Below are 1,153,433 nucleotides of genomic sequence, written 5' to 3' on the forward strand. Positions count from 1 at the left end.
TTGACACGGAGTGGTGCAGGGATCTGATGGGCGGCAGGCTGATGACTGGAACTTTCCATGAGGAGAGAGCATTCCATATTAGTGAAGTGCAAAAGAGGCGGAGCAGTCAGTTGGAGTTGGGGAGAGGAGTCAGTCGGTTCTTGGAGAGAGAGAAGGCAGTTGGTGTTTGGAACAGAGAGAAGTCAGTTGGTGTTTGGAACAGAGAGAGAGAGAGCAGTCAGTTGGTGGCTGGAGTTATTAGAAGCAGGTGTGAGCAGATGGTGTTTGGAGCTGGAGAGAGAAGGCAGATGATATTTGGAGCCGAAGAAAGCAGTCAGAAACAGTTACTTATCAGAAGGAGTTGTGATCAGCTGGAGTCTGGAGTGATGCCTTTTGGAAGAGACTGAAGTTATATCGTGGATTAGTCTGTGGGAGCAGCTGGAGTGAGTTGAGCATTGGAGCTGGGATAATCAGACAGAGTGAAGAAGCTAGTGGAGCGAACGGTTATCAGAGCGGCAGAAACTATATCATTAGACTGAAGTTTGAAAGTGAAGACAGTTCGTGGGGGAGAGGAATCCAGTGCAGAGTGATCAGCGCAGATGCGTGTCCAAGAGTGCAGGGGAGAATCTGAGACGAGCCAAGGCACAGACGAGAGAGGAACCCAGATGACAGCTAGAGCAAGACTTCATACTAATCAGGTGATATCTGTCCTGTTATATTAGTGCTTTTATTTCCTAGGCTAGATTCCCCTACTGTATTGCTAATCCTTTTTCTTTCAGCGGTGTGCAGTATAATCCATTCCCTTTTTAGCTATCTACAGTCCCTGTCAGTTATATGTTTATAGTAATAAAGCTTTCCATTATAATAAAGAGACCCCGCAGATCTGTGTATGTGTCTATTCCCCTTTTACTTTTTAGGCTATGTGTTATAGTGCAGTATTATATTGTTGATATTGTTATAATAAAGGAACCCCAGTTCTTAGTGAACCAATGTGTGTATGTTTTATTGTCTTATGGTAAAGTTAACCTTTCTTCTAGTCAGATGCTGTTGTGTGAACGGATGCGACTCCCGTCCAGGTAAATGGTAACTGAATAATGAGGGGGAGAGGAGAACTTGTATTAGATAATAAGTTGTACACCGTGTAATTTGGCCATTCTTGTGTACCACATAAAATATATGAGACATCCCCAGTAGGTATTAGATGTATGAGAGAAACTTCCCAACAGAGAGAGAGAGAGCTGAAGGTATTCATAGGACAGAGATTTCCACTAGAGAGAGAGTGGCATTAGTGAGAGCACTGAGTGTGTCAGTGTGTAATGAGATCGCCGCTAGGGAAAGTGGCGTTAATGAGAGCATTGACTGAGGTCGATGTGTATACCCAGAGGATTGTGGCTTGTGTAATAGTGAGAGCACCGGGGGGGGAAACCGGTGTGTAATGAGATCGCCTCTAGGGAAAGCGGCGTTAATGAGAGCATTGACTGAGGTCGATGTGTATACCCACAGGATTGTGGCTTGCGAGAGCACTGGTTGTAGCCAGTGTGTAATGGTAAGTAATCAGAACTGCCCCAGGGTAGATTAGTCTGGGCCCATGTGGTCGCGAGACTATATTGTATGAGTGTGGTGTAGAGCATGGACGTCCTTAGTAATCAGTGAGTATTCCTAGTAACCCTATAGATTTAGTGGTGTTTTTGATGATATGAGCTTGTATATTGCTAATTCCCCATCCTCAGGTAGGTACCCGGGTGCCTGGATAAATGGGTCCTGAGGAGGGAGGTGGTTAAGTTTCGGCTGGGTTGGTGGTGTCTTGGTGAGCTGATTCTATCTGGTCCGAAAATCCGGTCGTTACATCTGGCGTAGTCGGGCAATTTCGAATTAAGCGCAGAGGAGGGAGCCCTTGACATATATTTGGACTTAAAACCCTGTAAATTTGACATCTGGGAACAGTCTGTGAATTGCATGGTGAGGTGTGGTCCCTGACCTATGGGCTTGAACAGTTGGAGTGTAAGGAGATTGCAGTACATCATGGCATTTGACTTATGCAGTGTGGAAGAAATGTTTTTCATCTTGGTGTTTGAACTGACAGGCTTGAAGGGTAACAGTACGTGAGGGAGCCAATTGCATCTTGGTGTTGATGCAGTTGTACATATGTGTGTGAAAAATGCTTGTAAATTGCCTATTAAATGGCTTGCTGCATTTGCTTATGCTGTGAAATGTGAAATGTATTCAGTGTAATATGACTTGCTGAGTTCCTTGTGAATAGCATGTTATCATTATGACTTGTTAATTTCTTTGTGAATAGCGCCTTGTGAATAGCGCCTTGTGAATATGGCTTGTAGTGCCTTGTGAATGTGGCTTGTGAATAGCATGTTATCATTGAGTTCCTTGTGAATAGCGCCTTGTGAATAGCGCCTTGTAAATATGGCTTGTACATTATTTCAACATGCTGTTTAACATGCATTGTTACAAGAGCTGACGCTAAAAGTCAGTGACTGTTTAGATTAATGATGGTTTGATTTGACTTTTAATTAGTTGCAGGGTTCACCTATGTACTTTGACAGCTAGCTGACAGAAGGGTCACATCTTGCATGGAGAAAAAAAAGCAGTGTTCATTTAAACTTACTGTTTGAAATGCCTCCACGAGTTTGTGTGGGTTTACAGTTGAACACATGATTTAATGTGTCTGACTCGGAGGTCGGAGTGTTATAAATCAACCAGTCGGATTAAGAAAAGGTTTTCAGCTGAGCACGGAGTGGTGCAGGGATCTGATGGGCGGCAGGCTGATGACTGGAACTTTCCATGAGGAGAGAGCATTCCATATTAGTGAAGTGCAGAAGAGGCAGAGCAGTCAGTTGGAGGTGGGGAGAGGAGTCAGTCGGTTCTTGGAGAGAGAGAAGGCAGTTGGTGTTTGGAACAGAGAGAAGTCAGTTGGTGTTTGGAACAGAGAGAGAGAGCAGTCAGTTGGTGGCTGGAGTTATCAGAAGCAGTTGTGAGCAGATGGTGTTTGGAGCTGGAGAGAGAAGGCAGATGATATTTGGAGCTGAAGAAAGCAGTCAGAAGCAGTTACTTATCTTAAATGCCTCCCACAAGGTCTCGGCCGACCTAACCGAGCCCTCATTCTCTAAGAAATAAAGGTCGATGGCCTTGGCTAGGAGAGCGCGGGTTTTAGGATTGCGGAAATACCACGGATTAACCACAACCGGCCGGTCCGACAGAATGACGTCAAAGTCGAAGGAGACCCATAACGGGTAATGGTCGGAGATGCCCCGCGCCAGAAACCGGGCCTCAGACACGGCAGACGCGTGCGCAGCTAAGGTGAGAACGTAATCTATTCGAGAGAGGCTGCCATGTGCCCCGGAAAGGAAGGAAAAATGGCAAAGCGTGGGGTGCAAAAGCCGCCAACTGTCCACTAAGCCCATGGACTCTAGGAAAGAAGGCAACCACAGTTGGGAACTACGGAGATCTCTAGGCGGATGTCGGTCCAAGGAGCCAGAGCAGGCTGAGTTGAAGTCACCCCCCACAATCAACAAGCCGGCAGGCAGAGTTAAAATGGTGCCACCAAGGTCTCGGAAAGTACTGGTCTGTAGGCCCGGGGGAACGTAAACCGAAAGTAGAGTGAGGGCACGCCCTTCCCACCTCCCTGCCACTGCGGCGTAGCGCCCTCTATCATCAATCATAGTGACGCCAATCTCAAACGGAAGGGACGTACGTACAAGAACACCCGCCCCCCGAGAGCCCGAAGAGAACCCCGAGTGGGCCACCATCTTGTAACCTTTGCGATTGAGCGCTTTGCATGAGTTACCAAACAAGTGCGTTTCCTGTAGAAGGACAACATCAGGCATATGGCGCTTAAGCAGCTGAAGCACAACCCCTCTCTTGATACGGTCACCCAGCCCATTAACATTCCAACTGATAACTTTTAGTTTCTTACCCCCCATCATCGTGCCGCCCGCCCCATCCGGCCCCAACCACCTTTAGCCACCAGAGAAAAGTAACAATATACACAACCCATTGCCTAAGTGAAAGAAGAAAGAAAGAATAAACAAACGAAGTAACTTGCCCACACCCACCCACCACCCTGCACCCCTGCATCAGACTAAAGAGCCCACCCAACCCGCAGTGTGCCTGTCGCCCCATTAACTAGTCTACAAAAAGCCCCCAGAGGAGTGAGGAATCCCCACGGACACCTCCCGCCACCCTCCCTGTGACGACAGGAGATCCTCAAAGTCAATTAAAAAAAGTAACGATAGTCACATATTGCAGGACCGCCAACCTCCAAAGTTCTTGTAGTAGAGCCAAGTCTCATTGATCAGAACCACCAGTCGCGCCACCCTCGTGCTCGTCGTGGTCATCCCTGCGTTGTGGCAAAGTGTCCAGCCAGTCGCTAACGTTTTCCGGGACGTCAAAGAACAGGGCATGACCATCATGTTCAATACGAAGCTTAGCAGGGAACATCATCGAGTACTTTAGGCCCATGTCCCTCAGTCGCCGCTTCACTCCCGCATAGCTCTGGCGCTGTCGCTGAACCGCCCTGGTAAAATCAGGATAGAAGTGCACTTCAGAATTCTGAAACTTGAGCGGTCCATGCCTTCTAGATGCTTGCAAGATAGCGTCCCGGTCTCGGAAGTTGAGGAGCCTTGCAATGATGGGTCCGGGCGCCACGCCCGACTTCGGCGGGCCGCCCGGTACCTGGTGAGCGCGCTCCACCGAGAAGAAATTACTCAGCCCGGAAGGAGCTAGATGGTTCTGTACCAGGTCCTCAACAAAAAGGTCCACCGCCACTTCCTCCGAGCCTTCCGGGACACCGATGATGCGGACATTCTGCCGCCTGGCACGTCCCTCAAAATCCTCCAGCCTCCTGGAGAAATGTTCAGAAGTTAACCCCAAAGTCCGGACCTCCGTCTGCAGGTCCGAGACATCGGCGGTGAGGCTAGAGGTTTTGATGTCCAATGACTTCACACGGTCATTAGTTTTACCCAGGTCGGCCCTGATAAGGGTGAGATCCACTGCCAAAGTGTCAACCTTGTGGGTTAAGACCTCATGTTGCTTCTGCAATTCGGACCGCATGCCAGCGATGGCCCCCATAATGTCACTGAGGGTGGGCTCGGATCCGTCAGGCGAGCCCGAAGAAGGAAGGTCTTTAGTGGAGGCCCCCGCAGCAGGTGAAGTGCGCGGCTGAACATATCGCTCAATTCTGTTCAGTTGTGTTTGAGATTTGCCGCGGACGCCTTTGTTCGACGTCTTGTCGGGGTCTCTGCCCGCCATGTTGGGTCCGACGAGAACAAAGGGGCACACCGCCCGAGTCCAATCCAAATATACCCAAAGCAGCGGTTGGAGCCAGATGTCCAGGCCAGACGGATGATAGCAAACACCACAGTCACAGGCACTTCGCCGTTAGTGAGCACCATCAATCACTACGCATTCCAGTCGTGCGGAGTGGCGGAGATCAGGAAGACAATGGCGCATCCCTGGCACGGAGTCCCACTCGACGTAGCTCAGCGTAGGGACCACCGATTCAGAGGCGGAAAGCGGCTCCCGCGTCAGTGACCCATCAGCAAGTAGAATCCACCGAGGTGGAACAGGATTTCGAGCAGGATTATTGCGGAGGGTCGGAGGGTCAGCGGAGCTCCGAGCTTACGCGGCCATCTTGGTTGCCCGCGAAGCTCCTCCTCCAAAAAAAATCCCCACCTTTTAACGTGATTCGGAACTGGATAGACTTACAGGGGACCTACGTGGGGGTGACAGGAACGTGGGGGGACAACAGGTTTCTTTAGTCTCGGTCTATGCTCCCCGCCCCCCCCCCCGAAATTACAGGCCAGGACGCTGATCGGATTGGCAGAAATATTGTTGGACACGCCAGAAACGCTACACATCATAGCCGGTGACTTTAATGACGTTATGTCCGCCCCCTTGGACCGGTCTGGGACGCAACTTGACAGCCCTTACACGGCGCTTCTAGCCAGGACCATTGGAACGTTGGAGTTGACAGATGTATGGAGATGGTTACATTTAGACATGAGAAGTTATTCCTATTACTCAGGGGCACACAACGTACATTCCCGCCTAGATTATATCTTCCTACCCCGACACGTCTTTGGGGCTGATGACGTAGCTGACTACCTGCCGCAGGGTATCTCGGACCACTCGCCTCTGCTGGTCCGACTGGGAGGGAGGCCGCGACCTCGGAATGGGGGCTGGAGACTGATGCCGTGGGATCTACAAAACCCTAAGATACTACAGGGCCTCTGGGCAGACACAAAGGTTTATTTTTTTGGAAAATATGGGCTCCGTGCAGTCCGGGGTAAACGTTTGGGAAGCCTACAAAGCGGTGCTCCGGGAAAGGGCGCAGAGTAGGATATCCTGGGAGAAACGGAAAGCCCAAGAGGAGTTTCGCGCATTGGAAACCATAATTCTATATCTTGAACGACAACACATGATAGACAGAGATCCACAGGTGCTTCGGCACCTGCTTGACACCCAACAACAGTACAGGGACCTGGCCACTAACAAAGCCAAGGCGCAGGCACTTGCAACCTTACACAGGTTATACGATGTTGGGGACAAATTTGGAAAGCTCCTGGCTTGGCTGAGTTGTAGGGAGAGAGACACACAGTGGGTAGAGGGCGTGACTGATAGGCAAGGACAGCTGCATAAGGGAGACCCCCAGATCGCCCAGGCGTTCGCCTCCTATTTTCGAGATTTTTATGCGGCCAGGTACTTGGGTGGCACGGACGACATAGCGGCTTATTTGACTGAGATCCACACCCCAGTCTTAACTGATGACGACAATGAGGCCCTCGAGGCCGACATAACGGCCATGGAAATAAGGGAGGCAATAACCAGGCTACGGCAGGGGAAGGCTCCAGGCCCGAATCGGCTCTCAGCTGAATTTTTTAAGAAAGGAGCAGACCTCTTAATACCCCACCTTCTGGCGCTATACGGAGATGCAACCCAAGACGGTGCGCTCCCGCCGGACCTGAGAATGGCCACGATTGTGCTGGTATATAAACAGGGCAGGCCGCCTGACGCCTGCGAGTCATATAGACCGATCTCCCTCCTCAATCTGAAGGCTAAGCTCTTGGCTACGGTTCTGGCCCTTCGACTGCGTCAGTTATTTCTGGATTGGTACGTCAGGATCAGACACGATTCCTACCAGATAGGGCAACAAGGCAAAACCTCCGGTGGACCCATAACTGGCACTTGGAGGTGAAGCAGAGGGAAGACCCACATATGTTCCTCTCCCTAGACGCTGAAAAAGCATTTGATGCGGTTCATTGGCCCTTTTTCGAGGCGACACTGATCAAGTTCGGGGTTGGCCCCAATTTCCGAAGATGGGTGGGTCTTTTATATACTGATCCTAGCGCCCGGGTTAAAGCAAATGGAATACTGTCTGATGAATTCCCTGTTCGAAGAGGGACCCTCCAGGGATGCCCTCTGTTCCCGCTGCTGATCGCCCTCACGTTCGAAATAGTGGCGTGTGCTATCCATCAAGCGAAAGGGGTGCACGGCTTCCGTATAACGCAGGCGGACCTACAGGAGGAGAAGATGTCACTATATGCAGACGATATCCTCCTGTACGTGACACAGCCAGCGATAACGATCCCTGAGTTGTACGAACTTTTAGACAGGTATGGCTCCTTCTCAGGCTACATGATTGTTGTGACCGTGTTTTTGGCTCTATTTCGGAGTGATGGTGACTTTAAGCTTGCTACCATCCTGAATCCCTATTGTTGGCTTGTGTTGGTCCTTTTCAGGCCTTTTTCCAGACCTAGAAGCATAAACTAGAGGATAGCTGCTTTATATGATGATAGATCCCTTATTCTTGACTCTAATCCATCTATTGCCTATTGGCTTTGACATAATTATGTGTCCTTTCATCATCCTACCTATAGTAGAGGGTGGATCCTGTAGTCCTGACTTTATATTACATATTGGTATGGTTTGTGTACGTACTCTGACAGAGCAAAGTGTTATTTCATCCTTTTCAGGCCTACAAGGCCCAGAACTAGAGAGACTCCATTTTGCTTTCTGTCCCTGCAGACTGCGATGCTTGCAGGGTAAAGGTGATGTTTTAGTTATGAGGTGTTGTTCACTTGGAGAGAACCGGCCTGGGCCGGCCCTTATCGGTAGACTTTATTATTCTTTGTGTCGAAGACACCACAAAAGGCCGGCCGGCTGGGTGTGTGTCCTTGACACGGAGTGGTGCAGGGATCTGATGGGCGGCAGGCTGATGACTGGAACTTTCCATGAGGAGAGAGCATTCCATATTAGTGAAGTGCAGAAGAGGCGGAGCAGTCAGTTGGAGTTGGGGAGAGGAGTCAGTCGGTTCTTGGAGAGAGAGAAGGCAGTTGGTGTTTGGAACAGAGAGAAGTCAGTTGGTGTTTGGAACAGAGAGAGAGAGAGCAGTCAGTTGGTGGCTGGAGTTATTAGAAGCAGGTGTGAGCAGATGGTGTTTGGAGCTGGAGAGAGAAGGCAGATGATATTTGGAGCCGAAGAAAGCAGTCAGAAACAGTTACTTATCAGAAGGAGTTGTGATCAGCTGGAGTCTGGAGTGATGCCTTTTGGAAGAGACTGAAGTTATATCGTGGATTAGTCTGTGGGAGCAGCTGGAGTGAGTTGAGCATTGGAGCTGGGATAATCAGACAGAGTGAAGAAGCTAGTGGAGCGAACGGTTATCAGAGCGGCAGAAACTATATCATTAGACTGAAGTTTGAAAGTGAAGACAGTTCGTGGGGGAGAGGAATCCAGTGCAGAGTGATCAGCGCAGATGCGTGTCCAAGAGTGCAGGGGAGAATCTGAGACGAGCCAAGGCACAGACGAGAGAGGAACCCAGATGACAGCTAGAGCAAGACTTCATACTAATCAGGTGATATCTGTCCTGTTATATTAGTGCTTTTATTTCCTAGGCTAGATTCCCCTACTGTATTGCTAATCCTTTTTCTTTCAGCGGTGTGCAGTATAATCCATTCCCTTTTTAGCTATCTACAGTCCCTGTCAGTTATTTGTTTATAGTAATAAAGCTTTCCATTATAATAAAGAGACCCCGCAGATCTGTGTATGTGTCTATTCCCCTTTTACTTTTTAGGCTATGTGTTATAGTGCAGTATTATATTGTTGATATTGTTATAATAAAGGAACCCCAGTTCTTAGTGAACCAATGTGTGTATGTTTTATTGTCTTATGGTAAAGTTAACCTTTCTTCTAGTCAGATGCTGTTGTGTGAACGGATGCGACTCCCGTCCAGGTAAATGGTAACTGAATAATGAGGGGGAGAGGAGAACTTGTATTAGATAATAAGTTGTACACCGTGTAATTTGGCCATTCTTGTGTACCACATAAAATATATGAGACATCCCCAGTAGGTATTAGATGTATGAGAGAAACTTCCCAACAGAGAGAGAGAGAGCTGAAGGTATTCATAGGACAGAGATTTCCACTAGAGAGAGAGTGGCATTAGTGAGAGCACTGAGTGTGTCAGTGTGTAATGAGATCGCCGCTAGGGAAAGTGGCGTTAATGAGAGCATTGACTGAGGTCGATGTGTATACCCAGAGGATTGTGGCTTGTGTAATAGTGAGAGCACCGGGGGGGGGAAACCGGTGTGTAATGAGATCGCCTCTAGGGAAAGCGGCGTTAATGAGAGCATTGACTGAGGTCGATGTGTATACCCACAGGATTGTGGCTTGCGAGAGCACTGGTTGTAGCCAGTGTGTAATGGTAAGTAATCAGAACTGCCCCAGGGTAGATTAGTCTGGGCCCATGTGGTCGCGAGACTATATTGTATGAGTGTGGTGTAGAGCATGGACGTCCTTAGTAATCAGTGAGTATTCCTAGTAACCCTATAGATTTAGTGGTGTTTTTGATGATATGAGCTTGTATATTGCTAATTCCCCATCCTCAGGTAAGTACCCGGGTGCCTGGATAAATGGGTCCTGAGGAGGGAGGTGGTTAAGTTTCGGCTGGGTTGGTGGTGTCTTGGTGAGCTGATTCTATCTGGTCCGAAAATCCGGTCGTTACATCTGGCGTAGTCGGGCAATTTCGAATTAAGCGCAGAGGAGGGAGCCCGTGACATATATTTGGACTTAAAACCCTGTAAATTTGACATCTGGGAACAGTCTGTGAAATGCATGGTGAGGTGTGGTCCCTGACCTATGGGCTTGAACAGTTGGAGTGTAAGGAGATTGCAGTACATCATGGCATTTGACTTATGCAGTGTGGAAGAAATGTTTTTCATCTTGGTGTTTGAACTGACAGGCTTGAAGGGTAACAGTACGTGAGGGAGCCAATTGCATCTTGGTGTTGATGCAGTTGTACATATGTGTGTGAAAAATGCTTGTAAATTGCCTATTAAATGGCTTGCTGCATTTGCTTATGCTGTGAAATGTGAAATGTATTCAGTGTAATATGACTTGCCGAGTTCCTTGTGAATAGCTCCTTGTAAATATGGCTTGTGAATAGCATGTTATCATTATGACTTGTTAATTTCTTTGTGAATAGCGCCTTGTGAATAGCGCCTTGTGAATATGGCTTGTAGTGCCTTGTGAATGTGGCTTGTGAATAGCATGTTATCATTGAGTTCCTTGTGAATAGCGCCTTGTGAATAGCGCCTTGTAAATATGGCTTGTACAGCGCATGGTATCATTACGTTAGGCAGGAGAGAGCTGGATCTCTTTCAAATGCTTGGAGAAAATATTTTGAAGATGTGCGCACGTGTTATATGAAAACGTGGAGAGATGAGTTCTGGAATTTCCCAAGTATCTGCAGACATTGGGGAACGATTGTGTTTGAGCTGCCAAAGGGTTAATATCTTGAATTGAGACTGCAGTATTTATTTCAACATGCTGTTTAACATGCATTGTTACAAGAGCTGACGCTAAAAGTCAGTGACTGTTTAGATTAATGATGGTTTGATTTGACTTTTAATTAGTTGCAGGGTTCACCTATGTACTTTGACAGCTAGCTGACAGAAGGGTCACATCTTGCATGGAGAAAAAAAAGCAGTGTTCATTTAAACTTACTGTTTGAAATGCCTCCACGAGTTTGTGTGGGTTTACAGTTGAACACATGATTTAATGTGTCTGACTCGGAGGTCGGAGTGTTATAAATCAACCAGTCGGATTAAGAAAAGGTTTTCAGCTGAGCACGGACGGTGCAATCACCGGTTGTGGAAATAAAACAGACCCATCATGAAATGTGCTTTAATCAGTGAAATGCAACCGTGTGCTTTTAATAAATGCTCTGTAGTGTATTTTGCACATGTAGAAAATATAAGTGATTATTTCCCTAAAGCAAGCTGCCCCTTTTGTTTAAAGTTCAAATGCAAATGATTCTGTATTTTGCGCTCATATGAAGCAGAACAGCGTGAGAGACAACCCACTCAGTTAGGAAAAAAGGCTATCTGCAAAAATAAATCTGACCCTTTTAATAATTAGAACAGAAAAGCTTGCGCACCAAATTATGAATTATTGGTTATGCAGTGCAAAATTACATGTATAACTTTTTTTTCCCCTTGTTTAAATTGATGTTGTCCCAAATATTATTTTAAGAAATGTGTCGTGATTTCCTATGTTGCTGCATGTAATGTTATTTTAATGTTTTCCTTTTCAGCAAGTAACAGTACATTATGATATATAGTGTGTCTTAGATTCTACAGAATCATTTTGCTTCTTACTTGAGAATGCTAGCATGTGTCTAGGTTACAAAAAATATTTTTATTAATTCCTGTTTTTAGGATGCTTTTTACCATGTCTAAATTTGCTTAAATTAGTTAGAAATAATGGTCCAGTGTTTCGAATTGAAGGCAGGATTTTTTTTCTTTGAAGCCTGAGAACGGGTGTGTTTCAAGTTAGAAGGAGTTTGTTTTTCTACCTTGGCTGATATGATAGCTCAGCCAGGCTCTCAAGAGCATTGTAGAAGGAAGGGCCCTTTTTGGAGCGTCCGTCTGAGGCAGACTTGCCCTTGCCTTGTTTTTTTTTTTTTGGGCAAATATTCAGAAGCTGTCAGCTCACAGAGTTTTGAAAGGGTGGAGGACCTGCCCCGTGGGTGACATCACGATGAGGGGAAGGCAGTGTAGAGAAAAAACTTGGCAGGAGCTTCGCTCCTGCAATGAGATCAGCATTTGGCAGTGATTCAATATTAGATCACAAGGTAGCCCGGCTCCTGCTTGTTATGGTTGGAGCTGGTTCAAAACTCTGAGCGCGGACATCTTTCAAGAGGTGGGGGCTGTTTCTCAAAGGAGTGACTAGGCCCAGTCCTTATGGCTGTGTATGACAAAATTAGATTTTGCCCAAACAAATTTAAAGAATATGGTATAGGTAGAATGTTTAAATCATTCCTTGGATTTAGAAGAGTTCTTTTCATGAATTAGGAGGTTTCTTACAGAAATGAAAAGCAATTGGGGTGCTTTTTGAATGGAAAATTTGTTTTTGCAAGATTGATGATACTTGTTTTTCGTTTCAGATGGCTGATATATTGGGGGCCCAGTATGAGTGTGTATTTTTCTTATTTTGGAGTGATGTGTTTTGCTATTTTCAGATGAGTGCCCCTACCCCCAAAAACCCCCGAGCTTGGACCCAGACCGGAAGCTGACGTGCCTGGAGCTGATGACCACATTGGAGGGCGTGCTTCCTTGGCAAAGGATACAGATGAAGATGGAGGATTGTGGCCTATACGAATGAACTGTTTTCCTAAGGAGAAACCAAATTGACTGAACTTTTGAACTTGGCATTACAATCTGCAGTTGGCTGCCTCAGCAGTCAGGTTAAAACTCCATATACCATTCTTGGATTTCCTAAAAAAAAAATTCTTGACAAAGCCAATAGTTCTATTTTTGAAATTTATTTTTATTAATTGACTTTTGCAAGTGATGATCTAAAATAACCCATTTTTATTTGGTTATAATGATGTTTCTTTACGAAAGGAGTCTGAAATGTAATTCCTTGGCCTGCATTCTTGATTCTTGCATTTTTCCCATGTTTCTATTTCAGATGGACATTATGCCACTTTTGCAATTACCACAAACAGGCCCCAATCCAAAATTTCTCAGTCCTGTTCATGGTTTTGATTTTCTAGTTTAAAAGATGCAGTGCCACATTTATGATTTGGCCTTTGGTTCAATGACTCCTTTTAGTGTATGTAAATGATAATATTTGAAAGTCATAGGGTGATTAGTGAGCTGCTTTAATAATCTGATGCCCTGTGATACATAATATTTTGATTTTAGCATGCTACGCTATTTCATTATTGATACAGATTGACTTTACACTTGTTTATCTTTCACCTATTTCATAGTTTTCCTGTTTTCTCTAAAACAGTTTTGCCAATGAAGGGAAAGCAATGTTTTAAATGATGGTGCACACATATGTTCCACAGACTGATACAGAGGGATTAGGTGCAAACTGTTTCCTGAGTTAGATGACTTATGACCTTTGCCTATTGACTTTGGCATGGTCTACTATTACTCAATTTCCCAAGTTTAAGTTTGTGATTTAGCTATGTTAGCTATAGGGATTTCTGGACATACTATTTATGTCTGAATTATCTTGTAGAAGAATATATACACCACACTTAGATAACTTTCTTTGATTTATTGCTTGATATGCATAGTGCTACACTAGCTATTTTGTAGAGATGGGGTTATCCTTGTTTTCCTATTATTACACTATCACTTTGATCCATTAACTCTTATTTAGAACAGTGGGATTAGTTCCAAGGGTGGTCATCTTAGACTTTAAGTTGTCCTGGGAGGTGTGTCTTTTAGTCAGGTTATATCCTACATCTATTAGTAATAGTTGCCCAGACCTTGAGGACCCTTTGTTATGTTTATTTGTCAGATTTTACCGAATCCTTTCTTAAGTTGACCAAAGTAGGTAGGCCTCATTTAGGCCCTTTGTTGTTTTCATTTCACAAACATGTCCCTACATCAATAGATTTCATGAGTTTTTACTAGAAGTTGAGGCACATTTAGTTCAAGGGTGCTTTGGTTAGTTTCTGCTGTTATCAGATCAATCTTAGTTATATTTCAACATTCAGGTCAAGGGTGCTTTGATTTGTTTTCAATTGGTTGTCAGATTTACATTCCCTACATTAAGTTTTAGGTGGTATTTTCCTTAGTTGTCATTCATTTTAGGGAGTCTTTTGGTTTTTGATTTTGTTGATAGATTATGTTGATGTTTGTTTATTTGTTTGTTATTGTTTACGGATGTTAGCAAATTAAAGTCAAGGGTGGAGTGTTGTGACCGTGTTTTTGGCTCTATTTCTGAGTGATGGTGACTTTAAGCTTGCTACCATCCTGAATCCCTATTCTTGGCTTGTGTTGGTCCTTTTCAGGCATTTTTCCAGACCTAGAAGCATAAACTAGAGGATAGCTGCTTTATATGATGATAGATCCCTTATTCTTGACTCTAATCTATCTATTGCCTATTGGCTTTGACATAATTACGTGTCCTTTCATCATCCTACCTATAGTAGAGGGTGGATCCTGTAGTCCTGACTTTATATTACATATTGGTATGGTTTGTGTATGTACTCTGACAGAGCAAAGTGTTATTTCATCCTTTTCGGGCCTACAAGGCCCAGAACTAGAGAGACTCCATTTTGCTTTCTGTCCCTGCAGACTGCGATGCTTGCAGGGTAAAGGTGATGTTTTAGTTATAAGGTGTTGTTCACTTGGAGAGAACCGGCCTGGGCCGGCCCTTATCGGTAGACTGTATTATTCTTTGTGTCGAAGACACCACAAAGGGCCGGCCGGCTGGGTGTGTGTCCTTGACGCGGAGTGGTGCAGGGATCTGATGGGCGGCAGGCTGATGACTGGAACTTTCCATGAGGAGAGAGCATTCCATATTAGTGAAGTGCAGAAGAGGCAGAGCAGTCAGTTGGAGGTGGGGAGAGGAGTCAGTCGGTTCTTGGAGAGAGAGAAGGCAGTTGGTGTTTGGAACAGAGAGAAGTCAGTTGGTGTTTGGAACAGAGAGAGAGAGCAGTCAGTTGGTGGTTGGAGTTATCAGAAGCAGTTGTGAGCAGATGGTGTTTGGAGCTGGAGAGAGAAGGCAGATGATATTTGGAGCTGAAGAAAGCAGTCAGAAGCAGTTACTTATCAGAAGGAGTTGTGATCAGCTGGAGTCTGGAGTGATGCCTTTTGGAAGAGACTGAAGTTATATTGTGGATTAGTCTGTGGGAGCAGCTGGAGTGAGTTGGACATTGGAGCTGGGATAATCAGACAGAGTGAAGAAGCTAGTGGAGCGAACGGTTATCAGAGCGGCAGAAACTATATCATTAGACTGAAGTTTGAAAGTGAAGACAGTTCGTGGGGTAGAGGAATCCAGTGCAGAGTGATCAGCGCAGATGCATGTCCAAGAGTGCAGGGGAGAATCTGAGACGAGCCAAGGCACAGACGAGAGAGGAACCCAGATGACAGCTAGAGCAAGACTTCATACTAATCAGGTGATATCTGTCCTGTTATATTAGTGCTTTTATTTCCTAGGCTAGATTCCCCTACTGTATTGCTAATCCTTTTTCTTTCAGCGGTGTGCAGTATAATCCATTCCCTTTTTAGTTATCTACAGTCCCTGTCAGTTATATGTTTATAGTATTAAAGCTTTCCATTATAATAAAGAGACCCCGCAGATCTGTGTATGTGTCTATTCCCCTTTTACTTTTTAGGCTATGTGTTATAGTGCAGTATTATATTGTTGATATTGTTATAACAAAGGAACCCCAGTTCTTAGTGAACCAGTGTGTATGTTTTATTGTCTAATGGTAAGGTTAACCTTTCTTCTAGTCAGATGCTGTTGTGTGAACGGATGCGACTCCCGTCCAGGTAAATGGTAACTGAATAATGAGGTGGAGAGGAGAACTTTTATTAGATAATAAGTTGTACACCGTGTAATTTGGCCATTCTTGTGTACCACATAAAATATATGAGACATCCCCAGTAGGTATTAGATGTATGAGAGAAACTTCCCAACAGAGAGAGAGAGAGCTGAAGGTATTCATAGGACAGAGATTGCCACTAGAAAGAGAGTGGCATTAGTGAGAGCACTGAGTGTGTCAGTGTGTAATGAGATCGCCGCTGGGGAAAGTGGCGTTAATGAGAGCATTGACTGAGGTCGATGTGTATACCCACAGGATTGTGGCTTGTGTAATAGTGAGAGCACCGGGGGGGAAACCGGTGTGTAACGAGATCGCCTCTAGGGAAAGCGGCGTTAATGAGAGCATTGACTGAGGTCGATGTGTATACCCACAGGATTGTGGCTTGTGAGAGCACTGGTTGTAGCCAGTGTGTAATGGTAAGTAATCAGAACTGCCCCAGGGTAGAATAGTCTGGGCCCATGTGGTCGCGAGACTATATTGTATGAGTGTGGTGTAGAGCATGGACGTCCTTAGTAATCAGTGAGTGTTCCTAGTAACCCTATAGATTTAGTGGTTTTTTTGATGATATGAGCTTGTAAATTGCTAATTCCCCATCCTCAGGTAGGTACCCAGGTGCCTGGATAAATGGGTCCTGAGGAGGGAGGTGGTTACGTTTCGGCTGGGTTGGTGGTGTCTTGGTGAGCTGATTCTATCTGGTCCGAAAATCCGGTCGTTACAATGATAAACTGGCACAAATCGATTTTATATAGCCCACGCCTGGAGGAAGAATGGCCCCCACTACCGGGAGCCTTACAGGTCACCCAGTCTGGGTTTACCTGACAATCGACAAACAAGTCTCCTATCAAAACAATATACTTAGGGTGGTTCAGAACTTTGCAGAAGACGCCCTCCGGTGGAAGTCCCTACCCCTTACCCTCTTGAGCCGAGCAGCAATGTTTAAAATGATTGCATTGCCTCGCTTTCTGTATGCTCTACAGAATGAATATTTTACCCTACCTCGACAGACATTCCAGTCAATAAATGCTGACCCTACTATGGTTAGAGAAACAACCAAGAATAGCCCTAGCTACACTCCAACAAAATCAGTTTAATGGGGGGATCTATCTGCCGGACATGGAGGCATACTATTGGGCCGAACATCTCGCACCGATAAAAGAATGGCTACATGCACCCGCGGATCACCCGACGTATAGGCTGGAGAGGGCCACTATGGCACACCACATTAGTCTGTACTATTTATATGGGGGAATTGGGAAGCGACGGCTACTACCGGCCACACAAATTACCATAGAAGAATGGGACAGGGCGACGAGGATGATGGGGTGGACACAGAAACCGACCAAGCAGACACCGATATGGACTTGCACGTGGCTGAGAGAATTGCACAAGCTTGCTGGCTTTGGTGGGTGGGATGCCATAGGGATTTCAACGCTGGGGGACTTAGTGGCAAAAAGAGAGCTTAAGGCATATGAGTCCCTAAAAACGGAATATGGGTTGATCCCAGCGCAGTTCTTCAAATATGCACGATTACGCCATGCCTGGAAGGCTGAGACGACGCTTGCCTCCCCATTACTGGAATATGCCCCACTGGAGGGTCGCCTGCTACAGGAACATGCTCCCAATAAACTGGTATCCCTGACATATAAAACGCTGAACAATAATGCACTGGACGGGTTGGGGAAACTGAGGGCGGTCTGGGAGTGGGACGTGGGCAACATGCACACCATAGACTGTGAAGTGGCCCTGATGCATCACAGGGAGGTTGCGATCAAAACACGACTATGTCTTATACAATATAAAATACTGCATAGGGTCTATTATGACAGGGCCAGAATGCACTGCATGGGCAGAGCTAGTGATCCCTGCTGTTTGAGATGCGGACACCCACAGGGAACCTTCTTCCACACTTTATGGGACTGACCGATCATAAACACTTACTGGACACATATTCTGGGTGAGCTGAGTAAAATTTTGGAGGTGACGCTTCCATTGGACCCTAAGTTTGTGTTACTGGGAATACCTACGGATGTAGATCTGAGTCGCCCACACCTGATCTTTGCCCTGCTGGCCCTAGTGGTGGCGAAGAGAGATTCGGCCAGAGAGTGGGGAATACCGTTACCGCCACAATTGGGAGACTGAAGGAGGGGAATGGACATGTACATGGCGGCAGAGAGAGAGTGACAAACAAAGCTAGGGGCTGTCCTCGAAAGTTTTGCAAGGCCTGGGGGAAATGGAGGAAGTACCATGGATTTGATGTGGGACTGGGGAATGACTGACATGCTCCTAAGCACACTGGACACATTTTTTGTCAAATTTTTTCGACCGTACCGGTGGTCCTTTCCTCCCTTGCCCCAGTTCTTTGGTCGGACCATTTCCTAGCGGATTTCACGCTTGTACATCAGCCTGTGGCCGCCCGCATTTCGCAGCGGCTCACTGCTCGTAGTTCTAGAGCCTTCCACAAAGTCACCCCGGCCATGATCACCCAGGCTTTAGATACCCATCCTTGTGTTCTTACGGGCAGTCTGGAGGATGATGTGGTGTGTTTTCAGAATTGGCTCACTGCACGTTTGGAAGCCTTGGCACCATCTCGCCAGGTTAGATCTGAACTGGCACGAGCATCAGCCCCGTGGTTCTCTGCTGCCTTGGCGGCCAAGAGAAGGCACTGCAAGAGGCTGGAGAGAATTTGGAGGAGGCACTATGATACATCGGCTAAGCAGTCTTACAGAGCAGCAGTGAAAGAATATCACAGGGAGCTCGTTGCAGAGAAAAAATCCTTTTTGGCCAGAAGGATCGAGGAAGCAGATAGCTCCTGCAAAGAGATCTTTAAGATTGTTAAAGAATTCACCTCTCCCTCCTGCTGCATTTCTGCATCTGCTTTCTCGGAACCTTGGATCATGGAGCTTGCAGTATTTTTTACTAATAAAATACGTACTATCCAGTCAGCGTTGCAAGGAACCCAGATCATCTTGAGCACAGGTTCAGAGGTCGACGGCCTTTCCAACCCCTGGTTATGCCCACCAGCTATGCATATGGATTCTGTGGGCCCTACCCTGCACTGTTTTCCCTCTTTAGAGCCTCAGGCCTCGCTTGACCTTTTGTCTAGCCTGAAATCTGGCTCTCCTCTGGACCCTTGTCCCGCCAAGTGTCTTGCGACCCTGGCACCTGCCCTTAATCCGATCATCAACCCTCTCATTAATGCATCTTTGAAGTCGGGCAAAGTCCCCTCCTCCTGGAAACAGGCCTTAGTTCTTCCCCTCATTAAAAAACCGAATGCAGATGCCAAACTGCATTCTAATTATAGGCCAATCTCGCTGCTTCCTGCCCTGGCCAAGATCACTGAAAAGTGTGTTCATACCATCCTTACCAACTTTGTAGAAGGTAACTCCCTTTTACATCAGTCACAGTCTGGATTTAGATCTAACCTGAGCACCGAGACCGCTCTTCTTGAGGTTACTGAGATTGTGAAGGAGACCCTCGATAGGGGTGGAAAGGCCCTGCTTATCATGCTTGATTTGTCGGCGGCCTTCGACACCGTCCCCCACGACCTCCTCCTAATTAGACTCTGGGAGATTGGGCTGCGGGGCACGGTGTTCGCATGGTTTCAGTCTTTTTTGGCCGATCGGACACAAACGATCTGGGCTCCCCCTTTCTCCACCCGGATGCCGCAGCTTGAGGTAGGGGTCCCGCAGGGCTCCATACTGAGTCCTTCCCTCTTTAATATCTTCCTTACACCTCTTGCTGCACGGGTGGAGGAGCTAGGGGCCCAGATCATATCCTATGCGGATGACACACAGCTCCTGTTCACTTGTGACAGGGGCTGTGACTTCGATGGAGCAGCCATTCGGAAGTGTTTGGAGTTTGTGTTTGACTGGTTTGGGAAAAATGGCCTCAAATGCAACTCCGACAAATCAGAGATATTGTTCTTTGGCTGTCCTGCAGACCCACGTTGGAAGCTATGGTGGCCTTCGGCCATGTCTCCCCCTGCCAGCGATTCGGTCACAGCGAAGAACCTGGGTATGATGGTCGATAACACTCTTTCCTTTAAAACCCAGGTTGCTGGCTTGACTGGGAAGTGCTTTGCCATCTTAAGGATGTTGCGCAAGTTTCTGCCCTATTTATCTTTGGAGCATAAGAAAATTACGGTGCAAGCATTAATTGGCTCGCGCCTAGACTACGCCAACATCCTTTACTTAGGTCTTCCTGAGTATCTGCTGACTCGTCTGCAGATAGTTCAAAATTCTGCAGCCAGGGCAATCTTCGGTTTAACTAGAAGATCTAGGGCCAGCAATCTCCTTGTCTCTCTGCATTGGTTGCCGATTCGTAAGCGTATCTTCTTCAAGACCCTAACTACAGCTTTTAGGGCGCTTCACAATTTCGGCGCTGAATATCTGCAGAGAAGGGTCAATTTCTATCTTCCATCTAGACCTCTGAGATCTGCTGCCCAGGCCAAGGCTATCGTTCCAACAGTGAAGCGTGCTCGCTGTGGAGGTCGCTCCTTTAGTTACCTTGCACCCCGCCTCTGGAACACACTGCCCTTGACGTTGCGGGTGTGCACCAATCTCTCGGTTTTTAGGAAAGGACTTAAAACCTATCTGTTTGCTTTGTAATGCTGTTATGGTTAATTCTGGTTATGTTTTCTGTTATGGCTGTTTGTTTGCTGCTGGTATTTGGTGTGATGATCTTTAGCGCCGGGACGCTCTTTGGAGCAGCTGAGCGCTCTACAAAACAAACAGTAACATAACATAACATAACATAACACATATTCTGGGTGAGCTGAGTAAAATTTTGGAGGTGACGCTTCCATTGGACCCTAAGTTTGTGTTACTGGGAATACCTACGGATGTAGATCTGAGTCGCCCACACCTGATCTTTGCCCTGCTGGCCCTAGTGGTGGCGAAGAGAGATTCGGCCCGAGAGTGGGGAATACCGTTACCGCCACAATTGGGAGACTGAAGGAGGGGAATGGACATGTACATGGCGGCAGAGAGAGAGTGACAAACAAAGCTAGGGGCTGTCCTCGAAAGTTTTGCAAGGCCTGGGGGAAATGGAGGAAGTACCATGGATTTGATGTGGGACTGGGGAATGACTGACATGCTCCTAAGCACACTGGTTGGGATGTTGCCCCTCGTCCATGGCCTGCTGATCAAGAGACTGGGACTTGCGAGGCCCCCCTGGAAGACGGAAACATGTGGCGACCTGGTGCTCGATTGTCCGGGGATAGACAAAGTTGCATTGCTGTTTGCGATACCGTTGAGGTGGATGGGGGGCTGCGGGGGGCGCTTGATGGTGTGGAAAACTAACTGTGATTTGCCATTTATGCTTATGTTGATTCAAAATGCCAATACATTTTTTTTTTTAAAACACTCCTTTCTAAAGGCTGGGCTCTGTTTTCTAGTTCAAGGTCCTTGCCAAAATGCTTCCAGTTCAGAGGTGATTAGGGATAGGGGGATCATGAGAAATTTAGTTTTCTTAAATTCAGTGCATGTTTGCTAAGGAAAGGGGCGTGTTGTTGACACCAAACTTCATAGTATTGAGTTTCCAAGCCACTTCAAGGGTATTTGAAAGGTATTTATTGACCGTAAGCTCATTTAAAAATATTTTGAAAACCAAAAGAGTGCTCAGAAACATGGATGCCTGTATAAATGCTTTGAGGGACACGTAGTCTCTTGTCCAGTAGAGTGCTCATCAAGCGTATCTCATATGGACAATTACATGAAATTACTAATCATAGTGACCATTCCTTCATAAACGTTTTTAAGATAATTTCAGGGTGTAGGTATTAGACTGTTATCTTTTATAGAATTATTTTGGCAATTTTCGATACCTTGTTGAGGCAATTCTCAGTTGTCTTTGGACGCAAAATCTTCTGTGCTTCCAATCTCAATAAGGTGTCCTCAACATTACTCTCTTTCACATGTCGCAGGACTGCCCATTTTAGTTCTGAAACTGTATGGTTGGTCTCCATGAAATGTTCTACCATAGGTGCATTCAGTATTTTGCATCTGATTCTTGATTTTTTTAATCTCCAGATTTGTTTTACCAATGTAGGTTTTTCACATGTGCACAGTAGACATTACACTACGTTTTTAGAACTCCAGGTAGCAAATTTAGCATGCTTTATAATTTTGCTGTTGTATCTGAGTCATCCTCTTCAATTAGGCTTGCACAGGTAGAACAATTTCCACATTTGTGGTGTCCTTTTACTGGTGAGAGTCTTAAAAGTTTTCGCAAGTCGGCCATTTGCACCTTTTTAGTTGTGTTAGAATTAACTAGACTGTCTTTGATGTTGCAGTTTCTTTTTAGAGCAAAGAATGGTAGAGTCCAGAATTGTTCCAGTCCTAAAACAATATTCCAATTTTGTTTGATAGCATTGAATGTTGTGACGAATACCAGGCAATCCATACCTTTTTTATTTTTTGTTCTAAGAGGATGTTTCCACGGGGTATACCAAGCGCATTCCACTGCACTTTTGAGTAACTTTTGGGAATACTGCCTCTCATCGAAAAGTATATTAGCATTTCCAAAAATAATTCTTTCTTTTAGAACAGTTTCTTCTTATGCGGAGAAACTGGCTGTAAGGATGATTATCCTTTAAGCATCTTTGATGGGAGCTTGAGTAAAGCGTAAATTGTTATAAATCACAAATAGTGATGCACTGATAAATCATAGTTCATCAAAAATTCCAATTCCAAATTGTGTATGTTCCATATCTTCTTTATATTTCTCTCCTGTTAAATCCGAGATTCCAATCATTACAGCAAACAGCCAACGTGTTTAGCTCACCACATGTGAACTTCATCAGGGCGAATCATATTTTAAATCCACGAATCATGCATAGCCTTATGTATTACCACCGATCACCAATCCGATTTGGGTCCTTTGCATATACATATATATATATATATATAGTCATGTGAACAAGGCTCGTGGAGCCGAAACGTCATGGACTTTTCCTGCACTAACTAATAAAGAAGAAAGGAAACGTTATTGGTCCGTGTCTGAGTGTTACTTAGCCTGGCTGGTTGGTATTCCAGAGCGAGGTGAGACGGTGGAATGCAGAATATATACATATATATATATATATATATATATATATATATATATATATATATATATATATATATATATATATATATATATATATATATATATATATATGTAGATATATATAGATATATAGATATATATTGATCTTGTGTTATAAAAAAAAATCTCAATTTCTTAAGGCCAGTTAGCCCATGTGATTGACACCTTGATAAGTATCCAAGTAACCGTCGTGGGTGACAGCCCAAAGGCTTTGCTGGGGTCTGTTAGGGGAGCTCAAAAGCCCGGCAAACCCTGGCGGCTTGGCGCACGGGAGCCAGCCTCCTCTGTGCTCCTGTCCATGCGGGCAGAAGCAGAGCACAGTTTGCAGGGACCGTGGACTGGAAACTTTGGGCAGGGTGCACCCTCCTTCACTAGACAAGGGTATGGAGGAAGTGAGCATCATGTAGACCTTTCTCCTTAATCCGGGTCTCGGGGTGTGGCTCCGCCACTTGCCACTTGCACCTGACCCGATCCCGACGCCTGAGCTCCTGTCAGGTGGATGGGGTGCACTGATGGGGGATGCTGGGAAGCTCAAGCTGCATACTGGTGCATTGCTGCGTCGCACGCCAGCGCTTAACTCAAGCAAAAAGAACAATTGATTAACAGACTGTAGAACAATGCCATACTTTCACCCCAGTACAGAGATCTGGGCTTAAATCCATCGTTTTTTTGCTCACCATACCATTTCAATTTGGACCCAGCCATATGCAAATCAGTCTTGACCCTACACCCAACGGAAACAGTCCTGCCCAAACTGCCAGACCAGGTCCTCCCTGGACTGGAAACAAGCATCCTAGTACTGGTTTCGGGATTTCAGCAACCGGTCCTAGGATACTTATTTCCGGTCAAGGGTGGACCTGGCTTGGCAGTTCGGTCTGGACTGTTCCAATGAGGAACAGGGTCAAGACTGATTTGTATATGGCTGGGTCTAAACTGGGGTGGCATGGTGAGCAAAAGAACGATGGATTTAACCCAGATCTCTCGAATGGGGCTGAATGTATGATTTATTTAGCATTCCGTCCATCATTTGTTTGCGTAGTACTTTTCTCACTGTGCCCCTAGCTTCAAGCTAGCCTGGCTGATGAAGGGTGATTCCCAGAAATCGGTCCCAGGATGCTTGTTTCCGGTCCAGGGAGGACCTGACTTGGCAGCTCAGTCTAGACTGTTCCAATGAGGCACAGGGTCAAGACTGATTTGCATATGGCTGGGTCTAAACTGGGGTGACTGTATGACATTGTTCTACAGTCTGTCCATCAATTGTTCTTTTTGCATTTGTCACCCCGATTCGGACGGATATGCCCAGTGTTCTCCATGCCACTGGAGTCAAGCTATCCTGGCTGATGAGGGCTGAAAGCCCAAAATTGGTCCTAGGATGCTTGTTTCCAGTCCAGGGAGGACCTGGCCTGGAAGTTCGGGCTGGACTGTTCCCATTGGGCGCAGGGTCAAGACTGATTTGCATATGGCTGGGTCCAAACTGGAATGGCATGGTGAGCAAAAAACTATGGATTTAAGCCCAGATCTCTGTACTGGGGTAAATGTGTGACATTGTTCTACATTCTGTCCATCAATTTTTCTTTTTGCATTTGTCACCCCGAGTGGGACGAGTATGCCCAGATGTGGGTCCGGTGCTCTCCATGCCACTGGAGTCAAACTATCCTGGCTGATGAGGGCTGAAAGCCAGGAACCGGTCCTAGGATGCTTGTTTCCAGTCCAGGGAGGACCTGGCATGGCAGTTCGGGCTGGACTGTTCCCATTGGGCGCAGGGACAAGACTGATTTGCATATGGCTGGGTCTAAACTGGGGTGGCATGGTGAGCAAAAGAACAATGGATTTAGGCCCAGATCTCTGTACTAGGTTGAATGTGTGAAATTGTTCTACATTCTGTCCATCAATTGTTCTTTTTGCATTTGTCACCCCGAGTGGGATGGGTATGCACAGACGTGGGTACCGTTATCTCCGTGCCACCAGAGTCAAGCTATCCTGGCTAATGAGGGCTGAAAGCCCGAAACCAGTCCTAGGATGCTTGTTTCCAGTCCAGGGAGGATATGGCCTGGCATTTCGGGCTGGACTGGTCCCATTTGGCACAGGGTCAAGACTGATTTGCATAAGGCTGGGTCAAACTGGAATGGCATGGTGAGCAAAAAAACTATGGATTTAGGCCTACATCTCTGTACTGGGGTGAATGTGTGACATTGTTCTACATTCTGTCCATCAATTGTTCTTTTTGCATTTGTCACCCCGAGTGGGACGGGGTTCCAGCACCAATACAAATAATATTGGTGACAGGGGGCAACCCTGCCAGGTGCCCCTAGCCACAGGGTATGCAGTCAATATGTGAGTGCCTGTCTGGGCCCGGGCCGTGATAGAGGAGTACAAAAATTTGACCCACTGCAGGTAATCCTGTGGGATACCGAATTTTTCAAAGGAGGACAATCAAAGGTTTTGAACACCTGTCGCCTGTTCAGAGAGATACAATAAGCGTTGTTGGAAAGGGCTGCAGCAATTTCCATCAGGTAATGGAGGCGCCTGATATTGAGAGAGGTGCTGCGGCCCGGTACGAATACGCACTTGTCCATATGGATAAGTCTTGGAAGGTGGGGAAGCAGACGCTGAGCTAATATTTTGCTGAGTATTTTATACTCGGTAGCTAACATAGAGAGAGGATGATACCCCGATATGTCTTGGGGATTTCTATTTGGCTTGGGGAGGGAAACAACCAGTGCAGCATGGCCGTTACAGGAAGTGTGTGTTTGTCTAATGCTGTCTTGTAGAGGTTCAGCAGGCGTGGGGCCAGTTGCTCAGAATAGGTCAAATAAAACTCTGCTGGTAGCCCATCCAGTCCCGGAGTCTTGTTTTTAGAGAGTCCCTTAAGGGCTCCCATTACTTCAGCTTTAGTAATAGAGGCCATCTGCCGACAGTGTGGGGAAGGTGAGGTAGCACAGGAAAGTAGTCAGGAGGTCTTGGGACACAGCAGTCGGGCCAGTGTAGAGGGTCTTGTAGTAGGTGCATAATGCTGCGTTAATATCAGCTTGGGTAGTGGCCACAGTGCCGTTTGCGAGGAATATCTCCAGTATGGGGTGCAGGGTGAAGTGTCGTGGATGAGACGAGCCAAAAGAGTCCCTGATTTGTCAGCTTCTTAATGGCTATATTGGGTATGTGTACTGTAGTCCATTAAGCGGAGTCGTTCAAGGAACTCCGCATGTTGAATTCTGGCTTCCTGTAACGGCGCCTGACGAATGGGGTCGGAGATAGCCTCATTTTCTAGTTTGTTCAGGGAGTCCTCCACCGAGGCAAGCTTCTTATGCTGCTCGTGTCGGGCCCCAACAGTAGCTCCTAAGGCCACCCACCTGATCACCGATTTAAACGCATCCCATTCAACTAGACATGAGCCAGTATTTTCTGTGAAATAGTTGATGATGGTGGTACCTAGAGTGTCACGAAAAACCTCATCCTCCAGTGTGAGCGGCCACATTAGCCAGGTCGGGACCGGGGGCAGGGCCCTCCCCAATTCAAGCAACACTTCAAGTGGATTGTGATCAGATAGCATTTTCCCGAGGTACGTGGATTCAATCACTTGGGATGACAGGGATAGGGAGCAGTAAATTCTGTCTATTCGTGTATGCAACCGATGTGGGGGGAGTAGAGTGGATATTCATGGTCAAACAGGTGTTGGGTGCGCCATACCTCACTAATCTCCCAACCCACTGCCCAAGCATGTAAGAAGTCTGCTATTTTAGTAGTCACTGCACCCTGCACCGGGGGATGAGAGCGGTTCAGTTGCACATCCAGGACAGAATTAAAATCAATGCCAATAACGCAGGGATACTTTACCCAATCGATCAAAACCACATTAAGGTTAGCAAGGTAAGTGTCTGTTCGTAGTTTGGGGCATACACACTACCCCAAGCAATCGGAACTCCGTCCAGTTTACCCTGCGGGAAGACATAGCGCCCCGCTGTGTCTACCCTCCTTTCCAGCAACTCAAATGGTGCCCCATTCCTTACCCAGATAAGGGACCTGCGTGCAAAGGCAGAGTAGGATGTATTATAGAGTTGCCCTTTCCATTTCCTCTGCAGTTTAACAACCTCTGAGTATGTCATGTGCGTTTCCTGGAGTAGGGCTATGTGGGCCTTATGCCTGTTTAACTGGGCGTGGATTCAATGCTGCTTGTGCAAAGAACCCATACCCCTCACATTCCAAGTCAGTATTTTATATTTAGTTAAAACAGCCATATATCAACATTCGTGGAGAGAAGGGTGCCCTAGGGTGACATCGTGAATACAACACAGTAAAAAGTAGAGTGTGGACCTGGAACCAAAAACAACACCAGAAAAAACAATCCCCAATACTAGGGCCAGCAATCGAACTACCCTACTCCAAACATATATTAACAAACTTGCCGCCTACACTAACGCCATAGAGCGGGCTTTGGAGGGATCCACTAAGGATGTTTCCATCGACATCTCATCCCCTATTTCCATCTTGCTTTACGCAGATGATGAAGTGCTGCTTGCACGTACCGGCAATGCACTCCAAAGACTTATAGAGGAGTATACAACCTTTATGGGGAACTTGGCCCTAAAAGTAAATTAATCAAAGTCCTTTGTTCCTGTGGCAGGCACAAAGCTTAAGAAGTATCCCAAAATGCACATGGGAGGGCAAGCGCTTGAGGTTGCGGACACCTTTAATTACCTGGGGGTCACTTTTGACAGGGAGAATAACTGGCAAAGTATGGTGATCAATAGGGGATTGCATAAGGAAAGAACCAATTGAGGGCTCTTTAGATTCGTAAAAAAGCTTGGATCAACACCAATTGACACTATAAAAAAGATTTACCATGCAAAGGTAGTGTCAGTTGCAATGTATGGAGCAAGTATATGGGGTCTGATTGACACATCCAAACTCCAAATTATAGAGGACAGCTTTCTGAGGAGAATAGGTTCTCTTCCACAAACCTGTTCCTCATACAATGTCCACTGCGAATGTAACCTCCCATATATTATGGACCTGACCAGTATTGCACCCATTTTAGTATGGCATTCAGTCTGGAAGAAAGAAATGCTTAATTTAACCAGGGATATTGTAAAAGAGTGCCTGAAATTAGATAGGTCACCTAAAATACGGTGTCTAAAATATATCCAGTCCTACTAGAAGCCATTGCCCTCAGGAGAGCTCTTTACTGACCCCTAATTATGCATGGCATATCCTAGAACAGAACTGAGGCTTACATTTTTGGATAGCTTGAGTTGAGATAGATGGGAGAGGAATTGCCAAAAGTTTATGGTTAATCAATACCTTTTAACACAGAGTATAGATAACCCTGTGCTCTCATATTTTTTTTAACAGTTTTTAATTATCAACTGATGTTAGACTATCCTGCCAATACACATTCTATCAACACACTGCCACTTTGTCCATGTGATTGTCAATCATCCCAGAACAAGCTCGATTTTCTGTTCTTTTGTGATTTATACATGGATGAAGGAAAAAGATATATTTTACCACTTATGCGTAAACTCAAGCCACTGGGAAGACTCATGTCTCCCATTCACTTTCGGTTGACTGTCATTGAAAGTCTTACTGCTACAGAAGCAGGCAGCAGCCTCCACTCATATGCTCTGAAGGACGTGGCAAGCTGCAGGATTTACACTTTGCCAATCGCATTCCAGAAACAGATAAAAAGACTCAGCCATGTTGTCGTTGTAGAGTCTGTTCCTAGCAAGGAAAGAGGAATGAGAGTTGTGTTTATTGTCCCTAGTACCCATCTCAGCCAGCCCTGTGTTTTCCTACATGATTTATTTTGTACCATACAAAAGTGGAGTATTGGGGCAATGGGCCGAGGTGAAGCTGCCGTAAATTAAACCTTTCAATGGCTGTGCAAGGATACCTACCTTCCATGTGCCAATACACTGGGGAAGCAGCCATAGCATTTGTGTTCCTCTACTTGAGGAAATCATGGAATTGTTTATTGCCTGCTCAACACCTTTATCCGCCATCAGAACATGGTGGGTTTTCTGTTCGCTGATTGACAAGTGTGTTATAGTCTGGACTGATTCCAGAGCTTTCCATTACAGAAAGGTGAGGAAAATGTGTTTTTTCGAATAAGTTTGAGGTTTGCAATGGTTTCTGGGAAACAAAACTGGTGCACGCCACACAAGTCACCCAAGCCTGCATTCCCCCAGATGTCTAGTTTCAAAAATGTGCAACTTTGCTAGGTTTACCTAGGTGCAGGCTGAACTAGGGTTAAAAACCGACAGCTACCCACTTTGCAAAGAAAGGGTCAGTTTTGAGTGGAAAAATGTAATGTACCCATATTGCATTTTGGGCCCTTTCCAATCAAGGGCACCAGGCCTACCAACACAAGTGAGGTACCATTTTTATCGGACAGTTTGAAGGAATGACAGGTGGAAGGAAGTTTGTGGTTCCCCGCACATTCCAGAACTTTACATCACAGAAATATGTAGAAAACTTGTTTTCTTAGTCAATATTAGACGTTTGCAAGGGTTTCTTGGTAAAACAAACATGGTGAGAGCCACACAAGTCACCCAATCCTGCATTACCCTAGGTGTCTAATTTTCAAAAATGAACACATTTTCTAGGGTACCTAGGTGCCGGCTGAGCTAGGGTGCAAAACCTAGCTCTTCCTACATTGGAAAAAGGGCCAGTTTTCAGTAGAAGACTTGGAGAAATGCCCGGTAGTAGGATGTTTGAGACTCTCCACAGATTCCAGATCTTTCCATCTCAGAAATGTGAGGAAAGTGTGTTTTTAATCAAAACTTGAGGTTTGCAAGAGATTCTAGGTAAAAAAAAATCTGATGAGAGCCACAGAAATCACCCCATCCTGGATACCCCTAGGTGTCTAGTTCACAAATATGGGTAGGTTTGATAGGTTTCCCTATGTGCAGGCTGAGCTGCAGGTACCCACATTGGAAAGAAAGAGTCAGGTTTGAGTGGAAAAGAGTGATGCATTCATATTGGGTTTTGGCCATTTCCTGTTGCAGGCACTTGTCCTACCCACACAAGTGAGTTACCATTTTTATCGGGAGACTTGGGAGAACACCCAGTTGACAGAAGATTTTGGTTCCTTGCTGCTCCAGAACTTTCCATCACAGAAATCTGAGGAAAATTAGTTTTTTTTATTCAAAGTTTGAGGTTTGAAAGGAATTTCGAGTAAATAAAACCTGGTGAGAGTCACACAGGTCACCCCACCCTGGATATCCTTTGGTGTATAGATTAAACATTTTTACAGGTTTGCTAGGTTTTCCTAGGTGCCGACTGAGTTAGGATCCAAAATCTACAGCTACCCACTTTGCAAAAAAGGGTCTGTTTTGAGTGGAAACATGATGCATCCATGCTGTGTTTTTGGCTGTTACTTGTTGCAGGCACTAGGTCTACCCAGACGGGTGAGGTACCATTTTTATTGGAAGACTTAGGGAAATACTCGTGCCTCACCATAGATTCCAGACCTTTCCATAACAAAAATATGAGGAAAATTTGTGTTTTTAGTCAAAGTTTGACAATTGCAAGGGATTCTTGGTAAAAGAACCCAGTGAAAGCCATGCAAGTCACCCACACTGAGTTCCTCCAGGTGTCTTGTTTTAAAAAATTGCAAGTTTACTAGGTTTTTCTAGGTGCCGGCTGAGCAATGGTCCAAAATCTACATCACTCGGAGGGCATAGAGGAAAGCCCCTACAGAGGAAAAGCTCCTACCTGGCGTTCAGTGCTGCTGGTCATCGCGCCTGTTCTCTCCTGCTCGCCTGCTCTCCCCCGCCGCCGCTCTAGCCACCACGAGCGCCGAGAGGGGGGAGCGGCCACGGAAGAAGACTACACATCCCAGCAGCCCCTGCTGGGCTCAGGAACGCCGCCTACAGTGTCATTGCAGCGCGCTTTGAGGCGCATAAAGAACAGACACCCATGCTGGGGAGCGGGGGTCTGCATCACTCGGAGGGCATAGAGGAAAGCCCCTACAGAGGAAAAGCTCCTACCTGGCGTTCAGCGCTGCTGGTCATCGCGCCTGTTCTCTCCTGCTTGCCTGCTCTCCCCCGCCGCCGCTCTAGCCACCACGAGCGCCGAGAGGGGGGAGCGGCCACAGAAGAAGACTTCACATCCCAGCGGCCCCTGCTGGGCTCAGGAACGCCGCCTACAGCGTCATTGCAGCGCGCTTTAGGGCGCATAAAGAACAGACACCCCTCCTGGGGAGCGGGGGTCTGCATCACTCAGAGGGCATAGAGGAAAGCCCCTACAGAGGAAAAGCTCCTACCTGGCGTTCAGCGCTGCTGGTCATCGCGCCTGTTCTCTCCTGCTCGCCTGCTCTCCCCCGCCGCCGCTCTAGCCACCACGAGCGCCGAGAGGGGGGAGCGGCCACGGAAGAAGACTACACATCCCAGCGGCCCCTGCTGGGCTCAGGAACGCCGCCTACAGCGTCATTGCAGCGCGCTTTGAGGCGCATAAAGAACAGACACCCCTGCTGGGGAGCGGGGGTCTGCATCACTCGGAGGGCATAGAGGAAAGCCCCTACAGAGGAAAAGCTCCTACCTGGCGTTCAGCGCTGCTGGTCATCGCGCCTGTTCTCTCCTGCTCGCCTGCTCTCCCCCGCCGCCGCTCTAGCCACCACGAGCGCCGAGAGGGGGGAGCGGCCACGGAAGAAGACTACACATCCCAGCGGCCCCTGCTGGGCTCAGGAACGCCGCCTACAGCGTCATTGCAGCGCGCTTTGAGGCGCATAAAGAACAGACACCCCTGCTGGGGAGCGGGGGTCTGCATCACTCGGAGGGCATAGAGGAAAGCCCCTACAGAGGAAAAGCTCCTACCTGGTGTTCAGCGCTGCTGGTCATCGCGCCTGTTCTCTCCTGCTCGCCTGCTCTCCCCCGCCGCCGCTCTAGCCACCACGAGCGCCGAGAGGGGGGAGCGGCCACGGAAGAAGACTACACATCCCAGCGGCCCCTGCTTGGCTCAGGAACGCCGCCTACAGTGTCATTGCAGCGCGCTTTGAGGCGCATAAAGAACAGACACCCCTGCTGGGGAGCGGGGGTCTGCATCACTCGGAGGGCATAGAGGAAAGCCCCTACAGAGGAAAAGCTCCTACCTGGCGTTCAGCGCTGCTGGTCATCGCGCCTGTTCTCTCCTGCTCGCCTGCTCTCCCCCGCCGCCGCTCTAGCCACCACGAGCGCCGAGAGGGGGGAGCGGCCACGGAAGAAGACTACACATCCCAGCGGCCCCTGCTTGGCTCAGGAACGCCGCCTACAGTGTCATTGCAGCGCGCTTTGAGGCGCATAAAGAACAGACACCCCTCCCGCGTCGCGGGACGCGCGCGGGCGAAGCCGGGCGGAGCCCGGGCAGAGGGCGGGCCGTCTAAGGCCGTCCAAGGACGACCAGGGACGGGACGGGCCACGTCCCTTTCATCATGGGTAAGCGCAAACTGGCTACATCGGCGGCAGGCGAGGCAAAAGCGAAGGTGCCCAAGTACACAACCAGTATTATCACTTATTTAACCACAAAGGTGGGGGAGCTATCAACGCAGATCGCTGAGTCAGAGCGTGAGCTGGGTCTTGCTTCTAGCCCTGGGGCGGTTAACACATCCAATGCCTCTGCTATAAACTGTATCCCGTTGGAGCCCCGGGTCATTATTGAGTCATGTAGACCTATTCTGCCACAATCCGCCACAGTTCTTCCGTTCCCGGCTTTGTCCGAAACTGTGATACCATCACTCCCTATGACCCCGGGGGTTGCAGAAGGGACTGCATTAAGTCAGCCTGGTGCTTTACAGCCAACTTATGTAACTGAGGAAGGTATTTCGGCCCTACTGGAAAAACTGTTTACAGAAAGACTGGAAACTGTTTTGATCCAGATTGCCTCTGACATTACTGAGACTTTGAAGGATTGTGTTAAGAACCTTGTGGCAAAATGTGACCGCATTAATGATGCCCTTAATACTCGGGACCCCTCCCCCCCTATGCCTACAGCGCCATGCCCTACAGTTGCGCAGGTTTCTGCTCCCAAGGGTGGGGGTCCATCCACAATTAGGTCGGCTGGCTCCCCTATAGTGCCCATTGATAACCCTGCTCCAAAAAAAGTGAAAGTGGATAATGGGATATATATCCCCACAACTGAGGCTGCTCCCAGGGTAACTACTTCTGTAAAGCCTAGAGGCCAGCAGGGGGCTGTGGTAAGAAGGGTACCCCCAATAAATCTACCTCCGGATGCAACACCCTTTGTTGCAATTTTAGTTAACGTGCCTAAACTTGAAGATGGGGAGGCGGAACATCATGATACTCTTCTCAGGCATGTTAAAAAATGGTGTAATGCTAACTGCACGGAAGAAAGTAATATCGCAGACAATATTGTAACAAGCAGAAGGGTCAATTGGGTGGGCACAAGCAAGAAAGAGGTAGCTGGAGTTTGTGTCATTGTTAATTTTAAATCTAGAAACGTCGCTAGCCGACTCTTTTGGGACGACTCCCCTTTGGACCCTGTAAGTAAAGGTGTCCGGGCGATGCCTCTTGGCTTTTTCTATCCCCGAGTATATAGACTGGGTGGTGTGGAGAATAACATGTCACAACCTACTGAAAACGATTGGGCGGAGGATAAACTTATTTCATCTATGGTTACTAGAAGAAGTGTGGCTCAGGGGTTAGAGGCGGCAGACCCGGAAGCTAAGATCGGTCCTGGACCAGGGTTCAATTCCCCGCCTCGGCGGGTCTTGGGCTAAATATTCCACGTACTTGATAATTCTCGCTCCGGTGCCTTCTCGACTCACGGGTTCACACTCTGCGACTCTGGGCAATAGCTTGCTTAATCTCCCCAACGGCCCCTCACGGCGGGATGCCTGACTTTCACCTTGTGGATACCCGCTGGGGCTATCACACAGGGGAATATCAGGACGGGTTCCCTAAGCAAGCGCCAGGACACCCACTGCGGGTAGCTGTGCGCTATATAAGCTCAACTACATTTACATTTACATTTACTACATGATTGGGTTACTAAGCCAACCAAGGGGAATGGTTTACTTAACGCTACAAGGAACATTCCTTCAAATGATTTATTTTTGTCAAATAGGTTCGGGGCCCTAGCCGATAGAATAGACATTGAATGACTAGAGCCCGAACATGAAAACCTGACTGTCCCATGCTTAGGTATTGCAGAGGCTTCTACACCTGAGGCCATGGTCAAAACTGTTATAGATGACCCATTGCATTTGGGCAAAGGGCATATCAGGTTATTATCTTGGAATATTGCGGGCTTACGGACAAAACAGGTTGATCCGATTTGGCTACAACAACTGAAGGAACACGATATAGTTGCCTTGCAAGAAACTTGGTCAAAAGATAAGGGTTTCTGGGTAGATGGTTATATTTCATTTTTTGTTGATGCCCAGAGCTCCACGGCGGGAAGGGATAGAGGGGGCTTGTTATTTCTTGTTTCAGTCAAATTAGCAGGGAATGTTAGAGAAATCCCCAGTTCATCTCACTTTTTCCAGATGGTGGAAATTCGTTTGGCAGACAAGAACACGATTGTGTTTATAAATTGCTATAATTCCATGCAAGGGGGGCCCCCTAATTTTGTTTTAGAAGGCTTATCAGCCTTTTTAATCAATTATATGTCAAACCAAACCACTTTTGTTCAGCTAATAATGATGGGTGATTTTAATGTTCATTTGTGTGAGTCTCACTGCCACATTGTAGATGATACCGGTCCAGACCACACATCGTTGCCTCATTTTGAACATAGCCCGAAGGGTGTGGCAATGGAGACCCTGTTATCATCTAATGATTTATATGAGCCAGGGTTTGCAGACCCAACAAATCGTGTGGTCACGTACAACGCGAGGGGCAGAGAATCGATTATTGATTACTTTTTCATGTCCCCGGGGCTCTTACGTTATGTATTGTTTTATAATGCTTTTGTAAGTGGGTTCAGTGACCACAACCCGGTATTGTTGGTTCTGGACACTCTCTCTGGTTTGTGTAAAGGGGAACATAGGGCTACTTCCACAAGGGATGTAAGAAGCAGAGACCAGGGAAGACGCCTTAAATGGTGTAAAGTTTGTCCAGAGGACTTTCATGGTCAAATTGTGCAACATATGGCAGTTGAAATTGAGAAATGTAGGGATGGTGAGAGGAGGGGGGGGAGGTTGTTAGTGCCTTTGAAGCTATTTGTGGAAGAATAGAAAAAGAGCTCACAGCAAAACCGAGGAGGGGTCCTGCCCCAGTGTTCAGGTGGTTTGATCGCACTTGCTCGAAGGCACACTCTGCTTTGTTGAAAGCCCTTAAACAATCGCCCAGAGATAGGTCTCGGGTGGCACAGTTGAGAAGAGAATATGCTATGGCGGTTAAACTACGAAAAAAAGCCATTAAAGATGAAGCATGGAATTCTTTAATGGATTCCACAACTCTCAAACAAAGCTCCAAATTTTGGGCCATAATTAATAATCCTTTGTTTGCTAATACTAATAACATGGATCTTGATATAAATATCCCTGAAGCAGACTGGATTAATCACTTTTCCAATATATATGGCTCAAATGAAACAGTTGAGGCGTTTGCAATACCCTACTCCCTATCCTATCCCACTAAGTTAATTTTTAGCAAATCAGAAGTAGAGCTGGCAATATTAGGCTCTGCTGCCAACAAAGCTCCGGGCCCAGATGGGGTACCTCTGGACCTCTACAAACTTAACCCTGAGTTGTGGGCTGAGATCTTAGCTAATGTTTTTAATTGTATGCATGAGGGGGGTTTGCCAAAAACCTGGGCATGTTCAATTATAGTACCCATTTTTAAAAAGGGCCAAAGATGTGACCCCAAGTGTTTTCGACCAATTTCTTTATTGGATTCTTCTATGAAGATTTTGAGCAAGGTTCTGCTAGCTAGAATTAACACTTGGTCCCTAGAAAACGACATTCTAGCTGATGCTCAGTACGGGTTTCGCGCAGGTAGAGGGACAGAGGACCAATGCTTAAATCTCCATTTGATAATTTCTAAATATACTATTGCTAAAAAGGGGTCAATTTTTGTTGCTTTTATGGACCTGTCCACGGCCTTTGATTTAGTTAATAGAGCCCGGCGGTGGACCATGTTGTTAAAATTGGGACTTGATCCACCCCTTGTATATTTTTTGGCAGAACTACACAAGGATTTAAAAGCTTCCATTAGGATGGACCAAGATGGTAATTGTACAGCTTGGTTCAAATCGAGTAGAGGCGTGCGGCAGGGTTGCATTCTCGCGCCCATGCTGTTCACTCTTTATATAAATTCACTTGAGAAGACTCTTTTAACCGCTACCTTGGACATTCCGCGTGCAGGGGATACCCGTATTCCTGTTCTCCTGTACGCGGATGACGCAGCTTTAATAGCTCGTACCCCCATAGGTTTGCAAAGAATTTTAAATGGTTTTAATGACTTTATGTCTTCATTGGACTTAGTGATAAATAACTCCAAATCTCACGTCATGGCTTTTGGGGCTTTTAAAAACAATTCTAAACAGTTCTACTGCAATGGCGACGTGATCACTAACGTCAAAATTTTTACTTATCTGGGTGTGATTTTTGACACCAAGGGGAGCTGGACTCCCCAAATTACAGCTAAAACTAAAGCAGTTAGGAGCTCGGCTAACGCTATTTTAAGTTTCTCCAGGAGACTGGGTGGGAAGCCAACTGGTGCTTTATTAAACTTGTATAGGGCGAAATCTGTGGCAATAGCCAGGTATGGTTCAGGTTTGTGGGGTCATGTGAATGGCGAATCGGTCCAAAGGGAAGAAAATAAGTTCCTTCGATCCATATTAGGGCTTCCCCAATCCACAGCCACGTTCTCAGTCCATCAGGAACTTGGTCTAGGGTACATTTCAGACACCCTTTTAATGGCCCCTATTTTGCTATGGATAAGGACCTGGACCAATATCAATCTAGGCCTGAACCATAAAATACTGGCGGACTGTCTAAAACTGGACAATTTCAAAAACATTGCTTGGCTATCATACATTCAAAAGTGTTCTTCGGACCTTGGACGTCCCGATATTTTCACGGTCCCTCAAGGTCTAAAGAAATCTGATTTAGATTGGGTTAAGCTCAACTTTATTAAAATTAAAAATGTGGAAAGGGAGGAACGACAACTGACTAAAACCACGGTCAGAGCCCATTAACTGACCATTACCCGCCTCAATATACAACCATACCTTACTATTGTTAACATCCCCTTTCACAGGTGGCTTCTGGTTAAACTTCGGTTTAACCAGATTTATACGGTTCTTTGTAATAGTAAAGGGTGGTATAAGGAGGAGGACGCCCCTGTTTGCAACTGCGACAACTTCTCAATACAAGATAATATGCACTTTATGTTGTTCTGTCATTTTTTTACTGTGCCCAGACAGAAATACCTGGTTCCATTATTGAAGGATAAAGCCTTCCATCAGGCAAAACCTGCTCTCCTGTATCTCCAATTATTGGATTCTGCTTTGGCTATGTTTAGCGTGGCCAATTATCTTGTTGCTGCGGTTAGGATCAGGAGAAGAAGAATTTTTAGCGAAATACTTACTCCTTTTTTAGCTGTATTTTTAAATTGTGAATATATTAATTATACTGATGCTTTTAAATTTTTTTTTAATATTGTGAATATGTAAATATTATTGATCTATTGACTTTTTAATTTCTCATGAATTTGTATTGCCCCTTCTTTGTGAATGTAGAATGCTTTTATGATTTTTAACTAAATCGAATAAAGTGGTTTTGACTTGACTACAATGACCCACTTTGCAACAAGCATTGGCATAGCCAATAGGTTGCGCCTTTGGGGCCTTATAAGTATTTAGTTATGCAGCACAATATCCTTGGTGCAACAACATCAGCTGTTGCATGGCTAAACACCTATAAGGTACCAAAGGCGAGACCTATTGGCTATGCCAATGCTTGTTTGTTGACTGCCAACTTTAAGTACTAAAAACAATAGGTAGATAGATAGATAGATAGATAGATAGATAGATAGATAGATAGATAGATAGATAGATAGATAGATAGCTAGATAGATAGATAGATAGATAGATAGATACTACTAGAAAGAGGGAGGGGGTGAAAGAGAGAGACAGGGGCGATTTAGTAAGTGATGAGAAAGACAGCAGAAGAATAATGTGAGAGAAAGAGGCAGGTGTAAGACACTGAGAATGAAAATGTGCAAAAAGTAATGATTAAAATATTAAAAGGCATGCTGCAATGAAAAACCAAAGCATTTCTGTATATAATGCATCTATGCAATCTGGAATTGATTGTGCAGTGATTTTGTGTAGTCTTGAAATTACATTGGCCACGCCCCTTTGAGAGACCCTCCAGTTTTTTCATCCTACTTAAAGCCCTGAGTACAGGTCAGTAGTAATGTGAACCATTTGGGCAACTGATTAGTTACGTCATGGTCAGTACTGGTTGTTTTTCCTCACTATCCCGCCAAGTGCCTATGCATGAAGGATTACAGATCTTCGCTTGGCACACCACCACCTGATTTCCTGGGCTGGGATCCCTCCTCCCAAAACACACACACTTGCCTGCTTCCTGTGTGAGGCACTAGGGAGCGCTGCAGGCGAGCACTGAATGCCACCGCAAAGGGGCGCAGCAGCTAAACATAGGGCTGCACACTGATCGGGGTATTCACCCAAGCACTGCTCGTGCAGACACACAGGGGCACACCCACTGAACACAGTACAGGGAAATAATATTGTCATTACCAGTGTGGATCAGAACCCAGCACTTGACAGATCACACATAGTATGCGCACAACGGGACATTCCCTCCTCCCCAAATTCCTTCTCCTTACCGCCCGCTACACCCAAGAACTCTCGGAATCAGGACATGTTGTCTACAGTGTAGCCTTTTATTCACATTAATCCAAGTGAATCGTCATATTACATTACCAAATAAAAGTATCCTTCTTGGATATATAATAACTATTGACAGCATCACACTTTATCTGCATCAACATGTCAATGACAGTAAGGAAATTAGGTACGACATTAGACTTTACCATTTATCTCGGCCGTACACTAGAACAACTTGGCAGTACCTTTCGAACTTACACTTTTAACTCGGCAGTACAAAAGAACTTAGCCGTACGTTTGAACTTGGCCGTCTAGGCCACCAATCTCCCATTCGGCTGCGCACATTGCGCCGGTAGGCCCAATGCGCTACAGCCAACAGTTACATTACTTGACATCCAGGGCACCGCATACCGCACTGGCCCACCTGAACACATGCATCCTCCCCAAGATTCTTCTCAGTCCATACGTGGTGGGTTGGGGCAGTAGAGTCCAGGACTACCAGCAGGCCAGTGCCTCCTCCCCGACTACCCACTGCACTCGTGGAATCTACCCCTTACAGGGGTCCATCAATTTGCAACACCTCCATCGTTGTGCATCCCCATTGTTGTAAACTGTCAGCGCTCCGCCTTCATGAAGCCTTGGCCTTCTGCCGGGTGGGTGGTCGACGACGCTCCTGTAGCCAGGCTGTGGTCTGAGGGGACAAAGAGAACGAAACCCGTCGGGCACAGCCTTAAATACCTCTGCTAAGTTTTGTTTCTGATAAGTTTTGTTTTCCACACCGCCAGCCCTTCATTATCCAGCCAGCCCCAACTCCTTCTCTGATCCACGGAAGAGGCTCAGCCCCGCGGCGCAAATAAGGGTGCTTTGCCCTATTCGCGGGGGTGCCTGTTCAGGACTCAATAACAAACAAACCACTAAAAAGAGCACCAGCACTGAACTGAGAACCCAGCAATGAAAGAACACCAAATAGCAAATAACAGAGCAGCAAACATGAACTGAGCAACCTGAAAACCCAGCACTGAAGAGAACAAGAGCAAAAGCAGAGAATTAAGTTCCAGGCAGAGCAACCAGCGTCAAACAGAACACTCAGCCCGTATGCAGCAGCCCCACCAACCAACTAAGAACCAAAGAGAGGAGGCAGATTTGTTGCAGCACCCAGCATTGAACAGTCGGCCCAGCACTGAGCAGGACACCTAGAGCAAATAGAACACCCATCAGGCAATTGAGCAGCAAGCGAAGAAAACCGAGCCAGCCATGAAGACAGCAATAAACAGAATACTAAACACTGTGCCAATTAACCGAGAACACACAACAATGAGTCTGCAGGCAGGTTTAACAAGAGAGGAGCGCGGGGGGAGTTTGCGCGGCAGCATGGTGAACGTGCTATTTAGAAACAGATGGTTGTAATTTCAAACAGAGGCTGCTGTGCGTTTAACCGCAAGCATTAGGCCATGGGCGGTTACATTTGCTGGGAAAGGCGGGACATGCACCTGCCTTTACCCAATTGGGTTCTGTATTTTAAGGAAGACGCACGCAAATACCAACAGAAATATTGGTGGAAAAAATGCCACAAGCAAGAGCTTGTGAAAAGTCCTGGTCAGCTGCAAGAGGTTGTTTTCCTAATGCAGCGCATGCGTGCTGCTATAGGCTCAACCTAAAAAAAGGGTTGGTTTTCATTGAAAAAATGTGGCCTGTCCGTGTCGTGTTTTGGGACATTTACTGTTGCAGGCACTACTAGGCCCACCCAAACAAGTGCAGTACCATTTTCATTGGATGACATGTGGGAGCATAGAATGGTAGAACATTCGTTATTAACTGTTGGATTTTGCTTCATTTTTGCTTCTTATATGTAAGCAAGTGTATATAGAAAGAAGACATTTTGAAAAATATCCTCTAAATCATATGCTATTATTAGTACCCTCAAATTCAGAGATGTACAAATAACCACTGTTCCTAAACTCCATATTGTGTGCCCTTTCAGAAATATATGTTTCCTTGATACACATTTTTCACTATACTTATTTCACCCAATGAATTGGTTTTTACTTGGTATACAAAAAAAAAGTGTACAGTGCAGCTTAGTTGCTGGCTCTGGGTACCTTCGGTTCTTAGAGAACCTATTTTTTTATTTTATTTATTTATTTAATGCGATTTTTTATAGCGCAAACATTACCCAAAGGTGTCAGAGCGCTTTACATAAGAACCAGTTGCGATACATAAGGACTTGGGATTACATGAGTTACATAAAAGACACAAACAGAAAAACAATTGCAAATGTACAAGTTGTAGAGTCACACAAGGAAGAGATACATACAGAAAAAACTGCAAACGTACAATTTGCAAGTCACAAGGAAGAGATACAAATGGATATACTCTAAGAGTCACATAGGAATGGTAGAGAGTACAGGTCTACTACATATACTAGTGGTTAGAGTTATCTCTATATACATATATATACAAATAGTAGATTTTCTCAGGTCAAGACCCAAAAAACATGGAGAGCAGAGTTCTGTTAAGAGGAGTCGGAGGGGGGACGTAGTCACAGCATTAGCCGAATTAAATTCAAGGCCTTCTGCATTGCCTACAAGGCAGTGCATGGCGTCGGACCCAAGTTTTTGATCGATGCATTTCAGTTGTACACCCCTAAAAGGCTGCTGAGATCTGCCAACACCTGCCTCCGACCGGTACCCCGCACAAGAACAGCAACTTGGGGAGACAGACGTTTTCTGGTTGCTACGCCAAAGCTCTGGAATCTTCTGCCACTCACTATCAAAAACGCCCCCAACTTGATGAGCTTCCGTAGGCTCTTGAAGACATGGTTGTTTAATCAGTGAATTTTGTTGTTTCGGTCCCGCTAGCCTACATATGCGCCGAGAACACCTTCGGGTAATTGTATGCGCAATAAAAATTCCATAAATAAATAAATTAATTAAGGGAGGGTGGGAGGGAGGGATCCAAGGGAATGGAGAAAAGGCACATCAGAGGATCGTCAAGGGGGAAACAAGGGAAAAGGGTTAAAGGACGAGGCAATGGACAAGATGGCGGGTCAGGGTCCAGAGAAAAGCGGCCGAGAACAGCAGCAAATTGGCGGGCAGGACAAAAGTAAAGAAGTCCATGGGAGTGACCCAGTGAGTGTGAATCAAAGTGCCAGAAGAAATCCGGGGAGGGGGGATACACAGTCCAAAAATCAAAGACAGGAAGGGAGAGGAGGCGTGCAGCCTGGGATCCCCTGGAGCAACGTCGAGGACAGTCAGCCTGTCGTGGCTCCCGCACCCCCACACCTGGGAAAAGTTCACTGGGGTCTCCAAAGTCGATGAAGAGGCAAGGCAAAATCCAGGAAGATAACCTGCATGGGGGGGACAGCAGGGCGACAGTAAAAGTGGTAGGCAGCCGATGGGGGCAAAGCTGCGCCAAGGCTGGCGCCACTCTCAACAGCAGTGATTCGGTCCGAGGCAGAAGCAGTGAACAGCAGCGGCAGCGGGACATGGAATGTCCCTCTCCAATGTCTAGCTGGGTAGGGGACGGTCACGAGAGAACCCATGCCCGGCTCCCCAATAGCTGAACCAGGCAGCTCCATCAGGTTTCCTAGTTCTCTTCGGTCCCCTCTCTCATTGCCCACGCACCTGGGGAGTCCCGAGTCACAGTATGGAACCCGGGGTCTGTGGAGCGTCTATCCTCCCACAAAATCCTCAGTGCTCCCAGAATCAGCAACCCGCTCCACCAGCCACGGCAAGTGGAATGTCGCTGTAGCGTCAGCTCCGCTCCCCGATCTCCTCACAGTAAGCCGAGGATCCTCGCCACTCGTGGGGTGGTGGGTGCCATCTTGGTGAGTGCCGGGGTCCGCCCATATTTGCAACTCTCCCGATCGCAGGGACAATTCAGAAAAACGTTGCATAAACGCCCAGTTTGTGCCCCGCGTGTTCAGCCCGCCGATGGTGTGCTTCACGGCAATCAACATGGGGGTCAGCCGCAGCTGGAGGCTCAGGAGAGCAGAGCGGACCGGGAGCCGAGACGAGCCACGTCAATCTGGCTCCCGGCCCATTCCTTCAGACAACCTACAGACCCTATATAACCCCCTAACCAGAAAGGTTTAGCTGACGTAATGGTATATTGGTTTTGTAAAAAGTCCTTAGCGGCAAAAATTTACAGATGAAAACGTTGCAACAAATGATTGTGTTGTCCTCCATCATTTTCAGTATTTCTTCATTTCAACTCTTATTTTCTTTAAGAAAACCTTGACGGATCTACACATATGAACCCTTGCTGAATTCGGAATTCTATTTACCTTTTAGAAATCTAGGGCCATATGTAGGTGGGGTAATACCGGTCGGTAACTGTGAAATTCGTTAAATTTTCCCTGAATGCTGCTAGGCTATGGAACAGCATACCCCTGTATTTAAGGTCCAACTCAGATCTAACTTCCATTAGGAAGCAACTGAAAACTTTTTTGTTCAATAAATAGACCCGTTTTCCTTGTTTCTGTCACTTGACCAGATGTTTGTACACGATCAGTCACAGCGCTTGGACGCCTCTGGGCAGCTATCTGCGCTTTATAAAACACATTTTCAGACACTTTTTTCCTAAGTAGTTTTTTCTATTTTGCTCAAAAAACTCCTAAGTTTGGTAGATTTTTTTTATACAGTCTTCAACAGTTACGTTCACGCCAAGCATAAATACATACAACTCGCCTTTGGAGAGTAGGGGAAAAACAGACGTAATTACTTTACAACGTAAGAATATTGTACACAGACACCCAACTGAAAGCTGTGCAGCGCTGTCTTACCCTTTGAACTTTCTCTTGCCTAATACTTTTTCTATTGGATGAATGCAGCGTACTGTTAGTCACAGCCCAGAACTTCAGATTGCTTTAAGGGCTCCTGGGATAATAGCTTTACAGCCTGCATTTTATTATTTTTCTTGGTTGATGTTTAGCGGGCGGGTGTTTAACAAGATCTTGAACTACAGAACTGCTGAGAGTTTAGAGAGCCAGGATTCCAGCCAAGTGGAAGGTACTGAACGCACTCCTTTACTCGGCAAACCGCAGAATCTAATTGGAAGGGACAAAGAGAAACTGGCCGGCCGGTATTGTTCGGCAGCCGTTCCCACGAGCCCTGCAGTCTGCAAGGAGGAGGCGAGCAGGGAACACGGCGAGAAAACAAGCCTCTAAAAGCAAAACCTCACGAGCAAGGCTTTTTAGGTAAAAAGGCGGAGAATGGAACTCGAGGTGAACGACACAAATCCTGTGTGCACCAGCAGGCAGGCGCCGTATTCTCATGAGATTTTACAAAGTAAGTTCACAAACTCATAAAGTTCAAGTTAAACAAAAGTTATAATCCTTTTCTAAGCCCCCTTCCCCCGCTCAAAAGGTTTAGTGAAATCTGCTTTTTTTCTCATGAAAATGTTTTTTTCCGCCTGAGTTTCGCCAGCATTTCTTTCTCTCCGTTTTTATCTAAGAACCGCCGTAAGCATTGAATTTGTCTTCATACCTGAAGGCTGGGTAGAGTTTTGTAACATATATGAGCAGATACAATGTTAACTTTGTGCGATTTAAGACGCAGCGTTATTTACACTTGTAAGAGAGGCCTCAATTGTAATGCTTTTGTAAGGCTATCATCGGTGATACAACAAACATGTCGTCTTATAGTGACATTTTCGTTAATTATCGATTTGTGTACCACATGGCTAGACTCAAGGCACTTAAGATCAGTTGTCAGTGTCAGTTGAAAAAAAGTGTCCTGTGACAGCTTCGCCTTCCGCGCCCCTAATGCTATGTCAAAAGTGAATTATTTTATTTGACTACTCATTCAATTAAATAAGAATGTCAGACAATATTGTTTAGCTGTATTCGTGTATCCCTTGTGTGTGTATTTAACCCACTGCTAAATGCCGTTACCCGAGTGCCTGATTTAGGGTTCACCGTCCCCGGGGGCACTCCCTTGGGGTGTTGCAATCAATGTCTGTATTTAAAATGAGTACACACCTTTCGGGGGGGGGGGGGGGGAGTTGTCATTGAATTACACGGAGAAAACCTTTAAAACATTTTAAAATAACCACTTACTTACTTTTGTGCTAGCCCCTTCGAAAGAAGATAGGAAATGTGACTTTTGTGTGAGTTTCAGAGTACCTCTTATAGTTTCTTTGTCACTTTTTTTGGTATGCTGCGCAATTTTGTACCAAATGAGATTTTGTTATTGTTCAATAACTGTTCCCTTTTTTTTCTGTGTCACGATTTGGTTGTCCTTTGATTAAGTCCCATTATGAGCATGCAATGGTAATTCCGTTTCTCATGCCTAACTGCATCATTGCTTTTAGTGCTGGGTGAAAACGTCTACCAAGGACAGTTGTCTATTTGGTGTATCAATCTCATTTCTGAATACAACGTGCATTTTTTTTCTCAGATGGAAGGGTCTACTTTGTAATTGCCCAGCTCATATTGGGAAAAGGCTGCACTGCTACTGCAAAAAAAACACATACTGCCTTATACTAAATGCTAATTTGAATTATAGAGTAGAAAAATTTGTACTCACAATATAATATTTTTAGTTTTTATTTCAAAAGAATATATATTTGTGTGCAACAAAACTACATAAGATGCTTTAAAGCCTATAAAAATCAACTTATCAAATAGTTCAATTAAATTAAAAAATTCTTCATTTCCGCCTATATTGGCCATAAAAGCACATAAAAAATATTACAGCACAATTTGGTCACATGATTCTTGCAAGGATAAAGTGCACGTGCATTGCAACATTAAGAGGAGTTCTAAATATAAAAAAGAGCTCATTCGGAATTATTATTTTTAAAATGGTAATAAAAAAATGTAAATACATTTTGTTTGCGTTGAAAAACAAAAATGTATCAAAAGACTCAACTTTTAGGATAGATGACCGTACACACCACATAGAAAATAAGTAACGAATAATTGAGTACACTATGGGCTGACTGGTACCATATGTTAGGATCCTATAGACCTCCGTGCAATATTTTGTCCCAAAATTCCGGCACACCTGTTGTAGCCATCGGTATCTAGCCTTCTTGTATGCCGGGCAGACAAATAAAACATGTTGGCCTGTCTTCAGATTATCTGCACAGAATGGACCGCCCTGAATCAAAATATGTTCCCATTTACTTGTATTTACGCGCAATGGGAGTACACCGTACCTAAATTGCAGGTACAGTTTTTTTGCAAGGGGGGCTGTATGACTTCAAGAACAGATTCCAGCTTGTATTGGTCTTTTACCTCTAAAAAAGTTTGGGTCAGTGCACCTGTGTCAGAATTGGCCTTGATCTGATTAAATTTAAATTCTCTAAAGATCTTTGACAAGGCCTTCTTGGGAGTTGTCATACTAGTTTCTTCAGCTTTAGCCTATAGGTCTCCCATACTAATAGCAGCCAAGGTGTTTTTGATATAGGACAGCCAGGGGATTTTATCAACTCTCAGTAGATTTACGACTTCTTTCAGCTCTTGACTGAAGGACTCAAGCTCTGGAGTACTCCAGATATGTCTCCAATAGAGAAGAGGCCTTAGGGCAACTTCCTCCGCAATTGGGTTGAACCCAGGGTCCATGCGGAGTGGCATTAATGGTGTACTTTTGGGGAGACCTAGAAGCTGCCTAATAAGAGTTCTCATTTTTAGATAAATCATCACATACTCGATGGCCCCTGATTTCTGCCCCATATAAGGCCGCTCCCCTACCCTGGCCCTTATAAATTTCCATTGCTGAACCAACCATTTTATGTGTGCACTTCCCAGACATCTTTGCTATCCCCCCAGCTGTCTGTGCCAGATTTAAGCTGGCCTTTTTAATTTATGAGGTCCACTCAAATTTGTCGGTGAGCGTTAAGCCTAAGTAGTCAAAAACAGACACTTTCTCTAATTGTTTCCCATCTAAAAGAGGGTTTGGTTGTGTCGTGTTGCCTCCATTAAAAACCATAAATATTGTCTTTAGTGAATTAATTTCCAAACCCCTATTTTTAGAAAATAGATGGAAAATGTCTAAGGCCCATTTTTTTTATTTCAAAGTATTTTATTAAATTTTATACATACATTTATCATTGCTTTACCATTACAGGGTAACCACCCCAACTGGCTGTTCTTGTCAAGGATAGTGGTGAGTGGTATATATGTTTGGCTGTCCCCCTTTTCACTGTCTTGCTAGAAGAATAAGAGTGGGTTAAAAGTGGAAAGATAGAGAATAAAAGAGAATACTTCAGTCGTGGGTCTGTTCTGGGCTTGTGGGGATATGCTTGTGGGCAAGCCCCCTTTCTCCAGCTGAGTTCACATGGGTTCATAGGGGTCCAGGTACTTGTCCAGTGATGCCCACATTCCCCTTGTTGCTGTCCGCGCCTCTGAGGTACGTCACCCAGTTGAGGCAACATTTGAATGTCGCCTTAGGTGTATCCTTGAATTTGAAAAGTACAATTTTCACTGCCGCTGTCAAGAGGAGATCTAACAGGTCCCTGTCGTGCTGCGACTCTAGCTCCGCGGTCATAAACGCGGTGGCAAGGGTAGAGAATTCTGGTTTTAGTGTGCACCCCAGCGCTTTTTTTATGAAGGTGAATATTTTCTCCCAGAACTTTTTAATTTTGGGGCAGTAGAAGATAAGGTGTGCTAGGTCCTCCTTTTTTTTGTCGCAGTTCCAGCACAGTTCATTTTCCCTGAGGCCCAGCGCCGCAAGGTTAGCCGGGGTCCAGTAAGTCTTGTGTAGTAGCCAGAAGTTTGTCTGTGCTAGTACTGGGGAAATTTTGTTTCGTGAGGGGGAGGCCCAAAGGAGATTTAGTTTGCTCTCGCTAAGTGTGGTGTCAAGTTGTTTTGCCCAGTATGCCGCTGGTTTATCGTTAATTTTGGTGGCGCTAGGACGTAGTAGTTTGTAGAGATGTGATACCTGATTGCCTATTCTGTTGAGTTTCGTCATGTATTGTATGATTGATGGATTGTGTTACACTAACTTTGCTCTTGTCAGGGCTGTTCCGATTTTTAGAAAGTTGTATAGAGCGACGTCTAGTAGCCTATGCTTCTCTTTTAGCCTGGTGAACCCGATGGGGTTGCCCCCATCTTCCAGTTGTGCTGGGTAGGAGATTCCTAGCGTCTTCCATGTCTCTATAGAAAGGGATTTCCCACTATACTTAATCTTGGTGTTTGCCCAAGGATTCCCATTTCGAATTCCTCACACTGTGTTCCATTTTCTTGTCTATTTTGAGCAGGGCCATTTTTGTGTTTTTGTATATTGGGTTGTAGGCATGTGTGTTTTTATTGTCTGTGAGGAGTACCAGTGCCTCTAGGTTGTTTAGGATGGTTCGCTCGATTAATGGCCATACCGGCTGTATTTCCATTGGGGACTTGGATTATATTGTTTTTTTGGTATGCTGCGCAATTTTGTACCAAATGAACTTTTGTTATTGTTCAATAACTGTTCTTTTTTTTCTGTGTCACAATTTGGGTCTCCTTTGATGAGGTCCCATTATAAGCATGCAATGATAATTCCGTTTCTCATGCTAAACTGCGTCATTACTTTTAGTGCTGGTTGAAAACGTCTATCAAGCACAGTTGTCTACTTGGTGTATCAATCTCATTTCAGAATACAACGTGCACAGTTTTCTCAGATGGAAGGGGCTAACTTGTAATTGCCCAACTCATATTGGGAAAAGGCTGCAGTGCTACTGCTAAAAACAACACGTACTGCCCTTTATCAAATGCAAATTTGAAATATAGAGTAGGAAAATTTTGTAATCACAATATAATATTTTTAGTTTTTATTTCAAAAGAATATATTTTTTGTGCAACAAAACTACATAAGATGCTTTTAAGCCTATAAAAAACAACTTAACAAATAGTATATTGCAACAAACATCTAAGTCAGTAATTTTTCCTTTTTCTCTTTGTTGATATACTCTCTGTTATGGGAAACAACGTTTACAACGCTGGCACAGCCACGCGTGGCATTTCCTCGCAAGCTCAACCACGCTTACCTTAACCACGCATATGTGTGGTTAAGGCAGGGCCTCGATGCACAGATTGGCGGGTACAGAAAGAGGAAGGATCAGGAGTGGGAGCTCCCGTGAAGGACTGGGTTCTTTAAGACCCAGCGGTGCCAGGGCACAACACCTGAAACCTTCGTGGGTAACCTGCTCCGGCGTACGAATGACAGAGACACGGGACACTTCCTTCGGCGTCAAAGATTCAAGGTTTATTTACTGCAGGGAACACAGAAGTCACGACAAGTACAACACGTGCAACTTGGGGAGACTGCTTCAAATTGGTTCTGTGGATCGCTCCTTTTATACAGATTTTACCCATAGGACAACATGGTACACAAAGGTTTACAACCCGGTTCCCATAATTATCCCCCAGAGGGGTCGCTTTGGTCACTTTGATACACATAAGGTCCGGAACATAAGTGCGGAAACATTTGGCGGTTCCCAACTGTAAAAACCCATCTTCCCAACATTAGTGCATTCCAATCGGCAGTAAAACAGATCGAAATAGGAACAAAGACAGGTGCAGAGGAAGACGGAGACAGTGGGGAGATCGGAAAGGGTGTAAAAGGGGAGGTATCGGGAAACACGAGACACAGGCATCAAAGGGACGTGCTTAATGAGATGCACGGCTGAGACAATAAACCGGCACGGCGAGATGAGCCTCAAGCGGGGCCATCTGCCTTACAGTATCATCCCCCTCATCATAAAGACACTTACAAAGAACATGTGTCTTCCGCAAATATCTTGGGAGTCCCAGGGTCGCGAAGCGGACAGCGTCCGTTCGCTGGCTACTTGAGGGCAAGAGACAAAATGGATGCCGTATCTAAGATGGAACCCGTGGGTACAGATGAAAAACCCACATAACAAACGAACGGTTTAAGTTAGCACAGCGAAACTGCGCATACTTACTAAACTCGTCATTTGCGGTTCATAGATACCAGACTCGACCATATTCGTGCGAGTCGAAAACACCACTTACAATTGTCACGGAACCTCAGACGCTCCTTTTGCCCTCATGTAGGCAAGCACTAGTCGGAATCATATTCGATATTCATCAGACCATCTAGATGTTGTTGTAGCATAGCTCTGTCCAACCGAGTCCCCTTGGTAACAGGTGGCTGTCTCATACACGTTGTAGCACAGAGGCCACATAAGGCAGGACCGCACTGCACACAAAGGCAACACGTGAACAGGAACGCCACAACGACTCCGATGATCATCAGAATCTTCCAACCCCAAGTCGACATTAGGCCCCAAAACCACCCAAGTAGCGTCCAATCCCCTACATCCACGTGTATGGATTCGGAGATCTTATGCAACTTCGAGATGGCTTGATAGACAGTCGGAGCGTTATCAGGAATGAAAATACAGCAGCTCGAATGGATCACCTTACATACCCCACCACGATCTGCTAAGATCACGTCTAAAACCATACGGTTTTGTAACGTCATAAGCCTATCCGCCTGAAGTTCAGTGGTGATGTTACCAAGGGCACTGGCAGTAATATTAGCGGTCGATTCTACCACTCGAGTCAACTGTCTCAGGTTCCTACTATTAACCATAGGTCCCCAAAACGGGAGGAAACCCTTGAAAAAGTCTCCTGCCTCTTGACCGGCAGTATCCTCTTCGCTAATTACGCCTCTCACAACTCTAGTCTTGTGATAATCTGCATCTACAGTGAACGTCGGAGGCAACAAGTTTGCGATGAAGCATGAGCCCATGAAGTCAGAGGGCAACCATGCATATGCACGATCATGACAGATAAAGTATGTACCCTTGGCGGCCAGGAACACAGGGGACGAGACCATCGGCAGAATGTAATTTTCAGTGCAAGCACTCTCTCCAAGTCGGGCTTTCGATCTTCGGCCACGACCTATTAGACAAAAATTACCAATGTGGGGTACGACCCATATCGGAGGCGAGCTTTTAAGCTGCTTTTCACTAGTGAACACACTATATTCGCCTCTACTTAGGACCCTATAGGCTTGTACCTCTTCTTCAGGAATAAGCAAGGGATCATAGATATCACTATCTAAATCCTCTATTGCTATGGACAAAGGTTTTTGATACGAGGTAGGACCAGAGTAGGGGGAACGTGGTTCTCGAATGGGGTGGAAACCCAGTGCGCTTCGAAACATTGTCTGAAATGCTCGAGCAGACCCTTGGGAACTATACGGTAACACCACATATGTAATTCCCTTATCCGTAGTATGTGGCATCAACCCACACACCCAACAATTAGTAGTGTTAACCACTAACTGATGCTGATGGAGGAGCTGAATAAAGGAATTGTTGCGGAATTCTGCACGTCTAGCCTGCTCGTGTTCAGGTAAGATATGGAAAGAATGAGGAGAAGCAGTGGAGGTAAGTTTAGGGTCAGGGGTAGGAGTAGGTGTAGCAGAAGGTAAGAAGTAAAACATCGTGTAATACACCCCACCCGCCAATAATGCAGAAACAGTAAAAAACAATACGAATATTTGGAATATAAAACATTTGGTACGACTGAGTTGCTGCAGCTTGAATCTATGCGCTTGAGCTCCTTCCAAATCCGTCAGCTTCGAAAATGCCATTCCCTATGACCGTCCGCAACGTTTCTTGATGCACTTCGTTCTGTGTAGCGATAGTCAATCCCTAGGAGTTCCCAGGAACCGACGGTCTTTAACCTAGCGTCAAGACCTACTAACCAGAAGGAAGTACGCGCGCGGCCCTACGGCCTTTATTTCACAAGTGTATATGCAAAAACAATGTCTCTCAGCTGTGGAAGCAAAAAGTGTAAGGAACGAAGCTCAATGAATATGTACAAAATAATTACAATGATACGAATATTCAAACTGATCGTGGAAAACGGGATAATGCAATTATCAAAGGACAGAACAGGATCTTTTATTAGTCTCTAGTGCTGGATCGCAAAAAGTATCGGGTTTTCCCAGGACGCGTCTGTTCGTCAAACAAAGGATCCGTTGAAGGGACCACGTCCTGTTGATCAGCTGAATGTTTTGGTCTTGAGTCCTTTGCTGACAAATGTTCAACAATGTCTTTTTGCTGCACTGAGGATTCTCCGACAGGTTGTGCGTCGCTGAAAGGTACAAACGCCGGCAATCCTTCGGTTTCAGTTGATGCAATGCCTTTCCTCACCCACGAGTCTGCTGGCAACGGGATAGGGACTTTCTTGGTATGGGTGGCATGCACCCAATTCTTCCGCCCCTCAAGACGAACTGCAGTTCTCGTGGCAAGGAGGACCTGGTAGGGTCCAGTGAACCTGGGATCCAAATTGTTCTTGCGCGAGAAGTTGCGCGTCACCACCCAATCTCCGGGCTGGAGCTGGTGGCCTGGACCCTCCGTCTGCGTCGGCAATGCTTCGTGAACCTGTTGGTGAATTAACCTCAGTTTAGCAGTCAAGTCATGAAGATAATCGATCAACATTGGATACTCAAGATCACAGAAAATACCCGGCCTAGGAACCCCCCAAACATTCGCAGGACGACCGAACACTATTTCGTAGGGACTAAGCCCTACTCGGGAGTGTACAGTCGCCCTAGTTGACAGTAATGCTAAGGGTAAAGCGTCAGGCCACGAGAGACCAGTCGTAGCCTGAATCTTTGCTAGTTTTAGTTTAAGGGTGCCGTTATACCCTTCAACCAAACCAGCTGACTGGGGATGATTGGCGCTGTGGAATTTCTGATTAATTCCAAGGCCCTTGCATACACTCTTCATCACACTCCCCACAAACTCACTTCCGTTATCTGACCACACGATTCTAGGCATTCCGTACCGAGGAAAGTATTCCTTCAGTAGGATTTTCGCAGTAGACAAAGCAGTATTGTCTTTGAGAGGATAGGCCTCGATCCATCGGGAGAATGCGCAAACCACAACTAAAACGTATTTCAGGTTATTGCATCGCTCCATATGGATGAAGTCCAATTGAATCACCTCAAAGGGACATGAAGGGGGAGCAAAACTGCCAGGAGGAGTTGGGGTTCCCTTGCCAGGATTGTACATCATACACCCCATACAGTTCTTAACCAAGCGTTCAGCACATTTCGTAATACCATCATTCTTCCACACAGGAGACAGCAACTTACAAATACCTTTCGCGCTAATATGTGCTAACCCATGCGCCATTGTCACAACGGCCAGCACATACGCATCCGGTAACATCCATCTTTTCTGTTCCGACAAATCAATCCAACAACCATTCGCATCCAACTTTCCCGTACTTTCTTTCCACTTCGTCTTTTCAGTCTCGGTGGCCTCATTCTGAATTGCTTTCACACTCTCGATAGTGTCTTCACACATACTCGATTCTGTAGGCCACCTAACCGAACTCGTCACATACATTCGAGTGCTAAGGTTCCGGGCAGTCTCCTTAGCAGTCTCATCCGCAAACGCATTACCTCGACCAACATCATCCGTCACCTTACGATGCGCACTACATTTGACAATCGCCACTTGCTTAGGCAACGTAAGTGCATCCAAAAGATCATTCACAAGCTGACCATGCTGGATCTTCGTACCATGCGATGTTAGAAAACCTCTCTCTCTCCACAACCGTCCAAAACTATGTGCGACGCCAAATGCATATTGGCTGTCGGTAAACACATTCACACGTTTCCCTTTCGCTAACACACACGCTCTAGTAAGAGCGATCAGCTCTGCAGCTTGGGCAGAATTCTGATTTAATCTTGCAGTCTCAACAACAGTATTCAACGTTACAACAGCATAAGCAGTAGTCACATCACCATTCGGCAGCTTGAAACATGAACCATCCACATACAGTGTACCATCTGGGTCTTCCAATGGGGTGTTTTTAAGGTCCACTCGACCTTTCGTTTCCTCCTCTGTCCTCAAATAACAATCGTGTTCTGTTATTTCATCTGACTCTGAGCTAATTGGTAACAAAGTTGCCGGGTTCAGAACATTACAACGTTTTATTTGAATGTGGCTTGCCAACAGCGTCAACTCGTACCCAGACAACCTCGCACTCGTCAAGTGCTGAGTTTTCGTACGATTCAAAAGAGTATCGACTGCATGTGGAACCATCACCGTAAGCATATTATCCATGACCAATCCTGCTGATTGTCGGATAGAGACCGCGGCTGCCGCTGTTGCTCTCAAACAACTCGGCAATGCTCTAGCTACCGGGTCCAAGGTCGAGGAAAAATATGCACATGGACGTTGCTTACCACCAAAAGGTTGCGTTAAGACGCTCAACGCACAACCTTCTCTCTCGTGAACATATAATGTAAACGGCTTACTATAGTCAGGAGTACCTAACACAGGAGCCGAACACAATGAATCACGTAATTCAGAAAAACTTTTCTGACATTCTTCCGTCCATGGTAAAGGAGTCGAAACATCCTTGCACGTAAGAGCCACCAATGGTTTCGCTAGCAATGAAAAATTAGGAATCCATTGCCTGCAATACGACGTGATACCTAAAAAGGCACGCACATCTCTTTGGGTTGTTGGCACAGCCATTCGCGCAATTGCCGCAATTCTCTCTGGGGTCAACCGTCTTCCCTCCTTTGACAATAAGTGACCTAGATAGGTTACTTCTTGACAACAATATTGGAGTTTAGAAGGTGACACCTTGTGATTTAGCTCGCAGAGATGTTGCAGCAACGACACCGTAGCAATTTTGCAAATGTCCTGAGTATCTGCAGCCACCAATAGGTCATCGACGTATTGGATTAAGGCTGCACCAGCCGGCAACCTAAACGCATCCAGTTGACCCTTCAAGGCTTGGCTGTAAATCGACGGACTTTCACAGTAGCCCTGAGGAGCGCGTTTAAACCGGAAGCTGCGTCCACCAAGAGAGAAACCGAAAAGGTCTCTGCTCTCCTCTGCAATCGGGATGCTGAAGAACGCATTCTTCAAGTCAATCACCGAAAACCACGATGCAGAAGCTGGAATCAGAGTCAGTAGCGCCGTGATGTCAGGCACAACGGGGAACTGAGGAATCGCAATTTTATTCACCTCCCGTAAATCGATAACAAAACGATAAACAGGTGGTTTCGAAGGATCAGTACGTTTTAGAATGGGTAGTACAGGGCTGTTGCACACGTTTCCCCGTGTTTCCTCAATAACGTCTTTCTCGATCAAATCATAGATGATCGCTAACAATGCTCGTTCACCATCAAGAGAGATACGATATTGGGGAATACGTGGCAATCGCACATTAGATTTCAACTGAACAACATAAGGTGAGATATCAAGTAGGCCCACATCGTTGGGACCTGTTGCCCACAAAGACGCAGGAAGAGAACTCAATTCCGGTGGAAGCTTATCGAGAGACAAGTACATGGGAGAGACAACCCTCTCTCCCAACGTAAGCTTTACACCCGCAGGAGAACAATACAAAGTTGCATACAAACGTTTAAGCAAATCCAGGCCCAAAAGATTTTCACCACAACCAGTAGTCAAAATCAACGGAGCTTCTAGCTCACGAGGCCCAATTGTAAGGGGCAAAGGGCGCGAAACTGGATTGCTAACGGGGGCGCCAGAGAATCCAACGGAAACATTTGTTAAGCCAGACAAAGGTGCGCCAGGGAGTTTCGAATGCTTTATGGAACTTTTCGCTGCACCAGTGTCCAACAGAAAAGGCTCAACGACGCCCGATGTAGCAACTGCGACGTAAGGCCCTCTCTGATCAACCGGAACTGATACCACTCCCTCTCCTTGTCTATGGCTGTCCTAGTAATTACTGTCGTCAGTTCCCTGATCGACGTAATAATCGTCTACATTGTACTGTGCAGATCGTCCTTGCGACGATCCACGTTGATCAAAACAATTATCGGAATTTGATGAGTTATCTGAGCGATCATTCTGAGCTCCACGACCTCTACCACGTGGTGCCTGCTGTGAACCACCACGACCTCCTCTAGATGAGTTACCACTATTACGTTCGTTTAGAACAGGACAATTGAATTTGATATGACCCTCCTGTCTACAATAGGCACATTGATTGTATCCCAACGAGGATCTTTGGGAAGAGGAGTCATTACGAGATTGTGATCTATTCGATTGCGACTGCGATCTATTTTGTTGCGAATTATTCTGATTCGAACGTGGAGGATACGCTTGCTGAAGCAACACTTTAGTTTTAAGCTCTTTCGTCTTTTTATCAGCACGGTCGTTCTCTTCTTTCTCTCTGTTCTCATAATATTGTGCCGTAGCCAATATTTGGGCTGAAGTAGAAATGGCCCATGCACTTTCTGAATTTTTCAATTTATTGCTCAAATCGGGCAATAAGTTCGAAACAAATTTATCCACGAACAACCTTTGACCACCCTCAGTGCTCATATCCTGACCACTATGGTCGATGAATGCCTCCTCAAACCTCGTAAAGAAGTCGGAGACACTCTCGTCCTTTTTCTGTTTACAAGCTGACAATTTGTCCCAATTTACCCTCATAGCTGGCATAAGAGTTTTCATTAACGTTATTATTCTTTGAGGAAGATCAGCAATCAGCTGCTCGGGTTTAGCACCACCAACTTGTCGAGCATCCGCCGCTACAATGGCCGCCCAAGCGCCACCTAATTCATTCGGATGATTTTCCTGACGAATCTTAGCCCATACCGGTTGCGGTACAACATTGCCAAACAGCATGTCAATATCGGCAAGATTAATTATCGTAGCATCTACAAGCTGCGATAATTCCTTATAATACCCTGCAGGATTTTTGCGAGGGTCAGGCAAAGATTGCTTCACCTGTAACACTTCTGATCGCTTCCACGGAAGATGTATCCACACTCTCTGGAAATGCGCCAATACCGGAGGTTGAGCATTAGGATTAGCTGGCATCCATACTGGTGGAACTTCCCGCATAGGAAACTGACCAGACTCATCCGGCTGTCTTTCGACATCCTCAACAAACAAGGCTTGAGGTATAGGAGTGGGACGAAAAGATAGCAACCGTTCAACAGCACGTCGAACATTGGTATCCACTATCAGTCCAGCCGAGAACTGAAGCTGTAGATCAGACAAAGCGGTCAGCACCTCGTCAGGTGCGTCGGCCGATATCTGATCACGAAGGACCTTACACATTTCCTCGAACACAAATCTTTGGGTTGGTATATTGAATTGACAAAACGTGTCGAGTACAATACGTGGTGGATTTCTAAGGGGGTGCGTCATCCAACCCATCGCCATATTATATAGCGAAGCGCGTTCCCTATTACCAGGAAGCTGACTACGTCTCTGAGGACCATCGGAACCAGCGGACCCAAGAACAGGTCCGAGCGAATGAAAGAAACTAGCCGCAAGAGGAGAATTACGAGTAGAGGGAGAAGTATAGGACACAGGACTAACAAGTGAAGGAGTAGAGACAGAGACAACAGCAGAGGTTAACAGAGCAGGAGCAGTAGCGTGAGCAGGAGTATGTGGAAGCGGAGGAGCAGTAGGAATAGCAACAGCCAAAGGAGCAGGAACAGTCGGAAGAACGGGTGCAGGTTGAGGAACAGGCAAAGGAAGAATAGGTGCGGGAACAGGTACAGGGGGAATCACAGGGGCTGTGGTACCCTGTACGTACGGAGGTGGCGATTTCATTAGATAGGACATTAAAGGATCCTCAACTGACTCATCCTTCTTTTCCGACTCCGTAGGCAAAGCAGGATAGCACTTATCTATAGTCATACGCTGTAATCTGTCAAACACTTCCTTTTCCTTAACCTCCTTATCATGCTGGAACTGCTCTGCTTTCTTTACAATGGTAGCGACATTATCTCTCTGATTTCGTTTAGTCTGTCTGATTTCTTTCTGTCGGGCTTCTTTACGCCACAACCGAAAGGCATCAAACATGGCCGGCCTTGACTTTCTTTCGAACAATTTAACCTCTAGATTATCTAAGATCGGGGCCTCGAAGCTACCATGTGGTGGCCAGCGAAGGTCACCGTCCTTCTTCGTGTATTTGATCCAGTATTCATTGAAAGTAATCGGGCCTAGCCCATGTTTACTGTACAGTTCATAAGTCGGAGTTCCAACCGGAGGTATCGGACACGAGTCCTCCAGTCGGGAATCCACACCACAAGGTCTGAAACAACTGAACAAAGTACTACGACCAGGCATCTTGCACACTAGCCGAGTTTCACAAACTTCAAGGGTTACAGGATTTACCAAGTCCCAGCAAAGAGCAAAAACCCTCGGTTTTTGGCGGCTGCAGTCGTCAAATAACACAACAAAGTACGCTAGCAAAGTGTCACCGACAAAAACACTCACACAGCGTCAACAACAAAAACACTCGCTAAAGTGTCAACAACCAAGAACTCTGGGAGCGACCCACAAATACTTAACTCAAAGATCGATGGCGTCTCCAGGAAGGCCCGTCAATCGTCTCGCTATACCAAGGTCTACGCCAGGCGCCAAAACAGGTCTACAGTCAGGGCAGCAGTCCGTCGCAGCCGTCAGGAGGCGGGAATCTTCGCGGGAAAAGTCTTCGGGCCACTTGTTTCGACAACAGGATCGATGAAGCGGAGTGCACCTTCCCTCGGAGATTTTACACGAAGTTCCTCACGATCGTCGGGCTTGGACCGGTACCACTGATGCAGCCCCACGTTGGGCGCCAACTGAAGGACTGGGTTCTTTAAGACCCAGCGGTGCCAGGGCACAACACCTGAAACCTTTGTGGGTAACCTGCTCCGGCGTACGAATGACAGAGACACGGGACACTTCCTTCGGCGTCAAAGATTCAAGGTTTATTTACTGCAGGGAACACAGAAGTCACGACAAGTACAACACGTGCAACTTGGGGAGACTGCTTCAAATTGGTTCTGTGGATCGCTCCTTTTATACAGATTTTACCCATAGGACAACATGGTACACAAAGGTTTACAACCCGGTTCCCATAATTATCCCCCAGAGGGGTCGCTTTGGTCACTTTGATACACATAAGGTCCGGAACATAAGTGCGGAAACATTTGGCGGTTCCCAACTGTAAAAACCCATCTTCCCAACATTAGTGCATTCCAATCGGCAGTAAAACAGATCGAAATAGGAACAAAGACAGGTGCAGAGGAAGACGGAGACAGTGGGGAGATCGGAAAGGGTGTAAAAGGGGAGGTATCGGGAAACACGAGACACAGGCATCAAAGGGACGTGCTTAATGAGATGCACGGCTGAGACAATAAACCGGCACGGCGAGATGAGCCTCAAGCGGGGCCATCTGCCTTACAGTATCATCCCCCTCATCATAAAGACACTTACAAAGAACATGTGTCTTCCGCAAATATCTTGGGAGTCCCAGGGTCGCGAAGCGGACAGCGTCCGTTCGCTGGCTACTTGAGGGCAAGAGACAAAATGGATGCCGTATCTAAGATGGAACCCGTGGGTACAGATGAAAAACCCACATAACAAACGAACGGTTTAAGTTAGCACAGCGAAACTGCGCATACTTACTAAACTCGTCATTTGCGGTTCATAGATACCAGACTCGACCATATTCGTGCGAGTCGAAAACACCACTTACAATTGTCACGGAACCTCACCCGGAGGTGGTCTGGTAAGTTTGGCGGTAGACGGATTTTTAGGGGTGCAGTACTTTTTAGGGCTCGGGGGAGGGGGTTGTGGTTGTTCACAGGGCTCGGAGGTGTTTGGGGTTTTTTTTAGGGCGCAAAGGGTGGGTCGGTGTTGTTTATAGGACTTGCAGGATCGGAGTTGTTTTTAGGGCTTGTGGGCTCAGGGTTGTTTTGAGGAATCAGGGGGTTTGGTGTTGTTTTTAGGGCTGGGGACGGTCAGGGTTTGTTTAGGGCTCAGAGGGTCCTAAGTTGATTTTAGAGCTCAGTGTGTGTGGGGGGGGGGGGGTTGGATTATTGTTAGGGCTCAGGGAGAGTCAGAGTTGTTTTTAGGGCTCAGGGTTGCTTCAGAAATCGGGGGCGGAGGGTTGTCAGCATTGTTTATAGAGCTCAGGGGTCAGGGGCGTATTTAGGGCTTGGGGAGTGTCTGAGTTGTTTTTAGGGCTCAGGGTTGTTGTTAGAGCTCGAGGTCAGGGTTGTTTTATTGCTCAGGACCAAGGACAGGATCAATGTGGAAGATCATCAGCAAGAACCAGATACATAGTTCGGCAAGAGTGCATCTGCGTGTTATTGAAAGAGCTCCCGCCATCAGTAGCATTTTTGCCATGCTGCTAGGAGTTTACAACAAGAGCAAGCATTGGCAAAGCCAATAGGTCTCGGCAAGCAGAGAGCTGTTAGCGCTGTCAATGTCAATGTTGATAAAGCCATGCAGAGTGGAGTGGATGTGTGTGGTGTGGAGTTGAAATATGTATAGTGTTAATATGTTCCATGGAGTGGAGTAGAACTGTGTGGAGTGTAATGTTGCATGGTGTGGATTTACATGGAGTGGGATTGAGTGGCGTGGAGTGGCATGTAATGGAGTTGAATTCTGTGGCATGATGTTGAATTATTTTGTGTGGATTGGAATTATGTGGTGTGGAGTAGAATTATGTGGTATGGAGTGGAATTGTTTGGTGTGAAATTGTGTGGTGTTGAGTGGAGTTATGTGTAGTGTACTTATGTGTCATGGTCTGCAGTAAAAATATGTGGAATGGGGTAAGTAGAGTGGAGGGCCGTAGAGTGGAGGGGCATAGGCAATAATTTGTCAGCGAGGATGTTGGAAAGTTTTCAATTTTTAAAAAACTGTAATTGGCTCAATTTGGAATGCCTTTATGTTTCCAAGGCACTGGGTCACACCTTTTCCAATACCACCTTTCTCCTTTCAGCCTGTCCTTCTCATGCCATTGAAATTAATCTAGTTCTGTGAACTCCTCCCGGGGCCATTGTGTAAATACCCAAAAAGAACCCTTATTCGTAGCATTGTAAGTCGGCAGACCCTCTGCCATGATGTCACTGCTGTAGCTTGTGCCTGCTGGTCAAAGAATATCTAGGCTAGCAAGCTCATGTGCAGCAGGACCATACCTCCTCAAAGTTACTCACAGCTGCCCTATTATAAATACAAGAGCAGCAAGCAAGTAGTAAGTTTATTTCAGCTGCTTGGCGTTTTTTTTTTCTTCTCTATAATCCTCATTCACATTGGAATCGAGCTGTGGGGCACCCCCTGAACTAGCACCTACCAGAACTATTTATTCATACCAAGGATCATAATGTTCCATACACTTCTCCCTCAGTTTCTGCCCTGGCCAAACCAGCCGAACTGCATATCGCACTAGAGGAGTAGGAGACCGAAAAGAGAGATGGCATAATCATTGGACCTGTCCCATCCCTTAACCACTGCGCTTCATTTGAGATCTAACCGATTTAGGGCTAGAGACCAGAATTCTTTTCTTTTTCTCACTAATGCTCTATCCAGGCTGATTGTGTGTTTAACAGAATTTACCCAGTCTACTTCAGTTGGTGGTAAGTTACTGAACCAATTTTTACAGATCTCTCTTCGAGCCAGGAGAATCAGATAGAAGACCAGCTTTTTTTTTTAATCTCATTAGTGATATCAACATGCAGCACTGCTAACCCAAAAAATACAAGAGGCAAACTTACCTGGACTTTTGTGTCCAATATAGATGAGATACATCTACTTATATCGTCCCAGAACTTTTTAATCATAGGACACTCCAGAAAGATGTGAATATTGTCTACTTTCTCTTGGCTGCATTTTAGACACCTCTGCATTCTACCCTTCATCAACTTCGATAGTCTATCAGGTGTCCAATATACTCTATGTAGACAGACAATGTGTTTTTTTCTTAAATTGGCAGAATGTACAGTGGAATAAAGAATATTAAAAGAAACTTGCCATAGGTCTTCCAACTGTGTCCCCAGCAAGCTGTTTTCCCACAGGTCACTTGGAAATCTGAAGACACCATCCGTTAATTCAACCAATACCCTGTACCATCTAGCCACTTCCTTCTTCTTTGGCACCTTGCAGATTAAACCAACTTCTAGTTCGGTTGGTAAGCCTATCTCCACCCCAGATGACTGGAACCAACTTTGTATTTGAAAGTATTTAAACCTCGAGATTTTGTTGTTAGATACCTCCACCATTTTATCCCAGGACACCAATTCTACTTCCTCCACCAGGTCTCCCCACCTATGAATTCCTGCCTCCCTTAGAGGGAGAGCAAGGGTGTCCTTAGTCCATTCAGGAGATCCAGGGGCAGTCCATATTGGCACCAACCTCCTATAATAGGTACATTTTATCTCCTTTCTGATCATGGAGGAAAGTTCAGCCATACTCTGTAAGATTTTAAGACGCACCCTTTTAAAATACTTTGGATCTCCAAACTTAAACATAAATCCTTGCTCTCGTACTTTAATGTCTAGTAACATAAACCTGAACATTTTACCAATATGCTAATTGTTTGGTTGACTTAATGAACATCTTACCATTCCTTAAAAAAAGCCCAGGTGTAGTAATCCAAGTCTGGAAGGCATAAGCCCCCTTTTTCTTTATTTCTTTGTAGTTTTCCCAGAAAATTCGAGGGCCACTTGAATCCCATATAAAACTGGTGATCTTAGCCTGTAGTTTTTTCAGCCACTCATCCTTAAATAGAAGTGGGATAATCTGGAATAGGAAAGCGAACTTCGGGAGGATTGACATTTTCACCAGATTTACTTCCCCTATGTTAGTGAACGGAAGATGGGACCAACTTAGCATCAGGTTACCAGCTTCTTTCATTATCTTGGAGAAATTAACCTCCGGGAGATCCTTGATGTTCTGGGTAATCTTTATGCCTAGGTATCTCATCTCTTTTCTGCAGGTATTTTGATTTGTCTCCAAGTTCCAAGCCGTGACCTCAGCTTTTGCCCTGTTTACTGAGTACCCTGCAATGCGGCCAAATTGTAGGGTTAGGTAATTTACTCACAGGACCATCATCTTCAGGTCTGATGTATATATCAACAAGTCATCTGCATATAGAGCCAACCTTTTTCTCCCAACTCTTGTATCTAAAAGGGAGTATACAACTCTCTTTCCTAATCTTGGTTGCCAAAGGTTCAATATATAACTTAAAAAGGAGAGTGCATAAAGGGCAACCCTGTCTTGTCCCTCTTGATATACTATAAGGCATGGAAAGATTACCATTTACCAAGACTCTGCCCCACAGCTTTCTGTATATCATGGCCAAGTCCTGCAGAAATTTTCACCGAGATTATGTAGCTTTAGCATCGCCTCCAGGTAGGCCCATTTTACCAGATCAAGGGCTTTGGTGGCGTCTAGTGTAATGACCACTAAAGGGACTTTGTAAGTAGAAGCTATATTGGCTGCACCTATTACAATATATGTCAGTTCATGTGTCCCTCTTCCTCTTACAAACCCCTTCTGATCTATATGTAGGACACATGCCATTCAGCCTCTCTGCCAAATGTTTTGCGAAAATCTTATAGTCATAATTTAATAAAGAAATGGGTCTATAAGAGTCACATAAATTTAAGGGGTTTCCTGGTTTCTGAATTATTGTAACTGTGATCTCATCCCAAGATGCTGGCAGTTCTGCTCCCCTCCCAAAAAAGTCCACCAATAACTTTGTCATGAATGGCAAGAGAACCTCCTCCAATAGTTTATATAATTCTAAAGGCAACCCATCTGTTCCTGCTTCCTTTGTCCGACTTCCCCGCCCTAATTGAATTTTTAATCTCTGTGGTAGTTATATTGTTGTTTATCACTATGCTACTACTTTTACAGATACTCTGGGGAACATCCTGATCCAGCCATGCCTTTACCTCTCTCTCAGTAACTACCAACTCCTCCTGATATAGCTCCCCAAAGTATTTTTGAAAAGCTTCCTCGATTTCTTTGACCCCGGTAAGAGTTCTACCACTAAGCTCACACCTAACTTCTTTAATAGAAGATTTTGCTTGTTCCGTCTTAGCTTTCCATACTAGCAGTTTTACGCAGTCCTCTCTGTACTCAAAATGGGCGATTTTATTCGTCTGCCACCTTTTTCTTAGCCTGTCCTCTACTAACCCTACCAAATCCACCGTGACAACTTGCAGAGAAGCTTGTAGAGTTTATTTCTCACTTTCCCCCACAACATCTAATAACTCCTGCTGCTAAATACTACTGTCTACCTTACTTACTTCAGCTATAAACTTTTTCTCATCTTATACTATTCCAGCTGAGGCACTATCTATATTTGTGAAGAATAATTCCTTAGACTTTGTTTTAAGTACCTCTATCGCTGCCTCATCTAACAGCAGAGTATGATCCACAGTCCACCTTCTTTGTGTTAATCTAGTAGACAGGACTAATGAAACTGACGAATGATCTGACAAATGGGCACCCACATGCGCAATTGTTTCCACATAGTCTCTAGGCCAGGGGTCCCCAAACCTGTCCTGGAGGGCCGGATCCATGCCAGATTTGTAAAATTACTACATGTATCTCAATGGGGATATCCAAAAAATCTGGCATGGATCTGGCCCTCCAGGACCGGTTTGGAGACCCCTGCTCTAGGCCCTTGGTGCACTAAGAAAAAATCGATTCTCGATTGGTGTCTATATTTTTTATTGTTATATGTAAAGCCCTTCCTGACTCCCATCCTCTCCCTCCATATGTCACACAATCCCAATTGGGCAATGGAGACTTTAATTAAGCACAGCATCTTACTATTTATACCTGATCTACTGTTGACGGAGCGATCCAATGAATTATCGAAAATCACATTAAAGTCGCAGGCCAAGGTGGCAGGATCTGAGAAATTCAACAAAACAACCACCTAAATGGCCTTGCACGCCAATATTGGGACCATTATAACTCAGCGATGTATACCTTTGATTATACATTTTAAGACTCACTATAACCCATCTGGCTGCTCTATCTACTGTACTATGTTCTATAGTAATATATGGATTTTTCATAGATTGCCACCCACTTTGCCGTCAACTGCTGAGTGGTACACACAACCTTTTGAACCCATCCTCTAGCTTTAAATAGTTCCTTCATTTCATCCTCAGTTAGGTGCATTTCTTTGAGGATAACAATCTGGGCTGAAACATCTTTAAAATACTGCAAGATTCTCTCTCTTCTTCCTTTCACTCTTAGGCTATTGACATTCCATATCAGTAGTTCTACTCTAGTTCTCTGGTTGCCAGCCATTCTTTATTCAATATTTTCCCAGAAGTGGAAGCTCCATAGCCAATTTCTAATTAATGAGTATTTTTTGTATTTTTCCCCAAATGCTCCCCACCCAGTGCCCCTATCCCTAAAACTACCAAAGAACCACCCCCCTTACCCTGGAGAACCCTCCTTTCGTCCTTATGGCCTAAGCCTATTGGGCAGCTGAGTCAGAATTATCCTTCAAAACTTTAATATTGAATTGGGGGACATATAACTGTTTCCTAATAAATAACACCTATAGATAAATAGATAAAGAGGTGTGATGCAACATTAACTGACAGGTGGCTTTCTAGCCGACCTAACACATAACAAAAAAGTGCAGTCGAGAACACAAGAAAACAAGAAGCAGGGGTAGAGACCAATGATCCCTCTAATTTCTTTCCTCTGTGTGCGGCAGTGTGAGGTCTCTGTGCCCTGCAGCCACAGCAATGTATGCCAAGAAGCCGACTGCGTGTGTTGGTACAGCAACAATGGTTCTGACCCTGGGGTTCCTGCTTGATTGTACAGATAAATGACGTAGGTACTGGAACAGAGGAGGCCTGTTAGATGGGGCAGGCAGGGCCGGACTGGGAACCCAAAGTAGCCCTGGCAATTTTGCCGCACCGGCTCCCACCCACCAAGGGCGGGGTGGAGGGGTGGTGGTTGCAAGTGTCAAGCACTACTGCTTAAAACCGGAGTCCTCAGCACTGGTGATTTTGTTACTAAGGGCCCATATTGCAGCACCGCTGCAAAACTGCCCCCAGCAACGAAACTGGCCCCCACTGCTCACAAACTGACCCCCACCCTTCCAGCCTCCCAGGCAAACGCTCAATGCCTACTGGGGCCAATCCAGCAAGGGGGTTGGCCTTCGTATTGGCGACTGGCATACAATGGTTGTGTCATGTTTGAAATGAGAAAGTGCAGTGCAGAGCATCTGCAACCATGACAAAGCTACACTAATATATTTAGAAAACCGGGGCTACCGGCCTCATTCCACAGTGCCAGTGAACCTCTTCTTTCCTAACACCCTACACAATGGCATCTCAGGGACATCCTAAGGACTTTGAGCACCCAAGGCCAAATGTATTATGGGGGCCTCTGTGCGGATCAGCTTTGAATTTATGATCCAGTTTCAGCTTTCTCATGTCCTTTTGGCCCTCTCACAAACAGTGCACAGACACACTGGTTCAAATTCCAAATGTGTTCATACTTTATATTCAGGGATAGTGATGTATTTTTCCAATATTGTAACAAAGTAGAAGCTCACTAGTACTACTGAATATAATCACTGTGACATCCTCCCATTTCCCATATCTGAGATCCTGTTTGGATGTAAAAGAAACATTTTTGATGGATTTTGCATGAAACAAAAACATTTCTGTCATAAAACGTCTGTTATACAATCTCACATGTTACCCACATTAAAAATAAATGAAAGGAAAATGCTATTTGCAATAATCTGTTTAAGAACTATTCAAGGTCATCAGGGCAAGACTCTCTGCAGAACAGAGCTGGCTCTACCAAGGCGGGGGTTACTCCACTCTTTAAAACTTATAATCATGAGTTCACTTAACAGCTCTGAAGATGGTTTCCTGGATACGCCGGGGGAATGTACATAGAAGTCCACCATGTGTGCTTTCAGAGTCACTAATATATGTTAGTGATTCTGAAAGCACACATGGTGCTTTTAGACTTGCTCAGGCCTTTAAGTGGGATGAAAAAACTGGGGGGTCTCTCAAAGGGGCGTGCCTTATGTAATTAAGGGTGTGGCTTAAAAACACCTTAGCTAAAAATCTGTACTTAGCATAGTGTGCAAGCCCACCGTTATTGTGCTGTCTCTGTCATTGCATCCATATATATAATACAAGTACAATTATACCTACAACAAGCCAGGACTATTTACTTTGTCAATGATTGTTAGTTGCATAAGATAAATAAGCAACAACTACAGCTTCGTTGAATATAATATTGAAAATGCCTCAGTTCTGAAAAGATCAGACTGTGAAAAAACTATAACATTTCTCTGAAGTTACACCAAAGGCTTTGAGCTGTTGCACTGCTGCAGAGTTGAGATTTATTTTTACCCTGAGGGTGAGGGCAAAATTGAAGAGGCTGACTGGGACCTGTCTCAGCACCAGCTTTTAAAAACTCAGCATGGGCAGGACCCAGCCCACTTAAAGTCCTGGGCTTGCTGCATTCTTTTTGTTAATAGAATGTGGCTGCGAGCAGATTGTGTGCATTTTTGAAAGTATACATGTTAATTGCAGCAATTAACATTTAATACATTTTGCCCCAACATTTTTTAAGTTGTCTCCTTCAGCCCCTTCCGGTATTTTCAACAAGCACAATTTGTTCCTTCTTTAATTGCTCTTCAAACACAATTTTTTTTTCTGCATGCTTTCCTCACTTTCTTTCAGGAGCCTAATATTTTCCTTATTTGCTCTGGTTTGCAGGGTTGTATACTTAACTGCAGCTTCCAGCACTTGGGTCCTAGCAGCTAGGTCTTCAAACATTTTTTTCAGATTGTCACACGCCATTCTAATATCTTTTTGATTTGTCTCTGATGTCTCAAATCTACTCCTTATTTCCATAGTTAGCGTCCGGATCAGCTCTGCAACTAACTATGGTGGGGCTTGTGTTTGAGATACCTCTGCTGCCTCTGTCACTCTATTTACAGCATCCTGGCCTGTCGAACCATCTCCCTGTACTGAAAAACTTGTTTCACCTGCCACCCGGTCAGCTTTTCCCGATGCTGCATTTTGTACATAAAGGTCATCCTCCTCTACGTTAATGCACTGTGATTCATCTACAGTCAGGGCCTGGAATCTATTCGGACTTAACAAGTCTGACCCCCCTATATTTGCCATATCACTATTAAGCACAGGAAAGTGTACATCTGCAGCTTCCCTCCTCCATTATTTCTGGCCACACCTCACCACAGCCAGTAAGTTAAATTATTGCCGATAGCTTGTCCTCCAAACATAACTTTACTCCCGACTTCAGGAGCGCCCACAATGCGCCGCTAGCCCGCCTCCATGTTCTCCTCCCTCTCCTGCTTGGCGTTTTGAAATTCTTTTCTTGCCTCTCCCCTAAGGGTGGCAATGTGATGCCTATTTGGCACATTAACACCAGCCGCCTTTGCCTGGATTCCAAAAATCTCATTACTACATGTATGCACTCAAACAAAATTGAGAAGCTTTTGGCAGCACTCCTGTAAGCCAGTGATTATAACAATTCGGGCACAAGTAGAAAGCCCCCAATGAATTAGACTCTACTAATTATAGAGTAAACAAAAAAACACTTAACAATATGACGTTCAATAGCAATTATTCAGACATAGGGTTCCAAGATATAGTCCACTTATTTTTGTTTTCTTCAATCTTTATTCTTTTAATTCCAAACAACAGGTATTCCCAGCAAAATTAGACATCACCAACATGTGTTTCGTCCTACACAAGGACTTTTTCAAGGCATGAAGAAAGCGAACTGTGATGTGAGATGGGCATCATGAATAGGCAAAGAAGACCGAAATTGTTGAAAGGATTAGTTATCCAATGTGTTAATAACACGGTGAGGAGTAAGGGTAGAAATGTACAGTATGCGAATCTTCAGGTCCCAAGTAACAATCGCAATGGTCAAATATGACCCAGCTCGTACGCTAGCCACACAATTATGTCATCAGTGAAGGCACGGTATGTAAATTTCAGGTTCTAATAGACGAACACTCGAGGGTGGACCGGAGTAGTAGCAGAAGTAAGGTTAACAACCATGATAAGTTGATAAACAAGAATCGGGCTATCACATATCCTCAACCGAACGGTCTCAGCAGCGTCTGCTGAGACCGTTCGGTTGAGGATATGTGATAGCCCGATTCTTGACTATTAACACATTGGATAACTAATCCTTTCAACAATTTCGGTGTTAAGTGTTTTTTTGTTTACTCTATAATTAGTAGAGTCTAATTCATTGGGGGCTTTCTACTTGTGCCCGAATTGTTATAATCACTGGCTTACAGGAGTGCTGCCAAAAGCTTCTCAATTTTGTTTGAATTCATGCGACACACTTTTAGTGTGTACTAATGGCATCTTTAGGTGGTAGGTGCCCTGAGTTTCTATAGCACCCTATTGATTACTTTTTCCTTACAGGAAATAAGACTATTTTGATGTATACTTAATTTAAAAATAACAAGTGTTTCTGTAGAGTGTGTGCGGACGTTTCCCATTGGGAACACTACCACCCTTCTCCCCTTTTGACTACATGTATGCACTATTCATCCCTAAACTCTAGGACCCATTTATTACCTCTACATAAACTTTAAAAAATGAATACTATAAACCCATATTTTAAAGTTATGTTTTTAAAATTAGTTACGCATTACTTGATTTAGAGTTTAACAGACAGAAGTTAAAACATTGATATGGCAGAGTACTTTACTTCTGCCACACCAAGGGTTCTTCACCCACCAAAACTAGAGATGTCTTCTGGCCCAAGATACAACAGCAGTCCAAACTCTGTAGTTTATCCCTCTCATTCCTGGTGACAATTCAGTTTCCTCTCCAAATTTCTCTGTTGCTCTGTGATAAGACCTGTATGTTAAAACAATGCACCCCCAGCCACCATTTTGTGTTCACAAGCCAGTGAAATCAGCCCCCCTGCTTCCCCCTCCCCTGCAGCAGGGATATTCTACATCAGAGAGTGCTTCTGTGAGCTGTTTAACTGTGTTTACTAGGGACTGTTCACTTCGTTTTTTTGGCCAGGAGAGGGAGTAAAGTTTTATTCAAACAGTATTGTTAGATTTCAAGTTAGTGAGGCCTTTACCTGCAGAAGTCCAAAGTGTGGATTGAGCCTGTCTATCTCCTAGGAGATTTTGAACAGGAGAAGCAGCTCCCCATCCCCTACCCCCAGGCCAGTAGCCCTAGGACTGGGGATTGACTTTTTAGCTACCAGGCAACTCTGAACCCTCCCCTCACACCTGCCCAGGCCCCTTAAGGCTTTGCTGGGTGCACCCCAAATCATTCTCCTCCATCTTTTGAGTTGCAGCCTACCTCTGCCCCAGATTGCAGTGAGCAGAGTCCAGAAAGTGGTGAGGAGGCAGACTAGTGCTGTCCCAAAACAAAAGTTGTTAAAACAACGATTTTCCCTTTCTGTGATTACTGTCTTTGCCTGCAGTTGTTACAGTTTACAATTGTAGTTTTACTGTGATTGCATATTTTATCACCTGTTTTGTGTTTTAAACTTGTGGTTTTTCCTGCCCATGATTGCTTCCATTTAACGTTATAAATTGCGGGATTTACAGTCCAAACTCTATAGTTTATCCATCTCATTCCTGGTGACAATTCAGTTTTCCCTCTAAATTTCTCCTTTGCTCTGTGCTAAGACACCTGTTTGTTAAAACAGTGCACCCCCAGCCACCATTATGTATTCATAAGCCAGTGACACCTGCCCCCCTCCCCCCCCCCCCAGCAACAGGGATATTCTACATCAGAGGGTGCTTCTGTGAGCTGTTTAAACTGTGTAGGGACTGTGCACTTCATTGTTTGGACAGAAGAAGGAGTACATTTTTATTCAAACAGTATTGTTAGATTTTAAGTTAGTGAGGCCTTTACCTGCAGAAGTCCCTGGCCAGCAGACCTTGTCTGAGGTCGCTGCGACCTCATATGGTCTGCTAGTGGTTGGTACATGTGTACACTGATTGGTGGTTGTATCTGGTGTTTCTATTGGATTAGGGTTGGTGTCCTCATTGGTTGGGTATTTGAGGGTTCTGATTGGTTTCTGGGTCTGTGATTCAATCAATGTAGGGTTGGGACTAAGGCTAGGGTAGTATTTCTATTGGAAGTAGGGACTAGGGTTTCCTATGTTATTGGTTGTTGGGTGTAGGGTGGGACTAGGGCTAGGGTTAGACCTTTAATTGGAAGTAGCGACTAGGGCTTCTGTTGTGATTGGTTGCTGGACCAGTTGTGGGACTCAGAATAGGGTTAGACTTTCTATTGGAAGTAGAGAATAGGGCTTCCTGTGCCATTGGTTGGTTGAACTTGGGTTGGGACTACTGGTAGGGCTAGGACCTCTATTGGACAGAGAGATCAGGTTTTTTGAACTGATTGGGTGCTTGGACTAGGTCTAAGATTGTCTGTAAGGTCCTGGTCTCCTATTGGTTCTAGATTTTAGGGCCAGTGTTGTGATTGGGTAGTGTTAGGGCTAGGGTTCTCATTGTCTGAAGGGGTCACCTAATTACTAGGGCTATAAAAGGCCAGGGTTAGGGCATCTCAACCCAGGCGTCGAGGCTAAGAGCAGAGAAGACAAGGGCAGTTGCCTGTTTGAGCCTGTTAAGGGTGAAGAGGACAAGGGCAGTTGCCTGTTTGAGCCTGTTATGGGCGGGGAGGACAAGGGCAGTTGCCTGTTTGAGCCTGTTATGGGCAGAGAGGACAAGGGCAGTTGCCTGTGTGAGCCTGTTTGAGACTGACCAGGACCAGGGCCAGAATGCTGCCCAATATACTTACCTCCTTTATGTATCTATATACTTTCAATGTACTTATGGATCTATATATTTATCACTTTCTTCCAATTTAGCATTTCCAATGCACTACCCTATCTCTCATCCTATACATCTATCAATATATCCTCTACATCCACTCTCTCATTTATCCCAAGCCCCATACCACTGCTATGATCCCCAAAATAACCCTTTCTAGACTCCCTCCTACTCTACCCCTACTAGCATCAATTGACACCTCTTTTACTATACCGAGCCCCTAAAACAAACCTTTCTAAACTCTTCCCTCTTTTCTACCCCTCCCCAACCGTTCTCAATCCAAATAACGGACTAACATATCCACCACTTCATGTTTCACCAAATTAATTCAACACTAATCCTGATGGGTTCCAGAGTAACATGCTACTTGTGCTTCAAAACTCCATCATGGGTAGCAAGCGCTATATAAATACAAACCTCTTTCCCTCTTCTATCTCTCCACTTACCCTTCTCTACCCAAATAACTGAAGAACATATCCACTACTCAAATTACTGCATATTTTACTATACTCGTTTTCAACACTAATCCTTTATGGGTTCATGAGTGGCGTGCTACTCGCCAGAAAAGTGTTTCAACACCCATCAGGGTAACAAGTGCTATATGAATGCAAACCTTTCCTCCCCTTTTATCCCTCCGCTATCCTTCTCACTCCAAATAACTGACTAATATCCACCACTAAAATTACTTCATATTTCACCATATTAATTCACAAATAATCCTTTATGAGCTTCCGAAATAGCGTACATCAACACCCCATCAAGCGCTATATAAATACAAACCTTTTTCCTCCTCTATCCTTCTGCTATAATTCCAAATCCAAATAAAAGACTAACCTATCCACCACTTAAAATGTACTTTCATGTTTCACTATACTAATTCAACACTAATCCTCTGTGGGTCCCAGAGTAGCGTGCTACTCGCCGAAAAAGCGCTTTGACGCCTCGTCAGGGGTAGTAAGCGCTATATAAATGCAATTACAATACAAGACAACATACATTTCCTAACGTTGGCAGGAACTGCCATCACAGCCTACACACTAAAACTTAACATAGTGCTTGAAAGGGGTAGGGAGGTACTGGAAGTACAAATCTCATGTAATTGTTTAAATTGATAACCAAGGAAAGTTAACTCATTGCATGACATGATATCCGAGAAATTACATACAGCTGGAAATGTCTCTGTATTGATTAGTATGAATAAAGTTATTGAAGAGCACAAAACCACCCTGACAAACTTTGCATTGGATGTTCACTCAAGTCAAACAAGCTTTATTCGACGATTGTCATAAAAGCATAACAATTAAAATTTGGTCATTTACAATAAAATTAGATAAATACATAAAAGGATAAAATTCCAATAAGAAAAAATTTCATCATGTTTAAATACACAAAGTGATGGGAAGTTAGTCATTTTGTAGCTCATACATTTACACTTTTGTTTCTGATGACCCACGCCCATCCTAAAAATTTCGCCACAGCAATGTATATCAAGGGAATTGGACTTGTGCAAATAATTCGAACGGCCACCATTCCACCATAGGACGCAACCACACTCTACGCGGGGCAGAGTATGCGGGGCATCCAAAGAGCAGATGACTAATTGTTTCTTTTGGATCTGGGCAACATGGACATGAGGTGGGCAACATGGACATGAGGCATTTCTGCCACTGGACCACCTAGATGTAAATATTCTGACAGGGATACTGCCTAGTCTCAGTTGGAAGTAGAGTTTTCTGTCCAGTGGCTTTGTTATGTCGTCCCAGAAAGGCTCAAATAGAGTCGCATCCTCGGACTCCATAAAAGCCCCAGTTAATGAGAGAGGAGAGGTGGTCCTGAACACTCTGGAGGATATCATTCCCCAGTACAACCCCTTTATTTCTTTTTTTGAAGGAAATGTGGCATTGATAGGGTCCTCCCATGCCTCCGTCAGGCCTAACTCCCTGAGAATGGCTCCAATTCCAGAGAGCCATTTTACCTGGTGGAAAACATCATTTTTGATTATATCTAGGAGACCCATGGCAAATGTTTTTGGTTCTGGCGTAACCCACACACGCCTCCAGTATAATACTGGGCGGAGGTTTGCAATGATCTCAATAGGCTTCATGCCTAGGTCCTGAAAAACCGGGCCCATGGGGGTACTTTGTGGAGGTTTGATGAGATTGCGTAGGAACCTGTTTTCAGAACCTGTAAGCTTTTTTAGGTTCCCTTGCCCCCATATTTCCACGCCATAAAGTGCTGCACTCACAGCCTTTGCGTTGTAGACAATGATAGTCGGGGCCATTGGTTTTGTCATGGACTTGGCATGTTCAGTGATCAGTGCCCCTGCAAGTTGCCTATGCTTTAGCGTGGCTAGATCTATCTGTTCATTCTAGCGTAAATCATGCTGGATGGTTACGCCCAGGTATAAGAATGACTTGACTTGTTCCAGAGGTAAGTTATTCATAAATATTTTCCCCCTGAATGCTTTGTGTTGATTAAAAGACATGAATTTTGATTTTAAAACATTTACTTCCAGCCCATGATTGGAACAGAAAATGTCAAAGATCCCAAGGGCTTTTTGCAAACCACTTGGGGTCTTGGAAATAATAAGACAGTCGTCGGCAAACATTAAAATTGGAACATTGGCACCTGCTAGAGTTGGAGCGTCAACATTTGCCCGGATCAGTACCTTTGCCACGTTGTTAATATAAAGAGAGAAGAGGGTCGGGGCTAGCACGCAGCCTTAACGCACTCCCCTCTCTACTGGGAACTGGGTTGTAACACTTCCCGGGGGGCCCCACCTTATCTGGGCATAGTTGTGCTCGTGTAATTTGACAATCAAAGAGAGTAGGGCAGGGGGCATGCCCATGTCATTCAATACAAGCCACAGGTTTGTACGTGGGACAAGATCAAAAGCTGCCCTCAGATTAATGAAGGCAGCATATAAACTTCCCCCTCCCCAGTTGGACAGTTTTCCAATAGAGCATGGCAAAGTATAACACCTGGTCTATTGTGCTTATGCGGGCTCTAAATCCTGCTTGGAGATGGGACAGGATATTCATCTCACGCTCCCAGTCGTGAACTTTGTTTAGTATCAGTCTGCCATAGATCTTCAGAATTGTATCAATTAGACTGATAGGGCGACAGTTACCTGGGAGTGACCTATCACCCCTTTTAAAAACAGGAATTATTTCCGCCCCATTCCAGGATTCGGGTATTGGTGATCCTTTCGCTATCATGTTTGCCAATAATAATATGTATTTTCCCCACAGTTCTCTATCGTATAGGAAGATGTCTGCCGGGACACCATCTATCCCCGGTGCTCTACCAAGTGTAATAGAATCCAGAGCTCGTTGGATGTCCTGAATAGTGAATGCATCTTCCTCCCAGGCGGTGTATGGGACCCTTTCACTTCGTTCATGGGTTAATTCCACTCCTTTAGCATATTGAGTGGATATTCACTCCATTGTGAACCCTATTTCCCATAGGTAAGTTATGAAAAGATATAAAACTGAATATTGATTGCCCTTCAAAATAAATAATTTAACACAAAGCTATAATGAGATTTATTGACCATCAATGACACAACTTATACAGCCTGTAAATAGCGCACTCAGTGCAAGTGGGTGCTACAAGAGCAAGCATGGATTGACTTACATGAAGCAGCTGGCAATAAAAGGAAAAATGTATGTAGTTGCTTTTTATACGGGTACAAACAAACCCCAGGCCCGTGCCTATTCTATTCAGAGTATGGGACAAATTGTATGACTGATCTTCAATTAATAAATTAAATTTTCTCTAATAATGCTGTTTACTTCTCTGTCTTTCCGACTATGATTGGCACGCTAGCATCCACAGTCAATTATCTTGCTAGATGCATAACCATTTAATGCTATGAGTCCTAATCAAGTACAGGTATCATTTATGAAAAGAGGCCGTCACCTATGGGGGTGAATTTCTACAACCTGCCTTTGAGCATGGTTATATTTCTGGCTCTTTTTCCAGTAGTTATCAGAAGTTGGAAGGGCAGTAGTAGCACATCATTATACAAAAAAAGACCCACATTATCTCCTAGGAGCTATTTGCAGATAATCCCATTTGACATAGCTGGCAAATTCTTTGCTAGGAGACTGTTATCTGGAGACATAGGTATCAGAAAAATATATTATTCCGTTGCAGCAACCATGGTTTAGCATAATTTAATCAACTCTAGATAACATACTGCAATAAAAGCTGATTTTGATAGATAATTTAGGCCTGACATCAGCCCATTTATGTTGCCTTTACTGATTTTCTACAGCCTGGACAGGCCAATGCTATGACCAAACCTAGCAGCCCTCGATGGTCCCAATGGTCTGCTGCTCATACTCCCTCTCCATTCATAAAGGGTCCTAATGAGTGCTTTACACTTCTTATAGCTACGGAGAATGTATCAAATCAAGGTTACCTTTTGTCCCTTTCCAATGTTTGTTGTATGGGCAAAATTTCCAAGCATTTTTTTATAATATTCATACAGATCCTCCTTCTTTCAGAGGTTATCACTCTCATTCCTTAATGCATCCTAACGAAATTGTTCGATCTAACTCCTCTGAGATTGCAATATGTTGCGCGTGCGTGTGTGTGTACATGTAATATAAAGGCTCTTGATGTAACTCTGGCGATGTAATAGCTTGTGATCTAAAGAAATCGAAGTAGTGGTGACATACCATTAAGGATACATATATATTTTCAGAACAGGTTTTGAATGCCCTCTCATCCATACTTGACTTTGTTAATCTTTTTCCACTTGAGTCTCTTCTCCCAAATAGATCAAGAATTATAAAACTTTACACCTAATCTCTCAATTTAGATCTTTGAGCTCCAATAGTATTTAGCTTGTGAGATTATTACCAGTTGGTCCTAATGTTTTCATCTCAAGAGTCTAATATGTCATTTATTTAGTCCTTCACTGATTATGAAACATTGGGACATGTTTGAGCCAGAGGATTTAATTTATATCCTCACATATCCAATAAAAATGGATTAGTGCTAAACTCTGACCATATATTTCCCCCTGTTAGTTTCAATGACTTCTGGGACACAACCTTTGTTCTCCACCCACCCCCTACTGACCTTTCTACAGATACTGAACTTCTTAAAATCCAGTTTGGTCCTGGGGTAGAGTGATATGTAAGGAAAGTCCAGAGGATTACTATTCATCAAGTCTTGAGGAACATAATCATTCCTGGGCACGGCTGGCAGGTGCCCTAGTTGCCCCCACGGTTATAAGGCACAAGGGCTTATTCCCTTCATTTTAGCTGGCATCTTCACCTAGTTTTGAGAAATGTGGCTGGGATATTCTCTCATCCCATAAATAAGGGTTTTATAAGAGTTCAAAATCCAGTAATTTTTTTGTTTATAGGACCCTGGGCCTGAGATTGCTTTATGCTTGACGGACAGTGTGAGTCTCATTTTGATAGCAGTTGGTTGAACCGCTGACTGCTATCGGGTGGTCAGGAGACTGCCCAACAAGCAGGTTGCAGTACCACTGCCATATTAGGATGCAGATGCAACCACTGGGCTGGTGGTTGAAAAGTGCTCCTTATCATGGCGGCATATGCTGCGGCCAAAGAAAAGGACTGTAGAACAAGCTACCTCCTCAACCACCTTCTGCACATCCATGGACTTGGTGCCATGCACAATGCACCATGTCGTACATGGCACACAGTGCATGGCAGTGAGTGTGTGCTGGGAGTGAAGCTGAACTCAGACAAGACGGAGGTCCTCATCCTCGACTCCACCCCCTCAGCCTGGGATGACTCCTGGTGGCCGACCACCCTGGGAGAAGCACTGACTCCCACTGACCACGCATGCAACCTGGGGTTCATCCTCGACTCAACACTCTCCATGACCAAGCAAGTCGACGCCATCTCATCCTCCTGCTTCAACACCCTCCGCATGCTCCGCAAGATCTACAGGTGGATCCCCACCGACACAAGAAGAACGGTCACCCAGGCCCTCGTCAGCAGCAGGCTGGACTACGGAAACACCCTCTACGTGGGAGCCCCAGCCAAACTGCTGAAATGACTACAACACATACAGAACGACTCTGCCCGCATGATCCTCAACATCCCCCGACTCAGCCACATCACACCCCACCTGAAAGACCTGCACTGGCTGCTCATCAACAAGAGGATTACTTTCAAGCTCCTCACCCACGCACACAAGGCACTCCACGACACCGGACCAGCATACCGCAACAAACGACTCACCTTCTACACCCCAATCCACCACCTCCATTCTGCCGAACGCGTCCTAGGTACTGTCCCTCGCATCCGAAGATCGACCTCCGGCGGCAGATCATTCTCCTACCTTGCCGCCAAGACCTGAAATACCCTTCCCATCCTCCTATGCAGACCCAAGACCTACTAACCTTCAGGAGACTACTCAAGAACTGGCTATTCGAGCAGTAGCAGCACCCCCAAGAGACCCTTACGGGTGAGTAGTCCGCTCTTCAAATTTCCTGATAAATTGATTGATTGATTGATTGCCCCCAGGGCCACTTTGCAGCAGCCCACGACAGACGGGCCCCATATCCCTTTCCGACAGACTGTACATAGCAGGGTTCCCCCATGGACAGGCTGCTGGAAAGGGATATCCAAATACCGACTGTAGTGCCTGACTTTGCACAGCTGCAATTCTGGGACGTGCCTCTGACCTCTACCTCTTCGGGATCTGAGATCCTGATGTAGGCAGCGGTCTGGACTCCGACTGCTGTGGTCAGACCTCCAGCATTCAACTGCGGAGGTTGGACCGAAGAGCTGTTGACGGTCGGACAGCCACCGGCGGCTCATCAGTGGCAGCCTGACCACCATCAAAATGAGGCTCTATGTTATAACAAATCCTGCAAAAAAATGTATCTGAGAGAGAGCTGATGAAGGTCTACCAATCCTCTTCTTTTTGACCATACATTGGAGTTATAAAGTCTTTCTCCTAAATTCAGCCAATGTGTTAGGTGCAGTGTCCTACCAGCCCAAGTATTCACCAATAACCAAGCCGATCATTGGGAAGTCATTTTACACTTCTTTATTCCACTGCGTGTAAGTTAGAACTCAACATTCTAAGCCTGCCTCCAACTCCTCTTCCCCAATGCCTACGTACAATGTACAGTGAGAACCAAAAGAGTTCCAGCATTCTTCTATTTGCAAGACACTACATCTCCCGCTTTGTTAAATAAAAAGCTGCAACTTTTCCAAACTAAATGAATAAATAAACTAATTATAATTCTTCAACTAAGCGTTGTGGTGCCTGAATCACACGTTCTGATCGGGTCACTGAAAATCGGGATCTGGCGGTTGTGTTACTGATCTGAACAGGTGAGGTGGAATCATCAGCAAACGCAGAGTCATCAACAGTCTGTCTGAACCCAGTCTCTACATTGACATCAATGTTTGGTGAGTGATAGGTCACATATCATAAATGAGGGGAATCTCTTGTAAGGAACTTCCCGGGACGCTGGGCAGTCACCATGTATCCTTTGGTGTTAGTGATGGTAAAGGGTTCAGCCTAAAAAGGAGCATCAGACTTTCTTTTTCTGTGTTGTCTGACAAGCACTCAATCTCCTCTTGTAAAGGTGACATCTTTTAAATGACATCATCTGTCAGCATATATTTTCATCATCTGTTTGTGACCAAAGACCAAAGTATGAATGTCTTCCTCATTCGTGGATCTTAAGATGGTCGTATGGGACAAGTTTGTCATCATGGCTCTTGCAAACATGAGAGTTGTAGGGCTTTACCCCATCGTGAGTGAGGGGTTGACCTGTAAGCTTGAAGAGTAGTGTTCAAAACAACTTTGAGGCGAGCTTATCCAATGCAGCAGGCTGACCAGCTTTCTTCAGAGTACTCCTTAACCGTTCTACCAGACCATTGGCTTGGGGACGAAGAGGAGTGGTTTTCTGATGCTTTATATTGAGGTGATTTAAAAAGTCTTTGCATTCTCGATTCAGATTTTAAGATTACAGGTACACCCCGTGTCACAAAGATGTCATCTAATTTATGAATGAACTTTTCATGTGTAGTGTATGAAAGGTCTTCTGCCAATCTGAAATGGGAGTGTTCATCAATAATGACTAGACGATGATGTCCATTCTCAGGAGGACCAAATAAATCAATAGCAATTCTCTACTAAGCATGATGTGGCAATTCTGTCATGTTCAAAGGGTGCTGAATAACTTGAGATGAAAGACAGTTGCATATATGACAAGTCTTTAATTCTTTTTCGGCCCTTTCATGGAGTTATAGTAAACCAGACTCATCACAGAGAGCTCTCTTGGTGTCAACTATTCCTGAATGTCCCTCATGGGTAACTTGGATCACTTGTTGCTGTAGACTCTATGGAATAACAATTTATGTACCTCACAAAATGAGGCCTTCTTGAGTCACTGAAAACTAATTTCTCACATTTTTTAACTTCAGATACTCACTATCTTCAATGAGAGGTGTAGAGTGCTGGTTCCACGATTGATGAACAATAATGTCTTTTAACTTTAACATGACACCATCTTGTCTCATAGTGGTGACAATTTGTTCTAAAGACATGGCAACTGATGTGTTCAATTTCAAAATAAAATTGATGTAAGCGTCTTCTGCATTAGATGGGGTACCAGGGCATTGTAGTGGCACTCTTGAAAAATAATCAGCGGGATTCTGATCTTTCCCTGGACAATGAAGAATCATATAGTTGTATTCTTGTAACCTCAAACCCCAGTGTTCTATTTGAGGTGGCATTTGGGCTCTGGGATTGCCAAATATCGTCAACAGTGCTTGATGATCAGACACTACTGTGAAAGGCTTTCCGTACAAGAATATATTGAAATATTCACAAGCTCAAACCACTGCCAAATATTCTTTTATCAGGTTGCAAGTAAGCATGTTCCCAACTACAACCTCTTTGTAAAGTTTTGGGGGCGAAGCAGGTAATTTCAGTGGCATTCCCAATAGCTTGCTTCATTTTATGGAAGCTCTCCTCACATTGACGTGACCAATGAAAGACACATTCTTTTTTTTTGGTTCTCATAATGGTGCACTGACAGTAGCAAAGTCTCTTATGTATCAAGAGCAGTAACTGGCCATGCCAAGAAATGATTGTAACATAGAAATTTCTTGTGGAAAGTTAACAGTAGACAACGCTTGCACTTTAGATGGCTTTCTATATATATATATATACATTAAATACAGTGGTTCCTGCATATCATGCAATGCATGGAGGATTTCATAAAGGAACAAATCTTATCCCAAATGTACAGCCAGTTCTTCATGGATATTCAGACCGTTCGGTGTTTTCAAGGAACGACTGGACAACAACGCACACAACAGCAAAGAACTCTTCAACATCGTCAAAGAGCTCTCCAACCCCAACGCCGGAAACAACAACATCACCCCTTCGCAAGACCTCTGCAACTCCCTCGCCTCCTACTTCCACAACAAGATCGCCGACATACACAACAGCTTCAGCACTCAACCGACGAACACCACGACCGAACCACCGCCCCCCACCACCACCCTCCGCGCCTGGACTCCGATCAGCACCGAAGACACCGTCCGCACGATGAACTCCATCCACTCTGGATCTCCGACCGACCCCTGCCCTCACCACGTCTTCAACAAGGCCAACGCTGTCATCGCACCCCACCTGCGGGACATCATGAACACCTCCTTCGACACTGCTACCTTCCCGGAGAGCTGGAAGCACGCCGAACTCAGCGCTCTACTCAAGAAGCCATCGGCTGACCCCACCGACCTCAAAAACTACCGCCCCATCTCGCTGCTCCCGTTTCCTGCAAAAGTCATCGAGAAGACCGTCAACAAGCAGCTGGCCGCCTTCCTCGAGACGAACGGATCCCTCGACCCCTCGCAGTCTGGCTTCCGGGCCAACCACAGCACCGAGACCGCACTGATCGCAGTCACCGATGACATCCGAGCGCTGCTCGACAACGGAGAAACAGCAGCCCTCATCCTCCTCGACCTCTCCGCGGCCTTCGACACTGTCTGCCACCGTACCCTAGTACAACGCCTCAGCAACGTCGGAGTCCAGGAGAAGGCACTGGAGTGGATCATCTCCTTCCTCGCCGGAAGGACACAGAGAGTCCGCCTCCCTCCGTTCAGATCTGAAGCCACCGAAGTCATCTGCGGCGTCCCTCAAGGCTCCTCGCTCAGTCCAACCCTCTTCAACATCTACATGAGCCCCCTCGCAGACATCGCACGCCAGCACAACCTCAACATCATCTCCTACGCGGACGACACCCAGCTGATCCTCTCCCTTACCAACGACCCGCCACCGCCAGAGCCAACCTTCACGAAGGGATGAAAGAGGTAGCCGAATGGATGAAGAACAGCCGCCTGAAACTGAACTCAGATAAGACGGAAGTCCTCATCCTGGGATCCTCACCCGCCGCCTGGGACGACTCCTGGTGGCCCCCCGCCCTAGGCAGCGCACCCAAACCAACAGACCACGCACGCAACCTGGGTTTCATCCTGGACTCCTCCCTCTCCATGACCAGACAAGTCAACGCCGTCTCCTCGTCGTGCTTCAACATCCTGCGCATGCTACGTAAGATCTTCCGGTGGATCCCCACCGAGACCAGGAAGACGGTCACCCAGGCCCTCGTCACCAGCCGTCTGGACTACGGCAACACCCTCTACGCCGGGACCACCGCCAAACTCCAGAAGAGACTCCAGCGGATCCAGAACGCCTCAGCACGACTCATCCTGGACATCCCCCGTCGCAGCCACATCTCCGGACACCTGAGAGACCTGCACTGGCTCCCGGTCAACAAGAGAATCACCTTCCGTCTCCTCACCCACGCACACAAAGCCCTACACAGCCAAGGCCCAGGATACCTCAACAGCCGCCTCAACTTCTACGCTCCCAAACGCCAGCTTCGATCGACCAGCCACGCCCTCGCCGCCGTCCCCCGCATCCGTAGAGCCACCACAGGGGGACGGTCCTTCTCCTACCTCGCCGCCAAGACATGGAACTCCCTCCCCACCCACCTCCGCCTGACCCTGGACCACCTCGCCTTCAGGAAGCAACTCAAGACCTGGTTGTTCGAGCAGTAGCAGATCCCCCTCCCCCAGCGCCTTGAGACCCTCTGGGTAGGTAGTGCGCTATATAAATGCGATGATTGATTGATTGATTGATTACTCTGCAAGTCTATAATGTACCGCGATTCTAGTCGCCTCAATTCCTGCAACCGGTCACCCCCTCTTATGTTAGCTGGGACACTATCTAGGCAAAAATACGACAACAGATCTGAGACTGTTGCGATTATGCTCCTTATCAAAGTGTCTAGCGATGGGGTAGGCTTCATCAACATTATTGATGGCTCTCATATGTTCCAGTATGCGTATCTTTACTTGATGAGTGGTGCTTCCAATATATCTAAGCCCACAGGGACATATTAAGCAGTATACTGCATATGGAGTCGAGCATGTCAAAAATGTATGTATCCGTCTGGGTGTCACCAACCCTGGTACTTTATAAGTAAGTGTACGCTTACTGAATTTACACGCCTTACATCGGCCACAGGGATAAAATCCATTCATTTGTTGCAGAGAAGGTTTAATAGAATGTCCCTCATAATGGCTTCTCACAAGGTGGTCCTTCAGTGCCCTAGCTTTTCTAAACGTAACTAGGGGGTTAGTGGGGAAATCCTTCTTTATTACTGTGTCAGTGAGAAGGATATTCCAGTTTTTACGTAATATCCTTTTCAAATGCCCAGCATTCTCGGAAAATGTGGTAATCATACGGAAAGTCTCGCTATTCTTTTTCTCTTTACTTTTCGTGACTAGAACATCATCTCTCTTGATATTATTCACTTTAGTCAAAGCTTGGGTGAGAATGCCCTCACTGTACCCTCTTTTCTTGAACCGTTGCATGCTCAATGTGGCAGCCTTTTGAAACTCCCTGTCATTGGAATTATTCCTTTTCAGTCGTAATAGTTCCCCGTAAGGGATGCTATCGACCAATTTTTTAGGGTGGCTACTTGTCGCATACAGAGTGGAATTGCCTGCTGTAGATTTTCGAAAGAGTTTCGTTTGTATTTTCCCTCCTTCAATGTATACTGTGAGATCTAAATAGTTAACTTCAGTCTTGCTTATCTCCCCTGAAAACCTCAGATTGACATCATTCCTATTTAGAACATCTATGTATGTGGTGGCAGATTCAATAGGGCTGTCCATAATGATGAAAAGATCGTCTATATAACGATACCACCCTATGATCTTATCATTCCACTCATGATTGGTCTCACCCCAGGCCACCTGCTCCACCCACCAGCCCACGAAGAGATTCACTAAACTGGGGGCGGAGCAGTTGCCCATGGCCACACAAGACATCTGTTTAAATAGTTGTTTGCCAAACAGGAACATGTTGTTATTCAAGCAAAACATAATGAACTCAGACAGCATCTTATTATGTTCATAATATCTAACAGGTCGCTTTTGCAAAAAACTCTGTACTGCCTTCAGGCCGTCACTATGTGCAATGCACGTATATAGGCTTGTTATGTCTAGGACCATCATGCAATAACCATCATGCCATTCTATATCATTGATACAATTCAAGAAATGTTTCGTATCCCTGAGATAAGATTTTAGCGTTGCAACATGTGGAAAGAGAAAAAAGTCAATATACATGGAGAGATGTTCAGTAAGACTCCCTTGTGATGCGACAATGGGCCTCCCCGGTGGATTGCTCCTGTCCTTATGCACCTTGGGGAGGTAATAGAAAGTCGGCGGGATGGGACATAAACATCTTAAAAACAGATACTCATCCGAGTTTAACATATCAACATTATACCATTTCAAAATCATGTTTTGGTACTCATTGATACTCTGATTGTAAGTAGTGTCTGTAATATTTTGATACGTGTTAGTATCACCCAATTACCGCAATGCCTCAGTTTCATATTGTACATGTGTGAGCAACACAATATTCCCCCCTTTATCTGAAGGTTTGCACACCAAAGAGGAGTCATCACACAATTTCTGTAATGCTTGTTTTTGTTTTATCGTGAAATTATTCTTTTTGTTTGTATACTTATTCACATTTCTGAGGCGTGACAAATCCCTTATTACAGCATCTGAAAACATGTCTATAGCGTCCACGCCCATCATCGGCAGGAAACTGGAGGCAGGTTTAAAAGTACTCGCTCCTCCTTTTTGTTGAATAGTCATGTCTCTCAGTAATTGGGTATTGCTTATGTCTCCATCAATGCCTTCCTCCACTTCCAATCTCAGTCCTTCCATCACTCTGATACCCTCTAGATCACTGCACCTCAATCCTTCCTCCTCCACAGTACCCACAGCCGTGGGTCTCAAAGGCGGTGGTTTCAATTTGAAAAATGTATTTAGTTTGAGTTTGCGAGTGAACTTATAGAGGTCTATTCTTGTTTGGGCAAACTCCAAGTTTTTTTGGGGACAAAAGGAAAGGCCAAGTTTTAAAATGGACTCTTCCTCCACGGTTAGTACCTTAGGTGTCAAGTTAATGATGGTTAAATTATCATCCTGATTCAATTCTTCTTTTTCTAGAAGTTCTTGCTGCGGGTTACCGGTGGTGAGCCTACGACGTTTCTGGCCCCCACCCCCGCCTCGTCTTCATCTTGTTGATCTTTTTTCCGGGGGCTTGCCTCTGCCTCCCTCCAATTGTTGCTTCCTCATTACTTTGAACTCCTCGTAAAAAAGGTGAAGGATTTGTTATACCATCTTCACTTGACAGTTCATCCCCGGTTACCTCTGACTCTGAGGTTTCTGGTACCGTGGGTGCCAGGCAGCTTGCTTTCTTCCTTAGTTCTTTTCTTGGGTTATCATATTTTTTAACAAATGTCAGTACCCTGCCCATGCTGTAATCCCGTTCGTACCTCTCAAATTTCTATCCCTTCCTCTGTTTAATTTTTTGTTCATATTTCTTTAGTCGTTTTTTTATTTGTTCCCGTTTTTCCTCCAATTTGATCTGGTCCTCCTCCTTCGATAGTTCTTCTTCCAAATCTTTTATCAGAACTTGGGCCTTATCTCGGTCACTCCAAGCAAAGCGAACTAGTATTGCCAGGCTTTCCTTACACGATTTGGCCGTATGTTCCGCCCAAGCATCTAGCAATAGGGGGCCCGGATTTTCATATGCCGGTATCGTGTAAATACGTAAGCCCCTTGGGACCCGGTCAACCTCAATATAGTTTTGTAATGAGGTTGCCTCCCACCACTTTCTGATCTCGACTTCATATAAACGCTCCAATGTTATAAGTTTAGAATTTAAATTCGGAGAACCACCACTGGTATTGCTAGTTCCTGCATTCTGTGCATCGTTTTGTTTCTTTGTTTTTAAACATGCCTTGTTCCGCCTCACGCCGTTCTGATGCACAAACATTGTATTTTCTTAAATAGCTGTGTCCGCAGCTATAATATCGTGCTACTCCCCCTCGTTCTGTGCAAATTGTGAAGATATAAAGTTTGGTGCCAAAGGCAGCTTACCGGATCAAGCTTTTGCTGTATATTGCTTCCTTTTCTTTCGTGCATACAACCAGCTCCGATAATCCAAATTTATCGCTTCTCGTTTCACTTGCACTTGCAGGTATAGCTGGAAATCAATCTCTTCGCACCAAAACACCAGCCTGCCGCACTCCAGAGCGGGTGCATACGTAACGGGGGTGTACCCGTTAAATGTATACTGCTCCCAACATCCCCAGGCACTCCACCTGATAAGGAACGCAGCACTCGCGGGGGTGGTTTCCACTTCGATTTTATTGGGAAACACTCAGCACATCAAGACGCGTTTCAGCATGGGCTTTCGTCAGTTGTTGTACAGAAACGCGCGGCGGCCATTAGTATTTTATACACAAGGGACAATTGATTGACATCAACATAGGACTAAAGTGCATTCAAGAGCAAAGTATAGCGCCATATTGGAACATGCATTTAAAATGACAAATAGATATTTAAAGTCAAATTCCACTGTAAATGCATGTTTACAATTACTGCCTAGAATTGGCAACAGAAGGTAACATATCCAGATACATATGTATCTTCAAACATACCGCCCTGAATGGGCTATTGCAATGCACCACGTCCCAGGTAATACCTTACCCACTGACGAAAGCCCATGCTGAAACGCGTCTTGATGTGCTGAGTGAATGCATATGTTTGCTGTGATTATCAACTATTCTTCTATTTCATATTCCTATTCAAAGTGCAGGCCTTTATCGAACATTTTTATTGTAACAAGTACCCTAGCCGAAGACATTGTACATTTGCACACTTGCTCCCTTTCTTGGCTGGGGTTATCAATTATTCTTCAAATTCATATTCTGATTCAAACTCAAGGCCCTTTATAGAGCCTTTTTGTTGTAACTACTGTTGCAGGAATTCTGCTCCTACACAGAACTGTGCATAAAGACCTCAATGAATTACGGTGTACCAAACCCCACCTTAGTACGCAAACCCCCTACCAGACTAGCAATCAGTGACTCATTGGTTCTTCGTCCTATAGCAAAAACACCAATGACTAGTCAACCCAGAACATGCGACTTAGATTACCTCAAGTAAGGTAGATAAAAAGAGCACTCTTTCATTATAGTCTTACACCAGTCCAAAACAAGGAGTAAATAAAGACACGTGCAAGTTTGAAATGTTTATTTCTAATGCCGTAATCTCATGCACAGTAGCTTAGATAATACAACCAAACATATGATCAGAAACAAGGTTGTCAGCATTGATACTATTCCATAAAATACAAAGGGAGAAAGCATCTTATATTGCTAACGGAAAACAGGTTTAAAATATACCTACATTTCATCCTACCTACCTACCAGGTTAGTTTATAACTACAGAAGGTCTCATAGGATTACATGGACGGCCCCATACCTCTGGTACTCAGCAGTAGTGGATCACATTGAGTTCTGCACAAACTGTCAGGATACCAATGTTCTCCACCTGTGTCTAATTATGCCTCCACAATACATTATTAAACGCGCCAGTATCAGACGTGGCCACAGCTGCATATGTGTTATAGGTCGAACGTGCGAGGATCATTCTGAATAACAGACACAGTATCCAAGATAACCTCGATGTTCCATGCTCTCAGCATACACACTAAACTAGCGAGGCAGTCTAGAAATGTAGCATAACAAATTATTCTCATGTGAAACAAAATACTCAGCCTTCTCTAAACAATATCAAAATTGTGTGTCGTGTGCAAAGCAGAGCATGAAAGCAAAAATGGCGTTTAAGCTTCTAATAAACCCATGCTAACTTAACACGGTGTGACACAGACACAGTATCCAAGATAACCTTGATGTTCCATGCTCTCACTATACACACTAAACTAGCAAGGCAGTCTAGAAATGTAGCATAACAAATTATTCTCAGGTGAAACAAAATACTCAGCCTTCTCTGAACAATATCAAAATTGCGTGTTGTGTGCAAAGCAGAGCAGGAAAGCAAAAATGGCGTTTAAGCTTCTAATAAACCCATGCTAACTTAACACGGTGTGAGTGCAAGGCTCAGCCCACAACACCCTCCCTTGATACAACCACGTGATATAAACGTGGGCGAACTAGGAACGCAGAGTCCAAGCCTGAAAAGCAGAGTCAAGTTCAAATTTGCATTAAAAAAAATCGCTGTTTGATAGAAAGCAGTAACTAAATAATAAAGAATAGGTAGAAAAATCAAAGAGTCTTAATCCAACAGCGTATAAGCACAGTATGTAGCAACAGCCTCCAAGAGGAAGTCATTGTTCTCATCTGAAAACATTTCAGCCATCCAATTCAATAGTGGGAATGAACATACATGTTCCTCAATGACCGGAGCCTCTATCACCATCGGAGGAAAACTCGGGTCATCTTCAATGTAACTGCGTGCCAAAAAGTCATGCGCCGCTGCAAAAACATTCCAACGGCCCATTACTCCATGTATCGCTGCTAAGGCCATAATCCCACCGCCAGAACAGAGCAAGTCATGAACCACTAAGGGGCTCATCAGCTGGTCATAATCCGCGTTGGGAGACACCGTACTGGAGAGACATAAATCCAGGGCCCAGTCGAAATCGCAGCTCAGGCAATGGAAGACAGGTTGAACACATGTGAAAAAGGAAAATCGAAACGATAATCCATAAACTACACTCAATGTAGCCAGAGGCAGCACTCCGTAATAACTAAGCATTCGGTTGCGGAGCAGCAACAGCCGAGAAATATTGTCGTTTGCTGCAGGATGTGCATCCATATTGAAGTAAACAAATTAATAGAAGCACACCAGCAACTAATGCGAGTATTAAGGGAAATCCACTAAAGGAAAAAATCTAATGAAAAATGCAGACAAGACACCAAATATATTTTGAAAAGAAGTCACAAGGCCACTGCTTCTAACTTTAAAAATAGTAAGGTAACCCCGTAGTCAAAGACGCATTAAAGATACTCTGAATTAACTCCCCAAAATACAGAGGCATGTCTGTATTTAATAAATCATACACTTCTGTGCAGGTGTTTGCTACATGAATGACAAATGTTTCTCTAGCAGATGTGAGAGCGACCTCTGTTTGAGACAATAGCGCTCTTATACGACTCACTTGGTTGACTCTTCTTTCAAGGTTGGAATCGATGTCCAGATGGAAACATCCAGCTTACCATGCAGAGGAGTAAAAACAACTTTTTTATAGCAAACCACGCGCTCAGTTACCGTAATCATGTAACCGATGCCTGGTAACATTCCACAACAATCTGCATTATTTCAAATTAAATAACTCACATTTCCAGTAAACTGAACGTTGGCATGATAGCAGGTGTCGCAGTGCCTTTCAAAACTCACACCAAATTAGGTGCATCTTGATTACAAGAGCCATGCAATTGTATGTGTCTACAAATTAAGGAGTTATGTGGTTGTGCAAAGTTGGCCTGCTATGTAGTGTTTCCAATTCTGGAAACACTTGGTATCAGTCCAAACAAACCCCAAAGATGTCTGGTTGTAAGTCAACCTTGTTAGACAAGCTATCCTAGTGGTAGCATGGACTAAGCAGCCTTAAAGGCTTAACTTAAGAGGTCGTGTTAAGCGAGCTGTTTTACCACATACAATCCTGTAATCAAATGAAAGGACACCACACAAGTATATATTATAAAAATATATGTATTTATTTCTAAAGTACTCCCCAGTACTCTTTATGAGGAAAGGGGCACAAGCGTTAAATCAAAAGCACAGTAAAACATATAAAGTTGCACAATTATGGATGAGGGCGGGTGGCCACTCAAACCATATACTAAAAAAGTGGTATAAGAGATACCAATCGAACAGTGGTTAGGCCTAGGGCCTAGAGATTCGCTGGGAGCAGTCAGGACTAGCAATGCTGAAGTCGGGAGTAGCCCACAGGAGACGGGTGCAGCACGGAAAGTGCGGCTCGCACCAATGCAATGTCAATGGTGCGTAAAAGTTAATTAAAGTGAGTTAAAAGATACTTCCGCTGAACCTAGAGGAACAAAACTTTAGACACAGACCCTAGAGGTGTGTACCAGTGTGGGAACACCGGCGTTGCAATGTTACCTCACCCACAGGCCGTGGGTGCACAGGGTCGAAGTGGCGTCGGGTTTTGACACGCAGGCTCTTGGTGCTTGAAGCTGTTGCAGCTGCAGGCGATGTGAAGCGGAAGTGTCCGGTGCGATCCAAGTTTGGATCGAAGTAGAAAAGTACCTGAAAGCGGAGGGGACAGAGTCTGGGTCACTCAGCAGTGACCAGGGTGGAACCAGGATGGAACCAGGCAATGTCGGGCGCAATCATGTGGTTGTCGATAGGCTTCTCTCCGCTGTCACGTGGGCTCTGGGGCATCTGCGACGTCCAGGAGCTGGTCACGATCTGTCCCACGTAGGCTCTCGCCGTCAGCACCGTCGGCTTCAAGATTGCAGCAAACAGCACTTGGCAAAAGCAATCCACGCGGAACCGGGAGATTGCTTATCACTCAAACCAGGAGGGTCAGAGTGGGGGCTCCTTTTCACAGGAGCTGGTGCAGATCTGGAGCAACCAGAAAAGCAAGTCGTATTTCAGTTTTCGTCGGCACAGGGGCCACAAGCCAGCTGGCAAGTGACCGGGCCAACGCGTCGAGCCGCCACAAGCAGAAGGGCCCCACGCAGCACTCGTCGAGTGTGGAGGGGGTAGCTTTGGTGCAAGTGTAGCTCGGGGTGGGGGCTTCTCAAACCCCGGTGCACAGCTTCGAGGATCACTCGTGGGCTGCACGGTCAGCGTCTCGTGGCCTTTTCAAGATGGCGTGCCCCACGCTTCTGGTCGCCTCCACTGGTCTCAGCTCTGCAGGGACTGTGGATCGGGCTGGGAGAAAGCAGGCAAGCTTGATCCTGTTGATCTCTGTCGCTCGAGTTCCGGCGGGAACTGCAACAAAGCAAGGGTCGAGGGCTGGATGGTGCCTGTTTGCACAGGGTGGTCACTCCTTGACCACAAGGGAGATTCTTCAGTCTTCTGCGTTGAGTAGAAAGTCGAAGGGTCCAGAATTCGTTTCTTATGTTTCTTCAGGATGATCTGAGTTGCATTGGCACTGCTCCCACTCTTATTCGAATCTGGTGGGCTGGACATCCTGCTAGGTCCCCTCCTATGGGTGGGACCCAGGAAGGGGGTGGTTACACCCCTTTCCTTTGATCCAGGCCGCGCTGGGACAGGGGCTGGGAGGCCCCAGAACCGGTTTGGCCGGATTATGCAAGGGGCAGCCTTGTGCTCCCCAGGCAGTGTCTGGTTTCTTTGAAACCTCCCTACTACAATCCACTATCTCCTGTCTGGGGTGGTTTGACACCGCCCTGCGACAGGAAACTCTTTGTCCAGGCCACCATATGCTGAGTTTCGGTCAGCAGCAGGAGGCCAGACCCCTGTCTGTGGCAGAGGCATCCATTTTGTGGATCTGAGGCTCATTTTAAATCAACCGCGTTTCAGTAAAGTAACATGTCTTCTCCCTCTAGAAGGGTGGAATGCTACCCCCGTTGCCAGAACTGGCGAGGGGGTAGTATTCCAATTTGTATGACACCTTACACGACATGTTTTGATAAAGCCAAACCAAAGTTGCTATATAACCGCGAGGATTATAAGGCGCTTAAGAGTATATGGTATGGCATTATCCCGGATCAGCTTAGGGAGTTGTTCCCGACAGCTGCAGATAGGCTCAGCTCATGCCAGAGCTCCATCTCACATAAAACCACACACTCTGCCTCCAGGATTGATGAGGCCTTCCATAGGAGTGGCTTACAGGCTATATATGTGTCCAGATATAGGTTTAGATATAGGTTTAGATATAGGTATACTATATCTAAGCAAGGGGTGATTACACCCACTTGCCCCAGCTGAGTGATCAGCCAGTTGTGTCAATTTAAGAACCAGCCAGGGGTGGCAAAAGCTATGCTTCAGCCCCTGGTAGGCCTTGGGGGCACCTATGCCCTGAGCACCTATAGTGCATGGTACAGGGGCTGACAAGGAGTCCATTTCCTATTGTGGTATGTACCTATAGCACATGTATTATAAATTTAGAGAGAGAACAGCAGGCTGGGGGTCTGATTAGCAGGCCCACAGCCTCAGTAAGTCGAAAACCAGTGAAGCAAAAAGCAAAAATTGGGGTGACCATAGGATAGCTGACCCTACTCTCCTACACAACCCCCCCCCCCCAAACGCAGGGACATTAAACTTAACCTTGACCAGATAAGTCTTCATGTTCTAAGTGGAAGTACCTGGAGAGACCATCTGCATTACCATGGTCAGTCCCTGGGCGGTGCTCCACTGTAAAGTCCATCCCCTGTAGGGAAATGGACCACCTGAGCAGTTTGGGATTTTCACCCTTCATCTGATTTAGCCACAAGAGGGGCTTATGGTCTGTCTGAATTAGGAAGTGAGTACCAAACAGGTATGGCCTCAACTTCTTCAGGGCCCAAACCACAGCAAAGGCCTCCCTCTCAATAGCTGACCAACGTTTCTCCCTGGGGGTCAGCCTTCTGCTAATAAAAGCAATGGGCTGGTCCTGACCATCTTGATTAAGTTGTGAAAGCACAGCTCCCACCCCCAACTCAGAAGCATCTGTCTGTACAATGAACTGTTTGGAGTAGTCAGGACTCTTCAGGATAGGTGCAGAGCACATGGCCTTCTTCAGGTCATCAAATGCCTTTTGACAGCTAACTGTCCACTGAACCTTTTTGGGCATCTTCTTGGATCAAGTCATTCAATGGTGTCACAATGGACCCATAGTTCTTTACAAATTTTCTGTAATACCCAGTCAGGCCCAAGAAGGCTCTGACTTGTGTCTGGGTAGTTGGAGGAGCCCAGTCCTGTATGGTCTGGATCTTGCTCTCCAGTGGTTGAACTTGACCCCCACCTACTAGGTGGCCCAAGTACACAACCTTGCTCTGCCCTATCTGGCACTTAGTAGCCTTGATAGTCAGGCCTGCCTTTTGCAGGGCCTCCAGAACCTTCTTCAGGTGGATCAGGTGATCCTCCCAGGTGGAGCTAAAGACAGCAATATCATCTAGATATGCTGCACAAAAGTCATCCAACCCAGCAAGGACTTGATTCACCAACCTTTGGAAGGTGGCAGGTGCATTCTTCAAACCAAAGGGCATTACCACAAATTGATAATGTCCACTAGGGGTAGAGAATGCTGTTTTGGCTTTTGACTCTTCAGCTAGTCTGATTTGCCAGTAGCCAGCTGTCAAATCAAATGTGCTCAGAAACTTGGCAGAAGCCAATTTATCAATGAGCTCATCTGCTCTTGGAATGGGATGAGCATCTGTCCTAGTGACAGCATTGAGACCTCTGTAGTCCACACAAAACCTCATTTCTCTCTTCCCATCTTTGGTATGAGGTTTTGGCACAAGGACCACCGGGCTAGCCCATGGGCTCTCTGATGGCTCAATCACTCCAAGCTCCAACATCTTTTGCACCTCAGCCTTTATACAATCCCTGACATGGTCAGGTTGCCTGTAGATCTTATTCTTCACAGGCAGACTGTCACCAGTGTCCACCTCATGGGTGCACCAGTTAGTCTGGCTGGGTGTGAGTGAAAACATATGTCTGTGGGCCTGCAACACCTGTCTGCAGTCCACCTGTTGCTGCTCAGTGAGGCTGCCTGCCAAAGCTACTCCATCAACTGAACCATCATCAGGGTTCTGGGAAAGCAGGTCTGGGAGAGGGTCACTCTCTTCCTCCTGTTCCCCATCTGTGGCCATGAGGAGACTCATGTCCTCCCTGTCAACAAATGCTTTCAAACGGTTTACATGGAGCACCCTGTGGGGGCTCCTAGGGGTGCCAAAGTCAACCACATAGGTGACTTCTCCCTTTTTCTCAATGATAGGGTAGGGTCCAGTCCATTTGTCCTGGAGAGCTGCTGGCCCCACTGGGTCCAACACCCACACCTTCTGCCCTGGCTGGAACTCAACCAGAACAGCCTTTTGGTCATGCCAAGCTTTCTGTAATTCTTGACTGGCCTCAAGGTTTTTGGATGCTCTCTCCATGTATTCAGCCATCCTGGAGCGGAGACCAAGTACGTAGTCCACAATGTCTAGTTTAGGCTTTTTGAGAGGTAACTCCCATCCTTCCTTCACCAAACTCAATGGACCCCTCACAGGGTGGCCAAACAAAAGTTCAAAAGGGCTGTAGCCAACCCCCTTCTGTGGGACCTCTCTGTAAGCAAAGAGCAAGCAGGGTAAAAGGATGTCCCATTTCCGCCTAAGCTTCTCTGGTAAACCTTTTATCATTCCCTTTAGGGTCTTGTTGAACCTTTCAACAAGCCCATTGCACTATGGATGGTAGGGTGTGGTAAACTTGTAGTTTACTCCACACTCTTTCCACATTGCTTTTAAGTATCCAGACAAAAAGTTGGTACCTCTGTCTGAAAGAACCTCCTTTGGAAAGCCCACTCTTGAGAAAACTGCAATGAGGGCTTTTGACACCACAGGGGCTGTGGTGGTCCTCAGGGGAATTGCCTCTGGGTACCTGGTGGCATGATCCACTACCACCAGTATAAATCTGTGCCCAGATGCTGTTTGAGGATCCATGGGACCCACAATGTCTATTCCAACTCTTTCAAAGGGTACCCCCACCACAGGTAGTGGTATCAGGGGGGCCTTTGTTGTGCCACCTGACTTACCACTGGCTTGGCAAGTGACACAGGAGCGACAAAACTCCTTGACATTCTCTGACATGTGAGGCCAGTGAAAGTGTGGAACAAGCCTGTCCCAAGTCTTATTCTGGCCTAAGTGTCCTGCAAGGGGAATATCATGGGCCAAGGTAAGAAGGAAGCCCCTAAACTTCAAAGGTATAACCAACCTCCTGGTTGTGCCAGGCTTGGGGTCTCTAGCCTCTGAATAAAGGAGTCCTTCATCCCAATACACTTTATGGGTACCTTGAGCATTCCCTGCAGCCTCAGCAGCAGCTTGCTGTCTGAGGGGTTCAAGGGAAGGGCAATCTAATTGGGCCTGCCCCAGGTCTGCCCTTGAGGGTCCCCCTGTCCCCAGAAACTCAACCTGATCAGGTTCAAGCTCCTCTGAGACAGTCTCCTCTTGGACTGCAGAATCAGTTTCCTGTGAAACTTGATCCTCAACCTGGGGCAAGTGGGAAGGCACAGCCTTAACCCTCTTGCTCCTTCTCTTGGGTTGTGGTTGGTCTATTGTTTCAAGATCCACCACTGGTTCAGGAAGGCACTTCTTAGCCTGAGACCTTGTCACTGCAAGGACATGAGCTGAAATCCCTAGCATTTCTGCATGAGTCCTGTACTCCACTTCTGACCAAACTGAGCTTTCAAGATCATTGCCTAACAGACAGTCTACTGGGAGGTCTGCACTCACAACAACTTTCTTTAGGCCATCTACCCCTCCCCAGGAGAAGTTCACAACATCCACACTATGTGAAGTAGTGGAGTTGCTTGCATTGGTCACTAGGTAACTTTCACCTAGTATAATCTGACCAGGGTCCACAAAGTCAGGTGTCACCATAGTGACACTGGCACAAGTGTCCCTGTAGGCCTGAGCCAGTTTCTCATTGATTAAGGGAGTCTGCCTATATTTGCCCAGGTTACTGGGGCTTACTGCAGTGGTCAAAGATAAGTCCACATCATATAGGAGAACTGCCTGTGTGGGGATTCTGACTAGGCCAGATTCCACCTCAGTACCCAGGGTCAACCCTACTAAACCCTTTGGCTGTGTACCACCACTGTTAACTGTACTAGGGGGGGCAGGTGCTTTAGGAGCTGCAGTGGTGGGGACTGGATTTTTCTTAGTGCATTCACTGCCCCAGTGTGAAACTGATTTGCAGGTATTACACCAAGGTTTCTTTGGACCATCATTCTTCGTTTTCTTGTTTCCATTTTGGGAACCCCCCTCCTTATTGCTAGTTTGGGGGCCTGAAGACTTCTGGTCCTTTTCTTTATCTTTCTGATTCCCACCCTTCTGGTCTGTTTTCTTCTGGTCACCTTGGTTCTGGTTTTTCTGCTTAATCCTTGTTCTGACCCATTTGTCTGCCTTCTTTCCCAATTCTTGGGGAGAGGTCAAATCAGAGTCAACAAGGTATTGATGCAACAGCTGGTTCTGACAGTTATTAAGGATCTGCTCTCTCATCATAAGATTGTACAATCCTGTATAGTCTGAAACTTTACTTCCCTGCAGCCAACCCTCCAGAGCCTTAGTGGCACAATCTACAAAATCAGTCCAGTCCTGCGTCTGTGCTTTTTGGGTGTCTCTGAACAACAACCTGTATTGCTCAGTGGTTAGGCCAAACCCTTCAATAAGAGCACTCTTCAGAACAGAGTAGTTTTTGGCATCCTCAGGTCTAACAGTGAGGAGCCTGTCCCTCCCTTTCTCAGAAAAGGAGTACCATAAAATTGCTGCCCACTGATCCTCAGGGACCTGCTGTACCATGCAGGCCCTCTCAAGAGCAGTCATCCGTTTGTGGATATCATCCCCTTCCTTGTAGGGGGGCACAATTTTTGTCAGGTTTCTATTGTCATAGGCCCTGTCTTTTTCTTTAGGAACTTTGCTGCCACCAGTGGCATCTAAGCCACACAATTTTCTTTCTCTTGCTAAAGCAAGTTTAGCTTGAGCCAAGGCTACCTCTTCCCTTTCTATTTGGAGTTGGACAGCCCTCATCCTGGCCCTATGCTCTTTTCTCTGAGAGGGAGTCATCCCTCTTTGAGATTCTCTTGAGGCACTAGAAAGATGAGAGTCCCCTGATTGAGATCTCACCCTCCTGTTACCTGGGAGAATTTGGTTATGAGATCTGGAGTGGTGCTGGCCCTCTCCATTCCCATGTAGGTCTAGGTTGGCCTGGTTAAGCCTGACAACCTGTACCTGGGTCACCCTCTGATCCTGATCTTCAGGCTCTTCTAAATCTGAGCCTTCCTCTTCCTCTTCCTACTCCTCTTCTTCTTCATCTGGAAGATTCTCATTCTCAGGGGAGTGTATCCCTTCACCTGATTCTAAGGGAGCCTGACTCACCTTATCTAAGTCATCCTTTTCTAGGAGAGCTACCAGGGAAGGAATGGTAGGGCCTCTGCCCTTTTTTAGCCCCCTGGCTGTGCACAAGGCACTCAGGTCTTTGTGGCTAAGGTTGTCATATCTGGATGTTGTCCCTATAGGATTAACTATTACAGGAGCAGAGCCTGAGGCTCTACCTGTATCAGACATGACTGCTAGTGAGGTGTAAGTGATGCACTTACCTACACTGAGTGTTTTCCTACTGTACCTTGCTAGTGAGTTGTAGTCAGGGTGAGCTAATCCCTTTAATCTACAACTACTAAGTTCAGTAGAACTTAATATGCTAAGCTTTTGATTTATATGTACCTAAGGTACTTGATGTGATCTTTCAATTTGATGTAAAGATTGCAATGGTAAAACAAACAGCAAGCTCAAATCCGCACCGCTGCACACCAATGTGAGAAGTTGGCCTGATATGTAGTGTTTCCAATTCTGGAACCACTTGGTATCAGTCCAAACAAACCCCAAAGATGTCTGGTTGTAAGTCAACCTTGTTAGACAAGCTATCCTAGTGGTAGCATGGACTAAGCAGCCTTAAAGGCTTAACTTAAGAGGTCGTGTTAAGCGAGCTGTTTTACCACATACAATCCTGTAATCAAATGAAAGGACACCACACAAGTATATATTATAAAAATATATGTATTTATTTCTAAAGTACTCCCCAGTACTCTTTATGAGGAAAGGGGCACAAGCGTTAAATCAAAAGCACAGTAAAACATATAAAGTTGCACAATTATGGATGAGGGCGGGTGGCCACTCAAACCATATACTAAAAAAGTGGTATAAGAGATACCAATCGAACAGTGGTTAGGCCTAGGGCCTAGAGATTCGCTGGGAGCAGTCAGAACTAGCAATGCTGAAGTCGGGAGTAGCCCACAGGAGACGGGTGCAGCACGGAAAGTGCGGCTCGCACCAATGCAATGTCAATGGTGCGTAAAAGTTAATTAAAGTGAGTTAAAAGATACTTCCGCTGAACCTAGAGGAACAAAACTTTAGACACAGACCCTAGAGGTGTGTACCAGTGTGGGAACACCGGCGTTGCAATGTTACCTCACCCACAGGCCGTGGGTGCACAGGGTCGAAGTGGCGTCGGGTTTTGACACGCAGGCTCTTGGTGCTTGAAGCTGTTGCAGCTGCAGGCGATGTGAAGCGGAAGTGTCCGGTGCGATCCAAGGGTGGATCGAAGTAGAAAAGTACCTGAAAGCAGAGGGGACAGAGTCTGGGTCACTCAGCAGTGACCAGGGTGGAACCAGGACGGAACCAGGCAATGTCGGGCGCAATCAGGTGGTTGTCGATAGGCTTCTCTCCGCTGTCACGTGGGCTCTGGGGCATCTGCGACGTCCAGGAGCGGGTCACAATCTGTCCCACGTAGGCTCTCGCCGTCAGCACCGCCGGCTTCAAGATTGCAGCAAACAGCACTTGGCAAAAGCAATCCACGCAGAACCGGGAGATTGCTTATCACTCGAACCAGGAGGGTCAGAGTGGGGGCTCCTTTTCACAGGAGCTGGTGCAGATCTGGAGCAACCAGAAAAGCAAGTCGTATTTCAGTTTTCGTTGGCACAAGGGCCACAAGCCAGCTGGCAAGTGACCGGGCCAACGCGTCGAGCCGCCACAAGCAGAAGGGCCCCACGCAGCACTCGTCGAGTGTGGAGGGGGTAGCTTTGGTGCAAGTGTAGCTCGGGGTGGGGGCTTCTCAAACCCCGGTGCACAGCTTCGAGATCACTCGTGGGCTGCACGGTCAGCGTCTTGTGGCCTTTTCAAGATGGCGTGCCCCACGCTTCCGGTCGCCTCCACTGGTCTCAGCTCTGCAGGGACTGTGGATCGGGCTGGGAGAAGGCAGGCAAGCTTGATCTCGTTGATCTCTGTCGCTCGAGTTCCGGCGGGAACTGCAACAAAGCAAGGGTCGAGGGCTGGATGGTGCCTGTTTGCACAGGGTGGTCACTCCTTGACCACAAGGGAGATTCTTCAGTCTTCTGCGTTGAGTAGAAAGTCGAAGGGTCCAGAATTCGTTTCTTATGTTTCTTCAGGATGATCTGAGTTGCATTGGCACTGCTCCCACTCTTATTCGAATCTGGTGGGCTGGACATCCTGCTAGGTCCCCTCCTATGGGTGGGACCCAGGAAGGGGGTGGTTACACCCCTTTCCTTTGATCCAGGCCGCGCTGGGACAGGGGCTGGGAGGCCCCAGAACCGGTTTGGCCGGATTATGCAAGGGGCAGGCTTGTGCTCCCCAGGCAGTGTCTGGTTTCTTTGAAACCTCCCTACTACAATCCACTATCTCCTGTCTGGGGTGGTTTGACACCGCCCTGCGACAGGAAACTCTTTGTCCAGGCCACCATATGCTGAGTTTCGGTCAGCAGCAGGAGGCCAGACCCCTGTCTGTGGCAGAGCAATCCATTTTGTGGATCTGAGGCTCATTTTAAATCAACCGCGTTTCAGTAAAGTAACATGTCTTCTCCCTCTAGAAGGGTGGAATGCTACCCCCGTCGCCAGAACTGGTGAGGGGGTAGTATTCCAATTCGTATGACACCTTACACGACATGTTTTGATAAAGCCAAACCAAAGTTGCTATATAACCGCGAGGATTATAAGGCGCTTAAGAGTATATGGTATGGCATTATCCCGGATCAACTTAGGGAGTTGTTCCCGACAGCTGCAGACAGGCTCAGCTCATGCCAGAGCTCCATCTCACATAAAACCACGCACTCTGCCTCCAGGATTGATGAGGCCTTCCATAGGAGTGGCTTACAGGCTATATATGTGTCCAGATATAGGTTTAGATATAGGTTTAGATATAGGTATACTATATCTAAGCAAGGGGTGATTACACCCACTTGCCCCAGCTGAGTGATCAGCCAGTTGTGTCAATTTAAGAACCAGCCAGGGGTGGCAAAAGCTATGCTTCAGCCCCTGGTAGGCCTTGGGGGCACCTATGCCCTGAGCACCTATAGTGCATGGTACAGGGGCTGACAAGGAGTCCATTTCCAATTGTGGTATGTACCTATAGCACATGTATTATAAATTTAGAGAGAGAACAGCAGGCTGGGGGTCTGATTAGCAGGCCCACAGCCTCAGTAAGTCGAAAACCAGTGAAGCAAAAAGCCAAAATTGGGGTGACCATAGGATAGCAGACCCTACTCTCCTACAGTGGTGCTCTTGTGCAATCCTCGCCGTTCACATAGACTTATTTTCCTCCCTCAGACACCTATATGTACATGATAATAACCAAGCTTCATGGAGATAAGCGCTGCCTAAACATCCATATCTGCCTCTAGCATAGTATTACATGCAAACCTCAAACTGAAACAGGCTAAAAAGTAACCTTATGATACCGTGGATAAGCCACACAGCTGAATGGGATTTCCAATGAGTGACCACTTGCAACCATTCTCATAGCGCCCCCTGTGCTTTGATTTGACAGTGAGAGAGTGATCACACCATAATTGGTACTGCTAATCATTCTCAGCATACGATACGGATACGCTTTTACGTTACACGTCGCATGAAAGCTTCCGTGTGATGTCATTTACGGCACCCCGTACGCAAAGACGCGAATGTTTTTAATTGCTTAAAAACATATATTTATGTATTTATTGAACATACTAACAGAACACATTATCTAGGATAATTATGAAAACATTTTTTTCAAGTTCCAATAATCCTACATTACTTTTAAAAGCAATTACACCAATTGTGGTGAAACGTCATGCGTACACGCATCCTAAGAACACCGTAATAACAGTGTAACCGTACGCAATGCCATGTGACTTTAAAGGAAGAAATTTGATTGGTTCATAACACTTCCTATTACAACTGTTGAAACTTCCGTCCCATTTTAATAATTCTACTTTGACTTTCTAAAAAGAAGTATCTCTTCTGAGAATCTTGTCAAATAGAACGAAGTTTACCACAATAACAGCAATGGACTCATCTTCCCATTCTTACGAAGAATATTTCATTCCTAAAGAACTTCCAAAGAAGAGGAAAGAAGCACTAATTTGGCAGTTTTTTACTTTTCCAGAAGGGCAAAAAAAGGTTAATGCTCCAAAAGTAACCTGTAAAATTTTCCAAACTCTTTCAAGGGGTAATCCATCTCAAAAATACTCTTTTAGCACAGCAAATATGGAGCGACATGTGAAGAACTTATACCTCAACAACTTTGCTCGAGTTGTTTCATGAGCTGCACTGTGTGAAAAATAAGAAATCTAGCCCTTTGTTTTGTTATCACATCACAACTTATGGTTTTTTAAAGTGATCTAATCAATTACAATAAGAATGTTGGTTAACCAATAATCATGAGTATCCATATCTAATATGAAAAAATAGAAACCCAGAGTAATTTCCTGATCCAAGACCCCCTGGAAAGAATACAGTGTGGAAAATGGCTAGTTCAGCTGCTATCTTGTGATGTCTGATTATTGAAGATGAAACAATGATTTGGTGGCAAAGATGGGTGGGCTTCCTTTGCGTATCAACCGTACCAAACATAAATAAAATCAGGGACACAACGTGAAGCAGGGCAACACAAGGGCCTAAGTTAGATTTACTATGATATGCAGAAACACCTTGCATGTGTGGCAAAGTAAATCTGGAGTAACACAAGGCAGAGAAAGTTGATGCCTCTGCCTTTTGTTACTCTGTGCTGTGAAGGCATTCCTTGGGTGGAGAGAGGGTGTTCCCACGCATCCACCCATGGTTTTATGGCGCATTCACAAATTTAGTAACACTAGGAAATGCATCAAAATGCTGCACCATCGCAGATGAGATGTAACGAGGAGAAATATGTTTATTTCTACTCTTTTTTATTCTTTTTTATCTGTGGTGCATTCTGCAGAAAACATAGAAAGAGGAAAAAGTATCAGAGAGTTGTTTTTGCTTAAGGGTTGATGAGAGGCAATAAAGACAAATACAATAATGAGTCAATGAGCAATAAGAATTCTTTTGCAGGTACTATTGGTTGTGTTTTGTAAATCCTTTTTTTTTATATATCCTTAAAACATTAAGATACAGCCAATGTGTTTCACCCGTGAAAAGGGCTTCTTCGGGGCAAACAATTCATTATATTCATGAGTAGGTAAAATTCATGTGTCCAGATTAAGAAACGCCAACGGAGAGATAGTTCATGAAATGTCACTCAGTCAGTCTGATACCTCCAGAATCCCAAAGGACGTAACTTGTTCGGTATGTCACAAAGGCCTCAATAATCCTCTTAGTCTCCGGCGTTTCCAAAACGTCTGTAAAAGGTGTCTCTGTTAAATCCGATAATCATCCTGTGAACGGTCCGAAAAGAGGATTATTGAGGCCTTGGTGACATACCGAACACGTTAAGGCCTTTGGGATTCTTACACTTACAGTTCATGCCGGTTAGAAATATGCCTCATTTTTCACTTTACTCCTCACGGTCACTGCACAACATACAAACTTCATCCATGTCAAAAAGACAGTGTGAGCAGAGACAGCTTCTACTGAAGAATGGACTTTTGCCAGGGAAGTTCTGCATGTCCCAAGGCGTTTGAGAGAGCACTTCAGGGCAAAGCGCTACAGAGAGCATCAACTTGGGGATCTGAGAACGGAATGAAGGAGTGGAATGGGTTGGCTTGGAGGCACTGGGACGTAGAGTTGAATTGAATCAATATCTCCTTGTGTAAAGTGCTATAAAACCTTGGATTCGAATTTGCGCTATCTAAAAACAGCAAAATAAAAAAAGCCAAAGCCTTTCATGAAGCAGGACAGGATAAAGGCATCTGGCCTCTGGATCATTTATATCATTTATTGTGCTGTGTGAAGGCCAACATGGCAATGGGAGGAGGGGCAACACAGAGGGAAGAAGCAAACAGATGGTTGGAGGAAGCAAATTGCATAGCCAGCTACAAAACATGCTCTCTGTACTGTGGCTTAACAAAAAGAAAAGAAATTGCTCTGAAAATCACAGGCAGTGTAGGGACACAAGTATTTGGGCCATGCTCTAGGTGAAGGCCACATACAAGAAGTGGGACGTGCCGATGGCAGAGCTGACCAGCAGAATGCAAACAATTGAGAGGGGTTTGAAGCCCACCAATGGTAAGTAGTGGGTGGCACTCAAGCCCACTAAGAGTAATGAACATGTCTCGAAGAGCAGCAGGGCACTATTCCTGTTCTACGCCATCCTGAACCCAGTTGGATCACTCTATCCATACTCTCAGGGTCCACCATGCCCTCCTCTTCATCGGTGGACACCACCAGTGCAGCGCCTAAACTTAACTTGCTCACAGGTGTGTCCCAACAGACAGACAGCAAGCCACAGTGGCAACCATACACATATCTTTTTTTATCAAAACGTCTTGACTACGTCAGACTTAAGAACACCCTAAGCATGTGCTGCAGATTAAAGATAACAGCTGCTTTTGCCTAGGCCATTATATAAGAAAAATATTTACCAACTATGACAAGTCGAGCAAGTGAACTGTAATTCTACGGTTTTGGAGGTATTCAGACCGTGAATGAAACCAGCACCGGCAATTACCCACTACTTTTGGGACACATCTCTTCAAAATGAAAAGCAGTTTCAAATGAATAAAATGACACTCTACTATTTTTTCAACTCTCCTCAATTCTCTTTGTTATATATTACAATTTCTAAGGGAGCACGAAGGTACTGTTTGCAAGAAAGCAATATAATCTCTCACCATACAGCCTAAAGTAAAGCTATTACACGTCAAGGGGGAAGCACATATTTCTTGGAGCACATCAATATAAGGAATTCAACTGAATCCGGCATCACTCTTTGGAGGCAGACAAGTGTGAAGGCGGCACGAGGTTAAATTTCATAATATTTAATGTGGTAAACGTAAGACTCTTGCCTACGTTCTGAGATCAAAGTAGTTAACAATTTGAGCCACCAGCGTGGCACAGCCAAAGGGCTTGCGGTGCCGCGCTGCGGCACTTTCTTGTAGATCTGCCCCTTAGTATTCTATTGTTAATGTTTTGGCCCTGGTGAAATGAATCAGTTGTTCCCATCAGGACATTAATCAGTCATCTACTAAATCCAAAAAGGAGAGGAATAAAATAAAGGAGGGTCCCCACTACTCCATCTGCCTAACCCTTATAAGGAGTATGGTCGGGACTGCCCAAATATGCTCGGTATGGAGCTCAAATATGGGTCAAACATCTGTGGGTAAAAAGAAGCAAGACACCTATGATTTACAAACAGTAATACTTTTTTAAAACATGCTTGTAAGTGGTCTTACCAAAGAAGAAACAAGCACTGGCAAAGCCAATAAGTCTGATGTTAGCCGACAGTCTTCTGGCAATTCTTATTTTGTTTTGTCATGGTTTTTGCAAAACCTTATTGTTTGTAAATATGCCAAGCCCTCATCAATCTAAAAAAAAAACATTTGTTACAAGCAAAATAAAACACACAGACAATACCAAAGTGCTCCTTGACACTAAAGGGAACAAATTTGTGTGTGAATATATTCCTTGTAGAAGGTCAGCATGCTGTAATTCGTAGTTAAGTCAGTCAATGGCTGAAATGGGCAGATATATTTCCCCCTACTGCATGCTGGAGAAACATTTTAATGACGTCAGCCACTGACTAATAGATTAAGTCTGGCTGAAACCCCTATAAGTAACTATGTTATACACATAATAATTTTAGTAAAATCAAAAGGTCTGGCATTGGCTGCAACCCTCTTGAGAAAGAAAGAAAGAAAGAAAGAAAGAAAGACTGCAGGCAAAAAGAAGGCAAAAAAGACAAGAAGGAAAGAGAAAGAAAGAACAAAGGAATGCAGGAGAAAGAGGGTAAAAAGGAAGGGAAGAAAAAAGGCGAGAAAGAAAGAAAATATGTAATACAGAACAGTTTCAAATGGAAACAATGTGGTATGCTGTGAAATGGAGCAGTCAGAAAAGCAAAACAATTCAAAAGAAATTTAAGATAGCATTGACAGTAGATGGGATCTGATAAAGATGGAATCTACATATGAAGCTCCCTGCTATCCTATCAAGGTCTAAACACAAAGGCAACTCTAAAGTAGTTATAAAGTAAAAACCAAAACACTGGAGCTGAAGTGAATTAGCCTGTGTACTGATGGGCTCCTTGTGAAATAGCAAAATACAGTCACTCAAAGTGATGTTAACCAGTGGTTTAAGTAGGCTGACCCACTTCCCCACGCTGTAAGCTGTAGTGGGTGGAAGCAAAATATGAATGACACAACACTAGACCAATAGATTAAGAGAGGTTACTGAAAGCCCCAATGTGTAATCATATTATACATTTTTTACAAAATCAAAAGGACTTTGTTAACGCCAGACCTAAAAATGATAAGTACTCCTTGCTTCTCTACTAATTGCGAATGGTGGAAGCTGCTAATATTGATCATAAGGAGCAATAATTAATCAAGAAACAAATGTTGATCATTTTATGGAGCTCAAAGAATTAAATGTCAATGACCTTATCAGGGGCTGAAGTTCTCATTGATCTCCAGCTGTGCAAAAGTAAAACGTCTGTGTGTAGGTTCTCTGTTTAAACTGGGTGAGCAGAAGGAGCATTTCTTTTAAGGTGCCTGTGCTGTCACGATGGTCAACTGGTCAAAGACTAGAATGCTAACTTCAGCAATGAGGTAGTCATCTTAGGAGTAAAAGAAAAGAACTCAAACTACCTTCACCAGTAGAACCTAATGATTTATTTTTCATGTGTTACTCATTGATTCAATCCATAGGGGGGTGGGAAAGAGGGTGGCTGGGGAAAGGGGGAAAATGGACAATAGTCCCCGCAATTTACTCATTTAACTGAACTTGAAATCTATGACAGCATGCATTGCTTCGTGCCTATTCTAAATAAGTAAATTAAAGTGGCGTAGACTACATTTGGACTACCTTTTTAAATTACACATGCTTGGAATGATAGAATTCAAAAACAGGATGCAAAAGATGTAAACAATATTCCCACAACTGATTTCCTCTACCTCCCCTCCCGCCATGGCCTAAGTCACTATTTATGGACGCCTCTGGCTCATCTTCCAGCCCTATCCATCTTATTGCCCCACCTCACCAAGGTGGGTATTATGTCGCGATCTCCACTTCTGAATGGTCATATACCTTGTCTGTGAGTCTGCTGTAGGTTCTCGGCTACCCCCAAATATTTTCAAACTTCTTGGGGCAGCCACTTCTCTTGTACACCAATCTCTCTGCCTCTATGCATTTGTTTATTCACTCTCGCTACATAGCCCTTGTAGGAGTGCGCTCCTGCCCCCACAGACTAGACACATCTCTTTTTGCTACAACAAAGCCCAGAAGGCAAAACAGCAGTTTTTTTTCTGGGAATGTCTACATCATTGGGTATGCCTAGTATAATCAGCTGGGGTTGCCTAGGGATAAATCAAACAATTATGGATGGTGGCCGTGCACTGCATTTAATATAAAGTAGTTTAGGGCGTGTGTCGTGCTCCATTGGATTACTCCCCGCTCGGGAGTATAGATAATGAGGAAGGATTGCGCTGGCACTGATTGTGCAAGTGTCTCCTAGGGCACTGACGAATATGCGCTGGACTAGCCAGCAAAACTATGGTCAATAAAGTTTTCAACATAGTCTTTTTTCTTTTTCACTTTTCATAAGTATTTTATTCATACTCATAAAGATTATTTTTTGCAAATGTTGAAGATTTGTTCAACCATAAATGATGTATGTCCAACTTGGTTATCAACAAGCATTTTTTGCATCCGACTTATTTTTCAAATATTTTCCAAATACATTCCAATGCATTTCGGCCATGGGGCCTTCATCAGGGAAATCTGTGAAACAAAGGTTGTATCTATCACTATCTTGCATGTTCAAATATTATTCAATAAATAGTATGATATAAACAATGAAGTTATGTTAATGAAAAAAATCATACTTGTTTCTAACTTAAACATAAACGGAAACATGAATGTGATAACAACTAAACAGTCACTGAAGTGTTAACTAACTTCCCCTCGATCTCCTATCATGGCACGTTGTTGTAATCTTTTGTAAAATGTAACCCTAGGCTGATACATATTGCGCGCTGGAATGTTAAATTATGCCTACGGGTTGCCTATCTAGTTCGGCGGACTGGTAACCTTCTGTTACGTGGAACCGGCTATGTGCTTGCCGGAATCGGCATATGTGCAATGTCAGCTTTTGCCGCGTTTACTTATAAAAACGCCCAGGTTGAATGTTTGTTACGCTCGCGCTTTACAAAACATAACAGTAAAGATATTAGCGCTCAAGGAAGGTGCTTACCGGAGTTACAATATTCTGGAAGTTCAAACACGCTGCCTGAACTGCTGCTCTCACCGCGACGATGTCGGCGTGTGACGCGTTTGGGATATGCTTACACAAGACTTACGCGCGCCTGTATTAAAGGGCCAGGCTGCTAAGATTTAAAGGGCCAGGCTAATACGATTTAAAGGGGCTATACAAGATACTGTGTTAAACCGTAGTAGGGGGGCATCACTATAGGACACCTAATAAAACATGAAGTGAGGATACTCATAACGTATATCTAATAATCATGACCTTTGATAACATGTATGTGATATCGGTATGACGCACAGCACAAAACATGAATTGATGCATAGTAAAAGAATAGATCATAAGTAACAACTAAATTCTGTCCGTTCATTAATCCCATGAGGGCGTAAAGTCTGTAAGTGGTATATCCAGTGGTTCTCACGTTTTAACAGGGCTTTTCTGTTGTCTGTTTCTTCATTCTTTTCCACTACTTCCAATATGCAAGCTTTAATTTGATTGATTTGATGATTGTGCTCAACAAAGTGGGTAGCTACTGCTGATTTTAACGCTTTGGTTCTTATGTTACTTTTATGTTCGGTTAACCTTGTTTTGAATTTGCGTTCTGTCTGTCCAACATAGGCTTTACCGCATGGGCATTTCATCATGTAAACAATGTTTTTGGTGTCGCACGTACCATTAACTTGTAACTTGATTTTATTCCCTCTCATAGGGTGGATGATGGTCTTACCTTCCATGATATTATTGCAATTGCTGCAGTTTTTACATGGGATAGTGCCTCTGAACTTCATGTTGGGTTTCGTTACTGTAGCTTTTTTGATAATTTCTCCTACATTTTTTGCTCTGGAGAATGCAAATAATGGTTCATCAATGAAAATGTTGTTAAAATCTGGTTCAGTTTGTAGTATTCGCCAATGTTTCTTAATGATTTTCTTGAACTGTGGACTAACTGTGGAAAATTTCCTTACACATGTTGTTTTACTTACCTTTTTGGTTTTTGGCGTGGAAAGTAGTGTTTTTCTGTCTTTTGATTGGGCTCTTTCTAGAGCTGCGTTTAACACCTCATTTGGATATCCTCTTTTTTTGAATTTGTTTAACATGATTTGAGATTGCGCCTTTGATTCTTCAGGGTCTGAGAGAGAGAGAAACTCTGTTTATTTAGACCGTGGTCTTTAAACAATGAGATCGAAATGCATCACATCAATATCAAAACCATACAAAATTTATAAAATCAGGCTGTTACTCTCCATGCCGCTTTCTATATGTTATACAAATTTAAAAAGAAAAGGCATTCTATGGGTAGCACAGACATAAAAAATGTTAAGAGGAATTTTAAAACACATGCTATACATAATAAAACTGGAAGATATTACATTAAAAATAGGCAATTGCGATATGTTTCTCATTACAGTACTATCCGAATCTTATAGGCTTGCAATCCCTCGTAACTTAGCTTTTACTTGTGTCTATCGATATAGGTTCCTCAATTTGATTTATTTTGTTGTTCCTGTGCTATGCGATTCACCTTTTTCAGAAAGTTACCAAGTGCAATTGCTATTTCCAGATTTTCCATTCCTATCAATAAGTTTGTCGCTTGTACTCGTTGTCTTATGCCATATTTTATAAATAAAGGTCGTAAGAACCGTTTTCTCACTTCTAGACATGTCAAGCAGTCAAGTAGTATGTGCAGCATTTCACACTTGGCCCCCAGGCCACATTTACATGTACCATCTGGATATAACATTTCTGCCTTAACTCTCCCTTCCATTAGCCAAGGGATGGTGCCAATTCGGATTTTCAGTATCTCCCACCTAAATGCATAATTTGGCAGGGTTTCTAAGTATGGGTACCCAGTCTCGTTTTCCCATGATTCTATCATATTTACCACTGATTTTTTGTTTCTTAGATATCCTATATCCTGCCTTCTGGAGTACTCCCTTCCTTGTACTCTGAGTGCACTCTTCGTGAACTCTACATCTAGAGAATTTTGGTTTACTCCCGCTTTTAGATTCCCGATTATTTCCTTTATTTTTCTTTTTGCGTCTAGTGCCCACCTTAGGTTACTGTGGCGGATTTCTTCACTACACCAATGTGAGACCTTTTCCCCTACCCCCTGGGATTGGCGTTTCCAGAATCTTACCATCGCCATTTTGGCCTGAGTAGTCCATCCAATCATATCTGTTTCCAGTCTAATTGCCTGTATCATAGATGACTTAGGTAGTGACAATAATGTTTTCAGGGCCTTACCTTCCTCCCGATCCCAGCCTCCCTTTCCACTTAGAAGGAGTACTTCTGCACCATACAGTACTTGGGGCGGTATCATGGACTCGTATGCTTTTAATAACGGTTTGTGTGACATATCCCCATAGTTTTTATTGAATTTTTTCAGGCCACAAATGGAGGCAGATGCTTTTGCGTTTTGGTGTGCCAAATGTATGTCCCATTTTAAGGAGGGTTCAAACCAAAGACCAAGATATTTATATTCTTTTACCGTTTCTAATTTTATTTTATCTAGATACCAGCTAAAATTCTTGGTCCCTTTACCGAAGCACATGATCTTTGTTTTTTCCATGTTCACTGTCAGCAATTTATCCTTACAGTAATCATGGAATACATTTAGTTTTCTTTGTAGCCCGAGCTCTGTCTGGTCAGTAATCACAAGATCGTCTGCATACAGCAAGCAAGAGACCTTTCTACTATTCATTCTCGGGCTCGCGCTTCTTTCCACCTCTAGTGCTGCTGGGAGATCCGCTAGAAATATTGAAAAAAGGAGCGGAGCTAGGACGCAGCCCTGTCTCAGTCCATTCCCTATTTCAATTTTCTTTGTCAGCGCCCCTTGTATATCTTTAATGACTTGGGCCCAGTTCCCTCTGTGTAATTCTTTCAAGATTTCAAGTAAGCACACAGGGATTTCATATTTAATCAGGCACTCCCATAGTTTCCCCCGGTCCACTGAATCAAAGGCTGCCCGGAAGTCGACGAAACAGCAGAACAGGTTCCCCTTTTGTTCTATCGACTTCCGGGCAAGGGCCCACAGGGCATAACAGTGATCCACGGTGGAGTGCCCTTCTTTAAAGCCTCCCTGTTCCACCGGGATAATTGAGTTCTCTTTCACCCAGTCCTTTAATTTGCCAAGAACTATTTTTGCAAATATTTTCTCCCCGATGTCCAGTAGATTAATTAATCTATAATTTTTCGGGTTGTTCATCTCCCCTTTCTTATGTATTGGCCTTATTATGGCCCCATTCCAGTTATCGGGGAGTTTGCTAGTATCTAAGATGACTTCAAACATATTTGCAAAAAATTCCGCCCACCAATCTACTTGAGTTTTGATTATTTGAGCCGGGAGGTTATCTGGGCCTGCTGCTCTTGTGAGATTCAAACCTTTTATCGTCTTTTTAACCTCTGGGGCGGAAAAAAAAGGTTTTATTTCTGCTACCAGACCGCTCCAGTCTGTGTACAGATTTTCTTCCCGGTCTTTCCCTGGGCTGTACAGATCGTGTAAATACTCCTCCCATGCGGACTCTTCTACAATGCAGTTCATTTTCCCTGGTTGGTGATCTGCTGCTGGGTGGACTAACTTCCAGAAGTTTCGTAAGTTCTTAGTTTCAATTGCCTCGAGTAATTTTTGCCAGCATCCCTCTTTAAATTCCCTTTTTGTCCTTCTGATAAGCATGTTATATTCTCTTTTTAGGCCCACTAGGGTGTTTACATTATCTTGGTCACTCTTTTGCTGAATGCGGCGGGTCATTCTCCTGACTTCCCTTTTTTTCTCCAGGCATTCTCTAGTAAACCAGCCGGTAAGTTTCTCTATCTTCTCACTTTTCGCTTTATTTTTGTTTTTGCCTCTATTTATATTTTTTAGACCTATACTAAGAGTTTGAACCACCTCCTCGATTTTTCGTACATACCAATCGAGGTTTCGACCCCTTGCTACATTCAGGTCTAGGTTCTGTTGTAATTTTATTAATCTGGCAACATATTCTTCTGTAAGCCTAGTTGTACGGCGTCTGGGATAATCCACCTCTTGTTCCATAACCTTTGGGCCAGATTCGAAGTGCACACCCGGGATCTCCAAGGCTACCATGTTATGGTCACTTCCATCTCTATTCACAATTCTGAACCCTGAGATTAATCTAAAATTCCATGGTGTGGTAAAGGCATAATCTATGGGGCAGATTTGAGAGCCTGGTTTAAATGTTTTTTTAGCGGGGCAGTCTAGCTCGCATCTTCCATTTAAACAGAACAGGTTTTTTGTTCCCAGGAGGTTTCCCAACTGCAAATCTTTAGCACTAGATATACTTTCAGGGAAAGTTGCTTGAGGTATTTCATAGGCCTCCAATATGTCTAGAAACCAGCAATCTACCTTCTCTGGGTGAAGTTTGTGATTAAAGTCGCCCACGAGAATAAGCATATCCCTGCCATATTTTTCACTAAGGTAATCTATATCCTCCTTAAAGAGAGCCATTTCCTTTTCATATTGCTCTGTGGTGGCCCATTGCATGTACACATTTAACATTAAAATTGTATCCATTTTTATACACCCTGATAGTATTATTCTACATGCCAACAACCATTTGCATTTCACATTTATTTCAATTACTTTCTCCATGATCTTAGTCGATACCAGAGTCATAATTCCACCAGCAGCGTGCCCAAATCTACATTTCTTTGCAGGTCGGTTTAGCTGGTAGAAGCCATCAAAAATTGGGGTCTTGCCACATAGCCAAGTCTCCTGGATACACATAATGTCTGTATTTTCCCCCAATTCCCTTATATTATTTTGTTTCAAGTCATTTCCTAGGCCATTTATATTCCAGGAGATTATCCTTATGCTATGTGGCATACCTTTTCCCTATTCAATATCATCTAGCCAACCTTCCTCCCCGCAGTCATTTGTGTGTCTCGATGAGGGTCCTGCCTGGTCAGCCTCCTTACTCCAGTTTCCCCACCCATGTGCCATCTCTGAATTGTTTGCAACTATTTTTATGTTTCCTAGGGGCAATACCTCCTCGTCCTCCAGGTCACATAACTTAACCTGTCTCTTTCCTAGCCCTGCGTGGCATTTTAGAAAGTTGTTTCCCTGCCATCCCTTTCCTTCTACTTCTACTAAAACTTCGTTCTCATTTAGTAGGCGGATACCTTCTTTCAGGGTCTGAGACAATTCTTTTCACACAGAGGAGTTGTGAATATGGTAAATGTTGTTTGAGAGTAGTGTGGTGGAAGCTCTGATAAGTTAGTAGATTATTGCGATCTGTAGTTTTGGTCTAAAGTGTGGTTTCAAACTTGTCGCCTGTTTTTTTGATGGTTACATCAAGGTAATTGATTTGACTGTCATGGATTTCATAGGTAAACTGTATCCGTTGATCTATGAGATTTAGTTGTTGAATATTGGAGATCAAGCTTTCTCTCGTATCTTTCCACAATATGAAAATATCGTCGATATATCGTAGATATAGACGCAACCCTTGTTGCCATTGTTCTTTTTGTAAGATGTGGTTATTCTCATATTGATGCATGAAAATGTTAGCGTACGAAGGGGCTGCCGGATCTCCCATAGCAGTTCCCGACTTTTGTAAGTACCATTTATCTTCCCATCTGAAGTAACTATGCATCAAGGTGAAGTTGAGTAATTCCAACAAGAATACTTTCATGTTTTCTTCATATTCCATATGAAGCAATGCTTATTCTACTGCTTCTAACCCCATCAAGTGGGGTATAGAGGTGTATAGAGCTTGGACGTCAATAGTGCACATGATTATATCTTCATCAGGTTCAAGATTTATGTTATCGAGTTTAATCAAAAAGTCAGTGGTGTCTTTAATGTAAGAGTTCATGGTGATAACATAGGGTTGAAGGTACTTATCAATCAGTTTGCCCACTGGTTCCTGGATGCTCCCACAAATTGAAACTATGGGACGACAGGGATGTTTGATGGGATCTTTGTGGATTTTTGGTGTCAAATAGAATTTTGGTGTTTTGGGATAATCAGTGGTAAGGTATTTCTTCATTTTGTCATCTACACATCCTTTTGTTATGCCCTCTGTGATGATAGTCTGGAGTACTGCTTGTATTTCTTTCGTGGGGTTAGAATTGAGTTCCATATACGTGTTCTCATCTTGTAGATGCAATGAAGCTTGTGAGTTATAATAGTCCTTGTTCATGATGACAAGAGCGCCACCCTTGTCCGCTCTTTGGCAAATAATCGTGGGATTGTTTGCTATGGTTTTGAGGATAGCATATTCTTTTTGAGTGAGATTCTTGGTCTCAGTTTGTTTTCGGTAATTGATTTTATTTAGATCCTGTTTGACTAATTGCTCAAACAAATCCAGTGTCTTATGGCTGATAGGGGCCATATAAGTACTTGCGGTGGTGAGGCCTTTGAGGGAATCTTCCTTAGTGTCTTGGTGTTCTCCTATGATGTTAGTGAAAAAGTGTTGAAGTCTTAACTTTCTCATAGGTTTGAACAGGCTGATGTTAACTTCTAGATGGTTAGTGTGTGCGGTGGGCACAAACGATGTCCCTTTTTGGAGAGTTTTAATTTGCAGTTTAGTGAGGTTAACATCTGAAATGTTGATAACCAAGTTGTCTATCGGTTCTTCTTCTTGTCTTTCTTGGTCGTTACATTCCGAGTTTGTGGGGGATCTTTCTCCTTCTCTTGTTCTGAGTTTTCTTCTTGACCTCCTGGGTCGTCTCCTGTGTTGGGGCCTACTACTAAAAAAGGCTGAACGACTGTACTTGAACTGGCTGTGGGTGTAGGTACTGTGGGTCTTTTTCTAGATGTATCTGACGTACCGTCAGTGTCTGAAGAGGATGTATCCATCTGTTGTGTATATTGGCGGCTTTGTCTTTTTCTTGAGTATACTTCAGCCCAATTGTATACTTCGCCCAGTTTATAGTCGATGGTATCTCGACGATATTCACGCAGTTTTCTTTCATTTACTTCTTCAGAATGTTTTGCCAATTGAGTCTTGATATCTTCTAATATTTTGTTCAGTTCTTCGGGTGTCATCGTTTTTCCTAGTTCTTCTTTAACTGTGACTATGTCTTTCTCTAATTCTTCCAGAATTTGGGACAGTTCTTCAATAATCAGCAGAATTAGGTCTAAGGAACACTTATTAAGAATTGCGTACCATTTATCAGTGAATTTCTTGAAGTTTTTGCAAAGAGATGGTTTCAATAATATTCTCAGTTCCCTTGGGATTCTTGACGCCTTGTGGTATCTAATCATTGTGCTGGCATGTAACTGCTGGTTGATGATTTTGCGTGATAAATACAAGAGTTGTTTCACTTGTTGGTCTTTTGATTTGGTTGTGGTATATTCAATAGTTTCTTCATGGATAAGTGAGTATATTCACCTTGATGCATAGTTACTTCAGATGGGAAGATAAATGGTACTTACAAAAGTCGGGAACTGCTATGGGAAATCCGGCAGCCCCTTCGTACGCTAACATTTTCATGCATCAATATGAGAATAACCACATTTTACAAAAAGAACAATGGCAACAAGGGTTACGTCTATATCTACGATATATCGACGATATTTTCATATTGTGGAAAGATACGAGAGAAAGCTTTATCTCCAATATTCAACAACTAAATTTCATAGATCAACGGATACAGTTTACCTATGAAATCCATGACAGTCAAATTAATTACCTTGATGTAACCATCAAAAAAACAGGCGACAAGTTTGAAACCACACTTTACACCAAAACTACAGATCGCAATAATCTACTAACTTATCAGAGCTTCCACCCCACTCCTCTCAAACAATATTTACCATATTCACAACTCCTCCGTGTGAAAAGAATTGTCTCAGACCCTGAAGAATCAAAGGCGCAATCTCAAATCATGTTAAACAAATTCAAAAAAAGAGGATATCCAAATGAGGTGTTAAACGCAGCTCTAGAAAGAACCCAATCAAAAGACAGAAAAACACTACTTTCCACGCCAAAAAGCAAAAAGGTAAATAAAACAACATGTGTAAGTAAATTTTCCACAGTTAGTCCACAGTTCAAGAAAATCATTAAGAAACATTGCCGAATACTACAAACTGAACCAGATTTTAGCAACATTTTCATTGATGAACCATTATTTGCATTCTCCAGAGCAAAAAATGTAGGAGAAATTATCAAAAAAGCTACAGTAACGAAACCCAACATGAAGTTCAGAGGCACTATCCCATGTAAAAACTGCAGCAATTGCAATAATATCATGGATGGTAACACCATCACCCACCCTATGAGAGGGAATAAAATCAAGTTACAAGTTAATGGTACGTGCAGCACCAAAAACATTGTTTACATGATGAAATGCCCATGCGGTAAAGCCTAAGTTGGACAGACAGAACGCAAATTCAAAACAAGGTTAACTGAACATAAAAGTAACATAAGAACCAAAGCGTTAAAATCAGCAGTAGCTACCCACTTTGTTGAGCACAATCATCAAATCAATCAAATGAAAGCTTGCATATTGGAAGTAGTGGAAACAAATGAAGAAACAGACAACAGAAAAGCCCTGTTAAAACGTGAGAACCACTGGATATACCACTTACAGACTTTACGCCCTCATGGGCTTAATGAACGGACAGAATTTAGTTGTTACTTATGATCTATTCTTTTACTATGCATCAATTCATGTTTTGTGCTGTGCGTCATACTGATATCACATACATGTTATCAAAGGTCATGATTATTAGATATACGTTATGAGTATCCTCACTTCATGTTTTATTAGGTGTCCTATAGTGACGCCCCCCTACTACGGTTTAACACAGTATCTTGTATGGCCCCTTTAAATCGTATTAGCCTGGCCCTTTAAATCTTAGCAGCCTGGCCCTTTAATACAGGCGCGCGTAAGTCTTGTGTAAGCATATCCCAAACGCGTCACACGCCGACATCGTCGCGGTGAGAGCAGCAGTTCAGGCAGCGTGTTTGAACTTCCAGGATATTGTAACTCCGGTAAGCACCTTCCTTGAGCGTTAATATCTTTACCGTTATGTTTTGTAAAGCGCGAGCGTAACAAACATTCAACCTGGGCGTTTTTATAAGTAAACGCGGCAAAAGCTGACATTGCACATATGCCGATTCCGGCAAGCACATAGCCGGTTCCACGTAACAGAAGGTTACCAGTCCGCCGAACTAGATGGGTAACCCGTAGGGATAATTTAACATTCCAGCGCGCAATATGTATCAGCCTAGGGTTACATTTTACAAAAGATTACAGCAACGTGCCATGATAGGAGATCGAGGGGAAGTTAGTTAACACTTCAGTGACTGTTTAGTTGTTATCACATTCATGTTTCCGTTTATGTTTAAGTTAGAAACAAGTATGATTTTTTTCATTAACATAATAATAACATTTCATTGTTTATATCATACTATTTATTGAATAATATTTGAACATGCAAGATAGTGATAGATACAATCTTTTTTTCACAGATTTCCCTGATGAAGGCACCACGGCCGAAATGCATTGGAATGTATTTGGAATATATTTGAAAAATAAGTCGGATGCAAAAAATGCTTGTTGATAACCAAGTTGGACATACATCATTTATGGTTGAACAAATCTTCAACATTTGCAAAAAATAATCTTTATGAGTATGAATAAAATACTTATGAAAAGTGAAAAAGAAAAAAGACTTCGTTGAAAACTTTATTGACCATAGTTTTGCTGGCTAGTCCAGCGCATATTCGTCAGTGCCCTAGGAGACACTTGCACAATCAGTGCCAGCGCAATCCTTCCTCATTGCCTAGGGATAGCCACCCCCACCATAGCTTCCAATTCATTGACAATTTTCTCTCAGTAAATGCTCACTCTCGGGCAGCTCCAGAAATGAGCCATCTTCCGTGCTGCACCTGAGGCATTTGGGAATCTCTGCGCTCCCCATTTTGTGTAAGTGGGACCTGTTGTAATATGAGCAGTGGATGTTGTTAAATTCGATCTGTCTCAGTTTGGCTTTAATGGCAACTTTCCTGTGATTGATCAGGGCCACCTCCCAGTTAATATCTTCTGTGTTCTCCACATCAGCCTTCCACGTATCCCTGAGTTTCCCAAGGTTGTTCTATGTTTTGATAAGTATGGTGCAATAAAACTGGGATAATGCCTTGTGGGTGATCGCACTCCCAAGGACCCAGCTCTCGAGCAGGCTCTGTTCTGGGAGGTCCAACTCCAGTACCCCTTCTTTCCTCAGGGGGTGCCTCAGTTGCAGATATCTAAACTTCTCAACACCATAGATAAATAATATTTTAAGTGTGGATAGCAACACTACTTAGTTCAGCGATGTCTGTAAGTTCCATTTTAGTTTGCAGAAAAAAAATCCATCTTCATTCACAGTCAGACAATAGGTGGTTCAAATTGACTCCTCTGGAATATGCTCTGTGCATTGTACCATTACGTTCAACACCCATGAGTTCAAAACCAAAACCGAAGTGTTTGAGTGTTAGAACCCTATTCATACATCTCCAGGGTAAGCATGTCCGGGGTCTTGAGCAACTTGGCCAAGTACCTCTTCAATACTTGATTTTTAAATGGTAGCGCGGGTCGAGCAACCCGAGGCCTCTCGGAAGGGATGTAGTTATAGGGGATGAACACAGGCTCGCAGCTCAAAATACTTTTAATAGCACCCCTCTTGGGGTTGGGAAGATTGTCAGCAATTCCTAGGTTCCTGGTTTTGATCCCTAGTCGGGGGATGAGCCCGCATGGGTCAGCATGTTGGCCTCTCCTCAAGATGGTGGTATCCACCAGGTTGCGCTCCTCGTCTTCCTTAAGTGGCCCCCTTCTGGCAGACAGGGTCACCGCACCTGCTCTTCACAAAGACAGCCTATTTGGCAGAGCAGCAGGTTCCTCTTCACGGTGGCCCGATCAACACTGCAATCTACACAGCAGCCCTCTCTGGCATATGAGGTCACCCATTCACATCACACACAGACAATGGCCCGATCGGCATGGAAATCCTCACAATAGACCTATGCGGCACACGAGGTCACTGACTCACACCTGCATGTGTGCAATGACCCTATTGTTGCATCAGACTTCCTTTGGCAGACGGGGGTCATTGACTTAAACCTACAAACAGGCAAGAACCTGATTGGTGCTGCAAAGTTAATGGCTCACTTCTCGGCAGCCCTCCTCTGGCATATGCGGGACACCAACCTAAACCTACACATAAGCAACTACCTGATCCATGCAGCGACCATCTCTTCACAACTCACTACAGAGATCTACCCACTAGGATCTCCCACTTAACCCCACTTAACCTTGCTCCCTAAATCTCTTCTCTTCCTCACAGGGCTCAGTGGTCTTGGAAAGCAAGCAGACACTGGTGCTCCAGAGGCAGATGGTTTTGGATGCCCCTAGGTGATATCCCCTTCCCCAGTTGGGAGCCTGTCAGGCCTTGAAGTCCAGTCCTGGTCACAGGCATGAGTCTTGCAGAGCTTTCCCTCCTTACACAGCTTGTCTGGCTAGTTTGCAGTTGTGGGGGCTCAAGCTCCTCTTCTTATAGTTCATTTCCAGACAGCAAATGCGATTTAGGGTCTGAGTCTTTGACGTTTGTGCTGGGGGTATGCTTCTTTTTGAAGGGCTCTCCTCTGCTCTGCCCTTCCTGCAGAAAGCAGTCTGTCACAGTAGGAGTTACTCCAAATCAGATAGCCCACAAAGCAGGCCATGGGAGTAACTAGAGGTTCACACCTGGATGTCGGCCACAGTGACATGTGTCTCAAAAGGTTACCACAGGGCCTCAGTCCTAGTCTTTATTACTCTATTATCAGCCCCAGTTACTTCCTGAGATGAGCCCAGGTCTCCTTCCAGTGACCTTCTCTGAATCAAAGAGCACCCTTTGAAGTGAGCTAGAGAGCCTTGCTTTCCTTCCTCCACTGTCTGTCCCACCCTACTCACAGGGCATGAAACTATCCACAAATGTGTCTGGGGGTATTCCTCTACCTCCACTCAGTCCTGGGTGTACCAAAATGACGCCCAGTATCTTTGATGTCATGTACTGTCGACAGGAACACATAGACCCAGCACATTCATACAACACACACACACACACTACATACTAACCTGATGTAGGCCAAGGGTGAGTTAAGCACCCAGCAGTTAAACTTTTCATGATAAAGCCTTTAGGCCTCACTCTAGTGACACAGGTAAAAAGGTCTGTTCACTTCTACTGATCACTACACAGTATGCTGAAACCACCAAGCTCGTACTGCTTAACTACTGGCAAAGGCCATAGCCTTTGGCTACTATGACGGTAGCTCTTCGGATGCCCCTCCCAGTCCAAACATACCTCAATTCATGAGACAGGTCTTTGTCCTGGCGCACACGCATGATCTGTGTACACCCATGACAACACAAATCAGCACCAGGGATCCAGACATCATTGCAGTAGGGGGCACTCAAGAAAGAGGTGCATGTATGTCACAATGCAAGGGACTTTTCTGTCTCCAACATTGAGCTTGGGGCACATCGGTGCAGTTTAACTTCCATTTCCAAATAAACAAGACTAATGTGATCTATGCCATCAAGTGTCCTTGTCCAAAGATATACAGAGACATTACACGATACACATATGATTAAACAAAGATTCTGTCAACGCATGAGCAGAAAACAAAGTTGATGACTCACAACTCCATTTGTGGAACACTATACAAGTTTTGAGCATCCAAAGAATGGTGTGCGAATGCAATAGATTAAGGTCGGCAAAGATGTTTCCAAAGGAGGCCACTTGAACAAAAATTGGCTAACCGTGAATGCAGGTCTATATTAAGTAGCAAATAGATTTATCAACAAGACTTTGTTCGCCTTAAAACACCAGCTAATGAAAGGGGGCGAAAGATTCAACAGTTATGACTCCACCACACCCATCATCAGGCAAAACTCACTAAACATCAACCAGTCACATATAGCACGCCCGTTCAGAAAGCATGCCAAACCCTAAACTATTTTCTCACCATGTTGGTGAAGGTCTTTGTGAGTGTACACCTCATTTTGAAAAACAATTACTGAGGAGGAGAGAGAGGATACACAGCCATTGGGTCAATATCTACGGAATATCCAGGGAAGACGTATTTGCTTTATACCACTTCTCTTTAGGTGTGATCCTTCATGATTTCAGACTCGGGACTGGACCTCAAGGCCATCCATGCATACATCAAAATACTGGCTGTACTTGACTTCCTGACCAATGGATCTTCCCAGAACATCACTGAGGTCAGGGTAGGCATCTCCCGGATAAGCCATTTGTGGTGCTTGTGCCTTGTATCAAGATGCATCATCAGCCAAGAGCACCAGTTTACTGTAATACCACGGTTACTGGCTGAAAGGCAGTAGGTGTCAAGGATCTATTCCATTTCCAACATCCCTCAGATATGAGGTGCCATTAAATAATATATGAAGAGTACCCCTATACCATAGATCGTATTATGATTCTAAACTAGATACGTTTATCATTCGTATCAGCAAAGTGCAATTAATGCCACATAATAGTTGTTTACATTCTGCTTTTCTTCATCAATTGGGTGTCCACCCATCATTTATGCATCAAAACTTCTACACCATCTTTCTCCATGAGTATGCAAGCCTGACAAATTTAAACAAGAGGCTGAATCTTGCTTGGTTTTGTTAATTTTACTTCACAACGAAATCTGCTAAATCATTTATCGTATGAACTACACATATATAACATTCCAATAGTTAATAATGGGACATATATATTTACAAATACTTTAAAAAGTGTCCAGGGTTCAGAACCATTCAAGGTCGTGTGTTTCTTTTAGCTGGGGACATAATACGGCCCTCAGAAGAAAGAGGATGTTTACAAAATATCTAGTGGCCCTTGTGAATATATATGTCCCATTAATGTATTGTTATTGCACTGTATTGTGTATGTTGAATTCAAACTAGGTGTTAATTGTATGTTATTAACTATTTTTGTGTATGTTATATGTGTGTACTGCATAAGATTTAAAATGCTGTGTTGTGAAGTAAAATTAACAAAACCAGACAAGATTCATCCCCTTGTTTATATGTGCCAGGCTTGCATACTCCTGTATAATGATGGTGTAGACGTTTTGATGCATAATTGACGGGTGGACACAAAATTAATAAAGAAAAGCAGAATGTATACAACTATTATGTGGCCTTAATTGCACTTTACTGATACGAATGACAAACGTATCTAGTTTAGAATCATAATGCAATCTATGGTGTGGGGGGTACTCTTCACATTACAATTTTGCATGACCCCAGCCCTCCATTACTTTAACAGGATCAATCTCAGTCACGACAGACAATTAATTAATATGTGGCACTTCAACCACTTAACTACACAGAACACCATTACTGCAACATACACCGCTGATACTCCATCCGCAAGCAAGTTGTAGGTGATGCCATGGCCTGCCTCGCAAATGCATACACAGCCTCTCATTAGTGTGTGCACGAGCACACACACACACACACACATATGTTCTGATAATCTTCTCTTACCTGACGTTTGGTGGAGATTTCTGTGGCATGTGGCTGCGAGGTGAATTCAACTAATTCATACTGAGATTGCATGTATATCCAGTGAATGGCATCACAAATATAGTGACTCATAACTTCGCACCATCACAATATGCACCCATGAGAATTACATTGATTGCATGCACGCATGGAATGTCTGTTACATTGTCACAGTAACCACAAAAAACAAATATGCTATCTCTTTAACTCAGGCTATGCTGGGTATGCGCTTGTTCCCCATCTCCTCAACCCCTTCTGATGTCTGACCACTCAACCTTAACAGTGTTACAACAGGACACATACTTACTGAAGCCACTACACTTTTGTCATCCTGAAGTGTCGCTCCTGAGATGTTTTGACCATCTGGGGAAGGGCGGATGGTGCATCAGTACTCCCATAAGTAGTGTGGACGTTCATTGTAGCCTGTTACATGTACTGTAACTGCATGTGACAGGGTTTAACTCATGTAGAACGTACCCCTGAATTACAGCCTTATCCAGGTCAGAGACTGGTTAGTGGCCTCACAGTTCACTTGAATTTAAAGGTTGGTTGCTGCACCGCAGTGGTTGACTAGTGCTGCGTCAATGATGAATGGTAGACTACGACACAATACACATATATCATAGGGAGAAACCACTGATGCGCCACAGTAATGCAACAACAAAACATGCAATTCCAAATGTAATATGTAGCCACCAACACATCATTCACTTACTCAATGCAATCAACCTACATCTGCATTCAGCATTCACCCACAAATATAATCTCGCCTCGGATGAGGGTATCTCACATGTAGTGTGCGGAGGAGGATTAGTAACATGTAGCAGTACACCCTCGTATCTTATTTTACACATTTTGCTATTAAATTTGACATTAAATGTCATGATAATGCAACGTGTTGTCAGTTATTGCAAGGGTGCCATTTATAACTGATTACATGTTCCCTTCCCTCTCTTTATTTTGAATCTTATTATGCCTGGCGGATGTTTCTGCCTCAGCTCTGCAGGCACTGTATTCTATAACAGAGGCAGAGAACTACACAAAGGAGGCAGACAATTCCACCAACCATGACGAACAAAAGTTACATACAGGAAAAGTAAACAGGCCATTCTAGGAAATACCATAGATTTCCGCTTGCTCCCTGCTGATTCATTTGTCTGAAAGACCCCCGAAATGGAGGCTCTCCAAAAATACCCTCAGCTGTACAGGGTCACTGGGCATGGCTAAAGGCGCACGACATGCTGACGCATCCTGCCAGCCCATTTGTGGTAGTGCAGGCTCTCCCGCTGCACAGGAAGGGACTAGAAACAGCTTGGCTGGGTCCCCACACTCCGCTAGAGGCACACTAACAGCTGCAAGATTGTAAGTCGTACCATATAGAAATATATTATGTTATCTGTAGATTCAAAGTTTTGAGGTACATGTCTCGTGTCTTATTATGTCAACCTTGACTGTGTTACATGTTGTGTCCTAAAACATGTAGTTGAAAGGATGTCATCTAGGCAACTATTCATTATATGTTACCTTTTGTATGATAATGTTTTTTAAGTTGTCATACAAAATGCTGACACACTGGAATTTGGCCAATAAAAAAAAATTGTTTTTGAAGAATGCTCAGGTCACTATTGTCTTATGAGCAATAACTTACAAATATTAAGTCCAATTACAAGCACATCGGTCATAAGGAAATGTGAACCTTTTACATTTTAAATTTTAGAGTCTTTTAAAACTGTAGTTTTATCCTTTCTGTTCTTAAATCATTTTTACACTGCAATGGTTTTAAGTAACTATGCTAAATAAAGATTACCTTACCTTACCTTACCTTACTATTGTCTTATGGTTTAATTTTCAGTCACTTACAGCCAGATTCATGAAGCCAAATTGCGATTGCAATAGCTGCGAATTAGCTATTGCGATCGCAAGTCGTGTAAAAGGAATTCATGATAGAGAAAATAGCAAAATAGCAAAATCGCGAAATCAAAATTGCGAGTTCGCAAATAAAATCGCAGAATCCTGGAACAAGCCTATTTGCGATCTAGAAATAGCGAGAAACCATGGATTCTGCTAAATCATTTGCGAACTCGCTAAATATTCCCTATCGCCATTCAAGAAAAATCGCAGATTGCGAAAAACACGATATTCGCTATTTGCGACGCGCAATTTAAGGAGAACCCAAACCAGGTGGTAACCCGCAAAGAAAACAATTCTAACTTTAGCTAACTACAAACAGGTGCAGGCCTGACCAAACACACTTAAGGACATGCAGCTGGAGCCTGAGGACTCTCACAATGTCAGGTCTCTACATGGTGGTCAGGCGGCGTAGGCTACAGCGAACAGCACCGAACAGACGTAGGTTCCAGGAGCAGATATTCCGTCAGCGGGTCACCCTTCTGGGCCAAACCAGGGAGCAAATCTATGCTAAGTACCGCCTAAATGGTCCAATGATCATTAAGCTGATCCAGGACCTAGACCCCCTGATGCAGCATCCAACAAGGAGGACCAATGCCGTTCCCACCCATGTGCAGGTATTGTGCAGCCTGCACCTACTGGCCTCCGGAAGCTTCCAAGGGATAGTTGCTGTTGCAGGGGGGATATCCCAGCCCACCATGTCCCGCTGCCTAAGGAGTTTCCTGGATGCAATGCTGACCCGGCTACACCATTACATATCATTCCCCACCACCCAACAGGACGTGAATGACACCAAGCTGAAATTCTACAACATTGCAAATTTCCCGCATGTAATTGGATGCATTGACTGTACCCACATCCACATCTGCCCACCAGCCCAAACGGAATACATGTACCCCAACCGCAAGTCCTACCACTCCCTCAATATCCAGATAGTGTGCAATGCCAAGAATTAGATCATGGACATAGTGGCACAATATCCCGGCAGCACACATGACTCCTTCATCTTCCGGCACAGCGGCATTCACACACGACTGGCCAGGGGAGACTTTGGCGAAGGACACCTACTAGGTAAGTACACATGCCCCCAAATAGTACACTGTGATCATGTATCTGCGCAGAACAGGCACTCACCCTGTGCTTCTTACCCTCAGGTGACAGCGCCTACGGTCTACGTGAGTACCTCCTCACCCCATACCTCAACCCTGCCACACCACAGCAACAATGTTACAATGCTGCACACATAAGAACAAGAAATTGCATTGAGAGGACATTTGGCCTATTGAAGAGCCGTTTCCACATACTGCACAAGACTGGTGGGCCATCAAATACACACCTGAGGTCTGCTGCCGCATCGTGGCCGTGTGTGCAATACTCCACAACATTGCTACCAAGCGCAGGATACCAGTGGAGATATCTGGCAGTGAGTCGGAAGGGGACAACCGCCCGCCTCCACATGTGCATCATGCACGCGGAGAAAATCCTGCTGAAGGACACAGGCGCCGCAACCACATCACTTTAAACTGTTTCTAGTGCACCCATTCCCCTCACAAAACACTGCACTCATGCATGACAAATGTAATAATGACATGAGTGTGAATCAAGTCAGACCATTAATCTTTATTGTTCATGCACAATAAATTGGCCATTAATAATTTTGGTGTGTCATGAAGAGAGTATTACTCCATACCTCCCCATGCTGGGGTAGTGGGCTTGCAGGGGTGTACTGCATGGCCTCCCTGAGAGTGTCAGAGTCCTCACTGACGGTTATGACGAGACGCCCCAAGTCGTCTATCTGTCCTGAGGGACGGTGTTGGCCCTAGTTGCTGTTGTTGGCCTGCTGCTGCGGCAACGTACAGGCATCGGTGGCAAGGATGCATTGCTGTTAGTTGACGCTACCTCACTCACGTCGTCAGGCCCTCTGCCTCTCCATGGGCAGTGGACTGGCTGCCGAGCACTGCTGCCGTAAGCAGATCTAGAGACCTGGCCACATCCTGGCAACACTGCACCATCTGGCCTTGCATGATGAGTGACCTGCGTGCCAGCTGTGATGTTGCATTCCCAACTACATAGTTTGAGCTTGTGTAGGCCGATAGGCTGGACAGTAGTTGGCGGTGGCGTCGGCGGGTCATGTCCTGCTGGGCTACCAGCAGCTGGCTGTTCTCTCTGAAAGCAGCGGTCATCTGGGCAATGTTTTGGCCTGTCGCCTGCAGCTGGGTGTGAATAGCTGACAGGTGACGCGCCTGTGTACGGTGCACAGCCAGCATGCGGTGTTCAATGGCCAGGCCAGGATCAGGTAGTAGGAGTGCCCTGCCCGTGCCTGCTGAGCCCTGACGCTGCTGGCGCCTCAGTGCGCTGGTGTGGGATCTGGCTCCAGCTGTGCGCCTCGTCTGCCTCCTAGGCGCTGGTGGTGGGGCCTGTACCCCTACTGTGGCTGTTTGTTGGGGTGTTGGCTGCACAACAGTGGCTGCAGGGGTGGCCCTGTCCACACAGGGTGGTGGTGGTGGAAGTACTGCTGGTGGCTGTGATGGGCCGGGTCGTTGGGTGGACTGGCCCTCACCCTCAGTGTCCTCCTGGGTGTCGGTGATGTGCAGGGCCTCGCTATCTGTGCTGGCTTGCTCAACTGCACCTGTAATGTGAAAGGGTGCATGATCAATGTTATGTATCTTGCACAAGCAATGTTGATACATGCATGCAGGCTTGCTTTCCCTAACTGGCTTTTGGATTAACTTGGAATTTACAGCTCTGGCTGTGTTCTGCTAACTGGGGGTATATGATTTCACTACAACTACCACAATGCAATGGGGCTTTTCAGGTGTGCTTGGGCTGCATTGTTGGGGATGTCATATTGCTAGCTCAGGATTCATGGGCATTGTTGGGGGACAGGGTCTCAGTCGCATGGCACTTACCTTCAGATTGTTGGCTGGGTCGAGATGAGTCCAGCTGCGGGACCCCCACGCAGGTTTCTGGTGCAATGGTGTCCTCTATCAGGTCCTCCAATGGGGTGTTCGGTGTGGCTACAGGTTCCCCTCCACCGGTGGCCAGTCGCTCCCCAAGCCTCTCGGCTATACACTCCTTGGAACGACTTCTCAGGTCGTACCAGCGCTTTTTAAGGTCATCGATTGACCGCTGGGTCACCCCAACCGAATTGACTTTAGCACGGATGCGCTGTCAGATCCTGCGCTTATCTGCCTCTGGCACCCTCCGGGAGTCTTTGCCAAAGAGCCGGGCATGGTCCTTGGAGACCCCCTCAATCAGATGCTCCAGTTCAAGTTCTGAAAACTTGATTTTTCGCTTTCTCTCCTGGCCGCTGCTCCCTGCTGCATCCTGGGACATCTTGGTATATTTTGTCCTGCTGGGGTGCTGCACAGTCTGGGGCTTTGGAGCTCTTCAGTATCCTGCTACCACTCTCTGGCTCTGTGTTCTGTTTGTGGGTGTGGTAAGCCTACTTCCTGGTTGTGATGTCATCAGTGGGCTCGAAATGCGACTTCCCGTTTTTGCGATCTCGCAGTTAGCGAGATCGCAAAATGCGATTTCGCTAATTGCGAGGTCGCAATTTCTACATGTAAAAATGCCGATTCTGCGATTTATATGCGATTGTGGCAAGATCGCAATCGGCAATTGCGATTGATTGCGATTCGCTTTTTTGCATCGCATTTCTACATGAATGCCATTCTGCGATTTTCAAATTGCAAATCGCTATTTTATCGCAATTTGCTAATCGCAGAATGGCACCTTCATGAATCTGGCTGTTAATTTTAAACTACAAAAGTGGCTGAAAGAAGAGTTTGTTCCGCCATAGGCTCCTCCGCCCAAGTGATCATAATTGTGAAGAATGGGGTCTGACCTATATAGTCACTCCCCCAAAGTGTTTACTTTTGGACCACCTGGTTTATAAATCATTGCTGTGAGTCTCACTTAATGACTCTCACTCACTGTGAGTTTTGGTAAAAATGGATTTGAGTGGAAAAAGAGGCTCTGGGCTGGATGTAAGTGCATACACGTATGAGGACTGAGTGAGTGGTACTATCTGACTGAGTCCAGTACCTGTGCACAGATAGCCTGTCACAGATGGGACCTTTTATGAATTGTTTATTACCTGTGAAGGCCTTATAATTTAATTGGACACGGTGTGAGTTTATAGTGCTTCACTGTAAGTCTGAAGTGCTTTAATGTATTCACACACACCTTAGGTGAAAGCAATATCAAAATAATAACTAAACACTGATTAAACCTGAAGAAAAGTTTAATATGCGTTTCCATCAGTATACAGAGGCTCTGAGTGCAAATAAAATATTACTTTCCAATGTTTATATTGATCCATTTACAAATAGTAAGCAATCAAGTAATACTGCCCGCAGTAAAACAACCACAAACAATAACGTACCTGTCCCCTCCACCCACAATTCTATCTCCACACAAGAACAGTCGCAAAGTAAACAGCGATACATTACGCATCAGTATCTAGAGCTTTTGTGGATCTAAAGCCAGGCAGCAGTCCAGGATCAAGCAGAGCATGTAACCTTTTGGACATGTTTTACCCAGGAATTCTGTGTTCAAGTATGAAAGGACATGGCCAAATCATTTGTGAAAGATCTGAGGTTTGTCTACCAGGTCATATGCAATTGTCTCATGCCCCAGCAGGTGCCATAGCTTGTGAAGCCACAGTTCGTATGCAGAGGTAGTTGGTTTCCCCCAAGAGAAAGAATGACATGCTTGTCAGAGAGGATGAGTTAGGATATTGTTTTTCTTCCACTGGAATGGAGTATATAGAATCTACTGACCATGTCTCTTGTAGGGCAATTAAAGCATGCCCTTCAATAAAACATGACCAATCAGATGACAGAGTTTTGGACAATAGACCCGCAATGTTCCAAGATAGCAGAGAGATTTTGGGGGTGGAGGGGGTGGGGGGGGGGAGTTATACCCTCAGGTTTTGCAGCACATGGTACGGATTCCAAGCTAACCGGGCTCTCATCTTCTGCCTGTTGGAGTCCCTTTATTGTACTTAGAGGGGGAATAGGTGAACTATTGAAATGCTCATCCCAGGTCAAAGTGGAAGGGAGAAGTCAATTGCATAGATCTAAATCAGATAGTGGGGTGTATCTGTTAGTCAGGGGACCTCTGTTTGTCTATGTGCTTGTCTCCGGGGTGCCGAGTATTGCCTATTCCCCCCGTGGGAATTCAGCACATTTGATGAATGGGGCCTAGATCTGTAGAAAAATCCTAACGGTAAGATGAACACCTTATCCGTAAATCTGCCTTCCATCCTTCTCAAGGTATCCAATAGAAATCTAGTTATATGTACATTATTGAAATTAACAATTACACAATCACCATTCCCTTCCTTCCTCGAATAGCCAATCCACGATGTTCATCTGGCCATAATCATATGCATATCAACACCCTCCTCCCAGATCCCAATGTCCTTCAAACGGTTGTTAAACCAGTGCAAAGCTTTTAGCAGAGTTGGCCTGTCGTTTCAGTCTGCATTGCCCGTAGCTGTGGGACATTCGCCAAAACAACCACTAGGGGGGCAGCTGCCGGGGGGGAGATGGATAATCCGTGGATTGGCTTGCAGGGTGCTCTGTCCCAAGCCTCCAGATCCTTGTATGCGAGTAGATAGGGTAGATTGACTAGCTAAAGGGCAGGTTCCACAATTAGAGTCTTTGTTTAGAGCAGTTTCCGCCTCCACTCTGCCATCACCAGAAGGGCTCAAAATCGATTGGGAAAACTCACTTGACAAGTTCCTGAATGCTAAGTCGTACTTGTCCAAAGGGACTGAGTTTTTCTGAATTGCTGCAACTAATTCTATTTGAGACCCAAGAGCAGAAGGTTTGATTGCTTGAAGACTTAAAGGCTTGGATTTTGCTGTCACCAAGACTGGCACTGTATTCCCTGGTTTGCTGGTTAAGGTCACAGAAGTGGGCTTGAGTTGTGCAGAAAGAACCTCAAGAGCTGAAATGCTTGACTTGGCCTGGGATTCAGAAGTGGTTAGGCGATCTTCGATCCGGCTTAGTCTATCAGTTATAGGAGATAGTAAGGTTGACAGAAGATTTTCGAGCCTTCTCTACATTTCCTCGTTAGAATTCGTACTATGCCACCCATAGCTACGAAATCAAAATCCGGGGGGATCGGAGCTTGATTGCCTAATATACTTTGCTCGTCTGCTAGGGCGTGTCCTTTGTTTTTATTAATCCTGGGCGCTTTCGCTGTTATAGGCCTCTGAGGGCCACCTCCTCTCTTCCTTTTGACTGCAGGGTCAGGAATAGATTGGTTAGTGTTGGTTTTATTTTTTTGCAAAGATCAAGCTGACGTACGTAGAGGAATACTGGTAGCAGTATTTGTTACGGGTGCTGGGGATTTTGCTATACCCTCCAATAAGCCTGCTGATGTGGACATAGAGCCGCTATCTTCATTGTTAATCATGGCCGTCGTTGTATTTACGGCAGGATTGACCGGAGAGAGAGCTGTGGCAATTAGACCCAAAGATGATCTTTTGGTTAATTGCAGATCCAGGGACAAACGGCACTCTGTTATCGCTATCTCCTTTTCAAGCACAGAGGTTGCCCTTATTATAAAGTGATCTAGTGTCCCCGCTATACTACCGTGTGAGAAGTTGGCCGGATATATGATGTTTCCAATTCTGGAACCACCTTGTATCAGTCCAAACAATCCCTTATGGTGTCTGGTTGTAAGTCAACCTTATTAGACAAGCTTTCCTAGTGGTAGCATGGACTAAGCAGCCTTAAAGGCTAAACTCAAGAGGTCGTGTTAAGCGAGCTGTTTTACCAATCACAATCCTGTAATATCAAATGAAAGGACACCACACAAGTATATATTATAAAAATATATGTGTTTATTACTAAAACAATCCCCAGTACTCTTTATGAGCAAAGGGGCACAAGCGTTAAATCAAAAGCACAGTATAACATATGAAAGTTGCACAATTATGGATGAGGGCTTGTGGCCACTCAAACCATATATTAAGAAAGTGGTATAAGAGATACCAATCGAACAGTGGTTAGGCCTAGGGCCTAGGGAATCGCTGGGAGCAGTCGGGACAAGCAATGCTGAAGTCGGGAAAAGCCCGTGGGTTTCGGGTGCAGCGCTTAAAGCACACGCATGCACCAATGCAAAGTCAATGGTGCACAAAAGTTAGACAAATAGAGTTTAAGGATACTTCAGCTGAACCTAGATGGACAAAACTTTAGACACAGACCCTAGAGGTGTGTACCAGTGTGGGAACACCGGCGTTGCTGAGTTACCTCACCCACAGGAAGCGGGTGCTTAGGGTCGAAGTGGCGTCGGGTTTCGTCACGCAGGTTGTTGGTGCTTGAAGCTGAAGATGCTGCAGGCGATGTGAAGGAGAAGTGTCCGGTGTGATCCAAGGGTGGATCGGAGTCGTAAAGTACCTGAAAGCAGAGGGGACAGAGTCTGGGTCACTCAGCAGTGACCAGGGTGCAACCAGGATGGAACCAGGCAATGTCGGGCACAATCAGGTGGTTGTCGAGGAGCTTCTCTCTGCTGCCACGTGGGCTCTGGGGCATCTGCGACGTCCAGGAGCGGGTCAGGAGCTGTCCCACGCAAGTTCTCACCGTCGGCGCTGTTGGCTTCATGATCGGAGCAAACAACACTTGGCAAGAGCAATCCATGCAGGATTGGAAGATTGCTTCTCACTCGGACCAGGAGGGTCAGAGCGGGTGCTCCTTTTCAGAGGAGCGGGTGCAAGTCTGGACCAACCAGAATTACAAGTCGTATTTAGGTTGTCGCCGGCACAGGGGCCACGAGCCAGCTGGCAAGTGACCGGGCCAATGCATTGAGCCAAAGAAAGCAGAAGGGCCCCACGCAGCACTCGTCGAGTGTAGAGGGGTGAGCTTCGGTGCAAAAGTGGCTCAGGGTTGGGGCTTCTCAAACCCCGGTGTACAGCTTCGAGGGTCACTCGTGGGCTGCACAGTCAGCGTCTTGTGGTCTTTTCAAGATGGCATGCCCCACGCTTCCGGTCGCCTCCATGGGTCTCAGCTCTGCAGGGACTGTGGATCGGGCTGTAAGAAGGCAGGCAAGCTTGATCTTGTTGATCTCTGTCACTCGAGTTCTGGCAGGAACTGCAACAAAGCAGATGTCGAGGTGCTGGATGGTGCCTGTTTGCACAGGGTGGTCACTCCTTGCCCACAAGGGAGATTCTTCAGTCTTCTACGTCGAGTAGGATGTCGAAGGGTCCAGAGTTTCGTTTCAAATGTTTCATCAGGATAATCTGAGTGCGTTGGCACTGCTCCCATTCTTATACCAATCTAGGGGGCTGGATTACCTGCTAGATCCCCTCCTATGGGTGGGACCCAGGAAGGGGGTGGATACACCCCTTTCCTTTGATCCAGGCCGCGCTGGGACTGGGGCTGGTGTGCCCCAGAACCGGTTTGGCCGGATTATGCAAGGGGCAGCCTTGTGCTCCCCAGGCAGTGTCTGGTTTCTTTCAAACCTCCCTGCTCCAATCCACTATCTCCTGTCTAGGGTGGTGTAACACCTCCCTGTGACAGGAAAGCCTTTGTCCAGGCCTCCTCTGCTGAGTTTCGGTCAGCAGCAGGAGGTCAGACTTGTGTCTGTGGCAGAAGCATCCATTTTGTGGATCTGAGGCTCTTTTAAAAATCAACCGCGTTTCAGTAAATTAACATGTCTTCTCCCTCTAGAGGGGTGGAATGCTATCCCCGTTGACAGAACTGTCGAGGGGATAGTATTCCAAATCGTATGACACCTTACACGACATGTTTTAATAAAGCCAAACCAAAGTTGCTATATAACGCGAGGATTAGAATGCACTTAATAGTATATGGTATGGCATTATCCCGGATCAGCTTAGGGAGTTGTTCCCGACAGCTGCAGACATGCTCAGCTCATGCCAGAGCACCATCTCACATTAAACCACGCACTCTGCCTTCAGGATTGATAAGGCCTTCCATAGGAGTGGCTCACAGGTTTATATGTGTCCAGATATAGGTTTAGATATAGGTATACTATATCTAAGCAAGGGGTGATTACACCCACTTGCCCCAGCTGAGTGATCAGCCAGAGGTGTCAATTTAAGAACCAGCCAGGGGTGGCAAAAGCTATGCTTCAGCCCCTGGTAGGCCTTGGTGGCACCTATGCCCTGAGCACCTATAGTGCATGGTGCAGGGGCTGACAAGGAGTCCATTTTCCAATTGGGTTATGTACCTATAGTACATGTATGTGAATTTAGAGAGAGAACAGCAGGCTGGGGGTCTGATTAGCAGACCCACAGCCTCAGTAAGTCGAAAACCAGTGAAGCAAAAAGCAAAAATTCGGGTGACCATAGGATAGCAGACACTACTCTCCTACACGCCGTTAGGTGCGTCTAACCTCCTTGCTTCACGCTTACTCATCATTGATGTTTAAGCTCAGCAGTCTCTAATAAAAGAGAGGGACCCAAGTACCAAAGGGATTGGGTATCAAAAAGACCAATGTCAGTAAGTATGATTCCCCTTGGGCATATTGACTCTAGTATACACAATTACAGATATTCACAGACCACAGCCAAATTGGCACACATGTAACAAATATGGAGGCAATGTAACAAATCTAAATCAGTAAAATATACTTCACAGTTTATTCAAAGCAAATGCAATAAACCAATATGGTTAATAAATACCAAATTATTACACAATATATTAAAATCACATACAATTTAAAATATACGATATAAAGGGACAGACAGAAAAGGAAAAGTAGGTTCCTATTTGTAAACAAGGAGATACAAAAAATGATGAGATCAATTCAGCTTAGCATCAGAATTGTTATCTCTCAAGGCTTGAAGTATTTCTCCTTTCTTTTTAAGCATCGACGCGTTTCGGCGGACATCTATAATATAGCCACCTTCTTCAGGAAAACATTATAACCATCCCAAAAAATCGGTAAATACATTTTTGTTTTCAATCAGCACAATTTCAGATATCACATAGTACATTTCATTGTTACAAAGCCTCAATACTGGTACAAAACACCAAAAAGAACATACACAACATAAATGACATCGCCCATAGATATAGACTACTTGGGCTATATATCAAACAGTAGGTTTATATACAAATCCTATAACCACTTCTCTGATAAAAATCAAGATTGTAGTCATAATTCACAATTGATGAGCAGTTATTATATTGTAGATATCTGCCCTCCAAACAGGATCATAATCACACTTCCATTATATAGGGGGTGATATGCAGATGCTTGAATTCATATTGCATCAAAAATCATATGCCACAATTTAATTATCAACATTTAATTTATTGGCAACCCATTTATTGACAAAGTGATGCCATTTATAGGCCCATATAGTGTAGCCCGATGTGTCTATTCAGATCAGCAGATAGTGGTTTATTCCGGAGGAGGTCATATTTGGAATGTTACTGATAATGGTTAGTACACACATTGGTGGGGTGACTCTCCAATCCTACACATCACTAATAAATGTCCACCTACGGTGCCAAGTAGGTCACCAACCAAATACTGTAAACGCATACCTTCCATAAAAATGTAGCGCATGGGCATATGCCTCCAATCAGGATCCAAGGAAAGCTGCTCCTAATTCTAAAAGTCATTCAATGACATAACGATTCCAAAAGACAATACATGTTTCTAGGAAGACAAAATGCAAAAAAGTATACCATTAGTAGTCCCATCCAGCCAAAGGATTGGGGATCATAAGTAGGAACATATACTACGTTCACTTACTTATTAGTGTATTCACAAATTATGGTTGGGGAACCGGTCTCCCACTTTGTATAAAATTCGAGGACACTAATGACTGGATATAGTCAAATTTAGCCTATAACATGGGAACAACAGAAAATATTTCCGTTATAGTTATGGCATCGCGTGTACACACCTATTCCTAGATGGCAGATACTGATGTTATTAGTGCCACCATAATAAAGGGATTCAAGTCCCTATAACAGACCTCATATATAGTTCAATATTATATTCCTTCGTAGTTCACAAACAGCGGGGAACACGTCTCCCGGTCCGAATAAATAATGCCGTACAGCCGCTTGATGACTCCCCAAACACCCAATCTGCAGTGCACATGGAAAACAACAGTGACGACATTAGCGGCGACCAAAACTCAAAATAGAGCATCACTAAGGGGGATTAACATATATTCACCACAAATGCTCAATTCTATCCTTTGAAGGTATGCTGGGAAGCGTCTTAAAAACAGTACACGATGCAGTGTTAACACCGTTAAGGTCATCCCACGCTCGTACCTACAGACATAAGCGGGGAAACAATTAGCAAACATTCCCAGTATAAGCCGAAATGTTCATGGCTATTTCCAGCCCCTGCCACTCTATTCCTATGTACCATACCCAAAAACTTGTCTCGTCAGTCGGCAAATGCTACGTCTTGACAATTCGTTCTTCAATAAAGAACGCCATTTCGAATCAGCCACGTTATATACACCAACGCGCAGGCGCATGAACCCTCCATTTTACTTCTGGAATGTTTTCTCTTCCTAGAACCACTAGGACATTAACCCACGTTCAGGGATCAAAAGAAAGTGAAAAAAGACCCAAACGGGAATGTGTAGTCATCGATCATAATCGATTGCACCCTAAATTCCAAAATTTGATCCCATAATGGAGTAACAATTCTATTTACTCCGGGGGATATAGAAAAATTGTTTTCGAAATTGGAAAGATTTGAAAATATAAATATAGCACTCCCGCAAATTTCTGTGCTCATTGCACACATACTAAATTGGCTTACACCCATAGTGTTTGCGCTAACTTGCCAGACCCACGCAACAAGATGGGACTCACTCGTGCGGAGCCACTACCTTTAGTCTCAAAGAGACCAAAAATTGTTTTATACTCCGATATCCAGGAGACAAGATGTCCTTCCTTGCAAAATTCTCTCTGCTATATGTTGGCCCCCTATGTGAGCCCACACAAATGGTACTCATATTCTAACTGCCAAACCCAAATATACAAGTATAGCTGCCTTGTATATTTTCGGTGAATTACCTTCGTCAGTGTATACACTGACGAAGGTAATTCACCGAAACGCGTCTGTGTAAATAAACTGCTGCTACTGCAACTGACCCCATGAGTGCTGTGTACTTCTTTCCTGGATTGAAAGAAATAGAGCGATAATATATATATATATATATATATATATATATATATATATATATATATATATATATATATATATATATATATATTACCTACTGGCAGTCGCCAGTAGGTATATATAGTTAGGATTTTTTCTCTATGGAACTTTTGAAAATTCTATGTCTAATAACTTTGGCGTTTGTGGACGGAATCGGCTGATATTTTCAGGAAAATTGCACATTTTGTTTCTGATTAGCCCCTGAAAATTTGGGGGGGTTTCGTCAAGGGGGGGCCGAGAGAAAAGGGGGGTCCCAAAATGCGTTTTTCCCATGTTAATTTCCATAGGGCGTTTGGCCTCACTTTTAGCTCGAACGGCTGAATGGATTTACACGAAACTTGGCAAAATTGTAGGGACTGTTAGCCCGATGTGCCTTTGCTGGGTCTCAATATATGTGCTCCAGTGGATTTTGAGAAATTAACGTTAAAAAAACAGATATATCTGTGACAGCGTCCTAGATAGCGGACTAGTTCGCGTACTTTTCGCGTTTCGGAGCTTTTCGAAGCGAAGCTGATTGGCCCTCCGGTGTCTGTCAACATTCTAAACAGTCTGTAGCAGCCGCCATCTTGTCTATCGGTAGGATCGAGAGACAAGAGGAGGCCAAAACGAAGGGGGAAATGAAGGAAAGGGGGCAAGGTAGACCCCTTCTGACCCCCTAGGATTGATGAGGGGGATATTAAAGTGCCCCGCGGGGCCCAACATTTTTTTTAAAAAAATTGTTTTTTTCGTGGGGTGCGCCCGGTTCGCGTACTGGAAAGCGGTCTGGGGAGCGTAGTATAAGGAAACAAGAATGATTGACTTTTAACTTATTGTATGTTTATTGATTGTTCGTTTTGTTGTTTTTTTTGTTTATTTTTATTTACGTAGCTACATGTAGGTATCAATGTAGAGTGTATAATTTAATAAACGCCGTCTCCTTTGTAGATATGTTGCTTGTTGTTAAAGAAGTTATTGTGGTATATGGAATTCATACCATAGTCTGTCTGGAAAGCCGAAACAACATGGAGGCAGGAGATGATAAAGAGATGTTGTTGATGTTGTCACTTGTTGTTTTTGCAAATACACATTGGAGATAATATAGTGGGAGAAAGGAAGTAACTATGTACAAAGTTAGTATGTAACACCAAAAAGTTGCACAGTATATTTAAAGTCTGACTTCACGTTATAATCAATTTGCTACTAGTTTTCAATATATATATAAAAATAAATAATGTGTCAAACAATTTTTGAATTAAGAAATTAAAATTTATTTTTCAGATTGTTTTTCAAAATTTAAAAGAAAATCTAAAAAATCGTGATCATTTTTTTCTTCATTTTTCAGTAGAAAATCTACTGCATCTACACATTGCACAAGTTCATTGTTTATTGTGTCGTCGTAGAAATCCATGTCAACTTCTATCTCATTTTTTTTTCTGTTTCAGTTTTAAAGTTGTTTACTTCTCCTTCCATTTTGAATTCTGAAAAATTAATTTTTAAAAAATATATCAGTACAGATAGGGCACTGTTGGGTTTCAGTACAGACAGGTAGATTGGTTATTTATACAGTGTTTTTTTCTTTGGGCAGTGTGTGGTATCAAATTGGAAGTAGAAATATGAAGAAAATTATCAAATAAACTCTTAGTCAATTCTGAATTATACTAGAGAAGTCTAACTCTATCCTTAACTCAGGGCCGGCGCTAGGCATGGGCAGCGTGGGCTGCCGGTCAGGGCCTCGCACTCAGCCCATCAGCATGGGGCCACACACTGGTGATGTGTCCTTTTGTTTTCCTGGAGATCTATCACAAAGAAAGGTGTCGCCTGCAATTAAGGTCTATTGGCGGGGGCCCCTCCTTGGGCCTCTCATGGATGGTGTCAGGAGGTATAGGGGAGGGAGAAGGAGACGTTCCCTCAATTGCAAGGAGAACATTCACAGACACTGTGGGGGGCCCATTGTCCAGCATTTTGGCGCACCCTCAGTTTTAAAAATAATATCTTACCTTTTAAATATAATTTGAAGTTATCAGTTGATTTTTTGTTGTTCTGCACTTCACGAAGTAGTAGTCAAAATGGCTGTGTTTCTTTCTCTTTGTTTATATATATTCAGGTACATAACCAATCAAATGTCATGATATAGTAGTAGAAATTGAAGGTAATATTTGAATTGGTTGTCATTTCCAACACTTTCGATATTTTTTGTGAAGTAATTTACCTCAGGGATTTTAGAGAGTTTTACATGCTAAATGGCTAAATGGTATTCCAACTAAATTTGTGAAAATGGTAGGGATTCGTATGTAGTATGAGCTACTGTTTAATTGGTGAAAGTGTCTCCAGTGGTTTTTCTGTTAATTACTTTCCCACCTTTTTTGTGCGAGTGCTTGTCAGTGCGTTTCCCGGTACGCGAACTTGCAGTGTTACGGGAGTCCTCCATTTTATGTTTCGGTAGAATTGAGATACAAGATGGAGGGTAAATAATGTTCAGAATGGAAAGATTGGGGTACTTTAGACGTATGCTGTTTCCCTAAGTTTTCTGAGGGTGGCTGAGGAGGCTCATATATGTCGATTAAAAAAAAGTTTTTTTTCGTGTGGTTAGCTGCAGGTACGCGAATTGGGTAGCGTACCGGGAAGCGAATATAGGTGAAATTAAGTGGAAAAAAAAGGTTCATTCGAAATTTTAAAAGAGTACACTAAGTTAAGGTAGCTCTGAAAAGAGCTTTTGGGTTCTGTGTATGTTCTAGAAAGTTATAAGTAGGAACCAATACACATTCTTAAATTTAGTATGAAAATTCTGTTCCCCTCATCTGAGAAATGCACGCCATCTCCTCTGTAGATATCTTGCATGTAGTAACGCAAGTTATTGTTGTAGATGCAGCCCATTACATGGTCCCTCATGTAAGCTGAAACAGACTTATTTACATGCTTCCTCGATTTCGCAATTTGTGGACAAAATTGATTGGACCACCTCCATTTTTGTCTTTGGCATATATTGGAATATACCAAGGCAGTTTGAGGAAAAAGTGTCATCAATTGTTCAAAGGTGTCCTTTAAAAGCATTTCCAGTCCTACCCCAGTCAAAGTGCCCAAATCGTTTCCTCCACAGTGCACTATTATGAGGTCAGGGGTTGGCAAATTTAAAAAGGTTTTCACCAATGGTATCAATTGGTGACATTTCAATCCTCTTCGACCAATCCATTTGATTTCCACATTTTGTAAATCGAGGTTGTGTAAATTTCTGTTTTCAGCATACCTGTGAGCCCAGTGGATATAGCTATGTCCCAGAATCCAGACTGAAAACATGGCTAGAGGAGTTTTTGCTGCAGTCAGATGAAGTGTGGGAATGAAATGGCAGTTGAAATAGTGATGTTTGTAATGTAAAAAACTGTGTAAATGATTCATTAGCAGTGATTGGTGTATTTTCATAGCTGAAAACAGAAAGTTAGGGTGCATGGATGTGTTCTTTGAAAGATGTATTTTGAATGGTTATTTAAAAATGTTGTTATGAAAGATTGCAGGGGATTAGCAGGTGTACTGAGAGTTCAGAGTTTATTTGAAACATTGTTGTGTGAACTTGTGGCCATGACAGGTCAGGCAGGCGGTAGTTGCTATGGAAAAGAGGTAGAAAGGGCAGAGGGGGGAAGGGTGTTGATTTGAAAAAAGTGAGGGAAGAGTTTTTATTGGCTGACATGAGAGATATGTGTGTTGAATATCAGCGTTTCGGTGCCTTTGTTGGTTCCAGCCTCTGGAGTGCATACCTTTAATTCTGGTACAGAATAATTGGTGTGTTTCTGAGACTGTTTTCAATTTCAAAAAGAATTTGTAAAGGTGAGTTATCGTTTATATATTTTAGTTAAAGAGTAGTATGCTTTTTTGCGTAAATAAGAAAGTCAGCTGGGTATTTAAAATGATGTTTTGCATTAAGTGTCTGCATTCTGCTTTCAAAGGCGGTTTTGCATTCTTCATTTATAGAATCGGAAAAATTTTTGATTCGGAAAAATACCGAATCTGTAATTTTACCGATTCTGTAAATTTGCTATATAGGGAGGAGTCTTCTGAGTCTCAAATGACTTAACAAATCGGTATTTTAGCATGAAATCAAACTTCATGGTAAAATACTGATTCCGGTGTGCATGCACATTTGTGCATGCACACGTATGTCATGTGAAAGGCAGACCTGCCCTTACATGAATGTAGGTGTATAATTGTTTTACATAAAAGGTTTTAAAACTTTGTTTGAAATCAAATGCATGCACACTTAGGGCCCGATGTAGGTGGTTGTTTACGCCATTTACCGACCGGTTACGGCCGATTTCGGTCGTTTCCGACCTGTAAATGGCGAAAAGGTATGTAGGCGCCTAAATTCAGGGTCACATGTAGGTGAATTTACATTTACAGAATCGGAGAAATTGTTTTTGATGGTAAAATGATGTGACTCCTGCAATGCGTCGCTTTTGCGGAACAGATATATGATGTAATTGTGTTGTTAATGTTACGGTGTACATGTAAAAAATGATGCATAAGTGTTGCACGGGCATTGTAGATACTCTCTTATGTGTGCTTAGCAATTTCAAGTCACTTCCCCCGGGTTCAAGGGCCTTGTAAATACGTCCCCATGTGTGTCTGGTCATTTGAAGTAATTTTCCTTGTAGTGTAAGGCCCTTGTAAATACGCCCCCATGTGTGCCTGGCAAATTTTAATTTTGATTGTTTGAGTTACATAGCCATGTTAAAAGTTATTGAAAAAAAGGTGCAAGTTCCTTAAAAAAACGTTTTCATGTGTATTAGGGCATTTTAAGTCTGTTCCCCATGAATGTAGGGGCCAGATGTAGGTGGCTGAAAATAGCCATTTACCGATCGGTAACGGCCGAATTCGGCCGTTACCGACGGGTAAATGGGCATTGACATGTAGGGGCCCTTAAATGTTGCGTTTTCGGTAATTTTACCGAATCTGTAATTTTTCCGATTCGGTAATTTTACCGAATCGGTAATTTTACAGATTCGGTAATTTACCGAAAATGCAAGATTGAAATGTGGGTAGCCAATTTTCCATTGGCACATGCCTTTCTGAATCGGTATTTTACCATGGAATACAAATCCATGGTAAAATACTGATTCCTGTGTACATGTACATCTGTGCATGTACACATATGCCATGTGACAGACAGACGTGTCCTTAGGGCATGTCTGTGTGCCACATTGCAAACAAAACAGGTGATGGACAGAATGTGGATCAATGTCACGCAATGCTTCAAGGTCGATAGGATTCAATAGCAAATATCGATTCGGTATTCACCGAATCGGTAAATACCGAATTTTTAAGGAATCGGTAATAAATCAGATGTTGGTACCTACATCCCATTTACCGATTTTGAAATACCGGTAATATTCGGTATTTCAAAATCGGTACATGTGATTTACCTACATCTGGCCCTAGGTGTTTTACATAAAGGGCCCGATGTAGGTACCAAATACCGGTCGGAAACGGCCGATTTCGGCCGTTTCCGACCGGTATTTGGCCTACTGAGATGTAGGGGACCTTTTTTTGTCCGATTCGGTATTTTACCGATTCGGTAAAATTACCGAATCGCAAAAATACCGAATCGGTAATTTTACCGATTTTTAAATTTGGGATGTAGGTGGGACTACTTTCTGTCCCACAGGCCCATTAGATTCGGTATTTTAACACCCAATCCAATTAGGTGTTAAAATACCGAATCCAGGTGTGCATGCACACCTATGCCATGTGACAGACAGACATGCCCTTAGGGCTGGTTTGCTTGCCACATGGCACCTGTGCCTGTTTTGAGGGTGTCAGAGGGTGTCAAAGTGATACCCCCTGCACCCTTGTGCATACTTTTTTTTTTATAGCATTGTCAAATCTAGTTCTTACTGTTATTGATTTACTGTTTGGTAATAGTGGTTAATAACATTTTTTATTATATTTCACCACAGATTCAACTGCAGATTATTTGGGAATTAGACAATGGCGTCTAAGGATAGAATTCGAAAGGCTACAAAACGTCAAAGACAGGAGTTACCAAATATTTTGCAGCAGTCCTCTACTTTAATATTATCTCAACGGACGAAGAGAACACCGGGTAAGAGAACGAAATCATTCCTTAAAAACATTTGTAGAAACAAAAGTATAACTACAGAACAAGTTTTAGTCCAGAAAAAGAGAGCCAATTTAAATGGAAAGGAAAGGCCCGTCAAAAAAGTTTGTGCTAGAGCAGGAGATAACTCTGTGCATGGCAGTAGAAGGGCAAATATTTTCAGGGACATTCGTAAGCGAATGTTCCGTAACAGGGTAATTGTCAATTTGGTAAAACAATTTAAAAAAGGTCAACAGAAAGTGTCATTTTATAAGAAAAAGAAAAATGTAGAGAAAATTATTGATCAGGCTTTCGAAATCAAGCGAAAGTTATTTATTTTGGTAATTAATAGAATTAGGAAACTAAACAAGGTAATCTATGTTTTCAAATCTAATAGTAGATGGAAGAGAGACGTTAATCGGAGTAATTTTTGTGAAGTTTTCTTAGGAGAATGAATGCATAGTTCAAATAGTGAGGCCTTTTTTAATGAGGAGAGTTATTTTCAGGACAATGTTTTGGTGCATGCAGTTGACAGCAGTGGTCGAGCATATGAGGTAAAAGATGGTCATCCGGTTGAAAAAGAAATACTTGTGTCTGCAGATGCAGAAGAGGCGCTAAGTGATGAGGTTTTAAGGAGACGTCCTAAGGGACCAGTGTACACCTGGAAGTGTAGTTCTATTTGCAGTGTGCGACAGGATTCTATCAATTTGCTTTGTGATTTTATACGGACATTTCATAAGAAAAGTGTAAAGCAAAAAATAAAGTTGTTGCAAGAATTAGATCCTTGCAGAGTGAGACAAGTGACAGGTTTGCGTGGTCATTCACTGGCTTGTCTTTCTAGGAGAGTATGCCAGAGTGTATTTCATCATTTCAGGATGCTTGCAGTGCATCATAATAAAGTGAGAAAATTAGTTAGAATGTTGTATTATGCTAAGAGTCCAGCAATTATGCTTAAAAAATTAAGCAAATCTCTTTTGCATGGTTCTGAAGTAGATGTGAAGAATATTTGTCAAGAAATTGAGTTCTGTTATTTTGCTGGTAAAGAGAATAATGTTGATATTGAACCACTAGAAGATGGTAATGTGGAAGACAGTGAACAGATTTTCAGTACAGATAAGTTTCACAAGGAAATTTCCACGTTTATGGTGAAATCAAGTGAGAGGCCTAATTTCACTTGTGTGTGTTGTCGACCGACTTATTATAAGAATCAGAGTAAGTTAGTGGATATATATGCATAGAGTGATATGGAAAACAATAGTGAATGGAAGGATTTTGCCACATACTTGATGGTAGAAAATTGTTTTGATTTGGGAGCAGACCAACGTATGTGTACTTATTGCTATAACAAATTAAACCAAAACCAGATGCCTGCTAGAGCGGTTTATAATAATCTGGATTTAGATGACATTCCTTATGAATTGAAGGATTTAAATACTTATGAATCTATTTTGATTCAAAGTGTCCATCCCTTCCAGGCTATTGTACGAATGGAGCCAAAGACAGGGAAGTTGCCTCCATCAGATTTACAGAGAGGATTAAAGGGAAGGGTTGTTTATTTGCCTTTGGATTTGAAGAAAAACATTAATACAATTGGAGTAGAGAAAGTGGAAGAGGAACCTCTGGTTATCATAGTTAATGGTGTTCCGACAAAGAGTAAGAAAATCTGGCAAGATTTAGTGGATGTTAGGAAAGTTAAAAAGGCAACATTGTATTTGATAAAAAATAATAAGTACTACAAGAATGTATGTGTTGCAGAAGAGGAAGTAAGTGAAGAAGAGGACAGCGATTTGTGTCCTGGTCAAATTGAGAAAATAGAATCCTCTAAAAAGGAAGAAATATATGAACATTATAGTGTTCATCCTTTGCATTCCAAGGAAGTCATGGGGAATGCTATTGAGTTGTTTCAAATGAAACAAGCCAAAGGGAGTCCTATTAGTGTTTGGGAGGAAAGTTTGGAAGCTCGGTGTTTCCCACAGTTATTTCTCACAGGTCGAGGAGGACGTTATGATGAGCGACCTGTTCAAATTCCTGCTACAGAATACCGGACTTTACGATTGTATACAGAAGATCCTAGGTTTCGACAATGCATTCCCTATTTATTTCATCTATTGTTTGAAAGTGATCTCTCTGGATTGTCTTATGCAGTGAACCACATCTTGAAAAGTGGTATACAACTGCGAAATATCTCGGCAAGGGACTTTATGGATAAAGTCAATGTGCAAGACAGTATTTTGGATTCTCACCTGATTAATCTCATGGCTTGTCAGCGTGGTACTAATGAGTATTGGTACCGCCGTCATGGTGACTTAAAATGTATGCTGAGGAACTTAGGAACTCCCACATGGTTCCTCACTCTCAGCTGTGCTGAGTATGGCTGGGAAGACTTACTTGAATTTCTACGAGAGGTAAATGGAAACATTGAAAATATTGAATTTAAGACACCTGGAGAACTGTGCTCTTTGGATCCTGTGAATGTTTGCAGGTACTTCAATCATAGATTTGAAGCTATGATGTCTTTCATCACGAACAAGAAAAATCCACCTCTTGGAGAGGTGTTGGATTTCTTCTGGAGAAAGGAGTATCAAGCAAGAGGTGCTCCTCATATACATATGCTACTATGGATCAAAGATGCACCTAAATTTGGAACAGATCCGGATGACTTAGTGATGAGTTTCATAGAACAGTATGCTACATGTGCTGTTCCAAAGACAAATGAAGACAAAAGTCTAAGAGAACAAGTTTTACGGTTTCAAAGTCATCGTTGTGGAAAGTACTGTCGTCGAAAATTCAGAAACAAGGACAAATACTACACCAAATGTCGTTTTTCATTTCCACGGTCGGTGATATCTAAAAGAAGAGTTAACAATTTGATGTCATCGCTGCGACATAATGTGACGAGGAAATCACCCAAAAACACATACAATTTGAAAAGAAACGAAGAGTCCAAGTACATCAACGACTACAACCCAGTGATTTTGTCCATGTGGAATGCTAACATGGATATACAGTTTGTGGCTGACACCTGTATGGCTGTTGCTCGGTATGTGACGTCTTACATCACTAAAAAAGAAAAGACAGAACTGAAGGATATGTGGGAGGATATTTCCCATGAAAAGAGCCTCAGTAAGAAGTTGTACAGTTTCAGTCTGAAGATGTTGTCGCATCGAGAAATTGGAGCTTATGAATGTTCTGACCAGTTATCTTCAGCAAGTCTCTATGCCAAATCTAGGAGTATCATTTGGGCGAGTCTTGGTCTTGCTGCAACGCGTAATCGAGTTCTGAAACCTGTACGGGAAATTGAGTATTTGGCGGAGAAGGAGCCAAACAGTACAGATATTTTGAAGAGCAACATGTTGGATACATATTATCCAAATAGAAGCAGTCACCTGGAGAATGCTTGTCTGTATGAAGTTCTTCAAAATTACATTTTCAAGAGGAACATCAAAGAAGATATTGATAAAGGTGTGTATGCTGTAATTGGAAGTGAGGGATGTCTGGTGAAGCAAAAAAAATGTCAATTGATAAATCATCGAAAATTGGATTGCGAATCTCCCGAAAGAAAAGAGTTTTTCTATTTAGCTCTTTTGCAACTTTTCAAGCCTTGGCGTGCAGAAGAGGAACTGCTTGGAGATTTCCTCTGTTATGAAGACTCTTTCAATGCAGCCAAGGAGTCCATAGAATGTCCTGTTTTTCCAAAATATCTACAAATGTTGAATGCAGAAATTGAGCAGGAAGCAACAATTGCAGCCGAGATTGCTAGAGACAGTTCTCAGGACAGTCAGAGTTCTGTTTCATTGAGTCAGGATCCACTAGGAGAACCAGTTATTGAAAATGAAGCTGCTACTGCCATGATTGAAGTGGAAAGAGCCATGGCACATGCTCAGAAGGATGCGGTTAACTTAGAAGAATTGGAAAGACAACTTAACGTTGAGCAGAGGAAAATATATGTCGAAGTTACCAACCAAATTGAGCATGGATTAAGTCATGAGAAGAAGGAGTGCTCATGTACGTCGTTGAAGCCTGTCCGACTGTACGTGAGTGGAGAAGCAGGAACTGGAAAAAGTTTCCTTATTAAAGCAATTTCATGTTATATGCAGAAAAGGACTGATTCATCACTGTCTTGTGTTGTGACCGCTCCAACTGGACTGGCAGCTCATAACATTAAAGGGATTACTTTGCATCGGTTACTGATGCTGCCAGTGGAGCATGATAACAAATTACAATACCACAAGTTATCTGGAGATGCTTGTTGTGAAGTATCTCGAGTTTTGAAGAAGATGAAACTTCTTATCATTGACGAAGTAAGCATGGTTTCCAATCTCATGCTTGCTTTTGTGCATTTAAGAATGCAGGAAGTTCTTAAAACAGAGTATGATGTGTTATTCGGTGGCAAACACATCATTGTTTTTGGTGATCTTCTGCAGCTGACACCAGTGAAAGGACAACCAGTGTTTAAACTGCTTACACATGAAGATACCAAGAAGTGCCTAGGGAGCATTGGCAACGTTAACATATGGTTAAACTTCAGTTATGCTGAGCTGCGTGAAAATATGCGTCAGGCGAAGGACGAAGATTACAAGAATATTCTACAAGATATTAGAATCGGGAGAGTGACTGAGCGTGGTAAACAAGCTTTACATGCACGATTACTATCAAATTTATATCCAGAAGAAGACGTTTTGCCAGAGGATATTTTTCAGAAAATTACTGTGAAGAAATCTGGAATATGTTTGATGCCAACTCTTGCAGAATGTTCCATCTTCAACAACAAAATGTTGAATTTAGAAAAACAAGAGATTGTAAAACTTGAAGCTATTGACAAAATAGAGCATATGGGAGCAACAATTATTTTGTCAGAGAATTTGAAATCTAAATTGGATTCATTAGAGAAGACTATAAAACTGCGGGTTTTGAAAAGACTTTGAATGTGTGTTTAAATTGCTGAATCATTTTGAGAAGGAATTTACATGTTGAAAGAGGTCTGGTAAATGGATCAATGGGTAATGTTGTTGATTTTGAGAAATACAGAAATAGAGATGGAATTGAATTTTTAAAAATTAAATTTGATGGCATTGAGGAAGTACAGCTAATTGGTCGTTGCTCTGCTAGGTTTTTGCTTGTTAAAGACTTATATGTTCGTCGTAAGCAGTTTCCTGTTTGCTTGGCATATGCGGTGACAATTCATAAATCGCAAGGTTTAAGTGTAGACACTGCTTTAGTGAATATTGGCAGTTCTGTATTCAAAGAGGGTATGGCTTATGTAGCATTGTCACGAGTCAAAACTTTATCGGGTTTGTACTTGATTGACTGTGATGTCACAAACATTTTTGCAGATCTAGATTGCGTTAAGGAATACAATAGGTTAAGAAGAGAGTATGCGCCACATTTGCCTCAATATCCTTTGATTGAGAAACATGTGGTAGGCCGGAAACGAATAAATATCAGTAATAGTAGGGAGGTTGTAGCAAAAAGAGCAAAAGTCGCTGAACCCAAAAGTGGAAGCAGGAATAAAATGAATTCTGTTGAAAATGTTGTTGGTTTTAAATTTGAAAATAGTTCTGGTGTCAACTGCTATGCTAATGTAGTTGTTAATGTTCTCTTTTCACTAGAGACTTTCAAAGAACAGATTGTGATCAATTCGGAACAAAGTTTATGCTGTTTGTTGAATTCTGTGTTAGAGAAATGTAGTGCTGATAAAACGAGAGTAGAAAGTGTGTCTGAAATTCGTTTTCTGTTAGACGAATGTTCAGGTCAAACAGAATTCTCTGTAAATATTCAGCAGGATTGTCAGGAGTTTTTAATGTATATGCTTGATGTATTGCAAGATGAGGGTGTAGATGTAGATTATCTATTTGGCCTTTCTTATCAATGGCAGCATGACTGCGAGAACTGTAGGCTATCAAGTACTACTAGTGTAGACTCAGAAAGATTTATATATTTAACTTTGCCTGACAGTATATCAGTATCCTTCAATAAGGTAGTAAATGCAGCCGATCAAAACATGGAGTGCAGGCAATGTAAGTCTGGAATGCTGTCCACGTTAATTTTACGAAGTTATGGCCAGTATGTCATTTTAATGTTCCAACGATGTAGGCCTGATGGAACTAAATTGACAACTTTAATTAATAATTTTGTGGCTTCGCAGTTGTCAATATCAGGAAGGACTTTTAAAACTACTGCAATTATATATCATAACGGTCCTTCAACTAATTCAGGACATTACACAGCTTATTTGAAATCTGGAAACGGATGGTCATTCTGCAATGATTCTGTTTTAGCTTTTAAAAAAAGATTGCCTTTCCACCTTCAAAATTCTTACCTGGTGTTCTTACAACCAAAATTTTAGGAAAGGAAGCTTGGGATTTGTTTAGAGGAATTTACAGAGGTTCTAATGGCTCCTACTATATATGGCCTTGTGGATAATTGTAGTACAGAGTGAAAACTATTTGTTTTTATAAGCAAAGTCAAGCAGCAGATCAAAAAAAGGAGTAGAGGAAATGTAAGTCTGCAATGCTGTCCACATTATTTTTGAAAACTTATGGATGAAACGTCATTTTACAATTTCAACTACATAAACTAGAAGAAAATAAGTTGTCCAGTCTAATTAAAAATGTTTTTGCTACACAGTCATCGATTTCAGGAAGAACATTTGCAACTGCAGTTATTACATAATATGCTGGTACTTTGACAACATCTGAATATTACACAGCTTATTTAAAATTTTAAAAATGGCTATTCTTTCAGCAAACATTACTAATTGAGTATGAAGCAATGTTGCCTTTTAACTTGATTTTTGAAGTCAGAATTTAGGGTAGGTAATTGGACTACAATGATTCTAGGTGTTGCTGTAACTTAGTGTGCTGTTTCAAATTGCTTTGTATGTCTCAGTTTTCTTAAAACAATTGAGTTTATTTTTCAAAAAGTGGCGGGCAGAAAATAGTAACAGCACAACTGAGTATAAGCTGTTCATAGGATATCCTTTGACGTCATAGAAAGTAAGTTACTTTGGAGAAGTTCCTATTTCTGTTTATTTATATTATTTGTTTTTTTTAAACACAATCATTTTGATGGTGTTTTTTTCCCCCCGCTGTTATATGATGAATACCTTCAACTCACTGTTTTCAGTGAAATTTAATTTTTTCTGATAACAGCAAAAATAAACCATTAAATATGTTTAATTAATTTTCTACTTTGAATTGTGATTTTGTAATATGTATATGGATTGGTGTGGCTCACTGATTAGAGGCGGTAGACCCAGAAGCAGAGGTCGGCCTGGGCCTTGGTCAGCGGACTTGATCATTTTTGCTTCGGTGCCTACTCCAACCATGGGTCCCACTCAGCAACTTTGGGTAATAGCTTGCTTAATCTCAACTAACAGCCCCATCAGCGCCGGGGATGCCTGGCATCACCTTGGGGATGCTCAGGAGGGTTTATCTCACATGGAAAGCCAGGATGGGTTCCCCAGCAAAATACAGCGCCGGGACGCTTCTTTGCTGGGTCAGCTGTACGCTTTACTAGTATACCACATTTAACATTTAACATTCATTTTGTCTTATGCTCACTCTTTTTTTACCATCTTGTATTAATTTAAAATGTTTTTGTTCTTTTTTACATAGATAAAAAGTATGAAAATGACAATACAGTACGGTAATGACAATTATAAGGTAAGCGTTTAGTACTTTTTACGTTACATGTCTATCAGATTTAACTTTTATTAGTTCCTCTGCTTCTTTTTTGTAACCCTTAGTTTCCTGTCTTTGCTACTTCCTTTATTTCTTTTTCTATTACTTATTTATACTACTCTTTTCACTTCTTTTATCAGTTCCTCTTTCTACAGTAACTGTGTGTTATTCACTCTATTTTTCTTTGTTTTCACATTACTCTCTGTTTATTAATTCGTCTTTTTAAAAAATATATTTTTTTTACTTCGCTCCCGGTTCGCGTACTCGGACGCTAATCGGGAAGCGTATCAATAGAAATAGAGGATGCTAGAGTGCTAAACATTCTTGCAATTTTTTTGGAAAAGGGAAGGTAGTTCTGAAAAGAACTTTTTTTTTATTTTTGATGTTTTATATTTTTTTTGTTTTTTTTTGAGGAAGGAGAAACAAAAATGATTTACTTCAAAGGGCTCAACAGGAGCAACAAAAAAAAATTACTTTCTAGGACGTTTTGGACATTGATGATTTTCAAATGATCTATTTATTAAAGTAATACTCATTTCTCCGCATGAAATTAATTTTCCACACTGTACACAAGTCAATCTCATCTGCCCAAAGTTCTTTTGCAGATTTGGAATCGTTTCCCTTGCCTCTGACTCACTTATTGTAAAGTCATTGGTGGATGTTTTTGCCGGTCAGGGGTTATCCACCAAATCTCGAAGTTGCGCTCTAGAATAATTAAGAGGATGCCAAGTCTCCATGTGCCGATGCATGGTATGATTACCAAAGCGATATTTTTTTTCGGTCCCTCTTGAGAGTGTTTTTTTGCAGATGAGGCAGGTAACGTACCTAGCATTAACTTTCTTTTCATGAGAAGGAAAAGAAAAAAATTGCCAGATAAAATTCACTTTCACACGGGACGTTCTTGGCATTTCTTTCAGAAAGCCACTTGTCCCTTGCTCCTGTTCCTCGTCTTCCTCTTCTTCTTCCTGGTCGAAGATGACCTGGCTAGTCGGTCCTGTCTTCTTTGGTGGTGGTGGAGGTGGTGGAGATCCACCAGCTGCAGCTAATAGAAATGCCATGTCTTAGCAAACAAAAACAGGTCTTTCTCTCATAAAAATGAAAGTCGGAGTGAGGAAAAAAGGTGGGACTTTCATCATTTGAGGACACAAAATATTCTAAACCAATGAAAAGTGTTGTTTTACGTCATATGATGAAGCGTTCCATCATTAGGAAACTAAAAGTAAAATCAACCAATGAAAAGTTTTATTAACTAGTCACATGACCTGTTATGCTTACGTTCCGCGTTCCGCACCGCGCCTTAGATCGATTCCGGGGCTTTACGTTTCGCGCCTTTGTTCGCGTTCCAGAACGCTTCCGGGTGCGCTAATGCAGCGCGTCATAAGGGGCATTACGTAGTAACGCGATATGTTGCGTTTATGGGACGCGTCACGATGTGCCTTTCTAACGCGGTATTTACACTAACGGAACGTTTACCGATTCGCGGACCGGCAACGAAACAAGAAAAAATAATTTAAACTATAATATAAATTTAATTAAAAAAATATAATACAAATATATATAAAAATTATTTGTGAATTAGAATAAAAAAATATATGTTACAGCTATAGATATTTGCTATTAAAAAACCATAGAAATTCACAGAAAAAACCATAGGTTTTAGGCCATATATAGTTAGGGATTAGCATTTACAAAACCTTAATATACTCGCACAAAACCATTGAAATTCGCATATATAGTTAGATGCAATAACTATATATCGCCCACCCGCAACCCACTGCTGATGATGTCACATATTACATCATTCATGACATGGTCAGTGACATCACTGATGACATCACTGATGACATCTCAAATGACATCACTGATGACATGGTCAGTGACATCACTGATGACATCACTGATGACATCTCAAATGACATCACTGATAACATCTCATTTGTCATTACTGATCACATCACTGATGATATCATTCATGTGATAATACGATCAACCTCTTCAGACTCTAATATAACCTTAGATACAATCAGTGTAAACAGACTCTCACAGACTGTCACTCATCCATGGAGTTACTCACACACCTAGTCAGTCATGCAAAGAATCAATCACACCTCCATTTCCTCAACTATACAGTTATACACACCTTACTTAATCAAACATATACTAACACATATTTACTCTCTTATACAATCCCTGATACAAGTTCAAAATGATCCATACAGCCACTCACACATTCACTGGCTCTTATGCACAGTTATTTATATATGTCAACTCTCACATGTACTGTGTTTTACATATGTACTTACTTTGACATGTAGCACTGAGATATCCATTCACTCCCCAATACACTCATGCACACAGTCAACCGCCCATACAGCTGTTTCCACATGCACTTTTGAACCCATACATCTACTGAATCAACTGCTCACACATCTATGCACAGAGTCACACACCTCCCAGCCACCCCCACTCACACACTCACTCTCCCATACAAATATTTGGGCAACCAATCAATAACCCATATAGTTACTCATATAGCTACTAATCAACACATGCAGCACTTTACAGAACTACAGTAATAATGATGCACAAATTAAGACAGTTTAGTCACTAACCCATGCACTCAGTGAGACACATTTAATCACTCACTCATACAGTCAGTCATGCACCTACTAAATCCTTCATCCAAACACTTATACATCCACTCATTCTTCAATATCTAAGACATATTTTAACTTTACAGAAACATACAGTCACTGGATGTTGTCATTAAAGATGTCATCAGTGATGTCATTTGAGATGTCATCAGTGATGTCATCAGTGATGTCACTGACCATGTCATCAGTGATGTCATTTGAGATGTCATCAGTGATGTCATCAGTGATGTCACTGACCATGTCATGAATGATGTAATATGTGACATCATCAGCAGTGGGTTGCGGGTGCGCGATATATAGTTATTGCATCTAACTATATATGCGAATTTCAATGGTTTTGTGCGAGTATATTAAGGTTTTGTAAATGCTAATCCCTAACTATATATGGCCTAAAACCTATGGTTTTTTATGTGAATATATATATAGATATCTATATATATATATATATTCACTGAAAAAACCATAGGTTTGACACATGTTATAGTTAGCTGGAAATTTTACTGACATAAAACCAATGAAATTCCACGTTATAGTTAGTTGGACTCACTATAACTTGCGCGCGCAATGCACTGCTGATGACGTCACATATTACATCACTCATGACATGGTCAGTGACATCACTCATGACATCACTGATGACACCATCCTTGTGACATAGTGACAGACCTCCTTTCACTGTAATGTAACCCTTGAAACACATATTCAAAAATAGAAACTGAAATTTAAAAAAAAATGGAGATACCCATATCAGTTACAACAAGTAATTCAGTAATTCCACCATCTATATACACATCCACTCATTCACCAACAGTTCTATATAGTCACTCATACATATACTCACTCATCATATGAAGTGATACACCTATACATCCTGTTACACACCGACAGTCATCGAAAAGTTACTCACACACATACTCACACGTGCAAATAAACTATTGAACATCCATTTATTTGAATATATGCACTGCTGATGACGTCACATATTACATCACTCATGACATGGTCAGTGACATCACTCATGACATCACGGATGATACCATCCTTGTGACAGAGTGACAGACCTCCTTTCACTGTAATGTAACCCTTGAAACACATATTCAAAAATAGAAACTAATTGTTTTTAAAAATGGAGATAACCATATCAGTTACAACAACCAATTCAGTAATTCCACCATCTATATACACATCTACTCATTCACAAACAGTTCAATATACTCACTCATACATATACTCACTCATCATATGTAGTGATACACCTATACATCCTGTTACACACTGACAGTCATCCAAAAGTTACTCACACACATACTCACACATGTAAATAAAGAATTGAACATCCATTTATTTGCATATAGAGTTATACACACACTTCCACCTTACTTCTATTGAAAATTACACATATTTATTCTCTTAAACAATCACTTATAGAAACACATACTTATTTAAACAGGAACTCTTACAATCTCTTACTCTCACATATACTCACTTATATACATCAATATTCACATATACTAGATTAAAACATATGTCGTTACTGATAAAGACACTAGTGAGACAGTCATTCACTCACTAACAAACACATATACACACTCATCCACCCATACAGTCCTGCACATATGCTGTCTTTAAAACACATACAAACAGAGAGTCAGTCACTCATGCATCTATGTGCTAAGTAATACCCCCACCAAACCATATAGACACTCATACTGATACTAAGAGAAACATCTAATAACCCATATACATACGCATGTAGCTACTTACCAACACATGTAGCCACTTATACACAAAGTGAAACACTAATATATATATTTAAATATTTAAACATTACTCACTAATATTTATTTTTCAGAAAGACACATATTCACTGGATGGTGTCATCAGTGATGTCATGAGTGATGTCACTGACCATGTCATGAGTGATGTAATATGTGACGTCATCAGCAGTGCATTGCACGCGCAAGTTATAGTGAGTCCAACTAACTATAACGTGGAATTTCATTGGTTTTATGTCAGTAAAATTTCCAGCTAACTATAACATGTGTCAAACCTATGGTTTTTTCAGTGAATTTCATAGGTTTTTTAAATGCTACTTCCTAACTATAACGTGTGTAAAACCTATGGTTTTTTCTGTGAATTTCATTGGTTTTTAAAATGCTAATTCAGAAAAATGTCGTGTATGCAACCTATACTTTTGGCAATAAATTTCTGGCAATATTTTTTTCGAAAACAAGCCGTTTTCTTCACTGTTCAAGTTGCATAGAGACTCCTTGTAAAGCAATACAGAATTCGAAAGTCTGTACCTTGCCTTTTTTTAAACACATTAAAATTTGTCTGTAAATAAAAATAGCCTTACTAAACTTTCGTGCGCGACCCGGTGTGCGCACTCTCGGCAACAGTTGTCAATAAAATGGATATCGCATTTCCAGGCTTTCGTGCGCGACCGAGTGCGTGCACCTGCCTATATATTTCGTAAAAACCTTGCGATTTGAACTTATTGAATTTCTTCATACACCCCTCAAAGAACTTATAGTACGTCAAAGAGACTGTACCTAGACTTCTTTTTTATTCTTATGAAACTTTTCAGTAAATGGAGCCGAATGTCTTTTTAAACTTTCGTGCGTTACCGGATGTACACACCTTGGTATATTTTTTAGAAATATAAAACGTTTCATACTTTAACAATTGTGTGCTTAAATCCAGCTCAGAAGATATACAAAATCAGGATGGTAGTTGGTTCAACCCGGAACGTTTATTAGAGGTAGATCGTCCGACTCCACCGGAGGACACCCCTAATAAAAAGGACATATATATAAAATGCGGACTAGCCGCTGTATCGTGCTAGCAAACTATAACATATAAATCGTTAGAAAAAACAAAAGGAATCGAGCAAAATCAGTAGGCCACTGATGAGATCTTTTTTTGACCTCGCTAAAATAGAAAAATTAGGAACAACCCCTCATGAGAAATATGAAACTAGTGAGAGGAACCGAGCTCGACGCCATGATGGCTGCAAGACAGCTCGGCTCCGCCGCCCACCCCACCCAAAATAACGACAAATATTATAAAGATACACAACACACCAGCAAAGTAACAGGGTAAAACGTTTTATTAAATAACTATTTACATGGCAGCCTGCTGCAACATGAAAACAACACTTTCAATTGGTTCTTAATAGTTTCAATTCTGGAATTTACACGCAGCACTCCACCCACTTCCCTCACTATCTTTTCTACTCTCAAGAGAGAACAACTTCCTACATCTTTTGGAAGACTTTGGTGAAATGGCTACCGTATCTCATTCATCTTCCGAATCTGACCAAAATGATCGACTACCTTTAATAAGAAAAAATAAATCTTTCATCTGGCAATTTTTCACTTATCCTGAAGATCAAAAGAAAGTGAATGCACCAAAAGTAACCTGCACGATATGTGACTTGGTCTCTCAAGAAAAAATCCAGCAAAAAAATATTCCTTTTCCATACATACCATGGTGCGGCATGTCAAACAAGTGCACCCTCTGCAATTTGCAGAGGCAACGACAAGAGCCCTGGCCACGCTATTACCATTAGAGGTGGCCAGCACATCTTCTGATCGACGACCTGTATCTCCATCGAGTGCAGAGATGGACTTCAGATATTTAACTATATATGGTCTATAACCTATGGTTTTTTCAGTGATTTTCTTTGGTTTTTTAATAGCAAATATCAAAAGCTTTTTTGTGGAAAATGACTAAAATTAGGTATACATAAGCGGCGTTCATTTATATTCACCACAGCCATTGTTAAAAGTAAAGTGAAAGTCGCGAAACAGTGGCCACGCCATCTAGTCCCTTTTAGGCCCCATCATGCACGTAAGTAACAGCCATTTTCTGTGTCATGGCCTCTCTGCCCACTGCCAATAGCCTATGATTGTTCGAAATTGGTTCTCTTTGGGTCATTCTCTGTTCACAAATAAGCATAAAGTCGCAATACTCTGTTTAGTTTTTGCAGATAGTGAAGGATAGGTAGTGCACACATTTGTCCCCTTTGTAACCCGTCATGCCTATCTCTGCCCCGTTTGTTGGTAGTTGGTTCAACCCGGACCGTTTATTAGAGGTAGATCGTCCGACTCCACCGGAGGACCCCCCTAATAAAAAGGACATATATATAAAATGCGGACTATCCGCTGTATCGTGCTAGCAAACTATAACATATAAATCGTTAGAAAAAACATGAAACTAGAGAGAGGAACCGAGCTCGACGCCATGATGGCTGCAAGACAGCTCGGCTCCGCCGCCCACCCCGCCCAAAATAACGACAAACACTATGCAAATATTATAAATATATACAACACACCAGCAAAGTAACAGGATAAAATGTTTTATTAAATAACTATTTACATGGCAGCCTACTGCAACATGAAAACAACACTTCTAATTGCTTCTTAGTAGTTTCAATTCTGAAATTGAACACCCAGTACATCCAGAGGTCATGTCCGACAAGTTGTGTGGGGGGATGCCTTGCTAATGCCGCCACCCCCACCACCTTCTGTAGGAAGGACTCTGGATATGCTTGGTCCCTGAGAGGCTTCGATATCTCTGCCTTGCACAAATGTCATAAGTTCTGGATATTGAGTGCCATACTTCAGGGTCCGACAAGTTGTGTGGGGGGATGCCTTGCTAATGCCGCCACCCCCACCACCTTCTGTAGGAAGGACTCTGGATATACTTGGTCCCTGAGAGGCTATGATGTCCCTGCCTTGCACAAATGTCATAAGTTCTGGATGTTGAGTGCCATACTTCAGGGTCCAAGAAACGCGGACTCGGAGGGGGCACTTGGCTCCTGCCCCCTCCCCAAGTCTTGTTCCCCTGGTATGGCCTGAGATCGCCCCCGACATAGGCGGCCGGCTCCCGGGGTCAGGCGGAACTTCTTGCCTTTTGATGCCTCTTCCATTCTGGACCTTGTCCCACAATCCGTTTGACCTGAAGACACGTCCTGCGGTGCCCTGGTCCGACCATCACATATACCTGCGCCAGGAGACGGCGTGGGGTGCACTGGAAGGGAGAGGCGGCGCGAACGAGCCTCTCCCACCTCACCAGGTGGAGGTTTCTTAGCTACACCCCAGCGCTTCACTCGGCCAGCTGAGTTCCGCCTGCTCCTGCGGCACAGTGCCTCGCTCGGCCAGCTGAATTGCGCCTGCTCTTGCTATTACACCGTCTCACCCGCCATCCGGCTGAATTGCACCCACTCTTCTGATACAGCGACAGGCGGCTGCCACGGAGCTCAGGAAATGGCGGTCGGCTCCACAGACTTGGGCCTGGCCTGCAAGGATGGCTCTGGGCAACCCTGGAACTCGGACGCTTGACTGCTAGGGCATGAGCCCCATTCCCAAAAGCGTCCCCTCAGCCTTGAAGATTCTACAAGAGTCACCGAGGCCCCCGACTCCTGCAGACTTCCGGTGGGGAGCGACTGCCATGATTGCTCGCGGAATGGCCACGACGTAGCCACGGGGTGCTCTCATGCTGACGCCAGCTTCAGTCTGAAACATCCAGAAACACTGTAGACTACCAATTCGATCAGTTCCGGTGGAGCCCGAACGACGTATCGCGTTGTTGCGTAATCCGTCATATGACGCGCCGCGTTAGCGCACCCGGAAGTGCTCCGGTGCGCGAAGCGCAGCTTCCCGGAAGCAATCCGGGGCGCGGCGCGGAGTGCGTAACGTAAGCATTTACATTTCAGTTGGTTCTCCCTCACAATATTTTCAATGTCACATAAAAGTCACCCATCACCCACTGCCATCTCTGGCTGTTTCCATGGTAACACCTCATTCTGCACCTGGCTGAAGGCACAGGTCAAAAGTTCATATCTCAACGTTCTACAGCAAAGTAACAACACTGTTTTCCCTCCAGAAACACCTGCCAATCCACAGCTCTGTTACATGTCTTTTTTTTCACACCCAATAGTACTTTTCATTTAACATAAACATTAACATGCAACGTACTGTTCAATCTCCACTTCTTACAATCAACCAATCATTTTTATTTTTTAAACCACACCCAGCCTCTTCCTTTTTCTTTATTTAGAATTTCAACTTCTAACTACCATTCCACTTCCAGAACCGATCGGAGGACGATTACAAATCCCTTGAAAATGAAGGTCTGGCTAATAGGACACAGTTATATTCACTGGAGTGAAAAATATGCAGTAAGCAGACGAATTTGCAACCTCGGCTTACCAAATGTACACATAACATGGATTGACAAAAGAGGATTGAAATGTCACCAATTGATTCCATTGGTGAAAACTTTTATGCATCTCCCAGAACCAGACCTTATAATTGTGCACTGTGGTGGGAACGATCTAGGCACAATCACTGGGGTAGGTCTGGAAATGCTTCTAAAAGACACCTTTCGACAATTGATGACACTTTTTCCTCGATCTGCCTTGGTATATTCCAATATATGCCAAAGACAGAAATGGAATTGGTCCAATCAACATTGTGCACAATTTGAGAAAGCAAGGAGACATGTAAATAAATCTGTTTCTGCTTTCCTCAGAGATTATAGCATGGGTTCTATTTACCACAACAACTTGCGATACCACATGCAAGACGTCTATAGGAGAGACGGTGTTCCTTTCACGAATGAGGGAAACAGAATCTTCCTCTGCAACATCAGGCTCTGCATCGGTACTTACTTATAAATGCAGAAAACACTCAATTAACACAATGGCTCTTTTCAAGCCACCTTATATCTAAGCACTCAAACTTCTGATTTATCTCCATTTTCACACTCTTGTAAAAAGGTGTGCGCGACCGAGTGCGCGCACCACGCAACTTTAAAAAAAAATATATATATATATTTTCGCCTTTAAGGGCCTTACTGCACACCCTGAGAAAACCTACGCAGCAAAACAATCTCTACCTTCTCCCCTTTCCATATTCCAACGCTTTGAAATCAACAATATATTTACTCGCAATGACAAAATGGCGGTCAACACTTCCTGATTTCCTTCGAATCGAACGTTAACAGACGTCACGCAGCAAAATTCCGCTCGCGCGCGCAGCCATTTGGGTGCGCGCACGTGTGCGCGCGTATAGATATATAATTGATTTAACTTTAATTTCCTCAGCAACTACTGAACGGATGTACACCATTCCAAAAAAAGCGTAATCTGCGAGCCGGACTGTACAGTTTTGCCAAATTTCTTATAAATCCATTCACCCGTTCGACCTGTAGCCGAGTCTAAAGGTCCTATGGAAAATAACATGGAGAAAACACGTTTTGGGACCCCCCTTTTATCTCAGCCCCCACTTGACCAATCCCCCCCAAACTTTTAGGGAAGGAGCGCAGCGGACCGAGCCATCTTCTTTGAGAAATTCGCTAAGATTCTTCAACCAGGGCCAAAGTTATTCCAAATAGAATGTTGAGGATTTCCTATGGAAACTAGGTCCTAACTATAACTACCTACTGGCGACATATATATATATATATATATATATATATTACCTACTGGCGGTCGCCAGTAGGTATATATAGTTAGGATTTTTTCTCTATGGGATTTTTGAAAATTCTATGTCTAATAACTTTGGCGTTTGTGGACGGAATTGGCTGAAATTTTCAGGAAAATGGAATATTTTGTTTCTGACCAGCCCCTGACAATTTGGGGGGGGTTTCATCAAGGGGGGGCCGAGAAAAAAGGGGGGTCCCAAAACGCGTTTTCCCATGTTAATTTTCATAGGGCGGTTGGCCTCACTTTTAGCTCGAACGGCTGAATGGATTTGCACGAAACTTGGCAAAATTGTAGGGACTGTTAGCCCGATGTGCCTTTGCTAGGTCTCAATATATGTGCTCCAGTGGATTTTGAGTAATTTAGGTTCAAAAAAAGATATATATCTGGGCGGAGCCTAACCACACATCTGATCTGATTGGCTGTCAGCACTTCATCCAAGAAGTGTTGGCAGCCATCTTGGGACCAATATACATGATAGCACCTCATTAAAAAGCATTGTAGTTAATAGAGGGTTTTAGGACTTTAGTTACATTATAAATCATTTGTTGATGGTACCATACTCGTTTTAGGAATTGTGGTGGGTTCTAAGGTGATTTTACCATGTGAAAAAACCTTCTGCTGTGATATCATGAATATTGTTTGAAAGAAAACTAATATCTCATGATTTTCCCACAGTGGTTTGGAAGGGGATCTATAAGCTAAACTGAAAGCATATTTTCTGTAAATTCACATTATCTTTCTCAGTCATGTGAAAATGAAGTCTGACATTCTCAGTAAAACATGTACATCCAACAAGGACAGAGACTGTCAGTTGATTCCTTTGTGTTCTACTGCAGCCTCCTAGAGTGTTCTAAAGAACAACTAGAGCGCTAACAGTCCTACTTATTACAAAGGTATGGCACACCTGAAGCCATCTTGATTGGAATAAAGTGGTAACTCTTAAAACATTTAATTTAAAAAGAAACAACATGAGGGGGTATATTTTGCCATAGAAAGTATGATTAGTGCTGCAGAATGAAAAATTAGGGCACATTTTGAGTGACTTCTCAAATCCTTTTCTATTTCATTAAAACATTCTGACATGCAGTCTCCCAAAATGGCCACCAGAGACAAAAGAGCCCAAATGTAGCCCAAATATCACCCAGATGTAGCCCAAGTATAGCCCAATGACAGAATGTCCCAGAGTGTTCTAAAGAACAACTAGAGCGCTAACAGTTCTACTTATTACAAAGGTATGGCACACCTGAAGCCATCTTGATTGGAATAAAGTGGTAACTCTTAAAACATTTAATTTAAAAAGAAACAACATGAGGGGGTATATTTTGCCATAGAAAGTATGATTAGTGCTGCAGAATGAAAAATTAGGGCACATTTTGAGTGACTTCTCAAATCCTTTTCTATTTCATTAAAACATTCTGACATGCAGTCTCCCAAAATGGCCACCAGAGACAAAAGAGCCCAAATGTAGCCCAAATATCACCCAGATGTAGCCCAAGTATAGCCCAATGACAGAATGTGCCAGAGTGTTCTAAAGAACAACTAGAGCGCTAACAGTCCTACTTATTACAAAGGTATAGCACACCTGGAGCCATCGTGATGGGAATAAAGTGGTAACTCTTAAAACATTTAATTTAAAAAGGAACAAAATGAGGGGGTATATTATGCAATAGAAGGTATTATTAGTGCTGCAGAAAGAAAAATTAGGGCACATTTTGAGTGACTTTTCAAATCCTCTTCTATTTCATTAAAAAATTCTGACATGCAGTCTCCCAAAATGGCCACCAGAGACAAAAGAGCCCAAATGTAGCCCAAATATCACCCAGATGTAGCCCAAGTATTGCCCAATGACAGAATGTCCCAGAGTGTTCTAAAGAACAACTAGAGCGCTAACAGTCCTACTTATTACAAAGGTATGGCACACCTGAAGCCATCTTGATTGGAATAAAGTGGTAACTCTTAAAACATTTAATTTAAAAAGGAACAAAATGAGGGGGTATATTTTGCCATATGAATTATGATTAGTGCTGTAGAAAGAAAAATTAGGGCACATTTTGAGTAACTTCTCAAACCCTTTTCAATTTCATTAAAAAATTCTGACATACAGTCTCCCAAGATGGCCACCAGAGACAAAAGAGCCTAAATGTAGCCCAAATATCACCCAGATGTACCCCAAGTATAGCCCAATGACAGAATGTCCCAGAGTGTTCTAAAGAACAACTAGAGCGCTTACAGTCTTACTTATGACAAAAGTATGGCACACCAGAAGCCATCTTGATTGGAATGAAGTGGTAAGTCTGAAAACACTCAATTTAAAAAGGAACAACATGAGGGGGTTAATTTTGCCATAGAAAGTATGATTAGTGCTTCAGAAAGAAAAATTAGGGATCATTTTGAGTGACTTCTCAAATCCTCTTCTATTTCATTAAAAAAAATTCTGACATGCAGACTGAAACATGCACTTTGAATACCAGCAGCAGACGTCCCTGGTGAGCAGTAGCTTTACTACAGTGATCTAATGTGCAACTAGAGTGCTAACATTCAGAATTGATGGCAAATGTGTGACACATCTGAATGCCTTCTTGATGGAACCAAAGTAAACAAGCATTGAAAATGCAATAGATCTCGCCCTCGTTTAAGTTAAAGCCATTTTGTTTGTAATCAGGTGTCTTTTTAGCTTTGCTTTTATTAGTGTTTTTTCAACTTTCATGTAAATAACATGCATCTGTATGCATATAAGTATATGTATGCATGCATTTATGTTTGTATTTATATAGATATACAGATGATATATGTTTATATATGTATGTATATATATATATTCACTGAAAAAACCATAGGCTATAGACCATATATAGTTAGGAATTAGCATTTACAAAACCTTGAAAATTCACTGAAAAAAACATAGGTTATAGACCATATATAGTTAGGAATTAGCATTTACAAAACCTTGAAAATTCACTGAAAAAACCATAGGTTATAGACCATATATAGTTAGGAATTCGCATTTACAAAACCTTATTTTACTCACACAAAACCATTGAAATTCCATATATAGTTAGTTGCACTAACTATATATCGCGCACCCGCAATCCACTGCTGATGATGTCACATATTACATCATTCATCACATGGTCAGTGACATCACTGATGACATCACTGATGACATCTCAAATGACATCACTGATGACATCTCAAATGACATCACTGATGACATTACTGATGACATCTCATTTGACATTACTGATCACATCACTGATGATATCATTCATGTGATAATACGATGAACCTCTTCAGACTCTAATATAACCTTAGATACAATCAGTGTAAACAGACACTCACAGACTGTCACTCATCCATGGAGTTACTCACACACCTAGTCAGTCATGCAAAGAATCAATCACACCTCCATTTCCTCAACTATACAGTTATACAAACTTTACTTATTCAAACATATTCCAACACATATTTACTCTCTTATACAATCCCTGATACAAGTTCACAATGATCCATACAGCCACTCACACATTCACTGGCTCTTATGCACAGTTATTTATATATGTCAACTCTCACATGTACTGTGTTTTACATATGTACTTACTTTGACATGTAGCACTGAGATATCCATTCACTCACCAATACACTCATGCACACAGTCAACCGCCCATACAGCTGTTTCCACATGCACTTTTGAAACCATACATCTAGTGAATCAACTGCTCACACATCTATGCACAGAGTCATACACCTCCCAGCCACCCACACACACACTCAGTCTCCCATACAAATACTTGGGCAACCAATCAATAACCCATATAGTTACTCATATAGCTACTTATCAACACATGCAACAGTTTACAGAACAACAGACATAATGATGCACAAATTAAGACAGTTTAGTCGCTAACCCATGCACTCAGTTAGACACATTTAATCACTCACTCATACAGTCAGTCATGCACCTACTAAATCCTTCATCCAGACACTTATACATCCACTCATTCTTCAATATGTAAGACATATTTTAACTTTACAGAAACATACAGTCACTGGATGTTGTCATCAGTGATGTCATCAGTGATGTCACTGACCATGTCATGAATGATGTAATATGTGACATCATCAGCAGTGGATTGCGGGTGCGCGATATATAGTTAGTGCAACTAACTATATATGGAATTTCAATGGTTTTGTGTGAGTAAAATAAGGTTTTGTAAATGCGAATTCCTAACTATATATGGTCTATACCCTATGGTTTTTTCAGTGAATATATATATATATATATATATATATATATATATATATATATATATATATATATATATTATCACAGAAAAAAACATAGGTTTCAGGGGTGTTATAGTTATCTGGCCATTTCACTCGTTTAAAACCATAGAAATTCCTCTGTTATAGTTAGTTCTGCTAGCTATAACTTGCGCGCCCGTAATGCACTGCTGATGATGTCACATAGTGCATCATTCATGGCATGGTCAGTGACATCACTGATGACATCACTGATGACATCTCAAATGACATCACTGATGACATCATCCAGTGAATGTGGTTTAGTTTGGATATTAAATATGTAATATATATATATACCAATCTGTATTGAAGATTGAGTGGATATATTGCTTTCTGGATGGAGGATTTAGTAGCCGTCTGACTGTCTGTTTAGGTGAGTAATTAAAAGTGTCTCACTTAATACATGGATTAGTAACTAAACTATGTGAATGTGTTCATCACTGTCTCTGTTGTTGTATAACATGCTGCATCAGTTGGTCACTAACTACATGAGTGTGTATATTAGTTATTGATTAGTTGGGTGAGTATTTGTATGGGACACTGTGAGTTTGTGTGTGGTTGGATGGGGTGTGTGTAACTCTATGCATAGATGTGTGAATGGTTGATTGACTAGGTGTATAGGTTTAAGGGTGCATGTGGAAACAGTTGTTTGGGTGACTGAGTGTATTAATTTGTGTGTTGGTGAGCGAATATATGTTTTAGTTGTACATCTTCAACAAAGTAAAAAAATACAAAACATTGTATGTGAGAGTTGGTGTACATAAATAAGTATATGTAAGAGTCAGGGGTTGTGAGAGTAACTATATGAATGAGTGTACAATTGTAATGGTGATTTTTTAACGTATTAACTGAGTTACTATGTGTTTGAATAAATGAGGTGTTGTTGGATAATTGTGTAAGTGAGTAAATGTAAGTGTGATTACGTTTTTTTTCATGAGTGAGTAGGATGACTGCATAACCAACTAAGATGACTGCTGATGTGTCAATGTCTATATATGTGTATAAGTGCATGTGATAGTGTTCTATTAATTAGTGACTGCATGTATAAATGATTCTGTTGTTGAATGGGTAGTTGTGTGTGTAGAATTAGGAATCAGTGAGTGGGTATGTCGTAACTGGTATTGGTGTGTCAATGGTTTCAAATATGGTACTCTGTATTTTACAGTGAGTGATGAAAGGTCATACTAGTGTATGATGAGGTGTATCAGATTGTCACGTGGATGGTGTCATCAGTAATGTCATCAGTGATATCATTTGAGGTGTCTTCAGTGATGTCACTGACCATGTAATGAATGACGCAATATGGGACATCATCAACAGTGCATTGCGGGTGCGCGAGTTATAGTTAGCAGAACTAACTATAGCGGAGGAATTTCTATGGTATTGTACGAGTGAAATGGCTAGCTAACTATAACACCCCTGAAACCTATGTTTTTTTCTGTGAATTTCTAAGGTTTTTTAAATGTTAATTTCTAACTATAACGTCTCTGAAACCTATGTTTTTTTCAGTGAATTTCAATTCTTTTTTAAATGCTAGTTTTTAACTATAACGTCTCTGAAACCTATGGTTTTTTCAGTGAATTTCAAAGGTTTTTTAAATGCTAATTTTTAAGTGTGATAGTAGTTATATCTATTTTTTGTACTGATTTTCTAGTTTTTTAAAATATGTATTTATAAATATTTTATTCATTAAATAACATATATTTTTCTGATAATTGCAACAACAACAAAATTCAAACTGAAATATTGATACATTTTTTGTTTTCTTTTTTCTTTTAATATTTTTATATTATTTCCTTTTAAAACTTTTTCAAATGTTTTTCGGAGTCGTGCACTCAAAGCGTACACATCACGGTGGGTGCACGGATTCTAGCCACCATTTTAGAAAAAATCGTGAAGGATTCGCGTACGGTGTGCGATGGCTGCGTGTTTTTCAGTTACATCATGTACATTTAACATTACGTGATGTGCGCATTACGGTACAAGAGTCTTGCGCGGTGGCGGGTCCCGCGTGATGTCATATACGTGCTGGGGCGCGCTGGGTGCGCGACTCCCGCAAAAAAAAATTATGTTCCAAAATGATATGTATGTGTCTTTAATATACATATTAGGGCAAGAGATCAGCTATGATATCAATAAAAATAATATATTTGTACTTATAATAAACTTATATTATTTTTAAATATATTTTTGTGAAGTCGGGTGCGTGCATCGTGAGCACAGAGAACCAGGTCAGCAGAGCTGCTGTGGAGCCAGAGAAACCAGGGCAGCAGAGGCGTTGTAGAGCCAGAGAACCAATTCAGCAGAGTGGCTCTAGAGCCTAAGAATCAGGTCAGCAGAGCTGCTCTAGAGCCAGAGACCCAGGTCAGCAGTGCTGCTCTAGAGCCAGAGACCCAGGTCAGCAGAGCTGCTCTAGAGGCTGAGAACCAAGTCAGCAGAGCTGCTGTAGAGCCAGAGAACCCAGGTCAGCAGTGCTGCTTTAGAGGGAGAGAACCAGGTCAGCAGAACTACTTTAGAGCCAGAGAACCAGGTCAGCAGAGCTGCTTTAGAGCCATAGATCCAGGTCAGCAGAGCTGCTCTAGAGGCAGAGAACCAGGTCAGCAGAACTGCTCTAGAACCAGAGAACCAGGTCAGCAGAGCTCTTTAGAGGGAGAGAACCAGGTCAGCAGAGCTGCTTTAGAGCCAGAGAACCAGGTCAGCAAAGCTGTTCCAGAGCCAGAGAACCAGGTCAGCAGAGCTGCTTTAGAGCCATAGAACCAGGTAAGCAGAACTGCTTTAGAGCCAGAGAACCAGGTCAGTAGAGCTGCTCTAGAGGCAGAGAACCAGGTCAGCAGAGCTGCTCTAGAGCCAAAGAAACCAGGTCAGCAGAGTTGCTTGAGAGACAGATAACCTGGTCATCAGAGCTTTTTTAGAGACAGAGAACCAGGTCAGCAGAGCTTCTCTAGAGCCAGAGAACCAGGTCAGCAGGGCTGCTTTAGACCCATAGAACCAGGTCAGCAGAGCTGCTCTAGAGGCAGAGAACCAGGTCAGCAGAGCTGATTTAGAGGGAAATAACCAGGTCATCAGAGCTGCTGTAGAGCCAGAGAACCAGGTCAGCAGAGCTGCTCTAGAGCCAGAGAACCAGGTCAGCAGAGCTGCTTTAGAGCCATAGAACCAGGTCAGCAGAGCTGCTTTAGAGCCAGAGAACCAGGTCAGCAGAGCTGCTCTTGAGCCTAAGAACCAGGTCAACAGAGCTGCTCTAGAGCCAGAGAACCAGGTCAGCAGAGCTGCTGTAGTGCCAGCGAAACCAGGCCAGTAGAGCTGTTTTAGAGCAAGAGAACCAGGTCAGCAGAGCTGCTTTAAAGGGAGAGAACCAGGTCAGCCAAGCTTCTTTTGAGCCAATGGACCAAGTCACTAGAGCTGCTTTAGAGCCAGAGAACCAGGTCAGCAGAACTGCTTTAGGGACATAGAGCCGGGTCAGCAGAGCTGCTTTAGAGCCAGAGAACCAGGTCATCAGAGCTGTTGTAGAGCCAGAGAACCAGGTCAGCAGAGCTGCTCTAGAGCCAGAGAACCAGGTCAGCAGAACTGCTGTAGAGCCAGAGAAAACAGGTGAGCAGAGTTGCTTCAGAGAGAGAGAGAACCAGGTCAGCAGAGCTGCTTTAGAATCAGAGAACCAGGCCAGCAGAGCTGCTTTAGAGCCAGAGAACCAGGTCAGCAGAGCTGCTCCAGAGCCATAAAACCAAGTCAGGAGAGCTGCTTTAGAGCCATAGAACCAGGTCAGCAGAGCTGCTTTAGAGCCAGAGAACCAGGTCAGCAGAGCTGCTCCAGAGCCACAGTACCAGGTCAGCAGAGCTGCTGTAGAGCCAGAGAAACCTGGTCAGTAGAGCTGCTTTAGAGGGAGAAACCAGGTCAGCGGAGCTGCTCTAGAGGGAGAGAACCTGGCCAGCAGAGCTGATGTAGAGCCAGAAAAACCAGGTCAGCAGAGCTGCTTTACAGCTAGAGAACCAGGTCAGCAGAGCTGTTGTAGAGCCAGAGAACCAGATCAGCAGAGCTGCTCTGTAGCCTAAGAACTAGGTCAACAGAGCTGCTCTAGAGCCAGAGAACCAGGTCAGCTGAACTGCTGTAGAGCCAGAGAAACCAGGTCAGTCGAGCTGCTTTAGAGGGAGAGAACTAGGTCAGCTATAGAGCCAGAGAACCAGGTCAGCAGAGCTGCTCTAGCTGACACTGATTGACTGACACTGACTGACACTGGCAGACTGACTGACTGACACTGACTGACTGACACTGACTGACTGACACTGACTGACTACTCTCTACTACTCACTCTACTACTCTCTACTACCCTCTACCAATCACCCTCTACTACTCTCTCTTTACTACTCACTCTCTACTATTCACTCTCTACTACTAATTCTCTACTACTCACTCTCTACTACTCGCTCTCTACTACTCACTCTCAACTACTCAATCTCTACTACTTGCTCTCTACTACTCTCTACTACTCACTCTCTACTACTCTACAACTCTACTCCTCTCTCTACTTCTCACTCTCTACTACTCTACTACTCTTTACCACTCTCTCTACTACTCAGTCTCTACTACTCTCTACTACTCACTCTACTACTCTCTACCACTCATTCTCTACTACCCTACTACTCACTCTCTACTACTCTCTCACTTCTACTCTCTCTCTACTACTCACTCTCTACTACTCACTTTGCTACTCTCTACTACTCTCTACTACTCACTCTTTACTTCTCACTCTCTACTACTTGCTCTCTACTACTCTCTACTGCTCACTCTCCACTACTCACTCTCTACTACTCGCTCTCTACTACTCTTTACTACTCACTCTATACTACACACTCTCTACTATTTGCTCTCTACTACTCTCCCTCTACTACTCTCTACTACTCGCCCTATTACTCACTCTCTACTGCTCTCTACTACTCAATCTACTACTCACTCTCTACTACTCTCTACTACTCACTCTCTAAAACTCCACTACTCTCTAAAACTCCCTCTCTACTACTCCCTCTCTACTACTCACTCTCTACTACTCACTCTCTACTACTCTCCCTCTACTACTCACTCTCCACTCTCTATTACTCACTCTCTACTGTCTATCTATCTATCTATCTATCTATCTATCTATCTATCTATCTATCTATCTATCTATCTATCTATCTATCTATCTATCTATCTATCTATCTATCTATGTGGAGAAGTGTGGCTCACCGGTTAGAGGCAGCAGACCCAGAAGCAGAGGTCGGCCCGGGACCAGGGTTCAATTCCCGACGCGGCAGGGTACGGAACCAATGTCAGCGGGCTCGATAAATCTCGCCTCGGTGCCTCTCTAAAACCATGGGTCCCACACTGCAACTCTGGGCAATAGCTTGCTTAATCTCCACAACGGCCCCCTCGCTGCCGGGGATGCCTGGCTTCACCTTGAGGATGCCCAATAGGGACCATCTCACAGGGAAAGCCAGGACGGGTTCCCCAGTGGCACACAGCGCCAAGAAACCCTGGGGTGAACGTGCGCTCTACAAATTCATACTAACTAACTATCTCTCTACTACTCTCTACCTCTACCTCTCTACCTCTACACCACTACCTCTCTACCTCTCTCTACCGCTCTCTACATGCAAACACATGCACATATATATATGCACATACAAGCAAAGCTAAAATTCCACCTAATTACAAACACAATTGTTTTAAATTAAATAAGGGTGAGACCTATTGCATTTTCAATGCTTGTTTACTTTGGTTCCATCAAGAAGGCATTCAGATGTGTCACACATTTTCCATAAAGTCTGAATGTTTGAACTCTAGTTGCTCATTATATCACTGTAGTAAAGCTACTTCTCACCAGGGAAGTCTGCTTCTGGTATTCAAAGTGCATGTTTCAGTCTGCATGTTAGAATTTTTTAATGAAATAGAAGAAGATTTGAGAAGTCAAAATGTGCCCTAATGTTTCTTTCTGCAGCACTAATCATAATTTCTATAGCAAAATGAACCCCCTGATTTTGTTCCTTTGCAAATTGAATGTTTTAACTGTTACCACTTTATTCCAATCAAGATGGCTTCAGGTGTGCCATACTTTTGTCATAAATAAGACTGTCAGCGCTCTAGTTGTTCTTTAGAACACTCAGGGGCGTTCTGTCATTGGGCTATACTAGGGCTACATCTGGGTAATATTTGTGCTACGTTTGGGCTCTTTTGTCTCTGGTGGCCATCTTGGAAGACTTCTGTGTTATGAAGTTTCCTAATTTCCCCATTTACTATAGTCTCCTCAGTAGGAAATACTTTCAGTTGTTTACTTTGATTCCATCAAGAAGGCATTCAGACGTGTCAACCATTTGCCATAAATTTAGAATGTTAGCACTCTAGTTGCTTATTAGATAACTGTAGTAAAGCTACTGCTCACCAGGGAAGTCTGCTGCTGGTATTGAAGGTGCATGTTTCAGTCTGCATGTCAGAATTTTTTAATGAAATAGAAGAGAATTTGAGAAGTCACTCAAAATGTGCCCTAATTTTTCTTTTTTCAGCACTAATCATAATTTCTATGGCAAAATGAGCCCCCTCATTGTGTTCCTTTTAAATTAAACTACTCACTCTCTACTACTCACTCGCTACTACTCTCTACTACTATGAAACAAATGAATGCTTTAAAAAGAAATGGTCTCTGAAATTGACAGCAAATATTTAGGAATGAAAATGTTTCTCCCTGTACAGTTGATTTTACATTTTTAAATACACTAGAACATTTTCTCACTTTTTGGCAGTTTAATCGGTGAATGTTAAAAAACATGTTCTAAGATGGCCAACATTAATTTTGCCACCAATGTAGTGTAAGTCCATCTTTAATGTTGATGAAAAATCATGTGACATGTTGACAAATGAAATACAGCCGGTTTTGCACATTGTAACTGACATTGACAAAGCCACGACGCAAAACGCGTTGGTCGGTGTAGGGGGGTCTGGACAATAAAGCATTTTTGCTGAATACTACTCCTGTGTGTGCTTTCCACTGGGTGTGAATAGGACATGCGTCTTTCTGCATTTCTTGTGCTTCTTTCTGTGCGTTTTTTCTTCTTTCTTCACATTTCCTACCTCTGTAGGCATACTTAGAAACTAGCATTTAAAAAACCTTTGAAATTCATTAAAAAAAACATAGGTTTCCGGCACGTTATAGTTAGAAATTAGCATTTAAAAAACCTTTGAAATTCACTGAAAAAACCATAGGTTTCAGGCATGTTATGGTTAGAAATTAGCATTTAAAAAACCTTAGAAATTCACTGAAAAAACCATAGGTTTTAGGGAAAGTTATTGTTAGTTGGACATTTCATTCGTACAAAACCAGAGAAATTCCCCCATTATAGTTAGTTCAGCTAACTATAACTGACGCCCCCGCAATGCACTGCTGATGACGTCACATATTACATCACTCATGACATGGTCAGAGACATCACTGATGACATCCCAAATGACATCACTGATGACGTCATCCAGTGACTGTGTGTTTAATATATATAGGGAAAGGCATATTGAAGAGTGAGTGGGTGAATAGGTGTCTGAATGGATGATTTAGTAGGTGCGTGACTGACTATAAGTGAGTGGTTAAACGTATCTTACTGAATGCATGGGTTAGTGACTAAACTGTGTGAATCCAATCAGTGTTGTTTAAATACCCCTCACACACCAACAGGCCCCTTGGTGTCATGCTTCATCATCGGGGCCTTCGCATCCCTCTACGGGATGCGGCGTGCTGCGACTCACGGATACGTAGGAGCACTGATAGTGAACTATGTGTTTGTGTGTGTGAGAGGGAGTGTGAGTGGTGAGGTGAAAAAGTGAAGGTTAAAAAATACCTGGCTCGTAGGAAAAAATATTTATTATGTCCTCGGCTGGTATTGTTAAAAGGGGTGCAAGATGAGGTTGTCAGTTATACGTATTAGGGTATATCAACCTCTAAAAAGTGCGTCGACATGTTTCGGAGTACAGCGACTCCTTCTTCAGGACGAGGATATGCATGATTATCCTCACCTTACTCACATGGGTGTGGAATGTACAAGTGTATTTTACAAAAAACACTAGGTGAAATGTACCTATAGGTGTAGAAGTATGGATAAGCTCTGTTGCGCTCAATTGGCGTTTGAAGAACCTGTGGGATGAAAAGCATAATAAACATCACAGTCGGACGTCCAGGAACAGGAAACAATTATTCCAGTTATGGGAGGGTAAAAGTTGAACCAAAAATAAGGTTCAAGGACCCTGTGGAATAAAACACTAAAAAAGACACACAATAGACAAAGACATACACGTATTGGAGACATGCCAAAACATCTTTCCAAACATTGACAGTGGAGGAAGGAAAAGGATTTTAGAAGTGTGGCTTACTTATGGATCAAGGTTGTCTGACCTCATGAGCCTAAGCGTGGTATTGGGGGTTCCCTCCTCACTGCTCAATATAGCAACCTATAAGATGTTAAAGGTAGGTTTTAGGGTCATGAATAAGTATTAGTACTGGAAATCTCGGTGGCCCTTGTTTGAACAACACAACTCACGGTTACTGCACGACCTAGTAGACTGCCATCCCCTCAACGCGGCTCCGACGATGTGTCGAGTCATGTTGATTCGTTTCTTTTATATACCACCAACCGCTTCAAAAACAGTAGAACAGTCTGTGTCACAAAGTTCACTATCAGTGCTCCTACGTATCCGTGAGTCGCAGCACGCCGCATCCCGTAGAGGGATCACTACCACCTTCTGAGTGGATTCTATTTTGTTTAAACGAATTGCCAGGGGAGACTGAATCCACTTTTTCCTCTCCCTCCCTCCTTTTGTTGTATTCATAAACTGTGTGAATGTCTGTATACGCCTGTCTGTTGGTGTGTAAGCGGCTGCATGGGTTTGCCAATAGCTACATGAGTGCCTATATGGGTTATTGATTGGTTGTCTGAGTATCTGTATGGGTGCCTGAGTGTTTGTGTGGGTGGGGTGTGTGTGACTGTGCATAGATGTGTGAGTGGGTGACTCACTGGGCGCATGGTTTATTTATTATTTATTTATTTTAGAATCTTATATAGCGCACAGCTACCCCCAACTGGGGTCTCCCAGCGCTGCGAGCAGCAGACATTCATGAGTGTCACTATGCAGCTAAAGGTAGGTAAACAGCCAGTTTTTTAAGTTGCATGGAAATAAGCATTCCAATTCTTTAAGACGGAGAGACAGTGGCAGGTTGTTCCATGCTTGGGCCGTGATAACAGCAAATGATCCTTCCCCCATTCTAGAGCGGTAAAAACAGGGAGTACGTAGAACGAAAAGATGGTTTGATCTAAGGGAGCAGGACGACTGGGCATGCTTCAGTCTGGCTCTAAGGTAGGCCGGCCCCTAACCCTGCAATGCTCTATATGCCAGTACCAGGGATTTCAAGAGTGCACCTGTGATGGGCTGTATGGGTGGGTGAGTGTGTGTATAAGTGTGGCTATAAGTGAGAGTGTGTGATTGTGAGAGTGGCTGTAAGGATGAGTGTGTGCTTGTATCAGTGATTGTATAAGAGAGTAAGAATTAGCTAGTATTTGTACGCAGCTCCCTGGCGCATACTGGAGGTACCTGGTAGGCTAGTTGGCCCCCAGGGACCCTCAGTATTCAAGGGAAAGTAATTCACCAACTTACAAAGCGCCAGGGGGTGGATTTGCACAGTGGTGAAGGGAGGGGGCGGGGCCTGAGGTGACATGTGTGCAAACACGCCCTGTGGCGCGTTATAAGTTGGGGAATTAATTTATCTTCAATCCTGAGGGTCCCTGGGGGCCAACTAGTCCACCAGGTACCTCCAGTAAGCGCCACTGTGCTGCATTGCAGAGAGGTGGCACAGGCCACGCCCCTTTTTATATGACTCTGCAACGCCTGAGCAGGCCTAGGGAGTCAGGGTGTTTCTTTCCTGCCCCCTTTTCTTGTTTTTTGCGCCAGTTTCCTTGTTTTCTTGTGCCTCGGTTACTGAGGCACAAGATGGCTGCCAACACTTCCTGGTTTGGAGTGTTGACAGCCAATTAGAATAAAGCTCTGGTTGGGAGGGTCCGCGGATCCTCCGTGCCTCTAAATATCAAAACTTTAAAATTTTGGTTTTCTCAGCAACTACTGAATGGATTTACACCATTTAAAAAAGGTCTCTTTCTGAACCAAGGGCTACCTTTATACAAAATTTGGTGTAATTCTGTTCAGCAGTTCGAGCTGTAGCTGTGTCTAAAGTTTCCTATGTAAATTAACATGGAGAAAAAGCGTTTTGGGACCCCCCTTTTATCTCAGCCCCGCTTGGCAAATCACCTCGAAACTCTCAAGAAAGGATCTGACCGGAGCGCCCCACTAGGTTTGAAAATTTTGCGATGATTCGTCAACCAGCGCCAAAGTTATTAGGAAAAGAAAAAATGCTTTTTGAACAGAAACAAGGTCCTTACTATTACAACTAAGGCTCCCGGTTTTCCGTTTAAATGGATTTTCACATATAAATGCAGACAGAAAACTTTTTTTCCTTTGTTTGTATTTATAAATATAAACGGAAAAATACTAACAAACAAGATTTCGACAAAGTGCTTCAGCCCAAGATTGTCTAGTCTAGTGCACAGAGGAATGCAGCTGCACTCAGCGTGTGCCACGTCTCGTAGTCTGAGAGTACTTCATTCAGTTGAGCTTGGGCAGTGTTTCACCCCAGGGTTGCCTAATCTAATGCCAAGGGAAATGCAGCAGCCATCTATCTGCATATGAAAGGCCTCCTACTAAGAGGGAAGACGCCTTTGACACTCTCCTTTCGCAGGTCATTTATCAGGACCCCTGGGGGGAGCCTGGGGTAGTCATCCCCATCCAGCATGCTCTCCCCGTGTCACTTCTGGATGTGTGCTAGGTCTCATAATCTGAGAGTGCTTCGCGGTATACATGTGAGCTGGGCAGTGTTAGAGCCTGTTGCTCCTGCCTCTGAGTGCCTTCCCCTATTGAATGTGCAGTACTTTGCCTTGGTCGGCGCTTTCAGCAGCCCCTTGTCTTTAGGTTTGCTTCAGAGGGGAAGGGGAGGGCGAGCAGTACATAGCTTTATTGTGTACGCAATTTTGTGGCCCTTTTGTTGCAGGGTGAAACACTTTTGGCCAGTTAATCAATTTAAATACTTTCATTGAGTGATCTAGGATGCTGCATCCGAAAACCTTCATGTGATTCTGGGAATATCACTTAATTTCCACATTCCTGTAAACAATGCATATGAACACGTACATTTAACTGGTGCTCTGGTAAAGCACTGCAAGACCTCCAGGGCCAGTTCCATGTGTTTTCTCCAGGGGAAGAATATTTCCGATTTTGAAAAAAAGCATTTCACTCACACTTGCCCTCAAAAATATGAACAGTCACCTTGCGTTTTAGCAAGGCATAAATAGTGTACGCTGGAAAATTATTATCTCCTCCCTTTAACCTCTTGGCTGCTAGGCGTTTTCCCCCTCCTGTGCTGGGATTTACCATTTTGCTGTTTGCATGACGGGCTCAGCTCGTCATCAGCACATGACACCCGTGGGGAATGACGAGCTGAGCTCGTCATCAGCATCGAAAGGGTTAAAACAAAATAGTAGAAAAATCTGCCAAAATAATTCTTATGTAGGTCGAAATAATCCCAGACAAGTTATTCTGCAATGAGAAACAAGAATGGGTTGCTTCCTCATAGACACAGCTTGTCATTTGACCTCTGTCTTTGAATGCACAGCAAATGTGACAAGTTGACAGGATTTAAAGCTGTTAACAAAAAGCTACTTCTATCCTCCCTCTGGTCCCTAGTGTACAGACCCACAGTAAAGGTTTCTTAATGGAAGTTACTCAAGGTCTGTTTAGGCCTATGTTCTCTTTAAATTATTTAGCAAAGTTTTCAGATGAATATATTGTGTTTATTAGATTTTAGGTATATATAAATATATCTAAACCTATAACAACTGAGCGCAAGTGTGCAGTGTCTATTTAAATACATGTGAAAAAATACTAGCTGCAGCATTTTCTTTTGTTTGCGGCAAAAATAAATGTGGATAAATACAGATAAAATGATGAAAAAATAAATATGGATAAATACAGACGGAAATGTTCCAAAAATAAATACCATAAAAACGGGAGCCCTAATTACAACCTACTGGCGCTCGCCAGTAGGTAGTTATAGTTACAACCTAATGTCCATAAGAAAAGCATTTTTTGATTTGCTAATAACTTTGGTGTCGTTTGACAAATCTTTGCGAAATTCCCCAAAAGAAAAGTCTATCCACGTCAGCTACTATCCTGAAAGTTTGGGGGTGATTCGTCAAGGGGGGCTGAGAAAAAAGGTGGGGTCCTAAAATGCACTTTCTCCATGTTAATTTCCTTAGGAACTTTTGTGACGAGCTACAGCCCGAACTGCTGAACGGAATTACCCCAAATTTGACAGAAAGGTAGAACTTGGTTCAGAAAGCGACCTTTTTTGGTTTAAATTCCTCCAGTAGTTTTTGAGAAATTAAAACAATAAGAGTCAAAAAAATCAATTTCCCATAGGAAACTTTTTGCAAGGCTACAGCTGATACTACTGAACAGAATTACCCCAAATTTGGCACAAAGGTAGTGCGTGGGTCAGAAAGAGACCTTTTTTTTTTAAATGGTGTAAATTCGTTCAGTAGTTGCTGAGATATTAGAAAAATAAAAGTTTTGATATCTGGGTGGAGCCTAAGTCCCGTGCACAAGCTTCACTGTGATTGACTACCAACACTCCAAATCAGGAAGTGTTGGCAGCCATCTTGTGTGTCAGTAGAAGCGAGTCGCTAGAAAACAGAGAAACAAAGGTAGAAAACAAGAGAAGGGGCAGGGTAGAAACACCCTGACCCCTAGGCCTGCTCAGGGGTCCCAGAAGGACCCCCAGGGCCCAAACAAAAAAAAAATATATATATATATATATAAAAAGAAATTGGCGCAATTCGCACTGGGGTGGGCTAGGTCTCTGGGGAATTTTTTTCAAAAAAAAATAACAGGGGCTCGCTGGGGCTGCGGGGGCCCACTGGGGTCCCCGCAGTCCCAGGGCTGGCTGGTGTCCCAGCAGTCCAAAGGGCTTTACTCATGTTGAGAGGGGTGTTGCCCTCCATGTGCTTATAACTCTTTGCGGGTTCCTGCGTTTTATTTTCATGAGACCCCGGAGTGCGCTAGGTCTCAGGGGAATAAAAAAAAACATAGCGGGGGCTCGCTGGGGCTGCGGGGGCCAGCTGGAGGCCCCGCAGACCCGTGGCTTCACTCGTGTTGGGAGGTGTGTTGCGGGGCCCCACTCCTGGAGCCCTCCATCTGCTTATAACCTTGACGTTGTTTGACGAATGTTTACTAAATTTTCCAAAAAGTTTCTCTTTTTTGATCAGCTCCTACCTTGAAGGTTTAGGGGTGATTGGTCAAGGGGGGGGGGGGGGGGGGGGGGTTTGAGAAAAAAGCGGGGTCCCAAAAAGTGTTATCTCAATGCATTTTCCATACGAAACTTTAGACAAGGCTACAGTTGAAACTGCTGAATAGAATTACGCCAAATTTGGCAGGGAGAAAGGTCTTGGTCCAGAAAGCGTGCTTTTGTAAAAATGGTGTAAAACTGTTCAGTAGTGTTTTGAGATATTAAAGGAAAATAATATATATATCTGGTCGGTGCCTAACTGCTGAGCATTAGCTTGCCTCTGATTGGCTGCTAACACTTCAAACTAGGAAGTGTTAGCAGCCTTCTTGTGCCTCGCATCGAGTGGAAATATAAAAGAAAGGTTCGGGGGCAATTTAATATAGCGGAGCTCTGTGTAATGATGATTTGGACGCAGTAAAGGTTTAAGATTTATTAACAATAAAGGAGAAACAGGTGAGTGCCAGGCAGCACGACTTCCACTCCAGGACACCAGTTGGAAGATAACCCTTTCACGCTCCCTGTGCCCAACATCACCACTTCATAGCTATGCCTTTAGAAGCCAGTCCGTTGGTTTGCAGCTCTCTACCTTTGCAAGCTAGTCGCTGCTGTGCCTGTACCTCTGCGAGCTACTACGCTGCTGTTCCTTTGGGAGCAGACAGCTTGTAGTTCTGCGTCTGTGAGTCGGGTGGACAGGTCACACTTGTCCCTCTGCGAGCCTGGGTGCGAACTGTTCATACGTCACACTATATAGCATTGAAAAGCCATTTTGTGATTCAGCCTGTCAGCTGGCATCTGTCCGAGGCATTTCTGAAAACATACCGGAGTTCTTTCTGTGAGAGATACCCCTTTCACGCTGCGTCTCCCCACATTAGCAGGTAACGCACCCTCTTCCCACATTACCAGCATACCCTCATCTCTGGCCCATTTGTGATTTACAGCCTGCAAGACAAAAAGAAAGATAAGATGGTGCGTCAAGCGTCCAGTAAAGGTTAGAGAGAGAGAGAGAGAGAGAGAGAGAGAGCGAGAAAGAGTGAGAGAGAGAGGGAGAGGAAGAGAGGAAGAGTGAGAGAGGGAGAGGAAGAGAGAGTGAGAGAGGGAGAGGAAGAGAGAAAGAGTGAGAGAGAGGAAGACAGAGAAAGAGTGAGAGAGAGAGGAAGACAGAGAGAGAGATAGAGTAAGAGAGTGAAAGAGTAAGATACAAGGAAGAGAGAAAGAGAAACAGTGTGAGAGAGAGGAAGAGTGAGAGTGAGAGAGAGGAAGAGAGAGAGAGAGAAAGAGTGAGAGAGGAAGGGAGAAAGAGTGAGAGAGAGGAAGGCAGACAAAGAGAGAAAGAGTGAGACAGAGAGGAAGACAACGAGAGAAACAGTGTGAGAGAGGAAGAGAGAGAGATAAAGGGTGAGAGAGAGGAATAGAGAAAGAAAGAATGAGAGACAAAGAAAGAGAGAAAGTATGAGAGAGAGAAAGGAATAAATTGAGAGTGAGTGTAGACACTGGAGAAAATCTTCGCAGCTCACCTTTTGTGCCACCAGCGTGTCGCCAACCATGTGCCGAGAGATATTGCAGCCCTCAAGTTTAGTGATCGGAAAGATAGTGTAGAATTAGTAATTGCAGAGTACATCCAACTGCACAAGCGTATTCTCTGTTTCGCCAATGCACAATGAGGCTGGTGCAGCCCATCCACTCCCACTGCTTGGAGGTGTCTGTGCGCTCTTGTGTGCCCAGACTGCTGCACACTATCCACTCCCACCACCCAGAGGTGACTGCCGGCTGCTGCCGAAAGAAGTCTCTCTGCTCACTTTTCGCCACCGGCGTGTGTGTAAAAGGATCCACCCCATGCTGAAGCAACCTTCTCAGGCGTTGCGTACTGGAGGTAAAGCAGAGCGCACAATTCAGAGTGGATGTTGATTGTCAGGATGGCCACGCATCATCGCATATTTTTCGCGCGTTCAGCTCTGGAGGTGTTGGGGGGGTGAATGTCGATTCGTGATTCACAGCCTGTTAGATTAAAAGCAAGATAAGATTGTGTGTCATGCGTCCATCAAAGGAGAGAGGAAGAGAGAGAGAGAGAAAGAAAGAAAAAAGAGTGAGCAGAAGACGGAGAGAAAGAGAGAAATTGTGAAAGGAAGAGAGAGAGGAAAAGAAAGAAAGTGAGAGGAACACAGAGAGAAAGAGTGAGAAAGACGGAGAGAGAGAAAGAGGGAAAGAGTGTGAGAAAGAGAAACAGAGAGGAAGAGAGAGAGAGAAAGAGGCAAACAGTGTAAGAGGAAGAGGGAGATAGAAAGAGTGTGAGGGAGAGAAAGGAAGAGATGAGGAGGGATACTGAGTGCCAACACTGTGTACAAAACCGTCAAAGCTTACCTTTAGGCCACCGCTCTGTCTTCAACCACGTGCCGCGACCCAGTGGTACTCTCAAGCTCCCACATCTGAAAGATAGTACAGAATTAGAAATGTCAGAGCAGGGTTGGATTAGGATTCAAAATTGGCCCGGGCCCGCTAAAAACAAATTGGCCCACATTTGCATATTGCCTTTCCTCAAAACACTGCTTCGGCGAAATTTTATTTAAAAAGGGGTGGTGGGGGAGATACAAAAAAATGCACAGATTAGTTTACACTGGTGACTTAAAAACAAGTGAGGCCACTTCTGCTCAGGCCCCCTGCCCTGCTAAGTATGCATACATTAATGGGCCGCCCCTGCAAGAGAAAGAAAGTGACACCTCTGCCTGTTGCTAATCGTGAGGTAATGATGCCCATCTGCCTCCAGGAAGGCCATTTAGGCACCCACGGGCCACTGGCTGTATCCGAACAACAGCAACACCAACCAAAACTGCCCCCAGACTGCTCCAAAAAGCAGCCCACAGTTGGAACTGGGCACCAGCCCCTCGGGCATTGCACCAGTGCCCGCATTACCAATCTGATGCTGTGGCAGAGTATATACGAGTACGTACTCCTAAATCACTCTGGCCTCTTTCTACATTCAGGCTGCTGTATCCCATCCACTCCCACCGCCCAGAGGTATCTGCCCAACGCTGCGCACCAAGGCCTCACTGCTCACTTTTTCGTTGTCAGAGCACTCTCCACATCATGCAGCTCCGATCTGCAAGCTAACTGGTCTCAAATTTGGTACTGAGTCTTGATATCGCCAAGGCAGAGTACATACTAGTGCACCTACCATCTTCGCAGGTTGTACACCTGCTCAGTGCTTGCGGTGCTACCAACTCAGTGAGAAGTGAGGCCACACACTCTAAACTCTGAAATGGCGTAGAGCGCGGGCGCCCGGTCATTTATATTAGCAGGTCACGTGTCTTGTGACGCCTGTGCTGGATGGATGTTGTGTGGGTGTATACCAGCCTTGAGGGAGTGGATGTGGCATCAGTGTTGTCAGAATGGGCTCGATCATGCATAATTGGGCTATATTTTTTCCGGTTGTGCAGAAACATTTTGGTTTGTGCTAGTTGCCAGATTATAAATATATACACAACGCTCCAGCAAAGTAGTATGTTAAAGAGCTTTATTAGACAACTATTTACTTGGCATCCTGCTGCAACATCAATTTCAATGCATTCGCCGCCTGCTTGACGCTGTACCTGCCCATCCTTCCCTAAAGTAGCAATATTGGGCTACTGTGGACTACTTTGTGGTTGGCTTTGGGCTAAAGAAAGCTTTAAAAATCTGACAACACTGGATGCGGGTGTCCATGTTGTAGTGCTACCGTCACCCGGGCTGTAAAAGTCAAAGTGTCACTCTGTGAGCCAAGTCCAACAATACGGCCAACATGGAAGGTACGGGGAATCACTGACCCTATATTCAACCATAGTTCCACACAAGAAAGATGGTGGACATGAGACATCTGTGTGGATATGAATGTTTATAGCACATTCAGTGAAGTGTATCAGCTGTAGCAATACAGGGCCATGAAAAGCTGAAGTTTCAGTTTTTGGCACATGGAGGGCAGCCAATTAGAGACAATCTCGTTGTTGGAGTTAGGCTGCGCCAACATATGTACTTATTCAATCACTGTGACGATCCTCACGCACTTATAAATTCACTATACGCTCTGCTTGCTGTACTCTAATTATGCCATCTCTATGTACGTACTTGTACAATGACCGAGACAAAGTAACATAGCTAAAGTTTTCCCCTACTGTCAATGGTAAGATGGTTGCATACACTGTCCAGAGCACTATGTAATGTTGTAGGGCCCAGGGGCAACATGTTGCATACATAGTGAACACACGGACACAGATAGACAGTGGAACTGGGCACGGGCACGTGCGCTCGACTCCTTTTTATTACCAGGGTCACATGTACAGTGACGTCTGTGGTGATGTGTGTAGGGTGATTGTAAGTCAACCCTCCGGAAATGGTTGGTGCTGGCAACAAATACAACAGTAATCATTGGATCAGACACAGAGATTCAATCATAAATGGTCAATGATTTGTGCTGCACTAAGGTAAGGGCACCAGATATGAAACAATACAGAAAAGATTCTATCGTAAAGGGTTCAAGACTTGTGGTACACTGAGGTAGGACAGCAGATGTGAAATTATACAGAAAATATTTTATCATAAAGGGTTGTAGTGACCACTCCACAGATGTATTTGTAATTTCAATGATAATTTATTGGTAACTTCGTGCAGCTATAAAGAAAGGTACAAGTACGATCTCTGGCACATCACATCTGGCATCGTAAGGTTCTCCACCTCTCTGGTGCAGTAGTCAGCACAGACATCGAGGAACGTTTTTAGTCACTTCCTCTTGACAAAGTTCGATGACATAGAGTACAATACTCTCTGTAATCAATAAACCATGTCTCAATTTAAATTGTGAGCTCTTATGACCGCAGTGTAGGTGAATGGAACAAAAGATGAAACATTTATGGAATACACTGTCGAAATATGTAGGTTTCAGGGTCGTTCATAAGGTCCAATTTCTCGATGGGAAAGCATCTTCAAGCTGAAGCTGACCAATGTCTTTTTGTCTATTGAATTCTGCCTCAAAAAGACCTTGTGGCGATGACTAACGGTGCACTGAGTTAGTACTACCTTTGGCGCTCAGCGTGTATTACCGTTAGTTGTTGTTCTCATTTGTGACAACATTTTTTTGGGGGAAGCTATTGCTGGAAAACTGGGGATATCGGCTGTTTTCACTAGGTTCATAATGAAGTGATAATTTAAAATCACTGAAAAAATATAGGTTTAAAGAAGATTATAATTAGAAATTAGCATTTAGAAAACCACTGAAAATCACTGAAAAAACCATAGGTTTCAGGGGCGTTATAGTTACAAATTAGCATTTAAAAACCTTTGAAATTTACAGAAAAAACCATAGGTTTCAGGGACTTTATAGTTTTTTTTTTTTAAACCTTTTTATTAGTTGCGTTCAGCACAAAATAACATGACAGTGACAGCATCTGCAATCCAGTAAATCAATATTCATGGTACAATCAAGAGAGGGGTATCAGCTTCGCATGGTCCATTACAATATAGACATAGTTTCATGTGTACATAAATGGGATGTCAGAACACAAGGATCTACCCCCCCCTCCACAGTCAAGGGGTTATGGAGGATGAAAATTCTCCCCCCCCGTCCGTATTAAGGCATGAAGACAGGCCAGCAGTGGCGGTAGCAGCCCTTTCCACCAACCCCCAATCATCTGCGATCGGTCCAGTCAGCCGGTTATGTCAATATGTGATGCAGTGCCCCATACGTATCTCAAGTGTGTGCGTCCACGCTAGACAGCGCAGCTATTTCTAGTGTAGGGATATTCGGGTTACACCATAGAGCCAAGCCGCACATAACGGCCCCCTCTCTCAAGTGTCGACTGCAGCGATGATCATGCGTGGCTATCAGTGTGCGTGTTTACCATCTTTATCCCAAGTAATGGATGAGTGTGAGAGGTCCCTCCCTCAAACAATGTTACAAGGCCTCCGGGTGTTCCCAGTTCCCTTACCATCAGAGTTTTCCCAGCTGTCACGGCCACCCGTTGTATGTTAGGCGGTGTGAATGACCTCCCACCATGTGTGAAGTAGTATGGTGAATGCAATACACATCATCTATACGCTCATAGGCCCGGGACCGGTTCGTCATCTCCAGAGGAGTCGCTAAGTGTCGCCTGGGACGGCCAGTACACCTGCAAGGGAGACCAAAAATCGCTAGGCGTGCAACGGGCAGGCAATAGCTCCGCATAAACGCCGTGTTGGTCCTGGCAGTATGTGAGGTCGTCGAGCCATTCCTTAAATTTTGGCGCTCTCCCCCTCCCACACCTACAAGCTATTCTCCGCTTAGCGAGGAGCAACGCAAGGTCAACAAATTTGCGGTCCGGCTTGGGCACATGTTTGGTATAACCTAGCAGCATCACTATTGGCTCCATGGGCAATGGGCCACCAATCATTATTTGGAGTGCGGCGTGTACCTGTTCCCAATACGTTTGTATGGCTCCACATTCCCAGGCCAGATGAAGGAAATCCACGCCGCTTGCACGGCATCTAGCACACCTATCATCCTCCGAGAGATGAAACCGAAGTTTCCTGACTGGAGTATAATAGTAGCGTTGCACAAACTTATAGTGAATAATTTTCAGCCGGCAGCTGGAGGAGACCCTGGCCGTGACTGAGCAGCAATAGCTCCACTGCTCATCTGTGATTGCTGAGGGCAGCTCAGAGTCCCAGCTAGCCCGAGCCTTCGGCAGTATCATCGGGCGTTGCCCACGTATAGCGGCATACAGTTTAGACACTAGGTGCTTGCCATCTGATATGAGCATGACATGCAATGGTAGTACCGTCCCAGGTTCGCCCGGGAAGTTGGGGAGTATGTCCCGCATACCCTGCCGGAGTCTGATGTAGTAAAACACCTCCATGGGTGTCGGAGGAGTATTCTGGAACATCTGTTCCTTGGTACGGAACGTTCCTTCCTGAAATAGGTCACCCCATGTATTAAGGTGTACACGTTTGCACATGGATCGAAATCCGTTTTCCAATAGAAGTGAAAGTTTCGGGTGGTATGCAAGGGGCAGTGCCGGGGAATAAAGCATGGGGGCGTCCAGTAGTTTAGTCACTCTCTGCCAGGCATCGACAGTACAAGTTACAGTGGTAGCAGACGTCTCAACATCCCCAATCAGTCCCATCAACATGCCTTTAAGCGGGAGCGGATGCACGATCCAGTCCTCAGCAGTGACCTGTGGCATGAAGGGAGCGGGGTTAACCCAGTAATATGAGTGTTGAGCCTGAGCACTAAGATAGTATAATTCCATGTCGGGCACATCGAATCCTCCCCTATCGTATGGCTGCGTTAAGACCCTCCAGCTTAGGCGTGGCTGCTTTCCACCCCAGAAAAGGCGCAGAAGCTCAGAACGGAGCCGTTTAAAAAAATAGGCCCCCGGATAGTAGGGAATGTTTTGGAATAGATATAAGAACCGTGGGAGGACGACCATCTTGATCAGGGAAGCTCTTCCTGCCATTGAGATCGGCAGGGCCCGCCAGCGGGACACATTATCAGTTAACTGCGAGATAGCCACCCCGTAATTTGACCGGATAGTGTCGTCTTTATCGAGCGACACCTCTATGCCCAGGTAACGTAAGTCAGAGCTGCACCATTCCAGGGGGTAATCCAGCGGAAACCTGGCTACTGATGCCGTGAGGGGGAAGAATTGCGACTTCTTCCAGTTTATATGTACCCCGGATATGCCGCCAAACGCCACGAACTCCCTCAGTAGCGAATTAAGGTGATCTTGTGGGTGACGCACGTACAAAGTAACGTCATCCGCATAGAGTGAGATACTTATCAGCCGCTGATGACAGTTAAAGGCACTGGCCTTGTGCAACTGTCGCACTCTACAAGCCAACGGTTCTATCGCCAGGGCGAATAGCAGGGGTGACAGGGGGCAACCCTGCCTAGTACCTCTCGTGATCGGCATCTGTGTCGAAAGCGCCCCATTGACGACGACCCTGGCGACCGGTGAGGTGTAGAGCAGTTTCACCCAGGCCACAAAGATCCGGGGGAACCCCATTCTGTTCAGTATAGCTAGTAGGTAACCCCACTCCACCGAATCGAACACCTTGGTGGCGTCCAGAAACACAGCAGCGATCGGCAAGTCAGGCGATATAGTGGGTATGAGGGAGAACAGTGTACACAAGTTATGGGACGTAGCTCTCCCCGGGACAAAGCCAGATTGGTCCGGCAGCACCAAGGTGTTCATAAGTAGGGACAACCTAGTCGCCAGCACTTTTGCAAGGATCTTCGCGTCGCAGTTTAGTAGCGACAGGGGGCGATAGGCATCTGTGTCCTTCGGATCCTTCCCCGGCTTCAGAAGTGACGTGATCGCCACCTCTCTCATGGAGCCCGGCAGTATCCCTACCTCGAGCGAGTCCTCGAAAACCTCTTTCAGTACCGGCGCCATGATGTCGATATAACATTTATAAAATTCGTCCGGTAGGCCGTCTAGCCCCGCCGCTTTGCCATTGCTAAGGGACATGATCGCCTCTCTGATCTCGTCCAGTTCGAACGGGCACCCCAAGAACGCCCTGTCGCTGTCACTGAGCCAACAGAGTGCAATGTCGTCCAGGAAATTACCGAACTCCACCTCACCTACCTGCTGCGTGGAATAGAGACGCCGGTAGTGCTGTAGGAAGGTATTTTGAATTCCTAGGGAATCCTGGTATGTCCTACCCTCCCCATCAGAGATTTCCAGGATATTGGTGGCGAAGCGCTGGTGCCTCGTGAGAGCAGCCAGTACCTTTCCCGGTCGATCCCCCTCACAGTAGTGCCTAGCCGTCCAATATTTGCCCCGGAATTTCGTTTCCCTGGCTGCTTCTTCCTCATAGGTCGACAGAAGTGCCCTGAATTTCCCCGCGAGATCAGGGCAGGGGTCACCAACCATCTTTGCCTCCAGCGTCTTAAGCTCTGCTTCAAGTTTATGTAGTGTGCGCACAATATCCCTCAGAATACCGCAACTTTTAGAGATCGTGATCCCCCTTACTGTCACCTTAAAGGCTTCCCAGATCGTTTCGACCTTGTCGACCGACCCCTTGTTCCTTGGAAAAAAGGCTTCAATTTCCTCCCCCAGTTCTTGTCTAAAGACAGGGTCCAGCAAGGCTGAGGGAAAGAGCCGCCACGGCGGACTCACCCTAGCATACCCCAGCATCTCCAGGACTGTCAAGACAGGACAATGGTCCGAGTAGGTACGAGGCAGATGTCTCACCCGAACGACTCCCCCAGCGAGGCCCCGCGAGATAAAGCAGTAATCGATCCGCGCCCACGAGCGTGCATGTGCCGTAAAATGTGTACCCTCCCTAACCGTCGGGTGTGTGTGCCTCCAGCTATCCACTAGTCCAGCCTCTGTCAGTATGCCCCGAAGTGTATCCCTGGCGTTTGTGTTGTATTGTATGCTACCGTCCGATCTATCCGCCATAGGACATAGCGATAGGTTGAAGTCCCCCCCCAGAGAATGTGAGTGGCTTCAATTTCCAGTACATGGCCCCACAGCGACAAAAAGAATCCAGGAGTGTCTACATTAGGTGCATAGCTGTTCACAAGAATTATTACATCAGTGCCCAATCTCCCCCAAAGAATGACGTATCTCCCCTCCTTGTCCACTCGTTCACCCAGCTTTTGAAACGACAGTTGTTTGTTGATTAGGATAACAGTCCCCCTAGAGTACGTGGAGTAGGAGGAAAACACTCTCACATTCGCCCATCTGCTCGCAAACTTAGGGACACCATTCGGGTTAAGGTGGGTTTCCTGGAGCATCGCTATCTGCACATGGTGCCAATCTAAATAAGCAATAACATTCCTACATTTGCGGGGGTTGTTAAGGCCACGGACATTCCAGGACATTATGGAGACAGTATTCGACGTATCATCACCTGTGTTCGACAGCGTATCTCTGAAAGAAGCTTTTGGCCAATGCTGTAGCCCTCGATCTAAATGTACCTGATGCAAATCTTTCCGCTGTCCAGAACATTCTCTTCATGCAAACATCCAACCGTTCACACATACGAATTCCAGTACCTGCACACATGTCATGTATGTCATACGCAACAACATTTCTACTTTCAACAACAATTCGCATCCCAACATCCACGTCCCAGTCCTCCCCCCATGCACATCTCAATAGGTTGGCCTGTAGCCCTGTTTCTTTTGTGGACTTTTGAACTGTTTTTATCTGTGTTGTGTTATTTTGAAACCGGTTTCACCTTACCTAAAGCGCCGGGATTCTCTTTTTGAGTAACCGTTGCGCTATACAAAAAAATAAATAACATAACATAACATAACATAACATAACAACTGTTCAGCCCCCGTTCTCCAGCTCCCCCCCCACCCACTGAAGCAACCCAATCTTGCCAGTATCACATCCCTCCCCCCCTCCCCGACCCCAACAATCAAGAACATTAGAAAAACCGTTTGGGGAATCCCCTTCTAAGGACACTAGAGGAATGCACTCCAACACCCCAACACTCCCCCCTCGACCCGCATGCGCCATACGGAGAAGACAGAGAAGGTGGGGTGATGCCTGGCATATGTTGCCCCTGCAGGCTAGTACCCACACATCAAGTCAGTTTATCGCATCTCCCCCCTCATGCCGGAAAAGACACCAAAAAAGAAAAGTCAGGAGGATCATCCCAGGAGCAACCGCTGTTCATTCCAGTCTCATCGCTGCCCTCAGATCGCCCAGTCACAGATCAACTCCAGCAGAGGGGCAGGTATATACAAAAGCAGTTGTCGCCCACCTGTGACCAACGACGCAGCAAATCCACCAGCCCAGTTACTACAGACAGTTCGAGGTCTCCTCACCGGCAGCAGGCATCTCAAATCTCCATTCCATTATTTGGCGTCGGAGATCAAATGTTCATAAGGACACAGCTAGGGTTCCACGTGTTCGGCAGGGTTTACGTCTGCCTCATCTTCATCCTCGTTTCGCCTGTCCCTTCTGGCGGTACGCAGCCTCCGGACATAGTCCTCGGCCTGCTGCGGATTTGTAAAAAAGTGTTGTTTGCCCTGGTGGGTCACTCTGAGCCGCGCCGGGTACAGAAGCGCATAGTCCACTTGCATGTCCCTCAGCTTTTTCTTCACGTCGAGGAATTTCCTCCGCTGGTCCTGCACCATCGGTGTAAAGTCCGGATACAGGGAGAACTGTACACCGTCACAAGCTAGATTCCGAGTCGTGCGGGCTGCACGCAGTGCCGTGTCGCGGTCCCGGTAGTTAAGTAACCGGGCAATGATGGGTCGCGGCTGCATTCCTGGTTTGGGGATCAGGCCCAGGGAGCGATGCGCCCGCTCTACAATAAATTGGCTGGAAAAGGCCTCCTTACCCACTGCCGTGAGGAGGATGCGCTCCACGTAGTCTTCCATGCGCCCAGTGTTGGTGGACTCCGGAACCCCCGTGACGCGTATGTTGTTGCGTCTGCTCCTCGCCTCCAACTCCTCGTTCTTCGCCGCTATTACTCTCAGGATATTATCCATTCTAGTCAGGCGCGTGTCGTGGGCAGCGGTCGTGTCCTCAGTGGTAGAGATGCGTCTCTCCGCCTCCCCCAGGCGCTCCTCGTGGACCTCCAGTTTCTGCGCAACCCCATCCATTCTGGATGATAAACGGTCGACCTTGTCAACTATCGTAGCGAAGCCCTGCCGCACCTCCTCCATCATCAGCCTGAGCTCCGGGGCCAGGGGGGCAGAGGGGGGCTCAGTGCCCGAAGATCCTGGGGCTCCACTGGTCCCCGCCATGCTGCGTAATGGTTTTTTGACAGCCGCCGGTTCGAAAGAGAGCTTGGGCTGCTTATTGTCATTTTTGCCCATCGTGCCGCGATTGTGAGCACCCCCACGGGCACTGCGACTGGCTCTAGTGTGCGTGCCCACTGCTCCCAGCACAGTCTGCGTATCCAGATGGCCCCCCAAGCAGCAATCTCGTCCAGGGCGGTATCCTCCACCCGAGGCACGAAGCGTCACAGGCTGTCCCCTGCCCCCAGAGCCCCCGCACCGGAGTAGCTGCTATGGGTGAGGTGGTGGGGGGCTGCGGCAGTCCCCTCGGTCCGGAGCACAGGGAGAGTCTGCGTGGGATGGTGGTAGGCCGCCGGGCGCAGGAGGAAGTCAGCGCGCCAAATGTGCGGGGCAGGACCCGTAGGCTGGGTAACCCCTATGCCCTCCGTATGTCCGTTGTTGTGTCTCAAGCCCCAGCTCCCAGGCGGCTGCAGTGGTCAGAGGTAGTTGCGGGGTTATGAGGGGCAAAGCCGGGAAGTTGTCCGCCTCGCTCGGCAGAGAGAGGCATGCGCCGCGTAGGTCTCCCGGACCCTCTGTGGTCCACCAGGGAAGCCCGGTGCCCCTCCGCACACTGCAGTGGCTCCGCAGGGGGAGAGACTCACCTCCGCTGTCGCTCGAGGGCCTCCAGCAGCACCCTCCTCCAGGAATCCAGGCCTCTCAGTCCCGAGGCCCAGCCGCCTCGTGGAAAGCCGCGGCCTCGCGTGGGCCGGTATCCGGGCGCCTTGGCTGTGCACCGCAGCAGCACCCACCGGTCAAGACGTGCAGCCTCGTAACTCAGGCATACGAGGTCGGATCGCTCCCAAAATTGGACCGGAGCAGTATCTTGAGTTGGGTCGCCGATGCTGCAATTATTGGGCGTCTAGTCGCAGGATTTCAGGATAATTTCAGGATCCTGCTGGCCAGGCAGCCAGAGCCTCACTAGAGTGCGGCCATTAGCTAGTGCGCCCTCTAGCGCCCCTAGGGACTTTATAGTTAGTTGGACATTTCACTCATACAAAACCACAGAAATTCCGCCGTTATAGTTAGTTGAGCTAACTATACTCGCGCCCCCGCAATGCACTGCTGATGACTTCACAAATTACGAGAAGTGTGGCTCACTGGTTAAAGGAGGCAGACTTGGAAGCAGAGGTCAGCCCGGGACCAGGGTTCAATTCCCGGCTTGGCGGGGTCTTGAGTCCTAAAATGTCCATGGACTCGACAATTCTCGCTCTGGTGCCTACTCAATTCACGGGTTCACACTCTGCGACTCTGGGCAATAGCTTGCTTAATCTCCACAACGGCCCCTCTCGGCGGGATGCCTGGCTTTCACCTTGCGGATACCTTGCCGGGGTTATCTCACAGGGGAATACCAGGACCGGTTCCCTAAGCAAGCGCTTAGAAACCGCTCGGTGATTTGCGCTATGTAAATTCCTGTACATTTACATTTACATACATCATTCATGACATGGTCAGTGACATCACTGATGACATCACTAATGACATCTCAAATGACATCACTGATGACATCACTGGTGACATCATCCACTTGAAAATCTGATACACCTCCTCATACCTTAATAAAACCTTTGATACACCCCCTCTAAAATACAGACTACCATTTTCGAAAGAATGGACACCAATACCAGTTACTAGGTACCCACTCAAGGATTCCAAGTTCTACACACACATCCTCTCCTTCATCCATACAGTCACTCATAGATGCAATGACTCATCAATACAACACTATAATAATCACTCATACACCTATAAAAACACTCACACACCACCACTCATCCAGAGGTACCCAAACACCTAGTCAGTCATACAAAGAATCAATCACACTTCTATTTACTCACCTATACAGTTATACACACACAACCTCACTCATACAGATACTAACATATACTTACTCTCTTATACAATCACTGATTCAAGTACACACTGATCAAATACAGCCACTCTCACAATCACTGGCTCTCATGTATAGTCATTTATATACTCCAACTCTCACATGCACTGTGTTTTACATATATAGTTACTTGGACATGTAGCACTGAAATATGCATTCACTCACCAACACACCCATACACACACTCACCCACTCATACAGCTGTTTCCACATTCACCCGTGAACCCATACACCCAGTGAATGAAGCACTCACAAATTTATGCACAGAGTGACACACCTCCCATCCACCCACACACACTCAGGCACCCATACAAATACTCCTGCAACCAATCAATAATCTATATAGACACCCATGTAGCTGTTCACCACCAACCAATGCAACAGCTTACACAGCAATAGATAGACTGATACAGACATTCACACACTTTAGTTACTAACCCATCCATTCAGTAAGTTACATTTAATCACTCACTTAAACAGTCAGTCACGTACCTACTAAATCCTCTATCCAGCCACTTATACACCCACTCATTCTTCAATACATCTTGATATATATATATATATATATATATTACCTACTGGCTATCGCCAGTAGGTATATATAGTTAGAATTTTTTCTCTATGTGACTTTTGAAAATTCTATGTCTAATAACTTTGGCGTTTGTGGACGGAATCGGCTGAAATTTTCAGGAAAATGGCACATTTTGTTTCTGAGCAGCCCCTGAAAATTTGGTGGGGTTTCGTCAAGCGGGGGCAGAGAAAAAAGGGGGGTCCCAAAACGCGTTTTTTGCATTGAGTTTTCCATAGGGCGGTTGGACTCACTTTTAGCTCGAACGGCTGAATGGATTTGCACGAAACTTGGCAAAATTGTAGGGACTGTTAGCCCGATGTGCCTTTGCTAGGTCTCAATATATGTGCTCCAGTAGTTTTTGAGAAATTAACGTTCAAACCAAGATATATATCTGTAACAGCGCTCTGGGTAGCGATCCGGTCCGCTTACTTTTCGCTTATCGGAACTTTGCGCACAGAAAGCTGATTGGCTCTCCGGTGTCTGTCAACATTCTAAACAGTCCGGAGCGGACGCCATCTTGTCTCTCGGTAGGATCGAGAGAGAAGAAGAGGTGGAAAACGAAGGGGGAATTTAATGAAAGGGGGCAAGGTATCCCCCTCTTGACCCCCTAGGAATGTTGTTGGGGTTATTAAAGGGTCCCGTGGGGAAAATAAAAAAAAAATGATTTTTCACGGTAGAAGCGCGGCCGCGAACTGGTAGCGAAACGGGAATTCGCCATTTTGTGCTTGGTAAATTAAATTACTAGTTATAAGTGGGTGCGGGAGACGTATCCTAATCCCCTATGTTTCCTGAGGGTGGGTGAGGAGGCTGATATATGTTGATACATCTCTTCCAGCGGCTGTGCGTGAGCTTTTTTTTTTTTTTTGCTGCGTGACAGTCCGGAGCGGCCGCCATCTTGTCTCTCGGTAGGATCGAGAGAGAAGAAAAGGTGAAAAACTAAGGGGGAATTTAATGAAAGGGGGCAAGGTATCCCCCTCTTGACCCCCTAGGAATGTTGTTGGGGTTATTAAAGGGTCCCGTGGGGAAAATAAAAAAAAAATGATTTTTCACGGTAGAAGCGCTTCACGGGCCGCGAACTGGGCCGCAAACTGGTAGCGAAACGGGAATTCGCCATTTTGTGCTTCGTTAATTAAAGTACTAGGTATAAGGGGGTGCGGGAGACATATCCTAATCCCCTATGTTTCCTGAGGGTGGCTGAGGAGGCTGATATATGTTGATACATCTCTTCCAGCGGCTGCGCCATCTTGCCTTTTTTCGAATGCCACAATTTTGTCGTGCACGGCAGCCATTTTAGATGCCAGGCTGGTTCCAGGCTATCACCTAACCCTGCGGATGTAGTTTATGGCCCCAGCTGTAGAGAATTCAGACATGCCAATCCTCCTGATTCAGGCGTGTGAGTACTGATTTCAGTGCTAGTCTCCCGCCTCCCGATTTCTGCAAGCAAAAACCCGGGGGCATATTACGAACAACTAGCGATAATTTTTGTCTCTAACTTGTTTAGAGACAAAAATTATCGCCGCACATCGGCGATTTTTATCGCAGATAAACCTTGCTATTATCGCAGAAAAGTCAGCGATATTCATGTATTATCGACCTAATGCTCTTAGCCATGTTATCCACCTCCCATTGGATAACATGGCTAAGAACTGCTCAGGGCAGGTGTTAGATTTTGGAGATATTCGCGCTTAGCGCGAATATCTCCAAAAGTTGGTAATAGAAGGTAGCGATGTTAGGGACTGTTTCCAGTCGCTAACATCTTGGCACGCCACTTTGCATGTCATTAGTGATAAGTATCACTGACATGCAAAGCGGGGCCCAAGATGGTCGCTATCTCCTTTTAGCTGTCACTAACTGGTGTTAGCGACAGCTTGATAATAGGGAAATAATTTTATCTCCGCTTTCATGGTTTTTAAAGCCAAAAAAGCGGAGATAAACCCCCTTGATAATATGCCCCACGATTCCTTGGGGGTTTCAGCTGACAGGGCTTGGTATTGTGTTACATGGTAATTTTTCCATGAAACGTCAGAGGGTCGATGCAGGGGTTCTAGAAGAGGTGATAAACCATTTAAGCCTCATGAACAAGCGCATGGTCTTTTAAAGATTTGTGAAGTACTCGGGGCGGCGGTGTGTGTGTGCCCTCTTTCAGGAGCGGGCGGGGGGGCACTGCCAGCAACTTGCCAGGTCAGGTAGTGTTCAACACGTGCATCACCCTTTCTCTGCCTGCTATTGCGCTCCATGCTTCGGAAAGGTAAGAAAAAGAACGTGCATTTGAGTTTGAAATGTCCGATCCTGCAGCAGCACACTTCCAAAGCCCACACATGACAATAACCCGATTCAAGGCCCCATTCACCCGTTTTTAAAAAAATAGATAACACTCCAACAAAGTAAGGTTATAAAACTTTATTAACTACTAACTTTAACAAACGGAACAAAAACTAAAAACATTTAAACATTTCTCAACACAAAAAGCAACAATGGTTAGAAGCTGTCTTTTGTGCGAATAGTCCCAAGGCAGCACAACGTGCAGAGTTCTGGACGGCACCCAGGTGATGTCGCCTGGGTGCCGCACTGGTTTAGGGATCCTACAATGCTGCTCCGAAAATTGGCGTGGGGCGTCCCGGGTGGGGCGGGGGGAGGCCTCGTCAGTAGCGGTCTGTTGTGCGAATAGTCCCAAGGCAGCACAACGTGCAGAGTTCTGGACGGCACCCAGGTGATGTCGCCTGGGTGCCGCACTGGTTTAGGGATCCTACAATGCAGCACAGAAAAACAGCGTGGGGCGTCCCGGGTGGTGCGGGGGGAGGCCTCGTCAGTAGCGGTCTGTGTCCAGTGTCACATGGCTGACACAACATGTACGACAGGCACCCAGGTGATGTCCAGTAAACTGCCGCACTGGTTTTGGTATCCTACAATGCTGCTCCGAAAATTGGCGTGCGGCGGCTCGGGGGGGGGGCGTGGGGGAGCCGGCGTGAACGGGCCTCCCCAGGTGGCGGCCATCTAGCTGAGTTGCGCTCGCTCTTGCGGCCACAGCGTCTCGCTCACCATGTTGTTGAGTTGCTCCCACTCTTGCAGTGCAGCGATAGGCGGCTGCCACATGGCTCTTAAAATGGCGGACAGCTCCTCGGTTTTAGGCCTGGTCCACTGAAATGGCCCTGGGACACTTTGGAACTCGGACGCTTGCCTGCTAGGGCTTGGGCTCCATTCTCGAAAAGCGTCCGCTCAGCCGTGAAGATTGTATAAAAGTCTTGGGGGCCCCCGACTCCCGCAGGCTTCCGGTGGGGAGCGGCTGCCATGATTGCTCGCGGAATGACCACGACGGAGCCACGAGATGGTGGTGCTCTCATGCTGACGCCAGCTTCAGTCTGAATGATCCAGAAACAAGGTGGGGCTTTCATCGTTTGGGAAAAAAAAATGTTCTAAACCAATGAAAAGTGTTATTTTTAGGTCATATGACCAAGCCTTCCATCTTTAGGAAACCAAAAGTAAAATGAACCAATGAAAAGTTTTATAAACAAGTCACATGACCTGTTATGCGACATAGGGCTACAAAAAGCGTAGAAAATCCGTTGGCACGTGAGGCGGCGTCAGTAGCGGACCGATGTGCGAATAGGCCGAAGGCAGCACAACGCGCCGAGATCCGGATGGCACCGAGGTGGTGTCCAGCAAATTGCCGCACTGGTGTGGCCATCCTACAATGCTGCGCCGAAAGACGGCGTGTCCAGCTGAATTGCGGTCACTGTTGCGGTACAGTGACTCGAACGCGCCGAGATCCGGATGGCACCGAGGTGGTGTCCAGCAAATTGCCGCACTGGTGTGGCCATCCTACAATGCTGCGCCGAAAGACGGCGTGTCCAGCTGAATTGCGGTCACTGTTGCGGTACAGTGACTCGAACGCGCCGAGATCCGGATGGCGCCGAGGTGGTGTCCAGCAAATTGCCGTACTGGTGTGGCCATCCTACAATGCTGCGCCGAAAGACGGCGTGTTCAGCTGAGTTCCGGTCACTCTTCCGGCACAGTGACTCGAACGCGCTGAGATCCGGATGGCACCGAGGTGGTGTCCAGCAAGTGGCTGCACTGGTGTGGCCATCCTACAATGCTGCGCCGAAAGTCGGCGTGGGGTGCCCCGTTGGCTTATGAGGTGATGTCAGTAGTGGACTGATGTGTGAATAGGTCGGAACCAGCACAAGGCGCCAAGATCCGAATGGCAAGTCCTGGATGTTGAGTGCCTCAGTTGAGATTTCTGAGCAGTGCTTGTAGGACTGTCTGAAGCTTATTTGCACCTGCTGCAGCTTCACTAGGTCCGGCGGAACTTTTTGCCTTTTCCTTTCTGCTTCTTTTCCTACAATGCGTTTCATCTGAAGACACGACCAGGTCCCTGAATGTGTGCAGGGGGACGCTATTGATTGAATGAACGCGCCGAGATCTGGATGGCACCGAGGTGGTGTCCAGCAAATTGCCGCACTGGTGTGGCCATCCTACAATGCTGCGCCGAAAGTCGGCGTGGGGTGCCCCGTTGGTTTATGAGGTGATGTCAGTAGTGGACCGATGTGTGAATAGGTCGGAACCAGCACAAGGCGCCCTGCACTGTTGAGCCTTTTTCAATGCCTGTTTTTTGTTGTTTCCCCTCCATCAAAAACAAAACAAAAATACAAGGCGCCAAGATCCGAATGGCAAGTCCTGGATGTTGAGTGCCTCAGTTGAGAGTTCTGAGCAGTGCTTGTAAGACTGTCTGAAGCTTATTTGCACCTGCTGCAGCTTCACTAGGTCCGGCGGAACTTTTTTCCTTTTCCTTTCTGCTTCTTTTCCTACAATGCGTTTCATCTGAAGACACGACCAGGTCCCTGAATGTGTGCAGGGGGACGCTATTGATTGAATGAAAATGGCGGCTTGACACAAAGCTGACTCAAGCGTTACTGTTGGTGCTATACAGACAAAAATTGGTTTTCAGTTTGTACATTCTTCAGGTTTTTTTTTTCCATCCAAGTCTGATTGAGAGTTTGTAGAAAAATGGCTTCAGATTTTCCACATACTACTCTTCAACATTCTTCCTAAATGTAACAATGTGAAACTCACTAGGAGAACGGCTGTTTCTGTTTCCTTTCAAAATGCTGCCACCAATATTTTCTGAATGGAAGACACCATCTTGTAGCATAAAGGGCCGAAAGGGGTTCTGGTCTGGCCGATGGTTGGTGGAGACATTTTGACTATATCTTGGACCTGCCCGGCCTCGCCCAAAATGGCGCCGGTATAAATGGGACTCGTAACTCTTTGCCCGCAAATGTATATCTAGAAAATGTTATTGTAAGTGGCCCTGTCGTATTTTAATTACAAAATGTACGTCCACCGATTCCGCAACTGTTAGACACCTTTGTTCTTGTCACCTAATGGCCCGCTCGTTACGTTCTTCTACAGTGTAAATGTCTCCTCATCATATACGATTTCAGTTTGCTCCGTGGCCGGCCCACGTGGTTATAGGCCCGTATTTGTATACTGACATTTTCACAATAAAGGTTTTTAAAACAAAACACGGTAGTAGTATTTTCATTTGTAAAGTTTTTACTTTTAGTGACTGTTTTCGAATCAGTAAAAGGCAAGTGAAATAAAGCAGTCCAATTACATGACGGATAAAAGGTATAATATGTAGGAACGCAGTAAAGATAAATGGTCAAGGGCAGTTGTGTTTTTCATGTCTGCAACATAAAGTGATCGATAAGAATCTGATAATCAGGCGTATCGGCGACTAAGACAGCAGGCCGAATCTCTTTTACTCAACGGCTCCGTCATGGAAGGAAGAAACGCCCTTTTTCTCGAAAAAGGAATATATTTTACTTGCAAGACAGTTGTAAATTTTCCGGGAAAGTACATTAGCCTGGAATATTATAACATATGTTTGAAAAAAAAATATTGTTCGAAAATAATAAAAAGCGTAATTTTTAGGTCATATGACCAAGCTTTTCATCATTGAATTAACAAAAGTAAAATGAACCAATGAAAAGTTTTATTAACAAGTCACATGACCTGTTATGCTTACGTTACGCGCTGCGCGCCGCGCCTCGGATCACTTCCGGGTGCGCTAACGCGGCGTGTCATAAAACGCATTACGCGACAACGTAGGTCAAGAATATAGTCTAAATGTCTCCACCAACCAGCGTTCAGAACACAACCCCTTTCAGCAGTCCAAAAAGTTCTGTTAAATGACAACAGAGGGGACAGGCAACAAGAACCATCAGTCAAAGAGGGGAGGGCAAGTTCTTCTCTTCCGGGTCATGTTGGGGCGCTACCGGAACTGATCGAATTGGTAGTCTACAGTGTTTCTGGATGTTTCAGACTAAAGCTGGCGTCAGCATGAGACCACTACCATCTCGTAGCTCCGTCGTGGCCATTCCACGAGCAATCATGGCAGCCGCTCCCCACCAGAAGCCTGCGGGAGTCGGAGGCCCCCAAGACTTTTGTAGAATCTTCACGGCTGAGGGGACGCTTTTCGAGAATGGGACCCAAGCCCTAGCAGACAAGCGTCCGAGTTCCAAGGTGTCCCAGGGCCATTTTAGTGGACCAGGCCCAAAACCGAAGAGCCGGCCGCCATTTTGAGAGTCCTGTGGCAGCCGCCTATCGCTGCACCGCAAGAGCGGGCGCATCTCAACTACATGGTGAGCGAGACGCTGTAGTCGCAAGAGCGGGCGGAAAACAGCTGAATGGCGTAAGAGGCACAGTGTAGCAAAAGCGGGCGGAATGGCAACTAAAACGATAAAGGGGCGCCCCACTACAGCTTGTCTTCAGGTCAAACGGATTGTGGGACAAGGTCCAGAATTGAAGAGTCATCAAAAGGCAAAAAGTTCCGCCGGACCCCGGGAGCCGGCCGCCTATGTCGGGGGCGATCTCAGGCTACACCAGTGCTATAAGACTTGGGGAGGGTGTCGGAGCCAAGCGTCTTCTCCGAGTCCATGGCCATCACACCGCCCCTCAGGGGCCTCCGTCAAGCTGTTTAGGAAGGTAACATATCACATTGTTTTCTAATGCAGTCAGGTCCACAAACGACACTCACTTACTTTGAGAATAGTGAAGCTGCAGTAGGTGGAAATAAGCTTCAGACAGTGTTACAAGCACTGCTCAGAACTCTTAACTATGGCACCCAACATCCAGAACTTATGCTATTTGAGAATGGTAGTGACATCGAAGCATCTCAGGGACCAAAACCATTAACGTACTTTCACGTATGAAAATCTTACTTGGGGAGGGGGCAGGAGCGAAGCGCCCCCTCCCAGTCAGCGCCACCACACCGTATGTTGAAAATCTGAAGCCATCGTTCTACAAAGTCAACCAAACTTGGATTGAAAAATCTAGAAAAATGTACAAACTGAAAACCAGTTTTGGTCTGCATAGCATCAGTAACAACGCTTGAGTCAGCTTTGTGTCAAGCCGCCATTTTGATTCAACAAAGCACAGGCATTGAAAAAGGCTGAAATTCAGAACTCTAAACTATGGCACCCAACATCCAGGAGCTTGCTATCCGGATTTTGGAGCCTTGTGCTGTTTTCGATCTATTCACACATCGGTCCACTACTGACATCATCTTATAAACCAACGTTATGTAAATAGTTTTTTAATAAAATGTTTTACCCTGTTTCTTTGCTGGTGTGTTGTCTATATTTTTAATATTTGCATAGGGTTTGTCGTTATTTTGTGCGGGATGGGTGATGGAGCCGAGCTGTCTTGCAGCCCTCATGGTGTGGAGCTCAGTTCATCTCACTATTTTCGTATTTCTCAAGAAGGGTTGTTCCTAATATTTCTATTTTAGCGAGGTCAAAAAGAGATCCAATTAGTGGCCTACTGATTTTGCTCGATTACTTTTATTTTTTTACACGATTTTTCACTATCTGCAAAGACTAAACAGAGTATTGCGACTTTGTGCTTGTTTGTAAATAGAGAATGATCCAAAGAGAACCAATTCTAAAACAGTAAATGCTTGGACAACAATCAATCAAATGGAGAGACAAGGAGGCACGACGGATTACAACGGGGGTAAAGGCCTGCGTTAACTACCCTTCAGTATCTGCAAAGAGAGAGTACTACTAAGGCAAAAGAGGGGAGGGGGGGGGGGCTCGGGGCAGCGTTCAAAGCACATCAGCGTGCATAAATACGAAAATGTTTTTATCTATCACGTACTTGACATTTTAAAGCTTTTCATATTTGCTATTAAAAAACCAATGAAATTCACAGAAAAAACCATAGGTTATAGTGGATATATAGTTAGGAATTTGCATTTACAAAACCTTGAAAATTCAATGAAAAAACCATAGGTTATAGGCCATATATAGTTAGGAATTAGCATTTACAAAACCTTATTTTACTCGCATAAAACCATTGAAATTCCATGTATAGTTAGCTAACTATAAGCGCTAACTATATATCGCGCACCCGCAATCCACTGCTGATGATGTCACATATTACATCATTCATGACATGGTCAGTGACATCACTGATGACATCACTGATGACATCTCAAATGACATCACTGATGACAACTCAAATGATATCAATGATGACATCTCAAATGACATCACTGATGACATCACTGATGACAACTCAAATGACATCACTGATGACATCTCATTTGTCATCACTGATCACATCACTCATGTGATAATACAATGAACCTCTTCAGACTCTAATATAACCTTACATACCCTCAGTATAAACAGACACTCACAGACTGTCACTCATCCATGGAGTTACTCACACACCTAGTCAGTCATGCAAAGAATCAATCACACCTCCATTTCCTCAACTATACAGTTATACACATCTTACTTATTCAAACATATAATAACACATATTTACTCTCTTATATAATCCCTGATACAAGCTCACAGTGATCGATACAGCCACTCACACATTCACTGGCTCTTATGTTCAGTTATTTATATATCTCAACTCTCACATGTATTGTGTTTTACATACGTACTTACTTGCACATGTAGCAATGAGAAATCCATTCACTCACCAACACACCCATGCACAGTCAACCGCCCATATAGCTGTTTCCACATGCACTCTTGAACTCATACTCCTAGTGAATCAACTGCTTACACATCTATGCACAGAGTCACGCACCTCCCAGCCACCCACACACACACTCAGCCTCCCATTCAAATACTTGGGCAACCAATCAATAACCCATATGGCCACTCTTATAGCTACTGATCAACACATGCAGCAGCTTACACAACAACAAACATACTGATGCACGAATTAAGACAGTTTAGTCACTAACCCATGTACTCAGTGAGACACATTTAATCACTCACTCATACAGTCAGTCATGCACCTACTAAATTCTTCATCCAGACACTTATACATCCACTCATTCTTCAATATGTGAAACATATTTAAACTTTACAGACACATACAATCACTGGATGTTGTGATCAGTGATGTCATCAGTGATGTCATTTGAGATGTCATCAGTGATGTCATCAGTGATGTCACTGACCATGTCATGAATGATGTAATATGTGACATCATCAGCAGTGGATTGCGGGTGCGCGATATATAGTTAGCGCTTATAGTTAGCTAACTATATATGGAATTTCAATGGTTTTATGCGAGTAAAATAAGGTTTTGTAAATGCTAATTCCTAACTATATATGGCCTATAACCTATGGTTTTTTCATTGAATATATATATATATATATATATATATATATATATATATATATATATCCAAGGCACAGCGTTTTCCTCCGTGTACCAGGAATCCTCCACGCCAGACACGGACCAGGTTAAGGTGCTATTTTCTTTATTTAGTGCAAGTTAGCCTCATGACGTTTCGGCTCCAAGGAGCCTTGTTCACATCACCGAATCGTTCTTTTAAAGTGCCAGTGTCTGATGTAAATTAGGTCACATGTTAGGGCTGAGTATTGACATAGTAAAAATACTAGTGCTAAAGTTCACCCCAAGGTGTAATTGATCAATTCTCTCGTAATGACCATAGCTTTTGTATATTTATGCAGTGTATTGCAGTTAATAATTTCACAGTAAAAAATGAAATTATAAAACATTGTAAAACGCTGATTTTGATAATCACGGTTAAATACCTGATAATGCGACACATTAAAATATGTATTGTACATTTGATTGTCGGGAAAAATTGGTGCGATGTTGTTGTCAGCAGTAAATTCGATTGTATATATAAATATAACAATAAATATAAATATATACAAAATATATACATACAATTGATTGATGGGAAAGATATTTCACAGTGTTTAGCTCTAAAGTGCTAGTGCCAATGCCTGGTTAAATGTGCAAATTACGCAAATGTGCAAATTACAATATTATAAGATACATAATTCCTAGTATGTTAATTGTGCAAAAAAACGCAAACATGTAAACATAGTTTCATGAAGTTCCTTCCCTCAATCAATGTAAATTAGATTAAAAATTAATCCCATCGCTTATTTAAGTCTATGTACATAATCAAATCAGCTCCATTTTTAGTTAGGTTAAATCATTGCCTTGGGTTTCTTTAATCTCAAATGGAATACCTTGGACTCTCCACACATATAGTGTTATGGTGAATGAAATATATATATATCATATTTAAACTTTACAGAAACACAGTCACTGGATGATGTCACATCAGTGATGTCACTAACCATGTCATGAATGATGTAATATGTGACATCATCAGCAGTGCATTGCAGGGGTACGAGTTATAGTTAGCTCAACTGACTATAACAGCTGAATTTCAATGGTTTTGTATGAGTGAAATGTCCAACTAACTAACGTCCCTGAAACCTATGATTTTTTCAGTGAATATATATATATATATATATATATATATATATATATATATATATATATATATATATATATATATATATATATATATATATATATATATGTATATATCTTATAAACAAATTGCACTTGTGCTTTTGAAGAGCACACTCGACACTCCAGCCCTCCAGCTTGTTGGCCTCTGTGACAGCTCCGTTGCCCTTCTCCCTGCAGTTAACCATGTCCCAACGCGTGTCGAGGCTACTCCGCCTCTTCCTCATGGGGTCTGTGAAAATGAAGCACGAAGCATGAAGGGCGATGGAGCTGTCACAGAAGCCAACAAGCCGGAGGGCTGGAGTGTCGAGTGTGCCCTTCAAAAGCACAAGTGCAATTTGTTTTTAAGATGTTATGCGCGGCAGTCTTGGTCACGTGAAGGAGCACCATCTCCGGCTGTGAAAAGAATATCACAACGCGGGGAGGCTGAGACTGAGCACTTGTCAGACAGCCGTTCGGCGCGAAATTCCTGTTTAATGAAGAAACCTCTGTTGTTCTGATCCCATCCTACTCAAGGAAAATACTACGGACATAATTAAAAATGCAAACACGACCTACTTAAGGATTATGACAAGTTCACCCCCTGGACTACATTTACCATCATGCCTGATGGTTTAAGTTTGCAAGCCATGCCCACTAAGGGCAGTTCCTCACAATAATAAAAGGTTGTGTAAAGGGGTGGGGTTTTACCTGCTTCATTTTCACAGACCCCATGAGGAAGAGGCGGAGTGGCCTCGAAACGCATTGGGACATGGTTAACTGCAGGGAAAAGGGCAATGGAGCTGTCACAGAGGCCAACAAGCCGGAGGGCTGGAGTGTCGAGTGTGCCCTTCAAAAGCACAAGTGCAATTTGTTTATAAGATGTTATGCTCGGCAGTCTTGGTCGCATGAAGGAGCACCATCTCTGGCTGTGAAAAGAATATCACAACGCGGGGAGGCTGAGGCTGAGCACTTGTCAGAGAGCTGTTCGGCGCGACATTCCTGTTTAATGAAGAAACCTCTGTTGTTCTGACCCCATCCTACTCAAGGAAAATACTACGGACATAATTAAAAATGCAAGCGCGACCTACGTAAGGATTATTACAAGTTCACCCCCTGGACTACATTTACCATCATGCCTGATGGTTTAAGTTCGCAAACCACGCCCACTAAGGGCGGTTCCTCACAATAATAAAAGGTTGTGTAAAGGGGTGAGGTTTTACGTGCTTCATTTTCACAGACCCCATGAGGAAGAGGCGGAGTGGCCTCGAAACGCGTCGGGACATGGTTAACTGCAGGGAGAAGGGCAATGGCGCTGTCACAGAGGCCAACAAGCCGGAGGGCTGGAGTGTCGAGTGTGCCCTTCATAAGCACAAGTGCAATTTGTTTATAAGATGTTATGAGCGGCAGTCTTGGTCGCGTGAAGGAGCACCATCTCTGGCTGTGAAAAGAATATCACAATGCGGGGAGACTGAAGCTGAGCAATTGTCAGACAGCTGTTCGGCGCGACATTCCTGTTTAATGAAGACACCTCTGTTGTTATGACCCCATCCTACTCAAGGAAAATACTACGGACATAATTAAAAATGCAAGCAGCTTCTAAAGTTAAATCTGATATTCTTTGGCTCCCCTTCTCCAGTTACCTTTCATCACCCCCCTCTCTTTGATAACTGAGCCTATATATACAATGTTTTTACCCTCCCTTCTCCTTTCTTCTTCTTTCTTCTTTCCTTTTTTTTCTCTCTCCCCTCTTTTTCCTTACTCTCCTTCTTTCTTTTTGCTTTTCCTTCCTTTTTCATTTCCTCTCTTCTATTGAACCGTTTATTCCATATTTTTTTCTTTGCCTCAAATGTGTATCTTGGTTCTAATGTACTATTGCATTACCTTTGTATTGAACTTAATTTAAACAAAATAAAAACTTCTTAAACTGAAAAAAAAATAAAAAAAATAAAATAAAAAAATTAAAAATTAAAAATTTAAAAAAATGCAAGCACGACCTACTTAAGAATTATGACAAGTTCACCCCCTGGACTACATTTACCATCATGCCTGATGGTTTAAGTTCGCAAGCCACGCCCACTAAGGGCGGTTCCTCACAATAATAAAAGGTTGTGTAAAGGGGTGAGGTTTTACGTGCTTCATTTTCACAGACCCCATGTGGAAGAGGCGGAGTGGCCTCGAAACGTGTCAGGACATGGTTAACTGCAGGGAGAAGGGCAATGGAGCTGTCACAGAGGCCAACAAGCCGGAGGGCTGGAGTGTCGAGTGTGCCCTTCAAAAGCACAAGTGCAATTTGTTTATAAGATATATATATCTACACACCCTATGTGTTGTGTCTCAAAAAGTCATAGCCACCCTCAGACCCTTCCTGTGAGAGAAGCCCATATTCCAGTGGTGAAGTGAACACACTCTCAGGATTTACACATTTTACAGAATGAACAGCCACCACATTTTGATTTGCTCCTTTGAAAATGGTGGTGCCAACACCAAAATATGAGGAGTGCACACATCATATCACAGAATATAGAAAAAGAACACATACACCATAGTAAATATATTGGTCGTCATCTAAAAACGTGTTAAGATGCGCATCAATGACAGGTAAACTGTAAAGTGCATTTTTCAAAGTTTCGCTATTTACCACGAAGTCTTCGCGGTAAATAGCGGCCAAAAATAGCGATTTCGCAATTCAACAATGGTTCATGAATTGCATTTAAGGAATCTCAAATAGATATTCCTTAAATGCAATTATTCGCAATTTAGCGATTTTTAGAATTGCGATTTTTGCATTCGGGATGATGAATCTCAAATGCAAAAATAGCGCTCGCAAAGGGCCAGATTCTCAGAATCTGGCCCTTTGAAAGCCGATTTCGGCTTCATGAATCTGGCTGTATCACATTCCCCCTGCCAGGTAACTACATGCATAAAGTTGCCAATCAATAAAAAATTACTTTTACTAAAAGAGCACGAGCTATAGGCTTTACAAATGCTTGCTTTTACGTGACCTATATAGCTCAGCAATGTTATTGCCCAACTGAATCCAATAAACAGCTGTCAACTGGCAAAATGGAATTTACAACAGGTGACAAACATGGAGACATCTCTCTTTACTAGCGACTTTTATGTATTTCAGTTGACTTCATTCCTTTGGGTGAACTAGCAGTAGCGTAAGGCTAAGAAGAGACAGCCACAGAGAAGAAGGTGAAAAGCAGACAAACAACAGTAAACAAAAGAAGAAGAGAGAAAGGCAATCATAAATTCATAGGTGGTGATAGAAACTGAGCACTCATAAAATATTTCTTCACATATTTTTAAATGTAATCTCCTACCAAAGTATATAATTTATATTGAAGAGCGTAAGAGACACGTTAAAAACTAAGAACTGTTCGTGTAACACACTTCTGCCAATAAGCACCAGGAAGAGTATATAATATATATTATTTTTAAAATAAGAGGTGTGTGCATTTACGTTTTACAAATCATATATATATATGTAGGAATGCAGCAAAGGTTCGGTTATGAGCAAAAGAGAATGTGGTCTTAATTGACGTGGTATGTTTCCATTTATAGTGATCCCCTGAAGACATCCTGTCCTAACCAACCGTGGAGCCAGGAAATGTGCCTCTTGTCTACAATGCCAAACCTGCATTCAATAAAATGGCCTAACGCTGAACAGTACCATATGCTTCGTCAAATAAAAAGACAGAAAAAAGTATGCATGTGCGCTTTCAAAGGCATTAAGAAACAAGCATTGGCAAAGCCAATAGGTCTCAGCAATGCCTGAGCTATTGGACTTATCAATGTGAATGTCTTTTAGCCATGTTGCCTAGCACCACATCTGCTGTTCAGCATGGTTGAAAGCCTCTGAAAGCCCAGAATTATAGGATGTTGAGCCCATGCCAAATCTCTTTACCCCCAGTGTTGAGTTTATTGTTCTGCCCGTCCTAACACAAATAGTGCTATGACGTGGCCTGCACTGGCTACATCATAGCCTGCTTTCCAGTGACTTTCAAGCATGCTGAACAGCAGATGTGCAGCTAGACAACATGGCTAAAAGACATTCACATTGACAAGGCCAACAGCTGGGCATTGCCGAGATCTACAGGCTTTGCCAATGCTTGTTCGGTGTTGATGGGGTCTTACCCAGCAAATGTGGAAGTGATAATGACAAACCGTTGAGGAGCTTTAAAGTGAAGTGAGGATGTGGCATAATGGCCAGATCTGCTGACAGGCGAACTGGGGAACCAGTTCGAATCTCAGGGTCGGCTGAACAATTTGTGATTCTGGGCAAATCACTTACACTTCCCCATGCCTACGACAATGAATGATGCATTGTGTAATGTAACAGGTGAGCACTTAAAAAGCTCCAATATCTTGGCTGGCATTAGCACTATGACAAGATGGTAGACGGAAGAAGTGCTCCAATACCATCGGATCATGCAAAAAAAAAAAAAAAAAACAACAGCGAGGGAGGAAGTGGGGGGATGGATCAAGCAGGGAAGCAGGGAGGGATGGGGAGATAGGCAATCAACGACTGGAAAAAACCTTCATTGAAGCAGCATCAGCAACACAAATGAATGTGTTGTTGTGTAATGTAACTGGTGAGCACTTAATGCACCCCGATACCATTGGCTTGTGTTCACGGACAATGAAGCGAGCACTCCAATACCATCGAATTGTGCAAAAAAAAAGTAAACAAGTGCTGTCTGTGTTTTATCAACTTTTTAAGAAATGCATTAGTTTATTTACGCACACATGCATTTCAGCGATATGTGGGTATGTGTACAAGGTAGACGGCCTGAAAACACAAGTACTCCAATGGAGTGCTTGAAAACAAAGCAAAAAATAGCAATGTAAGGAGACTTGCACTTGGTCCATATGCAATGGAAATGCCAAACACAAGAAGAGGGCAGGACGCCTGCATTCCATGACGAATTGCATCAAAGAAAATGAGAGCTACTCTGAAGTTTACCAATAGTAGGAGATGGGTAGTCTGTAAGCCCACATATAAAACACAACACGTCTCTTCGAGGCCACGCATGCACTGTCCAGCCAAGACCTACAAAATAGTTACTGATCATCATGTACCCGGCTTGCCTTACTAAAGGTTTCATTCTTTGCATTTTCAGTGTCTAGGGAAAATTCACATTACGATAATGTGCTCTGTTGTTTTTGAACTTCTGTGTTTTTGTGCTCCATTATTGCAATGTAATGTTGTCGTGTTATACTGTGGCAAAGCTAGATTCTGTTTTTACTGATTTGTTGTGTTGTTCCGTGATATGTTGTAATTGTGTAAGTTATCATGCTATGTCCTGTGGTTTACTTTAAATATGTCAACAAATGCTGCTACATTTCTAGTCAAGTTCTTGTGACCCACAACAATTTACCACAGTCTACAGTGGTAAAAAAAGCACTGCTTCAACTCTTAAACTGTTTAAGACACAGGTCAGCCCAAAACAGAGGCAGGTACAAAGGGGTTATATGAAGTAAAGTGAGCAGGAGGGGCATGAAGTTGCAGTTTTTGCGAGTTTTTGTGGGTACTGCCATCTTAGGTAGTTGGAGACTTGGAGCACTGCAATTTTACCACCTAAGACAGTGGTAAATGGTTGCTTGTCAAACAAACCTTTACATCATATTCCAATTTTGGCTGTAAATGTAGCAGCATTCGTTGGCATCTCTAAACTAAACAATATAACATAACACAATAACATTCACAAAATAACATAACACAATACATAAAAGGATACATCACAACATAAGTCAATCCAGAACCCAGAACAAATACCGGACTACAATACCACAAAATCACATTGCAGTAATGCAGAACACCTGATCATCACAACAAAATAATATTCCACAAATGTTTACACACTTTCTTGCCACACATTACTTACTACTGAATCCTACTTTCATAATTGAGTGATAAAAGAGGTTTGGAGCAAGTACTTCCTACCAAGGACAATAAATAGTGCTGGTCGAAAATGTTTTGTGATCCATACCTGTATCTGAAATTAATACTTTGGACACTTGATGTGATACGCTCCTCGGTGTGTGGTGTGTACCATTGTTTGTTATGGTGCCATCTATATGCTGCTTGGATGTGGTTACTCTGATACCCCTATGTAAAACAAAGTTTATTTTGTGTATTTCTGACTGCCTTCAAAGGATCTCATTGGCTTTCATTGTTGCTTTTTTTTTTTTTTAAAGTAATCTAATATGCATGTAGATACGTTTACAGGGGCATAATTTGAATTTTAAGTGGTTAGTGTAGCTTAATTTTCAGTTTGGTTTCTGTTTCTCTTCTTAGCTCTTGTGGCTAAATCTATGTTTACGGTTTCGTCTTTCTCAGTAGTGTAATAAATATGGTTAATTTTGATTATTGTTTGCCTGAGTGCGTCAATACCCTGAGGGGTTTCTGGAACTGTAGACATCACCACTGGGAGGAATACCAATGATCTGACAATAAACTAAGTTCTTACCCCCAGATTCATCATTGTCATGTTTTGCGAGTCCTTAATAGCGATTATTAAGGAATCGCTATTAAAGACTCGCAAAACGGAATTCATGTAGAAATCGCAATATTTATAGCGATTTCTACAGCTTCCTTATTTGCGATTCACTAATTGCTAATCGCAAATAAGGAAGGACTCCCCATTCATTCCTATGGGCCTAAAGGCCCATAGGAATGAATGGGGAGTCCTTCCTTATTTGCGATTAGCAAATAGCGATTCGCAAATAAGGATGCGATTTCAAGGGTGCCAGGGTGTCCAAAGGACACCCTGTAGCACCCCTAAAATGGTAATGTACACAGGTGTTGGGCACACACATGTCCAAAGGACATGTGTGTGTGTAACATACAACTTTTCGCTATTTACCACGTAGTTACACTTCGCGGTAAATAGCAGCCCCAGATTGCGAATTTGCAATTTTAAAATGGTTCATGAATTGCATTCAAGTAATCTCAAATTGAGATTCCTTAACCCCTTCACTGTGGCGGCTATTCCGCCGCAGTGCTAAGGGGGCGGGGCGGCCGCGCGGCGAGGCCGTGCTGGTGACGGAACCGCTCCGTCACCAGCGTCGGTTGCGCTGTGCTCATGACGGAACCGCTCCGTCATCAGCACAGCGCCACCGCAGATGATGACGGAGCGGTTCCGTCATAAGCACTTAAGGGGTTAAATGCAATTATATGCAATTTAGCGATTTTTAGAATTGCGATTTTTGCATTTGGGATGATGAATCCCAAATGCAAAAATAGCGCTCGCAAAGGGCCAGATTCTCAGAATCTGGCCCTTTGCGAGCCGATTTCTGCTTCATGAATCTGGCTGATAGTTTCTTTTTAAATAAGACTAGATGACTATGGTCAGGCATGAATAAAGCTGCAGGGTGTTCCAAATGTTAACCGTACGCTGAAAATGATCTTCCTCAGGAGCACTTGAAGGAAGGACTTTGCAAATGGGCTTTGGAAAGAGATCTGAACTCCCTAGCAGGAATAAAGAGTAATAATCTATGGCACAAAAAAAGCAGACTTTGCAAAATGTGTATAGAGACGCACATACAGCCCTGCCTTTGACACTTAGCCAGTATAACCTCACCAGTCTCCTTGGTACACAATGCACACTTGTTACCCTAGGAACACGAATAGCATCTGCACTCAGATTTTGTAGTACAGAAGGCACTACTGATGCTTGTGCTTCGTGTGCTTCCCATTCTCTATCAAGATTGTGCCTAATCAAAATATGTGAATGTTCCCAAGGATTGATCGCTAATTGGAATATGGAGTGTTGCCCAATGAAAATAAGTCCATTTCACCTGGGTGGAAAAACCAGAACATATGTTTTATCTCATAAGGCTCAGGTTACATTCAATTAATTTATTATTGTTTTTCCTAACTGTGGTTCAATGTTTGAATCCCTTCCGGACTGCCCAGTGATAATTCCTTACCTCAAATGACAATGCATTTGATACTTTTTGGCACTTAATACAACAGCTTGAGAAGACACTTCTTAGGACCACTTTTAAAGCACAAGCACTTTACATTGCACCAAGAGGGGCTGATCTTTTTCAAATGTCTAAATTCTCCTACAATTTGTTTCTCTGTCCTTAATTATATCTTGTCAGCAATAAAAGTGAGGAAGAGGTATGCTTCATAAAAATATTTTTTTTTAGACCTGATGAGATTGTTGATAGTTTTAAATGAATAACTACGGGTGCTCATAAAGTAATTTTATACTATTTTCTTTTTTGTTTGGATACATAAATGTTAATAATTTGATGCTTTATATGTGTTTTAATTAATGTTTTAAGCTTTCTCAATGATCTTTGAATGAGAAAAAATATATGATTTGCATGTATTTTTAAATCTGTGTTTTTATGGTCATTGTTACGACCAAATAAAGACTATAAACTGAGTGCATGCCTTTACGCCTGTACCATTATGAAGATTCAGGTGCAGGGGCATAAGCTGTGTGAAGTCTAACTGTATGCCAGGTATGAGGTGGTCATGGTGCCCCTTGAGAGGGTTTGTGGAGTCACACACTGCACTCACCTGCGGGGGATCCCTGGCCCACTCGAAAATTAGGCCAGGTCCACTTCTAGTAAAAGAATGAGCCGCTATTTCAAACTAGGATTCCATCTTTCACTGATGCTCCCAGCACAGGCCCACACTGTCACAATTTGCACCATAGCTGGGTAAAGAAAATGTTATCCATATTCATTCACATTGCCACAGTCTGCCAGGAGCATTTTGGATTCAGGGGGATCGGTGGCAGTGATCCTCCTGGACCTCAGTGCGGCATTTGACACTGTAGACCACCAGGTGCTACTCCAACGGCTGTCGGGGGTGGGGGTCTCCGGGATGGCCCTGAAGTGGTTCGCGTCCTTTTTGGAAGGCCGGACGTTTGAGGTGTGGGAAGGCCACGAGAAGTCATCATCGGTCCCTCTCCAGTGTGGTGTGCCGCAGGGCTCATCGTTGAGCCCTACATTATTTAACATTTATATGGCCCCACTGGAGAGTGTGGTACTGCCACTGGGTATCAAGATCATCAGCTACGCTGATGATACTCAGCTGGTGGTAGGGCTTCCCCAGTCGGCAAACCAACCCGACCGGCTGCACACGTGTTTGGCTAAGATCTTTACTTGGATGTGCAGCTCAGCACTCAAACTTAACGGCTCAAAAACGGAACTGATGATGTTGGGGAATTCCCCTCCCTCCTTGTCACCTAGTAGCTGGCTAGCTGCCTGGGAGCGGCACCCACCCCCAAACAGGAGATCAAGAGCTTGGGGGTGTGGCTGGAGCAGGACCTTTCCTTTAAGACACACGCTAAAAAGACCGCAGGCGTGTGTTTCGGTCTGCTCCGGTCAGCCCGGAAGATCTTACCTCTCCTCCCAGTCGCCTCTAGGAGGCTACTTATCCAGGGGCTTATCATCTCACAGCTGGATTTCAGCAAGGCGTTGTTTCTGGGGGCCCAGAATCTACCTTAAACAAACTGCAGAAAGAGCAAAATGCGGCCGCCAGGCTCTTGACGGATCTTCCCAGGCGTCAGTCAGCTCGCCCTGCGCTGAAGGCGCTACACTGGCTCCCTGTCAGGGAGAGGGTGAAATTTAAATCACTCTGTATGGCCCACAAAATTTTGCAGGGGAAAGGCACACCCATCCTACGGGATATGGTTCAATCTTATAAGGCCTCCCGTGCCCTTCGTTCTGATCATCAATATCTGTTGCAAGTTGCGAGGGTCAGGAAGGCAAGAACCGGTGGCAGAAGATTCTCCATAAATGTGGCAACATTATGGAATTCCCTTCCGTTGCACCTGCGCTCGGAAACGAGCACCTTACGGTTTCGCAAACTTTTAAAAACTAATTTGTTTCCTGCCTAATTCCTGTGTCTCTTGCTTTGGCGTATCTCTCTGGACGAGCGCGGGGCTGTCCAAGGGTAACCAGGCGCGATATAAAACTCATTAATAATAATAATAATAATAACTTGCATACCCAGTTAGGGGGTAGTATTCTATCACAAAGAAATTGGAGAATGTGCTCAATATCTAGAAGGCATATTCTGTAAAAGCTAGAACTAGTGACTAGACATTCAAAATACCTGAAATAAAATGAGAGTTTCTTAATCCAGTTGAGATGAGATTATCGATGCCTTCAGCACTATTCTCCAATGCCACAGGGGGAGAAGAGGTAGGATCTGTAGGAGGGTTTTGAAAAAGAGAAAACATCTGGACGTAGCTCAGTTGATCAAGGGCCCAAGAGGAGGCCACAAATTAGAAGGAAGACTAAATTCTTGACCTTGGTCGTCAAGGTTGGCAGAATGTCCCAAAGAAGTTGGCCATCAGTTACCTGACCAATTAACACTCCATCTAAGATCACGACCTCACCTTTATCCTTGTTTACTTTGATGAAAAGAGCTATGCATAAAGACTGCTAATACAAAGAGAAAAGTAAAAAAATGATCAATAGCACTATTGTTGGTTTCCAACCACAAATTAATTTTCATGTTGCCAGCCTAAAAGTAAAATGTTTCACCAAAATGTCAAATGAGGCGTGGCCACGCTGGCAGCAAAGATGACGGCTTACAGAGGTGTCCCTATTGCCATGCCTACTTAGGTGACCGGGCTGTATCATATTGAGCTCCCAGGTTATGATGGCGAGCGGAGCTTTGGTTCAGAAATAGCATGTTTTGTTGCTGCGGCTACAGCCTGAATGGGACGCATGACCTCAGAGGCCCAGCAGTGTCAGGGGCTGCTGGCGAGCCCGAGGCCAGCTCCCTCGCCCATCGCCGAGTTAGGTGGGCCACTTTGCTGATGCCAGTGGCTACTCATGCGGGTGAGTGTTTTGCCACCTGGGCACCTCAAGGTAGCTGCACACATTCTGGAGGGTTCCCTTCCTTCCTCCACGACAGACGCATGGTCACTCAAATTCAGTGCTCTGTAGTTTTATTAGGGCTTGGCCCAAGTGCATATGTCAAGCTGCAGCAGGGCTGGGTACATTCTGCTGTCAGGCTCACGGCCCGAAAGGGATATCTGGCCTCAGATGCCCGGAAGCAAAAGGTGCTGCTGATGAGCCTGATAATGGTTATCTGGCCTTCCTGCTATGCTGGTTCTCACAGCCCCACCCTTGCTGATTGGCTGTACCTCTTCAAAGTGATCCACCATCTTGTCAGGGGGCACTGCCAGGGTTGAGTGTCCTGGAGTTGAGAGGCACACATAAGGACCACCTTTTTTTTTTTTTTTCAAAAAACCTTTATTGGGAAAAATCATGGTAGACACAATACACGTGCAATACTGCAGCTCAAATGGACAAAATACAGATCAGGTCAAGCGTTTAGTAACAAGCAAATTTTAAAAAACATGAAAATTGAAATCACAGCTCCACTACACTAAGGTCCCTCTCCCCCCAGGGGGAACACACAAAATAGCAACATCAGTGGGGGTACTAAAAAAAAAAAAGGAAAAAAAAAGGGAGCAGGGGCGCTTATGAAAAGGGAGAGAGCAGTCACTGACCAGCACCGGCGGCCGCCGCGGACACAGGGAGCGCGGGAGATGCGGCGCCATTGGGATGGGAACGGGAAAGGAGATAGGTAACCAGAGTGCCCCAAATGTCAACAGGTCGAGATCTGGCAGGCATTAAATCCCAGAACTCCGATAGGAGAGTCTGGCAACGAGAGGCATCCTCCAACCAACTCTCGGCTTTGGGGGAAGGCCAACGACCCAACACATGGCCACCCTGCGCCTAGCAAGGACCAGCAGCATCGAGATCAGACGTCGGGAAGCATCAGGACAGAATTTAACGAAGCCGAGAAGGCACAGGGGTGGATCGGGGTGATGTCAGAGATGGTGGAACACACCACCCGCCAGAACTCAGAGACCTTAGGGCATAGCCACGCTAAATGGGCAAAATCCGCGGCAGGAGCAGTGCAACGCACACAATTGTCCCCAGGAATTAGCCCGAGCCTGTGGAGCTGCGCTGGGGTGCGGTACAGCCTGTGGAAATACTTGAAATGGATCAGAAGGAGCCAGTAATTCGGTGACAGCTTTTTCATCTGATTACAGCAATATAGCCAGTCAGCCAGCGAAATGTCGATATTGAGATCCTCACCCCAATACCTCCCGTGCAAACGGGGGCGGACACCAGGGTGAGAGCGTATAGTTTGGTGACTAATTTGTGGGGCGACGGGGAAGTATATATGAAATCCAGAGCCAGCAGGGTGGGCAGGGGCTGAGGGAATGTGGGGTGCAGTTTCCGGCAAAAGTGGCACGCAGCTGATAGAATAAGAGCGTGTCCAACGGCCCTGAGGAGTCAGGAAGAGAGTAGGTGTTTTCTGGGTATAAATCCAACACCTTCTTCAAACCCAGCCGCGTCACATGTCTAGACATGCTGGAAGACTGAAGCGAGGGGAAATCTGGGTGGTTCACTATTTGGCACAGAGTTGGCAGAGAGCCGAGGGATGCTAGAAAGTCGATGCAGGCAAGACCAGGCCCATCGCAGCGTCTCAACCGTGTTGACTTCTGTCCGAGGGCGCACCGCAGGCGAGAACAAAGCCGTGGACAAAGGCCAGGGAGAAGCTACATCTATCTTGACTGCCACGTTAGTCTGATAAGGGGTAGGGTGAATCCAAAAATGCAGGAAGCTGGCCTGGGCACACAAGGCATAGATCCTGAAGTCAGGCGCGCCCATCCCACCGGCAGACATGGGGAAAGTAAGTATATCATAAGCTACTCTTGGCTGTTTACCCGCCCAAGCGAGCAAAATGATTAGGGAGCATAATTTGCAAAAGAAATGGGAAGTGAGAGGGATAGGGATGTTTAAAAACAGATAGAGAAATTCAGGAAGGACCACCATTTTGGCGATTGCGATTCGGCCCACCAAAGATAGCGGTAGTCGGCTCCACGATGGAATCCTGGATTCCGGCCAGTCCACCGCACACCCGAAGTTAGACCTCTATAGTTCATTAAGGTCCCTACTCAGCCAAATGCCCAAATAGCGCATGGGGCCAGAAGCCCACACAAACGGAAAGTCAGGTGGGAATGGCACGGTGGCATCAGTCAAGGGGAATAGAACAGACTTGCTCCAGTTCACCTGGAAGCCCGAAAGCCCACCAAAGCGTATGATTTCCCGGACAAAGGGGTTGAGGTTCTCCTGGGGATGGCAGACATATATAACATTAAGACGAGCAGGGAGCGAGACGAGAAACCAATACCCCTGTGGGTGTGGTGCTGCCGAAGCCTTGCGGCCAGGGGCTCCATTGCGATGGCAAAAAGCATGGGTGATAACGGCCACCCCTGGCGTGTGCCACGAGCAATACTAATAGGGTCGGAGCCCTGACCGTTAATACGGAGACATGCAGAGGGCTTGGTGTAAAGGAGTTTAACCTTATGCAGAAAGATTTCACTGAAGCCCCTACACGGCAAGATGCAAAATAAAAAGGGCCACTCCAGCGTATTGAGCGCCATAGTGGCGTCCAGCAGGGCAGCCACCGCCGGTAGGTTAGGATTTATTTGGTGCAAAACTGAGAAGATAGTACAAAGGTTGTGCGAGGTTGCCCTACTGGAAATGAAACCTGATTGATCGGGGAGAGCGATGGGGGGCATAAGTAAAAGAAGGCAGGAGGCGATCAATTTTGCAAAAATTTTGTTATCTATGTTTATAAGGGAAAGGGGGCGGTAGGAGTCGTGACGGTCAGCAGGCTTGTCAGGTTTGAGAAGCAAGGTTATCAACGCCTCACGCAGGGATGGCAGGAAGAGACCGGTATCAAATGATTCATTATACATAGCGGCCAGATGTGGCTCCAAGAGATCGCCGAGCGTTTTTTAGAACGAGGCTGGCAGACCATCCAGGCCAGGGGCCTTGTCTCCAGGTAGACTACTGATGGCAGCCAGTATTTCCTCCCTGGAAAACAGTTCATAGAGGAATTTACGGTGGTAGTCTTCCAGCCACACCAGCGCAATGGATTCAAAGTATTGATCAAATTCCTCCCGTGGCAGAGGAGTACCGGGAGAATAGAGTTGTGAATAAAAATCGAAAAAGAAGGATTTTATGTCCTCCGGGGAGGTAGTCCTGTCCGGGCCACCATCGCTGAGGGCCGTTATATTGGAGGCAGCTCGCGGTGGACAAAGAAGGTTGGCAAGAGTACGCCCCAGGTGATCCCCCCCTCACCAAAGCGATGCGCCCGACCCTCTCTGCCCAAAAAAGGCGGTTCACGGCCAGCTTCATCCGAGAATTCGGTGTGTTTTTGGCGTAATAGCGCCAGCTTCTCAGAACTGGGGTGTGCTGCCTGGGCAGCATCCAGGTCCTTAATGTCCTGCTCGAGGTTAGCCAGAGTGGTACGAATAGAGCGGAGGACGCCTGCCTGTTTTGAAATACATTCGCCCCAAATGACGGCCTTAAACCGTTCCCATAAGGTGGAGGCAGAGTCAACGGAACCCACGTTTAAATCAAAATAATTGGTTATCGCGGTTTGGATGTCCGCACAAAAAGCAGAGTCCCGGGGGGCGTTAGGGGGGAGGCGCCAAGTGAAGGCCCGTCGCAGGGAATGAGGAGGCCTGAGACGGATCTGGACAGGCGCAGGATCGGAGAAGGTGCGAGCCATGTGCAATGCATCGGTGAGCCAAGACAAAACGTCCGGCGACCAAAATCCCCTCGCGCCAGTGAAGCAGGTGCCCTCCAAGCATCATAAAGAGCATTATCGGTTAAAATAGACGTGAGAGCTGCAGCTGCATGCAGATGGGACGTGTAGGAGCCCGACCGATCCAAGGTCGCCGTTAGAGTGACATTAAAATCTCCACCCCAAACTACCGCCGCGGGGCCGCAGGAGGAGATGAGGTGCCAAATGTGATTAAAAAATTCAGAGTCATCGGAGTTGGGGCCGTAGACCGCGGCAATCGTAATGGGTTGAGCTCGTAGTAAATCATGGAGGATCACATATCTGCGCTCCAGATCGAGGAGTACCTGGACGGTCTGCCAAGGGAGGACCGGGCGCATCACAATTGAGACTTCCCTGGCATACAACGAGTGGGCGGAGGAGTGGGATTCCACCCAATAACGGGATTGGAGTCTGGATACAAATCCGGGCAACAGGTGCATCTCCTGTAAGAGACATATATCTACTTTGTGTCGCTGTAAGTGTGAGTGAATCAGTCGGGCCGTGCGGTGGTCATTCAGGCCCTGGACATTCCAAGTCCAGCAGACGATGTCAGCCATAAGGGGGCGGGTCAAAGTGCAGCACAACTCTGCGCAGACGGCAAGCTACGCAGACAAGCACAGCGCACACAAGAAGCAGGAAAGGCAGAGGTCGGCAGGAAGCAGCACAGGTAGAAGGCAGCGCGAGCAAATAGAAACAGCTCTCGGGGGATTTCCACCAACAGGACAGTGCAGGAGAGGCGCGCAAGCATCTAACTGACCGGTATGGCTCAGAGAGCAGAGCGCACCGGTGGGCAGTGATAGCGCCCCACGAACCAAACCACAGGAGGCACAGCTTAAAAGGGGAAGGAGGGACCAGTGGAGCAACATGTTGGCCAACAATATATGACCCATGAGCGTAAACAGAACAGATTAGAGAGCACAGTGCAGTGTAGCAGGCAAGACTTACTGCTGATAGCAATCGACTTGAAGCGAGACGATGCAGGAAGCGCAATACAGTGTCAAGAACCATACATGTGGAAGCAATATCGAACAAAGATACAGTGGCAAAATGAAGCCACAGCCCCAGTAGAGGAGCAAGGATCCCCCATAGAAAACCCCAAGGCAGTGAAAAACAGGAAACACAGCCCCACTAGCAGAGAAGGAACCCACAACCCAGACCACCCACCACCCCAAAACATCCCCACCAGCCCAAACAGGAAGAAACCCACCCACCCCGCACCCACTCCAACTCCCCAATCAGGCTGAGAAGACCACCCACTCCACCCCGGGGACCCACAACTGGGAGGGGTTAACATAGCAATAATAGTGGGAATCATCCCAGTGGGGGCATTGCAGGAATTGGCGGACACCCCTACAAAGAAGCAGGGTGGCCAAGCTTGCGTTAGGAAGCGGCATCTAAGATAGATAACAGTTTAATCAAAGAACCATTGTCCGCACAGTCAATCAGACGGTCAGCGCATTCAAGTGGAGTCTTGGGAGGGGGGGATCGAGTTTCTTTTTCCAGTCTCTTAGCCAAAGCCAGGGCCTCCCTCGGGTCAGGAAATATAAGTGTCTTGGAACCCTGCTGGATCCTCAACTTCGCAGGGTAGGCTAGGGAGTATGAGACGTCATGCTTCTGGAGGATGAGCTTGGCCGGCAGAAGCTCTCTCCTGGCAGCTTGAACAGTGAGGGTATAATCAAGGTAGAAAGAGAGGGTATTTCCCTGGTGCTTGATGGTGCCCCTGTCATGCGCCGCTCAGAGGATGGCATCACGATCCTGGAAATTCAGGATTTTCGTCACTATGGGGCGGGATGGCAGACCAGGACCAGGACGCGGGCCAAGGGAGCGGTGGGCACGTTGCACGACAAAGAATTGGGATAGAACGTCCCCAAAGAGTTCCTTGATTAGTTGCTCGATGAAGTCTTCCATTTTGGAGATGTTGGTGGACTCCGGAAGACCCATGATGCGAAGTTTACTCCGATGGGAGCGGGCTTCTAAATCCTCGTTTTTCTCCCGAATTACAGCCAATATCTTGACCATCTGGAGTAATTTCTGCCTGTCCTGGATTGCCGCATCCTCTGCGTCAGACACCCTGGATTCAACATGGAGTAGTCTGTTGTCATGAGAGTCAACACGAGCCTTCACTGAGTCAAGGCGAGCCGATAGTTGATCAAGCATGGATGCGATTTCGGTGACGGCCGACTTTACATCCAGTATAATTGCCTTTAGGTCGTCATCTCGGCTGAAGGGGGGTCCATTGTGACAGCGGAGTCGGCTCCGTCAGAGCCTGCACTCTCCTGACTTGAGGATTTTCTAAGTTCGAAGGCAATCTTCGGCTGCTTAGGATTGGATTTCCCCATATGGAGGAGCACTCCAGGCGGACACCAGACCACACGGGGTAGAAGAGGAGCTAAAAATGAGGGGAGATTCACTATCAATCAGCGGCCAGTTGCACGGATCCAAGTGGGGAAACCAGTCTGGGAACCAGAAGCTAGACAGTCGCAGCAAGCCAGGGGACGCGTCCCCCACAAAACAGCGCAGGAGGCAGCCAGCAACCATAGGTGGAGGATGGGTGCCGGCTATAGAGTCTCTAACCCAGCCACCACCGGCAGGTAATGTAGGAGGACGGACCAGAGCACAAATCGGTGTAGACAGCCCCAGGCGCAAACGGCATGCAGGTGGTGCCCGATCTACTTTGGATGCGGGTCCCAAGAAACTTTGAGCTAGATGTAGGTAAATAGTATTTACCGATTCGTAAATACCGAATTTTACCGATTCGGTATTTACAAATCGGTAAATGCTATGTAGGTAAAAATTACCGAATCGTTAAGATTCGGTATTTACTGAATCGGTATTTACTGATTCGGTAATTGCCATTCATTCCTATGGGCCTGGAGGCCCATAGGAATGAATGTCAATTACCGAATCTGTAAATACCGATTCGGTAAAAGGGGGAAAACATTGAAGGGTGGCAGGGTGTCACTTTGACACCCTGTTGCTCCCCTCAATTGTTTATGGGTGCACATGTTGCAGACATACATGCCCAAGAATAGACTGTGCCATCTGGATTAATCATGGAGCTTAAGTCTAGTCTGCAAGCTATAACTACCAAAATGGACTTAATGGCTGCTCGCTTGATAGAATTTATGGACCAACAGGCTGCCCACATGGATGGTGAGGAACGCAGAATCTTCAACCTTGAAGACAACATCAGCAACACTAAAGACAAAGTTGCTAAACTACGAAATAAAATACTTACTGTGACTGTAAAGAATGAGGACATTGAAATGCACTCTAGGCACAATAATGTCTGCATTTTAGGCATTGCAGAGTCCACCAGTACTGGCCAACTGACGTCCTATGTGGAAATCCTGCTTTCTTATCTTTCTGATTGCCAACATTTTTCTGATGTCTTCTTGTTGGAGCGGGCTCACATGTTCTTTGACCCCCAGCCTTTCAATAGGTGCACATTCTAGGGTAATGATTGCCTGGCTCCCCAATTTCCATGACCACGATGTAGTCCTCCGCCTGGTATGTGAAAAGGGTCCTCTGCACCACCAAGGCTCTATGGCATTGATTGTCCTGGACTTTACTGCCACTGTTCAAGAGGCCCATCGCACATTTACAGAGGTGAAATGCACGCTGCATGTCCTCAATATTAAATACTCAGTGCTCGGTTTGCTATGTTAATGAGATTTGTTATAGTGCAAACAAAACATCCCCAAAGGGGTCTCTCTGCACTTAAGCACACAATTAGGAAAAGGAGGAGTTAAAAGTGCCAGGTCTTGAGTATTTTTTTTAGCTGGAGAAGTCAGAACAGGACCGAATATGAAAGGGCAGTCTGTTCCAGAGGTGGGGAGCGAGATAGCAAAAAGGATTGGCCGCTGTATTTTGTCGTACGTATGTGACGAGGGCATAGCAATAGTTGCGTTTTGGATCTGAGGACTGAGTTGGAAGATATGGCTGGAGTTTCTCTTAAAGGTAAAGAGGATCCTTGCCCAACAGAGTTTTTTAAACCAGGTACAGGAGCTTGAACACAGAGCGTTTTCTCACAGGGAGCCGGTGAGGAGATTTCAGTGTAGGCTCCGATGAAGAGAGAGGAGGAAGTTTGCAAACCAGACAGGCAGAAGTGTACTGGGCCACCTGCAGCTTAGAGAGTAGTGATTATTTTGCCATAATCTATGATGAGTGCATGGGTAAACATTTTCCTAGTTTGCAGCGCCATTGGAAGACCTTCGTGAACATACGCATGATCCCTCAGCAGGCACCCCTAGTGGATCCTACCTGCTCCCTCATAGAGAGGCTTTCATCTACAAGGACGCCAAGGTTTTTTTACCACTTTTCAGGGTGGGGGACACCCCCCAGCTCAGAGGGCCACCAGTCATCTGACCAGTGTGCATGGGCCTTGCCAAATAGCAGGATCTCTGTCTCATCCCCGTTCAGTTGTTGGCAATGCAAAGACATCCAGGCGGCGATTTTCCTCATACATTTACCTAATCTGCTTTCAGTGGATTCAAGGTTGGGTCCAATTGAGATGATCGGTTGAGTATCATTGGCGCATGAGCTAGGGGTGCTACATACATGTAATAGAGTGTTGAGGTCAATGAGGAGCTCTACGGTACCCCCTTAAATAAAGTTGTGGTACAGGATTTAAAAGATTCTAGAAGCAAAGTCTGAGTCTGGTTACTAAGGACATTTTTGAGCCAACCGAAATCATTTCCACTGACTCCAGTCTTTGTAAGTCTCTGGACCAGGACGGAATGAGAGATGGTGTTGAATTAAGTTGATAAACCAAGTAGTAACCAACATGGCTAGGAGACCTTTGTCAAGGGAAAGCCTGATGGTATTCAATACAACCACCAGCACTGTTTCTGTGCTTTAGGAGGTTTGAAAGCCTGACTGAGAGGGATCCAGAAGGGTGTGGGCTTTCAAGTAAGAAGAAAGTTGTTTATTCGCTAAGGTCTCCAACATTTTACTGAGGTAAAGAAGTAGTGATTGTAGGAAGGTGGACATCTGACTATATGGTTATCCCAACTTTTTACCTAATGTTTTGCTGGTTTCCGACTTAGTTGGCCTGGTATCCTGCTGTTCAGGGCCCCAGGCTATCTGCTCTCCCTATAAAATGGACTACATGTACTTTATGTACATACCAGATTGGGTATTGGGACACCTCTGTGAGCCCCTGTATAGTGTACCATAGGTTCCCAGGGCATAGGTGCATCCAAGGCCTACAAGGGGCTGCAGCATGTATTATGCCACCCCTGGCTGGCCCTCCAAACTGACACCACAAGCTGATCACTCAGCTTGGGTAAGGTGGTGTAATCACCCCTTACTTAGATATAGTATACCTATATCTACCTTATATATAGATACATATGCACCTGTAAGTCACTCCTATGGTAGGCCTCGACAATCCTGGAGGCAGAGTGCTTGGTTTTATGTGAGAGGGTGCCCTAGCATGAGCTGAGACCCTCTGCAGCTTTCGGAACCATCTCCTTATAGCTGTTCTATGATATAGCCATACCATATACTCTTAAGTGCATTATAATCCTCGCAGTTAATGCTAACTTTGGTTTGTCTTTATCAAAACATGTTGTGTAAGGTGTCAAACACTTTGGAATACTACCCCCCCCCGCCAATTCTGGCGGCGGGGATAGCATTCCACCCTTCTAGAGGGAAAAGACATGTATGTTACATGTTACTGCTTTATCCTGTTAAAGTTAAACAGAGCCCCAGCATCACAAAATGGATGCTGCTGCCACAGACACAAGTCTGACCTCCTGCTGCTGGACGAAACTCCGACAGGGGAGGCCTGGACAATAGGTTTCCTGTCCAGGGAGGTGCCAGCACCTCACCAGACAGGCATATGTGTATTAGGACAGGGAGGGCTGCATCAGCAGATGCTTTTTGAGACACTGCCTGGGGCACACAAGGTGAGCCATGCATAGCCCGATTCCAACCAGTTGCTGGGGCACTCCAGCCCCGCTCTGGCACAAAACTGGACAAAGGGAAAGGGGTGTAACCACCCCCTTCCCAGGTCCACCCATAGGAGGGACCTAGGCAGGTAATCCATCCCCCTTAGCTTAGTATAAGTATAGGAGCTGTGTGCCCAGGATTTAGATTATCCTGGAACGAAACTCTGATACAGAACTCTTGGACCTTCGATGTTCTATTTCAACTAGAAGACTGAAGACATCTCCCTTGTGGTCAAGGACTGACCACCCTGTGCAAACAGGCACCATCAGTAACTTGCCGGTCTGCTTTGTCGACGCTCCCGCCGGAACCCGAAGACTCAGCAAAACAGGAATTGGACTTCCAGACTTCTCCGACTCTGACCCACATCCACAGCAAAGTTGAGACCTGTGACGGACACGAGAGACGTGGGACTGGATACACTGGACATCCTGCATTTTGCTAAACTGCATCGACTCCTGAGGTGACTCGAAATTGTGCATTAGGGTACGAGAAGCCCCAGACCCGAGCACCATTTGCACCGAAGCTCAGCCCTCCACACTCCACCAGTACCACGTGGGGCCCGCTCCTGCATTTGAGCTTGACGTGTCTTCCCGGTTGCTAGCCCGTTGGCTGGTGAGCCCCCTGAAGACAATCCTTTGAAACCAAACTGCTTTCCTAGTTGCTCCAGGCTTTCTCCAGCTTCCCTGCAATGGAGAAGCTCCTCAGCCTTTGCTGGTCTGACCCGAAGCCCATCTTCACTTCCTGCGTGGATTCCGTTTGCCAAGGCTTGTTGGGTCCAATTCGGATACCGATGCCGCAGTCAACTAGATCCTTCATGGTACAGCTCGAACACAGCTCCTGGTTGTCATTGACACCTCCTGGTCCTCGTAGCTGCAGAGACAAGCTTCACCTCTTCACCTGAGATCATCGCAACATCGCCTGGTTCCTTCCTGGTTCCTTCCTGGTCTAGTGACCCAGACTCTGTCCCCTCTGCTTTCAGGTTCTTCACATCTTCCTGATCCACCCTTGGATCCACCGGACACTCTTCCTCTGGTCGCCTGCAGCACTTCTTTGCAGATCTCCATTGAAAGCATTGACGAAACCCGGCACCAAAAGGCACCTATACACCCGGCTTCCCTGGGTGAGGTAACACGAGTACTCGGGTGCTCCCGTGGGTCTTGACTCTCAAAGTGTCCTAGTCTAAAGGGGTTTTGTCGTAGTCCCTCCGGAAGTGCCCTTAAACCGTAACTTTGTAACTCTTCCGTTCTCCATTATAAATCAATGGTAACTCGCGACTGTGTTTAGACACTGTACGCGTCTTCCGTGGGCCTCCTACTTCCTAACCTTTGGTTGTTTAGTGTAGCACCAGCGATTCCCTAGGCCCTAGGCCTACTCACTGTTTCTGTCGTGGTTCTTATACTACTTCTTTAGTATATGGTTTGTGAGGCCCCTAGGGCATAACTGTATTTGTGCAACTTATCGTGTGCTAATTGAGTAACTTGTGATGCACTTTTACCTCTGACCTCATAAAGAGTGCAGAGGGGTTGTGTTAGAAATAAATACATATATATTTGATATATACCTTGTGTGGTGTTCTTTCATTTGGTATTCAAGGGATTATAATTGGTAAAACAGCTTGCTTCACATGCTCTCTGAAGTCTTATCCTATGACTGCTGGTCCATGCTACCACTAGGATAGCTTGTCTATAAGGCTGACTTTACAACCACCATCAATAAGGGTCGTTTAGGTGCAAGGTGCCCACTAGAATAGTTGACATCATATGCCAGGCTAACCTCTCACTTTGATATGTGTCTATAATTAGCGAGCTCCAGGGGATCCTCTTCAAGTTTCTTTAAGATGGTCATAACTTATTCTGCTTTCCAGCTCAAAGGTATGATGACAAAGATTTGTTCTGGGGTGATGGGTTTAAACTCCTCCAGAAAAGCAGGAGGGTTGCCGGTAAAGGAGATATTAGAGGAGACATATGTCTGTATAGTGCAGATAGAAAGGTTTCTACAGATTTTTAAAATGTTCACCTCAAAATGATTTGTGAGAGCATTGCACAAAGCCTGTGATCCCAAGATAGTGGAAGCACGGGTGATGGGTCTGGTAAACTCTAAAAACCTTGTATAATTCCTTGGCTGAGTTCCTGGCATTATGTATCCTGTTAATAATGTGGCGCCTGCATGTTTATGATAGGTCCCTAATGACAATTTATAGGCAGATTTATCACGGAGAGATTTTGTGGTGCGCCATATCCTCTTACGTTTCTTGCAAGACAGTTTCTCCTTTTTAAGTTCCTCCGATACCAGGGGGAGTGACTTTAATCAGAGTGAGGCAGCTTTGTTTAAAGGGGGAACTTATATCTAAAGCCTGAGAGAAGTAACTGTGAAAGTCCTTCAGGGTGCTGTTGACATTAGACGTCTTAATAGAGTATTGGGTGTGGAAAAAAGTGGAAAAGGAGGATAGGAAATATTCCTCTAAGGACTCGTCATTGTAGGACCTTCCTTCTTGTGGCCAGAACGTTCTCCTTTATTATGGAGTTGAAAACTAATAGACAAATGATCTGTCCAAACTAGAGGATAGAAAGAGTCACAAAAAACAAAACGAGGAAGTGCAGAGGCAGTGGTGATAGAATCACCCTCCTGATCGTTGTATGTAATCAATGAGATTCTATCAATATGGGGAGTGAATATTTTATTCGTATTTATAAGCTATAAAGATCTGGTGTTTGAGAACAGTGGGAAAGGCCCTCTTTGCGGGTGGTAAAAGGAGAGCACTATGTGCTTTTAAAATACCCCTCACACACTATGAATCCCATAGTGTCATGCTTCATCATAGGGGTCTTCCCGTCCCTCTACGGGGCGAGGCGTGCTACGACCTACGAGGGAGCACTTGATGTAATGACGATAGGCTATGTGTGATGTGAGGACAGTGGTAAGTGATAGGGGTGTAGGGACCTAATTAAGTGTGGTGGTGATACAAGGAAAAAAAGAAAATTAAAATTCCCTGGCTAGTAGAAAAAAATAATTTATTGACTTCTCTGGCTGGGAACAGTAAAAGAGGGTAATGAAGTAGAACAAAATGCGTTATCTACTTGGTCAGAAGGAGTCAACCTGAAAGTTAGGAGAGTTTTTAAAAGAGAAGATTTAAGGTGTGGCCCACTATGTGCCTAGGGACTAATGTGAGTTTAGCAGGGTCACGAAGGCGATGACAACTCCTCCTATTTTGGTCTCCCTGACAATTTGATCAGCCAATAGTTAGTGGGAAATGCTATGGGGGGGGGGGGGGGATACTGGGAAGAGCTAGGGAATGAAGCCATGTTTTAGAAATGAAACAAAATCTGGTTCATTAATGGTAAAAAGATCCCATAGTTCAATTGCGTGCCTAAAGATAGAGCATGCGTTGCAATTGAGGCCATGTAGCAAAATCTGATCATTAACCCGGTTCAATGGAGGGCCTACAACTGAGCGTTGGAGGGGAGTCTCCTCTAAATCCTGTGCCTGCCTAAGGTTGGAGTCCCTCCGATAATGCAGGCCTCCTGAGAGAGGCATAATGAACACACAAAGTTGCAGGTTTCACAAGAGGGGAGGCCTCCAATTACAAGCAGAGTAGCATGGGACTCCTATATAGGGCTGCCTTGTCCCAAATATTTTTAATTTAAGCACTTGTGTAATAGAGAATGAAGGCCTCTCCTTTACCTCTCCAGAAATTGGAGCAGGGTTCTTGGCGTTTGGCGGCATTCGGGCACGGACGGGCGCAGATGGGCTCTCGTTTGGCACGCCAGCAGTTCGTCTGTGCCAGGGCGTTGCTTAAATTGGCCCTCGGGGTCGGCAAACAAGACTGTTGTCTGTGTCAAAAATAGCGGTCACAATTGCCTCAATAGAAGTCTCCAATTTGTTCCCTCTGCTCAAACAGCAAAGCCAGGGCGCACCGGAGAACAAAGTAAAGTGCAATGTGCAAGGAAACTGCAAAAGAGCAGGGCAAGTATAGTGGCGGCGAGCGAGCAATGTAGCAAACTGAAGGAGAATGCAGGAGGAAAGGTGCTGATGCAGGGTACAATTCTTAAAATATTTAAAGAATCTCACTATTTAAAACTCTATTGCTATGGCAGGAAAAATAACCTGTGTCAAGCACTGCGCGTCCGCGCAAAGATGCTGATTAAATAGGCCCTTGGGGTCAAGAGACTAGACTGCCGACCATGTAAACAAGCATTTGCAATGCAATAGGTCCCGCATTTACGCAAGTTTAAGCTATTGGCATTGTAAATGAAAATGCCTTTTGTTTATGTTTTAAAAACAAAAACATAAATAAAAGGCATTGAGATTTACAATGCCAATAGCTAAAATTTTCCTAAATGCGAAACCTATTGCATTGCAAATGCTTGGTGTATGAATGTGTGTAGGTTGTAAGCTAGTAAAAGTATTTATGTGTCTAGCCTGCTATTTCCGCACTTGTTACAATAATGCCTTCAGTAGCCTTTCGACCTAGCATTTTGGACAGTGTTTTCATCCTTCCCCTCCCCTTAATGTACATCTGTTGGATCACTTTTAACGTCTTTCCCCCTAAAGTCTCACCAGGTGCACATAGGTACTCCAGACAACTACAGCTCTTACAAGCCTACACCTTGCACAATTAGCTTTTTTAGTGTTAACAGCTTAAGCTTTTTACCTAACCTGTGCTCTGACACAGTTATTATTCTAGTTTAAGCACATTGCTCTTTTTGTTCCACAGGTCCACCAATTGGCTAAGGTCACCGGACGTCTGGACCTTTGTACTGAAGGACTGGGTTCTTTAAGACCCAGCGGTGCCAGGGGACAACACCTGAAACCTTCGTGGGTAACCTGCTCCGGCGTACGAATGACAGAGACACGGGACACTTCCTTCGGCGTCAAAGATTCAAGGTTTATTTACTGCAGGGAACACAGAAGTCACGACAAGTACAACACGTGCAACTTGGGGAGACTGCTTCAAATTGGTTCTGTGGATCGCTCCTTTTATACATAATTTTCCCATAGGTTTGCATAGCAGACAAAGGTTTACAACCTGGTTCCCACAATTATCCCCGGGAGGGGTCGCTTTGGTCACTTTGATACTCATAAGCTCCGGAACATAAGTGCGGAAACATTTGGCGGTTCCCAACTGTAAAAACCCATCTTCCTACCATTAGTACATTCCAATCAGCAGTAAAACAGATCGAAAATAGGAACAAGAACAGGTGTGGAGGAAGATGGAAACAGTGGGGAGATTGGAAAGGGTGTAAAAGGGAGGTATCGGGAAACACGAGCTACAGGCATCAAAGGGACGTGCCTAATGAGATGCACGGCTGAGACAATAGACCGGCACGGCGAGATGAGCCTCGAGCGGGGCCATCTGCCTTACAGTATCATCCCCCTCATCATAAAGACACTTACAAAGAACATGTGTCTTCCGCAAATATCTTGGGAGTCCCAGGGTCGCGAAGCGGACAACGTCCGTTCGCTGGCTACTTGAGGGCAAGAGACAAAATGGATGCCGTATCTAAGATGGAACCCGTGGGTACAGATGAAAAACCCACGTAGCAAACGAACTGTTTAAGTTAGCACAGCGAAACTGCGCACACTTACTAAACTCGTCATTTGCGGTTCGTAGATACCAGACTCGACCATATTCGTGCGAGTCGAAAACACCACTTACAATTGTCACGGAACCTCAGACGCTCCTTTTGCCCTCATGTAGGCAAGCACTAGTCGGAATCATACTCGATATTCATCAGACCATCTAGATGTTGCTGTAGCATAGCTCTGTCCAACCGAGTTCCATTGGTAACAGGCGGCTGTCTCATACACGTTGTAGCACAGAGGCCACATAAGGCAGGACCGCACTGCACACAAAGGCAACACGTGAACAGGAACGCCACAACGACTCCGATGATCATCAGAATCTTCCAACCCCAAGTCGACATCAGGCCCCAAAACCACCCAAGTAGCGTCCAATCCCCTACATCCACGTGTATGGATTCGGAGATCTTATGCAACTTCGAGATGGCTTGATAGACAGTCGGAGCGTTATCAGGAATGAAAATACAGCAGCTCGAATGGATCACCTTACATACCCCACCTCGATCTGCTAAGATCACGTCTAAAACCATACGGTTTTGCAACGTCATAAGTCTATCCGCCTGAAGTTCAGTGGTGATATTACCAAGGGCACTGGCAGTAATATTAGCTGTCGATTCTACCACTCGAGTCAACTGTCTCAGGTTCCTACTATTAACCATAGGTCCCCAAAACGGGAGGAAACCCTTGAAAAAGTCTCCTGCCTCTTGACCGGCAGTATCCTCTTTGCTAATTACGCCTCTCACAACTCTAGTCTTGTGATAATCTGCATCTACAGTAAACGTCGAGGCAACAAGTTTGCGATAAAACATGAGCCCATGAAGTCAGAGGGCAACCATGCATACCCACGATCATGACAGATAAAATATGTACCCTTGGCAGCCAGAAACACAGGGGACGAGACCATCGGCAGAATGTAATTTTCAGTGCAAGCACTCTCTCCAAGTCGGGCTTTCGACCTTCGGCCACGACCCATTAGACAAAAATTACCAATGTGGGGTACGACCCATATCGGAGGCGAGCTTTTAAGCTGTTTTTCACTAGTGTACACACTATACTCGCCTCTACTCAGGACCCTATAGGCTTGTACCTCTTCTTCTGGAATAAGCGAGGGATCATAGATATCGCTATCTAAGTCTTCAATCGCTATAGACAAAGGTTTCTGATACGAGCTAGGACCAGAGTAGGGGGAACGTGGTTCTCGAATGGGGTGGAAACCTAGTGCGCTTCGAAACATTGTTTGAAATGCTCGAGCAGACCCTTGGGAACTATACGGTAACACCAGATATGGAATTCCCTTATCCGTAGTGTGTGGCACCAACCCACACACCCAACAATTAGTAGTGTTAACCACTAACTGATGCTGATGGAGGAGCTGAATAAAGGAATTGTTGCGGAATTCTGCACGTCTAGCCTGCTCGTGTTCAGGTAAGATATGAAAAGAATGAGGAGAAGCTGTGGAGGTGAGTTTAGGATCAGAGGTAGGAGTAGGTATGGCAGAAGGTAAGAAGTAAAACATCGTGTAATACACCCCACCCGCCAATAATGCAGAAACAGTCAAAAACAATACAAATATTTGGAACATAAAACATTTGGTACGACTAAGTTGTTGCAACTTGAACCTTTGCGCCTGAGCTTCTTCCAAGTCCATCAGCTTCGAAAATGCCATCCCCTACGACCGTCCGCAACGTTTCTTGACGCACTTCGTTCTGTGTAGCAATAGTCAATCCCTAGGAGTTCCCAGGAACCGACGGTCTTTAACCTAGTGTCAAGACCTACTAACCAGAAGGAAGTACACGCGCGGCCCTACGGCCTTTATTCACAATTATGTGTATGCAAAAGTGTCTCTCAGCTGTGGAAGCAAAAATATGAGGAACGAAACTCAATGTATATATACAAAAATAATTACAACGATACGAGTGTTCAAACTGATTGTGGAAAACGGGATAATGCAGTTGTCAAGGGACAGAACAGGATCTTTTTATTAGTCTTTAGTGCTGGATCGCAAAAAGTATCGGGTTTTCCCAGGACGTGTCTGTTCGTCAAACAAAGGATCCGTTGAAGAGACAGCGTTCTGTTGATCAGTTGAATGTTCTGGTCTTGAGTCTTTTGATGACAAATGTTCAACAGTGTCTTTCTGCTGCACTGAGGATTCTCCAACAGGTTGTGCATCGCTGAAAGGTACAAACGCCGGCAATCCTTCGGTTTCAGTTGATGCAATGCCTCTCCTCACCCACGAGTCTGCTGGCAACGGAATAGGGACTTTTTTGGTATGGGTGGCATGCACCCAGTTTTTCCGACCCTCTAGACGAACTGCAGTTCTCGTGGCAAGGAGGACCTGGTAGGGTCCAGTGAACCTGGGATCCAAATTGTTCTTGCGCGAAAAGTTTCGCGTCACCACCCAGTCTCCGGGCTGGAGCTGGTGGCCTGGACCCTCCGTCTGCGTCGGCAATGCTTCGTAAACCTGTTGGTGAATTAACCTCAGTTTAGCAGTCAAGTCATGAAGATAATCGATCAACATTGGATACTCAAGATCACAGAACGCACCCGGCCTAGGGACCCCCCAAACATTGGCAGGACGACCGAACACTATTTCATAGGGACTGAGCCCTACTCGGGAGTGTACAGTTGCCCTTGTTGACAATAATGCTAAGGGTAAAGCGTCAGGCCACGAGAGACCAGTCGTAGCCTGAATCTTCGCTAGCTTTAGTTTAAGGGTGCCATTGTACCCTTCAACCAAACCAGCTGACTGGGGATGATTGGCGCTGTGGAATTTTTGATTAATTCCAAGGCCCTTACACACACTCTTCATCACATTCCCCACAAACTCACTTCCGTTATCGGACCACACAACTCTAGGCATTCCGTACCGAGGAAAGTATTCCTTCAGTAGGATTTTCGCAGTTGACAAAGCAGTGTTGTCCTTAAGAGGGTAGGCTTCAATCCATCGGGAGAACGCGCAAACCACAACTAAAACGTATTTCAGGTTATTGCATCGCTCCATATGGATGAAGTCTAATTGGATCACCTCAAAGGGGCATGAAGGGGGAGCAAAACTACCAGGAGGAGTTGGGGTTCCCTTACCAGGATTGTACAACATACATACCATACAATTCTTAACCAAGCGTTCAGCACATTTCGTGATGCCATCATTCTTCCACACAGGAGACAACAACTTGCAAATACCTTTCACACTAATATGTGCTAACCCATGTGCCATTGTCACAACAGCCAGCACATACGCGTCAGGCAACATCCATCTTTTCTGATCCGATAAGTCAATCCAACAACCATTCGCATCCAACTTTCCCGTACTTTCTTTCCACTTCATCTTTTCAGTCTCGGTGGCCTCATTCTGAATTGCTTTCACACTCTCGATAGTGTCTTCACACATACTCGATTCTGTAGGCCACCTAACCGAACTCGTCACATACATTCGAGTGCTAAGGTTCCGGGCAGTCTCCTTAGCAGTCTCATCCGCAAACGCATTACCACGACCAACATCATCCGTCACCTTACGATGCGCACTACATTTAACAATCGCCACTTGCTTAGGCAACGTAAGCGCATCCAAAAGATCATTCACAAGCTGGCCATGCTGAATCTTCGTACCATGCGATGTTAGAAAACCTCTCTCTCTCCACAATCGTCCAAAACTATGTGCGACGCCAAAGGCATATTGGCTGTCGGTAAACACATTCACACGTTTCCCTTTCGCTAACACACACGCTCTGGTGAAAGCGATCAGTTCTGCAGCTTGGGCAGAATTCTGATTTAATCTTGCAGCCTCAACAACAGTATTCAACGTTACAACAGCATATGCAGTAGTCACAGCGCCATTCGGTAATTTAAAACATGAACCATCCACATATAGCGTTCCATCTGGGTCTTCCAAAGGAGTGTTTTTAAGGTCCACTCGACCTTTTGTTTCTTCTTCTGTCCTCAAATAACAGTCGTGTTCTGTTATTTCATCTGACTCTGAGCTAATTGGTAACAAAGTTGCCGGGTTCAGAACATTACAACGTTTTATTTGAATGTGACTTGCCAGCAACGTCAGCTCGTACCCAGACAATCTCGCACTCGTCAAGTGCTGAGTTTTCGTACGATTTAAAAGAGTATCGACTGCATGCGGAACCATCACCGTAAGCATATTATCCATGACCAATCCTGCTGATTGTCGGATGGACACCGCAGCTGCCGCTGTTGCTCTCAAACAACTCGGCAATGCTCTAGCTACCGGGTCCAAAGTCGAGGAAAAATATGCACATGGACGTTGCTTACCACCAAAAGGTTGCGTTAAGACACTCAACGCACAACCTTCCCTCTCGTGAACGTATAATGTAAACGGCTTACTGTAGTCAGGAGTACCTAACACAGGAGCCGAACACAATGAATCACGTAATTCAGAAAAACTTTTCCGACATTCTTCCGTCCATGGTAAAGGAGTCGAAACATCCTTGCACGTAAGAGCTACCAATGGTTTCGCTAGCAATGAAAAATTCGGAATCCATTGCCTGCAGTACGACGTGATACCTAGAAAGGCACGCACATCTCTTTGGGTTGTTGGCACAGCCATTCGCGCAATTGCTGCAATTCTTTCTGGGGTCAACCGCCTTCCCTCCTTTGACAATAAGTGACCTAGATAGGTTACTTCTTGACAACAATATTGGAGTTTAGAAGGTGACACCTTGTGATTTAACTCGCAGAGATGTTGCAGTAGCGATACCGTAGCAATTTTGCAAATGTCCTGAGTATCTGCAGCTACCAATAAGTCGTCGACATATTGGATTAAGGCCGCACCAGCCGGCAATGAAAACGCATCCAGTTGACCCTTCAAGGCTTGACTGTAAATCGATGGACTTTCACAGTAGCCCTGAGGAGCGCGTTTGAACCAGAAGCTGCGTCCACCAAGAGAGAAACCGAAAAGGTCTCTGCTTTCTTCTGCGATCGGGATGCTGAAGAACGCATTCTTCAAATCAATCACCGAAAACCAAGATGCAGAAACTGGGATCAGAGTCAGTAGCGCCGTGATGTCAGGCACAACGGGGAACTGAGGAATCACAATTTTATTCACCTCCCGTAAATCGATAACAAAACGATAAACAGGTGGTTTCGAAGGATCAGTACGTTTTAGAATGGGCAGTACAGGGCTGTTGCACACGTTTCCCCGTGTTTCTTCAATAACGTCTTTCTCGATCAAATCATAGATGATCGCTAACAATGCTCGTTCACCATCAAGAGAGATACGATACTGGGGAATACGTGGCAACCGCACATTAGATTTCAACTGAACAACATAAGGGGAGATGTCAAGCAGGCCCACGTCATTGGGACCTGTTGCCCACAAAGATGTAGGAAGAGAATTCAATTCCGGTGGAAGCTTATTGAGAGACAAATACATAGGAGAGACAACCCTCTGTCCCAACGTAAGCTTTACACCCGCAGGAGAACAATACAAAGTTGCATACAAGCGTTTTAGCAAATCCAGGCCCAAAAGATTTTCACCACAACCCGTAGTCAAAATCAACGGAGCTTCTAGCTCACGCGGCCCAATTGTAAGGGGCAAAGGGCGTGAAACTGGATTGCGAACGGGGGCGCCAGAGAATCCAACGGAAACATTTGTTAAGCCAGACAAAGGTGCGCCAGGGAGTTTCGAATGCTTTATGGAACTTTTCGCTGCACCAGTGTCCAACAGAAAAGGCTCAACGACGCCCGATGTAGCAACTGCGACGTAAGGCCCTCTCTGATCAACCGGAACTGATACCACTCCCTCTCCTTGTCTTCGGCTGTCCTAGTAATTACTGTCGTCAGTTCCCTGATCGACGTAATAATCGTCTACATTGTACTGCGCAGATCGTCCTTGCGATGATCCACGTTGATCAAAACAATTATCGGAATTCGATGAGTTATCTGATCGATCATTCTGAGCACCACGACCTCTACCACGTGACGTCTGCTGTGAACCACCACGGCCTCCTCTAGATGAATTACCACTATTACGATCGTTTAGAACAGGACAATTGAATTTTAAATGACCCTCCTGTCTACAATAGGCACATTGATTGTACCCCAACGAAGATCTTTGGGAAGAGGAGTCATTACGAGATTGCGATCGGTTCGATTGCGGCTGCGATCTATTTTGTTGCGAAGCATTCTGAGTCGAACGTGGAGGATAGGCCTGCTGTAACAACACTTTAGTTTTAAGCTCTTTCGTCTTTTTATCAGCGCGGTCGTTCTCTTCTTTCTCTCTATTCTCATAGTATTGTGCCGTAGCCAATATTTGAGCCGAGGTAGAAACGGCCCACGCACTTTCTGAATTCTTTAATTTATTGCTCAAATCGGGCAATAAGTTTGAAACAAATTTGTCCACAAACAGCCGTTGACCACCCTCAGTGCTCATATCCTGACCACTATGGTCGATGAATGCCTCCTCGAACCTCGTAAAGAAGTCAGAGACACTCTCGTCCTTCTTCTGCTTACAAGCTGACAATTTGTCCCAATTCACTCTCATAGCTGGCATAAGAGTTTTCATTAACGTTATTATTCTTTGAGGAAGATCAGTAATCAACTGATCGGGTTTAGCACCACCAGTTTGTAAACCATCCGCCGCTACAATGGCAGCCCAATCACCACCTAATTCATTTGGGTGATTCTCCTGACGAATCTTAGCCCATACCGGTTGAGGCACGACATTGCCGAACAACATGTCGATATCGGCAAGATTCATTATCGTAGCGTCTACGAGCTGCGATAATTCTTTATAGTACCCCGCAGGATTTTTGCGAGGGTCAGGCAAAGATTGCTTCACCTGCAACACTTCTGAGCGTTTCCATGGGAGATGTATCCATACTCTCTGAAAGAAAGGCAAGATCGGAGGTTGAGCTGCAGGATTACCTGGCATCCACACTGGTGGAACTTCCCGCATAGGAAACTGACCAGACTCATCTGGCTGTCTTTCAATATCCTCAACAAACAAGGCTTGAGGTATAGGAGTGGGACGAAAAGATAGCAACCGCTCGACCGCACGTCGAACGTTGGTATCCACTATCAGTCCAGTCGAGAACTGAAGCTGTTAATCAGACAAAGCGGTCAGCACCTCGTCAGGTGCATCGGCCGATATCTGATCGCGAAGGACCTTACACATTTCTTCAAACACGAATCTTTGGGTTGGTATATTGAATTGACAAAATGTATCGAGTACAATACGTGGTGGATTTCTAAGGGGATGCGTCATCCAACCCATCGCCATATTATATAGCGAAGCGCGTTCCCTGTTACCAGGAAGCTGACTACGTCTCTGAGGACCATCGGAACCAGCGGACCCAAGAACAGGTCCGAGAGAATGAAAGAAACTAGCCGCAAGAGGAGAATTACGACTACGAGTAGAGGGAGAAGTATAGGACACAGGACTAACAAGCGAAGGAGTAGAAACAGAAGCAACAACAGGGGTTAACAGAGCAGGAGCAGTAGCGGGAGCAGGAGTATGTGGAAGCGGAGGAGCAGTAGGGATAGCAACAGGCAAAGGAGCAGGAACAGTCGGAAGAACGGGTGCAGGTTGAGGAACAGGTGGAGGAAGAATAGGTGGAAGAATAGGTACAGGGGGAACCACAGGGGCTGTGGTACCCTGTACATACGGAGGTGGCGACTTCATAAGATAGGACATTAAAGGATCCTCAACTGCGTCCTCCTTCTTTTCCGACTCCGTAGGCAAAGTAGGATAGCATTTATCTATAGTCATGCGCTGTAGTCTATCAAAAACTTCCTTTTCCTTAACCTCCTTATCATGCTGAAATTGCTCTGCTTTCTTCACAATGGCAGCAACACCATCTCTCTGATTTCGTTTAGTCTGTCTGATTTCTTTCTGTCGGGCCTCTTTACGCCACAACCGAAAGGCATCAAACATGGCCGGCCTTGACTTTTTCTCGAACAATTTAGCCTCTAGGTTATCTAAAATCGGGGTCTCAAAGCTACCGTGAGGTGGCCAACTAAGGACACCGTCCTTCTTAGTATAGCGAATCCAATAATCATTAAAAGTAATCGGGCCTAGCCCATGTTTGCTGTACAGTTCATAAGTCGGAGTTCCAACCGGAGGTATCGGACACGAGTCCTCCAGTCAGGAATCCGCACCACAACGTCTGAAACAACTAAACAAAGTACTGCGACCAGGCATCTTGCACACTAGTCGAGTTTCACAAACTTCAAGGGTTACGGGATTTACCAAGTCCCAGCAAAAACAAAAACCCTAGGTTTTTGGCGGCTGCAGTCGTCAAACAACACAACAAAGTACCAAGAACTACAAATGCAATGGAACCATGCAACCACTAAGCAACCACAACCAAGAACTCTGGGAGCGACCCACAAATACTTAACTCAAAGATCAATGGCGTCACCAGGAAGGCCCGTCAATCGTCTCGCTCTACCAAGGTCTACGCCAGGCGCCAAAACAGGTCTACAGTCAGGGCAGCAGTCCGTCGCAGCCGTCAGGAGGCGGGAATCTTCGCGGGAAAAGTCTTCGGGCCACTTGTTTCGACAACAGGATCGATGAAGCGGAGTGCACCTTCCCTCGGAGATTTCACACGCAGTTCCTCACGATCGTCGGGCTTGGACCGGTACCACTGATGCAGCCCTACGTTGGGCGCCAACTGAAGGACTGGGTTCTTTAAGACCCAGCGGTGCCAGGGGACAACACCTGAAACCTTCGTGGGTAACCTGCTCCGGCGTACGAATGACAGAGACACGGGACACTTCCTTCGGCGTCAAAGATTCAAGGTTTATTTACTGCAGGGAACACAGAAGTCACGACAAGTACAACACGTGCAACTTGGGGAGACTGCTTCAAATTGGTTCTGTGGATCGCTCCTTTTATACACAATTTTCCCATAGGTTTGCATAGCAGACAAAGGTTTACAACCTGGTTCCCACAATTATCCCCGGGAGGGGTCGCTTTGGTCACTTTGATACTCATAAGGTCCGGAACATAAGTGCGGAAACATTTGGCGGTTCCCAACTGTAAAAACCCATCTTCCTACCATTAGTACATTCCAATCAGCAGTAAAACAGATCGAAAATAGGAACAAGAACAGGTGTGGAGGAAGATGGAAACAGTGGGGAGATTGGAAAGGGTGTAAAAGGGAGGTATCGGGAAACACGAGCTAAAGGCATCAAAGGGACGTGCCTAATGAGATGCACGGCTGAGACAATAGACCGGCACGGCGAGATGAGCCTCAAGCGGGGCCATCTGCCTTACAGTATCATCCCCCTCATCATAAAGACACTTACAAAGAACATGTGTCTTCCGCAAATATCTTGGGAGTCCCAGGGTTGCGAAGCGGACAACGTCCGTTCGCTGGCTACTTGAGGGCAAGAGACAAAATGGATGCCGTATCTAAGATGGAACCCGTGGGTACAGATGAAAAACCCACGTAGCAAACGAACTGTTTAAGTTAGCACAGCGAAACTGCGCACACTTACTAAACTCGTCATTTAAGGTTCGTAGATACCAGACTCGACCATATTCGTGCGAGTCGAAAACACCACTTACAATTGTCACGGAACCTCAGTATATGCACAGAAAGCCAGTCGTGATACCAGCATAACGTAGCTATCAGCTGCAGAATGAACCAGACAGCTGTAAAAAGTAACTGAGTCAAAATTACGGACAAATGCAGTCTGTTATCAGACCAATAACGGCCATCAGGCTGAAATCACGGACAGTCCGTGTATTTTATGGACAGGTGGTCACCCATCGCAAAGCCTCCTCGTGAGGCCTGCATACCACCTGCGTCAAGCCCCACATCCTGACGAAACAGTAAATTGACAGTAAAATTGAAATAATTTATTTGATTCAGTTCTCTTACGAGAACAACAAATTTATACACGTTAAAAGTTACAATTTTTGCTAATAAAATTATCACATTAATATAATTTTAAAAAAGACTTAAAAAAATTATACATGTTAATACAGACAAATTCATTGGGTGGACCATTGGAGAGGGAAATCAACATCTGGACCGAATTTATATTACATTTTGTTTTGATCGGGGTAATATATCTGTTCCTGGCTGCTACAACGGTCTCACTTGGACACACAAACAGAACGTGTTCTAGATCTTGCACCCCACCTTTGAATAAGTCACAGAGATTAGTCCCTCCTTGTTTTGATGACCACTTGGAAGTGTATGATTTCAGCGGTAATATTCCTAGCCGTACTTGAAGAATAGTTCGCCTTACTCCATGATTTAGATTAAAAAAGATATATGGTTGCGTTTAAAAAAAAAAAAACTATTGTGTCAGCGTACTGTTTGTATGTTAGGAGCCTGGAGCTGTGTTGAATATCAAGTTCCATGCTTAGCCTTGGTGTTAGGTGCTTCAAGCAGAGTTTCAGCTGAACTGGTGTCCAAGATTTTAACATTTCTAGGGAGACTGAAGTTAATTTAAAAGCATTACTTAGGTTTTTACCAAATATATACTTTGGAGAGTCTTGCTCCAGTGACTCTGTTTTTAACAGTGCTCTAAGTGTTCCTGGATCGGCATGAACCAGGTTATATGCCCATCTAATTATGTTTGTGATCCCTCTGGCATAAGAACTAACTAACGATAGTTCTAACCTAAGAGCTTGGACCGGAACTGCTTGCAGCATCCTGATTAACTTCCGCAGGATTTTCCCTTCTTTAATATCTATTTGAGACCATTCTTTTGTTGGGATATGTTCTGTTGCGAATGATAAAACTGCTGGAATTTTTATATTATAGACCTGGAGCAAGGAGGAGACGAAACAGAAGTTTGAGGTATGCTCCCAAATGAGGCCGGCAGGCAGCTCTGATGCCAGTCAGTATCTGGCACGCAGCAGGGTCATTCCAAGGTGCCTGTGTCTTTAACACACACACACACCTGAGGATTGCTTATTTTGTTAAAACCATCCCTGGATGTCCTTTGCCCCCAGCTTGGTCCTTCCGAGATCACATGTCTCGGAGCCTGTCAGAAGCCGATCTCATACCGAAGGTTTGTGCTGGCCGGTAACTCTGCAAAGAGAAGTATGGAAATCTCTTTCCAAACTGTGGATGCGCCAGGTAAAAACAAGTGACTTGCCAAGATATTGCATTCTGGGATTTGTGGTTTTGCTGCTACGCCTTCCTAATTTTTTTGGTTAAAAACTGAATTGGCCTTTGTCATCATGTATGAAACGAGAACATTTGTCAGCTGAAAGTCCTTTGCATGACTCGAAGTCAGACAGAGAACAACCCAATTTCTTCTGTATTTCTTTGAGAATTTTATGTTTTGTCCACCGTTGCTTCAGTGCACGCTCATGGAAATTAAGACATTTCTCTGGCATTGGCTCAAAATAACCCTGTTTAGTTTGGCGGCTTATCAATATGCAAATTCAATCTTTATTAAAGATATCGCTCTTTATTTTTCTATATAAAAATTTAACTCCTGAAAAAAGAGGGCACAAATAATTTACACAATCAATCAATCATTCAGGAGTTTGTTAAAGCGCAATTACTCACCCGTAAGGGTCTCAAGGCGCTAGGGGTGGGGGTGGGGGGTGCAGGTTCCATTCCATCAAGGAGGGGGTCTGTCGAAGAGCCAGGTTTTGAGGTTTCTTGCGAAGTTGGGGAGCGATGTTGTCTCTCTGAGGTGGAGCGGAAGGGCATTCCATGCTTTGGCCGCGAGGAAGGAGAAGGAGCGGCCTCCCGATCTGGTCTTTCTGGTGCAGAGGACCTCGGTGTAGGAGAGCTGGGCTGATCGTAGGGTCCTTTGGGGTGCGTGGAATTTGAGCCGGCTGTTCAGGTATGCTGGTCCGGTGCCGTGAAGGGCCTTGTGTGCGTGGGTGAGCATCTTAAAGGTGATTATTGCCTCGACGGGGAGCCAGTGGAGTGTGCGCAGGTGCTAGGAGATGTGGCAGTGATTTGGCAGGTTGAGGACCAGCCTTGCGGCGACGTCCTGGATGTTCTGTAGCTTGCGGATGAGGTTTTTGTTTATTCCGGCGTAGAGTGCGTTGCCGTAGTCGAGTCTGCTGGTGACCAGGGCGTGAGTGACTGTCTTTCGGTGTTCGAGGGAGATCCATTTGAAGGTCTTACGAAGGAGGCGGAGGGTGTGGAAGCAGGAAGATGAGACCGAGTTGATCTGGTGGTCCATTTTGAGCTCGGAGTCCAGGATGATTCCCAGGTTGCGTACGTGGTCTGTGGGGGTTGGTGGGTTTCCGAGGGCGGTGGGCCTCCAGGCGTCGAGGTTTGGGCCCATGATGAGTACTTCTGTTTTGTTGGTGTTTGTTTGTAGGCAGCTGTTTTTCATCCATTTGGCGATGGCTTCCATGCCTTCTCGAAAGTTGCGTCTGGCGGTGTTGGGCTCGTGGGATAGGGAGAGGATGAGCTGAGTGTCGTCTGCATATGACACGATGTTGAGTCCGTAGGTTCTGACGATGGGGGCAAGTGGAGCCATGTAGACGTTGAAGAGCGTCGGGCTGAGGGAGTAGCCCTGGGGGACTCCGCAGGTGGTAGGTGTGGGGTCTGAGAGGAAAGGGGGGAGTCTGACCCGTTGCGTCCTGCCGGAGAGGAAGGAGCAGATCCAGTCGAGGGCCTTGTCCTGGATTCCTGCGTCGTAGAGTCTGCATATTAGGGTGCGGTGAGCGACTGTGTCGAACGCCGCTGATAGGTCTAGGAGGATGAGGGCTACTGTTTCTCCTTTGTCCAGTAGGGTGCGGATGTCGTCTGTTGCGGCGAGGAGGGCGGTGTTCGTACTGTGGTTTTTTCTGAAGCCGGATTGGGAGGAGTCGAGGATGTTGTGTTCATCAATGAATGTGGCGAGTTGGCTGTTGATGGCTTTCTCGATGACTTTCGCTGGGAAAGGGAGCAGGGAGATGGGTCTGTAGTTTTTGGGGTCGGTGGGGTCCGCTGAGGGTTTCTTCTGGAGGGGGTTGACCTCGGCGTGTTTCCAGTCATCGGGGAATGAGGCGGTCGCCAGGGAGCGGTTGATGGTGTGGCAGAGCATGGGTGTGATGGTGTCAGCGGCTCTGTTGAAGATGTGGTGAGGGCAGGGGTCCGTGGGGGCCCCTGAGTGGATTGACTTCATTGTCTTCAGTGTGTCTTTGGTGGTGAGGGCTGTCCAGTCATCAATCGCTGGTTTCCGGGTGTCGGGGGTGGTTGGTGAGGGCTCAGTGTGTTGGTTGTCTTTGTCGAAGTTGTCGTAGATGCTCTTGATTTTGTGGTGGAAAAAGGTGCTGAGTTTGTCGCAGAGGTCTTGTGAGGGAGGGATGTCAGTAGACTCGCTGGTGGGTTGGGCGAACTCCTTGATGATGCTGAAGAGTTCCTTGCTGTTGTGTGCGTGGGTGGAGATTCTGTCTTCAATCGCTTTTTTCCTCATTTCTCTGATGAGTTGATAGTGAGCGTTGGTGGCGGCTCTGACGTTGTTGTGGGCTTCTGTGAATTTGGTGTTTCTCCAGGCCTTTTCGAGGTGGCGGCATGTGCGTCTGGACTCTCGAAGTTTGGTGGTAAACCATCTGGCTTTCTTGGCACGGGTATTGTTGTTATTCTTGAGGGGGCTATGTGGTTGGTGCTGTCCGAGATCCATCTATGCAGGGTTTGGGCTGCGGTGTTGTGGTCGTCGTTTTCCGCGACGGTTGGGGTGGAGTTGTTGAGTGAGGAGATGAGCTGGTCGTTGGTGATTTTGGTCCAGTTTCTTTGTGGAAGCAGGGGCTGGTGTCTGTGGATGGTGGGTGTTCTGAAGGTGAAGTGGACACAACGATGGTCGTTCCATGGGAGTTCGGTGGTGTGGCTGAAGGTGATGGAGTTTCCTGTAGTGAAGAGGGGGTCGAGGGTGTGTCCTGCTGAGTGCGTGGGCTCGGTCATGATCTGGCAGAGTCCAATGTTGTGGAGGTTGTCCCGGAGGCATGTGGTGTTGGGGTCCAGTTGATTGTCGAGGTGGAAGTTGTGGTCTCCCAGCAGGGTGTAGTTGGTGGATGCGGTAGCCTGCAGGGAGATAATGTCCGTGATAGAGTTGGCGAAGGGTCCGCTGGGTCCAGGGGGTCGGTAGATGAGGGTTCCTCGGAGGGCGGCAGTGGGGCTGGCCAGTATCTTGAAGTAAAGGTGTTCCATCAGTTCTGTGGACTCGTCAGGGAGTGTGCTCAGGAGGAGGCTGGATTTGTGGACGATGGCGATTCCTCCTCCTGGGTGGGTGGGGCGGTCCTTCCTGTAGATATTGTATCCTTGGGGGATGGAGATGGCGATGTCCGGTCCTGAGGTGGCGTTGCTCCAGGTTTCGGTGAAGAATGCTACGTCCGGGGTGGTGCTGTCGAGGAGGTCCCAGATTTCTGTGGCGTGTTTGTGGAGGGATCGGACGTTGTTCACGAAGACAACTTTAACTCAATACAGGAGTGAAATCGCAAACTTGTTATAACAAGCTCGAGCACCCAGCAGACTAGCACTGCTAAACTCACCGGCGTTCTCCCTGGAGCCACCTCTGTCTTGCCAACAAATTAATTACAGCTGGGTGGCATTCGTGGAGAATTCTCCGCCTCACTCTGAAAGTCGGACTTCAGCAAGAACTCTCTCACAGCCCCCATCTTGTACAATATAGCACATTGTATTGGAATAGCCTTAAGGCTTTAAGTGGGAAAAAAACAGGGGGTGCTCTAAAAGGGGCATGGCAAATTTCTTAAAGGGGTATGGCCTATCCGAGTGGGGACGTGGTCTAAATCAAGATAACTTCCATTGTGTGCTAAGAAAATCATGAAGTCGCATCCAGCAAAGGATAATAAAATAGGTAAAAAGGTATATTTATTAGGTATAAGCCATAAAATACCAAACACTTTAAAAAACATGTTAAAATTATTTACATTACTTAGAAATCTATTGCAGGATTTCTCAAAACCCTTCGAGATATTCACTGTGTCAATTTTGCCAGCCAACTCTTTACATACAGCTTTGCTTCAAATGTTTCAAATGGAGAACCATTGAGTTTTACACATAAGCATGAAGAAATGGTCTCTACAAGAAGAGAGGCCCTTGTTGGACAAGCAAGAAGGACGTAAAATACTTACATATACCACAATAAAATACAGCGGCAAATTATAATGGCGCACATACATCAAGCTGCATAAACATTATTAGAGCGCACCTCACACCCTAATCCTGTAGAGGGTGCTTCTTTTTCAGAATTAATATTTTCACGAAGGCGACACCACTGCTAACATCTACAGGGTCCTTTCATTTCCCTACCGTGCCCGGGCGTCGCTCGTAGTCGGTATTTAAAAAGCAACTGCTCTCCTCATATCGCTTATACCAGTGGTCTAGGGCTATTAAAATAATCACATTGCAGGCTTACAGGCTAGGAGGGCAAGTGTTGTATGGCTACAGAAGGATCCTGGCTGAGGCAGCTCTGATGCGGAGTCAGGTTCCCGATGGTGCTAGTAGGGCTGGCGAAGCGTCACGGAGGTAAGTTTCCTTTCACCGCTGCTGGATTCTGTTGTAGACCCTCGTCCCTCGTCTCTCGCTTGCTTAAGGCAGAGCAGGGTCACACTGGTTGCTGGAGAAATCTTGCTGCCGGCCATAAAAGCAGGGTCGTGCCGGTACTAACCAGCTGTTTTGCCGATGGCTGGCACGATGACATAGGTGGCTCTGTGTGTTCAAAGAGAATGGAAATCCCTGGAGAAAGTGTCTCTCTTCAAAGGATTTTCCTTCCTGCTACAATGACGTCACGCCTTAAGCAGTGCGCACGCATGCTCACCCGAAACACCAAACAAAAAACGGGACGTCTGGTCACCCTACCGTTGACCTTTGAGGCCCAAAAATAGAGCCCCCAAGAGACCCCTTTCGAGGCCCCCCCAAAAAAACTGGGGCTGCTCAGACCCCCACAGACCCCCCCACTTAAAGCCCAGGGAATAGGTAAATCAGGGCAGAACTCCCTGTAGAAAGGATAGCACCACCAAAGTGAAATCCTCCTGGAAGAAGGGGCATGGCCATTCGCCTAAACAAAGAACACCGAGATGGATGTAGAGGGCGGACTACGTAGTCATATCTATACATTTATTTTATGTGATTTTTTTTATATAGAGCAGCTGACACTAAACACTTTACTACTAAAGCTTTCCACAATTTGTTTTTGCACCTTTATATAGCGCTAGCTCCATTAGAGAATATTGGAGGGGCATTGTTAAGCCCTCGATGGCCAAGAGGAACTGTGAACAAGCCCAATCCTACTAAAAAATAGCCCAAATTACGGTGGACTTTGAAAATTGCTAAAAGCCTACAATAAATGAGCAACTAAGAAGGAGGCATGACAAAAGACGTACCCCAATACAACTTTGTAATTAGGAGGAGGTAGGAGGGAGACAAAGGATATTTAAATGTAATTTGCTATGGTGCTGACACTGTACACTCACAAACAGAAACAGAGCAGGAAACCAAGAAAAACAAGTAGTCCATCAAAGAATAGATGTAAAACTATAGTGTGATGAGACAGTACTTAGTTCCTGCTGCATGGGAGGAACGGAAGAGAGAAAAGAGGGACAAAGAGGCAGGACTTACCACTGGCAAGCAAGGATTTTTGAAGGACACAGAAACAAACAAATCAAATGCACTGGGATAGTTTTAACCTAACATAAGAAATTACAAAAGGTCTCGAATGCTCGACCTAAAAATGGCATTCGCAGTTGTCTCAATGGAAGCTGTATCCAGTGCACCTGAAGGTGGACCTACACTAAAAGGCTCATGTTTTCCAGAGTAATGCAGATGCTGCCAACTTCTATAAGACTTTCTATACCGCAAGGTCATTACCCGCATTTAATGGGGGTTCCCCCATCCATGTTGATCCAGGTATCCAGGACTAGACCACATCAGTAGAGGACTGATACAATTTGATAATTTTATCCCTTCCCTTTTTTCTACAGCACAGCCAATAGTGATCCCCTTTATTATGGCTATGTTCCCCCTTCTTCTCTCAAGAAGAAGAGGGTTCAATATGTTCCCCCTTACTCTTATTTCTCTTCTATCTCTCTGGGCTCTCATTGGGTCATGCTGCCTTGGCTTTCTCTACCTGCTCGTCTGTTTTGCTGCATAATTCTCCTTTTCAAATTTTAAGCTCACCCTAGAGCGTTGTCACGCCCCAAGGAGAATATCACCCCTTGGTGTTTTCTCTTTTTTTATTGGGTGTAGGTGTTTGGGGATTGACACTGACTGTTGGTGTTTACAATGTGGGTGGGGTGGGAGGATACTGGGTTTTACTTTTTCACTTTTCTGTCAGTACAGGCAGTTTCACTATTGTATTTGCTGCAGTCATTTTGCAAATGCACACATCCTGGGTTTTCGTTTTCGGTTCTCCTCTCTTCTTCTTTCCTTTCTTGTTCCATGACTTCTCGCAGGTATGTGCTTTAAAGGCTCACATTGAACATTAGAGGTCTTGATGATTGTCATAAGGTCAGCTAGGTTTTATACTACTTGGAGTACCACATGGTTGGCGTGGCTTTTTTTACAAGAGACACACCACAAACCAAGACCTTATTCATCTTTTGCTCCACAATAATCCCTTTACCGATATTTCTCTTTGTACAGTTTCTATTCTCAGGCTGAGTGCATCCTAATGCACCCCTATACTGCTTTTAAACCTCACCTGACTTATGTCTCATTATAATAAGCATGCTTGACAAAAAACATCTGGATCTGGTTAACACATTTGCACCTAACGTTGACGACCCACAGTTCTTTCCTCAAGATCTTTGCTAAGTTGTACTTTTAGGTAGGACACTGTGGTGTGAGGGGGACCTGAACTTGGTTATCAACCCTTAGTGGCACTACTCTGCCACGTCATTCACACCATTCCCAGTCCTTCAAGGTTTTATGAGATATTACCAGCCTATATCAAACGTCTAATCTATGACATTTGACTCATCGATCTGTGAAAGATGATACCTTCTATTCAGTATCCCATGAATCCTCTTCATGTCTCAATTATTGACTTGCCTCGCCTGAAACCACCACCTATGTTTTGGGGGTTTAGTATTTGCCCTGCACACTCTCGCTCCAATGTGCGCCACCCAGGTTGGTGCTTTCTGGCTTCCTCTCGCTTAGATGTAGGGTCATATGTAGGTAATCTAAATTTACCGATTCTAAAATACCAAATTTTACCGATTCGGTATTTCAGAATCGGTAAATGGTATGTAGGTATTGATTCAGTAAATTTTACTGAATCGGTAAATACCGATTCGGTATTTACCGATTCGGTAATTCCTATTCATTCCTATGGGCCTGGAGGCCCATAGGAATGAATGGAATGTCATTCACTATTACCAATTTGGTGAATACCGAATCGGTAATAGGGGGTGCATATTCAAGGGTGGCAGGGTGTCACATTAGCACCCTGTTGCACCCCTGAATCGTGCATGTGTGCACATGTGGCACACATACATGCCCTAAGGGCATGTATGTCTGCCACATGGCACTTTTGGAAAAGCACAAAATTGCTTTTTCTAAGGTTTTCGATATTTACCACCAACTTTTAGTTGGTGGTAAATACTGAATCCTTCACTCAGAAATGCACTCACTTGAGTGCTCCCTACATTACGGATTTGGTAATTGACCGATTCCTTAAATTACCGATTCGGTAAATTCGGTAAATTACAGAATCCTTAAATATGGCCTCTACATTTCAAATGCCTAATACCGGTCGGTAACTGCCGAAATTCAGTAATTTCGGCCAATACCGTGTTGGGCTACCTACATATGGCCCTTAGTCTTTAAGGTGGAGCTTTAATCAATGATACTTGAATATTTTCAGCATAATGTTTATTTATTATTTTATTTATTTTATTTTTGGAGTTTTCTATAGCGCTGGCCAGACCCAAGGGTATCGGAGCGCTTTACATTCAATCCGGGAAAAACAAGTGCGAAAAAAGTACAGTATCACAGGGTTCGTATAAGTTCAGAGATTAGCATAGTGATCTTCCGCCTGGGGGCGGTTTTGAGGTAGTGTTTTCGAGGTAGTGCGAGTTCCATGTTGCGCTATTGAGGTAGAGTTCGGGAACGCGCGGTTGAGGTAGAGGATTTTTAGATGACTCTTGAATTCTGGAAAGGAGGGGGTAGTTCTGATGTCCACTGGGATGCAGTTCCAAATTTTTGGGGCGTTGCCGGCAAATGAGCGGCTGGCGTTTTTTTGTTTCCGGGTTTTCAGGGGGATGAGTAGTAGGGAGTTTGAACTTCTGAGATTTCTTGATTGACCCGCTTTCTTGAGCTTGGAGGCTAAATATTCCGGTTTCCCTGTGTGTAGGGCTTTGTGTGTTAGGCAGGCCATTCTGAAGTTTGCGCACATTTTCACTGGGAGCCATTTAAGATCTTTGAGTGCGGGGGATATGTGGTCAAATTTCCTTGCACCTGATATCATTCTGGCTGCTGCATTGAGGGTGGTTTTCAGTGGCGCTAGGTGGGATATGGCTGTGCCGGATAGGGTTGCAATCCCATAGTCCAGTCTGGACAAGACCAGTGCTTGGGTGGCTTGTTGGAGATCTTTTTGTGGGATGTGTGGTTTGATTTTTTTGAGGAGTTTCAGGTTAAGGAAGGCGCTTTTCGCTGAGCTCTTGATGTGGTTTGACATAGTTAGTTTATGATCCAGGGTGATTCCAAGTGACTTTACTGAGTTGGTCAGGGTGAGATTTCCTTTGAGAACGTCAATGGCTTTCACCCATTCGGTCATTTGGGGGTTGTCTTTGTGGGAGATGAGGAGGATCTCGGTTTTTCCTTGGTTGAGTTTGAGGTGATTCGACCCTAGCCAGTCTTGGATTTCTTTTAGAGTGTTGTTGAGCCTTAGAATGTCGTTATAGGAAGTAGCTTCTATGTAGATCTGTGTGTCGTCCGCGTATAGATGGAAAGGGATGTTAGCTTTCTTCAGTATGATGGTGAGAGGGACCATGTATATGTTGAACAGTTGAGGGGAAAGAACGGATCCTTGGGGGACCCCTCTGGTCACTGGGAGAGGGTCGGATGTGAAGGATTTTATTTTTACTCTTTGGAAGCGGTTCTGAAATAAGGAGTCAAACCATTTCAGGACCATGTCGTCCGCACCTACTCGTTCTTTGAGGGCCTTGATGAGGAGCTTGTGGTCAACCGTGTCAAACGCCGCTGACCGGTCAAGGAGGATGAGTATGCAGCACTGATCCGAGTCAAGGTAGTTGCGGATGTCGTCTACTATGTTCAGGATTGCGGTTTCGGTGCTGTAGCCTTTTCTGAACCCTGATTGGTTTTGATCAAGAAGGTTGATGTTGTCGAGCTGGTTGGTGAGTTAGCATAATACGCACTTTTCTAGGATTTTGGCTAGGAAGGGTAGACTTGAGACTGGTCTGAAATTGTTTAGGTCGTTGGGGTATAGACCTGGTTTCTTTAGGAGGGGAGTGACCTGGCCAACTTTGAGGCAGTCCGGGATGATGCCAGGTTTTAGGGAGCTGTTTATGATTTTACACCAGAGTGGAGCAAGGGTGAGTTTGAAGTCTTTGGCCATTTGGGCGGGGATGGGATCAAGGTTGTGGGAGGAGGGTTTGGAGGATGCGATTAGATTGAGGATCTCGGCTTCATGGACGGGGTCGAAAGAGGACCAGGTGATAGAGGTTGTGTCTCCAGGGGTGGTGAATGTTGTAGTTAGGTTGATGTTGATGGTCGGGGCAGGGCTGATGTTTAGGGATAGTTCGATCTTGGCTATTTTTTCATTGAAGAAGGAGACAAAGTTGTCACATAGGGTTTTGGAGAAGTATGTCATTGTCTGGGGGACCTTTAAATCCTATATTCGTAGGCAGTCTATCCCCAAGCAGGCCGGAATCTTGAAAGACATTCGGGGGCAATTAAACAGCCTGAAGTCTGCTCTTAAAAATTTGGAAGCAAAATCGACTACACATCCCAAAAAAAAATCTTTTGCAGGCGCAAAACTTGCTTCTGCAGCAATAACGATATCTGGCAGATAGGAAGATGTATAATTTTAGGAAATATGCCCTAACCATGCAGTATAGGGAGGGGGGAGACCAGCCCAGACACTGGTCTAGTTACTTAAGATGTTTCGTTGGGTAAGCACCGTGGAGTGCTTTTCAGAACCAAACCATTTGTTCAAAAATGATTTTAAATTATACAAAACGATCCAGAATGTACCACACCTACAATACATTTGGTGAAAGTATAAATGTATTACCTTCTTTGTTTTTAATTAGCTTTTTTAGAAAAATGTTTTCACAATTTTGCACAGTAAATAAATACAGGCTGTCAGACAACAGAAAACAAACAATACAGAGAAAATTCACTGGGTGACTCTGGTGACAAAAACTGAAGTGAGTGACCGTTCAAATTGAAACACAAACAAAACAATGACATAGATTCCCTGTCTTTTTCCCGTCATTCACTCTAGCATGCACTGTCTTTTAAATTTTTAGCTATAGTGCGCCTGGACATGAGATGTTATTACGTTGACGTTTCAATACTGTAGATATGTGTGTCTGTAGATACATCAGATAGGGTCTTCCTCAGGACAAAGCAGACTAGTGACAGCCTATTTAAAAAAGAAAATGAAACTCCTTTTAGTGTGGTGTATAGTAAAATGTTTACAGGTGTGCGAGCAGCCATACTCCATGAGTATTCACCTTTGTTGGTTAGATATTCAAGAAAATGAATCAACTCCTCCGGGCCCGTATGGAGCTTGTCACAAAAACTTTATTGTTGTGGATCATCTGAAAAAGTGTGAAATGAACCATTTCAGTGACCTTTATATACGTAATCTACGCAGGGGACGGCGTACGTGAATAATCTATCGAGGATTTACTCATGTCCCCCATTTGTGAATCTGTATTTAAATAGCCTCAGCAGTGTTCCAATTATCTACTGCGTCCCTGTTGGGAGAGTAAAAAAACTAAGTAAACTCCTCCCCATCATTGTCTAAAGTATTGCCAGGTTGATTAGCATGGAAATATTGAATAGTGTACCTCCCCCAGTGGTCAAATACATCGACCTCCAGGGGGTAGAGAAATCCCACTTGTGATTGTTGCTGCCCAATCCAATACTGATTTAGGATTGTCCAAATGAATTGGCTGCAGCTCCCCGCACCTCCGCAGGTTTTGGAGGTAAAATAAGCCTATTTAGTACACGCGCCGATAAACAGAAGCCTGCGGGAGCCCTCCTGTGTGTGGACTACACTCAACTCGAACACAGGGCAGCAGTGGTTACTCTCCTTTCTGCTGCAGGGTGCCGGTGTGAGCATTCGTCGGCGCAAAGTCAAGTTCAGGGTTCAACGTGTGCGGTCATCACGTCGAACACCAGGCGCCCGTAAATGTAATGACTGTGGCCATCTTGGAACCTGTTTCCAATAGCCACCCAAATGCAGCAATTTCTAATTTCAGATCAAAGTTCGACGGTGGATAGAATCCCCTTTTAAGTGAAACTTATCTAAAGGGATTAACCTGCCTACCAGTGCCTGTCACAAGTGTGTCAACACCTCTATCTCTCCCCACCAAGAAAGTGGTAGCCAGCCTTGTTGACATACCCTACTATTAGATACCCTTACACCTTCTCCATAAGGCACAATATAACAGCTGGGGCAGTGAATGGTGAGCATTCTCTAGAATGAGGCGAGTTCAGGGTTCAGCGTGTGATGTTCTAACGTTGAGAACCTGGTGCACGTAGATGTAATGCCAGCGGCAATCTTGGAACCTGTTCCCATTAGCCTTACCATATCCAGCAATGTATACTTGCAGATCTACGGTCTACGGGGTATAGTATCCCCATTTAACAGCAACGTTTCTAACAGTAGTGAACTCCCTCCCAATGTCTGTCATAAGGGTGTCATTGCCTCTATCTCTCATTGCCAAGAAAGTGGCAGCCATCTAGTCAAGTCTGTCATGCCCAACTATCGTGTATCCTTACACCTTCTACGTAAGGACAGTGAATGGGGTGGTTCCCAGTCGTCCTATGTATAGTGATGTACATGTACATCCCCCTTGGCTATCTGCATGGGGTAGTGTCCAGTGGGTGGAAGGATGTGTAATGGAACGACCTTGGTATGATTAGAAACATAGGCAATGTGATGAATGGTTCTGCCCACTGACTATGATAACCATCTGTCAGCCAATTCTGCATCTATGTGAGGTACATGGTCCATGCTATGGGATGATGTAGATGTGGGACATCATGAATAACCATCTGTTGGTTACACATTCCCAGAACCATGATACATCCCTATGATGGTCACATCCTCGTCTAATGGTGTGACGTTGTCCATGCTCTGGATATAGAATCAGATATGTAACAGGAGGCCCATCTTTCTATTTGTTTCCTCAATTTAATTCATGCCCTTGCTGACTGAATCCAAGACATGTATCCATTTACATTCCGTAGAGCTGAGCTTGGACTCCATATCAGCTCCTCTTGGGTCACGTATTACCTTAGGCTCTTAATTGAATGTTCCTGTTGGTTGAAATGTTCCACCAGTGGGGCTCTCTGTGTTCTGCATCTAATGTGGCTACAACATGAAGAGTCGACATAGCACACACCCCTGTATGCCATGCCAGCAAAACACTGCATGTGCTATTGGTAAGTCACCCCTACAGCACACCTTACAGCCCTAAGGCAGGGTGCACTATACCCCATGTGTGGGCATATCTGCGTGAGTGGATGTGTCCTCGTGATATCTATGCAGAACCTTAGATATTACAAGCCATAACGAGTACATGGAATGGGCACGCATGATTACAAGTTCTCCAGTTACTTGATGGCTTCCCTGTACCCAAAGTTGTTTGGTACCACACACCTCATCTTGATAAACCCACACTGATGCCAGTAGTGAATTTATTAAGCAATGCACCCAGAGGGCACCTTAGAGGTACCCCTTAAAAACCTACCAACTACTAGTGTGTTGACTGACTTGTCTTGACCAGCCAGCCACCATCAATAGGTTTTTGACCTCCTGAAGTTAGAGCTTTTGCTCTCAGAGGCCAGAAACAAAGCCTGGTCTGGGCAGAGGTGTTCACACCACCTCCACGCAGGATTTGCATTCCAGAGTGGGAAGCTTCAAAGGCCCTGCCACATTTGTTATGTGAACCAAGCCTCTCCAGATAATGGAGATACCCACCCCCTGTCCTGCTCTCACTTTTGGTGGTAAGACAGGCAGGAAAATTAGTAAGATTGGGAGGTGTTCCTACATTCAGCCAGCACCACCCCTAGGACGGGCCAGCTGATGTGGACCCTCCTTTTCAGATTCCTCCATCTTGTTTTCGCCAGAATTATCATTATATGGTCAGGGCTATGCCCTCTTCCCACAGGAGGTCATCATATAGAGGGTGTCGACACCCTAAAGGTAGATAGCCCATAGGCTACTACCTGTCGCTCCCCTTAAACGCCCCATAAATTAAGTATTTAGGTGGCACCTCTGAACCCAAGAACTCAGATTTGATGGCTCAAGAGAAGAAGAATGAAGAAGGGTCACTGCCTGACGAGAAATGTGGACTTTTGGCACATAACCCTGCCCGTCCTCAGCCCTCTCACAACAATTGCAACAGATTGACTCGTCCCGCAAGCTGGAGAACTACCAAAGCCTTGAGTAGCCTGTCAGCATTTTAAAAATTGCCTACAGTCTCCCTTGCAGTAGAGGACCTACTACCCTGCAGGCACAGACAAGCAGAGTCCGGTCCACCGGCTTGCAGTTCCCTGGCTTGACCAATGCTGCAGACGACCAGGAGAAGGTATTTTTGCTCTGGAAGGTCAGATCTGTCTCCCCATTGAGTGTGAAGACACCAGACACCGTGCATCACCAGCATCCGGGGTACCAGACGTCCTGCACCATATGCCATCAGTGAGAGTTCTGTCCGGATTCCCACTGCACCAGAACCAAGCATCCATCGAGGGACATTGCCCATGCCAGCTTTTTGTCCCTGACCGCGAGGAGCATCTTTGCGCACCCAGCACAGCCTTACCGACCTAGCCATTTGGCACCGAGCTGCCATGCCCGGGTCCTGACAAACTGGTTATGTCCCCTTGCTCCAAGACCCGTTGCAGCCCAACCCCCCGTTCTGTGACTTGTCCGCAAGTCATCCTGTGCAGCCTGCTTTTGAGTGCCCCTCTTCTCTGTACTGTGCCAACTGCCAACTTCACCAGCACCCTGCTCTTGGCAGAACCTGGGCAGTTCCTGAAGAACTGCTGGTAGTACTTTGGACCTTGGCCCATTACAACTCCGAACCCTGAGAAGAACCTCTGAAACCGAGTGTATCTGCCTTTATGCATCTCTGACTTTTCCTTCCATAAAATTGCATTGTGCGTGAAAGCTTTATTTGCCTATACTAATTGCTACTGAAAACAGTACTTTCCTTTCAACAAAGTTCTTGGTTTTGAAACATATATAAAAAGAAGTGCTATTTTTCTACATTTGTCTTGGATTTATTCTTTGAGTATGTGTTTCTCCTTTTTTGCCTCTGTGATTACCACAAATGCTCAGCACTACCCTGTGATAAGCCTAACTGCTTGCCCACCCTACCACGAAAGAGAGCGTTAGTAATATATACTTAACCTCTATAAACCAACTGGGGACTCACTGGACACAGTGTCCTTCTTTCTATTACACTATATTGAGAGCCAGCTTCCAGCATTTAAAAACACAGGTATATGCTGTACATTAAGTTTGAGTAGGGTAGTTATGTCAACTCATTATTAGTCTTCTGAAGATAAGATAGTTGTCCATGGATCATATGTGTAGGGGTAATGAATTCCAAAGTTTGGCTGCTTTAACAGAGAAAGATGTACCACCTATGTTATTTTTTCTTGTATGGTGGGGTTTAAGGTGCGTTGCCAATCTTGAGCAGAGGTTCCTTTGTTGAATGTATTGGTTGATTTTATTCCTGATGAAAAGCAGTCCAGTTCCATTTATTGCTTTGTAGGTGCTACAAAGCAGCTTGAAGGTGGCAACCTCTGGCAACCGGTAACCAATGTAGGGCCCTGAAGCCTGAACAAACTACATTTGTTACAAATGTTTAACTTTAATATGTGGTCTTATTCATTCAGGTCTCGTACTGCCGGTTCTCAGGCAGGCTATGGCCTTGTACTCTTCTTGACCCATACGTCATTCTTCCGGGGTGGTTTTCATCTGTCATGCGCGAAAAACCATGTAGCGCAGCTCACTCCGTACATACATGAGGTGCCCAAATGCACACTAGAGATGAAGTCAGAATAAAAGATGTTACTTTCAAAAATAAATGGTTTTACTGTATACCACCCATCTCTACTTAAACCCCCTTTACTCATTAATACTTCCCCCCATTAGCATTAGTAAAATAGCTTGACTTCGTTTCAGCTAAGCAGGAGCCATGCACGCGAGTCTTCAAGACTTCATATTAGTGCCTTTTGCTCATGCGCAAGAATTTCCCTCCAAGCGACAGCTTGTCCTATTAAGTAGATGCAGTTGACACATGCGCAATAAAGATTTCCCTGTTAAAGCGGTTTTAGTAGTTTGTTGGAAGGGTTATCTTTAGTAAACACATACGCAAGCTTCTCTAACTCTCGTTTTTATGTGGTGCGCATTACTTTTACACAATACGTAATTAATAACATGTTGGGGAATTAAATGAGAGGATTGCTTCCGAGCAAGTCTCTTTCTACGAGTCCTTGCTCCATCAATCCCCTCTGATGGAATTTTGAGCAATCACAAAATTACCCATCCCAATCAGATGCCAACTTTAGCATATCTCAGTTTCTTTTCCTCCCTTTTCGTTCTTAATCTCATCTTTGTTTTTCAAATCTTTTCTTCTTTTATATAACTTTCCTTTTATCTCCTCTAGCTGAATCTCCTCATACTTCCTTTTCTTTCCTTTTCCATTCACTTCATATCTTCCTTTTCCTTTGTTTCTGCGACATTTACACCATATCATTATCATTATTGTTAAAATGATTATTGTTACACCAATTAATGGACAAACTATTTGACCTAAGATACTTTGCCCTAAATCAGTAAACCAAGTCCCTAGTGAAGAAATACTCTTTGTTAGTATTTCCCATATACTGTCAACCTCTAGTACTTTCAAATATTCATGAAGTTTTGTAATATTCTTAATATACCTCCTGATTTCCCTATTGTTATCAGGTATATAAGTGCAACAATGTTGCACTTTTAGCATTTACAGACACCGCCTTCTTTTGCCAATAAAATATCAAGCGCAAGTCCATTTTGTAAAACCATAGACCTAATCGCAACCATTCCCGTATTAATCATCAAGAAACCCCCAGCAGTATCAGTTGAGAGGATCAACTACTGTTGACAACTGACAAATTCCATGTGAATTTAGTATGACTCCCACTGAAGGTATCTATGCACCGAATTTGTCACCTATTATTTCTGAAAAACTAGCTCTCTTTCTTCGTGTTAGTTCAGTAGTGTTTTCATTGCTTCCAGTGATTCTTTATATATGGTATATTTGTTGTGGAAAACTATCCTAAAGTAGCAACTTCTGTATCACTGTGCAGGCAGCTTATAGTTAGCATTATTCCCACACACGTAGTAAACCCCAGGAAATACTGGAACAAATCCCCCTTTTAGTCCCTAACCTCCCAAAATTAGGACGTTTTGTTCACATTCACTAGAACCAATAAATACATTATTATAATCTGTTTTTATCCTATGGAAGCAGGTCTTCCTTTCTTCTCATGGACATTGCAGCATGAGCCTTGCCAGTTACATAAATTCCTTACTTCCCAGCCCTTGGAGGTACATGGGTTTTCTGTTCAACAGGCTTCTTATGGAGATCCTGTCTCTTTTCCTCAACTAAATTCAAAAACACTTTCTCTTCTTCACGTAAGATATACATGTTAGATTATCCTTGTGTGCCTTTACTAAATCTATTAACTTCATTGTCAGGAGAAATATACCCGTAAACTATGCATCTTGACTACTTAGCACTGGATTCTTATTCTTTCGAATAGGGTGTTCCGAAAATACTAATCCAAGTTTGAATAATAATACTGAACTCTCCCTGTTCTATGAAACAAACTTGTTAGTATACTAAATGAGATACCATATGTTAAAGGTAAGTGATGATATGTGACTAGTTCTGATACTGAATCTGGTCATTTCATACAAATATAACAATCACTAATCTCCATTGTGTCTACATATTGAAATAACAACTTGGTGAAAACATTTAAAGACGTGTCATTATCTGATACTGGGTGATGTACATCTATCTTATCCGCTGCTTCTAATTCTACTCTATTTCCTTTCATGGAAGCTGTTTTTTCATTAGTATCGGTATCATTCTTTTTATCGGTTATCATTAAAAAAGGAACTGCTACTGTTAAAAATAACCATACGAAAACCACAAATAAAATGCTACATATACAAACTCTACAGCATTTTTTAATGCAACTTTGTTTTGTTCGTTCAGTAACCCTGTCTTTAGCCATTTTTGCCTAAGAAGACTTCTCTTCTTTTCTTTTCTTTTCTTTATTTGTAAATTCAAACTTTTGGTTTTCAAGGAGGCCTCACTTTCCCTTCATCAATCTGTGCAGCATTTGCTTCTTCTGTCCCTTCACTCAAATCAAAAATTTCAAATTCTGCTAATATTACGTATGTCCACTCAGGAACCTTGAATTTATTGTTTAAAATCCTCAGTCTTAGACTCCTTTGAGTGTTTTCCACAATTGACTGTTTAGACCAAGTCTGACTAGTGACCTCGATCACTTGTTCTGGTCTCAAGTTAATTTTTCTTAGATAGTATCTCAATCTTTTGACTCCACCTGGCTAGTTGTCACCCTTTCTGACTCTTTTAATTTTAACTGCATTTTCACCCTCTTTGTCTTTCTCTAGAGCTCTTTTATTTTGATTAATTCTAGGCAGAATCCGTTCTTCTTCTGAGTCACTCTCTACCTGTTCCTGTTCAGCTCCTAGATTTGTTGTTACATTCACCTGAACTTGTTCTTCTTCCTCTGTCTGGCCCTGTTCAGGTCTTATTTCAAATTGATCTACTGCCTGAACCTGTTCTTCTTCTCCTAACTGATCCTGTTCTGGTCTTACTACAATTTGCTTTTCTGCTGCCTGAACGTGTTCTTTTATTCCTGTCAGTCCCTGCTCAGGACCTTTGGTTTGCCTGTTTGCCTGAGTATGTTCTTCCCCTGTCTGGTCCTGTTCAGGGTCTTGAGTAACTATGTTCACTTCTTCCGGAGCGTTTTCTTCTATACCTATCTGGTGCACTATTTTCCTGTCTCTCTAATTTTGTTCTGCTTCTCGTTTGAATAACAACTTCTGGTATGTCAATCACTGGTATCCAGCCCTCCTGGCTTGTGCTCAGTTGTTCCTCGTCTAGTGGTTCAGAATCTTTCGCTCTAGATTCTTCGACTTCACAGCCTTCAGCTATCTCATCCAGTTGTTGTTCCTTTTCAGTGGGGCCTGGAACCCTTTTGGTGTGACTGGCATGAATCCAATTGGGTAAACCTGCACACTTCACTGCTGTAGTAGTGACCAGTATGACTTTATGTGGTTCATCCCACCTGGGTGCTAAGCACGATTTTCTGGTGTGTTTCTTCACTACCAGCCAGTCTCCAGGATTCAAATCATGCCCTTGTGTTGGCTGTCTGGCAACTGCGTCTTTTCCAAACTGGTGAAAGACAAAACGCACTAGGTCAGCCAATTCTTGGCAATAATCCAGTACTAGATCATCAGTTATATTCATTAATTGGTGACCAGAGATGCATGCTTGTCTCATTGCCCCTCCCATGAGGATCTCAAGTGGACTCAATCCTGTTTTCCTGTCAGGAATACCTCGGAGTCCCATCAACACAAGAGGCAATGCATCTGGCCATTTTAGTGATGTGGATGCACACACCTAACTTAACCTTGATTTGATTGTGCCATTTAATTGCTCAACACTCCAGAATCCTCTGGGCGGTATGCGCAGTGCAGTTTTTATTCAGTTTTGAATGCTTCACAGATCAGACAAATTATTTCATTTTTAAAATTAGGTCCTCTATATAATTTTCCTAAGTGACTGGAAAACCAAAGCGAGGTATCAACTCCCTCAACAGTAGTTTGGCAACTGTGAGGCTGTCATTTCTTCTCGTGGGATATGCTTCCACCCATCGTGAAAACAAACACACTATAACAAGGACATACTTCATTACGTTGCTTGGAGGCAACTCTATGAAGGCAAGCTGTAATCTCGTGAATGGTCTTCGGTAACCCTGGGCGTAGTATGCGTAGTGGGGCTACGCGAAGCTACGCAAAGTGGGAGAGAAACTACGGCCACCTACGCACTTCGTGTAGCCCCACTACGCGCCGCCTGCTCCCCTCCCCTACATACCTTATTTTTGTTAAATAGCCTTACAAAAGGAAATAAAAAGCACTTACCTTGTCCGCTGCATCCGGGCTCCCTCTTCTAATCGCGCCACAGTCTTGGATACCAATGCCCATGCGCGGCCGCCCGCTTCTGCGCATTTCTCGTGAGAAATGTGCATGCGCGGGAGGCCGTGCATGCGCATTGGTATCCAAGATGGCGGCGCGATTAGAAGAGGGAGCCCCGGACGCAGCGGACAAGGTAAGTGCTTTTTATTTCCTTTTCTAAGGCTACTTTACAAAAATAAGGTATGTAGGGGAGGGCAGGAGGGAGGTGGGTGGCGGCCAACTTCGCTATGCCAACTTGCCTGCTATGCCTACTTTGCAAAGGGCAAAGTAGGCAACACTAGGCCCACTCCGTGGGCGTAGCAAAGTCCTTCGCCCAGGGTTAGTCTTCGGCTTTTCTACATTTTTTCCCAACTGACCACTGTTTTCCTGCCTGGATTTTGCTACTGACAAGTTAAACATATTTAGCAAAGACTCTCTGCAACTACCCTAAACTTTGGACTGTACCAATTCTGTCTGAAGTCTGATCATGGCATCCCTCCCAACATGTGTGTCTCCATGACACATTCTTGCCATTTGAGAGAGTGAGCAGTCTGGCATGACTGGTTTGCCATGAGTGTACACACATACATTATTTATTTATTTATTTATTTTTAAATTTATAGGGCACACAGCTACCCAGAGGTTTCCAGGCGCCAAGGACAGATGCAACAGGAGACAAGCTTTATTGATTAAACAGCCAGGTCTTAAGGTTTTTACGAAAGCTTATATAGTTGGTTTCATGACGAAGCGGCATCCTCTGTTCTTCTTCCACAACCTGGTTTTATCCTGCTTTCCTGTTCACTTCTCTCAACTTCATCTTGCAACTGTCTCACCTCATACCATGTCTCTAAGGCTGAGAAAAAGATAAGTTGGCAGCTGATTTCACTTATTTCAATTTTTCTGTTTAACGCCATTTTATTTCTCTCACAATATTGAGCAATCTGGTCAGTGTATGTGTTACCTTCTGCCACATAGTAATTGCCTGACTGGTGAGCAGCACACCTGGCCCCTGCTATTTCTTTTGGCAATTGTTTTGCTTCCAATAATTCTTTCACATTTTTGCCACTTCTGATGGGGGATCCTGAAGAGGTCAGAAATCCCCTCTGCATCCATAACTGTCTTAAGTCGTGCACAACCCCGAAACCATATTGACTGTCCCAAATTATGGTTATTTTCCCCTTTTTCTCAATTTTGCATGCCTTTGTTAAGACCACCAATTCGGCTACTTGTGCAGACTTGACTCATGGTTCAGAGGATGCTTCAATAACCCCAGATACCTTGCATACAGCGTACGCTGTACTGAGTCTTCCTCCCTCTATTCTCAGGCAAGAGCCATCTACAAAGAGTCATGATCTGATCTGGCTCTTTGAGGGGCTCTTCTCTGATATCAGGACGGGGCTTGGTACACATCTCAGTCACATCCAGGCAATCATGATCCACTTCATCTTTCACTTCTTCTCAACTGGGGTCTGGCAATAATGTGGCAGGATTTACCATTGCACTCCTAATCACTGTAACATTTTCTGCTTCAAGAATCACTCTTCGTACTTAGTCATCTGACTAGGGGTACTGTGTTCGTGTTCTTGTTAAAAGGATCTAGACTGAATGTGGGACATAAACTTTAACTGAATATCCCATCACAATTGACTCACTCTGCTCCAAACTCATACAAGTAGCAGCTACAGATTTTAATCAGCCAGGTAACACTGAAGCCACTGGATCCAAAGTAGCAGAAAAATATGCCACTGGACGTTGGCTTAAACCATGCCTTTGCGTAAAGACTGAAAGTTCACAACTCTCTCTCTCTCTCACAACAGAACAGTGCAAACTCTTTCGTATAGTTGGGCATGCCTAAAACAGGGGCCTCACATAGACAATTTTGCAATTTCACAAATGCTTCCACTCATTCATCGTTCCAGACAATTGGATCCTTCACTCTCTTTCATGTCATCTGAATCAATGGCTTTTGCCAGCAGGGAAAATCCAGCAATCCACTGCTGACAGTACTCAACCACTCAGAGAAACATTCTTATCTCCCTTTGCATCTGTGGTAACTGCATTTGCTTGATTATCTTAATTCTTTCTGGGGTCACTTTTCTCACTCCTCTTTCTATTTTGTGAACTAAATATCTTACTTCTTGTTGACAAAACTGCAACTTTTCTGGTGACACTTTATGTCCTCCATCAGCCAAATGGTTCAGCAACGCAATAGAGTCAGTAACATAATCTTCTCACGATTTTGATGCCACTAGTAGGTCCTCAATATATTGTACCAGGACTGAATTTCTGGGCATGACTAATTTCTCCAAACACTTTTTCAGAATTTGATTAAAAATTAAGGGACTCACCGTATACCCTTGAGGAACTCGGCACCATGCCAAGATACGATCTTCAAATTGAAAAACAAAAAGATACTGGTTATCTGGCTGCAAAGGAATAAAGAAAAATGCTTGGCATAAATCAATTACTGTAAACCAGCCTGAATTCCAGGGAATCTGATAAAGAATCACTGCTGGATTTGGCACTACGGGGAAAAAAGGCACAACAATTTTATTGATCTTTCTCAGATCCTGCACTATCTTGTATTTTCCACTAGGCTTTTTAAGTCCCATTATAGGCGAATTACAAGGACTGCTCATTATTTCCTTTAAAATACCTTGTCTAATCATTCAGTCAATTTCTGAAGCAGCTCCCGCTTCCCTTTGAACTCATTTTGTATTGTTTGGTGTTGGGATAAACTGCACCTTCTTTTACTGTCACCTTCACCGGATCTACGTTTGACATTAGCCCAATTTATTTTCCTGTAAAATCCCATACTTCTGGGTTCACCGTCAATTTCAGTTCTTCTGGTAAATCATTTACTGTTATCAAAGAATACATTTCATCTACTTCTGTGCCTTGTTTAGCTAACATGACTTTTTATAACATATCTTCATCAGGGGTTTGGAATGCAACACCATCCGGTGTTCAATAGATTGTGCAATTCATTTTACACAACAGCTCTCTTCCTAATAGATTTACTGTACTAGAATCACAAACTACGAATCTATGTATGTCTTTAAGTTTTTCAATATGCACTTCAATTGGTTCTGTGATTGGGGTTCTAATCTATTGATTTGAAATGCCTACAATTTTGGGATGTCTGCTTTTCTCACATTAGCAACAGTAGCAACAGTATACAAAAGAAAAGTGATATCATTACCTTCCACTTTCCCATCAATAAATGTTATGTTATGTTATGTTATGTTATGTTATGTTATGTTATGTTATGGTATGTTATGTTATGTTATGTTAGCAAGCACTTATAGAGCGTGCGTACACCCTAGGGTTTCATGGCGCTAAGACTGAAAACTATTGCAGCCGAGATACTAGGCATAGGCTTGCTCGAATAACCATGTTTTAAAGCCCTTCCTAGAGCATTGCAGCTTCTGAGCGTCAGGGGAAGGGAGTTCCAGAGCTTGGGGGCCAAGTGGGAAAGCCGCAGCCTCCTTGACGTTTCCGTCTGAAAGATGAACTAGTAAGCAGGAAATGGTGGGCTGAGCGGAGGCTGTGCCGAGGAGTATATTTGGTGATTATTCTGCTGCTGAATCTTGGGCTTTTGTCATGCAGGGCCTTGAAGGCTAGGCGCCAGGACTTAAAGGTTACTCGTTGGGATATCGAGAGCCAGTGGAGTTGTGCCAAGCCAGGTCTGGATGACTGCCACTTGAGTTGTTTATAAATCAGTCTGACTGCATGGTTCTGGACCATTTGAAGTCGTTTTTGTAGACCGGCAGGTAGACCGAGATAGATAGAGTTAGAGAAATCGAGCCGTGAGAGTATGAGGGCTAGCACCACCTGTATTAAAGCTGAATAAGTCAGCAGGTGTCTGATTTTCCTGATTTTACAAAGTTGGTGGACACTGAAGAGATCACTGCACCCACCTGTCCACGAAGCGAGAGGTCGGCGTTGATTATGACCCCAAGGCAGTTCACGGAGGGAGAGGGGGAGGGAGCAGGCCCAAGTTCTGCCAGCCAGAAGTGCGTGCCCCAGCTGTTCTTGCTGTTCCCAGGCAAGACCAACTCCGTCTTGCCCAGGTTGAGTTTCAAGTGGTTCACATCCATCCAACACTGGATGTGAAGCAATTGCGGCATTTGCGGCATTGGGGAGCCAAGTGGGAATATAATCTGAAGATCATCAGCATAGTTAAAAACAGTAATGTTTCTCTTTTAAAGTGAGTACATCAGCGGTCTCAGATATAAGTTAAAGAGCAGCAGGGACAAGGAGGAGCCCTGTGGGACCCCACAAGCGGAGGAGAGCCTGGGGGCAGTAAAATTCTCAAGCCTTACTGCTTGAGTGCGGTCAGCAAGGAAGGATTGGTTGACAGGTTCAACAAGACGGTATGGTCGATCGTGTCTAACCCAGCCGACAAATTGAGGAGCACCAGAGCTTGATGGTCGCCCCTGTCAGCATTGGCTCTAAGGGTGTCCAAGACTGCGAGGATCACAGCCTCCGTAGAGTGCATCGGACGGAAGCCAACTTGATTTGGCTCTAGATAGTCCGAGCCTTCAATAAAGCTCGACACACACCTGGCTACATAGGCCTCTAATATTTTTGCCAAGAAAGGGAGGAGAGAGATAGGGCCGTAATTGACAGGATTGCTAGGGTCTGCCACAGGTTTTTTTTATAAGGGGGACTACCATTGCATGCTTGAATGCCCTAGGGACCTTGCCTTCAGCAGGGAGTCATTAAGGAGAGGGAGCATGCTCTGAGGCAAGGCGGTGAATATCTCTTTAGAGACGTGCGGGGGACAGCAATCATCAGGTGACCCCAATTTGACACGGGTCATAAGTTCTGATAGCAGTTTAGGACAGATGGGTTGGAGGATATCTAATATGTAATGATTTTTAGAGATATCATCCAGAGGTTCCCAGTTGCTGGTGCTGGGGAGACTAGCTTTGATAGAAGAGATTTTGTCCAAAAAGAACGTATTCAGGGACCTACAGAGATCTTGAGTGGGAGCCTGAGTCGGCGAGGTTCTAGCGTCATTGCATAGATCATTCACAATGCTGAAGATTTCTTTAGAATTGTTGTGAGCATTGAGTAATTTTGTGGAGAAGTAGGCCATTTTGGTGGTCAAGGTGGTTTTTTTTACATTGGCTGCGGGCAGTGGCAAATTTTCCCCTGTCTTCAATAGAGTATCTTAATCTCCATTTTCTCTCAGATTGGCGCAGCTCAAGTCTTTGTTTTTTAAGATCGGCAGTAAAACATTTGTGCACCTCAGAATAGACCTGACTGATCTACTGGCAAGGATGCGCCAAGTACGCACTACTCTTCCTCCCCCCTCAGGCACCGTCATTGCAAGTAACTCATTTCATCATCATTATTCTGTAAAAGATATTGTGAAACAGAATTTTTCTTACCATTTCCTCCTTGAAATCCGGCGTCCGCACTGTACTTTGGCTGATTCACAAAAATTGGCATAAGAGCCGGTGTCACCTGACACTGTGGATTAACTACCTGCTGCTGTTGATTCATAAGCACTTCATTCTGCATCTGTGGATTTAAATTTTGATTTGGCCTATTATAATTCTGAATGCTCTTACACTTGTTCCTCCAATGTCCAAGCTTTCTGCACGCATGACAAGGAAACTTCTTCTTTGCATCCTCTCAGTTCATTCGTCGTCTTAATTTACCACCTTTCGCCGCATGATCATTTAGAGTCTGGTCTTACATCTGATTATCAGCTTGACTATTCAACTTAACTTCCTGCTGTTCTGCCAACTTTACTTGTGCCCACATCATCTTCTCTTTTAGCTTTCTATGCCATGCCTCAATATTATCTCTGCAATATTTTGCGTATTTCAAAATATCATCTATCATTTTTCCTTGCCAACACAACATGTGCTGCTGAATCATCTGACTAATCTCCGGTTTCAGACCATACACAAACCGATACACGAAGTGTCTCACATCCTTGTCTCCAATGTTCTCAAATCCACTATACTGCTTAAACACCTGTAGCAATCGCTCATAATACGCATGTTCAGACTCAATTGGCTCTTGAGTTGTTCTATTCATCTTTACCCAATCTGTTTCTTTGGGAGGGATTTTCCCTTTCAGAAAAGTGATTACTTGATGATTTTCTTCATCACCTCATCTGAGGGTGCTCCTGTTTTTGAATCCCTTGGATACTCCTCACTTGGCCAATCAATGGTAATTTTACATTCCGTCCATCAGTATGTACCACTATGTCAAATAAACCATCTAAATCCTTTAGCGAAACCTTAAAACTTTCACAAATCAATGTGTCAGGTGGGGTTGAGGCTTCCATGGGTAGGGTTTACTAAGGTCCAAGGGAAGCTGAGTAGGGAGGCCAGCCTGCTGCTTGATGTTGTTCTCTCATATGGGCCTTCCTCCTGATACCCCATATGTGACTTAAAAACGTGGCCACTGCACAGGCAAAGAAGGGTCTTGAGTCCAATTTTAAAATACGCAGGGCTTCCCAGTAGTTCAGTGTGCCCAGTTGCCGGCAGGTCGGCTTTAGCCACTTGGACCTAGGCTGCGTAAGCAGGACATGCAAACAGCACATGGGCAATGGACTCTACTGGTGTTCTGCATCCGGCGCAATTGTTGGGACTTGAGTCATTTGAATGCCACTTAGCTGTTAACTCACCAATAGGAAGGGTGCCAGGGCTAAATTTAATGTATAAAGTCCTGTCCTGAATTAAGTCTAAGTAAGGTTCCAATGATCTAACCTGTTTGTGAAAATAAAACTCTGTAGTGAGTTTTCACTGGTTCGGTATGGTGAACTCTTGTTGCATGACCCATTCCCAGAAGCGTTGCTTTAGTGCCTCTTTTCGGAGCGAAGGTGGATCTGGTTTTTCCCATAAGGCCTGGAGCCCAACATTGGACACCTGTTTTCTAATGTTTCTTTTCCACCTTACCTTATTGCACATATCTAAGCATACAACCACTGACAGAGCTTCCACATAGGGCATTAGGAGGACACCGGAACTACTTTCCCGTGGCCTTCTAATGCGAGCCCAGTAGAGCAATGTGCAGAGCTTCGCTATGTCACAGATGGGGCGTTTACCCATATCAAGCATAAGCGGAGTGAGCGGGGTACTTTGGGGCAACGTCACGAGGGTCCTAAGGAATTTATGCTCTGATCTGCTGATTTCAGCTATATTGTCAAAACCCACAGCTCAGCACCATATAGAGCAGTGTTGACTGCTTTCAGATCATAGACCTGCAGGGCAGCTGCTATAGATCTGCTGTGGGAAGATCGATGTTCCTACCCTAGGGCCCCCATGACGCGCCTGTAGCCCAATAGCATCTTAGTTATGTGGTACTTCCACGACATTGTATCTGAGAGGGGGACACCCAAATAGTCGAAAGTGCTGACTCTGTTCAAGGGGGTCCCTTCTAACTTTGGGCTACCGTTGTAAGATTTGTGTGGGGGGGGGGTAAAGTCCATACATTTGTTTTTTGTGGAGTTAATCAGCAAGGCCCTAGTGTCGCAGAAGAGTTGGAATCTATTGAGTAAAAGTTAGAGCCCCGCCGGGGTCTTAACCAGCAGGGTATTGTCTGCAAACAAAAAGGTTGGACCTTGTCCCCTCCCCGCGTTGGAGCATCGGCGGGTTCTTGTTGTAAGGAATTAACCACTCCATTCACGTACAGAGAAAAGAGAGAGGGAGCCAAAATGCAACCTTGGCAAACTCCCTTACTAACTGGAAAGCGCTCGGTCAACTGCCCCTGTGACCCCATCTAATCTGTGCATAGTTATCTTCATGTAATCAAACTACCAAGCTGAGAATATGTAACAGGATGCCCATACCATTAAGCACATGCCATAATTTGTGCCTGGGGACTAAATCGAAGGCAGTCTTTAAATCGATGAATGCTAGATAAAGACTGTCCCTTCCTATCACTACCACTTTCCAATAAAGAAGCAGGAGGCGAAATACTTGGTTGATTGTCCCCGTCTTTTCCCTAAAGCCAGCTTGGTATTGGGATAAGATTGCATTATCTTCCGCCCAAAACTGGATTTTATCCAAAGGACTCTACAAAAGACCTTATGAAGGGCGTCAATCAGGTTAATGGACCTATAGTTGGAAGGCTCACTCTATCCCCTTTTTTTGTAAATTGGGACCACCTCTGACCCCTTCCACAACCCTGGGACTGGGGCACCACTAGCTATGACGTTTGACAGTAGTGGAATGTAGTGAGCCCATCTGGGGATATCAGATACAAATAAATCCCCCAGTATGCCAGCAGGCCTTGGAGCTTTGGACTGTACAATTCGACCTAAGGAAGACGCAATCTGAACTGCTTTGTTGTATTGGTCTGCTGCCTGCTGCTTCTTGACTGGGAGTAAGAAGGACTGGACCTGCATCTTTGCATCCCAGAATCTAAGTGATCTCCAAGGGCTTGTTGGATTGCCAGCTGTTTCTGAAGCCTCAGGGATATCAAAGGTGGGTCACTTCATTCTTCAAAAACACTTGAACTCTGTCTGCTGTGAGTCCTGCCCTGCCAAGTGGTACCAATCTAGTCCTGAGCCCTTAGACGAGAGTATCAAGTGCTGCATCTGCCAGAACCTGCACTTAAGCTCCATTGCGCCAATCAGAACTGATGCATCTCCTGCTGTGTGATCAGGATCAACGCATCATTACTGTTGCAGGGACCAGATTGGCGCATCGTGCTTGGAACTGCTGCATTGTCTCTGGAACCACCGCATCAGCACCAACACATCGCTGCCACTGCAAAGAGAAGATCAATGCATCATTTGTCCAGCGTGCATCAATCCGGCCCATCGCACTTGGAACCGTGCACTTTGGAACCGCCACTTTGTTCATGGAACTGACACATCATGGAGAAATCTGGAGCAACATCCACACAGCATAATGATCACCAGCGCATCACTCAGCTTCACCTAGCAGGTCGTGCTTGGGACAAGGATTAAGGTACTTTTGCTCAGCAGGCCTTGTGTGAGTCCTGTGTCTGGCCCAATCTCTGTCGTGGTTGGCCTGAACTCTGGTCCAGGACGGCCCGTTAGCTCTTTAAGCGCGGACTGCTTCTAAGCGTTATGTTTGCATTTATTCTTTGAAATATCATATCTTGACTTCAACTGATTGCATTTTTGTCATTTTGGTTTTGTATTATTATTAAAATTATTTTCTATTGTTCTAAACTGATGTGGAATCTTTGGTGTTGTTTTCACTGTTAGCTGTGTTGCACAAATACTTTACCCTGCCTCTTAAGTTAAGCCTCACTGCTCCGTGCCAAGCTACCAGAGGGTGAGCACACCTTACCCTTACTTACCCTGACTAGGATTGTGTCTCCTGCTTGGACAAGGTGCATACCTCTGCCAACCAGAAATCACATTTCTACTAAATACCACACACAGAAACTACAATCCAGAGAGTGGATAGCCGATGGTCAGACAATTCACGATCCAAATATAAAGGTACCCAAAGGGGAAATTGTAGGTAGACTGGTTCGATTGGTATTGCCATACCAAAAACCACACGCCATGATTCATTGAGTCAAAATAGATCAGAATATTCCGAGAACGCATGACTGCAATTCAAGAAGTCACTGGCTAAACAGCGTTGGGCGGTTATTGCTTCACACTATCTGATGCACTGAAGTGAGTAATTGACTTCTCCCCATTAGAGATTCACCTCTGCAATCTTTTCTGTGCGAATAATTGAATGTTCTTGCAGTATAGCAGTCTCTGCCTTTTTGACTACGGTATTAGTTCAGATTCATCTATCGTTTTTCAGCATTTTGGGCTTATTTCTATGAAAGGCACTTCAGTTCCATCTGGAGAAGATAGGCAGCATGTATTTGTATCTGAATTACATGAACAAGATGAAATATAAAAGGTCTCCAATCTGCCAATACCCCTCCAGCTAAAGAGGGTACTGATCAAAACATTGCATTGCTATTCATTTTAAAGCACACTGCGTGTGTAAAAAAAATTGTCTTTGCTGTTCTCTTTAGAGAGGAGCCTAAAATTCCTGTTGTGTCCACACGATGACTTTTAAATACATAAGAACTGTTAATCGTTAGTGGAACTTTCTTAGCATCAGAGGAAATTGGCAGCAGGAAATCCAAAGCAAACAGAAGGAAACCCCAGGGTGAACGAGCTACTTGGGCGAAGGCACACATTTCTTAAACTGTTTTCTATGACAAAATAAAATCAAAGCATCTATTTTAGTATTTGAGGAACTCCCTTGAATAGGCCGGCCTACTGCGCTTTTTTTTACTTATCTGCAAGTAAAACATGATTGAACTTTGTTTCTCTTGATTCTGATGTTGTGAACTTAAGGCTTAATTTTTTTTAATTACTTTTCAAAAACAGGCTTACGTTCCTACAATCAAAAGCTATGTCAGGTGCTCTGCCGCAGGCTTTCTGTCATTGCAATAAATGGGAATGTTGTAAAAAATATCTTAAGTGGGGGCGTGGCCAAGATGGCGGCGTGATCGGTCGCAGGTCCCGGAGGCTCCCTGCCCGATCCCGCCCGATTGCACCTTGATGCGTAGCCTGATCTCCCTGACACACATCTGACGGCGGACCCTCTTGCCGGCACCCTGCTGAGCCCTCCGGAGCCCCGGTTGCCGACACCTGTGCCAAGCGGGAGCCTAGCAACGCCGAAGACTCCACATCGCGATCGCAACATGGCGACCGCCCTGACCCTGTGAGAGCCGGCGCGCTCTTTCCTTTGCAGCCCGGTGAGAACCCTGCGACCTACCGGGGCACCAGCTAGCGAGATTCCGGCGCGCCCGTGAGACCCCTTCTCCCATCTACGGGGTACCTCCGCTCCAGCGGCGCTGTGTGGGCCGGCCGGGCGCCACTGAAATCGACCCCCCGGCTTTGGGCCTGCCGCGCACATGGAGGGCTGACCACCCGGGGCCACAGAACACCCAACGGAGGTGCGGCGGCCCATGACAGCGCACCTTCTAGCCGGCGCCCTGCCAAGCCCTCCGGAGCCCCGACTGCCGACCCCTCAACCAGGCCTGACATCGCTACGGACTTTGCACTGCGGCCGCAATATGGCAATATGGCGGCCGCCCGGGCCCTGTGAGAGCCGGCGCGCTCTTCCTCTGCAGCCCCGAACGACTCCTGCGGCCTGTCAGGGCAACCACAGGCACGACTCCGGTGAGCCCACGAAGCCCCAGCCTCCACCTGCGGCGCCCCTGCATCCTGGCCGGCGTTGCAGTGAGTGCCGACCGGGCAACGTTAAAATTGACCCCCCGGCTTTGGGCCTACCCGCGCTGACTGGCGGGCAGACCACACAAAGCCAGGGGGCGCCTGACGGGGGTGCAGCCTCACCGGCGCTACTGGACTAGAACTGTGGCAACCAGGCTGGCAAAACACATAGTGACAGCGCAACCCTGACTAACCCTGGGCAGGGGTGCTGGCCTGCCATGGAGGGCTAGGAGAGTCAAGCCCTGCAGGTCCGGAACCACCGCGAGGCTGAAGCTGAGCCGGAGCCCTGCACCTCCATCGCCACGTGAGACGGCTGCACCCAGGTGAGGAGTACTACGGGGGGCATCACCACGAGACTCAGTGGGCACACCAGAGCCCCGGCGTTTGGGTTTCTGAGACCTCACATCTGCGTCCCCCTTGCCACGGTTTACTTACCTCGATTGGGTTGGGTCCACATCTACACTGGATCTCGCCACCGGGCGTCACCACGGGGTTAGGCACCTGGACCCACTGGTGCACACATCCATCACTCACTCTCCACTTTGTCCGGCTGCCTGGTGGCTACCTGGACCAGACCTTTGAGCGCCCATCTCACCAATCACGGCAGGGACGACACAACCGCGCCACCCGGTACCACTACAGGGCCAGACCCCCAGGGTCCGCTATTCTCGCCACCACTCTCAACTACCCACACCCTGACACCCGGGACTTGCACGGCCCTAGAGACAAGATGGCTGGGCAGCGGTCGAAGAAGGGGTCACAGACTCTCCCAGAGCTCCTGGCCAAAACACAGTCGAAGCCCAGCAAAGATCCACCTTCCCCCCCGACCGCGAAATCGACGCCAACATCAGTAGAAGACCAATCGCCCATCACTAGAACTTTCTTAGAGACGCTTTTTAATTCCCTGAGGGACGACTTCCGATCCCTAAAGAAAGAAGTGGCGGGCGAGGTCCGGGTACTCCGGCGGGACGTGGAGGGCCTTGGAGAACAGGTGGAAGCAGTCGAAGCAGCGGATCAGTCCAGGAGCATGGAAATAACACACCTCCAGCTGGAAATAGTGCGTCCCACTGACCAGCAAATTGACCGCCAGACCCATACAGAGGATCTCGAGAACCGTTCCCGTCGGAACAACATACGGGTCCGAGGGGGTCCCTCAAAAATCAGAAGGATCTGATATCCCGGGCTACCTACAGACTCTCTTCCGGTCAGTTCTGGGCGAGGCGGCGGACTTCGAGATACGCATTGACAGGGCCCACAGGGTGGGACTGCCCAGACGGTCCTCGGCGCCCCTACCGGACATACTAGCCTTTTTGCCTGACTTCCCCTTAAAGGAGCGAATCCTCAGGGAGGCGCGACGAGCCCAACCTCTTCAATTCCAGGGTTACCCCATAGCCCTCGACCAGGACCTGTCTGCCATCACCCTGCAGAAACGCAAGGAATTCCGTAAAGTGACGGATTTCCTATGGCAGCATGAGGCTCCGTATTCTTGGGGTCACCCGTTCCGTCTCATCTTCAAATGGGACAGAAAACGACACCAACTGCGCTCGCTCAGGGACACATGCGCCCTCCTTGGCCTTGAGCATGAGGTAGATGACCCAACCCTAAGCCCATCCAGTGGACCCCGAGACAATGGATGGCAGACTGTGCATCGCAGACGTTCACCCTCACGACACCTGAGGCCGGACGCCTCTACTATCACTCAGGAACGCGCCGCGGCAGTTGCGGAGGTGGCCAAAGAGACCTCCTCCTCAGGCTGACAGTGGCAATACTTGGGAGATCACTCTTAGCTTAATTCCCCCCTGAATGGGGGTTGGGTTTTGGGCGGGGAGCCGAAGTGTCCGCCACGAGCCATGACCCGAATGGAAGACTTCACCACAGCCCTGTGCGAATTGACAGGACTGGAACTGTACCCACACACTCGTGGGAGTTGGGGCATCGGGTGGGAGCGGGAGTTGGGGGGGAACTGTTGACAGTAACCTTATCTCATGGAGAACGGTTGTGGATACAAGGGGGGACGTGGGGGGACGGTTTGGGGGGGAGTTGGGGGGAACCAGTGTGCCAGGGAGGATTTACTATTAATGGACTGCTGAGACTCTATTTCTTTGCCCTACTGCTCAACCTCAGACCACAGTTGTTTCCACGACATTGTGCAACTAGGCCGGGAACACACACACGTTATAACGCTCCTAAACCCGCCCTCTACAATAATGGTTAGTCCCACACTGAAGATACTGACACTTAACGTCAAAGGCCTAAATAACCCTATTAAGAGACGAGCGATACTCTCTTACCTGGAACACTCTGGGGCGGACCTGTGCCTACTCCAAGAGACCCACCTGCTGCCCAAGGATTGGCATAGACTGCGCTTGCGTGCCTTTCCCCAACAATTTTTCTCTTCCCTTCCCACCAAGAAAGCTGGGGTAGCCATCCTGATTTCTAGGCACTTTAGAGAGAAGGTGGGGACCAAGTCAGGGGAAGTTAAGGGCCGCCTCCTCGCACACTCCTTTCAACTTGGAGACCTAAACCTCACGATCGGGTCAGTTTACGCTCCCAACACAGGCCAGGAAGCCTTTTTGAAGAACGCTCTTTCTGAATCCCTTCAGTCATCTAACTCACTCATACTTATCGGGGGACCTTAACCTAGTCATGGACACCACCAAAGATAGATCAGGACACCGCTATGGGGATTCAGGCGCTATTACCGCCTCTGGGGCGGACTGGCTGCGGGAACGGGACCTGGTAGACATATAGCGCAATGTACACCCTACCACAGCACAGTTCACCTTCCATTTCCATGTCCACCGCACATACGCCAGGCTAGACCACTTCATAGGCTCGTCTGAGCTGCTGCCTAAGGTAACCAGTGCTGACATTGTCCCTGCGGCGCTCTCGGACCATGACGCCATAGAGCTAACCATCACTGCCCCTGTCACCTCCCGCCCTCGTGGTACATGGCGGCTTCGGGAAACCATGCTGCAACAGCCAGCGATCCGTGAGCGCCTGAACACCTGTATCATTGATTACCTGACAAATAACGACACGCTGGAAGTGTCCTTGCCGTCCTTATGGGGAGCCCTGAAATCAGTGGTCCGTGGGGAGCTCATCGCTATAGCTGCCGGGGAAGCTAGAGATCGCAGGGAAAAGAGGTCCGAACTCACAACCCAGGTCGAGGAACTGGAAAGAGTCCACAGTCGCACTGGCGCCCCACGTGTCTGGCGACAGCTGAAAGCGGCCAGGGCCCAACTGGCCTCCCTTGACACAGATAGGGCAGAATTTGCCGCACTCCGCCTCCGACATACATACTACATTGGGGGCAACAAAACTGGACGCTTACTGGCTAGCGCCCTCAAAGCCAAGACCCACCGCACAAAAATCACAGACCTTACAGACGGCTCTGGGAACACTCTCACTGAGGACTCCCAGATAGCCAACGAGTTCCGGACCTACTATGCCTCATTGTATAAAGCTGATACACCGCCCCTTAGGGAGGTGAACACGTATTTGTCCTCAGGGGCCATTACGGAGTTGTCCAAATCCAGCGCGGATACGCTGGATGCCCCCATTCGATTGGAGGAAGTCACAGCAGCTATATCCAGACTTCGCCCATTGAAGTCCCCGGGCACAGATGGCTTCTCAGCGGGATTTTACAAATTGTTCAGTCACCTCGTGGCCCCGGTCCTTACCCGACTCTTCAATTCCTTTGAGGGTCCAGGCTCTATCCCCCCTGATATGTTAGCGGCTGAGGTGATCGTCCTGCCCAAACCAGGCAAAAAACCGACTCACTGCTCGGCATTCCGTACGATCTCCTTACTGAATTTAGATCTCAAGCTTTTCACTGGAGTGCTGGCGGCTCGTTTGGGCCCGCTCCTACCCGGAATCCTGGAGCCTGACCAATCGGGCTTCGTGCCCAACCGCCAGTGTAGCGACAATACTAAAAGAATGCTACATCTAATAGATAAAACACACTTCCAGGACTCCGATGCGGCACTCGTGGCCATCGACGCGGAGAAGGCTTTCGACCGCGTTGACTGGGCGTACTTACAACAGGTACTGCTCCGCTTCCGACTCGGCGACCGCTTTCGGTCCTGGATAGCCAGTTGTTACCACCGACCACAGGCCCGGGTCCGATTGGGCGGGACACGCTCAGACCCCTTTGATATCCAACGCGGGACGAGACAGGGTTGCCCACTCTCTCCTCTTTTATTTGCCCTCTACATCGAACCCTTGGCGCAGAAGGTCTGAGACAACCCTGACATTACTGGAATCACCTTCGGGGGCGAACCACATACCATTAGTCTATACGCTGATGACATCATAGTTGCTCTTACCCCGCCCACCCACTCGATACCCGCCTTCCCAAGGGAGTTGGAAACATTCGGTACGGTCGCAATAGGGGTAAGTACCTCATTTTGCCGCTGGTGGGTAACGCCCACCTGAACGCCCCAGCTTCTGACTATGGCTGTGACCTCCAGGTCACTTCGGAACTCCCTTACTTAGGGGTCACCCTCACCCACTCGACCGCATTGACAGCGGCTCTTAACTACAAATCTCTTACCGCCCAGATCAAGGCAGATCTCACGCGTTGGTCTAAGCAGCCTCTGTCCCTCCTGGGCAGATTGGCGGTGGTAAAAATGTCGGCCCTACCCAAAATCCTATAAGTCTTTCAGACTCTCCCAGTATTCCCCCAAAAGGCACCATCTCCGATCTTCAAGCAGCACTGCACCACTTTATTTGGGAGGGTAAAAAGGCGCGACTTAACAAACAGTTGGTTCACCGGGGCACAGACGAGGGAGGCCTGGGGGTCCCCAACTTACTACAGTACTTCCTCGCCACACAGCTCCGATACCTAGTGGAGTGGTATAGGCCCGAGTCAGAGAAGAGGTGGCTATTCCAAGACAGAGCCATGGCCCGGCGATCCCTGTGGGCGATCCCCTTTCTGCCCAAAAAGCACAGACCAACATACCTCACCAACTCTCCCATTACTCGCACAGTCACCAAGGTATGGGACACTGTGGCCATTAGACGCGGCCTCACCACCTTTCCTTTTCTATTTACCCCACTCCTAGACAACCCGGACTACCCTCCGGGTAATGACCCCTGGGCTTTCACACAATGGCAAGGCACAGCATGCAGGTGCGCTGGGGATCTCTTTGATCTACAAGGCTTCCTCACCCTCTCAAACATCAAACAAAATTATGACATCATTGACCCCCACCTTTTTCAATACTTTCAATTGCGACACTGGTTTACTGACTCTGCGACTGTCACCTTGGTGGGGCGCCCCATGACTCCTTTCGAGAAATGGCTCCTGACCAGAGACACTGATCGCCATCTGATCTCGGAAATATACAAAATGCTTATGCCTCCAATGGAATTACACAAGACCGCTGGACAGAAAAGATGGGAAACCGAACTAGGCAGACCACTATCACCTAAAGAATGGGGTCAAGTGTACTACAGAGCATCACACACCACACGCAACGCGGCAGGCAAAGAATCGGCTGTGAAACTGGCGACCTATTGGCACCTTACGCCAGTCAGGCTTCATAAAGGAAACCCATCTAGGAGTGACCTGTGTTGGAGGGGGTGCGGGGTGAAGGGCACTCTGACACACATCCTCTGGGACTGCAGGGAGGTTCGGGGCTACTGGGACTCAGTTTTAGATGACATTGATGCGACCTTTGACACCGAGATCCCTCGATTTCCCGCATATGCCATCCTGGGGCTACCCAACGCACTTACCTTCCCCCTGAAATCTGTCCGAGGCCGCCAGATGGGCATCGCCATGCAAGCCGCCACGCAACATATCCTCTCACTTTGGGGGTCCACGTCCAAACCCACTCACACAGGGTGGCTACACAAACTCTGGTTCACCTTGGGCATGGAACGCATTCAGGCCACTCTCTCCCACTCTACAGCCACGTTTCAAAAGGTCTGGCAACCATTCATCTCGCTGCTGTCCAAAGAATTTAACGAAATTACATGTCCAAAATACTTACGGCTGCTACGCCTTACGGACCCGGCGACTGGCACCTAATTACTTCAAAGGTTTACAGGGCATGTCTCTTTCTGATCTATAGACATTGGACCTCTAACGTATGGCACACTGGTTGGGGAGGGGGGTGGGAGGTTGGTTGGTGGGTTGGGGGGGTTTTGTGGGGTTGGTTAGTTCTAAATTGTTGGCCAAAACTGCATGTCACGTGCCTCATCTGCATCACCTTGCTCTTATTGAATGCTTGCTTCCTATGCCAATTCTTCCTTAGCGCTATGTGGACATGTGCTTACAATCCGCGACTGATTTACCTGTTACATATACTTTGTACTGCGATGCTTTACTATGCTTTATTTTGGCCCAATAAAAACCATTTAAAACTAAAAATATCTTAAGTTACAAAATACAGATCACTTAATCCTTCTATAGTTTTCATTCAGCATTCCTTTTTTTATTTTTTATTTTATTTATACAAATTTGATCCAAACAATGCAGTCATGACATTCAGTACAATAATACATCAAAATATAAATCTGATTTCATTTGACAAAACAATATTGAGAAAATTTCTTAAAAGAAAAAGAAGGAAAAATGACCAGCAGAATTAGATGACATTACACAAAACCTGCAAGATGCTCAAAACCAAAGTAGGGTGGAGGATTAACAATAAACCAATGAAACCCTAAAAGAAATCCTATCATTTTATCCACTCCTCAACCGGTGCCCAGATCTTACATGCCAACTTCCTCCTCTGCTTACCCTTTAAAGAAAAGATTGAGAATTCAAGCTTATAAATAGCAAGTAGTCTAGCTCACCAGTTCATAAATGTTGGTGCTTCAGAAGACAACATTGCGAAGTTATACACAGCCGGATCAGAGACATAGCTTTAAGCAAGAAGGCAGACACATGCCACGTATTTCCAATATTGTCTAAATTATAGCCCATTATCACCATTTCTGGAGTCTTGGTACACCGAATCTTGAGCGTAAGGTAATGAAATGCTCAACATCTGATAAAAAATCAGAGAGACGCGGACAAGAGTAAAACATGTGAATGACATCTGCTGCAAACAGCCCACACCTTGAACAGTAGGTCCTCCTTTCTACTGCCCCATTTCATAACTCTTGCAGGCATATAATATAAATCAAACAATGCCATATAGCTTTGAGTCCTAAGACTACCAGACACCAACACCTCACTGGCAAACTCCAATGCCAGCTTTAAATCAATACCTGACTTTCCGAGTTTGCCTTGCCATTTGGCACTTTGGGCCCCTAAATCATCAGCAAGACTAGACAATAAGTACCGATACAACATTCCTATTCTAACTCTTTTTTTAATTAATTCAAATATGGGTAGTTTATCAAACATAGAGGGTGCACCATCCGAATGTTTATGAACAAAGCTTTGAACCAGAAGATATTTTAAAAAATCATGTGGAAGCAACTGAAATTTGTTCTTCAATGAAGCATAGGATAATAATTGCCCGTCCCCAGCTAAGTCCCCTATCACCCGCAAACCCTGCGCTTGCCATCTAAACATTGTCTGATCCTGAAATATACAGGGTAATAGTCGGGCAGCTTTAAAGGGAGTCTATATATTAAGATTAGGTATAGACAGTTTCCGCCTGATTTTCTGCCAGACTAAAAACATAGCTATAAAATCTAGTTCTTTTAAAGTAGCTTGGCTCCAAAACCTCCAACAGGATACCCTTAGCCGCAGTGCCTAAGATAATCTCAAAAATACTAGGTCGATAACATAATGACACCACGACATTGATCCCTAGTAATGGTACTCCCAGAAATTGGGCCATCACTGACCAATAATACAGTACCAGGTTTGGTACAGACCAGCTACCTCGATCCAGAGGAAAGCACATCCATTTGGCTGCCCTACGAGAACGCATATACCCCCACAAAAACCTATAACAGATCCTATCCACCTTAATCAGACTACTTTGTGATAATTCTAATGGAATCGTCTTAAAAAGATATAGGAACTTTGGGAGTACTAGCATTTTAAGGACACTGCAACGTCCATAGAGGGAGAGGTGTAGGTGGTCTAACCATTCTAATTTGATGTTTACCGCGTCTACTACCGGAAGGATGTTTAAATCCGGAATAGTTTTGACTGCAGAGGTTATTCTAACCCCTAGATACGTTGCTTCGGTGACAACTGGAGCCTCTGAATACGGCATATCTGGAGTTTGAACAACCTGAGTTTTGGCGACATTTAACTTGTACCCTGACACTGACCTAAATTGCTCTGCGGACGCCTTGAGCACCCTAAATGCAGAAGAAACATCTGATGTTAGAACAACAATATCGTCCGCGTAAGCTAAGGCCCGGTACTCTGTGCCACCAACCCTTATCGGTGCTATGCTCTGATGACCCTCAATTTTACTCAGGAATGGATCAATGTAGAAGGCAAACAGCAAGGGCGGACACGGACACCCTTGCCGAGTGCCCCTACTTATATTAAAATAACTAGTCTGTTGGCCAGAAATGCGAAGCGCAGCTTTTGGAGAGAAATACAATGCCTGAATTGTCTGAATGAATTTGATGCTAAATCCCTTCCACCAAAGCACGGCCCACAAGAACCCCCAGGAGACCCTGTCGAACGCCTTCTCGGCGTGCAACAGGATCACCCCGAGGGGAGAGGCCATGACCTGTGCCCAGTCTAATAGGGCAATGACACGTCGGACATGGTCTGCAGTGCCCCGCCCAGGAATGAATCCATGTTGCCGCAGAGATACCAATGGGAAGATCACCTGAGCTAACCTAGATGTTAACATTTTTGAAAAAATTTAAGAATCACTATTGATAAGTGAAATTGGGCAGAAGGATGATGGGCCCAGCTCCGGCTTACCCTTCTTTTTTAACAGAACGATGGTAGTCTGTCGCCATGAGTCCAGCACAGTACCTTTCTGTGCGGCCCTAAGCACCTTAAGTAGATGCAGCTGAATCTCCCCCAGAAATGTCTTGTAAAACTCAAGGGGCACAGCATCTGGGCCACTGGCCTTACCGTTAGCTAGGGCCTTAACTGCAGTCTCCACCTCCTCCCATAGAATAGGGGCCGATAATAATTCACTCTGCTCATGCAAAATCTTTAAAGTATCTACCCCTGATAATAAATCCTCGATCTCTGACTCTAACTGAGTACTCACAATATCTTCGGTGTACAATTTAGCATAGTATTTTAAAAACACCCCATTCTCACCCTCTGAGTGTCTTGTACAACCCCCATTTCATCTTGAATTTTGGTGATACGACTCTGTACACTTCTCTGATGGAGCTTCTTAGCCAGTACCCTGCCAGAGTTTTCACCAAACTCAAACATCATTGTGCAGTATTGAAGGCACTTAGTGGCGAGGTCCTGACCGAAAGACTCCAAAAGTTTAGCTTTTATTATAGCTACCACCTGTTGGCACTCCTCTATATTATGACCATGCTTGATTTTAAGAGCTAACTCTAATTCTACAGACCTGAGTTCATCCATACGGCTCTTAACCTGATCTTCTTCTGTCTTCCACCTGAATGAGGAACAGCTTTTAGTCTCACCGCGTACTCCAGCTTTTAAAGCATCCCAAACTACTTGATCAGGCTCAGTGTCCCTATTGATATCTAAGAATTCCACTATCCATTCTTTAGTATGTGCGTGATAAATTTTATCCAATAAAACTTTCTTTCAAAAGTCCACTCACGTGGGAACTTTCTAGCACGGGACCACAGACATTCAACTATCAATGGATCATGGTCAGATAAAATCCAGGGAGGTGCGAAAATAGAGGAGACTTCGGCAAGCTGGTCTGAAAGAAGAACATAATCTAACCTAACCAATTTATTATGAGGGGCGGAATAATATGTATATCCGTCATCCATTTTATTGTGCCGAAACCATAAGTCCATAGCCCCATGTTCTTGTAGTAATGCTTGAAGTGCCTTGAACACTTTAGGTTTCCTGCCAGAGTAATTGCCATCCCCTGCCCAATTAAAATCGCTAGCTATATTATTGTTCATATCACCACATACACGAAGTGGACTGGGCCAAGTTGCCAATTCTACATTTAAGTACTTAAATACTTCGGGATCATCTGTATTTGGACCATAGACAGTACAAACAGTTAACGACCTCCCGCCAACTAATAACTCAGCTATGGTCCACCTCCCCATTCGATCTTCTCGAATCCTTTTACAGGCCCCTGATCCTCGCTTCAAAAGGATGACCACTCCTCTAATCATAGAGGTCTGCTTAGAATATGCTATCAGATCATACTCTGGCAGTTTCAGACAGTCACGCCTCCCCCAAGGTATGTGCGTCTCCTGTATACATAGGATGTCTAGACGCATAGTATGTACAATTTTAGAAAATAGTGCCAGCTTTTTGGCGTCATTAAGGCCACAGATATTCCAGGTGCTTAAAATAAAGTTATCTTGCCCCATCAAAATCAAAAAAATACCACCTCCTTTGCACCTTTCCCAATTTTATAGATAACGACAAGTATATAACCGTTTTGATCAAAATTTGATGCCAGGACTGCAAAACCTTTCAAATCCCTACTTGACCGTGCCCCTTCACAACCCCCCCTCCCTACCCCTACCCAACCCCCCTTCACCCACCCCCCCTTCACCCACCCACCCTATACAACACCCTAAAGTGGCAACAGGACCTAGGTCATTGTGATGGAAAGAGATGGTTGCCCACTCTCGCACGGATTCCCTCACCCCCTCAAAACAGAACAGAAAAAATTAAGGGCAAGAGACAAAAGCGTTGGCAAGAAAAACAAGAAAAAAATTAACGAGAAGAAACTATAGGGGTACAGACGCCCTATAATCCAACTTGCGCTTACCCCCGTCTCCACCCCCACCTAGTAAACTAAACACTTCTAAAAGGCTACCCCCGCCTCAACTACATCGTGGCAAGAAATTCCTTGGCCTGAATCTCGGACAAGAAGAATCTTGTCTGCCCCTGAAAAATGATTTTCAACTTGGAGGGAAAAAGCAAAAAGGCCTGCGCACCCTTCGCCAGGAAAGGGGAGATAAGCTGGCAGAGCTGCCACCTCCGCTCCACTGTGGCTGGACAGAAGTCCCACCGGACAAAGAAATCACAATCTTTTCCACGCCATTTTCTGTCCGGTCTAGCTAAGTCATATATCTTTTCCCTTGCCAAAAAATGATTGAGGCATTTCAAAATAGCATGAGGGTTGTCCCCTGAAGTTCCAAACTTTTGCTAAGTCAGCGCCGTATCCTCATCCTGCTTCAACATCCTTCGCATGCTCAAAAAAACATTTCGCTGGATCCCCACCGAAACCAGGAAAACAGTCACCCATGCTCTGGTCACGAGCCGACTGGACTACGGAAACACCCTCTACGCAGGTACCACCGCTAAACTCCAGAAGAAACTCCAACGAATCCAAAACGCCTCAGCCAGAATCATATTAGACATCCCACGCAACGAACACATCTCTGGTCACCTGAAAGACCTCCACTGGCTACCCGTCAATAAGAGAATCACTTTCCGACTGCTAACCCACGCACACAAATCACTCTACGACATCGGACCACATTGCCTCAACTCACGACTGTCCTTCTACACCCCCTCCCGCCAACTACGTTCTTCCAGCCAAGCCCTCGCCACTGTACCTCGCATCAACAAGACCACCATGGGAGGCAGATCCTTCTCATACCTGGCTGCTAAAACATGGAACTCACTCCCCACTTACCTTCGCCTTACCCAGAACCACCTAGCATTCAGAAAGCAACTTAAAACATGGATATTTGACAAGTAATCCTCCTCTCCCTCCTTAGCGCCTTGAGACCCTCCGGGTATGTAGTGCGCTATATAAATTATCTGACTTGACTTGACTTGACTTCTGTTTAAAGGGAAAACAATGGGCATGCAAGACCTCCTGCTGCCAGTCCCACTGTGTAATTTCCGGAAATGCCTCACCAAACAGCTCCACCACGAATTGCCTCACATCGCCTCCTTCACGACCTTCAGGAACCCCTAGGATCCTATTATTGTTCCTTCTGGCCCTATTTTCCAAGTCGATAAGCTTCCATAGGATGTCTTCTTTCTGCGCACCAATCAAGTCAGTTGCACTCTTCTGCGCTGATAAGGCATCCTCGAGGTTGGACATCCTCTCCCCTGCCTCCTCAATTCAAGCTGCAATCTCCGTACATGTTTTTGCAACTCTACGAATGGAGTTCTGAACTCTGCGGCACGCCCCCTGAGTACGGACATTTTCCTGACAGGACTCCTCGCGATGTGCAATGACCATCTGATAAATAAGCGAATGGCAAAATGGCGGCCGGGCGAACGGCTGTGTGAGCTGGTGTTCTCTCGCATGGATGAATCACCTTTGAAGTAGCATCTTTAGGCTATCTCTCCTGCAAAGAAGATTGTCAGTGATTGTACTGAATAAGCGACATGAATGGACTGCATTAATAAGCGGCATGCTCAGAGTTTTTACCTGTTTGCCGAGTTCAGAGTCCTGCACCGGCGTGGTGTTTAGTGTCGTCGTGTCAGCGCTCCGCCTTAGGTGTATGAGGCTTCTGGACGGCCCGGACGCACCGGAGTGGGAGTATGGCCCCCAAGGTCATCTCTAAGGCGGCATTGGCAGTAAGGGCTCGTTCCGCAGCAGCTGCCACTGCAGCAGCATCAACAAACAGCCCAGAGGTGGTAAATGATTCAGGGAGCATTTCGCAGGCGGGTCGGAGCAGCGAGAAAGTGTCTGGAGATGGAGTGCTAGTTCGTAACCGCGCTGGCTCCAAAGGAAGCGGTAAGACAGTGCCGGCTCTTTTCAAACATTTAAATGCCAAGTTAAAAACCCCTGCGGTAGCAGTCAGCCAAGCATCTGTGGGTCCTGCGAAGGTTGCCAAAGCTGAAATAGGGGGGGTATCACCAATATCGGACTTGGTATCTGTGCCTGCATTAAATATGATTTCATCACATGACAACACTGGGGACTATTGCAATCTGTCCGGCACTAAGCTCTCAGAGAGAGGATTCTGGTTTTAGCTCAACTATACCGGTGCATGGAATTCTGGGAGCTGTAGTCCAGTCAGCTCACAAAGTTTTAAGCCCTCTGTGTACTCCCTCCCTAGCCAGTATATCTGTCCCTAAGGTAATGGATGGCATTATTCATCGCACAGATGAAGGCAACGAGTCTTCCAAAGAGATTGAAGGCAATACGTTTTTTTCTCTCTCAGAGCATACGGGCTCATCTCTGGATGGTGATGAGCATTACCCTGAATGGACGGACGATGGCAGTGACATTGGGGACTGGTGGCAGAATGATGTCTTGAGTGAGGAGTTGTCTCCCTGGCACCCGCGCACAGTTCGTAAGGTGCCTGGTCAGAATGCTCGGGATCCTGTGAGAGAGGGCCCCGAGACGCATAGACTCTCATTTACTGATAATTCTTTCAAAGCCTTGCATGGTCTGGGGGCAGGCAAGCTAGCAGAAGCACCTACAGCGCAGTTTGATCAGCCTGATTTGCCGCCGTCTGAGATCCCAGCGTTCCTTTTTGAATGAATACCCCCTCTCTTTAAACAATACAAAGAGAAGTACCTGGAAGAGTTAGTACTACTGATAGAAAACAATGTGGCAGTGTCAATGAGGCAGTTGCTCAGTTCAATGAAGCCACTACTAATGCATTAGACATTATTGCTCCCCTGCACCCACCAGACAGTGAGAAACAGAACAAGCATTGGCAAAGTCCATAGGCATTGCCTATGCATATATTGACTTTGTAAATCTTTTTCAGATATCTTGTACAGCAGTGAGCTGCTGTGTGGTGATCCAGCGCTGGGCCAACTTCTCACCATTGGTTAGCTGATGGGTCTTTCTTTGTTACTGATAGGGGAAGGGAGTTAGCACTTGGTCAAACACATAAATAACAGTGTAACTCTTTTGGCTACACAATAAGAACCAGGAATCAGTAAATGAAGTCAAGAAGTTTTATTACAAGTCAGCAGTTGGGTTTATGTAAATCAATCTCAGTACCATGCTGTAAAGCTACAAAATAACAACTGGATAGCCAAACCTCCTGAAGAAGTTCAGCCACATCAGTATGAGACAAACAAGTAGTTCAGTCACAGCAATACAAAGAATTAACAGCAGAATCTGGTACTCAGAGAAGAGTCTACAATCTCTCGCCTAATCATGATTAATATTAAAGTCCTCTAAACCATTAAAGGCAGGAGCAGCTCCTCCATTGGAGCTCAGGAGTGTTGCCCCCACTCAAATGCCCCCAGAAAAGCACCAGAGAAGAAAAGTAAAATGGTAACAAATTAACTTCATTACTGTTTAATTTTTCGTCAACCTGTCCTGACTCGGGAAGGGTGAGGCCTGCTGAGTGCCAGCGGTGGTGAGCTGCCTATTCACTAGTTTATAGTGCGCTTGTCCCTTTGTCCGGCCATCTTCCTACGGCCAGCCTGACATGTGTACTATAAACCTCTAAACCCAGCTGTCTTATATAGCTGGGTTGAGAGCCTGCACAGGCCTCAACCCAGCTCTAGTGTCCTTGGGAGTACCGAGAGACGTCGCTCCCTCCAATCCTGGTGCTCCTTTCATGCTGACAGCAGCACCAGGATTAGTTAAGTAGGTTGGCTGGGACCCTGGACGTGACATCGGAAAAGAGGACCAGAGCGAGGAGTACATGTCTGCGCAAGCAGGTAAGTGTTTTCTTATTTGTTTCATGTGTTTATGTTGTGTATTCATTTTATTCCACCACCCATTTGCCCACTCCTCCAATTGGTGTACTTGCCAGCCGTCACTGATTAAAATGTTTCACAAGGTCGGAGAAATGCGGAAAAGAGAAAAAAGGGGGACATTTGCGTGAAGGTGTCAGCATTTCAGAAGCCCAGTCAAGAGTCTTCAAGTAATAGGGAAATAAGTGTTAGCCTAAGCTATGGAATACCCAGGTTGATAGGGTGACAGATAGGCTCCTGACTAAAAGCTTGTAGCTTGTTCCTTCTGTACCCATTAAAATCTTTAAGCTCACCAAAGATCTATGTACATTTTTACATCAGACTCAAAAAATACTTTATGAAACACATACTACTAATATAGACAACAACCGTTCAGGATTAAAACCTTCCTCGAACTGCATTCCTTGTTTGGGCAGACTGGGACCTGAGGTTGAAATATTTGAGAAAGCAGTATCGTTCAAGATTCAGCATATAACAAAATATATTTCTAAACCTCCCATGAATATGGCAAAAGAAGAAAATATAGCTCTAAAAGAGCTGAAGGCTAACAAAGCTATTACCATTAACCCGTGCGATAAAGGTGGAGGCATTGTGATCTTTGACACCTGAAAATGCACAAAAAAATGAAAGCTATGTTGGAAGCGCCTGAGCGATACAACAAAGTGAAAGGAGACCCTGAGATGAAATTGAAAAAGAGGATTCATACCATCATGGAGAGGGCGGGAAAGGAAGGAATTAAAAGCAAAAAAGAACTTGATTTCTTAATAACCACAGAAGACACGTATTCCTATTATCTTTGTGGTCCCCAAAACACGCCATGGATACCCCCCTGCACCCAATTGTGTCTACTATTGGGGCAGCCACGGAACCACTTTCTAAATATGTAGATGTATTTTTAAAATCACTAGTTAGCAAGCTTCCGGCATATGTAGAAGATGCAGGTCATTTTATTTCCAAAAATATAGGATCCATGTTTGATGCACAAAAAGAATACCTGGTCACCATGGACATAAAGGCCTTCTATTCCAATGAACCGCAGCAACCGGCACTGAAAGTTAATAATTATATTTTTTGTGAAGAGGGCCTCAATGCACACCATAGATTTATCTTACAATGTGTGGAAATAGAACTCTCTGAAAACTTCTTTGAATTAAATGGACAGATTCTCCAGCAAACCAAAGGAGTTAGCATGGGGGGTGCCCGTGCCCCTGGTATAGCTAACTTATGCAGGGGTAACTCTGAGAACCTGTATATCTACAATGAAATCGCACCATATTTCATGAAAATTAGCGAGTGGTCGCGATTCATTGATGATATATTTTTCATTTGGAGTGGAAAGAGGAAGTACTTAGGGAATTGTGCCAGTGGAATAATCTATGTGATGAGAACTTAGGGTTCACCACTAATATACAGCAAGAACAGGTAGAATTCCTAGACATTTGGATCGAACATCAAGACCAAAAATTACAGGTTCCACTTTACACCAAGCCTACTTCAAAAAATACCCTCCTCCACTTTGATAACTTCCAACCCCAATGCCCAAAACAGGGTATCCCCTTCAGCCAATTCATTTGATTACGCAGGAATTGCCTGAATATCTCAGAATTTTTAAAGGATGCTGGGGTTCTCAAAGATAAACTCCTGGATAGGGATTACCCCAAGCATCTTATTCGTGGCTCATTTAATAGAGCCAAGTACTATAACACGGAAAACATATGCACAAACAGGACAAAGCAAACTGAAGAGAAAATAGTCTGTGTTAAAAGTCACTCTAATCATGACCAGAAGATTAGGCAAGCAGTTAATTCCCAATGGCATCTCCTGAATATAGACAGTCAAGATGACGAACTCCCTAGGCCTACATTTGCCTTCAGGAGGAATTGGAATCTGAAAAGTCTGTAGGTTAGAGCCAAATCGTAAAACAGTGAACAGCTTTGTCAAAGATCTATCACAGGAGCCAGCCCTATTAAAGGTAACCATAAGTGCAGAACCTGTCAGGCATGTGATCAGGCGATTGCAGCTGATAACATTTCAATTGCAGATAAATCTATCTTTTTGAACATGATGACCAACTGCAGGACATCTTATGTGATCTATCTCGTGTTAAGCCCATGTGGTCTAGCCTACGTGGGAGAAACAGGACAGGAATGCCGCATTAGAATGGGAGAACACACATCCAATATTTGCAATGGAAAAACTAATTCCCCTCTGGTGGAACACTGGTAACAGTTTGGTCACCAAGTGCAGGAACTCAGGTGGACGATACTTGAGAAAATAGAACAGGTGACAGGCAAGGATTCTATAGCGTATTTCAAGATGAGAGAGTTATTCTGGATTTTTTCTTTGGATTCGCACAGAAGAGGGTCGATTGAGAGTACCCCTTAGGAAATTGTCTTGCTTTGAGACGGGACTACCACGGGGTTACAAGGCATACCCTAAACTTGAGTAGAAAGCCGCTTCAGTATGATACTTTTTACCCATACACGGTATACATACATAAGTAAGGACTTTCTGTCTTGGCCTCTTTTGTGTTTATTCTTATAGTGTTTCCGTTTAGCATGTTCTTTTTAAAAAACAATGTTTGTTTGTAGTCTTATAGTTTACTTCTCATTAGGGATCCTGCACCCTGGGATGCTTATATTGGGGATATTAGGCGTACAGTGTTGTACCCCCTATGTTATCTTAGTTGCTGGTGTCAACCGACTGGTCTGTCCTTAGTCTATCGTAGGCCACCTTTTATCCATTCTAAAATGGCGCCCACTCTTCTGTGATTATGGCCAGACCCTAAGTCCTATATATATTTCACTACTCTCCTGCCTTCCTGATTGGCCATCCCCCATTAGATGCAGATCTATTTCCTTTATCTTGTGGAAAACGTGTTTTACACCTTTCCACCCTGGACTGTCACTTGCAATACAGTGGATCGATAAGTTCACAGTGTACAGACCATTGATGCAAGTGAGTCTATTTATTAGCGCCCGGGCGCGAATATTCCTGTTATCGAGTTGACCCCAGCAGTGTGCCAGTTTAATTAAGACTGCCTCCATTTCACTTACATAGACGTGTTTGTTGGGGGTGGGAGAGTCGACATATAAGGGACTCGTCTCAGTGGTATCTTTGTTACTCTACTCTTTTCTTCCCATATCGTGTTTGTATATTCATTTCGGAGGCCCTCCAGTATTAATAGAGGCACAAGCAGTGGGCGGCGATGTAGTCAGATTAGTACAGTTTCCCCATTCTGATATATAGCTATGTGGCAACCCTTTGCTTCTTTGGATAACCCGTGGCTTGCTCTCATGCGAAATATCTACCTTTTACCTTAGGCATTCATAAAGACATACCTCTTGTTGGCAGTGCATCTATTAAAAGTGGAGACAGCCATATGTCTGATACTGCTGAGTTGTTTCCAGTGCCTGGATCTTCATCTCTGATTACGGTAAAGCTGTATTGGGTCACCTTCTTTATAGACCCTATCAGCGTCAATGATATCATTTTGTTAATAACCTGTTGTATCTCTGGTTTTTTCACACAGACTCTTCCTTATTGCTTATACATTCAATTTTTTGAGAAACCCATCCTCTTGTCTTTCCCTTAAGTGGACCTGAACCGTTAATGGTTTCTACTGTTCGAAGTACAAACAGACACTGTTTGGATATGAGGCATCTCAAACCGGGTAGGCGTATGTAGGATCTTATAATGCCTATAGTGGTTTCCCCTTTCTTTTCTTTTTTGTCCTCATCTCACCATTACTGCAAAGTCAGGCGCCTTCTATAAACACTTTCCAGCCCTTGGCCTGCTGCATACTCCAGTCTAGACCAGATCCCTGGTTTATGACTGTGCCCTTGTGTAATCATAGGACCGCTCATTAGATTTTCTATTTGACCCTCATATTGACCCACCTTTTGAAATCAGCCCACATTTTCTTTTCCTTAGCCCCCCAGGTCTACAGACCATATTCATTTGGCAATCATAACTCGCTCCTTGAAGCCAATCCCCCACTCTTGGAGGTATCGGGTCTGTCCATCGTTTATAAATCACCCTCCTAGCCAAAAGCATCAAGTAAAACAGCAAGGCATGCTGTGGCCAAGACTGAACTTTTCTGGGAGAAATGTTCACACCCATTATTTAAAGCCAAAGTTGGGCTCAGGATTATATTCGTCCTGAAAATATCTCTGACCACATTTTCTACATCCCGCCAGAAAGTTTTTATCTCCGTGCTTGTGACAAAGACTTGTTAGTCATCAACTCTTAAAAGCCCACACCTACAGCATTTGGGGGTAGGTTCCTGTACAAACCGTTGTCTTTTGAGGATTCCAATACAGTCTATTGATAGTAAAGAACTGGTTACGCTTTAAGTTGGGTAGTTTTGCCACTGAATAGAGTAATTTTAGAGATCTTTCCCAAACCTTTTGTATCTCGGTCCCATGAATACCTTCTTCCCAGACAGAAATTGAAGGGGGCCTTCAATTTCCTATCCTCTGCGTTGTGCAGCTTTCAATACTACATAGCTACCTCTATAGCCTTTGGAACATCCATCCTGCAATTCTAACTCAAATTCCCACCTCCCACTTATCTCCTTTGAAATGGCTGCAAACCAAGACAACAGCTGAATATATTTAAATCTAGAAAGGGAGTTCTGGGTCTTAGCTGCTAAGACTTCCCAAGGAAAAATGCCCTGTTTTGTTAATAGCTCTGCCCAAACTTTAATCCCTGCTCTCCACAGGGGAGAGATCAACCCGTCCTTAAGACACTCCGGGGTGCCCGGAGAGACCCAGAGCGGTGAAAAATCTGAATAATAACCCATGTCCATTCTCCTCACATGAGCCAGAGGAGCCAAACAGCATTCAAGACCTTCAAATTGACCTTTTATAAAAAAAATCTTTGCTTCAAATTTATACAAAAATTCTTCAGAGCCACACTCCCTTACCATCTCTCCCAGCACTGCCCTCCATGTTAAGGCTACTGGTTTACTCAGAAGCATCCTACAGTTTTTTAACTGGAAGTCCATACAGTAAAGCTTCAAATCTGGAATTGCCAGACCCCCCTTCTCTGACCTATGCAGTACTTTTTTTTAATGCAAGCTTGACCCCCTAGATGGCAATATGAAGCCTCCTATTTTCGCCTGAAAATTACATTACATAAACTGGAAAAGTTATAGGAATGCTGTTGAAAATGTACGTCTATTGAGTAATATCACCATCTTGACTAGATTGACTTGCCCATATATCGTCAGCGGGAGGTTCCTCCATCTAGAATGAAAACTCTCCTCCTCCTTTGCCACCCTCTCCACATTATATTTCTGGATAGCCTCCAAAGGGTGTGGGATCATGATACCAAGATACCTAATCTCGCCTTGCACTTTCCCCTTCCAGCCTGGTATATTCCTCTGACTGAGAATTATTCACTAAATATCCTGAAAGGGCCCCAAACACCTTTGCCAGGGATTCCACCCTAGGAATATTACTTACAGGGTCTGAGGTGTAAATTATTAGGTCGTCTGCATATGGCGCAAATCTATTGTTGAGCTGCGATGCCATGAAGGGAATAACCTGACCATCACTCCGCAGGAGCTGTGCTAATGGCTCGATGTAGATATTAAACAATAATGGGGAAAAGGGGCATCCCTGCCGAGAACCCCTTGCCCCAGAAATATTCTCAGTGAGTGAACCATTAAGGAGGATCCTGCCATTTGTTTTCTCAGAGAGCCCATGTAACATTGAGACAAAACGAGAACTAAAGCCCAATACCTCCAAAAACCTCCCACAAATAGGCCCAACAGACCCTGTTGAAAGCCTTGACTGCATCCAACGTGACAACAGCCAAAGGCAGTGATTGGGTCATGGCATGATCTATACAGCCTTTCAGCTGCTCAGTGAGCTCATGAATATGCCTCCCTGCGACAAAGCCCTTCTGATCTGGATGTTTAAGTTTAGGAGCAAGTTTTGCCAATGCTACTGCCAAAATATTTGTATAAACCTTATAGTCCGCATTCAGGAGAGATATTGGTCAATTTGAATCAGCCTTTCTGGGATCCTTTGCCGGTTTTCAAATCAAAACGATTGTGGTTTCCTTCCATGAGTCAGGGCTCCGTACCTCCTGCTGATATATCAAATTAAACAAAGTCTCTCAGACTGAAACAATTTCCTCCCTGAAGAGTTTATACACTTCTGACAGGTTAGCATCTGGGCCTGCCACCTTCCCATTGTTGCTGTGTGACAGAAACCCACTAATTTCCTCCAGAGTTGTTGACTCCTCCATATACTTTTTTCCTTCCTCTGAAAGCACAGGGAGGCCCATGCCTCCCAGCCACTCCCTAAGTGTATGGGGGTCCGGAAAAGTATCTTCCATGTACAGTGCTGAGAAGAGGGAGACCAGATGGCTCTGCATCTCCTCAAGTTTATTTGGAACCCCCCCTTGGGAGCTTACCACCAGCTCCTTGATCATGTTTTTGATCTCTCCACTCTCGCCTTTCAAGCCAGCAAGGCCCCAGCTCATTCCCCATACTCAAACTGCCTCATAAATCCTGCCAGCCACATTTCCCTGCACTTAGAGTCAAGCTTAATTTTGTACTTTAGATGTGCCTCTCCTAACTGTTTTAATAGCATTCCCCTTTCAGTTAATCTATTCTGCGTCTGTAAAGTAGTCTCCAACACCCTAATCTCTTGCTCTAAAGTGGCCAATTCTGCCCTCTCTTTCATGTTCTTCAAGTGTCCCTGACTGATTAATACCGCAGAATAAAAGCTTTAAATGTGTCCCTCGCAACTCCTGTCGGGGCTGAGCCTACATTATCAGAAAAAAACGTAGCAGTGGCTTTTTTAAATACAAGTGCCAGCTCACTATCCAAGAGGGTAGAGCGCTTCAGGGTCCACTTTAAATTTGGCTTATACCCAGGAAGTTGGAGCGACAAAATAATAGCTGAATGGTCTGAAATATTTCCTGGGAGATGGTCTATAACCCTAATATGTGCCTTCAACCCCCTATCAACAAAAAAAGAATCTAACCTGGAAAAATGCCCATAATTTTTGCTATGGAAGGTATATCCTCTCTCCTGACTTTTTAGATAGTGTCAAGCATCCACCAATCCCAAATCCTGCATCATGATTCTGAGAGCCTGTCTCATCCTTGGTGCCTGAGCCCCCTCCCTCTGGGTTGATCTATCTAAGAAGGGGTCCAGCAGAGTGTTGATATCTCCCCCCAGAATCAGAGGGACATAGCACTCTGCTAAATGTAGTTCTAGGTCCACGATATGATGGGGGTCATCCACATTTGGCCCATAATATCCTGCGCATATAAACTCAAAACCATACCTACTCATCCTAGCTATAGCCCACCTCCCATTGCTAACAGTTTGGGAGTGCGTTGTCTCTACCCTGAGCCCTTCCTTATCAAGAGCGTGACTCCTTTACAGCACTGATCTTGATCAGTCATGTTACAAAACATAAAACATATAGTTCTACCACCACCAGCCATCATTTCCTTGTTTGAGTCAGTCCATCGCTAAAGAAATGAAAACCTACTTGGTGACATTGAGGACATTTGTTTGATTTGATTTTCCCTTTCTTAATTTATATGTGGTAATATACACACTCTTGTCTGGGTGTCTGTCCTATCAAAATACGATGTTGATACTTTTTATATTTTTTCTGTTTTCGGTGATGTATTTGGCTGCCACTAAGTGGGTTGTACATTGGGCTAACATTATGGGAAAAACATTTACTGTTTTAGTATGTCGTGTATCCTGAATATGTAAGTGGCTCAAGATAGGCCACAAATTTTTTGATTGATTCTCCTTTATCCTGCCAGGTGTCCCCTGGTATTCATTTCCAATAAACCTCCCCCTTGTACCTTTTTTTGTAAACAGATTTTATTCATTACCTTCAGATGTAAGTACATTTACAATCAGATTATACAATGCACATAAGATTACATTATTGAACACCTTGGACATATGTTATGTCATAATCGCAATCAGTTCAGCCTCCTCGAGGCCCATCATTGCCATCCACAGTCTCGGAGCTGACCGCCCAGCCAAGAATGCTAGGATGATGCGACCTCCCAGATCAGTTAGGTCGTCCAAGCTTTGCCGCTCCAATCTTGTCCATGGTTCAGTGCACCCCGACATTCCATGAGTTAACTGAAAAACAACGCCCCCTTCCCACCCTCAAGCCCTTCCCCCCTCCCCGTCAGACATGTCGCTCTACCCTGTACCTCACAATATCACACCTCATTCACTCCTGCAGTTCAATCGGAATCATTGTGTCAGAAAGAAAGAGTCCACTTAGGGGGATGCTCTTCCTGCCAGTCTCACTACGTAGTATCCACACCCCCAGTTCACCAAAGGCAATGGTCCAAGTCACAGGCGCGGGTCCCCCTTTTTAGAGGATCAGTCACCGTCGCCAGTCGGACTCCTGAGCAAGTCCACCATCGCTACCCATGCCCTAGCCGCTTCCAACAATTTGTCATTATTGGTTCTCTGCGCCATTTGTAGTCTGAAAATCCCCTCAGAGTCAGCCCACTTTATAAATTCCCTCAGCCAACGTGAGGCACTAGGTGCAGTGACTGCCATACAGTGACTACTAATCTCTCTTTTGGCTAGGACTAACCCTAAATCCATAAATTTACTGGTGACCTTATTGCGGGCGGTGTGTGGGAACCAGTGTAGCAGGCAAAACCCTGGGGTCTGCTGAATCTCCCTGTCTGTTACCTCATGTAGTCTGGTCATGACCTCCCTCCAAAACCTGTGTAACAGTGGACATTCCCAGAGCATGTGAACAAATGTGGCATTTTTTAGTCAGACCCCGGGTAGGATGTGCGGGATCCGAAAAACTCGTTAATTTTGTGAGGTGTGAGATACGCTCGGTGGAACACATAAAATTGTATTAGTTGAAATCTCTCATTTCTAGAGCATTTCCACGCCCTTTCCATCAACATTTCCCACAGCTTTTCCTCTATAGGTGTCCCCAGGTCCGCCTCCCATTTAAAGCGCAGCCCCTCCAAGGAATTTCTGAACCCCTGCGTAATTCGCATATACAGACAGGAAACTGCCTTGACCTTTCTCGCTGAAAAGAACACATATTGACAGGGGAGAAAGGTCGGTGGTTCCTCCATCCCTTTCCTCCAGTTTTTACGAATGGCTGTTGTCAATGCCGCATGTAAGTGAAAGTCTTGTCTGAGTATTTCATACCTTTCCATGAGGTCTTGAAAGGGTAGAAGCGTACCATCGTTATAAAGGTCCCCAATATTGGAGATCCCCAGGTCCTCCCAGTCCCGCAATCTCAGCCAGTCTCCCCCATGCGGCAACACCTCACAGAGCCATAGTGGAATAACAGGTGCATACGAGGGTCCCACCTTATTTCTCCTAGTGGCACGATTCCAGCATTGACGCACCACCCACAGGTACTCTGCAACTCCCTCTCACGCACCGGTAGCTGGAGGAGAGTCCAAGAGAGCCAGTGGAGGCCCAGGTCCATATCCCTTGGGTCCTCATCTACCCGCAGCTTTCCTGTCATCCACTGTGTGAACCATTGAAATTGGGCCGCGTGATAGTATGCCTCAAAATCAGGGGCTGCCTTCCCTCCCTCCTGCCTAGGGCGCATCATGGTGTTCAGCGCCACTCTACGCCTCCCAGAGCCCCATAAAAAACCCGTAGCCATGGTGTTTAGCTGGGTAAAATATTTCCCAGGAATCCATATGGGCAGTGAGCCAAAATAGTAAAGGAGGCGGGGCAGGGTCACCATTTTTAGCAGTGCCACTCTCCCCGCCACCGACAGAGGCAGAGTCCCCCAAAAATCAAAGTTGCTGTTGGTAGTTCTCATTGGCCGTCCCATATTGCCTTCGAGTAAGTCAGAGGGCTCATGATAAATTCTAACTCCTAAATAAGGCAAGCAGCTGCTTTCCCAACTTACATCCAGTCCTTCCGGTGGTTCAGCTCTACCCCCGCAGACCGGGAAAAGGCCTGTCTTATTCCAGTTAACTCTGAGCCCTGCCATCCGCCCCAAGCTAGTCAGCAATTCCCGGGCTCCCTGTAACTCCTCAGCAGCATTGGCGAGGAACATTAAAAGGTCGTTGGCATATAGGGAAATGTAGTGTGCCTGACCCACCCCGTCCAGGCCCCTGTAATACTGCCCCGATCGTGCATGGACAGCTAGTGGCTCCATTGCCAGAGCGAACAGGAGGGGAGACAACGGGCAACCCTGCCTTGTCCCACTGCCCACTCCGCAAGCCTCTGAAATGACGCCTCCTGTTCGAACCCTGGCAGTCAAGCGGTTATAAAGAATCTGCGTCCAAGCCTCAAATCCCTCGCCCAGACCGAATGCCTGCAGGACCCTGAACAAATACGGCCACTCAAGGCTATCGAAGGCCTTTTCAATATCAATCGATAGTATGTATGCCTCTCCCTCCCCAGCAACCGAGCCCTGTACCAATTGACACAGCCTTTGTATATTCATCGCCGTGTTCCGGGAAGGAATAAACCCGGCCTGGTCCCCATGCACAAGTGCAGTCATATGGACCATCAATCGACTGGCTAAAATACTACTTAAGATCTTATAATCGAGGTTAAGCATCGCGAGAGGGCGATAGGCAGTGCGATCCCACGTGGGTTTATCCGACTTAAGGAGTGGTATCATTACTGCTTCTCTAGTTGAACTATTAAACAAAAGATGGTTCTGTCGGGTGGCTGAACAAATTGCTTTAAGTAAAGGCTATGTTAGCTCATAAATTATTCAAAAGAATGATGGTCAATTACATTCAAATACACCTCTCTGAGAACAGATTTAGTTCAAGATTTTTATGTATGAAAAAGTCACTGGAATTTCTTCATTCCTTTTCAAATTCAATAACTGTTAAAAACATGTGAAGAGTGACTGTTGGTGAACAAAGTGATTAGTGAAACAAATTCAGTGACACTTATTTACAAATTTATACAATATTGTACATAGGTAAGTGGGGGGGGGGGGCAAAGTTGTAGTTTCGGAGGTCAGAGTTCTGAGTAAATGCTCCAAGGACACAGATGCTTATTGCGCCTGTTCCCGGAGGTTTCTTGACCAATGTAATGCGTCGACGTTTCGACCCTTAAGTGCCCCAGTTGGTGGTCACGGCGGGTCTTTATCAAGACAGGGAACGGGGGGAAGGACAGGGGGATCTGGAATCGCAGGAGGTAGTTATCGCACCCTGGAGAGAAGCCTGAGGTCTATCCCTGGAACGGAAGGATTGCGCTGTCTCTGGATGAGCCGAGCACCGTCTATCAATGAATGCAGTAGCTCGAACTACTGCATTCATTGATAGACGGTGCTCGGCTCATCCAGAGACAGCGCAATCCTTCCGTTCCAGGGATAGACCTCAGGCTCCCTTCCAGGGTGCGATAACTACCTCTTGCGATTCCAGACCCCCCTGTCCTTCCCCCCTTTTCCTGTCTTGATAAAGACCCTCCGTGACCACCAACTGGGGCACTTAAGGGTCGAAACGTCAACGCATTACATTGGTCAAGAAACCTCCGGGAACAGGCGCAATAATCATCTGTGTCCTTGGAGCATTTACTCAGAACTCTGACCTCCTAAACTACAACTTTGCCCCCCCTACTTACCTATGTACAATATTGTATACATTTGTAAATAAGTGTCACTGAATTTGTTTCACTAATCACTTTGTTCACCAACAGTCACTCTTCACATGTTTTTAACAGTTATTGAATTTGAAAAGGAATGAAGAAATTCCAGTGACTTTTTCATACATAAAAATCTTGAACTAAATCTGTTCTCAGAGAGGTGTATTTGACTGTAATTGACCATCATTCTTTTGAATAATTTATGAGCTAACATAGCCTTTACTTAAAGCAATTTGTTCAGCCACCCGATAGAACCATCTTTTTTTTAATCGCACATACCCAGGCTCTGAGGGACACAGGGTTACCCCTTTTTGTTAAATCTCTCTAGTTGAACTAGGCAGATAGCCATCCTGCTTTGACCAGTTGTAGAGGGCTAACAACTGGGGAGCCAACAAATCTACATATATTGCATAGAACTCCACCGGCAGCCCATCGGTGCCAGGGGTTTTGTCCTGGGCCATACGCTTTATGGCTTTTCTGATCTCCCCCAGCTCCACCTCTCGGCCAAGGACCTCTGCATCCTCTGCTGTAACCTGTGGCACTTCAATGTCCAAGAATCCCCCCTCCTCTAGAACTCTAGGATCTAGCCGACTATGGTACAGTGTAGTGTAGTATTCCAGAAACTGCGTGTTGAATTGATAGCCTGTTGCCCATAATATGTTGTATCACCCTCGCCACGCAGCTCAAGAATCTGCGTTCCCCTGCATGCCGGGTTGGCCAGCCAAGCCAACAGTGCCCCAGATTTGTCTCTCTCCGCGTGTGCCTGTGCTATGTATACCCTATAATCGAAACACCTTAACTGCACCACCTGTGCCGCCAACGCCTCCCTGGCTGCCACAAGATCCCCTTGTCTGTCTTCCCGCCCGGGATATTCCCATTCTATCTCCTGGAACCGTTGTTCTGCTTTCTGTACGTCGTTCAGTAAGGTTTTACGAACTCCCACCGCCTCCCCGATGCATCGACCTCGTATCACCACATTAAATGCATCCCACTCATTATGTAGGTTAGTGGACGTGTTAGTGTTGTTCTGGAAGTACTCCTCTATGGCAGTACCTATGGTTGTTCTAAATACCTGGTCTTCCAGTGTTTCCGGGCGAAGATGCCAGCTAGGGATAATGGACCTAATTCTAACCCAATTCAAGGACACCACTAACGGGTTATGACCAGATGTCGTCGTGGCTAAGTACTCACTCAACCCTACCGTCATGTGCACATCTGGGGAGCAGAGGATAGAATCCAACCGTACATGCAGCTAATGTAGAGCTGAGAAATAAGAGTAGTCCCGTTCCCCCGGGTAATGAGCAAGCCAAGTATCTGTTAATCCCCAGTGCCGTTGCCAGTCTTGTCGTGATTCTGCAACCCTACGTGTGGGAGCGTCTGGGAGCGGTCTACGTCCACATCAGTAACACAATTCAAATCTCCCCCCAGGACCACCGGGCCCGTCAAGACCGTTACCAGTTTCTGCAACAGCTGTACAAAAAAAAGCTGGTTGTTCAATATCAGTGGCATATATGCTTCCTATCGTTATATCCCGGCCATCTAGGTGCCCTACCAGCACTGTGTATCGGCCTTCAGTATCTATAAACTGCTGGATACCTTGAAATGGCACCCCTGTCCGCACCCACACTAAGGTCCCTCTTGCAAAGGCTGAGTATGTAGTATGAAACACCTGTCCCCTCCACCGGCGTTGTAACGCTGCCACCCCCCCCCCAGTCTTTGGAGTTTCTTGTAGTAATGCAATTTGCACTCCTCTGCGCACTAGGTAGGCATGAATTTTGTGTCGCCAGCCCATAGTGTGCATCCACCTAAAATTCCATGACACAATTTTAATTCCTACGGAGGTGCCCATGGTTCCAAATCTAGACCCTGATCCCAGAAAGCCCCCATAGCGACATGTCTGACACCCCCCCCCCATCCCTAACTTCCAACTTTACCCAACTCCCACTCCCCAGGACAGGTATGCAAAAACAGGCCCCCATCCAAACAAAGACAATCATACAAAGAACCATAGAAAAAGGGTGGTACGTGGCTCGCCGCCGTTGGTCCCAGAACCCCCCCCCCCCCCCGGCCCCCAGTTGGAGCTAATTCACCCAATGGGTCCCCTTAATTCTTGTAGGCTCTCTCCCAATGTGTCGGTAGAGGACCTAGGCCCCAGAGTCACCACCGGAATCCTACCATCACGTGCCGCATTCCCTCCTCAACCAGGTCACCCAAATAGTCCATCTGCTGTCTGTGGAGTAACATCCGGCAGCTCAACATCAGAAAGACCCAGCGCACTGCTCGTTCCGGAACTCTCCATCCTTGCGCTCTCCTTCTCCGTTTCATTACTCTGCGGGCTAACTTCGCCGTGACTAATGGCTGCCACTGCCAGGATCGCTCTGTCTCGCTCCTGTCGACGATCAGCAGGGGAGATAGGTCTTTGTAACGGTGATGATGTGGGCACCCCATGTTGAGGAGAAGCCGGTTGTGGCGAGCGCGCTCCAGTGCTGGCAAGGGTTTCCAGCCAGTCCCACGCGGCCTGCGCGGTGAGGATGAAGTGCATCTCTGAGTCTGCAGTCACTCTGAGGCAGGCCGGGAACAGAATGACACATGAGAGATAGAGCTGGCGTAACTTTCGCTTAACAGCCAAGAAGGAAGCTCTCTGCCGTTGTACCTCTCGGGTGTAATCAGGGAATATCATCACCCTACTATTCCCGATCTGCAGATTCTGTTGCTCCCGGGCTCTCTGTAATATGAAGTCCCTATCCCTATAATGCAGTAGTCTCACCACCAAAGGACGGGGCGGAGCTCCAGGTTTAGGCTGATGCGCCAGGACCCTGTGTGCACGTTCCAGCGCATAGAAGGGGGATAGACCCTCCGGTGCCACCTCTGTTTTAAGCCAGGCTTCCAAGAACTGAACCGCATCTGCTCCCTCTTTGCGCTCCAGTACGCCTACGATGCGGAGACTATTTCGCCTTGAGCGCCCTTCTCAGTCCTCAGCCCTCATGTCCAGCACTTTGACCCTGTTCACTACGTCTTTCATAGAGTCTCTCAGATTGGCAACCGTTTCCGGTATGTCTCTCATGGTGGTTTCGTTGGTCGCTACTCTCTCTTTGAGTTTTCGATTGTCGTCCTTCAACAGGGTGAGATCCGAGCCGATGGCGTCCATCTGTGCCTCAAACGCCTCTCTCGAAGCTATGATGGCCTGCATGATGTCCCCCAATGATGGGTCTCTGGGCTGTACAGGTTCTCGCCCCTCGGTGGCAGCGTCGTCATCATCCATATGCTGTTCTGATTCCTCCATCCGCAGGACCTCAAAGCCCTTTTTCTTGGACACTCTGCCCATCCTGCGCCCCGTAATCGACAGACCCAATACTGCTTGAGGAGAGCCTGTGAGCTCCACCCCTCCCGGGGCCACTGTTGAAGTGTTGTCACTCCCAGTGAGGTGATGTCACCCAGCCTTCACCTAAAGACTGCCGGTCAGATGGGCCCACCTTGTCCTTAGCACTGTAGCTCTCCCCTTCAACCGGCTCCGGATTCAGCACTCTTTGTCTGCTGCAGAGTGGCACGTTATGCCCCGTTCAAGTGCCACACTATTCGTACGCTTCCATTGGGGGTTGCGTCTCATGTACCCCTCAGCAGGTAGGCCCACGTCTCAATGTTCCAGAGTAGAGGACAATCATATGTTCAACCGCCCTGCACTCCAAGTTGGTCTCCACAGGCAGCCCGCAGTGCACTCTCTCATGTATCTCTGTGGCGAGGCTTGAGTCCGTAAAGGCTTCCACAATGCCCACCTACAACCATCTGATTATGGGTCACAGCTGTGGTCCACCAAGTTCTAGGCAATTGAGTTCCCTGGGCGTCTCTGGCTGTAGGCTGCTCTCGCCTCTATGTGCCTGCACCTTCTCCTCGTGGCGCCACACTGGCCCTACAATTCCAGGATAGCCTTGCTGCTCTCCCAGTCTGCAGTGCGCTCTTCACTCCCCCGTGCAGCCGGTCTCCCGCAGCGCCAGGTACCAGGATCGCACACCTCACCTCAGCGCTGAATCCATGGGGTGACTTCAGACCGAGCCAGCCAATCTGGCAGAGCTCCGATTCCCCTCAGTATGTGGTCCGCTTGGGAGGTGCAGCCTCACCGCAACATGGGTGGATTCCCTGGTCCGCCATCCTGGGGTCAGGCAGCATCTCTCGAGTCGCTAGGGGACACTTGTACTCTTGCGCCCCTCCATGTTCCCTCAATCAGGAGGGCCCCATGTAATTTGCGGCCGCCGCCCGGTCAGCTACAGCTCCACTAATAAGCACACCATGGGGTCTCACCGTCCGTATCGGCAGGCAGCATCTCCTCCGGTCAGGGCCGCCATTTTAGGTCTCGTTCTGGCAGGCTGCGGCGGGGGAGGAAAATCCCAAATTCCTCTGTAACGTTAAGCCCTGAAATATCTTCTCGGGGCTCTGGGTGTTCCGCAGCCATGTGGGGTGTCAGGGACCCTCATAACATAGTAGGATCACTTGCAACAGAAGGTGGCCACGGAGGAGCTCCGAGACCCACTGCTGTCTACATCGGCACCCAAGCCACCCTCTCCCTTGCACCTTTGTAGGTTTATTGATTTTACTACTCTACAACTGGCCAGACCAGGACATTTAATTAATCGGAGCAACATTGGATGTAGAAACTCTGTGACATGTACCAATTGAATGTTTAGAACAAGGAGATGTTATTGCATGAATAATTTCCTTCCTGGTCTATACACACAAATAAAAGCAGTCCTTGTGATTGTTTTTTATTGATTCATGAATTTGAAATCTGAATGATTAAAGTATGACATTGATTCAGTAAGATTGTTTTGTGTTAGTGTGACTTTTGAGAAAGTGCGTGTGGGGGGGTGGTTGTTGGTAATCTAGGGAACCCTAGAGATCTTGCCATACAGTAATGTATATATCTTGGATGTTTTTCTATTATCTTTATTGTTTAAAAAGGCAACTACTTTTTATGTGATGAACTAAAATGAAATAAATTAATTCATTTCTAGCTAAAGATTGTATTATAAGAAGTGTGGGTTTTTGGTTCCTGTGGTGTGTACTGTGACAGTTTTTTTCATTTTGATATATTATGTGACACTCAGCAAAGAATAAAAGGTGAAAGCATAGAGGGCTGTACCTCTCAAAGTCCAAGGGAAAAGTGGCCAACATCAACCCGTGAGAACACTAATTAATACCACAAACATCTAGTTAATACCACAAAAATATTCTGAGTAACACCCCTTGTTCACACCATCAGAGGCTTCATTGACCTTTCCATTCAATCAATCAATGTTTATTAAGCACAGATACTCACCGCAAGGGTCACAAGGCACTGTGGAGGGGGGAGGGGGGGTTGGGTTGCATGCTCCTGGATGTTCATGTTGATTGATCGAAGAGCCAGGTCTTGAGGTCCTTCATGAACTTGGAAAGTGTAGGGGGTCTGTCGGAGAGGGAGGGAGTTCCATGCTCTGGCCGCGAGGTGGGAAAAGGAGCGGCTTCCTGTTCTGGACTTCTTGAGGCGTGGCACCGTAGCCAGGGAGAGTTGGGCTGAGCAGAGGGATCTTTGCGGTGCGTGGAACCTGAGGCGGTGGTTCAGGTAGGCGGGTCTGCATTGTGGAGGGCTTTGTGGGCATGGATGAGACGCTTGAAGGTGATTCTCCTCTCGATGGGTAGCCAATGTAGGGTCTGCAGGTGTTGGGTGATGTGGCAGTGGTGCGGTAGGTTGAGGACTAGTCTGGCGACGTTCTGGATGTTCTGGAGTTTGCGGGTGAGGTCCTTATTGATCTTGACTTATAGTGCATTGCCGTAGTCCAGTCTGCTGCTGATGAATGAGTGGGTAATGGTCTTCAGGTGTTCGAGAGGAATCCAGTTGAAGGTCTTTCGTAGAAGGCAGAGGATGTGGAGGCAGAAGGTATTAGCTTTGATATGGTGGTCCATTTTGAGTTCGGAGTTCAAGATGATTTCGAGGTTGTGTGCGTGGTCGGTCAGGGAGGGTGGCTTCCCGGGTACAGGGGGCCACTAGATGTCGTTCTGGGCATCGGGTGTGAGCCCATGATGAGGACTTCGGTTTTGTCCGAGTTTAGTTGTAGGCAACTGTTCTTCATCCACTTGGCGACTGCTTCCATTCCATCTTGAAAGTTGTATTTGGGGGTGTTCATTGGATAGGGACAGGATGATTTGGGTGTCATCTGCGTACGATATGATGTTGAGTCAGTGGAATCTGGCGATGAGTGTGAGCGGAGCCATGTAGATATTGAACAAGGTGGGGCTGATGGAGGATCCTTGGGGGAAATGCAGGTGGTCGGTGTGGAATTAGAGAGGAAGCTTTCTCAAGCTATGAGCTGCAACATTAGCAGACTCTCCCGGGGCAGTCCAGAGAACAATATCGTCCTTGGTCACAAGCGACACGTTGATGCATTACTGCAATTTATGCTCTGGTTCTCCGTGTTCTTGGTCAAGGTTTTCTTCTCTGGCTCTCTATTGCTAGTACAGAGTTACATCTATTCTCAAATTAACAAACCATGTGAAATCTGCCTGCAAGGGAAAAGACACTCAAGCAGAATTTTAAAAACTCTATTTTAGGTTTAAACCATTTTTATTAAGACAAAAGAAACATGGGGAAGGGGAATAGGAGGTTAAGGTTACATACAGTATAGTAAGGAAGAAGCGCATCTCAGGAGCGTTGGCGAAAAGCAGTCCGGTGGTCCAGAAGAAAGATACAACGAATGTAAGGCAAACAAGCAATCTGTGTAACCCTCGCGTGCACCTCAACACCCCATCCAAAGCCGAGTGCGGATAGCCATCAGCGATTCATCAAAGCACAAACCAGTCCCTCCGATCCCCCCACCCCCAATAAAGGAAAAAGAAAGAAAACAACACCCCAACTCCCTCGTCCAAAGGCCCTGTACTAGGATAACCCGCCCCAATCAGCCCACACCCCATCCCCTAAGATCCTGTCCCCTGTGCAGTCTAATCCACCGGGGTCGCCGGTGGCGTCAGCCTAAGAAGTCGAAGGTACCTCGGGCAGGTGAGCTCCCGGAATTCGGTGGACAGTAGTGCTAGGAAGGGTTGCCATAGCTCCTCAAATTGATCTACATCCCCAGCCACTGTAAGCGACATCTTCTTCATTCCCAACACCTGCCAGAGCCTATGCAGCCAACCCGTAATGGAGGGGACAGTGGTGGTGCGCCAGTGGACAAGAATATTCTGGACCGCTGAGCCTAGCGCAATTGCAATCTGTCTACCCCTGCGGGACTTCAGCGGGTACATTAGATCATTAGGAAGACCTAACAAAACATACGCAGGGAAGCACGGCAGCTCAATCTCAAAGTGCCTATCCACCTCATCCAAGACCTCCTTCCAGTAAGCGGTCAGCACCGGGCAAGCCCAAAGAATGTTTGAGAGGGTACCCTCCTGTCCGCATCCCCGCCAGCACCCCTTGTCAGTGTGTCTATGCATTTCATACAGCCTCTCCGGGGTGTAGTACCAATAAGTAGACACCTTAGTGAAGGTCTCCGTAAGTCCCGTGTGATATGCAGAGTGCCGCGCCCGATATGCAATTTTGTCCCACTCCTTATGGCTAAGTGTCCTACCCAATTCTCTGTGCCAGCGCTCCCTCCCCGGGTTATGATAGTGGAACGTCGGGGGCTGAAGGAATTTATACAAATCGGTAATTAGCTTGGCGTCCGAGGTTCGGGTCACCAACCACCGCTCATATGTGTGATTTGGCGAGCAGCGTTGTCGCGCACCTGGGGTTGGAGAGCCCAGTGTCGGACCTGCATATAGCGCAGTCTGTCCATCTCCGTCAGGCCGAACTCCTGTCGAAGTTGTTGGAAAGGAATCACGCCTTCCGGCCCGTAGATCTGGAAAAGCGCCCTACAGCCCGCGCTCACCCAATGGGAAAAGGCTCCCGGCTCCATCCCTGGGGCAAAGTCCGGGTTACCCACTATGGGTGTGAACGGCGAGGGGAAGGTGGTCAGGTCATGAGTTTCGCAAATCGCATCCCACACCCTCAGGGGGACCCGCGTAACAAAAGAGGCGTAGAGATTAGCAGGGCGATGCGCGATGCGTAAGAACGGAACCTCCTGGAGGGTGCGGCCCGCCACCGCCTGGTCTTGAAAAAGCCAGTGCTTGTCGGACTCCCACCTGCTCCACTCCACTAGGTATCGCAGTTGCGCCGCCTGAAAATACTTACGGAGGTCCGGGATACCAAGACCCCCTGCCTCCGGAGCAAGCGTGGAGAGAACCCTCTTCATCCGCGGCTTGCGGCCTTGCCAAACGAAGCGGGAGATGTCAGCCTGCGTTTGCCTATCCAACCCACAGGGGGTTGGAGAGGTAGAGCGCGAAAGAGGTGTAGAATCTGGGGCAGCACCGTCATCTTAACCGCCGCGATGCGACCCAGCCATGACAGCAGGCTCTTGCTCCAGCGGCCAAGTTCCTCCTTGATCTTCCTGCCGAGGGAAGTGTAATTGGCTGTCACCATCTCAGGCAGTGTGGGCGCCAGCAGGATCCCCAGGTATGGCACCGTAGACGAGGACCACTGCATGGGGAAAAGGCGCTGAAGGTCCCTCCTGGTATCCGCCGCCAGTGACACATCCAACGCAACCGACTTGCTCATATTCATTTTAAAGCCGGCCACAAGCACAAAGGCGTCCAGTTCCTGGACGCAAGCAGGGAGCGACCTCTTGGGGTCATCTAGGGTCAGCAGGACATCGTCCGCGTAAAGGCTGACCGTGTGGACATATTGGCCCATCTTGACCCCAATGGCGTCCGGGTTGTTGCGAATCCTCTGAGCAAACGGCTCCATGTAGAGGGCGAACAAAAGCGGCGAGAGGGGACAACCTTGTCTCGTACCGCGTTCGATGGCAAAACTACCGGAGCTACACCCATTGACCCGCACCGACGCCGAAGGACGTTTGTAACAGTTGAAGACCATGGTGCGGAACTTCTCGCCGATACCCAGTTTCCTGAGAACCAGCTCGAGGTACGGCCAATGAACTCTGTCGAAGGCCTTCTCCGCATCAACTGATAGCAGCATCCGCTCCCCCGGGATACGCGAGGCCTTCTCCACGACATGCGTCACCCTCTTTGTGTTGTCCACCGTCTGTCTACCGGGTACGAAGCCAGCCTGGTCCGCCTCCACCAGTCCCGGTAGGTGTAGACCAAGCCTGGACGCTAGAATCCCCGTATATAGCTTGAGGTCGACGTTTAAGAGTGAGATGGGCCTGTACGAACCACACAAGGCCCGGTCCTTCCCGGGTTTCGGGATGACCAATACCGTTGCGTTCAGGAGGTCCGGTGGGATAGCGCCAGGCTCGGAGAAGGAGTTAAACAGTCGAGCCAGGATTGGGGCCACAGCGGTGCAGAAGGTCTTATAAAACAAGGATGTGTAGCCATCCGGGCCCGGGGCCTTACCATGCTTCAGTCGCGCTATAGCGGAGATGACTTCCTCAACATGGATGTCCCTCTCTAGATGGTCCGCCTGGGCGGGATCCAGCACCGGGAGGGCCACTGACTCCAAATAGTCCTCGGCATCTCGCGGTGAGGAGGGCTCCCCAGCATACAGTGCTTCGTAGAAGCTGCGAAAAGATTCCGCCACCTCTGCGTCACCAGAGACAACAACCCCATCCGTGCCCACCAGTTCCTTCACGACACTACGCTGCTGTGCGACCCGGAGTCGGTGGGCCAGGAGCTTACCACACTTGTCCCCCCCTGAGTAAAAGGCATGCTTCAGGCGTAGAGCGGCATACTCCGCCCTATCAAGATCCAGTGCCGATAGGAGCTTCCTCGCTGCTTTCAATTGTCTCCAAACTCTCGGAGCCCCTGTGCGGCGATGGACCTGCTCAAGCTCCCGGACCTGCGCGGTCAGTTCGTCCCTCTTACGTTGCCGTTCCTTATTTTCGGCTGAGGAGATGGAAATAAATTCCCCCCGGAGGACCGCTTTCAAAGCTGCCCACTGCGTTGCTTGGGACGTGTCGGAGTTGCCATTGTGAATCAGATAATCCTGAATGACCTCCCCTATGCGCTTCACAACAGACTTCTTATGTAAAAGGGTATCACGAAGACGCCACGTCCCCCGAGAGGGAGAGGCCCCCGGCCACTTGAAAACACCGGAAACTGGCGCATGGTCGGACAGAGACAGGACCCCAATGTCCGCCGCTGTGGCGGCAGTGCACAGTGGTCCACTCACCAGAAGGTAATCCAGCCGCGAGTAAGTGCGGTGCGCATGGGAGAAGTAGGAGTAGTCCCTATCAGTGGGGTGCATAGAGCGCCAGAGGTCGTGCAAATCCATCTCCACAATCCGATCCTTCACCGCGCGGGAAAGTTCCCCCGTCTGCGGGGAGCGTTGCGCCGGCCTGTCCATAGCAGAGTCGAAAACAATGTTAAGGTCCCCCCCCAGGATAACATGGCGGTCGGGAGAGGCAGTGACGTCTACCAACACTGAGTCCAAGAAACGATCCTGGTGATCATTCGGGCTATAAACTGAGCCAACCGTAAAAGCTATTCCCCCTAGTCGCATGCGATATGCAAGGAGCCTCCCCTTTTGTTCGGCATACTTGTACAGAACCTCGCCTCTAAAGGAGCTCGCTAAAAGAATGGCTACTCCCGCAGTCTTGTTCGCCGCTGAGGAGAAGAACTGAGTGGGGAACTTGGCAGAGCGCAGCCTATGGCAATCCCTGGGCAGCAAATGGGTCTCCTGCAAGAGGCATATATCCGCCTGCGTCCCCTCCAGCAATGATAGGATCGCCCTTCGCTTCACGGGGTTATTCAGACCCTTAACATTAAGGGTCACTACCTTTAAGGACGGCATTCCACCCGGGGATCAGAGGCGCTATGTAGCAGGCAAGGGATCAGCGGGCGGGGGGCATGGGGCAGGCGCGCGGGAAAGGCCAGGACAGGCCAAGCGTGGGCATGGACAACATCGGACGGGACCCCCCCAACAACAGAACAACCCTTACACCCTCCCGAAACACACTCATGGCAACTAGCCAAAAACAAATTTAAACACCCCATTGTCTCAGTCAAGCCCCAAAACGGGCAGGTCCGTAGAAAACAGCAAAGTGGACGTTCAGCCACTCACCTCCAACTGCCCCCCCCCCGACCCCCGGCCCCAAACCCAGCATCGCGGAGGCTAAGAATCTCTCCCCCCGGAGTGAATTTAAGCCGTCATGGCCACGCCATTGGAATCGGCCAAGTCCCTGGCCGCCGCCCTCAAAGCATCAGCCATGTCCGCCCTGATAGTAGGGGAATCAGGGCGACCTGCACTCGCTGGCGACTGTCTCCTCGTTGACCTCCGTCGGCTCCGTCTCTCTGGGCGCCTCCACGACGGTGTAGCTCCGTCCTCCTCTGTGGCCGTGAGGCCCAGTACCCCACAGATGTCTTGCAGGGAGCGCAGTTGGTGCAGCACCCCGTTCCACCTAAAGATCAGACGGAAAGGGTGTCCCCAGGAATAAGGCATCTCGTGTTCGCGCAGAAAGTCAGTGGCGATCCTGAAGGACCTGCGCTTCTGCAGCGTGATGGCGGACAGGTCTTGGTAGAGAGCCACAGGCCGCTCCCTGAAGGTTAAAGGCTGCTTCTTTCGGGCCTCCGCCATGATGCGTTCTTTCAGCGGGAAATCGGGCAAGAATGCCAAAATGTCCGGAGGGGGCGCCGATGACTGGCGCTGTCGACCAACCCTATGCGCTCTGTCAATGCGGACAGGGAAGTCTGCATCTTCCCCCAGGATCTCTCGGAACAGGCCCTGTAGATAGGCCACCAAGTCGGTCCCCTCGTCCGCGGATGGGACACCACGCACCCGGATGTTGTTCCGCCGGGACCTGTTCTCAAGGTCTTCAGAGTGGGCCTGGAGCTCAACACATTGCTCCCTGAGGCGGAGAGCATCCTGTTGAAGATGGACTATCTCTTCATCCCGGCGCTGGCCCGCCGTCTCTACTGTTTCAACTCGCTTGCCAAGGCCCTCCACCTCCCTGCGTACTTCACGGACCTCATTGGCCACTTCTCTCTTCAGCGTTTGAAAGTCTTCCTTGAGAGAGCTAAACAGTTCCTCCATAAAGGACCTCGTGACCGGTGGCTCGCCCCCAGCTGCATCCGCCGAGGCCCGGGAGGATCCCGGCGACGGCTGTGTTCTGTCCCGCAGCTGCTGGGCCCTGCCAAGCATATCCGGCAGGGTGCGGTCCCCCTTCCTCGAGCCGCCCCTCCCAGTCATCGTAGTCGCTGCAGTGGACGAGCGGGCTCAGGTCCGGCCGCCTCAGGGTTGCCCAGTCGCCGGTGGGCGCCAGATGTGGGGACCGCTCCCCAAGCAAGGGTGCTGCGCCACAAGCGACAAAATGGCGGTCCGGTCCGGGCACTACCAGTCGCGGCGCCCGGCCAGGGCGGCGATCGGGAGCCAAAGCAGGGGTCTCCCTTCAGCACGTCCCACAGGAAGTTAGTTCAGTAGCGGAGGCGACAGCAAGCGCCCGCCAGCCAAAGGCACCGACGGAGGCCACCAACACCAGCCCTTCGGGGACAAGATGGCGGCAGGGCGGGGCCAGATAAAGCGGCCCGGGCCGGCGACACCGCCGGCGTCCCCTCGGAATACAGCGATCAAAGAAAGTCCGTAGCCAATGTCACACAGTTTAACCGAAGGGCCCAGGTGGGCCGATCCCAGCGTTGAGGCACCTGGTTATCGTTCACGGGGCCGGGGCCTGCACAACGCAGTGTGTCGCCGTCGCTAGTCGGGAGGCCAGGGCGCAAATTCCAAAGCCAAAGTCTTCCGTGTCACCAAGACCCCGCCCGTAGGGCTCCGCTATCCTCCGGTACGCGGCGGGTCCGATCCCCTCCGGATCGTCAGCTTTCAGCACCAGGCCCAGCCGAGGCGTCTGGACAGCACTGCGGTTCGCTCCGCCTCCCAGGCTCTCCTCCGTATCTCGATCTTAGACCAAACTTTTGAAGTGCTTCCTCCGGGGCGATTAGGGCCAAAGTGACATCAATGTGCGCGCCAAGTACTCCGGCACACTCCTCTCACTCGCTGAGCATCAGCGGGGGGAGAGAAGCGTAAGAAAGGGGGCTCGAGCTGAGCTGGGCCGGAGGAGCTACAGGAGGAAGCGTCCGCTCACCCCGCCATCTTGGCCACGCCCCAAAAAAACCCCTCTATTTTATGCAGGCCTTCTTGAGTCAATTTTAACGTATAACTCAATAGTGCACATTAATACATGTTAATTGTGCACATACAACTACAAATTAATGACACGTCAGTAGATAAATTCAACATTTGATTTACATTGCACTTTAAGTAAATGTAAAGTATATTTGAATGCACAATTAAAAGTGTGACTAAGAACTACATTATGAATCCCAATGCGAAAACATTAGTGCACATGTTTACATAAATCTTTATTGTATCTAATGTGAACACATTTTAATAGTGTGAAAAGGGTTTTATCCAAACTCCAAATACTATATTTAATTTTTAATAAGGTAAGGCACCCAGTGTATATGATTTTCTATTTCTACAGTGAATGAATTTCAGTACTGGATTTAAGTGCAACATTTTACATTAATAACGTTAGGACACACAAGTGAGTAGTGCTAAGTGCACGTATATATTGTATATCTGTGATGTATGAGGGTGGAGCCAAACTTTCACTAATCCAGCAGCGTGGCTCAAAGTGAAAAAAAAACACCATAGCGCAGTCAACTCTGGCCACATGGTGCTTTTTTTTTTACTTTCAACCATGCTGCATAGCAGCTGCGCTGCAGTTTGATATGGCAAAAGAAACATTTACAATGCTAAATAGCTTTACTTCTTGGCTTTGTCAATGATTGCCAAAGTAAAAAAAACATTTGCACACGCCAACATTAACCCACGTCATAGTGATTCTTTTTTAGGTCGAGCCTGGGCAGTGCGTGCGCTACTCTGCGAGGCATACTATATTGGAGTATAGACTTGAAGCCCTGCGCACTCTCCGCCATATTTGGCATTGGCTTGTGTCATTATCCTTCTTAAAATCTGGGTTCTGATTTGTTAATAGACTTGTTAGTCCTTCTTTAGTACCGCCTTGTCTTCATTTGTAACCTCCCATGAGGACTGACCCATTTACTTCGGTTGTTACACAGTATGTCATATTTAATCTATATTGCAAAAAACACAGTTGATGGACAGAATGTAGAACAATGTCATACATTCACCCCAGTACAAGGATCTGGGCCTAAATCCATCGTTTTTTTGCACTCCACACCACCCTGGGTTAGACACTGGCTATATGCAAATCAGCTCTGACCCTGTGCCTCATGGGAACAGTCCAGTCCGAACTACCAAGCCATGTCTTTCCCAGACCGGAATCAAGCATCCAAGGACCGGTTTCTGGCTATCAGCCTGGATAGCTTGACTCCAGTGGTGTGGAGAGCCTGGGACTCAAGTCTGAGTATTCCCAGCACACTCGGGGTGAATGTATGACATTGTTCTACATTCTGTCCATCAACTGTGTTTTTTGCAATTTTCACCCCGAGTGTGCTGGGTATACTCAGACGTGAGTCCCAGGCTCTTCACACCACTGGAGTCAAGCTATCCAGGCTGATGAAGGCTGATAGCCAGAAACCGGTCCTTGGATGCTTGATTCCGGTCTGGGAAAGACATGGCTTGGTAGTTCGGACTGGACTGTTCCCATGAGGCACAGGGTCAGAGCTGATTTGCATATAGCCAGTGTCTAACCCAGGGTGGTGTGGAGTGCAAAAAAACGATGGATTTAGGCCCAGATCCTTGTACTTGGGTGAATGTATGACATTGTTCTACATTCTATCCATCAACTGTGTTTTTTGCAATTTTCACCCGAGTGTGCTGGGTATACTCAGATGTGAGTCCCAGGCTCTTCACACCACTGGAGTCAAGCTATCCAGGCTGATGAAGGCTGATAGCCAGAAACCGGTCCTTGGATGCTTGATTCCGGTCTGGGAAAGACATGGCTTGGTAGTTCGGACTGGACTGTTCCCATGAGGCACAGGGTCAGAGCTGATTTGCATATAGCCAGTGTCTAACCCAGGGTGGTGTGGAGTGCAAAAAAACGATGGATTTAGGCCGAGATTCTTGTACTGGGGTGAATGTATGACATTGTTCTACATTCTGTCCATCAACTGTGTTTTTTGCAATATTTAATCTATAAGCACTATTTTCTTTAATGCGTTTCTCCTACTGCCGACACTACATACTTTCCTACTGCATTCAGAGCCTCGCGTGCCTTCACTGGGCACTTTCACTAAAAAAAGCATTTGTTTGTCAACTTGACAAACAAATTCTTTTTTGGCTAAAAGCGCCCCACACTGCGCTTTCACTTTAATAGGGGTTGCAGACCTTTTATTTAGACACTTCTCATCTAAAGAAAGGGGCGTGGCCTCTAGTAACATGAAAGTACAGCATGGGGGGGCTTGTAAACAACAAGCATTTGCAATGCAATATGTCTTGCATTTAAAGAAACGTTGATCTATTGGTGTTGTAAATGACAATGCCTTTTATTATTACAGGCTTTTTTAAACACATAAATAAAAGGCATTGTCATTTACAATTCCAATAGCTCAAAATCTCACACGACCTGTTGCATTGTAAATCCTAGTTTTTTTTAGCAGCAGGACTGTTGTAAAAAATAGAAAAAAAACACTGACAAAACCAATAGATCTTGCATAGGTGAGTCCTATTGGCGTTGCCAATGCTTGTTACACAAGTTAACACTATCTGGGAAAACATTTCACATTGTTAGAAATTGTTTAGCTCCCAACTACGGTGACAATGTACTGAAAGGAGGCCAATCAACCTCTGCAAAGGGCCTTCCACTGTTTGCCAGCACATGTCACTGCAGATTTAGGGGCATATGTAACAAATACCGTTTTTGCGATTTTCAAATAGCGATTTTTAGAGAATCGCTATTTTAGAATCGCAAAACGGGATGTTATAAAAAATGTGCTAATATTTTGCGATTCCTTGGCACTCCTTAATTACGATTCTCTAATTGCGAATCACAATTGCCGAATGCCTTCCAATTCATTCCTAGAGGCTAGGAGGCCCATAGGAATGAATGGGAAGGTATTCCTCAATTTGCGATTCGCAATAAGAGAATCACAAATTGAGAATGCAATGTCAAGGGTGCCAGGGTGTCAAAAGGACACCCTGTTGCACCCCTGAAATATGTATGTGTGCACATGTGACACTTTGGAAAATGCAAAAAAGTGAATTTTTCAAAGAAATCGCAAATTACCACCAACTTGAAGTTGGTGGTAATTTGCGATTCCTTAAGGCCAAATCGCACTTTTTCTGTGCTTCATACATTGCATTTAAGGAATCGCAATTTGTGTTTCCTTAAATGCAATGGGAAAATAGAGAATTGCAAATTTTGCAATTCTCTAATTTGCGATGCCCTTTTGGGATGATACATCCCAAAAGGCCTTTTCCTGTTCCCAAATGGGCCGATTTTATGCCCCTTAGTAACTTTGGCCAATTTGAGTTTGAATTTTTTTTTTATTAGAATCTGTAAATTATGTATTAGATATTGGATTATGTGTCAAATGCAGATAAACGATAATCATTTAAAAAACACCACAGCTGCTAAATCACTTAATTCTAGTCGCTATGCTCTTAACCAACTGCTCAAAGATGGTCAGTGCAAGTGATTATGCTAAATTTACTCCTTGTCTTCCCTACTAAATTTACATCCAATGGTCTTTTTATAGCCTACGAAAAGTGTTGGAGGGGGGTAAAACAATTCAAGGTAATACTTTCAATTTAGTCATGCTTTAAAGGACCACAGACTCCAAATTTCAGTTTTGTGGGTTTATTATAAGGCCAACAATAATTGAATATAAACACCCCTCAATATCAGGGTATATAGGTACATAAAAATCAATACAGAGCTTAGTCTACGAATATAATTCATTCGGCACAAAAAGCATAATATGATGAACTTTAAAATCAAAATGCAACAAAGAATAGAAGCTGAGTCCAATTCTCTTTTCATTAGAGAAGTTCAAGTTCAAGTTCAAAACCACTTTATTTCGATTAGTAAAAATCATAAAAAGCACACAATAGGCACGAATACATGTTCAGAGGAATACAATTACATTCAATTGATAGTACTATTTAAAAAAGAACAATTAAAATATTTACAGAGAAGAAAACAAAGGTATCTTTCCCTACTTTGCTCTACTTGGAGATCCTACCTATTTCCCCGCTATCCTATCCCAAAGGTGTCAGCACATGTTGACTTCCTAAGAAGTTCTCACGTCAAATGGGTCTGATAGCTTAAAGCTATGGAGCTCGTTCTAAGATGCTCCTTCTCTACCGAAAATAAGCAGAAGTCTCTTGAATCTGTCCCTGCGTATCAGACAAAAAGACAATGTTCAACCCACAATACGTCACATGGTACTTTTCCATTTGCAACATCTTCAGTAAGTTTCCATAGAAGCTTTACTTAAATTGGGTTTTCTTCCAGTGGCCTTGGTTTTAAGATAGGCCAGACATGAAAGGCGTTCTCCCTTTTCGCCTTCCAGTTTTCTTCAAAGACATTCCGAGTATCTCCTTAAATCTACTAATAACAAGGTCGAATACCTGCACCTACAGTAGGGTGAGAACACACTGTCTTCAAGCACAAAAAGGATTCATTTAATTATAATTCTTGAGCAACTAAGGAGAAGCAAAACTCAAAACAACTTGCAGTTTGGGCCTACAATGCAGGCAACTTAAACCAAACACAAATTACATTGCATGAGTATAATTTCATCCTGCACATTATACATATAGGAATTATAAGTTTCTTTAATACAGACAAAGTCCTACTGACATGTGTAGACTACATTTCAATGCTAATATAACCTTGAATAAATGCATCTTAATAATCATGAAACACTGCAAAATGACAAAAATACATGTGAGTGCGTTTAAACAATGAGTATAGTGCACCCATACCATTTAGAGTGCTGTAAGCACTCTATCACAAGCAAATGTGACTATTTCTCTTACATTTCCCATTTACTCCATGCTTAAGCGGAGCCACAAGCTCGTCATGATGAGATTGGAGCACCCTCCAAACTTCTCACATAACTCACCAATGCTTTCCACATACACCTCCTTGTAACGCCATACTCTACATAAGAAAGCAGCCTCTTGCTTGACCATGTGATGATTACTAAGTGATATAGAAATGTTATTTCACAATGCAAATGTTTCCCTGGTATGGTAAATTACGTTATGATATGGTTATTTATGTAGTGCTTGCTACCTCATTGAAAGTGCTCGAAGCGTTGAATGGTTAGCACACTACTCTACTGGAACCAGGTGTTACTGAATAGATGAATCACATTGGTCACATTTTGTCATGCTTGGTACCTGGTTCAGTGTGTCACGTGGTCTGAGGTGGCAAAGAAAATTGAACCACATGTGCCGCAAAGAGTTCCGTCAGTGGTCAACCTGGGGTTCTTGGGTCAGCCAGGTCTATCCACTGCCGGGGAGCACTACTAGGCAATACCAGCTTGTGACAGCAGCACCCACACAATGATGCATGGTGAATGGACTCTACTTTGTTGTAAATTAATGACTAACTTCGACAGTAATAAATATTATGCCTCTAGATCCCTGACCTTAGCACCGTTTTTTTCTTGTAGTTTTATATAGCGCAAACTTGATCAAAGGTACTGGAGCGTTTTACATGAGCACCAGTTAAGTTATACAAGGACACATTCATTATTAGGAGACATAGGGAGATTGAGTGATTTGCCCAGAATCACAGGATGTTGTGCTGATGCAGAGACTCGGCAGCTCTGGCCTTTATGCCACATCCGTTTCCCAGTTCAGAGAAAGGCCTCTTGTGCTCTCTTATTTAATTATAGTCTATCTTCTGTATGAAGATTTCTCACCCTTGTGAAAAGTTACATTCTAAAATCCCAATCACCACCCTCCAAGGTAGACTCCCCACAGGACAAATCTGAGCTTTTTAGGTTTTGCCTGCAACTCTTGTATTTAATGTATCTGAAAAGGGATCTCCTATCAATTCCTGCTCCAAATTACTTTGTTCATTTCCTTTTGTGTGGAACTTGTTTTTTTGTTAACTTCCCCTGGCTGCATGCATTTACAAAACTTCTACTAAAGCTGTTCACACTGTTTAAGCCCCATTCCCTGTAAAGATATGATCTTTACAGGGAAGTCGAAGGCCATTTTCAAGGCCGTAAAAGATCTTATGGCAAAGCGGACTACCTCTACGACCGTAAGTTCTAATTCCCACTGCGAATCCCTTGCCTCTTATTTCTTGGGGAAAGTCCAAGCAATTTATCGGACATTCCCTAGCATAGGGTTCGGTCGGGAAAGTTCCAGCGGGACACCTCATCAGACTACCCTGCTTTCCTTCCCCCCTCTTACCTCGGACGGGTTTGACAAACTTGCGTTGCAAGTTAAATCTGGATCCCCATCTGACCCAGTAAGACCTGCTCTCTTCCGAGATCAGACTTTTATGGGGCGCTCAGTTGTGCGTTCCCTTGTCAACCTTTCCTTGGAATCAGGAGTAGTTCCAGCTAAGTGGAAGCAGGCTGTGGTGTCCCCAATCATCAAAAAGCCCTCCCTGGACCCGTCTAAGCCTGAAAGTTACCGGCCCATCTCGTTGCTACCCTGGCCGGCAAAGATCACAGAGGCCCATGTCAATCTGGCCCTGTCAGAACATCTTGCCCGGACCAACGCCCTTGACCCCACACAAAATGGCTTCCGTGCTGGTCACAGCACGGAGACCGCTTTACTTGTGATGGTGGAACATCTCCGTGCGAGGCTGGATGCTGGTCAAACGGCGGCGCTGATATTGTTAGACCTTAGCGCCGCCTTTGACACGGTTCTCACAGCATCCTCCTGCATCGGCTTGAGGAGAATGGCATTGGTGGCCAGGCGTTGCAATGGTTCCGCTCCTTCCTCGATGATCGTTCCTTCAGTGTTGCCATCCCTCCCTTCAAGTCCAATTTCCAACCTCTGGCCATGGGGGTTCCGCAGGGGTCCTCGCTGAATCCCACGTTGTTCAATCTTTACGTGAGACCGCTGGCTGATGTCGCTAGGCAGTGGGGCCTAACCTTGGTCTCATATGCCGACGACACACAGCTGGCGGTTACTCTCTGCGGGGACGCGGAGCAAGAGGCCCCCAGGTTTCAGTCTGGACTGAAGGCGGTGGCTAGCTGGTTGACAGGAAACTGTCTCCAGCTCAATGCCACTAAAACAGAGGTGATGGTTGTCGGTAGGGGAGTGGAGCTGTGGGGTGACCAATGGTGGCCTCCAGTGCTGGTACCCACTCCGACCCCGGTGTCGGAGGTGAAAAATCTGGGGGTCTGGCTGGACGCGGGCCTCTCTTTTGTAGGGCACACCAAAAAAACAGCTGCCTGCTGCTTTGGTCTGTTAAGAGGTTTGAGACCTGTTCTTAAATTCTTTGATGCCCCGACCAGGCAGTTGGTGATCCAGGCAACTATCATCTCACGCCTGGATTACGCTAGCTCTCTCCCGCCCCTGGCCAATTCAAAACCAGGGGCGGGAGGACCTTTACCGTCCTAGCAGCTAGGGCATGGAACAATCTTCCTGTCAATCTTAGATTAACTGACAAGGAGAGCACCTTCAGAAAACTCCTAAAGACCTGGGTCTTCCAACAATCAGATACCTCTGTATTGGCAGCTATCTAGCCTCAGTCTCCTCACCACGTACCATCTCTTATGTATCCGCTGCTTGCTAACTTAGCGCCAAGATGCTCCTTCCGGAGCGTATGTCTGCGCTCTACAAATACCCAAAAATATCAAATATCAAATAACCAGGCTGAGTTAACTCGCCTGCAGCGGGTTCAGAACGCAGTGGCTACAGCTATTGTTGGCTTGCCCAGGTTCTGTTCGGTGGCAAATGTCCTTCGCTCCCTACACTGGCTTCCAGTGAGGAAGCGTATTCTCTTTAAGGTCCTTTGTCTTACCTTCAAGATTTTGAGAGGTATAGGCCCTGAAATCTTGTCTAGTTGTCTCTCCTTCTATGTTCCCACCCGTACCCTCCGTTCCCAGGGCCTGGCCCTCGCTGTAGTCCCCAGATTCAGACTCAGCCGTATGGGGGGTCGTTCTTTCAGCGTAAAAGCTGCATCTGCTTGGAACTCCCTACCTGTTGAAATTCGCTTGCTGGAGGACCTCCTGACCTTCCGGAGGGCTATAAAAACATTCTTATTTTAGCTGCCTCTTTCACACCTTCATTTCCCTGTTGTGTTATGTTTCTCCTTGTCTCTGCGCCGGGACGCTCCTTGGCTGGAGTATCTGTGCGCATAATAAATTAATATAACATAACATAAATAAAATATAACATAACATCTCTTCCCACAGAAAAGGCTGGCAGCTTCTAATCATTTCAACAGCTTTATTCGTCAATTTACAGTCATAAAAGCGATTCACAAAAATACAAATGGAATTAATTATACAAAAACATGAAGCACTAGGAAGACATACATAGATCATATAAATAAAACTACTTTGCATCCCCAATATGTGTAGTTCATGAATTAAAAACAATTAAAAACTTGTTAGAGTACAAAATAAAAACAGTTAAGATATGTACAAATCTCATCGTTAGGTAAAATACCATTATAACTAATATACGTCCTGGTATAAAACCATATAGGACATAATTGGGACACACACTCTGCGCCCCCATGAGGAGCTCGAAGATATGAGCCTTACTTTGGGTCGCCTCAGTTTTTACACTCACTCTGGGTTATTGGGCTAGCCCTCAAAGTCCATGACCACCCTAGAAATGTGGCCATGGCTAATACGATGGGCGGTGATGTGTCAGTCTGCAGAATGCGTTCTGCTTCCGCTACCCGCCTCGTGCCCAAAAGTCTACAAATTGGGAACAGCCAGGCCCAGCGCGGGGCAGCATAAGCAACACAGGCAAACAGGATATGGGCCAGGGATTCGTTGCGGGATCTGCACCCCGGGCACTTGGATGTAACTTGAGCTGACCATTTAACGGTAAAAGATCTCACCGGGAGCGTACCCACCCTGAACTGGAAGTACAACTTACGGTCCAGTGCAAATGAGGGAAGATGACACCAATTGCCTGGTGGTTTTTGCCTGGAACCACTCCCAATACTTAGCCTTCAGCACCTCTTTTGTTGGAAAATGGGAGTTCACAGGATCTTCCCACAACGAGATCAGGCCTAGATCCGCCAAAAGATTTCTAACCGCCCATAACCATTTGATACGATGTGAGGTATCAGCCCTTATTAGTTCTAGGAAACCTTTTGCATAGCCTGCAAGTTCTGGTGTAATCCATAGTCTCCTCCAATACAGGAGGGGACGCAGTTTGGCAACTGCTGTGATAGATTTTTTGCCTAGATCAATTAATAATGGGCTCATTGGGGTACTCTGGGGTAGTCTCGTGATTTTTCTTAGGAACCTGTTTTCTGAGATGGTAAGAGCCACAAGATTCTCATAACCCCAGACTTCCGAGCCATATAGTGCTGAACTAACAGCTTTTAGTTTGTACATTTCTAGGGCTGGGCTAATGGGCTTAGAGTGAGAAAGATTGTGTTCCTGACAGAGAATTCCTGAAATCTGCCTGAGTTTAAGAGATGCTACTTCGATTTGGCGATCCCATTTCATGTTTCCTTGAAAGTTCACCCCTAGATAGGTGAACTCTTTAACTGATTCTAGCGGTCCATCCTTCATACTGAGACCCCTTAAGTTAGCCTTACGAGTGTTGAATGCCATTAATTTTGTCTTGGACACATTGACCTCCAAGCCCCTCTGTGAGCAAAAGTCCTCAAATATTTTGAGGGCTTTCTGGAGCCCACTAGGGGTCTTGGACAAGATTAATGTGTCGTCGGCAAACATCAATATCGGTGTTTTTTCTCCTGCCAGTGCGGGGGCATCAGTTGGTGTTGCGCTCATACACTCAACTATCCGGTTAATGTATAACAAGAATAGCGTGGGGGCCATCACACATCCCTGTCTCACGCCACGTTCTATAGGTAACAATTCAGTGACTTCCCCCTGCCCCCCCCATCTAATTTGAGCGCTGTTGTCTTCGTGGAGCCTTCTAATCAGAGTCAAGAGGTCTAAAGGGAGCCCAAGCTGTTTCAGAACTAGCCATAACTTCCAACGGGGAACTAGGTTGAATGCCACCTTAAGAACTACAAAGGCAGCATAAAGACTACCCTTGCCTATCGTCACAATCTTCCAGTGTATTAAGATAAATCTAAACACCTGGTCGATGGTGCTTAAAAACGCTCGGAATCGAGGAGGAGCTTAGCGCGCATCCAAGATGGTCGCGTGAGCTGTGAGCTCCCGAAACCCTCGCCGCCTCCACCGTCTATCCTGGCGCAAATCCTGTTTCTGACGACGGGTTCTAATAGCTAAGACTCTCCTGGTCTGAAAGGCCTTTTTCAGATTTTGAATCGGACGCCGGACGCCCGAATTACTCCTTCCTGAAGCCTGGAGGCCTACACCGTGGCTCATCCCGGGACTTGGGCATCTGGAGCACCCCGAAAGTAGATGAACAACAACGGCCTGTGGTAGGGGACGGCTACCCGGGGTCTACTTTCGTTTTCATTTTCTCTGGCTACGAAGATTGGAGGTGGCTGCCTAGTGACCGAGCTGGCCTGTGAGCGCAGCCGCTTGACTGATCTTCCCTGACGCCCTGCATTTCAGTCTCTCGTGGTTTTTCCTTGGGGAGAGCCATTTACACCAGGTCCCAAAAGCCCCTGAGGGGCGCGCAACCCACCATGGCGGCCAAGTCTGATAGTGACAAGCGGTCCCTCAAGAATGCGACTCGTGGTGGCGTGACTCAGACCACCATTATGGACAGATTTGCGCGCCATAAGGGCTCGCCCAGCGGGACTGGTAAAACCTCGGAGGACCTTGGTGGTGGCCCCCCTGAGTCGGAGGAGCCAACTCTTCGAGATGTGATGGGCGCCATCGCTAGCATACAATCATCGATGGGCCAACAATACGAAACCTTGGCAGCCAAGATCGACATGGTGGCGGTGGATGTGGGCCTGATCAGGGCGGACTTGGCCAAGACTAACGAGAGAGTCAAGTCGTTGGATGTCAAGACAGCCAGTTTCACCACTGATGTCTCCGAACTCCAGACTGAGATCCGGACTCTTCGGACCTCGAGTGACCAGTTTGCCCGTCGGCTTGAGGATTTCAAAAGTTGCGCTAGGCGCAATAATGTCCGCATAGTCAGAGTTCCGGAGTCCTCGGCCGATCAATCGACGGACTTGCTCGTTGAAGATCTGATCGTCAACCACCTCGCCCCTAAGGGCCTGAGTAACCTTTTTGCGGTAGAGCGTGCCCATAGAATTCCGGGAGGCAGACGTAAGCAGGGTGCTGCCCCGCGACCCATCATCGCGCGGATCTTTAACTTCAGGGACAGGGACGCCATTTTGCAGGCTTCGAGGACTAGCGGCCCACTAAGTTTGAGAATGCATCCATCCACTTTTACCCTGATTTTACCCCTTCGGTGCAGAAGCAGAGACTGGGTTTTTCAGGGGTGAAGCGGAGATTAAGGGACCTGGGCATGAAGTATGTTATGCTCTTCCCCGCCCGATTGCGCATCGAACATAATGAGCGGGTGCTCTTCTTTGATGTGCCAGAGGTGGTTAGTGACTGGTTGGACACATTATCTATGCCACGGGACAATGCAGAACAATCCAGAGGTGCTGAAGGCAGCCAACGGGACCAGGAGGAGTAGGGGCACCGGTGTGTGCTACCATCGTATTGGGTTACGGTGGATTGTTATCCTTTTGAAGGGTCGATGACTTTCTTAAAGACAAGCCCTGGGGCGGCGGGGTGTTCGGGACTTTTCCTCCTCCCGGGGTGTTTCCTTTTCTACTTGTAGTTTAGTTTTCTGGGTTAGGGCGACAGGCACACTGCTGAATGGGGTGGTTTTCTGATTTATCGCAGGGGTGCAGGGTGGGGGGTTGTTGTTCTGGTATCCTGGGGGAGGGGGGAAGGGTTTTTTCTTTTTCCTTGTTTGCATTGTTCTTGAGGCTACGTATTGTTGCTTATTCTGTGTTTCCTTCGTGGAGTTTGGGGGACCCGACTACTCACTTTCGGGACGGGGGTAGGGTGTTGAGAGTCTTGAGTTGGAATGTCAACGGCTTGGGGGACAGAATAAAACGGGGAATTGTACTCCAATATGTGAAGCGCCATTCTCCCGACATTGTATTACTGCAAGAAACGTATCTAGTGGGGAACACGTTCCATGCAATGAACTGGAGGGGCTACCGGTTGGTGGCCCACTCGGGATTCACTTTGGGCTCTAGAGGGGCGGGTGTTATGATCCGTAGTTCCCTTCCCTTGGAGATTGATGAAACGATACTGGACGACAGGGGAAGGTATGCGGCGATTGTTGGTAGGTGGGAGGGAAAAACGGTTGCCATCCTCTCGGTTAAGGGTGGGCGTAAAATCCGTTTCGCGGGCGAATTTGCGGATTTTCCACGATTTCGCGATCCGCGAATCTCGCGAAATCGCGGTAAAATCCGCGAATCAGCGGGGACGAATTTTCAGCCAAGCAAGGGTTACAGCAGCAGGTGCAAAAGTTGAACCTAATTTCTTTGTAACCTTTTACAAAAGGGTTACAAACAAATTAACTTCAACTTGGACACCTGCTGCTAATTTCTTCCTGGCGCCTCGTTGCCTACTTGCAACTATTCTCTGACCCTGCTCTGACCCTTGAAGCAGGGTCAGAGAATAGTTACAAGTAGGCAACGAGGCACCTGTCCAAGGAATTAAACCTCATCAGGAAGCACTTACAGATATAAAAAACAGGAAGAAGGGAGAGGATGGCAAATACACCCATTTTGAGTTGTCAGGAGAGGTTAAACTAAAAGAGACCTTTACAGCACAATTTTCATATGCATTTTGCTAAAAATAAAAAGCTGTATGTTCTGTAGGGGCAACTCAGGAATCTGGCCCTTCAGAGATCCGGCCTCTCTTTCTTTCTCTCGTTCTCTCTCTCCCTCTCTCTTTCCCTCTCTTTCTCTCTATCTATCTATCTATCTATCTATCTATCTATCTATCTATCTATCTATCTATCTATCTATCTATATATCTATCTCTCTCTCCCTCTCCCATAAACGACTGCATGGGTAACTTCGCTATGCAAGCGGCTCGCGAAGACGCAAAAAGCCCTGCGAACACGCAAAAAACCCCGCGAACACGCACAAAACCCCGCGAACACGCAAAAAACAAAAAATTCGCAAATTCGCCCAAATTCGCGAATTTTGCGGATCGCGAATTCGCAAATCCGCAAATTCGCGGATCGCGAATTCGCAAAATTCGCCCATGCTTACTCTCGGTATATGTCCCCCCGGGTTTACAGGCCACCACATTTGTCGACCTGGGGAATTTGGTATTGAGGCTTCCTGAGGGGCTTCTGATGGTTGGAGGGGACTTCAACTCAGTGATTGATGGCCTGGAAGATCGACATACTCCCAGGGCTCTTACACCATCACAGTCCTGCCTTAGTGGTTTCTTGGAAACGTTTGGAATGGTGGATTGTTGGCGGATGCTTCACCAAGGGCAGGCCCAATATACCTTTCACTCCGGGACCCATGGGAGCCTAGCCAGACTTGACTATTTCCTTGTGCCCGCAGCCCAGGCCAGGACGGTGCGAGAGACCGGACCTTTGCCTAGAGGTATTTCGGATCACTCCCTGCTATGGACCCATATAGATCTCCATTTAAACGCAGGGGGCCGGGTCCCCCCAATTAATCCCTGGCATCTCCGTGTTCCAGAGACTAGAGCTGGGGTGATTAAAGCTATAGACTAATACTTCGCTGACAATGTGGGATCCGTATCTTCGTCTGTGTCCCTATGGGAAGCTTTTAAAACTGTGATACGGGGTCAGACACTCGCTGGTCGCCAGCTCTAAGAAGCGCCACAATGGGGAGGTTGAACAGCTGGAGTCTGATATAGTGGCTTTGGAGAGGGATCTTGAGGATGGGGTCACGCGTGAAAAAGTGCATGTTTTGCAACTGAAGCAGTCTGATTATAAGCCTTGGTTACAAATGCCGCGAAAGCTATGAGTCGAGAGCAACAGGGCCGTTTGTATGATGTGGGTGACAAGGCGGGGAAGTTGATAGCTTGGTTGGACAAGAGGGACAGATTGAATCGTGTGGTGCCTGTGGTTGAGCGAGTGGATGGCGTACGTGTGACGGATCCGTTGGAGATTGTGGAGGAGTTCGCTTCACACTTTCGAACGGTGTACGCGCCGGTCTCTGACCGGCCAGAGGAAGACTCCCATCTTTTGCTTAGGGATATTGCTTTGCCTTGCCTGTCCGACTCTGATAGAGAGCTAATGGAGGCGGATTTCTCCACTGATGAAGTAGCGCTCGCAATTCGCTCCATCCGCTCTGGAAAAGCCACGGGCCCAAACGGCATACCCATCGAGCTGTACAAGTTGTGTCCGAACAAAATGGCGTTGTATCTTCGCTCGATGTTCTTGGAGTCCAGGGAGAGGGGTTCGCTTCCCCGTGACCAGCGCTTAGCGTCTATCGTGGTGATCCCTAAAGAGGGTAAACCCCGTGAATTCTGTACCTCCTATAGACCTATTTCACTTCTGAACGTGGAACCTAAAGTCTTGGCAAAAATATTAGCTAACCGTCTGATTAAAGTGATCGGAGATTTGGTACACCCGGACCAGTCTGGCTTTATTCCAGCCCGTAATACCGCGCTAAATTTACGCCGGCTTCATGGGATGCTGGCGAGGGCAGAGACGCTAAGTGAGCCGGCCATTTTGGTTTCTTTAGATGCCACTATGGCATTAGATACAGTGGAATGGCCATATCTATGGGCGGCTCTGGCTAAGTTTGGCTTCAGACCGGTGTTCATCGGGTGGGTCCCATTGCTGTATGAGGAGCCCCTGGCCCAGGTGGTAGTTAACGGTCGAGTGTTGGCTCCCTTTGTTCTGGGGAGGGGTACGCGGCAAGGATGTCCTCTTTCTCCGCTGCTCTTTGCCTTGGCTCTTGAGCCCTTGGCCGCTTGGTTGCGATGGGAGCCGTCCCTCAAGGGTATCAGGTGGGCCCCCGGTTTTGAAGATCACATTTCACTCTATGCGAACGACATTCTTCTTTACCTCACCTCCCCTCGAAAATCTCTGGGGGTATTGTTCGATGTCCTTAATTCCTTTGGGAGAAATTCTGGGCTGGTCATCAACTGGGGCAAGTCTTGCGTGTACTCGCTCACAGACGATATTCCACTCGTACCGCGCAACTGTCCAATACAAATTTCATCCTCCGGGTTAAAATATTTAGGAATCTATATTTCGCGTGATTCGGCTGTCAGGTATCAGCGCAACTTACTCCCCCCGCTTATTCGCTTAAAAGCGGATGTGAAAGCCTGGAGCAGACTGCCGCTGTCCCTGGTGGGCAGGGCAGCCTTATTCAAAATGATGTCCCTTCTCAGATTTTTGTATGTGCTTCAGAATACATTGGATCTAGTGCCCTCCAGCTACTTCCACGAGATCGAGTGCCTACAAAGGAAACTGCTGTGGGCCGGACGTCCCCGGATTGCCTTGGCTAAGCTTACGCTGCCTTGGTCTGATGGCGGTATTGCGTTGCCGGATATACGACGATATTACTGGGCCTCACAACTGAGCTCGGTTAACCATGCGATGTATGGTCCAGCTTCTAACCCAGCTTTTGCTATGGATAAATGGTTGCTGCCAGGCGGAGACTATAACAGGGCGCTTTATTCCAAACGGTCCGATGTGGCATTGACTGGGCCTACCAGAGTTGCGGTGCGGGTCTGGTACAATGCTAATGCTGCTATGGGCTGGTCAGACACTCTCACTCGAGCGACTCCGCTTTACGCAGCTGAGAGGTTGGGCAATTTGTGGACGACCAAGGGTTTCGATAAATGGAACCTCATTGGGATTAGTAAGGTGGGGAACCTTTGGCGGAAGGACAAGATAAAGTCTTTTGAAGAGTTGCAACTAGAATTCAAACTCAGTCCTCAAGAACACTTTCGGTACCTGCAAGTCCAACACGCCCTTTCCTCTGTTTTTCCGGCTGGCACGCTCGTTCCAGAATCCTCACCCCTGGAGGACAGAGTACTGTCCCGGACAGTACGATCTCTCTTATTTATAAAAAGCTGATAAACGACCGAGCGGACCTTCTTCTACAGCTCCGTACGGCCTGGACCGGCGATGGACTGGAACTTGATGATGAGGACTGGCAGGCGGCAATACCCTCCCCGAAGGAGGTAGCAATCTCGGCCCGTCTGAGATTGGTGCAGTTAAAAATCCTACACCGAGTGTACATGACGGGTCCTCGCTTGTTGCGTATGGGGTATGTCTCAGATGATTTGTGTAAGCGTGGGTGTGGCATGGTGGGTACATTCCTTCATATTTTGTGGGAATGTCCGGCGGTGGCGTCCTTTTGGAATCGTGTGCATGGTGTTATGACTGAGGTGACGGGTGTTTCACTTTTGCCTGAGGCTCGAAGGTGTCTCTTAAATATGTGGGAGCCCAATGATTATAATGTGGCCCAGACGCAGTGGGCCACTTCGGGTAACATGATCGCTAAGCGTGACATTGCGCAATTGTGGGGATCGTCTAGGGCACCTAGTCTGTCGGCCTGGTCTAGAAACATGGACTGCATGTTTCGTGAAAAGACAGTCTACATTGCTCGGGGCAGGCCCAAGAAATGGGGGAGAGTGTGGAATCAGTGGAACCAATATCGTGGTGAAATTTGTACCCCCCCCATTTGAGCCTCCACCGGAGGTTTTACACTCCCCTTAGCATGATGTTCCTTCCAGTTTGGCTTTTGTCTATGTATTGCTGGCCCTCTCTCTTTCCCCCTTTCCCCCTCCCGTCTGCTCTTCCTGTAGACTATGTACAGTTGTGGATGTGGTATACCCTCCCCAGAAGGATCACTTATGTCTCTGTCCTCCGTTTAGCCTCTGCAGTTATTTTCTTTATTCATTGGTTTGTTTGTTCTTTTCAAAAAATACAAAGCAAAAACCTCATTCCTCCTGTACTACATTGTATGACACGACATGATTGTTTAATTGCCGCCGGGCCCTGGGGTTGTCGGCTGAAGGGCTGTGTATTCATTCATCCTATATGATTATTGGAACTGTTGCCAGCCGACCCGATGTGGCTATATGACTGCTATTGTATTTACATGTTTATCAATAAAGGTTTTAAAAATAAAAAATAAAAAAACGCTCGGAATCCAGCCTGCAATGGGGATTAAACCCTGGACTCCTCGATCCAACCCTGTAATCTATTTAGCACCATCCTTCCAACTATTTTCGATTAGGCTGATAGGCCTATAGTTCCCCGGGCTTGCTTTGTCCCCTTTCTTATAGATATGGATGATTTCTGCGCTTTTCCAAGAAACGGGTATCAGGGCACCTTGTGCAATCGCATTTGATAGCAAGAGGATATATATGCACCATCTGGCTTTATCATGTAGGAAAATATCGCCAGGGATGCCATCAGGCCCTGGTGCTTTTCCCGGCAATATTGATTTCAGTGCAGACTCTACTTCAGCCTTTGTGAAAGTTTCCTCCGAGTACAACACACTTATGAATTCATTGTCGCCCGAATATGGAGTTGATGCATATTGGGGTTTAAAGTGGTTTATCCAGTCAGATACGGAGACATGGTTTTGAGGGCACTCAGCCTGTCCCCCGGTAGACCCTTTGTAAACGTGCCAGAATTGCTTTGGATTATTCATGGCACAAGCGTCCCTTAATTCCTGCCACCTTTTGTCGTTCCAGGCTTTCTTCGCTTTTGTTTGCATGAGCTTGTAGAGTGCCCTCGCTTCGCGAACCTTTATTGGGTCGCCCCCTTTTATGGCTTTCCCTAGGGCCAGACCCGCCTCCCGACAGTCACCGTTATACCAACGCCCCTCTTTCGGGGCAGATACTTTGGGCTTCTTTCCCTGCTTTACAAAGTAGGAGTGCAAGAGTTTAAAGAAGGCGGAGTGAGTACTTAATATATTAGCATGATCTCTTTTTTGATGTACACAAGCCGCAAGTTCTTTAATAGCGAGATCTAAGCTCTGTGCGATATTATCTAATAAGACTGGAGACTCTCTTATCTGTACCCACTTAATCCTCCTTTGGTCGTTGGTGGAAACAACCTCACCTAAGTGATGCCTATCTCTAAGGTGTGAATCTGCCATTTGACAATTCAATACAGGGAACCACACAGTGGGTTATGGCCGCTTTCAAGCCTATCAATGACCTTCATGTCCGCCACCAAATGCCATGGGCACAGGCTTACCAAGACAGTCTATTCTACTTGCACGAAAGCCATTGTTAAAAGTATTCGCTCCTTGCCTATCTGATTTGGTGTGCCCATTTAGAACCCGTAAGCCCTGTTCCATGCAGATGTAATTTAATTGAATAGCCACATCCGACCATTTTCCAATAGGCTTTAGCTCTAGCAGTGGAACACCCCATTTGCTATCATCTACCTCAGTCCAGTGTCCATCTTCCACGGTAAGGGGTTCAAACGATGTATTAAAGTCTCCCGCTATTATCACCTTGGAAGCATCAGGTTGCATATGAAGGAGGTCTTCGAGAGCCGCTAAAACTCTTGATCTTTTCCCCCTAGTGCCCCTGATGTAGATGTTAAATAACACTATTGATAAATGATCGCGAGTGGTCAGTCTGATCTCCTGTATATCCTTGTTCTGGGTGTAAAGAACCTGGATATTAGCCTTAAGCTCTTGGCGAACCCAAATAGTTAAACCACCCAAGGGCCTTCCTTTTGCTCCCCTATCGGCTCCTACAGAGAAGTTTAAATACCCATCGCAAAACAGGGGTGTTTGGCCCAAGTTTCTTGAAAGACACATATATTGTGTCTCTACAAATGTATGCCATTCAAGCGAACTTCGCTTTGAATTAAGCCCTGCGATGATCGAGCTCAAAATGCTACATTCTATTGGTGGAGTCACTAAAATCTGGGACGTTATATTATGCTGTGCTGAATGCCTAGCCATTCCTGGTAGATGTGTGCCCAGCATAATAACAGATTTTGCAAAAACCCCACTTGTGACATTGCTTTCGGGTAGGGTATGGTGTGGTGTCTGGGGCATGGATTATTTTGATGTTAATATGACAGTCATTCCTAACACACCATCAGCTTCCAACGATGGAGCCACAATTATATTAGGGGACGATGGCCTCTTCTTAGGTCCCACTCTAGAGGATGAAATAGTAGGACCTTTTAGAGCCCTGGGTAAATCTTTGAGGTCTAGTCAGTCATTAATCTCAAGGCTAGAGCAACCCTGCAATCTATACGGTCCCTGAGAGGCCTCGATGTCATAGCCAGGGAGGGAGCATCTGAATTGTATTCTAGAGTTCTCCGGGGGGCTAGTGCTGAACTCCAGTGTAAAGAGATTCTCAACTAGGTCTGGGCTTTTCATAGTGAGTTCGATACTATCATAAGAATGGCTATAGAGAGAAATCCTCCGCGCAGCTATGATATCCTCCCTAATCACCGAGTAACAACCTCTCACTTGCCTTATCCAATGGATGGCTTTGTTAGTTAGGGAATCCCTATTCTCAATGCCACCATTTGGAGTTAGTTTTGGGACGTTAGCCACATACATTTTTGGCAGCTTATGTGTATTATGCTTATACTTTCTGGTTGGCCCCAAGCAAGGTCCTGGGAACCTTGAGCCCTCATGTGCATAATCTTTGTGCCTAAGGGGCTGATGGATCGTCCTATCTAGTTGTGTGCCATGCGGTGTAATGATATTGGCGGAGTCTGCAGCAGGGACTGTGTGCCTCACTGGTTGAGCATTCGAGCCATTGAGACCTTTCTTAACTGGATATAGTTTTGTGTTTAATCTTGCCTCTCCCAGGTCTTTATTAGCTGAAAGGCCTGGGTTAGTCCGAGGACCAAGGTAGTCTTTAGGTGGTGGTCCGAATAAGGGTTCCATCTTGTTAGCGCCCTGTGAGCTGCACTGACCCTGTGGTCCCGCCCCCGAAACTAAAGATTTAACCAGTACAAGTATCTTCTCTAATGAACCCTTCATTACCTGCACTTCGGCTCTCAATATGGAAACTTCTTGTGTCATCTTTTCTAGAGTCTGCACTTGCATGCCTGCAGTAGTGATTTGCTCTTGAGGGGTGTTATTAGTTTGAATTTGAGCTTGTACTCGCATTAAATTAATCTCCTCTACCCTGTTTTGCGTTTGTGTGTCTCCAAGTGGTTGGAATCGGTTGGTGCAAATAACGATTGGATCAATGTGGACTACATGATCTACAACTAGAGAAAACTCACCACCCTCAGGTTCTATTACAATTGGTAGAGAAGCACTTTGGTCCTGGACCTCAATGGTTGAGGTGGGCAACTGACTCTTTCTGGCTTTGCAAATCATATCTGGGATGGCTGGCTTTGCTTGGTTTACGTAAAGCTTTTCTTTCTGATGAGGTTTGGTGTTGCTATTTACATGTTTAAGAGGTGCTGATTCGAGGATATCCTCACAAGCGTGTCTATTCGGTCCATGACACAATTATTAGCAGCAACCTTCCGTGACTTTTTTGCCTTTTTCCTAGTATTACATTTGCCACCCCCTCGCTCCCCCCCCTCTCCTCCAATGCCTTCCGCTTCCCCATTATCCTAGGTGTAGCCTAGATATAGTTGGACTAATGCTGGCTACACTAGAACGACTGATAGCCCGGTCTATGCCAAAAATCGCTCTTCTCAAGGGACCTAATAAACCTCAATAATACAATATTTTAAGATGGATTTGTAATATTAGAACAATAGTCCGGAAGTCCAAGGCAAACACAAATGGAGGGGCCAAAGTATGGATTACAACAGTACCTTGATTCAGGCCGACTTTCTTTGCAAAGAAGTGCGCGGGGAGTGAGGTGAAGAGGGGGGCCCAGCCCTGCCTCTTCCTGGCTGTGACGGGCTAGGACGGGCCTTGGCCCGGGCTTAGCCCAGGCGCCGCCGGCACGTGTCCCGCGTCGCCGGTGGCGTTGCACGCTTTCAAGCGCGAGCGTCGTAGGCAGCACCTCCCCCAGGCAGCAGCAGTGTCTTCTGGAGCCTGAAATCCCCTGGTGCAGTGGCGGCAGCAAGAGTGTTGTTTTTCCTTCTAACAGCATGCTGGAATGCTTGCTTTTAATTACTTAGTGGTGTAAAGCAGATGCTTTAGCCTTAGAATGTTTGTGTATTTCCTATTCATGTCTCAGTACCTTTCTTTACACTTAGTAGGCATTATCGGATTGTTTTCTTCAACTAAATCTATTTGGTCATTATGATCAAATTCAAATGTTGCAATAACATTGCACATTACAAATAAAGTTAATATACAAGAGCTATGCTAAATTTTACGACTAAACTGCCAGCCACATGTGCAGTTACCTTGCAGACAACAGGGTCATGATTTGAATAGTGCAGTAGGTGCAGTAGCACTAGGCCCAGAAGTTGTCAGAACTCCTCTGAGCACATAATATTGCTATATTTGACAATTAAACAAGCAGTCACAATTGAAGTTACCTTGCAGTTAAAAGGGACTTGATTTGAATGGTGGAGCAGGTGCAGTGGCACCGGGGCCAACAACTCTAGGGACTGCACTAAAACCAGATTATTACTAAAATGTAAAACTAAACAGGCAGTCACAAGTGCAGTTCCCTTGCAGACAACATGTCATGATATGAATGGTGCAGCGGGTGCAATGGCTACTGGGCCCAAAAGTTGTTAGTACTCCTCTAAACACCTAATATTGCTATATTTTATTGCCATACAGGCAGTCAGAATTGCAGTTACATTGCAGTTGAAAATAACTTGATTTAAATAGTGCAGAAGGTGCAGTGGCACTGGGACTAAAAGTTGTCATAACTCCACTAAACACCAAATATTGCTATATTTTACTACTGAACAGGCAATCGCAAGTGTAGTTATCTAGCAAGCGCTAAGGCCATGATTTCAATAGAGCAGCAGGTGCAGTGGCACGGGACCAAAAGCTCCAGGTAGCCCACTAAACACCAATTATTGCTATAGTTTAAATCTAAACAGGCAATCACATCTGCAGTTATCTTTCGGGCTCTAGGGTCATGATTTTAATGGTGCAGCAGGTGCAGTGGCTCCGGGCCAAAATGTTGTCAGAACTCCCCCAAACACCAACTATTGCTATATTTTACTACTAAGCCGGCAGTCACAAGTGTAGTTATCTAGCAAGCACTAGGGCCATGATTTCAATAGGGCAGCAGGTGCAGTGGCACCCAGACCAAAGGCTCCAGGCACCCCACTGAACACCAATTATTGCTATATTTTGCATCTAAATAGGCAGTCACAAGTGCAGTAATTTTTCAGGCACTAGGGTAATGATTTAAAAGGTGCAGCAGGTGCAGTGGCACCAGGCCAAAAAGTTGTCAGAACTCCTCTAAACAACTATTTTTGCTATATTTTACTACTAAACAGGTGGTCACTATTGCAGTTACCATGCAGTTGAAAGGGGCTTGATTTAAATGGTGCAGCAGGTGCAGTGGCACTTGGGCCAGAAGTTCTCATAACTCCCCTAAACCCTAAATATTGCTATATTTTACAACTAAACAGGCAGTCTCAAGTGCAGTTATCTTGCAGGCAACAGGGTTATTATTTGAATGGTGTAGCACATGCAGTGGCACCGACCCAAAAGTTGTCAGAACTCATCTAAAAACCTAATATTGCTATACTTTACAACTAAACAGACAGTCATAAGTGCAGTTATCTTGCAAGCGCTAGGGTCATGATTTCAATAGTGCAGCAGCATGGAGACCAAAAGCTCCAGTCACCCCACTAAACATATAATATTGCTATATTTAATTCTAAACAGGCAGCCACAAGTGCAGTTACCTTGTAGACACCAGGGTCATGATTTGAATGCTTCAGCAGTTGCCAGAACTCCTCTAAACAGATAATATTGCCTTACATGACTACTAAACCGGCAGTCACAATTGCTGTTGCCTTGCAGTTAAAAGGGACTTGATTTGATTGGGACAGCAGGTGCAGTGGCACTTGGACCAAAAGCTCTAGGGACCCTACTAAACCCAGAGTATTGTTAAATTCTACTACTAAACAAGACAGTCACAAGTGCATTTATCTAACAGTCAATTGGGTCATGATTTGAATGCTGCACCAGGTGCAGTTATGTTAAGGTCAACTAGGGGCCCCAAGCAAGTCAGCATAGGACCTCGGGTAGCATACAACAGCGGTCCCATGCAAGGAATTATATGCAAATCAATAAATATAGATGAAATCAATTCTATATTTGTTGAAGGTATTTTCTGTTTATATAACTTTCAATTGAGTAAAAAATTGGAGACCTCTGTCCGGCTGGACATGTCGCTCCAAATATAGAATTGATTTTGTCTATATTTATTGCTTCGCATATAATTCCTTGCATGGGACCGCTGTTGTTTTGAAAAAAGCACCAGGTGCAGTAGCACCAGGACCAAAAGCTCTAGGGACCCCAATAAACATAGAATATTGTGAAACTTTACTACTAAACAGGCAGTCACAAGTGCAATTATCAAGCAGCCACTTGGGTTATGATTTCAATGGTGTTGCAGGTGTACTGGCACTGGGCCCAAAAGTTGTAATAACTCCTCTAAACACCACATATTGCTAATTGTTACTACCAAACAGGCAGTCACAAATGCAGTTATCTTGCCGGCAATAGGAGCATGATTTGAAAGGTGCAGCAGGTGCAGCGGCACCAACCTGAAAGTTGTCAGAACTCCTCTAAACACGTGGGCGTGGTCAGGCCGAGGACCAATTTGGCTGCTTGACCGTGAAGCTCCAGAGCCACGCCACATATATGCAGCCTCTCTCCGCTTCTCGGCCCTCTCCGCGGATGCCACTCGGTGAGGTAATGTGCCCTGTCCCGCTGTAGTTTCTGGACCCTTCCGCATCCAGCTGGTCACACTTGGGAGGGACAAAGTGACTTGAGCCGATCGAGGCCTGATGCAGCCCTCGGAGGCCCCGTGATGACAGGGGCTGGGTCAAGCCCAAGGGCGGGGCCAGAGTCTGCATTGTGTCCATTTCAGACTCAAGGCTGTGGATTCTCTGCTGCATTGCGGCGTGACGGGGGTGAATGGGCCCCTTTGATCGGCAGGAACTGAAGCTTGTTGCTACTGGCACAGGGTCGCAGTGGTGCGACGCAAATCACTGTTTTTAATGCTTCCCCTCAGCTCCGACGACAGTCAATATTCTGCCCGCACTGGATGGTCATTGTGGGCGGCTCTGAGCTGTGGGCCTGTCGCCAGTTGCCAATAATGGGGGCCTGCTCTAAGGGTGCACCCCTGCTGCCTTTCTTACTCGCATGTTCAACTGTGACACTTACCTGCATGGTTCCATATAGTTGCCCGGTGCCGCAGTTGGAGGCTGTTAGCTTCCTGTTGTTGTTGCTCCATGCCTGAGTACACCTGCTGGGTTCCTGCTGTGAATTGCAGACTCCCTTCATTTACTTAGCAACTTTTTGCTGCAATACCTGCTTTTTTATCGATGATCTCTTCCTGATGGGTCCCCTGTTGCTGCTGCACCTCTTATCTGACGGGAGTATACTGCTTGCCTTGGCGACTGGATACCTACCTCCATTGATGACACTGAACTGCTGCGTGCCCTTTTCTATCTTCACCTATCCTCAAACAGTCCTTCTTCTTTCACAATGAGGCACAGTGATCCCAACCAGTGTCCGCTTTCCTTCAACACTACTAAAACCCTTCCACGTGGAGAAGATGGGGTGACACCTCTGGGGCCATTGGGGGAAGATGCTCCCCTTCTGGATGGCACTGCGGCCATAATGGCTAAGTTGAGAGCGGGTTTTAAATCAATTGACACGCGCTTTCGCACGCTATCCGCTCACCTTGAAGTTATGCATGGCCGGCTTTAAGCAGCATGTGATCCATATCGGTGCCTCCGAGCAGCGCTTCTCTGATCTGGATGACGCTGGCCCTGCCATCGTCAAGCGAATTGAAAGAGCTGAATGACTCCTCAAAACAGTGGCTGCTAAAACTGAAGATTTGGAGGCACGCTCACGCTGGAATAATATTTGCATAGCTGGTACAGAGGAAACCACCAACACTGGCCCTTTGAGCACTTATGTTGAGCGTCTACTTGAGGACCTTTTTGATAGGGGGGCATTCTCGTTGACATTTGCAGTGGAGAGGGCCCATAGGTCACTGGCCAAGTGACCGGTGCCTGGCACACCCCCTTGTTTGCGACAGGGGGACAATCCAGTATTAGGGCATGACTCTCACTTTCTTTCTGGACTTTATCCCTCTGGTACAGGAAGCACGCTGTAAATGTATTGACATTAAGCACATACTCCCGATATCTACCGTACGCTACGCCATGTTGTGCCCGGCGCGGCTGCGCATTCAGATGAATAGCAAATTTCACGTCTTCAACTAGCATGTGGCAGTCATGAACTTTTGGAGGCAACATCAAGCTGGAACCGGATCTCTTGTTGACAGGGGAGTGGCAGCTTCCACTCTCTTACACCTGGCTGACCCGTGAAGATCCTTTGATACGCAATCCTCCACAATCAATTAAAGGTAGGCTGCTCCTCCTGCTGACTGTCCCCAAACTGGCTTTGCATCTCCTATTTGCACTAAGCTGGAACTTTTCCTAGTGACTTTTTTGCATTTCTATCTGGGCTGTTCATGTCCTCATCAAAGTTATGGACTTCAGGTATCTCCTTTGAGTGTTGCCTCCCCCCAAGGAGTACTCCAATTGTTTGAGTTTATTGCTGTTGTTTGCGATATGATGGGATTCCCTGGATACTGGTTGTTTCCTGTCAGATGTGGCTGGGGGAATGGGTTTTAGTTTACTTTGGGCTATGTGCTTTGGTGCTATTTTGTACAGCGTATTGATTATGCAATCAGCTGTGATTTTTTATTTTCCTTGCATATATGCATATCCATTCATTTTCCTGTGGTCTATATGACACCACCACCTAAGGGGTCGGAGGAGCTAATATTGAAATGCATGACTTGGAATATAAGGAGGCTGACTAATCCACGGAAGGGGCGGCAGGTCCTGTCCTACCTAGCCAGACATGCTGTTCAGGTGGCTTTCATGCAAGAAACCCACTATGCTCGGAACTCTGCAGATCAGTTTGCTTCACTGTGGTTACAACCGATTCTTTGCAAACTACAGTACCTTCCCCCGATAGGGTGTATCCTGGTTCACAAAGTGGTCCCGTTCCAGGTGCATGAGGTGGTTGCTGACCCAGAAGGCTGTTATCTATTATTCGCCAGCAACATTGTAACTGAATCCCTCCTCTTTGTTAACATTTATGCCCCTAATGTGGATTCGTCAGACTGTTTCCAGTACATTTCTACACCTATTTACCTACCATCCGCATACACTATATTAATGGGAGGTGATTTTAACCTCACAATCAATCCATCTTTAGACTTGACGGGCACTGGAAAGGTGACTAAACCGGACTCTGTGCAGGCACTTTTTCCCTCTTGCAGAACTTCCTCCTCACGGGTTCTTGGCACCCTCATCACTCATTCGCTAGAGGATACTCTTTTTACTCGGCTCCTCACGGGTCCTGGTCGCTTATTGACCACTGGTATCTTTATCTGGACTTCTTGCTCTCAGTCATTGCTGTTGAGCACCTTACTCACACCCTATTGGACCATTCACTGGTACTCCTGACCCTTTGTCTACCCAATACTATGCACACCCTGGCACTTCCCTGCAAACGGGCCGCTGGACAAGGTTGTGCGGGGAGAGGTTAGGGACGCCATACTAGAGTATTTACAACTGAATACCGGAGCCGTATCGCACCATTCTACACTCTGGGAGGCTTTAGGGCTTCAATTGGGGAGACATGCATCGCCAAAAATTCTGGAGTGCTCGGCTCCATACGCTGGGAGCTGGTGACCATTGAAAGCGTGCTGAAGGCTCTCGACACACTGGCTGTGACTGATGACCCCCCTGTTGTTGCACCGGCGTGCAACCCTACTCTTAGACTTCCAAGACCTTGCGGCTTGTGAGGTGAACTATCTCAGCAAATACACATGGGCCCAGGTATACAGCCAGGGTGAGAGACTTCGGAAAAACTGGCTAGATTACTTTGCCCCCAAATACCGATCCTTCTTTATTACACACCTCCGGTTAGACGATAGTACCCAGGTCACGTGCAGCGAGAACATCTCCGTCTCTTTTCTTACCTATTATATTCATTTATACACTACTTGCAGCCCCCTACTACTGATGCACTTGCTGATTATCTTGCAGAGGTGGCTATGGTCTGGCTGGATAGGGGACAACAGCAGTTCCTTGCATCACCTATAACCAGTGATGAAATCTCACAGGCCATTAAAGACCTGAGTAGTAACCGGGCCCCTGGCACAGACTTATTCACTGGTATATTTTACAAGACTTGTAATTCCACTTGTAAATCCTTATTGATCCACCATTTATCAAAAGTATATACGGAGTCCTTGAAGAGGGGATCTCCCCCCCCATCAATGTCTGAAGGTGTGATTACCCTTTTACTTAAGCCAGGCAAGCCTTCCCATCACTGCACTTCCTACAGACCCTTGTCTCTGTTAAATCATGATTACAAAACTTTGGCTAAAATCCTTGCCGCTCGCCTTTCCCTATATATGGATAAGATAATCTAACCAATACAGTCCCGTTTCATCCCTAATTGCTCCACGTCTGTTAATCTTCATTCAATTTTTGCGATCCTTAATCAACTAACTCCTGGTCTTCCCGTCGCAGCCATACTGTTGGATGCTGAAAAAGAGTTCGATTCACTTGAATGGTCCTTTTTATGTGCAGCATTACGGAAGCTGGGGGTTCCAAGGAGCTTTTCTGATCTTGTCCACCCCTTATATACGACCCCACTGGCCACTTCAGGTGAATGGTGTCTTAACCAACCAATTTATGCTCTCTCGCTGTACCAGACAGGGGTGTCCTCTGTCACCTCTACTGTTCATCATTGCCATGGATCCTTTAGAGTGCCATGTATCGTGTGGGCTACAGTTCCACCATGGCCCTCATTTAGCTTCTGTATACACAGACGATGTGATGCTATTTGTAAAAGCCCTAAAACCAATCTCCCTACCCTTCTTCGTGAAATTGTCTAGTTCTGGACATTCTCCGGGCTCCTCATCAATTGGAAAAAATCTGAATTATTTCCATTGACTGACTCCACAGTCCCCTTTTCTCTTGAATTGCCCTTGCATTGGTGCAGGGACCCTCCCTCCCCCCAGGTATTTGGGCATCTTTCACCATTGTAGCACCAAGATGGTTTTCCGTCTTAATTAAGGACCTGTGATTGACAGACTTTCAATTCAAGTTGATCATTGGATTCAACTGCGCCTATTGATTGCTGGTAGAATTGCCATCATAAAATGGTGGTGCTACCCCGTTTTAAAAATGTATTTCTCAACATTCCCATAGCTCCCACAGCTAGTTTTTCTATGCACTGTGCATCATACTCATTAGACTTGTCTGCGCCAGTAAGCAACCAAGAATCAGCTAGCAAATATTAACTATGCCATATTTGCATTGGGGATGTTTGGAGTCCCAATTTTTACCTTTACTAATTAGTTGCACAGGTGCATTTCTCATACTATTGGTACCACCCTGACGCTTGGCTACGATACTTGAAACCAGAGTGGACGCAGGCTAGCCCATGCCCACTCTCCACTATCATACCATGAGGCCTACCTAGGATTCCCTCAGAATTACAGGCACTCCCAACCACATGCTGGGCCTGGGTAAAACTACAACATTATCTGGGCACCAATCACCTTTACTCCCAGCACATCCCGCTCTTCGACAACCCCTGGCTTCCACTGACCAAGAGGCACTGTCCAAACGAACCCTAGCCGAGTGTCAACTTCTCAATCTGGGTGACCTCTTTGAGGATGCCCAGCTGAAATCTTTAACCTACTCATCGGAAGGACACGATGCGTCCTACATGGACAGATTAATTTTACATTGACTACATAACATCATTCGCACTACACTCCCATCTTCATCTGCGGAGCTAACGGGTTTCCCGCCACTCACCATGGTCATTAAGTCTACTAGTGGTGCCCACTTTGTCTCCCTGCGACATAATTTTTCCTTGTCACTGAGACCTGAGGTGGGGGTGAGGGTTCGAACAGCATTGGAGAGGGATCTGGGCTGCCCCTTGCCAGACGCAACATGGCTCCTATGTTGTGAACAAACGTGTGTTGTGTCCAACAATTACCGGCATAAATTACTGCATTTAACCTTTTTACCCAGGGCATACACTACATCACACCTGCTTGCGAAAATGTACTCCACCAAATCACACTGCTGCTCTAGATGCACAGCGGAGCATGCCGATTTAACACACCTGGCGTGGAACTGTGCACCAATATTGGCATACTGGGAGGATGTTTTTCAGCCACTCTCTTGGATGATGGAATCAGCCTGACCCTTCTGCTAGCACTATTGGGATAGGTCAAGCCACTATCTGCAGGAGTTCGGCGTTATGCTGCCATCGGACTGGTGCTCTCTACGCGTCGGGTGTCACTGCACTGCACTGCACCAACGGTGAAGGCTTGGATCCTGGACTTAACCTATTGTGACACGTATGCTGCATTGCAATCACCAACCTCCAGTCCCAAAAACATATGGCAACCTTTGCAGAACTATTTGCTACTTTACCCAGAGGGGGATGAGGGATCTCATTGTGCTTGAAGCCTGGTCCATACTGCTCCTTACGATCATAAAAAACAAATACTTTTGCTAATGTGACCCCCTGACACCCTCCTCGTCGAGCACTGTTGCCCTACCCTTCAGTGCAAACCTACCTACCTGCTGCATGCCTCTCCCTATGGTTGCATCTCTGGCTCCCTACTCACTTCCTCCCCTCGTAACTGGTGCTCTCCAATTTCCCTCTGTATGTATAGATATGGTCCTTAACGAACATTCTGTATTTGCTTTTTGACCATGCACATGCTAATGATTATTGTTTTCATTATTGTCTCCCCGTTATATTTCTTTGTTTCTCTTCCCTCTCATCCTGTTGGTATTCATTGTTGTAAAACACTATAAATAAAGTATTAAAAAAAGAACTCCTCTAGGCACATAATATTGCCATTACATCAATTAATCCTATTTCCCTCTTTTAATTCATTTTTCTACATTTTGCTATTACTTACCCGCACTATACCACTAGTAACAACACAACATATTGCCTTTTTGTGTTCATAAGCAAGTCATAACATTTTAACAGACTTTCTGTAACTTATATTGTACAATTACTCAGCAAGCTACAACTTACAACAAAAAACAGCTTCACGGAGTATCTGTTTGAAACAACAAATTGCATTGAGCTCGTTTTGAAGGGACTGTCTACAACCCGAATTATGATGCCTACGGGATCAGAGTAGTTGGTTTGTTTTATTACTCCTTCTGTTAAGTCCTACTTACTGAGCAGGGAGGAGCAGGGTTGGAGAGAGAGGAAAGCTCCCTTTAAGAGCAAACTTTTCAATCCTGGGAGCACTTTCTTGTGCAGTAGATGTGGAAAAGGGTGCACCTGTATGGGGAGATGGGGCTCATGTATGTACTGGGCCCCCTGGAATGAAGAAGCTGGAGCCAGGAAGCCTGGTAAGGGGGAGAGGTGGGGGGCTGAGTTAGGGCTGGTGGCTTTCGGGCAGGTTGGTGCCTTGGAAAAAGTAGATGGATGAATGGGTAAATGTATTTGATATGGGGGTGGGTGTCTGGGAAAGATGGATGGCTGGACCAAGGGACAGATTTATCAATTTCTCACACAACGCAATGCACCAGCCACAAATGCTATGCTGCGTGAGAAGAAGAGAGTGGAAAATGTACTGAAACATGGCATTCTCCTCCCCTCTCCCTAGCACCGGTGCTGGAATTAGCTGCCGTGCACCACTGAGACATCTTTGCGCCATAGTGCTAGGGTGTCTCCGTGAGTCAGGCATAGGTTTATACTATGCTTATACTAATTTTAAACCTCCCACTTTGTATGTGTGGTGTACAGTGCAGCACACATGCGAAGTCGGGAAATAAGCATTTCTCCTTCTTAGCACCTGATTGAAGTGTGCTCTATTTTCAGATTTTAAACCCTGTCTACTTTATTTAGTAAATTGGGTTTAATGTCAGAAACCTTGGGTATTTGCATGACACCCATGCCCCACCCATGGTATACTCCACAAGGCGCTAAGTAATGCATACTTTCACTGTGTTTCCAGCGCTAAACACGTTTTGCTCTATAAAGAAAGTCAGACCAAAAAGATTTGCATCGATTTGTGTCACTTTTGAGATGCAAGCACAGTGTAAAATCTTAGTAAATCTGCCCCTAAGTGTGGTGGATAGAACAGTGTGTTGTTGGGTTTGGCTAATAGATGGATGACATTTTTGTTAGGTTAGGCTGGGATGGATGAATTGATCTTATGCAGGGAGTGAATGGGTGAAGAATAAATGGATGGGTGATGGTTAGTGGACGATTGAGAATGGGTTTTCAGATGGTTGGATGGAGGAAGGAATGGTGTGTTGATGTCTGGAGGGAAGGATTGATGGGTGACTAAGTGAGGTAAACTGATGACTTGTTTGGGTTGGATTGGGTTTGGATAGAAAGATAAATATGGAGAGTGGCTGGGTGATGAATGATGGATTTGAGTTGGTTGGTTTGATGGATCAGTGGATGGACTGGATGGCCAGACGGATTATATGGTGTAAGTGTAAGTTCTTTCCCCTCTGATGTGTGGCTGCTATTTCTGTATGTTCTAAGTTTCCTGTTAGTTTTAATGCAATACTGCTGTCACTACGTCCATTCTAAAGCGTACATTTCAACGTTTGTTCAGACTTAGCTTGTTTAAATACACCAGTTTCTGAAAAAGGGCATTTTTCAATCTGACTGTAGTTTCCAACCTTAAACAACTATTTCCCCAGATGTGAGCACCCCTGTGGAGAGACGCAGATTCACTGGCATTGAGATGTGCTAGAGTGTGGTGAGTGTGTGTCTGCCCTTGGAGTGTGGAACTAGTCCTCATGGCCGGCTTTAGCGCTGCGCGTGCCCGGTGCTACAATCATTTTTGACAAACCCCATGACCTCTTCCTCGGATTCCCTCATGACCACTGGGCACAAGTGCCCCTCGTCATCCATAAGCATTTGTTTTATGTATACACACACATGTAATACGTACTGTCTTAAAGTAAATGTTGCAGCGAGTATTGTATACTTTAAAATGTCAGTCAGACTGAACTTTCTTTGTGTAGCTTATATATTGTTCTAACGCAAATTGCTTTTTTACTATGAGAACATGGAAAGTTCACTAGTCAGACCAAGGAAAGCACTTGTAAAGTCTGAGTTTATTAATAAGAATGTGTACCTACCCAAACGAACCATTTTCAGCAACATCAGGAATTAGGGTGACCAACTGGCATTGGTGCAAATTCAGGACGGTGAGTGTAAAAATTCAGGACAAAGGGTCAAAATTCAGGACACAAATTCAGGACAGGAGGTCAAAATTCAGGACAAAACTTCAGGACAATAGATACGTTTTACAGACACATCAGCCCAGCCATTTCCAAACATATTCAACCGTTTGCAAACCAATCCATCATGTATCCTTCCATCTATCATTTCACTCATCCATCCCTTCATCCATCCCCTCATCCATCCTTTCACTCATCTCCATTATCCATCCATCCATCCATCCACCATTTCACCCTATCCATCTGTACACTTATCCATCCACTCTTTTTCCCATCCATCCATTCACTCATCCATTCAGCCATTTACCCTTTCACCACTCCAGCCATCCTTTCACTTACTAATCCTTCCACCCATCCACTATTTTAGTCATCCATCCATCCTCCCTTTCTCTCTCCATCGACCCTTTCACTTAGCCATCCTTCCTTCCATCCATCCATCCACCCACCCATCCATCCATCTACTCTTCCACTCATGAATCCATCCATTGATCCTATCACTCATCCATCTATCATTTCACTCCTTCACACATCTATTCATCCTTTTGTCCATCTACCCTCCCTTTCACTCACTCATCCATCCTTACATCCACCCTTTCACTCATACGTCCATTCATTCACCCTTGCACTTATCAATCCATAAATCCATCCATCATTTCACTCATCCACCTACCCACCCATCATCCATCCAACCATCCACCCACCCACCATCCACCCACCCACTCATCCATCCTTTCACCCACCCACCATCCAATCCACTGATCCATCTTTTCACCCACCCACTATCTACCCACCCACTCATCCATCCATCCATCCATCCATCCATCCATCCTTTCACCCAACCACTCATCCATTCATCCATCCTTTCACCCACCCACTCATCATCCATCCATCCTTTCACCCACCCACACATCATCCATCCATCCTTTCACCCACCGACTCTCCATCCATCCATCCTTTCACCCACCCATCATCCATCCATCATTCCATCATTCCATCCATCCGTCCTTCCCCTCATCATCCATCCTTCCCCTCATCATCCATCCATCCTTTTGCCTCATCATCCATCCATCCTTCTACCCACCCACTCATCATCCATCCATCCTTCCCCTCATCATCCATCCATCCTTTCACGCACCCCCTCATCATCCATCCATCCATCCTTCCCCTCATCCATCCATCCCCATCCATTTATCCTTCCCCTCATCCATCCATCTCCTGATCTATCCATCCTTCCCCTCATCCATCCATCCTTCCCCTCATCCATCCATCCTTTCATCCATCCTTTCCCTCACCCATCCATCCATCCCATCCATTTATCCTTCCCCTCATCCATCCATCCATCCATCTCCTAATCCATCCATCCTTCCCCTCCATCCATCCATCCTTCCCCTCATCCATCCATCCTTCCCCTCCATCCATCCATCCTTCCCCTCCATCCATCCATCCTTCTCCTCATCCATCATCCTTCCCCTCATTCATCTTTCCCCTCATCCATCATCCAGCAACCCTTCCACCCATACATCCAGCTATTTACATTTTCTCTCCCTCCTTCCCCTCACTCATCAATCCATCCATCCTCTCTCATTAGCCATTTATTCAATCTTTCATTCATCCATTCACCCTTTCACTAATTCATCCAGCCATTCACCCATCCCTTCACTTACTTACTCGCCCACCTTTCCATATTAATTTTGAGCTGAGCCCTTTTGAGAAGAGGCCCATCAAGAACTTCACCCTCGCTGCAGGGGCCGTTCCAGGATTGGGACGGAAGCCACCCAGGGAGGAGACAGGATCCACCACAGGGGGGGACAAGAGCCACCACAGGTGGGGGTGGACTGGAGCCACCACATGGGGGGACAGGAGCCATCACTGAGGGGAGGGCAGGAGCCATCACAGGAGAGGGAACACAGGGGTGGGCATGCAGTATTCTAGTATCATCTTGGGCTCCTCTCCTGCACAAGACAACGAGAAGACAGGCTCTCTGTCCAAAATGCCATCCCCCACTGTGATGTACAGTACTTACAGGAGATACTCTAAGAGAACTGATTGAACTGATTGTCCTCCATACTTTGTTAATCAGTGTGGGTGCGATTGTGCCATTTCTTTATTTTCTTACATTATAGACTGCATGTTTGAAGAACCGAGGTTTGCTTACAATTTAGTGACAGTAATTAAGCTCTGTGAAGAGAACCACGTGCTGCCTCGGTGTAATCAGTGTTGTAATCTGGCCGAGTCTCCGATGTTTGGGGCCCTGGGTAGAAATGGAATGTGTGAGCCCCCCTCTAAATAGCAGAGACATGACGCATTCAGGACTGTTTACATGTGAATAGATGTCGCTGCTCCTGAACCTGCAGCCCCTCCCTCTCAGTCACCTTCGAAGCACCTCTTAACAGGTCATCAAGGGCTGGAGGTGTGAGGGTAGCCATCCCGCTGTGCCTCTCCAATGCTGCGGGGCATCTGAGGAGCTTTGGTGCAGCATCGGTGTGAAGAAAAGAGATGGGTGCAAGCTGTGCCGGCTTTAGGGTGGAGCAACCGGTGCCCTGTTAAAATGACGGACAAATGGCGTCCGTTAAAGATTCCTTCACGGACAACGGACAGACGGCCGAAATTACGGACTGTCCGTGAAATTTACGGACGGTTGGTCACCCTATCAGGAATAGATAATGAAAGGCTGTGGAAAAAACATAACGTCCTAACTGATTTTAGGCAGTTTGCATGCAGCTCTTTGATGACGGTTCGTTACAGTCACTGTTCTATACTGGGGGTGTTTCTTATGAACTGGGGTGACAAAAGGATATATTTGACAAAAGCAGTAATCTCAGTTATCCACATAAAATCCAGATTTGTTAACTGCAGAGTACAAGTTGTTTGCAGTAGGCATGTTAACCCCCCACACTACTGTATGGCAAGTGAAAACTGCCCCTAGACAAAAATCTGATCCCTCTCTCTCTAGCAGGAACAGTAATCACAAAGAGTTATCTTGACATTTTGCCTGAAAACTGGACGGCCAAGGAACTCTGCCACAGGTGTTTATAAGTCATAAGCTACTGCTAAATAGAGTGCCCTCCCCTGGGGTCAGCGCCCACCTATCCAGGTACGCACCCAGTGCGCCCTCACCAGTCGCACTGCCCTAAAGCCAGCCCTTAAGTCCCCGCATGTGAGCTGTGAGGATCTGAGTGCTCCCTCCCTGAACTGCACCCAGTGTTCACTGCAGAGCCAAGTTCAGAATCCATAAAAACAAGTAGGAATATGGAGAGAGGTGAGGCACATGTTCTCCAACTAAAAAAACATGACTGGGGGTCTCTACCTGGTTTTGATATGACTTATAATTGCAGTGCGCATAGACTCCGTGAGCGCTCCCGAGGTGCTAAAGAAGTTGTATTGTCGGACCAGTACGAGGGACAACAATGCCACATTTTGCTTATCGAAGTCTGTTATGTTCCCATCTTGTCCGGGAGCTTTGTCTAGCTTGAGCCTCCCAATCGCCTATAAAACCTCGCGCTCAGTTATGTCTGTTTCTAGGGGCGCTTCTGTATGTTCTGAGAGAGTGGTCAGAGGCATCTGTTCTATGTATGTGGAGCCATCCTTGGATGCGAGTGTGTATTCCCCGCATAGCTGAGCGTAGAATTGGCCAAACTCAGCAGAGATGTCCTCGTCCTGTGTTTTGAGTTTCCGGTCGTGGCCAATCAATCTGTGTATGCCGCGGGAATGGGTTTGGGCTTGCAACCTATGGGCCAATAATTTTCCAGCTGTAGTACCCCCGGCATAATACTTCTGTCTTGTGTAAAGTAAAGCTTGCTTCACTGCATCCATATCAAGGGCCTTCTGGGCAATGGTCATCTGTCGCCTGGTGCGGTGTGAATCTGTCAACCTGTGTGCTATCTCTAAGTATATCTCTTCCATTACCAACTCAGTACGGTTGTATGATGTTTCAACGCATGCTTTTACCACGCATGCCTTTACAACGCAGGTATTACAACGCAAGTCGTTACAACGACTTGCGTTGGGGGTGCGCTGGATAGTGGAATAGTTTAATTTGCTATTCCAACTTCCAGTCCCCATGGATAGTAGGGAAGGTGTTGGATAGAAAATTAAACTATTCCCTATCCAACAGCGCCCTCCAGCGAAAGTCGTTGTACCGACTTTCGTTGTAATTCCTGCGTTGTAATGGTAGTGCGTGGTAAAAGTTTCAAACAATGTTCCCCACTCAGCACGCTTCACCATAAGCTCCCTGTTAAGTCGTGCCGCAATGGCAATATATGTTCCTTGCACCACTGCCTTGACAGTGTCCCATAGTGTTGCTATTTCTGTGTGTATCATCATTCACTGCCAGGTAATCGATAATAGCTTTTTCTACTTCCTTGACAGCGGAGTCATAAAATAGCAGCTTCAGATTAAGGCAGCACATTTTGCACCTCGGATCGCGGGAGGGTAGATTTAGTGTAAAATGCATGGGAGCGTGGTCTGAGACAGAGGCCAACCTTATCTTAAGTGTATGCAACACTTAACCTTAGCGCACTGTTGCTGTATAGCGGAACCCGCTAGAAAATATATAGACACTCTTAAATGCGTTTTCAAATTAGTTTTAGTATTTTTGCAACTGAATATTTTCAAAGCTTTATAATTAAACACAACCCAATTTTGTTATTTGTTCAACACAACAAATATTAATAACATAACATTTCAAAAACTTCAATGTCAGTTTCTTGAAAATTTTAACATTTCCTCTGTATGTGCCCAATGCATTTCGAGCTATATGCAGCTCTTCGTCGGGGGCCTGTAAAGATGAGATATAAAATACAATACAATCACTCAATATCTTCTAGTACATGATGATCAAGTATGTTGAGGTACTCAAATGATTTATAGAGAAAGCGGTAACGCATTACCAGATGAAACCTTCACCAACACCTTAGTGCATGTGCAAAAATAACACCAAACGAAACTTACTACAGTCGCGCTCCTCACGAGCTTAATCCTTCTGTGAAAACAAAACACACAAGCAAACTAATCTATCTAACCTTGTAACGAGATATGTTTCTAAACCCAAACATAAACACACTGAGCTAAAAACTTCCTTACCTTGAACACCAACCAGTATTCAAGTAACAGTATCGTGTACCCAGCGCTTTGCTTTTCTGCCTAAAAATAACGGAGAAACCATAGCCTGTCAGTCGGGATAAATGACCCTGACGGAAAATATAAACACCGCTGCTGAAGCGCAGCACGCTCACCTTATTATTCCAACTCAGCGTTTGCAACGAACAACTCTCTATCTCGTTTGATCTAGGCCATATAACCACCACAACTAAACAATTTCTCACAGTGTCAAATCCAAGGAGACCATCCCTCTATATGCTCCCGAAGGTGCACAAGAATCTCTTAGACCCCCCCATGCGTCCCATTGTGACCGGGTGTGGCACCATTTTTGAACCACTCGGTCAGTATATTGACACATTTTTGCAACCATTCGCCCAACAATGGCCATCTTACACTAAAGACACCAATGATTTTCTTTTGACGTTAAAAAATGTCACCATGACTAGTCCCACATTATTGTGTACTATTGACGTCAAGTCATTGTACACTTCTATTCCTCACCTAGCTGGATTGGAAGCCGTGGAATGGGCTTTGCTACAACAAAATCCGGTAAGAGCTAACAAAGTGTTTATTTTAGAACTTTTACACTTTTGTTTACACCACAGTTATTTTCAATGGTCTTCTCAGTTCTTTCTCCAACAGCATGGAACATCCATGGGATTTGCCGGGGCCCCGGCATATGTCAATACTTTTATGGCGAAATTCGAGGCAGATCACATTTATAACAATAAACTATGGAATGATCACACAACCTTGTACAGGAGGTTTATTGACGACATTTTTCTGATGTGGTCAGGAACCAGACAAAGTTTGGAATTGGAGATTGAAAGGTTAAATCATTGTTCAGAGCATATTGAATTCACTTATGCTATCAGTGAAAAAGAACTCCCTTTCCTGGACGTTCTAGTTAACATTGATGACCTACAAATTCACACTACCATATACAGAAAACAGACGGATGTCAATAACTCACTACTGTATCAAAGTTTCCATACCCAACATCTTAAAGATAATCTCCCGGTATCTCAATACATGAGAATCAAGAGGATCTGTTCTCAGGAGGATGAATATAAAAAGAACCTAGACTTGCAACACCAACGCTATAAAGACAGAGGATACCCTGAGGAGGTGTTGAAGAAAGCTGAAGATCGCATTGAAACTTACAGCAGAGAAAACTTGCTGATTCAAAAACCTAAAAAACTTCAGGACAGACAGGTGTTTGTATCTAAATTTTCAACCACATCAAAAAAACTGAAAACTATAATATATAAACACTGGGAACTCTTAAAAAATGAAGTGGATTTCAACAGGATATTTAACAACAAACCCATCTTTGCCTATAAACGATCAAAAAACTTAAAAGAACTATTAATGACCCCCACCAGGGCGATTGAAGAAACAAACAGAGGCATGAAGAAATGTCAAAACTGCGTACATTGTTCTAATGTGATTGTAGGTAAATCGTTGAATCATCCGCAAACTGGCAGAGAGATAAAGTTACATTATAACGGTGACTGCAATTCAAAAAACTTGATTTATTACATCAAATGCCCTTGTGGTAAAATTTACACGGGCAAAACGGAAAGAAAACTTAAAACGAGGATCTCAGAACACAAGAGTACGATCAGAAACAAAAACACCAAAAGCAACTTAGCCAAACATTGGAATGACAATAATCACAGCATAGCCCAGACAAGGTTTTCCATCCTAGAGGTAGTTAAAACTCATGAGGGGGTTGATCTCACCAGATCCCTCCTCCAGAGAGAAATTCACTGGATCAAATTTCTAGCGTCACAAGAACCTAAGGGTCTTAATGAAAAAGTCGATTTTTCATGTTTTCTATGATTCCCCTTGACTCTGTTTCTGTATTCGAGTATGATGCCTGTAACTTGTATTGAAATATTGTATTTGTAGAGAATTTTATTCTTTCCTATGTATCATTACTGCATATTTTGTGCTTTTCCTTATATTTCTCTTCACATTTTTCTTTTCATTCACTTTTGTTGGTCTTTATTTTTGCCATTACAAGATGGCGCGGGTTAGCATTGCTAGGTTAGATTCACTAGTCCGTTTTCTATGTTGTTTGACAGATCTCCTTGTATAGAACCAGGCGAGGCGAGTTTCCTCGCATCTACTGTTCCCAAAGTGTAGCGATTGTGAGCGAGATAGAGAGTTGTTCGTTGCAAACGCTGAGTTGGAATAATAAGGTGAGCGTGCTGCGCTTCAGCAGCGGTGTTTATATTTTCCGTCAGGGTCATTTATCCCGACTGACAGGCTATGGTTTCTCCGTTATTTTTAGGCAGAAAAGCAAAGCGCTGGGTACACGATACTGTTACTTGAATACTGGTTGGTGTTCAAGGTAAGGAAGTTTTTAGCTCAGTGTGTTTATGTTTGGGTTTAGAAACATATCTCGTTACAAGGTTAGATAGATTAGTTTGCTTGTGTGTTTTGTTTTCACAGAAGGATTAAGCTCGTGAGGAGCGCGACTGTAGTAAGTTTCGTTTGGTGTTATTTTTGCACATGCACTAAGGTGTTGGTGAAGGTTTCATCTGGTAATGCGTTACCGCTTTCTCTATAAATCATTTGAGTACCTCAACATACTTGATCATCATGTACTAGAAGATATTGAGTGATTGTATTGTATTTTATATCTCATCTTTACAGGCCCCCGACGAAGAGCTGCATATAGCTCGAAATGCATTGGGCACATACAGAGGAAATGTTAAAATTTTCAAGAAACTGACATTGAAGTTTTTGAAATGTTATGTTATTAATATTTGTTGTGTTGAACAAATAACAACATTGGGTTGTGTTTAATTATAAAGCTTTGAAAATATTCAGTTGCAAAAATACTAAAACTAATTTGAAAACGCATTTAAGAGTGTCTATATATTTTCTAGCGGGTTCCGCTATACAGCAACAGTGCGCTAAGGTTAAGTGTTGCATACACTTAAGATAAGGTTGTCTGAAGTTAGGCACGTTTTAGGGCAGACGTGCTACCTCAGCCGCACGCTTTAGTTTAAACTTTATAAATAGTAATTATCAAGAGATAAGAAAGAATAAAATGTGAGTGCTCCTCTTATCATACAAATAAACATTCTGAGACAGAGGCCACCTTAATTTCTGCTTGTGTCACGAGTGGGAGCAGTGATGCTGAAACTAGACAATAATCAATTCTGCCATGCGATTGATGCGCAGCTGAGAAGAATGAATATGACTGTGGGGTGGGGTGTAATTTCCTCCAAGCGTCTGCCAGTCCTGCATCTGCTAACCAACGAGTATCCTGCTGGGAGAATGACCCAGTGAACCCTGTCCATTAGGGTGACCGGGCCAGAGAAACGTCGGGCACCAGATTGAAGTCAAATCAATCAATCAAAATTTCTTTATTCGGTTTTGAATTATACAAAAACCATAAAAGTTCATTTAAAAAAAAAATGCAATTTAAAATACAGAAACAAGTGCATTTTTACTTCCTTATAAAAGATATACAAAGACATCATTAATATTTAAAATTGCTACGCACACCAGCCCGAAGATGCAACAATAGAAGCTCAGAATGGGTAGAGCATAAAATTACATTAAAATACAGGAAAATGTCTTAAAATATATTAAATCATAATTACTTCAGTGCTCCTGTTCTAGATTTGGTCTGTGTTTTAGGCAAAGTTTAAAAAATCTAGCCACATTCTTTGCGAAACACTCTGTTTCTAGGTATAAAATTGCCAGGAAGACCGGACGGCATTGTCGCAAACCCATGATCTTTAGTATTGGTAATACCCACTGTTTTCTTGGTTCTTGATAGAAGCTACAGAACATGACTACATGAAGTGTAGACTGGGTAGAGACCTCGTCACAGGGGCATAACGATAGCAAATGTGACCAATCATTAGCTTTGGGAAATGTGATCAGGCGATGGAATGTGTTCATTCTAAATCGAGTGAGCACAAACCTATCATGTCCGTTCAGTTTAAAAGTCAAGTACGGTTGTATGGTAAGGGTGGTTTGTACTGATAGAATATGTTTTATTGATCTTTTAGATGACTTCATGGTCAATCGGAGTTCCTCCATGTGAACCAAACATAGTTTCTTAATTATTTTCCTGGGAATCTCGATTATTAATAAGGGATTATGGTAATATCTAATCAAACCTACATCGGACAGAAAGTTTTTAACATACAGGAGCCAAGCTATTTTATCCAAGTTTTCAAGAGAGAGACAATCTCTCAAAAGCTCCCTGTTAAGTACTAATTTCGAAGATGTCCAGATACAATACCATAAAAGAATAGGTTGGAGTTTCACCAGGTCTGTAATGTACGGCATGCCCAGTTCCGTGTGGCAACTGAAAGTAGAGGTGCCACGCGGAACCAATAGGAGGAACCTCAAGAAGCTGTTCTCTATCTTTTGGAGAGCATCCACTCTACCATGGCCCCACACCCCTGCCCCATACATCGCCACACTCACATATTTGGCTTGGTAAATTTGAATCATTTCTGCTGGAGGGTTTTACCAAGCCTATATGCGAAGTTAACCAATGCCATAGTGGCCCTAATAAACATGAGTTTCCTGGTCTCTATTGCCTGTCTCCAGGAGGACTTATCATCAAGTAAAATTCCCAGATAGAGGTATGCGGTGGTGGTTTCTAACCTAGTGTGTTCTATGTAAATACTCCGTATTTTCTTCTTTCTTAACCCAGAGGACATCCAAAAAGTTTTTTTAATATTAACCCTTAGGTCTAGGTAAGCTATAAAACAATGATATCTATTAATGGCACGTTGGAGTTCTAAGGGGGTTTGTGCAACGATCACGGCGTCATCCGCATAGAGTAGAGCGGGGATTGGTAGTTTTTTCACGCAGGGTAGGACCTGGCAGCGTTCTAACTTGCCTGTTCTAACCCGTTCGTATAGAGTGAAAAAAGAAAGAGAGCCATACACATCCCTGCCTTACCCCTTTCTCCACTCTAAGGGGGGTTGTGAGTTCACCTCGTGTTCCAAATCTGACTCTAGTCGAGGCGTTCGAATACAATTCTCGGAGAAAGTTGAATAGGGCAGGGTCTATTCCCAAGTCACCCAGAACGTTCCACAATTTAGAATGGTTTACGCAGTCAAAAGCTGCTGACAAGTCTACGTAAGCCATATAGAGACTCCCCCCTTTGTGTTTGTATATTTGGCCATCAGTAGGGTTAAATTAAGGGCTTGTTCCATTGTGCCCAAGCCTTTCCAGGTCGGACAGAGTGTTATTGTCCTCTGACCATTGATTTAAACGGTCAAGGATAATACGGCCCGCTACCTTACCCAAGGAGTCTAACAGGAATATTGGGCGATAACAAGATGGGCACTGGCGATCTCCTTTTTTAGGTCTCCGCCTGCGAAGGCTGCGCTTGCGCAGTCTTGCAGGGGAGATCCTATGTTTTTCAGTAAGGGGCTTAAACCCGCCCGCTTCTCCATTGGCTGGCTTCCTAAACGGAGGCCAACCATTGGAGGAGAGGGGCATCACTCCGTTTAAGCCCCGTCTTTTTGGGATTCGGGAGTTTGTTTTTTACTTTCTTTGTCTCCTCTTCCCATTGGCTGGAATTTTACCTTCCAGCCAATCAGAAGAGGCGAGAAAGAAAACCACGCCCCCCCATTTCCGAAAATCACGGGTCATTGGATGACGCAGGTAGGCTCTCCCTCCACCCATTGCCCCCTTGTTGAGTGCTTGCTCTCCTGCCCCCTCCTCGTTGGTTGTGCTTGCTCTCCTGCCCCCCCTCGTTGGTTGTGCTTGCTCTCCTGCCCCCCTCGTTTGTTGTGCTTGCTCTCCTGCCCCCCCTCGTTGGTTGTGCTTGCTCTCCTGCCCCCCTCGTTTGTTGTGCTTGCTCTCCTGCCCCCCTCGTTGGTTGTGCTTGCTCTCCTGATCCCCCCTCGTTAGTTGTGCTTGCTCTCCTGACCCCCCTTCATTGGTTGTGCTTGCTCTCCTGCCCCCCTCATTTGTTGTGCTTGCTCTCCTGCCCCCCTCGATGGTTGTGCTTGCTCTCCTGCCCCCCCTCATTACTTGTGCTTGCTCTCCTGCCCCCCCTTGTTGGTTGTGGTTGCTCTCCTGACCCCCCCTCATTTGTTGTGCTTGCTCTCCTGCCCCCCCCCCTCGTTGGTTGTGCTTGCTCTCCTGACCCCCCCTCGTTGGTTGTGCTTGCTCTCCTGACCCTCCTCGTTGGTTGTGCTTGCTCTCCTGACCCCCCTCTTGTTGGTTGTGATTGCTCTCCTGACCCCCCTTGTTTGTTGTGCTTGCTCTCCTGCCCCTCCTCCTTGGTTGTGCTTGCTCTCCTGACCCCCTCTCGTTGGTTGTGCTTGCTCTCCTTCCCCCCTCGTTGGTTGTGCTTGCTCTCCTGCCCCCCCTTGTTGGTTGTGCTTGCTCTCCTGCCCCCCTCGTAGGTTGTGCTTGCAGTGCCCCCCCCCCTTGTTGGTTGTGCTTGCTCTCCTGCCCCCCCCCATTGGTTGTGATTGCTCTCCTGCCCCCCCCTCGTTGGTTGTGCTTGCTCTCCTGCCCCCCCCCCACCCTTGTTGGTTGTGCTTGCTCTCCTTCCCCCCCACCCTTGTTGGTTGTGCTTGCTCTCCTGCCCCCCCTCGTTGGTTGTGCTTGCTCTCCTGACCCCCCCCCCTCGCTGGTTGTGCTTGCTCTCCTGACCCCCCCCCCTCGTTAGTTGTGCTTGCTCTCCTGACCCCCCCCCCTCGTTGGTTGTGCTTGCTCTCCTGCCACCCCCCCCTCGTTGGTTGTGCTTGCTCTCCTGACCCCCCTCGTTGGACCCTGCTCATTGGTTCCTATTGTAGGGGAGGACGACTCTTTTGATGCTAAACAATGCTTTTTGACTGCACACTAGTATTTTGTAAATAGTGAGAAACTTGTGCTGCCTTATTTATTAAAACGAATTGGGCTGCCTGTCATTGCAATCAGGGATAAAGAGACAGAGGTGTGAGTGACAAAGAGAGAGAGAAAGAGTGTGAGAAAGTGTGTGAGACAGCTTTATAGGGGATGGTGGTGGTTAGCACCAACAGTTTTTAAATTAAAAGCAAACTTCGAAAGTGGGCCTTTCTTTAAAGCCCTTGTGTTTCAAAGGAAAGAAAATGATTTCTTTCTCAACAATATGTGCAACAACCCTTATGTTCATTCAAGTCGGTGATGCTTTCACGCTTTACTGCAAAATGCATGGTATGTGGACTCCTATTTCCTGAGAGTGATTTCTTTTCCCAGATGATGTGTTTCTGCAGTTTTGTTTTTCGTTTAACATATGAATCTTGTACAGCACATACTGCAAACTGCCGACCTTTAGGTTTCAGAGTGAGTTCCAGAGGTGGCTGAGTGGTAATGATAACATGCCTGAGAGCTCTGTAGTTGGATGAGGTAAGGCAGTGCGAGTGTCTATTAGCGAAAGTCACCGTGCCATAAAGATTCTCAATAGTGCCCATTCAATCCTTGGCCTCTTTGCAGAGCATACAGAGTTATTTTCAGGTGTACCTATTGTAATTACTTTTCTATGGGAAACTTTGTGAAGGAGCTGCACAACTTTTAAAATATGGAAAGTGCCCTAGGAACATTTGTCTAACTCTCCCTAGCCGCCCCCGCGCGCCCCCACACACACACTCACACTCACACTGTGTGGGAAGCTGGCCTGCTGGCTGCAATCTGGCTTTGACACTCTCTATACAGAAGTGAGTGGTGCCAGTGGGGAGAAGTGGGAAATGACCTTTAGAAGGAAGCGGGCATTGCGAACTGGGAGGGAATTAGTTGCAGCCTCCTAACAAACATTTTTGGCAACTGTATTTTTTTTTGTATACAAATTAAGCCCAGTTTGGTGCTGTGGGTTTTGATAGGGTCGAGCGGGACCTGGTTAGGGGTGCTGTGCTCTGTTATCACAAGGTGGCCACTGTCCTTTTGCGGAGCACAGTGGAGTGTAGGCTGGGGTCGCCAGCTGTCCCCAGCTGTCTCTCAGAGTTGATTGACTCGAGGACGCTAGCCCGTAATCTGACGTGTGTGGCTCTGTGTGAGTGTGTGGTTCTGTCTGTGTGTGGTTCTGTCTGTGTAGGGCTCTGTCTTCGTAAATGTAAATGTAAAGGAATTTATATAGCGCAAATCACCGAGCGGTTTCTAAGCGATTGCTTAGGAAACCCGTCCTGGTATTCCCCTGTGAGATAACCCCGGCAGGGTATCCACAAGGTGAAAGCCAGGCATCCCGCCGCGAGGGGCCGTTGTGGAGATTAAGCAAGCTATTGCCCAGAGTCACAGAGTGTGAACCCGTGAATCAAGTAGGCACCGGAGCGAGAATTGTCGAGTCCATGGACATTTTAGGACTCAAGACCCCGCCGAGCCAGGAATTGAACCCTGGTCCCGGGCTGACCTCTGCTGCCAGGTCTGCCTCCTCTAACCAGAGAGCCACACTTCTCCACTGTGTGTAGGGCTCTGTCTGTGTGTGTGGCTCTGTGTGTGTGTGGGTGCATGTGGCTCTGTGTGTTGCTCTGTGTGTGTGTGTGGGTGCAAATGCAATAGGTCTCGCATTTGCGAGAGATTAAGCTATTGGCATTGTAAATGACAATGACATTTATTTATATGTTTTCAAAACCAACACATAAATAAAAATGTTGTCATTTACAATGCCAATAGCTCTAACTTTTGCAAAGGCGAGACCGTTCCATTGTAAATGCTTGTTAAATATTGGCACCAGAATAGATTTAGACCATGAATCGATGAGGCCCACTGCGCAAGATGCTTCCAGGACCTTTGTAAGAATTGGAATCCAAAGGTCCATGTTGAACTTAAAAAGATCGACAGGGACCCCATCGGGGCTTGGCGGCTTGCCCCCTTTACTGGCCTTTAAGGCTCTCTCTACTTCCAGCAATGTAATATCAAGAGTAATGGGGAAAGGTGTGGGATAGGGATATGGGATTGCCCTGTCTTTATCTCCTAACGGAATTACATCCTTATCATTTATTCCAAATATTTGGGCGAAGTGATCAACCCATAGAGATTCATCTATGGCTACTTCTATCTTGGGAAGTTCCCTGTCTTCAGATAAAAAAGGGGATTTAATAATGTCCCAAAAAGCAGCACTATCTTTTTCTGTGCAGCTTTTTTGTAATAGTTCCCAAGCCTCATTTTTTAGTTCAATTTTCATTGCTTTTATTGCGTTTTTATACGCTTTTCTAAGAGATGCTATTTCTTTTTTATCCCTTACTGCTTTATGTAGGGAAAGTTTTAAAGCAGAGTATGCCTTAGTGCAATTTCTATTGAACCCACCCTTGTATTTTGGAATATTTTTCTGTTGTATAGTCAGAGCATCTTTTATTACTCCTGTTATGACCTCAAAATTAGATAAGATCTCTTGATGTGAGGAAGAGTTATCCAGACAGATCTTTATTGCTTTAAGGGAGTTTTTTACCACCATCGTTGTTATCCCTGATGGATCAATTTTAGCCCATTTGAGCGAATATCCGTTTAGCTTATCTACGGCCAAGTTATCTTGTCGGAGTATTCTATACCGGTCACCCCTACTTTGTAAACTAGGATTGCATAATGTGACACTAATTGGATAGTGGTCGCTGGTAGCGTTAGCATGAGTTTTAAAATTAAGAATGTGGGACGCAGCATTTCTTGATATAAAAATGAAATCTATTGTAGTACTAGCTCCCCTACCATTAAAAGCCGGTGTCAACGGGACCTGAGGTATCACTAAGTCGATAGCCATTGTAAGTTCCAATAAAAATAACGTTTCATTTAAGCAATTCCCAGTTATTGTGTGTGGGAAATGTGTTAAGTTGTTCCCGTTCTCATCTATCAAACCGCAGGTAGGATCATTATTATACCCACACGACGATATATTGAAATTACCGCCCCATATTATTGTAACATTTTTGGTATTCTTATATTTAAAATCAATCAAGATGGAGCGGATCTTTTTTAATACGGAAATAAACTGAGAATTATGTAAGTTATTGTAAAAATTAACCAAAAGATAGATGTCGTGTTTGGTCGCACCAAAAGTGATTATTTGGTCATTTGGGGGAACTATTTCTTTTAAATCTAGGAGGTTTGATATAAACATTACTAGACCTCCTTTGCCTCTCCCTGATGCTGAGGGAAAGGCAGGAGAGAAGTAGGACTTATAACCCTCCAGATACATGGCAGAAGTGGTCCAGGTCTCCTGTAAACAAAGGACCTTAAATTTAGTGGCGAGTCTGAGCCATGCATCGTTAACCAGGTTGGATCGCAGATCTGCTACATTCCAATAAACGATGCACAGCCCAGATCTGTCTGTTTGTGCTTTTACAGCTAAACCATGGTTAGTAGTGTCTCCAGGAATGTTATTAATTAGACAACTCTATCTCTGCCCCCGCAAGTACCCTATTTTGGTGATCTTTGTCGTGCGGGATAGAAACTATGCTTTCCTCCAGACAGCAATGGTAAGTATCCCGAGATTCGGAGCCAATTGACGCCGTTGGTAATTGCAAGTGATCGTTTTGGAAAGGAATCATAGGGGAGAAGCAAGGTTCACTCAGTAGATTGTGTTTCACTTGTAGGGCGGGTTTTGTTTTCACCAGTCAATCTAATTCCTCCAATCCAGATAGTGCGTTATAACTGTTCATTGTATCAAAGTCCTTGAGTGGATTCATTTGTATAGGTGTTGATATTAAAACTAGGGCTCTTGTCCCTCTCAACCCTAATACGAGAGGGGTAGAAAAAACCAAGCAGGAGGACGTTGATCTCTCCTATTGCTAGCAAATTCTTGGTTTCCATCAAGAGTATATTTTTCACTTGTGCTGGAGTTTTAAATGTGAGGACTATACAATCTCCGGGGAAAATTTTGCCACTGGATCCAACCCACTGTACCCTTCTTGCCATCTTGAACTCATTGAAGAGTTGGCGGGTTTGTCCCGTCCTCTCACCCAACCAGTGAAGGGATTTATTTCTTAATGAATCCCAGTTCTCTTTTTCCACCGGACCTTTTTTTTGGGACATTTGACAAAATTACCACATATGGAGTCGCCTCCGGGGGTAAGTGTAGGTGCTGATCTATTAGGGGTTTGTCTGAGTGGGAGCCTAAGGAAGTAGACCCTGGGTTTGGGTTGCCCTGTGGTTAATATATGGAGGGATTAAATCTATTAGGGTTTCCCACAGTTCTAGTATCCCTATAGCCGTTCCCTGGGTCTATGGAGGTTGAAGTTTTACATATTCTCATCTGTGGGTGGGGATCATTGCCCATTTTATTTAAGCTATTTAAAGAGTTAGGCAACCTCACCTCACTAATTTTCCTAGGGTTTGTATCCGTGTTATGTAAGTGCTTCGATGATAAGTTGTTATCTGCGGTCACCAAGCATAGGTCGGAAGATATCGAGTCTCTATCACTAACTTGTGGAAAACTTCTTGGGATAGATTTTTCAATGAGAGTTAATCTCTCTCCCAGTTGATCTAATCTGACTCTCAAGTACAGGTCCAGTCTTTCTACCAAAGTCACTAAATTCCTTAATTTGGCGGAGTAAGCATCGCTTTTACTTTTAACATCTTCCTTCCCTTTGTGAGAGCCTTTTCTAGTCCCCACTTTTTCCCTTGTATGCCCTGTTTTGTTTTTATAAGCGAGGCGGGCTTCAGTGTTTTTTTTATACCTTCGCCCGAATGCTGTTCACCCATTTTTTTCTCCCCTGGGACCGGATTCTTTTGCTTTTTTTGGGGAGGTTGCATCGAAGACTCAGTCACTCGATACGATCTCCTCAGATAGATACTGAATACACCCATTTATGGGTGGCTTTAACTTTGGGCTAGGGCCCAGGGCATTAGATACCTTGGGTTGTTCAAGCGCTGAGACAGGGCCCAATGTGCCTGCCTCCAATGATTCCTCCACAGATGTTATCTGTTTGTCCAATGCACCCATATCCCCTATAAGATAGCTTAATAGAGTTTGTTGGGTGTCGCTTGGTGCTTGTGTTACACCTCCTGTCTTAGGGATAAGCATCTTCCTTTTGCCCATAACTGCAATAAAGACCATTCAATAAACGTGTACAGTTATCGATGGACTAATGTAATTTCATGCAGATTCTTTGAAGCCTACTGTGGTAACCCGTTAGACCAACCCACAGGACATTTCTAATAGTTAGCAGAAATCGCGATTGAAAGCTGAGGTGTACTACACACTCAGTATATGCTCAACATAATTCTATAAATGGGCACAGATTCAAATATGTCCATAAGTCTTACTGTCAGTGCTCTTTTGCGGGTAATCTCTCACGGGCTTAGAGAATGGGCCCAGCTGAGCCTCATCCGGGCACAGAAGGGCAAGGACGGGCTTCGCCCGGGCGCGGGAGCCCCCGCTGTTCTTTATGCTCCTGGGGTAAGGTGGGCCTACTCCTCTCCTCTCGCGAGACCGCGCTGCCCTCTGGGTGTTGTGGTCCGGGCAGCGCGCGGTCCGCGGTTGAGGAGGAGACGGGTGGGCAAAACGGCAAAGATGAGGCACCAAAGATCCCCTGTGGGCTCTGCACACAATCGGCAACGAAAAGGTAGGCCAAATGAAGAAGGGCGTACCTCGCCTTGGGAGCCCCCGCTGTTCTTTATGCTCCCGGGGGCAGGTAGGCCTGCTCCTCTCCTCTCGCGAGACCGTGCTGCCCTCTGGGTGTTGTGGTCCGGGCAGCACGCGGTCCGTGGTTGAGGAGGAGACGGGTGGGCAAAACGGCAAAGATGAGGCACCAAAGATCCCCCTTGGGCTCTGCACACAATCGGCAACGAAAAGGTAGGCCAAATGAAGGGCATCCCATGCCGCGGGAGCCTCTCTGTTCTTTATGCTACCGGGGTCAGGTGGGCCTGCTCCTCTCCTCTCGCGAGCCCGCGCTGCCCTCCGGGTGTTGTGGTCCGGGCAGCAAGCGGTCCATGGTTGAGGAGGAGACGGGTGGGAAAAACGGCAAAGATGAGGCACCAAAGATCCCCCATGGGCTCTGCACACAATCGGCAACGAAAAGGTAGGCCAAATGAAGAAGGGTGTCCCGCGGCGCGGGAGCCCCCGCTGTTCTTTATGCTCCCGGGGTCAGGTGGGCCTGCTCCTCTCCTCTCGCGAGACCGCACTGCCCTCTGGGTGATGTGGTCCGGGCAGCGCGCGGTCTGCGGTTGAGTAGGAGACGGGTCGGCAAAACGGCAAAGATGAGGCGCCAAAGATCCCCGTGGGCTCTGCATACAATCGGCAACAATAAGGTAGGCCAAATGAAGAAGGGTAGATTGAAGTCGCCCCCTATCACTATTTTTTCAACGAGCGTCGTTAGTATATTGCCGATTGCTTGCTTTAAAAAGGGCTCCTGATGGTCTTTGGGGGCAGAGAGGCATTCTATTGTGAATATGTAAGGATATCCACAGTGAAAGCATGCGGCCTGTGATTTCAGAGTGGGTTTGTAGGACTTGTCCTTGGAAGTGTGTGGCAACTAATACAGCGATGCCTGCATTCTTCCCCGGGCCTGCTGACCAATACTGTTGGTCGCTTTTATCTATATGGTCCTATCCGAATAAAGTAATTTGAACTTTGAATACTGTTGGTCGAACCATTTAGATCGCATCCTGCCCCAATATTTTTTGAGAAAGTAAGACTCTTGTAGGAGGCATATATTGCAGCGCGCCGTCCTAAGCTGTTCCAATAATGCTATTTTTTTGGTTGGTAAGTTCAGACCCCTCACGTTCAGACTAATTATCGCACCATACAGTGCCAGGGTTGATTGTCACTGTTCAGGTCCCGATTGTGACGGGTTGTAGCTTTTACCTAACAGGCGGGTCGTAGCGTGACAGTGTGGCTGATTAGTGTGCATTGTAACATGTATTAACTGTATAAACATTAAAACAAAATAAACATCAGCACCAAGTGGTGCAGAACTTGCCATTCCGTAGTAGGGGTCTATGTCATCGGCCACTAGTGCCAGTGTCCCAACGTGTGTAGAAAGTGCAGATGCATGTGTTCGCATTCAACTAATTGATTCCATCAGTTAGTTGAATGCGGACCCGAGGGTGCCTCCCCCGATACTGACCAGGCAGGTCCAGCAGAGCGACATTTCTCCATTTCTATAATCTTCAAACGTCTAAGTCAGTCATCGAGTTGTGGCTGTTGGGTCTTTGTTCTTGGTGTTGATTTAGTACTAATCATTCAGCTGTACATTCTGGGGATTGCTTCTGGTCTGTAAGTTGTAGCATTGCTGACCATTCCAAGAAGCTCTCTGTTTTGGTCAGTTTGCTCCCTTGTTGTTGTGACCTATTTCTAGAGTTTCATCTTTTGTGTGACTCCTGTGGAGCCACCCGGGAACCAGCCCACTGCGACGGGGACTCTTGTTCCAGTTCTAATCCCAGTATCTCTGCTGCCTCAGGTGGTGTGCAGACTGTGTATGTCTGCTCGTTCCAGGCAAAACCGAATTGGAAGGGGTGTCTCTATTCGTATTACACCCCTGTGTCCCTCAGAAAATCTGTGATGGGCCACATGTAACGTCTTTGTTGTAGGGTTATGATGGATAGATTCTGAAATAGGTGGACTTTGTTCCCTTCAAAGGCGATGTAAGATTGATATGTGTTGCAGATATAATGAGCTCTTTTCGCCTATAGTTGTGGAGGCACTTAAGGATATCCTGTGGGGGGCCAGGTGCGGATGAGGGGCGGCCAGCTCTATGTGTGCAGTCCAGTGGGAGGTCCTTCCCCTCCAGTTCTGGAACAATGTGGCGGAAGAGTCGTAGGATGTAGTCCTCTAGGTGGCCAGCATCAGCCTGCAATGGAACGCCCTTGAAGGAGATGTTAGACCTGCGAGATCTGTTTTCCAGGTCTTCCAGGAGATAGTTGAGCTCAGAGTTGCAGTCTTTGAGCTCTAGGATCTCTCTACGGCACTACTCCAATTCTTCTTCTCATGCACCCCATGACTGCTCCACTGAATCTACTCTTTTCTCCAGCTTGCTCATGTTGTGGTGCAGTCCTTTTACTTCTTTCAACACCTCCGATTTCAAGGCTGTTATGTCATCCTTCATCGAGCTGAAGAGGGCTTCTATGAATCCGTGCATGACAGGGGCCTCATCATTCTCATCTTGCGTTTCTATTGGGCCGACGTGGCTCGGTATGTTGCTCCCGGGGCCTCTCTGTCCGCTTGGTGGAGCCTTTGGTGTGGAGTTCATTAATGGTGTCATCCTTTTTGGGTCTGGTGCTCGTCATTGTGCTCACACCCAGTATCTCATCACAGATTTGAGCCAAATCATAGGCGTATCTTCTAGGGGTCGGGCTGTAAAGTTTGGTCCCCCTCCAAAATGGCCCCAGCCTTGGGCAGTGTGGCACTCTCCTCCAGCTCTCAATGGTTAGTGTGCCGGCCGGGCCCTAGTAACCACAACAAAGAAGGGAGAGCAGTTTCCGGTTTAGATCCTTTATTCTGTGTCTTGTGGGTATTCAGAGGCTTTTGACAGTGGGGCAGCATTGGCCGAGATTGGGCTGTATATGGTAAATGCAGGGGCTGCTACTGTGGCTGCAAGGTTAGATGCTTAAGCTGGTCTCCCCCTTGTTGTAGCGGTCCTGGTTGGTGTGCCCGGCCAGAATCATTCAGTGTCAATGTGTTGCCCGGCAATCCCTGGCTTCAAGTTAATGGCTAGATAGGACTCCTTTCTGTAGCTGCTGAAGGGCCAAGGTCCACTGCTGTATAGACGTTTTCTTGGTTTCAGGCTACTCAGGTACGCACTCAGCAGAGATTGCCTAGTGAAGGGCTGTACGGGTTCGTCTTCTCAGGGCCTTGTATTCAGCGACCTCCACTGGAAACTGCATGTGGAGGTGCAGGCCACGGGTGATGATCTTCTAAGGTGCAGCTCCGAAGGAGGGGAAACGGAGCCCGGTCCACCGTTCCTCTGCGAGGCTGACAACCCCGCCCCTTTCAATTAGCATGTCCCGCACCTACCGGCATTCACTGTCTCTCTGTTAGGGCTCCGGATGGCCCATAGCTTCCCAGCTCCCCACTCTGCATCCTCAGCTTCAAGGAGGGCCACTCCTGGGTTGTTAGCTCCCAGTCAATGCAGGCACTGGACGGCCGCCGGTTGTTCCCTTCAACCTGCTCTCTTCTATGTTTGAGGCCCGTTTGGCTTACCAGGCCTCTTGCTGTGCCTTCCTATGTCCATCCTTGTGCGGCTGTGACCCCTCATGGCTCCATGACTCTAAACCCACTTCACCGCGCACTCGGCCTCAGCGACGGCCATCTCCGCCATCTGCTCTGTCCGGAATTCGAGCGATCACGGGGTGGCAGCCTCTGTTTGCTTGTCGCACTGCCTCTGGCCTCTCGCCGTGCCTCCGGGTGATTCTCTCCTTGCAACTGTGTTCCCTGGCAGCTCCGGGACACCAGGCCAGCTGCTCCGCTCATTTGGCCTCAGCGAAGCCCGCTCTCCGCCATCTTGCTTCCGATCAATCCTGACTTCAGGCAGTCACCAGGGCAGCTTTCACATATTATTTGCAATCTGATCGCAGTCTCCAGGCAGCCCAGTGCTTCTCAAGCCGATTGTCGGTGTCCCAGGAAGGTTAGTCCTCCAGGACCCGCTTGCTAGAGATTCAGCTTGGCAGAGCAGTGCAGAAGCGCGACTGCTCGAGCGCCATTTTGGACACTCCCCTCCTGGTTTATTTTAGTGTCTGAACTTGACCAATAGCTGACTGACATGCCCACTGAGCATGTGTATGGAGTTTCAGATCAATATGTCCTCCATCCTAACGTGAGCAGTATACATGTCAGTTCTCGTAAATAAGTTGAGGGCTTGAACTCATTTCAGACCATCAGCTAACGCACAACAGTAGCAGCTGATAAAATGGAGGACAGTTGGTGGTTGTCACTTAGTCCAAGGCCTCCTTCTTAGTTTAAATGGAGTGCAGTTTATATAATTGATTGTTATTGGTCTAAATAGAAAAAATCTGTGACAATGTTACCAATATAAGTAGCCATTTTGCCAAATTCCAAACAGCACTTAGCTGCTGACACCAGGTCATAATGCAAAATGAAACTTCCCTATCTCTCAGAAAATCATGGACTCACGGCTAAATGAAATGCAGGGGATGGGAGGGGGGGGGGGTCAGGGGCACATTTAAGGGCCCCCTAAAGTAGAGGCTCTTATACACTGAATGGGTTGCAAGAGCCTGCGTTACGCTTCTGTGCTGACATTGTGCATGGGTACCACTACATTTAAATTTTACTGCAAAGCTATGTTCAATTATTTGCCATTGTGCAAAGTGAGTAAAAGATTAAAAGGACCAGGTAATAATTGTAAATATTAGAAGAGAACTCTTGATATTATGAGTTTGCTGAATGTGGCTTTGTAATTTATCATTAAATCAGACGTTTTGTGGCTCTAGTTGACTTTATTTTGTTAAACATTGACCAAAATATGTTTTTTATTCTTTTCAGATTTGGACCTAACAGGCATATTTTTGTTTGCCATCTTGACTCTAATGACACTAGTTGCAAATTTAGTATTTGTGGAAGAAGTTCATTATATCTACAAAAAAATCCCGTCCTCCAAAAGATCACTCTTTGTTTGGGTCAATGCAGCAGCCCCAGTAAGTGCATAGAAACTAGAAAATTAAATTTAACTATGTGGCCTCTATTTTAGCTTTATGAAGCATATATTGACCAATTTTTCTTTTGCCCTGAAAATCTTTTCCTAGGTGATTGCGGTCACATCATGCATCGGGATGTGGATTCCTCGAGCGGCCATGTTTACTGATTTTACTGCAGCAGTGTATGTATATCTTACTTTTAACTTGTGTATATATATATATATTCACAGAAAAAACCATAGGTTATAGTGGATATATAGTTAGGAATTTGCATTTACAAAACCTTGAAAATTCAATGAAAAAACCATAGGTTATAGGCCATATATAGTTAGGAATTAGCATTTACAAAACCTTATTTTACTCGCATAAAACCATTGAAATTCCATATATAGTTAGCTAACTATAAGCGCTAACTATATATCGCGCACCCGCAATCCACTGCTGATGATGTCACATATTACATCATTCATGACATGGTCAGTGACATCACTGATGACATCACTGATCAAAACAACCAGTGATTGTATGTGTCTGTAAAGTTTAAATATGTTTCACATATTGAAGAATGAGTGGATGTATAAGTGTCTGGATGAAGAATTTAGTAGGTGCATGACTGACTGTATGAGTGAGTGATTAAATGTGTCTCACTGAGTACATGGGTTAGTGACTAAACTGTCTTAATTCGTGCATCAGTATGTTTGTTGTTGTGTAAGCTGCTGCATGTGTTGATCAGTAGCTATAAGAGTGGCCATATAGGTTATTGATTGGTTGCCCAAATATTTGAATGGGAGGCTGAGTGTGTGTGTGGGTGGCTGGGAGGTGCGTGACTCTGTGCATAGATGTGTAAGCAGTTGATTCACTAGGAGTATGAGTTCAAGAGTGCATGTGGAAACAGCTATATGGGCGGTTGACTGTGCATGGGTGTGTTGGTGAGTGAATGGATTTCTCATTGCTACATGTGCAAGTAAGTACGTATGTAAAACACAATACATGTGAGAGTTGAGATATATAAATAACTGAACATAAGAGCCAGTGAATGTGTGAGTGGCTGTATCGATCACTGTGAGCTTGTATCAGGGATTATATAAGAGAGTAAATATGTGTTATTATATGTTTGAATAAGTAAGATGTGTATAACTGTATAGTTGAGGAAATGGAGGTGTGATTGATTCTTTGCATGACTGACTAGGTGTGTGAGTAACTCCATGGATGAGTGACAGTCTGTGAGTGTCTGTTTATACTGAGTGTATGTAAGGTTATATTAGAGTCTGAAGAGGTTCATTGTATTATCACATGAGTGATGTGATCAGTGATGACAAATGAGATGTCATCAGTGATGTCATTTGAATTGTCATCAGTGATGTCATCAGTGATGTCATTTGAGATGTCATCATTGATATCATTTGAGTTGTCATCAGTGATGTCATTTGAGATGTCATCAGTGATGTCATCAGTGATGTCACTGACCATGTCATGAATGATGTAATATGTGACATCATCAGCAGTGGATTGCGGGTGCGCGATATATAGTTAGCGCTTATAGTTAGCTAACTATATATGGAATTTCAATGGTTTTATGCGAGTAAAATAAGGTTTTGTAAATGCTAATTCCTAACTATATATGGCCTATAACCTATGGTTTTTTCATTGAATTTTCAAGGTTTTGTAAATGCAAATTCCTAACTATATATCCACTATAACCTATGGTTTTTTCTGTGAATTTCATTGGTTTTTTAATAGCAAATATGAAAAGCTTTAAAATGTCAAGTACGTGATAGATAAAAACATTTTCGTATTTATGCACGCTGATGTGCTTTGAACGCTGCCCCCCCCCCCTCCCCTCTTTTGCCTTAGTAGTACTCTCTCTTTGCAGATACAGAAGGGTAGTTAACGCAGGCCTTTACCCCCGTTGTAATCCGTCGTACCTCCTTGTCTCTCCATTTGATTGATTGTTGTCCAAGCATTTACTGTTTTAGAATTGGTTCTCTTTGGATCATTCTCTATTTACAAACAAGCACAAAGTCGCAATACTCTGTTTAGTCTTTGCAGATAGTGAAAAATCGTGTAAAAAAATAAAAGTAATCGAGCAAAATCAGTAGGCCACTAATTGGATCTCTTTTTGACCTCGCTAAAATAGAAATATTAGGAACAACCCTTCTTGAGAAATACGAAAATAGTGAGATGAACTGAGCTCCACACCATGAGGGCTGCAAGACAGCTCGGCTCCATCACCCATCCCGCACAAAATAATGACAAACCCTATGCAAATATTAAAAATATAGACAACACACCAGCAAAGAAACAGGGTAAAACATTTTATTAAAAAACTATTTACATAACGTTGGTTTATAAGATGATGTCAGTAGTGGACCGATGTGTGAATAGATCGAAAACAGCACAAGGCTCCAAGATCCGGATAGCAAGCTCCTGGATGTTGGGTGCCATAGTTTAGAGTTCTGAATTTCAGCCTTTTTCAATGCCTGTGCTTTGTTGAATCAAAATGGCGGCTTGACACAAAGCTGACTCAAGCGTTGTTACTGATGCTATGCAGACCAAAACTGGTTTTCAGTTTGTACATTTTTCTAGATTTTTCAATCCAAGTTTGGTTGACTTTGTAGAACGATGGCTTCAGATTTTCAACATACGGTGTGGTGGCGCTGACTGGGAGGGGGCGCTTCGCTCCTGCCCCCTCCCCAAGTAAGATTTTCATACGTGAAAGTACGTTAATGGTTTTGGTCCCTGAGATGCTTCGATGTCACTACCATTCTCAAATAGCATAAGTTCTGGATGTTGGGTGCCATAGTTAAGAGTTCTGAGCAGCGCTTGTAACACTGTCTGAAGCTTATTTCCACCTACTGCAGCTTCACTATTCTCAAAGTAAGTGAGTGTCGTTTGTGGACCTGACTGCATTAGAAAACAATGTGATATGTTACCTTCCTAAACAGCTTGACGGAGGCCCCTGAGGGGCGCTGTGATGGCCATGGACTCGGAGAAGACGCTTGGCTCCGACACCCTCCCCAAGTCTTATAGCACTGGTGTAGCCTGAGATCGCCCCCGACATAGGCGGCCGGCTCCCGGGGTCCGGCGGTACTTTTTGCCTTTTGATGACTCTTCAATTCTGGACCTTGTCCCACAATCCGTTTGACCTGAAGACAAGCTGTAGTGAGGCGCCCCTTTATCGTTTTAGTTGCCATTCCGCCCGCTTTTGCTACACTGTGCCTCTTCCGCCATTCAGCTGTTTTCCGCCCGCTCTTGCGACTACAGCGTCTCGCTCACCATGTAGTTGAGATGCGCCCGCTCTTGCGGTGCAGCGATAGGCGGCTGCCACAGGACTCTCAAAATGGCGGCCGGCTCTTCGGTTTTGGGCCTGGTCCACTAAAATGGCCCTGGGACACCTTGGAACTCGGACGCTTGTCTGCTAGGGCTTGGGTCCCATTCTCGAAAAGCGTCCCCTCAGCCGTGAAGATTCTACAAAAGTCTTGGGGGCCTCCGACTCCCGCAGGCTTCTGGTGGGGAGCGGCTGCCATGATTGCTCGTGGAATGGCCACGACGGAGCTACGAGATGGTAGTGGTCTCATGCTGACGCCAGCTTTAGTCTGAAACATCCAGAAACACTGTAGACTACCAATTCGATCAGTTCCGGTAGCGCCCCAACATGACCCGGAAGAGAAGAACTTGCCCTCCCCTCTTTGACTGATGGTTCTTGTTGCCTGTCCCCTCTGTTGTCATTTAACAGAACTTTTTGGACTGCTGAAAGGGGTTGTGTTCTGAACGCTGGTTGGTGGAGACATTTAGACTATATTCTTGACCTACGTTGTCGCGTAATGCGTTTTATGACACGCCGCGTTAGCGCACCCGGAAGTGATCCGAGGCGCGGCGCGCAGCGCGTAACGTAAGCATAACAGGTCATGTGACTTGTTAATAAAACTTTTCATTGGTTCATTTTACTTTTGTTAATTTAATGATGAAAAGCTTGGTCATATGACCTAAAAATTACGCTTTTTATTATTTTCGAACAATATTTTTTTTTCAAACATATGTTATAATATTCCAGGCTAATGTACTTTCCCGGAAAATTTACAACTGTCTTGCAAGTAAAATATATTCCTTTTTCGAGAAAAAGGGCGTTTCTTCCTTCCATGACGGAGCCGTTGAGTAAAAGAGATTCGGCCTGCTGTCTTAGTCGCCGATACGCCTGATTATCAGATTCTTATCGATCACTTTATGTTGCAGACATGAAAAACACAACTGCCCTTGACCATTTATCTTTACTGCGTTCCTACATATTATACCTTTTATCCGTCATGTAATTGGACTGCTTTATTTCACTTGCCTTTTACTGATTCGAAAACAGTCACTAAAAGTAAAAACTTTACAAATGAAAATACTACTACCGTGTTTTGTTTTAAAAACCTTTATTGTGAAAATGTCAGTATACAAATACGGGCCTATAACCACGTGGGCCGGCCACGGAGCAAACTCAAATCGTATATGATGAGGAGACATTTACACTGTAGAAGAACGTAACGAGCGGGCCATTAGGTGACAAGAACAAAGGTGTCTAACAGTTGCGGAATCGGTGGACGTACATTTTGTAATTAAAATACGACAGGGCCACTTACAATAACATTTTCTAGATATACATTTGCGGGCAAAGAGTTACGAGTCCCATTTATACCGGCGCCATTTTGGGCGAGGCCGGGCAGGTCCAAGATATAGTCAAAATGTCTCCACCAACCATCGGCCAGACCAGAACCCCTTTCGGCCCTTTATGTTACAAGATGGTGTCTTCCATTCAGAAAATATTGGTGGCAGCATTTTGAAAGGAAACAGAAACAGCCGTTCTCCTAGTGAGTTTCACATTGTTACATTTAGGAAGAATGTTGAAGAGTAGTATGTGGAAAATCTGAAGCCATTTTTCTACAAACTCTCAATCAGACTTGGATGGAAAAAAAAACCTGAAGAATGTACAAACTGAAAACCAATTTTTGTCTGTATAGCACCAACAGTAACGCTTGAGTCAGCTTTGTGTCAAGCCGCCATTTTCATTCAATCAATAGCGTCCCCCTGCACACATTCAGGGACCTGGTCGTGTCTTCAAATGAAACGCATTGTAGGAAAAGAAGCAGAAAGGAAAAGGAAAAAAGTTCCGCCGGACCTAGTGAAGCTGCAGCAGGTGCAAATAAGCTTCAGACAGTCTTACAAGCACTGCTCAGAACTCTCAACTGAGGCACTCAACATCCAGGACTTGCCATTCGGATCTTGGCGCCTTGTATTTTTGTTTTGTTTTTGATGGAGGGGAAAGAACAAAAAACAGACATTGAAAAAGGCTCAACAGTGCAGGGCGCCTTGTGCTGGTTCCGACCTATTCACACATCGGTCCGCTACTGACATCACCTCATAAACCAACGGGGCACCCCACGCCGACTTTCGGCGCAGCATTGTAGGACGGCCACACCAGTGCGGCAATTTGCTGGACACCACCTCGGTGCCATCCAGATCTCGGCGCGTTCATTCATTCAATAGCGTCCCCCTGCACACATTCAGGGACCTGGTCGTGTCTTCAGAAGAAACGCATTGTAGGAAAAGAAGCAGAAAGGAAAAGGCAACAAGTTCCGCCGGACCTAGTGAAGCTGCAGCAGGTGCAAATAAGCTTCAGACAGTTCTACAAGCACTGCTCAGAAATCTCAACTGAGGCACTCAACATCCAGGACTTGCCATTCGGATCTTGGCGCCTTGTGCTGGTTCCGACCTATTCACACATCAGTCCACTACTGACATCACCTCATAAGCCAACGGGGCACCCCACGCCGACTTCCGGCGCAGCATTGTAGGATGGCCACACCAGTGCAGCCACTTGCTGGACACCACCTCGGTGCCATCCGGATCTCAGCGCGTTCGAGTCACTGTGCCGGAAGAGTGACCGGAACTCAGCTGAACACGCCGTCTTTCGGCGCAGCATTGTAGGATGGCCACACCAGTACGGCAATTTGCTGGACACCACCTCGGCGCCATCCGGATCTCGGCGCGTTCGAGTCACTGTACCGCAACAGTGACCGCAATTCAGCTGGACACGCCGTCTTTCGGCGCAGCATTGTAGGATGGCCACACCAGTGCGGCAATTTGCTGGACACCACCTCGGTGCCATCCGGATCTCGGCGCGTTGTGCTGCCTTCGGCCTATTCGCACATCGGTCCGCTACTGACGCCGCCTCACGTGCCAACGGATTTTCTACGCTTTTTGTAGCCCTATGTCGCATAACAGGTCATGTGACTTGTTTATAAAACTTTTCATTGGTTCATTTTACTTTTGGTTTCCTAAAGATGGAAGGCTTGGTCATATGACCTAAAAATAACACTTTTCATTGGTTTAGAACATTTTTTTTTCCCAAACGATGAAAGCCCCACCTTGTTTCTGGATCATTCAGACTGAAGCTGGCGTCAGCATGAGAGCACCACCATCTCGTGGCTCCGTCGTGGTCATTCCGCGAGCAATCATGGCAGCCGCTCCCCACCGGAAGCCTGCGGGAGTCGGGGGCCCCCAAGACTTTTATACAATCTTCACGGCTGAGGGGACGCTTTTCGAGAATGGAGCCCAAGCCCTAGCAGGCAAGCGTCCGACTTCCAAGGTGTCCCAGGGCCATTTCAGTGGACCAGGCCCAAAACCGAAGAGCCGTCCGCCATTTTGACAGCCATGTGGCAGCCGCCTATCGCTGCACTGCAAGAGTGGGAGCAACTCCACAACATGGTGAGCGAGACGCTGTGGCCGCAAGAGCGAGCGCAACTCAGCTAGATGGCCGCCACCTGGGGAGGCCCGTTCACGCCGCCTCCCCCCCCCCCCCCCCCCCCCGGGCCGCCGCACGCCAATTTTCGGAGCAGCATTGTAGGATACCAAAACCAGTGCGGCAGTTTACTGGACATCACCTGGGTGCCTGTCGTACATGTTGTGTCAGCCATGTGACACTGAACACAGACCGCTACTGACGAGGCCTCCCCCCGCACCACCCGGGACGCCCCACGCTGTTTTTCTGTGCTGCATTGTAGGATCCCTAAACCAGTGCGGCACCCAGGCGACATCACCTGGGTGCCGTCCAGAACTCTGCACGTTGTGCTGCCTTGGGACTATTCGCACAACAGACCGCTACTGACGAGGCCTCCCCCCGCCCCACCCGGGACGCCCCACGCCAATTTTCGGAGCAGCATTGTAGGATCCCTAAACCAGTGCGGCACCCAGGCGACATCACCTGGGTGCCGTCCAGAACTCTGCACGTTGTGCTGCCTTGGGACTATTCGCACAAAAGACAGCTTCTAACCATTGTTGCTTTTTGTGTTAATAAATGTTTAAATGTTTTTAGTTTTTGTTCTGTTCATTATCGTTAAAAGTTAATAAAGTTTTATAACCTTAATTTGTTGGAGTGTTATCTATTTTTTGAAAAACGGGTGAATGGGGCCTTGAATCGGGTTATTGTCATGTGTGGGCTTTGGAAGTGTGCTGCTGCAGGATCGGACATTTCAAACTCAAATGCACGTTCTTTTTCTTACCTTTCCGAAGCATGGAGCGCAATAGCAGGCAGAGAAAGGGTGATGCACGTGTTGAACACTACCTGCCCTGGCAAGTTGCTGGCAGTGCCCCCCCGCCCGCTCCTGAAAGAGGGCACACACACACCGCCGCCCCGAGTACTTCACAAATCTTTAAAAGACCATGCGCTTGTTCATGAGGCTTAAATGGTTTATCACCTCTTCTAGAACCCCTACATCGACCCTCTGACGTTTCATGGAAAAATTACCATGTAACACAATACCAAGCCATGTCAGCTGAAACCCCCAAGGAATCGTGGGGCATATTATCAAGGGGGTTTATCTCCGCTTTTTTGGCTTTAAAAACCATGAAAGCGGAGATAAAATTATTTCCCTATTATCAAGCTGTCGCTAACACCAGTTAGTGACACCTAAAAGGAGATAGCGACCATCTTGGGCCCGGCTTTGCATGTCAGTGATACTTATCACTAATGACATGCAAAGTGGCGTGCCAAGATGTTAGCGACTGGAAACAGTCCCTAACATCGCTACCTTCTATTACCAACTTTTGGAGATATTCGCGCTAAGCGCGAATATCTCCAAAATCTAACACCTGCCCTGAGCAGTTCTTAGCCATGTTATCCAATGGGAGGTGGATAACATGGCTAAGAGCATTAGGTCGATAATACATGAATATCGCTGACTTTTCTGCGATAATAGCAAGGTTTATCTGCGATAAAAATCGCCGATGTGCGGCGATAATTTTTGTCTCTAAACAAGTTATAGACAAAAATTATCGCTAGTTGTTCGTAATATGCCCCCGGGTTTTTGCTTGCAGAAATCGGGAGGCGGGAGACTAGCACTGAAATCAGTACTCACACGCCTGAATCAGGAGGATTGGCATGTCTGAATTCTCTACAGCTGGGGCCATAAACTACATCCGCAGGGGTAGGTGATAGCCTGGGACCAGCCTGGCATCTAAAATGGCTGCCGTGCACGACAAAATTGTGGCATTCGAAAAAAGGCAAGATGGCGCAGCCGCTGGAAGAGATATATCAACATATATCAGCCTCCTCAGCCACCCTCAGGAAACATAGGGGATTAGGATATGTCTCCCGCACCCCCTTATACCTAGTACTTTAATTAACGAAGCACAAAATGGCGAATTCCCGTTTCGCTACCAGTTTGCGGCCCAGTTCGCGGCCCGTGAAGCGCTTCTACCGTGAAAAATCATTTTTTTTTTATTTTCCCCACGGGACCCTTTAATAACCCCAACAACATTCCTAGGGGGTCAAGAGGGGGATACCTTGCCCCCTTTCATTAAATTCCCCCTTAGTTTTTCACCTTTTCTTCTCTCTCGATCCTACCGAGAGACAAGATGGCGGCCGCTCCGGACTGTCACGCAGCAAAAAAAAAAAAAAAGCTCACGCACAGCCGCTGGAAGAGATGTATCAACATATATCAGCCTCCTCACCCACCCTCAGGAAACATAGGGGATTAGGATACGTCTCCCGCACCCACTTATAACTAGTAATTTAATTTACGAAGCACAAAATGGCGAATTCCCGTTTCGCTACCAGTTCGCGGCCGCGCTTCTACCGTGAAAAATCATTTTTTTTTATTTTCCCCACGGGACCCTTTAATAACCCCAACAACATTCCTAGGGGGTCAAGAGGGGGATACCTTGCCCCCTTTCATTAAATTCCCCCTTCGTTTTCCACCTCTTCTTCTCTCTCGATCCTACCGAGAGACAAGATGGCGTCCGCTCCGGACTGTTTAGAATGTTGACAGACACCGGAGAGCCAATCAGCTTTCTGCGCGCAAAGTTCCGATAAGCGAAAAGTAAGCGGACCGGATCGCTGCCCAGAGCGCTGTTACAGATATATATCTTGGTTTGAACGTTAATTTCTCAAAAACTACTGGAGCACATATATTGAGACCTAGCAAAGGCACATCGGGCTAACAGTCCCTACAATTTTGCCAAGTTTCGTGCAAATCCATTCAGCCGTTCGAGCTAAAAGTGAGTCCAACCGCCCTATGGAAAACTCAATGCAAAAAACGCGTTTTGGGACCCCCTTTTTTCTCAGCCCCCCCTTGACGAAACCCCACCAAATTTTCAGGGGCTGCTCAGAAACAAAATGTGCCATTTTCCTGAAAATTTCAGCCGATTCCGTCCACAAACGCCAAAGTTATTAGACATAGAATTTTCAAAAGTCCCATAGGGAAAAAATTCTAACTATATATACCTACTGGCGATAGCCAGTAGGTAATATATATATGTATATATATATATATATATATATATATATATATATATATATATATATATATCTTTATCTCAAAATAATACATTATTAGTTATCCTTCATCATGTGGAGAATTAATGTCGTTACTGTAAAATATGCCAATGCCAAGTATATTCTCAATGGCTTTCTTCATCAGGCCTAAAATATTTTTAGCTTCGTCACAAAATGAAATATGAACATTCAAATCATAGTGAATCACTGCTTTGAATGCAGATCTTTTGCCTCTGTTTCTGCGATATTGTTATTGTTGATTTATTGAGGTCTGCACTCGTTGGGTAGACATTGATCCAGCGGATGTCCCTGTACTGAAATATTTTAGTATAGTCGTCGTACAGGATCCTCCACTGGTCTATTGGCCTTTGACTGTAGACTGGAAGCATATAAAGAGGCTAGCATCAGCAACACATTTCAATTATAGGGAAACAAATGTAGCTCCACAAAATCAACAGAGAGGATGGTATCCAAACCATGAAGGTTTATTCGTACATTAAGTGAAGTTACACAGCACCAATTTTTGTAGGTCTATTTATCGAAAAAAGCATGTATATCAATATAATTATGCAATCTAATTTCGAATATTAGAAAGAAAAAGATGTAAAGTATGATGAAATAGAGAGCGCAGAATAGGAAACAAATTGGTTTCATGAAGGAATTTCCCTATTCTAAATAAGGCATTGAGAGTGACAATGGAGAACTTCAAAGAGGAAGGAGTTAGCATCAGGTGGTTTAGGGAAAAGGCACAGGTGCTCAATCATGAAGTTCAACACCCTGGGCAAGGCGAATCAGTTCAAAAATGTTTTCTCTCAGCAAAGTCAGGACAGCTTCTGCTAAACTATTCTATGAAACACACATTTAATACTAAGTAGAAGGTTCTGGAAGTTCGTCCCTCCAATCAGAAGACAATGTTCTCTGGGAGTAGATAGACGCCCCAAGTTTCCAGCGTCAAACAAAGAATTTGAACTTGAATTTAGAAACAGTCCAGTTTGCCTGATTCAGGAGGCTCTCTCCCACCCCATGTACTGCATGTACATGGCAAAGTTTCACTTAGACTTTCTCACTCTAATCTAACAGTTCCCAACAGTAAACAAGCACCTATTCTAACTAGCGAGTGCTCCGTGATAAAGCACCTGCAGAGGAGAGAAGAACATGAAACCTGGAATGCAATTTATAAAGAAATAATTAGAGTGGGTCAGATCTAGTAGCAACTCATATCAAAATTTAGAGAAGAGAAAGATGGCAGCCAACTGGATACTGTTAAATTTGTAAATACATTGATTATAATTATGTACATATGTGGCTCCCTACAGGTAAATGCAGTGCACACAAGTTAATATCGTTATCGCATAATGAGTATGATTAATGTATAAATGTGTGGAGCACTAAATTATGCTGCTTCAGCCCCCACCCCGATAGCTAGAATAGTCATCACACAAAACAATCAACATGTCTGAGCCCAGTTTCAAAACATGTTGTTTTTTGCTGCTCACATTTAGAGTTCTCCAACTCTTTCATCTCAACCAAGATTCTACACTGTTATTCCTCCAATTCAACTTCTTCCCTCTTCCTCTTAGTACCCTTTCCCTCAAATGACATCCTCTTGGTCATCAAATATCAAATGCCTTCACCATAGCAAATAAACAAATTAAACAAACACCAGCAATCAAAATAGGTCTTAATATAGCTCCTAAAGTCCACTACCAATACTACTAAGCCAACTGCCTACCACAGAAACACTCGGCTCTGTGGAACATGTAGCTTCTAGTTTCTTCAGTTCTGTTGACACTCCAGTAATATTCTTCACCTATTTTCTAACCTCCTTACTTTTGTCCTGGATGTAACAACATCATTGCTGAACTTTTAGCATATGACACAATCCGCCCACTTTTACATGTAAAATATCTAAAGGAAGTCTGTTTTGCAAGACCATGGATCTAATAGCTATTAGCTCAGTATCAATAGCCAGCAAAACTCAAGCTGTACTAGTTGTAAGTTTATTCACGAACGTTGAAAGCTTCCTAATCTTGAAGTCATTTAAAACATCACTCGTAGAGGGAATCATAACTGAAAAAATATCTCTCACTCTCACTCTTTGTGATGCACTACTGCTATGCTTAGGCTTAGCAGAAAATGGAACCATTTAACCATTTAACTATCCAATTATCTACATGATACTTCCTAGAAAACACTAACATTAGGTAGCAGCTCCCCACTCAATTGACAGGAAGTTTAAAATAAGCTTTTGATCTGCACACAAAATAAACTACCGGGCTAATGGGATAATTCCCTGCAAATATCTGATCTGTGTAGCCGAGAACCTCAATCCGATGATGACAATCACTCCATCCCACCCTTTGGAAGTTTGGAAACTTCTCTTCTCTTTTCACCAAGCATAATTCTCCTTTTAGTTTCCAGTTTAAACTCAGCTTAGGTTATGTTTCCAGAACTCTGTGCTTCTGCTCTTCCTTGCCCATTTATCTTTTTCAATATTTCTTCATATCCTTTCCTCAATAACTTTGAACTTTGAACTTGAAACTGCTCTCTTGTCTCTCAAACAATAATATATTTCTTCTCATTTGGGATTAACAAATAAGTCAGATCTGTCTATGGACACTGGCAGTGTTCAGTTTCCCTCAGGGCCTAAAGAAATGTCACACAGAGTCCATCTCTTTTGCATTAGCATGGGGACTCAGATGTCTGTACATAGGCACTTCTCACAGGACCAAATCATAATTTGAAAAATAATTTTCAAAATATCTTGATGATACAATAAACTAAGACCTATGCTGTAAGAGGTGGCATGAGGAAGGGGGTTGTGATGGTAGGGCATGCCTTCTTCTAAAGATGCGGGTAAGTTAGTGCAGACATAACAGCCCTTAGCCAGCATTAAATGTAAATAATCATGTAATAATTTGAAAAAGACATTTGAATAGAATTATAACTCTGAAGCATCTTTATTCAAAACCCTAAAATCAAAGTCATATTGTTCTACAGGGTGTGACGTAGTAGGAATGAATAGGGGTTCGACTTACCAGGACTACCATCTACAGGAGAACTCAAACCTGCCAATAAAGCAATCATAAAAATGATAATGACAGCCAGAACGATATTAGTTCTATGTTGGTTCTTTGAAAGGATAACCATTGTTTGTCTATAGTCAGACCTTAAAAGGGTTGCGAGCAAGATGATGATTACTGCAAATTGCTTCTACTTGTGCAAAGTAGCAAAACAATCTTGGAATGGTTCATGCATTGCATTTAAGGAATCGCAAATTACGATTCCTTAAATGCAATCGCAATTTGAGAACTCGCAATTATTTGCAAATTCTTAAATTGCGAGTGCATGTGCCCTTGATGCATCTCAAATGCATTTTTGCAGGCAAAAACGGCCGAATTTTGCGATTCGCACCGTTTGAGCTCGCAAAAATGCTAGATGCATCTACCTGTAAGTGATTTGCCCAGAATCACAGGCTGCTGAGCATCGTTGCGGAGACTCGAACCCGGTTCCCCAGCTTCTACGGCGACCGCTCTAGCCGTAAGGCTACATCCTTAACTATACTCCATCTTTTTCTAAAGTGGCAACCACACACTTCTTCAGAATCCTTGGCCCTAGGGAATCTTCAGAAGTCAACAACGTTCAGAGTTGACAAAGTTCAGTTCATAAGTGCAGTTCAATTAAAGTTCAGTTACAATGTTTAGAATCAGCAACCTAAAGATATTCAAACTTCCACTGTTGCGGCTTTTATTTATCGTGGTTCGGCAGACACTGTCTATTGGTCCCCATGTTCGTAGGTAATTGGGTCAAGTTCACTGTCAACAAAATACAACCACTCTGGAGTTATGTACCTTCGTTTGGGCACTCTCTTTCTCTGTTCATCTCCACTGTCACTTCATCCTCTTAATTCTGTCTTGTCAGTGACAGTTTGTGGGTTGCATTCCACAGATAACCTTGATCTCATTCTCTCACAGCTTCTTGGCAACCTTCCCTTCTGCGGTCAACCTGGTCCCATTACTTGGTCCTTCTCCAGGGTCGGGATGACATTCACTTGAGCATTATGCTGGTTAACTGTGGCTACTCTTGGTTCATTTATCACTGGTTACAGGACTTGTCCCAATTCAACCCTCTGTCACTGCTGAAGTTAAAATCACTTCTTAAATCTGAGGTACATAGATGGTCTTTTTATGCCACTCTGCTCCTTCTGGGTAATCAGGGATCCAGCTTGGCGACTCTTTGGTTGCTGTCAACACCTCTTTCTCAGAAACTCTTGCCTGCTGTGTATGGGAAACATGTTCCCAGTTAGGCAGTCCACCACATTTGGCGACTTTGTTGGTGACTAGGATCACCTAGAAGGGCCAAGTCAACGGGGCTCCTAACACAGCTTTCTGATGTGTTTTTTCACCAGGACCCAGTCTCTGAGACACTGCTTCTAATTTGAAAGGGCAGTTACAGCTTCAATGTGGTGAGAGACAGGGTGCACCACATTAGCCAGTACTTTGCAGTAAGCAAGAACCATACCATCTGAATCAGAAATATTCACAAGTATTTTAGCAGGCACAGCAGGCAACCTCATGGCCCTCCCCATGAGTATCTCATCCAGAAAGCCGACCAGGTTTACTTCTGATATTCATCAACAACAAAGGCAAAACATCTGGCCATTTAAAAGAGGTAGGATCATACACCTTAGCCAGGCGGGACTTCAGACTCCCATTCACTTGTTTGAAGATTCCAGATACTTTAAGTCAGTAACTATAATGTAGACATTGTTCAACCTGGAAAGTTATGCACTTCATTCTTAGAATCTCATTGAGATGTGTTCCACGGTCTCCTTAAAGGTAACGAGAAATCCAAAGCGGCAATTTCCTGCAGCAATAACTTGGCCACAGTGAGACTGTCATTCCTTCTAGTGGGGTTGGTTTATGCCCAACACAAGAAGATACACACCACAAACAGGACATATTGGAACCCATTACACACAGGCGTTCTCTTGATTTCTTTTCACTTGCCAGCCACAGTCAACAACAAATTGAAATTGGTCTTGTTCTCTGATTTATTTGTATATTCCCTATTAAATGCATAGAAAACATGAGCATAATACAGGCAACTTCATCGGAGTAGTGAATTACAGCTGTTACATAATCGTTGTCACTCATGTGTGCTGTGCTTTTACCTACAGTAATTTCTAGTGCCTTGTGCAGCGCCTCCAATAGTTTTATCACATACTTTCCATCTTGGAAGGAAGACCCAGATTTTGTCATAAATCCATTTTGTGACCAACTCTGTCAGAAGTCATGAACGACACCAAAGCCACCCTGACTATCTGTAAAAATAGTAACCTTCAATTGGTCTGAGACACAGCAAGCTTTAGTAAGAGAGACCAATTCAACCACTTGGGTAGAAATACATCATGGAGCCAGGAGGCTTCCACTACACCTTCTAGGGTGCAAACAGTATAAGCACCTCTCAAACGTCCCCCTTCATCTCTCAGCCATGAGCTATCCACATACGATACATAATCAGGCTCTGCAAGAGGTTCATATTCAATGTCAGGTCTTGGCTTGGTACATATTTCAGTCACAGCCACACAGTCATATTCAACCTCTCCCTGTTTAACCTCAGTTTCAGGCTATGGCAACAGCATGACTGGGTTTAAACTGGAGCAGCATCTCACCATTATATTGTCATATGCAAGTATGACCTGCTCATATTTTGTTAATCTGCTACTGGTTAGGTGTTGGGTCTTCGTGCGAGTGAAAAGTGTGTCTGTACAGAATGAGAGACCATCACTCTAATTGGGTAACCTATTACTATATTCTCACTCTGCCTATTGCTGATACCCACTGCTGTGAAAGTTTTAAGACATCTGGACAGTCCTGTGTCTCAATGTGATTTCCCATAATACAGGACTTAATTTTGACAATAATGCAGGGACTCTTTATGTCCTTTTTTGACCAAATGTTTTAACAAGGCAAAGGTTTCTTGCCTACATGCAGATTCTGACATTGTTGCCACCACTAGGTCTTCAATGTACTAGACCAGGACTGAATTGCAATGTAGCTTCAAAGTCTCCAGATTCTTTTTCAAGATCTGGTTCAAGATCAAGGGGATTTCTGGATACCCTTCTTGAACTCAGCACCATGCCAAAATTCTATTTCGAAACCGGAACGCGTAAAGAAACTGATTCTCTGCGTGCAGTGGAATGGAAAAGAATGCCTGATCAGTCACTTGAACCACTCAGCTTCACAGTATATTTGAAGCAATATTATGGTAGGATTTGGTACCACATTGCAACAATGTAAATAATCTTTCTAAGGTCCTGCACTATGCAGTACTTGCCACTTGGCTTCTGCAGGCCCACGATTGGTAAATTACATAGACTTCCAAAATCTTTTTCAAGATCCCTTGCTGTAACATGGACTCAATCACTGGGGCAATTCAAGTCACATTCTCTAGTAAAAGGTTGTATTGGAGCATTCGGGGATATTCAGCATTTTGTACAACAGTGTCAGAATCCCGTTCAGAGGGTTACAGAAACACAGGAGTTACTGGGCCCAACTGTAGTGAATGAGGCCTTTTATTCCTGATATCTCTGGATCCGTCCTACTATGGATCCTGTTCAACTGAGCCAAGCACCCCATTCTGCACCTGGCCTTCAGTTGGGAAGCATAACTTGAGTAGCCAAAGTTCATTTGGAGGGGAAGCACAGATATAGATCAGTGAGGATGATTCGTAACTCAACATGCTGGCATATGGGGTTGCCGGCATAACACTCACAAGTCAAATCATGCTGAACTGGTGTTGGCTTTCATGGTGGCCCTCTCTCTGGCACATGGTGCCACCCACCAAAAGGTCATGCAGGCCTGGCACCCACCAGACAATCCTCGCTCCTCAGCTCAGTCAACAGCAGACCCTTCTGGAATATGGGGTCACCGAACAATACGGCACAGGGACTACGGCCCAATCGGTGTGGGAGCCTGTTCCTCTCCCCTCGCTCCTTGACTCAAGTCAAATCAATTATAGCTTTATTTGATTTAAAAATAAATCATAAAAGCACAAAAATAGTAACAATCATTAAAAAAACCACATAAGCAATAAATAAATCAGTTCAGCATAATTAAGAGCCAGGATTCAAATCGCACATTGAGTTCCTATACTTAATAACACTTTTTAAAAAGACTACAATAGGCCCCATAAACCTCTCATATTCCAGAGTTTGTAGAGCCAGAAATGCTGTTGACATTGTCTTAAGCCCAATGTTTTTAAAATAGGTACTATAAACCTCTTTCTTGGTATGGAATAACATTTACAGAATAAAAAGTATGCATCGTACATTGGCGAAATACATCATCGCAAGGGCAGGTATCCAGATTAATTTGTAATTGGAAAGCTAGTAAGTCTGTGGAAAGACCCCAGGCAGAAACGGGTCAACAGCATTCTATCGCAGCACTCTGTTACTTGTACTAGATATGGCTGGATACCACAGCAAGTTAACATTAGCTGATTATCCATCACTGTAGATTTGGCACTCTCTTGGGAGAATCTATTTAACTACAAATATGCCAGGCAATCTGCTTTTAAGGACTTTCTCGATAATAATATAAGACTGTCAGGCATACTAAAATATTCAGATTTCCAATGTCACTCATAACATTTTTAATATAATTAAACCAGGGGATTGACAAAGCCCTTTCAAGCTTAGGCAATCATTGATAATATCCGGATTAAAACTGGTTTCAATAGACACCTAAATCTTGTGCCATAATAGAATAGGTTAATTTTTAATTAAATCCAAGATAAAAGAGATACCGAGCTCAGAATGGCAATTAAAATTAGCAGTGCTATTAGAGACAGCCAATAAGTAGCGTGCACATGCATTTTCAATCAATTGTATTTGCTGCAAATCCGCATGTCCCTAAATACCCGCCCCATAAATGGCAAAACATTTTTACTTTATACATTTTTAATAGTTCTGACACTGGTATGCGACCTAATTTTCTTGAAAAATTGACCAGCGTCCCGTAGTTCTGGAGAACAGCAGTTTCCTGGCCGCCATGACCGAAACAAGAAGAACGGTGACACAGGCCCTCGTCAGCAGCAGACTGGACTACGGAAACGCACTCTATGCAGGAATCCCAGGCAAACACCTATGATGACTACAACTCATCCAAAACGCCTCCGCCCGCCTGATCCTCAACATCCCTTGTCGCAGCCACATCACCGCCCACCTAAGAAACCTGCATTGGCTCCCCATCAACACCTTTAAGCACCTCACCCATGCACAAAAAGCACTCCACAACGCCGGACCAGCCTACCTGAACAGCAGACTTGGCTTCCACACCCCCACCCGCCAGCTCCGCTCCGCCAGCCTCGCCCTCGCCCCTGTCCCCCGCATCCAACGAACGACCTCCGGCGGCAGATCCTTCTCCTACCTCACCGCCAAGACCTGGAACACCCTCCCTACCCACATACGGCAGACCCAAGATCTACTCACCTTCAGAAGACTCCTCAAGACCTGGATCTTCGAGCGGTAGCAGCACCACCCCCCCCCCTATCCCCCCCCCTCAGCGTCTTGGGACCCTCACGGGTAAGTAGCATGCTCTACATGTACATTGATTAATTGATTGATTGAACTCTGTCACAGCAGGCAGGTCTCTGAAGCTGACTAACCTGCTAAATATTCATGAGAGTGACAAGAGTTCACACCTGTATGTCAGCCACAGCAATAAGTGCATCCGAAGGTTAATCCTGGTCCCTCATCCTTCATCTTTATGATTTCTGTATCAGCCCCATCTCTCTCTTCCTAAGATGTGTCCAGGCCCCTTCCTTGTGAGCTATCATTGAATCAAAGAGCCTTTTGAAATACTGAGAGAGAGCCTGACTCTCCCATCCTTCAGTGCATGTCCCACTTAGCTTACAGGAATGTAGCAATACACAAATATGTCGGAGGGTATCTCTCTACTCCTTATGTTTTCACCAGACAGGCCTGTGCTTCCCCAAAATGAAACCCAAGGTCCTCCATGAAATGTACCAGATCTGACACATTTGCACTCAGTGTACATCCACAGCACACTTACTGCACAACACTGTTATGCCACCACAAGCATAACTACATGCAGCCAACACATTCAGTAAGTGTTCACCGTTCAGTTCTCCAGCCTTTCCGTATTTTACCAGAGTGTGTTATTTTAAAAACCCACACTGCCAGCACACACACATTTACCATGTGCACACTGCACCGTGCTTCTCCCTTTGTGTAGCTTATTTCTTGTTAGCACACATGCACTCAGCATGTTTCCATCATACACACGCTTCCACATCAGCCTGGTGTAGGCCAGGTTGAGTTGAGCAGACAGTAGCAGAACTTTTGAAAAGGTGAGTGAGCCTGTAGGCATCACTCCAGTGACACAGGGTAAAAAGGACCTGTTCACTACTACTGATCAGTAGAGGGTATGATGCTACTATCAATGTTGTACTGCTTAACTCCTGGTGAGCGTACACAAAAAAAAAACAATAACTCCTGGTGAGGGCAGTAGCATTCTACCACTATGAGATTATTATAGAACAGGGGGTGACCCAATTTAGTCAAAGGACCTGGGTATCGGGTATTATAGTAAACAATTGGTCCTCTCATGCCTCCAATGGTATGAACCCCTTTTTTATGGTTTAGAGATACTTAGCCCAACTTTCCGTTTGTTGTTACAGGTGCCCATTGACATTGGTTTTTTAACCTGCGTGCACATTGAAATACTTCTTGTCCCTCCCTCATCCCGTCCTGATAAAGACCCTGATCTGAGGAATTGAACTACCCGGTTTATGTGTGGGTCGAAACGTCGACATTTTCCTTTGGGAGCCTGCACCTATTAGTCTTTGCCCCCCCCTCCCTCCTAATCCCCTTGCCAACAGTGCAAATCAAGGATAACGGAGGTTGTGTTTAAAAAACTACAAGCTAGTAAAAAAGAATACATTTTTTTGCAAGCGTTTTCCAGGGCAGGCTCATTTTTTGTATATAAGTAATCTGCACTTTGTTTCTCTGATCTCTTTGATCATTCACTTGAGCACACACTTTTACCTTTCTCTGTGCACGCCTCTTTTTTATACTAGAACAATTTCTGTTTATTGTAAATGTAAATATTTGTATTAAATTTGTTAAATTCCTTTTTTCAAATTGTATATTAAATAAGAGAATCCGGCTGGATTCAATTGAAATTTCAATGTTTTGGTGCTTTCTATGTACTAATTGACAATTTGGGCTAATGTATCTATCTAACCAACTGTATAGATTTAATCTAGAGCTGACTAAAAAATTATTTGACTAACGCAGTAATTGTGTTACATGGTGAATTTTCTTCGAGGACCAATTGTTTACTATTCTACCACTATGAGGGCAGTGCTTTGGGCACCTCTCCCAGTCCAAAAAGACCTCAATCTGTGTGACAGGCCTACCTGATAGCACACACATGTGAGAAGTTAGCCTGGCATATGATGTCCACTATTCTAGTGGGCACCTTGCACCAGTCTAATCGACCCTTATTGATGGTGGTTGTAAAGTCAACCTTATAGACAAGCTATCCTAGTGGTAGCATGGACCAGCAGTCATAGGCTAAAACTTCAGAGAGCATGTGAAGCAAGCTGTTTTACCAATTATAATCCCTTGAATACCAAATGAAAGGACACCACACAAGATATATATCAAATATATATGTATTTATTCTAAAGACAACCGCTCTTCACTCTTTATGAGGTCAGAGGTAAAAGTAGATCACAAGTTACTCAATTAGCATACTATAAGTTGCACAAATACAGTTATGCCCTAGGGGCCTCAAAAACCATATACTAAGAAAGTGGTATAAGAACCACGTGAGAGTTAGACAGCAGGACTAGGGCCTGCAGAATCGCTGGGACTACACTAAATAACCAAAGGTTAGGAAGTAGGAGGCCCACAGGAGACGTGTGCAGTGTCTAAACACAGTCGCGAGTTACCATTGGCTTATAATGGGAAACGAAGAAGTTACAAAGTTACTGTTTAAGGACACTTCCGGATGGACTAGGATGGAACCCTTTTAAACTAGGACACTTCGAGAGTCAAGACCCACGCAAGCACCGGAGTACTCGTGTTACCTCACCCAGGGAAGCAGGGTACATAGGTGTCTTTTCGTGTCGGGTTTCATTGTCGTTTTCTATGGAGATCTGCAAAGAAGTGCTGCAGGCGACCAGAGGAATAGTGTCCGGGTGGATCCAAGGGTGGATCGATGATGTGAAGAACCTGAAAGCAAAGGGGACTGAGTCTGGGTCACTAGCCAGTGACCAGGGAGGAACCAGGAAGGAACCAGGCGATGTCGCGTGCTTGAAGGTGAAGAAGGTGAACTTGTCTCTTCAGCCACAAGGTCCAGGAGGCATTGACAATGACCAGGCGCTGGATTTTAACTGTCCCATGAAGGATCTAGTTGACTGGGGTGTCGGTATCCGGATTGGACCTAACAATCCTTGGCAACCGCAACCCACGCAGGATGTTGAGATTGGCTCTGTTGCAGACCAGCAAGGTCTGTGGCACTTCTCCTTTGAAGGAAAGCTGGAGCAAGCCTGGAGCAATCAGGAAAGCAGTTTAGTTCAAATGAAAAGTCTTCAGGGGGCTCACTAGCCAACAGGCAAGGAACCGGGAAGATGCGTCGAGCTGAAATGCAAGAGCGGGTCCCACGCTCCTGGAGTGTGGAGGGCTGAGCTTCAATGCAAGTGGTGCTCAGTTCTGGGGCTTCTTGTACCCCAATGCACAACTGCGAGGGTACCTCGGTAATCAAGCATTTAGCAAAATGCAGGATGTCCAGGGTGTCCGGTCCCACGTCTCTCGTGTCCGTCACGGGTCTCAGCTTTGCTGTGGATGTGGGTCGGAGTTAGAGAAGTCCGAGAGTCCAGTTCCTGTGTCGCTGAGTCTTCGGGTTCCGGCGGGAGCGTCGACAAAGCAGACCGGCAAGTAACTAGTGATGCCTGTTTGCACAGGGTGGTCACTCCTTGACCACAAGGGAGATGTCTTCCGTCTTCTAGTCAGAATAGAATGTCGAAGGTCCAAGAGTTCTGTATTACAGTTTCTTTCCAGGATAATCTAAAGTCCTGGGGACACAGCTCCTATACTTATACTAAGCTAAGGGGCTGGATTACCTGCCTAGGTCCCTCCTATGGGTGGACCTGAGAAGGGGGTGGCTACACCCCTTTCCCTTTGTCCAGTTCCGCACCAGAGCTGGGGCAGGAGTGCCCCAGCAACTGGTTTGAACCGGGCTATGCATGGAGCACCTTGTGTGCCCCAGGCAGTGTCTAGATGCATTCACTGAATGCAGCCCTCCCTGCCCCAATACAAAAAAAAACTGTCTGGGGAGGTGCTGGCACCTCCCTGGACAGGAAACCTATTATCCAGGCCACCCTTGCTGGAGTTTCCCCCAGCAACAGGAGGTCAGAGTCGTGTCTGTGGCAGCAGCATCCATTTTGTGATGCGGAGGCTCTGTTTAACTTTAACCGGGTAAAGCAGTAACATACATGTCTTTTCCCTCTAGAAGGGTGGAATGCTATCCCCGTCGCCAGAAGTGGTGGGGGTTAGTATTCCAAAGTGTTTGACACCTAACACAACCTATTTAGATAAAGCCAAACTAAAGTTAGCATTAACCGCGAGGATTATAATGCACTTAAGAGTATATGGTATGGCTATATCATAGAACAGCTATAAGGAGATGGTTCCGAAAGCTGCAGAGGGGCTCAGCTCATGCTAGGGCACCCTCTCACATAAAACTAAGAACTCTGCCTCCAGGATTGTCGAGGCCTACCATAGGAGTGACTTATAGATGCATATGTGTCTATATATAAGGTAGATATAGGTATACTATATCTAAGTAAGGGGTGATTACACCACCTTACCCAAGCTGGGTGATCGGCCTGTGGTGTCAGTTTAGAGGGCCAGCCAGGGGTGGCATAATACATGCTGCAGCCCCTGGTAGGCCTTGGATGCACCTATGCCCTGGGTACCTGTGGTACACTACACTATACAGGGGCTCACAAAGGTGACCCAATACCCAATCTAGTATGTACCTAAAGAAGTACATGGTATTAATTTAGAGAGAGAACAGCTGGGCTGTGGGTATGATTAGCAGGCCCACAGCCACACTAAAGTCGAAAAACCAGAAAAGCACACCAAAAAGTGGGGGTGACCATGAGAAGCAGACCCTACTCTCCTACACAACACCCCCCCCCGCACCTCCCCAAACGTAGGGACATTAAACTAACCTTGACCAGTTGAGTCTTCATGTTCTAAGTGAAAATATCTGGAGAGTCCATCTGCATTGGCATGGTCAGTCCCAGGTCTATGTTCCACTGTAAAGTCCATCCCCTGTAGGGAAATGGACCACCTAAGCAGTTTGGGATTTTCACCCTTCATCTGATTTAGCCACAAGAGGGGCTTATGGTCTGTCTGAATCTTGAAGTGTGTGCCAAACAAGTATGGCCTCAGCTTCTTCAGTGCCCAAACCACAGCAAAGGCCTCCCTCTCAATAGCTGACCAACGTTTCGCTCTAGGGGTCAGCCTTCTGCTAATAAAAGCTACTGGCTGGTCTTGACCATCTTTATTCAGTTGTGAAAGAACAGCACCTACCCCCAACTCAGAAGCATCTGTTTGAACAATGAATTCTTTGGAGTAGTCTGGACTTTGCAGAATAGGAGCAGTGCACATGGCCTGCTTCATGTCATCAAATGCCTTTTGACAGCTTACTGTCCACTGAACTTTCTTTGGCATTTTCTTGGAAGTTAAGTCATTAAGGGGTGTCACTATGGAACCATAACCCTTGACAAATTTCCTGTAGTACCCAGTCAGGTCAAGAAAGCATTGAACTGTGTCTGGGTGGTGGGAGCAGTCCAGTCCTTTATGGTCTGGATCTTGCTCTCCAATGGTTGAACCTGACCTCCACCTACAAGGTGGCCCAGGTATACAACCCTGCTCTGTCCTATCAGGCACTTGGTAGCCTTGATAGTTAGGCCTGCCTTTTGCAGGGCCTCCAAAACATTTTTCAGGTGGATCAGGTGATCTTCCCAAGTGGATCTAAAGACAGCAATATCATCTAGATAAGCTGCACAATAGTCATCCAGACCTGAGAGCACTTGGTTCACCAACCTTTGGAATGTGGCAGGTGCATTGTTCAGACCAAAGGGCATTACCACACATTGATAATGTCCTCCTGGGGTTGAAAATGCTGTTTTGGCTTTTGCATCATCGGCTAGTCTGATCTGCCGGTAGCCAGCTGGCAATTCAAATGTACTCAAGAACTTGGCAGATGACAATCTGTCAATGAGTTAATCTGCCCTTGGTATTGGGTGGGCATCTGTCCTAGTGACAGCATTGAGGCCTCTGTAATCCACGCAAAACGTCATCTCTCTCTTACCATCTTGGGTGTGAGGTTTAGGCACCAGGACTATTGGACTGGCCCAAGGGCTCTCTGAGGGCTCAATGACTCCCAAATCCAACATCTTTCGGACCTCTGTCCTGATACAGTCTCTGACATGATCAGGTTGCCTGTAAATCTTACTTTTAACAGGCAGACTGTCTTCAGTGTCCACTTCATGAGAGCACCAGGTAGTCTGACTTGGAGTCAGCAAAAACGTATGTCTGTAGGACTGCAGAACTTGTCTGCAGTCCTGCAGCTGTTGGTCAGTGAGGCTGCCTGCCAAGGCTACACCATCAACTGAACCATCATCAGGGTTCTGGGAAAGCAGGTCTGGGAGAGGGTCACTCTCCTCCTCCTGTCCCTCATCTGTAGCCATGATCAAGCCCATATATGCCCTGTCAACATATGGTTTCAATCTGTTGACATGAAGCACCCTGTGGGGGCTCCTGGGAGTTCTAAGATCAACCAAATAGGTTACATCTTCCTACTGCCACTGGCTCCAACACCCACACTTTCTGTCCTGGCTGGTAAACAGTCAGCACAGCCTTTTGGTCATGCCAGGCCTTTTGCAATTCCTGACTAGCCTCAAGGTTTTTGGATGCCTTTTCCATGTACTCAGCCATCCTGGAGCGGAGACCAAGAACATAGTCCACAATGTCTTGTTTGGGAGGTTTGAGAGGTAACTCCCATCCCTCCTTCACCATAAAAAGGGGTCCCCTTACAGGATGCCCAAACAGAAGTTCAAAAGTGCTGTAGCCAACCCCCTTCTGTAGGACCTCTCTGTAAGCAAACAAAAGGCAGGGCAGAAGGATGTCCCATCTTCGCCTAAGCTTTTCAGGTAAACCCTTGATCATGCCCTTTAAGGTCTTGTTGAATCTCTCCACCAGACCATTGCACTGTGGATGATAGGGTGTGGTGAACTTGTAGTGTACTCCACACTCCTTCCACATAGCAGTCAGATATCCAGACTTAAAGTTTGCACCTCTGTCTGAGACAACCTCCTTTGGAAAACCCACTCTTGAGAAAACTCCCAGGCGGGCTCTTGCCACAACAGGTACTGTTGTGGTCCTTAGGGGAATAGCTTCTGGGTATCTGGTGGCATGATCCACTACCACCAGAATAAACCTATACCCAGAGGCTGTTTGGGGATCCATTTGGTCCAACAATGTTGATCCCTACTCTTTCAAAGGGAACCCCCGCCACAGGTAGTGGTATTAGGGGGGCCTTTGTGGTGCCACCTGATTTGCCATTGGCTTGGCAGGTGACACAGGAGCGACAAAACTCCTTGGTATCCTCTGACATATGAGGCCAGTGAAAGTGAGGGACAAGCCTGTCCCAAGTCTTGTTCTGGCCAAGATGTCCTGCAAGTGGAATATCATGGGCAAGTGTGAGAAGGTAGCCCCTGAATGCCAAAGGTATGACCAACCTCCTGGAAGCACCAGGCTTGGGGTCTCTAGCCTCTGAATACAGGAGCCCATCATCCCAATAGACTTTGTGGGTCCCACTAGCATTCCCAGCAGCCTCAGCAGCAGCTTGCTGTCTGAGGGGTTCAAGAGAAGGGCAATCCAACTGCACCTGCCTCAGATCTGCCCTGGAGGGGTCCCCCTGTCCCAAGAAACTCAACCTGATCAGGCTCAAGATCTTCTAGGACAGTTTCCTCCTGGGTCTCACAATCAGCTTCATGAGAAGGCTGATTCTCTTCCTGAGGCAAGGGGGAAGGCACTGCCTTAACCCTACTGCTTCTCCTCCTGGTAGGCAACTGGTCCATTATTTCAGGATCCAGGGCCTGTTCAGTGTTGCAATTTTTGACCTGTGACCTGGTCACAGCAAGGACATGTGCTGATATACCTAACATCTCTGCATGAGTCCTATACTCCACTTCAGACCAGACTGAAGATTGTAGGTCATTGCCAAGCAAACATTGTACAGGGAGGTCTGAACTAACAACAACTCTTTTGAGGCCAGTTACCCCTCCCCAGGAGACATTAACAATTGCCATACTATGGGTGGTAGTGACATTGCTTGCATTAGTCACTAGGTAATTGTCACCTAGTATTATCTGTCCAGGGTCCACAAAGCTGGGTGTCACCATGGTGACACTAGTACATGTGTCCCTGTAGGCCTGAGCGACTTTGTTATGAATTAAAGGAGTCTGTCTGTACTTGCCCAAGTTACTGGGGCTTACAGTAGAGGACATACCCATGTCCACATCACAGACAAGAACAGCTTGAATTGGTATTCTGACTACGCCAGAATCCACCTCAGTTCCCAGGGTTTTTCCTACTACACCCTTCTGTTGAGAACCACCACTATTAGCTGTACGAGGGGGAACAGGTGCCTTAGGGGCAATGGTGGCTGGAGCTGCCTCCTTCTTGGTGCAGTCACTGGTCCGGTGAGTATTTACCTTACATACTTTGCACCATGGTTTCTTAGGACCTTCTTTCTTTTTTGCAGGTTGGGAAACCCCACCATTAAAAGCTTTTGGGGGACCTTGATAAGACTACTGGTCTTTTGCTTTCTCCCCACCCTTTTGGTCGTGCTTCTTCTGATCACCACCTTGGTTCTGTACCTTCTGCTTCACCTCGGTTTTGACCCATTTGTCTGCCTTCTTTCCCAATTCTTGGGGAGAGGTCAGATAAGAGTCAACCAGGTGCTAATGCAATAACTAGTTCTGACAGTTGTTAAGGATGTGTTTACTCATAATCAAATTATACAATCCTGTATAGTTATTGACCTTACTGCCCAGTAACCAGCCTTCCAGAGCCTTAGTAGCACAATCTACAAAGTCAGTCCAGTCCTGAGTCTGTGTCTTCTGGGTATCTCTGAACAGCAACCTGTACTGCTCAGTGGTTAAGCCAAACCCATCTATCAGAGCACTCTAAAGGACATTGTAGTTGTCAGCATCCTGTTCACTAACTGTCAGGAGCTTATCTCTACCTTTGTCTGCAAAGGAGAGCCACAAGACTGCTGCCCACTGACTTTGGGGTACCTGTGTACTTTGCAAGCCCTCTACAAAGTAGTTATCCATTTGCGGATGTCATCCCCAGCCTGATAGGGAGAGACAATCTTGTTCAGGTTTCTATGGTCATGAGACCTTTCCCTATCTCTAGGAATTATGCTGCCACCAGTGGGCTCTGGCCCACACAACTTTTTTTCTCTTTCAAGAGCCAGGGTCTCTTTTTCAAAGGGCAACTTCTTGTCTCTTGATCCTAAGCTTGACTTCCTTCATCCTAGCTGTGTGCTCTCTCCTCTGAGGGGGAAGTCATCCTCCTCACAGCAGAGGCACTGGACCCTAGTGAGGAATCAGAATGATCAGAACCACTCTCCAGTGATCTGGGCCTTCTAGTTCCACTGTTAGGCCCATTTGGCAGGTTAGAGGGGGGCCTACCATGGCCCTCTCCATCTCCAGACAGTCCTATGTTGCCCAGGGGAGCTTCATCAGCTGCATCCTGGTCATCATCCTCATCAGAGACCACTGGATCATCTCTAGTAGTATTTCCCTCTGTTGAGAGATGGCCCCCGTCTACCCCCTTGGTTATCTGGGTCTGATGCATTCTCTACATCATGAGCCACTAAGATATCTACAGGTGGTTAAAGGTTAGACTCTGTCCTTGTCTCAACTTTCTGACTGCACACAGGCTTCTCATTTCATGAAAAGTGAATGAGTCATACTTAGAAGGCACCCTCTGGGTTTCTTCTTGAAGAGGTTCACTCGGGACTGCTTCCAAGGACATTTTTTCAAGTGAGGTGTGGTGTGTGCACCTACCTACACTAAATGGTTTCCTACTAGAACCTCTCTAGGAGTTGTAGTCAGGGTGTGCTAGGCCCTTACCACCTACAACTGCTAAGTTCCATCGAACTTATGTATTATAAGAACTTGATTTACCTACAGGTACCTTAATGTGATCTTTCAGATGATATCTTAAGATTATATGGTAAAACAACAGCAAGCTCTTATCCCATCCGCTGCACACCAATGTGAGAAGTTAGCTGGGCATATGATGTCCACTATTCTAGTGGGCACCTTGCACCAGTCTAATCGACCCTTATTGACGTGGTTGTAAAGTCAACCTTATAGACAAGCTATCCTAGTAGTAGCATGGACCAGCAGTCATAGGCTAAGACTTCAGAGAGCATGTGAAGCAAGCTGTTTTACCCATTATAATCCCTTGAATACCAAATGAAAGGACACCACACAAGGTATATATCAAATATATATGTATTTATTCTAAAGACAACCCCTCTGCACTCTTTATGAGGTCAGAGGTAAAAGTAGATCACAAGTTACTCAATTAGCATACTATAAGTTGCACAAATACAGTTATGCCCTAGGGGCCTCACAAACCATATACCAAGAAAGTGATATAAGAACCATGTGAGAAAGACAGAAGGCGCAGGGCCTGTAGAATCGCTGGGACTACACTAAACAACCAAAGGTTAGGAAGTAGGAGGCCCACGGGAGACACGTGCAGTGTCTAAACACAGTCGCGAGTTACCATTGACTTATAATGGGAAACGAAGAAGCTACAAAGTTACTGTTTAAGGACACTTCCGGATGGACTAGAATGGAACCCTTTTAAACTAGGACACTTCGAGAGTCAAGACCCACGGGAGTACCGGAGTACTCGTGTTACCTCACTCAGGGAAGCCGGGTGCATAGGTGTCTTTTCGTGTTGTGTTTCGTCGTCGTTTTCTATGGAGTTCTGCAAAGAAGTGCTGTAGGCGACCAGAGGAAAAGTGTCCGGGTGGATCCAAGGGTGGATCGACGATGTGAAGAACCTGAAAGCAGAGGGGACAGAGTCTGGGTCACTAGCCAGTGACCAGGAAGGAACCAGGAAGGAACCAGGCGATGTTGCGTGCTTGAAGGTGAAGAAGGTGAGCTTGTCTCTTCAGCCACGGGGACCAGGAGGCATCGATGATGACCAGACGCTAGATTTGAGCTGTCCCATAAAATATCTAGTTGACTGCGGTGTCGGTATCTGGATTGGACCCAACAAGCCTTGGCAACCGCAACCCACGCAGAATGTCGACATTGGCTCTGTTGTTGACCAGCAAGGTCTGTGGCGCTTCTCCTTTGAAGGGAACCTGGAACAACCAGGAATGCAGTTTAGTTCAAAAGAAAAGTCTTCAGGGGGCTCACTAGCCAATGTGCAGGAAACCAGGAAGACGCATCAAACTGAAATGCAAGAGCGGGCCCCACGCAGCACTCGTGGAGTGTGGAGGGCTGAGCTTAAGTGCAAATGGTGCTCGGGTCTGGGGCTTCTCGTACCCCAATGCACAACTGCGAGGGTACCTTGGTAGTCGAGCAGTTAGCAAAATGCAGGCTGTCCAGGGTGTCTGGTCCCATGTCTCTCGTGTCCGCCACGGGTCTCAGCTTTGATGTGGATGTGTGTCGGAGTTAGAGAAGTCTGAGAGTTCAGTTCCTGTGTCGCTAATTCTTCGGGTTCCGGCTGGAGCGTTGACAAAGCAGACCGGCAAGTTACCGGTGGTGCCTGTTTGCACAGGGTGGTCACTCCTTGACCACAAGGGAGATGTCTTCCGTCTTCTAGTCAGAATAGAATGTCGAAGGTCCAAGAGTTCTGTATCAACGTTTCTTTCCAAGATAATCTAAAGTCCTGGGGACACAGCTCCTATACTTAAACTAAGCTAAGGGGCTGGATTACCTGCCTAGGTCCCTCCTATGGGTGGACCTGAGAAGGGGGTGGTTACACCCCTTTCCCTTTGTCCAGTTTCGCGCCAGAGCTAGGGCTGGAGTGCCCCAGCAACTGGTTTGAACCGTGCTATGCATGGAGCACCTATGTGCCCCAGGCAGTGTCTAGATGCATTCACTGAATGCAGCCCTCCCTGCCCCAATACACAAAACCCTTGTCTGGGGAGGTGCTGGCATCTCCCTGGATAGGAAACCTATTGTCCAGTCCGCCCTTGCTGGAGTTTCCCCCAGAAACATGAGGGTCAGACTTGTGTCTGTGGCAGGAGCATCTATTTTGTGATGCTGAGGCTCTGTTTAACTTTAACCCCGTAAAGCAGTAACATACATGTCTTTTCCCTCTGAAAGGGTGGAATGCTACCCCCGCCGCCAGAATTGGTGTGGGGGGGTAGTATTCCAAAGTGTTTGACACCTTACTCAACATGTTTTGATATAGCCAAACCAAAGTTAGCATTAACCGCGAGGATTATAATGCACTTAAGAGTATATGGTATGGCTATATCATAGAACAGCGATAAGGAGATGGTTCTGAAAGCTGCAGAGGGGCTCAGCTCATGCTAGGGCACCCTCTCACATAAAACGTAGCACTCTGCCTCCAGGATTGTCGAAGCCTACCATAGGAGTGACTAATAGGTGCATATGTGTCTATATATAAGGTAGATATAGGTGTACTATATCTATGTAAGGGGTGATTACACCACTTACCCAAGCTGAGAGATCAGCCTGTGGTGTCAGTTTGGAGGGCCTTTCAGGGGTGGCATAATACATGCTGCAGCCCCTGGTAGGCCTTGGATGCTCCTATGCCCTGGGTACCTATGGTGCACTATACAGGGGCTCACAAATGTGACCCAATACCCAATCTAGTATGTACCTAAAGTACATGGTATCAATTTAGAGAGAGAACAGGTGGGCTGGGGGTCTGATTAGCAGGCCCACAGCCACACTAAAGTCGAAAAACCAGAAAATCACAGCAAAAAGTGGGGGTGACCATAGGAAGCAGACCCTACTCTCCTACAACACATACGTGATCGGTGTTCGCCTATGACAAAAAATCAGCATTAGGGATCCAGACAACCGTACAGTTGGGCACTCAGGGAAGGGGTACATGTCTTTTACCATGCAGAGGGCTTTTACATCCCAACAGATGCCCCTCCCAGATCAGAACAACCCGAACTAACACTTAACCTGGAGGGGTTGGTTAATCAGAATTGTAAAAACCGACGGGAAAGTCCATCAGCATTCTCCTGACTCGATCCGGCTCTATGTTCCACATTAACGCCTAACCCTTACAAAGAAATAGACCATCTCAATAACTTGTGATTCTGTCCCTTCATATGCATCAACCATTTCAGTGGTTTATGATCTATTTGCACCACAAACTTAGTGCCAAACATCTAAGGGTGGAAGTTACACAAGACCTACACCATGGAAAAGTACTCATTCCCAATAGCCGCCCAGTACTGCTCTCTGGGTAGTAATCTCCTACTAATAAAGGCTACCAGACGCTCTCTACCCTTATCATACTGTTGATCTTACACCGCTCTAACTCCCTTGTCAGAGGCATCCGTCTGTACAATGAAAGGCTGAATATAGTTATGCACTTTCAGTGCTAGATCAGTGTATAGTGCCTTATTCATTTCCTTTTGACGCTCTGCTGTCCATATTAACTTCCTGGGCTGCTTCCTAGACGTCAAAGCAGTCAATGAGGCAACTATATTTCCATAGTTTGCCACATCATTTCTGTAATACCCAGTGAGTCCTAAAAAAGGCCTCACTTCAGTGTGGGTAGGGGTACCTTCACTCCACCACAGAGGGGCATTTGTACAAGGAAATGGTACAGCATAGCGCTGTGGCAAATTTTACAGCACCGCCCCATTAAAAAAACGAAGGGATGCACCGTATTTACAAGAGTACGGCGCCTCCATTTGTTTTCCCTATCGCTGGTGATAAAAATAACTGCCTAGTGCTAGCAGACACCCTTGCCCAGTAGAGAGGGCAATGGCGCCTGCGTTGCAGGGATGAATCTCTATTGGCGGTTTGCTAAGTCTATATGTGCTGCATTCTGCTTCACACATAGAAGTAGCAAATAACCATTATGTAATGCTTGTTTTTGTGCAGGAAGGGACACCTTTCTGCACAAAAACAATCTTTATCTGCATTTTGCTCTTTCTATGTGTCCTGCTGAATGCAGCACACATAGAAAAAGCAAAAACTGGGAGAAATAAAAGTATTTCTCCTTGTTGCGCCAATATAACACCTGCATTTGCATGGCGTTAGTTTTTGGCGCTCCCTCAGATTTACAAATCCTTATAAATGTGGGGCAGTGTCAAAAAGCAATGGGTGTTGCGATGGAATGCCCACAGCAACACCTATTGCACACCCCTTTCACCCAGATACCTGCACGGAAGTGTACTATATTTACAAAGAGGTGCTAAGCCATGCAAAGTGTCTTAACGCCGTTTTGTAAATATGGTGCAGGTCCTTGCGCTACCAGGACATAAAAAATAGTGATGTTCCAGTGGTTCAATTCCATTGTACACATGCACCTGTAGCTTCCTGTTCCCCACCTCATGCCGAAGGTAGGCTACAGAGGACTGCCCCACCTGACAATTAGTTGCCTTGATAGTTTTGCCTCCAGTATCCTAGCAAACACCTGGTTCAGGTGCCTCAAGTGGTCTTCCCATGAATTGCTGAATACCTCGATGTCACCCAAATAGGCCACACAGAACTTTTCTAACCGTGTGAGAACATGGTTCACCTGGTGCTGAAAAGTGGCAGGAACATTTTTCAACCCAAACTGCATCACCTTGAACTGACATAGCCCCTCTAGTGTATTAAATGCAGTCTTCTCCTTTGCAGTTGGTGCTACGGGGATCCAACAATAACCACTGGTCAGATCAAAGGTGCTCAAGTATTTTGCAGCACCTAACCGATCAACATGCTCATCCGCTCTGGGGATTGGATGGGCATCGGTTTTGGTTACCTCCTTGAAGACTCGGTAGTCCAGAACCGCAAGTCAGTTGACCCCTGTTTTGGTACTAGAACCATAGGACTAGACCTAGGACTATGAGATCGCTCAATGACTCCCAGGTACAACATTTAGGCAACTTTCTCCTTGAGGAATCCCTACACCCGGTAAGACATTCTGTACATCCTGCCCTTTTCTGGCAGACTGCCACCTGTGTCTGCATCATGCACACAGTCAGGTGTCAACCCTGGAACCAGTGGAAAGAGGTTAGCAAACCATCCCAACACCTCTTTACCATCTCTCTGCTCCTCAGGCATTAACTCAGGTGCTAATTGTACCCCTTCCACAGTGCCATCCTACATGTCACTATGCAGTAAGTCAGGAAGAGGCTCACTGTGTTTCTCCACTTTCCTGCCCTAGCCATGACATTCAGTCTGTAGTCTCTGCGAAGATAAGGCTTTAGCGTGTTCAAATGGAACACCCTCTTGGGTTACCTTGTGGCATCCGTGTCCACCAAGTAGTTTAGCTCAGACACGTTCTGAATTCCATTGTATAGCTCACACCATTTTTCCCCCAAAGTCCTGGGACAAATAGGCTTCAGCATCATCATCCCCTGACCTTCTTGATACCCAGTCAATGTAGCATTCTGGCTGTACCATTCCTTCATTAGCGCTTGGCTAGCCTAAAGGTTTTCCTTTGCCTGAGTCATGTATTGCCCCATCAGCTTCCTGAGGCCAATCACATAGATAGTCAATCTCCTCCTTCTGTGGAGTTTTTGAGGTTCCTTCCCACCCTTTCTTACTATGGTGAGTGGATCCCTCACTTGGAGTCCATACAGAAGTTCAATGGAACTGAAACCTACTCCCTTCTGTGGACTTTCTCAGTAAGCAAACAAGAGACCCACGTCCTCCTGAGGTTCTCTGGTAGAGTTTCCACCATGCTCTTCAGTGTTTTGTTACACTGCTCCACCAAACCATGCGTTTGTGGCTGGTATGCCGTGGAGTAGTGGTATGTCACACCAGCTTGCTCCCACATCTCTTTCATGTTGGAAGAGATTCAATCGTTTTCTCATTCAGAAATTACTGTCCTTGGAAATCCAACCATAGAAAAATTCCCAGGCGAGCTCTTGCTACCATCTTTGCAGTCATGCTCCTCCGAGGTTCAGTTTCAGGATACATGGTGGCATGATCCACGACAACCAATATATACTGGTTGCCTGACTGTGAGGGGGGTCAAATGGACCAACTATGTATATTCCCACCCTCTCAATTGAAACACCTACAATTGGTAGGAGCACTAAAGGTCCCTTAGTCTTCCCTCCTGTCTTACCAATCAGCTGGCAAGCTGTACAGGTTCTAGATAACTACTCTGTCTCTCGGCACATCCCTTGCCAGTAAAAACATGTTTAACCTATCCTAGGTTTTTCTGATCCCTAAGTATCCTGCTGAGGGCACTTCATGGGCTGGTGACAACAGGGACCTTCTGTGCACTAATGCAACTACAAGTCTTTTTCTAGAACCTACCTCAGGGTTTACTGGTTCACTCTAAAGTAGACTATCTTCCCAGTAAACATATTCTTTCCTGACCACCCCTTTGCTGAACTTTTCCTGGGCTTCCTTCGAAGCCCCTCAAGCATAGGGCACTCTTCTTGTGCCTTGCTAAAATCTTTCCAGGTAAGCCCTTCAAACAGCTAACAAACCCTGCAACTCTTGAAGTTACCCAGATTCCAGAACATCGTCCACTTCAGGAGTATCATCCTCCTCTCCCTTTGGAGCCAAAGTGATGGCCTCCATGGCCACTGCCTTCCCAGAGTCTGCCCTTTATGGCAAATTACCTTGTCCTGGCCCCTGCAAATCAGAGATGATCCCAGTCTCTCTCTAAGTCACTGAAGCAGCCCGCTCTGGTCAGCACAGCTGACGTTTTCCAAGCCATAGAGGCTTCTGGTCCTGGCACCAAGCCTGAGGCAATTAAATCCTTGCCCAAGAGACATCCAGCTCCTTGCTTTCCCTGACCCCGACATTAAACATGGCTACCTTGCCATTGAGCTCAATATCAACGTTGACAAGCATATACTCAATGCCCTTTCCACTGGCTACCAATCCTATATTCTTGGTTCCAGGGAGTATCTCTTCAGGCTTAAGGTACTTCCTCTCAGACATTGTACGAAGGCTCCAGTATCCCTCAGGGCAGACACTTCCCTCCCATTGATACTAACTTCCTGCACAAATCCCATCGTGTTAGGATGGATGTGCCTCAGAGCATCTGGGTCCCTCTCCCAAATGTCCATAGCTACTAGGTTGAGCGCAACCTGTCACTCTCAGGTACCTTTGTCCACATGTAACATGCTTGCTATCACAGGTTTGGCTGTGTCAAGTTCAACCCCCTGACAGTTATGTTATGTTAGCAATTTTGTAAAGCGCATGGTTACTCCAGAGGGAGTGTTACCACGCCAGAAGTCCTGCCTTAGGATGCTCCAGATCTAGCTGTAGTGAGATTTTACATTTGTCTGGAACATCAAGTTTTAAGTTTTTACCGAATGACCGCTTCCGACTTCCTTTCTCAGTTTGGCGGGGAGTCTCTCTTGTAATGTCCCACCTTGTGGCACTCTAAACAAATCACCACTTTGGACTTAGAAGGGCTTCCTTACCTTCCCTTCTCATAATGCTCCTTCCCGGACACCCCATTACCAGCCCCATGTTTCTTGGGCCCTCCTCAAGTCCCATTAGAATTACCCGGGCCCCTTCCCTCCAGTTCGGAACCAGTCTGTGGAGAGTCTTTCACCTCCTCTGACTTAGAACCATGATGCTTCAGTACTTTGTGAACCCTGTAAGCTAATCACTTATCAGTTAGCACTGGAAGTTTTGTTGGATCCCTTTCTGTCAGTTCAGTTCATAAGTCTTTATTTCAATAATAAAATCCTAAAAGACAGAAATATCAAGGACATCGGAAGATAAAAATTTGACAGAAAGCCCATCATTACAATCCTCTTTTAAAAAGAATATTAAACAGTATGGTAAGACTTTTAGAAATACAAAAATACAATAACAATCATTTTTATATTAAAATCATTTCAATATTAAAATACATTTGGGTTCCTGGTACGAATAACCCATGCCCACCCAAGAAATTTGGCAAGACCAACCACTACCCAAATCAAACAGGTATTGCCTGAGTGCGGTAGAGCATGTGAGAAGCTGGGTTTCAGTTGCAGTAACCCCCCCACTTTTGCCAGACTAATGATGCCCTTTTGACTTGATGTGCCCTGGGTCCCTGCCAATAAGATTCCCAGGGCCTGTGTTCTTTCCCCAAAACTAACCCAAACCCAATTGGTATCTCTGGCCACAGGTCAGCCCCTGGTAAATGGTACCACAGGTACCCAAGGCACTGTGACCAGGGAAGACCTCTAAGGGCTGCAGCGCTTATTGTGCCACCCTTAGAGGCCCTGTACCATTTTACTCACACACTGCCTTTGCAGGCTGAATGTTTTGGTGCATAACAAAGTGAAGAGTGAACATGGCACACATCTCTGTGTGCCATGCCTAGAACCCACTGCCCTGGCATAGATCAATTACCCCTCTAGCTGGGTGCACTATACCAGTGGTGAGGGTACAGGTGCATAAGCCCTGTATCCCTACAGTGTCGAAGTCCATTCTTAGACATTGTAATTGCAGTGCTGCCCTTAAGAGTATATGGTGGTGGGAGTTTGTCATTATGAACTCCACAGCACCATAATGGCTACACTGAAAACTGTGGTATCAAACTTCTCAGCATATTAAACCCACACTGATGCCAGTGTGGGATTTATTGAAAAATGCTCTCAGAGGGCTTCTTAGAGATGCCCCCTGGAAAATGACCAGCATTTGGTGGGTTCCCTGACTGGTACACACAAGCCTGCTGTAGTGTAGTTCCTATATCCCTGATAGGCCCTGCTCATTGGAATAATATACACTATAGTTTTGACATAGGACTGAGGTCAGTATGTCTATCGAGTATATTGAACTTACTTGTGTGTGCCAGCTAACTCAGAGGTCACTAGAAACTTCTTGAATGAAAAAGAAGGGATTAGTTTCTGACAACCGCATAAACAGAACAACTTTGTTTCCCTTAGAATCAGAAAAATCTCAAAATTGTGGAAACAATAGATAACCGTTTCCATAGTCAATCGTGCATGCTTCGTTTCTACAGAGTTCACACAGAAATATGTCGACTGGCGTTTCAATAAAAAGGGTTTATTGAACAGTCTTATTTCTCGTGTAAGAGATATGAACTGCAACAATCGAAAGACAGAGTGCGAAGTATAACACTTACAGCGTTAGCAGTAAGATGAAATAATACTACAATAGCATGGCTTGTAGCTATGACATATATTCATAAAGTACATACATAAATAACTCATCTGGTGCTTCTAAAATAATCCTAACCTAAGTGTAGTACGAGGGAAAAAGTAGGTGCTGTTTAGCTATAGTCTAGTTTGGCTATAGTTGCCAAGATTTGCCAAAAGTCCCCCTAGGTTCTAGTCCGCTCCATACCTTAGAATGAGTGAGGTTGGAATCTCTTTCTGGGTATCGATCTCTAACACCCCGCAAGGGTAGTCAGAAACACTGGAGCTGGATTCTCTGCGAGGAGAATGGCAGCGTCTGGTCAGTGCGTCAGTTGGGGACTTGACTTCCTTCCGAACTTGCCGTGGCGAGCCGCGTCGTGCAAGTAGGCAGCTGAACCGTGGATCGTGATTTGCCATGGCAAGTGAAGGTATATTTATGCCTTGAAGGTGTTTAGGAATGCCAGTATTGGCGTAAAAGTCGGGCATAAGAACGTCATGAATGAATACCTAAGGAATAGATGTTCTTGCATAATAAATGAGTTCTTGGAGAAATCAATATCCGAGCAAGGGGAAGTCCTAAAGGCTTAAGAGCCTCGTTTTCCAAGAACGCATTGTGACGTAGATGAACGGATGTAGGTGGCCAGGCCTGTATTTGGTTAGCATGGCGAATGCCTAAATAAGGGCAACGTGATTTATACCTATATAAGGGCATAAATCGGGAAATCTATATACGGAATCTAAATCGACACACAACACCCACTCCACTTTCATATGAACGACATTACTAAATCTTAAACATGTTAAACATATCTAAAAATAGAGTATTGCATGATTTGCTAAAAACATGTCCCAAAAAATTCCCAAAAAAATGCATTTAAAAAAGTTGCTGTACGCATTAAAGCAATGCTTCATTCTAAGCATATGTAGATGCTTGAATGCTACATGAATGAATCATAAACATATATATATGATGAAATGGCTCGTAAATATAGAAGAAAAAAGGTAGAAACCATTTCATGTCAAGTTGCAAAAACAATTTTATCGACAAGGTGACATATTGTGTCTGAAAGTGTTTCAAATAATTCTGTTCTCTATGAATAGTTCTACTACAAGCAGATTACATTGCCAAAAATGAAAAATACAAATTTGGAAAAAAAAAATAGTCATAAAATGAAGGCCAAATTCAGAGTCTCTCCAGAATACTGTGTGCCTCAATCAAAAGTCAGTGTTAGGGGATGGAGAAAACATGAAATCTTATAATCCTGTAGACAGAATGTTGTCTACCGTTGTAGGTGAAAGTTGGATTACCTCGTTTAGAAGACTAACCGCACATAGGTGAGAAGCATCGCCGTCAGCATTGGTCACATCAGCAATGTTCGTATTGGATGTTACCTGCGTGCCTGGTGTTTCCTCTCGTACCTCAGCAGTAGCAATTTGCGTTTGTGAGATCTCAACGAATGCCGTAATCAGGATTGGTAGCCGCTGGGGACAACACAGAGCATGGGCCGTTACCAGGTCCAGCAGAGTATCGATATCCATAGACATGACTGATGGGAGTGTTAGACAGATGTCTAGCATACATTCTTCACCGCAAAGCAAGCAGCATAGAACAGGTAAGATGCAATCTTGTCAGATTGGTCTGAATGACAGAAAGCATGTGGTATTTAATTTTTGTAGACGAGGTAAACCCAAAATTTAGACGATGGGCTCACAACACTTCATCTCCAATAGAGCTCTCTCTATGGTGCTTGGAGTGACGTTGGTGATTTGCTTGCCATATCGTAGCATTAGGAGCAAAAATGGGATCCCTGCAACGAGTCCAAAAAGTAGTGGCAGTCGGCCAAACACAAAGTGCACGAAGTTGGGAAATATTCAGAGGACTGCTTGAAAAGATGCTAACAGTCCTGAACACACGGTCTTACATATATGTACAATACCACGTGTATCAGACATGCTTAAGATACGTTCCAACATTCCTGAGAAATGTATAGGGCAGTTTGTATTCAAAAGGGCATTTATCTCGGCAGAAGTCCTTGCGACTTGCAGATCATAGGTTTCTTTGGCCGAGGTCAGTGGCACAGTTTTTTGTAAAAGAATGGCTTTCATTCTGCTTAAAGTATCAATTTGTATAGAAGAGATGTTCAGTGAAGGCCTTAGAGGCGACTCCCTGGCTGTCTTGGTTTGTGGAAACAATACTTGCATACAGCAAGCGACCCTGGCTGAAACAGTCACTAGATATGGGATACCTGGCAACATGCCACAGCAGCTGTGATCATTCAACATGAGGTAACTTCCATTAGAAAGTAATCCAAAAATTGGATTAATTACTGCAGCTGGTGAGCCTTGCAGGTGACAGGATAAGTTTGTAGTGGAACCATTGCATGCCCTGTGTAAATTAATACCCTGACAAAGGAGAGAAACGCTTAGTGAGTTTTCATAGTTAGAACCGCTAAGAAATACTCCACGCCCCCCACTCCAACATCTGTGTGTGTATGGTAAATCTCAGGATGTCTTGATGTATTCTTTACCCAACCTTTCATATTTGCCTGCTGGTATATTTTGTAGGCAATACTGAAAATGGAAAATTGTAACAGGCAGAGTATTTTACCATATATGATCCACTCAGTAGCTGTTTTTTCTGCCACTGTGAATGGTAATTTTTCCAGTTTTTCAATGCTCAGCACTGTATAGTCTGCTTCCCTTTGTGCCAGTTTGATCTGTTTATCAGTGAGATTGAATTCTGAAAACAGTGACGTAGTGTTGATTTAACTCCAAGGCACATTGCCTGCACGCAAGTTTTGTAGCGTCCAGCCTAATAGCATGATAGAACGTAATTGAGACTGACCATGTTTCAACATGACCAAGTCTTGTTCTATGATGTCTATGGCAGAAGACACAATGCTGTCTAATGAATATATCCGGGACGACAGAGTCGTTAACCCATTGTCTACTACAGAGAGAGATTTCTCTAAATAATACAATCAATTTCTCATATTTGTTCTGCAGTCTCTGCTTGGGTAATCTTCCATATTTCATTATAAGCAGAGTAGATACTGGCATATATTAAACTTTTTTGATGCGGTTTTCTTGGTCCTAGCAAGAATCGCCTAAGGTCTGTGCCATCTTTAAGTAAAGATAAGTGTTGTTTTACATCCTCAAGTGCAGATTTCTGTAGCCAATCAAGGTATAGTTTCCCTACAATGTATGTTGTTACTATCCCAGGATGCTGTCTTTGAACATATCTTGGGTATGGCCTATTGATAATGAAACCCTGTGTTTTGTTCAGGAATCGATTTTGACACTTGTTTGTGTCTGTGGGCCAGAGCAACCATTTTTTCCATTCTGAATCTGATCTGTTGTGAGGAAAAATGTTATGTACGCCGACCTCCCCCCGTGTAGTGCTATTACTTGTAGGTATAGGTATGGTCGGTGTGTTCATGTCTTTGATCTTGGCTAACCCAATGCAAGACGTTTGTTGGACGGTGTCATTCAAAAACATAATTTGCTCAGGGATGATACAGGCTCTAAACAAAGCGTCTACCCCCTGCACTTGCCAATATTTTGTACCCCAGACATTTTTTGTCTCAATATTGTCTTTCCAAAAGTCGAAATCTTGCCTAGACAGTTGGGCAATAAAGGCTGCATAATAATTCTGTTTCGTATTTGTTAGCATATTTTTAGTTCCTGTCTTGTTCATATTCTTAAAATAAAATGACTCAGCATTGGATACATTGAACACCGCAAAATATGGAAATTTCATTGCAAAAGCTTTTGAGCAACCATTTGGAGGTGTAGGACAATGTTCCCATTGGTTATACATATATATATTTCTATGCATTGCAGATTTGTGCAAGAAATGATAACCATAATGGTTATCGCAATACATTTGTTCATAGTCTGATGAACCCTGTAAATATTCTTGCTTTGTGAATACTGCAGACATTTCGAGATCAGACATCATATTATTAACAGTCTCGAAGTTCCAATCATCAGAAAAGGTACTAGAGGTAATGAAGTCACTTAATGAAATCTTGAATAAGTGTGGAATCTTCAAAAGCTCTGACCGGCCAAAAATGTCATAATCAGTTCTGTCCCAAACTATACCATCTGGTATAGGAATGGCAGTGATGTTTACTGCTGACAAGTCTCTTTGTTCACGATGGGATGGTTTGTTTGGCTGGAGAAGTAAGTTAAATTTTTTACTTGCTGTGTCCATTTGAATATATCTTCCATTTATCAGCATACCCAGAGTTATTACCAGAGCTAACCAAAGTTGATAGAAGAATGTTCCCAAAACAATCCATAGGTCAAACCATGGTGAAACCAGATAAGTCTTTTTCACTAGATGAAAAAAGTCTGTTGCTTGTTCTTTGAAAGTTCTTTGTTCTGGCGTTGTTTCAGGTTCGCTGGGATCCTCAGAAAACATATCAAAGTTAATGAAATAGCGAGAGGCAGTTCTGTCAATGGTTTGAATTGCATCCAGATTTGTTGAAATCGCTGGAACCACTTGATCACTTGTTACTTTGTTGTAGACAGGTGTATCAGGACAAACTGTTATTTGGGTTTCAAGAGGAACGAGTTCCATAGCATTACTGCATAGTCCTTCTTTTCTCACTGTAGACTCTTCAAAGGTGATGAGTCTCTCAGTTTGAACCTCTTGGATTGTAGCTAGAGGAGTGCATCTGCTACATTGTTGGAGTCCACTTGGCCTACTGCTTAGTATCGGCCACATAGTGTGGTTTGATCAGGTCAATTGACACAAATCTTTTCTTCTTTTTACCAGCAAGAGGCTGCAGTAGTACTGTTCTTGATCCGTGGATTGCTAGGACAGGTACTACTTTTCTGTAAGAAGGCCCAAATTCCTTCTTGTTCGCAATCTTTTCTCTGACTAGATCACCAAGCTTTGGGATTCAGACAGGCCTTTCTGGGACGGTTGTTTTTTCCCCAGTGGTGGTAGGCTTCAGGAGCACGTTGCTTTGTTTCGATCTTAGTTCATTTAAGTCCTGTAAAACAGCCAAAGGATCTTTGATATCACATTTCTTATTTTCCACCACTGTTCCATGACAATCAAGGTCCGGAACCAACATTCTTGTCCCAAATAGGACCTCATATGGAGTGACACCCCCTAGAAAACTTCTTGGCAAATTGTTTAATGCACTTTGGACCCCATAAAGATGTTTGACCCACTCATCACCCGAACCTAATATCCTAGCTGTTATAGACTGCTTTTTCTTTCCACAACAGAATTTCCCTCCGGATGGAATGGAGAAGAAAACCGCAATGCTACGCCCAAACTGGCTATGGCTTCTTTGTAAGCTCTAGGTTAAACGCAGGGCTCTGGTCAGAGTGTAGTGTGCCTATTGCGTATGTGCCGATAAAGACTCGCAAATCTTTTACAACAGATCGAGCGCTGAGTCCACATCCAAAGTAACCTTGAACACGAATCCACTGCGACCATGATATATTTATAGTTACCATCCCTTTGTAAGGGACCGCAGTGGTCCACGTAAACACAAGCTAATGGTTTATCTGAAATTAATAGGGGCATCTGCGCAGGACGTTTCACAGTAGAGACTTTCATCTTTTGGCATATTTCACAGTCCAGGACATAGTTTCTCGTCTGTTGCTTTAATAACGACACTGTGGCGGAAACACCTGCATGAGCAGAGGCGAGCCCTTCATGTGCTGCTAGGATTAGTCCTAATCTATGTTCCATGTTTGGTATTACCCTATCCCCCACTCCAGGGATTCGAGCAAACAGAACATTGTTCTGATCAATTGTATACGAGTATTTGAGTGGAAACTTTTTAGGTGATGCTGCACCGCTGCCTTTGCTTGAAGCATTGACAGCCAGTATTATTTCACTGTCTATTATTGTTTTTGAACGAGTGATTGCAGCTACGGAAGCCATTTGCACAGCCCCCTTCGCGGCTTCATCAGCCAATGAATTCCCTTCAACGTGAACGCCATCACGTTGATGACTCAGCGTGTGTATCTTGTGAGTGTTTTGTTTTATGCTTGATTGTGCCAGCTTTCGCATATTTTAAACCATTTTGAAGCAAATTCAGTAAATAATAATTGTATGATTGAACACAGTAAAAAGAATCGCACACTATGATTGTGGGGAATTCGCGATCCGTATTCTCATGTGCCAGTATGAATGCTTGTAGTTCAGCTTGCTGAGCTGTACAATCTCCTAGAGATTACGTTTTTGTGACCATAGGTCTGAATTTTCCATCTCGTATACAAGCTTTAACGATCATGCATACTGCATTGTAAGCTTGCTTACTCCCCGTAGCGGGTTGTGCAGATCCGTCAGTATAAATTATAAATTCGTGCTGGTCTAGAGATAGAATTTCAGTAGGCAGAGGACATTTGTGTTCGTATTGCAGGAATGCTTGTGTTTTTAAATAAGGATCAAAAACATATTCAACATCAATTGCAGCAAGAGAATTAACCCATTGTATCCATCTTGGATGTGAAGCCTTTGCATTCGGAATGCTTGCATTTGTAACTGCCTCTAAGGCTGGTACAGGAGTCACAACCATAATGCGTTTCCCCTGTGCCAGTGCTCTTTCTTTTGCTACAGCGGTTTGAACGGCTGTCAGAATATTTTCTGTCAATGTAAATTTCATTTCTGCTTGCGTATACAAATGTGATTTGTATGCAATTGGTACTTTTTCACCTTCATTAAAAGTTAAGTAGGTGAATTCGCATTGACCCGGAATTATTCGGATCACTAAGTTGCGTACGTTTACTCATGTTTGTAAATGTTTTCTTGCTAACATGTCAGTTTGAAGTGAACGCAAACTTTCTGTGTGTTCTTTTGTTAAATTGATTGTTTTATAATCAAGTTTGATTAATTCGTAGAGAGGTTTAACCCTTTCTGCGTAGTTTAGAATGTATGTTCTTGCAAAATTCAGGAAACCTAGAATCAACTGTAAGTTTTTCCCCGTTTTTAGGGCGAGCTGGTGTTAGCAGCGTGAAGTGGGAATGTTGGACAAGGGATGGGCACACGCAAGCCCTCTGCGATTTCACCTCGTGGACGCTCACGTACAGCCCTGCGCCGTGCACATCTCCTATCCCACATTCCCAGCAAGTGAATAACACACACACACACACAGCCACACTCACGCATGCACACACACACGCACGCGTGCACCAGCCACACTCACGCATGCCCACACACACATGCGCACACACACACACAAAAACACACGCGCGCAGGCACACACACACACATGCGCACACACAGGGGCTCCCGAGCAGGGACAGGCTGACAACTTCCGGCCTGCTAACTTTCTGCAGCTCCGGCGGGGCCTGCGGGATCAGCGGTTGCGGCGCACGGGCGGGGCAGGACGGCGGCGGCGCAGGATTCTGAGCCCGAGCAGTATTAGGTATCCCATACAGTCCCGTAGCCCCTGCCCTTCGGCCGCCTCTGGGGCTCCGCCCTGCTAGCGCACCATTGGCTGAGCGCCCCTCAGTGCTGGCTCGTCCCCAGAGCTCCCTGCTAGTCCCGCCCCTTACCGAAAGGAGTGTTTGGAAGTTTCTACTTAGCAGTCCATTCTAGGCCCAAAACCCCTATGCTAATGACTTGTTTTTCACTAGCTGTTCAAGATAGATTAGGAGGGCCGGCCTGGAGCCAGAGCTCAGCATATAAAAACTTTCCTCCAGCCTCTGCGTCGAAGAGGTTGCTGCTGGACGCGGTGCTCTGCGAGGGCCGGGGCTTTGAGCGCCTAGGCGTTTTTTTCCTTCTATTATTTTTAAGTTCATTACAGACTTGAAACACTGTGTGCCGGGGGTAAGAACCTCTCATCTAAATTCAGGTACCGCTTATGTGCGCACATTAACTTTTGCCATGGCAGCAGCGCTCTTAGCCTCACCCCCCCCTCCCAAAACTTGTACCCCAGAGAGTCTGGCGCAAATTCCAGTCGGCATTTAATTACTTAAAAGACTACATACATCTTGTTACCTCATAGTAGATGGTGTAACCAGGCGATGGCTGGGCTTCAGTCTGTCTCACAGCGGCTCGAGTGCGCTAACTGCGATTGTGAATAACTTGTTCTGCAAGTTGCTAAATGAACTAATTCTGACACTCAAACTCCCCTAAAGAGGTCAGTCTTGCTCTCTGTTTGCTTGGTGGCATGTGTGTCTGGTATAAGAGTTATTTGTAGGTTTGCTTTTAGATCTTGTTGGCCTGATGAACAAAGGTTACATTCATAAACAAGCATTTGCAATGCAATAGGTCTCGCATTTGCAAGAGTTTAAGCTATTAGCTTTGCAAATGACAATGCCTTTTATTTGTTTTACAAACCAAAACATAAATAAAAGACATTGTCGTTTACAATGCCAAAAGCTCACATTTATGTAAATGCGAGACCTATTGCATTGCAAATGCTTGTTGGAGATTCGAGCAGTGCACACTTTTCTAAAAAGTTGGCTGCCAGGCTTTTGCCTTCACTTGATAGTTCATATCCTAGGAAAAGGAAGTTGAGGCAAAGCCCAGTATAATGGTGTTCACCTTGTTTAAGTGCCTGTTCAGGTCATCGTCTGTCAGATAGATATCATCGCCGTATGACAATGCCTCGTGATAATAAGTGATAATAAGATTGTAGTAATTCTGTTACCCTTGCTGAGAATAACCCGGACTAATCTGAAATCCCTGTTGGAGACGACAGAATTGACGTGGGGTCCCCAGTATTGAGAAAGCTGTCGAATACCTGCTTTCAGGTGCTATGTTTTGACAAAAGAAACGATTTGAAATATCTAATGTGGTTTTATATTTTTTACGTACAATATTATTCATTAATGCTGTACTGTGAGCATTTTGCACTGCAAATATTTTACAACAAGAGTTTAAGTGTCTGTAATCCAAAACTAGACGATATGTATTGTCTGGTTTGGAAACAGGAAACAAAGAATTGTTAATAGATGAGGTGCATGTTTCAGTCACCCCTTGGTATAGAAGTTGATCTAACATCTCCCTGACCTGTTTATTAGCTTCTTTCTTAATTGGATACTGCCTTTGTGCAGTTGGTTGATTTTTTAACTGGACCTTATGATAAGGTGAGTCCTCATCCCATCCTACATGTTTTTTGTATAATGCTGGGGCATGGGTAACTGCCTATTTCCTGGCATAATTATATTTTAAATGTACTGGAACATGGTTGGACAAGGCTGGCATAATGATGTCTTCACCATGTGGGCATTCTTTGACAAATTCTGGTGGCCAGTCCCGTTCTGCTAGAAGTATATAATAACCCTTTGAAAGTCGCTCCCAAAAGAGTGCTTTCACTTTTCTTGGAATGTCTCCCTCCATCCGGAGCGTTATTTCATATCACCTTTGAGGAGAACTAACCCTGGTGTCTGCAGTCTCAACTTGAATGTCTCCATTCAGGTCCACTGTCGCCAGAAGTCTCTTCAGGTTCTGGCGAGCTATTGTTACTTCTACTGCGCTGTCCAATATTGTCTGAGCCCATTCTCCGTTCTTGAGCTGTGTTCTCAGTATCCTCGGCATGTCTGATCTTTAGACCTGCTACTTTCTTCTTGCATAATTGAGGTTTTGTTTTTCTGAACGTGTTGATCGTCTTTGGACTTTACGCGTACTTCTTCTTTATCTGACCATCCTCTTCTTTCGGATGTCTGTGATGATATCTGAAAGGTACGAGAGGAACGTGTATCAGTATCTTGATACCTGTCAGGTTTTCCCAAATTATCCCTATTCCTGAGGTTATACCTCCTTTCAGAGGGCTCCTTTTGAGGAGACCTACCTCGGGATTGAGAATCTTTCTCTTTTGAATGTTGTTTATTATTTTCCCACTTCTTTTTAGACGAGGTAGGATTGTTTTTTGTAAAGGCCTTTTCAGGACTTTCAGACAGTTGTGGTTTAACTGGTTTCCCACCCAAACTGTTTCTGCCTAATTCTTCATAGGATTTTTCAATTATTCTGACTAGATCTTGTTATTGTTCTGTTACATTAAATTCAATTAATTTCTGGCGGATTGACGCTGATGCTGCTTCTCCTTTAATATTAGATAATATGATCGTTGAGACCTGGTCAAAATTTTTCAGTAACTTCATACCTAAATTCAGAGCAGGCTCTGCCCCGTATTCATTTTGAATCTGTTTCAGGACGTCAGGTATTACCTCCATAGACGGAACACCATGTTTTTTAGTGTAGATAGCAGCAAAGACTGTGCCCCAAGTGGCGCAGTCTTCCAGATGTGATGTAATCCCCATTGGGAAACAGATTGTTAGAATTCTATGTTTCTCATAAGGGCTGATATTAGGAAATACTGCTTCGATTTGAGTAATTTGTTGGGCTATCCAGAACGGAATTTGTTCACGTTTTGTGAGCATTTTACCCATGACTACAAATAAAGTCTGTGGTGTGATTTTTAGCACATTCCCCTGGTGAGAGGTTTGTCTTGGAATGGCTATTGTTGGTTGGACTGGGAAAGTCCGCATGACATATTGAACCAGTTGTCTATAAATTTTGATTAACTCTTTGAATTGAGTAAGTAATTTTACATCTGTCATTTCTTCAATGTCAGGATGAGGTGTATAGTCGGCTAAAACCCGCCATGTTGCTCCTGGTCTACCTAGTGGACCGAGCCTGGTAAATGTTTTAAGGCGCCTTTAAACCAAAGATTATGCTCCTGGTATGTGAGTGGAATTTCTATATCCTCGAAAGGAATATATTCCTCAGGTGGTTCATCTTCTTTGTAGAAGTGAAGCGTTTTAGTTACTGGATGTGTGGAGAAGTGTGGCTCAGTGGTTAGAGGCGGCAGACCCGGAAGCTGGGATCGACCGTGAACCAGGGTTCGATTCCCTGCCTCGGCGGGTCTCGGGCTCAAAATTCCACGGCCTCGACAATTCTTGCTCCGGTGCCTACTCGACTCACGGGGTCTCACTCTGCAACTCTGGGCAATAGCTTGCTTAATCTCCACGACGGCCCCTCGCGGCGGGATGCCTGGCTTTCACCCTGTGGACACCCTGCCGGGGCCTCTCACAGGGGAATACCAGGACGGGTTCCCTAGGCAAGCGCCAGGATGCCCTTTGGGTGACAGGTTGCGCTATATAAATACACCTACATTTACATTTACATGTGATTCAAGGAATACTATCCATAAGTAGAATACCTCTGTCTGATGAGATTCATGTGCCTCTGTCACAAAAACTGCTCTACCACATCTTGGTGTTAGGCCATGTTCAGTAAGTTTTAGAGTGATGGCGCTCCTTAAATTTTGAGAAATGATTATAGCATTCTCATCGGTTTCATTAAAACCTGTATAATCAAAAGCTGCTGCGACATGGTCGGGTACAGCCTCGTTGTTAATGCGGTCTTCGGCCATTGTTTAATGAAAGTTGCAGAGCAAGTTTCAAGGGAATAAAGATAAGGTGAATAATTTTTTGGAACACTGTATCCTTCAACGTTGAACAAACCAAGTAGCTAATACATAGGTTTTTCGTCCTACTCAGCTATGGAGGATATTATCCCTTACCCACTCCAGACGTCTCATGGAGCATTATGAGTAGGGGTCTCCGAGAAAAGCACGACTGAGTTACTTCAGTATCTAGCGTTAAATGAGTGCCTTACCAAACCATTGGGCGCCATGTAGTGTATTTCCTATATCCCGGATAGGCTCTGCGCATTGGAAAAATATACACTATAGTTTTGACATAGGACTGAGGTCAGTAGGTCTCTATCGAGTATATTAAACTTAATTACTTGTGTGTGCCAGCTAACTCAGAGGTCACTAGAAAATTCTCGAATGAACAAGAAGGGTTTAGTTTCTGACAACTGCATACACATGACAACTTTGTTTCCCTTAGAAACGGAACAATCTCAGAATTGTGGAAACAATAGATAACCGTTTCACTTAGTCAATCGTGCATGCTTCGTTTCTACAGAGTTCACACAGAAATATGTACACAGGCGTTTCAATAAAAAGGGTTTATTGTACAGTCTTATTTCTCATGCAAGAGATATGAACTGCTACAATCGTAAGACAGAATGTGAAGTATAATATGTACAGCGTTAGCAGTATTATGGAATAATACTGCAATCGCATGGCTTGTAGCTATGACATCTAGTCATAAAAATACATACATAAATAACACAGGCTAAAATACTCATCTGGTGCTTCTAAAATAATCCTAACCCAATGTACCTAACCTAAGTGTAGAACAAGGGAAGAAGTAGATGCTGTTTAGCTATAGTCTAGTTTAGCTATAGTTGCCAAGATTTGCCAAAAGCCCTTCTAGGTTCTAGTCCGCTCCATACCTTAGAATGAGTGAGGTTGGAATCTCTCTCCGGGTCTCGATCTCTAACACCCTGCAAGGTGAGTCAGAAACACTGGAGCTGGATTCTCTGCGAGGAGGATGGCAGCGTCTGGTCAGTGCATCAGTTGGGGACTTCCTTCCGAACTTGCCGTGGTGAGCCGCATCGTGCAAGTAGACAGCCGAACCGTGATTCGGCATGGCAAGTGAAGGTATATTTATACCTTGAAGGTGTTTAGGAATGCCAGTATTGACATAAAGGTCGGGCATAAGAACGTCATGAATGAACCCCTAACGAGTAGATGTTCATGCACAATAAATGAGTTCTTGGAGAAATCAATATCCAAGCAAGGGGAAGTCCTAAAGGCTTAAGAGTCTGGTTTTGCAAGAACTCGTTGTCACGTAGATGAACGGATGTAGGTGGGCATGCCTGTATTTGGTTAGCATAGAGAATGCCTAAATAAGGGCTAGATTTCTATACCTAAATAAGGGCAATGTGAATTGTACCTATATAAGGGCATAAATCGGGAAATCTATATACGGAATCTAAATCGACACACAAGACATGTTTCTGGACCCTTAGTGTGGGAGCCTTTGCTCCCTGAGCCCAGAAACAAAGCCTTTCCTGTACAGAGGTGTTCACACCTCCCCCAGGACAGGAAGAGCCATATGTGGCAGGGGAGCTTCAAAGGCCTGACAGCCTTTGTAATGTGACCCCCAGCCTCTCCTGCTATCAGGAGCAGGCCCCCTTCCTGTCTTTCCTCCTTTTCTGCCGGAAGACTGGCGGGAAGAATTAGCCAGCCCAGAAGGTGTGCCCACTTCTGCCAACCCCACCCCTTAGGTGGGGCAGGTCAGGTAAAGTCCACTCTTCAGGCCCTCCCCAATCAGGATTAGGGATTGTGCTCACTCCCCCACTTGGGTTGAGCACACTAAAGTTGGCTACTGACCTTGCAATCCCTAAAACGCCCCCTAAATACAGTACTTAGGGTCAGCCTTGAACCAAGAATGCAGACCAGAGGAAACTACAAGAAAACAAAAAAGACCAAACAGCTGTGCCGGAGCTAACAAGAGGAAGAAGCCCACTGACTACCGGCCTGTCTCCACCCCAAACCTGCTCCTGCGAAATCCCGGTGTGTCCTGCAGCCAGCAACCTTGAAAACCCCGGAGGACCTGTTTGCCTTCAACCACAAAGACTGTATCTCCCGTGAACACTGGATTTGTTTATCTCCAACCTCTGGCTCCAGCCGGACACTGCTAATCCGCACCACTTTGCACCCCCCATCGATGGCAAGCTCAAGTGGGCAAACACCACGAGAAGGTCTTCCTGGTGATCCTAACCCGAGATCTGGTGACCCCTGACCTGCCCCAAAACTCCAGCCGACGCCTGCAGCCCAAATCCAGGAGGTCCAGCTAACCGCGACCAGAATCTGGTAAGAAGATCCGACCCTAATAGGTACCCATGCACCCGACGCCCCACAGCCTTGGTTGCCCAACCGACGGTACCTAACCAACCCCCAACATCCCAACTTACCTCTCGGAGTGGTGGTCACACCCAGAAGACCTTCGTCCCCGAGCCTGCAGTGCCTTTGCAGACCGGAGGTTCCCATTTGCAAACAACAGGGTGCCCGACATCAAAACAGCACCCTGCACCCGGCCGCCCTAGTGCCGCTGAGGATGCACCTTTGGTGCTACTTTGTTTCCCCATTTGCCTTGAGCTACAGTCCAGGAGCTTTGCTCCCACAACCAAGTGGCATGCTCGTCAGCAGCCCCCAACCGGAGGCCCCCTATCCCCTGTTGGATAATATTGGGCCTCAGCACTCTGCACCCGGCTGCCCTAGTGCCCCTGAGGATGTAACAAGAGTGCATCCATGACCCTCTGGGACCCCTAAGTCTAACCCCAGAACCTCAACTCCCACTACCGAATACTTACCCTAAAACCGATAACACTATTTTCTGCCATAGGATAACATTGACTGATTTTCTTAAGCATGGAGTTTGAAAACCTACAGAAAGTCTTTAAAATTGTACTAACTAACTAAAACGATTTTACTCACCTGTTTACAGGAAATGTCCCAGTGTAGTATTCAGGTATACTACACTGTGTAAGAAAAGTAATCTCAAAAGTAACTTACCTGTGATCTTACTGAAAATCCTATACAAAGTATATGTTCTGTATTTAAAGCATTGTATTTCTCAAAAACACACATGTAAGTCGAAACAAAGTGCATTTACAATTGCAATCCAAACTGTGTTACAAACTGTATATTTACTGCAAAGTATTTATCACTTACCTGTACCAGGCTTGCTTGGTTCTAGAAAATAAAAAAACTAAAAGGATATTTTTATACAAAAACAATTGGTCTGAAGTTCAATCTTTGAGCGTGTGAATTCATTTGCTGACTAAGTGTGTACAAAAAATGCTTAACACTGTCCTCTGATAAAGCCTTACTGCTCGACCACACTACCACAAATAGAGAGTGAGGTGCTATCTAACTTTATCACTGCCTACTTTTGGGGTTCCACTGGCTCTGTGCACACTATACCTCACTTTGGTATAGTATATAAAGAGCCAGCTTTCTACAGAGCCCTCCTCCTTGAGTTGCTCTGTTACCAACAAATGGTTAAAGGACTGAAATCGTTGGCCTTCATCTCTCTTACCCACTCATTTCAATCACACACTACACCATGAATTCAAGTCTCAAACAGAACACCATCCGCTCTCTTGCAGTCACAGAATCTCTGCAGGTATTGAGCTGGTTTCATCCCACCCCACCTAATTAGTACTTCCTCATTGGCTGTCCCTCCCAATGGCATGTATCATATTAAGGTAGCTGCCTTAGATACCTCCTTTAAAGTCAGCACCTTACGAGTAACCTCATAGCGCACAAACTATTCCAAAACATCCTGACCTTCCACATACATATGCACAATATATTTTGGGATATTGGCCACAACCTGGGCTGAACTGGAAGAAGAGTCATTTATACCAGATATAGTTGATATTGCTGCCATCCTAAGTCTCTCTCTCTCAAGAGCTATCCTTTCCATTTCCAGCTGTATTTACTTTTCCTTCTGTTTCTCCTCCCACTCTCTCTGCTTCTCCTCCCTTTCTCTCTATTTCTCCTCCCTTTCTTGCAATTTCTCCTTCTGGGCCTATTCCTCTTGTCTCTCCCATCTCCTCTTCTCTTGTTTCCAGTGAGCTAGTCTTAGCTTCTCCCTCTCAAACTCTCTGGCTTTCTCATCTTCCTTAACCTTAGCTTTTTGAAGTGTCAACTGCAAGTTCAAGGTCTCTGCTAAATTTAACCCACCCAAGGGATTTATTCCTGAAAGTGGTGACAATGGAACCCTAGAAATTTAAGGTGGTGTATACACCCGAGTGATTATAAAAACTAACATGGTGAGTCTCTTGGTGAAACTCAAGACAATGCATTAGGGGACACACGTGGAGTTCGTCTGGGATATATCTGTGCTAATGGGTATCCTAGAGTCTGAATCCACAACGCTTTCTTCCTGGGTTCCTAACATGGTTCCGTCCCCAAGGTCAGCTACAGTCTCCTTCCTTTTACCCATTATCGAAACTGGCTCCTAGTAAAATTAGCAAGGACTTTTTTGTCCCTACTCCTGGGAATACTTCTCCCTCTGTCCCTACAAAATCTTTCAACTGATCTATGGATATGGTGTTGAGGTCAATCCCCAAACCTGTGTTCTCCATTGACCATGCATGTCATCTTTGTGAGTAAAAGAGAAAAAAATATTGGACTTATTGCAACACTGATGAAAATTGGAAATGGCCAATGCCACCTCTGTATCTTTTGGCTCCTAAATGTTAGGCATTCCACTGATTGCTGCCAACTGTCAGAATCCTGTTCAGGGGTCCACATGGCAAGCAGGAGTTACTGGCTCCAACTGTAGTGTTTGAGGCCTTTTACTCCCAATGGCCTGGGGCCCACCATACTATGAATCCAGCTCAATTGAGCCAAGCACGCCCTTCTCCATCTGACGGTGTACAATAAATTATGCAATTTCATTTACAACATAGATCTCTACCTAACAATGTAAGCTGACTAGACTTGCAAACCACAACCTGGTGGACTTCTTCAAAAGAACCTATCTTGACTGGGAATTTTCTGTTTGTTAGCAACACCTTCAACTTGGATCTGTTTTGCTGAGAGAGGTAGGTTTGGACACCCGCTATTCTGACAGTGGATTGGGTAGCGCCAGTGTCAATCAAAAATGAAATTTTGTAGCTATTCACCTTTCCTTCTACAAATGGACCACCGTGGTCTACCCCCTTTGAAGCACGGTCATTGTGATTGATCAGACCTATAGTCTCCAGTAGTATAAACAACTGGAAACTGTTGGAAACTGGCATGATTCTCAAAGAAATTCGGATTAGCTCTTGGAACCTACTTCATATCGAGCTTTGGGTTTCCTATATTCTGTAGAGCCATTGGGGCTTGGGGAACTTGCATCATCGGGACTTGAGACATCCGGGCATTCTGAGGTCTCTACATCTGTACATTTTGCATCTGCATTAAGTTTACACCTTGCATTTGACCATCACCAGACATTAGGTTAGGGTTGAGCCTAATCTCTTTCTTCTAATGTCCCAGCTTGTTACAATAGTGTCAGGCATTTGATCTTTTCAATGTTTTCACATCTATTCCAGTGTTCGGGTCTATTAGAACACCACAACATCTACCTTGAGGAATACTATTTCCTCCGTGCATCATCTGTCCTCAGCCTTGGAATCCATCTCCCTACATCCCAACCATTTCCCTCATAGGGGGGTCACCCTGAATTTCTTCTGTGCAAACTTAGACTGTGCCAGCATAAACTTCTTCAGGAATTTCTTCTGTTTCATTTCCTGTTCATCGCTCCATATGGAAGAATCTCATCCAAAGTCTTGCTCTGCCAACAAATCACATTCTGCTGAATGTGCAAGCTAATCTCTGGGCATAACTCAAGAACAAACTGCAGCACAAAATTGCTCATATTTCCTCTTTCAGGGAAATTTCGACTCCACTTTGTTGTCTGAACATTTGTATGAGGAGTTCATTATAAAAATGAACTAACTTAGCTTCCTGTGTGGTTCGATCTATTTTCAACCAGTCAACCTCATTATGTGGATTTTCACCCTTCAAAAAATGTATCACTTGCTCATACTTGAGGAGATGGCGTATTCATCTGAGTTACTCTCTGAGGCTCCACATTCAGCCACTGTAACGATACCTTGTATTTATCACACAAATCGCTAGGAACTACAATGTTGAGAACGGGATTCAAAAACTCCCACAACACCTTCGCAACTTTCACAAACTTCTCAACTTGGGTATATCACAAGTTGTGATTCACCCTTGATTTAGAAAACTGATTTGTAAATATGGCAAGATCACCTTGACTCCAGAGTGCATGCACGTATCCCCCTCCATGCAGGAAAAGCACCCATAGTGGTGTCTTCTTGTGAGGTCATTTTCTTTGACCCTCCAGTATCTTCCTTTCTCAGACGTTCCTTTCTAATACACCTGCCTCGCATCGTATCTAAATTATGTCTTTTTTGTATTCTTATCACCAACTCTCTAATGTGGATCTTCATTCCAAAAGTCCTCATAGTTGTAATTATCTTTTCAGCAACATTTACCCTAAAACTCTTATGCAAAGCAGGACCTTTGGATATATCAATATTCTAATCATTCCCTAGCTCTGGCAATTATTTCTCATGTGCCTTTAAAGCACACCAAGTTATTTTCTTACTTAAAAATGTGAGCTTTTTTCACGATACCGTTCAAGATAGGTCATATCCAAATTTCCTTTAATGATCCCATCCAATTCCTATCCAATTCCAAAACCAATCTAGGGACATCTAAAGGAATTAAAGTCATTTGAGCCACTAGACAATCATCGATATCTTCTGATTCCCCTTTCCGGAGTTACTCCCTCACTTCAGGGTCATGTCCCTATATCGAAGAACCCAGTAGTACCTTGAGCAACCGGTGTCATGACCACTAGATTAGGTTCTGAGGCTATAGCTCCTGTTAGCTAGCGGGTTGGGACTCCCTATGGCTACTTGTGAATTTTGAGTCCTGAAAATTAAAGAGGTAACAGGGGTTCCAGCAGTTGCACATGAAATTACAGGAATCAAAGCAGTGGTGGTGGAGTAAGTTACAGCCAGAACAGTTACAGTCTTGTCATTATAATAGGGGAACAAGAACTGTATAAACTGGGCGGTGTGGGGGGGTAGAAATACAAATTGATCGGTGGTGTAGTGCCACCACTATTCCCTGGGAGTCTCCTACTAGCATGCTGGACTATGTTGTAGGGAGGTGGTCAGGAAGACAACAAATCCTCTTAACTTTATCAACAATATCCATCCTCAATAGCTGCTGTTCAGCATCCCATTCAGCATTTATCCAACTATGAAAAGTCTTTTTAGCTTTTTTCTTTAACTTTGGCATGTTTAGCCAGCTCCCAAGCATGTAAAGCCCCATACTGTGCTGGTCTAGGCGGGGGATAAGTGTCATATTTTCGATTATATTCAGATTAGTTACCATATCAGCAAAATTGCAATGACCCTTCCTTCTCAGTTATCTTGTTCCATTGGTTAAGCCAAATTCATTTGTGGAGCCCAACATTGATGTCCATGTTTTGACCTGGCTTTCCTTCTGGATGAGCTTTCTTGTCCTCTTGGTTTGGAACTTACACATCACCACTCACTAAATCTCATAATGCTCTAAAATATTTCATTTATGCAGTTATTTCTTGGCAATTGGGAATGAACAATCTTAATGTACACAAAAGGCGATTCTCATCCACTCACAATGTAGGACGTAGCAATATCAATGTCCAAATTCAACGTGGCACTTCTAAGCGGACCTTTCACAGTGCAACACCGGATGAGGCAATTACCAATATCAGCACAGCACTCACACCAGCCAGCCAATACCAGTGTGGCACCTGATGATGTAAGTTCCAACTCCTCGCTGTGGCTGTCCCTCCTCCTTTACAATGCTTTTGCACAAGTTGAACTTTTACAAAAACATCCAAGCAAGCACAATTAATAAATAACTGTTGCTTCTTTCACTAAAGAAAATCAAAGCAGTTACTCATTCAAGAGGATAAACAGAGAATAATGCTTTTCAACGTTATCACACACAAAAGAGAAATTTTGACCTACAGGAACTCACTCTGACTAGTGTAGCTTCTCAATGAAACAGGATCTACTAGCACCAGCACCAATCACTATTAGTACACTCGGAAAAGTCAGTTAGAGTTCCCTATTTGGATTGTGCGCCAATGGTATCTCACAGACTGACACCACAAACCTTAACACACAAAAGTAACAACACAATATACTTCTTATCTGTCAGGGGATCTTGGACTGTGATGAGTCTGATAACAACTTTGAATTTTCAAAAACAAGAGTATATGCTTCTACATGAGCAGGGATATCCGCAAAAAGCATTCTTACTCTTTCCTTTGGCTTCACTGCCTTTTTAGACTTATAATGGACAGCACACAGCAAGACTCACAATATCAGCACAAACACTGCAAGCTTGACATACACAATTTGTGATGTGCAAACCCACTTATACTCACTCCTCCAACACCCCAACTGCCTTCAGAACCGTCAAAACACTGCAAATACTCCAAACTGGGTCATGGACTTTAGGTACTTGGGCTGGACTTGGGCTAGTTCTGGATCTTTTCTTAAATATTCTAACTCCCCACACTTCAGTGACACGCCATACTATCAATACAATTATGCAATTTAAATTTGTACATTATAAAGAACAAAGGTGCAAAATATTACATAGAGATCACAGAATAAGAAGTAAATTGGTCCCATAAAGGAATTTCCCTATTCTAAATAAGGCATTGAAGGTAACAAGGGAAAGTTCAAAATGGAAGGTGACCGCATCAAAGGAATCAAATTAAAGTTCAGGGGAAAGGAGGGGATGCTCAAGCCTGAAGCTCAACACCCTGGAGACTGCAACTCAGCAGTTTGAGAATGGTGTTCTCTCAGTAAAGTCAGGACAGGATCTGCTTAACTATTCTATGAAACACACAATGAATACAGGGTAGAAGGTTCTGGAGGTTTCGTCCCACCAAATCCCTCTGGACCAATCAGAAGATGATGTTCTGTGGGAGCAGGTAGACTCCCCAGATTCCGAGAGTCAAACAAGGAAACTTGCAGTTGTATGGCCTGTTTTGCAGCATCATTCCCTCTCGGTTGGCGTGGGCCACCGATGCTTTCTCGATTCCATGGTTGACGGGGCTGCTGATTTACTTCCCTCCGTTTGCCTTGATTCCGCGGGTCCTCCGGAAGATTCCGTTGGATCGGACGGAGGTTCTCCTGGTGGTACCGGAGTGGTCTCGTCAGTCCTGATTCCCCCTTCTACTGACCTTTTCTGTTTGCCCACATTGGAGGTTTCCCCTGTGTCCCTACCCTCTGCGGGCTCCTCTTCTCTGGATTGCCTCCCTGCGCAGCCTCTGTATGGGGGTTTGCCACTTGAGAGGTTGAGTTTGCTGGGTCTGGGTTGCTCTGTGGAGGTTGCCCAATGTCTCCAGCTGTCTTGGCGCCCTTCCACCTTGAAATCCTATGCCTGTCACTGGAAGAATTTCTCCTCCTGGTGTCTTGGGAAGGGTCTCTCTCTGCCTCCTGTTTGGCTGTGAGGGTGTTGGACTTCTTGAGGGATGGTTTCGTCTTGGGGCTTGCCATTTCTTACCTGCGGGCGCATTGGGCTGCCATTCTTGCTTTTCAGGGTTCCTCTGTGTCCTCTGTCTCTCCGTAGGTGGCTCGCCTTCTGAGGAGTTTTTTGCTTCAGCGTCCTGTTTCTCGTTCTCCTGTGCCTCCCTGGGATCTTCCCTTGGTTCTCCATGCTTTGACGGGTCCTCCTTTCGAACCTTTGGACTAGTGGCCCTGAAGTTCCTTTCTGATAAGGTTCTTTTCCTGGTGGCCATTACTTCTGGGCGGAGGGTTGGTGAGATTGGGGCTCTTCTTTTCACTGTCCGGAGGATATTGTTCTCCTGGTGTTTTTTCCGGATCCCGCCTCTTCTGAGGAGGCGATCCTCCATTCATTGGATGTGCTGAGGGCTCTCGGCATCTACTTGGAGCGTACGTCTGGTTTCCGTAAGGTTGATTCCTTGTTTGTCACCTATGGCATCTCAGGGCTGTATCTACGGCCTTCTTTGTCCACCTTGTCTCGTTGGGTCAGTGGTGCTGTGGTTTCTGCTTACGATTCTTTCCACTGTCCTCTCCCTTCTTCTGTTCAGGGTAGGTCGACCAGGGGCCTTTCATCCTCCTGGGCCATGTTCAACGGGGCTTCCTTGAGGAACATTTGTAATGCTTCCACTTCAGCTACTCCCCATACGTTTGATTCCCATTATCAGCTTCAGTTGGGGATAGCGGCGTCTGCTGCCTTTGGGACTCATGTCCTGTCTGCGGTACATGGTTTGTAATATGTGCTATTTCTGTTGATTAGAATGGACCTGTTTTTCTCCCACCTTTTGGTCTGTTTTTTTCTTACAAACACTGTGTGCTTGGGTATGGGCTCACGGATAAGGAATGGGACGGGGAGACAGGACGAGGATGTAATGCCCGGTTACTCACCGGTAATATCCATTACTCCAAGTCCTGGTCTCCCCGTCCCATTCCTGAGCCCTTCCCTCCCTCCCTGTCTTGGGTTTCTTTGGGTGATTGTCTGTTTTCGTTCTGGGTTTTCTTTGGTATTCTCAGGATGTTACAGTGATGCACTTTCCCCTTTATTGTCACGTGATAGTGACGCCATGTTGGGGGAAGTGCAAAAAAGCTTAGCTAGGTTATAGGTTTCTGTGGAGCAGACTAGCTGCTCACTGATAAGGAATGGGACGGGGAGACCAGAACTCGGAGTAATGGATATTACCGGTGAGTAACCAGGCAATCACCAGGATCGATATTGACAAGAATGCCAAATAGATACCCAAATCATGTTTGTAAGTGAACTAAAGTTATGCTGATAAGCAAGCCACTATCTCAAGTTTGCACGCTACCAAAATCCAGTAAGTAGCCCCACAAACCAATATATCCACATAGCGGGTTTTATTCTGCCCATCTGACACAAGGAGCAAAACTGACCTCCACAATAGGCCAGCGTGTGGGGGTAAAGTGCTGGCGGCGGGAAGCTAACTCATCTAAAATAGAGACAAGATTAGCGTCACCCAGCAGTTGATATTATGTCCATTATAAATCTCACGCGGCAAACAGGATATAATACGGTCTAACTTACCCTTGTGCGGCAGGAGTGTTAGAAACAACGTGGCCAACAGACTGAAGAGTAATCAGTCAGCAAGATGTTCGCGTTCAGATGCCGGTGATATTCAACCAAAAGGTTAGCATATAGCAAAATGCCAAGTCATAGTGAGGCGTGGCTGGAGACATCCCAGGATGTCTACTCCATACTTAAAAACGTTATCAAATTTAAGTCCAGTGCATGAACAATTACTCATCTTTAAGGTTACTCGAAAAAGCAACCAGATGAGTTCTTTTAAAAAACTTTATTGAAAGTGCCATCATCTAAGAGGAAAAAGAGCAAGTACCATCATCTGAGAGGAAAATGAGTCATTCAGTGTGTATTACAAAACAAATGATGGCATTTCTAACAGATAACATGTGCGACTCACCAGAGTGATTAAAGTCTGGGGGAAAGATCAGATACGTAAAGGGGAAACTTAACCCATCTTAGCAAAATGAACTCAAGTTTGAAAGTAAAATATAAAAAAAGGGAAGAGAATGGTGGAAAAAGGTTTGTCAGACCACCCAAATTAGGCACCCTTGATAGTAGTTACTTGTGAGGAATGTACAGAAGAAGGAAAGAAGTTTAGTGAGACTCTCTTCTGTAAGTTATTACTATATGGGGGTATAAAAAGTGTATAACATGAAGTGGATAATGGATTCTCTAGCCCTGTGTGCACATTTACACCATTCATCACAAGGATTATGCTTTCTCCATTTAGCTGTGTAGCTTTTCAACAGGGGTATACCCATATTACACTTGACGTACTTCAGGATAAATTTAACTGGTGCTGTTTCTCCATTAGGGGAATTTGTAGTGGGCAACCCAGTATACCCTTGAGGGTTTGGGCAAAAGGTATGATGGGGTGAAGGTACCTTCAAGGGATTTTAGTAAACAAAAGAATTTCAAAGTCACTTAGAGAATGAAATCATGTGGGCTTACTGATTATACCCACTAATGCTGATTATGCAACAACAGAAATTATATACATTCAAAAACTGTCACTTGTTAGTGATCAGTGAAAGGAGAGAGCAAAAAGGGGATTGACAAATGGGTGTATATAGAAAAAAATGATATATTTAATCTTTTTTCAAATCAAGATAAAATGTTGGTGGGTACATGATAAACAACAATGACGCAGAAGTGTAAATACATTAGTCTACACAGCCCTTACTACATCAATTACTTAAGCTTTTCTACCTATTACAAAATTAATTAAGCATTCAATGGTAGATAAAGCCACAGTCGACGTTTCGGTTTCTATTCTTTCGTGTAGGAGACCATCCTCAGGACATGGATTTAATATCTTGAGTACCCTCGTTCAAAAAAGCGCCCAGATCAGGGACACTGTTGCCTTTGATTAAATGATTAGCGTTTTCGGTGAAGTATGCATCTACTGCTGTAGCAACCATAGCGTGAGGATCGGCTCTGACTCATTGAACTCAGAGCAGACTGCTTGACTGAGAAACACTGGCAAGAAGGCACCGCTATACCTTCTAATTAGAAAGGGAACCTTTCAAAATTAACGAAGACCCCCTTTTTCTAAACCTGTGGCCTTTGGAAGCGATCGACTAGACAGGCTTCCCCACAGGAACTTTTATCCCCTACGGTGCAAATCGATTTACCTGTCCGGGACACCTCTTGGCTCCCAAAAGGTTACTTCACCGAAAAACGCTAATCATTTAATCAACTGCGGCGCTAGGCAACCGAGTCCCTGATCCGGGCATTTTTTTGAACGAGGGTACTCAAGATATTAAATCCATGTCCTGAGGATGGTCTCCTACACGAAAGAATAGAGACTGAAACGTCAACTGTGGCTTTATCTACCATTGAATGCTTAATTAATTTTGTAATAGGTAGAAAAGCTTAAGCAATTGATGTAGTAAGGGCTGTGTAGACTAATGTATTTATCCTTCTGCGTCATTGTTGTTTATCATGTACCCACCAACATTTTATCTTGATTTGAAAAAAGATTAAATATATACTTTTTTTCTATATACACCCATTTGTCAATCCCCTTTTTGCTCTCTCCTTTCACTGATCACTAACAAGTGACAGTTTTTGAATGTATATAATTTCTGTTGTTGCATAATCAGCATTAGTGGGTTAAATCAGTAAGCCCACAAAATTTCATTCTCTAAGTGACTTTGAAATTCTTTTGTTTACTAAAATCCCTTGTAGGTACCTTCACCCTATCGTTTCTTCATTAGGGCTCTGAGGCTGTGCCCCACTGAAATTCCTGACACATTCCTGGACAAATATTAAATAGATATTTTCAAATTGTAGTATTTAAGTCTGTTTGTCTGTTCTAGGCTGCCTGCCCTGCCTCGCTCTGAAGCAGGAGACGGAAGCCAGGAAGTTAATCAACTTTCTGAACTGTGATGCACGACTCAGGGCTTAAAGTTCTAAAGCCCTTCTTTGCAATTATATTCCGTGAAATTATCCACTGTGGGTCAATGATCCTTTTAGCGTCATGGTTTCGGGTTTTGGAGTCTCTAACCCTGTGTAAGGGCAGCCGTCTGTCATTCACAGGCACAGATCCCACACTTTCACATTCATCACATGTAGGAGTGTATACATGCATGTGTGATTTATCACCTTGTCCTCAGTAATGATAGTGTTATAATCTTGGGGCCGATTCATAGACCTAATCTGAGACAAAAATCCTAAACTTACTACTTTTGGTATTCACAGAAGGCATTTAGTAGTAGTAAAGTTAGGATTTTTTCTTAAGTTTGACTTAAGACAGACTTAAGACAAACTTCAGACAAACTTAGGACAGACTTAAGACAGACTAAAGACAAAATCCCAACTTTACTACTACTAAATGCCTTCTGTGAATACCAAAAGTAGTACGTTTAGGATTTTATCTCAGATTACTTCTGTGAATCGGGCCCAATGTGTTGAGACCCCTAGTCACGCTAACCTCCCCCACTGTTATGCCCCCAGCCCTGCACATTGCTGGCCCCTGTTGAAGTAGAAATGCTGTATTGCCCCACAAAATAGATCCAAAAATGAGCAGGTGTTTTGTTTCTTTGTGAAGTTGATCCAAATATCCAAGTCAAGCACAAAGGGAGAAATATGTGCCTACAGTAAAGACAGTTGTCTGCTGTATGGAGAAAAAACGAGCCCTATCTCCATGCCCTTAACATTAATGCTAAAAATATAGATTGATTTACGAACAATGAATGTTAAAAATGTCAAGGCAATGCATATCATCGATTTAGTTTCTCTCTTATTTCACATCGTACTTAAGCGTTAGCTATTACATCATGTTGTGTTTCTGTACTTTTTCTGTGCATCCTATTACTGCTGCCTAGTGCATACTTTGAGCAATGCCAGGTGGTTAAGAGAGGTTTTTATTGAAAGCACTGATGTTGAGGCTAAAGCCAAAGCCAAGTGCCTGTCAGGGGGTAGGCCTCTCTGCCAAACACACAGACAAAACAAAAGGAAATAAATTGCTTAAATGTGAATAAGTGTAGTGTACGTTTAGAAGCTGTGATGTGAGGCAGATGCGAGGAAGTGCATTTGAGGAAGAGTAAAAAGAGGGTGCCGAAGAGGAAAGAGAGGCAGTTAAAGATTTGCAGATGGGGGGGGCGTGGCTAGCCGAGCAGCGAGATGGCCGCTCTGTGAGTGTGCTCCGCCGGCTACGTTAATTAATCCTGTTGTTATCCTTCTCCTGGTGCTTGCGGACCCCCGATACCTCAGGGGTCGACGTCGGACACCCGGGAGATCCTCCAGCCTGAGTTTGGTGCGTACAGTTGGTGGAATAGAGGAGCTGGAGCCCTTTGGAGATTTGCCGACTTACGCGCCCGCACTGATCCCCGGCGGAAGTGCCGGACCCCGGGCATCGCGGAGCACTACAGACCGTGGCTTGGAAGGCCTCTGGAGATCCGGCGGACGGAGGTGCGGGACCTTACCTGTGACGGCGCCGATGCTTTAGCTACCTCCGGTGAGTCCCTGCTGTGCCTGGGGGGCAGACCGAGCGGCTGTGGATCCTTGGGACGCGGAGGGCGGCCGGGCCTCCTCCATGGCGGTGATTCCCGCCGAGACGCTGCAACCGGTCCGGTAATACGTCTGGAGCTGACGCGCGCTGGTTGAAGCTGCCGAGACCCGGCTGAGGTGCTGTGCCTGAAGCTGGGCAATTCCCAAGGGTGTTGAGAGTGGGGAAAAGCGGAGTTACAACGGGACGGGGAACTATCGACTACCCGTCCGCCGCACCTTTCCACCGCGGTGGAGCTGCTGCTAGCAGTTAATGCGATCGGATAACTACTTGTGTCTTTACGCCCGAGGAACCGGACCCCTAATATTTGGCTCCTGCACCCCGACCCTGGTGGCTTATTTGACACTGCGTAGCTCCACTACTGAAACTCGGACGCCCGCCATTTTGTACCTTGGCAACACTCCGATGCTGAAAGCGCGAACTCCATGCGGCTCCGCTACTGAGGCCAGGAAGCTACGCTGGTGCATCATCACCCCCCGGATTTGCCCACACTGATTAGGCACCACACCGGCCAGTGCACATCAGACCTGCAGGAGAGCGCTGCTCCACCACGAACCTCGCGGACACGTCCTTACCTCAAAGATGAGGAAAAATGAGGCTAGACAGCCCAAAATAAGCTTTGACAACAAGCGTCCGCCGAAACTCCCAGCACCAGAGACGGACGGCGGCGAATCGTCGTCGCAAGGGACAACGCCGGACATAGATTTTGGGGCGCTCATTATGGAGGTGAGGTCCAGCTTAAAAAGCATTGACACTAAACTTGACGCCATGTCCTCACAGCTAGAATCTGTGAAAACTAAGGTTGATGCCCATGACACCAGGCTGGATTGCCTAGAAAACAGGCAAACTGAATGCTGCGAATTCCAACAGCAGGCCAAGCAACATATCACGTCCCTGGAGCGGGAAATAGACAATTTGCGTGCCAAGTCTGATGATTTGGAAGCGCGTTCCCGAAGATCTAATATCCGCATTACGGGAATTCCAGAGACAACGAACACTGGCAAGATGGAGGCGTTTGTAACAGACCTATTACACGAACTATTCGACCCGAACCTATCCCCAGTCTTCACGGTCGAGAGAGCGCACAGGTCGCTTGGGAAAAAACCTCCGCCTGGAACTACACCTCGTCCGATCCTTGCTAATTTACTGAACTACCAGGACAGAGACCTCATATTGAGACTGGCGAGGGAGAAGGGTAAAATTACGCATCGGGGAAACAACATTTCCTTTTATCCGGACTTTACCCCCCTGGTACAAGCGGCCCGTAAGGAATTTTTGCCAGCTAAAAAGGTGCTGCTGCAAGCTGGTGTGCCATATTCTCTGTTATACCCTGCAAAACTGAAGGTGATACATGACAACACTTCACACTTCTTCACTGATGCGAAATCTGCACTCAAATTCGCCAAACATATCAGCAGTGCTGGAGCCAGAAGGAAGTCGCCCAGACTGGAGGACACTTCGGAACAACTTAGTGATAATGATTAACAATGCTACTACTGTGAGCTTTGGGTTACTATAGCTCTGCCTCCTTCACGCCTTAAATGGATGTTTGAGACCTACTTGTGCCCACTGCTGTTGCACCCGAACTGAGCACGTGTGTGGTAAGAAACTGGTACATCCCCGGGTGCCCAGCTGTGACTACTGGTATCCTTTTGCCTATGTGACTATTGCCAATGATGGGTTTAGTCGGCCCTGGGATGGGGGCACCGCTGGTACCACAGAGATTTATACTTGAATGTAGCCACCCCGTCCAAACGGGGGTGTAAGCTGGGTACACCACGCCCCGTGGGGTGTCTCCCACTGTTTTTGATGTTGGGTTTATTTCACGCCTTGCGTGCCTTTCTATGGGATATGTCACGACCTGATTGGGGGGTTGCTGAGGGTGGAGGGAGGAGGGGGGGGGTTTGTAAAGTTGCTGAGTTTGGTTCTGATACGGTGCAATGTAATTTTCACTTTGACTTCCTATTTGCGCAAAGGATCGGTGGTTACGAAATGTGCGGGACTTTTTGGCTCTGGGGGGTGGAAACGACTGGGGATGGAACTGCATTTCCATCACTTCAGATATGGGGGGGATTAAGCTATGGACCTGGAACATTAGAGGCCTTGGGGATTACAGGAAAGCCCGCTTGATGCATGGCATACTGGCCAGACACAATGTAGACATTTGCTTTTTGCAAGAGACTCATCTTAACACGACCCCTTCACCTAGGTTGAAGAACTCAAGATGGTCGCATGTGTATTCTGCCATCTATTCTAATTATGCGAGAGGGGTGGCTATACTCATACGCAGAGGGCTGGATTGGAGGGAACACACTCACGTACAAGATGTAGATGAGAGATATGTTTTGTTACATGGTTCTCTGCAAGGGCGACCTATCGTGCTGGCCGCCATTTACGGTCCAAATGTGGACGATCCTGACTTCTTCAGAGGTGTTTGGGCGAAAATTGCATTGCTGGACTGCCAATTGGTCGTGATAGGAGGGGATTTTAATGTTGTGCTGGATGATGACATGGATCGCAGAGGTGTGAGCAGACCAACGCATGCTAAAGCGCGTCAAGCAGTCCTAGATGTGATGGGTGAGGGAATGCTTTCGGATGTGTGGAGAGTTCGACATCCAGGTGTTACAATGGGGACTTGTTACACGTGCCACAAAGCCGCTTGGTCCAGGTTGGACTTCTGGCTGGTGTCGCCTGAGGTTGCCACGTGGGTGACGGGAGTTGATATTCAAGCAAGAGCACTGTCAGACCACGCCCCTTGTATGCTAGAGATGCGCCTCCCAGACACTATACACAGAGCATTCACATGGCGCCTTCCCCCACAAGTGCTCACGGACCCTGTATTTGTAGAGGAAATAAGGGCGGATATCATTAAATATTTTGCCGAAAATGCTGGGTCAGTCTCATCGGAAGCCATCGAATGGGATGCCTTTAAGGCTGTGATCAGAGGCCAGTGCATAGCGCGAAAGGCGGGAGTGCTGCGTGCCATTCGCGACACCCTGACCAAATTGGAGGGAGAGTTGAGAGAGCTGGATACGGCCTTTAGCATGGACCCGACATTAGAGATTGCTGGAGCCCTAAAAGCCAAGCTGCTTGCCTTTAATGAGGAAGCGGAGTGCGAAGTGCGATTTCTGGGGAGGCAGGCCGAAGCACGCAGATATGGGGAGGGAGACAGACCGAGCAGGACCCTCGCCAGATTGATAGCTCCTCGTACACAGTCACACTACATCCACACCGTTCATGACAAGGAGGGGGCCCTGGCAGTTGGCCAGGAGGCTGTGTTATGCGCCTTCACTGACTTCTACGCATCCCTCTACACCTCCAGACAACCCTTGATCCCACCCTCTTTGGAAAACTTTCTTGATTCTATCGCCCAAGTCTGGTTTAATAACAACCACAGACAGTACATGGACCTACCTGTAACAGTCCAAGATATCGCTCAGGTGATTAAAAGCATGCCGGCCAATAAAGCCACTGGCCCTGACGGTTTGACAACGTCCTTCTATAAAACCTATGTTGATGAGCTGGCGCCGAAATTACATTCTGTATTCGTTGAAGCCCTTGAATTGAATTCCCTACCAGATTCCATGCGTGAAGCCTTAATAATTACACTCTTAAAACCTGACAAAGATGAGCTATTCCTTGACTCCTATAGACCCCTCTCCCTGATAAATGTAGATGCTAAAATTTACGCAAAGATAATAGTGGACAAGCTACAGCCAATGTTGCCGATCATCGCACTTCCTGACCAGTCTGGGTTTATCCCTGGCCGTGCCACATCACACAACCTCAGAACTATTTTTTCCGTCCTCCATTACTTACATCCATCTGTGCAGGCTGCGGTGGTGTTCCTGGACGCCACCAAAGCATTTGACTCTTTGGAGTGGCCTTATTTGTTTAGAGTTTTGGAACGGATGGGGTTCAGTCGCAACTTCATGACCCTGATCAAACTGCTGTATACTGACCCTAGAGCTAGGGTGAGTGTGAATGGCCTTGTATCCAAACCCTTTGCTATCTCTAGAGGGACCAGACAGGGGTGTCCACTGTCCCCTCTCCTTTTTGCCATAGCAATGGAGCCGCTTGCGGCTCGGATACGGCAACACCACACTGCGAGAGGCATTGGATTCATCTCCCGAAGCTTGCTGATCTCGCTGTACGCTGACGATGTCACCTTATACGTCATCAACCCCAAAGATAACTTGAGTCCGCTGCTCCGAGAATTTGTGAGGTTTGAAGGCTTAGCAGGAGTGTCCATAAATTGGTCTAAATCTGTTGCCTTCCCTTTGACCGCTGAGACCAGTCGACCAGCGCCGGACTACCCCCTGCGGTGGGAGACGGACGCTGTTAAATATCTGGGAATATGGGTCAGTCGTGATGTACAAGAACTGTGGTCACTCAACTTCGGCAGGGCGGTGGACTGGCTGGAGGGTAAAATCGAGGTTTGGAACAAGCTGCCTTTGTCCCTGGTTGCAAGGATAGCCTTGGCGAAAATGGTAGTACTCCCCAAATTTCTGTACTTGTTTGTGAATATACCGCTGCCCATGACGGCGCATTTTCACGCGCGTGTCCGCTCGCTGCTGTTGAAATTGGTGTGGGCCGGAGGACAGGCGAGGGTCTCCTGGGACCTGCTCACGCTCCCGCAGGGGGGCCTTGGAGCTCCCGACTTGAAACTCTACTCCCTTTGCGCGCAAGCGCAATTTCTGCACTTCTGGGCCTTCCCTGCTCCTTACCAGCCGCACGCGGCAGTGGAACTGGCCGTGGTTGCCCCGTTGCCGCTGCGAGTGGCACTATACGGAAAGGTCTCATGTCCTTCAAAGGAAGTTGACACCGTGGAGATGGTTCGCTGGCCTGGCGCGAGCTACAGGGAAGAGTGGGACTCTCCTTGCTTTACGCGCCAGCCATCCCCCTACGGGGTAACCCGATGCTGCCCTGCTTGAGCGCCAGAGGTGATATCCTCACGCTCCGAGGGAAGAGACTACACACCTTTGCTGATATATATCCCGATGGCACCTTTGAGGAGTTGTGCACGAGGGACGACGCCCAGCCTGAATCTTTTGCAGACACGCTGCTATACCACTCCCTCAGGGAATCCTGCAAAAAGATGGGGCCCCACTTCCCGGAGGAGCCGCAGACACTGGACGCCCTCCAAAACCTGCTTTCACGACCCTCCCCCAAAAAACTGGTGTCGAGACTGTACAACTGCATGCAGGAGCAGGCCCCGCTAACGGTAGCCAAGGCCAAATTGGCTTGGGCTGCTGACCTGGAAGTCCCTTTAACGGATGAAACGTGGGAGTACTGCTGTAAACAGCTCACGGCACTGTCTCCTAATTATAGGCTCCGACTCATCCACTTCAAATTTCTACACCGGTATTATCGTACGCCGATACTGCTACACCGCATGGGCATCCGCACGGATGCATCCTGTTGGAAATGTGGAGGAGAGGATGCGTCCTTTCTCCATGTGGCATGGAGCTGCCCCAGGCTGGGGGAATACTGGTCGGAAGTCTTCACGGCCATTAATCAAATCACACATAGGAATGATACGCCATCACCACTTCTGGGCTTATTAGGCTATGTCAAGGATACTGAACCCTGCGACAGAAAGCTACATGCACTACTCCTTCTTTATGCCAAATGACAAATTTCACTACACTGGGGCAGGAGGGCTCTCCCCTCGTTCACAGGGTGGATTAAGGATGTGACGTATGGCCATGCACAGCTGACACATTATTGGGAGACGATGCCCACCGCTTCCAGGCCTAATGATATCTGGGAACCATTCCTACAGTGGACTAGAGAGCTTGCGGGCTCGGACACCTCTGGAGAATCGCCTGATGTGGGTGTTTCGGACGATATGGGTTGAATGTGTTGGAAACGAGTTCATGTGGTTGATGCTCAGATGACTCGAGCTGGAGCAGGCCTGCCCCGACCTAGGATACATTCTGCACCTGCCGCCCTCTTGCTCTAGCGCATGCTGCATTCCCTGGCCCCCTCTGACCCTATTGCGATCTCACGACCCGATAGATGGCCCCGTTTTGAAATACTCCTTCCCCCCCCACTTCTCCCCCCATCCCCCCCCCCGCCCTCCTCCGTCTTCACGGAGACAGCTTGGAGCCCGCCGCGCCCCCTATCCTCGCCGCTGCACGTCTTTAGTTGTCAATGATCCAGCACAGAACTACGCAGCCCCGTGTATGTATGGGATACTGTGTGGTCGATTCCATGAACTTGCACCGATGTTTGATGTTCTCGTTTTCTTTTCGTTTGTTGGGAAAGGTTGGGTGAAAACAGCGCTGTTAGACGTACACTATCAATCGATAGCTGCAATGGGCCGCCTCCTGCTGCCTACTCTGGAAAGGCCCAGCTAATTCCTAGTACATTTGCTGGTCTACGGCACTGAAAAAAGTAAGATCACTTACCGTGCTGAAGTTGCACTGCTCACGCAAAAGTATTTCCTGCACTGTATATTTTTCTGGGAACATTGAGACCGACCAGGCTATGCTATCTCTAACTGTCTTAATGTACCTTGAGCAATGTGTACCATATAGCGGCCTGCCTCCGGGTTGTTGGCGTGACGCAGTGTAAACCTTCTGCCTCTTTATTGCAAAATAAATGTCTTACACCAAAAAAAAAAGAAAAAAAAAAAAAAGATTTGCAGATGAACGAGATGTACAGAGAAAAAGGGCATACATCTCCAACATAAAGTGCACATAAATGAAAGCCAAAACTCCTTCTACAGGCCTAATTATTCATGACAAATCATTGCTGTTACTCATTTAACTTAAACAGCTAAAAACCATTGACAAAGTCAAACGTACTAACAGGAATTTGGTGTATGTTAGTTATTGTGTTATATATCTGGATGCAATTACATCTTAGAGAGAAAGCAAAATACCGGTTGGGTGGCACACTATGGGAATCACAAACATTTATTTTACATGCTCCTTTTTGGAAAGCCCCCACTTTTTTCATCCCACTTTTAGACCTGTCTGCACATATTTCTATATGACTGATTGCAGCCAGCAGCTATGGGTGCTTCCCGTAACCTGGTTAGAGCACCGTCTTCCAAAGTTGATGCTGCATGCAGTGCAAGACAATAGGCAAGCACACACTTTAAAGGACTGAAGTTGTAGCGCTGTTCAATTTGCATGTTGTAACATCCTCCCCAGCCCGTGAGCATTCAGATGTCTACACCACACACATAGCTCTGTATTGCAGGTCTTTATTCTTCAGAGTGAAACTGTTAACAATACGCCCCCAACTTTATTTAACCACACAGACACACCCCAACGCTTACGTCATTCCTATGGAGTGCTTCTGGGACTAGAAGAGTCCCACTATACAAATATATTCAAGACACTACACACATTACAGTAACTGTTGAACATACCAATGCATCACGATATGGGGCAGTTTTTAATGTGTTTAATATTTCAAGACTTTATGTTCCCACTGAATTTTCACTAAATGAATTTGCTTTAAAATGCCCCATTTGACAATTTTTTTAAAAAAAATCTCTGGACGAGGACACTCCAAGACCCCCACGTTTGTCCATTAAGCTTGCTAGCGTCACTCGCTACATAAAAGTCATACCCAACATTTACGTCTCACCACTTTCAAATGTCACCAGTGGCTACTGAAACTTAATCTAGGTAGGGCTCAAAACCAGCCCACTCTTTGTATTTAAGGTATCAATACGCCATAGAATCACTCTTAATGGAATTATAAATACCTTTCTCATTATGCTGCCAATATACCTCTATGATTCTCTTATATGTACTACTGTCCATAACAGAGCAATCTTCATAGTTAATTTAAAGGTCAAGCAATCTTAATTACCTTCCTTAAGGAGTTTAAGTTTATGTCAGCTTATTGGTTCCCTGCAATCAAAACCAATATAAAACTAGAGCAATCTTCATAGTTAATTTAAAGGTCAAGCAATCCTAATTACCTTCCTTAAGGAGTTTAAGTTTATGTCAGCTTATTGGTTCCCTGCAATCAAAACCAATATAAAACTAGAGCAAGAGCAATAATATTGGCAATAGGTTTAATGCCTAATTCTGAATAAAGGGCAATCAAAGGCGGACCAGAGTCCAATATTAGTAATGTTCTTAAAAGTCTTTTTTCGATTTTCTGTGGAAATTAAATAGCTCCATCCTTCAGCTCCATAAATAGTAGCAGCTACTGCTTTGGATTTGTATATGTGAAACAAAGTACTCAGGGACTGACCCACAATCATTTGTTTGCATCTAATGGCAGATGATGCAGCTTGCTTCAAGGTGGTCACTGTCATTTCTCTATAATGGTTCAAGAGGTGCCTATTATCATAGCATATGCACAGAAATTACAATTTGTTAACTGGCTCTAGTGGTTCATTAGTAACATAAAAAGAGTTCCTAAAGGCTCCCTTGGGTTTCATCATCAAAGCCTTCATTTTTGTTACATTGATAAGTAGCTGCTTTTCTTGTCGATATTCTACAAATAGGGGGGTGTAATATCCAACGGGCTCCTTTCCTATCTCTTTCTTGGCGATCGTTATCTCTTGCATTTAGTAGTCCACATGGACCACAAGAATGTACTGCTTCCAAGTCACAGTATCAGAGAAATTGTAGCTTGGGGAAAAAGGATAACATTTCCTTTTCTTTTCTTCTTTTTTTTTTCTTCCACAGCAAAATTTAAAAAAAATACATTCCATGAATCAAATAAATTATTACTTCTTGCGGGTACATTCATGTAATTCGAAAAAGGCCCCCATATATTCTGACCAATTTTCCGTTTATGCGCCCCTTTAACAGCATACAGGCTAAATTCCAAATTAAATAAGCTAAACATTCTATGCCTCCATTGAAAAAAAGATGGAGGATCCACTTGAAGCCAAGCAGCAGCGATACACAATGTTGCTACCGTCATAGCAATAAATATACGGTGACGATGTTTGTAGAGTTCCCCACCCCTGCTAAATTGAACGTCTGTCCCCAACAGCATAGTTGCGGGAGTTATAACAATTGTATTGCCAATCAAGTAACTTAAAATGTTTTCGATATCGATATAAAAATTCATCAACTTCCCACAACTAAAAAAAATATGTAACATATCCGCGTCATCAACATTATATCGGAAACATTTCCCATCATGTCCAGTTTTCTACTTAGCCATATATGTCGGAGTGTAATATAAATTAAAAATGGTTTTATAGCATTGTACACGCAAATTGGCAGACATTAAAGACTCTTTTGATAATGTAATAACATAGTCTAATGATGGGGCAACAATCCTTAAAGTTTCAGACCATTTATCCCTTTTTTTCTGTAAGTCATCTTTCTTATATGCTAATAATAACTGGTAGACCTCCCCAATTTTTGCCTGGCGTTGTATAGCGTTTATAACTAAATTGGGAATACATGGAATCCTTCGCCGTATTATAAAATCACGTATTTGCAGATATTAAAAAAATTGTTGTTTCGGTAAATTAAACAAACAAGATAACTCACTAAAAGCCCTTACTGCCCCATCAGGTCCTATGAGATCTCCCAATTGAACAATCCCCTGTGGCCGCCAGCCTGTCGCCAAAGCATCCCAAAAGATCGGGGGTAGTAATTTAGTAGCATTATACCAAGACACCTTCCCTACTTGGTATAATTTTCCAACCTTGTTTCAAACATTGAAGGCTGCCGATAAAACCTTAAACCTGGTACTTTTGAAGTAGCTCCCATCTATTTCTTTGAATAGAGATTGCCTGGCTTCTGATCCTAGCAACATTTGATAGATTGAGGAAGCTTCTGCCTCATTGAGTAAGTCTTCACCAGTTAGCATAAGCCTCATCCTTAACAAGAAGCGTGTATAAAAACATAAAATCTGGCATAGCTACCCCCCCCCCCCCCCCGATCAACCGGAAGAGTAAGGAATCGCATGGCCCTTCTTGGCTTCCCCGGGGCCCAAATAAATTTCGAACAGATAGCTTGTAATTGCTGTAGTTGGGGGCACCGTAAATTCTAACGGAACAGCTCTAAATAAATACAACACCTTTGCTAACACGTTAATTTTAACCACATTCACCCTCCCAATGAGTGTAAGATGTAAACATGACCATTTATCGAGTGAATTCCTAATATTAGCCAACAATTCTCCCCAATTTACATCCAATAATTCCTGTATAGACAAACGTACTTTTATACCCAAATACACCACTTCTTTTTCCACTCGTGGGTCATTCATAGTAATGGAATCCGAAGTTAATATTTGTGTTTTTGTTGCGTTCAATTTATACCCAGATTCTTGACCGAAGATTATCGCCAGTCTTTCTATCTCTTGTAATGCTAGAACGGGGTCTGAAGAAGCTATCGGAACATCGTCCGCATAGGTGAATATGGTGTATGGGATATTCTGCACTACAAATGGTGTAATCCGCACATTATTAGCCAACAACTCAATAAACGGGTTAATATAAAGGGCAAATAATAATGGTGAACTGGGGCACCCTTGTCTGGTGCCCCTAGTAATGTTAACTGTTTTAGACATTAAACCCATTGTAGAAATTTAGCTACTGGTGAAGTGTATAACACCTTAATGGCCGTCAGAAAGCATTGGCCGAAAACTGAGAGTCGCATTAATTCCCATAAATATGACCATTCAACGCGATCGAACACTTTCTCCGCGTCAAGTAAAATCAAGCCAAGATCACGTCTCTCCACTAGTGCGATATCAAATAATGTCACTACCTTGTTAATTTGTGAAGTAGTACTACAACCCGATATAAAGCCATGTTGCATTCGTGATACCAATGAGGAAATCACCCTCGATAGACGAATGGCCAGTATTTTCGAATAAATCTTACTATCACAATTTAAAAGTGATATTGGTGGGGGGGCGTGGCTAGCGGCCGAACATGGCGGCAGCATAGAGGACTAGCTCCGGTAGAGAAGCGGCCTCTCAGACTATCCGTACTATGATCCGTGGCTGAATCAGACCTCAGACGGAGGAACCGAAAGCCCGGGACCGGACGGCGCCGGCGGCAAGTACCCGGACGAATATCGGAGGCCGGGCGGCTGAGTTACAGTCGAGTGTTGGTGTGACCGGAGCACAGGCCTGAATCCTGAATCCGGGGAAACCAGTAGCAAGTGGTGCCGACCGGAAGTGCGACCTGACCGGCGACGGCGGACCGGAAGTAGCCGGGACTGGAAAAGGGGGCCCGCGAAATGATCAGCGAACTTTGATTATTATCCCCGGATGCGGCGGTGACTCGAACAGAAGGCTGAAACGCTGCTGGAGGGACGGAGGGACTATCCGAGACTGATGTCGCAGCAGTGACCCTGAGACACAGGGACGGTGCTGGGCGGCCGGAGAGGACAGATCACCAGGCAAGGCGAGATTATTGTGGCTGCAACTCCACTATTGTCTGGGGTGCGCTGGGTGCGACCCCCATCTACATCCGACTGCCTTCCTTGGCCGGATTACAGGCCGGATCATATCCGTGGCTGATCCCCTCCCTCCCGATCCCTCCTTCCCGTAGGCCTGAGTTACTGCAAGGTGGTCATCATGGCGGGAAAGGGCTCCAAAGGCGGCACGACCCAAACACGTATCGAACGATATACAAGCGATAAAACTGCGTCCCCTCCAGCAGAAGGACGGCACACCTCCACGAAAACGGTGGACAACGTGGGGACGAAAAAGGCGACCCTAGATGACGTGATGCGAGCACTCACGCAGGACCAGACTACGGTGGGCTCCATCTCGACCGAAATAACTCTCATTCGAGCGGATCTCCACAAAATGGCCGAAAAAGTGGGATCGCTGGAACTGGTCACAAAATCACTGGTGGAGGATGTGTCGGAACTCCAGACGGCGATGGAGGCAGTCGTAGCAGAAAATAAAATGCTAAAGGAAAAGCTGGGTGACCAAGAAGGACGCTCCAGAAGGAATAATATACGAATTCTTGGAGTTCCGGAGTCAGAAGGCACTAGAGCGACTGATCTTTTTGTGGAAGAACTCATCAAATCACAACTCCAACCTAAAGGACTATCAACGTTCTTCTCGGTCGAAAGGGCGCACAGAGTGCCGGGCGGACAGCCTAAACCGGGGGCATCCCCTAGACCAATCCTGGCAAGACTGTTCAACTTCCGTGATAGGGATGCCATCCTCCAAGCAGCGCGGGTATCCCCACCCGTGAAGATTCAGAACTCTACATTGGCATTCTTCCCGGACTATACAGCAGAGGTGGCCAGGAAGCGAAAGACGTTTCTGGACGTAAAAAAAGAACTCAGGAGGAAAGAGATCCAATACTCCATGATATTTCTGGCTAAACTACGGGTGGTAGCAGAAAACAGGACGTGGTTTTTCGATAATCCAGAGACTGCCCGGGACTGGCTGGATGGCAGGCGGCCAGCCTCTCAATCTCGCCGCCTGGGGCGAACTAAAAAGGACCAGCATATGAAGGATCGTGAAGACGTCCGAGAGGAGGAACTGGAGGACGACAGAAGCTCACCGATGAGGGACAATGTTGGTGCAGATCAAGAGGTGGATATTTAACGGCCCGGCAGGTACGAGACATTCTTGATAAGGGACTGCCGCCGGGGCTGCCATGCACACTGGGCTGAGGGCCTCTGCAGAGGGTAAGAGGGGTCGCTGACTCCGGAGTACTCCTCACCCCCAACGAGCAAGTAACTTTGTATTTCTACTTGGGTGGGTTCAAGCACTCTGCTAAATTGGGGTGGCGGGCAGTTTTAAGTCTGTGTGGCAGGGAAGCAGGGAGGGTGGGAGTTTTGGGTATGGGGGGGTTAACAAGGTTTGATGGTTTGAATTGTTTGACTCTGCTGATTACAGTGACAACCACTATAGTCACATTATGCCGGACTCCACACACCGGGCAAGCCGGTACTGATCCGAGGACGCTAGACCCGTCACTGCACACGAATGAGGGCGTCCATGGGGATGGGTATATACCAGATACACTGCTACTACGTCCTATGAGATCTGTGTTTGTGTTTACGAAGTTACAATGGCAGGACTGTCACAGTCAAGCAACGTGATAGACAGTCCCGACGCGGGGCCGGTGCCGTCGTTGCAAATAATGTCGTGGAATGTCAGGGGTCTGGGGGATAAGGTAAAGAGAGGGTTGGTTCTCCAGTGTATTCGAAAGTTCAATTGCGACCTGGTCCTCCTTCAAGAGACACATTTAGTGGGTGCAGCTGGTAAGGCTCTAGATAGACGGGGATACCGCATGGTAACACACTCAGACTTCACTACGGGGTCCCGGGGGACAGGCATCTTAGTGAAGAAAACATCACGATTTATTCTACAGACTACTAAGATTGATGGTCATGGCCGCTTTGCAGCAGCTTGTGGGCAGTGGGAAGGAGTGTCCATCAATGTGGTGTCTGTATATATCCCACCGGCATTGCATGCGACTGCACTTCCGGACCTGGGAAAGTTCCTCCTGGAGGTCCCGGACGGAGACCTAGTGGTGGGAGGAGACTTTAACGCGATGGCCCACGTCACACAGGATAGGTTCCCAACCCGGGTGCAGTCACCAGGCCCGACCCGATTCAGCGAGTTCATGGAGGCACAGGGATTGGTCGACATATGGCGGCACCTACACCCCAAGGATCGGCAATACTCTTATTATTCTGCCACACACGATTGCCTGTCCTGTATTGATTATTTCCTTACACTGGGGGGTGGCCGACTCACGATAAATGATGTACAGATAAGACCTCGAGGTATATCGGATCACTCCCCCTTGACCATGACCATGTCCTGCACAGCGATAGCACGTAAGAGAATCTACCCAATCTACCCCGGATATCTCAAGATTCCTCAAGTCCGTAAAGACTTAAAGAAAGCGACTAGGAACTATTTTACTGAAAATTCAGGCTCAGTGTCCTCCCCGACGACCTTGTGGGAAGCATATAAAACAGTGTTAAGGGGGCAGGAGATTGCGACGATAACGAGACATAAACGTGAACAGAAACAAGAACTACTAGCTTTAGAACTAAAATTAGAGCAAGCTAATGAGGCCCATATGGCACACCCGTCGGAAGATACACGTCACTCGCTCCACCTTTGCCAACAGCTACACGGCGATCTTCTCAGACGACGGACAGTAGAAAACATTGAGACGACTGCGCATAGGGTCTATGATGTAGGGGACAAAGCCAACAAACTATTGGCTTTGCTAGATAAAAAAAGTGTGGGCAGCAGACACATTTTACAGCTGAAGGATCCAGAAGGGACATATCATACACGTCCCTCTGAGATTATAGAAGTCTTAGCTGACCACTTCCAAGCAGTCTACACCCCAAAAGATGTGGTTACGGCTGAAGCGGCGATGTCGGCGCTTCAAGATATACAGGTCGAAACTCTACCACCGGAGGCAGTGACTGACCTGGAGGCAGACCTAACGGAGGATGAGCTCCGAACGGCAATTGGTGTGTTGCACACGGGTAAAGCACTGGGCCCTAACGGGATTCCGATTGAGTGGTTCCAAGCAGTATCAGACACCCTGAGCTCACCACTGTTAGCCATGTTCACAGAGTGTCGAGAAACGGGGGTTCTGCCCTTGGATCAACGAATAGCGACCATAGTGACCATCACAAAACCAGGTAAATCGCCCACGGACTGACCATCGTACCGCCCAATCTCGCTGCTTAATGCAGAAGCAAAAATTCTGGCAAAACTGATTGCGAACAGATTGACCCCGCACTTAAAACATCTGATTCACCCGGATCAGTCGGGCTTCATGCCACATAGAAGCACGGCACTGAACCTCCGGCGTGTGCATGGGGCACTGGCGCGAGCCCATTTGCTGTTGGAGCCGGCAGCCATTCTGTCACTAGATGCCAGAATGGCTTTTGATATGGTTGAGTGGCAATACTTATTCGCAGTTCTGGCTCATATGGGTTTTGGCCCCAAATTTCTTTCCTGGATTAAACTATTGTACACGAACCCGGTGGCGCATATAGCAGCCAATGGCCACATCTCCCGAGCGATCCCCCTGGCCAGAGGGACGCGTCAGGGATGTCCACTATCCCCCCTACTATTCGCACTGGTGCTGGAACCGCTGGCTACTGTCATTAGGACTACTCCACTACGGAGTGCGGAGTAGTCGACGGAGGGATAGCTTTGCCGAACATGCAGCTTTATTACTGGACGTCACAGCTCAAAGTCATTAATCAATGGATCCACGCCCCACATGATGACCCGGCATATCTAGCAGATAGAGCGCAATTGGGAACACACAGTTTACTAGCCCCGCTGTATAATCCAGGCCTAACGAAGAAACTACTCGGTCCAACCAAACACACAGTAACACTATGGCACAAGGCGCTGACACCGCTTAAGTGGAAGGGGGTCATAACTAAACTTACTCCATTATGGGACACTAAACAATTAGGCTGTCTTAGATCCAGTAAAGGTTTTAACCAATGGGACAATATTGGAATCACGACGGTGGGAGACCTGTGGACCTCTACTGGAATGATCCCTTTCCCACACCTGCAGCAACAATATGCATTAGGCCCCACTGAAACTTATAGATATATACAAATAAGGCATGCACTAATGGCAGTAATTGAGCCGGGGTCCACTGTCCCGGAGTCCTCACCTCTGGAGGACCGACTTCTCACAGACTTCATGCAAACACGCGCCACCTCACTCACATACCGCAAATTACTGAACAATCTCCCGGATCCCTTGCAACGGTTAAAGGAGAAGTGGGAAACTGAGTTGGGTGCCATGGATGAGACAGATTGGAATGCCACACTGGCATCACCAAGGGAGGCGGGTGTTTCAGCCAGGTTCAGGCTAATACAACTTAAAATACTGCATAGAGTATATTACACCAGGACCTCTCTGCACAAAATGCACAGGGCGTAAACCCCGTATTGTCTTAGGGGATGTGGGGAGGAGGGGACACTGCTGCACACGCTTTGGGATTGCCCGGCCATCTTGAGCTATTGGCGGCAAGTCATGCGCACCATTTCCCAAACCCTTAACACTTCCTTAACACCGGATCCACGCATGTGCCTGCTGAATGTATGGGATGGGACTGACCTGACGCTCCGGAAACAGCAGAGGGTCACTATTGGGACTATGGTGGCCAAACGCGACATTGCACAGAGATGGGGAGTGGCGGAAACACCTACTCTAGCACTGTGGTGTAGGACGATGGATAGACTTATGCTGATCGAATGTACAGTGTACCAAATGAGAGCCAACCCACACAAATGGAACAAGGTCTGGGAGGCATGGAATAGGTACAGGGGGGATCTGTGCAAGCCACTGCCGGAGGAAGAGGACGACAGCTCAGAAGACGACAACGAGCTGGATGAATGAGACAATGGGGAATGTGTAGATGAACAGAGGAGGATGGGGATCGAGTGTTGGAGATACCACTTAGTCTGGTGCTCGGAGGGCGAGGGGTAGTAGCCTGGGAACCTGGAACCGGCAAGTGACAATGGGGTTAACTGTGATGATTAACTGTGACTATACCTTATGCAGGAGTCTAACATTTTGGTTCTCGTTCTATAAAAAACAAAAAAGTAAGACGACATATACTCTATCAATGTATCCTGACTGCCTTTTGTATTATGCCAAACGTTTGCTGCCGGACCGGAAGGTTGTCGGCTGAATAGCTGTGTACCAGTACAGAAGTGAGGTTGATTACGAAACGTTTTCTTATAATATGATGTACAAACACTGTAATGATGGCAAATTTAAATAAAGTCTTACACCCAAAAAAAATTTTAAAAAATGATATTGGTCGCTATGAGCCGACCAATTCTGGATCTTTGCCTTTTTTATTGAATACTATTATAGTAGCATCTGCTGATGACTTCGGTGCCCGTCCTACTTGTGCAGCCCTAAAGGTTTCAAGCATGTCAAATTTAATTACACCAAAAAAAAGCTTATAAATTTCCCCGGGTAGTCTATCTGGACCAGCAGCTTTCCCTAAAGCCAACCCCTTGAATGCTGTCTCCAACTCTTCCATAGAGATTGGTTCTTCGATATCAATAGGGTCTAAGTGTTTCAGGGTCCCTTCAGTTAGCTTAAAAAATTCTCTATGGTCTTGCAATTGTGAAGTATACAAATCAGAGTAAAATCTATGTAATATTGATAAACTCCCTTCAGGTTCTAAACATGTTATCCCATCTCTATCTTTTAAGGCTTTAATCCTACCCATAGCTACTTTCCTGCACAGCTTCCATGCCAAACATCGTCCCACCGATTCTCCATACTCATGCATCTGTTTTTTATTAGCTAGATATTTTTGTGCGTTTTCTATATTCCAAATCCCTTGAATTATCGCTCTAGCTTGTTCAGTGGCTCCTTCAGACTCCGCAATATTATTTGCCCCTAGCCTAACACCTTCCGCTAACTTTTCCTCAGCCTCCTTTAACTGTTCATATAATGCACGCAACTCCAATTTTTTTCAATCGATTTTGCCCGAAGACAAAACTTAAAACTTCCCCCCTAAAACTCGCCTTGAATGAATCCCAGACTATAGAACAGTGGGTTGAGTTCCTATTGTTGATAAAGAATTCACTAATCCATTGAGCTAACTGTTCTTTAAATCTCTCATTCACACAGAGTTTACAGTCAAATGAGAACATCCTTAAAGGTGGACTTTGACTTTTAGCTTTAAGTGTCATTAAGATCGGTGAATAATCGGACGTGATCCTTGGAAAAACTTGGATTAAAGCCTCATCTTTCAAAGAGGAGGACAGAAAAAATTAATCTAAACGCGCACATTTCTTGTGGGGGTATGAGTAATATGTGAACCCAGGAGTTGCGGGATTCAAATAACTCCACAAGTCTATTAGTGCATGATCATTAACAAAATTATACAAAGCTTTAAAGACACAGGGTTTCCGTCCTTTATACTTTTGTGGACCATCATATAATTCTGAATTTGTTAAGTTAATATTCATATCACCACACAATATAAGTGGTAAATCCCATGACGCTAACTCCACATTTAATTTCACCAAAACCGAAGATTCATCTGGGTTAGACCCGTATACTACACAGATTGTAAATCTAACTTGCCCTGAAATACATTGTGCAATAGCCCACCTCCCACACTTGTCAGCTAGGCATGGGTTCATTGTAACCCTATTCGCTTTGACTAAAATTGCTACTCCTCTAATCATAGAAGATTGGTTCGAGGCAACTACTAGAGAATAGCCGAGATTCTCAAATAGGGCCCATTGTGACCAAGGTACATGTGTCTCCTGGAGACAGACAACATCGGGCTGGATGTTACGAAGCTCAGCTGTCACGCGATTCCTTTTACTCCAGCTATTTAGGCCAGAAACATTCCAAGTACAAATTTTAACACCGGTTACTACCATGTAAAGTGAAAGGACAACCTAAATATAACAGCCAGCTCCTAATAATGAATGCACCAAAATCCTAAATAATATATTTGCATTTGCCAATTTTTTATTTTATTCAGTTTTAGCATTTTTTGAAAAGCTGTGTTTTTTTCCCCCTTTTTCCCTCACCCTAGTGACCTCCGTACCCCTCCCCCCCTACCTGACCTCACCCCCCCCTCAAACGAGGCGTTAGGACTTATGGTCCTATAGATGGAGACTAGCGTGTACCCCCTTGCTAACTCCCGCAGCTCTGACTACAACCCGGAGTACAATGGCATACTAACCCAAAAACAACTTTCTAATATAACGAGATAAAACAAACAACCAGGGGGAACCAGCAAAAAATTTGCCAAGGTCCGCTGCCCCAGCTCAGGTCCGGCTGGAATTTGGCCTTCAAAATCAGAAATTCCGTAGCTTGAGCGGCTTCGTGAAACTATACCATAAATTCCATGCATCTGAACTGGGGACATTGAATAATCTATGCTGGAAAGAAATCAAAATCCAGATGGATCAAGACATTACAAGTTCATGGGGAACCTATCTGAATAAAGCATTGGTGGAACTTGACAGATAAACGATACGGGATAGCCAGATAGACCGGGCAGTTTTTGGCAAATTGGCAAATAAGACTGCGAAGAGAAAGTATTTTTTAGAAGATAAAATAGCAATTTCGAAACGCAGGCATGGATGGACTGTGATTAACTCCTACATATCAACAAAGCCACAGGCCTACTTAGTAGCTCATTTTAGTACGGAGTTAAAAAAGAGTTTCACCAATTACCGGTTGGGCATGCATGATTGGAAAGATCTACAACCGTCCTGGAAAAGCAACCAACAAGCAGCACACTGTTGTCTATGTGGTTTTTGTAATGAAACGTGAACTCACCTGCTGTGTGCATGCTCCATAGTAAAGGAAATAAGAAGGGGGCTTTTAAAACCGATTTTTAACAAATTGAACATTCGCACATACAGGCAAGCAGTGATACGTTGGTTGGAAGGTTCCTCAATAATCTTGGATTGGCGAGGGGTAAAATACATGGCAAAAGTAAGGGAACTTTTAAAGCAAGCAGATTTAGAGGTCATTGATAAAGTATGAATAAGGGTGGTTTCACTAGCCCAAGTTGCAAGTGGTCTGAAACTCTAATGCAAAGGATAACAGTAACAATAAAGAAAAACAGATGCTGACCAAACCTTATTGTAAAGTTTGGTATTTTATGGACATTTGTTTCCAATAATCTAATCTTTGGACAATTTTGATCACTTGAGCACTTTGGAAAGTTGTGAATACATTGAACTATCGCAGATAATTTAACTGGTTAGCCAACATTTTATGCGCTTTATTAACGTTATTCAGATTTTAAATATTACCAAGTTCATTGATGATATGCAGTATTTAATAGAAGGTTGAGTTTAATCAATTTTTGAAGTGTAAATTGTAACGATGTTAAGTGTTCATATACAATAAACTATTTTACTTGACTTGACAGCAAAAACTGGGTCAGGGGGGAATTGGAGCACTCTGTTTACCAGGCTCCTCTTCCCCTTTGTCAGGTGGGGGCTCAGTGATCAGACACACTACAGGACGTGGAGCCAGCATTGTACAGGGCAGGCACACTCCTATTCAGGGTCAGGGGACTACTCCTCCCACTACTTCAAATGTAGATGTCCCATTCAGCCAGGTGCTGACTTAACCTGCCCCTCCTAGAGCCACACACACCTCACCAGCCCCTGTCACTCAAAAGCCAGACATGCATTTCACATCAGGCAGGCAGAGACATAGCACACAGAAATACCAACTTCTAAAAGTGGCATTTCTAAAATAGTTATAATAAATCTGCGCACACCATTGCACATCATTTATTATTACCATTCCAAATATACTAAACTTGACCACGCTGCTCCTCTCATAACAGGAATTACTACTGAAACACTTATGAGGGAATCCCGAATGCATTCCTAAGGAAAGGGCAGACCCACAGTAGTGAGAAACCAAAATGGCTGTTTGTCACTACCAGGACATGTCACACATTTAAGATACATGTCCTCTCTTTTACCTACAATGCACCCTGCCCATAGGGCTAGCTAGGGCCTACCTGAGGGGTGACTGACATGCAGTAAAATGGGGGTCATAGACATGGCACACACATTTAGGTGTCACATCGCAGCAGTAACACTGCACACACAGGCCCTGCAATGGCAGAGGCCTGAGATAGGTTTGCAAGGCTACTTTGGTGGGTGGCTCTATCAGCGCTGCAAGCCCACCAGTAGCATTTAATTTACCAGCCCTGAGTATATGTGATACTACTTTACAAGGGACTGACAGGTAAATTAAATAGGTCAAACCGGTGTAGACCAATCTTACCATATGTAACACAGAGAGCACATGCACTTTGCACTGGACAGCAGTGCTAAAGTACCCAGAGTCCTACAACCACCAACACCATGTCAGAAAAAAAGCTAGGAGAAAGGCAAATAGTTCAGGGATGACCCTGCAAAAAGGGCCAAGTCCAACAGAATGTATGTTTCAAGATTATATTTTTAATGTTTGTGTTTTTCACCTGTTGCGTCATTATAGCTAGGACTCCTGCCCTAGTAAGCAGTTATGAGTATTTTTTCCTTTTAACTCAAGCTAGTGATTAAGTGAGATTACAACATCCATGTACAAGACAGACCTGCAATGCCTTCACCTTATTGCTAGTGATAATGACAAGAGGACAAGATTGATAGGATCTGTAAGAGCTTTTCTACAGCTATAGGTAGTTCAGTGGATTCATGCAATCAGAATCCTCTTCCTCATTCAGCCCCTGCTCAGTTGAATCACTTCGAGGCCATTTCCCAAATCAGATGCAGGACATGTTGAGGAGGACGAAGGCATTGCAGCCATGTTAGTCTTAATTGATCTGTCAGCGGCCTTTGATACAGTTTCACATTCTATGCTTACCCAGAGACTGTATGATATTGACCGTGGCAGAAAGGCCCTGTATTGGCCTAACACTATCACTGCTGCAGCAATTCCCCCTCTGTGCTGAAAGTGCTTGGAATCCATTGTTCATGACGAGCTCAGCTCGTCATAAGAACACGACCAGTGTACTGCATGACGAGCTGAGCTCGTCATGAGCATCGAAGGTATTAAAGATCTCCATGTCGACAGAACCTAATTGGTCACACTACATCCTTTTAATTCTAGATTTATGACCATAGACAAAGCAGTGCTGCAGGGGTCCTCCTGTAGCCCTACCCTTTTTAACATTTACGTGGTCCAGCTTTTCAAGATTCTTCATGCTTGTGGCTTTTATAATACATCACACACAGACAACACCCAATTGATAATCTCTTTTGGGAAGTACTCCAAGTTGTCTAACAGTTGATTCATAGACTGCTATTGTATGGTGGCCACCTGGATGACTCGTAAATGTTTTTAATTGAATGGAGGAAAAAAGTAAATTCTTTTGTTTGACAAAGCACAGACACTTTGGTCAGATGACTGGTGGCCCACAGAGTTAGGGACTGCTCCAAACCCTAAGAGAGTTGTAAAACACCTGGGCACCCTGGTGGACAATAATTTATCACTGAAAGATCAAATCACCTCAATCTGTGGCATCTGCTTTAACACATTACGACTAGTAAAAAAGGTATTCTCATGGCTCCCTAAGAGCTCTAAGAGAACTTTGGTCCAGGCTGTTATCGCCAGCCACCTGGATTATGGCAATGTTTTTGTTGTAGCAGCCAATGATATGCTTCTCTCTAAACTTCAGGTGATTCAAAACATCACTGCCCGTCTACTCTGTAGACTTTCTGCTGGTACCCCTTCTACTCCTACTCTGAGAGTACTCCTAGCCCACAGATGATACTGGGTATATTTTCTGTTGCCTAGGGTGGGTGTTTTAGTGCGAAGTCTATTACTAGAAGCCAGCAGTTGCAACCTCACAAGGCTTTTTGTGGCATGGTGTGCATTGGAATTAGGTGGATAGTAATTATGTGGTATTGATTGCACTTGAATTATGTGGTGTGGGATTGTGTGCTTTGGAGTGTAATTATATAAAATGTGTTTTGTGCTGTAGAGTAGTATGTAGTGGAGTTTAATTATGTAGTGTGCTGTTGGGTATTGTGGCATGATGTGGAATTCTGTTGTGAGGATTGGATGTATATGGTGTGTTTTGTTATATTGTGTTGTTGAGTTGAATTATATGGTTTGGTGTAGAATTATGCGGAGTGGATTGGAAATGTGTGGGGTTGAATTGTGTGGCATGGAATTGTGTGGATAGCTTTGTCTTAGTGCAGATATCTGCAACCCTCCCCACAACCCTCCCTGCCATACCCTGTGCGTAAATATCTCTGACCACCCTTACTTCACAAAGCCCCATGAATTTTTTTGATCTCGCCCATGGTGGACTTCATTGCCCAGATTAGCGCGCAGCACCCCAAGGATGTGAGGTAATGGCCCCCAGATGAATTATCCAAATGTGAGGTCCCGCTAGTCTCTGCTGCAGCTTCGTGATCAAACTGCATTAGTGCATGCTGGGTAAATCCAGTCTTGCTTTCCGCACTCGTTTCATAAAGGCCAATTTCCACTGAAGTGGCCACTAACGTTTAACAGAGTTTTACAGCTACTATTATGTTGAACCACATGGTGCAACCCCAACATCCATTTCAGTGAAAGATTGCCATTTGTGCATCAACAAGTGCAGCGTCTTGTACTGTTTAGACTTTAAAATCGCTGCTTCCCTCATAATTCAGAATAGCAAGAATTGTGCTTCCTTTCTTGCTCTACTGACTGCTGTGTAAGCACCAATTCCCATGTTCAATACAGAAATAAATTAAGCTGGAAATTGCCAGCAGGCCTGGCCTCACATCTGTCTTGTTCTTAAAGCGCAGTGAAACGTGACAAGTGTGGTTCAGGGATGAAGGCATATTTGTTTTACTTTGGAATATATTGGCTGATCCTTCTACCTGAAGGGTGGGGTGTCTACCGCAGCTAGTGACCTGGGTGAGTATGCAAATACCCCATTATCCGCTTGGGATACTCTGGGATATATATCTAATAGAAAGTTCCTTGTGAGACATAATTAATTGGAGAACAATTAGTGCGTGGAATAACTGCTCGGAGGTGCCCTGGGTCTGTGCCTTCATTGAAATATGGCCAAGGAAATGCCAGGCCCCTTAAAGGAAAGCTGTTCCATGAAGATAGCCAGCACGGGAAACTTGACCCTGCAGTAGGGGACCATATCTTGTAGACCCCAGCGAATCTTCCTTCCAACATTGTGGCCTTGTAAGCCTGGCGCTCTGGTGCTGCCGCATATCTCATTAATGGTGACAGAAGAACAAACAGACCAGCCTTAAAACTGAGCATTCAGTGTGGGATAAGGTGCTGAAACCTGCGTATTTTGCATTTCCATATTCCCGCTCTTGACCGCAGAGCCCTCAGTAAGTTAGTGCAAAGGTTGTTTTTAAATTGGGCTTCTGGGAGCATTGTCTCTTGTTCCAAAGCAGGCTCCATTCACAGGGTAATATTTAAAAGTTAATTATGTGACTACCCAAGTGGGAGATACTTGAGCGGGAATGAAGAATAATATTGATCTGATTGTTAACATCGTGCCAAGTGTGCTTTGTCAATCCGTATCGATGCACACATCAGACGTTACCGTTTCTCCTTCTATTGGTACTGCTCTTGGGGCAATAAAAGATGAGTTGGCCTTTCACTGTGGCAGTGAAGGGTTAATTGGTTGGATGGTATTACCAGCTGCCAGGTCTCTAATGGGTGATGTGTGAGCCGCTGGGGGCTTGCGGGAGCCCATCAAGTGGCTCTCCGGAGTGAATCTCAGCCCTTCTCATCATTCAGAGGTGTTATGCACATTAAAGAAGACAGCACTGTTCATATCGGGGTCCTAAAAGTAGGAGCCAGCCAAACCAATGGAAGGCCCTTAAGCTGAGGTCCAAACATTGCATGGCCAATAACTTGACCGTATGTATGCGCAATGAGAATAAACATGTTAAGGTCTTTACTCTATCCGTCAGACCACAGGGCTGGAGTCGGAGCAGAGTCATCTTAGCGTGGGCCTGAATGAAAGAGGTATTGAAATGAGATTTTTGATTTTCAGGAACTGGTGTTCTGAAGTTGCTGTAGGTAGGTCCTCAGCGCTGAAGGGTGTGTGGGTGATATTGCACAGTGATAAAAGTTAATGATGGCACAAGAGGATTTACCTTCATCTGAAGTAGTTCTTATTACAAATAAGTTGGAGACACCTGCCCTGGATGAGAACTAACTAGTGAATCTGCACTTTCTGTCCATAGGGGAAGATTGTGAACCCATGTGCCTATTGTTAGTGGCGCTGCTCTCCTGGGCTGAGGAATATGTCACCTGTCAATTGAACACATGCCACATTAAGCTTCATTCACACAAAGACAACTGATATGGTTTCTTGGATACACTTGGTACATGAACTGCATTAACTGTATTGACCCATTCTAGGGCACTTACTGGTGAACTTTTGCATGGTGTAGAATTGGGTTACCTTGGCTCCACTGCCACCTTTAAGGCCTATTGCTTCATAAACACTATCTTGCCAGCCCTCTAGCATTGTAACCCAAGGAAGCATGGTGTGGTTGATAAAGTGGTGTGAATCTGAACTACTATGACTATGTGTCGAGGCCACGCTGCATGAAAAGCAATATATGTGTCCACAGTTACTTCTTGTGTGGTAAACAATTTCTTTGCAATTAACACAATAAATGTATTGAAAAAAAGAAGGAAACACACATAGACGAAGACAATCGAACTTAGTATATTGTAATCTTTCATTTTTTGTTTTTGTTTCTTCACAAAAAACGTTTTTATCAAAGCATTTGTAGGCTGTCACAAAACGGCGAGAAGGTGACTTATAAGTGAGCTGGTGATCTAGAAGTGACCGTGCATTGAGTGAAGATATTATGTACAGTGCTATATGCAATAGTGAATAAAATTTAGAACTCAATAGGACATCTGTCCCTAGACATGTGAATCTCCAATCCTTCTTTTGTACATTTTATTATTTTGAGTTGGATGGAGAACATAGGGTGTGGATTGTCATGGTATGTCGACGTTTCGACCCAAGGTAGTGCGTGATTACATCAGAGTCACAGCGGATCTTCTTCAGGACAAGGGGACAGCCCGTAGCAGTGGTCCAAAGTACCACTTAGAGGAATCTACCATCAGTGGGTCCATCAGGAGTGGACTTGTGGTCTACGCGAAAGAATCAATCCACAAAATTATTCCACCCTGCATAAACGTGGCTTATACCCGTTTACACTCCTGAAAGAATAAGACTGTATGGTGGATTCCGCTAAGTGGTACTTTGGACGGCACAGTTAAGAGTGGTGGGGCATGGTGGGGTGGGGTTCAGGTAAGCCAAAATACAATGGAGAAGTAAAATTAAATCAAAAACGAAATAAAAACACTTACCTTGCGCTCACCACATCGCCGACTTGGAAAATTGCTGTAGGCCGGGAACGCGGCAGCAGGAGTTTTCAAGAGCTTAATATATTGGATAACACAATTTCCTTACCCGAACAGGACCCGGTGTTGCCCCATGCCACTAGCAGTGTCGAACTGACGGTCGGAGTCATACACAGTAACTACTTTCGAAATCAAAGTTTGGAATACATGTGTTGGACTCCCTTCAAAATCATAATAAAATGGTTTAATCGTGTATGCTATGGTGCAAATATATTTAATATCCCCAAAGGAGGAAAAGGCAGATAAGGTGATTTTGCTATTCATTAAACACAGTGTTAGCAAAAATTGTACAACCGTCGGTTTTCTTTAAATATCTGGAAATATTGCCCAGGCAGACTGTTTACAGAACACTTGTATTCACATACAACTAAACCACGCTGCTCTACTAATGAATGAACTCTTGCCTCTGGGTTACAGCTCCTCGGAAGGAAACAAGCCGAACCACCAACAAAGGGGTCCCCTGCTGCAAACTTCACTACAAAAAGCATGAGACCCTGGCACAGCAACGTATCCCATTACCCCACAATGGGCAGCACAATTCAAACCCCACAAAAACCCCAGCCAACATGAACTTCGTTCACTCGTGTGCCCACAGCAAGCGCAACCGGACTCAGTGTGTGTGGAGAGGGCAGTGTGCACCCATCTTGCTGGCGCACGCCTCACTTGCATCACCATTGAAAGACATCCTTGCCTTACCCGCCGCGGCGTGTAAATCCAGTCACACGTATCTGACCCACTCAGCTGCAGCTCCTGCTCACCCAGCCAAGCCAGTGTGCCACCTGCTCAAAAGGGGTACCTGGGCAAGTGCACCCAGAGTTGACAAACCAGACTGGCAGTTTGAGTGCTTTGATGAAACATTGTTGGAGTAATAAATGGATGTATATTGAAAGCTTCCCACAGGAACGCCCAATCTAGATGGCAACTGAACAATACTTCAGTACGTAGGAATTCCCTGGAAAAGGCCAAAGCATTTTTTGGATCTTTTTCAGATTTGTGCTGGCACATGGTATTCCTTAGAGGTCTGCACGCTGCTACTAGGGTTGTCTGGTTCTGCAGGTGAGGAACCAATGAGACAGCTGGAGAGAAGGGAATTCAAACATTTCTAGGAATATTGTCAAACTTGTGAAGCGAGTCTACAGACTTTGAAATGTTGATCATATGTGAAAATGGATTGTGTCGTATGAGCATTGTGGTAGGGTTACAGTAGGGGTATGTATTTTTGTTTTATTTGAAAGTAGCCCAAATTAACGATCACTTTGAAGCTATGCAGATACCCTATCCTGTTTCTAACACACGAAGTATTATGTTAGATTTATGTTTATCACAAATAGAATTGCATTGTAGGATTTAATTAAGGCTCTGGCTGCGCAGATCTGGACGCTGTACCATGCATGCTTCTAAACGCTGTCCTACCAGTGAGCAGTAGACCAACTTTGCAGATGACAATTTTGTTGTAGCAGAGACTTCTCAGATGTATGGGGTACTTCTGTACTGGGGATAATATAAGAGTGTCGGTTCCGGTTGGGAAGAGATAGCTGAAAAGAGGATCCGACAGGAAAGCCAGTGGTACTATTTATTCAGTTCACCAATAGAATACTGCACTTTGTACTTTAATAGCATATTTACCTTGCACACATTTAAACTGCATCGTTCGTTCAGTATTAGCACATACACACTGCATGATGCAAGCCCCTTAGATAGTCCGCTGATAGGGAAATGCTGCTACAAATTAACTTGAGTTTAAAATGTGTGTGCTTCATAAATGTTCCAAATTGATAAACCTGTTATTGACCAGCTGTCTAAAAAATATGACAAACATTCAAAATCTCCAATAAAAAGACTTGTTAGGAGGAAACACCTGAACCCTTATCATCTTGCCAGCAACAGCAGACCGAAGAGGATGAGACTAGCCTGGCAGTGGATTGAAAAGTGACCTGGAAGAAAGTAGTGAGAGAAAAATAGTTGTAAAAACAGGAAGTGCAAGTGAATGACAACGCCATAAAGAATGCTTGACCACCCAATGTCATTGAGATAGCTTAATGTTATGTGTGCCGCGCTTCATACCTATTTGGTGCTTAAGCGAGCTCATTGATAAGCAGAAACGCGATTTTAAAACGCGATTTTAAAATATTTCCGTTTTTTTTACTAAAGTGTCTAATATTGTTTAATTGATCCCGTATCTTACCAGGACCATTGCCCACATACTTGCACTGCAATTGTGCCCCCACCGCTCTTTTAGCGGGCCGAGTTGACCGGTGAATCCACGTGTAGCCGCCATCTTGGGTGTAGTTGGGGAGGTCTGCCTGTGACATCACGCTGAGCGCTCTAGTGCTCAGGCGGTCAGGTCAGATGAGCCCTATTTAAACCAACCATGCATACGCGCAGCGGTGACGTGCAGCGGTCGCGCCCGATTCGCGCCGGAGTCAAGCCAGAGTCCTGCCCGTCTGCGCCCGTCAGCGCTAAGGCGGTGCTCAAGGCGGGGGACTCTGTGCAGCTTCATGGCCCTCGTAAGTCTCTCATAGATATGTCCAGGGAGTTACTATATTCCTATAATGCGACTAATACGCACTGTCATGGGGTTGTAACCCCTGACAACTGGTATGGACCTGTGTGCTGTGGTCAGTGTAAGCTTACGCTGACCCCAGAGCCTGTCCCGGAAGTTCACTCTCACAATCCCGTGCTGCGAGGAGGACTCATTAATGCCCGATCACGCTGTAGAAATGCCCAGAACATAAACGACCTGATCGTTGAGACCAATCTGGACTGGCTCTTAGTCACAGAAACCTGGTTAAGACATTGGTCCAATCCTGATTTGGCTATAGCTCTTCCTCATAATTATCGGATACAGCGCCTGGATAGGAGTGAACAACGAGGAGGAGGGCTGGCTATAATCTATCACAACTCACTTAAATGTTCCACCTACGCATTGGCGGCCATTAAAGGTGCTGAAGCTTTAGCCTTTTGTTTAGGTATCCATGATTCCTTCACCTTTTCCGGCGCCCTCATCTACCGTCCCCCTGGTTCTCCTACTGAGTTCCTTGAAACTGTGGGAGATGCACTGAGTGATTTGGTGCTCAGATACTCACACTTTATGGTGTTAGGAGACCTAAACCTGCACTTAGACTCCCCCAAAGAGCCAGGAGTGGGTGGCTTTACAGATATCATTGACATTCTTGGTCTCACTCTCCGAAATCGAGAACCGACCCATGTAGCTGGACACTTGCTGGACTGTATTTGCTCCAATTCGGCTAGGTTAATGGTTAAATCGCCGCGCCCTCAAATTTGGTCCGACCACTTTTTCATTCCTTTTGATATTGCACTAAATTAAAACGCCTCAGCTGACACCATGAAAAATACAAGATCTGACAACACGTACAAACCTAACTGAAAGAAATTTTCCAGCAGACCAGATCTGATAGGAATGTTAAAAGAAGGCACGCCCGCTCTAACAGGCAATACTTCAATTGACAATCAGAAATTCTGTGACTGGATAGGTACGGCTGGCGCTCTATTAGGACCAGCTGGTAGAAAAAATTCAGCTGCCATTAAGGGCAAAAGGAATGCCCCATGGTTCTCGCCTGCCCTGAAGTTAGAGCTGGGAGAAGGGAGAGCACTTGAGCGGAGATGGCGTAGGAAATACGAGTGTGCCACTCGTAATATCTACAAATCAGCCAGAAGGCATTACCATGCAGGGATTAAACTAGCTAAGAAAGCCCATTACCTACAGGCCATATCCACGGCTAGCTCTGGACAAAAAGAAATCTTTAAAATCGTAAAGGATTTCACTAACCCATCGGCCCTGTCACAAGAGATTCCTCCATCTCAAAACCTTTGCAATTTGATCGCTGATTACTTTCAAAATAAGATCCCCGACATTGTGAAGACCTTTCCCCCGACACCTTCTACTCCAGGAAACCTAGAACTGGTTGAAGGAGGTAAGACAGGAATGAGGATCCCTTGCCTCGAGTCTTTTGCGCCTGTCTCCCTGGAGAAGACGGCTAAAGCCATTTTGGCTAGTAAATCTGGATCTCCTTTTGACCCATGCCCCCCTTTGGTTTTGCAGACATTGGTGGAGGTTATTAATCCTACCATTAACAGCATCATAAATTCATCGCTAGCCACAGCAGCAATCCCCAGTGAATGGAAGCTCGCAGCAGTCAAGCCCCTCCACAAAAAGGCCCTAGCTGACCCAAAGACCCTCTCTAACATGCAGCCTATATCCCTGCTCCCATTGGTGTTCAAACTGGTGGAAAAGTTCGTTAACAGTCAACTTACGAGCTTTCTGGAGGAGAACAACATCTTACATCCCAACCAGTCAGGGTTTCGGTCGAAACACTCTACCGAGTCTGCCCTGCTGTTCACAGCAGAAACCCTACGAATGGCCATGGACCAGGGAAAGAAGGCTGTTCTGATTTTATTAGATCTGTCGGCAGCCTTCGACGCGGTTTCACATAACATCTTAGTGGACCGGTTGGTGGCCGCAGGAATAGGAGGGACAGTCTTGGGTTGGCTTAGGAACTTTTTAAACAACAGACGCCAAATTACAGTTTTGGGCGAATTCCAGTCAGAAGCTAAGGTCACCAGCTCCGGGGTCCCTCAGGGCTCGAGGTTAAGCCCTGTTCTCTTTAACCTATATATGGTACCCCTGATTGAGCTAATTGCATCATTTCATATCAGTACAATATCATATGCAGATGACACCCAGCTCATTCTGGTACTGGATTGGGAACTGCCCAGGGCGGAGGAAAACCTGAAAAATTGCCTAACAGCTACATTTAAATGGATGTCTGAGAACCATCTCAAATGCAATTCCGGCAAGACGGAGATCTTGCCTTTCGGAAATCAAAATCTGTTTTCCCCAAAAAACTGGTGGCCGGACGATGCTGAAGCCCCCCCTGATACCATCTTGTCTGCTCGAAACCTGGGCATTAAATTTGATGACCAACTTTGCTTCAAACAGCAAGCGCTGGCCGTAGCTGGTATGTGTTTTCACATAATTAAATCTCTGAGGAAGTTTTTTGATCTTCTTCCTCTGTCAGCCAGAAAATCAGTCGCAGTTGCCTTAATAACTTCGAGGCTGGATTACTGTAATAGCCTATATGCTGGAGTCAATAAGTCCGTACTCCATAGGCTACAGATGGTCCAACATGCTGCTGCCCGGCTGGTGCTACGTTGGCCCCGTAAGTCATCTGCGTCAGCTGCGCTTAAAGCGCTGCATTGGCTACCAATTGGCAAAAGGATCCTATTTAAGATCCTGCTGATAACATTTAGAGCCTTTCAACAGCAAGGACCTAAATATCTGTGTAACGGTTTTAAACGGTACCATCCTACCCGATGCCTGTGGTCTGCTAGTCAGAACCTGCGAATAATCCCCAGATTCAGACTGGCTACCAAAGGAGGAAAATCTCTCTTTGTCCTGGGTGCTAGGGCCTGGAACAAGCTTCCACCTTACCTTAGGTCATTGTCCCACGAAACTCAGTTTAGGAAAGCTTTAAAAACTTGGGTGTTTTCTCTTACACATGTGGCCTGCAGAGCATTAGTGTAAAGTGTAAAGCATTTTCCATTGAGTTGATCTCTTTCCCTCAACCTTGTCATCTGGTTGTCTGAGCGCCAAGATACTCCTTGGAGTGATAGGTGCGCTATAAAAGTGTCCTTTACATTTACATTTACATTTACTGTGGACAGCACGATTCATACATGCTTCATATAAACTGTACATTTTGTGGACCCACACTTACGCAACGCTCTCAACAAACAAATTCGATCTTGGGGGATGGTTTAGAAAGGAAAAAGGTCTGCGTGTACTTCTCTACGCATAATAAAAATGCGTACATGACAATTTATATACAGAAATGCCTTAGGTGGAGGAAAGTTTAAATACTAGTGTGTTGAGGATATATAAAATCTTATCACAGCTGTTAGTAAGGGGGCTCCCTTTTAGGGTTGTCTCAGTCACACCTAAAACAAGACTTCAAAAACCCAATTCCCCTTAAAAGGAAGCCCAAAACCAAACAAATATCCTACCTAAAAAGCTCAACTGATGGTGAACAGCAAAAATTGCAAAAAGACTAAAAAAAAATGCAACCAACGGAGCAGAAGGTACAGTGCGAGAGGCAGCTCTACCACAACTGTGGCATTAAGAGGAGGTGGGCGGGAGGAATACTGTATTTAAATCTAAGCAGCTAGGGCGCTGAAGCTGAACATAGGCAAACAGTAGCACAGCAGGAAACCGAAGAAAAAAATAGTCCGCCAAAGAACAGGTAAAGAACCATAGAGTAATAAGACAGTACTTAGTCCCTGCTCCATGGGCGGAACTGAGGAGAAAAAGGAGGGACAAAGAGGTAAGACTATGATCAGTAGCAAGCAAGGATTTTTAAAGGATACTGACATAGACAAATAAAAAGCAAATGCAAGCAATGGATTGACTTGGAACTCCACAAAGCACACAACAGTTCGCTAAGCACGAAGTGCTGTCTAGGCTCGCCCTACAAAACCAGACTCTTCACCTTACCACATACATTAGTTTGTCCAACTACATTTGACTGCAAAATATTGTTGTTTAAAATATTTAAATATGAGTTTATATGTAGATATCTACACACGGTTGTATGACGTTTCAACGCATGCTTTTACCACGCATGCCTTTACAACGCAGGTATTAAAACGCAAGTCATGACAACGACTTGCGTTGGGGGGCGCTGGATAGTGGAATAGTTTACTTTTCTATTCCAACTCCAGTCCCCGTGGATAGTAGGGAAGGTGTTGGATAGAAAATTAAACTATTCCCTATCCAACAGCGCCCTCCAGCGAAAGTTGTTGTAACGACTTTCGTTGTAATTCCTGCTTTGTAATGGTAGTGCGTGGTAAAAGTTTCATTGTAAACGATGTGCCCCCTACACACACACACACACACACAAATACACCCACACTCACACACATACATAGATAGATAGATGCCTCTCTGGTTGTCTGTACAACATTTGCATATTACAGATATAGTGTCCTTCTACCACACCAAAGGCTGCTTGAACCCATTCAAATTATACGAATAATTTGTTGTTGGGGTGCAAGTTCCCCATTACTATTCAACCTCCTTCCTCTCTTCTTATTTTTCCCATATTACTCTTAATGTTTTGAAGGCTGCAGAGGCTATATTGGCATGTCTACACCATTTATTTATCATACGTTTTACCATCTTTTCCCAGAGCAGGCCTTCTGTCTTATCATGTATGGTTCATCTGGGAGTATTCAGCTCCCTTCATTAGTAACTCCTTTAAGTCAGCCTGTTTGTGCAGCCATTTAAATAGCATTCACAATGTGGTTGGTCGTCCAGACATCAAACCCTATGTTGCAGCTGTGTGGCTATGAAAAATAACTGTCTCTCCAGTAGTCACATCCTGTTCTTTTCCCTGGGCAGCTTCATTCTGTCCAGTTTTACTCTGCTGCGTTTGATTCAGTTTCTTAAACAGCATTGCTAGTAATGGGTACATCACCCTTACAACATATAGTGGCATCTTTGTAGAGGTTTCATCTTAGCTATAGATACTCTGCCTGCCATGAACAAGGACAGCTTGATCCAGAAGGATGTACGTTGTTACAACGCATGCTTTTACCACGCATGCTGTAACAACACAAGTTTTAAAACGCATTCCATTACAACGCATTACACTGGGGGGTGCTGGATAGTGAATAGTTTAATTTACTATTCCAACACCAGTCCCCGTGGACACTAGGGAAGGTGTTGGATAGTAAATTAAAACTATTCCCTATCCTAGAGCGCCCCCCAGTGTAATGCATTGTAATGGTTTTCGTTTTAAAGTCTGCGTTGTAATAGCACTGCGTGCTAAAAGTTGCGTCATAAAGGTTGTTCCTCGATCCATAATGTCACACAGTTCTTTAACCCTTGCTCTACTCTATCATAATGCTCTTCTTCAGTGTGCATGCCACTTGTAAATGAGATATGTGAAACCAGTTGTTCTGAAACATGCATCACAAGAAATGGCAGGCACAGGCATAACAGGCTACTTTATGGACCTGCCCAAAACAGAGGAGCTACGTCTGAAGATGAGAGCGAGCAGGGATATGCTCCTTGGGAGGAGAAGCGGTCACAAAGGTTTGAGATCTGACCACTACATGAGGTAGTGAAAGGGTGCCAGCTTACAATTTTGGGAAAAGGTACAAAATGAGGTAGGCAGCATTTTTTCCCAGTCTGCCACCCCACTGAGGAAAAAGGCAGGTGAGGGGATGCAAGACGATGTAACCTCAAATGACGGGCTGGCAGAAGGCACAAAAGGGATAATAATTACCCTTGAATGTGTACTCAATGAACCCGACTAAGGGGAGAAGTCTTCAGTCACTGTGGAGGCTCACCAAGAGAGGGTGCAACACTAAGCTCCAGACCCCCTGGCCCCCGCAAACTGCACTCCTCCCGCATAACGTATGACGCCGCCACCCTCTTAGCCCTTAACCCCGGACGCACACCACAATGCTACGAAGCTGCCCCAGGACGTACCCACGGTCCCTTCACCTGCCACTCCTGCAAGTTCGCCTGCATCAAGACCCACACCAAATCCACTTCCTCCAAACACAGCTCCGACTCTAACCACCTGAAGTGCATCCTGCTGAACACCCGCTCGGTCCACAGACACGCCACTGAACTCTGGGACCTACTCGACACTGCGTCACCGGACATCGCTTTCCTTACAGAAACCTGGATGAACGCATCATCAGCACCCGACATTGCCATAGCCATCCCGGACGCTTACAAGATCATCCGAAAAGACCGCACCAACCAAACAGGAGGAGGCATCGCCATCGTCCATAAGAACACCATCAGAATCACGACCAGCTTCGACGATAACCTTGCAACCGCCGAACACCTCCACTTCCAGATCCACACCAACCCCAGGACCACACTTAGAGGCACCCTCATCTACAGACCACCAGGAACCCGTAAACAATTCAGCGAAGACATCACTGACTTCATCAGCCCACATGCCCTCCCCTCCGAGAACTACATTCTACTGGGAGACTTCAACTTCCACCTAGAAAAGAAAAACAACAGCAACACCACCACCCTTTTGGACAACCTGGCCAATCTCGGACTCAAACAACTTGTTGACGCCCCCACCCATGTAGCCGGACATACGCTCGACTCTGTCTTCACCTCCTGCAAACACATCTCCTTCGATCATACCACAGCTCTCCATTGGACGGACCACAGCTGTGTTCACTTCAGCTACAAAACTACCACGATCCACAACCTATTCCTTGAAGAAACTGGAACAAAATCACCACCGACCAACTCCTCACATCGCTCACTCAAAACCCTCCCGCCCTCTCATCGGACCCAAACGAAGCTGCCACCAAACTCAAACAATGGATCACTCACAGCGTTGACGAATTAGCACCCTTGAAAAACCACCAGATCAAACAAGGTAGCAAAAAGGCCCCCTGGTTCAACGATGACCTTAAGAAATTCAAGAAACTATGCCGTACTCTCGAAAAAACATGGATAAAAAACCCAACCACTGACAACCTGACCACCTTCAAGGCAGCCACCCGCAAACACCACCAATTGATCCGATCCACCAAGAAATCAGCATTCAAGGATCGACTCAACAACAATGCCCATAACAGCAAGGAACTTTTCAACATCGTCAAAGAATTTACCAACCCCACCGCAGCCTCAAACGACATTACTCCCTCCCAAGACCTCTGCGACTCGTTATCCTCTTTCTTCTACAACAAAATCGCCGACATACATAATAGCTTTAAGAACATTTCCAAAGAACAGTCCACTCCACCCACCTCCGAACCTGAACCGCTCTCTAACAACCTTAGCGCCTGGAACCCAATCACCACTGAAGACACCATCCGCCTAATGAACTCCATCCATTCAGGTTCGCCAACCGACCCCTGTCCCCACCACATCTTCAACAAAGCAGAATTGTATCACCCGACGCCCTGGACATGAGGATTCTTGTTGCGGACAAGAAGTTTTATTGTCTACTTAGTCCTCCGGGCAAGTAGGCATTCTCTGTAACCCTTGTGCGTCTAATATAATTACATACTTGTTATTTCTAATCGGAATCTTAAATCTTAGTACATGCGCCTTTTTGTAGGTAATTACGGTAACCAAGCTAAGCCTGGCTGCAGCTGTGAGCAAATTGGTGCTCACCGTCAATCAGAGAGGCGGAGACCTCACACTGCCAGGATGCCAGTGAGCGATGTCGGCTTCCATATTAGTTCTGCTTCCGGGTGCTCTAAGTTGCTGCACGTGTGCTCTTGATGAAACAATAAAAACATGCCACTTGTGGTGCCGTGCGGTTTCTACTGCAGTGGTAAAGACCTGTGTGTGCGGGGTCAGAAGGTGCATGTCCCGCGGCGTTATGAGTCCTTAAGAGTGGACAGGCATGCTGCGTACGCAAATTCTCGGAAAAAGTAGTCAGAGGAGCCCTGCGAGCTCAGATTGAGGGTAGCTGAACAAGGAGGATGTGGTGACCCTGGATGCCATCAATTACGTAAAAGGTTAAGGATATACGATGTACTTGTTTAACAAAACACACACAGATGCCTCACTGCTTAAAAGCCCATGAAGTCAGCTCCGCATGAAATAACACCAAAGAGCCTGAAAACCAGTAATGTACAGCGTTCTAAAGTTCCTGATTCAGGGACCCGCTGCGACATTCCTCTATTTACTGTGCAGAAAGATGGCATGCTGTCATTTGTGACGCCATTTTCCACAGGAAAGCCCTTTCTGTCCAGAGGAATAGATTTATTCATTTCTGTACGAGGCTCAGAAGTCCGAATATAAGGTGCTTGTAGAAACATTTATGGCAGCGATAAGAGATACGGGGCACCTGTCAGGTCACAGCCCTGCAGGTAAGCGGGGCCGGACTGAGACCAGCAACCAGCACTGGCAGGTTGCTTCTCCACCGGCCCTGGTAACGGGAGGGGAGGGGGTTGTTACCCACAAAGCGCTGCTACCGCTTTTCTTACAGAGGTCCGATTTTGAAGCGCTGCTACAAAACCGGCACTCTGTAAGAAAAGCGGCCCCCTGCGGCCACAAAACCGGCCCCCACCCCTCCAGCCCACCGGGGAAATGCCCGGTGCCCGCAAATGCCAGTCCGGCCCTGCAGGTAAGAATTACACGTATTTGTGTTGGATAGTTGGAGTACTATAGGAGAACACCTGGCGCACACAGACTGGGCTAAAAAAACAGGAGATTAGAATAAGGAGCACAAGGGGCCCATCATCACTTCACCTGCCCTGCTGGCATAACGATGAGCCGACCGATAGTAAGCAATGCACAAGTAACTGTTATTATGTGAACTCCTCAACATGGCTTCGAACATACATGCTAACATTTGCAAATTATAAAGAGGGCGATTTAAAATAAATAAAAAAAGATCGTGAGACTATATTTTGTCCATAAACCTTCATTGAAGCAGAGGCATTTTCAAGCAGCACACTGCTAAAAATAAAACAGTTTAAACCAGGAGTCTCCTGTCTGAATTGGGTCTGTTGACATTTATGGCTCCAGCAGTTTTCAGGGGCATCCAGATTGACTCATACGGAGCAGCAGAGACAAAGTGATGTGTGAAAGGATGTGGGCCTCCACCTCAGACAGCTAGAGATTAACAGTGTCAAGGTTGATAAAAAAATACATGCCTGCCCAGTGCACGGCAGGAGCTCACATGAGGCACTTACGAAAAGCGCCAAAAACTCAACTAGTAGGAACCAAGTCCCAACAAAGAAGCAGGCAGCAATGCTCAACGCTTCTTTTACCACCTCGTCTCAAAGGCATTTATTTCCAAGTGGAGGTGGTACTGAAAGAGTACCATTCCTTCCTTTCTTCACGGGGAACTCGATGGTGGTGGTAAGTGCACCCACTGTGCCCACCAAGCTGCGCATTCCTCCTTCTCCCGGTCTTACCCAGTTTCATAACTTCACTGTATTCTGTTCCCGTTCAAGTAACCTAACTGATCAGCTGCTACAATTTGTGTTTCACCATGCGTCGCTCACTCATCCTGAGCCGGAGCCCATTCTCTCATGGGGATTATCAGGCTCCCATGGCCAAACGCTAGTAATCTAACCTATGCTCCCTCTCCCTCCACTTTTCTCAGGTATTTGGATCCTTTTCTCTAAATACCTCCTCTACTTAATGCTACACCATAATCAAATTCCCACCTCAGGCTGTTCTCAAATGCCCCCATATCTGCTTGGAATCCTTCAGTGGCTTGTGCCCAGCCTCTCTTCATCCCACCGCTCACTGAACTTTCAGCACCACATTCTATATTGCTGTATCCCAGCCGTTCACTAGTTCTTCCCTATTAGCCAGTACTTGTTGATATTATAGTGCTTCAGCCTTCACTTGTGCTCTTCACAAGCTTATAAAAAGAGACTTTACCACTACTTAATAGGATACTATTCAGCGACCTTAGAAGGATGTATGGCGGAGGCTGCCCTGCCAGGGTTTCTAATATTCTCTTCCTTCTTGAGCCCAAAACTGAGAGAACGTTTAAAGTGCCATCAGCCCTCTTTCTGTTAGAGTATAATCCTGGCTGGATGCTATCTTGATCCTACTTAAATGTCAAAGTAACGGGGAAACAAAGGCACACAGCTTGTTATTACTTATTTAAAAGAATCTACAATTTGGAGGCTAGTTTTTGATTTTCTGCAACTCCTATATGTAACATACGCATGCACTGTAAAAATGTCTGATGTATAAGTATGTATGAGTATTTACATGAATAACAATTTAAATAGCAATTCCTTGGTTTTTAATGTAATACTTTCATAGCGCTACTCATCCCACTGTAGGGTGTCGGAGCGCTTTAAATCATACACACATTATACACTGACTATTAGTCATATAAATGTGTAGTGTAAATCAATGTACATGATGAGGCATAAGACAAAGAAGGTTTCAAGGTGTAGGAGTCACACATAGTTTTTACTGGTAGGGATTATATGCCAAGATTGTATAGCTGGTAGAAATACAAAGTTGGGGTTTAAAATATAACCTTGACTTATTAATGCTCCCAAAAACCTTAGCAGCCTTATAATAACGGGTTTAGAACCATGTTTGTTCTCAATCTATATCTTGCAGTTTACATGCAGGTGTTTGATGCCGGTTCATAGCTCACTGTGCTATATTAGAAAGAATGCAAATTATGAACTGCAAGTAATAAAACAGTGGCCCACTTCCCTGTCTGCACAATATAATAATCTGTCATCTGCATGTGACCTGATGTGCTTTGCAGGAGACACATTACTCCTCTGTACCACTTTATACGTCAAAACTGTGACTTAATAAAACACAGATCTCTCCAGCAGTTGCTTTAACCACCAGAGTTTCCTTACCGTTAATATTATTATTCCCTGAGATTTACCAGGCACACAGAGCTCGCTGCAGCACGTGCTTTGACCCCATGCAATATTCAAAATAGAGACGTTGTAACCAATGAAGCCAAAACAGATTTTCTGTCATGTTTCCCCTTAGTGGCATTTTTTTGTGCCAGTTTAAAAAAAAATGTACAAGTTGAACGGTTTTCAGGGCTCAGCCCCGTGTGATTTCATCCTCTATTTGTTGCCCACTTTGAACCCGTAATTTAAAGGTTCCCAAGTAAAGTTTTTCCAATTTCAGAACTGCTCATGACCATTCAAGTTAAGAGCAGGGAGTTTTGGCTCACAAAGACATTTGCTTTTCTGACTTTGCCTCTTCTGTAGACTACCTTTCCTCACTGGATCACAAGCAAAAGCTCTCATTGCCCACTATGTCCTCCAGGCTACTTATCTGCTCTTCATCTGGCTAACATTATTTTATTTAGGGTTAGTTTGTACAGCGCTGCTAATCACCAGAGGGGATTTCCCAGTGCTTATATGACCTATGCCCTCTATTACTTCTCCCTCTGATCTTGACCCAGCTTTTCCTCTTTCAGCAAAGTTTCCACTTTATTTTGTATCACTGTTGACTTTTCCTATACCTATTCCTCTGTTTCTGCAGCCCATTCCTCCCTAAAATTTGGTTTTATTGATAGTGCTTAATAATCTTCTGTTTTTAGCACTATAAATTATAGAGATTATTGTTTACGTAATAGTACTCAATTTGATATCCTTAAATGGAGGGAAAGCAAAAAGTATTGCCAGAATCTGAACTAGTAGTGAGCAGACAACAGCAGTTGTCTGGAGTAAATCTTAACCCACTAAGCCATATGGCCAATTTGCTGATTATGCCTAAACAACTCTGGTTGCTTTCTTTGTGCTGTCATCAAGTCACCTGCTCTCCCTCTGTCCTAAGATTATCGGACCTTCTATTTACTAGACACCATGGTTTGGCTGCCTTTATATTTCTCTTGCCAGCCTCGTTTCCCTACAACATCCTTTGTTGTTTTTGCCCTTGAATTCACCAAGGTTCCCTTCAGAACCTGTGTGCCTTTTCCTAGTACTAGGTCCCTTCTGTCTCAATTCTTCCTCAATGTAGTTTTTGGATCTTGCTGCAGGCCTCTCCAGGTATCCTTATCCTAATACCCGGCCAGCCCCCTCTCTTGAATATTGCCTGGTAATTCTTTCAATAATTCCCAGCTCAGGCGTCTGTTCTCTCCACCTCAATCTAGCCTCGCCCCTTGAGGTCTGCCTCAGTGCTATATGTAAGTCTCATGACATTCCCTTCATTGATTTGGGTATTATGCTATTGAAATATCCACTCTCAGAACTGTACTGTCCAGGTTTCTCAATTTTGACTCCTTCCTCCATGGCCAGTCATTGTGCTCCTCGCCACTCCCTTCTATTGCCCTTCTGAAACATATACATTTGCTTTGCCATTACTGTGTTGCCATCAATACACTGGGCACAAAAAGTGTCTACTTGTAAATGCCTCGACCTGTGCTGCTCTTTACATGTCTTTACTACTAGTGTTACTATGGGGGCAGTTGGCATGGCTGATGGAAGGCAGGAAGCAAAGTGGGCTGCTTAGGTAAATGGGTTGCTCAGAGCCCTTAGATGAGTACACCCCAATTGGGCGGCAGAATGTGATGAACATAGGCAAGGTAGCAGCAGTAGATGAGAGAGGGGTTTGGAAGTGATGAAGCCTATGGTGAAACTGGAGGGGGAAAAAAAAACCTCCTCTGAGAGTGGAGGAGAACCTGCTGTAAAATGTACAAGGGATACACAGCCTGTGATGAGGGAGTGGAGAGGTGGTCATGGGATGGATAGTGAGACGAATATTCATTCCAATGAATTTAGTGTGAAGGTATATGTGTAGTAAGGGAGTGGTGTACTTTAACAGTAAGTGTGTGATTGCCTTGTGAGCAAAGAACAGATGGGTGATGAACCCTATGATGAAGATGTGGAATTGGTATGGGCCGTATGGCAAGTTATTGGAAAGGCAAATGTTTTACTGCTGATATCAAGAAAACAGTGTGGAAGATAATACTTTATAATAAGAGAGTTTGCAAGGGCAAAGAGACAGAGGTGATCAAGTTTACTTTGGCTTTTATAGTGGACTAGTAATCAGTTCTTGCTAGTCCTTATATCTTTTAGTTTTATAGAGTACGTTGGACAAGTGGATTTCTTTACAGGGCTAGAAGATTATTGTACCCCTTTGTCCCTTGGACAAGTACAGTTTTACAAAAATTCCACACCCCTGCACCCCATCTCCGTGATGTCATCAATTGCTCCTTCAACTCCGCTACCTTCCCAGAAAGCTGGAAACACGCCGAACTCAGCGCCCTCCTGAAGAAACCCACAGAAGACCCCTCTGAACTTAAGAACTACCGCCCCATTTCCCTCCTCCCATTCCCTGCCAAAGTCATTGAGAAAGCCGTCAATAGCCAGCTCGCCGCCTTCCTTGAATCCAGCAACTCCCTCGACTCTTCACAGTCCGGCTTTTGAGCCAAACACAGCACCGAAACCGCCCTCATTGCAGCGACAGACGACATCCGAACGCTACTGGACAACGGAGAAACAGTTGCCCTCATCCTACTCGACCTCTCCGCCGCCTTCGACACAGTCTGTCATAGCACCCTCATACAACGCCTCAGCAACGTCGGAATACAAGGAAAAGCCTTGGACTGGATCATCTCGTTCCTCGCCGGGAGAACCCAGAGAGTCTGACTCCCCCCATTCAAATCAGAGGCCACCGAAGTCATCTGCGGAGTACCACAAGGATCATCACTCAGTCCCACCCTCTTCAACGTTTACATGAGTCCCCTCGCATCCATCGCGCGACAACACAACATCATCTCCTACGCTGGTGACACCCAGCTGATCCTTTCCCTCACCAAAGACCCTAACACCGCCAAAACCAATCTTCATGAAGGCATGAAAGAAGTAGCCGAATGGATGAAAAACAGCCGCCTAAAACTTAACTCAGACAAAACGGAAGTTCTCATCCTAGGATCTTCCCCCTCTGCCTGGGACGACTCATGGTGGCCATCGGCCCTGGGCACAGCACCCATACCCACAGACCACGCACGTAACCTAGGCTTCATCCTAGACTCCCTCTCGATGACCAGACAAGTTAACGCCGTCTCATCCTCTTGCTTCAACGTACTTCGTATGCTCAAAAAAATCTTCAGTTGGATCCCCACCGAAACAAGAAAGACGGTCACCCACGCACTGGTCACTAGCCGACTGGACTATGGAAACACCCTCTACGCCGGAACCACAGCCAAATTACAGAAAAAACTCCAACGCATCCAAAATGCATCAGCCAGACTCATATTGGACATCCCTCGCCAAGCTCACATTACCGGCCACCTGAAAGACCTCCACTGGCTTCCCGTCAACAAGAGAATAACGTTCCGTCTCCTCACCCACGCACACAAGGCCCTCTACAAACTAGGACCCGAATGCCTCAACACACGACTGTCCTTCTACACACCCACCCTCCAACTAAGATCCTCCAATCAAGCGCCCGCCGCAGTTCCGCGCATCCACAGATCCACCATGGGAGGAAGATCCTTAGCCTACCTGGCGGCCAAGACCTGGAATTCTCTCCCCACTCACCTCCGCCTCACACAGAACCACATTTCCTTCAGAAAGGAACTTAAAACCTGGCTATTCGATAAATAATGCACCCCCTCCCACAAGCGCCTCGAGACCCTCTGGGTGAGTAGTGCGCTATACAAATTCCTGAACTTGAACTTGAACTTAAGCGATAGGAATGGAAAGCTCAGTAAAGTAGATTGGGTGCAAAGTACAAGTAGTTGAGTCAAGTTTGAAAGCTAACCTTAAACAATCCCTTCAAATTGGTGGAAACGTATTCTATTGTTTCACAATCTCACCTGACCAATGTCGGTATGAAGAAAGGATCTACAGGCAATAGGAGAGGAACTGGGGCTTTTTTGGGGTTAGTGCTTCCTTGTAGTATCTGACTCTACTGAGGGCTGACTAGAAGAGCATGTTTTGTCCAGGCAGAGGTGGCTCATTCTTTTGTAGGAAAACTTAAAAAAGCACTGTTGAAAATAGAACTTTTGGTGTCTCCCAAGAGCAGATGTGATCACCTGGTCGATTGAGGGCCCTTGTTGCATCTGGTTTGTAGTGCCTATATTTGAATATATTTGTTTATGGTTGCTTCTACCCTCCATGTTGCCTCCTTGTCATGGCATGTGCATATGTTACCACTAACCTGATCAGCCAGATACAGCAGGAGCGATGAATGATGCCAAGTTTTCCTTCCCTCTCTATGAAAACACCTGCGAGTATATAGGAAAACTCTGCAGACGCCACCAGAACAGGGGAAGGGAAAAAAGGGACAAAGGAAATAATAAAGATGCTGCAGCTTAGAAACACAAAGAAGTGCAGTTGTGGAGTTGTTGTCAGCGCCAGGATGCCCGTAGGGTTGCAGAAGCGCTTTACAAATGCTATAAATAAATAAATAAATTGTTCAGACCTCACTCCAACTGGTAGCCCGTGTTCCCTGTATAAGAAATAATCACATCAAACATGAAATCACATACCACTTCAAGTACTATCAATGTAATATGCGAGGAATTACACTTACTGAATTAAGCTGCTGCATGTATACCATCAATAAAGGCACAAAGATAGCAAAAATAAAGTAAAAAGGAAAATAAATAAAGTTTTGGATCACTTTCCTCAGTGATATATTCCCTCTGAACACAGAGACATACTTAGATGCTTTGTAACTGATAAGCAAGTACTTATCTGTAGATAGGTAACCCAATGAAGATCACATCTGTGTCTTTATGGATTTCCACTGGGAAGGTTCCTCCAATAGACTGCCGGCACAAAACTAAGAACGATCCGAGCCTTTCAACAGCTCGACTCCAAATAGAAACCAAATAGGAAAGTTAATTTCAGGGACGTCGTTGAGTTCACAGAATCACAAGCCTTCTGAACTCCGGGCGCCCTCCATGCGTGTGAAGATTTATGTGAATAAGAGCCACCATGCGCTGTCCCCCAGGAAAGTAGATACGCTCTAATTCTGCCACATAAAGATGCGTTCCAGCACAAATAAAAGTAAATAAGAAATTAGCGCTTCCATGCGCCTCCAATGTTCAACATAAATGTTTTACCCAAAAAGGAGTCGGGTGTTCAGGTTCAGCGCTGATCTGTGTGCTAATGAATCAGGATGCCGGAAGTATGTAGACCAAAATGCTTACGCGCCCCCGTAGTCCTTTTTAGGTTTCGCCTGGGGCACGGAGCTTTTAGCTCCGCCCCCAGAGAAATCTGTAGTTTCCAGTATGGGTGCCTTGAATACGCCCCTCTGTTTCATTGGCTAGCTCCATAAATGGAGGCTAGCCATTGGAACAGAGAGGCGTCCGTCATGGCCGGACCAGATACGGGGGCGTTCCCGAGAATTTTTGGCTTTTGGATACGTCATGCTACGTCAGCCAAAAGCACGGAACGCCCCCGAATCTGGTCCGGCCGGGCCGTGCTTGCTGCTGTCCTGCCTTCCTCTGTGTCCCTCCTCCCGCCGTCCCCCCTCCCCCCCCTCGCTGTCCTGTGCACGTTTCCCGCCTCCCTCCCACCCCCCTCGTCCTCTCCCGCCCCCCTCGTCCTCTCCCGCCCCCTCCCGCCGTCCGTGTCCTCTCCCGCCCCCTCCCGCCGTCCGTGTCCTCTCCCGCCCCCCCTGTCCTCGTAGGTGCTGGGGGAGTGCATCCCCAACGTGCCGGCCGACACCAAGCTCTCCAAGATCAAGACGCTGCGCCTGGCCACCAGCTACATCGCCTACCTCATGGACCTGCTGGCCAAGGACGAGCAGAGCGAGGCCGAGGCCTTCCGCGCCGACCTCAAGCGGCCCGACGGCAAGGAGGACAAGCGCAAGAAGGAGCTGGTGAGTGCGGGAGCGAGGGGGGCAGTGGGGCCTGGGCTCCGGAGTATAGGCTAGGGCTGGACTGGCTGCACCAAGAGTAAGGATGAGAGGGGTAAATATGGCCAAAACAAGACCTTCGTCCTCTTTAAGAGGGGCCCCTTCCCTCACAACATTTTCGCCCACCTTCTGATACGCTTCGTGTGAATTCATAAGCGTCCCCTGCTGCGCACTGCCAGAGCCTTAGGTCATGGTGTGGGAGCACCACTCTGGTTATAGCGCCCAGAAGTGATCGTATTTCAGCAGAGCCTTCTTTGGGCTGGATGCGAAACGCAGCAATTGATTGAAATTTTTTTTAAATGCGCATTACATACAACTCTTTATAGTGGCCATGCGTGCCTTTACGGAAACAGATTTGGTTTGGTAATTTTTTAATTTGTCTGATCAGGGGTCAAATTATCTGTCTCTCTCTCTCTCTCTCTCTCTCTCAGTATCACTATATTACATTATCTTTGTATGTGTGCGTGTACACACATGTAAGTGTGTATATGTGTGCGTGTATGTGTCTGTGCATATATATATACGTTCGTGTATCTATTTATTTATTATATTTTGACACGCAGAGAATGGTATTTTATTTATTAATGTACTTATATACATAAATATAATTAATAAAATGATCTCTGCCTGTCAAAATATAATAAATAAATAGATATACGCACATATATATAGGCACACACACATATACACACTTACGTGGATGTACACGCACACATACAAAGATAATGTAATGCAATAATCCTGCGTGCAGACAACGTGGATGCATTCGTCAGTATTGGGTGACCCTGTGAACGGCTCCCCCGGCGCCCCTCAGGCCGGTAGATGCCCCCCAGAGCCCTGGACCACTCTCTCTCCTCAGTGTTCGGAACCGTCCGGTTTATTTATGTGCAATGTCCGCAGAACCCCTGAGCACAGACTAGAGGCCTGGTGAGGATAGACGGGGGTCCCGGCCCTGCTGCGAAGCCCACCGGGAGCACAGACAGAGGGCGCACCCCGAGGCCAGCGAGGGGCCTCTCTGGCCGGCCTGCACCCGTGCGGTCCAGGGGCTCCCGGCTGCGGCTGTGAGTGAAGCAGCCCCCCGGGACACAAACATTGATGGATCAATAGAGCAGCCGGCGACGGACCCGCTGAGCAGTGTTCCCATTGGTATTGCTGTTCTCCAGTTGTGTTTTTTTGTCCTCTGTGTTGTGATGTTCTAGTCTTGAAGGCGATTTATTTGTGTGCACTTCCGTCTTAAAATGTGGAGTTTAATTAATATTTGATGGTGTAAACGTTGTAAATGTTCAATAAACCACTGTGTGTTTTTACAGAGGGTGTTTTGCTTATGTGCTTGGAAAGAGTTGTAGATAACCTGGAGGAGGGCTGCAGGATAGCGCCCGGCAGACTTTCACACACTGCTCCCACGGCCCAGATGTTTGGTGTCAAACAGGGCTTCATTTCACAAGTAGCCTTGTCGAAATGTAGCCACCTGGGTTCCGAAAATCCATGTGGTTGCTGTTGGCCTGTAAAGTAGGTTATTATAGCGCAGACATTCTTGGCTTTGAGGGCTGTCATTTTTTTAAAAAATAGGAAAATCCAAGATTATATAAATTGTATAGCTGGACGCTTAGCCATGGAGAGTACACATGTCTGATGGTGCTGAGTGGCTGTATTTTGTGTCCATTAATAAACCGCGCATACTAGTTTGTGGAAAGGTGACCCCAGTTTTCAATCCCCGGACTTGAACTCTGCTTTACCCCTGCAGTTCTTGGCCTACTCGCGTCCAGCATTACCTCAGATGTCCGAGGCGGGAGAGGCGCGCGGATCAGCTGTGCATTGTTTTGCTAATGAGACCTTCACTTAGGTACATGGGGTCAGGGCTGCAGTCTTTGTTGAGGCTCCTTGCAAACATGGTTATTAATGCTTCCGTGACGCAGAACCCTAAATCACTTGGCCCCTGAAGTCATACTTGCAGCCCGGGGCCGTCCCTTAGCAAAGTGTTACACCGGCAAGATGGTGGGCAGGAAGCTGCCATGCAGGCTGACAGACACGTAGATAATGCGAGAGGCAACCGGCAGAGGGGCAGAGAAAGAGACAGAAAGACTGTGGCCAGTCTGAGTGCATAGATTGGGGGCACATGGGCAGATCGAATACCCTGCGACACAGCATGTATACTGACAGTGAGTTGTGCTCTGTGTGTATCGAGGTGTGGGGTTGTGTGCACTGTGAGTATGCATAGTGTGGGGTTGTGTGCACAGTGTGTATACGGGGTGTGGGGGTTCAGTGCACTGTGTGTATGCAGAGTGTGGGGTTATGTGCACTGTGTGTATGCAGAGTGTGGGGTTATGTGCACTGTGTGTTTGCAGGGTGTGGGGTTCAGTGCACTGTGAGTATGCGGGGTGTGGGATTCTGTGCACTGTGTATGCGGAGTGTGGGGTTGTGTGCACTGTGTGTATGCCAGTGTGGCGTTTGTGTGCACAGTGTGTATGCGGGTGGTGGGGTTCAGTGCACCGTGAGTATGCAGGGTGTGGGGTTGTGTGCACTGTGTGTATGTGGGGTGTGGCGTTCGTGTGCACTGTGAGTATGCGGGATATTGGTGTGGGCGATGTACTCTTTCAAATAACTTCGCCAGCACTGTGGCTGTATTTTGTGCGACGTTTGCATTGTTTTTGAGCATAGAGTGTTGTGACTGCACATTGTTTTGTATTTCTAAATTTTAAATGAATGATTACAGGGAAGAGAAAATGAAATGCAAATAATATATAACAGACGTAACCTGTATTCATACCCATCGGCACTGAAGTACAATGAGTCAAAATCACCACACACCTAAGAAGGGCCCCATATATTATCAAACCGAAGTAAATTGCCATTTAGTTTATATGACATTTTCTCAAAATGAGCAACATCATACAAATCTGCAAGCCAGGAATTAAGCGCTGGTATAACATTAGTTCTCCAAAAACATAAAATATTGATTTTAGCTGGACCTAGTGCGTTGGAGAGCCATTTGAAGGTATTAATAAAGATATGTGGTATTTCAGAAGTATTGTGTAAGAGCGAGCTTTGTTTTGTGAGAGAGAAGTTAAGAAAAGAATGTACCTTCAAATAGTCTTCAATCTAGATTCAAAATGTACGAATACTAGAACACGTCAGAGTTGGTTAAAAACCAAGTTTAAGGAATATGGAATACGCACCTGCCAGTGCCTATACTAGCTCATGGTGGCATCTTCTGGTCTTGCATGCACAACGAAGAGAGGAGTGCAGACACGCCTAAAGGCGCACCAGAGGTACCATTACTGAGGGCTGCTCTATCGTCTGCAGCATCCCCTAGTATGTGTAGGTAACACGTATCGGTTTGCATCTAGAGATTAGGGGAAATCCTAGACACTTCATGAACATGGCAACCACGTTTACCCTCCAGCACAATTCTGAAATAAACCGGGTGTATCCAAAAGTCCCAGAGCCAATGAGCCAACGTCAACTCAAAACTACGGAAGATCAAACTCAGCATGGCAATGTCCAGGTGCAGCTTCTCCAACAGCTCCTCGCACACCCTGTGAGGTGAGAGACACAAACTTCTAGTGCTCTGCTCTGTTCCCTCCTTACACAAGCCACCAACCTTCTCTGAGGCATCGGCTCCACACCTTTCTGACCACTCTCTGATCCCAGAAGGAGCAACGCTGAATCCAGGCCGAGCAGTGCAGGCCTGGCAGTTATGGCTGGACTGTTCCCATTGGGGGCAGGGTCAAGACTGATTTGCATATGGCTTGGTCCAAACTGGAATGGCATGGTGAGCAAAGAAAAGATGGATTTAGGCCCAGATCTCTGTACTGGGGTGAATGTATGACATTGTTCTGCATTCTGTCCATCAGTAGTTCATTTTGCATTTGTCACCCCGAGTATGGGCTGTGAGAGCTGTGTGGGCTGCGAGAGCTGTGTGGGCTGCGAGAGCTGTGTGGGCTGCGAGAGCTGTTGGCAATGTAAATAACAATGTTGTTTGTTTATAAGTAAAAAAAAAAGAAATGTCATGAGCAATGCCAATAGCTCTAACTTTTCCAAAGGCGAAACCATTGCATTGTAAATGCTTGTTATTAGCTCGCTATTGAGTGCGAGTCAGAATGCAACAATCCAGCGTGGAATGCGATCTGCCAGAAACAAACGAGGAAACCACAGAAGCGCCTGGAATCCGTGAAGACAAGTGGCCAGGCTTGTCTGAAGCAGCCGAGGTGAAAACAAGAGAGTTCAGGCTCCAGTCAGTACAAACTTCGATACCAGGTGACAAGCACCTGACACCACATGAGGAGGGGCTTATGTAGCAGATAGGAAAGGCTGCAGGCAAGCAACAGAGAAAACGTCTCCCCTCAGGTTTTATGGGAGATGTAGTTTAATTGCAGTCACTCCCTATTCACACTATATGTGCCTGCTATTCCCTGCAAGATTTATGACACTCCTGTATACCACTGTATCCTTCTTCTTACCTTGTTTTAACTAATTGTGTTTCATTCCTGTCTTCCCTTCTATTCTTTAATACACAGTGGCAGTAGCCACTCTATAATTATAATTCGGATTCAGAGAGAAAGGAATTCCTCAAATCTTTGGTTGCTAATATCTTTGTCACAGTTTGAAGAATCTCCACGAAACATGCAGACCCATTCTTATGTCTACATTGGCAATGATGCAAGGTTTGGTCTGCAAAGTTTTGTGGTGATTAGTTAACGGGGTGCAAAGAAAACAAGCATTTACAATGCAATGGTCTCGGCATTATTAAAGGTAGAGCTATTGGCATTGCTCATGACATTTTTTTTTTAAATCATAAATAAATGGCATTGTCATTTACATTGCCAATATCAGGGGTCTAGCAGCGAGGCCGCATTTCTTGGTTTTGATTTTTTGCGTTTCCCACTCAGTTCCACTGCTATCCAGGATGTTGGCGATGCTTTCCCACCAGCTTATATGAGACACGGTTCATGGGCGGGAGGATGGATGGGGGGGTGTCCCGCGGGGAGCAGTCTGGAACTCTTTCAACCACATCCAGCGCCAAGCGTGGCACAGGTCAGCCAAGGGCAGAGCCCGCGCACATCCTGTGCCCTCGCTTTGGACGGCGGGTGGTTGAACCACTGCCCCTGTGTGAGCGCAAGGTGCCAGCCCGGGCACGGGAATGCGGCAGTGCTGCTGGTGCGCAGGTGGAGCCGGGGCCCCTTCCCTTCTGTCGCCCCCGGGCTGGAAGCGTCTTTTGCTGCCTGCCTGCTTTGCGTACATTTTCACAGGGACCCGGGGGCAGTGAATGTGAAAACACTAACAAGCATCACTGACAGTGCGTTATTCATCCGGGCGAAGGGCACTGCTTTCGACGGAATTACAAACCGCGTTTTAAGGAACTTCACATGGCAAACAGAAACAAACTCATCATTATTGGGGCTGTAGGTCTTTACTAATAATTTACTCTTTGTTTTTATAAAAATACACACATCACGCACATAGAATCAACGAACATATTTATGCACACTCCCACACGTCTTATAATTGTGAACATGTATATAAATAATTGGGCATATGTAATATGTCATATGCGTATAGCTTTTTCACATGTATATACTAAAGTGTATCTGTCGTATATGTACTGATATGCGTATACATATAGACAAATAAATCAACATTTTTACATTTATCGTTAGAGCTATAGTTATCTCTAGGCACAGCCAAATAACCACACTCATACACATACATATATCCAATTGTGTCTGGTGATATAGCATAATGTCACACACATCTAATGATAAGGCACATATTTGTTTCTGTAACGATTTCAATCGGTTTGGTGAAACAAATGTGCTGGGGCAGTGGGGGGAGGGCGGCACCCCACGGCGCGGCCTTTCCAGTGGGCTACAGTCTCTCCGAGGTCAGCATGAACCTGCGCCACAGACCACCAGTTTTGTCTAGGTGTCGGTATGTATACACATGGTATAGGGGTCAGTATGTACACACATGGTATAGGGGTCAATATGTATACATGGTATTGGGTCAGTATGCGTATGCAGAGAGACAAATGGTTTTCTACATAGATGCTAATAGTTCTCTACACATAGGACTATAGGAAACGTGAATAGTTTTCTAAGGCAGGTGGGCAGTTTGGCACAGGTATGCATTTCTCAATATACAATATTTGCTCCAACCAGTGAGAGGAGCCCCGTGAGGGTAGCTCGCCTGCACTTTACAAGTATGAGACTCAGAGTTTCACTTTCACGGCTCACTTACTTGCTGAGGGCGGAGAGAACTTGGGGCTCTGCGCCCAGGGGATCCTCTTGGGCGCCTCTGGGCTCTCAGGCTTCATGAGCGCGTCCTCCTGGAGATGCAGAAGCCCCCCCATAGAATAGTGTCTGCTGACGGAGAGGGGGGACCCAGGGGAGTCCGGCCCAAGAATCTTGGGGCTGGTCTGGGAGAGTCCGGGCAGAGGGGCACTGCCGGGCTGCACTGCTCCCGGTCCCTGCTGACCGGCCGGCGGTCGGCCATGAGCGCCTCCACGCTGAAGGGCAGGATGGGTGCAGGTTTAGGCTTGTCCGGCTCCTCATCCGCCCGCGGGCTCAGGCCCGGCTGCATCCTGGGCTTGTTCAGGGTGGGGGACTCCTCGGCTTTCACTCCCAGCTGGACAGAAGCCATGTAGAGACCGGGGGCCATGCAGAGCGGGTGCAGGGTGGGTCACCAGGTCGGACACGGAGCAGGGTCAGCAGTCGAGCGATCCTGGCACAGCACTGTCACTGCCAGGGCACAGCACCAACAGGTCTAACTGGTAGGAAAGCAGGGGGCCTGACCCTGACCAATCGGCGTGCAGAGGGGAGGGACGCCAACTTCCGATTGGCTGCTGAACTCCTTCACCTACAGGCTGCAGCTTTATGACACCGCTCCGCTCTTGAGACGGGGGTGGTTGGGATGGATTTGCGAGGGTTTGGGGGTTCCAGACAGCATGCGCGACGCGCCCCTCTCGTCCCTCTTCTTTTTTATGTGCTTTTCCCCAGCCGTGGCTTTTTGGCAATAGGTGTAATCTGTCAAAATTGAAAACGCAGCAAGAGATAGACTTCAGGAAAGCACCATGGTTCTCGAAAAACATTTTTATCATACAGCGGCAGGGCAGCCAGGCGTTGGTTTCCACTGGCACCGCATGCGTGACACCGGGCTCTGGCGGGAAATGCGGAGAGCGCAGTGCGTGACGTGCGGTGTGCGGCCATGCATCGGCCTTTCCCCTTCCTAAGACCATGGTGCCACTGCACCTTCTGCACTGATAATAGCTACGCCCCTCAGCGGAGAGAGGGATTATATATGGCTGTTAAAGTGACTTGCGTAGTGTATGAGGCCTGTGGGTTGTGTGAGAGACGTGGTGCGGAATGAGCTGCGTCTAGGTCGGTGGGGTGAGTTGACGTGTCTCGAGATGATATGTGGGGTGGGCTGCGGGTGAGTGAGCTGTGGGTGAGTGGGTGAGATGTGTTTGGTGGGTTCCGCAGCTCATAGGTGATAGATCACAATTTGGTCTCCGGGTTTCGAAGTGTAAGGTGAGCTGTAGGTTTGACGGGTGAGCTGCAGGTTTGACGGGTGATCTGCAGGTTTGACGGGTAAGCTGTGTGGTGAGGTGGGGTATTGGATCTGTGAGGTGAGACTGGATTGATGTGCTGGTGTAAGATCCCACAATCACTGGGGCGAGCAGCGGGGTGAGGTAGCATGAGAGAGGCTGATATGTCGGGTAAAATGTGGGACATATGCAGGGTGTAAGACCAGCAGTGGCGTGAGATGTAACTCCATATGCGGAATGCCTGGTGTATACTCTGGTAAATTTGGGTGGGTTAATCTGGTGTATAAGGTAAGTGGAGTAGCTTTATGCTTGGGGTGCTGCGGGTGACGCAGGGCTTTGCAGAATGCGCCTGCCCCGCACAGCCTTTCCCGGGATGAGCCTAGCCATCGCTCCCCGCTTATCCTCCACCCGCAGAACACCGCGCTCGCCCGCCCTCCCACCCGCTGGGATGAGCTTACTGATGGCTGCAGGGCTCTAATCTCCACCACCGCTGAGGCTCGAGCAGTCATTTAAGGATAGTTTGTTTATCCTAGAGGGAGGGGCAGCGAGATGCCCTCCTTTACTCTGTGCCCGTTGACGAGCCTGTATTGTGTGCAGCACTTCAAGAGCTATAAGTGCCAACAATAGGCGCTATTTAATACACATATTATTGATTTTTGTGGTTTTACACAACGCGGGAAGTCTTCGGAGGAATAGCCGCATAAGTATGATGTGGGCACATTTCTTGTTGGGCTGTGATTTGACCCTTACCGATCCCACCTGCAGCAGCTTTATTTGACTGCGGATTGTAAGCGCGTCTAAGATAGGGCCATGGGGTCCACTTGAGAAACCGGGGATATGCCTTCTTGTGCAAGGAACTGGGATTAAAGTGCAAAGTACGTAATCTCGCGGGAGAACACTGCACATGTATATCATCCGCTCGTGTCCTAGTATGTGCAAAGATAAATTACACAAGGACACAATCAGGTTGCTGTTTGTTTTTGGGTAGGGGGAGGGATTTGCCCAGAATAATAGGGTGGCGAGCCGACGCTGAGGCTACAACCCGGTTCCTCAGTTCCAAAGCCCACCTTGCATTTCTGCGCGGTCGGGCAGAAATGGCTGCCGCAAAGCTCTGATATTTTCGGAATCAGGGGCGTCTTTTTTGTTGAGTGACGGATATGACGTCACAGTGAGAAAGAACGCAAACAACACGCCCCCGAATCCGAAACAGACGGGGCTTAAAGGGAGTGACGCCCCTCTCCTCCAATGCTGGCCAGCATTTACGAGGCCAGCCAATGGAGAAGAGGGGCGGGTCCAAGCCCCTAACTAAAAAACATTTAATGTTCGGACCGAACTGCGCAAGCGCAGCCTACGGTTCTCGACCAAAAAAAGAGGTTCCATAACCCTCAGCCTCATTCATCTTGAATGAATAACATACTTTTATTTGATTTGTTAAAATCATAAAAGGGTGGAACATGTAGGAAGGTGGAATCTGACTTGCATGGTTGCCCCCCTTTTTCCTGGTGTTTTGATGGTTTTTGACTTAGTTTGGCTGGGCTCCTGCTATTCAGGGCCCCAGCCTATCTGCTTTCTCTTTTAAATTGATTCCATGTACTTTAGGTACACTCCAATTTGGTTACTGGGGTACCCTTATGAGTTCCTAGTATATGGTACACTAGATACCAAGGGCATAGGTACCCCAGAGGCCTACCAAGGGCTGTAGCATGTTTTATGCCAACCCTGGGCAGCCTTCCAAATTACACAACAGGTCTGCTACAGCAGCCTGTGTAAGGTGGTGTATGCACCCCTTACTTGGATTTAGGTTCCCTATATCTACCTTTTATCACTACACATATAAACCTATCAGTCACCCCTATGGCAGGCCTTATCAATCCTGAAGGCAAGGTACTGGGTTTTGTGTGAGAGGGTGCCCATGCATAAGCAGGGCCCCTCTGCAGCCTTCGAAATCTATTCTCCCGGGTTGTTCTGTGATGCAGCCAGACCATATACTCTTAAGTGCATTATAACCTTGCGGTAAATGCTAACTTTGGAATGGCTGCAAGGAAACATGTTGTTTTTGGTGTTAAACACCTTGGAATCATACCCCCCGCCAGTCCTGGTGGCCAGGGTATGATTCCACCCTTCTAGAGGGAGAAAAATGGCCACACCGGTACACCTGGTACCAGCTTAACAGAACCATGGCATCACAAAATGGATCCTGCAGCCACCGACACGAGTCTGGCCTCCTGATGCTGGACAAAACTCCGGCAGGGGAGGCCCGGACAATAGGTTTCCTGTCACAGGGAGGTGTCACTGCCTCCCACACAGGCTTTAGTGTATTGGGGCTGGGTGGGTGCACTCCAAGAGTGCTTTGAAGTCAGCACCAGGGGCACATTTGGTGCCCCTGTGAATAACTCAGTTGAAACCGGTATCAGGGGCTACCACCCTCTGCTCTGGTGCCAAACTGGACAAAGGAAATGGGTCTAGCCACCCCTCTTTCCAAACCCTCCTGTAGGTGGGTCCCCAGAGTTTGTCCCACCCCTTCCTTGGGTATAAGATAGGAACCCCTGGGAACAGGACTTCAGATTAACCTGGACGAAACTCTTATCCTGAATCCTGGAACCTCAACGATCTACAAGGCACTAAATGACTGAAGGATCTCCCTTGGAGTAAAGGAGTTACTCCCCTGCGTGGCAGGCACCAAAGACGCATCTGACCGGTTTGCATCTCTGAAGCTCCCGCCAGGTTCTGAAGAATTTGCGACACAGGAGGTGGATTCCCAGACTTCCCAGAGGCTGACCCGAGTCCCCAGCAACAATGAGACCCGTAGCCACTGCAAGTGCATATGCTTCTCAACAATCCTTGAGGCTGTGCATTGGGCTACTTGTAGCCCAGTCCCCAAGCAGCAATTCCACTAAAGATTGCCGGCCTACACTCCGCGAGTGTTCCGTGAGCCGGCCCTTTGTATTTTCTCTCGAGGTACCTTCGCAATCCCTGGTCCGTCGACTGGTGGGTCCCTGAGAAGGTAACTTTAACTTTTCTTGGGCTTCCCTGGTTGCTCAAGACGTGCCATGACTTTCCATTGCTTGGGGAGTCCCCTGGACCATGCTGGTCCACACCGAAGCATCTTTTCTTTTTCTGCAAGGGTTGCTGTTGCCAAGGCTTGTTGTGTTCAATCTGAGCACTGATGCTGCAGCACTCAACATCCTTCGTGGGACAGCTCAAATCCCGCTCCTTTTTGTAATCAACGCCTCTTGGAACTCGTTGCTGCAGAGTGAAGCTTCACCTCTTCGCACCTGAATATCCCGACATAGGTGGGCATTCGTCTCACGTGCCCCTGGTCACTGGCAAGTGACCCAGACTCTGTCCCCTCTGCTTTCAGGTTCCTCATATCTTCGAATCAGACTTGGATCACACCGGACACTTTTCTTCTCCACGGTAGGAGCACTTTGCAGCAGATCGCCATTGAAATCAACGACGATTCCCGACACCATTTGACACCGATGCACCCCGCTTCCCTGGGTGAGGTAACTCGAGTTCTCCGGTGCTCCCATGGATATTGGCCCTTGAACCCCTTAAGTCTAAAGTTGTTTGCTCAAAGTCCTCTCCTAAGTGTCCTTTATCTTTAAAATTTCAACCCCGACTTTCCTCTTAGAAGCTAACGGAGCTCGCGGCTGTGTTCTCACACTGCACACGTCCCCCGTGGGTCGCCTATGTCACTACCTTGAGTGGTTCCTTGGGGTCCCAGCGATTCTACAGGCTCTAGGCCTTGTGTCAAGTCGTGGTTCTTATACCACTTTCTTAATATATGGTTTGGTCCCCATCCCCCGGGCCCAGTGTATATTGTGCTACTTACTGAAGTTCTATTGCATTTAAACTGTGTACCTTGCTCTGTAATCTCATAAAGAGATTACTAGAGAGTGTTTAGTAATAAATACATATATTTTATATATACCTGGTGTGGTTCTCCTTTCATTTAGACATTCAAGAGATTACAATCTGGTAAACCAAGCTGCTTTACACTCCTTCAAGACTTAGCCTGAAGGCTGCTCTCCATAGCTACCACTAGGATAGCTTTCAATAAAGGTTGACTTTAAACCTATCATCAATAAGGGTTATTTGGACTGGTGCAAGGTGGCCACTAGAACTAATGGAGAGCATATGCCAGGCCAACTGCTCACAATGATGGCAGCAGTGGGATTCAAGCTTGCTATTGCTTTGCCTGATAATCTCATTGAGTGACTAACTGAAAACCACTATAGGTACATAGGAACATATAAATCAAGTTTAGAATAAAGTAAGTTCTACTGAACTTAGAGTTATGTGTCAAGGGTCTAGCACACCCTTTCTACAACTCAAGAGAGAGTGTAGTAGTCCCACTAGAGTAGGTAGGTGCAGACACCACACACCCCCAGAATGTCTTCAAAGGCTGAAGCCAGTGGCTCCAGCTTAACTAAGTATGACCATGTCCCATTTCCAGAATTTAGGAATCAATCACTCAATCAATCAATCATTTGTAAAGCGCTCTGCATACCCGCGAGGGTCTCAAGGCGGTTGGGGGTTGGGGGGGGGGGGGGGGGGGCACTACTGATAAAACAGCCAGGTCTTGAGTATCCTCCTGAAGGGCAGAAGGTCTTGGGTCTGTCGTAGGCTAAGTGGGAGGGTGTTCAATGTCTTGGTGGCGAGGTGGGAGAAGGATCTCCCACCAGTGGTTGTTCTTTGGATGCGCAGGATGGTGGCGAGTGAGAGGTTGGTGGAGCGTAGCTGGCGGTTGGGGATGTAGAAGGAGAGCTGTCTGTTGAGGTAGGCTGGGCCTTTCTTGTGGAGTGACTTGTGTGCGTGGGTGAGGAGCTTGAATGATATCCTCTTGTTGCCGGGGAGCCAGTGCAGGTTTCTCAGGTGGGGGTGATGTGGCCGTGGCGTGGTAAGTCGAGGATAAGTTGTGCCGAGGCGTTTTGGATGCGTTGTAGTCCTTTGATGAGCTTGGTCGGGGCTCCCGCGTAGAGGGCATTTCCGTAGTCGAGTCTGCTGCTGACGAGGGCCTGGATGACTGTCCTTCTTGTATCGGTTGGGATCCATCTGTAGATCTTGCAGAGCATGCGGAGGGTGTTGAAGCAGGAGGAGGAGACAGCGTTGACTTGCTTGGTCATTGAGAGAGTTGAGTCGAGGATGATTCCCTGGTTGGGTGCGTGGTCGGTGGGTGTCGGGTCTGCCCAGTGCCGTCGGCCACCACGAGTCATCCCAGGCTAAAGAGTTGGAGCCGAGGATGAGGACCTCTGTCTTGTCCGAGTTCAGCTTCAGACGGCTGGTCTTCATCCAGTCGGCGACGGGCTTCATTCCTTTGTGGAGCTTGGCTTTGGCGGTGATGGGGTCCTTGGTGAGGGAGAGGATCAGCTGAGTGTAGTCGGCGTAGGAGATTATATAGAGGTCGTGCTGTCGGGCTACAAGTGCGAGCGGGGCCATGTAAGTGTTGAACAACGTCGGGCTGAGGGAGGATCCCTGGGGTACGCTGCAGATGATCTTGGAGGCTTCGGAACGGAATGGGGGGAGGCAGACGCTCTGGGTTCTGCTGAAGAGGAAGGAGGTGGTCCAATTCAGAGCCTTGTCTCAAATCCCTGTGGCGTGGAGGGTTGTGCGTAGTGTGCGGTGGCTGACGGTGTTGAAGGCGGCAGAGAGGTCTAGGAGGATGAGTGCTGCGGTCTCGCCATTGTCCAGCAGGGTCCTGATGTCGTCGGTGGCGGCGATGAGGGCAGTCTCGGTGCTGTGGTTGCTGCGGAACCCTGACTGGGAAGGGTCCAGGATTCTGTTTTCTTCGAGGTATCAGGTTAGCTATCTGTTGAGGGTTTTCTCGATTACCTTGGCCGGGAAGGGGAGCAGAGAGATGGGCCGGAAGTTCTTGAGGTCTCTTGGTTCTGCCTTAGGTTTTTTGAGTAGGGCTTTGATCTCGGCGTGTTTCCAGATTTCTGGGAAGGTCGCAGCCTCGAGGGAGAGATTGATGGCGTTGCGCCGGTGGGGTGCGATGGAGCTGCTTGCTCTGTTGAAGACGTGGTGCGGGAATGGGTCTGACGGAGAGCCGAAGTGGATTGTTCGCATGGTCTTGATGGTGTCATCGATGCTCACGCTGGCCCAGGATAGCAGGGGGTTGTGGTCGATGGTGTGCGGAGGGTCTGGTGTGTTGCTGACTGTTGGGGCTGTCTGGGTGTTGAAGCTGTTGTGGATGTCTGCTATCTTGCGGTGGAAGAAGGTGGCAAGGGAGTCGCACAGGGCTTGCGACGGCAGGATGTTGTTGGTGTTGGAGCTGGGGTTGGAGAGTTCCATCACGATGTTGAAGAGCTCATTGCTATTGTGTGCATTGTTGTCGAGGAGGTCTTTGAAGGAGGTCCTCTTGGGCACCCTGATGAGGTGGTGGTGGTTGCGGATGGCGTCCTTGTGTGCTGCGTGGCTGTCCGGAGTTTGTTCACTGTGACATTTCTTCTCTAGTTTCCGGCAGGCTTGCTTGGAGTCTACGAATTCTGCGGTGAACCAGCTAGTCCTCTTGCTGGTGTCTCTGTGGGGGGTTTCTTCAGCGGGGCGAGGGTGTTGGCGCAGTCCTCGATCCAGCGTCTGAGGCTGTGGGCAGCGTCATCGGTGTTGGAGGGTTCGGTGGGTGGGCTGAGAGCGAGGTTTGCGTGTAGTTGGTCTTCGGTGATTTTGCTCCAGCAGCGGGGGGGGATCTGTTGGGTGCAGTGGTGTGTGATGGGTTTCTGGAAGGCGAAACGGATGCAGCGGTGGTAGGTCCAGAGGAGTTTGGTGGTGTGGCTGAAGGAGACGTGCAGACTTCTGGAGAAGACGGGGTCGAGCCTGTGGCCGGGGGAGTGGGTGGGCTTTGTGACGAGTTGCTTCAGTCCGAGGTTGGCGAGGTTATCGATCAGGGTTGTCGAGTTGTTGTCGTTGTTGTTCACAAGGTGAAAGTTCAGGTCTCCGAGGAGGATGTAAGCGGTGGAGGTCAGGGCGTGCTTGCTGATCAAGTCGGCGGTGCAGTCGCTGAACTGGGGAAGGGGTCTGGGGGTCGGTAGACGAGGGTGCCTCTGAGCGTGAAGTTAGGGTCTGTGTGGATCTGGAAATGCATGTGTTCTGTGGTGCTGAGTGCGTCGTCGGTGCTAGTCGAGACCCTGATGCTATTCTTGTGGACAATGGCTACCATGAACATGTGTACATCTGGGAAATTGAAGACAGGGAGACACCCAGACACTCAACGCCTCATAGAGGTATTGCTTTTAGATGATCTCAGAGAGACCCCAGGGTCTGATGAGGCAGGCAGGTTGAGTGGGGCAGCAGAAAAGGACAGGCAAGGAGGGGAAAACATCCAAGACCTGGACCTTGATGCTGACCAGAAGGATCAGAATGATTCTAACCTGGATAACCAAGTTCTTCCTGTGGAGGAAGAAGGGAACCCCAGTGGTCCTCTTTTCACCCCTCCAGGTGGAATTAACAGTGTACCTAGGAGGTTTAGAACTCCTTCAGTGGAGTCTGATTACTCTAGTGCATTTTCGAGGGACCTCTGTCTCTCATAGGACCTCAGCCTCCTACAGGAGAGAGTCCTCCCATGATAGAAATTGCAGACTGCTTGCATTTCAGGAAGACAAACTCAGAATCAGGAAAGAGCAGTTGGCTTTATAGAGGGAATCCCTGGAGCTCCAGAGAGCTTCTAAAAAGTTGGGACTAGAGTCCCATGGTGGCAGCATCAGTGTCCCTAGAGGTAGAGAACATACTCATGACCATAGGAATCTGAACAAGATTGTCCCTCCTTACCTGAGTGGAGATGCCATCCACGAATGGATAACTGCACTTGAGAAGGCCTGTAAAGTACAGAGGGTCCCGCATGAGGAGTAATCAGTATTCTTGTGGCTCTCCTTTGCAGACAAAGGTAGAGACAAGCTTCTCACTGTAAGAGAAGAGGATACTGATATTTACAAAGTCTTGAAGAGTGCCCTGATTGATGGATTTGGCTTAACCACTGAGTGTAGGAGAATAGGATCTGCTTCCTATGGTTACCCCCACTTTTTGCTATGTTTCACTGGTTTTTTGACTTTAGTCTGGCTGTGGCCCTGCTAATCAGGACCACAGCCTAGCTGTTCTCTCTCTAAATTGATACCATGTACTTTACGTACATACCAGATTGGTTACTGGGTTACCCTTCTGGGTCCCTGTATATGGTACCTTAGGTACCCAGGGAATTGGTACCCCAGAGGCCTACCAGGGGCTGAAGCATGTATTATGCCACCCCTGGGAAGCCTTCCAAAATGGCACCACAGGTCTGCACTTGCAGCCTGGGTAAGGTGGTGTAAGCACCCCTTACTTAGATATAGTATACCCATATCTACCTATATATATATAGACTCATAGTAACCTATAAGTCACTCCTATGTCAGGCCTGGACAATCCTGACGGCAGAGTGCTTGGTTTTGTGTGAGAGGGTGCCCTAGCATGAGATGAGCCCCTCTGCAGCTTTCGGAAACATCTCCTTATAGCTGTTCTATGATATAGCCATACCATATGCTCTTGAGTGCATTATAATCCTCGCGGTTAATGCTAACTTTGGTTTGGCTTTATCAAAACCTGTCGCGTTCAGTGTCAATCCCTTTGGAATACTCCCCCCCCCCCCCACCAGTTCTGTCAGCGGGGGTAGCATTCCACCCTTCTAGAGGGAGAAGACATGCACACACTGGTATACCCGGTTAAAGTTAAACAGAGCCTCAGCATCACAAAACGGATGCTACTGCCACAGACACGAGTCCGACCTCCTGCTGCTGGACGAAACTCCGGCAGGGGAGGCCTGGACAATAGGTTTCTTGTCCAGGGAGGTTACAGCACCTCCCCAGACAGGCTTTAGTGTATTGGGGCAGGGTGGGTTGCATTCAGTGAATGCTTTTCAGACACTGCCCGGGGCGCACAAGGTGCTCCATGCATTTCCCAGTTCAAACCAGTTGCTGGGGCACTCTACCCCAGCTCTGGCGCGAAACTGGACAAAGGGGAAGGGGTGTAACCACCCCCTCCCCAGGTCCTCCCATAGGTGGGACCCTAGAGTTAGTCTAACCCCTATACTTAGTGTAAGTATAGGAAGTCAGTCCCTAGGAATTTAGATTAACCTGGAAGAAACTCTGAAGAAGAAATCTTGGAACTTCGACATTCCATATCGACTGGAAGAAATCTCCCTTGGGGTCAAGGAGTGACCTCCCTGTTCAAACAGGCACCAAAGAGCATCGTGCCAGTCTGCATTTTCGAGGCTCCCACCGGATACTGTAGAATCCGGGACACAGGATACAGACTTCCAGACATCTCTGAGGCTGACACGAGTCCTCAGCAAAGCTGAGACCTGTAGCTGACACGAGAGACGTGGGATCGGAACTCCTGGACATCCTGCAATTTTGCAACTGCACCTACTTCCCGAAGTTGTGCATTGGGCTATTTGTTGCCCTTGCCCCGAGCACCTTTTGCACCGAAGCTGAGAGGTCCACACTCCACACTCCACTTCCTTGGGCCTGTTTTCTTCACCGCAGCTCGAGGCTCCTTTGCGATCCCTAGTCCGTTGGCTAGTGGGTCCCCACAAAAGACAATCCTTTGTTCCTTGAGCTTTCCTAGTTGCTCCAGAAGTCCTCTGACTCCCCTCCAACGGGAGAGTCCCTCAGACCTTACTGGTCTGCACCGAAGCCAATCATGTCATCTTGCGAGGTTTGCTTTTGCCAAGGCTTGTTGGGTCCAATCTGGATTCCGACACTACAGCAACTACGACATCCTTTGTGGGACAGCTTGAATCCAGCTCCTGGTCATCGTCAACGCCTCCTGGTCTTTGTGGCTGAAGAGTCAAGCTTCACCTACTCCACTTGAAAGCACCCGACATCGGCTGGCATCTTCCTGTCACCATCCTGGTCACTGGCTAGTGACCCAGACTCTGTCCCTTCTGCTTTCAGGTTCTTCACATCTCCGATCCACACTTGGATCCACCCGGACCCTTTTCCTCTGGTCGCCGGCAGCACTTCCTCGCAGCTCTCCATTGGAATTGACGACGAAACCCGACACCAAAAGGCCCATATGCACCCGGCTTCCCTGGGTGAGGTAACACGAGTACTCCGGTGCTACCGCGGGTCTTGACTCTTTAAGTCTCCATAGAAAGTCAATGGTGATTCACGGCTGTGTTTAGACACTGCCCGCGTCCCCCATGGGTCTCCTGCATCCCTACCTTGGGTGGTTCTTGGTTGCCCCAGCAGTTCTACAGGCCCTAGGCCTGACTTCTATCCCTCACGTGGTTCTTATTCCACTATTTTACTATATGGTTTGTGAGGCCCCTAGGCCAAAACGTATACTGTGCAATTTATTGTATACTAAATAAGTTCCTTGTATTGTTCTTTAGCCTCTAGCCTCATAAAGAGACTAGAGGGGTTGTGTTTAGAATAAATACATATATTTTATAAATATACATTGTGTGGTGTACTTCCATTTGATCATTCAAGAGATTATAGACTGGAAAAACAAGCTGTTTTACATTCCTTCAAGACTTAGCCTGAAGGCTGCCCTCCACACCTACCACTAGGATACATTTCTATAAAGGTTGTCTTAATTAATTAATTGTGGGTTTGTAATGCGCTAGAATTGACTCCCGAAGGAGTATCTCTGCGCAGTAGACCGCTGGGGAACCCGTCCTGGCTTTCCCTGTGAGATGGTGCCTACTGGGTATCTCCAAGGTGAAACCAGGCATCCCCGGCGTATGTGGGGGGCCGTTGTGGAGATGAGGCAAGCTAATGCCCAGAATTGCCGAGTGTGATCCCTGGTTAGAGTAGGCACCGAGATGAGAATTATCAAGTCCGCTGACCCTGTTCCACGACCCTGCCACGTCGGGAATTGAACCCTGGTCCCGTGCCATCCTCTGCTCTCGGGTCTACCGCCTCTAACCAGTGAGCCACACCACTCCACTAAACCTACCATCAATAAGGGTCATTTGGACTGGTGCAAGGTGCCCACTAGAATAGTGCACATCATATGCCAGGCCAACTTCTCACATTGGTGTGCAGCGTGTGGGATTCCAGCTTGCATTGTTTTACCAGATAATCTTGAGAATATCATTTGAAAAATCACTAAAGGTACCATAGGTACATTTAATACATGCTTAAATACAATAAGTTCTACTGAACTTAGAAGTTGTAGGTGGTAAGGGCTTAGCACACCCTGACTACAACTACTAAGGAGGTTTAGTAGGAAGCCAAGTAGTGTAAGTAGGTGCACACACCACACCTCAATAGTCATGGCTTTATAGGCAGGACCTAGTGGGTCTCTGCCAGATGTCAGCCAAGGAAAGACATCTAAATATGACACATTCTCCTTCCGTGAGTTAAGGGGTCTGTGTACCATAAGAAAATTAAAGCAAGGACAAAGACCCACTACTCAACGCCTAATAGACATATTAGTGTTAGATGACTTAAAAAAAGCATCAGAACCTGATAATTTATTTATTTATTTATTTGAAGCATTTGTATAGCGCAGCTGTCGCCTTGCAGGCATCCTGGCGCTGAGAAATCTCCAGGGGGGAGAAGCGAGTAGTACAATGGCCATCAAGATTAACCTTTTGGGAACAACCAAGTTTTGACACGTTTCCTGAAAGGAAGGAGTTCTTTCGTTTGGCGGATATCTAGGGGCATACTGTTCCAGAGTTTAGCGGCCGCAACTCCAAAGGATCTGCCTCCGGTCCTAGCTTTTTAAAATCTTGGCACTTTTACAAGACAGGCCGTTGTAGAGCGAAGTGCTCTGGTTGTAGTGTACCAGGCAAACATTGCTTGCAACGAGCTGGGCCCAAATCCATGCAGGGCTTTGAAAACGAGACAGAGGGATTTAAAGGCCAAACGCTGTTTTAACGGAAGCCAGTGGAGTTCGGCCATCGCCGCTGTGGCCGGGGACCTCCTAGGCCAGCCAAGGGCCAGTTTGGCAGCGGCAGATTGTACTCTTTGAAGTCTGTCTAACAGCAGGCCTGGAGACTCGAGTAGCAGTACGTTACAATAGTCAAGGCGACTTAGAATAGTACACCTGACTATTAATGCCCGGGCATGTAAGGGAAGTAGTGGCAAGATCTTACGTAGGGACCGAATGAGGGCCGAACAGGTGGACACTGTTTTCGCAACCTGGGCTTCCCTACTCAATTTGTTGTCCATCATAACACCCAGATTGCGAACAGTGGTGACCGGCTGGGGTTTTTCCAAGGATTCTGGGGGCCAAAAATCTGCCGGGAAAGGACGAGGGATCCGACTTCCAGCACAGAACAAAACCTCAGTTTTGGAGGCGTTAAACTGTAGTGAGTTGTTATGTAGCCAGCCAGCCGTGTCTCTCAGACAATCATGGAAGGATTCCAAAGGAATCGATTCCTCACCCTCCCAAGAGAGGATGAGTTGAGTGTCGTCTGCATAGTTGATGGCCTTTAGCCTATGAGACTTTATCAACGTGATCAATGGTTTTAGATACACGTTAAATAAAATCGGGATGATGGATGAGCCTTGAGGCACCCCATGAGACACCGGGGAGAAGGCAGATTGAAATGGAGGAAGGGATACAGCCTGCTTCCTATCCCGCAGGAAGGAACAAAACCAGCGCAGGGCATTGCCACCTACCCCGGCTTCCCTCAGTCTCTCCAGTAGGATCCCATGATTTACCGTATCGAATGCGGCAGACAGGTCCAGCAGAATCAGAGCCACTGCCTGACCCCTGTCTGCACGCATTCGAAGGTTCTCCATAGCAGTAAGTAGGGCTGTTTCGGTACCGTGGGCTGGGCGGAAGCCAAATTGTATTTCGTCCAGAAATTGATGCTGCTCCAGATGTTTGGAGAGACAAGAGCTCACCCAACGCTCAGCAATTTTTGCAGGGAATGGTAGCAAGGAGATGGGTCTGTAGTTCTGTAGGCACTCTGGATTTAAGGAGGGTTTTTTTAGCAGTGGAGAGACGAGAGCCTGTTTCCAAGAAGCAGGAACTGTGCCACTAAGCAAAGATTGATTACAGATCCTGCATAGAGTAGGAAAGATTTCCTCTCTGGCAGCTTTCCAGATTTTATGGGGGATAGGGTCCAGAGGTGATCCAGATGAGATACCGCGAGCCAATCTGTCGAAGTCCGCCTCAGTAATAGGGGGGAGCTCCTGCAGACAGTCCATAGGCTGCCATCCTGGGTTACCTGCTCCGATGTCTATTTTACCTTCCCCAGAGCAAGGGGGGCAGAGCGGGGTAGGGGAGGTACTCAGGTTGCGAATGATGGCTTCTATTTTTTCATTGAAAAACAGAGCCAGATTATCGCAGAGGGCCTGTGTGGGAATGGTCGATTTTTTTGAGCAGTCAGGGTGAGTGAGACAGGCAATGGAGAGGGGGTGCAGACATCAGAAGAGGAAAGCCTTCATGGGATGCCCCACCAGGACCCCGATGATGATGATGCAGACCAGGTTGATGTCAATAGACTCAACCTGGGGAATCCAAGTCTCCCTGGAGATGACGAAGGCCAGAGTGAGCCTCCCCCAATTCTCCCAAGTAGACCTGGTAGTGTGCCTAGAAGGGAAAGATCACCTTCAGTGGAAGCTGACCATTCTGGCACATCCATAGGGTCTTCTGCCTCTTCTCATAGGAGGAGGACCTCCCCTGAGAAGAGGGAGCACAAAGCTAGCGTGAGAGAAGTCAAGCTTACGATAAGGAGACACGAAGTAGCCTTAGAAAAGGAGACCCTAGCTCTTGAAAGAGAAAGACAAAAGATAGGGATAGAGCCCCATGGTGGCAGCAATATCCCTAGTGGTAGGGATAGGTCTTATGACCATAGAAACCTAAGCAAGATTTCCCTCCCTATCAGACTGGGGATGACATCCACAAATGGATTACTGCACTGGAGGGGGCCGGCACAGCAGGTACCCCAGGGGCAGTGGGCAGCAATCTTGTGGCTCTCCTTTGCAGACAAAGGTAGAGACAAGCTTCTCACTGTAAGAGAAGAGGATGCTGACAATTTCAATGTTCTGAAGAGTGCTCTGATAGATGGGTTTGGCTTAACCACTGAACAGTATAGGTTTCAGTTCAGAGACACCCAGAAGGCACAGACTGAGGACTGGACTGACTTTGTAGATTGTGCTACTAAGGCTCTGGAGGGCTGGTTACTGGGCAGTAAAGTGTGTGACTATACAGGATTGTATAATCTAACCATGAGAGAACAGATTCTTAATAACTGTCAGAACCAACTGTTGCATCAGCACCTGATTGACTCTGATCTGACCTCTCCCCAAGAAGTGGGAAAGAAGGCAGACAAATGGGTCAGGGCCAGGGTGAAGAAGAAGGCACAGAACCAAGGTGGTGACCAAAAGAAGCAAGATCAAAAGGGTGGGGGGAAAGGTAAAGATCAGAAGTCTTCACAAGGTCCCCAAAAAGCTTCTAATGGTGGGTGCCCCAATCTAAGAAGAAAGAAGGCCCAAAGAAACCATGGTGCAAAGTTTGTAAGAATAATAGTCCCTGGACTAGTGATTGCACCAAAAAGGAGACAGCTCCAGCCACCATTGCCCCTAAGGCAACTGTTCCCCCTAGTTCAGCTCCAAGTGGTGGTTCTCAGCAGAAGGATGTAGTAGGTTTAACCCTGGGATCTGAGATAGACTCTGGCCTAGTCAGAGTGCCAACTCAAGCTGTTTTGATCTGTGATGGAGGCATGGATATGACCTCCTCTGTGAGTCCCAGTAACTTGGGCAAGTACAGACAAATTCCTTTAATTAATGAGAAAAAGGCTCCGGCCTACAGGGACACAGGGGCAAGTGTCACAATGGTGATACCCAACTTTGTAGACTCTGGACAAGTCATACTTGGCAAAACCTACCTAGTGACCAATGCCAACAATGTCAGTACCACCCATAGTATGGCAGTTGTTAATTTCTCCCGGGGAGGGGTAACTGGCCTTAAGAAGGCTGTGATAAGTGCAGACCTCCCTGTTGAATGATTGCTTGGCAATGACCTAGAGACTTCAGGCTGGTCTGAAGTGGAGTTCAGGACACATGCAGAAAGGTTAGGAATCTCAGCACATGTCATTGCAGTGACTAGGTCACAGGTTAAAAAGTCTAACACTGGGCAGGCACTGGATTCTGGAATAATGGACCAGTTGCCTACCAAGAAAAGGAGCAGTAGGGTTAAGGCAGTGCCTTCCCCCCTGACTCAGAGTGAGGAGCAGCCTTCTGAGGAAGCTGATTGTGAGCCTGAAGAAGGAACTGTCCCAGAAGAGCTTGAGCCTGATCAGGTTGAGTTTCTGGGGACAGGGGGCCCTTCCAGGGCAGATCTGAGTCAGGCGCAGTTAGACTGCCCTTCTCTTGAACCCCTCAGACAGCAAACTGCTGCTGAGGCTGCTGGGAATGCTAGTGGCACCCATAAAATCTATTGGGATGATGGACTCCTGTATTCAGAGAGTAGAGACCCCAAGCCTGGTGCTTCCAGGAGGTTGGTCATACCTTTGGCGTTACGGGGCTTCCTATTGACACTAGCCCATGATACTCCCTTAGCAGGACACCTGGGCCAGAACAAGACTTGGGACAGAATTGTCCCTCACTTTCACTGGCCCCACATGTCTGAAGACACCAAGGAGTTTTGTCGCTTCTGTGTAACCTGCCAAGCCAGTGGTAAAACAGGTGGCACTACAAAGGCCCCCTTATACCACTACCTTTGGTAGGGGTTCCCTTTGAACGTGTAGGGATTGACGTTGTTGGACCATTGGATCCCCAAACAGCATCGGAGCACAGGTTTATCCTGGTAGTAGTGGATCATGCCACCATGTACCCCGAGGCTATTCCCCTTAGTACCACTACAGCACCTGTTGTGGCAAAAGCCCTCTTGGGAGTTTTCTCAAGAGCGGGTTTCCCTAAGGAGGTAGTATCAGACAGAGGTGCAAACTTTATGTCTAGCTACTTAACTGCAATGTGGAAGGAGTGTGGAGTGAACTACAAGTTCCCCACACCCTATCATCACAGTGCAATGGTCTAGTTGAAAGATTTAACAAGACCTTAAAGGGTATGATTAGGGTCTCCCAGAAAAGCTCAGGCGGAGATGGGATATCCTGCTACCATGCCTTCTGTTTGCATACAGGTTGGTTCCACAGAAGGGGGTTGGCTACAGCCTATTTGAACTTCTGCTTGGGCACCCTGTCAGAGGACCACTTTGTCTGGTGAAAGAGGGATGGGAGTTACCTCTCAAACCCCCTAAACAGGATATTGTGGACTATGTACTTGGTCTCCGCTCCAGGATGGCTGAGTGCATGAAAAAGGCAACTAAAAACCTTGAGGCTAGCCAGGAATTACAGAAAGCCTGGCATGACCAAAAGGCTGTAGTGACTGTTTACCAGCCAGGACAGAAAGTGTGGGTGTTGGACCCTGTGGCCCCAGCAGCTCTCCAAGACAAGTGGAGTGGATCCCTCACTATTGTTGAACAGAAGAGAGAGGTTACCTATTTGGTAGATTTTGGAACTCCCAAGAGCCCCTATAGGGTGTGTCATGTCAACAGACTGAAACCATATGTTGACAGGGCAGACATGGGCTTGCTCATGGCTACTGATGAAGGACAGGAGAAAGAGAGTGACTCTCTCCCAGACCTGCTCTCTCAGAATCCTGATGATGGATCAGTTGATGGAGTAGCCGTGGCAGGCAGCCTCACTGATCAGCAGCAAACTGATTGCAGACAAGTTGTACAACAGTACAGACATATGTTTTCACTGACTCCAAGTCAGACTACCTGGTGCACTCATGAAGTGGACACTGGGGACAGTCTGCCTGTTAAAAATAAGATTTACAGGCAACCTGATCTTGTCAGAGACTGTATCAGGACAGAAGTCCAGAAAATGTTGGATCTGGGAGTAATTGAACCTTCAGATAGCCCTTGGGCTAGTCCAGTAGTCCTAGTACCTAAACCTCACACCCAGGGTGGTAAGAGAGAGGGATGAGGTTTTGTGTAGACTACAGAGGTCTCAATGCAGTCACAAAGACTGATGCCCGTCCAATACCAAGAGCAGATGAACTCATAGATATGTTGGCCTCTGCCGAATATCTGAGCATATTTGATCTGACAGCTGGATACTGGCAAATCAGGCAAGCTGAGGATGCCAAGCCAAAGACAGCATTTTCAACCACTAGTGGACATTATCAATTTGTATTAATGCCCTTTGGTCTGAAAAATGCACCTGCCACATTTCAAAGGTTGGTGAATAAAGTCTTAACAGGCCTGGAAGCCTATAGTGCAGCACATCTATATGATATTGCTGTCTTTAGCTCCACCTGGGAAGATCACCTGATCCACCTGAAAAATGTCTTGGAGACCCTGCAAAGGGCAGGCCTAACTATCAGGGCCTCTAAGTGCCAGATAGGGCATAGTCAGGTTGTGTACCTGGGCCACCTTGTAGGTGGAGTCCAGGTTCAACCATTGCAGAGAAAAATCCAGACCATAATTGACTAGGTTGCTCCAACCACCCAGACTCATTTCAGAGCTTTCTTGGGCCTGACTGGGTACTATAGGAGATTTGTCAAGGGGTATGGTTCCATAGTGACACCCCTGAATGACTTAACTTCTAAAAGAATGCCTAAGAAAGTTCAGTGGACAGTCGCTGTCAAAAGGCATTTGATGACCTGAAGCAGGCCATGTGCACTGCACCAATTCTGCAAAGTCCTCACTACACCAAATAATTAATTGTCCAGACAGATGTATCTGAGTTGGGGGTAGGGGCTGTGCTATCAAAATTGAATGATGAAGGTCAGAACCAGCCAGTAGCTTTTATAAGCAGAAGGCTGACCCCTAGAGAGAAACGTTGGTCAGCTATTGAGAGGGAGGCCTTTGCTGTGGTTTGGGCTCTGAAGAAGCTGAGGCCACACTTGTTTGGAACTCACTTCAAAGTTCAGACAGACCATAAGACCCTCTTATGGCTAAAGCAGACGAAGGGTGAAAATCCCAAACTGCTCAGGTGGTCCATTTCCCTACAGGTGATGGACCATGCAGTGGAACATAGACCTGGGAGTAACCATGCCAATGCAAATGGACCCTCCAGATATTTCCAGTTAGAACATGAAGACTCAACGGGTCAAGGTTAGTTTAATGTCCCTGCATTGGGGGGGTGGGGGGGAGGGGGTGTAGGAGAGTAGGATCTGCTTCCTATGGTACCCCCACTTTTTGCTGTGTTTCACCGTTTTTTTTAACTTTAGTCTGGCTGTGGCCCTGCTAACCAGGACCACAGCCTAGCTGTTGTCTCTCTAAATTGATACCATGTACTTTAGGTACATACCAGATTGGTTACTGGGTTACCCTTGTGAGTCCCTGTATATGGTACCTTCGGTACCCAGGACATAGGTACCCCAGAAGCCTACCAGGGGCTGAAGCTTGTATTATGCCACCCCTGGGAAGCCTTCCAAAATGGGAAACAGGTCTGCACTTGCAGCCTGGGTAAGGTGGTGTAAGCACCCCTTACTTAGGTATAGTATACCCATATCTACCTATATATATATAGACACGTAGGAACCTATAAGTCACTCCTATGGCAGGCCTGGACAATCCTAAAGGCAGAGTGCTTGGGTTTGTGTGAGAGGGTGTCCTAGCATGAGCTGAGCCCCTCTGCAGCTTTCGGAAATATCTCCTTATAGCTGTTCTATGATATAGCCGTACCATATACTCTTAAGTGCATTATAATCCTTGTGGTTAATGCTATCTTTGGGTTGGCTTTATCAAAACATGTCGTGTTTGGTGTCAAACACTTTGGAATACTACCCCTCCGCCAGTTCTGGCGGCGGGGGTAGCATTCCATCCTTCTAGAGGGAGAATACATGTACACACTGGTATACCGGGTTAAAGTTAAACAGAGCCTCAACATCACAAAATGGATGCTGCTGCCACAGACACGAGTTTGACCTCCTGCTGCTGGACGAAGCACCAGCAGGGGAGGCCTGTACAATAGGTTTCCTGTCCAGGGAGGTGCCAGCACCTCCCCAGACAGACTTTAGTGTATTGGGGCAGGGTGGGTTGCATTCAGTGAATGCTTTTCAGACACTGCCTGGGGCACACAAGGTGCTCCATGCATTTTCCAGTTCAAACCGGTTGCTGGGGCACTCTGCCCCAGCTCTGGCATAAAATTGGACAAAAGGGATGGGGTGTAACCACCCCCTCCCCAGGTCCTCCCATAGGTGGGACCCTAGAGATAGTCCAACCCTGAAACTTAGTATAAGTATAGGAACCCAGTCCCTAGGACTTTAGATTACCTTGGACGAAACTCTGAAGAAGAAATCTTGGACCTTATGCTTTCAATATAGACTGGACGACAGAAGAAATCTCCCTTGGGGTCAAGGAGTGACCCTGTTCAAACATGCCCCAAAGAGCAACTTGCCAGTCTGCATTTTCGAGGTTCCCACCGGATCCTGAAGAATCTGCAACACAGGACACAACCTCCAAGCATATCTGAGGCTGACATGAGTCCCCAGCAAAGCTGAGACGTGAGGCTGACACTAGAGACGTGGGACCGGAAGTCCTGGACATCCTGCAATTTTGCCACTGCACCTACTTCCCGAAGTTTCCAGAAGTTGTGCATGGGGCTATTTTTTGCTTAGCCCGAGCACCTTTTGCACTGAAGCTGAGAGGCCTACACTCCACGAGTGTTCCGTGGGCCCGTTTTCTTCACCGCAACTCAAGGCTCCTTTATGATCCCTAGTCCGTTGGCTAGTGAGTCCCCACGAAGGACAATCCTTTGTTTCTTGAGCTTTCCTGGTTGCTCCAGATGTGCTCTGACTTCCCTCAAAAGGGTGAGTCCCTCAGACCTTGCTGGTCTGCATTGAAGCCAATCTTGTCATCTTGCATGGGTTGCTGTTGCCAAGGCTTGTTGGGTCCAATCCAGATTCCGATGCTGCAGCACTCGACATCCTTTGTGGTACAGCTTGAATCCAGCTCCTGGTTATTGTTGACCCCTCCTGGTCCTCGCGGCTGAAGAGTAAAGCTTCACTTACTCCACTTGAAAGCACCCGACATCGACTGGCATCTTCCTCTCGCCATCCTGGTCACCAGCTAGTGACCAAGTCTCTGTCCCCTCTGCTTTCAGGTTCTTCACATCTCAGATCCACCCTTGGATTCACCCGGACACTCTTCCTCAGGTCGCCGGCAGCACTTCTTCGCAGCTCTCCATTGGAATCAACGACGAAACCCGACATCAAAAGGCCCCTATGCACCCGGCTTCCCTGGGTGAGGTAACCCGAGTACTCCGGTGCTCCCGTGGGTCTTGACTCTCAAAGTGTCTAAGTCTAAAAGGGTTCCATCGCAGTTCATCTCTAAATGTCCTTAATCTTTAAAATTGTAACTTGTTCGTTCTCCATAGAAAGTCAATGGTGATTCGCGGCTGTGTTTAGACACTGCTCGCGCCCCCGTGGGCCTCCTGCGTCCCTAATTTGGGTTGTTCCTGGTTGCCCCAGCGGTTCTACAGGCCCTAGCCCTGACTTCTATCCCTCACTTGATTCTTATACCACTATTTTAGTGTATGGTTTGTGAGGCCCCTAGGGTAAAACGTATACTGTGCAATTTATTGTATGCTAATTAGGTTCCTTGTATTGTACTTTGGCCTCTAGACTCATAAAGAGACTAGAGGGTTTGTGTTTAGAATAAATACATCTATTTTATATATATACCTTGTGTGGTGTACTTTCATTTGATCATTCAAGAGATTATAGACTGGTAAAACAAGCTGCTTTACATTCTTTCAAGACTTAGCCTGAAGGCTGCTCTCCACAGCTACCACTATTATAGCTTTCTATAAAGGTTGTCTTAAACCTACCATCAATTAGGGTCATTTGGACTGGTGCAAGGTGCCCACTAGAATAGTGGACATGATATGACCGCTCAGCTCTCCTTAGGGCTTGGTCGCTCCACCCTCTGCTGCCGCTCCTGCCTGCCTTTCCTTGCTGCCTCCTGCCTGCAGTTTCCCTCCAGCGCCGCCCGCAGCTCCTGGGATCCCCGCTGCCCGCAGACCCTTGGATTTCCCGCCGCTGCCTACCTGCGGCCCCGCCCCCCTGCGACTCCATTCGCCACCCTGCTCCCGCCACCCAGCTGCTCCTCCCTCCCGGCTCCTTACTTATGACGCCCCCTGAGCGACCGCGCAGCGGACGCGCGCAGCGGGAGCACCGATTGAGCGCCGAAGGTGCGCCAAAGGTAAGCCCGTCTGCGCCCGTCCGCGCCTGGACCGCGCCCAGTGCCAGGACCCCTGGCCCCCGCCGATGCAAGACTACCCGACGGACCTACGACGCCGCCACCCTCCACGCTCTCAATGACTGACGGAACCCTGCCTGCTACCGAGCCACTCCGAGACGCACCCACGAACCCTTCGCCTGTCAAGCCTACCGTTTCTCCTGCTACCAGACCTGCACGGCCCCCGCCAAGCCCAGCACCAGCAGAAACCACCTGAAGTGCATCCTGCTCAACACCCGCTCCATCCACAGGCACGCCGTGGAACTCTGGGACCTGCTCGACACGACAGCACCGGACGTCGCCTTCCTCACCGAAACCTGGATGAACGCCTCCTCAGGGCCCGACATCGCCATAGCCATCCCGGAGGGATACAAGATCACCCGGAAGGACTGCGTCAACCAGACGGGAGGAGGCATCGCCATCGTACACAAGAACACCATCCGCATCTCAACTAACTCCGATGAAACCTTCACCGCCGCCGAACACCTGCACTTCCAGATATACACTGACCCCAAGACCACCTTCCGCGGCACCCTCATCTACAGACCACCGGGACCACGCACACAATTCAGCGAAGACATCGCAGACTTCATCAGCCAGCACGCCCTTCCCTCCGCCGACTACATCCTCCTAGGAGACCTCAACTTTTACCTGGAGAACAACAACGACAGAAACACCACCGCCCTGCTGGACAACCTCGCCAACCTCGGACTCAAGCAACTGGTGAACACCCCCACCCACTACGCTGGCCACACGCTTGACCCAGTCTTCTCATCCAGCAAGCACATCTCCTTCAGCCACGCCACCGGACTCCACTGGACCGACCACAGCTGCGTCCACTTCAGCTTCAAAAAAACTACGATCCACCACCACCCGCAACAGGTCCCCCGCAGATGCTGGAGAAAGATCACCGCCGAGCAGCTCACCGCCTCCCTCAGCCAGAACACTCCCACCAGCACAACGGACCCCAACGAAGCAGCCAGCAACCTCACCAAGTGGCTGACCGCCTGCGCCGATGACCTCGCACCACTAAAGAACCCTCCCAGCAGACACGGCAGCAAGAAAACCCCCTGGTTCACAGACGAACTCAAGGAATCCAAGAAGAACTGCCGCACCCTCGAGAAAGCCTGGCGGCTCGACCACACCACAGACAACAGGACCGCCCTCAAGCACGCCATCCGCAAACACCATCAGCGGATCTGCGCCACCAAGAAGACGGCACTCAAAGAACGACTGGACAACAACACCCACGACAGAAAGGAACTCTTCAGCATCGTCAAAGAGTTCTCCAACCCCAGCGCCGGAAACAACGACATCACTCCCTCGCAAGACCTCTGCAACTCACTCGCCTCGTTCTTCCACCGCAAGATCGCCGACATACACAACAGCTTCGACGCACAGACCACGCACCCTACCACCGAACCAACGCCCGCCACCACCACCCTCTGCAACTGGACCCCGATCAGCACCGAAGACACCACCCGCACGATGAACTCCATCCACTCCGGATCACCAACCGACCCGTGCCCACACCACGTCTTCAACAAAGCCGACGCCACCATCGCACCCCATCTCCGAGACACCATCAACTCCTCCTTCCACACTGCCACCTTCCCGGAGAGCTGGAAGCACACCGAGCTGACCGCCCTCCTGAAGAAACCAAAGGCGGACCCCACCGACCTCAAGAACTACCGTCCCATCTCGCTCCTTCCTTTTCCGGCCAAAGTCATCGAGAAGACCGTCAACAAACAGCTGGCCGCCTTCCTCGAGACGAACGGATCCCTCGACCCCTCGCAGTCCGGGTTTCGGGCCAACCATAGCACCGAGACCGCCCTGATCGCAGCCACCGACGACATCAGAACCCTGATCGACAACTGGGAAACAGCGGCCCTCATCCTCCTGGACCTCTCTGCGGCATTCGACACCATCTGCCACCGAACTCTAGTGAAGCGCCTCAGCAACATCGGAATTCGAGAAAAAGCGCTGGAGTGGATCATCTCGTTCCTCACCGGAAGAACCCAGAGAGTCCGCCTCCCTCCGTTCAGATCCGAGGCTTCCGAAGTTATCTGCGGCGTACCACAAGGATCTTCACTCAGCCCAACCCTCTTCAACGTCTACATGAGCCCCCTCGCAGCCATCGCACGCCAGCACAACATCAACATCATCTCCTACGCCGACGACACCCAGCTCATCCTCTCCCTCACCAGCGACCAGAGCCAACCTACACGAAGGGATGAAAGACGTCGCCGACTGGATGAGGAACAGCCGCCTAAACTGAACTCGGACAAGACGGAAGTCCTCATCCTGGGATCATCACCCTCCGCCTGGGACGACCCCTGGTGGCCCCGGCCCTGGGCACCGCTCACAAACCGACGGACCACGCACGCAACCTGGGCTTCATCCTGGACTCCTCCCTGTCAATGACCAGACAAGTCAACGCCGTCTCATCCTCGTGCTTCAACACCCTGCGCATGCTCCGCAAGATCTTCAGATGGATCCCCACGGAAACCAGGAAGACCGTCACCCAGGCACTCGTCACCAGCCGACTGGACTACGGGAACACCCTCTACGCCGGAACCACAGCGAAACTTCAAAAAAGACTCCAACGCATCCAGAACGCCTCCGCTCGACTCATCCTCGACATCCCCCGACACAGCCACATCACCGGACACCTGAGAGACCTGCACTGGCTCCCCGTCAGCAAGAGAATCACGTTCAGACTCCTCACCCACGCACACAAGGCTCTCCACGACCTGGGCCCCAGGTACCTCAACGACCGCATGACCTTCTACACGCCCACCCGCCAGCTACGATCGACCGGCCACGCACTCGCCACCGTACCATGCATCCGCAGAGCCACCGCCGGAGGAAGATCCTTCTCCTACCTGGCAGCCAAGACGTGGAACTCCCTCCCCACCCACCTTCGGCGAACCCAAGACCATCTCGCCTTCAGGAAGCAGCTCAAGACCTGGCTGTTTGAGCAGTAACTTTCCCCTCCCCCAGCGCCTTGAGACCCTCCCGGGTGAGTAGTGCGCTATACAAATGACGTGATTGATTGATTGATTGATGCCAGGCCAACTTCTTACACTGAACAATACAAGATTAAGTTCAGAGACACCCAAAAGGCACAGACTCAAGACTGGGTTGACTTTGTAGATTGTGCTACTAAAGCTCTGGAAGGTTGGATGCATGGCAGTAAGGTGCATGACTTTTTAGGATTGTACAATTTGATTATGAGGGAGTGGATCCTTAACACCTTGACTGCTGCAGCAAATCTCGCTTGGTGCTGCTCTTTTCAGATTTCCATTGTTCATGACGAGCTCAGCTCCTCATAAGCACACGACCAGTGTACTGCATGACGAGCTGAGCTCGTCATGAGCATGGAAGGGGTTAATTATTGTAAAAACCAGCTTTTACACCAGTACCTGGTGGAGTCTGATCTGACCTCTCCCCAAGAATTGGAAAAGAAGGCATACAAATGGGTCAGAACCAGAGTAAAGCCACAGAATCAGGGTGGTGACCAGAAGAAAGATTCTTCCAAGACTCAAGAGAAAGGTGGGGATAAAACAAAAGATAAATCCACTACAGGGCCCCAAAAATCGACTTCAGGGGCTGGGTCCCAAACTCCTTCCTCCCCTGAAAAGAAACTTTTTTGCCATGTTTGTAAAAAGCCTGGCCACTGGAAGAATGAGCACAATTGCCCAAGGGTTGGCAATAAAGAGAATGTTCCTCCAAGCAATACTACCACTCTTCCTGGTACTACAAGTAGGAATCCCCCAGTTGGTAGTAGTATACCCAAAAAGTTAGGTGCTTTTTCATGGGGAACAGAGGTGGGCCCTGATTTAGAAAGGTCCCCCTCACAAGCTTCCTCAGTCGGTGATGGTGGCATGGGATTTTCCACTTTTACTATGAGTCCCAATACTTTGGGCAAGTACAGACAGGAGCCCTTAATCAATGGTCAGAAGGCTGTGGCATTCAGGGACACAGAGGCTAGTGTCACCATGGTGACAGGGAAACTAGTCTCCCCTCACCAGCTTTTACCTGAGTTTAAGTACCAGGTGACCAACATTCATGGTATCAGAACAGATCGCCCTATAGCGGCCATAGTCAATCTCAGCTGGGGAGGGGTCACTGGCTCAAAGAGAGTGGCAGTGTCCCCAAACTTGCCTGTAGATTGCCTGATGGGCAATGATCTTGAGATTTCAGCCTGGGCTGAAGTTGAATACCAGGCCCACCTGAGAAAGTTGGGCCTCCCCGAGAGAGTTAGTGGGGCTGTGAGGGCCACAGCCCAACCCCAGGGAAAATTGGGAGTGATGGAGCCTGAAAAAATGGCCCACTCTCCTCCACAAGAGAGCACAAGGGTTGAAGAAAAGTCTCCTTCCCCCAGACTATAGGCAAGGGTTAGCCTCCTCAGGGAACTGATCCTACCCCTTGTGAGGGAACTGCCACAGAGGTAGTCAGGCCTGGCCTGGCCACCCCCCTGATGGCAGGGGACCCTTCAAAGGTGGTACCCAGTCTGGAGCAGGTAACCTGCCCCTCTCTACCCTCCCTCAGTCAGCCCAGGGCTGCAGATGTCAGGGAGGTCGGTGGACCCAACAGGGCCCACTGCCCAGAGGAACCCAGCCATCAGCAGATTAGGGGCACCCCGTCTAGTAGCCCTAGCCAGGTTAAAGTTCCTCAACACACTGAGGGATCCCCCTTACCCTTGTGTAGGGACCTCCCCCAGATGGACTCTGTTGGACAAAGGCAAACCTGGGACCCAAAGGGCCCAAACCTGGGGAACATCCTTTACAGCGCGGATTTTACTCCGCAAGGCTTTCACAACGCGTCCGTTACAACGCAAGTCGTAACCACGACTTGCGCTGGAGGGCGCTAGAGGATTAAGAATAGTATATTTACTATTCCAACACCTTCCCTAGTGTCCACGGGGACTGGTGTTAGAATAGTAAAATATACTATTCTCAATCCGCGCCCCCAACGCAAGTCGTGGTAACGACTTGCGTTGTAAGGGACGCGTTGTGAAAGCATGCGTTGTTATAGTACGCGTTGTAACGTCGTACATCCCCCAAACCCACCATGTCCCTCCAGTTTTCCAACCAAAAGGACCCAACCACCCCCCTCCCAGCTGTAGGCAGCCAGAGGTTGACCCTTAGAGCAAGATGCAACTCAGTCATGGAAAGTAAGGCCTCCACAGTGACCATTGATCTGAGGAAGCTGAGACCAACTTTATTAGGGCCTCACCTCTGACTGCATGGTTGCCCCCACTTTTTCCTGGTGTTTTTTCGACTTAGTTTGGCTGGGATCTTTCTATTTAAGGTCCCAGCCTAGCTGCTTTCTTTTTTAAATTGATTCCATGTACTTTAGGTACACTCCAGTTTGGTTACTAGGGTACACTTATGAGTCCCTAGTATATGGTACACTAGGTACCGAGGGCATAGGTACCCCAAAGGCCGACCAGGGGCTGAAGCATGTATTATGCCACCCCCGGGCAGCCTGTCAAAATTACACAACAGGTCTGCTACAGCAGCCTGTGTAAGGTGGTGTATGCACCCCTTACTTTGATATAGGTTCCCTATATCTACCTTATCTCACTACACATATAAACCTATCAGTCATCCCTATTGTAGGCCTTATCAATCCTGAAGGCAGGGTACTGGGTTTTGTGTGAGAGGGTGCCCATGCATGAGCAGGGCCCCTCTGCAGCCTTCGGAATCTACTCTCCTGGATTGTTCTGTGATGCAGCCAGACCATATACTCTTAAGTATATATATAACCTCGCGGTAAATGCTAACTTTGGAATGGTTGCAAGGAAACATGTCGTGTTTGGTGTCAAACACCTTGGAAGGATACCCCCTTCTGATCCTGGTGGCGGGGGTATGATTCCACCCTTCTAGAGGGAGAAACATGGCCACACCGGTACACCCGGTACCAGCTTAACAGAACCCTGGCATCACAAAATGGATGCTACTGCCACCGACACGAGTCTGGCCTCCTGCTTCTGAACAAAACTTCTGGACAATAGGTTACCTATCACAGGGAGCTGTCACCACCTCCCAGACAGGCTTTAGTGTATTGGGGCTGGGTGGGTGCACTCCAAGAGTGCTTTTAAGTCAGCACTGGGGGCACATTTGGTGACCCTGTGCATAGCCCAGTTCAAACCTTTTGCAGGGGCTACCAGCCCCTGCTCTGGTGCGAAACTGGATAAAGGAAATGGGTCTTGCCACCCCTCTTTCCAAACCCTCCCATAGGTGGGTCCCCAGAGTTTGTCCTACCCCTTCCTTGGGTATAAGATAGGAACCCCTGGCAACAAGACTTTAGATTAACCTGGACGAAACTCTGATAGTTAAACCTGGAACCATAATGATATACAAGGTGCTAGATGACTGAAGCATCTCCCTTGGAGTAAAGGAGTTACTACCCTGTTTGGCAGGCACTAAAGATGCATCGGACCGGTTTGCATCTCCTAACTCCCGCCAGACTCCGAAGAATTTGCAACACAGGAGGTGGGATCACAGACCGTTAGAGGCTGACCCAAGTCCCCAGCAAAGCTGAGACCCGTAGCCCTCGTGGGTACTGTGGAACCGGAACCCCTGGACACCGTGCACATTTGCAAGTGCATATGCTTCTTGACAATCCTTGAGGCTGTGCATTGGGTTATTTGTAGCCCAGACCCCGAGCAGCAAGTCCACCTAAGATTGCCGGCCTACACTCCAAGAGTGTTCCATGAGCCAGCCCTTTGTGTTTTCTCTCGAGGTACCTTTGCGATCCCTTGTCCACCGACTGGTGGGTCTCTGAGAAGGCAACTTTTTTTTGAAAATGTGTTTATTGGCATAGTGATTAGAGCCACAGCACGGAACAGTTATCATAAGACGAAGTCGCAAATAGGTACGCTCTATTAGGCATAATAACAGCAAGTATAACATACATTTTCCATTTTGTTGCATTTCTGAATAGCTGAACAAAGCCCTTAAGAAAAAACTCCCCCCCGCCACCCCGAAGAGCCCCACCCCAGACACTCTTACATCGTATGTGCATATATCAGTTAGTACTTGGCTATACCCATAAAACAGCTCTTCTCCAAAATGACATTCCATACCGTCAGTCAGTGACATAGATAATAAAATTGTGGGTTTTCCCATATCATGGTCATGTGCACCGGGCCTTTCTGCGGTCTGAGAAGGCAACTTTAACTTTTCTTGGGTTTCCCTGGTTGCTCCTGACATGCCCTGACTCTCAATCACTTGGGGAGTCCCCTGGATTTTGCTGGTCCACACCGAAGCATCTTTTCTCTTTCTGCGTGGGGTGCTGTTGCCAAGGCTTTTTGTGTTCAATCCGAGCACTGATGCCGCAGCACTCGACATTTTTTGTGGGACAGCTCAAATCCAGCTCCTGGTAACCGTCCACGCCTCCAGGTCCTCATGGCTGCAGAGTCAAGCTTCACCTCTTTGCACCTGAATCACCCGACATCGGTGGGCATTCGTCTCTCGCGCCCCTGGTCACTGGCAAGTGACCCAGACTCTGTCCCCTCTGCTTTCAGGTTCCTCACATCCTCGATTCAGGCTTGGATCACACCGGACACTTTTCATCTCCACGGCAGCAGCACTTTGCAGCAGATCGCCATTGAAATCAATGACGATTCCCGACACCATTTGACACCTATGCACCCGGCTTCCCTGGGTGAGGTAACTCGAGCACTCACGTGCTCCCATGGGTGTTGGCCCTAGAACCCCTTAAGTCTAAAGAGGTTTGCTCAAAGTCCTCTCCTAAGTGTCCTTAATCTTTAAAATTCCAACCCTGACTTCCCCTAGAAGCTAACGGAGCTCGCTGCTGTGTTCTCACACTACACACATCCCCCGTGCGTTCCCTGTGTCACTTCCTTGGGTGGTTCCTTGGGGTCCCGGCGATTCTACAGGCTCTAGGCCTCGTGTCTAGTCAAGTCGTGGTTCTTATACCACTTTCTTAATATATGGTTTGGGCCACACCTGGGGCCCAGTGTATATTGTGGTATTTACTGAAGTTCTATTGCATTTAAACTGTGTACCTTGCGCTGTAATCTCATAAAGAGATTACTAGAGACTGTTTAGTAATAAATACATATATTTTATATATACCTGGTGTGGTTCTATTTTCAATTAGACATTCAAGAGATTACAATCTGGTAAACCAGACTGCTTTACACTCCTTCAAGACTTAGCCTGAAGGCTTCTCTTCAAAGCTACCACTAGGATAGCTTTCAATAAAGGTTGTCTTTAAACCTATCATCAATAAGGGTTGTTTGGACTGGTGCAAGGTGCCCACTAGAACTAGTGGACAGCATATGCCAGGCCAACTTCTCACAGAACATACCACCATGAAATAAACCACATCATACGCGGTGAAACGTGCCACCACGAGGAAAGCAACAATGCACAAATTGCGTAATAAAAGAATAAAAACAGTAACACTTAACTCGTTTTTCCTCCAATGCATTTTTCATAGACTGTTTAGACTGACGTAGCAGCAAAACAACTGCGCAGATTTACATGAAATGTGGCAGGATTAAAGATTATGAAGTAGAAAGGGTCCTTTTCTATTTTGTGATCTGAATGTGTTCAGTTGTTTTTAAGTAGTAAGGAAAAAAAACTGGATGTGATATATTGGGCTGCGTTATACCACGGTACCTTAGCGGCATACTGTGGTACATGGTGATCACAAAGCAACATTTTATTGATTTATGAAACTCCTTTCAAAATGAAAAAACAGCCATATTTATAGACCATACTTTGTCTTTGTTTTGTTGTTTTAACAGTAAATATAGCTCATAACTCTTTTTTTAATGTGTAGGAAGAAATGAGGCAGTTTAGCAAACTATGTAGAGCTAGTGAAAAGTACTTTTGTAGATATATATATATTTTTTTAACTTTGTGGAGTACTGCAGTACTTCCATGAAATTATCTAGAAAATACTGCTGTACTTATTGAGATCTAAAAAACAATTATGAATGACAAAAGACACTAAGACAAGCCACTTCTCTCCACTCTAGGACACTCCATTCCACTCAACGACACTCCATGCTACTCCATTCTATGACAATCCCCAACACTCTGTGACATGCCACTCTACTCCATGACACATCACTCCACTGTAAGCCCCTCCACTCTAAGACAATTTATGACATACCACTCTATGAAACGCCACCCCACTCTACTCTACGACATTCCACTCCACTCTAGAACAATCTAGTCCACTCTATGCCGCTCCACTCTATGCCACTCTACTCCACTGTATGACATTCTACACCAGTACCAGTACCATCACTACCAGTACCACCACCACCAGTACCACCACCACCAATACCACCACCAGTACCAGTACCACCACCAGTGCAGCCACCACCAGTACCACCATCACAGTACCACCACCACCACCACCAGTACCCCCACCAATACCACCACCAACAGTACCATCACCACCAGTACCACCAGTACTACCACCACCACCAGAACCACTAGTACCACCACCAGTACCATCACTAGGACCACCAACAGTACCAGCACCAGTACCAGCACCACCACCAGTACCACCCAGTATCACCACCACCAATACCACCACAACCGGTACCACCACCACCAGTACCACCACAACAGTGCCACCAGTACCACCACCACTAGTATCACCACCACCAGTACCACCACCGCCAGTACCACAACCACTACCACCACCTCCACCAATACCACCACCACTAGTACTACCACCTGTCCCACCTACTGAACCACCACCAGTACCACCCCCACCAGTACCACCACCAGTGCCACCACCACCACCAGTACCAGTACTACCACCACCAGTACAACCATCAATACCAGTACCACCACCACTAGTACCACCCCCACCACCAGTACCACCACTACCAGTATCACCACCACCAGTACCACCACCACCAATATCACCAGCACCAGTACCACCACCAGTACCATCACTAGGACCACCAACAGTATCACCACCAGTACCACCACCAGCACCAGCACCACCTCCAGTACCAGCACCACCACCAGTCAGTGGCGTCACTAGGGTTGGTGTCACCCGGTGCGATTAACTCATGGTGTCACCCCCTCACAACTTACCGTATGGACCTCCTCTGCTCTGAGTCCGTCAGTGGACACAGTTGGCAAATAACGGGACCATACAGAATTCTTAGAAACGTTTGTAAATTTAGGTCCTATATTTACAAACTGGTATATGTGTTCAATGTTCAATTTACTGTTTAAGACCAGGGGGGCATTCGTATGTATCTTTAAGCAATACCCTGGCATCCACTGACAAAAGAAAACTGTGCAACACCCGAAAACTCAACCAGTGCAACCGTTTCTACCATTCCAATTCTGGCCACAGCTCAGAGCTGTTATGTGAACTATGAATGAAAACTGGTCTTCAAACAATCAGATGTACTCAGAGTCTTACATTTGGATAAACGAAGGAATTAGAGTATGGCTTAAGAGGAATACAATGCCACTGTTCGAGGCTGACTGAGATACAAAGACTTTCACACCTTTTAATACAAAGGGCAAAGGTTTTGCAGATAATAGAAATGCGAATGAGAGCAGGATGAAAGGAGAGGTGCACAGAGGTGCCTAGAGGCCAGCTATCAGTTGTTCTGGCTACTTCCACCTGGCCTGGTGGCTAACGAGGCTGAGATTTGTTTGGGAAGCCAGAGAAAGCAAAAAGGTGGCGTTGGGTGGCAAACTATCCAGTGCTTTCAGCAGGTGCTGTTTTGTTCCATAGGGGAGATCAGCGCACCAGTAAAAATACGAGTTTCTGGACATTTGCAGATAGGAAAGAGGGCGCAAATCCATGACCCATGTCTGACTGGGAATAAACGCAGCACTTGCGAATGTGTTAATGCCAGCCCCTTATTTCACTGCACGAGGGCAGTAAAACAGTGAGGTGAGCCAGTCTAGTCTGTTCCTCTCCAAAAGAGCTGGGGCGTCCCAGTCATTACTTTTATTTTTTCAAAAGCGGAAGCATCGTTTTTTATTTACTGCACACTTTCTCAAACATATTGGGGGAAACATACATTCCAAAAGCAGCTCTGTAGGAGAATGCTTTAATTTGCACGTATTTCGGTCTAGCGCAATAACCAGAAGCATTAAGGGCCCTTATGAGAATGAAAATGTAATGTCTGAAATGAACTGGGTGCTGCTGCCTCGGAGCATAGATCCTGGCTAAGCGCCCCCCCCCCCCCCCCCCCCCCCCTAAATCCACCGTCCGTTGCTCCATGCAACGTGTGCCCCAGCCCAGCCTCATTGAAATTGAGGCGAACAAATTTAGCGACGTTAAGAGCAGATCGGGAAACCTCGTGGGAAAAAAAATCCAGTCTCCACCTTGTTAAGAATCCAGGTTCTGCTGTATGCTTTTGCTCTCTCGAGGCTCCACGCGCGCTTCCTCGGCGCGCACAGAAGGGAACCACGGGTTCCGTTCCCCTCACCATCACTGCCTGGAATGATTGTCCGGCAGGAGCAGGCGATAACATCAGAGTGACTTTACAGGGGCTGCATACATCGGCACTGCCAGGTCCTGCGTTCAAGGATGGAAACAGCAGTGCAGAAGCATTCTAGTTAATAACCAACCACGTTTACTTTGAGTCACTGTGAAGATTTTTAGATGCAGTTTGAGAGGCACGCAAGAAGAAAAAAACGAACCTCCTACCTCTGGTTTTAGTTACAGACAGCCATAAATGACGTGTAATGGGTCCCTCAACCCCTTTGCCACAGTCCCTGCTGAGAAAATCTGCAAAGACTCTTGCACAGCTGGGCCGCGACACTCCGAGCATGGGAACAGGGCCTCGTGGTGCTGAAGAGACATCGCGCAATAACCACTCCACGCATCAGTTTGCGTAAAAGGCCATTTATTAGGACAGGCATGACAGCTTACAAAACATAACATTATCAACTTTAACAATCCCCCCAACATCCTGCCTTTCAACCGTCATCCACTCACGTGCTCCACCATCCATTCCCAAATCACACCACAACCTCTTTGCATCCCATTCACTTCCCCTTTCCACTTTCCGACTCCTCGGTCATTTAAATCCATCGCACTCCCGTCTACCACTCTCTCCCATCCTGCGCCTGTAACCCCCTCCCTGTAAGGGTGATTCTGCCCGTCATGGACTCCCCACCCCTCCCAGTTCCCGGAACGTCTCCCCCCTTGCCATCCTGTCCTAAACTGGCATGTTGCCCAGCATGGCAACCATAACAACACCGCACCAAAAACCCTTTTACTTGTAGGGTGGGCGGGTGGCAAAAACCTAACTCTTCCCTGAGGCACCGGGGACAGGAAAAGGAAGTTGTTCCTCTCCTGTTCCCCCATAAGTAGCCTCCTACCTAACCCCTCCCACCCCTGACCTAAACCCTTACCTAACTTCCGCCTGCCGTGTCCTCGCGCGAACACCCCGGGGGAAGACTAGTCTGTCGACCTGCATTCCCCCGGGGGCCGCATCGCGCAATAACCACTCCACGCATCAGTTTGCGTAAAAGGCCATTTATTAGGACAGGCATGACAGCTTACAAAACATAACATTATCAACTTTAACAATCCCCCCAACATCCTGCCTTTCAACCGTCATCCACTCACGTGCTCCACCATCCATTCCCAAATCACACCACAACCTCTTTGCATCCCATTCACTTCCCCTTTCCACTTTCCGACTCCTCGGTCATTTCCATCCATCGCACTCCCGTCTACCACTCTCTCCCATCCTGCGCCTGTAACCCCCTCCCTGTAAGGGTGATTCTGCCCGTCATGGACTCCCCACCCCTCCCAGTTCCCGCCACCCAGGGAACCCCCGGAGGGCGGTTACCTGCCCCACCAAGCGTGCACCTTTCGAACTCAGACTCGCCTACACCAAATTGACTCGTTCCACAGGCAACTAATCAAATCCCGCAGCTGCATGAGGTAGAATGCATTTCCCATGTGAGAAAGGTGCACGCCGTCGTCCCTGAAAAGAAGAGGTTGTTCCAGCTGGAGCCCGTCATGAGCCAGCACTTTAATCCCCCGATCTGCGCAAAAAAGTCTCATGGCCCTATTCAGTTTCCTGCGGGCCCTTTCCACAGCCGCAGGCTTAAGTGCACCCCTCCAAATCCTCCTCGGTACAAACTCAGTCCATACAATGCAGGCGCCAGCCAGATTGTTCTTCATTACCTCCAAGTCCCTCTGCATCAAGTGCAACAGTGACACCCCCGATTGTTTCACTAAGTCATTCTCCCCCAGGTGGATGATGATCATATCCGGGCAGCCCAGCTGCGACACTTTCTTTGTCAGCCATGGTAACAGTTCACCCCATCTCATTCCGCTCTTACCCCACCATTGCACTTCATGATGGCTGCTCCTCAGGCCCAGGCTACGACCGTACACCTGCCTGGCAGCGTACTTCGAAGCCCAATGCACAAAAGAGTGCCCCACGACCCAAGTGACCGTCTTGGCCCCCGGTCCACGAACACAACCTACGAAGAAAAAGATATTAGTACCAAGGCAGACAAGAAACTACGCCAAGCAGCGCCGCCGTCCCAGCGTTGCGCCCCCGCCCTCACTTGCGCGCATAGCGCCCGCAGCACCGCGACCTCCAGCGACCGACCCTTCTGATCTCCTCCCATGACCAACCCAAGCCCGCCGCCGCCGTAGCCGCCCCAATCCGAAAGGAATGCGTGCCAAACCGAGCCGGATCCCTACCCAGCCTCCTCAAAGCCATCCGTAGCACTGCCAACAACTGACCCGACGTCAAACGCTTCCGCGACGCATGCACAAAGATCTCCCCTTCCGTCCGCTGCACACTCTGCCTAAAGCACAGCCACTCTCGCACCGGACACACACCTGCACACCCACTCACTGACAACCACACCCATCTACCCCGACCCAATTGGTCAGTCTTGGACCGTCCCAACCAAATGCCCAGACGAAGCCCGTCCACCCGCACATCAGCAAACAGCCTACCTGGCGCCCCCCGTGCCCCCAGCAGCTCCGACACCCGAAACGCTCCAAAAAACATCCAGATCATGCATAGGCGAAAAAGCGCCACCTCCCCCCCGTCGTAGCAACAAAAAACCAATTCCTGCAAAACCAACTTCAACAAGTCAAACGTGACCGCCTTCCTGGGCAACTCCCCGCCCCCCAACTCAGCCCGCACCCGCCCCCAACCCTTCAACATTCGGCTCAGCAGATCCGAACTAGCCGGATCAAAACCCAAATACAACATGCAGTAAAACGACACACCCGCCAATTTGCCAGCAATCGTTGTCTGTGACAGTCCCTTATCCATGCAATCCAACACAAAGCGTACAACCCGCCTTTCGCACTCTTCCTTTGCCAAAACCAACACCCCCGCCCCCAGGCCCACAAACTTCCCAAACTCATTCCAAGCCAATCTTTACGCCCGCCTGGTAGACTCTGCCAGCGACCGTTCCACCAGACCCACCACTCTCACTCCCCCCACGCCCAGATACCCTCCGGCACCTTGGTCTTGCAAGCCTCCGCTCCCGGCGCAAGCTCCCTGAAGCGCAGCCACTGCGAACGAGATAACGCATCCGCAATTTCGTTACTTGCGCCCGGCACATGTTGCGCGCGAAACAGCACATTGTAACGCAGACATAGCAGCATGAAACTTCGCAGCAAGCGCAGCACCCTCAGATCTCTCGCTCTCTGATTGTTGACCAAGTCCACCACCGTCATATTGTCCACGTGGAACAACACAGACCTGTTCTTGAACTCCGGTCCCCACACCAGCAACGCCACCAACAAGGGAAAGAACTCCAAGAAAGCAATGCTCCTCCCCTGATGCAGCCAATGAGCCGGCCACCTCTCCGCGCACCAGCGACCGTCCCAGAAAATTCCGAAACCAGCCGCCCCCGCTGCATCCGAGTAAAGTTGAACCTGCCACACCATCCTGTCCCGCACAAAATCCAAAGACACGCCATTGAAATCTTCGAGAAAAACCAGCCACACTCGCAAGTCCGACCGGACCCCCAGCGTGATCCTGACTCTGTGATGTGGGAGGGCCACGCCCGACATGGCCATGCCGAGCCGCCTACAGAAAGTCCTCCCCGCCCTCACCACTCTACAGGCAAAGTTCAACAAACCCAGCAAGCGCTGCACAGACCTCAAATCCAGCTTCTGAACCGCAATCGCACTCCTCAAAGCGTCTTGCATCTCAGCCACCTTCGCCACGGCAAGCGTGCCTGCCAGGCCACCGAATCCAATTCAATACCGAGGAACGTCAGACAACAACTGGGCCCTTCCGTCTTCTCTGGCGCCAAAGGCACCCCAAAATCCTGAGCCAACAACTGAAACTGCCGCAGAGCCTGACCACAGTCACCCGAACGTCCAGAACCCACAAACAGAAAATCATCCAAATAGTGGGACACCAGCCGGTGCCCACAACGGTCCACAAAGGCCCACTGCAAAAAGGAGCTGAAAGTCTTGAAGAGCGCGCAGGAAATCGCACAGCCCATTGGCAGCACCATGTCCACAAAAATGGCCCCATCAAACTGCATACCCAAGAGAGAAAAATCCGCCGGATGAATGGGAAGAAGCCGAAAGGCCGACTTGATGTCACACTTGGCCATCTCCGCCCCCCTCCCACACGACCGCACCAACCCAATGGCATCATCCACCGAAGCGTACAACAACCTCGAGTCTTCCTCAGCAATGAAATCATTCACCGACCCACCTTCCGGCCAGGACAAGTGATGGATCAACCGGTACTCCCCTCGCTCCTTCTTGGGCACCACCCCCAACGGCGACACGATGAGATCCGCCAATGGCCACTCCGAGAATGGACCTGCAATCCTGCCCTACGAAACCTCCTTCTCCAATTTACGCGCCACTACCCCCGGCAACTCCTTAGCAGACCGCAAATTCTCAGCCCAACGCCTCTCCCTGGGCCCCTGATAGCCAATCCGAAAACCTTCCACAAACCCCCAGTACAAGCGCAACGCTGCCTCCCTATCAGGGTACCGGGAGAGCCATGGACCCATGGCCTCCACCTTAACCGGAGTACGGGCCCTTCGGCCCAGGCTGCCCCCTACCCTTGGCAAATTTCCACTGCTCTGACGGCGTAGCCAAGGTGAGGCACTGCGTGACCGGGTGGCGTCCCCCACACTTAGAACACTCATGCTTGAATTTACAAGAGGGGCGGTTGCAGAAACCTTTGTTAAACCCCCAGCATGCTCCTGAAGCGACCGGCTTGTATTGCTGTCCCGCTGAGCCAGACCACACAGGCTGGCTCCCATGACCACTTGGGGTACCCTGGTTACCCGCCCCAGATTGGGCGGGACGCGGCTGAAAGGACCGATACATGACCGGAAGACCGCTGGCCGTATGAGTAGACGCCGCCGCCTGCGTCGAGGACATCCACTGGAGCCAAAGCTCCTGATCCACATCCCCCCACGGCTTATCAGGGTTAACACTGACCCGAGCCCTAAACTCCTCGTCATAGCTCAACCAAGCGAAACCCCCGAAATGCATCTGCGCTTTCCTTATCACGTCCATATATTTAAACAAAGCGATAGCCCGATCCCCATGCTTCTCACAATATATACTCGCATAAATCAGAAAGGCAGACGTCCAATTCTCCATAGTAACCGGCACCCTCGGCCGCCTGGTCAATTCCCATTCCTCCTCCTTAGACCCCTCCTTCGCCTGAACCTCCCTGTGCAAAAGCTTGAACACATCCACATACTCGTGCTTCCAAATCCTTGCCTTAGTCTTCTCCGACAAGTGAGACCCCAGGGGCACCCCCAGCCCCATGTACGGCAACTTCTTTCTCAGTTTCTCCACCCCACTCACACCCTCCTCCTTCCCTTCCAGGTCTTCCACCTTGTCCGTCTGCCCGCTGGCCGTCGCGACCTGCTTGCCCCCAACAGCCTTCACAGGCTCCCCCCCCCCTTGGGCTCCTGCCCGTACAGACCCATCTCCCACCCCCACCGACCGGCAGGGTTTCTTCCTCCCCCCGTTCCCCCCATCCAACCAGGCGTCCCACCAAGAGCCCTCACCTGACAAAGTTGCAGGAGCCTCCCGCTCCTGTCGCCGTGCGTCCGCCGGCCTCGACATCCCGCTGGTGGCCCGACCGGCGCCATCTCGTGCCTCTTGAGAAGCACCAACCTTGGTAGCTGCCCATTTAGCCCTGCACACACGCCCAGGCTCACGCAACTCACCCTCTTCCAACTCATCCTCCTCATCCTCGTAATCCAACCATTCATCCTGAACATCCAGCGGCACCACCTCAGTCACGACTCTCTTAGCACCCTTCCCTTTCACACCAGGCGTAAATTCACACTCCAACATGGTCGTTGCCCGCTCCCTCGGTGGAGGGCAGGCCGCCGCGGACCCCCCTGCATCTTCGTCCCGGCGTTTGGAGGCCGTTTTGCACCCCGCCGGCCCACCCCGGCCTCTGCCAGCTGACCCTGCTGGCCTGAACCCCCCCCCCCCCGAGCCGTATGCGCTCGGGGAGGCCCCGGTGCCACCAGGTCTCTGAACCGTCAAGGCAGTCCCTGCATTCTCCACCCAGATCCACTGACCGTGCGCCCCAGGGGCCCCCCTGCCTCGGCCAACGGCAGATGACCTGCCTCGCCCTGGTGCCTGGGCCCCATCGCCCACGGGCACCCCTCCCATCTTCTCCTCCCTGGCGGCACACAGGCGCTGCCACTCCCTCTCATACTCTTCAATGACCCGCCGCTGGTCCCTCGCCCTCTCCTCCTCAGTCATCTGGGCCCACCGGTCAAACATTGAAGTCTGCCCAGGCCCCCCCGGGCCTCCATTCCCGGGCAAGGGTGCCGCAGCACCACCCGCCCCCTGCCCTGCCCCACCCCGCTGCTGAGTCTTGACGGGGCCCTTGCCCTTGGAACCCTGGGACTTCACCACCCCCTTCCGGCCCCTAGACAGGTCAACCGGCTGCTCAACCGTGAAACTAGCCTCCACCCCAGATTCCTCCCCCGACAGCAAGAGGGCGAATTCCTCCCCAGCCGCCACCTCCCACTCATCAGAGTCCTCCCCCCCCACTGCCATCACTACTCCCCCCGTACCCCGCCAACTGGCTCAAGCTCCTATACAGTCTGGCCTGAGATGCCAGCGAGGCCTGTCCCTGCACGTGTTCCTCAGCACCCAGCTCGGGCCCTCCACCCCCCCCTCCTCCGGGACCACCTCCCCCTTAGCCCCGACCTTAGCAGGGAGACTCAATCTCCTCCCTCCCTTCTTGGGGGGCTCCTGCACCTTCCTGGCCTTCCCCTTCTTGGACCCCCCATCCCTCGACCCAGCAGGCTCATCCTTACAGGCAGCCACCACAGCTGCCACCCCCGCTGACGCAGACCTGGTCGGGCGGGTCATGCCGACCCAAGCCTGGTCCAGGACACCGGGCTGGAGGAGATCTGCCCTCCCAGCCCGGCCAAGTACAAGTAAAGCAGCCCTCACTGCCTCTGCATCAGGGACAGCCATTGAGAAAATCGGCAAATCACCCTCCGCGAAATGCGTGAGGATCGGCACCCGTTTGGAACGTCCGCGAGATGCGTGACGTTTGGCACCCTTCGCTTGCCGCCCGGAGCACACCGCTCCGATATAAGTAAAAATTAACTAAATCGCAATCCGCCTAACTGCGCCGTAAAAACTAGCCTACTCGTCGTCCTGGGACACCAAAACGACGACCCACACTAATTATACACCACCTACCTAGAGTCACATTCCGCCTAAGCTCACACAAAAACCTAACTCTTCCCTGAGGCACCGGGGACAGGAAAAGGAAGTTGTTCCTCTCCTGTTCCCCCATAAGTAGCCTCCTACCTAACCCCTCCCACCCCTGACCTAAACCCCTTACCTAACTTCCGCCTGCCGTGTCCTCGCGCGAACACCCCGGGGGAAGACTAGTCTGTCGACCTGCATTCCCCCGGGGGCCGCAGTCCGCCCCCTTGCTGCCGCGACACTGGACGTCAATAGACGTGACGTCCACACGGCGTCCACACGTCAATAGACTTGACCTCCAGAGGCCAAGAGGGGTGACGCGCGCCGGCGCACTTAAGCCTGCAGCACTTTTGTGTTGATCGGATATGTTATTATTTCAGGCCTGTTCCGAGGGCTGCCCCAGTAGGAATGAGTTGCTAAATACCTGGTCGGCGTGCTCGACCTGCACGTAAGGCCGTTCGCCGTCCACCTTGATTACTCCTTGCAGTTTGTAGACACTAATCCTCCTGATTAAAAAGAGCGGAGGCGAGGCTGCAAAGTGTAACCAGATTGGTGTCACCCCATGTGATGGTGTCACCCAGTGCGGTCCGCACCCCCCGCACCCCTCTAGTGACGCCGCTGCCACCATTACCACCACCATCACCAGTACCACCAACAGTACCACCACCATCACCAGTACCACCACCACCAGTACCACCACCACCAGTACTACCACCATTACCACCACCAGTACCACCACTTCCACTACTACCACCAGTACCACCACCACCACTAGTACCAGTACCACCACCAGTACCACCATCACCACCAGTACCACCACCAGTACCACTACCACAGTACCATCACTACCAGTACTACCACCACCAGTACCACCACCACAGTACCATCACCACCAGTACTACCAGTACCACCACCACAACCAGTACAACAACCACCAGTACCACCACTAGTACCACCCCCACCAGTACCACCTCCACCAGTACCTCCACCACCAGTACCACCACCACCAGTACCACCACCACCAGTACCACCCCCTCCACCAGTACTTCCACCACTAGTACCACCACCACTAGTACCACCACCACCAGTACCACCACCACCTCCAATACCACCACTACTAGTACTACCACCTGTCCCACCACCTGTACCACCACCACCAGTACCACTCCCACTAGTACCACCACCAGTGGCACCACCAGTACCAGTACCATCACCACCAGTACCGCCACCAATACCATTACCACCACCAGTACCACCTCCACCAGAACCACCACAACCACTACCAATACCACCACCACCACCACCACCAGTACCACCACCACCAGTACCTCCACCAATACCACCACAAGTACCACCACCACCACCAGTATCACCACCACCAGTACCACCACCACCAGTGCAACCAGTACCACTAGAACCACCACCAGTACCACTAGAACCACCCCCAGTACGACCACCACCAGTACCACCTCCACCAGTACTACCACCACCAGTACTACCACCGCCACCACCACCAGTATCGCCTCCAATACCAGTACCACCACCACTAGTACCACCACCACCACCAGTACTGCCACCAGTACCACCACTACCAGTACCACCACCACCAGTACTACCACCACCACCAGTAGCACTACCACCAGTACCACCACCACCAGTACCATCACTAGGACCACCAACAGTACCACCACATTACCAGTACCACCACAACCAGTACCACCACCACCACCAGTACTACCACCATTACCACCACCAGTACCACCACCACCAGTACCACCACCACAAGTACCACCAGTACCAATACCACCAGTACCAGTACCACCTCCACCAGTACCTCCACCACCAGTACCACCACCACCACCAGTACCACCACTACCACCTCTACCATCACCACTAGTACTATCACCTGTCCCACCACCTGTACCACTACCAGTACCACCCCCACTAGTACCATCACCAGTGCCACCCCCACCACCAGTACCAGTACTACCACCACCAATACCAGTACCACTACCACTGTACCACCACTACCAGTACTACCACCACCAGTACTACCACCATTACCACCACCAGTACCACCACCACCACCAGTACCACCACCTCCACTACTACCACAGTACCACCAAAACCAGTACCAGTACCACCATCAGTACAGCCACCACCAGTATCACCATCACCACCAGTACCACTACCACTGTACCACGACTACCAGTACTACCACCGCCAGTACTTCTACCATTACCACCACCAGTACCACCACCACCACCAGTATCACCACCTCCACTACTACCACAGTACCACCAAAACCAGTACCAGTACCAACATCAGTACAGCCACCACCAGTACCACCATCACCACCAGTACCACCACCAGTACCGCTACCACAGAACCACCACTACTAGTACTACTACCGCCAGTACCAACACCACAGTACCACCACAACCAGTACCACCACCACCACCAGTAGCACCAGCACAACAACCACCACCAGTACCACCACCAATACCACTACCACCAGTACCACCACCACAAGTACCACCAGTACCAATACCACCAGTACCATCTCCACCAGTACCTCCACCACCAGTACCACCACCACCAGTACCACCACCACCTCAACCACCACCTCCAATACCACCACCACTAGTACTACCACCTTTCCCACCACATGTACCACTACCAGTACCACCCCCACTAGTACCATCACCAGTGCCACCCCCACCACCAGTACCAGTACTACCACCACCAGTAGCACCACCAATACCAGTACCACCACCACTAGTACCACCACCACCATCAGTACCATCAGCACCACCTCCACCAGAACTACCACCACCACTACCAATACCACCACCACCACCAGTAGCACCACCACCAGTACCCCCACCAATACCACCACCACCACCAGTACCACCACCACCACCACCAGTATCACCACGACCAATACCACCACCACCAGTACTACCACCACCAGTGCCACCACCAGTACCACTAATTTCACCACAAGTACAACTAATAACACCAGTACCATCACTAGGACTACCAACAGTACCACAACCAGTACCAGCACCACCACAAGTACCACCACCAGTACCACCACCATCACCAGTAACACCGTCACCAGTACCACCATCACCAGTATCACCACCACCACTACCACCAGTACCACCACTACCACCTGTACCACTAGTACCACCACCAGTACCACCACCACCAGTACCATCACTAGGACCACCAACAGTACCACCACCGGTACCAGCACCACCACTACTAGTACAAGTACTGCTACCAGTACCACCACCAATACCACCACAACCAGTACCACCACTCCTACCACCACTACCACCAGTACCACCACCAGTGCCTCCACCACCAGTACTACCACCGCTACCAGTTTCACTGCCACCAGTACCTCCACCAGTACCACCACCAGTACCACCACTAGTACCAGTACCAATATTGACAGTACCACCATAAATACCACCAGTACCAGTACAAACACCAATACAACCATTACCACCACCAATACCACCACTACCACCACCAATACCACCACCAATAACAGTACCACCAATGGCCATTACCAGTACCACTAGTACCACCACCACAACTACCAGTACCAGTACCATCACCACCAATACCACCACCACCACCAATACCACCAAAACTACTAATACCACCATCACAAATACTGTCACCACGACCAGTACCAACACCACCAGTACCACCACCAGTACCAGTTCCACCACCACCAGTTGCAGTACCTTCAGTACCACCACCACCAGTACCACCACCAACAGTGCCACCAGTACCACCACCAAAGTACCACCACCACCAGTACTACCACCACCACCGGTACAACAACAACCACCAGTACCACCACCAATACCACCACCACCAGTACCACCACCACAAGTACCACCAGTACCAATACCACCAGTACCACCACCACCAGTAGCACGAACACTAGTACCACCACCACCTCTACCACCACCTCCAATACCACCACCACTAGTACTACCACCTGTCCTACCACCACCACCACCAGTACCACCCCCACTAGTACCACCACCAGTACAGCCACCACCAGTACCACCACCAATACCACTACCACCAGTACCACCACCACAAGTACCACCAGTACCAATACCACCAGTACCATCTCCACCAGTACCTCCACCACCAGTACCACCACCACCAGTACCACCACCACCTCAACCACCACCTCCAATACCACCACCACTAGTACTACCACCTTTCCCACCACATGTACCACTACCAGTACCACCCCCACTAGTACCATCACCAGTGCCACCCCCACCACCAGTACCAGTACTACCACCACCAGTACCACCACCAATACCAGTACCACCACCACTAGTACCACCACCACCATCAGTACCATCAGCACCACCTCCACCAGAACTACCACCACCACTACCAATACCACCACCACCACCAGTAGCACCACCACCAGTACCCCCACCAATACCACCACCACCACCAGTACCACCACCACCACCAGTATCACCACGACCAATACCACCACCACCAGTACTACCACCACCAGTGCCACCACCAGTACCACTAATTTCACCACAAGTACAACTAATAACACCAGTACCATCACTAGGACCACCAACAGTACCACAACCAGTACCAGCACCACCACAAGTACCACCACCAGTACCACCACCATCACCAGTAACACCGTCACCAGTACCACCATCACCAGTATCACCACCACCACTACCACCAGTACCACCACTACCACCTGTACCACTAGTACCACCACCAGTACCACCACCACCAGTACCATCACTAGGACCACCAACAGTACCACCACCGGTACCAGCACCACCACTACTAGTACAAGTACTGCTACCAGTACCACCACCAATACCACCACAACCAGTACCACCACTCCTACCACCACTACCACCAGTACCACCACCAGTGCCACCACCACCAGTACTACCACCGCTACCAGTTTCACTGCCACCAGTACCTCCACCAGTACCACCACCAGTACCACCACTAGTACCAGTACCAATATCGACAGTACCACCATAAATACCACCAGTACCAGTACAAACACCAATACAACCATTACCACCACCAATACCACCACTACCACCACCAATACCACCACCAATAACAGTACCACCAATGGCCATTACCAGTACCACTAGTACCACCACCACAACTACCAGTACCAGTACCATCACCACCAATACCACCACCACCACCAATACCACCAAAACTACTAATACCACCATCACAAATACTGTCACCACGACCAGTACCAACACCACCAGTACCACCACCAGTACCAGTTCCACCACCACCAGTTGCAGTACCTTCAGTACCACCACCACCAGTACCACCACCAACAGTGCCACCAGTACCACCACCAAAGTACCACCACCACCAATACTACCACCACCACCGGTACAACAACAACCACCAGTACCACCACCAATACCACCACCACCAGTACCACCACCACAAGTACCACCAGTACCAATACCACCAGTACCACCACCACCAGTAGCACGAACACTAGTACCACCACCACCTCTACCACCACCTCCAATACCACCACCACTAGTACTACCACCTGTCCTACCACCACCACCACCAGTACCACCCCCACTAGTACCACCACCAGTACAGCCACCACCAGTACCACCACCACCACCAGTACCACTGCCACAACCATTACAACAAACTCCACCAGTACCACCACCACAAGTACCACCAGCACCAATACCACCAGTACCACCAGCACCAGTACCTCCACCACCAGTACCACCAGCACTAGCACCACTGCCAGTTCCACCAGTACAACCCCCACCAGTATCATCACCACCAGTATCCTACAACCAGTACCTCCACCACCAGTACCACCACCACCACCAGTACCACCACCACCACCAGTACCACCATCACCAGTGTCACCTGTACCACCACCAGTATCACCACCACCAGTACCACCACCAGTACCACTGCCATCAGTACTACCACCACCACCAGTACCACCACCAGTACCAGTATCACCACCAATACCACCAGTACCACCAGTACCACCACCAATACCACAAATACCACCAGTATCAGTACCACTACCAATACCACTGTAACCACCACCAATACCACCACCACCAATACCAGTACCACCAGTACCAGTACCACCAGTACCATCACCACCAGTACCACCACCACCAGTACCACCTCTGCCAGTACTACCACCACCAATACCACTGTTACCACCACCAATACCACCACCAGTACCAGTACCACCACCAGTGCAGCCACCACCAGTACCACCATCACAGTACCACCACCACCAGTACCACCACCACCACCACCACCAGTACCACCACCAATACCACCACCAGTACCACCACCACCAATACCACCAGTACCACCACCAGCAGTACCACCCCACCACAACCAGTACCAGTACCACCACCAGTGCAGCCACCACCAGTACCACCACCACCAATACCACCAGTACCACCCCCAGCAGTACCACCCCACCACAACCAGTACCAGTACCACCACCAGTGCAGCCACCACCAGTACCACCATCACAGTACCACCACCTCCACCACCACCAGTACCACCACCAATACCACCACCACCAGTACCACCACCACAAATACCACCAGTATCAGTACCACCGCCAATACCACTGTAACCACCACCAATACCAACACTACCACCACCAATATCACCACCACCAATACCAGTACCACCAGTACCAGTACCACCAGTACCATCACCACCACCACCAGTAACACCACCACCACTGCCAGTACTACCACCACCAATACCACCATTACCACCACCAATACCTCCACTACCACCCCCAGTACCATCACCACCACCACCAGTACCAGTACCACCACCAGTGCAGCCACCACCAGTACCACCATCACAGTACCACCACCGTGATGATAAACCCCAAGAACTCTACCTTCTGGGTGCTAAACTGGCACTTATCCAATTTGGCGTACAGATGATGGTCCTGTAACTTCTGTAACATCTGAGACACATGTACTTGGTGCTCGGCCCCCGTCTCAGAAAAGATCAGAATATCATCTAGATAGACGATGACACTTCTATCTAGGTATTCACGGAGGACATGAAGAACTGGAAGGCTGCCGGCGCATTGCATAAGCCAAACGGCATTACGCAATATTCGAATAGGCCGTACTTGGTTTTAAACGCCGTCTTCCATTCATCCCCGGGGCGAACACGTATGAGGTGATAAGCACCCCGCAAATCCAATTTAGTAAATACCGTTGCCTTGCGGAGCTGGTCCAGCAACACGGGGATGAGTGGAAGAGGGTACCTATTCTTTACGGTAGCCTTATTCAGAGCCCTATAGTCCACACATGCTCTCAACGTCCCCTCCTTCTTCGGAATGAAGAAGATCGCCGATTCCACCGGCGAACAGGAGGGACGAATATAACCCATCTTCAACATCTCCTCCAGATACTCCTTGAGATGTATCTCCTCAGGTTCCAAAAGTGCATATATGTGACAAGAAGGTAAAGGGGCCCCTGGTATTAAGTCGATCTTACAGTCAAACGACCTGTGCGGAGGAAGACCCTGTGCCTGGATTTTATCAAAAAACCCCGAAAGGCTGAATACTGCGAGGGAACTGTCCTCACCTCCGCCCCAGCACAAGACAAAGGGGGAATACCTTCACTGGCCTCCTTGTAGCAATGTTTGAGGCAATGCTTGGAATCCAAAGTCACCAAATGTTGCACCCAATCGATCTTAGGGTTATGTTCCTGGAGCCATGGAACTCCTAACACTAGACCGAAAGAAGGAGCATCAATAAGGTCGAAGATCACCAATTCCGAATGACCGTTCTCGCATAACAATGTCAGCGGTTCGGTCTGGCGTGTAATGGAACCTGAAGTTAATTCCGTCCCATCAATGGCTCTCACTGGCTCTGGCTGTTTCTTATACTGACATGGAATTCCCAATTTTTCCGTCAAAGAGATGTCAATGAAATTCCCGGTTGCCCGGGAATCCAACAAAACAGACACGGGTACACGGGTACTCCCAGAGAGCAGAAGATGTGCCGGAATAATAAAATGCCTAGGCACCTGATCTATCACACCCAGAACATCGTAGGTCCCCACTGCTCCTCGGCCTAAGGCTGGACTACGGTCCACCTGTACACATGCTACCTTTTTATTGAACACCAGACCTGAGGGTTTGACGGGACACTCTCTTGCAAAGTGGCCACCCTGTCCACAATACAAACATAAATTCAGCTCCCTCCTTCGTCTCTTTTCTTCCATGGATAACGGGCCTCTCACTCCGCCGATCTCCATCGGTTCAGGAGCGGACCTGTTATCACCTGAGGGTTTTTCTTCAGGCTTCACATAACTCCCCCTAGATACCTGAAAACGGTGACGATCACCACGCCTCTCAGACAACCTATGATTTAACTTCACCACCAGATCTATAAAAGCAGCACAGTCGTCTGGAGGGTCAACCACCTGAGAAACCACGTCCTTAAGTTCGTCACATAAACCCTGATAAAACAAGGAGGTTCTTTTGTCCGCTGGCCAATGAGTCTCAGACACCAGCCTGTTGAACGTAGAGACATAGGTTAACAAGTCCTGTCTGCCTTGGCTTAACTTTAGGAGCTCTGCATCACTGCCCTGCATAAAAGCATGTTTAGCGAACAAGCCTCTCATTAATTCCTTAAATGCTGGGTAGTCATGCAACACCTGATCGTCACTCTCTACCAGAGGGATAGCCCACTGAGCAGCAGTACCAGCCAAATACGATATGGTAAAGGCCACTTTGGCCGTATCATCCGGAAAGGCAGTCGGCCTGCACATAAAATGCAGTTGGCATTGAGTCATGAAGGTCCCATACTTATTGCTGTCTCCCAAAAACCTCTCCGGAGGGGCCAAGGGGACAGGAACAGGTGATGTAACTGTAACCGCCACAGGGGCTCCCTGCCCTGCCCCTCCACCGTACTGGAAAGTGGCTGGCTGTATGACAGGAGTAGATCCCCGGTCTCGCAACTGTTCTCTGGCCTTCACAGCCCCAAGCTCTTGCTTAAGACCTGCATTCTCCTGTTGTAGATCCTGCACCTGAGCCTGTAAGGCCGCCACTGCCCCAACTATATCCTGCATGGTAGGCACCCTATCGGCCACCCCCGAAGGACCACCCAAGTTCTCCTCCATACTAGTTCAGGCAGTGCAATAAGTCGTGGGCTTGGTATTCTGTTGGATTCCACCGGCCCAAACACTGCAGGAACGTAGTATGGCCCAATCCACTACCCTGACTCAAATGTCACCCATGCGGTATACAACCATGAGAAAACACTGGAGCCTAGGGCAGGGGGTAGGAAAACAAAACAAAAAAGGGGAATGGACGTCGGAAGAGTTCACCCAGACCTGGACTGCAGACCACACTAGCCACCACCTCCACGCTTCTGTACCTATGGAGTAATACACACAATTACTTCTAGGTCCGAGTACAAGCTTAATAACCACCCTCCCTTTCCATAACCACACTTCACCATATAGAAAACATGACCTCCTTACTTGTTGGTTTGTACAGGATCAGCTTCGGGAGGTTCAGCAACAGAGAGAAAACACAGCGTCTGCTGGAGGTAATTCAAGGGTCACAGTAAAATTATCCTTTCTTCTGAGTCTTTATGTCAATGCACGGGTTATTTAGAGTGGGGAAAAAAGCCTTTCTGTAGGCACAAAAAAACCCCGAAGGACTATCAAAAGTCTTAGGAATTCACGGAGCAAAACAACACCAAACACCGCATCCGGGATTAGCAGCGTTCTGTACTGGTTTCAGCGCGTCGGAAAACGACCAAGCATTCCACAACGAGGAGGACTGCCTACAGTAAACGCGGAAGCCGAACGCGCCTCACCGGATCCTTGCAGCGTCCACGGAGTACCCCTGCGGAGTACACTGTTCTTCCTGCGGTGAGTGTCCGAGGGGACTGGAGCCCCAGTAGTCCTCGGAAGTCCAAATAATAGGTCAAAAACAAACGGCAGGGTTCGGGAAGGAAACAGGAAAAACAAAGTGACAGGGAAAGAGGAGCACAGTAATTCACGGAAGGAAACAAGAAAAGGAACACGAGCCCGTGAACCTATTTCGGAGGGGAGCTCAGCAACAACAACCCCAAACCTGGAACCCAATGCAAAAAAGATAACAAGCAATGAGTCAAGGGTGGGGCTGGTCTTTAAACACAGCAGGACTGATCATGTGATGGTGAAACATGGCCATGGAAAGCGGACTAGACCTGATTCCCTAACACCAGTACTACCAACACCAGTACCACCACCAATACCAGTACCACCACCAACACCACACACCACCAGTATCACCTCCACGAGTACCACCACCAGTACCACCACCATCTCCACCACCAACAGTACCACCACCACCAGTACCACCAGTACTACCACCACCACCAGTACCACTAGTATCAGTACCACCACCACCAGTGCCATCACCAGTACCACCACCAGTACCGGCACCACCACCAGTATCACCACCACCACCAGTACCACCACCACCAGTACCACCACCATCAACAGTACCACCACCACCAGTACCACCACCACCAGTACCACCACCAACACCACCACAACCAGTACCACTTCCACCAGTACCACCACCACCAGTACCACCACCATTACCACCAGTACCACCAGTACCACCACCACTACCACCACCTCCACCAATACCATCACCACTAGTACTACCACCTGTCCCACCACCTGTACCACCACCAGTACCACCCCCACCAGTACCATCACCAGTGCCACCACCACTAGTACCACCACCACCACCAGTACCACCACCAGTACCACCACCACCAGCACCACCTCCACCAGTACTACCACCACCAGTACTACCACCACCACCACCAGTATCACCTCCACTAGTACTACCACCACCAGTACTACCACCACCACCACCAGTATCACCACCACCAGTACTACCACCACCAGTATAACCACCACCACCACCAGTACCATCACTAGGACCACCAACAGTACCACCACCAGTACCAGCACCACCACCAGTACCACCAGCAGTGCCAGTACCACCGCCATCACCAGTACCACCACCATCACCACCAGTACCACCACCACCAGTACTACCACCATTACCACCACCAGTACCACCACCACCACCAGTACCACCACCTCCACTACTACCACCAGTACCACCACGGCCACCAGTGCCAGTACCACCACCAGTACAGCCACCACCAGTACCACCATCACCATCAGTACCCCCACCAATACCACCACCACCACCAGTAACACCACCATCTCCACCACCACCAGTACCACTAGTACTACCACCACCAGTACCACTAGTACCAGTGCCACCACCACCAGTACCATCACTAGGACCACCAACAGTACCCGCACCAGTCCCAGCACCACCACCAGTACCACCACCAGTATCATTACCCATACCACCACCGTCACCAGTACCACCACCGGTACCACCACCATCACCAGTACCTCCACCACCAGTACCACCACCACCAGTACCACCACCATCACCAGAACCACCACCACCAGTCTCACCACCAATACCACCACCACCACCACCAATACCACCACAACCAGTACCACCACTACCAGTACCACCACCACCAGTGCCACCAGTACCACCACCACCAGTATCACCACCACCAGTACCACTACCAGTACCACCACCTCCACTACTACCACCAGTACCACCACCACCAGTACCACCACCAGTACAGCCACCACCAGTACCAAAATCACCACCAGTAACACCACCAGTACCACTACCACAGTACCACCACTACCAGTTCTACTACCACCATTACCACCACCACAGTACCACCACCACCGGTACCACCACCACCACTGCCAGTACTACCACCACCAATACCACTGTTACCACCACCAATACCACCACCAGTACCAGTACCACCACCAGTGCCACCAGTACCACCACCAGTACCACTAGTACCACCACCAGTACCACTGGTACCACCACCACCAGTACCATCACTAGGACCACCACCAGTACCACCACCAGTACCAGCACCACCACTAGTACCACCACAAGTACCACCACCAGTACCACCATCATCACCATCACCAGTACCACCACCATCAGTATTACCACCACCAGTACCACCACCACCACCTATACCACAAGTACCATCACCAGTTCCACCACCACCAGTACCATCACTAAGACCACCACCAGTACCAGCACCACCACCAGTACCACCACCATCACCAGTGCCAGTACCACCACCATCACCAGTACCAGTACCACCACCAATACCATCACAACCAGTACCACCATCACCAGTCCCACCACCAGTACCAAAACCACCACCACCAGTACCACCACCACTAATACTACTGCCACTACCAGTACTACCACCACCAGTACCTCCACCAGTACCACAACCAGTACCAATACAAGTACCACAAGTACCACCACTAGTACCACCATTACCACCACCAATACCACCACCACCAATACCAGTACCACCAGTACCAGTACCACTACTACCACCACCACAACAACCAACATCCCTACCAGTACCACCACCACCACAACCACCACCACTAATACCACCAAAACCACTAATACCACCACCACAAATACTGTCACCACGACCAGTACCAACACCACCAGTACCACCAGTACCAGTGCCACCACCACCAGCAGTACCAACAGTACCACCACCACCATTACCACCACCAACAGTGCCACCAGTACCACCAGAACCACCACCACTACCAGTACCACCACCACCAGTACCACCACCACCACCAGTACCAACACCAATACAACCAGTACCACCTGTTCCACCCCTAGTACCAGTACCACCAATATCAACAGTACCAGTACCACCACCAATACCACAAGTATCAGTACCCCCACCAATACCACAGTTACCACCACCAATACTATCACCACCAATACCACCACAACCAATACCACTACCAGTACCATCACCACCAGTACCAGCACCACCAGTACCACCACTGCCAGTACCACCACCACCAATACCACTGTTACCACCACCAATACCAACACTACCACCACCAATACCACCATCAGCAATACCAGTATCACCAGTACCAGTACCATCACCACCAGTACCACCATCACCACCAGTACCACCATCACCACTGCCAGAACCACCACCACCAATACCACCACAACCACCACCACCAAAACCACCAATACCACCCCCACCAATACTGTCACCACCACCAATATCACCACCTTATCGCCTCTTGCTCACTAGTAATAGCAGGGGCACTGTACGGGGCCAAATCTGCAGCTTAGACCATCCGTTCATCCCTCCATGCTTGCAATAAAGCACAGCCTGCCCACCACCAGGAGGTGAAGCCAGGGCCCTACTACAGCTGGAGTGTTTATTAGGCCATACATAGCAATGACGTTACGCAATGCCACACTGCACACTCAAATCACCAAGAGGGCAGGAAATAGTCCCCTCCCACTCTTCCTGCTGAGCCACGACAGTGTAATCACAGTGCGAAAGGTGTTGGAGTGCTTTGTTAGTGTTTATAGCTCTGATCATATGTAACTCTCGCTTCACACTCTGTGTCTGTGTAATTTACAACACTTACACATCTTCTTCACCTCTCTATTTATCACTACTTTGAAGACGTTGTAGGCCAGTCTCTTCCTCTGATATTTACAATCTAACAGCTGGTTGAGAAGGCCCTTTATTGCAATGCAAGAGGTCTCGCATTTGGGAGAGTTTAAGTAATTAGTATTGTAAATGACAATTTCCAGGCAAGGCTGCACTCGCTACCATTCTCGCCGTGAGGGCAACTCCATGAGGGCAACGGCTTTCCTTAATTTTGCCCACCAGCTCACCTGCACAGCGCCATGAGGGCAACGACCGGACCGACACAGCAGCTCTCCCCACACAGCGAAGAACTTCAGTCCCCAGGTGCCCCAGGGACTAGCGGCGCACCCGGGACATCACTGGCTTCTCCCGGAGGCGCTATTAAGCACCGGAGCGCCGAGCGCTCTGTGGGGGGCACTTTCAAGGCAAGGCTGCACTCGCTACCATTCTCGCCGTGAGGGCAACAGCTTTGCTTAATTTTGCCCACCTGCTCACCTGCACAGCGCCGTGAGAGCAACGGCCGGACTGACACTGCAGCTCTCCCCACACAGCAAAGGACTTCAGTCCCCAAGTGCCCCAGGGACTAGCGGCGCACCCAGGACGTCCGGAGGCGCTATTAAACACCGGAACGCCTCCTGTCCCGCGGGAAGCAGGCGGGCGGGCGACGCCGGGCTAAGCCCGGGCAAAGGGCGGGCCCGTCTGAGCCCGTCAGAGACTGGTCGAGGCTGGGCTGGGCCGACCCTCTTGGTCAAAATATCATTAAACCTGGAGCAAGTGGTAAAGAGAGCGAACTATTCAAGTGTCCTGGGGGTAAGCTCCATCCAAACTTTTCCTATTTAGGACTGTTAAGGCTAGAAGCTATCAGTAGGACGTGGCACCATTTTATTCTATTATTTGGATGAATGTAATTGATTTTTGTGTATAGTAATTTCCAAAGCTTTATTTTTAACTTTGCATCCTGGTGATATTTTTAATTCTAACATTTAAATGGCACGGCGTAAGGGAAGCAAAACCCCAGTAGGACTTGTCAGCTCTACAATTGATAATTATCTTGTTAGAGCTGTGAGCGCTATTATTGAGCAAATTACCAGAACAGAGCGGCGACTTTCGCTTGACCTTAATAGTCCATCAGTATTACCCTTAGCACAGTTGGTAGCTGTAGATGAAAACAGGGAAAATACTAGCTCTAACATGTCCCAGCATACTAGTATGGTTGAGCCGCCTATTGTACCAATTATTTCACCTAATATGTCAACCCCAGGTTCGCCCACTCCCAGAACTAGAAGGGGCAATAGGAAAGCACAATGTAAACGAGGCACAACCAATCAAGGTAAGAGTGTAAAAAAGTCTACTGGGATTGTATCAGGAACAGACCAACATTTAGGCAACACTAGCTTAGCAACACTAAATAATGCACAGTTTGCGAGTCTAGTGAACCTGTTTGTTGCCAAACTAGAAGGATCCATCAAACCTTTATCAGATAGACTGGATAACCTTTGTAGCGAGGTCAAACGATTAGGGGGGGAGATTATTGCACAAAAGGAACTGTCAAAACTCTGCTTGGACAAACTGGGCAATGTTATGTTATGTTATGTTATTTGTACACTTCTATAGCGCACGGCCACTCCACTGGAGTATCCCGGCGCTTTGACGAAGACTCCCAACCGAAGATGGGGAAAAAAAAAAAAACATAACACCAAAAGAGCATACAGACATAAAAACAGCCTCAAAGATTACGGGAAGAGCCAAGTCTTAAGGGCCTTGCGGAAAGACAGAAGACTGGAAGTCTGTCTTAAAGAGATTGGAAGATCATTCCATGCATGAGGGGCTAAGTGCCGAAAAGACCGTCCTCCTACTCTTGCCCGTTTGATAGTGGGAACACTCATTTTTGATAAGGACGAGGATCTAAAAGATCTGAGAGGGGTATACCAAGACAGTCGCTTGGAGATATATTTGGGGCCTATGCCATGCAGGGCCTTGAAAGTCGTGGTCAGTGTTTTAAATAAAATCCTTTTTGCAACTGGTAGCCAATGCAATGTGGCAAGAAGATCCGTAGCTCTGGCTTTCCTTGGAAGGCCAAAAATGGCTCGGGCTGCAGAATTCTGGGCGATTTGCAAACGCCTGACCAGATATTTGGGAAGTCCCAAAAACAGAATGTTTGCATAATCCAGCCTGGAACAAATCAGTGCCTGGACAATAATTTGTCTGTGCTGGATAGAGACTAGGGGGAGAAATTTGCGAAGCATCCGCAGGATGCCGAAACATTTCCCAGTGAGAGATGAGATATGTGGTCCGAAAGATAGCTTGTTGTCAATCACCACTCCCAGATTTTTGGCTTTCGCAGACGAGCTAGTGGGAGGAGACATGTCTTTCGGCCACCAAGTTTTCCAGTCGGGTTCAGATGTACAGCCAAAGAAGAGCAACTCCGACTTGTCGGCGTTGCACTTCAGCCCATGGCATCCAAACCACTCAAAAATAGCACTCAAACATCCGTTGACCTGGACACCATCAAACTGACCATCCCTGTTACTTACAAAGAGGAGCTGGGTGTCATCAGCATAGCTGACAATCCGGGCGCCAAAAGACTCCGCCGTCACCGCCAGGGGGGCCATAAAGATGTTAAACAGGAGGGGGCTTAAGATGGAACCTTGCGGGACCCCCACTTCAAGCGGTGACATTTCAGCAGAGAAAGGTGGCGCCCAGATTGTCTGCCGGCGGTCGGCTAGGAAGGACTTGAGCCAGTTCCACACCGTTCCCCGCAGACCAAAGTCCCAAAGTCTGGAAAGAAGAAGTACGTGGGGAACGGTGTCGAACGCCGCCGACAGATCCAGCATAATCAGTACCACTTTTTTACCAGCATCCAACTCCTCCCTGATGGCATCTGTGACTTCAAGGAGCGCGGTCTCCGTGCTAAAATTTGCACTGAAGCCGGATTGAGTACCATGCAACAGACCCCTTTCTTCGATAAAATCGGAAATAGATCTGTGAGCAAACCTTTCTGTCACTTTCGCCAGAGCAGGGAGTAAGGAGATGGGTCTGTAGTTTGCATGAACTGCAGGGTCGAGCGCCGGTTTTTTTATAAGTGGTAAGATCATGGCACTCTTCCAAGCTTTGGGAACTATCCCAGAAGAGAGTGACAGATTCAAGATGGGGTTTATCAAGTCATTAAGAACAGGTGCCATGTTTGCTAGACACTTTGCAGGGCAAGGATCCAGTGGAGATCCAGATTTGAGACTTGTCAGAATAGCAAGAGAGCTCTCTAGATCTAATGGGGGAAATTTGGACAGAAAGGGGCCATGATCTGGCAGGGGACATGCCAGACTTGTCGTATGCTGCTGGAAAGTGGCCTGGAGGGAAGATTGAATAGAGGTAATTTTCTGTACAAAATAGACAGCTAATTCCTTCAACCAAGTTTCAGAGTGAACATGAGTCGGAGTGTAAGCAGAGGGAGAGGTGAAGTCTTTAACCACCCTAAAAATTTCCTTGCTAGAATGCTCCGCTTCATTGATTCTGGATTCCAGATAGGACTTTTTACCTTCCCAAATTAATTTATGGTAGGCCCGAGTCTGCGTCTTAAAATTTAATCTCTCAGAAGGATGATAGGATCGCCTCCATGCTCTTTCTGCTTTCTTGAGATCTTGTCGTGCTTTTTTCAGGTGAGGGGTAAACCAAGGAGCAGATGTTCTCTTGTCTGCAGAAGTATGTTTCTTTGCTGGAATCAAGCTCTCTAGACGGTCAGTGAACCAATTATGGAAGAGATCGATGTACTCCTCTACATTGTTAGAGGTGGGACACGGGAGGCTAGTTAAAACATTTGATAGCATCTCTCTGGTAAGAAGATGGAAAGGTTTGGAGAGAGGCTTAAGCGACCCTACTGGTTGGGACCGTGATGGAGCCATGACAGAGATGGAAAAAGTGATGAGAAAATGATCTGACCACAGAACTGGCATGGGGGGGTCGACACAGATAGGAACGGTGGAAAAGATCTGGTCAAGCGTGTGGCCTTTATTATGAGATGGTCCTGCCACATAAGGAGATAGGCCAAACACGGAAGTAATATCTAGCAGTTTTAAAGTGTCCGGATCTGAACTATTATCCATATGGATATTTAAATCACCTAATAAAATGCAGTGATTAGACCTAAGGCATGGTATTGATAGGGCTGCCTGTAGTTCTTCCAAAAACAGCCCCACCGATCCTGGTGGTCTGTAGACCAGGATACCAGTACAGGCCTGGGAAGATGAGAGCTGGAGAGTAAAGCCTAATGCTTCGCAGCCCTGTATATTATCTACTGCGAACGTATGGCATACAATCCGGTTGGTATAACAGTAACAGGCGAAGTGACCAAACCTATTGCCAAAAGTAATGAAAACCCCAAAAACAGAGTACTGAACCACTAAGACAAACCCCCTATGTAGGAAAAAAATAAGGCTGTTCCTGAAACAAAGGGGGGATTAGAACGCCATAACATTCAAGGCAGTCGGGCTATTAACTTACCACCTGACTGTGCACCGTATGTGGCAGTCTTAACCAATGTCCCCCCTGTAAACGAAAATGTGCCTTTAAGTCAGCTAGAGTTCCACAAATCACTTAAAAACAAAACCATTTCATAGCTAAACCAGGAGTGTGGGTTTCCGGTGGCACTTTCCGACCAGATTCTAACCACCAGGAGAGTTAACTGGATAGGTAGAACACGTAAAAATATTAATGGGGATTGTGTCATCATAAACTTCAAAAACCCACATTTCGCCACCACCTCCCTGATAAGAGCTACATCATTACCCTATAATGACCAGGGAATAACATTACGCCCTCTGGGATATTTTTATACCCATTTAATGTACCAGACCAATGATGAACGGAAAAGGGATAGAGGCAATAGCATTGAAATATCTAATAACTACGAGGTCACAACTTCTAATCGGTTCCAATCCCTGAGCGGCCTAGATTCAAATGATTGACTCAAGCAGGATCACCTTCACATGAGATAGGAGGTTATTCTTGTGAGGGTTGGGGCAGAGACAGATAATTCAGGGAAACCATTGACTGAGCCTGGATTTGGAAATAGTAATAATGATGATAAAATTGGGGACATTTTGGGAGATTGTACCCACGATGTGGAGGATGTGGTGGGGCCCGTTGCCACTCATAGAACTGAGGGGGAGGAACAAAGAGAGATATTATATGGTCAAACTACTATTATGTCTAACAAAATTAACCAGTATCCGGCATGCTCAATTGCTAGCTGGAATATCGCAGGGTTAGCTGCCAAAGGAGACACCCTGGGATGGACAGAGTTTATTAAGTCGTATGACATTATCTGTCTCCAGGAAGCCTGGTGTAAGGAACGGGTTAATTATACTGGCCATGTCTCATTTAATCTACCAGCGTTGGCATCGCTATCTGGAAGAGCTAAGGGAGGCCTTTTGATTCTGATCTCTGTAGACCTCCCCATTATTGTGAAAAGATATTTGACGGTTGGGGCCCATTCTCAGATCTTATGGCTATACCTGAACCAGGGACGCACTATTCTTTTAATACATTTTTATAATAATGTTTTTGATAGCACGAGGCACCAAGCAGTGAACGACTTGGAGGCTGCTTTAGATGATTTAATTACAGGGGTAAATGTTGTTTTTGATTTTATTTAGGTAGGTGATTTTAACATTCCGATCTGCACTTTGTCTACCATGGGGGTATGTGGGGTCAAAAATCACCTTGGGGAAGATGACCTGCACTTCCCGCATAACCATTATGGGGAGTCTTTGAACAAATTAATGGCGGTCCGTGACATGGAAATCCTGGCCTATGCCAAGGATGAACGAGGTGATACAATTCCCACATTCACGGGAAGGAATGCCAACACAGTGATTGGTCATATTTGTGTGTCATCTAACATTATCTCACGGTGTATGGCTCCTAAGGTTGTTGATAACATGCTAAGTGACCATAACTGTATCACAATTGAAGTTACCATTTGGAAAGATAGGTCTCTACCAATTGTATGTTCTATAGCGAATATTGAACCCCACAGACCCAATGGTGTAAGAATAAGATGGAAGGGTGAAAAAGCCGATGTGGTACTAAAATTTACTGTTAAAGGTTGTTTTGGAGAAATCAACGCTATCCTTGAGAGTGATCATGATGCCACTGATATTGTAAGGGATTTTATAACAATCAATAATATCACTGATAGTAAGTTTACTAACATTGTCCCGGGAAAATCAGTTTTTAACCTCTTGGATGCTCCTGACGAGCTGAGCACGTCATGAGCCACGGCGCTCCGGTGCTCATGACGAGCTCAGCTCGTCATGGCCCGTGGAACGCTCAGGTGCGGGGAGAATTCCCCTGCTGTGCTGAGCATTCCACGGGAGGCAATACACCTGTGACGAGCTGAGCTCGTCATGAGCACAAGAGCGCCGTAGCTCATGACGAGCTCAGCTCGTCATGAGCATGCGGGCGCTGTGCGCGCCCCCCCCTCCCACCCAGCACAGCGGGGGATTAACCCCAGCAGCGAAGGGGTTAACAAAGGGTGGTTTGATCACGGTTGTACCGCGTTGCTAACGGAGCTAAAGCAGGCCTTGGCAGCCAGGTCGAGAGACAAGAACGCGGTAACCCAACTTAGGTATGACTATAAGGTAGAGGTTAAACGGAGGAAGACTGAGCTACAGCAAGAGGCATGGGAAAAGCTGGCACAGGCTGCAGAAACCTCTAACTGTGCATTATTTTGGGCAACAGTCAACTGCCCCTTCCTTAAAGACGATATGTTCCCCGAATTAACATCGAACGTCAATATGGCAACTTGGGTAACCCATTTCTCCACCATCTTTCACTCTGATAAACCACAAGGGGATAACTGCGGATGTTGGCCCATTGTACCGCTGGATATCACCATTGCTGAGGTCTTACAAGGTATTAGTGCTAGCAAAGGGGGTAAGGTCCAGGGACCGGATGGGGTTACTATTGATGTATATAAAACCGTTCCCGCTATGTGGGGGCCCATGTAAGCTAAAGTGTTTAACGCTGCAGTATGTGATGGAGCACCACCGACTTGGGAAGAATCTATTATTATACCTACCTATAAGAAAGAGGATAGTGGGGACGTTAAGAACTATTGTCCCATATCCCTATTAGATTCCTCAGTCAAACTCATGAGCAGGGTGTTACTGGTAAGGCTGGAAGAATGGGCAGAAGACAATGGTATTATGGCCAGCACCCAGTACGGTTTTAGGAAAGGGCGTGGAACCCTGGACCAGTGTTTAAATCTAAAACTTCTCATAGGGAAGTATACGCAGGCCAAAAAGGGCTCTCTCCACCTCTGCTTTGCAGACTTAAGTAGCGCCTTTGACCTGGTTGATCACTCGTTCTTTGGGTGAAGCTGTTAGAAATGAGGGCACCAGAGGGCATCGTCTTTTTTCTAGATCGATTATATGACAACCTTCAAACTAGTGTACGGTACGGTACAGATGGGGAGTGTACCCCAAAGTTTAAGGTCAGGCGTGGGATAAGGCAAGGCTGTGTACTTGCCCCCCTGCATTTTACCCTTTTTATTAACGAGGTTGATGCAGTTTTAAAAACAATTAGGGCTGACGCCCCAAAAGTCAATGGCCTTGACGTACCGGTATTGTTATATGCGGACAATGCTGTGTTACTGTCAAGGACCCCAATAGGGCTTCAACGTTTGATGGATAGGTTCTCCATTTTTATCAAGGATAGGAAATTACTTATTAACAAAACTAAAACTTATACCATGACCTGTGGGGCCGGGCGCATGAGACCACATACTTATTTTATTTACGGGCACAAGGTCCACCAAGTTGACAAGTTTTGTTACTTGGGAATTACATTTGCAAAGGACGGTAGCTGGGCCCATGAAATCACCAACATACGGCCAAGATGGCAAAAAGTGCCCCTGGGGTATTCAAATTTGCAACCAAAATAGGGGATAGACGCATCAGGGACATGCAACAGATTTATCAATCGCGATGCATGTCCATCGCCCTTTATGGGGCGTGGGGACACGTCTCCAATAGTAGCCTGCAAGTGGAGGAAAATCTTTTTCTGAAAAAACTTTTGTGTCTACCCAATTCTGCCCCAAACGCCTTAACCCACAGAGAGCTAGGGATCAGCCATCTGTCAGATTTGATATCTTTAAGGCCGTTAATGCTATGGCGTTCGATCTGGCAAAAGGATGAGACCGCCCTGAACAGAGCAGTTATCAGCGACTGTCTCTCTGTTGATAACCATCTTAAGATCCCGTGGTTAAAATATATTATTTGTAGTTTCCAGGAAATTTATGGTATTAACATAGCTGCTGATTGCTATGCTCCTACAGCATTGTCAAAATAGGAAATGAAGAACATATCTATGAATCACAGGGCTGAGAGGCGGAAGAGTAGTATTGGCCAACTATCTACCTGTATGTTTTATAATAAATTTGGGGGAAGTGAACGCTATCAAAAATATACTTAAGTCAAGTGACCAGAGCGTCCCATCGGTTTATCTTAACCAGACTGAGGCTTGGGATTGTACATAACCTGGTGGCCTTTCCATCTCCCAAAAAACATCCAGTTGGCCCTTGCCCGTGTGATGATACTTCAGTACAATGCACTTTGCACTTTCTTTTGACATGTAATTTGTACAGAAACCTACGCATAGCTTTTTTAAAACCAATTCTTATAAAATATGGAGTTCGTACTGTGCATGATTCCATGAAACTGCTTTTTAACATACATCACCCAGTTGTTTGCTTTTTTCCTGCAACCTACCTTCTTAAATCAATTTATGCGAGGAAAAGTATGATGTTTTAATTATTTTAACATATGTTTAGTTGTAATAATGAAACCCTTAATTTTGCTATTTGACAATATTTGTATGCTGCTATTATTTGCTTTTATGGTCATTGTCTGATATGTACCGAATAAAGCTTTATGAAATGAAACGACAATGCCTTTTATTTATGTTTTAAAACCCAAAACATAAATAAAAGGTATTGTCATTTACTATGGCAATAGCTCAAACTTGCGTGAATGTGAGACCTACTGCATTGCAAATGCTTGTTATGCTATATAGTCACACCAATAAAACTGCATGTCTGAGCGAATTTAGTTGCCATTTCAAGTGAAAATATATTGTCTGTAAATGACAGTGCGCTACCTCACCAGTGCTCCAGAATGCACCACCAGCTGCATACCACACAAACCCTTACCACTCTCCTGTTGCATGGGCATGGGACATTTACACTCTTTTTCTATGATGCTTGAATTTTTCACAGTCCCTATGACTTTGGTGATAATTACATTAATGGCAGCACCCCAATCTGAAAATTGTTCCAGCATACCTGCACTCTAGTTTACTCTATGCCTCTGTACTATACTCGAATCCACTTTACGCCACTCTACGTAACTCCCTCTATGCCACCCCACCCTAATTTACTGCACTTGACACGATGACACGCTACTCCACTCCACTCTACTATACTCTGCTACCCCATTCTACACCACTTGACCATATGCTATGCTATGCCTCTCAGCTCTACTACACTATATTCCAATACACCCTACCACACTGTATAGCACTCTACTCTACTTCACCCCACTCCACTCTACAAAATTCTAATCCACTCTGGGGGACTCCACTGTATGACACTTTCCAATACTTTACATGCCAGACCACTCCACTGTACGACACACCACTCCTATCTACGACACTTTACTCTGTTTACTGCGCCAGGCCACTCTACTTCACTCTACACTACTCCCAGCCCTGTCAAGTACCAAATGTCAGGGGTTAGACTAACGCATTTTAGTGCTGGTGTCTGATTCACTGCACTAAAATGCTGTAGTTACGCATTTATAGACCCACCACCACACAAGGTCTGTGTTAACAGTAAGCACCTTATCAGCATCCATATGTGCCCTGTCTCAAAAAAGGGAAAAACATTTCATTAAATTAACTCTCTGTAACCAAGGGCTGGTAATCATTAAATCACCCACGTGAATCAAGCTGAGCCCTGCTGCAACTTCTTCTGTCAGTGGCACATCACAGCGGCATGTTCAGAATTATTCTGGACAGCCCCACGTTGACCCAGGCACGGGGCGGTGCCTTGCACAAAAGTTAGTAATGTAAATGTGGGTGTACTTGTAAAGCGCACTGTGACTCCAAGGAGTATCCTGGCGCTGAAGACCGCTGGGGAACCCGTCCTGGTTTTCCCTGTGAAATGGTCCCTTTCTGGGTATCTCCAAGGTGAAACCAGGCATCCCCGGCGTCTGTGGGGGGCCGTTGTAGAGATGAGGCAAGCTTAATGCCCAGAGTTGCCGAGTGTGTTCCCTGGTTAGAAGTAGGTACCGAGGCGAGAATTAACGAGTCCGTTTGACCCTGGTCCACGACCCTGCCGCATCGGGAATTGAACCCTGGTCCCGGGCCGTTCTCTGCTTACGGGTCTGCCGCCTCTAACCAGTGAGCCACACCACTCCGCTTTTGGAATGAACTCGGCTTGGGTGCCCTTCATGCACATTTTCATTAAAGAGCGGCTAAGCCCATGTTGCTGCAGCCACCACTGCGGATTGCTCCTTTTTAAAACCGAAAAACAATTGTGAGCCTAGATGATGTCCGGCCTCCCCGGGCCATGTGGATTGAGCCATGATCATGGGGCCACCTCTAAAATAAACAAAGGGCAAGCGCGCCAGACCCAGCTTCATAAGGATCAGGTGGCACCTTATGTTATATTTTTTCTTGCTTGTGCACCGTAATTAGTTTCTTCTAACCAGTGATAGGGCGGCGTAGCTTGTTTTCGGGTGCTGTCCACGGCTGCTGAGACCCCCTCTATCCCTGGAAAGCACAGTGCACTGCAGGATGTTTTCATGGATAGTGCCATTGAGGAAAGAGCAATCGCTCCTGCCTCCGGCCCCTCTGACAACAGGACATGATTGATTGATGGTGATCATGTCACTCATCACTCTTGCCCCCAGACACCTCAATATTGTGTGACACCTTAATGTCAACAACTTTAAACTTTTTTAGATTAACACCTTGTGCAAGTTTGCTGCTGTGGTGGTCCTTGTGTCTTGTACTTTAAGTGCACACAAAAGAGCCAGGATGCCCACATACTAGTTGTGGGGTCTTGGGCCCTAGGCCTGCATGCACATGGAAGGACAACATGGAAGCATGGTTACTGTACATATAACTGACACGGCACGTGCGCCCGGCCCCTTTTATTGGCAGGGTCACCTAACTTGTGAGACTTATGATGGATGGGTGTGGGGTGAGTGTGGGAGGCCAGCCCTTTAGGAGTGGCTGATAACAGTCATTGGCAAAAGACTAGACCGCGCCCAGCAGGACTCTACATACCTCCCAAACTTTATTGAAAAAAAATCAAGAGTCCAACTTGTGGAAAAGACAGAAAAACACAGCAAAACACCATTCAGTCCCTTCAGGCATTCTGCAGGACAGGTGAAGCTGAGAGCTCCCAGCATTGGCACACATCTGTAGTTTAACCAGATGACTATGGGCACAAATTGGTGAATGCATGGAGTACAGATCTCGCAATCACATGACTGTGGGCTTACAGTCCACCTGGGTGAGGTTATTCAGTCCCAACTGATCTCATGGTATTAGAGTCTATTTACCTAGTTCACTTTGGGGGTGCATCAGGAGCATTGATGGAGTCTGTTGCAGAGGTTTCTTTAGATGTGCCCTTACTCTGCGAAAGGCAAACCCAGAAAGACTCGGACAATGATAACGATGTTCGGATGTCCTCCTCTGAGGCCCAGTGCCTCCCAGTACCTGTCGGTGGAGCAGCTTTGACTCTTCTCTCATGCCGAGATTCCATTGCTCAAAAACTCCCTTGTGGCCCTTTTCACTGGGTTTTTACGGGATCTTGTGGACTGTGCAGGGCATCATGTAGGCCACATGAAGGGGTTGTTGCAGAATCGCCAACAGGGCCATGGTCAAAGTCACTTGTGCAACCACAAGGGCAGGTGATGCAGTTGTCCAGTGTGTTCTCTTCAGCAGGACTCAGGTGCATGTGGTGTCTAACAGACTCTGGATGATTGGCCCTCCACAGCTCCAAGAGTGCCTCATCAGTCTTATGATGTTTCGTAGGCATTCTGCTCCACTGTGTTGGTGCGATGATCCTTAGGGGGTTCTGGTGACGCACATGGAAAAGATGGAGGAGATTTTACCATCTCACACCTTTTGCTACAGGGGGCGATGTCCTGCTTGGAGTGAGGATGCCTGGAGGGACTTCATAACGACTTGCGGTTCTTCTTCTTCTTTGGCATGTGCAGTTGCTGACAGGGATAGCATCAATCTCAAGCAGGCAGTGATAGGTGTCTGGGTGGCCGTCGCACTGTGAAGCATAGGGAAGAGACAAGGTTTGTGCTTGCTGTCGACTTACAATTGGTCCTCTCTCTGAGCTGTCTCCTGTGACGTTGCTGTACCCCGATGGCTGGCTTGTATTGATGGATGCACTCTTGGTTGGTGGTACGAGTCCTCAATCTTGAACACATTTTTTCACTCCTCCTGTGCATCTGTGGTTGTCGGGATGTTCCATGTGAGGGGTCTGTCATACACAGTTCTCTCTTCTCCAATCCCTCTTCTGGATGTTGCATTGTGCCAAGATTTTCCCTCCTTCCGACCAGGTCCCTCACATTGATGTGGTGTCATGCCACGTGTCACATGTTCACTCCACATGGAAATCTTCCTGGTTGCGTTCGGTTGCAGACCTCTTGGAGGTCCTGTCCTGTCAGTAGTACTTGAGTCTCCTTGCTTCCTTGTGGACCTTTCACAGGTCCTGTCCTGTCCTTTTCTCACAGATCTTTTGATGTCCCGTTCCCTGGATGGAGGGTCACCTTCCTTCCACCTTCTCTTCTTCACTCGAGGGCGTAGTGCTTGCACTGTCACAGCACTTGGTCCTGTCTAGGTTCAGGCATGCTTGGCAGGGTCGGTCACTCCGTGTGGCACTCTCAATTGTGGGTCAACGGTGGCCTTTCAGTGCTGGTGTGGCTGGCTAGTGTGGCCTCTTCTCTCTACGGGGCTCTCTTGTGCATTATTGCATTGTCTCTGTGCCCTTGATTTAGTGGTGGACACTGGTGAACTTGCTGGGTGACCTTCCTCGTGCCCTGTTCTACTCCTATAGCTGTCGTGCTGGCAGTAGGTGTGGGGTGCCTTAGACTAGGGCTACACTTTCCCCCACAACAATCTGCAAAGCTGCCCATAACAAGGCATGTTTTGTACAATATTTTAGTGGTTGTTCTTCCTATTGTTTCATCCTATAGCCTGTAAATAAAGCACGATACCGATAGTCCAATATTATAATTCCCTCAAGTACCTCACTATACTATTACTAGCGCCTGCTATAATACAAGCAGGCCAGTTATAGCCCTCCTTCACATGATTTCTTTGTCAACCTTCGCTGTTAATATACAAGCATTGGTCTAGGTTAATTTTGACTTCTGTGTAATACATTCTTTGCAGGTGCCTTTTGCCACATTGTTCATGGGGTATAATAGAAAAGGCACTATATGAGATATTTGGAAATTGATGTTTTGCATACCACTATTTTTCCACTGTTACCCCCCTTTTCTCTTAGTGCTCTTTCTCAATTTTAAGGTGACTTGATTGGGCCTCAAGTGTGTTGCATCCAAATGATATGGCCCTCTCGACAATGTATATGTAGGTTAAAAGCACTTACATAAGTTGCTCATAATCTGGGATCAACCTTAATTTACCTGGTCGTGATAAAAGCCGCTGACCCGCTTAGGCAGTTAATGACTGAAACATGTCGACCTGATGCACTAGATGTGTAGGGTTAGTCATTCTTCCTAGCAACATTGCCTTTCTTTTAATGTTATCCCCATCCCCTTTCAAATGTTTATTAAATACACTTCTTGGGATTGGAGAGAATTTTATTTCACCCACACGCCACATCTGTCCTAACAAAGACGGTTGACCTCCAGGGAGGAGGATGCTTTTTCACCTGGAGAATGGGACACTCAAGTGAAACAGGACCAGATGATGATGCTAACCACGATATCACCCTTGCAGAGATAATACACTGCCTCTGAGGTCAAATAAGTGGATGAGGTTCTTCAGCTGAGTCCTCCACAATTTTTTAGCACCTGGTATATTGGTTTGAGGTTCACTTCTTTTGATTATTTATACTGGCTTTAGAGGTAAAGTGAACCCACAATCCTTACATCTTCTTCCCCTATTGATTGACATGCAAACACAGCATGCAATAGTACACGAAAGTCAAACTTGCTGGGTTTGAAAATGCTTGGTAGTGTTGGTGGAGATGATATTAGTGGTGTGGTATTGGTGGTTGTAGTGTTACTTGCATTCGTGATAGTAGCGGTATATGTGGGGTGGTGCTGGTCGAGGTAGCATTGGAGGTGGTGCTATTGGTATTGGTGGTGGTATTAGTGGTGGTTATAGTGGCACAGATGGTATTTAAGGTGGTGGTATTAGTATTGTTAGTAGTATTGTTGTTGCATTTGTGGTCTTTTAGGTGGGATGTGGGGATAGTATTGATGGTATTTAGGCTATTGTTGGTGGTGATACTTGTGGTCTTGATGATGGTGGAATAGGTGGGTTTATTGATGGTTGTATTGGTGTCAATGGTAATTGTTATGTTTACGGTATTGGTACTCTGGAAGTGGTATTGCTGATGGTATTGGTTTGCGCAATGTTGTGGGAGGTAGTTTATTCTAGTATTTTTGATTCCTTGTACTGGTGGTGGTGATGGGATTGGTGGAGGAGGTGCTGGAGGTTGTACTAACAATGGTATCTGTGGTAGAGATGGTGGCATTAGTTCTGGTGGTATAGTATTGGTGGTTGTGGTATTGGTGGTATTCAATTCTGATTCACTGGTCAGTGTTTTTGCCAAGGAATGTTTCTGCCAATAACCTAATAAACTTGGCTAAAGTTCTATTTGCGCACAATGAGTATTGAGGAAGTGGGTCTCTTTCTCCGCCCATAGAAATATTCTGTGTCAAAATACAATATGGTAACTTACATGACACTGAGCTCTGGGCTTTTGTGGATCTTAGGTTAATGGATATGCTCCATATCCAGATGTTTTCATTAACAGGTTGCAGGTTTCCAAAATCTGCTCCCTTATCAACTTTAGATATACGAGTGATGAGTTAAACTGTGAGGCCGAACAGAGATCTCTCTTGTCTTTGATGTTGATGCCCACGATTTAGCTAAATTCATCAATATTCCATAGGTGGCTGGAGGAACTCATATCACTTGAGCATACACTAATTCATCAATATTCCATGGGTGCTGGAGGAAATCATATCCCTTGAGCATACACTGCATTTTCCATGGATAGCTCACAATCAAGGAACACTCATAAAACCGGGATTGAATTACACGTGGGCTTATCCAACCAGCATACATCGATCAGCTGGAGGCTATTTTAAGACTAGGTTATTTGACCTTGTACATTATCAGTCTATAAATGCTATTTTTGGCACCTGCATATCACGTTTAAGTCTATAACAGGTTATGAGAGCTATCTGTATCTGATGTTCACAACCTAAAAAGAGAGCTCATTCATGTGAAATTTAGACTCTGGACGCCACTGCTGAGATTGAAAACGTTCAGTTTGGGAAGTCTTTAAAGTTCTGCATGAATTTCTAAATAGGCCCTCTTTGAATGTATAAATGTATTTTTTAGGGTTGTGAAATAATTACATTTTTACTGCTCTGGGATGGGAGGGCTGGATATGCATGCACCTTTATGAGAGATTTTTTTAAGGTGTTTAGCATTGATGTATGAATCATATGTATTTCTTGTGAGAATTCTATTTTATGAATTAACATTATTAAGTTGCAGGTACATTCTAAGAAATGTTTCCAACACAAAATATTCTGACACATCTTATGTGTGAATGTGGAATTTACCACGACCAAAAATACTGCAATCAATAGCAATATACCAAATGGTTACCTTCATGACTTAGCAGTGAGTGTGTGGTGAGAAACGTGCTTGGTGATCTTATGACTGTGATAAACACAAGTATATTCCATTGTTTGCTTTTCCTTGCCTTCTTGTCTCTGGCTCAATCACTGTGAGAGTCCTGATGATTGATACGTCAACTACTATTATGGATCCTAGCGTGATTGTATACAAAAAGAAATGGGCTGTGTTCTTGTTTTTGCCACAAACTCTTGATCACTAATTGTCACATGTGTGTATCACGTTCATAAGAGTACCAAGCATGTTTCGCACCACACACCCACTGCACTGTCACTAACATTTTTTACACACCCACTGCATTGTCACTAACATTTTTAAAATATATATATGTAATTAATTATGGTAACCATTTGGTACATTTATATTGATGGCAGTATTTTTGGTCGAGGGACCACTGTTTTTAGGTTTCACTTAAGAAATCTATTGTTTCTCATTAGTTTCTGTGCGTGCCACTTACATTTCCTCAATTTCTATTGCCTGTAGTATATTTTTCTGCATTTACCAATACTAATTCCTCATCTGCTTCTCTTATCAGTTTCCCACAGCCAAAATACTGTTAACATCCTCTTTGGTGGAACTCTATTTTCATAAAGCTTTGCCTTTTACTATTGCAGCATATTTATATAACAATGTATAACTCAGAGAGATTAAAAGCCATATGTATCATCATCACCATTTGCGATTTCTAAATAGCGAATTTTAAGGAATCGCTATTTAGAAATCGCTAAATGGTATGTATGTACAAAATCGGTATTTTTTTGCGATTTCCAATTATTCCTTATTTGCGAATTCGCAATATGCGAATTCGCAAATAAGGAATAATTTCCCATTCATTTCTATGGGCCAGGAGGCCCATAGAAATGACTGTGAAAGAATTCTCAATTTGCAAATTCGCAATTTGCTAATCGCAATTTGAGAATTATTTCAATGGTGCAGGGGTGTCTCAAGGACAACCTGCTGCACCCCTGTAAATAACATGTGTGTGCATATGGCGCACATACATGCCCAATGGGCATGTATGAGCGTCATATGCCACCCTCACAAATACACAATTGTGCATATTTACAAGAAATCGCAAATTACCACCAACTACAAGTTGGTGGTAATTTGCGATTTCTAAACCTGAAATCGCAATTTTAAAAAGCTTCCTACATAGCATTTAAAGAATCGCAAAATTGCGATTCCTTAAATGCTTAAGCAAAATAAGGAATCGCAATTTTTTGCGATTCCTTATTTTGCTAATTTTTCATACATTCCACAATCGGTAAAAAGGCCGTTTGCGATTCGCTAAGGCCGAAATTCTGCGAATTTCGGCCTTAACGAATCGCAAGAGGCTTGATACATATGGCCCTAAGTGATTTGCATACAATCACAGGATGTTGCGCGGCGCCCCAAGTCGCGAATCAGGATCCCCAGCTCTCGAAGCAGCCGCTCTGGCCACTGCACCACGTCCTCTCCACTCCCATGTTATCTGTCAGGGAGCTTTTTCCTTCTCCCGGACGATGATTGATGAAAAAGGCTCTTTATTCATTACATAGGTGAAACTGATATGTTACCAGTGCTTGTTTGACATAAGCTTTCCAAACTAAAGTGTGGTAATCTGAAAATTTTTGTTACATTTTAACGATGGCGAAAATTACCTAGGTATAGTTCATAACTTTTCTCTATTTTTGTTTGCAATTTCAGCTTCTGCGCCATTGTGATTCATAAGTTTCTCATGATGATGATTAAGGAGTGCGGTGGGCAGAATTTGTTCCTCCGCAGATATGAGAACGAACGCTTTAAAATCAGCACTGGTCCTTGCTGTTGCTGCTGTCTGTGCCTCCCTTATCCCAAAGTCACAAGGTAAGTTCTAAAAATCAGCAATAAAATATTGTACTCCTAATCAATTGCCACACAGTAGAGATTGGATCAGGTCTGACCACTGATTAGGAATGTCACCTTTAAGGCACTGTAATATTTGGTAATAATACTTTTGAATTGCCAAAATGTAGTTCAAATGGTGTATGGATGTAATAACAGATACTAGAAAGAAGGTCAACAAGAGCAAACTACAGGAATGTGGAATTCCTATATCCGACGCCCAGGACATATTGTTTGGGGTCAAGGGCAACAAGTTTTCATGTGCATTTTGTCCTTGGGACAAGTAGGCCCAACCCTCTACAGCACATACCCTTTTGCTGCCAGTTTACAGTACCACATTATGAATCAGGGAAGGACATTGTCTGCAGTTTAGGTAATATTTGTATACATGTGTTAATGCTGTTCGAACTTGCATTTATGGTTCATTAATGCAAAGACTTTGTTAGGGTGAGCGCTCTAAATAAATGTAGTAAGCTCAGACTGCACTACTGACAGTGGTTCTAGTATAAAAATATTTTCACAAGTTTTCAAAGTTTAGCAATATGAGGCTATGTTTAATGCTCCCAAAATGATTTCTCATTAGATGCAAATATTTGCAGAAGCTTGAAAGCAAGATTAATGATTCTTTGCTTTGAAAATAAAATGTTCACAAAAAATGGAAATAGGAAAAATACATTTAGCTAAACTGCTGTAAAATTTTAGGTACCAATTCTTTGCAGCATCATTTATTAAAAAGTGTTTATGTATGCTGGCATTTATTCGCAATGGAAAATCAGTGTAACCTGTTTCAATAAGATTATGGGAATCAAAAATAAACAAGCACTGGCAAAGCCAGTAAGCCTGAAATTGGTGGTCCGCCTTTTAGTTTTGTCAATGTGCGTCTTGTTTAGGCACGCTTTTTGTAAAACCTTATTGGTGTGGGAGCTGCTGGGCCTTTACCATTATAACAAACATTGGCAAAAGCAAAACTTGTTTTTGGTCTCCAAAGGCACCCATTGCCACTGTAGTAGCACTGAACTAAACTACTTTGTGAGCCAATATGTTCCTTGTGAAAGAGCAGAATACTGTCACTCACAGTGAAGTCAGCCAAAAGACAAAGAGAGAGAGAGACACAGAATTTTACTAAACACAAAAGGTCATGGTTAAAGCCAGACCTAATAAGTGGCCCAATTATTAGTGAACATCTCAAAAGTGCACCCATGGTATATGTCCTCGCATTATGCGCAGATGTACATCTTTCGTGAATTCACAAGAATTTACAGAAGTAGGCCAAGAAATAGTACTCCTGGAAAATATTTGTGAACTGCATTGTAGCATGAGCAAATATGCATGTGTAGATTTGCTCATGCAAAAATCTTGAATGTTTTGCAAGTTCACTTTCCCTCCAACCACTTTTTTCACAGACCTAGAACAAGTTTTATATCTGCCATTGTCCGGAGTAAATTTTCAACATTTATCAGTATGGGAAAAGATTAGAGAAGAGTTTGGGAAATCCCTTAAAACATAAAAGGTAATAGGTTTGCATAGACTCAAAAGGGCATTACCACCCTGGAACGATTGCTTACCACTACTTTCAGACCCAGTAAGTAGATCTGCAGAAATGTGACAAAATAAGGGAATTGTTAGTATTCTAACCCTACTATGGTATGCGCCCTGGCATAATCAGAAAGGCTTTATCAGAGCTCTTATATAATGAGGTTGCTGCCATAATTTGTCGTTGCATTATTCCCTTAAAACATAAAAGGTAATAGGTTTGCATAGACTCAAAATGGCCTTCCAACCCTGGAACGACTGCTTACCACCACTTTCAGACTCAGTAAGTAGATCTGCAGAAATGTGACACAATAAGGGAATTGTTAGTATTCTAACCCTACTATGGTATGAGCCCTGGCATAATCAGAAAGACTTTATCAGAGCTCTTATATAATGAGGTTTCTGCCATAATTTGTCGTCGCATTATATGGCTCAAAAAGGGACAAGTGGATTTTGTAACAGGACAAGTAGATTTATGAAGCAACTTGCCCCATGGACAAGTAGATATTTTATTAGAACATTGGAATGTTGGGAGCTCCATTGAAAACAATGGAGTGCTCTGGGCTTATAATGGCTGGTATAAGCCAGGAGCTCCAACATTCCAATGTTGCTTTGTTCACAGCTCTGGCTGTGAACAAAGGCTTCAGGGAGCCTGAGGGGACTCCAATCCCCTCACGCTTCCAAAAGACTTTGTTTTTGTTTTAGAACATTCTGTCCTCTAGTGACAGAATGTTCTAATAGCCTTATAGCCCTTCGTAGACGGGCTATACCGCTATTAAAATCCCTCTCCCTTGTTAAAGGCCCTCGCCTTCGGCTCGGGGCCTTTAACGCTGGAGAGGGCCTTTAATAGCCGGTATAGCCCGCTACTGCGGGCTATAAGGCTATATTAAATTCCACACCCCTGAAACTAGATACAAGTGAGTCCAGTTTTTACAATAAAGTTTGATGTGCGAAGGGAATTTCTACTTTAAGTTTTAAAATGTAGTGGACATTATTGTGTATATCACTGAAAAGTCAAACTGCTTTTAGCTGTCTAAAGCTATAAATGTTTTATCTTCTGCTCTAAAGAAGACAATAAAGGGCAGGCCTGTGATTTGATTTTTGGATCTGAATTTGGCCCTTTTTAGGTCGAGCCTAGAGTCAGCACTTATCAGTATGGGAAAAGATTAGAGAAGAGTTTGGGAAATCCCTTAAAACATAAAAGGTAATAGGTTTGCATAGACTCAAAAGGGCTTTACCACCCTGGAACGATTGCTTACCACTACTTTCAGACCCAGTAAGTAGATCTGCAGAAATGTGACAAAATAAGGGAATTGTTAGTATTCTAACCCTACTATGGTATGCGCCCTGGCATAATCAGAAAGGCTTTATCAGAGCTCTTATATAATGAGGTTGCTGCCATAATTTGTCGTCGCATTATATGGCTCAAAAAGGGACAAGTGGATTTTGTAACAGGACAAGTAGATTTATGAAGCAACTTGCCCCATGGACAAGTAGATATTTTATTAGAACATTGGAATGTTGGGAGCTCCATTGAAAACAGTGGAGTGCTCTGGGCTTATAATGGCTGGTATAAGTCTGGAGCTCCAACATTCCAGTGTTGCTTTGTTCACAGCTCTGGCTGTGAACAAAGGCTTCAGAGAGCCTGAGGGGATTCCAATCCCCTAACGCTCCCAAAAGGCTTTGTTTTGTTTGTTAGAACATTCTGTCCTTTAGTGACAGAATGTTCTAATAGCCTTATAGCCCTTCGTAGATGGGTTATACCGCTATTAAAGTCCCTCTCCCTTGTTAAAGGCCCTCGCCTTCGGCTCGGGGCCTTTAACGCTGGAGAGGGCCTTTAATAGCCGGTATAGCCCTCTACGACGGGCTATAAGGCTATATTAGAACATTGGAATGTTGGGAGCTCCATTGAAAACAATGAGGTGCTCTGGGCTTATAATGGCTGGTATAAGCCTGGAGCTCCAACATTCCAATGTTGCTATGTTCACAGCTCTGGCTGTGAACAAAGGCTTCAGGGAGCCTGAGGGGACTCCAATCCCCTCACGCTTCCAAAAGGCTTTGTTTTTGTTTTAGAACATTCTGTCCTCTAGTGACAGAATGTTCTAATAGCCTTATAGCCCTTCGTAGATGGGCTATACCGCTATTAAAATCCCTCTCCCTTGTTAAAGGCCCTCGCCTTCGGCTCGGGGCCTTCTGCTCGGGGCCTTTAACGCTGGAGAGGGCCTTTAATAGCCGGTATAGCCCGCTACCGCGGGCTATAAGGCTATATTGAATTCCACACCCCTGAAACTAGATACAAGTGAGTCCAGTTTTTACAATAAAGTTTGATGTGCAAAGGGAATTTCTACTTTAAGTTTGAAAATGTAGTGGACATTATTGTGTATATCACTAAAAAGTCAAACTGCTTTTAGCTGTCTAAAGCTATAAATGTTTTATCTTCTGCTCTAAAGAAGACAATAGGGGTGTGGCCAAGATGGCGGAGTAGGAGGACGTGTCCTTCCCGAGCTCCCGCTCTCGACCAGGCCCTAAGCCTCTAAACCAAGCATTTTCTCCCCACCCTGACTACCTGGGAGAGCGGAACCAGCTAGGAGAGCCTCCGGTCATCAATGGTCTGGGGTCCGGACTCGCCGTCGCCTGGAGAGCCGTGAGCGGTGTGGGCAGCCCCGGAACCCCGAGGCGCAGCAGTGGAGCGGGACGGAGCCGAGGCACAGCTGCAGGTGACGCGGCGCCTGGCGCTTCCGAGGCCCTGACTGAGAGCGGGTGCAAGTGAGGTCGGCGGTCCTGCAGTGGTGAGCGCCGGGGTCCTGTGAGAGCGGAGCGGAGACCCGGGGGCGGCGCCTGCCCTAGTGCCTGCCTGCCCTAGTGCCTGCCCTTCGGACACTCGAAGACGCGGCCGCGGCCTAGCCGGAAGGCAGCGGAGGTTGGAGCAGCGGAGTGGCGGCTCTGGTGGCAGTGGCGGGACCCGGCGCCGCAGCGGTACTTGCGGTCCATGGAGCCGCGCCTTTGACCCCAGCTGCAGTGCCCAGAGTAGGGCACCCGAGACGCGGTGCCAAGGAGACCGGGGGAGCCGCGGGCCGGACGGAGACGGAGCGGGCCCCCCCCCCCAAAAGATCGTCAGAAGAGGTGAGGAGGCAGCTGGTGGGGCGCGGAGACGTGCCGAGGCCCCGGGTATGGCAGCAATGTACCCCGCGGATTACCTGTGGGTGGAGTGAAGCACGCAGGAAGCAGCTGGGGCCCAAGGTGACGCCCAGTCCAGACGAGAAGCCTCGCTTGGGGAAGGTGGGGGCCCAATACCTCGGAACTTGCACATTGGGGGCCTCCCACGAGCACGCAGACATCGGGGGAATAGCGGAGCCCACCGATCCACGTCACAGGCCTAGGGTGAACGAGGGGAGGCAGCATTGGCCTGGCCGAGGCGCGGTTTACCCTGTTGAAAGCAGGCAGTTCTGACACGCCACGGCTGCTTGGAGCACAGTAGGAGGGCTGCATTGAGGACTTCTCCGGCCCGCCCGCGGCTCGGACCCGTGTTGCAACACGCGCTTGGTGCGGGGAAGCAGTGGTGGCGGTTGTGGTGGCCCCGGTGACGCGCGCTGGAGCTTAGAGACTGGTCCTGTGAGGAGAGCGCTGGGTATTGAGGCGAGTCAAGCACGAACAGCAGGCCCGCAGACAGGATGGCCGGACAGAAAGGCAATAAAAGGGGGGACCGCACTCTCCCTGAGATGCTTGGCAAGTCCCAAGGCAAGGGCGACAAGAACCAGACATCGCCGGGGGCGGCCGGCAGCTCACAAGTGGTGTGCAGTGGAGAACCCCCGGTCACCAGATCCTTTCTAGAGTCCCTCTTTGGAACGCTGAGGGAGGACTTCCACGCCCTGAAGCAGGAAGTAGCAGGGGAGGTGCGTGAAATACGTCGGGAAGTAGATGGCCTGGGCGAGAGAGTGGCCACGGTTGAAAGCTCCACGCAGAGACAGGACGAGGAGATCACAACACTTGCAGCAGGAGGTGTTGCGCCTCAGAGATCAACACCTGGACCTTCAACTGCACAATGAGGACTTAGAGAATAGATCACGAAGGAACAACATACGGGTACGGGGAGTACCTTCCACGGAGGAGAATGCTGGCATTGTCGAATACCTGCGGGAGCTATTCCGTGACATCCTGGGCGAGTCAGAGGACTTCCTTATTAGAATCAACAGGGCTCATAGGGTGGGTCCGCCGAGGCGAGCAACAGGGCCTCCCCCAGACATCCTGGCCTTCCTCCCCGAATTTCCGCTGAAAGAACGGATCATGGCCGAGGCGAGGAGGAAACAACCGATAACGTTCCGAGGTCACCCGGTGGCCCTATATCAGGACCTCTCCACGATTACCCTTCAAAAGCGCAAAGCGTTTAAGATAGCAACAGACTTCCTGCGGCAGCATGACATGCCCTATTCTTGGGGGCATCCTTTCCGCCTCATCTTCAGATGGAATGGAGAAACGCACCAATTGAGGTCCCTTCAGGACACTTGCGAAGTGTTGGGGATCACCGCGGAAGAGGAGGAATCTTCCACACCGCGGAGACGACGCACTACCGAGGAGGGATGGCGGAGAGTCCCGAGGCGCAGAACATCAACTGCATCATGGAGACTGGGCTCACCCACTATCAGAGCTGGGATGGCAGATGCCATTCAAACGATTTCCAGGGACACGGCAGCCGAAGGTGGAGTTGCACTGACCGCGTAACATGGCTCCGGGGGGAGAATGACACTGCATCACTGTTGGAGCTGGCTTGGGGAATGGTGGGGGTGGGGGGGCGGAGGGGGGATACTGGTGGCAGGACGTCCACTGAGGTGCTTTACCGCAGACTTGTCCGGTAGGGGCAGGACTGGGACTATTACTACTAGGATTCGGGGGGGGTCGAAGTGGATGGGTAGAGAGGGGGAGTTCGGGGGCCGAGTTTTGAAAGGGGATGGGGGGGAGTTGGGGAGTTGGGGACTGGGGGTTGTGGGATCCGGGAGGGGGGAGTTTGGGGCAGCCCTGTCCAGTGCTTCTGCTGCGTTCACCCAGCTTTGTCAGAACTCACGGGCCTATCTGATTGGTCTTTCAGTGCTTTGTGCTTCAGTCCCATCGCCGATGCAGAGTTTTCCTGACTTGGTATGGCGGGACTGAAGGTAGTGACCCTGAATGTTAAGGGGTTAAACAATCCCACGAAACGGAGGGCGATCCTCTCTCTGTTGGAGAGCACTCAAGCTGACATCTGTCTAATTCAAGAAACTCACTTGCTGGCTAGTGACTGTCACAGGTTACGGTCCCGTCATTTCCCCACACAGTTCTTTTCCTCCAACACAACTAAGACGGCCGGGGTGGCCATTCTGGTGTCCAAGTCCTTCAGGGGAGAGGTGTTGCACAAACTCATAGAACAGAAAGGGAGGCTCCTGGCCTACAGGTTTAAGCTGGGAACCCTGCAGTTTACCATAGGGACGATTTATAGCCCAAATGAGCAGCAAAACCGCTTTCTTCACTCGGCACTGGTAGGCGTCACAGCTTCACGAGACAGACACATCATTCTGGGGGGGGACCTGAACATGGTATTCGACTCATCAGTGGATAGATCAGCGCAGCGTCACCCGCAGACTGGGGAGTTATCGAACGCGGTGAAAATACAATTAGCTGACTTGGATCTTCATGATCTTTGGCGGGAGCTCCATCCCTTAGATAGGGACTACTCTTACTATTCACATGCACACAAAACTTACGCAAGGCTGGATCATCTGCTGGTCACTGGTCCGGTCCGGGACATGGCTACCGCTTCTGAAATGGGAGTTATCTCTCTTTCGGATCACGCACCGGTCTCAGGGACCTTCCTTCCCCCGTAGAGCCCAGCTCAACGGGGTGTTTGGCGTCTTCGAGACACTCTTCTACACAAAAAGACGGTGGTGCAGCGCATAACTGAGTCGGTGAAAGACTTTCAACTGCATAACTCCAATTCTGACACCCGATTGGCGACTCAGTGGGGTGCTCTTAAGGCGGTGTTGCGGGGAGACTTCATAGCGATCTCTTCGGCAGAAAATAAAGAGAGAAGATTGAAGCGGGAGGAGCTCACGCAGAAGGTCAAGGAACTGGAACAGGTACACCGCCGCACTGGGGCCCCCAGGATTTGGAGACAGCTGAAGGCGGCGAGGAAGCTCCTGTCGTCTTTGGACCTGGACAGGGCTGAATACGCGGCGTTACGTCTAAAACATGCCTATTATACTGGGGGGGATCGATGCGGGCGCTTACTGGCGGCCAAACTCAGGGCTGTGCACCAAAGTCGTCAAATTAAAGAGATTGCGGCGGGGGCGGGGCGGCTGGTCACGGATGACACTGAAATAGCTAATGCCTTCCGCCAATTCTACTCTGAGTTGTTCGCGGAGGGGGACGTGCGGATGGAAGAACCCGACGTCTATCTGGACTCGGTGACTCTCTCGTCCTTGGCCCCTACGCAAGCCGACTACCTAGAGCGCGAGATACGGATCGAGGAGGTTGTGGCGGCGATTTCTAGACTTAAGCACGGGAAGGCCCCTGGCCCTGACGGCTACACCACTCTTTTTTATAGAACGTTTTGCTCAACGTTGGCGCCTATTTTGACCAAGCTGTTTAACTCCTTCACTAGCCCCGGTGCTATCCCGCCGGATCTCCTACAGGCCACGGTGACGGTCATACCCAAGCCCGGGAGGGACAGGACTCAGTGTAGCTCGTACCGGCCGATCTCCCTCCTAAATGTCGATCTCAAAATCTATACTGGGATCCTCGCTGCGAGACTGGCGCAGTTCCTCCCCGGTTTGATTGAACCGGACCAGTCTGGCTTTGTGCCTGGGAGACAGACTGTCGATAATACCAAAAGAATAGTGCACATCTTGGAAAAGGCCTCGCGGATCCCGGGGGAAAGAATGTTACTGTCGGTCGACGCCGAAAAAGCGTTCGACCGGGTGCACTGGCCATATCTGGAGCAGGTGATGGCACGTATGGGCATAGGGGAGAAATTTAGATGCATGGTGTTTAACTGCTACAAGTTTCCATCGGCGGCGGTGCGAGTCAACGGCTGCGGCTCGAAACCTTTCACTATTGAGCGTGGCACGAGACAGGGGTGCCCGTTGTCCCCTCTCCTTTTTGCTCTATACATGGAGCCCTTTGCCCAGAGAGTGCGACAGAATCCAGACGCGACCGGTGTGCGAATGGGCAGTTATACTCACACGGTCAGCCTCTATGCCGACGACGTGATTTTTACGTTGGAGGACCCGAGGCGGGCTTTACCCGCGTGTATGGACGAACTTGAGGCTTTCGCGGGGGTAGCCGGCTTTAAAATGAATGTGGGGAAGTCTACTGCATTAGATGTCTCACTGTCGCCCGCGACGAGGCATGACTTACAGGCGCGTTTTCCTCTGCGTTGGTCACGGCGCCATGTACAGTACTTGGGCATCTTGTTGGCACCAACGTTGCAGACGATGGTTACGGCTAATTACGAGGCACTTGGCAAGAAAGTGAAAGAGGAACTGGGGAGATGGAGCAAGGGGATGATATCCTGGCTCGGCAGGGTGGCGGCAATCAAGATGACAGTCTTACCCCAGATTCTGTACTTATTCCGTGCACTGCCGCTGCAGCCCCCTAGGGGATGGATACGGCAGATGCAGATGGAGGTGTCCCGCTTTGTTTGGCAAGGCCGTAAACCCCGGATGAGGCGGGCTTTGACAACTTTGGCGCCGGAGTCAGGGGGACTGGGTGTCCCAGACCTTCACAAGTATTTCCAGGCGTCACAGCTACGGTACCTAGTGGAATGGAGCAGGTGGGAGTCAGACAAACACTGGCTATTCCAGGATCAGGCGGTAGCGGGGCGGCCCCTGCAAGAAATTCCGTTTCTACGCAGACAACACCGCCCCCCGAACCTTTACGCATCGTACGTCACGAGGGTACCGCTGAGAATATGGGATGCCACCAACAGGCCCTTTGATCTCACCACGTTCCCTTCTCCGTTTACACCTATTGTGGACAACCCAGACTTTGCACCGGGGATGGAACCGGGTGCCTTCGCACATTGGCGGGCGAGGGGATGTAGGGCACTTTTTCACCTATACGGTGAGGAAGGGATTCTTCCCTTTGAGAGCTTTAAAGGAAGTTACCAGATGTCCGAAGCAGATAGAATGAGATATTGGCAGGTCCGACACTGGGCCCTGCAGCCACAAGTGAGGGAGTCAGCAGACAGACGCCTGTTGCCATATGAAAGATGGCTGGCGACGCGCACATCGGACGCTAAACTCATAACTGATCTGTATAAAATGTTGCAGCACCCACCCTCCCACTTTTATATCCCCGGCAGAGAGAGATGGAACAGGGAATTGGGAAGAACACTTAGCCACAAGGAATGGGAGCAAATCTCGTACCGAGCACGACACTCCGCCTATCATGTAGGGCTCACCGAAACATTCACCAAAGTGTCTACGTATTGGTACCATACTCTGGAGCGTCTGCATGAGATGAACCGGCTCATAGACACTGCATGCTGGCGCAACTGTGGGCAGGTAGGCCCACTGACACATATCTTATGGGACTGCCCACTCCTACAATCATATTGGTCAGAGGTGATTAATGAGATAGATAATTGTTTTAGTGTCGAATTGCCCCGCTTTCCAGCTTATGTCCTGCTAGGTCTCCCTAATGGCATAATGTACCCGTTGAAATCCCGTAGTGGGAGGCAGATTGCTATTGCGCTGGGCTCAGCGGTTCAAAACATCCTAATACATTGGCGCACGCCCACTGCCCCCTCTATTACAGGTTGGCTACACAGGCTGTGGCATGTTCTGGGAATGGAAAAGATATCACTCACACTGGCCGGGGAGGTTGAACAATTTGAGGAGCTGTGGCAACCCTTTCATGCACTACTAGCCACGGAATTCAAAGAACTTACGTGCCCGAGATACCTGAGGCTTCTGAGGATCACACCGCCGTTATAGCACACGGCCCAGTTGGGGTGGGAGTAGAGGGGTTTCACACCTGCGATGGGTGAGCAGACGGATGGGAGCTGAGAGTATCTATGTTCTAACCTAAACAGCACTGGACAGGGGGGGGAGGGGGGGGGAGGGTGAGGTGGGGGGGGCGGGTGGTAGTTGAGGGGGGTTGTTTCATTAAAAGAAGGGTTCGGGAGGTTTGTTACTTGTTTACAGTCTCTTGTCGGGATTCAGCACACGGGGCCAATACCTTGAGCAACCCCTGGCGCGGACTGGGGCATTTGGACTTTATTATAGACTGCGAGCCCTGGCTAACGCATTGATTCCTTGCATCATTGTTTCTCTTTTCTTGCTTCTGTACCCTTTAATAAAATACTTTAAACCTAAAGAAGACAATAAAGGGCAGGCCTGTGATTTGATTTTTTGATCTGAATTTGCCCCTTTTTAGGGTGAGCCTAGAGTCAGCACGCATGCTCTGCTCTGCAAGACTTGCTGTACTGGAGTATGGAATAGAAGGCCCGATCACTCTTCGCCCCTATTGTCATTGGCTTGTGCCACTTTCCTTTGTAAATGCCTGCTTGAATTTGTTAGCCCCCATGGCTACTGGCCCTTTTACTTCGGTTGTTACACGGTTACATGTTATTTAGTCTGGTAAGCATTAGTTTATTGAGTTTCTCTTACTGCAGGCACGACTTGCTTTGCTTACATTCTGCGCGCCATGCGCTCTTTCACTTTTAAAGCAGCCGGGACAATGGAGGCCACTTCAAATCCAATGCCATAGATCTCGCATTTAAATGCCAGACCTATGACATTGCAAGTATTTTTTATTTTTAGCATGCAAGTACGCCACTCTCGGGATGCTATTGTTTAATTCATATTATGCTTACCTTGTGCGGTGTTTGGCCGCCCCACCACCCCTACGACATTGCTGCTTTTTTAAATGTATTTTCAGCGCCGCACACCACTCGCGGGATGTCCAGGAATCTGCACGGCTGAGTTAACTTTACTGTTATTTTGGAGACATCGAGGAGGCCAGGCGCTAAGACGGCTCCGGTGCCAGCGCAGCTGCTCTCCCAGTGACCTGTCATCACGTGACTGCAACATTGTGCCGGGCGGCAGTTATGCTTATAAATTTAGTTTTACAAAAGGGGGTGGTGATGGACGGAGCATCTGAATCAATCAAACACTCGCACCCAGTCAAAAGATCTGGGTTTAATCCATCACGTTCTTTAGCCCACTCTGCCACCCCAGTTCAGACATGGCTATATGCAAATCAGTCTGACCCTGTGCCTCATGGGAACAGTCCAGCCCCAACTGCCAAGCCATGTCTTCCCTGGACCGGAAACAAGCTTCTGTGGACCGGTTTCTGACATTCCAGCCGTCTTCAGCCCGGCTTGCTTGAATCCAGTGGCAAAGTGAGCAAGGGACTCACGTCTGAGCATACCCTGCCACACTTATGGCGGCCAAAAGCTGTACAAAAGGGGGTGGTGATGGACGGAGCATCTGAATCAATCAAACGCTCACACCCAGTCAAAAGATCTGGGTTTAATCCATCACCGTTCTTTAGCCCACTCTGCCACCCCAGTTCAAACATGGCCATATGCAAATCAGCCTTGACCCTGTGCCTCATGGGAACAGTCCAGCCCGAACTGCCAAGCCATGTCTTTCCTGGACCGGAATCAAGCATCCTAGGACCGGTTTCTGGCTATCAGCCGTCTTCAGCCAGGATAGCTTGACTCCAGTGGTGTGAAGAGCATGGGACTCACGTCTGAGCATACCCATCCCACTCGGGGTGATCAATGCAAAAATAACAGTTGATGGACAGAATGCAGAACAATGTCATACATTCACCCCAGTACAGAGATCTGGGCCTAAATCCATCGTTTTTGTGCACTCCACACCACCCCAGTTCAGACATGGCCATATGCAAATCAGCCTTGACCCTGTGCCTCATGGGAACAGTCCAGCCCGAACTGCCAAGCCATGTCTGGGGTGGCAGAGTGGGCTAAAGAAAGGTGATGCATTAAACCCAGATCTTTTGACTGGGTGTGAGTGTTTGATTGATTCAGATGCTCCGTCCATCACCACCCCCTTTTGTACCGCTTTTGGCCGCCATAAGTGTGGCAGGGTATGCTCACGTGAGTCCCTTGCTCACTGGATTCAAGCAAGCCGGGCTGAAGACGGCTGGAATGCCAGAAACCGGTCCTCGGAAGCTTGTTTCTGGTCCAGGGAAGACATGGCTTGGCAGTTCGGGCTGGACTGTTTCGATGAGGCACAGGGTCAGACTGATTTGCATATAGCCATGTCTGAACTGGGGTGGCAGAGTGGGCTAAAGAACGGTGATGGATTAAACCCTGATCTATTGACTGGGTGTGAGTGTTTGATTGATTCAGATGCTCCGTCCATCACCACCCCCTTTTGTACCGCTTTTGGCCGCCATAAGTGTGGCAGGGTATGCTCAGACGTAAGTCCCTTGCTCACTTTGCCACTGGAGTCAAGCTATCCCGGCTGAAGACGGCTGATAGCCAGAAACCGGTCCTAGGATGCTTGATTCCGGTCCAGGAAAGACATGGCTTGGCAGTTCGGGCTGGACTGTTCCCATGAGGCACAGGGTCAAGGCTGATTTGCATATGGCCATGTCTGAGCTGGGGTGGTGTGGAGTGCAAAAAAACGATGGATTTAGGCCCAGATCTCTGTACTGGGGTGAATGTATGACATTGTTCCGCATTCTGTCCATCAACTGTTATTTTTGCATTTGTCACCCGAGTGGGATGGGTATGCTCAGACGTGAGTCCCATGCTCTCCACACCACTGGAGTCAAGCTATCCTGGCTGAAGACGGCTGATAGCCAGAAACCGGTCCTAGGTTGCTGGATTCCGGTCCAGGAAAGACATGGCTTGGCAGTTCGGGCTGGACTGTTCCCATGAGGCACAGGGTCAAGGCTAATTTGCATATGGCCATGTCTGAACTGGGGTGGTGTGGAGTGCAAAAAAACGATGGATTTAGGCCCAGATCTCTGTACTGGGGTAAATGTATGACATTGTTCTGCATTCTGTCCATCAACTGTTATTTTTGCCTTTATAAATGTAGTTTGGCACAGGCTGCCCGCTGATCCTCGCAGCGCTGCCTGTGCTTTTCATCATGTAGATGCTGCCCAGCGACCGGACGGCTGCTGGAAACTCGTCGTTGTTTAGGCCACAAGCACTGACACTCAGGTCTCTAATATCCGATATTCTTAAAAATATTTAGGGTGTCAGCCTGAGCCTGGCTCACTGCTCTCCTCAAGGACAGGCTGAGCAGCACTCCACTGAGCTGACACTGATGTAACGGTAACCACTTACCGCCGGCTGGGGGTGAGCGTCGAGCACGTAGAACAGGCTGAGAATAGAGCCTTCATCTGTTTATTGATCTCACCAAGTGTAGGAGAGTAGGATCTGCTTACTATGGTTACCCCCACTTTTTGCTGGTGTTTCACTGTTTTTCGACTTTAGTCTGGCTGGAGCCCTGCTAACCAGGACCCCAGCTGCTTCCTCTCTAAATTGATTGCATGTACATTAAGTACACTCCAGATTGGTTACTGGGTTACCCTTGTGAGTCCCTAGTATATGGTACCTTAGGTACCAAGGGCATAGGTATCCCAGAGACCTACCAGGGGCTTAATCATGTATTATGCCTCCCCTGGGAAGCATTCCAAAATGGCACCACAGGTCTGCTACTGCAGCCTGGGTAAGGTGATGCATGCACCCCTTACTAAGATATAGGCTACTTACAGAAGTGTGGCTCAACGCTTAGAGCGGCAGACCTTGATGCAGAACGCTGGTCAGGGACCAGGGTTCGATTCCCGCCTCGGCGGGTTTCGGGCTTAAATTCCTCTGACCGGATATTCTCGCCTCAGTGCCGATTCTAAGCATGGGTCCCACGCTGCAACTCTGGGCAATAGCTTGCTTAGTCTCCACAAAGGCCCCCTGATACACAAGGGATGCCTGGTTTCACCATGGGATGCCCAGGAGTGGACACCCCACAAGGAAAAGCCAGGAGGGGTTCCCTTGTGGTAGGAGTACAAGCGCCGGGATGCCTCCGGGTCACTGTTCGCGCTATACAAATACGCCACACACACACATTATATCTACCTTATATCACTGACACATATACACCTATAAATCACTCCTATGGCAGGCCTTAACAATCCTGAAGGCAGAGTGCTTGGTTTTGTGTGAGAGGGTGCCCAAGTATGAGCTGAGTCCCTCTGCAGCTTTCGGAATCACTTCTCTGTAACTGTTCTGTGATGCAGCCAGACCATATACTCTTAAGTGCATTATAACCTCGCTGTTAATGCTAACTTTGGAATCTCTGCATGGAAACATGTCGTGTTTGGTGCCAAACACTTTGGAATCCTAGCCCCCCCCCCCCACCAGTTCTGGCGGCGGAGGTAGAATTCCACCCTTCTAGAGGGAGAAGACATGTACACACTTAATTAAACGGTAATAGTTTAAAAGCGCCCTGGCATCACAAAATGGATGCCACAGAAACGGGTCTAACCTCCCGCTGCTGGATGAAACTCCGGCAGGGGAGGCTTGGACAATAGGTATCCTGTCATAGGGAGGTGTAACCACCTCCCCAGACAGACTTTAGTGTATTGGGGCTGGGTGGGTGCATTCAGAGAATGCTTTTCAGACAGTGCTGGGGGCACACATGGTGTCCCTGTGCATACCCCAGTTCAAAACGGCTGCAGGGGCACTCAGCCCCTGCTCTGGCTCAAAACTGGACAAAAAGAAGGGGTGTAATCACCCCCACCCTGGGTCCTCCGATAGGTGGGACCCTAGACTTAGTCCAACCCCTAAACTTAGTATAAGTATAGGAACCAAGTCCTTAGGACTTTAGATTACCCTGGACAAAACTCTGCAACATATATCCTGGACCTTTGACATTCTATTTCAACTAGAAGACGGAAGAATCTCCCTTGGGGTCAAGGAGTGACTCCCCTGTTCAAACAGGCACCAAAGACGCATCTTGCCGGTATGCATTTCCGAGGCTCCCGCCGGATCCCGAAGGATTTGTAATGCAGGACCCAGACTTCCAGACATCTCTGAAGCCGACACGAGATCACAGCAAAGCTGAGACCCGCAGCCATCACGAGAGACGTAGAACTGAAACCCCTGGACACCATGCACATTTGCAAGTGCATCAACTTTCCGAACTTTCCCGAAGTTGTGCATTGGGCTACTTGTAAACCAAGCCCCGAGCACCATCAGCACCGAAGATTGTGCTCTGTGGGTCCGCTTCTAGCATTCTCGCTTGAGGCTCCTTTGCGATCACTTGTCCGTTGGTCCATCAACTGGTGGGTCCCCGCTAAGGTAACTCTTCTGTTTCTTGGGCTTTCCTGGTTGCTCCGGACGTGCCCTGACTCCCCTCCAAAGGGTGTGTCCCTCAGACCTTGCTGGTCTGCACCAAAGCCAATCTTTGCTTTCTGTATGGATTCCTGTTGCCAAGGCTTGTTGGGTCCAATCCGGACACCGATGCTGCAGCACTCGACATCCTTCGTGGGACAGCTCAAATCCAGCTCCTGGTTGTGTTCGACGCCTCCTGGTCCTCGTGGCTGAAGAGTCAAGCTTCACCTTCTTCACCTGAAATCACCCGACATTGGTTGGCATCTTCTCCTTGCCTTGCTGGTCACTGGCTAGTGACCCAGACTCTGTCCCCTCTGCTTTCAGGTTCTTCAGATCTGCGATCCACCCTTGGATCCATCCGGACACTTTCCACTTGGTCGCCTACAGCACTTGCCCTTAACTTGTAATTTTCCAACAGAGACTTTCCCCATAGAAGTTAATTGTGATTCGTGGCTGTGTTTAGACACTGCACACGTCCCCCATGGGTCCCCTTGTCACTGCCTTGGGTGGTTCCTTGTGGCCCCAGCGGTTCTAAAGGCCTTGTATCTATGTCAGCCGTGGTTCTTATACCACTTTCTTAATATATGGTTTGTGACGCCCCTGGGGCTAATCGTAAATTGTGCTAATTCACTGTGTGCTAAATACGTTTACTTGTGTACTTTTGCCACTAGCCTCATAAAGAGACTAGGGGGATGTGTTTAGAATAAATACATATATTTTATATATATACTTGATGTGGTTCTCCTTTCATTTGGTCATTACATGAGATTATAGACTGGTAAAACAACCTGCTTTACATCCCTTCAAGACTTATCCTGAAGGCTGCTCTCCACAGCTACCACTAGGATAGCTTTCTATAAGGTTGTATTTAATCTACAATCAATAAGAGGTTGTTTGGACTGGTGCAAAGTGTCCACTAGAATAGTGGACAGCATTTGCCAGGCCAACTTCTCACATTGGTGTGCAGAGTGCGGGATTCCAGCTTGTCATTATTTTACCAGATAATCTCAAGTGTGTGATCATTTGAAAACCACTGAAGGTACCAGAGGTACATATGATACAAGCTTAAATACAGTAAGTTCTACTGAACTTAGAGTTGTGTGTCCAGGGCTTAAGCACACCCTTTCTACAACTCAAGAGAGTCCAGTAGGTACCCAACTAGAGTAGGTAGTGCATACACCATACCTCACTAGTTATGTCTTCAAGCCCAGGAATCAGTGGATCCCTGCCAGATGTCAGAAAATTACAGACCACCAATTATTACACATTCCCTTTTCAAGAGTTAAGGGCTCTGTGTACTCTGAGGAAATTTTAGACATCAAAAAATGCAACCATGGGGGGGCATGGCTAGCAGCCAAGCATGGCGGCAGCAGAGCGTGAGAGCTCCTGAGGGCACTGAGGCCTTATCATAAATCCGACACACTAATCCGACTCACTGCACACCTGAAGCGGCAGCGATCGGGTCCGGCTGGAATGCCAGCGATCGGGTCCGAGCTCGCAGCGGTGTCACCGGACCAACTTTTGGCTACATCGTAGGACCGGAACCCGACTGATTCAGCACTGACGCATCTGGGCCTACACGCAGGACGGAAGCCCCGGCCTTGCGTAACACACCGACCCCGGCGGAAGTGAGACCGGGCCGGCCCGGCCTGAATGACAAGTCCCGGCACCCGCCCGGCAGAACAAAATAGTCACCTGGGACTCCGCATAGTGGTGTCGCTCCACAGGGCACATGTGGGCGTCCGCACACCGCCTGCATAATACTGGCGTGCAAGACAGACGAGAGTGAAAACCAGGGCGGCCGAGAGCGCGCAACACAGCGGCAACGGCAATACCCCCCCCCCCCCGGGGGGCCTGGCGAACTGTACGAGACGGCGGCGGCGATCCTCACGCCTCAACTGCCTGCAGAGACGGGCACAGATATAAGCCCCGACCAGAGGTGAGCGGCGCAGGCTCCCCCGGGGCACAGTGGTGAATAGCGCTTTAACGCAGAGACTCGCAGAGGGGGCTCGAGGCTCACAACCCGGCGGTGTCGGCAGCCCTGGCACAGGAAGGACACAAAACATATCCACCAACGGGAGCGCTTACCGGCCTGCCTGGCCTGTGGGTGGTGTAACAGATGCCTGAAAAGGACCCTCCGCCATCCGTTATACATGAATGATGTGGACTGGCCCAGATGACTCGAAATAGAGGCCGTGGGAGCCATCCCTGCTCAGGGTGGAATTACTGAAAGGCGAAAACACGAAACACGAGGCGCGGTCTGCAGCGCGAGAACCACAGCGCACGTCGCAATCATTGGTGATAGCACGCAGCAAATGCAAAACAATAAAAACGATACAGGCTTGTATGGCATGTGCAGGAGGAGGGAGATAGTACTCAGCCAGTCACGCACTAGCCAACTGCTCCCTGAATGGTAGCTACGAGTCGCGGAACACGACGGAGCGCTGATCACGACTCGGTAGGGAACGGATCCGGTTTCCACGAGCCCCGGAACCATGGCGGGCAAAGGCACTAGGAGTGGATCCACACAGGCCAAGCTGGATAAATTTGCCTACGGCCAACAGAGTCAGGCGCACAACTCGGGGCGCACCTCCACGGGTAATGCCCAAGACGCGGAGGGAACCAAAAAAGTAACGTTGGAGGACATTATGAAAACTCTCGCAGAGGTAAAAACTACGGTGGGCGCCATCTCCTCTGAAGTCACGCTGCTGCGAGCGGACTTCCACAAATGGGCTGAAAGGGTGTCCCAGGTGGAGGTGGTCACGAAATCTCTTGTAGAAGATACATCGGATCTCCAGGTAGCCATGGAACGCATGCAGAAGGTCACCAAGCTCCTGCAAGACAAGCTGGACGACCAAGAAGGGCGTTCGCGACGAAATAACGTGCGCATCCTTGGACTTCCGGAGACGGAGGGGAAGGGGGCCATGGACCTCTACATAGAAGACCTTATCAAGAACAAACTGCAGCCCAAAGGACTGTCCCACTTCTTTTCAGTGGAAAGGGCACACAGGGTTCCGGGGGGACCGCCCAAGACAGGAGCAGCGCCAAGGCCTGTGCTGGCCAGGCTTTTCAATTTTCGAGACAGGGATGCGATCCTACAAGCAGCAAGGGTCTCACCACCTATTAAGATCCAAAATGCAACCTTGGCCTTCTTCCCGGACTACACGGCAGAGGTGGCCAGACGCCGTAAATCATTCACGGAGGTGAAAAAAGCACTACGGGACAGAGAACTACCATATTCCATGCTGTTTCCTGCTAAATTGCGCATTGTGGCCGATGGAAAGACGTGGTTTTTCGACACGCCGGAAATGGCGCAGGACTGGCTGGATGGCTGGAGGCCGGTTGGACAGAGACAGCGCCCACCGCGGGATCGACATCCTCATCGTAACGGAGCGACAATGAACAGTCAAACCTCCCACTCACCCCGGCAGGGAGGTGCGGAAGAAGCGGAATCCGACCTTGAAAGAGACCCACTTGACTCTGGGCAGCCGGCTCCGGTCTGAAGACAGACTGTATTTGTACGGAACTGAGTGTGGCACGAGGGGCCTTGGACCTGGCGTAGCTGAGTAAGGTGGGCACAGTCAGTGCCCGTAAGGGACTCACCAACCCCATGAGCAAGTAAGATAGTTGGGGAAGGACTAAAGCACTCTGCAAAGTTGGGGAAACGGGCGGGGGTTTGTCCGTGGAGCAGGGTAGCAGGGAGGGGGGACGGGGATAAAGTTTTTATGTTAAGGTTCGTGTTCTTATTCACAGTCATCATACATCCATCACATTATACTACCACTCCGAGTATCGGCATATTCCTACTCAGTGTTACACAATGCGCTACTTACTCTGATCCTATGGACGTACTACGTGCGTCGCTCTCACACCGACTCAATGGCCAGGCCACATTATGATACGCCCGCTGAGGGCTCCTCTGTCCCTACGGGGGTGCCCCCACTGCGCATGCTAACCTGGAATGTCAGAGGCCTAGGGGACAAAATAAAAAGAGGCTTGGTACTGCAGGCCATAAAGCGACAAAGCCCGGACCTGGTCCTACTACAAGAAACCCACCTGGCAGGGACAACCTGCAAAGCACTAGATAGGCGCGGCTATGCAATGGCAATACATGCGGAATTCACTTCCGGCTCCAGGGGGACAGGGATACTAGTGAAAAAATCATCTCCGTTTATAATATCACACAGCGTGGCGGATGATCAGGGTCGATTCGCTGCTGTGCATGGCCAGTGGGAGGGCAGATCTCTCAATATAGTGTCTGTATATATCCCCCCGGCACTACACTCCGTGGCCCTGCCTGCACTGGGCAAATTCCTCCTTGACCTCCCGGAGGGGGATACGATCGTGGGGGGGACCTAAACGCAATTATAGATCCAATGATAGACACCATTCCCTCTAGAGCCCGATCACAAGGTACCGCGTCGCTCCCGGACTTTTTAGAAGCCCTGGGCATTACAGACATATGGCGACATCTACACCCCGAGGATAATCAATACACCTTTTACTCAGCTGTCCATAATAGCCTATCTCGCATAGATTACTTTCTATCCATTGGGTTAGACTTGGGGATGGTGGACAAAGTAGACATCCTGCCCAGAGGAATTTCTGACCACTCACCGATTACTCTATCACTTACCACAAGGGAAAAAAAATGCACAAGGATCTACCCGATATACCCAAACTTTCTAAAAGTCCCGAAGATTCGGAAGAAACTTAAACTAGTAACAACACAATATTTTGCTGAAAACACAGGGACAGTGGCCTCGCCATCAATCTTGTGGGAAGCGTACAAAACAGTCCTCCGGGGGGGGCGGCTATAGCAGCAATAACGGGGCACAAACGGGATTCCCGGAAAGAACTCGCAGAGTTGGAGCTAGCACTCAACGATGCCAATACTGCACACATGGCTAACCCCTCCCCAACCACAACACACACACTCATGATTCGGCAACAGCAATACCAGGCTCACCTTAAGGCTACAGAGAAGGGATACATCGCAAGCACTAAACATAGGATCTATGATGTAGGGGACAAAGCAGGGAAGATGCTGGCCTGGTTAGATAAGCGAGGGGGTGGAGCGAAGGGTATTCAAAGACTGTGCACGGAGGGAGGGCAGGACCTGACACACCCAGAGGAAATATTATGCGCCCTGGCTCAGCACTATCAGGAAATATACACCCCAGACCATGTAGTAACAGACCAGATGGCGGCGGCGACACTGGCAGACATTGTCGTCCCCAGCATTACGCAAGACGATATGCAGGCCCTAGAGGTGGACCCGACAGAAGAGGAAATTCAACTGGCAATTCAGGCACTACAGTCGGGCAAAGCACTGGGTCCGAATGGGATTCCAGTGGAATGGTATAAGTCCATGGCTCCGGAGCTCAGTGCACCGCTGCTAGCCATGTATTTGGACAGCAGGGATAAGGCGGAATTGCCACTGGATCAACGCACGGCCACGATTGTGGCGATACCTAAGCCAGGGAAACCCCCGACTGCATGTACCTCATATCGCCCGATATCGTTGCTTAATATTGAGGCCAAGGTGCTGGCTAAGCTTCTGGCTAACCGTTTGCTGCCGCACCTAAGTACCCTGATCCACCCTGACCAGTCCGGTTTTATGCCTCACCGGAGCACGGCACTGAATCTCCGGAGAGTTCATGGAGTGCTGGCCCGCTCGCACCTCCTCTCGGAGAAGGCGGTGATTCTCTCCCTCGACGCCAAAATGGCTTTTGACCTTGTGGAATGGGAATATCTCTTCACGGTACTCACACGTATGGGCTTTGGACCAAAGTATATAGCATGGATAAGATTGCTTTATACGAAACCGGTCGCACAAGTAGTAGCTAATGGCCACATTTCACCAAGGTTCCAATTGGGCAGGGGGACCAGACAAGGCTGCCCCTTGTCGCCCCTGCTCTTTGCGCTGGTGCTTGAGCCCCTGGCGATTCAGATCAGGGCTACGCCCTTATTTAAAGGAATTAAATGGGAAGAGGGGTGGGAGGACAAAATCTCCCTGTACGCCGACGACATGCTAATTTACATGACGGCACCTGACGACGGAATCCCAGCCCTGCTGGACCTCTGTAACGCACACGGGAACTCGTCGGGCTATGCCCTGAACTGGTCGAAATCAGTAATATACACACTGAAAGGCCCGGCACCGAGGTTGCAGGCTGACTGTCCCCTGGCTACGACAACGACCTCCTTCAAATACCTAGGTATTGTCATCACGAATAATGAAACGGACTTCTTTGCCAACAATTTAAAACCTCCTATTGATCGCCTACGGGCGGACGTTAAACACTGGGCGGCCCTGCCCCTGACCCTACTGGGAAGGGCAGCCTTATACAAAATGATGGCACTCCCGAGGCTCCTATATGTCTTAGAAAACACCCCACATCTAGTACCACCACGATACTTCAAACAAATAGTAGCACTGGTCTCTGCCTTGCTCTGGGATACTGGCCCGGCACGCATAGCATACGACAAATTGGTTAAAAGCTGGTATGAGGGAGGGATAGCACTCCCCAACATTCAGCTATATTACTGGGCGGCCCAACTTAAGGTAGTTAATCAGTGGATCCACACCCCGAAAGAGGACCCAGCTTACCGGGCAGATTGGTCACAGCTTGGGACGGATTGTATGCTGGCAGTACTGTACAATAAATCGCAACTTAAAAGTCTAATCGGTCCAACACGGCACACGGCGACCCTATGGCACATAGCGCAGGCACGTCTGGGCTGGGCGGGAAGAATTACCAAAATGACACCATTGTGGGACACGAAAGCATTGGGAAACCTCAGAGGGTGTAAGGGCTTTGCACGATGGGACTCCATAGGAATTTCAACGGTGGGAGACCTCTGGGACAAAGACACGGTCATACCTTTCCCACACCTGCAACAGCAATATAACCTCGGACCCACGGAAACATTCAGATACGTACAAATTAGACACGCATTACTCCGGGCGATTCCTGCGGGCACGACTCTGCCAGAATCCTCACCATTAGAAGATAGACTACTAACGGAATTCATGATCCAAAGCGCAACCTCACTTACATATAAAAAAACTGATCAATAATCTGAAGGACCCCACACTGAAACTTAAAGAAAAATGGGAGGGAGAAATAGGTGAGGCGGATGAATCTGAATGGAATGAGGCGTTAGCCTCCCCAAGAGAGGTTGGGATCTCCACTAAGTTCAGATTGGTACAACTCAAAATTCTGCACCGCATCTACTATACCAGGACGCTACTTCACAAAATACAGAGAGCGCCACATCCCTTTTGCTTGAGAGGCTGCGGGGAGGAGGGGACACTATTTCATACACTATGGGAATGCCCTCAGATACGTGAATTCTGGAGGCAGATTCTGCGCACGATCTCCCAGACACTTAAAACCTCCGTGCTGCCTGAACCGCGCAAATGCCTTTTGAACATATGGGACCCCAATGACCTGGGTAGATATGAACTAATTTGGGCAACACTGGCCATGACAGTGGCCAAGCGAGATATCGCACAGAAGTGGGGCGCTTCAGAACTACCCACCGCGAGCAGGTGGGCTGAAAACATGGACATCCTGATGGTTACGGAAAGGGCGGTATATGTCCTGCGAGCGGCGCCCCGCAAATGGAACAAGGTGTGGGCGGCGTGGAATGTATATAGGGGAGAGATCTGTTACCCTTTACCAGAGGGGGACGACCTAGAATCTGAAGGAGAGGATGAGTAAATGATAGGGATGGGAGTATTAACCTCAGCGGACCAATAACATACCAGTCTTTGTGCTAACCTGGCTAAGTAGCAACGAGAGAACCAAGGACTTTGCTGATTGGGATGGTGGGTGAGAACGCACTGGCAATGATGACACATGTTGGGGAGGGGGGGGGGGGATGTTTGTTTATTCTAACGTATAAACGTAAAGTTCATGTTGAGTAGTGTATAACGGGGGGAAAAAGTAACGAAGTACAATGATTACGAACAGACCAAGCATAAACGTATTTAAGGATTTTCGAAGGTTTAATACATTACAGACTATGCTATTTGTCCTGCAGAAATGTCACCTAAGCCGAGATATGTACAAAATGTAACCATGACCACATGACTGTAAGAAACTAAATGCATATTATACCTTCATGTTAATAAAGTTTAAAAAAAAAAATGCAACCACACAACATCTCAAGGAGGTGTTGATGCTTGATGACCAGAGAAAGGGTTCAGAGCCTGAAAGGGGGGTAGGCAGTGTTGTGGATGCAACTGAAGGAGAAAAGGCCAGTGGTACCAATCCACAGGACTCAGACTCTAAAGTTGACCAGGGAGGTGACAATGACCTAGACCTGGAGAACCCAGCTCCACCTGGAGATGAAGATGGTCAGCAGGGCCCTCTCTTTGTTCCCAGGAAGAGTTGGTGCCCAGAAGATCCAGATCACCTTCAGTGGAACCTGATTACTTTGACTCATCAGAAGGGAGTTATGTTTCCTCCTGGGAGGGTCACCTCCCAGGAGAGGCAAGAGAAACAGCTGGTGTTTCAAAGAGTTCAGCTGGAAATAAGGAAACAGAGTGTAGCCTTAGAAAAGGAGTTCCTAGACCTTGAAAGACAAAGGAAAAAGATGGGACTAGAGTCCCATGGTGGCAGCAAGGTCCCTAGAGATAGGGATAGGTCTTATGGCCATAACAACTTAAGCAAGATTGTCCCTCCCTACAAGAGTGGGGATGACATCCACAAATGGATAACTGCAAAGTACAGAAGGAACCCCAGAAGCAGTGGTCAACAATCTTGTGTCTCTCCTTTGCAGACAAATTTAGAGACTAGCTCCTCACTGTCAGAGAAGAGGATGCTGATAATTACAAAGTCATGAAGAGTGCACTTATAGATGGGTTTGGCAAAACCACTGAGCAGTATAGGATACATTTTAAAGATACCTAAAAGGCACAGACTCAGGACTGAGTTGACTTTGTTGATTGTGCCAATAAGGCTCTGGAGGGCTGGTTACTGGGCAGTAAAGTGTGTGACTATACAGGATTGTATAATTTGATCATGAGGGAGCAAATCCTTACAAACTGTCAGAAGTATCTGTTGCATCAGCACCTGGTAGACTCTGATCTGACCTCTCCCCAAGAATTGGGAAAGAAGGCAGACAAATGGGTCAGAACCAGGGTGAAGCAGAAGGTACAGAACCAAGGTGGTGACCAGAAGAAGTAAGATCCTAAGGGTGGGGAGACGGTAAAGACCAGAAGTATTCACAAGGTCCCCAAAAATCTTCTACTGGTGGGGATTCCCAATCTTCTAAGAAATGAACAGACCAAAAGAAACCATGGTGTAAAATCTGTAAACAGAATAGCCATTGGACTAGTGATTGCACCAAGAAGGATACAACTCCAGCAACCATTGCCCCTAAGGCAACTGTTCCCCCTAGTTCAGCTTCAAGTGGTGGTAGTACTCAGCAGAAGGGTGTAGTAGGGTTAAACCTGGGTACTGGGATGGGCTCTGGCCTAGTCAGAGTTCCAGCTCAGGCTGTGTTAGTCTTTGATGGAGGCATAGATATGTCCTCCTCTGTAAATTCCAGTAATCTGAGCAAGTACAGACAAAAGCCTTTAATCAATGAAAGAGAGGCCTTGGCCTACAGGGACACAGGAGCAAGTGTCACAATGGTGACACCAGGCTTTGTGGAACCTGGACAAATCATACTTGGTGAGACTTACCAAGTGACCAATGCTAGCAATGTCAGGACCAACCATGCCCTGGCAGTTGTTAATTTCTCCTGGGGTGGGGTAACTGGCCTTAAGAAAGTTGTGGTTTGTGCAGACCTCCCTGTTGAATGCTTGCTTGGCAATGATTTAGAGACTTCAGCCTGGTCTGAAGTGGAGTTAATTACCCATGCAGAAATGTTAGGGATTCCTGCACATGTGTTTGCTACGACTAGGTCACAGGTCAGAAAGTCTAACACTAAACAGGCCCTGGATTCTGGAATAATGGCCAGGTGCCTTCCAAGAAAAGGAGAAGTAGGGTTAAGGCAGTGCCTTCCCCCCTGACTCAGAGTTAGGATCAGTCTCTTGAGGGAGCTGAATGTGAGCCTGAAGAATGAACTGTCCCAGAGGAGCTTGAGCATTATCAGGTTGAGTTATTGGGGACAGGGGGCCCTTCCAGGGCAGATCTGAGTCAGAAGCAGCTGAGATGCCCTTCTCTTGAACCCCTCAGACAGCAAGCTGCTGCTGAGGCTGCTGGGAATGCTAGTGGCACCCATGAGATTTATTGGGATGATGGACTCCTGTCCTGAGAGGAGAGACCCCAAGCCTGGTGAAGCCAGGAGGTTGGTTATGCCTTTGAAGTTCAGGGGCTTCCTATTTTCACTAGCCCATGATATTCCTTTAGCAGGACACCTGGGCCAGAACAACACTTGGGAGAGAATTGTCCCTTACTTTCACTGGTCCCACATGTCTGAAGAAACAAAGGAGTGTTGTCGCTCCTGTGAACCTGTCAAGCAAGTGGTAAGGCAGGTGGCACCACAAAGGCCCCCCAATACCTCTACCTGTGGTGGCGGTCCCCTTTGAGAGAGTGGGGATTGACATTGTTGGACCAATGGATCCTCAGACTGCATCTGGGCACAGGTTTATCCTAGTGGTGGTGGATCATGCCACTAGGTACCCAGAGGCAATTCCCCTTAGGACCACTACAGTGCCTGTTGTGGCAAGAGCCCTCTTGGAAGTTTTCACATGAGTGGGTTTCCCTAAGGAGGTAGTATCTGACAGAGGTGCAAACTGTATGTCTAGCTACTTGACTGCAGTGGAAGGAGTGTTGAGTGAATTACGAATTCACCACACCCTATCACCCACAATGCAATGGTTTGGTTGAAAGATTCAACAAAACCTTAAAGGGTATGATCAAGGGTCTCCCAGAAAAGATTAGGTGGAGATGGGACATCCGGTTACCCTGCCTTTTGTTTGCATACAGGGAGATTCCTCTGATGGGGGTTGGTTACAGCCCTTTTGAACTTCTGTTTGGGCATCCTGTAAGAGGCCCATTGTGTCTGGTGAAAGAGGGATGGACGTCACCTCTCAAACCCCCTAAACAGGACATAGTGGACTATGTACTTGGTCTCCACTCCAGGATGGCTGAGTATATGAAAAAGGCAACTAAAAACCTTGAGGCTAGCCAGGAAGTACAGAAAGCCTGGCATGACCAAAAGGCTGTATAGACTGTTTACCAGCCAGGACAGAAAGTGTGGGTGTTGGAGCCTGTGGCCCTAGCAGCTCTCCAAGACAATTAGAGTGGCCCCACACTATTGTTGAACAGAAGGGAAAGCTTACCTATTTGGTAGATCTTTTAACTCCAGGAGCCCCCATAGGGTGCTTCATGTCAACAGACTGAAACCATATGTTGACAGGGCAGACATGGGCTTGCTCATGATTACTTATGAAGGACAGGAGGAAGAGAGTGACCCTCTCCCAGACCTGCTCTCTCAGAACCCCGGTGATGGATCAGTAGATAAAGTGGCCTTGGCAGGCAGCCTCAGCTGATCAGCAGCAAACTGATTACAGACTAGTTCTCCAACAGCTCAGACATATGTTTCCCTGACTCCAAGTCAGACTACCTGGTGCACTCATGAAGTGGTTTGAAAAAACGGGGGGGGGGGGGGGGAGGGGTAGAAAGATAAGCTAGGTTCACCCTCCTGTTACAGTAGTACATACAAAAAAATCCGGGATACGGATAGAGAACCTAGCTATATAGACGGATTTGCATCAATAAGTGTTTGATGTGATCCAGAAAGGAAATATGTCCTTTCTTGAGTCCCCTCACTCACCAGGGTTTCCCCACGGTGACATGCTTCATCTTCATCATAGAGGCCATCCCAACCCACTGCGTTTCGAGGTGTGCTGCGACTTGCGAGATACGTAAGAGGACTTTAATGTGAATCTATGTGTAGTGCAGTGCTATGTGTGGAGTGGAGTGATTTTAAAACTATCTAACTAGTGGGCAGAATTACTTTATTCTTGCTCCTAGCCAATATATATTAAAAATGGGGTGGTCTCTAGGTCAAACTGATATGCAATGACTCAGGAGTCCTAAAAGAGTGCAAACATGTTTCGAGCTTACCCCCAAGCCCTTCCTCAGGACATCACAGGGACCAGCCCTGTGAATATCACTCCAAAAAGTGCAATATTTACAGTGATAATAAATGCTGATTAATAAGCATTAGTGGAGGGATACATACGACATTTACTAATTGTTGGACTTGGCCCTTCTGGCAGGTTCACCCCTAATCTTTTTGCTTTTAATCTGTGATCTGTGTTGATGATTTTTGGGTCTCTGCGCACTTTTTCCCTGTGTCCCAGAGTACAGTGCGTGCATGTAGTTAGGCTGGCCTGCTCTCCCATTGGAATGCATGGGGAATGTGTGTGTCCCTGGTAGTTCCTGATGCGTGGGGAGTGCAGGCTCGAATTTGGTATGTGCGAACTCGTGAGAATGAATGCTTCACAATGATGTATGTGGCATGAGTGTGTCTTGTGCGGAAGTGCCACTTCTAGCAGTTGGCATATTAGTATAAAATAGGCCTGGCGTGTGATTGGCTGGAGCTGGCTGGTGAGCCTGGCTCCAGGAAGTCTGGATGGGTCTGCCCGGTGGTGAGTGTGAGATTAGCATGCTGATGTGAGGGAGGGGCTGCACCTGGTTCCTGATGGGGCTGGACTTTCCCCACACAATGCTGGCTCCGCCCCCTGTGGTGCGACTGATGACCCTAGCCCTGCTAGTGAATGAAATGGGTGGTTGAGCCATCAAGGGTGCTCCAAAACCAGCTGCGACTGGTTTCTCCCCCACCCTGCACCTACAGACAAAGGATTTAGTGGTATAAGAAGGGGCTGTGTCCCCATACAATTTGTTCTGCTTTTTGAATCCTAGCTGAGGGGGCTGCTGCTGTTGCTGGGGCCAGGAGGACCGCCACTTGGACTGTCTCCCTGCCTGGGGACCCAGTGAGCTGGCTCTGGGCCCAGCCTTGCCCCCCCTGCCTGCCTAAGGACTTTGCTGGACACTTTTGCCTCAATAGCACCTGGGGCCGCTTTTCCTTGCCCCTGGGAGCGCTTTTCTGCTTCCAGCGCTTAAAAGCACTTTATTTTTACTGCCTAGCGCCTGGGAGCGATTTTTCCTTACTGCTAGCGCTGCTAGAGCTTTGTTGCTCAGCCGGTGCCCACCCGGCGTTTGGTCAGGATCGCTGAGCCCTTCGAGTGCCCACCCCGAGTAATTGTTTATTTTAAACGAGCCGGTGCCCACCCGGCATTGCCCCGTGGTTACCGCCGTAGCCCAGGAGTGTGTGCAGCCCCCGCCGGGCCGCCGTGCTGCCTGCGACGACCCGGAAGAGGTTGACCGGCCGGCCAATTCCAGCGCGGCCGGGCCGGAAGTCCCGCCCCCCACCGAGCCGCGAGACGAAGGAAGCAGCCTGCGGTGTCCTGTCCGAGGCTCCAGATCGAAGAGGGAGCCCCGGGAAAAGGGAAGAGTCCAGCCGCAGCGGCAAAGAGTCCATCGGAGCGGGAGCTCTCCGTCCACGGCCGCCGCTGGACCCGGTGAGTGTGGGCTTCCCGAGGGGTGTGCTGCCTGACTGTCGAGCGGCCCCGCCTGATCCGAGGGCCGCTCCAACATTGTTCTGGGGCCATTGTTCTGAGTCCCCCGGGCGGGACTCCATCGTTATCAGAGGCTCTTGGGGCGTTGGCATTCATTCCGAATCCACGAAGGACTCCAACGTGCATCAGTTATTCAGAGTCCACGAAGGACTCCAACGACCCCGCATTTTTGGTGCTTGGAGCCCCGAGGCTCCTGGGGGTAAATCGTGATTTACGAGCCCAGAGAGGCTCATCGCCAACCTTTGTTTTAGAGCCCCAGAAAGGCTCTTGAGTGCCCACATTTGTTTAGAGCCCAGAGAGAGGCTCTCCAGGGACACAGACAGGTGGTCAGGGCCCTGTGGCTCCCACGCTGTGTTCCGCCCCACTATTGTTCTTGAGCCCACAAGGCTCCAACGTTGGCCATCATTGATTTACAACTGTCCAGCACTTAGTGGACAGTTGCTATGTTTAGGCTTGTGTTCTTGGCTGCCTGCGCAGCCTCCCTGACATTTGGACTCAGGGCATTTCAGCCCTTGCAAGGCCAGTTGGCCTGAGGGACAGTTCTAGTGTTGTGCTACATGCACCCGGCGCATTGTGATTTACTTGCTTATGTGATTCCTGCGCAAATGTTCTACTTGCACCTCTGAATGTGTTTTAATGCCTCATGTGCAATGTGTTTTATGTTTTATCCCCTTTGCTACAAGTGACCTGCTTAGAGGATTGTTAATGTCTTATTACCTTTGCTAAAAGTGACCTGCTTAGGTGATGGTTTTCCTTCTATAGGTCCTGATGATAAGGTCCTAGTTCCCTGCGTGATTTTCCTACAGTGTTTAGGGTTGCGTAGGAGGTATTTACCCTTACCAGTGATTACTGGTTGTGTGCTACATTTACTATTTTGGTGCTACAGTCATTATATGTTTATGTGCTAAGTGTTATACCTACAAGTATTATTTCTAAAAAGTGCCTACCCCTGACAGTGGTACAGGTGGCCCTGTCCTGTACATAATCCCCTGTAAATTCTGCCCGTGCCTGTTGGCACATTGTAAAGTGTGTGTGTTATCTAATGTGTTTTTACTATAATACAAAGGCTAATTTTTTATATAACCTTGTGTGGAGTTTCCTTTGTGGTGGGCCTTGGGTGTTGTTGCTGGGTGCGCGCGCAAACGCTTTACACATCGCCTCCGAGATTAGCCTTGCTGCTCGCGTCACGTTACCTAGAGGGTGAGCAGGGGTTATCTTGGTGTGTAACTCCCTTGCCCTGACCTTAGACATGGTGATCTCTGACTGACTTTGGTGTGAGCCTTGGCCAGCCGGGGTTCCCGGGTCTAACATTGATGGCAAGCGGTGCGGATTGGACTTGCGTTTGCACTGTACCACAGTGGCGACAGGCCGCACTACAAAACTCTACATTTTTAGATAACCACATTTTGGGGATTATTGTTTTTTAGGTGAAGTTCAGTATTGCTACTCCCGAAAGGTGTCATTTTGTAATTTTGTCCAGTACCTTGTTCCCCGCCCTGCTCCCAGATTGGTACCTGTGTCGCTTATGGTCAGGTTGAGAAATCAGGGGTGGTAGAAACTGCCTTACCGAGGGGGGTGTGTGTGAATGAGTGTTGTGTTATACTGGACAGAGGAGTGCAAGTTATCCAAGATAGGGAGCTTGCTGAATTTTGTTAATTGTATACTCCTGTTAAGCTCAGACCCCCAGGTTCCCTGTGTCAAACTTTTCTTGAGAACGTCCGCCAAAATGGAGCCTGCTTTTGATCTCTGTGGTCTTTTTAGATACAGTAGGTTAGAGCTGGTCAGATTCTATGAAAAGGGAGGCATAGAGGTGAGTGAGTCGGATACTCAGTCCCAGCTTAGGGATAGCCTGATCCTATGGCAAAAGGATCAGTGGGATCGTGAGCACAGTGAGAGAGATAGGGCCCAGGCCGTATGCCATGAGGGTGGTGAGTCTGTGGGGAGCCCTGAAGAATGTGAATTTGATGATGATGACAGTGGATGGGCACCAGCAGATAGTGAGGACCCCATAGATAGGGAGTCCCTTGCTGGGTCCAGTGTCAGTACCAGCGCCCCATCCCTTGTCCTGTCCCCAGAAGAGTGGTTGGATAGGAAGGAAGAGCGGGAACATCAACTAGCGATGGAACAGCTCAGGTTGGAGCATGCCAAGTTAGAGGCTGAAAGGGCCTTGTTCAGGGAGAAGATAACCCTTAGAGTAGGTTGTCCCCTGAGTGCAGTTTGATTTTTCTGGATTCCCAGGGAGGGTTGAGTCCAGTGGTGGCAGCTATTTAGATTCAGGTGTAGGAAGTCCCACTCCCAGTTCCCCAAGTATGGTACCTGTTTCGCCAGAGGAGGAGAACAGGTTGAAGTTCAGGAACCTTGGGAAACCACCTCACCAGAAGTGGGTGTATTTTGTGGATGACTGTTCGGATGCAATGTAGGATTGGCTGGCGGCTAACCCGGACGATGAGAGGGACGGAGTGGTGAATATGTTCCTCAAAGAGCAGTTGCTCAGTGTTGTTTGTCCAGAGTTGCGCCAGCACCTGTTGATGTTGAAATATTTTTGTCCGTGGGACCTTGCAGAAGAAGCAGAACGCTGGGAAGGTGCGAGAGGTTCTTTGGAGTCACTAGTGAGTGATTCCAACAAAGTGGGCCAGGTGTCCTTCAGCCCAGCGTGGTGGAGGAGGGTGAGAGTAGCCCAGCTAGGTCCCAGTATAGTGAGGAGGGTGTAGGGGCTTACTGCCTGTCTCAGTGGAGCGGGAGTGAGGGTGAGACCGAGAGTCCCCAGACGCCCGAAGCCCTGCCTCAGAGCCTGGATGGTTTCTTTAGGGAACACCAGGATGGGAACCTAAGCTTGCCTGTTAGTTCACTTGAGGGAGATCTTCTAGTGTGCAGAGGACCTGGAGCATCTGTAAGCGGAGCTTCTATGGTTCTAGAGTCTGGCAGTACCGCTCCAGTAGGGAGGGTACAGGAGTCCAGCGAAAGGAGTGATTGGGGAATAGTGTGTGAGTCCCCAAAAGTCCTGGAGTGCCAGGCAGTGATTCCACCAAAGGTTCTAGACCGGAGGTTGGAGGGCCAGGTTTAGGATTCGCCTGACCTGAAGGGTGGGACTACTGTAATCAGTGTCCTGACCAGTTCTTCCTCCAGAGGTACCGCCCCGGTTGGGAGGGAGCAGGACTCTGGAAGGGGGTGCAGAGGGTGGGAGAGCCCACCTCTGACCCCGGTACCACCTAAGGGGTTAAACCCTAGGTTGGGAGAATGGTGTTTTGAGGGTACCCCTCGCAGGAGGAGGAGGAACCCTAGGAGAAGAGGTAGGGGGAGGAGAGCCTTCCCTTTGACTCCTGGTCCACCTAAGGTTGTAGACCCTAGGCTGGAGAGCCAGTGGCAGTCTAGCCCTGTCTTGCAGGCAGGAAGAGTGGAGAATGGCTATTATGTGCCAGGGGTTTCTACCCCCCACTTTGTGAGTAGGCAGGAACCAGTGGCACCTGGGTGGCCTAGGGCCTGGTCCTGGCCGAGGGCAGCTGGGGAGTACCAGTGGGGTAGCCCAGTTAGTCCCTATAGTAGTTTTAGAAAGAACCCCAGGGGTTCACCGTGGCGTAAAACAGGAGGGTGTCCCTGAAGTTGCGGGCCCGCGTCCATGTTTTATCGCCCCAAGCAGGGAAGCCCATTACGGTGGTGATTGGTCTGCCCTGCGTTTTGGCTGGAAGGGGGTTGTGTTGGACTTGGCCCTTCTGGCAGGTTCACCCCTAATCTTTTTGCTTTTATTCTGTGATCTGTGTTGATGATGTTTGGGTCTCTGCGCACTTTCTCCCTGTGTCCCAGAGTAAAGTGCGTGCATGTAGTTAGGCTGGCCTGCTCTCCCATAGGAATGCATGGGGAATGTGTGTGTCCCTGGTAGTTCCTGATGCGTGGGGAGTGCAGGCTCGAATTTGGTATGTGCGAACTCGTGAGAATGAATGCTTCGCAATGATGTATGTGGCATGAGTGTGTCTTGTGCAGAAGTGCCACTTCTAGCAGTTGGCATATTAGTATAAAATATGCCTGGCGTGTGATTGGCTGGAGCTGGCTGGTGAGCCTGGCTCCAGGAAGTCTGGATGGGTCTGCCCGGTGGTGAGTGTGAGATTAGCATGCTGATGTGAGGGAGGGGCTGCACCTGGTTCCTGATGGGGCTGGACTTTCCCCACACAATGCTGGCTCTGCCCGCTGTGGTGCGACTGATGACCCTAGCCTTGCTAGTGAATGAAATGGGTGGTTGAGCCATCAAGGGTGCTCCAAAACCAGCTGCGACTGGTTTCTCCCCCACCCTGCACCTACAGACAAAGGATTTAGTGGTATAAGAAGGGGCTGTGTCCCCATACAATTTGTTCTGCTTTTTGAATCCTAGCTGAGGGGGCTGCTGCTGTTGCTGGGGCCAGGAGGACCGCCACTTGGACTGTCTCCCTGCCTGGAGACCCAGTGAGCTGGCTCTGGGCCCAGCCATGCCCACCTACCTGCCTAAGGACTTTGCTGGACACTTTTGCCTCGATAGCGCCTGGGGCCGCTTTTCCTTGCCCCTGGGAGCGCTTTTCTACTTCCAGCGCTTAAAAGCGCTTTATTTTTACTGCCTAGCGCCTGTGAGCGCTTTTTCCTCACTGCTAGCGCTGCTAGCGCTTTGTTGCTCAGCCGGTGCCCACCCGGCGTTTGCTCAGGATCGCTGAGCCCTTCGAGTGCCCACCTCGAGTAATTGTTTATTTCAAACGAGCCAGTACCCACCCGGCATTGCCCCGTGGTTACCGCCGCAGCCCAGGAGTGTGTGCAGCCCCCGCCGGGCTGCCGCGCTGCCTGCGACGACCCGGAAGAGGTTGACCAGCCGGCCAATCCCAGCGCGGCCGGGCCGGAAGTCCCGCCCCCCACCGAGCCGCGAGACGAAGGAAGCAGCCTGCGGTGTCTTGTCCGAGGCTCCTGATCGAAGAGGGAGCCCCAGGAAAAGAGAAGAGTCCAGCCACAGCGGCAAAAAGTCCCGAGGAGCGGGAGCTCTCCGTCCACGGGCGCCGCCGGACCCGGTGAGTGTGGGCTTCCCGAGGGGGTGCTGCCTGACTGTCGAGCGGCCCCGCCTGATCCGAGGGCTGCTCCAACATTGTTCTGGGGCCATTGTTCTGAGTCCCCAGGGCGGGACTCCATCGTTATCAGAGGCTCTTGCGGCGTTGGCATTCCTTCCGAGTCCACAAAGGACTCCAACGACCCGCATTTTTGGTGCTTGGAGCCCCGAGGCTCCTGAGGGCAAATCGTGATTTACGAGCCCCGAGAGGCTCATCGCCAACCTTTGTATTAGAGCCCCAGAAAGACTCTTGAGTGCCCACATTTGTTTAGAGCCCAGAGAGAGGCACTCCAGGGGCACAGACAGGTGGTCAGGGCCCCGTGGCTCCCATGCTGTGTTCCGCCCCACTATTGTTCTTGAGCCCACAAGGCTCCAACGTTGGCCATCATTGATTTACAACTGTCCAGCACTTAGTGGACAGTTGCTATGTTTAGGCTTGTGTTCTTGGCTGCCTGCGCAGCCTCCCTGACATTTGGGCTCAGGGCATTTCAGCCCTTGCAAGGCCAGTTGGCCTGAGGGACAGTTCTAGTGTTGTGCTACATGCACCCTGCGCATTGTGATTTACTTGCTTATGTGATTCCTGCGCAAATGTTCTACTTGCACCTCTGAATGTGTTTTAATGCCTCATGTGCAATGTGTTTTATGTCTTATTACCTTTGCTAAAAGTGACCTGCTTAGGTGATGGTTTTCCTTCCATAGGTCCTGATGATAAGGTCCTAGTTCTCTGCGTGATTTTCCTACAGTGTTTAGGGTTGCGTAGGAGGTATTTACCCTTACCAGTGATTACTGGTTGTGTGCTACATTTACTATTTTGGTGCTACAGTCATTATATGTTTATGTGCTAAGTGTTATACCTACAAGCATTATTTCTAAAAAGTGCCTACCCCTGACAGTGGTCCAGGTGGCCCTGTCCTGTACATAATCCCCTGTAAATTCTGCCCGTGCCTGTTGGCCCATTGTAAAGTGTGTGTGTTATCTAATGTGTTTTTACTATAATACAAAGGCTATTTTTTTATATAACCTTGTGTGGAGTTTCCTTTGTGGTGGGTCTTGGGTGTTGTTGCTGGGTGCGCGCGCAAAGGCTTTACACATCGCCTCCGAGATTAGCCTTGCTGCTCGCGTCACGTTACCTAGAGGGTGAGCAGGGGTTATCTTGGTGTGTAACTCCCTTGCCCTGACCTTAGACATGGTGATCTCTGACTGACTTTGGCGTGAGCCTTGGCCAGCCGGGGGTCCCGGGTCTAACACTAATGTTCTGTAGTGATCTGTAAATAGAAAGAACAACAAAATGATTAAAAACCACACCCTGCTTCTAGCAGATTCCTTAAGGTAAAAGCAATTAATTCTTCCCCGTGGTATTCATGGCGGACGCGTCGTGCGTCAAGACATTACTGGCATAGATCACAAACAAGTGCCTGTAAAAAGAATGATCATGCGCTTGTGAACCTGTAATAGGAAACAACAAAGTGGTGCTCCATCGTTATCAGAGGCTCTTGGGGCGTTGGCATTCATTCCGTGCACCTTAGTGATTTTGAGCGGGGATTTCCTCATTGCGGCAAGACCGAAAATACGTGGTGCCACATAGAAAACATACGAAATATAGACACAATTCACACAACATAGAACATACTTTTTCTTTTAATAAAAGTTTTTATTTTTTTCGTCACAAGGAAAAGCCAGCGATACAAAGTTTCCAAAACTTTTTTCCGGCGTTCCCACTCCTCCCCCCACCCTGAAACCATATATCAACATCCGTATTATATCTATCGGAGCACATAGCAAGAACGAATAAATTATACAGCATAAACAAGAAGGAGCAACCTAGTTTAACATTACACCATGATTGGAAAGAAGGAAAAAAAAATTAAATAAATAAAGAACAAAGAGCAAAAAATAGAGAACCTTTAGTACAGATATCAGTTTCTATCTACCGGGCCAGCTATTTTAACAGATAAAGATTTAAACTTGTACCCCCTCTATCCAGTTAATTATACGCTCCAAGACCAACAATCCTGTTTTTTTGGCCTGCTTGCCTTTTTTCCCATAGATAGCTATCTCTAGTTTGCAGGTGGCTAGTAGCCTTGCTTGCCATTGTGCAAATGATGGGGGATTCTGATTTTTCCAATTGGCCGCAATGCAGATCCTATAGATAGTCATAGCTACAAAAATCAAGGGGCCCCTAATCCGGTTAGGGTCATCAAGCCCCAATATGATGCTTGTCGGTGTCAGTTGAATGCCCTGTCCCAAGACCACCCCGATAAAGTGTTGTATTTGTTCTAAAAGTGGCCCTAAGTTCGGGCAGGTGGCAAACATGTGAACCTGGTCAGCTGCAAATTCAAGGCATCTGGGGCATGGGTTCCCTTTCCAGTTCCCCACTTTGCTATTTTGCTAGGTGTTATATAAAAAAAAAAACCTGTTTTATAAAATTGGGCCTGTTACTTAGTGGATAATAAATATTTATGGGATAACTTCTGGGCCTTGCAAAAAAGGTTCTGGCTAATATTCAGTTTAGTCTGCCATTTTGCCTCGATTTTTTCCAGGTCGCCCGGCATTCTAGCATCCAGGTTGGCATAAATCACTCCAATCCGGGGTGTCTTCCCTTCCTGTGTTCTGTCTATAATATCTACTTTTACAAACCCAGCTAGGCCACCAGTCTTACGGGTTAAAAAGTCCTTGATAGCATTATAGAAGAAGATCTGATTCCCCTCAATCGGGAATTGTGCCCGGAGTTCAGCAAATGGCTGTACCCCCTCTATCGTGATCAGGTCCCCCAATCTCGTGACTCCTGCACTATGCCATTTCTGGAAGTATGAATTGCCAAATATTAATGGGAGCATTGGGTTATTTTTTATAGGGGTATAATAGTTCAGTCTGCCCAGTCCGAACAGTTTTCGGAAGTTGGTAAAGACCCGGTATGCGTTCCTCAATGTCTTGAACTGAACACGTTTATAGTACCCAAACTCGAGTTGTCTCCATAAACATCCCTTGTTGTCTTCCCCCAGTAAAGCTGTGTACGGGGAGGGTAGCCCTGGAGGAGTCTGCCCCGTGTTCTCGTGTAGCAAAAACGGGCTATACTGTAAGACAGCAGCCCAGTAGTATAGCTTAAGATTTGGCAGCGCCCAGCCTCCTCTCTCTTTGAGCAGAGAGAGTAGTTTATAGGATCTCCTTGTGTTTGAGTAGGCCCATATGAATTGACAAAATATTTGTTCAAATAGATGAAGGATTGAGTTATTAAATTCCAGGGGGATTGTTCTAAAGTAATATAATAGCTTCGGGATATAGGTCATCTTTATTACTTTACAACGGCCTATTATAGTTAACTTTTTTAAAGTGCTTTCTTCATGTCTAATGATAGTGAGATCAGATTTTCCTCTACAATTAGTTCTATGTTGGCCATAATGTTCACACCTATATACTTAGCTTTGGGGACAACCAATCTATCTACCCAGGTTATGTTTTCATTCAATATTATCTGTGTCTTTGTTTTATTTAGAGCATATCCCAATATTTTTCAAATGTCTGAGCTTCACTTTCCAAAGCCTTGATGGTCTTCTTGGGGTCAGGGGTCACAATAGCTAAATCATCAGCATAAGCCATGATCCTAGTGCGTATTCCATGTCTAACGTCTGCTGGTATCTCTGTATTTGCCTCCATTTTACTGATGAGTGGATTAATAAAAAGGGCAAAGAGCAGTGGGGAGCATGGGCATCCCTGTCTAGTTCCGTGTGAAATTTCTATTGGTTCAGTAAGTTTTCCATTGACCATATTTCTGGCTCTAGGGGTTCTATACAGTGCTTGGATTGCCTGTAGCATATTAGGGCCAAAACCCGCCCTCTTCAGAACCTCCCAGAGAAAGTGCCAGGAGACCCGATCGAATGCCTTTTCGGCATCTAGCAATATTAAGGCAATCAGGTCTCCGGCTATCTTGGCGGCGTCAAACAACATAATTGTTCTTCGCACATGTTCTGTGGTACCTTTTTTAGGGATGAAACCATGTTGCCAGCCGGAAACTAAGCCTTGTATGTTTTGAGAGATTCTACTGGCCAATATTTTAGAAAATATTTTTGAGTCCGTATTGATCAGTGTTATAGGCCTGTAGGATGACATTTCAAGCGGGGATTTGTCTTTCTTTGCAAAGATTACTATCTTTGCAAGGGACCATGAGGGGGGGGGCAAATATTGAAAGGACCACTGCTGTAAAAGTTTCTTTCATTTGTGTTTCAAAGATTTTATAGAACTCAGCCGGGATGCAGTCCATACCGGTTTTCTTGCCATCCAAGAGGCTCTTAATTGCGCTATCTATCTCTTCCCAGGTGGGGGGGTGCTCCATTTGTTCTTGTATTTCTGGGCTGAGTCTGATCATAGGTTTAGGGTCTAAATAGTCCGCTATGTCAATACTCATGGCCTCCAAGGGCCTATCATCTGTCTCAGCATAGAGGTTTGTGTAAAACCCTTCAAAGGTTTTATGTATTTTCCCCGGGTCTTTTGTAGCCCCCTCCGAGTCTGTATTTATTGCTGTTATTGTGTTTAAGGTTGACTGCTGCCTGATTGCTAACGCTAGATGGTGTCCCATTTGCTCCCCACATTCATACATCTTCCCGCGTGTCGCAGCCCACTTTGCCGCTGTTCTCTCTGACAAAACTGAGCCTATCTCTGCCTTCAACGCTGCTATCGCATGTTGGACTGTCTCAGCTTCCCCTCCTGCTTTTATTGACTGTGCTAATTTAGTTTCTTCTGCCGTTAATTTTCCCTGGAGGTTCTGTACCTGTTCTCTTTCAATTGTATCCGTCCTCTTTGAAAAGCTGAGCGTCTCACCCCTAACCCCGGCCTTGAATGTGTCCCAAACTATCATAAGAGGGGCGGATCCCAAGTTTACCTCAAAAAATTCCAGAATCCAACCCTGCATATGTGCTTTATATTTGTCATCATACAAAAGTGCTTTTTCAAAAGTCCAGGTTATATTTGGGTTTTCTGGTCTAGATCTTTCAAGGTTAACAACAGCGGATTGTGTTCTGACATAAACCGGGGTGAGATTTCAATGTGAGAGGAGTTGATAAGATTAGAAGAAATAAAAAAATAATCCAGTCTTGCAAATGACCCATGAGGCGCTGAAAAGAAAGTATAACCGTCTTGCTTTGGTCTCAGGTCTGCCCAAACATCTACTAGTCCGTGTGTCTCAATTAAGTTTATTATTTGTGCATACACATACTATGAATGCATCTCTGAGTAGGGCACGCCATTGGTTCTTCTAAAGATTTTTGATTTTTCACTTTTTATTATCAATAAAGTATAGGTTCTTTTAGCTTGATATTTTCATCATATCAATTTGATAGTTTCTTCAATAAGATTCCAATGTATTGATCATTATTTGTACATATATTCATAAATGCTCCGATGCATTTCGGGCTAACAAGCCCTTTCTCAAGGAGCTCTGAAAACAAAAGGATATAGCTATCAGCTATGCTCACATAGTGGTTAAAAACATGTCACAGGGTTAAAGAACAGTCATAATGTGGTTCAACAAATGCTCATGTGATGGTGCGCTAAGCAAATAGATAGGATTCGACGAGTGAATTAGGTTAGTCAGTGAAAAGTGAAGACATGCAGCTAAACCACAACCGGTGAAAAATAAACTCTAAATGGCACTCACATATCTGAGCATCCACGATATACTTGAACGATACGCTGTAAACGTAAAGGAATTAATTAATTGAGGTAAATAAACGGTCCATTATATGGGGCTACCAGAAAACGCTGCAGCGTATTACCGACTTCATATCAGGGGTGAAAACTCGTCTTAGATACCGGGCTTCCGCATGTGACTGACGTGTTAGGATGGACACGCCTCCTGCAGGAGCACCCTATCACAGATTATAATTTCAAGTTTTCGGTGAAGATTCAGTTCAACATTCCTATTGCTGTGCACCTCCCCTATTCTTTGTTTCTCAATTAAGTTTAGCATAGCTTGAAATATCTTTGGTTTTCTCCCATTGTATTTCCAATTCCCTTCTGTCTGCCAGCAACTTGGTAAGTTTATGTTCAGGTCCCCACATAATACAATAGGTGTTTGCCAATGCGCCGGTTCCTCTGTTATCCAAGTAATTACTCCGGGGTCATCTAGGTTGCTCCTGTAAATGGAGCATAATGTGAAAGTGTGCTGAGGTGCTAGAGAGCAGCTAGCAACTACCCATCGCCCTAGACAATCTGACTTGACCCTATCTATATGTAGCGGAAGCCTGTGATTTACTAAAATTCCAACCCCTTTCACTCTTGCCCCCTGTGTTGTGGCCCCAATTAGTTTATATCCCAGTGTATTAAAAAATTGTCTTTGAGCCCCTTCAAAGTGTGACTCTTGTAAACATATTATGTCCGTACTTAATGTTCGCAAACCTAGTGCGACTTTCTGTCTTTTCCTCAGGTCATTGAGCCCACAAATGTACACAGACACTATTTTCAATTTATTTGTTCCACTCATCTTATACTAGTAGGTCTCCCATCTTTCCAACCTTCCTGCTTATTTCTTTTCCTAGCTTGATATATTCGAGAAAAAAAAATAATTCTTGTATACTGTAGTCTCTTTCAAACTGACCCTTTGTGTCCTTTGTGCTCTCCTCTTTATAACTTTTAGGTGTCCGGCCCCACCCCCCCACCCCCCACCCGTACTGAGCAGTCAAGATGACCTTGTATGATGGAAGGCAAGTGTGAGTTTCAGCCACCCTGTCATCCTATTATAGAAGAAAAGAAAAAAATACAACAAAAAAGCTGGGTATCTTGGTGTCTAAATCATAGGGCATAAGTCTTGTACATGAGTCAGTTCAGACGCCTCCGTTCCGTGATTTCCTTTAGGAATATTCCAGCTTTGATTTCTGAAAAGAAGACTCATGTTTTACCCTTGTGCAGTACTTTTAGTCTGGCCGGGTTCATGAGGTAAACTTGAGCCCCTTGCTGTTGGAGTGGGGAAATTAATTGACGCAGCCTCCATCGTCGTTCAACTGTTGCGTGGAAAAAAATCTGGTTTAGCGAAAAACTTAACCCCATTAGCCTCTTTCTGTGCATTCGGTCTTGCCTTATCGTAAATCATCTGCCTCAGTAAAAAATTTCCTAAAAAGACTCTAGGTTTTGCACTGGTATGGGTCTCTCCCCGTCTTGCCTTGATGTTGAATGGGAATCTGTGGGCTCTTTGTACCTCCAGTTCCCAGTTCCAGTTAGTCTCTGCCGGGAACGCGACTTGCAGCAGTTTGACCACATACCCTCTGGGGTCTTCGCCTTCCACCCCCTCCGGGATTCCCAGTAGTCTTAAATTATTACTGCGTTGCCTGTTTTCCTGATCCTCTAGTTTAGTCATTACGTCAACCAGACATGCTTCATGTGAACTCCCCTGCTCTTTAGCTTTTGCAGCCTCCACTTCCAGTATCTCCGTACTGGCCTCCACCATCGCTACCCTGTCCCCAATATCCATACATACTTTGTTAAGTTTCCTCATGCCACTTTGCAATTCCTTAGCGGCATTTCTCGCTGTGAGGCTATCAGATCGCATCTCCTCTTGAAATTGCTTAATGGAGTTCAATATTTAGGCAAGCAAGGGTATTCCACCTCCGGGGCTGATGGTGTCACCTGCTTCTGTGCACTCGCAGCACCTCCGAGAGAGATTAGGCTAGGGGAGTCAGTATAATTCCATTTCAACTGATTTCGCTTTCTCCTAGATTGTCTCTTCTTTAGAACTATGTTGGCCGTTTTATTTTGTGTGGCCTCTTCCTCACTACAACCCTCGTCTGACAGGGGTTCTTCCGATAGAGAGGAGCTTCCTTTCTCATTTTCAGTATCAGACCCATCAGATACAGAGTAAAAATGCTCGGTACTAGGGTCCGGAGTCTGTGGCGGTAGATTCCCAGGATTGGTTAAGGCTTTCTGGGTCTCTCCCCTTTTTTTGCCACCCTCCATGGGCTCGCTAATTGTGGGTATCAATAGCTCGTTTTCTCCTTATTCGGTTTGCAACGCCTCCACTTCTAGGTCCAAGTTTTGTGAGTCCAGTGGCAGTTGGATCCCCTCCTCTGAAGAGGGATCTTGGGGGCTAATGTTCTGATGATTTTGACTGCCCGCATTGTCCTCACTAGCACTAGCAGTAGTGGCAGTAGTAAATATGGTTCGTAATATAGGGAAGTGCTGGCTAATTGAAGAAGGGCGGCCGGAGTTGTCCGTAGCAGCCTCCTTTGTGAGGTTAGATTTTACCACATTTTTTTAAATTGCCCCCAAGTCCCTTTTACCTTTCGTTGACTGATCTGGCTTTTCCCCTTCGGTTTGCATCGCGATCAGTTTCGTTTTCTGTTGTCTCGTTGTCATCCTCTTCTCCTTTGATCCGCCACTCCCGTCTGACTGCCAAAACTGCTGCTTCACTGCCGCCGGGATCCGTACACCTAGGGCCGTGGAGAACGCTGCAGACAAACTGCTCCGGTGCCAGGGAGCGATACTGATGACCAAGCAAAGTACTGTACAGCCCTAAGATCTCCCCCGAGATGTAAGATTAGCCTTGGATGCGTGCACGAGCTGGTTTCTGGAATGCTGCTCCCTCGCTGCTCACTGCTTCCTCGCTACCACGGCTGCTCTCTGTCTGTCAAGCTGTCAGGCTGTCAGCCCGCGCGGCGATTGCCGAGCTTCAGGATTCTCCCAGCATGCAACAGTGAAGAGGTGGCTGGATCGCGGCTCCTCCTCACACAGGCTCCATCACTGCTCCAAAGCTCCCTTCAAAGCTGTCAAACACACTAATCTTCTAGAACATACTTTTTAAAAAGGCTTCGATGTGCCTCATGGTCATTACGAGGGATTTAGAGAGTTCCACTGGAATTCTAAAAAACGGGAGAGAAAGATTTGTTATTTCTCCGTTTTTTGCGGGCATCTGGGGTCTACTGTGAGTATATAGCCCAGGTTCGCCTTTGGTGGTTCCTGAAAAAGAACGGACTTACTTCCATTTCGGCTGTCCCGGCTGAGTACCTACTTCTGCTTCCCTCAAGACCGCATATTGGCGTGTCTTCGAAGGGAGCTCGTATATAAGGAAGTGATGCCGCCTAGTCATAAGCGAATGACTAGAGCTATAACCTTCCCAAAATGGTCGCCAGCTCTGGGCCAATGGTGCATCCCTTTTGGGAGAACTCCAGGAATCATTAAACAGACAAAAGACTATAGACAAAGAACATGCATTGATTGTAGAGCCCACGGTTCTAAATATTATCTGCCAAAATCAGGGGTGACCGGGGTTTTATTTCCTGGTTAAGGTGTATTAATTGTAGAGTGTTTTTTATGTGATCAGTAAAAACGTTGCGTCTGGATGGCAATAGGGTTTTTTGGGAAGCGCCCTGGTTGCGTCATCCAAAGGTGCTGAACGAACTCCGGGTCAGACCAGCCCATTGTTAGATGTCAAATGTGAAGTAACCTTACTCTCATTCTGGAGATAAAATGAATAAATGTAAAAAGCTTTTTATTTGTATATAAATGTTTTTATCTCTTTGTATGATTTTTAACTAAATCGAATAAAGATTCTTGACTGACTGACTGTATAAATAGATTACTATGGTGGGCTTCTCAGAGTGAGAGCGGCCTATTGTTCGATGTCAAAAATAAAATAAAAATTAAGTAACTATCCGCTCATTCTGGAGAAAAGATGTGTACATAGGAATGGTTATTATGGTGGGTGACCACCCGGTTTGCTATTGTAGTCAAATATGGGGTTCAATAAGTGAAAAAGGTGTTTCTAACAAGAGTGTTTCTTTTAGTAGTTCTTCCAGTTTGTCGAATACTAATATGATTTCTAGGTCTGAGGAGACAAGGTATGTGTTGCTCATCTTATAAACTGTCCCCATGGGATGGAATCATTTAGGTCCTCTGTGTCAATGCGTAATTTGAACACTCATCGTTGCTCTTTTTCAAGGAGGCATTTTTCTAGATTATCATAGTTCTTGAGATTTCCAAGATGAACGTGTGGAACAATAAACAAGTAGAAGATACGCACAGTCTTAAAAGATTTTTGCAGTAATCACAGTAGGCGTGCTCCTGGGGTATCACTCACCAGTCCTGTAGAGTGTGAAACTGAAATTCAACTAGAAAGCAGACCCTAAATAGGGTCTGTTCCCTAGGGCACAGCGTAAAAGCCAGTAGAGGCTTGAAGTTCTTTGCACAAAGTTTTATAAATGAAAAAGGTTAATGCGTATAGTACACAAAACTTCAAAAGTTTATTTTGGTGAAGTCTGTGGCTTCCAGACTATTCAATCAATCTGGAAATCATAAATCAATAATGTTCAGTAGTAGGCAAAAAATATCCCGATGCATTTCGGGCATCTCAGTGCCTTTCTCCAGGGGATCATCTGTAGTAGCAGAGTTTCGGACACCTTGCGGTCACCGGCAGTAAGAGGATTTCATTTTTCCTCATACCCCTCATTTCTCGTTCAGCATCTTTGGATGATGCAACCCGGGTGCATCCCAAAAAACCCTATTGCCATCCAGACTCAACGTTTTTACTGATCACATAAAAAACACTCTACAATTAAAACACCTTAACCAGGAAAAAAAAACCCCGGTCACCCCTGATTTTGGCAGATAATATTTAGAACCGTGGGCTCCACAATCAATGCCTGTTCTTTGTCTATAGTCTTTTGTCTGTTTAATGATGACCGGAGTTCTCCCAAAAGGGATGCACCATTGGCCCAGAGCCGGCGGCCATTTTGGGAAGGTTACCGCTCTAGTCATTCGCTTATGACTAGGCGGCATCACTTCCTTATATACGAGCTCCCTTCGAAGACACACCAATATGCGGTCTCAAGGGAAGCAGAAGTAGGTACTCAGCCGGGAGAGCCGAAATGGAAGTAAGTCCGTTGTTTTTCAGGAACCACCAAAGGCGAACCAAGGCTATATACCCGCAGTAGCCCCAGGCACCCGCGAAAAATGGAGAAATAACAAATCTTTCTCTCCTGTTTTTTAGAATTCCAGTGGAACTCTAAATCTCTCGTAATGACCATGAGGCACATCTAAGCCTTTCAAAAAGTATGTTCTATGTTGTGTGAATAGTGTCTATGTTTCGTATGTTTTCTATGTGGCACTATGAGTTTTCGGTCTTGCCGCAATGAGGAAATCCCCGCTCGAAATCACTAAGGGAACACCGCGCACCACTTTGTTGTTTCCTATTACAGGTTCACAAGCGCATGATCATTCTTTTTACAGGCACTTGTTTGTGATCTATCCCAGTAATGTCTTGACGCATGACACGTCCGCCATGAATACCACGGGGAAGAATTAATTGCTTTTCCCTTAAGGAACCTGCTACAAGCAGGGTGTGGTTTTTAATCATTTTGTTGTTCTTTCTATTTACAGATCACTACTGAACATTAGTAAATGTCATATGTATCTCTCCACTAATGCTTATTATTCAGCATTTATTATCACTGTAAATATTGCACTTTTTGGAGTGATATTCACAGGACTGGTCCCTGTGATGTCCTGAGGAAGAACTTGGGGGTAAGCTCGAAACCTGTTGGCATTCTTCTAGGCCTCCTGAGTCATTGCATATCAGTTTGAACTAGAGACCACCCCATTTTTAATATATCGGCTAGGAGCAAGAATAAAGTAATTCCGCCCACTAGTTAGATATTTTTAAAATCACTCCACTCCACACATAGCACTGCACTACACATAGATTCACATTAAAGTGCTCCTACGTATCTCGCAAGTCGCAGTACGCCTTAACCCGCAGCAGGTTGGGATGGCCCCTAAGATGGAGCATGTCACCGTGGGGAAACCCCTGGTGAGTGAGGGGACTCAAGAAAGGACATTTTTCCTTTCTGGATCACATCAAACACCTATTGATACAAATCTGTCTATATATCCAGGCACTCATGAAGTGGACACTGGGGACAGACTGCCTGTTAAAAATAAGATTTAAAGGCAACCTGATCATGTGTTGGGAGTTATTGAACCCTCAGATAGCCCTTGGGCTAGTCCAGTAGTCTTGGTACCCAAACCTCACACCCAGGGTGGTAAGAGAGAGATGAGGTTTTGTGTTGACTACAGGGGTCTCAATGCTGTCACTAGGAATGATGCCCATCCAATTCCAAGAGCAGGTGAGCTTATAGATATGTTGGCCTCTGTCAAATGTCTGAGCACATTTGATATAACAGCTGGCTACTGGCAGATCAGACTAACTGATGATGCAAAGCCAAAAACAGAATTCTCACTCCCTAGTGGACATTATCAATTTGTGGCAATGCCCTTTGGTCTGAAGAATGTACCTGCCACTTGTCATAGGTTGGTGAACAAAGTCCTAACAAGCCTGGAAGACTATAGTGCAGCATATCTAGATGATATTGCTGTCTTTAGCTCCACCCGGAAGGATCACCTGGTCCACCTGAGAAATGTTTTGGAGGCCCTGCAAAAAAGCAGACCTAACTATCAAAGCTACTAAGTGCCAGATAGGGCAGAGTTAGGTTGTGTACTTGGGCCACCTTGTAGGTGGAGGCCAGGTTCAACCATTACAGAGCAAAATCCAGACCATCATGGACTGGGTTGCTCCAACTATCCAGACTCAGGTCAAAGCTTTCTTGGGCCTGACTTGGTACTACAGGAGATTTGTCAAGGGGTATGGTTCCATTTTGACACCCCTGAATGACTTAACTTCTAAAAGAATGCCTAAGAAAGTTCAGTGGAAAGTAAGCTGTCAAAAGGCATTTGATGACCTGAAGCAGGCCATGTGCACTGCACCAATTCTGCAAAGTCCTAACTACTCCATATAATTAATTGTCCAAATAGATGCATCTGAGTTGGGGGTATAGGCTGTGCTATCACAATTAAATGATGAAGGTCAGGACCCGCCAGTAGCTTTTATTAGCAGAAGGCTGACCCCTAGAGAGAAAAGTTGGTCAGCTATTGAGAGGGAGGCCTTTGCTGTGGTTTGAGCTCTGAAGAAGCTGAGGCCATACTTGTTTGGCACTCACTTCACTGTTCAGACTGACCATAAGCCCCTTTTATGGCTAAAACAGATAAAGAGTGAAAACCCCGAATTTTTAAGGTGGTCCATTTCCCTACAGGGGATGGACTATACAGTGGAACATAGACCTGTGAGTAACCATGCCAATGCAGGTGGACTCTCCAGATATTTCCACTTAGAACATGAAGAATAAACTTGTCAAAGTTAGTTTAATGTCCCTGCGTTTGGGGGGGGGGGGGGGGTGTAGGAGAGTAGGATCTGCTTACTGTGGTTACCCCCACTTTTTGCTGGTGTTTCACTGTTTTTCGAATTTAGTCTGGCTGGGGCCCTGCTAACCAGGACCCCAGCCTAGCTGCTTCCTCTCTAAATTGATTGCATGTACATTAGGTACACTCCAGATTGGTTACTGGGTTACCCTTGTGAGTCCCTAGTTTATGGTACCTTAGGTACTAAGGGCATAGGTACCCCAGAGGCCTACCAGGGGCTGAAGCATGTATTATGCCACCCCTGGGAAGTCTTCCAAAATGGCACCACAGTTCTGCTACTGCAGCCTGGGTAAGGTGGTGAATGCACCCCTTACTAAGATATAGGCTACCTTATATCACTGACACATATAAACCTATAAGTCACTCCTATGGCAGGCCTTAACAATCCTGAAGGCAGAGTGCTTGGTTTTGTGTGAGAGGGTGCCCAAGCATGAGCTGAGCCCCTCTGAAGCTTTCGGAATCACTACTATGTAGCTGTTCTGTGATGCAGCCAGACTATATACTCTTAAGTGCGTTATAACCTCGCGGTTAATGCTAACTTTGGAATGGCTGCATGGAAACATGTCGTGTTTGGTGCCAAACACTTTGGAATCCTGCCCCCCCCACCCCGCCAGTTCTGGCGGCGGGGGTAGAATTCCACCCATCTAGAGGGAGAAGATATGTACACACTTACTTAAATGGTAATAGTTTAAAAGAGCCCTGGCATCACAAAATGGATGCCACAGACATAGGTCTGACCTCCTGCTGCTGGGCGAAACTCTGGCAGGGGAAGCTTGAACAATAGGTTTCCTGTCACTAGGAGGTGTAACCACCTCCCCAGACAGACTTTAGTGTATTGTGGCTGGGTGGGTGCATTCAGAAAATGCTTTTCAGACAGTGCTGGGGGCACACTTGGTGTCCCTGTGCATACCCCAGTTCAAACCGGTTGCAGGTGTACTCAGCCCCTGTTCTGGCGTGAAACTGGTCAAAAGGAAGGGGTGTAACCACCCCCACCCAGGGTCCTCCCATAGGTGGGACCGTAGAGTTATTCCAACCCCTAAACTTAGTATAAGTATAGGAACCCAGACGTTAGGACTTTAGATTTCCCTGGACGAAACTTTGCAACATATATCCTGGACCTTTCAACATTCTATTTTGACTAGAAGATGGAAGAATCTCCCTTGGGGTCAAGGAGTGACTCCCCTGTTCAAACAGACACCAAATAAGCATCCTGCAGTCTGCATTTCCGAGGCTCCCGCCAGATCCTGAAGGATTTGCGACACAGGACCCAGACTTCCAGACATCTCCGAGGACGACACGAGATCACAGCAAATCTGAGACCCGCAGCCATCACGAGAGACGTGGAACCGGAACCCCTGGACACCGTGCACGTTTGCAAGTGCATCAACTTCCTGAGCTTTCCCAAAAGTGTGCATTGGGCTACTTGTAGTCCAAGCCCTGAGCACCATCTGCACTGAAGATTGTGGGCCTGCACTCCACGAGTGTTCCGTGGGCCTGCTTCTAGCATTTCTGCTTGAGGCTCCTTTGCGATCCCTGGTCTGCCGACTGGTAGGTTCCCACGAAAGTAACTCTTCTGTTTTTTGGGATTTCCTGGTTGCTCCAGACGTGCCCTGACTTCCCTCCAAAGGGTGAGTCCCTCAGACCTTGCTGGTCTGCACCGAAGCCAATCTTTGCTTTCTGCGTGGGTTGCTGTTGTCAAGGCTTGTTGGGTCCAATCCGGATACCAACGCTGCAGCACTCGACATCCTTTGTGGGACAGCTTGAATCCAGCTCCTGGTTGTCTTCGACGCCTCATGGTCCTCGTGGCTGAAGAGTCAAGCTTCACCTTTTTCACCTGAAATCACCCAACATTGGTTGGCATCTTCTCCTTGCCTTCCTGGTCACTGGCTAGTGACCCAGACTCTGTCCCCTCTGCTTTCAGGTTCTTCAGATCTTCAATCCACCCTTGGATCCATTTGGATACTTTCCACTTGGTCGCCTGCAGCACTTTTTCAGCAGCTCGCCATGGAAAACGACGACGAAACCCGACACCAAAAGACACCTATGCACCCGGCTTCCCTGGGTGAGGTAACTCGAGTACTCTGGTGCTCCGGTGGGTATTGACTCTAGAACTGCCTAGTTCTAAAGGGGTTTTATCCTAGTCCACTCCTAAGTGTCCTTAACTTGTAATTTTCCAACTGCGACTTTCCCCATAGAAGTTAATGGTGATTCACGACTGTGTTCAGACACTGCACGCGTCCCCCGAGGGTCCCCTGTAGCACTTCCTTGGGTGGTTCCTGGTGGCTCCAGTGGTTCTAAAGGCTCTAGGCCTTGTATCTATGTCAGTCGTGGTTCTTATAACACTTTCTTAGTATATGGTTTGTGACGCCCCTGGGGCTAATCATATATTGTGCTAATTTACTGTGTGCTAAATAAGTGTACTTTTGCCACTAGCCTCATAAAGAGAGTAGCAGGGCGTGTTTAGAATAAATAGATATATTTAATATATATACCTGGTGTGGTGCTCCTTTCATTTGATCATTCATGAGATTATAGACTGGTAAATAAGCTGCTTTACATTCCTTCGAGACTTAGCCTGAAGGCTGCTCTCCACAGCTACCACTAGGATAGTTTTCTATAAGGTTGTCTTTAACCTACCATCAATAAGAGGTTGTTTGGACTGGTGCAAGGTGCCCACTAGAATAGTGGACAGCATATGCCAGGGCAACTTCTCACACCATGGGCCCAGGGCGCTGAAGCTCGGAAGCATTGGAGTTCTTTAAGTTATCAGCGGTGGGGGTAGCGTTGGGGGCCCAGGTCTGAGGGCATTACTCAAGCAGCGCAAGGAACGGGACTACCGCCAGTTGCCGTTGCTCCTTCATGTCTTAGCGTCAAAGAAACTACTGCTCTCTCAGCTACTGGTGGGTTTACCTGAACGTAAGTTACAACAAAAGTCCAGTTGTAACTCTGACAGGCAGAACTGTACACTGAGCAGCCTGTGCTTGTAGTCTAAACACTTGTGATGCGATTGCATCCATAATGAAAAAAAATCTTGAATGAATCATCGGTATTTAAAGTAAACGTCAACATTTGTGACATATGGGAGTCTCTGATGCCTATTAACACATTTTGCCGCTGTGGGGTGTCATCCTTTTTCGTATGCTACTGCTAGCTTGTAGCGCCGATGATGAAACTTTGAAGCTGCCGCCAGTAAGCCTGATACTTCCATTATAGCAAATTTAATCGCCTGCTGTCTTTGTAGTGTGTATATATGTGTGAACGGGGATGCAATATAGTAGCATGCTAAAAACATTGCTTAATTTTATGGGGCGTATTTGTATTCTACATTTTTATTATTATTTAATCAAAGGTATTTATCGTTTGAGTTAAAAATGTTAAGTGAATTTAATAGACTTCATTACAGTGGCCAGTTAAAGCTGTTGCACTTAGTGCAAGACGGTAATTTGTAAGAGCATCTTCATCTGTAGGTGCTACCAGGGCCGGCTTTAGCACTGGTGGCGCCCATGCGACAATCATTTTTGGCGCCCCCACACACTATGACTGCCTTCTCGAACTCTGTCACTACCACTAGGCAAAAGTGTCCCTCATCGCTCCTATCAGAAGTTGTTGCTAAACAAAGCACCCACTTTGAAGTCAGTGCCCCCTCCACAGGTCAACGCCCAGTGCGGCCGCACCGGTTACACTGCCCTAAAGCCGGCCCTGGGTGCTACATTTATTCATATGATAAAGCTGCCTGGTTGGCTTATCGGTCAGTCTGAAAGTAGTCTTTTCAACAAGATCACAGGCACCTGGGTGTTGTTTTACCAGAAGGTGTGCCGCGGTCCACTACAAAAGGAACACACATTAAATATTGTTCAGGTGCTAGAAGGTAACAAAGGGTTCCAGATTTAACTAAGGAGCATGCATCTTAGAATGAGGAGTGCCGCATCAGCTTTTTATATGTGTAAACCCTGCTTCTAAGTATGCTTCCTTGAGAGAAAACGTTACAACTTCATTTATGCTTTCAATATCACAACACGAATCCCAAATAATAAGTGCGGTCATCCTAAACAACATTATAGTTTTGAACGCGCATGAGTACAGCGCATACTCTTAAGGCCAATTTCTCTAGTTTCTATCGTTGACTTTGGAAATGAACCATGGTCTTAGGAAAAATGTTTTCTGTTTATTCCTGTAACGTGTTTCCCTTTTCTGACGAATAAAAATAGATTAAATGTCACTCCCATTATTACGAACGACACAGGTTTAATCAGAATAATTCAGTAGCAACTCAAAATTTAAATTGAGTGTGCCTTATTTGCAAAGTACGGACACCCAAGGGGAGGATTATCCACTTCCATAACAAACGACCTAAACTGGAAAACCGAATCGCTCGATCCAGGGGAGAACTGGATACAAGTTATCAAATTAGAGAATAAAGGAAGCAAAGACAGTTTAGGTTGGAAAATACTGATCATAAATATATACATCCATCCAGATAAGGCCACAAAAATCAAAACACTACTAACGCTAATCAATTTGATAAAAACTTTACAAAAAACTCACCAATTTCATGAGATGTTTATCTCAGGCGATTTCAATAGTAATATAATAAGAGCCATGCAGGACAAAAATAAAAACCAAAAGATATGGAACGAACTGGAATCACTAGGACTAACAATCTTAAATGGAAACATGAAGGGAGATCGACCTGCAAAAACCACCTTCTCCAGTGGAAAGAAAAATTCCACACTAGACTTCACTCTAATTAGTAATGACCTGATAAAGATGGTAGATCATTTTGAAATAAGAACCCGACCGGAGAGTGATCACTTTCCACAAGAGACCACACTGAGAATAAACATCGAAGAAAAAACAAAGATAGAATTTCTTGCCGCTATCCCGGAAATACACAAATTGAAGAAACTCAAATGTAAGGGTCCCATAAAAAACGAGATAATGGAAATGGCGCTCGAACAAGTAAAAACTATGGAGACCATTGAAAATCTATCACTCGAAAGAAAATGGGAGAACTTACATAAACTTGTGCTAGGAAAATTCTCGGTAAAAACATCAGTAAAATATGGACAAGAAGCTAACAAAGAGCCATGGTATAACACTAAATTAAGAGATAAAAAAAGGGAAATCGCTAAAAAACTAAGAACAAAGGCTGCAGACAAGAGGTTGGGAAAAGAAGTAGACAATAACGAAATACTGAAAATGAGAAAAGAATATAAAGAGGAATGCAGAAAAGCGAAAAAATTGCACATGGAGACAATCTGGGAAGATTTGCTAAGGACATGCAAACTACCAAATAGTGGTGAATTCTGGAATATAATTAATAAATTATCAAAAGGAACGGGTGGACAATATAACATTGGAATCAGTGAAACAACATGGGTTCATTATATTGAAAGCCTATATAACATTCACAGGAATCATACCCACAAAGAAAGAAATAAAGACTTCAAAAAAAGTTTGGATCAGAAGGAAGCAGAAACCGGACAAAGAAAAAATGATCAGCATGAAAGTACTAACCTAGAAGAACTAACCCTTCTGACAACAGTTAAACAAACAACTACCCTGATAAAAAAACTGAAAGCGGAAGGAGCAGCAGGCCCCAATGGGATTCCAAACGCCTTATTCAAATATGATCCCGATTTTTGGGCAAAATACCTGACGCCGCTATTTAATCATGTATATAAAGAAAAAAAGATACCGCGGTTCTGGCAGGGTAACATCTTCCACCCAATATACAAAAATGGGTGTAGAACGGAACCCGGGAATTACAGATTGATAGCACTAATTGATGTAGAGGCAAAGCTCTTCGCATCTTGTATATTGACTCACCTCCGACAATGGATAAACGAAAACAAAATAGTACCAAAATTCCAAACGGGTTTTATGGAAGGTACGGGTTGCACAACTAATCTTTCAGCACTGGCACTGCTAATCGAAGGAGCGGAAAAAAAGAAGACCGGACTACTAGCCTGCTATATAGATCTGAAATCCGCCTTCGACCGAGTTCCAAGACACCGCCTATGGAAAAAACTTGAAACTTGGGTTGACATTATAATAGCCTTATATAGCGGAACGTGGGCAAAAGTAAACCTTGGTGATGGGAGACGAATATTCGCAGAATTAAAAATAAGAAATGGCCTCAAACAGGGCTGCGTGCTCTCTCCAAGCCTTTTTAACATATATTTGGCAGATTTGGAAAGTCATCTGCAGAACGTGTACGGACACCCACCAAAATTGGCCAACGAATGCATCCAGTTTTTACAATATGCAGACAACATTGTGGTTTTAAGTCAAACACTGATAGGTCTCCAAAGAATAATATCCAAATTAACGGACTATTTTGACTGTGAAGGTCTGGAATTAAACATCAAAAAAAACGAAAGTGGTGAGATTGGCGGGCTCAAGTAGACGATCATTCAAGTGGTATACAAAGGACAAACATATTGAGGAAATAACATCATATAAATACTTGGAGGTTACAATAAGCAAAAATATGTCCTTTTTACATCAAAAAAGAAACATTGTTGCAAAAGCACAGTCACTGAGTTTCGCCTACAGAACACTTCAAAAGAAATTGCAATGCCCGTCACATGACCATCTCCTAAAAGTAATGGCAGCCCAAGTATTACCATCTCTTTCCTATGGGCTAGAAATATGGCACAGGAAAGAAATTGACATTTTAAACACACTCCAGACAAAAATATATAAATCAGTGTTTAATCTTTACAAAGGATCAGCTCCAGCACAAATAAGATTGGAATTTGGCTTGCAAAATCAAATATATCAAAGGAAAGCAGTCTTAGCGAAATGGTGCTGGAAACTCAGATCAGCAGAATTAGGATCACTAAATAACCTATGCTGGCTGGAAATCAGAAAACAATATGATCACCAAGAACCCAATTCTTGGGGTGGCGACTTGCGCACATCGTTAGAAATCCTCAAAATAGAGGAGATCTGAACAGCCAACTGGAAGAAGCATCCTTTAAAAAGATTTGCAAACTAAATGCAAAAGCTCTATCGCTGATAGAAGACAAAAAAACTCTGGCCAAACGTCGACACGCATGGACTGTATAAAACCGCAACCTTACCTCGTGGCACACTTTCGGCTATCTTTAAAAATGAAATTCATGGCTTTTAGACTGGGCGACCACTTTTCCAAAGACTTGATTCCGTCATGGAAAGATACACACCAGGGAACAAGATGTAGACTATGCGGGTCCCATACGGAAACATTGTGTCACCTACTGTGTACGTGCGAGTCAATAAAAGACGAGAGAAGAACTTTGTTAAAAATAACATCCAAAAGATATGGAACGAACTGGAATCACTAGGACTAACAATCTTAAATGGAAACATGAAGGGAGATCGACCTGCAAAAACCACCTTCTCCAGTGGAAAGAAAAATTCCACACTAGACTTCACTCTAATTAGTAATGACCTGATAAAGATGGTAGATCATTTTGAAATAAGAACCCGACCGGAGAGTGATCACTTTCCACAAGAGACCACACTGAGAATAAACATCGAAGAAAAAACAAAGATAGAATTTCTTGCCGCTATCCCGGAAATACACAAATTGAAGAAACTCAAATGTAAGGGTCCCATAAAAAACGAGATAATGGAAATGGCGCTCGAACAAGTAAAAACTATGGAGACCATTGAAAATCTATCACTCGAAAGAAAATGGGAGAACTTACATAAACTTGTGCTAGGAAAATTCTCGGTAAAAACATCAGTAAAATATGGACAAGAAGCTAACAAAGAGCCATGGTATAACACTAAATTAAGAGATAAAAAAAGGGAAATCGCTAAAAAACTAAGAACAAAGGCTGCAGACAAGAGGTTGGGAAAAGAAGTAGACAATAACGAAATACTGAAAATGAGAAAAGAATATAAAGAGGAATGCAGAAAAGCGAAAAAATTGCACATGGAGACAATCTGGGAAGATTTGCTAAGGACATGCAAACTACCAAATAGTGGTGAATTCTGGAATATAATTAATAAATTATCAAAAGGAACGGGTGGACAATATAACATTGGAATCAGTGAAACAACATGGGTTCATTATATTGAAAGCCTATATAACATTCACAGGAATCATACCCACAAAGAAAGAAATAAAGACTTCAAAAAAAGTTTGGATCAGAAGGAAGCAGAAACCGGACAAAGAAAAAATGATCAGCATGAAAGTACTAACCTAGAAGAACTAACCCTTCTGACAACAGTTAAACAAACAACTACCCTGATAAAAAAACTGAAAGCGGAAGGAGCAGCAGGCCCCAATGGGATTCCAAACGCCTTATTCAAATATGATCCCGATTTTTGGGCAAAATACCTGACGCCGCTATTTAATCATGTATATAAAGAAAAAAAGATACCGCGGTTCTGGCAGGGTAACATCTTCCACCCAATATACAAAAATGGGTGTAGAACGGAACCCGGGAATTACAGATTGATAGCACTAATTGATGTAGAGGCAAAGCTCTTCGCATCTTGTATATTGACTCACCTCCGACAATGGATAAACGAAAACAAAATAGTACCAAAATTCCAAACGGGTTTTATGGAAGGTACGGGTTGCACAACTAATCTTTCAGCACTGGCACTGCTAATCGAAGGAGCGGAAAAAAAGAAGACCGGACTACTAGCCTGCTATATAGATCTGAAATCCGCCTTCGACCGAGTTCCAAGACACCGCCTATGGAAAAAACTTGAAACTTGGGTTGACATTATAATAGCCTTATATAGCGGAACGTGGGCAAAAGTAAACCTTGGTGATGGGAGACGAATATTCGCAGAATTAAAAATAAGAAATGGCCTCAAACAGGGCTGCGTGCTCTCTCCAAGCCTTTTTAACATATATTTGGCAGATTTGGAAAGTCATCTGCAGAACGTGTACGGACACCCACCAAAATTGGCCAACGAATGCATCCAGTTTTTACAATATGCAGACAACATTGTGGTTTTAAGTCAAACACTGATAGGTCTCCAAAGAATAATATCCAAATTAACGGACTATTTTGACTGTGAAGGTCTGGAATTAAACATCAAAAAAAACGAAAGTGGTGAGATTGGCGGGCTCAAGTAGACGATCATTCAAGTGGTATACAAAGGACAAACATATTGAGGAAATAACATCATATAAATACTTGGAGGTTACAATAAGCAAAAATATGTCCTTTTTACATCAAAAAAGAAACATTGTTGCAAAAGCACAGTCACTGAGTTTCGCCTACAGAACACTTCAAAAGAAATTGCAATGCCCGTCACATGACCATCTCCTAAAAGTAATGGCAGCCCAAGTATTACCATCTCTTTCCTATGGGCTAGAAATATGGCACAGGAAAGAAATTGACATTTTAAACACACTCCAGACAAAAATATATAAATCAGTGTTTAATCTTTACAAAGGATCAGCTCCAGCACAAATAAGATTGGAATTTGGCTTGCAAAATCAAATATATCAAAGGAAAGCAGTCTTAGCGAAATGGTGCTGGAAACTCAGATCAGCAGAATTAGGATCACTAAATAACCTATGCTGGCTGGAAATCAGAAAACAATATGATCACCAAGAACCCAATTCTTGGGGTGGCGACTTGCGCACATCGTTAGAAATCCTCAAAATAGAGGAGATCTGAACAGCCAACTGGAAGAAGCATCCTTTAAAAAGATTTGCAAACTAAATGCAAAAGCTCTATCGCTGATAGAAGACAAAAAAACTCTGGCCAAACGTCGACACGCATGGACTGTATAAAACCGCAACCTTACCTCGTGGCACACTTTCGGCTATCTTTAAAAATGAAATTCATGGCTTTTAGACTGGGCGACCACTTTTCCAAAGACTTGATTCCGTCATGGAAAGATACACACCAGGGAACAAGATGTAGACTATGCGGGTCCCATACGGAAACATTGTGTCACCTACTGTGTACGTGCGAGTCAATAAAAGACGAGAGAAGAACTTTGTTGAAACCAGTCCTAAATATGTTTCAGATCCGCACCTGCAGGCAGTCTGTTATCAGCTGGATGGGAGCTGGTTCGAACATTTTAATATGTCGCGGGGTAAAAATTATGAAAATAGTAGAGACTTTGTTTTTAAAAGCTGAAACAACCTAAAAATAGGGACTGGAAAATAATGTTTTACTTTTTAAAGAATCAGAAAATATATCTTAAGAAAATGAATTTTATCCTTTTTCTATTAAATTGTAATTTGTATATGTATACTTTATGGTTGTGATAAACCAAATAAAGTTAATTTTTGACTGCCTGAGTGTGACTTATGGGAGCAGACGTCCTACAATTATCTTTTTTTTTTTCAAACATCCAACAATTATCTTTATAATGGCGCCCTTCAGTGTACAGACAGATAGATGAAGGGATGGACAGATGCGTAATATTTTTATTCAGGTATTCGCGAGAATATGAAGTCTGAAATGGGGCTTAAAACAAATATGTGCCAGACTAGAGGCATTGCTGGCAGCCTCAAGACCAACCCTGCCAAAGGAGAGGAACTCAGAAGCCTTGGTGTGATGGAAAAATGCTCGCATTCAGTCTACTGTGGTAGCCTACAGATGTGAAGGCTTCAAGAAAAGAAAAAAGAAATCAATGAAAAATGCAAGCGCGAGCAAACTGAATGAAATGTTGGCAGTTGATTTGCCTTCCCTTTCCTTTGTATAATATAGTAGATTCCAGGAAATATTCAGAGTGCTACAAAGAGAAACAATAGCAACTGCCTGCCTCAGCCCTACCAGCTTATTAGAGATGCTATCCAACTAAGACGTCTCTATGTTGCCTTCTTTGCTAGCTGAGCTCAAACATTTTAAAAGTGTCTGGGGAGGAGATGCCCAAGTAGAGGCAGTGGGCATTGTGTCATGCCTCCGTTATTCCTGAAACCTTTCTTATAGGCACTGTTGACTGGGCAGGGGCGGCTTTAGGCATGTGCAAGCTGTGCACCTGCACAGGGCCACCAAACCCCAGGGGCCACCACGCAAATATATACCCTTAATATAATAATCCTCTGAGGATGGATACATATTTGCGTGGCGGCCCCTGGCAGGGATTTGGCGGCCTCCGACACTGTTCCACTTGAAAAAAAACCTGCCCCCCCCCTCTTCAGTGGCCTTCGCACTTGGCCCTGACCGGACCCCCTTTCCGGGGCCCCCTACCTACGCTCCCTGCCCAGGGCCACCATGAGCCTAGAGCCGCCCCTGGACTGGGACTCTCATACTTATACGTTTAAGCAGCAGAAGCTATTGAATGTATTAGTCGTGGTGCTTATTAAAAGGTTATTGACTACTTCTATATTCGTGTAACTTACTGAGCCATCTTACCCAGTAATCTTTTCCCATCGCCCATATGGCAGGCCTGTGATTATCCCAAGTATTTTATCAATGTGCATTCCAGTTTAGTGGCTGATCCCATTATTAATTACTTTCTGCTTTTTTACTCATGCTTCTATAATTTAAAAATATATATGTATGATAATCACCGGAAATAGTTGGGTCTTCCATGTGTTGTGGTGATTACGTCACATAGGGATGTCATTGTGTTGAAACTATATGTGACTGAGGCTAGGTTACGGTAGTGTGCGATAATGTGCTGCATTGCTAAACACTTACAAGGTCCAGAAGGCGAGACCGATTGCATTGCAAATGCTTGATCTTTTAGGCAGTGTTGTGAATAAGTGGTTCTGGGTTCCTTTGCAAACAAACTACCTATTGTCTGTGGTAAGCAGCAGCGCAGAAACTCTACTAATGAGTGTTCCCTATCACAGATTACACGCATTTACTAGTTAAATTGCTATTCTGAACATAAATATAAGGTATGGTTCCCAAACCTTGCCTGATAAATGTTTCGGGTCTAAATACGGCTCACCCTTCTATACCACCATTTGCCCCTTATTACACATAGCACGGCCATTACTAAGATGCTAGGATAGGGTCGTGCAAGGGTGCCATGAGCCCTAAGGGAAACAAGTAAAATGGGCTGCCCTACAGCCGCTTGTACAGTAAGAGATGGAACCACTTTGGGTGGAGTGAGTGTTTTATACCCATGTGCCACTACATCTATTCGAATGTCTGTGTGTTTTTGTGTGGGAGGTGGGATTTCAAAGGTAGTGAATATATTCCGGGGTTCATGTCTGAATACAATGTTCCAAAACACATTCAGAATCAATATTCTGTATGTGTATACTTTCCTTACTCATCCAGACAAAACAAGAAGCAGCATCGTCGCATATAAACCAGCAGGTGTAAATCTTGATCGATAGTCCAGGCTGGACTGACTGTATGGGACACAGGGAAATCCCTCTATGGGTGCTCTTACAAATGGGTGGAAGGGGTCCAGTATCAGACATCAAGCCTGGCAAGCAGCCCTGGGGGTATGCAGTTTTCTTGTCGACAAGTGCGCAAAATGCCTTCTCCCAAATCCTCCTGGAGACAGTCAGTCTCACTCACACCCACCCACTCAGTATATGGTTATACAGGTATAAACACATTTTCCAGGGCTGCTTTAACCTTTAAGTCTACCACTGGACTAGTCAGGCTGAGACAGTCAGTCACTTCCCACCCGTTGCAGAGAAGAAAATGGGGAAAGGGAGGCAGCTGGCACTCCCACCACACACTGGATGAGAATTTCTGGATTTGCCACGTTATGCTTAATATCTATTGATACACTGAAGTACCTCAAGCCTAGTATAATGCCAATTGCCCCCATGTCAGCAACTTGCACTCTGGGTCTTGCAGTATCTCTTTTATCAGAACATATCTGTCCTTCAAGGACCAGCGCGCTAAGGTCCTCAATATAAGATGGTCAGACTTTGGTGTGGAGATAACTGAGGGCCGGAATTAAAATTATCAGCTGGAATTGCTGCACCAAACTAAGGCCATTATGAGCTTTTGCCCCAAAACAGAGAATAACTGCCCAGACCTGGAGTTACCAATTCCCTTCAGTTTTTCACTATTTCAATGACAACACAGTGACATTTTCTGCCTGCCCTGAGCAGGCAGCAAGTGTCAGCAACAGCGCCGGTGGAGATTGGAGGCGATGGGTTGGGGGTTCACGTGTCCTGGACATCCTTGTGCATTGGGGGGGGGGAGGAGGGGGTGGTAATGACTACTCCCGCCGGCTTGTTGCAGGGGGTAGGCGTGGGCCAGGCAATGCTGCTGGCTGTAGCTCCTCCCCTGTAGCCTTAGACACAAGGCTGGTGTCTCCGGACCTGAAATGATTGAGTCCATACGTTTCAGACTGAAAACTTCCCGGCCCTGACACACTTGCAATGGCAACTTGTGTTACTTCACTCCGAGATATCGCTCCAGGTGAAGTAAGCCAACTCGTAATTAGGGCCGGTGTTGTTGGCTACAATGCAAAGACAAGGTCAAGATGTCTCAGATCGGGCTGCCAGATAAATTCTAACATGGTCTGGGACTACCGGCCACCCCCTCCTTATTACACAAAATGCATTACTTAATTCAACAAGTCAACACATGGGTCTTTGGAAGGCAGGGGGTCAGGGACCCCCTGGCCGTATTTATTAAAATATGAAATAAAATGAAAATTTTAATAAAATAAACATTTTGACAATTATTAAATGCACATTTCAGAACATTAGATTTAACATCCATTTTGACATTGTATGATGGGCTAACCTTAACAAATATCTAGTACAGCGTGTTTCCTAACCGAATCTAACATCCTGAAAATTAAATGCATTCTAATAATTAAGTCGGACGTCAAGGTCGCTAACCGGTGTCAGATCCTTTACAGCTACGCTCTCACGTTCAAGATGCGCATGTGCAACCCAGGGCACGTTTCACCCACGTGCGCTCTGAACTCCATTAAACCATAACAGGAGGGCCCTTACACTCGCTCACCTTGATGACGTCATAGTGTCTGTGAGGGGTGGCTACCAGCCTGAGGAAAGCGTAGACTCCCTCCCCCGCACCCTTCTAAGTAATGGATATCATATCCTGCCCCTGAAGTTCTGGGAGAGACCAACGGCCCCTCCCGACGGGCGGCCCCTTTCGTGAATGGGCCCGCCCCCCCTAAGGACCTTAAAATGCTGCTCACCGATTATGACCTTACTGCCACAGGCCAGCATAGTTGACCGACTATCTGGCCCCCCCCCGCACCTAAAGGTCATAACCTACCTGCAAAGACCTCAACCCATGCCAAGATATTCCTTATGAAAAGGGCATTCCCAGCCTCTGTTAAATGGACCCCGTCCCGCAGGTAGAAGTGCTCCCCCAGATGCACCCATGAGGTATGGTCTGTAAGACCGGAGTTCTAAATAACTTGTCCAGCTTGTTGTTGACCCTCTTTACCGAGTGATTCAACGCGCTAACTGAGTCTCCCCCTCTCCACTGCATTCTCGGTATCAGCTGTGACCATACAATCACGCTCCCCGGTAACCGCTTTGCCAGCCACCCTGCTGCTGATACAATCTCTTCCAGGAGGACCCTTCTACCCAGACCTGCCAGATCATTCCCCCCTAGATGAAGGATCACCGCCGAAGGAGGTGCAGTATGTCTTCTTAGTAAATCCGACATATAATCCCTGAACTGACTGAGGCGAAGCCCCCCCCTGCCGTGGAAGGAGACCGTGCACCCCCCACTCTCCGCCCTCCGTCTACCCGATCCTGCAAGAAAAATAGGATTAGCGCGCTTTACATATGAATGTCCTACTACCCAAACTACCACTGTCTTCTTTTTGTCCTCCTGGCAATTCCGTGGTGCTGATGAGTTGATTTGATGATCCATGGGTAGTTTCCGTCCTGCGTCGCAGGCCCGAGAAACTGTAAATAACCAGACAAAAAACAGCAGGTGTTAGAAAACTCCAAATGGCGACAGCTCTCACAACATGTGCAACCGCACGTAACGCTTATAGGCATTAGAGGACCACCTCCCAATCCTTTGCACACTGGTTGTGTTCAACCCCCTGGCCGTTGCTTCTGTGGCTGCCCCTATCCGAAAGGAGTGCGTCCCAAACTCTTTGTGGTTATAACCAGCCCTGGCCATACTCATGGCTAGTACCCTCTGGAACTGGAACTTAGTCAATGGTGTACCATCCCCATGCAGCAGTAGTGGCCCCCTACACTCCTGTGCCCGCTGTCTTATCAGCTCCTCCACGTGTGTCACCGGGCAGCAGAGATTGCTCCATGCCCGGTGTAACACCAGGGTTTGACCCCTAGCTTCCTGATCAGTTTTTGATTTCCTGATGGTAATCCACATTGTGTCACCCCTTATGCTGACATCATGCAGCTGAAGGCCGCCTACCCTATCACCTTTGTTGGCCGCCACCAGTTCGCTTACCCTGAATGCCCCATAAAAAGCTAAAGAAAATGCCGCTTTAAAGAGACATACCTCGGACGCAGAGCTACATGTGTCAGGCAGAGCGAGGAGAACTGCTGACAAGCGTTCAAAACCTATCGGTTTCCTAGAATCTGAGGCACGTGCAAAAAAGGAGATTGCTGCCTTGTGCCTGCTGGCTGTTGCTGCCGTGCGCCCTTCTTTGTGTAAGGCGCTCATGTACAGCTGCATTGTTCAACACCCCCGGGACATGTTTCGCCCTGAAAAGTATGTTTAATGTCATGCAACACAGCACAATCTCCTTCATCAGGCGCAGTATGAATGGACACCTTGCAGCTTGTTGGTTGATGCATTCCACCACTGTCATATTATCTGACCAGAAGATTACCGATCGGTTGGCCAAATCCTGAGGCCACACTTTCAGTGCCACCCAGATTGGGAAGAGCTCGAGGAAACCAATGTTCATCGTCAGCCCGCTCTCCTCCCACCAGGCGGGCCACTTCTGTGCCACCCATTTCCTACCAAGGATTGCACCGAACCCTACACTGCCTGCAGTATCAGTCCATAAACCCAAGTCCTCCGAGGACATCGTGGGTGCACCCCACAGCACTCTGCCATTGAAGTCCTCCAGGAATGCGATCCATATCCGCATATCCTGGCGAACCTCAGCAGATAGCCGTGTCCGGTGATGTTTCTCCCGAAGACCCTTCATGGCCTGTGCAATTGAACGTGAAAAAGGGCGTGCCATGGGTATGACTCTCAATGCAAAGTTTAACTGACCCACTGTCTGTTGCAACATTTGTAGAGTAACCTTCTTAGCCTGTATGCATAGTCCTAGGGTATTCTTAAATCTTTGTATTTTCTCCATTGGTAATCTAAAGCAGCCCTCCACTGAATCCATTTCAATTCCTAAGAATTCCAAGCATGTTACTGGCCCGACCGTTTTTCCCTGCGCCAGAGGTACCCCGAAAGAGCGCATGAGCACGCAAAATTCCTGCAATGCTGACGCACACTCCCGTGAGCCCGCCGGACCCAGGAAAAGAAAATCGTCCAGATAGTGCATGACACACTGGTGCCCCGTAGATTGCCTTAGGGCCCATTCCAGGAAGGAGCTGAACTGTTCGAAATATGCACATGAAATGGAACAGCCCATGGGCATACACTTATCCATGTAGTACTTCCCCTCAAAGGAGAAACCTAAGAGGCGGTGGTCCTCAGGGTGAACTGGGAGTAGTCTAAAGGCTGACTCAATATCTGATTTGGCCATCAGTGCCCCCGCGCCTAAAGCCCTCAGCATGTCCGCCGCTTGATCAAAGAATGCATATTTAACGCTGCAAATTGATTCATCAATAGCATCATTCAAGGATAGGCCCTTAGGTGCAGACAAGTTGTGGATAAGCCTATACTCGCCCTTCTCCTTCTTTGGTACCACCCCCAAAGGAGAGCATGCAAAATTCTTGGTAGGAATGACATGAAAAGGACCCGCTACCCTACCTAAACGCAACTCTTTTTCTATTTTGCTAGCCACCAGCGTGGGGTTGGAAAGAACTGACAGCTGATTCTTGCACTGTGATGTCCCAACATAACCCCCAGCAGGAATTCGGAAACCATGGGTGAAACCCTCTTGCAACAATCTCGCAGAAGTGTGGTTAGGGTACCTGTTAAGCCAAGGGATCATAGCCGCCAAAAGAATAGGTGAATGTGCCATAATGGGATGGATCTTGTTATTCTGGTTTCTTCCTTCCCCTATTGCCAGACCCATTGCCTTTATTCCTGCATGTCGCCTCTGGGTGGGAAGGGTGGCCGCATAGGTTGCATGCGTGCCTGAATTTACAAGTGCCCGGTGCCCTGTTGCATGTCCGTTTGTTGAAGTCCCAGCACACCCCCTTCGCACTTCCATTGCTTCTAGTTTTTTGGCTTGTCTCCCCCCCCTGCGCTGGTCGAAAGGGCTGCTGGAATGGCTGTTGTGGCCTGGGAGAATAACCTTTGTTCCAGGCAGTGCTAGTGCTTGCACCCTGACCCTTCTCAAATTGAGAATGCCAAGAAATAGAATCCACCTTGTCCCATGTCAAAGACTTGTTGAACTCCCTACACTTTCTGAAGGCTATATCGTATTCCTTCCAAACATCCCCCGCAGGATTATCATGGTACATTGTGATCCTACTCTGATAGCAGCTCATGACTGATTGCATCCCTGGAAAACGTTCCCCAATTACTGCACTGTACACAGCAAAGGCCCTCACCCAATTGAGGATGGTTTCTTCAACCCTAAATTTGTACAAATTTGATCTCCATTCACTAGGCAACATCATATCTTTCTGTGATTTCGCATATTCTCATTCCCTGTTGTCTATCAGTAATGAAAAGATATTAACGTATTTGTCAGCCCAAATCAACTCTTTCACACTTTGTGACACATGTTGCGCTAGGCACTCCCCCCTGGAGGGCATCGCGCCCTCGCCCAGCAGTGGCAGGGCAACCTCCTTACCATTGTCGTTGGGTGACGTCACCTCCAAGGTCTTGGCTGTGCCCCCGTTGTTCGCTGGACCTGTTTGGGGAGAAACTGGTGCAAGTGGCGTGCTGCCCCGACCACTAGCCAACAATATCTGAGCAACCAATGTTTGTTGTTCTGCCGTGAGGTTCGTGTTGTCCGGCAACGTTCCCCCACCTAACCAGGGGAGAACGGCTGCTATCTGGACTGCTAAATCTGCTGGCATTGGACCAGACGCGGGCAGGACAGGAGGGACCACACTCGGTACCGAGCCCCCCAAGGGAACCGGGGTGGGCGGTGGCGCCAGTGGTGCTACCGGTGCCGCCACCGGGATGGCCGGCGCTACTGGCACAGCCACTGGTAGCTGGGGCACCGGTGCCGGGACGCCCAACGGGGCCTGAGGTGGAGGGACAGGTGCCGCTGGCGGTACAATGGGAGTTGGACTCTGTGGACGACCCCCCACCTTCTTAGTTCTCGCCCGCTTGGGTGGTGTCTCAAATTCGACCCTTGGTTTGGGCGGCACTATTGTTCGCTTAGGTCTTCCCGATGGGCCGGCCTGAGCATCTACCTTCGCTCCTAATTCCGCTACTGTCTTACCCAGTTTGTCAAATTTCCCTAGTCGTTTATCCATTGCAGACATTCTGCGCATCATTTTCTGAAACATCCAACCCATGCTAGACAGAGATCAAAGTCTTGTGCCCCTGAAATAGAAAATATGTTAGAAAAAACCCAATTGCAGATATTAATACATGGGGGAACTTGTCTTCCCCGCTGAGACTGCACCTATCGACTGAATCGTCCTCGCACTGGTGGAGGTCTATACTTATTCAATTTGTAAATAAGTCAAAAACCCCCTTTTATTGTAAAACCAAAATTACACAAACCCGGTGTGCCTCGACCAAATTAACCACTTCACTAGGACACACCACAGATCATGTACTGTAAATGTAAATATAATCAGGGCACTTTACATATCACCAGTTGCATAAATATGAAGCCACCTTCACTGCGTTCATTTAACCCCAGCACTTTGCAGATTTGAAACGTTTTCAGTGCAATAGACTTCCTTGGTCTCCCCTCCGCACTGTGCCCTAGCTGTCCCTGCTTAACTATGTCTAAAAACACTTGCCGGTAGCTAGGAAGGAAGGCCGTGCCTGCCCGCCCCGAAAACTGTATAGCAAATCACGGATCACAAAAACGAAGCACACTCGGCTCGCGTCTAATTCTTGCCGGTTTAGAAAGGAAGGCCGTGTATATGAAAACTGTATATTAAAGTTGTACTCAGTCGGCGCTCACACGCGTCTCCCCCCAGAAGGCAGCGCACACAAGGCTCGCGCAACAGGCTAAGGCGAGAATCAATTACACGCCCAGTTTTCACAATCAATGGGCCGCTTATTGCTAGGCTACCCACGCGGCCCCCGCCCGCCCCGCAAAATACCTCACGTCCCGAAGCTGCAAACCAAGCAAGCGTCCGCTATCCCTGCCCGGCGGTGCGTTCGTGCTCCGCGGATCCTCGAACACGTCTCCTGGATTCCTCCGCCGCCTCACACGATATCTTAATATCCGCAGCTACTCCGACCACACTCGATCCCGCAGCTACTCCCGCTAACTCGAGCGACTCGCCTCCACAACCACACTCGATCCCGCAGCTACTCCCGCTAACTCGATCGACTCGCCTCCAACAGCAACCACGACCTGAAAGAGAAAAAAGAAAATTAAACAGCCCCACGGTGGGGCGAGGAGCGAGCCTGGGGAGCGCGGGCACAAAGAGGCCGCTTCCCGCGCTCCCCAGGCTCTTAACCCCTTCGTGGTCGCGGCCCCGCCCCCTCGGCCCGGAAGTGCACAACTACTTCCGGGGCGAGGGGGCGGGGGCAAGCCACCACAAAGGGACTGGGAAATGGGAGGGGCCGGGCCCCGCCATGCATGCGTGGGGGCCGATTGGCCCCCCCTTTTCTTACACCAAGCACAATGTTTGTGGCTCAGGAAATTCATTTAATAAAACAGGGCCCTCTGGAATTTTCCATCTAAATTTGCTTCAGTTTAACCAAAAGGACTCAAAACTAGGATTTTTAAATGGAAGACAGGGTGGATATCTGGTGTTAGGGCTACGTGGCCGTATTTGCATTACTACATACAAATGCATCACCTGAGACCACAGGGCATCTGATGGGCAGGAGTTTGAGCATTAGGATCATAACCGCACTGGCTGGTTGGGTAGGAGGCATGTCCGAGGATCAGGTCACTGCATGAAGGAACACAAAACTAGCAGAGCAGCACCCTCCACTGGCTGGAAGGAGGCTTGCAGCTTCGCAGTACAAAAGCTTACTGCCTTAGATTATCCGGCAGAGGGACAAAATCATGGGTTGCACTGCATGATCCAGTTCTGCCTGGCGGTAAGTGATCACGATAAGACTCACAGTTTGAGCAGTATGGAGTTTCTACATCTTTTTATCTCTGGGGAAGGAATTAACTAGAAACATATACAGGTGGTTAACTAACCCAATGTCCTCGTAAAAGGCTGCCACTGCACACCATAGACTACTCCTGAGTTCTTGAATACCGCAAGACACTGAAAAAATGGCTCTCCGCCAAGCCCCGACCCTGCCTCGGCCATACAGCCGTTCACTACCAGGATACCCTCCCTGGTGAGCTCTATACAAATACACATAACTTAACGCTACAAGCCCCAAAAACATCGACTGTATCAGCTACTCAGGTGTGGACCTGAGATACGTAAGAATGCCGCATAGTTGGCCGTCAAAGGGTGGGTCTCTCTACATTAAGGTCATGGCTAGGAAGACTCCGCAATAAGTGTACAACCCTCTCTCTAGCTTTTTCGGAATGCAGAGCTCTCATGTTTCTCATGCCCATGTGTGAGTAGCACATTCTGTCCTAGGTTTTTTCCTTGCATTCTGTGACTTGAAATCCTGGTTTTATAATGGGTGAAACATGGATCTCAGAACACAACGAAAATATTCTGGGCTGGATTAACAGTGGGGGTCTGTGTAGGAAAGTAGGATCTGCTTTTTATGGTTACTCCCACTTTTTGCTTGATGTTACACAGTTTTTGACTAGTCTGACTGGGATCCCACTAATCAGGAACCCAGTCTTAACTGCTTTCTTCTAAAAATGTATTGACACACTCCAGATTGAATACTGGGGTACCCTTATAAGTTCCTAGTATATTGTACACATGTAACCAGGGCATGGGTACCCCAGAGGCCTTCCATGGGCTGAAGCATGTATTATGCCACCCATGAGAGACCATGAAAATGGAACTGCAGGTCTGCTTTTGCAGCCTGTGTAAGCTGGTGCATGCACCACGTACAATAGATATAGGTTTACTGTATCCATAGGTCACTACACTTAAAACCTATAATTCACCCCTATAGCAGGCCTTAACAATCCAGAAGAGTGCTGGGTTCTGCGTGAGAGGGTGCCCCTGCATGAGCAGAGCCCCTCTGCAGCCTTCGGAGACCATTCTCCCGGGTTGTCTGTGACACAGTCAGACATATAGGTAGAGATGCATTATAACCTCACGGTAAATGCTAACTCGTAAACGGCTGAAACAAAACATGTTGTGTTTGGTATCAAGCACCTTGGAATCATACCTCCAAACCAGTAACCAGTGCGGGAGGTGTGATTCCACCCCTCAGAAGCAAGCTTCGTGGGTCCCTGGTCTTCCGGGTACCAGCCTTCTCGACCCTGACAGCACAAAATGGATGCTGCCAACCTGAGACACATTTCTGCCCCCTGCTGCTGAGCCAAGTGCGAGCAGAGGAAGGCAGCACAATAGGCATCCTGTCACAGGGAGGTGTGACCACCTCCCAGACAGGATTCAGTGTATTGGAACTGGGTGGGTGCACTTCCAAAGTGCTTGAAAGTCTGCCCGAGGGGCACATTTGGTGTCCCTGTTCATAGCCCAGCTCAAACCAGTTCTGGGATCAGTTGGCTCCTGCTTTGGTGCGAAACTGCAAAAAGGACATGGGTGTAACTGCCCCCCTGGCCTGGCCCTGACCTGGGGGGGTCCCCTGAATCTGTCTAACCCTCTCCCATGGGTACAAAAGGGCTTACCTGGTTGTAGGACCCTAGATTCGATGTGGATAAAATTCTAAACAAGAAACCACTGACCTTCGACCGTCTGGATACTCTGGACTTCGCTGGACTTCGACTGGGCCCAACTTCATCTTCCTCTCCGCCCAAAGGATCGTCTATGTCCGTGCACCATACAGGCTCCATGCAGGACCTGTGGAGCATCACGGACAACTGAAGTATCTCCCTTGGAGTGAAGCAGTCACTCCCCTGCATTCGCAGGCACCGTAACGCAACTGACTAGTCTGCTAATCCTGAGCTCCTGCGGATTCCGAAGGCTCCAGCAACACAAGAGGTTGGCTCCTGTGTTCCTTGAGGTTGAGCTGCCTTCTCACCAAGTTTGAGGCCAGTATCCCTCGTGGGGACCGCATAACCCGAACCCCTGTGCACCCTGTACTTTGCAATTGCATATGCTTGTTGGTTTTCCCCAACTTCGTGCATTGGGCTGTTCATAGCCCCAACTTCTGCTCATATTTCGTACCAAGGACTTTGGCATCCTCGCACTCTGTGCCCTGCAAGCTGTTGTTTGGTTAAACTTCTAGACGGCCCCTTGCTACTCCTGTGGCTTTGGCTTGTGGGTCCATTTGAGGGGCAATCCTGATTTTCTTGGGGTCCCCTGGTTGCTCTAAGACTGCCCTGACTCTCCTTGCTGTTGTGTGTCCTCTGGACCTTGCTGGGCCAGACCGTAACCTTTCTTGACCTTCTTCATGGGTTGTCGTTGCCAAGGCTAGTTGGTGTTCCAGCCGGACACTGACCCCTCAGCACTCTACATCCTTCGTGGGACAGCTCGTATCCGCTCCTGGACATCCTTGATGTCTCCCGGTCTCTGCAGCTGTAGAGTCAAGGTCTCCTTCTTCGCACCTGAAGCATCCAACATCAGTGGGCATTCGTCTTCCGAGCCTCCTGCCACTCCTGAGTGATCAAGATTCTGTCCCTTCTGCTTTCAGCCAGGTTCCTTTCATTAAGAATCCACTTGCGGATTCCACTGCACACTTTTCTTCTTTCGAAGCCGTGGCATTCCTTAGTTGACTCCCATTGAGAACGACAGTGGTTTCTGACGCCACTTCAGACCTATGCACCCGGCTCCCCTGGGATAGGTGACTCTGGTACTTCGGTATCCACGGGTGGAGTGGCTCTCCAACCTTCTATGTTCCAAAGGGTTTCCTCGTAATCCACAGGGAAGGGTCCTTAAACATTAAAATTGCAACCGCGACTCTCCCATTGAATTGTACGTCGCACGCAGTCGTGTTGTCACACTGCACCTGTCCTCTGTGGGTCTCTACCCACTCACCTTGGGTGGTTCCATGGGGTCCCAGGGATTCTGCACATTCTAGACACTGTCTTGACTCGAGTCGTGGTTCTTATACCACTATTTTAATATATGGTTTGGTCTCCCCCTGGAGCCCACTGTGTACTAGTGCTACTTACGAATGTTTCTGTGCTAAAGTATTGTGTGCTTCGTAGATTTATGTATATAACCGTAAGTGTGATAAGACAAGCACAAGGAGAAAATCAGTGTATTCAATAACACAACAATGTAGAAAGTTTGTGCGCTCTACTCCCTGAGGTCTACCGTTTAGGCCCCAAATGATCCAACCAGTCAAGATTATATGGAAGGAGCGTCGTATTCGTGACAAAAAGTCTTGGGTTCAAATGTTGATTTCCAAAGTTTTATTGTTGCAAAGTTCATTCAATATCAGCGACAGAAGTTTTGTTCCAAAAATACAAATAGTCCAAAATAAATCCAAAGTAATGCAGTGCAGAAAACTCAAAACAGCCAATGCGTTTCGTCCGGAATGGACATCATCAGGGCTCAAAGTAACTGTATATAATCAACAAATGCGGTGGCCTGTACTCAGTATTAAGATCCAGTATATTACGTCCTCCCCGCTTAGATGTAAAATCTCGAAACAACAACATATATTCCTATTCAGGCCTGGATATAGTCACTTGTGTAATCTCCCAATTCAAGTCTCAAATTTAAAGTATCCAGTATAATTCCCCAGGGAGTTTTAAAGACAAACCATTTGCCTCCATCTGGGCCAGAGCACCAATTCCCCCACACGAGATCCAGGCTGGCGACACTGGGTATGTGATCATCCACTGTGCTTTGTGTTTATCTGTGTGTATCAGATACTGTGAGGTATTTAAGGTGTTGTAATAATAAATATATATTCTTATAACTACTGTTTGGTTCTCCTTTCATTTAACCAATACAATAAATTGCATTCTGGTAAAACAAGCTGCTTAACATTCCTTCAAGACTCAGCCTGAAGGCTGCTCTCCACAGCTACCACTTAGAAAGCGTTCATAAGGGTATCTTTGACCTCTTAAATCACCATAAGGGTTGTTTGGACTGATGCAAGGTGTCAACTTTAATTAGTGGACATCATATACCATCCCAACTTCTCACATTGGTGTGTAGCGGCTGGGATTCAAACCTGCATTGTTTTACCAGATAAATCTTTGTATTGATTAACTGAAAACCACTAAGTACTAGGTACATGTAATACTAGCTTAGAATAATTAAGTTCTACTGAACTTAGGGTTGGGTGAGTAAAGGGTCTAGCACACCCTTTCTCTAACCTCAGAGAGTGCAGTTCCCACTAGGTTAAGTAGGTGCAACACCTCACCACACTTAGTACGTCTTCTAAAGGAGATGCCAGTGGCTCTCTGCCCTCTATATACAGTGAGCTTTCATTCCAAGAATTGAAGGCGTTGTGTGCCTCTAGAAAGCTGAAGACAGGGAGAACTGCAAACACCCACCGCCTCATAGAGGCCTTACTGCTTGATGATTTTAGGAAGACCCCTGGGTCAGATGAACAGGAGAAATTGGATGGGGCAGGTAATGAGGACAGGTCAGGAGGTGACACCTTCTATGACCTAGAAGCAAACCCTGGCCAGGAGGAACAAGATCATTCCCATCTGGATAACTCAGATCTTCAAGGAGATGGCAAGGAAGACCGAAATGGCCCTTTCTTCACTCCTCCTGTAAGAGTGTAGAGTTTACCAAGGAGATCTAGATCTCCCTCTGCAGAGTCACATTACTAGGACAGCCTGTGGAGATCTCTGTATCTAGCAGGAGGGACCATTCCTTGGACAGGGAATAGCAATTGCTTGAACTTGAGAAAGCTAGGTTTAGGCTCAGGCAAGAGCAGTTGACCCTAGACAAGGAATCCCTGGAAGTCCAGAGAACTAGAAAAAAGTTGGGACTAGAGTCCTATGGTGGCAGCAACAGTGTCCCCAGAGTTAAAGAACATTATTTTGACAATAGGAACCAGAGTAAGATTGTTCATCCCTACCGTGTTGGGGATGACATCCACAAACGGATAACTGCTTTAGAGAGGGCCGGTAAAGTTCAGAGGGTCCCTCAAGAGCAGTGGGCAACTATCTTGTGCCTCTCCTTTGCTGACAAAGGTAGAGATCAGCTCCTCACTGTTAGAGAAGAGGATGCTGACAATTACTCAGTTCTGAAGAGTGCTCTCCTTGAGGGGTTTGGATTAACCACTGAACAGTATAGGATTAAGTTCAGAGACACCCAGAAGGCATAGAATCGGGACTGGGTTGACTTTGTGGATAGTGCCAGTAAGGCTCTGGAAGGATGGTTGCTTTGCAGCAAAGTGAATGATGTCAAGGGATTGTACAATTTGAATATGAGGGATCATTAATATTTGCCAAAATCAGTTGTCGGATCAATACCTGGTTGACTCTGATCTGACTTCTCCCCAAGAATTGGGAAATGAGGCAGATAAGTGGATTAGGACCAGGGTGAAGCATAAAAACCAGAACTCTGGCGTTGACCAGAAGAAGCAAGATTGTAAAACTCCAGATAAGGATGGGGACAAGGGTAAAGATCAAAAGAATTCATCAAGGCCTCAAAAAACTGCATCTGGGGGGAGGGGGGAGTCACAATCCAACAAAGGAAAAGGCAAGAGAAAACCTTGGTGTTACTTTAGTAAGGTAAAGACCCATTGGACAAAACATGCTGATTGTCCAAAAGCCAAGGAAAATCCTCCTACAACCACTGCCCCTAAGGCAACTGCGCCCCTAGCATAAGTACTGTCCTAGACCAATCGTATCCTCAGGATAATACTGATGCTGAAAGGGGTCCACCGCTCGACAGCCCCAGGTCTGGATATCAATACACACATACTTTAGGATGGTCAAGTGGGGGAAGGGAAGGATGGGGACTGCGGGGAGGAAGACATGTGTACACAAAAGGAAATATTGTAATCCTCATCCAACCAGGTGTGGTGACTATAACCACTCCCTCAAATAGTATATGTACCCATCCTTTAAACTAAACTGTAAGGAAAGAAAATGCTTACTTGCGGACAGAGAAGGTGAGCAGGTGACCTCAATTCTTTACACTGTATACTGAAAAGAACAAGACAGAAGAATTCATAAACTCTCTGGTCTCTATCTACACTAAACACCCCTGTAGTATGTGATATAGATAAGTCTAGATTTCTATACCTACCCTAGCTATCAGTGAAAGATGTCAGGAAACTTCCTTAGGAAGAACCATCTAATGTTGACCACCCCTGTTGATAGGTAAACACAGAATGTAGCCAAATAGTGAATCAATGTTCGTAGTAGGAAGATTCATTGTCATAACAAAGCAATCAATACAGTTTTATACCATCGTGGTAATGTTCAGAGTAAATTCTCAATACTGTAGACCAAGATAACACATCCAGAGAAATCCGATATGTGGTATTACCGGGTCTTCAATCAGAAATAAAATTAAGTATACCACATATGATGTAGCAAACAATAGTTAAGAGAGTTAGAAATCCCTCTCCATCTGGACCAAAGCCAGATATCCAAATGAGACAAAATTTACTCCCCTGCATCGGACTCACCAACAGGGAAGTAAGAAAGAATGCCCCCAACAAGTTTATGTGTTTGTCAATAATGAGCAAAGGTTCATGCAACATAAACAAAGCAACAATATTCCCTCCCGTGAGCCCTCGAAGCAAAAGGACTCACCAATGCAGGGAAATATGCAAATATGAGCCAGACTGAAAAGACACTCCGAGAGAGCTCGAAGCGATAACTCCTCGGGCAAGATGTACAAAGAAAACTAAGCGGTGCCATAAGGCACCCTTACCCGACTAGGAATACCAAAAGGACTGCCATGAAACACGGCCACCAATCGTTATGAAACCTTGAATAATCGGCAGCTTCTCCTTCTTTTCCTCGTTGCTGAACGTCGCGCATGACGGTGCGATGGATTTCAGATGTCCGCTGCTGGTGGGAAATGTAGTTCCCAAACGCTCTGGCTCCTTCACCCGATGCCTGACAGTGGATGTCGATCATGATTACTGACAGTTCATCCTTTTCTCGGAGAACACTCAAAGGAACAGAACCAACAGTTAGAGAGAACCAATTGCTACTGATACAACCAGAGATACAACCATATCTCTTAAATACAAAGGGAAGTTATGACAGGATGTTATTAACACGTTTACGCTTAGGTAATTTTCATAACACTGTTACATTTCCATATGAACGATTGGTCACGCCCCCTAGACCCTTGCCCATTTGAGTGAGTGCTGGTATTTGTAAAGCGCACTAATGCCGAGGCGTTTTGGCGCTGTGCAGGGTAACATACTGAAAGTACTTGCCACTATCCTATCTAGTAAAAAGCCATGTTTTAATTTCCTTCCTGAACTGCAGATGATTGGGAATTTGCCTTAGCTGTTGAGGTAATGCATTTCAAAGCCTAGAGGCAAGATGGGAGAAGCTCTTCCCTCCCCAACGTTGTCTATTAATCTAGACACCAAAGCCAGCCCGTGAGAGGCAGACCTCAGCAGGCGGGTTGGCATGTACTTTGAAAATAGATGTTGAAGATCGGAGGCCCCCACTCCCGCCAGTGCTTTGTGCACTAAGCACAGCGCTTTGAAGTCAATCCTCCTCTGGACTGGGAGCCAGTATAGCTGCCTGATGGCCTGTGAGGTGGAATGATATTTGGGCAGACAGAGTAGCAATCTGGCAGAGGCGTTCTGGATAGACTGCAATTTGGCCAGTTGTGCACACCCTGCTCCCAAATAAAGGGCATTGCCATAATCTATTCTTGAAAAGATAGCGGAAATTATAACCGTTTTCCTGAGATGGTAAGGGATAAACTACAAGATCTTTCTCAGCCCCTTAAGCACAAAGAAACATGCAGACACTACCTGGTTCACCTGTGGCTTCCAGGCCAGATCTTTGTCAAAAATGAACCCAAGGTACCTTGCTTTCACCACTGGAACCGGACAGGCTCCCGCCGTCGTAGGCCACCAGTTGTGGTTCCAGATGGATGCTTTCTGTCCAAATTCTAGGACTTCTGTCTTCTCTGTATTCAATTTTTAAAAATTTGAATTCATCCACTGCATGACAGCCGACATACAGCATGCGAAATCAGCGGGCTTGAAGTCTACAGAATGGGACATGGAAACAATCAGTTGGGTGTCATCAGCGTATGACACCAGCTTAAAGCCCAGGTTCTTTATAATCTTGGCCAGAGGGGAGACATAAATATTAAACAGGGTAGGTGATAACGCAGAACCCTGAAGAACTCCTCCCGGCAGGGTAAAGTTATCTGACTGATGGCCGTTCCAGGAGACAACTTGCTCCCTGTCCGACAGGAAGGATGAGAGGAGATCACACGCTAGGCCCTTGACACTGATATCCTGCATGTGACTATATATCCTCACAGCTACAAAGAAGGGGGACCCCCAGTGAGATAAAGGCAGGTAGGCAGGGGAAATAATGAACAACCAAAGGAAAGAAAATACCTGCCAGATAAGAGGCCCTATGAGAGGGTCCTAAGGTAGATGCATTAACACCGGAGCGACCAAGGGCTAAATCAAATTATCAAATCAACATACATATGATATTTTGATTGTCAAAATTAATTATTTATTCATAGACAAACATTATACATATCAAACCATGTCATGGTTGTTTTCTTTAAAACAAAAAGATATACCTCGTAACATCAAGTCCCACACAGACAGTTCATACCTCACAATCAACCATCACACATTCCACAACTCAACATAACTCATACATCAGACGCACATATAATCTCAATAGTACATAGGCGCCACAACATGATTGGATGACAAGGTGGAAATAAATAATCATTAGGGGAAGAGACATAGATGGAGCCCAATACAGCTGCCCCCACACAGACAACGCCGACGCGCGTTTCGGTGTAAAGCCCCAGCCGGGGCTACACCTTCATGAGGGCGGAGATGTACAATGAAGTGTTACGTTATAGTTTGTTTTGTACCTCCTTTGATAAAACAATCTATTCTAGCTCCCCTATCCTATATATGGATATCTTATGAATATGTATATAATATTACGGTGTTCCGGAGCCTCCTTAGGAGCTTTATGAAATTGACTTGCGTAAAAGCATTGATATGGTAATAGTATTTACAATTTTTTTATACATGTATTTTTTTATGTCTGCAGATATTTTGTCCTAAACTTCATTGTACATCTCCACCCTCATGAAGGTGTAGCTCCGGCTGGGGCTTCACACCGAAACGCGCGTTGGCGTTATCTGTGTGGGGGCAGCTGTATTGGTCTCCATCTATGTCTCTTCCCCTACTGATGATTTATTTCCACCTTGTCATCCAATCATCTTGTGGCGCCTATGTACTATTGAGATTATATGTGCGCCTGATGTATGAGTTATGTTGAGTTGTGGAATGTGTGATGGTTGATTGTGAGGTATGAACTATCTGTGTGGGACTTGATGTTATGAGGTATATCTTTTTGTTTTAAAGAAAACAACCATGACATGGTTTGATATTTATAATGTTTGTCTATGAATCAATAATTGATTTTGACGATCAAAATATCATATGTATTTGTATGTTGATTTGATAATTTGATTTAGCCCTTGGTTGCTCCGGTGTTAATGCATCTACCTTAGGACCCTCTAATAGGGTCTCATTTAAATTCATCTGGCAGGTATTTTCTTTCCTTTGGATATATCCTCACAGACCACGATTCACGTTATGTTTTTCTGCACTTTTTATACATTGTTAAGGAAAAGATGGATTTTGCCAATTTTAAAGGAGCTAGGACTGAAACAATGCCGTCTCGCATTTATTAAATTACAACTTTTAGAAAATGAAATTTTGAATGATTGTATAGCTAAATATATGAAAGGGGTTGTTAGATTTAGAAATACAATGTAATATCTCCTCCCCACATTGCGGGCAACTGAACGATGACGGACGATGCTGAAGCCTTTTTAATAATGTTTTTTAATTGTTTTTAAAATATTTTGTAGAATTGATGTATGTTTTTATTGTATCATGGTTTTATGATTTAATATTTGAATTGAATAAAGCTAATTTTGATTTGATTTGATTTGAAAGGCACAGGGTTTGTCTGGGTGACGTTTGTGGAAAGCAGTAACCATTCTAGGAGCATGCACAGGTGACTCAGATTCCTAGGGGTTTTCCTCAGCTCCATACCCCTTCCACACCACCAGATACCAAAGTTTTTTGTGCAATATTTTGGAGTCAAGTATACCAGCTACCTCATATTCTTCGTCTGGATCAATCCATAAAGGCGCCGGTCTCTTTTTTTACCTTGCCATGTGATGGTTTGAGTAAAGACGCGTGAAACACAGGGTGAATTCTCAAATGTGAAGGCAAGGCAAGTTTCACCACCACAGGATTGATGTGCTTCAATACTCTGTAAGGACCAATGTATTTTGGGTGAAACACACTATATGGTTTGAAACAAATGTTGTGTGTTGAGAGCCACACTAAATCCCCTTTTTTATAGATAGGTCCCTGTCTACGATGTTTGTCTGCCTGTCTCTTGATTTGTTTTTTAGCGTGGACTAAATGTTTTTGTGTCTCCTTCAAAATTTTACGTATCTGTGAGATTTTATTGTGTAACTCTGGAAGACGCTCACTGTTGCTAGGCTCAAGAAAAGGATTAAAACGGGGTGATGCCCATAAGTGTTATAGAAGGGAGAATGTTTGGTGGAGCTATGCTGAGCATTGTTGTACGCTATTTCTGCAAGCCATAACCACTCCACCAATGCTTCAGTGTTATTATCTACATAGCATCGCAGATACTGTTTTAGCATTTGATTTAGCCTCTCTGTTTGACCATCCGTTTGCGGGTGGAAACTGGTAGATCTAGTTGAGGAGATCTGCAAAGCAGAACACCATACCCACCAGAAATGAGCAGTGAATTGGGTATCACGGTCTGACACGATCACTTGGGGAAGACCATGCACTCTAACCACATGTATCAATAGCAATCTGGCTAACTGACCTGCTGTAAGGATCTTTTTACAGGCGGTGAAATTCCCCATCTTAGTAAGGTAATCGATCACTACCAAGATAACCGTATGTTCTTTATCTTTAGGTAGTCCTACAAGGAAGTCCACTGAGAAACTTTCCCATGGCTTATCTGTAGTGGGTAAAAGTTGTAGGAGACCTGGTGGTTTGCCCTTGACAGTCTTCATTTGAGCACAAATAGTACAATTCTTTACCCACAAAGGGACGTATCTTCCGAACGTAAGGCACTAAAACTGGCGTTGTATTTTCTCACTTGTCTTTCCTCTCCCATTTTATCCTGTACTTGGGTGTACATGACACCATTGGAAGACCATTTGTCTTAACTTTAGAGTGGGAACAAGAACCTGAATCCCCTTTATGTGTATGCCTTGTCGCTTCTTCACTTCAGGATGTCCTTTCAACCAATCCTTCCATTGGAAAGTCTAGATTCCTCTTACAACCCTTCTTTAAAAGGTGTCGGTGTGGATCACTCTGATAATTTTCTGGGGTTCGATGATCGCTCTTTCGGGGCTATGAAGTGGTTCCGTCGTGGACTCATGTCTTGACAGGGCATCCGGCTTCTTGTTCATACTTCCTGGTCTAAACCTCACTATGAATGTATACTCCTCAAAAAACATCATCCATCGCAAGAGACGAGGTGTAAGCTGCCAGGCGGTTTTTAAGAACTGAAGGTTGTGATGGTCTGTATATACCGTAACCGTATTTCTGGCTCCCATCAACCAATGCCTCCATTCCACAAGAGCTTCTTTAATGGCCAATAGCTCCTTTTCCGCAATGGTGTAATTCTGTTTGGCGCAGTTCAATTCTTGGACATGAAGGTGACAGGATGCAGATGACCAGTGGTAACATTTCTCTGGTACAACACAGCTACAATAGCTACCTCAGAGGCATCCGCTTCCACTATGAATGGCTATGCCGGATTGGCATTGTTCAAGATAGGAGCTGTAATGAAAACCTCCTTAAGGATGTCAAATGGTGTTTACGCCTCTTCAGTCCACTCGAAGAGTGTGTTTTTCTTCAACAATGTTGTTATGGGTGCTGCCTTGTTAGAAAACTGTGCTATAAAGGGTTGATAAAAATTTGCAAATCCCAGGAAACACTGGATGTCCCTCACGTTCTTGGGACAAGGCCATTCTTTGATCGTCCTTACTTTCTTTTCGGCCATTTCTTGTTCTGCTGGAGTACGCATCACTCCCAAGAATTCTGCTGTCGACACATGGAATTCGCATTTGCTGATCTTGCAAAAGAGATGGTTGTTTTTCAAAGCTTGCAGGATTAATCCCGCTTGTGTAGCATGTTTCTCTACCTTTGATGAAAAGATTAGGATGGCGTCTAAGTACACGACTACTATGCAATCCAGGTATTCCCATAGGACATCGAAAGAACTGAAATGCTGCTGGCGCGTTACACAATCCAAAGTCTATAACTTGGTACTCGTACAATCTGTAGCGAGTCTTGAAGGCGGTCTTTCATTAGTCTCCCTTTCGCATCCTCACCAAATGGTACGCTTCTCGGTGGTCTAGTCTGGTGTATATCACAGCTCCCTTGACCTGTCCCAGTAATACCGATATCAATGGGAGTAGGAATTGATTCTTTACTGTGATGGCGTTCAAGACGTGAAAGTTAATACACGGCCGTAGCTCTCAATTTGCTTTCGGAATAAACAACAAAGGAGACACTGCAGGGGACCTGGAGTGATGTATAAAACCCAAAGCGAGGTATTTGTCACTGTACTGACACAGATGTACGTTTTCTGGTTCGGTTAGGGCATTGATCTTACCACAGGGAACCACGGTGCAAGGCATAAGATCAATCATACAGTCGTATGGCATGTGAGGAGGAAGTTCTTCAAAGCAAAACCAAAGGGGATGATGGACGGAGTGTTGAACATTGCAAGCACTCACCCCCAGTCAACTGATCTGGGTTTAATCGATCATCATTCTTTAGCTCACTCCCCCACCCCAGTTCAGACTTGGCCATATGCAAATCAGTCTGACCCTGTGCCTTGACTGCGGGTGAGTGTTTGATTTGCTCAAGTGCTACGTCCATCATCCCCTTTGGTATATGTAGGAAGGTGGACACCTGACTATGGTTACCCCAGATTTTTTGCCTTGTGTTTATCTGGTTTTCGACTTAGTTGGCCTGGTTCCCTGCTAATCAGGGCCCCAGGCTATCTGTTCTCTCCTTAAAATGGACTCCATGCACCCTAGGTGCATAACCAAATTGGTACTGGACACCTTGTCAGCCCATATACAGTGCACTATAGGTGCCAAGGGCATAGGTGCATCCAAGGCCTACCAGGGGCTGCAGCATAGCTTTTTCCACCCCTGGCTGGTTCTTAAATTGACAAAACTGGCTGATCACTCAGCTGGGGCAAGTTGGTGTAATCACCTCTTGCTTAGATATAGTATACCTATATCTAAACCTTTATCTGGACACATATAAACCTATAAGTCACTCCTATGGCAGGCCTTATCAATCCTAGAGGCAGAGTGCTTGGTTTAACGTGAGATGGTGCTCGAGCATGAGCTGAGCCTGTCTGCAGCTGTCGGGAACAACTCCCTTAGCTGTTCCGGGATAATGCCATACCATATACTCTTAAGTGCATTATAATCCATTGCGGTTATGTGCTAACTTTAGTTTGGCTTTATAAAAACATGTCGTGTAAGGTGTCATACGATTTGGAATACTATCCCCTCGACAGTCCTGTCAACAGGGATAGCATTCCACCCTTCTAGAGGGAGAAGACATGTTACTTTACTGAAACGCGGTTAATCCTAACCAGAGCCTCAGCATCACAAAATGGATGCTGCTGCCACCGACACAAGTCTGACCTCCTGCTGCTGACCAAAACTTGGCAGAGGAGGCCTGGACAAAGGGTTTCCTGTCGCAGGGAGGTGCTACACCTCCCCAGACAGGAGATAGTGCATTGGGGCAGAGAGGGCTGAATGAAATCAGACAGTGCCTGGGGCGCACAAGGCTTCCCCTTGCATAATCTGGTCAAACCGGTTCTGGGGCACACCAGCCCCAGTCCCAGCCTGACCCTGGACAAAGGGAAAGGGGTGTAACCACCCCCTTCCTGGGTCCCACCCATAGGAGGGACCTAGCAGGTAATCCAGCCCCCTAGATTGGTATAAGAATGGGAGCAGTGCCATCGCACTCAGATTATCCTGACTGAAACTTATGAAACAAAACTCTGGACCCTTCGACATCCTACTCGACGTAGAAGACTGAAGAATCACCCTTGTGGTCAAGGAGTGACCACCCTGTGCAAACAGGCACCATCCAGCACCTCGACGTTTGCTTTGTTGCAGTTCCCGCCGGAACTCGAGCGACAGAGTTCAACAAGACCCAGTGTGCCTGCCTTCTAAAAGCCCGATCCACAGTCCCTGCAGAGCTGAGACCCGTGGAGGCGACCTGAAGCGTGGGGCTCGCCATCTTGGAAAGACCACGAGGCGCTGACCTTGCAGCATCCGAGGCCTCCTCGAAGCTGTGCATTGGGGTTTGAGAAGCCCGAGCCCTGAGCCTCTCTTGCACCGAAGCTCATCCCTCTACACTCACCGAGTGCTGCATGGGGCCCTTCTGCATCTTTTGGCTCAACACGTTGGTCCGGTCACTTGCCCGTTGGCTTGTGGCCCCTGTACCGACGAACTTTGAAATCTCACTCGTGAGTCTGGTTGCTCCAGACTTGCCCTTGCTCCCCTGAAAAGGAGCACCCGCTCTGACCCTCCTGGTCCGAGTGTTAAGCCATCTTTGAATCCTGCGTGGGTTGCGCTTGCCAAGGGTTGTTTGCTCCAATCCAGAAGCCGACACCGCCGACAGCGAGAACCTTTGTGGGACAGCTTGTGATCCATTACCATTTACCATTTAAGAAGTCTTTATTCGATTGTTTCATCATAAAAGACGTACATACAAAATATACATAATAAAAAGAATATACAGTTTTTTTAAAAACATTAATACGTATTAAATCAATTTGAACAGACATTCTTATAATGGATACAGGAGTTTTTAAAAAGACACAAGCTAAAAACCTGGAAGACCATATACGTATAATAAATAGTCGCATTTGAGTGAACATAACTCAATGGCAAACCTGATGCTAGTTATTTTTTAAATACCTAATTCTAATCAACCACGCCCATCCAAGGTATTTTGCCACACCAACTACAATGAGTGGAGTTAGGTTGGTTCTTAGGATTCTACTGGCCTCAATAGCTGAGCGAGTACCCAGGATTCTGCAGACCGGGCTAAGCCATTTGATCCTAGGAGCAGCGTACAAAGGGCATACAAACAAAAAATGATTTACCCAGGTCATGACAATGTGGACAGCACCCTGACCCACTTGAGCACCATTTATTAGTAAACACCCTTAATGGAAGCGTACCACATCTAAACTGGTGGAACAATTTGCGATCCATTGGTTTGGTAATCAGGTCCCAATATTTTTCGAGCATGGGGGCATCTTTAAGGTCGATGAATCTACTGGAAAGGTTGTTTGCAGGCAATCTCTGGTGACGGTTTGAGGTCACCCAATCCCAATACAGCACTTTTAATATTTTCTTTGGGGGAAAGACTGCTGAATCTGGAGATACCCATAGTTCGCTTAACCCTAGGGCATAGAGGGTTGATCTTAAATCCCTAAACCTGCTTATGTTTGATGAGCCAGAGATATTTCTGACATCTAAACATGCCCTGGCATACAGGTTGAGTTCCGGCGTCGTCCATAGGCGCCTCCAGAACGCCAGTGGGCGAAATCTAGCCTGATCCTCAACCGGTAAACACCCAAGATCATACATAAGCGGGATCCTTGGGGTTGACTGCGGCAAACCTGTGGCCACCCTGAAAAATTTGTTTTGGGCTAATCTCAACGGGTCCAGATTACTAAAACCCCATAGTTCCGCCCCATAAAGAATGGAGGGAAGAACCTTTGAACCATAAATCTTAATTAGGGGTGAAATAGGCCGAGTAAAAGAGCCTTTGTGCTCTTTGATCAGCGCACCACCTATCTGCAAATGTTTCAAGGCCATAAGCTCAACCTGGGGAGTCCAGCTTAAGGTCTCACTAAATGTAACTCCTAAGTATGTGAACAGTTTCATTTGTTCCAGGGGCGTACCCCCCATTGTGACCCTTGCGGAGATCTGGTTGTGGCATCTTAGGACCATAAACTTAGTCTTGGTCAGGACCATAAACTTAGTCTGGTCATCCTCGGTGCCCCAGAGTCCACGTGGCAGCGGAGAGAAGCTTCACGACAGCGACCTGAAAGCGCCCGACATTGCCTGGTTCCTTCCTGGTTCCACCCTGGTCACTGCTGAGTGACCCAGACTCTGTCCCCTCTGCTTTCAGATCATCTTTATCTTCGATCCACCCTTGGATCACACCGGACACTTCTCTTCACGACGCCTGCAGCATCTTCATCTTCAGGCACCATCAACCTGGGTGACGAAACCTGACACTACTTCGCACCTGTGCACCCGCTTCCTGTGGGTGAGGTAACTCAGCAACGCCGGTGTTCCTACACTGGTACACACCTCTAGTGTATGTGTCTAAAGTTTTGTCCTTCTAGGTTGAGCGGAAGTCTCCTTTTATAGTAACTTTATAACTTTTACGCACCATTGACTTTGCATTGGTGCATGTGTGTGCTTTAAGCACTGCACCCGAATCCCGCGGGCTTTTCCCGACTTCAGCTTTGCTAGTCCCGACTGCTCCCAGCGATTCCCTAGGCCCTAGGCCTAACCACTGTTCGATTGGCATCTCTTATACCACTTTTTTAATATATGGTTTGCGTGGCCCGCCGGCCTCATCCATGTCAGGAATGGTTCCACTGTAGTTCGTTCTTTGCTGGTGTCCTCCACTAATAAGTCTTCTTTTGGTGTCAAGCCCCCGAGCCCTTCCACTAACTGGTCCCTGCTTGTGGCTAGATATCGTCTGGTACTGAGCAGGCGTTTCCCTGTTGCCATTGATAGTGCAATCAGTTAGCGTTCTAGTATTTGCATAGAACGTTGGCTCTGTTTTCTTGGAGCGCGAGCGTTTATCTAACGTCGCACTTCAACTGTAGTTTTCCCTGAGAGGCGAACGTTTTATTCGCGCTCTTTTCTCAAGGCTGTATTTTCAGCAGTTAGTAATAATTAGCTATTCTGGCTTTTGTTAATATTATCCCGAGTACTTATTTGTAATATTCCGGGGTTTCGGCGGCAGTTTCTGAGCCGCCTTAGTCACACTCCGTGACTCTTCACAGCCTCTCCTGTGTTCCTGACAGCGGCTCCACGTCAGGGCATCTTCGGAGTTCAGCAGTTTTCCGGCAGCCTGGCAGCGGCTCCTCTTCAGCGCAACCCTGAGTTCAGCTTAGCGAGACAGCGGTCCTCCCTCAGGAAGTCATCTTTCCAGAAGGACTTAGCAGCTGGGTACTGGGTGAGATCGTACCTCGTTTCTTTTATGGAAATACAGACTTAGAGTATTGTAGCATCAGCGCGTTCAAAATACAGAACTCTCTGTCAAGTATAAATCTGCATATGTACAAGGTTCCAGTTCAGACTGTCATTTATTGAGTACTACTGCAGAGTTGAAATTCGTGGAGTCTTGGGCAATCTCAATTTATCAGAAGCGCTTCCAGCTCAAGACATTGGGCGCTTCCTAGTTTTTGGAACTGAACTGTTTGACAGCTTCCTTTGGCTAGTGTGAAGTACTGGTCACAGAGGACATTTCTTCAAGCGTCAGAGTCAACAAGTAGATAATAATATATATATATATTCTTGTGTACCACCTATACAGCAACTCTATTTGTCTTCCTATCCTCAACCATTGACTTCTCCTATTCAGCAGTTCCTATAGAGACCTTCTAGAGAGCAGCTAAAGCCCACACTATATCAGGTAAATAGGAGAGAGTTAAGGAGAGTAATTAGAAGGAAAATTTAAGTATGACTATGAGAACAAGAACTTAGTAATGTTGTTGTTTATTCTTACAGAAAGAATATTCATCTCATCCGAAGTAGAGGTGAAGATTCCAGTGTGAGCAGTCTCTCTGTTTGTCTCTTCTACTTCCCCTTTCCCTGGCGTCACTGTGGCAAGAGAAATCTGGTGCAGTGGTGAAAGGGAATTGGGAGCTAGCATCTCCTTCGGTCTGGTATTCCCGCGGAACTCTGGAAACTTCAGGTACCTAATCTGACAGATTGAAGTGCCCGCAGTTGCTTTCCGCTTGGGTATCATGGCTGAAGGACTTGATTTAAAGGCCCTGGGGTCCATCTTGGAAGATTTACAAAAGCAGTTGATTGAGACCAGAGAAGAGGTTAGGAAATCTAATCAAGAGACTAGTTTCCTTTGTCAGAAGTTTAATGAACTCACAGTTAGGCCAAGTCCTGATTTTGGGGGTCAGAAGTCTCAAACCTTTAATCCTTCTCCATCCACCAGTGAGTTTACCACTCAGGTGGTGCATGCCATGTCCCCTACTATTCCACTTGCCCCACCTGAAAGATTTCTGGGTGATCCAAACAAGGCACAGGTATTTGTCACGCAGTGTTCGTAAAATTTTCTTTGTAAGCCTATAATTTTAAAGGAGGATCAATCCAAAGTGGCGTTCATGCTGTCGTACCTGAGTGGAGATGCCGCGGCTTGGTCTTTGCCTCTGCTGTCTACCAATGATCCAGTGCTATACAACTTTCAAGAGTTTAAGACGGAATTCTTACGAAATATTTGATCGGAGAGCAATCTCTCAAACTACAGACAACGAGCTTCTGGATTTAAAACAAGGGAATCAAGAGTTAGTGGCGTATTTAGCCCAGTTCAACAAGCTTATTGTGGAGACGAATTGGCCATCTGAAAAAAGAGCTGCGATCTTCTACAGAGGTCTGAGAGATGAATTAAAGGATGGTCTCTCTCAGATTCCAAAAAGACCCACTGATGTTTCCGAACTTATCGACCTGGTTCTTCAAATTGATCAGAGACAATCTGAGAGGCGTTTGGAGCGGCGAAAGGAAAATCGACCAATTCCCCCGAGATTTGATCGGTTTCGTTCAGAGGTAGTAAAATCCAAAGAAGAAGTCACCGTAGAAGAACCAATGCAGATTGGTACGCTCCGTGGTCCACTTAGTAAGGAGGAACGGGAAAAGAGAAGAGTTGGCAAACTGTGTATGTACTGTGGTGGTTCGGGCCATTTTGTCAAGGAGTGTCCACGTAGACCAAAGACAGCTTCATGGGTAAAAGACAAGCTCCACCAGTAGACGGAGTTGCTCTGGTGGATGCCGAATCTAAGTCAACTCCTTTAATACAGTCTTTGTCTAACACCATGCAGTTTTCGGCCCCACACCACATACTTTCTTGTCAAATTCATTTTGGAAAAGATCAATGTGCAAATGTAGCAATAATGATAGACTCTGGAGCCACAGGAAATTTTTGCGATATCCTGTTTGCGAAAAGTTTGGGTATAAACTTTGTAAGGAAGGACAAACCTGAGCCAGTGCGAGCTGCCGATGGAACCCCACTATCATCCGGTCCGATTGCTTTTGATACCGAGGTTATCTCGGTGATGGGGCCTGGAAGACATTGCAGTTACATTAGTTTCAGTTTAATAGACGCTCCTCAATTCCAGCTTATTTTGGGCCTGCCTTGGTTAACTGAACATAACCCGAAGATTGATTGGGCCAAGAGAACAGTAGACTTGAATTCAGAATATTGTTTGGAACACTGTTTTCATCCTCATTCTCAGAAGAAAGAATCTAGTGAAACTTACTGTTTGGCTAATCAACCTCAAATAATTTGTTTGGTGGAACTTCCAGATGTACCAGCGCAGTATCAAGATTTAAAATCAGATTTTGATGAACAAGAAGCACAAAAGCTCCCTCCTCATCGGGAATATGATTGCACAATTGAATTGGAACCTGGAGCCTCTTTGCCTTGTAGCCGTATATATGCTCTTTCGGAATCAGAAAATTTGCATTTAAAGGAATATCTTGACAAGAACTTGGCAAACGGATTCATAAGACCTTCTCAGTCTCCGGTTTCCTCCCCTCTTTTTTTATTCCAAAGAAGGACAAGAGCTTGAGGACTTGCATAGACTATAGGGCCTTGAATTTGGTGACCAGAAAGAACCGATACCCGTTGCCACTCATCTCTGAACTTTTGGATCAGGTGAAGGAGGCTCAGGTCTACACTAAATTAGATCTAAGGGGTGCTTACCACTTGTTCCGGATTGCAGAAGGGGATGAGTGGAAAACGGCGTTTCGAACACGTTTTGGGCTTTTTGAGTACCAGGTGATGGCCTTCGGGTTGTGCAATGCTCCTGCGGCTTTCCAGCACTTTGTAAATGACATCCTACGGGAATTTTTGGATCGATTCGCAGTAGTTTATATTGATGATATTCTTATTTTTTCCAAAAATATTGAGGAGCATGTTCAGCATGTTCGTACCATCTTGGAATGTCTATTGAAGAATCAACTCTACGTAAAATTGGAGAAATGTGTGTTTCATGCAACTAAAGTTGAGTTTTTGGGGTTCATTCTTTCCCCTGAAGGAGTTTCTATGGACGATTCTAAGCTTAAGGCAATTCGTGATTGGCCTGCTCCTTGCTCAGTGAAAGAAATCCAAAGTTTTTTAGGATTCGCCAATTTTTATCGGCGATTCATTCAGAATTTTTCGGAGAAGGTGAGTCCCATTACCCGTTTGCTCCGGAAGAATGAAAAGTTTGTATGGGGACCTGAGGCAGAGAGAGCTATTCAATTTCTCAAAGAATCCTTCATCACTGCTCCAATTTTGCAACACCCTGATCCCTTGGAACCATTTTTTGTGGAGGCAGACGCTTCCAATTTAGCTATTGGGGGAGTTTTGTCTCAACACCATAAGAAGACAGGACAACTTCATCCAGTTGCTTATTATTCTCGAAAACTTTCCTCAGCAGAGCTTAACTATGCCATTGCTGACAAGGAGTTGTTGGCAGTCAAGGTAGCATTCCTCGAATGGCGACATTATTTGCTGGGAGCCAGACATGTGGTTACAGTGTTTACAGATCATAGGAATTTGCAATTCCTTAAGTCAGCACAAACTTTGACTCCGCGACAACTTCGTGGTCATTATTCTTTGCCGACTATGATTTTGTACTCACTTATAAACCAGGAGTTACCAATGGGAAAGCTGACACACTTTCTCGTCTGAATGTGGGTGAAAATCCAAAGGCAAGGTCAGAAGAATTCCTCATCCCCATGGAAAAGATTGTGGCAGTCTCAGTAGTGGATGAGTTGGAAGAAAAGATTGCCCTGGAATTAAAAAAAAAAGATTACTCGAATTGGGAGTTTGAAGGTCCTAATCGTTCTGTGGAAAATGGGAAACCATATTTTCAAGAAAAGATGTTCGTCCCTGGAGTGAAGCTTCAAGAGGAAACCATTCGAAGGTTCCATGATCAGCCATTGGCCAGACACAAGGGAGTCGTAAAGACCCTGGAGTTGGTTAAGCGAAATGTTCTTTGGCCCGGTATGGAAGCTCAGGTTCGACAGTATGTTGCCACTTGTGAACAATGTTTGAAAGGGAAAAGCCTCAGACAGTCTCCACAGGGTCTCTTAATGCCTTTACCTGTACCTCCTTATCCTTGGCACACTGTGTCGATGGATTTTATTGTTGAGTTACCTTCATGTCAAGGGAAGTCAGTCATCTGGGTGGTGGTAGACCAATTTTCTAAAATGAATCACTTTGTCCCTCTCAAAAGTATTCCTAATGCTACTGAGTTAGCCTCTTTGTTTGTGCAACACATAGTCAAATTGCATGGAATTCCGAAGGTAGTGATTTCTGACAGAGGCCCCCAATTTGTGTCCCGATTCTGGAGATCCTTTCTAAAAGGTCTGGGAGTAGACTCTCGTTTGTCCACCGGTTACCATCCAGAAACCGATGGACAGACTGAGAGAGTAAATCAGGATCTAGAGCAGTATCTACGTTTGTATCTTATGGAACAGGAGGGAGATTGGCCTTCGTTGTTAGGCCCAGCAGAATTTGCTTACAATAACGCAGTACATTCAGCCACAGGATTTTCCCCTTTCTTCTTGGATTCTGGTAGGCATCCCAACATGTTGGTGGGCAGAGTAGTTGTGGACGTTCCAGCAGCTGAGGAAGTCATTCAGAAGTTACAATTAGCTTATCAGGTCGCCACTGCTAATTTGGTAAAGGCAAAGGCTGCTTTCAAGAAACAAGCTGATAAGAGTCGCAAGGCGAATCCTGTTTTTAAACCTGGGGATCAAGTTTGGGTCTCCACGCGCCATATGCGCTTGCGTGGGAATCGAAAGTTTCAACCCAGGTTTGTGGGACCTTATCCAGTGGACAGAATGATAAATCCAGTGAGTGTGAGACTTCAATTACCTAAAACCTTAAGAATCCACCCAACCTTCCATGTTTCTTTGATTAGGAAAAGTCCACCTAATCTTCGTAAGGTCCTTCCGCCAGCTCCTGTGCAGGTGGATTCCGCTGAGGAATTTGAAGTAAAGAGAATTCTGGACTCTAAGATCAGGAAGGGTCAACTTTTCTATTTGGTGGACTGGAAGGGTTTTGGTCCTGAAGAACAATCTTGGGAACCCAGTTCTAATGTCCACGCTTCTAGACTGGTGAGGGAGTTTCACAAGACTTATCCACACAAACCTAGGAAGGGGGTTTTGGTGGGGGGTACTGTCAGGAACGGTTCCACTGTAGTTCGTTCTTTGCTGGTGTCCTCCACTAATAAGTCTTCTTTTGGTGTCAAGCCCCCGAGCCCTTCCACTAACTGGTCCCTGCTTGTGGCTAGATATCGTCTGGTACTGAACAGGCATTTCCCTGTTGCCATTGATAGTGCAATCAGTTAGCGTTCTAGTTTTTGCATAGAACGTTGGCTCTGTTTACTTGGAGCGCGAGCGTTTATCTAACGTCACACTTCAACTGTAGTTTTCCCTGAGAGGCGAACGTTTTATTCGCGCTCTTTTCTCAAGGCTGTATTTTCAGCAGTTAGTAATAATTAGCTATTCAGGTTTTTTATTAATATTATCCCGAGTACTTATTTGTAATATTCCGGGGTTTTGGCGGCAGTTTCTGAGCCGCCTTAGTCACACTCCGTGACTCTTCACAGCCTCTCCTGTGTTCCTGACAGCGGCTCCACGTCAGGGCATCTTCGGAGTTCAGCAGTTTTCCGGCAGCCCAGCAGTGGCTCCTCTTCAGCGCAACCCTGAGTTCAGCTTAGCGAGACAGCGGTCCTCCCTCAGGCAGTCATCTTTCCAGAAGGACTTAGCAGCTGGGTACTGGGTGAGATCGTACCTCGTTTCTTTTATGGAAATACAGACTTAGAGTATTGTAGCATTAGCGCGTTCAAAATACAGAACTCTCTGTCAAGTATAAATCTGCATATGTACAAGGTTCCAGTTCAGACTGTCATTTATTGAGTACTACTGCAGAGTTGAAATTCGTGGAGTCTTGGGCAATCTCAATTTATCAGAAGCGCTTCCAGCTCAAGACATTGGGCGCTTCCTAGTTTTTGTAACTGAACTGTTTGACAGCTTCCTTTGGATAGTGTGAAGTACTGGTCACAGAGGACATTTCTTCAAGCGTCAGAGTCATCAAGTAGATAATAATATATATATATATTCTTGTGTACCACCTATACAGCAACTCTATTTGTCTTCATATCCTCAACCATTGACTTCTCCTATTCAGCAGTTCCTATAGAGACCTTCTAGAGAGCAGCTAAAGCCCACACTATATCAGGTAAATAGGAGAGAGTTAAGGAGAGTAATTAGAAGGAAAATCTAAGTATGACTATGGGAACAAGAACTTAGTAATGTTGTTGTTTATTCTTACAGAAAGAATATTCATCTCATCCGAAGTAGAGGTGAAGATTCCAGTGTGAGCAGTCTCTCTGTTTGTCTCTTCCACTTCCCCTTTCCCTGGCGTCACTGTGGCAAGAGAAATCTGGCGCAGTGGTGAAAGGGAATTGGGAGCTAGCATCTCCTTCGGTCTGGTATTCCCGCGGAACTCTGGAAACTTCAGGTACCTAATCTGACAATCCATAATTGTGCAACTTTTATATGTTTAACTGTGCTTTTGTTTAAACGCTTGTGCCTCTGTACTCATGAAGAGTACAGAGGATTATTCTAGTAATAAATACATATATTTTTATAATATATAACTTGTGTGGTGTCCTTTCATTTGATATTACAGGATTGTGATTGGTAAAACAGCTCGCTTAACACGACTTCTTGAGTTAAGCCTTTAGGGCTGCTTAGTCCATGCTACCATTAGGATAGCTTGTCTATAAGGTTGACTTACAACCATCACCATAAGGGATTGTTTGGACTGATACAAGGTGCCCCCAGAATTGGAGACATCATATATCAGGCCAACTTCTCACAGTATCGCATTGATTGCCCTAAGTCGGCAGGGTATGCCCAGACATGGGTCCCTTGCTCATTGTGCCACTGAATTCAAGATAGCCTGGATGATGAGGGTTATGAACCCGAAACCGGTCCCAGGATGTTTGTTTCCGGTCCAGGGAAGACATGGCTTGGCAGTTCGGGCTGGACTGTTCCCATGAGGCACAGGGTCAGACTGATTTGCAAATGGCCATGTCTGAAATGGGGTGGTGGAGTGAGCTAAAGAATGATGATGGATTAAACCCAGATCGGTTGACTGGGGGTGAGTGTTTGATTTACTCAAACGCTCCGTCCATCATCCCCTTTGGTATTGCGAGAAAGTTCTTCAGCCATTTGATCACTTAAAACATCTGCATACTAGTGATCACCAGGAGGTAGTACTATCTCCTTCTCGGTTGCAGTAGCAATGATGGCAAAAAGCCAATGCATTGTTATAGTAAGTTTATGTTATAGTAAGTTTATATAGCGCACGGCTACTCTAAAAGAGTGTCCCGGCGCTTTCCACAAGCAGCTCAGTGTAAGACAACATAACAAGGAAAAACAGATACAAGAAAAAGAAAAAGGCCCACCAGAAAGAACTAGAGATTAAAAAGCCAAGTCTTCAGGCTCTTCCTGAACTGAAGCAGATTGGAGGTGCTGCGTAGCGCCAGTGGAAGCGAATTCCACAACTGGGGTGCCTTGAAGCTGAAAGAGCGCCCCCCAGTGCGGGCCTTCCTCACACGCGGAACCACAGCAGTGAAGAGAGATTCAGACCGCAGTGAGCGGGCTGGGCGATAAAAGGCCAACCTCCGCTGCAGGTACCCAGCGCATTGGAAGAAATGTCAAACCTCTTTAAACAATGTTGTTTGCAATAGTCAGATTCCATTGTCAAAACTTTCTGAGACAAATTTATGGTGGGGTTATGTGTTTGTAACCATGGTAGACCCAGAATGATCCCATACAGAAGTGCTTGGATTATGTTAAAGGAAAGCAATTCATGATGATTCCCATTGTACTCGACATCACACACTTTGGTGGTGTGACTAATCGGTCTGGATTCTAATCGCTTCCCATCAACTGCAAAAATCACTTCTGGCAATGACTTGGGTATGAGTTGGACACCCAACCTTTGGGCTTCTTCTTTATCCATTAAACATCCTGTGGCTCCCGAATCTACCATAGCCTGAGTGTAGCAAGGGTCTTTGTTGATGTATAACACCAATGGAATAAAAAAATGGTCTTTACAAACAAAGGGGTCTTTCTTTATGGACGGGATGTACATAATGCTCGAAGGCTTCCCTTCTTCAGGTCTTGAGCCTGTTCATTTTCCGTCAATGATTTTGTTGCACTAACTGCTGCTGATCTCATCCGGAGGTGACTGTACTTGGGTTTAACCGCACACTCTCTCAGGTAATGCCCCTTCTCACTGCAATATAAACACAATCTGTTTTTTCACCAGAATTCTCTCTCATCGGGAGTAAGTGAAGCACGAACCATTGCTATGTCCATTGGTTCATGGGAAACTGTATCAGGATTCAGTGGCTTAGGTCGTTCAAAGCGTGGGGTATATCTTTCCTTCCTTCTAGTATCCCCTTTGCGGTCTCTTAATCGATAACTCTCTAAGATCGGAGCAGGTTCGTGGCTGTGGATCCACCTAAGCAATCACATTCTTCAACTCCTCCCAAAGTCCTTGGTAAAAGATGGCAGCCTGTTTACTTTCGGGACAGTTCGTTTCCACCATTAATCTCCTAAAGGTGTGTAGATATCCGATCAAGTGTTTTTTGCCTTGTTTAAGTTCAAGCAGCTCACGGTCTGCCCAGAAAGTCTTTTAGAAATTGTCCTTAAAGGTGTCCCAGTCATAAATCATAGGATCGTCTCTCCTAACGATAGGGACTGCCCACTGAGTTGCATCTCCCGTCAGGTATGAAATGAGAAATGCCACCCATGACTGATTAGTGGAAAAGGTTTTGGGCTTACAATTAAAGTGTAGAAGAACCTGAGTAATGGAAACGTGTACCTTGTGTATATCTCCGGAAACATATTCTGGTGGGGCGAGAGGTATAGGGGTAGGAATTTCTACTACCATTGAATTAGTTGTGGGCTGAGAAAGATTACCCAAATCAAAAGAATGTCTCTGTATCCTTTCAACCCTTGCCTGTAAAGCAACTGTTTCTGTGTGTGAAGCCGTAAGCTCTACCTCTACTGCGGCTAACGCTAACAACAGATCATCTATGGTGCCCATTCTGGAATCAGCTCGACCGGGAGGATAAATCTATTTGTAGGCCGATTATTCTGTCCCAGACCAACCGTATCTTCAGGATCAAACAGATGCTCAAATGGGTCCAACTCTCGACAGCCCCAAGTCTGGATATGAGTACACGCAGACTTTAGGATGGTCAGGTGGGGGAAGGGAAGGATGAGGACTAAGGGGAGGGAGACCTGTGAACAGAAAAGGAAATATTGTAATATTCATCCAACCAGGTGAGGTGACTATAACCACTCCCTCAAATAGTATTTTTACCCATCCTTTAATCTAACCTGTAAGAAAAGAAAATGCGTTCTTGCTGACAGGGAAGGTGAGCAGGTGACCTCATTCTTTACACTGTATACTGAAAAGAACAAGACAGAAGAATTCATAAACTTTCTATTCTCCATCTATACTAAACATCCCTGTAGTATGTGATGTAGATAACCCCAGATTTCTATACCTACCCTTGGTATCAGTGCAAGATGTCCGGAAACTTCCTTAGGAAGAACCACCTACTGTTGACCACCCCTGTTGATAGGTAAACACAAACATGGCCAAATAGTGAATCAATGTTCCTAGTAGAAAGGTTCATTGTAATAAAGCAAGCAATAATGTTTTATATCATCGTGGTAATAGTCAGAGTAAATTCTTAATACTGTGGACCAAGATAGCACATCCAGAGAAATACAATATGTGGTATTAACCACGTCCTCAGTCAGACAAAAATAAAGTATACCATGTATGATGTAGCAAACAATAGTTAATAGAGTTAGAAATCCCTCTCTGTCTGCACCAAAGCCAGATTTCCAAATGAGGCAAAATATACTCCCCTGCACCACTCACTGCATCGGACTCGCCAACAGGGAAGTAATAAAGAATGCCCCCAACAGGTTTAGGTATTTGTAAATAATGAGCAAAGGTTTATGCAACATCAACAAAGCAATAATATTCCCTGCATGAGCAACCAAAGCAAAAGGATTCGCCAGCGCAGGAAACTATGCAAATATGAGCCACACTGAAACAACACTCAGAGAGAGTTCGAAGCAAGAACTCTACGGAAAAATGTACAAAGAAAACTAAGCGGTGCCGCAAGGCACCCTTACCCGGCCAGGAATACCAAATGGCCTGCCAAGAAACACGGCCACCAATCGTCAGGAAATCTTGAAAAATTGGCAGCTTCTCCTGACGGTTCTCCTTCTTTGCCGCGCTGCTGAACATCACGCACGATGGTGCAACTGACGTCAGATGTACGCTGTTGCTGGGAAATGTAGTTTCGCAGCGCTCCGGCATATTCACCCGATGCCTGGCAGTGGCTGTCGATCGTGATTCCTGACAAGCACAGGTGGTAGTACAGGAAACAAGGGATTAGTAGGGTTAACCTTGGGCTCTGAGGTAGGTTCTTGCCTAATCAGAACTCCAGCTCAGGCTGTGTTAGTCTGTGATGGTGGCAAGGTTACTGCCACCTTATTTGTCAGTCCCAGTAACTTGGGCAAATACAGGAAAAAGCCTTTGATTCATGGTAAGGATGAAGTGGCATACAGGGACACAGGTGCAAGTGTCACTTTCGTGACAAAAGATCTTGTGGACCCTGATGAGATCATACTTGGTGAGATGTACCAAGTGACCTCACAATGTCAGGACTGATCATTCCTTGGCAGTTGTTAATTTCAGCTGGGGAGGGGTAACTGGCCAACAGAAAGTTGTGGTTAGCTCAGACCTTCCAGTGGAATGCTTATTGGGCAATGATTTGGAAACTTCAGCTTGGGCTGAAATGCAATTAATGACGCATGCAGCAATGCTGGGCATCTCTGCAGTTGTGTTTGCTGTGACCAGGTCAGGCCAAACTGTTGTCTACTGAACAGGCCCTAGATTCTGAAAAAATGGACCATGTGCCTTCCGAGTGTAGGAGCAAGAGGGGTAAGGCTGTATCTTCCCCCCGGCTCAGAGAGAGGATCCATATCTTTGAGGGAGATGATTCCAGTTCCTGTGAAGGAACTGTCTCAGATGAACTGGAACTTGATCATGTTGAGTTGTTGGGGACAGGGGGCCCTTCCAGGGCAGAGCTGAGCCAGGAGCAGCAAACCTGCCCCTCTCTTGAACATCTCAGACAGCAAGCTACTACTGAGGCTGCTGGGAGCGTCAGTGGGTTCCACAGGATCTAATGGGATTAGGGTCTCCTTTACTCACAGGGTAGAGACCCCAGGCCTGGTGCCACCAGGAGGTTGGTCATACCTCTAAAGTTTAAGGACTACCTACTCACCTTGGCACATGACATTCCCTTAGCGGGGCACCTAGGCCAAAGTAAGACTTGGGACAGGCTTGTCCCTCACTTTCACTGGCCTCACATGTCAGAAGACACAAAGAAGTTTTGTCGCTCCTGTACTACCTGCCACGCCAGTGGTAAGTCAAGTTGTGTCACAAAGGCCCCCCTAATACCACTAACTGTGGTGGGGGTTCCCCATTGAGAGGGCTGGGATTGATATAATTGGTCCCATGAACCCTCCAACTGCAACTGGACACAGTTACATTCTAGAGGTTTCCAGCGGCTATACCCCTTAGAACCACCACAGCTCTTGTGGTGGCCAGGACCCTCCTGTGAATTTTTTCCGGAGTGGGTTTCCCTAAGGAGGTCTTAACTGACAGAGATACAAACTTCTTGTCTAGATACATCACTGAAATGTGGAAGGAGTGTGAGGAAAATTACAAATTCACCACACCCTATCACACACAATGCAATGGGTGAGTGGAAAGGTTCAACAAAATCCTAAAGGGCATGATCATTGGCCTTCCAGAAAAGCTTAGGCAAAAATGGGATGTCCTGTTGCCCTGCCTTCTCTTTGCCTACAGAGAGGTCCCACAAAAGGGGGTTGGATACAGCCCTTTTGAACTTTTGTTTGGGCATCCAGTTAGGGTTCCCTTGTGTTTGGTGAAGGAGGAATGGGAGTTACCTCTCAAACTTCCCAAGCAAGACATAGTGGAGTGTGTACTTGCTCTCCACTCCAGGATGGCTGAGTACACGAAGAAGGCCAGCAAAAACCTTGAGGCAAGTCAAGAATTGCAGAAAGCTTGGCATCACCAAAAGGCTGTACTGACTGTTTTTTCGGTCAGGGCCTCAGTCAGGGCAGAAAGTATGGGTGGTGGAGCCTGTGGCCCCAGCAGCTCTCCACGACAAATGGAGTGGGCCCCATACTATTCTTGAGCAGAAGGGAGAGGTCACCTACTTGGTGGACCTTGGAACTCCTAGAAGCCCCCACAGGGTGCTCCATGTAAACAGATTCAACCCCTATGTGGACAGAGCAAGCATGGGCTTGCTCATGGCTACTGATGAGGGACAGGAGGAAGTGAGTGACCCAAACCCTAACCTCCTCTCACAGAACCCTGATGATGGCTCAGTTGATGGTGGAGCCTTGGCAGGCAGCCTTACTGAGCAACAGCAGATTGATTGCAGGAAGGTTCTCAATCAATACAGGCACATGTTTTCTTTGGCCCTTAGTCAGACCAATTGGTGTACCCCTGAAGTGGACACAGGTGAGAGCCTACCTGTTAAAAATAAGATTTTACGGCAGCCTGACCATGTCAGAGATTGCATCAGGACTGAAGTCCAAAAGATGCTGGAATTGGGAGTGAGTGAGCCCTCAGATAGCCCTTGGGCTAGTCAAGTGGTCCTGGTACCCACACCTCATACCCAGGGTGGTAAAAGAGAAATTAGGTTTCGTGTGGACTACAGGGGGCTCAATGCAGTCACTAGGACTGATGCTCACCCTATTCCTAGGGTAAATGAACTCATTGACACTTTGGCCTCAGCCAAGTTCTTGAGCACATTTGACTTCTCTACTGGATATTGCCAAATCAGACTAGCTGAGGATGCCAACCAAAAACAGCATTCTCATACCCTTGTGGGCATTCTCAATTTATTGTGATGCCCTTTGATTTGAAGAATGCACCTATCACATTCCAAAGGTTGGTGAACACAGTTCTTACAGGCCTAGATGCCTACAGTGCAGCATATCTTGATGTAATAGCTGTCTTTAGCTCAACCTGGGAGGATTACCTGGTCCACCTGAAGAATGTTTTGGAGGCTCTTCAGAAAGCAGGCCTTATTATCAAGGCCACCAAGTGCCAGATAGGGCAGAGTAAGGTTGTGTACCTCGGCCAATTTGTGGGTGGAGGCCAGGTTCAACAATTGCAAAGCAAAATACAGACCATCATGTACTGGATTGCTCCCACTACCCAGACTCAGGTCAGAGCTTTCTTGGGCCTGACTGGTTACTACAGGAGGTTTGAAAAATTATATGGGGTTTATAGTGACTCCCTTGAATGTTTTATCTCAAAAAGAATACCCAAGAAAGTTCAGTGGACAGTTAGCTGTCAGGAGGCGTTTGATGATCTCAAGCAGGCCATGTGCACAGCTCCCATTCTGCAGAGTCCTGACTATTCCAAACAATTCATTGTCCGAACAGATGCATCGGAGTTGGGGGTAGGGGCTGCGTTGTCACAACTTAATTTTATTATATGGTTTGGTCCCCCCCTGGAGCCCACTGTGTATTAGTGCTACTTTCGATTGTTTCTGTGCTAAATTATTGTGTGCTTTGTGTTTTTCTGTGTGTAGCAGATACTGTGAGGTATTTAAGGTGTTATAATAATAAATATATATTCTTATAAATACTGTGTGTTTCTCCTTTCATTAAACCAATACAATAAGATTGCATTCTGGTAAAACAAGCTGCTTAACATTCCTTCAAGACTAAGCCTGAAAGCTGCTCTCCACAGCTACCACTTGGATAGCTTTCATAAGATTATCTTTGAACTCTTAAATCACCATAAGGGTTGTTCAGACTGGTGCAAGGTGCCCACTTTAATTAGTGGACATCATATACCAGGCCAACATTCTCACACTCTGCCTTAGAGAGCATGGGGTCAGAGAGGTCCCATGGCTCCCAGTGCTTGATGTGAGTAGCTTATCCAGTCCAAGGCCAGGCTGGTTACTGTGCGTTTCTGTGGGCGGACTTGGTGGGGGCCGGTTTCACTGCAGTGGGAGGCGGTTTTGTTGCTGGGTACCACTACCTGCCAGCCCCTTTCCTAACGCCCCCCACCCTGCCATTCCACCCAAATGCCAGGTGACCAGTAGGCCAGTTAGGCCCGGATCTAGCCAAATCATTCAATGTTCTGATTTTACTTTATAATACAATCAAAAGGACTACAAATCCCAGGATGCAACGGGAAAAAAGCTGGACTGGATGAGGCACTCATGCATGGGCCTGATGACTATTTCGTCGGCCTGACTGGTATTTTCATGCCTAGAGGTATAGACACTAAAAATACAAAATGAAGCACATAAAAAATATTGCATATTTTTTATCAACTGTTCCTAAATAATTGTTTAACACAAATTGAGACAATCGCTGTAGCTGATTTTACACAAAGTTTGTTTAAGCAGCAGACTGTCACATTGTAATAGGATCATCTACACTGCTCAAAGTGCACTTTTTTAAGCCTGTGGCTTGCCTTGCTCCACACAGGGAAGAGTAGACAGCAAGTCCGGCCCATGAAGGCCTTCAGTACCATACTAACTGCAGCTGGTACATGGTAGACTGAGCCAACTAACCCTTTGGCCCTTGGTGTCACTGGTAGCTACACTCAGGTGCACAACCATAACACCTCTGATGCTAAACCAAGCCAACGAGGGTGATGAGAGGAGTTTCCCTTGTTCGTGAAAGCCACAATCCAACTACAGTGCCATTGGCCCTTTACAGTGTTGGCACATTTTCGTTGTTGATTGTATTTTGTTCCCTCTATAATCAATACTGCTCAGTGCGCTTCTCATTCAGTCATTTTAGCCATTATATTTTCTACCATGAGATGAATTATGTCCTTATTTCATCTGGCTCATGAGCTATAACGTAATGTGCATTTTGCGGTGGCATAATATTTGCAATAGGCATGATTTAAAACTGTCACCAAAAATATCAAATGAAATTAAATCAAACAACATTTGTAAATCACAACACTGTGAACTCTAGGGGTATCTGGGTGCTGTGTCTTTGTTGAAGAGTCTTTGAGTCTTTTTCTGAAGTCTGCCAGCAGCGAGGCTGTGCGGAGCTGAAGGGGCAGGTCATTCCAGGTCTTGGCAGCAATGTAGAAGAAGAGGGCACCGCTGCGGCTGCGATGGATGCGGGGTGTGTGTTCAAGGGCGAGTTAAGAGGAGTGCAGGTGTCTGAAGGGTTGGTGGAAGTTCAGTTAACAGGTGATGTGGACAGGCCCAAAGTCATGTAGGCTTTGTAGGCATGCATAAAGATCCTGAACTGGCATCTCTTCTGGATGGGGAGCCATTAGAGGTCTCTTAGGTGGGGGCAAGGTGGGTTCGTTTATGGAGGTCCAGGATGAGTCTGGCTGCAGCGTATTGTGTGGTCTGGAGTCTTGTGAGGAGCTGAGTGGGGATGCCAGTGTAGAGGGTGTTGCCATAGTCGAGGTGGCTGGTGACAAGGGCCTGAGTGACGGTCTTTCTAGTGTTGGTTGCGATCCATCTGAAGATCCTATAGAGCATGCGAAGTGTGTGGAAGCAGGAGGAGGTGACTGCACTGACTTGTCACTTCAGTGTCAGTTAGCTGTTGAGGATGATGCTGAGTTTGTGTGCATGGTCGGTCAGCAAAGGTGTAGGTCTGAGTTCTGCAGGCCACCAGCTGTGGACCCATGCGCAGGTGTTCTCCTAAAGATCAGTACTTCAGTCTTGTCAGAGTTGAGTTGGAGGCAGTTGTCTCTCATCCATTTGGCTACGTTGGTCATGGCATTGCAGAAGTTGGCTTTGGTGTTGGAGGGGTCACCCTTGAGTGAGAGGATCAGTTTAGTGTCATCTGCATTGGAGAGTATGTTGAATCTGTGGAATCTCATGACATCTCCGGGGGGGGGGGGGGGGGGGGGGGGGGTCATGTAGATGTTGAACAGGGTGGGGCTGAGGGAGGATCCTTGTGAAATGCCGCATATGATGTGTTTGGTTACATAAGTGAAGTGAGGCAGTTGAATGCTATGTGTGCGTCCTGTAAGGAAGGAGGCACTCCACTTGCTTTTTTTTGGTTTTTTGAAGGTTTTATATCACGCGAACAAGACTCTTGCGAGTATCAGCACGCTTTACAGATCATAATTAGAAGGCAAGATAAATATACAAAGAACAACATAATAGGAAAAAAGAATTACGATGGAAAAAAAGAGTTAAAGTGAATTTAGCCATGAGGATTTATTTATTTATAAAGTTTTACACAGCGCGAAATTGATCCCGAAGGACACCAGAGCGCTTCACAATCCGAGTCAACCAAACAAGCTCCCACCCTATTCACCCACAACCCACATCCCACCATGGAGCCAAAAATGCAAAACTAGAACAAAAAACTGTAACAACTACTAAAATGTTTACACAGATAACAAAAACAAATCCTACACCAAAAACACATGCATCACAAACATACAAAACAAATACAAACATAATTACATTAATACAAAATCGATATTTTTAACAGGAAGTCTCTAGATAAGTTCCTGCAAAGACCCACAACGTACCATATCATTTAACCATTAATGGCTTTAAAATGTGTCCTTTTAATTCTAATATGCAAACGTTTTTAGGTGACGGTGAGGGGAATAGGGTGGGAAGCCATCCAATTGCCTCAATTTGCAAAGCGCTCCGACATCCCTCGGGACCAAGCCCGCGCCACATAAAACTTTATAAATAAATAAAATCTATATTTTTGCAAAACGACACCAAACATCTCGATATTTTTTACATCCATGCCTTTGCAAACAGTATCAAACACCTCGATATTTTCTACATCAATATCACCTACCCAAAGTCGACATTCTGCACCATCAATGTCATTATGTTTACATTTACCTCGTATGTGTGTGATGCATGCATTCCTGGCACAACACCTGCCCTCGCCTTCATTATCTGTGTAAAAATTGTACTTTATTTATGTATTTATTAAGTTTTATATAGTTATTAAACTTTTTTTGTTCCAATCCTGCACCCATAGTGGGATGTGAGCCCACAGGGGAACAGGGTGGGAAGCTATCCAACCGCCCCAAACTGCAAAGCGCTCCGACATCCCTCTGGACCAAGCCTGAGCCATACAAAACTCCATAAATAAATAAATAAGCACCCTCTGATGTAGAATATCCCTCTTGCTGGGGGGAGCCAGGGGGGCTGCTTTCACTGGCTTGTGAACACAAAATGGTGGCTGGGGGTGCGCTGTTCTAACATACAGGTCTTAGCACAGAGCAAAGGAGAAATTTGGAGGGAAAACTGAATTGTTAACAAGAGAGGGATAAACTACAAAGTTTGGACTGCAAATCCCACAATTCAACACGTTAAATGGAAGCAATCATGGGCAGGGAAAACCACAAGTTTAAAACACAAAACAGGTGATAAAATATGCAATCACAGGATGGTTAAAACTACAATTTTAAACTGCAACAACCACAGGCAAAGACAGTAATCGCAGAAAGGGAAAATTGTTTTTTAACAACTTTTGTTTTGGGGAAGAGACAGCACTAGTCTGTCTCCTTACCACTTCCTGGACTCTGCTCACTGCAATCTGGGCCACAGGTAGGCTGCAACTCACAAGATGGAGGAGAATTTTAATCCGAACTTGATCCCGAAGGACATCAGAGCGCCCCACAACCTGAGGCAATAAAACAACTTCCCAACCTAAATGATTTGGGGTGCACCAAGCAAAGCCTTAAGGGTCATGGGCAAGTGTGAGGGGAGGGCTCAGAGTTGCCTCGTAGCTGAATAGCCAATGGTCTGCTGGCCTGTGGGTGGGGGCTGGGGAGCTGCTTCTCCTGTTCAGAATCTCCTAGGAGACAGGCATGAAATCTCGTTTCACCCAGGTGAAGTAGAATCATTGTACTACTAATTCCATATCAACCAGATGGGTAGGAGTGCTGCTAGCGGTTGGTATTCTTGCCATGCCTATATTTATATGAGAAAAGAAAAATAAAGACTTCAAAAGCGACCACTCTATGGATACCTTTTTCCAATCACATTCTTGGAGTGGAATGCCTAGAAGGGAATATCTTTATTTGTATTGCAGGAGGAACCATGGGAGATCCAGGAGGTGCTGACAAGTCAAAGAGAGGAGTCAGCTCAGACTTTGGATTCTAAAATAATCACCAAATACAAGCAAACATGCATTTAGAAAGGAAAATGCTACTTATCAGTATGCATCTGTTCTTGGCATGTAGGGCTGCAGATTCACACACTAGTGCATAGATCCCCATCTGGTGGTGAGCCCGGATGATTACACTTTGTTGCTTTCCTAGAAGAGTCTTGTTTGATAGATGACTCCTCCTGTGGAGCATAGTGCACATAGGCATCGACTCCATCTTCAGATTGTTTTTCGCCATTAGGGAAAATTATGGAGTTTATTTATTCATAAAGTTTTATATTGATTTATTTATTTATAAAGTTCTACACCGCGCGAACCCGATCCCGAAGGACATCTGAGCGCTCCACAACCCGAGGCAACCAAACAACCTCCCACCCTACTCTCCCACAAACCCACATCCCACCATGGAACCAAAAATGCAAAACCACAACAAAAAAACTGCAACAACCACCAAAACTTCCACACAGATGAGAGAGCGCAAAACTGTATTAGAAATTGTAGGGGTGCATCATATTCACAAGTAATCCGCACCCGCATATATGGAGGCTTATAATCATGTTTAAGTGTGACACAAAGCTATGAACACATGTATCAGAATTCCCCTAGCGGTAATATAACGTGTTTCTTGAAGTATTAATGTCATGCAATCTAGAAATGTATTTGTGTAATTTATGCTAGTCCAGTTAAAGAGTGTTTAAAGAAACGGCATATATTCCAATGTATGCTTAGTAATTCATTACTGTATTCATGTAAACGACATAGAAGTGTTTAGTTGGGAAATGTATGCTTTTTCTTTTTCTATAATGATGCAGGCCTAATGAGTAAAACTGTTTGCCAAAGTTAAGGGGTGACATCTCGAAACGTGCAGAGGCCCAGCTGGGGATAACGGGTTGTGTAGGCCGAGTCAGGAATGTGACTGCTATCTTAAATCATGGAACTGCCTCTTTCCTAGAAGGTTGCTTTAAAGAATTAATTGCAAGTAGCATGATGTCGTGAACCGATTTATGTGCGTTCCTTTGCAGGTGCAAGGTTAAGCCGAAGATAGTAAAGAAGGGCCCATTGTATATGAAAGTTAGAAAGATAGTTGTAGGCCTGGAGGAGTGGTTGTGGAATTTTAGGGAAGCAACTTCAAGAGGAGACGACTGTGGGACCCAAGGACGTTTTTCAACGAACAAGGATGAAGACATCAAGATGACGACCCGTTTGAAATCCAACTTTCCAAGGGGGGCGTTTCTTGGGGTGTGTCAACTGAATTGTGGGTTTCGTATTAGGGACAGCACCCCGGGAGGAGCGTAGAGTAGAAGCGCACAAGGCCAAAAAAGATGCTGGGTAGGCAGAGAGCTGCTTGCGAGATGAACTTAAGAGGCTAAGTCCGAACTGAGTGAGTGAACTTCTTTGGAAGTCACCACGGCTGACACCTTTTTGTTAGGGAAGATCCGGTTGTAGGGATGACACTTAGTATAGTGTAGGGACAGACTTATCCTGATGTATTTCTTCTTTTCTTCTATGCCTACCAGGACCCAGATCATAGCAATTATTGCAAGCTTAGTGGTCCTGGAAATCATATTAGTGCTGTTTCTCAGTCGTTTGAGATTTTTCTGTAGGATTATGTTTGTATTAGTACCTGTGTATTTGCTGAACCTTTTACTGAGGTGTTTATATACACAACTGCTTTTGGCTTTATAATAAATCTTCAAACTTGACCCTTTGTTAGTGGTTCTTTGGGGAAGGAAATGGAAGTGATCCGAATTGATTTGTTGAAAAGGATTGCCTTCTACACTCTATGACAGGTACAAAGGTCTAATCGACCTGTGACGGGATTCTAGAGTTGAGGTCCAAATTCTAGATTGTATTTCCCGCCTTTCCAGTTGGTAGCAGAGTAGGATGGTTTATCTTCTGGAGTGAAGGTAATCCACATAGGTTAAGATTTCCCCAAGGCTCATAGACATCCGAAGATGTGCGTCCATAGAGCAGCGGACGGAGAATGGCGATCCACGGAAGATGACGAGAAGTGACGGTGCGGCAGAAAGCAGCAGGTCGTAAGAGTGTGAGTATAAAAAGGGTCATGCGTGTTAGATTGCGGTGTGTATTGTGTTGTTGTGTTGTATTGTCTAGCGGAGATTGAATGCCTGTAGTGTGAAAGGAGATCAGGTTGTGAGCGCGCGCAACCGGTGAAAATCTTAGGCTCAAGGAGAGTTTAAGTGGTTCGGGTGTATCGAACACTCACAGTAATTGTCGACCATTGAAAGGGGATCATGAGGTACCATTGATTTCCCGTAGGACCGAGATAGGGGGAATGAATGTGTGAATGCGTGGGTAACGGACGCTGGTCGGAAGTTACCGTGTGTATGAAACCTATCAGAGAGGCGATTGTTTGCTCTTTAATCAGACAGACATTTGCCAGTCGGTGACAATTACAGTTAGACTGTGGACGTACAGTCAGAGAAGTGATTACTTGGTCGGAAGTGATCATTTCAAAGTGTATGATTGGGACGCATGCATGACCAAGAGACGAGCGGAGAAAGGAGGGGAACTGCTGCAAACGGAGGAGAGTGACGTCAGGAAGCGCAGCGCTGGGATAGGACGGTTAAAGTGAAGCCGCGCTGAGACAGGGCGGTTAGCGGGAAGCGAGTGACGTCAGCGAAGAGCCGCGCTAAGATAGGACGCTCAGAGTAAAGCCGCGCTGGGATTGGTGGATTGTCATCGGGAAACGAACTAAAGTAGTAAATAAGACATTGTTGTGGATTTCATCATGAAATGTTTTAAAGGATTGCGAAGTTGTTTTTCCGGAGAGAAGAGTTTAGAACCTCGGGGTGGGGAAGACGCTCCACCCGAGGATACGCCAGCTCACTACATGGCTACAAACGTTGGGTTACACACTATAGTGTGGCTTGAGAACTGGCGTAATATGACTGAGGGGAATGAGGAACTAACGTTTCCTAAGTACGGGACGTTCAGGTTAGAGGTGTTGTATCAGCTCAAAGCGATTATGTCTTCCTTGCGACCTTTGCCTAGGCCAACACAGTTCGAAGCGTTAAATGCATGGATCAGGGCAGCCCACGAAAAAAACAGGGACAGAAGACAAGAAAGAGTGAATAGATCAGTTAGAGCAGTACAGGACGCGAGGTGGGACGCACTAGCCAAGAGATGGAGAGTACAAACCATAGAAGGGGATAGGTTGTACCCATTGTTGGTTAGTGAGAAGGAAGCACAGAAAAGGAATACAGAAGACGATGACAGTGAAACGGAAGATAGTCTGATAGAGAGGCTATTATCGGACAGACCACCTCCATATAATCCAGAAGTAGAAGGGACCTCACCACCACCAACAGAAAGGGGAACATCGGCAGTGGACGGTGGGATTCTAAGAGAAAGTGACTTAGGTCCGGTAGGGAACAGGGCCGTCACGGTGGAAAGCGAGGTACCTCAACTGGCCCCGGAAGCAAGAGTAGTGGGAAGATTCACAGTACAGAAGGTACACTGTGAGGAGGGGGCCAATGCTCAGAGGTTACCAGATGCCCTTACAGTACCCGTTACCATAGGTCCTATAGTGTCAGTGTACAACCCAGAACAGACCCAAAGCGAGAATCTGCCACAAATGGACAGGGAAAGAAACGCCAGTGAAATTAGGGACAACGTGGTGAATGAGTGGAATCAATGGTCCAGACCGATAGAAAGGAGCACCCCTTTGGCAGCATCGGCAGACTCCTCAAGAGAACAAGGGGGCTTAAGAGGACCAATGGATCTGAGAGGACCACGGCCCGGCTCATTAGAGAATTGAGGCCAGATTTGAGAACCTGGGAGACGGTTGCGGATAACCAGAGCGACAGGTCAAGGGACGATTGCCGACAGTGGGGTTCAGAGAACAGGGAAATATCCCATTGCAGGTCAAATGGAAGTAGACAAGATGGGGACCGTGGGAGTGAGGAAAATAGAGGTACGTTTACCCCTGGAACTACAGAAAGGCGACAAGAATGGGACTGTGAAAGATGGGAGAGAGGGAGTGTTCCCCATAACACCCCTGAGGAAGACAGAAGAGTGAGTCAGGAATGTAAAGGGAAAGACCCAAGCGAAACTTCTAGCCAAGGCACATTGAGAGCAGTGATAAAGGCCAGGAGAATAGATGTACTAAGACTGAAGTTGGAAGTAGATGAGATAGTGGAAGGTACAATCCCTCTAGAAAGAATAGAACTTTACGATCCAGATGAACTGTTGTTTGTCGCGAAGGATGTTACTCGTTGAGCTAGGGCAGCTCACGAGAAACTAACAGAATTAGCGAAAAAATATTCAGTGGACTTGACCAGAACAAAGGCGTTCCAAGGCGGCCATAGGTTGCAGTATACAGACCAAGACCTTGACGAGAAAAGAGTAATCGGTTTAAAAACCCACATCAGAGAACTAGTAGTGGGAATTCGAATTAGGGTCCAATTGGACAAGTGGGAGGAAAAGTGGTTGAGAAAGAAAAGTGTTAGACGAAGCACCATAGAGACTCCCACAGGAACGGGGCTAATGCATGCAGAGGCATACCCCTTGAGGGAGGTAGCCCATGGAGGATATGTGCACGTACCCTGGAGTAGGGGGGATTTGGCTGCCTTTACGAACACTTTTCCAAAATTGAGAGAAAACCCAGTGGAATGGTACAAACAGGTAGAGAGGTTTGTCAAAATCTCAAAAGTACTGTGGGTCGATCTGAACACACTGTTCGACATTGTGGTTCCGGGAGATCTGTGGGTAGCGTGCAAGGTCAGTGTTGAGTGGCCCACAGAGGAACCAGAACGGGATGCACACACGAATGGACCTTCACCAAGAGTGATGGTAAAATATGAACAAGTGATTATGTGGCTGAAAACCAAGGTGCCAGCACAAGACATAGATTGGGTGAAAATAGATCGAACTAGACAAGAACCAAAGGAGACAGTTCATGAGTATTATGAGAGACTGCTACAGATATTCAAACAGTGCAGTGGTCTGGATGTGATGGATCCGAAGGATATGGGACAGTTTGTGTCCAAGTTTGTTTTGGGCTTGAGACCCGAGATCTGTCTAATGATACAGCAACATCTGATTTGCTGGCAAAACAAGCCTCTAGATGAGATTCTGAGATACGCGAGATACTGCAGTGATGAGATAGACTCTAAGACTAAGAAGCGTAAAGATAAACTGATGCTAGTCCAAATGCAATCGGGAGGACAGGGTCAGTCAGGAAGTGGAACGCTGGGGAGAAGATCGAACAGCCAGAAAAGGGACAGTGAGGATGGCTCAAGGCCAAGGGTGGATCTGGCGACTCTGAAAAAGACAACAAGGTGTCATCAGTGTCACGAGATCGGGCACTGGAGGCGTGAGTGTCCCCATAACCCAGAGAATCAAGTACAGGAGGAGGAGGAGAGCCAGACTCCCCAAACTCCGAGGTCCACAATAGTCAAGCTCAAAGTGGCAAAAGGGGGGACTTCTGCTCCTTGAACCCCCTTTTCCCCAGCCACCGAAGATCGGAGCAGGAAATAGGATATACCAGCAGATGCCCCTCCTGATAGATGGAGATGAATACTATGCTTTCAACCCAGTAACAGGAAGGTGTCTGGAAGGGGAGGAAGAATGCACCTTAGGAGCGGCCTTAGAGATAGACCAGAGAGGACCCTTTGTAGATGCGGAGGTAGCTGGACACCCCACTACCTTTCTGGTGGACACGGGTGCGACTCGTTCTACTGTGCGGTCAGCAGTGGTTCCTAACCTGCCTCTGTCAGGTCAGACCATTCAAGTTGTGGGAGTAGCGAATAGGAAGATGACGAATCCCCTGACCGAGCCAGTTCCAGTGAAAATAGGAAACTTCCGTGACAACCATCAATTCGTGGTATGTGATTCTAGTCCTGTGTGTCTGTTAGGAAGGGACCTGTTGTGCAAACTCAACTGCACCATCTATTGTACACCAAAGGGAGTAGAGTTGGAGACAAATGACGATGATGCCGCCTTTAAGGTCGCAAACACACGTCTGTGTATAGAATTGTATCCTGCACTAACAGTAGAGGAACTCCCCTGGGACTTGAGGGAAACAGTCAGACAGGAGGTTTGGGATTTTACAGGAGAAGAGATTGGTCTAATTAAAGGCGTAGAGCCAGTCAGAATACAAGTAAGGCGAGATGCAGAATTCCCAAGAACACCTCAGTACAAGTTGACCCCAGAAACAATTGTGGGAATAAAACCTGTGATTGAGTCAATGATTAAACAAGGAATCCTGAAAGAAATAATGGGCAGTCCGTGTAACTCTCCGATTATGGGCTTGCAAAAGCCTAGCGGGAAGTTTAGGATTGTGCAGGATTTACGAAAAATAAACGACATTGTTGTTCCATGCTGTCCAGTGGTACCGAATCCTTCAGTGATACTGTTTCAGATTCCAGCACAGGCTGAGTGGTTCACTGTGATCGATTTGTGTCAGGCATTTTTCTCTATCCCGTTACATGAAGAGAGCCAATTTCTTTTCGCTTTTAAGCTGGAAAACCGTGTATTAACATGGTGTCGTATCCCACAGGGGTATACAGAAAGTCCATCGATCTTTAATCAATTATTGAAGAAGAATCTTGAAAGTCTAGTACTGCCCCAGAACTCGGTTCTTGTACAGTACATAGACGACCTCCTTGTTGCGTCATAGAATAGACACCATTGCGTTGTTGAACCATCTGGCAGAGAATGGTCACAAGGTATCTCCTAGCAAGTTACAATACTGTCTTCCAGAAGTACAGTATTTGGGACACAGGATAGAGAAGGGAATAAGAAAAGTGTCCCCAGACAGAATAGAGGCAATAATGAAAATGATGGTGCCTACCACACAAAGAGAGGTTAGAATGTTCCTGGGAATGATTGGCTACTGTCGACAGTGGATTGCCAACTTCTCACTGAAAGCGAAGCCTTTACAGAAACTGACGCTCAAGGACGTGAGTGATCCGGTACCATGGGACACAGACTGTATGATGGCTTTCCTAACGTTGAGAGAAGACTTATGTCAGGCTCCGGCCCTGGGAATGCCTGATTACACTAAATAGTTTTCACTGTTTTGCTGCGAGCGAGAGGGCTGCGCGTTAGCAGTTTTGACCCAAGATCACGGAGGTGTCCGTAGGCCAGTTGCATATTTCTCGGCTACTTTAGATCCAGTAGCCCCAGCGTTGCCCGGATGTCTCAAATCCGTTGCTGCAACAGGTGTCAGCATTGAGCGTTGTGAGAGTATTGTGATGGGGCATCCATTGGTGGTACACGTTCCGCATTCAGTAGAATTGTTAATGACAGGGACCAAAACGCAGCACCTGACTAACAACAGGCTCACACGTTATGAGCAGGTTATACTTGCTGCAGAGAATGTAACCCTAAAAAGATGTTCGGTTTTGAACCCTGCTACATTGATGCCATTGCCAAATGTTTAGATGATGATTGTGAAGACCATGACTGCCTTGAAGTGACTGAACTATGCACCAAACCACGACCAGACATTGTTGATGAGCCTTTAGAAGACCCAGATGATATTCTCTTTGTAGATGGCTCATGTATAAGGGACAATGCTGGACAGTTGAGAGCGGCTTTTGCCGTTTGCACAATTCATGGAATAGTCGAAGCTGCCTGTTTGGAAGGAGTACACTCCGCTCAGGTAGCTGAGATAGTAGCGTTGACGCGTGCCTGTCTGGCAGCCAACAAGATTCGAATCACCATATACACCGACAGCAGATATGGGTTTGGCGTGGTTCATGACTTTGGCCAGTTATGGTCTCAAAGGGGTTATATGACATCGTCAGGTTCCCCTATCAGAAATGGAGAATTTGTCCGGTTACTGCTGGAAGCTCTGCAGGGACCCGCAGAAATTGCAGTGGTAAAATGCACAGCACACAGTAAAGGTGCTGATTTTGTGTCCCTGGGTAACAGGTATGTGGATGAGGTAGCACGTTACTGTGCCGAGCAAGCTTACTCTTTCACAGACCAGGTGGTTGAGGGAATACAAAGAGGGACCGAGCTAAACATGGTACTTGAAGTGGCAGACACTTGGGACGAATTGAGAAAGATGCAGGAACAAGCGTCAGATTTTGAGAAAAGAGTGTGGGTGACTTCTGGCTGTACGAAAGGGGATTTGGATTTGTGGATTTCGGCAGATGGGAGAGCTGTGTTGCCGAATGAACTAGTGAGCCCAATGGCCCGCCAGATACATGGTTCTGTACACTTGGGAAGAGATGCTATGATACGAGTATTTAGGCAGACATGGTACAATCCTAAGTTCCGAACGGCTGCGGAAGCGGTGTGTCAGAGGTGTGTCACGTGTCAACAGATGAATGTTGGGAAGAGGACACCAGTTACGTTGAGTCACGTGGGAAGGTCTGGAGGGCCTTTCAACAGAATGCAATTGGATTTCATTGAGATGCCAAAGTGTAACAGCCTCAGATATGTCTTGGTCATTGTATGTGTGTTCTCCAGGTGGGTCGAGGCATATCCCACTCGTAGGTGCGATACACTCACAGTAGCTAAATTATTGTTGAGGGAGTTAGTACCTAGATTCGGGGTCCCGACCTCTTTGGAATCGGACAGAGGAACACATTTCAACAGTGAAGTTGTGAAGATGCTCTGTTCTGCACTGAATATTGATCAGAGACTGCATTGTAGCTATCGGCCAGAGGCTTCTGGCATAGTGGAACAAATTAATGGAACGCTCAAGGCACGAATGGCGAAAGTGTGTTCTTCCACATCTCTGAAATGGCCAGATGCCTTACCTTTGGTGTTGATGAGCATGCGTAGCACACCAGACAGGAGAACAGGACTTTCACCCCATGAGGTGCTGATGGGAAGAGCTATGAGACTACCGTCCGTCCCCTCAGCGGCCTTGCTGAATATCACAGATGATCTGATTCTTGATTACTGCAAAGGATTATCTGACGTCATCCATTCTGTGTCCCTTCAGGTGCAGACGGCAGAAATCCCGACTTCTAGAGACCTCTGTCACGACTTGTGCCCCGGAGACTGGGTGCTAGTATGGAAGCACGTGAGGAAGAGCTGTTTGGACGTCCGCTGGCGAGGGCCGTTCCAAGTCATCCTGGTGACGAACACGGCAGTGAAGTGTGGTGGACTGCCAAACTGGATACACGCTTCCCACACCCGAAGAGTCCCAGCACCCCTGGAAGAAACAGCTCCTCTCGTAGAAGAAAGTCCAGCTGTGGAGGAAGATCCACAAGAGGGGACAAGTCAAGCTGTGGGGGTGTCTGAAGAAGCTGGTAACTCTTCCGACCGAGCTGAGGGAGATCACAGCGACAGTGATACTGAAACTGCCACTGAATGGGAAAGCTGCTGTGAGGGTGATCCCAACTCTGGAGAAGCTGAAGGTCGAGATGAGCAAGTTGTGCCGACAAGGGTCAGAGGAGTAAGGGGCACGGAGGCAAGTTGGCCCGAAAGGCGGAAAAGGTTGAACGTGAGATTGACCTCCGAAAAAGATCTTGCGCCTGTATCCGAAGAATCAGACCCGGAACCAGGAGACCAAGAGTCAGAGGAGAAGGGTCCAAGGAGATCAAGGAGGGTGAGAGTACCTTGCAGAAGATACGCCACTCCGGAGTGGACCTACCCTTTGACAAATGCCAGGTGTACTGAGATCCGGGAGGGTGAGGTCAGTGCTGGTGACCGATACGGCCCCGAACTATAAATTGGAAGTGATACTGTTGGTGCCTGGACTGGAAATAGAAGGCCTACTGACAATCACCGTTCCTAATCCCCCTTTCCTAAGCAAGATAAGTGATTTGATCCTAAATAGATTGACTTTTCCTACATTTGGTCCTGAAATTCCCGCCTGTGATTCAATAATACTTCATATGGAACTTTTAGATTACGTACTCTGTGCACTCGGAGAGAACCTGATCATTGATGCGCAGTAAAGACTTTGTAAATAAGCTATAGAAGATACTTAGAGCCTAGTGGAAGAAGAAGAAATTCAGGGACATCCCTTAGAGGACGGAGAAGGGTAGGGTCACCTGAACACAAAATGGACAATGAAAATTGAAAGGGAACCTCTGCATTCTAGGTGTGGTTCGAGAAAATTCATAAAGCCAAGCAAGAGACTGTATATTGCCAAGACTTTGTGTTGCTGCTAAAATCGAATCACACTGTCTGAGACCATGGAGGCTGGGAACCCGACTCGTAGGGCAAAATGTATTATAGGTACACTATTAGGGTTAGTGATTTTCTCTATATTTGTTGTAGTTTTAGTTTCTTATTTAGCACCACAGGAGCAGGAAGTGGAGGTCAAGGGAACTTCTAGACCTACCACTCCTAGCCATAAAGAGGTAGACATAGGAGCCGAGAAAGCTTTGCTAGCTGAAGAAAGCCGTAGATTACATGCTGATTTGTCCAAAGGAAACTTTGGGAAGAATGCTTATGCTAAATTGCTGTATGAATACATTGACGCGATGGATGCGAAAGATTGTTATGTGTGTATGCAATTGCCTGCTTCAGTAGATGAGGGTATTAGATACCATCACTTGCCATTAACATATGGAATTTCATGTAGTTTGTTGCTTAGTTTATTTTATGACAGGAGTCATTTTGAGTATTTCTTTTCGAATTATGATGTTGTGTTACCAGAAGTCCCAAATTATAAGCATTTGAACAAATGGGATTATTATAAGAGTGAAGATCGATTAAGGAAATTTTTCATTCCTTGGAGAACGCTGGATACTTCATATGCCCGAAGAAATAATTTGACTTGTAAAGTGTCAGAAATTGAGAAAAAGTTTATAGGGCAGGTGGATGATCGATATAGGAGGCAGAAGATCCTAAAGGCTTCGGGCCAATGGAAAACAGATTGGACCGAGGAGGAAAAGTCACACAAAAGGAAGGGTAGTAATGGTCCAATAGCTTTAGATCGAGTGCAAAAAGGGAAACTATGTATATACAGGGGTAAAACCTACTATGAGAATGTGTTTGTGGGAGAAGTAAATTGTGAACATGCTTTCCAAATAGAATACTATACAAAGGATTTCTTGAAGGGAATGCAGGTGATCCCGAATGTACATTTTGTCTGTGGAAGAAATGCATACGTGAAACTACCGGATAATTGGTACGGATCATGTTATTTAGCAATTGTCTTCCCCAAAATATACCATACTAAGGATCTAGAAATCATAGAGGGAGGAACTCAAGCCAGAGGAAGAAGGGATGTAAGCAATGATGAGGTAATTGGAGACGTATTTGGTGCTATATTCCCTCTTTTAGGGATAATACTGAATGATGTCAAGATTAGGAGATTGGCAACAGTTGTAGATAGGTTGTCTGCCAGTACTGCTAGATCACTAATGCTGGTGGAGGGAGAAATGCAATTGATAAGGGCAATGGTTTTGCAGAACCGCCTTGCCTTAGACGTCCTATTAGCAAAAGAGGGCGGAGTCTGTAAACTTTTGAAGGTCCAGGAATGTTGCACTTACATTCCAGACAATTCAAAACCTCTTGAGAAATATATACGCAACATTACTGCTATCCACTATGAGATTAATGATTTGACACAAGAGAACACATGGGAAAAGGTTGGCAAGGGTCTTGGAGGTGTTGGAAGTTGGTTTGCTAACCTGGGTAGGAGTTTTCTTGAATACATTCTGGAGCCCCTCCTCATCATAGTAGCCTGTGTAATTGGAATATGGGGTTTGATGAGACTGTACAAATGCTATAGGTCCAATAGGTTGGATAGAGCAGTGAGGGGGCAGGCACAGAGGGAAGAGTTACAGGATAATCAATACCGAAGCTTAAGAGCTTTGGAAATGCTCAGGCGAGGAAATGTTGCAAAAAGTGCTGTTTAAAATTCGGTCCCTACCCTAAGGAATGTGGGATGGTGGTGATGACACAGGTCATCAAAGGGGGGACTGAGAGAGCGCAAAACTGTATTAGAAATTGTAGGGGTGCATCATATTCACAAGTAATCCGCACCCGCATATATGGAGACTTATAATCATGTTTAAGTGTGACACAAAGCTATGAACACGTGTATCAGAATTCCCCTAGCGGTAATATAACGTGTTTCTTGAAGTATTAATGTCATGCAATCTAGAAATGTATTTGTGTAATTTATGCTAGTCCAGTTAAAGAGTGTTTAATGAAACGTCATATATTCCAATGTATGCTTAGTAATTCATTACTGTATTCATGTAAACGACATAGAAGTGTTTAGTTGGGAAATGTATTTTTCTTCTTTTTCTATAATGATGCAGGCCTAATGAGTAAAACTGTTTGCCAAAGTTAAGGGGTGACATCGCGGAACGTGCAGAGGCCCAGCTGGGGATAACGGGTTGTGTAGGCCGAGTCAGGAATGTGACTGCTATCTTAAATCATGGAACTGCCTCTTTCCTAGAAGGTTGCTTTAAAGAATTAATTGCAAGTAGCATGATGTCGTGAACCGATTTATGTGCGTTCCTTTGCAGGTGCAAGGTTAAGCCGAAGATAGTAAAGAAGGGCCCATTGTATATGAAAGTTAGAAAGATAGTTGTAGGCCTGGAGGAGTGGTTGTGGAATTTTAGGGAAGCAACTTCAAGAGGAGACGACTGTGGGACCCAAGGCCGTTTTTCAACGAACAAGGATGAAGACATCAAGATGACGACCCGTTTGAAATCCAACTCTCCAAGGGGGGCGTTTCTTGGGGTGTGTCAACTGAATTGTGGGTTTCGTATTAGGGACAGCACCCCGGGAGGAGCGTAGAGTAGAAGCGCACAAGGGCGAAGAAAGATGCTGGGTGGGCAGAGAGCTGCTTGCGAGATGAACTTAAGAGGCTAAGTCCGAACTGAGTGAGTGAACTTCTTTGGAAGACACCACGGCTGACACCTTTTTGTTAGGGAAGATCCGGTTGTAGGGATGACACTTAGTATAGTGTAGGGACAGACTTATCCTGATGTATTTCTTCTTTTCTTCTATGCCTACCAGGACCCAGATCATAGCAATTATTGCAAGCTTAGTGGTCCCGGAAATCATATTAGTGCTGTTTCTCAGTCGTTTGAGATTTTTCCGTAGGATTATGTTTGTATTAGTACCTGTGTATTTGCTGAACCTTTTACTGAGGTGTTTATATACACAACTGCTTTTGGCTTTATAATAAATCTTCAAACTTGACCCTTTGTCAGTGGTTCTTTGGGGAAGGAAATGGAAGTGATCCGAATTGATTTGTTGAAAAGGATTGCCTTCTACACTCTATGACAGGTACAAAGGTCTAATCGACCTGTGACGGGATTCTAGAGTTGAGGTCCAAATTCTAGATTGTATTTCCCGCCTTTCCACAGACAACAAAAACAAATCCCTGTATGAGAGGCCCACCGTGCCGTGAAGGTCAACCGTTCTTCGATTTGTGCTTTTCTGCTAGGATCTGGCCAGCCAGAGCAAACAGCGCAGGCCTGGGCCGGGAGGCCCCACGGAGGAGAGCACCAGCCGGAGAGACAAGCCTGGGATGCCTATGTTATAGAGTCTGTTGGTGAGAGTGTTGTTGAACGCCACAGAGAGGTCGAGGATGGATCAGGGACACAGTTTCTCCGCAGTCGAGGAGTGTTCTTCTGTCATCTGTGGTGGTTATCAGCGCGGTCTCAGTGTTATGGTTGACACGGACTCCTGATTGTCAGGGGCCCAGTAGGTGGTTTTGTTTCAGGAATTCAGTGAGCTGCTGGTTGATGCCTTTCTCGAAGAATTTGGCCGGACAGGGGAGCAGGGAGATCGGACGCTGGGGTCGACGGAGGCTTTCTTTAGGAGGGGTTCTGTTGTCTACGTGTTTCCATATGTTCGGGAAGGTTGCTGTGGAGATGGATATGTTGAGGATGCTGGTGAGTTGTGTGCTGATTGGGTCTGTTGTGAGGTTGTAGAGGTTGTTGAGGTGGTAGGGGTCGGGCGGAAAATATGTGATGTTCTTCCATTTTTTATTGTAGGCACACAATGCTTCTGACAAGTGCTTATGTGCCTTTTCTGTTGTAGGGGAATAGCTCATAGGGATCTCATAAAGATCTTAAAATGTTGACTTAGTTTAGAAGCACCGCTGTGTTTTCAAAGATGCGCTACGCCCTACTTGATTCAAAGTGTCCAGACAGTGTTGCTCATTTGGGAAGGACTGAGTACTTAATAAGTCACTACCACAAAATTTTCAGTAAAATAGAAAACATATTCTTTATTATTAGCTTTTACTATGTATTTGCATCTGTCTGTATATGTGTGCTTGTTTACATTTCTGTGTATGTGACTCTAGCGTCTAGCCCCCTACAGCTGGTGCTTAATTTTTATCAATGACTGAAGGTGCTAGGTACAAAGGTACAACACTTCTGGGACCAGGATATATTTTTAGTGCTTAATGTGAGCTGAAGGTTGCCGGTGAGAGCCTCTGGCACTCATTTTTGGGGACCAGCACTTTTTTCCTACCAGATATTTTATTTACTGAGGGTAAGAGAGGGGAGTGACGGAGGAAGAGAAAGACGGCAAACCTGTCACACAGGGGAAGAAAGCAGGAACCTGTAAGAGTGAGATAAAGAGAAAGTATCTGGTAGTGGATTAAAAAAGTGGATTTAAGACTAGCAGCCTTGGTATTTCTCTCACCAACATTTAATCGCAATGATTGCTGGCTTCTGGCACCAGCAAAACAAAAGGGGGTTCCTTTCTGTGTTCTTCAATTAACTATTGAAAATTGGACACTTTGCAGATAATCACAAACAACTTTTGACAGGACATGTAAAATATATATATATATATATATTTTTAATAATCCAAAGACTCTATAAATTCCTCTTTGTACTCATATTTATTAGTAGGAAAACATTTAATTAAAATTGTACAATACACAGTTGGGCTCAATCTCTATTCAGTGTTTTAAACCTGCACATTTCATTACATAATAAAAATAATTGATATTCACATACATGTGTTGCACAAATTTTGCAAAAAACATCAAGATTTATACAATATTAAACAAATATCACAATTTTTTAAAAGAAATAAAAATCACATGGAGTCCTTATGTCGAAGCGTTTCGGTGCTTGAACTTTAAGTTGTATAAACACCTTCCTCAGGACTGAACTTTTATTAAAAACAAGATGTCTTCTTTTTTTATTTATGTCAGTCATTTATTTTCCTTTGTCACCCGGGCCTTTTGATTAGCTTTCAAGGTCCTCTTTACAGGTCTATTTGTTATATCTCTACTTCGCCATTAGAAATGTGATCATATATTTACAACCTTCACGCTCAATTCAGTATTCGTATTTTTCTAGCGTGCGTATCCTATGCACCATTTAAAGTCCTTTTGTTGCCATTATATGTTACAGGCTGGATTCCGCATGAGGCTTCAGCTTATCAGGCTCTCTCTTTATATTGAGTCAAGAAAGCGTAGGGATGTGGGGGATTGTTACTTTATTCCCTCTACTCCCGTCTTGCCCTGCTCGATAGTGCAGCTAAATTGACCTTGGTGCTTGTAAATGCGGCGATGTCGAGACCTCTCGTAAATATGCGTGTTCTGGCACCAGCAGCCATTCTTATACAAATTAAGCAGTGCTTTATTTTTTATTATCAAACTTTGTCTCAGAGTAAGATGGAGAAAGGAAGAGAACAGGGGAAGACGGAGGAAGAGGAAAATGGCTTTAAAGGGAGAAAGCGCAAATGAAAAAGAATGCACACGGCTGAGATGTAGAGAAAGAAAGTGTAGGGTAGATGAAGGAAGAGGCATGAGGTGAAATGAAGACTAGCCAAGCGTTGTTATTTGGCAATCATGGCATTGAGTAGGGCCGGTGGTGGACTCCTCTGAAAAACGCTGGGCTTAGGCTCCTGGACTATTTATTTTTACAAATTAAGCATTGCCTATGGATATTGTGCTGGCACGGTGTAACCTTCTATGCGTTTTAGAGACTTGATCTAACTAGTGTATGATAATACAAAACAAAATCAGAAATTTAAATATTCTAACTTGAATATATACCACTTAGATTGACAACCAAAGAAATGTAATTTTCCCATTCACAGGCGGAACCTGCTTGTCTTGAAGCTGGGGACTTTTCAGTTTGCCTTTCTTCGTCCAGTCCTCATGTTCATATCCATCGTGCTGTGGACTAATGGAACCTACGATCTTTCTAATGTAAGTGTTCTTCTTTGCTTCTAGGGTGGGAGTAAATGAGGTGGGAATGAATCAGGAAACTAGAAAAAAATCAAATCAAATAATAGGCTATTTCATTACACGTGTGCTTTCTTTGACTGCATGGACATTTCCGCTTTTTTCACAGGTAACATGTTCAATAGGTGTATAAAGAAACGGCTTGAATGTGTTCTAGCATCTAAACAACGCTTTCCTTAAGGAAAGGCCTTCTTTGATTTTTCCTTTGTGCGATCGCAGAATGCATTATATATATATACATTACTCAAGCAAGAAAACCGTATTCACAAATGTATTCCCCCAGCCTCTTTGTTCCTGTTTCAATTCTTTGAATGGTATGTAACCTTCTTGACGTTTGTACAAAAATACGGCGGTGCCGTGTCACGAGTGTAAGGCTGAGTTAGAAGAGTTGCTTTTTCTTGATTAAAATAACATGTTGCGGGCAAGCAGGCAATTGCACATAGAAGAAATGTGAAGCAGCATTTCGACACTGCCTCAAATCAGCTAATAATTGAAGTATTTCATCCAGAAACGACTTTCTCCCCTTTCCATGCCCTCTCCTCTGCACAAGAGAAGCAACAGTGTGAAAATGCTAATTGAAGTGTCTCTTTTGCAGTTATCGGCCAATGGAGCTGCAATTTGGATAAATTGCTTTACCGGCGCCATAACAATCATCGCTCTGTGGCCTGTTGGGATCATGTTTAATCACGTCCGGGTCCTCCTCACTTTCAAGAAAATTATCCCAAAGTTTGCGCTGTATCAGGTAAGCAGATGAATGCACGCTCTGAGCACACTTTCATTATTCAATTGTTATGTACCCTTTGTTCTTGTACAACGTGATATTCAGAGCCGTGGGCGAGAGAAATGTGGCGCCCCTGCTGATGCTAGCGAATTAAATGAGGCAACAGGGGGCCCTTTTGAGGTCACTGGTCAGTCAGTTCCTGGCTGAACAGTTCTTGCCCCTGAACACAAACGTCTCCGTACTTCCCCCAGCTCCCCAAATCACCCATAGCATAGCTGCCCCTCACTGGTGATGGTTTTGTTGGTGTGTGTCAGCAGAGATGAGACGGGGAAGGGAGTGCATGGAGGAGGGAAATGGGGTGTTAAAAACATTACCCGTAGATTTACACCACTTACTGGCAAATCAGACAGAAACGAGCACGCAAGGACATGGACAAGGCTGGAGCAAGACAACTGGGGTGCTGCGGTTTGCATTCCCTAATGCCTACAGCTCTGTGCGCCTCTCAGAATATTGGCGCCTTGGGCCTGAGCCCAGCTCGCCAATGTTAAAGGCCAGCCCAGGATATATTGGCGATTCAGGAGGGTTCTGAAGACTTGCAGGAAACACACTATATAGCAGGGCAAGACTGGGACAGAAAATAGGCCCAGTGTTGATAATGACAATTATTTTCATGGTATGCCAACAGATTTTTTGCCTACTGTAGTCTAACCCATTTTGTTGACCATGGGACTCTATGCCCTTTACTCATGCTACCCAGTGATAAAGTGAATGTGATCTCCCTTTGAAACATGATAAAATTGGCATATACCCAACTGGCACATTTCATTTTGGTACTTAGATAGTGGTCAAATGTCAGGCATTGTCTTCTGATAAATTGCAGCTTATGTTTTTTAATGTGGATTGGTGTTTATTAAAGTGAATTACGTGACAATCTTGCTGGAGTGTGAAAGAAAAGGCTGTAAAAATGTAAATACCTGTTGTTGGACCTGACGCTTTCTGCGGGGTCATCCCCAACCTTTTTGCTTCCTCCTCCCCATTTTTTGACCTAGTTTTTGTAGAATTTAGGATTCAGAGTACTTTACTACTCCTAACCTGTGCTAAACTGCAAGTGCTCCGTACTTTAAACATGGTAACATTGGCTTATCCACAATTGGCATATTCAATTTGCTTGTGAGTCCCTAGTAAAGGGCACTAAATGTGCACAGGACCTGCTACTAGTGGGCCTGCAGCACTGATTGTGCCACCCACTCAGTAGCCCTTTAAAAATGTCTCATGCCTCCCATTGCAAAGCCTGAATGTACAGTTTTAAACTGCCATTTTGACCTGGCAAGTCAACCAACTTGCCTGGTCCAATCCTTCCATTTTACTGTAGGTAAGTTACCCCTAAGGTAGGCCCTAGGCAGCCCTATGGGCAGGGTGCAGCATATTTAAAAAGTAGGACATGTACTGATGAGTTTCACATGTCCTGATAAGGAAAAACTGCTAAATTCGTTTTTCAGTACTACAAGGCCTAGCTCCCCCATACGTTAACATGGGGATTGCTTTAAAAAAAAATCAAGTGTACTTACCATTGGGAGCAGATAGCAAATTGGAGTTTGGTGTCTCTGGACCCACAATTTAAAAACTCATCTTTTAGTAAAGTTGTTTTTTAAATTGCAGGTCTCAAAATGTCACGTTTAAAAAGTTTGCATTTTTGTATTGAACCATTCTGTTCCTCTGCCTGTGTCTGAATATGCATCTGGGTTAGGGGGACAGCTGGGTTAGGGGGACAGCTGGGTTTTGTGCAGTCTCTCTAGGTCTTCAAACTTTGTGATGCCGAGACCCCCTGTCAACATTTTTTAGCTGTAAGGCCCTTATCCTGACAACATTTTGTAGAACCTGATACTCCTCATTATCAACAACAATCGACAACCATAAGCACCCACAATTTCCACAGCAAATAATTCTTACAGTGGGGAAATAATATTAAGCAGTGTTTAGCAAACCCAAGGTTTGTAGGTGACTATTGGTTCAGTGTCAGTGGCCTACCACACAGTTCAAACAAAAAGTCTCCAAAACGAATAACCCAGAAATGCACAATGGTACTTTATGTTCACAAACAAAACATAATTTGACAAACATATTTGGATGATAACACCTTTTGAATTAATGTGATTGGTATTCCTGTTTTTCTCCAGAGAAGTGGCCAATCTGTTGTTGCACCTCATCAGTTCCAGTTTAACACCCAATTATAAGCAAAAAAAAAGTGACCAGTGCAGCTTTGCAAAAGGCCTTCCACTGTGCAGCAACACATGCTGCTGCTTTTTAGTTACTTTTGCACAGTTTGAGGAATACATTTTTTGTTAAACTCAGCAGATTATGCGGCAGATGATAGATTATGTGGCAAATCAATAATTATGCTAAAATTGCAGCGGCTACACAATCACATAATTCCAGTGGCCTTGGGTATAATGGGCTGTAATGCATTGGCTGCAACTTTAGTGCACGGCATCCAAGGAGAACCACACTATATTTCATGGGATGCTGATCACTAGGCTTTCACAGCTGCATGGAACTGGAGGTTGCTGAACATCATTCATCATGATTAAAACATACCATTTACAATCAATTAGGAGCTGTAAGGTCCAAGTAGGATGCTTTCTTTACTTCCAGGGGAGGAAGGGGCCCTTTAATCTTCTTTCATAATGTTTTTTTAAAAATATTTTTATTTTTAACATTTTGAAACCAGATGTTTTTATTTGAGCAAAAACAGACTCCTGGTTATATTATTTTGCTGCTGTTGTTGACTTCAGTCATGTTTGGGGGTGCTGGAGGACCTTGAAAGTCAACATAGGGGTAGGGTTTAAGGTGTGGCTAAAAACAAAATATTCAGGTAGCTACATATAAAATAACGGGTAGCTTTAATTAATAAGAAATAACAAGCATTTGCAATGCAATAGTTCTCGCATTTGTGAGAGTTAGAACTATTGGTGTTGTAAATTACAATGTCTTTTACCTCTACCTTTGGGTTTGGAGTGGATGTATGTGGTGTGGAGTAGAATTATGTGGGTTGGATTGGACTTGTTAGCTGTGGAATTATGTAGTGTTGATTCGTGGGGTGGAATTATGTCAAGTCAAGTCAAGTCAAGTCAAAAAGCTTTATTTCGATAAAACAATTATCATAAAAGCAACTCAATAAATCGTACGGTACAATTAAGAACAGTAATAGGTTTAAAAAATACTCTTTTGTCTGTGTGCTTAACAATAAAAAGGACAATAGTTTCAGTGATTGTTGTTTGCAAAAACTAACCAATTAATTGATTGAGTTTTTTCAGATTGGTAAATCAAGAAAAAGTGGAATTATGTAGAATGGTGTGCTTTGGAATTTTGTGGATAGTAATTATGTGGTATTGAGTGTACTGGAATTATGTGGAGTGGGATTGTGTGTCATGGAGTGTAATTTTGTGGAATGGTATTTTGTATTGTGGAGTGGTATGTAGAGAAGTTTTAATTATTTGGTGTGCTGTTACATTTTGTTGTACGATGTGGAATTGTGTGGTGTGGATTAGATGTATGTGGTGTGTTGGGTAATTGTGTTGTTGAGTTGTAATATGTGGTTTGGGGTTGAATTATGTAGTGTGGATTGAAAATGTGTGTAGTTAAATTGTGTGGCGTGGAACTGTGTGGATAGCTACATCTGTTTGGTGATGAAAAAGAAGAAACACGTAGGAGCTAAGCTTCAGATCAGTGTGTTTGGGTGTTAAAAAAGAAAGAGAGTTAGATCTATTGACAATGAAAATGTCTCTGACCTATATGTTATGGATTGGAGTGGATGTATGTGGTGTGTAGTGGAATTATGTGGTTTGGATTGGAATTGTTAGTTATGGCATTGTATGGCATGGAATTGTGTGGTGTAGAGTGGTTTTGTGTAGTAGAATTATGTGACATTGTGTACGGTTGTATTATGTGGATGGAAATTAAGTATTTTTGAGTGTACTGGAATTATGTGGAGTGGGATTGTGTGTAATGGAGTGTAATTATGATGAAGGGTATTTTGTGTTGCGGAGTGTTATGTATTCAAGTTTCATTACGTGGTGTGCTGTTTAATTTTATGGTATGATGTTCAATCATGTGTTATAAATTAGATATATGTGGTGTGTAGTGGAATTGTGTTGTGGGGTGGAATAATGCTTTTTTTTTCTAATTATGTGGTGTGGAATGGATTTGTGTGGAGTTGAATAGTGTGCCATGGAACAGTGTGGTATAGAGTGAAATTAGTTTGAGTGGAATTATGTGGCATGGTGTGGAGTGTTTTTATGTGGATTATCATGTGGTATAGCATGGATTTATGTGGGGTGTATTTGTGGTCTTGATTAGTGTGTAATTAGGTGAAGTTTAATTATGTGGTGTTCAGTGGTATTATGTGGATTTTAATTATGTTGTGTGGTTGTATGGATTGGTGTTGTGTTTGATGGTGTTGTGTTGCTTAAAGTATAGTGGTGTGGCGTTGAGTGGAATGGTGTAAGTGGAGTGCAGTTGTGCAGCATTGCGTGGAGTGCAGTTGGTTTGAGTGAGGTTGCATAGAGCAGGGTGGCATTGTATGGAGTGGAGTGGGGCTGCATGGAGTGGTGTTGCGTAGAGTGGAGTGGCATTGCATGGGTGGCACTGCGTTGATTGACGATGTGTGGAGTGGTGTGGTGCAGAGTGGAGTGCAATTGCGTAGAGTGAGGAAGCATTGTGTAGAGTGGAGTGTACATTTGCGTGGAGTGGCATTGTTTGGAGTGGCATGGAGTGGCATAGAGTGGCGCTGCATGGAGTGGCATGGAGTGAAGTGGCGCAAAGTAGAGTGGTGTTGCATGATTGGTATTGTATTGAGTGGTGTTGCGTGCATTGGCATTGCGTACAGCTGGGTTGCATGGAGTTCAGTTGTGTAAAGTGGAGTGCAGTTGTGTAGAATGGAATGCGGATGCATGGAGTGAGCATGCTTGGATTGCTGTGGCGTGGAGTGCTGTGGCATGGAGTGGAGTAAAGCAGAATGACATGGAGTAAAGCAGAGTGGCATGGAGTAAAGCAGAGGGGCGTGGAGTGGAGTAAAGCAGAGTGGAGTGGAGTAAAGCAGAATGGCATTGAGTGGAGTAAAGTGGAGTAAAGCAAAATGGTGTGGAGTAAAGCAGAATGACATTGAGCAGAGTGGTGTGGAGTGGAGTGAAGTAAAATGGAGTGGATCAGAGTGGAATGGAGTAAAGCAGTAGTTTGGAGTAAAGCAGTAGTGTGGAGTAAAGCAGTGGTGTGGATTAAAGCTGTGGCGCGGAGTAAAGCAGAGTGGCGTGTATGAAAACAGGGTGGCGTGAGGGAAGTGGAGTAAACAAAGTGGAGTAAAGTAAAGCAGAGTGGAGTGGAGTAAAGCTAAGTGTAGCATAGTAAAGCAGAGTGGAGTAAAGTAGAGTTGCATTGAGTGGAGTGGAGAAAAGCAGAGGTGCATGGAGAAAAGCAGAGGTGCATGGAGTAAAGCAGAGTTGCATGAGTTAAAGCAGAGTGGCTTTAAGCAGTGTGGCTTGGAGTAAAGCAGACTGGTGTGGAGTAAAGCAGAGTGAAGTGGAGTAAAGCAGAGTGGTGTGAATTAAAGTGAAGTGGAGTAAAGAAGAGTGGAGCAGAGTGGAGTAAAGCAGAGTGTAGGGAGCAAAGCAGAGTGGAGTAAAACAGAGGTGCACTGAGCGTAGTGGCATGTATTAAAGCAGAGTGGCGTGAAGTAAAGCAGATTGGCATGGAGTAAAGCAGAATGGAGTAGAGTAAAGCAAAGTGGCGTGGAGTGACGCAGAATGGAGTGGAGCAAAGCAGTGGTATAGAGTGGAGTACAGCAGAGTGGAGTGGTGTAAAGCAGAGTGTCATTGAGTAGAGTAAAGCTGAGTGGCATTTAGTAGAGTGGATTAAAGCATAGATGCATGGAGTAAAGCAGAGAGGCTTTGAGCAGAGTGGAGTCAAGTGGAGTGGAGTAAAGCAGAGTGGCATTGAGTGTAGTGGAGTAAAGTTGAGTGGTTGGAGTAAAACAGAGTGGCATGGAGTAAAGCAGTACGGAGTGGAGTAAAGCAGAGTGGCAGTGAGTGGAGTGGAGTAAATAGAGGGGCACAGAGTAAAGCAAAGCAGAGCACAGTGCAGTGAAGTAAAGCCGAGTGTAGGGGAGTAAAGCAAAGTGGAGTGGAGTAAAGTAGAGTGTAGGGGAGTAAAGCAAAGTGGAGTAAAACAGAGTTGCACTGCGCATAGCAGCATGGAGTAAAGCAGAGTGGCGTGGAGTAAAGCAATGTGGTGTGGAGTAAAGCAATGTGGCAAGGAGTAAAGCAGAATGGAGTGGAGTAAAGCTGAGTGGGGTGAGCAGAGTGGTGTGCAGCGGAGTGAAGTAAAATGGAGTGGATCAGAGTGGAATGGAGTAAAGCAGAGTAGCTTGGAGTAAAGCAGTGGTGCGTATTAATGCAGTTGTGTGCAGTAAAGCCGTGGTGTGGAGTAAAGCAGAGTGGCATGGACGAAAGCAGGGTGGAGTGGAGTGAAGTGGAGTAAACAAAGTGAAGTGAAACAAAGCAGAGTGGAGTGGAGTAAACCTAAGTGTAGCGGAGTAAAGCAGAGTGGGGTAAAGTAGAGTTGCATTGAGTTGAGTAAAGCAGAGGTGCATGGAGTAAAGCAGAGTTGCATGAGTTAAAGCAGAGTAGCTTTAAGCAGTGTGGCTTGGATTAAAGCAGACTGGTGTGGAGTAAAGCAGAGTGGAGTAAAGCAGAGGGGTGTGGATTAAAGTGAAGTGGAGTAATGAAGAGTGGAGCAGACTGGAGTAAAGCAGAGTGTAGGTAGTAAAGCAGAGCGGAGTAAAACAGAGTTGCACTGAGCATAGTGGCATGTATTAAAGCAGAGTGGTGTGAAGTAAAGCAGAATGGAGTGGAGCAAAGTAGAGTGGTATAGAGTGGAGTGGAGTGGAGTAAAGCAGAGTGTCATTGAGTAGAGTAAAGCTGAGTGGCATTGAATGGAGTGGATCAAAGCATAGATGCATGGAGTAAAGCAGAGTGACTTTGAGCAGAGTGGAGTCAAGTGTTAGGACTAGAAGCATGTGCACCCTCACCTCACTACCAGTACCAGAATGCTTTGCCATAGAGAAGGATTGTGTGTTGTCCCATACTGCTTAGGGACTAACCATGTGGCACGATGGGAGGTTCATAAGCCTTCCCATGGAAGATGGCGGTGCTTGGTTTTCCTAGCTGAACCCTCGATCGCTAGTCGTCATCCCCACCTTCCCAGAAATCCTGATTATCTGTGTACAGAACCTGAGAACCCGGTATTTCCTGTGTCTGTGCCTCAGTCTTTGGAACTTTTCCTCTTGGGAACATTTGTATTTTTATCGCGCCTCTCGCGCTGCCTGCAAACATCGGAAGGGCGCCTCCCACGCTACCTGCAAACATCAGTAGGTATTTTTTTTCCCTTTTCAAGAAAACAAGAACTTTATTGTCAACAGCAGTGCTGTTAGATTTAAAACCGCCGCCCGTGTTTGTGCACAAGACGCAAGTGTGCGTTTCTGATGCCTACTCTATTTCACCGCCACTGGAACCGCGTTTATTTTTGCTTCCCTGAGGCGTGTATGCCTCTCTCTTATTAGACGCGAGGACGCGTCTTTTTTCTTGGCACCTCTTCTCCTGAGTTTAAAAGCGAGGACGCGTTATTCATTTGGCCCAGCTACTGCATTCAGAGAAACGTGAGAAAGCGTTTCCACATTTCTTTTCCTTTGCTATCTTTGGAACTAGAGAGAGCGTTTCGGTTCCTGGCTCCTCAGCCGTCACAGGAGGAGTCGACTACTGTGTTTTCTGTTTTTTGCTAAACCACAACTACTCTCATGGAGGGACTGAACTCCTATAACGTCTTCCTCCTCTAAAGTCTATTTGAGACCAAGAATCTACTGTTGGACACGTTCTTCTAAGAACCCCTTTGAGCCACAAGTCAGGTGAGCGTGGGATAGCACACAACCAGGGGCATTTATTAGGTTTAGCCTGTTAACTTTTGCACACGATCTTAGTGTTGTTATATTGTTTGTGTTTATCTTTCCTTACTGCAGTGAGAGTAGCTGCTCTGGAACAATACCTGAGTTACATCTCTCTTCCCTTGGCAGACCCTTGTTTTTGGTCTCTTCCTTTTCATGAGATATTTACCTTCTCCATGGTGTTCCTTTGAGACACTGTTAGGGTGATATCTTTAGGAAAGGGAGTGACAATATCTTCGCTCCTGAGGAGATTGGATTTCTGCCTGGATATACTTCCACGCCCGACATCAAGTGGAGTGGAGTAAAGCAGAGTGGAGTAAAGCAGGGTGGCATTGAGTGTAATGGAGTAAAGTTGAGTGGTTTGAGTACAACAGAGTGGCATGGAGTAAAGCAGTACGTAGTGGAGTAAAGCAGAGTAATGATGATACTTGTAAAGCGCACTGTTACCCCATCTCGGGGTGTCCTGGCGCTGAAGACCGCTGGGGAACCCGTCCTGGCTTTCCCTGTGAAATGGTCCCTTCTGGGTATCTCCAAGGTGAAACCAGGCATCCCCGGCGTCTGTGGGGGGCCGTTGTAGAGATGAGGCAGGCTTAATGCCCAGAGTTGCCGAGTGTGATCCCTGGTTAGAGTAGGCACCGAGGCGAGAATTATCGAGTCCGTAGACCCTGGTCCACAACCCTGCCGCTTCGGGAATTGAACCCTGGTCCCAGGCCGTTCTCTGCTTCCGGGTCTGCCGCCTCTAACCATTGAGCCACACCACTCCACGAGTGGCAGTGAGTGGAGTAAACAGAGGGGCATGGAGTAAAGCAGAGTGGCGTGGAGTGGAGCAAAGCAGAGCAGAGCAGAGTTCAGTGGAGTAAAGCCGAGTGTAGAGGAGTAAAGCAGAGTGGAATAGAGTAAAGACTAGTGTAGGGGAGTACAGCAGAGGAGTGGCATAGAGTAAAGCAGAGTGGCATAGAGTAAAGCAGAGTGGCGTGGAGTAAAGCATTGTGGCGTGGAGTAAAGCAATGTAGTGTGGAGTAAAGAAGAATGGAGTGGAGTAAAGCTGAGTGGGGTTAAGTAAAGCAGAGTGGAGTGGAGCAAAGCAGAGTGGTATTGAGCAGATTATAGCAGAATGCCATGGAGTAAAGCAAAGTGGAGTGGAGTAACCCCTGAGTGGCATTGAGTGGAGTAAACCTGAGTGGCATTGAGTGGAGTAAAGCTGAGTGTGGTGAATTAAAGCATAGATGCATGGAGTAAAGCAGAGTGGCGTTGAGCACAGTGTTGTAAAGAAGAGTGGAGTAAACCAGAGTGGAGTTAAGCAGGGTGGTGTTGAGTAGAGTGGAGTAAAGTTGAGTGGTGTGGAGTAAAGCAGAGTGGCATGGAGTAAAGCAAAGTGGCATGGAGTAAAGCAAAGTGGGGTTGAGTAGAGTAGAGTAAAGTGGCATGGAGTGGAGTAAAGTGGAGTCAAGTATAGCAGAGTGATGTTCTGCGGAGTGGCGTGGAGTAAAGCAGAGTGGCGTGGAGAAAAGCAGAGTAGAGTGGAGTAAAGCAGAGTGGTATTGAATGGAGTAAAGCAGAGTGGTGTGGAGAAAAGCAGAGTGGAGTGGAATAAAGCTGAGTGGAGTGAAGTAAAGTAGAGTGTAATATATCTGTGCAAAGTTAGTGACTTTTCAACAGAAAATGTGCTGTTGATTAATGACAAAGCACAACCACCCACGTGATGCTTAGTTACATTAAACCCCCTCCTCATGTCCACTAAAGGCAGGTATGTTACAAACGTGTGTCATTCTGAAAAGTGGGTCCTTGTTCTAAAAGGTTTGTGAACCATTCCCCTAGTATATGGTATAACATGTACCCATGGTCTGTAAATGAAATGCTACTAGGGAACTGCAGCTCTCATTGTGCCACCTTCTAAATAAGCACTTTAAACGTGACTACAGGTCTGCCATTTCAGTCTAAGTGGGAAGTATTACATTGCCATTTTCACCTGGCAAGATAAACCTTTTCAATTCAAGATAGCCTGGCTGATGAGGGGTGTTACCCCAAAACCAGTTTCAGGATGCTTGTTTCCTGTTCAGGGAAGACCTGGCTACGCAGTTCGGGCTGGACTGTTCCCATGAGGCACATGGTCAAGATTGATTTGCATGTAGCTGGTCTGAACTGAGGTGGCAAAGTGAGCTAAAGAATGATGATGGAATAACCCAGATCTGTGACTGGGGGTGAGTGTCTGAAAAGTTTCAGCTCTCCGTCCATCATCTCCTTGTGTTTGCTAAGATAAACTTTTAGCTATTCCTAAACTTTCCTTTTTGATACTTATAAGTCACCCTAATGTAGGCCCTAAATGCCCACAGGGCAGGGTGTATTGTATTTAAAAAGTAGGACATATTTATTTAAAGGTTTACATGTTCTGGCTGTGAAAAACCTCCATAGTTGTTTTTCACTGAAGCAAGTCTGGCTCTACCATAAGAAAAAACTGGATTATATTATAACAACTTCTAATGCTCAATTTCGGGTTGGAGCAGCTAGAAAAATGATTCAAGATCTTCTTTTAATAGTATTGTAAAATCTGACTTAATGGTAAAGTCAGATTTTATATTAGTATTTTGAAAATGACAATTGTAGAAAGTTGTCATTTTCTTGCTTAAGTCAAATGAGCCTTTCTGCCAGCCACTGTCACCTGACTGGTGAATGGCTCCGCAGTGATGAGATGTGGACTTCTCTCAGACAGTAGACAAAAGACTTGGGTGTAGATAGATGTTTTTCTTCCTTGAGCAGGAACCCATGGGGAATTGTGCCGATACCCTTTCTTAGTTCAAAGGGTGCCTACCCTGTAACTGGTAGATGCAACTCACACCAGGCCCTTCCTACTGTTGTCTTCCGGTCAGCTCAGCTATAAACCCTGTGGAAGTTGGAGCTGCCCCGGGACTGTTTTAGAGTGACCACAAGGGAGGGATTGTCCATTACCATATCCACTTCTCTTGGGGAGCACAGGGAGTTCTGACCAGGGTCAGAAGGGTTCTGCTATGATGGATTTAGGTGGAGAATGACACCATGGGATAGTTTACAGTTAAACACATAGATGCTCCAAAAGTAGGTAGGATTACTCCATTGCTTAGGGAGTGGCCAAGAGCTTCCCCAATCCACAGTCTGGCACTATGCATTGAAGTGGCATCCCTAGTATTCCTCTCATAATACTCATAGACTTGTGAAGATCAGAAGAGGCATTGCCTGCTGTCTGAATCCTGAAGAAAGGCTGAAACTGATTTCCTTGAATCCAGGACCCCAGATGTGACCCCAAGGATCAGTTGGCTGGCCTGTTTGAACTGCAGGGCACAACAGCTTCAGGTGTTCCTTTCCTGCAGCTGCTCAGCTGACCAGTTCCAACTGGACCTACCCTGGACAGTGCTGATGACCTCTGTTGAAGTGCCTCCTACCCCCAGTTGGTACCTCCCAGGTCCTGGACACTTGAGTGGTGTTTGAGTGTACTCCTGTTCAAAATGCAAAAGCTTCAGTTGATCAAAAGCCATTGACGTCCAAGTCCTAGTTGGATTCCACTTGCTGGTTTGCGCCACTGAAGGAGATCTGACTTCCCAGAAAAGTTTCCAAGTCTGAACATAGAGGGTTTCAGTAGAGCTGACACCGAGCAGCAACCTGTCAACATCCAGAGCCTTCCTAGGCACAGACTCCACCCGCTTGGAGCCTTGGAGCTTTCCTGCGTTCGTCAACGGCTGCGCCATAATCCCGCTCTTCAGTAACCTGTCTTCATTAAGCCCTGCATTGAATCCAGCTTGCCAAACTGATGACTCATTGATGACTAATTTTCTCCAGAAAAATTTTAATGTCCAAAGGTAGACTTTCCACCTGGATGAACCTGGTCCCTTAATCAAACCTTTGCTCCACCACAGTCAGCCTTATCTTTTGACTTTGATCCAGTTTAGCTTGACGAGATAAACGCGGTTGACACTTTTTGATATTTGGTGCTATTTATAATTCATACTTTAAAAATGTTCATATCTACGGCTCTGACTGGAGTTTTGTCATTTCGGTGTCATTTTTTTTATTTAAATTATTCTATATTCTTTTAAAGGGATTTGGGACTTTTTTTGTGTTGTATTATGTTGTCATCTTATTAATGTTTGAGTGCTGCATTAATACTTGACGCATTCCTGTAAATTAAGCCTGACTGCTTTGTGGCAAGCTAACAGAGGGTTTAACACAGGTTTCATTAGTGACTTTAGTGGTTCACCCTGTTAAGGATTGTGAGGGGAATTCTCACCCCTCACCTATTACTCCAATTTCTTACACGCAGGCACCAAACTAAAAGTGGCTCTCAGGGGGCGTGGCTTGGCCAGCGAAAATGGTGGTCGTGTAGAGCCGGAGCTCCGACCAGCCGATCACCATCCTGCCGTTTATATCCTGCCCTGGTCGAAATTCTATGCTCCCTGCAGTTGGGTCTGGTCCCTGACTTCGGGACACTTGAATTCCGCGGCTGGAGCCGCCTGCACTGTGCCATCAGGCAGCGGAACGCCCCGGAGAGAGATCGCAAGCCGGGCTGCGCGGCACGGCCTTCGGAGCCTGGGAGCCGATTTCTGGGGCATCCCACCGGGCAAGAGGAGCAGCGCTGAGGGTTGCTGGAGTGCCGGCTCCGAGTGTCACCGGAGCTTCGGCGCTGCAGAGTAGCGGCGGCCCCCGGACCCAGGAGGGGCGGCCCCCGCAGTGAGATGCCGCGGGTGGCGGCAGCGGAGCGGGCCTGGCGGGTCCCGGCAGCTGGGAGAGCTGAGTGGCGCGGCCACCATTTTGCCCGCGAAGGACATCATCATTGGCGCTGGAGTGCGGCGCTGCCCTGTCTGGCGACTATCCGAGGCCTGGTGGGAGACTGCAGCGGATTAAGGTCAGAGGGGGCTCCAGAGGGTGGACAGGTGGAGAGGTTGTGGTGCTGCGCAGCTATTCGGGTGTCGTGTCGGGCCCCGGGCCCACCTCTGCCTGTCTCCCTGCATGGCGGTTTGCCGCGCTACCTGAGAGACCCAGGCCCTACTGGGAGGAGGACGGGACCGGCGCCTGCTGGTCGCTGCGGAGGGCCCTGGGTGGGCGGACAGTGGGGCGGCCGGGGTGGTCGAGGCCCTGCTACACCTCAGGGGTCGGATCGGACCTCAGGGCCGGATCTTCGTGGGGTAGTCTGCGTGGTGGCCCCAACCTCTCCCTCCCCCCCGGCGAGAGCCTAGTGACCCTATACAGCTTCCTGACCATATTGGGGCTCTGGCTGGGGGGCAAGGCCGCTACTGACGGACTATAGTGTGGGCATCCTGGTCAGCGGCTGAGGGGTTTGAGCTGCGGCCGGCCGGTGAGAGACCCCACTCCCCCATCACACCATGACACGGGGTGGCGGTGGAAGCCAGGGCAAACAGGGCCCCATAGATAAGTTCACCGAGGCCACATGCGCAAAGGGGACGCAGCCATCGGTGCTAGATAATGCTGCCCTCTTGGCCGCGATCACGCAGTCCAGAGATGCCCTGGATGCCAAGATTGGGGCAGTGGGCTCCGACGTTATGCTCCTTCGGCAGGACCTGCGAAACGCCGTGGAACGCATAACCCGTGCGGGGACGCGCATTTCAGCCGTAGAAGACGACATGACTACCCTAAAGAAGAGGGTCGTGGCCCTCGAGAGGACGCAGAAAGGCCTGGTGGCGAGAGCGGAGGAGGCAGAGGGACGCCCCAGAAGCAGTAATCTCCGCTTCCTGGGGTTTCCAGAGGACTGTGAAAAGGGCAATGCCGAGTGCTTCTTTACACAATGGCTGGAAGGGTGAATGCCGGCTGATACCCTCTCATGTTGTTTCGTGGTGAAAAAGGCCCATCGAGCCTTGACGCAGAAGCCCCCGGTGGGAGAACGCCCTCGCCCTATGATCGCTAAATTGCTGAATTATGCCAACAGAGACGCTATCCTGAAACAGGCGAGATTGAAGGGTCAGCTCATGTTCGAGAAGTCTCCTATTCTTATCTTCCCGGACTACACGAAATTGGTGCAACAGCAGAGACAGTCCTTCGCCGCAGCCAAGGCCTGTCTCCGGGGCCTGAAGCTGCCTTATGCCCCACATTACCCGGCTCGACTGCGGGTTGTTTTCCAATCCCGTACCCTCTTCTTGGATACCCCGGAGGCCGTATTTCAATGGACAGACGAGACTGTCAGGGTGCGGGTCAATAAGGCAAGAGGCGGTGAGTCTGACTCCTCGACCGGGGGGCCCTCGAGTAGGGGTCCTGATAATCAACGCAAGCGCCGAGGCAGGTCCCGATCGCACCGCAGCTCAAAATCACGATCCAGCACGAGCAACGACAAGAACTTGCAGGAAGCTTCTGTAGATGTGCCCTGACTGTGGGGAGGAAAAGACACTTGCTCATCTGATGGATAGCTCTCATTGACCAGGGCGCTTTAGCTTGGCTGGAAGCCACGCTTACTCAGGGTTGGGAAGGGGTCACAGCCTAATTAGACATGGGTTGTGCTGAGGGGATCCATTGGAAGGGGTGCTCCCTGGCTCCCCGTTGGGGCCGGGACCACTCTCTGACCACGACAGGTGCTTCCATGTTTGGGAGGTGCAGGGTGGGGGTGGGGGGGGGGGGCGATTGTTGGGGATTGAGACTGTTCTTGTTCAGGGGAGGGGTCTGTGCGGGATGTGCTGCGTCCGATCCGTGGTGAGTGCTGCTGTTGGTGCCTGTGATACGACATGTGTGACTTATATGCCTTTACATAAATGTCATCTGATGCTGGGGGCTCTCGGTTAGGTCCAGGTGGGACACGTATACTGAGCTGGAATGTGAGAGGAATGCTGGATAAGGTGAAGAGAGGGGCTGTCTTTACGTGGGCCAAAGGTAGGGGAACTGACATCTTGCTCCTTCAGGAAACCCATTTATTAGGTACGAAGGCGCTCCTCCTCCAGCGCAATGGTTTTACACAGACATATCATGCCGGCTTTACGAGGGGGTCGCGGGGTGTGGCCATACTGATCCATCGGAGAGTCCCCTTTACACATAGACACACATGGCTGGATGCGCAGGGCAGATATGTGTTCGTACAAGGCGAGATTGGTGGTGAGATGATTGTCCTTGGTAGCGTATATGCGCCGCCCCCGCTACAATGGGCCCTAGTGGAGAAGCTGATGTCCCTATGGGTTGATATGCCGACAGCTCTATCGATTGTAGGGGGGACTGGAATGACGTCATGGGCGTCTCCTGGGACAGATGGCGGGGCGCTGCAGGCGAGGGGGCGGGGAGGGAGGGGCAAACGTCTCGACTGAGGGCAATGGTCACGGGGCTGGATTGGATTGACTCCTGGAGGTACAAGTGTGGGGCGCGTAGAGACTTTACGTATTTCTCCTCTGCGCGAGACTCGTTCTCGCGCTTGGACTACATCTTCCTCCCACGAGCGATGGCAGGCAGGATCAAGTCGGCGGATATCTTGCCACGGGCACTCTCTGATCACTCTCCGATCTCTGTGGTGGTCGACACTGGGCGCACCAGGCAGCCTTTCAGATGGCGCCTGTCGCCCTGGCAGTTAACACAGCCCTCCTATCGCGCCCACGTTACTTGTGAACTTGCGCACTTCCTGACCGCCAATGTGGGCTCAGTAGCGTCCCCAGCAATACTATGGGAGGCCATGAAACCCACCATGAGGGGTGTCGATATCTCGTGGTGCTCAGCAGCGCGGAGGGAAAAGCGGAGGGACCTGGTGCGGCGAGAAGCGAAATTGGAGGACCTGGAGCGCAGGAGTCGGGGGGACGGTGGCGAGCAGCTACAACGTCAGCTAATACTGGCACAACCATTACTGGAATGGGGTAACCCAATGAGGTTCAAGGACCTGGGTAGTAACGTTATACAGAAAAACAATGGTCCCAACCAAGTTAATTCCTTATCTGAAGACAAAGTCTGTACTAAGTTAATTATTCGAATGAGCTTCTTAAATCAAACTGCTCCGTTGATTCAATCAAAATTGCCACTAAGGCAAAATATACAAAACATCAATTATTGTAAAATACCTGACACAAACCAAAGAATTATTTGAAAAAGTAAGGAGTTTAATATTTTACTCCATTTGAACTCGATTTTTTAATATATACATTTTTACAATTATATACAATTTAGGACTAACGGTAAAAAGAAGAGCAATCAGCTTCTAAAGAGGTGCAAGAAAAAAGGGAGAGAAAAAGAAGGTGATTGTGATGGGAAGGGTGTGAGCCTCAAAAGAAAATAGTGACAAGTGAGTAAAGATTTCAACAATTCAGATCTGTTATAGCTGTACTAAAAATTCAGCTGGTATCACAAAAGGCCACAGTTAATTGCTGTTATTTTCATTCATTTATACAGTCAAAAGTGACATGTATAATGGTTTTCCGGGGTGGTCCTATTTGTATATGACAAAAGGGGGCGTCGACGTTTCGACCCGTCTTTCGGTACGTGGGCAAGTTGGAGCCTCGACCTGCGGGTCTTCCTCAGGACGGATGTTGCACATACGTTTTTACCGTAGACTTTTCACAAAATTAACCCAAAGATTATTTATGGGCTGCCTCCGTCCTCCTATTCCGGGATGGACGGATGGTATGATTGATCGTGAATAACCACCGTGAACTAGGTGGTGCGGCGTCTGTGATGGATATTCAGACGTTGATTGATAAAATTCGAGCAGAGCGTCCCCAGACACTTCCCTGTCAGGCGTTGGACATATCGAGTGCCCTCCAGTTGGAAATTGCAAGTGTTCGGGTCCAATCCCCGTTACGTTGTTAAAAATAACAACAAGGCGCTCGTCACCTCGCGTCTGCCGCCGCGGAATGCCGAACTGCCATGTCAGGTCCAGGCATGGCAGTTCGGCATTCCGCGGCGGCAGACGCGAGGTGAAGAGCGCCTTGTTGTTATTTTTAACAACGTAACGGGGATTGGACCCGAACACTTGCAATTTCCAACTGGAGGACACTCGATATGTCCAACGCCTGACACGGAAGTGTCTGGGGACGCTCTGCTCGAATTTTACCAATCAACGTCTGAATATCCATCACAGACGCCGCACCACCTAGTTCAGGGTGGTTATTCACGATCAATCATACCATCCGTCCATCCCGGAATAGGAGGACGGAGGCAGCCCATAAATAATCTTTGGGTTAATTTTGTGAAAAGTCTACGGTAAAAACGTATGTGCAACATCCGTCCTGAGGAAGACCCGCAGGTCGAGGCTCCAACTTGCCCACGTACCGAAAGACGGGTCGAAACGTCGACGCCCCCTTTTGTCATATACAAATAGGACCACCCCGGAAAACCATTATACATGTCACTTTTGACTGTATAAATGAATGAAAATAACAGCAATTAACTGTGGCCTTTTGTGATACCAGCTGAATTTTTAGTACAGCTATAACAGATCTGAATTGTTGAAATCTTTACTCACTTGTCACTATTTTCTTTTGAGGCTCACACCCTTCCCATCACAATCACCTTCTTTTTCTCTCCCTTTTTTCTTGCACCTCTTTAGAAGCTGATTGCTCTTCTTTTTACCGTTAGTCCTAAATTGTATATAATTGTAAAAATGTATATATTAAAAAATCGAGTTCAAATGGAGTAAAATATTAAACTCCTTACTTTTTCAAATAATTCTTTGGTTTGTGTCAGGTATTTTACAATAATTGATGTTTTGTATATTTTGCCTTAGTGGCAATTTTGATTGAATCAACGGAGCAGTTTGATTTAAGAAGCTCATTCGAATAATTAACTTAGTACAGACTTTGTCTTCAATACTGGCACAACAGCAGTATACCTCGATCTTATTGGATGAGGCCCGCCAGGCTTAGCTAGCCACACAGAGCCGCATATATCAATGGGGCGACAAATCGTGCAAAATGCTTCATCGCCTGTGTCAGGGCATTAGGCATGCACAGCCACTGCCCCAGATTATCGCCCCTGATGGGGAGCCGCTGCTGGAGCCCGGAGCGATAGCGGGCAGCTTTGCCTCCTACTACGAGACCCTGTATACGCCTCGGGAGTGCCTAGATGCCGCCATGGTGCAGCGCTTCATAGATGACCTTCCACCACGGGCCGTGCCAGACGAGGTTCGCGACCTACTGGACCGGCCTCTGACAGATGACGAGCTGGCTACTGCCCTGGGCGAGCTGAACTCGGGCAAGGCACCGGGCCCGAATGGATTTCCGTGCGAATTTTTTAGACACTACGCGACGCAGTTGACACCCCACTTCCGGCCGGTTATTGAGGAGGCGCGCGAAAGAGGTCTGCTGCCCCCGGACTGGAGGCATGCGGAGGTAGTGGTGTTTTTGAAACCAGGACGCCCCCCGGAGAGACATGAGTCCTACAGACCTATTTCACTGCTCAATACTGAAGCCAAGATCTTGGCGAAGGCCCTCGCCAACAGGCTTAAGCCCCACATCACGGACTTGGTCCATCCAGACCAGGCCGGCTTTATGCCCCAGCGAACCCCTCTCGACATAACATCAGGCGAGCTCAGGTTGCGATCTCGGCCTGGCGGGGTTTGGGAGAGCGGGCCGCGTTGCTGCTGGCCGACATGGATAGGGCGTTCGACTCCTTGAGCTGGACATACCTCTTTGCTCTGTTGGGTCGCCTAAATCTAGGTCCCCGATTCATGGCATATATACGGCTCCTCTACATGGATCTGACGGCGACAATTCGCGTCGGCCGTGGCATCTCTCGCTCTTTCAGTATCCAGCGGGGAACCAGGCAGGGGTGCCCCCTTTCCCCGTACCTCTTTGCGCTCGCGATGGAACCCCTCGCGGCGTGGGTGCGGGTTGACGCCCAGGTGAGGGGCTTCCAGTGTGGCGGATAGAATAGCCCTATACGCCGACGGTGTGCTGTTCTTTCTTACCAACTTGGATCGCTCGGGGCCTCGCATTAAGCGGATCCTGCAAATCTTTGGAGAAACGTCGGGGCTCTATATGAACCCTGGGAAGTCCACACTCTGGACTCTAGGGGGTCCGCAACCTCTGGGTGAGTGGGCCGATGGGTTGCAGGTGACGGTTTGAAATATCTCGGGGTATATCTCATGGAGGACGCCTCCGTGGCCCTGGAGCGCAATATCACCTCGGTCTGGGAACGAGCGCGAGAAGATCTCAAAGCATGGGCCAGGATGACGCTTTCTATTCAGGGTAGATCTGCCATTTTCAAGATGGTCGCGCTCCCACGCCTATTGTATCAATTACAGAATCACCCGGCGTTGGTCCCACACACTTGGTTTCGATGCCTGAACGCGGCATTGAGTGGCTTCTTGTGGGAGGGAGGAGCGGTACGAATTGCGTTGCGGACTTGCTTCCGCTCCACTTATACGGGGAGTCTCGCCACGTCTGACGCACTGTCATATTATCAAGCATCCCACCTCCTGGTACTGAACGACTGGTGGTACGCAGACAGGGAGGATCCAGCATACGCGGTGGAGCGCTTCCTCATGGGTTCTGCCTCCCTACACACACTGTTGTACTCGGCGTCCCTTCGGAGATCGCTACCGTCCGTCACGCGCGTAGTCTTTCAGATCTGACGGCAGGCCCTGCGCAGGGTGGGTTGGTGGAATGTCCTGACCCTGGAGACTCCATTGTGGCAGAACGGTAGACTGCCTCAACTAGCGGCCCTGGTGGGCTTTCGACAATGGGATACAATAGGAATATCTACTCTGGGAGACGTCATGTCTGGGGGGCGCTCAAGTCCTTTGCCATGTTGCGGGAGGAGTTTGAAATGACACATGCCCAATTTTACAAGTACCTCCAGTTCCGGCATTCTCTAACCCCATACATCCGGGGAGTGGAAGACATGCCAGCATTCAGTCCCATTGAGGCCAAGGTCTTCATGGGTGAATTGCCTGACAAAAAGATCTCCCGCATATACCAGACCCTTGTGCGCCACAGTGCCTCGGACCTTGCCCATCTCAGGACCCAATGGGAGCGGGATGTTGGGGAACTTGATGAGGAAGATTGGGTGGAGGCCCTGGAAGGACCTAGGGGAGCAGCCGTTTCCACGCGCTTGCGATTGATACAACTCAGGTACCTTCACCGTACATATTACACTAGACAGCGCTTGTGGAGGGCGGGATTGATTGCGTCCCGACTTGTCTTAGGTGCAACTCAGAGGTGGGGACGCTGCTACATACAGTGTGGGGTTGTGCAGCTCTTCAGAGGTTTTGGGACAGAGTGTTTCAGTGTTTGAATGAGGTACTGGCTTGGGAGCTGCAGAGGGACCCTAAACTTGCTCTTCTTCATGTACTGGCTGGGGTTGGGGGCAACAGATACAAGCGTCATTTACTACTGTTGGGGCTGACCTTGGCCAAGAGGGACATAGCGAGATCCTAGAAGGCGCCTCGCGCCCCTTCCTTCATAGCTTGGCAGAACAAGATGGACTTTTGCATGGGCCTGGAACAGCCTGTATATGCCGCTCGGGGGTGCCCTCTCAAGCACTATAAAATTTGGAAGCGGTGGGCAGACTATCGAGGCCTGGACCTGGACCCACCCTTAGAGGAGGAGGAGGATGTACAGTTAATCTGACGGTCTTATGACCTTTGTGATGGCGAACAATGTAAGGCACATGGCACGATACGGAGGGAGTAGGCAGCAGCACGCATGGGTAGGGGGTGGAGTTGAGGGTGGGCGAAAAAGGCCGGGGGGGGTTTCTTGCACAACTGGACATTTCTTTGTTTGACTTCTCTACTGATCAACCGCCTATGAAAATGTTTGCATGCTACGGTCATTGATCATTTGCTCTAGTGATTGTCTCTGGTGCTCAGAGAATTACATGATGTATTTCTACCATGCAACTAATAAAATCTGTTTAAAAAAAAAAGTGGCTCTTATTAAAGAATTAGTTAGCCAAAAAAGGGTCCATGTTTTCAAATTGCGGTCGTTTTGAACTTGTAAAGACACGCTGTTTAAGTATGTGTTTGCAGGGTATAGAAGACTGCATGGATTAGAACTTGCTACAGGTGAGGTCTGTTTTATTATCAGGGAAGTAAACAGTAGAAACCGACCCAACAGATCATAAAAACAGACTCACAAACACCCAAAAACCTGTCCCACACACTGACCTGGAGGGCCAGCCTTTCGAGCCCTGCATTATTGCCCCATTGGCGAACCTGTATAAATCCTCCAGCATAGTAAAGCTTGCTAGACTGATGCTATGGTGGCAGAGCAAAATACTCCCCTTTTATTTCTCCTCCTGTTTATCCCAGTGCCCAGGGTGTAGGGTCCATGATGCACAATTGGATACCTTTATCTCGGCTCAATGGGACCTCAATATTTTGCATCTGCAATCAACACAACTTTCATTCAAATACAAGAGAACCTAGGAGTCCTGAACTGCAAAAATTACTAATGACCTTGACACCCTTGAAGAAAGCTCCCAGGGTGTCATTGTCCTTAGCATTTTGTTTTTCATAGACAAATGTCTACATTGGGAGCATGTTTTTTAAAAACCAAAAGGTTTGTTGAGCGGCCGTTTGAAATATTGCGGCCTGATCACCAAAATTTCAGTCTGTTCCCAGGATCATCCATGGCAGCAGCTCTTGTCAAGGCACAAAGATCACTGCAGGGCCGGCGATGATTTCACAATATGACAGGCTGCAATCTGTCAGACGGCAAATGTGATGTCCTCTTACACCCTGATGACCACTGGCTGCCTGCCTAACCCTAAATCAGGACCTTAAACTTCAAAGTGATTTAGCTCTTTAATGGGATATTCCATGATATTCTGAGGTGCTCATAGTTTTTAAGACATTATACAATTCTAATAGCCATATTCTGCACTACTTGTAACTTTTGTGATATTCCAGTATATTGAAGATCAATATGAGAGCCTACAGAAAACAAATTCAGTCTTAAGGAGCATAAGATGCGTAGTTTGCAGCACAGCAACTACCTTAGATAAGTTGTATAAACAACAGTGAGCAGTTTTCTTAACCCCAATAGGAAGCAAGGAACCATATAAGACACCCACATTTTTACAACGTGTACAGTCTCAGGGAGTACCCCAAACTCAAAATATCTAGGCCAGTTTGTTCATCAGCAAAGAGCAGATCTCAGTTTCACCGGTATTAAGGAACTATTCTAAGATCACTGATATATCAAGAGATTTCTCAAGAAAATCCATGTGAGATCATGGGCTGCAATTAAATGAACAAGGGTGATCATGTAGATATTAAAAAATTAGAGGTGGCATGGCAGAGCCTTCGGGAATTCCACACTTAAGAGCCTAAGGATCAAGATCTGAATGGCACCAAAATCAATCCAGTGCACCCAACAAGTGATTTGAATAGCTTGCACAGCAGCCCGTGGCCCACAATAGCAAAAGGTGCAGAAAGATCCCGCAAAAATATAAGTACTAGGACTCTTTTGTTTCACAGAGGAGTTCTGTAATGTTCAGCACCACTGTCGCCATCATCTTAATGGATGGATGGATAGAAAATAATATTTTTACTCTCAGAAAATTCTGAAATTCTGAAGCTGTTCCACTAGAATAGTTTTGGTAATTATAGTTAAGATTGGTAGGGTTGATACCTGACTGTAATTTGCTGGCATTTTACAGCTCAGTGTAGCATTTTTCACAAAAGCAATTACTCAGGCACTCTTTGAAGGACACACTCCTTGTAGGAAGACATTACTACTCACCTCAGACACCTCCACTGGCAGCTGATGCACAAATGCTGCCAACTCAAACTCCTCACATATGCATACAAGCTACTGCACAACATTGGACCAGCATAACTCAACGGCCGCCTCCATGTCCACCAGCCCAGCAGACACCTATGGTTTCTCTCTCTCTCACTCACTCACTCACTCACTCACTCACTCACACACACACACACCCCACATCGGTGAAAGAAGAACAGGGACCTAGCTTTCTCATAGAACGCACACAAAACGTGGAATAACCTCCTTCTGCACTTACGGGCCTCCTCCTCACTTCTGGAATTCCGAAAGAAGCTGAAGACCTGGCCCTCCAAATGAGACCCAGCAGATGATCTTCACACCTGCTCCAGCACCTGGATAACCCTCAGGTGATACGTTTGTGCTTTTTCAAATCTTGATAATATAACAGAATACAATTTGAAACATCTTCTAAGAGACTGATCTATTCCTTGACCAATCTTGGAGGAAGAATACCATACCTAGAGCCGACGGGCTTCAACTGCACTATAATCTGCTATGTAGCTTTTGGAGACACATTTCAAAAGTCAGTTACTGTGCAAAAGGCTTGAGCAGCTTATCACTGGATCCTCCAATTACATTTTAGGATCTGTTTTAGAAGTCAATTTTTATTGAAAACATCAACTCAGTTTATTACAAAATGCCTATGATTTTTGTTAAACAGGTATTTTGTTTGTGCAGGGACAGATTGATTCTCTGTATACTTGCTAATTGTGAGTGAGATCTGTTTAGTGAAAGAAGTTATACCTTGATTTTCTTTCATGAGGCTCCTGTGGTTTAGACATGACCACCATCGATATCTGCCCTAAAGATGGTGGTGGTCTTGTGAGTTCAGGGAAAGCTGCAATACTTTGTTGTTATAGAAACTGTGAAAGAAGCTGGAAGCATTTATGTCAAATGGAGCGGAGGGGAAAAAAGAAGAAAAAGAAAGCATTATGATTAAGTCACAAAGCCTTCTACCTCAGAGCAAGAAATGGCAATGCACACAGATCTTCCTTCTGGTATGGCGCTGCAGCAGCTCATAAACAAAGTCATTATGGCTCTTTTAAAGGCAGGGGTGCGATCTTCTTCAAGACAGAACAGTCCAAATCTGATATAGACCCTTATGCTGATAAACGTCAAGACCATAGGGGTCGAAATGTGCAGGTAACATGTTTGACTGAGGTCTGAAAACATGTGTTATCTTCCTAAATTTAGGCCCTACCTGAGACAAAGGTGATTTGTTTCATCAATATCATAAGATAGAGCATGAAAGACTGCTTTTGCAAGTGTTATCCAGAAGGAAATGGAGTATTCTGTGTTTCCTACATTATCCCCTCAATAAATGTGTAAAGGCAATTCCCTTTAAAGTTAAGGTAGATTCCCTTATAGCTAAACTATCTTCATAGGGAAACTATCATATCTCACGGAAAAAGTACGATATTGCCTAGCAGAGTGGGTAGGTGCTGACATAATCTAGCTGTACTCCTGTGCATGAAAATGTTGTGAAACTTAGTTAGTGCACTAGTCCAGCTGTGACTATTGCTTCTCTTGTGGGAGTTTATTTGGGCAGAGCATGAAAGTAGAGCAGGCAGGTCAGGAGCAAAAATGAAGTGTGACATCTCGCTGATCCTGTGTATGGTGAAAGGTCCAGAAGCTAGCTCCAGGAAGAAGGCTTGGGAAGCATGACTTTGATATAACAGATAGTGATAGCATACTTTTCAGTTGAGAAAGTGTATATGAGAGTGGATTCAGAGGTTATTAAAAGTTTATTCCACCTCAAACTCTGAAATCAGAGCTAACACCTGTGCCACCTATACAGATCAATCTTTGCTTAGAAACTAGCAGGCTTTATCTTAGAAGATGCAGTCTGGTGCAGGTGACATATCATGACTCTATGATGGAACAGCAGGTCTGTTACCTATCAGACATCAGCTCATTTGACTGCTTTTTTTGTGGCAGCATCAGCCACTGGTTCCTCAAAAGCTCTTTGGCATGATAATTAGATGAGATTATTGAAAGCTGATGATTCCAAGAAATATGTTTTGCTTCACTTACCCATCAAAGGATCCATACTCTTTGGCCCACAGTTTGAGTACCTTGTCACGCACTTGGTGGAGGTCCACAAGTTAATGAACCAAGTTTCACCTCAAGCAGATATTTTAGTCTTTCATCTGCCTCAAGTTGTATACATCTGCTCTTTCAAGTACGGGGTTGAGGCCAGAGTACTTGTCTCTTATAAATGTCAGCTCATGCCTTCCAACCCCATCCTCTTCCAAAGACATGGCATCTGCAACTGCTCATTTTATTGGAACAGTGTGGCTGTAACACTTTCTAGATGGTTGAATATGATATCAAGTGCATGAATGATAAGGGTAATCAAGTCTGATGATTGGATTCAATTTTTGAAAGATCCATGAACATTCTTTGATCCAAATTCACCTTCATACAGATTTTATTGGACAAGGCAGCAATAGTTCCAATTCTCAGCAGGAAACAATGGCTAAAAGTACTAATCAAAAATGGAGACTGTGGAAGCCACTGCCTACGTGATGCACAGCTATGGACACTAAATGTCTTTAGAAAATTTCAACACACTCTAATGGTTGTAAATGTGAAATTTATAACTTTTCATCAATCGTAAATTAGTTTTTCTTTTTAAAAAAACAAGAAGTTATGCTTGACAGTGTTCAGAATTATTGTCATTCCCATCATTGCAAGCCATCTCCACAATGATACAAAATATGTAACATTTACACAATTTTTACATCATTTTAACATAAACATGAATAAATCTTTAGGATGTATTTCAAAATCTCAATCCCAATGCATTTCGGGTTCTGCTGCAACAGTCTGCACTCCACCGCCTCCAGCCCTTCATTATGGGCAATTGACTTATATAACACAACCACATCGATGGTACGTAGAAGAATCTCCTCGTTGAAAAGGTGTCGTACCGCTTCTAGTTTCAATAGACAATCAGTCGCGTTCTTGATATACGTCCCCCATGACTGTACTAAAGGTTGTAAGTGGTAATGAAGAAAGTACCCTATAGGTTCATGAAGTGAGCCGCATCCAGCTACTATAGGACGAAAGGGTGGATGAAATCTGTCCTTGTGCATTTTTGGGAGCATATAAATATGCAGAACTTTGGGCTTTGGGTTCATTAGAAATTTTCCGGTACTGTCATCAATTGTGCCATTATCGACTCCTTTTTGTACAATGGTACTTAATACCGCCAATGGTTCTCCCGTGGGATCTTTGTCCAAAGGGACGTAGGTATCCAAGTTTTGCACGTGTGTGTTAACACTGTTGATGTAGTAATCTGTATCGAGAATCACCAAGGCTCCGCCCTTATCACCCAGTTGAAATGTAATCGACTTGTGCTGCCGCAGTACATTCAAAATGCGAAGTTTCTTATGGGACAAAATCGGACATGTCGGTTTGGTGTATCGAATATGCTCCAGATCTTTTTTAACTAAGAGTTCAAAAGTATCGAGGGTTTCATGAGAGAGCGGAGACATAAATTTGCTCTTGGGACGAAATGGTTGCGTTGTTAGAGGTTGTTCATCAAAAGTCGTGTTAGTAGAAAAGAACCATCTGTGTCATAATTTCCTCATGAACCTAAATAGAGAAATTTCATTTTCTAAACTGTTGGATGTGTACGTAGTCCACATACGTTGTCATTCGGTTTGGGTAAGCCGTCCTGTATGGTCTAGATTTCACCTTCACAGGGGTTGTTGGTTTTACGAGTTTTATTACGTTTACTTATCACACATACCTTCATCAGTTTGAGCACATTTTGAATTGCTTTTGTGCTTTTTGAGTAAAACGGGGACGATTTATAAACTGCTTCTGATTGCTGGTATTCACCTCTTTGTATAGAGACTTAGTCTGATGCAGGCACTTTAAAAGCACACACAGGTTAGGTTGCAGCTTTCCTCTTTTTTCTTTTTTTCTATTACATTTCAGTTTGAGTTCAAATCATACTAGTATACTTACATGTATTCATGAGACATCAACATCTTTGTGATTGGCTTTCTTTAATATCATGTTGTAGGTCCGGGAAGAGGACATCGACATCTGGATAAATGTTTACCTTTTGCACAGTTTATATCCCCTGAGAAGGGTTCAGCAGAACCCGAAATGCATTGGGATTGAGATTTTGAACTACATCCTAAAGATTTATTCATGTTTATGTTAAAATGATGTAAAAATGATGTAAATGTTACATATTTTGAATCATTCAATCAATCAATCAATCAAAGCATTTATATAGCGCACTACTCACCCAGAGGGTCTCAAGGCGCTAGGGGAGGGGGGTCCGCTACTGCTCGAACAGCCAGGTCTTGAGTTGCTTCCTGAAGGCGAGGTGGTCCTGGGTCAGGCGGAGGTGGGTCGGGAGGGAGTTCCATGTCTTGGCGGCGAGGTAGGAGAAGGACCGTCCCCCCTGTGGTGGCTCTTCGGATGCGGGGGACGGCGGCGAGGGCGTGGCCGGTCGATCGAAGCTGGCGTTTGGGAGCGTAGAAGTTGAGGCGGCTGTTGAGGTATCCTGGGCCTTGGTTGTGTAGGGCTTTGTGTGCGTGGGTGAGGAGTCGGAAGGTGATTCTCTTGTTGACCGGGAGCCAGTGCAGGTCTCTCAGGTGTCCGGAGATGTGGCTGCGACGGGAGATGTCCAGGATGAGTCGTGCTGAGGCGTTCTGGATCCGCTGGAGTCTCTTCTGGAGTTTGGCGGTGGTTCCGGCGTAGAGGGAGTTGCCGTAGTCCAGACGGATGGTGACGAGGGCCTGGGTGACCGTCTTCCTGGTCTCGGTGGGGATCCACCGGAAGATCTTACGTAGCATGCGCAGGATGTTGAAGCATGACAAGGAGACGGCGTTGACTTGTCTGGTCATGGAGAGGGAGGAGTCCAGGATGAAGCCAGGTTGCGTGCGTGGTCTGTTGGTTTGGGTGCGCTGCCTAGGGCGGGGGGCCACCAGGAGTCGTCCCAGGTGGAGGGTGAGGATCTCAGGATGAGGACTTCCGTCTTGTCCGAGTTCAGTTTCAGGCGGCTGTTCTTCATCCATTCGGCTACCTCTTTCATCCCTTCGTGAAGGTTGGCTCTGGCGGTGGCGGGGTCGTTGGTGAGGGAGAGAATCAGCTGGGTGTCGTCGGCGTAGGAGATGATGTTCAGGTTGTCCTGGCATGCGATGTCTGCGAGGGGGCTCATGTAGACGTTGAAGAGGGTTGGACTGAGCGAGGAGCCTTGAGGAACGCCGCAGATGACTTCGGTGGCTTCAGATCTGAACGGGGTGAGGCGGACTCTCTGTGTCCGTCCGGCGAGGAAGGAGATGATCCACTCCAGTGCCTTCTCCTGGATTCCGACGTTGCTGAGTCGCTGCACTAGTGTACGGTGGCAGACAGTGTCGAAGGCCGCTGAGAGTTCTAGGAGGATGAGGGCTGCTGTTTTTCCGTTGTCAAGCAGTGCTCGGATGTCATCGGTGGCTGCGATCAGGGCGGTCTCGGTGCTGTGGTTGGCCCGGAAGCCAAACTGTGAGAGGTCGAGGGATCCGTTTGTCTCGAGGAAGGCGGCCAGCTGCTTGTTGACGGTCTACTCGATGACGTTTGCAGGAAATGGGAGCAGCGAGATGGGGCGGTAGTTCTTGAGGTCTGTGGGGTCGGCTGATGGCTTCTTTAGTAGAGCGCTGAGTTTGGCGTGCTTCCAGCTCTCCGGGAAGGTAGCGAAGTCGAAGGAGGTGTTGATGATGCCCCGATTGTGGAGATGGCTTGCAATGATGGGAATGACAATAATTCTGGTCTTTTTCTTTTTCTTTCTTATCCCCACCCTTCTGGTCTGCTTTCTTCTGATCACCTCCATGGTTCTGGGGTTTCTGCTTAATCCTTGTTCTGACCCACTTGTCTGCCTTCTTTCCCAATTCTTGGGGAGAGGTCAGATCTGAGTCAATAAGGTTTTGATGCAATAGCTGGTTCTGACAATTATTAAGGATCTGTTCTCTCATTATAAGATTGTACAATCCTGTATAGTCTGAGACTTTGCTTCCCTGTAGCCAACCCTCCAGAGCCTTAGTGGCACAATCAACAAAATCAGTCCAGTCCTGAGTCTGAGCTTTTTGGGTATCTCTGAACAACAACCTTTATTGCTCAGTGGTTAGGCCAAACCCCTCAATAAGAGCACTCTTCGGGACAGAGTAGTTTTTGGCATCCTCAGGTCTAACTGTGAGGAGCCTATCCCTCCCTTTCTCAGAAAAGGAGTACCATAAAATTGCAGCCCACTGGTCTTGGGGAACCTGCTGTATAATGCTGGCTCTCTCCAGAGCAGTCATCCATTTGTGGATGTCATCCCCTTCCTTGTAGGGGGCACACTTTTTGTCAGGTTTCTATTGTCATAGGACCTGTCTTTCTCTCTAGGAATAATGCTGCCACCAGTGGAATCTAATCCACTCAATTTTTGTTCCCTTGCCAAAGCAAGTTTAGCTTGGGCCAAGGCTACCTCTTCCCTCTCTATCTGGAGTTGGACAGCCCTCATTCTGGCCTTATGCTCTCTTCTCTGGGGGGAAGTCGTTCCCCTTTGAGATTCCCTGAATGGCACTAGAAATGTGAGAATCCCTTGAGGGAGAGCTCAATCTTCTATTGCCTGGAACAATTCTGGTATGTACTCTGGGGAGGTGCTGGCCCTCTCCATTTCCATGTAGGTCCAAGTTGGCTTGGTTAAGCCTCCCCACCTGTACCTGGATATCCCCTTGATCTTGATCTGACTCTTCCTCTTCTGATTCAGGGTCCACCTCCCCATCTCCTATCTCTGGGGTGGTGTTCTCAATCTCTGTGGGATTCACTCCATCCCCTGACCCTAAGGGAGCTACACTAGCTTTCTCAAGATCATCCTTCTCCAGGATGGCTATCAGGATGGGAATGGTAGGGTTGTGACCCTTTTTCAGCCCCCTTGAAGTGCACAAGGTGCTCAAGTCCTTATTGCTGAGGTTGCCATAGCTGGAAGGTGCCTTGGTAAGGTCAACCATCACAGGCTGAGAGCCTGAAGCTCCCTCTGTGCCAGACATGACTGCTAGTGAGGTGTAAGTGGTGCACTTACCTACACTAAGTGTTTTCCTACTGTACCTTGCTAGTGAGTTGTAGGCAGGGTGTGCTAAGCCCTTTGATCTACAACTACTAAATTCAGTAGAACTTAAATATGTAAGCTTTCTTTATATGTACCTAAGGTACTTGATGTGATCTTTCAATTTGATAAAAATATTGCAATGGTAAAACAACAGCAAGCTCAAATCCGCACCCTGCCACCAATGTGAGAAGTTGGCCTGATATATGTTTCCAATTCTGGGGGCACCTTGTATCAGTCCAAACAATCCCTTATGGTGTTGGTTGTAAGTCAACCTTATAGACAAGCTATCCTAAGGGTAGCATGGACTAAGCAGCCTTAAAGGCTTAACTCAAGAGGGCATGTGAAGCAAGCTGTTTTACCAATCACAATCCTGTAATATCAAATGAAAGGACACCACAAAAGTTATATATTATAAAAATATATGTATTTATTACTAGAATAAGCCTCTGTACTCTTTATGAGTGTAGAGGCACAAGCGTTTAAACAAAAGTACAGTTAAACATATAAAAGTTGCACAATTATGGATGAGGCCGGGGGGCCACGCAAACCATATATTGAAAAAGTGGTATAAGTATCACTAATCGAACAGTGGTCAAGCCTAGGGCCTGGGGAATCGCTGGGACTAATCGGGACTAGCAATGCTGAAGTCGGGAAAAGCCCGCGGGATTTGGGTGCAGCGCTGAAAGCACACACATGCACCAATGCAAAGTCAATGGTGCGTAAAAGTTATCGAGTTACTGTTTTAAGAGTCTTCCGACTGACCAAGAAGGACAAAACTTTAGACGTAGACACTAGAGGTGTATACCAATACAGGAGCACCGGCGTTCAAGAGTTACCTCACCCACAGGAAGCGGGTCCACAGGTGCAAAGTCGTGTTGGCTTTCGTCGTGTACATCTGTGGAGCCTGTAGATGATGATGCTGCAGGCGGCCAGAAGAGAAGTGTCCGGTGCGATCCAAGGGTGGATCGAAGCTGAAGGGTACCTGAAAGCAGAGGGGACAGAGTCTGGGTCACTCGGCAGGACCAGGGTGGAACCAGGAAGGAACCCGGCAATGTCGGGCGCAATCAGGTGGTTGTCGAGAAGCTTGTCTCCGCTGCCGCGTGGACTCTGGGGCACCGAGGATGTCCAGGAGTGAACCACAAGCTGTCCCACAAAGGCTCTCGCTGTCGGCAGTGTCGGCTTCCGGATTGGAGCAAACAAACCTTGGCAAGCGCAACCCACGCAGGATTCGAAGATCGCTTCTTACTCGGACCAGGAAGGTCAGAGCGGGTGCTCCTTTTCAGGGGAGCGAGGGCCAATCCAGAGCAACCGGACTGGCAGAGCAAATTCAAAGGTTCGTCGGTACTGGGGCCGCTAGCCAACGGGCAAGCGACCGGACCAACGCGTTGAGCAGCATCATGCAGAAGGGCCCCACGCAGCACTCGGAGAGTGTGGAGGGGGTAGCTTTGGTGCCAAAGCTGCTCAGGGCTGGGGCTTCTCAAACCCCAATGCACAGCATCGAGGGAGCCTCGGGAGCTGCACGGTCAGCACTTCGTGTTTTTTCCAAGATGGCCGGCTCCACGCTTCAGGTCGCGTCCATGGGTCTCAGATTCCCTGGGACTGTGGATCGGGCTGTTGGAAGGCAGGAACGCTGGCTTGTCGATCTCTGTCGCTCAATTTCCGGCGCAAACTGCAACAAAGCAACGGTAAGGCGCTGGATGGTGCCTGTTTGCACAGGGTGGTCACTCCTTGACCACAAGGGAGATTCTTCAGTCTTCTACGTTGAGTAGGATGTCGAAGGGTCCAGAGTTTGGTTTCATAAGTTTCAGTCAGGATAATTTGATGTGCGTTGGCACTGCTCCCGCTCTTATACCAATCTAGTGGGCTGGATTACCTGCTAGGTCCCTCCTATGGGTGGGACCCAGGAAGGGGTGGTTACACCCCTTTCCCTTTGTCCAGGGTCGCGCTGGGACTGGGGCTGGCGTGCCCCAGAACCGGTTTGACCGGATTATGCAAGGGGAAGCCTTGTGCTCCCCAGGCAGTGTCTAGTTTCTTTCAGCCCTCCCTGCCCCAATACACTATCTCCTGTTTGGAGAGGTGTAGCACCTCCCTGTGACAGGAAACCCTTTTGTCCAGGCCTCCTCTGCCAAGTTTTGGTCAGCAGCAGGAGGTCAGACTCGTGTCGGTGGCAGCAGCATCCATTTTGTGATGCTGAGGCTCTGGTTAGGATTAACCGCGTTTTAGTAAAGTAACATGTCTTCTCCCTCTAGAAGGGTGGAATGCTACCCCCGTCGCCAGGACTGGCGAGGGGGTAGTATTCCAAATCATATGACACCTTACACAATATGTTTTGATAAAGCCAAACCAAAGTTAGCACATAACCGCGATGGAATATAATGCACTTAAGAGTATATGATATGGCATTATCCCGGAACAGCTAAGGGAGTGGGTCCCAACAGCTGCAGACCGGCTCAGCGCATGCTAGAGCACCATCTCACATAAAACCAAGCACTCTGCCTCCAGGATTGATAAGGCCTGCCATAGGAGTGACTTATAGGTTTATATGTGTCCAGATATAGGTTTAGATACAGGTATACTATATCTAAGCAAGGGGTGATTACACCACCTTGCCCCAGCTGAGTGATCAGCCAGTTGTGTCAATTTAAGGACCAGCCAGGGGTGGCAAAAGATATGCTGCAGCCCCTGGTAGGCCTTGGATGCACCTATGCCCTGGGCACCTATAGTGCACTGTACAGGGGCTGATAAGGTGTCCAGTACCAGATTGGTTATGTACCTATAGTACATGTATGTGAATTTAGAGAGCGAACAGCAGGCTGTGGGTCTGATTATCAGGCCCACAGCCACATTAAGTCGAAAACCAGTGAAGCAAAAATTGGGGTGACCATAGGATAGCAGACCCTACTCTCTTACATTGCACACGTTACAATATCTTGTAACACACTGATAGCTACCTCCTACATTGTGTTACCCTCCAGTACGTGCACAAGTGTCGCCATTGCCTACGTAGCGTAAGTTCTTCTGATTGACTGTCTGCATGGATTGCAGTATTATACCTCTACTTGTACTCAAACGCCTAGTACTCGCACCCTGTCACTTTACCTCCTGTAGTGCCCCGTTTGCTACCTCTTAGTGATTGCTGAGGTTCGACACTTTGCTACCTGTAACTTAGCGTTTGCTTTTGTAACTGTTCCCTTCTCGTGCCCTCATGTATCTGCTTTGTTCTTATTGAGAAGCGCTCCTACACCTTCGTGAAAAGTCCACGCTTTCTAAGGGCATAAATCAGAGTGAACACATGATTGTGAACTGAAGCGGGATGCGTAGTGTCAATACTAGACTCGAGCCCGGTTCCCCCCACATCAAAAGAAAATCGTGTCCGTCGGGGAACACAAGCGGGTCACCACTGCTCTGCTCGTTCCCTTACTTTACATCTCAGAACCCCCTCCTCCTCTCAGGCCTTCCAAACTGACCTCCACGTACTCGTCCGAAAGGACACTTCCCGATGAAAACATGCCCTCTCTATTATCTTACGTAAGACCTGTTAGAATAGAAAATTCAATGCTCCTTGACTATGTGGAGAAGTGTGGCTCAGGGGTTAGAGGCGGCAGACCTGGAGTTTGAGTTCGGTCCGGGACCAGGGTTCAATTCCCCGCCTCGGCGGGTCTTGGGCTCAAAAATTCCGCGGACTCGTTAATTCTCGCTCCGGTGCCTTCTCAGCTCACGGGTTCACACTCTGCGACTCTGGGCAATAGCTTGCTTAATCTCCACAACGGCCCCTCGCGGCGGGATGCCTGGCTTTCACCTTGTGGATACCCTTCCAGGGCTATCTCACAGGGGAATACCAGGACGGGTTCCCTATGCAAGCGCCGAGATGCCCCAGGGTAATCGCGCGCTATATAAGACTTCATACTTTACTTTACTTTACTATGTAAAAGCATATCCAGTGTATTCTGAGGTTTGAGAGCCTTTCACTTAATGCCGTATTACCCTTTTCGCTGTGTTAGGCACTATATTGCAACACGCATACAACACTTTTTACTTATATACACTGTATGCCACCTCTTACATAGTGTTTCCTTTCGATGCTTGCCCAAGCGCCAGCATTGCCTACGTAACGTTTGTACTTGCGAATGAGAGTCTGCCCTGAATTGCGGTCCGTTACCTCCACTTGGACTTTATCCGCGGTCGCTGTTAGCGCGCTACCTGTCTATCAAGAACATTACAAAAAGAATCTGCGCAGCGCAAAGTTGCATACTCCAAAATGAGCTGCTCCCCAATGCGTCACCCAAGCACTGTCCTCCCCGGCACGCGCACCGGACAGAAATGGTGCGCCAGCGTGCACCGCCCTTAAAACCATAAAACTGCGAGAGCTGAAGATATATCCCGTAACACTGAAGACCAAAGTGGGAACTATTATGCAGGTGATTTAGAAAAAGAATATGAATGTGCGAGAAAAAACAGAGGCTCTTTACACAGAACTGAAAGATCAACTGCCCATGAATTGGTTCACCTTAAAGAGTCTTGTACTAGAAAGTCTACACACTTGCGGACCCTAGGCGCTGAAATGGCCTGCACTGCCATAACACGCAGGCAGCACTCACTGAAAAGCATGCGTTCTTACTGCAATACTCGCTCTACCGTGCTGGTATTGAAGCACCATGTTACGCAGCTCGATACCCTGGAGGAGAAGCACCCTCCGAGCTATCTTGTCAGCAGAAGCAAACCAATGGAGGAGTAATTACTGGCACGACGACCCTACCTTTTTGTGCACCCGATCTAGTAGGGGAAGGATACAAAGACAGTTGAAAGCCTTCTGTAGCGGTGGATGTCTGCAAAAGCAAACCTGAAATTAAGCCAGTTTGCGCTCGACCTAACACCCACTGCCACAGCCTGGGAAAGCCCGACCATTTTTAAATATATAGTGTTAACTCGCCCAACAATACTGGGGCGCTTACCGAGCACCGTATTTACATATCACATACAGCCACGGGAAAATTCAGGGATTTAGCCTGGACATGCTCCCGAGGCTCGAACCCCCAGACTCCCGCACTACATTCCGCAAATACACAAAACAAGAAAGGACGCCCGACGCCACTGAAGCTTCAAAAAGCACCTTGCCAATCTATGCAGCCACGACAGGTCTGAATTCAGCGAAAGATTCCCCCTCAGGCGTAAAAGGGGCGCTTACAAGGGGTGTTATGTTTAGGTAATATCGGTCGCAGAGGCCAAAATCTGTGGACATTTCGTTTGTGAAGACAAGCGTGTATTACAAGGAGAGGAAAACATGACGCATCGCTCCGGCCGCGTGTTAAAAGGCAGCTGTACAGGCAATGCAAAATGGATATAACGCGTGCACTGTACATACGCGCTCCCGGCGCACCACGGTCAAGCATGAACCCTTTATTCCTGCACCAAAGTCACCAGCCTACTTTTGTCGAGCCACCTCTTCGCGCCACAAAGTGAAGAAACACCAGGGTGAGAGCTTTCCAGGCATCGCAAGCTAGATTCCCCCTAACTCCGGCCCATGAAAGAGAGCCTGATGGCTAACCACTCGCCATCCTCGTCTGCCTTTAAAATACATGCAAACCATTTGCAGACAACTGAGAGGTACTGCAATTGCGATAAATGCTGTTGCTGAGAAATACACATAATCCTGTGTAACACTTCGCCAGATCCCAAGCATGCTGGACTCAAAAGCATATGGGCAGGCAGTATAGGGGCCTCCCAATCTACTAACTTCGCCTTACTCCCCAGCTGACCCGTGGCAGGCCTCCCAGGTGCTATACAAAGATGTCGGACTCCGGCCTGACCAGGCCGCGGGCCCCCACGAAACAGCTATCAACCCTTAGGCAAGCCAATCAACCTACCTCAATCCAGCAGCAGGAGCCGTTTGACCCGCCCTAACCTTCTCACAAAATAGTTTCGGAACCCTGGACACCCTCTGCCCCCCAGTCATCCAACAGCACGTAAGCTGTCTGCCCAGGCCGCCCAACGTTCGACCCCTTGCCACGACGACCCCATGAGGCTGAACACAGTGTCCAGGCATTCCGGGGTATGCGCGGGACAAACCACAAGTAATTTCCCCCACGCAACAGACCGCCAGGCCAGGCGGGCTCAGGGACTGCATGACCCCAAACCCCAGCCCAGTACAACCCGGCCTCCGACGCGCGGTCACCCAAAACAATCCGAATACAGAAAGGGATACGAGTTGCGTGGGGGGATGGGCGACAATGCTCAAACACTCACCGGACAAAACTGACACCAGGCCAAGGAACCACGGCGTCAACAGGACAACCAAATGGCGTCAGGGTGAGGGGACAAAGATGCCGCCAGGAGGGTGTGGGAGGAATTTATACTTCTTTATACTCCCCCCCCCCCCCACCCCGGCCGGAAGTGACGAGCGGGACCCTACCGTGGTCTGGGAACACTAGGCTGCTCCGTGTGCCATCTTGTGGCACTGAGGGGGCCGCCCTCTTATGAGGGTCCCCTGCGGGGACGAGTAGGTCAGCCCGCAGATGTTCTGCATGCTTGTCCAGCCTCTCAGACATTCAATCCATCTAGAAGGAGAGTGCGTTGACTTTGCCATAAATTTTTGCACGGCTGTGCTGCATGGCTGTTAGGATTTGCTTCAGATCCACATCATGCTCAGGCTCTAGATCTTCCGTTGTGGGCCCCAACCTGGTTGCTCTTCCCTCGCAGGGACTTCGGAGTTTTGTGGGGGTTGAATTGCAGTTTTGGCTGAGACTTGTCAGTCTTGCCTATCATATCAGGACATCAGGACAGGAGTTTATTTCGCCAAGTGGCCAGCCATCTCACGGACAGATACCCCCAGAAGTGTGTTGGTCCTGGCTAATGTTCGTTCGCCTGGTTGTAGGTAGTCAGTGTCCCTTCTGCAGGCTCAGGAGTGTCAAGTGGGAACCTAGGCCAAGAGAACCCCAGTAGATGCAAAAGTCATGTAGTGGTGCGCAGCATTAGATATCCAGTGCCTGGCTGTAACAGTAAGCCTGTGCAGTTAGGTGGCCGCTGAGGGTGCTTGGGATAGGCCCCAGTAACTTGTTGCGTGCGTTGAGCTGTATTTACTCTGTGTCTCCAGGGCAGATAGACTAAATAATCATCTATTAGTTAGGCAAGGTCACAACATCAAGTGCCAATGCGCTTATGAATTGGAGTGAGCCCCGCGATGTTATGATGCCCTCCCAGTGTTGCATGTGCATCTGGGTTCAGTGCAAGCTCAGGCCTAGGCACAGTCATCAGTCTGGGTGATGCCAGCCTCACTCCTAGGCCAGAGCAGGCTCTTTTCAGGATAGGATCAATGGAAGTAGGTGGGGGCCATAGGGATATGAAGCCAAGCACCGCTTCAAATAGGGAACATACCAGGCCTGGCAAAGTCAATGTCAAATAGTACCCTGTGGCCCCTGCAGGGACAAACTTTACTCACCTGGGAGTTTCAGGCTGTAGTCTTTCAATCACCACCAGGTGCTGGAACAACGCCGATAGCTCCGCACCCCAGCATAGTCAGTCACAGCAGTCGGTGATAAGCGGGACGGCCCACGCGCTCTGTCGCAGGTGAGGTTATAGGCCTCAGTGAGGAATTAATCATGCACCGACGGAGGCTCTGCCCCCTTCACCCCAGGCAGCGAATTTGGATGTTGTTCACCGGCTGCACCTCCCAGGTTAGCACTCTTTCCCCACACCTCCACTAGCTGTGGGCCCGTCAACGCCGCAGCTGTCCAGCTCTCCCAGCATCAACAGGAGGGGCTTATCCATCAGTATCCAGCCCTTAGCGGTTTGTGGGTGGCCTACTGCAACGGAACTCCGACCACACCCCTTCCTTACTTGGGGATCTGGGCCCAGCATAGGCCACAAAGTATTTCTCGGCTACCCCCAGCCTCACAGAGTCGTTGTCACATGACGATCAGCAGGCCAAATACTAGGGCAATCATTGCGGGTTAAAATAGCAGTGTTCTGTAGTCTGCAGGCACAGGATTATTAAGGATAGACGAGTGGCAGATGGAGCACACTTAAGTCACGGCCATCTTCAAGCCCAGCAAGCTTCTCCCCCATTGGTGTTGTCACTTAAGGGTGGTAGGGTATTTTCTAAAGTTGACCTCAGAAGTGCATGGTACTAGATAAGACTACACAAGGATTTAAAACCTCTCTCGTCATTCATCACAACAGAAGGTGTGCTCCAATTCACTAGGGCGCCTTTTGACCTCTCGTTGGCAGCTCTTATGCTCCAGAGATTGATAGGCCAAATTATGAAAGGGGTAGAGGGGGTAGTCTACTTTCAAGATGACATCTTAGTTTTCCGGGAAATAGTTTAGGGTTCCAGTATGGTTCTCAACAGCTATTGGACAGGATTGTGGAGGCAGGCTTAACACTTAAGAAAGAAAAGTGCAAACTTTGTGTTGAAGAGGTTGAATACTGCAGATATACGTTATTGGTTTCAGATGTGAAACAAAAACAAGATTTGTTAAAAGCCATGTGAAAAGCTCAAGTCTCCATGGACAAGAATCCATTGAGGTCCTTTCTAGGCCTTATTAAATAGTATGTGAAATGTGCAAGGAATTTTGCAGAGAAGACAGAATATATAAAGAAATTGTTGAGGCTGCAAGTATGAGTGGGGAGAGGAGCAGAGGAAATGCTTCTAAAACATTAAGCCTGATATATGTTCTGTCAAAGTGTTATCTCCTTTTGATGTCAACCTCATGTCTATCCACCAGTGTGGTACGTGTAGGAGTTCATAAGGGGAAGGGAAAACAGTGGCTTTCGTGTCCAACTCTTAAACTGACTCTGAAAGGAATTGCTCAGTTATAGAGAGGAAGGCGTTGGCTGCTGTATGGGCGGCAAAATATTTTAGAATGTATTTGTGTTTTTTTTAATGACTCAACACACAGCTCATACACCATTGCTGAAAATTCTATCCCCAGGCCGAGCAGGAAAAGGGTCTGCAAGATTAGCAACTCAGTTAAAAGAATATCAATATAATTTGGAATACATACCAGGGCGGAGGAATATCCAAGCTTGTCTAGACTACCATTACAATGTTAGGATGTGGACAAAGTGAAAGTGGGGGCTTTTGATAAGGAAAGGATAGTTGTGAATGTATATGATTTGGTGGAGTCAAGGGGCGATTGAGAAGAAACTGGTTTGAGAGTATGGAGAAAGATGAAGTCCTACAGCAAGTATTAGAGATTATTTCTATAGGGTGGAGGGAGAAGAGTTCTGTACCTGTGGCTGTTAGGCCATATGTGAAATTAGCGAATGAAAGGTCAGTGTATGATGGTTGAGTTATTTCAAGGGGGGATTCATTTCTACCGCCAGAGGGCTTAAGGTTTAAACTTTTCAAAATATCATTTGAGTGTCATTTGGGAGAGACTTGAACAAGGAACAGATTATGTGAACATTTTTCTTGGCCAGGAATGGATAAAGATGTGACTGAGTGAGTAGTGCGTTTTAGAGACAGTAAGGAGGAAGACAAGAGATTGAAGGTAGGGGAGCAATCGGTAATTGGTGTGATTTTGGACTCAGGTTTGCCATTGGTCATACTGTGTGTGCAGATTACCCTGGGGCAGAGTTTGCTTCTGAGTTAAGGTTTGTACTGGTCATGGTGGATGTGCACTCCAGATGGCTAGCTGTAAAATGTATGTGAGAGATTGCGGGAAAGAACACAATCAGGGTGCTGTATGAAATATTTAAAGGGTATCCTGTAAAACTGATCACGGATAATGAGACTCAATTAGCATCAGAGGAAATGAGGGGGTATTTAGAATTTGTGGTATATTGCACTCCTGCAAAAAGAACAATTGATGGACATAATGCAGAACAATGTCATACATTCACCCCAGTACAGAGATCTGGGCCTAAATCCATTGTTTTTTTGCTCACCATGCCATTCCAGTTTGGACCCAGCCATATGCAAATCAGTCTTGACCCTGCGCCCAATGGGAACAGTCCAGCCCGAACTGCCAGGCCAGGTCCTCCCTGGACTGGAAGCAAGCATCCTAGGACCGGTTTCGGGCTTTCAGCCCTCATCAGCCAGAATAGCTTGACTCCAGTGGCATGGAGAGCACGGGACCCACGTCTGGGCATACCCGTCCCACTCGGGTTGACAAATGCAAAAAGAACAAATGATGGACAGAATGCAGAACAATGTCATACATTCACCCCAGTACAGAGATTGGGGTATAAATCCATTGTTTTTTTGCTCACCATGCCATTCCAGATTGGACCCAGCCATATGCAAATCAGTCTAGATCCTGCACTCAATGGGAACAGTCCAGCCTGAACTGTCAGGCCAGGTCCTCCCTGGACTGGAAACAAGCATCATAGGGCCGGTTTCGGGCTTTCAGCTCTTGTCAGCCAAGATAGCTTGACTCTAGTGACATGGAGAGCAAGGGACCCACGACTGGGCATACCCGTCCCACTTGGGGTGACAAATGCAAAAAGAACAATTGATGGATAGAATGCCGAACAATGTCATATATTCACCCCAGTACAGAGATCTAGGCCTAAATCCATAGTTTTTTTGCTCACCATGCCATTCCAGTGTGGACCCAGCCATATGCAAATCAGTCTTGACCCTGCCCCCAATAGGAACAGTCCAGCCCAAAATGCCAGGCCATGGCCTCCCTGGACTGGAAACGAGCATCCTAAGACTGGTTGCACTCCGGTTCTCATTGTACAATCCCCAGACAAATAGTGTTGTTGAGAGGACAAATCAAATGGTACAGGGATTAGTACAAATGGCGACAGAAAAAGGAGATGATCTCAAAGGCATCATGAGTGATGTAGTATGACCAATACCAAGATGTCACCAATGTGGAGGAAGGTTTTGAGTGGGCAGGAGTGCTATGAAAATACCAGTGAGGTCAACAGGGAAAATGGTTGAAGTATTACGGAGGGTGATTTAGTTAAAGTGAAATCTGGGCGAGTTGAAGGTGGACTTAAAAGTATCAAGGTTCAATAAAGTAAAAGAGGTACTTGAGTTATTTGTGTTCTTGGAGAATGATGACCGATCGAATGTGAGAAGTGGGGCATTGTTTGAGAAGAGGAATGATGCCAGGGTTGAAGGAGTGGAGAGCTGTAGCAGTTATATGCTGATGGATGATGTGCTGGGTAGGCTTCGCATACCACCCACATATTTAAGTGACTAGGTAATGTAAAAATATGCATTTATGACAGTCTCCGTATTTTTATGACTTTTGCTGTTTTCTTTTTTTTATATGTTTAGGGAATATAACTTAATTTTGTAAAGGAAAGAAGATATGTTTTATATTTAGGCATGGTATGAACATAGTAAATACCCTTTAGCTATATGACTTGGCAAGGTTCTCTTGAGAGTCAGTTGTCAGCTGGCTAGAGAGGGAGAACCAACCACAGTCATATATGCTTCAAAAAATCTGTATCTTAAAACTCTCCACTCCCTGGTTTAGCTATAGGGGAGATGGACGGTGGATTCCCTCCTTGGTCGTCACCTACCCAGTCGGTCTTTAGACAGACTTCCTCTCGTCTCTACGGTTGTCTCTTCCCTTATCCTCACTTTCTCACCTCCCCTACCCCCAATTCTTTTCTCTCTCCTTTCTCTCCTCTCCTAATGTATTGCTGATTGTTTGATGTGATGTGTAATTGTTTGATCTTTTTCTTTTATACTGTTAAACCACATTGTTGCACTTTTCGTCCCTTCTGTCGTCTCCTCCCGCATCCTCCCTCTATTTATGTTTCTCCTTCTCCTCTCTTTCAATATATTGAGACTGAACTTTTTTGTATGATGCCCGATGGTGCTACCTGGTTTAGCTATAGGGAAGATGGTCCGTGGATTCCCTCCTTGGTCATCACCTACCCAGTCGGTCTTTAGACAGACTTCTTTTCGCCTCTCCATATTGTCTCTTCCCTCATCCTCCCTTTCTCACCCTCCCTGCCCCCTCCACTACTTTTCTCTCTCCTTTCTCTCCTCTCCTAATTGTATTGCATATTTTTTGGGGATTTATTGTGGAATTGTTGGAACTTTTTCTGTTACATTGTTGATTCTCATGTAAAGCGCTCTGATACCTCCGGGTCTAGCTAGCGCTATATAAAACTCTTTAAATAATTAAATAAAGTGTATCATAAGAGCCTTCTTACATCTGCTTTTCCGCCTATTCTGCCTTTCCTGTGGCCTTCAGAAGATTCAAGAGGATAAGCCAATGGTTCTCTTGGTTGCTAGTTGGTGTCCTCAGAGAACTTGGTTCCCCAAATTACAACGGCAGTTGTGTATACTCTAAATCCTTATCATCATAGTCCTGATTTCCATTCCTCTCCCATTTTTTTTCGCAGTGAGGATAGTGAACAGGATCTGTTCTTTCCCTTGATATTACAGGGCATTTCTAGGAGTGTGGTACCATTTGATCGGATTCCTTGTGGTGGGAGCTAAGTTAGGGACTAGTGGTATATTGCAGAATTTAAATCTTATTAGTTAAGGCTTGAGTTAGCAAAATCTGTCAATAATGAGACAACCCTCACTATGTAAGGAGTGAGACAAGTAAGAATAGAACTTCAATAAATCAATCAGTAGATTTGTAAGCATGGGCTGAAAATTTGTTCCGCTCACGGAATTTGCAGATTTTCTGCGATTTCGCGATCCGCGAATCTCGCGAAATCGCCGTAAAATCAGCGAATCAGCAGGACGAATTTTCAGACAAGCACTTACAGGGTTACAGCAGCAGGTGCAAAAGTTGAAGCTAATTTTTTGTAACCTTTTACAAAAGGGTTACAAAAAAATTAACTTCAACTTGGGCACCTGCTGCTGTAAGCCTGTAAGTGCTTCCTGGCACCTCGTTGCCTACTTGCAACTATTCTCTGACCCTGCTCTGACCCTTGAAGCAGGGTCAGAGAATAGTTACAAGCAGGCAATGAGGCGCCTGTCACGAAAATTAAACCTCAACAGGAAGCACTGACAGATATAAAAACAAGCATTTGCAAGGCAATAGGTCTCGCATTAGGAAAGTTTGAGCTATTGGTCTTGTAAATGACAATTTTTTTTATTTATGTGTTGGTTTTGAAAATAGCTAAATTAATAGCTTTGTCATTTACAATGCCAATAGTTATAACTTTCGCAAATGTGACACCTATAGCATTTGTAATGCAACATGTTTTGTATTTACGTGACTTAGATGTATTGATACTACAAATTACAATGGCTTTTAATTTTTTTAAATAATTAATGATTAAATTAAAGTGATTTTAATTTATAATGGCAATAGCTTAAACTTTTGTAAATAACTTTTGTGAAGATTATGTTCAGTGTATTTTATTGTGACGAAAATCCAAGAACAGAAGTGAAATATTAACATCTTTTGTGACATTTGTAATAAAGCTTGAAACATTGAGAGAACATATTTGAACCAGTTGTTGTTGAATGGTTGAGCAGAATGATGCTGGGGTGGCGCTGAGTGGTACTGTGGTGGTGCTGAGGGTAAATGGTCAAAATATCGATTCCAAAATATAGACAAACCAAAATATTGAGTCCAAAATATAGAATGGACAAAATATCGAATGGACAGAATATAGACATCAAAAATATCGTTTTGAAGGTAAGTAATGTAATATCGATTTAAAAAAAATAGATAGTCAAAATATCGAAGTACATAATATAGTTTATTAAAAATATTCAATGTTTAATAATATCGATTTTTTAAAAGTGTTTTTTTATGTTAGTATATGTGTGAAAAGTGTATATATTTTTGTAATTTATTTTAAGTAATTCATTTTATGTTATTTAATTATTGTGTAATTTAATTCTGTAGCGGGTTGTGGGTTTATAGGGGAATAGGGTGGGAAGTAATTTAATTTTAATTAATTAAATATGTTAATTAATTGGTATTTATTTTGATTACATTGTTAATTAATTTTTAATTGGTAATTAATTAATTCTTAAATGATTATCTTTTATTAATTGATTAATTGATAATTATGTCAATAATATTAATTTATTTTTTGTAGTGGGTTGTAAGTTTATAGGGGAATAGGGTGGGAAGGAATTTAATTATAATTAATTAAATATGTTAATTAATTTATTGGTATTTATTTCGAACAAATTGTTAATTACTTTTTAATTGATAATTAATTCATTCCTAATTGATAATTAATTTGTATTAATTGATAATTATGTGAATTATATTAATTTATTTTCACTAGAGTGGGAATAGTAAAATTTACCCCTACGCTATCCAACGCTTTCCCTACTCTCTGGAGTGGGAATAGTAATTTTTACCCCTACACTATCCAACGCTTTCCCTACTGTTGCACTCTCTGGAGTGGGAATAGTAATTTTTACCCCTACGCTATCCAACACTTTCCCTACTGTTGCACTCTCTGTTGTGGGAATAGTAATTTTTACCTCTACGCTATCCAATGCTTTCCCTACTGTTGCACTCTCTGGAGTCGGAATAGTACATTTTACCCCTACGCTATCCAACGCTTTCCCTACTGTTGCATTCTCTGGAGTGGGAATAGGAATTTTTACCCCTACGCTATCCAACGCTTTCCCTACTGTTGCACTCTCTGGAGTGGGAATAGTAATTTTTACCCCTACGCTTTCCAACGCTTTCCCTACTGTTGCACTCTCTGGAGTGGGCATAGTATTTTTACCTCTACGCTATCCAACATTTTCCCTACTGTTGCACTCTCTGGAGTGGGAATAGTAATTTTTACCCCTGCGCTATCCAATGCTTTCCCTACTGTTGCACTTTCTGGAGTGGGAATAGTAATTTTTACCCCTACGCTATCCAACGCTTTCCCTACTGTTGCACTCTCTGGAGTGGGAATAGTAATTTTTACCCCTATGCTATCCAACGTTTTCCCTACTGTTTCACTCTCTGGAGTGGGAATAGTAATTTTTACCCCTGCGCTATCCAACGCTTTCCCTATTGTTGCACTCTCTGGAGTGGGAATAGTAATTTTCACCCCTATGCTATCCAACACTTTCCCTACTGTTGCACTCTCTGGAGTGGGAATAGTAATTTTTACTCCTACGCTTTCCAACGCTTTCCCTACTGTTGCACTCTCTGGAGTGGGAATAGTAATTTTTACCCTTACGCTATCCAATGCTTTCCCTACTGTTGCACTCTCTGGAGTGGGAATAGTAATTTTTACCCCTACGCTATCCAACACTTTTCCTACTGTTGCACTCTTTGGAGTCCGAATAGTAATTTTTACCCCTCCGCTATCCTACGGTAATATTATTGTGTATTTTTTATTAATATTATGTTAATATATATATGTTTTAACAGATATGATTGTATTTTTTTTATAAGTTAAATTAGTTATTTAATAATTTTTAAGGTCATTTAAGTATTTTTAAGTATATTTTAGCTATTTATTTTTAATATTTTTTTAATTTTACATTAATTTTAAGAAATTCGATATTTTTATAATGTATATATATATATATATATATATATATATATAAACAATATTTTGAGGTCGATATTTTGGTACTTACCTGTTTGTAGATAGGAATTCGATATTTTGTCTGTTGATATTTTGGAATCTATATTTTGGGTAGTCTATATTTTGTCCCTCGATATTTAGTCAGTGATCCGGTGCTGTGGTGATGCTGAGTGGTGCTGTGGTGGTGCTGAGTGATACTGGGATGGTGCTGAGTGATGCTGGGGTGGTGCCGAGTGGTCTGTGGTGGTGCTGAGTGATGCTGTGGTGGTGCTGAATGATGCTGTGGTGGTGCTGAGTGGTGCTGTGGTGGTGCTGAGTGATAATGTGGTGGTGCTGAGTGATGCTGTGGTGGTGCTGAGTGATGCTGTGGTGATGCCGAGTGGTGCTGTGGTGGTGCTGAGTGATAATGTGGTGGTGCTGAGTGATGCTGTGGTGTTGCTGAGTGATGCTGTGGTGATGCTGAGTGATGCTGTGGTGATGCTGAGTGGTGCTGTGGTTGTGCTGAGTGGTGCTGTGGTGGTGCTGAGTGATGCTGTGGTGGTGCTGAGTGATGCTGTGGTGGTGCTGAGTGATGCTGTGGTGGTGCTTAGTGATGCTGTGGTGGTGCTTAGTGATGCTGTGGTGGTGCTGAGTGATGCTGTGGTGGTGCTGAGTGATAATGTGGTGGTGCTGAGTGATGCTGTGGTGGTGCTGAGTGATGCTGTGGTGATGCCGAGTGGTGCTGTGGTGGTGCTGAGTGATAATGTGGTGGTGCTGAGTGATGCTGTGGTGTTGCTGAGTGATGCTGTGGTGGTGCTGAGTGATGCTGTGGTGGTGCTGAGCGGTGCTGTGGTGGTGCTGAGCGGTGCTGTGGTGGTGCTGAGTGATAATGTGGTGGCGCTGAGTGATGCTGTGGTGGCGCTGAGTGATGCTGTGGTGGCGCTGAGTGATGCTGTTGTGGTGCTGAGTGGTGCTGTTGTGGTGCTGAGTGGTGCTGTTGTGGTGCTGAGTGGTGCTGTGGTGGTGCTGAGTGGTGCTGTGGTGGTGCTGAGTGATGCTGTGGTGGTGCTGAGCGGTGCTGTGGTGGTGCTGAGCGGTGCTGTGGTGGTGCTGAGTGATAATGTGGTGGTGCTGAGTGATAATGTGGTGGTGCTGAGTGATGCTGTGGTGGTGCTGAGTGATAATGTGGTGGTGCTGAGTGATAATGTGGTGGTGCTGAGTGATGCTGGGGTAGCGCTGAGTGATGATGTGGTGATGCAGAGGGCAGAAAGGCACAAAAAGCAGTATAACAAAGGGCAGAAGGGCAAAAAAACAAGGGAAAGACGAGTCTAACAGAGGGCAGAAGGGCACAAAAAACCAGTTTAACAGAGGACAGAAGGGCAGAAAAACAAGGGAAAAACGAGTCTAAAAGAGGGAAGAAGGGCACAAAAAACGAGTCTAACAGGGGCAGAAAGGCACAGAAACGAGTATTACAGAGGGCAGAAGGGAACAAAAAACGAGTCTAACAGACGGCAGAAGGGCAGAAAAACAAGGAAATAACAGAGGGCAGAAGGGCACAAAAAACGAGTCTAACAGGGGCAGAAGGGCAGAAAAATAAGGGAAAACCGAGTCTAACAGAGGGCAAAAGGGCACAAAAACAAAGGAAAAACGAGTCTAACAGAGGGCAGAAGGGCACAAAAAACGAGTCTAACAGGGGGCAGAATGAATCCCGTCCTGCGTGTTTGCCCACGAAGATGCCACCGTTTTGTGCAATACCTCTACTCAACTGGAGTACTTTCTATTGTCTAATCAGTAAGTGCTCCCTCGTTGGCTAAATGTATAGGGGCAGATTTACAATAACTGGCGCATCCCCAGGGATGCGCCAGTTATTGTGCGCCGCAGCTCCGCCACCCATGGTCCGCCACATTTACATCGCGGCGCACCATGTGGCAAAAATGGCACAGATGCGTCACGCATCTGTGCCGTAAAAGCAAGCGCGACGCAGCCCCAGCAATGCTCTGGGGGGCCCTATCTCCCCAATGCTGCGTCAAGCCTTGCGCCTGCTTCAAGCAGGCGCAGGGTTTTGACGCAGCATTGGCCTAAAAGTGACTGAGTGAAATCTTGTAGATTTCACTCAGCCACTTTTAGGAGGCGTTCCTGCGCAGGAACTCCCTCCCCTGCGCCCGAACACCCCCTGATGGCGCAGGGCTTTACAACGTGACACATCTCTCTGATGCGTCACGTTGTTAATACCCAGCACCATGGCGCATCTTTTGTGATGCCGTGGCGTCACTAAAGTGACGCAACTGCGGCACAAAAGAGGCACAAGCGGCTTGTAAATCTGCCCCATAGTGCTTTTACTACACTGTAGCTGCGTAAAGGGCCAGAAGATGTGTCTCCAGTGACCATGTGTGCCTGTGCCTGTGTTACAGGCACACATGGTCACTGGAGACACATCTTCTAGCCCTTTACGCAGCTGCAGTGTAGTAAAAGCACTATACATTTACCCAATGAGGGAGCACTTACTGGATTAGCCAGTAGAAAGTACTCCAGGGCAAATCGCGAAAAAATCAGCGATTTCGCAGGAAAATTCGCGAATTCGCAGATTTTTTTGCGATTTCACAGGGAAATCCGTGTATTCGCGGAACGTGAATTCCCAAATTTCGCCCAAGCTTATTAAGATTTGTAGAGTACTACTTTTCACCTGTGTGGGTACTCTGGGATTCTCAGGGTCCAGTTGATGAGCCAAATAGCCAGGTCTTCAGGGACTTTTGGAACTCCGGAAGAGAAGGGGAGATTTGTAGATGAAAGGGTATCTTGTTCCATGTCATCATTGCTAGGTAAGAGAAGGAGTGACCTCCACTTCAGCTATGTCGGATGTGGGGGGTGAAGGTTAGAGAAAGAGAGACAGAGCGTAGGTGTCTGGTGAGCTTATGGAAGTTCAGGCAGTTCAAGTAGGTGGGTCCGCAGTTGTGTACAGCATTGTTTGCATGGGTCAGGAGCTTGAACTGACATCTTTTCTGTACTGGGAGCAGTGGAGTTCCCTGAGGTACAAGGTGATTTGGGTTCATGTAGGGATATCCAGAACAAGTATGGCTGTGAGGTTCTGTATGGTCTGTAGTTGTCAGAGGAGGTGAGCATCGATCCCTGCATACTTTGCTTTGCTATTGTCCAGTCGGGTAGAAATGAAGGACTAGTTGATGGTGCTTCTAGAGCTTTGGGATAGCCATTTGAATAACTCATGAAGCATACAGAGGATTAAGAAGCAGGAGGACGAGATGGAGTTGGCCTGAGCCATCATGATTAGCTCATTGACCAGAATGATGCCTATGTTCCTAGCATGGTCAGTGGGGCTAGGAGTAGGTCTGAATTCTGAGGGCCACCAGGATGCGTCCCATGGGGAGCTTTTGTTTCTGATAATCAGTACCTCTGTCTTGTCTTTGTGGAGCTTCAGACAGTTGTTTTTCATCCAGGTAGTGACATCTGTCCTGCAGTTGTAGAAGTTGGTCTTGGTGGTGTCATTGGAGAGGCAGAGGATGAGTTGTGTGTTGTCGGCGTAGGATATGATGTTGAGTCTGTGGGTTTTGGCGATGCTGGTCAGTGGTATCATATAAGGGTAAAGATTGAGGGCCTGAGTGAGCATCCTTAGGGTACTATGCTGATGATTTCCTTGGGTACGGGGGTGAAAGGGGGAAGGCAGAGTTTTTGTGTTCTTCTGGAGAAGAAAGAGACAATCCATCTGAGAGGGGCTCCTTGGATGCCTATGTTGTGCAGCCTTGTGATGAGTGTGTGGTTGGAGACAGTATCAAAGGCTGCCGAGAGGTATAGGAGGATCAGAGGTGCAGTCTCTCCTCAGTGGAGTAGGGCTTGGATGTCATCAGTAGACATGATGAGGGCTGTCTCAGTGCTGTGGGCGCAGCGGCATCCGGATAGGGCAGAGTCGAGTGGGAGGTTTCTTTCCAGATGTGAGGAGAGTTGTTGGTTGATGGCTTTTTCTAATACTTTATCCGAGAATGGGAACAGGGAAATCAGTTGGTATTTGCTAATGAATTAGAGTAACAAAGCTTAGTGGTAAATACCTGGGTCACTATCCATTGAGTAACTGCAGTGTAATGCCACACTGCACAGCAGCTCACTGGTTAGAGGAGGCAGAGTGGAGAAGTGTGGCTCACTGGTTAGAGGAGGCAGACCTGGAAGCAGAGGTCAGCCCGGGACCAGGGTTCAATTCCCGGCTCGGCGGGGTCTTGAGTCCTAAAATGTCCATGGACTCGACAATTCTTGCTCCGGTGCCTACTCGATTCACGGGTTCACACTCTGCGACTCTGGGCAATAGCTTGCTTAATCTCCACAACGGCCCCTCGCGGTGGGATGCCTGGCTTTCACCTTGTGGATACCCTGCCGGGGTTATCTCACAGGGGAATACCAGGACGGGTTCCCTAAGCAAGTGCTTAGATACCGGGTTGGTGATTTGGGCTATATAAATACATGTACATTTACACATTTACATTTACATTAGAGAATAAAGCCAATCTACCCGAATACAATGGTTGAAGAATTGCATCTGTGGTCACTTTATGAGATTTGAATGTCATATTATTGTCTTAGATGAGCTGACTTGATGGCTCAGCAGTGTAATCACTTACTGATAGCCTCTAGTGTGCTCTTCAGGTATTCATTTGTAATCCTAGGGTAGGTTAAGAATGCCCTCAGTAATACATATGCGGTACTAAACTTAATATGGAGATTCTTTAGAGTTAGTGCCTACAATTCTTTTGTGCAGTTACTCCATGTATGCCCCCCTTGACTGTTTACATGTGTCCTTAACTAGAAACTGATCTAATTTAATAGTTGTAGCCTGGGTGCTTACTCAAATGGACTCATAGACCAGTAGCAGTTTAATACCTCAGACCTGGTTTGTACTGATTTCACTACATAGCAGCTGTTGAGCTGATACTGTTTTTTTACTGTGTTTGTCTCAAAGGTTCTTCATGAACCTAGCAGCTGAACTTTTCATCAAGCACAGGATCAGTGAGATGCTGTGCTTTATCTCTGCTCCTGATCTGCCTTTACTACATCCACACTTTGAAGAAATGCAAGCCCAGAAGATAGGCAACTGTTCTATCGGACAAATATACTAAACAACGGCCCAATGGATTTGATGGCGGTCAGGCCATCTTCCGCCAGGGCAACTGAGTATTTCACTGCAGCGCCCTTGTGGAGGCCCGACTGCCAAAATTATAAATGTCTGTCGAGCTGGTCTACATTTAATACATTGACAGGACCCACCATAAAGGGGTTTCTATCAATAATAATAATAATAATCCACATTTGTAAAGCGCACAATCACCCGTAAGGGTCTCAAGGCGCTGGGGGCCGTCGGGAAGATTAAGTAAGCTAATGCCCAGAGTCACATGGTGCTGGGCTAATCTGCCGCCGGTGCCGGGGATCAAACCGTGATCCCCAGATTCCGGAGTCAGTCGCCCTAGCCGCGGCACCGCACCTCTCCCATTATCATATCAATGCATTGTAGCTTTGCTGTAATGGGGCTGTACAACAAAGTTACAATTTATTTTCAAAATCAAAGCCCCATAGTGGGATTTTGTTTTTGAAAAGAAAAAAAGGCAATGTGTCCCTCACCATGGGAGCGATATCCCATGGCGTGGGGGACATTTTGCAGGTTTAACTGCCTCTCGCCACTTTACAAGGGGTTTCCAGGTAGTGATTGGTAGTGAAAAGTGACTTGTATGTCTGCTCATCTGAATTATCTGGGCAGACCTACAGGTCAGTCTCTGACGCTCTTTACGCTGTCGGGCCATTTGAGGGGTCAAACCATGGCAGAGATAGAGTACTCTCCACTGACATTGCAACAAATTTCTGCTTGCTTTTAATTCTGGTGGGCGTACCGTTATGTTGGCAGGAAGGGTAGTTTATTACAACGGGGACATATAAATCAGGCCCCTAAGCTTCCTAATCACTATATTCACAGAAGAACATTTAAATATTGACAACCCACACCACTATACTAAGCTATATCAATGTATTTTTACTTAACATTCTGTAAATGAAGGGTAAACAAAACTTGAGTGTTTCAGTTGTAATCAGGGACAATGGTTAACGGAACTCACTTTTAGAGACAAAGTGTTTTTAGGCTAGTAAAACGTGTTTTACTAAAACCATAATTTCTGTACTTCATAATGAAAATGTATTTTTTTATAAGTAAACAATCTATTACACTTAATGTTTTCAATAATTTTCCCTATCTGTAAACAGGACCATTGGAATGCAAGCTCTATCAAAATAAACATGTAATATGAAAAATACTTAAGAAATAAAGATGTGATATGGTCCTATATAGTGCCATCTCAGCCTTCAACCTTATGGTTCTTTTACCAGTAGAACTCCATGCCACTGCATTGTACACCACTCCGCTACTCCACTACACGCAACTCCACTCTATGCCACTCCACTCTAAGCCACTCCACTGTATTTTATTCCATTATACGTCACTCCACTTTGCAAAACTCCACTGTACACTATTCAATTCTACACCACTCCATTCTACACCACTCCACTCAAAGCCACTCCACTCTATGGTATTGCACGGTATGCCACTTCACTCTACACCAGTATACTACACACACTCCACGGTACGCTATTCCCCTCTATGCCATTCCACTCTGTCACTCCACTCTATGCCACTCCACTGTATGCTATTACACTATATGCAACTCCGCTCTATGCCACTGCACTTTACTCTATTCCATTGCACCCACTCCACTTTCCGCCACTTCACTGTACAGCACTACACTGTAAACTATTCCATTGTACGCTACTCCACTCTATGCCACTCCACTGCATGCTATTCCACTCTATGCCACTCCACTATACTCCACTCCACTGTGCCCCACTGCACTCTATGCTATTCCAACATACACAACTCCACTCTGCTCCACTCCACTCTATTCCACTTCACTGTATGCAAATCCAATCCATGCTACTACACTCTACACTAGTCCACTGTATGCCACTCCAATGTATTTTGTTCCACTGTACCCCACTCTACACCACTACAGACTATGCTACTCCACTCTATGCCACTCCACTGTGTGCTATTCCGCTCTACTCCACTTTACAGAATTCCACTCTACGCCACTCGACTCAACTGTACGACACTCCACTCGACTCTACAGCATTCCAGTCTATGCCACTACACAAAACGCCACTCCACTCAACTCAATGGCATGCCACTCCACTGTACATCACTTCGCTCTATGCACTCCACTGTAATGCATTGCACACTAAGCCACTCCACTGTACATCACTCCACTCTACTGTTTACTACTCGAAGACACCCCACCTCCTGTACGACACGCTACTCGACTTTACAGAAATACAGTCCACCCCACTCCACTGACTACCAATCAATGAAAACTTTATTCGGATATCAAAGTATCCATAAAAGTGCAAATACATGTAAAGAAAAAATAATAATCACTGAACAATTAAAAGAAGCATCATAGATTCACATAATAAATACAAATTCATAGGTCAAGCATAGTCTGTCTGGCTCGAACAGCTGTACACAAAAAAGTGCCAGTACGAAATATGAGTTCATCATCATCCATAGTTAATATCATTAGATATGCATTTTCCAAGCTAATAGGTTTAATTTTTTTTAAATACGGGGTTAAAAACCATTTAATATATTTCATGTAAAATTTACAAAAGAATAAGAAATGCAATGCAGATTGGCCACTCAAGCCATCACAAGGACAGGGCAAAGAGTCAAGTTCTTTCTGATGGCCAAGGGGGAAACAAAGTACAAATTTAATTGAACCTGCCCTTAGGCGAAATAATAATCCCCGCACCCAGTGGCTCATCGGAAGTGTCAAATAATAAGACAAATGGCAAAGTTAAGAAATGATAAGCCAGATATGTAGAAACAGTGATCTTCAGAGATTCCCTGTTTGATCTTTCTTGGTCCTACAGTGTGTATAGAGCATTTCTAATTTCATTTTTGTGTGGGAGGTTTTTTGCGCTGTACTTAGTAAAAACACTCCCATAATTAATGCTGCAGAGACTGTTATACACACCAGAGAGCCAGGGAATATTCGAACATTCATCACAGTTCAAACAGTTAATAATAATGTCTCTGGTTAATGATGCCGCCGGGTTCTTCCAAATAGAAAGCCAGAAAAGGGCAGGGCGAGCACAAACGAGTTTGAAAACGAGAAGAGGTAGGCATTTGAACACTCGAGGTACGGGCTGTTTGATTTATGTTGAAGGGAGTGATAATAGTGAAAGAGAAGGGTGTTTTCTTACTGAAAAGCGAGCGAAGTTGGGAGTGTTTTGAATAATGGGAAAATAAGGGGGCAAGGATGAAGGGGACATTTAACAAGTGAAATCTATTATTCATGAATTCTGCGGGCGAATCGTTGATGACGTGGGGAGCTTGGACTCAAATAACTTTTTTTCGATTCCACAAGGAAATCATAAAAGTATACATCAATTTAAAAGCACTTGAACTACCATAAAATCACAATACATATTTACATGATTCTATAATAAAACCACAGTACATAATTACATAAATCTGATTTTCGAAAACATTCAATATCGGTTTCTGATCTAATAAAATTCAATACAGCATTACAGATATTTACAGTTGACAGAGATAACAGAAATTCATAACCTTCTTTATAATAGCACGTTCCAAGAGATAATAGTAATGGTCTAATAAAGCTTGGACTCAAGCATATTTATTTGACATGGTGTGTATTGATCATAAAATTCAGTAAATAAAAGTTATCTCAAGACTTAACCTAACTGTCATGTTTTAAATTTGTAGAGAACCCCTGATGAAGTGCCAGGAAAGGCACGAAATGCATTTGGTAACGGAAAGGATCTAATTGAAGAATATCTATGTAACATTCCGTGCTATAGAATAAGGCTCGTAATGGCATGTCTACAGCAATAAGGATTATATGTGAACATAGTGGGTCCACCATGGGACTGAATAAACCATGAATAACACAAGACTTGGAATGGCGATGGATGAAATAATCATTTGTGATGAACTTGAACAACTTTTGGCATCTTATTATGCACCAATAACGCAGTGCGTCCGGGGTGGGTTGTTAATTAAATGCCCCACTGTTTTTTAGTGATTTCATAATTACGTGGTTGGGCAGTTCACGATCCCGGGCCGGCAAGCTACAGAGCAAAAAATGAATGTTTTTTGAATAATGGAAGTAAATCGGTGTGCACTCTCACTGCTTTTTTGTGATTTATCATTGTTCTGTCCACTCGACGAGTTGCACCCATGGATTAAGGAATATCAACCATCAAAAGGATTTCAGCACATGCTAGACTATTTTTACATTCCACCTCGATAGGGATCAGTACGGACTACTGTTTTAGAGCAAACAGCGGATGAATATTGGCTGGACTTATGGTTAAATTTGAACTATGGGATGTTTAGTATTGTAGATACAACATAACTTATTTAGTGAACATTCAATGCTTGGAGTGATCAACGATTGATGATGACATATATGGGAGGGCGGGGAATTCTATATTTATGGAAGTAAATCGGTGAGCACTCTCACTGCTTTTTTGTGACACTATATGAGGTCCTCATCCTCGGCTCCAACCCTTCAGACTGGGATGACTTCTGGTGGCCTACGGCACTGGAAGCAGCCCCGACACCCACCGACCACACACGCAACCTGGGAGTCATCCTCGACTCAACACTCTCCATGACCAAGCAAGTCAACGCAGTCTCCTCCTCCTGCTTCAACACCCTCCACATGCTCGCAAGATCTACAGGTGGATCCCGACAGATACCACAGTCACCCAGACCCTTCTCAGTAGCAGACTCGACTATGGAAACGCCCTCTACACAGGAGCCCCGGCCAAGCTCATCAAACGACTGCAACGCATTCAAAACGCCTCTGCACGCCTGATCCTCAACATACCACGCCACAGCCACATCACCTCCCACCTGAGAAACCTGCTTGCTCCCTGTCAACAAGAGGATTTCCTTCAAGCTCCTCATCCACGCACACAAGGCACTCCACAGATCAGCCCAGCCTACCTCAACGACGACTCTTCTTCTTCATCCCCAACCGCCAGCTCCATTCGGCTGACCTCACCCTCGCCACCGTCCCTCGCATCCGAAGAACAACCCCCGGCGGCAGATCCATCTCCCACCTCGCCGCCAAAACCTGGAACACCCTCCCACTGAGCCTACGACAGACCCAAGACCTGATGACCTTTAGGAGGCTGCTCAAGACCTGGCTGTTCGACCAGTAGCGTCCCCCCTTTTTCCCCCAGCGCCTTGAGACCCTCACGGGTAAGTAGTGCGCTCTACAAATTCTTGATTGATTGATTGACACAACACTATATTGGTAAAGCCTGACAACAGAGCGTACAGCAATACAAATCTACACAATACTGTTTGTGATGTGATCTAGGATGTGCACTCTGCCTGTGGCTGATGATACTCCTTAGAGCCATCAATACCCAGGCCAAAAGGCAGCATAATAATGTGCACACACACACCCACCAGGGGCATCGTGTAACACACATTTGTTTTTTGATGTAACGTTTGAGATGCTTTGCCATCACACGTGGATGGCTTAATGTACAGACCATGAATATTGATCAAGATGATGGTTGCATGTTGTGTGTAGTATAAGATATGTGCACACGGAAAGAAATCTTTTCAAAAAAGCTGTTAAAGGTAAAGTGCTGTCTCTCATCAAAAGCTGTAGAGAGAATGACTAAAATGGGTGGGGTCGTCCAACTGTTACAATGGGAAATGTTATGAAGCAATCAAATGCTTTTTTAAGGTCACTTGGCAATCGCACACCGAGCATGCAAGGAGGCCGCACCCAACGCGATTTTGAGAAAATATATTTATCACAATATAAGTTTATTACAGTTAGAAATATATAAATGTTAAAAATATTTTAGATTATCGCTTGCTGTCATATACTGTTTAAAGTTATTTACATATACTATTGAGACAAAAAAAAGAGGGAATGGCGTACCCGGCGTGACACCATACGTCTGTGATGTAACAAAGGGCCTGGCGGCGTGCACTCGTTGCATACGCAACACGCAGCGGGCGCGACCCCCCTTTACGTACATGATGTAACGCGTGGCTTGGTACTGCATACCCGTCGGACACCAAAGTAGCAGCTGGGGTGACTTCATGCGTATATGATGATCCACGGGACGCTGTGTCACGAACCCGTCGGATACGAAATGCACATCATTTACGAGTTTAGCAATTTGGTGGGTTGGATTCACGTGGTGATGGAGCTTGGTATGCCACCGGTATGGGAGTGCAGTATTCTCCCCCCAAATAAAAGAGATACAAATTTTTTGGGGAAGATATATAATATTACATAATTTTTAAAAGTTAAAAAAAAGTATAATAGAGTTCCAAAATATTTAAAAATATATTAGAAAAAATATATGTTTTATAAACATTAAAATATGAAATTAACATTTGAAAAACCTTTGAAATTCACTGACAAAACTATAGGTTTCAGGGTCGTTATAGTTAGTTGAATATTTGACTCATATAAAACCAGAGAAATTTGCCTGTTATAGTTAGTTGAACTAACTATAACTTGCGCGCCCGAAATGCACTGGTGATGACGTCACATATTACATCACTCATGACATGGTCCCTGAAACCTATGGTTGTTTTAGTGAATATATATATATGACCTACTTCTCATGTCCTACCTTTGTAGCATAGTTAGAAATTAGCATTTAAAAAACCTTTGAAATTCACTGAAAAAACCATAGGCTTCAGGGATTTATAGTCAGTAATTAGCATTTAAAAAACATTTGAAATTCACTGAAATAACCATAGGTTTCAGGGATTTATAGTTAGAAATTAGCATTTAAAAAAACTATGAAATTCACTGAAAAACTAGTGATATCATCAATGATGTCATTTGAGATGTCATCAGTGATGTCACTGACTATGTCATGAGTGATGTAATATGTGAAGTCATCAGCAGTGCATTGCGAGGGCGCAAGTTATAGTTAGCTCTATTAATTATATCTTTTGAATTTCTCTGGTTTTATACGAGGGAAATGTCCAACTAACTATAACGTCCCTGAAACCTATGGTATTTCAGTGAAAAAAAAAAAATATATATATATATTCACTGAAAAAACAGGTTTCACACATGTTATAGTTAGGAATTAGCATTTAAAAAACCTTAGAAATTCACTGAAAAAACCATAGGTTTCACACATGTTATAGTTAGCTGGACATTTCACTCATACAAAACCATTGAAATTCCCCCGTTTCAGTTAGTTCAGCTAACTATAACTCACGCGCCCGCAATCCACTGCTGATGACGTCACATATTACATCACTCATGACATGGTCAGTGACATCACTCATGACATCTCAAATGACATCACTGATGACAACATCCAGTGAATTTGTGTCTTTCTGAAAAATAAATATTTTTTATATATGTATATCGAAAGGTCGATGGAACAATAAATGGGTAAATAAGTGTTTAAATTGATGTTTTTTTTGTAAAATTGATTGGGTAACTGACTTATTAGGTGTATCTTAGTGAATACATGTATTAGCGAGTAATGTTTAAATATTTAAATATCTGTATAAGTGTCTCACTTGGTGTATAAGTGGCTGCATGGGTTCGTGAGTAGCTACATGAGTTTGTATATGGGTTATTAGTTGTTTTTTTGAGTATCATTATGAGTGTCTGTATGGTTCGATGGGGGATATTACTTAGTGCATAGATTCATAAATGAGTGACTCACTGTTTGTATGTGTTTTGAAGATAGCATTTGTGCAGGACTGTATGGGTGGATGAGTGTGTGTATGGGTGTGTTAGTGAGTGAATGACTGTCTCAATAGTGTCTTTATAAGTAAGTACATATGTTTTAAACTAGTATATGTGAGTATTGATGTATATGAGTGAGTGATTGGAAGAGTTCCTCTATAAATAAGTATGTGTTTCTATAAATGATTAAGTGGGTAAGTATGTGTACGTTTCTGTAGAAGTAAGTGCAGTGGTGTGTGTATAGCTGTATATGCAAGTAAATGGATGTTTGATAGTTTATTTGCATGTGTGAGTTTGTGTGTGAGTAACTATGTATGAGTGTAGGTGTGTAACAGGATGTAAAGGTGTATGAGTACATATGATGAGTGGGTACATGCATGAGTGACTATATATAACTGTTGGTGAATGAGTGGATGTGTATGTAGAGTTTGGAATCACTGAATAGGTTGTTCTAACAGGTATTGGTATCTCCATTGTTTTGAAAATTTTAGTTTCTATTTTTCAATGTGTGTATCAAAGGTTATATTGGGGTGAGAGGAGGTCTGCCACTCTTTCACAAGGATGATGTCATCAGTGATGTCATTTGAGATGTCATCAGTGATGTCATGAGTGATGTCACTGACCATGTCATGAGTGATGTAATATGTGACGTCATCAGCAGTGGATTGCGGGCGCGTGAGTTATAGTTAGCTGAACTAACTAGAACAAGGGAATTTCAATGGTTTTGTTTGAGTGAAATGTTCAGCTAACTATAACATGTGTGAAACCTATGGTTTTTTCAGTGAATTTGTAAAGTTTTTTAAATGCTAATTCCTAACTATAACGTGCCTAAAACCGATGTTTTTTTCAGTGAATTTCATAGGTTTTGTAAATGCCAATTTTAAATGTATTAATCGTGATATTTATTTTTTATACTAATTTACTACATGTTTTATAATAATTATTTTTAGCTATTTTATAATTTAAATTACATTATGTATTTTTAATGTAAAATAATTAAAAAAATCAATATGTTTTTGTTATTTATATTTTTTTTCAATATATGAAAATTAATTTCTATATTTTTTTCATTTTTTGTGGTAAACGTAGGGTACGCGTACCGTCCTCGCACACTGCTGCGCAACTGTAATCGTACTATTCGCCTACCCGCGCATACGTCACAGATACTTTAAAGCACTCCATTCCCTAAAACCTGCCTCACTACATGAGTACAAGCTTACTGAGTGAATGATTACACTAATATAAGTAAAGACATTGAGTGAATTCTTAATTGGTTCATTTTTACTTTTACTCAATCAATTACAAAAAGGGAAGTTAATAGAAAAAAAAGTAATGACAAAAGGGGAATGAATGTTAATACTCGTATTAAAAAAAAAGTAACCTATAGAAATGCTTTAATAAGAAAAACGAGTTTAAATAAATTATTTTAGAAATTAAATGAAAGTTACAAAGTATGGAAAGAAGCACGTTTACATAAAAACGTGACGCACTCAACCAGTGGAAATGAGAAAACCTGTTAACTGAAAAATGTGACTAAAAATGGGAGGAGCAATAAATTGATCCCATAGACTAGTGGTTCCCAAACTTTTGACTCCTGAGGACCCCCATTGAGTCCCCAGTGGAAGCCGGGGACCCCCAAGCAATTTGTATGAGTTAAATTTCAAACATTAAAACAGTAATTCGAAATAAATACACATGTGTGCACACAAAACAAATACTCAAAGTACTAAGGATTTTGGTGCCAGGTGTACGACCATTTCATTTAGTGCCTCGCAATTGGCGACACATTGCGAGTGGCAAATTGCGAGTCGCTAAATGAAATGTGCAACAGTGTGTTTAACACTGTTTGGGATTCCCAATGGGGTCGCAAATTGCGAGGTTCATTAATATTAATGAGCCTCTCGCAATTTGCGAACCCATTGGGAATGCCAGCCCTCCCAGCGATGGTGGCCTGCTGGGCTCTGCAGGCCACCATGTCCGGACTGCTTTTAAATAAAGCAGTTTAAAAAAAAATGCAGCCTGTTTACCATGCATTTAAAAAAAAAAAGAAAATGAAACGTTTTCGTTTCATTTTCTAAGGGCAGGCAGAGGTCCCTGGGACCACTGCCTAACCATAAAAAATTATTTTGCATGCATTTGCAAAGGGGAAGGGGTCCCCTGGGGACCCCTTCCCATTTGCGAATGCTTTACCATCTACTTGAAGTAGGTGGTAGTTGTGACTGTTTTGCGACCGCAAAACATTTGTACATGGATGGTTTTGAGACTCGCTATTTGGAAGGGAATGCCCCTTCCAAATAGCAAGTTGCAAAACCTATTTAGAGAGTCGCAAACAAATTGCGACTCGCGAAATAGGCTATGTACATGGCCCAATAGGTTTTTGCATTCCCAAACGGGTTCGGAACCCGTTCGCGCATATAAAAACAGATCGTACATCTGGCCCTTAGTATTTTATATTGAAGTAATAGCCCCTCTGTCACATGCTTTTAATTTGTTTTGTAGCATCTCTCATACCATTGTAGAATATCAGAGCTCTTTACATCACACACATATAGAGACATTGAATCATACATGTAAATCAGTGTGTATATAAAATGTTTAAAGAGTGCTTGGTCTGGAAAAGCACAAACTAGGGATTCAGAGCATAACACAGTGGCTAGCATTGACTTTAACATTAAAAATGTATTTCCACCAAAATATATATTTTTAGCAGCATCAGGATAATGAATAACTGGGACAGAATATAAGTTACTAACTGGTACCATGCAGTTTGCAAGCAGCTCTTTGATGACAGTTTATAGGTCCCTCTGCTAGATTACGATTGTCACTTATGAAGTGCACAGTAACAAAAGAATCTCTGTGACAAAAGCAGTAACCTCGAACCTAGGCACATAAAATGCTGCTTTTTAAGATGCAAGTTACACGTTCTTTGCAGTAGGCACATTAACCCTCTGTGCTACATTAGTTAAATCAAAGCTGCCACTGAACAAAACTCTCCTCACTCTCCAGCAGGTACATTAATCACTGGCATTCTCTTGACACTTTTATTGTTGCTGGAAAGCTGCTAATTATACAAGAAATGTTTCTGTGCTTTTAAAACTGTTGCCTACGGACCCCCTGGGAATGTGTCACGGACTCCTGGGGGTCCGCGGACCACAGTTTGGGAAACACTGCCATAGACTGTTAAGTAACCAAAAAGTATATAAACCACACCCGTGGGATAATTAGTTTAGTTTCAGAGAATCAATATGGGCGAAGCAACTAATAGCAAGGTAATGATTCGGGACTGCAGAAGCATCTAGACAATATCTTTCATTTCCTCAGAGGGAACATATTGTTAATGTATATTTAAATATACATAACACATTATCTTCTTTCTAGAGGAGTTGGATGAATTTCGAGGGAGGAAGGAAAGAATATCGAAGAGAGGTAAATTCTCTTAATGGGTGTATGTTTTATTTATTTAAGAAAGAAAGCTAAAATATTTAAATGATTATAGAATGTGATATGATTACGTTTAAATAGAATATAATAACCAGTTTAGTAAAAAAACCATTACAAGAAATATAGGTTATTTAAGAAATTACTACGTGCAAAGTAATGATTAGAAGCGATGTCATAATCTTCAATTTATCTTTCATTTCCACAGAGGGATCATATTGTTAATGTATATTTTAATTTATATTAAACTTTATGATCTTTCAAGTGGAGTTGGATGACTTACAACCAAGATTTCTTTTTTTTTTAGTATGCAAGTATTTCTTAATGATTGAAAAATATAGTATAAATAAGCTTTCAAGAAAATACTTAGCAATAAAGGAAAATACTCTTTAACTTCTGGAGTGAAAATGGGCTAAAAGTATTTATATTGAGTAGTGCTTTTAGTAATTTTCACTCATGAAAAACAAGAGGATTATCTCCTCAAGCACTTTTTTTCAACAAAATAATATAATTGTGTCTTGAAATGTTAATGTGAATATTAATTCTTTCAATTTTTAAAAATGATTGTAAAATGTAATAATGACACGAAATGTACATTAAAAAAAGGATGAAGTAGTGAGGGCGTGTTTGTCTTAGCACTTCTATTCTACTTTATCTGAAAGTAAAAAAAGCCCAAACATTGAAAAAAAGATGATGGGGCAACACTTATATAATGTAAACTTAAGAAATTAGTGCTTATGATAAAATAAAATTAATGTGGTCCAACGCGTGATACCAATGAATGAAATGTTTTTTGCATTTCACCCATATGATGAATATAAAAGACTCAATAAAAATATTTTGAAAACTAATGCATATTTTTAAATACCTTTACAGTCAACAAACTCGTAAGCAGAGTACACAGTTTAAGTTAAAAACACCCTACCACAACTAGTTTTTGAAACGCATTGTAAAATAAAGTGCGTCACAAAATGGGCTATGTACATGGTGAGGGTATCGTAACGTCACATAGAAAAAACAAGCCAATCAAAATTAGGATCAGGAAGGTAGACGTAACCACATAACAGCCAATCAAATGTTTTTCAAAATCTGCGCAAAGAAAGGGATTGGTCGCTAATACGTCTACTTACAATGCTTCACAACCAATCAAAAAGAGGTGTTGAAAGTTTCTGTTTTTAATATACGAGCAAATCAGATAACCTTGCAAGTACATGCAGCGAGAGGCAATTATTAAAGATGACTTGCTTTCGCAAGACCCCAAAAGATTTCTTCCAGAATAAGTACGCACTTTACTGCCAGACCCCATTTAATGATTATCCAAGCTCTCAAGCCTAAACACATCACAAATCATCTCTCATCACTTTCTCTTCTTTTTTAGTGTATTGTGTGATGCAGACTGTGTGACCCTATGCCTAGAGCCCTCGAAAGCACTGGAGACTGCCACGCCCCAGGGCCAGCTCCTGCAGCGTCCCAGAGCCGCGTGGCCCCCCTCCCAACATTTAAAATCCCCGGGGGGTCGTGGTAAATTAATCGAGGCTGAATACGTTAATACAGCCCACTGCGCTTACGATACCAGGAAAACACCACAACACTACATGGCCCATATTTCCATTGTACTGATTTCTTAGTTCCAGGTCTAGCTGTCAGATCGGCACACCCACTCCCTCATGGCTGGTATACAGCCACACCACACCCATCCAGCGCATCCGTCACTACACACGTGACCCTACCTATAAAAAAGACGGGGCGCACGTGCTGTATGCCATTTTAGAGTTGCTCCTATCGCAAGCGCTGTGATGGCCCGACATGGTGATTCGCACGTTTCATGTAGGCCCAAACTACCGCACAAGGTAGCCCACTACCACATGCATGGCCTCTTTGGTCACTGAGTTAGTGGTACCCAAAGCACTGAGCGGGTGAAGAACCTGCGATAATAATGATGGGAACACAAGTATGTTGTTAGCCATAGAGATATCAAGACACGGCAACGTATATGAGACTACTTTGTAGCAGATCGGGACTACATGATGCAGAAGGTGTCCCTTCCACGAAAAGGTGAGTAGTGAGGCCTGGGTACGCATCAGAGGGAGTCGAAGGGCTGTAGCAGACTGGATACAAAAAAGCGACGCAGCAATTTAGAAAAACGCAGTCCTATATAGTGTATCAAATTACATGTATACATTTTTTTTCCAATAGCAGGAACGTTTTTATAATCGCTCAAACGTCCAGAATATAAACAATATGAATAGTTATTTTAAATGTGAGAAGGAACGCGTGTGAAAGAGTGATGTTATTCAATTCCACATTAAGATAGTAACAATTACCTATCATAACATCTTTCTTTTACTATCTTTTAGATATAGAGCTTCAGGGTGCATTATGTCCCGGCACGTAGTGAAAAAAACACTGGTGACAGAAAGTTGAGCTGCGAATGTTCTTTGCAGTCACTCTCTCACTTCCTCTCTCCTTTGATAAAAAATTTACACACAATGTTAACTTCCTTTTTATCTTACAGGTTGTGTTTCACAAATTGGCGCCCCCCCCCCCCCCCAACACCTCTAAAACTCAATGTTTGAGGATTCTGTGATGGTGCGTGGCCATCGGAACAACTTCTGAGAAAGCTGCTTTGACACATAGTGCACCCTCTTTGAATCAGGCCAATGGTACGAGGTGAGCAAAGAAGCTTGTTTCCAAAATAACGACAAGTCATCAGTGAAAGGAGAAAGGGGGACTATACTATTACTAACTCTTTATACTTTCTTTCAGATCACTAAACTGGAGGTTGCACTATGAACCAGCACGTGCTTGGACACACAATGGAGGCAAAAGGTGAGCTACGAGTATTTCCTCCAGTATTAACTGCTCCATCTATAACTTTCTCTCTCCCACGTTTTAATGTCATTTTTTCTCTTTCTCACTTTCTCTCACATCGTTTCTTTTTCTCTTTTAAAGTTATAGACGCTGCTGTCCACTCTGGCGTGCGCAACCTTAGCTAAGTACAAGTTGTGAACTCTGTTGGCCACAGTGAAGCCTGCTTCGACACGTAGTGCACCCTCTTTGAATCACGCCAATGGCACTAGGTGAGCAAAGAAGCTTGTTTCCGAAACAATAACAAGTTATCTGTGAAAGGAGAGAGTGGGTAGTGTCTAGCACATTCACTGCATAGAAATATACAATTACCTTCGAGCACTGAGAATAGATAGGTTACAACAGTCTGAGGAACAGCTCTACAAGCTTATTGCCCCACTTTTGTGTCACTTTTAACATGGGGAAAGTGGCACAAGGAGCTTGCAAATCTGCCTCTAACTTCCCCACAAAAACATTCACCTTCGGACTCTGCGAGTCAATGGGATGCAACAGTGTAGATACGCAACATTGAGAACTCACCGCTATGCAGTGGGAGTACATAGGATATACTACTTTGGAAGAAAAACAGCGCACAGACACCTCCTTACAGTGCAACTTGTTGTAATATAGTATCCTGAGTTTACAAAAAAATAAAGCAAAAATGTATGTGTGCAGTTGTATGGACTATGCTATTACTAACTCTTTATACTCACTTTCAGATCACAAAACTGGAGGGTGCACTATGAAGCAGCACATCCGTGGACACACAACGGAGACAACATGTGAGCTATGAGTCTTTTGTCCAGTATTAACTGCTCCATCTATAACTTTCTCTCTCCCATGTTTTTATGTTGTGTATTCTCTCTTTCTCTTTCTCACTCTCTCTCACATTGTTTCTCTTTCTCTTTTAAAATAATGGGCACTGCTGTCCACTCTGCCGTGTAGAACCAAAGCTGAATTCAAGTGGTGAATTCTGCTGGTCACAGTGTTTACACAAGGTAAGCTGAGCAGCCGAGATATACAATGCCTCCAATTAAATGCATTAGAAATAAGAGCTTATTTACAAACCCCTTGCGCCACTTTTGCGTCACTTTCAACATGGGAAAAGTAACACAAAACTGTTGCAAGAGTCTTGTAAATAAGCCCTAAAGAATATTGTCCTGCATAATGACTTAATCTCTCACCTAATTCTGTATTATCTCTGAATAATTAAAAAAACCCGTTGATCTGTAATGTAAACCTGATGCAGTAGGCACTTCCATACAGACACCGCTTGAGCGCGGGCCTATAACACTAGTGAAATGTACCAGGCACACTGCACACGTAAAAATAAGGAAATATCGTCAAGTGTTACCTTGACATGTAATGTTTGACCTAATTTTGGTCACATCGATCTAATTTTAAACACTAATTTTCTTTTTTGTTTTGCAGATTACCTACCGTATGTCTAGTGGAGTCCACATCACATTTTGTTTATTACATTGTTTTATTAAAGTTATGTTTCTAGTTCTTTATTGTATTGTTATCGTTAAGTTACGTTTCCAGTTATTTATTGTTGTTTTAATAAAAGTTAATTTTTAAAAAGTATATACGTCTTTTTGTTTTGGGGGGTAGCGGTCCCCAATAGAAATGATATTTATAATTTGAAGTATAATTCTGAGACTAACTCTTTACCAGATCTGTACCAGAGTCTATAGCTACGACTAACAGTTCCTATGGAAATGTTTTAGAACTCCAGCACAGTAACTTTTTCAATTAGCAACATAGTGTGATGAACTTCTAACCTCTGTGCTCGTGTAAGTGTTCCATGAACTGTTACTATGGTAACAGGCAGAAAGCCGTTTGGGGTAGAGTTGAAAGGTACTAGCTGTACAAAAACCGTTATATTTACCCTGGATCCTCTACAAGACAGAAAGGAAAGCAAAGTAAAACAAAACACTATGTACCAGATTTACAACCCCCTTGCGCCACTTTCATGTCCAAGGCCCACCCCCTACAATATTAAAAGTGTGTGGGCCTCAATGACGCCCCTCAAACCCAGGAAATAACCACCCCCGGAGATTTCTCTGTTGTGTGAGGGGGGCTGCATGCCCTCTGGCTGGTGCCTTCGAGATCCCTGGAGACCGCCACGCCCAGAGCCGGTTCCTGCAGTGTCCCGGAGTGCCTACCCCCGGGACACTGCTGTTTGCTATGAGAAGGCGGAAGTCTTCCGGCTCCCGCCCTCCCATAGCAAACTTGGGGCCATATTATCAAGAAAGGTCGATACATTATCATCTTTTTTATCGGCAGGAAACTGCCGCTAAAGTGGCGATAACGGGTTTGATAATATGCCCTTGTGAATTCCCATAGAATGGGGCTTCTATGGAAATTCACAAGGGCATATTATCAACTCCATTATTGCCGCTTTAGCTGCAGTTTCCTGCCGATAAAAGCGGCAATAATGTATCACCCTTTCTTGATAATATGGCATTTTGAAAGACAGAGCAGTGAAATCTGTTCCTACTTTCAAAATCCAAACAAGATTGCATTTCCACATGCAAGTTAGCATCTCCCCATGTGTAAAAGCAATGCCGGCTCCCAAAGAATGCAGAATGCCACAGCAGTGTCCCGGGGGTAGGCACCCCGGGACACTGTAGAAGCCGGCCCTTAGGGGTGGCGGTCCCTAAGGGCATGTATGTCTGTCACATGGCACAGGTGTAAATGCACACATTTGCATTTACACAGGAATTCCTTATTTACCACCAACCAATAGTTGGTGGTAAATAACAAATCCTTAAAGCACAAAAGCAGTCTTTACAGTGCTTCCTACATCTCATTTACCGATTCGATAAATACTGAATCGGTAAATGATGATTCGGTAAATACCGAATCGGTAAATGATGATTCGGTAAATACCGAATCGGTAAATACCGTTTGTTATTTACCGAATCAGTAAATATACCACCTACATAGGAAAAGGCTATTACCGGTCGGTAACAGCCGATTTCGGCCGTTACCGACCGGTAAAAGCCTACCTACATCTGGCCCTCGGTCCTAACTATAACTACCTACTGGCGACCGCCAGTAGGTAATATATATATATATCAAAAGACACGTGTGCCAAGTTGAAACTGCAGCAACTGCAAAGCAAAGGGCGCGTCGTCCGAACGGACTAACTCGGCAAAGTCTGTAATGAATTCTCACAATTTCCTTCACCAAAGTACAGGATGACGATGCCGTGTCTTGCTACATAAAGAATTTATTTAGTCAGCTGCTGGATGCATTTCGCCTGACCTGCAAGCTTGTTCACCAACAGTGTGAATAAAGTTTGCCATCATTTTAAACACAACAATACAGCGTCACATGACTGTTACTATAAATGCAGTGCTTTGGAAGAAAGACTCGTAGTTTTCCGCTTGTCTTAACACCAAAGTGCGACAAATGTTGCTGTATAGACGCTCATTTAAAATATAATTATGGCGGAATTCATGCTGGGGTTGCGAATCCGGCCGAAATTATAAAGAAATAACGAAGCACGGTCTGCCGCGCTTCATTTGTTTCAAGCCCCTGGGTGGGCATGGTCCCAGGGCCAATGTCCATTTGTGTAGCAGCCGCAGCCCCTGGGACCACTCTGCATGATTAGTCAAAAGTCACTTGAAAAGACTACCGGCACGTCAACCAATCACCGTGCTACTCTAAGGCTCTATCAAAAGGGGTTACCTGAGCTCAGCGAGTGCCCATTTTCCGCAGCGCTCTGCGATTGGCTGAGGGGTGGGGCCTGGCTGGGAGTCCGGGTACGGCTGGAAGGCAGCCTGATATCAGGCCTGAGTGAGAGGCGGACGGGTCTCACAGCATCAACTCTACAGCATCCAGCCAGTGCCAGCCCCAGCCAGCGCCCGAGCTGCCCGTGGAGACCGGAGGAGATAGGAGGCTCGGGCCCTCACGGGGAGGAGGATACTGGTGTTAGTGCAATAAGGCTACTGTCCCGATGCTTCACGTCACAGCATGTATTCATCCATCACTTACCCACCCTTCCTCCAATCACCATTCATGATCCACTCCTGTGTGCATTAATATACTCTCTGCCAATCATCTATTCATCCAAGGGGCACTCACAGTACATTCTTATGTGAAGTAGTCATTTTGGCTAAGCTGTTCGTCCACCCGCTTGATCCATCATCACCCATTCCTGTGTCAATCTTTATGCACACATGCAGCCGTTCACCCAAACATGATAGTGCATTCAGCGATCTGTCATGGACAGAGGCCGGCCTCCCTAACCATGCACCTGCAGCCGCGGCCGGCAGTAGGAGTTACCTGCAGGGCGGTGACGTGGGGACGGGGAGGGGCAGGGTGGGGGCTAGTAATGTATGGATTACGGAGTTTTACAGGTAAGTAAACATTTAAATTAATAAAACTAATTTCGTTGCACGCACTGCATCGCATTTGGGGATGAAGTGCGCTCAACGAAATTCGTTTTATTCATTTAAATGTTTACTTACTTGTAAAACTCCGTAATCCTTACATTACTAAACCCCACCCTGCCCCTCCCCTCCCCACGTCACCGCCCTGCAGGTACTCCCATTGCCGGCCGCAGCTGTGCACCTGTTCATCCTCTCGTCCCGCCAATATTGAGGACTGTTCACAATCCACCGACCCCGCATTCATCCTGTATAAATACAGCTGACAATATTCGCATGACGCTAGTTATTAATATAGATAGATAGATAGCTATTCATTCCCTCATCCATATAGATGTTTATGCAACAGTTTGTTCATCTGTCAAGAGATCTGTGCGACTGTCAGCCCGCTCCCCACACCCCACCTACCTGTGGCGCTATCCGCCGCTTCATTCATCTCTATACACATTCCTCCAGACATTCCATGCAACTGTTCATCCATTAGCTGTCCGCCCCCTCCACTCATGTCCATACCTCGTCCTTGAGCCACTCTTCCACCAAGCCACATGTCCTACATTCGCCCACCCACCCGCAGCAAACATTCACAAAACGACCCCTTCACACACCCCTCCCCAACTTGTGTCTGATCACCTGGGGCTGCTTTTCTCTTAAGTGGTGCTATCCTATCCCTCCTGGTGGGTGCGCTCCAGAGAAGCCCCACCGCTGTACACAGATTTTGCCAGCTGTGGACGGACTCCTTCTGTGGGCGGCAGTGGGCTGAGCATTGGTACAGTGGGCGCTTTAGCATCTGATGCAGCACTACTCCGGAAATATTTTCTAAAACCATATCACCTTTCCCTGAAGTGCCAAATCTTACATCTACTCATCAGTGGAGCCCATAACACTGTGAGTTACTCACAAAACACTTCCATTCTACTTCATGGATCAGTGAGGTTCAAAGGAGAGCTGCTGTATCAAAGCGGAGTGTCTAAATTAAAACTAAATATTTATATTATTTACACCTGCAGTTTAAATGAGTTTTACCATGGTTTTTATCAACAAGACATTTTATTCAGACACACCACCATTATAGTCGATGAATCTGCTAGTAATAAATTAGGCGTAGGAAAATACAAGACCAGCTTAATTCTCCATTTATCTAATTGTTATTAAAGCAAAGTTTAGCATGTCTAACAGTTTATTCGCTTTATTTGTTTCTTTATTCAAAAATAACTTTAAAGGAGTAAAACTTTTATCTCAAACAGTTATATTCCTTTATTTCAGAGATTCAGAAATAGACATTATTATTTAGATTTCAGAATACAAGTATTAGCAAAAGACAGATAGTTCCCAAAATCCATTTTCTCCTAACTTCCCTAACTAATAACCTCATCTAAAGCTCAGTTCTCACTAAAAGAAATAAAACATTTATTCAAGAATTCTTACATCTCAGGAAAATCAGCATACCAACAGCATCTCAGGAGGAAATCGAAAGAGAGTTTTTTCTTAAGAAAAGTCATGACTTTTTATACCCTTTTTCACTAACTTTATCTATCTACAAAAGTAACTATCAGTACAGACTCAAGTCCTGATTGGACAATTTGAGGGTGGATAAGCATCACCTCATCATCCTAATATTCAATTTCCGTAGCATCAGCTGAATTTGAAGAGTCCTTTGTTTAAAAAAGTCTTTGGCCTAGTGACAGTCACATCCTCAACTAGTTACTACAGGTTCCTTTCCCACGATCAGTAACTCAAATGTTCATTCTTTTGGCAGTCATCAGGACTTCCAGGGTAAGCCGTCCTGAAACCGCTTTCGCTCAGGCAGCTTACATTCAATCTCGGCTTTGGTCTGCGCATGCTCAGTTTATCTTCCATTCACAGTTAATAAAGCATCCATCTTTTTACTAGGCCTCACGGGCCAGAACGGAACTATCATAGAAACAAACACAAATAAATGTTAATTATTGAAATATAGCCCTTCTGTTAACCTTCCCCCATACTAAGGGCCTGATTAGGATCGCGGTTTTCCCGCATCCTCCGGGCCGGCGGAAGCCACCGCCGGCCCGGAGGATGTGGGAAAACCGCTGCGGAGGCACAGAAGACCCACTGCCAAATTAGGATGGTGGTGGGTCTTAAAATCCGTCCGCTGCTTTTCCGCCGCTGTCGCCTTCCGACCGCAGCGGAAAAGCTCTAACATGGCTGGCGGTGTCTGTCAGACACCGCCAGCCATATTAGGATAGCGGAAAACATATGCTTTTCCACGGCGGCTTTTCCGCTGTGGAAAAGCATACGGAGATTGCCTTCGGGGGCCCGTTGCGGGCCCCCTTGGTGACGGGGGGGGGTGGGGGGTGCACAGGTGTGTCTGGACAGGTGTGTCTTCGCTGCATTTGCGTGGACAAAGCGGCGGGCACCGCGCGGTGCCTGCTGCTTTGTGCACGCAAATGCCGTGCATGCTTTTTTAACAATGCGGCGGGTGCAGCTTGAAGCTGCACCCGTCGCAATGTTAAAGATTGAGGATATGACCACCACCCTGGCGGTCACATCCTAATCTGCATGGAGGGACCTCCGTAGCCCCTGCGGACGGTCCCTCCTACTCTATGGTGGCGGACAGACTCAGGTCCCTCCGCCATCATAATCGCCCCCTAAGGGTTTCCCTGTTAGTTGTTACCTAGCAAATAAGCAACACATATGCATGATATACTCACCTAACTCCATGTTTTTGCCACAAAATACATAAACAGAAAGTACATTTATGCCGCTTTTGATTAAATTAAAGCCTTGCATTAATAAACAACAAGACGACATTACTAAATTAGTCAGTTATAGTTTTCCATGCAAGCAGATTAGAATTCCCACGTGTACTTGTGTGTGCATTCTATACTACGTTGATTCGTTTTTTTTCCAACCACACAATTAATAAAGGTTACAGTTATGAGGAAATTACTTTACGAGGGGTATACAAAATTTTGTTTCTTCACCTCGCTCCATCACATCCCAGGCCTAGGCCGAGCTTTCCATTGGTTCGAATAATATGTGTTTGCTCCTAGTCGATGGTAAAGTGATCTCGAAAGGCTGAGTCATCTCCGCAGCAGGTGCATGAGCCCCCGCTGCTTCCCCGCCAGCGCCATCAGAGCGCCTCATTGTTCTCCAGATGGCCCCTGTATGGCGCTGGCCCAGCCCTCCTGCTCTTATGCGGCCGCCGGACCCAGAGCTGCCAGCTGGAATCAGAGGGCACCCATCGGGGCAAGCTTGGGGTACAGCAGATATGTGTGTCATGTTTGAGAATGCTGGGGAGGGTGGGTGTCAGGTGCATCGGCTGGGAGGTCAGATGGGGGTGTCATCTGTGCAGGGCATGCCCCAGACTGATTGTTTTCCGCATCCTTAGGGGCCATGCGCTGTTTGGGTAGACAGAATATGTATTTAGTAAGAGCACCATCCATGCCCAGGCATGCTACCTCCCACTCCACCCGCCCACCCATGCCACCTTGCCCTTGGCTTGCCAGGTTCTAGGTGCACCTGGCAGCTTTCCCATTCTGAGCAAGAAAAGCCACCAGAGACGCCTGGATAGGGGGATGGGGCTCGACTGCTTAACCACCCTCTCTCTCTCCTTTATGAGCCGGAACCCCCTACCATACCACCCACCTTTGTTCAGCCGGTGGTGGGCGAGGTCAAGAGACCCTCGTCTCTATCCCGCTGGGGGTAGCCCAACAGTGTTGTCATCCCACATCACCTGCCTCGCATGTACTATCTGTTATTTCATTTACGTATGCGATTAGTTGTCCACGTGTCTGGGCCAGCCGAGCTCTGTTCACAAGGGGGTGGAAGGAGCAGCAGAAATCAGATTTAGGGTGACCACCTGACATGGAGGCAAATTGTGGGCAACAACAGTTGAAATGCAGGACAAATGGTAAAAATTCAGGACAAAGGGTCAATTTTACGGGCACAGCTGAGTCAGTGAAGCAATACAATAACATTAAATATACAGAAACCTATGTTCTTTACTTGTGTTGGTCATTTGTGTTACAAATGACCAACACAAGTAAAGAACGTAAGTTTATTTTCTTTGGCTTATATATTACATATGCATGTATTACATAGCATTATTAAGCAAACAATACTATGTAACTGGACGTATATTAGGACTTAAAAACCTGGTAACATATGCACACTTAGTAACATTTCACAGCCAACATAAGCGACAGTTGTCGCATGATTTTGCACCTTTTACATTAATGATAGCACCAGCCGCTCTCTTGATGAATGTGGACTTGGCAGCTCATGGGCATTAGAAGTACTACTAGTAGACAGAGAGGGAGCGAGATGTAAAGTAAGTGGTTAGAGCAAATTTGAGGGCAATAGTACATTTGTACATTTGTGTGTGAATTAACTATGATTGTTTCTTATTAAACTAGTGACGTTTCATCCCACCTCCCTGCAGTGCTATGTGCTATCAATTCCTTTCTCCACCGCCGTAGAAAGGACCCCCTCTAAGGTGGTATCTTCAAGATCTTCTACTAGAAGAAATCCCAACTTTCATTTCAATGGCCCCCAGTTTTTTGACACACATGGCTTTTCATCCTGGACAAAGTCCCCCAGCAGGGCCAGGCAGACTCCTGCCCCCTGTCAGCAGGCAGGCAGACTCCTGTCCTCTCTCAGCAGGCGGGCCGACTCATGCCCTCTCTCAGCAGGCAGGCAGACTCCTGCCCTCTCTCAGCAGGCAGGCAGACTCATGCCCTCTCCCAGCAGGCAGGCAGACTCCTGCCCTCTCTCAGCAGACAGGCAGACTAATGCCCTCTCTCAGCAGACAGGCAGACTCCAGCGCCCTCTCAGCAGGCAGGCAGGGTTCTAGGCACTCAGGTTGCCCCACGGCACCTCCGGCTGAAAGTGCTGGCTTCAGATAATGGTAGTTCACTTGCTCTTAGGCACCAATCCTAGTCACACAGCAGTCCTTTGAGTATTCTGCAGAGCTCTCCCTTTCCTTGTTCATTAAGCACTTGGAACTGGAACAGAGTTGGTGGTTGGGGTCTCTCTTCTGTACACATTTTCTAGACAGGAGTTGTGTGTCCACTGTCTCAAAAGTACGAGTTGGTTTTGAGTGGTTCTCCTTTCAAGTGTCCTTCTGAAGCTGCTATCCAGACTTACCCTTTGTGTAGAGTGATGCTTCTCACAGCAAGAGCCCCCGGGTTGTCTCCAGATTAGAGCATCCACAGCAGAGCTATCATGAGGGATGAGGTTTCTGCACTTGCCTGTCAGCAGCCTCTCTGAAGCAGTGATCAGGAATAGATAAGAAGGAAGGCCTATGATAGACACTTCTTCACCTAGCACAACAGAAGCCACAACCCCTCTCCCTATCATCAATCAAATGGCAGACTCAGGAAAGACAAACCTGCAGCTTCTTGCTAGAAAACTCCTCTGAAAGTTCTAAAGGTAGCTGTCACTCCATCCTCCTCATGTCAATGTCTGGCTCTGGCCATTTTCCAGCCACAGGAATGCAGACAGAAGACTTTCACTGTCGGGGATAGCTGCCCCCTCTTCCATCTTGTGGCATGCCAAGCTAGAGACATCTAAAATAGATCCCATTGGCTTCAGTTCTCAGGCCCGCTTACTGCGACAAACTCACTACACACGCACTTCTACTGACATACACACAGGATTCCAGTGCAAGGTACTGGGCATACACATAACAAGGAACATTAGACAAGAGGGGCTTCTAGGCCACACTCTCATTGACACAGATATATAGTTAAAAATATTTTATTTCCCCAAGCCTCTTTGTTCTTTATCACAATAGAGCTCCTTCAAATATGTGCTCTCAAGATGTGCACTACACAACAACCTCTCTTGTGTTTGATTTAAAAGACTAAACTGTATCTCCAAATATATTAAGCATCTAAACCACATACAGGGTCCACTTGACAACTGAATTGCCTTTTAGCTCCCTAATGGCATTGTTGTAAGTGTGGGGGAATGAATGTTTCTAAGTTCATGTTTTAAAGCTACCACTTTTAAAAAGTACCTTTCAATGAAGTGATATAATCTGATGTACTGAGGTGAAATGCTTGCATGTGTGAGAGAAATCCACATTTTTTAATTTTGAGGCGACTTTCGTATTTTTAGCAGTTTGTTGTAAAATGTACATGCCACACTTTTTCATAGCTTGGCTCGTGCACCAGACCCCTTGCTCCACTCTGGCTCAGCTTTCCTTGTTAATTTGTTGATTCTGCCACCTTTATCCAGTTTAGGCTTCAGTTCATGGAGTCATTTGAAGTGTTGTGGTACCACTTATGGAGTCTTTTTGAGCGGTAGTGTAAAGGTGTTACCACCTGAGTTCTGTAGTGCTTCCTTTCAATGGACATTTATTAAAAAAAGTTTGCATTAGGAACAGTTTGATTGCATACTTCTAAAAATATATACTTTGAAAACACTAGGTTTTCTTAAACATTCAAGCATTTTGCGCTATCTATCTTAAACTCTGTGTAATTGTAATATAATTTTAAAATAATAACTTGCATATTCATGCTTTGCTGGTCAAGATACACTGGGCTGTTCGCTGCAGGGCTGTCACCGGGTTGTCTGCTGCAGTGCTGTCGCCAATCTGCGTGCTGCAGGGCTGTCGCCAGGCTGTCCGCTGCAGGTCTGTCGCCAGACTGTGCCCTGCAGGCTGTCGCTGGGCTGCGCACTGCAGGGATGTCGCCAGGATGCGTGCTGCAGGGCTGTCGCCATGCTGCGTACTACTCGAATGGGAAGGCGAAAACTACTCGAATGGGAAGGCGAAAACTACTCGAATGGGAAGGCGAAACTATTTTTGCCGGAGATTTCAATTGTGTTATGGATTATAAAATAGACTCTACGGGGCCAAAGAACTTTAAAAGAATGCATAAAGTTAGAGCATCAATCCTGGAACTTGCAAGATTGAATAACATCAGAGATCTATGGCGATCTAAACACCCTATGTTGGCAGGATTTACCTACTACTCTGCGCCACATAGATCTTGCTCCAGAATTGATATGATGTGGGCCTCTGATCAAGTGCTAGACAACTGTGAAATTGAAATATGCCCTAAAGTTACATCTGATCACAACCCATTGCTATTGGAGATTGTATTCAAAGATCTAAATACGAAAGAACCACGTAAGTTCACTTTCCCGAGACACTTACTTGTCGATCCTACATTTACTACACTAGTCAAAAAACATATACAGGAGTTTATCACACTAAATATCAATTCGGCCAGCATAAACACTGTATGGGACACCTGTAAGTGCAGCATTAGGGGCTTCGTCCAACAATATGTATTTAGACTCAATGCTGAAAATCACAAGAAAAATAAAAAACTAACATCAAAACTACTGGATTTGGAAAAGCAACTGGCTGAGGCAACGCTTTACTCAAAAAATAACGTGGAGACGATTAGAGTTAAATTGGCGGAATTACAGGCAGGATTAAAAAAAACCTTGAGGGAAGGATATATTTCTAAACTACAAAAATATAAGCTAGACCAATATGAAGGTGGCGACCGAATCGGGAAGATATTGGCATATAAAACCGCGGATAAAAAAGCTAAAACCAAAATCAAAGAAATAATAGGACCTGATCTGATAATGTATGAACGGGAGGAGCAAATACTAAACCAATTTGTCAAATTTTACCAACAACTCTATACACCAGATGACATACCACATAAAACAGAGATCTCACATTATCTTGCTCAATACCTAACCCCAACGCAGGCTTTAAATGCTGAAGCGCTTCAACACCTAAACTCTAATGTAACACTCGAGGATATTAAACTAGCAATCGATCACCTGCCCCTAGGGAAGGCGGTAGGAGAGGATAGTATACCGATGGAGTTTTACAAACTTTGCTCTCAGGAATTGCTTCCGCTACTACAAGAGGTGATTAATTCAATCATTCTTTCTAAACAAGCACCTGCTTCATGGAAAATAGCCAAAATTATCTTTTTTTTGAAAAAGGGAAAACCCGAAACAGAGTGCGGCTCGTACCGACCCATATCTCTACTCAATTCTGATGTTAAAATTTTCGCGAAAATTCTAGCCAATCGATTAGCTTCTTACATGCCGGACATTGTCAACACCCAACAACATGGTTTTGTGGTAGGCAGAGATACTACTTTGCATGTCAATACTTCAATCACAGCCTTTGATGTTGCGGAAACCACTAACACCCCACTCGGCATGATATTGCTAGACGCGGAAAAAGCATTCGACCGAGTGGGGTGGGAATTTCTCTGGGCAGTATTAAGTAAAATGGGCATTACAGGCTCCTACTTAGAGTGGGTTAAGTCTTTGTATGAAGAACCTCAGGCTATGATAAGCTATGGAGGCAAAAACTCCGCCAATTTCAAGATAGCAAGAGGCACAAGACAAGGTTGCCCCCTATCTCCTTTACTTTTTGCCCTGTCTTTAGAACCTTTTTTAAATGCTTTAAACGATCAAACCAATATTGTGCCGGCTTTTCATGGAGATATAGCTCTTAAACTAACAGCTTTTGCTGACGATATAGCAATTTATACACCCGATGTCAATAAAGCTATGCCAGAAATTATAAACCAAGCACAAAAATTTGGGAGAGTTTCTGGGTATAAATTGAATGTAAACAAAACTCAAATCATACTCAATTATACCCCGGAATCACAAATTTATAACACATGTAAAGAAGCCGTTTATTTAGGCATTAAAATTACTGCCAAAGTGGGGGAAATTTTGAAAATAAACTATGATTCATTTTTAAAGGAAACATTCGATAGCCTCAAAAAATGGCATAAAATACCTCTTAGTCTGATAGGGAGACTTAATCTGATTAAGATGAAAATATTACCCAAGTTGTTGTATTTGTGTAGAGCTATTCCGCTGCAACCAAATAAACTTTTTTTTAAAAAACTAGACGGCATATGCAGCAGTTTCCTATGGGGCTATAAAAAGGCAAGAAGGGCGATTAAATTCTTGACATTACCTATCTCTAAAGGGGGTCTTTCTTTCCCAGACTTTAATCTTTATTTTTTAGCTACATTTTTTTCACGAATAAGGAGCTTGTTAAAAAACACCCCCTCTTTATTTTTTCATCAGTACATGCTAGGAGCCGACTCAAACCAATTTCTGCTACGAGTTCACGACCCAAACTACTTCAAGCGGGTCAAATTCAAGACGGCTAAGCATGCTATAAAAATCTGGGATAAAATTCTACTTATTAGTAAAAGCACATTTTTTAACGCTGAACTTAGATTATGGAATAACCCCGCTCTTCCGGGCGTATTCTCTGATGGTTCGGCGAGCCGATGGATCAGACATGAAATAACCACACTAGGAGACCTCTATGGCACTAATGGACTGACCGATTTCGAGAACCTAAAAATTACCAATGGGCTCACAGAAGATATGCATTTTAGATATAGACAATTGAGAGACTTTTTTCTTAACAAAATGAAAATAACGGAAGTGAAACACTCAGACATTCTTGTGTGTATCTACTCTGACAAAACAAAGTCGTTGATAAAAGCAGGATACCAATGGCTAACTAAAGACAAGGAAGGAAACACAGCTCAAATTGCTGCTAAATGGTCTCGTAGGTTAAATTTAAACATAAACTCGAACCAGATTAGAAACTCTTTAACCCACTTAACTGATATAGTACACTCCTCTAATCTCAGAATGCAACTATACAGAACAACTACTGAGCTGTACTATACACCACAAAAAATATCTAGATGGACCCAAGGACACTTGATTTCAGACAAATCTATGTGTGTCAAATGTAACACAGTCGCGGCGGGAGTTGAACACATGCTATTTTCCTGCCCCGCATTTTCCATCTTTTGGAACGATATCTCCGACCACTGTAGAGCTAACCAGATATCTATGCCGGAGCTTACTGGACAACTGGTTCTATTAGATATTCAAGATACCAACACCCCATATAAGGATATCATAACGATTCTGCTAGCTTGCGCAAGACTAACTATAGCTAGGGGATGGATATCTAAAGAACCCCCTAGAGTAGCAGATTGGCTCGCATTAGTTCACGAAATTAGAACTATGGAACTTTCCTTAGCCAAACATAGAGGCCCAAAAGCTCTTATCAGAAGAGAAAAGATCTGGAAACACTTTTTTGAAGGGCAAGATGGGGGGACAGGCCTTTAATGACTATCTTCTTTGTCCTTTTTTTTTTTTTCTCTTTTTTTTTTTTTTTCTTTTTTCTTTATCTTTCTCGATTTGTTCCCACACATTTACCATATAACTGTTACTTTTTATTTACGTTAACTGTTCAAAATGATATTAGTGGTAAAACCTTGTTAAAACATGAACTGTATTATGGCACGGAAGTGTAATGGTTTTGGTCGTATCTTGCAATAATAAAAATTATTCAAAAAAAAAAAAGAAAACACTAGGTTTTCTTAAACATTCAAGCATTTTGCGCTATCTATCTTAAACTCTGTGTAATTGTAATATAATTTTAAAATAATAACTTGCATATTCATGCTTTGCTGGTCAAGATACACTGGGCTGTTCGCTGCAGGGCTGTCACCGGGTTGTCTGCTGCAGTGCTGTCGCCAATCTGCGTGCTGCAGGGCTGTCGCCAGGCTGTCCGCTGCAGGTCTGTCGCCAGACTGTGCCCTGCAGGCTGTCGCTGGGCTGCGCACTGCAGGGATGTCGCCAGGATGCGTGCTGCAGGGCTGTCGCCATGCTGCGTGCTGCAGGGCTGTCACCAGGCTGCGCGCTGCAGGGCTCCCGCCGGGCAGCAATTGCAGATGGCCTTCTCCCCTGTTTATTGTAAGTAGAAGCAGTGGCTCTGCTTGGCTGCTTTAGAGTCTCAATAGGCGAGACCTGCTGGGAGACGCTAACATATTGAGAGAGGCTGTGCAGCTCTTGCCTCCGCTCACTCATTACAAGTCCTAGAATTACAGACAAAAGGCATCCATAAGAGAGAACATAGCGGACAACAGATATAGGACTGAAATTACTGATGGTCCGTGTAAATTCCAGATGGGTGGTCACCCTAATCAGATCAGGACAACATAGAGGGGTCAATAGTGTCACCCACCTGTGATCCTAACACCTAGACCCGTATGATTGCAATGATTTACCTTCGATATGTCTTGGGTTCATTCTAGCTATGTTCACAAAAGATGCCTCTTCAAGCTCCTCACTCACGCCAACAAAACCCTCCATGAAACCGGACCCACATACATCAACAACTGCATGCCTTTCCACCGTCCGATCAAAGCTCTCCACTCCTCCTTCCTCACCTTACCCCAGGTCCCGCATATCGGTCAGCGCCAAAGCGGGGGCCGCTCCTTGTCCTTCTTCGCTGCCAAGTCCTGGAACGACCTCCCCCTCCACCTACATATGTCCCCCTCGGTGAGGGAATTCAGGATGCAGCTGAACACCTGGCTCTTCGACCACCATCTCTCTCTGAATGAGGATCACTCGAACCCCACAGCGCCTGGAGACCCCCCCGGGTGACAAGCTGCACTATACAAGCCTCGTTGATTGAAATATATAAAATGTATATAATATAAATGTATAATAATATATAATATAATATAAAATATATATATATATATATATATATAATTTGACTTGCAAGATGAATTTGTGATTGTACTAAAGCTATAACTGATATAAAACAAGTTCTTGAAGCAAGGATACTAAAAGGATATTATGTAGATTTTAGGGACGATATAGTTAGTTGCCTACTGGACTCTGCAATTAATGAATCAAAATTCAATTTTAATTGTGATCCCTGATGACCGCAGTGTAGACCGGAGGCAGCGGTCAGCAAGGGCCCACAGCCACATGGCGTTGAGTTGAGCTACATAGTTAGTGGCACCAGAAGCATTCAGCGTGTGCGTAGCCTGCGATGATGCGTGGTCCGGGCCGGCCGCACTGGTAGCAATGTCTTTTGTCTAATGAATTCTGCCTTAATAAGGCTACGTGGCGATGACTTGTGGTGCACTGAGTTAGTGGCACCTGAAACACTCAGCATGTACGCACGTTGCATTGATGCGTCTATCGGGTGGGTCGCACTGGTAGCAATGTCTGTTGCCTACTGGACTGCGCCATCTGCAATCGCGACTCAATCTGAATTGTGAGCCCTGCTGTCCACAGTGTACATCGAAGGCAGTAGTCTGTACAGGCATAACTCTGCAGTGCTGTGCCACTGGGTTCGCAGGGGGCCTGTAACGAGGAGGCCGGCGGTCATGGTGACAGCCTCATGGCAGGGTGAGGGCCACCGCTGTGGCAGACACGTTGGCCTCCCCAGAAGTGAACCACGCCCAGAGCCCCGGCCTATTTATTCACATTTCTGAGCTGGAGTGGTGTACGTTGGGCCAGCCCACTCAACTTCCGCTTACAGGAGGGGATGACACAGCTACATGACCGAGATCTTCCCCACTGCCTGAGGTAACATGGTTGCGTCCACTGTCCACAACACTACAATCACCAGTAGTATATGTACACATGGAGAGGTCTGTGCTCTGCATAGTGAAGTCTGTCCAGCACATCACCGCTACACTTGGCATTGTGTGCATGTTATTGATGGGTGACTTGCGTCCTTCACACATACTTGGTTGCCACATCTCCCAACATTCAGTTAATGTGTGACTGAGGGTGGTCTGGGGGGGAGGTCCTGAGGGTGGTGCCGGTGGGTGTTGTGGCCTTCTTGGGTGTCGGAGCTGCATGATCAAATCAAGTCAGATCAAATCATGGGTATTTATTTAGCGCAACATATCACCCGAAAGTCTCATGGCGCTTTGCGAAGGCTCAAAAGCTTGGTTTAGGCAGAAGCTAGTTAAGAATCGAACAACCAAGTTTTTAGATCCCTACGGAAACCATTATGATCTGAGATGACGCCTAGATGTAAGGGTAATTTATTCCAGAAGGCAGGTGCGAGAAAGGAGAAAGATCTCCCCACATTTTAATGGGTGTTAAAAGGAATTTACTGCTAGATCTTAAAGTCCTGCATGGGAGGTACCAGGTGAGTTTCTTTCTCCAGTATCCGGGGCCTTTGCCATGTAAATTCCTATGGGCCAAGCAAAGAATTTTAAAATGGGTTCGCTTCCTGATGGGAAGCCAGTGAAGGAGCCTCAAGCTGGGAGATGAAGGGGTTCTTGGAGGGAGATTCAACACCAGTCTAGCAGCAGTATTCTGCAGGACCTGAGTTTTTTCCCAAACTTAACACTTGTGTCTGTGTGTTATTTGCAGGTTTGGGCATCTCGGGGGCGGGGGGTTCTGTGGCCCTGATGTGACTATGCGCTTGCCCGAGGCCACGCAGTGGCCATCAAGAGGGCGGGATCCTAGTCACGGAGGGCTACCCCCGCCCTCCTTGTGGCCAGCCACTCCTCACCTGGGCAGGCTTCGCCCAGTAGAGGTAGGCAGGTTGCTAACGCACGTCCGGGGCGGCTGGGAGGAGCCTCAGGGGGTTTATCACTCCCTTGCTCCTTCGGAGAGGCCTCTTTGCCGCTCCGGACGTCGCACGACAAGCTGGTGGCGGTGGGTGTTGTGGCCTTCTTGGGTGTCGGAGCTGCATGATCAAATCAAGTCAGATCAAATCATGGGTATTTATTTAGCGCAACATATCACCCGAAAGTCTCATGGCGCTTTGCGAAGGCTCAAAAGCTTGGTTTAGGCAGAAGCTAGTTAAGAATCGAACAACCAAGTTTTTAGATCCCTACGGAAACCATTATGATCTGAGATGACGCCTAGATGTAAGGGTAATTTATTCCAGAAGGCAGGTGCGAGAAAGGAGAAAGATCTCCCCACATTTTAATGGGTGTTAAAAGGAATTTACTGCTAGATCTTAAAGTCCTGCATGGGAGGTACCAGGTGAGTTTCTTTCTCCAGTATCCGGGGCCTTTGCCATGTAAATTCCTATGGGCCAAGCAAAGAATTTTAAAATGGGTTCGCTTCCTGATGGGAAGCCAGTGAAGGAGCCTCAAGCTGGGAGATGAAGGGGTTCTTGGAGGGAGATTCAACACCAGTCTAGCAGCAGTATTCTGAAGGACCTGAAGTTGAGTAAGAAGATCTTCATTTATTGAAGACAACGCATTACCGCAATCCATACGGTTAATGATCAGTACTTGGACTAGTGGCTTCCTGGCTTCAATCGGAAGCCATTTAAAAACTTTGGGTGTAAATTTCGCATAATGCCAAAACACGAACCACGATTGACTTGATCTTTCATAGACAATTTATCGTCTATTTGGATGCCTATGTTCCGGACTGATTGTTTTGGCACTGGACAGAGTCCCAGAGATTGAGGCCACCAGTCATTTGACCAGTGTTCATGAGCTTTGCCAAAAATGACTATTTCAGATTTTCCTCCATTTAATTGTAGATGGTTTAAATTAATTCATCTGTCAATGTTTTGGAAACGTAACTTAGTGTCAGCTAGATCTGGGCCTAAGGTGATCAAAATCTGAGTGTCATCGGCGTTGGACACTACTTGAAAGCCGTAAGATCTGATCACCTTGGCCAGTGGAGTTACGTAAAGATTAAAAAGTGTCGGCCTCAATATAGAGCACTGATGCACTTCCATCCTTACTGGCCTATCGTTGGAAACAATGTCATCAATCTGGATAGCTGTGACTCGATCCGTTAGATAACTCCTCAGCCATTTAAGGGCTTTCCCACGGACACCATTATCCCAGAATCTCAGATCTAAAATACTGTGGGAGATAGTGTTGAAGGCCGCGGATAGATCTAGCAGGACGAGAATAGATGATTGACCTCTGTCCAATGCTAGTCTGATGTTGTCTGTAACTTCCACCAACGCAGTTTCCATGCTGTGGGCAGTCCTAAAACCAGACTGGTATTAGTCGAGAACTCCATGGCTTTCCAGGTGAGTGACAAGCTGTCTGTTGACCAGTAACTCAAGCATCTTCCCCAAATATGGGAGGAACGAAATGGGGCGATAGTTTACTGGGAGATTGGGGTCTGCGGTGGATTTTTTAGGGATGGGCCTTACTCTGGCGGCCTTCCATATCTTAGGAATGACTGCCTGTGATACTGAGCAATTAAATAGATTGGTGAGGTGGTCCACAAATACAGGTGCAATAGTTGGAAGAAACCGTGGTGGAATGGGATCTACCGGTGAGCCTGATTTATTTTTTCCATTGCTCCTAACATATAGGGCTCCAATATAGGGCAGGTCCTGGTGTTTTAGTAACTCTGGATGAGTGGTGGTGTGTGAGTGTCTGTATAGGTGTATCAGTGCTTTTGAAAGTGTTGTATTGATGAGTGACTGCATGTATGAGTGATGGTATGGGTGAATGAGTGGATGTGTGTGTAGACCTAGGAATCAGTGAGTGTCTTTCCTGACAATTGAATAATTGGGCGGTAGGGCCATTGCAATGTCAGGCCCTGAGCTTTCATGTAACCAGGTTTCCGTGAGGAATATTGCATCTGGTTGTAAGTGATAGTTATGTAAAAGGTCAAAGATATCTTCTTTATATTTTGATAGGGATCTGCAGTTTAAACAAAAAAATGTAAATTCTGTAAGGTGGGCTGTAATTCGTTTTTCCCCCGTTAATGAAGATTTAATAGGGTTCATATTACCAACGCTATTTGATGACTGTTTCCTATTTGACAAAGAGGTACACGTAAAGTTACAACTGGGGCAGGGAAGAATGGAGCTGCCTGATTTAAGGGTAATACAGTCAGTATTCGGTCTACTCTGTAAACCCAGTAAGAATTTAGACGAATACTTCCTACTGTCTTTGTCAAATGAGGCAGGGGTTGTGGCCCCTGGGCCCGGTCGGGCGCAGACGGGCTTGCTTTTGGAACGCCGCTGGCGCGTCTGCTGCGTGGAGTGGGAGTCATGGAATATGAAGCCCGGCAGTCAGCTGGCTGCTGACGTCGGCGCTCCACCTCTCCCGCCTCCTCGTGGAAACAGTAGAGACCGCCGCTCCTTCCACAACAAGCGGGCAAACCTGTGGTGGACAGGGGAGCAGACGGCAACAGAGTCAGAGGTGAGCAGTTAAAAAGAAGATAGCAGTAATTCCCCTAAAAACACTTTTTAAAGAACAGCTAGCGCCAGTAGAACAGTAGAACTCACTGTTGCGCGTCCGCCGCGTGCAATGCAGGCGTGGAATATGAAGCCCGGCAGTCAGCTGGCTGCTGACGTTGGGGTTCCGCCTCCCCCGCCTTCTCCCGGAAACAGTAGAGACTGCCGCTCCCTCCACAACAAGCGGGCAAACCCATGGTGGGCCGGGGAGCGGGCGGCAACAGAGTCAGAGGTGAGCAATTAAAAAGACGATAGCAGCAATTCCCCTAAAAACACTTTAAAAGAACAGCTAGCGCCAGTAGAACAGTAGAACTCGCTGTTGCCCGTCCCATACTACTATAACTCATTCAACAACTACTAAAAAATCATTACCCCGTAATAATACACTTATACAATGCACCACAACAATTAAGGCTCTCACTTAATGACAAAATACCACATCTTGATTTCTACGACTGAGGTAATGATGTTTGAGTAATCACTTACTGCTAGCCTCTAGTGTGTTATTCAGGGATTCACTTGTAATTCTAGGCTAGGTTATTGTTATTGATTTTGTGCAGTCACTCCATGTATGGCCCCCTTGACTATTTACATTTGTCCTTACCTCGAAACTGATCTAATTTAATAGTTTTAGCCTGGGTGCTTACTCGTGTGGAATGATAGACCAGTAGCAGCTTAATACCTCAGAACTGGTTTGTATTGATCTCACTACATAGCAGCCATTGAGCTGATACTGTTTTTTGTGTTTGTCTCAAAGGTTCTTCATGAACCTAGTATCTGAACCTTTCATCAAGCGCAAGATCAGTGAGATGCTGTGCTTTATCTCTGCAGAAATATGAGCCCACAAGATAGGCAACTGTTCTATCGGACAAATATACTAAACAAGGGCCCAATGGATTTGATGGTGGTCAGGCCATCTTCCACCAGGGCAACTGAGAATTTCACAGCAGCGCCCTTGTAGAGACCCGACTGCCAAAATTATAAATGTCTGTCGAGCTGGTGTACATTTAATACATAGACAGGAACCACCATAAAAGGGTTTCTATCAATGCATTGTAGCTTTGCAGTGATGGAGCTGTACAGCAAAGTTAATTTTTGTTTTCAATATTAAAGCCCAATAGTGGAATTTTGTTTATGAAAGTAAAAAAGGCAATGTGTCCCTCACCATGGGAGCAATCTCCCATGGTGAGGGTGGCATTTTGCGAGTTTTACTGCCCCTTGCCACCTTACAAGGTGTTTCCTAGTAGTGATGGGCAGTGAAAAGTGACTTGTATGTCTGCTCATCTGAATTATCTGGGCAGACCTACAGGTCAGTCTCTGATGGTCTTTACGCTGTTGGACCGTTTGAGGGGTCAAACCATGGCAGAAATGGAGTAGTCTCCGCTGACATTACAACAAAATTCTGCTTGCTTTTAAATCTGGTGGGCGTACTATTATGTTGGCAGGAAGGGTAGTTTATTACAACGGAAACATATAAATCAGGCCCCAAAGTCTCCTAATCACTACATACACAGAAGAACATTTAAATATTGACAGCCCACACCAATATGCTAAGCTTTATCTATGTATTTTTATCAGTGGTGGCTCTCCCATAGGGGCGTGGGGGCGTTGCGCCACTGCTTTCTCACAGCGTGAGAAGGCAGAAACATAAAATGATAAAACTACCATTTTATGTTTCTGCTTCTCGCTCTGCTAGAAAGCAGAGTGCCTGGTTGTGGGAGGGCAGGTGGGTGGTCTTGTTCACGTGCAGGGGGAAGTGGCTTTGCCCACTTTTGTGGGTACTGACTGTTTGGTCGGCCCCAGGGCCGAACAAAGCAGTCATGCGCACTCCTTATTTTTCTCTGTGTAGGCTGGGGCGCTCTCCGCCTCGCCTCGCCAATCACAACACTGCCATTGCAGCATTGTGATTGGCTTAGGTTTGGGTAGGGGAGGGAGAATTCCTGCTGGATGCTTCCTTTTTCCTGTCCCTGCAGCCAGGACGCATGCAGGACCAGCTGCACCATGATGACCGTCCAGGACCAGAAGCTGCTCGGCAATCGGCAGTATTGTAAGGTACGTTGTAGTTTTTTTTCCACCCACGCCCCCTATATACCCTCCCTTCCGTGAGCATGCCCGCTGTGGATGCTTGGCCCCTTGCCGACTCCAATCATGTACACTGGCTGAAGCCACCAGGACACCATAACGGTATGATGTGCCGAGGTGCAGGGGGATCACTGCTGGCCTTCTCTCTATTTTATAAGTGCAGACCCATGAGGTATTTTGGAAATATACGGTTCACTCTATCTGTATATCACACAAAACATAAGAAATCAAATGAAATATCTAATGTTTACATTTACTGTCATTATGCATTGCACATGCAAATCCTTCAGTTCGTTAATAATTTTATATATTTTATGCTGAAAGGAGTGTATTGTATAGGCTTAGGCAGAAGTGAAAAATAAAAAAGTATTCAGAGCTCTTTAGTGAGATTTGATCGCTTTCTCGCCTGGAACTGGACAATGACAGCCAGAACATGACTTCTCAGGACAGCTTATAAAACTGGGTTAACTTGTGGTGTGAAATGGCTTGGTGCCCTCTAATATCTGCTGCCAATCAGATTATATTCAGCACTTTCTGGAACTCTAGACTGTTCCACTGTAATTTGATTGGTGAATAACTGAAGGGGCCATAAGACAGAAAGCTTATATTTCTTCATGCTGCATAGGTTTTTGTTAACAGAGAACAAACAGCTGGTGCAGAAGCGAAGTTCCACTCCATGTCCCTCGATCTCACATTGAGTTAAGTTAGAGCAGCGATTACCCTTTGATAGAGCCACACACGGATTTTTCACAATATTTAATTTACCAAATAAATTACCACAATAGTAAGAGTACCGCTCGCTGCAGTGCAAAATGACAATAAGTGAACGCCTCACCACTTTCAAATATCACCAGCCGCCACTGGTTTTTACTCAACATTCTGTAAATGAAGGGTAAACAAAACTTGAGTGTTTCAGTTTTAATCAGGGCCCATGGTTAAATGAACTTTGTAGCCAGCAACTAAAAAATCTCTCACTTTTAGAGTCAGAAAGTGTTTTCAGACCAGTAAAACGTGTTTTACTAAAACCATAATTTCTGTACTTCATAATGAAAATGTATTTTTTTTACAAGCAAACAGTCAATTACTCTTATTGTTTTCAATATTTTTTTCCCTGTTTGTAAACAGGATCATTGTAATGCAAAGTCTATCAAAATAAACATGTAATATGAAAAATACTTAAGAAATGAAGATGCGATATGGTCCTATAGAGTGCCATCCCGGCCTTCAACCTTATGGTTCTTTTACCACTAGAACTCCATGACACTGCATTGTACACCACTCCGCTACTCCACTATACGCAACTCCACTCTATGCCACTCCACTCTAAGCCACTCAACTGTATGCTATTCCATTATAAGTCACTCCACTTTACAAAACTCCACTGTACACTATTCCATTCTACACCACTCCACTCTACGCCACTCCACTCTACTCCACTCCATGATATTGCACGGTATACCACTCCACTCTACACCAGTATACTACACACACTCCACTGTACGCTATTCGACTCCATGCCATTCCACTCTACGTCACTCCACTTTGCCATTCCACTGTATACTATTGCACAATATGCAACTCCACTCGATGCAGCTACACTCTACTCTATTCCATTGCACCCACTACACTCTCTGCCACTTCACTGTACACCACTACACTGTACACTATTCCATTGTACGCTACCCCACTCCACTCTGCTACACTCCACTCTATGCCACTCCCCTGCCCGCTATTCCACTCTACGCCACTCCACTCCACTCTAATCCACTCCACTGTGCCCCTCTGCACTCTATGCTGATCCAACATACACAACTCCACTCTGCTCCACTCCATGCCACTTCACTGTATGCAAATCCAATCCATGCTACTACAGTCTACACTCTACACTAGTCCACTGTATGCCACTCCAATGTATGCTGTTCCACCTTACCCCACTCCACCCCACTCTATGCTATTCCACTCTACTCTACTTTACAGCATTCCACTCTATACCACTCGACTCAACTGTACGGCACTCCACTCTACTGTATTCTACTCGAAGGCACTACACCTCATGTACGACACGCTACTTGACTTTACATCAATACAGTCTACCCCACTCCACTGTACGCCGCTCTACTTACTCACCAACATGCCACTCCACTGGAGGCCGCTCCATTCTATGCAATGCACTGTACAGTATTCCACTCTATGCCACTCCACTCTACAGCTCTCCACTCTGCAGTATTCTACTCTACGGAACTCCACTCTACTGTAGGACACGCTATTTGACTCTAGGGCACTCCAGTCTATGCCAGTCCACTGTACGTCACTCCACTCTACTCTATGACATGCCACTCCTCTGTATTCCACTCCATGCACTCTACTGTACAGTATTCCACTCTGCACAACTCTACTCTACAACTCAACTCTATTCAACTACACTGCCTATTCAACAACTACCTTCTACGCCACTCCACTCTATGCCATCCTACTCTACATCACTCCACTCCATTCAATCAATCAATCAAGACTTATAAAGCGTGGTTAATCACAGTGAGGGTCTCAAGCTGCTTTGTGGAGAAAGTTGTGAACAAGGAAGCAAAAGCAGGAGAAATCCTTTAAAAAACTGAGGAAAGGAAGGAGAAAGCAGGAAAGGAACTAAGCAAAAACAGGAAAAAGCACTCAGAAAACAGGGAGAAGCAAGCGATACAAAAGCACAGAAGAGCTATGCCTGGGACCTGCTCCATTCTGTGCCACTCCACTCTATGCCACTCTACTACATGCTTCTCCACTCTACACCACTCCACTCTACGCCACACTACTATATGCTATTACACTGTACGCGACTCAACTCTATGACATTCAACACCAATCCTCTCTACGTTAATCCACTTAACTTCATTCTACAACAAGCCACTCCACTTTACACTATTCCGATCTACGCCACTCCACGCCACTCCAATCTATGCCATTTAGTTGTACCACAATCCACTCTGTGCTATACCTCGCTACGCTATACCACCCTACTGGACACCACTCCACCCTACGCCACTCCACTCTAAGCTATTCCACTGTACGCCATTCGACTGTACGCTACTCCACTGTACCATATTAAACTCTATACCACTCCACTGTACGCCACTCCACTCTATGCCATTCCACACTAAGCAACTATACTGTATGCATCTACACTCTACCCCACCCAACTCTGTGGCAGTCAGCTCTATGCCACTCCACTCTATGCCACTGTACTCTAAGCCACTCCACTGTATGCTATTCAACTCGATGACACTCGGCTCTATGTGTCACTCCACATCACTCCACTGTAGGCCATTCCACTCTATGCCAGTACACTGTATCCCATTCCACAGTATGCCACTCTACTCTACTCCACTGTACGACACTACACTGTATGACACTACACTCTGCAACACTCTCCCCGACTATACTCTATGACCATCCACTTAATAACGCTCCACTCAACAATACTCCACTCACTGATTTGAAACACTTTTTTATTACAAGCATTGACATTACCAATAGCTCTCGCCTTTGGGACTTTATAAGTGTTTAGCCATGCAACAGTCGATGTTTTTGCACCAAGGATATTGTGCTGCAGAACTAAATACTTATAAGGTCCCAAAAGCGAGAACTATTAGCTATGCCAATGCTAGTTTTTTTTTTTATTGAAGGGACCCTGCATTCTAGCATTTATTTATACAAGTACGAAAAAGTTTCAAAAAATAATGTCCAAAAAGACCAGGATAGCTAGAGTATATTCAACTTCATACAAAGAGTATTGAAAAATACGATCCAAGCCCGAGAGGCACTAGGTCCCCTTGAGGTTATTTTTAAATATGAACTTTCAACTTGTTTTGAAAATGCTACATGCCCCTGCCAGCTGGTCTGCTGTGTACATTCAAGGGAAGCCTGCATTGTACCTTTGCACAATACAGAAAAGCTGCACCCCTTCCCCCTCCACTCCCACCAGGAGGATGCCTTTCTAAATCTATTTATATCAAAACCCCTTTTCCATCATATTTCATGCATATAAAAATGGAAACTTCAACCTGCATTTCTGGCTGGTAATAATGAGGTGAAACCTTTGCCCAGACAGTGGTAACATGTTAAAATGACAAAGTAATGACTCAGGTACTAGTATAACAAGATGTGCTGCCTTATAATGCACAATTTAGACTTTAGAGTAATAGACCTGATGCTCCCAAGAGACATGAGCTGAAAACCCCTGATGGAACATAAGCAATTACCTTGAGATCTGACCTAGCCCTGGGCCTGGGTGCCCTCTCTATACTTCAGGTGCTGTCAGTGCACATGGTTCGAGTTGTTTGTAATCACAAAAGAGCCCAGGATAAACCATACCTACAAGGCAGCAGTGAGTCCAACACCTCTTCATTTAATTATGTGAGAGGTCAGTCACCAAGAGAATGATCTACGCTCCTCCTTATAACTATAACATGTGAAGCTATGGTCACCAGTGATTCCGCGGCCTAGCAGGGGTGCAATGGGCCCTCATACAAGTAAGAAAAAAGTCAGCCCCCATTCCATAGTGCGGAAGTTATAGGAAAAAAATGTTTGCCGTAGTTTGGGTGCAGTCGGCCCCTCGGATTCCTGGTGCCACTGCACCTGCTGCACTTTGGATAGCTGCGCCCCTGCACTGGTTCAGTACTATTTCGAAAAGAGGTGTGGGATTCGAGCAATTGAGGCATTTTTTTTAAAGGAAAGTTTGCGAATCTCCTTGTTTCTGGAGTGAGCTGGGCCCCTCTGAGAGTGCTACAGAACACAAAGCCCATTCATTCAGAAGTGCCTGGAGACACTAGCATTATTCTACGTTGGCACGTTTGTAGAGCTAGGCAATTTGTTTCTCAGCTTGGAAGCTGGTGAAAGAGCTAACTGAACTAATGCAAACACTGTAGAGATAAAAACGTTATCATATAACATGTACTGCGCTCTGATACCTTTGGGTATAGCTAGGGCTATACTAATCGCAAAATAATAATAATAACAAACTCCATATTCAGTCTTTCATCCTTCAGAGGGCGATAAAACTAGTAACATTGAGTTGGGTAGTAATGTACATATTAGTGCCTAGATACCAATCAAAAATGGTAGACAGCGCTACGTAAATAAAGTTAATTGTGTTATTTATGTCTGCCACAGCCTTACATAAGTTTGCTCAACAATATTTTTTCCAGGCTAACTAAACATAATTTTACATTAAAAGTAGTACTTGTGGCATGCACATTCCTTGCACAGGATGTGGTTTCAAAAACTTAAAACGGTGCGAAATGTTTCACAATTCTCAGGTCACACATAGTGAACTAACCCCGCAGCTGGTGAAAGGAGGTGCAAGCAGCACCAAGTGTTGAAAACTAGAGGTGAAATGGGCAACACTGAATAAAAGGCATAGCCTCTGAAGAGTTGTGGCAGATATAACATCTAAACTGTGACATGGCAGAGGTGCGAATTGTGGCGGCACAAGCTACAGTAAGGTCCCTGCGAGAGGACTGGAGCAGATGAAGAGCACAAATAACAAAAGGGCAGAGGGAACGTGAGAAGCAAAACAAGGAAGGGGCAGAGAGGATCGGGTTGCAGATTCTATGGTCGAAGATCAAAAGATAGCAACACAAGAGGAGCCTTTGAGTGACGAGGCGCCAATTGTCTGCTCTGCAAATGGGTGCAGTGAGGAAGCCAAGATAACGATCAGGGAGGAATGCAGCTGGCACAATGTGCGTCGCTGCTCGCTCCCGAGACCCCTAGGCCATGGAAGTGAAAGTTTTGAGGAAAGGCGGGACATGCACCCGTCTTTGGCCATTTGCGAGCTTTCATTATTGAAAGCCACAAGCAAAGGCAAATGGAATGTGTGGGAGAAAGCAGACCCACATGGAGAACTCTTTTGGAAGTCTGAAGTGATTCCAAGAGGCCCTCTCCTAGAGCAGCGTATGCGCGCTGTCCTAGGCGAGACCCAAAAAAAATAAAAACCATTGAAATTCAAAGAAAGAAACAATTGTTAAAATGTAGTTATAGTTAGGAAAGCTTTATTTAATATTTCTATACAAATTACACTTAAACTACATTAACTTAAGAAATTCGAATTTAGAAGTTATAGTTATACCTTAAATTTATGCACCACCTTCAAATTGTCACTTGTAACACAACATTAACTATATCTTGCCCCCAGACAAGCATTTCATTCCTTGTCTTGGTAATTTATGTTCTCGACTTTAGAGAAGTTTGGGCTTCCAGCCTCCCTCCTAGCATGGATTAGATTGCTATATACCGCACCCTCGGCAAGGGCACGCACAGGGCGACATATATCTGACAAATACGAAATCCATTGTGGTACTAGACAGGGCTGCCCCTTGTCACCACTGCTATTTGTCCTTGCCCTGCAACCTTTGGCCATAGCCCTAAGGACCGGGGTGGAGCAGAGAGGGATCTCAAGCGGTGGCAGTCGTCACCTGATATCGATCTACGCGGACGATATTTTACTGTTCCTCCAAGACCTGGAGGCGGATCATGCCGCCGTATACGAGATCTTTGAGAGATTTACTGCAGTCTTGGGCCTGGCCATACACCCTGATAAGTCGAGCGGCTTCTATTTCCGGGACACTCCGAACCCGGGTTCCATACCATTTGGTGCCCACCTTATCCCGGTAGCTCCCATTACATTTAAATACCTGGGGATCCAGGTATATAGGCAGCAGGAGGACCAGATAGATGGGAACATTGAAAGAGCTATCACACGTCTCCGCGCCTCTGTGGGGTTTTGGACGACGCTGCCCCTATCGGTCATGGGCAGGATCGCGATCTCCAAAATGGTAATGCTTCCCCGTATACTGTACTTCTTTGTTAATCTTCCTGTATTCTTGCCACAGTCAAATTTTTATACTCTCAATTCACTTTTAACCACTTTGATCTGGGGGGTTGGGAGGAGGCGGATAGGGCTCCGTAAGCTGCAGTTGGGGACCAGAGCTGGAGGGCTGGGAGCCCCGGATTTTAAAGGCTATTATTATGCCAGCCAGCTTCAATGGCTCTCCTATTGGACGGCGGGACGGAACCTTCACGAAATAGAATACACGACTGACAGACTGAGGCAGGGAGAACTGCACGCCCTGCTGCTCCCGCGGAGCGGCATTCCTGCGGAATGCTACCCGCTCCTCCGCACGGCTCTGATGTGCTGGCGGAAGGCCCTAGCATACACGTCCTCGGCTAAGGCGTATGCGGCAAACATCCCTTTGTTGGGTATCCCGACGCCACAAGGCAGACTTACGGACAGAGTGCTACACCCATGGCAAGAGGCAGGGGTGGTGGGAGTAGGTGATTTTTTTCAGTGATGACAACCTACTTACTCATGAGGCCTTCTTGCAGGCCATTGGTGCCCCTCCCCAACTGTACCTGTTACACGCCACTGTCACACACTATATACACCACAGATGGGCACCTCAACGCCTCCAACCTCTCAGCATGAATTAGTCCACTTATTGTATCACATGGGACCGGGAGAACATCTAGTAAGATAGCTGTACACAGGGGTCAAGGTGCAAGCTGCAGTCTAACTCACTGCGCTTATGCAAACCTGGGCGCGAGCTATAGACCAGGCGCTGTCGGAAAGGGACTGGATCACGATACTGGAACATCCCAGGTGGGTATCACGCAATGTCCGGTTCAGATTTATACAAGTGATGGTTTTACACAGGGCATACCTGACCCCCAAACAGCTACATAAAATGTTCCCGGACTCTCCCCACAACTGCCCGCGATGTGGAGAGGAAGAGGCCGGGCTCCTCCATATAATGTGGTCATGTCCACGACTTTGAGAGTATTGGTTGGGGGTGTGCCGGACACTGCGAACGGTCAAGAACCTGCTGGTGTCGGAAGAAGCGATGTATTGTCTACTGGGGTTGCGCAGAAGGCCTAAGACACTGAAAGCCCAATTGAAATTACTAGACCTAGCATTATTATTGGCACTTAGGACAATAACGATGAGATGGAAATCTCCTAGACCACCTGGGACACACCCATGGCAGGCAGAGGTGCTTAAGTGGGGGAGGGCGGAGGGGACAACACTTAGGAGGGAAGAAGTACGGGGTCACCGGAAATTCCCCATCTCCCAAGAATGGGAGGTTATGCTCATCACACTGGAGAGTGAGGACCTAACCCAGGCAGCGGGCCACGGACCAGAGAGTTAAGTAGGAGAGGTCACGGGCAGTAATGCGAGAGACTGAGAACCCCAGATTCCCGTACGCCATACGCTATACCATTCCATGATTCAGCATGCACTAGCACCTAAGACAACCGGAGGAGCTCAATTTTCTTTTAGATGGTTGTAATTGCTAAACCGCCAGGAGACGGGTAGTTAAAGTGAGTAAGAGGGTGGGGGTGGTGGGTGGGTGACGGGATGTTTGGACAGTATTATTGTGTATTCCCATGATGCCGATGCTTGCAGGACTATGCGGAATGTATTGTGTATCATTAACACTGACGTCTTCTGTTGGAATTATTACTGTGGGATGGGGAGATATGCACAGGGGTGAAAATACAAAACACCGGCTGTTGTACTGCAAATACTTACTGTAATGTCCCATCGCAGGTAATGCAGCTGTGAATAAAGTTTAAAAAAATAATAATAAACTATATCTTGCCCCTTCTCCATGTACTGCTTATACCCTTTCATATTACATCACTGTTACCATGTGAAATCATAGTATTCAGAACAATGCTTATGGCATCGCACATCACATATTTTGTCAAAACGCATTGAAAGATAGAGTGGCAAGTTATAGTCCAGTAGTAAACTTGACACAGTTTGCAGAGCCAGTTTAGAACGAAACCCTGACCACCAGTAGCAAATGACCCCAGCCACCACTGTTGTGGCTGAGTAGCCCCAGCCAACCCTGTTGTCACCCAAGGGGGTCTGACAGGTTCAATGTAATATTATCATTTGGGACATATGTATGAAAGCAGTACAGTAGATTTCTGTTGGTGTAGGGGCTTAACGAAAAAAGTGAATGCAGTCAAGATCGCCACGTGCCAGTGGGGGAAGTGTAGTGTGAGGGTTGTAAGAAACATTTTCCTAATTAGGCAACTTTGCCTTTGTGGCAATCGCATATAGAGGAGGACGAACTCAGAATTGTTGCCAAGCAATCATGAAGACATATTGATTTACAAAAAAAACTTTGCTGGTTAGTATTGTCCTGAGTGCAGTCCTGAAGCCCGTCCTATATTGGATGCGTATCTGGTCAACTGAAAAGTTAGAGCCCAACTGAAAGGCCCTATGTGATGTTATGAGTAGACCACAGGGAACTAAGGGCCTGATTTAAGGTTTGGAGGGTGAATACTTCATCGCAACTGCGAATGAATACTCTGTCCACCACACCCTCGTCCGGCCCCCTGATTTACAGGTAGGCTGACCTTAAGTACATCTAAATTAAAGGTTACTTTGGCTCCGTTGCTGATAAACTCCTCCATCGGCCCGACTGACAACGGGCCATCTGAGTTTCTTATATAATACCATCTGCTCGATTTAGAGTCAAAAGTTTTATAGGGTTTTTTTTTGCTATTCATCAAGGGACAGTAAAGAAAATAATGACCTCTACTCCATAGGATACAACTACTATGATATGGGGGTCATTTGTTTTTACTTTTTTTACTGAAAATTCTGCTTTGAATTTTGTTTTTGAAAGAGCAACAACTAGTTAAACATTTGACATGCAGCCGTTGTGTTTGATGGAGCCATCTGTCAAACATTTAACACATTGACAGGAACTGCTAATGTTAAGAGATGTCTGTAGGACCAGGGGACATCTGTAAATGCAGAGTACAGGTAAAACTCTCCATTCAATCAATCAATCACGTGTTTTTTAAATGCTACTACTCACCTGTGAGGGTCTCCAGGCGTGGGGGAGGGGGGTTTCGCAGGTTCCAGTCCATCAAGGAGAGGGTCTGTCGAAGAGCCAGATTTTGAGGTTTCTTGTGAAGATGGGGAGAGATGTTGTCTGTCTGAGGTGGAGAGGGAGGGTGCTCCAGGCTCTAGCCGCGAGGAAGGAGAAGGAACGACCGCCTGATCTGGACTTTTTGGTATGGGGACCATGGCGTAGGAGAGCTGGGTTCTTCGTAGGGTCCTTTGGGATGGTGGAATTGAAGTCGGCTGTTCAGGTATGCTGGTCTGGTGTCGTTGAGGGCCTTGTGAGCATGGATGAGCATCTTGAAGGTGACTCTAGCTTTGATGGGGGGCCACTGGAGTGTGCGCAGATGCTGGGAGATGTGGCAGTGTCTTGGCAGGTTGAGGACCAGTCTTGCGGCGGCGTTCTGGATGTTCGGTAGCTTGCGTGTGAGGTTTTGTTTATTCTGGCGTAGAGTGCGTTGCTATAGTCAAGTCTGCTGGTGACCAGGGAGTGAGTGACAGTCTTTCTGTGTCCAAGGGGGATCAATTTGAAGGTCTTGTGTAGGAGGCGGAAGGTGTGGAAGGAGGAGGACGAGACAGCTTTGATGTGGTGGTCCATTTTAAGTTCGGAGTCCAGGGGGATTCCCAGGTTGCGTGCACGGTCTGTGGGGGTGGGCGGATTTCCGAGAGTGGGGTCACCAGATGTCGTTCCAGGCATCTGGGTGTGGGCTCATTATGAGTACTTCTGTTTTGTTGGTGTTTAGTTGAAGACAGTTGTTTTTCATCCATTTGGCAACGACTTCTATGCCTTCTCGAAAATTTTGTCTGACGGTGTTGGGTTCGTTGGATAGGGAGAGGATGAGTTGGGTGTCGTCTGTGTATGACACATTGTTGAGTCCGTAGGTTCTGGCGATGGAGGCGAGCAGAGCCATGTAGATGCTGAAGAGCATAGGGCTGAGGGATGACCCCTGGAGGACCATGCAGGTGGTTGGTGTAGGGTCCGAGAAGAAAGGGGGGTGTCTCATCCGCTGCGTTCTGCCAGAGAGGAAGGAGCGGAACCAGTCCAGTCCAGTCAAGGGCCTTGTCTTGAATCCCTGCGTCGTGGAGTCTGTGTATTAGGGTGCGGTGAGAGACTGTGTCGAATGCCGCTGAGAGGTCAAGGAGGATGAGGGCTGCTGTTTCTCCTTTGTCCAGTAGGGTGCGGATGTCGTCTGTTGCGGCGAGGAGGGCGGTTTCCATGCTGTGGTTTTTTTCTGAAGCAGGATTGGGAGGAGTCGAGGATGTTGTGCTCTTCGATAAATGTGGCGATTTGGCTGTTGATGGCTTCCTTGATGACTTTTGCTGGGAAGGGGAGCAGGGAGATGGGTCTGTAGTTTTTGAGGTCGGTGGGGTAGGCCGAGTGTTTCTTGAGGAGGGGGTTGATCTCAGCGTGTTTCCAGTCGTCGGGGAATGATGTGGTTGCCAGGAAGCGGTTGATGGTGTGGCGGAGCATGGGTGCAATGGTGTTGGCGGCTCTGTTGAAAATGTGGTGGGGGCCGGGGTGCGTGGGGGCCCTGGAGTGAATTGAGTTGATCGTCTTCAGTGTGTCTTTGGTGGTGAGGTCTGTCCAGTTGTCGATTGTTGGCTTCATGGTGTCGGGGTGGTTGGTGAGGGTTCAGTGTGTTGGTTGTCTTCATAGAAGTTGTCGTAGATGCCCTTGATTTTGTGGTGAAAAAAGGTGCTCAGTTTGTCGCAGAGGTCTTGTGAGGGTGGGATGTCGGTGGACTCACTGGAAGGTTGGGCGAACTCCTTGATGATGTTGAAGAGTTCTTTGCTGTTGTGTGCGTGGGAGGAGATTCTGTCTTCGATTGATTTTTTTCCTCATTTTTATGATGAGTTGGTGGTGGAATTTGGTGGCGCCTCTGAAGTTGTTGTGGGCTTCTGTGGATTTGGTGTTCCTCCAGTCCTTTTCGAGGTGGCTGCAGGGGCCTCTGGACTCTCGAAGTTTGATGGTAGACCATTTAGCTTTCTTGGTGTGGGTGTTGTTGTTTTTCTTAAGGGGGCTAAGGTGTTGGCGCTGTGGGTGATCCATATTTGCAGGGTTTGGGCTACGGCGTTGGGGTCATCATTTTCTGCGATGGTAAGGGTAGAGTGGCTGAGTGATGAGGTTAGCTGGTCGTCGGTGATTCTGGTTCAATTTCGACGTGGGAGCAGGTGCTGGTGTCTGTGGATGGTGGCTATTCTGAAGGTGAAGTGGACGCATCAATGGTCAGTCCATGGGAGTTCAGTGGTGTGGATGAAGGTGATAGAGTTTCCTGTGTTGAAGGGGGGTCAAGAGTGTGTCCTGCTGAGTACGTGGGTTCGGTAATGATCTGGCGGAGTCTAATGTTGTGGAGGTTGTCCAGGAGAGATGTGGTGTTGGGGTCCAGTAGGTTGTCGAGGTGGAAGTTGAGGTCTCCAAGCATGGTGTAGTTGGTGGATGCGATGGCCTTCGAGGAGATGATATTCGTGATGGGTTCAGCAAAAAGTCTGCGGGTCCAGGGGGTCGGTAGATGAGGGATCCTCGGAGGGTGGTGGTGGGGCTGGCCAGTATCTTGAAGGGAAGGTGTTCCATCAGGTCTGTGGACTCGTCTGGGAGTGTGCTCAGGCAGAGGGTGGATTTGTGGACAATGGTGATTCCTCCTTCCGGGCGGTTGGGGCGGTCCTTCCTGGAGATCTTGTATTCTTGGGGGATGGCGATGGCGATGTCCGGTCCCGAGGAGGTGTTTCGATGAGGAACGCTACGTCCGGGGTGATGCTGTCGAGGAGGTCCCAGATTTCGGTGGCGTGTTTGTGGAGTGATCTGACATCGAGGAGGATGCATTGCAGTAACTCCGGTTCAGGTGTGTTTATGCGGTCGGGTTGTGCTGGGTCAGTGTTCCTGGCGGTGCTGTTGGTTTGATGGCAGCGGTGACAGCTGAAAGGTCTGTGGGTGTTGGCCGCGGTGCTGGCTTGTAGTTGTTGTTGCGGCCTGGGTTGAGTGCGTGGAGTGCCGCTGGGTCATAGCGTTGGCGGGGGAGATCCAGGGTTCCTGGCACTGGTTGCGGTCGGGTCGCTCCGGCCGCCATTAAGTAGGGGTCGGGGAGGGCTGGACAGCTGGAAGGCGGGAGCGGGGAGGGGAGCTGGATTGGGCTAGTTGCGTGTGTCTGGCTTGGGGGGAAGGGACACGTGGCAGCAGCAGGGGGAAAAAATGGATGGAAAAAGGCCAAGAAAAAAGGTCAAAAAGAGAAGGGAAAGTGCCAATAAGGCAGTAAAAGTGCACGCAGAGTGGAGGAAAGACACAGGACAAAGAGGAGAGTGCAAGGGGGAGATTGAGATGAGGGTGAAAAACGATTGAAAAACAGAGGAAAGACACAGAAGGAGAGTGAAGGGGGGAGCTTGAAATTTGGGAAAAAACAAGTGAAAAAGGAGGAGAGACACAAAAGGAGAGTGAAAGGGGGGATAGAAACGAGGGGAAAATCGAGTGAAAAAGGAGAATAAAAGCAGAGCGAGAGAAAGGAGACAGAGGTCCACTGGACCACCAGGGATGAGGCGCAGGTAAATCCTGCGGGTGGAGGAGGGCCTTGAACACCAACACTCAAGAGTGCAGGGGCTCGGGGGAAGGACTCACTTAATGACGAAGCTGCGAGGGAGGGAGAGTAATTTCACTGACAATGAGTCAGTGGTCTTGCTCGCCTGTCCCCGCAGCAGCTGCCATTAAGTAGCCATTGCCCTAAGAGAATAAATATTGTAAAACACACTCTAAATCATGCCCTAAGATCCCTAGGCTGAGAAACATTAAGGCTTGGTTGGTACTATGGGCTTTAATGAGTATTGGTGACACCCCTTGTTGCTCCCCATCGATAGCACTAATGTTGCATACTCAAGGTGATGGCAACTTGCCTTGGAGAATTGCAGCCTTCATCGTCAGTAGGGAGTCAGTCTGATTGTTTTCTCTCTTGAAAGTCTGATTTAAAATTAAAGGAGTTTAATGATTATATTAATCCTCCCTTGACAAGTGTATTATACATAATATTTAGATACAGCATTATTTAACTTGCTGCTTTTACCAGCTCATGGTCTATTAGTACATCTGAAACTAAATTGTGCCCCATGTGTTGCCCCGCGGATGAAAGCAAGGAACATGTTTGTGGTGCCTACAAGTGGCCGAAAGCGTCATGGAGTGCACCTTTTTGACGGAATAAGGGAATAAGAAGCATCGAGTAGCCCGAGAATTTGCAAGACTGACATTAGTGTCTTTGTAGTATCCAATGTATCGAAGTCCCTTCAATCAGTTTGGTTGCAAAAGAACTTGGGTAACCTTGGTTGACCACGTGAGGATATGTTGTTTAGTCTCAGTTGCTGGACTGCTTATTGTTTAGTCGTTTGCGATAACATTTTGTGAAATGTAATTTAGCATACATGTTTCTTAAATCTATGAAGATGTTTACCTTGTTTTTATTTGTTAATGGATATTTTTACCCAATCGAACAATAAAGAAAGACTGCCACAGACAAAAATGTTCCTTTTCAGAGAGTTCCGTTTATTGATTTGGCTTTCAAATGTAAGCCATGGAATATGAAATACATAAAATTAGAAAAGAAAAAAACAATACGTTTACAAATTCTGTTATCTTATCACATTTCATGAAAATTCCACATTCATAAAGCATTAAAAAAACAACTTTTCTATAAAAGTAAACACAATTAGCTACTGTATATAAACATTGAGTCTATCACTCCTGCCATCGCAATACACTATCCACGCTAAAACCTTCCTAGCTATTCCTCCTTTGACTATTAGATATGGGCATACAAAATGAAAAAATGTCCCAAGTAGCCAGGCACTTTGCATCTCCTTGCTCCAGAACAAATTAGTTTTCAACTAAAAAAAAACTATTTCGACAACCTTTACTGGAGGATCATTTTTCAGCAATCAAAACATTAATTCATAGATTAAGCAGACCTGCTAAGTGAATACAATTACCTTGCTTTTTTTCTTAAGTGCAAACCTGCTGAACTAAAACCTGTTAAAAACTATATTAGACTCCTGAGCTCTCCCTAACACTTGGGAGATCTCAAATTATCCAATGAATCCAATAATATACAAGATCATTTAAAATCTCATGGTGATTTCCTTGAGCACATTTTGTGAACATAATGCATTTTCCTCGCATCTGACCCTGCATGTGCACCCATGTGATTCAAGACAGTTGTGCAGTGGTATAATGCCGCCACGGGTAACATGAAGACAACCAAACCTATATTGTGATCACAAACAGCAGCTTGAGCCTAATTAAGTAACCAGAATCAATTTCAGAATTCACACCAAGAGCGATATTGCCAGATGTCACTCTAATCATGTTCTTGCAGTCGTGTGACTTTCCAAGCAGCATAAATATAGGAGGCCGCTGGGTTAAAGATAGATTCACAGTCAGTTCTGAGGTATAAATTCAAAGCAGCCTTTCAATCTCTTTCATTGTATTTCTTTAAAATCAGGCGTAGGTATAAATTCATAGCTGACAAGGAAAAGGAGCATTACATCATAAAGTGAAAGACTGTTTAATCGTCACTTTTTGTGCAATTGCGGAGAGTAGACAGATTTTTCTTCAACCACTTCCTTGTATAAATCTTAAAGGGATTAGACTTAGCCTGAGCTTCATGAATGAAGCTTCTGTGCAAATTAAACATTAGTAGTCAGTATTTGTCTTTGATTACTTCCAATGTCGAGGGAATCATAGGGCTAAATTGACAAAAGTAATCTGAGACAAAAGCCTAACGTTACGACTTTCGGAATTCACAAAGGACATTTAGGAGTAGTAAAGTTAGGGATCCTAACTTTACTGCTCCTAAATGCCTTTGTGAATACCGAAAGTCGTAAAGTTAGCATTAAAGGGCATTTAGGAGTAGTAAAGTTAGGAATCCTAGCTTTACTACTCCTAAACGCCCTTTGTCAATACCGAAAGTCGTAAAGTTAGGATTTTGTCTCAGATTACTTTTGTGAATCAGACCCATTGTGTCTTAGTTGGTCCAAATGCAAATTATAATAAAGTAGAAGTACCCCCTAGTTACTTAGAGGTCTTAAAGGAGGGGGAAGCAAAAAACTACCATGAAAAACCTCTGAACTGACCTATATTACTTTAAATATGGCCAAATACATCATTGTTCGCACTTACATATACATGTACTCAAACATTAAATGTGACCAATAATTACAATTCATCCCTAGAATCATTGGTTTGATCTTTAAGTTGTTTCATGCATCCTAAATATAAACTAGGAAGTCATCCTAGCATGACTAACTCAGCATATATTGGTTGAGATACACAAATCAATACATACATGAATAAACACCCCCACAAACACCATATAAATATCACTCTCACCATTCAGGCTCACTCATTCACACTTACTCTAATACTTCAAAAGGGAGAGTTTCAACCATATGGGAGATCCAATAACACTCTAGTAGTGCCAGACTCTAGGGTTGTTTAAGCTGTGAGTCACACCCATCAGTTGCCACATATGTAGTGATTGTCAACGCGCATTTCGGTGGGTCTGCATTTAGACCACCTTCATCAGGACCAAGGAAAGATGAAAAGAAGAATCTCACATGTGGTGGCCCGGGATTATCTGTTGCCAGCCAACATTATATAACTATTCTTAAAGAATCACAAGTTCATTCTATGGTGACACAGTGCCTCCTGGGGCAAAGCGTCAAATCTTCCATGTAGTTAGATGTGACATTAATCGTCATAAGTGCCTTTCATCGGGCTCCCCGCAAAAAATGTGTGTGATGGAGATTATAATGTTGCGCTGCCTGTCATATGGTATTTAGACATATGTCATACTGAGTCTAACGCAGTCTTCTTTCATGAAACAAGTCTTCCGCCTAGCATCCACTGGCGATGTCCGGAGGATACATGAAAAAACTTAAAGATCAAACCAATGATTCTAGGGATGAATTGTAATTATTATTCACATTTAATGTTTGTGTACATGCATATGTAAGTGCAGACAATGATGTATTTGTCCTTTTTATATAATTGTACAGTGATGATAATAATAATTTAAAAACTATCAAATATTTTTCTATAAATAAATAAACAAGATAAAAATTTACATTTTGTGATTAAATATGTTTGATGACAGTCATATTGGCCAACGACCCTGCCGCCGCCAGAACCAACCTCCACGAAGGGATGAAAGACGTAGCCGAGTGGATGACGACCAGCCGCCTGAAGCTGAACTCAGACAAGACGGAAGTCCTCATCCTGGGCTCCTCGCCCTCAGCCTGGGACGACTCCTGGTGGCCCCCCGCCCTGGGCACCGCACCCAAACCGACAGACCACGCACGCAACCTGGGCTTCATCCTGGACTCCTCCCTCTCCATGACCAGACAAGTCAACGCCGTCTCCGCGTCCTGTTTCAACATCCTACGCATGCTACGGAAGATCTTTCGGTGGATCCCCACCGAGACCAGGAAGACGGTCACCCAGGCCCTCGTCACCAGCCGACTGGACTACGGCAACGCCCTCTACGCCGGAACCACCGCCAAGCTTCAGAAGAGACTCTAGCGGATCCAGAACGCCTCAGCCAGACTCATCCTCGACATCCCCCAACGCAGCCACATCTCCGGACATCTGAGAGACCTGCACTGGCTCCCCGTCAACAAGAGAATCACCTTCCGTCTCCTCACCCACTCACACAAAGCCCTACACGGCCAAGGCCCGAGCTACCTCAACAACCGCCTCAACTTCTACGCTCCCAAACGCCACCTCCGATCGACCAACCACGCCCTCGCCGCCGTCCTCCGCATCCGAAGAGCGACAACAGGAGGAAGGTCCTTCTCCTACCTGGCCGCCAAGACCTGGAACACCCTCCCGACCGACCTTCGCCTGACCCAAGACCACCTCTCCTTCAGGAAGAAGCTCAAGACCTGGCTGTTCGAGCAGTAGCGCCCCCCCCCCCCCCAAGCGCCTTGAGACCCTCCGGGTGAGTAGGGCGCTCTATAAATGCCTTGATTGATTGATTGATTGGGGTTGTGGTAGTCTTTGCGCCATTCGTTGGCCACATTTAAAGCAATATAGGTCAATTCAGAGGTTTTCATGTTGGTCCAAAAATTATGACATCATATGCTAATTAAGGTCCTTGCAATGCAATTGAGTAATGGGACATTATGTGCGCCTCTGCTTTGCCAAATTTCACAGATTGATTTAAGGTATGATGGAAGATTTTCTTTAGTCCATATTCAATGCCAATTCAAAAGAGGTTTGAGTACAGAAACAGCTTTAATATTGTTCATGCCCAGTTCTTGCCTTAGGACGGTCCTTGGGTCTCCAGGTCAAGCTGTAATAGGTGGTGCTAGAATAGGGTGACCAGATTTTTAGATTGAATAACCGGTACGGGCAGAGTCATAGAAATAGGACTAAGTGTCTTATTAGGGCATCATATAAATATATATATATATATATATTCACAGAAAAAACCATAGGTTATAGTGGATATATAGTTAGGAATTTGCATTTACAAAACCTTGAAAATTCAATGAAAAAACCATTGGTTTTAGGCCATATATAGTTAGGGATTTGCATTTACAAAACCTTATTTTACTCGCATAAAACCATTGAAATTCCATATATAGTTATAAGCGCTAACTATATATCGCGCACCCGCAATCCACTGCTGATGATGTCACATATTACATCATTCATGACATGGTTAGTGACATCACTGATGACATCACTGATGACATCTCAAATGACATCACTGATGACATCACTGATGACAACATCCAGTGACTGTATGTTTCTGTAAAGTTAAAATATGTCTTACATATTGAAGAATGAGTGGATGTATAAGTGTCTGGATGAAGGATTTAGTAGGTGCATGACTGACTGTATGAGTGAGTGATTAAATGTGTCTCACTGAGTGCATGGGTTAGTGACTAAACTGTTTTAATTTGTGCATCATTATATCTGTTGTTCTACAAACTGCTGCATATGTTGATCAGTAGCTATATGAGTAACTGTATGGGTTATTCATTGGTTGTCCAAGTATTTGTATGGGAAACTGAGTGTGTGTGTATGGGTGGCTGGGAGGTGTGTGACTGTACATAGATGTGTGAGTAGTTGATTCACTATATGTATGGATTCAAAAGTGTATGTGGAAACAGCTGTATGGGCGGTTGACTGTGCATGAGTGTATTAGTGAGTGAATGGATATCTCAGTGCTACATGTCAAATTAAGTACATATGTAAAACACAGTACATGTGAGAGTTGACATCTATAAATAACTGTGCATAAGAGCCAGTGAATGTGTGAGTGGCTGTATGGATCATTGTGAACATGTATCAGAGATTGTATAAGAGAGTAAAGTAAATATGTGTTAGTATATGTTTGAATAAGTAAGGTGTGTATAACTGTATAGTTGAGAAAATGGAGGTGTGATTGATTTTTGGCATAACTGACTAGGTGTGTGAGTAACTCCATGGATGAGTGACAGTCTGTGACTGTCTGTTTACACTGATTGTATCTAAGGTTATATTAGAGTCTGAAGAGGTTCATGGTATTATCACATGAATGATATCATCAGTGATGTTATCAGTCATGTCAAATGAGATGTTTTCAGTGATGTCATCAGTGATGTCATTTGAGATGTCATCAGTGATGTCATCAGTGATGTCACTAACCATGTCATGAATGATGTAATATGTGACATCATCAGCAGTGGATTGCGGGTGCGCGATATATAGTTAGCGCTTATAACTATATATGGAATTTCAATGGTTTTATGCGAGTAAAATAAGGTTTTGTAAATGCAAATCCCTAACTATATATGGCCTAAAACCAATGGTTTTTTCATTGAATTTTCAAGGTTTTGTAAATGCAAATTCCTAACTATATATCCACTATAACCTATGGTTTTTTCTGTGAATTTCATTGGTTTTTTAATAGCAAATATGAAAAGCTTTAAAATGTCAAGTACGTGATAGATAAAAACATTTTCGTATTTATGCACGCTGATGTGCTTTGAACGCTGCCCCCCCCCTCCCCTCTTTTCTCTTAGTAGTACTCTCTCTTTGCAGATAGTGAACGGTAGTTAACGCAGGCCTTTGCCCCCGTTGTAATCCGTCGTGCCTGCTTGTCTCTCCATTTGATTGATTGTTATCCAAGCATTTACTGTTTTAGAATTGGTTCTCTTTGGATCATTCTCTATTTACAAACAAGCACAAAGTCGCAATACTCTGTTTAGTCTTTGCAGATAGTGAAAAATCGTGTAAAAAAATAAAAGTAATCGAGCAAAATCAGTAGGCCACTAATTGGATCTCTTTTTGACCTCGCTAAAATAGAAATATTAGGAACAACCCTTCATGAGAAATACGAAAATAGTGAGATGAACTGAGCTCCACACCATGAGGGCTGCAAGACAGCTCGACTCCGTCACCCATCCCGCCCAAAATAACGACAAACCCTATGCAAATATTAAAAATATAGACAACACACCAGCAAAGAAACAGGGTAAAACATTTTATTAACTAACTATTTACATACCTATTTTATACTTTTTATTGCCCGATCCGGCTAGCTCAATCGATCGAGCATGAAACTCATGCACTCTGATAGCAAGCGTTGCTACTGATGCTATGCAGACCAAAACTGGTTTTCAGTTTGTACATTTTTCTAGATTTTTCAATCCAAGGTTGGTTCACTTTGTAGAACGATGGCTTCAGATTTTCAACATACGGTGTGGTGGCGCGGACTGGGAGGGGGCGCTTCGCTCCTGCCCCCTCCCCAAGTAAGATTTTCATACGTGAAAGTACGTTAATGGTTTTGGTCCCTGAGTTGCTTCAATGTCACTGCCATTCTCAAATGGCATAAGTTCTGGATGTTGGGTGCCATAGTTAAGAGTTCTGAGCAGTGCTTGTAACACTGTCTGAAGCTTATTTCCACCTACTGCAGCTTCACTATTCTCAAAGTAAGTGAGTGTCGTTTGTGGACCTGACTGCATTAGAAAACAATGTGATATGTTACCTTCCTAAACAGCTTGACGGAGGCCCCTGAGGGGCGGTGTGATGGCCATGGACTCGGAGAAGACGCTTGGCTCCGACACCCTCCCCAAGTCTTATAGCACTGGTGTAGCCTGAGATCGCCCCCGACATAGGCGGCCGGCTCCCGGGGTCCGGCGGAACTTTTTGCCTTTTGATGACTCTTCAATTCTGGACCTTGTCCCACAATCCGTTTGACCTGAAGACACGCTGTAGTGGGGCGCCCCTTTACCGTTTCAGTTGCCATTCCGCCCGCTTTTGCTACACTGTGCCTCTTCCGCCATTCAGATGTTTACCGCCCGCTCTTGCGACTACAGCGTCTCGCTCATCATGTAGTTGAGTTGCTCCCGCTCTTGCGGTGCAGTGATAGGCGGCTGCCACAGGACTCTCAAAATGGCGGCCGGCTCCTCGGTTTTGGGCCTGGTCCACTAAAATGGCCCTGGGACACCTTTGAACTCGGACGCTTCCCTGATAGGGCTTGGGTCCCATTCTCGAAAGCGTCCCCTCAGCCGTGAAGATTCTACAAAAGTCTTGGGGGCCTCCGACTCCCGCAGGCTTCTGGTGGGGAGCGGCTGCCATGATTGCTCGTGGAATGGCCACGACGGAGCTACGAGATGGTAGTGCTCTCATGCTGACGCCAGCTTTAGTCTGAAACATCCAGAAACACTGTAGACTACCAATTCGATTAGTTCCGGTAGCGCCCCAACATGACCCGGAAGAGAAGAACTTGCCCTCCCCTCTTTGACTGATGGTTCTTGTTGCCTGTCCCCTCTGTTGTCATTTAACAGAACTTTTTGGACTGCTGAAAGGGGTTGTGTTCCGAACGCTGGTTGGTGGAGACATTTTGACTATATTCTTGACCTACGTTGTCGCGTAATGCGTTATATGACACGCCGCGTTAGCGCACCCGGAAGTGATCCGAGGCGCGGCGCGCAGCGCGTAACGTAAGCATAACAGGTCATGTGACTTGTTAATAAAACTTTTCATTGGTTCATTTTGCTTTTGTTATTTTAATGATGAAAAGCTTGGTCATATGACCTAAAAATTACGCTTTTTATTGTTTTCGAACATTATTTTTTCTTAAACATATATGTTATAATATTCCAGGCTAATGTACTTTCCCGGAAAATTTACAACTGTCCTGCAAGTAAAATATATTCCTTTTTCGAGAAAAAGGGCGTTTCTTCCTTCCATGACGGAGCCGTTGAGTAAAAGAGACTCGGCCTGCTGTCTTAGTCGCCGATACGCCTGATTATCAGATTCTTATCGATCACTTTATGTTGCAGAAATGAAAAACACAACTGCCCTTGACCATTTATCTTTACTGCGTTCCTACATATTATACCTTTTATCCGTCATGTAATTGGACTGCTTTATTTCACTTGCCTTTTACTGATTCGAAAACAGTGACTAAAAGTAAAAACTTTACCAATGTAAATACTACTACCGTGTTTTGTTTTAAAAACCTTTATTGTGAAAATGTCAGTATACAAATACGGGCCTATAACCACGTGGGCCGGCCACGGAGCAAACTGAAATCGTATATGATGAGGAGACATTTACACTGTAGAGGAACGTAACGGGCGGGCCATTAGGTTGCAAGAACTAAGGTGTCTAACAGTTGCGGAATCGGTGGACGTACATTTTGTAATTAAAATACGACAGGGCCACTTACAATAACATTTTCTAGATATACATTTGCGGGCAAGGAGTTACGAGTCCCATTTATACCGGCGCCATTTTGGGCGAGGCCGGGCAGGTCCAAGATATAGTCAAAATGTCTCCACCAACCATCGGCCAGACCAGAACCCCTTTCGGCCCTTTATGCTACAAGATGGTGTCTTCCATTCAGAAAATATTGTTGGCAGCATTTTGAAAGGAAACAGAAACAGCCGTTCTCCTAGTGAGTTTCACATTGTTACATTTAGGAAGAATGTTGAAGAGTAGTATGTGGAAAATCTGAAGCCATTTTTCTACAAACTCTCAATCAGACTTGGATGGAAAAAAAAATCCTGAAGAATGTACAAACTGAAAACCAATTTTTGTTTGTATAGCATCAACAGCAACGCTTGAGTCAGCTTTGTGTCAAGCCGCCATTTTCATTCAATCAATAGCGTCCCCCTGCACACATTCAGGGACCTGGTCGTGTCTTCAGATGAAACGGATTGTAGGAAAAGAAGCAGAAAGGAAAAGGAAAAAAGTTCCGCCGGACCTCGGGAGCCGGCCGCCTATGTCATGTGCGACCTTTGGCCACACCAGGGCAATAGTGAAGCTGCAGCAGGTGCAAATAAGCTTCAGACAGTCTTACAAGCACTGCTCAGAAATCTCAACTGAGGCACTCAACATCCAGGACTTGCCATTCGGATCTTGGCGCCTTGTGCTGGTTCCGACCTATTCACACATCGGTCCACTACTGACATCACCTCATAAGCCAACGGGGCACCCCACGCCGACTTTCGGCGCAGCATTGTAGGATGGCCACACCAGTGCGGCAACTTGCTGGACACAACCTCGGTGCCATCCGGATCTCGGCGCGTTCGACTCACTGTACCGCGAGAGTGACCGCAACTCAGCTGGACACGCCGTCTTTCGGCGCAGCATTGTAGGATGGCCACACCAGTGCGGCAATTTGCTGGACACCACCTCGGTGCCATCCGGATCTCGGCGCGTTCGAGTCACTGTACCGCAAGAGTGACCGCAACTCAGCTGGACACGCCGTCTTTCGGCGCAGCATTGTAGGATGGCCACACCAGTGCGGCAATTTGCTGGACACCACCTCGGTGCCATCCGGATCTCGGCGCGTTCGAGTCACTGTACCGCAAGAGTGACCGCAACTCAGCTGGACACGCCGTCTTTCGGCGCAGCATTGTAGGATGGCCACACCAGTGCGGCAATTTGCTGGACACCACCTCGGTGCCATCCGGATCTCGACGCGTTGTGCTGCCTTCGGCCTATTCGCACATCGGTCCGCTACTGACGCCGCCTCACGTGCCAACGGATTTTCTACGCTTTTTGTAGCCCTATGCCGCATAACAGGTCATGTGACTTGTTTATAAAACTTTTCATTGGATCATTTTACTTTTGGTTTCCTAAAGATGGAAGGCTTGGTCATATGACCTAAAAATAACACTTTTCATTGGTTTAGAACATTTTTTTTTCCCAAACGATGAAAGCCCCACCTTGTTTCTGGATCATTCAGACTGAAGCTGGCGTCAGCATGAGAGCACCACCATCTCGTGGCTCCGTCGTGGTCATTCCGCGAACAATCATGGCAGCCGCTCCCCACCGGAAGCCTGCGGGAGTCGGGGGCCCCCAAGACTTTTGTAGAATCTTCACGGCTGAGGGGACGCTTTTCGAGAATGGAGCCCAAGCCCTAGCAGGCAAGCGTCCGAGTTCCAAGGTGTCCCAGGGCCATTTCAGTGGACCAGGCCCAAAACCGAAGAGCCGTCCGCCATTTTAAGAGTCATGTGGCAGCCGCCTATCGCTGCACTGCAAGAGTGGGAGCAACTCAACAACATGGTGAGCGAGACGCTGTAGCCGCAAGAGCGGGCGCAACTCAGCTGGATGGCCGCCACCTGGGGAGGCCCGTTCACGCCGCCTCCCCCACGCCCCCCCCCCCCCCCCCCCCCGGGCCGCCGCACGCAAATTTTCGGAGCAGCATTGTAGGATACCAAAACCAGTGCGGCAGTTTACTGGACATCACCTGGGTGCCATCAACATCTCAGCGCGTTCTGCTGCCTTGGGACTATTCGCACAACAGACCGCTACTGACGAGGCCTCCCCCCGCCCCACCCGGGACGCCCCACGCCAATTTTCGGAGCAGCATTGTAGGATCCCAAAACCAGTGCGGCACCCAGGCGACATCACCTGGGTGCCGTCCAGAACTCTGCACGTTGTGCTGCCTTGGGACTATTCGCACAAAAGACAGCTTCTGACCATTGTTGCTTTTTTGGGTGAAAAATGTTTAAATGTTTTTACAGTTTTTGTTCCGTTCATTATAGTTAAATGTTAATAAAGTTTTAAAATCTAACTTTGTTGGAGTGCTATATATGTTTAAAAAATCGGGTGAATGGGGCCTTGAATCGGGTTATTGTCATGTGTGGGCTTTGCAAGTGTACTGCTACAAGATCGGACATTTCAAACTCAAATGCACGTTCTTTGTCTTACCTTTCCGAAGCATGGAGCGCAATAGCAGGCAGAGAAAGGGTGATGCACGTGTTGAACACTGCCTGGCCTGGCAAGTTGCTGGCAGTGCCCCCCCCCCCGCCCGCTCCTGAAAGAGGGCACACACACACCGCCGCCCCGAGTACTTCACAAATCTTTAAAAGACCATGCGCTTGTTCATGAGGCTTAAATGGTTTATCACCCCTTCTAGAACCCCTGCATCGACCCTCTGACGTTTCCTGGAAGAATTAGCACGTAACACAATACCAAGCCCTGTCAGCTGAAACCCCCGAGAAATCATGGGGCATATTATCAAGGGGGTTTATTTCCGCTTTTTGGGCTTTAAAAGCCAAAAAAAAAAGAGATAAAATTATCTCCCTATTACCAAGCTGTCGCTAACACCAGTAAAAGGTGATAGCGACCATCTTGGGCCCCGCTTTGCATATCAGTGATATTTATCACTAATGACATGCAAAGTGGGCGTGCCAAGATTTTAGCGACTGGAAACAGTCCCTAACCATCGCTATCTCCTATTACAAACTTTTAGCCCGAACGGCTGAATGGATTTCCACTAAACTTGGCAAAATTGTAGGGACTGTTAGCCTGATGTGCCTTTGCTAGGTCTCAATATATGTGCTTCAGTGGATTTTGAGAAATTAACGTTTAAAACAAGATATATATCTGTAACAGCGCTCCGGGCTGCGCTCCGGTTCGCGAACTTTTCGCGTATCGGAACTTTGCGAAGCGAAGCTGATTGGCTCTCCGGTGTCTGTCAACATTCTAAACAGTCCGGAGCGGCCACCATCTTGTCTCTCGGTAGGATCGAGAGACAAGAGGAGGCCAAAACAAAGGGGGAAATTACCATAAGGGGGCATAGTAGATCCTCGTTGACCCCCTAGGTTTTATGTGGAGGTTTTAAAAGGGCCCAGGAGGGTCAAAAAAAAAAATTCTTTTTTTTTTTTGCGTGGTAAGCGCCAAGTTCGCGAACCGGAAAGCGTTCTGGGCAGCGTACTATAAGGATAAAAGAATGATAGACTTTTCTAATACTGTATGTTAATTATTTGTTGTTTTTGTTGTTTTTTTTTTTGTTTTCTTTATTTAAAATTTTTTTTTTTTTTTGATTGTGTGTCATAATTCATTAAACTTTTAACATTCAATAAACATATAAAAATAAATAATGTGTCAAACAATTTTTGAATTAAGAAATTAAAATGTATTTTTCATTTTGTTTTTCAAAATTTAAAAGAAAATCTAAAAAATCGTGATCATTTTTTTCTTCATTTTTTAGTAGAAAATCTACTGCATCTACGCATTGCACAAGTTCATTATTTATTGTGTCGTCGTAGAAATCCATGTCATCTTGTGTCTCAATTTTTTCTTCTTTTTCAGTTTTCATGTTGTTTTGTTGTTCTTCCATTTTCAATTCTGAAAAATGAATTTTTAAAAAATATATCAGAACAGAAAGGGCATTGTTGGGTTTCAGTACAGATTGGCAGTTTGGTTATTTATATAGTGTTTTTTTCACAAAGAAAGGTGTCGCCTGCAATTAAGGTCTATTGCAGGGGGCCCCCTCCTTGGGCCTCCCATGGATGGTGTCAGGAGGTATAGGGGAGGGAGAAGGAGACGCTCCCTCAATTGCAAGGAGACCATTCACAGGCACTGAGGGGGCCCATTGTCCAGCATTTTTGCGCCCCCACAGTTTTAACTTTTAGACCACAATCAATTCTCACACCTATGAAGGTGTGAGATATGCGTGTGGATTTAAAGTTAAAACTGTGGGGGCGTCAAAATGCTGGACAATGGGGCCCCCTCAGTGCCTGTGAATGGTCTCCTTGCAAGGGGCCACTTATGTAAATTGGAGGGGGCTTCGCGCACATTCCTTTTTAGCCTATGGTCTTGCAAATTCTTGGAATGGCTCTGCCATAACTAAAACAGAGTAGTCTATTTTTTTCTATAAGTGTTACAGAGTGATAGAATATAATTCTCAGAAAATGTTTTTCTAATTAGGTTTCAGTACAGAACATACTTAAGTTTTATAAATAATATCTTACCTTTTAAATATAAGTTGAAGTTATCAGTTGATTTTTTGTTGTGCACTTCACGAAGTAGCAGTCAAAATGGCTGTGTTTCCTTCTCTTCCTTTATATATATTCAGGTATATAACCAATCAAATGTCAGGTAATAAAAGTAGAAAATGAAAGTAACATTTTCATTGGTTGTCAATTCCAACACTTCAGATGTGTTTTGTGAAGTAATTTACCTCACGGTACTTAGAGAGGTCTACAGGCTAAATGGCTAAATGAAATTTCAATCAAATTTGTGAAAATGAAAGGGATTGTTATGTAGTATGAGCTAATCTATATTTGGTGAGAGTGTCTCTAGTCGTTTTTCTGTAAATTACTTTCCCACCTTTTTTTAGGACCGCTTCCCGGAAAGCGGCTCGGTTAGCGAACCTTAAGCGTCACGGGAGTCCACCATTTTGTGTTTCGGTCGCATTAAGATACAAGATGGAGGGCAAATAATGTTTAGAATGGGTAGAAGGGGTCATGGTAGACTTATCTTGACCCCCTAGGTTTTCTGAGGGTGGCTGAGGAGGCTTATATGTGCGGAAAAAAAACATTTTTTTAAAAAATTCCGCGAGGTTAGCTTTCGGTTAGCGAACCGGGTAGCGCCCCGGGGAGTGTATTTTGTGGAAAATTAGTGAAAAAAGTTAGAAAAAAATAATAATTGTGAGTGATCAGATGAAGGGTAGCTCTGAGAAGAGCTTTTGGGTTTATGGTACATTTAGGTACTTATAAGTAGGTACCAATGCACAGTCCTAAATTCAGAATGAAAATTCTGTTGCCCTCATCTGAGAAGTGAACTCCATCTCCTCTGTAGATATCTTGCATGTAGTAACGCAAGTTATTGTTGTACAAGGAGCCCATTCCATGGTCTCTCATGAAAGATGAAACAGATTTGTTTACATGCTTCCTCGCTTTCTCAATTTGTGGACAAAATTGGTTGGACCACCTCCATTTCTGTCTTTGGCATATATTGGAATATACCAAGGCAGTTTGAGGGAAAAGTGCCATTAATTGCTCAAAGGTGTCCTTTAAAAGCATTTCCAGACCTACCCCAGTCAAAGTGCCCAAATCATTACCTCCACAGTGCACAATTAACAGGTCAGGTTTTGGCAAATGCATAAAGGTTTTCACCAATGGTATCAATTGGTGACATTTTAATCCTCTTTGGCCCAACCACTTAATTTCCACATCTTGTAAATTGAGGTTCGGTAAATTTCTGTTCTCAGCATACCTTTGAGCCCAGTGGATGTAACTATGTCCAACAATCCAGACATTAAACATGGTGGGAGAAGGTTGTGCTGCAGTCAGATGAAGTGTGGTAATGAAAGGGCAGTTGAAACAGTAGGAGTTTGTAAAGAAAAAAAACTGTGGATTTCCAATGCTAATGATTCATTAGCAGTGATTGGTGCATTTCCATTTCTGAAAACAGAAAGTTAGGGTGCATGGATGTGTTCTTTGAAAGATGTAATTTGAATGGTCAAGGAAGAAACATTTAATGAAAGATTGCACTGGATACGCAGGTGCACTGAGAGTTCAGAGTTCAATTGAAACATTGTTGTGTGAATTTGCAAACATGAGAGGTCTTCCAGGAGGTGGTTGCTATGGAAAAAAGGCAGAGAGGGCAGAGGGGGGAAGGGTTTTGATTTGAAAAAAGTGAGGGAAGAGTTATGATTGGCTAATATGAGAGATATGTGAAATGAATATCTGTATTTCTGTGCTTTCAATAGCTGCAGCCTCTGGGGTGTATCCTTTTTCTTCTGCTGAAGACAATTTGGTGTATTTCTGAGACTGTTTTCAAAACTCAAAAAGTATTTGCTAAGGTGAGAAAAGATTTATTTAATTTAGATAGAGAATGGAGAAAATGATGAAGAAAGCTGTGTTTTTAAAATGTGGCTTTGTCTCTAGTGATATACAAATAGATTTTGTTTCTTTGAGAAATTGTAATTGCATATTCGGTGTAGCATTCTGGCATGCAGTAACACAAGTTATTGTTGTACATGGAGCCCATTCCATGGTCTCTTATGTAAGCTGAAACAGATATGTTGTTTTTAAAAACGATTTTTGAAATCAATTACATTTCTGGATATGTACTGCTAGAGCTTCATAGGTTGTTTTGGGTCATATTTATAAGGCATTTGAGTGTCTTTGATGTTATTTTTTCCTTTTTAAATGGAAAGCATTCCTCATGGGGCAAGTGTCTTGTAAATACGCTCCCACCTGTGCTTGGCAAATTTAGATTTTGATTATGGGAGTCACATAGCCATGTTAATAATGTCCAAAAAATGGTGCTAGGGCATTCCAGAAAACGCTTTCATGTGTCTCAAGGACATTTTCAGTCATTTCCTCTTGAATGCAGGTATACAATTGATTTATATGCTGTGTTTAAAAACGATTTTTTGAAATCAATTACATTTCTGGATATGTACTGCTAGAGCTTCATAGGTTGTTTTGGGTCATATTTATAAGACATATGAGTGTCTATGATGTTATTTTTCCTTTTTAAATGGAAAGCGTTCTTCATGGTGCAAGTTTCTTGTAAATACGCTCCCACCTGTGCTTGGCAAATTTAGATTTTGATTATGGGAGTTACATAGCCATGTTAATAATGTCCAAAAAATGGTGCTAGGGCATTCCAGAAAACGCTTTCATGTGTCTCAAGGACATTTTCAGTCATTTCCTCTTGAATGCAGGTATACAATTGATTTATATGCTGTGTTTAAAAACGATTTTTTGAAATCAATTACATTTCTGGATATGTACTGCTAGAGCTTCATAGGTTGTTTTGGGTCATATTTATAAGGCATATGAGTGTCTATGATGTTATTTTTCCTTTTTAAATGGAAAGCGTTCTTCATGGTGCAAGTTTCTTGTAAATACGCTCCCACTTGCGGTTGGCAAATTTAGATTTTGATTATGGGAGTTACATAGCCATGTTAATAATGTCAAAAAAATGGTGTTAGGGCATTCCAAAAAACGCTTTCATGTGTCTCAAGGACATTTTCAGTCATTTCCTCTTGAATGCAGGTATACAATTGATTTATATGCTGTGTTTAAAAACGATTTTTTGAAATCAATTACATTTCTGGATATGTCCTGCTAGAGCTTCATAGGTTGTTTTGGGTCATACTTATAAGGCATTTGAGTGTCTATTATGTTATTTTACCCTTTTTAAATGGAAAGCGTACCTCATGGGGCAAGTTTCTTGTAAATACGCTCCCACCTGCGGTTGGCAAATTTAGATTTTGATTATGGGAGTTACATAGGCATGTTAATAATGTCCCAAAAATGGTGTAAGGGCATAATCAAACCTCAGGAGAGATCACACCTTATCGTCATCCTGAATTAATAAATAGATCTATTAAGCAGTATCTCTGGTTTACTCCCTATAGCTGTCTTTCTTTTAACATTACTCACTGTTTACTTCCCTTATACTAACTCTTCTTTTTTTTTTTTTAATATTTTTTTGGTTCGCTTCAAGTTCGCGAACCGGGCAGCGAACCGGAAAGCGAACCAAAAGAAATAGAGCTTGCCAGAGTGCTAAACATTCTAGAAATTTTATTTGAAAGGGGAGGTAGTTCTGAAAAGAACTTTTTTTAATGTTTTTGTTGTTTTATGTATTTATTTATTTTTTCTGAACATTTTTTGTTTTTTTTGTATTTTTAGAACAGTTTTATGTTTTTTTGTGTTTTTCATGGAGGGGAAACAACAAAAAACAGGCATTGAAAAGGGCTCAACAGGAGCAAAAAAAAATTACTGTTTGGGTGGGTTAGGGCAATTGTGGTTTTCGTACGCAATGTTGATTAATTTCACACTCATGTTCCCACATGAGAGCAGAGCACCACAATATATGCAGGTAAACTTCATGTGTTTGAAGTTTTGCTGTATGTTTGGCACAGTTTCCTGTGCCTCTCTTCCTGTCAAAGAGATAGTTGACGTTGACCTGGCCACAGGAGTTGTCGGGAGATTATCTTGCAGGTCCCTTAACTCTGCCCGGCTGTAGTTTAATGGATGCCACCTGGCCATATGGCGATGCATAGTATAGTTGCCCATACTATACTTTTTATCAGTGCCTCTAGATAATCTGTATTTGCAAATGAGGCAGGTGGCATACTTCGCATTGACCTTCTTCTCCCCTTTAGGGATTGAAAAAAACTGCCATATGAAACTTGTTTTCCTTCGGGAAACACGGGGCAACTCCTGTATAAACTGTGGTTCATCTGTGTCCTCTTCTTCTAGGTCCTCCTCTTCCTCCTCTCTGTTGGAGATGAATTGAGATGATGGTCCTCTCTTCTCATGAGGAGGTTGAGGTGGTGGTGGGGGTCCACCAGCTGAAGCAAGGATAGAAGCCATTGCTGAAATACTGGAAAATGGTCTTTCTCTCACCAAGATGAAAGTCAGAGTGAGGAAAGAAGGAGGGGTTTTCATGATTTGGGAAAAGCAAAAGTTCTGAACCAATGAAAAGTGTTATTTTTAGGTCACATGACCTAGTCATACATCATTTGGAAACCAAAAGTGAAATGAACCAATGAAAAGTTTGATAAACAAGTCACATGACCTGTTCCGCTTACGTTACGCGGTGCGCGCCGCGTCCCGGATCGTTTCCGGTTCGCGGTCCGGAGCACTTCCGGGAGCGCTAACGCGGCGCGTCATAAGACGCATTACGCGACAATGATACGTCCCGCTTCCGCGACGCGTCACAGTTGCGCTAACGAAACGTTTACCGGTTCGCGGACTAGGTCGCGGCATCAAGATGAGCTAACGGAAAGCTTCCCGGTTCGCTTACCGGAAGCGAAGAAAAAAAATATTTAAAAAAAAATTATCAATAAACATCTAAAATATATTTTGGGATTTAAAGAAGAATACATTTTACAGCTACAGATGTTAGCTTTCAAAAAACCAATGAAATTCACAGAAAAAACCATAGGTTATAGACCATATATAGTTAGGAATTTGCATTTACAAAACCTTGAAAATTCACTGAAAAAACCATAGGTTATAGACCATATATAGTTAGGGATTAGCATTTACAAAACCTTATTTTACTCGCATAAAACCATTGAAATTTCATATATAGTTAGTTGCGCTAACTATATATCGCGCACCCGCAATCCACTGCTGCTGATGTCACATATTACATCATTCATGACATGGTCAGTGACATCACTGATGACATCACTGATGACATCTCAAATGACATCACTGATGACATCACTGATGACAACATCCAGTGACTGTATGTTTCTGTAAAGTTAAAATATGTCTTACATATTGAAGAATGAGTGGATGTATAAGTGTCTGGATGAAGGATTTAGTAGGTGCATGACTGACTGTATGAGTGAGTGATTAAATGTGTCTCACTGAGTGCATGAGTTAGTGACTAAACTGTCTTAATTTGTGCATCATTATGTCTGTTGTTCTGTAAACTGCTGCATGTGTTGATCAGTAGCTATATGAGTAACTATATGGGTTATTGATTGGTTGCCCAAGTATTTGTATGGGACACTGAGTGTGTGTGTGGGTGGCTGGGAGGTCTATGACTCTGTGCATAGATGTGTGAGCAGTGGATTCACTAGATGTATGGGTTCAAAAGAGCATGTGGAAACAGCTGTATGGGCGGTTGACTGTGTGCATGAGTCTATTGGTGAGTGAATGGATATCTTAGTGCTACATGTCAAAGTAAGTACATATGTAAAACACAGTACATGTGAGAGTTGACATATATAAATAACTGTGCATGAGAGCCAGTGAATGTGTGAGTGGCTGTATGGATCATTGTGAACTTGTATCAAGGATTGTATAACAGAGTAAATGTGTGTTAGTATATGTTTGAATAAGTAAGCTGTGTATAACTGTATAGTTGAGGAAATGGAGGTGTGATTGATTCTTTGCATGACTGACTAGGTGTGTGAGTAACTCCATGGATGAGTGACAGTCTGTGAGTGTCTGTTTACACTGATTGTATCTAAGGTTATATTAGAGTCTGAAGAGGTTCATCGTATTATCACATGAATGATATCATCAGTGATGTGATCAGTAATGTCAAATGAGATGTCATCAGTGATGTCATCAGTGATGTCATTTGAGATGTCATCAGTGATGTCATTTGAGATGTCATCAGTGATGTCATCAGTGATGTCACTGACCATGTCATGAATGATGTAATATGTGACATCATCAGCAGTGGATTGCGGGTGCGCGATATATAGTTAGCGCAACTAACTATATATGAAATTTCAATGGTTTTATGCGAGTAAAATAAGGTTTTGTAAATGCTAATCCCTAACTATATATGGTCTATAACCTATGGTTTTTTCAGTGAATATATATATATATAGAGAGAGATATTCACTGAAAAAAATAGGTATCAGTGACGTTATAGTTAGTTTTATTTTTCACTCGTACAAAACCATAGAAATTCGGCCGTTATAGTTAGTAGGCCTAACCATACCTCGCGCTCCCGCAATGCACTGCTGATGACGTCACATATTACATCACTCATGATATACTCAGTGACATCACTGATGACATATCACATGACCACTGATGACATTATCCGGTGAATGTGTGTTTCTGTAAAGTATAAAAATATGTTTTATATATATATATATTACCTACTGGCGGTCGCCAGTAGGTAGTTATAGTTAGGATCTACTTTCCATAGGAAATCCGCAACATTCTATTGGGAATAACTTTGGCGCCGGTGGACGAATCTTTGCCAATTTCTCAAAGTTTGTGGCCCGCTCCGCTCCGCTTCTTCCCTGCAAATGTAGGGGGGATTCGTCAAGTGGGGGCCGAGATAAAAGGGGGTCCAAAAACGTGTTTTCCCCATGTTAATTTCCATAGGGCGGTTGGCCTCACTTTTAGCCCGAACGGCTGAATGGATTTTCACCAAACTTGGCAAAATTGTAGGGATTGGTAGCCCGATGTGCCTTTGTTATGTCTCAAGATATGTGCTACAGTGGATTTTGAGTAATTTAGGTTCAAAAAATATATATATCTATAAGCGCGCCCCGGGACGCGCACCGGGGAGCGCACCGGGCGCGCCACGCGACTTGCGCACGGAAAGCTGATTGGCTCTCGGGTGTCTGTAAACATTCCAAACAGTCCGGAGCGGCCGCCATCTTGTGTCTCGGTAAAATCGAGACACAAGAGGTGGCAAAAACAAAGGGGGAAATGACCATAAGGGGGCAGAGTAGACCCCCCCTGACCCCCTAGGTTTGATTTGGGGGCCATAAAAGGGCCCGTACGCGCACCGGGGAGCGTACTGGGGAGCGTACCATAGGGAAAAAAGAATGACAGAGTTTTCAAAAAATGTAGCATTTTTTAATAAATTGGAGATAGTTCTAAAAAGAACTGTTTTTTTATTCTTTTTGTTGTTTTATATTTTTTTTTATTGTTTTTTGGAACAATTTTTACTTTTTTGGCTTTTCTGAACACTTTTATATTTTTTTTGTATTTTTTATGGGGAGAAACAAAAAACAGGGAATTGTAAATGGCTCAACTGGAGCAAAAAAAAAAATCAGGAACATTTAGGGTTTTCTTGGACACTTATGGTTATCACCAGCAACCATGATAAGTTCCATACTTTGCTCACCATAGCAAAGTGTCTTGTTACAATATTTGCACACGATTTTGTAATCGGCAAACTTAGGTTGAATAGTAGCCAATGTGTCTCTTGCCCCCGGAACCGATGGAGTGGGTTGTTTTGATGTTGAGGGTCTAGACGTTGATGGGGTAGCTTACTGCAGAGGTCCCTTAACTCTGCATTAGAATAATTGTTTGGATGCAAACGCATCATGTGGCGAATCATTGTATGATTCCCGAAGGAATACTTTTTGTTAGGGTTCCCCCTGGACAACTCAGCACCACAAATTAAACAAGTCACCTTTGCAGCGTTGACTTTTTTAAAACCCCTTGGGATTTTGTAGAACTCCCAAATAAAGTGCTCTTTTGGTTGGTAGGGCTGTTTATTTTCAGGCAGGAATTCCCTTCTCTGTTCCTCCTCTTCATCATTCTCCTCCTCATCCTCTTGACCACCAATGTAATCTTCTGGTGGTCTTTTAGATGGTGTGGTGGTGGTGGTGGGGCAGATCCTCCAGCTGCTGCTGCTAATGTAGCCATTTCAAACTAGTAAAGAGTAGAGATAGAACTCCAAAAAGGTCTTCCTCAGTCAAAAGACAAAGTCAGAATAAGGAAAAAAGGTGGGGGCTTTCATCATTTGGAAAACAAAACTGTTTTGGACCTATGAAAAGTGTTATTTTCAAGTCACATGACCCAGGCTTTCATCATTTGGAAACCAAAACTGATCTGCACCAATGAAAAGTGTTATTTTCAGATCACATGACCTGACGCGCTTACTCTACGCGCCCCGGGGCGCGCCCGGGGCGCACGGCGTAAGCACGTCGAGACGCTGCGCGATCGTATGCGATCGCATGCTTCCGGGTGCGCTTACGCAGTTCGTCATATGACGCATCATGCGACTGCGTGAAACGTCACAATGTTGTTTTCGTTCGCGGCAATAGCGCTAACGGGGCGCTCCCCGGTAAGCACCCCGGGGCGCACTGCAAAATTGCGCTGACCGGGGCGCTCCCCGGTACGCACCCCGGGAGCGCTCCGGGGCAAAAAAATAAAATATATATATATATATAAAAAATATTATTACATAATTATACAATATAAAATTCGTTATAAAAAATGTTACTTTTCATACCTATAGAGATTTGCTATTAAACAACCATTGAAATTCACTGAAAAAAACCATAGGTTTCACACCAGTTATAGTTAGGAATTAGCATTTAAAAAACCTATTAAATTCACTGAAAAAAACATGGGTTTCACACCAGTTATAGTTATCTGGAAATTTTACTCGCATAAAACCATTGAAATTCCCACGTTATAGTTAGTTGGACTCACTATAACTTGCGCGTGCAATGCACTGCTGATGACGTCACATATTACATCACTCATGACATGGTCAGTGACATCACTCATGACATCACTGATGACACCATCCTTGTGACAGAGTGACAGACCTCCTTTCACTGTAATGTAACTCTTGAAACACATATTCAAAAATAGAAACTTAAATTTTCAAAAAAATTGACATACCCATATCAGTTACAACAACCAATTCAGTAATTCCACCATCTATATTCACATCCACTCATTCGCCAACAGTTCTATATAATCACTCATACGTATACTCACTCATCATATGTAGTGATACACCTATACATCCTGTTACACACCGACAGTCATCCATAAGTTACTCACACACATACTCACACATGCAACTAAACTATTGAACATCCATTTATTTGCATATAGAGCTGTACACACACTACCACCTTACTTCTATGGAAATTTACACATATTTATTCTCTTAAACAATCACTTATAGAAACATATACTTATTTAAATAGGAACTCTTACAATCTCTTACTCTCACATATACTCACTTATATGCATCAATATTCACATATTCTAGATTAAAACATATGTAGTTACTGATAAAGACACTAGTGAGACAGTCATTCACTCACTAACATACACATATACACACTATTCAACCATACAGTCCTGCACATATGCAGTCTTCAAAATACATACAAACAGAGAGTCAGTCACTCATGCATCAATGTTGTAAGTAATACCCGCACTAAACAATACAGACACTCATACTGATACTAAAAAAAATCTAATAACTCATATACATACACATGTAGTTACTCACCAACCCATGCAGCCACTTATACACAAAGTGAAACACTAATACATATATTTAAATATTTAAACATTTAAACATTACTCACTAATATTTATTTTTCAGAAAGACACACATTCACTGGATGGTGTCATCAGTGATATCATGAGTGATGTCACTGACCATGTCATGAGTGATGTAATATGTGACGTCATCAGCAGTGCATTGCACGCGCAAGTTATAGTGAGTCCAACTAACTATAACGTGGGAATTTCAATGGTTTTATGCGAGTAAAATTTTCAGATAACTATAACTGGTGTGAAACCTATGGGTTTTTCAGTGAATATATATATATATATATATATATATATATATATATATATATATATATATATATATATATATATATATTACCTACTGGCGGTCGCCAGTAGGTATATATAGTTAGGATTTTTTCTCTATGGGACTTTTGAAAATTCTATGTCTAATAACTTTAGCGTTTGTGGACGGAATCGGCTGAAATTTTCAGGAAAATGGCACATTTTGTTTCTGAGCAGCCCCTGAAAATTTGGGGGGGTTTCCTCAAGGGGGGCTGAGAAAAAAGGGGGGTCCCAAAACGCGTTTTCCCCATGTTAATTTCCATAGGGCGGTTGGCCTCACTTTTAGCTCGAACGGCTGAATGGATTTGCACGAAACTTGATAAAATTGTAGGGACTGTTAGCCCGATGTGCCTTTGCTAGGTCTCAATATATGTGCTCCAGTGGATTTTGAGAAATTAACGTTCAAAACAAGATATATATCTGTAACAGCGCTCCGGGCTGCGCTCCGGTCCGCTTACTTTTTGCGAAACGGAACTTTGCGATGCGAAGCTGATTGGCTCCCCGGTGTCTGTCAACATTCTAAACAGTCCGGAGCGGCCGCCATCTTATCTCTCGGTAGGATCGAGAGAGAAGAAGAGGTGAAAAACGAAGGGGGAATTTAATGAAAGGGGGCAAGGTATACCCCTCTTGACCCCCTAGGAATGTTGTTGGGGTTATTAAAGGGTCCCGTGGGGAAAATAAAAAAAAAAATTATTTTTCACGGTAGAAGCGCTTCCCGGGCCGCGAACTGGGCCGCAAACTGGTAGCGAAACGGGAATTCGCCATTTTGTGCTTCGTTTTAATTAAATTACTAGGTATAAGGGGGTGCGGGAGACGTATCCTAATCCCTTATGTTTTCTGAGGGTGGCTGAGGAGGCTCATATATGTTGATATATGTCTTCCAGCGGCTGTGCGTGCGCCATCTTGTCTCTCGGTAGGATCGAGAGAGAAGAAGAGGTGAAAAACGAAGGGGGAATTTAATGAAAGGGGGCAAGGTATTCCCCTCTTGACCCCCTAGGAATGATGTTGGGGTTATTAAAGGGTCCCGTGGGGAAAAAAAATTGATTTTTCACGGTAGAAGCGCTTCCCGGGCCGCAAACTGGTAGCAAAACGGGAATTCGCCATTTTGTGTTTTGTTTTAATTAAATTACTAGGTATAAGGGGGTGCGGGAGACGTATCCTGATCCCTTATGTTTTCTGAGGGTGGCTGAGGAGGCTCATATATGTTGATACATGTCTTCCAGCGGCTGTGCGTGAGCTTTTTTTTTTTTTTGCTGCATGACGTCTGTTAACGTTCCATTCGATGGAAATCAGGAAGTGTTGACCGCCAATTTGTCAGTGCGATAAAATATTTTGTTATAAATGAATCCTTATTGATAAACATTGTCTGCGCCATCTTGCCTTTTTTCCAATGCCACAATTTTGTCGTGCACGGCAGCCATTTTAGATGCCAGGCCGGTCCCAGGCTATCACCTAGCCCTGCGGATGTAGTTTATGGCCCCAGCTGTAGAGAATCCAGACATGCCAACCCTCCCGATTCAGGCGTGAGACTACTGATTTCAGTGCTAGTCTCCCGCCTCCCGATTTCTGCAAGCAAAAACCCGGGGGCATATTACCAACAACTAGCGATAATTTTTGTCTCTAACTTGTTTAGAGACAAAAATTATCGCCGCACATCGGCGATTTTTATCGCAGATAAACCTTGCTATTAGCAAGGTTTATCGCAAATGCGATAAAAAACGGCCGCAATGCATGAATATCGCTGAAAAGTCCGCGATATTCATGCATTATCGAGCAAATGCTCTTAGCCATGTTATCCACCTCCCATTGGATAACATGGCTAAGAACTGCTCAGGGCAGGTGTTAGCTTTTGGAGATATTCGCGCTTAGCGCGAATATCTCCAAAAGTTGGTAATAGGAGATAGCGATGTTAGGGACTGTTTCCAGTCGCTAACATCTTGGCACGCCCACTTTGCATGTCATTAGTGATAAATATCACTGACATGCAAAGCGGGGCCCAAGATGGTCGCTATCTCCTTTTAGCTGTCACTAACTGGTGTTAGCGACAGCTTGGTAATAGGGAGAAAATTTTATCTCCGCTTTCTTGGCTTTTAAAGCCAAAAAAGCGGAGATAAACCCCCTTGATAATATGCCCCACGATTCCTCGGGGGTTTCAGGTGACAGGGCTTGGTATTGTGTTACGTGGTAATTCTTCCAGGAAACGTCAGAGGGTCGATGCAGGGGTTCTAGAAGGGGTGATAAACCATTTAAGCCTCATGAACAAGCGCATGGTCTTTTAAAGATCTGTGAAGTACTCGGGGCGGCGGTGTGTGTGTGTCCTCTTTCAGGAGCGGGCGGGGGGGGCACTGCCAGCAACTTGCCAGGCCAGGCAGTGTTCAACACTTGCATCACCCTTTCTCTGCCTGCTATTGCGCTCCATGCTTCGGAAAGGTAAGAAAAAGAACGTGCATTTGAGTTTGAAATGTCCGATCCTGTAGCAGTACACTTGCAAAGCCCACACATGACAATAACCCGATTCAAGGCCCCATTCACCCGATTTTTTAAAAATATATAGCACTCCAACAAAGTAGGATTATAAAACTTTATTAACTTTTAAATATAACGAACGCAACAAAAACTGTAAATACATTTAAACATTTTTTGACAAAAAAAAGCAACAATGGTCAGAAGCTGTCTTTTGTGCGAATAGTCCCAAGGCAGCACAACGTGCTGAGTTCTGGAAGGCACCCAGGTGATGTCACCTGGGTGCCGCACTGGTTTTTGGTTTCCTACAATGCAGCTCAGAAAAACAGCGTGGGGCGTCCCGGGTGGTGCGGGGGGAGGCCTCGTCAGTAGCGGTCTGTTGTGCGAATAGTCCCAAGGCAGCAGAACGCGCTGAGATGTGGATGGCACCCAGGTGATGTCCAGTAAACTGCCGCACTGGTTTTGGTATCCTACAATGCTGCTCCGAAAATTGGCGTGGGGCGGCCCGGGGGGGCCGTGGGGGAGGCGGCGTGAACGGGCCTCCCCAGGTGGCGGCCATCCAGCTGAGTTGCGCCTGCTCTTGCGGCTACAGCGTCTCGCTCACCATGTAGTTGACTTCCACCCTCTCTTGCAGTGCAGCGATAGGCGGCTGCCACAGGACTCTTAAAATGGCGGACGGCTCTTCGGTTTTGGGCCTGGTCCACTAAAATGGCCCTGGGACACCTTGGAATTCGGACGCTTGCCTGCTAGGGCTTGGGCTCCATTCTCGAAAGCGTCCCCTCAGCCGTGAAGATTCTACAAAAGTCTTGGGGGCCCTCGACTCCTGCAGGCTTCCGGTGGGGAGCGGCTGCCATGATTGCTCGCGGAATGACCACGACGGAGCCACGAGTTGGTGGTGCTCTCATGCTGACGCCAGCTTCAGTCTGAAACATCCAGAAACAAGGTGGGGCTTTCATCGTTTGGGAAAAAAAATGTTCTAAACCAATGAAAAGTGTTATTTTTAGGTCATATGACCAAGCCTTCCATCTTTAGGAAACCAAAAGTAAAATGAACCAATGAAAAGTTTTATAAACAAGTCACATGACCTGTTATGCGGCATAGGGCTACAAAAAGCGTAGAAAATCCGTTGGCACGTGAGGCGGCGTCAGTAGCGGACCGATGTGCGAATAGGCCGAAGGCAGCACAACGCGCCGAGATCCGGATGGCACCGAGTTAGTGTCCAGCAAGTTGCTGCACTGGTGTGGCTATCCTACAATGCTGCGCCGAAAGTCGGCGTGGGGCGCCCCATTGGCCTGTGAGGTCGCGTCAGTTAGTGGGGGCTGTGCGTCTCCCCCAAGATGGAGGCTCCTCGGCTGCAGTGGGGCGCCCCTTATCTTTTCACTCGCCATCCAACTGAGTTGCGTCCGCACTTGCGGCTACAGTAGGCCGAAGGCAGCACAACGCGCCGAGATCCGGATGGCACCGAAGTGGTGTCCAGCAAATTGCCGCACTGGTGTGGCCATCCTACAATGCTGCGCCGAAAGACGGCGTGTCCAGCTGAGTTGCGGTCACTCTTGCGGTACAGTGACTCGAACGCGCAGAGATCCGGATGGCACCGAGGTGGTGTCCAGCAAATTGCCGCACTGGTGTGGCCATCCTACAATGCTGCGCCGAAAGACGGCGTGTCCAGCTGAGTTTCTCCCGCTCTTGCGGTACAGTGACTCGAACGCGCCGAGATCCGGATGGCACCGAGGTGGTGTCCAGCAAGTTGCCGCACTGGTGTGGCCATCCTACAATGCTGCGGCGAAAGTCGGCGTGGGGTGCCCCGTTGGCTTATGAGGTGATGTCAGTAGTGGACCGATGTGTGAATAGGTCGCAACCAGCACAAGGCGCCAAGATCCGAATGGCAAGTCCTGGATGTTGAGTGCCATAGTTGAGAGTTCTGAGCAGTGCTTGTAAGACTGTCTGAAGCTTATTTGCACCTGCTGCAGCTTCACTATTGCCCTGGTGTGGCCAAAGATCGCACATGACATAGGCGGCCGGCTCCCGAGGTCCGGCGGAACTTTTTTCCTTTTCCTTTTTGCTTCTTGTCCCACAATCCGTTTCAACTGAAGACACGACCAGGTCCCTGAATGTGTGCAGGGGGACGTTATTGATTGAATCAAAATGGCGGCTTCACACAAAGCTGACTCAAGCGTTGCTGTTGATGCTATACAGACAAAAATTGGTTTTCAGTTTGTACATTCTTCAGGATTTTTTTTTCCATCCAAGGCTGATTGAGAGTTTGTAGAAAAATTGCTTCAGATTTTCCACATACTACTCTTCAACATTCTTCCTAAATGTAACAATGTGAGACTCACTAGGAGAACGGCTGTTTATCTTTCCTTTCAAAATGCTGCCAACAATATTTTCTGAATGGAAGACACCATCTTGTAGCATAAAGGGCCGAAATGGGTTCTGGTCTGGCCGATGGTTGGTGGAGACATTTTGACTATATCTTGGACCTGCCTGGCCTCGCCCAAAATGGCGCCGGTATAAATGGGACTCGTAACTCCTTGTTGTGTACTGGTTGAACAACTTTGATATCACGAGATATGAATGCAGTTTTGATGCTCATGGCGGGCGGGGACCAGAATTGATTGAATATTTTGACATCCCTATTGATATTAAGTTCTGATGTGTTATTGATTACTGTAGTATTGAAAGTTCGAATTAACGTCACCCATGGTACTTGCCCGCAAATGTATATCTAGATGATTTTTTTGTAAGTGGCCCTGTCGTAATTTAATTACAAAATGTACGTCCACCGATTCCGCAACTGTTAGACACCTTAGTTCTTGCAACCTAATGGCCCGCTCGTTACGTTCCTCTATAATGTAAATGTCTCCTCATCATATACGATTTCAGTTTGCTCCGTTGCCGGCCCACGTGGTTATAGGCCCGTATTTGTATACTGACATTTTCACAATAAAGGTTTTTAAAACAAAACATGGTAGTAGTATTTACATTGGTAAAGTTTTTACTTTTAGTCACTGTTTTCGAATCAGTAAAAGGCAAGTGAAATAAAGCAGTCCAATTACATGACGGATAAAAGGTATAATACGTAGGAACGCAGTAAAGATAAATGGTCAAGGGCAGTTGTGTTTTCCACTCCTGCAACATAAAGTGATCGATAAGAATCTGATAATCAGGCGTATCGGCGACTAAGACAGCAGGCCGAGTCTCTTTTACTCAACGGCTCCGTCATGGAACGAAGAAACGCCCTTTTTCTCGAAAAAGGAATATATTTTACTTGCAGGACAGTTGTAAATTTTCCGGGAAAGTACATTAGCCTGGAATATTATAATATATATGTTTAAAAAAAAAAAGTTCGAAATCAATAAAAGCGTATTTTTTAGGTCATATGACCAAGCTTTTCATTATTAAAATAACAAAAGTAAAATGAACCAATAAAAAGTTTTATTAACAAGTCACATGACCTGTTATGCTTACGTTACGCGCTGCGCGCCGCGCCCCGGATCACTTCCGGGTGCGCTAACGCGGCGTGTCATATAACGCATTACGCGACAACGTAGGTCAATAATATAGTCAAAATGTCTCCACCAACCAGCGTTCGGAACACAACCCCTTTCAGCAGTCCAAAAAGTTCTGTTAAATGACAACAGAGGGGACAGGCAACAAGAACCATCAGTCAAAGAGGGGAGGGCAAGTTCTTCTCTACCGGGTCATGTTGGGGCTATACCGGAACTGATCGAATTGGTAGTCTACAGTGTTTCTGGATGTTTCAGACTAAAGCTGGCGTCAGCATGAGAGCACTACCATCTCGTAGGTCCGTCGTGGCCATTCCACGAGCAAACATGGCAGCCACTCCCCACCAGAAGCCTGCGGGAGTCGGGGGCCCCCCAAGACTTTTGTAGAATCTTCACGGCTGAGGGGACGCTTTCGAGAATGGGACCCAAGCCCTATCAGGGAAGCGTCCGAGTTCCAAGGTGTCCCAGGGCCATTTTAGTGGACCACGCCCAAATCTGAAGAGCCGGCCGCCATTTTGAGAGTCCTGTGGCAGTCGCTTATCGTTGCATCGCACGAGCGGGAGCAACTCAACTACATGGTGAGCGAGACGCTGTAGTCGCAAGAGCGGGCGGTAAACAGCTGAATGGCAGAAGAGGCACACTGTAGCAAAAGCGGGCGGAATGGCAACTAAAACGGTAAAGGGGCGCCCCACTACAGCATGTCTTCAGGTCAAACGGATTGTGGGACAAGGTCCAGAATAGAAGAGTCATCAAAAGGCAAAAAGTTCCGCCGGACCCCGGGAGCCGGCCAACTATGTCGGGGGCGATCTCAGGCTAAACCGGTGCTATAAGACTTGGGGCGGGGGTCGGAGCCAAGCGTCTTCTCCGAGTCCGTGCCATCACACCGCCCCTCGGGGGCCTCCCTCAAGCGGTTTAGGGAGGTACCATATCACATTGTTTTCAAATGCAGTCAGGTCCACAAACGACCCTCACTTACTTTGAGAATAGTGAAGCTGCAGTAGGTGGAAATAAGCTTCAGACAGTGTTACAAGCGCTGCTCAGAACTCTGAACTATGGCACCCAACATCCAGAACTTATGCCATTTGAGAATGGCAGTGACATCGAAGCAACTCAGGGACCAAAACCATTAACGTGCTTTCACGTATGAAAATCTTACTTGGGGAGGGGGCAGGAGCGAACCGCCCCCTCCCAGTCTGCGCCACCACACCGTATGTTGAAAATCTGAAGCCATCGTTCTACAAACTCAACCAACCTTGGATGGAAAAATCTAGAAAAATGTACAAACTGAAAACCAGTTTTGGTCTGCATAGCATCAGTAGCAACGCTTGCTATCAGAGTGCATGAGTTTCATGCTCGATCGATTGAGCTAGCCGGATCGGGCAATAAAAAGTATAAAATAGTTATGTAAATAGTTATTTAATACAATGTTTTACCCTGTTTCTTTGCTGGTGTGTTGTATATATTTTTAATATTTGCATAGGGTTTGTCGTTATTTTGGGCGGGGTGGGTGACGGAGCCGAGCTGTCTTGCAGCCCTCATGGTGTGGAGCTCAGTTCATCTCACTATTTTTGTATTTCTCATGAAGGGTTGTTCCTAATATTTCTATTTTAGCGAGGTCAAAAAGAGATCCAATTAGTGGCCTACTGATTTTGCTCGATTAATTTTATTTTTTCACATGATTTTTCACGATTTTTCACTATCTGCAAAGACTAAACAGAGTATTGCGACTTTGTGCTTGTTTGTAAATAGAGAATGAACCAAAGAGAATCAATTGTAAAACAGTAAATGCTTGGATAACAATCAATCAAATGGAGAGACAAGCAGGCACGACGGATTACAACGGGGGTAAAGGCCTGCGTTAACTACTCTTCACTATCTGCAAAGAGAGAGTACTACTAAGAGAAAAGAGGGGGGGGCAGCGTTCAAAGCACATCAGCGTGCATAAACACGAAAAAGTTTTTAACTATCACGTACTTGACATTTGACAGCTTTTGATATTTGCTATTAAAAAACCATTGAAATTCACAGAAAAAACCATAGGTTTTAGGCCATATATAGTTAGGAATTAGCATTTACAAAACCTTGAAAATTCACTGAAAAAACCATAGGTTATAGACCATATATAGTTAGGAATAAGCATTTACAAAACCTTATTTTACTTGCATAAAACCATTGAAATTCCATATATAGTTAGTTGCACTAACTATATATCGCGCACCCGCAATCCACTGCTGATGATGTCACATATTACATCATTCATGACATGGTCAGTGACATCACTGATGACATCACTGATGACATCTCAAATGACATCACTGATGACATCTCAAATGACATCACTGATGACATCTCATTTGACATTACTGATCACATCACTGATGATATCATTCATGTGATAATACGATGAACCTCTTCAGACTCTAATATAACCTTAGATACAATCAGTGTAAACAGACACTCACAGACTGTCACTCATCCATGGAGTTACTCACACACCTAGTCAGTCATGCAAAAAATCAATCACACCTCCATTTTCTCAATTATACAGTTATACACACCTTACTTATTCAAACATATACTAACACATATTTACTCTCTTATACAATCCCTGATACATGTTCACAATGATCCATACAGCCACTCACACATTCACTGGCTCTTATGCACAGTTATTTATAGATGTCAACTCTCACATGTACTGTGTTTTACATGTGTACTTAATTTGACATGTAGCACTGAGATATCCATTCACTCACTAATACACTCATGCACAGTCAACCGCCCATACAGCTGTTTCCACATACACTTTTGAATCCATACATATAGTGAATCAACTACTCACACATCTATGTACAGTCACACACCTCCCAGCCACCCACACACACACTCAGTCTCCCATACAAATACTTGGGCAACCAATCAATAACCCATATAGTTACTCATATAGCTACTGATCAACACATTCAGCAGTTTACAGAACAACAGACATAATGATGCACAAATCAAGACAGTTTAGTCACTAACCCATGCACTCAGTGAGAAACATTTAATCACTCACTCATACAGTCAGTCATGCACCTACTAAATCCTTCATCCAGACACTTATACATCCACTCATTCTTCAGTATGTAAGACATATTTTAACTTTACAGAAACATACAGTCACTGGATGTTGTCATCAGCGATGTCATCAGTGATGTCATTTGAGATGTCATCAGTGATGTCATCAGTGATGTCACTGACCATGTCATGAATGATGTAATATGTGACATCATCAGCAGTGGATTGCGGGTGCGCGATATATAGTTAGTGCAACTAACTATATATGGAATTTCAATGGTTTTATGCGAGTAAAATAAGGTTTTGTAAATGCTTATTCCTAACTATATATGGTCTATAACCTATGTTTTTTTCAGTGAATATATATATATATATATATATATATATATATATATATATATATATATATATATATATATACAAAGGTGTTTTGAAGTATGAGTGGGTGTATGAGTGTCTGAATGGATGATTTAGTAGGTGTGTCACTGACTGTATTAGTGAGTGATTAAATGTGTCTTACTGAATGCATGGGTTAGTGACTAAACGGTGTGAATGTGTTTATTAGTCTGTTAGTTGGTGTGTAAGCGGCTGCATGGCTTTGTGAGTAGCTACATGAGTGTCTATATGGGTTATTTATTGGTTGTCTGAGTATCTGTATAGGTGCCTGAGTATCTTTGTGGGGGTGGGGGTGACTCTGTTCATAGATATGTAAGTGGTTGTTTCACTGGGTGTATGGGTTCAAGAGTGTATATGGAAACAGCTGTATGGGTTGATGTGTGTGTGTGTATGGGTGTGTTGGTGAGTGAATGGATGTCTCAGTGGTACATGTATGAATAACTACATATGTTTAAAGCAGTATATGTGAGTGTTGAAGTATATAAATGACTATATATGAGAGTGAGTGATTGCAAGAGTATCTGTATGGATAAGTTTGTGTTTCTATGAGTGATTGTTTAAAATAGTAAGTAGGTGCTAGTATCTATATAAATAAGTTCAGTGGTGTGTGTATGACTGTATAAGCAAGGAAATGGGTGTGTAATAGTTTCTTTGCATGACTGACCAGGTGTATGAGTAACTCTTTGGGTGAGTGGCAGTGTGGGAGTGTCTATATGGGTGTATGAGTGGATATATCAGTGGCTGTACATATGAATGACTGTGTGAATGTGTGACTGTGTGGGTTAGTGGGTGGATATGTGTGAAGATGTATGAATCACTGAGCAGGTATGTACTAACTGCTATTGGTCTGTCTATGGTTTCGATATTGGTGGGCTGTATTTTAGAGTGGGTGCATGAAAGGTTTTATTAGGGTACGAGGAGGTGCATCAGATGATCACGTGGATGATGTCATCAGTGATGTCATTTGAGACGTCATCAGTGATTTCACTGAGCAAGTCATGAGTGATGTAATATTTGAAGTCATCAGCAGTGCATTGCGGGGGCGCAAGGTATAGTTAGGTCTACTAACTATAACAGATGAATTTCTATGGTTTTGTACGAGTGAAATCTCCAACTAACTATAATGTCCCTGAAACCTATGTTTTTTTTCTGTAAATTTCTAAGGTTTTTAAAATGCTAATTTCTGGGGGGCGTGGCCAAGATGGCGGGCTGAGAGGTCGCACTCGCCGAGAGCTCCCGGACCCCTGAAATCCTGCGCCGCTCATAACCGCTGATTCCCCCCCGGATCACGCGGTGACTGAGCCTGGAGCCCCCGGTAGAGGTGTGGATCGATTGTCGAACCTTGGTGGCCCCGTTGGGGGTGAGATCCTGTCCGGAATAGCCTGGGTCGGAGCCCGCTGAGCGGCCTGTGTGTGAGCCGGGAGCCGCGAGACCTCCGGGCTTCGGAACCTGACGGAGCGCTCTGCCGCCTGTGCGAGGCCCGCTGAAGTGCCTGTGCTGTCGGAGTGGGAGTCGACGGCGACTTCGCGAGCGAAGCGGAGCCGGCCAGCGGCGGATGCAGGGAGCGGAGTTGAGCTGAGGAGATAGGCGGAGGCGGAGCCGGCATCGAACTGCTACGCTGGTCCGTGGTTCGAAGGGGCTCGTCCTGAGAGGTCGCTCCGGCCGGTCGTTGGTGGTGGAGTAGTGGCATTGTGCTCCTGGAGCAGATCTTTCCCCCGGGATTGCTGACCCCGGCGACCATCGCCTCGTGAGTCTGCCTACCGGCTGGATTTCTCGCTACCGGACCCGAGCAGAGGATAGGCCTTCCATCTTGGGCGTTGGCCTATTGATATTACAGGGCGGCCATTTTGTGAACTCCGGCCTGGCGGCTCGGCCTTCCTAGTGCTCTTTGTGTGGCGCTGCCCCTGTCTGGTGTATAGCTGCGACGGCACGGCTGCCCTCTTTGCCGGACGGAAAACCTCGACGTCCCCTACACAGCTGAAATGTCGAACGCTAGAGGACAGAGAAGGGGTGACCAGACCTTGCCGGACATGCTGGGGCGCGGCGCCTTGCGTAGTGGAGGAACTCAGCCCACCACGACTTCCCCGGCCCCGGCCAGGGGTGCAGATGGCGGAGAGCCCCCGGTGACGAGATCATTTCTTGAGTCGCTCTTCAGTTCCCTGCGGGAGGACTTTCAAACGCTGAAGCGTGAAGTGGCCGGGGAGGTCCGTGAAGTACGGAGAGAGATGGACTCCCTGGGGGAGCGTGTCAACACCGTGGAGGAAGCTGGCCACTCTAGAGACGAGGAGATCACCCATTTGCAGCAGGAGGTCCTGCGGCTGCGGGAACAACAGATTGAATTGCAGGCCCACGCCGAGGACCTCGAAAATCGATCCAGGCGGAATAACATCAGGGTCCGTGGCGTGCCGTCCGGCGAGGAGGGTGAAGACGTGCCTGCATACCTGGTGGCCCTCTTTCGTGCAATTCTGGGGGAGTCGGAAGACTTTCGGATCCGTATAGACCGGGCACATCGGGTGGGTCGCCCCCGCAGAGCCACGGCGCTAGCCCCGGACATTCTGGCCTTCCTCCCGGACTTCCCCCTGAAGGAGCGGATCCTCCGCGAAGCGCGTGGGCAGCAGCCTTTCCGCTTCCGAGACCACCCTGTGGCCCTGTATCAGGATTTATCTACGGTCACGCTGCAAAAGAGAAAATCGTTCAAGATCGCTACCGACTTCCTCCGGGAGCAAGGGACACAGTACTCTTGGGGGCATCCTTTCCGCCTGATTTTTCGATGGAACGGTACTTTGCACCAGCTCCGGTCCCTCCAGGATGTTTGCGCGGTGTTGGGCCTCACAGCATCTGATACGGACTCCCCGGCACCGCGTCGTAGACGAAGCACTCGTGACGGATGGCAGCAGGTGGGAGAGAGGAGCTCTCCACCGTCGGAGCGGCCGGGCTCGCCCACGATCCGGGCGGACATGGCGGCCGCCATCCAGGAGGCCTCCAGAGTGGCGGCGAATGGCGAAGTGGCCCTGACGGCCTGAACTTACTCCGGGGGGCGTCTGCTCTAGCTTTTTCTTCTTGCAGGTGCGGGGATTCAGGGGGAGGGCGGGGAGGAATGGCGAGTGCTGGAGGTGGTGGCTGGACGTCCACTAGACTGATTTACCACGGCCTTGTCTGATAAGGACCGGACTGGGACAATGTCTTTTTTGCAAAGTTTGGGAAGTGGGGTACGGGAACGGGACCGGCGGGGGGATGTTTTGAATTTGGGGACTAGCGGGTGGGCTTGTTGTTGGGAGTGGTGTGGATTTGGATGTGTGGGGTCCCGGGGGGAGGGGGGGCTTTTCCAGTTGCGGGGTGTTGGGGTTCGGGGACTGTACTGTGCCATGGGGATGTTCGTAGTTGCACTGTGCTGAGGCCTCGTGTGGTGACTTCCATGTTTGCCTGCTGGGCTCTGCTTCTTGATGTGTGCTCCACTGATTCCCCTCCTTGATGGCTCTTAAAGTGATCACTCTAAATGTGAAAGGGCTGAATAACCCGGTTAAAAGGCGGGCTGTGTTATCTTTGTTGGAGAACTCCCAGGCGGATGTCTGCCTGCTGCAGGAGACCCATTTGCTGGCTAAGGACTGCTCTAGGATGCGTACCCCCAAGTTCCCCACGCAGCTGTTCTCCTCTAGCGCTTCTAAAACGGCAGGGGTGGCGATCTTGTTCTCTAGGGGGTTCAGGGGAGAGGTCTTGCACAAAGTAGCGGAACAGAAGGGGAGACTTCTGGCATATAGGATCAGGGTGGGGGGTTTAGTACTGACTGTTGGCACTATCTACAGCCCCAATGACCACCAGGACCAATTCTTGCACAAGGCACTAGAAGACGCGGCGTCCACCTCTGATAGGCACATAGTATTAGGGGGTGATTTGAATCTAGTTTTCGATGCGGCAATGGACAGGTCTGTGCAGCGGCGCCACCAGTTGGGTGAGCTTTCGGGCTCGATTCGCACTCGACTTGAGGAGCTGGACTTGCATGACATGTGGCGCCACCTTCACCCCACCACCCGCGCATACTCCTACTTCTCACATGCTCACAGGTCCTATGTGCGACTGGACCATCTACTTGTGTCGGGTCCAATGCTCCTTTTGGCTTCGAACGCAGATATGGGGGTCCTCTCTCTTTCCGACCACGCGCCGGTGGAGGGTGCTTTCACTCTGCCACCGGTGGTTCGGCCGAGAGGGGTCTGGCGGCTCCGAGACACGCTATTGCATAAGCGGTCGACAGTGGACCAGATCCGCGCGGCCATTTTGGATTTCCAGAGTGTGAACGATAACGATGACACCTCTCGCGCGACACAGTGGGCAGCCCTGAAGGCTGTGCTCCGGGGCGAATTTATAGCTATCTCCTCGGCTGAGAATAAGGATCGACAGCTCAAGAGGGATGAGCTTACCCGGCAGGTGAGGGAGCTGGAACAGGTTCATCATAGGACGGGGGCCCCCAGGGTTTGGAGGCAACTGAAGGCAGCCAGGAAACTTTTGGCTGCCCTGGACATGGACCGGGCGGAGTATGCGATGCTTCGCCTGAAACACAAGTATTACAGGGGGGGAGATCGGTGCGGGAGGCTCTTGGCCAACAAACTCAGGGTGCAGCACCAACAGCACCGAGTGAAGGAACTGGTTGACTCGGCCGGAGGTTTGGTCACGGCTGATGAGCAAATAGCAGACGTCTTTTGCAGCTTTTACGCTGCCCTCTACACTGGAGAGACCTCCTCTGCCCAGGCTGAGGTGGACTATCTAGAATCGGTGCCGCTCCCGTCGTTAACGCCAGATCAGGCTCAGTATCTGGAACGTGACATCCGTGTCGAGGAGGTGATCACGGCGATATCCCGGCTCAAACCGGGCAAGGCCCCAGGACCGGATGGCTTTATCCCTCTGTTTTATAAGACCTTCTGTCAGGAGTTGGCGCCTCTGCTGACCCGCCTTTTCAACACCTTTGCGGAGCCGGGTGCCATCCCCTCCAAATTTCTTCAGGCCACGGTCTCCGTGATCCCGAAACCGGGCAAGGACAGGACCGCCTGTGGGTCCTACCGCCCTATCTCGCTGCTGAACACGGATTTGAAAGTGTTCACCAGCATATTAGCGGCACGTCTGGCACTGCATCTCCCGGGCATGGTTGATTCGGATCAAGCGGGCTTTGTGCCTGGCAGGCAAACAGTAGACAATACAAAGAGGGTGACCCACATTCTTGAGAAGGCCTCCAGGATCCCAGGGGAGAGGATGCTCCTGTCCATAGACGCGGAGAAGGCTTTCGACAGGGTGCACTGGCCCTACCTAGAGAAGGTTCTGGGCAAGTTCGGGATAGGTGAGAAGTTCCGTCATCTGATCTTCAATTGTTACCGGTTCCCATCTGCAGTGGTCCGGGTGAACGGAGGCAGCTCTCGGCCCTTTCCCATTGAACGGGGTACGAGACAGGGGTGCCCACTGTCCCCTTTGCTCTTTGCCTTATACATGGAGCCATTTGCTCAAAGGGTTAGGCAGAACCCCGACATTGTCGGACTCAAGATGGGTGAATTCCATCATGCGATTAGCCTGTACGCAGATGATGTCATTCTGACATTAGACGACCCGCGGAGGTCGCTACCGGCTTGCATTGCGGAATTGGACCTATTCACCGAAGTGGCGGGCTTCAAGGTGAACTTAGGGAAGTCATCCGCCCTTGACATTTCGCTTGCTAGCGCCACCAGAGCGGAACTACAGAGGCTTTACCCTCTGAGCTGGTCCAAGGACCGGATTCCATATTTAGGGATCCTGTTGGCGCCTTCCCTCCCGGCGATGGTCACGGCCAATTATGCGGCTTTGAGCACGAAAATCAAAGAGGAACTTGGCCGGTGGGATAAGGGCACGTTGTCGCTGCTGGGCAGGGTGGCCGCGGTGAAGATGACCCTCCTGCCTCAGGTGCTTTATCTCTTCAGGGCGTTGCCGCTCCAGCCCCCCGCGGGGTGGCTCGCGGAGACCCAGTCGGCCATCGCTCGGTTTGTATGGCAGGGCCGTAGGCCGCGGATTAAGAGGAGCATCGCTACGCTGGCGCCCGACTCTGGGGGGCTGGGGATACCGGACTTGCGGAAATATTTCCAGGCCGCCCAACTCCGCTATCTGGTGGAATGGAGTCGGTGGGAGTCTGATAAGCACTGGCTGTTCCAGGACCAGGCGGTGGCGGGTAGGACGCTACAGGAAGTACCATTCTTGAAGCGGGCCCATCGACCCCCTAACCTCTACGCGTCTTTGGTGACGCGGGTCCCGCTTCGGACGTGGGACTCGGTGGCCATTAGGCATGAGCTTACTACCTTCCCCTCTCCCTTTACGCCGCTCATTGGCAACCCGGACTTCGGCCCCGGGACGGAGCACGGTGCTTATGAGCGCTGGCGGGCGGCCCGCTGCTGCACCTTGTATCATTTGTACAGCCCTGAGGGAGTTGTCCCCTTCCAGGATTTGCGGCGGGATTACGGCCTCCCAGAGGCGGAGCGCATGCGATACATGCAGGCGCGTCACTGGGCACTCCAACCCCAGGTGCGCGATACGGCAAACCGGGAGATCACGGTGTATGAGCGCTGGTTGATCACTCGCACGTCGGACGCTAAACTGATCTCAGATCTGTATAAAATGCTGCAGCCCCCCTCCTTTCATGTTCACAACCCTGGTCGGGAACGATGGGAGCGGGAGCTCGGGCGAGTGTTGAGCCACAAGGAATGGGACCACATCTCCTTCCGCGCACGCCACTCGGCCTATCACACGGGTCTTACGGAGACCTTCACCAAAATCTCGACTTATTGGTACCGCACCCCGGAGAAACTGCACGAGATGGACAGGGCAATACCGGGGACGTGCTGGCGCAACTGTGGCAATACTGGTACACTTACACACATACTGTGGGAATGCCCCCTTCTGGCTCCTTATTGGGAGGAGGTCCTGGGTGAAGTGGACAAATGTTTTGGGATAGAGCTGCCGAGGTTCCCTGCCTATGTTCTACTGGGATTGCCAAATGGGTTGATGTATCCCCTCAGGTCCAGGAGGGGTAGACAGATTGCGATTGCTCTGGGGTCAGCGGTGCAAAATATTCTCATACATTGGCGCTCTACCACACCTCCCTCTGTAGTTGGCTGGCTGCATAGATTATGGCATGTCCTTGGAATGGAGAAGATGTCCTTAGTAGCCCTGGGAGACACTGATACTTTTGAGGAACTGTGGGCGCCCTTTCATAGCCTGTTGTGCTCTGAGTTTCGGGAGATTACCTGTCCCAGATATCTTAGGTTGCTACGGCTGACGCCGCCACCGGATCCGCCTGTCTGATCGGACGGGGCTGGCATTGTACAGCGGGGATTACTGGAGGGACGATATGAAGAGAGAGCTGATGGTAATGGCACAGTACAGGGGGTGGGTTGGGGTATGGTAGTTGGGGGGGTTCTGTATGGTTAGGTAGGTTTTTGGAGCGGGGATGCTTCTCCACCCTTCCCCCCCTTTCCTCCCCCCCTTTTTTTTCTTTTTCTTTGCCCCCCCTATTTTTCTCTTCCTCTCCCCTCCCCCGTCCTTCCTTCCCCCCCCCCCTCGTTATTTGTATGTGACCACAGGCGCGAAAGCTGAGTTCCTGAGTCGAAAGAAGCCTATTGATAAGATGTAACTGCTTTGCTGTATTTGCTGTATCATACGCACCGATTGTGCGGATCCTGTGGTTTATCCCTTTTTTTTTTCTTACCCTGTTGTTTCCTACCCCACCCTGCTTCAATAAAATACTTTAAACATAAATGCTAATTTCTAACTATAATGTCCCTGAAACCTATGTTTTTTTCAGAGACATTTTCATTTAAAAAACCTTTGAAATTCAAACTATAACGTCCCTGAAAACGATGGTTTTTTTCAGTGAATTTTAAAGGTTTTTTAAATGCTAATTTCTAACTATGCCTACAAAAGTAGGACATGTGAAGAAAGAGGAAGAAAAGCTCAGAAAGAAGCAAGTCAAATGCAGAAAGAGGCAAGAGAAGTCCAGAAAGACGAAGAAAAGTGCTGGAAAAAGAAGAGATGTGCAGAAAGAATCATGGAGGATCAGAAAGTCCTCCTGTGCCCCCAACTTTTTGCTGATGGGTACTGGTGGTAACTGACTCTGACTAACCAGGCCTAGAGCCAGTTATATGTTAAATGACACTTAGAATACAGTGAAAGCACCTAAATACACTAGGGAACACTATGAGTTGGGGTACCCCTTTGATTAGCATGACCTCCCCTGCATTTGCCACGAGTTAATGCCTGGGTCATTGCATGAGTACATGAGTAGTGACTGGATGAGGAGAGTGCATGGTGATTTTATGAGTGATTGGGTTTTGGCGTAGTGATTGGATAAGCACATAGGATTGGCTGGGCGATTGGAGGAGTACATAGTTAGTACCAGGGAGATTACTGGACTTCATAGGTAATCCTCAAGATATTGCAGCAGCAGTGCATGTGGTAGTGACTGGGTCATTGTATGAGTACATGGGTACTGAGTGGATAATTCAGTCAGTCAGAAATACTTTTATTTGATTTCAATTAAAAAATCATAAAAGGGTGGGGAACCACCTTAAATAAAAAATACATTTTAAATTATAAAACACTGGAATTTAAAACATTAAGACTGTGCCATTGATGGGTATGCTGGAACTAATTAAATTAGTGAATGGTTTCCTTTTTATTCAGCCCTCTTGCTGCCATTTTGAGAAATGTTATTGCCCTACAGGACAGTTGGATTGATGACCCTCCAAGGCATTGGATGACAGCTGCTCTACATGTCCGTATTTCTTCCTTCCTTAAGGCTTCCCGAAGGACCGTTCTTCGGGTAGCTGCCAGGGAGGGGCATATGCATAGCAGGTGTAGAAGGGACTCTTCCTGACCTCCGCATAAGCGACATTCCTTAGATTGCCAGAGGTGTTTCCATTTTGGTGTCAGATTTTTTGATGGAAATGGCCCCAGCCGCAGTAACGTTAAGTACTGTTTTCTCTCCTGGGAGAAATGATCAAGTAAATATGATTGAGGTTTCAGCCGCTGATATCCTTGAATCACGGTCCAGGCGTAGTTTTTTTTTTGAAACAGTTGTTTTGTCCATTAATAGGGAGGTCCTTTTAATTGCGTTGTTCACTACGATTTTGAAACTAGAGTAAGTAGGGAGGGTTAGCCAGGCCTCCTCGACTTGCAGTGCCGCGAGAGAGTCTTTCAGAACGCTGAACGTTGAATAACTTAGCCTGGATTGGGTTTCAATTTCCTTCCAGCAGTAGTGTGCTAAGGTGTTATCGTCTGCGTTCCTCATTCTCCAGTAGTATTTTGCTAATGCCCCTTGTCTGTCGGGGATCTGGTTTCTCAGGCCATACTCAAGACGAATTAGGGATGGTGAAATGTGTCGGGGGATTGAGAACAGGCCCTTGAAGAGAGTTGATTGTGCTGAGTTTAAGGAGGTGACGTCTTTCGTGTTTAGAATTTCCGAGCCGTATGAAATTGAGGGTAAAAATTTTGCTGAAATGGCTTTGAGCAAATGGCCTGTAGAGCACCCCGTAAGTTTTTTCTTTAGGACACTGAAGGCGAACTGCAGTTGTTTAGCTCTGATACGGCCTTGCCCCAGTTATAAATTGAAGTTGAGGTTACGGTCAATAGTAAAACCTAGATATTTGTAGGAGTCTACTGGGGACAGGGGTTGCCCGTCCAGGTGCCAGGTAAATTTGCGGTGAGCCTTAGAATTAACTCTTTTGGCGAAACACATTACTTTTGTTTTTTAATGGTTGATGGTTAATTGGGCATTGGTGGTATAAGCTCCTAATTTGGTGATGAGTCGCTGCAGGCCTACTGGTGTTAGAGCGAGGAGCACAATGTCGTCCGCGTATTGAAGACTGGGTATAGGGACGTTACCCAGTTTTGGGGAGTCTGATGGGATTGACCGTAGTTGGTTATCTAGGTCGGCGATATAGATGTTGAACAGGCAGGGTGCCAGCACACACCCTTGTTTTAGCCCGTTAAGGGTTTGAATCTTTTTGGTGATGCTGTGCCCGTCGCCTTTCCTGACCTGAACCCACGTATGGGAATACAAGTTGATTATGGCATCCTGGAGTTTGGTTGGGACATCCCAATTGCGCATTTTTCCCCATAGCTTGGCTTTTGGGACTTTGTCGAAAGCTGCTTTCAGGTCTATGAAGCAAGCGTACAAAGGCCTGGACTTTGCAAGAGCTTGGTTGGCTAGCAGGGTAACCGCGGAGATGTTCGTGAGTGTACCCATCCCTGCCCTGAATCCTGTTTGGATATAGGGGATGAGGTGACTGCTTCCGACCCAATCCTCCAGGTCAGCCAGCAAGTTTGATGCATACATTTTGGCCTCCACATCAATTAGGGCTATCAAACGGTCGTTGGAGGGGTCGGAGCGGGGACCCGACTTGTATAGTGGATAATTAGAGTAACACAAAGAGAGTGCATGGTAAATTTATAAGTGCTTGGGTATTGGAGGAATGTTTGGATTAGTACATGGTAGTGGCTGGAGGGGTGCACAGGGAGTGACATTTTGATTGTGAGACTGCAGGGGTACTACCTGGGGAATTGAGGGAGCAAATTAGAAGTGTGTAAGTGGATACAGGGCTGTATGGGTAGGGCATATGAGATTGTAACAGTGATCAGTTAGTGCATGGATCATTCCATGAGTACATAGCAACTGACTGAAAGATTAGAATACTGCAAGGAGAGTGCCTGAGTGAATTTATAAGTGCTTGGATATTGGCAGGGTATTTGAATTAGTACATAGTAGTGGCTGGAGGAGTGCACAGGGAGTGACAGGGTGATTGCTGGACTGCATGGGTACTACCAGGGGAATTGAAGGCGCAAATGAGAAGTGTGTAGGTGGTTAGAGGACTGCATGGGTAGTACACAGAGATCGTAGCAGTGTATGTGTTAGTGCCTGGATAATTGCATGACTACATGGGTAGTGACTGGATGATTAGTTTACTCTGAGGAGAGTGCATGGTGAATTTATAAGTGTCTGGGTTTTGGCACAGTGATTGGATAAGGACATAGGACCGGCTGGGTGATTGGAGGACTGCATAGGTAGTACCAGGGAGATTACTGGACTGGATAGGTAGTCCTCAATAGATTGCAGCAGTGCATGTGTTAGTGATTGGGTCATTGAATGAGTACATGGGTAGTGACTGGATGATTAGAGTGCTGCAAGAACAGTGCATGGTGATTTTATAACTGCTTGGGTTTTGGCGGAGTGATTGGATAAGTACATAGGGTTGGCTGGGTGATTGGAGGAGTGCATGGGTAGTGACAAAGGGATTTCTGGAGTGCATGGGTACTACCTGGGTAATTGGAGGAGTGAATCAATAGTGTGTAGGTGGTTAGAGGTCTGCATGGGAAGTGCTTAGGTGATTGTAGCATTGCATGTGTGAGTGCCTGGGTCATTGCATGAGTGCATGGGTACTTACTAGATGATTAGAGTACTGCAAGGAGAGTGCATGGTCAATCAATCAATCACTCAGGAGTTTGTTAAAGCGCGACAACTCACCCGTAAGGGTCTCAAGGCACTAGGGGTGGGGGGGGGGGGTGCAGGTTCCATTCCATCAAGGAGGGGGTCTGTCGAAGAGCCAGGTTTTGAGGTTTCTTGCGAAGATGGGGAGCGATGTTGTCTGTCTGAGGTGGAGCGGAAGGGCGTTCCATGCTTTGGCCGCGAGGAAGGAGAAGGAGCGGCCTCCCGATCTGGTCTTTCTGGTGCTGGGGACCATGGCGTAGGAAAGCTGGGCTGATCGTAGGGTCCTTTGGGGTGCGTGGAATTTGAGTCGGCTGTTCAGGTATGCTGGTCCGGTGCCGTGGAGGGCCTTGTGTGCGTGGGTGAGCATCTTAAAGGTGATTCTCGCCTCGACGGGGAGCCAGTGGAGTGTGCGCAGGTGCTGGGAGATGTGGCAGTGTTTTGGCAGGTTGAGGACCAGTCTTGCGGCGGCGTTCTGGATGTTCTGTAGCTTGCGGATGAGGTTTTTGTTTATTCCGGCGTAGAGTGCGTTGCCGTAGTCGAGTCTGCTGGTGACCAGGGCGTGAGTGACTGTCTTTCGGTGTTCGAGGGGGATCCATTTGAAGGTCTTACGAAGGAGGCGGAGGGTGTGGAAGCAGGAAGGAGACAGAGTTGATCTGGCGGTCCATTTTGAGCTCGGAGTCCAGGATGATTCCCAGGTTGCGTGTGTGGTCTGTGGGGGTTGGCGGGTTTCCGAGGGCGGTGGGCCACCAGGTGTCGCTCCAGGCGTCGGGGTTGGGCCCATGATGAGTACTTCTGTTTTGTTGGTGTTTAGTTGAAGGCAGCTGTTTTTCATCCATTTGGCGACGGCTTCCATGCCTTCTCGAAAGTTGCGTCTGGCGGTGTTGGGCTCGTTGGATAGGGAGAGGATGAGCTGGGTGTCGTCTGCATATGACATGATGTTGAGTCCGTAGGTTCTGACGATGGGGGCAAGTGGAGCCATGTAGACGTTGAAGAGCGTCGGGCTGAGGGAGGAGCCCTGGGGGACTCCGCAGGTGATCGGTGTGGGGTCCGAGAGGAAAGGGGGGAGTCTGACCCGCTGCGTCCTTCCGGAGAGGAAGGAGCAGATCCAGTCGAGGGCCTTGTCCTGGATTCCTGCATCGTAGAGTCTGCATATTAGGGTGCGGTGGGAGACTGTGTCGAACGCCGCTGATAGGTCGAGGAGGATGAGGGCTACTGTTTCTCCTTTGTCCAGTAAGGTGCGGATGTCGTCTGTTGCGGCGAGGAGGGCGGTTTCCGTACTGTGGTTTTTTCTGAAGCCGGATTGGGAGGAGTCGAGGATGTTGTGTTCTTCAATGAATGTGGCGAGTTGGCTGTTGATGGCTTTCTCAATGACTTTCGCTGGGAACGGGAGCAGGGAGATGGGTCTGTAGTTTTTGAGGTCGGTGGGGTCCGCTGAGGGTTTCTTTAGGAGGGGGTTGACCTCGGCGTGTTTCCAGTCATCGGGGAACGAGGCGGTCGCCAGGGAGCGGTTGATGGTTTGGCGGAGCATGGGTGCGATGGTGTTGGCGGCTCTGTTGAAGATGTGGTGGGGACAGGGGTCCGTGGGGGCCCCTGAATGGATTGACTTCATTGTCTTCAGTGTGTCTTCGGTGGTGAGGGCTGTCCAGTCATCAATCGCTGGTTTCCGGGTGTCGGGGGTGGTTGGTGAGGGTTCAGTGTTTTGGTTGTCTTCGTCAAAGTTGTCGTAGATGCTCTTGATTTTGTGGTGGAAAAAGATGCTGAGTTTGTCGCAGAGGTCTTGTGAGGGAGGAATATCGGTAGACTCGCTGGTGGGTTGGGCGAATTTATAAGTGCTTGGGTTTGGGCGGAGTGATTGGATAAGTACACACATGTCACATCAGTCCCGCCCCTTCCCTTCACCACTGTGCAAACGGGCCCCCTGGCAGGTTTTAAGTTGGGGGATTAATTTCCCTTGAATCCTGAGAGTCCCTTGGGGCCAAATAGTCCACCAGGTACCTCCAGTAAGTGCCACAGAGCTGCGTTGCAGTGAAGTGGTCCAAGGCCACACCCCTTTTTACACCTCTCTGCAATGCAGCTCTGTGGCGCTTACTGGAGGTACCTAGTGGGCTAGTTGGACCCAAGGGATCCTCAGGATTCAAGGAGACTTAATACCCCAATTTACAATATGCCAGAGGGCCCGTTTGCACAGTGGTGAAGGGAGGGAGTGGGGCCTGATGTGACAAGTGTGCAAACGCGCCTGTGGTGCATTTTAAGTTCCAGGATTAAGTCCCCTTGAATCCTGAGGGTTCCTGGGGCCCAACTAGCCCACCAGGTACCTACAGTAAGCACCACAGAGCTGCGTTGTAGAGAGGTGGTCAGAGGCCATGCCCCTTTTTTCACCTCTATGCAACGCAACTCTGTTGCTCTTACTCAAGTTACCTGGTGGGCTAGTTGGCCCCCAGGGACCCTCAGGATACAAGGGGACTTAATCCCTCAACTTAAAACGCGCCACAGAGTCTGTTTGCACACTTGTCACATCAGGCCCCTCCCCCTCCCTTCACCACTGTGCAAATGCACCCTGTTGCTCGTTTTAAGTTGGGGGATTAAGTCCCCTTCAATCCTGAGGGTCCATGGGGTCCAACTAGCCCACCAGGTACCTTGAGTAAGCGCCACAGAGCTGCATTGCAGAGAGGTGTAAAAGGGGGCGTGGCCTTGGACCACCTCTCTGCAACGCAGACCTGTGGTGCTTACTGGAGGTACCTGGTGGGCTAGTTGGCCCCAGGGACCCTCAGGAATGAAGGGCAATTCCCCAACTTAAAACGTGCCACAGGGTGTGTTTCCACACATGTCACATCAGGTACCTCCTTCTCCCTTCACCACTGTGCAAATGCGCCCATGGCGCTTTTTAAGTTGTGGGATTAAGTCCCTTTGAATCCTGAGGGTCCATGGGGTCCAACTAGCCCACCAGGTACCTCCAGTAAGAGCCACAGCTGTGTTGCAGAGAGGTGTAAAAAGGGGTGCGGCCTCAGAACACCTCTCTGCAACGCAGCCCTGTGGCGCTAACTGGAGCTACCGGTGGGCTAGTTGGCCCCCAGGGACGCTGAGGATTGAAGGGGAATTAATTCCCCAACCTAAAACGCGCCACAGGGCTCGTTTGCATAGTGTTGCTGGGAGGGAACGGGGCCTCCGGCGCGATGCCGGCTTTTTTTTTGTTATTTATTTTTCTAGAAGGAGGGCTGTGTGGGCCCTCTTCCTTTCCTATTTTTTGGGCCCTGGGGACCCCATGCCCCAGGGACTGACCCCTATTTTTTTATTTTTATTTTAAACAGAAGGGAGCGGCGTGGCCCCCTTCCTGAGGCCATTTTTGGCCCTGGGTGCCCCATCCCCCGGGGCATGGCCAACATTCTTTTTTAAATTTATATATTTGGAGAGGGGCTGCTTGGCCCCCCTCCTCAGGCCAATTTTTGCCCTGGGTACTCCATCCCCTGGGGCCGGCCTTCTCCTTTTCTTTCTTCTTTTAATATAGGGAAGGGGGGCCACGTGGCCCCCCCTTCCCTGGGCCACTATTGCCCCGGGTACCCCATCCCCGGAGGCTTGGCCATCCTTTTTTTTAGGGGGAAGGGGCCTGCGTAGCCCCCCTCTTCAGGCCAATTATGGCCCCAGGGACCCCATCCCCCGGGGACTGGCCACTCTGTTGGGGACCATGGGGGGAGCCCCAATGCCCCCACAGTCCCGCTGGCTCCCCACCTCCTGCGGCCACCAGCATTGCTTTTCCACATGGGGAGCTGCTGACCTGCAGCTCCCCGTGGGGAAAAGCAATCTGCTTTGAATTTTGGAAGAGAGAGCAGGTTTTCCTGCTCTTACTTCCAAAATCCAAAGCAAGTTTGCTATGACAGGGCGGAAGCCATGCTCCTTCCCTGTCATAGCAAATAGCAGTGTCCCGGGGTGGGCACCCCAGGACACTGCAGGAGCCGGCCTGGGGGGTAGCGGTCCCAAGGGCCACCAAGGGCTCCAGGAGGTGGGCCACTTGGCCCCCTCCTTATGAGTGCAAAACCCCGGGAGGTGGTGATCCCAGGGGCTCAGGGGTCCAAAACGGACCCCCGCATTTGCATTATTAGTACCCCGGGGAGGTTATGGTCCCCGGGGCGTGTGTGGAGGACCCCACACACAGGTTTATTTCATTTTTAGGTCTCGCAGAGAGACCTATTGCCGCCCATCCACAAAGCTGACTTTTACGATCCGGATTTGTAGAAGTGCACGTGCTTGTGACCGCGCTTCTATCCCCCTGCCTGGCTCTTCAAAGGTTTGCTCTTCAAAGGCTTGCTTGATTGCCATGACTCGCATTTCTGCCCAGCCATCTGTTCCACAGCCTTACTCGGATTTCTCCTCCCCCTCCCCAGCCAACTTCCCCCAGGCCATGTTCCCTCCCACCTTTCCTCCTCTGTCAAACACGCAAACACGTCTCGGCAGGGACACTCACCATCCTGTGATTCTTGGCAAATCATGCAATCTCCCTGTGCCTAGAAATGAATGTGTCCCTCTGTAATACAACTGCCTGGTGCTCATGAAAAGTGCTCTGATATATTCGGGTCGAGCTCTTCCTGCCTTTCACTCGCGGAAACACGCACACCAAACTCAAACAGCCCACAGACTCTCTCTCCCACCCCCCCACACTCCCAGTCTCTCTTCCATTCACGCACAGCAACACGCACACCATAGCTTCTCTCTCATTTATCTGCACATTCTCCCCGCCCCTCCCAGACTCTCTCCCATTCACACACGGCAACACGCACACCATAGCTTCTCTCTCATTCATCTGCACGTTCTCCCACCCCCCCCTTCTACTTTTGTGCCGGCTTTTATCTCAAAACATTTTAATACACAACCAACAGCCCCCAGACTCTTTCACATTCACGCACACCATCTGCTTCTTCCTTCTACCCTCTCGAAGGTCCAGCACGCGCCTTTTGCTGAACCCACCCCTTCCTCTGTAGCACGACAACATTCAGACGTGCACTCTTTCCAAGCATACAACTTCCTGCCTTTCAACTCGCGGCAACACGCACACGCACTTCTCTCAAATTCATCTGCCCGTCCCCCCCCCCCTTCTCTAGCACGACAACATTTAGCTGTAGTAATTAAGAACGGCGGACAAACTTTTCATGTGATACAAGTTACAACATAAGTAGAAAGTGTGGCGCACGAATTGGAATTGGCTGTATCCGTCATTGCATCACAAGTCACAACACTGCCTGGTGCTTATGAAAAGTGCTCTGATATATTCGGGTCGAGCTCTTCCTGCCTTTCACTCGCGGAAACACGCACACCAAACTCAAACAGCTCACAGACTCTCTCTCCCACCCCCCCCACACTCCCAGTCTCTCTTCCATTCACGCACGTCAACACGCACACCATAGCTTCTCTCTCATTCATCTGCACGTTCTCACCCCCCCTCCCAGACTCTCTCCCATTCACGCACGGCAACACGCACACCATAGCTTCTCTCTCATTCATCTGCACGTTCTCCCACCCCCCCTTCTACTTTTATGCCCGCTTTTTTCTCAAAACAATTTACTACACAACCAACAGCCCCCGGACTCTTTCACATTCATGCATACTATCTGCTTCTTCCTTCTACCCTCTCGAAGGTCCAGCGCCCGCCTTTTGCTGAACCCACCCCTTCCTCTGTAGCACGACAACATTCAGACGTGCACTCTTTCCAAGCATACTATACAGCAGTGCTCTCGCAACCACAAGATAGTGTAACACAAATAAGTACAATAAACAGATATCAACAATACAATAGAAGCAGATTCTTTGGTGTGTTTCTTATCCCAGCAGGGCGAAGATTTATTGTGTCCAGACGTAAGGAATATCACAATATGCCGACACGTGTTTCGTCGTGTGCCGTAGAGTCAACACGACTCTTCAGGGCTTAGGACTCAACTCCTGGGTGTGGGTTGAGAATAGTCTGGAATTGTGCTGATGTATCACGTAGGTAAACTCGAGAGAGACACTGGGATTATTTATGTCCAAAAATTGTTGATAGGTGGTAGTAAAGTATCCAGTGGAGTTATGAGCAAGACGAGTGATCTCCACTCTTTTGAAACCCTTAGGGCATGTTAATAACTTCAGGGTTAGAACGCTGAAAAACGATGTGTTTCAGGTGTTGACCGGGAGGGGATCCATCAGTTAGGAAACTTCGGAAAACGGGTACGTTTTCTCGAATGGCGGTGCGCCGTGGTTAGGAATCCCTCCTCCGTTGCTTCCCGGTGGCCGTCTGTCGAGAGCAGACCGCTCCCTCCCTCACACATACTCTGCCTCCTCCCTCACACGCTCCCTCCCTCGCACGCTCTCTCCCTCACACGCTCCCTCCCTCACACGCTCCCTCCCTCACACATACTCTGCCTCCTCCCTCACATGCTCCCTCCCTCACACGCTCCCTCCCTCACACATACTCTGCCTCCTCCCTTACACGCTCCCTCCCTCACACATACTCTGCCTCCTCCCTCACACGCTCCCTCCCTCACACGCTCACTCCCTCACACACTCCCTCCTCACACATACTCTGCCTCTTCCCTCACATTCTCCCTCCCTCACACGCTCCCTCCCTCACACATACTCTGCCTCCTCCCTCACACGCTCCCACCCTCACAAGCTCCCTCCCTCACATGCTCACTCCCTCACACGCTCCTTCCCTCACACATACTCTGCCTCCTCCCTCACACGCTCCCTCCCTCACACGCTCCCTCCCTCACATGCTCCCTCCCTCACACATACTCTGCCTCCTCCCTCACACGCTCCCTCCCTCACATGCTCCCTCCCTCACACGCTCCCTCACACACTCCCTCCCTCACACATACTCTGCACCCTCCCTCACACATACTCTGCACCCTCCCTCACACGCTCCCTCCCTCACATGCTCCCTCCCTCACACATACTCTGCCTCCTACCTCACATGCTCGCTCCCTCACACCTGCTCCCTCCCTCACACATGCTCCCTCCCTCACACATGCTCCCTGCCTCACACATGCTCCCTGCCTCACACATGCTCCCTGCCTCACACATGCTCCCTGCCTCACACATACTCTGCCTCACATATACTCTGCCTTTACTCATTCCAATCACCTTCAACCGTCTTCCGCTCACTTGCTACCTCTCACACACTTCCATTCACACTAACATCCCTCTAAAATTGGGTTTGTCACACTCCCTCTAACTTTATCTCTTTCATTCACTCACCTCTTTTTTACCCTCTATCACTATCTCACACACTCCCTCACACTCACACACTCCCTCCCCCTCACACGCTCCCTCCCCCTCACATGCTCCCTCCCTCACACTCTCCCTCCCTCACATGCTCCCTCCCTCCCTCACACATACTCTGCCTCCTCCCTCACACGCTCCCTCCCTCACACGCTCCCTCCCTCACACATACTCTGCCTCCTCCCTCACACGCTCCCTCCCTCACACGCTCCCTCCCTCACACACTCCCTCCCTCACACATACTCTGCCTCCTCCCTCACACGCTCCCTTCCTTACATGCACCCTCCCTCACATGCTCCCTCACACACTCCCTCCCTCACACATACTCTGCACCCTCCCTCACATATACTCTGCACCCTCCCTCACACACTCCCTCCCTCACACGCTCCCTCCCTCACACATACTCTGCCTACTCCCTCACACGCTCCCTCTTTCACACATGCTCCCTCACTCACACATGCTTCCTCCCTCACACATGCTCCCTCCGTCACACATGCTCCCTCCCTCACACGCTCCCTCCCTCACACGCTCCCTCCCTCCCTCACACATACTCTGCCTCCTCCCTCACACGCTCCCTCCCTCACATGCTCCCTCCCTCACACATACTCTGCCTCCTCCCTCACACGCTCCCTCCCTCACACATATTCTGCCTCCTTCCTCACACGCTCCCTCTCTCACACGCTCCCTCCCTCAAACATACTCTGCCTCCTCCCTCACACGCTCCCTCCCTCACATGCTCCCTCCCTCACACGCTCCCTCACACACTCCCTCCCTCACACATACTCTGCACCCTCCCTCACACATACTCTGCACCCTCCCTCACACGCTCCCTCCCTCACACGATCCCTCCCTCACACATACTCTGCCTCCTCCCTCACACGCTTCCTCACTCGCACATGCTTCCTCCCTCACACATGCTCCCTCCCTCCCACATGCTCCCTCCCTCACACATGCTCCCTCCCTCACACATGCTCCCTCCCTCAAACTGGGGACAAGTGATCGGATTACAGCGCACATGTACAACATAGCGGGGAAAAGCCATTGTTTCAATGCAGCTCAGCACACAGTCTACCCCTACTCTACAGTCTATCGTCCATCCTCCTATGCCCCCCCAACGCACACACAGCGCACACCACTTCGCAACACTTGCACAGCTCACACCACTTCGCCACACCTCACAGAGCCCCTTCCCTGCAGCTCAACACACAATCTGACCCTGCGTTTCCTTTCTACATACTTTTAGGACAGGCTATTTACTCTTTAATACATACTAGCAGTCAACACAGTAATCAAGGGCACAAACACATCACTCAGGGACACCACATCACTCACTGAGGCACACCATCAAAACCAAAAGACTCCAGTACACAACCGCCCCAATAATGCACACACAGCTCTCAACACCTCACAAACACACTACCATGCAGCTCAACACACAATCTGCCCCTGCTCAGCAAACTCTCGTCCCTCCTCCGCTACTACCCGCTAACACACCCACAAGTCACACCACTTCCCCACACCTCACAGAACCCCTTCCCTCCAGACAAAATAAAGAAAGTCTAAACAGGTGCGTAATCACAAGAGCACTAGAATTCACAGCCCTCACTCAGTGCACACAGCCATCACTCAGTGCACACAGCCATCACTCAGTGCACACAGCCATCACTCAGTGCACACAGCCATCACTCAGTGCACACAACCATCACTCAGTGCACACAACCATCACTCAAAGTGCACACGGCCCGCAATCAGTGCACACAGCCCTCAATCACACTGCACACAAGCCTCACTCGCAGGGCACACAGCCATCACTCACACTACACACAGGCCTCACTCAATGCATACAGCCCACACTCAGTGCACAAAGACCACACTAAGTGCACACAGACCTAACTCACAGTGAACACAGTCCTCAATAACACTACACACATGCCTCACTCAGTGCATAAAGCCAACACTCAAGGCACACAGCCCTCAATCACAGTGCACACAGCCCAAAGTACAAAAAATAAAAAACAGTATCTATTAGAATACATAAATTAACTGCTAAAGGAATTACAACAATTCAATTATTAATGAAAATAAAACAATCTTATAACAAAAATACAGCTATAACACACCACCAGCAAAAATGACCAAAAACTAACAAAAAATACCTCAGAAAAGGTCTCAAATAACATTAGGTTAAACAACAAATACAAAAGACTCATTTAAAACCCAAATACAATAAATATACACTAACACCAAATACACAAACCAAACGAGACAATATCAAAAAACCACACCTTTAAGGAAGGCTACCCAAACACATATCTAAAATAACAAAAGAAAAAACCATCGCGAAATATTCGGTAATAACCAGCCACTACAACGAAAACAATACTGGAAACACAAAGTTAGTACAATTTGTGTTGTTCGAAATTGGTGCATCACAAATACAAAAACATTACATTCAACATAAATAGATATAGGTAACACTTTCGCAAAAAATTTTTATAAACATACATATAAACAATAAGCATTCATTAAGACATTACAATATAACGTTATACATTTTGAATATAAGCAAACGTATATGCACACATAATATAAATGTCATCATATTTTTTAAATACAATGAAAGCAATTAACATATTCGAATACATTAAAGTCAACAAATATTCAAACATAAAAAATCGAAAACAAAATACATAGGAACAAAGTACATTTGCAAAGTTTTGAAAAGAAAGAAATGTTGTTGAAACGTTGCATACAAGCATAAAAATATAAGCTAAACATTTCAGTTAAACATTTACATACAACGTCATCATTTCAAACATTACAAAAAATACATATGTATAATACTAGAAATTAAATTAAACAGTCGCGAAAACTTAAACTCAGTAATAAACATTTACCATATAAATACACACCATCAATACTACATTCACATTAGTACAATTTACAAATAAAATGATCGCTTACCTGTCAAACGACGCTGCAACAGAACTAGAAACACAACACGCCGTCGCATACAAGCAAGAAAATACAATGGAAACATTTCACAAAAACATTACATAGGACATCATCATTTTAAACATTTAAAACAAAAGAAAACAAATAAAGATGCGAAACCGGAAACACTCGCGAAATATTTTTTGTCTAAATACCATACAAACTATGGAAAATTAACAGTACATTAAACACATATGCAATTATAGAATCCGAAAACATAGGGAAACACAAAAAAAGTTGTCACTTACATGTCAAATGACGCAGCAACAGCACAGGAAGCATGACACGCCTTCCACACATGCCGGCTCGCGAAGATCTGGAAATTTCCCAATTGATGTGACGCAATTGCAACGCTACGTAAGACAACGTTGCAATTTGATTGGACGGAATAGACGTCAATCAAAATGCAAGGTAAATAAGGGACACAAACTAGAACACCAACCCAAAAAATTCTGTAACATTATGGACCAGGGTACCGCCCGCCATTTTTACCCACAGGGAAACAGTCAAAATGAGAGGACATGCACAAATTCTAATACTAGGCCAATATCCGTACTCAGAATGCACACACATACAAACACACACAGACACACACACAAGCTCACAACAACACACACTTACACTCACACCCACTCACTCACTCACACTCACACCCTCACACCCTCACCCTCACACACCCTCACACTCAGTCACCCTCACACACCATCACTCACCATCACCCCCTCACCCTCTCACACCTCCTCACACACCATCACTCACCCTCACACACCCTCACCCCCTCACAACCCCTCACACACCTACACTCACCCTCACACCCTAACCACCCTCACTCACCCTCACTCACCCTCACACCTCCTCACCCACCCTCACACACCCACTCACCTTCACACCCTCACGCACCCTCACACCCTCACTCACCCACTCACCCTCACACACCCACTCACCCACACACCCACTCACCCTCACACAGCCACTCACCCTCACACACCCACTCACCCTCACACACCCACTCAACCTCTCACCCTCACACACCCACTCACCCTCACCCCCTCACCCTCACACCCCCTCACCCTCACACCCCCTCACCCTCACACCTTCACACACCATCACTCACCCTCACAACCCCTCACACACCTACACTCACCCTCACGCCCTAAGCACCCTCACTCACCCTCACCCTCACACCCTCACCATCACAACACTCACCCTCACACCCTCACCCTCACACACCCTCACCCCCTCACCCTCACACCCCCTCACCCTCACCCTCACAACCCTCACCCTCACTCACCCTCACACATCATCACAACAAACTTACACTCACACCCACTCAAACACCCTCACCCCCTCACACACCCTCACACCCTCACCCTCACACACTCTCACACACCATCACTCACATTCACACACCCTCACCCCTCACAACCCCTCACACACCTACACTCACCCTCACCCCCTAACCACCCTCACTCACCCTCACTCACCCTCACACCTCCTCACCCTCACCCACCCTCACACACCCTCACTCACCCTCACCCACCCTCACACCTCCTCACCCAACCTCACACCTCCTCACCCAACCTCACACACCCTCACTCACCTTCACACCCTCACTCACCCACTCACCCTCACACCCTCACTCACCCTCACACACCCACTCACACCCACTCACCCTCACACACCCACTCACCATCACCCTCTCACCCTCACACCCACTCACTCTCCCACCTTCACACACCATCACTCACCCTCACACACCCTCACAACCCCTCACACACCTACACTCACCCTCACACCCTAACCACCCTCACTCACCCACACCCTCACTCACCCTCACACCTCCTCACCCTCACCCACCCTCACTCACCCTCACCCCCTCACAACCCCTCACAGACCTACACTCACCCTCACACCCTAACCACCCTCACTCACCCTCACCCTCACTCACCATCACACACACACACACCCCCTCCCCACTCATCCTCACACACCTCACACACACACCCCACTCATCATCACACACCCTCACTCTGCCTCACCCCCTCACAACCCCTCACACCCTAACTACCCTCACTCTCCCTCACCCTCACTCACCCTCACAAACTCACACACCCACTCCACCCTCTCCAGCTCCACCCTCCAGCTCCACCCTCCAACTCCACCCTCCAACTCCACCCTCCAACGCCACCCTCCAACGCCACACTCCAACTCCAACTCCACCCCTCAATGCCACTTCACAAATCAATGCCACAGCACCACTTAATGCTACAGCAACACTCTATAACACAGCACACCACAACACACCACTTAACGCAACAGCACCACTCAACGCAACAGCACCACTCAACGCCACAGCACCACTCAAAGCCACAGCACCACTCAACGCCACATCACCACTCAACGCAACAACACCAATCAACGCCACACCACCACTCAACGCCATAGCTCCACTCAACGCCACAGCAACGCTCAACAACACAGCACCACTCAATACCACCGCATCACTCAACGCCACCGCATCACTCAACGCCACTCAACGCCACAGCAACACTCAACGCCACAGCACCACTCAACAAAATAGCAACACTTAATGCCACAGCATCACTCCGCAACACTGAAGGCCACATCATCACTCAGCACCACTGAAGGACACAGCATCACTCAGCACCACTAAATGCCACAGCATCACCCAACACCACTAAAAGCCACAGCATCACTCAGCAACACAGAAGGCCACAGCATCACTGAACGCCACAGCATCACTCTTTGAAAACAATCAACAACTGGTTCTAAGATGTTCTCTCAATGTTTTAAGCTTTATTAGAAATGTTACAAAATAATGGTAATATATCACTTATGTTCTTGGACTTTCCTCACAGTTAAATACACTGAACATAATCTTCCCATAAGTTATTTACAAAACTTTAAGCTATTGCCAATATACATTACAATAACTTTTATTTAAGTATTAATTATTAATAAAAATAAAAGCCATTGTTATTTATAATATTGATACTTCAAAGTCATGTAAATACAAAACATATTGCATTACAATGCTATAGGTGTCACGTTTGCAAAAGTTAAAAATATTGCCATTGTAAATAACAAAGCTAATAATTTCGCTACTTTCAATACAGACACATAAATAAAATATTTGTCATTTCCAATACCAATACCTCAAACTTTCCTAATGCGAGACCTATTGCATTGCAAATGCTTGTTTTTAAACAAGCCCTGGGGGGTGGCGGCCCCTGGGTTTAGGGGGCCATTGGAGGCCCCCTCACATATTAAAAATTAAGCCCCAGGGGGTGGCAGTCCCCGGGGCTATGCGGGGGCCGTGTGCCCTCCCACATATCATCCTTAGCATAGCCCCAGGGGTGGCGGTCTCTGGGGCTGTGTGCCCCATGAATATTTTAGAAAAGCCCCAGACCTTGGAGGCCCCCCACACAACAAAAATGAATCCCTAGGGGGTGGGGTCTCCAGGACTGCGGGAGGGCAGCATACCCTCCCGCATAGTTTATTAACATAGCCCTGGGGAGGTGGCGGTCCCAGGGGCTGCGAGGGCCCCCGCGGGCTCCTGCAATTCTGAAATTAGGAATTGGGCAATGCCCCCGGGACCTGGCCCACCGGAAACCTTATTTAAATGAAGCGCGGGAGCCCGCTGTTAATTGTTTTTATTATTTCTACGGGTTTCGCAACCCCAGTGCGAATTTTGCCAAATTTTGTTTTTAAAAAAATGCTTTTTTCGGCCCTGGTGGTCCTTGTGGGACCCCCTGATCAGTCCTAGGGGGTCAGGGTGTTTCTACCCTGCCCCCTTTTCTTGTTTTTAAACATTTCTTTTACTGTTTTCTTGTGACTCGGTTCTACCGAGTCACAAGATGGCTGCCAACACTTCCTGGTTTGGAGTGTTGGCAGCCAATCACAGTGAAGCTCATGCTCGGGAGGGGTCGCAACTCCACCGCGTTCCTAGATATTGAAACATTTTCTTTTTCAAATTTCTCAGGACCTACTAAACGGATTTACACCATTTTAAAAAAGGGCTCTTTCTGAACCAAGGGCTACCTTTTTGCCAAATTTGGTGTCATTCCGTTCAGCCGTTCGGGCTGTAGCTGTGTCTAAAGTTTCCTATGAAAAATTACATGGGGAAAACACGTTTTGGGACCCCTCTTTTGTCTCAGCTCCTGCTTGTCGAATCACCCCGAAACTTTCAAGGCAGGATCTGACCTGAGCGGGCCACTAGTTTTGAAGATTTCGCGAAGATTCGTCAAACGGCGCCAAAGATATTGAGAAAACAAAAAACGCTTTTCATCTGGAAACTAGGTCCTAACTATAACTACCTACTGGCAACCACCAGTAGGTTATATATATGAACAAGACCGCATGTCTGGCGGCCGAAACACGTCATTTGGACCTATGATGTGTGAATAAACAACATTTATCTTCATCATTGCCTACGGAGTCTGTATCCTGGTGTTGCGCCGTTTGTTGGATGGTTACGGGTCACGCTTTGGGATTTTGTTGTGAAAAGAAAATAATATATACATATATATATATATGTGTATATATATATATATATATATATATATATATATATATATATATATATATTTATTTTTTTTCACTAAAAAAACCATAGGTTTTAGGGTTGTTATAATTAGTTGGACATGTCACTCGTATAAAACCATTGAAATTCCTGCGTTATAGTTAGTTGTACTAACTATAACTCGCGTGCCCGTAATCCACTGCTGATGATGTCACATATTACATCATTCATGACATGGTCAGTGACATCACTGATGACATCTCAAATGACATCACTGATTACATCACTGATGACATCATCCAGTGAATGTGGTTTGCTTCGATATTTAAATAAGTTTGAGATATATATATATATATATTACCTACTGGCGGTCGCCAGTAGGTATATATAGTTAGGATTTTTTCTCTATGGGACTTTTGAAAATTCTATGTCTGATAACTTTGGCGTTTTTGGACGGAATCGGCTGGAATTTTCAGGAAAATGGCACATTATGTTTCTGAGCAGCCCCTGAAAATTTGGGGGGGTTTCATCAAGGGGGGGCCGAGAAAAAAGGGGGGGTCCCAAAATGCGTTTTTCCCACTCATTTTTCCATAGGGCGTTTGGCCTCACTTTTAGCTCGAACGACTGAATGGATTTGCACGAAACTTGGCAAAATTGTAGGGACTGTTAGCCCGATGTGCCTTTGCTGGGTCTCAATATATGTGCTCCAGTGGATTTTGAGAAATTAACGTTTTAAAAAACAGATATATCTGTGACAGCGTCCCGGGTAGCGCTCCGGTTCGCGTACTTTTCGCGTAACGGAACTTTGCGAAGCGAAGCTGATTGGCTCTGCGGTGTCTGTCAACATTCTAAACAGTCCGGAGCGGCCGCCATCTTGTCCCTCGGTAGGATCGAGAGAAAAGAGGAGGCCAAAACGAAGGGGCAAATGACCATAAGGGGGCATAGTAGATCCTCCCTGACCCCCTAGGTTTGATGTGGAGGCTTTAAAAGGGCCCCGCGGGGCAAAAAAAAAATATTTTTTAAATCATTTTTTTTGCGTGGGGTGCGCCCGGTACGCGCACCGGAAAGCGGTCCGGGGAGCGTACTATAAGGAAACAAGAATGATAGACTTTTTAAATATTGTATGTTTATTGATTGTTCGTTTTGTTGTTTTTTTTATTTTTTTTTATTTACGTAGCAACATGTAGGTACCAATGCAGAGTCTAAAAATAAATAAACGCCGTCTCCTTTGTAGATATCTTGCAAGTTGTTTCAGAAGTTATTGTGGTATATGGAATTCATACCATGTGTCTGTCTAGAAAGCCGAAACAATATGGAGGCAGGAGATGATAAAGAGATGTTAAATACACATTGGAGATAATATAGTTGGAGAAAGGACTATGAGCAAACTTACTATGTAACACAAAAAAGTTGTACAGTATATTTTAAGTCTCACTTTATATTATATCTATTTTTGGTACTATTTCATAATTTACATATAAAAAAGAATAATGTCTCAAACAATTTTTAATTTTAAAATTTAAATTTATTGTTCAGATTTTTCAAAATCTAAAAGAATTTGTAACATCAATTCATCCGGTATGTCCTCCTTTTCATTCCATGATTCATATTCTTCTACACAGTCAATTAATTCTTCGTCTAATGTGTCATCCAAAAAGTCATTTTCATCCTTTTCTTCATTTGGATTGTTTTTAATATTTATTTGAAAGGAAATATTATTTTCTTTCTGTTGTGCTTCCATTTTCTTGCTGTAAATTGCATAAAAAATAAAAATATATAAGTAGAGATAGGTTACTGTTGCGTTAAAGTTTAGGCAGGTACTTGTGAGTTTTTAACAGTGAAGTTATCTTTGGGCACTGTATGGATTCAGGCAGGAAGTAGAACTATTACAAAGTGCCTGTGATGAAGACTAAGTAAATTCATAATTATACCATAGAAGCCTAACTCAATCCATAATTATAACAGAGAAGCCTATCTCAATCTCTAACTCCTACAGAGGGACAGTATATAACTATCTGAAAACGTTTTCACAAATTACCATAACATAGTTCTCATTTCAAATTTTTAAAATAACTTCTTACCTTTCAAAAAGAAATTTAATTTGTCAGTGAAAATGCTCTTGAAATGTACTTCAGGAAGTAGTAGTCAAAATGGCTGTGTTTCTCTCTCTTTCTTTATATATATTAAGGTACATAACCAATCAAATGTCATGATATAATAGTAGAAAATGAAAGTAACATTTTAATTGGTTGTCAATTCCAACACTTCATATGTGTTTTGTGAAGTAATTTACCTCAGGGAATTTAGAGAGGTCTACATGCTAAATGGCTAAATGGAATTCCAACCAAATTTGTGAAAATGGTAGGGATTGGTATGTAGTATGAGCTAATGTATAATTGGTGAAAGTGTCTCCAGTGGTTTTTCTGTAAATTATTTTCCCACCTTTTTTGAGCGAGTGCTTGTCAGTGCGTGTCCCGGTACGCGAACCTGCAGCGTTACGGGAGTCCTCCATTTTGTGTTTCGGTAGAATTGAGATACAAGATGGAGGGTAAATAATGTTCAGAATGGGTAGAAGGGGGCACGGTAGACATATCCTGACCCCCTAGGTTTTCTGAGGGTGGCTGAGGAGGCTCATATATGTCGGAAAAAAAATTGAATTTTTCACGCTGTTAGCTGCCGGTACGCGAACCGGGTAGCGAACCGGGAAGCGAACATAAGTGAAAATTAGTGAAAAAAGGTACATTCGAAATTTCAAAAGAGTAATTAAAGTTAAGGTAGCTCTGAAAAGAGCTTTTGGGTTCTGTGTAAGTTCTAGGTACTTATAAGTAGGTACCAATACACAGTCTTAAATGTTGTATGAAAACTCTATTCCCCTCATCTGAGAAGTGCACACCATCTCCTCTGTAGATATCTTGCATGTAATAACGCAAGTTATTGTTGTAGATGGAGCCCATTCCATGGTCTCTCATGCAAGCTGAAACAGACTTATTTACATCCTTCCTCGATTTCTCAATTTGTGGACAACATTGATTGGACCACCTCCATTTTTGTCTTTGGCATATATTGGAATATACCAAGGCAGTTTGAGGAAAAAGTGCCATCAATTGCTCAAAGGTGTCTTTTAAGAGCATTTCCAGACCTACCCCAGTCAAAGTGCCCAAATCATTTCCTCCACAGTGCACTATTATGAGGTCAGGGTTTGGCAAATGTAAAAAGGTTTTCACCAATGGTATCAATTGGTGACATTTCAATCCTCTTTGGCCAATCCATTTGATTTCCACATTTTGTAAATTGAGGTTGTGCCAATTTCTGTTATCAGCATACCTATGAGCCCAGTGGATGTAGCTATGTCCTAGAATCCAGACAGAAAACTTGGCGAGAGGAGGTTCTGCTGCAGTCAGATGAAGTATGGGAATGATGTTTTGAGTCAAGTGTTTGCATTATGTTTTCAAAGAAGATTTTGCATTCTTTTACCAATTGTAATTGCAGATAATGTAAAGTATTAGTACTGACAAGGTGTGGTTGTACATAGGAGCTGTGTTGTGTTTTCAAATTATGATCAGAAAATCATTTTTAAGGAAAAGGAATGCTTTTACAAATTATGAGAATTTATTTACTTGCGATGTGACTCCTGCAATGCGTCGCTTTTGCGGAACAGATGCATGATGCATCTGTGTTGTTATTGCCCCATGCTGCTCTACAGTGTACATGTTAAAAGTGATGCATAAGTGGTGCAAGGGCCTTGTAAATACACCCCTATGTGTGCTTAGCCATTTCAAGTCACTTCCCCCTGGTTCAAGGGCCTTGTAAATACGTCCCCATGTGTGTTTGGTCATTTGTAGTCACTTTCCCCGTGGTGCAAGGTCCTTGTAAATACGCCGTGTTAAAAGTGATTGACAAAAAGGTGCAAGGACCTTTAAAAAACGTTTTCATGTGTATTAGGGCATTTTAAGTCAGTTCCCCATGAATGTAGGTATATCATTGTTTTACATAAAAGGTTTAAAAACGTTTTTTGAAATCAATTAGGTTTCTTGATATGTACTGCTAGTGTTTCATATGTTGGTTGGGGCATATTTACAAGGCCTTTGAGTCCCTTTGATGTAATTTTTCCAATTTTAATTTAAGACATTTCCCCTGGAGCAAGGTCCTTGTAAATACGCTCCCATATGTGCTTGGGTAATTTAAGTATTGATAGGGTGTGCTTCTACATAGGACGTAGAGTACATCTGCACAATGAGATAAGTAAGCTGAAGAAATACAGGTGATGTGATTGTTAAATGTGCAAAAATATTTGCACGTTTTTCAATTATATCACTTGTGTTTCCTAACATTACGAATCACATTGTGCAGATGAGGTTTAGGCGTGTTCAGGGAGATAGAGGAGGTCTGGCCTTTGTTCAAGAGTGCAGTGGACATGATTCACTTCATTGGTAGGCCTGTACATGTATTATCACCTCTGTACTCTTCAACAAGCCTAAATTTCATCTGCAACCCTGAGTAGGCCTCACCTCAAACAAACTTCTAGATAGTCCACACCTTATCGTCATCCTGAATCAATCATTTAAAGTGTTAGGGGCAGATTTATGATGGCTGTGCGCCTATTTTGTGCTGCTGTTGCGTCACTTTTATAATGCAGGAGAGATTTTCAAGATGCACCATGTTGCAAGATAGCGGGTCGTGGAGGGAGTTACGGTGGGGCAGGGAGGTGGGGAGGGGGAGGGGCAGGGTGGAGGGACCTAAACACTGGCATATGGATTATTGCAGGTAAGTACATAATTTAATATGAGTCAAGTTTCATGTGGGCTTTTTGTTGCAGGGTGGGCAGTCATTTGCATGAAAGCCCTGTAAAACTATCACAGTAAAATTAAGAAGATTTCACTGAATCATCTTTATGGCATTGCTGAATCAAATCCTTACTGTTATTGATTTACTGTTTGGTAATAGTGGTTAATAACATTTTTTATAATATTTTAACACAGATTCAACTGCAGATTATTTAGAAATTAGACAATGCCGTCTAAGGATAGAATACGAAAGGCTACGAAACGTCAAAGACAGCAGATTACTAAATGCTTGCAGCAGTCCTCTACATTAAAATCACGTCAACGCACAAAGAAAGCTCCGGGTAAGAGAACGAAATCATTCCTTAGAAACATTTGTAGAAACAAAAGTATAACTACAGAACAAGTTTTAGTCCAGAAAAAGAGAGCCAATTTAAATGGAAAGGAAAGGCCCGTCAAAAAAGTTTCTGCTAGAGCAGGAGATAACTCTGTGCATGGCAGTAGAAGGGAAAATACATTCAGGGACATTCGTAGGCGAATGTTCCGCAACAGGGTAATTGTCAATTTGCTAAAACAATTTAAGAAAGGCCAACACAAAGTGGCATTTGTTAAGAAAAAGAAAAATGTAGAGAAAATTATTGATCAGGCTTTCGAAATTAAGCAAAAGTTATTTATTTTGGTAATTAATAGAATTAGGAAACTAAACAAGGTAATTTATGTTTTCAAATCAAATAGTAGATGGAAGAGAGTAGTTAATCGAAGTAATTTTTGTGAAGTTTTCTCAGGAGAATGGATGCATAGTTCAAATAGTGAGGCATTTTTTAACGAGGAGAGTTATTTTCAGGACAATGATTTGGTGCATGCAGTTGACAGCAATGGTCGAGCATATGAGGTAAAAGATGGTCGTCCGGTTGAAAAAGAAAAACTTGTGTCTGCAGATGCAGAAGAGGTGTTAAGTGATGAGGTTTTAGGGAGACATCCTAAGGGACCAGTGTACATGTGGAAGTGTAGTTCTATTTGCAGTGTGCGACAGGATTCCATCAATTTGCTTTGTGAATTTGTACGGACATTTAATAAGAAAAGTTTAAAACAAAAAATAAAGTTGTTGCAAGAATTAGATCCTTGTAGAGTGAGACAAGTGACAGGTTTGCATGGTCATTCACTGGCTTGTCTTTCCAGGAGAGTATGCCAGAGTGTTTTTCATCATTTCAGGATGCTAGCAGTGCATCATAATAAAATGAGGAAATTAGTTAGAATGTTGTATTATGCTAAGAGTCCAGCAATTATGCTTAAACAATTAAGCAGTGCTCTTTTGCATGGTTCTGAAGAAGATGTGAAGAATATTTGTCAAGAAATTGAGTTCTGTTACTTTGCTGGTAAAGAGAACAATGGTGAAATCGACCCACTAGAAGAAGGTAATGTGGAAGAAAGTGTACAGATTTTCAGTAAACATAAGTTTCACAAGGAAATTTCCACGTTTATGGTGAAATCAAGTGAGAGGCCTAATTTCACTTGTGTGTGTTGTCGACGGACTTATTATAAGAATCAGACTAAGTTAGTGGATTTATATGCAAAAAGTGATATGGAAAACAATAGTGAATGGAAGGATTTTGCCACATACTTGATGGTAGAAAATTGTTTTGATTTGGGAGCTGAGCAACGTATGTGTACTTATTGTTATAACAAATTAAACCAAAACCAGATGCCTGCTAGAGCGGTTTATAATAATCTGGAATTGGTTGACATTCCTTCTGAATTGAAGGATTTAAATACTTATGAATCTATTTTGATTCAAAGTGTCCATCCCTTCCAGGCTATTGTACGAATGGAGCCAAAAACAGGGAAATTGCCTCCATCAGATTTACAGAGAGGATTAAAGGGAAGAGTTGTTTATTTGCCTTTAGATTTGAAGAAAAACATTAATACAATTGGAGTAGAGAAAGTGGAAGAGGAACCTCTGGTTATCATAGTTAATGGGGTTCCGACAAAGAGTAAGAAAATCTGGCAAGATTTAGTGGATGTTAGGAAAGTCAAAAAGGCAACATTGTATTTGATAAAAAACAATGAGTACTACAAGAATGTATGTGTTGCAGATGAGGAAGTAAGTGAAGAAGAGGACAGCGATTTGTGTGCTGGACAACTTGAGAAAGTAGAAGCCTCTAAAAATGAAGAAATATATGAACATTATAGTGTTCATCCTTTGCATTCCAAGGAAGTCATGGGGAATGCTATTGAGTTGTTTCAAATGAAACAAGCCAAAGGGAGTCCCATTAATGTTAGGAAGGAAAGTTTGGAAGCTCAGTGTTTCCCACAGTTATTTCCCACAGGTCGAGGAGGACGATATGATGAGCGACCTGTTCAAATTCCTGCTTCAGAATACCGGACTTTACGATTGTATGCAGAAGATCCTAGGTTTCGTCAATGCATTCCCTATTTATTTCATCTACTGTTTGAAAGTGATCTCTCTGGAATGTCTTATGCAGTGAACCACATCTTGAAAAGTGGTGTACAACTGCGAAATATCTCGGCAAGGGACTTTATGGATAAAGTCAATGTGCAAGACAGTATTTTGGATTCTCACCTGATTAATCTCATGGCTTGTCAGCGTGGTACTAATGAGTATTGGTACCGCCGTCATGGTGACTTAAAATGTATGCTGAGGAACTTAGGAACTCCCACATGGTTCCTCACTCTCAGCTGTGCTGAGTATGGCTGGGAAGACTTACTTGAATTTCTACGAGAGGCAAATGGAAACATTGAAAATATCGAATTCAAGACACCCGGAGAACTGTGCTCTTTGGATCCAGTGAATGTATGCAGATACTTCAATCATAGATTTGAAGCTATGATGTCTTTCATCACGAACAAGAAAAATCCACCTCTTGGAGAGGTGTTGGATTTCTTCTGGAGAAAGGAGTATCAAGCAAGAGGTGCTCCTCATATACATATGCTGCTATGGATCAAAGATGCACCCACATTTGGAACAGATCCGGATGACTTAGTGATGAGTTTCATAGAACAGTATGCTACATGTGCTGTTCCAAAGACAAACGAAGATAAAAGTCTAAGAGAACAAGTTTTACGGTTTCAAAGCCATCGTTGTGGAAAGTACTGTCGTCGTAAATTCAGAAACAAGGACAAGTACTACACCAAATGTCATTTTGCATTTCCACGGTCGGTGATATCTAAAGGAAGAGTGAACAATTTGATGTCTTCGCTGCGACATAATGTGACGAGGAAATCACCCAAAAAAACATACAATTTGAAAAGAAACGAAGAGTCCAAGTACATTAACGACTACAACCCAGTGATTTTGTCCATGTGGAATGCTAACATGGATATACAGTTTGTGGCTGACAACTGTATGGCTGTGGCTCGGTATGTGACGTCTTACATAACCAAAAAAGAAAAGACAGAACTGAAGGATATGTGGGAGGATATTTCCCATGAAAAGAGCCTCAGTAAGAAGTTGTACAGTTTCAGTCTGAAGATGTTGTTGCATCGAGAAATCGGAGCTTACGAATGTTCTGACCGGTTATCTTCAGCAAGTCTCTATGTCAAATCTAGGAGTATCATTTGGGCGAGTCTTGGTCTTGCTGCAACGCGTAATCGAGTTCTGAAACCTGTACGGGAAATTGAGTATTTGGCGGAGAAGGAGCCAGGCAGTACAGATATTTTGAAGACCAACATGTTGGATACATATTATCCAAATAGAAGCAGTCACCTGGAGAATGTTTGTCTGTATGATGTTCTACAAAATTACATTTTCAAGAGGAACATCAAAGAAGATATTGATAAAGGAGTGTATGCTGTAATTGGAAGTGAGGGATGTCTGGTCAAGCAAAGAAAATGTCATTTGGTAAATCATCGAAAATTGAATTGCGAATCTCCAGAAAGAAAAGAGTTTTTCTATTTAGCTCTTTTGCAACTTTTCAAGCCTTGGCGTGCAGAAGAGGAACTGCTTGGAGATTTCCTCTGTTACGAAGACTCTTTTAATGCAGCCAAGGAGTCCATAGAATGTCCTGTTTTTCCAAAATATCTAGAAATGTTGAATGCAGAAATCGAGCAGGAAGCAACAATTGCAGCTGAGATTGCTAGAGACAGTTCTCAGGACAGTCAGAGTTCTGTTTCATTGAGTCAGGATCCACTAGGAGAACCAGTTATCGAAAATGAAGCTGCCACTGCTATGATTGAAGTGGAAAGAGCCATGGCACATGCTCAGAAGGATGCGGTTAACTTAGAAGATTTGGAAAGACAACTCAACGTTGAGCAGAGGAAAATATATGACGAAGTTACCAAACAAATTGATCATGGATTAAGTCATGAGAAGAAAGAGTGCTCATGTACGTCGTTGAAGCCTGTCCGACTGTACGTGAGTGGAGAAGCAGGAACTGGAAAAAGTTTTCTCATTAAAGCAATTTCATGTTATCTGCAGAAAAGGACTGAGTCATCGCTATCTTGTGTTGTCACCGCTCCAACTGGACTGGCAGCACATAACATTAAAGGGATTACTTTGCATCGGCTACTGATGCTGCCAGTGGAGCATGATAACAAATTACAATACCACAAATTATCTGGGGATGCTTGTTGTGAAGTATCTAGAGTTCTGAAGAAGATGAAACTTCTTATCATTGACGAAGTAAGCATGGTTTCCAATGTCATGCTGGCCTTTGTGCATTTGAGAATGCAGGAAGTTCTTAAAACAGAGTATGATGTGTTATTCGGTGGCAAACACATCATTGTTTTCGGTGATCTTCTGCAGCTGACACCAGTGAAAGGACAACCAGTGTTTAAACTGCTTACGCATGAAGATACCAGGAAGTGCCTAGGGAGCATTGGCAACGTTAACATATGGTTAAACTTCAATTATGCTGAGCTGCGTGAAAATATGCGTCAGGCGAAGGATGAAGATTACAAGAATATTCTACAAGATGTTAGAATCGGGAAAGTGACTGAGCGTGGGAAAGAAGCTTTACATGCACGATTACTGTCAAATTTGTATCCAGAAGAAGACGTTCTGCCAGAGGATATTTTTCAGAAAATTACTGAGAAAAAATCTGGAATATGTTTGATGCCAACTCTTGCAGAATGTTCCATCTTCAACAACAAAATGTTGAATTTAGAGAACCAAGAGATTGTGAAACTGGAAGCTATTGACAGAATAGAGCATATGGGTGCAACAATTGTTTTGTCTGAGAATTTGAAATCTAAATTGGATTCATTAGAGAAGACTATATCTAAAACTGCGGGTTTTGAAAAGACTCTGAATGTGTGCTTAAATTGCCGTATCATTTTGAGAAGAAATTTACATGTTGAAAGAGGTCTGGGAAATGGATCAATGGGTAATGTTGTTGATTTTGAGAAATACAGAAGTAGAGATGGAATTGAATTTTTAAAAATTAAATTTGATGGCATTGAGGAAGTACAGCTAATTGGTCGTTGCACAGCTAGGTTTTTGCTTGTAAAAGACTTATATGTTCGCCGTAAGCAGTTTCCTGTTTGCTTGGCATATGCGGTGACAATTCATAAATCGCAAGGTTTAAGTGTAGACAGTGCTTTGGTGAATATTGGCAGTTCTGTGTTCAAAGAGGGTATGGCTTATGTAGCATTGTCACAAGTCAGAACTTTATCGGGATTGTACTTGATTGACTGTGATGTCACAAACATTTGTGCGGATCTAGATTATGTTAAGGAATACAATAGGTTAAGAAGAGAGTATGCGCCACATTTGCCTCAATATCCTTTGTTTGAGAAACGTGTGGTAGGCCGGAAACGAAGAGATATCAGTAATAGTAGGGAGGTTGTAGCAAAAAGACCAAAAGTCGATGAACCGAAAATTGTAAGCAGAAATAAAATGAATTCTGTTGAAGATGTTGTTGGTTTTCAATTTGAAAATAGTTCTGGTGTCAACTGCTATGCTAATGTAGTGGTTAATGTTCTCTTTTCACTAGAGACTTTAAAAGAACAGATTGTGATCAATTCGGAACAAAGTTTATGCTGTTTGTTGAATTCTGTGTTAGAGAAATGTAGCGCTGATAGAACAAGAGTAGAAAGTGTGTCTGAAATTCGTTATCTGTTAGATGAATGTTCAGGTCAAACACAATTCTCTCAAAATATTCAGCAGGATTGTCAGGAGTTTTTAATGTATATGCTTGATGTATTGCAAGATGAAGGTGTAGATGTAGATTATCTGTTTGGCCTTTCTTATCAATGGCAGCATGATTGCGAGAACTGTAGGCTATCAAGTACTACTAGTGTAGACTCAGAAAGATTTATATATTTAACTTTGCCTGACAGTAAATCAGTATCCTTCAATAAGCTAGTAAAGGCAGCCGATCAAAACATGGAGTGTAGCCAATGTAAGTCTGCAATGCTGTCCACGTTAATTTTATGAAGTTATGGCCAGTATGTCATTTTAATGTTCCAACGATGTAGGCCTGATGGAACTAAATTGACAACTTTAATTAATAATTTTGTTGCTTCGCAGTTGTCAATATCAGGAAGGACTTTTGTAACTACAGCAATTATATATCATGACGGTCCTTCAACTACTTCAGGACATTACACAGCTTATTTAAAATCTGGAAACGGCTGGTCATTCTGCAATGATTCTGTTTTAACTTTCAAAAAAAGATTGCCTTTCCACCTTCAAAATTCTTACCTGGTGTTCTTACAACCAAATTTTAGGAAAGGAATCTTGGGATTTGTTCTGAGGAATTTCAAGAGGTTCTAATGGCTCCTACTCTATATGGCCTTGTGGATAAGTGTAGTACAGAGCGAAAACTGTTTGTGTTTATAAGCTAATTCAAGCAGCAGATCAAAACAAGGAGTAGAGGAAATGTAAGTCTGCAATGCTGTCCATATTATTTATGGAAACTTATGAGTGAAATGTCATTTTACAATTTCAACTACATAAACTGGATGAAAAAAAGTTGTTACGTCTAATTAAAAATGTTTTGGCTACACAGTCATCGATTTCAGGAAGAACATTTGCAACTGCAGCTTTTATATATTAATATGGTCCTTTGACAACATCAGGATATTACACTGCTTATTTGAAATAAAAAAAGGCTAGTCTTTCAGCAAACATTACCAATTAAGTATGAAGCAATGTTGCCTTTTGACTTGTTTTCTGAAGTGAGAATTTAGGGTAGGTAACTGGACTATAATGATTCTAGGTGTTGCTGTAATTTAGTGTGCTGTTTTAAATTGCTTTGTATGTCTCATTTTTCTTAAATCAATGGAGTTTATCTTTCAGAAAGTGGCGGGCAGAAAATAGTAACAGCACAACAGAGTATAAGCTGTTCATAGGACATCCTTTGACGTCATAGAAAGTAAGTTACTTTTGAGGAGTTCTAATTTTTGATTAGTTATATTATTTGGGTTTTTTAAACACAATCATTTTGATTGTGTTTTTTTTCCCCGCTGTTATATGATGAATACCTTCAACTCACTGTTTTCAGTGAAATTTGATATATTCTGAGAACAGCAAAAATAAACCATTAAATATGTATAATTAATTTTGTACTTTGAATTGTGATTTATAATATGTATTCATCTTGTCTCATGCTCACTCTTTTTTTACTACCTTCTATTAATTTAAACATTTTTGTTCTTTCTTACACAGATTAAAAGTATAAACATTACAATTGACTAAATTAATAATAATTATAAGGTAAGTGTTTAGTACTCTTTACGTTACATCTCTATCAAATTTAACTTTTATTAGTTCCACTGCTTCATTTCTTTAACCTTCAGTTTCCTGCCTTTGCTACTTCCCTCATTTCTTTTTCTATTACTTACTTATACTACTCTTTCCACTCCTTTTCTCAGTCCCTCTTTCAACAGTAACTGTGTGTTACTCCCTCTATTTGTCTTTCTTTTAACATTACTCTCTGTTTACTTACTCTTCTTTTTTAAAAAAAAAAAAAATTTTTAGTTCGCTTCCGGTTCGCGTACCGGCGCGCGAACCGGGAAGCGAATCAAAAGAAATAGATGTTGCTAGAGTGCTAAACATTCTAGCAATTTTTCATAAAGGGAAGGTAGTTCTGAAAAGAACTTTTTTTTTTAATTATTTTTGTTGTTTTATATTTTTTTTGTGTTTTTTGGGGGGGGGGGAACAAAAATGATTCATTAGAAAGGGCTCAACAGGAGCAACAAAAAAAAAGAAAATTTAGTTTCTGGGACGTTTTGTACATTGATGATGTTCATAAGCTCTATTGATTAGAGTTACACTCCTCTCTCCACAGGAAATTAATTTGCCGCAAGTTAAACATGTTATTTTCATTTGGCCAAAGTTCTTCTGAAGATTTAGGACCGTTTCCCTTGCCTCTGATTCCGTCACTGCCACTTCATTGGTGGATGTACTGGCAGGTCGGGGGTTATCCACCAAATCTCGTATTTGGGCAGCACTGTAATTTATCGGGTGCCACCTCTCCATATGGCGATGCATGGTATAATTACCATAACTATATTTTTTTTCGGTTCCTCTGGACAGTACATCGTGGCAGATGAGGCAGGTAACGTACCGGGCATTTACCTTTTTTTCATGGGGAGGAAATGAAAAAAATTGCCAAATAAAATTTTCTTTTATATGGGACCTCCTTGGCTGTTCTTTTAAAAAAACCCTTGTCCCTTGCTCCTCTTCCTCTTCTTCCTCTTCTTCCTCCTCTTGTTGGAGGATGACCTGAGGAGGTGGTCCTCTCTTCCTTGGAGGTGGTGGTGGTGCTGGCGGTCCACCAGCTGCAGCTACTACAGATGCCATGACTGAACAAGCAGAAACAGGTCTTTCTCTCATAAAAATGAAAGTCAGAGTGAGGAAAAAAGGTGGGACTTTCATCATTTGGGAAAAAAATGTTCTAAACCAAAGAAAAGTGTTAATTTTAAGTCATATGATCAAGCCTTCCATCATTAGGAAACTAAAAGTAAAATGAACCAATGAAAAGTTTTATAAACTAGTCACATGACCTGTTATGCTTACGTTACGAGCTCCACGCCGCGCCTCGGATCGTTTCCGGGGCTCTGCGTTTCTCGCCTTGGTTCGCGTTCCAGAGCGCTTCCGGGTGCGCTAACGCGGGGCGTCATAAGACGCATTACGCAGTAACGCGATACGATGCGATTACGTGACGCGTCACGATGTTGCTTTCGAACGCGGTACTTGCGCTGGCGGAACGTTTACCGGTTCACGTACCGGCAGCGCTTCAATAAAAAATAATTTAAAAAAAAATAAATTTAAAAAATATAATACAAAAATATAAAAAATATATTTTTGAATTAGAATAAGAATACATTTTACAGCTTTTGATATTTACTATTAAAAAACCATTGAAATTCACTGAAAAAACCATAGGTTATAGACCATATATAGTTAGGAATTAGCATTTACAAAACCTTGAAAATTCACTGAAAAAACCATAGGTTATAGACCATATATAGTTAGGGATTAGCATTTACAAAACCTTAATTTACTCGCACAAAACCATTGAAATTCGCATATATAGTTAGTTGCACTAACTATATATCGCGCACCCGCAATCCACTGCTGATGATGTCACATATTACATCATTCATGACATGGTCAGTGAAATCACTGATGACATCTCAAATGACATCACTGATGACATCACTGATGACATCTCAAATGACATCACTGATGACATCTCATTTGACATTACTTATCACATCACTGATGACATCATTCATGTGATAATACAATGAACCTCTTCAGACTCTAATATAACCTTAGATACAATCAGTGTAAACAGACACTCACAGACTGTCACTCATCCATGGAGTTACTCACACACCTAGTCAGTCATGCAAAAAATCAATCACACATCCATTTCCTCAACTATACAGTTATACACACCTTACTTATTCAAACATATACTAACACATATTTACTCTCTTATACAATCCTTGATACAAGTTTACAATGATCCAAACAGCCACTCACACATTCACTGGCTATTATGCACAGTTATTTATATTTGTCAACTCTCACATGTACTGTGTTTTACATATGTACTTACTTTGACATGTAGCACTAAGATATCAATTCACTCACCAATACACTCATGCACACAGTCAACTGCCCATACAGCTAATTCCACATGCACTTTTGAACAAATACATCTAGTGAATCAACTGTTCACACATCTATGCACAGAGTCACACACCTCCCAGCCACCCATACACACACACTCAGTCTCCCATACAAATACTTGGGCAACCAATCAATAACCCATATAGTTACTCATATAGCTACTGATCAACACATGCAGCAGTTTACAGAACAACAGACATAATGATGTACAAATTAAGACAGTTTAGTCACTAACCCATGCACTCAGTGAGACACATCTAATCACTCACTCATACAGTCAGTCATGCACCTACTAAATCCTTCATCCAGACACTTATACATCCACTCATTCTTCAATATGTAAGACATATTTTAACTCTACAGAAACATACAGTCACTGGATAATGTCATCAGTGATGTCATCAGTGATGTCATTTGAGATGTCATCAGTGATGTCATCAGTGATGTCACTGACCATGTCATGAATGATGTAATATGTGACATCATCAGCAGTGGATTGCGGGTGCGCGATATATAGTTAGTGCAACTAACTATATATGCGAATTTCAATGGTTTTGTGCGAGTAAATTACGTTTTTGTAAATGCTAATCCCTAACTATATATGGTCTATAACCTATGGGTTTTTCAGTGAATATATATATATATATATATATATATATATATATATATATATTACCTGCTGGCGGTCGCCAGTAGGTATATATAGTTAGGATTTTTTCTCTATGGAACTTTTGAAAATTCTATGTCTAATAACTTTGGCGTTTGTGGACGGAATCGGCTGAAATTTTCAGGAAAATGGCACATTTTGTTTCTGAGCAGCCCCTGAAAATTTGGGGGGTTCCGTCAAGGGGGGGCCGAGAAAAAAGGGGGGTCCCAAAACGCATTTTTCCCATTCATTTTTCCATAGGGCCTTTGGCCTCACTTTTAGCTCGAACGGCTGAATGGATTTACACGAAACTTGGCAAAATTGTAGGGACTGTTAGCCCGATGTGCCTTTGCTGGGTCTCAATATATGTGCTCCAGTGGATTTTGAGAAATTAACGTTTAAAAAAACAGATATATCTGTGACAGCGTCCCAGAGAGCGCTCCAGATCGCGTACTTTTCGCGTAACGGAGCTTTGCAAAGCGAAGCTGATTGGCTCTCCGGTGTCTGTCAACATTCTAAACAGTCCGGTGCGGCCGCCATCTTGTCTCTCGGTAGGATCGAGAGACAAGAGGAGGAGAAAAACGAAGGGGGAATTTAATGAAAGGGGGCAAGGTAGACCCCTCTTGACCCCCTAGGAATGATGTTGGGGTTATTAAAGGGTCCAGTGGGGCAAATAATAAAAATTTGATTTTTCGCGGTAGAAGCGCTTCTCGGTTCGCGAACCGGGTCGCAAACTGGTAGCGAAACGTGAATTCGCCATTTTGTGTTTCGATTTAATTAAATTACTAGATGGAGGAAAAGCAATGTAAGTATTGGGTATAAGGGGGTATGGGAGACGTATCCTGACCCCCTATGTTTTCTGAGGGTGGTTGAGGAGGCTCATATATGTTGATACTTGTCTTCCAGCGGTTGCGCGTGAGCGTTTTTTTTTTTTTTTTTTGCCGCTTGACTTCTGTTAACGTTCGATTCGAAGGAAATTAGGAAGTGTTGATCGCCATTTTGACACTGCGAGTAAATATATTGTTAAAAATAATTGTTATAAATTAATCCGTATTGATAAACATTGTGTGCGCCATCTTGCTTTTTTTCCAATGCCACACTTTTGTTGTGCACGGCAGCCATTTTAGATGCCTTGACCAGACCCACTCTCTGCACGCCGCCGATCCTCAGCATGGTTCCCCACCCTCGCAAGCATCTCCCCCACGCACTGGTCACCCCCGCTCTCTCTCTCATGCATGGGCCAGAAACCTCCTCCCATCTGCGCTGTTCTTCTCTGAGAATCACACCCTGTGCCCGCCCGACACCTCCCTTTCACCCTATTCACTACCGCACCCTCTGACACTCCTCTTCCTCTGTGTCCGATTGTCCAGGCCGGTCCCAGGCTATCACCTAGCCCTGCAGATGTAGTTTATGGCCCCAGCTGTAGAGAATCACTCCTCTTCAAAGGAGTTACAGTAGATCAAGGCCCCCACCCGATGAGATCCGTCACACCACACGCGTTCCTACTATCTGATAACCATCCTGTATTGTGCTTGGGGAGGGGATTCTCACTGTGAGGGTGTGTGGGTCCGAGCCTGAAGCGGAAGATTCCAGGGATGCCTCTTTGTACATCAAAGTTTTTACAATTATGTGTCACATTAAAAATATATAGCACTCCAACAAAGTAGTAGGATTATAACACTTTAATAACTTATAAATATATACAACGCAACAAAAACAGTAAATACATTTAAACATTTTTTTGAAAAAAGAAGCAACAATGGTCAGTAGCTGTGTTTTGTGCGAATAGTCCCAAGGCAGCACAACGTGCTGAGTTCTGGACGGCACCCAGGTGATGTTACCTGGGTGCCGCACTGGTTTTTGGTATCCTACAATGCAGCTCCGAAAAACGGCGTGGGGCGTCCCGGGGGGTGCGGGGGGAGGCCTCGTCAGTAGCGGTCTGTTGTGCAAATAGTCCCAAGGCAGCAGAACGCGCTGAGATGTGGATGGCACCCAGGTGATGTCCAGTAAGTTGCCGCACTGGTTTTGGTATCCTACAATGCTGCTCCGAAAAACGGCGTGGGGCGCCCCGGGGGGGTGGGGGGGGTGTAGGCGGCGTGAACGGGCCTCCCCAGGTGGAGGCTCGTCTGCTGTAGTGGGGCGCCCCTTTACCGTTTCAGTTGCCATTCCGCCCGCTTTTGCTACACTGTGCCTCATCCGCCATTCAGCTGTTTATCGCCCGCTCTTGCGGCTACAGCGTCTCGCTCACCATGTAGTTGAGTTGCACCCACTCTTGCGGTGCAGCGATAGGCGGCTGCCACAGGACTCTTAAAATGGCGGACGGCTCTTCGGATTTGGGCCTGGTCCACTAAAATGGCCCTGGGACACCTTGGAACTCGGACGCTTGTCTGCTAGGTCTTGGACCCCATTCTCGAAAGCGTCCCCTGAGCCTTGAAGATTCTACAAAAGTCTTGGGTGCCCCCGACTCCTGCAGGCTTCCGGTGGGGAGCGGCTGCCATGATTGCTCGCGGAATGACCACGACGGAGCCACGAGATGGTGGTGCTCTCATGCTGACACCAGCTTCAGTCTGAAACATCCAGAAACAAGGTGGGGCTTTCATCGTTTGGGGAAAAAAAATGTTTTAATCCAATGAAAAGTGTTATTTTTAGGTCATATGATCAAGCCTTCCATCATTAGGAAACCAAAAGTAAAATGAACCAATGAAAAGTTTTATAAACAAGTCACATGACCTGTTATGCGGCATAGGGCTATAAAAAGCGTAGAAAATCCGTTGGCACGTGAGGCGGCGTCAGTAGCGGACCGATGTGCGAATAGGCCGAAGGCAGCACAACGCGCCAAGATCCGGATGGCACCGAGGTGGTGTACAGCAAGTTGCCGCACTGGTGTGGCCATCCTACAATGCTGCGCCGAAAGTCGGCGTGGGGCGCCCCGTTGGCCTGTGAGGTCGCGTCAGTCAGTGGGGGCTGTTTGAGGATCTGACTGCATTGGAAAGCAATGTGATGCTGTGCGTCGCCTCCAAGATGGAGGCTCCTCGGCTGCAGTGGGGCGCCCCTTGGTGTTTCACTCACTATCCAGCTGAGTTGCGTCTGCACTTGCGGCTACAGTAGGCCGAAGGAAGCACAACGCGCCGAGATCTGGATGGCACCGAGGTGGTGTGCGTCGCCCCCAAGATGGAGGCTCCTCGGCTGCAGTGGGGCGCCACTTGGTGTTTCACTCGCTATCCAGCTGAGTTGCGTCCGCACTTGCGGCTACAGTAGGCCGAAGGCAGCACAATGCGCCGAGATCTGGATGGCACCGAGGTGGTGTCCAGCAAGTTGCCGCACTGGTGTGGCCATCCTACAATGCTGCGCCGAAAGTCGGCGTGGGGTGCCCCGTTGGCCTGTGAGGTGGTGTCAGTAGCGGACCGATGTGTGAATAGGCCGGAACCAGCACAAGGCGCCAAGATCCGGATGGCACCGAGGTGGTGTCATAGTTGAGAGTTCTGAGCAGCGCTTGTAACACTGTCTGAAGCTTATTTGCACCTGCTGCAGTTTCACTATTGCCCTGGTGTGGCCAAAGATCGCCCATGACATAGGCGGCCGGCTCCCGGGGTCCGGCGGAACTTTTTTCCTTTTCCTTTCTGCATCTTGTCCCACAATCCGTTTGACCTGAAGACACGACCAGGTCCCTGAATGTGTGCAGGGGGGCGCTATTGATTGAATCAAAATGGCGGCTTCACACAAAGCTGACTCAAGCGTTGCTGCTGATGCTATACAGACAAAAACTGGTTTTCAGTTTGTACATTCTTCAGGATTTTTCCATCCAAGGCTGGTTGAGAGTTTGTAGAACAATGGCTTCAGATCTTGCCCTCCCCTCTTTTGACTGATGGTTCTTGTTGCCTATCTCTTCTGTTGTCATTTAACTGAACCTTTTTTGACTGCCGAAAGGGGTTCTGGTCCGACGGCTGGTTGGTGGAGACATTTTGACTATATCCTGGACCTGCCCGGCCTCGCCCAAAATGGCGGCGGTATAAATGGGACTCGTAACTCCTTGTTGTGTACTGGTTGCACAACCTTGATATCACGAGATACGTATGCAGTTTTGAAGCACATGGCGGGCGGGGACGAGAATTGATTGAATATTTCGACATCCCTATTGATATTAAGTTCTGATGTGTTATTGATTACTGTACTATTGAAAGTTTGAATTAACGTCACCCATGGTACCTGCCCGCAAATGTATATCTAGATAATTTTATTGTAAGTGGCCCTGTCGTATTTTAATTACAAAATGTACGTCCACCGATTCCGCAACTGTTAGACATCTTAGTTCTTGCAACCTAATGGCCCGCTCGTTACGTTCCTCTACAGTGTAAATGTCTCCTCATCATATACGATTCCAGTTTCCTCCGTGGCCGGCCCACGTGGTTATAGGCCCGTATTTGTATACTGACATTTTCACAATAAAGGTTTTTAAAACAAAACATGGTAGTAGTATTTACATTGGTAAAGTTTTTAATTTTAGTCACTGTTTTTGAATCAGTAAAAGGCAAGTGAAATAAAGCAGTCCAATTACATGACGGATAAAAGGTATAATACGCAGGAACGCAGTAAAGATAAATGGTCAAGGGCTGTTGTGTTTTCTACTCCTGCAACATAAAGTGATCGATAAGAATCTGATATTCAGGCGTATCGGCGACTAAGACAGCAGGCCGAGCCTCTTTTGCTCAACGGCTCCGTCATGGGACGAAGAAACGCCCTTTTTCTAGAAAAAGGAATATATTTTACTTGCAGGACAGTTGTAAATTTTCCGGGAAAGTACACTAGCCTGGAACATTATAACATATATGTTTAAGAAAAAATAATGTTCGAAAGCAATAAAAAGCGTAATTTTTAGGTCATATGACCAAGCCTTTCATCATTAGAATAACAAAAGTAAAATGAACCAATGAAAAGTTTTAATAACAAGTCACATGACCTGTTATGCTTACGTTACGCGCTGCGCGCCGCACCCCGGATCGCTTCCGGGAAGCTGTGCTTCGCGCACCGGAGCACTTCCGGGTGCGCTAACGCGGCGTGTCATATAACGCATTACGCGACAACGTAGGTCCAGAATATAGTCAAAATGTCTCCACCAACCAGCGGTCGGAACACAACCCCTTTCAGCAGTCTAAAAAGTTCTGTTAAATGACAACAGAGGGGACAGGCAACAAGAACCATCAGTCAAAGAGGGGAGGGCAAGTTCTTCTCTACCGTGTCACGTTGGGACGCTACCGGAACTGATCGAATTGGTAGTCTACAGTGTTTCTGGATGTTTCAGACTGAAGCTGGCGTCAGCATGAGAGCACCACCATCTCGTAGCTCAGTCGTGGCCATTCCACGAGCAATCATGGCAGCCGCTCCCCACCAGAAGCCTGCGGGAGTCGGGGGCCCCCAAGACTTTTGTAGAATCTTCAAGGCTGAGGGGACGCTTTCGAGAATGGGGCCCAAGCCCTAGCAGACAAGCGTCCGAGTTCCAAGGTGTCCCAGGGCCATTTTAGTGGACCACGCCCAAATCTGAAGAGCCGGCCGCCATTTTGAGAGTCCTGTGGCAGCCGCCTATCGCTGCATCGCAAGAGCGGGAGCAACTCAACTACATGGTGAGCGAGACGCTGTAGTCGCAAGAGCGGGCGGTAAACAGCTGAATGGCGGAAGAGGCACAGTGTAGCAAAAGCGGACGGAATGGCAACTGAAACAGTAAAGGAGCGCCCCACTACAGCGTGTCTTCTGGTCAAACGGATTGTGGGACAAGGTCCAGAATGGAAGAGTCATTAAAAGGCAAAAAGTTCCGCCGTACCCCGGGAGCCGGCCGCCTATGTCGGGGGCGATCTTAGGCCACACCAGGGCAACACGACTTGGGGAGGGGGCAGGAGCCAAGCGCCCCCTCCCAGTCCGCGCCACCACACCGTATGTTGAAAATCTGAAGCCATCGTTCTACAAACTCTCAACCAGCCTTGGATGGAAAAATCTTGAAGAATGTACAAACTGAAAACCAGTTTTTGTCTGCATAGCATCAGCAGCAACGCTTGCTATCAGAGTGCATGAGTTTTCATGCTCGATCGATTGAGCTTGCCGGATCAGGCAACAAAAAGTATAAAATAGTTATGTAAATAGTTATTTAATAAAATGTTTTACCCTGTTACTTTGCTGGTGTGTTGTATATATTTATAATATTTGCATAGAGTTTATCGTTATTTTGGGCGGGGTGGGTGGCGGAGCCGAGCTGTCTTGCAGCCATCATGGTGTGGAGCTCAGTTCATCTCATTAGTTTCGTATTTCTCATGAAGGGTTGTTCCTAATGTTTCTATTTTAGCGAGGTCAAAAAGAGATCCCATTAGTGGCCTACTGATTTTGCTCGATTACTTTTGTTTTTTTACACGATTTTTCACTATCTGCAAAGACTAAACAGAGTATTGCGACTCTGTGCTTGTTTGTAAATAGAGAATGAACCAAAGAGAATCAATTCTAAAACAGTAAATGCTTGGATAACAATCAATCAAATGGAGAGACAAGCAGGCACGACGGATTACAACGGGGGCAAAGGCCTGCGTTAACTACCCTTCTACTAAGAGAAAAGCGTTCAAAGCACATCAGCGTGCATAAACACGAAAATGTTTTTACCTATCACGTACTTGACATTTGCCAGCTTTTGATATTTGCTATTAAAAAACCATTGAAATTCACTGAAAAAACCATAGGTTATAGACCATATATAGTTAGGAATTAGCATTTACAAAACCTTGAAAATTCACTGAAAAAACCATAGGTTTTAGGCCATATATAGTTAGGGATTAGCATTTACAAAACCTTATTTTACTCGCACAAAACCATAGAAATTCGCATATATAGTTAGATGCAATAACTATATATCGCGCACCCGCAACCCACTGCTGATGATGTCACATATTACATCATTCATGACATGGTCAGTGACATCACTGATGACATCTCAAATGACATCACTGATGACATCACTGATGACATCTCAAATTACATCACTGATGACATCACTGATGATATCTCAAATGACATTACTGATGACATCACTGATGACATCTCAATTGACATCACTGATCACATCACTTATGACATCTCATTTGACATCAATAATCACGTCACTGATGATATAATTGATGTGATAATACAATGCACCTCCTCACACTCTAAAATAACCTCTGTTACACCCAGTGTTAAATACAGAGTTTCATTTTTTGAACCATTGACACACCAATACCAGTTACTACATACGCACTCACTGATTCCTACATCTACACACACATTCACTCATTCACCCATACAATCACTCATACATACAATCACTCATTATTACAACACTATCATATGCACTCATACACCTATGCAGACACTCAAACACTGCCAGTCATCCATAGAGTTACTCACACACCTAGTCAGTCCTGTAAATAATCAATCACACTTCGATTTCCTCATCTATACAGTTAAACACAGAACACCTTATTTATTCAAACATATACTAACACATACTTACTCTCTTATACAATTACTGATACAAGTACACATTGATGTGCACAGAGTCACACACCTCCCAGCCAGCCACACACACACTCAGTCTTCCATACAAATACTTGGGCAACCAATCAATAACCCATATAGCCACTCATATAGCTACTGATCAAACCATGCAGCAGTTTGCACAACAACAGACATATTGATGCACACTTTCAGACAGTTTAGTCACTAATCCATGCATTCAGTAAGACACATTTATTCACTCACTCAGTCAGTCACGCACCTACTAAATCCTTCATCCAGACACTTATACATCCACTCATTCTTCAATATGTAAGACATATTTTAATTTTACAGAAACATACAGTCACTGGATGATGTCATCAGTGATGTCATCAGTGATGTCATTTGAGATGTCATCAGTGATGTCATCAGTGATGTCACTGACCATGTCATGAATGATGTAATATGTGACATCATCAGCAGTGGGTTGCGGGTGCGCGATATATAGTTATTGCATCTAACTATATATGCGAATTTCTATGGTTTTGTGCGAGTAAAATAAGGTTTTGTAAATGCTAATCCCTAACTATATATGGCCTAAAACCTATGGTTTTTTCAGTGAATTTTCAAGGTTTTGTAAATGCTAATTCCTAACTATATATGGTCTATAACCTATGGTTTTTTCAGTGAATATATATATATATATATATATAAATCTGCCTTGAAGACTGAGTGGATGTATAAGTGTCTGAATGGAGGATTTAGTAGCAATGTGATTGACTGTCTAAGTTACGAATTTAAAGTGTCTCACTAAATATATGGGATAGTGATTAAACTGTGTGAATACCTGTATCACTCTATCTCTTGTTGTTTAAACTACTACATAAGTTGGTTACTAGATATGTGAAAGTCTATATTAGTTATGAATTAGTTAAGTGAGTATTTCTATGAGATAGTGAATGAATGTATGTGGTTGGGTGGGAGGTGTGTGACTGTTGACCGAAATGCATTCGCCGCTGCTGGCATCATCCTCAATAAAGTCAGCTGTTCCTTCAAAACTCCCCTCCGGCCTCTATCTTCTTTTGTTGGAAGAATTTCGTCATATATCTTGCGCCGGCCAGAGGCGCAATCCAGCAGGCCCTGCCACGAGAAGAGACCCGGCTCTATCACTGGCGTTCCGCTGTTCCAGCGTATAACGGAGTTGAGGGATCAACAAGAGTCGGAGATCGCCAGGAACGTGATGCTGATGTGCGACGGAGGTATTTTATCTCCATGAGCAAACACGCCTCGCATTTGGTAGCTCCCTCGTATTTTCAGCATTGGGGAAACGGCTGTGGCAGAAGCGAGGGGACAAAGAGGAATGACTACAAAATTGGGGGCGATGTGAACAGTCCCTGCCTACTCACCTATGACAAGCACGGACCTATTGTCTCAAGCTCACCCCCACACCACTGACCAGGTTACTGCCGAGACTGTGCATGCTGGGAATTGCAGTTCTGTGGATTGAATTGGAGCTGCTCAGGTGTGCCTACAGCATTAGGGGGAGGAGCAAGCAGTGCAGTCACGTATTTCACGCAGGAGGAGCTATACTTGGAAAGGACACAGTACTGGGCGCTGAAGAAGGTCTGTTGACCGAAATGCATTCGCCGCTGCTGGCATCATCCTCAATAAAGTCAGCTGTTCCTTCAGAACTCCCCTCCGGCCTTTGTCTTCTTTTGTTGGAAGAATTTTGTTATATATATATATATATATATATATATATATATATATCAAACAAAGTGAGAGTTGCCCCTCGGTTGTCCCCTTGGAAGAAGTCACACAGCAGGTGAGTAAGGTTTCGGCTTTAATGTGAAAGCTGCAACACCACATCAGAGTAAACGGCATTCAAAATTAAATAGTCCAATTGCCGGCGCGTTTCGTGCGCAAAGCGCACTTCTTCATAGGCGGACTGATGAGATTGCACCAAGCAGTCTTCGGTACTTGAGATACTTATGACACTCATCTAAGGCGGAGTCTCCCATGCATGCATCGACCTACTGAGGATAATTGATTGTTTTACATGAGGGCGCACAAGCTATTCACTTGAAGTTTATAATTACGGGACTTGAATGACTAGAATGCAGTGCGGGAGACTCCGCCTTAGATGAGTGTCATAAGTATCTCAAGTACCGAAGACTGCTTGGTGCAATCTCATCAGTCCGCCTATGAAGAAGTGCGCTTTGCGCACGAAACGCGTCGGCAATTGGACTATTTAATTTTGAACGCCGTTTACTCTGATGTGGTGTTGCAGCTTTCACATTAAAGCCGAAACCTTACTCACCTGCTGTGTGACTTCTTCCAAGGGGACAACCGAGGGGCAACTCTCACTTTGTTATATATATATATATAGCAATCTGCCTTGAAGACTGAGTGGATGTATAAGTGTCTGAAGGGAGGATTTAGTAGCAATGTGATTGACTGTCTAAGTTACGAATTTAAAGTGTCTCACTAAATATATGGGATAGTGATTAAACTGTGTGAATACCTGTATCACTCTATCTCTTGTTGTTTAAACTACTACATAAGTTGGTTACTAGATATGTGAAAGTCTATATTAGTTATGAATTAGTTAAGTGAGTATTTCTATGAGATAGTGAATGAATGTATGTGGTTGGGTGGGAGGTGTGTGACTGTCCAAAGATGTGTAAATAGTTGATTTAGTAGGTATATGAGGTTAAGACTGTATGTGGAAACAGTTGTTTGGGTGAGTGAATCTCTTTATGGGTGTGGTGATGAGTAAATATATTTCTCAATGATACATGTCCAACAAACTAGAAATATAAAAGGCAGTGTATGTGACAGTTGTATATAAATAAGTATACATATGACTGAGTGATTGTATGAGTGATGTATGGATAACTGTATACTTGTAATAGTGATTTTATAGCACACTAAGTATGACTTACTATCTATATGAATAAATAAAGTGATGTTTGTGTAAGTGGGTAGCTTAGTAAATATAAGTATGGTCAATTGTTTGCATAAGTGAGTGGAATGTCTGCATAAGTGACTAGGATGTGTGCTGGTGTGTAATGTTGATGTAGGTGTATAAGTATATTTAACAGTGTTCTATTGATCTTTGTTAGCATGTATGAGTGAATCTATAGGTAAGTGTTTAGATGTGTGTGTAGAATTAGGAATCACAGAGTGGGTTTTTAGAAACTTGTATTGGTGTGTCAATGGTTTCAAATATTGTACTCCATATTTTATAATGAGTGTTGAAAGGTTATACTAGTGTATGATAAGATGTATCAGATTGCCACATAGATGATGTCAACAGTGATGTCATCAATGATGTCATTTGAGATGTCATCAGTGATGTCACTGACCATGTCATGAATGATGTAATATGTGACATCATCAGCAGTGGATTGCGGGTGCGCGAGTTATAGTTAGTACAACTAGCTATAACGTGTGAATTTCAATGGTTTTCTACGAGTGAAATGTCCAACTAACTATAACACCCCTAAAACCTATTTTCAAAGGTTTTTTGAATGCTAATTCCTAACTATAAAATGTTTGAAACCCACAGGTTTTGTAAATGTCAATTTTTAAATGTATTAATTCTTAAATTATTTTTTTTTATACAGATTTACTAAAAAAAATCAAACTATTTATTTTTAGATATTTTATTTTTTAAATTTCATTATAATTACATTATACATTAAATTACAAAATATACTTATTCAGAATGAATTACTTTAGTTTAAATACTTTGCAAATAGGCAATAGAGTTTTAAGTACAGTAGTTACAGTTGTTGCAATGGATAACACAATTTCAAACACAATGCAACATTGAACCGAATGGGAATTTCTAGTTAAATGCAATTAGTTACTTTATGGATTACTTTTCGAGCCACAGGACTGGATCCTAGATTCAGTCCTGGGACATCTCCTGTAAACAGTTGAGTAAAAGCATTTTAGTTACAGTAGTGAATTTTAAGGAATATTATTGTATTTTAAAAGTTGACAGAAACTTTTTCACATAGAATCACCAACGTTATCCTATGGGAGGAAATTCACTTAGCAAGTAAGTAGTGTTAGATGTTATCGTTACTTTTTCTTACTCAGTGGTAGATCCTTGATCCAGCACTGGTGCATCTCCTGTAAACAGTTGAAAGAATGCGTTTAAGTCATAGAAGTGATTTTTAAGGAATATTTGTAGTTTGTGAACATAGACACTTAGAAACTTTTCTGGTGAAAACCAGACAATGTATTCCTATGGAAGGAAATACAAGTTACTTGTAAGTATGGTTAAAATGTATTTTCAGGGTCAGTGCTGGGCTCAAAGATGCGGTACAAAAGGGGGTGGTGATGGACGGAGCATCTGTTCCCATGTGGCAGAGGGTCGAGGCTGATTTGCATATGGACATTGTCTGACCTAGGGTGGTGTGGAGTGCAAAAAAACGATGGATTTAGGCCCAGATCTTTGTACTGGGGTGAATGTAAGACATTGTTCTGCATTCTGTCCATCAACTGTGTTTTTTGCAGGGCTCAAAGATGCAGCATTGAGTTCTCTCCTGACAACAGGTGACTAAATCGGAATTTGTTGTTCAGCTGATTTTAGGTGAATATTTAAAAGTTCCAAAACTCTACCCTTAAAAGAATTTCCAAGTGAAACCAGTCAATGTTAGTCGATGGAAGGAAATTCACTTAGCAGGTAAGTAGTGTTATTGTTTCTTTTTCTTACTGAGTGGTGGATCCTGGATCCAGCACTGGTGCATCTCCTGTAAACAATTGAAGGATGCGTTTAAGTCATACAGGCGATTTTTGGGGAATATTTGTAGTTTGTGGAAATAGACACTTGGAAACTTTTCTGGTGAAAACCAGACAATAGATTCCTATGGAAGGAAATACAAGTTACTGGTAAGTATGGTTAGAATTACTTTTCGGGGTCAGTGCTGGGCTAAAAGATGCTATTGAAGTGATCACTATGGTACTCGACCAAAGAACAGCTCCCGTTTATGTACCTACCCAATTCATCATCCTACTACTAAAGATCGTTATGATGCGAAACTTTTTTGTTTTCCAAAATGACTTTTATATCCAGACAAAAGGAGTCACCATGGGGGCAGCGTTTGCCCCGAATCTAGCAATTATCTTTATGGCCACATATGAGCGACATTTTGTATTGAATAACGGGAACCCTTTCAGATCTATGATAAAAACATGGATGCGTTACATAAACGACATCATCATGATTTGGGAAGGTGACCAGTCTGAACTTACCGGATTTCACACATGGTTGAATGCTAGGTCTCCAGACATCCAATTTACCTTGGAATCTAGTCCTTCCACCATAAATTTCCTGGATTTAACCATCTATGTACAAGAAGATAAGCTGTGCACTACTCTCTATAGGAAACCAGCCGAGAGAAATTCCCTGTTGCAGAACTCAAGCCACCACCCCCGGGCGTTACGGGATAATTTGCCCTTTGGGCAATTTTTGCGCATAAGGCGTAATTGTACATTGAAAGAGAACTATATGGCTGAGTCTGAAGAACTAATTCAACCAAAACTCATATTACGTGCCAGCTAACTAAAGCTGACATCAAAGATAGCGAATGTGCACCCTACAACATCAAAATCAATCCCCAGCTCAGCTTGGTAGGACTCCTGATTTATAGGCCCCCAGGAGCAGATGTTAAATTCACTGACTCACTCCTTGAGAACCTATGCTCTCAGATCACTGATACCGCCAACTTTACTATTATTGGAGATTTGAACATCCACTTTGATCGGACAGAGATTCAAAGATTAATACTCTACTAGCTGATCTGGCGGCTTTACAATTAGACCAACTTATAAAGGGCCCTACCCACAGTGGTGGTCATCTCCTGGACCCCATCTTTTCGAATATCACTAATGCGCAGGTTGAAATGCCCATCCCCATGATCTGGACTGATCACTATCTAGTAACCATGTCAATTCCCTGTAAGAACATCCTGCTCACTAAACCCACTCAGCAGGTCCGGAAAAGACCCTGGAGGAAGCTCAGTATTGAGGACTTTCACGCCCTCCTCATTACTCGTCCTCCCCCACCTAGCGAAAACCCCGACCATGGATACGACCAATTTTGCAAATGGATCAGCCAAGCCCTCAACACTTTAATCCCTACTAAATGGATCAAAGCACGTGCCCATGAATCCAGTCCGTGGTACAACAAAGAACTCTCCGCATTCAAAAAAGAGTGCAAAAAAGCCGAAAGATGCTGGAGAAAAAACTACGAACCCGCCCTTAAGATCCTATACACACAATCTCAAAAAACTTACCATCGTAGTATATGCAGGACTAGGGCAGCCTACTACGCCACTGAGATTAAGAACAGCCATAATGCCTCAAAAACCATCTTTAAAATTCTTAAAGAACTCAGTGCCAAAAAAACCATGGCTAACCCAAACTCTTCACCTGCATTATGCGACAATATGGCCTCTTTTTTCTTAGAAAAAATTCGAAAAATCTACAGCACCTTCCCCCCCACCTCAGACCTTATCCCTTCGAATGACCCTAACAAACCTAACCTCGCTAAAATTCCGGCCTTGAGCCAAGAAGACTTTACTAAAATCTGCAATAAAATCAAGTCCGGCTCACCAGCAGACCCTCTCAAACCAGAAACCTTCAGAGAAGCTGACGAAATTGTTCTGGGTCCTCTGCGAGAGATTATCAACAAATCCTTCTCTACTGCCATAATTCCCTCCAAATGGAAACAAGCCTGGATATCCCCAATCATTAAAAAACCTACGCTGGACCCTAACAAACCCGAAAATGTTAGACCAATATCCCTCCTCCCTTGGCCAGCCAAGGTAGCTGAAGCCCATGTAAACACCATCCTGACCAAATACCTGTCATCTAATAACATCTTAGACTGGTCACAACATGGCTTCCGGGCTGGACACAGCACTGAGACAGCCCTACTAAGTGTGACAGAACACCTCCGCACCATTTTAGACTCTGGTGGAGCGGCAGCACTGATTCTACTTGATCTCAGTGCTGCCTTCGACACGGTGTCACACGAGGTTCTGCTGTTCAGGCTAAAAGAGGCGGGGTATCAGGACTAGCCCTTGACTGGTTTAGAGACTTTCTATCTGGTGGGTCCTTCCGAGTCTCCACCCCCCCACCTCTCCAGGGAATGTCCCATTGAACAGGGCGTACCCCAGGGGTCAGCTCTCAGCCCCACCCTGTTCAATGTGTATGTCCAGCCCCTGGCAGAGGTAGCCAGGAGACACGGACTGTCCCTCGTATCCTACGCTGACGACACTCAGCTGGTGGTGGCACTAAATGATGAAAGCGGTCTCAGCACCCAAAAATTCCAACGCACTCTCGTTGACATCACAGAATGGATGACAGCGAACTACCTACAGCTCAACGCCGGCAAAACCGAGGTGTTGATGGTAGGAAAAAAGGCTAACACTTTGGGGGACAACTGGTGGCCAGTAAACCTAGGACAACCACCGGAACCCAAGGACTGTGTCAAAAACCTGGGAGTCTGGGTAGACTCTGCCCTTAAATTTACTCATCATACTAAAAAAGTGGCAGCAACCTGCTTCGGCATTTTACGGAATCTCAGACCCATCCTAGGTTTCTTTGACAACCAAACCCGTCAGGCGATAGTCCAAGCAGCCATCCTCTCTAGGTTGGATTACGCCAGCTCCCTTTTGCTAGGAACGAATGTAGCTGAAAAAGCTAGACTCCAGCGAGTGCAGAACGCCGCCGCTAGGGCGCTGGTAGGAATCCCCCGCCATGCGTCCGTAGCCAATGTTCTTACCAAACTCCACTGGCTCCCAATGGAGAAAAGGATACATTTCAAAACACTTTGCTTAGCATTTAAAATCCTAAAGATGGCCTCCCCACCCATGCTCTGCCCACTCTTGTCAACATACGTCCCTCGACGTACCCTACGTTCAGAAGGACAAAATCTCGCAACAGTACCCCGGATTAAACTATCCAGGATGGGCAGCCGCTCCTTCAAATACCTGGCAGCCAAGCTCTGGAATGACCTCCCTGACCCGATCAGAGAGATACAGGATCTGCAGACCTTTAGGAAAGCAATAAAAACTCACCTCTTCTGCTAAACTTTCTTTCTCCCTTCCTACCTCCCTGATCCCACCATCTATCCACTCTTCATACAGTAAGCGCCGGGACGCCCCTTGGCTGGGGCAGCTGAGCGCTATACAAGCTCATATAACATAACATAACATAACATAACGCTTGACAGACCGAGGATATCCAAAGCGGATGGTAAAACGAGCAAGAAAACGAGCATGGTTTTGCACACGCGAATCTCTCCTACAAGGGAACACAAGAGATGCATCTGAATTTGACCGCTTAATTTGTGTGACGACTTTCTCTACAAAGAGTAATGAGATAAAAAAAGTTGTAAACAAATATTGGAATTTGATCAGTGAAGATGTGGAAATGAAAAACCCGCCCATGCATTCGTTTAAAAAAGCTACAAATATCCGAGAGCATGTAGTTTGCTCCTTCCTAGAGACACCTACACCACCATCACTTACTTCTATGTGGAACTTACAACCCATTGTAGGGCATCACCGATGTGGTAACTGCAAAGCTTGTGATTACACCTTACAAATCAAGGAGTTTGTGCACAAACATCATAAAATTGCTCTTAAACATTACACAAACTGTAACACCATGAATGTCATCTACTGCATTGTGTGCCCCTGTCAGTTGATGTATATATAGGGCAGACACAACAGAAAGTCAAATCCAGAATGCTACAACATTGCAGTCGTATCAGATGCGATACAGTTGGTGCCCCCCTGGTGGACCATTTCAAAACATTAAGTCATACACCCGAAGACCTCAAATGGATTGTCCTAGAGAAAGTTAATCTCGGACCAAGAGGTGGTAACATTTGCTCCTTACTGAACGTACGAGAAATGAAATGGATAACCCATTTCAATTCTATCAATGAAGGACTGAACGAGTTAGATAGCAGTTTCATACAGATGGCCACTATCTAGGGTTAGTGTCAATTCCACAAACGTCTCCGCAATTCTGAACTAGTCCCTAGTCCTCCATGTAAGAGTCCACTATGTAGCACTGTATGGACCACTATAACACCCTGTGAGGCAGTTAGGTGGTCCGTTAGACGAACTAATATGCTATAATGACTGCACTCCAGACCACTAGGTGAATTGGATACATTGTTCAAAATGGTTTTATATATATATGAAATATGGGAAATGCTGTCTATTCCAATCTTGACCACCTTAATACCCTGTGATGGTAATTACGTGGCTGCGAACTAATTCCAATGTTATTCCACCTATAATGAGGGGACAGGATATATTGTTGTTTTATCAAAAAAAAATTTTTTTAAATGTCTCTATCGATAACACAAAATATTGGTAATGCTGTATCCCACCCTATACCCTGTGATAGCAATTACGTGGTCGCAAACTAGACCCAATGATGTTCTCTGCACATTAAGGTTGCTCGCAACATAATGTATACAGAAGCACTACCAAGCATAATTGTAGTGATTTTGGCTGTTTAAGTCACGGCTAACCAGTAACACAAGAATTTATCTACCACTCTCATCGAGAATAATATTCAGTTATTATCGAGTTATTTCCCTGACCCCTGGCAACATAATCGAATTTTAACTTAAAAAGCGTGAACGGTGTAACTAATGCATTACAAATGCCGGTTTCTATGCAACTAGAACGCCGTACAACGCGTCCCGGTAACCACGACAACCAGCGTAGGCTTTTTTCCTTTGCCCTCGCGGTCACTTGGTGCGGAAGCATTTAGATTTGACTCCCCGTCGAACTTGAACGCCACTCTTCCGAATTGTTGCAGGATGCAACGAACGAAGAAGCCTGACCCGTTCTTTTAGGTAAGAGATGCCCCTTGCAATCCCATCGAGCCCACTAGTACATCGTGTGCCGTACTTAGCCTGATAAACTCCTTCCTCCTTTCGTTTTCAGCGACCGAGTCAGTAATGGACTAGGACCCGTGCCTAGATCGGTATGCTACGATACAGGTAACGGCTGTGGCCTTTAATTTAATCCTTTCCTTCATTTGTGAATACCCAAATAATTTATCTTACGAGGCACATAATATCCTATCCTTCTTTAGAGTGCCTACCTAATGAGGACCCTCTGCTAAATGACAAGCTAATTCCAGCGTGCTTTTATCGGTAATCCGCACCACAATGAATCTCAAATCTATCAACTGAAGACACCCTGCCCATTAACCAGGTAATTCCAAAAAAAAGGTGCCTTAGCCCTTCTAGCGGAATTATCTGCATAACAATCAATTTCAAGCATTTGAATTTGTCTATCCACCCTTTTTAGAAATGTGTTTGCCATCAAGCAACTCGCCTAATTACAGATCATAAAAGGATCTGCATACAAGGTAGTTCTATATAACCTTGCATTGTGTTTACGTAACAACAGCCGATGTTTAAATTTAAACACCCCACATCATTCAATATTTTAAAACAATGCCGTGACTAACCATCGCTTGTGTCTAAGACTCTTCCCAGTTACATGCCGTAAATGTTTAATAATTATTGTCGAGACACTACTCACACTAGCCTTTGATCACCATATATATGTAAAACTGCGACGGATCCTTGATCGGTGATCCCCTACGGACAGAAATTAGCCTGACATTCCATTCTATGGTCCTGCTGGACCATTCATTGGATTAACCAATGTATGATGTAATCTAATGTGTAAATAGTCTGGCCACGATCCCCTTTTTTTGTTTGTTTTAAGTAGGGGGCTGTGTAGCCCCCCTTCTTTTTCAATTTTTTTTTAGCCCTGGGACCCCATCCCCAAGGGCCTGCCCCCAATTTTTTTTAACTAATTAAAGTATTGGGAAGGGGGGCGTGTGGCCCCCCTCCTGAGGCCATAATCTGCCCCTTGGACCCCACACCCCAGGGCATGGGCCTTTTTAAAAATCAAAATAAATTATTTGGAGGGGGGCTGCTTTGCCCCCCTCCTGTGGCCACTTATGGCCCCGGGAACCCCATCCCCTGGGGTCGGCCCTTTTTTTAATTTCATTTTGGGAGGGGGGCCGTGTGGCCCCTCTCCTGGGCCACTACTAGCCCCGGGGACCCCATCCCCACGGCTGGCCCACTCCGTTGGGGACCTTGGGGGTCCCCAGTCCCCCCACAGTCCCAGCCAGCTCCCCGCATCCTGCGGGAGCCAGCATTGCTTTTCCACATGGGGAGCAGCTAACATGCTACTCCCCCTGTGGAAAAGCAATCTGCTTTCCTATTTGGAAGAGAGAGCTGGTTTTCTGCTCTCTCTTCCAAATAGAAAAGCAGTTTGCAATGACAGGGTGGGAGCCGCGAGGCTCCCGCCCTGTCATTGCAAACGGCAGTGTCCCGGGGGTGGGCCCCCCGGGACACTGCAGGAGCCGGCCCTGGGGGGTGGGGCTCCCCAGGGCCTAGACAAGGCTCCAGGAGGGGGGCCGCGTTACCCCCTCCCATCATTTGTAAAGCCCCGGGGGGTGGTGGTCCCCATAACGGACCCCCATATCAAAAATGTAGTGCCCCAGGAAGGTGGCGGTCCCCGGGGCGTGTGGGGGGGGCTCAAGCCCTCCCCACACAGGTTTTTTTATTAAAAAAAAGCCCCGGGGGTGGTGGTCCCCAGGGCTTGGGGGGACCTTTGAGCCCCCCACCCACTTTTCATTAAAGCCTCGGGGGTGGCAGTCCACGGGGCTGCGGGGGGGCCCATGAGCCCCCCGCATACATTAAATTTGTGCCCCGGGGTGGCGGTCCCCGGGGCTGGTGGGGCCTGAGAGCCGCCCACCCATTTCAAAAAAGCCCCGTGGATGGCGGTTCCCGGGACTGCAGGGGGGCCCATGAGCCCCCTGCATACATTACACTAGAGCCCCGGGGGGTGGTAGTCCCCAGGGCTGGGGGGGGCCTGAGTGCCCACCACCCATTTCAGGAAAACCCCAGGGGTGGCGGTCCCCGGGGCTGCTGGAGGCCCCATGAGCCTCCGCATACATTACATTACCCCGGGGGTGGCGGTCCCTAGGGCTGTGGGACCTCAAAGCCCCCCACCCATTTCAAAAAAGCCCCAGGGGTGGCATTTCCTGGGGCTGCGGGCGGCCCTGTGAGCCCCCACATACATTAACTTAGAGCCCCGGTGGGTGGCGGTCCCTGGGGCAATGTGGGGGGATTAGGACCCCCCCATACTTTTTTTAATATTGCCCCCGGGGGCAAATTACCATATTTACAGAGAGACCGCGTTTCTTTTTTTTTCTATCGCTAGGATGCACGGATCCTACGCGCATCCTGCGATTCAAAAAACAAAATTGGGGGCCCTGGTGGTCCTTGTGGGACCCCTGAGCAGGGTCAGGGTGTGTCTACCCTGCCCGCCTTTTTGCGTTTTGCAGCATTTGTTTTTGGTTTCTTGTGCCTCGGTTCTAATAATACACCACAACAATGAATGCTCTTACTTAATGACAAAATACCACATCTTGATTTCTATGACTGAAGTAATGATGTTTGAGTCATTGTTGGATGAGTTATAGTAATATTTTTATCCTCAATAATTAAGGAATATGATTTGAGGAGTGAAAACCCACTTGGGGGATGTGATATTTGCAGGTTGAGGATGTCACTTGACTTTGATAGAATAGCTGATTAATTGTGATGAAGTATGGACATGGGAGGAACTCTAGTGATGTTACGACCAATAACTGTGTGTTTGTGTGTATATATAATAATAATAATACTGCATTTTATAAAGCGCGAACAGCTACCTCACTAGGAGGTGTCCCGGCGCTAGGAGAACACAATTGACCTGGAGGCGAGAAGTAAGAGAGTTAGCGAGGTTGAGTGAAGAGCCACGTCTTCAGCAGCTTCTTAAAGCAAGGTTCAGAAGGGGCCTGCTGGATTGCTTGTGGTAAAGTGTTCCATAGAGAGGTAACATTTGCCGAAAAAGTTTGACCGCCTAGTCGAGCCTTTTTCGTACGAGGGACAGCCAGTTGAACGCGGCAATTGGACCGCAGTGCGCGGGTTTGAGAGTATCTCGGTAGCCGGGTTTTCAAATACTCTGGGCAGGAGCCATGCAGAGATCTGAAAGCCAGCGTAAGTGCTTTAAATTTTATTCTGCTGGCAACTGGAAGCCAATGCAATGATCGTAGATGCGGAGAGACTGACTGCTTGAGAGGGATTCGCAGTAACTGATTTGCAGCCGCATTTTGAACTACCTGAAGTTTTTGCGTCAGGTATTTTGGTAGGCCTAGGTAGAGTCCATTGGCGTAATCCAGCCTTGATGTAACAGTGGCATGGATTACCGTTTTCCGGGAGCTCTCCGGGAGGAGTCTCAGGATCTTACGGAGATTTCTCAGTTTGCTCAAGCAGCAGCCGGCGACTTGTTGGATGTGCGAGGTGAAGGACATGCTATCGTCCCACCTCACTCCAAGGTTTTTTGCCGTGCGGCTGGGTGAGGGGGCTTGGCCCATCTCCGTAGGCCACCAAAGTTCTGAGGCGGGGGTAGGGCCTTTGCCAAAGAAGATTACTTCGGTCTTATTGGCATTTAATTTTAATTTGTTCGTGTTCATCCATTGGGCTATATCTTGGAGACAGCCTTTGAAGTTCGAGAAGGACTCCTGCGACACCTCTGAGAACGGAAATACCAACTGGGTGTCGTCGGCATAGGAAATTGCCTTGACTCCCCAGTTGGCAATCAGCGTAAAGAGAGGAGCGAGGTAGATGTTGAACAAAAGGGGGCTGAGAGCCGACCCTTGCGGGACTCCGCAGCTGAGGACTTTGGGTGCTGAAGAGACCGTCCCTAGTGCCACCTTCTGAGTTCTCTGGGACAGATAGGAGTGTATCCATCCCAGTGCTTTATCCTGGATACCTATCTCGGCCAGGCGTCTGAGTAGTCTGGCATGGTCCACCGTGTCGAAGGCGGCCGACAGATCCAGGAGTACCAGCATCGCTGAGTTACCTGCATCCATCGACCACCTTACTGACTCGGCTACCTCAATAAGCGCTGTCTCCGTACTAAAGCCGGGCCGGAAGCCTGACTGTGTCTCATGTAGTACCTTATTTACTTCTATGTATGTGTTTATAAATATATGTATCTGTATATATACACTCACTGAAAAAAACAGGTTACAGGAACGTTATAGTTAGGCTCACATTTCACTCATACAAAACGATAGAAATTCAGCAGTTATTATTACCTGAGCTAACTATAACGTATGCCCTCTCAATGCACTGCTTTTGACCTCACATATTGCCACATTTGGACAATCCCATGTGAGGTGCTTGAAGGAAGCTTGAGGTGAAGAGCACCTGTGCAACGCATGTCTGGCGCCATCACTTTTTCAAAAAGGTGTACTGAAGTGTGTTAGAGGGGATTTTGAAATTTAAAGTGTATTAGTCTCAATCTATAGTTGGGTGAGAGAGCCTTCATCTGACTGCAGAAATAGGACCAATGGGTATCCTTGATCGAGGGGTCTGTGTCCACCTCCCAGGCTGTTTTGCGCTGTAGGCAGAGTAACTGGTTCTGTAGTTTGCATAACGGAGTATAACCTGGTAACCACTTTCCATGGTGAGGGGGTTCATGAGTATGTGCTCTAGAGCCTGAAGCATAGGAAGGAATGTTGGGAAGGTGGTATGTAGTGCACAGCATGTGTCTCAAAGTTGATGCTAGTGAAGTCGTGAATTGACTCAACGGAAGCTTCGAATGGTGAAAGAAAATAATCCTCTGGGTATGGGTCAGAAAAGGTGTGAGATCTTGCCCACATGCTCATGCCCCAACGCCCTCATCCTGCAAATGTAGCAGGAGGGTTTCTTCCAATGGAAACAGAGGGAGCGTATAGGCAAGGGAGTCTGGCATGCCTCCTCATGCCACCTCATGCCCAGCGCACACACTCCACTGTGTCAATCTCCAGCCGAGGTGGTACATATGTCACGTAAAGTACTGTGAGTAAGGGTCATGGCGTTGAGTGGTCCGCTTTTATAACAGTATGTGGCTGAAACAGTGTTGTGTAAAGTCAGAAATGTGGGTACTGTGCCCAGTATGCATATAATGTCATACCAGGCGCAGCCCTGGGCGTGTGCGAATGTAAGCAGATCCCATGATATCCAGGGCTGTTTACCTGCCCAGATCAATGCAACCAGACTGGATCTTAACCAATTCCGGAAAGGTGTGGTAAGAGGGATAGGCACATTAAAGAAAAGACAAAGGAATTTTGGAGACTGATCATTTTTGCTATCGCTATCCACCCGGACAAAGACAGCAGTAACTGGGACCCTATTGGAATTCTGTCCTCTAGCCACATCATGGATCAGACAAAAGTGGCTCTCAGAAGCTCGTCCGGATCGAGGCTTAGCCTTAGCCTTAAGTCCAAGTATCAAACTGGATTGGATGCCCACCTAAGTGGGTAATCGGATGGAAAAGGTTGAGATCTGTCTGTGAGGGAAAGACTTGTACCAATTCAGCTTTATGCCTGAAAAACCATCAAAGCGGTTCTATTTGGGCTTGTAAATATATATTGTCATGTCATTTGCATACATGGAAACAATAAAACTGCTAGAAGCGAAACTCAAGCCTTGGGGGCAAGGGATTGCCGAAGCTAAGTGTTAAGTTGCTCCATCAACAAAGCAATTAATATCTACAACAGTGGGCAACCCTAACATGTCCCACAGGTGATAGGGAACAGGTCAGATATCACACCATTAAGCTGTACTCAGGCCGTGGGCAGTGTGTATAGAAGTTATTTTTGACAGAGGAATCGTGCACTAATACCAAAATCCACTAACAGTAGAAAGAGGTAAGGCCACTCAAGGGAATAAAACCCCTTGGTGGCGTCTAGAAGAGTTGCCACTGCCGAGACCTGAGGGGCTATGTAGTACATTGTGGCAAATATGGTGCGAAGGTTCTGGAATTTGAGTGCACTTTAAGCAAACACTGTACAGTTCAATTGTAGGGTCAATCATGCCTTGTGATTTGTGGGAGGCCACTTGGAACAGCGATAAAATTCCGCAGCTCTAGGGGAGTGAGTAATAACTAGATAGATTTTTCCAGCACCATCCAGGAATGAGATCGGTTGGTAGTTTGTCAGATCATTGTGAGGGCCTTTTTTGTGAAGCGGTACAGTTGACAATAGCTCTCCAAGATGGAGGGCCCTTTCCAAACTCCCAAATTGCATTGAACGCTAATGTCAATATGGCACCTAAACTGACACGTTTTTACGATAAGTATCTGTTGAAACTCTGTCCGGGCCGAGACCTTTAATTTATTTCTGGCTGCAGATGGCTACTCCAACTTCGTCTCCTGTAAATTTTGGACATATGGTGCCTAGTTAGGTCTCGCCTAGCGATCCAGCGCATGCGCTGGTCCCCTTGGCGAGATCTATTGCTGTCGGTTTCTTGGCCGAAGGAGGACAGGATATGTGCACGCACCCAGAAGACAGGACATGTGCATGCTTACGGCTGAAGATGTTAGCATAAAAGACAGCAGGCGTGCGAGGACAGGAGATGTACATGCGTATGGCTCGGCTCGCTCCCATTCTCCCTCCCTGTCTGCGCGCATACAGGACAGGAGATATGCACGCGTTCAGCTGACAATGTCCTCACCCTTCAGCTCTGCCTCTGCCCACGCATGGAGGCGCGTGCTGCCCTGCTTCTGAGGTTCCTTAGTGTTTCTGGACACTGCAAATGCTGAGAGCCTGCACTGGAGCGTCGGAGGCGTGTGGGCTTTGCTGCGGGCGGGTGCACTTGCCGTCCAGGGGTTCACCGTACCGGTTGGATTCCCTGGACTATCGTGAGCTATGCTAGTCTTGGGCGGGCCACCAGCACACTAAATTCCTACAAGAACTTTCATATCCAGACACTTACAAGTACCCCACCTTGCTAGTTCAGGCACAAATTCACAGGCTTTCAGGTACTCCTCCAGGGAACCTTCTCCATCATCCCAGCTTCTTTGCTGCACCCCAAATCTCCTGTCACTTCCCCAACACTCATGGAACTTGCTGGCAGTGGAGCTGATGTTGAGGGCAGTTCAGTTTTTAGTTGCCCCGCTCCCCGAGGGCACCCCGTTGGTTGGCACAGGTCTTTTGCCCCCTTGGTCGGTGAAGTCTGCTTCGCAAGGCTGCCCCTGCTGCTCCCAGCTGTTGTGGTTTGGGTCCTCCATGGTCTCGTCGTCCACTCTTGCTTCCTCCATGCTGCCTCTCAGCCTCCCGGCCGTAGGTCGCGCGCCCTGTGGCTCATGCTGACCATCCTCGTGCCGCCACCGAGCTCTACGAAGCCCACGGACCAGTAAGGTAGTGACTATTTCCTCGTAGAGAAAAGCCACTTGGCCGCGACGAAGCATCACATTACACTCACGTCAAGTTACATCTTATTTGTGCGCCGTATTTATACACATGGCAGCGTGTCTAGACTTTTCGCATAAAAAACCCAGTTGTTGCAAGTTAATTCAGAAGAAGTAATTAGGTGTTGAACATCGCAGAATGGGGACGTGTTGGGTTCCTGGAGTAGTATGGGCAGCCCGTTAAATGGAAATATAGAAATGCAGGTACTCACTATTCAGAGTATCTGTTTCCTCCCGAAAGGTGCCCATAAAATGTATTGCAGTTGTGCAGGCACTGTCACTTTCAAATTAAACAAGAGCAGGTACCCAGTACTGGGCAGCTCCTGGTCATTTAAAGCACCGATTAAGGGTTTACAGGGCAGCTGACGATGTCAGAGAAGTGTAGCTAAATGATTAGAGCAGCAGACCCTGATGCAGAGGTCTAGCCCGGGACCAGGGTTCAATTCCCTGCCTCGTCGGATCTTGGGCTCAAAAATTCCACGGACCTGAGAATTCTCGCCTTGGTGCCTATTCCAATCATGGAGTCCCACTCTGCAACTCTGGGCAATAGCTTGCTTAATCTCCACAACGGCCCCCAAAACGCTAAGGATGCCTGGCCTCCACCTTGGGGGTGCCCAGGAGTGGACGCCTCACAGGGAAAGCCAGGATGGGTTCCACAGCGGTATTCGTACAAGCGCCTTGAGACCCTTGCGGGTGAGTAGTGCGCTATACAAGTATCAATTTACATTTACATAGAGTTATTAAATAAGCGGAGGTGCCATTCAGAATCATGGTGGCTGCATCATACCCTCTTAGTTTACAGACTGCTTATGTGTGACGTGATTGAGCGATGGTTTATTGCACGTTGAGCATGCTAAATCGGTGTCATAAACACTTATCTCAGCATACGCAAAATAGCCAAGTTATTAGACTTTCAAGCCAAGCAGGTGTGTCGAGGAATTATACGGGGCAGCTACTGCTTACATTGTAAATTGTATTTATATAGCGCTTACTACCCTTGATGAGGCGTTGAAGCGCTTTTCTGCGAGTAGCATGCTACTCTGGAACCCAAGATTAGAAGCTTAGAGGTAGTAGGATAGTAATACAAAGATTAGTAATACTTTTTCTTTTTTTGCATTCGTTATGTTAGGTTGGTGTTTTTGATTTCTTGTGTGTTTAGACATTATGATTTTAATTAATCGAATAAAGAATTTTGACTGACTTGACTGACTGACTGACAGACCTCTCCTCCAACGGCACGGGCGGCCATGAGTTGGTACATTTGCTACATTTGCAATGCACTAGGTCTCACATTTGCGAGAGTTGGAGCTATTAGCATTGTAAATGACAATGCCTTTTATTTATGTATTGTTTTTCTGTAACATAAATAAAAGGCATTGTCATTAACAATGCCAATAGCTTAAACACTTGCAACTGCGAGACCTATTGCATTGCAAATGCTTGTTTTTAGAAGTTGTCATTAGGAGATTGGAGGAGTCAACTTAGTTACTACCGCTCAAGACGAGAAAGACCTGTTCATTCCATTCACTTTGACAGAATAGATTTTACATGGCTGTAAAGCTCTCTACACAGGAAGGCAATGGAATACCGGATTCAAAGGTTTCACAGCTCCATCTAATTAGACCCCAGACGCACCTTGTGTTCATATCCTGTATATCCAGTTGAAGTGCTGCCCATGATTTGACAAGAAAATGTATTTTTTTTTTGTAATGAATTTGTTGTTTATATTTTTATTTAGTGCGCAAATGCGTGACTCTTTCATTGGGGACTGCCATCTATGGCTCAGGGCAGTGGCTAAGGACGTCTTTAGTTTTAAGTATTTGATATTGAGCCATTCAATGCTGATATTTCCCATGCTACATGATTTCCACGCTAGGGTGGATTTGCAATTTTGGCAAACTTTGCGGTTAATTTAAATCCATTTTCCAACCTGCTGATGGCGACCGGACTTACCAGCTCCTTTAGTTTTAATAATTAAATCAATCAACTACTCTACAATTATCACTGTTTGCCGTGAGGCAAGGATTCTGCCATTCGATATTTTTCCTGTTCAGCTTCTCAAAAATTTTCTTTTCAGATCAATGTTTAATCAGTGGTGACACATTGGTGTAGAGATTTACTTTGTTATCCTTTGAAACAGCGAAAGACGTTTCATGATTATAAATTAGCATATTTGCATGTACTCAAGATAACGTCTATTCCTGGCTTTTAAGAGGCAAGACAATAAAGGAAACCGAGAAAGCCAATACTAATTTCTGGAGGAAGGCATTAGGCAAATTATTTGCTCAAATAATGATTTCTTTTTTCACTCCGTGGTCTTGACGAACATTAGTTCTACATAGACGTATCTAAATAAACAATGAAAACTATTTGCAATGAACATGCTCTAGCGGTATTCATTCTGATTTAATGGCATGTGAATAGATTCTATTAACAGCAATGTACTAATAAAACGAACAGACTTCAAATGCGTTTTCAAGCCTCATTGATGTGTGTTTGTGTTTGGATACCTTTGCAGTTCATCATCATCCTGTCCCAGCTCCAGTCTGCTATTATCAACATGTTGGCGAACTCAGGAGTTATTGCTTGTGCACCGCCTCTTCCATCATCATCAAGAGGATCATGTATGTTGTGTTTCCATCTGAATTGCATTTCGTGTAATTCAGCCTAGCTTTAGCATTGTTTATTGTAAAGCACTGGTAATGGTTAACCATTTTCAATTGCAAACGACCTGTCAGATATATTATACAAGAGAAATTATTTCACAATTCTCAAAACACTGAGCGCTGGGCTGTTCTATACGTCGCAAATTTCCTTAACTCATTCTGGGTCAGAGTAATATTGCTCTTTTTTTGGCAATGACTTCAGCAATAACCAGACAATTGATTTGAGTAAGTGGGTAAAAAACAAAATACATAAATAACGTCAAAGCCACACACTCCAGAGCAAGCGTGTTTCATTAGGTTTTTTGTTAACTGAGTTTTTTATAGCTCGAACTTGACCCGAATCGGGTATCAGAGCTCTTTACATAGCACCAATTGCATTACATGAGGACACATTCATTTTTGTTAGACACGGGAAGATGAAGTGATTTGCCAGACTCAAAGGATGTTCAGGGTCATTGTGGAGACTCGAACCCAGTTCCCCAGATTCAAGGTTGACCACCCTAGCCATTAGGCCAACTCCTCTCCCCAACATTTACTAAAGTATTACCTCTCCCTTATATAAGGGGTAAAGTACCCCCTGTTGTACTTTATAAGGATACTGCTGGTCACCGAGGAGTTCCAGAACCATATAGAGGAACAAGGCAGAAGGAAGAGTTCCTTTATAAGGTTGTAGATGTAGAACTCACCAAGGCCTACCGGTGCTAGGGGTTCGCCCTTATTTGCGCACTAGTCCTCAGACAACCAAATAGAGATTGGCACGGAAGCTGGAATATCAAAACAGCAGTTTATTAAACCTCATGAGTGGAACTACATCTATACAAAATCCTCGGGCAGTGTATGAGGTCACACATGGAGTACAGAAACTGTGGGTCTTTTATACCCACTCAAGAGCTCAAAAGGAGGCGGTACAAGTACGCACAATAATAGCTATTCACATATATAGACATACAAATGCTCAGTCAACAAAGTAGGAGGAGTAATGAAGTTGCTGACATCAGTTAGAACAGCCTGACATTTACAGACTAAGACATGTGCATGAGCAGCTACAGACTTTTCTGATCATGCTCAGTGTTACAGGAGCTAAGTATAGACAGTCATTCTAGTAAAGCTCAAGAGTAGGCAACAGGGATACGGAAAGAGCACATGGCGAGCACATGGTCAACAAAAATGGCTGCCCAAAAACAAAATGGCTTCAGCTCATGCTAACAGTGATCTCTGCCAAACGCCCACAGACAACCCTTTTAGCATTAGCTGAAGACATCTATAATCAGAAGGGACAGAGTGTACATCCTGTATATCTATCATCATTATTTCATTAAGTTCTTGGTTTAATACATGTTGGGCATTCACTTTCTTAACGTTACATCTGGCAGGTATACACGCAATGATACAGAGGGAACAAAGCATTGACAACATTGCATACATAGGCAGCATGTCAGCAGAATTGCAAATAATACACATAATATTGTCAAATGTTTCCAGCCCCAGGTAGTAAACAGTGTCCATAGCCAACTGGCTAAAGTCCATGTTCTGGTATCAGGGTGAATCTCAGCAGCAATTTTATGCCGTTTAGAGATCGCATCTAAAACTGAAGGGGCATGATCAGGAATGTACACACAGCAACTGCTCCCGATGATACGACATGCACCACCTCGATCGGCCAGGGCTATGTCGAAGACCATACGGTTTTGGAGCACCACAATCCTCGCAATCTGTAGTTCTTCCGCAATGTTCCCATGTGCCATAGCTGTCTGGTTGGTCACAGCCTCTGTGAAATGTGTCAAACGTCAGATTTTCCTGCTGTTCAAGGCAGCACCAACAAAGAAGAACAACCCCAAATTAAATCAACATATTGCTGCAGTGTAGTATCAGTCTGATCCACCTCATCATGACTTGTCCTCTTAAATCTGGTTTTGGAAATGTCATTAAACAATTTATAGTCCTTGTGATATGATGAAGGTGCCAGAAACACAGGTGGGAACAAAAAGTACACAAAACAAGTACCGTACCAGCCAATGGGTAAATTGTAGTATCCCTTATTTCTGCAGATAAAATATGTAATATGCGATGACATAAAGCTGCTGTTATTTACTTCAGTAATGTTTAGAACCAAAGTGCAATCGCTTTTCCCTATGGGAATTCTGCCAACACTGTTCACACACAAGTCTGCATGAGCCCTAGTGGCAGCTATAACAAATGGTCCATTACCCTTAGCAGTTTTAGTATTTGGAAAAACATAGCGCGTAGAGGAATTTCCTCTGCGATACTCGTCCATCTCCCATATAGTTCCTTTAGCCTGCGGATCTCCTTCCTCATCAGGATAGCACACTTTATTAAGCCGATAGTTCAGTCTTCCTACATCATATTTAGTAATATTAGCAACATGGGTAGGCCAGAGCAGTGCAAACCAGGCCCTACAAGAACCATTGTGCGAGAACGGCAGAGGAATGAAATGTGTTCCTCCCTTTTTCTGATGAGCAGGCATCATTCCACACACCCAACAGTCAGTAATGTTCATAGCATTATGAGTGTGGTGCAACATCTGGATGAACGTTTTGTTGAGATAAGACTGTCTATGTTTCTGCTCATGATAAGGGAGAGTGAAGTAATGGTACTCAATAGGTGCTGGAATAGTGGCAGTAAGTATTCGTTGAGCAGGAGCCACTTCCTCTACAACCCCAGTTATTACTGCCATAATGATCACACTGACAGTAAACCCAACAATGCATATAGTCTTTTGGCTGCAGATTCTCACAGCAGTCGATGCCTCTTAAATAGGCATGGTTATCTTGATGCTGAAATAACAAAGCAGATAGAGCTCTAAAGCCCTGGGCAGCCGTTGGTTTCTTCACGGGTGCCACTAAACAAAAAGACCCCCCCTTCAGCTCAGTCTCTCACTAACTCAGGACGGTTGCTCAACCAGTCTCTTTCAGCAATGCAGTTTTTCTCCGGGGTCGCAGCTGATATCGAGATGTACCAGGGATCTTGCGGTCCGGGAAGACTTCCTCAGGTCCTTCAGGTGATGTGGCTTGGCCTCTCTCGGTGTCCTGGATCTGTCAATATTCGGCGAGTGCAGCAGGTTCCACCAGGGCAGACAACACTTTTTTGCTGTGGGTAGCATTGACCCAATTCCTCTGATTGGTCACTCGGACTGCAGTTCTCGTCGCCAGGAGGACTTGTTCAGGACCGCGCCTTCTGGGCTCCAGGCTATTCGACCTCTGGAAGACTTTGACCATCACTTAGTCACTGGGCCGAAGATAATGACCATCACCTTGCGACCTGTCTGGAAGAGCTTCTCAAACCTGTTGATGAATAGAAAAAAAGCTGTCAGTCAATTGTGATAGTTAGTCACTCATCAAAACACAAGGTACGTTATGTATGGGGCGTGGCTTAGGAATTCCCCAAATATTCATAGGCCTTCCAAATACCACCTCATACGGTGTACGGCCAGATCGTGTATGTGGCACTGATCTAATGGACAGCAATGCCAAAGGTAGTGCATCAGGCCATTTCAGAGATGTAGAAGCCTGGATTTTAGCCAACTTAATTTTGAGGGTAGAATGGTATCGTTCCACTAACCCTGCTGATTGTGGGTGTAAGGCAGCTTGAAAATTCTGCTTAGTTCCCAATCCTCAAAAATAACAAAGGGAGGGAGTGGAGCGGTTCTTTGATAGAATCTAACTCCTGTGTGAATATTCGTAAACAATAGGATTCTACCCTATATTTTTGTGTTTTGTTTTTATATTTTTTAACCTTTTGTGATTTCAAAAATAGGTGAGTGTTGCTAGTCCCGGAAATGTCAGGGAGAGCACTATGTGTTTTTAAAATACCCCTCACACACTATGAATCCCAAAGTGTCATGCGTCATCATTGGAGTCTCCCCGTCCCTCTATGGGGCGGGGAGTGCTTCGACCTACGAATACGCGGGAGCACTTGATTTTATGAAAAATAGGCTATGTTTGGTGTGGATGGTGAGCGTGGTAGGGGGTGTGAAAATTACAAAAATTAAAAATTCCCTGGCTAGTGGAAAAAACACTTTTTATTACCTTCCCTAGCTGGAAATATTAAAAAGAGGGTTAAGTAGGGGTAAATATTAATCCCTACTAGGTCGACATGTTTCGTAAGCAGTCCCCACTGCTTTACTCATCTGGACCTAATATGATCCCTTCTACACTCAAAAACAATACATTTTATAAGTAATATTCCTATCATCCAAAGCAAAAACAGACCACAAAAATAGGCTGGTCTGTTACCCAGGTGTAGATTCGCCCATTGATAGTAAAAATGACTAAAATTGGTATCTGAAAAGAGAAAAGCAAGAAAATATAAAGGAAAAATACAACCAGTTTAGTTGTCTTTGCAACACACCACCATAATGTGGACTGGTGTTTGTTTTATGGAGAGATTAGTGATATATTTTTTTGTGATATATTTTTCTCCTCTCTCTCATATTGGGCTATACCTAATTCCCTTATAATCATTTGAAGAGGTTCCACCAGTATTTCTTCCATGGAACAGATACACTTAAGGTAGACAGAACATTATAAAAATCACCATAAGTATCACACACACACATACATGAATCATTCACATTATGAGGTGTAGCGGTTTTAATGGTGCCTTACATCCGCAAATACACTTGTCTCAGCTTACACAAAATATGCAGTGTCACTATATAGATAACGAGTGACATATCTTAAATGCAGGTAATGAGAAACCAATGCTGTTGCTGGGTCGTGATAAAACCAATATGTAAAATACCACAGAATAATACATACACTATTGGGATTGGTGGTCAGGCCCCATGGGCGCTGCGGTCTGTTTTTGCTTGGGATGATAGGCATATTACATGTAAAATGTATTGTTTTTTGAGTGTAGTAGGGATCATATTAGGTTCTGATGAGTAAAGCAGTGGGGACTGCTTATGAAACATGTCGACCTAGTAGGGCTTAATATTTACCCCTACTTAACCCCCTTTTTAATATTTCCAGCTAGGGAAGGTGCTTTTCTGATTTTCCCGATTTGACCCTCCAGGTAGTGCTGGTCCTCGACTGAGATCCCTTCGGCGTTCCTCATGCAGAGACCATTTGGTCAATTCAGAGCTTGGCAATTGGAGGCTGGAGACTTTTGCTTGGCAAGGTCGTCTGATACGACACTTCTTGTTTTGGTTGGCCAAAATCGGATTTGTTTGAATATATATAAATTGCAATTTATATAGGCAGGTAATGAGGAGATTTTTCTCTAAATTTTGAAAACTTGAACGGCACACGTTGTGTTAAGTGTCACTTGGCGAATTATACTATATATGCTACAATATTCTTGCCATGCCTGTTTCAAGCACACTTCGTAGAGGTACCAATATGGATCTAGAACGGAATCAGCCGGCTCCCCCTGAGGGGACACCAAATAGGGATATGTACATTAAAAATGTCTTCTATAATGTATAGTGCCTTATGGAATAAATATACTAGCAAGGATCCTGAGTAGCAATGGCCTATAAATGGGTCATTTGATTTTAGAAAAATTTAGTATGTGGAACAATGTATGTTTAAGCGCAAAAGTAAACAAGATATGTTTGACTGTGTATGAATGTGGGAGAAAGAAGGGCGTGAAAGAGTGAGACGAGAGCAAGCTTTAGCAGAAAAAGAACAGTGCAAAAATATTGATGCAAAAGGGCTGGAGATGAAAAATAAAGAAATTAAGGAAATAAAAGAGAGAGCGGATAGGGAACATTGCTTACAGGTAAATGGCAAATACCCTGTCCGGCGCCCCCTTTATCCTCTACTTAATAAACCACAGGATGATTCAATTCTATTGGATTGCTCTCCGCCTCTATATTGTCATGTCCCCGGAAGTATGAGGTACTAATGTGGCAGGTTAGCGGTCTAGTGCAAGACTGCAGCGCAGTACCGCAGGTCACCACAAACCACTTTCGGGTAGCGCCATCAAGTATCCAATGGACGCGGACACTGGCGCTTCTGATACTCTTCGGACGCCAGCGGCAGCATACGTTCTTGGTGCTCCTTCTTTGACGGTAAACGCAGGAGTGTATTACCGCCTCCATATTGTCATGTCCCCAGAAGTATGAGGTACTAATGTGGCAGGTTAGCGGTCTAGTGCAAGACTGCAGCGCAGTACCGCAGGTCACCACAAACCACTTCCGGGTAGCGACATCAAGTATCCAATGGACACGGACACTGGCGCTTCTGATACTCTTCGGACGCCAGCGGCAGCATACGTTCTTGGTGCTCCTTCTTTGACGGTAAACCCAGGAGTGTATTACCGAACCATATACTTGTCCTGTTTCGAGACCTCAGTATACCAGCTCGGTGAACACAGGAGCGTGTCACCATTTCTTTGTTCTCCCCTGTTCCTACCACGGCACGGTGAGCGTTGGTGCGCGTCACCATTGCCTAGTCCTGTATGCCGGCTCGGTGACCACAGACGCGGGTCACCATTTCTTCTGCTGCATGTCCATTTTTGCTTTCCCCTAACACACCGGACAATATTGTGGGTCTCGATATGCTCAAGCATTTTCGAGCTATGATACGTTGTTCCCCAGAAGGCGTGCGTGTTATTTTGAATGATAACTATCCCATGGCTGAAAAGTCTTATCTCATTAGAGAAGATATTCCTTTGGCATCACTCCCTAGTACGTTGTTGGCTTCATCAGATACGGGTGTGGGGCAAATGGTTATCCCACCAGTTCATTTTCAAGTGAAGGAGGGCGCGTCATTACTTCGACTGCCTTAATATAAAATTTCTCGAGAAGGTGAAGAGGCTCTAATATGTATTGTTCAAGATCTGATTGAGTAGCAGTAGTGGAAGAAGTCTCTTACAATATATGCAATAGTCCTAGCCTTCCCATCTTGAAAAAAGACACTGATACTAAAATTTACAGGTTTATCATTGATTTGCGAGAGGTTAATAAGATCATAGTTCTCCAATACCCGGTACTCTCTGACATCAGGACACTCCTTACTATGGCTGTTCCAATGGTGACTACATTCTCTGTGATTGATTTGAAGAATGCTTTATTTTCGATCCCTATTCATCCTGATAGCGCATATTTGTTCAGCTTCACTTTGAATAATCGCTCCTTCAGATTTTGTAGAGCTCCACAGGGGTATACAGAGAGTCTTAGTATTTACAGCCCAATGTTGAAAAGACAGCCTGATTCTTTCCCTGTGCCAACAGCGGTGGCTCTCATACAATATGTTGATGACATCTTGTTGGCAGCTGATACCTCTGAACAGTGTGAAGAGGGAACACTGTTATTGCTTTAATTTCTTGCATCACAACATCACAAGGTTTCCCGGAAGAAATTGCAATATTGTAAACAGCAGGTTACCTATTTAGGTCACCTCCTGTCTAAGGAGGGACCTGCACTCACACCAGATCGCATTCAAGCTATCTTAGACAAGCCTGTGCCCCGTACTCAGAAAGATGTTTGTACATTCATTGGTCTTACTTCTTTCTGTAGGCAATGGATCCCTAGCTTCTCACATATTGTTCAACTCTTGTTGGCCCTTCTGACTAAAGACACTTCAATGCCCCTTCCATGTACTACTGAATGTCAGAATGCTTTTCAACAGTTGTGTCAAGCTTTATGCTCTGCACCAGTATTAGGCACTCCAGACTACACTAAGGCTTTCACACTCTATGTACACAAGAGGGATGGTTGTGCACTTTCAGTTTTAGTACAGACAAATGGTGATAAACAGCGCCCTTGTGCATATTTTTCAGCTGTCCTCGATTCAGTCGCTTGTGCGTTGCCTGGGTGTTTTCGTTCTGTTGCAGCAGCAGCTGTGTCCATACAACAGAGTGATAGTCTTGTCACATAGACTGCTTGTGTTAGTAGCCCATGAAGTTGATGCCCTTTTGAGCCAAACCAAAACGCAGCATTTAACTAGTGCTTGTTTGACAGGAAATGAATTGACGCTTTTGGCTCCTCATATCACTTTGAAAAGATGTTCAACTCTTAATCCAGCTACTTTGTTGCTGTATCCAGCTACTCAATCCCAGTCACAAGAGTCTCATGACTGTATATTCCTTACTGAAGAACAAACAAAGGGTCGGGTTGACCTACAAGATACGCCCCTCTCAGAATTATGTGTTGATGGGTCTTGTTTGTGATTACCAGATGGCACGACATCAGTTGCATATGCAATCACAATGCTTCAGACGGTAGTTGAGACAGCTCGCATTCCCCAGAAGTCAGCTAATAGCATTGACAAGGGAGTGTGAACTTACTACTGACTTGTCTGTTAACATCTATATAGATATCCGCTATGCTTTTAGAGTGGCTCACGATTTTGGGTTACTCTAGAAGGAAAGAGGCTTTCTTACATCACATGGGACGCAAATAGTGCATGGAGAATTAGTGCATAATCTTCTGACTGCCTTGACATATCCAAAGAAAATAGCGATTGTAAAATGTAGCGTACACAAGAAAGTGACTGATAAAATAGGGCAGGGCAATGACTTTGCAGATCACATAGCCTGCAAAACTGCAATGCAGCGAAGCACTACATCCATGTACGTGGTGAAGTCACAAGCTGAACGTTGGCATGATGCTGGGCAAGAGGTGCTTGATATTCAGCGATCTGCTTCTGCAAAAGAACTTGAGCAATGGTCTAAGGAGGGAACATTGAATGATGATGGCTGTTGGAGAAATAAAGACATGACTAAGTGGAGATTGCCCACAGCTTATTTACATCCTATGCTTCACATGGCACATGGGCCGGCACATGTTGGAGCATCCTCAATAGCGAAGTTGCTTACGCAAGTTTGGGAGCATCCAGAAATTGCTGGCACAGCTAAAAAGATAATTTGTCTCCAGTATAATCCTGGAAAAGGAACACGAACTCCAATAGGAGGATTTGCTACACCAACTGCACCTTTTGAGGTTCTGCAAATGGATTACATCCAGCTTGAACACTGTAATAACCTAAAATATGTTCTAGTAGTGGTATGTGCCTTCAGTAAGTGGATAGAGGCATACCCTACAAAAGATAATACAGCTCTTACTACAACAAAGGTGCTTTTAAAGGAGTTTTTCCCTAGATTCGGTCTTTGCAAACTTTTGTGGAGTGACAACGGACCCCATTTTATTGGGCAAGTTGTTGAGTATGTCTTGAAAGGATTGGGAACTATTCATAAACAATATGATTCTACCCTATATTTTTGTGTTTTTAAAATACCCCTCACACACTATGAATCCCATAGTGTCATGCTTCATCATAGGGGCGTTCCCGTCCCTCTATGGGGCGGGCATGCTTTGACCTACGAATACGCGGGAGCACTTGATTTTATGAAAAATAGGCTATATGTGGTGTGGATGGTGAGCATGGTAGGGGGTGTGAAAGTTACAAAAATTAAAAATTCCCTGGCTAGTGGAAAAAACACATTTTATTACCTTCCCTAGCTGGAAATATTAAAAGGGGGGTTAAGTAGGGGTAAATATTACGCCTTACTAGGTCGACATGTTTCGTAAGCAGTCCCCACTGCTTTACTCATCAGGACCTAATATGATCCCTACTACACTAAAAAAACAATACATTGTATATGTAATATGATTATTATCCAAAGCAAAAACACACTGCAAAAATAGGCTTGTCTGTTACCCAGGGGTAGATTCGCCCCTTGATAGAAAACATGACCAAAATTGGTATCTGAAAAGAGAAAAGCAAGGAAAAATAAAGGAAAAATACAACCAGTTTAGTTGTCTTTGCAACACATCACCATAATGTGGACTGGCATTTGTTTTATGGAGAGATTAGTGATATATTTTTTTGTGCTATATTTTTCTTCTCTCTCTCATATTGGGCTATACCTAATTCCCTTATAATCATTTCAAGAGGTTCCACCGGTATTTGTTCCGTGGAACAGATACACTTAAGGTAGACAGAACATTATAAAAATCACCATAAGTATCACACACACATACATGAATCATTCACATTATGAGGTGTAGCGGTTTTAATGGTGCCTTACATCCACGCATACACTTGTCTCAGCTTACACAAAATATGCAGTGTCACAATATTGATAACGCGTGACATATCTTAAATGGCAGGTAATGAGAAAACAATGCTGTTGCTGGGTCGTGATAACATTAAAATGTAAAATACCACAGAAAAATACATGCACTATTGAGATTGTTGGTCAGGCACCATGAACTGGCACAGAAGGAGAAGGATTCCTCAATAATAATCACTGTAAATAAAGTAAGAGATAGGGTAAAACATTGCGAGTGGTCTTTCTATGAGATCTTGTATCAAGTTTTAATCAAGTCTAAAGACCGGGATTTAGAGACCTGGCTAGGTCTTACTTACATGAAAACTGGATATCCCATCGCCCGTAAATATCTCTGTGCTGCTCCGTGGGTTTATTCAAATGGAGATCAAGCGCTGCATTTATTGCGTGGTTAATTGGAAAAAGCTGCATGGTGGCTCTGTTTGTGCGGACACGTTAGAACGTGTACTATTAAAAATGGCCGATTCCCCTATGCAAAAACCAGAACCGAGGGAATTATCCACTTCCTTTAATCCAGTGATTTAATTAGGACCCTCTGAAATATGGTTCGAAAAGTAAATATTACATACTATCTTGGCCTAGTAATTCCAATCTCTATTTAGTTTCACCATCCAGGGGATGTTCGTAATTACTGGATGTGCGTCAGCATCCCGATTTGGATCAAAAGAACTAGAGCGAGTCAGTGACTGCAAAATGGCCGCTCTAGATGTGCCGAGCGTTAAGATTGGAACGCTCCACTTCCTATTTATCGTTTGCCCTCTTGGTTGTGTTTAAAGAAAGTAAACATCGGGAGTTATGTAGTAAAACGGTTATTACGAAACCCGATTACCAGTGGCGTGTTAGTATGCCGATATTGAACAGAAAAATGTGTGTGCTCTATTGTTCAATAGTTTTTCTGCTCATGCTGATCAGTGAGCTACACACACTTCGCCACGTGTGTGCCAAAGCAACTGATTTTCTGCCATCAAAATACCGCTTTGGGATAATTAGTGGAAACATTTTTAAAATGTATTTATTTAAAAAACAAAATAGCCAAATATATAAATTAACTGGTTTATCATGGAACAGCATAGAGAAACTGAGTCTCTTAAAAATCAGGTTGTGTCTATGTTACAAATTTCTCTGGATTTTAATTGGAGGTGTAGGATCCAATACTTCCATATGTAGATTCATAAACCCATATTCCTGATATTTGTCATATACATCATTCACTGACTCAAGTTTCAAGTGGTGTTTTCTTGTTTGTATAACTATGGCTGAAGTGGCGATGGGGAGGGTCAAACTTCATAAATGATGTTATGTCTTTTCAGACGCTGTGTCCTGCTTTGTGCGTGGATTATGACTGACCCCATGGGATTTTGTTGTTCAATCCCCTTGTATTTGTTTTAAGACAAGTTAGGTAGCATGTTAGGTAGCTTACAGAAAGAAACACAGGCCCTATCCACACGGGTGGAAACTATACAGCGGGGACTGAGGTCTGAATCCGATGTAGGTCATATGGTCGGGACCCAGTTTACTCCTTCTACTCAGACTCCTGGTGCTAGCCTTCTGGTAATACAAGTCAGCACACCACAGTCTATTCCACCGGTCCCCTCCGAGCGGTTTTTAGGGGATCCTACCAAGTTTGCGGCCTTCATTAGCCAGTGTTAGCTTCACTTCATGTGTAAAGCCACTTGCTTTCCAAAGAATCAAGCGAAAGTGGCATTTGTTATATCCTATCTGGGGAGGTCTGCTGCCAATTGGACCATACCTCTAATAGAAAGAATTGGTCCACTGTTACAGGATTATACCGCCTTCAAGAGAGAATTCAGGAAATTATTTAATAGGCATTCCTTCATGCAGTCAGTGGACTCTGAGCTCCTGAACTTGAAACAGGGAACTAAGGATTTAACTACATACATCTCCACATTTAACAGATTAGTGGCAGAAGCTGGGTGGCCCGAGGAGAAGCATAGTACCTTGTACTATCTGGCTTGAGAGAAGACCTAAAAGACTTGTTAGAGCAAGTAGTCGACCCGCCTGAGTCTTGCACTGCCCTGATAGACCTTGTGATTAAATTGGACCGTAGAATAACTGAAAGAAGGATAGAAAGAGGCAGGTCAGAGGGACGAGTCTTTATTTACAAAGAGAAAAAACCTGAATCCGAGAAAACAACCGAAGAACCTGAACAAATGCAAATAGGGAGCTTAAGAGGGCCTCTTAGCGAAGAAGAAAAACAGCGAAGGCGGGACAAGAAATTGTGTTAATACTGTGGAAAGCAAGGCCATTTCCTTAGGGAATGTCCTGTAAAACCGAGAGAGGCAAGACGTTTGGAAAACTAGGAAGCCCAAAGTCTCATGAGACAAAGGCTTTGGGTAATTCAGGAATGACTGTCTCGCAAACAGCAGTAACAGCTTCTTTACCACATCATTTTTGTCTTTCCTCACACCTTATATGGGGTCACCAGGTTGATGAAGAACAAATAATGGTGGATTCTGGTGCTCCGGGCAACTTCATGGATGCACATTGGGCTCAGGGTAAAAAGATTCCTTGGGTGTCTAAAGATTCGTGGGAGGAAGTCACAACCATAGATGATAGTAATCTGAAGTCTGGCCCCATTACACATGCTACTATCAACATAATATTGATTATTCAGGAAAGACATCATGAGCTCATTACATTCGATCTTATACAATCCCCTCAGTTTCCAGCTATATTAGGGTGACCTTGGCTATGTCAACACAGTCCACTTATTGATTGGAAGGCGATGATGCTCGCTTTTAATACCGATCACTGTAAAGAACATCGTCTTCATGACACAAGCTGTCCCGAGAGGGTCAGAGCACTCACCAGTACTGAGGAATCTGAGTTACCTCTCATTTATCAGGATCTCAAGGAGTTGTTTGATAGTGAGAAGGCCACTAACCTTCTACCCATAGGTCCTTTGATTGTAGGATAGACCTATTGCCTGGAGCTTGCATACCTTGCAGTAGGGTGTACTCCTTAACGGAGAAAGTAAATCTATATCTAAGGGAATACTTGGATGAAATGATGAGGATAGGGTTTATCCACCCCTCCAGGTCACCAGCTTCCTCATCTCTTTTTTTTCATACCAAAGAGAGAGCGAGGTCAGGTGCTGTATGGATTATAGGGCATTAAACTCCATTACCATTAAGAACAGGTATCCCCTGGGGGCAGAGCTTGCCGCGATCGTCAAGAACAAGAGCTCTGCGAGCCTTCGGCACCACAATAGAACGATCCAGCCATTTAACTGCCATTGCACACTAAACGCGACCAAGAAATGGCCCTGTGCAGCTGAGCCACAGATTGTTAAGATTTGAACCTGACTGTGCGCGCTGCGAGGTGGCGGCAAAGAGTGAGGCCTTCCGGCCTCGTTGTGGGGTGAAACGCCATCGAGCGCCCTGCCTCTGAGCCGGACCTGGAGCTGTGAGTTAGCACTGAGGAGTGACCGGCGCTGTGACCCGCCAGGGCCCCGTGACTATCTGCGTGGACCCACCAGAGGTGAGCTCCTAGCGGGGCTGCGACCGCTGGCCTGAAACGGACTGTGTTGTACATGCAGCGGTGTGGGTGCAGAGTCAAAAGACGATGACCGGTTCTCCCCCCTCCCCCGCTGGTCACCACACGCCGCTTTTTCATGACGAGTGCTGCTGCGGCAGCTGGAGGTTTGTGTGCTCCTGGGGATGCGGGAGCCTTGCTCGGCTGAAGAACATGTGAGAGCTACAGTGAGGAACGTAGGGAGCTTCAGGGCTGCACCGCGCTGGGCGCGGAGCCCTTGAACCATAGTCTGCTGTGTTGCCCCAACACTCCCATAGCCACATATAGCCTGCTGCTGCTTGTGGAGGGCCTACTGGGGTGAGACAGAGGGGGCAGCTACCTTGGTAGTTTTACCTTAACACTAGTATGGAACAAGAAGAGCGGCGGAGGGTGAGAGTCACCACTGGTGATCTCCCCCGCTTGCAGGTGCCCCCCTGGGTGAGGAACAACGCTACTGCTTAGCCATCTGCTGGTATTACTTTGCTCAGGAGGGGCGATACGTACTGAGAATCAGACATTTTAGTGGCACTCCCCTGTGACTATACATATGGTGCCCTGACCACAGCCTTGTCTCCTACCTCTGCAGTCGCGTGCTCTCTACCACGCTGAGACTCAGATATAACTGGACACTGGATGCGTGGGGGATCTATCGCAAGCGCAACTAGAATATTAGCTGGCACGTGCTAAATGGACCTTTGAGCTGATCAGCGGTATCCTCTTTTGTGCCTGCCGCCCTGCGCTCCTGACTTGCGCACATAGTAGCTGAAAGCATGGGTCGAGTGGATAAAATGCAGCTAAACTGCCTTTTGATGCCAAAGCCACTAGACAAAAGGAACCTGACCATGCACGCTCTGCTGATGCTAGAACTGAGGAGCCAGAGGAAGAGGCTGGAGATGCTCGACAGATGTTCACTACAATCCAGAAGAGCCTAACGAATATGGATGGGAAAATAGACTTGTTAGTCGTTATGGTATGAATAGAATGACAGAGTGGCTCGATAAGCAGGCAGAGCGCGCCAATATGGCGGAAAGGCGCATTACGGAGGTCGAAGAAGCCCAAACCACATTGGACCAAGTGCAGACGCAGATGCCTAAAACTATATCAGACCAGCAGGATAAAACGGAAGGCTTGGAGGCCCGTTCACGCGGGTGTAACTTGCGCATCATAGGCCTGCCGGAGACAACCTCCATGGGTAACGTAGAGCACTTCACTGAAAAGCTTCTGATTACTCTACTAGGCTGGGAGGTCTTTTCAGACATGTTTGTGGTTGAGAGGGCACGTCGCTCACTGGGCTGAGACCGGCGCCGGGTGCCACGCCGCATCCGGTAATAGCTAAGATCCTGAATTATCACAACCGAGACTCGGCGTTGAGGCGCACTAGAGAACTAGGAGAACTCAAATATGAGGGCTCCACCATCTCCCTCTATCCTGACTTCACAGCCAGAGTGCAGGAGGCTCGCCTCCAATTCACCCCCTCAAACGACAACTCCGGGATCATAGCATCTCCTACACCATGCTCTATCCTGCCAAGCTGAAAGTCACCATGGATGGCTCTTCGCGCATCTTCACGGACCCAAAGCTGTTGCAGAAAGCACTAAAGGATGTGCTTAAGAAGACGAGGAAGGTATTGACACGCGATGAAGCGCCGGCGGCAGAGGAGGAAGAGAGAGGCAGCTCTCTAGAGAACAATGACTAAGACACTGACTGTTGGTCTCATTTGCCACTTCAACTATGACTATTCAGTATCATAATGTTCCTGTGTTGATGGTTCCCAGAGACGCTGGGTGCCTGGATGCTTTTCACTCTCATTGATACTGGGCTGCAGCTGATCGAGGACAGAAGGCATTCACCTGTGAACACTAACCGCAAGTTACTAGTTCCGATCTGTAATGTTGGTTGAATACCAGTATATTGCAAAAGGGGTAGTGCACACCCTGTGGCTATATTTTGGAACAAGGAGATAGGTGATTTCTCCAACCTATCCTTTCCTCTTCTGTTATTATACGTTGCAGTTATGCACAATCACATTTATAGGTGGTTATTTGGTATGCTATTATTTAATTCTATATATGTGGATCTGCTGATGGCGTCTCTATGGCGCTTTGGTAACATCCGCCCCTGCGTGTTACACACTCTATAGATAATCAGTGGGTTCTTTTTTTATTTGGAGGAGGGGGATGGAGAAACTTAACGATGCACAGTTGGGGAGGCATGGTGTGGTACAGTATGTTTTTGATTGTTTTTGCTTTGGTTTTTGCTCCTATTTCTCTTCGTTACACTCCACATCGAACTCCACATGCAATTGCGTACACTGACCATGATACCCCATCCCACGAGTCAAACAGGGTACTCTGCGTGCCTGACATGCTCCAAGCGATATCAGGGCCGCAAAACTAACTGCCAATACTCGCATGCCACTATGACGTCGCTATAGATAATGAGTACTGACCTGCGGCTCCTGATGTCGAACGTCAGAGGTCTTAATGATCAACGTAAAACCAGAAAGGGTATGTCTTATCTCAAAAGGCACAATGTGTATGTGGCACTCCTCCAAGAGGCGCACATCCCGATGTCGGATCTCCCATGACTCAGAAGTAGCATAAGAGGCACGTTCCATGCGGCGGGATTCACCTCGCATGCCCGAGGGGTACCAACGTGGATGAACCCTACATCCAAACTCACCCTTGAGGAATTACATACAGATGTAAATGGCCGAAATATCTAGATGTAGAGGACTGAGCATAGATTATCTACTGATAAATGTATACGGCCCTAACTTTTATTGCCCACAATTATACTCTGAACTCCTAAGGATTGCTAGACTGCTGCCTGATGCACCACAGATCTGGGGGAGTTTAATTGCACACTAAGCTCTGACCTTGACCACTCTGGAGGTCCGCTAAGACGCCGCGCGCAAGCAGCAGAAGTTATATGAGACACGCTCACAGAGTTAAACATGTTTGATAGCTGGCGTTATTGATCATCCCTACCTAGGGGCTTCACGCACTACTCTGCACCCCATAACCTGCACACCAGAATAGATTACTAGTTTCTCTCATTGACACTACAACACTCTTTTCAGGACTGTGAGGTGTTCCCCCGAACCTACTCTGATCATTCTACGGTGCTCCTAGTGTTGATTGCCCCACTTAAAAGGCAACCCCATATACATGGCAGTTCCCCCCCTATGCATTATTAGATGAGCTATTTAGAGCGGAGATACAGGAGGCTATGGAAACCTTCTTTGAGACTAATATAGGATCTGTCCCTCACTTCACCATGGTCTGGGAAACGTTCAAGGTTTGTGTACGGGGCGAGGCGATATCTAAACACTCTGGCGTGCTCAAATCAATTAGAGACCGTCTGAAGCACTTGGAGCAAACACGAGCAGATCTAGAGAGAGCGACACAGACCACAGCTTATCCTACGCTGCGTGACACACTCAAAGTTACACTGGAAGAATACCACCCAGAGGCAGATTGGGAAGTGAAATTCATGGGCAAATGTGCGACAGCCAGAGCATATGGAGAGGGAGAACGTCCAGGTGCCACCCTAACTAATCTTCTAAAGGGACATAGAGCCGCTTCACATCCCATAAATTTGTCCACAGATGACGGGACAGTGCTAACTGACCCTGAAGCAGTGACTGATTGCTTCAGAGAATATTATCCGACTCTCTTTCAATCCAGATCTAATGTCGCACAATCTGACATCCTCGAATACTTGGAATACATCAAACTGCCATGGCTATTAGATGGTTTTAGAGAATATCTGATGTGCCTCCTTGAGACGTGGGAAAATAAAGCAGCTATCTCTGCGATGCGAGCAGGCAGTGTGCCAGGGCAGGCCGGCCATACGGTGAGGTTCTATGAAGCATTTCAGGACTTCCTGGTGCAGCCTTTGCTGTCTTTGTTTGAAGCAATGGCAGAGGAGGGCATGATGCCCCCCACAATGAGAGAAGTGCTCCTAGTAGTCATATTGAAACCTGGCAAACCTCCAAATTACAGCTCACCCTATCGTCCGCTCTTCCTACTGAATGTTGACACCAAGATATTTGCAAAGGTTCTAGCAAATAGACTAGCCCCATTAATGCCCACCTTGGTGGGAATAGAACAATCGGGCTTTATTCCAGAACCCACTCTTACATACAACTTCCGCACAGTATTTGGCACCATACAGCACACTGCTTCGGATAAAAAAGTTGGAGCGATATTTTTAGATGCTGAAAAAGCATATGATTCGGTAGAATAAAGATTCATGATGGTGACCCTAGAGCGAATGGGGCTGGGGAGCGTTTATTTAAACTTAATTAACAAACTCTACAATCACCCAGCTGCTAGAGTAAAGGTGGGCAACGCTGTCACGACCCCACTGGAAATATCCAGAGGTACCAGACAGGGTTGCTCCCTGTCGCCATTATTATATGCCTTAGTGGCTGAACCATTGACGTGTGCTCTGCGAGAGTACCATAGCCATAGGGGGATACGATTCCCGAATTACAATCTTATTGTCTCTACGTACTCTGAATTCACTCTTCTGTATATTAGAGGCCCGGCCAGCAACCTTTCTCCTATGCTGTCTGAAATAGTGCGCTTTGGCGAACTATCGGGCATTACAATAAACTGGTCAAAATCAATGATATTCGCTCTCACTCCAGGAACTACCCCAGAGGAATTGGATTTCCTGCTGCAGTGGACTGATGACCCGATGCAGTACTTGGGGATACAGATATACACTAACCCAGGACTTGTGTTCCGAGAGAACTTTGGCCGCGCAGTAGCTAAGTTAGAGGATGACATCGCGCGTTGGATTCGCCTCCACCTTTACCTATTCGGCAGAATCTCATTAATGAAAATGGTGGTTCTCCCCTGCTTTCTCTTTCTATTTATTAACATACCTATGGTCCTACCAGCCCAATTCTTCAAACATACCTGTTCATTGTTAATTAAATTGTCATGAGCCAAAAAGCAACCCCACGCCTCCTGGAAACTACTGGTCCTGCCGTATTCGATGGGTGGGTTGGGAGCACCGGATCTTGATCTATATTATTGGGTGGCCCAAGCCTCACATGCCTATTATTGGCTACACCGGCAGCCTTCCCCTCCGCACCTGCACATAGAGTGCATAGCACAGGCTCCAGCGCATTTAGCGACAGCTCTGCACCACCCGCCTAGCAGAACTACTACTATCCTGGATTCAATAAACGCTACAGTTCATGCATGGCACAACCTTATTAACAGACAGTCTGCAACCTTATTATACTCACCTCATACACCCATAGCCTGGTGGGAATGGCTACCGACGTTACCTTACCAGAAATGGTAATGGCTCTGCACACATTGGGGTTGAACACAATAGGATATTTTTCAGTGATGGCAGGGATAAGGAGGGGACAGACTTACTGAAGACTGAACCGAGGCCCACGCTTCTAAATACCTTCCATTACTTCAGATACCGGAGTGCGCTGAGGCGAATGCTGGGCGATGAACTGCTGGAACCCCGGAGGTGCGTTCTTTCACTGCAATGATTCAGGTAACCACTCCTAAACGTATAGTAGCCAGGATTTATTACCAGACACAAGAACTATATATAGATCACCATATTAAAGCCCGACTCGACTGGCAGATGGACTTAGAACAGGACATCACTGACGACATGTGGAAATACTGTTGCGAGGCTACTAAGCGTATTTCGCTTAATGGGCGACATAGGCCCATCCAGTTCTTGAACCGCAATTATTACACACCAAAACAGTCACCAAATATGGACTGCGTGAAATGCCTAGCTGCGACTGATGCAGGACTCTAGAGGCTGACTTCATGCACCTAGCATGGCTCTGCCCACAGATTGTGAACTACTGGACACAAATCTTCACCGAAATCCAGCCAATAACGCAGGTAGTTATTAGCCCAGAACCACTACTAGCATTACCAGGTTACTCCAAGAAGATACAGAAACTCATTAGGCGTCTAGTGGACATGGCTCTCCTAGTCGCCAAAAGTGTCTTGGTGATGCACTGGTCCAGGAACCCCCTTCCCACGCTGACACAATGGACTAGTGACATGCTATATTGCAACATTCAAACAGAAGCATACAGTGAGCTCCTTCTCCCTAGGAATCGACGGAAGTATTTTTGGGGACTCTATGCCACATACACCGCGACTAAAGCCACTGTACAAACTTCAACACCATAATGGCAGCAGGTGATCCGATGACACAATAAACTTAGCTACGGTATCAGGAAATGTGAGTTACATGTTAACAAAATACCTGCTCGGGGCAGCTAGACTGTTAAGCCTTTGACTTTGCTGTCCCACGAGAGATACACAAATTAGGTTGTGCAGTCTTGCTGGCTCTGGTTGCTGGTAGTGATTCATCAAATTGGAGGTGCATCAGTCAACCCATGTTCGGATGAACTGATTATGTGGATCTTGTTTTTATTATACATGCATCATATTGCAAGTGGAAACTGTGCCCTTCTTTCTGTTATTTTTCTTTTGCATTCCTAATCCCCCCTTTTTTTACCATACTCATTTTTATGATTTGTATGTATTAAATTATTGAAATGGAAAAAAAAAAATTAAAAAAAGAACAGGTATCCCCTACCTCCCTCCTTGATCAAATAAAAGAAGCCAAAGTATTCACCAAGCTAGATTTAAGAGAAGCCTACCATCTTGTGAGAATTAAGCAGGGGGATGAGTGTAAGACAGCTTTTTGCACTAAACTTGGTCTGTACGAATATTAAGGGCCAGATGTAGGTCGGCAAATACCGGTCGGTAACGGCCGATTTCAGCCGTTACCGACCGGTATTTGCTAATGGAGATGTAGGGGCCTTAAAACATACAGAATCGGTATATTTACCGATTCGGTGAAGTTACCGATTCTGTAAAATACCGAATCGGTAAATTTACCGAATCGGTAAATACAGATGTAGGTGGCACTGGAAACAGTGCCACAGGCCATTACCGATTCGTTATTTACCATGTAATACTATTACATGGTAAATAACGAATTCCAGTGTACATGTACATCTGTGCATGTACACCTGTGCCATGTGGCACACATGTGTGTCACATGGCACACAAGCCAGTAACAGGGGTGCAACAGGGTGTCAAAGTGACACCCCGTTCCCCTTGTAAAATCGGTAATTTTACCGATTCGGTAATTACCGAATCGGTATTTGCTATTGAATCCTATGGGCTTCAAGGCCCATAGGAATCAATGGCAAATACGGATTCGGTACCGAATCGGTAATTACCGAATCTTACCGATTTGGTATTTTTACCGAATTTTTTACCTACATAGCAATTACCGAATAGTAAATACCGAATCGGTAAAATTCTGTATTTACCATTCGGTAATTTGCTATTACCTACATCTAGGCCTAAGTGATGCCATTCGGACTGTGTAATGCCCCTTCGGCTTTTCAGTTTTTCATCAATCAGAACTTAAAGGACATGTTAGACCTGTTTGTCATTGCTTACATTGATGACCCCTTGATTTATTCTCCATCCGGGCAAGAACACGAAATTCATGTTAGAAGGGTCCTTGAATGTTTGCGGGGCAACCATTTATATTGCAAGTTAGAAAAGTGCTGTATCCATACTCTGGAGGGAAGCTTTCTTGGATTCGTGGTGACACCACAGGGGATCAGCATGGACCCACAGAAAGTTGAAGCCATTACTCGTTGGCAAGCACCACAAACAGTTAAAGAGATCCAGAGTTTTCTTGGTTTTGCCAACTTTACGGACGCTTTATTGGCAGTTTTTCCTATTATGCTTCACCCATAACCAAGCTTTTGAAAAAGGGTGTTAAGTTTCAATGGACTGCTGAGGCAGAGAATGTATCACACTAAAGGAAGCTTTTACTCAGGCGCCTGTACTAAGACATCCAGATCCTTCCCGACCCTTTGTCGTTGAGGCTTATGCCTCTCATGTGGCCATGAGAGGGGTTCTTTGTCAGATAGATCCCAGTACAGGACGCTTGCATCCCATAGCATACTACTCACGGAAACTCCGGTTGAGCTGAATTATACTATAGTAGATAAGGAATTATTAGTCATTAAATGAGTATTCGAGGTGTGGAGGCAATACCTGCTAGGTGCCAATCATAGGATAACTGTTCTAACAGTTCATCGCAATCTGTAATTTCTGAAATCTGCAAGGGCTCTATCCATGAGACAACTGCATTGGACTCAATTTTTTTGTGATTATGATTTCGTAATACAATTTCAAGCGGGGAAAAAGAATGGGAAAGCAGATGCTTTATCCTGCTTAGGTTATGAAAACATAGAACCACAAGGTGAGCCTCCTCCCATAATAGCCAGAGAGAGAATAATCGGTGCTCTGTATTCAGAAGATGACTTCTTAAGAACTGTTAAGGAAGAACAAGCATCCGCAGCTATGAAAGAGGCAGTCGGTAACCAAGAAGTCACTAAAGAGACAGACCTGTTCTACTTCCAAGAGTACTCCCCACCCACGAGTTGAGGTTACAGTAGAGCCACGCTCATCCTCTCAATGGACACCCAGGGTACAAGAAGACACTGGATTTACTAAAGAGACTCTTTTAGTGGCATAGCATAGGGAGGGATACAAAACATTATCACTATATTCAGACATGTCATGTGTGTGCCCAGGGGAAAGCCTCTCACCAAAGTCCTGCACAGGGATGTTACAACCTTTACCTAAGCATCTAGTCCCTGGTATACAGTATCCTTATACTTTACTGGGGATTTACCAAAGACTGCCCAAGGGAACACTACCCTCGTCGTTGTAGTAGACTTATTAACCAAGATGGCCAATTTCATCCCATTGAAGTCTCTCCCCACGTCCCGAGTGTTAGCCTCTGTGTTTGTTCAACATGTTGTACTCTTACATGGCCTCCCCTCCATATTGGTGTCAGACGGGGGGCTCACTTCATCTCTAGATTTTGGAGGGGGTTGGGAGCCCTATTGCAGATAGACATACGATTATCCTCGAGTCACCATCCTCAGACAGACGACCAAACCGAGAGAGTAAACCAATGTTCTGAACAGTATGTTAGGTGCCAGGTTTTACACTCCCTTTCCAAGTGGGATGAAATGTTATGGATTGCTGAGTTTTCCTATAACAGTTACCATTCTTCCACTGCTTACTCCCCTTTCGTTATTGTACTTACGGTTTTTACCCACAAACCATGCTATCCCCGCTTTCCTCCTCTTGTTCTACTCCTGCAGTTGCAGACTTTATAAAAGAGATACAAGATGTATACAAGACAGCACAGGTAAACCTATATAGAGCTAGGCAAGCTATGAAGAAAAGACGGATCTTCACAGACGCATAGAGCCTTGATACAAGCAAGGGGACGAGGTGTGGCTGTCCACTAAGAATCTTGCATTGAGAGGGTCTTGCAAATTCAAACCTCGATATATAGGCCCATACAGAATATGTAAGGTGGTGAACCCTGTTGCTATGAAGTTGGACCTTCGGGCCTCACTAAAGATACATCAGGTAGTTCATGTTTCTTGTAGAACCTGGCATGCACCTCCCTGATGTCCCTGCCCCTGTGATGGTGGACAATGAATCAGAATATGAGGTTGGGGCAATCATTGATTCACGTCGAGTGAGACGCAGGCTCCAGTATTTGATACACTGGAAAGGTTACAGTGTTGAAGAACGTACTTGGGAGCCAGCTAGTCAGGTACACGCCCCTCGGTTGTTGCGTTTGTTTCACAGGCGACATCCTGATAAACCCAAGCCAGTAGGGGGGTCCATGGGGAGGGTGTACTGTCACGATTGCCGGGACCGGCACCGGCAAATTATAAAGATGGGCGACGCCCGGGGGCACGCATGCGCAGGGGCCGGCCAGGCAAGTCAAAACACAGCCATTCTCGAGCACTGATGCTTCGCATTCCTGCTTTGGATAGTGTTGCACTTCCAGGTTACTAACCTGTCACTTCCGGGGTGTTGTGCTCCCGTCCGCGTCCTGTGCCCGTCGCAGCGTTTTTTCCTGTTCGGGTTGTCTCTTCTTGGAATCCCACGTCTTGGGCAACCATGTCCTGCTGCTACCTACACGAAAAAAGAAAGACAAAGCATAACTGCATTACCGATTTGGACAGTAATAGCGCTTACACGCTGACATTTAATTTAATACCTTCTGTCTCCAAAATACTTACCTGATCCTGTGTTCTTGGTGCTGTGGGGATCCGTCCCTGTATTTGATGTACCTGGTTTTTGAGAAAAGAAAAAGGACAATTAGTTACCTGAGCTATAAGGTGTTGCTTTTATTGAATAGATATTGACAGTGATTTTGAGAATTATTTTCACACACTAAGGCCTGGTTTATAGGTGGCACCTGCATAGGTTATTAGTTATTGATTAACTTCTTTTTAGGTCTCGGGTGGCGTACTGCACACATGTGCAGTCGAGCTTGTGAGATTTTATGTTTTTAGGAGAACTTCACTAGCGAGGGTTAAGTTCTGCCCCTCTTCTCCATTGGGTGGCCAGCCATTGGAGAAGAAGTCCTAGTGACGTTCTCCTTTCTCTTTTAGCCCCGTCTTTTTCAGATTGGGTTCCCTGACTTACTGGTGGTGAAAAGGTTTCTAATCTTTTTTATGGGGTCATCTGTTTTTCCCCATAAAGAAGATAAGGCACCTTTTACGCCACCAGTAAGTCATGCCGAGCCCGTCTGAAAAGGACGGGGCTAAAAGAGTGCCCATCCCGCCAGGGACTCTGTGCCATTCTCATACCCCTAGCGGGTACCCACCCCGCCATGGGCTTTGTATTTAAACGGGTGCCCACCCCTCATTGAGGGAAGAAAAAGGAAAAGAGAAGCCCAAGCCTGCGCCTGCGCCTGACAAGAGAGGAGCCTCGCGAGCTCCATTTCCGCTTCCCCGGGCGGCCGAACATGAGGGACTACAATGTGCAACACTCAAACTACCATTGCCATAAAATTCCCAACTCTCCACTGCTGTCCATCAGTACACTTTCCCCAGCATCAAGCTTTTGAATGCAAAGTGCCCACACATTTAATCTATGTAATCTCGAAACAATGCCCTACCGCCCGCCTGGGAAGATCTATTGGAATCAGGGGGCTTTGAAAGCCCCCGCCAGGCTTTCAGCTATTGTCTCCTGCAGCCATAAGAGCTGTGCGAGATTCTCCAAAAGTGTCATAGCCTTCCTTTCGCGCGTCACATATGCCACGCTCCCAGCGTTCCAAGCGGTTCAAATCAAAAATCTACAGTTGCCTGTCGTTTTTAATGCTATTTACATATGCGTCACTTCTTAAGAAATCGATCAGTCTGCGCTTTATTATCACTCGACAAACGAAAGACTCGCTCTTAAGATATGTAAAAACTTTGCATCTCTACCACAACCACCATCGAAACAACGTTTAGAGTAACACCCCGGCATTGGCAGAAAGGGGGGGGAGGAAATGGCTGGCTTTGTTAATGCTCCGCAGAGCTCATCTGCCACGTCGAAACAGAAAGCGGACGAAGTTATAAACAGTATTTCACCGTACTAACAAAACCGAAAGCATTGTTTGATCCCTCTAGTTAAACGTTAGTGGGCTTGTAAGTAAACACTGGAGAGACTCTTTTGGCCACAATAGAGGGACTGTTGCTGTCCTTGCCCTGATTACCTGCATCTCTTTGCGGAGCCTATTGCACTCGGACCACTTCACCACTTCGCCACATCTCGCGGCCCCCGCTCCGCGGGAGCCACTCGAGCCCTGACTGCCGAGGGAGTGTGGAAATTGCTGCTGGGAGCCCTGAGGAGGTGATTAATTACTGCTTCCCTACCCACGGACTGAGGCGGGACTGCGAGTACCAGCTTGCTGTGCGGCGCTGATCGGCCGCAGCTGGTCCTCTTCCCGCCCCCTCCTTGCATATAAGATCTTGCGGAGCCAGTACCTGTTGGGAGAGACTCTTTTGGCCATAATAGAGGGACTTTTGCTGTCCTTGCCCTGATTACCTGCATCTCTTTGCGGAGCCTATTGCACTCGGACCACTTCACCACATCTCGCGGCCCCCGCTCCGCGTGAGCCGCTCGAGCCCTGACTGCCGAGGGAGTGTGGAAATTGCTGCTGGGAGCCCTGAGGAGGTGATTAATTACTGCTTCCCTACCCACGGACCGAGGTGGGACTGCGAGGACCAGCTTGCTGTGTGGCGCTGATCGTCCGCATTTGGTTCACTTCACGCCTCCTCCTTCGTCTCCCTATATTTAGCGGGTAGCTAACTCGTGCTAGCGGGACGCGAGCGGGACGAGGGCCGGACGAAGCCCAGGCAAAGGGCGGGCCCTCTGTGGCCCTCAGAGGCCTGAGGAGGCTGGGCTGGGCCATTCCCCCTTCGAGCTGCTCCCCATAACTGTAAACAAGGTGACTTTATGACTATATTCCCTCCCGGTATCTAGCTTTTCTTTCTGACACACACCATTATATCGTGTCGGTATAATAACTTTACTTAAAGGGGGCTCTGTATACCTTATTTACAGCTGTGCCAAGGAAATATATTATTAATAAGTCTAAACATACACCAATGTCGACTAGATCTACTTCAAGGAAAAAGGCGCTAGTTACTACTCCACTCCCAAGTCTCACCACAATTGACAGAATGCTCCAAAAAATCATAGGCGTTGTAGTCAATGCGATTGAGAGCACAGAGAGGCGCCTTTCCTTACCCCCAAGTATGTGCTTAGCCAACCAGTCAACCCAAAAGACCACGAATGCTAACATTTCCAATACCACAGTTTACTCCCTGGACTCTATCCTCATGCAATCATATGTAGCCTTTCCAAACATAGATAGCAATCAGATAATCCCATTAGACCAAACTCCACCACCTGTCTTTGACAGTAGGGAAAGTAGGTTGTCAATGACCCCTAGCATGCCAGCAAACGCAGAACCGCCCATCCTCATTAATGAGCTGGATGGAGAAGAAGGGACTGATATTTGCATCCCTAATGGAGATTTTACACCATCTGATAAAGGGAGCCCCCGAAATGAGTGCCCAAGAGTGAAAGCGTACACAGGCAGTTTGCCATCAAGTAGAACCACGAGGGCTGCTAGAAAATCTAAGGCAAAATTGAAGGTCGTAAGGCACAAACCTAGATACAGGCAGAGGAGAAGCACGAGCCATACACAGAGGATTATCTATAGGGCTCCAAAACCTAATACACCATCAGTCTCAAACCAGGCAGTTGACATCCAGGGAGCCATAGGGCGAGACACTAATGAACTAGCAAGCCAGGTCTGTGATAACCATATCTGTGTGAAGCCTCTTATGGAAAAAATGCAACATTTAATGAGGTCTCTTATGCTCCCCATCCTTGAAAGGGTAAAAATGATAGGGGAGCAATTGGAGAAACTAGAAGTAGCACAACAGCAAAATAACGAAATTTCACAAAATTTACTAAATTCCACAAACCACAGCTTCAACAAAAACTTAATGATAAACCACTGAACCCGCTAAGCAATAAAAACACTCAAGTAGCTGCATCAGTTACTAGTAAATCATCTAAGCAGATACAGACACCGACACCTTTAGTTGAAAGCCGCAAGGAGTCCCACATCATGCGAGGTGATAGTAGGGATGTGTTGCCCCTCCCCGAAGTAAAAACTAGGGAAGAAGCAGCAGAAAATATAAACGGGATGGACGGGAGTGAGTGGGCGGCAGAGGGCACGACACATATTGTTACCAATAGCCAGCCGGAGCAATCTAAAAGACCAAGATCTATAAATAAGAACATGCGCGCTGACTTGACCCCTGAATCCCACCCCTACACTGTGGTCATGATAGGCGTACCAACACTAGGTGAGGGGAAATCTGAAAATCATAGTGAAATAAAAAATAAAGTTAGCCATTGGCTAACCAGACACAGACCAATTCCCTCACACCTAAATGGCCAAATACTTCATGTTAGAAGGGTAGACTGGGTGGGACAGAGAAGCAAAGCCTTAGAAGGCGACTGGATCATTATAAATTTCAAAGACAGGAGCGTGGCAAACTACATTAGTGGCAGGAGGGAGGGTGACTTAGAAAGTAAGATTCAAACTGTCGAACTCAGCTATTTTTACCCACCAATACCCACGACCCAAAGAAATATGTTTCAATACCATACAAAGGGAAATAGGTTTCACGACTACTTTGACAACCAACCAATGATGCATGGTAATCCGCACCCAAACTATATCCATGTAAACGGGTATTACGACTACCTTGACAATCATTATGGGGTTCCCATCTTTAATCAATTGAGTGCCTTCCACTCTCAGGGAGACCTTGAGGTAGTGGATTGACTTCGTGTAAAAACCCATATGTATGTGGCCCACAGTCTTATAGATGGAACAACCTTATAGTCTATGAAAGCAAACACAATAGATGTGTACAGTTAATATTCTGAATGTGCATACGCAAAGGTAAATGCAAATGACCAAAAAGGGGGATTGGTCATACTGAATATTTGCCTAAAATCACACAGTTTGGTTAGGCGGCGAGCCAGGATTGTCTGGTTTCATTTTGAACAAACCCTAAACAAATGGGTATCTATTTGTCTTTACTTTTTGCATCAAATTTGAATGCTTATTTTCCAACTTTGAGTATGATTGTAGAGCAAGTGTGGCAGGCAGAAGCCACAAGAAAACTCATCATGTGTTTTGGAGTTGAGGTTTCAAGAAGACCTCCAGCTGAGCCAGAGCTCGGCATCTGGCTCAAGCCTGGCTCGAGTTTTAAGTGGCTCACTCAGCTCTTCTAAGTCCCTCCTTTGACATATTTATGGTCATAACATCTCAAAATCCTAAAGTGGACGTTCATTTGCTGCTGTATTTTGTCCCTTTGCTCTACACTTGCTGGGTCAATGTCACCATACAAGTCACAGCCACCAAGTGTATTAGGGAGTATTGAAACACACTGAGGCATCGGAATGGAGGCCTTAGTACAGAATGTGATACAATCAGAAATGCACTTGGGCAGCACCTGTGCGACTATTGTTATAAACACAGAAGCACTCTACAAGAGCTGCCTCTAATATCTATATCCAATCCCCTAACCAAGTACTAAACATTTCCCACAGGCCAGGGAAGGCCAATGCATAACCACCAGCAGTAACGCAGTGCATATCCCCTACTAAATCATGAATAAAGGGGCTATTACCAGAAATATCGGTGCACCACTCTGTATTAATGACCTTGCATACTCTGCATTCATTGGCAAGCAGGAAGTCAAGAGTCATCCTGATCAGCATAGCCAGGGTTTATATGGCAACCATTTCCTCTGTAATGTTTTAAATTGCTGGGATCATATCATTATCTACTTGTTCTATGAGGATGGCCATTTTTCTAAAGCAGACACTATTATAGGCAAAGCCTACTGGGGGTATTCTCACCCTACACCCCAATAACACATTCTCTGCATCATGGGCTCCCTTTGGTCTGTGCAAATGTACAAAGTGCAAGGAGGAGACAAGATATATAATAGGTGTTACCAGAGCTAAATAGCATGTACCATGCCAGTTGAGGGAAGATAAAAGTAGACTTGTGAACTTGCACAAGCAGAAGGTCATCATCTTATTGTACGAAAATCAAACCTCTGGGAAAATGTACATTCACAAGGTTGTCCCTCAGGATTTGGAAGAAAATCAAAGGACACTCCTTGTACCATTGTGAGAGGAGTGAGTCCGACAATAAGTAGCATTGTCAAATTGGAAAGAGAAGAGACACTGGCTCTCAAGATGCATGGGAACGAGGAAAAAGACAGAACAAAAGTCAATGACAAAAAACTATGTAGCAGTTGGGGGTATTAAAGTAAGGATGGTGGCTGGGTTAGGGACCACCAGGACAGAGGTCGAACAATGTTATTTATGGTGTACAGATCTTGGAAAAATCTCCAGGCGTCTGTGCCCCATGTACCCTTGCCCACCATCTGAACCACTAATAATGGCTTCATGCTATTCTTCAGATCACCCCTTAAGCTTGGAAGGATTTTATGGTGGGATAATACCTGTTACAGCTTCACAGAACAGCCTATACTGAGATGTGTTAGGCAAGAAAGCCTCATTTCTGATCCTTATTCTTTTAGTGAGTACTCATTACATCATTCCGACTTCACCCTGCCGGAACCCCACTGTGAAGAAGAGGATTATGTCCAATATTTGATGTGGTAACTTTTTAATCATATGCAACTTGAGTGAAATGTCTACATATTACAGGCAATTATTGGGGTCACGGTTCTCAATGAAGACCTCGTTAGTGATATAACAAATGATATATTGTAACTTACACAGCAACCTCAACGTAACAAATCCAAAATACATGTTTTGCTAACTAAAAACGAGAGATAGCCTGTAGGTGGACCTATAGAGTATGTTACTGTCTTGGTCAATTGTTGTTCCATTGGTATGTCGGTCAATACAACTGTTCTTACTGTGGTTCCTGAGAAAGGTAAATGTGAGCCATCATGGTTTGTTACCATGGACCTAGATCTGCAAGTGCACATCAGGAAGACAACCAGGTGGCCATCCACAGTTCTTTGCACAAATGTGTTACTTTGACTAACCTCCATGTGGGTTCCAACCAGGCTGTCACCTTCCCATGAACATCCCTAATATTGCTGGTATATGGATAGGGGCCACAAGAGTAATTGTAGGGGATGCATAACTTCCAAGGACAGTCTGGGGTATTGGCAGAGGAGGGAAAATGTCATTTTGCTCTTGATCAAATACATTCCTAGTCTATTTCATAGGGTCTTACCAAACCACCTCTTCCCCTGTCAAAAACACTGTTTGTGTTATCGTCAGTCTTTCTTGATTAGCCATCAATCTGTCTTTGTCCCTTCTTCTCTTGGTCTACTGATAATCTGCACAATACTTGGCATAGGCTAAACTTTTGCCCAGTTGTTTTCACTGCAGCAAATCACAGCTGTTTGTAAATGTGTTCTGCTCTCTAGGTCACGTAACTGTAAAAAAAAGCTATAAAGAATGCAGGAAAACCTTAACTTATTAAGTTCTTTAATCAGCTATATTCTTTAGAGATTTGTAATAGTGTTTCATAGTAAGAATGAAAACGTTCATCCCTGTTTTGTCTGTATAATTTTAGAACAATCCACCATTTCTACAGGCATTTTCTCTGTCAATCAAGCCAGAATGTTGCCTAAATATTATTTTAGTTCCTTATTTAAACAATTTGTGTTAGAGTCTTGTTTTGTTCATCCTGTTTTTGCCATCTGGATTCTAACCTTACAAAGTTCCCACAAGTCCTTTGGTACTACAGTGCTAAGAAGGATATCTATGCCGTTCCATAACAGAGTTCAAAAATTGACAAGGCGGTTACATTTTGTGTGCTCCTTTATTGTACTTTACTGCAGTTTTGTAAAATCCTTAGTAAAGGATATAAGATCCATTCAGAACCAAGAAACATTGACCTACATTCATGTATTTTCTGCACCGTGAGCTTCCAACTAAAGGAAACTCTTTTCCTTCCTCTTTTTCCTTATGTTAATTTTTCCTCCCAGAGCCCCAAATCCTAGCATCCCTGCACCCACCTTCCTTCTTTGTGCCATATTTCTCTGTATTATCACAGTCCTTTATACATTTCACTGCAGTCTTCAGTAACCCTAACATGTTCTCTCTTGAACATGTTCTCGAGATAAAGAAAAGAAGACACAACTTTAATTAGCAATAAAGTACAGAGTTTATTAAGTGTGTGCACAATTGGAAGGTCAGTCAGCTTAGCAGATCTGTAACTGAACTTCAAATCACAATTCAACAGACAGTGGTTTATATACCTTTTTAGAGGTAAATACGTCACATGCATAATTACTGATAGAATGTTTGAGCACAGCATCATTGTCTAAAAAGGCAATACTATTCTACAAAAATAACTGACCACATGAGTATAGAATACAGCCTATCTACACCTGTGGTTTGATACATTTATACACTAGCTTGGTGTCCTTGACGTGACAGGTTTTGAAGCATAACAGTACATGTCCACTGCTCTGTAAAGCCTAACATCCTGTCTGTCCCTACTCTACCAGAACATGCATCTGCGTTCCTTCACCATATCTTAATACTATTTGTGCTGCTTTTATTCGGCTTCTGTAGTATGGCTGGGCCTGTATCATTCTTTTAACACATACATTTCAACACGTTTCCCTGCTGATTTTTGCATTGTCATAAACACACTTTCTTCATTTTCTATAAACAGGTCCATAAATCTTCCTTACCCAGTTCAAACACAAGATCACATATAGCATAATATGCAAAATCCTTACGAGTCCTTTCTGCGATAGTGCATACATTATTTTAAGTGAAATTAACCCAGCATAGGGAACACTAGCAGTGGCGGCTGTCTCGGCTCGTGGGTGGCGGGGGCGCAATGTGAAAACATTTTTTTTAAACAAACACTTACCTTGCCTCAGGGTCCCACGTCTCTGCTCAGCTCTCCTCTGTTGGACTCCAGGAACAGGAGCACAGCCAGGCTCCCCTGACCAATCACAACGCTACTCTGCAGAGTTTGGATTGGTCTAAGCCTCATGGCTCAGCCATGGAATAGGGGCCTGGGCATGTTGTCTATGCAGGCTGTAATGCAGCCTGCGTGGAAAACATGAAAGTGCAAATGACTGTTTGGCAGGTCCCAGAGAGCTGGCCAAACAGTCATGTGCACTTAAGAGTGGGCAAGCCACTCCTCCCCTGACCTGTTCTTAGAACAGAGCAGCCCGACCACCCGCCCCCTGCGAAGCAGCACAGAAACAAAAATGATAATAACTCAAAGTTATTTCCATTTTATGTTTCCTTTATTTGTACTGCTTAACACTTTCCGTGCTGATGACGGAACGGCTCCGTCATCAGCCACGGTGGCGCTCTGCTGATGATGGAGCGGTTCCGTCATGGCCCGCCTGACGCGCTTGCGCAGTGTGGGTTCTGCGCCTGCGCTGGGCGTTCTATTGAGCGGGCGGGGCCATGACGGAACTGCTCCGTCATGAGCACAGCTCAACCGCGGCCGGTGACGGAGCAGTTCCGTCACCAGCATGGACCCGCAGCGCGGCCGCCCCGCCCCCTTAGCGCTGCGGCGGAATAGCCGCCGCAGCAAAGGGGTTAAAAGCATTGGGACGACACTCCTCTGCCATAGTGGAGGAACCGCCACTGCACACTCGAGAAAGGGCCAAATGCTATCCGCCCTACCCAAGGCTTGTAATAAGACAGGGGCCTGTATAAGTTGGTCCAAAGACAAGGACTCTTAACTCTCCGCTTTTGTTCCTCCCTATCCCTTCTCCCCTTTACTCATTTTATGATCACAAATTTCTCTTTTATAAAGCTGTCTTTGCCTGATTTTCTGTTCACATTTTATGGTTACAAGGAGCAGTCTGTATTCCCTCCAACTCATTATGTTGCTTTCATCTCACCTCACTAATCATGTTTAGATCGTGCACTGCAGAATCTGATGAATCCTCCCTTTCCTATGGGCCAGGCAGTGTCTTAAATATTGTAGCCTAGCTAACTCAAGTGTCCCATTAAAGGGAAGTTGTGATCTCCTGTTTATTGATATAATGCATGTCATTCCTTCAACTACAGACACTTCCCCATTCTAACATTAATCATCATCTGATAAGCAAGTGTATCATTAGGGGGTCAGGGCATGCTTGCAAAAACTTCTTGGAATGTGCAGTCCCCATTTTTAACAACAGCCATTCACGAAGGACGGAAGCGTTATCTGTGGCAAATGTACAGATCATTATTGAACAAACAAGTATCCCATCCAGGGCCAGCACGGCTTCTTTGGAAGGTCAGAGATGGGGGGCCACTGGTACGCCAAACAGCACACCCACTGTTATTGGTGGGAAGGGAAATTGGTCCTTTTCTTTACATAGGCCTCACCCACTCTAATACTGGCATGCTTCATCATCAAGTTCACCCTAACTCCTAAAGGTCTGTGTGGGCTCGACCATATTCCAGGGCGCAGTTATGGAGATATGGTGTAAGGGGTTGTATCTTTAAAGATAAGATTCCTCCCCCACTCTAAAGTATCCTTTATTAGAAGAGTGGGAGGGAAATAAAAATATGTATATCTAGGGATATCAGGATGTGATGGTCCTATGACCCTAGAACACCCAACATTTTTGGCCCTGTTCTTTCAGACTATATGAGGTCCTGGGCTGTCGTCAGGGTGGGTAGCGAAAAGGTCACTCCCCCGAAGACGTGACTAAAGTGTGCTTATTTTAGTTAACATACAGTTGGCATGCAAATTGTAAAAAACGGGGTTCACTTGCTGCTTTTAAGAATTACCTATAATGAGAAAAAGGTATAATGTATATATTATTAAGTGCAAGTGCAGATGCCGCCATACAGTGTGTAGAGACCTGTAATTGTGTTCCATATCAGTACAATCCCAAAAAGTACCTTCAATATTTTAACTCATAGTCATGTATGCAGTGGATTCCGCCCTATTCGGTGATCCCAATTATACATATATACGTACATACATTCATCAATGCGTACTTCCAGTCACTGCTGTTTTGGTACTGTTGTATGCCTTTATATATAGTTAGTACAGTCACACATCGATACACATCTAGTCACTCGATCATCTTCACATTTTACAACCTACAGAGGGGTCATGTCTCATTAACACAACAATCAGTCTATCACGCTTGAATATAAAATGAAAAATGTCTGTTATACAATATATTTACAAGTTGTGAGGGGGCCACACACCTAATTAAAATGGGACATGTGTTCCCACGGGGGCATGACAAGGAGGCCTTGTAGTCACACTCTTGATATTGAGCCACAGAAAAAAGGGAGAAGGGAGTGCCGTCAATTATTACAATTAGCGCTATTGGGGCTAGATGTAGGTAATTTACAATTACTGATTCAGTATTTTCGAGTCGGTAATTGAAATGTAGATAAAAATTCGCTAACAAATACCGAATCGGTAAGATTCGGTATTTACCAAATCGGTATTTACCGATTCAGTATTTGCCAATGATTCCTACGGGCCTGGAGGCCCATAGGAATGAATGTCAATTACCGAATCGGTAATTACTGATTCGTTAAAATTGGGAATTAGTCAAGGGTGGCAGGGCGTCACTTTGACACCCTGTTGCACCCCTGATTAGTGTTGGTTTTCACATGTGGCATACATACATGCCCTAAGGGCATGTATGTCTGTCACATGGCACAGGTGTAAATGCACATTTATGCATTTACAAAGAAATTCCTTATTTACCAACAACTAATAGTTGGTGGTAAATAACGAATTCTTAAAGGCCAGAAGCACTCTGTTAAGTGCTTCCTACATCTTATTTACCGATTCGGTAAATTCCGAATCAGTAACGGCCACATGCATCAAGGTATTTAGGAGTCGCAAACGGTGCGCTTCGGTAAAATCGGCCGTTTGCGATTCCTAAATATCTTTTTAGTATGCATCAATCATTTTTGGCAAAATCGCTATTTTTAGCGATTTCCAAAAATGCGATTGCTTCTAAGGAATCACAAATTTGCGATTCCTTAAAAGCAATGCATGATTGTTTTTAAAATTGGGAATTCGCAATTAGGGGGTGCAAATTACCACGAGGGTGAACCTCGTGGTAATTTGCGAAAAATAATTAAAATGCTCAAATTAGCATTTTAAACACTGTCATGTTACAGACACACATGTCCTTAGGACATGTGTGTGTGAAACATCCACTTTAAAATACATTTCAGGGGTGCAGGGGGGGTCCTTTAGACCCCCCCCTGCACCCATGGAATGCATTAACATTTTGCGAATTCTAATTTGCGAATTCGCAAGTCCCATTGATTCCTATGGGCCTTTTGGCCCATAGGAATCAATGAGAAATGCGAAATCGCAAATTAGAATTCGCATAATATTTGCGATTCGGTAAAAATTGCGATTTTTACCGAATCGCAAATATTATGCGAAAATATACATGCATCCCATTTTGCGAATTCCAAATTGCGATTCCCTATTTTTCGCAATTTGGAATTCGCAAACGGCCGGGATGATGCATGTGGCCGTAAATGTTGATTCGGTATTCACCGAATCGGTAAATACCGATTCAGTAAATACCGAATCAACATTTACCGATTCGGAATTTACCGAATCGGTAAATAAGCCTCCTACATAGGAAAAGGCTTTTACCGGTCGGTAACGGCCGATTTCGGCCGTTACCGACCGGTAAAAGCCTACCTACATCTGGCCCTTGGTTTCCTCTTATCGAGGTAGAGCGAGGGGGGAATGCAGAGTATTACGCAGTGGGTGCTCAGCATTTTTGTTAGGTACGGCTTACTTCGTCAAAGGTCTTATCCCTTCTGTATACCTGAATTTGCCTCTGGTCCCCTGCTTCCAGTGAGCGTCTGAGAGGTGCTATGAGTTTTAAATACTCGTTTGTGCCTAGACCGATCTACAGATTGGTGCTCGTAAGCTGACTTGCTTCCGGAAAAAAGCTCCGCCAACAAACATGTGTGCGGCGCTCAAATCTCGAGGGAAGGGGCCCGTCTGGTGACAGAGGGATGGGTTTTCGGTTACTTGGCAACGCTCTGCGTGATTGACGCTGGAGCTTGATAACACAAACTGTGTACGTGCGGAGAAGACTCATGCACATGTGATGCAATCCTCGCTTTTTTGAGACCTGAGGGTCGATATAATAGACGGCAAAATCACCTCTGCTTTGTTCAGGAAGCCGACTGCAGGAAATAGCAGGCTTCGTGCGTCAAGCAGTCATCCCAAGAAACTGAAAAACAGCATCCCTTATGGGGAGTTTTTACGACTAAAGCGGAACTGCTCCAGGGAGTGTGAGTTTGAGTCAGCAGCCAAAGAGAGTATTAATCGATTCCTAGCCAGGGGATACGATGCAGGACTCCTTGAAAGTACACTCAGAAAAGTGAAAACACAATCTAGAAAAGATCTGTTAAAACAAGAGAAATCTAGAGAGGAAAATGGGAAATTTAGAATGATTACCACCTACTCGCAAGATGCTGACACACTCAGGAACATTATGAGAAAAAACTGGCATTGGTTAAAAACTGACACTATCATTGGGGCCGACATTCCAGCAGGACCATTGATCACATACAGAAAGGCACGCTCTTTGAAAGATAGTCTGGTAAATAGTCATTTGGAGAGCATTCCGCCAAGACAGGGAACCCTTAACAACATGAAAGGATTTTATCCTTGGGGGAGGTCCAAGGCTTGCGCCTTCAGCAAAAGGGTTTTAACATACAGAATTAGGGGTCCGAAATCAGATAGAAAGATCCAAAAATTCATGACGTGCCAAACTACGCATTCTGTCTACTGTCTAAAGTGCCCCGTGGACTTAGATACAAAGGGAGCACTATACACAGTGTGAAATTAAGAGTGTTGGCACACATGCGTGCCATAACGAAAAAGGATTTTAATTATCCAGTGGCACACCATTTTGTCATTAAACACAACAGTAACAGGGACCTGTTACAGTATTTCAGCATCGATTGTGAACCCCTTAATGCCTGAGGAGGGTATAGAGTGTTGAAATTGAGGAGGTTAGAGTCTCGATATATCATAGACTTACAGACAAAATCCCCCAATTGATTGAATAGTGGAGAAGAATTGACAGTACATTTGAGAAATTAACTAAGATACTGCTATTGTTGGTTGTTGCTTTTATTGATATAGAAGGATTTTAATGAGGAAGTTTTTATCCTCCTTATTATTATCATTATTTCTCTTTCTCTTGAACAATGAATTATGGGCCGATACACAGCATTATTACATGGAGCATAGGGACCATGCCTGCAACCGGCTTAATAGGTTGCGATTGCCGATCCACGGCAAGATTTATTTGTAGTCAGACCACTTGTACAATGCTACAATTTGAAATACTCAATGTCAGGTTTTTATAAATATATTCCATGACGTGCAATTTGTTACAAGTATTTGTTTGACATAAACAATAAGAGATTTACTCGTCCAAGATGGCGCGCTGTACAGCGACATCGCTCTAGCCCTTGTTTGTTGCCATGAAATTATGCATGATGCTTTAAATACGGTCCCCGCCAATGCATTTTGTAAACAACACTGACGAAGGAATTTCTCCAAAATGCTTCTGTTCATTGAAGATTAAACTGCTGCTATAACAAAGCCCTGCGAGTGCCGTTTTTCATTTTTGCGGATGTGATAGGAATTGGGAGCGTGAATATTTTTGCAGCACATCACCTCAAAACCGGCACCCGTACGTTGAGTGCCCCGCATTTGATGCAACTTGGAGCGGGATATATATATATATATATATATATATATATATATATATATATATATATATATATATATATATATATATTATACAAATCTCATTGTCCATTCATTCGTGGACTGGGAATAGTTTCTTCACCTATCATGTTCTAAGGGCATCATGTCAGTCCAACATTGGGTGGTGATCCTGCACATCAGGATAAATTGTTCAGCTGATTCCATGGGATATCATCATTTAGCCCTCTCATATGTGTCTGCAATCTGTAAATCCAACGTTCTTTGGTAAGCAGTATTTTACTGATCCCAGTCTGTAGGGTTAGTTTCTCTGTGATCGACCATGATATGTCAGTGTCATTATGTTGCATCTCAAGAACGTGGGCAGTGAGTTTGGTTGTAATCCTTCTGCATCTTATAGTGCTTCTATCTTCACTGATGCGTATTTTGATTTTCCTTGTTGTCATCCCGACATATTTTAGGTCACACCTAAATGATCTTCAAAGGCATAGCAGGGCGGCACTAACCTGTAACGGAGGTGAGGTGCCTACCACAGAGGCCGTATTAGGAAAATGTTTTCCTTTTGGTGGTTCACCACTGAATCTAAGAGGCAATCTCTGTTTCCTTACCACAAAACTTGTTCTGTCACAGTGTCAGCTTTGGCTATGCCCATATTCTCCACCAAGGTTGTGGAAGCACTTTTCTGCAAGAAATAAAAAACCAACCACAGATCTTGGTAGTTCAAAGTGATTTAGTATACATACAATTGTTTGGAGTATGGGCAGCACGTCCCCCAGTCTCTAGAAGTCAAGTTTAAAGTACTTCAAAGGAGCCCATAAACAAAACAAGTCAATCAGCAGCAATTGTGTGTAAATTTCTAGTCCTCTCATACAACTTAAGCATAGGATTGATAATAAAAGTATTTTCATGAGGATAGCAACAACAGATGACAATTATAAATGTAACTGACTTTAAATTTTCTTCTGGAAATCCTACACCTATTCCTTGAGCAAAAACCACTTTTTCCACCAAGACACCCTTAGGGACATGCAACAAATCTTTTCTTACATGCATGTGCACTTTACTCGGAAAAACCTCTTCTGCATTAAGTTTGTTTCTCTCATTGCCAAACTAATCCACACCCTCCTTTTACACTTTTTCAATATGGATAGATTACAATGAATCTATTTTTACAGCTAAGCTACCCCTACCCAAAACAAAATAAAACACAAAATGATTGTCACTATTTATGCATATTTAAGAGTAATACATGCTTAATTATATTTCTTAGAGAGGCGATTTTCTATCTCTAACAATCTAAGGCTTTCCTGAATCTAGGGTGGCTCTGCTCATTTACATATTTCACCTAAACTTGACAGTTGCAGTCTGCTTTTATATTGATATGCAGTTCATCCCTTCAAATGCCATCAATGTATTCTGACTCAAAGCTAAATGTGCTGGGTCTTCCTTAGGGTCATTTATAGGCAACCATTCTTAACAGAGGTTACAGCAACTCATGTATAACACCTGACGGTATTTTCTTCATTAATTTGATGAGGATCTCAAATGCTAAAGAAACACAAAAAAATCTAAATACTTGAAAAAAACAGAAAAACTTGCAGCACTAAAGACAAAGATCAGCTAAAAGGTCACTAACATTATTTTCATAGGCGCAGCTAAGTGTATCCTTAGGGTCTCTACAATCAAATGTTAACTCAGCCATTTAGTAATTAGCATAGCAAACAAAAGAATTCAGTCAAGTCAATTTTTACTTGTGGTGCTGGAACCTTTGTTCTCCAGAAAACCATAGTCAAGGCCACCTTCTACACCATAGCCTTGATCGAAATTGAAACCATCAATGATAGAGTAACAGCACTCATCATCAGATGCAACATGGGCCACAAATGCCACTTAGTTAGACTGCTTAGAGGATGCCTCATTGCATCATCAAGAAAGAAGATTTTCTGAGTATGGAGAGCAATAAATCAGCAGACTAGGTGATCACAGGAAGGTTTTAAACACAGGAAGTCATATAATTCTACCTCAAAAATATTGCCCACGAAAGACAGACTGTTGAAGAAGTTGGATACCCCCTCGCAGGTCTCATTCACCAAGTCACATTCGCTTTCATACACCTTTGCATTCTTGCACATCTCACTGTTCACATACAGCTCATTTTTTGTTCATGCTGTTGAAATCTGGCACCCCACTGAAGCTCACTCCAGATGAAGTTCCTACTGCAATTTGTGCAATTCAGTGTGGATCAGTGGATATAGTAGGTGGGCGTGCAGACCCCATTAAAGAAGCTGTGACTCTTCATAGCTGCTTATCTTGTCTCATTGTCTGCATTTGACTTCATTTTTCATTTAAAATGTGATACACTAGATAAGATTTGTTTTATGTGTCCTTACAAATTGGTCATTGTATTAGATTTGTTTCTAAAATAACTAATCAGGTGTATTTAGCTAATGTTGCCTGATGTAGACTATTTCTTCAATCTACATGAACGTTTTCTCTCTATAAAAAGGTTTTCGGGGATTCCAAAATTGTTTATGAAGAGCCTGTGATGCCCATAACTATGATTACTAGAAAATAACTTTTTCTTGTTGTACATGCTTGAGAAATGGTCTTCGATAAAGTTGCATTTAAACTGCTAATGTGTGCAGATGATAACATTATTATGACTTGCTTTTTCACACTTGATATTTGTACTCTAAACCCGGCACATAGTAATGGATAGAGGACTCAGTAGGATCGTCTCTGATTAAGGGAAATGCTTGTTTTTATTGTATTTTCAGATTAATTAACATAAGGGAAGAGGCGGAACATTCTTTGATTGTACACTCTGCAAGTACTACCAGTCTGACACCTGGTTAATGATTGCTGATAAAGTTCTCAACATTTATTTACAGACATGAACCAGCAGCTCCTTATTATGGAGATGTTTCTGATCACCATGCTCTCCAGAGTCTTCTACAGGAAGAGGTACGACGAGCTCGAGTTCTCTGAGGTTGATGACCAGGAGACCAATGACAATACGCAAAATATAAAAGTCATCCTCAATGGAAAGTCTGCAGAAGATGCCACCATGACCATCTAGACCAAGCCTTTGATTCTGTGTTTTTGAACTGGAGAACCTACTAGCCATAAGACCATTTGGAGAAGGCACACACCTGTCTTATCTTGGAAATGTATAGATTTTTATTGAACCAAGTACATTACTGAATCTAGAGAGCATGACTTAGTATTCGTGGACATAATCACATATATCTACAATACAGTTAACATCGCTAATGCTTAACTCTGCATACATCACTAATGTAAACATATGCACTCTATTCACGTTTTGACTTTTGTTTGTTTTTTATTTGGTTTCAATAATCTTACTTTAACCACCTCAATAACAATGTCCATTTTGGACAAATGTTATTAGAAATGTGAAAGCATAGAGAAAGTGGCCGAAGACCTTGATATATTTTAAACATGATTTTATTTAACCACTGAAAATTTCAGAAGGGAATTAGGACCTAGGGAACTCCGCATTGCTTATTGCTGGTGCTCCACAATTGGTAGTCAAAGGGCTCAGTGAGGGGGAGAGTGGGATGATAAACCTAATTTCAGGAAATTCGGAGGGAACAATTGGGCAAGAGATGAAAGTCTAGCAACCATAAAATAGAAGAAAGATGTTGAACTAAATGTATTGTATGACCCAACAAATGTTTAGAATTTAATCTGACGGCTGTGACCCATAGGATTGGGGTTAACATACAAAGGGCCTGATTATGACTACGGTGGTGGTGCAGGCACTGGAGGTCCGGCCCCCCTATTACTAGTTGGCCAGTCGGACCACCATGGGACAACTGCTACCACCAGGGATCGCAGATCCCTGGTGGTCAGTCTGAGGCCCACAATAGGCTGGTTGTGCCGCTGTGGCACCACCAAGCATATTACAAGTTTCCTCGCCGCCATAGTTTTCATGGCGGTGAGGAAACTAAGGGAGACCTACAGGGCCCATTGGTGCCTCAGAGCAACAGGGATGCATGCAGGGGGTAGTTGTTGTGCAGTAACTTGCTTTGGCGTTCCCATTGTGTTGCCTTTCAAAGGCTCACTGCCAGGGAGCGCTAAAGCACCGCCCGCCAGACTAGGAGAAAACTCCTATTCTGGTGGGTGGTGTCAGTGCGGCTTTGGTGGTGTGGCAGTTCGGCACTGACGTGGCGGCCAATGCCACACTGCCAAAGTCGTAATCAGGCCCATAGCATTTTCAGCACCTCATACAGAGTATTGGGCCATTTTGAAGCTACAACATATGCAAAAGGATATAATGCTTAAAGTCCAGGTAAGGATCTCAAAATGATCCAGTGGTTGATATAAACAGCCAGGAGGGAGGATATAACTTATTTTAGAGGAAATTACAACTATGTAAATATGTGCATGCTGGAAGTAATGTAACAGTGAGTGGTTGAGCTGAGAATAATGTGCAAGAGCAAGTTTTGTATTTTTGAAATAATACATGCTGCTACAAGCAAGCATTTTCAACAGAAACATGACTCTACAATTGTTTTTAAATCAGGATGAAAGGTATTCGGGGTAAAAAAAGGATTGATTTTTTAATTGAAATGGCCCTAACTTAACAGTTCTTTCTGACAGCAGTGATAGAGAAGGCAAAATCAATAACTAAATCCAAGGAGTTTTGAACAATAGTAGTCAATATGCAAGGAGTATACTTATGTTGGCACTTTTCTTAGTGCTAATATGGGGTCTATAAAGCTCTATCTGATTAATCAAAATTTGCAACTGAGGCCGGTCAACAATTCAGTAAATTTAAATAACATACAGTGCATTAGGGTCCACAGTGAAGACAGAAAAAGGTGAAGTTTCAAACCATTAGGGTCTGTGAAAGGGTTTTTAGTAGGTTATAGAAAAGGGCGCACAGCTGGGTATTGACACAATATTATTTCGTAGTTTTATGGTGAATATGAGGTGCAACATTGGGTGAGGGGATAAGCCCTATAACCCCTCAATGTAGTGTCAGTCAAGAAAGACACTGTATACAGTACTTTTCAAGACCCATGCAAGGAAACCAGCCGGCTGGTTTCCTTGAAGATTAAAAAACACCCTTTCTCAAGACTGATTCCAAGAATATTGATTACTTATTTGCAATCTAACGCTTTGTCTACTATTGTACTATAATGTCTACATTGACAGTTTTGTTTACTACTTAGAGTGTGCATGGGTCTTGAAAATTGAAGTTTCAAACCATGAAGGTTTTTTTACAGGTTAAAAGGTTTGCAGAAGGCAAAACTTCAAGTTAGTATCAATCAAGAGGCGGTACATGGATGCATCAATCAATATGAAGTTCAAATCAAGCTGAGTTATAAAAAAAGAAGACTAATTAGCAGGAGTTTCCTCAAAGAAAGGGGTTTAGAAAATCAGTTTTGCTGCTCCAAACTACATACAAGCAACTCTCTTTGCTTGTCCCGAAATACAGTCTACTCTGCACTAGCTTAAATTGCACAGTTCTAAAGTGTGTTACACCTACACGTAGTTCTCACAAAACTATCCAATCAGGTTGCAGTAAAAAGATACAATTTTGAGCTCATTCGCTTCTCAGTATCCTTCACAATAAAGCAAGAGCGGCTGGAAGGTTTCACCATCAACATCTTCTCAGCCAAAGACTGTTTTTTCCAGTTTTGTGAATGCGGAGCATTTTGTGGCTTTGGGTAAAAAAGCAGGCACACAAGGCTGATCAGGTGCAGATTTTTGGGGTATGGCAGGCATTCGGAGCGGATGCCTGTGACCAATTGGAAGTTTTATGATAAGGGTGGGGGATGGGAACTGCCAGGAAGTATTAACGCTGATTTGGTATTATTTGATGAGCATTTTGTTTATGGGGATGTCTCTGAGGATATCAATGAAGGGGATTTTTTGGAAGGAATTGATGATAATACAAATTTCTTAAGTCATGATCATGTTTTATCAAAGGGAGGGTCGGGGGCTTTATCTGTAATAAAACAAGATATGTTGAACCAGCGTGTACCCTGCAGATGTACTGTTGCAACCAATTTTAACATTCCTTGATAATCACAGCAAAGAATACTTGTCACATGAGAAAGAAAGCAAAGGAACATCACGTTTTTTAATTTGGAGTTCAGCTTCACCTAGAAATAGAATTCATGGGTTATGAAGCAAGATAGCATCCAACTTAGCCATTTTAAAATGCAAGGTTACATTAGCTGTGGTCAATCTAAACCTGAAAAATACATAGTTAATAAGATTTGCATATTTACATGGTAATGATAATTCAAAAATAATGCAAAAATATATTGTATGAAAAAAAACCTTCACATTCAGCCAACCTGGATGCACCAATTTAGATCTGCGAGAAAAAAAGAACGGAATATGTAAATAAAGAACACGAAAAAGCCAATTTAATTACCATTTAAAGCAAAATAAAAATAATTTAAATGTAACTACATTGCTAAATTATTTTCATCATCCTGTTGCTTGGATAGTAATCTCTATTAATGATTCAATTTGGCTTAGGTCACAATTGAAAACGTGAAATCATAATTCTGTGCAATTATTCCTATGCATAGACTGAATTTGTAACTATTTTGGGATATCTAACAATACCAGAAGTACTACTGTAAAATCTATGCATGCGAACTGTAACTTTGTGTATAATTCTGCATGCTTAAATAAAAATCAAATGTGCAATTTGTGTTTCTACCAAGGGAAAATGCATTTCTCCAAAGAGTAAGTCCTTCCCCAAGCCTCAGATCCTATATGGGATGCTCTCTTCCTGTTCCTCTAATACAGTTACTGTGGCCCTTTACTTGGAGCAAATGTTGTGGGTATCTATGGTGTGAACAGGCCAGGAAACTGTGAATTTACATGTTTATGGATGTTCACCAGTTTATACAGGTGGAACCACACAGGAACACAAACATACTAGACCTGTCCTCCAAATGTTTTGAGGATATGGCAAAAATTATTCGTTATGTGGTACTTCATGCACTACAGGAAGCCTCTGGTTCACAAGTATTCTCTGGTGTCTGCTGTTTATTTGAGAGATAGGTGCACAGCAGACCCCATATGCCTTGAGGTCATGACATATGATGTTGAAGTGTGGTATATGTGTAAACAGTGTAATTGAAAAATACTGTATCTTTCTGGCTTGAGAATGTAAATTTGGCCTAGCAACCAGCTCTTTCCAGCTTCACTCTTGTCGTCTGTTCACCTAGGGTTGTCAGAAAAGGGTCATAGTAGACTAGCAAGAGGAAAGTTATCTATAGAGATTTGTATGACCCTAGGAATAACGTCTATGATGGCCTCTCCAGCGTTATGAACTCCCAGACAGTACCATGCCAAAAGACATCCACAAGAGTATATGAGCATCTATGACAGGATTAAATCGGGATCTATGAGGAATGTGGGATATGAGGATTGCACTGTGTGCTGGAGTAAAAAATATAATAGACATCCATTGAAAATATGTTCAGCTCTACATGATTAGGAATACACCATCTTGGATAGAAGGCCAATTTGTGTTAATAATCTGTCACCAAGTCTAGGTTTGCCAGTGATTTCCTCATCAAATAAAGTTATGTTATGTTATGCAGTATTTGTAGCTCGCACAGATACTCAGGAGTGTCCCACTGAGGATGGAGAGCGTGACAACAGAAAGGATCAGGAATAAGGTGGCTATTGTTTCTTAAATATCCTAAGACCCTGGATATTCCACAGGTCCAAAGGAAGGGAATTCCAAGCCGCTGCTGCCTTGACAAAAAGAGAGTTGCCCTCCAGGCGAGTCCTGCGGAAACGAGGAACCACTGCCAGTCTTTACTAAGCAGAACGGAGACTTCTGCGAGGGGCATTGAAGGCAAATTCTTTCTGAAGATATACCGGCCCCTGGCCATGCATGGCACTATGAGCCAAAGTGAGAGCTTTGAACTGAACTCGGTGGGCCATGGGGAGCCAATGGAGGTCACGCAGATACTGATACTGTTTCATGCTCGAACTTCCTGGGATTTGCAACAAAACCCTAGATGCCACGTTCTGTATTGTTTGCAATTATTTTTGCTGATACCCTGGCACCAAAGTACAGACCATTGGCATAATCGATGCGAGATAAAATGAGGGCGCAAGTCACCATTTCTTAAACTGATCTAGGTAGCAAGGGGAGAAACGTTCTGAGTGATTTTAATGTGCCGAAGCAGACCCCTGCAAGTCTCTTTATCTGCGTGGGGAACCTAAGGTCTTCCCCAAACCAGACTCCTAAGCTCTTAGCAGGGTTGCCAGTTGAATTTGGCCGGGGATACTCTGAAGGCCACGGCGACTCACTAAAAGCTGGAGGAAAATATCCATACAGGAGGACCTCCAATTTGCCCTCATTGCACTTCAGCTGCGCCCATGCGAGCCATTTGAAAACAGCAGAGAAACAGTTTTGAGCTGCAGCCGGTGACAGATCATTTTCACTCCAAGTGAAGAGGAGCTGGGTATCATCCGCATAGGATATAATCTTAGCTCCCAGCTCCTCTGCAAGATAGATCTGGGGCGTGATGAAGATATCGAAAAGCAGAGGGCTCAAAGTAGAGCCCTGCGGAGCCCCTGTAGACACCCTCCTGGGGGTCGAAAAAAACGGTGGCAGACAAACCTGCTGGGTGCGGTCCTCTAGAAAGGATTTAAGCCAATCCAATCCCATGCACAACCAGACATGCCAATGCTAGAGAGACGGGCAAGACATTGTTGATGGGGGACCTTATCGAAGGCAGCAGAGAGGTCCAGCAAAATCCAGGCCCCTCTGCTGCCAGCGTCCAGACATTCTCTTATTGCCTCCAACATTTCAACAAGAGCCGTCCCTGTGCTGTAAGATGCCCTAAATCCAGATTGGGCAGGGTGGAGAGCACCAGATGACTCAACAAAGGTGGCCAGCTGCCTAAAGACTGCTTTCTCGCACACCTTTGTGACTGCCGGGAGAAGGTATATAGGGCGATAGCTGACAAGGAGAGCCGGATCTAGGGAGGGCTTCTTCAGAAGCGGAAGCAATTTGGCCTGCTTCCATGCCAAAGGGACAGTGGCAGTCTGGAGGGATAGATTTAAGATGGCGTTCACCTCAGGATTGATCACCTCTGCAACCCCTGCTAACAGCCTAGCCAGACATGGGTATGTAGGAGAACCCGATTTGAGTGATTTAAGAATGGCCAAGGAGTCCAGCGCCTTAATGGGTGAGAATTGTGGGAGCAGATGAGGAGGAAACTAAAGGGCTTACAATGCAAGGTTTGGCCTGCCCCAGAATACGAGGCCCTAGACTACCTTGGATCTCCTGAATTTTTTTCAATAAAGAAATCCGAGTGTGAGGTTTTTTTTAGCAGTAGTGTAGCTGGAGAGAATATTTGCATCTAACTTGCCCTGCCAATCATCTCCTACCTGAACCATGCCTTGAATTGCAAGTATACATTAGGACAGTGGACCTTAGGGCTTTACTTGCCAGTATAATCTGCAAAGAACTGGATTCAAGTCGATCCTTTTCAATAATAAGGTGGGGCAAGTGCTTATAGGTGTGGTACCAGAAAGTTGCAAAATGCATTTGAGTAGCAAAGTAGTATCTTTTGAGATCTGGGACCACAAAACCACTGCTTTCATATGGGAGGGTGAGAATAATCCATTCTGTAAGGGTCTTGTTTGCAGACCAGAAACTATGAATGGCTGACCTCCAACCTAGATTATTCTGGACATCAGTGAGTATAGTTTCAGAAAAAAGACTTTGTGAAGGGGCATCAGGATAGTCTTGAACAGGTATAGAAATTTGGATACAGCTACCTTTTTCGCAATAGTATCCTACCCAACGTGGACAGGGTAATCCAGGGTTCTATGTACGTGTCTATATGGCCAATAAAAGGGCCATAGTTATCTTGCAGGATCGTGTCTTTATCACTGTGTTTAAAGAACCCACGTAGAGCCAGTGTATCAGGAACATTAGACACATTTATTGTGCTCTCGATCTAAGTGGCGTAAGTACAGAGGGGCATATTTAAAAGACCCCTGCGCCACCTGTGTGTCTCTTTTTTTGACGCTCCGGTGGCGCACAATGATGAGCCATGTTTACAAGGCCACGTTTTGCGCCAGCACAGGGATGTGTTGGATTGCTGTAAATATGACGCTTTACTCCACTCTCCTAATGATGCAGCTCAAACGCAGCAAAATAACATGCAGTGCCGCACTGCGCCATGTTCTAGTAAATATGCTCCCTGAGTTGCTCCAATTGATCTTAATAGCAAGCAGTGTTCCAAATCTTTTAATTTCTTCTATTATCTTAGGTAAATCAAGAGTTTTACCTTTATTTGACAGGTGAGGAGCTCCATATATAAGGCAAATAGGAGGGGTAACAGGGGACAGCCATGTCATGTTCCACTCTTTATCTAGACCCTACCCGATTGGTACTTATTGGCACACATCTTACCTGTAGGAGGAGCGTTAATGAGTTTAGTGAGGGAGAGCATACAAGTGCCTATTCCCATAGTTTGAAGTATAGAGAATAGGAAGAGTAATTCAGTGACTCAAAAACCTTTTTTGTGTACAGCAGAACTGACACGGCATCGATCTCTGGTCTTATCTGGAGGCGCTTTGCTAAAATAGTGTGCAGAATACACACCGTGGATCTCCTGGGTATACACTCTGATCTGTCAGGAAGTATGAGTTTGTTCATGATTGACGCGAGTCTAGTTGTGTTGGTACAAGTAAACCCAGAGAACCCACATAGGAAATTATACACAAGATATCCACATTCGAAAATCAACACAGGACAAAATTCAGGTACAAGTGAAGGTGTATCTACATTTTAGAAATCATTAAAGAAACTAAAAAGTCAACAGTTAGTCATTCAATTGAAAATACTATGAATGGAAATAAAGAGGAATCAATATAGGCAGTGGAAGATGCCCCTTGATCTAGTCACTAGCAAAAACCAAATATGGCCTAGCACAAAAGTAATAATAAATCAAGGAGTAAATAATGATAGAGACTGTTCATTTCATTTTAAAAGCAGGTGATAATCATGAAAAAATACTATGTATTGATCTAATAAGAAGACTAACATGGAGTCTGCCTTCAAGGAAAGCAAGGAAAAGAGCTGTCTCACTTCCCAAAACAACTGTTTTTATAGAATTGTAGCAACAGGGATTCAAGCTCTAACTATGATGTGAAATGGAACCATGGCATGTAACCTAGAACTGCAACAATTCAAGCCAATCATCATTTACAATTTGCAATATATGTCTTCCAAAAATGAATAGCCTATGAGTTTCTGTGACCTACATACATGGGGAAATTGTATTGCATCATCAAACAATAGCTGCTTGAAAATATAAAGAGGCCATGTTCTACCAGGAAGACAACAACATGGAATGTTTAAACATTGTATGTATGTTCCTCCGGCAACAATCAATGAGTTCATACATTGTTACAACACAAATACACAGAATCTCCACAGAACAGGCATGTTTAATTTATTTAATCAAGTGAGGAAGGGCTACTATCAGAAACACATCTTATTTGGAAAGATAGGAGATTACTTAATCAACTAGGATATGAAATTATTGTTTGTTCCTCTGCCGGGGCATCTGTAAGAGGGGTGGCTATACTCAAAGACCGGCGAGTTAGGTCAGAAGTGATGCAGACTGCTCATGATAAGGATGGTAGATGGGCAATAGTTCAGTTCAAGCATGAAAACAATACATTTGTACTATGTGTGGTGTATGGATCAAATATAGACGAACCAAGGGTCTTTGATCAACTGAACATTAAACTTTTGGACTGGGCAGGGGAACTTATAATTATGGGCGATTTCAATTGCATTATGGATTATAAATTGGATACAACCAGACCAAACAGTCATCAACGGATGCATAAGACTAGGGCAGCCATATTAGATATTTGTCATTTACATAACATTAAAGATGCCTGGCGACAACTATACTCAAAACGACCTGGGTATACTTATTATTCGGCACCTCACAAACTATGCTCCAGATTGGACATGGCCCTAGTCAGCGATAATCTATTAAAGACTTGCTCTATGACCCTTTGCCCTCGTATTTCTTCTGATCACAATGCCATAATTATATCATTTTCCATACCACATAGGGCAATCCCTTCTAGAATGTTCTCCTTTCCCAGATATCTCATTTCAGATCAATCCTATATCTCGCAGCTGAAAGCCCATCTTGCTGAATTTATCAGCATCAACAAGAACTCGGCCTCATATCATATAGTATGGGATGCCTGTAAGGCAAGTATTAGGGGCTTCACACAGGCCTATGTGTTTAGGCAAAATGCTGAACTTAAACAGAGTCAAGCTTTGGTAACATCACAAATAATTAATCAAGAAGAGCTATTAGCCCTAGCACTTCGACATAATCTACCAACTCGTATGGATATCAATCTTAAACTTAGTAAATTAAAAAATGATGCAAAGAAAGTTCTTTATCAGAAATACAGTGCCAACATTCACAAATATAAAATAGCGCAATACGAGGGGGGGGACAAAATTGGCCGTATTTTGGCCTATAAAGTGGCGGAAGCCAGAGCAGGCTCCTTAATTTCCAATATCCGGGGGTCAGATAATAACATATATAATAAACCACAGGAAGTGTTAGAGCAATTTGCTAGCTTCTATAAAACTCTATATACCCCAGAAAATCAACCAGATTCCGATCTCATACGGGATTATATAGATAAATATACACCGTGATCTGCTGATAGGCTAGACTTGAGCTCTCTGTCTGACGATCTAACCATGGTAGAGCTACACCAGGCTATCAACTCCCTGCCCGGGGGCAAAGCAGCAGGGGAAGATACCATCCCGTTAGAGCTATATAAGGCCTGTTTGCCTGAACTAGACTTATTATTATTAGAAGTTATGCAGTCATTAGGGACGAACGGAAATGCACCTAAGTCATGGAATAGGGCGAAAATAATATATTTTTTTAAAAAGGATAAACCAAAGGAAGAGAGGGGGTCATATCGACCAATCTCATTGATTAATACAGACGCTAAACTTTTTGCTAAAATTCTTGCACTTAGACTGGTACCTGTTATGCCCCAACTAGTCAACACACAACAACATGGTTTTATTTTTGGGAGGGACACTACCTCACATGTAAACACGGCTATTACGGCTTTTGACGTTGCTGAGATAGAATCCACCCCACTAGGCATGATCTTATTAGATGCAGAAAAAGCATTTGATCAAGTGGGGTGGAACTATCTATGGAGCGCGTTGTCCAAAATAGGGTTTAGGGGAAAGTTTTTGAGGGGCATACAGGCTTTATACGACAACCCCATTGCCTGTACTAGCTACAACGGTTTAACTTCCTCAGATTTTCCAATTTTGCGTGGCACACGCCAGGGCTGCCCTCTTTCACCTCTTTTATTTGCTCTTTCTTTAGAACCTTTTTTAATGGCTCTTAACTCCCAAAACCTGATTGTCCCTTTCAGCTCTGGCTCAAAAGAGCTCAAATTGACCGCCTACGCTGATGATATTGCCGTTTACACACACGATATAAATCAGGCTTTAAAAGGAATTAAACTAGAGGCTACTAAATTTGGGAAAGTTTCTGGTTATAGGCTCAATATACAGAAGACGCAAGTTATTGCAAACTACTCACCGTCTACGGCTACTACGGAGATTTGTAAGGTAGCTACCTATCTTGGTGTCAAAATCACGGCCAAAATACAAGAAATAAATCACATTAACTATAACGAGATAATCAAATCCACTGCTTTAATTTTAAAGAAATGGCATAGGTTACCTCTGAATATCATCGGCAGAATTAATCTCATTAAGATGAAGGTATTACCTAAGTTCTTATATTTATTCCGATCGATCCCGCTAGCATTGAATAACCGGTTTTTTCAACAATTAGATGGCATCTTCAATAGTTTTATCTGGGGCTATAAAAAAGCAAGAAGATCATTGAAATACTTGAAAAACACTACGAATGAGGGAGGGCTTAATTTTCCAGATTTCAAGTTGTATTTTTGGTCTTCATTTTTTTTACGACTACGTTCTTTGCTTCATAAGGAGGGAACTATATTGTTTCATCAATTTATGCTGAAACAAGAGTCAAACATGTTTTTGCTTAGAGTAAATGACCCCAATTATTTCAAGAGGGTAAGGTTCAAGACGGCCAGGGATATAGTAAAGATATGGAAAAACATATTGACTTATAGCAGGACCTCATTTTTTCATCCAAAACTAATACTATGGGGCAATCCTGGTCTCCCAAGAATATTCTCCGACAATATTAATAACATATGGGCTGAGAAGGGAATTAATACTCTGGCCGATTTATATGGCCCACAGGGATTTGCTGACTTCAACATGCTTAAATTTACATACGATTTACCAGAACATGCCAGATATAAATATTTACAGATTCATGATTTTCTAATTAACAAAAAAAAAGATTCGAAATATTACAGAATGTGACATTTGGACCTGTTTATATTCTAAAAAATCCAAATCAGTTATTAGTGGGGCTTATAAGCTACTAGTAAAATACAAAACAAACGACCTGTCTAAACTAACGGAAAAATGGGGGGCCCAACTCGGCCTAAATGTTACTATGAAACAAATAGAGAACTCACTGTCTAATATTAATAAGCTAGTTAGATCTTCTAGTCTCAGGCTACAGCAGTTTAGAACTACTTGTATGCTCTATTACACTCCTGCAAGAATCTCTAGGTGGTCCCCTAATCCTGATTTCACAGATCGTACAAAATGCCCTAAATGCTCTGAAGTAGCTGCTAATTTAGTACATATGCTATTCTCCTGCCCCAAGCTTAAGACTTTTTGGGATAGGGTCCAAGATATTTGCAGACTTAAGAAGATCGGGTTGCCCATGTTTACTGCTTCCTTAAATCTGCTAGATTGCAATACTTCCTCAACCCCACAATCTTCCTTGGCAACCATACTAATCTCTTGTGCTAAACTAACTGTCGCAAGAGCCTGGATTGCCACGGACCCACCTACTGTCTAGGATTGGTGGGCTCTAGTAATGGAAATACACACCATGGAACTTGCCTTAGCAAATACAAGGGGTGGACGCTCATTGGTCAAATTTGAAAGAAATTGGGGAACATGCTGTTTGACATGATATGATTTTGTCAAGCTTTATTTTTATTTGACTCATTATGAAATGTACTAGCTACTTTTTCCCGATGTTCTATGAATTTGTATGTATATGATCTTCTGCTGTTTTTGTTGATACCCTCGTGCTTTTTATTACCCATTTATTTGCTGTGTATATTTAATTATTTTCTCTTATATTTTCTATGTCCTGGATATATATATGTATCTTTTTCTTTTTCTGTCAGCCTGTTTACAATAAAAAAAATAAAAAAAAACAAGTGAGGAAGGGCACTGTAGGAACGCAGTGCATAGTGAAACTTTTTAAAGCCACGTTTTCAGTGCAATCAAGCTAAGACCCAATATTAGCTTTGGTGCCCACTTATCCTAACTTAAACACTTATAATTCCTTAAATACTGAAGGATATTTTTAAAACTTAGTGCACTGAGACACAATACAGAACATTTAAAATGTGTAGTGTATGGGATTACAAATAAATCTAAGACCTTGTTATGTCAACTTTAAAACACTTCATTATGAAAATACAATGCACATTGGGACTCAACTATGTTAATTTAGCATGCAATTTTATTAATTAAAAAATCATGCCATCAGTTGCTATTATTTTGGCAAGGATTTTCTTATCTATGTTTAAAAGGTATATGGTTCTGCAGGATGCACTCTACATATGTGTCAGCCTACTCCACTACTGTAAATTTGTGTTGATACCTTTCCTTTAGTCACAGGAAAACTAAATACTTGTTTCACCTACCATTCTGCTCTGTCTTATCTTAAGTTTACTTGCTTGTAAAGATAGAAGTGCATTCCAGCTGTAATATAATCTGTAGACCAAGCTTGGCCATGTGCTAAATTCCCTCAGGTTAACACACACATCCACAAACAGGCTTGCTCAGACAGAATGCGCACAATGAAAACAAACTCAAGAGTTATAAAATATTTTTTACATTGGAAAGTATAGAAAAGGTGAAATCTAGGAGCATGAGGTATGTTGTTAGTTGTTAGGAATTTGGGTTAAAACTATCTTGAGGAAGGAAATACCTAACTTAAATATTTTCTGAGTCTAGGTAGGAAAACTAAATGTCAAAGCAAGATAAAAATTGGGCTTTGAGGGCAATCTCTTTATACAACATCAAAAGGGGTAATTTAAGAAGACAACAAAAGTTCATTTACAAGTCCATATGTCTTAAATCGAAGTCAGTGAAAATGAAAAGTCTCAAAGGTTCAACAGAAATAGAAAGACATTCCCCTAACCCATACATGGTCTCCTCCTGGTTGTGCTGGGTTTGGGACACAAGTATCTACCATCCTCCATGTCAGCAGTGATTGATGAGTGGGCAGGACAAGGCTTCCCTTAAAGAATGGTGGACACTGGGTGCGAAGAAGAAATAAAGACAATGGACGACCTGGGACCTACAATAACATTGTGTGGGGTGGTCGTGGGTTGATGGGGCTGAAGAAGGCAGTAGTTCAAAAGAACAACAAGCAAGCTGTGTTCCAGTGATGGTCAACTAGGACATCGTGCACGTCCTTGTAGCCCAAGTGTGTATCTACAAACTCCTCATCAAGGAGGGGGCATCATGACCTGTTGACTAGTATCCAATTGGCTGATGGCTTTCTGGACTCCTGCCGAGCACATAAATGGAGAGGAAGGTAGAGAGGGCCACATCTGAGAGCTCATGGGTGTCAATGCCCAAGCTCTCTCTTGGCCTAGCTTTTCCTTTAGGCGGTCCCTGTTTTTTGGACGAGAAGGAATGGGTGGAGGAAGCCTCAGCCCTGCACTCATTGGGACACCAACACTGACCTCGAAGTAGCATCAGACACCAATGTCAAGGGACCTATTCTTCAGAAATCCTGGTGTCATCCTGGCCAGGAGGGTACCTGTCATCAGTTTCTTCATGGCTAGTAGTGTACAGGGTGACCCGTGTCTACCTAAAGCCTCCAACCAGAGAGGGTTTGTAAAGTGACATGTCTGGCTCTGGGTGGCCAGATCTACACCTGTGGTTTTGTCATCCTCCACCGTGAAGATGTTTGTTGATGCCCTCCTTTAATTTGATCTCCTCCTCCAGCTTTGCTTATGTCCTGTTCTTTGCCTGCTTTCTGGCTACCTGATGCAAAGGAAGAGGGAAAGTGGAAAAGGATCATGACTGCTTGTTGTTACTGCTTCATGCCCTCCTTCATGTCTATCACAGAGCAACATTTTAATGTGTCTATGTGGAACTTAGCTCTAGCCTTCCAGGATCACAATGATTGAATTTATGTCTTATGAAAAAGTTGATTTTCGGCTATTACCCTATAGTGGGGAGTGCTGCTACCCACACCGAACTGATGAGCTACTGTTGCACCTTCTATTTCACCACATACTGCACAAGTTATATGAGAATAAATTGCCATAGGGTGTAAAGATTTATTTTTGGAATTATATGGTTCTTCGTACTTCGGCCAATTCTTTCTGACATAAGCATGTGACTACACAAGTAATATTATATCGAAGTCATGAAACCAAAATATTCAAAAAGTGGATGTTGTATAACTAACTGCAGGCAAGAATTGACAAAGACTGGTTCATGAATGTGTGAAGATTTCAAATGCAGAAAGCGTGTGACTACGTGCAAGAATTAACACAGAGGACTAGATCATGAAGGTGTGATGATATCCTGTGTTACATTAAATATTATAGAGTGCCTTATCGCATATGGAAAATATGGATTTAAGTCAAAAATATATATTGAGCCAGTGTGGTTATAATTCAGCCAGACTTTCCACAAGAAAATCTTTTTATTGTTTTTTAATAACAGTTGCTCTTTGGTAAATCTACAGAAAACTTTAAAATAACTCAATCTATGGCTCTTTCATGGAAGTTTTTGCGCTCATCCATCAATAAGTGGCGAAGGAAACGATGGGATCCCTAAAGTGCAAATTCTCATTTTAATTCCCATAGGAAAGTTTACTTTTTGATACAGAAATAAACAAAATTAAAACAAATTTAGCACAAAGTTAGAACTTTACTCAGAAAGTGGTAGCTGTTTCCGGCCTACGGAATGACATTTTAAGGGTAAGAGTGGATGTAATCCAAGCCATTCACCCCACTCTTGTTGGGCAAGGGTCCAGGATAAGAAAGTTTTTTTTGTCCCTGCCCCTGATTGTAAAATGCTCTTTGGTGCATGTACGTATGGACTGTGCTTTTTAGCTTTCAAGCCGCATTAAGTATTTAAGACCTTTGCTATTTAAATACAGAACTGTGCAAAGGATGAAAGCTGCAGAGTTGCTGTCAGAAATGCATCATTTAGATGTGGCAGTAGGAATTGCTCAGTTTTCACGTTCTGTCAAAGTGTTTTAATGATGGATTACAGTGTGGGTGTGGGTTGGCCTAATGGGCTTTAAATTAATGTTACACTATAACTGCTTTTATGTGGGGGGTTTTAGAATGTTTTATGGACAATTGTCCAAATAAACTTATTTTCTACCTACCTACCTTTCTACCTACCTACTACTTCAGAAAGCAGGCTTTTTCTGAATTGGTGTAAATAGGTTCAGGGGTGGGTGCAGGGCCTGGCCAGAGGACGGCCTCTCGGCTAACCACCCACTGCACATGACAGGGCGACTGGTCATCTACAGGTGGTTGGGCACATGGCCTGGACTTAATTTTTGGTAACATGCAGGGCACGTAGCGTATCTGTCATCTCACCCACATTTGATGGATGTTAAACTCTTTTTGATGGTATTCACCCACCTAAGAAACAAAATGCCTTCATAGACATTTATACGGTCACCTATTTTTTAAACCTTGAGCATACGCTAAAAAAGTCCTTGCTCTCTAGTTAATGGAATCCCCCTGTTACAGATTTGTCATGACTCAAATCTGAGTCAAGAGGTTGACATGTATCACTGATAAGACACCTTCAGCCACACCCTGTGCACAATTCTCCATATTTTTCTAAACGATCCTACACGTTTTCTGGAGATTAGCAGAACAGCGGTCAAACTTAGAGCCATGCTTACAACTACACTGTGAGTTAAACCCTCTCTAAGTTGGTCACCCATACATTCTACATTATTCAACAATGTTCAGTGTCTCAAAATTCTCAAGGAAGTTCTACAAATAATCATAGATTGTAAACCTCCACTTTACATGGAATTCATTTATAGCTCTGTATGGCAACTATTTAACATGGGCATATGATCGGACATCCATAGTTGGATAATCTATTCAGAGCAGATGGTTTGGATATTCTCACAGATTTATGGGAACAGGTTTTAGTTTTAAGCCACAATCCACTATGAAGCATGCCTCTGCAACCCACACCAGGTGTGTTTAGTCTTGTCTCTGTTTATTAGGCTAGCCATACCTGAAACTTTACTGATGGGTAATATGTGTACCATAAAGTGTTTGCCACTCACAGCATGACTTGGCTTCAAGGCCGATGGTATTTTCATTCTATGCACACACGTGTACATACTGTAATTATATGCTGCATATTACCATAGGCCCTTTACTGCCAATGTAATTTTTTAGGATAATGTTAGGGTTTCTGAGCAACGTGAAAAGCAGTATCATGGTTGATATCCTAAGTGATGTCATCAATGATGTCAGTAACTTAGTCATAAAATAATTACTCGACTATAAGAAAGCCAAATAGTACATACTAAATACAGATAAATAACAAAAAATATAAAAAAACAGTGGCAGACGGCAAGCAAGACAGACGGGCGGGTGGGGGACTAATTAAAATTAAAAATGTACCTTCCTCTTCATCACGCGCCGCCGCCTCAGCTCCTGCTGCTCCTGGCCGCGGTTTACCTAGGCAGCCTCCCTCGCTTCGCCTCCCCTCCGCCAATCACACGGCAGCGTTGTGATTGGTGCGGTGCAGGCGCACAGCGCCCCAGCCGAGTGCCTAATAGGAGGCCCTTTTCTCTATGTAGGCTGCATGCAGCCTAGAAAGAGAAAAGGGAGAGCGAGCATGACTGCTTTGGTCGGGCCCAGGCTGACCAAAGCAATCAGGGACCACAACAGTGGGTAAGCCACTCCTCTCTGCCCTCGAGCAGGACCGCCCACTCACCCGCTTACAATCAGGTACTTCGGCTTTCTCGCAGTGCGAGGAGCAGAAACATAAAATGGTAATTTTACTATTTTATTGTTTCTGCTTCTAGCACTGCGAGAAAGCAGTGGGGCAACACCCCCACACCCCTATGGTGGAACCGCCACTGTTAAAAACATCAATAGAATAATAAAACACATTAATTAAAAACAGATAAAGATGTCAGTTCCAAAGGATTACCTGATTTTCAAGGCTGAGCAGATAAAATTGATTACTACACAACAGAAATATTCTGTGTGAAGCTGTTGAATAAGAGGCATTGTCAATTTATACTCCCTAATATTCTCAGTCATTAAGTCTTTATTGCGATTCTTCATCATAAAAGACAATCTATAACAAATAATAGAGTCCATACAAGATAAAATTCATCATATATAAGAAATATAAGATAAAAAGAAAAACTCATTCCTAAAATGCAATAGTACATATATACATAATATTTCCATTATAAACCTTCCCTAAAATAGGATTAAATATAAAGGTAGGCAATAGACTTAGACATATCTAATATATGTAAAAAGAGCAATACATCTCTAATATGACAATCTCTATTTTGAGCTAACCAGTCCTATAATAATTCCCAACTATAGATCCTACTTCAAATAACCATGACTTCAATCATTCCTGCCTGCTAAACCCCACCCTTTTTAATCCGAAGGACCCACGCCCAACTCAAAAATGTTGCTACACCAACTGGATTTGAGGTATCATTTTTCAATATTCTGCTTGCAGCCAGTGCTGATCTTGGTCTCATACCCAAACAAACAGGTTTTAGCCATACACGCTAAGCATGGGCGGAAAATCCGTTACGCTCGCGGATTTTGCGGATTTTGGGTAAATTCGCAATCTGTGAACGCTCGCAAATTTACCGAAAAGCCGCAAATTCGCACGCAACGGATTTTTTTTTCTTGGTGATACAATTTTGCGGCGCGCGGCGTTTACTTACCGTCATTCAGCGTTTGCCGAGTTGTTTTTCCTGATATTTTGCGAGTGCTGCGCCATTTTGGATCTTGCTGCGGGATCCCGCGGGAATTTGGCGAGCGCGATTACGTAATAGCGGCTTCCCAACTTGCACAGCGAGAGTTTGTCAACGCGAGTACGCCGTGATCATGTATCGCGGTACTTCGCAATTGCGAGCTTGTAGATGCGGCGAGCAGCAACAATCTCGCACTCGCGAAAATACAAAATTTGCAATTCTGCACAAGAAATCCACCAGCAAGCAGCATAAACCTTCTGGAAATTATGATTTTTATCTGAATAACTCCTCAGGTTGACATTTGCCTGCACTTTTTTTGCGAGGAGTCCATTTTGGGGAGGGGGGGTGGGAGGAAGGAAGTGCCCCACAGTTTTCAACTTCCTGTTCCTCTCCAGCAGGCTCCTCCCAGTGCTTTGTCCATCTCCTGGTCACTTTTCATTTGGATCTGGAGCTGGAAGGATTACTTTTTGTGGATGCTGCTGGATATTTGGATTTGAGGCCTTTTTGACTTTCTTTGGATCACTTTTGGATTAGAAATTTCACAAGTAAGTTTGTTTGGGGCATTACAGTTGCTGCAACTACAATTTTGGAATTTTCGATTTTTGGGCTGTTTTGGGGCCTTTTGCCCAGGGGTACTCGGTGGTGGGTGCACTGAGTCTTTCTGTGGGGTGTTTTGAATTTAAACATCATGGAGGGGCTGGATGGCTTGGGATTGTGCTGATTTTTCTGTGATTTTCGTTTTTTTGGCCTGTTGTGGCCTTTTCACCAGGGGTAGTGAGTGTTGCATGGGCCTAGTCTTTCTGTGGGTTTTCTTGAATTTAAATATCATGGAGGGGCTGGATGGCTTAGGATTGTGCTGATTTTTCTGTGTTTTTCGATTTTTTGGGTTGTTCATGGGGACAGGCCATGTGGGTGGGGGCCATTTTGAGTGCTGCTACAGGCCCTAGCCATGTGCTGGGAGGGAGGGGGCCATTTTGAATGCAGGCAGTGTTCTCAGGCCTGCACCCATTTTGCCTAGCTTTCATCCATTATGCCCAGGGGTAGTGAGTGGTGCATGGGCCTAGTCTTTCTGTGGGTTGTCTTGAATTTAAACATCATGGAGGGGCTGGATGGCTTGGGATTGTGATGATTTTTCTGTGATTTTCGTTTTTTTGGCCTGTTGTGGCCTTTTCACCAGGGGTAGTGAGTGGTGCATGGGCCTAGTCTTTCTGTGGGTTGTCTTGAATTTAAACATCATGGAGGGGCTGGATGGCTTGGGATTGTGCTGATTTTTCTGTGATTTTTGTTTTTTTGGCCTGTTGTGGCCTTTTCACCAGGGGTAGTGAGTGGTGCATGGGCCTAGTCTTTCTGTGGGTTTTCTTGATTTAAACATCATGGAGGGGCTGGATGGCTTGGGATTGTGCTGATTTTTCTGTGTTTTTCGATTTTTTGGGGTGTTCATGGGGACAGGCCATGTGGGTGGGGGCCATTTTGAGTGCTGCTACAGGCCCTGGCCATGTGCTGGGAGGGAGGGGGCCATTTTGAATGCAGGCAGTGTTCTCAGGCCTGCACCCATTTTGCCTAGCTTTCATCCATTATGCCCAGGGGTAGTGAGTGGTGCATGGGCCTAGTCTTTCTGTGGGTTGTCTTGAATTTAAACATCATGGAGGGGCTGGATGGCTTGGGATTGTGCTGATTTTTCTGTGATTTTCGTTTTTTTGGCCTGTTGTGGCCTTTTCACCAGGGGTAGTGAGTGGTGCATGGGCCTAGTCTTTCTGTGGGTTGTCTTGAATTTAAACATCATGGAGGGGCTGGATGGCTTGGGATTGTGCTGATTTTTATGTGATTTTTGTTTTTTTAGCCTGTTGTGGCCTTTTCACCAGGGGTAGTGAGTGGTGCATGGGCCTAGTCTTTCTGTGGGTTGTCTTGAATTTAAACATCATGGAGGGGCTGGATGGCTTGGGATTGTGCGGATTTTTCTGTGTTTTTCGATTTTTTGGGGTGTTCATGGGGACAGACCATGTGGGTGGGGGTCATTTTGAGTGCTGCTACAGGCCCTGGCCATGTGCTGGGAGGGAGGGGGCCATTTTGAATGCAGGCAATGTTCTCAGGCCTGCACCCATTTTGCCTAGCTTTCATCCATTATGCCCAGGGGTAGTGAGTGGTGCATGGACCTAGTCTTTCTGTGGGTTGTCTTGAATTTAAACATCATGGAGGGGCTGGATGGCTTGGGATTGTGCTGATTTTTCTGTGATTTTCGTTTTTTTGGCCTGTTGTGGCCTTTTCACCAGGGGTAGTGAGTGGTGCATGGGCCTAGTCTTTCTGTGGGTTGTCTTGAATTTAAACATCATGAAGGGGCTGGATGGCTTGGGATTGTGCTGATTTTTCTGTGATTTTCGTTTTTTTGGCCTGTTGTGACCTTTTCACCAGGGGTAGTGAGTGGTGCATGGGCCTAGTCTTTCTGTGGGTTGTCTTGAATTTAAACATCATGGAGGGGCTGGATGGCTTGGGATTGTGCTGATATTTCTGTGTTTTTCGATTTTTTGGGGTGTTCATGGGGACAGGCCATGTGGGTGGGGGCCATTTTGAGTGCTGCTACAGGCCCTGGCCATGTGCTGGGAGGGAGGGGGCCATTTTGAATGCAGGCAATGTTCTCAGGCCTGCACCCATTTTGCCTAGCTTTCATCCATTATGCCCAGGGGTAGTGAGTGGTGCATGGGCCTAGTCTTTCTGTGGGTTGTCTTGAATTTAAACATCATGGAGGGGCTGGATGGCTTGGGATTGTGCTGATTTTTCTGTGATTTTCGTTTTTTGGCCTGTTGTGGCCTTTTGACCAGGGGTAGTGAGTGGTGCATGGGCCTAGTCTTTCTGTGGGGTGTCTTGAATTTAAACATCATGGAGGGCATGGGATTGTGCTGATTTTTCTGGTTTATTTTTATTTTTTTGGAGTGTGTAACTGAACTGATGTTCCTCTGTCTTCCATTGCTTTTAGGTGCACAAGACTCAAGAGAACCACCAGTGCCAGGAAGAAGTCCTGCAGCGGTGTGTGTGTGCAGCATAACGTCACGCGACGTCACGTCTGGTCACAGACAACTCTGCAACTCGTGCAACTGCGGCCTGCTGTTCTGACCTGCTCTGAAGAAGATGGCCCCAAAAAAAGTTCTCCGTAGCTCCTCTAGCAAGAAAGTTGCCAGTAAGGAGCAGAAGAAGCAAGTTACCAAGGAGGCTGGTGTGCCGGCCGCCGCGTTTTTTGGGAGTAAAAAAAAAAGTACGCCTGCAGCAGCAGCGGGATCTGCTGGGGACCAAGCTGGGAGCAGCACCCCCGCTCCATTGGGCTTAGTGCCTCCACCACCACCACCACGCCAACTTAAGTCCAAGCCCTTGAGTGCTGCAGAGGCAGTCAGTGTACTTCTTCAATCACCATCGACCAGTGATGTTGGCTCATCGCAAGAAAGTAGCAGCAATGTCCCTGAATCAACACAGGTTGTTGTAACTCATCTGACAAGTGTTGAACAACCACAGCAGCAACAACAACCACATGTGAAAGTACAAGCCCAAGTACATGTGGAAGGAGAGGCAGCGCAAGGAGATGCACAAGCAGAGGTGCATGGAGGGTCACAAGTGCCCACAATAGTTGTTCCTCCCGAAGTAGGGGCACATCAGGAAATCGACAATCAAGCCGAGGTATCATTTGAGGAAGCCACTCCTCCTGATGATCATTCATTGTCTTCCACACCCTAGCAAGGAAAAGATCAAGGGGGGTGTCTACATCTTCTTCAAGCCCACCTCCTTCTGATGATCTGGATGAAGATTGGGAACCATCACGGCCGTCTGAGAGTGAGGCACACCATGATCTGACAAAGGTACTTAAGCATAAAAGGAAGGTCGTCGAAAAACTCATAGTTATGGAGTGTGATGAGGCTCAACAAGAAGTGGCGGATACTGCTGCTGATGAAGCCTCTCAAGACGACGAGCCAGTCATCATAAAGGTCACTGCAGCCCCAGCGGGCATGCAGCAAAGAGACATTTTGACCCTAGCCCGAGAAGCTGCTGAGCGTGATGATGATGTCGACGAGGAGGCAATGGAAACACAACAATCATTGGAGTTAACTAGTACACCAACACCTACCGCTTCCATATTTCTTCATCGCAAGAAGGGACCTCCATCCACCTCGACCTCAATTAGTGGTGGTGAAAGTGCACAACGTACTAAAGTTCGGCAATCCACATCCTCCACTTCATCTGGCATTAGCAGCAAGACCACCACCACCAGTATCGCCGCCTCCTCCGGCCCCCACAGACAATTCAAGTCCCCAGCTTGGGACTTCTTTAGTGTTTGCCCAAAAAAGGGAAAACTTCGCCATTTGCAGCATTTGTAAGGTTGCATTTAGTCATGGTAAGTTTGGTACCAACTATGGTACCGGAGGCCAGAGAGGTCATCTTAAGAGACTGCACCCTGTCCAATGGTTTGCGCACCTACAGGCGATCAAGGAAGCCCTAATTGCACGAAATGAAAACGTTGATTTTTCATCTGATGATGACGAGGAGGAAGAAGACGTGTCAAACACTTCACTTACACCCAGTACCCCTGTCAGCAGCACACCCCATGTGAGCCACACTAAGAGTGTGGGAGAGAGTGAGACACCAATGCGAAAAAGTTCATCAGCGAGCGTAACTGGGTCGAAGATATCATCATCTTCATTATCCCGTAAATGCTTGGTCCAGGGCAACATTAAAAAGATGTTGTTTACAGAAGCGCAATATGAATGCAACCACCCACTGACGCGTCTGTATAACACTAAGCTGGCTAAAATGCTAGCTCTGGACCTTCTCCCTTTTTCTTTTGTAGAAGGGGTTGGTTTTCTAGAATTAGTGGCAGCGCTCTGCCCTAAATGGAAGGTTCCTAACCGGTTCTATTTTGCCCGAGTTGCGGTTCCAGCACTACATGAAGATGTTCTGGAGGTGATTGGGGCAGCTTTGCAGAAGAGTGCTGTTCACACTATACATCTGACAACAGACATGTGGACCAGTGGCGCAGGCGCTGATTACATGTGCATCACTGCACACTGGGTCTCTTTTTCAGGGGTTAAAGCAAAGCTAAACGCAGGTGTTGACCCGGACCAAGTTTTTAAAGCTGCTCGGAAACATGCAACACTAGCCATGTTTGGTCTGGAGAAACGTCACACAGCACAAAACATTTTGGATGAGTTTAACACAAAGGTCCTTGACTGGCTGTCCCCCAAAAAACGCCAGATTGGTTATGTTTCCACGGATAATGGCGCCAATGTAGTTAAGGCCATGGAGCTGGGTCAGTATTTCAGAGTGCCGTGTTTGGCGAACTGTATAAACCTGGTTGTCAAAAAATTCTTGAGTGATAAAGAAAGTCCAGCGTAAGAGGTAGTGGAGACCTGCCTAAAAATGTGCAACCATTTCAGCCATTCTTTTAAGGCCCGGAAGCATCTGAGGAGCCTGCTACATCAACGTCGAATGCCAGTGAAAGCACTCATCCAGGAGATGGCAACACGTTGGAACTCAACCTTCTACATGCTTGAGCGTCTGTATGAGCAGTATACGGTACTCGATCACTATTTCTTAACACAGGGTACAGCTCAGAAGGACCTGAGAATGGGTGCGGCGCAATGGGACATAGTTAAAAGCCTGACACGCATGCTTCGTCCTTTTGAGGTCTTCACGCGTGCAGTCAGCAAGGAGGACTGTAATTTGGGAAAAGCTATTCCATTGTTGTACATGCTGGAGCACCAACTGAAGGAGGTGTGTTCTGTGTTTCAAAAAGATGAAAAAAACAAAGACCCTTTTGTTTTGGCGGAGAAATTATTAGAGCGCCTACAAAGTGATGAACGTCTTAAAATGATCCACTCAAACCAGCATTACATTTGTGCTACTATTCTGGATCCACGCTACAAAAAGGCGCTGGCAGGCCGAGCATTCTTTCCTTTTGATGATGAACATGTTCCAAAGTACAAACGTTGGCTAGCCTTGTCAGCCAAGAGGTTTGAAAGAGAACGGCAGAAAATTGAAGGAAAAGGCAGTACATCAGCATCAGCAGGCCATCCCCAGTCAAAACAATCCACTTCTGCACCTGTGGCTGTGGCACAACTGACCTCTCAGCCGTTAAAGACACCGGAAACTGGATCATCTGCACCAGACACAACAGAAACATTGGAGGCTGAAGAGGATTGGCTAGCTCGGCTTGGGTTTGGTTCTCAAAAGGTCACAGCAACAGCTAAGCAAAGTGGAGGAACCTTGGAGGAGGACCTTGAGTCGATGGTGAAGGACTATCTGAATGACTCAACAGAGGTCTATGTTAATGCTGACCCATTGGCGTATTGGCATAGGAAAAAAGAATTGTGGCCACAGCTCTCCAACCTGGCTTTAAACTGCTTGTCTTGCCCACTCGCAAGCGTGTCTTCTGAACCTGTTTTCAGTGCTGCTGGTGCCATTGTAACTCCCAAACGGAGCCGCCTCTTGCCCAAAAATGTGGAGAGGTTAACAATGATAAAGATGAATCAGCACCTCATACCACCAGATTACAGAGTACGTGAAAGCGCGCCGGATGAAGACGAGGTGGACAGCAACGTAGATGAGGGAATTTCTACTCTGTCAGGTGACACTGAGCTCACCCTGCCTGAATTCGCAGAGTATGATGACGAAGCCTTATTCTTATTCCTGGACCGTAACACCGAGGCCTGAAAATGAGACAATGAATCAATAACTTTCTTTTTCGTCCTCATTCACTTTCATTCCTGTGTGTCTGTCTTTCTTTGTTGTGCACAGTTAATATAATTCAAACTTTAATCACCTAATCACAAAAACAAGCCCATCAGCAGAACTGTCTTCACTTGTTTGCTTATTGATTTGAAGGTGCCGCAGTCTGCATTCCTCAGGTTCACAAGTTCAGAAGAACATGCTCCTCTATCCTCCTCCTCCAGACTCCTATTTCCATCAAAGCAGAGGGCTGGATTACGCCCAATGAAGAAAGACTCAGCACTTGTGGGGGTGTTCTACTTCTTTGCGGGTGAGTTGACGGCTCTGGGGCCATTGCTGGGAAGCTCCAATACCGGATAAAAGTGGTTTGGACCAAATCGGAGGCGGAATTGTTTTTGTGTTTTTGATGACTTGCTTGCCTTTGAGGTGCTCTTTGGGGGGGTTCCGGCTGTTTGTGGGTGAGTTTCGGGGTCTGGGAGCACTGCTGGGACAGTCTAAACTTGATTGCATTTGCTTTTCAGGAAATCCGTGGTGGTAAACCGGAGTTATGGCCTAGCTACACAGCGCGTTTGGACCGAAGGCCGAGAAATATTGTAAGTATGAGATTTTGCTTTTGGGCTGTTTGGGGGTGTTGTGCTTTTTGGCGGGTGGGTTGGCGGGTCTTGGGGCATTCCTGGGAAGGTCTAATACCGGATAGAAGTGGTTGGGACAAAATCCACGCTGATTTTTTTTTCCTATTTCTGACATTTTGCTCAATGTAGCGTTTTCGGGGGCCTGTTTGGGTGGCTTGCTGGTGTTTGTGGGTAGGTTTCGGGGTCTGGGAGCACTGCTGGCTATGGATACTTTACTTTGCAAGAGGTTTGAAGCAAATCCATGGTGGCAGAGGGGAGTTAGGGCCTAGCTGCAGAGCGCGCGCTGAGTGATTTGGGAAATTGGCAAAAAAATGACTAAGTCCCCATTTTTGTACTTTTGCTGTTTGGGGGTCTTCTACTCGTTTTCTCCTGGGTTGACGGCTCTGGGGCTTTTGGTGGGAAGCTCTAATACCGGATAAAAGTGGTTTGGACCAAATCGGAGGCGGAAATTTATTTGTGTTTTTGCTGACTTGCTTGCCTTTGAGGAGCTCTTTGGGGGGGTTCCGGCTGTTTGTGGGTGAGTTTCGGGGTCTGGGAGCACTGCTGGAACAGTCTAATCTTGATTGCATTTGCTTTTCAGGAAATCCGTGGTGGTAAACCGGAGTTATGGCCTAGCTACACAGCGCGTTTGGACCGAAGGCCGAGAAATATTGTAAGTATGAGATTTTGCTTTTGGGCTGTTTGGGGGTGTTGAGCTTTTTGGCGGGTGGGTTGGCGCGTCTTGGGGCATTCCTGGGAAGGTCTAGTACCGGATAGAAGTGGTTGGGACAAAATCCACGCTGATTTTTTTTGTTGCTATTTCTGACATTTTGCTCAATGTAGCGTTTTCGGGGGCCTGTTTCGGGGGCTTACTGGTGTTTGTGGGTAGGTTTCGGGGTCTGGGAGCACTGCTGGCTATGGATACTTTACTTTGCAAGAGGTTTGAAGCAAATCCATGGTGGCAGAGGGGAGTTAGGGCCTAGCTGCAGAGCGCGCGCGGAGTGATTTGGGAAATTGGCAAAAAAATGACTAAGTCCCCATTTTTGTACTTTTGCTCTTTGGCTGTTTGGGGGTCTTCTACTCGTTTTCTCCTGGGTTGACGACTCTGGGGCCATTGCTGGGAAGCTCTAATACCGGATAAAAGTGGTTTGGACCAAATCGGAGGCGGAAATTTCTTTGTGTTTTTGCTGACTTGCTTGCCTTTGAGGAGCTCTTTGGGGGGGTTCCAGCTGTTTGTGGGTGAGTTTCGGGGTCTGGGAGCACTGCTGGGACAGTCTAATCTTGATTGCATTTTCTTTTCAGGTAATCCGTGGTGGTAAACCGGAGTTATGGCCTAGCTACACAGCGCGTTTGGACCGAAGGCCGAGAAATATTGTAAGTATGAGATTTTGCTTTTGGGCTGTTTGGGGGTGTTGTGCTTTTTGGTGGGTGGGTTGGCGGGTCTTGGGGCATTCCTGGGAAGGTCTAATACCAGATAGAAGTGGTTGGGACAAAATCCATAAGGAAAAGCCTTTTGGCAAGTTTTGTAACTTAGGGTTCGTAAGGGTTAGCCCTAGCAGCAGGATTGCATGTGTTTTGGGGTGTTCTAGATTTTTGCAACTGAGTTCTGGGGTCTTAGAGCACTCGTGAGAATGTGTAATTTTGGTTGCAAGTCATTTGAAGAAAATCCATGGTGGGAAAGGGGGGATTTGGCATAGTTAAAGAAAGCCTCTGCCACTATTCTTAACTTATGGCTCGTTAGGGTTAGCAGTATTTCTATTGCATGTTGGAGCGATGCTGGCTATGGATACTTTTGCTTGCTTGCAAGTGGTTTGAATACAATCCACGGTGGGTAAGGGGGTATTTGGGCCTACTTTTACTTTCGAAGTACGTTTTGTCACCAGTTTTCTGCTAGGCCTCGTTTTTTGAGATCTGATTGGGGGTCTTCTACATTTTTGCAACTGGCTTTAGTAAGGGTCTGGGTGGAAGCACTGCTGGGAAGGTCTAATTTTGTTCTAAAACACAGTTTACAGTACACCTAGCTTGAGGGGAAAGATCCACTAAATTAATTTGCCCATACTTATTTATCCTTGAAAAGGTGACTCAGAAAGAGTACGCACTTTCAAAAATGTTGTACTGTCTATTAGGAAAATCAAAGTGTGACTTTTTGCACTACACAGCGTACATACCTTATATTTATTTATCAGTGCTGTTTTTCGTTCAATAATTACAGGCCAGGTTTCAGTCTGCAATGGGGAAAAAAGGATGGAGTCAGGCTTCACATTAGCGAGCCGCAATTCAGCATCCGCCAGGCAGGCAGTGGACAGGGTGTCTTCTGGTCACCAACATTGATGGACGAAGCGTCAGCTGGAGTGGAGGAGTGCCGCTAATAAGAGGAATTGTTTGCTGCATGCAACTTACTTACCAAATTCAACAGGACAACTACAACAATACAGATACAGTATCCATTATTTTATTCAATGAGTGTGTGTGACTGCATTTCTTGGATCTCTCTCTGCTTCTAAATTGATCCCTACAGCCATTCTATAGGTTTTACTTCGGCTATTGTTTTAAACCTAATTTAATGTAGCCCTGTACTGTCGCATTCTGTCATTCACGGTTGTCGAAAATACTACTTACTTTTCTGTAACAATGCATTCAGTAGTGCATGCACTTCCTTTATGTCACGTAAAAGATTTATGGTTAGCTTTGTACCCAAAAATTTCTTTATGTTCAATTATTGTTTGTGCATGCTGTGCTTTTTTTTTTTTTCTCTCAACAAAACCTACCCAAAAAGAAACCCCATTCCTATCCATTTTACAAACCCTAACCCTCTTCCCCCGGGTTGTGTGGTTTTGCTTGATGTGTGACTAAATGACATCAATAATTCCACACACTTGCTGGGGAGGATAAGGTCATAGCAACAGGCTGGTGAAGGAATCCGAGGATATATTCTAGACTTACTCATCTTCAGTACTATTTCTTGTAGTATTAGCCAATGTCAAAGAAACAAGTACAAGTTATACTATAAATACTTTCCCATTTGTTGGGGTACATTGTGGCACTGTTGTAGTCTAGTGTACTGTCACCTGCTATATTCTCTATCGTACCGTTGTAATGCTACAGTAAGGACAAACCAGGTTTCATTTTCTTTTTTTCCATAGCCATGCAACTGCCACTGTGTCTCACCACTAGTACCACCACAAGGAGGAGGAAATTTCAGCCGCCCTGGATTGCAACCTTAATCGCCATTTCCCGTGGAGCCAGCCCTGGGCCTAGCCCTACTTTCAAACAGAAATTACAGGTAAGATAAGCGTTTGGTTGGAGGTACTATAATGGAGTATTAGGAGAGACGAGAGATTGACGGTAGTACTACTAAAGTCCTAGGACTATTCAGGAAAACAAACTTACTGTTAAACCCCCACCCACCAGACTCAAAAGCAGTAAAAAACAGGTATGGTCAGATGAAGTTTCAAAAAGTATATTTTTATAGCCCTAACAAAATAATCTCCCGCAAGACCCTCCCTAACCCCAACGATTGTCCTTCAAAAGTCCCCAAAAAACCCAACTCCCAATTCCCACCCCCCAAAAGTCTCTAAACAAGCATTTACAATGCAATGGTTTCGGCATTATTAAAGGTAGAGCTATTGGCATTGCACATGACTTTTTTTAAATCATAAATAAATGGCATTGTCATTTACATTGCCAATAGCTTAATCGTTAAATAAATGGCATTGTCATTTTCAATGCAAACACAACAGGTGATGGACCGAATGTGGATCAATGTCACACACTCAACCCAGTCCAAAGATCTGGGCCCAAATCCATCGTTTTTTTGCACTCCACACCACCCTGGGTTAGACAATGGCGATATGCAAACCAGCTCTGACCCTGTGCCCCATGGGAACAGTCCAGTCCGAACTACAAAAGCCATGTCCTTCCCAGAACGGAATCAAGCATTCGAGGACCGGACCGGTTTCGAGGTAACACCTCTCATCAGCCCGGCTAGCTTGACTCCAGTGGTGTGGAGTGCCTGGGACCCACGTCTGGGCATCCCCAGCGCACTTAGGGCGGAATATGCAAACACAACAGGTGATGGACCGAATGTGGATCAATGTCACACACTCAACCCAGTCCAAAGATCTGGGCCCAAATCCATCGTTTTTTTGCACTCCACACCACCCTGGGTTAGACAATGGCGATATGCAAACCAGCTCTGACCCTGTGCCCCATGGGAACAGTCCAGTCCGAACTACAAAAGCCATGTCCTTCCCAGAACGGAATCAAGCATTCGAGGACCGGACCGGTTTCGAGGTAACACCTCTCATCAGCCCGGCTAGCTTGACTCCAGTGGTGTGGAGTGCCTGGGACCCACGTCTGGGCATCCCCAGCGCACTTAGGGCGGAATATGCAAACACAACAGGTGATGGACCGAATGTGGATCAATGTCACACACTCAACCCAGTCCAAAGATCTGGGCCCAAATCCATCGTTTTTTTGCACTCCACACCACCCTGGGTTAGACAATGGCGATATGCAAACCAGCTCTGACCCTGTGCCCCATGGGAACAGTCCAGTCCGAACTACAAAAGCCATGTCCTTCCCAGAACGGAATCAAGCATTCGAGGACCGGACCGGTTTCGAGGTAACACCTCTCATCAGCCCGGCTAGCTTGACTCCAGTGGTGTGGAGTGCCTGGGACCCACGTCTGGGCATCCCCAGCGCACTTAGGGCGGAATATGCAAACACAACAGGTGATGGACCGAATGTGGATCAATGTCACACACTCAACCCAGTCCAAAGATCTGGGCCCAAATCCATCGTTTTTTTTGCACTCCACACCACCCTGGGTTAGACAATGGCGATATGCAAACCAGCTCTGACCCTGTGCCCCATGGGAACAGTCCAGTCCGAACTACAAAAGCCATGTCCTTCCCAGAACGGAATCAAGCATTCGAGGACCGGACCGGTTTCGAGGTAACACCTCTCATCAGCCCGGCTAGCTTGACTCCAGTGGTGTGGAGTGCCTGGGACCCACGTCTGGGCATCCCCAGCGCACTTAGGGCGGAATATGCAAACACAACAGGTGATGGACCGAATGTGGATCAATGTCACACACTCAACCCAGTCCAAAGATCTGGGCCCAAATCCATCGTTTTTTTGCACTCCACACCACCCTGGGTTAGACAATGGCGATATGCAAACCAGCTCTGACCCTGTGCCCCATGGGAACAGTCCAGTCCGAACTACAAAAGCCATGTCCTTCCCAGAACGGAATCAAGCATTCGAGGACCGGACCGGTTTCGAGGTAGCACCTCTCATCAGCCCGGCTAGCTTGACTCCAGTGGTGTGGAGTGCCTGGGACCCACGTCTGGGCATCCCCAGCGCACTTAGGGCGGAATATGCAAACACAACAGGTGATGGACCGAATGTGGATCAATGTCACACACTCAACCCAGTCCAAAGATCTGGGCCCAAATCCATCGTTTTTTTGCACTCCACACCACCCTGGGTTAGACAATGGCGATATGCAAACCAGCTCTGACCCTGTGCCCCATGGGAACAGTCCAGTCCGAACTACAAAAGCCATGTCCTTCCCAGAACGGAATCAAGCATTCGAGGACCGGACCGGTTTCGAGGTAACACCTCTCATCAGCCCGGCTAGCTTGACTCCAGTGGTGTGGAGTGCCTGGGACCCACGTCTGGGCATCCCCAGCGCACTTAGGGCGGAATATGCAAACACAACAGGTGATGGACCGACTGTGGATCAATGTCACACACTCAACCCAGTCCAAAGATCTGGGCCCAAATCCATCGTTTTTTTGCACTCCACACCACCCTGGGTTAGACAATGGCGATATGAAAACCAGCTCTGACCCTGAGCCCCATGGGAACAGTCCAGTCCGAACTACAAAAGCCATGTCCTTCCCAGAACGGAATCAAGCATTCGAGGACCGGACCGGTTTCGAGGTAACACCTCTCATCAGCCCGGCTAGCTTGACTCCAGTGGTGTGGAGTGCCTGGGACCCACGTCTGGGCATCCCCAGCGCACTTAGGGCGGAATATGCAAACACAACAGGTGATGGACCGAATGTGGATCAATGTCACACACTCAACCCAGTCCAAAGATCTGGGCCCAAATCCATCGTTTTTTTGCACTCCACACCACCCTGGGTTAGACAATGGCGATATGCAAACCAGCTCTGACCCTGTGCCCCATGGGAACAGTCCAGTCCGACTACAAAAGCCATGTCCTTCCCAGAACGGAATCAAGCATTCGAGGACCGGACCGGTTTCGAGGTAACACCTCTCATCAGCCCGGCTAGCTTGACTCCAGTGGTGTGGAGTGCCTGGGACCCACGTCTGGGCATCCCCAGCGCACTTAGGGCGGAATATGCAAACACAACAGGTGATGGACCGAATGTGGATCAATGTCACACACTCAACCCAGTCCAAAGATCTGGGCCCAAATCCATCGTTTTTTTGCACTCCACACCACCCTGGGTTAGACAATGGCGATATGCAAACCAGCTCTGACCCTGTGCCCCATGGGAACAGTCCAGTCCGAACTACAAAAGCCATGTCCTTCCCAGAACGGAATCAAGCATTCGAGGACCGGACCGGTTTCGAGGTAACACCTCTCATCAGCCCGGCTAGCTTGACTCCAGTGGTGTGGAGTGCCTGGGACCCACGTCTGGGCATCCCCAGCGCACTTAGGGCGGAATATGCAAACACAACAGGTGATGGACCGAATGTGGATCAATGTCACACACTCAACCCAGTCCAAAGATCTGGGCCCAAATCCATCGTTTTTTTGCACTCCACACCACCCTGGGTTAGACAATGGCGATATGCAAACCAGCTCTGACCCTGTGCCCCATGGGAACAGTCCAGTCCGAACTACAAAAGCCATGTCCTTCCCAGAACGGAATCAAGCATTCGAGGACCGGACCGGTTTCGAGGTAACACCTCTCATCAGCCCGGCTAGCTTGACTCCAGTGGTGTGGAGTGCCTGGGACCCACGTCTGGGCATCCCCAGCGCACTTAGGGCGGAATATGCAAACACAACAGGTGATGGACCGAATGTGGATCAATGTCACACACTCAACCCAGTCCAAAGATCTGGGCCCAAATCCATCGTTTTTTTGCACTCCACACCACCCTGGGTTAGACAATGGCGATATGCAAACCAGCTCTGACCCTGTGCCCCATGGGAACAGTCCAGTCCGAACTACAAAAGCCATGTCCTTCCCAGAACGGAATCAAGCATTCGAGGACCGGACCGGTTTCGAGGTAACACCTCTCATCAGCCCGGCTAGCTTGACTCCAGTGGTGTGGAGTGCCTGGGACCCACGTCTGGGCATCCCCAGCGCACTTAGGGCGGAATATGCAAACACAACAGGTGATGGACCGACTGTGGATCAATGTCACACACTCAACCCAGTCCAAAGATCTGGGCCCAAATCCATCGTTTTTTTGCACTCCACACCACCCTGGGTTAGACAATGGCGATATGCAAACCAGCTCTGACCCTGAGCCCCATGGGAACAGTCCAGTCCGAACTACAAAAGCCATGTCCTTCCCAGAACGGAATCAAGCATTCGAGGACCGGACCGGTTTCGAGGTAACACCTCTTATCAGCCCGGCTAGCTTGACTCCAGTGGTGTGGAGTGCCTGGGACCCACGTCTGGGCATCCCCAGCGCACTTAGGGCGGAATATGCAAACACAACAGGTGATGGACCGAATGTGGATCAATGTCACACACTCAACCCAGTCCAAAGATCTGGGCCCAAATCCATCGTTTTTTTGCACTCCACACCACCCTGGGTTAGACAATGGCGATATGCAAACCAGCTCTGACCCTGTGCCCCATGGGAACAGTCCAGTCCGACTACAAAAGCCATGTCCTTCCCAGAACGGAATCAAGCATTCGAGGACCGGACGGGTTTCGAGGTAACACCTCTCATCAGCCCGGCTAGCTTGACTCCAGTGGTGTGGAGTGCCTGGGACCCACGTCTGGGCATCCCCAGCGCACTTAGGGCGGAATATGCAAACACAACAGGTGATGGACCGAATGTGGATCAATGTCACACACTCAACCCAGTCCAAAGATCTGGGCCCAAATCCATCGTTTTTTTGCACTCCACACCACCCTGGGTTAGACAATGGCGATATGCAAACCAGCTCTGACCCTGTGCCCCATGGGAACAGTCCAGTCCGAACTACAAAAGCCATGTCCTTCCCAGAACGGAATCAAGCATTCGAGGACCGGACCGGTTTCGAGGTAACACCTCTCATCAGCCCGGCTAGCTTGACTCCAGTGGTGTGGAGTGCCTGGGACCCACGTCTGGGCATCCCCAGCGCACTTAGGGCGGAATATGCAAACACAACAGGTGATGGACCGAATGTGGATCAATGTCACACACTCAACCCAGTCCAAAGATCTGGGCCCAAATCCATCGTTTTTTTGCACTCCACACCACCCTGGGTTAGACAATGGCGATATGCAAACCAGCTCTGACCCTGTGCCCCATGGGAACAGTCCAGTCCGAACTACAAAAGCCATGTCCTTCCCAGAACGGAATCAAGCATTCGAGGACCGGACCGGTTTCGAGGTAACACCTCTCATCAGCCCGGCTAGCTTGACTCCAGTGGTGTGGAGTGCCTGGGACCCACGTCTGGGCATCCCCAGCGCACTTAGGGCGGAATATGCAAACACAACAGGTGATGGACCGAATGTGGATCAATGTCACACACTCAACCCAGTCCAAAGATCTGGGCCCAAATCCATCGTTTTTTTGTACTCCACACCACCCTGGGTTAGACAATGGCGATATGCAAACCAGCTCTGACCCTGTGCCCCATGGGAACAGTCCAGTCCGAACTACAAAAGCCATGTCCTTCCCAGAACGGAATCAAGCATTCGAGGACCGGACCGGTTTCGAGGTAACACCTCTCATCAGCCCGGCTAGCTTGACTCCAGTGGTGTGGAGTGCCTGGGACCCACGTCTGGGCATCCCCAGCGCACTTAGGGCGGAATATGCAAACACAACAGGTGATGGACCGAATGTGGATCAATGTCACACACTCAACCCAGTCCAAAGATCTGGGCCCAAATCCATCGTTTTTTTGCACTCCACACCACCCTGGGTTAGACAATGGCGATATGCAAACCAGCTCTGACCCTGTGCCCCATGGGAACAGTCCAGTCCGAACTACAAAAGCCATGTCCTTCCCAGAACGGAATCAAGCATTCGAGGACCGGACCGGTTTCGAGGTAACACCTCTCATCAGCCCGGCTAGCTTGACTCCAGTGGTGTGGAGTGCCTGGGACCCACGTCTGGGCATCCCCAGCGCACTTAGGGCGGAATATGCAAACACAACAGGTGATGGACCGAATGTGGATCAATGTCACACACTCAACCCAGTCCAAAGATCTGGGCCCAAATCCATCGTTTTTTTGCACTCCACACCACCCTGGGTTAGACAATGGCGATATGCAAACCAGCTCTGACCCTGTGCCCCATGGGAACAGTCCAGTCCGAACTACAAAAGCCATGTCCTTCCCAGAACGGAATCAAGCATTCGAGGACCGGACCGGTTTCGAGGTAACACCTCTCATCAGCCCGGCTAGCTTGACTCCAGTGGTGTGGAGTGCCTGGGACCCACGTCTGGGCATCCCCAGCGCACTTAGGGCGGAATATGCAAACACAACAGGTGATGGACCGAATGTGGATCAATGTCACACACTCAACCCAGTCCAAAGATCTGGGCCCAAATCCATCGTTTTTTTGCACTCCACACCACCCTGGGTTAGACAATGGCGATATGCAAACCAGCTCTGACCCTGTGCCCCATGGGAACAGTCCAGTCCGAACTACAAAAGCCATGTCCTTCCCAGAACGGAATCAAGCATTCGAGGACCGGACCGGTTTCGAGGTAACACCTCTCATCAGCCCGGCTAGCTTGACTCCAGTGGTGTGGAGTGCCTGGGACCCACGTCTGGGCATCCCCAGCGCACTTAGGGCGGAATATGCAAACACAACAGGTGATGGACCGAATGTGGATCAATGTCACACACTCAACCCAGTCCAAAGATCTGGGCCCAAATCCATCGTTTTTTTGCACTCCACACCACCCTGGGTTAGACAATGGCGATATGCAAACCAGCTCTGACCCTGTGCCCCATGGGAACAGTCCAGTCCGAACTACAAAAGCCATGTCCTTCCCAGAACGGAATCAAGCATTCGAGGACCGGACCGGTTTCGAGGTAACACCTCTCATCAGCCCGGCTAGCTTGACTCCAGTGGTGTGGAGTGCCTGGGACCCACGTCTGGGCATCCCCAGCGCACTTAGGGCGGAATATGCAAACACAACAGGTGATGGACCGAATGTGGATCAATGTCACACACTCAACCCAGTCCAAAGATCTGGGCCCAAATCCATCGTTTTTTTGCACTCCACACCACCCTGGGTTAGACAATGGCGATATGCAAACCAGCTCTGACCCTGTGCCCCATGGGAACAGTCCAGTCCGAACTACAAAAGCCATGTCCTTCCCAGAACGGAATCAAGCATTCGAGGACCGGACCGGTTTCGAGGTAACACCTCTCATCAGCCCGGCTAGCTTGACTCCACTGGTGTGGAGTGCCTGGGACCCACGTCTGGGCATCCCCAGCGCACTTAGGGCGGAATATGCAAACACAACAGGTGATGGACCGAATGTGGATCAATGTCACACACTCAACCCAGTCCAAAGATCTGGGCCCAAATCCATCGTTTTTTTGCACTCCACACCACCCTGGGTTAGACAATGGCGATATGCAAACCAGCTCTGACCCTGTGCCCCATGGGAACAGTCCAGTCCGAACTACAAAAGCCATGTCCTTCCCAGAACGGAATCAAGCATTCGAGGACCGGACCGGTTTCGAGGTAACACCTCTCATCAGCCCGGCTAGCTTGACTCCAGTGGTGTGGAGTGCCTGGGACCCACGTCTGGGCATCCCCAGCGCACTTAGGGCGGAATATGCAAACACAACAGGTGATGGACCGAATGTGGATCAATGTCACACACTCAACCCAGTCCAAAGATCTGGGCCCAAATCCATCGTTTTTTTGCACTCCACACCACCCTGGGTTAGACAATGGCGATATGCAAACCAGCTCTGACCCTGTGCCCCATGGGAACAGTCCAGTCCGAACTACAAAAGCCATGTCCTTCCCAGAACGGAATCAAGCATTCGAGGACCGGACCGGTTTCGAGGTAACACCTCTCATCAGCCCGGCTAGCTTGACTCCAGTGGTGTGGAGTGCCTGGGACCCACGTCTGGGCATCCCCAGCGCACTTAGGGCGGAATATGCAAACACAACAGGTGATGGACCGAATGTGGATCAATGTCACACACTCAACCCAGTCCAAAGATCTGGGCCCAAATCCATCGTTTTTTTGCACTCCACACCACCCTGGGTTAGACAATGGCGATATGCAAACCAGCTCTGACCCTGTGCCCCATGGGAACAGTCCAGTCCGAACTACAAAAGCCATGTCCTTCCCAGAACGGAATCAAGCATTCGAGGACCGGACGGGTTTCGAGGTAACACCTCTCATCAGCCCGGCTAGCTTGACTCCAGTGGTGTGGAGTGCCTGGGACCCACGTCTGGGCATCCCCAGCGCACTTAGGGCGGAATATGCAAACACAACAGGTGATGGACCGAATGTGGATCAATGTCACACACTCAACCCAGTCCAAAGATCTGGGCCCAAATCCATCGTTTTTTTGCACTCCACACCACCCTGGGTTAGACAATGGCGATATGCAAACCAGCTCTGACCCTGTGCCCCATGGGAACAGTCCAGTCCGAACTACAAAAGCCATGTCCTTCCCAGAACGGAATCAAGCATTCGAGGACCGGACCGGTTTCGAGGTAACACCTCTCATCAGCCCGGCTAGCTTGACTCCAGTGGTGTGGAGTGCCTGGGACCCACGTCTGGGCATCCCCAGCGCACTTAGGGCGGAATATGCAAACACAACAGGTGATGGACCGAATGTGGATCAATGTCACACACTCAACCCAGTCCAAAGATCTGGGCCCAAATCCATCGTTTTTTTGCACTCCACACCACCCTGGGTTAGACAATGGCGATATGCAAACCAGCTCTGACCCTGTGCCCCATGGGAACAGTCCAGTCCGAACTACAAAAGCCATGTCCTTCCCAGAACGGAATCAAGCATTCGAGGACCGGACCGGTTTCGAGGTAACACCTCTCATCAGCCCGGCTAGCTTGACTCCAGTGGTGTGGAGTGCCTGGGACCCACGTCTGGGCATCCCCAGCGCACTTAGGGCGGAATATGCAAACACAACAGGTGATGGACCGAATGTGGATCAATGTCACACACTCAACCCAGTCCAAAGATCTGGGCCCAAATCCATCGTTTTTTTGCACTCCACACCACCCTGGGTTAGACAATGGCGATATGCAAACCAGCTCTGACCCTGTGCCCCATGGGAACAGTCCAGTCCGAACTACAAAAGCCATGTCCTTCCCAGAACGGAATCAAGCATTCGAGGACCGGACCGGTTTCGAGGTAACACCTCTCATCAGCCCGGCTAGCTTGACTCCAGTGGTGTGGAGTGCCTGGGACCCACGTCTGGGCATCCCCAGCGCACTTAGGGCGGAATATGCAAACACAACAGGTGATGGACCGAATGTGGATCAATGTCACACACTCAACCCAGTCCAAAGATCTGGGCCCAAATCCATCGTTTTTTTGCACTCCACACCACCCTGGGTTAGACAATGGCGATATGCAAACCAGCTCTGACCCTGTGCCCCATGGGAACAGTCCAGTCCGAACTACAAAAGCCATGTCCTTCCCAGAACGGAATCAAGCATTCGAGGACCGGACCGGTTTCGAGGTAACACCTCTCATCAGCCCGGCTAGCTTGACTCCAGTGGTGTGGAGTGCCTGGGACCCACGTCTGGGCATCCCCAGCGCACTTAGGGCGGAATATGCAAACACAACAGGTGATGGACCGAATGTGGATCAATGTCACACACTCAACCCAGTCCAAAGATCTGGGCCCAAATCCATCGTTTTTTTGCACTCCACACCACCCTGGGTTAGACAATGGCGATATGCAAACCAGCTCTGACCCTGTGCCCCATGGGAACAGTCCAGTCCGAACTACAAAAGCCATGTCCTTCCCAGAACGGAATCAAGCATTCGAGGACCGGACCGGTTTCGAGGTAACACCTCTCATCAGCCCGGCTAGCTTGACTCCAGTGGTGTGGAGTGCCTGGGACCCACGTCTGGGCATCCCCAGCGCACTTAGGGCGGAATATGCAAACACAACAGGTGATGGACCGAATGTGGATCAATGTCACACACTCAACCCAGTCCAAAGATCTGGGCCCAAATCCATCGTTTTTTTGCACTCCAAACCACCCTGGGTTAGACAATGGCGATATGCAAACCAGCTCTGACCCTGTGCCCCATGGGAACAGTCCAGTCCGAACTACAAAAGCCATGTCCTTCCCAGAACGGAATCAAGCATTCGAGGACCGGACCGGTTTCGAGGTAACACCTCTCATCAGCCCGGCTAGCTTGACTCCAGTGGTGTGGAGTGCCTGGGACCCACGTCTGGGCATCCCCAGCGCACTTAGGGCGGAATATGCAAACACAACAGGTGATGGACCGAATGTGGATCAATGTCACACACTCAACCCAGTCCAAAGATCTGGGCCCAAATCCATCGTTTTTTTGCACTCCACACCACCCTGGGTTAGACAATGGCGATATGCAAACCAGCTCTGACCCTGTGCCCCATGGGAACAGTCCAGTCCGAACTACAAAAGCCATGTCCTTCCCAGAACGGAATCAAGCATTCGAGGACCGGACCGGTTTCGAGGTAACACCTCTCATCAGCCCGGCTAGCTTGACTCCAGTGGTGTGGAGTGCCTGGGACCCACGTCTGGGCATCCCCAGCGCACTTAGGGCGGAATATGCAAACACAACAGGTGATGGACCGAATGTGGATCAATGTCACACACTCAACCCAGTCCAAAGATCTGGGCCCAAATCCATCGTTTTTTTGCACTCCACACCACCCTGGGTTAGACAATGGCGATATGCAAACCAGCTCTGACCCTGTGCCCCATGGGAACAGTCCAGTCCGAACTACAAAAGCCATGTCCTTCCCAGAACGGAATCAAGCATTCGAGGACCGGACCGGTTTCGAGGTAACACCTCTCATCAGCCCGGCTAGCTTGACTCCAGTGGTGTGGAGTGCCTGGGACCCACGTCTGGGCATCCCCAGCGCACTTAGGGCGGAATATGCAAACACAACAGGTGATGGACCGAATGTGGATCAATGTCACACACTCAACCCAGTCCAAAGATCTGGGCCCAAATCCATCGTTTTTTTGCACTCCACACCACCCTGGGTTAGACAATGGCGATATGCAAACCAGCTCTGACCCTGTGCCCCATGGGAACAGTCCAGTCCGAACTACAAAAGCCATGTCCTTCCCAGAACGGAATCAAGCATTCGAGGACCGGACCGGTTTCGAGGTAACACCTCTCATCAGCCCGGCTAGCTTGACTCCAGTGGTGTGGAGTGCCTGGGACCCACGTCTGGGCATCCCCAGCGCACTTAGGGCGGAATATGCAAACACAACAGGTGATGGACCGAATGTGGATCAATGTCACACACTCAACCCAGTCCAAAGATCTGGGCCCAAATCCATCGTTTTTTTGCACTCCACACCACCCTGGGTTAGACAATGGCGATATGCAAACCAGCTCTGACCCTGTGCCCCATGGGAACAGTCCAGTCCGAACTACAAAAGCCATGTCCTTCCCAGAACGGAATCAAGCATTCGAGGACCGGACCGGTTTCGAGGTAACACCTCTCATCAGCCCGGCTAGCTTGACTCCAGTGGTGTGGAGTGCCTGGGACCCACGTCTGGGCATCCCCAGCGCACTTAGGGCGGAATATGCAAACACAACAGGTGATGGACCGAATGTGGATCAATGTCACACACTCAACCCAGTCCAAAGATCTGGGCCCAAATCCATCGTTTTTTTGCACTCCACACCACCCTGGGTTAGACAATGGCGATATGCAAACCAGCTCTGACCCTGTGCCCCATGGGAACAGTCCAGTCCGAACTACAAAAGCCATGTCCTTCCCAGAACGGAATCAAGCATTCGAGGACCGGACCGGTTTCGAGGTAACACCTCTCATCAGCCCGGCTAGCTTGACTCCAGTGGTGTGGAGTGCCTGGGACCCACGTCTGGGCATCCCCAGCGCACTTAGGGCGGAATATGCAAACACAACAGGTGATGGACCGAATGTGGATCAATGTCACACACTCAACCCAGTCCAAAGATCTGGGCCCAAATCCATCGTTTTTTTGCACTCCACACCACCCTGGGTTAGACAATGGCGATATGCAAACCAGCTCTGACCCTGTGCCCCATGGGAACAGTCCAGTCCGAACTACAAAAGCCATGTCCTTCCCAGAACGGAATCAAGCATTCGAGGACCGGACCGGTTTCGAGGTAACACCTCTCATCAGCCCGGCTAGCTTGACTCCAGTGGTGTGGAGTGCCTGGGACCCACGTCTGGGCATCCCCAGCGCACTTAGGGCGGAATATGCAAACACAACAGGTGATGGACCGAATGTGGATCAATGTCACACACTCAACCCAGTCCAAAGATCTGGGCCCAAATCCATCGTTTTTTTGCACTCCACACCACCCTGGGTTAGACAATGGCGATATGCAAACCAGCTCTGACCCTGTGCCCCATGGGAACAGTCCAGTCCGAACTACAAAAGCCATGTCCTTCCCAGAACGGAATCAAGCATTCGAGGACCGGACCGGTTTCGAGGCAACACCTCTCATCAGCCCGGCTAGCTTGACTCCAGTGGTGTGGAGTGCCTGGGACCCACGTCTGGGCATCCCCAGCGCACTTAGGGCGGAATATGCAAACACAACAGGTGATGGACCGAATGTGGATCAATGTCACACACTCAACCCAGTCCAAAGATCTGGGCCCAAATCCATCGTTTTTTTGCACTCCACACCACCCTGGGTTAGACAATGGCGATATGCAAACCAGCTCTGACCCTGTGCCCCATGGGAACAGTCCAGTCCGAACTACAAAAGCCATGTCCTTCCCAGAACGGAATCAAGCATTCGAGGACCGGACCGGTTTCGAGGCAACACCTCTCATCAGCCCGGCTAGCTTGACTCCAGTGGTGTGGAGTGCCTGGGACCCACGTCTGGGCATCCCCAGCGCACTTAGGGCGGAATATGCAAACACAACAGGTGATGGACCGAATGTGGATCAATGTCACACACTCAACCCAGTCCAAAGATCTGGGCCCAAATCCATCGTTTTTTTGCACTCCACACCACCCTGGGTTAGACAATGGCGATATGCAAACCAGCTCTGACCCTGTGCCCCATGGGAACAGTCCAGTCCGAACTACAAAAGCCATGTCCTTCCCAGAACGGAATCAAGCATTCAAGGACCGGACCGGTTTCGAGGTAACACCTCTCATCAGCCCGGCTAGCTTGACTCCAGTGGTGTGGAGTGCCTGGGACCCACGTCTGGGCATCCCCAGCGCACTTAGGGCGGAATATGCAAACACAACAGGTGATGGACCGAATGTGGATCAATGTCACACACTCAACCCAGTCCAAAGATCTGGGCCCAAATCCATCGTTTTTTTGCACTCCACACCACCCTGGGTTAGACAATGGCGATATGCAAACCAGCTCTGACCCTGTGCCCCATGGGAACAGTCCAGTCCGAACTACAAAAGCCATGTCCTTCCCAGAACGGAATCAAGCATTCGAGGACCGGACCGGTTTCGAGGTAACACCTCTCATCAGCCCGGCTAGCTTGACTCCAGTGGTGTGGAGTGCCTGGGACCCACGTCTGGGCATCCCCAGCGCACTTAGGGCGGAATATGCAAACACAACAGGTGATGGACCGAATGTGGATCAATGTCACACACTCAACCCAGTCCAAAGATCTGGGCCCAAATCCATCTTTTTTTGCACTCCACACCACCCTGGGTTAGACAATGGCGATATGCAAACCAGCTCTGACCCTGTGCCCCATGGGAACAGTCCAGTCCGAACTACAAAAGCCATGTCCTTCCCAGAACGGAATCAAGCATTCGAGGACCGGACCGGTTTCGAGGTAACACCTCTCATCAGCCCGGCTAGCTTGACTCCAGTGGTGTGGAGTGCCTGGGACCCACGTCTGGGCATCCCCAGCGCACTTAGGGCGGAATATGCAAACACAACAGGTGATGGACCGAATGTGGATCAATGTCACACACTCAACCCAGTCCAAAGATCTGGGCCCAAATCCATCGTTTTTTTGCACTCCACACCACCCTGGGTTAGACAATGGCGATATGCAAACCAGCTCTGACCCTGTGCCCCATGGGAACAGTCCAGTCCGAACTACAAAAGCCATGTCCTTCCCAGAACGGAATCAAGCATTCGAGGACCGGACCGGTTTCGAGGTAACACCTCTCATCAGCCCGGCTAGCTTGACTCCAGTGGTGTGAAGTGCCTGGGACCCACGTCTGGGCATCCCCAGCGCACTTAGGGCGGAATATGCAAACACAACAGGTGATGGACCGAATGTGGATCAATGTCACACACTCAACCCAGTCCAAAGATCTGGGCCCAAATCCATCGTTTTTTTGCACTCCACACCACCCTGGGTTAGACAATGGCGATATGCAAACCAGCTCTGACCCTGTGCCCCATGGGAACAGTCCAGTCCGAACTACAAAAGCCATGTCCTTCCCAGAACGGAATCAAGCATTCGAGGACCGGACCGGTTTCGAGGTAACACCTCTCATCAGCCCGGCTAGCTTGACTCCAGTGGTGTGGAGTGCCTGGGACCCACGTCTGGGCATCCCCAGCGCACTTAGGGCGGAATATGCAAACACAACAGGTGATGGACCGAATGTGGATCAATGTCACACACTCAACCCAGTCCAAAGATCTGGGCCCAAATCCATCGTTTTTTTGCACTCCACACCACCCTGGGTTAGACAATGGCGATATGCAAACCAGCTCTGACCCTGTGCCCCATGGGAACAGTCCAGTCCGATCTACAAAAGCCATGTCCTTCCCAGAACGGAATTAAGCATTCGAGGACCGGACCGGTTTCGAGGTAACACCTCTCATCAGCCCGGCTAGCTTGACTCCAGTGGTGTGGAGTGCCTGGGACCCACGTCTGGGCATCCCCAGCGCACTTAGGGCGGAATATGCAAACACAACAGGTGATGGACCGAATGTGGATCAATGTCACACACTCAACCCAGTCCAAAGATCTGGGCCCAAATCCATCGTTTTTTGCACTCCACACCACCCTGGGTTAGACAATGGCGATATGCAAACCAGCTCTGACCCTGTGCCCCATGGGAACAGTCCAGTCCGAACTACAAAAGCCATGTCCTTCCCAGAACGGAATCAAGCATTCGAGGACCGGACCGGTTTCGAGGTAACACCTCTCATCAGCCCGGCTAGCTTGACTCCAGTGGTGTGGAGTGCCTGGGACCCACGTCTGGGCATCCCCAGCGCACTTAGGGCGGAATATGCAAACACAACAGGTGATGGACCGAATGTGGTCCGGTCCTCGGATGCTTGATTCCGTTCTGGGAAGGACATGGCTTTTGTAGTTCGGACTGGACTGTTCCCATGAGGCAACAGGGTCAGAGCTGATTTGCATATCGCCATTGTCTAACCCAGGGTGGTGTGGAGTGCAAAAAAACGATGGATTTGGGCCCAGATCTTTTGACTGGGGGAATGTGTGACATTGATCCACATTCGGTCCATCACTTGTTGTTTTTGCAATTGCCGCCCTAAGTGCACTGGGGATGCCCAGACGTGGGTCCCAGGCACTCCACACCACTGGAGTCAAGCTAGCCGGGCTGATGAGAGGTGTTACCTCGAAACCGGTCCGGTCCTCGGATGCTTGATTCCGTTCTGGGAAGGACATGGCTTTTGTAGTTCGGACTGGACTGTTCCCATGAGGCAACAGGGTCAGAGCTGATTTGCATATCGCCATTGTCTAACCCAGGGTGGTGTGGAGTGCAAAAAAACGATGGATTTGGGCCCAGATCTTTTGACTGGGGGAATGTGTGACATTGATCCACATTCGGTCCATCACTTGTTGTTTTTGCAATTGCCGCCCTAAGTGCACTGGGGATGCCCAGACGTGGGTCCCAGGCACTCCACACCACTGGAGTCAAGCTAGCCGGGCTGATGAGAGGTGTTACCTCGAAACCGGTCCGGTCCTCGGATGCTTGATTCCGTTCTGGGAAGGACATGGCTTTTGTAGTTCGGACTGGACTGTTCCCATGAGGCAACAGGGTCAGAGCTGATTTGCATATCGCCATTGTCTAACCCAGGGTGGTGTGGAGTGCAAAAAAACGATGGATTTGGGCCCAGATCTTTTGACTGGGGGAATGTGTGACATTGATCCACATTCGGTCCATCACTTGTTGTTTTTGCAATTGCCGCCCTAAGTGCACTGGGGATGCCCAGACGTGGGTCCCAGGCACTCCACACCACTGGAGTCAAGCTAGCCGGGCTGATGAGAGGTGTTACCTCGAAACCGGTCCGGTCCTCGGATGCTTGATTCCGTTCTGGGAAGGACATGGCTTTTGTAGTTCGGACTGGACTGTTCCCATGAGGCAACAGGGTCAGAGCTGATTTGCATATCGCCATTGTCTAACCCAGGGTGGTGTGGAGTGCAAAAAAACGATGGATTTGGGCCCAGATCTTTTGACTGGGGGAATGTGTGACATTGATCCACATTCGGTCCATCACTTGTTGTTTTTGCAATTGCCGCCCTAAGTGCACTGGGGATGCCCAGACGTGGGTCCCAGGCACTCCACACCACTGGAGTCAAGCTAGCCGGGCTGATGAGAGGTGTTACCTCGAAACCGGTCCGGTCCTCGGATGCTTGATTCCGTTCTGGGAAGGACATGGCTTTTGTAGTTCGGACTGGACTGTTCCCATGAGGCAACAGGGTCAGAGCTGATTTGCATATCGCCATTGTCTAACCCAGGGTGGTGTGGAGTGCAAAAAAACGATGGATTTGGGCCCAGATCTTTTGACTGGGGGAATGTGTGACATTGATCCACATTCGGTCCATCACTTGTTGTTTTTGCAATTGCCGCCCTAAGTGCACTGGGGATGCCCAGACGTGGGTCCCAGGCACTCCACACCACTGGAGTCAAGCTAGCCGGGCTGATGAGAGGTGTTACCTCGAAACCGGTCCGGTCCTCGGATGCTTGATTCCGTTCTGGGAAGGACATGGCTTTTGTAGTTCGGACTGGACTGTTCCCATGAGGCAACAGGGTCAGAGCTGATTTGCATATCGCCATTGTCTAACCCAGGGTGGTGTGGAGTGCAAAAAAACGATGGATTTGGGCCCAGATCTTTTGACTGGGGGAATGTGTGACATTGATCCACATTCGGTCCATCACTTGTTGTTTTTGCAATTGCCGCCCTAAGTGCACTGGGGATGCCCAGACGTGGGTCCCAGGCACTCCACACCACTGGAGTCAAGCTAGCCGGGCTGATGAGAGGTGTTACCTCGAAACCGGTCCGGTCCTCGGATGCTTGATTCCGTTCTGGGAAGGACATGGCTTTTGTAGTTCGGACTGGACTGTTCCCATGAGGCAACAGGGTCAGAGCTGATTTGCATATCGCCATTGTCTAACCCAGGGTGGTGTGGAGTGCAAAAAAACGATGGATTTGGGCCCAGATCTTTTGACTGGGGGAATGTGTGACATTGATCCACATTCGGTCCATCACTTGTTGTTTTTGCAATTGTCATTTTCAATGCCAATTGCTTAATAGCTCGCAAATGCATGACCTATTGAATTTACACACCCAGAGCCACACACACACACAGAGACACACCCACACACAGAGCCGCAAGCACAGCCAGGGGGCAGGGGAGCAAGCACAGCCAGGGGACAGGGGAGCAAGCACAGCCAGGGGACAGGGGAGCAAGCACAGCCAGGGGCAGGGGAGCAATACACACCCAGAGCCACATACACAGGAGAGCAAGCACAGCGAGGGGGGCAGGAGAGCAAGCACAGCGAGGGGGCAGGAGAGCCAGGGGGTAGGGGAGCAAGCACAGCCAGGGGGCAGGGGAGCAAGCCCAGCTAGGGGGCAGGAGAAGCAGGGGGCAGGGGAGCAATACACACCCAGAGCCACATACACACCCAGAGCCGCACACACACACACAGGAGAGCAAGCACAGCCAGGGGGCAGGAGAGCAAGCACAGCCATGTATTTATAATGAATTAAATACCCGCGGCTTGCTAGAACAGGATTACACCGTGGCCCGACTTTCGGGTGTGCGTAGATAGGTCTCTTCCTGTTTCAGCAGCTCTGCTCGGCTCTGTGTGTGGCCACATCTTTTTTACAAGGGGGAAGTGCAGACCCTGGGAGGAGGGTGGGTGGGCTACATTTACACCGAGGCATGCAGTGGGTGTCACCTCTGCCCATAGATTTCAGCCAGGCATGATTAAAGCACTCACACTATGACTGCATCATCTCAACGCCCAAAAGCATCCTGGACACGCGGTAAACGAGACGTCCAAGAAGCTTTGCACAGGATCACACAGGGCATTAATGAAATGAGCTGACAGTACAGTATCTCACAAGTGCTGCTCAAACACCCAGTATATACACAACTATGAACAGACTCTCGCTTGCACATACTCTTATACACGCACACCCCTCCATCACCTGGGCATAGTTTCTCACACACACCCAAAACCAATTTCTCGCGCTCATACCCTCACACGCACACTTTCTCTCAAACACACAGCCTCTCCCAGACGCAAGCCCCCTCTCTCGTAACCACGCAGTCTCATGCACAGTCTGGCCCCTCTCGCTCTCGCACATCCCACTCACACATGCACCCCCTCTCTCACATATACCCAATCTCACAAGTTGAAATAAGGTAAAAGGAGCGCCAAGTCGCGATACTAAAAGGTGGGAAGTTTAGCCGAGCCTAAAATGCAAATATCATCCAGTAAAGACATGTTTCTGAAAGTGGCGAAATAGTAAGCAAACGTTATTAAATTCCACTCACAACAATCTGCCTGCAATGAATCATGAAAGAAGAACATTTTTGTTAGTCAAGTGTACTCAATGTAAAAATAAATGCCACTGAAGTAACTCGTTCAACCATGCAGGCCAACAGGCGCCTAGGCAGCAGATTATCTGAACAGATTAGTTTCAAATAAATGCATAAAACACTATACAATCGGGTGCGGTGACAAAACAAAAATGGAGTTTAACAAATTGAAATGGCAATGAGCGGGGGTTAGAGTGGAAAGAGGAGGCAGAATTAATGTTCCGTTTTAAGATTTTGAATTGGACAGCAGAAAAAAAGGCTTTGTTTCTCACCGCTGAGACATAATTGAAGTGAACATCGATCAAACCTCTCATCCACAGCCCACGGTCTGCTCAGCACCTCATTCAAAACACTCCCGCTACAATAACAAGAAACAACAGCACAAACAGGGGGCAGGAACAGAGACCTACCTCATGTCGACGCTGCTCGATCTGCTCGATCAACAAAATGGCGGACACAAGCTCCGAGATTTTTTCGGATTTGGGGGCGTGGTTTTGCTGCCCTGAGTGACAGACGACGTCACAGGGCTAAAGAATGCAATAAATCACGCCCCCGAATCCGAAAAGGACGGGGCTTGTTTGGAGTGACGCATCTCTCCTCCAATGGCTGGCCTCCGTTTAGGAAGCCAGCCAATGGAGGAGAGACGGGGCAGGCAGGTGGGACCTACAGCGCTACTAAGACTCATTAAATCTCACGCCTAAGACTGCGCAAGCGCAGCCTTTTAGGCCTTCGACCTAAAAAGGGACAAGGGACACTATGGCAGGGTGCTGTTGACTTTAGCAGCCAGGGCATCATGCTCCTTGGGGAGGGTGGCATGTTCGAAGCGGAGGCCCTCCACCAAGTTCTTATAGTTCAGGACCTCCTGCTCCAGGTAGGACAGTCTGAGGGATAAGCGGCGCCGGCGTGCCTTGCAAATCCTGTGGGGGGCAGCTGCTGTCTTTGCTGCTCGGCGGTGGCGTTTGGCTTTGGTAGCCCGGCTCCGTACCGCTGGAGCACTGCGCTGGCTGGCAGCCCGCACGGAGGAGGATGCAGCTGTCCCAGTGGACGTTGTTGTATTACCAGACTGCGTCTCCTCCTCCTCCAGGGCCACCAGCCGCCGATATTCAGCGACAGTGGCATCCAGCCTCCGTTGCCGGGCCATTCGAGCCAGCTCCTTCCTCCTTGTTGGTCTCTTGGATTTGGAAGGAGCAACTACATGAAGAAAGAAATACATAGTCTGTAACCAATGCTCCTTAAGATTAACACAAAATGATTGAGCAGAAAGTTGTCACAGTACAAGTAGCAAATTGAAAGCACAGTACATAACTATTGAGGACAGTATCTATGTAACCTCTGACTTCTTCATCCTTGCTCTAACATTAGTGGGAGTTTAAGGAACAAATTCTACGAGCACTATGGACTTCCATTACAGTCGACTATGACAGTACACCAGTCTTCTTCTTCTTCTTCTCTCTTGTTTAGGAAAATTGGTATGTTATCTTATGCAAGCCGGCATAATGCCAGCGCAGTGAACTTGCACCCGAGAAAAACAGACGCACACCATGGTGAGTGAGACAGACTTGCGTTACTGTACCGGTCCAGTACATGCAGGTGGTGAAGCTCTTACTTTTCTATTACGGGTGGCACTGAGAATACTCTGTTAAAAGGGTAACTGCTTAATTAATTTAGCTTTCACCCTACAGTGCAAATGAGTATTAGAAAAGGAAAATGAATCCCGCGACTTAGTGGTCGTCTTTGTGGAACTGAACTTGATTGCCGTGGGTTTATTTTACTTGTGGGTTTGTTAATTGTTTGACAAAAACAGAAAATTCCTAGACCTAAGTCATATCGTAATTTAATATTCTTGCCATCATGCACTATGATACTTCCATCTGCTGCCGGGCCCTCTGGGTTGTCGGCTCTAAGGCCGTGTGTATGCTCTGTTTATCCGATGTTGACTGTTTCATTGCAGTGGTTGGCCCTGGGGATTGCCGGCCTTACATTGTATACTCTTATGCATGAAAATAAAGGTCTTCAAAAAAAAAAAAAGAAAAGGAAAATGAAGAAGCTAAATAATCTGATTATCTATCACTTCACATGGGATGTATTTGATGACATATGGGATGACTTTAGGTGCTTTGCTTATTATTGAGTGAACAGTGATACACCCACACATGAATGGCGTACTACTACTAAACTAAAGTTATTAAGAGAGGTAGGGAGTGTCCACCGTAATAACCGGATATATGCTGTGCTTGCAGTTGCAATACAAACTACTGCTACTATTCATGGTAGTATTTGGACAAAATTACAACTTCTTTTCATTGCCTTTCCTACACTGGAACGGACGTGCGGGTGCGGTATTACATGCTCTTCAAAGTAACACTTAGTTCATCCAGTGACCGTCTACTCTCTCTAGATACACATATGCTATCAAAGAGTCAGATAGTACCATGAATGATCCAGGCATCCATCCATTCAAAGTATATGCACACATACAGTTTCTGTTTCACCCACCCAGGCTGTTCTCCTTCCACCCATCCTTGCTTCATCATTCACCCAGCCATGCACCATACCATATTCTTTCCTTCCCAGCCACCTCGGGGACCAAGCAAACACATATCATTCTTCTTTGCCAGTCATCATTACATTTCTCGTACTTCCACACTTACTTACACCCTTCTTTCGCTTTTCGTTCATCCCATCCATCAAGTTCATCTCAGATCTGATTGGGATTCTTCTCGCCAAAAACTTCACAGCTAAGTCGAAGTACATTTAGAGGAGGCTACTACCTGGTTTATTTATAATACACCCGTGCAGAAAGCACACTCTGCAGTCTTCAATCTCAATGAGTAAGGAATATATAGCTTACCTCTGCCCGCCACCACCGTGTTATCCCTCACAGGCATGTCCTTGTCCGGCACTTGCACCGCCTCCTCCCCAGAGTTGTCCTCCTCGTCCAATGCCGCCACCACCTCCGCGCTGGCCCCGCCTCCAGATGTTCCACCTACAAAGTACATTTAATAATGTTAGAATACACCACTCACTACTATATAATATTTGGTCTAGGAGGAAGAAAGAAATGTGAAAAAACAGTATACAATGTAATAATTTGTGACTGTCTACTCTAAAGTAAAAATGTCCCTTTTTCCAGGGAAGGCTGTTGTCTTGCTGCACTTTTTGGCACAACTGATGAATGCTTGCTTTTTATTTTTAACACGCACCACTTTGTCTCCTAACAGACAGAAGCTTGACTTCTAAGAACACGAGCAGGATCAAGTTCAAACCAGGTGAGAGCTCGGCTCGACCACAAGAAATGTGTCCAATTAATCGTCAGCACTAAGCACTTTTCCATTTTCAGTTAAACGTTTACTTTTATGACAAACTTGATTTTAATAAATGTGTTTACTTTTAATAAAGCTTTTAAACTTAAATAGACTCTGTGGTTTTTGGTCCTCCAGACTAGAGTGGATGAGCTAAAGGTTTTGCAATTTTTGCAAGCATGAGTCCGTGCCTCTGACTTCATTGGGGAATAATCATAATCATCGGTGACTTTGGGAGCTAAATGACTCTGCCACACTATCAAGTCAGTAAGGAGATTGGGGGTTCAACTACAAAGTCTGTTATCACTGAGGTATGTGGAAAGTCTAACAGCACCTATTATAATTGATAAGCTAAGCAATGCATTATTTAGTGTCCATAGTTCTGTTTGTGCAGATTTGTCCCTGCAACAGTAGTAGAATGGATTGTCCTCCTATCCAAACCAAAAGTAAAGTAGTATCTTATTCTTTCTTGGTGGTCATTCACCTTTTTATTGTTGGCAATTGTCAAAGCATAAACATTTAGAAGACTTGAAAAGACATTATGGACAATCCCAGAGGACTGCACTCTGTGCATAGAGCTATTGCTGACTAGAATGGGAGACCAATGGAATTGCCAAATGTGCAATCTTAGTTAGCTACACAGACAGACTAATAAGAAGAATCTAGTAATACCACACGGAGTCATAGTCGAGGCAGGATAAGAATTTAGATCTAGTCTACAAGAATATCAAAGACGATTTAGAAAAAATCGAATGAGGAACGCTGGGAAAAAATAAGTGCTCTATATTAAAATTAAAACTTACTGGGGCCAGCAAAGGAGCCCTCGCCTGCCGATCCTGGCCTGCATCCTCAACAGCACCCTCCTCCTCCTCCTCCTCCTGTGTCCTCCTCTTGCCCCTGGGGGAAGCTGATGTACAACATGAAAGAAAGAAAAACAGAAAAACATGGATGATATTTGTCAACCAAATCAAACATTTCAAAAGAACTAACAAAATATTTTGGCGAAATAGCAAATAGACAACTATTCAATGGGATATATTATTGACCAATCTCATGTGGTCTACTACGTTATTAGTATTGCTTGATTTGCGGACCGTCGAATTGTAAACTTCTTATGTAACTCACTACACAAAGTACTAAAAAGGTTTGCCTAGGATTGGCAGGCAGCAGTCCGCAGCACGCGAAGTGACAGCCAAAGTCCACCGTGATTGCAGATCAGCGACAACAATAAAGTTTCCTACTACATTAACCAGTCATTAAAATACTCAAACTATCAATCCACCACCACTATTTCTTCTTATCGCCATGTGTACAAAGGAAGGACTGGACTTGAGTCTGTAGGGGGCTGATTTAGAAGCCCCTTGCGGCTCTTTTGCTCCATTGTTGCGTGACTTTTGTGAGGCAGCGGCAGCACAAAAGAGGCGCAATGGTGCGGCGTATATTAACAACGTGACGTATATGGGAGATGCATCACGTTGTAAAGCCCTGCGCCATCAGGGGGCATTCCGGCGCAAGGGAGGGCGTTCCTGCGCAGGAACGCATCCTAAAAGTGGCTGAGGGAAATCTACAAGATTTCAATCACTCACTTTAACGACAATGATGCGTGACTCAAACCCTGCGCCTGCTTGAAGCAGACGTACGGCTTGACGCAGCTTTGGGGAGATAGGGCACCCCAGAGCATTGATGGAGCTGCGCCATCGTTGCGACGCAACTCCAGCAATGCGCCGCCCTTACGGCACAGATGCGTAACGCTTTGGTGACGTTTTGGGCCCATGGTGCGCCGCATTGTAAATACGTCGCACCATGGTTGATAGTGGCGTGGCGCACAATTACTGGTGCATCCCTGCTACTAAACATCTGAACCTTAGTGTGTAGCATTACGCAGTTCTTTAAACTACACTCATACATAATTTCACAGGCCAATGAAATGAACACAAAATCGGAAACAAATAAGCATAGTAGCAACACTACTGAGAAGGAGAGCAGTGCACCTGAAATGCACAGAAGATTTTGAAATATAATATACCTACAATGTAATGAGCAGCATTATTGCTCTTGGTAAAAAAAAAAAATTGCAATATAATAACACAGCAGGAGAAAACAGAGTAGTAAAGAAATAGCTACTACTACTACTCACCAAGCCCGGCGATCTCGAGGCCAAGCAGGTCGAGCAGATCTCGTTCACGGGTCAGGACATCCGTCCAGCGGTGGGTGGCCTGGTTGTAGGTGCGCCGGACCCGAGAGTGGTGGTACATGGCCCGGCACACCTTATCCCACCGCTTCCAGCGATCCCGCATCCCGTACCCGCCTCCGATCTTGCCGCCTACCATTATGGTCCTGGTGAGGTGGCGCTGTACATAGAACACTAGTGCGCCCACCTCCTCCGGGCTAAAAATCTCCCGGGGTGCGACTGTCTCCCCCTCAAACACCCGCACGGGAGCCGGGCACGGGGTGCAGGACCCTTCCCCTTCTCGGGATGCTTCCCGGCTCCCTTCACCATGGTCTGGGCGGAAAGGAATAAAGAAAATAGAATAGGGAAGAGAAGAAAAGAAAAGAGTTTAAAAAAGTAGTTTAAAATTAACAAAAAGTAGCAGTAAACACAAAAATATAGGGCTAGAAAAATAGAGGGATAGATAATAAGTAAAATAAATAAAAAAAAACTTCAAACAAGCAAAGGATGGCACAGATTTAGAGAGGATACAAGAAGCATGCCCAGAACCATAGCAATGAATGAGAAACAAGATGGCCACGACCGCGTGGGTAAGTTCGCGCGAGATGTTCCTCGCGAACACTAGCGAAATTGTACTTGCGAGCCGCACACTTTGCGAGATTACACTTCGCGCCCGGAAACGGAAATACGTCATGCAAACAAGATGGCCGCGCCCTTGAACGACCGCGAGGGTAACTTCGCGCCTTGCGCTACAAGCGGCTCGCAAAAACGCACAAAACCTTGCGAACTAACACGCCGCAAAAAAAGAAATTGCATATTCGCACGAATTCGCGGCTTCCGAATCCGATCTCGCGGGTGTTCGCGCCCCGCGAATCCCGCGAAATTGCAGAAAAACGAGTTTTGCAAAACTGAAAGCACTCGGCAGGTGCAAGAGTTCCAACTCATCATTAGTAACAATTCACTGTAGTGCTTCCTGACTGGGGCCCCTCCAGAGTTCAGTTGCTAGTTGCAACAATTGTATGACCCGGCTCTGACCCTCACAGCAGGCTCATAGAATAGCTAGAAGTAGGCCACAAAGGTCCCGGGAAAAAAAATTGCACTGCAACAGAAAGCAAATTACTGATAAGGAAGCAGGTGCCAGACCTGGAATTTTAAAACAGTGACACATTAATAAACTAACCCCAAATTAATTCATGTCAGTTGAAGCAGGGCAGGTGTGCTTGCTTTTCCCCCCCATAATCTACAGTGATGATGAACCAGAGGGTGGCATTGATGTAACAGAGGGTGGCATGGGTGAAAGAGAGGGTGGCAGTGGTGAAACAGAGGGTGCTGGGAGGCTGTGATGATGAACCAGACGTAGAAACAACATAGTCGCGACTGTTGCGAGCCGACAAGTAAGTTCGCAATTGCGAACTAGTACCAAACCCTTGCGAACTGGCAGAAACCCTTGCGAACACAAAAAAAAAAAATCCGCAAATTCGCGAGAATTCGCGGATTTTGCGGATTGTGAGTTCGCAAATTCGCAAAATTCGCGAACGCCAGATTCGCAGAATTCGGCCATGCTTAATACACGCCTTGGTTGATGGTATGCAGGGCAGACAAATAAAAAGTGATCAATGGGTTCAATATGATCTGGACAAAATACGCATTTATCGCTACCAGCAGAGTTCCATCTACTAGATAACCATCGTAGAGGTAGTGTACCTACTCTGAGCAGGTGGTACAATTTGCGATCAAGAGTCTTCGTAATAGTATCCCAATAATCCTCCAGAGATGGTTCATCCTTAATATCAAGAAAGACTGTTGTCAAGGAACTACTGACATGGGAGGAGAATCTCTTGACTTTAATCATTTCCCAGTACACAGCACTGTAAACTTTTTTGGATGGAAACTCCGCTGTGTCCGGATTGGCCCAAAGTTCCCCATCCCCATATCTGTCAACAGTGACTTGATTTCAGCCAACCAGGAGATCCTATGTGAACCACCCAACCCTTTGACTTCCATCATGGCTTTAGCGTACATGGAAAGCTCTGGAGTGGTCCAGAGTTGTCGCCAAAATGCCAGGGGTCTGTAGCGTGCCACATCCTCAACTGCCTGGCAACCAAGGTCTAACAATAAAGGAATACGCGGTGAGGATTGGGGTAAGCCTACAGACGACCTCAAAAATTTCTTTTGGGTGACAATAAGTGGTGACAGATTGTTGAAACCCCATATTTCTGTACCATACAAAATTGCCAGCAAAATTTTAGAAACATAGATTTTAACAATGGGGGCAATTGACTTATTTAGGGACAACCTATGCTCTTTAATCAATGCACCAGCTTGTTGGGTGTGTTTTAAAGCTAGCATGTCAATTTGGGGCTTCCTGCTAATTTTGTCACTGTAAGTGACCCCCAGATAGGTAAAGACAGGTGTCTGCTCCAATTGGCCACCACCCAAATAAACCCGTGCTCTAACAGGCTTCGACACATGTAGCACCATGAACTTGGTTTTCCCCACATTGTCCTCCAGCTCATGTTGGCGGCAGAACACTTCAAAACGAGACAGTGCCAGTTGTAATCCCTGTCTCGTCTTGGATAAAAGCAAGGTGTCGTCCGCGAACATGAGCAGTGGGACTTTCATGCCAGCTAATATTGGCACGTCAGTCGGGTAATTTGCAAAGTACTGGACCACCCAGTTTATAAATAAAGAAAACATGGTGGGAGCCAGCACGCACCCCTGTCTGACTCCTTTACACACCTCAAACCTGACAGTAACCTCCCCTGGTTTACCCCAACGGACCTGGGCGTAGGTGTGTTTGTGGAGATTAACCAAGATTGCAACCAGTTCTTTAGGCATCCCCTGCTCCAGAAGTACTTCCCAAAGTTTTGCCCTTGGCAAAAGATCAAAAGCGGATCTAAGATCCACAAAGGCTGCAAAGAGCCTGCCCCCACCTAAAAACACCTCCTTCCAGTACAATAACACAAATCTGAAGGCCTGGTCCAGGGTCCCTATATGTGACCGAAAGCTCGCCTGTATGGGAGTTAGGATATCAGCTTCGGTCATCCAACACTGTATTCTCCCAGGTACTAATCGTGCTATATTTTTCTGAACTGCATCAATTAGACTAATCGGAGGATAATTGGGAACCGATGCGCCACTAGCTAAGGTATTTGCTAATACAGTTATATATGAGACCCATAAATCTTGCTCATGCTTGAATAAATCTGCCAGAATGCAGTCAGGCCCAGGGGCTTTGCCACTCGGAATCAGTTTCAGCACTGACTCCACCTCTTTGTGTGTAAATACCGGCGTTACAACATGACTGGGGGGGCTGAAAAACCTTGGCATTACCATCAAGAATCTTAAATTGATTTTCAAAAAAGGTTACCAACTGCTGTGGCTCAACATGGTTACTTGGAGTCAGTAGTTGCAGGCAATTCGATTCCGCAGAGACAACAAGAGCCACCGTCCCTGTACCCACCTGACCCGTGCGGACTGTAGTACCCAGCAGGGATGAGATGGAAACAGGGAAGGGAGCCAGAAAGGATCAAAGAGGCTTGGCGTGTGTGGAGATTGGGTAGGGTCTTGGTGCCAACTGAGGAGATAAATAAAACTTGATCAGGAAAAGACCACACCTCCCACTTCTAAAGCAGACCTCTAAACACATACAGAAGTGTCTTTTTCACCCAAAAACTCACCAGTGCTCATGCAGACTTCTGTACCCAGGAATACAGTGATGCTCCAAGAAGAAGAGTAAACCAAATACAGCGCTCCTGCGCGATAATGCATAAACCAAAGTACAGTGCTCAATAATCGTGGCGTTCCTGTATGGCAAACGTGAAAGCAAAAATAGCGCTCCTGCGCTGCAAAGGCAAAGGAAAAACAAACTAACGCTCCAGCGCGGTGCAACTTAATCTCCGTACAGCGCTCCTGCGCAGCGAGGGTTACCGACAACAGTGTCAGTGCAGTGTTCCTGTGTTTCAAGGGAAAGCGGACTAGCGCTCCTGCGCGGTGAGGACGTCTGGAGTACGTCTCCGGGCTCTGAATGCCAAGTCTCGTATCCGGGGATTCGGAAAAGAATCCGAAGCGTAGGACCGGCAGGAAACGCAGTGTTTATGCGTTTCCCCTGGAAGTGCTTCGGTGATGACAGGTCAGCAAAAGACTGGACCGGGACTCGTCTTCCACCCGGAAGTGAGTATCTCGATCTCTGCATGTGTCTAGCGGCCCCCAAAGGAACGGCAAAACGCCGCAGCATGACAGTACCTTCCCCCAAAAACAGACCCCCCCCCAACAACCCCGGACTCAGAAAGGGGAGGCAGGGCGAGGGCTAAGTGGATGGCTCAGATGGAAAGCACGGATCAGAACGGGAGCATTGCGCACATGGGACAAGGGTTCCCAGGACCGCTCACGGGACAGTACCCCTTCCAATCCACCAGGTAGTAGAGCTTCCCCCTGGTGCGACGAGAACCCAAGATGGCCCTGACCTCGTACTCAACATGGTCCTCCACCACCACCGTGGTAGGAGGATAAGGAACAGCGCCGCCGGGATGGACCGCATGCAGAAGGGAGACATGGAAGACGGGGTGAATCTTCATACGCGGAGGAAGCGAGAGCCTCATAGCCATGGGGTTGACCACCTTCTCGATGTTAAAAGGACCCACAAAATGGGGTTACAGTTTTTTGGGACCATGCACGTTGAGGTGCCAAATGGAAAGCCGCACCCTGTCACCCATGCGGTATTCGGGTTCCTTCTGTCTATGAGTGTCAGCATGCGCTCTGTAGGAGTCCTTCGCCTTGGCCAACTCAAACCGGGCTTGTTGCCAGAGTTTGCATAGGGTACCATGATAAGCCCGTACCGTTGGTAACTGGCTGTCCTGGGGTTCCTCCCAAGCCGTTGTGTGGGGGTGACGTCCTTGGAGGCAAAAGAAAGGGGACCTGCCGATGGCCGAATGCTTGCTGTTGTTGTACGCGTATTCCGCCATCCATATTACGTCAGACCATTCCCTCTCAACCATAAGCAGCAAACAGCGGAGGTACTGCTCCATGGTGTGGTTTGTTCTTTCAGCCTGCCCGTCCGTCTGAGGATGGTACACGGAGGAAAGGCGTACGTCCATTTCTAGTATTCTGCATACCTCCTTCCAGAAGCGGGCCACGAACTGCGAACCCCGGGCCGATATCACCACTGATGGAATGCTGTGGAGGCGAACCACGTTGTGCACGAAGATCAAAGCTAGTTCAGCGGCTGTGGGTACCTTCATCAAAGGCACGAAATGAGCTATTTGGGAGTGGTGGTCCACTACGGTGAGTATCGTGTTGTGACCTGTCTTGGTGAGAGGGAGTTCGACCACATAATCCATGGAGATGGTGTGCCACGATACGGTGGTACAGGAATGGGACGCAGAAGACCAACAGAAGGCTTTGTACTGTTTTTGCCCAGCAGACAAACGGCACAACTCGACACATGGTTTCTTGTGTCAGTCACCATCGTTGGCCACCAGAACTGTCTCTGTATAAGGTCAAGCGTCTTATGGTAGACAGGGTGGCCGGAGAGGACATGCTTGTGACACATGCATATAGCATGTTACTGACAAGGCACCCCAGGTAGGTACAACTTGTCTCCCCTGAACAGCAACCCGTTCACACGAGTCACACCCTTGTGTCCTTCTGCTAGGACAGCCGGATCGGTTAAGTTCGTGTCCTTATGCACCAACGTCATGAACTCTGAGGATGCCACAACGCCCTGGAAGTGTTGTCCCGATATGATGGGAACAGGCTCGATGGTATCAGCTTCTTCGTCGGTTTCTTCTAGCTGTGAAAGGGCGTCCGCCTTGGCGTTTTCTTTTCCGGGTCGGAACGTGATCACGAAATTGTACTCATTGAAGAACAAGGTCCATCGAAGTTGTCGGGCTGTGAGGGTACGTGCTGAGCGTAGGAACTGAAGGTTCCTGTGGTCTGTGTAGATGGTTACGGTGTGTTTGGCGTCCTTCAGGTAATGGCGCCATTCCTCGAACGCCGTCTTGATCGCGAGGAGCTCCCGGTCACACACAGTGTAGTTGCGTTCAGCGGGTTGGAGCTTCCTAGAGTAGAAAGCCACTGGGTGTAGCTGTCCTGTGCTGGCATCCCTTTGTGACAATACGCCCCCTAATGCGTCCTTTGATGCGTCTGCCTCCACTATGAAGGGCTGCTCAGTATCTGGGTGCACTAGAACAGGGGCTGTGGTGAATCACCTTTTTAGTTCCTGGAATGCGTTGTCTGCTTTCTGATCCCAACAAAAACGCACCCCTTTGCGCAGTAAGCGTGTGATAGGAGCCACCATCTCGGAGAAGCCTGTGATGAACCGACGGTAGTAGTTGGAAAACCCCAGGAACCTTTGGACCCCTTTTCGGACTCCGGAGTGGGCCACGATAGGACGGCCTCTACCTTTTTGTTGTCCATTTAGACGCCGACTGGAGTGATGATGTGCCCCAGGAACTCAACAAAGGTAACGTGAAAAACGCTCTTCTCCAACTTCACATACAAACAATGCCTTCCCAACTGTTGGAGGACGGAACCTACGTGCTGAATGTGTTCTGTGATGGTCTGTGAATGTATCAGGATATCGTCTAAGTAGACAATACAGAAGACATCGATGTATTCCCTTAATACCTCATCGATGAAGAACTGGAACGCTGCGGGGGCGTTGTAGAGTCCGAAAGGCATGACCTGGTATTCAAACAGACCGAATTTTGTCCGGAAGGCTGTCTTCCATTCGTCACCCTTCCGGACTCTGACTAGGTGGTAAGCACCCCGTAGGTTCAGTTTCGTATAAATGAAGGCGTTCTTTACCTGATCCAAGAGGTTGGAGATCAGTGGTAGTGGGTACCGGTTCTTCACCGTGATGGCGTTAATCGATCTGAAGTCTATGCAGGTCCTCAGATCTCCTACCTTCTTTGACACGAAGAAAAGAAGAGAGGACACCAGAGACCTGGAATGGCGGATAAACCCATTGTCCAAATACTTGTCCAGATAGGAGCGTAGGTGAATGTTCTCCTTCTCCGGGAGAGAATAAATCCTGCTGCATGGTAAAGTAGAGCCGGGTATCAGGTCTATTCGGCAATCAAATGAACGGTGCGGTGGTAGGGTGTTGGCTCCTTTTTTGTCGAACACTTTCGCCAGATCCAGATAGGCCTCAGGTACTTCTGCTTGAGAAACCATTCCCATGCCTTGTATGGGTAACAAGCGTGCTTATCTGGTACGAGTACCCAGTAGGTCGTCCTTCGCATAACAGGTCCTGCAGCAGTGTTGTGAATCCAGGTGTATGATTCTGGACACCCAATCGATACGGGGATTGTGGTTTACCAACCAAGGCAGATCCAATATGACCTTTAACTGAGGAGCGTCAATGACGTCGAAGCTGATGGATTCGGCATGGTGAATCGCAAAGGTCAAGTACTGCCTGCCTGGTTCTGTAAGGTCACTTCCACTCCTACGTGGTGACTGCCGTCGAATACTGCAGGGATCGCTGAGTTGCAGGAAGAAAAACCCAGAGGACGGACCCCTTTGTCTACTGGGTTGCCTCGTTTCCCGACTTGTCTCCCTTGGTAATGGGCAACGCAAAGGGCCTTCTACCCCGCGGTCGTGTGGGTTTCACCGGGCACTCCCTGATGAAGTGTCCACTTTTGCCACAATTCAGGCACTGGTTCTGCTTCCTCTTTTTTTCTCTTTCTTGGCTAGTTAAGGGTCCTCTGACGCCACCTATCTGCATAGGTTCAGGGGTGTCACCCTGGGGAGCAGCTTCTTCTTTGCCTCTTTCTGTGCCTTTTTCCCCGAAGGACAGGAAGCGGTTGTTGCTGCCTTTCCCCTTTTCGGTCCTTCTTTCCTGTAATCGGAAGTTCATCTTGACCACCAAGTCTATGAAAGGGCCTATTACGTCAGGCGGATTGGGTAACTGCGAGATGAGATCCTTAAGGTCATCACGCAATCCCCGATAGAACACTGATACCTTCTTGGACTCAGGCCAATGGGCCTCGATGACGAGCCTAATGAACATAGTGATGTAGTGAAGCAAGTTGTTGTTCGCTTGCTTTAAGTTGAGCAACTCGTTGTCTGCGGCTTGCACAAAGGTGTGACGAGCGAACATCCGCCGCATGGCCTCCCTGAACGTCGACAGGTCGTTAAGCATGGGGTCGTCATTTTCTACCAATGAAATGGACCACTGAGTGGCGTCCCCGCCGATGTATGACAGGATGAACGCGACCTTAGATGCGTCGTCGGGAAAGGCTGATGTTCTGGCCATGAAATGCAGGTGGCACTGATGGACGAAATCGCAGTACTTGGTACTGTCACCGTAGAAGCGTTCGGGTGGAGTGAGTTGTACAGGGTGGGGTGTGACGACTTGTATAGCTGTATCCTGATTGGTGGCAGTGGAGGACCCCCCAAAGGTGAACGTAGGTTGCCTCAACAGCCCTTCTTGTCTGACTCTGGGGCTAGGGGTGGTTCCCCAAGGACTGGTGATACCAGCCGCCAACTGGCCCTGCATAGCTGTCATGTCATGGTGCAGGCTGAGGTTCTCTGCCTGCATGGTGGCCAGCATGACTACTATATCTTGTAAGGTAATCTACGGGTCACTCATGTCGTCTGGGCGGAATAGGCTACGTGAGCTTCGGATTCTGTCAGATGCCCCACAAGACTCACCTCTGCTTGTGAAGCGATTCCGCAGAGACGACAAGAGCCACCGCCCTTGTACCCACCTGACCCGTGCGGACTGTAGTATCCAGCAGGGATGAGATGGAAGCAGGGAAGGGAGCCAGAAAGGAACGAAGAGGCTTGGCGTGTGTGGAGCTTGGGTAGGGTCTTGGTGCCAACTGGGGAGATAAATAAAACTTGATCAGGAAAAGACCACACTTCCCACTTCTAAAGCAGACCTCTAAACACATACAGAAGGGTCTTTTTCACCCACGAACTCACCAGTGCTCATGCAGAATTCTGTACCCAGGAATACAGTGATGCTCCAAGAAGAAGAGGAAACCAAATACAGCGCTCCTGCGTGATAATGCATAAACCAAAGTACAGTGCTCAATAAACGTGGCGTTCCTGTATGGCAAAAGTGAAAGCAAAAATAGCGCTCCTGCACTGCAAAGGCAAAGGAAAAACAAACTAGCGCTCCAGCGTGGTGAGGTTTGACCAAGTACAGCGCTCCTACGCGGCAAAGGCAAAAGTAAACAAACTAACGCTCCAGCGCGGTGCAACTTAATCTCCGTACAGCGCTCCTGCACAGCGAGGGTTACCGACAACAGTGTCAGTGCAGTGTTCCGGTGTGGCGAGGGCAAGGGAAAGCGGACTAGCGCTCCTGCGCGGTGAGGACGTCTGGAGTACGTCTCCGGTCTCTGAATGCCAAGTCTCGTATCCGGGGATTCGGAAAAGAATCCGAAGCTTAGAGCCAGCAGGAAACGCGGTGTTTATGCGTTTCCCCCGGAAGTGCTTTGGTGATGACAGGTCAGCAAAAGACTGGACCGGGACTCCTCTTCCACCCGGAAGTGAGTATCTCGATCTCCTGCATGTGTCTAGCGGCCCCCAAAGGAACGGCAAAACGCCGCAACATGACACTATGGATGCTCAATAACTTAGCATTGAGTACCTCTTGTGACTCGCAGCTGTTGAGTTTACACAGGGAACTGAGACCATGTCCCTAATGTCAGCGCTGATCCTTTCGTTAGTGGCTATCTTAGGCCACCGAACCCTTCTTTGGTCATTAGAAATAGTTATCTTCTCCTGAACTATTGCATCTTCACACATAGGGAAACTACTAAAACCACTATCGTTGACTGACAAAATCAAGGGGTTGTGGTCACTTTCTGGCCTAGGCACAATCGCCCACATCTCCACATTAACTATGATGTAGTCAATGCAGCTACCAGATCTACCGTTGTCAAACGTTTGCACACCCTGCCTATCTGACTGGGTCCTGCCATTGACCCCCCTCAGACCCTTACCCAGGCACAAACCCTTCAATTGGAGTGCAGCCTCGGACCATTTTCTTATGGGTTGTAGTTCCAGCTGTGGAATACCCCACAATGCATCCTCAGCTTCTGTGAGTTTACCATCATCCAGGTCTAGGAGCTCAAAGCACATATTAAAATCACCCGCAATAATCCGATAGCTAAGTTTGTCCTCCTGATTCAGATGACTTTCCAGGATTGAAACTACGTGAGAGCTCCTACCACCCGGAAGACCCCTCGCATAGACATTATATATAAGCACATTAAGGCCCTTGGATGATCTAATCCGGATAGCCAAAATGCCAGGGCTATTGATGGGAACCTCATCCACCTTTAACCCCTCACATTTCTGTACCCATAAAGTTAGCCCACCAACTGGTCTACCCCTCGGTCCCTTAACGGCAGGTTTAAAAAAATTTAAATATCCCACATGAAAGATGCCTTCCACAGCCCAAGTTTCTTGAAAGACGAATACATCTGTGTTCTCTATAAAATTAGCCCATTCCAATGAATGTAGTTTGGATTCCAACCCAGCAATATTCCACGAGGATAATGTTGCAGAGGGTTTCTTTGAGCAAGGTCTTCCCACCAGGCGGTCCTCATGGACAACAGAATTCACCTGCTGGTCCGGGCTCTGACGGGTTTTGCTTGAACTACCAATAAGAAAGCCTGAGTGGATTTACACCCGGCACCCAACTCATTATAAATACTGGGTGGATACCCACCTGTCGTCTTCTTAACCCTGTGTTCTTCACCCTGCGGAGAGATATCACCACCACTCAGTCAGTCGTTGTCCTCTAGAGTGGATAATATCTCAAAACGATTGCTAGTCTGAATGGGATAATCAACCATGTTGAAAGCCCTATGGGGAACCCAGGTCTCCTTGAATCTTGGGGTCCTACCAGGCTTATAAAAAAAACCTAAGGGTAAAATGTTAATATCATCAGTAGCGGGGAGATAGTGGGCAGCCAACTCAAGAATGTGTTGTACAAAGGAAGGTGACCTAATACTCAGTACCACGCAATCACCCTCCAAGGACTTTTGTGAATGATCAATCCAATTAATATGCCTCACCATTTTAAATTCATCAAACAATGCCTTACTGATACCAGACTTTTTCCTCAGAAAGTAAAGTACTATATTTTTAAGGGTTGACCAGTGTTCACAGGTACCAACAGGGAGTGGGGGTACATTTGCTAAGATAATAGTATAAGGTGTAGCTTCGGGGGGGAAGGTGGAGACTGGGAAGCATATCGGGACTCCCTTCCAGCCCTTCTTCGGCCCTTCTCCCATTACCTTCTACCTCATTCCGCTGCAGTGTTTGAGCCATGGTGCCATTTTTTGGGTTCGACCGAAAAGGAATTACAGCACTCGGCACCTGAGGGACCCGAGAAGTACATACTTGTGCGTTAGGAGTATCACCACTTTGCACAGAGGATTCACCCCCTATAATATTACATGGTGCACCCCCGTTATCCTGTAGTGTGGGGTTAGTTGGAGTCCTATGCTTGCTACAGGAGAGACATTTGTTCAATTTTGTTAAGCCTCTCCTCTACTGAGTCCAGCCTTTTAAGAATGGGTGCGATGAGGGCAGCTAACTGATCCTTTAATATCGAACACAAAGTTTTGTTGTTAAGCTGGACGTTAGCACTAGCTGGATATTTATTTATGGGAGCATTAGCATTTGTATTCCCAAAATCATAAACCCCATTATTTCCAATTGAAGCCACAGATGTGGCTTGTTTAGTTGGGCCACGACCTTTCCCTTTTTTTGTAGGCGGTTCAACCACTACCCCCCCTAATGCTTTCCTCCCCCTTGTCTTGACCATAGCTGGACTCTGGTTGCTACAGTGTAACAATGAGGCATCGGGAATGGGGGGCATGGACATCTCACATATAGAACCAGGTGGGGTAGTCTCACCAGAGCGATTCGCTTCAGTACTCATTTGGGGAACAGGTAACTGTGCAAAAGGCAGCGATCCTCTCCTTGAGAGAACTGGCTCCAGTAAGAGCCTGCGTTCAGTTGCCTGAATTTCATGGATCAAAACCGATTCGGCTCGGTCTAAAAAAGCGTCAAGTGTGCCCACCACTCTGTCCCCTACCTTCCGTTTACTCATAGCTGAAAAATGAGATGTAAGAGGAATACCCAGGAATCAACTTCGACGGTTAATCAAGCACAACAAGCAGACACTAGAAGTCCCAATAATATAATCAGTCTTACGAGTCTCTGCAGGAGAAGTTAGAGATGTGGCCCGGCCCGGCCTCCTCTGGGCTCTGACGGGCGCGGATGGGCCAGCCCTTGGCCCGGGCACGCCTGCGCACGTCCCGCACTGCGTGGGGCCCGGAGGATTTTTATGCTCCTCCTGGCGCAGAGCTATGACTCGTTGCACCGCCGGGGATTCTAGGTATTGTAGTTCCCCGCTGCGGCGATATCATTATTGGTAGGGCTGGCGAGGCAGGAAGAATCAGAGGGTCCCGTAAAAACAGGCAACAGTCCCCGCAAGGGAGATCTGGGCAGGTCCCACCAACAAAGTAAGCAGGATTGGCAACAGAGGCTTTCAGGTAGCGCGTCCCGCGCTGCGTGGGGCCCGAAGGATTTTTATGCGCCTCCTGGTGCAGAGCTATGACTTGTTGCGCCGCCGGGGATTCTGAGTATTGTAGTTCCCCGCTGCGGCGATATCGGTGTTGGTAGGGCTGGCGAGGTAGGAAGAATCAGGGGCCCCGTAAAAACAGGCAACAGTCCCTGCAAGGGAGATCTGGGCGGGTCCCACCAACAAAGTAAGCAGAATTGGCAACAGAGGCTTTCAGGTAGCGCGTCCCCAATATTAAAATCACTAAATAGAGGGACTAAAAAAGGTTTAAAAAAAACTATACAGAGCACAAAATAACAGTGTGCAACGTGCTTTGTTCGGAAGCCTTGTCACATGGGCAAACAGGTAGATTTTGAAACCAAGTGGCATTCACAGGGAATACTTAAAGAAAAGGCAATGTTTTAACCCTCAAACACGTTAAATAAAATATGTACTTAGATTACGAACACAGAATGTTCCCTCACTGTTGGTTTAGTGTTTTCATTTAACCCTTGTTTAGCCTCTTGGTGTGCATTAAACTAAAGCTTCACTTTACGTTTAATAGTGGCAACAATGCTTTCTGGGCGGTCAAACAGCTGGGGGATCCCCCACACCAACAATAGTGTGTTTTACTCATGACAGAAATAGATTCACTTTCATGGCATTGAATGAGAAACACTCCTTGAATACAGCCTTAGAGAACCCAGTTTTGAATTTTTCACATATTGACACCCACTGCAAGATAGGTCGAGCTTCAATAAAATCCAAAGCTCAGAACAGAATTATGGCAAGATTTTAGGAGTGCCAATAAACGAGGTATAAAGTCGTTCTCCACCCTCTGAAGGGGCTGAGTATGTACATAGCCCCACACTCCAGCCCCATACGAGCCCACAAAAATGCATTTAAATTTACATATCTCCATTATAACTTTGGATGGTTTTCCCCTTATTTTAGTTGAAAATCTGTGTACAGGCTCAAATGAGCTCTGCAGTTGTTTAGTTCTACAGGTTATCAAATGCCTCCAGTCTAGGGACAATGAAAACGGTGGACCCAGATATGAAAAAATGGGCCACTCGCCATGTATCTTCATTGGCTATAGAACGAGATCCAATCTCGGTTGCCTTTGAACCACATGACATCACAAATGATTTAGTGAAATTAGTATTCAAATCTAAATCATTCATAAAGAAAGCTCAGGCATCGATTAAGGTTTGAAGGCCATTCGCCATCCTTCAAAGCAGCAGAGTATCGTCTGCGTATTCTAATACTGGAATGGTGTGACAACCTATATATATGGAAAATAAGAAGAGGGCCAAGACACACCCCAATCTAATTACTCTTGAAAATCCTACTTTTTCGGTACAAGTCCGATTACTTCCCTAGCGTACCCTCGCAGATGTGTCCTAGTATAATCTCTTTAGGATGGTAAATAAAGGCTTCTCCACCCCTCTGGATACCATCAGCTGAATTTGAATTTGAATTTGAATAAAACTTATATTGCGCAGACAATAACCCGAAGGCATCAAGGCGCCTAACAACGTATGTCATAAACAAGGGCATGTCACCATTACAGATAGGCCTGCACGAAGAGATGGGTCTTCAGGGCCCTTCTGAAAGCCTGGAGAGTGGGTAGGGATCTTAATTCCAGTGGGAGGGAGTTCCACCATTTGGGTGCCAGGGTGGAGAAAGCCCTGCCACCCCATTTAGTTCTCCTGAATCGAGGGGCTGACAGAAGAAGTCTACTCGAGGAGCGCAAGTTCCTAACAGGAGTGTAGCGGGACAAGATGGATCCTGCACCAGTGGGACTGTTTTTAGCTAATGCCCTATAGGTCATGCACAGAGTCTTAAAGCGGATACGGTCCTCCACAGGAAGCCAGTGTAACAGCTTTCTAGCCGCTGTGGCTGAGGCCCGTTTGGGAAGATCCAGGACAAACCTGGCAGCAGCGTTCTGGACTACCTGCAAGCGCTGCAGTAGACTTTTATTCAGTCCCACATACAGCGCATTGCAGTAGTCCAGCCGGGAGCCAATCAGGGCAACTGTAAGCTGTTTCCTTGCCTGCAATGACAGGTAGTGTCTGATCCTCCTGAGGATGTGGATGATGCCCCAACAGGTAGAGATGGTTCTGTTGACCTGTTTATCCAGATTGAGGGCGGGATCAATCATGACCCCTAGATTTTTTGCAGAGGAGGTGGGGGTGGGGCAGGCTCCTAATGAGTCTGGCCACCAACCAGATGACCAAACATCCTCTTTCCCTCCAAACACCATCACCTTTGTCTTCTCTCCATTCAGTTTTAATGAATTGTAAATCATCCATTGCCCGACTGCCTCCATACAGGATCTAAAATTGGAGGCAGTCGGGCACCTGACTGGGAGAGAGAGACGAGGATCTGGGTGTCATCCGCGTAGGATACTATCTCCATCCCATATGATCTAATTAGCCTGGCAAGTGGGGTCACATAGATGTTGAATAGGGTCGGACTCAGAGCGGACCCCTGAGGGACCCCACATTGCACGGGCAGGGATGGAGATAGATACTCCCCCAACTTCACTCTTTGCACTCGGTGATTGAGAAAAGAAGTGAGTAGATCTAAGGCTGCCCCCTGAACCCCAACCTCCCTCAGCCGAGCTGTTAATACTGAGGGAGAAAGGGTATCGAAGGCTGCCGTCAGATCTAAGAGGATCAGGAGGGTGGTCTGGCCTCCATCAACACGCGTGCGGATGTTATCCAACACGATGGTGAGGGCAGACTCAGTGCTGTGTTCCCTCCTGAATCCATGTTGGGAGGAGTCAAGACAACCCAAGTTCTCTATAAATGCAGCAAGATGCTTATTAAGATGTGCTTCAAGCATCTTTGCAGGGGCCGGGAGGAGTGAAATGGGCCGGAAATTTTTTAGAACCGCAGGGTCCAAAGAGGCCTTTTTAAGTAAAGGTTTTACCACTGCGTTTTCCCATTGGGTGGGAAAAAGGCCATCTCTCATGGCTTTATTCATAATATCAACCAGCGGGGGCAAGAAAATATCTCTGCACTGTTTTAGAATCCTAAGTGGACATACATCCAGGGGGGAGCCAGATTTAGTTTTATTAAGGAGGTTGTCCAGATCCTCCAAAGAGAGAGGGGGAAAATAATCTAGGGTTCCTAAAGGAGGTGTTTCTGCAGGGGCATGGTCCATAGCTCCCAGGGCAGGGGCCCAGTAATAAGAGATCTCTGCAGCTCCAAGGCAGAGTAAATGTCTAAAATTTTTGCCTGGAAAAAAGAGGCAATGTTATTGCAGAGCTCTTGGGATGCTACTACGGGATCTGGGGTTTGGAGGGTTATAAGGGAGTCCACTACCCTGAAGAGCTCTTTAGGAGAGGTCAGTGAGGTTGTCACAGCCGTAAAATGTTCTTGTTTGGCCTTTATGATTACTCCTTTATAATTCCTCAGCAGAGTCTTATGGGCTTCCCTATCCTTTAAATCCCAACCAGAATGCCATAGTCATATAATAGTTGGAGCTGCCAAAGTTTTCGACGGTTCACTAAGTTAAAAGCACTAGTTAAGTCTATGAACCCCATATGAATAGATTCCTTCTTTGCCTTAATGTATTTCCCCATTATCAGGTAAAGATTGAGACATTGCTCCACCATGCCCAATCCCAGGCAGAATCCATTTTGTATCTGAGAGAGGGTCCCACTTTTCTCTGCCCAGGCCTCTAATTTTGAAAGTATGACTCTGCTCAATTATGTCACCGATGAGTCAAGGAGCAATGTAGGGCGACAACAGGTGGCAAGGCTCTTGTTTTCTATTCTTTAAAATAGGGACTATAGTTGCCTCTGTCCAAGTTTGTGGAAATGTGCCCATGTAGAGGCATCAATCACAATCATAAGCAAAGGGGAGCTCGAACCGGCAATCTGCAAAGCCTGCCTTGAAGTCTCTCTCCTGGCTCCCTGTTCGGGAGAGAGTTAACTTTAAGGCCATGTGCATTGCCCACAAGATGTTAACAGGGAATGGCCCTTCTATCAACAATTCCATGGTCCAGCCTTACGCAGTCTACGGAAGGAACACACCCAGCCATCTTGCCTTTCGGAAGCTATTGAAGTCTTGGCTTTTCCCCTAAGCGTGCTGCAATGTCCACTTGTTACTGTCACAGCGCTGGGATGCCCACGGGTAGCTATGCGCTTAATAAATATTGTTTCATTCATTTATTCACTCATCCCAAATGGGTATATTTGATTTAAAACCACCAACCAGTACGCCATCCGGGCCGGGATGGGCCCGAAAAGCTAGTCATCAATGCACTATTTACTTCCAGGACCTGGATTGAGTTAGAAAAGTGACAACCAGTAAATGTCAGCTGCTGCTACTTGCGAGTGTGACATAACGTGTCTGTGACGTTAACACTTGTCAGAAGTAGTCCATCGTTGATCAGCAGGAATTAAGGTTTCGGGGGTCCACTGGGTATTATCATTAAAATAAGGGACGTTCATCACACTCCGGAAGAACCTGGTATCTTTACAACTAACAGCTGCTTCCGGACTTCCCAGGCTCTTTCCCTGATTTCTTCCTGTCTCTTTGTTATATTATTATAATAGTTGGACCTGCAAATCCTAATTTCGTCCAAGGAGTTCTTTTAGAGCCACTAATAGTTATTTGTGGGCCGTGGAACAAGCATGGTTGAACCGACCATTTATTTCTTCCCATGGGCAGTGATTCTTAACTGTTAGCCTAGAACGGATGGCATAGGGAAAGGATTGACAGGCACAAACCAGTTCTAGAGCACCAGTGCCCAGCAAGCCTTCCTTGGCGGCCCCCGGACCTTGCAGACATGGTACCTGTTTTTTTTAGTTTTTTAAAGAGTGTCAGCAAAAACAGACTCTGCTCAATGGGGGCCGGGCGATTCCAGGGATAGTCAGATTGGAGATGCAGGGGTGCTAGGAAGAGGTGAAATACAACAAAGCCTCGTCTTTTAAAGACCTGTGAAGTCCTCGGATGCGGTTGTGTGTGTGCCAGGGAAGCTGTGCTAGAATATAGGGGCATATTATCAACGAATCGCGATATTTATCGCTAAGTAGGCTTAGTGGCAATTTTTTTATTGCCGCGCATCATCGGATTTTATCGCTGAGATAACGTGTTATTAGCAACGTTTATCCCAAAAGAGATAACATTTCCGGCGATAGCGGAGAAATCCGTGAATATCGCTGAGAATACAGCGATATTCACGCATTATCACTAACAGGGTCTTAGTCATTATATCCACCTCCCATTGGATATAACGGCTAAGAACTGGCCTGAGCAGGCGTTCGTTTTTGGAGATATTTGTGCTTAGCGCGAATATTTCCATCGCTACGCCTGTGTTGGTAATAGGCGATAGCGATATTAGCGACTGCTTTCAGTCGCTAACAGGTTGGGTACGCCCACTTTGCATGTCATTAGCGATAAATATCGCTGACATGCAAAGTGGGCCCCAAACCGCTCGCTATCGCCTACAAGCTGTCGCTAACTGCTGTTAGCGACAGCTTGCTAATAGGGCAATAGAATTATCGCCGCTTAGCGGCCAAAAACGGCTGCTAAAGCGGCGATAATTTCCTATTGCCCCCCTTGATAATATGCCCCCTAGACTTCTAGAGGATCTTTCACGCAAACCAGGCATGTCTCAAAAGCGGCTCCTTGGTCACCTAATTAATAGGTCTTCGAGAAACCTGGAGGGCTCGATTCTATCCCACTTCAATCTAGGATAGTTAATCACATTCTCTTTTCTGCTTGCTTTTCACACTAATGTGGATAAAAAGTGTGAGCGGGTTATAATCGCTAAAGCACTTGGGAAATACCTTTAATTTGACACCAAGGTGCTTAAGGATGAAGTGAATAAAATGCAAACGAGCCACCCCAATCCTTTTCCTGTAAATGTTGGGGGCAGGGGTTGCCATGGTGGATGTCGCATTGATAGGGGAATAGTTAAATTATATTCCCTAATTAAATTATTAAAAAGTTCACCATATAGGTCATATCTACAATGAGGTAGGCTTTCCCCACCCAAATTGGTAATAACACAAAACTTTTTCTTATGGAGCCTACATACAGACCATGATATTAAAATCTCCTACCCACAACATGAATGGGGGACCTTGACATTTCTTCACCTGTTAGTCTAAATCAAATTCTAAAGTGTCAACTATGTGCGGCAAGAGTAGTCAAAATACTGTGATAAAAGTTCATCGAAATGATTTCTACTTCCCCCCCGCCCCCCAAATTTAAACAACAAGACTTTCAAATTATGGAGAGGCATAAAATGACCTCGTAAGAATGTCCTAGCGATGTACGGACAGTAAAACATCAAGCCTCCTTTCGCTCTATCTGCACTGGAATGTGAACCACAATTGCACGCAGTATAAAAGCCATTAAAGTGGACACTTTTTGGCATATTACCAAGGCAGGCGAAATAAAAATTATCACCGCTTTAGCGGCCGTTTTCGGCTGCAAAGCGGCGATAATTTCATCACCCTATTAGCAAGCTGTCGCTAACATCAGTTAGCGACAGCTTTTAGGTGATAGCGAGCGGTTTGGGGCCCGCTTTGCATGTCAGCGATATTTATCGCTATTGACATGCAAAGTGGGCGTACCCAACCTGTTAGTGACTGAAAGCAGTCGCTAACATCGCTATCGCCTATTATCAACGCAGGCGTAGCAACAAAAAAATTCACGCTAAGCGTGAATATCGATGAAAACTAACGCCTGCTCAGACCAGTTCTTAGCCTGTATATCCAACGGGAGGTGGATATTCAGGCTAAGTCCCTATTAGCGATAATGCCTGAATATCGCTGGATTTCCAACGATATTCACACATTTCGCCGCTATCGCCAGATATTTTATCGTTTTGGAGATAAACGTTGCTAATAGCACGTTATCTCTGCGATAAAATTCGGCGCTAAAATTTTTTTCGCTAAGCTTATTTAGCGATAAATATTGCTAGTTGTTGATAATATGCCCCTTTGTTCAAACCATGGGCATATTATCAAGAACGGCGATAAAATTATCGCCGCTTTAGCGGCAAGAAACTGAGGCTAATGCGGCGATAATGGGCTTGATAATATGCTCTTGTGAATTCCCATAGCAGCCCAGGTTCTGGTATTACCCTGGGCTGCTATGGGAAATCATAAGGGCATATTAACCCCTTCATTATACTCCCCTCAGCACCTCCCATAAGAAGTAATCATCCCTTTCATTTACAGTACAGAGCCAATCAATTTTATTTACGTCCGGGGGGGGGTTAAAACGTGTTACTTAGGGGAATAGTATAGCAACCTATTGATTTTCCCATAATGGGTGTTCTTGCCCTTCCCTTGATAGTATGTATTTGTGACGGTTTATAAAAATAGCCTAGTGGTACGACCTTGATGTTGCTAGAGGTGTAACTCACACATTGTAAACTGTGGAATCGATTTCCAACCAAATTAGTATTTTCAAAAGTCCCCCTGGTTTTGGGCCCATAACCAATCCAAGCTATCCATCTGACCATGTCAATCTCATCACATAGGTCTCACGACCAAAGAGTGTACTTTGAAACTCAATGTGCGGCCTTATTCCTTAGTAGGTACCCTCGCTCCTTTAAGCCTTCTATAACCTATGGCGTGCACACTGGGGTTCACCCCTCCCTTATGCAATGAGTGTGGATTCTCAATGCAGCCTTTTTGATTCACAGTTGAAACAATTTTCTAGGGCTATTTCCCTGCGACTTGGCGCACTTCACTGCAGGCATCAGAATTGTAATTCAACTTGCCCTTTCTCTGGGGGCTGATGGAAATCGAGACTGCGGCTCAACTCTACATTTTTCTTCGTCCCGGCCGGTTGAACCCTCCCCTATGAACATTATTTCCCGTGCGGTAGGTTATTGAGTCTGTGATTCAAAAACCTTTAGTTTAACCAGTATCAGGGAGAGAGACTCCATTAACAGAGCCTCTCTAATCTCCACAGTGTTTTTGTGAAATGACTCACTGAGTTATGTTCCAGGGCTTGTAATAAGTGATTTAATAGTAAGGTCGTAAGCAGTGCCTGATGGGGGCAAAAGTTATATAGTTTGATCACTAAACTATAACTGCCGAAATTTCAGTGTTTTTTCAGTTTTTAAGCATTCACTCTTATCTCCTTTTAACACTTAACTACAACCACACATTATTTTATTTTATTTTTTTACCAGCGAATTTCTAGTTTTTAAAAAATTGTATTCTAAGTTAAACATCCACCCATTTAGATCTTATTACCATACCTAATTATAAATGACACGTTTCGGCTGATCCCAGCCTTTCTCAAAGTTACACTGACCAATGGCCAAAGCGAGCTTTAAAACCCCACATCATGGATATAGAAAATATACTTCCATATTCTTTTTGCTTATCTTCAGCTATTTACTAAAAACCATGACTTCTATAAAACAAATCAATTATTTGGGGTTAGATTAACTTGTATATTTTTTGCATATTAACAATTTTGCTTATTTTTTTTACTTATTTGCAAAACAAATATTTTATGCACTTATCTATGTTCAGTTCATTCTGCATGATACTTTGACATAGGAAATCAGAGGTCAGCAAAGCAAAACAAGATCTCGGGCCAGTGCCCACATTTGATACTATCCAAATCAATTAATTTGATAATATAAAATCTTCTAGATACTCCTTAGAGACAACTTAATTATCACTTTTCCTTCCACCCCCTCAACATTCCAAACACTATATTGATAAATATGAATAAATGTGAGTAAATATATATATATATATATATATATATATATATATATATTCACTGAAAAAACCATGGGTTATAGACCATATATAAACTGTCTTAATTTGTGCATCATTATGTCTGTTGGTCTGTAAACTGCTGCATGTGTTGATCAGTAGCTGTATGAGTAACTATATGGGTTATTGATTGGTTGCCCAAGTATTTGTATGGGAGAGTGAGTGTGTGTGTGTGGGAGGCTGGGAGGTGTGTGACTCTGTGCATGGATGTGTGAACAGTTGATTCACTAAATGTATGGGTTCAAATCTGCATGTGGAAACAGCTGTACGGGTGGTTGACTGTGTGCATGAGTGTTTTGGTGAGTGAATGGATATCTCAGTGCTATATGTCAAAGTAAGTACATATGTAAAACACAGTACATGTGAGAGTTGACATATATAAATTACTGTGTATAATAGCTAGTGAATGTGTGAGTGGCTGCATGGATCATTGAAAACTTGTATCAGTGATTGTATAAGAGAGTAAATATGTGTTAGAATAAGTTTCAATAAGTAAGGTGTGTATAACTGTATAGTTGAGGAAATTGAGGTGTGATTGATTCTTTGCATGACTGACTAGGTGTATGAGTAACTCTATGGATGAGTGACAATCTGTGAATGTCTGTTTACACTGAGTGTATCTTAGGTTATATTAGAGTCTGAACAGATTCATCGTATTATCACATGAATGACGTATGAGTAACTATATGGGTTATTGATTGGTTGCCCAAGTATTTGTATGGGAGAGTGAGTGTGTGTGTGTGGGAGGCTGGGAGGTGTGTGACTCTGTGCATAGATGTGTGAACAGTTGATTCACTAAATGTATGGGTCATCAGTGATGTTGTCAGTGATGTCATTTGAGTTGTCATCAGTGATGTCATCAGTGATGTCACTGACCATGTCATGAATGATTTAATATGTGACATCATCAGCAGTGGATTGCGGGTGCGCGATATATAGTTAGTGCAACTAACTATATATGGAATTTCAATGGTTTTGTGTGAGTAAAATAAGGTTTTGTAAATGCTAATTCCTAACTATATATGGTCTATAACCCATGGTTTTTTCAGTGAATTTTCAAGGTTTTGTAAATGCTAATTCCTAACTATATATGGTCTATAACCCATGGTTTTTTCAGTGAATTTTCAAGGTTTTGTAAATGCTGATTCCTAACTATATATGGTCTATAACTCATGGTTTTTTCAGTGAATTTTCAAGGTTTTGTAAATGCTAATTCCTAACTATATATGGTCTATAACCTATGTTTTTGTCAGTGAATTTCAATGGTTTTTTAATAGCAAATATCAAAAGCTGTAAAATGTCAAGTACGTGGTAGGTAAAAACATTTTCCTGTCTATGCACGCTGATGTGCTTTGAACGCTGCCCCCCCCCCTCTTTTCTTTTAGGAGTATTCTCTCTTTGCAGATAGTGAAGGGTAGGTAACGTAGGCCTTTGCCCCCGTTGTAATCCGTCGTGCCTGCTTCCCTCTCCATTTGATTGATTGTTATCCAAGCATTTACTGATTTGGAATTGGTTCTCTTTGGTTCATTCTCTATTTAAAAACAAGCACAGAGTCGCAATACTCTGTTTAGTCTTTGCAGATAGTGAAAAATCGTTAGAAAAAACAAAAGGAATCAAGCAAAATCAGTAGGCCACTAATGGGTTCTCTTTTTGACCTCGCTAAAATAGAAACATTAGGAACAACCCCTCATGAGAAATATGAAACTAGTGAGAGGAACTGAGCTCGATGCCATGATGGCTGCAAGACAGCTCAGCTCCGCCGCCCACCCCGCCCAAGACAACGACAAACCCTATGCAAATATTATAAATATATACAACACACCAGCAAAGTAACAGGGTAAAACGTTTTATTAAAAAACTATTTACATGGCAGCCTGCTGCAACATCGATCCAAATGCATGCCGCCGTTCCCGGGATTTCTCCCCGACTACTCTGCAGCCTACGAGATGGAGAGGCCGGGGCGTTGACTAGGCGGGGCCTCCGGCCGCAACCACAGCGCCAACGATCGCTGCTGACGGAGGGGAGCCTTGCCGGTGACAGCCACTGATCTGAAGAACCGCTGCCTGCGGTGCCTCCCTGAGCCGCTTGACGGAGGCCCCCGAGGGGAGGTGTGCTGGCGCGGACTCGGAGGGGGCGCTTGACTCCTGCCCCCTCCCCAAGTCTTGTTGCCCTGGTGTGGCCTGAGATCGCCCCCGACATAGGCGGTCGGCTCCCGGGGTCAGGCGGAACTTGTTGCCTTTTGGTGACTCTTCCATTCTGGACCTTGTCCCACAATCCGTTTGACCTGAAGACACGTTCTGCGGTGCCCTGGTCCAACCATCACATTTACCTGCGCCAAGAGACGGCGTGGGCTGCACTGGAAGGGAGAGGCGGCGCGAACGAGCCTCCCCCACCTCCCCAGGTGGAGGTTTCTCAGCTACACCCCAGCGCTTCACTCGGCCACCTGAGTTGCGCCCGCTCCTGCGGCACAGGGCCTCGCTCGGCCAGCTGAATTGCGCCTGCTCTTGTTATTACAGCGTTTCACCCGCCATACGGATAAATTGCACCCACTCTTGCGGTACAGCGACAGGCTGCTGCCACGGAGCTCAGGAAATGGCAGTCGGCTCCACAGACTTGGGCCTGGCCTGCAAGGATGGCTCTGGGCAACCCTGGAACTCGGACGCTTGACTGCTAGAGCATGGGCCCCATTCCCAAAAGCGTCCCCTCAGCCTTGAAGATTCTACAAGAGTCACCGGGGCCCCCGACTCCAACAGACTTCCGGTGGGGAGCGACTGCCTTGATTGCTCGCGGAATGGCCACGACGTAGCCACGGAATGCTCTCATGCTGACGCCAGCTTCAGTCTGAAACATCCAGAAACACTGTAGACTACCAATTCGATCAGTTCCGGTGGAGCCCCAACGTGACCCGGTAGAGAAGAACTTGCCCTCCCCTCTTTGACTGATGGTTCTTGTTGCCTGTCCCTTCTGTCATATGACGCGCCGCGTTAGCGCACCCGGAAGTGCTCAGGTGCGCGAGGCGCAAAGCGCAGCTTCCCGGAAGCGATACGGGGCGCGGCGCGGAGCGCGTAACGTAAGCATAACAGGTCATGTGACTTGTTAATAAAACTTTTCATTGGTTCATTTCACTTTTGGGTTCCTAATGATGTAAGGCTAGGTCATGTGACCTAAAAATAACACTTTTCATTGGTTGAGAACTATTTTTTGTCCCAAATGATGAAAACCCCTCCTTGTTTCCTCACTCTGACTTTCATCTTTGTGAGAGGAAGACCTTTTTTCATCACTTAGCAATAGCAAGTGTTGTAGCTTCAGCTGGTGCATCCCCACCACCACCACCACCTCCTAGGAAGAGAGTACCACCTCCTCAGGTGGTGGTTGAGCAAGAGGTGCCCCCCCCACACCTTCTTGTTGCCTGATTCGGCCAGCTCAATCGATCGAGCATGAGACTCTGTTGTGATCTGAAGAACCGCTGCCTGCGGTGCCTCACTGAGCCGCTTGACGGAGGCCCCCGAGGGGCGGTGTGGTGGCGCGGACTGGGAGGGGGCGCTTGGCTCCTGCCCCCTCCCCAAGTCTCGCTCGGCCAGCTGAGTTGCGACCACTCTTGCAGCCTACGACATGGAGAGGCTGGGGCGTTGACTAGGCGGGGCCTCCGGCCGCAACCACAGCGCCAACGATTGCTGCTGACGGAGGGGAGCCTTGCCGGTGAGAGCCACTGATCTGAAGAACGGCGGCCTGCGGTGTCTCCCTGAACAGCTTGACGGAGGCCCCCCAGGGGCGGTGTGGTGGCGCGGACTGGGAGGGGGCGCTTAGCTCCTGCCCCCACCCCAAGTCTCTCTCGGCCAGCTGAGTTGCGCCTGCTCTTGCTATTACAGCGTCTCACCCGCCATCCGGCTAAATTTCACCCACTCTTGCGGTACAGCGACTCTTCCATTCTGGACCTTGTCCCACAATCCGTTTGACCTGAAGACACGTCCTGCGGTGCCCTCGCAATGCGGCCTGGTCCCTGAATGTGTGCAGGGGGAAGGTATTTCTCGCTCAGCCAGCAGAGTTGCGCCCACTCTTGCGGCCTACGACATGGAGAGGCCGGGGCGTTGACTAGGCGGGGCCTCCGGCCGCAACCACAGCGCCAACGATCGCTGCTAACGGAGGGGAGCCTTGCTGGTGAGAGCCACTGATCTAAAGAACCGCTGCCTGCGGTGCCTCCCTGAACCGCTTGATGGAGGCCCCCGAGGGGCGGTGTGGTAGCGCGGACTGGGAGGGGGCGCTTGGCTCCTGCCCCCTCCCCAAGTCTTGTTGCCCTGGTGTGGCCTGAGATCGCCCCCGACATAGGCGGCCGGCTCCCGGGGTCCGGCGGAACTTTTTGCCTTTTGGTGACTCTTCCATTCTGGACCTTGTCCCACAATCCGTTTGATCTGAAGACACGTCCTGCGGCCTGGTCCCTGAATGTGTGCAAGGGGACGGTATTGATTGGATCAAGATGGCGGCTTCACGCAAAGCTGACTCAAGTGTTGCTGCTGATGCTATGCAGACAAAAACTGGTTTTCAGTTTGTACATTCTTCAGGATTTTTCCATCCAAGGCTGGTTGAGAGTTTGTAGAACGATGGCTTCAGATTTTCAACATACTACTCCTCAACATTCTTCATAAATGTAATTCTGGTCCTGCCGCTACTTATTGGAGACATTAAACTATACTCTGGACCAGCCTGGCCTCGACCAAAATGGTGCCAGTATGGGAGCGACTTGCAACTCCTTATGACGTTCTAGTTACTTAGCCTTGACGTTATGGGGGATGTATGCAGTCTTTGTGCACATGGCGGGCGGGGAAGGGTACTGACTGGGAATACGGACAACCCTATTGATGTCAATTTTTCATTATTGATTATTGTATTAATAAAGCTTCGAAGTAATGTAACCCATGATACTCGCCCATGGTGTGCGTATGGACGATTTTATTGTAACTGATCCTGTTATACTTTCAATTAAAAAATCAACCTTCACTGATCCTACAACCGTTTATCACGTTTAGTTTTTTCATTATTGATTATTGTATTAATAAAGCTTCGAAGTAATGTAACCCATGGTACTCGCCCATGGTGTGCGTATGGACGATTTTATTGTAACTGATCCTGTTATACTTTCAATTAAAAAATCAACCTTCACTGATCCTACAACCGTTTGTCACGTTTAGTTTTTTCAATTAAATGGCTCGCTTGTTACATACTCCTATACCCCTGGCTTTTGAAAGACACCATCTTGAGGAATAAAGAGCTGCGTCAAGGGTGGTATTGCCCAGAATGTCTTGTTTTCTAGTGCTCGTAATGACGAAGCCAGAACTGCCGAAAGGGATTCTGGTCCTGCCGCTACTTATTGGAGACATTGAACTATACTCTGAACCTGCCTGGCCTCGACCAAAATGGTGCCAGTATGGGAGCGACTTGTATCTCCTTATGACGTTCTAGTTACTTAGCCTTGACGTTATGGGGGATGTATGCGGTCTTTGTGCACATGGCGGGCGGGGAAGGGTACTGACTGGGAATACAGACAACCCTATTGATGTCGATTTTTCATTATTGATTATTGTATTAATAAAGCTTCGAAATAATGTTACCCATGATACTCGCCCATGGTGTGCGTATGGACGATTTTATTGTAACTGATCCTGTTATACTTTCAATTATAAAATCAACCTTCACTGATCCTGCAACCGTTTGTCACGTTTAGTTTTTTCAATTAAATGGCTCGCTTGTTACATACTCCTATACCCCTGGCTTTTGACCCTTTCCTACGCGCGGTCTGTACTACCGCCCTCGGGCGATCTATGTAATGAACAGACTACCATTGCCGAAACACAAGGGAATGCATCTCAGAGAGATAAGTCAAATACGTGGTAGATAAAAACATTTTCGTGTTTATGCACGCTGATGTGCTTTGAACGATGCCCCCCCCCCTCCTCATCATTTAGATTACCACCGCCCATTGCACAAAAGCGTACCAGGCGCTCCCCACGCAAATAAAAACCTTTTTTTTGTTTTTGTTTTTGTTTTTTTTGCCCCGCGGGGCCCTTTTAAAGCCTCCACATCAAACCTAGGGGGTCAGGGAGGATCTACTATGCCCCCTTACGGTCATTTCCCCCTTCGTTTTGGCCTCCTATTGTCTCTCGATCCTACCGAGAGACAAGATGGCGGCCGCTCCGGACTGTTTAGAATGTTGACAGACACCGGAGAGCCAATCAGCTTCGCTTCGCAAAGTTCCGTTTCGCCTCAAGTACGCGAACCGGAGCACTACCCGGAGCGCTGTCACAGATATATATATTTTTTTGAACGTTAATTTATCAAAATCCACTGGAGCACATATATTGAGACCTAGCAAAGGCAAATCGGGCTAACAGTCCCTACAATTTTGCCAAGTTTCATGCAAATCCATTCAGCCGTTCGAGCTAAAAGTGAGGCCAACCGCCCTATAGAAATTAACATGGGAAAAACGCGTTTTGGGACCCCCCTTTTTTCTCGGCCCCCCCTTGATGAACCCCCCCCCCAAATTTTCAGGGGCTGCTCAGAAACAAAATGTACCATTTTCCTGAAAATTTCAGCCAATTCCGTCCACAAACGCCAAAGTTATTAGACATAGAATTTTCAAAAATCCCATAGAGAAAACATCCTAACTATATATACCTACTGGCGACCGCCAGTAGGTAATATATATATATACAATCAATCATCTAGAGGCACATCCAATACACCAAGGTGTGAATATATTGAGGTTCCGTAAGAATCGTAATGACGTTTTTGACTTGTTCGAATGTGGACGAGTTTGGTATCTATGAACCGCAAATGACGAGTTTAGTGGGTGTACGCGTTTTCGCTACGCTGCCTTGAACCGTTCGCCCTGTTCGTGGGTTTCTCCATCTGAGCCCACGGGTTCCATTTTAGATACGGCATCCATTTTGTCTCTTGCCCCCAAGTAGCCAGCGAACAGACACTGTCCGCTTCGTGACCCTGGGATTCCCAAGCTCTTGCGGATGACACGTGTTCCTTTGAGGATGTCTTTATGACGAGGGGGATGATACTGTAAAGGCAGATGGCCCCGCTCGAGGCTCATCTTGCCGTGCCGGTCTATTGTTTTAGCCGTGCATGCATTAGGCACGAATCCTTTGATCCTGCAATCGTGCTTCCGATATTGCCCCCTACACTCTTTTCCAATCTGTTGTCTATCTTTGCCTTCCTTGCACCTGTTTCTGTCTCTTTTCTTAACTCGTTTACAGCCAGAATGGAATGTACTTAATGGTGGGATAACGTGCTTTTACAGTTGGGAACCGACGATGCTACCGTAATTATTTTCCGGGCTCCTGAATACATGAAAGCAACCCTTTTTGAAGTTTACTGTGGGAACTGAGTTGTAACCTTTTGTTCGCCATGTTGTGCTATGACTAAAATATGTATAAAGGGAGCGATCCCCTGTTGCAATTCGAAGCAATCTCTCAGAACCTACACGTAGTGTACTTCTTGCGATTTCTGTATCCCTGCAGTAAATAAACGTTGATCTTTGACGCCGAAGGAAGTGTCCTGTGTCTCTGTAATTTGTACGCCGGAACAGGTAACCCACGAAGGTTTCAGGTGTTGTCCCCTGGCACCGCTGGGCCTTAGAATAGCCCAGTCCTTCAGTTGGCGCCCTAGTGGGGCGACATCAGCGGTACCGGTCCAAAGCCCGACGATCGTGAGGAACTTCGTGTGAAATCTCCGAGGGAAGGTGCACCCCGCTTCATCGATCCTGTTGTCGAAATAAGTGGTCCGAAGACTTTTCCCGCGAAGATTCCCGCCTCCTGACGGCTGCGACGGACTGATGCCCTGACTGTCGACCTGTTTTGGCGCCTGGCGTAGTCCTTTGTACGGCGAGACGATAGACGGGCCTTCCTGGTGACGCCATTGTTCTTTCAGTTAAGTATTTGTGGGTCGCTCCCAGTCCTTAGTTGTTAATCCTTTGGTTCCTTTTTGGGACGTTTGCTTTGTTGTTGAAACTTGGTTGTTTGCATGGTTCCATTGCATTTGTGGTTCTTAGTTGTTGGTTCTTAGTTGTTGGGTTTTATTTGACGATTGCAATTGCCAAAAACCGAGGGTCTTGCATTTTTGCGAGGACATCGTAATTCGATAACCCTTGAAGTTTGTAAACTCGGTTAGTGTGCACGATGCCTGGCCGTAGTACTTTGTTTGGTTTCTTTAAATGTTGCGGTGCAGATTCCCGATTGGAGGACTCATGTCCGATACCTCCAGTTGGAACTCCAATTTATGAGCTCTATAGTCGACATGGAGTAGGTCCTATCGTATATAATGATTATTGGATCCGCTATACTAGAAATGATGGTGTCCTTAGTTGGCCACCCCATGGTAGTTTCAAAACTGCAATTTTGGACAATCTTGAAGCAAAATTGTTTAAAAAGAAATCTAGGCCGGCCATGTTTGATTCCTTTCGGTTATGGCGCAAGGAGGCCAAGCAGAAAGAAATCAAACAGATTAAGAAAAATAAGAGAGAAGGTATTATTACGGTGATGCGAAATGCAGAGCAGTTCCAGCGAGACAAAGAAGAGAAGGAAAAGGAAGTTTTTGCTAGACTGCACCATATGGCGGTGGATAAGTGTTATCCTGTTTTACCGTCGAGTTCTGATAAGAAGGGAGAAGAAGCGGTAGAGGACCCTTTGCTGTCCTATCTACTGAAATCACCACCTCCATACGCCCAGGGTACTACAGCCCCTGTGGTTCCCCCTGTTCCTCAACCTGTTGTTCCGGCAGCTGCTGGTCAGCCTGTCGCTGGTCCTGTCCTTCCGAATCCTCTTGTTCCTCAAGTTGTCCCTGCTCCCTTACCTGCCCTTCTTCCTACTGCTCCACTACCTATACCTTCTCAGTCTGTTGTTCCTGCTACTTCTGCTCTCTTGGCTACTCCTACTTCTCCTACGTTCAGCCCTCATGTTGTTGCCCCTGTACTTCCTCCTCTTCTCCTTCTGTCCGTAGTCGCATACCTAATGCTGTTGCTAATCTTTACTCTCCATTTGGACCGATCCTTGGGTCCGATGTTTCTGATGTCTCTCAGAGACGAAGTCAAATTCCTGGTGGTAGGAAGAGTGAGACGTTAGTGAAAATGACACGTAAATGGATTAGGCATCCTGCTAAATACACCCCGCGCATAGTTTTTGAGACGTTCTCTCAATTTAATGAGCCCACACAAAGATTTGTGTTTGAGGAAATGTGTAAATCCTTAAGAGAGGAGTGGGATAATGATGAGGTAGACAATGTACCGTCTGAAATGACTGAACTCCGGAATCAGTTTTCGAACGGTATGATTGTGGGTGGTAATGTTCGACGTGCTTTAGAGCGTCTCCTATCCTTTCGATCTACAGTACAACCTCAAGCATTGTTTAATGACGAAACTGAGGAGTGGATGGCACAACCTGGTCAGTATCCCATGCGAGAAGTTCCACCAGTGTGGATGCCCGGTAATCCCGCTGCTAACCCTGTAATTTTCAGACACTCTGTTCATCACCACCCCCTTTTCTGAATCATTTTTGTCCACCATAAGCGTGGAAGGGTATACGCAGATGTGAGTCCCTAGCTCATTGCACCATCAGGATTCAAGCAAGCCGGGCCGAAGACGGCTGAAATGCCAGAAACCGGTCCCCGGTAGCTTGTTTCCTTCCCAGTATAAGAATTGGCTTGGTAGTTTGGTCTGCCCTGTTCCCATGATGCACTGGGCCAGGGTCAGACTAATTTGCATATAGCCAAGTTCTGACCTGGGATGGTGCAGTGAGCTGAAAAACGGTGATGGATCAAGCCCTGATCTTTGGACTGGGTAAGAGTGGTCTGCTTAATTCAGACACTCTGTTCATCACCACCCCCTTTTCTGAATCATTGTTGTCCACCATAAGCGTGGAAGGGTATACTCAGATGTGAGTCCCTAGCTCATTGCACCATCAGGATTCAAGCAAGCCGGGCCGAAGACGGCTGAAATGCCAGAAACCGGTCCCCGGTAGCTTGTTTCCTTCCCAGTATAAGAATTGGCTTGGTAGTTTGGTCTGCCCTGTTCCCATGATGCACTGGGCCAGGGTCAGACTAATTTGCATATAGCCAAGTTCTGAGCTGGGATGGTGCAGTGAGCTGAAAAACGGTGATGGATCAAGCCCTGATCTTTGGACTGGGTAGGAGTGGTCTGCTTAATTCAGACACTCTGTTCATCACCACCCCCTTTTCTGAATCATTTTTGTCCACCATAAGCGTGGAAGGGTATACTCAGATGTGAGTCCCTAGCTCATTGCACCATCAGGATTCAAGCAAACCGGGCCGAAGACGGCTGAAATGCCAGAAACCGGACCCCGGTAGCTTGTTTCCTTCCCAGTATAAGAATTGGCTTGGTAGTTTGGTCTGCCCTGTTCCCATGATGCACTGGGCCAGGGTCAGACTAATTTGCATATAGCCAAGTTCTGAGCTGGGATGGTGCAGTGAGCTGAAAAACGGTGATGGATCAAGCCCTGATCTTTGGACTGGGTAAGAGTGGTCTGCTTAATTCAGACACTCTGTTCATCACCACCCCCTTTTCTGAATCATTTTTGTCCACCATAAGCGTGGAAGGGTATACTCCGATGTGAGTCCCTAGCTCATTGCACCATCAGGATTCAAGCAAACCGGGCCGAAGACGGCTGAAATGCCAGAAACCGGTCCCCGGTAGCTTGTTTCCTTCCCAGTATAAGAATTGGCTTGGTAGTTTGGTCTGCCCTGTTCCCATGATGCACTGGGCCAGGGTCAGACTAATTTGCATATAGCCAAGTTCTGAGCTGGGATGGTGCAGTGAGCTGAAAAACGGTGATGGATCAAGCCCTGATCTTTGGACTGGGTAAGAGTGGTCTGCTTAATTCAGACACTCTGTTCATCACCACCCCTTTTTCTGAATCATCAACCCTGTAATTTAGCCACACTTCCAGAGAGTTTGGATACACCTCCCATGGAAGCGATCAGAAATTTTGCAGGTGAAACAATCTTTGCCTGACCCCCGGAAAAACCCGGCTGGTTATTACAAGGAACTATCTCAACTAGTGGATGCTACTATTATGAACCTTGCCGATATTGACATGTTGTTCGGTAACGTAGTACCTCAACCAATTTGGGCAAAAATCCATCAAGAGAATCACGTAGCTGAGTTAGGCGGTGATTGGGCTGTTCTTGCGGCGGCTGACGGCCGACAAGTTGGTGGGGCTAAGCCTGAACAGCTCATTACTGATTTGCCCCAGAGAATTATTACACTTATGAAGACACTTATGCCAGCAATGAAAGTTAACTGGGATAAACTGTCTGCGTGCAAGCAAAAGAAAGACGAGAGTGTCTCTGATTTCTTTACCAGATTTGAGGAGGCATTCATCGATCACAGTGGTCAGGATATGAGCACTGAGGGAGGTCAGCGATTATTTGTAGATAAATTTGTATCGAATTTGTTGCCTGAACTCAGCAACAAATTGAAAAATTCCGAAAGTTCGTGGGCTGTTTCTACCTCTGCTCAAATATTAGCAACGGCCCAATATAACGAAAACAGAGAAAAGGAAGAAAGTGATCGTGCAGATAAGAAAACGAAGGATCTTAAAACTAAAGTTCTGTTGCAGCAAGCATATCCTCCGCACTCGAATCAAAATGACTCGCAGCAGCAAAATCGATCGCAATCACAGTCCTCTTGGACGCAGTCGCGTACTTCCTCCTCTACACCGAGATCTATGCTTGGGTATAATCAATGCGCATATTGTAGGGGTGAGGGCCATTTGAAGTTTAATTGTCCGGTTTTACGTGACCGAAATAATGGTGCTTCGGCTCGAGGAGGTCGTAGTGGTCCTCAACAAGCATCACGTGGTAGAGGTCGGGGTGTTACTCAAAATCAGAATGAGCGTTTTACCACTTCATCAGACTCGAACAATTGCTTTGATCAGCGCAATTCATCGTCTGGGAGATCTGCACAGTATCATGTGGACGACTATTACGTCGAGCATGATATTGATGCTGATGGTAATTACTAGGACAGCCACAGACAAAGAGAGGGAGTAGTATCAGTTCCGGTTGATCAGAGAGGGCCTTACGTCGCAGTTGCCACATCAGGCGTAGTTGAGCCTTTTCTGTTGGACACTGGTGCAGCGAAAAGTTCCATCATGCATTCGAAACTCCCTGGCGCACCTTTGTCTGGCTTAACGAATGTTTCTGTTGGATTCTCTGGCGCCCCCGTTAGCAATCCGGTTTCTAGCCCTTTGCCCCTTACAATTGGGCCTCGTGAGCTAGAAGCTCCTTTGATTTTCACTACTGGTTGTGGTGAGAATCTTTTGGGCCTGGATTTGCTGAAACGGTTATATGCGACTCTGTACTGTTCTCCTGCGGGAGTGGAGCTTACATTGGGTCAGAGAGTGATCTCTCCTATGTACTTGTCAACTGATAAGCTCCCACCGGAATTGAGTTCTCTTCCTGAGTCTTTGTGGGCAACAGGTCCCAATGACGTGGGCCTGCTGGACATATCACCTTATGTTGTCCAATTGAAATCGAATGTGCGTTTACCACGTATTCCCCAGTATCGTATCTCTCTTGATGGTGAACGAGCACTATTAGCGATCATTTATGACTTGATCAAGAAGGATGTTATTGAGGAAACTCGGGGAAATGTGTGTAATAGTCCTGTGTTGCCTATCTTGAAACGAACTGATCCATCCAAGCCTCCTGTGTATCGTTTTGTCATTGATTTAAGAGAGGTAAATAAAATTGTGATTCCACAATTTCCTGTGGTGCCTGACATTACGGCTTTACTGACTCTGATTCCAGCCTCTGCCTCTTGGTTCTCAGTAATCGATTTGAAGAATGCTTTCTTTAGCATTCCGATTGCTGAGGAAAGCAGAGATCTATTCGGCTTCTCATTAGGTGGTCGCAGCTTCAGGTTTAAACGCGCTCCTCGGGGCTACTGTGAGAGTCCATCGATCTGCAGCCAAGCCCTAAAGAGTCAACTTGATGCGTTTGTGCTACCGGCTGGTGCGGCCTTGATTCAGTACGTTGATGACTTGTTAGTGGCTGCTGACACTAAAGAGATTTGCAAAACTGCTACAGTATCGCTGTTACAGCATCTTTGTGACTTACATCACAAGATGTCACCTTCTAAGCTGCAATATTGTTGTCAAGAAGTAACCTATCTAGGTCACTTATTGTCAAAGGAGGGAAGAAGGTTGACCCCAGAAAGAATTGCAGCGATCGCTCGAATGACTGTGCCAACAACTCAGAGAGATGTGCGTGCCTTTCTAGGTATCACGTCATATTGCAGGCAATGGATTCCAAATTTTTCATTGCTAGCGAAGCCATTGTTATCCCTCACGTGCAAGGATGTTCCGACTCCTTTGCCATGGACTGAAGAGTGTCAGAAAAGTTTTTCTGAATTGCGTGATGCGTTGTGTTCGGCTCCTGTGTTAGGTACTCCTGACTACAGTAAACCGTTTACACTATACGTTCACGAGAGAAAGGGTTGTGCGTTGAGTGTTTTGACGCAACAATTTGGCGGTAAGCAGCGTCCATGTGCATATTTTTCCTCGACCTTGGACCCAGTAGCTAGATCTTTGCCGAGTTGTCTAAGAGCGACAGCGGCAGCTGCGGTGTCCATCCGACAATCTGCGGGACTGGTCATGGATAATATGCTTACGGTGATGGTTCCGCATGCAGTTTACACTCTCTTGAATCGCACAAAAAGTCAACCCTTGACGAGCGCAAGGTTGTCTGGTTATGAGTTGACGCTTTTGGCAAGCCATATACAAATCAAGCGCTGTAATGTGCTGAATCCAGCGACATTGTTGCCGACTAATATGGAATCAGATGTTGTACCACCACATGATTGCTATCTGCGAACTGAGGAAGAAACTAAGGGTCGAGTGGACCTAAAAAAACCTCCATTGGCAGATCCCGATGGTACCCTGTATGTTGATGGTTCATGCTTTAAGTTGCCGAATGGTGATGTGACGACTGCGTATGCTGTGGTAACGTTGAGTACGGTTGTGGAAACTGCGAGATTTAGCCAGAACTCAGCGCAAGCGGCAGAGTTGATTGCATTCACAAGAGCGTGTGTTTTGTCTAAGGGAAGGCGAGTGAATGTGTTTACAGATAGTCAATATGCGTTTGGCGTTGCACATAGCTTTGGTCGATTGTGGAGAGAAAGAGGATTTATGACATCGCATGGCACGAAGATCCAACACGGACAGCTCGTGAACGATCTTTTGGACGCACTTACATTGCCTAAGCAGGTGGCAATCATTAAATGCAGCGCACACCGAAAGGTTACGGATGATGTTGGTCGTGGTAACGCATTTGCGGATGAGATTGCAAAGGAAACGGCTAAGAATCTTGCGACCCGAATGTACGTTACGAGTTCAGTGAGGTGGCCGGCGGAGACTGGTATGTGTGAGGACACTGTTGAGAGCGTGAAAGCGATTCAAAATGAGGCCACCGAAAACTGAAAAGACTAAGTGGAAAGAAAGCACGGGAAAGTTAGACGTGCATGGATGTTGGATTGATTTGTCGGAGTGTCAGAGGTGGATGTTACCAGATGCATATGTGCTAGCCGTTGTGACTATGGCTCACGGCTTGTCACATATTAGCGCGAAAGGAATATGTAAGTTGTTGTCCCCTGTATGGAAGAATGATGGTATCGCTAAGTGTGCTGAGAGAGTGGTTAAGAATTGTATGGTATGTATGATGTATAATCCTGGCAAGGGCACCCCCACTCCACCTGGCCATTTTGCTCCTCCTACATGTCCCTTTAAAGTTATCCAATTGGATTTCATCCATATGGAGAGATGCAATAACCTGAAGTACGTTTTAGTTGTGGTTTGCGCGTTCTCCAGATGGATTGAGGCCTATCCTCTTAAAGATAATACTGCCCTGTCCACAGCGAAAGTCCTACTGAAGGAATACTTTCCTCGGTATGGAATGCCACGGATTGTATGGTCAGATAACGGAAGTGAGTTTGTGGGGAGTGTGATGAAGAGTGTGTGTAAGGGCCTTGGAATTCGACAAAAATTCCATAGTGCCAATCATCCCTAGTCAGCGGGTTTAGTTGAAGGGTACAATGGTACTCTGAAACTGAAGCTTGCTAAGATTCAAGCTACGACTGGTTTGTCGTGACCTGATGCCTTGCCTCTAGCTCTCTTGTCGACCAGGGCGACTGTGCACTCTCGAGTAGGGCTTAGCCCATATGAGATTGTGTTCGGCCGTCCTACGAACATTTGGGGAGTCCCGAGGCCTAAGGCCTTTGATAGTCTCGAATATCCAATGTTAGTTGATTATCTTCATGATCTGACTGCTAAACTGAGGTTAATTCATCAACAGGTCTTTGAAGCTCTACCGGCACAGACAGAGGGTCCTGGACATCGGCTCCAACCGGGTGACTGGGTCGTCACCCTCAACTTTGGGAGAAAGCGTAACCTGGAGCCGAGATTTGTGGGTCCCTTCCAAGTCCTGCTGGCTACAAGGACTGCAGTTCGTTTGGAAGGCAGAAAGAATTGGGTGCATGCCACCCACACAAAAAAAGTTCCTATCCCTTTGCCAGCAGATTCTTGGGTGAGGACTGGGATTGCCGCAACGGAAACGGAGACCCCAACATGTTTTGTGCCGTTTAGTGATGCCCAACCTGTAGGAGACAATTCATTGCAGTCAGACACATCTGTTGAATCATCAGCATTGGAGAATTCGAGGCTTGAACTGTCATCTGATCGATTGAATACTGTTCCGCAATCTGAACAATTATTTGAAGAACAGACTCGACCTGGAAGAAGTCGATATTTCCTTCGTTCACGCGACAAAGACTAATAAAGAAATCTTTTTGAATTCACATTACCCCCTTACTGTTGCCACGAACATTATGAACAATTGCATCCTCTATTAATTCTTGAGTTCTTTTTCGTGTGTGTTCCTCTTTTTCCACAGCTAGGAGATTTGCATTAAAATTGAATGTTTGATTAAAGAAAACCTTACATCCGGGTTGACCGTAGGGCCGTGCGGGTACTTCCTTCTGTTTAGCAGGTTCCTGACACTAGGTCGGTTACTTTTGTCGATTCCTGGGAACTCCTGGGAATTGATAATCGCTACTCAGAACGAAGTGCGTCAAGAACGTTACGGACGGTTTTTAGAGGATGGTGTTCTCTAAGCTGTCGGAAGTAGAGAGGATGTTGGCTCAAAGATCGAAATTACATAAGATCGTACGAACAAAATGCTTTCTCTTTCAGGTATTCCTGCTGTTTCTGACTGTTTCTATGCTATTGGTGGGAGGAGTGTATTTTGGAATACAGTCGTTATTGCCTTCTGCTTCACCTACTTCTCCTTCTTCTGAACTAAAATCTATTCCCACTGTTTCTCCACATTCCTTTCATCCTCTGCCCCAACATGAACAGGTTAGACGTGCGGAATTCATGAACAACTCCTTTGTCCAACTCCTACATCAGCATCAGTTGGTGATGAATACTACTAACTGTTGGGTGTGTGGGTTAATGCCACATACCATGGATAGGGGTATTCCGTATTTGGTTCTTCCTTACAGCTCCCAGGGGTCAGCTCGAGCATTCCAAACTATGTTCCGTAGTGCACTAGATTCCTACCCCCATCGAGAGCCACGCTCTGCAGATCCTGGTCCCGGCCCGTACCACAAGCCTTTGGCGAGAGCGATTGTTGACTTAGATAGAGATATTTTTGATGCATCGCTTATTCCAGAGGAAGAGGTGCGAGCATACAAGGATCTGAGTGAGGCTGAGTATAGCATATCAGTGGGTGATAGACAGCTTAAGAGCTCGTCTCCGATCTGGATTGTACCCCATCTCGGCAATTTCTGCTTGCAAGGTCTTGGTCGAAATCCGCGAGCTCAGCTTGGGAAGAGTGCTTGCACTGAAACGTATGTTTTACCAATGCTCTCTTCCCCTGTTTTCCTGACTGCCAAGGGTACCTACTTTGTATGTTATGATCGCGCATATACGTGGTTGCCCCGTGACTTCTCAGGCACCTGTTATATTGCGAATCTTTTGCCACCAACTTTTACAGTTGCCTCGGACTATCACAAGACTAGAGTTGTGAGAGGCGTTATTAGCAAAGAGGACACTGCCGGTCAAGAAGCAGGAGATTTCTTTAAGGGTTTCCTGCTGTTTTGGGGACCTATGGTTAATAGTAGGAACCTGAGACAGTTGACTCGTGTGGTAGAATCGACCGCTAATATAACTGCGAGTGCTCTTGGTAATCTGACAGCAGAGCTTCAGGCGGATAGGCTTATGACGTTGCAGAACCCTATGGTTCTAGACGTTGTTCTTGCAGATAGAGGTGGTGTGTGCAAGGTGATTTATTCAAGTTGCTGTATTTTCATTCCTGATAACGCTCCAACTGTATATCAAGCCATCTCGAAGTTGCATAAGATCTCCGAGTCCATACACGTGGACGTAGGTGATTGGACGCTACTAGGATGGTTTTGGGGCCTAATGTCGACGTGGGGTTGGAAGATTCTGATGATCATCGGGGTTGTTGTAGCATTCCTATTTACGTGTTGTCTTTGCGTACAGTGTGGTCCTGCCTTATTTGGCATCTGTGCTACGACGTGTATAAGACGGCCATCTGTTACCAAGGAAGCATTGATGGATAGAATAATGTTGCAGCAACATCTGAACGATCTGATGAATATCGAGATCGATTCTGATATCGACTAGTGCTTGCCTACATGAGGGCAAAAGGAGCGTCTGAGGTTCCGTAAGAATCGTAATGACGTTTTTGACTTGTTCGAATATGGACGAGTTTGGTATCTATGAACCGCAAATGACAAGTTTAGTGGGTGTACGCGTTTTCGCTACGCTGCCTTGAACCGTTCGCCCTGTTCGTGGGTTTCTCCATCTGAACCCACGGGTTCCATTTTAGATACGGCATCCATTTTGTCTCTTGCCCTCAAGTAGCCAGCGAACGGTCACTGTCCGCTTCGTGACCCTGGGATTCCCAAGCTCTTGCGGATGACACCTGTTCCTTTGAGGATGTCTTTATGACGAGGGGGATGATACTGTAAAGGCAGATGGCCCCGCTCGAGGCTCATCTTGCCGTGCCGGTCTATTGTTTTAGCCGTGCATGCATTAGGCACGAATCCTTTGATCCTGCAATCGTGCTTCCGATATTGCCCCCTACACTCTTTTCCAATCTGTTGTCTATCTTTGCCTTCCTTGCACCTGTTTCTGTCTCTTTTCTTAACTCGTTTACAGCCAGAATGGAATGTACTTAATGGTGGGATAACGTGCTTTTACTGTTGGGAACCGGCGATGCTACTGTAATTATGTTCCGGGCTCCTGAATACATGAAAGCAACCCTTTTTGAAGTTTACTGTGGGAACTGAGTTGTAACCTTTTGTTCGCCATGTTGTGCTATGACTAAAATATGTATAAAGGGAGCGATACCCTGTTGCAATTCGAAGCAGTCTCTCAGAACCTACACGTAGTGTACTTCTTGCGATTTCTGTATCCTTGCAGTAAATAAACGTTGATCTTTGACGCCGAAGGAAGTGTCCCGTGTCTCTGTAATTTGTACGCCGGAACAGGTAACCCACGAAGGTTTCAGGTGTTGTCCCCTGTATATGACCAATCCTATGTATATTCTACTATGCAGTAAAAATTAAATTCCAAATATAAATACGTAAATACTTATCATATATATCAAATTGTACCTAAATTCATACATTCATCATAAATACCCACAAAAGGTATTAATAAATAAGCCTATATGTTGGAATTGGCCTTTTTTGCAGGATTATCCCCAAACATGTTGCTTCTTCCTCCTATTTTCTCCTGACCTGTTGTTGTTGGCTAAAGGACTCTGGGCACTTTACCACTGGTAATTAGTGCTAAAATGCATATGCTCTCTGTGTAAATTGTGAACATGATTTGTTATCCATGACTGACATATTTGATTTACCGCTAAGCCCCTAGTAAAGTGTACTGAGTGTGCCAGGGCCTGTAAATGAAATGCTACTAGAGGGCCTGCAGCACTGATTGTGCCACCACATGAGTAGCCCTGAAAAGGTATCTCAGGCCTGCCACTGCAGTGTCTGTGCGCAGTTTGTTAACATCTATGTCAACTTGGCAAGTGCACTCACTTGCTAAGCCCTAACCTTACCTTTTCCTACATGTAAGGCACCCCGATGGTACCCTCCTGGGCAGGGTGCAGTGTATGTGAAAGTTGGACATGTACTGGTGTGTGTGACATGTTCTGATAGTGAAATACTGCCAAGTTTTGTTTTTCACCATTGAAAGACTATCTTGCCCCATAGGATAACATGAGAGTTAATTTGTAACATCTTATAAAAGTAGCTTCCCATTGGGACAAGATAGGAAGTGAATGTTTAGTATGTCTGAACTCGGAATATAAAGATGAATCTTTTAGTAAAGATTATTTTTGTATTGTGTGTTTGAAAATACCACTTTTAGAAAGTGGGTATTTTCTTGCTTAGCCATCCTGTGTGCCTCTAGGGTTTCTGGATTAACTGTCTGGCTTTTGAATGACAGGGGCTGGTGATATGCATTCTCTCAGACGGCCACTGGGGGGAGGTTGATGTGTGTCCTGCTTTTCCTGGATGAGTGAGGGCTGGGCTGAATAGATCTGGGCTGCATTTAGAGTAAGGGCAGGAGATTTCTTTTACACCTGAATGGACCTGTCTGCCTTGGACAATGCTGTCTTCTCCACCTCCTGCCCGACAGCTGCACCAGAGAGGACAGAACTGGTTTTGGCAAGACAAAGAGCTTCTCTGCCACCAGAGAACAAAGGAATTTGTGCTATAAAAATCAGGGCCCAAACCCCTGAACTTTAGACTACTTCTGTAATCAAGAGGAACCTTTGCCAAGGAGAAAAGCTGGAGAAACTGAGGATAAGTACTGCCCCTTTGCTGTGTGCTGTCTGGGGTTGGACTCCAGTAGCTGTTGTCTGCCAAGGAAAGGAGAAGAACTTTGCTGTGTGCTGTGTCCCCCTGCTTGAGGAAAATCCCCAAGGGCTTGGGTATGGCTTGCCTCCTGTTCTGATGTCTCAGGGACACAAAGACTTCACCCTAGTTTCCCTGAACCTCCTTGCTGGGAGTTCTGACCTGCCAAGAGGTGCCTGTGACTGTGTTGGCCTCTGGTGGTTGTTCCTGCTGTTGGGAGCTGGAAAGGCAATGCAACTACAAGAAAATCTACGCATCATGGGATCCCGGCTGAAGAAACCAATGCAGCGCCGCTCAACGCCTTCGCATTGATCACTAACGCATTCCAGATTTACACGCATCGTACCTGTGCCGCAAGTTCTCCTGATGCATCACCAGCGGACCAGAATCATCTTGGAGTCAACGCATCACTTTCCCCTACAGACCAGACATGATTCATCACTTCTCCAGTGTGCAGCAGAACTGTTGCATCGCCTCCCCATGGTCTAAGGAACTGACCCATCTCTTTGTGTTTTTGGCACATCCCATCTCTGCGTCTGTTTGGCCTTGTGAATTTTGTCGCAACTACAGGTACTTTGAGAGAAATCACACCTCCATAGTTTTCTATGGACCCAGTTGTTTGAAATCGTTTTAAAGTCATATTCTTATTACATGTATGTTGGATTTTTGTTGTTTTGATCTAGTTGAGTTTAGCTAAAGGTACTTTATTTTTCTAAACTGGTGTGGTGCCCATTTATGGTGTTATCACTGTATTACTGAGTGTTTTCAGTATAAATGCTTTACACATTGCCTTAGGGATAAGTCTGTCTGCCCGTGCCAAACTACCCAGAGGGTGAGCAGGGGTTATCTAAATTGTGTATCCCCCTTACCCTGACCAGAAGCAAGGGACACTGTTTGGACAAAGGTACCTACCTCTGACAACTGGAGACCCCCATTTCTAACACTATATCTAGTGGAGGATGCAATGTCATACATTCACCCCAGTACAGAGATCTGGGCCTAAATCCATCGTTGTTTTGCTCCCCATGCAATTCCAGTGTGAACCCAGCCATATACAAATCAGTCTTGACCCTGCGCCCAATAGGAACAGTCCAGTCCGAACTGCCATGCATGGTTCTCCCTGGATTTGAAATAAGCATCCTAAGACCGGTTTCAGGGTTTCACCCCTCACCAGCCAGGATAGCTTAACTCCACTAGCATGGAGAGCACAGAACCCACGTCTGGGCATACCCCTCCCACTTGGGGTGACAAATGCAAAAAGAACAATTGATGGACAGAATGCAGAACAATGTCATACATTCACCCCAGTACAGAGATCTGGGCCAGAATCCATCATTGTTTTGCTCCCCATGCTTTTCCAGTTTGAACCCAGCCATATGCAAATCAGTCTTGACCCCGTGCCCAATGGGAACAGGCCAACCCGAACTCCCATGCCAGGTCCTCCCTGGACTGGAAACAAGCATCCTAGGACTGGTTTCGGGGTTTCACCTAGGGGTGGGCGGAACGGAAGTTGGCCACCCGCCCGCTTCCCGCCCACCTGCCTCCCGCCTGCCGCCCGCCTCCCGCCCGCAATATTAAATTAAATTAAAAGGCTAAATAAAACTTTAAGGCAAACTTACCTTATTGCACCGCATCTTCCCGATCTCTGCTTAATTTTTGTAAAATGCGCATGCGCAGGACTCCGCGATAGCCCCTTCCGCAACTTCCACCCACCTCTAGTTTCACCGCTCATCAGCCAGGATAGCTTGACTCCAGTGGTATGGAAAGCACGGGAACCACATCTGGCCATACCTGCCAACCTAGGGCTAATAAACACAAACAACGAGGCCAGTGGCCAGTCCATAGTTCAAAGTAGGCACATGTGTGCACGAGAACCTGCACAGGAAATGGGCGACACCGTACCCTGCCATAGGAAGCAACACAGCCAGGGGGATAACAATGGGCAGTCCAGGCACCGCTGTGGAAGAGATAGGTGTGGGAGGGGGACTTAGCCTCAGAATTGGCTGTCAGTCGGACTGGGAGGTGGCTGATTGTTGGGGCCAGTTGGAGGACTGGACCTGGGAGAGAGAGGACCAGCTGAGGCAGAGTCATCAGTGGCTTTGGGAGCCGGAAGGCTTCTTGGACAGGCTGATGTGGTGGCACGTGGAGGCGGGGATATGCTGCCCTGAGACACAGTGTGGGAGGGTGAATGTGGAGGGCTGCCTTTCCACTTCTTGGGGATTCGATAGGGAATATTTGTCTTGGACGGAGTGGGAAGTGGGGCAGGCACAACAGACTCACTCTCTACCACAAGTGCATCAGGTGCAGGTGGTGGCCCTCCCTCTGGGGGTCTGCTGGATAGGGCGGTACGCCTGACCTGGCCATGCCTTTTCCCCTACATCTCCTGTTGACCAGATGGACCCCCTACAGTGCCCTCCTTTCCCAGTTTCACAGGGGTGTGGGTGGGAGTTGAGGTCGTGGTTGAATCTGCCTTAGTGGGCTTTTTCTGTGGACTCTTAGCAGGCACCAGCTTCACAGCAGGCACAGCAACTGTCTGCTTGTCTTTGGTAGATGCTTTTGGGACGGGAGTGTCCTTAGATGGGGCCTATTTTGAGACATGTGAGCCTGAGACCTGCTTCTTGGCTTGATGGCCCTGAGTGTCACCAGAAGGGCTTTTGCCTTTGCGCTCCTGTGTCACTTTAGCTTGTTTGAGGGATGGTGTCTGTGCTCTGGTCCGCTCGGGATGCTGCTGTTGTATGCTGCATGTGGTGTCTGTGCTCTGGTCCGCTCGGGATGCTGCTGTTGTATGCTGCATGTGGTGTACCTGGAACCTGTGGGCTGTGGTGTGTGGTCACTCTCGTCAGATGTAGCCACTGGCAGAGGGTTACCAAAGGGACTGGAGTTGGACTCTGAGCCTGTGACAGCTGAATGGCTGCCGTCACTGTGGAGGACAAAGACTGGACCATCCTGTGTAGCCCACCCACGTTTGAATGAATGCCCTCCATGAAGGCAACTACCTGTGCCAACTTCTTGTCATGGTCTTGGAAGGCATTCAGGAGAGTTGTCTGACCAACACACAGCTGGAGATAAAAGGTCCACTGCCTCAACACTGAGGGCAGCTGGGGAGAAAGGGGCAGCGGTGCCTGGGGGGAAGGACGCTCTTCCCTTCTTACTGGTGTGAGCACGTGCAGCACTAGTGGAAGTAGCTGGGAGGGTGGGCACTGGACGATGTGTGGCGGAAGAGCAGGCAGATTTCCCACTCCCTGTTCCCGCCAACATTGAGGAGTCACCGTTGGCGTCAGATGACGTAGAGGTTGGTGTTTCTGGCCATGATTCTTCAAGGACACTCCTGTCCCCCTTCGAGGTGCTGGTCACATCAGTGTCAGCAAGCTCGTGTGTAGCAGTTGTGCAACATGCCTCACCACTAGTGTCCGTCCCCTGTCCAGCTGTGCAATCAGCAGATGTTGCAAAAGAGAGAGACGTAGGTTCAGTTTAGTGCCATACACACAAACATCATATGCATGCAAAGCACAAAGCAAGATGATGATACCCCCAAGTTGCACACCACCCTTTGCAGTCACATTGTGCAACCTTAATTAAAAACTCACAAGATGCATGGTAACATGCACACTTGGCATTATTGACCCACGTGATGTCTACACAGCCAAATAGCTTGCCGGGCCTCCATGTAACCTGACATTCAGATCCCTGTGAGCATACCTAGTTCCCTGTCGGTGAAAAAGATGTACATCCCAATATGTTCTCACAGTCACATATGGAGTCAACATAAGGGGACAACACAGATACAGACTCCAAAATGTAATTTAGCAATGGCCATGAGCTCCTGCCATCCACCATGTCAAGCTTTGGTGCACAACTACAGTTGCACATTGGTGTCAGGTGTGTAGTTCTCACAATTTAAATTTCAGGCACTTCACATATTGATGAAAGCACACTCAGATGAAGCACACTGCCGTTCACTGCCTTGGGATGTCCCTGACTCCCCTAATGCAGCCGATGCAGTAAGGCCACAACTCAGAATGCAACAGCAAGGGCCATTAAATCAATGACATGAGAAAGTACATGTAGCGAAAATGCATGAAAGCTGCACCCAACAAAGAGGCCACTTACAAGCCATTTAATCACACTAGCAACATCACAGAGCTCAACACTGGCTCAGGGTTGGAATACATATAGTCACTCACAACCAAAGTCACCCTTCCCAGAATACTCACCCCCAGCTTGCTGCTGATGGGCCCCCAGACTTTCATCCAGCTCTGACTGTGTCACAGCCGTCGACAAACGGCGCCGGGAACAACAAGAGGGGGAACTAAGCTAACCAGGTGTACCCGCCTGATTTTGCTGTTCGAACGTTACAGTTGCAAACTTTTTCTCCTCCCGGTTATGGCCCATTTAAGAATGCAATAAGGTTCGAATTATACTACGCGCTTAAGGCGCCTTCATCACACTCTCGCCCGCATGGGCTTTTGGCCACATCACTAAAATCCCGGCTTTCATCGGAACTAGGCCCTGAAGATTCGCAGCTTGTTTCCCTGCGATGAAACACGTGTTGGCCACAACAAGAGGAACAATAAAGTTTTCTCCATATCAAGGATTCTTCTCCATTACAAATTTCTTTCTGGATACATTGGTTTTTTGACTTTGTAACATTGTTGATGTGCTTCTATTACTAATGTTACTCCCAACCTGAGACCATTGAGTTCCAAATACTTTCTTCCTAGAGCAGGGGCTTCTGTTGCTTTTGTACACTTGTGTGGATTTCTGATCCACCTTCGAGCGGTTACGAGGGATTACCGCCCGCCCCATTGCCTGGAAAAACAATACCTGACAACCATAAAATATCCTACGGTTACCCGGCTGTGCGCCTTTCACAATCTGGAATACCTTAAACCCTCTCAGTAGATCTATATGTGTCACAGCCAAGATGTGGGCCATTAGTGGTGTCATGCTCCTGCGCGCCAACCTACCAGTCCGAGGGAGAAGCCCCAGTGTCATCTCTGCCATGTTTTTGCTCAGCCAGCAGTTGTCATCCCACCTCTTGTGACAGTGTGTGTGCCGTCGGTTGGAGACACCCAGAGCCCGCACCTTGCGTGCAATGGCCCTCCATACGGCCCTACGCTGGTGGACTTTGAGCTGCAGGCATGGGAGACAAGGAAAGCAAATTTCAGTGACACTGGGTTATGTACAACTGTGTCTCAGTACAGGAGCATGCACACACTCAGCACAGCTATTCAGATATGTTTAGCAGAGACAACACAGCATGACATGTAGTACATCAGCATGAGATAATCATACCTAGATGCATGCAGGTATGAGTATGGACACAGTACCTGGCCGTCTCATACACTTGCAGAATGTCAGCACAAAAAGCAAGGTGAAGATGGCCCACATCTGCAATGCAGTATGTGAGGGAGCAAGACATACATTACATTGCAAATTATATTTTGGTGCAGACTCACTGTGTCCAAGACTGCACACTGCTCAATGTCCTTGGCCTGTGAATGGCTACCCGTGTCAAGGAGGTCACATGTAGGGACATGATCTTACAATCTAACACCCTTATCACAAGGTCTGTCTTGAGCAATCCACAGGTGTAAGATAGCTCATTGAGGAATAGGGTAGCAGACAACCCATATGTCTCACTCTGTCCATTCAGTGATGGGTCCCTGACAAATTGGGCAGTAACTGTGCAGGCCACGGAAGGCTCACACTGAGGTCTAACATGGGCCATCAGAACTGTCACATGCATGTACAATATGAGAGGGAAAATGTACCTACACATGCGAGTCAGTACACATTATGAAGAAAATGGAAGGGGGATGCAACAATCTGCTGTGTCCTAGGTGAATTTCCACCAAGAGTGTCACCCTCAGACATTTCACTCTTGTGCATAATGCTGACATATCCATGGTGGCAATATAAAGTCAAACACACTCCCATCAGTACCCTCTGGACGGAAACTCTTTGTAATGTCACAGATGATCCTGTGAAGCACCTCGTGGACCCAAACATCCAGTAGCACAGGCAATTTCTGTCCTGACTCCCACTTACTAAACTTGCAGTGTCACTGTATGGCTGCAAAATACTGCATCTCCCTCCCATCATGATATGCAGCCAGGGAAATGTGTAAAATAGGGTACAGACCCCTTTCCCCTGAAGTCAGCATGCTAGGCAGTGTATCACACAAACCCTCACTGACAGGCACATACTGCAGCAGATCAACTTAATTTGTGCACTCCCTGCACTCCCCTACTTTCACTCTGAAATACTTACCATGACTTCAGGAGCACCATATAGCCTCACATACTGTGTGAGCACCTCGTCCACCAGGACCTCCAGCTCTTCTGTGGTGATGGGACGGTCCCTGATGTTCTCAGTCTTTGCCATCATTGGGTCCATGAGCCAGGAACAGCAGCAGTTGGTGGTGAAGTGTGTCAGTGAGCAGTGTCTGGAAGCAGTAAAAATGTGTGTCACTCTCCAACACATACATAGCCCCCTGGGGTTGTTTCAGTGGTACTAAGCTGCTGCAATTGGTATTCCAGGTCAGCTTTTTCCAAATGCATCCAATGACCGGCCCCGCGGTAGCAGAGCATGCCTACCACGATTTTCAAAATTGCATTTGTCTATGACAATTGCGGTTCCCATTGGCTGTAAGGGCATGGGCATTGGTGGTGACACACCACAGGGGCCAGGCGGTTGCTTCTGCGATCGTGCATCTTACAATTGCATCCAATGACCGGCCCGCGCTAGCGGAGCACGCCCACCGCTATTTTTAAAATAGCATTTGGCTACCACAATTGCAGATCCCATTTGCTTAAGGGCATGGGTATTGGTGGTGACAGACCGCAGGGGCCTGGCGGTTGCTACCACGATCATGCATCTTACAATTGCATCCAATGAGCGGCCCTGTGGTAGTGGAGCACGCCTACCGCAAAAATGCATTTGGCACCACGATTGCGCTTCCCATTGGCTGTAAGGGCATGGCCATTGGCGGTGGCATACCGTAGGGGCCAGGCGGTCGCTACCGTGATTTGGCCGCCTGATATTGGTGCCCATGGCCGTGATTGTGATGGCGGAGCACACCAACCGCCATTTCCAATGTGTATATCACTACCAGGATTGCGGTGGGCATTGGCGGTGACACACCGCAGGGGCCAGGCAGTCGTTACCGTGATTGGCTGCCTGATATTGGTGCCCATGGCCGTGATTGTGGTGGCGGAGCACACCAACCGCCATTTTACAATGTGTATATCACTCCCGCGATTGAGGTTCACATTGGCTGTGCGGGCATGGGCATTGGGGGTGACACACCGCAGGGGCCAGGCAGTCACTACTGTGATTTTTCATCCTGATATTGGTGCCCATGTCCGTGATTGTGGTGGCGGTGCACACTTATGCCACCTATGGACACATCATGCTGTGGCAGTGTCAATGGCCAGTTCTCAACATTGTACATTAGACACATGAGTCATGCTACCAGATAGTGCTAACCAATTCTAGTGTGACATTTAGCCCACTGATGACTACGCATGCCATGTCAGTGCACAGGATTAAATGCACGGGCTTGTACTCACTCACATGTCACTTATGAAATTGTTGTGCATGTACAGAGATCTGTGGTGTGATGGACTCTCACATGTGTACACATTTCAATGTGTGAGATGGCTAAGCGACACACAGTAATGAAGGTCTGACCACATATTGTGCCTATTTCACTGTGTAGATTGCTGAACTCATGTCAAAACTTGATCTTTGTGCACACACTGTGCACATTGTGTTGTTAATGTGTGCCCTATCCGAATTACGCAAGAAGAAGTGCCAGATACAGCAGCTACGTAGAAGCCAGCAGTGTTTCTCTCTCACACATGTGCTTTGTCAACTCCTCTCAGGACTGGTGGCACGAGTAGTTAGAATGTACCTTTTTGAATTCACATAGTCTGAACCTGTTTTTTGGGAAATCTCTGTGTGAATACTGGACAAGTGTGCGACTAGTTTAGGTCAAGGTGTCCCTACATGTGATAACGGGGTTACCCAATGCACTCAAAACAGTAACACATTTGTTAAGTAACAAATAACAATTCTGTACAAAAAACAAAGCAACAGAAGGTTTCTAGGAATCTCCAGAGGGAGAGTTGTCCATTGGAGTCCTTTATTGTGTCAAAAAGCCAGCCGACACGTGCTTCATCGCTATTGCGAATCCTCAGGGCTCATAGGGCTGTACAAACACTAGTAGGTCGCACAGCTGGTGATAATTCCAACCCAGCCGGGCCCGTGACCATCAATAAGGCAAATTCTAGAAACTGGTCTCCACACTCGATATGTGATGAGCGTGAGAAAAAAACTTCCAATGTCTTTAAAATGTTTCAGTCCGAGTGGTTCCTAGGGGAAGCTCTGGAACCAGAGAAGCAAGTGTATAATCAATCACTCGAGAGCCTCCAGTCGGGTGCGACTATTGCCAGTAATGAGGACGCCAAAACTCTTTCAATACCGAGTGCGGTGTATAGCGTGTCCTCCCTCCGGGCCGTGTTCCTGTTTGGAAATCTCTGTGTGAATACTGGACAAGTGTGCGACTAGTTTAGGTCAAGGTGTCCCTACATGTGAGTTGTACTGTCAGCTGAAGTGTTTTTGCCAGTCATTGTTGGGACTGTCTCAGTCAACCTCTAAGATGTTGGACACATCACATAGGGGGATTTAATTGACATGTGTGTCCTTTCCACTCACCTAGGAGGCGACCAAATGTGCATTGTCCATTCACAGTGCTGGCGCACATGGAGGATGAGGACATCATATGGAAATTCCGTCTGGATCAACCTACCCTTCAAGACCTATGTTCTCTGTTGGAGACCCATCCGAGGCCTTGCAGAACCTATCCGACTGCTTTGACACCAACGTGTAAGGTGATGGGGGCCCTGCATTTCTTTGCTACTGGTTCATTCCAGTACACGGTGTCCACAGCAGCTGGGATGTCGCAACCTATGTTCAGCATGGTGCTACGTGATATCCTGTCCACTATGATGACCTACAAGGATAGATACATCAATTTCCCTAGGAGGCATGAAGGGCTGTGAAGTGTGATTTGTATGTCCTTGGCCACATTCTTAATGTTGTTGGTGCCATTGACGGCACACATGTTGGCCTGGTTCCACCACAGGCACGTGAGCACATCTATAGGAACAGGAGGCATTTCCATTCCATCAATGTGCAAGTGGTATGCCAGGCGGAAATGATAACTGTACATGTCTGTGTCAAATTTCCAGGATCAACCCATGACTCCTACATCCTGCGTAACAGCATCGTACCACAGCTGATGGCAAATCTGCATCCAGAGCATGCATGAATTGTGGGTGAATACGCAGATTAAAGTAGTGTGCCATATGTGTGACATGCTGTTCTCAGCTACTGTTTATCCTACAAAATTGGTCTGTGTATCTCACACCTAGGTGACTCTGCATATCCCAACCGGCCTTGATTGCTGAGTCCACTGAGGAATCCCAGGACCCCGAGTGATGTCTGCTACAATGATGCCCATGGTAGGACACGTCGTGTGATGGAGCGTACTTTTGGTCTCCTTAAATCACGATTTCGCTGCTTGGACAAGACCGGAGGTGCACTGAGGTACTCTCCCCAAAAGGTGTGTCAGATCGTAGTTGCAGCGTCATGTTCCACAACCTGGCCTTGCGCAAAGAGATCCCCCTGCTCCTGGATGATGATGAGCAGCCGAGGCCCCCACCTACAAACCCACACATGTCCAGTGACAAGGATAGTGGAGAGGAGGAAGGTGTCGACCTGTGTCAACAGCTCATCTACTGCTACTTCCCTTATAGGTGAATTGAAATGTACAACAGTGCCATTGTCTGCTGAATTTGTTGTTGGTGAAAAGGCCTAGGGGAGCTTTGTGACTGCTGCCTGTTGGCTCTGTGCTGGCTGATAATGTTTCTGGGACAGGGTAGTCATGCACAGCTACAGGTTGTCTATGTTGGTACTGTTGCTCATTGTAATGTGTACAAAATGAACTACCTTGAGGACAAGTGTTGTTTATTGGCTGTGATGCCTTCACCTGACAAGTGAATAGTGTTCTCTTGTGTTTTCCGAGGTCCCTACAGCCTCTCACTGAGTCCAGACAATCAGTGCTCCTGGTACATTGTAAACAGAGTCAACATTGTACATCCTGTGCATGGCGCTGACACGAAAACATAGGTGTGTAAGGAGTGTTTATTTACAATGGGTATATGTGACAGGGAAGTGAACATTTACAAAATGGTGAAAAGAGAATCACTGAGTTGTCAGTGATGGTAGATGAGACAATTGAGTAGTCACCACATTGATGTGGTGACCCTGGAGTTCTGGACTTTTTGGTTCCGTCCAGAGGTGTCAGGGATAACACCCGAAGACCCCGGAGTTCTACCTGTCTCGGTGCACAAATAAACAGAAACACGGGCTTCTCGATGGTGGCGTCAAAGACCAAAGGTTTATTACTGCAGGGACACAGAAGTCACAGAAACTACACACGGGCAGTGTCTAGGAGCCTGTTCGATTTGTACAAAAAGGGTTGCTCCTTATATACTAAAATTTGAGCTTGAGGCAAATTCTTTACATGTGATACATTCCCAAACCTTTGTGTCCTAAACAATAAATATTTGGTGTTGCACAGGAATCGTCGACAATATCTGATGTCAAAACATTACGAACGAGGGGTTCCCACTTTTCCATCATAATCTCATGTCAACTTTTCATTCAAGACCCGGACCGCCTCATCGTAAATTTCGTTACCTCCCCCTAATAAAGGCCCAGAAGGAAAGGAGCAGAGCCAGGTGCAGAAGATAGAAAAGCAGGATAAGGGATGTTTGTGGGTCGTAAATGGGCAAGGCTATCAGCTTCGGCCGCCTAATCATGATCAGGCCAACGAACACGAGAACCAGTATAGCAGGACTAGCCTCGGGCAGAGGAGGCAGCTTCTGTCGAGTCATGCAGCCATGGCGTGTTCTGTTCTAAGGTGCACGTGTCACTGGAGAGGTGAATCTCCGGCTAAAGCCTACGTGTCCTTAATCGAACTGAAGTAATCAGAGGTCATTGCGCGTCCATTGTCTATGTGAGGGCAAGAAACACAAAATGGCTGCCATAATCTAAGATGGATGCCATGGGTAGATCAGAAATGTGTTTGTAACAGGAGTACTCTTACTCGTAACATAGCGAAAACACCAGGATTTGCTAAATGGATCATTTGCGGTTCACTGATACCAAAATTATGTATTTACGACAATGTTGAAAACACGGGTTCAAATCGTCACGGAACCTCAGACCCTCCTTTTGCCCTTACATAGGCAATTACTCAGTCTATGTCAGAGTCTAATTCTATGCTCATCAGGTCAGTGACGTGCTGTTGTATCATCATCCTCTCTCGTGCCTTTTCTCCAAACGCAGGTGGTTTTCTGAAACAGGTTGCAGCACAGAGACTACACAAAGCTGGACCACACTGGATAATCAGGCAGCATGAGAATAGGAATACTAAGATGACACCAATGACCATCAGAACCTTCCATCCCCACACTGATATCAGAGTCCAAAACCACTCCATGAAGGACCAGTTTCCCTTGTCCACGTGTATAGAGTCGGAAATCTTGTGTAGCTTAGAGATCGCCTCATAGACTGTTGGAGCATTATTGGGAATAAAGACACAGCAGCTCGATTGGATCATTCTGCATACCCCACCTCGATCTGCAAGTATTACGTCTAGAACCATACGGTTCTGCAACGTCATGAGTCGATCCGCCTGAAGCTCAGCTGTCAAGTTGCTAAGGGCACCAGCAGTTTCGGTAATAGTAGATTCAACTACCCGTGTTAGCTGACGTAGATTTCTACTATTGGCCATAGGCCCCCAGAACGGAAGGAAACCTTTGAAGAAGTCTCCAGCTTCCTGACCAGCGGTATCTTCCTTGCTGAAAACACCTCTTGCTACTCTGATCTTGTGATAGTCTGAAGAAGCAGTGTATGTTGGAGGCAACAGTCGAGCAATATAACATGAACCTGAAAAGTCAGCAGGCAACCATGTATACGCTCTGTCTTGACAAATGAAGTAGGTACCCCTAGCAGTAAGAAAGGCAGGGGAAGAGTTAGACGGAAACACGTAAGTCTCAACGCACTCACTCCTCCCTAGCTGAGCTCTCGGATTTCTCCCATTTCCTTGCAAACAGACCTGACCTCGGTGCGGCACGACCCAGACTGGAGTGGAGCTTTTACGCTTGCTTTCTCCCAAACTAAGGCGATACTCTGTAGAATTCCAACTCAAATATACCCGTAATTCATCTCTAGGGTAAGATGGAGTATTATTGACGTATTTTATCATGTCAATAATTCCCTGGACTAAAGCTTTGTTGGCAGAGTTGTATTTAGTGGAACGTGGTGGACGCGGAGGATAGGTCTCAAGGGCATAGGCAAAAATGGTCTGAAAGGCCTGAAATGATCCATTATAGCTAAAAGGCAAAACCAGATAGGGAATGCCTTTATCCATAGTGTGGGGTATCAAGCCACACACCCAGCAGTCTGTAGTGTTGACTACCAGTTGGTGTTGGTGTAAGAGTTGTACAAATGTGTTATTGATAAACTCTGAGCGTCGAGCTTGTTCGTGTTCAGGAAATGAGTGAAAGGAATGCATAGAAGAAACAGTAGAAGTAGCAGGATCAAGGGGAGGTACTGTAGTTACCGGCATAAAAATTAAATTCACACCAAAAACCATTCCACCCGCCAACGTTATCAAAACAATTAAAAATGTAATAGCACATTGCATCAGAAAACATTTGCTATGAAGAATTCTGTAAAGTCTATTTCTGCGAACATAAATTACATTTTCTCGTTGCAGCTCAGGAAGCTCCATCTTCTACAATCCGCTCGCGACCACTGATGATGTGTACGTAGATGAAAATGCCTCTATCAGCCCTGGGAGTTCCCAGAACTAACAGAAAGATCGACCTTGTGTCTGACCCCCGCAGATTCAACTAGGCACACAGCCACGACCCTACGGCTACCCAGACGGCAAGGCAATTTTAAAACAATAAAACAATAGCAAACTTCCTGGCTGGAGGCAAAGTGTCAGAAATTTAAATGTGTAAAATAGGCAGTTTCCTGCTTTATTTGTCCATATTGCGAGATCGTAAATTGTATCTCAGTTTTGCAGGAGCTGTTTGATCTGGAAACAGTGTATTTTCAGCAGGTGTTGCAATGTTTAAGTTCGCAGATGGCAAAGTTTCTTCTGATGCAGAGGACAAATGTTCAGAATTCAAAGGAGTAATTTCAGGAGGAGAGTCAGAGTTCGAAGTGTCAGTTATTAGTTCGGCATCGCTGAAAGGGATGAACCTGGGAATCTGTTCAAACTCAGAGGCACCAATTCCCTTCTTCACCCAGTTATCATAAGGAAGTGGCAGGGGCACACGTTTGACGTGCGTCGTGTGAATCCAGTTCTTCCGACCGGCCACACGAATAGCAGTTCTCGTCGCTAGCAGCACCTGGAAGGGGCCGACGAATCTGGGTTGAAGATTTTTCGTTCTTGCAAAATTCCGTACAACAACGTGGTCCCCTGGTTTCAGCTGATGTCCTGGACTCTCCGGTGGCTTTGGCAATGCATCAAAAACCTGTTGGTGAATAAGACTCAATTTAGCAGTCAAGTCGTAAAGGTAATCAATCAACATTGGATATTCCAGAGAACAGAATTCTTTTGGCCTTGGCACTCCCCAAACATTAGCAGGGCGACCAAAGACTATTTCATAAGGACTAAGCCCTACTCTAGAATGTACAGTTGCTCTCGTGGATATCAAAGCCAAGGGTAGTGCATCTGGCCAGGACAAACCCGTGGATGCCTGTATTTTAGCAAGTTTTAGTTTGAGGGTGCCATTGTAACCCTCAACTAAACCAGCAGACTGGGGATGGTTCGCACTGTGAAATTTCTGCTTGATCCCTAAACCGGCACACACACTCTGCATAACTTTCCCTATGAACTCACTTCCGTTATCTGACCATACAATCCGTGGCATTCCATACCTAGGGAAGTATTCTTTGAGAAGAATTTTGGCAGTTGACAAGGAAGTGTTGTCCTTCAGTGGATATGCTTCGATCCATCTGGAGAAAGCACAAACTACCACTAGGACGTATTTTAGGTTGTTGCAACGATCCATGTGAATGAAGTCTAACTGGATCACTTCAAAGGGGCAAGAAGGGGGAGCGAAGTGACCAGCAGGTGTAGGGATTCCCTTGCCAGGATTATGCATCAGGCATACCATGCAATTTTTCACCACTCTCTCTGCACACTTACTAATCCCATCATTCTTCCAGACTGGAGCCAACATCTTACAGATCCCTTTAGAACTAATGTGCGCTGCTCCATGTGCCATCGTAACCACTGCAAGCACATACGCATCAGGCAACATCCAACGCTGTTGTTCCGACAAATCAATCCAACACCCACTCTAGTCCAATTTACCCGTACTCTCTTTCCATGCAAGCTTTTCCTCCTCAGTCGCTTCCTTCTGAATTTCTTTCACGCTTTCTACCGTGTCCTCACACATTCCAGACTCCGAAATCCATCTTGCAGACGTTGCAACATACATCCTACTCATCATATTCCTAGCTGTCTGTTTAGCGGTCTCATCAGCAAAAGCATTCCCACGACCAACATCATCCGTGATTGCTTTATGAGCACTGCATTTCACAATCGCAACTTCAGTCGGCAAGGTTAGAGATTCCAACAAGTCGTTAACTAGTTGACCATGTTGAATCTTAGTCCCATGGGACGTAATGAAACCTCTCTCTTTCCACAAACGGCCAAAACTATGGGCCACGCCGAACGCGTACTGACTATCTGTGAACACATTCACTCTCTTTCCCTTTGCTAAAACACACGCTCTCGTTAGAGCGATTAATTCTGCAGCTTGGGCAGAATTCTGACTCACTCTTGCAGTCTCCACAATCGTACTCAAAGTCGTTACTGCATAGGCAGCAGTCACATCACCATTCTCCAATTTAAAGCATGACCCATCAACATACAACGTGCCATCTGGATCTGACAACGGAGTGTCTTTTAAATCAATTCGTCCTTTTGTCTCTTCCTCCGTTCTGAAACAACAATCATGGGGTTCAGAATCACTCGACTCCTGATTAGTCGGCAACAATGTTGCTGGATTCAATACATTGCATCTTTTGATCTGTATATGACTTGCTAGCAGTGTCAGCTCGTAGCCAGATAATCTAGCACTGGTAAGGTGTTGCGTCTTAGTTCGATTCATGAGTGTGTCCACAGCATGAGGAACCATGACCACTAGCATGTTATTCATCACCAAACCAGCAGATTGTCGAATGGAAGCCGCAGCTGCTGCTGTAGCTCTCAAACAACTAGGCAACGCTCTAGCTACCGGATCTAGTGTTGATGAAAAATACGCACAAGGGCGTTGTTTATCACCAAATCTCTGTGTCAGAACACTCAACGCGCAACCTTCTCTCTCGTGAACATAGAGCGTGAATGGCTTGCTGTAATCGGGTGTACCCAATACAGGAGCTGAACATAGTGCATTTCGTAGCTCAGAAAAATTCTCCTGACATTCATCGGACCATGGCACCGGACTCGGAACATTTTTCCCAGTCAAAGCTACCAATGGTTTTGCTAAAAGAGAAAAATGTGGGATCCATTGCCTACAGTATGAGGTAATACCTAAAAAGGCATGTACTTCTCTCTGTGTGCGAGGAACATTCATCTGTGTAATTGCTTTTATTCTCTCTGGGGTCAACTTCCTTCCCTCCTTTGACAAGAGATGACCTAGGTAGGTTACTTCTTGGCAACAATATTGCATTTTTGAAGGTGACACCTTGTGATTCAAACTAGACAAATGATGCAATAAAGAAATTGTAGCTGCTTTGCAAGTTTCCTTGTCATCAGCAGCCACTAAAAGATCATCTACATACTGCACTAAAGCAGAACCAGGAGGAAGTACAAAGGAATCTAACTGACTTTTTAATGCCTGACTGTAAATGGATGGGCTCTCACAATAGCCTTGTGGAGCATGTTTAATTCTGAAGCTTCGACCTCCTAGAGAGAAGCCGAAAATATCTCTGCTTTCCTCTGCTATCGGCATGCTGAAAAAGGCATTCTTCAAGTCGATGACTGAAAACCATGTGGCTGTTGCAGGAATCAACGTTAACAATGCAGTGATGTCGGGAACCACAGGAAACTGTGGAATCACAATTTTATTAACCTCTCTGAGATCGATAACAAACCTATATACTGGAGGCTTTGAAAGATCAGTACGCTTCAGAATTGGCAATACAGGGCTGTTACAGACATTTCCTCTAGTTTCTTCAACCACGCCTTTCTTAATCAAATCTTGCACAATCAATAAAAGGGCACGTTCACCTTCACTAGAGATTTTGTATTGTGGGATTCGTGGAAATTTTACATTTGCTTTCAAAGTGACTACATATGGTGGAATTTCTAAAAGACCTACATCGTTAGGACCAGTCGCCCAAAGAGTATCAGGGAGAGAACGCAGCTCTGGTGGGAGCGCATCCATCGACAAGTATATCGGAGAGGTTATTCTTCTACCCAATGTAAGCTGTACTCCTTCCGGAGAACAGTACAATGTCGCATATAGTCGTTTTAACAAGTCTAAACCAAGCAGATTTTCATTACAACCTGTCGTCAAAATCAAAGGTGCTTTCAATTGACGGGGTCCAACAGAAATAGACAAAGGACCAGATACAGGGTTGTAAACAGGGGCGCCTGAAAAACCTACAGAAACATTTGTTAAGCCAGACAAAGGTGCGCCAGGGAGTTTCTCATGTATGATAGAACTTTTTGCTGCACCAGTATCCAACAGAAACGGTTCGACTACACCTGATGTTGCTACTGCGACATAAGGCCCACTCTGATCTACTGGAACTGATACTACTCCCTCTCTTTGTCCATGGCTGTCCTAGTACTCATTTTGCTGAAATCCCTCATCATTTTCACAATAGTCTTCAACATGATATTGCTGAGATCTATTCTGTTGAGCAGACTGTCCATTTCGCTGATCAAAATGATTAGAAGGGCGATCATTCGTTTGTGGAGGCATAGCACCTCGTCCACGACCCCTAGAATTTTGCACAAAACCACCACGACCTCTCTGAGCTGCTGCAGCGTTATTCTGTGCTAAGACTGGACACTCATTCTTATAATGACCTTCTTTCTTACAATACGCGCATTGATTCCACTGGTATTGCGGTCTCTGAGAACCATAATCTGTCCTTTGATATGACCCTTGCTGTGTATTAGTCTGATTTGTGCGAGGCGGATATGCTTGCTGCAATAGAACTTTAGTTTTTAAATCTTTCGTTTTCTTTTCTGACTTTTCCTTCTCCTCTTTATCCCTGTTTTCATAGTACTGGGCAGTTGCAAGAATTTGCGCAGTCGTAGAGACAGCCCACGCGCTTTCGGAATCTTTCAATTTATTACTAAGTTCTGGCAACAAATTGTGTACAAATTTATCAACGAATAGTCTCTGTCCTCCTTCTGTGCTCATATCCTGACCACTGTGATCTACAAAAGTCTCTTCGAACCTTGTGAAATAGTCGGAGACACTTTCGTCTTTCTTTTGCCTGCATGCGGACAACTTGTCCCAGTTAACGCGCAATGCTGGCATCAGAGTCTTCATTAAGTCAATTATTCTATTTGGTAGGTTAGCAATTAGAGGTTCGGGTTTGGAACCACCTATTTGCTGACCATCCGCTGCAATTATAGCTGCCCAATCACCACCTAGAGCAACTGGATGATTTTCTTTACGAATTTTAGCCCAAATTGGTTGCGGAACTACATTCCCGAATAACATGTCAATGTCCGCTAGATTCATCACGCAAGCCTCAACTGTCTGTGCTAACTCCTTATAATATCCGGCTGGATTCTTACGCGGATCTGGCAAGGCCTGTTTCACTGCTAACACTTCAGCTCGCTTCCACGGAATGTGTATCCACACTCTTTGGAATTGCGCCGGTGCGGCAACAACACCATTCGGTATGTCAGCTTGTACAGCTTCGCGCCAAATTGGAGGAACCTCCCTCATTGGATATTGGCGATTCTGCTTAGTACTACTCTTCTCTAACTCCCTTGGTGAACGAAGTGATGGATCATTCCTATAACTTAAAATTAGTTCCATCGCTTCTTTTATATCCTGGCCAACTATCATACCAGCAGCAAACTCTTTCTGAACACTAATTAATTCTTCTAAATTCGATTCAGAGTCATCTTCTTCTAAATCCTCACGCAAAAGGGAGCATATTTCGTCGAACACATATCGTTGTGTTGGTTCTTTCCATTGCATAAATGTATCTAATACATCTCTAGTACTATATCTCCTACTCTTCGAAATCCATCTAAGAGCTGTGGAATCTAATATTCCCCGTTCTTCAGTACTGGGAAGCTGACTGCGTCTCTGTACAGAGTCAGAAGTAGGAGTCTTAATCAAAGTTTTATAAAAAGGAGATAGAATATTCGAGACAGAATCAGTGATTCTCCGACGAACAGAAAGCGGAGTCATAATGCTAGCAGAAGCAGAAAACACAGTAGCAGTTGGGACAGATAGAACAGGAACAGTTGGAGTAGCAGGCAGAGTAGCCTGTGAACTAGCAGGTGTAAGTGATACAGGTATAGGCAAAGAAGTCAGCAACCCTGGAAGAGGGGGTGCCGAAGGAACATTAACATTGACAACAGGAGGTACAGGAGCTTGATTCTGGGGAGCAGGAGCAGGAATACCAGGTTGTCCAGCAACCGGTAATTGAACATTCGGTACAGGTGGAGCCGTAGCACCCTGTGCATACGGTGGGGGTGACCGTAACAAGTAAGATAACAGAGGATCATTTTCGGGGTCCTCTACTATCTTAGCTGTACTCGATGGCAAGGCAGGATAGCACTTGTCTATCGCTAAATTACGCTCTCTATTGGCCACCTCCATTGCTTTCTCGGATTCGTTGACTTGCAGCTGCTTAGCAGACTGCTCTAAAGTCAACTCTTGCTCTTTTTGTTCTTTCTTCAACTTTTTAATTTCTCTCTGTTTAGATTCTTTTCGCCAATAACGAAGAGAATCAAACATTGCCGGCCGGGCTTTCTTCTTGAACAATTTCGTTTCTAAATTATCAATGACTTGGGGTTCAAAACTACCATGCAGTGGCCAACTAAGGACACCGTCTTTTTCTGTATATCGGACCCATACCTCATTATACGATATAGGACCCACTCCAAACTTACAATATAGATCATATAGAGGAGTTCCGATCGGAGGAACCAGACATGAGTCTTCCAACCGGGAATCACTGTTGCAACCAAAACACGACAACATACAATTTTTCCGACTTACCATTTTATAACCCGGAACACAGAACAAACAAAAACACGAACAGAAATGTGCACTCGAACCAAGAACTTAGGCCTACCAAAAGCGAACAAATGTATCGATACCCAAAGCTAAACCAAATGATTATCGTAACTAGAACAACCAGTGATAATCTTACGAAACCAAACCAAACCAAGAACTAAAAGGATCTTATCCAAACAGGAACAACCCTTACGAAGTAACCAACTAGCAACCACTTAATACTTAACTGAGGCACTGAAGACGTCACCAAGGAGAAACCCGTCACGTCTCACCGTGCTAAGGACTGCACCTCGGGACCAAGACAGGGCGACGGTCAAGGCAACGGACCACTGCAGCCGTCCTGAACGGGAACCCTCGTGGAAGAGAACGTCGGGCCACTTTTGCGATATGCCGGGATCGATGAAGTGGGGCGCCTCCCTCAGGAATCTTCACACAAAGCTTCTCGAACTCTTCAGGCTTTTGGACCGGTACCGAATGACGTCGCCCCACGTTGGGCGCCAATTGGAGTTCTGGACTTTTTGGTTCCGTTCAGAGGTGTCAGGGATAACACCCGAAGACCCCGGAGTTCTACCTGTCTCGGTGCACAAATAAACAGAAACACGGGCTTCTCGATGGTGGCGTCAAAGACCAAAGGTTTATTACTGCAGGGACACAGAAGTCACAGAAACTACACACGGGCAGTGTCTAGGAGCCTGTTCGATTTGTACAAAAAGGGTTGCTCCTTATATACTAAAATTTGAGCTTGAGGCAAATTCTTTACATGTGATACATTCCCAAACCTTTGTGTCCTAAACAATAAATATTTGGTGTTGCACAGGAATCGTCGACAATATCTGATGTCAAAACATTACGAACGAGGGGTTCCCACTTTTCCATCATAATCTCATGTCAACTTTTCATTCAAGACCCGGACCGCCTCATCGTAAATTTCGTTACCTCCCCCTAATAAAGGCCCAGAAGGAAAGGAGCAGAGCCAGGTGCAGAAGATAGAAAAGCAGGATAAGGGATGTTTGTGGGTCGTAAATGGGCAAGGCTACCAGCTTCGGCCGCCTAATCATGATCAGGCCAACGAACACGAGAACCAGTATAGCAGGACTAGCCTCGGGCAGAGGAGGCAGCTTCTGTCGAGTCATGCAGCCATGGCGTGTTCTGTTCTAAGGTGCACGTGTCACTGGAGAGGTGAATCTCCGGCTAAAGCCTACGTGTCCTTAATCGAAATGAAGTAATCAGAGGTCTTTGCGTGTCCATTGTCTATGTGAGGGCAAGAAACACAAAATGGCTGCCATAATCTAAGATGGATGCCATGGGTAGATCAGAAATGTGTTTGTAACAGGAGTACTCTTACTCGTAACATAGCAAAAACACCAGGATATGCTAAATGGATCATTTGCGGTTCACTGATACCAAAATTATGTATTTACGACAATGTTGAAAACACGGGTTCAAATCGTGACGGAACCTCAACCCAGTCCAACAGGCGCATGCCATTAACCTCTTCCGTGCATCGGACGGCCCCCGGCCGTCTGAAGTCATGGTGGACGTGTGAGGAGGTTGTCCGGGGGCCATCCGAACCGAGCATGCATCAAATTCCTCAGCACCGCGGGGAAATTCCGGCCGCAGCGAAGCAGTTAACCTGAAGTGTGGGTAAGGAGAGTCAACAAAGTCAATGGCAAGGTAAAGAGGGCTGCCATCATGGCTGGCTCCTTGACTGGTGTTTGACTGGTGCTTTGCCACGGGATCCTCCCTGGGATTTCTTTGGACGGCCTTTTGAGCGTTTGGCAGGGGGGCCTCTGCTGAAGGCTCAGGGGGGTCTGAGGACTCACCCCAGTCTTTGGCCGCAGGGGAGGCGAGGGAACTGTCATCCTGTGAGCCACTGAAGGGAGGTGGAGCTGTTGTTTGGGCCGCATGCCTGTCTCTTAGAACCCCTAGTAACTGGCCCAAGAGATCCACCGATTTGGCCCGTGTGGGTGTCTACGGACCTCAGCAGCAGGCGGAGCTCATGGGAATCTTCAAGAGCCTGGCCCATGTGTCTCTGTACTCGTTCATAGGTCCCGAGGACTCTGGCGATGTTGGCCAGAGCTTCGGTCCCAGTGTCCGGTTGGGTTTGACGCCCACTTGCCCTCCCACCTGCCCTGCTGTCCCGGACCTGTGGCGTCCCCACTCTACGTACCCGCCTACTCTCCCTGCCCTTCTCAGATTGTGGGGTGGGGTGGTCATCCTCTGAGGCAGGCATAGTATTGCAGGCAGCAAAGTGGTGGTGGTGGTGGTGGTGATGGTGGTGGTGGTGATTGAGGCTGCACAGGTCGTTACAGCAGGGGTCAGCGTAGTTGTTGTTGCTGAGGTTGTGGCGGTGGGGACAATGAGGTCCTGGGACCTGTTGCACCCTGGCATGCCTGATGGGCCGGCTTCTGGCTCCACATCCAAGAAATCTAGGGAGTCTGCATCAGAGAGTCCATGTTCTGGGGTGGAGACTGGCTCTGCTGGTTGGGGTGGTTATCTTCAGCTGTCAGTTCTTGGTCACCTGTGGAACAGAGGGGAAAGGGTCATTGAAGTGCACCCCTCAAGCTTGGTGTTAGATGTTTGGTTGTTACATGTTATGCACCAAACAGTTTACATTGATATCACATTGTATGTCTCCCCAATACTGTGCATCATGACATGATGTGGAGGTACATACATTACTTGTCCATTGTGTGACATGTCAATAGATACCATTTATAAACGCATAGAGGGGTAGGGAGAAAGAAAACACCCAACGTGGACACGAGAGTGGCAAACCTAATATGTTTTGAAAACTGCCCTCACTCACACACAAATGTGTGTAACATGCTTCATCATCGGGTCTGCTTACAGTAGCCACGCTCAGGACGGAGCATAGGGAGGGGGGAACAAAAACGCAAACACATACACAAAATAACACAAATGTGACAAAAGAGTGATCACACCGTGAGTATCACACTGTGACTGGGTATCGTTATAGAACAAAGTGCAGCATAAAAAAGTGCTTTAAAACTGGCTCATGGATACCATCAAGACCTTTATTCATAGGTTCCACGACCAGGATTAAAAATAGTGAAGGGATGGACAGTATTTCAAGAGAATATTACGTTCTCAAAACACCCCTCCTTAAACTGCTAGTGCCAACATGTTTCGACCGATTTACTGTGCCAATAATAAGCTGGTCAACCCGGTCTTCTTCAGGACTTCTATGTGTCCCAGTCCTAATGTCCATCTTACCTCAGTCAGGCAAATCGATGGAGTGAAAAGGATCATGAATCGATCATAAACGTGTGGAGGATAGTCCCGCCATCACGGTATACAAATAGTGGAAAAGAAGAACACCAAATCGTATGCTTTCATGTATTGTGCATGTTGTTACAAACCACCATTCAAGACTACATATACCTTATATCTTAATGATGTCCCCCTCAGTTTCAAAGGATCTCCGACTGTTACATTAAACAGACCCTTTTAGTGGCTCGTGAATACACTCACCACCCTTCATATCATGATACGAAATCATCAGAAAAAATTAAAATACCTGCTGCATAAGATACCCCACACTCTCCTGCAACGTGACCTGCTGTAATTCTGATTTAAAAACCAACATTTATCCAAGATAGTATAAGCCATCTGCACCCAAATCTTGTGGCGAACTTACCGAGTTTATCAGTGAATTAAACTCGAAAGGGCGCCCGGCAGGGAGGATTCCAAAGAACACAACCTGTGTTTGTGGGAGGAAAAAAAGAAGAAAGAAGGGGGAACCCATTAGTTTTGTAACCAAAGGACACCAGGGGATTGTTTCCTGCATCCGACTGGAAGTTCCCTACTGTCAGCGTGTATAATGTTTGTGAGATATTCTTAAAAAGTTATCCAACACTTTAAGTTATGACCCCCCGATGGGGAGATACTCCTTACTGTTCCGACGCACATCCACACTAGTCGTGCCTGCTCCTGGACCGCCGCGTAGAATACCAAACTCCAGCCGGCTCCGTTAATTTATGAAAGTATTTTGACACGAATCCAGAGCACACTTTGTATATCAGATTGAATTTCAAACCTTAAGCGGGCAAAATGGTTTAGGCGATGGGATAGATCAAGAACACATGAGTAAGTCAAAACGAATTTTATTATTCAACAGTGTTCTTTCTTCAGAATCACTGTGAGTATCACTCTAGCCTACACGTGTTTCAACACAGCATGTGTGAATGATGATATACCGTGGCTAGATCTTAGTAGGTGAATTGTGATTTCCTTTCATTTATTGACTTTGAACATAAATGTCAGGAGTTTGAACGTGAGATGCGAACGATGAAGACCAATGGGATCTGCGAGAAAATATATTGACAATACACTCCTGATATAACTTTTTAAACAGCTATCTTAGAATTTCGGGATGGCTTTCCTCCATTTTGTGACCACTAGTATACCCCCTCCCTGTTGCCAGTTCTGGATGATTTGTTTAAAAAAGCCTTAGAGATACAGGTACCTACCAGACCGTATGAAAAATAAAATAAATGTCTTTGTTTACAACCATTTTTTGTGGAATGTGTTACAGTCCCCCTTTCAACATGTGGCGTAGGGGTAGTTTGTCCTTAGATCGGAACATCCATTATTGACAATAAAATTATCATTATTATGAACATAGTAGGCTTGAATTTTAAATAGCGCACCAGAACACGACTTATAAAACAGGCTGGTATTCTAAAGAGCGCACTTGAACACTATTGATAAACCTTATGGTTTAAGTATTTGCTATTTCATGGATCACAACAGGAGGGTTGCCATGACAACATCCGGGAGGTACTACACCTCCCAGCAGCCCCACACGCAAAGACGTACTTACACGCACAAGCCACCGAGCGAGTGTGAGGGGGCGTATGCAGAAGATACTTTCCTAAATTAATGGAGCCGGCTGGCGTTTGGTATTCTACGCGATGGTCCAGGAGCAGGCAGGACTAGTGTGGATGTCAGTCGGAACAGTTAGGAGTATATACCCCTCGGGGGGCATAACTTAAAGTGTTGGATAACTTTTTAAGAACCTTGCGAATATTATACACGCTGACGGTAGGGAACTTCCAGTCGGATGCAGGAAACAATCCCCTGGTGTCCTTTGGTTACAAAACTAATGGGTTCCCCCTTCTTTCTTCTTTGTTCCTCCCACGAACACAGGTTGTGTTCTTTGGAATCCTCCCTGCCGGGCGCCCTTTTGAGTTTAATTCACTGATAAACTCGGTAAGTTCGCCGCAAGATTTGGGTGCAGATGGCTTATACTATCTTGGATAAATGTCGTTTTTTAAATCATGATAACAGCAGGTTGCGTTGCAGGAGACAGGAGAGTGTGGGGTATCTTATGCAGCAGTATATTTTATTTTTTTCGTATGATATCGTATTATGATATGAAGGGTGGTGAGTGTATTTAAGAGCCACTAAAAGGGTCTGTTTAATGTAACAGTCCTAGATCCTTTGAAACTGAGGGGGACATAATTAAGATATAAGATATATGTAGTCTTGAATGGTGGTTTATAACAACATGCACAATATATGAAAGCATACGATTTGGTGTGCTTCTTTTCCAGTATCCGTATCCCGTGATGGCAGGACTATCCTCCACACGTTTATGATCGATTCATGATCCTTTTCACTCCATTGATTTGCCTGACTGAGGTAAGGTGGACATTAGGACTGGGACAGATAGACGTCCTGAAGAAGACCGGGGTGACCAGCTTATTATTGGCAAAGTAAATCGGTCGAAACATGTTGGCACTAGCAGTTTAAGGAGGGGTGTTTTGAGAACGTAATATTCTCTTGAAACACTGTCCATCCCTTCACTATTTTTAATCCTGGTCGTGAAACCTATGAATAAAGGTCCTGATGGTATCCATGAGCCAGTTTTAAAGCACTTTCTTATGCTGCACTTTGTTCTATCACGATACCCAGTCACAGGATGATAATCTCGATGTGATCACTGTTTTGTCACATTTGTGTTATTTTGTGTATGTGTTTGCGTTTTTGTTCCCCCCCTCCCTATTCTCCGTCCTGAGCGTGGCTACGCCCGGGCGTTTTGTAAGCAGACCCGATGATGAAGCATGTCACACACATTTGTGTGTGATTGAGGGCAGTTTTCAAAACATATTAGTTTTGGCACTCTCGTGTCCACGTTGGGTGTTTTCTTTCTCCCTACCCCTCTTTGTGTTTATATATTACTTTTAGGGGGGTTCGGGGTAGTGGAGTTCTTTTTTTACCCTCTCCCCTCTTGTGTGAGTTAAAATAGATACCATTTGCCACGTGTTGATTTAGTGATTACAAGGACATGTTATCATCTAACGACTAGCAGCACAACAACTTTATGTGAAGCATCTTTTTTGATTACTCTGCATGGAAGACATTACATCTGAGCATGAACTAGACATTGTAATCTTATGCATACCTTTGTCATGTCATGTACTTTGCTTTGTTTTTACTACAGACCATGCTTGTTTTGGCCTTGATGCTCTGCCTCAATGGCACTTAGATAGCATTCAGTGCTGTGCATGTTTGTGCCCTGAGTTTCTTCAACATGTGATTTGGTGAGTCACACTTTGGCTTCTGTGACAGTTACATATGCTTAGCAGTCTGCACACTGTAAGTGGCAATTGGATCTGTGCCAATTTTAGTGTGGTGTGAGGGCTGGGGGGGTTATATGGCTCCATGCTCTTTGAGAGAAATGGTGGGGTGCATGCATTGTCTACTTACCTGTTCTGTGGCACATTTTGGGGGATTTCTGACACATCTTTCTGGGTGTGTGGTGGAGTGCTCCATCTTGCTGAGCTGTGGGACATGGGAGCCTGTTGAGAGTTGGAGTGTTGGCCTTCCAGCCACACACACCACTCCCAGTGAAGATGGCTACCTACCTGTTAGTTTGATGAGGGCAATGTAATGGCTGCCACAGAGAGCAATCAGACCCTGGTTAGGACCCTGGGTAGGACCCGGTTGGGGACTTCGTCACAAATGAAAAAGAAGGTTGATCCATTTTCGGGGCGAGGTGCAGGGATGAACCGGCTTGACAATTTGACAATTTGACTCAAAATATAGGTCAACCTGTTAATGAGGACACAATGGTGAATGGCCTAGTGTGCTCTAACAGGTTTTCCCCACTAAGTCGCTTGGAAGAAAAAGATTGACCTAAGCCCTTGTCCCAGTGGAAGGGGAGGGAAGAGAAGGACCTCCTATGGAGAGGGTGGATGAGAATTTGAATTGTAAAATCTTAAGTTGGAATGCTGCAGGACTTAGAATGAAAAGTAGGGAACCCAGATCGATTAATTTTCTTAAAGCCTAAGATATAGTGGGGTTACAAGAGATGTGGGAAAGAGAAGATAATTTATGGCTGGATGGTTATAAATCATATTTTGTGTCAGCGCGGCCTTCAGCCTCGGGGAGAGCAAAGGGGGGACTTTTGACCCTAATATCACTAAAAGTGAAGGGAAAACATTGCTCTGTGTATACAGGTTCTACCAATTGTTTGCCTGTAGAAATTAATGTTAATTCTATGAAATTGTTAATAGTAAATTTCTACAACTCACCAGAGGTTGGATTTTTAAATGAGCATTGAATTAGCCTAAAAGGTTTTTTAAGTAATTATAGTCTCAAACAAACCACTTCTTATTCTATTTTTTTCCTTGGAGATTTTAATATTCACAGGGTTGTTTTGTGGGAGACTACCTAGGCACAGAGGATCCCCTTAGTTGCTACTTTGAGCATAGCCCACAAGGATGCCTGGAGGATCTCCTGGCAGCAGTTGACTTGTGCCAGCCAAACACAAACATTGCAGGGAGGAGGATCCCTAATTTTAAGGCAAGGGGGATGATTCTATAATTGATAATATTTTTATTTCTCCGATATTATCACCCCAAGCTATTAAGTATGGTGCGATTTGGTCTGATTATAGTGACCAAAATCCTGTTACCCTTGAGTTATGTGAGTCAATTGGACTTAAAGAGAAAGAGGGACAATTACCCACTAGTATACATGTAAGGACCACAGACCAGGGATGAAGGCTAAAATGGACTAGTATAATTCCGGAGTATTTCCTTCAAGATTTATTGCTTAAAGTGGATGAGAGTTTTAATATATGTCTTAATCCTGGAGATAAGGACCCAGAGGTTTTATTGGCATTTAAAGAGATCAGTGCTCAGGTGGTGTTGGCCTAACAATCCCGACCAGAAGTAATATTCATTTGGGGGAGAAGTGGTTAATAAAGATTATTTGAAAGCCCACCAAAAGCTTATTTCTGCAATGAAGCAGGTCCCTACAGATCATATCCTTGTAGCCCAATTGAGACAGTTGTATAAATGTACGATTAATCGCTGCAAGCAGGAAATTAAAGAGGAGTCGTGGAACGACTTGCTTTCGGTTGAGCTCAATAGGGATAGTGCAAAATTTTGAGCTATAGTTAATAAACCCTTTTTAATGGGACTAAATAACACTCCCTTAGAATGTAATATTACTGAGGATCAGTAGTACTCCCATTTTAATATGGTTTATGGAGCATCACAAGTCAAGATGATCTCCCAAGCCACTTCTGTTTTAGCCTGGGGCAATACATCATAGATTTTTATAGAAACTGAAGTGGAGGTAGCTATTGTGCAAATGACTAGCAAAAAGGCCCATGGCCCCGATTGTGTCCCAGTCGATTTATATGAAATGAGGCCATATCTAAATACGGCTAGTAAGCACGGATTCTCGTCTTCCTGGTCTCTCTCAACTATTATCCCAGTATTTAAAAAGGGACAAAGAGGTGACGCAGGTTGCTGCAGACCTATCTCCTTGATCAATTCAGTGGTGAAGATTTTAGGTAGAGTTATTTTAAATAAACTTTCTCATTGGTTGGATGGCTCTGGAATTTTAATAGATTGCCAATATGGTTTTAGAAAAGGTAGAAGTACTGTAGATCAATGTTTAAACCTGCACCTTTTGGTAGATAACTATACAGTGGAGAAACAAGGTACTCTGCAGTTGGCCTTTATGGACCTGTCTTTGGCTTTTGACCTAGTAAATAGAACAAAGTTATGGTCAATAATGATGGATATAAGGGATAGACCGCTTTCTAGTCCATTTTTTTAGCAGATCTCCATAAGGATCTTTATGCTAGGGTCAGAGTCAACTAAGATGGTAAATGCACGAAACACTTTAAAATTGACAAAGGGGTTCGTCAGGGTTGTATTTTAGCCCCTTTCCTTTTTATACTATATATAAATAATTCAAATATCTCTATTAGCACCGCCACTTTAGACATTCCACGTATAGGGGACAGGTTTATTCCTGCTCTCCTATATGCGGATGATGCAGTTCTTTTGGCCCCCATTGCAGTTGGCCTGCAGAAACATTTGGATTCCTTTGGATCTTTTATGAAATCCCTGGACCTTATTGTCAATAAAACCAAATTGCATATGCCACATGAATAAAGCTATCCTGGCTGAAGACGGCTGATAGCAAGAAACCAGTCCTAGGATGCTTGATTCCGGTCCAGGGAAGACATGGCTTGGCAGTTCGGTCTGGACTGTTCCCATGAGGCACAGGGTCAAGACTGATTTGCATATGGCCATGTCTGAACTGGGGTGGTGTGGTGAGCAAAATAACGATGGGTTAAACCAGGATCTGTGATTGGGGGTGAATGTTTTGCCATTGTGCAACATTCTGTCCATCAATAGTTGTTTTTGCATTTGTCACCCCGAGTGGGACGGGTATGCTCAGACGTGAGTCCTGTGCGCTCCATGCCACTGGAATCAAGCTATCCTGGCTGAAGTCGGCTGATAGCCAGAAACCGGTACTAGGATGCTTGATTCCGGTCCAGGGAAGACATGGCTTGGCAGTTCGGTCTGGACTGTTCCCATGAGGCACAGGGTCAAGACCGATTTGCATATGGCCATGTCTGAACTGGGGTGGTGTGGTGAGCAAAATAACGATGGATTAAACCCAGATCTGTGACTGGGGGTGAATGTTTTGCCATTGTGCAACATTCTGTCCATCAATAGTTGTTTTTGCATTTGTCACCCCGAGTGGGACGGGTATGCTCAGATGTGAGTCTTGGGCGCTCCATGCCACTGGAATCAAGCTATCCTGGCTGAAGACGGCTGATAGCCAGAAACGGTACTAGGATGCTTGATTCCGGTCCAGGGAAGACATGGCTTGGCAGTTTGGTCTGGATTGTTCCCATGAGGAACAGGGTCAAGACTGATTTTCATATGGCCATGTCTGAACTGGGGTGGTGTGGTGAGCAAATGAGCAAAATAACGATGGATTAAACCCAGATCTGTTACTGGGGGTGAATGTTTTGCCATTGTGCAACATTCCGGCCATCAATAGTTGTTTTTGCATTTGTCACCCCGAGTGGGACGGGTATGCTCAGACGTGAGTCCCGTGCTCTCCATGCCACTGGAATCAAGCTATCCTGGCTGAAGACGGCTGATATCCAGAAACCGGTCCTAGGATGCTTGATTCCGGTCCAGGGAAGACATGGCTTGGCAGTTCGGTCTGGACTGTTCCCATGAGGCACAGGGTCAAGACTGATTTGCATAAGGCCATGTCTGAACTGGGGTGGTGTGGTGAGCAAAATAATGATAGATTAAACCCAGATCTGTGACTGGGGGTGAATGTTTTGCCATTGTGCAACATTCCGTCCATCAATAGTTGTGTTTGCATTTGACACCCCGAGTGGGACGGGTATGCGGGTATGCTCAGACGTGAGTCCCATGCTCTCCATGCCACTGGAATCAAGCTATCCTGGCTGAAGACGGCTGATAGCCAGAAACCGGTCCTAGGATGCTTGATTCCGGTCCAGGGAAGACATGGCTTGGCAGTTCGTTCTGGACTGTTCCCATGACGCACAGGGTCAAGACTGATTTGCATATGGCCATGTCTGAACTGGGGTGGTGTGGTGAGCAAAATAACGATGGATTAAACCAGATCTGTGAGTGGGAGTGAATGTTTTGCCATTCTTCAACATTCCGTCCATCAATAGTTGTTTTTGCATTTGACAATGGGGCAGAGGCCAACAAAAACATAAAACTTTTTATTCTGAAGGAGTCGAGCTGTCAAGAGTCTCCTCTTTCCCCTATTTGGGAGTTTTATTTGATGAAAGAGGCTCTTGGATTCCCCAGTTCAGGGCAACAGAACGTGTTATGTTGAGGTCCATAGCTGCCATTCAAGGTTTTGCTTCCCGATTGGGAGCGAACCCTTTTGAAGCCTTGCTTAAAATGTATGCCTCAAAAAGCATTGCAATAGCATCGTATGGGTCTGCGATTTGGGGATATAAGCCCGCAATGGTACTTCAGCAAGTTGAAAATAAATGTATGAGATAACTCCTGGCAGTCCCCAAATCTACTTCTACTTTTGCTATTCACCAAGAGCTGCGCAGTGGCTTTGTTGAGGATCAAATTGGCATGGGTCCTGTGATTTGTTGGCTAAAGACATGGATTATTACAGAACTGGGTCTGAACAGAGAAATCCTTAGGGACTCAATAGCATTGGATAACGTGGGTAAAATCCAATGGATAAAATATGTCAAATCAATGCTTGGAAAATTGGGGCGACTGGAACTCTTTGCTACTCCGGAAAGGATAGCGAAAGATGATGTGGCATGGGTTAAAGCCCAATTTTTAAATATGTTTTTTTGTCAAGAGAGAGGCATTGGAGATTGTTAAACCCACGGTGAGAGAACATATGCTGTTAAAGGCAGTCCCACGGATTCGTTACAAAACCCTTTAATTGATTTCTTCTAATTAAGTTCCGTTTTAATCTTATCCATTGTCTTTTAGCAGATGTACAGGGCTGGAACAGGGCAAAATACCTATGTCCCTGTACATGTGATAATTTTTCTTTGCAGGACACTATGCATGTTACAATGTTTTGTGAGCATTTTAGCCCTATGAGGCGAACGTTTTTAAGACCCATTTTAAAGGGAAAGGGATTTTTGCAAGTCAGGCCAGCCCTACTATATCTGCAGTTGTTCAACTACCCATGGGAGATTTTTAATGTTTTGAGTTTTTTGGTGGCGGCAGTCAGACATAGGAAAAAGGGGGCTAGTTAATTTAAAGTGCTGATTGATTTTATACATAGATATAATTGCCTTTATCGCATGGATTAATAAACTATAAGTCATTTGCTTTTACTGGTATTTTTGTATTGTTTGTATGTGGTATATTTTAAGGAACTCCAACTGTATAAATATGTTTTTTTAACTAGTTATTTATGTATTGTTCTCTGTGATGTACTTTTATGGATTTGGTTAGCCAAATAAAGTGGTTTGATTGATTGATTAGTTTGATAAGGGCAATGTAATGGCTGCCACATGCTTCTGGGTCGGGTGGGGTGGCGTAGGTGCTCCACCTTGCAGAGCTGGGGGACACTGGCCTGATGAGAGTTGGAGTGCTGGCCTTCCACCCACACACACCCCTCCCTGTTAAGATGGCTACCTACCTGTTAGGTGAAGGTGAGCAATAGAATGTCTGCCACATGGTTGTGAGTGGGGTGGGTGCTCCATCATGGTGTGCTTTGTGACAAGGGTGCCTGTTGGGATTTGTGGTTCAAGCTTCCTAACCACAATCCCGCCTCCCTGTGAAGATGGCTACCTACCTGTAATTTTAGTTAGTGAGGTACAATGGCTGCCACATGCTTCTGACTGTGGGTAGTGCTCCATCTTGCTCAGGGGTGGGACAAGGGGGCCTGGTGGGAGTTGTAGTGCTGGCCTCCCACCCACACATACTCCTCCCTGTGAAGATGGCTACCTACCTGTTAGTTTGACGAGGGCAATGTAATGGCTGCCACATGCTTCTAGGTGGGGGGAATGCCTCATCCTGCTCAGGGGTGGGAGAAGGGGGCCTAGTGGGGGTTGTAGTGCTGGCCTTCTACCCACACACACCCCTCCCTGTAAAGGTGGCTACCTACCTGTAAGCTTGATGTGAGCAAACACCCATCACTGTTAAGAGGGATCCCTACCTGTGAGTTTGATGTGATTAATGGAATGGCTACCACATGGTTCTGGGTGGTGGGTTTGCTCCATTCTGCTCAGCTGTGGGACAACGGTGCCTGATGGGAGTTGTAGTGCTGGCAGCCTATCCACAGACACCCCTCCCTGTTAAGATGGCTGACTCCATGTGGAGCAGAGGGAGGAAATGGTTACACATGGCTCTTGGGTGGGGGGAGTGTTCCATCCTGCTGAGCTGTGGGACAGGGAGCCTGGTGGGATTTGTAATGCTGGCTGCCTGTACACATGCTTCCCAGGGAATGTTGCTAGCTACATTTGGAGTGAATGAGAGGGAGTGAATGTTGGATCTGTGAGACATGTGTTGGGGAGTGTGTGGTTCACATGAATGGAATTGGGCCTAGGAGGTGTAGCTTTGTAGTTGTACAAGACAGTACGTAGCAGTGTGATGGTAGACATTTGTTTGTACTTACCAGATTCTATTCCCCCGTTTATTCCTGTGAGTCTCTCTGGATGCAGTATGGCAAGCACCTTCTCCTCCCATGCAGTGAATGTTCTTGGTGGAATGGGAGGGCCACCGCCAGTCATCTGAGCCAGCTGATGGTTCTTGTAGTTTTTCTCTTTCACCTGCCTCTTGAGGTCATGCCACTGCTGCATGATCTCCTTCTTGGTGCGCAGGGTGGTCCCAAATGCATTGACCTTGTTGACGATCCTTCCCCACATTTGTGCTCTGGTGGCTAATGCTGTCTGCTGGACCAGGTTACCAAACAATTGTGGTTCTACTCTAATTATCTCATCTGCCATGACTGACAACTCATTGTCAGTGAATTTGGGCATTTTCTTTTGTGCCATGGTGTGTGATGTGCAAATTGTTTGAGGTGCAGGTGTGAGTGTAATGGGAAGATGTAAGTGGTGTGTGTGTGTGTGTGTGTGTGTTGTGCTGGTGAGATGTGTGGTGGTTTGCCTTTGTGCTGTAGGGTTTAGTTCCCCTCGGGCTGGAGTATTGCAAGGGATTCTGGTCAGGGAAGGGGCTGGTTTTATACTCAGCTATGTGGGTGTGTAAAAATGGAGTATTGCTGTCAGGTGTGTTGTGTGGGTTGTCCTGGGATTTGTATTTTTTTATTTGCCATGTGGGTGTGTCCTTGGGGTGTGTTAGGTGTTTTGGGGGGCTGAGCTAGTTTGATGTGTACACTTGGTGGCCTTGTTGTGTGTTTTTTTGTTGACCGCCATAATAGTTCTGGAGCGGCCACGGCAGTAGGTATGCAACAGCCCTTCAGCCTGCTCTCCCATTCATCACTGTTAGCGATTGCGGCGGTTGGAAACAGCGGATCGTTCTGCTGTCACCTCAATGGTATCCTAATTGCGCTGGCCTTGCGGCGGGTTTGCGTTTTTCTGCTGCGAATCCGACCACCGTGGACAGATTTTCACCTGCTTCGCCCGCTACCAGCGGTCTTTTGTGTCATTGTTCCGCCGAGGTCGGATTTTTCTGGCGGCTGATCCTAATCTGACCACCGGTTTTCCCGCAGTACCTGCGGACGGTTAATTTCCGCTACCATGGCGGTTGGATTGGTTTTCAGACCGCCATCCTAATCAACCCCGAACTATGCAGGAAGTGGGGAAATCGCCTATCTGGTTAGTACGGGTCACGACAGGGCGTTGCCATAGCAGCAGCAAGGGGGGTGGTGGATAGGGTAAATCTTATAAAATAGGTCAGGGGAAGTAGCATAACATTCACCTCCATGTATCGCCTAGCATCCAGTGAGCCGAGAAATGTTATGTAATGTAATGTAGCCTGTTCAGGGAGAGATTGTCATCTCTGTATGCTGCATGGAAGAAAAGCAGTAATGCATCCCAATACATTGAGATGAGGTGCTTCCAAAGGCCTCTAGCCTACTCGGCCCTTGACATACTACTCTCTACCATTGCCTATGCTATTAATGATGTTTGCCACGCTGCCAGTAGAAGGAGAGGAGATTTCCAATGGCATGTCGTTGCAACTTTTGACAAAAGTAACGCCAGGTCTAGAAACTGCGCAACATTCTTATTTTGCTTTGTATATGAGTAAACTCCCAAGGCACATACCTCTCTACTAGATGCAACAGACATCTCCACTCACTGTGTGTGCCAGATGGGCAACAGTCTCAAACCATTAATGTGATATCGAGGGACAAGTCAGTTAACTTCTTAAAGCCTTCGTAATGCTTAAATACTGCCTCTGCCAGTTATAACTCTAAAGTCCCTTTTTACATAGGCTGGGTGCCTCAGAAACCAGAGGCTGGTGTGCCACTGTCTTAAAGGGATACACGCAATAGGTGTTCTTGTAGAGATCCTCAACATCTGAGTATTTGGCTGATTCCTGACAGCCTACCCTCCATAGGCATCTGACCCCATTAACCATGGCCTTTGGCCAGGCGCTGAGGAGGGTTGGCACAGGACCTGGCCTGCAGCCACACAGTCACATTGCACCCTCAGTCAATAAAAGTTCTCGTGTCAATTCAACAATAAATCTTATATTTGGACACAATTAGTGGAAGGCTATACAGAGAGTCCTTCCATCTTTTCCCAAGCACTGAAAAGTGATCTAGATGCTCTTACATTATCTGGAGGCTCCACTTTGATTCAGTACATAAATTACTTGCTTCTAGTTTCCCCGTCAGCACAGGCTTTCAAGCAAGAGCCTATTGCTCTTCTCTCTGATCTTGCAACCATGGGTTACAAGATGTCCCCTAAGAAATGTCAGTATTATGCTACTTCTGTAACATACTTGGGGCAATAATTATCTGAAGGTTCTAGGATACTGTCGCCTGATAGGATCTCAGCTATTACACTGTTCCCTCGACCCATCACCCAGAAAGATGCTATAGTTCTTCTCGGCATGGAAGGATTCGCCATCATTAGATTACCAATTTTTCATGGATAGCCCGCCCCCTACAGGCTTTGCCTCTTAAGGAGGAACCAGCAGGCGCACCGGTGCAGGTAAGAGGGGTGGGGTGGGGCGGGCAAAGGGTAGTCGACAGATGACGGAAGAGGGAAAATAAAAGAAAGAAATAAAACCACTTATCTTGCGCTTGCCGAGTCCGCAATGCGGCGAGCGCAAGGTAAGTGATTGTTTTAAAATATATATATATTTTCCATATTCCAATGTCTGTTGACTTCCCGCCCGCCCCACTGTCCCACCATTCTTACCAGCACTGGCCCAGGCTGGGTACCAGATCTGGTCTCCTAGTTTCAGCAATGTGAATACGCCTTTATTACACTGATGAAAGAGCTGTGTCTGGCACCAGCTCTAGAACTATCTGATTATTCTAAGGAATTCCATTTGTTTTGTCATGAAAAAGAAGGCTGTTCATTGATTGTACTAACTCAGAAACATGGGAGTTATTTTTGCCCAGTTGCCTATCATTCCACCAAGCTACCAGGGCCGGACTGGCAATGCCGGGCACCAGGCAATCCCCCGGTAGGCTGGATGGGGGTGGGGCCGGCTTTTTGACAGGGGGCTGGTTTTGTTGCTGGGGCCGATTTTTGGTCCGGACTGTGACCATTAGTAAATCAGAGATTTCAGTTTACTCACAGTATTAGTCACTCGTCACTACTCTGTGTCTTTCCTGCTCGCTCCGCGTTCCGTGCGGGGAGAAAAAAAGTACAACTATCAATCTGGATTCTCTGCATAAATATGCATTGATGCACTATTTAATAGGGTTGCACGCTGTGCGCAGACGTCTCCGCCTCCCCGTCTGCGCGGTCTCTTCAGTTCACCCACCTTAGGGTGGGGCGCTCATGCGCATTGGGACTCGCGCAATGAAAAGTGAGTGTTGCCGGTGAGGCCAGGTCGGGGAGCATTCCAGAACTTAGCCAGAGACTGGTCACGACGACAGAGTGAAAGTGAGAGGCACCCCATCAGGCCAGCACCCCATAATTAAATTATTTCTAGCCCCTGCCTGTCCTTGCTGCCGACTGCCACCACTGCCTGCCACCCGTAGGTGAGTCACTGACACTGAGTCAGAGAGAGTAGTGCCTGTGTACGCGCGTCTGAGTCCGGCTGTCCATCCAGTCGTTTGCATTTTTGCAAACTGCAATCATCATCATGGCACTGTGGGCCGGGATGAAACAAAAGGTATAGGCCCCTCTGCCCCCCCCTCCGCACAGGGCCTTGGCCTATACCCTGGCCTAGCTATACCTTTTTGTTTTATCCCCTGCCTGCTTCTGCGCAGGCAACGCACTACCACCCAGGGGCCCATGATTGTGGATATATTTGTGAGCACTGAGGCCTGCTCAGTCACTGAACAGGCCTGCTGTTGGTGAGCAGGAGCCAGGGCAGACCCGGCGGAGCCAGCTGCCGGAGCGAGGTGGTGGCTGTGTAGTAGCACGAGGGAAAGGTCAGGCAGACTCCATCTCTCAACAGTTTCATTCCTTCAAGCGCTCCACGAAAAATCAGCTGTCTTCTACAATGGTTCAAGATTGCTGGTTTTTCCACTCGTTTTCTTTTTCCCCTATTAATTATTCCATTGACTTTCCAGATGCTTCTGTGTCCTGTTCCCTCCAATTCTGCTTTAGAACACATTGAATGACTACAGGAAATAAAATGGAGCTGTATTTTTGTGTATTTCTTTTCCAAAACTTTCACCCTGTTTCTTAGTAGGCATGGCTTCCTTACAGAATTTGCATTTGTTTCAGATTTGACGTGAGGTTAAAATACAATTAAATAAAACAAGACATGGTAAATGAAAGCACACATTGTTAAAAGCCTTCAAAAGTACACACTGTTACGCACTCCCCAAACAGTTTCTTTCAACTACTGGTATTCTGCGAGTTTTCTATTCTATACAGATATAGTTGATAAAATGGAGTCCCTCTTTTCTTTTAGATAAAATGTGGTAAACGCGTGGAATGGCTGCCTGCCTCGCTTGAGTTGAGTTGCACGCACAGTCTTGGGCTGCGATGTCTGGGCCTGGCCCTAAATCCCCGAGCCGAGACACACACTCCGGGGGAGACGAGCACAGATTAAGAAGCCACACCTAGTCCTACCCCCCTTTTGCAGGCAGCCCTGCTTTGGTTCCTGCCATGGGCCCCAGCACTAACCTCAAACATGAGCTCAAGTCAGGGTGTTTGTTGTCTATTGTTCGTGTCCGACTCCGAGCAGGGCTAGCTGAAATGTTCCGAGCCAGCAGCAGGCAGGATACGTGACACGTGTGCTCCCTTTGGTGGCGCTATGCACTGGCGTAACTAAACTCGAGGGGGCCTCCCCGCAAGGCACATGGAGGGTCCCCCTCCGGGCTTAATCAGGTGCTCTGCAGCCAGAGTGCCCTGCTGAGGGGGCTGTAATGTGCCAGGTTGCACTGGCGCGGGTAAATGCGGCTGCGCCGCATTAATAACATACAGGACACCGTGCTCTGTTTCCTCGTGTCTCCGACTGCCTTCGTTGGCCACGCCTCCTTTATTTTATACATCACGCACGTGATGTCATGCGTCAGCGCTAGCGTGCCCTTTCCGGCGTGGCTCAACTGCACCGCTACCCGACGCCGCAGAACACTACATTCCTTCTAACCTTTATTAAACAAAAACTATATAAAATACAGTGGGAAAAGGTGGATCAGTTACCAGTCAATTAGTCCCAGTTCCTGGATCATCACACCAGGAAATCAGCCAGTTGGGATGAGGGTATTGGATTCTTGCGCAAACCATACCTGGACTGTTCTCCTCTGGACGGTGGCACCAGCGGTGTCATTTTTGTTGGGGTGCCGTTCCCCTGGACTGTTACTGGAGAGCTGGGCAGGCTCTCGCTCGGGGTTGTCGGCAGTGACTGAGAGTCTTGGTTCATCAGGTTATCCTCTTCAGGGGGGTACAGCTCCGACGGCTCAAAACCACTGTCATCCCTGAGTTGACTCGGACTGGCTCTCAAGTGATCGGGCTCTGGATGAGGTGGTGTGCCAGGGTGCACCTTCTTGAAGAAAGAGATGTTGCGAGTGATGGTTTCAGTTCCTCTCTGAGCTGTCCCCATAGTGCCGGTTCGGCGGAGGACAGTCCATGGCCTGTGCTACAACGGGAGTCGGAACTTGCTCCCTGGATATCGATCCTTGATATACATGTGAACTCTTATTTGAATATCGGATTCTTTGGCTCCTCGCCGACTACTGGCTTGGTTATTAGAGTGAGTCCGGTTGGCCAGGGTCCTTTCCACGTCAACTTGTGCTGGGACCCAGGTTGGGTGATTCGGGATGGTGTCCTTCACTACTCGGCCCATGGTCGCCGGCCCCGGTGCTGCTTCGGTCGTGAGGTGTGGGGTCAGCCGGTACACTCTCAGGAAACTGTAGATGGCCCTCTCCAGTGGTGATCCATCAGCATGCGCAATGCGTATCACCTTGTTGAGCGTGCGCATGAATCTTTCCACTTCCCCATTGGCTTGGGGCCAGCGTGGAGTTACTTTGCGGTGGTGGATCCCCCAGCTCTTTAGGTAATCCGCGAATTCCTGCCCCTGGAAGGGTGGACCGTTATCCGTCTTGACCACTTCGAATATGCCATGCGTGGCGATCGTCTTCTCAAACTTGGTGATGACCTTTATGGCTGTCTGACTTCCGACAATCTCTACCTCCGGATACTTTGTGAAGTCGTCAATGATCACTAAGGCATAGTGTCCATCGGGAAGGTGTCCGAAGTCTGCACTTACGCATTCCCACGGCCTCTGGGGGTTGTCTTCCGTGATGACTGGGTGGGGGCGATCCAGCTGCCCGGCTGCTTGACACCAGGTGCAGGTTCTGACCGTCTGTTCTACCATCGCGTCCATTCCAGGGAACCACACCTTGGCTCTCAGCCGGCTCTTGGTTTTTGCCATGCCTTGGGGTCCCCTGTGTGCCAATTCCACAGCTTGCTGGGCTAGGCTGACTGGCATGACCAGTCTCATTCCTCATAGGAGGCACCCTTGGCTGTCAAGGGACAGCTCTTCTTTAGCCCTCATAATGGACTCTAGCGTCGCTCTGGCGTGCGGTGTCCGCCTGCTCAGGGTGGCTTGAATGGGGCGCCAGTCATTTGATTGGACAGCATCCGCAGCTAGTTGTAGGCACTCGTCTCTTTGGGTGGCTTCAACAATGGCTTCTAGGCTCATGGGCAGAGGCCGTGACCTTTTCATTACCAGCCGGACGTATTCCTCGGTGTCCGTCGCCGCTTCTCTTTCCGCTTTCATGGCCGCTCGGGGTTGTCTCGAGAGGTAGTCTGCTGGATTCGTCGAGCCTGGTTTATATTCTACTCGGTAGTCATACCCTTCCAGTTGAAGTATCCACTTCTCGATTCTCGGTGGCGGCTTTGACACTGAACCCTGAAACATGGGTATGAGAGGCTTGTGGTCTGTGGATACTGTGAAGGAGTGGCCATATACGTAGACGTGAAAGTGCCGGCAGGCCCAGTGAATGGCGATTGCTTCCCGCTCTATTTGCGAGTATCTCTGCTCCGTGTCCGTTAGGGAACGGCTGGCGTAGGTGATGGGCGCCCATTCTCCATTGCTTTGAGGCTGGGTTAGCACTGCCCCTAGCCCATAGGGGCTGGCGTCCACTGCACCGTTGGTGGATCTGGTGGGGTCAAAGTAGGATAACGTCGTATCCGCTGACAGGGCTGCCTTCGTGGCTTTTGACGCTTGTTCCTGTTCTGGGCCCCATTGCCATGTGGTGGTGGAGTTGGTCAGTTCCCTGAGGGGTTTCGTGAGGTTGGAGAGGTCGGGGACGAAGAGCCCGCAGAAGTTCACCATACCCAGGAAGCTTCTAATTTCCGATATGTTGAATGGGGCTGGGGCTTCTTGGACATCTCTCACCTGTCGGGATCCGGTGCTATTCCTTGGTCGGAGAAGGTGTACCCAAAATAACTGATCTTGTTCTTTAGGAACGCACTTCTCACGGTGTAGGGTCAGGCCGGACTCTTTGATCCTTTGGAGGACTCCCCTCAGTCTCTGATGGTGGTCTTCTATTGAAGATGCATAGATTAGTAGATCATCACTCACATTTAGGACTCCTGGGAGTCCGCTGAGAACTTCCCTGATGGTATTTTGAAATACCTTCTCGGCACTCGAGATTCCGAAATTGAGGTGCCGGTATCTTCTGAGGCCTACGTGTGTGGAGAAGGTGGTTATGTATTGAGAGTCTGGGTTTGAGTGGTAATTGATGATACCCTGAGCGAAGGTCCATCTTCGAGAACCATCTTGCGCCGTTCAATTCTCCCAGGATGTAATCTATGGTAGGGGTTAGGTGCCGTTCCCTCTTTTCCACTGCATTTGGGAGGCGCATGTCCACGCAAATGCGGACTTGCCCCGGCTGTTTTGGCTTCCGGGCTACCACGATTGGGGACACCCACGGGCTGGGCCCGCTGACCTTCTCAATAATACCTTGTTTCTCCAACGCCTCCAGTTCTTCTTCAACTTTCTTCCTCAGGTGGAACGCGATGCGCCTATGCCTCAGTGCCACTGGTTGGACCGACGGGTCACTATGGAGGGCGACTTCCTTTCCTTTTAGGCATCCGATGCCTTTGAAGACTTCACCAAACTCTTCCATGATGGTGTCTAGCTCTTCTTCCAGTACCGCCAACGATATGAGCCTCAATTCTTCCGCTGACTGCCCACTTCTAGCATGCCACTGCCCTCTTTTGTGACATACACGTTGGAAGGTACTTTCAGGCCTTGGTGCTGCAGTTCAGTCTGGAAACATCCTATCAGGGGAATAGGTGTCTTCTGGCCATACGCAAACACTCTGATTCTTGCTTCGCGTAGGGGAGGCCAGCTGCTCAGCTGGTTGTACACATTGGCGGCCATCAGCTCAATGGATGCTCCTGTGTCGATAGTGGCACTCACTTCCTGCTGGTGAATCTTGATGCGGCACTTCGGGAGACGCCTCTTCTTCCTTCGTGGCTAGTCGATCGCGAACACATAGTGGACCGGGTAATCACCTGTGTCGTTGTCCATGTCTTCACTGTCTCTTTCTTCCAGCACCCCATGTGCAGCTTCTTTCTTGGGCTTCGCCGATCTACATACTGCTGCAAAATGGTTCATCCACCCACATGCGCTGCACTTCTTCCCTTTCACCGGGCAGTCCTGCATGCGATGGGGCTGGCCTCCGCAATAACCACACTCTTTCATCTTATCTTGCTGTTTCTTCCCCATGTTTTGGAGCGCTTTAGGCCTTACCTTGACTTGCTCTGTCTTGACGGGTCGGTGGATGGCTGCTTCCATGTGGGAGGCTCTTGCCTGCGACAGTTCTTTGGAGCGGTTTACATAGAGCGGCCCAGGGTGAGGATGTCCGCTAGTGGCTTGCCGTCTTCTTGAAGGATGGTGACTCTGAGTTTGGATGAGTAACAGCCTTGGATAATCTGCCCTCGGATTTCTTCCTGCTCATCCCGAAATCCGCACGTGCTGGCCAACTCTTTCAACCTTCCGTGGAATGCATCTAACGACTCTTCTGCTTCCTGCTTGGCCTGGCGGAAGATGACCCTCTCATAGTCTCTGTTTGCCATTGGTTCAAAGTGTGCGTTCAAAGCGTTGAGGAGAGTGTGATATGTCTTTGGTGTGGCTTCTACCAACGTTTTGTAGATCCAGTGGATGTCTTTACCTCTGAGATGTAGAAGTCGAGATTTGCGTCGCTCCCGGGCCGTGCCTTCCCCTTCGAAGTAGATCTGGAGGCGATCCGTCCAATCTCTCCATCGTGGAGCCAGGGACGATGGGGCCCCATCCACTATGAATGGTTCAATGGCGGGAATTGAAGCCATCTTGACGCGTGCGTGAATCCTCTTCGCGGCACATGCGCTGCTCACCTCTTCGGCGTACTGGTGGCTGCCTGTCCAGGTGTAATGAGGAAGATGCTGGTCTGCTTTCCTGTGGCCGGCGTACCTTCCCTCTTGCCCCGATGGTTGTCTGTCTGGCCACTCTGTCCTGTGCTCAGATGCAGGCACACGTGGTACTTGGGTGTTGGCCAGCTCCTAGGTGCAGTGTGGACTCACTTCCCTTCCTCAGGGCATAAGCAGAGGCCCCAGGGGATCATTGAGTATCAGCACCTTAGGACTAGAAGCACCACTCCGGCAGACTCGAGGGCAGCGTGAGTCCCGTGGGCCCAAAGTACAAGGACACACTTTGTGGGGGAATCACGAGGTGAAAGAGGGTAAACTGCACAGCCTGGGGTCTTTTAGCCCCTCGTCGCCAGTGTAATGTGCCACGTTGCGCTAGCGCGGGTAAATGCGGTGCCGCCGCATTAATGACATACAGGACACCGTGCTCTGTTTCCTCGTGGATCCGACTGCCTTCGTAGGCCACGCCTCCTTTATTTTATACATCACGTCAGTGGCGGCTGGTGACATTTGAAATTGTAGAGGCGTAAGCACGATCCTGGTTTCCGGTGGCACTGCACCTGCTGCACCAGCACGGTGGTCTCATCCTAATAATGAATGATAAGCCAATAAGGAGCGGTAGGGATATGTTTTTATGAAGTAAAACTGATAAATGCCCCAGCCCCTACACCAAACCGGCATTGTTGATGGTAAAAATGCTCGGTCCTCATTACAACAGTCTTCCTTCTCCACTCCACCCAGTCTCAACTCATCCTGACGAGGTCACTCATTTTGTTCCCCTCCACCCAGGTTTGGATACGACAACCACTTCAGCTGACTTGCTGCAGCTCTCCATTCCCTCCCTTCTCTCACACACGATTCTCTTCACAGAACTCCACACAATAGTGTCTCTCTGCAAGTTGGGGTTTTTATTTTAAATAAATATAAAAAAGTAAAAACTTACCGTGGCTTCCCGCGCTGACTCCCGACTCGAGTCCCGAGACTACATGCAGACTCCCGCCGTCCTGGATTTTGAATGCCGCCGCTGCATCTGACGTGGTGTGGGCTCTCGTCACTGAAGGCTGCAGGCAGCCTCCCTCCCCTCCATGGCAGCCGGCGCTGATTGGTTCGACCGGCTGCCCTAACCGCGTCATTTCTCCTAGTCTGCATCCTGCAGAACGGAGAGGGGGAGGTGGCTTGGGGGAGCGGCTTGCCCACTGTTGCTAATAATGACTGTTTGGACAGCCTCTCAGGCTGTCCAAACAGTCAGTATTAACAACAGTGGGCAAGCCACTCCCCCAAGCCACCCCCCCTGCCCTGAGGCTCGCTCGAGTATTTTAACCAGGAAGAAGTTCTGCTGTCTGCTTTCTCGCCGTGCGAGAAGGGCAGGCAGAAACAAATGGTAGTTATAAATAAATAACTACCATTTGTTTCTGCCTTCTTCTCGCACGGCGAGAAAGCAGGGGGGGCGGCGCCCAAACGACCCCATGGAAGAACCGCCACTGCATCACGTACGTGACGTCATGCGTCAGCGCTAGCGTGCCCTTACCGGTGCGGGTAGACTGCACCGCTACCCGACGCCGCAGAACACTACAGGGGCCCCCTTAAAGCTTGGGTGACCCCCCCACCGCACTGCGGGGGCTGCAGGGGCCTGTGTTACGCCCCTGGCGATGTGCTGCAGCAGTTTGACTCTTGGGGGCTGTAACTGGGGCGAAGATTGGGGTCAGCACAGCAGGGCTGCTTAAAATATATTTTTCAGCACAGGCCCTAACAGGGCTTTCTAGTTTTGTTTTTTAGGTCAAGTTTACCCGAACCTATTGCTGCTAACCCAAAAAATTTGACGAGCATGCATAGCCTTCCCACTGCCAGCAGCATTTCTCCACGGCCGCCAGGCCACATCAAAGGCTTCCCCAGCACTGCCCCGCCCATCAATCACCCTCCCACTGCCAGCAGCATTTCTCCACGGCCGCCAGGCCACATCAAAGGCTTCCCCAGCACTGCCCCGCCCATCAAACACCCTCCCACGCTGCTTCACACCCTCATCACCGCTCTCCCCGTTCCGCCCCCTCCCCTGCCCGCCGTGTCGCATTTCTCCTCCCCCCTCCCCACAGCAATGCCCTCGGTCTTGTTTTATTGCAATTTATCCAATTCAAAATTACTACTTTTCTACCCTGTTTACAAATACTTGTTTTTCTTCCTTTTCACGTTTCTGGCAGGTACAGTAGGCTAAGTGGGGGGTTAGGTTTTATCCATGTGCTAGCCCCTCAAGTTGTATTTACAGTAGAGCTGCTCTGCTTGGCAGTGCGTGACAGAAAACTCCCTGGATATCCATATTTGGAGTGAGGCGTACGGAATACGGCCAGCCTGCCACAGATGGTCATCTGATGCCTGTGCGTTCAGGGGCACCTCCAGGCCATTATGTCTTCTCCCTGGACTCTCTGCCACTCATTGGCCTCCATTCTGGCTTTCCGACAATCCACCTCGGCAGTGTGAGCCCGCTTTTGATGTTAAAACCATGACTGTCAAAGGCTGAGTGTTCCGGGACGGAAGTCCTTCTGTGACATGGCACGCTGAGCACAGTTAGAACACAGCCCTCTGCCTCAGATAATCTTTGTGCTTATATAAAAGTTCCTCACCTCGTATGAGGCAGTAAGCGCTCTATAAATGTAACAGTAGCATAATATCCATTACAATGTATGGATAGGGCGCCGTTCTTGTTAAAGGAGCAGCTCCTGGCAGTCAATCCGAACAATTGGCACAAAGAACACTTTCTACTGACCCCCTCGCCCCCCCCCCCATACTACCCCGAGATGTGTAGCAATTTAGTACAAGAAATTAGCAACTTTGGTGATTTAGTTTGTAGAAGAATCTGATTACACAATGCGTGTTTCTATTGAAAGCAACCTATTTGCGAATGAAGAGGTAACATGTTGTAGTGATGAATGTCCACACGTGGGTTTTATTTCCAGAACGTTTATTCAGTTACAAACCAAAGGTGCTCCCAGCTTGACAGGACCTGAACTCACAACATTCTAATGCTGCCTCCAGAGACAGCTGCGGTCATACCAAGAGGGCAGGAATTGGGAGGGGGGAAACTGGGAGAGTGGAAGATACCAAAAGCAAAGTTACAACACATCATCCTCCCTAAGGAGGCAAAGGGGAAAAGGCATAGGACAGCTGAGAGAGCGAGGGGGGGAAAAGAGAAGCCAGAGGAGAAAGAGGAAGATGAGAGGCAGGCGGAACTGTATCTAGGTGACTGTAAAGGAGAACTGTATCCAAAGGGTAACCTCTAAACGGAACTAGCAGGGGGGCAGCTGGGACAGGGGATCCTGTTCCACTGGGTCCTACTCTATTACTGGCTAGTGTGGCACCGGATTGAGCAACTGGGTATAGCAATAGGTGACCACCCCTAGAACGCATCCTCAGCCACCCCACCTACTCTTCTGCAGTCTCATAGATGAACCTCAAGACACAAAGTTCAGCGCTGCTCCTACTAGTCCTTCCATCCCCCTCTAGAGGGATGATCCTGGAGGTAACGCTCATATTTTCTTCTTTATGCAGAAACTTGGGCCTGAACACTGCCCAGCAACTCCTTCTGGCACACTATGTCTTTCTACAGTGTCCTCTACGGTGCCTGGACTGGGCCATCTTTTCTCCTTCCTCCCTTGGCCATTGCCAGAAACCAGTCCTTTATTGACTTCCTTATCAAACAGCTTGCGATGATCAACAAGAGCCTCTTCAGCCCCAATACCGTCCTCCTGTTTCGTCACGCCTCTTCCATAGGAGAACTCAGAGGTGTTTTCTGGGTCACAAAACTTAAGCTCTCTCCTATAGTCATAGAGTGGACTCTTCAAACCTGACTGGACCATTAGTGGGAAACCTTTTAGTATTTTTTGCATTTCCTTGCTCTTTCTCTCCACCATTCCATTGTAGGGCTTTGAGTTTGCATTTCCTTGCTCTTTATCTCCACCATTCCACTGTAGGGCCTTTGAGTGTATGTACCTTTATACTCTCTCTTTGGTTCGCTCACACTTGAGTCCACTTCTCTTTCCTGTTGGCCAATGACCTCATACTCCTCCCTCACTTTAGTCTTGCACTCAGGCGACGTGGTTCTTCGCCCCGTCTCTTTGCACTTGAATAGGTTACTCTTGCATTTTAACTTCTTCCGCTCTTTTGCTGTGGCACTTATGCGTTCTCCCTTCCTTTCGAATACTTCTTCTCCTCCAACTACGTCTTCACTGCTTTTAATTTCCTGTTTCTTACGTATTTCCCTCTCATCCACCAAGCATTGGTAAGATTCACGTTTTCCTTTCAGGTTGCCCTTGGCTATATGTTCCCCACGTTCTTCAATACTTGCTGCACCTTCAACCTTGGTGATCGGCGTGAGGACCTTCAATGCCCCACCCTTGGTTATGCTCATGCTTTGTTTCTGTGCTTGCTTCTTCACTTGTTCTCTTGTGCTTCCATTAATTGATATTCTCAATTTCTTTTGTTCCTCCCACCCTAGCATGGTGGGTCCACTTTCTGTTATATATATGGCACTCCTAGTATAATTTCCCTTGTGCATTAAATCCATGACTTGGTATCCTATTACTTTGATGTCCTCCCCTGTATACGTCTTCAGGGATATGTTTGCCTCTTTCAATACATTTCCATGTTTTTTAACTAATTAATCCAGCCGGAGGGCTTTTCACCGGAGGACACACGCTGACACAGTCGCTCCTGGGTCCCTGACGCTGCAGTCTCGCCGCCACCGATTTCCACCTCGCGGCTTGAGACTACAGCTCCCAGGGAGCTTAGCGGCCACTTCCTGAATCCGCCCACAGCGCGCCCGGAGGCGCTACTTGAAGAGGACGCTCCCTCGGTGGAGCGGGGGTGCAAATCCAGCCGGAGGGCTTTTCACCGGAGGACACACACTGACACAGTCGCTCCTGGGTCCCTGACGCTGCAGTCTCGCCGCCACCGCTTTCCACCTCGCGGCTGAGACTACAGCTCCCAGGGAGCTTAGCGGCCACTTCCTGAATCCGCCCACAGCGCGCCCGGAGGCGCTACTTGAAGAGGACGCTCCCTCGGTGGAGCGGGGGTGCAAATCCAGCCGGAGGGCTTTTCACCGGAGGACACACGCTGACACAGTCGCTCCTGGGTCCCTGACGCTGCAGTCTCGCCGCCACCGCTTTCCACCTCGCGGCTTGAGACTACAGCTCCCAGGGAGCTTAGCGGCCACTTCCTGAATCCGCCCACAGCGCGCCCGGAGGCGCTACTTGAAGAGGACGCTCCCTCGGTGAAGCGGGGGTGCAAATCCAGCCGGAGGGCTTTTCACCGGAGGACACACGCTGACACAGTCGCTCCTGGGTCCCTGACGCTGCAGTCTCGCCGCCACCGCTTTCCACCTCGCGGCTTGAGACTACAGCTCCCAGGGAGCTTAGCGGCCACTTCCTGAATCCGCCCACAGCGCGCCCGGAGGCGCTACTTGAAGAGGACGCTCCCTCGGTGGAGCGGGGGTGCAAATCCAGCCGGAGGGCTTTTCACTGGAGGACACACGCTGACACAGTCGCTCCTTGGTCCCTGACGCTGCAGTCTCGCCGCCACCGCTTTCCACCTCACGGCTTGAGACTACAGCTCCCAGGGAGCTTAGCGGCCACTTCCTGAATCCGCCCACAGCGCGCCCGGAGGCGCTACTTGAAGAGGACGCTCCCTCGGTGGAGCGGGGGTGCAAATCCAGCCGGAGGGCTTTTCACCGGAGGACACACGCTGACACAGTCGCTCCTGGGTCCCTGACGCTGCAGTCTCGCCGCCACCGCTTTCCACCTCGCGGCTTGAGACTACAGCTCCCAGGGAGCTTAGCGGCCACTTCCTGAATCCGCCCACAGCGCGCCCGGAGGCGCTACTTGAAGAGGACGCTCCCCCCGCGTCGCGGGACGCGCGCGGGCGGGCGCCGGGCTAAGCCCGGGCAAAGGGCGGGCCCTCTGTGGCCCTCAGAGGCACGAGGAGGACGGGACGGGGCCACCCCCAATCGCCATTTCCATAAGGTACTTTCTTTTGGCCCACTGGGCAACCTCCATTTTGGGAATTGTGGATACAGAAAACACTGTTGGGACTATTTGCTATTTTGCTAGTTGTCAATGACAATTGTGTCTGTTGTTCCGCGTAGCAACCCATTTTTCTGAATAAGGGCAAGCAACTGTCAGCATGTCCCCAAGGGGCACCCGCAGCAGAACAGCTGCCACTGTGACCGGCCCCATTGACCTTTTTATAACGAAGGCCAATGATGCCATCAACCAGGGCATTAGCCTTTTAGAACGCAGGGTATCACAAGATCTGGCACATGCCAAACGTTCCTCACTTGGCCTTATTGCCACCGCCACTACACCTGCACAGGCTATGCCTAATAACATCAGACCCCTACTTGACGTATGTGCTGACATTCACACCATCCCCAGCGAGGTTAACCTCTCAGCCTCCATTCCCCTGTTAGATTCAGACACCAACATTAGCACAGACTTGGAAAAAAACCCTGATTTACCCATCAACCCCTCTCCCAAAGTAAAATCTGCTGATAACACCAGGCAACTGAGAGGTAGGCGAGAGGGTGCAGTTCAAAAACAGAAATCACACGCACCAAAGCCCCGGATCACCATGGTCAGGAAATATGGCCGGGCACAAAGGAAATCTGGGAAAAATACCAATTCTGTCCCTAACCAGAACACGACCAGGGTTACGGTAATATCTCAGGGGGATGAAAGTGAAATGGTTCAGCAGGGTAGAACAATGGATACTAATGATAACACAGACAAGGCATTCGACCCTTTGCTGGAAAGACTGGGGGAACTATTAAGCATTTATTTATCCCCCATTGAAAATAGGCTTACTCGAATAGAAAAACAACTAGCTGAATTGAGTAGCCCCCTTAAGAATTTCCTAAAGGAAGGTCCTGCAATAAGTACAAATAACAGCAACACCACCAAAATAGCAGGCTCCAAAACAAATATTCCACAAGCACCGCCAACTATCCCAAATAACGCACACAAAGCTGCACCTGCCGCACTGGCCAATGGTCCAACTACTAAACAAAAAGCAGCAACATCGCACACCAATAGCGCACCCACAGACAAAAGGAAGGACCCTGGCACTAATACCATCACCAATACTAAACCTCCAAATGTGAGCACCACAGGTCACCCTGCAACTTCAACAAGCAACCCTATCTCGGCCCAACCCATTCCAAAAACACCTAGACAAGTTCCTGCCCGCATTAACCTCCCACCGGAATGCGGCGCATATGTACTAGTGTTAGTAAATGTCACCAAATTAAGAAAGGATCAGGATGAAAATCCCACATCACTTAAAAACAAAACCTTGCACTGGCTAATTGCTAACTGCAATTACCCTATTGATGGTGCAAGGGAGATTATTAACACACAGCGAGTGGGTTGGATTGGACCACTCAGGAAAAAATTTGAGGGTGACTGTGTCACCATAAGCTTTAGAAATCCACAATGGGCAGAGAAAACCCTTGCCAATGCCCCTTTACCATCGCCCTGGGAATTCAACACCACGCTCCTTCCCTTAGGCTATTTCTACCGACATCTGATACCCCCCGAACAAGCCACGGCTAATTTCCCCACTAATTTCCCCACTAATCCTCATCAGGATACGAATTTTTGAGCAAGGATTAAATCACCCCTTTTTGTCCAGAATCAGAACCCAAATGTCGCCTACTCCAACAACCGCAACTGGCATCCACAACCCCCAATGCCAATCCTAACCCCCAACCCTCCGCAGCTCTTTCAAGCCCCAACTATGCATCAGAGTAACTATAGAGATAGGCCTTACCCAATCCCTAATCCGTTCCAGTTTGCACAGATGACTGAAGTTAGGCCAATGTACAATATCCCTACTTTCAATCGGTTCGATTATTTATCATCTTTAGACGAACAGGATTGACTGAGTATATCCCCCAATAAAGAAATGTGCAACGATGCAAAAGCCTGTAACTCAGAGGGTGCCACAACCCCAGCTGTATTGCACCACGTTAAAACTGCTGTTACAGAAATTATATTGTCGGACAGTATCCTGGCCATTTCTAACGAACCACTCAACCATGACAATGGGAACACTGGGAGTACATTCGTCAAACACGGACTCAAACATGGCCTATCAATTCTAAGCTGGAATGTTGCAGGTTTAGAATCTAAGCTCTCGGACCCTGCTTGGATTGAACTAATTAATGATGCAGACATACTTATGTTCCAAGAAACTTGGGCTGTTGATAATCTGTATATTGAAGGCTACCACTGCTTCAGCCTGACATCAGTAAAACCTAGCCTTGGCCGAGCAGTGGGTGGTCTTTTTATGGGGATCAGAATTTTGGCAGGCGGTACAATAAGAGATCTGAAGCTAGATAACCTTGCCAATCCCAATATTCAAAATCTGGAATATAAACTGAAATCAAAGACCACAATTTATTTAATTAATTTTTATAATAATGATTTTTATGGTGTACCGAACAAAAACTTTGTTGCATTATCTAAGGTTTTAAACACGATTGATTGTTCCCTGTCAGTAGACACCAAGACTAGCATTCTGATTGGGGGTGATTTTAACGTGAAACTTATAGAGAACTATGGATCCACTAATCTTGATTACTGTAATGACCGCAGGGGTTTGGAACTGATCAGCATACTTTCTGATTTTAATCTTGTTGATGTAATGAGTGTAGGGTATGATATGAATTTTCCCTATGCCCCCACGTTTAAGGGCAGGGATAACGGTTCAATTATCGATTACATATTTACATCACCTCTGTTAACAGATTGTTTAATTAAATCTTCTGTGGTGCAAACGTCTTTCAGTGATCACAACCCATTGTTAGCTATTTTTAATCTCGCACCCAGTCCAATTTTTATGAATTTAAACGGGGCAAGGGATATTACACCCTCAATTGACGGCCTTCGCCTTAAATGGAGGGAATTGACTGTGGGGCCATCATAGACACGATTCAGGAGGCACATCCCGATTTACTGAAATGCCTCTCTTCCCCAAGCACAAATAATGAAAAATTGATCACAGACTTTGAAGCTTTATGCTCAAATATAAAAATCCTCATGTCAGTCCCACTCCCTACTGAACACAAAGAGCCACGGTGGTTTGATACATCTTGCTCCGTGGCCAATAGAGATTTAAGAAAGGCCCTCTCTGCCAAACCCAGATGTAAAGATGTAGTTCGAGCTGCCAGGAAAAACTACAAAGACAAAATATCGGAAAGGAAGGCAAACTTGCTCTCCGAACACTGGGATAAGCTGGTCATCAGTGCCAATCTGGGTGGCAGCGCCCCATTTTGGTCGGCTGTCAGGAGAACGAGGGAAATGGGCAAAGAGCTTACACAAATTAGCTGCAATATAACCAGTGCAGCCTGGGAGACCCATTTTTCTAATATTTACGCCGCCCCCTCTGACGAGCAACTTCTCCCCAATATGGGCCAAACAGAAGGCTTAGAGATTTCGGACCTAGAGGTCAGGAAAGCCATCAAAGAGAGCCTAGGTAATAAGGCGCCCGGACCGGACGGCTTCCCTATCGATATTATCAAATATAATGCTGCGCTTTGGACACCAATACTCCTTAACATCTTTAACAGTCTCCCACAAGTAGCCATGCCTGCCACCTGGGCTACTAGTATCATCGTTACCATTTATAAAAAGGGAGACAGATCAGACCCAGCAAATTATCGTCCCATTTCCCTCCTGGATAACACTCTAAAAATACTAGGACGAATAATTTATAATAGGGTACTGGAATGGGCGTCTGATTCCGACTTCTTAGATCCTTGCCAGATGGGGTTCAGGAGCGGGGTAGGAACAGTCGAGCAATGCTTAAATTTAAAATTGATAATCGACAAATACTGCATTGCTCGCTCATCCCCTGCTTACCTAGCTTTTATGGATCTTTCATCCGCATTCGCTCTTGTGAACAGATCTAAGCTTTGGTTAATTCTCCTGTCGAACGGTCTTGATGCCACTCTTGTTAGATTCTTAGCCTATCTCCATACTGACCTGAAAGCACGGGTACGTATTGGGATGGGTGGAGAGGTATCGGGAGCCATTGAGATAGGGAGGGGGGTGAGACAGGGGTGCGTTCTAGCACCCCTGCTGTTTATCATTTATATTAACGGCTTGTCCAATTGTCTAAAGAAAGCTACCCCTGATGTCCCAATTATTCTAGGCAACCCCCTACCCGTGCTTTTATATGCAGACGACGCTGTCCTTATGGCACGTACACCTAACGCTCTACGTCTGCTTGTACACAGTTTTGTAAATTTTATGGAGGGACTGGATCTGAAAGTTAATTTTAAAAAGTCTTTTATTATGTCCTGTGGGCCGGGCAAAAGGAAACTCAGCACAATTCGAATTGGAACAGATAAATTAGAATCTGTCCATAAGTTTCCTTATCTGGGGTTGGTTTTCGCTGCGAACAGCTCGTGGAGTGGGCATGTGGCCCACGCCACGAGCAAGTTCTCGAAAGCCAACAATTCTGTCCTGAGTCTCCCCCGCCCAAAGAAAATCGGCGCCACAAAGGCTATTGTTAAAATTTTTAAATTACAGTGTTCTCCTGTTGCCACGTATGGAGCCGAAGTTTGGGGATCGGTCAGCAGCATTAGCATCCAAAGAGAGGAAAACCGTTTCTGCAGAAAATTGCTGGGTGCACCGATCTCCTCTTCTAATTTTATCTGCCATAATGAACTCAACCTCCCCTTCATAAGTGACTTTATCAAAGCAAGACCAGCTCTCTTCTGGATTAGAATCTGGAGGAATGAGGCTGCTGTCCTTACACAAAACATCATTAAGGACTGCCTAAATTGTGAAAATGGCATGCAGATCCCCTGGTTTAAAGAAGTTTTTAAAACACTTAATGAAATTGGTAGAGGTATTTTGTTCACTGAGCCAACGGCTATCGAATTAAAGGATAAATTTGAGGTCCAAAAGGCACTTTATGCACTTTACCGTAATGAACGGCTTGGAAGAGAATCTCAGAAATCAGGGGTCAAGAAATACATAGATAATGGTCTCTGTATGCAAATTATGCCACCCTACCTCTCACTCCCTATGTCAAATTGGGAGCGATCTTTATTATTTCGTCTAAGGGCAGGAACTGTGAAATTTTTGCTGTCTTTTCCCTTGGGGTACCGACATTATATAGATCTTACCCCCTGCCCTTGTGATGGTATAAGCACTCAAGATGATTTGCACTTTCTGTTTTTCTGTAAATTTTATGTGAGATATACTAAATGGCTTTTAACCCCATATTTTAGAAAATTCAGACCTCTCACACTTCAGGAATCCTATATGTTGCTGCTTACCCTGGACACTGATGAACTGACCTTTCGCACTAGCACTTTTTTAAGACTAGCCATACGTGCACGCAAGACTATGGAAAGTCCCTGAAATCAGAATCAGTCATAATGATACTACTGCAAAAACTTTATAAGATAATGAAATTTACTGCTTAATCACTGTATGAACTACTTTGTTATTATGGAATGCTATTTATATAACTGTTTTGTATTATATGTATATGTGTGCTTTGCTGTGTTCAGTACTTTTATGAATTTTATCAAATTCGAATAAAGGTCTTTTGAACTTGAACTTGAACTTGAACTAATTTACTATTCCATTCGCTCTTGCTTACCAAGCTTTGACGTGATCCTGAATCTAATATCATATCTGTCATTACTCCGCCTATGCAGATGGTACACCCCGGGTCTGTTTTACTTAGATTGACTTCCACGTTGCTCCCCGTTCTTTCCTTGCACACTTCTTCTCTTGGTACTTTTCTCCACGAGGCATGTGCATAGTATTCATCCAGCACACTCAAGATGTCCTCATAAATATTACTGACTGTTCCTTCCATGAATGCCTTTTCCATTTCACGGTACGTTTTCCGTCCCCCAGTTCCTAAACTGTGAAGCAATAATTCAGCCTTTTCCTTAGGTACAAAGGATACTGCTTTTTCCTCTAAAACTGAAATGTAATTTTCAAAATACTCTTTCCATACACTCCATTCTGCAACATTTTGCTCATCCCTCTCCATAAACGGCACTGGTGGCGGAAAATTATACTTCTGGCCCCACTCCATGTTGCACGTGCTGTTGTATCTATGAATGCTCAAGAAGATGTGATGTTCACCTCCCGCCAAAAGCTGGCGGATCAAGTGCGCCTCGTTGTACTCTCTTTTTGCCCCAGATGGTTAAAAGTAATGTGAAGATGGGGTAAGACACACTCAGTAAAATCGCACCTTCTGGACTGCTAGTAGCGGGTTCCTCCTCTTCCAATTGTTCCAAATGCCCCAGAAACCGGAACACAGTCTTGCCAGAGCAGCTCTACTGCCACTTTCAGCCTCGCCGAATTTCCTCAAACAATAATACTCTCCACCAACATGCTCATGAAAATCATTTGTACCCCTTTATACTTTTTTTTTTTAGTACTCCTCTCACGTCTTTGAAATGTTTCAGTTTGTGTTCATTATTCCCTCAATACAGGATTGTAACGAGAGTGCATTGAGAAGAATAGCCCACTAGGTGGCAGTGCGGTATGGCGTCTGCACCACTTTTGAACTGTAGGGGGTGACACTAGCGCCCGTCAAACTTCAAGACTTTACTCTTCTGAGAAGGAGAGCTATTATTCTAAAACCCACTCTAAATTCTCCTCACGATCAATTCATTAGGTGCACACCTCGGGGTGTCAGGGAAATGTCACAGTACGGCTGGTTGGACTATCTTCTATTTCACGCTTAACACGCAAGAACTCCCCCCGTACTCAGTAAATCCCTTGACAAGCAACGTTATTGTACATTTCAAAGACGTGTGTCAATGACTCACTCAAACTTCACCTTTGCGACTTTTCTTTTCTTGACTCATATCTTCCTCAATGAAAGCCAAACACTACACAATGTCATACCTCGACTTCATCGGGGGGTTAGTGCCGCCGACAGCTACTCAATCTTGAGACGTTTTCTGACAGAATATGTCTCTCAGTGAAGCGCCGAACACTCTCTCTCCTCAGACAGCTCACGGCTGGGGCCGTGTGACAACTAGTCTTTGGCGCCTCTTCCTTATCGCCTCTCACCTCGTCTTCACGCCTCCTCCCCCGGTGACGGATCTCCTTTGCCTTAGTTGTACGTTTCACACACCCAGGAATACCCCGCACCTACGCCTGCTAAGGCTCCGCCTGCAGCACCCTCCGGGATGTTTACCGATGTCGCTTCTTGCTCTTCAACCCAGATCAGCTTCGTGCTGCATTGCGGTGGCGCGATGCCAGGAGAATAGCGGCGTGCTGACCGGCGGAGGTTTTTTTTTTTTTATTTTTTTTTACCTCAGGTAGGGACATTCACTTTTGCCGGGGATCAATTACCTTCCTTGCCTCCAAGGCTCATGAGATTAACTTCACAACACAGGGAACGATTTATTAATACTTCCGTTCCTCTTCCACTCAGCTATCTTGATGCTCTGCTTTCCACATTTCCATCACCTGCTCACCTCACGAACTTTCGCTTAGTTCAAAGTTCATCAGCTTATCAACTCGGGTCTTACTCCTCATCAGCTTCTCGATCTCGCCAGAACACCCGACGTAGCTCCTCAAATCATTTCTTCCCCAGGTTTTACCTTCATTAATTTCAACTGCTCACCACACGAGCTTTCGCCTCTTCCGATGCTCTTCAACTCGGGTCTTACTCCTCCTCACAAACTCACTTTTCTTAAGAACGCCCGAAGTGTTTTATCTCCTCATAAGCTTCAGCTGCTTATTTCATGGATCTTCTTCTACAGAGCTCATTTCACACTTTTTCACCAAGGCTTTTAATATCTCTTCAAAACGCGGTGGGAACGATTCACTGCAATTTCGTCTCCCGCTCCGCTCAGCCATCCTAATTAGCTTCAGCTGCTCTCCTCACTGTATTTCGCCGATTTCACTGCTCTTCCATTCGGGTCTTACTCCTCTTCACCAACACAATTTCATCAGAACTCCCGACATAGATTTTCACTTCACATGCCTCAGTTGCTCATTTCACGGACTTTCTCCTACAGAGCTCTTTTACAACTTCATCACCAAGGCTCATAATTTCAACATCAAAACGCGGTGGGAACGATTAACAGCAAATTCGTCTCCCGCTCCGCTCAGCTTTCCTCATCAGCTTCAGCTGCTCACCTGACGAACTTTCTCTCCGTTCAAAGTTCATCCCCTCGGGACTTACTCCTCTTAAGCTTCTAAATCTCCTTGGAACGCCCGACGCAGCTTATCACCTCATTTCTTCATCTTATTTTCCTTGTCCAAGCTCAATTCACTCCAGGGGAGAGCACCCCACTGACCCTGGCTCAGCTCCGTTTCCTTCGTCGCCACAAATGTAGTGATGAATGTCCACACGTGGGTTTTATTTCCGGAACGTTTATTCAGTTACAAACCAAAGGTGCTCCCAGCTTGACAGGACCTGAACTCACAACATTCTAATGCTGCCTCCAGAGACAGCTGCGGTCATACCAAGAGGGCAGGAATTGGGAGGGGGGAAACTGGGAGAGTGGAAGATACCAAAAGCAAAGTTACAACACATGTCTATCAGTGTTAGATAATATACAGCTAGCTGTTCTGTTCTTTTGGTGAATGCTTGTCTTAGTAGCCGTTCCGCCGGCTCAGTATCGGCATATTTTATTTTAATGAACCAACTCGCCCTCAGCAATGAGGGCGCAGCTTTGCAGCAGGGGCGTTAAAAGTGGGCGTGAAAGGGTTAAACGGCGATTTGATGAAAAGCCGCGCTCCTACAGAATGCATAATCGGTATGTGGCTGGTGGATGGTAAAAGTATGGCGGCGCTGGTGCAGAGTCATTTGTACTTAAACAGAGAGCTTACCGGTTCCACTGAGCCTTCGCAGATAGGAAAAGTGCCTGTTTTGAATGCTCACATTGTTTAGCAGCCCGCTGGACCGAGTGTGACTGACTTCTCCCCAGCCCCACTGACCTGCATGGGACAGTCTAGGCGCTGACAATAGGCGTGTGAAGACTGCCGCCGACCCCCAGGATTGCCCTGCTGCAGTTCAGGAATCAAATGAACAGTCAAGATGGCTTTACATTTTGATGTTATCTTGTGCGTTTGCAATGCATTCAAGGTAAGGGGTCAAACGGCTCCTGGCAAAGAGATATTGCTGTTAACTTTTCGTTCTTTGACTGCAAAGAGAGGATTTTGTAAAGTGACCTATCTGGGGTCAGGGAGTGTGAAAGAAAGGGTAGTAGGTTGGGATTTTTTTTCTAACACACAGCAACATTTGAACACTTGGAAATAAACTGTACACATAATTAAAAAAATATGTCAGTAGGAAGGAAAGCGCACACGAGGCACGTTTTTAATTTTAAAGTGTGACGGAAACAAAGTTTCTGATAGGTGCGAAAATGAGAAATATTCCCTGAAAGTTGATAAACTTATAGATATTTCATTAAAACTGTATGTTGTGCAAAGTTATTGGGCATTTCAAAGCAAATGTGCAGTTTGTAAATTCAGTTCGCTTCTACGCTTCTAAGCCATGCCTAAGTAATATATGCTCCAAAATGCATCCCCGGCAACTTACCACTCTGCTGCAGTAAGGGTGCGGTTTGTCACTCCTGCAGTTCAGAAGAGACCTGGAGCCAAGAAGCATCTATTCTACTCAGCTAATAATATCCACCAGCCTCGTCCCTAGGACACCTAAGGGCTACCCCCTAGCCCTTGCATCCCCGTGGCTGTCAGCTAGGTGTGTATGGAAAGAAAACACTTAGACATACGTACGTACGTGCACATTAAGTCTGTGCAAAATTTCTGTCATTCCCTTCCGGTAAATCTGCAAGATACCAAATTGACTTTTAAAAATATTTTTTTCTCCGTGAAATCCATCCTAGGTCCATTTTGGAAGCAAAACGTGGTTTGCTAAATCACACGAAGTGAACTGGAACCACTCGTGTTCGGTTCGTTCGCGTTGTTCCTATGCCCCTTAAACCTCTCCTTATTAACAACTTTCACAATTTTGCACTTTCATTTCCTCCTATAAAACTTGTTTCATTCAACTGCGCTTTAATGTAAATGTGTCGCTCCTGCTTACGCACACATTGGTGCGGGTGCCACATAATTACACGCGACATAATTACACTGCACTCAATGCCACATACAAATACCACTCAGTGCCACATAATTACACACCACATAATTACACTGCACTCAATGAAACATACACTCCAAATACCACTCAGTGCCACATAATTACACTGCACTCAATGCAACATACACTCCAAATACCACTCATTGCCACATAGTTATATGCAACATAATAACACTGCACTCAATGCAACATACACTCCAAATACCACTCAGTGCCACATAATTACACGCCACATAATTACACTGCACTCAATGCAACATACACTCCAAACAATACCACTCAGCGCCACATAATTACACGCCACACAATTACACTCTACTGAATACAACATACACTCCTCATAATACCACTCAGCGCCACATAATTACACACAACATAATTGCACTCTACTCAATGCAACGTAAATACACTCCACATAATACCACTCAGTGCCATATAATTACACTGTAGGGTGTTAAAATATCGATTACAAAAATATAGCTGACATAAATATAGTTGTAAAAATATCGTTTACAAAAATATCGACACCCTATACTTAAACAGGTAAGTACCTAAATATCTACTCAAAAATATCGTTGTAATTAATATAGATGTAAAAAATATCGACTTTTTAAATTAATTAAAATTACATTAAATAATAAATATATATAAGTAGTATTAACAAAATACATTACATTACTTTTATTTTTTAATATTTAAAACAAATTAACTACACGTTTTCATTATAAACTTAATAAATGTGTACATATACATATATTTAACACATTACTTTATATAACAACAATAATACATACATATAATTAAAATATACAATATATTATTACTTAAAACATTTGATAGCGTAGGTGTAAAAATTACTATTCCCACTCCAGAGGGTGCAACAGTAGGGAAAGCGTTGGATAGCGTAGGGGTAAAAATTACTATTCCCACTTCAGGGGGTGCAACAGTAGGGAAAGCGTTGGATAGCGTAGGAGTAAAAATTACTATTCCCACTCCAGAGGGTGCAACAGTAGGGAAAGCGTTGGATAGCGTAGGGGTAAACATTACTATTCCCACTCCAGAGGGTGCAACAGTAGGGAAAGCGTTGGATAGTGTAGGGGTAAAAATTACTATTCCCACTCCAGAGGGTGCAACAGTAGGGAAAGCGTTGGATAGCGTAGGGGTAAAAATTACTATTCCCACTCCAGCGGGTGCAACAGTAGGGAAAGCGTTGGATAGCGTAGGGGTAAAAATTACTATTCCCACTCCAGAGGGTGCAACAGTAGGGAAAGCGTTGGATAGCGTAGGGGTGAAAATTACTATTCCCACTCCAGGGGGTGCAACAGTAGGGAAAGAGTTGGATAGCGTAGGGGTAAAAATTACTATTCCCACTCCAGAGGGTGCAACAGTAGGGAAAGCGTTGGATAGCGTAGGGGTAAAAATTACTATTCCCACTCCAGGGGGTGCAACAGTAGGGAAAGCGTTGGATAGCGTAGGGGTAAAATTACTATTCCCACTCCAGAGGGTGCAACAGTAGGGAAAGCGTTGGATAGCATAGGGGTAAAAATTACTATTCCCACTCCAGGGGGTGCAACAGTAGGGAAAGCGTTGGATAGTGTAGGGGTAAAAATTACTAAATGTATTTAGTCATTTATAAAATAACAAATATTTATTTTTATTTATTTAATCATTAATTAAATAATTATTCAATTAAAATGTAATTAATTTACTACATTTTCACTAAAAAATTCCAGTACACACCTAAAATTAATTAAAAAAATTAACATAATTAATTACATAATTATTAATCAATTAACTAATTGAAATTAATTAACTATTATTTATTACACTATTTATATTCATTTAAAACATTAATTAATCTATTATTTTATTATATTTAAATTACTTCCCACCCTACTCCCCTATAAACCCACAACCCGCTACGGAACTATTAATACTAAATTCTACATAAAGTACATTATTAACTAATAAAATGCTACAAAAAATACTATTTTGACTACAAATAATCATTAAAAACACTACATTACTTATAATTATTTAAAAAACGATATTTTTGTAAACTATGTTTTTGTAAACGATATTTATTACAACTATATTAATGTTATCGATATTACTTACCTGTCTGTCGATATTCTGGTCAGACTATATTTTTGTCATCGATATTTCTTCCAGTAGATATTTTTGCTGCGATATTTAGGTAAGTCGATATTTTTGCAACGATATTCCCGTTCTGTATCAATTACACACCTCATACTTACACTCCACTCAATGCAACATAAATACACTATCTATCTGTCTATCTATCACACTCACTCTATCTCGCTCACTGTATCTATTGCCCTCCCTCTATCTATCACCGTCCCTCTATCTATCTATCGCCCTCACTCTATCTATCACACCACCACAACATCACTCAGCACCACCACAGCATCACTCAGGGGCACCACAACATCACTATGTGCTACCACAGCATCACTGAACGCCACAGCATCACTCGTCGCCACCACAACATCACTCAGCGCCACCATAGTATCAATCTGTGCAACCATTCAACAACTGGTTTAAATATGTTCTCTCAATGTTTCAAGCTTTATTACAAATGTCACAAAAAGATGTTAATATTTCACTTCTATTCTTAGATTTTCGTCACAATAAAATACAATGAACATAATCTTCACAAAAGTTATTTAGAAAAGCTATTACCATTATACATTTTAATAATTTTTATTAAAGTATTAATTATTAAAAAAAAATTAAAGGCCATTTTTATTTGTAATATCAATACATCTAAGTCACGTAAATACAACAAATATTGCATTACAAATGCTATAGGTGTCACATTTGCGAAAGTTAAAACTATTGGCATTGTAAATGACAAAGCTATTAATTTCGTTATTTTCAAAACCAACACATAAATAAAAAATGTGTCATTTACAAGACCAATAGCTCAAACTTTCCTAATGCGAGACCTATTGCATTGCAAATGCTTGTTTATACAAACAAGTCCTTTTGTTTTGTTTTCTTTTAAGGTGTTACTTGCCACTGGCACTAAGTTGCCACTACATAGCTAAGGTTGGTAAGGCTTACGTGTAAATTTCTAGGAGCCCTTAGTGCGTTCCCTTGATGCTGGCTCAATTTGTGACCTATGTTTTTTTAATTGTCCGGATTTCACAAGAAAGCAGTTTGCGCTGTTAAAGTGCACACTTGTGTTCAGTGCGGGTGGTGGTGGCAGCGCCTGCTAGTGTCTTTTGCTAGAAGCCTCCTGCTAGGGCCTGCTCTTTTGCTGTGTGAGGAAACAGAAACGACCAATCAGTTCCGCTTGGCTAGCGAGTTGGCACTTGGCAGCCATAAGCCAAAAAACACTCTCCCTGGCGCGCGTAAACAGACACACACAAACAGGGAGGCGGCGTGGCTTGTTGACAACAAGAGGTAGGCACATAACTGGTCTTGCAGTTAGTTGACGTTCCCTGTATTTGGCTAACACGGGCGCCAGAGAGCAGCCAATCCAACCCCCCTCACTTGAATAAGGTATATTTACCAGTGACAGCTGTGTTCATGGCATAGGGTGGGTGGGTTAAGTCTCACTGGACCTTGTCCCACAGCAAGTTCTGTGATGTGATCCCCGCTGACAGACAGATCACTGCTACAGACAGTTGGCGCCTCTCGAAGGCATCATCCCTTTGGACTCCCATATCCTCACCCCCCCCCGTCCCTTCCTACCCCTGCTCCCAGCATCGTTGATCTGCACCGGACAACATGGCTCCCTGATCCTACCTGAATGGACCATCTCAGCTCCATCTGAGGCTGCTACAAATGCGGTCAGTACACAAGGCTCTCACTGCTCCCCACAGTTCACGGCCATCCAACCACTCCAATTATAATTGTTTCTTATATGTGTGTGCGTGAATGTGTGTGCAACCGTTGGTGTGTACTTGTGTGGTTGCGTGTGTGTACAAGGAAAGTATGCAATGCTGATGCCCCTGTGGTACCAGTTCAGTGTGTGCTAGGCAAGTCTGCACATGTTATATCAGGTTGTATATGTGTGTGTGAGTGTGTGTGTTTTTGTTGCACTTGTTCGCCCATCATTGCATTGTGCATTTATATTGTGTTTCCATGAACCCTTTTTCCTCTCGCACAGTGGGCACCCCATGGTTATCTTAAACTTCCCCACTTGCACCCTATTTTCTTCCTTTCTTCCCTGAGACCTCTTCACACTGTACAACCATTTTTAGGTCTCGCGACCTATCGATGTGCGCAAGCGCATCGAGCGGAGCGAGAATTCATGTGGCGAAAACATCTTCAAACCAAAGGGCTTTCAGCCCCGCGGTTTTCATGAAGTTCACGTGAACATGCACGCGCATCGCATGCAAGCCCAGCCTCTCCCGCCCCCATCCGGCATCAGGCTTCTCCTCCCCTAGCAGCACTCCTCCCACACCAGCAACTCCCCCCTCCCACACCAGCACCTCCCCTCTCTCTCCACGCAATCACAGCCTCCCCCTCCCACACCAGCACCTCCCCCTCCCACACCAGCACCTCCCCTCTCTCTCCACGCAATCACAGCCTCCCCCTCCCACACCAGCACCTCCCCCCTCCCACACCAGCACCTCCCCTCTCTCTCCACGCAATCACAGCCTCCCCCTCCCACACCAGCACCTCCCCCCTCCCACACCAGCCTTGCCGCACTGCCGAGCCTGTCCCAACAACACAACCCAGCTCCGTCACATGGCTTCTGCTTTGCTCACTTTCGCTCTCCTCAACCCTTCCACTCTTGTTTTCACCTCTAGTCTCCCACCTCTGTCCACATTTTCCCTGCTGTTTCTTCCTGCTCGTCTTCATCTTCCTCCAAAAACAAGTACCCTGCATTCGGAACAGCCCCTTTAAATGCATTTCTCCTCCTCCTCGCTATCGACCGACCATATTTTTTTTAACACAAAAGCAAAAGACCCGGAGTGCTCACCCCCCTCCCCCACCACCTTGTTTTGTGTAACCTGGAGGCGAAAAAAACGACGAAAAGGGGAAACGGAGAGGGCAGTAGAGAAACAGGGAGCCTGGAGCAGGAGGAAGGAGGCCCGGGGGGCAGTGCCACAAATGTCCCAGCACAGCAGACATGGCTGCCAACATGTACAGGGTCGGAGGTAAGAGGCGCACGGCAGATACACGAATTCCTGCCTAATTAGCGTGTGCTTTGCAGTAATGTATATTTTTTCCCCGTTCTTGACACAATCTCGCCAACCCGCGTCCTTGCAGTTTTTATGCATAATAACCGGGGTTTCTCCTTGTAAGCATATCTGTTTTAATGGGAAAAGGGGCCCTCGGTTCTTTTTCTGCTTGGTGGTGGGTTCGTTTCATGCATTTTACGAGCATTAACCTTTCTGTAAAGTTGAGGGGGAGCATCAATATTCCTCTTGATATTTTGCACAATTGCATGCGATTGGAAGATTATTTTTTAAATATCGGCATTGCATGGCGATATGCCTCACTTTGGGGGCTTCTGGACACTCCATGTTTTCCCCCTTCAAAAAATAAGAGTTTTACTGCACCCCGCTGACAAGAGGATGTGTTTAGGAACAGAGGCGAGAATGGATCCCGGAAAAATCGATGGACTGTAGGAAGGGGCGAGCGTGTGCTGCCTGTCGTGTTTGGCGCTGGTTTTCAAAGGCTCTCCCACACCAGCCCTCACCCCCTACCCACACCCCCAAAGGCTTTCAGTTTCTTGAGCTTAAATTACATTTCTTGAAAACACTTTGAGACAGATGTGAGAATCATCACATTCCAGTTTGCATGATGAGTCAAACATTCCACTTGTACCATGAGTAATTTCTGAGAAACTATTCATAACAAGATACAGCTGCCAGTCACATCAGCCTGGAGAGCCTCCGACCTATGGCATTAAGAGAAATATTTCCATTTCGGCTCTTTGTGACCACCCAGAGAGGCTTTTGCTTAAATGGAAAATCTCTTCCGTGTAAAGGCCCAGTGCTGCGAAAGAATACTCGAGGAAGCAGTCTTACGATGGTGAACTTACTCCACTGTCAGCAGACTGCTTCATGCCTGCCTTCTGATACAGTCTGATGATGTTTCTCATCCCACCGCTCTGCCAGTGGCATGCCCTGTCAGGCTCTAGATTAGACGCACTGGATAAGCAATGAGAACTACCCACCTTCCGACTAGAATGCACACCTATGTGTGCAACCTTTATCCCAATGCAGAGTATTGGATACTCAGCCGTTTTCAATCCTACCGGCATTTGCTTTTTTGACACCATGTTTGAGTGATTGTTTACTTAACATAACCATGCCCACGCCTCTATTTGGGAAAGCCAGGTGATGTAGTACTCATGAATTTTGTTTAAATTCAGGATTTTTTAGCCTAAAACTCATGGGGGATTATTTACAAAAAATGGCGCGACTCTCCTTTGTCCTAAAACCACAGAATTGTGGTAATCTGTCACCCGCTGTGCTCAGCTGAATAGTTACGTTATTTATTTTAAATATCACCCGTTTATCACGAGTGCATATGTGTGAGGACTTTAAAAATCTTGATAGTCAGAGTTCCCTGCTGGTCACGTGCCATAGCACCACCGCAAATGCGCAATAAACAACCCGGAGCCTGTGGAAAACCCACGTGTTAATATTAACATTATGAAATGAGAAACACTTGTGAAACAATGGTCTCTGTTTGGGCCCCCTCCCCCAGCACACTCTGCGGAGGATGGACGTAGAATGCAAGGCTTCATGTGCGCCAGAACCCGGTAGAAATGCATTGCTACCACTATGGAAATAGTTATCTAATGTTCGAAAAATGTGTGGCTTATCAAGGAACAGAATATTCTGATGCACAAATTAGTTCCCTGGTAAAATAATATCAATGGGGGCTTTGTTGCAAATACAATATGTTCACTTTAATGAGGGATGACGCTTGCCAAGAAAGAGCACATCAGAAGAGTAGGCTCTTTTCGCCTATGGAAGCTGTGAGAGTTTGTGCAAATTCAACTACATACAGACTTTCACAGGTACGCAAATCTCTCCCTTCAGTTTATTATTTAAGAATGCATTAATCGTGCTGTGAAGTTCCTTCATCAGCGAGAGATCTGCCACCAGTTTACAAAATAAAGCATATTTCAAATATGTTTGGTACAACAGTCAACTGCACATACCAGGAAAATAATTAATTTGGCATCGGAGTGTCTCTCAGTGTGATAGGATTTCACAGTGCGAGAGATAAATGAAAATTAGGACTATTCTAAAGCCCAAAGTGTTTCTACCTGTAATGGCAGCAGAATTTGCAAAATGCATGGAAAGTCAAAGTAGATACTTTTCATCTATTGTACAAGCGCCCAGCTGACAGCTCGGGGATAATTAACAACATAGAAAAATTGCACAATGTGACATCTCGGCAGGCATTAAAACAAAAAACAAACAAGCATTTGCAATGCAATAGGTCTCGCATTCACGAGAGTTTGAGCTATTACAATTGCAAATAACAATGCCTTTTATTTTTGTTTTCATTTTAAAAATATAAAGGGCTTTGTCATTTACAAAACCAATAGCTCCAACTTTCCTACTGCGAGACCTATTGGCAACGCCAGTGCTTGTTTTTTAGGTCTCGCCTTTACCATTCCGCAGGAATGGGAAATGGGGAGAATTCAAGTCGGCTATTTTCTCTTCAAACTAAGGGCTTTCAGCCGCGGTTTTCTTTCAGTTCACGTGAATCACGTGAGCAAACATGCACGAGCATTCACGGCCAGGGCTTCTCCTCCCCTAGCAGCACTCCTCCCACACCAGCAACTCCCCCCTCCCACACAGCACCTCCCCTCTCTATCCACGCAATCACAGCCTTTCCCTAGCAGCACTCCTCACACACCAGCACCTCCCCTCTCCCATACCAGCACCTCCCCTCTCTCTCCACGCAATCACAGCCTTGCCCTAGCAGCACTTCTCCCCCCTCCCACACCAGCACCTCCCCTCTCTCTCCACGCAATCACAGCCTTGTCCTAGCAGCACTCCTCCCCCCTCCCACACCAGCACCTCCCCTCTCTCTCCACGCAATCACAGCCTTGCCCTAGCAGTACTCCTCCCCCCCTCCCACACCAGCACCTCCCCTCTATCTCCACGCAATCACAGCCTCGCCGTCTGGTTTACTTCCATTTCACCACATGCTTTCAAGTCCGGCCTTTCACCATTCCGTGGTTGATAAACTGTCTGCCACTGAGCTAGCTGGCCTTCTCTGCCTTCCCCTCCGTCTTGTTGTATATTTTTGTTGTACTGTCGATCATTCTGTCTGACTCCGTGTTATATCTTTCTCTCGTGTTTTGTTTGTATCGTACTGCTCGTCCCTCCCCCCCCCGTTTTCTCACTGAATCCTTTTCTTTAGCGCCCATCACAGCCTTGCCCTAGCAGCACTCCTCCCCCCTCCCACACCAGCACCTCCCCTCTCTCTCCACGCAATCACAGCCTTGCCCTAGCAGCACTCCTCCCTCCTCCCACACCAGCACCTCCCCTCTCTCTCCACGCAATCACAGCCTTGCCGTCTGGTTTACTTCCATTTCACCACATGCTTTCAAGTCCGGCCTTTCACCATTCCGTGGTTGATAAACTGTCTGCCACTGAGCTAGCTGGCCTTCTCTGCCTTCCCCTCCGTCTTGTTGTATATTTTTGTTGTACTGTCGATCATTCTGTCTGACTCTGTGTTAGATCTTTCTCTCGTGTTTTGTTTGTATCGTACTGCTCGTCCCCCCCCGTTTTCTCACTGAATCCTTTTCTTTAGCGCCATCTTCTTCTCTGTTTCTTCTGTCTCTATCTAACTCATTCTCCCGCTCCTCTATCTCGCTCTCTTTGCCCCTTTAATTTGTCTCCACTTTTTTGTAACACTTTATATTCTTCACCTTTCTCTCCCGCTCTCCCTCGTTATGCTTATGCCTCCGTTGCTTGCTTCCTCATTCTCTCCCATGCCATTCTCTCCTCACCTGTTATGTTTCACTTTGCCCCTCTTTCTCCTACTCATATTCTATTCGCCCCTTCTTAAATTGTCTCCCATCTCCCGACCTCTGGTTCTCTCTCACGTAAACACACCTAATATTTCCGTTTCTCTCCCTCGCTCTCGCATAACCTATCCTTGTCCCTCGCCTATGCCTAAAGCAGACACATGAGGGCGGGGGATGTGTTCTGTAATCAACTGCTGAGGAGCGCTGTCCCATTCCGTGGGCTTGCTTTAAGTGTCGCGTTGCTCTGCCCACGTTTGAATTGGGGGTTGTAGTTAGAATTGGATATGTGCGAGCCCAAAATTAAGCGGCGAGCCGAGAGTTTGAGGAGTCAATGTGACCATGCACGAGCCGAGCCCTGAAAATGGTTGGCGCGTAAACAACAACAAACACTATGACAAAGAAAAACGTTTTTATTTTTTTAAGCGTCTTTAACATATAGAAGCTTTTAAACATAGAAGATCAGATTATTGCAGTTGTCACGCAACACCACTCACCCACGCAACACCACTCACACACACACAAGCCCACTATCACCCATGCAATGCCACACTCACCCAAGCAACGCCACTCACCCAAGCAAAACCACTCACACACGCAACACCACTCATCCAAGCAACGCCACTCATCCACGCAACGCCACTCATCCACGCAACGCCACTCACCCACGCACCGCCACTCACCCACGCACCGCCACTCACCCACGCAACGCCACTCACCCACGCAACGCCACTCACCCACGCAACGCCACTCACCCACGCAACGCCACTCATCCACGCAACGCCACTCACACATGCAACGCCACTCACACATGCAACGCCACTCACACATGCAACGCCACTCACACATGCAACGCCACTCATCCACGCAACGCCACTCACACATGCAACGCCACTCACCCACGCAACGCCACTCACTCACCCACGCAACGCCACTCACTCACTCACGCAAAGCCACTCACACCCACGCAGTGCCACTTTCACCCACACAGCACCACTTTCAGACACGCAACACCACTCACACACACGCAAGCCCACTATCACCCATGCAATGCCACACTCACCCAAGCAATGCCACACTCACCCAAGCAACGCCACTCACCCAAGCAACACCACTCATCCACGCACCGCCACTCATCCACGCACCGCCACTCATCCACGCACTGCCACTCATCCACGCAACACCACTCACCCACGCAACACCACTCACCCACGCAACGCCACTCATCCACGCAACGCCACTCATCCACGCAACGCCACTCACGCAAATCCACTCACACCCACGCAGTGCCACTTTTACCCACACAGCACCACTTTCAGACACACAACGCCACTCACACCCACGCAAGCCCACTCTCACACACGCAACGCCACACTCACCCATGCAATGCCACTCACACACGCAACGCAACTCACACACACGCCACTCACACACACAACGCCACTCACACACACAACGCCACTCACACAACGCCACTCACACACCCAACGCCACTCACACACCCAACGCCACTCACACACACAACGCCACTCACACACACAACGCCACTCACACACACAACGCCACTCACACACACAATGCCACTCACCCACGCAACGCCACTCACCCACGCAACGCCACTCACCCACGCAACGCCACTCACCCACGCAACAACACTCACCCACGCAACGCCACTCACCCACGCAACAACACTCACACATGCGACGCCACTCACCCACGCAGTGCCACTCACCCACGCAACGCCACTCACCCACGCAACGCCACTCACCCACGCAACGCCACTCACCCACGCAACGCCACTCATCCACGCAACGCCCCTCATCCACGCAACGCCACTCACGCAAATCCACTCACACCCACGCGGTGCCACTTTTACCCACACAGCACCACTTTCAGACACACAACGCCACTCACACCCACGCAAGCCCACTCTCACACACGCAACGCCACACTCACCCATGCAATGCCACTCACACACACAACGCAACTCACACACACGCCACTCACACACACAACGCCACTCACACACACAACGCCACTCACACAACGCCAATCACACACCCAACGCCACTCACACACCCAACGCCACTCACACACACAACGCCACTCACACACACAACGCCACTCACACACACAACGCCACTCACACACACAACGCCACTCACCCACGCAACGCCACTCACCCACGCAACGCCACTCACCCACGCAACGCCACTCACCCACGCAACGCCACTCACCCACGCAACAACACTCACCCACGCAACGCCACTCACCCACGCAACAACACTCACACATGCGACGCCACTCACCCACGCAACGCCACTCATTCAAAGCCACTCACACCCACGCAGTGCCACTTTCACCCATACTGTGCAGTGCACAATAGGTCTCGCAGTAGGCAAGTTGGAGCTATTGGTTTTGTAAATGACAAAGCCCTTTATGTTTTTAAAATGAAAACAAAAATAAAAGGCATTGTTATTTGCAATTGTAATAGCTCCAACTTTCCTACTGCGAGACCTATTAGCAACGCCAGTGCTTGTTAATTTAGTTGTTTAACAATTTTATATGGTGCCCCAGCAACTTCGGTTATATGCACTTTACAATAACTGGTAAAAGATACAGCAAGCAATGTGCATACGTGCCTTTATGTAATAAGTCTATAAAAAAGTTAGTGCAGTTGTACAGTAGAGTAACATCAGATTTCCGGGAATGCATGCCTATGCAAGTGCCTGTCAGACGAGCTTACAGGTATTCCGAAGAGCATTGGAGTGAGAACAGTTCCTAAATCCGCTTTGGATGTGTTCCAGAGGGATGTAGTGGCACCTTCAGTGCTTGAGAGGTCTTGAATTTAAACGTTTCAACTTTGTGTCCTGCACCTACTTTCCCATGCTCCCTACACTTCGCTTCTTGATTGTACTAGTGGTTTTAGATTTTGAACTAAGAAAAGCTACCCTGCAAGCTTTGTTAAAGCTCAACAGCGGTACCGCATGGACAACAGCAGTGCAAGTTTGCCTAATAGAAATAACAGCTACAGGGGAGGCAGAAAGTCTGAATCCCCCGTCACCCCCAAAGAAAAGGTACCAATAACGTGCAGCAAAGCGCCTCATCTGTTGGAAATTAGCACTGACTTCTGCTACCTTTGTGCTACGTGATTTGTGTATTATTCAAGCTTGTGAACAACTTTTCATTAGACAGAAAACAACCCATTTACATTGACAATTCTTGTTCTTGAATTGCGTTTTCTTCACACCATATGGGGGCTGGTCTCACTTTTACTTCGTTCACTCTGATTCACTACTTGTGTCTATGTTTGGTGCTATCTGTAAGAATGTCTAGGGGTACATATGACTGGGTGGGTAACCTGGTGCTCTTTAAGGTCATCATCTACTATTTACTGAATTGCTATCACTGGCCTATAGTGGCTGTGTGCAGACAGAGGAGGGGATATGGGTAGGTCCGAATGGAAAAATATGTTTGCCAATGACTCTGGGGCCTATTCAAAGAACTAATCTGAGACAAATTCCTAGACTTACTACTTTTGGTATTCACAGAGGCATTTAGTAGTAGTAAAGTTAGGATTCCTAACTTTATTACTATTAAACAGACAAAATCCTAACTTTACGACTTTCGGTATTCACAAAAGGAATTTAGAAGTAGTAAAGTTAGTATTCCTAACTTTACTACTACTAAATGCCTTTTGTGAACACCAAAAGTCATAAAGTTAGGATTTTGTCTCAGTGTAGTAGTAGTTAAGTTAGATATCCTAACTTTACTACTACTAAATACATTCTGTGAATACCAAAAGAAGTAGGTTTAGGACTTTGTCTCAGATTACTTTTGTGAATCAAGCCCTTTGTTCCCCTCCATGACATGTTCATTCCATGGACGCTCACACGTTGGCCATGAAAGCATGGTAAGGCTGAATTCTTAGCGTTAGTATTATCCCAACTTTCGCCAGTAAGCAGGCGAGAATGTGCAAAAGTGATACTGTCCGTTCACAAAAGAATTTAGGTAAAAGTACACCTACAGCACGGCTACTTTTCATCTCCACCAGGATCTCTTCTGAGAGTTTATAGATAGATTTAATTGAACTACCACCAATCAATAAATGCATGTATCTTTTAGTTATTATATGCATGTTTAGCAGCAAATGGATTGAGACCTATCCAACCAAGTACTGTAATGCATTGATAGTGGTTAAATGCCTCCTGAAGAAAGGGATTCTATGTTTAGGGATCGCCTAAACTTCTTAGTTCACACAATGAACCAGCCTTTGTTTCTAAGGTCGTGCAGGGCCTCTGCAAGGAGTTGGGGGGATGCAGGAGCTCTATTGTATCACACCACCCGCAGCAGGTGCTGTGGAACACAAGAATGGGGTATTGAAAGGACAAATTGGAAAAATATGTGCATCCACTGAACTGTCTTGGTTTGATGTGCTGCAGCGTGCCCTGTTGGCATTGAGGAATACCCCTGATCGGTTGACTAAACAAAGTCCGTATTAAATACAATTTTGGAGGTAAATGCACATTCCATGCCACATAACTATTGCTCCCTTACCAGTGACTGATGATTTGGTATTACGTTATTGCTAAAAGCTAACAGAAATATTACGTACTCTTCATCATCAAGTAGTCCTCCTATATCTGCTAGTAACACCAAGACATTCTTTGCAGCTGGGAGACTGGGTACTTGTGAAAGCACACACCGGGCATCACTGTCTTCAGTCGTGCTGGAAGGAGCCATTTCCAGTCCTCCTGACAACAGAAACAGCACTTGACAATGCACCAAGGGATGGCTTCCTTGGTACAATTCTCCGACACCAAGAAAACAAACCCAACAGAGTACCAACAAAAGAGAGTCAACTCTAAGCAAGAACTTCCTGCTCCATTGTTCACGGAAACAGGTTATCATCTAAGGCCAAAAAAGCCTACTTACCCGCAACATCGGTGGCAGTGTTATGTACTTTGGTGTCTGCCATAATTGAGGCTGTGCTGCTTATTGTTTTCAAAGAACACATCAGGATCCCGGAAGTGGAAGGAAAGCAAGGATCTTTAAATGACTGATTCATATTAATGAATGTGCCTGCAACTATAAATCCAGCAAAACATTGGTCCAGAATGCAGCCAGTATATGCAGCCCATATGTGAGAAGTTGGCCTGATATATGATGATTCCAATTCTGGAACCACCTTGTATCAGTCCAAACAATCCCTCACGGTGTCTGGTTGTAAGTCAACCTTATTAGACAAGCTATCCTAGTGGTAGCATGGACTAAGCAGCCTTAACACCATCGATGCTAGTGTTATTTTCCTCCTGTGCTGACCTTTTGGTTCTTCCATTGTTCATGACGAGCTCAGCTCGTCATGAGTGTATGGAGGTGTACATCATGACGAGCTGAGCTCGTCATGAGCGTCGAAGGAGTTAAAGGCTTAACTCTAGAGGTCGTGTTAAGCGAGCTGTTTTACCAATTACAATACTTTAATACCAAATGAAAGGACACCACACAAGTATATATTATAAAAATATATGTATTTATTTACTAGAATAATCCCCAGTACTCTTTATGAGCAAAGGGGCACAAGCGTTAAACAAAAGCACAGTATAACATATGAAAGTTGCACAATTATGGATGAGGGCGGGTGGCCACTCAAATCATATATTAAGAAAGTGGTATAAGAGATACCAATCGAACAGTGGTTAGGCCTAGGGCCTAGGGAATCGCTGGGAGCAGTCGGGACAAGCAATGCTGAAGTCGGGAAAAGCCAGCGGGATTCGGGTGCAGCGCTTAAAGCACACGCATGCACCAATGCAAAGTCAATGGTGCGTAAAAGTTATAAAGTTACTGTTTAAGGAGACTTCCGCTTAACCTAGAAGGACGAAATTTAAGACACATACACTAGAGGTGTGTACCAGTGTGGGAACACCGGCGTTGTTGAGTTACCTCACCCACAGGAAGCGGGTGGATAGGGTCGAAGTTGTGTCGGGTTTCGTCACGCAGGTTGTTGGTGCTTGAAGCTGAAGATGCTGCAGGCTATGTGAAGGAGAAGTGTCTGGTGTGATCCAAGGGTGGATCAGAGTTGTAGAGTACCTGAAAGCAGAGGGGACAGAGTCTGGGTCACTCAAGTTCAAGTTCAAGTTCAAAAGATACTTTATTCGGTTTAAATCACAAAAACCATAAAAGTGTACAAGCATTAAAAAGGTCCACAAGTCACCAGGCTACATATTAGGTAATAAAATACAACTTAAATACAAAACAGGGGATGCCCCCTAAGATATGCAGTACATGGTGGCAAGAATTTAAAAACAACAGCATAAACATTGATAACCTGATTAGGGGATTCATACAGTAGTAGATATTTGTGGAAAGTCCACTAAGACCAAGCGATCTTTTTGCCCAGTCTCACTGCTATAGTTAAGAATTTTGCCACGTTGTAAATGACCCATATTTCTGTAAAAAGTTGTAGGTACAACAAAGCTGGCTTCACTTGCCTAAAACCTTTTCCTTTTAACAGTGGTATAATACATTTTAATCTAATACCCTTAAAGTGATCACAAAAGAACAAAAAATGAGCAGTGTCCATGAGTGAGCAGCCATCGCAATTACATATATCTAAGTCCATGCTCCTGGTCCAGACAGGGCGGCCAGAAATTAAAAGATGAATTTTGTTCAGTCGGAACCTCGTTAGCAAGTACCTATGATTGGCATTGTTCACAACTTTAAGGTACAGTTCCGGTTCGGGGCCGAGTGAAACAATCAGCTGGTGGGTCCTAACAGAGGATTTTAGCAGCTCCCTGCCCTCTCTGTCCATTCCTCTGTTCAGCAAAAAAGTATTCTTGACCCATTTCAAATCCCCTTTCACCAAGCTTAAAGGTTTATCGAACAATTCGGGCCGTCCCAGCTTTTCACACATTTGTCGCACATACTTCAACCAGGGGATCTTTTCCCAGTGATCCAGCAATAAACAATCTTTTAGAATTTCATGGTTTACATCAAGCTCTGGGTTTAGCCAGACTGCCAGCCATTTTAATAGGGGGGGCCATGGCAATTTTATCCTCCAGGTAACCCACGCCACATTCCTGGTGGACTATGTAGCTTGCAGTGGATCTTGGGAGGGAAAGAAGTGTTTTTAAAAAATTGTCCTCTGTAACCTGAAGCGATGTGACTGGCCTAAAGCCCCACAGATCGGCCCCGTACATGGCGATGGCGGTACATTTGGCAGCATATACTTTTAGTACTGCCTCGATGGGCTTCACCCCTAATTTACGGGAGAAGCTCAGCACCGCCGAGATCGAGCGTGCCAAGAATGTTTTTTTCTCCACCATTTGGGGATGCCACGTGGAGCCTTCATCAAAAACCACCCCCAAATAGGGAAATCTGGAAACTCGTGACAACTTGTGTCTATTACAGAATAATATTTACAACAAGGGGTGGTGAGGGACAGAGTCTCTGAATTAAACAGAATACTCTCACCCAGTCAAGAGATCAGGGCTAGATCCAACACTGTTTTTTAGCTCACTGCACCATCCCAGTTTCAGAACCTGGCTGTATGCAAATTAGTCTGTTCCTGTCCCAGTGCATGATGGGAACAGGGCAAACCAAACTACAAAAGCCAATTCTTACACTGGGAAGGAAACAAGCTACCGGGGACCGGTTTCTGGCATTTCAGCCGTCTTCTGCCCGGCTTGCTTGAATCCTGATGGTGCAATGAGCAAGGGACTCACATCTGAGTATACCCTTCCACGCTTAGGGTGGACAAAAATATTTACAACAAGGGGTGGTGAGGGACAGAGTCTCTGAATTAAACAGAATACTCTCACCCAGTCAAGAGATCAGGGCTAGATCCAACACCGTTTTTTAGCTCACTGCACCATCCCAGTTTCAGAACCTGGCTGTATGCAAATTAGTCTGTTCCTGTCCCAGTGCATGATGGGAACAGGGCAAACCAAACTACAAAAGCCAATTCTTACACTGGGAAGGAAACAAGCTACCGGGGACCGGTTTCTGGCATTTCAGCCGTCTTCGGCCCGGCTTGCTTGAATCCTGATGGTGCAATGAGCAAGGGACTCACATCTGAGTATACCCTTCCACGCTTAGGGTGGACAAAAATATTCACAACAAGGGGTGGTGAGGGACAGAGTCTCTGAATTAAACAGAATACTCTCACCCAGTCAAGAGATCAGGGCTAGATCCAACACCGTTTTTTAGCTCACTGCACCATCCCAGTTTCAGAACCTGGCTGTATGCAAATTAGTCTGTTCCTGTCCCAGTGCATGATGGGAACAGGGCAAACCAAACTACAAAAGCCAATTCTTACACTGGGAAGGAAACAAGCTACCGGGGACCTTTCTGGTGAAGAATTGGCTTGGTAGTTTAGTCTGCCCTGTTCCCATGATGCACTGGGCCAGGGACAGACTGATTTGCATATAGCCAGATTCTGAGCTGGGATGGGGCAGTGAGATAAATAACGGTGATGGATCAAGCCCTGATCTTTGGACTGGGTAAGAGTGGTCTGTTTAACTCAGACACTCTGTTCATCACCACCCCCTTTTGTAAATCGTTTTTGGCCACTATAGGTGTGGCAGGGTATACTCAGACATGAGTCCCTTTCTCACTGCTCCATCAGGATTCAAGCAAGCCGGGCCGAAGAAGGCTGAAATGCCAGAAACCGGTCCCCGGTAGCTTGTCTCCTTTCTGGTGAAGAATTGGCTTGGTAGTTTAGTCTGCCCTGTTCCCATGATGCACTGGGCCAGGGACAGACTGATTTGCATATAGCCAGATTCTGAGCTGGGATGGGGCAGTGAGATAAATAACGGTGATGGATCAAACCCTGATCTTTGGACTGGGTAAGAGTGGTCTGTTTAACTCAGACACTCTGTTCATCACCACCCCCTTTTGTAAATCGTTTTTGGCCACTATAGGTGTGGCAGGGTATACTCAGACATGAGTCCCTTTCTCACTGCTCCATCAGGATTCAAGCAAGCCGGGCCGAAGAAGGCTGAAATGCCAGAAACCGGTCCCCGGTAGCTTGTCTCCTTTCTGGTGAAGAATTGGCTTGGTAGTTTAGTCTGCCCTGTTCCCATGATGCACTGGGCCAGGGACAGACTGATTTGCATATAGCCAGATTCTGAGCTGGGATGGGGCAGTGAGATAAATAACGGTGATGGATCAAGCCCTGATCTTTGGACTGGGTAAGAGTGGTCTGTTTAACTCAGACACTCTGTTCATCACCACCCCCTTTTGTAAATCGTTTTTGGCCAATATAGGTGTGGCAGGGTATACTCAGACATGAGTCCCTTTCTCACTGCTCCATCAGGATTCAAGCAAGCCGGGCCGAAGAAGGCTGAAATGCCAGAAACCGGTCCCCGGTAGCTTGTCTCCTTTCTGGTGAAGAATTGGCTTGGTAGTTTAGTCTGCCCTGTTCCCATGATGCACTGGGCCAGGGACAGACTGATTTGCATATAGCCAGATTCTGAGCTGGGATGGGGCAGTGAGATAAATAACGGTGATGGATCAAGCCCTGATCTTTGGACTGGGTAAGAGTGGTCTGTTTAACTCAGACACTCTGTTCATCACCACCCCCTTTTGTAAATTATTACAGAATAATGACATCACATTTTTTTGGGACTTTGCTTTGTGACCTACTACCATAACATGGGACTTGCCAAAGTTAACGCTTAAATCAAGATTATCCATAAAAACATAAAAAGAGTTCAGCAGGCATTGGAGTCCTACTGCAGTTCTAGCTAGGAGGGCAGCGTCATCCGCATACAGTAGGGCTGGCAGTAAATACTTCCCTGCCTTCGGGATATCCTTACAAACTACACCCAAAGCTTTACCTAAGTCATTGATATATAATGTAAAAAGCAGGGGAGCAAGAATGCACCCCTGTCTCACACCATTAATAATACTAATTTTTTCCGTGCAGTTCCCCTTTCTATCGTAACGGACCGTCGCTGTGAGGTCCCTATGGAGGTCTGCTAGGAAATATACTATGTTAGGGTCTATTCCGATGTTAAGGAGCTGACCCCACAATTTGGATCTGTTCACTCGGTCGAATGCTGAGGACAGATCCATAAAAGCGATAAACAATGACCCTTGCTTAGCTAGGGTGTACTTCCCTATAAGCAGCTGTAAGTTTAGACTTTGGTCAATAGTACTGCGCCCCTTTCGAAATCCGTACTGTAGAGGGGAAAGTGTATTAGTCTCCTCTAACCAAGTAGTCAATTTACCTAAAACCACTCTCCCTAAAACCTTGACTGCAGAATCAATAAGGGATATGGTTCGATAATTGCCAGGATCCCCCCGGTCCCCTTTTTTATAAATGAGTACAATGACCGACTGTGTCCATGACTCAGGTATGCCTGTCTTAGAAACTCTATTAAAAACATTGGCTAAAACTTTGGACCAAAATAAAATATCAACTTTAAAAAGATCAGAGGGAACGCCATCTGGACCAGGGGCTTTATTGCTGGTCATCATGCCGATGGCTACTGCCACCTCCTCCTCATTCACAATTAGGGTATAAGGCGATTGGGGAAGGCGGTCATACCATCTGCCGTCAGGGTCTCTTCTTCATAAACAGAACTAAAGTGCATATGCCATCGCTCTTCTTGGATTCCACAGTCCAATTCATTATTTCTGGAATCCGAGAAGTAAGGTTGATTTACCACCGCCCAAAACTTAGCGCTACTTTTTAAAACATCTATAGAGGTCAGATCAGCCCAGGCGTCCTCTCTAATTTCACGCCGCCTTCTTTCAATTGTGGTCTTGTATTCTTTCCTGAGGATAGCCACAAGCTGTCTGTCTACTGGGTCGGACTTAAGTGCAACCTTAAGTTTACGGTTGGCCGCTGAACAATTTTTGTCGAACCAGCCTTCCTTCCCTTGTGTTCTACATTTACCCTGACGAGTCAGGTTGAAGAGAATGTCGAGGCAGACCTTTTTATACGCCTCCATTACTTCACCATCCCCAGCCCGATCATCCATACACAACATTAACTCATCCCTGCTGCTAAGACAGAGGTTACAAAAAACTCTTCTGGGATTAGCTTGCACCATTTGATTCTGCGAGCTTGATCTGTCAACCGCATATCATGTTTATCTACCAAGTTTGCGCAGCTATCCTTAATAACAAATATGTTCTTTACTTTTAAAACCACAGGGTTATGATCACTAAAATGGGACCTTAGAACTGAATAGCTGCTAATTTGGACTCCATTAGTGCTGCTGAGGAATATATAATCAATCACGGAACCACTACCATGACCTATGAAGGTAGGGATATCCCCCTCGCACCCCTTAGGCAAGATAAACCCATTTTCAGCCAACATTATTTCCAAGAAGATACCCTGCTCTGAATGCTCAAAGTGGGTGTTTTCTTCATCCGGGGTACCAAATAACACATTGGGGGGGCATTTGTCCTGACAACCGTGAATATTAAAGTCTCCCATCAACAGGATGGTACAGTCATGCTCTGCAGACTCTTTAAATTCAACCAGAAAAGCACTTAACATCATCAAATTACTAACTGGACTGTCCCTATCAAATGAGTTATAAAAATGTATAGCCAAGACATTGTGGTAACTCCTATGAGAAATTAAAACAGCAAGACAATAAGGGCAGCCAGTAGCTATTTGCGTGTGTGTCCCAGGGATTTTGGCAGAAATTAGGGTTACCAATCCCCCTCTAGCTCGCCCCCTCGTTGACCCAACAGCTGGTAAAAAAAAGGTGGTAAACCCATCCACAGTCAATAAATTTTCGGTGTCCCAGGTCCCCTGCATAGCTATTAGGTCCATAGATCCTATTAAGTCCCGCCAAATCGGATCATCCACTTTGTTTTTGAGACCCGCGATGCTCCATGTTGCCATAGTGATGTCCCGGCCACCGCAAGCCCCATCTATTTTTGTTTTCAGTAGTGCCCCACCTTCCGCACCCTTGCCATGAATGGGAATTGGGTTTAACATCTGCCCGTCCAGAATGCTCTTTTCCATTTGCAAAGAGGTGGTGGAGTTGTTGTTGGGCCTCTGTGTAACTGGTGAGACCTGTCTTTGTCAGTCGACCCAGTCCAGGGTTGACAGACAATCATAACGATTAGCAATCCGGAAATTAAAAAGGTTGTCATATCCATGAACAGGCTGATGGTGAAAGGATGGGTGACTGTTATAGGGCCCTGCCGCAAACCCCCCTTGAAACGGTCTTCCTCTTCTTCTCCTGACCTGGTTCCAGCCCTCATCACCACCTTCATCCCAGCCCGTAGGGTGTACCTCCCATGGGGGGTTAAACCTCTGGGTTGCTTTTTGCTCATGTGGGCCCCTTAACCAACTCCATCTATTATCTGATTGGTTCCCAGGTAAGTAGAAATAAGAGAGGGGCCTAGCGGTGACAGTGCTTGCTTGATATCTAGGGGACCCTCTACATATAAATTCTACCACCTGTGTGTTCTCAAAAGTGACCACCACGCAATCCCCTTGTAAGTTTTTTCTATTCCCTCCCACCCATGGGGTTCTCTCCACCATTAGGATGTTACTTGGCATATTTGGCGGTAAGGGATGATTTTTGGAGAGCCAGTGGCACACTTTATTTTTTAAAGCCTGATGGGATTCTATTTCAGAAGATGAAATTTCAGTGACTCCAGTAAGAATCACTACGTAGGGGTAAGCATCTGGGGGAAGATGGATATTTCTACGGGCCGTTGCCTTAACTCTAAGTGTCGGGTCAGGGTTTGGGGTCGGCGGAGTAGGATCGTTTGGTTTAACGTGGGGAGTTGGTTTAGGTTTGATTGACTTCTCGGGTTGTTTTGATTCGGTGGCCTTGGCTTTAGTGCCTCCCAAATTGGGAGTATTACTAATGTTCTTAGAAACATTGTTATTAACCACGGTGGCACTTTTACCGGCCAATGATGACTTATTGGCTGTGTTGGCGGTGTGGGATATCTTAGAATTCAAGATAAGGCTAGGGGCACTTATATCCTTGTGGATGTTCTTCAGGATGGTTTCTAGACAGCGCAATCTAACCTCTATGGGTTCGAGTAGGGATTTTAATATGTTCAGAATGTTGTTATTATTAAACATGCTTGACCCGCTCCCATCCTGACTATGTTTAACTGAGTTAGTGGCTTCTCCACTGAGTTCAAGGATTTCCTCCAGACTTTTATCAAGAATGGTGTCATCTGGGAGACTTAAAGGCAGACCGATATTTGTCGAGTGTACCCCCCCGGTATCGATTACACAGACTGCCGAATTATTATTCACAATTGGCGGGTCTAAGGTGGAGTTATTTCGGTTGTGGGCAGTTTGTGCTTTCTTCCCCTTGAGGGTAGCGGGTTTATTTGCCTTTTGTTTAGGGATTGCCCCTTCTTAAAAAAAACCCCTTTGATTTATGTCACTTGCCCGGAGTGGATTGTCTGACTCGGTTCTATCTGGGCCACTCTCTGTTATAAAGTTAAGGTTGGGGGTGGCTTCCAGGTCCTGTTGTGAGTTTAAGACATCAAAATCACCAGTGTCCCCAGGGTTATGTACCATTGCAAGGGTGTTGGGACGAGACTCGGGGTTAGGTGTACAAGCCTGAGCAATTAGGCCTAGAGAGGATCTCTTGGCCATAGCCAGGTCTTGCGACACCCTCCTGTCCATTAGTATTATCCCCTCGTCGATCAATGCGTGGGTGCGAACAATAAAGTCATCCAGAGTCCCAGTTAACTTTTTCGCTCCCGCCATAGCCATACTTCTGGTCTCCCGACAATTCATGACACTCCCAATATTAATTTCAAATTACCTTTGTATTAAAGACAGTTAAATGACAAGCCCCTGCATTTAATGCTTAACAGTTAATAACAGCTGACAACCCAGTGTCTTGTGAATGGATGTTTAGCCGACTTACGGTTTCTATGTCCAATAGTCACTTAGGCAAGGAAGAATCGGGCAGGGGTGGTGGCCCAGGCCAGGCTTTTCAGGCCTCTGAGGGCCTTAGAGGGCCCGCCCTTGTCCCGGACTTCTCCCGGGACGCTCCCGCGCGCTCCCGCGCAGCGGGGATCAACTATCCCTAATAAGGGGATGAGATGGTTGGGGGCGGGGCAACCAGGGAGAGCGTCCAGGTGCAGGTGATGTCAGCACAGGGACTCCTGGGAAATGGAGTCCCTGTCCCTCACCTGGCGCTCGCAGCCCTGCTTGAATATTCTCCTCCTGCCCAGCGGTGTGGCCAAGGTCCCAGGCAAAGCTCCTCTTCCTCAACACAGCGCCCAGCAAGACGGGCGATGCGGGACCCGCGCAGCGGGTACCGCGAGGTTCAGAGGCGGCGGCGAGGGTGATAGCAGCAGAAGGTATGTTGCAGGGAATGTGCAGCAAAGCTCCCTGATCAGCAGAAAGGGCGGTGTAGGCGTCTCCCAAATTGTCCAAGGCAGGCGGCACCTTTAGCTTGGTGGTCGGGGGCGGGGCAACCAGGGAGAGCGTCCAGGTGCAGGTGATGTCAGCAGAGGGACTCCTGGGAAATGGAGTCCCTGTCCCTCACCTGGCGCTCGCAGCCCTGCTTGAATATTCTCCTCCTGCCCAGCGGTGTGGCCAAGGTCCCAGGCAAAGCTCCTCTTCCTCAACACAGCGCCCAGCAAGACGGGCGATGCGGGACCCGCGCAGCGGGTACCGCGAGGTTCAGAGGCGGCGGCGAGGGTGATAGCAGCAGCAGGTACGTTGCAGGGAATGTGCAGCAAAGCTCCCTGATCAGCAGAAAGGGCGGTGTAGGCGTCAGCAGTGACCAGGGTGGAACCAGGACGGAACCAGGCAATGTCGGGCGCAATCAGGTGGTTGTTGAGGAGCTTCTCTCCACTGCCACGTGGGCTCTAGGGCATCTGCGACGTCCAGGAGCGGGTCGCAAGCTGTCCCACAAAGGTTCTCACCGTCGGCGCTGTCGGCTTTAAGATCGGAGCAAACAACACTTGGCAAGAGCAATCCACGCAGGACTGGAAGATTGCTTCTCACTCGGACCAGGAGGGTCAGAGCGGGTGCTCCTTTTCAGAGGAGCGGGTGCAAGTCTGGAGCAACCAGAATCATAAGCTGGATTTCAAGTTTCGTTGGCACAGGGGCCACAAGCCAGCGGGCAAGTGACTGGGCCAACGCGTTGAGCCAAAAGAAGCAGAAGGGCCCCACGCAGCACTCGATGAGTGTAGAGGGGTGAGCTTCGGTGCAAAAGTGGTTCAGGGCTGGGGCTTCTCAAACCTCGTTGTACAGTTTCGAGGGTCACTCGTGGGCTGCACGGTCAGCGTCTTGTGGTCTTTTCAAGATGGCGGACCCCACGCTTCTGGTCACCTCCACGGGTCTCAGCTCTGCAGGGACTGTGGATCGGGCTATTAGAAGGCAGGCAAGCTTGATCTTGTCGATCTCTGTTGCTCGAGTTCCAGCGGGAACTGCAACAAAGCAGACGTCGAGGTGCTGGATGGTGCCTGTTTACACAGAGTGGTCACTCCTTGACCACAAGGGAGATTCTTCAGTCTTCTACGTCGAGTAGGGTGTTCAAGGGTCCAGAGTTTTGTTTCAAATATTTCATAAGGATAATCTGAGTGCGTTGGCACTGCTCCCATTCTTATACCAATCTAGGGGGCTGGATTACCTGCTAGGTCCCCTCCTATGGGTGGGACCCAGGAAGGGGGTGGATACACCCCTTTCCCTTTGTCCAGGCCATGCTGGGACTGGGGCTGGTGTGCCTCAGAACCGGTTTGACCGGATTATGCAAGGGGAAGCCTTGTGCTCCCCAGGCAGTGTCTGGTTTCTTTCAAACCTCCCTGCTACAATCCACTATCTCCTGTCTGGGGTGGTGTGACACCTCCCTGTGACAGGAAAGCCTTTGTCCAGGCCTCCTTGGCTGAGTTCGGTCAGCAGCAGGAGGTCAGACTCGTGTCTGTGGCAGAAGCATCCATTTTGTGGATCTGAGGCTCTTTTAAAATCAACCGCGTTTTAGCAAAGTAACATGTCGTCTCCCTCTAGAGGGGTGGAATGCTACCCCCGTCACCAGAACTGGCGAGGGGGTAGTATTCCAAATTGTATGACACCTTACACGACATGTTTTGATAAAGCCAAACCAAAGTTGACATATAACCGCGAGGATTATAATGCACTTAAGAGTATATGGTATGGCATTATCCCGGAACAGCTTAGGGAATTGGTCCCGACAGCTGCAGACAGGCTCAGCTCATGCTAGAGCACCATCTCACATAAAACCAAGCACTCTGCCTCCAGGATTGTCAAGGCCTGCCATAGGAGTGACTGATAGGTATATATGTGTCCAGATAGGTTTAGATATAGGCATACTATATCTAAGCAAGGGGTGATTACACCACCTTGCCCCAGCTGAGTGATCAGCCAGTTGTGTCAATTTTAGATAGTCCGCCAGGGGTGGCAAAAGATATGCTGCAGCCCCTGGTAGGCCTTGGATGCACCTATGCCCTGGGCACCTATAGTGCTCTGTACGGGGGCTGATAAAGTGACCCAAGCCAATCTAGGTATTTACCTAGGGTACATGGAATCCATTTTACAGAGAGAGCAGATAGCCTGGGGCCCTGATTAGCAGGGAACCAGGCCAACTAAGTCGAAAACCAGCTAAACACAAGGCAAAAAATCTGGGGTAACCATAGTCAGGTAGCCACCTTCCTACACCATATATGAAGAAAATATCTATGTACCATTATTATAAAATATGCGTCAGTGATGAATGTATCAGAATTAAGAATGTTATGTTCACATACATCTGCTCACCAGCACACATGATGATATGACATATGGGGTGGCTCCACTAACTAAAGCTGTGGGTTGTGTTCTCCTGTATGAAATGTTATATGAGGCAGTTTGCAATTCCTCCTTGTCTTAGACATTAATGCATACGAAAGCATCAGGTAAATCAGGTTACTGAAGAGCTGAGGAGGAACTACAAATAATTGTTTATTATGACAGAGATAATCGGCTAGGGTTTGCAAATGTTACTATAGACACAAAATATGGGAATCCAACATTAGACTATTTGAAAATATAACAAGAGATATTGGGCCCTTTATGTGTCAGAAATGGCATGATCATAAAACTGTCATTACAAGTAGGCAGTACCTACAACATAAATCGCCTGTTTCTGGGCAACAGCACCTGCCATGAAAACATTAACTTAATCCCTCCTAGCACGGAATACGGTAGGGCTATGTCTTCCCCATTGGTAATATTGATAATGGGATACAAGGGAATATTATTTACTTTTGGACAGCTGGCTTATTTTTATCTACCCCAGGGATGGTCAGGGTGCTCTGTCTTTTGTCATGCCTAGAATGTTCTGTGTGCAGTAACTGCCAAATATAGGAATTAAACTGAAGAGAATGGCCAAATAGGTTTCATACCCATTCACATACCCATACAAGTACTTACACAACCACTCACATATCCATAGAGCCACTCACACACTCACTCACTCACTCATAGAGCCTGATTATAAAACCAGTCAGTCACCCAGACAGCCATTCACTCACCCATACAGCTACATACAAGCCCAGTTATTTACCTATATAGCCACTCACATACCCACTCACTCACCCATACAGCCTCTCAACAGAGCTACTCACTCACTCATATAACCACTCTTACACCACACAACCACTTACGTACCCCTTCACACATCCATACAACGACTCAAACAGCCAATCCCACTGACACTCACTTTTCCATACAGCCACTCACACACCAACTAACTCACTTAAAAAGCCAATAACTCACCCATACAGCCACTTACATACCCATTCACTCACTCATACAGGCATTCAGATACCCACTCACTCACCCATATAGTCACTGACACACCTTTTCACCCATCCATACAGTCACTCACACAGTCATTCACTTGCATGCCCATACAATACTGACACACTCACTCACTCACCAATACAGCCACTCACACAGTCAATAGTGCACCCACAGAGCTACTCTATACCCTCTTATACTCCCATACAGACACTCACACACCTGTAGAGCCACTCAGATACCCACTCACACATGAAAACACACAGTCACTCACATAAACTATGTTAAAAGAAGGAATCACTCATTAGTATACACAAAGTATATAAATGTAACTTTTGTGGCACCTTAGTATATAGGCGTTAACACAAAAAACTTTTAGACACAATCACTGCATGATGTCATCAGCTGTCATTAGTGATGTCATTTGAGATGTCATTAGTGATGTCACTGACCATATCATGAGTGATGCAATAAGTGAGGTCATAAGCAGTGCATTGTGGGGTGTAAGTTATAGTTAGCTCAGGTAACTATAACTGCTGAATTTCACTGGCTTTGGTCAAGTGAAATCTGAACTATATCGTCCCTGCAACCTTTATTTATTTCAGTACATTTCTAAGGTTTTTTAAATTCTATTTCCTAACTATAAGGTTACTGTAACCTTTGTTTTTTTCAGTGAATTTCTATGGTTTTTAAAATTCTATTTCCTAACTATAACATCCATTTATCCTTTGTTTTTTTAAGTGAATTTGTAAGGTTTTCTAGAATTATATTTTCTAGTTCTAACCACTAACCTTTGACACTGATGGCCTAATTATGACATTCGGTGGATCGTCACCAACAGACCGTAGGTGGCGGTCTGTCCGACATCTGAGGCAGCGGTCCAACTGCTGGATTTGGATACCGGCAGTCGGAGTGCATCGGGCAGAGGGAAAGACGGCCACCTGCAGCAGGCTCAAGGAGCCCTTTGGGCAGCGGTTGGAGTCTAATCAATACAATGGAGGAGGTGCCTGCGGAGGCACTGCTGTAGGGATTAGTAAGTCAGTTTCCGACAGCTTTTTCCTGGGGGGTCCGAACACCATGAAGTGGCACTCAGAAAGTGACTTTGGGGGCCCCCAGCATGGTCCTCATCACCCGTGGGCCTCTGCTATGTGGCCCGGCTGGGCACATGTGGTGTCCCCTAAACATCCATGTACCCTGTGCCAACCACATGGTGCCTGACACAGGGTGCATGGATATTAAAACATGCCTGTCTCTAGTGAGGCTGGTGCTGCATCACTTTTCCGGACTACACACAGGCTGCAATAGAAAAATGGCATTGTCTGACCGCCTACAAGCCATTGACTACATGTCGGGCTGTCTCCATTTCGATACGATGGCGATCGGACATGTGTCCCATCGCCATCATAATGAGACCCTCATTGTCTGAGTGAGTGCATGAGTGTCTCAGTGGGTGTATGCGTGCCTGAGTAGGTTTATAAGTGGGTGTGATAGAGTATGGGTGGGACTATAGGTAGGTATATGAGTGTCTGAGGGGGTCTGTGAGTGAGTGTGTGAGTCTCTGAGAGGGTCTGTGAGTCAGTGCATGAGACTCTGAGTAGATCTGTGAGTGAGTGAGAGAGTATGAATGATTCTTTAAGTGGAGGCATGAGTGTCTGACTGTGTCAGTGAAAGGGAGTATGTGTCTGAGTTCATCTGTGAGTGGGTGCATGAGGGAATGGGACTGTGAGTGGCTGTGAGAATGTCTGAGTTGTTCTGTGCATGGGTGCATGAGGGCCTGTGTGGATTCTGCTTGTATACTGCCTTTTTCTGCTCACTTCTGACCTTTATTTTGCATCTTTCTGCTCATTGTTGATCTTTATTTTTACTCTCTCTCCTCTTTTCTTGGTCTGTATTTTGCCTCTTTCTGTTTATTTCTGATATTTATTTTCCCTCTTTCTGCTTGTTTCTGACCTTTAATTTGCCTCTTTCTGCTTGTTTCTGGTCTCTATTTTGCCTCCTTCTTCTCATTTTTAACCTTTATTTTGCCTCTTTCTGTTTGTTTCTGGTCTCTATTTTGCATCTTTCTGCCCATTTTTTACCTTGATTGTGCCTCCTTATGCTCGTTTCTGACATTAATGTTGCCTCTTGCTGCTAATTTTTTCTTTTATTTTACCTATTTCTTCGTTTCTGGCCTTTAATTTGACTCTCTGTTCAATTCTGATCTTTATTTTGCCTCTTTCTGCTAATTTCTGGTCTCTATTTTGCCTATTTTGCTAGTTTCTGACCTTTATTTTGCCTCTTTCTGCTCATTTCAGATCTCTATTTTGCCCCTTTCTGCTAATTTCTGACATCTATTTTGCCTCTTGCTCATGTTTTACCTTTATTTTGCCTCTTTCTGCTCGTTTCGGATCTCTATTTTTCCTCTTTCTGATTATTTCTTGTGTCTTTTTTGCCTCTTTGTGCTCGTTTCTGATCTCCATCTTGACTCTTACGCTACCTTCTGACCTTTATTTAGCCTCTTTCTGCTCATTTCCGGTCTCTATTTTGCCTACTTTGCTCGTTTCTGACCTTTATTTTGCCTCTTTCTGCTAATTTCAGATCTCTATTTTGCCTCTTTCTGCTCATTTCTGACATCTATTTTGCCTCTTGCTCAGTTTTTACCTTTCTTCTGCCTCTTTCTGCTCGTTTATGATCTCTATTTTTCCTCTATTCTGCTCGTTTCTGGTGTCTATTTTGCCTCTTTATGCTTGTTTCTGATCTCTATTGTGACTCTTTCTGCTCCTCCCTGTCCTTCACTTTGACTTTTCTGCTCGTTTCTGACCTCTATTTTGCCTCTTTCTGCTCATTTCTGACCTTTTTTGTCTCATTCTGCTAATTTTTTATCTCTATTTGTACGCTTGCTGCTCGTTTCTGACTTTCATTTTGCCTCTTGCTGCTCATTTTTTACCTTAATTTAGCTTCTTTTGGGTCATTTCTGATTTCTATTTTGCCTCTTGGTGTCTTTTCTGTCCTTTATTTTTCCTCTTGCTGCTCGTTACTGGTCTCTATTTTGCCTCTTCGTGCTCAGTTTTGATCTCTATTTTCTCCACTTTCTGCTGGTTTCTGACCTTTATTTTTCCTCTTTCTGCTCGTTTCTGATCTCTATTTTGACTCTTCCGCTCGTTCCGGACCTCTACTCTGCTTCTTTCTGCTTGCTTCTCACCTTTATCATGCCTCCTTCTGTTCATTCTGACCTCTATTCTGCCCCGTTCTGCTTGTTTCTATACTTATTCATGCCTCTTTCTGCTCGTTGTTGACCTTTATTCTTCCTCTTTCTGCTTCTTTTGCACCATTATTTTGCCTACTTCAATTCGTTGCTGACCTTTATTCTGCCTCTTTCTGCTCGTTTCTCACCTTTATTCTTCCTCTTTCTGCTCATTTCTGACATTTATTTTGCCTCTTGCTGCTCATTTTTCCTTTTATTTTGCCTCTTTCTGCTTGTTTCTGGTCTCTATTTTGACTTTTGCTGCTCATTTCTGATCTTTATTTTGCCTCTTTCTGCTCATTTCTGGTCTCTATTTGGCCTATTTTGCTCGTTTCTGACCTTTATTTTGCCTCTTTCTGGACTCTATTTTGCCTCTTTTTGCTCGTTTCTGACATTTATTTTTTACCTTTATTTTACCTCTTTCTGCTTGTTTCTGATCTCCATTTTTCCTCTTTTTGCTCGTTTCTGGTCTCTATTTGGCCTCTGTGTGCTCATTTATGATCTCTACTGTTCCTCTTTCTGTTCGTTTCTAGGCTTTTTTGCCTCTTTCTGCTCATTTCTGATCTCTATTTTGACCCTTGCACTAGTTTGTGACCTTTAGTTAGTCTCTTTATGCTCGTTTCTGATCTCTATTGTGACTCTTTCTGCTCCTTTCTGACCTTCATTTTGACTTTTGGCGCTTGTTTCTGATCTTTATTTTGCCTCTTTCTGCTCATTTCTGAACTTTATTTTATCTCATTCTGCTCTTTTCTGATCCTCATTTGTACTCTTGCTGCTCGTTTCTGACCTTTATTTTGCTTTTTCTGCTTGTTTCCGATCTCTATTTTGCTCTTTTGGGTCGTTTATGGCCCTTATTTTGCCTCTTGCTGCTCATTTATGACTTTAATTTTGCTTCTTGCGGGTAGTTTCTGACTTCTATTTTGCCTCTTCATGTGCGTTTCTGTCCTTCATTTTGCCTCTTTCTGCTCGTTTTTACCTTTATTTTTCCTCTTTCTGCTCATTTCTGATCTCTATTTTACCACTGTCTGCTCGTTACTGGTCTCTATTTTGCCTCTTTGAGCTAATTTCTCATCTCTATTTTTCTACTTTCTGCTTGTTTCTTACCTTTATTTTTCCTCTTTCTGCTTGTTTCTGATTTCTATTTTGACTCTTTCAGCTCGTTTCTGACTTCTATTCTGCCTCTTTCTGCTTGCTTCTCACCTTTATCATGTCTCTTTCTGTTCGTTGCTGACCTTTATTCTGCCTCTTTCTGCTTGTTTCTGACTTCTCTTCTGTCTTTTTCTGCTTGCTACTGACCTTTAGTCTGTCTCCTGCTCATTTCTGACCTCTATTCTGCCCCATTCTGCTTCTTTTTATCTTTTATCATGCCTCTTTCTGCTCGTTGCTGACCTTTATTCTTCCTCTTTCTGCTTGTTTTGCACCATTATTTTGCCTCTTTCAGTTCGTTGCTGACATTTATTCTGCCCTGAAGAACACGCCCACTATGGCACAGCATGCTACAAAGTACAGCATCACTTCCTGCTTCCCCGTTTCCACTTCACCTAGCCAGTGAACAAGGGACTGTTGGTCCAGAAATGTGTATCGCATGAGAGGCAAAATGACACTTGAACTGCAAAGCTTTTAATCTGCAGCTGGCAATAAAGGAGTTTTCAAACACGCCTCGTGAGGCTTTGCAAGTGTGGAACTGGTGACAATTGGAATATAGAGTGGCCAGCTCTGGTCGCGGCAAGCCCCCTCGCTGACAAAGCGAGTCAACGGCACCTATGTGAAGTGGTGTGCTGAGTGAGCAACGTGACGCGGTTGAAGGCATAACAGAAGGCGGACTAATCACTTGGCATGTTTCAGGCAAACCCATTGCGGGGAGAGAAGCAATTGTGGAATAGGAAGGGAGGCTCCCACTACGGGTTGAACAAAAAAAAGGGACTGCACAAACTAGAATGCCCTGAAGAACACAGACACTATGGCACAGCATGCTGCAAATTACAGCATCACTTCCTGCTTCCCTGTTTCCACTTTGGCCAGCCAGGGAACAAGGGATTGTTGGTCCAGAAACGTGTATGGCATGAGAGGCAAAATGACGCTTGAATTGCAAAGCTTTTAATCTGCAGCTGCCAATAAAGGAGTTTTCAAACACGCTGCATGAGGTTTTACAAGTGTGGGAGTGGTGACAATTGGAAGATAGAGCGGCCGGCTCTGGTTACGGAAAGCCCCCTCACTGACGAAGCGAGTCAACGGCACCTATGTGAAGTGGTGTGCTGAGTGAGCAGCGTGACGCGGTTGGTGGAATAACAGAAGGTGGACTAATCAATTGGCATGCTTCAGGCGAAGCCATTGCGGTGAGCGAAGCAATTGTGGAATAGGAAGGGAGGCTCCCACTAAAGGCTGAACTAAGAAAAGGGACTGCACTAACCAGAATGCACTGAAGAACATGCCCACTATGGCAAAGCATGCTACAAATTACAGCATCACCTCCTGCTTCCCTGTTTCCACTTCGCCAAGCCAGTGAACAAGAGACTGTTGGCACAGAAATTCTTATGGCTTGAGAGGCAAAATGACGCTTGAACTTGAAAGCTTGTAATCTGCAGCTGCCAATAAAGGAGTGTTCAAACACGCTTCATGAGGCTTTCCAAGTGTGGGAGTGGTGACGATTGGAATATATATATATATATATATATATATATATATATATATATATATATATATTACCTACTGGCGGTCGCCAGTAGGTAGTTATAGTTAGGATTTTTTTCAATGTTAAATCTGAAAATTCTATTTGGAATAACTTTGGCGCCGGTTGACGAATCTGCCTGAAAATTTCCTGAAAATGGCCTTGCGGGGTTCCGGTCCTTCCCTGAAAGTTTGGGGGGGATACGTTAAGCGGGGGCCTAGATAAAAGGGGGGTCCCAAAACGCGTTTTCCCCATGTTAATTTCCATAGGGCGGTCGATTTCACTTTTAGCCCGAACGGCTGAATGGATTTCCACCAAACTTGGCAAAATTGTAGGGACTGGTAGCCCGATGTGCCTTTGCTATGTCTCAAGATATGTGCTTCAGTGGATTTTGAGAAATTAACGTCCAAAAAAATATATATATCTGTAGCCGCGCTCCGGTACGCGCACCAGTGAGCGCTCCAGGCGCGACACGCGACTTGCGCGCAGAAAGCTGATTGGCTCTCAGTTGTCTGTAAACATTCTAAACAGTCCGGAGCGGCCGCCATCTTGTCTATCGGTAAAATCTAGTCATAAGAGGTGGCAAAAACAAAGGGTGGAATTGACCATAAGGGGGCAGGGTAGACCCCCCCTGACCCCCTAGGTTTGATATGGGGGCCATTAAAGGGCCCCTGCGTTTTTCGCGGGGGGAGCGCCCGGTGCGCGCACCGGGAAGCGCTCCAAGGAGGGTACTATGGAAAAATAATCACTTTAAAAAATTGTATGTTTATTAATTGTTTTTTTTTATTTTATGTAAGTACCTACATGTAGGTACCAATGCAGAGACTTTCATTTAATGTACACCATCTCCTCTGTAGATATCTTGCATGTTGTTATTGTATGTTTTTGTGGTATATGGAATTCATAACATAGTCTGTCTGGAAAGGAGAAACAGATCTTTTAAGCACTCCCTGAGAATTTCTAGGGGATCATGAGTAGTCTATCCTGCTCACTTATGTAAATGAGGTGTAAAATATTCATATGAGATAATATAGTGGGAGAAAGGTAGTAACTATGAGTAAACTTACTATGTAACAGAAAAATAGTTGAACAGTATACTATAAGTCTCACTTTATATTTTAAACATTTTTGGTAATACTTTATGAATTACATATAAAAAAGAATATTGTCTGAAACAATTTGAAATTATTAAAGATAAATTTATTCCTCTGATTCTTTTTCATAATTTAATAAAATTTCTAACATAATATTGTCCGGAATTTCCTCATAATTATATGTACATGATTCCATTTCTTCCAAACATTCTATAAACTGTTCATCCAAAGAGTCATCCATGAAATCAACTTCTTTTTTTTGATCTTCTGGTTTTTCCACCTTTACTTTGATAGAAGTATCATTTGCCTGATTTTCTCCTTCCATTTTCTTTCTGAAAATTGCATACAAATTAACTATATTAGTAGAGTTAGGGTACTGTATACCAGAGAAGCCTAACTCAATCCATAACTATTACAGAGAAGTCTATCTCTATCTCTAACTATTAAAGAGGGATAGCATATCACTAACAGAATATTTTTTCAGAAATTAACTTAAAGTGTACAATATACTTCCATAATTAGAACTTACCTTAGAGAAATCAGTTGAAGTTGTCAGTGAAATTTGTTTTCAAATGTACTTCTGGAAGCAGTAGTCAAAATGGCTGTGTTTCCCTCTCTTCTTTTATATATATTCTTGTACTTAACCAATCAAACGTCAGGAAATAATCGTAGAAAATGAAAGATACTTTTTAATTGGTTGTAAATTCTAACATTACAAGTGTGTTTTTGTCATGTAATTTACCTCAGGATATTTAGAGAGGCCTGTAGCCTAAATGTCTCAATGGAATTTCACCAAATTTGGGTAAATTGGAGGGACTGCTATGTAGTAGGGCCTATTCTATATTTGATGAAAGTGTCTCCAGTGGTTTTTTTGTAAATTGCTTTCCCACCTTTTTTTATCGAGCGCTTACCGGTGCGCGCTCCTTTACGCGCACCGGCAGCGTTACGGGAGTCCTCCATTTTGTGTTTCGGTACAATCGAGACACAAGATGGAGGGTAAACAATGTTCGGTATGGGTAGAAGGGGGCACTGTAGAGACTTCTTGACCCTCTAGGTTTTCTGAGGGGGGCTTAGGAGGCTCATAAACGTAAAAAAAAAAAAAAGAAAATTTTTTAATTTTCCACGGGGGGAGCGCCCGGTGCGCGCACCGTTAAGCGTTCCCGAAAGCGTACTTTGGTGAAAAATAGTGAAAAAAGTTAGAAAAAAATAAACGCTTTGAATGATCAGAGGTAGGGTAGCTCTGAGAAGAGCTTTTGGGTTCTGTGGTTGATTTAGGTACCTACAAGTAGGTTCCAATACGCATTCTTAAATTCAGGAGGAATATTCTATTCCCCTCATCTGAGAAGTGCACTCCATCTCCTCTGTAGATGTCTTGCATGTTGTAACGCAAGTTATTATTGTATATTGAACCCATTCCATAGTCTCTCATGTAAGCAGAAACAGATTTATTTACATGTTTCCGTGCTTTCTCAAATTGTGGACCAAATTGGTTGGACCAGTTCCATTTCTGTCTTTGGCATATATTGGAATATACCAAGGCAGTGTGGGGAAAAAGTATCATCAATTGATGAAAGGTGTCCTTTAATAGCATTTCCAGACCTACCCCAGTTAATGTGCCTAGATCGTTTCCACCACAGTGCACAATTATAAGGTCAGGTTCTGGCAGATGCAAAAAGGTTTTCACCAATGGTATCAATTGGTGACATTTTAATTCTCTGTGGCCAATCCACTTGATTTCCACATTTGATAAATCAAGGTTATGAAAATTTCTGCTAGCTGCATACCTTTGAGCCCAGTGGATGTAGCTATGTCCAATAATCCAAACAGAGTACATGATGTGAGAAGGTTCTGGTCCAGTCAGATGAAGTGTGGGAATGAAATGGCAGTTGGAACAGTAGGAGTTCACAAAAAAATAATTGTGGAGTTTCTCTGCTCTTGAATCACAAGCAATGATTGGTGGATTCAGATAGTTGAAAACTGAAAGTTAGGGTGCATGGTTATGTTGTGTGAAAGAAGCAATTTGAATGGTTTAAAAAAAGTCACCAAAAGCAAAAATACCCTGTATAGGCTGCTGTATTGAGAGGTCAAACATCCTTGCTGAGTTAATTTGCAACATTGTAAGATAAACTTTTGAACCTTACAGTTCAGTTAGGAGGGAGTTGCTATGGTAACAGATAGAAAGGTTTGAGAGGGGGATGGGTGTTGGTTTGAAAATAGTGAGGGAAGAGTTTTCATTGGTTGAATTAAGGCATATGTGTACAAAGATAGAGATTTTCTATGCCAGTCTTGGTTTCAGTGTATTGAGAGCACACCTTTTCCTCTGCTAAAGAAAAATTGGTGTGTGTGTCTGACACTGTTTTCAATCTCCAAAAGCATTTGTAAAGGTAAGTAATGATTCATTTAATTTAGATAGAGATTTATTTGCTCTATGGAGAATATTTGGAAGCAGATAGTTTTGTTTTAGAAGTGAAATTGTATGTTAGTATATAAGTCCTGCGCAGTGTTTCTTACATGTTATTTAAAAATCGATTTTGGGTGCAAATGAATGGTATTTTTATTTGGCCTTTTTTTATGATTGCCATGTGCAGTTGATGCATCACTTTAAACATGGGTAATAAGTGATGCACTGGTGGCGCAAGGCCTTTATAAATGAGGCCCTGACTTTGTTTGATGATATTGAGTGGTTGTACTTAGGTTCTGCGCAGTGTTTCTTACATGTTATTCAAAAATCGATTTTTGGGTGCAATTGATTGGTATATGTATTTGGCCCTTATTTATGATTGCCATGTGCAGCTGATGCATGACTTTAAACATGGGTAATAAGTGATGCACTGGTGGCGCAAGGCCTTTATAAATCAGACCCTGACTTTGTTTGATGATATTGAGTGGTTGTACTTAGGTTCTGCGCAGTGTTTCTTACATGTTATTCAAAAATCGATTTTTGGATGCAATTGATTGGTATATGTATTTGGCCCTTATTTATGATTGCCATGTGTAGCTGATGCATGACTTTAAACATGGGTAATAAGTGACGCACTGGTGGCGCAAGGCTTTCATAAATAAGGCCCTGACTTTGTTTGATGATATTGATTGGTTGTACATAGGTTCTGCGCAGTGTTTCTTACATGTTATTGAAAAATCGATTTTTGGGTGCAATTGATTGGTATATGTATTTGGCCCTTATTTATGATTGCCATGTGCAGCTGATGCATGACTTTAAACATGGGTAATAAGTGACGCACTGGTGGCGCAAGGCTTTCATAAATAAGGCCCTGACTTTGTTTGATGATATTGATTGGTTGTACATAGGTTCTGCGCAGTGTTTCTTACATGTTATTGAAAAATCGATTTTTGGGTGCAATTGATTGGTATATGTATTTGGCCCTTATTTATGATTGCCATGTGCAGCTGATGCATGACTTTAAACATGGGTAATAAGTGACGCACTGGTGGCGCAAGGCTTTCATAAATAAGGCCCTGACTTTGTTTGATGATATTGAGTGGTTGTACTTAGGTTCTGCGCAGTGTTTCTTACATGTTATTTAAAAATCGATTTTGGGTGCAAATGAATGGTATTTTTATTTGGCCTTTTTTTATGATTGCCATGTGTAGCTGATGCATGACTTTAAACATGGGTAATAAGTGACGCACTGGTGGCGCAAGGCTTTCATAAATAAGGCCCTGACTTTGTTTGATGATATTGATTGGTTGTACATAGGTTCTGCGCAGTATTTCTTACATGTTATTGAAAAATCGATTTTTGGGTGCAATTGATTGGTATATGTATTTGGCCCTTATTTATGATTGCCATGTGCAGCTGATGCATGACTTTAAACATGGGTAATAAGTGACGCATTGGTGGCGCAAGGCTTTCATAAATAAGGCCCTGACTTTGTTTGATGATATTGAGTGGTTGTACTTAGGTTCTGCGCAGTGTTTCTTACATGTTATTCAAAAATCGATTTTTGGGTGCAATTGATTGGTATATGTATTTGGCCCTTATTTATGATTGCCATGTGCAGCTGATGCATGACTTTAAACATGGGTAATAAGTGATGCACTGGTGGCGCAAGGCCTTTATAAATCAGACCCTGACTTTGTTTGATGATATTGAGTGGTTGTACTTAGGTTCTGCGCAGTGTTTCTTACATGTTATTCAAAAATCGATTTTTGGATGCAATTGATTGGTATATGTATTTGGCCCTTATTTATGATTGCCATGTGTAGCTGATGCATGACTTTAAACATGGGTAATAAGTGACGCACTGGTGGCGCAAGGCTTTCATAAATAAGGCCCTGACTTTGTTTGATGATATTGATTGGTTGTACATAGGTTCTGCGCAGTGTTTCTTACATGTTATTGAAAAATCGATTTTTGGGTGCAATTGATTGGTATATGTATTTGGCCCTTATTTATGATTGCCATGTGCAGCTGATGCATGACTTTAAACATGGGTAATAAGTGACGCACTGGTGGCGCAAGGCTTTCATAAATAAGGCCCTGACTTTGTTTGATGATATTGATTGGTTGTACATAGGTTCTGCGCAGTGTTTCTTACATGTTATTTAAAAATCGATTTTGGGTGCAATTGATTGGTATATGTATTTGGCCCTTATTTATGATTGCCATGTGCAGCTGATGCATGACTTTAAACATGGGTAATAAGTGACGCACTGGTGGCGCAAGGCTTTCATAAATAAGGCCCTGACTTTGTTTGATGATATTGAGTGGTTGTACTTAGGTTCTGCGCAGTGTTTCTTACATGTTATTTAAAAATCGATTTTGGGTGCAAATGAATGGTATTTTTATTTGGCCTTTTTTTATGATTGCCATGTGCAGCTGATGCATGACTTTAAACATGGGTAATAAGTGACGCACTGGTGGCGCAAGGCTTTCATAAATAAGGCCCTGACTTTGTTTGATGATATTGAGTGGTTGTACTTAGGTTCTGCGCAGTGTTTCTTACATGTTATTCAAAAATCGATTTTTGGGTGCAATTGATTGGTATATGTATTTGGCCCTTATTTATGAATGCCATGTGCAGCTGATGTATCACTTTAAACATGGGTAATAAGTGACGCACTGGTGGCGCAAGGCCTTTAAAAATAAAGCCATGAGTTGCTATTGTATAAACTTAAATATGTTGCAATTTATTGTTTATATTGTTTGCTTTTTAACATTACTTTGTTGTTTGCTAATAGTGGTCTTTCATGTGTTTTTTTAACAGAACAACAGATTCAAATCAACTTCTGAAAAGGAAGCAAAAATGCCTTCAAGGCAAAGAAATATCAAAAATACCATACGGAAAAGGAGAACATCAACAACAGACTTTATGGAATCCTCTTCAACAAGTACTTCAAAAAACACCAGAAAAGCTTCTGGTAAGCCAATTAAGTCTTTTCTTCGCAACATATGTCGTAGGAAAAAAAATGAAATTGCTAATGTGAATATACAGAAAAAGTCAACAAATCTAAAAAGGAAAGAGAAGCCCACAAAAAATGTTTCCATTGGACCAGGAGAGAAGAGAATGGTTAGCAATAGAAGGGTAAATGTTTTTAGGGACATTCGTAGGCGAATGTTTCGCAATAGGGTAGTTTTAAATTTGCTAAAAAATGATAAGAAAAGTCAACTAAAAGCTGCTTTTTACAAGAAAAAGAAAAGTGTAGAAAAGATTGTTGATCAGGCTTTTGAAGTTAAGAAAAAATTATTTATTTTAATAATCAATAGAATTAGGATACTTAATAAGGCAATGGATGTTTTCAAATCGAACAGTAGATGGAAAAGAATTATTAATCGGAGTAATTTTTGTGAAGTATTTTCTGGTGAATGGATGCATAGTTCAAGTTCTGAGCCTTTTTTTAATGAGGAGAGTTACTTTCAGGAAAATGATTTGGTGCATGCAGTTGACACCAGTGGTCGTGCATATGAGGTGAAAGATAGTTGTGTGATGGAAAAAGAGAAACTTGTATCTAGAGATGCAGAAGAGGTGTTAGCTGATGAAGTTTTAGGGAGACGTACTAAGGGTCCAGTGTACACATGGAAATGCAGTAGTATTTGTAGTGTGCGACAGGAATCAATTGATTTGCTTCGAAATTTCTTACGTACATATAGTAAAAAAAGTCTCAAACAAAAAATGAAGATCCTGCAAGAGTTAGATCCTTGCAGAGTGAGAGAAAGCACAGGTTTGCAAGGGCATTCACTAGCATGTCTTTCTAGAAAAGTTTGTCGGAGTGTTTTTCATCATTTTAGGATGTTAGCAGTGCATCATAATAACGTAAGGAAATTAGTGAGGAAGTTGTATTATGCAAAAAGTCCTGCACTTAAGCTTAAACAGTTAAATAGTGCTCTTTTGCATGGATCTGAAGTGGATGTGAAGACTATTTGTGAAGAAATTGAGTTTTGTTATTTTGGGAACAAAGAGGACAGTGTAGAAATAGATATAGTAATGGATGGTAATGCAGAAGATAATGGACAAATTTCAAGTATTGAAAAGTTTGATGAGGAAATTATCAAGTTTAAGGTGAAATCAAGTGAGAGGCCTAATTTAACTTGTGTGTGTTGTCGACGGACTCATTATAAAATTCAGACTAGGTTAGTTGATTTATATGCAAAAAGTGAATTGGAAAATAATAGTGAATGGGAGGATTTTGTAAGTTATTTGTTGGTGGAGAATTCTTTTGATTTGAGTTTGGATCAGTGTATTTGCAATTATTGTTTGAAAAAATTAAATGAAAATAGAATGCCTGCAAGAGCAGTTTATAATAATCTTCAGTTGATAGATATTCCTTCTGAATTGATGGATCTAAATACTTATGAATCTATTTTGATTCAATGTGTCCATCCTTTTCAGGCTATTGTACGCATGGAGCCTAAGACAGGGAAATTGCCTCCATCAGATTTACTGAGAGGATTAAAGGGAAGAGTTGTTTATTTGCCTCTAGATGTAAAGAAAAATATTAATACAATTGGTGTAGAAAGAGTAGAAGAAGATCCTTTAGTTATTCTAGTTAATGGGGTTCCAACAAAGAGTAAGAAAATTTGGCAAGATTTAGTGGATGTTAAAAAAGTCAAGAAGGCAACGTTGTATTTAGTTAAAAACAATGAGTACTACAAAAATGTAAGTGTTGGAGTAGAGGAAACAGCTACAGAAGAAGATAGTGATTCTTCAGTTGGTCAAATTGAAAAAGTTGATGTGTCTAGAACTGAAGAAATATATGAACATTATACTGTTCATCCTTTGCATTCCAAAGAAGTAATGGGAAATGCAATTGACTTGTTTCAAATGAAAGCAGCAAAAGGAAGTCCCATTAGTGTATGGGAAGAAAGTTTGGAAGCTCGTTGTTTCCCACAATTATTTCCAACAGGTTGTGGTGGACGATATGATGATCGACCAGTTCAAATTCCTGCAGCTGAATACCGGACTCTAAGATTATATGCAGAAGATCCAAGCTTTCGTCAATGCATTCCATATTTATTTCATCTACTGTTTGAAAGTGATTTGTCTGGGCTTTCTTATGCAGTTAATCATATATTAAAAAGTGGACCTCATTTGCAGAATGTTTGTGCAAGGGACTTTATGGAGAAAGTTAATCTGCAAGACAGTATTTTGGAATCTCAGCTAATCAATCTCATGGCATGTCAACGTGGAACCAACGAGTATTGGTTTCGTCGTCATGGAGAATTGAAATGTATGCTAAGAAACTTAGGAACTCCTACATGGTTCCTCACTCTTAGCTGTGCTGAGTATGCATGGGACGATTTACTTCAATTTCTACGAGAGGCAAATGAAAACATACCAAATATAGAATTGAAAACACCAGGAGAACTGTGTTCTTTAGATCCAGTGAATGTTTGCAGATATTTTAATCATAGATTTGAAGCTATGATGTCTTTTATTACCAACAAAAAAAATCCTCCCCTTGGAGAGGTTTTGGATTTCTTTTGGAGGAAGGAATATCAAGCGAGAGGTGCTCCTCATATACATATGTTGTTGTGGATTAAAGATGCACCCAAATTTGGATCAGATTCAGATGAAACAGTGATGAGTTTCATTGAAGAGTATTCAACATGTGCTGTTCCAAAATCTACTGAAGAAAACAATTTAAGGCAACAAGTTTTACGTTTTCAATCTCATCGTTGTGGAAAGTACTGTCGTCGAAAATTTAAAAACAAGGAAAAGTACTACACGAAATGTCGTTTTGCATTTCCTCGACCAGTGATTTCTAAGGGAAGAGTAAATAATTTGATGTCATCTCTACGACATACTGTGACGAGAAAATCTCCCAAAAACACATATAATTTGAAAAGAAATGAAGAATCTAAGTACATCAACGATTACAACCCAGTGATTTTGTCCATGTGGAATGCTAACATGGATATTCAGTTCGTTGCTGACAACTCTATTGCTGTGGCTCGATATGTGACATCTTACATCACCAAAAAAGAAAAGACAGAACTGAAGGAAATGTGGGAGGACATTTCACATGAAAAGAGTCTAAGCAAGAAATTATACAGTTTCAGTCTGAAGATGTTGTCGCATCGAGAAATTGGAGCATATGAATGTTCTGATCGGTTATCATCAGCAAGTCTCTATGCCAAATCAAGAACAATCATTTGGGTGAGTCTTGGTCTTGCTGCAACACGAAACCGAGTTTTGAAATCTGTACAAGAAATTGAATATTTGGCGGAAAAAGAACCAAACAGTACAGATATTTTGAAGACAAATATGTTGGATACATACTATCCAAATAGAAGTACTCACCTTGAGAACACATGTTTGTATGAAGTTCTTCAAAACTACAGTTATAAGAGGAACATCACAGAAGATATCAATAATGGAAAATATGCACTCATTGGCTATGAAGGATGTCTAGTGAAGCAGAAAAAAGGCCATTTGATTAATCATCGAAAATTGAGTTGTGAAGTTCTAGACAAAAGAGAATTTTACTATTTAGCTCTTTTGCAACTCTTTAAGCCATGGCGTACAGAAGAGGAACTACTTGGAGATTTTCTCTGTTATGAAGACTCTTTTAATGCAACTAAGGATACCATAGAATGTCCTATTTTTCTAAATTATCTGCAAATGTTGAATGAAGAAATGGAGCAAGAAACCACAATTGCTGAAGAGATAGCTAGAAACAGTTCTCAAGATAGTCAGAGTTCTACTTCATTGAGCCAGGATCCACTAGGAGGACCAATTATCCAAAATGAAGCTGCCACTGCCATGGATGAGGTGGAAAGAGCTATGGAACAAGCTCAAGAGGATGGAGTTAACTTAGAAGATTTGGTAAAGCAACTAAACATTGAGCAGAAAAAGATATATGATGAAGTCACAGAGCAGATTGAACATGGATTCAGACATGAGAAAAAAGAGTGCTCATGTATATTATTTGACCCTGTCCGACTGTATGTAAGTGGAGAAGCGGGGACAGGAAAAAGTTTTCTAATTAAAGCCGTTGCAAGTTATCTGCAGAAAAGGACTGATTCACCACTGTCTTGTGTTGTAACTGCTCCAACTGGTCTGGCAGCACATAACATTAAAGGGATTACTCTACATCGTTTATTGATGCTGCCAGTTGAACATGATAATAAATTGCATTACAACAAGCTATCTGGAGATGCGTGTTCTGAAGTTTCAAGAGTCTTGAAGAAAATGAAACTTCTTATCATAGATGAAGTAAGCATGGTCTCAAATCTAATGCTTGCTTTTGTGCATTTGAGAATGCAAGAAATTCTTAAAACAGACTATGATGTGTTATTTGGAGGAAAACACATTATTGTTTTTGGAGATCTATTGCAGTTGACTCCAGTAAAAGGACAACCAGTGTTTAAAATAAATGCTCACGCATGAAGATACCAGGAAGTCCCTTGGAAGCATTGGAAATGTTAATATATGGCTAAATTTTAAATATGCTGAACTGCTTCAAAATATGCGACAGGCCAAGGATGAAGATTATAAAAATATTCTACAAGATGTAAGAATTGGAAAAATGACTGAGAAAGGGAAAAAAGCTTTGCATAGTCGATTAATTTCAAATTTGTATGCAAATGAAAACATTCTTCCAGAGAATATTTTTAAAAAAATGACTGAGAAGAAATCTGGGATATGTTTGATGCCAACTCTGCAAGAATGTTCCATCTTCAACCAAAAAATGTTAGACTTAGAAAATGAAGAGATTGTGAAACTGGAAGCAATAGATAAAATAGAGCATATGGGTGCAACAATTGTTTTGTCAGAAAATTTGAAAACTAAATTGCATTCATTGGAGAAAAGTATTTCAAAAACAGCTGGTTTTGAAAAGACTCTGAATGTGTGTTTAAATTGTCATATCATTTTGAGAAGGAATTTAAATGTTGAAAGCGGTCTGGTAAATGGAGCAATGGGTTATGTTGTTGATTTTGTGAATTACAGAAATAGAGATGGAATTGAATTTTTAAAAATAAAATTTGATGGCATTGAACAAGTACAACAAATAAGTCGTTGTTCTGCTAGATTTTTACTTGTAAAAGACTTATATGTTCGCCGAAAACAGTTTCCTGTTTGTTTGGCGTATGCGGTGACAATTCATAAATCTCAAGGTTTAAGTGTAGATAGTGCATTGGTGAACATTGGAAGATCTGTGTTTAAAGAGGGTATGGCATATGTGGCATTATCTCGAGTCAGAACTTTATCAGGATTGTACTTGATTGCGTGTGATGAGACAAAGATTTCTGCCGATCTAGATTGTGTTAAAGAATACAATAGGTTAAGAAGAGAGTATGCTCCACATTTGCCTCAATATCCTCTGTTTGAAAAACGTGTGGTAGGCCGAAAAAGAAGAAATGAGGATAATTGTAGTGAGGTAGTTGCAAAAAGACAAAAAGTAGAGAAAACTGTAATTGAAAACAGGAAGAAAAAGAATTGTGGAGAAAATGTTGTTGGATTTCAGTTTGAAAATAGTTCTGGTGTCAACTGCTATGCTAATGTAGTGGTTAATGTTGTTTTTTTTCTTAAAAGTTTACAAGAACAGATTGTTGAAAATCGGGATCAAAGATTGTGTGGTTTATTGAATTCTGTGTTTCAGAAATGTAGCAGTGTTACAGCACAAATAGAAAGTGTAACAGAAATTCGAAATATTTTAGATTTGTGTTCTGGTCAAGATAAATTTTCACAGAACATTCAGCAGGATTGTCAGGAATTTTTAATGTATATGTTTGGTGTTTTGGAAGATGAAGGTGTAGATGTAGATAATCTTTTCAGTCTTTCTTATCAATGGCAGCATGACTGCCACAATTGTAGTTTATCAAGTACTACTAGAATAGACACTGAAAGATTTATATATTTGACTTTACCAGACTGTAAATCAGTGTCTTTTAAAAATCTAGTTAAAGCAGCAGATCATAATATGGTGTGTACCCAATGTAACTGTACAATGCTGTCCACATTATTTATACAAAGGTATGGGCAGTATATTATTTTAGTTTTCCAACGATGTAGACCTGATGGAACTAAATTGACAACTTCTATCAAAAATTTTGTGGCTTCTCAGTTATCAATTTCTGGAAGGACCTTTACAACTGAAGCTATTATTTATCATGATGGATCTTCGACCACCTCAGGACATTATACATGCTACTTAAAATCTGAAAATGGATGGAGTTACTGCAATGATTCTCATTTAACTTATAAACAACGTTTGCCTTATGACTCTACAAATTCTTATCTAGTGTTTTTAAAACCAAAGTTTTAGTAAAGGGAATTGGCCTTTGAAGACGGGAATAGTTAATAAAAGTTAGTTAGTTAGTTAGTTAATCTAATATTTTAAATTATTTATCTCATGTAGATACTTTAAGTGGATCTCAAAGTAAAAAATACCGATATATCTGACACAAATTGGCCGTGAGGAAAATGTAAGATATGATGTTGTTAGATCTTTTTTCATAGGAAGTTGATGAAATCGAAGTTATAGAGCACAGCAGACTTTTTTTCACCAAAAGGACCTTCACTATCTGCAATCTCATGTAGATACTTTAAGTGGATCTCAAAGTAAAAAATACTGATATATCTGACACAAATTGGCCGTGAGGAAAGTGTAACATATGATGTTGTTAGATCTTTTTTCATAGGAAGTCGATGAAATGGAAGTTATAGAGCACAGCAGACTTTTTTCCACCAAAAGGACCTTCACTATCTGCAATTTGGTCTCACGGAAAAGTAAGTGAATCAAAGATTAGTGTACTTATATGAGATGTATGTTTGAATGGGTTTTTTTAAACACAATCTTTTAGATTGTGTTTTTTTTTTCCCGCTGTTATATGATGAAGACTTTGATCTCACTAATTTAAGTGAAATTCAATATATTCTGAGAACAGCAAAAATAAATAATGTAACATATTGTAGAAGTTATTGTGTAGTTTGCATTGTGTAATTTATATTGTGTTCACATTGTCTTATACTCATTTTCTTTTTCACCCTTATTTACCTCTCTTTACTAATTTACACTCTTTTTTCATCGCTGTTTCTTTAGTGCACTTCATTCACAACTTCTTAATCTAATAGGAACTGTCTGCATTTCCTCTGTTCCTTCCACCACTTTTTATCTTTTTCATATTCTCACAGTACCACTGCTTTAGTTTCCTAACCCTCTCTTTCTTTTTCTCCATTTTTTTTCTTTCGCATCCATTGTACTGTAGTTCACTTAGTTCTTCCTTTTGTCTTTCTGTGTACTTACTCTCTCACTCCTGTTTTATCCATCGTTCTATACTAACTTCATTCCTTTCATCCCTTCACTCTGTTACTTTACTTCACTCACTCTCAATCATCTTCTATTCCTCTTTTTTATTTATAGTTTCTCAATCAGACTTCTCTCCTTTTCACTCATTTTTCTTTTATTTTCTTATCTTTACTGATTTTGATTTGATATCTTACATTCTTTTAGTATCTTATTTATCTTTAGGAATTTGTTTTCTTTCTATTTCTTTTTCCTTTTTTTTTCTCTTTCTACATTACTTTCTTTCTGTTTTTGTATCCTTCACTATTGCATCATTTCTTAGTAAACTTTTGTAGATTTTTAAACCTCATGAACTGTTGCTTCTATTTTATTATATATTTTTAAGAAATTATAACGTGTTTTTTCTTTTATCTTTCATAGATACAAGTTTGCATTGATTATATGGTAAGTGTGTTTACAAAATCTTTTTTGTTATCATCTTTGGTTTTATTTTCACTATTTTTCTCTCACCCTACCTCACCCCTGTTTCCTTACTTTGCTTTTCTCACTTATTCTTTTCTTCCATGTTTACTTCCTACCACATTCAACTTCTTTCAGTACCTCTGTCTATGCACACTCCTTCACTTACCTTTTTTACTGGTTCACTTAGTTCCTTTGTGACACTCCTTCTTTTACTCTCTTTCTTCTTTCGCTGTATTATTCCCCATGTCTTACCCTTATTCACTTACATGTACCCTGTTTCACCCCTCTTTGCTTATATTCACTGCTATTTACTATCCCTCCATCACTACTATTCCTTTTCTTTCATTCCGTCACTACCTGTCATTCACATGCTTAACTGTCCTTCCTTTTACTTTCATCATCCATTTACATTCTCCCGGAACCTCTGCTTTTGTCTTCTTCCTATTTCTTCTTTTCTTTTGCTCCCTTATTCATTTTTTTTTCTCAGTTATTTCCTCTTACACTTTTTATCTGTCTTACTATCTATTACACAGTCCCTCTGTGTTCCTCCCTTTAGCTCTCTTTCTCTTAACACCACTCTCTCTGTCCCCATTTCTTATGGTCACTCCTTCATTATTTTTTTTTTCTTTTTTTTTGTTGATGCGCTGACGGTGCGCGCACCCGGGCGTTTATCGGTATGCGCACCGGGAGCGCTCCAGAGTCAAATATAAAAAAAAAAGGAAAAAACTATTTTAAAATAAAAATAGTATCTTAATATACATTATAGGGTTCATTTTTAGAAAAACATACCTTTCTCAGGTAAAGACATTTGCGAAAAAATAAGCTTAGAAATTCAATAAAACGTACATAGGTATGAAGCCCTACAAAAAGTTAAAAATTAGTATTAAAAAAACCTATGAAATTCACTGAAAAAAACATAGGTTTCACACCAGTTATAGTTAGGAATTAGCATTTAAAAAACCTATGAAATTCACTGAAAAAACCATAGGTTTCACACCAGTTATAGTTAGGAATTAGCATTTAAAAAACCTATTAAATTCACTGAAAAAACCATAGGTTTCACACCAGTTATAGTTAGCTGGAAATTTTACTGATATAAAACCATTGAAATTCCCACGTTATAGTTAGTCGGACTCACTATAACTTGCGCGTGCAATGCACTGCTGATGACATCACATATTACATCACTCATGACATGGTCAGTGACATCACTCATGACATCACTGATGACACCATCCAGTGAATGTGTGTCTTTCTGAAAAATAAATATGTTTTATATATGTATATGTAAAAGTCGATGGGAGAATAAATGTTTAAATAAAAGTCTAAATGGATGGTTTTTTAAAAAAAAAATATTAAATAACTGGCTTATTAAGTGTATCTTAGTGAATACATATATTAGTAAGTAATGTTTAAATATTTAAATATATGTATCAGTGTTTCACTTTGTGTATAAGTGGCTGCATGGGTTGGTGAGTAGCTACATATGTGTGTATATGAGTTATTAGATGTTTTTTTAGTATCAGTATAAGTGTCTGTATGATTTGGTGGAAGTGTTACTTAGCACATAGATGCATAAATGACTGACTCACTGTTTGTATGTGTTTTAAAGACAGCATATGTGCCGGACTGTATGGGTGAATGAGTGTGTATATGTATGTGTTAGTAAGTGAATGACTGTGTTACTGGTGTCTTTATCAGTAACTACATATGTTTTAATCTAGTATATGTGAGTATTGATGTATATAAGTGAGTATATATGAGAGTGAGAGATTGAAAGAATTCTTGTTTTAATAAGTATGTGTTTCTATAAGTGATTTTTTAAGAGAGTAAGTATGTGTAAGTTTCTTTAGAAGTAAGGTGATAGAGTGTGTATAGCTGTATATGCTAAAAAATTGATGTTCAATAGTTTATTTGCATGTGTGAGTATGTGTATGAGCAACTTTTGGAAGACTGTCGGTGTGTTAACGGATGTATAGGTGTCTCACTACATATGATGAGTGAGTATATGTATGACTGACTATTTAGAACTGTTGATGAATGAGTGGATGTGTATATAAATGGTGGAATTACTGAATTGGTTGTTGCAACTGGTATAGATATCTTCACTTTTTTGAAAATATTAGTTTCTATTTTTGAATATGTGTTTCAAGGGTTACTTTACAGTGAAAGGAGGTCAGTCACTCTGTCACAAGGACGGTATCATCAGTGATGTCATGAGTGATGTCACTGACCATGTCATGAGTGATGTAATATGTGATGTCATCAGCAGTGCATTGCACGCGCAAGTTATAGTGAGTCCGACTAACTATAACGTGGGAATTTCAATGGTTTTATATCAGTAAAATTTCCAGCTAACTATAACTGGTGTGAAACCTATGGTTTTTTCAGTGAATTTAATAGGTTTTTTAAATGCTAATTCCTAACTATAACTGGTGTGAAACCTATGGTTTTTTCAGTGAATATATATATATATATATACTTACATTCTCTGCGGCTCGTTTTAGGGGGAAACCTCCCGTAGTCTGGTGCCGCGTTGTTGCTGGCAGAGCCCCGCCAGATATTTCCTTTCAAAACAATTTCACAATTTCAACGCACTCTTGGAAGCTAGGATTATACATAGTGTCGTTTATTGCTGTTACGCGTTTTGGAAGTCCTTGCTCCCTTGCTCACACAACAATACCTCAGCTCTCCACCATTTACATAGTTTGTGCTGGCTATAGAGACAGGACTGCACATTTCATTTTGGCTGACATCTTGGAGTGTGTACATATTATAATGCTGCTTTCCACACAATGTCTCACTTTTCTTTCAAGAAATCTTTGTCCATGTAAAGTACATTTACATTTCATGTTACTCTTATTCTTTCGCCACAGTGGCTATATATATGCTAGCATGTCTCATTACCCCTCTTTTTTCGCCTAGTGACTTGATAAGGGTCCAATGTCTCTGTGGAGTGCTTAATAAAAACATAAGTGAAAAAACGTGAACTTAAGTGAATAATCGTTACATTACTGAGTGACGTTATCTTCTACTCTATTCTGTTGTGAGTTCTTCCAGGTGGCAGGTTCAATTGCTCGTGAAGTGCACGTGATTACTACTCTGAGCGCCTTGATTCTACCTGTTAGAGTAAAAGAAACGTATAATTACAATTGTGCTACAAACATAGTTAAAAAACATATATACAATTTCAAGCTTTCCTTGTTTTCATTACATGAGAACTTCTTAACGTTATATCCTTAGTCATTTCATTCCATCATACAGTTCTAGTATTTTACACATGATACAGTTTTACCATTTCATCCTCAGATTTATGAGTCATACAGGTGTACTGATAGCTCTTCATGGTCATTGTGTCCATTAGGCTGTCTCGTTTCTAACTCTAGGATCCATTTGGATTCCTTCTTCCTCAGTTGTACCTCTCTGTTGCCCCCTCTTAGGTTCACATTCACCTGTTCTATTGCAAAGTAAGTTAATAAGTTGCAATTTGATTTGTGGTGTTGGGCAAAGTGTCTTGCTACAGGGTACTGGGAGTCCTAATTTGTGATCGCCCTCAGATGCTGCATAACTCTGTTTTTGGCCATTACTGTAGTACTGCCTACATACCTTTTCTTGCACGGACACTCAAGCACATATATTACATGTGTTGAGCTGCATGTCAGGAATTGACCTATCTTTCTCCTGTTTTTACCATGAGGTATCTCAAAGTCCTTTCTCATTGGGCTATATTTGCAGGCTCTACAGTGCCCGCATGGGAAGAATCCTTCAAGGTTATGTTGATTTCTATCCTTGTAGTTTGTTATATCCCCCTTTGTGATTATGTCCCTAAGGCTCCGACTTTTTCTGTATGTGATGGCCGGTCTTGTACTCAGTTTATGGCCAATGATGGGATCACTTTTTAAAATGTTCCAATTCCTTGCAATTATTTTTCTAACGTTTTGAGACCCCCTATTGTAGGTTAGAATTACTCTGGTGGTGTCATCCTCCTTGTTTTTATGTTCCTTTGGTATTAGGGTACTCTCTCTTGTTATGTTCTCCATTTTAGATAAGGCCCTATCAAGGACCCATTGAGGGTAACCCCTTTCCCTGAATCTCTGTATCATATTTTTACTTTCTTGTTTATACTATTCTGTGTTAGTACAGTTTCTTCTTGCTCTCAGCAGCTCCCCGTAAGGAATACTCCATTTTAGGGTGTCCGGGTGGCTGCTGAGAGCATGGAGGACACTGTTGCCTGCAGTTTCCTTCCTGAACAGTTTGGTAGCCAATCGGTTCCCTTCCGCCCTGACCTCAACATCTAGATATTCAACCTTACATCTGTCTTTGTGATGGGTCAATTTTATGTTGTAGCTGTTAGTATTAAGTTGTTCCACAAAGCTTTCTGCTTCCACCTCACTTCACTCCCATTCCATACCACAAACAGGTCATCTATGTACCTGAACCATACTTGGACTTTCTTAAATGCCTGTGTGTATTGGGGATCAGTGCAGATTTCTTCCTCCCACTTCCATAAAAACAAATTCGCGAAGCTCGGCGCAAAGCTCGTTCCCATACAAGTACCTGTGGTCTGCTTGTACAACTCTCCATTGAACATAAACACATTGTTCTCTAGGCATATTTTTATCATCTCCCCTAGCATTCTCGTATGCTCTAGGTACATTATGTTGCGTTCTCTTAAATAATGCATACATGCATCAATGCCATGTCTGTGTTCAATTATAGTGTACAGTGAATTAACATCCATTGTCATGAGTAGATATTCTGATTTCCATTCCATATCGTTAACTTTTTTTAGGAAATCCTGAGTATCCTTTACATAAGAAGGGAGTTTTTTTACATACTCTTGCAAAAAATGTTCGACATATTTGGAGACATTTTCGTAGATGCTTCCTATGGATGACACTATAGGTCTCCCTGGCGGTACTAGTGGGTTCTTGTGAATCTTAGGGAGAAAGTAGATTATCGGAAGTTTTGGATAATCTTTCTTTAGGAACACAAACTCCTCCCATGACAGTAAACCATCCTCCTGCCATTTGGTTAGTTTTGACCACATTGTGAGGATGTTATTTTTGTACACTCCACTATTGCTTTTACAGTAGAATGTTTCATTCTCTAATTGCCTCATAGCCTCTTTAATGTACATATCCCTGTCTTGTATGACCACATTTCCCCCTTTGTCAGCTGGGTGTATTATAATGGATACATCATTCGCTAGGGACTCAATTGCTTTCCTTTGTTTAAAGTTTAAGTTGAAACCACCTCCCTTTTCTCTAGAGCAGTGTTTGTATTTCAGAAATGACTTTGTTGTATATATATATATATATATTCACTGAAAAAACATAGGTTTCAGGTCATATATAGTTATGAATTAGCATTGTTTCTATACCTATTCATGCCTTTTTCTGCTCGTTGTTGACCTTTATTCTTCCTCTTTCTGCTTCTTTTGCACCATTATTTTGCCTACTTCAATTCGTTGCTGACCTTTATTCTGCCTCTTTCTGCTCGTTTCTCACCTTTATTCTTCCTCTTTCTGCTCATTTCTGACATTTATTTTGCCTCTTGCTGCTCATTTTTCCTTTTATTTTGCCTCTTTCTGCTTGTTTCTGGTCTCTATTTTGACTTTTGCTGCTCATTTCTGATCTTTATTTTGCCTCTTTCTGCTCATTTCTGGTCTCTATTTGGCCTATTTTGCTCGTTTCTGACCTTTATTTTGCCTCTTTCTGGACTCTATTTTGCCTCTTTTTGCTCGTTTCTGACATTTATTTTTTACCTTTATTTTACCTCTTTCTGCTTGTTTCTGATCTCCATTTTTCCTCTTTTTGCTCGTTTCTGGTCTCTATTTGGCCTCTGTGTGCTCATTTATGATCTCTACTGTTCCTCTTTCTGTTCGTTTCTAGGCTTTTTTGCCTCTTTCTGCTCGTTTCTGATCTCTATTTTGACCCTTGCACTAGTTTGTGACCTTTAGTTAGTCTCTTTATGCTCGTTTCTGATCTCTATTGTGACTCTTTCTGCTCCTTTCTGACCTTCATTTTGACTTTTGGCGCTTGTTTCTGATCTTTATTTTGCCTCTTTCTGCTCATTTCTGAACTTTATTTTATCTCATTCTGCTCTTTTCTGATCCTCATTTGTACTCTTGCTGCTCGTTTCTGACCTTTATTTTGCTTTTTCTGCTTGTTTCCGATCTCTATTTTGCTCTTTTGGGTCGTTTCTGGCCCTCATTTTGCCTCTTGCTGCTCATTTATGACTTTAATTTTGCTTCTTGCGGGTAGTTTCTGACTTCTATTTTGCCTCTTCATGTGCGTTTCTGTCCTTCATTTTGCCTCTTTCTGCTCGTTTTTACCTTTATTTTTCCTCTTTCTGCTCATTTCTGATCTCTATTTTACCACTGTCTGCTCGTTACTGGTCTCTATTTTGCCTCTTTGAGCTAATTTCTCATCTCTATTTTTCTACTTTCTGCTTGTTTCTTACCTTTATTTTTCCTCTTTCTGCTTGTTTCTGATTTCTATTTTGACTCTTTCAGCTCGTTTCTGACTTCTATTCTGCCTCTTTCTGCTTGCTTCTCACCTTTATCATGTCTCTTTCTGTTCGTTGCTGACCTTTATTCTGCCTCTTTCTGCTTGTTTCTGACTTCTCTTCTGTCTTTTTCTGATTGCTACTGACCTTTAGTCTGTCTCCTGCTCATTTCTGACCTCTATTCTGCCCCATTCTGCTTCTTTTTATCTTTTATCATGCCTCTTTCTGCTCGTTGCTGACCTTTATTCTTCCTCTTTCTGCTTGTTTTGCACCATTATTTTGCCTCTTTCAGTTCGTTGCTGACATTTATTCTGCCCTGAAGAACACGCCCACTATGGCACAGCATGCTACAAAGTACAGCATCACTTCCTGCTTCCCCGTTTCCACTTCACCTAGCCAGTGAACAAGGGACTGTTGGTCCAGAAATGTGTATCGCATGAGAGGCAAAATGACACTTGAACTGCAAAGCTTTTAATCTGCAGCTGGCAATAAAGGAGTTTTCAAACACGCCTCGTGAGGCTTTGCAAGTGTGGAACTGGTGACAATTGGAATATAGAGTGGCCAGCTCTGGTCGCGGCAAGCCCCCTCGCTGACAAAGCGAGTCAACGGCACCTATGTGAAGTGGTGTGCTGAGTGAGCAACGTGACGCGGTTGAAGGCATAACAGAAGGCGGACTAATCACTTGGCATGTTTCAGGCAAACCCATTGCGGGGAGAGAAGCAATTGTGGAATAGGAAGGGAGGCTCCCACTACGGGTTGAACAAAAAAAAGGGACTGCACAAACTAGAATGCCCTGAAGAACACAGACACTATGGCACAGCATGCTGCAAATTACAGCATCACTTCCTGCTTCCCTGTTTCCACTTTGGCCAGCCAGGGAACAAGGGATTGTTGGTCCAGAAACGTGTATGGCATGAGAGGCAAAATGACGCTTGAATTGCAAAGCTTTTAATCTGCAGCTGCCAATAAAGGAGTTTTCAAACACGCTGCATGAGGTTTTACAAGTGTGGGAGTGGTGACAATTGGAAGATAGAGCGGCCGGCTCTGGTTACGGAAAGCCCCCTCACTGACGAAGCGAGTCAACGGCACCTATGTGAAGTGGTGTGCTGAGTGAGCAGCGTGACGCGGTTGGAGGCATAACAGAAGGCGGACTAATCACTTGGCATGTTTCAGGCGAACCCATTGCGGATAGAGAAGCAATTGTGGAAGGAAGGGAGGCTCCCACTACGGGTTGAACAAAAAAAAGGGAGTGCATTAACCAGAATGCCCTGAAGAACACAGACACTATGGCACAGCATGCTACAAATTACAGCATCATTTCCTGCTTCCCTGTTTCCACATTGCCCAGCCAGGGAACAAGAGTCTGTTGGTCCAGAAACGTGTATGGCATGAGAGGCAAAATGACGCTTGAATTGCAAAGCTTTTAATCTGCAGCTGCCAATAAAGGAGTTTTCAAACACGCTGCATGAGGTTTTACAAGTGTGGGAGTGGTGACAATTGGAAGATAAAAGCCCCCTCACTGACGAAGCGAGTCAAAGGCACCTATGTGAAGTGGTGTGCTGAGTGAGCAACGTGACACGGTTGGTGGAATAACAGAAGGTGGACTAATCTATTGGCATGCTTCAGGCGAAGCCATTGCGGTGAGAGAAGCAATTGTGGAATAGGAAGGGAGGCTCCCACTAAAGGCTGAACTAAGAAAAGGGACTGCACTAACCAGAATGCACTGAAGAACATGCCCACTATGGCAAAGCATGCTACAAATTACAGCATCACCTCCTGCTTCCCTGTTTCCACTTCGCCAAGCCAGTGAACAAGAGACTGTTGGTACAGAAATTCTTATGGCTTGAGAGGCAAAATGACGCTTGAACTTGAAAGCTTGTAATCTGCAGCTGCCAATAAAGGAGTGTTCAAACACGCTTCATGAGGCTTTCCAAGTGTGGGAGTGGTGACGATTGGAATATATATATATATATATATATATGTATATATATATATATATATATATATATATATATATATATATATATATATATATATATATATATATATATATATATATACTTACATTCTCTGCGGCTCGTTTTAGGGGGAAACCTCCCGTAGTCTGGTGCCGCGTTGTTGCTGGCTGAGCCCCGCCAGATATTTCCTTTCAAACAATTTCACAATTTCAACGCACTCTTGGAAGCTAGGATTATACATAGTGTCGTTTATTGCTGTTACGCGTTTCGGAAGTCCTTGCTCCCTTGCTCACACAACAATACCTCAGCTCTCCACCATTTACATAGTTTGTGCTGGCTATAGAGACAGGACTGCACATTTCGTTTTGGCTGACATCTTGGAGTGTGTACATATTATAATGCTGCTTTCCACACAATGTCTCACTTTTCTTTCAAGAAATCTTTGTCCATGTAAAGTACATTTACATTTCATGTTACTCTTATTCTTTCGCCACAGTGGCTATATATGTGCTAGCATGTCTCATTACCCCTCTTTTTTCGCCTAGTGACTTGATAAGGGTCCAATGTCTCTGTGGAGTGCTTAATAAAAACATAAGTGAAAAAACGTGAACTTAAGTGAATAATCGTTACATTACTGAGTGACGTTATCTTCTACTCTATTCTGTTGTGAGTTCTTCCAGGTGGCAGGTTCAATTGCTCGTGAAGTGCACGTGATTACTACTCTGAGCGCCTTGATTCTACCTGTTAGAGTAAAGGAAACGTATAATTACAATTGTGCTACAAACATAGTTAAAAAACATATATACAATTTCAAGCTTTCCTTGTTTTCATTACATGAGAACTTCTTAACGTTATATCCTTAGTCATTTCATTCCATCATACAGTTCTAGTATTTTACACATGATACAGTTTTACCATTTCATCCTCAGATTTATGAGTCATACAGGTGTACTGATAGCTCTTCATGGTCATTGTGTCCATTAGGCTGTCTCGTTTCTAACTCTAGGATCCATTTGGATTCCTTCTTCCTCAGTTGTACCTCTCTGTTGCCCCCTCTTAGGTTCACATTCACCTGTTCTATTGCAAAGTAAGTTAATAAGTTGCAATTTGATTTGTGGTGTTGGGCAAAGTGTCTTGCTACAGGGTACTGGGAGTCCTTATTTGTGATCGCCCTCAGATGCTGCATAACTCTGTTTTTGGCCATTACTGTAGTACTGCCTACATACCTTTTCTTGCACGGACACTCAAGCACATATATTACATGTGTTGAGCTGCATGTCAGGAATTGACCTATCTTTCTCCTGTTTTTACCATGAGGTATCTCAAAGTCCTTTCTCATTGGGCTATATTTGCAGGCTCTACAGTGCCCGCATGGGAAGAATCCTTCAAGGTTATGTTGATTTCTATCCTTGTAGTTTGTTATATCCCCCTTTGTGATTATGTCCCTAAGGCTCCGACTTTTTCTGTATGTGATGGCCGGTCTTGTACTCAGTTTATGGCCAATGATGGGATCACTTTTTAAAATGTTCCAATTCCTTGCAATTATTTTTCTAACGTTTTGAGACCCCCTATTGTAGGTTAGAATTACTCTGGTGGTGTCATCCTCCTTGTTTTTATGTTCCTTTGGTATTAGGGTACTCTCTCTTGTTATGTTCTCCATTTGAGATAAGGCCCTATCAAGGACCCATTGAGGGTAACCCCTTTCCCTGAATCTCTGTATCATATTTTTACTTTCTTGTTTATACTATTCTGTGTTAGTGCAGTTTCTTCTTGCTCTCAGCAGCTCCCCATAAGGAATACCCCATTTTAGGGTGTCCGGGTGGCTGCTGAGAGCATGGAGGACACTGTTGCCTGCAGTTTCCTTCCTGAACAGTTTGGTAGCCAATCGGTTCCCTTCCGCCCTGACCTCAACATCTAGATATTCAACCTTACATCTGTCTTTGTGATGGGTCAATTTTATGTTGTAGCTGTTAGTATTAAGTTGTTCCACAAAGCTTTCTGCTTCCACCTCACTTCACTCCCATTCCATACCACAAACAGGTCATCTATGTACCTGAACCATACTTGGACTTTCTTAAATGCCTGTGTGTATTGGGGATCAGTGCGGATTTCTTCCTCCCACTTCCATAAAAACAAATTCGCGAAGCTCGGCGCAAAGCTCGTTCCCATACAAGTACCTGTGGTCTGCTTGTACAACTCTCCATTGAACATAAACACATTGTTCTCTAGGCATATTTTTATCATCTCCCCTAGCATTCTCGTATGCTCTAGGTACATTATGTTGCGTTCTCTTAAATAATGCATACATGCATCAATGCCATGTCTGTGTTCAATTATAGTGTACAGTGAATTAACATCCATTGTCATGAGTAGATATTCTGATTTCCATTCCATATCGTTAACTTTTTTTAGGAAATCCTGAGTATCCTTTACATAAGAAGGGAGTTTTTTTACATACTCTTGCAAAAAATGTTCGACATATTTGGAGACATTTTCGTAGATGCTTCCTATGGATGACACTATAGGTCTCCCTGGCGGTACTAGTGGGTTCTTGTGAATCTTAGGGAGAAAGTAGATTATCGGAAGTTTTGGATAATCTTTCTTTAGGAACACAAACTCCTCCCATGACAGTAAAACATCTTCCTGCCATTTGGTTAGTTTTGACCACATTGTGAGGATGTTATTTTTGTACACTCCACTATTGCTTTTACAGTAGAATGTTTCATTCTCTAATTGCCTCATAGCCTCTTTAATGTACATATCCCTGTCTTGTATGACCACATTTCCCCCTTTGTCAGCTGGGTGTATTATAATGGATACATCATTCGCTAGGGACTCAATTGCTTTCCTTTGTTTAAAGTTTAAGTTGAAACCACCTCCCTTTTCTCTAGAGCAGTGTTTGTATTTCAGAAATGACTTTGTTGTAACATCATGGAATGTACGATATGAAACAATCAACTACAGCGAGTCGATCTCCTCAAACCCAAGGAAAAGAACCAGATGTAGAAACTACAGAAGGATCAGACACTGACGGCTCTATACACAGCGCCAGTACAATGGCAGAAATGGAAATAATCGCGTCTAAACCGACGTATTTAGACGAATTCCGAGGGCTGAAGAGGGGGCAGCAGTCGGGAAGATTCTCACCTCCTCCAGCCCAGAGAGGAAGAGGCACCAGAGGGAGGCCATGGGGAAAAGCAAGAGGAGCAGGAAGAGGGACGGACGAAGCAAACAGCGGAGAAAAAGAAGGAAACAAAGGAAAAGGAAAAGGAGTGGAACGCGAGCCAGTGGGAACCAGATTTGGGGGCTACAAGAAGCGCAATCAATAATGGAGAACAATAAACTGGTAAATAAAACAATAGTGAACCTATCTAGTAGAGATTTAACTAACATTGAAAAAAGTACCCTGAGCTTAGGACTTTCGTTCTGCCCAACAGAAATATTCAACTATAGTGAAACCAGAATAGATATCTTTCGCTTCATAAGGAAATTAAAATTGAAGAAGTGGCACACATGGAGATCTAATACCAGTGCACTTAATGTACAAGAACCTATTGCTCCTAGTCAGCCCCTTTTAGAAGTAGGTGACGCAAATGCTATTCAAGTGGCGCATAGTCTACTAAGGGAAGGAGATATCATAGAAACATCTGGCTGCAGTGAGGACATGGAAGCATGGAACATGACCACAGATAGAGCAGCAATGACAGGCTTCAAACCTAAATCAATATTTTATCCTAATCTTCCTCATGATAATGTAGATACATTCCATGATGTTACAACAAAGTCATTGCTGAAATACAAACACTACTCTAGAGAAAAGGGAGGTGGTTTCAACTTAAACTTTAAACAAAGGAAAGCAATTGAGTCCCTAGCGAATGATGTATCCATTATAATACGCCCAGCTGACAAAGGGGGAAATGTGGTCATACAAGACAGGGATATGTACATTAAAGAGGCTATGAGGCAATTAGAGAATGAAACATTCTACTGTAAAAGCAATGGTGGAGTGTACAAAAAAAACATCCTCACAATGTGGTCAAAACTAACCAAATGGCAGGAGGATGGTTTACTGTCATGGGAGGAGTTTGTGTTCCTAAAGAAAGATTATCCAAAACTTCCGATGATCTACTTTCTCCCTAAGATTCACAAGAACCCACTAGTACCGCCAGGGAGACCTATAGTGTCATCCATAGGAAGCATCTACGAAAATGTCTCCAAATATGTCGAACATTTTTTGCAAGAGTATGTAAAAAAACTCCCTTCTTATGTAAAGGATACTCAGGATTTCCTCAAAAAAGTTAACGATATGGAATGGAATCAGAATATCTACTCATGACAATGGATGTTAATTCACTGTACACTATAATTGAACACAGACATGGCATTGATGCATGTATGCATTATTTAAGAGAACGCAACATAATGTACCTAGAGCATACGAGAATGCTAGGGGAGAGGATAAAAATATGCCTAGAGAACAATGTGTTTATGTTCAATGGAGAGTTGTACAAGCAGACCACAGGTACTTGTATGGGAACGAGCTTTGCGCCGAGCTTCGCGAATTTGTTTTTAGGGAAGTGGGAGGAAGAAATCCGCACTGATCCCCAATACACACAGGCATTTAAGAAAGTCCAAGTATGGTTCAGGTACATAGATGACCTGTTTGTGGTATGGAATGGGAGTGAGGTGGAAGCAGAAAGCTTTGTGGAACAACTTAATACTAACAGATACAACATAAAATGGACCCATCACAAAGACAGATGTAAGGTTGAATATCTAGATGTTGAGGTCAGGGCGGAAGGGAACCGATTGGCTACCAAACTGTTCAGGAAGGAAACTGCAGGCAACAGTGTCCTCCATGCTCTCAGCAGCCACCCGGACACCCTAAAATGGAGTATTCCTTACGGGGAGCTGCTGAGAGCAAGAAGAAACTGTACTAACACAGAATAGTATAAACAAGAAAGTAAAAATATGATACAGAGATTCAGGGAAAGGGGTTACCCTCAATGGGTCCTTGATAGGGCCTTATCTAAAATGGAGAACATAACAAGAGAGAGTACCCTAATACCAAAGGAACATAAAAACAAGGAGGATGACACCACCAGAGTAATTCTAACCTACAATAGGGGGTCTCAAAACGTTAGAAAAATAATTGCAAGGAATTGGAACATTTTAAAAAGTGATCCCATCATTGGCCATAAACTGAGTACAAGACCGGCCATCACATACAGAAAAAGTCGGAGCCTTAGGGACATAATCACAAAGGGGGATATAACAAACTACAAGGATAGAAATCAACATAACCTTGAAGGATTCTTCCCATGCGGGCACTGTAGAGCCTGCAAATATAGCCCAATGAGAAAGGACTTTGAGATACCTCATGGTAAAAACAGGAGAAAGATAGGTCAATTCCTGACATGCAGCTCAACACATGTAATATATGTGCTTGAGTGTCCGTGCAAGAAAAGGTATGTAGGCAGTACTACTGTAATGGCCAAAAACAGAGTTATGCAGCATCTGAGGGCGATCACAAATAAGGACTCCCAGTACCCTGTAGCAAGACACTTTGCCCAACACCACAAATCAAATTGCAACTTATTAACTTACTTTGCAATAGAACAGGTGAATGTGAACCTAAGAGGGGGCAACAGAGAGGTACAACTGAGGAAGAAGGAATCCAAATGGATCCTAGAGTTAGAAACGAGACAGCCTAATGGACACAATGACCATGAAGAGCTATCAGTACACCTGTATGACTCATAAATCTGAGGATGAAATGGTAAAACTGTATCATGTGTAAAATACTAGAACTGTATGATGGAATGAAATGACTAAGGATATAACGTTAAGAAGTTCTCATGTAATGAAAACAAGGAAAGCTTGAAATTGTATATATGTTTTTTAACTATGTTTGTAGCACAATTGTAATTATACGTTTCTTTTACTCTAACAGGTAGAATCAAGGCGCTCAGAGTAGTAATCACGTGCACTTCACGAGCAATTGAACCTGTCACCTGGAAGAACTCACAACAGAATAGAGTAGAAGATAACGTCACTCAGTAATGTAACGATTATTCACTTAAGTTCACGTTTTTTCACTTATGTTTTTATTAAGCACTCCACAGAGACATTGGACCCTTATCAAGCCACTAGGCGAAAAAAGAGGGGTAATGAGACACGCTAGCACATATATAGCCACTGTGGCAAAAGAATAAGAGTAACATGAAATGTAAATGTACTTTACATGGACAAAGATTTCTTGTAAGAAAAGTGAGACATTGTGTGGAAAGCAGCATTATAATATGTACACACTCCAAGATGTCAGCCAAAATGAAATGTGCAGTCCTGTCTCTATAGCCAGCTCAAACTATGTAAATGGTGGAGAGCTGAGGTATTGTTGTGTGAGCAAATGAGCAAGGACTTCCGAAACGCGTAACAGCAATAAACGACACTATGTATAATCCTAGCTTCCGAGAGTGCGTTGAAATTGTGAAATTGTTTTGATATATATATATATATATATATATATATATATATATTCACTGAAAAAACATAGGTTTCAGGTCATATATAGTTATGAATTAGCATTTGAAAAACCATTGAAATTGCTCCTATATAGTTAGTTGTACTAACTATATTTCGCGCACCGGCAATACACTGCTGATGTCGTCACATATTACATCACTCATGACATGGTCAGTGACATCACTCATGACATCACTGATGACATCTCAAATGACATCACTGATGACATCATCCAGTGAATGTGTGTCTTTCTGAAAAATAAATATTTTTTATATATGTATATCTAAAGGTCAATGGAAAAATAAATGGGTAAATAAGTATCTAAATGATTGTTTTTTTTGTAAAATTGATTGTATAACTGACTTATTAAGTGTATCTTACTGCATACATGTATTAGCGAGTAATGTTTAAATATATAAATATCTGTATCAGTGTCTTACTTTGTGTATAAGTGGCTGCATGGGTAGGTGAGTAGCTATATGATTGTCTATATGGGCTATTAGTTGATTTTTGAGTATCAGTATGAGTGTCTGTATGGTTTAGTGGGGGTATTACTTAGCACATAGATGCATGAATGAGTGACTCACTGTATGTATTTTGAAGACGGCATGATGCAGGACTGTATCAATGGATGAGTGTGTGTATGAGTGTGTTAGTGAGTGAACAACTGTCTCAATAGTATCTTTATGAGTAACTACCTATGTTTTAAACTAGTATATGTGAGTATTAATGTATATAAGTGAGTATATGTGACAGTGTGACAGATTGGAAGAGTTCCTATATAAATAAGTATGTGTTTCTATAAGTGATTGTTTAAGAGAATAAGTATGTGTATGTTTCTGTAGAAGTAAGTGTAGTGGTGGATGTATCGCTATATATGCAAGTAAATGGATGTTTGATAGTTTATTTGCATGTGTGAGTATGTGTGTGAGTAATTCTATGGATGAGTATTGTGTGTAACAGGATGTATAGGTGTATGAGTACATATGATGAGAGAGTACATGTATGTCTGACTATATAGAACTGTTGGTGAATGAGTGGATGTGTATGTAGATGTTGGAATTACTGAACAGGTTGCTGTAACTGGTATTGGTATCTCCATTGTTTTGAAATTTTCAGTTTCTATTTTTCAATGTGTGTATCAAAGGTTATATTACGCTGAGAGGAGGTCTCCCACTCTTTCACAAGGATAATGTAATCAGTGATGTCATCATGTAGCAGGGATTCCGTTCTCTTACAGAACTGTGCATAGAGATCAGGAACCTCAGTGAATTAGGGTGACCCAAAACTCACCTCAGTATCCAAAATACCCTTACCGAGCTAGCTACAGTGTCTCATTGGTCATAACAAACTACCAATGACTTAGACAAACCAGAACATGAACTTAGGTTACCTCAGGTATCGTGGAACACATGAACACTCTTTCGCTCTATAATCATTTCAAACCAGAACGTGGAGTAAAAGAGGACACGTGCAATTTTGAAATATTTATTATTCAATGCAAGGTTCTCAAACGCAGTATCGTATATAATACGAGAAGACATATTATAAAAATCAGAGTTATCAGCATAGTCACTAATCCATAATAAGCAAACGGTGATAGCATATTATAATGCAAAAATCAATAGAAATTTGTATCACCTATTTTTCGCGCTCCCTATTTAGCATACTATATTATATCTAAGAAGGTCTCATTTGGGTTTTAGCAGGGCGGGCCCATACCTCTAAATGTCAGGAGGAGAGGATCACATCATCAGCTACCAGCTCTCTGCATGCAAAGCACCATCAAGTGTGTTTTTGCATTCTCAGTAACTCTATCTTAAACTCGCTTAGAGCCCAATGTTGGCAGCAACTGTATTTGTGTTATGTCTAGTGGTGCGAGGATCAGAGCTCCCAGCAACCTTGTGTTAGGTTATTCTTAGAGGGTTCAGCACTCACTGTTCAGACAGTGTACCAAGCACGACTGATATCAGAGCAATAACATAATATTCTCAAATAAATCACATCTTTCGTCTAGGTTGAAAGCTACAATAACAATTATGTGTTGTGTGCAAACTGAAACCAAAGGAAAATATGTAGTTTAAACATTTAATAAACTCATGCTAACTTAACACAGTATATAGAAAAGCAGCATCTATATGACACCCCCCCAATGATCCGAGGACGGTCAAAAAAAACATAAGCCAATACTAAAATAGAGGCATAACATGAAAGCAGAGTTCAACAATATTGAGCCAAGCTAAAAGTGTATATAATATATATATAAAAATATGTACGAATGCCTATAGTGGCCAAACAAAAATGAAATAGCAAGTCTTGAACTCGAGGCCAAATATAAAATCATAGGCCAGATCATATAAAGTTGAATGTTCGTAAGAAAAAGGCACCATTCAGAATTACTAAAAAGTCACGTGCCATTATAATGAAAGTCTCCAAAGCAACTCATGGGTGGATAGAATATGCAAAATAGGTAGCAACAGCTTCCAACATGAAATCACTGTCATCATCCGAAAACAGTTCAGCCATCCAATTAAGCAATGGAAAGAACATACGTGCTCCTCCAGCACCGGACCCTCTAGCAACTCGGTTGGTTCTCAAGAACGCTATGTGTCAGAAACTCATGCGCTGCTGCGGGTATGTCCCACTGACCCATTAGTCCATGCATCGCTGCCAAGGCCATAATCCTTTCGCCAGAGCAAACCAACTCGTGAGCAACTACGGAGCCCATCAGGTGATTAAAATCGACGTCAGGAGATATCGGCAAGCAGAGACATGGGTTGAGAAGAAAAATAGCAAACCATTGATAATATTATTGCCCTTCTTACACCCTTATTGTATATATTATTTACATAGACAATAATAATTCAAGTAGACAGCAATATATGAAAAATATATGATTATTTTATTTTTCTTATTATTTATTTTACTTTTTATATCTTTTTTCCATTTTGGACAAAACGATTCTATATTTCTTGTATATACACACCTATATTGATTTGATTCATAGAAACACACTAGTAATTCATAACAATAGTAATAAATAACATACAGTGTTCAATGTGAACAAAAAGACAAGACAATATACATCTAACTATAAACAAGTGCTGTACGATATGTTCGGTCGATGGAGAGTTTATGAAGGCAAATGCGGTAGAATAGAACACAACGCGTTTCGGCCTGAGGCCTTCATCAGGTGACCGTCATTCGTGTTTTACAGAGACAGGTGTACAACAAATTCTGTGATTAATTTGTAGAGTAGATTCGATAGTTTTTAATGTAAAAGAGATTTCAGCAGGAGTTTTGTCACACTGATAATATTGATTAAATGCGTTACGGGAGGTGGCGGGTCAACAGTCTATGTTCGCAACTTATTTTGTTCCGGATGCGATCTTCATTCTGATCTTAATTAAAGAACAGGTTGAAAAAAGGGTATTATTTAACGTGAAAGGTATGTCATCTTTGTGATTCTTAGCGCTAGAACCATTCCTTTTTTTCAGACTTAGTGGAGCGAGCTAATTCTGATAGGTGATATCTTCCGAATTTATTAGGTTCTTGTGATCGAGAGCGCTTCTCCGTAATGATGGGGGTCTGCTGGTATGCACTTCCAGGCACGCCGGCACGCCTGGAAGTGCATACCAGCAGACCCCCATCATTACGGAGAAGCGCTCTCGATCACAAGAACCTAATAAATTCGGAAGATATCACCTATCAGAATTAGCTCGCTCCACTAAGTCTGGAAAAAAGGAATGGTTCTAGCGCTAAGAATCACAAAGATGACATACCTTTCACGTTAAATAATACCCTTTTTTCAACCTGTTCTTTAATTAAGATCAGAATGAAGATCGCATCCGGAACAAAATAAGTTGCGAACATAGACTGTTGACCCGCCACCTCCCGTAACGCATTTAATCAATATTATCAGTGTGACAAAACTCCTGCTGAAATCTCTTTTACATTAAAAACTATCGAATCTACTCTACAAATTAATCACAGAATTTGTTGTACACCTGTCTCTGTAAAACACGAATGACGGTCACCTGATGAAGGCCTCAGGCCGAAACGCGTTGTGTTCTATTCTACCGCATTTGCCTTCATAAACTCTCCATCGACCGAACATATCGTACAGCACTTGTTTATAGTTAGATGTATATTGTCTTGTCTTTTTGTTCACATTGAACACTGTATGTTATTTATTACTATTGTTATGAATTACTAGTGTGTTTCTATGAATCAAATCAATATAGGTGTGTATATACAAGAAATATAGAATCGTTTTGTCCAAAATGGAAAAAAGATATAAAAAGTAAAATAAATAATAAGAAAAATAAAATAATCATATATTTTTCATATATTGCTGTCTACTTGAATTATTATTGTCTATGTAAATAATAATACAATAAGGGTGTAAGAAGGGCAATAATATTATCAATGGTTTGCTATTTTTCTTCTCAACCCATGTCTCTGTATTCCCTACGATTAGCAAACCACTAGTAAGTAGGGGTCCCCTTTCTTTCCAAACTGATATCGGCAAGCAGAGTCACAAATCAATGGCCCAGTCGAAATCGCAGCTCAGGCAATGAAACACCGGCTGGACACATGTGAAATAGGAAAATCGAAACGATAATCCAAACGCCGTGCTTAAAGTCGCAAGCAGCAGGGTGCCATAGTAATCAAGCATACGGTTGCGAAACAGTGTCAGAAGGAACTGAGCAGCTTCTTGCGCAGGATGGGCATCCATGTTTTAGGAAGCAGAATAATATCAAAATGCCTGCAGCCAAAGCCATCAAAACAGGGAATCCGCCAAACAAACTCGAAAATATAGAATGGAAGAAAGCGGGGATGACACCAAAAATCTTTTCAAATGTAGTCACGAGACCACTGCTAACCAATTTTAAAAAAATGAGCTAAGCCAGACGTGGAGGAGGCATTAAAGATTTGATGAACTAATTCGCAGAAATAAAACGGCAAGTCAGTATTTAAAAGTGCCTGCACCTCTGTGCGTGTGTTACCTATGTGAAGGACATAAGTTTCACGGGCCGAGCTCAGGGCCACTTCCTTTTGAGACAAAAGAGCTCTTATTCTGCTCATACCATTGAACTCCGCTTTCAAGGTTGGGATGCGCAGCCAGATGGAAACATCTGAATTCCCATGTGTGGGAGGATATAGCACATTTTTGCAACACACCACACGTTCTGATACAGTAACCACATAAGCGATACAGACCATTAACCCACAACACTCTTCGTTATTCAAAAGTAAATAACTACCATTTGTCAATAATGTAAATGTGAGAACTATTGCTGGAACTTGCGTGCCCTTCAAAACACAAGCTAAATTAGGCCGTTCCTGATTACAAGAACCATGCAACTGGATGTGTCTGCATATCAGTGAACGGTCAGGCGACTGTGTGCATTCTTCACCATTTAGATTCACTTCCATTCCATCTTTCAGACATCTGTACATGTATGGTAAAGACCATGCCTCATGGAGGAATGCACTGCCTAGTGGTTCATATCGCCCTATTGCAATATACCGCATACAATTAGTAAATTTGTACAAAGCAAATGGTAACGTAATAACTCCATGGATAAGCCATGTTGCAGCAGCGGCTTCAGCTACAGAAAACGGTAAAGATTCTAACTTTTCAACATGTAACATAGAAAATGATGCATCTCGCATGGAAAGCATGCGCTGCTTGTCAGTCAAATTAAATGGGGCAAATAGGGAGGACACGTTCATGTAACTCCAGGGCACGCGACCCGCCTTAAGAGTCTGTAGTGTCCACGCAAACTGCATTACAGAACGCAATTGATTTTGACCACGGTACAATACAGACACCTCATCATTCACAATGTCAACTACAGAAGAAACAATATTATTCAACGTGTAAATTCGGGAAGAAAGCATGTTAATACTGTTATCGACAACTGCAAGCACTTTTTCCAAATTTGCTTGGTCAATCGCCCTTAGGCGCTTAGCAGCCTCAATTTGTGAAAATTTCCAAATTTCATTGTAAACCGCATAAATCCACTGTTTAGATCTACCATTAGCCGGGCCTTTTATAAAATCATTTAAATCTGCATTATCATTTAACTGAGACAGATGTAGTTTAACTGCAGCTAACGTGGAATGTTGCAACCAATTCTGACACAGTTTCCCCACAGAGTAAGTTGTGAAAGTATAATCAGTTTCAAAACGGGGATCAGGTCTGACTTGTGTAAACCCTTCAGCCAAACCCAGAAAACGACGTTGGCAAGAATCAGCACTTCTATGCCACATCAGCCAACCCTTCGGATCCAAACTGGATACATTAAAGGATGAATTATGCAATAGAGTTTGTAACTCACGAATGGACAATTCAGTATAATTACCCCAACCTGAATATTCTTCCAATTCGGGGATAATTGGTGTATTTAATTTTTTTTGAAGTAGCCAATCCAAAGCATGTTGTTTGGGAAATAGTAGAATTTAGAAACAACATGTGATTCGGGATGAGACATGCACGGTGCAAAGCCTCAGTGCCTTGTACCTGCCAATCTTTGGTACCCCAAACCGATTTAAGGTCAATTGTTCCTTTCCATAACTCGTAGCCATCTCAAGCTAACTTGTCTAGAAAGGACTTCGAATACAGCAATTTTGTATCGGTAAATCTAACTTTGAACATGGACTTTTGTGTCATTTTGAAATAAAATGACTCAGGATTTGATTGATTAAAGTCTGTAAAATAAGTGTATGTTTTCAGAAATGTACTGGAGCTGCCTCCCAATGGAGCTGGGCAATATTCCCACTGTGTGTAATTTACAGCAACTCTCCTGGAATTTGTTTTATGCAGAAAATGATTACCATAATGTTGGAAGCAAAACAAATCAGCATAATTAACAGAATCTAAGTATAAATCCTCAGCATCAAAGGCAGCATAATATTTCAAATCAGAGAATAATGCTTCTACGGCCTGAATATCCCAATCATCAGAACGTATATTTTGTTTAACCACATCCCCCATGTTTACTCTAAGCACATTCGGAACATAAATCACTTCAGTGGGGCCATGTATTTGAAACCTAACCGCATCCCACACAATCCCATCAAGAACAGGCCAGGCAGTAATGTTAACTGTATTCAAATCTCTTTTCAGTCTGTGTGCTGAATGTGAAGAGGAAAGAGGGGCCAATGTTCCATTAAGGTGCCAAATTCCTGTTCTTTCTTTGACATAGTGGCCATCGATCAGACGGAAAAAATAAAACACAAAATAATTGACATAAAAAGATAAAATGAAAATAAAATCATCCAAATGTATGTCCAAGGGGGAATTAAAAAATGTTTTTAAATAAAGTGGCATATTTTGCAATAGTTGAGGGTTTCTTTGAATGTTCTGAAACAGAGTCAAAAGAGAATCTGGACTGGCCGGCCAAACGAGTCTGCAAATCCGGCATTGATAAATCAGTTGGATAGGTGTAATTCAGCTCATCAGTGTTAGTAACAGGAATAGTATGTAATAAAGGACTGGAAATAGCAGGCATCTCGAGGGACACCTCCGGCTCAGCACCAGAAGTAATGGCCAACACAGAGTGCCTCACCATGGAAGGACAGGATACCGCCGGTGTCATGCTATGAAGAATCGGCCACCCTGTGTGTCTTGACATTGTCAATTGAGATAAATCTGTTTTCCTTACGACCTGGAAGTGGTGGTAATATGACTGTTCTCGTGCCCTTCACTCCAAGAACTCGAACTGGTGCACGATATGTGGGACCAAACTCTTTCTTGTTATCGATCTTCTCTCGAACCAGTTCTCCAACTTGGGGTAGCCAGCGAACTACCGGGATCTGCAACGCATCATCCAATGTGGAGGGCAAATGTTCCTTAACTAGACTGTCTCTGGTCTTTTGTAGATCCTGTAAAACATTGCAATGTTCATCTACGTCAAAGGCCGCAGCCTGGGCCTTGCAGTCTAGACCGTCGAGGTCAGGGACATACCTCATTATACCAAAGAGCATTTCGTATGGGCTCCGCCCACCCAGAGACCTTCTAGGGAGATTTTTAAGCGCACGCTGCACGCCATTGAGATGGGCCAACCAGTTTCTGCTAGTGCCTATAACTCGAGCTGTCAAAGATTGCTTTAAGTCACGGTTCTTTCGTTCCACTACACTGTTACCCTCAGGTCTGTACGGAGACGAAAACTTGACTTGGACCCCCAACAAAACCATAGCATCCTTATACGCCTTAGAGGCGAAAGCCGGACCCTGATCCGAATGGAAGGTACCACAGGCAAAAATCCCTACAAAGACTTGCAAATCCTTAATGACAGTCCGTGAATCAGCGCTCCGATGGGGCCATACCCACACAAAGCGTGTGCATGAATCAACTGCTACTAAGATGTACTTGTACGCAGTATCAGAAGAAAAAGGACTGCAGTGATCTAAATAAACGCACCCCAGTGGTTTATTAGAAATGTACAACTGTGTGTGAGGCGGACGCGCAGCATTTGAAGGCTTAATCTGCTGGCAAATGTCACATTGAAGGACATAATCGCGCATCTGTTTGTACAGTCCCCGCCACCAGAACCTCTGTTGTAGCTGAGTTACAGTGGCTGAGACACCCGCATGCGCAGACGCCACACCTTCATGAGCCGCTGTAATCAAAGTAGCTCTGCGATCCAAGTTGGGAATTAAATGTTCGCCAACATCAGGAATTTTCACATAAGGAACCTTATCGGGACTTAAGTGGTATGTGTACTTCGAAGGGAACCCCGCAGGATATTTACCTCCATTCTCAGTGGCAGCAACAGCTGCCAAGATGTCATCATCTATCTTACTTTTGGACCGTGTAACTGCTGCAACTAAATATTTTGATACTGCTGACTTCGCTGCTTCATCAGCAAGCGAATTACCGACGGCGTGGACTCCCACGCGCTGATGGCCAAGAGTATGAATCACAAACACAAGTGGTAACATTTCTTTAAGTTCCGCCACTCGGACCCAGATCATTTTATGTTTTATTGTGCTACCTTTGGAATCACGAAATTCATTCTGAATCCAAAAGAACAAGTTTTCATTGTAAGACTGGACACAGTAGTAAGAGTCACTTACGATCAAAGTTGTCACACTAGGATCTGTGTACTCCAATGCAAGCATCAGAGCACGAAGCTCTGCTAATTGTGCGGTGCAGTCCCCAAGTGTCTGCGTGTGCACAACACTGGACTTGAACTCATCGTTCACCATGGCACCGACCACAATGGCGCATGCGGAAACGTAGGCATGTTTAGAGCCATGTGCCACCTGCGCCGAACCATCGGTGTAAATGATGCAATGGAAATCCTCCAACGGCCGCATTGCTAAAGGAGCAGGATGAACAAATTCATACTGTAAGTACTCCTGCGACCGTGAAGTGGCGTCAAAAATAAACGTGACATCCTGGGATGTCAAGGATGCAGCCCATTGAATCCACCGAGGGTGCAAAGCTTTGGAATTTGGTACACTGGCTTTCATAACTGCCTCCAAGGCAGGACACGGGGTAACAACCAACATGCGTTTTCCCTGTGACAGGGCACGTTCCTTGAGAATTGCCATCTGCACAGCCGTCAAAACTTTTTCCACAGTGGAAAAGCGCATTTCAGCCGAAGTGTACAAGTGTGACTTGTAAGCAATAGGTACTGTATCTCCTTCATTAAAAGTTAGGTACGTGAAACCTACCGTCCCAGGGACAATTCTTATCACCAGGTTGGTCTGGTTATCACGAGTCTGTAAATATTGAGAAGCGAGCAAATCAGCTTGCAAAGACTGCAGAATAGCTGAATGCTCTGGCAGCCAGCATGATTTGGAAAAAGATGGTTGTATCAAAGCATACAAAGGCTTGATACGCTGGGCATATTCCGGAATGTATGTTCTTCCGAAATTCAAAAAGCCCAGTAAAGATTGTAACTTTTTCAGTGTTGTCGGAGAGCGCAACTGTGCGCATTTCTCCAGGAAGTGAGGAGCCAAGCCTTTTCCTTCATTGTTGAGTTCATAGCCTAGAAACAACACTGTGTACTCTGCAATGTGCGATTTTGCAAAGTTAAACTTGTAACCCATGTCTGCAAAGTTACAAATAATACGATTCACTCGACACAGATGCCCCCAAAGCTCGTCGTCTGGGAGATAAATGTCATCCACATACGAACAAGCATCCGGGTCGATTCTCTCCAACAGAGAGACAATGCGGGCGGAAAAAACTCCAGGACTATTCTTATAGCCCATTGGGAGACGCCGAAACATTTTTTGGACACCGCCGCAAGTGAAGGAAGTCCATTGGGAACTTAGACTGTCCAATGTATGGGCATAAAAACCATTGGAAATGTCAAGCGTGGTTTTGAACCGCTTACGCACAAGGCTATTTACAAGGGCAGAGTCATGAGTATTCTGTACTACACAGTTACGGCAATGCGAGTTTAAATGCCGGTAATCCAAAACCAAACGATATGAGCCGTCCGGCTGGTTAACAGTAAAGAGGGGGTTATTCATCGGTGACACACATGTTTCAATTACACCTTGATATTCCAATTGTTCAAGGCTCGCTGCGACCGAAGCTTTGGCTTCACGTCGTATGGGATATTGAGGTTGAGGCTGCGGCTGAGACCGTAAATGAATCTCGTGGCTTGGGGACAATTTATCCCAGCCACATTGATTGCGGTACACAGCCGGTGCAAGCGCCAGAGCCCACTCTTCTGCAAAGTGCAGCGCTTCCACTCTCGAAACAGTGTTAGCGAAACTGGGGAGGATTACCTCCTCCCCTCTCGGAGCTGGGAGAACAAAAGGTGGGGGCCAGTCAGCCTCCGAAAGCAAAATGTCATACGTAGACGAAAGATTTTCCCAAAATACCCCTTTTATGGTACGCTGTATGTCACCTTCAATTAACAGGACAATTTCAAAAAGTCTATCAGGGGGAGCAACTCTTGTATCAGCTGTTTCAATCACAACATAAGTGTCAGCCGCTGTCACCTTCAGTAGTGGACGGAGGGCCTCTCTCACTATGGTAATCTCCGCCGCGCTGTCCAGCAAGGTCAGAGCCCACGTCAGATTCCGAAGCTGCGTTCTCACAATCTGGGGCATATCGATGCGCCGTTAAGGCTGTGACTTTCTTCTTGGCAAACTGCGGTCTCTGAGGCGTAGAGCCCTCTTGCTTGTCTGCACCGTTGCGCGGGCGGGGCTGACCACGTCCTTGCTGGCCACCCCGGCCCCTGCCGCCCCCTCCACCACCGGTTGACGGAGCCGATGAGTCCTGAAAGGAACAAGGAGAGCGTTGGTCCGAAGCCTGAAACCGATCAGGTGATTTAATCATCGCGCGGTCGCGCAAATCATAAACACGTTCTGACTGCGCAGGCAACGGAGACGAAGGACGAGAAACCTGTGTTTGTTGTTGTTGCTGTTGCTTACCCTGCTTCTGTTTTTTAGGCCAATTTTGTTTCTTATTGGAACTTTGCTGAACACTCGCTACCGAAGACTGTCCCTGGGGCTGCTTTTTCTCTTTATCAGAAAAAGGCTTAAGACCCTTGGCATTGCGGCCAACTGTTTTATAAGCCGCCACAATTATCCTCGCTAACTGTCAGGGTTTCTCGGCATTGGGAACCACCGCCAAAGCGTTAGCCACCTGAAAGTTCACTGCATCCCCTTGACATTTGCAAGGATCAGATCGCAAACTACATCAAAGGAGCCACACAGGCGCATACCCAACTCAACCGCAGACTCCGGTCCGTGATCATCTTGAACACGTTTAAGGACCGTAGACAGATTGGACACAGACGGGGTGCCAAAGCACCTCGAATAGACCGCTGCAAAAGTCTTACCCCAGGTCTCACAGTCAACAAGCTCAGGGGCCAAATCTTTCGGCAAACTAAGCGTAAGAATCCGGTGTTTTTCACCAGTAGTCGTATTAGGAAACACTGCTTCCAGTTGGTCAAATTTCTCCGCAAGCCAGAAAGGAAAATCATCCTTATCCTGGGGCTTTTTGCCCATTACGGAATTAACCATGACAGGACTGATTTTCAGACCAGTCTGCCCTGCGGGAAGCGCCGCACCTCCACGGGCTGTACCCTGAACATTACGGCTCGTGTAATGTACTAAAGCTCTAATCACGGCAATAGCGACAGCATGAAGTCGCCTAATTTCAGCCAAAGTACAATTGCCGTGATTAGGGTGAGGTGTAAATCCAGCCAAAGCTTGCCAATTTGCGCCTGCAATGGACAAAGGACCTAATCTCGGAGCGGTCAAAGAATGGGGTAGGGCGCCACCAAACCAAACTCCATGCTGCCAAACATCAATAGGTACTTCCTGTGCCCTGTACAGAGCATACTCAGCAGGCACAGGAGTGGCAGTGTATGTGTGGAACACTCCAGAATTTGCGTCCACCGCCGGAAACGTCACCCACGAATAAAACAATTCGTATGGATAAGCGTGTTCCGCACTAACCACCATTATCACAGCCAAGCCTTCCAAAGGAACATTATAAGCCCGCAAATGATCACGCACCGCAATGCGACTATGAAGCGGAATGTCCACGGCTTGAGCCATGACTGCACAGGAATGTGAAAAAACAAAGATTACTTTGTAGCACAACTGGGTAGTAATTCAAGGAAACCGTTTTAGATAGATTCAAGCTTGAAAAGACCTATTTCAAAAATAGGTAGGTTTTTCCGACACCACCGTTTTCCGGAAACGGGAATGAAGGGGTTAAGGTATGAATGATATACTACTCGAGTGTCATGATATAAGGCCAACGACGTACGGGCGCATAGAGATCAGGCACCTCAGTGAATTAGGGTGACCCAAAACTCACCTCAGTATCCAAAATCCCCTTACCGAGCTAGCTACAGTGTCTCATTGGTCATAACAAACTACCAATGACTTAGACAAACCAGAACATGGACTTAGGTTACCTCAGGTATCGTGGAACACATGAACACTCTTTCGCTCTATAATAATTTCAAACCAGAACGTGGAGTAAAAGAGGACACGTGCAATTTTGAAATATTTATTATTCAATGCAAGGTTCTCAAATGCAGTATCTTATATGATACGAGAAGACATATTATAAAAATCAGAGTTATCAGCATAGTCACTAATCCATAATAAGCAAACGGTGATAGCATATTATAATGCAAAAATCAATAGAAATTTGTATCACCTATTTTTCGCGCTCCCTATTTAGCATACTATATTATATCTAAGAAGGTCTCATTTGGGTTTTAGCAGGGCGGGCCCATACCTCTAAATGTCAGGAGGAGAGGATCACATCATCAGCTACCAGCTCTCTGCATGCGAAGCACCATCAAGTGTGTTTTTGCATTCTCAGTAACTCTATCTTAAACTCGCTTAGAGCCCAATGTTGGCAGCAACTGTATTTGTGTTATGTCTAGTGGTGCGAGGATCAGAGCTCCCAGCAACCTTGTGTTAGGTTATTCTTAGAGGGTTCAGCACTCACTGTTCAGACAGTGTACCAAGCATGACTGATATCAGAGCAATAACATATTATTCTCAAATAAATTACATCTTTCGTCTAGGTTGAAAGCTACAATAACAATTATGTGTCGTGTGCAAACTGAAACCAAAGGAAAATATGTTGTTTAAACATTTAATAAACTCATGCTAACTTAACACAGTATATAGAAAAGCAGCATCTATATGACAATTAGTGATGTCATTTGAGATGTCATGAGTGATGTCATGAGTGATGTCACTGACCATGTCATGAGTGATGTAATATGTGACGTCATCAGCAGTGCATTGCGGATGCGCGAGTTATAGTTAGCTGAACTAACTATAACGGAGGAATTTCAATGGTTTTGTATGAGAGAAATGTCCAGCTAACTATAACATGGGTGAAACCTATGGTTTTTTCAGTGAATTTCTAAGGTTTTTTAAATGCTAATTCCTAACTATAACGTGGCTGAAACCTATGGTTTTTTCAGTGAATTTCTAAGGTTTTTTAAATGCTAATTCCTAACTATAAGGTGCCTGAAACCTATGGTTTTTTCAGTGAATATCTAAGGTTTTTTAAAAGCTAATTCCTACCTATAACGTACCTGAAACCTATGGTTTTTTCAGTGAATATATATATGTCTCCAGCGCGATCAGGTCAGAGGTGATTGTGGCAGGAGAACGGAGGTTTTCCATATATATATATATATATATATATATATATATATATATATATATATATATATATATATATATATATATATATATATATATGTATATATATATATACACAGAAAAACTAAACTTGCACTTCCCTTACAAAGAAGTACAAAGTTTGCAAGTCTGCAGCCTTTCTTATTTTTCACCTTCTTCATCTTCTGCTCAATCAACACATCATCCACACATGCACACGCCTACTTGCTCCCTTTCTTGGCTGGGGTTATCAATCATTCTTCTTCAATTCAAATTCAAACTACATGCCCTTTATCAACGCTTATTATTATTATAACAACTACCCTGGCCGAAGGCACTATGAAATTTGCACACTTGCTCCCTTTCTTGGCTGTACTTATCAATTATTCTTCATTTTCATATTTTGATTCAAACTCAAGGCCCTTTATCGATCCTTTTTCTTGTAACTACTGTTGCAGTAATTCTGCTCTTACACACAACTGTGCATAAAGACTTATGACCTCAGTGAATTACAGTGTTCCAAACCCCACCTTAGTATCCAAACCCCCCTAACAGACTAGCAATTAGTGACTCATTGGTTCTTCCTCCTATAGCAAAAACACCAATTATAAGTCAACCCACAACATCCGACTTAGGTTACCTCAGGTAAGGTAGATAACAAGAGCACTCTTTCGTTACATTCTTACACAAGTCCAAAACAAGCACTTAATAAACACACTTGCAACTTTGAAATGTTTATTTCTAACACCGTAATCTCATGCCCAGTACTTACATAATACAAGCAAACACGTTATCTGAAACAAAGTTGTCAGCATTGTTACTATTCCATAAAATACAAAGGGAGAAAGCATCCTATAACGCAAAAGGGAAACAGATTTAAAATATACCTAAATTTCACCCTCCCTACTTAGCAGGTTAGTTTATAACTACAGAAGATCACATACAACTACATAGGCAGACCCATACCTCTGTTACTCAGCAGTAGTGGATCACATTGAGTTCTACGCAAACTGTCAAGATACAAATGTTCTCAAACTGTGTGTAATCATGCCTGCACACTTCATTACTAAACGCGCAAGTATAAGAGACGCCACAGCTGCATATCTCTTATGGCTCAAACGTGCGAACATCATTCCAAATAACACATACAGTATCCAACATAACCTTGATGTTTCATGCTCTCACTATACACACTAAAGTAGCGACACAGTCTACAAATGTAGTATATCAAATTATTCTCATATGAAGCAAAATACTCAGCCTTCTCTAAACAATATTGCAAGTGCATGTTGTGTACAAACCAGAGCAGGAAAACAAAAATGGCATTTAAGCTTCTAATAAACCCATGCTAACTTAACACGGTGTAAGTGCAAGGCTCAGCCCACAACACATTTCCTTGACCAAAGCACATAATGTAAACGTGGGCAACTTACGAATGCAGACTCCAAGCCTAAAAAGCAGAGTCAAGTTCAATTTTGCAAAAAAAATTATTCGATCTTTGATAAAAAGCAGTAACTAAATAATAAAGAATAGGTAGAAAAATCAAACAGTCTTATTCCACCAGCTTATAAGCACAGTATGTAGCAACAGCCTCCAACAGGAAGTCATTGTTCTCATCTGAAAACATTTCAGCCATCCAATTCAATAGTGGGAATGAATGTTCCTCAACCACCGGAGCCTCTATCACCATCGGAGGAAAACTCGGGTCATCTTCAATGTAACTGCGTGCCAAGAAGTCATGCGCCGCTGCAAAAACATTCCAACGTCCCATTTTTACATGTGTCGCTGCTAAGGCCATAATCCAGCCGCCAGAACAGAGCAATTCATGAGCAACTAAGGGGCTCATCAGCTGGCCATAATCCGCGCTGGGAGACACCGTACTGCAGAGACACAAATCTGGGGCCCAGTCGAAATCACAGCTCAGGCAATGGAAGACAGGTTGAACGCATGTGAAAAAAGAGAATCGAAACGATAATCCATAAGCTGCACTCAACGTTGCAAGAGGCAGCGCTCCATAGTAACTAAGCATTCGGTTGCGGACCAGCAACAACCGAGAAATATTGTCGTCTGCTGCAAAATGTGCATCAATATTTCAGTAAACAAATTAATACAAGCACACCGGCAACTAATGTGAGTATTCAGCACAATTCACCAAAGATGCTGGAAAAAATCTAATGAAAAAACACAGACAAAACACCAAATATAGTTTCTACAAAAGTCACAAGGCCAATGCTTATAACTTTAAAAAAGTAAGCTAACCCCCTATTCGAGGACGCATTAAAGATAGTCTAAATTAACTCCCTAAAATTCCGGGGCACATCTGTATTTAATAAAGCATACACTTCTGTGCCGGTGTTTACTGCATGAAGGACAAATGTTTCTCTAGCAGATGTAAGAGACACCTCTTTTTGAGACAATAGCGCTCTTATATGACTCATTTGGTTGACTCTTCTTTCAAGGTCGGAATCGACGGCCAGATGGAAACATCCAGCTTCCCATACAGAGGACTAAACACAACTTTTTTATAGCAAACCACACGCTCAGTTAACGTAATCATGTAAGCAATGCCTGCTAACTTCGCACAATAAGCCACACAGCTGAATCGGATCTCCAATAAGTGACCACTTCTAACTATTCTCATAGTGCCCTGTGCTCTGATTTGACAGAGAGAGAGTGATCGCACCATAGTTTCTACTGCTAATCATTCTCAGCATACGCTACGAATACGATAAAACAGCGATAATTTTAACACCGGTCCTTGATAATATGCCCCGAATTTCGTAGCGCGCCTCGCATCGCAAAATGCGATGCAGGGCATGGAACGAAGAGGCATATTATCAACAACATAAGGCGAAACATTATCGTCGGTTTTATCGGCACGAAACTGCAATAAAGCGTCGATAATGGGCTTGATAATAGGCCCTTGTAAATTCCCATAGCAGCCCAGGTTCTGGTGTTAACCTGGGCTGCTATGGGAATTCACAAGGGCATATTATCAAGGCCATTATCGCCGCTTTATCGGCAGTTTCCTGCTGATAAAACCGGTGATAATGTATCGCCTTATGTTGTTGATAATATGGCCTGAAATTAATTTTAATAATTTAATTGTTTACTTACCTACAATCGTCCAGATTGCGTTGTTTATCACCCCCCACCCTGCCCCTCCCCCGCCCCGCCTGTCCCACCGCAACTCCCTCCACGCGCCACGTCTGGCCTTGATAATATGCCCTTGTTAATTCCCATAGAAGTCCATGTCAACACCAGAACATGGGCTTCTATGGGAATTAACAAGGGCGTATTATCAAGACCATTTTCGCTGTTTTATCAGCAGTTTCCTGACCATAAAACGTCGATAATTTTAACACCGGTCCTTGATAATATGCCCATCGGTGCCATATTATCAGTAAAGGGCGATACATTACCACCGCTTTTATCGGCAGGAAACTTCCGCTAAAGCGGCGATAATGGGCTTGATAATAGGCCCTTGTAAATTCCCATAGCAGCCCAGGTTCTAGTGTTAACCTGGGCTTCTATGGCAATTCACAAGCACATATTATCAAGACCATTATCACAGCTTTACCCACAGTTTCCTGCCGATAAAAGCGGCGATAATGTATCACCCTTCATTGATAATATGGCCCATAATCCCTTAATGTACAGAGACGCACAAACTGATATTAAACAAAAAAACATAACAGCATGCATTATAGCAAAACACAATTACTACTATAAAACGTTTAACAACAGACGAATATAGGAGCATATTATCAAGACAGGCGATAACGTTATCGCCGCTTTATCTGCAGTTTTCTGCCTATAAAGCGGCAATAATATTATCGCCTGTCTTGATATACCCTATAATTCCTTAATGTACAAAGATGCACCGCACACACTCCCATACAACTTATCAACTCACCTTTCAAATTGATTTGTAGATTAAGAAGAATACCACTCACACAGTGGATATTCTTGTACAGAATCTCTCTAGTTCCGTGTTTGCAGCAGAACTGTCAAATGGAACATTTTCCCCTCTCATTTTACACATACATACATAAAAATAACCAATTAAAATCCTGCACACATTAATTCAAAACAAAACACACATTTCTATAGATTTAACATTCCAAACCTTTCCAACTGACATAACTTTCCACCCTACCCCCAACAGATCATACAAAAGTCAACTGTCAACAGAGGTCAGAAGTTCAGCACTGTTTAAAACACTGCTCCTCAACAAATTTCGACTACGGATAAGCACTTACTTATACGTACCAATAAAGCAAAAACGTCTCATTACAAGCAACAAAGATATACACACATAAACTTGATAAATATCTTTAAAAGGTTTATTTTTAATAAGGAAAATGAAGCCGGGTGCTGGCTGATATGGGGCTGGGGACCAAGGTTAGCTGTGAGATAAGGTGCACGGTAGAAGGATGGTAGAAAATTGATAATCAGGCCTTGAAGGAAGTGTGCTGCAGAGTGTGGGTCAGGTGGATGTATTAATGAAGAGAGATTCTCTATGAAGGCTGGCAACGAGGGAGGCTGAGTAGTGTTACTTGCCTGATACTCCCACCTCAGAAACCTCCTCTTCCCATGAAAGGGACCTTACATGGGGAACGAAACACTTTTTCAGAGTGTTAACGATTAGAAAGATTTGCAAAATAATGCCTTTTACTGGGCCTTGTAAGACTAAGGATAGATAAAGACGGGCCCTGAAGTAGGCCTTGCTAGATATATGGGCCCATCTCTAGGGGTGGGTGGGACAACAAATTAACAGGAAGAGCCGAGGCAGTTGAGCTATCTGTTTGGCTTGGTTAAAAGGCCCTAGCAACAATCAGAGAACTGAAAGTTTGCACTGTAAATTGTACAGCATACCACCTGTGAAATCTCTTCAATATTAAAAAAGTCCTTTCCTTAAATGTTGAAGAGATTTTCCAGAGGGGTAACATCACTTCTCTGAAGGAAATAGGTTCTCTGCATAGAGAGTACTAGCACTTCTAAGGAGCAAATAGGTTCTCTGGGAAGAGATTACTGCACGTTCTCAGGAGCAAATAGTTACTCTGAATAGAGAGTACTACACTTCTCTGGGGCAAATAAGTACTCAGAAAATAGAGCTCCTGCACTTCTGGATTCTTGAGCTCTTACAATGCATCTTAGTCCTGATTTGCAGCCCTGCTATTTCAGCACTAATAATCACTAATGTCCTTTACATTACATTTAAATGGTGACTTGTAGTACTCCTGCTTTGCCGTCTTGAAAACTGCCTCCAAGCTGATTATTGCCCTACTGTTTTTGAACTTTTACTCACATGTTAAACCTCACTCACAGTTCACTCAGTGGACATCAACTAGGATTCTTGCCTCCAGTGTCATTTCTGTATTAATCAAATCTGAACTAAAAGGCCAGCTGTTATGTGTGACCTACTTGTGGCTTAGATTCTTAGTGCAGAAGAAGCATTATTATACTATACTAAATTAAACAGAAAAGGTGTTTTCTATGGTGCACAGCTACAACACATGTATTTGAAGGTGCACTCTTATGTGATGATGAATAAAGGAGGCTGTTTGAAATAATGATTTGGCTCGGATCACGCAATTGGGTCAAGCATGGAAGCCAGGATTGATCCCAGGTTTTGTAATTTCACAGTGTGCAATTCACTCAATAAAATGTTTTACCTTTCATACTTGGCATATGACATCACAGCCTGGGCAGCAGTCAGAAGCCAAATGAAAGCTAGGCTTGTTTTGGAGCACGAGGATCAAAGAGGACCTTGAGGTGAACCACGCATCTGGCTCAAACCTTAAGTGACTCTTGCAGCAGAACTAACTGTTTCAAAACCATTGTTACAAGAGAAAGTCCCAGATGGTGCAGATGTTGCCACCAGTTGTGAACTTGTACGTGATTATGCTGAAGCTTTCCCAGCACTTCATGACATGTATGTATCTGCGCTGGTTATACGGCTTTCAAACGCAGCCTGTGAGAGCTCCTTTTCAAACCTATCTCTCGTCCTCACACCTTTCCGACGCACAATGAATCGTGATTGGAAACAGAATTTGACTATTTTATCACATGAGAAAGAGCGCACGGCAAACCTATGTATGTATGAGTTTGTAAGGGAGTTTTCAAAGAACAATAGCAGATTACCTCTGACTAGAACTGGCAGTTTTGAAATGGTCGGTGTGAATACTGCTAGCAGTTTTCAAAAATACTCCTTTCTCTTTTTTCAAATGTGTTACTGTTTTTCAAGAATTTTATCTATGAAAGTACTTTGCAATCCGTTGTCTCATGCTGCCTGTTTGCAAGTACATATGTTGTAATCTATGGCTTGTAGGCTACCTCCAGAAACGACAAATTGGGCCCACAGTGGCCCACCCGAATGCGCCCTTGGCCCACCCAAATAAAAATTCCTGGAGACGGGCCTGCTGCTCTCTCAGACGAAAAACAATCTGCTTTCCTACTTCAAAGAGAACTCTCACCCAACCATAGCAGACTCCCAAGAATAGGCACCCTATAACACTACAAGAGCCGACCCTCGGAGACTGTGCTCCCCAGGGCCACCAAAGGCTCAACAAAGGCCATCAAAGATTTTGAACTTGGACATCATTGTAAATCCACCTAAGCAGTCCTACGGGATCAGGAAGTCCTATAGCAAATAGCAAACTTTTCCGATCAAACTACACACTCAATCTACACACATATACAAATAAATAAAAAATAACATTTATTCCCACATTAAATTCAAAACGAAACAGATTTATATTGCTTAAACTTTTGCACCCTTTCCGACTGACAAAACTTTCAACCCTTCCTCCATTCCACAATCTGCCAGTTACCATAGAAACACTTCAGGGAACACCTAACTCAGCACACAGGTGAAAAGTTCATCATACATTGTTGCAAATTAAAACACCAAGTATGCTTCACTTGAGAATATACCAGCTTATTTTATGTAACGTTCTTTGCTAACACTTATTCTTAATCAATAAAAATCAGCCTTTTAAAACACCGAAAGATTCATCGTAGCTTAGTGCAGAATGTTCTAGAACAACTAATCAATCCTTTTCTTTGTTCAAAACTGCATGTTATCTACCATTTTAGAAAAAATCTCACTTTTCAAACTGCCACTTCATTTACAGAGACCTTCACAGTGCATCCAGATGTCTCTTCAAGATGCTTACAGTGTTGATTCCCGAGGACCCCATCCCCCGGGGCTCACATCTAACGTTGCGGACCGCGGGAACAACCGCAAGGCCTTCACGATCTCAGCCGGTTCCAACTTCCTGGGGGAGCCGGCATTTCTATTACTCACAGAGAGCAGCTTACATGCTTCCATTCTATTTTCAAACATGATTTCAACAGTTTGTTATACATTTTATAAAATAATATACTACTGCACGCTAAAGCAGAAAAGTCAGCACAATTATGATAGAATACAAAATAGAAAAAAATAAATATATACTTCTACACTCAACAAACACGTAACCAGAGTACACAATTTAATTTGAAAAACACCCTATCACAACTAGTTTTTCAAACGCATTGTACAATAAAATGCGTCACAAAGTAGGTCACATGCATGGTGACTCTATAACATCACATAGAAAAAAGAAGGCCACTCTTACGCTACGAAGAAAACACAACAAAAGTACAAGGCCCAAACTTCCATTGTAGTGATTTCTTAGTTGCAGGTCTAGTTGTCAGATCCACACACACACTCCCTCATGGCTAGTATACACCCACACCACACCCATTCAGCACATCCGTCACTACACATGTGACCCTATGTATAAAAAAGATGGAGTGCACGTGTTGTACGCCATTTTAGAGTTGTTCCCAAAGCAGCAAAGGGCCCACTACTACATGTGTGGCCTCTTTCGTCACTGAGTTAGTAGTGCCTGAAGCACTGAGCGGGTGAAGAACCTGCGATGATGATGATGATGGAAGCACGAGTATGTCCTGAGCCATAGACGTATCAAGACTCGGCAACACGTATGAGACTTCTTTGTTGAAGATCGCGACTTCATCATGAAGAAACTCGTTTCCACAAAAGGTGAGCAGTGACACTTGAGTACGCATCAGAAGGAGTCAAAGTGTTGTAGCTGACTACATACAAAAATGCGACTTAAAATTTTAGACGAATGCACTCCTATATAATGTATTAATTTACATATTTAATTTTTTTTCCCAATAGCAGTAACGTTTTTATAATAGCTAAAATGTCCGCAATATATTCAC

At 45.7% G+C, this 1,153,433-nt stretch overlaps 2 protein-coding genes and 1 long non-coding RNA gene across 3 annotated transcripts; 1 reads left to right on the plus strand and 2 right to left on the minus strand.

The window, feature by feature from the left end:
- The first annotated feature begins 43,568 nt into the window (after nucleotides 1-43,568).
- Nucleotides 43,569-920,113, plus strand: LOC147697825 (organic solute transporter subunit alpha-like). The gene is made up of 8 exons (XM_086934511.1): nucleotides 43,569-44,007; nucleotides 364,190-364,341; nucleotides 364,450-364,523; nucleotides 552,115-552,273; nucleotides 672,005-672,116; nucleotides 672,748-672,894; nucleotides 875,482-875,587; nucleotides 916,309-920,113. Exons 1-8 carry the CDS (start codon nucleotides 43,932-43,934, stop codon nucleotides 916,494-916,496), a joined length of 1,014 nt encoding a protein of 337 aa, XP_086790637.1. The 5' UTR covers nucleotides 43,569-43,931; the 3' UTR covers nucleotides 916,497-920,113.
- On the minus strand, nucleotides 514,929-519,377 carry LOC147697826 (uncharacterized). The gene is made up of 2 exons (XM_086933359.1): nucleotides 519,086-519,377; nucleotides 514,929-515,542 (listed from the first exon to the last, which is right to left on the minus strand). The coding sequence occupies exons 1-2, from the start codon at nucleotides 519,375-519,377 to the stop codon at nucleotides 514,929-514,931; spliced, it is 906 nt and encodes a 301-aa protein (XP_086789485.1).
- Nucleotides 876,396-907,060, minus strand: LOC147697827 (uncharacterized). Its single transcript, XR_015299165.1, has 4 exons — nucleotides 906,714-907,060; nucleotides 899,355-899,405; nucleotides 899,129-899,247; nucleotides 876,396-878,931 (listed from the first exon to the last, which is right to left on the minus strand). It is a non-coding gene; the product is annotated as an uncharacterized LOC147697827 (long non-coding RNA).
- Nucleotides 920,114-1,153,433: the final 233,320 nt, after the last annotated feature.

The sequence above is a fragment of the Lissotriton vulgaris genome, chromosome 8 (assembly GCF_964263255.1).
Source record: "Lissotriton vulgaris chromosome 8, aLisVul1.2, whole genome shotgun sequence".
Taxonomy (NCBI): Eukaryota; Metazoa; Chordata; class Amphibia; order Caudata; family Salamandridae; genus Lissotriton; species Lissotriton vulgaris.

What these genes read in the sequence shown, in the direction of transcription:
- LOC147697826 (XM_086933359.1), bottom strand. Translation starts at nt 519,377, where the DNA reads ATGTTGGAGTGTGAATTTACGCCTGGTGTGAAAGGGAAGGGTGCTAAG. An exon ending in GGCTCCTGCAACTTTGTCAG is followed by an intron (nt 515,543 to 519,085) that starts GTGAGGGCTCTT and finishes TTTTCTTCGTAG; the next exon opens with GTTGTGTTCGTGGACCGGGG.
- LOC147697825 (XM_086934511.1), top strand. Translation starts at nt 43,932, where the DNA reads ATGGAACTCGAGGTGAACGACACAAATCCTGTGTGCACCAGCAGGCAG. An exon ending in ACTGATTTTACTGCAGCAGT is followed by an intron (nt 364,524 to 552,114) that starts GTATGTATATCT and finishes TTGCAATTTCAG; the next exon opens with CTTCTGCGCCATTGTGATTC. An exon ending in CAAAGTTTGCGCTGTATCAG is followed by an intron (nt 672,895 to 875,481) that starts GTAAGCAGATGA and finishes ATACCTTTGCAG; the next exon opens with TTCATCATCATCCTGTCCCA.